The sequence below is a fragment of the Diorhabda carinulata genome, chromosome 9, assembly GCF_026250575.1.
Source record: "Diorhabda carinulata isolate Delta chromosome 9, icDioCari1.1, whole genome shotgun sequence".
In the NCBI taxonomy this organism is placed as follows: Eukaryota; Metazoa; Arthropoda; class Insecta; order Coleoptera; family Chrysomelidae; genus Diorhabda; species Diorhabda carinulata.
The window spans coordinates 4,887,995-6,041,427 of NC_079468.1; the positions used below are offsets into that span (position 1 = coordinate 4,887,995).

The 1,153,433-nt window shown below is 32.6% G+C and overlaps 9 protein-coding genes, 1 non-coding gene and 1 pseudogene across 17 annotated transcripts; 6 read left to right on the forward strand and 5 right to left on the reverse strand.

Annotated features, from left to right (window-relative positions):
- Positions 1–5,556: 5,556 nt before the first annotated feature.
- LOC130898304 (uncharacterized) lies at positions 5,557–15,572 on the reverse strand. Its single transcript, XM_057807500.1, has 3 exons — positions 15,343–15,572; positions 10,413–11,307; positions 5,557–7,200 (listed from the first exon to the last, which is right to left on the reverse strand). Exons 1-3 carry the CDS (start codon positions 15,502–15,504, stop codon positions 6,818–6,820), a joined length of 1,440 nt encoding a protein of 479 aa, XP_057663483.1. The 5' UTR covers positions 15,505–15,572; the 3' UTR covers positions 5,557–6,817.
- LOC130898303 (frizzled-2) lies at positions 6,019–412,285 on the forward strand. 5 transcript variants are annotated; one of them, XM_057807497.1, is made up of 4 exons: positions 6,019–6,182; positions 120,047–120,085; positions 244,250–244,287; positions 400,737–412,285. In XM_057807497.1, the coding sequence occupies exon 4, from the start codon at positions 400,889–400,891 to the stop codon at positions 402,704–402,706; it is 1,818 nt and encodes a 605-aa protein (XP_057663480.1). In that variant the 5' UTR covers positions 6,019–6,182; positions 120,047–120,085; positions 244,250–244,287; positions 400,737–400,888; the 3' UTR covers positions 402,707–412,285. The 5 variants fall into 5 exon arrangements, with proteins under 5 accessions (XP_057663480.1, XP_057663479.1, XP_057663476.1 ...); XM_057807496.1 differs by lacking the exon at positions 6,019–6,182 and adding an exon at positions 59,430–59,766; XM_057807498.1 differs by lacking the exons at positions 6,019–6,182; positions 120,047–120,085; positions 244,250–244,287 and adding exons at positions 293,655–293,916; positions 348,193–348,216.
- Positions 97,295–98,330, forward strand: LOC130898306 (uncharacterized). The gene has a single exon (XM_057807502.1). The coding sequence runs from the start codon at positions 97,338–97,340 to the stop codon at positions 98,190–98,192; it is 855 nt and encodes a 284-aa protein (XP_057663485.1). The 5' UTR covers positions 97,295–97,337; the 3' UTR covers positions 98,193–98,330.
- On the forward strand, positions 100,568–101,585 carry LOC130898305 (uncharacterized). The gene has a single exon (XM_057807501.1). The coding sequence runs from the start codon at positions 100,665–100,667 to the stop codon at positions 101,535–101,537; it is 873 nt and encodes a 290-aa protein (XP_057663484.1). The 5' UTR covers positions 100,568–100,664; the 3' UTR covers positions 101,538–101,585.
- Positions 252,960–281,654, forward strand: LOC130898074 (uncharacterized; annotated as a pseudogene).
- Positions 412,286–434,803: 22,518 nt separating the features above from the next.
- LOC130898075 (zinc finger BED domain-containing protein 5-like) lies at positions 434,804–464,623 on the reverse strand. The gene is made up of 3 exons (XM_057807119.1): positions 464,498–464,623; positions 439,089–439,583; positions 434,804–434,848 (listed from the first exon to the last, which is right to left on the reverse strand). Exons 1-3 carry the CDS (start codon positions 464,621–464,623, stop codon positions 434,804–434,806), a joined length of 666 nt encoding a protein of 221 aa, XP_057663102.1.
- A 5,332-nt stretch (positions 464,624–469,955) lies between these two features.
- LOC130897783 (oxysterol-binding protein-related protein 11) lies at positions 469,956–497,028 on the forward strand. 4 transcript variants are annotated; one of them, XM_057806685.1, is made up of 6 exons: positions 469,956–470,440; positions 476,761–477,096; positions 477,996–478,131; positions 478,312–478,438; positions 489,836–489,899; positions 496,784–497,028. In XM_057806685.1, exons 2-6 carry the CDS (start codon positions 476,767–476,769, stop codon positions 496,817–496,819), a joined length of 693 nt encoding a protein of 230 aa, XP_057662668.1. In that variant the 5' UTR covers positions 469,956–470,440; positions 476,761–476,766; the 3' UTR covers positions 496,820–497,028. The 4 variants fall into 4 exon arrangements, with proteins under 4 accessions (XP_057662668.1, XP_057662666.1, XP_057662667.1 ...); XM_057806683.1 differs by lacking the exon at positions 469,956–470,440 and adding an exon at positions 476,459–476,654; XM_057806684.1 differs by lacking the exons at positions 469,956–470,440; positions 489,836–489,899 and adding an exon at positions 476,459–476,654.
- Positions 497,029–498,646: 1,618 nt separating this feature from the next.
- Positions 498,647–501,254, reverse strand: LOC130897834 (U1 small nuclear ribonucleoprotein A). Its single transcript, XM_057806756.1, has 4 exons — positions 501,075–501,254; positions 500,782–501,018; positions 500,422–500,666; positions 498,647–498,853 (listed from the first exon to the last, which is right to left on the reverse strand). Exons 2-4 carry the CDS (start codon positions 501,016–501,018, stop codon positions 498,694–498,696), a joined length of 642 nt encoding a protein of 213 aa, XP_057662739.1. The 5' UTR covers positions 501,075–501,254; the 3' UTR covers positions 498,647–498,693.
- Positions 501,255–508,779: 7,525 nt separating this feature from the next.
- Positions 508,780–688,213, forward strand: LOC130897824 (protein embryonic gonad-like). Its single transcript, XM_057806743.1, has 3 exons — positions 508,780–508,909; positions 550,676–550,753; positions 686,090–688,213. Exons 1-3 carry the CDS (start codon positions 508,877–508,879, stop codon positions 686,948–686,950), a joined length of 972 nt encoding a protein of 323 aa, XP_057662726.1. The 5' UTR covers positions 508,780–508,876; the 3' UTR covers positions 686,951–688,213.
- Positions 688,214–751,610: 63,397 nt separating this feature from the next.
- Positions 751,611–757,934, reverse strand: LOC130898076 (cuticle protein 38-like). Its single transcript, XM_057807120.1, has 2 exons — positions 757,857–757,934; positions 751,611–752,015 (listed from the first exon to the last, which is right to left on the reverse strand). The coding sequence occupies exons 1-2, from the start codon at positions 757,872–757,874 to the stop codon at positions 751,611–751,613; spliced, it is 423 nt and encodes a 140-aa protein (XP_057663103.1). The 5' UTR covers positions 757,875–757,934.
- A 142,168-nt stretch (positions 757,935–900,102) lies between these two features.
- On the reverse strand, positions 900,103–900,174 carry Trnaw-cca (transfer RNA tryptophan (anticodon CCA)). Its single transcript has one exon. It is a non-coding gene; the product is annotated as a tRNA-Trp (tRNA).
- Between the last annotated feature and the right edge of the window lie 253,259 nt (positions 900,175–1,153,433).

The window sequence follows — 1,153,433 nt, forward strand, 5'->3', positions numbered from 1 at the left end:
TGATGACAAAGATTTTTCTTTTGCCTTTGCAAATGAAATGTCAATATACGAAAAATATGTAGTGAATAGTTTTCATCACGAACTCCAAAATAATGTGAACGAGAGCGTCAGCGTGAACGCGAACGTAAGAGTAATAAATCCTGCTTAAGTTTTCATATTATTGATAGTTTTTATATTGAGGAAGGTTTTATATATTGGACCATTCGTTAAGTTATACCATCATCAAATAACAGTTTATATGATTTTATAATTGGCAACACCAACCGACAATTAACTAACTTTAGCTATTAATCGTCCATTTTGGATTTATCACAAAACAGCGCGTTAGTTGCCATTAACGAAAAACCAATTTCATGGTTTTTAATGTAAATTTTGGTTAGGTTAGGTTAGGTTAGGTTAGGTTAGGTTAGGTTAGGTTAGGTTAGGTTCATTGTTTTCGATGTAAATTTAGGTGTTCTTTGCTAGTGATGTAATTAAGGCAAAGGTAAGCTGTCTTTATTTACATTTTCAATTGATATTCATTATTAATTAACAATTAACTGGTGATAAACAATAACCGGCTTTGATGGGTGATGTTCTTGTCAAATTCATTTTTTATGCGCGTAAACAGTTTGCTTAAGTGGACCATACATGGTGGGTTAAAATGGACTGGTTCAATTTATCTAACTGTTTTTTACAGATGACTGAACAAAAATATTTTAAATGGAAAGCAGAAGATTTACAAAACGCTATACATGATTAATAGAATTCATTAAAAAGACATTTAGATGAAAGTTATTCAGAAGAACGTGTTGAAATTAGGAATCTATCTTATCAAATTGTCGAGAAAAATGGACTGAAATTTCAATAGAACAAAGAATACGCCTTCATGAAACTGCAAAAGGACAAGATTAGCTTTCGACATCTGAGGCAATTTCTTTAAATCGAGTTAATGATTTAACAGGGAAAGCATTCAAAACTTTTTTGATATTTATGAGCAAATAGTTGATACCAACAAGCTAAATGCTAACAAAATATTTTGTTCATGAAAGCAGATTCCAACCAGTGCAAAAGAAGCCACAAAAAGTTATAGGTGGCAAGGGAAGAAAGCAAATTGGAGCATTAACCAGCGGCGAAAGAGGTGTTAATACAACAAAGGTGGTCTGTGTAAGTACAGCAGGTCAAAGTATTCCACCAATGATAATATGAGTAATCAATTGAAAGAGGGAGCTCCAGATGGAAGCTTGGTAACTGTTTTGGAATCCGGTTATATCAACTTACCAGCTGTTCTGTTCTGTTTTGATGTTCGCACTCGAGAAAGGCATCGTTTTGCTGCAATTACCAGAACACACATATTGCAACATCAGTAACATTGTCAATGGTTTTAAGGCAACTAGTACCTGGCCTGTAAACCAGAATATATTTCAAGATCACCATTTCGCAGCAGCTAAATCTTCAATCCCTAATGTTACCAGTGCTGGCTAAAATGATTCTCCAATATTTTTACTCCAACTTTCAATATGCAATACCCTCCACATCCCAGGTTGGTAAGCAGTCAAAGTTAAACGAATTCCAAAGTAGCCTAAATATTCTATCCCTATAACCCAGGATCGATTTACCGGGTAAAGGCAAAGGCGCTCAAAAAGTTGGTGAACAATTTAATTAGATCTATCTACTAGGTACTTTGGTGTAAATATTTTAAGACGACGTACTTCTACGTTTCCATCAGCTAGTTTCCTTGCAAGTATATTATGGTGGACACTTATTTTGGCACTGTATCTAGAACTTTTGTTCTTGGCTTCATTTCTAGCGGAAGGCACTTGAAAGTCTTCGATGATGAAATTGAGTACGTGCCATGGGGTTTTCACAATATTTCTAAGGGCTTTATTGTGAAACATTTGGAAGATTTTAATGTTAGAATAACTAGCAGTACCCCAGAGTTGAATTCCAAAGGTCCACAAGGGTTTTTAAATTATCTAGAGCAGTTTATTTTCTACGAGTAATTGTGAGCTTATACCAATTAGACAGTGCATTTATCTGAATTGAATACACAGTTATTTCCTCTTATTTACGTACATACATGTAACTGGTAGGCATGTGTCTTTGCGTAGCGTAAAGCCTAAGATGAATGATTCAGATTAAGTTTTCATTTGTGCATCCAGATTTAAATTTTATTTAAGTTCTTTTGTAAATTCTTGTAAATGCGGTTTGAGAATTTGAATGTCTTGCATTAATTGCTGTGTCATTATCTGTTTTCCTTGTGGTTGGTGGTAAGACTTGGAAATAATAACTCTTTTTGGTTTTTTTACATTTTTCTACGTCTTGTACCACTCACTAGTTTCACTCGCTATAAAATGTGCGATTTTAAGTTAAGTTAAATGCTACCAAGTTTTATCGATAGATATCAGCAAATATTACTGTAGATAATGTATTCTTGAAACGTCTAGAAATATTGGTATTTTGATTTCAACACGAAAATTTAGACTGACAACGCCCTGTATTCCTTTTTGTGTGCACTGACATATGAATCATGTGCATATTGTGTGCCCTAATACTATTACATGTGTCACTCACGTCGCCCTTTGACAAACCGTCGACAAATTATACTGTGGTTGCTCCCATATTTATCAAGCACAGATTCAAAATGGTTGCCATATTGCATGCACCTTCTCTTAATTACAAATCAATTATACGTACGAGTTGCGACATGGAAACTAAGATAAAACATTTATTCATTATACAACAAGTTGTTTTACTTTTCTTAAAATAGGATTGTTTCACTTTTGATAATAAGAGGTATTTTTACAAGTTTAAATCATAATAAAACTAAGGCATGTATTGTTAATAGCCATGTGGAAGTGGAAGCTTTTAAAAGTACATTCAACATGGTGACCAAAAGACACCAGAAGAAAAGTGTGAAGATCCTAGAAAATTTGACTTGATGATGATCGTATGCCGATACTGGATGCAAAAGACACAAGAATGTTCAAGAAATTAGAATTTATATCAGAGGTGTCAAACAAAATTTTGCAGAGGGCCATACATTAAATTTTGAATTCGTAGGCGGGCCAGATTGAAAATAAAAAAAGAATTAACTGAATTGCCATAACATTTTATTTATTAAATTATATAAGTATACAATATACGGTTGTTAAAAATCATATCAAAGTTATAAAAGATGGTAGGTAATTATGTTGACCTCGAGGATCCAGAAACATGACTTCTCTTGTTTTTGATAAGCCCGTTGATGTCAGGTATTATATTTCTTTGTAGTTATTTTAAGATTTTATTGGAGATGTTTATTCGTAAGTCTTGTGCGATGTTTGTTCTTATTTATTTTCATGACGGAAAACATCTGCTCACATAAATAGGTGCTACCAAACATGCAGAGAATGCGTGCTGCATGCATACTGTCCGATTGAAGATCTATCAATTCCATTTGCAAATGAACTGGTGCCTGTGAAGCCTCAAAATTGAATGGATTGCTGACAATTGGGAATTCCATTTCATTCATTTTGTGAAAGTCTTCAAAACGATTGTTGAGTTCCGTAATCAAATTTTGCAGAAGTTGAGAATATTCATCTAATTTTTTCTGGTTCACTGTGCCAAATGATTTTAAATAAGGAAAATGGTCTAAAGTTTGATTTTTTATCTGATTTTCCCACAGCCTTAACTTTGTTTGAAAGGCTTGAAAATATGTTGAATACATTTGAGTGACAATTAGATTTTTACCCTGTAACTTTATATTCAGATCAGTCAAGTGTTTATTTATATCTACCAAAAAGGCACAATCAATCCACCAGCCATTGTCATAATCAATTGGTTTGCCTTTTTCTAACATGAAAGCTTGAATAGGGTCACGTAATGCAAAAAATCTTTCTAAAACTACTCCTCGATCTGAGCCAACGAACATCAGAAAACTTTTCGTCCAAATTTTTTAAAAATTGCCTGAACTGTAGGTGATTTAGTACTCTGCTCCTTATAAAATTTACAATTTTAATTAAAGGTTACATGACATGGTCCGTTTTTAAATGTTTGGATGCCAATGATTTCTGATGAATTATACAATGAAATCCTACAAAATTCCCTGATGTTTTTTGTTTTAATTGAAGTAACAACGCCCGAATGTTTGCCAGTCATGGCAGGAGCGCCATCCGTAGCTGTGCTGCTAAGTATATTCCAGTCGAGTTCTTCTTGAAGCAACAGTATTTCTTGAGAGCGAAATATTTTGAATTATTGACTTTTGAGATGGAAATGAAGCATCAGCAACTTTCAATATACAGTTTTTAATAAAATCACCATCAGTGAAAGGTTTTGATCTTTTCGCGATTTCTAATGCAATAGTAAAACTTGATTTTAGGGCATCTTTGCTCTCTGTATTAGCTTTAGTAAACATCAATTGTTGACCTTGAGGGATTTTAAAGATGACAATGTGTCGATTCTTATTTTTTTTAAATTTTTTAATTAAACTCCTCACAAACAGCAACTGTTCGATGACAAATCAAACACCGTGGTTTACCTTTCAAATCTATGAAAAAATATGCAATTTCCCATTGAGACTGAAAAACTCTGCACTCACTATCAACTTTACGGTTTGGTGACGAAATCGTAACAATTATGGAACTCGATATAACAATTACGGATATCGCACACGCATGACACAAAAAATGCAATGCAATATCTTCACAATCACTACTTCAAAGTACAATTAAAATCTTTTTCCCACCGTATCGTTTCGATTACTCGACTCAACTGACTCACGTCGCGCTGACGCACTCGTTTTATATGGTTAAGGAAGGTTCTAGTCTAGACTCGAGGCGCGTGGAAGATTCTATCGTTCTCGATAAAAATAATAGAATATTTCCGCTTGCTGCTAAGAGATGATCACACTGTCTCTCTTTCTCGTTTGTCTAGACACGCACTGCCCTTGAAATAACTTATAAACATCCGTAGACTTGAGAGTACGAGCATTTAAAACATCCGTAGAGGAGTCGAATGAAGTCTAAAAGCTCTAAAAAACATGATTCTTCTTTCTGTGACACATTGCGATCGCGGGTCTTATTGATACAGTCCGCGGGACACTTCCGGCCCTTGTATCTTTGACATGACTGATTTATATGGTGTTATTTTATCGTAAATAGAGATTTCTTTTGTTTCATTCGACTATTTTTTGACAAATTCTGTATATTTTGTGGAATTTAATAAGTTTCTAATAATATCCAAAATTTTAATAATGAACTTTCCTGCTAAAGAATGATTTTTGAACAAGGACACATTATTACAAAAAAAACGATTCGGTTTTCTATTGCCATTCCTCGAAAAGTGAAAAATAACTTTTCAAATCAAAGCCGCTTATGTACCCTGTACGCATGTGTTCTTTGGGTAGACCGAATAAATGTGTTGGGATTTTCCAGTGAATTTCTCGGTCCCTTCACACCAAAGGTCCGCTGTAGATATGTCGTCCCTATCGATCGACAAGCGTCGCGGCGTTGAAAATAGAGATGGGATGGACTTTCAATTTTTACTTTTGATTCTTCATATCGAAACTATATTGGTATTTGAATACATACATCGCAATAAGGATAACATACATTTATTTTAGAAAAGAATAATATTTAATACAATCGAAACTAAAATAAAATATATCTTCCTTTGTTGATAGTTTTGCTAATACCCCTTTTTTATTACATACCAACTCCTTATAATTTGTATTTCATGAGTATAGAAGCAGCAAAACTTCAGAAATTGTTAGCCAATTCCGACAAAAACATAGCAGAAGTTATTTTATTGTAATTATTGTTCATAAAACTAAAATCAGTGGTTAATTACCTAACCTAACCTAACCTAACCTAACCTAACCTAACCTAACCTAACCTAACCTAACCGAACCTAACCTTAATTCTACATAAATTGCAACATTAAACAATAAATATCAGCATATTCAATAAAACACAACAAAACACAATCAAATTCACTTACACTTTCCACTGTTACTGTTACGTTGTTTACAGCTATTTAAGACTGTTCCATCTCTGAGTTAATTCCGCCATTTGCTTTGTTTACGCGGTGCTCGTGTGGTGAGGAAAGGTGAGATTTGTGAGGAAATGGACCTCTTTGAATTTTTTTTGTGTAAGAAAACTTGAAGGATTATGTGTCGAGTGTTCTTCAGTCAGTTAAATTTGGTTTTAAAAATTAACAAACGGGTAAGTGGAAATAACTAACTACATTTAGGTTAGGATGCACCGGCGTTTCGTGATTAAGAAAAGTATAAAAATTCTTTATTCTATTAACAAGAATATAACATATTTATTTGTAGTATAAATTATGCAAATAAAACGGACAGAAATTACAAAATTATTTTGCAGCATCGAGGGTTATGAACAGTACTTATGATATTTTTTTATATTACTTTTCTTGACGTATATTGCGTGGAATATTTGTTCTCTAGGTAAAGGACTTTCAGTTAAGCCGGCAAATATTATCAAGTAAAAGTCTTAGGAGATTCAGGCTCAATATTTTTGACACACATTGTATATTAACAACAGTAGTCTCTAAGTGTAGTTCCATCTAGGAACTTCGTCTTCCAACATTATTAATGGAATTATAGAATTATAGAAAGCTTGGGTAATAATTAACTGATACATTAAACATGTTATCAATTTATATTAATTTTTTTTTCCATATTAGAATACCATCAGAAATATAATAGTTAACATATTTTATTTTGTTCTATTGAACTAACAAATGCCAGATATTCTTTGGAGATACCTTGTAGTTAAGGTTAGTTGGGGGCACGTGAAAAATCTTGATAGAAAACAAGGTTTCAATGTTAAAGTATTTATATAGCACCTAAGAAAACTAATCCAATGGTTAGAATAATATTGATTGGTTTAAACATACGCGAAGAACTATGAATAGTTAATATATATCCACGAGGACGAGGAATGCTTCTTCTAGTGGAAATGGTGAGAGATGGATGGGGGGTACTCCAAAAACTTGCAATTGTAGTTGTTGGTTCAATTTTATTTTTATTGTCGCAAATCCAATCAGCTGTAACGTTGTCAAGACATTTACCATTTTGTAATTGTTGGATAGCTGAAGCTAGAGGTAGATCGCATGAAGATGAGCACAGATTGTTGCTTTTGTTATTTAGAAGATTCTCGTAAAACGGTACTAGATAGCGGGTATTGAAACCGTGGCCTACTCCGGGAAAAATCCAAGCTGTAAAAAACAACAAAAACTGAATTATATTCACTCCATTAATAATTAAACGTAGCTTTGAATTTTCACATTTCTATGTTTTGTTCTATATCTATTTATGACGGTTAGAAATATAATATTATTGGAAACCATAATATTGAAAAAAATATAAATAATCGCAGGATACCCAGAATATCTGCTTTTACAAAGACTCTTTTAAAAATTCCACGTCTGACAACAACTATAATATGACATACGAGGTTTGGCTATTAAATAACCAGACTGCGCGTCTAGATGGCGCCCTAGAGGGGTGGGGGCAAAACGAGTAGTGCATTGGATATTTAGATATCTTGTCTATGCACGTCCCAAAACACGTTTTCGTCACTATAATAGTATTTGTGCAGTAGCAGTTTGAAACGAACGTGTTTTTTCTCGTTAAATTGAAAAAAACTCAGACTGAGTGCTATAAACTGTTGCAAGAGGTCTAAGGGAACAATTCTCTATATCGTGCGCGTGTTTTTGAGTGGTGTAAGCGCTTTAGTGATGACCGAGAAAGCAAATCAGAATTCAATGCAATGTTGTTCGTTTTTTTGGGCATTAAAGGTATAGTCATGACTGAATGGGTTCCAGAGAGTCGGACTGTCAAACAAACTTACTATTTGTTAATTTTGGTAACACTGCGATAACGAGTTCGTAAAAAATGGCCCGATTTTGGACCAGGACAACGCACCCACCCATAACTCACTATCTGTGAAGAGTATTTGGCCAGTAAGCGCACTCCAGTGCTCGAACACCCGCCGTACTCACCAGATTTGGCACCGTGCGACTTTTTTTATTTCCTAAGATAAAATTTGCTTTGAAAGGGACCCGATTTGAGTCGATGGAAATGGCAAAGCAAAAATGGCAGAGCTACTAAAGGTACTAACCAAAGAAGACTTCCAGCACTGCTTCGATCAATGGAAAAAATGTATGGTGGCGAGGGAAGGGGAGTATATTGCAGGGGAGCATTCGAATGTAGAATATTTTTCATAATAAAACCCTTTTTCGTAACCAGTCTCGTTATTTAATAGCCAGACCTCGTATTCAATACAGTCTCCCCTTTTACAAAATTTATAATTGTAAACAATTTCAACACGGAAACAAACGAATGACAGACCCGTGTAAAATTTGAGAAATCTGATTAAGCGACGGCAGTATTTTTTTTTATTTTGCTCACGATGATTACCGATGTCTACATTTCCACACAATGACATAATTATTTTGTTCGCAGTTGAAGTGCTTTGCTGAATGACATTTTAATTCGTTGGCAAGTGACAGAGCGAATTTGAGAGAATTATAGAATTGTCTGTAAGTTAAAAAATGAATACCAATTGTCTTTTTCGGTGGTTGCTTAAGTTTGCTCAATTCTACAAACTTGTGTGTATTCTTCCATTTTTAACAATGTACAATTACGCTACAAGCGATTTAAGTAAGCATACTTACATCCCGAAATTGAAATTATTGATTTGTATAACAGCAAAATGGATGTAGAAGAATCAGCAAAAATTGTTGCTGCATTATTACCACTCAAGGATGGTAAGTAGGGTGGTAAGTTGACCAATCGATTTCTTTTTGATAATTTCTTACATCCTTCAAAACAGTCTTAAAATTCATTGTTTGAAACATAGGAGTCAGAGGATTTCTGCAATTTAGAATCTAGAATCTACAAAAGTTATTTGGGCCAATTTAGACATATCAATACGAACTCGCAAAAGCAAAGTCTATAATAGAAGAGATCTGAAGAAGAGGCAATGATCATCATGATATAAGAGGCAGAAAAAGGTATTCCTTCGAAGGAATAAGCTAAATCCGACGAAAAGATATATGGGCTCAGAAAAAAACGGTAGAATGAATTCAAAAACTATATGCAACTTAATTAGAAGTAGACATAGATAAATCAAACGATTGGTATCTACCAGATTTTCCATTTGAAATATAAAACATACCTGTGGAAATTCGTTGTGGAAATGATGCAAGTGTTAAGAAAAGTCTCGATGATTTTCTTCATTTTAATCCGTATTATGAAGATTGCGCCAATACAAAATGTTTCATCAAGTTGTTATTAGATACAGTTGGAGATTTCTTACAATTCTTATCAGTCAGTAACAACGACTTTGCAAAATGATCTACTTATTTGGGGGCTATGCAGCTTATTTCTTCTGGCTCCAAATAAGCTAGAATGTAATAAGTCTATGCACAGCTTCACACTCATAGAGGACAAGAGCTGTCGGGTGTTTTTTCGATGCTCTTCAGATGGTACTTCACAAATCAGTTTCCAGTAAGCATACCAGCAACATCTTTCAGCTCTTATATGTTGAATGGTTTGGTCTTTTGGGACGTATGGATAGAATAAAATGGTCGATGGTATCAAACTTGAAATTTTACTGCATGTTTCTTATTTCTTCCCATTTTTTCACTTTTTATGACCATCACCTGATGGATCTTTGGGAAATCTACGATTACTCGCCAGGTGATCAGCTTGTTCGTTGTCTTGCACTCTGGTTTCACCATGTATCCACTTTAGAGTAACTTCTCTTGTTTGATCCAAGTAGCTCAGAGATTTGGTGCAGTCCTGCTTTGTTTAGCTTTGTCTCAATGTAGGGCTGTTCTGCTATCTGATAAATATCTTTGTATGACGGTAGTTACGTTGCGTGCATATAAGAATAGCGTATGTTTCCACATGGATAATAGAGTTTAAGTCTATTAGGATAACAAGCTTGGTTTCTGAGCCATATATTTCTGCCCCTACTTATCCAGTTTCCACTTTGAGCTATCAGTGTAGAATACCATGAGTCTCGTGGAAACGCCAGCTCTGCCGCATTTGTCCATTACTATTTTATATCATTTTTTTGGTAAAGCATAGTTTTTGAAACAGAATTATATCTATGGACACTTTAATGCTTAAATGCCCAGTCAAGTTCCTAGGCTTCATGCTTAGTTCTTTGTGTGTCTTTATTGACCACTGTATATCTTCACTTACTATGAAGGTCTTCAAAGGAGACATGATGGTGACCTTGTGCTATTTGGTTTCTCAATTAAAGTTCATAATCTTCTCAAAAATGAATTGGCTAAATATTGAGCATTTTTTTATGACACAACAGCTGACATTTGATTTTACATTTAATAAAAATGTATTTGGCCCTATTACGACTTCAATTTTACAGATTATTTGTGATTGAAATTTATAAACTTACCGATATTTCCGCATTCACATAATATCCTGTTTCCGTGAACAATGATTTCCGTAGCGACGTTACCATAAGCTGCAATATCAGGATTGATGGAACCAGCGTCCATGAAACGAATGGTGTTATTTTTGAATTCATAGACGAATTTAAGTTTACCGAAATTCATTCCTGAATCTTCAAGTAATCCAGGACTTATTTTTTCTAAAGCGCCACTTTTCATATACTCAAATTTGTTTTGAAATATATGTACGTTGGTACAAAGTATCGATATGGAATACGGCTGTAAGGTATTGACTGCATTGATTGAAAATTCGAAATTCTCTATAGTGCCGTTTATTCCGCTAGATGCGATATCGATGAATTTATTTTGTTTGAAAGCAACAGTTTTAGCAGTAGTTTGAAACGCCAAATGTTCTACAACATCAATCTCGCTGTTAGCTATTGTGAATTTGGAAAGTTTATCAAGTTTGACTAGAATAGCCGATGCCTGCATTCTGTTTATTTTCACGTCAGTAAAACTAAAATCTCCGAATTTGTTCGGCATGTGAAAGGCGTTTGATTGAACGGTTCCTATTGTTACATTTTTGAAAGATAACGTTCGGAAATCGTTTTTTGGTGTTATACAGTTATAAGAATGGGTGATTTTGTCGTGTTGCGCAAACGCTAATTTCGGTATTTCTTCTAAGTATGCGATGTTTTCGAAAGAAACTGAAGCGGGCACGTGAGAAGTACGTTGTTGAAGTTGGATCTTCAGAAATCCTATGTTTTTGATAATTAGCGATTCTATATTTCTTACGTCTGAACCACATCCGAATGAAATTGTTAGATTCTTGCAATTTTGTATTTGTAACGATTCTATGTTACTTGGACTGTTGAATTGATTTATGAAAAGCGTAACATCCTAAAATTAAATGATTTGAATGAAATTTAAAAATTAAACCATTGAATTCTAAAGTTAATGAGCCTCGGGGATGAATCAGTGAAATGACGAAACGGTATTTATTCCAAAAGCATTTTTATTGCAAGCTGCATTTACGGTTGAGGTGTCTAGTGCCATCTCTTAATGAGATGTGAAAGTATTCTTTTTGAAGTTTTGAAATCTCCAAAGAATACGTCATCCTTCTAGCAGTGTCTATTTTAACAGTTAGGCCCTCCGCACACGAGTCGACTCATTTTCAATTTGAGTTTGCAGCTTGACTGCGCAACGCGCAATCGAAATCGTGCAATCGGAGTTATGCAACCTGTTTACCATTGGAGTTCGCACACATCTATGCAACTTCAGTCCGCAACTCTCGGCTGATAGTTATATTTCTATAATTTTACTTTATGTAGTGCTAGTTTTTGAAAATGGATTCTAGCAGTAGTGATTCTGAGAAAGAAATGATAGATTACTATCAGTAAAGACGGTATCGTAGAGCAGGAAGAAGGAAATATTGGTGTCATCCGTATATTCAACAAAACTTAAGCCGCAGAAGAACTGAAAGAGTTGCAAAGTGTGTAGCATTCTATAGGATGACAAAAGAAAGCTTTGAAGAATTGGTGAGATTGGTTGCTCCTACAATACAGAGGCAGAATACATCTTTTTTTGAATAACTAGGAAGGTGGCAGTTGTACAACACTTCATGCTTTTCCACCTCTTCAAAAAAAAAAAAAGAAATATTGATTGATTGAGATTGATCACTCATTTTAAATAATATAAGGCCCTTCGGTCTTCTATTGTAGTGCACGCAACTACGCGACTGAGATTGCAGACGACCGGGAGTTAGCGTTGAGTGCAACTCATGCGATTCACGTTGCCAATTAGATTTGAGTTGACGACTGACAGTTGACCCGTGTGAGGACTCCCACTGTGAAACACAAATGAGTCGACCCGTCTGCGGATGGCCTTACAGCCGAGAAAAATGATCAAGATTGTTCTAAAGACAATTCCAGATGAGACGATTAACTAATATATAAAGCTGTATGGTGACGACATGGAGTCAGTCAGTTATTCTTGATTTGACAGCAAAACAAGTGAAAGGTGATGAAGGAATTGAAGGATAATAAATAATAATTATTTATGTATTAACGCACTTTTTGACTGAATATTAGGGAGAATAGAGAGAGCAACTAACCAGACGAGTATAATTTAGTGCTATGGAAATAGTTTCATTAATATATAAGGATTTTTTTAACAGTTTTCTAGCGGCACTGCATTCCTTATAACATATAGTTGGTTATTTTATCATAAAGATGCAATTTCTGCGTTTATTTGGTCTGAAGCAGTGGGAAGCTACAAAGTATTACATCACTCAATAAGTCGTATGACTGACACACAGATGGCGCTGCCATTGTCAAATCAATATGAAGTTCATGGAATACCAACTTTTAAAAGAAAAAAAAAATCATGACATTTCGATTAGTCAAAGAAAAATGACAGCCATTTAAGTGAAGCTACTTATTCAAAACAATTTCGTGTGTTAATTTATCATTGTTTCTTGACGAAAAAAAAATAATTTCTAAACTCAGAAGTGTTATCCGGACTCTGCTCCATCCAAAAAAAACCATTTGTTATTGATTTACTGAATTTAAACATTGTCGTACAGACACCGATGATGATGAACGTTCTGGTCCTCCAATTGAAGTGGTTACTCCAGAAAAACATAAAAAAAGTCTACTAATTGATTATATCTCATCGTAAATTAAAATTGCGTGAGATAGCTGAGACCGTGAAGATATCAGAAGGCATCAGTTAGCACTACTAATTTTTAGTAGGAAATAATAATTTAATTATTTTAAATGTATTTTCTATCAATAAAATAACTCCGATCAAAACATTTGTTTTAAACGATGTTCAGTTTTTTTTCCTACGACCACTTATGAAAATGATAGATTGCACACTCATTTTTACCGAAGAAATTAGCTTATTTCACACATGTACTATAAAATAACAAAGCATATATATATCGAAATGCTTCTTTTACTTACGTTATATATGGTCTCGAACGATGGAGGGAATACGCGAATACAATATGAATCTGGCTGGGTGTCGAAAGGTAAAAGGCCAAATTTAAGAAGACTGAAGAAGTAGAAAGTATGATTTTTTGAGGTTAGTGTTTACAATAAAAATTGAAAGTTTGTTGTGATTTGTGTTCAAATACATACTAGTGTCTGCAACATAATTTAAACGTTAAAATTAAGTGTTATTACAATTACTGGGTGATGTATAAAGTAGTTGAAGGAAAATTTATTCTCCATAGTGAAGGCTGAGCAGTACATAGATGACTCTGCAACTAATAGGTTAATGACTCCCAATAAAATGATGAATGCCATTACCAATACAAGCACATTAAACAAATAATTTGCAAATAGAAACATTGGACATATGTAGGGATACCACCAATAATGCAACATTACAAAATCCACTGCAATTTAGCAATTGCGATAATAACAACTTTACATTTAACTTATATAACGTCTCAGAAAAAAAGTAAAACAAAATCATTAATAATTATTTAGTTCTTGTATCTAATATAGTTACGAAAAATTTATTGTTCTATAGGTTCTTTGTCTGTTCCTTAGTTATCATCCTTTTCGTTTTTGTCATCTCTACTATAACTATTATTACTATAAAAAATATTTTGTAGGATTTTTTAATTTTACAGCAACGTATTTAAAAAATACATTGTTTTGGAGAATTTTTTACGTGGTCGTAGGAAAAAGAGTGTATACAACCCGTTGGAAAGTATATTTCGCACTAGTTACGTTTCAGCACGCGCCGTTACGCGGCTTGTTTACTAACTAACTAGTGCGAAACGTATCACTTTCTAAACTCGTTAGGTAATATACTATTACATCCTCTTTGATGATACTCGTATTTGCAATACGCATTCTGTCAATTCTATGTCAAACGTCATAATGTTACATTGAAAAAGTTTATATTGTCCAAAGCGCTAAGGTTAGATAAGAAGTTAGTATTCTTAAAAAAGTATTCTTGAATTTTCTAATTTTTCGCACCATTTTTTCAATTTTTTCTTTAATAAGAACCTTCTCCTGACAATAACCAACACAACAACACAAAAATAGGGAAATCGGTCCAGCCGTTCACGCGTGATAGTGTGACCAAGGGAAATAGGAATTTATTTTCGTATTATCAAAACATTAGAGGTTTGTGATTGAATTTAAATTATGAATTTGATTATGATCAGGAGCAAAACGAAAAATAATAGTCCTGCCTGGTCTGGCCACTCTAGCGCTCCCAGAGTATACGCCCTGTGCCTGGGCATCGGTGGCACCGCTCTATTTACGGCGTTGAGAAATTCGTGCCTTAAAAATTTGAAGTAACACGTGTAGTGATACTATTACCATGTCTATTTTTCAAAAAAATGTATCAGAGAGAAAATATTTTCAATGGAAAAGGAAATTTGTAATATATAAATTAAAAAGAAGCAGTCAGAGACAGAATGAAAATTGAAATAGTATGCTGGAAGTCAAATTGCTAGATTTAGTTTGCCGATTTGAGGCTTTATCTACGGACTTAACAATGTAAAGTCAATCCTTAAAACGCTCATATGGAATTGAGATAAAACTGACGTTCTCAGAATCATACAAATTTTCAAAATGGTATTAGAATGGTGTTACTATGATATAATACGAAAGAAACAGAGGAAATGCATCAGTGTTTTTAAAAAAGAAAAGCTAATGTGGAATTTAACACTTAGACATTATCTTATATATAATAGAACAATTAGAATGTTCAAATTCTGGCAAAAGAATAAAATTTTCTAGCAAACTTCACCATATAAATATTTGAATGGAAGCTCAGTTAGTAGCAGTGAATATAAATAGCCAGTTATTCAAAAAATGACGAACTAATGAAATGTTTCGAAAGAGTCAGTATAATTAACATCAACAACACATAAATTTTTGGATATAGAATGTAAGAAAATTCACTTACCTCATTAGGACACTGGAAATATATCAATTGCGTGTTATGTTTGGAAGTACTGCACGTGAAACCATTGTAATTACATCTGACGTAATTTATTCTAACCGTTGAACTTTCAATTAAGAATAAATCGACAATTAGCAAAATTACAATCAAGCTTTTCGGTAACATATTGTCGACTGACAAAGTAAGAAGTTTTATCAATTTCAAAAGGAAGTTATTGTTTAATACTTTTTTTATAATATACTGATATAATTTTTTTACAAGATATGTCTGTACATATGTGATAAATGATAAGCAAAGTACGTGGAAGGACAGTGGCGATTCGGAATTTTCATTATTAATTGTTATTAACAATATTGTAATCAAAATCGTTTCATTGAAATTTATTTAATAAGGATATTGGGTGCCAAATTGAATTGGCTATCAGAAGAGGATATCTGCTACCAGAAAGACACCGAAATTTATCAATTAAACTTGGAAAATATGAATATTCTTGGGTAGAGTTTCAAAATTTTGATTTCATTTTGATCTGCAACATTCAAGTATAGAATTTTTCATGAACTAAGAAAGAGATACTCTTATAATATATATTTTAGATGCAAGAGAATAGATTCTACCTTTATATTTATACCTGTCCCTAATAGGATCTGATTATATATGTTCCCGACGCCTTTGTCCGTGTCAGTTCATTTCGAGTCATATAGTCGCTGAAAAAGGCACCTGATCGGTTAAAGGACATATATTACTGGAAAAGGTAGTTGTCAAATAGACGAAAACAATGTTATAGTAATTATAGTCAACAGTCAATCACTTGACTAGGCAACCATTTTTTGGTTTTTTGAATTTTGTTATAGTTGCTTAGCTTATTAGTTAATGCGTGATTTTGGTATGAAATGAAAGCTTGAACTTTCTATTTTTAGAAAAAAAATGGTTGCCTAGCCTTTGATTGTTAGAAATTTTGGCAGTCCGATTGTACGCTATAAGATACTCCATAAGAACGTTATACCTTAATCTATGTATTTCCCGTTAAATTTTATCAACTTATTTTTTATATTTAAGAAATTAAAAACAGTTCACATTAAATTAAGCAATTTATTTATTAAAAGTATGGTATTAACTGTTACATTTGTATGGTATATTTATAAATTATTTTATATTTGAAACTTCAATTTTATTATAATATTTATGAGTTACAATAAATTATTCTAATTACAAATTTTCTTCCTCTAAAGCATCAACATTATGCTGTTCATCAATTTCTTTATTATTGTCATCGTTCATAGAATATCTTCTATTGTGAAAGGTGTTGGATCACCTTCGAACCATACAGGATTAACTGTATGATCTGATTGGACCCAAAGGATTAATGTCAAGTACGATACACTCTCGTTCAGTACCATTTTGCCACATTGAATTAATATAAATCGTCCTTAATATCTTTTGTTTTAAGGATTTCCAACTGAGAAGTTTCGTACTCGAGTCAAAACTTTTGCAACTTTTACAAAAGAAATCTGCAGATAAAGTATTAGCAAATAATTTTCGAAAAATAAACAATCGTGTCAAATCCACACTTTTACAGTTCTTTTGATTACAGAGCATTGATGTAAATTCTTGGACGATTTCTGTCTCATCAAAATTTTCTACATCTTGAGGATCAAGTAATGATGCAAAAACTTTTTGCATTTTCTCATTTTTTATTAGTAACTCTAAGGGTTTTTTCTTGCATTTTCTAAACAAGGCAACAGTGTAATCTGATCCTGTAAAAGCGTGGAATGCTGGGAGTGCCTGACACAAACGCTCATCCGATGCTTTTGACAATTTCTACAAGAAATTTTGTTCGGCTTTGTTAAAAAGATTTCCAAGTGCTGTAATTTATTAATGCGGCCTAATAATATTATTGAAATATTATGTTAAACATATATTTTTCTCCAATTTATTTCCTCTGTTTTATATATATTTTCCATGTTTACAAAAATATTTTGGTTAAACATATATTTAAAATAAAAATATTAAAAAAATTAACAAATATTAAAATATGTCTCCGATTCATTTCCTATGTTTTAATTATATTTTCTGTTTTGTCTACGTTGTAGTTACGTACGTGCCAATTAAAAAAAATTATTGAGAAAACAATTAACTACATTATTTATTTCTTAAATATTCTAAATATGAAAAATAAGTTGATAAAATTTAATGGGAAATACATAGATTAAGGTATAACGTTCTTATGGAATATCTTATAGCGTAAACTCGGGGTTGCCCGTTTTCAAAGTGGGCTGCCAAAATTTCTAACAGTCAGGGGCTAGGCAACCATTTTTTTCTCAAAAACTAGAAAGTTCAAGCTTTCATTTGATACCAAAATCATGTTTTAACTAATAAACTAAGCAACTATACCAAAATTTAAAAAATTAAAAAATGGTTAACTAAGTTGGAATTTCTGGAACCGTTGACGATATTCATACTGAATACACTTTTTACACCACAACTATACCAACACTAACAATTATACTGTCTGACGCTCGTTTCGATAACCAAGTTATCGTCTTCAGAGACTGAAGTCTACCTTCAGTCTCTATGGTGGTGGTGGTGGTGTAAACAGTGTATTCAGTATCAAAACATGGTTACCTAGTCAAGTGACTGATTGGGGACTATAACTTTAATATTGTTTTCGTCTATTTGAATACTACCTTTTCCAATACTATATGTCCTTTAACCGATCAGGTGACTTTTTCAGCGGCCAGCTCTTCGCCTAATAAAACAGTGCGTATTACAAAGTTCTATAGTGTCTTTAAAAATCTCTACCAAACATCGCAAATGTTTGCCTGTAGGGGCAAAAACGATAATTAAATGAGTTTACTTGAAGTTAGTAGAGTGAGGCTACGAAAAATACTTTTCATTGAAAGACACTTCAGCCTTAAAGAGCATCCTTGAAAGTACAGTTTGGAAAATTGTATATATATCGATAACATCTAAAAAAAATACGAAAAGACAATGGTGTACCAAAGTTCATTGGTTTCTTTAAAGAAGACTTAATTCACCGCAATCTTTATGGAATGTTTACAGAAGAAAAAGTTTCAACGATATTGTCAGTTTCTTGGAGATTGTTTCAGAAAACTGATGGTGAGATTAATTGTTCCACCACAACTTTCTAGCGTACTCTTACATCGTTTGGGGTTGTTGTTCAAAAGAATAGACAAAAGGCAAGTCATAATGTAGTCACAGCGCTTGCAAAAAAAATATTGTCTCAAAAAACTAAATACAGCTAGATTGGAAAACTGAACGATAATCTATCTAGATGGGTTGGTACTTCACTCATGATTCACTGAAGAATGGGTTGATGGTTAAAAAAAATGTCCACTAAAGAAGTGTTAGGTATCCACTTCGAACTTTTACTATATATATTTTTTGTTTTTATTTGATGAGTAACACGATATTCGACATTATGCAGTTTAATAAGCAATGTTTGATTGTGTTTTGGTAGTATTTTCAATAAAAAATTACAATTTATGATGATTTTTGTCAGAATATCTCTTTATGGCGAACGGTTCATGTCATCTACTCATTTACATCAAATCCCGGAACACCCTGTATAGAAAAAGTGATTGGCATGATTCAACTTAAAATTTTGCCTCGAAATCAGATTTGTGTAAATAAAAAATATTTGATAATATAAAAATGAGATTCCTTTATTGGAACTACTTCAAATAAAGGAATAAATCTGTTCAGATTATACATTCGAATTGCAATTTTCTGTAACTACTAAATAAATAAAAGTAACTCTGCATTGACATTTTCTGTTACTCGTTTCTATTGATGTTTAATCTGAAAAAATCGTACTCTTCAAAATCTGTCAACATTATAAGAATTGCGTACTTGAGTTTTCCCTTTTTCGCAAAAAGTAAATAAACATTCCAATTTCCATTCGAATTGACATGTTTACTTTTTCAGGAGACATTTTAAAGAATATAAACAATTTTTTGGAGCCGAAACGTTCGTCGAAATGTTTCCGGTAAAAGATTTAAAATATCTAGAGTGTTTCAGGCGTTTTTATCTACATGGGAAATTCAAAAATTTCTTATAATAAATATCTTGTTGGATTCAGGTGATTTACGTTATTTTCCAAAAAAATTTGATGGATGATTTGAACAGGGTGTGTAGTTATATATATAACTTAAAATGTAGAGTAAAATTTACATAGTTACATTGATTCTCCAAAGAAAAATTCAGAAATATTCCTATAGCATCTCTTCTGGACATTCCTCGACTACAAAATCGATTAAAAACAGTTAAAATCACTTTTTAATCACTGTTTGCTCCTTCTCTGTGCTAGTAGGACGTTTACTGGATCTCCAAATCGACTTGGTGATGATTGATGTTGAAGCCACGGTAGCCAGATACTTTATTGTTAACAAAACTTTTATTGAAGAATAATTTGACCTTCAATGAACCGTATACTTGCACATCTCGCAACTAACTACTGATGATGAACCGGAAACCCTACTAAAAGTATTTACCTGATGATTCTAGAAAATATATTTCGAATTATGTATAATATCCTATTTACGTTCATTATTTTCTCGGTATTATCGATTTAGTAACAGATTTTATTTAAGAATTGTGTAATGTTGTTTATCTATACTTTCAAATGATTCACTGATTCTAAAATTATAATGCGAATCTGTACTGTTTACTATTTAGTCTTTTATTCCTCTGCACGATCCTGCATCTGTTTTCTTTTGATAGAACTAAGTTATTGAAAGTTTTTTTTGCAATCTTACCTGGAGTGAGAATCGTTTATTAAAATTCCAGCAACCATCTCTTTTAGCCATTTTTAATTAACAACCACAGTTTTTTGAGAACAGTGAATATTAATCTTCAGTTTTGAGTAAGAGCTAGATAGACAGAGAATTTGAAAGATTATATATAAGAAAAAAAACAAAATATAATTGAAATAGAAAAATTCATAGAACAAAATAAACTGATTTTAAAAACTAATGAAACTGACATTACAAAATTATGTTAAAGTTGTAAATGATGATACCATTGAACATGGTATTGTAGGGCTCGGAACAAAAAGAAATAATTTTTTTCGATCTTTAGAAGAGCAGTTTTTTATCTCTTACAAATTTATAATACTCCCTCTATACATAATTAAGAAGAATAAAAGAAATGTGAGGAGTCATCTTGGAAGTGACGCCAATTCAGATCATTTCCTAGTAATATTAATGGAACTTCAGATACATTTAAAAAAAAACTAGCTTTTACCCGCGGCTTTGTTCGCATCGAATCGATTAAATAAGTATCAGAAATCGTTATAATAGAAAAGAACGAACTCTGTAGCTATATTAAAACCTGAGATATGGATCTTTGAATGTAGAAAAATTGCCAAAAACCTACAAAAATCCATAACTCCACATTGAATGTCCACGCCTAGCTCCTCTCCAACTCAACCGATTTAAGTGTTCAAAAACTCAAAAGAAAGAGGGTGTTTCAGCGAGTGTTCTTAAGCCAAAACGAACTCTGTAGCTATATTGGAAACTGAGATATGGATCTTTGAATGTAGAAAAATTGCCAAAAACCTACAAAAATCCATAACTCCACATTGAATGTCCGCGCCTAGCTCCTCTCCAACTCAACCGATTTAAATGGTCAAAGAGGCAAAAGAAAGAAGGTGTTTCAGCGAGTGTTTTTAAATCAAAACGAAGTCTCTATCTTGAATAGAACCTGAGATATTGAGGATAGAACGTGTGTATGTGAAAAACTCCCAAGCTCTATGTTTTCTAACACTCTAGTTTTCTAACATTTTTAAATAGAGTTTTTTTTTTAAAACTAACTAAATATAGATAGGTCCTTGTAAAGCATATTTAAAATTTCTCGAGTGTTCGAAGTGCTTCAAGTTTTTTGGAGTGTGTACTGTTTGTTTGGTCCTTGTGAGGATTTGTCAAAAGCAGCGAGATTCTGAGAGTGTTTTTAGCATATTTTGACCCTCCATTATTATGCGGCGAATTTCAATTAAAAATTTCAAGTCGGAAATTGAAACCATTTATCTTTGAAAACAATAACGGAAATTGTTCAGGGTAGTTAGATGTAATTCTGGATTTGATTTTGATTAATGTGATTGTACAAAATATCAATTGATTGACTTAACCTCTTTTGTATGATTTTTTGACCTGTTTCCTATCGTTGCTTTTTCCACTAAGGTCTATGGAACTTTAACAGTTAACAGCGGCCATTTTTCGGATACTACATCTTTGAAAATACCCGCTTTTTATTTAGACTGTTTTGCCAAATAACTATGAATACCGTATTTAGACAAAATGCAGAATATAAACGCATAATTCATCGAATATATCGCCGTTGTTCATTTCGGGTTTCTTACAAGAGCTCTGATATTTGCAGAGTTGGCATCTTGACATGTTTTGCGTCTTTATTCAGACCTGCGTCCATACAAAGTACAACTGACCAAGGAGCTGAAGGTAAATAACCATATGCAACGAATATTTATCAAAAAATCATAGTTAAGTGGCTTATTTCTAGAGGAATAGGTAAATCAACAAATAAAATTTTCAATGTTGAGAAACTTATTTTTATGGGAGTCAACCTCGATGACGTTGAGTGCTTTTAATCGATGATTATCAGTTATTCAAATAGAAAATTTGCTGATTATATAAAAAATACAGAGAAAAAGAATTTTTTGAAAGGTGCAATTAACAAAAGAGCAATTAGGTAAGTTAAGTGAAGATCCAGACGAATTAGTTTATGATGCTCTGCGTCAATATGCTAGTAGGGTTTTATTGAGTTGGTATTGTTGTGAACCGAGTTAAATAACTTAATTCACAACTTCAAAAAACTATAACTATCGAGAAATAATACGTAAAATTGTAAATGGATGGTTGTAGTTCACAAGTATTCGTCAGTTTATAATATCGCGAGTGTGATTATGAACGATGTTCACAATCATACGGTGACATATATATGTTATCTTTAGAAGTACTTAAGTTGTCTAAATATAAAAAAAGTTTTTTTGTAGTTCGTATTTTTAGTTCGATTTATAGCGAAAACCCTGGAACGTAACTTTGTTATTTCGTTACGTATTAACTTATTTACAGGTATACATAAATTTCCCGACTACAATAACCGCGTTTATCACAAATCTTCGAAGGAATTTCACAAGAAAAATTGATCTAAATATTTGCAATAAGTATTCAATAACATCCTTTGAAGTTAGTTAATTCGCCAACGAGAATTTATGTTGTTTAATAGTCTCACTGATCACAACTATTTATTTTCATAAACACTTCAAAAATCGTTTGATTCTGTATTTTATATCGCGTTTATAAAAGTGATATATCTCATTTATCCGCCAAATTGTTTTGATCGTAACTCGAAAAAATCGTACTTAATTGGACTTGAAAATAAACGAAAACGAACCAATAATTTAATTTCAGTTCTGTATATATTTGACAAAAATCTTACACTGCAACAATTTATATATAATTATATAGAGTTTAGCTCCTAGAGGTCTTTTAGATCCTTGGATTCAATTTTCCTAACTTTTCTTCTCCAATTCCTTAGATGGGTGATTCCATTATAACTGTGATATTCAATGTCCTGTATTGTTTTTTTGTACTAGTCATTAATTAATAATCAATTAATAAAAATTTTGTGTTAATTGAATAATTCTTAAGATATTTAAACATTATTTTTATACAATATAACTTGCCACTTAAAGAAAACTTATACTACATCACTTGAATGTCAGTACCGTGTCATGTCCATTCCTAGAATTTACCGATAAATTATTAATTTTTTTTGTCGTAACAAATGATTTAAACTAATTACCTTATAAATTCTAATGTTTATGATCAAACTGAGGAAAATTGATGCACTTGTTGTTTAATATCTTAAGTTACCATGTCAGTACCGTGGATAAATGAGTCAGTACCGTGGAACTCAAAATCCGACATTTGTGTCTTGCTCGTGATACTTTGAAGTTGTAGTAAATTCCTCTTAGAGTTTTATTTTTACAGTAAAATAGATGAATAATATGCATAAAAAAGTTAGAAAAGTTAAATTTTAAAATCTTGAAATTTTGAATACAAAAAATCACAGTTAGAACGGAATCACCCAGATCTACATCCCGCTTGGCTTCTTTTAGTCATGTTTTATTTGGACACAATCTTCTTCTTTTCCTTTTCTTTCTTCACCACCATCTTCTCAATTATTTACCGTGGTAATCCGGTAATGTATCCTAGCCATCTTGGTTGTTGTACTCGTACTATTTGGGTTATTTTAGGCTTCTTGGTTATCTCTCTCATATTCCCAGTTTATTCCTATCTTTTTTGTTATCATTCATGGTTCTGATGCATTCATTGCTCTGTTATCTTTCAGAATTCTCTTATCCACCTCATTTTCTTCTATATTATTTTTTAGCTTTTCGTATCTTTGTTTTCATTTGTGAATCAGAGCGTATCTCCATGTATTTTGTTGTACCCTCATTTATTTACCTTTAAAAACTTTTGGTTCCGTCTACAAATTTATTAAAAAGCCCGTGATTTTCGTGTTAATACTTTTTCTATTATAATATTGAATATGTTTTTTCGGAATAACTGGACATGTCGCAGCCGTTCAATTAGAGCAATTCAATTCTGAATGCCAGAAGTGTCCGCAAAAATCAGGGATTCCAATCGTAGAAGACGAATGAATCTCCACCACGACAATGCGAGCTCTCACACATCAGTTTAAACTAAAACGTTTTTGAACGGTCAAAACGTCGAATTGATGGGTCATCCGTCGTACAATCCTTATTTGGCACCCAATGATTTCTTTTTAATCGCGCAGATCAAAAATAAACTTCGAGGTCAAACTAAAGAAGCAGTTGATGCGTTCAAATCGTATGTTTTGAAGGTATTTCAATCGGAATGGAAAAAATGCTTCCACAATTGGTTCAAACGCATCCAAAAGTGTATTAATGGAGAATATTTTAAAAAACAATAAAGTCATATCCATTTACAAATATACTTCAAGAATTTTGTACACCATCAAAACAAAAAACTTGGTTATTTGAATTTTCACACATATTTTGAGGCTATGTGGAAAAAATGTACGCGCAAAAGTTGTCGATTTTTTGATTACATAAAACTTTGCTATTTAACTTTTTTAGGACTTTTAATTTTACCGCAAATCAATTTCCCAATCAATTATTTTTATTTTCTCTTCCCGTTCTAATGGGTTTCATCCTACTACCAATATCTTTCGTTTTTTCCCTACACAGGGTATTTCGGAAAAAGGTGATCCCATCTCTAGGATAGATAGAAAACTGAGAAATATTTGGGGTTTGCTTTCTTTGAAGAATAAAAAAATTATACACATTTTTTACGATTTTGCCGCAACTACTGGCAACATTGTATTGAAATTTCATACGAATATGTTTTAGAAGCTGATAGGTACATCCAATGAATTTGTTTTTAGGTCTGACACCCATAGAGTGCGTTAGTTACACGGTTCGTACCAAGTAGTATTGAACATAACTTTTTCAATATAGCTACCATCAGACAGTCTGCACCGCAGCAACCGCGCCCGGTCGATATACTTAACAGTAAACAATTGTATGTTGGACTTCATGCTGTCATGATATCAACTGCACGCAGTCGGCTGCAGTCGTGTGAAGTCTATATTAACTGCATACAGTCGCGCCTTCAACTTCGCGCGGTCGGTTAGTCGTGTGGTGTCGCTGCATGCTGTCCACCGCTAACCTGTGCAGTTAGTCTAAATCGTTTAATTTATCAATTGCAGCAATTGACATTCTAAATTCTTTGTAAAATTTACGTTCATCTTGTCTTAATTTCGGATACAGTACGAAAAAATCACCTTCCGTATGGCAAAATAATAGCAAAGGATCAATCCACATTGGCGCTGCACTTTGCAGTTTTTTAATTCGATTATATCGCTGCCAGCGGCGACGCCGTGATAATATTAAGATAAGTGACAATATTAAGAGAAGTAACGTCTGTGCTTCCATTTCGACGTCAAACCTTACAGTAAGCTCTTGGCCTACATGTTTGGCTTCAAATGCGCGAAGTTAGACCCGACTGCATGCAGTTGAATATAGCAACTTCGTGCGGTTGTTGTGTTGCATTCTGTCTGATGGCAGCCTTAGATTTATTGAGTAAAATTTCAATTCAACTTCATTTGATTTTACACCAAAAAGGTACTCCTGATAAAATTCGATACCGTGTACTGTTTTCTGAAATTTAGATTCGTAAAAAGTAATAACAAATTTTGATATAAAGTATTGGTAAAGCTATTAATTATTATTAATTAGTTCACATTATGTGAATTGAAAATTTAATGTCGCGTAAATGAGTACCCTTTAAAAAAATTGGGACGTGAGGCTTCCGTTTCTTGTAACGTTTAAAAAAAATTTAGGATCTTGTTTTTCAAAGTGAAATAAGTATGGGCACTGAGCTATTGGAGGAATTAGTATAAAACAAACAACAGTTTGAGTCCCAGAACCGCAATACATGATCATCAAATTGCGTTACGTTTCGAAAAGCAAACCCCAAATATTTTTAAGTTTTCTATCGATCCTAGAGACGGAATAACCTTTTTCTGGAACATCCTGTATAGGCAAATTTCGTTGAAAAACTGTTCTAAAGCTTCGTTGTTGTCAAAATTGCATCCAAATCAAAGTTTAGTTCAAGAAATAGTGTCAGAGTTATTCTATTCATACCATGAAAAAAATTGTTATTAGTTTGAAACAATTTGGATTTTTTATTAGTAGAGAACGTTTTTCTCAGTATTTAACAAATAAAAAAGTATTTTATTCGGTAGGGAAGTCATGAGCTGAAACTAATATCCCGGAATCCAAGGAGAAATTAGTGTTGTTAACCAGAAGGCAGTTAGAGGACCGTAAATATTCCGTTTTGTTTAACTTAATGGGCTAATTCATCTTCACTAATTAATTAAAAGAAAAACACAATAAATCTAGCTTCGAATAAAGTTTAAGTAAGCATATAATTGCGGTTAGAAATGAACGTAAATAAATGTTGGTGAATAAACAGAGTGAGTCACCTATATTTTTAGTGGTTCTAGTTTAGTAACTAGATATTTTCCAAATTTTTTTTCTTGTATCCATATGAACATCAATTACGGCTTAAATTCAAAATTATTTACAACCATACAGAATGTCTCAAAACTAGTCAAACAATTCGAACATACGATTTGTTCAATAGAACATTTTGGAGTTTATATTAGATCAACTTCAAATGAGGTTTCATTTCCCTAGGTTCTGCCCTTTTTGATGTAATTAATCTCGATGAATCCCTTTAATTTAGACAAAGGATTACTTCATATCAATCGTAATATTTGTTGTTCCACTATTTCATATTAGGGGGTTGAAATATTGAAGGCTCCATTCTATAGATTTTCAATGCTTTGGAAAGCAATTAAAGTTGCTATCATAGTGCTTGAGTCTTAAGCTGGGTATAGGTAATTCTTAAGGTTTAAGAATTTCCTATCTCTAATAGAATATCCTAACAGGAAAAAACCGACGTAAACATCCTTCCCGCATCAAGTGTATATGCACACAAATATTATGAACGAGTATGTCCACAACAGATAAGTTTTGAAACCGTTCTGGTAAGTTGTTGTTAACACGAAGCCAAAGAAGATGATGATACTTAACACCGATGAAAATAATTAATTCTTAGTGTTCACTAATTGAGAATCCGAATACAATCACCAAAGAAATCACGCTGCGTCCAGTTTCCTAGATACACCAACTGCATAAATAACTGATTTTATCAGAATAGGACAAAAAGTTGACATGGAAAATACAAAAATAATTAAGAAAATATACATTACATTAAATAAAGAACATGTTTACGAGCTTGGTTGGGTCAACATGATTTGAAATTATTCGTACAGTTTGTGATTATCGAGAACAGTTTCCCATATGTATATGATATAACTAAACACAAAAGTTAGGGCCTATGTCTCAATAATACGCTGATGGATATCGGTTCTGCAGTATTCATGTCCGGTCAAGCTTACGAGAGTTGCAAGGGGTGGGTTGAATCTAATTAATCCTCGATTTGAGAATACAATAGACTAAGAAGCATCTAACGTCCAGTCTCAGAGAAAAACCCATAAATACAGGGAGTGGGTTTTGACAAAAACTGTAGCTGAAGCTCAAGAATCAGTACCGGAAAAGAAAAAGAGGAAAATTACTTACAAAAATAAGAAAAATTCAAAAAGTAGAAGGTGTCCGTACTTAGTAATTCTCCTTCGTAGTTTATTCAAATGGAGTCCACTTTTGGTTGCCTAAAGTAGGCGATCTATGATTTCAATGCTACTGAAGAATCTCTGAAGACACTTGCGATACCGCAGGAGAGAAGAATGCGTCGATAACGAACATGCACGTGCAAAGACATTGGTTTTCTTTGAGACATAATATGTCTGTAACAGAACATCTTATTACTAAGTTTTCGACAGAATTTAGTTGACAAATGTGAAAAACTATTTTCGTATCCACTTCTTTCTATTTTCTCATTATGTGTTTCATATTTATATGAAAGGTATGTTAGAGTCGTGAGGCTTTTACTGCTTGAAATTCCTTGATGCTACAATACATATTAATATAATTTGAAACCGTCACAAAATTAATAAATAAATTTATTAAAATAATTTGATTATTAAAGAAAAAAAAAATCATCGTCAGGTGATTGTTTATGGATGTAAAGATTGTCAGTTAATTTTCTAAAAAGTCTATGCAACGCTCGAATGCATTGAGCGCGCAAAATGTTTATCACGCTGATTGACGTTATTACCCCCATCAAAAATTACGGCTGACGATTTTCTTTATTATTTTAAAAGTATAAAAAATATGATTAAACAATTATATTATACATTTTTGTTCGGTATAAAAATCATCGAAGCAGATTTTTTTCCAATGACTTGTTATCGGACAGCTGACGTTCGGAGCTGTTATGTGTTAGGGGAAAACTATTATTATTATGATTTTCAGTCGGTATAAAATGACTTGCTCAGCTATAGCGCTACCTCCCGGACTATAACCGTATCACCACACCGTAATATACAGAGGGCACTGGAAAGAGAAAAAAGGAGGTCTATCTACAAAAAGAAATGAGAAACCATCGAAAACAAATCTTGTGAAAAAACCAAGTCTCGCAACTCAGTCAACCGACTCAATATTACATGGATCTCACCACATTTACGGTAGAAGAAATGAATTTTTGTTTTTGATGGCATTAATTTATCTATTCAATGCATTGCATATAATGACTATTCACCATATTACTGTGAAACTATAATCAAGTATTTTCCTCAACATGTGTTACTATTTCATTAATATTTTATGAAAATTCTCAATTTTTTTGAAATCTGAATGTACGAGGATGTATTGATATCTAGTTATCCTAGACCAGTTCCATGCATAAATAATATATTGCGTTACTATAGCAACGAACAATAACTTATTAGAAGTGTCAGTGTAAAGTATGGAGCCATCATCAAGTACCTGTATTTGAAAGGGTTAAGATGTAAGCAGATTTACGAAGATATGCTTAATACCCTTGGTGATCAATGTCCTTCATACACAACCGTGAAAAATTGGACTGCAAGCTTCAAAAGAGGTAAATTTTTCATTGAAGATGATGACCAATCGAGAAGGCCAGTTTCTGTGTCAGTCTCCGAAAATATCGATGCAGTTCATGATATGATTTTATCAAACCGCTACTCTACGGAAGAAAATTAAAGAGAAAAGACGCGGAAAGCTACCCAAAAGCATTTTGTTTTTGCAGAACAACGCCCCTGCACACAAATCTCATGTTGCCATTCAAAAAATTCGTGATTTAGGGTTTGAATTACTAGAATACCCCCCTTATTCATCAGATTTAGCTCCGTCCGATTATTATCTCTTTCTTCAACTGAAAAAGTTTAAAAGGTCGTAAATTTTCTTCCAACGAGAAGGTAATAAAAGCTGTGGAGGTTTGGTTTGCAGAGCAAGAAGAAACATTTTTTATGCAAGTTCTAGAAACATTTCAGGTTCGCTGTAATAAATTTATCTAATATGTTGAGTAATAAAATATTTTGACATTGAAATTTTGTTTGGTTCTATAGTAGGCTAAGAATGTTTCAATATATCCTTTGGATTCACGTATACTGATATAAAAATCGACATTTTAAAATCTTCAACTGAACGTTCCATTACCTGGATGCCTCGTCTATTGTACATACTTTTATACGTTTTCTTTGAATCCGAAAAATAATCTGAAACCGCCTTTAGTTAAACACATACGATTTTGACGCACCCACATTCAGTTTTTGGGGTCTATCAATTGTCATTCAAGTCCTGTGTAACCCTCACTGATGGATATTCCATTCGTAATACACTTACACGGGTCTATCGAAAATATCGAGGGTGATAAAAACTACAATCAGCTCACAAATTGAGGACTAGAGGGTGGAAAATGCTTTCCTACTACCGCGTCATTCTCTTAGTATCCCGTCATCGAGTGTTAATATGAAAGAGAAAATATTTGGAGAGATATTTCTGACTTTTTCTATTGTTATTTAATGAACAAAATGAGAGATTTGTTTCCATATGTATTGATCCATTGTAGTACGCAATGATTTGTTGAAAATTTTCAAGAATATTGATATATAATTTACGTGATGTAGTTACATGGATTATACCAAAAGTAAGGACATCACTGAAAAGCTTTCTCTGTTGTCTATTTGTCAAGAGTCTCCATTTTTTTGACATACTTTTAAAAAAGATGCTCCAGCTTTTGTATTCCTTATTCTAAAAAGTCTTCCGGCAATCTGTTGAGGAAGGATGTTAGATCTGCTCGGATTTGACTCGGCTCGCACTCGCCTCTGATCTTTCAGCAGCTCATTGTTGAAAGCTAACCATCAGCAAAAGCTCTGCCCTATTTGAGGACGTGTTTAACTGACACACACCATAGCGAATCGCGGACGGGCGGGCTCAAGAGTGAAGGAACCACTGCGTACGGCGGTTGTCTCATTTAGCCTAGTACCTTCCCTCGAGACTGCAGCTCATTGAGAACCTCAATTTTGGTATAAATCTCATATTTGAGAAGCAGGTATCTACACAACTACTTCTCTTCGTTTATATATTCCTTTTATTGTTTTCACCACTTAGTTAATTAGTTAATGTCGCTACTTCTTTTTTACTTTTGCTATTCAATACTTCCATGGGCTCTACTTTTCATGTATGCTTCTAGTTCAAATAACTTATTAAATTTTCCAATAGTTTCCTAATATTCTACAGAGTTCCCAGCGACCTGGAAAGTCAGGGAAAATCAGGGAAAGTCAGGGAATTGCAAAATGTTCAGGGAAAGTCAGGGAATTGCAAAATGGTCAGGGAAAGTCAGGGAAATTTGGAAATATTCTCAAAAAGTCAGGGAAATTTACAAAAAATTTCAAAAAGTCAGGGAAAATCCTAAAATAAAGTAAAATCTGGAGTAACTCCAGCTTTGTAATGATTTTGTTATTTGTTTTGATGAAGCATTCAATAAAGTTGCCCATAAAGGGCAAATGGATTTAGTAATAAGATTTTGGGATGAACATTCGCACCCGGTTTCAACCCGTTACTTAAATAGTGTATTTTTAGGTAAAGCTACTGCTGATGATTTGCTTGAAAAATTTATAGAAGGTTTATCTACATTGCCACTTCTTAATCTGCTTCAGGTTTCTATGGATGGCCCAAATGTGAACAATTGCTTTCTGCGGAAGTTAATAGTTAAATATGAAGATGATGTGTCAAATTTTAATGGGAAAAAGCTGCTTGATATGGGTACTTGTGGTCTGCATGTGGTCCATGGATCCTTAAAACATGGCTTGAAAGTGGTTAAATGGGATTTGAATAGTTTATTAACCCATATGTATTTTCTCTTTATGGATTCTCCTTCTCGCCGTGCAGAATTTACTGCTGTTACAGGCAGTAAATTATTTCCTTTGAAATTTTGCAGCACTAGATGGGTGGAAAATGTACAGTGTCTAGGAAGGGCACTTTACATTTTTGATCATGTTAAAAATTTTGTTGAAAACAACAAATCTCTTTCAAGTAATCCTGCCACTACGATAAAACAAGCTGCTAAAGATCCACTGATGAAATGTAAGCTGAGTTTTTTTAAATTAATTGCAGCTGAATTGGAACCCTTTTTGAAAAGATTTCAGAGTCCAAAGCCACTTGCTCCCTTTTTGTATGAAGCAGTGCATGATGTACTCAGAGCCCTCATGACAAGATTTGTCAGTGATGATAAATTAAAGGCTGCAATTACTGTGAAGCAACTGCTTGATATTGACCTATGTCAATCTGAAAACTTTCTTCATTACAAAAAAATTGATGTTGGTTTTGGTGCCAGAAAATTTCTTGGAGAAGTCAAAGTAGATGAGAGAGATGTTATGAACTTTCGATTGCAGTGCAGGGAACTTCTTGTTGCTATTGTTGAAAAACTGAAAGAAAGGAGTCCTGTGAAGTTCTTGATCGTTCGGGGTGTTTCTGCGTTAGATCCTTTTATTATTAAATATAAGCCCAAAATTGATATTCAGAGATTTCAAGTGGCCCTTCAGTGCTTGATTCACGCTAACAGAGTTAAGGATGATGTCGCCGAAAATGCAAAGCAGCAATACATTAATTTAACCAATGCAGCCAATCTGCGTCTTCAACATGAATTTGAAACTTTTTTAAAGTACCCACAGATGAAGTTGGCCTTGATAAGTTCTTTTTTGACATCTTGGACGATGATAAAAATTTCGCAGAGTTGTGGAAAGTTGTTAAAATGCTAAGTAATCCAAGCTGATTTTGCGCGTACCTTTTGGTCAGGGAATGTTTTGAGTTTTGGTCAGGGAAAGTCAGGGAATTTATCAGGCAAATTTTGCTGGGAACCCTGTTCTATTTCTATATCGTTTTCTTCTTGCATCTTTTCATCTTGTTCGCTGATTTAAATTTTTTAATCATGAATTCTGAATATTACTACTTATTTATGGTTTGTAGTTCTCTATTTGATCTGTCTCTTATTACTTGAGCATTTTCTTTATTCTAATTTACTACCAAACAAAACCGTTTTTTTTTTGCATTTTCTGGTCACAAGAGATACAAAATTGGTCTTGGAAAGATAATCCCAAGCCCAAAAGACAGTGAATTTCTTAAAATAAATCATCACAATGTAAATGCGAAGCCAGGTTTACATTTCAAAAAAGGCAACTTGACAAAGCAAGACCGCAGTGAACAACACGATCCTCGGCAATAATTGGGGTAAGTCTTCCTTACCTACCATACTCGCCAGATATCGCTCTCCCGGATTTCCATTTTCACTCAATAATTAATTTATTTTTATTTGTACGATATAGCAAATTTGAACACTAGATGACAAAGACTTTATGCAAAACCATTTATTTCTAAACTTTTGTTTCACTTGTTGGAATTGATTGCTTGATAGGGTTAATTATTTCAGAATAAAATCAACTGAACAAATTTTCAATTTTTATGCTGAAAAATATAATTTTAATGAGAGGGGTGTACTTGATTAATTGAGACCAAATTATCAATATTTGGCTTGAGTTTTATAGTTTTTAACGGCACTCAAACTTTTTTCGACAATATATGATGAGGGAATTGCGATCAGAAGCTTCTGCACAATTCCCGCCAATCCAGGATATTTTTTGGGTTTGTCTACCTGCAGCCAAAATTTTTGCTACACTCTTTTAAATATCACTTTTAGCACCTCGTTAGTGCTAAGCTCGATTAGCTCCTTTTGCAACATCACATTCTACACTTTCGTTTCATTAAATGGATTTATGATCCATGGTGGTATTTCCATTGACAGAATATCTTCAAATCTGATTTTAAAATCATCATGCAAAACTGTGAAAATTCGCGTCAACCAATATTTACCTTCATAAATTTCAATTTACCAAGAATCGCACAGTGAGACTGTCCCCTTGTAATTGTAAGTTGAGGTCATTACATTTTTTGAACATGTTTTCTTTTAAATTGGGATCTTTTCTTTCCAGAAACTTATAGATTTAATTAAAAAGTAAATAAAATCTTGATAAACATGCATGTTTCAACAAATAACGTACGGAATGTAACAGGAATCGTTGGAAGTCTTCATCATTTGTATCGTTATGCAATCAATGCATAACTTCTTATTTTGTTATCTGCTCTAATCACAAATTGAAGCGATTGGTGCAATGTATGAATCAAATTTTTTGCTAAAAGATCAGGTCGGTGGATAACACAATGGAATTGATTTTTCCTTAAAAAATCACTGCGGATATTGAATTTTGATTCACCTTTAGTGTTCGTTTCGTTGTACTGAATATTAGTTGGGGATCTGGCTACATAAAACTGCGTCGATAAGGTACACGACGTTTGAGCTTGGAAACGGGGAGCTCGTAATTAGAACATCACCAAACGAGATTTCTGGCACTCTGTACAGGTCCGAACCTCAAATAAAAACGGTGTAATAACGCCAGAAATTTTGGAGGTCGGAAAAGCCTCGCCAGAAGCGACCGAAAGTGCCGGAAAATTCATCCGAAAAATCTCACGTGGTACACGCGTCATACTTTTTTACTTGACTTTTGGGATCTTAACTAAGAGTTGTGTAATAACGCCAGAAGTTTGACAGGTCGGAAAACCTTTGAAAAAATTAGGAAAATCGACGTACATGTGAAAATTAAAACTTTTCGCTTTCGGCTCAAATGAAAATTATTTTTGTTGGCTTCATTGAAACTATCTGTTTGCACTACCCAATTTTTTTAAAAAATCATTAGGAAACGATGAAAAATCGCTGAAATACAATCTTTTTTTTTCTCACGCACGTGATTTCATGCCGCTTACTCATTTTCGGCCGAATCGCGCTACCACTGCCAATTTCGCCGCCGCGAAAATGGGCTTATTAACTTTTTTTTTGTAAATTCATTTACAATGCTAATTATTAACCGATTTTCATGAACTTTTTTAAAAATGTCTGAGAACAGTTGTATCTTGGCGAAAAGTCTTTCAGTAATGTTTATCGGCTCATGGTGCCCCAAGAAACTTTGAAGAATGTTGGGGTGAGGTGGTGCTCGCTTCTCAGAAATGCGTAGACGTGTTCGCTCATTTAACGCGCCCATTTTGTTTATTGCACGCAATATAATAATAAAATTTGAGCAGAAAGCGAAAAGTTTTCACAAGTACGTCTATTTTCTTTATTTTTTCAGAGGTTTTCCGACCTGTAAAACTTCTGGCGTTATTACACAGCTTTTAGTTAAGACCCCAAATGCCAAGTAAAAAAGTTTGACGCGTGTACCACGTGAGGATTTTCGGACGAATTTTTCGGCACTTTTGGTCACTTCTGGCGAGGCTTTTCCGACCTCCAAAATTTCTGGCGTTATTACAGCGTTTTTATTTGAGGTTTAGACCCCACGATTCAAGAGTTTTCACTCGTGTACCATATGAGGTTTTCCAGGCGAAACAACCGGCTGGCATTTTCATATCCGACCTGTACAGAGTACCAGAAATGCCGTTTGGGGATGTACTAATTATGGCCCCCCGTTTCCAAGCTCAAACGTCGTGTATCTTATCGATGCTGTTTTTACAAGTAATAGTCGCTGAGCTTCTTAAAATATTATCTGCTTACATTGATGGGAGAAGCCAATATGTATAATATTTTAGTTCTTCACTATCGAAACCAATTAAATTTTCGTGGATAACTGTGGACCCCCATTTTTTGTCACGCCCCACTTAAACCCCCGTCGAGTCTCCCCATGCTGGTCCACTTTGACTACTTTGAGAATCATGGTTGTAAACGAAAATGATTGTAATATTATTAAAAATAGAATCTTGATAAAAATTGATTTATTTCAAGGAATCGACGTTACTTTCTAGTCCTTTTTGTACTATTTTATACACTGGACATAAATATATACCTCAAAATACGAACTACTAGGTGAAATTCTTTCTTATTAATGTAAATCTTCTGATATAGTATATTTCAAAATCTCATAATGTTTCACTTATTTAAATTTAAAATATCATGGAAATGATCAAAACGAAATTACAATATGAGAAACAACCATTCACTCTATGAAGCTATGCTTCTTTAACGGTTGTTTAATTCTGTTATTGACACGATTCCAAGAAAAACCGAATTGTTAAGAAAACTCAGAATATGTAATGAACCAGAATCTTCGAGATTCTTTTTATTCAATTCCTCGTAATTCGAAAAAAGAAAAAAGCGTAGGTAAACAATTCGCCTCATCTGAAAGACTTTTGAAAGAAAATTAGAACGTGACAAATTTCATTTAAATTTTCTAAATCAAATAGTTCACGTGAAAAATTTTATGTAAAAATCATTTATTTAGGAAGCGTCTATACGTAAAGTTGAAATTGATTGATGATAGTTAAATAGAAAAAGGCACAGCAGAGGAAGAGGAAAGATTAATTTTGAATTATTTTAATTGCAGTGAAGTTCTATGAAATCCTTTGAAATATTAAAAGGACTTATAATATTTTAGTTGTGTGGTTTCTGCTTAGAAATAAATTCTGCATTTCTGAGAACGATAGGGTATATTAGAGAATACATTTTAAGGAAGATAGATGACATTGAAACGCTAATTTTTCCCTAAAACTGTTATGAGTTTATATTGTAATGTTTTTCTTATTTATTTATACTCTTTATATTCCTGGGGTGAATTTATGAACACCACCTCTTAATTTATTTAAACACTTTACACTTAACTAATTTATTCAATTTATTTTAATCTCCCGATTACTTTTTTATTTCGTTCTGTTCACTATTACTATTTATTATAAACTGGCTGCGCTCAAGATACTTGTTTATATATCCCAATTCTCAAAAGTTTTAGAAAAATAAAGAAACAAATCAAATAAATAAATAGACCTTCCTAGAAATTAATTCGAAAAACACAATGTAAACAAACATCGAAAGAATTCCGCGGTTTATAAAAAGTATATAAAACGTGTCGCGGGCCTTCTCCGAATTTTAGAATTCTACCACAACCGGACAGGCGGGTCTCCAGGACCCATATCGGGGACTTGTTCGTAACAATACATATTTCAACTAAATGCCATCTCTCAATGTATTCATTAAACAACTTAAGTTTCTTATATTTAATGTTAAATGTTCAAATTATGTATGTACATGTTTTTTTAAAAACCAAATATAGAATTACGCAGTTTATAATTTACTTCATAGCTATACTTAATGTTTTTCAAATGCCCCAGGAAATATTCTGGATGTGGAAGATCTGTTTGTTGAACTAACTGTGTCCCTTATTCCAATCCATCTGCATTGGAAGCTTCTATTTATGTAATTTCACACACCAGCAAAAAAAGACTATGATAGGATTAATCCGAACATCTGAATGTTTGAAAACTAACCCGGATCACGGTCATTGTTCTTCGGAAACTTATAGTTCATAGGGTCGTAGTCATATGATATGATCCTAGGTAGACCAGTGAGTAAATGCGATCAGCTGACGGGTTGTTTCATTTGTCTATGGTTTTTTGAACTTTACGATTTTTATACTTTCCTATACTTTCAGCATAAAATTAGCTTATTAGTATTAAACTTTAGTGCGATATCCATGTAAGGAGGTGAATATTTGATAACTGAAAAAAAAATTTTTCTATAAGAAGTATTTAAAATTATATAAAACGAATTTCGAACTAAATAACGTTTGGTTGTTACTACAAATATCGATATCTCGAAAACGAAACGAGATATCGAAAAATCTTATTTTAAAATATATTCAGTATCCGGGACTTCTCCAATAAATGGTTTTATTTCATTTGTAGAAAACGTTTCTGTTTCTGGCTTCTGGCTCATATCCTTCATCCTTAATAGAGGTACACATTTCCAGAGCATATTCTTTAATAAATCAAAAATCCTTCCGCCCCTGACTGACCGATACCTGATCCAGGGAATTCCAGGTTACCTTATTTTTGGAATTCAAAGTGTCCTTTCTTTTATAACCTTCTTAATGTCCTAATACCATGCGATTAACTTAATCCTTTCCGATATACCTGGTACACATTTTAGGAAAAACCAACACTCTCACACGAACCCAGACGAGACGTTTTGAATCGAAGAGAACGTTTAGACCTCTGGGGAGCTACGCCGCTCCTAAAGTTTCGGCACGCGCGACTTTGTGTAGTTTTTACGTTTTTTATATATTTTTTTGTACATTGTTTTGTTGATGTACATATAGTAAGTTAAAGTAGTTATCTTTGTTTATTGTGCTACATCTTAATCATCCTCGACACTGAGACTAGCGTCCTTATAAGGCATGTGATTTACGATATTTGGATATGTCCTCTCTATGTTTTGATAGATAAATTTGAATATAGAATAATGTGGTCATAGACTTGGGGTTTCCAATTTTTTTTACATAACTCTCATCAGAATAAATAATTAATACATTTTCTGTATAGTTGTTCGCACTATTCTTTTTCTTCCAGGCCATAAATTGAGAGTAAAATTATTTGAGGCTCTTGTGGCCTGGTCTATAATATTCGGTGCAAGTAAATTCTTGGTATCAATTTCACTAATGGACATTATCACAGATTTTTATTTTAAAAAGCCTAAATGAATTTAAATCGGTAAACTTTTGCTAAAATTTGTCAAGATTAGCTGCATTTCTATTGATTAAAAACTTGTTCCTCAATGTCAAATCTATATCTTGATAAATATAATTGAAATGTTTGTACTACATAATTAAATTAATTAAACTATGGAACTAGAAAAAATTAATTTTATTTTGAGTTACATTTTAATATTTATTTTAATATTTTTATGTACTATGTGAAAAAAACCTGAAATAGGTGGATTTTTGTTCGTAAATCAACAATATACAGCACCCCTCTGAATTATAAGCACCCCCTCGAATATTTTAAATAAGGGAGTCGTGTGGCATCTTATTGAAAAAAGATTTTAGTCCTCTGTTCAGCGATGTAGAGTTTTTTTAAATTTGGTACAATCATAACTGAGAAAATTAATTTATAAGATGTAAAATTTTGATAATGTCTCTATCACAAAATTTTACGTAGAATAAGGATATTAAGAATATATTTCTCAATATACTTTACAATAAAATTAAATGTTCAAAATGACCACCAATCACTTCTTGACAATAACCAAGGCGACTTTGGAATTCTCGTACCACATTTTCTACGACCTCAGGGGTTATTTTGTTAATTTCTTCCGTTATCCTAACTTAAATCAGCAATATTGTCTAGTCTATTAAAATATACTTTAGATTTCAAATAACCCCATGAGAATTAATCGAGAGGAGTCAAAACGGCGGATCTTAAGCCTCTTTTAAATAATTTCTAACTGTACGTGTGCAAAATGCCGTAGTATTCCGTCTTGTGGGTAGTAAATAGATCGATCTATGTCATTTGGATGATTAACACTAGGAAAAAGTCTTTGTAATGTAGGCACTAAGAGGTTAATAAAAAAATCTAGATAAAGCTCACTATGGGGCTAACTGTGCCCTTCAAAAATGAAGGCCAATAATTTTATTATTAATGATACCAGCCAAAACGTTCACTTCTTTAGGACATTGAGTGTGAGCTTCACACATCCAGTGAGGATTCTCTCTGCTCCAATATCTACAATTCTTTTTGTTAACCTTTCCGTGTAAATTGAAACGTAACTTCATCAGAAAAAACTGTTTTGTTTATGAACTGCAAATCTGTGTTTATTCTGTTCATCATCAATTCACAGAATTCTTATCTTCTATCTGGATTATCTTCATTTAACTACTGAACCAATTTAACTTTGTAAGGGAAGTACTTTTTCTTTATGCAAAACTCATAAAATAGATGATTTAGTTATATCATTATCGGCGGTAAGTACTCGAGTTGTCTTATGCGGATTTCCTTAATCTCCAGAATTAAACAATTAACCTTTGCTTGCTTTGCCATTAAGTCATTAAATCTGTGTCTGAACAGTTCGATTCTCGTACTGCTTTAACAATTTACTACTCGTTATTCGAGTATGGTATGGTTTGCCTTTCTGGGGGTTTGCACCTCTTCGATTCTATCTTCAAATTACAAAGAAAAGCTATTCGTTATATTCATGGTTTGAGTTGTAGAACAGATATTTTAAAAAGTACAAAATCTAAATCTAACCTTCCCCTCTGTCTTCATTTTAGAATTTGTTTGTTTGGTTCGCAAACTCAACTGAGACACCCATGCAAACCTACCCTACTAGAAGAAAGAAGTTGGACATTTACTTGACTATACCGACTATACCTACTTCTGATTTGGTGAAAAATTCCATTATCTTCAGTGCGAAAAAATTATTCAATCCGTTACCTTCTGAAATAAAAATGGCAAAAACTTTTGAAAAGTTTCTGCTTGAAAGATCTTAGTATTCTGTGGCTAAATTCTACAATTTACCATAGACTCTAGAGACTGATATAATTCAATTTCAATATTATATACATTATAATTACTACTATTGAATTCAATCATTATTTCGTACTTTTATATTGATACTAGCTGACCCGGAAAACGTTGTTCTGCCATATAAATTATATCTACGAAATATTTTTCTAGTTCAATAAAAATAACTAACTTACTATAAGTGTATAGGGATGTACTTATAATCGAAATCGTTATATATGCTTTATTTAGGTTAATAAAGTACGCTTTATTAAAGTAACAAATATATTTCAAATTGAAATTCTTGATAGCTGTCTAGACATCAAAAATAATTATTCATATTTTTAATTGGGCGAAAATATACCACACATAGTTATCCAATAACAACTTTAAAATGAGCCTAATATTCTACATCAGGCTCATACTGGAATGCTAGTCGAAGAAATAAATCTGATGTTATTGCTCGAGGAATTTGTTGGCGTTTTTGGTCAAATCCTCTACGTCTGTTGATCATGAAGATTTCGTTCATCTCGTGCCTCTTGTGACTATGATTGACATAACTATGCCGAGCTCACACGTATTGTTTTGTTCGCCTGATCTCATATCTTGCATGACTTCAGATTCGATTGTTCGACGACTCAAATTGGTCCCTTTGAGTATTGATGGCACTGCTGACTGTACATGTAACATATAAATAAATCAAGTTAAATAGTTTTTTGTGAAAAACAGTGACTCAATATTTTATTCGTTTCTGTTTTGATTTAAAACTATTTTAAAAAAATATTAAGTAAAATATGTACAGGTACGATAATAGCCGTTGTTAGCGGGGACTCACAACACGTGTTTATTTACATAAGAGTAAAAACTGAGTGTTCAGTTATTAATAAATAATTATTGCACTTGAACTTAATGATAAATTTACGATGAGAGTAAAATTAACTTGAGAGTTGCACAGAAAAATCAAAATGATACGTATAATGGTCACTGTTAGGATCGATACAAAACGAAATTGAAATTGTAAATAAGAATTTATCGTACTATAATTATTATATTCGATCGCCATCATTAATTAATTACGACAGTAACACTAACAAACAATATCAATCTCTTAATGCTATAGCGTGAACAATATTTTTTGTTAGCCCATCTTTAGCTAACACAAACAAACTGGATGGTTTACCCATTAGAGAGAATGCCACATATAATTGTCCGTGTGAAAAACATGGTGTGCTCAAATCTAACCTACAAACAGACATCCTTTGGCCTTGGGACTTATTGATAGTCATTGGAATTGCCAATCTAATCGGAAACTGAACACGTTTAAACTGAATTGGCACATCTGTAGGTATAATAGGGATTTGTGGTATTAATATATTTTCACCTCGGAAGTTGCCCTTTAAAATGCTGGCTTCGATAATTTTTGAATGACTAATCGTGTACCGTTGCACAGCCGTGACGGGCTCAAATTACGAAGCAAAATAATCGGAAATCCAACCTTCAACTGTAAATTATGCGGTGGCATGTCTGGCAAATCCAGTAAGTTCAAAAACTCTGTTGGAAAATTTACTGCTTCGCTGGCATCGCAAACTATATCAATAGATTTGTATGATACCAAGTTCCCTGGCAACAACTGTTGTATCTTCAGATTTAAATCGTCAACGTCCACATTTTTTGCTGCTAAAATTTCTCTTTCTGCAAGCCATTCATGATTTATGTACTGTGCGGGTACATCACGAAATATTTGTTTAATGAGGGCATCTTGCGTATCAATGATTTTGCAGAAATCGATCGGTAATTTTACGGATCCAGCTTAATCTATAGTAACTTTTCCATCACCGATATCTGGGTGATTCCGTTCTAACTGTGATTTTTTGTATTCAAAATTTCAAGATTTTAAAATTTAACTTTTCTAACTTTTTTATGCATATTATTCATCTATTTTACTGTAAAAATAAAACTCTAAGAGGAATTTACTACAACTTCAAAGTATCACGAGCAAGACACAAATGTCGGATTTTGAGTTCCACGGTACTGACTCATTTATCCACGGTACTGACATGGTAACTTAAGATATTAAACAACAAGTGCATCAATTTTCCTCAGTTTGATCATAAACATTAGAATTTATAAGGTAATTAGTTTAAATCATTTGTTACGACAAAAAAAATTAATAATTTATCGGTAAATTCTAGGAATGGACATGACACGGTACTGACATTCAAGTGATGTAGTATAAGTTTTCTTTAAGTGGCAAGTTATATTGTATAAAAATAATGTTTAAATATCTTAAGAATTATTCAATTAACACAAAATTTTTATTAATTGATTATTAATTAATGACTAGTACAAAAAAACAATACAGGACATTGAATATCACAGTTATAATGGAATCACCCATCTAAGAGTTGTTTTGAGAATGTTTCAGCGGAAATAACCTCAATAAACTAATACTGAGTACGTATATACGGAAAATTTATGTGAGAAACTTTCCATTTAAGAGGATTTATGCAATTTATTATGAAAATATTATGGTTATAACAGTAATTAAAATAGTGATTAATAGCAATTTTCGATAAGAAATTGAAAAAGCGCGGAAAATTTAAAAAATCTAGCATTGGTAACACTAATTATAGCAGGAATTATCTGTCTTGATACTAATTTTACCATGTAATAAGTTTCAATTAAATCAGCTATCGAGCGGGATGAAAAATGATTAAATTACTAAAATGACTTTTAAAAAATAGGAGTTGGTGATAGAAGGATGAAAATTCAGGTGCGTATGTATTTTTAAATGGCACATTATAAAAAAAAATAAAAAATCAAAATTTTGCCCAAAAAATAAAAATAAAATATTAGTGGTGGACAACCCTTATCACTTAGGGGTATGAAAAATAGATAGTAGTCGATTCTCAGACCTACTGAATATGCGTATAAAATTTGAAAAAAATCGGTCAAACCGTTTCGGAGGAGTATGGTAACTAAAGTTGACACAAAAATTTTATATGTAAGATTTTATTTTTTAATGCTGTATCATAAAAACATTTTATGTAAGAAATAAAAAAATGGGGTGGACTACTCTTAACATTCAGGAGAATGAAAAATAGACGTTCGATTCTTAGACCTACCCGATATGCACACAAAATTTAATGAGAATCGGTATAACCGTTTCGGAGCTTATCCCTCTTAATTTGTGTTACAAAAATCGTGTAGGCCAGTGTAATCATTCAAATGGTAGTAGAGGAAAAAAAATCATACTAATAAATTTTTTGTTTGCTAGTAAATAAATAGTTGAACTAATATTGTTTGTTCCTCTCATCTGCTCAGCTCGAAGTTAGGTTTTTCATATTAATTTATATTAATAAATAAGTTATATTCCCAGCGCTTCTAAATCCTTCCAAACAGAAGTAAATAGCACACAAAAAAAATTTAACGTTACTCTTTGTCGTCCTTAATTCCTCATATTTACCCAGCTTAGGGTTTTATTACAAGGCAAATAAGCGTCCGCAGTAAAAAAATAGTAACCCCACATTAAGTTAACAGGCTGTAAATCAATTTCGTTTAATTATATCAAGATAAGAAGGAACGGTAACCGAAAGAGCAGGTGTTTTAAATGAGAATCATAACCATTTGGTATGAGCAGAATTCGTGAAAAAACTCGTAAAAAAATCAACAAAGAGAACAGTAGAATGAATTATAGTTTTTTCTGTACGGTTTCTTTATATTGTTGGAAAATATACAACAGCATTGAGGTTTCACAAAATACTCTCTTATAAGATTTATATACTTCATTCACTTTCAATTCCCAGCGAGGTCCTTGGCGGAGACTTTTCCTCAAAAAGTGGTTTTCGGCTTTAGTTAGAGTATAATATACAGGATGTTCCGGAACTTGATTCAAAAAATTCGGGAGTGTGTAGATGACGATGATAAAACTGTGACATAAACAAAATTCTCATACGACCCTGGTTTTTGAGTTACAGGTCTTTGAAGCTGCGAAATTTGAATTTATATTTAAGTATATTTTCTAAATTATACATTCGAATCTTATGAATTTCTAATGGGTGATTATAGTTCTTCCAATATCAATTGTAAATTATAAAAACCGTTTCCGACTATTTTGTTTGATCTACCATAGGCATAAATACCTTATTTTATAAATTTCACTATTTAATTACTATTTCATGACTTTATAGGTATTTTTTAGAAATTTCACATAAAAGTGTAATCGATTGTAGTAGAAATCATTGAAATATTGGCATAACTCCGATTTTCCTGCATCAATATCTTCAAATGTTCAAGAAGTATTTTATAACAAAAAAGATCTTGATTAAATCACCTGCAACAAAAATAAAAATGTCAATTCACACTTTGAAACGCCATTCTAAACCATGTGGTTTGAAGAAACTAATATCAGGTATAGTTCTTCTAGTATCAATCGCAGATTATAAAAAGCCCTTGCCGACAATTTTGTTTAATCTACCATAGGCGCAGATACCTCATTTTATAAATATAAATAAATAAATAAATATCTTTATTTAGCACTTGGCTACTTATAACTAAATTAGAAACATAACAAAATCAACTTTGATAGCGCAAATACGTAAATAGCCGTTTACTAAATTTATATACATTTGGTACATTTTTAATATCATCACTCAATTCATTAAAAGACCGAAGCCCTTCATAAAACAGTGTTTTTTGCAATGCTGAGGTTCGTACAATGTCAAGATTATAGTTTTGTTTGGATCTAACATTATAATTATGAAACTGCAGTCGTTTCGTTAAGTATGCATTTAAATACTCTGGCATTAGGTTATGTTCAATTTTATACGCTGTTTTAATGTTCTGCTCAACAGTTACCCAATTTAGAGTTTCAAGCATGTAATCCATTGGTGTATATTTACTACAATTTAACAAAATACGCATGATTTTGTTCTGTTGTATTTGTAATTTACGCACCTCTCCCTTGTTGCAAGAAATTAATGCTGAGCTACAATATGTAAAGTGAGGCAAAATTATGGTTTTATATATCATCATTCTGGTCCATTCAGAAACACAATTCTACTGAAAAACCCTATTTTTTTACCTAATTTCTTACATAAATAATCAACATGTATTGAAAAATTTAATTGTGGATCTAAAATGACACCCAAATATTTAATTTCGTTTACAAATTTAGTTTATAAATTTTTTTACAATTTATAGCTGAGCCCACCCCCATACATTTTGTTTTTGAGGAGTTTGATTTTAATCTATTCTGACACAACCATTTATACAATACCTTAAGTTCATCATTTAAAATGTTTACAATTTCTAAGTAGTTTTGTCCAGACACTGATATAAGGGTATCATCAGCAAATAAATTAACGAAACAATTTTTTAAAGCATAAAGCATATGAAGATCATAAACAAAAGTGGTCCCAGGACACTTCCCTGGGGTACCCCCAGCACACTTTCCTTCTTTTGATATACCCTGCCTGATATTTTTGTTTTATGAAATCTGTTTTCTAAATAGTTATTAATCTAAATTAAAGCACATTTATTCACACCATAGTGTTCCAGTTTTCTTATAAGAATTTGACGGTCAATTGTCTCAAAAGCACGCTGAAGGTCAACAAAAATAGCAATCACTAAATCACCAATGTTTATTTTTTCTCGCCAATTTGCACACACGTACTGAATCGCTGACTCACAGGAATGCTGACTTCTAAAGCCCGACTGTCCCATAAACAACAAGTTACTTTTTTCGAAGTACTCCCTAAGTTGATTACAGATGATGGTTTCAATGATCTCATCTACAGCTGGTAAAAGATTAATAGGCCTAAACTCTGAATGTTTCTTTGGTTTATTTACTTTTGGGATAGGTGTTATCATACTAGTTTTTAGGTCACGTGGTATTTTTCCGGTGGTGATTGAGGCATTAATCAAATATAGAAGGGGATATCCAATTATACAGAATAATTGCTTTACTAGTTCAATATTCAAGCTGTCATCGCTCGCACCTTTATTTTTTAAGCCATATATAACTTTTCTTAACTGAGACAAATTTATGCTCTCAAAATGGGAAAAGTTTGTTTCGGTATTAAAATCTTGGCTTTCCCAATTTTTATACTCTATACTCTCTGAAACTTGATGCAACGTGTCTGAAAAGAATTCATTGAAGTTTTCCTCTACAGAGCTGTTGTACTGCTCAAAATCTATTTCCATGAAATCAACAGATTGTTTCTATGTTCCATTTTTAATTCCTTCAGCTTTCTTCACAACCTTTTGCTGTCCCCTTTACAGTTGTCAATATTTTGTTCGTAATGTCATGTTTTGTTTTTTCTAATCGCTAATACAACTTCATTTCTATATTTTTTTAGCATTCCCAGTCTGTGTTTAGTTTCGTAAAACAAAATTTTTGATAGGCTCTATCTCTTTTTTGTTGTATCTGTTTAATATCATGTGTCATCCAAGGGCACTTTCTAGGGCTAATTTTATTTACTGGTGTAAATTTATCGAAAGCCTCTTCAATATTTTTCATAAAGCCTGCATAGATGACATCTACATCTACAGCGGTGTAGTTTCACATTTTTCCTATTAGTTCATTGATAACATTGAATATATTATCGTCATTCAGATTTCTACTGACGCTACTCGATAAAAGGTAATCAAATAATTGTAAATTGGACAACATTATACGCCGTTATTTAGACAGATGCAAAGTTTTACTTGGAACTTGGAAAAAATCATTCTTCGTTAACTTGTTACAACTGAATATTAAATTATGAAACGTAAATAGACGAGTGAAATGTACCCTGTAAGGGCGTTTGATTTAAACAGGGTACCAGACATGAACTGAGCCCTTTTGGTAGCCCATTCATTTTTTTCTGGAACGAAATTTTATAGGTAAACAGTGGAAATAATGAGTCCACGTAAACTGACGGTTTGCTAGAATTTTATACGGGGAGTAAACATAATTTTTCATTTTTTAATTTGGTATGAGTACCGTGCTTATTTATGAAATATTGATTGTTCCTCCCATAAATGTCTTCTGCAATTGATATTGGAAGAACTATACATAATATGTCCACGTAGTGTGTTTGACTGAATAAATAATTTACACTACTGTCTGAAGGCCATGGGCGGCTCATGCCCAATCGTTGATAATCCGTAACTTTTACAGGGCCAAACGAATTTTTCAACCGATTTTTCAAAAAAAGGGAGTCTCTGCTCAACTCGATACAATTTATGGCTTAGGAGGTATGTAGATTTTTAGATCGTTGTACATGCCAATGAAACCGTTCGCCATAAAGAGACATTCTGAAGAAAATTATCATAAATTTTAATTATTTATTGAAAATACTTGAGAACACAATGGAACATTTCTAATTGAACTGCATACTATCGAACATCGTGCTACTTATATAAGGAAATGTAGAAAAATTTAGTTTGTTAGCTTACAACTTATCAAATCAAAAAAAAAAAAAATTTTAACAAAAGTTCGAAGTGGGCACGTTGCGCTTCTACACACTTCCGGAGTCTACGGAAGATATTTCTTTGGAAGAACATTCCAAGATTATGCCTGGAAGTTTATTCTATCGATCATTTCGTTTTTTGTGTTTACCGGTGTTGCATATACCAATCTTTTAAGATTTCCTTCAAAGAATGAATCCAGTGTATTTAATTCAGGGGAACGTGGTGGCCATGCAAATGGACCTCCCCGACCAATCCACCTATTAGGAAAAATGTTTTTTTTTGTTCCAATTATTATTCTCTTTCAAGTTTTTCCTTATGCCAGTAATATGATCTTCGATGGTATATTTTTATTCATTAGTTTTCAAAGAAATGTTTGATGGTATTTTAATATTCCCTGTGAGTATTTTTAATAAATAATTACAATTTATAGTAATTTTCTTCAGAATGTCTCTTTATGGCGAACTGTTTCCTTGGAATGTGCAACGTTCTAAGAATCTACATATCTCCTAAACCATAAATTTCATCGAGTGAAACAAAAAAAAAACCTTTTCGTTACAAATCGATTGAATAATACTTTTTTGCCATTTTTGAATTGTACAGGTTGTCCCTGTAAAATTTCTGGTTTGTTAACCATGGGGCATGAACCGCCACTGGCCTTCAGATAGTAGTGTAGAATTATTTATTCCGTCAACTCCACAATATGAACATACGTAATTATCCATAAAAAATTGGTAATGTTCGAATATATAATTTAGAAAATATACGTAAATATTAGTTCTGATTTCGCAATTGCAAACCAAATTTTTTTTCATCCCATAGCATTATTTTCACATCATCTACTCACTCCTGAATTTTTTTCCATCAAGTCTTTGTATAACTCTTCCTGAACAAGATTCTCCAAATTAAAAAGTAAAACAAAAAGTTTCAGTAAATTATAAATTTATTAAAAAAGTAATAAAATTTGCATTAACTGATGGTGTAGCTGTTGGTGATCTAGTATCGTTCTCTGGTACTCCAACCTAGCTACAGAACACTGAGTATAACAGATAATATCACCTACCGTGTAGGTGGTCAGGGTGAGTAATAAAATGTAAAAAAAGTGTTTAAACCCTTCTGTATTTTGCTTTTACTCGCGTATGAACAAAACCGTGGCAACTGAAAAGAGACCTGAATGGAGGAACTGAAACATTGTTGAGCGAATTCGAGACTTAACACCTTGAAGAATATAGAACTTTTATGAGAATGGAAGTACAAAAGTTTGATCGTTTCAACCAGCTTCATGTAATCAGCATCCTGCTGCTGTTTGTCTCCTTAAGCAGCCAAATTTTGTACTTTTGAATGAACTTAATTGTGGTTTCGCTTATTCATTTTAAGATTTTCAAAACGAAAAAAAGAAAACGAATAAGAAGAAGAAAATAATTGACTGGTTGACTGACAATTGACTGATAATGGTAAGAAAGTAGAAGACGGGTACTTGTCAGCCGCAAACGTGATTATGTGTTGGATAATCAAGTGAAAATGTGGGGGGATCTTACTCGCTAGAGAAAATACAACGCGATTCTATGCACGGACTCGTCTCATAATTACTCGCTCGAGCGAGTACTAACTTGGACGATTACATTATGACTATCACTGATCACTCGGTAGGTGTAATCAGGCCTTAAGAGTTGTTACTAAGAGGACGTTTTAAAATAGATGAAAGAGACAGACTTGTTAATTATACTTTGGATGGGATGTAGAAATTTTTTATGTCGAGGAAGGATTTGGCCCTGATACAGGAGCTGCAGGTTGGAGTTGTGGTTATTATTTGTGATTGCATTAGTTCAAGCTGAAAAAAGGAAAAATGAAATATCAAAATGGGTTTGACGAAGAAGAAAAAAGGGAAAGCTCCAGCCTGAAAAAACGATTCTCTCCAGTTTTGGGGATGCATTTTGTGGTTTCTTAAATATTTTTTTGTTTCTCTGCGTCGTGTTTTGTTTTTTTTTGTTTGTAAAAATACTTTTTGTTCTTTATTTACTTGTTAATACGTTTTGGAATCGAGAGTGAGAGTTTATTATATAAATTTCAGATGTGGAGTGGGAGGTCAACCACAGACATCATTATTTGTTTTAGAACTTGAGAATGGTTATTAAAAAGGAAGCGACCGGTGCGCCGAAATAATTAAATATCGGAAAAGGAAAAATATTTAACGAAAACGAAAAATTTGAAATGCTACGAGGGGTTTGTGAATCTGTGAAGCAAATGAATGGGAGAATATCGGGTGAATATTGACAAAGAGTCAGTTTCGATGTTTTTAGCTTAACTGGTTTTTCTATCCTTTCATGTATAAAGCTTGTTGAAATTGAGTTATTGCGTGGGCTCCTTTGTTCATAGCTGTTTCCATTCTATCCTGTTTTGTTTTTTCTGTTTTATGTCCATTTCATATTTATTGGTCTCTCTTGTTTTATAAGTTTGTGCTTTATATATCTTTCGTATTGAACGTTTCACTCTCATTTTCATGACATAGATAAATCATCATCATTTTTTGTGAGAATTTTCATGCTCTAAATACTTGTTTGTATACATTGTATCGAAATTTCCAATTCCTTTCACGTTATTGACGAAATAGCATCTTTTGGAGTTTTTCCGATGGTTTTTCCCCATTTTCCATGGCCGATCGCGCGTACAACATTTTTTTTCTTTAAGAACTCTTCCAAAACTACTTGTATGCCAAAAAATCATTACTGTTGATTATAATGTCAGGTTTTAGTGAAATTTTGGGTCTGTAACGCAAATAAATGGGAATTTTATCGGGTGAATATAGACAAACAGTCAATTTCGATGTTTTTAGCTTAGTTTGTCTTTCTACCTTTTCATGTATAGGTAAGGCTTGTTGGAATTGAGTCATTGCGTGGGCTCCTTTGTTCATAGCTGTTTCCATTCTATCCTGTTTTTTTTTGCCATTCAATTGTTTTGATATCTCTTGTTTTGTAAGTTCGTGCTTCATATATCTTTCGTATTTAACGTTCCATTCTCATTTTCATGGCGAAGATAAATCATCTTAGTTGTCCTGGCTCGTTTTGGTTTTGACTAAAGTTTTCTCCTTATGAATCACCCTGTAGATATATATTTGTCTTTTACAGTTAAAAATGAGTTGATTGTGATTGAAGGACAATAGTTTCCCATCTATATACTCATTTAACATCTAACAAAGGATTTAATGTACACCAATAAATCAGCAACAATTGTTTGTCGATCCATCATCACAACACTTAATGTTTTCAAAACATGTTTTATTTTCCTAGAGGTCCAATATGTGAGTACACTTCATCAGGATTCAAACAAAGAGGCTCTACAACTACTCATAGATAAGGCGAATGAAACTTATTTAAGCAAGTCATCCTCAAACATTTTAATTCTGTGAGAAATTTCATTTTATAATTTTAATGAATTGAGCTTCTTTATACTTTGTTTAAGGAGACATTTATAATAATGGAATTTCATCTGCCACCCAGTGTTTTAGTACTGTTAATTATTGAGTTTTCAACTTTCACTAAAGAAAACCGTAATCACTTTCCCATGAACCTCGTTGCTTTTGTCCAATTTTTTAATACAACTTAAAAAGAAAAACTTTTTTTATTAACTCTTCATTCAACATCACAACTACATTAAAAAAATTTATTAATTCCCCCAACTTTGGACAGGAACACCGAATAACTTTTTATGTTTATTCCGCTTCTTCATCCTAATCTACATTTTCACGTCTACGGAATTTTTCAAATAAAGAATGATTCCAGAAAAGAAAACCTCCTATTTCAAGGTCGCCGTAGAGAGAAGGGCAATCTCCCCTATTTGCCCAAGGCTATGAAATGACGTAATTGCAATACACAGAGATGGGGGTACCCTCTTGAGGAATAGAACGTTCGACTTGCCGAATAAATTATGAGGGGGGTCGAAAGTAGTTCTTAAATCTACTTTGAAGTGTATTATTGGGATGCGAATCACGTAAAACGTCAAGAATATTGAAGGATATTTCTTATTTGAATAGAAATTTCGAATTTAACAGCTCCTTATACATTCGTATTCGTTTGCGAATTAAGAATCGTATTAATGTTTTTGACGTGAAGTGAAGAGTCCCTTCGGAAAAAAAACAAGATGAGCAATAAGACCATGTCGAAAGGCTCTTTTATTATGTCAACATATCCATTGAAACGTGAAAAATATTGTGAACGAATTAGTTTTTGAAAGTATAAGGCCCATTTCGCACCAAGCCAGACTAGTCCATTCGCGTCCAGTAGAGTCGGACGCTTTTGAATTGGAAATATGTGTAGAATAGAATGTGTAAATCTGGTTTCATGACAGTTGCACGGAGAAAATGGATATAGAAGCACTAATTGCATTAGTGCAAGCGAAAGAAGCAATGTACGATCCTAAACACCCAAAGCACAGAGATCGGGATTTTATTGCTGCTGCATGGAGAAGCACAGCTATAGAATTTAACGCGACTCGTAAGTAACTAGGTTTTTCTTACAGTATATTTTCGTGGAAAAGAGGTACAGATATTATTTCCCAACATTTACTAAATTAACACATCTTCAGTCATTCTGGTTTGTATTAGTAATTTTTTTTCTTCTTTTCTACTTATTTCATCATTATGAGAATTTGATTTCAGTCTAGTCAAATTACTAATCCACATAGTTACAGGCCAATTGGCTTGAGCATGTGCGACACAACTCTCGCATCAGGTTACTGAAAAGCAATACTTCAGGGCCACGTATCTCCAACATAGACTATTTTTCGAAAAAACATGCTAATACCTTTTTTGTGAGAATTTTCATGCTCTAAATACTTGTTTGTATACATTGTAACGAAATTTTCAATCCCTTCCACGTTATTGACGAAATACCATTTTTTGGAGTTTTACCTATGGTGTTCCCCATTTTCTGTAGCGGCTCGCGCGTACAACATTTTTTTCTCTTTAAATACTATTCAAAAACTACTTGTGTGCCAACAAATCGTTACTATTAGTTTTAATGTCAGGTTTTAGTAAAATTATTGGCTGAAACGCCTTGACTACCTCTCCTTGGGACAGCTTCTGATAGTTGTCATCGTCCAACTACCGTTTTTTCATGCTCGGGTTGTTCAGTTATTAAAATGCGTCTAAAAAAGCGAACATTTTTCGGCAGGGCAAAGACTGTTTACACATATCTATTCGACGTTCTCTCGAATCTAGGTTAATTCGTATGGCATTTATTCTACAACTTAAAAAGGTCTTACCTAATTGTTTTAAATGGGGATGTTCTTTTGGTTCCCTTGTAACCTCAATATACCATACAGGTGGACGACCTGATCGCGAACGATCTTCAAGCGTCAAATTATGAAAATGTTGTATGTCGTCAAAGTGGAGCAATTGTCTTAGTACCTCTGAACAAGTTACGACATATTTAATTTGAGGTGTAGGAATTTTCACATGTGAAAACATTATTTAGAAGATATTAAATTTATATAAGTTTTTTCCATTCCGATCGGGGCACCACCAAAACATGTGATTTGAACGCATCAACCGCTTCTTCAGACGCAAAAAACGGTTGACCAAGCAATATATTTTTTTCCGCGCGAATACGAAGAAACCATTGGGTACCAAAGACTGTACGGCTGATGACCAATCAATTCGATGCTTTGGCGGTTTAAAAATGTTTTTGTTTGAACTGATGTGTGAGAATTGTTTCCTTGATTTTTTTTCAAACCGTTTTTGCAAACAGATGCTTGAGTACTATTCAGAATTGACCGTTCCACGTTGCTTTAATGGCACGAAGGCGACATATCTAGTTCTTCCAACTAAAAAGGCGACCATTTACTTCAAAGTGCAACTTTGTGAATGTAGCCATAAATTTATCAAATTATATAACTCTATGATCCACTTTCATATCGCCCTGATGCTAATTACACAGAGATTTTTCTTTATGTTCGTATTTTTAGCAGAGCTTTACAGGACAATGTTCTTCTGGAACTGATGGACTTACATTCAAAATGTTTTCGAGTTTGCCCGATTGCACAATCACCTTACCATTTTAATTAACGATTCATTTCAAATTGGTACTTCCCACATTATCTGAGATCATAGAAAGATTGGTCAGAAAGAGAATTTTATCATTTCTGACAAATGCACAAATGTTGCTATATTTTCCCCTTCTAAATAATGTCTACTCCTCCAGTCTAAACACTGCAACAACTTTTTGTGATTTTTCGATTACGTTTATCATGATATTTTAATTAACAAAGTGCAGTACTACGGTTTCAGTAGAACACCTCTCGCATGGTTCAAGTCATAACTTACCAACAGAAATCAGCTTGTAAGGGTTGATACTACGATGTCCTCTTGAAAGCCAATAGAATGTGGAGTACCCCAAGACTCAGTAGTAGGTCCTATTTTGTTTCTTCTGTTTATAAACGACAACGCCTATCTAGACATCAGTGGTGATATATGTCTATTTGCAGACAATACTAGTTTCTCTTGGAGCAACCCTGATCTCACGGAACTTGATAGGACCATATATAGTGACTTAATCATCCTTAAATCATGGTGCGATTCTAATCTTCTCTGTCTCAACGTTTCTAAAACTAAATTTTTGTCATATAAAAATACATTGCTGACTTTTTTATTAAATAACACCACCATTGCCGTCTTTGAATCTGTAAAATTCTTAGGGCTTGTTGTGGATAATTCCTTGAAATTGGAGTTACATATTTCCGCCTTATCTAACAAATTAAGTTCCTCCTGCTTTGCACTGAGATCAGTTTCCAAAGAACTGAACTTATCCACCTCCTTAACAGTTTATTATGCCCTTATTGGGTCGCATCTCCGATATGCCCTTCCCTTCTGGGGTACATGTGGTGCGACTCGATTTGAGCGAATCTTCAAACTACAAAAGAGAGATGCTAGATATTTACTCGGACTAAACAGCAGGGATTTCTTTAAAAGATTAAAAATTCTGACTCTTCCTTCCTTATTATCTTTGAATCCGTTTTGCTCAATTCTTAAGCACGCTTCTCCAATTTCAGAAATGTCGTTGCACGGCTATCCACTTAGGAATGCGGAGAACTACCTTTACCTACCTATTCCACGTTCAGAATTAGCTAAGAGCTCAATACTTTACAATGCAAAAAAATGCACAATTACTTGCCAATTCAAATCAAATCAAATCCTGGCATGGATATAATTTTGTTACTCATTGTGGTTTTCGAAATTTTGTTATATTTGTGTCTTTATTTAGATACTTATATGTTGGTTTTTCAGTTGTTACCAGCTTTTGCCTACAAATTGTAACAATTTTTTGACAATGAAGCATTTCTCTCTCTTTCAATTTTTGTTGGATTTGCCTCGTTTTGAACAAGCTTCATGAAGCTCATCCTGTAGCGAAGTGCGACCACGAATGAATTCAGAAAACCAGCGAAACACCGTGGCTGGGATGGTGCTCCGTCACCAATAGTCGAGTTGTTGGTTGTTGTTGGTTTTATCCACGTCGCAAGTCATCGCAAGAAAATTAGTGCGATTTAATTCCATTTTTTGACCAAGATGAATGTTTCAAATATCTCTAAACTATTCAAATAGCACTCGTATGACAACTTTATGATGGAAATATTCACATCAGTGTTGCCATATCTCAAAATTTAAGTAGATACTCTTACAGGATGGCAGACCTTATAAGACGATTTATTTTTATCGTTTTTATGTTGCTTCTCTAGAAGTTGCTATAATGTAATTTGTTGAATTTAGTTCGAAATATGTTTAAATGTAGCGCCACTATAGGGTGTTTTGCTAATCTATTTTGTGACATTGCTTGCCCTTCTTCTTGTTTGGGTTGTTTTGTGCCTTTATATATTTACAATGAAGATAATAAAAGTTAGCTTATGTTTAGAAACCGAAACGTGCGTTTTACAGTTACAATATGATTTTCTGTTTATTATGTGACGAGTTACTGCTTCCAACCATACTTTCTTTGGTTTTCTTCTGCTTTATTGAGCCTTCCACGTCTTTACTGGTCTAACTTCTCACTCGCTGTACTCTTATAAACCTTGTACTATTAGATATTTATAGAGGTTTTCTCTCCCAAAGTTACAGCTTTGTTAATACCCTTATTTCACATACATAGGCAGCTGTTGGTCATATTATTGGTTTGTAAATTTTTATTTAGGTCTCAACATACATAATTTCTACTCTAAATATAGTAATCAATGTTCAACTTTTAGCTCTATATTCTTTTTACCAGCACTCAGTTTATTCTGAATCCCAATTAAGGAACAGCTTCATAATATTTTTTTTAAGACAACTCTGTCGATAAAAAGTGTCATTATTGAAGCCCTTACAGTTTTTCACATAAAATACTTAAGATACGTCAATATTGAATAAGAGAAAATCCTTTCTCCTGAATGTTAATCACAAATTGACAATTTTTCTTTGTGCGAATTTATTAATTATTCCATTCAATATTTAGTTACTCACATGCCATTTTGAAGATATATTGTAGAAAAAAAGCCCTAAATTTTTCAGCACATAACACCACCGGACTACATTGTTGTTATGCCTCGACTAAAATTGATGAAATGTTGAAGTATTAACGAGAGCGAAAGATCAAATTTCACATATTGCTACCATGTTTTAGGATATAGTGAAAGTGGCATATAAAGTTAAGATAAATTATTATGTCGACAACTTAAGGATCGTATGTGTTGCTGGCGTTGCGATGCAACAAATAAGTTGGTGAATGTTGGTTTGGATGTACTACATCCTAAGTTTTAATTTGTTTGTCGGTTTATTTTTGACTGGAATATACTCAAAGTTATCACCGCTTTGCATATTTTTTAATCAATCTCTTTCAAGTAACTCCGTAAATTTTCCATTATAACAAATTATTAAACCTGAACTAGTTAAAATACAGAGTGAGTTTTATGTATGGAACGCCTCAATTATCTCCGAAACGGCTTGTACGATTTTTAGAAATTTTTGTGTACAAGGGTCTTGTCAGATCTTTCCTTTTTCGGGGAAAATAATGAACTTTGTTATTTCAAATGGAAGAAATACTGATTATTTTTCATCTAATGTTCCTTATACCTAAATGCCATTTCGGAGTTTTCTCCGCCGAAGTTGAAATAATACTTTTAGGTGGGCTATGACTACTACAATAAAAAAATTTAACGTTTCAATAAATTCTTATTGTTGTAGTTTATTGAAAGTCACAATGGATTTTTTATCTGTAAAAGAACGAATTGACATTTTAATGATATTAGGATATGGTGATAGAAGGCGTAGAAGTCAATACGAAACGTGTAATATCTTTAATAATTCATATCCTAACCGAAATCCTACAACAAGATCTACTGTCAGTAAATTAGTAAGAAAGTTCAACGACACTGATTCAGTAAAAGATTTAATTAAATCAGGGCATAGAAAAACTGCATCAACTGAAAACAAATCTTTAGATGTTTGTGTCATGTTTGAAGACGATCCACACTTGAGTATTAGACAAATATCCATGAAAATTGAAGTAAATGGCAAGGGCGGAACCAGGGTCTTGACAAAGTATTAGTATTAGGACGAGTCCTACTCCAAAGACATGGCATTTTAAGCCTTTTAACCACAAAATATAAGTTAATTACGTTGTTTTTGACAGTATAATGACGAATTTTACGCAATTTTTACTTTAAACCTCAATTCCTTTTTGAGGTTGATGTTTTTATTGAGTCTATTTTGACTTGTTTAATAATTATAATAACGTTTATCAATTCTAACTCAAAACTACATTTTATTAGGTATTTGAAGGTAGACGGACTAAGGGTCAAAGGACTACAGACAATGACAATTTCTACAAAATAATTCGTGCTTTTACATATTCCTACTTACGCCCTTTTATAAGAAACAAAAAATCAAGTTAATTAATCAGGGTTTAGGGGGTCATGACCCCCCATGACCCCCATGGATCTACAATTGGTAAATGGAAAGCATTTTGAGCATCTGCTGTAATCGCCAGTACTGTATTTTTTAGCTTCACAAATTTGGATGACACAAACATTTAAAGATTTGTCTTCAGTTGTTGTAGGTTTTTTGTACCATGACCAACAATATAAATACCACCATAATACCGGCCGTATTTGCGGACAAAAATTTATAAAAATCGTACAAGTCGTTTCCTAGATAATTGAGACGTTCCATACATAAAACTTACTCTGTATAATTATGTTTCTGTGGAACTATACTCTTATAATTATTATTAGACAGTTTTCCAGATCTTATTTATGAGAAAAGCAGATAACATTTGATAGCAACCCAGTTACAAAACTTTAAGAAATTTGCATAGTTCATTATTTCTTGTAATTGCAACGTTAACTAAAATTACTCAAGAAGAAATAATTTATTTTGTCTTGCCTTTGATTTTGAAGGAAAGTTATTGCTTCATGTCAAGAATGGAATGTCATTTTATCATCCTGTACTATGTATCTCAATTCACTCTTGTAGACATACAGACATCGACAAAAGTTGGTGGTTGATATCTACTTGTGGCACCTTGTGCCAAGCAAGCAAACTTCGTGGATAAACTTAGAGTTATGAAGGGTAGAAGTGAGAAGAATTATCTCATAAGAGAGAAAACTTGTAAAAGAGTCTAAAGGTATATGATAGATAACAGTTCAAAAACGAAAAAAAAGAGAATGGTGCTGGTGTAGACAAAAGATATGATATAAATGTAGAAATTGTAGATAAATTGAAGTATGCCGAGTTAAAAACTTGATTGATTCAAGCAGATCATTATGGAGAATTTCAACGTCTTGCGTTGTACAAAACGATGTAGTAAATATACTTCTTGTATAAACTGTTTTCAACTTAATCTTCTTTTAGATGTATACACTTTTCCTAGATATGTTAAACAAGTTCAATAACATTTTTATAATTAGAATCGTCTGCTGACATCATCTCTTCATTGTTGAAAAATTTTTGACCGCGGAGCCATTTTTTTAAGTCTGGAAACAGAAAATAACCCGAGGGAGCTGAATCCGGCGAATAGGGTGGACGAGGTAGAAATTCAAACTTTAATCAATTAATTTTGACCATTGCAATAACGGATGTGTGAGCTGGCGCATTGTCTCGATGAAACAACACTTTTTTCTTAATCAAATGCGGCCGTTTTAGCTTGATTTCTTTGCTCATTGTTGTAATAAGTTCGCATAATATTCGTCGTTGATAATTTTTCCTTTTTCAAGATAGTCAATGAAAATTAACCTACACGCATCCTAAAAAACCGACGCCTGCAGATGGAACGGTTTTTGCCTTCTTTGGAACCGGTTCTCCCTGTACGGTCCATTGTTTTAATTGTTCTTTTGCTTCGGGTATGAAGTGATGAACCCACGTTTTATGGTTATGAAACGGCGTAAAAATTCGGCTTTATTTCTGTGAAGCATTGCCAAATACTTGATGGAAACATCTTGATTTTCACGACGCTTTTGTTCCATTGTGAGCAAACACTGCATCCATCTTGCGGACAGCAATGTACCACTCTTTTTCAAATGCCTACTATGTCTGCTAGCTCCCGCACTTTCAGTCAACAATTATATAGTACCACTTTGTAGATTTTTTCAACATTTCTAGATTCGACACTTCATTTGTTGGACAACTGAGATGCTGGTTTTCGCAGATCATACGGCCTCGTTTAAACTCTGACACCCAATATTTTACTGTTGATAACGAAGGATCAGTCTCACCCAGAGTAGAATTTAGTTCAGCTTTTATATTGGTTGCTGTTGTTGATGGCTACCAAAAAAATACAAAACTAAAAACTTGAAACATGCTGTTGGAAGATATGGTGATTAAATTTTGTGCAGGTGGTACGGAACTGGGAATTTTTGCTAATTTTAGAGTTGATTTTCAGCTACAACTGTTTCGTTCACAAGAATTTGATATTTTGGTATGTGTGTTTCTCGTTTCATCAACAACAAGACATTCTTCAAATAAGTCGATCTAAGTTAAGAGTTTGTTTAGTTGCGGTTTTAATTTGTAGAAGTTTCTATACTCAACTAAGGAATCACCCTATAAGTTAAACAATTGCATCTCGAACGCGAAACGGAATTGGCGATGCGTCGCGACGCGCCTCTTAGAATGCGTCGCGCACAGCAGCGCTTGAGGGCTCTTATCGCATGATAAAATATATCGAGTCCTTCGGGGAATATTCAGTCTACTGTCTGACGATTCCGAGTCACTATCAGTCGCGTTTTATCAACGCTTTATCGAAACTTCTAAATCTACTGGAATCCATTTGAAATCCATTTAAAATATCATTCGAAGCGATTTTAGAAGTGTATCTGTAATAACGCTCGTTATGTGCTTCTGCGGTTAAGTGAACTGTGAGTTTTTAAAGTTTGACTGTTCGATGAAAACATTGCAATTTTATTCTATTTATACACATATATACGTACTGTATATAGTGTATACTGTGCGTTAGAGTTAATCTCTATTTGGTTATCTTATCAGAGCTTCCGAACGTTGTATTTGGTAGCATAAACAGGTATGAAATTGTACAGATCCACAGTTAGGCTATTGATGTGATTTTATTAAATAAATTCTGATATGAATGTATCGAAATTATTGTATGTTGCTAAAAGACTCGATACATCACAAAATGTATTATGTAATTTTCGTTTAAATACCACGGAATGATAACCAAAAATGTTTAGAAATATGTAAATAATTGTTGAAAGATATTATTCAAGATAATTTCGATCATATAATACATTTGAACTAAGATAAATTATGCTTTAAAACAATAATACATATTTTCTATCACAGTCACAGTTCAACAACAATAAAATAAATAATTTTTCTAATACCGTGCGTAAAGAAAGTACTTTAGACATACTTTAGAGTGCGAAACATTTACGCAATTGTGCGTAAAAAAATTACCATCAAACTTTGGCATTTTTATGTAATTTTCGTTAGTAGAAAAAATATTGTATGCAATTCGTGTGTGAAGTCCTTTTTTCGACCATATTCACATTCGTCGTAAAAATGCTACTTTACACACTTGTTCCATAACTAACTAGTTTAGACGCTATTAATACAATTTTATTGAAGTATATTCACTGGAAAAAGTGGATCTTTATTACACTTATCTGTCATTATAGTACAGAGGTTTGTGATCAAGACAAACATAAACATTAAATGAGCGAAATATTTAGTCCTTTTTATGTAAGATTGTAAAACGTTTCAAAGAATTGCGGATTTTATTTTATTATCAAATTTATTATGTACTACATTACTATAAATGCATTTTTTTCTAAAATCTCATATGATTCCAATTAATAAACACAAACGTAAATGCCTCAAACATACGCGATCACGACTACTATGATTTGGATAATGCAACTCTGCAGTTCTAGAAATGTCAATCGAAAATTCAACGTACGTAGGAAAAATATTGTATGTAACTCGTGCAAAAAGTGTTTATTGCACTCGAAGTGTTGTCAATTCACGTCGCGTGTAGAAACACTTACTCGTCGCACTTTTTGCATAAATAACTATATAATAAGTACGTACTTTACACACTTTTAAAATTACTATGAAATTTCCGTATTTTGATAAAATTTTCGGTAGCAAAAAAATATTGTAGGCAAAAGACTTTACATAAACAACTAATTTATTAATTATTAATAATTATTAGCCGCATAACTTTAGCAAGAATGTTTAATTGTCGAATAAATAATTACAGTTTCTTCACCCTAAATAGTTTGAATCCGAACTAACTAATAAGTATACGTCACTTTATTATGTACTTAACAAATAGTCTACTGATGGTAACACCATGAAAGATACCTATATAGCCATAGTATATGAATTGAATAAGGAAAATAAGGAACGAAATAAACAATCTTCTATTATATTGACGGTTTCCTAGAATCTGTGCTTGTGACAACGGTCCGTGCAATTCTATTTGCAAGTGTTTTGGTAATAGTGCAGTGGCAAACTGCAAAAAAGTGGAAATTAATGATAGAAGCATGAAAATTGGTATGTTGGGCAATGATGCCGAAAGAAAATTTTAGAAATCGGGAGCCCCGTCGAAATTCGCCATAGGAGGGGCTGGGGGTCGATTTTTGACCCTCCTGAACATGAATATGTCACTACTTTCAAGATTCGAGAAGTGCCCCAAATTTAAAATTTCCCCATTTTCCGATTTTTGTGAATAATATGTCAAAATTAGGGTTTTTCTTCAATAGATCGAATACATTTTTCAGGATCAAATTTTCAATACGATATTCGAGTAGTAAAGGTCAAATATGATATTATATATATGAGCTCGATATGTCGAGGTGGGGGGAAACATGAGGTACCGCAAGTTGCCTAGTTTCGAGGATTTTTCATGTTTTGGGAGGAATTTTGAAGCATTAAAAATAGTAGATATGGTGACTAGAGACTCAAACAATGAGCCTATTCGTTATTGAACTCTAGTTGAAGAAAGTTGTGTTGGTTTAAATATTATAGTTTATATTGAAAATGATGGACAATGGACACGAAAGGAAAAAGAAAACGGTCTAAAAATTTCTGAAATTAACATTCTCATGGAAATCGTGGTCGAGTTTATCTTTATAGTAGAAGATAAAACTAAAAATTCTCACCACTTGAGCGAAGAAGATGAATATCCAACTTACTACCAAATATTCAAAAGAGAAGCAAGCTTTAGAAAGGCAGAGGGTAGAAGAACATAAAATAAAGATACTTTAGTTGAAAAACAAATAAAATTTGTAAAGTTAGAATTAAAAATAAAAAAAAAAATCAATACGAACAATAAAAGGTTACGCAAATAATATTTTATGTGTTATAATATATTGTTGTTGTCAAACATTATAAATTTTATAATTCTCTTGGATTATTTCATGGTTTCATGACATATATTGTGAATTGTGACTTATTATATCAATTTTCCTACTCTCCACATGGATTGGGAAATGGAATTAAAAGATAAGGGCAAAGGGGATTTACATTAGTTCCAAGCAGTATACCTTCACCCTTTTCGCTAGCTTCAAACCTCATTTTTATTTGTGAGCTATCAGAAATGTGGCTATCGTGAGTGAATCCTGACCATCTTGCCATAATACTTGAAATTTTAAGCTTAGCATCACAGATAACTTGTGTGTTAATTTTCAATTCAAAATAACTATCAAATATAGGTATAATAGTGTGATACAATCATACAATATAGAGAAACAATGGCGTTGTTTGATAACTCAGCCGCTAGGTTGTGGTAAAAACAGTCATTCACATTGACATCTTTGATGAAAGAAGTCCCTAATTCCATGGTAGCACGGTTAACTTGAAGATAAAAGGCACTAAGTACAACTCTTTGTGGATTTAGGGTGTTTTTAGTATTTGTTTGTTACATAGGGCCTTCTTTCCTAGAAAAGAACCTCAAACTGGAGTTAGGGCCAATATAAATTTCAATATAACTCATCACTGTAATGGATTTAGAGCTTTTTAATGTCATAAAAAGGTGTATTTTTTATACAGATTCGAAAACGCTAAAAAAAGAATTTAGAAAAAAATTGGAGTTAGTGCCTTTTAACATATCAGGGCAGTATTAACAAATCACTTTTGTTTAATATTTTAGGTGAAGTTTCTACTAGACTCTTTAATTTATGTGACTGCCTAACAACTTATTTGGCAAATAACTCGATTTATTCGAAGGTTTCATTGATTAGAAGGTGAAGAAACGGAATTTTTGATTTTCGTGAAATAATAGTTAGTGGAAAGTGAAGAAACCGGGTCTTGTCTAATTACAAAATATTACAAAACGTTTCTGCGGATCTTTTAAATTTCGTTTATTTCTGTATAATTTTTAGAGTGAACACTATTTTTTTAGCTTTGTAAATCGAAATACAATTTTTTTACCAAAATTTGCCTTCCCCTGATATCTGCCGTCGTAGGATACAGCCTACACAAGCTGCTGGTGAATCCACCCCTGCATCGACCACTTAATAGGATATCAAAAATGTATAGAGTGACTAATATTTTCAACGTAGATCTTTGCGGGTCCAAGGAAAATATACGAAAAAACTGTTATCTTCCTATTGCACTAGTTTACATTTTATCTATTGCCGAAGAAATTTTAGCTGTTGCTGATCATATACAAGGGTATATTGAAAAATTCTTAGCCTGCTTTTTCAAAATTTCAATGTCAAAATATTTTATTACTCAACATATTCTATTAATTGAATAAATTTATTACAGCGAACCTGCAACGTCTCTACACCTTTAAAAAAATGTTTCTTCTTGCTCTGCAAACCAAACCTCCACAGCTTTTATTACTTCATCGTTGGAAGACAATTTACGACCTTTTAAACTGTTTTTCAGTTGAGGAAAGAGATGATAATTGGACGGAGCCAAATCTGGTGAATAAGAGGGGTATTCTAGTAATTCAAACCCTAAATCACGAATTTTTTGCATGGATGGCAACATGAGATTTGTGTGCAGGGGCAAAATCAAAACACCTTTGGATAGCTTTCCGCGTCTTTTCTCTTTAATTTTTTCCCGTAGAGTGGTCAGTAATGTCGAATAGTAATCTCCAGTTATTGTTGTACCCTTATCCAAAAAATAAATCATGATTACTACATGGCAATCCCAAAAAACTGAAGCAAGAACTTTTCCAGTAGATTTTTAGGCACGAAACTTTTTAGGTCTTGGAGAACCAGAGTGTCGCCATTCCATCGATTGTTGCTTTGTTTCTGTATCGTAGAAATGTACCCAAGTCTCATTCATAGTAACAATTCGGTTTAAGAAGATTACATCGTATTTAAATAGAGCACGGATCGAACGCGTTCGTATGGAATATTCAGTGCTTCAAATATCCGCTTTAGCCCAATTCGACGATCTGATAAAATCATGTTATGAACTGCATCGATATTTTCGGGGACTGACACAGAAACTGGCCTTCACGATCGGTTATCATCTTCAATGGAAAATTTACCTCTTTTGAAGCTTACAGTCCAATTTTTCACGGTCGCATACGAAGGACATTGATCACTAAGGGTATTAAGCATATTTTCTTAAATACAGGTACTTGATGATGGCTCGATACTTGAATTTTTCGATTTTAACAATTCCGGTGGACATCTTTTTTCTTTTAATTTATCTCTGGTTTACTTTTTTGACTTTACACTGACACTTCTAATAAGTTATTGTTCGTTGTTATGGTAACGCAATATTTTGTTTATGCGTGGAACTGGTCTAGGTTAATTAGATATTAATACATCCTCGTATGTTACTTTTTGACGTGTATTGGATGCAAAAAACTTCATTAAATATATTAATCATTGAGTTCTGAATTACTTCGATTTAATAATTTTCCTTAATGTGTAGACTTTGGAAAATGACGTAATCAGGCATCATATTCGCATGCCAAAACCTCTGGTAGCACTCTTTCATGACTTGTAAGTCATGATGCATACGCTCTCTTTCCAAGAAAATTCTGCTTCACAGTAACGAAAGCTGTCCAAGCCTTTAGTTCTAGCTCAGTCATATAATTTCTAATTCGAGTATGTTTCCTAAGTGGTCTTATGCCCAGTTTTATATGTAATGGTGGAAGGTTAATTTTGTAATGAACTTCCAATGAATTATGAACAATATTTTTCTCTTTTCGGGCTCCATATTTTACGTCAAGGACCAGTTTCTTCTTGTATGTATGTATGTATTAATTTGGGGTCTCGTATACACTGCGACCCAAAGGATCTATCTTGTCCTCCTTTCTTGCTGCGATATAGCAGATCCATCAACACCACTCCTTTCAAAAAGTCTAGAATGTGGAATGGCTTTAATTGCCAAAGATCTTCGTCTTCTATCTCAATCGCTTTCAGGTGTAGTGCTTTGGATTTTCTTAGTGTTTTACACTTCGGGAGAATGTGGATAGAGGTTTCGTCCTCTGTGCAATAAAATCTGCATAAGTATTTGTTGAGGCGTCAGTGCCCTGATAGAACTCCTGTTAGTATTCGTAGATTGTTCTCACTTAGGTTGATACATTCAGCAGATCTACTCTGATTATAGTTTCCCGGAAGAGTCTTTGCCTATCTCAGCCCTTGTAGATTGTCCCAATAATTGGTTTTGCTCCTATCTACCTTCTTTTCCAGTGTTCGATGTCTGTTTCATGATAAAAACGAAGCAAGTGAATTTTTTTCTGTAATTCTGGATGCTGAAAATTCTAAAGCTTGTTTAGCACGATTAAAATCTCGAACTCGATAAACTTATTTTGGAATAGCTCGTTTGACATATCTTCAAACTGAGCACAAATTTGTGATGAACTTCATTCATTTTTTTTGTTTTGTTCTAAGTATTGGATGAAAGTTCACTTTCTATACAACATCTAAGTTGCGACCCTTAACATCAGGAATAATAGTAAATACAGAAAATTGGATAATGTTTTGTCTGTTAATGTTTCGCATACAATTAGAATGGAAGACAAAGCTAGGAGGAGTGTATTTGAAACTACAATTTCCCACTGGTATGAAAGCTGTGGATTTCCGACGGTAAAAGAAGCTTCAGAAGAAGCTCCTACGCTGGGCATATATTGAGAAGCTAATTGTAAAATGTAGAAGTTCAATTTGACGATTATATAACATATGATGAAGAAGTAACTACCACTCAAACGTTAACTGACGCTCAAGTCCTTGACACAGTTAATCAAAACATGATGACGATAATTTTGATCAAAATGCTGTTGATCATTCCGATTCTGTAGATATTGAACAATTCAAATAAAGAAGCCAGAGTAGTAACTAACAAACTACAAACTTACGCTGAAAGATATCGAAGATCGTATTCCTTATTTGCTATTGAAAAGATAATAAAGCACCTGCAAATTCTTTACATCAACAGATTTTTTCAAATGTGTGAATTATTCTAATAAATATGTGCCTACCATCAATTTAGTAAAGTAAAACAAAACTTTATCCCACATAAAATTTCCCTTATGCACCCAAAATTAAATGTTAATGTTGCTTCAGTTCTTCCAATATCAATTGCAGATCATAAAAACTAGTTCGAAACCCTTGCCGACTATTTTGTTTGATTTACCATAGGCGTAAATACCTCATTTATTATTTTTATTATGTATATTATAAATTATGTATATTTTATGCGAGAAAGTATTCGTTAAAAGGCAATTAAATCATTTTAAATTGGACGCCTTTATACGCCGTTATTTAGACAGATGCACTTAATTGTGGTCCTACTTGTCCAATTTAGAGAAAAATTCAAATTATTATACCTTGTTAACTTGTTAAAACTGAATATCAAATTATAAAACGTGAATAGACGAGTAAATTGTACCTGCTTGTAAGGGAGTTTGGTTTAAACAGAGTACCAGATGTGAACTGAGCTCTTTTTTTGTACTCCATTCGTTTTTTTTCTGGTAAACGAAATTTCAAAGCAAAAACCATAAGGGAAAATAAATTCTTTGCAAATAAAACAAAAGAAAAGAACATTTCAATTCCAAAGTATGTTTATAAATAATAATGGTAGTCAGAATCGTCTGAACTGGAGTCATCATTTGATGGAATTATGATGGGTTGTAAAGAGAGTGATACCAAATACTCATCTTCTTCTTCTTGTACAACTACACGTTATTGGTTGTTACTAATATACAGATATATTCCTTGTAAAGTTGATTCTAAAATTTAATTGGATTTTACTGCAAATAAATATATAACCAAATTGCCAGTCGGATGGCTCTCATCTCTTATGACGCCATTCTTGAAAATTGCATTCAAATCAATAGGATTATAATGTTTACTGCAAGTACTGTGCTTCTTCATGAAAATACTCGTCTACATACGACCCGACGCACAGAAGCTTTTCGCATAGCTCAGATTTCTCTACCCTATAGCTTAGATCTTGATTCCAGCGATTTTTACGTCTTCCTGCATCTCAAGAAATTCCCGTCTAGCTTTTTGGCGATGACAACAAGCTGAAAATGTTTCCCACACGTTGGTTTTATTGATAGGTGGTAGGAATTCTACGACAGACGGATAAAAATGATGATGCTCCTCGTTTAAATAGGGAAACTTACTTTCTGGGCGCCCCTCGTGTACAGAATTGAATTTAATGGGATTTGTAATGTAAAAAACGCTTTTGCCTTTTACACCACTTACTTCAATAGTACCTTTACTGTTCAATCACTACTTGTTAGGCTCTTTCATGTTAATAATGCGATTGTAACTGATTTACCTTTTCTACGCTTCGTCGTCAGCATCACTAGGACAGACGTTTTAAGAGCATCGGAAATTATAAAAGACTGTAACGCAATTTCCTCTCAAGATGTCTTATAAAATTGAGTTTATTTCGCTGTATTCTAATTCGATTACGGCCGAGGCCCTTACAAATTGAACAGACGGAAATTCAAAAGGATTGAATGCCTTGTACATGAAGTGAATTCATTTTTTTTCTTCAAATTATTTCACTTTATGAAATTATTCGGGGTATGTTTTAAGTTTTTTTTTATGGTGACATGAACATATACCTATAATCAAATTCGCTCGAAAAATGATTCTTCATTCATTTATATGGACTTATGGATAGATATAATCGTTTTATAATTTGGGTGTGATTAGCTTTCTATTAAAATTAACTAGACCCATGTAAACTTTCACTTAAACTCTATTGATTTTTTAAATTATTGTTCAGACTAAAAAAAGAAATATGCTGTTTGAAGGACAATTTAATATGTTTTAATCTGAGTGTAAATTTAGTTATTGGTTTAATCTAAAATGAACTTGGTCTGCTAGCGGTTGCTGACAATTGGATATGAACCGCGCAGTGGTTCGAAGAGTATTCCAGAAGGCACTAAATCCGGAAAAGGCAGAAGGCGATCTACAATCGCTCGTGATGACCGTTTTATTGTGCCGACAATATCAAGAAATCGCAACGACGGCTCTGTGAGGTGCGAGGAGTGACTATTAGTCAGTGGACAGCAAAACGAAAACTGCAGGAAATCAACCTGACCCCTGTTTTTAAGGAATCATTTCTGTTTTTCCACTAAACCAAAATCCTGATCGCACGACATGTATAAATGTCCGCTCATAAAAAATTTGCGGTCAATTTTATAAATACCATATTCAGTAGAACTGGAAACAATAAACTGACAGAAAAGAGCCATCTTGATATCCCTATTTTGCACTCCACATTGATCAGAGTACATTATAAGATGTTTGCATTTTACAATATTTTTTAAGGAATACTATAGACAGAAAGCTATTTCTTGGGGACCTCTGGATGTTATAGTTTCATCCCACAAAAACATGTTCATTTTTCATATTATGAACACCTAAGCAATATGTCCAGAATTGAAGCTTGTAATAACATATTCCTGTGCTAATAACAGGGGCTGGAAGTGTTTTCATAAGATCGAAACAAATTACATATACATCTTCATTATTTTTATAGATTTCTATACGTTTTTCAAGCCTTCTCTTGCAGCATTTGCCTTGAGCCTTCTATAGAGCAGATACATGGACATTAAAAGTGGATACCATGAACAGACTCGAGGCTTTTGAAATGTGGATCTTCCTTGGACTCAGCATATACCTAACGATGAAGTGCTTAGACGTAAACAGAAAAAAGGCTGCTTATCTGGACCACATATACCGTAACACTGGAATTAATAATAGAAGGAAAAATTGAAGGAAAATGTGGACCTGGTTGCAGACAACATTCATGGTTAAAAAACCTATGCGATTGGACTGGTATGAACTGGTATCATATTTAATTCGCATCACTCAAAACAGAAATAAGTGTGCCGAAATTGTCGCCAAACTTCATAAAATGGAGATGGCACCTGAAGAAGAAGATAAGCGATTTATTTGATTTGATAGATTTTCTGATTTTTGATACTGAGTTCTTCTCGTTTTTTTTGGGATGTGAGCTTTCCTCCCTATCTAGTGCTAACTCAAGATATTTCGCTTTATTTGCATGTGGTACTCATTAGTCTTCTATTTTGATTGATACTTATTCCTTCTTTTATTTATGAAATTGATACTTCCCGATTTATTATTGTTTAAGGTTATGCTCTATCTTTTGACTCAATAAATAGCTAAGATGGCTGTGTCGTCAGTAAATGTGGCAATGGTGTCTTTTTCTGGGGATGTCACTAGTGTACAAGACGTTAAGTAACGGTCCAAGCTCAATACTTTGTGGTACACCCACATTGATTTGAGTTTTGTTTTGTTACTTCTGTTTGTATTCAAGACTGTCATATCAAAGTGCCAAATGTTTGAGCTACGTCTAAAAACCAGAGCAGCAGACTGACATCGATTATCCTGTGTACTTGGTCTAAGGCGGAGCAGACATTTTCATTTTCAAATATAGTACTTAATCCTTTGTTGATTTAAAATCCGGAGCTTCCTTTGGGATGATATTTTCTTTGATTATCGTGGATACGTCATTTGGAGTAGCATAGGTTATTTCCAAGCTGTCTTCATTTTGTATTATATTTTAAATTGTTGTTGCTGTAAAAGTGTTTACTAAATGTAAATCCATTTATTTTCGTTGATTGTTATTAGCTCAGATACCGTCATTTTTGATTGGTAGATTCTAAATTATAGGCCTTTTTAATCTTTCAGTCATCTTTTATAGTGAGTTATCTATAGACTTGTCGTTTGTCAATTCATTTAAGTATTACTCGTGATATTCTGGATTTTTGTTTTTAATTGGGAAGAATTATTCAGTCTCGTTTTGTCTTCTAGAACTCTAGTTTCATGATTGAAGCCCACTTTTCACGTATTTGTTGCCTGGTAATTTTATACTTTCACACTCCCCTCGTTTTTTGGCTCTAGAAAATCGAAAAATCATCCGATTTTGATGATTTTTTTAAATTTTCGTTTTTACGTCGGATTTACGAAAAACATTATGTGAATAAAAAAATGAAAATTTATATTGGTTTTAGGGGTTTAAATGTTCATGAAAATGCACTCATTCACGTATAATTGTTAATACCTTTTTTCCAAATAATTAAATTAAGTTGTTATATTTTTTCATAGTCTAAACAAAAAAAAACAAATTGAAAAAAAAATTATACAAAAATGTTTATTTATGATGTTGTTACAATTAAAAATAATAAAAACTTCTCTAAAATTGATCTTTTCTTACATATAATCGTTTGTACCTTTTTTTATTAAGTAATCATTAGAGTTGTATGTACGCAAACATTCTCAAAATCACTTATTGTAATGAAGTGTAGAATATTAAAAGTTAATTTTAAAAAATTGAAAATTTTCACCATTAAAAAAATGGTATCTTACTAAGGTTGACTGTTAAAGAGAATTAGGAGTCTCTTGAGAAAGGGGAATGGGGTTGTTTAAAAATCAGAACATTTATTCTGAATTTTTAGTTCACCCTCCCTAACATAACCTAACCAATATAAGGTTTAATTTTTTTTATTTCCATATTTTTCTCATAAATCCGCGGTTAAAACGAAGATTTTAAAAATTCATCGAAATCGGATGTTTTTTCGATTTTCTAGACCCAAAAAACGAGGGGACCACGAAAGTATAAAATTACCAGATGCCTTATTTTTCTTGGATAGTTATAACTCTATATTTTTGGTGATTTGGTAAGTCAAACTGTCCCATGATCGATGGGAATGGATAAAAAATTATATAGAGTCGTATTTGCAACGTTTTTCTTGGTATTTGAGTTTTTATTGTAAAATTTAGATATTCTTCTTAATTTACAAACCGTTCTTTAAGTCATTATCGGACTATATACTAATACCTACAGGTTGACGTTGTTCTAAATTTGATTATTCATTCAAATGAAATTTCAACAAAAATTATAATATTTCTTTATATATATTACATCATATTTTTAAAGTACATTACGACCTTTCTTTATTACCAAAACACAGTAATGAAACATGGAAATTAATGGATATATCAGTTGAATAAGTAAATATTATAATATTCAATTCTTTCTTGGAGATCTCATGATTATTTATATTGTAAGAAATGGAAAACTATTCTATTGAACATTAATTATTTTGAAAATTAGTGAGAAATGATTTTCTCTAGCCAATTTGATCATTTTTATTTGAATCATTCGAATATTCCTTTTTATATCTTGAATCCAAGATGTGTGCGTATGTGTACGAAGGCCAGACCTGATTATGAAAGTATATCTATTTATATAACTATCGATATTATTCGTAAATAACATATATATAACATATGATCCATTTCGACAGATAAAAAATGTTAACAAACCTTGTTATCTTATCTGTTGTTATTATTAATATATGCAGGGTGAATTCTTTACTTCAATACATATCAAAACATAATTTACAGCATTTTATTACAAAACTAATTCGCTACTGAGATTTGTTATGATATACGTATATTTGTTCAGAAAATCTACTTTCTTTTTAGTTTACTTTTTCCACTAATATTCAGTTGAATCACTGTGAAATTATAAGCACCTTGATGCTTAATCCCTTATTTATTGATACAAAAAATCATCAGAAAGAAATAACGATTTTGTTTACAAGTTTATCGATTAATAGAAAGCTTTCATATGTACTCTACACGTCTACAGTCGTAAGTTTTATATAGATATTCAATACATTAGATAGTTAAAACCCTGTTAGATGTGACAAATCCAAATACATATGGATATATATGTATAAATCACTGGTCGACAAAAAAAAATATTTTTTTGTAGTAACACAAAAATGAATAGCATATTGTGATAAAATGAACCTATACAAATACCACTTTAATTGGTAAAATATTTAATATTTATTAAAAAAATAATTTCACGCTTTTTAAATCGTATATATTGACAATATTTATAGTTTACATCTGATAAACATGCCTCACATCTATTAAAAACAAAACAAAACAAAAAAAAATCTACTTTAAATATCAATTAGCTCTATTTTTTCCTCTTATGAGGGATTGCACTTTCTCTTTTTAAAAACCAACAGTAATCACCCATCATCGCCGAATCCCATCGACCTTGATACCGAATTTCCATTGTTCTGATATCTTGGTGGAACCTTTCACCCTGCTCATCACCGACAGCTCTCAAATTTTCGGGAAAAAATGTCAGATGGGAAAGGAGGAAATGAATTTTCAATCACATTCGAGCACCAAGAGATTTGTAGGCGTCTAGAAGTTCATCAACTAACTCTTAGTAGTTTGAATCCATATTGTTGCCCAAAAATCCCCTCACTACACAAACAAATGCCTTCCATATTCTAAGTTTCTGTTTGGTGAGCTATATTGCAAAATTGTCAGCGTCCAGCAATTTTCTTATTTGTGGCCCAAAAAAATACCTTCCTTTAATTTGGTATCATTCAACTGGGGAAAGACTTCTCTAAGATATTTGAATCCATCCCCATCTTTATCGATAGCCTTTACAAAGTTTTTCCTCAATCCAAGTTTAATGTGTAGGGGGGCAGAAGGACATTCTTGGGATCTACAAGAGGTATAAACTTAACGTTTTGAGATCCAGGTTGAAACTCACTTCTTGCTTGCCAATTTTTTTTATATAGTGTTGATCTACTGCCCGACTGTCCCATAGACAAAGAAAACAGCAATGTTTCGTAAAACCTCCCTGAAGTCTCATTAAAATTCCAATCACCTTCAGGTCTCCACGTATCTGCCACTTATACTTGTAGTTAATTTTGTCTAAAAGCAGGCGAATATTTTCATAAGTTTCTTTCATCTTCACAGAATAAGCAACTTGTTTAGACGGTTTTAAATTTCCATTGTGTAATAACACTACTTTTAAACTGTATTTAGACGAGTCAATAGATAGACGCCACTCACTGGGATTATGCTCAATATCAAGTTCCTTCATTAGACCGTCAATATCCGTACACGCACACAACGAATTTTCCATACTGTAGAATGCAGAAAATGCAGCATTCCTTTTTCTAAAGGTCGTAATTTTTGTCTCTTTGGCTAACAAGTTCCATTCCTTAAGACGGGCAATAAGTAAGAAGTTCAGAATGTTGCTTTGATAACCCCAAATCATTCAACTCACTTTGAACAATCAAATGTGGCTCGCCGGACCTGATACTTGGGGTAAAAATAGGGTCGGTGCATTGTTCTGCGGAGTTTCCTGATTATACGTCGTCTTCAGTATCTTCTAAAACAATATTTTGCGGATCTAAAGGGGCAATCGGTACTGGTAAATCTTCGTTGTGGAGAACAGGTCGTATAGCAGACGGCAAATTTGGATACTCCATCTTGAGCATTCCTTTCTTAGAATAACCTTCAGTCTTTGTTGTTAGACAGAAATAGCAGTCGTCAAAATGGTTAGTAGATTCCCGCTATACTATTGGAATTACAAAATACATGTTTTTTTTCTTCCCATTCATCGACTGCACCAATGACACGATACAACTAACACAGCACGCATGGGGGGCCCACTGATTGTCTTGTTCTCCAATTAAAGTACCAAAATATTTGAAATGGACTTTTCTCACATTTTGGGAAAATGTCCTGGCTTGCGATTTCACCATAAATTCTCTCCAAATAGAGCAAAATTTGTTTTGCAACTGCAGCGCGTTTGACTCGACATTTTCGTCTTTATAATCACTTTTTTCACTATGAACAGATAACTACTTACTATGAAATTCAATAAAACACTAATTTTTAATGTTATTTTTATGTTTATTATTCTGATTAATAGAGTTCAGGTATTTTTTCGGCCATAAAATTTACCGATATTAACAGCCCCTTTATAAAATTACCTACCTAGTAATGTAAACAGGGATAATTAAGCTATTGAAAAGTGGTACGTGCTGGGGCTCAATAAATATTTTTTCTATTATTGGACGGATATTTCCATTTTAAAAATATCTCTCACCTGTTTGTCGGCCAGTGATATTATAAGAGAAAAATGAAAATTGTGTAAAAGTAAAGATTTATTCGCCTTTTTTTTTTCCTTTTAGTTTGATAAGATTGATCCAACGATGCTTCAACTTCTTTAACGTTTCTGCCTAGTGAATAAATTTTGTAAATTTTGAAATAGAGAACGGGGCTGAATCTAAAGATCTAAAGCAGTTAGTCGTAGCCATAGTCGACCAATTTGGCCCTGGTGAACACAAAGGTGTGAACCAATACGATATCATGTTGGAAAAACCTCTTTCTCCATCTGATTCGGTTATTTTTTCTTCTTCGAATCAGGTCCATAATACGACATAGCACAACTATTTTGCCCTTCTCCAGATAGTCGATGAAAATCACATCTTGTGATCTTCGCTTTCTTTGTAGCACGTTCATAGGTGTTTCGACTGTTTCTTGGTCTCCACAGGATCCACGTTTCGGTTACTCTCACAAAACTATACAAAAAATTCATTGGATTACGTTTAAAAAGCGTCTAAATTGGTCTCACGATTGTATTTGTGGTCCGCAATGACAATTTTCTCACAAAATTTAATGCAGGATATGATCCTTGCGATCTTTTCAAATGGTTCATCAACATCCATGGTGTGACCTTGTTAAAACTCGTCAAATTACTTTTTGTTGGTCACTATCGAACGAGAAGAGTCACCATACAGGGTATACAAACGCTCTTAGATTTCTCTGTGCGATATTTTTTTCAAACATAAGAATTGAATGACCAACAGATATTTTTCAATTTTGTTAATATACGTCGACATGCGCGGTCAAAAGAAAAATGTCGATAGTAGGTTCTACTTAGTATTACTGGCGAGTGAGTTACGTTAAATATTTTTCAGACTAGCTTCTAAGTGATTTTTTTTGTAGAAGGTTATTATGCGCTTAAATTAGATTTAATAATTTTTTCTGCAATTATGCTTTACGCTTATTATTGCGATTTATTCAGCTTTTTACTTTTGATATGGTTTTTAAAATCTATATCCGCTGTCGGTTCACTTTCCCTTACCTTCATCGGGTTTACAAACGCAAAACTGTCCTTAGAAACTGGGAGAAGTTTGAGGCGATGGCGTCTGCGAAGAAAATGGCAAAGTTTGTTTTTGTATTTCCATAAACGAAAAGTTTTGTGTGATTTCAATACATATGAAGTGTTTGCGCGTAGCCTGATTGTAAGTTGAAATGAATTGTATATCAAACAATTCAAGAGTTAATTATACTTAAGGAACAAATAGTGGTTATGTTGCAAGTTTGTCTAGATTTGATGAATCATTTGACATAGGGCAGTTTCTCTAAATACTATTCAGTATCTTCTCATTTGTACAAGTGACGGTTATAGATCCGAATGATTCCTTATCTTTGATCATACATCACTGAACTCCGCTGTTTTTTTATCGCCTCACATAAATTTTGAACTAAATTGGCATAATAAACATATGAAATAGTAGCTTCATTTTGTAGGTGATTTACTAAGATTACGACAACCCAAAATATGGACGTCATGACCTTTTCTCGTGCAGGCATCATCTTGAATTTTTTCGGCAGTAGAGAATTTCGATAGTTCTACTACTTTTCTGCATTTTGGTGTCTACAACATAGTGATGGATACACTGTTACTTACCATGCAAGAAAATTATATTTATTTTGTCTATACAATTTTTAACATTTTCACTATGGCACATGCATACTGAAAACACTGTTTAAACTAGCACTACACCAATATTCACGTTTTACGTATCTGTTCTGTTCCGTTGACTATGGAGTCATCACAACTAAGTTGGAGTTTTTTTAGTAGTGTAAACAGTGTGTTCAGTATTTTCAGTTTCAAAAATTCTGTAGAAGTGTACTCCTGAAAAGTTTTCTTACCCAGCCAATTCCCAATCTTATAGATGGGGAACCTTGGAATTATTTGAGTGAGAAAAACTCTTTTCTATCTATTTCTAGCTTTTGTCGTTCTCATCAGTACTGTTGTGGAGATTTGCGTATCGCTTTTTGGCTGTTTCATAAGTGGAGGTGGTATTGTCGCAAAATTTTTGACCCTTTTTGTACTCGTTATCATATTCTGATAGTTTCCTGCTGTATTGAAGAGTTTCCATAAATTTACTATGAATATTGATCACTGCACTCGTAAGTGGGTCATCCCATGTGACGGCATGTTTTTTAGGGATTTTTTAGGATTTTTTTTCTACGACCAGTAAATAGATAGAGCTTTAAGTTTATTATCATTTCTTAACATATATTTCGACAGTATAAATATAAATTTTAAGCTAAAAATATTGTGTAGAACTTGAGTTACAGAGTTCTGAACACCCCCACCTCGAAAAAATGAGCTCGTACTTCCTCCACGATTCCGGCTGATTGACTTATCTGAAACAAAAATAAAAAACGGCGTTCTAATCTGTAAGCCTAAATGCACGAAATAGACAATTATCAAATGAATATACAAAAAATTGGACTTTTGGTAGACATTTCAAATAAAAGTTACGAATTTTGCGTATTTTTTTTGTTTTTTGCTAAAAACAAATCGAAATTTAGGAAATTTACGGTTGGTAATAGATTATTCCATGCGTTTACGTGTGTTTAGTGTGCCCTATAAATTTCAATTCATTCGGTCAAGCCGTTTTTGAGATACATTGGAGGGAAGTTTGAAAAACACAGTTTTGAGAATAACGCGTTTAAAGTTTCAAATCCATTTAAAACTATGAAAATCTCAACTTACCCTCAATCGGCGATACATGGTCCATAGAGTATGCCTTCCTGTTCCTCTAGAAATTTATGTTTAAGCCTGTTAAAACTTGTCTAAATTTGTATAAAAGGTATAATAGGCCCGGACCCCAACTGCCAACTCAACGCTCCGAACAGCTCTTTCTTCTACCTGCTGTATCTTTAAAACGACTTTGAGTTTTCAAAAATCACTTTACTACCGTATTCTAGACATGTTAAGAAAGCAATTTATGAAAAAAATCGATTTTTTGAGCCCATTACATGGGATGACCCCCGTAAGGCAACTGAAGATTCTAATTAAGTTCACGTATCAAAGTGTGATATAACCCACTTGGATCTAGTGAGGATATATATGAGTAGATCAAATATATTTCACTGCACGTTATATTTTTATCAAATAAATTCTATAACATATGAAAATACCTTATCCCTGCATAGTGGAATTACCATAACAAGCTAAATAACTTCGCTGAAAAGGAAAAAATCACATAGAAATGTAATTAATCAATCAAGAAATTAATCATTTACGTCTATCTATTTAAAATACGGTGAGATTCGTTCTCTTATAGATTAATTGAACAAATATGTTAATTTGTCATCGCTCTACTGTCGTTCTTAGTTGATATATCCCGACAGTTGGATTCTATCAATCAACATACCGATACGAATCCACCACGAGTCATTGCATATTTGATTCCTTTACCCATCCGTAGTTTGTTATTTATTCATGAATAGCGAAGTAAAGAAAACTGCGAAAATACTCCGGAAAATACCTTCGTTGATGCATTTCATTCCTTTTCAAAACCAAACACATCACTGTTGATCAATTTGTTTTCCCTGTGATAAATTATTCTCCGGTAGGTTTCCGTTTTACTAAGAAAAACCATTTTTCTCGTTGATATTTTGCGTTTTTTTTATTGCACAGCACTCGAGAGAACGAGTTGAGTTTTAGGATGAATTGTGGGTTTCTATTTCATATAAAAAATCGATATGTAATTGGAAATAGATTCCTTACGTTGATTTAGTGTTAGCAAATTGAAAAACTTTGTAAACGAAGTGTTTGAATAATAGTGTAATAGACAATAAATTCAAACTCTCAAATAAAGTTTGCATAAATCTAGTACAGACACAATTATTACAAATTATTTTCAAGAATGTGTACCTCATAATAAACAGATGGAAATTGAGCAGAGCTGACAGTTTTCGATGTACTCTGTATATTTTAAGATGCTTCAAAACAAGAGGAACTTAGCTAGTAACATTGTATTTTTAAATAGCAACATCCTTGAGTAGTAAGCTCTATCTGCCATTACAGAATAACTAGTGCTAAGCAAGATTTGACATTGAATTATGAACTACTATGATTTCAAAGTCAGTTTATGAAGATGACGCATGTGTTGGTCAGTTATTGTAGGAAACATTGAAGGAAAGAGAGACGTATAGTTGAAGAAAATTCGAATTGCCCCTATCAATCGAATGAAACAACTTCTTAGATTTGAACTTTTATTTTCTTCAGATTCGGTTTCCAGTAACTTTTGTTGCAAATAATAATGTTGAATAATGTTGTTTCGATTTTGAGCAATGAAGTTTCAGCTCTATTTGAATAGATTAGTGAACAATTAACGCTTTTCAGCAACTATTTGATAAGAATTACATCATAAACTCACTATAGTGATTTAAAGTTACCGTGTGGTGTGAGGTCTTGGTAAGAATTGGTATTGTTGCGACTTTATTTTTATAAAGAGCTTGTTGCAACTGTCACAGATGATTTTCAACGTTGTATGGAAATACTACCGATACTTTTGTAGCCATAATTTAATGGTTTGTCTTTTGAAAACAATCGTAAAAATTTTACAACTTTATACCGGATTTAAATTTTTAATTTAACCTTCAAATCACTAAATATTCTATTCGGTTTATAATTATTGATTAATGCAGAATTTTAAAAGAAGAATAAAAATAATATAAAATCAATTAATTAAAAACTTGCAATATACCCCTTTGTTTGCTATTTGATTTAATTATATTATTTATTTTATCTAATTTCGTTATCAAATGTGACATTTTAAGTTCCTCCTTGACATTAGGAAACTTCATATTTTTCATAATCATCATATATCAGTTATGAAAAGTAATTATGTAAAAAAGAATAACATTGAAAACAATATTATTGAAGATACGGTTATTTAAAGTGAGTCCATTTTCTGGTTGAATATCTCTCGAACTTCTTGTTTTATGTTAATTTCATTTGAAGCTGTGATATTTACATGTATGCTAGGGGCTTGGCCCGGAATGTTTTCTGAAATTATTCTCTTATTTTCTAATCTAATGAACTCTGAACATAGCCTTCAGTTACACTGTTGGAAATTCCTTCCTCCGTGTTGCTTTATTTTCAGAATGTCCTCTCCTGGGTCTGCCAGGAGAGAAGCTGACGAACGTCTGAAACAATGTGAATCCTTAACATTAGGTAGACCCAGGTACTCATCAATATTTGCTGGTATTTTTCCAATAGTATTTATGTCCACAGGTTGGATGTTACATTTTCCATTATAATTTCGCTCAAGAAATAACGTATTTTTCAGCAAGAGGTATAATATTTCTATACATTTGAGGAAGTTAAGCGATATTTCCAGCAGTGACTACAAATTCGCTAATAACGTGTGTTTTGCTTTCTGGAATTATAATTTTAACAAACGCACCTTCATCAAATAAGTCTCTTTCTCGTAGAAACATCAGTTCAGCCTTCCTGCAGGCTCTCGCAATTCCTATTAAGATTGCGACCTAAGGAACAGATTTATTCAATGATAAATTATGATCATTAATTAAGTCGTACTTTTTAAAATAGAAATATTTCGTTTCCAGCTTCTTTTATATATCTTTCTACATCCTGATGACCGTCTCTTCAACCAAGCGAAAAGCATAGTGTACTAATACTTAGGTATTAAATTACCCACTGCAGTCTTACTTTAAATGGAATGTCTAATTCGTTATCTGAAGACATTTCAAGTAATTACTTATGACTTGTTTTGACTTATTTTGAAAAATCGTTCTTTGCCTCTATAGTAACAATAAAGCAAGACCAGCTTCCATAACGTTTGAATCCACATTAATATTTTCATTGTAATTAAAGATTTTATTAAATATTATAAAAGCCCGGAACTAGATAAAACGTTTTAGGTTAACACGTTATGAAATGAGCCATATTATTCAACTCACGTAATTTGCAAAACTCGCCGTTTGTTTTGGCAAACATTACACTTGTTGTACTATATCATAACTAGTTACGTAAATAACTATCATATAATTATCAAAATATTTCTAACCTGATCTGTATTATAGCTTCAGGTCCTTCCCTGGTAATTATTTTTCAAGATGGAACGTTTTCATTTAAATAATCTCACAAGAACAAGTCTGGAGTTAATGTTTGGAGGCAGAGGTGAACCTTGCATCTTCATATTACTTTATTGTTCGAACTAGTTCGAAAATCTTGAATATTATTATAATTATATAACAATTAATGCATCTAAATGTTTTGGATTTTAGGTCTCTTCTGTTTTAAAATTAGTTTTTTTATTAATTTTTGGAAGAAAGATAATAAAATTTGAAGTTTCGACTTTTCTTTAAGACTTTATTAAAATATGATATTGATACTGAAAATTTGTATATTTATATTAAATAATAGATCACCTACGTCATGAACATCTAAATAAGAATAAAATCAAAATAGAAAATGTTCTAATAAGAAAAATTAATTTTTCCTTAGTCCTTACATTTCAAATATGTAGCAGTAATGAATTAAATTATTTGTAGTTTTATTAGAATTTACACAATAGAGCTATAGATTTTACTCGAATTATTTAGGTCTTTTTTTATAATTTTATAGCTTTTTCGTTTTTTTTATGAATGTGAACTATTTCTAAAAATTCTCTTTTTCGTGAATTAGATTCCTTTCCAAGAATTTTTGAATCTTTATAATTGAATTTATGTTTTTTCGATATTTCATAGTTCGTTAACACAATTTTATTTTTTTTATCGTATTGATGACCTCTTAGTCTATTTTCTAAATACTGAGATGTCTGCCCTATATAGGCAGCATCACAATTAGTACAAGGCACTTGATATATAATATAACTTGTTTTCTTTTTAGTTGTTTTATATTTTAATTTAGTAAAATATTTGGATAGTGTATTATATCCTTTATGACTCAAACTAATATCATATTTATTGGAATAATTCGATAATTGTTGGGAAAGTCCTTGTACATATGGTAAGGAAAAATGTTTTGATGTTTCTTTTCTGTTCTGTTTTTTAATTGATTGTAGTATCTGTTTATTCTTTTCTTGAATATGTTGTTTATCATTTTTTCCAGATAATCATTTTCTTTCTAATAAAACTACAAATAATTTGATTGATTAAGTACTGCTAAATATTTGAGATGTAAGAACTAAGAAAAATTAATTTTCTATTTTGATTTTATTCTTATTTTGATGTTCATGATGTAGGTGATCTATTGATTAATATAAATATACAAATTGTCAGTGTCAATATCATATTTTAATAAAGACTTAAAGAAAAGTCGAAACCTCAAATTTTATTATCTTTCTTCCAAAAATTATTAAAAAAACTAATTTTCAAATATCTTTTTCCTCTTGTAAATTCTTGTGAATCCCATAGCATATAATAGTTTAATATGATTTCAGATCTCTATTTTTAATAACGAAATTTGGATTAAAATCTCTACACCATCGATAGTTGTGTGGGCATATGTTAACATGTGTAAGAAAAGTTTTCCGAACAAATTCGTTGCCTAGAATGCAATTCTTTATAAATTAGAATCTAGTAGAAAACATAGATTTTATAATTTTAAGTTGAACGGTTATCAAAAACTGACATAAATATATTTAGGGAGCTTAATATGGTACTTTCCACCATTAATAACACAATTAGTGAATGTGAACAAGGAAAACCGTGCTTAAACCTTCCAACAAGTGGACGGTGTAACATCAACTCAAAGATTGGTTCGCCCTATTTCAGGTTTCCCGAATATCAGTCGAGAACTGAAAAGAAAGGGAGTTAAATATCCGAAAAGTAAGAAAAGTCCAAAATATACTGAAGATCAGTAGCCGATATGCATTAAGAAGACGGCACTTTACATCACATTCAGAAATTGAAGGCAATGATGGATCCTACACGTATGACATAGGTAATTGCCCCAATGACGTGAAATATAAATTTAAAACGAATTTTAAGTTTAAGTAGGTTTTAATCTGGTATGATCCGAAGCAGACATTTCACGTCCTTATATTGGGCACATGAGGAGTGAGGCGTTAGATACACATATTAATAAAAAGAGATGTTCTCCGAAATTGGTTTATTTCATTAGTACACATCATCCCAATGACGAAATAATACTTTGGTCGAATTTAGTCTGGTCAGAAAAACCAGAGATTGTTTAGAGGCTCAAACATAGGTTCCGCAGGCTCGCTCTCTTGAAGAGTTTTTGGCGATATTGAGTAGAAAAGTGTATGATAAGGGTTGGGAAGCCGATAATTAGAATTAGAGAATTAGAATATTTAAAAAAACTCGCGAAATTGATAACACCGTCCAGAATTGAAAAAAATGGCCTTCCAAGTATAATTTAAATTGTGTTTATGTTAACTAAATGTTAAAACAAAAAAGTGATGAATAAATGAATGGGTAACATTATTCCGTTGTTTCAAAATTGTACCATAATTTTTTTCTGAAAACTTTTGCGACATACGAGGTTAGGTGTAAACTTCGTTTAGGTTAGGTTAAGTTAGGTGAGGGGAATGCATTTGCAATGTCTATTCTCCTTGAATAAAAGCCCAAAACTGGAACCTTCGTTCAACATCTATTTGTTATAGTAAATTGGAAAATTAAACAAAGTATCATCATTTGAATGTTACATTTTCAAGATTCATAAAAAAACATGTCGGTCAGTATGTATAAGGAGCTATGTTGACTATCTCCAGTTATTGCAATGAAAAAAATGTACGTTTTCATCAAACAAGTGCATAACAAAGCATTCGCATAAAAAAGGATTTCATACGGTGCCTCTCAGAAGAAACTCAACATAAAAACTAGGCTAATCCATCTCTAGAAAATTTTCAACAATAAATGAAAAAAAGCTTTCTTCGTGGTATTTTTGTTGTTGCTCATACCCCACATACAGAGAATACTGACAAACATTAAAAGTAGCTTTGAAAATCGCAAACATCTTTTTGTTATTGCCTCGCAAAAAATCCTTTGAACTGTGACAAGAGTAGAGGCACTTAGAAAGCCTATACTCTTTTCATTTCACTTACATTGGCACTTGTAAGACCCGGTGTTCCGCTACGCAATACAGCGGCGTTATTACATAAAACGACTCTAAAGAGACGCCGACGATGTCGACACTAACAGCGTCGGGCTCGCTCCGATAGATCGTAAAAAATCACAAAGAACTTTGATATATACTTTCTCAAAATTCGTTCTACATTCAAGTATAATTTTTTAATTAGGATAGAGTATATTCAAAAATCTATTTAGTATTTTAAATACTTTCCTTGGAAGGGAACAATCGTTTCAGTTTTCTTTATATTATCTGATTATTTTAATATTCAAGTCTTTTACAGTAAAAGCTCTAATTTGAATAGACCACTGTGAAACTATGAAAATAGGAATAGAGCCGAAGAAGTAGTAATATTAAGTAATAATAGAGCCCCTTTATATATTTTGACAAACAAAAAATTGAAAATCTTACAAGTAAAAAGATTTTATTTCGTTTTAGTTCGAAGTAATCAACATCAATGTCAAATGAAGCTTCCATCTCATCCATCGTTCTTTAGGCTAAAGAATAACCAGAAATAACCCATGGCCAATTCAGGTAATTTTTTTTCACATGAAAAATAGACAAAAAACCAGAAACCAAACAAACGTAAACCACTAGGCAGACCATCAAAGAATGGTAAGAAAGCTGGAGCTCAGCGTCTTAAGAAGATCTCAGGAGGAATATCTATGTTTCGTCACCTCTAAAGAATACCATGTGCACCACTATTAAACATTTCTAACGTTTTCTGCGCGATTCTTACTATTTTTTGAACGTTTGTAGCAGCCAAAAAGTAATAACTTTTTCTCATGATGATGATCATGTAAAATTGAATTTACTGCTGCTGATCTAACACCAAAAGTGGCCTCAATCGCTTGAGAAGTGTACCTAGAATATTTTTTTGCCAAAAGTTTCATTCTGTCAATGATTCCAAAAGTGTCTGAAGGAAAAGGGCTACCAGCATATGCTTCACCACCAAGCAATTTTTGTCCTTTTTTAAATTAGTTATACCAGTGAAACACAACACAGCTACTTATGAAGGACCCCCATCACCGCGTTCTAATGGGTTCAAAGTTAACTTAAGCCGACAATTAAATTATTATTTATAAATTATTAGAAGACGATATAGAATTATTCGAAGAGGAAAATGCATAAAACCGAACCGAAGTCTAATAATGATTAGAATTACTTCGGAAGACGATATAGAATTATTCGAAGAGGAAAATGGATAAAACTGAACCGAAGTCTAATAATGATTAGAAATACTTCGAAACGTTCGACATAAATTTCAACTTCAGATTAAGAATTTTCTTTGAAAAATAGTGATGATTATTTAATGTCAATACGTCATCTAAATACATTTTTGTTTATGGATACTGTGGGATATTATAACACAGCCAGTAGAACAGATTCTAATTGCTCTTCTGGACGGTAAACTGGGCAATCTCTGCTGAAGTTCCTTACGATGGTTTCCAGATATGGAGTCGTAGAAGAAAGTGGAACAATGGTTAAGCACAAAGCTCTATATTAAAACTAGGGTGCGGACTTCGGCTGTTGCTACAGACAACTATTGACCTACCATTCATAATTCAGTGGCTTGTATCGGTTTTATCTCTCTTCTACCAATCTGCTGCACCAGCACGGTTTCCAGTTGGGGCTTGGATGAGAACGGCGGTTCGACTTCCCTTCTAGACTCTCTTTTTTTGCTGTTGGTGTTTGTTGGTCGGGATGGACTTGGTTTTGGGGGAAAACTACATATTATGTACATAAACTGGGCTATTTTCTTACAACGTAACTAATATCATTATTGTGTTTATTTATATCAGTATTCTATATTTAAAACAAAATTTATGGAGGAAATTTTGACTAGCTTGCTTTCGTCTGAAAATTAATGTCTACGTGATACTGATGGAACGGTCTAATCTGTTCTTATTATCTCGGTAGTTCTATTTTTTCTAAAATGAAGAAATTCGAAAAGACCAAGTCGACTAACTTGCCTACCTATATAATGAGAATATGGCCAACTGTGTAAATATTGAGAGGAAAATAAGTAAACACCAATATAATATTCTAATCATTCTTACCAAAATTATTAGGGGAAATAATAAAGTTAGAATAAAAAACTTACGAAGATTGCATGATTTTTCGATTAAAAATTCATCAAGTACGGCCCTGAATTAATTCTATAGAGGCGTTAGGCAATTTTTAATATTTTTTCTAATAAAAAATACCTGAATACTTGTATCTGTGAATAATTTTTTCCAAAAAAAAATTAATTTATTTGTAAGGGCTTTCAAGTATCGGGAAACATAAAATTGAATGTATTTCGCGAAAATGGAATGTTGCTATTGAACATTTTGACGTTTGAAGTTTTTTGCGAAATAGCTTATTTTTATGTTCATATGTTTATGAATATTCATGATTCCCCTAGTGCTTTCAAGCCGTTTTGCTCTCGACAAAAATTGTTTGGCAAATTAGCATGGTATACCGCTTATGCCTTTAGAAAGAAATGGAAATTTAATGTTAATGCTGTACGCGTCTGAAGAGTTTTCTCGTTATGCTCTTCAAAAATAAAAAAAGAAAGATTATTTTATATCTCTTTATAAACCATTTGCTTCTACTAGTTTATTTCATTTCATTTATACATTTTACAATAAATTAATCTTTTTATGTTTCTAAATGGTCTTGATTTTAGGTCTCTACTGTTTTAAAATAAGTTTTTTAAAAGATAGATAAAAAAGGACGTTACGACTTTTCTTTAAGTCTTTATCAAAATATGATATTGACATCGACAATTTGCATATTTATATTGATCTATAGATCACCTTCATCATTAATATAAAAATAAGAATATAATCAAACTCTGTTCTAATAAGGGAAATTAATTTTTTCTTAGTCCTTATATCTCAAATATAAAGCAGTAATCAATTGAATTATTTGTAGTTTTATTAGAATTCGCTAACTTAAAAAGTAAAACAGAAACGAAACATCAAAACATAAAACATTTTTCGTTACTATATTACAAGGACTTTCCCAACAATTATCGAATTATTCCAATAAATATGATATTAGTTTGAGTCATAAAGGATATAATACACTATCCAAATATTTCATTAAATTAAAATATAAAACAACTAAAAAGAAAACAAGTTATATTATATATCAAGTGCCTTGTACTAATTGTGACGCTGTCTATATAGGGCAGACATCTCAGTATTTAAAAAATAGACTAAGAGGTCATCAATACGATAAAAAAAATAAAACTGCTTTAACTAACCATGAAATATCAAAAAAACATAAATTCAATATAAAGATTCAAAAATTCTTGGAAAGGAATCTAATACACGAAAAAGAGAGTTTTTAGAAATGGTCACATCCTTAAGAACGAAAAAGCTATAAATGATAAAAAAGACCTAAATAATTAAAGTGAAATTTATAACTCTATTTTTTAAATTCTAATAAAACTACAAATAATTTAATTGATTACTGTTACATATTTGAGATGTAAGGACTAAGGAAAAATTAATTTTTCTTATTAGAACATTTTCTATTTTGATTTTATTCTTATTTTGATGTTCATGATGTAGGTGATCTATTGATTAATATAAATATACAAATTGTCAGTAACAATATCATATTTTAATAAAGACTTAAAGAAAAGTCTAAACTTCAAATTTAATTATCTTTCTTCCAAAAATTAATAAAATAACTAATTTGAAAACAGAAGAGACCTAAAATCCAAAACATTTAGATGCATTAATTGTTATATAATTATAATAATATTCAAGATTTTCGAACTAGTTCGAACAATAAAGTGATATGAAGATGCAAGGTATTAGTACACTATGCTTTTCGCTTGGTTGAAGAGACGGTCATCAGGATGTAGAAAGATATATAAAAGAAGCTGGAAACGGAATATTTCTATTTGCAAAAGTACTTAATTTATGATCATAATTTATCATTGAAAAAATCTGTTCCTTAGGTCGCAATCTTAATAGGAATTGTGAGAGCCTGCAGGAAGGCTGAACTGATGTTTCTACGAGAAAGAGACTTATTTGATGAAGGAGCGTTTGTTAAAATTATAATTCCAGAAAGCAAAACACACGTTATTAGCGAATTTGTAGCCACTGCTGGAAATATTGCTTAACTTCCTCAAAATGTATAGAAATATTAGACCTCCTGCTGAAAAGCACGACAGATTTCTTGAGCGAAATTATAATGTAAAATGTAGCATCCAACCTGTGGACATAAATAATATTGGAAAATTATCAGCCAAAATTGATGAGTACCCGGGTCTACCTAATGTTAAAGGATTCACATTGTTTCGGACGTTCGTCAGCCTCTCTCCTGGCAGACCCAGGAGAGGACATTCTGAAAATAAAACAACAGGACTAAGTAAAAAATTAATTTTTTTTATTAGAACAAAGTTCAAGTTTGTTTTTTTTTATTTTGATATTCATGATGATCTATTGATTAATATAAATATTCAAATTGTTAGTGTCAATATCACATTTTGATAAATTTTTATTTATCTTTTAAAAATTATTAAAAAATCTAATTTTGAAAGAGAAGAGACCTAAAATCAAGAACATTTAGAAACAAACATATCAAGAGGTCTAAGAAATAAGAAATAATAAATTTAAATTAATATTTTTGTTATAATATTAAAATTGATATGAATAATTAATTAAAACAAAAATAATAATGAAATCTCAATATTGAATTGTATCCTCCAATCTTTCTAATCCTGTTTACGTGCCCCTTCTGTGGTTTTGATAAATCTCGTATTAAATTCTGTATAGAGTTTAATACTGATTCAAAACAAAACCGGTCAACCAATGATTTTTAGCCGGCAAGCTCCGGCATGATGTGATTTTCATGCTCTAATCTAAACAAACAGACCGACACGATTAATGGTTTTACACAGTTTTTAATTACTTGACAAAATGAAAATCGAATATAAGCGATACATGAAGTAAAATGAAAGCCAAGATGACAGAATTAAATGTCACAAGCAGGGCCACCAACTACTCAAAACGAAACACCGCAGATTCAGCAGACAGACAGACGCTACAAAAAAAACCTGTAGAGTCAGAATTCTTCAGCACGGCATATCTATTTGATTGTTGTGATAGGAAAAGAATTTCATCTTTAAGCGGTGCACAAAGCGAACGTGACGCGTTCTAGACGTTTATAAATGTTAGAAGTATATCCCAAATTTAAAGCTGCGCAGATTGAACGCGCACATGTCGCTGGTTCGCTCGTAAACATAACCTTGAAAATGGATGTATAAAAAAAATATGTGTAGTGATTTTGAATTATTTATAATGCATTATATACTTACTTTACTCTACGAAATGTGTAGAGATATATATACAAAGCGTAATTTGACACGGCTTTGGTGGGTGAGACCCTTCAATTTGAATATAGTTACTTTACTAGAATATATTTTAAAATGAACGAATTTTTTAAACACAGAAGATTGAATCGGGGTTTATATGATCAAATTTTGAACTTATTGAGCAGAGACTCAACAAAACATGCAATAAGAAAACCTGATTGTCAATTAGATCAGGAAGTTGATCACCAGTATTGTCAAATGGGAAAATAATTTCCTATATTCTGCAAAATTTTAATTTTCTTGAATCCAGATGACTGTTTGTTATATAAACACTCATAGGCACGTACAAATCAGTCTTTCACTCAGAGGAAATAATTTTTCAGGGTATCTACAACCACAAACTACACTAGAAAACTCAGGTTATGTTTATGACGTTCAGTGACGTTCTGGGCGAAAAAGTTGGTTAGCTTGACGTTAATAGCTTGTACAAGCGCGATCATTGTGTGCGTTATCATACTTTCTCAACAAATTGAACTATACTTGACATTTATGAACATCTAAAGCACATCATGCTTGCGTTCATTCTGTTTAGCGCTTTAATGTCATATTAAAAAATCGTACTGCCTAAAACCAAATTTTATTATATGGCTGAGAATACTATCATGAATTTCTTTCGGAATCATTCACTTCTTCGGCCTCAGTCAATTTAAATCATTTTTATCGACCACCCAGTCTAAATATACATGACATCTACCGAATTGACATTTTAATTTAACAGTCTCTTTAATCTGGTTTCCATGATAAACTGAAAATGAATTTTCAAATTGCCATGAAAAAGAAGCTCAAAATAATCCTTCAGAAATTCTTGGCCAACTTGGAGTATGTTCTCAAGTTTAACTTCAAACAAATCCAAGACTTTTAGCGCGATCTATGCAGCAACAGTATGATAGCGCTACATAATAGTTCTGTCTACTTCTGACTGACTAACACGGAAATTTCTTAAACATATAAAAACCCAAATTAATATCAAGATCAAACAAATGCAGTGGTTTATCGATAACATGTCAAATGTCAATTTAGAAAACAGTCCTTTTGAACAAAAGCATGATCAAGCCAATCTGGACCTATGGTTTCCAGCTCTGGGGTTATTCAAAGCCTTCAAACACAAAAATAATTCAACAAATTCAGTCAAAAAAACTCAGCAACATCCTTAATACCCCATAATGCGTGAGCAATAAAACACCCCACAATAACTTGGAAATACCCACAGTAGAAGAGGAAATACACTCTTTGAGTACAGTTCTTCCAATATCAATTGCAGAAGACAGTTATGCGAGGAACAATCAATATTTCATAAATTAGTAAGGCACTCATACCAAATTAAGAAATAAAAAAATAAAGTTTACTACAATTCGGTAAACATCTAACATACCGTCAGTCCACGTGGACTCATCATCCCCACCGTTCACCAATGAAAACATCGAATCGTAAACATAAATGCATTTCTATTGGCCGAAGGTGCCGGAAGACGTATGTAAACAGTTTCTTTGAAATATTCAGGCCAGACAGTCTGCGATGAGCAATGGGGTCGTCTAGTGATAATCATTTAATTCATAAATTCATTTGAATAAATAGAAATATGAGCGTTTTTTAGACCATGGATTAGATAATTGCAGATTGTAGTGAGAATAAAGAGAGTATGAATTTAATAATAAAGATTTAGATATACAAACACAGCAAGTTATTTTGAATATATTCGAATGTTTAAAAAAGGAAAATATTCAGCCATCTGATAATGCAATCATAATAAGATTTGCTGAATTAACTCGAGTAAATAAATTTTCCATTTATCGCGTAGTCACGAAAGGGGTTGCTGTGGATCATTCACAGAAGCTAAAAATATGCAAAGAAAAAATAAAATCAGTTGACAAAGCTACTCAAGATTTTATACGTAGAACAAATTATAGTTTATATATACATTGTTGCGACATTAGAAGTAGTGCAGCAAAAGGTAGCAGATTATCCAGAATACAATTATACCAGTTTAGAAACATTTCGTCAAGTTTTGTCGGCATGTGGTTTTAAAGACAAAAAACTGAATAAACTGATGGCAATAACCGAATCGTCAAGGATCGTTCGATAGTGACAAGATTATTTGCGTCAGATAAAAGACTTGAGGTTGTAGAACTCGTAACGAGAGTTCTAGCAGCAGACCGCCATGAGCTTTGGAAAAACTGTGTTGAACATGTTATCAAAGAACATGAGTAGTATTACCCTCTTTACAACCCTTCATTATTCAATCAAATGATGACTGCAGTTAAGACGATTCTGAATACCATTATTATTTACAAAGATACTTTGAAACTAAAAGTTTTTTTTTCTTTTGTTTTATTCGCAAAGAATTTATTTTTCTTTATCATTTTTGCTTTGAAATTTCGTTTACCAGAAAAAAAAACGAATTGGGTACAAAAAAGGCTCCGTTCACGTCTGGTACCCTGTTTAAACCAAACTACTTTATAGGCATGTACATTTTACTATTTGCGTTTTATAATTTAATATTCGGTTGTAGCATTTATAGTGTAGTATTTATAAAAATAATAAATTTATAAAATGAGGTATCTACTATACAAGGTATTATCGAGTACTATTCGGTAGTCAAAATGAAGAAGTCAACCAGTTAAGCGAACCATTACCAATACGCAGAAGACCATTTGATTTAATACACCCATAAACATTAAAACAACAAAAAATACGGTTGTCAGTGGACAAGTTATTTTTCAAATAATCTCCTATGATCATATTTACCTCTTGCTTGCTGAAAATGAGCAGATTGTAAATGGGCTTTAAAATAAAAAAAAAATAAAAAAAGTTTTTTATTTCCAAAAAAAGGTATACAAGAAATTGCAACAATAATTAGACGATAAAACTGAATTTTAACATCGAAATGGATTCCTCTTTTATCTACATACATTCCTATTTATACTAGAAGTAAACAAAGAATCCAAGATAAGAAATGGTGATTCTTCCTTTCTTGAAGGTCTTCCTGTTTCGTCGCAGACATAACTACAGTTGTTTCAAAAACTTTGAATGTTTTTTTTAATTTCATAATAATTAAACGTAGTAAATCTTGTTGAAATATTATAAATTGCAGAAGACAGATTGTTATTTACAACATTAAACTATTTACCCGAATAAATACAGTCTACATAGTCATCATATGCAAGACAGTCCACCATAAATTACTTTCACATTATAATTAACACATCTTCATTGTTTAATTAGAAGATAGTTAAATTTAAAGAGATAATTAACTGCAGACAAAGATACGAAAGCAACTGTTGACAATTATAGGGAAGATATATATTCATAAAGAAACCAAATGGTGTGGTATAAATTTAGAAAATTAATTAATGATTAATGTATCCACGATTTTTTATTTTTTTATGAAGGTTATTTATCTTGATATACTTTAATTTTTGCTAATTTACAACTACCGTTTGTTATTTTAACAATCTATATACTACCCCACTTAAAATAGGTAAACGGTTATATTTGCATAGTATTAAATACACAATAATAAAGAGGCAGTCTTAATAAAGTCCATTAGTTTTGCAAATGTTATCAATAATTTATTCGTTTTTCAAATCATAACTTTTTTGATTTCAAGCAACTTCTTTTTTATGTAAATATTTCTAGGAATATCTATATTTTCAATTTTCATGAACTTGATTTGGAAATTTTGTCCATTATTCGGGGATTATAACATGCGACTTGATTTGGACGGACGTTTGGTAGAAGAATCAAGTCCAATGTTAGCTCTGAATTGGTTTAACAAAAGTTATACACTATTCTTTGAATAACATCTGGTCACAGTTTTTACCGGTTTTTGGTTAACTTTTTTTCGTTTTAGTGTAAGATCTATAACATCCCTCGTTTGTTCCTCGTCTTTTTCATCCCAAGACTTTCTACCCTTGCTGGTGCAAGGACTGTGTGAGGTATCACTTCTCCAAAGTTCCTTCTATTCCTTTCTATCTATTATATTAAAGATTTCTTTTTCAGCCCCTTATTCACCAGATTTGGCTCCGTCCGACTATCATCTCTTTCGTCAACTGAAAAAAAGTTTAAAAGGTCGTAAATTTTCTTCTGACGATGAGGTAATAAAAGCTGTGGAGGTCTGGTTTGCAGAGCAAGAAGAAAAATTCTTTTTTGAAAGGTCTAGAGACGTTGCAGGTTCGCTGTAATAAATGTATCCAATTAAGAGGAGAATATGTTGAGTAATAAAGTATTTTGACATTGAAATTTTGTTTGGTTCTATAGTAGACTAAGAATTTTTCAATACATTCTCGTACTGTTGCAACCAATTCAGATTAACTGCCTTTTCACAGTTTTCAGGCTTCAAGTTATTTACAGCCTCCAAAAATAATTGTTTAACATCGTTCATTTTAACATATTTTTTTCTTAAAACTTCTCCCTTTATCTGTGCCCATACCAGTTCAATCGGGTTTAGTTCGCAAAGATATAGTAAAGAGCTAACCACCGCCATTCCACGATTTTCTGCAATTTCAAATTTTTTTAATTTCTCTTTATGAAGGGAACTTTTTGTAACCTGTCTCAGGCTTTAACAGTTTGATCTTGCCAAAATTTATTTGGAGTATGTCCTTCATTGATCCATGCTTCAACTAGATAAAATATATTTCTTCTTTGATTTCTCATTTCTTTTATAGCTTCATGTAAATTCTTCTCCATACTATAATATCGTTTGTTTATATAAAATAATAGTCTTTATGGAATTATTTTTTCCACGAAAACCTAGTTATCATAATGTGCGTTGATCCAGTCAGGATAATCCTTATCATCTCGAATTGTAGCAAGAATTGTCAAAGTATCAATTTTTTTGGCGTTTACGCGGCACTTCGAAATTTTCCACACTAGAATTCACTATAGAGTGCACATTGCACGTTGCAAGTTGGAAATAAACTAAAATGTTAACAATAAAGAATTTGGACCTCCTGAATCGTATTTTTGGTGAAACTTGTGGGGAAGAATTTTTTTATTTTGTCTTTGGAAATGAATTAGAACGCAACGTCGTTGTGATTCCAATGAATTGTGCCGCGACAATCGATAAACTGTAACAAATTTGGAATAGTTAAACACCGTGATTGCTTCATTATCACCTTTCTAGAGAATGAGTCCTAATCAATAACAACTGCTTCGTTTTTTTTTAAATATATTCATGGTATTTCTAGAAACATGAACATGAAATTTCAATGTGTTTATATAGATTTAATACCACTGTAAGAAAGCAAAAACGTCAAGCTTTCTAGTGCCATATCTTAAACAGAACGACAGAAGTTATTTAACATCCGTTTATGCTTATCTTTGATTTATTTAGAATGAGTAGAAGTTAGTACGTCGCTGTTCGAAATGTGTGTGTAAATGTGTATTTGAAAAACATTAAACGTTTCAGTATAACGTGAAGAATGGAAAAGTATTTGTTTATACAGGGCCCTCGACGTCTGTTTCCACAAATAACACATAAATCTGTCAGTGGGCCATACAAGTCTGTGCTGTGTCTCTCTACAGAAAACAAATGCCGAACATCTCGTCGAAAGCTAATGAGAACCTTGTACTTTCGATCAAGTGAATCATTTCGAACACTAAATAAATTCAGCGGTGTATATTTTTATTTTTAACATGTTCTCATAAATTTGATCATTTTCAAAGACGATTCGCCCGTTATGATTTATGGTACTGTTATATTTATCATTTTGTTGAAAAAAATTTCATTATTATATGCAATATTTCATTTTCTCGCAAAGTGTATGATAGAGGGTGACAAGCGAAATGATGTTCAAGTCGTTCAAGACCTAACGAGAGATGTCCGCAGAAAACTAATAGGCCAGTAAATAGAGTAATTTTCTCCCAAAAGATCAACTTAACCTGCTCCTACGATTTTTTTTGCTTTGTGGTCGTACCAACAGTCTTATCAACCTCTTAGGGGGGTGCTTTCCCCCTAAAATGGAAAAAACGTATATTTGGGGGGTATTCTCTAAACAACGTGCAATTTGTCAGTATTGGGCTATAAATATGAATGAAAATGAACGTGAAAAATAGAAAAAAAACCTTGCAATGATGTCAACCCCTTGGTGTGACACATCCTCCCTCCCTAAATTGGTAAAATGTCTTTTTTGGGAGTGTTGTCTAATCAAAATTGTTAAAAATAGTAAGTTAAACTTTTAGCACTGATTCTTCCCTCCCCGGGCCACGCGGAGGGGAGTGTTTGAGGGGAATATGTGAAAAAATATCTGGAATTACTACTTTTAGATATAAATACGAATGAAAACTCGAGAAATGTCGTTATTGAGTTCAGTTATGTGAATCGTTTCCATTAATAAATTCAGCTAAACTTGTATAAATCAAACGTAGAGACCGGACCTAACGGTTTTTTTCATGAATATTCAGAAAGGGTACAAAGAAATGAATTGTCGAGAAATCACCATCAAGAATAACATATTTATTTAATCATCGAACTTTTCATCCCTCTCATCGTCACTCTTTTCGTTTTCACAGTCTCGGACTATCACCGCTCGGACTAGGTCCCCGGCCAACAATGTACAGGTATAAGAATTTAAATGCGTTCCTCCCAGGTACATTATTGAATAGTTCTTTTGGGTGTATTGAATTCCCCGTTCTTGAATGCCGTTATTCCTCCAAGGACTGATTTCATTTTCCCCCGGATAAGATGCAATACAAGTAAACGTCGACAGAGTTATGTTTTCAGCTACTACAAGAGTTTTATTTAAAATCCCAGCAATTAAGCGCATTTTTATAAAACTTCTCTAAAAGAATAGATATTCCCCTCCAGATTCCACTTTGATTCATGTTGAGACGTGCGCTTATTCCTGAGATATCAACATTTAAAGTTATCAACTGTGTTTTATAACCTAAAAAAAGCGAGCTTCCAAAAGTAATCGTATTTGAAACCAGCATTACTGGTACCGATTAAATGCTATGAAATTTAACAATTAAGTACTACTCAAATCATAATTTAACTCACTACAAAGATAGAGACAAAATTTCATTGATTTCAAGCATTACTTCACGCAGTTAGAAATAGTAGTGTAATGAGAGCTTAAGCTGCAATTTTGCTGCTACGTATGAGAGATAATAATAAGTCAATAGACAGCTGAAATATTTATCTTTAAAATGACGTAAGATTCGTCAAAATAGGACATTTCTATCGGGAGTTATGGATTTTTATTCCCCGCGCTGGTTGAAAAAATGCAGCTTGCTGCACGCCATGCAGATCGCGAAACCTTCAACAATTTTGTTCAGGAATACGGTGCAATTTGACGAAATTGTTGTAAAATTGTCTGAATCTACAGTTTTTTTTGATAAGGCAATGATTTTCTGAGATATTCTGAAATTACCTCAAAAAACAAGTTGAACGCGTATTTTGGGAGGGTCGCACCCCCCTTAGGAGGTGATATGATCCTTCAGATGTGATGTGCACGTTACGACCTACAATTTAAAAAAATATATCGCAGAAGCAATTTAAATTGAGGTTCCTATCCCTTTTTACTGGCCTATAATAATAATACGTTAAATCATTGGCTCCAAAACTTTTTTGCAACATGAAGGAGGAGGAGAAGAAATCGCTGCTACAGTCAGATGGATAAAACACAATTTTTGTGGAAAATGCCCTGAAAACTATTTATCTAAAAGCAATACAATACAATTCCAACGCTTCTCTAACTTCTCGATGCTGTGCTTGTAGAAGGATTTGTTTTTTGCCTCAAAATAGGCTCCATTTTCAAGAATTGCTTCTTCATTTGAGCTAAATTTCTTACCGGCCAGCATTTTTTTAAGATTAGCGAATAGCCAGTAGTTACTGCGGGCCAGATCTGAGTGAATGAGGAAGAAATTCGAAGATTAATTCAATTTAACCATCGTTGTCATCTACTTGTGAATCGGTGCATTTTCTTGGTTAAACAGTGATTTTTTTCTTTTGTATATGAGGCCGTTTGTTTTTGATTTTTGTATTCAAACGATCCAATAACTCTATGTAGTATTCGCTATTGATTGTCTCCCCCTATTGGAGATCGTCGATGAAAAATATTCTATGCACATCCCAAAATATTGAAGCCTTAACCATCCCAGTTAACTGTTGTGCCTTTGGACGCTTCGGACGTGGTTAACCAGCTGCAGTCCACTCACAAGATTATAGTTTTGATACCGAAGTGAAGTGATGGATCCATCTTTACAAATCGAGGCAAAAAATCTGATTTTATTACGCCAAACACTGTTCTGAATCATTCATCAATACGTTGTTGTTTTTAACCGACTGTGCGCAAACGCGGCACCCACTGGGAAAAAGCTTTCTCACACTGCCTTATTATATCTGATGCTATTTCAATTTACAATTAGATATAACCAGTTCGTGGACTTTTTTTATGAATTCTGGAGTAATCACCTCAATTGGACGACCAGAAGAACAAGAAGAACACCAGCATCGGTGTTAATTTTGGACTAAGGTATCGAATTTCAGAAAGTACTAGAGGCGGCAAAAGATGAATAGTTTACAGGTAAATCTGCCTCTGGAAAGCGGTTATTAGCTTCTTTGTTGATGTCTGTTACTGTATTTACATTTCTTTAATTTAATAAACCTCAACTTTTAATGCTGACAACTAAAGAACACAAAACAAAACTAGAGTGACAATCAAAATAATTACGTAGATATTAATAGTAATTTTATGACAGATTTGTCAATAGTAATTTTATGTACACGCCGTTTTTTGTGTAAGAGTAACATGTGCTTCTTTTTTTTAACATTAATTTATGTAGAAATACCACGTCGGGTTACAGAAACAGATTGCGATGATTCTAGTTTTAATTACATTGTCGAGTTAAAGGGATTTAACAAGATATGCTTTGGAGCTGGTACCTTCAGAGATACTGGATGTATAGGTAAAGGATTGTCTCCGCAACAGAAAAAAATAACACCGGAATTAAATATGAAAACAGCACCCGGTTGCTACAATATAGAAAATATAACATCATCTATGTATAAAACATTGAACAAAGTAAGGAGTATATTAGGAGTACCGCCTTTGGCTAGTCGGGTAAAGAGATTTAAAACTGGCAAAGCCTCCAAATTTGCTCCGGACGCAGGTAAATATTCACCAAATATTTTATGGCCTGTTCCGGAAAAACATGCTAAGCCTTTCGGTGTTGGTTCGAAGGTACGGGTATTCAAGACGCCTAATACACCCAGTCCGGCTGATTACAATCTTCAAAATGTTCGGTTATGCAGGCAACAAAATTTCCAGTATAATTTCGGTCGACCGAAAAGAGTGCCTTGCGTCGAAACCGTTTGCATTGAAGATCCCTCAGATTATTGTCATTTATGCGGTAAGCAGTGTAAAGGGGAATATTGGCATAAGAACTACGATAAGTTCATGTGTCAAGTTTGCGCCGGCATAGAAAACGCGACCGGAGAATTCTATAATCGTAATCAATTGAAGCAATTTAAAAAAATTAGAAATTGTTCTTTTATGCACGAACATAATAAAACAACGGCGGCCGTAAGGATATTATCCCCGGAGAAGATTAAGAAGAAACTTGATATCGAGAATTATCTAAATTTGTATATTAGGTGCTTCTAATGGAATAGTCGTATATTACATTATATTTTACCATTTTTTCTAGCTTTATACGTGTATGAAATATATGAATTAAAATATTATAATCAATTTATAATGTAGTATCTTTGTATAAATAACTGATTACAAAAATTGTAAGAATTGCGCACAATTATTAAAAATAGCTTTAATGTAACTCAAAATAGTATATTACGTAACGAAAGTTGTGAGTAACCCTTTACGCACGAAGTGAAAAATTTCGTGTGCGTAATGGGCTTACCACTCGTGTAACGTACTATACTTTTTCTACGTCCATTCATGCATGCTACTTAACAAAACGTGTCCTATGTTTAAAGAAACTGCATAATGTGCTGCCTACATTTAGGGGCATCACTCTTTCAATCCTAAATATAACTAGCTAATGCTAAAAGTTTTTATGTTTTTCAATTGACTAAATTTGTGTAAATAGATCAAATAAAGTCTTACGTAAATAAAAATTTGATTGTAATTTAATTAAACCAAGAAGTTTAAGTTTTCTTCTCAAAACGCACGTGTACGTTAAGAGATCTCATTACGTGCATGTTATTGTTAAATGTCATTTACAAGGAATGTTGACAGTGCGATTTTTGACATTTACAAGACATGAGCGTAGAAAATGAATAATAAGGGATATGATAAAGGATGAATATATTAATTACGAAGAATAAGAATAACAGAGTTGGTTTAGAACTGAAAGATATTCTACAGAAAATTTGTTCTCTTTGAAGCATTTGATGGAGAAAAAAGCAGAAACAAAAAGACCACTACACTTCATGTTTATAGGTTTACGAAAGGCTTACGATAACATACCAATATCAATATTATGGGAAGCTCTTGATAATACCAACATCAATCATACGCTCAGAACTTATATAAAAATTTGCAGTAAAAATCAACAAAGGCTTGAGACATGAGTGCTGCATCTCCCCAATACATTTCAAAATATACGGTTCAAAAGTTCTAGCAAAATCAAGATGAAACTTGATACTCTTAGGACTTAGTTAATTCTGGAAATCTTAACAACTTGGTTGTGAGCAATTGTCCTCAAGTGATACCTTGTTTAAGATCTATAATTTATTCAAACTATTCTTTAAAACTAAAACGTGATTTTTTTGCTGTTTTTGGCAGATCATGCGTGAATCGTGTCTTGTTTCATTATCAAACTTGAGTGCATCGCGCACTTCTTCCAATTTATGGGCAGTTTGATCGGGCTACTGAGGGAACTATTCGGAAGCTTGTGACTAAATTTTGAACCCAGTTCACACTATTGGATATTAAACCACTAACACGCAAACGTACAGTGAGAACCGAACGAAATATTGCGGCTGCATCCGTCAGTGTAACTGATGATCGCCGTTCGCAGCAATTGGGCCTCTGTTACTGCACTACTTGGAAAATTTTGCGGAAGAAATTGGGTGTAAAACCTTATAAGATACGGCTGGAGCAAGAATTGTAGCCACACGATCTCCCACAACGTCCAATATTTGGTGAATGTGCACTGGCAAAGTTGGAAGAAGACCCACTTGTCACTGTTTGATGTAGATTATGGGCCGGTAGCATCATCGGGTTGTACTTCTTCAAAAGCGTCGATGGCCGAAACGTTACAGTGAATGGTGAGCGCTACCGTGTGATGAGTGACGATTTTTTTTGTCCAAAATGGAAGAATTGGACATAACTGGCATGTGGTTTCAACAAAACGGTCTCATATACCTCGCGGCACTCAAAACAATGGCCAAATTGCGAGCCGCCTTCGGTGAACAATTCATCTCACGTTTGGGGCCCGTCAATTGGCCTCCTAACTCGTGTGATTTAACGCCTTTGGACTATTTGTTGTGGGGCCATGTTAAGGCTAATGACTACATGGATCAACCAGCATCGATTGACGTACTGGAAGCCATTATTGACGCATTTATCCGTGAAATACCGGCCGATATGTTGGAGAGAATGTGTCAGAATTAGATCTTGCGCATGGACTATCTAAAGTGGAGCCGCGGCCAACATTTGCATGAAATCATCTTCAAATATTAAATTTTACTGATCGTTATATCGATTTCAATAAAATTATCAAATTTTTTGTCTTGTTTTTATTCAAAATCAAATCCTATACCTCTTAAAAATCACTGGTTACTAGTAAGATAATCGTTTGCACGGCCCCTGTGGAGAATTATCAGTATGCGCCCTTTTTCTGTTGGTGAATTCAACCTATGGATAAATTATTTGAAAAAGTCTGTCTTCGACTTGTTTCAGTTTCGTCAAAACGGCAAACGGAAAGTCAAGTTTATGAATCGGCCATAATAAATCATGATTTAATAATAAAAAAGAAGTCAAAATGACAAAATGATGACATGAATGAATGCATTTTGACAGTTTTAGTCTAAAATATTTTTTCCATTTGAAATTATCACAAATTTCCATAAATTCAGGATTTTGTTACTGCTCTTACCTAAATTTACTACAATGAATTTCATCTTTTTATATCTGATATATTACCAACCCCCAGAATTATGCTCGGAATTAGACTGCGACAATTCAAGATTTTCCTACGTAGTGGAGCTTAAAACATTTCAAAAAGTTTGTTTCAATAGTATTATGCCTAGGAGAACAGGATGTATCGGTAAAGGATTATCCCCACATCAGAAAAGGGTGACACCTGAAAATAATCCAAAAACGGGACCTGGTTCTTACAGTCCTGAACTTGTGACGTCGTCTATGTACAAAGTTTTAAATAAAGTTAGGAGCATTTACGGAGTCCCGCCGCTAGGAACCAAAACCCAAAGATTCAAATATCGTAAACGCGATTCTGTTAAAGTTCCAAGTCGATATCAGTGGACGATACCAGAAGAGAGGGTTTTTAGAAGCATGGCAAAACCTTTTGGTATTGGTTCAGCAATAAGACAGTTAATGTTACCAAATATTCCCGGACCAGCTGATTATAATTTACAACGTATTTACGTATGTAGAAGACCAAAGTATCAATACAATTTCGGTAAACCTTCAATGGTATCAGCAGTTGAAACGATTTGTGTGCCGGATCCTACACATCATTGCCATCTGTGCGGTAGGTTTTGCGAAGGCGAATATTGGCATAAAGATTACGGTTTATTTATATGTCAAATTTGTTTTGATATAGAAAAAGCAACGAAAGAATATTATGATCCGCATTTTTTGAAACAATTCAAAAAATTAAGAAATTGTTCTTTCATGCACCAGCATAATAAGACGAAAGCAAAACTAAGAATCTTACCACAAAACAAAATCATCAAGAAATTCGCCATCGAGAATTATCTAGATAATTATATCGATACCTGTCTTAATTTTAGTAAAATTTGACCTATTTTATCAAATATATTTTGTTTAATAAACACTTGGTATAAACTATTCCATCAGATTGATTCCAAATTGTTTCAAATTCTGCCAGTATCTTCAAAAGTACTTGAAAAACACCATTGCTGTATATATTTTTTTGTGTTTAATATGTATAACACAATTGCGTGACCGAGTGCACTCAACTGAATAGAGAATATGTAGTCACCCTCTTCTACCAAGTATAAGAGCACTCAATACTTGAAATACATTTACCAGAGGCGTACCACTCAAATTACATACAATTCAAAATCTTATCTTATTTTGGTGAATTAAACCTGAACAAAAACGTTTCATAAGCATCCCCATTTTTTAAATAAACGATCTATGTAACTCAACAATACGTTCTACTATAGGCTTCTATTCAATCACTTTCTAGTTTTACGAAGTTGTTAAAAAAAAGCGAATTATAATACACCTTTAGATCTAGCCTTCTTCTTCTTTGCGTTCTGTATCAAATCCCCTTGACGTTGGCGATCAGCATGGCAAAACTCTATCTTGAGCTAGTCTAAATAACTGTCCTGTTTCTATTATCTCAGTCCATTCTCTAATATTCTTCAACCAAGAGGCTTGTTTCCTCTACGACCTTCATCTTTACCCATCATAATCAACCGAAGGATATTAAACCGACTACCACGCATTATGTGTCCCAAATAAGCTATTAAGGTCTGTTAAGGACTGCTTCGTTTTTTTGTATAGTTGTCCACGGTATCTTGTGCAACCAAGATATTTGAAACTGGACACTCTTTGAATCGTTTACCTGTAGCTGTATGCCATGGTACGGCAAGCGGCTAAATACCATATATTTTGTTCCAAAACAGTTAATGTTTAGACCCATCTCTCTTCCCACTCTGTCAATGGTGTTTAAAAGGCATTGCAGTACATTCAAATCAGTACACACAGTACAACTGTATCGTATGCTAGGATTATCAAAGGTTTCTAATGCAAAATTGACTTTAATACTGTGATCTTATTCTATTCCACGTAAAAATAGATGAAGAATCAATAATAGAAAAGATAAATATGGATAAATGGGGCTTGGCAAGGCTTTACAATCTCGCCGAAATTATTCATCTTAGGTCTTGTTCATTTCAGCAATTTACTAGAATAGTACCAATAAACACAATCAATATTTTATGTAACTGGTCAGTGAAAAGGCGTAGAACTGCTAGAACTGCGAGTTAGCCCAGTTAGTAGCGATTCAATCTTAGTTTGAGGAACAACTTAAGCGGTAGGAAAAGAAAAAAGAAAAGAGGCCCCAGCCACATGGAGGTAGACAAGCCAAAACATTGGTAACCCAAATCCTCTAGAATGGGTGTCGGAAATATAGTTAAATAAAAAGAGGATTACAGGCGCGTAGAAATCACTTGGTACAAATACAAAACCAACAAAGTAGCTGAGCCGACTGCTGGTTCTGTGCAGTAGAGAAAGAAACACTACAATACAAATCCTCTGAAATCGTCAAGAAGGAAAATATTGGGATTTGATCTAGTTGAAGCCAGGGATGCGTAGATGATTTTCTAGACCTTTCAATGGCTAGGACAAAGAAGCTATCCATACTATCTCCATTCTTAGTACTAGTATTATCCTAGTGTAACACCATGCTTGAAATCGATAATGCTAGTATCCCTTCTAGTCAAGTGAGGGATTGAGAAAAATTAAGAGAAACCCTTTCAAACTGACTGTTCTAAATGTTAAATAACACTTTACATTAGGTGACTTTTGCTGGGGTTGTTACATGAGTTTTAAAGGTGGAAAGTCTGATACCTCTTCAAGATTTGTAAGATCATTCTCTCTGACGTTTCCTTTGATGTGAGAATTCTCGAAACTTAGTAAATTCGTTTGCTTTTTCGACTTATGCAACAGCTCTATTATTTTTCAGATGGATAGATTGGATGATGCAGAGGTTGTTTTGCATATTCATTCTATTCAATTTTTGAAGCCAGAAAATATGGCCTTCAGAATATTACAGTTTGAAATTGAGAGAATAAATCCCGAAAAAACTTTATTAGAAATGAGCTATTTTACTGACATTACATTATTGTGTATTACTACATTGGTGTCTCATAAATAATGTCAGTTTTCCTATGTGAAAATATCTACGACTCAATGCAAACATGTCGTAGTCTCTAATTCTATCAAGAACACAATTGATTAACATTCTATTAATCGTTCTATAGGCTAGTCTTCGTGTCGAGGATGGTAAAGAGGTAACACAATAAACAAAAATATATTCAAAATATTTAAAACTAAACTGCGCGTGCTGAATCTCTAGGAGCAGCGTAGCTCCGCAGAGATCTAGGCGTTCGAGATCTGGTCGCTTCGCTGTCCCAAGAGTGCCTGACCTCTTGGATTTAAAACGCCTCGCCTAGGTTCGTGTAAATGTGTTGGTTTTTCCTGAAACGTGTATATCGGAGAGGATTGGTTAATAGCATGCTAGGACATGATAATTTGGAATTCCCTGGGTCAGGTATCGGCCAGTCAGAGGTGAGAGGATTATTGTTTTACTGAGGAAGTTGTTAGGTACAGGGCGTGGTCACCTGAACATTAGAAACCGACATTTTCATGAGACACCCTCTATATATTATTTAACAAGCTGTAATGAATGTCATAACATAACGCAGATTGAATATTCAGCCACCTTCATTTTTGATTCGTAAATAATTCCAAGAATCCAAGACCCTTTTTAATATTTTGAGTACGAGGTCTGGCTATTAAATAGCGAGACAGCGCTTTTAAAGGGCGCCCTAGACGAGTAGTACGTTGGGTATCTAGATATCTTGTCTATGCACGTCCCAAAACACGTTTGACTATTATGGTAGTTGTGCAGTAGCGGTTTGAAACGAACGTGCTTTTTTCTCGTGCCGAAAATCATGTGTCACGAAAAACAGGAGCCAAATTGTTGCAAGAGGCCTATGGGGACAATTTACTATCTCTCGTAAGCGCTTTAGTGATGGCCGTGAGAGCACTGAAGATGACCAAACTAACCTAACCAAAACCAACCAAATTTGTGCCTGCAGATCGTCGATAGAGCATTCGGATCATTGCCGAGGCTGTAAACGCCGATAAAGAAACTACTAGAAAAATTTTACAAGAGGAATTACACATGTCAAAAGTCTGTGCGAAGTTGGTACCAAAAGATCTGACTCCTGACCAAAAGCTCTTGCGTCAACGGGTCTGCTCAGATTTCCTTGAAAGGTTAGAAAGGTTAGGGAAAGATCTGAGTCGATGGAAGTGGTAAAGCATAAAACGGCAGAGCTCCTAAAGGCACTGACCAAAGAAGACTTCCAGCACTGCTTCGATCAATGGTAAAAACGTATGGAAAGGTATGTGGCAGAGAGAGGGAAGTATATTGAAGGGAATTATTCGAATGTAGAATAATTTTTATAATAAAACCCTTGTTCGTAACCAGTCTCGTTATTTAATAGCCAGACATCGTGTAGTAGTTAGTTATTGCAGCTAATTTTTTGAAGAAGTAGATGAAACAAGTTATTGTAGATATGAAAACGTTTACAAAATTTACAAATAAAGAATATTCTCTTTAGTAAAAGAATATTTAATACCGCGTGTGAAAATGCAACATGATGTATTAACTGCGATACTCTCGTCTCGACGTCGTTTGACACTTCCATAGTCGGCCATAGAATCGAATATCGCCCATTTTGCGAAAAACGCGACAGCGTGAACGGGGCTTTGTTGAGCTGTCAGACCCCGTCACTTTACGAAAGGATCAAAGCGTGCTTTGCATCTCAATGTTGCGTTCAGGCAAACAATATGACTGTGAATTTATTCGTAGGGGAATTAGAATTATACGTAAACTTTGGGTGATTTTTTTCATCGCCACTCTCTTGATTGCGTTTCTACAAAAGACGTGCCGGGCGGACCCTAATTGGACTTTACTGGATTTCGTGAGAATAATGCAAAGTCTATTTAGTTCCAGAGTATGTTGACAATATTTTCTAAAGATTATATTCATGTTTACTTCTACGCTATCGTGATGGATATGTTTGTGCAACAAAAACATTTATAATTTTATTTACAGTTTGAATCACATCTAAATTCTTTGACTGTTAGACTTCGCTTAGTGTATAAGAATATGAATGCGTACATATGGAACTTGATTGAGCATTCTGTAGATAATGCCAAGTACTTCTTGTATCATTCTTTTTTAAATGCTTTATTACAGAATATATAAAATATTTCAATTTCAATATCAATCCGTTGAATGTATTCTTTCAATTCTATTTCATTCGTATCAGTATGAACAATTTTTCTATCTCAAAATGCAATCGACAAACCAGTCGTGTTGTCCAAACATGGTTTTTATACAAACCGAATAAGACCATATTTTAATGGTGGTATAGCGTGCCAAAGAAAACAGAATTCTCCATCAATCAATCATCTGACAATAAAGAAGCACTTTAAACGCATTTGTTTTTTGTTTGAATCGTTTAGCTGCAGTACGAAGACCTTTTCACGTTCGTTTGACATTAGAATAATGTTAGTGGGTGTGTTGGAAATTAACTTATCAATCGATATTAATCTAACAGCTTTAAAGTGAAATGTGTATTCATAAACAAAAAGTGAAATCATAGATTAGGTATTCAAGATAAGTATACAGTATACTGCATTTGTGAAGAATTATGAGAAAGTTTCTTAGTAGGAAAAGGTGATTCCATCACTAGTTTGTTTTCGAATATGGCAACACTGATGTGAGTATGACAAATCTGACATTACCATAATAAAGTTTGACAAATTTAATGACTTACTCAGGTCGTGTTGTGATACGAGTGGTGTTCACAGATACTTGAAACATTCACCTTGTTTAACAAATGAAATTATAGCGAACGTTTCGTTGTCATAATGTTTTACGAATATCGACGGGGAATAAACCAACATCAGTGGGCCGATCAACTCGGTTTTACTTTTGGTGATAAAGCACAAATTTCAGCCATCGTGTATCGGTGGTATTCCGAATTCAATCGCACTTAGCTACAGGATGAATTTTGTGAAGATCATTCAAATGCTTTATTATCAAAAAATTTTCACGTTTATACGTTTACAGAATAAAAGGCATTTTCCAGTAAATATGCCCCCTCAAATTATTGCGAATTGCGGGAAAAGATGATATCGATTTGATTTCAATTGGCAAGTGATTGTGCATTTTTTTGGCACTGTAAAATATTGAGCCTTAACTAATTTTGAAAGGTGAAGTAGGCACGTAAAGATCGTGCTCCGCGTTCTTAGGTGGATAGTCGTGAAACGACTTTTCTGAAATTGGAGAAGCGTGCTTACGAATTAGACAAATAGATTCAAAGATGAACAGAATCTTTAATCTTTTAAAGAAGTCCCTGTAGTGAGCCCTGCTGTTTAGTCCGAGTAAATATCTAACAGCTTTCTTTTGTAGTTTGAAAATTAGCTCAAATTGAGTCGCACCACACGTACACCAGAAGGGAAGGGCATATCGGAGATGCGACCCAATAAGGGCATAATAAACTGTTAAGAAGATAGATAAGTTCAGTTCTTTGGAAATTGATCTCAACGCAAAACAGGAGGAACTTAATTTTTTAGATAAGGCGGCAATATGTATCCACAACAAGGCTGCAATGTATTTTTATATGAAAAGAACTTAGTTTTACAAACGTTGAGACAGAGAAGGTTAGAATCGCACCATAACTTGAGGATGATTAGGTCACTAGATATAGTCCTATGAACCTTGAGATCAGGGCTGCTCCAAGAGAAACTAGTATTGTCTGCAAATAGACATATTTTACCACTGATATCTATATAGGCGATGTCGTTTATAAACAGAAGAAACAAAATAGGGCCTAATAATGAGCCTTGCGGCACTCCTCATTCTATTGGCTGGCAAGAAGACATTATTGTATCAACCCTTACAAGCTCACTTCTGTTGATAAGGTATGACTTAAACCATGCGAATGGTGTTCCCCTGAAACGGTAGTACTGCAATTTGTCAATTAAAATATCATGGTTAACACAATCGAAAGCCTTAGAAAAATCACAAAAAGTTGTTGCAGTTGAGTAATGGCTGTTTAGGGTAAAGTAGACATTATTTAAGAGGGAGAATATAGTACCATTTGTGCAAATGATCGCCTGTTTTCTTTTGGAATAACTGGACATGTCGTCACAAAGAATATTTCCAAAAAATTAGGGAAACCAATGGCAGAAGACGAATCATACACTACCAATACAATTCGAGGTCTCACACATTCTTATTCTTAAAGATCAAAATTAAATTGGGAAGTTAACTTTTCTCTACACCTGAAGAAGCGGTTAATGCGTTCAAGTAGCAGCCCTCGTACATTCTTGCTGAAAGTTCTGATTATTTAGGTGATAGCCAGAAAAAATAAATGAAATTTTGTGCCAGGTCTTGTTCTAGAAATACAAAATTGTGAGAATGACAAATTTTGGCTTCCTTTTTATAGTTTTTTTGGATCATTTATGAAACCGCTCGCCCAGTTGACCACTCATACTCCCCAAGGGTAAAATCAAATATGAGTGCAGGAACTGAATCTTCAATGACAGTCATTTTCATCCGCTTTTTTAATAAGTCAGCAACAACATCTTTATAATATTCAGTTTATTTCCCAAAGATTCTTTGGCAACCTGTTTGAAGCTTTTTCCGTTACAGATACGAAAGGATATTTGCAACTCTACGCATCTGCCGAGCAACAAATATTCTCTCTATTAATTTTACTTCGAAATATTGTTTGAAAATACTGGAATGCATAAATCATTTATTTGTGATATTTATTCTACCTGTAGTATAATTGTTTCCAATAGGCAATTCTTTTCTTATATAATGATACGCTCTGGCCCTGCTGTTCCACAGACACCTCCATAAAGAAATGAAACCGCTTCCACTTTTCATTTTCTATTCCAGAGTTTAATTGAATTTAAAACGATATATTGGTTGTTGAGTGAGAATTAATAATTATTATACTCAAGACACCATGTAAGGTAATTGACAAAAATGATATTGAAGAAAAAAGTGGTGTGGTAGAGTATTTTCGCCAACACTTTTTTAGGTCTAAGGAAGACAAGCTGACATATTATATTAATATTGTTTCGGGGTAAATAAAATGTGTAAAATAGCGTACTTCAGTATCTATTTTCAACTTGAAAGTGGAAAATTTTAACTATATTGCACTTAATTTTGTTTAGTTGAAAAAATATACAATTTAAAGAAGCAATGACTACGACCATGATATTTGATTTTGATTATTCTTGGACACTATCTCAAGCTCTACATTTAGTTTAGATTGTGTGTTTTTGGTATATTTTTATTTGTTTTGGGTAAGAACCACGTCCCACTTCTTCCTCGTCTTCAAATGGCAAATTTTTACATTCATATCGCTTATACAAAATGACCTTTGAAGTTATCAATTATCACAAAATATGAATTTCAACATTTCGTTATCTTTTTTGACTTTTTTTGACTGAAAACTAAACTTATTGTTGTTTCTTTGGTCAATATCTTTTATTCACGACATAAATTATTGTAAATACGATCTCACTGAAGCTACTAAACTTGTTGATAGTTACATCCCACCTAAGGATTGAACTTATTGGGTAGGCAATATCTTATACGTCTTACTTTCAACTGCATATATTCGACTTCCTGCTCAGAATCGTTCTTCTTTTTTATACTATATTGTAAAGTGGCCTTTACAGTACTAATTTGAGTCCGGAAAATGACTCGGTATTCTTGTATTTTATAGTACTCTTAAATTCTCCCACTCCCAATTCAATATGTCTGCCTTTTTTTACAATGTTACCTTAGTGACTGTTAATTTTTATTTTTTTGAATAATAAGAGAATAATTAAATGAGCTATTTTCCAGTAAAATTGTCAAATATGACATTTCATTTAACCCTCTGCCAGTCGCAATTTAATTCGTTACCTGAATGGACTCAATTCATCTGAGAGATCAAGTACCATTTCTTATTATGGTTCCCTTAACCAAAAAAGAGAGGATAAAAGTTTTATTGGTAGGTTACTCGAAGCATAAGTCCCATTTAACGAGACCAGTAGTAAGTAGGAATGCAACATCGTTCATAAAAAAACATCGATGTTAGAACATCGATATTTTGAAAAGTGAAACCTCGATGGTTCTAGCATCGATGTTTATGAACGATATATCGATGTTTTTTTGCAGAAATGAGACACAATTTTTAATATTTACTTTTTAAAAATGTTAATTATTTTATTTTAACAGAAAACAACTATGTATTTATTTTTCTAACAGAGAATATAAAAATAATAAATTTGAGAACCTGGTGCCCAGTAAGCGGTTTCTCTCCTGAGAAATTGTAGCTCCAGCTTCAGAGAATAACCGCTCGCCGGGTACCGAAGTGTATCATCGAGGTTTTGATATCGATGTTAAAACATCGATATTTATGAACGATATATCGATGTTTGAAAAACATTGCATTGCATCCTTAGTAGTAAGCGACGATGCAAATTTTTATATTTTACTGTCAATAAAAGACAAAGCAATATTAGTCAGTCGTTTGTAGTAAAGTTTTTGAAGAAATATAAACTGTACCCATACAAAGTTCCACTTGTTCACGAACTCTTGAGAAAGGAATTTTGTGAAATATTCATGAGGCATTGTGATGAAAATCCTAATTATCTAAATACCGCAGTATTTTAAAACGTTTTGTTCAAGTGGTACAGTAAATCTACACAATTCTCCCTACTGGTCTTGAAAAAAATCCCCCACTGGATTCAATTAAAACACTTCCAGCGCCCCGAAAAAATTATATTTGGGTAGAGAAATTCATTCGTCTCTCTTTCTTTCATGGGGATTTAACAGCTGAGCGATATTTGGAACAACTTTGTATGGCAGTTCTTCTAATTGCGACATTTCCATATCCAAATAATAGGAAAAATTTTATCTAATTATTTACAAATGATTGGACCATATGGTGTATTGCCAATTATTCTTGAGTTTTTCTAGTGTTAATATGATCAAATCGAGTGCACGTCGCAAGAAATTTTATTCTCTTATAAGTAATGAAACCGTAAAAATAGCAGCCTGAGTCTTTGCTGCATTAAACTTAATCTGATTGCTTCTACTCTATTTCAGAATGTTTTCAAGATCGATATTGATGGTGATCTGACGGATTTGGGTGTAAGCTGAGTCGGTTAATTCAAACGACGGCACTAGGTGCTGTTTTTTATGCAAAATTTTTTTCTCAAAAACCATATATGGAAATATATAAATCAAAATATTAAATAACTTGAACTTTATGATACTTGATGAAACTTAGATGTAACAATTTTTTGTTCATTTAGCAAATTTGACATTTTTCACTTTTCTGGCTAGTATTCAATATTGTCAGCACACATTCGAGCCAGGGGTAGGTTCTGATACTTTTCTGGATCTTTTCAGATGCTCTTTCACTTAGTTGGTATCCTAGGACTTAAATGAATTGATAAAATTTCTTGATTGTTTTCCTGTTTCTCAACACGTGTCTCTCTGTATCATTTGGTAATCTACCCCCAGGCATGCGGTTTATGACAATTATAGTTTATTGGGATTTATCTAAAAGTTTTTTTGTAGAATCAATTAATTGTAAACATATGAAATATTGCGTCGAGAAATTGATTTAACAAATCGAAAATTTGGATTAGGAAAAGCATTGAATATGAAATAAAAAAATCAAAACTACCCAAATTCTCTATTTTGCTGCACTTCATGTTTTCTTTATTGATCCAATAAGACATTGGTTCCAATTTTTCTCTTTTTGATTTTATTTACGTCTATAGTATCTTTTTTCCGTAAATAATTCATCTATCTGGTTGTTGGAACCATTTAAAATTCTGATTAACTTCCAGGACAGCTAGAGAAGATTGAATAAATGTTTGCTAAATTTTTCCGAAAGTGCTCTCCAGAAAATTGTGCTCTGACGTTTTTAACATAATTACGCTATATTTCAGTTCTGAGGAATACAGGGAATACAGATGAAATCTTCGTGGACATTATCGTTAAATTACAAAGTGTATTTTCACAAAATCTAATGGAAAATTTGGAAAAAATTACATGTTTTATATAGTTAAGTTTGAAATTCTAACTACAAGCTTTGGTTTTAATACAATTGATTCAAAAAGTAGTCATATATCTGGCCCCTTCTGGAGTCTCTCGATGGTTAAATTACGATTCTCATTATCCACATAGAAATTGAAAATATAGGTAAGGTGCATAAATGAGATAATAGGCACGTGTAAGTGAAGCTTGTAGTGCGGTAAGGGATGCTAGCGCCTCTCTACTGCAAAGACAGATTCTTACTCGTAATAATATAAAATATATATTCAGTAAATGTGTTTTATATTCAATATATTCATTGAATAAACTTGTCAAATTTCATTGCTCCTTAAAATAAGTCTTTTTTTATATAACTAGAACTGTATTATAATTATATGTCTTTTTTTAAAAAAAAATTACTTTGTTTTGCAATAAAATGTAATCTAATATCTATATATATTTTTCAGAAATTTTCAAACTAGATAACATAACAATATCTACGAAATTTCTAGTCATATATTCAAGTCATATTGTGATAACAATTTTATAGGGATGAATCAAATTATTCTTATCCTTAAACCATACAAAAAAGTAGGTTGAATAAGACTTCTAGAATGGCCATACAAATTTTATAGTATAATTACATGAAATAATTAAAAATTTCGTAACTTCGAACTATTTAGTAGCTTTGAGTTTAAACATACGAAGAAGCTGTGTAAAGCTGAACAGTCAACCATTTTTAAGTTAAAAATGTTAAATGTCTTTTTATAAGATATCATCTATATCTTACCATAAGTTTACCATACCTCAGGCTTCATGTGCTTTTCTCGTCTCCCATACTTCCATGGTTTATTCCACATTTTCCAGTACCTTAGGAAGAGAGAGCACGAGGTAGAGATTAGTTAGATGAGGTTGAGAAGGATTTGGAAAGAATAGGGATGAGAAACTGGAAACAAAGGGTTACGGATAGGCAGAAATGGAGAGGGCTAGTACACAAGCCCATGTGAGAGGGTTGAGACTGAGCTTTCCTAAGAAGTGAAGCTCGAAATAGCGGCCAAGTTTTACACAGCGGACATCGTGGCATGCTTCATAAACAACAACAACATATAATAGCTTTCTCCTAATTCTTCAAAGCCTACTTGACTATAAATCAAATCTTATATATAAATATTATTTATCATTAACTACGTTATTGGGGGAAATATAAACAACTACCATTATGATGTTTGTTCCAATGTCCAAAATACATTGAACGGCACCTATATCACCAAGTGATGATTAACTTATTTGTGCTAGTACCTTTCTCTCTTGTTACTAAAGTAATAATCTATTTTCACAACTAAAAATTTCCCTCTCAACTTCCATTCGTCTCTAGTCCCGCAATCACCAGCTAACGTCCGTGAAGAAGTTTTACTTCAATCACCCTCAGTTATTCATCCCATCCATTGAGGATGTTATAGTATAGACTATAGATTATACTCTAAAACGAGAGAAAGTCTACGAAAATTGATGAAAGTTAACATTACAACTGAACAATCCCATAAAACCAATTTAGTGTTAACATTGGACATGATTCAGAAGATTATGATTATGACTGTAAATGTTCAGAAACACTTACAATGTGTTTCAATAGAGCGTGATTTTAACATAAAAATATTGACCACAAAATGGTTTAATGGTCCTCGTCCATTTCAAATGAAAGGGTATTTCAAACTTAGATTAGAGATATAAGCTATTAGGTCCATAGCATGGAGGTGATTCCCTTCCACTCTTTCCTATTTTTTGATTTAGTTTTCCAGTCCTGAATTCCTCTCTCTCTCTCTCTTAGGTCTACCAACACCTCTGCGTATCATCTTTTCCTTGGTCTTCCTTTTTTCCTTGTCCCTCCTTGTTCTATATCCATAATTTTTTTGTTGCTCTAAAATCTGTATGTGACCCAGCTACTCTATTCTTTTGGATCTTATTATTTTCCTTACCTCTGCTTCTCCAAATAGATTCCTTATTTCATTATTTGTTCTCCTCAGCCATAAATCTCCTTCCTTTTACCCTCTTGTATTCTAAGTATTTTTCTTTATCATATATCTAGCGTCTCTTCCTCTGCTTTGTTAAAAATCCACGTTTCGCCTCCGTAGCTCACTGTTAGTTTGATTATTGTTTTGTATAGATGTAGCTTCGCCTTTCTGGAGATTTTTTGGGATCTTATTATCGCGTTCAGCGACTCTAATTGTTTACTTTCCTCGTCACCGTCGTCACCCCAAGATATACATATATATAACTTTGAACTTGTATTAAACTCATTGCCTTTTCTTCGTTCAGTTGTATTGACCAACTTCTTATTTCTCTTTTCCTTTGTGATGTTGTCATTATCATGAACTACGATTTATCTTTGTTGTCTCTGCAATTTATAAAAAGGCTTACGTACTATCCTTTCTAATACCATATTCAACAGCATAGTGGATAAAGATTCTCCCTGTTTTAGTCCTGTGTTGGTCTGGAAACATATTGATATTCTTTGATTTGCCTTTACCTTCGCTTTTTTATGTTGGAGTGTCATTTTCGTAAGACTTTATTGGAATACTAAGATCGTTCATAATGTTGTACAAATGGTTTCTGTTCACAGTATCGTAAGTTTTTTGGAAATCTATACGTTTGCCTCAGATTGAAAATGTGATCTATGACTGATCTGCCAGATCTAAACCCACATTGGTAGTCTCCGAACAAGCTTTCTCCGTATACTCTCAAACTTTTATCTATGTTCTTAGTCAAAATTTTTAAAGTTGTATCTAGTAGCGCTATACCTCTGTAGTTTCAGTATTCATTCCTTTTTCCTTTCTTGTGTATTGGTGCCATTATTGCCATTTTCCACGTTTCTGGTATTGCCTCTTTTTTCATATACTGCTTATTAAATGATATATTCTCGTTTTCAGTGCAGTTTCACCATATTTGATTAATTCTGGTTCTATTAATTCCTCTTCCAGGAACTTGCCGTTTGTTAGCACCTGAATTATTTCTAGTATTTCCTCATTTGTTGGTGGCAATATATTTTCGATATTATTCCAATTTAGAGTTGTAAGCTGCTCCCATTGTCCACCTTCGTTTTCTGCGTTTGAAATGCTCTTCCCATCTTTGGATCATTTCGGTCTCATCTATTATTATTTTCCCTTTCTTATTTTTTATATAAATAGTGTTTTGTTCAGCTTGTCCTCTATTTCATTTTATTCATTACTTTGTTTGGATAACTTTCTTCAATGCCTCTAATTTTGCTCTCCATTCCTTTGCGTTTCTTTGTTCTACACGTCATACAGGTTTTTATCTTTATCTGTTCCGGTCTGTAACATTTTCTGTTTGGCTCGTTTCCTCTTCTGGCTTGATAATAATAATTATAATACATATATCTTACTTCATACTAAATTAAATTTTGGTCTATGGTAGATTGTGGAATTCTGCCACAGAATGATAAGGTCTTTCAAGCAGAAATGGCTTTGACGCCTAGACCTCGCCGATAAAAATATGAAAGCTAAAATATTTTTATTATTCATCTCTGCGCTTTTCTTTGGAAAATGCGTTGCTGGAAATGATTTAACATTGGCTACTCCTTTTTAGTTCGGTTTTCTTGATTTCAAAATTCCCTATTCTCTGTTGCCTGCTACTTTTAAACAGGAAGAGACTCTTCAAGTAAATCACAATCGTTGTGACTTAATTCATGGTCGAAAAAACCTCGGAATTTATGTGCAGGAAGAGGAAAAATGAATTTTGAAAAGGGTATATCGACTGGCTAGAAAATAAAAAAATTTATAACTTATTTCCGGAAATGAGTTCAACTTTAGTAGCTAATTTTAGTACCTAATACACCGATTATCGATTTATTTATAGGAATACCAAATTTTATTATTCATTATATAATTGGCTATTCAATAATATTATCTAATAAATTATTAATCTACGTCGGTGATTAAAATTAGGTCACGTTTCATGTAATTTGACCTTCATATAATTCGTTTATTTAGTCAAAGAGATGTTAACAATTTCCCTTTGGAAATTATTCAGACACCTTCGCATTTCGCATTAGGACGCTAATTGGACACTTACTTGTAATTTTGCCAACAGTCTGTAGAAATTATTTGATTCTATCACATATATTTAATTAGATCTAATAATTTTCGTTCCGTTTGATGTTCGCCGGCAAAAATATGTTTTGTTTAAAAATTGAAAATATTTTCGTACGCTATTTATTTGGATAGTAGGCCAGATGTCAAATTATTTTGATTATATATTAGCGTTCAATTATTTGTTTAAAAATATAAACGATACACTGTTAATTTTATACAGGGTCTGTTACGTGATGTTTAAATAAGCTATACCTAGAACGTGGTCCAATATTATGTACAGAGGGTTTCTAATAGGTAATATCGCTTTTTGTATGTCTAAATTCCTTAGACAAACGATAGCTAACAGAATCAATCGCAAAGGAGGATTAATACGAGGGGGAAAAATTACACGGGATAAGATTGAAGAACTTGGTGGTATTGAACTCCTATCACATCCACAATTTAGTCCGGAACTTGTACCGTTAGATTACTATTTATTAACATCCATGACGAAATTGTTGCATAGAAAAATACAGTGAGTCTCCTAAATAATGAATGCATTATTTAGGAGACTCTTTCTATATATTAATTTTTAGAATTAAATTACGAAATCGTGGAAATTTATATTATGAATCTCAGTGATATACGTTCAATCTAGATCTAGGTTGCCTATAATAATCTAACTTAACCTAACCTAGTTGCCCTTTCGCTAAAGTTTGAACATCTTAATTTATAAAAATTCAGTGTCCGTGTGTATGTTCCGAATGAACTCAAAAACGAGTCAACGGATTATTCATGAAAGTTGGCATATATTTGTAATTTGGTCCAACTTAAATGATAGGATAGTTATTATTTGAATTAATGATCTTAATAATTAATAATAAACTGATCATCAACGTTGATTGTTGTTATTAATCGTAGTTCCCATAAGTCTGGAACAGATGGCACCTTAAACGAATTTCTTTACAGAGAACTGTAAAGTTTGCCACACTTTAATGTGATATATTTTCTTATACTACACACTATACATGTCTTACTTTGCCTATACCACTTAACGTCGCTTCTTTCAAATAGATTTTTTTACTTCTAACTTACAGTTATTCAGAGAACAGCGAAATTCAGTTCCAATTTTTAGTAAAATGCCACCCAAAAAATCCAACCTTAATGCCGTAGCAAGAAGACTCGATGCGCACGTGTTGAAAGAGCTAATGATTGAGTCGAACAGAGAGCAGAAAGAAATGCAGCTCAAAGAATACGCACAGTTGAAATTCGTGCACGAGAACGGGGTGATAATAGTCGGCAAGAAAATGCATTGAGGATAAGGGTGGCACGTCAACAACACATAGATTCATATAGAGAACAAAACCGAGAAAATCATCGAACCAACCGCGCAGTAACACGTGGATCATTTGTTCGTTTTGCATTTAATTATGAACCGGACATCAATTACTCGGCTGATTCCAAAGTTACTATTGGTGCGATGGACAAAATACGCAATTATTGTCAGGCGTTAAAATTTCGCAATGAAACACCCGGCATGTGTTGCGCATCAGGAAAAGTTATATTGTCACCACTCTATACTCCACCTGAACCTTTGAAATCCTTTCTTTCTCGCATTTCAAATCAAAATTATTTTTGCATGAGACACGAAAATTTAATTCTTGCTTCCAAATGACGTCGTTTGGGGCATCAAAGTTTGTGATTTGTCATCTGATGGTCGTAATTTTGAAACAATATTCAAAATTCAAAACCAGGTATATCATACAATTGGATCATTGATGCCAATGCCAAATGAAGATCCAAAATTTCTTCAGATCTATTTTATGGGCAATTGTGAAGAACGTGTAACAACTAGATGCCAGTATAATTTTATTAAAAAAACAAAAGAGAGAGAAATTGTATTGTCATTAGAATTATTTCAAATCAAATCACTCAGCCACAGCAGACCCGGCCACGTTGTGCTAGTTTTATAATAATTTATTAAACAGGGGCGGTCACGAGTAGCGTCGGATTAATATATAGTGGGACCTGGGGCTAAAATTGACTCGGACCCATTTAATTCTTTTAAATATAATATATTAGTTTCAAATTAAATATATTATAAGTATATAAATATATAAATTCGAATATTGTCATGAACTATCTAAAATATTTATTTAATAAGATTCTTTCTCGATTTAGTTGTGGCAATATTTTCAATTATCTCATCAACATTCATATATTGTAACAACTCATTTTCAATGTACAGCCTTGTTAATGACGACAATCGCACATCTAACATTGTAGAGCTATATACATTTTTTATTCTCTTTAAAACTGAGAACGACCTTTCTGCTTCACAATTAGGTATATAGGTATCGTCAAGAACAATCGGTAGCTGTATATGGGGCGTTCTACTTTTCTACCGACAATCTGAGTGATAAATTTTTTGATTTTTTAAAAAAATTAAAGTTTTATTTTATATCTTTTATTTATTTTAATTTTTATCGGAATAGTAAGAAAATATGAAAACCTCAGTCACAAAAAAATATATTCATTAGTTATTATGTAAAATCAAATTTTCAGTTTTTCTTTAACTTTGCTTAACTAGAATATAAGCATTTATTATTATGTAACTCGATTTATAAGAATTTTTATTACAAATATATAAAAAATAACATTTAATACCACTCTGTCACATTTTTGCTCGTTAAGATAATAAACTTTGAAATATTTTGCAACAAATTGAAATAAACATAGTCGAAATTCTGTTAATACCTTATATGGTCAATATTTAATATAATGTAATACGTTATATTAGTATATAGTTACAAGAGAGACAAATTTTTTTAACATTTTTAGTGTTTTTAAAACGACAACAAAACATAATGCTTCTCTTATAATGATACGTAATATATTATGTCTTGGTAGAACCATTCTTTGGATCACGTAAAATCAGACTAATTTTCTCTTTTCTCTTATACTACTTTTCAAATACTTCTATTGGTTTATCAAATTCGTAATAAACACGCTTTCCTCTTTTGACTTCTTTAGGACTTGGAATTATTTTTATCAAGTTTTCAAACATCACATCTGATAGATCTGATTTTAGATTGAGTTTCTTTGCTTCACATTCAGTGCATTTTCCTTTCATACAAGTTAATGAATTTACATCGCATACAATTTGTGAGATTATCAGATTCATGTCATTTGTTTTGATAACTTTGTTTTTATAAAGAGCAACTTTCATAAGCGTAATATTTGCGTGCAGCTTGCACATGCACTTTTCCGAATGTATATATATACATTCGGAAAAGCTTCCATCATATTTTCAATAGTATTGATAAATTATTTGTATTGAATGAATTGCTCTAATTCACAAAATAACTCAACTTGTAGATCATTCGAATATACGAATAAACGAATACAAAACATTATGAGTGATGGAATGGTAAGGAAATGGGTGAGTGCAGGGTATCGTTTTGATGCATGACAATGCCCGTCCACATGTGGCTAATCGGACCAAAGATCTCATCAAATCTTTTCAATGGGAAACTCTAGATCATCCTCCCTACAGCCCTGATCTGGCACCCGGCGACTACCATTTGTTCCTGCACTTGAAGAAACACCTGGGCGGTCAGCGTCTTCAAGACGATAACGAAGTTAAAACAGTTGTGATACAGTGGTTAACAAGTCAGGTGGCAGAATTTTATGAGGAGGGTATTCAAAAACTGGTGCCACGTTATGACAAGTGCCTCAATATTCACGGAAATTATGTAGAAAAGTAGATTAAGGTACAGGATGTAAAAGTAAAATGATTGCGATATCTTTGCACTTCTTTTTTTAATTCCAAAACGGTACTTACTTAAAAAATATTCATCATTTACATTTTTAATGCATGTAATATATAATTTATTATTATTTAGAGTATAAAATTATTATATAGAGTAAAAAATTAGTGTATGGATTGAATTACACAAATTCAATTATTTTATTTGCATTTCCAAACAATTTTTGGAAAAAGCAAATTTTGCTGTAGAAACAATATTGCTTCTAAAATAAATGATTCAATTAGTAATTTTGCGGAGCCCCTACGTGCTCGGGGCTTGGCGCTTCAGCTAGACCCTCCCCGAATTAGACGCTGGTTGCAAGGACATAATTGCATGGTTTTGTGACCATTCCTGTATAAAAATGTTCTTTCTACGTAATACGAACAAAAATTCACTTTCTCATCAAATTTTAATCGAATAAGAACGACTTCAATCAAGGTACCTACTAAAAAGTGTTAAAAATAAATTCATACTAGCAATTGTCAAGTGTAGCTATTTTTGAAAATTGAATATTCTTTTTCTTTACAGATCTTTTCATCCAAACAACTCCTGTTTTGGATTAATTAAGTGAGTACTCTCTCTCCACTTATTATATGGCTACTATTAGATCTATTTGTAATATAGTTTTCGATTTATGACCTTATATAGCTGTAAACTATCTTTGATTAAACTTATAACTATTTGAACCTGTTGGTAGATTATACTAAAAGCTAAAGTAAAAAGAGGTCTAAAAATTGATTGTTTCAACTATTAGATAAAATACAGAAACTAATAATAAAATGAAAAAGCTAAAAAAAGCTCAACAACTAAATATAGAAGTCACAACAAACAGTTCCCAATCAGCAAAAACTCCTAGCACCTTAAAGTTACGCGTTTATATTGAAACAGTATATGCGATTGTGTCGCATATTCAAATAGAAATATTTTAAAAGGTAGTAATCCCCAAGAGATCATTTTTTTTTTGGTTTTTCACGTAGAAATTCGAGATGAGAGTTGTCAACAATACGCTGCACAAAAGGAGGTCTTCCGGAACTGTTTTTCTTTGCAGTTTTCACCGAATGCACATTCGTTGTTTGGGTTTCTAGGCCAGTCATTTTGGGTATTCGAAATCACTACTCTTTTTTCCTGAACTGAAGAAAGAACATCTTATATAGGTCAATAATTTTCAGTAGTCTTTTTTTATGTTGAAGTATCTACTTTGTACTTTTTTCTAGGATGAATGTAGGACACTATTTGATATTTATTATTTATATCTACGAGCTTTTTTTAAACTATGGGTACATAGTAACACATTGTACATCGAGAATTCGTCCACGGTTTTTATAAATATATAAATAATACACATACCATAAAATTCTAAACCTTATGGGATAAAATATAATATATCCTTATAAACTGATACCAAATCAGCTCATGGCAGTAGATTTTTATAGAACTTATTTAATTTCTGCTACTGGTCAACGAAAGATCTTCACTGGACACTCAAAAAGTTGATGTTTGTAACGAAACTGTTGGAAACCATTTCATTGGTCCCTTTTCAATTGAGGGCAATTTGAATAGCGATTATTTGGAATTACTTTGAAATTATATCATTCCAACATTGACAAATTTATATCCTGATCCAGGAATGAGGTATGGTTACGTAATGTCCGACGGTTCTTCCATACAATATTCCCCAGTCGATTGATTGAGGGATGAGAATGTGTATAATGGTCAACGCAATCACCTGATCTTATATCACTAGATGTCTTTTTATGGGTTTATGTCAAGGGAATATTAAATAAGGTTTTATATAAGAGGTTTGTAGTGAACATCTACTTCATTGACATTCTTTGAAGTGTTTTACATTTTGTTACAATTTTTATTGTATTATAGCGATTTTCTATTATCACGGATTTTGATTTTATTCTACTTGAATCATTACAATAAACTAAAAACGATAAAATTTTTGGAGTTTACTCCGTAAGAATCGATTTGCATATATAAGGGGCACGGTATGAGAAAAATGTGAGGAGTAAAATCTATCGATGAATGACCTCGTTACGTTTTTGGTGCGCACCCTATGATGCGTAACTTTCTAATTTGTCATTGTCATTGCTGTTTTTATTATAAATGTCAATAATTAATATTGTTATTGTGACATTTTAATTTTTATCATTGTGTTCTGCTAAAGTGAACTAAAAGTATTTTCAAATAACTATGGCAGAAAGAGGTGTAGATGATAATGCCGGAACATCTAACAAACACGTGGTTGCAAGGTACGTTATAATTCATGTATTATATGTATGAGCATGTGCAATTTGTATTTATTAAATATTTTAATAATTATCGATGTAGTTCATATAAATATATATTTGAAAACAACACATAAAATTAGATAATCAACCCAATATGAATTATCGAGCGCATCCACATAAAATAGAAAATTTCTAACCTAACCAAAAATTAATTTTTTTGTCGATGTCTATAACTTCTTCCACGTTATTATGATTTATTTTATATATAATTTTTAAATATTAATAACTGCAGTCAATAATTCGATAATATTATCAGAAAAATCGACAATATTTTTTCATTATAATAATGTTTTTATATAATTTTCTTTCGAAAAGTTATTTTTTAGCTTATTTAAATAATTTTCATGTACTATTTATTATTGTATATGAAAGATTTAGTGACAGAATTATCTTTTTATAACCATTTTTGTTAATTATTAAGATAATATTATATTTTAAATAAAAAATTAATTATAATAATTCAAAAAAAAATGTTTATAAAAACCTTTTTTTATCAATTTTCTTAAAGTCGGTTAAAGTTTTTATAATTATGCATTTATAAATTTTCTAATTTTTTTTATATTTTTTGACTAGGAAAAAATCTAAACCTCCAAAAACTCCAGCCGAGAGACAGCGAGCTTACAGATTAAAAAAAAATTATGAGGGAAGCCCAAAATATTCTGGCAATCAACCAATCTTTTTTAAGTTAAATAAACTCTTTTTGCGTCTGGTTAGACTATCGAACTTAAGGAGTAAACTCCAGTCGTGCGTCGGAGCTGACACACACAATTTTTAATAAAGAAGCCTTCATTACTCATTTATAAGATTGAAGTAGTCCGAAGGGGATCGAGCATAGAATTAATATTAAAGATAGAGGGAGTGACATGTAAGTGAACTTGTACTATTGGAAGAGAAAGAAAGAACATAAGCTTACCACTTTCTGTCTCTATCTACTCGTTGGTAGGATCAATACATGTCATTCTCCATCTTTACATGTCGCTCCACTTGAAATACGACGTCATGGCGATCCAATTAAAATAGAGTAGAGAGATAGGAGTAGCATACCGATGTTATTTCTCTCTTTATTAGCAGTTTCGGCTTATTAAAGTTCCTATATTTAGCTCAGTCTCTATCTTTATTATTATCTGTATGAAATTGAACGGCTATTAATAATTTAAATCCGACGTGCTTCGAGTTTTCTCATGAATATCTACAACTGTCGTAGTAAGCAATTCATTCCACTAGGCTTTTACATACTTTATTATAATTATTGAATATACAGTGCTCATAAATTGTTGAAGTTCCTTAATTTAAAACTTCTCAAATTCCTTCATTCCAATTTTCTAAAGTAGCTTCATCTATTTTGTTGAATATGAACATTATGTTAAAAAAGTCGCTTAAACAACTAAAATAACATTGAATTCAATGCAACAAGAGTTTACTACAGAAAAAGTAATCGTTGATAAAATAATTACAATAACTGATTTTTCAAACAAATATGAGTATGAGGCTTCTAGGTCTATTATGTATACTCTGAATCGAGAAATTGGTAAAATTTTGACAGCCTCTACAAATTCATCGGTTGATAGAATACTCAAAGATATTCAATTGTTTGGATATTACGTTCCAGGCTTGTACCAAGTGTCTGGCTACTCCATTCTGCCAAGACCTTGAAGCTCTAATTTTTCAGTCGTGATGATTGCAGTTAAAACGAAATTGAATCAATAATCTGTCTCTATATATAATTGAGTGATCATTATGATAATAATTAATACCATAAATTTTAGTTTTTAAGTAGAACAAGACGAAAAGAAATGAACTTTTTGACCGTTATGAGACAAGTTGTTCGTGTTTTGTATTATTCCATAAAATTATCAACTCGTTCTTATTAGCACGTCGATTTTGCACTTATGTTAATTTTGGAATAATGCGGATGACTTCAGTTCTGAGCTACTGATCCTGTTTATATAATTTAATAACGGGAACGGTATTATAAACAAGAAACGGGGGTTCATTTCACAGGCGCTAAATTACCTCACTCTTTGGCCGCTAGATCAGCGTTGTAATCATGAGATGGTTTCAAATTGTGTTAACGTATAAATAATAGTTATCATTATTTCTACAAATAATGTATTTTTATAAATAAGTGTAGTTATTATGTAACGTAATTATATAAAAGTTGTTGCATAAGTACAAATAAAAAATTTGTGAAAATGCTGTCAAAATTTTTGTCTCTGCCCTACCCCACAGTCGTCTTAGATGTAACCGTGCCCTATCCACGTCCATCTCTAACATCTTTATACAGCAGCGCCGCGCCATGGCTATCGAAAACACTTAAATTTTAAATCCAGACCTGTATATCTTGACACTGACTGCGTTTTGGGAAGTATTTTGACTTTTTAAACGCAAACTACTTCCTTAGAAATAGAATAATAAGTACCAATACCTAGAAAACGAATTAAACTATCAAAATCGGCTACTTATAGATTAAAAATTTTCAATTTCTTTATTGTACATTGTTTTCGCGGTAAATCACGTGATAAGCATACAATTTATCGCTATTCCATATATTTTTTGTCGTTTGAATTAAATATCAATAAAAATGGAAATGTAATAAAATCCATAAAATGATTCACACATGAATAGACCCATAAAAAGGGCGCGCCCCACACAGATGATCAGGAAATTCAAAGCGCACTTTTACCAATAGGTTTTAAAGTGGGTTCCTATAAGCGTTATTTGACGAAGAAAAAAGAATTCGAAAAGAATGAAAAATTTCTCTCGCAAGCTTTTGCATTGAAATCAAAGTTGCGCTTCCAGATCCCTGGTTAAAGCAATAATTGGTATGCAGCTTGTACGAGAGCGATGTTTCGTGGGATGTGGTAGTTTCTGGAGTTCTATACAGGTCCGGCGTAGCCACTGAATATTATTTTAAATAATATTTTCATTCATTGATTTGTTAACAGGTTCCTACTAATATGCAATAACTTTTTTCTAAACTTATTGTAAGTTCTTCCCTATTAGTGTAAAATTTTGGTATTAAAATTTTTATCCGGAAAAGTTTTGACCTCTGAAGACTTGAGATTATACCTACCAAAAACATTTTTCATGGCTATATTTGTTCTTTAATTGTATGAATTCGAAACTGAAGTAACATGTACTTAATTAGACATTTTTTGATACGTGATTAAAATGAATTATTTTGACAAACAAAAACAAATATTTATAATTGGTTACGGCTTTATTGTTTATCAAAATATTTGATATTGAGGTACGTCCAAAACATGTGATTTGATCGCATCAACCGCTTTTTCAGATGTAAAAAAATTTATTTTTGATCTGAGGAAATAAAAAGAAACCATGGAGTGCCAAACAAGGACAATACCGCGAATGGCCCATCAATATGATGTTTAAACTGTTAGAATGACGAATTGTGCAGACGATGTAAAGTTAAATATATCATAGACCAAATACAGAGACAAAAATGACGGTGGGCAGGACATGTTGCAAGGATACAAGATAACCGATAGACAAAAAGAATTCTGGATTGGAGACCGAGAACAGACAGACGAAATCGAGGAAGACCCCCTACGAGATGGACCGCTCAGAGCAGAGAAACCTGGAAGCATTTGGAGGAGGCCTATGCTCAGCAGTGGACGAGATAATGCTGAATGATGATGATGACTGTTCACAAACGATTTTGTTCGAACAGATGTGGGAGAGTTCGAATTGTCGTGGTGGAGAATGATTCATCTTCTACGATTGGTTTTCCTGACTTACTCGAACACTTCTGGCAAACAAATACTGGTGTACTGGATTAGTGGCGATATGTTCAGTTATAAACAAACGACCATTTTGTAAAGTTTGGCTCATCTTGAAACACCCCTACAGTCGATTGTTGATAAATTTGGGGTTCATATGCATAGATCCATGATTCGTTGCCTATCACGATCTTATCGAGGTTTTTGATCGACCATCAATCGACACGAACTTTTTTTTTGAGCGATTGTCAAATTATGCGGTATCTTAAGTGGACAAATATTTTTGACAGCTAAATGTTCATGCAATATTGAATCTTTGCGAGCGGAATTAATGCTCAAGTATGTCTTAATTTCATTTCAATATCAATTAACGCACAGCATCGATGTTTTCTGGTACAATCGCTGATTTTGGAAGACATTCAGAAAATTCATCCTGTAGCGAAGTGCCTTTGTTTTCGAAAAATCAGCGAAACATGGTGATTCAAGACGGTGCTTTATCATCAAAAGTCGAAGCGGGTTTAACGGCTCACTGCTGTTGGTTTAATCCACATAGAAAGTCATAGAAAGTCATCCCACGAACCAAGATGAATGGTTCAAGTATCAGTAAAATTCTGAGTACTTTCACTTAAAAATGTTGATGGCAATGTCAGATTTGACATATTCACAAAAGTGTTGCCAGCCATATTTTAAAACTTAACTAGAAACCCTACTTATAAACGAAAACAATGACCATGATTGACTTTGATTGAAAGGCATTTGTAAGGATGAGGCGCTGGTTCTCTATTTAGTACTTTGATTTTTTGTTGCAAGCTCATAGACAATCTTTCATAGATTTTGACAATGAAATAATCTGCTTGAAAGCTAATTATCAATTATACAAATTGACGCACTAGTTTTTGTTGACCAGTCTCAGTACAAATTTGAATATCAGTCTTCTACATTATCACCTTAAACAGATTTAAGCATTTCTTTGTCCTTATTATCCAAATCCAAAGTGTTAATTTCTTGATAAAGAGCCATATTTTGTGTTACTCAATATTTTTTTGATCAAATTTAGTATATCAAAATATTTTATACAAGAACCTATTTATTCCGAAGAACGGTCCTGAAAAGGAACTGATATTTCTTACCAAGTTGAGTTGAGTATTTTCGTATGAGACGCGATGTAATCCATTACCACAAATAGGAATTTTCAGGAGGCGTTGTTGTTGTCTCTGTTTGAAAACATTTTGATGCGTAAGAAATATGTCATACATGCATCTACAAAATTGTGAGCCAATATTTTCTCATTTTTCGGTGCCGTCAATACAATCTCGAGATGAAATGTGCCACGTCGAAGACTACAGCTCGTTCTTTAAAGGATTTTAAAATGCATTGAATTCTCATGTTTTCTTTTAGAAACAAACAAAAATTTGTATACGACAGATTGGAGTAATTGGAAACTGTCAAAATTTTCATAGACAGTTTTTTAAAACGATATTCATATTCTTCACAATTGAAATTTAATGTTTACACACGAAATATTGTGAATATTATTTTTTGATGTTCAAAATCCACTTATGGTTATATAAAATGAAAATTATTATACTTCGACAATATTTGACATACATATAAGCTTAACATTTTTTGATACATTGGATTGAGCTCCATGATTTCTTATACATCTCCTAATACTCATAATCAGGTGACTAATATCCTAAAGTATCTCATTCCAAGCTACTTCTATTAGTCTAGTCAACAAGTGCAAAAACGAGAAAAATAGAGATAAAGATTCTGAAAAACGGCTCATTGGATTCGAAATCACCTCTAAAAAAACGTTTTCGAAGGATTTTGGTGCACGTAGAAAATTACAACTGTTATAATTATATATACCAACGGAGATTAGGGAAAAATGTTAGTTAACAATCGAATAATGTTTTGAAAAATGGTAATAAAACTTTCAATTTCCAACGGTGCTCAACATTTTTCAAGTGTTAAGAAGATACTAGAATTTTTTTCAAATTTTTAAAATGAAATTTTATGATTTAAAAAAAATATTTTATCTAAAGAAGTTTCTTAACGACTATTCTCAACGTCATATCAAAATCATAAATTACGGAGTTGATATTGATATTTTTCGAGTTATCAATTAAAAAGTAAATACCATATTTTTATCTAATTTTTAGCTGCACCAAAATCTTTCAAAAACATTATTCTAGAGGTGATTTCGAATCGAATGCCTTTATCTCTCTATTTCATGTTTTTGAACTTGTTGACTAGACTAAATGTCATGTCGAAAACTCATCACAGTTTGTGGAGGACGTTTTAAATTTTTTAACCTCTTACTGATTGTATCACACGCATGTTTATTGACAAGTTGAGGATTTTGACCAACGCTCTAGATGAATTTAAATTTGGTAGAAATAATCCTAGATTTATCGGGCTCTATTTGGCTAAATATTACACATTCTATGCAGCATATACTTCAATTTCGAAGATATTACGTTGACGAGTATTTGTTTGGTAGCCATCAATTGTGATCGTTTGCAGTGAATTTGTAAACATGGAAAAAATTGGTCATCATTATGTGATACTTTTATTTGAAAGGCATTAGCTCAACCAATATAAATTAGCTGCATTAGATTCTACTCTGATTGAGACTGCACTTATCAACAGTTAAATATTAGGTAGTTTAAACTATCTACGAAGACGTGACGAAGATGTGACGACTCCAGAAATGTTGAAGAAAATTCACCAAGCGATACTGGATGATCGTCGACTGGAATTGCGCAAGCTAGCAGACATAGTAGTCATTTCAAAAAATGTGCATATTGAACGCCAGATGGGTGCCGCGATGCTCACAATGGAACAAAAGCAGCGTCGTGAAGTTTTCTCCATCGAATCTTTGGCAAGGTATCACAGAAATAACCATGGGTGAAACGTGGGTCCGTCAATTCACGCCCGAAACAAGAGAACAATCAAAATACTGGACTTAAAGGAAAAACCGGCTCCAAAAAAGGCAAACACCGTTCAATCTGCAGGCAAGGTCATGGCGTCGGTTTTTGGGGATGCGCGAGGGATAATTTTCATTGACTTTCATCAAAAAGCAAAAACTATCAACAGCAAGTATTATGCGAACTTATTGCAACATTAGAGCGGAGAAATCAAGCAAAAACGGCCGCATTCGGATAAGAAGAAAGTGTTGAAAGTTTGAATTGCACCCTATTCGCCAGATGTAACGATTATTTTCTGTTCCCAGACTTGAAAAATGACTCGGTAGTCAAAGATTTTCCAAAAATGAAGAGGTGATATTGAGAGTTAATTGCTTAAGAAGCTTGACTTATAATGTTATAAAAAAGGTATCAAAGGATATTACGTTGAAAATATATATATCTGCTTCTAAAATTCTTCTGTTTTCTATGTTGGACCAGGTACTTCTGGGACTATACTCGTAGATGCATATCTATTCACTTCGTGTTTGGCGTTCTTGACATCACTGAAGTCCAAGCTAGAAATAACACCAACTGATATTGGTATGGAAAAACTACTAAGCTTCTTATTGGTCAATAAACTGCATTCCAAGAACCTTTCTATGTTCTGTAAATCACTAAGTCTTTCTCGATGAGAAACGGTCTAGTGAAGCTAACAAGCATTTCAGTTGGCGAACTGTTCCTTTTGGCACTACGAATTCGGCGTTCTTGGTGCCATTGTTATTTCAGCGAAAATAAAACTGAATAAACGAATCCTAATGTTGTATTAAAATTTTTCTATTGCTCCGTCAGTGATTATATAAAAAAATATGTGTTCATATTAATTCGGTTTTATATTCAAAACAAGTATAAATTAGCCATAGAAAACGATAAATTCAAATTGATTACTAGAAACTGCCCCAAATTTGTAAATAAAGTCCATAAAAAGCTAACAAACATGAATAATTACACATATTTCGCAGTTAAGCCTGGAATAACGACCTCGAGGCGACTAGACGTCGCCTGCGTCTCTTTTGATCATTCAATTTAACCACATTTCGATAATTTGAAATCTTGATTACAATACTTAACCATTAAACAAGGGGTGAATTCTCTCTAGCAAATACTTGTCTAATAAGGATTTTATTACTGAATTTTATTACCGAAAGGGAAGTGTTTATGGTATTTTCTTGCAATAAGTTACTGAGATTATTATCTTTACTAGAATTAAAGACATTATTATAACCAGTGATTTTATTATTTTTTTTGAGGGGACAACAACTTAATTCTGCTTTAACTTTAAGTTTAATAGTTATTTGTGCAACAAGTGAGTGAAGTAATACTTTTTTCAGAAGTAGGACGGATTGCGGCAATTCCTATGAATGAAAAAAAATTACTTTAATCACGAGTTCGATACAAAATTTTTTCTACGTCCATAGACCTAGAAAAATTCGACAAAACTTTCAACCATTTTTATTTTGTAATAGTAATTTTGAAAGTACAACTGTGACCATTATCAATTTGAGGTTAGGAAGTTATATTACTATTGGTACTTGTATAAATGACACGTCACGGCACTTTTTTTCACACTTTTTGACCGATTCAGAAATTACATTGTTTATAAATGCAAATGAATGACAAAAAAAAACGTTAATAACAGACGTAGAAAAATAAACTTTTATCACTTCTCCTAAGCTGGTAATATTTATGTCGGCTCGTGATACAAAATTTTAGGTCTTCTAGAAGGTTTGAAGTCTCAAATTGCAACATTACAAAGAGCTTGAAGTATTTATGTCTTCTTATTTTCAAATTTAGGTGTTCTAGATCGCTGACGCCCAATACCGTACAAGATTTATCCATACAACAAGTAAATAATGAATTTTTTTGTTACATCCTCAAATCCAATTATTATCACTACCCATTTCCAAATGGGTAGTGAAAAAAGTGAAGATTAGATCTATCTATGGAAACGTGGTGGCTGAGTTTCAACGACGAATTAACAGTTTTTGAAAAAACAAAATGTTACAACTAATTGCTTGGGTTGTTGGGGTTATTTATGTGATAATATTTATTCAAATATGAAAATTATTACACTATTGATTATTATTGTTATAATGGTAGTAATATAATCAAAATTAAATACTAATAACGTAATGTAATTACAAAAAAATATAATTTTAATAAGAAACATGTATTTGATGGATTGACAAAAAATTATGAATATTTTGGCTCGAGGTTTGTGAGGAATAACCGCAAATCTTCCTGTTCTGTGATAATCAATTTTCTCCTTTTTTCGTTGTAACGGCACTAGCTTTTTGTGTTGAGATATGTCGAGGGAAACGCTAGCAGAAGCTTCGGCACGTTTCCCCACAGTGCAGAATATTTTTCAAATATTTTTAACTGCAACTAAAAATTTTGTGTTATCCTCTTTTAAACGTCACTTTCAGCTCCTCATTATCCACTTCCATTTCATCAAATGGATTTACGATCCATATACTTTTTCGATACTGGCAATCTCTTATACATCGATTCACTTTTCATTTCGAGTCTGGAAAAATCCATCACTGCCCAACACTAATATCAATTCACTTTTCTTCATGATATTCCGAAAAAAAAATGAGTAACGTTTATCCTTGACATACGTATTTAAATTGGTCAGGATCAAACAAGTTCTTGCAAAAGTGCAAGAACATACACCACCGCGGCCGGCGCGGCAACGGCAAGTCTCGACGCGTTGTACTGAGTATGGAATATGCAAATTTTCACAATAGTCACTGAGCTTCGCAAAATATTATCTACCTATATTAATAGGAGAAGTCAAGCCAACATTTTAGTTATTCAATGTCGAAACCAAGTAAATTTTCATTGACCCTCGCTTACGATTGTAAACCCCTTTTTTGTCACATCCAGAGTAGACCGCCGCTGAGTCTCCCGTGGGCCCTAGGACCACTTTGGGAATCACGAGTTTAGATTATTATTATTTAAATCATGTATTTATCATTTTTTTGTTTAAAATTGTTTTGAGAGCACTTCCTTACGCTCCAGCCGCCCCTGTCCCAGGGGTCGTCAAAACATATCATCTAAACTATTTATTACAAGTGGAACCTGATCCACAAACTTTTTTTTACGACAAATTTAATATCACTTTATCGTTGGGTGTGTCACTTTATGATATTTTTAAACACTATCTTGAGGTGCTGTCAGATCAAAAGTTAGAGGGTTTTTGGTTACATTATCCAATGTGAATTTGGTGTAATAAGATACCTAAACGACGTGTAACTTCCGATCTCTTGTAGACGACTTTGAGTAAGTATAGCCGAATAAAAACCTTGACAATAGTATATGTAAGTCGAATTGAAAGTAAAGTTAATCCACCATAAATTGTATTTCTCATTTCAGTATGTTATCTACTGCTTTATTACTTCCTTCAATAAATTGATATTATATTAAATTCTAATAAACTACGAATGAAATTAGTCAGCTCTTTCTAGCGCCACAGATTTGACAATAAAAATTTTATGAGACAATCTTAGTACACAATAATAAATTTGTATTCTCCATCTGACCGAGAAAAAAAATGTATAGATTGTTGTAAATTGTTTTGGGGAGTCCTTTCAGCTTTATAGCATCTATGCACCTATACCTAGAAGATATTTTGTACAAGAATCTACATCTTATTCTGCTTCCCCAAGGTGTTAGTAATACTCCTTAAAGATACTTAAGCCTTTTAGCAAAATAGACAGGACTTTCGCAGAGTAGACGCTCTGCTATTTCTATGGCCTTCTTGCAGAATCTGTAGCTTTCGTCCTCTGCCATACTCATCGTCTTAAGGTGGTATTTCACAGTAGTAGTGACCTGTCAGAAGACCTACCATCAGCTTCACATCGTTTCTGGTCTTCATAAGAAGTTCCTCAGACTTCTTAGCTGATATGGTTTTAAATCTTCCGGATTATTAAGGCATGGAGTGCTTCTCCAATAAGACTCTATCTCATTATTTAGCCACTCGTTCAGTTCGTAATTGATGCGGATCTTGTGAGGCCACAGTAGGGCTCCACTCCAGAACATTGCTCCTTTTTTGAAAAGGCTGTTTGCTTCCTCATTTCCTGGCATACCCTGCTTTTGTTAGCTAGTGCTATACACTTCCACACTAGCTTATACATGCACCTAATATCTTTAAGGACCTTCAAGGTCGCTGGGCTATCTGACAGAATGTAGATGTGCTTTTTAGAGAGGTTTCTATCCAAATATCCTGAGTACATTTGTTTATTGCTAGCAAATCTACCTAAAAACTGGTGATTGATGGTCCAGGGAGTATGCAGAGCTTGCATTTTGGTCCAGAAATGCCCAGTCCAGCAACTTGCGCTAGATTCAAACCGTCTGTGTACCAGAAAGATAAATTTCGAGCTTACTTAAGATTGACTAATGATTGGCGGTCATTAATAACCACTTCGAATGGGGTATCTTTGTCATGGTATGCATGGTCCATTGGTTTGTCAAGGCTTAGAAAGCCTATAAGATCTGTCTGACTGCGGGAGTTAAATTCAGAAGAAACCATAGACTCTATAACTATACCTTTTTAAATATTTTTTTTTCCTGACACAAAGGTGGATGTATAGTTCACTATGACGTGAAATATTCTTTTGGTTTCAAAGCTCTTACCGCATCAACATGAGTAAATGTAAAAATTAAAATAACAGAACTGATTAGAGCAGATAACGAGATAATATAATGGAGAGGATTGAGATGATGAGAGATATATGTTAGGATGAAAAACAGTTTAAATTGGGGACGATAAAACGTGAAACAATCTGTTAACAAAGTGCTTTATAAACAATCAATTAGTTTATTCTATTTATTGTTTTAATAACTCAGTCATTGTGTGCGCTAATTATAAATCAATTAACTCTCGATCTGTCTGATGCTTCTTATATGGCACTCAAATAAAAAAAAACAAAAAACCGCAAAATTTTCGCATGCTCTGTCTTGGTCTTGCGCAAGTCTGGCAATGGTAAATTTTTGTTTTGCATAAAGGCCGCTTGACATGATGCAATACAACGTGCAATACAATGCAAGACGCAATATTTCTTGATCAAAAGCATGCGCAGATTAAGTTCATCTGCATCTGATTATTTAATGCAAGATCTTGACATTATCGGTTTTGTGCCGCTTTTATTGCATGCAAATTGCAATCTAATTACTTTTGGCATAACAGATCAGCCGACTTTCGTAAAAGTTAGCTTCGTTATTTTCATTGTTAAACTATGTACAAAATATTAGTAAAAATTTGAGGTAATGAATTTGTTTACAGAGACTTGCATGTAATTTCTTGCACGTTGTATTGCATTATGTCAAGCGGCCTTAAGGCTCTTCCTTAGTTTTATGGACTTAAAGCTGATCTTGGTCTTGAACAAAAACCAAAACCAAGACTCCAAGACCAGTCCCGTTCATGACAACTTATGAAATGCGTTTACTATGTACACAATTAATAAGAATTACAAAGAATAATGTTTTAACCAATCTCAAAAACAAAAAATTATAATTGCGACCTTGTTAATTTAATTAGGGTATAACTTATCATGTGTAAACTTCAATTCATACGTTTCAAACCAAACTGTTTGAGTACCAGCTTTTGGTTATAGTCTAATTGAAGCATTCGTTTGAGGAATACTATAATTACCTATAATACATTCATCGAAGAGACTTTAGCAAATAAATATAGTTTAGAAAAACTAAAAAACACGCTTTTAAAGCACATCAAACTAAAAAGTAGAAAATAATTTTAAAAATAAACTGAAAACAATTATAAATGAAAAATACTAGTATCATTGTAAAAAAAGCGTCGGGCGTTCGATACGCGAGAAATGTAAAACAAAGCGCTACACAATAATACTAGAATTTTTCGTTCACTCTTGTGCTAAAGCGTGTTTTTTAGTTTTCTAAACTATATCAATTTTACACTTTTTAGTCTTTTAATTGATACCTCCCTCGTTGCTTATATACGTACATTTCGTCGAAATTTGTATCAAGCCGTAACGTGGTAGATTGGTCGAAGTGCTTAATTTCCAACACAGAGATCGGAGGTTCGAATCCTCTGTCGAACGAAACTTTCATTAAATAAGCCACTTGTTCTTAGTCAAAAGTTCAAAGACTAACAAACACACCTACATGCAGGTGAGGCTAATATAAGTGTGTTAAAACTTAAGGTAGACAAAGGATATTAAAGTACATAGATATTATGAAATTTTCCTTTCTAGTCTGATTTTCATTTTTAAATTTATCGATAGCGATAGTACAGAACAAAGCTATTAACTATAATTATAAAAACCGTTGACATATACATCACCAATAAATCAGTTGTGTTAGGTCATTAAAATACGAGAATCTTCGAATAAACTTATATTAAAATTGATATCTAATTGAAAAAGCAGACACATATTGTCTGTTTTCGACATATGATGGTGTTGGATAAACAAAACGATAAATTATCGGCGACAATGAATACCAAGTAGTAAAAACTAATAAATTATGTGAAATGAACAGGATGATACTGACAGTTTTATTTTTAGAAAAACCAAGATGAAATATGCATTTATTTAGCTGGTTTGCTATCTACTTATTAGGAATTAAACGCAATTTTTCTTGAAAGACTGATTTAATTTATAGTTTCACAGATTTATTTCCGATATAATTGCTTCCCATATTAAAATCCAATTATATATGTTGAAAATATTAAGTTTGAACTGTAGAATAGTTGTTTATGCAACAAGTGAGTGAAGTTATATTTTTTTAGTAGTAGAACGGTTTGCGGCAATTCCTACGAGTGGAAAAAATGTTAATTTACTCACGAGTTTCATACAGAAAATTTTCTACGTTCGTAAACTTAGAAAAATTCCACAAAACCTATTTTGTAATAGTAATATTAAAAGTGCAACTGTGAGCATTATTAATTTGAAGTGAAGATTACTATTGGTACAATTTTCAAAAGCAGTTGATTTTATATTCCATTTGTTCACTAATTTAACATAGAACCTAACTTAACGCAATCTAACCCGTTTTTTTTTGTTTATTTACGAAATACACATTATTTTATTTATTTTGTTTTATTGATTAGAATAATTTCATTCCTTTGTGTCTCAGTTATCATTAAAGCATTTAATTTCATAACCTCGTATCTCCTTTTGTTTTTTTTTTTGGAAAATTTGTCTTGACAATGGTGTTTCTATTATTCATTTTTTGCCGAGAACATCAGTTAAGTACATAACTATTTTTTAGGTCAGATAAAGTTTCTATTATTGACAAGAGTGGTATCAGCAAAAAGAAAGAAGATCGAAAAAGTGATCTCCGTGGCAGTGAGATGGAAATAAAAACAAAGAATGTGTCACCAATTTGCTAAGTATAAAATACAGAAGCTCAGACAAATGTATATGATCTTTTTTTGCTAGCAATATAAACATTTTTCAAAATTCTTATTTTGCGAACTTATCGTACAATTTCTTCACCGGGTTGAAACTGATGTGTACTTATTGGATTGTTGGTAGGATCGTGAACATATTTTATAATGCTAATTTTTCAAATATGCCATGAGTTTTGAGTATTTACTGATGTCTACGTCGTTATCTACCATTAGGGTGCCTTTTAGTTTTGAATAAGTCGACCAAAATGTTGAAGACTTTCACATTTTGGATTTAGTTTCAAAGTAAGTTAGTGAAACTTGCTCTTTGAAGCTGTTTATACCTTTTTTGTACGCCACTCCATGAAAGAATTATATTCCTTTAAATTCTGTCTCCTGGATTCTTCAGGGAGAAGATTCATAGTCGCTGCAGTTGCCGATTCAACAACATCTTTTGGTGTGCAGTTTAAACTTTCTTCGCTATTACTCTCCATCATCCATCTTTAACATCGTGAAGAAACGAAAGATTGCATACCTTGGCCATATAATGCGAGGCCATAAATATCAATTCCTTCAGCTGATAGTCGAGGGCAAGATTGCAGGCAAGAGAGGATTGGGACGGAAGAGGATGTCATGGTTGCGGAATGTTCACAGTCCCCAAAAATTAACCGCTACGGTACTTTTTGACCGATTCAGAAATTACATTCTTTATGAATGCAAATGAATGAAAAAAAACGTGAATATTATAAAAAAATAATTATATGACTAACCTAAGAAATTCCAACTCACTCAATTTAAACAAGATCGAAAAACAATACTGAAATTTCACTTAAAAATGTTTGAGAAGCGGATACCTTTATTTAATCGAGGAAGGTATGAATGATATATGTCCAAACTTCAATTGATTAATTGTTAATGTATATTTTGGCTAGTAAAGTGAAGTTTGTAGGCCATTTACCAAAAAAAAACGAGAGTTTTACACTAAAGGAGCTTTTATAGTCAGTATACCTATTGCGACCATCTCATGACCCATCAAACTCTTTAGCTTTCAATTACAATGATGAATTCGCCATATAAAAGTTTACATAACTTATTGGTCTGTTACGTTGATATAAATATAAACAGGTATTTTGCTATAAAAAATATTATTATTAAGCTACAAACTTAAAATGGATAGTCTCGATCTCTACTAAATACTTTTGCCACCTTACCGGAAGCTTTCGGATGCCCTTTTCATAAAAAACTCTCGGCTTATCACATAACCATTCGCGCCGAAGGATTCCACCTCCGCATTCCAGGGATATTCCAGTATTTCCCAACCCAATTCGTTCAGCTTTTCCATCGTAAGCCAAACTGCATGTGGCTTGGCGTTGCCTTGCAGCAATATCTCACTACGCGTTTTTTAATCTGAAGACTGATTTCACTGTGTTTTTAGGAGGTTATTATAATACTGCGTGTTCACAGTTTGCTGTCCAGTGAAAAAATCAACGTGAATTACTCCCAAAACACAGTATGCAACACCTTCCCCGCTAATAGTGTAACTTTTTCTATAACTGGCGCGCCTTCGTCTTTAATAAATTTTCCTACCGCTACAGGTGACGCGTGCAAACATTGAAGGGTGAATTACTGCTCAAACCTCAGAAGTTTTGGCACCCATCTAGCTGAAATTGTGCGGTTCATGAATTGTTTGCTCAATACCACCTACGCTCCGGTTCATATATGAACCACCCAGCAAACCAAACTGAAAGATTCTGATTGTTATATAGGTAATTTAGCTTGTTGATTATAAGCAATAATTTGTGTGTGGGTGGTGATAATACAGCTCGGTAGGGGGACAAATCAACCACAGTTACCTAAGGTTACATGGACGAAAACGTGAATAACAAGTTAAAACGAAGAAAGTAATAAACATAATCTTATACTAGTATTATGCTAACTCACTGATAACATCAGAAAAACTTTTAAACATATAATGAAACAAAATAGGCGTGCTAGTTATGGACAATTGAGTTTACTACGAGTTTTCTCCGGTCCAAAGAAAAATCTTTATTCTCTTTAACATTAATAAACATATTGAAATGGGCTTGAAGCCATAGGAATTAAGTGGAATAAAATACATTGGAATAAGAGTCTCATTTGTAAATACCATAGATAGCAGTTGGAGTTGAATCTTGTGTGAAAGGATTACGAATCCAGAAAAATCCAGATTGTTTGGTTCCACAAGTTAAATTTCCATTATGCGTTATGGTATGGGGATGATCTGACGGTTTTATTTTATAGATGACATTATCAATACCGATAATATATAACAATTCTATGTAAAAACAGGTCGATTTTTATTCTTAAATTGATAATTTCGACATTTCATTTAAACGAAACGGTTAAAAAATAGAACTGTAGATATTGGAGCAGAGAAAATCTTCACTGGATGTATGAGGCTCACACTCAATATCCTAAAACGCTTGGGCTGGTATCTTAAGCAATAAAATTATTGGCTGTTATTACAGATAACGAAATAAAATGGACAAGTGTGTTGGATTGACGACTGATGGTATGAGTGCTATGTCTGGGGTCTACTTAGGTTTGATTGCCAGAGTGAGGGCAGTCGTTCCTTCTGTTAAGTGGACGCACTGCACCGAGAAGCTCTTTATATCAAAGGTTTGAATGGAAACCTGAAAGGAACGCTTGATAATGCAGAGAAGGTTGAACGGTCACGGTCACGGCCTAGCAATCCCGACTAGGTAAAATTCTGTCAAAATTGTCTAAGCTTCATGATGAATTATGATTGTTTTTGTTGCAAAATGACGATGGGGCAGAATTTTTTCTTTTCGATTTCTTGTTCCTTGTTGTCTTCAACATCATTTTACATTTCTGACTTTTTGTCTCTTGTTCTTTGTTTTCAGCATAATTTTCCTCATCATGGCTTTTCTTCACATTACTTTCATATTGTTTTTGACTCTGCTTTCTTCATAATCTTGATTTCCATCATCTTTCAAAATCAGAGCTATCATTTTATTTTTATATTGTTCATAAAATTTCACATATCCTATCATCCGAAGTTTTTTATTTCTCTTGTCTAATTTTGAGGTTTTTTGTAGATTTTGGCATAGACATCTGAACCAAATACATTTAGATTATTTATTTTCGGTGGATAACATTCTCATTTTTATAATAACTACAATATAATGATTGATCTGTTGTGTAGATATGCTGCTATTCGAAGAGCTTCATCCCGTGTTTCTTTATCTTGTTCTGACTCAATAATCAGGGATCTGGCTTTATCTAATAAAGTGCGGTTGAGTCTATCCGCTTTTCCATTAATTTGTGGAGAGTATGCTGGAGTGTAATCAAGAATAATAGCTCGTTTTTTCTGTATGTATTCTTTTAATCATTTACTAATATATTCTCCACCATTGTCTGATCTAAACTAATGAACTTTTGTTTCAAATTTAGCTTCAACCATTTTCATGTATTCTATTGTTAAGTTTGACACTTCGCTTTTGTGTTTCACTAAAAATGATAATAGAAAATGTTATAAAACACCTTTTATTGTCCTAGGTTTCTGTATTCAAGTGGTGTAGGTTGTTTTCTTACTTGTTTAAGATTCTGTACATGTTTGTATATTCCCTGTTGCTTTGTCAAATTTTCTATACTTAAGTGTGCAAATCTTTTATTCTTCTGGTTTTACTTTTATTGAGATAATGGCATTTTCTTCATTATTTTGTGTTTCTTTTTTTCTATACAGCCCATTATTTTCTGTGCCTTTCATGACTTCTTCTTCTCCTTTTATAAACTTAACATTATTTTTAGTGAATTTTATTTGATATCCTTTTTTAAGGGCATAGTTAGTGGGTGAGGTTTATCTAGATTTTTTGATCAACTTCTTAGTGCCTATATTACAAAGACTTTTTCTTGATGTTTATTATCCAAATGAGATAGATGGATCAATTTACTATCAACAAGAAAGAGCACCATCGCATTTCGCATGTACATTCAGAAATTATTCAAACGAGGTTTTACCCAATAGGTGGATTGGAAGAAGTGAAACGATAGAATGGCCGGCTAGATCCCCCGATTTGACTCCTCTGGATTAATTCTTATGAGGTTATTTAAAATATGAAGTTTATTTTAATAGACCCGTCAATATCGCTGATTTAAAAGTTAGGATAATGGAAGAAATTAACAAAATAACCCCTGAGGTCATACAAAAAGTACGAGAATTCCATAATCACGTCGGTTATTGTCAATAAATGAATGGTGGTCATTTTTGAACATTTAATTTAATTGTAGTTATGATTGCACCAGATTTAAAAAACTTTATGGGTGATTCCGTTCTAACTGTGATTTTTTGTATTCAAAATTTCAAGATTTTAAAATTTAACTTTTCTAACTTTTTTATGCATATTATTCATCTATTTTACTGTAAAAATAAAACTCTAAGAGGAATTTACTACAACTTCAAAGTATCACGAGCAAGACACAAATGTCGGATTTTGAGTTCCACGGTACTGACTCATTTATCCACGGTACTGACATGGTAACTTAAGATATTAAACAACAAGTGCATCAATTTTCCTCAGTTTGATCATAAACATTAGAATTTATAAGGTAATTAGTTTAAATCATTTGTTACGACAAAAAAAATTAATAATTTATCGGTAAATTCTAGGAATGGACATGACACGGTACTGACATGGTAACTTAAGATATTAAACAACAAGTGCATCAATTTTCCTCAGTTTGATCATAAACATTAGAATTTATAAGGTAATTAGATTAAATCATTTGTTACGACAAAAAAAATTAATAATTTATCGGTAAATTCTAGGAATGGACATGACACGGTACTGACATTCAAGTGATGTAGTATAAGTTTTCTTTAAGTGGCAAGTTATATTGTATAAAAATAATGTTTAAATATCTTAAGAATTATTCAATTAACACAAAATTTTTATTAATTGATTATTAATTAATGACTAGTACAAAAAAACAATACAGGACATTGAATATCACAGTTAGAACGGAATCACCCTTATATAGCTGAACAGAGGACTAAAATCCCTTTCCAACAAGGTGCCACAATACCGTCTTTCCATTTAAAATTTCCGAAGAAGTGCTTATAATTCAGAGGAGGTGCTGGAGAGGAAAAATATTTAGATACTGTAAATTGTCGATTTAAGAATAAAAATCGACCTGTTTCATATCGTACATAATAACGCTAGAATTGAATTTATTCCACACAAATGGTATTTTTGGCATAATACTTGGTAGATATATTTCTGAACATAAAATTTAAAACGCGACAGGGCTCCTATAATAGTTAAATTATTTGTAGCTGTCATTTTAACAAGCCGCTACAAATTCAACATATTAATTGATTTCCAAATAACTTGATATTTTTCAAAAACGAAAAATGATTTTGAATGGTTTTCATTTGAACAAGACACGCATAATTAATATAATAAATAGGTAAGTACTGTAAAGCTCATCATATCCTTTGAATTTCATTTTATTTGACAGTTCTCACATTTATTTTGTTAGTAACAGTGAAATATGCTGCATAATTTGAACACGTTTATACGAAAAAATAACATAAAAAATGAGTTCATCGCCGTCTATGCGCCCCAGAACCATTTTCAAAAAGTGTATCTAATTTATCTTAATTTCTGATGATATGCTCACTTAGTAACTGTCGTCTTGACGATGTTATCAAGCTGAAATAAGCCAAATGGCCGGAGAAAAATCTACCTACTTAACGGAAGCCAACACAAACTCATCATGGTTTCCTTCTTTGGGATTCTAGCTATTTCATTTTAGCCTATTTCTTCATAATATAATCACTTAAGTTGGTGACTAGACGATAGACAGTGTTTAAATTAGCTCTGCTTAGTTATACATCGATATAAAATGTTTATTATATAAGATGCTATTTTGAGTGGTTGTCTGTTTTATTACAAAATATCGATATAAATCGACATGAAATTTGTGAATCAAAAAATGAAATAAAACTTCACTTTCTCTAAAAACAAAATATATCCAACTACAGAGGGTGTCTCATAACTAATGTTGATTTTCATTTGGGAAACTTCCTACGCCTCCATTTAAACATGACCTAAGAGACTAATCTGTAATTATATGAAGAGTAGAATTGCTTTACTTTTTTCCAATTATTCTTTACTTATTGACGACGATGTAAGTTTTTATACGAGGATGTATTGATATCTAGTTAGCCTAGAACAGTTCCATACATAAACAAAATATTGCGTTACCATAGCAACGAACAATAATTTATTAAAAGTCTAAGTGTAAAGTTTGACGTCAAAGAAGTAAACCAGAGTTACGGAATGAATTAAATGAAAAAATATGTCGACCGAAACTGTGAAAATCGAGTATCGAGCCATCATCAAGTACCTTTATTTAAAAGGGTTAAGAGGTAAGCAGATTTACGAAGATATGCTTAATACCCTTGGTGATCAATGTCCTTCGTATGCGACCGTGAAAAATTGGACTTCAAGCTTCAAAAGAAGTAAATTTTCCATTGAAGATGATAACCGATCGGGAAGTGCAGTTTCTGTGTCAGTCCCCGAAAAAATCGATGCAGTTCATGACATGATTTTATCAGACCGTCGAATTGGGATAAAACGGATATCTGAATCACTGATTATTTCATACGAATGCGTTCATCATATAGTTCACGTCAATTTGGACATGAGAAAAATTGCTGCAAAATGGATCCCCAAATGTTGACCAAAAGCGTGCAAGGGTAGAAGCATTGCGTTCGATTTGTGCTCGATTTGAAAACGATGTAGACTTCTTAAAACGAATTGTTACTATGGATGAGAGATTACTTTCAACTCTCATCGTCTTTTTCATTGCTTCACACCATTTTTTTATTGCGGAATGCGGTAAAAGATGGCATTTTTTTGGCATTGTAAAATATTGAGCCCTTAACTAATTCTGAACGAGGTAGGTAAAGCTCGTGCTCCGCATTTCTAAGAGGATAGCCGTGCCGAATCGTCTGCAAATAGACATATTTTACCACTGATATCATAGGCGATGTCGTTTATAAACAGAAGAAATAAAATAGGGCCTAGTACTGAGCCTTGTGGCACTCCACATTCTATTGGCTTGCAAGAAGACATCGTTGTATCAACCCTTTCAAGCTGACTTAAACCATGCGACAGGTTTCCCCCTCAAACCGTAGTATTGCAAATTATTTATTGAAATATTATGATTAACACAATCGAAAGCATTAGAAAAATCCCAAAAATTTGTTGTAACGGAGTGATGGCTGCTGTTTAGGCTAGAGTAGACATTATTTAGGAGTGAGAGTATAGTATCATTTGTGCATTTGTTACTTAAAAACCCAAATTGATAGGTAGTAAGTATTTTATATAAACAAAAATGATAAAAGCCTCTTTTTAACCAATTTTTCTATGATCTTAGAACGTGGGAATGAATGCAATTGTGCGATAATTCGATGCTTTATTAATAATACAAACGACGCTATAGGATGATAAAATAATTTGGTGTGGATGCTGCTGTAGCTTGTCAGGCGAAACTCGATCGGCGCTGATGACGTAAGCAAGAGATTGGCGGTTTGCAAGAAGAGATTAGGGCGGAGTAAAAATATTACACTTTAAAAATTCAAATCAGCGCTATTATGAATATTAGAGTAAATTGTAAAATTCATCATTCAAAAATTCAAACCCAACATCGTTTTCAGACCACTATTAAGGTTTAATGTACTTCTAAATTATTCCAGATGGTCGAGTTATGAATGCTAAGGAATTTAGTGGACAGGTGATGCGAATGTATGAGGTTTTATGGAAGAAATATTTAGGTTTAGTTATCCGAAAACGGGTTATCTTACAACTAGACAATGCTAAACAACTTATTGCGAAAATTACGCAGCATAAGATCGAAGAACTTGGTAGAATTGAACTCCTACCACATCCAGTATTTAGCCCGGACTTTGTTACGTCAGGCGTAATTCTTACGCGGGGAAAAATTGGAATCCAAAGGAGATGTTGAAAACGCAGTAAAACAATCCGAAAGAAAGGTCAAACAGTTTGCTGAAGGTTAGGTTAAAATAATAGAATACAATGGACTGTACTCTCTAAATATGAAGACTTCTTCTCGTATAATTATTTAATAAAGAAAGTCATTATTTATAAATAAAGTAACTTATATATTTTGTAACAATATTTGGTAATAATAAAATCGGAGTAATTTCAATGGCACAAACAAGAGCAATTATCTTTTTTTTAATCGTTCAAAAAATAAAAAAACAAAGTACTTAAATTGCTTGTCACTCACATGTCCGTAAAATAAATTTTTGAAATGCCGTTGTCCTAATTTCAACAATGCCATTCCCTTCATTCACTTTCGTCGTTCATTAGCAATCAAGTGACACTTGATTGATACAAATAAAAATTCGCAATACAGGGGCATGTCGGGAATACAAAAATTTACATTATATTACATTTATCGATACCAATTTAATAGGAAATAGTGGATGAAATATATCGATACGTAAGTAATGTTTAATGATTTTCCCGAATTATTGAAAGCTATAGAAGAAGCTTTAACATAAAAAAATGATTACGATCTATAATGAGGCAAGAACATTATTTGAGTCTCAAAAAATTGAAGACAGAAAAACGAATTGTAGATTAGATTAATTACGACTAATTACCAGATTTATTAGCAGGCCAAAAGGATAATATAATTAGTTGTACTTTAGATATTATCTACGGTAATGATAGGAACATAGCTTGATGATGATAAACTGTAGATTAGCGTTTACTTATATTACAAAAAAAGTTAGGAATAGTTACACAAGACTGGAAGCCCTCCTGACGCGAAACATGCGTTGTTTTGTACTAAGGACAGACTACATATTGATACCAGCTCGAAGTATTTCTTTTTTCACGTTAAAAATTAGTGCGGTTTTAAAAATAAGTTTCTTTCCAATCATTTCAACAAAGATTGTAATCAATTAAACGTTTATTGTTATGTGTTTTAAATATGGTGTCAGTTTTTATTTAATTAAACATCAAGAATTCTATTTTATATGATTTTTTGTATATTATTAGTTTAAAAAGTTCAAAATGATTATTTTTAGGATCTATTAAGTGACATTCTTGACTATAACCAGTCTTGAAATAATTAATATTCACTTTTTGAATGTTCCACCTCTCAATTCAAAATAGAAAATAGAAAATAGAAAAACTTTTTAATATATATATGTCATGGTGACTTGGTACTAAAATCAAGCAATCTACGTCAAAATGACCGCCGTGGGGACTTTATTGTATGTAAACGTGCTTTTCTTCATTTCAGTTCAGTTGTTTTGTATTGTTTTTTTTGTTTTATGTTGTTACGAGGATTTCAAAAATACGTTTTAGATCTGCTTCAATGAAATTATTTCAACTTAAACTAAGTATTATTGCAATCTGCAAGTAAACTTTCAAGTAATTCAAAGTAATTTATCAAACATGAGTAAGTACTTTTCAAGGTTGCTGTAGTGATGAACCAGTAGCATTTGAAAGGTACAAGAATAAACTTATAGCCTTAGGTGGAGTTTACTCTTTCCCATGTTTCCAAAGTACTTGCTTTACATACTATATTTGCCTACACGCACAAGCACACGGTGCAAAACAACAACAAAGCCATGTTTCCGAGAGAAAATTTTGCACTTCTTTAAGCAACAACATTTTATTAAACCGTAAAGAAAGCTATAGCAATAGCATATGTTTACCCCACGACGGCCATTTTCAAGTGGTAGTCAGCTGATTTTGACAATTCGTTAGATTGCTTAATTTGAATAAGTGGCTTTTATTTCATGTCTGAAAGACATACTTTCCCGTAAATTAACAGGAAAATGAAATGAAAGAAAAAGAATTTTGTGTCCTCATTAAACATGATTTATCACGGGTGAAACATCAATTAAAACAAAATTACGTTAGATAAATAACAAATACTATGCTGAATCTGCAAATTCATTAGTAAAAGAGCGGTTTATCGACTTTCACTGTGCCGAACAAAGACACTCAGATGGGGTCGGATTTTGCGCTATAGCAATTCATGTGGTACTTTACGTCGACTATATTAGAGACGAATTTACTTTTATGCGTGGCAATGTAAAGCCGCCGGAATGGTGAATGAATGGTGAAGAAGTCCGTTTTCCGGTTACGCAGTGGCCAGCATACAGTCCTGACATAAATCCGATAGAACATTTATGATAAAAGAGTGGCTTAACATCCCACAAGAAACAATAGCTAACTTGATTAGATCTACATACCGATTATTTCGAAATTAAGTGTTAAGTTTTTAATCACCAACAACCCTATCTATGTTAATAATAAGAAAACGCATTAATTTCACTATGTTAATTTCAATAATTTATACTCACATCAAAGCATATTAAATTATCTTTCAAACAGCAACTTTTTTTTGTTCTGATGAGTAATTTAGAAAGTATATACAGCTAAAGTCAAAAGTTCATAGTTGGCAGATTTCTATGCACGCGTGTAGTACCAACTTATGGGATTGATTTAACCATATTATTAGAAAAACACGATGTTTGTCCAAGAGAAAAGTTCTTTGGCATCATGACTTTATACTGAAGATGTACACGTAACAAAAACCTATAAATAGTAACTAATTAACACACCCATGTATTCAATGATCATAAAAATTGATAGTATTCAGAAATTATTTCGTTTCGAATATAATTATTTCTGATAATCAATTTCATTTAATTGTTGTTCATTTTGAAAATATTATAATAAATGTTGAATAAACAACATTAGTGGAAATTATTCAATTTTAATTATTAAATAAAATCGTGTTTCTATTATTGAGATTAAATTATTGAACTGTCAGATTTAGAACTCATTAGTGTTTGTAATATCGAAGAAATCTACTCTGAACAGCTTTAAATCATGTCTTTTCGTTGGTATGGATTAAAATTACTGTTCACTCTAATTTAATCCTCATCTGTCTGTTACATTTAGTCGACGATTCTATAATCGGATAACATTGAAACACTTTATCGACAAGACGGAAATACGTGCAACGTTTGTTGCTGCAGGCATTAGAGATACTAAACTGGGAATCTTGCATGTGCAAACAACATACATGCATATATGTCTTTCTAGAAAGAAAAACGAGATTCCAAAAAGTAATTCAATTTCTACATTTTAAGTCTAAAAACAAAAGTGTTGTATCAAAATTCAGTTAAAAAAATTCGATAAATTAATATTAAAATAATTATCAGAGAATAGAGTGTGTCAATTTGAGATTGGAATGGGAACCTTTCTCTAAGGCGTTAACCCGACTTGAAACTCATTCGTTAGCCTTTGAGATTACTGCTAGGAAGAACCGTCTAGTAATACTTCGAGCAGGCTGATAATTCCTTCATACCTTGGTGCTTCAGTTATCTATGTCTCTTCGTTTGCAAGTTACCGTATTCCAGTTTTCTCGATTATCTAGCATCGTGTTTATTATTATTTTCAAAGCTAAAAAACCTTTTCCTCTGCTCTCATTTTCTCTGCTTATTTCAAGCATTCCAAAAATGTATTTTCCATTGTATATCGCCAACTGCATTATATGCATTCATCTGAGGCATTTATTGAAGCAATGTAGGTACACTTGGTCCAAGATGCAACTGTCGAAACAAAGGTTGCGAACCAGTTGATCATGCTATGGTTTGGCGACCTCGGCAACGTATAACAGCGGGGAGCCGCACACGAGGTGACTTAAATAAAACTAGTTTGCAATCGGTTGTACGTGACTATGAGGTACGAGGTCTCAGTTGAGTGGGAGATGTTGTTTTATTTAATTATCACATGTTTATTTTGTTTTTTTCAATTAGTGATCAAGAATTTTACCTCAAATTTGGGGAAGAAGTACAAAAACACCTTTTTAGCGACATTTGATAAAAAACTATGAACCTTCTATCTGATTGAGACGTCCTCATTGAAAAATTACCTTTCTCTGTTGCATTAAATTATTCAACACTGATTAGGAGTCGTATCAGTGATCAACTGGTCTGCAACTTTCGCAAAATAGTTGCATCGTGGGCCTTAGTAATTGTGTTGTTTACCTATTTATGCTTTAGGTTGTTGTCAAGTCTTATATTTTTTTGTCAATTTACCTTTTCCTTTCTCTAATTCCTTCCTTTTTTGCAATTCATCCAAGATTAATTTGTCTTGTTCTCTATTAGTTTCTGCATATTCTATAAATATCATTTCTTCTGCTAGTATGTCTATTGTTGGTAGTCTATGGCCAACAAGGTTTTCGTTGAGATTGTTCCATAGGCTCTTATGACTCTGATTGTATTTATTTTCTTGATTTTAATCAGTTCATGGTGTCATTTTCTCAGTAACCTTTCCTTCCTTCCTTAATATGAAATTTGCAATACCGAATAATATGTTGCTTATATCGATGTATAATAACATTTTCAACCGCGATGTTAATTAAGTTTCAACATTGCGATGTTCTTAAAAGACAAGAACTGCAATTATATGACTACCAATTTGATGAGATATTCTGGATAAGAAACATATTTATCGACTGCTAACAGTAGAAAACCCAATCGAAAAAATTACTAAACGCAATTATCAAGTTAGTTATAGTTTATAAGACATTTATTGAGCTCTAATCCCTACTCAAAAAATGTCTGTCCGACTTATTGGTGGATGGATGATTGTGATACTACTTGATTGATAAAAAACAATCCAAAAAGCACATAACTCCTGAAGAATTCGATTAAGGTATCCTAAGACAAACGAATGGCGTTCCGCGCGCTATTCCACGAGTCAAGCTATTTAAATTTGCGTTTTTCTTTATTTCCTTTCTCTGAAATAGATTCCTGATATATTTCAGGCGATTTAGAACTTTTATCAGACTAATGTTGGCATATGAAAAGCTAGTATTTCGTTAAGGAAAACGCGCATCGCAACAAAATAAAATTCTTTGAATTTAACTCGAAAAAGGAAAATGAACATTCTCGGAGATGATAATTGTAATTTAGGAGCTGTAAGCAAACTTACTTTCTCTCGCCTGGACTAATTTAAATTTGTGGCTTTTTATTTGGTCTTCGGAAAATAAATTCTTTGAATCAAATCCTTGCTGCCAGCAGTTTTCTAATCTTTAGGGATATTTTATTTTCCGGGTCAAAGGCAATGAATCGCTAGGGAGGGATTCTACGTCGATTTATAGGCTTTATCTGTAGATATCACGACGGAATTGACCATAATTTTATGGGTTTCTTAGTTACGTGTAGAACCGTGTGGTATAGGTTTATGGTGAAATAAATCAGTCGGTAGTTACAAAAAATGAAATATTGTATTCCAATTTCCATTTCATTTTGTATCATATGAAATAATAATAGAAAGTAATAAAATCATTTTGGGTGCTCTTCATTATCATCATCATCATCATCATCAACATCAACATCAACATCAAGACGTTCAGTTCATAGCGGTTGCTTTTGAACGTTTTTAACTCCACTTTTTCTAATCATCATCTTTCTCGTCCTATTCACATAAGTTTTCGTTGATACTAAAATATTTCTGTATGTTTGTACATTCTTTTCTATTCCGGTGTTTCTGTTTTTAATGTGCAGTTTCATTTCCCGCAAATGTTCCTAGTTTCCGCCACTTCGATATTTATCGGTTCATGTCTTCTTCTTATTCGTAGTAGCTTGTTCTTTTTACTATGAGATAAATTATGATTCTCCGCGCTTCTATATATCTCTATTTTCTGTTCTTGATATTGTTCTATATCATTAGTGTTTCTTTGGTCTCTTTATAGATCAACGTTCAAAATGGAAAACTTCATATCTGTTCTAAAAGAACAATGACACAACTGCACAACAAATAAAAAAAAATTATTTGAAATACTTACTGTGAAAATAAATCAAGTGACTGACAATATTGACAAATGTCAATGTATAGCACATATCCTTTACTTTCATATTGACAAACTTGGAAGTGAACAATATTAATATTTAACCCTAATTTTCAATTTTTTATCAATTATGCCGTTGTTCCTTCAAAATTTTTTCTTACTTTATGGTGTGTAACTGTTAACATTCCATTTATTGTTTGTTTAAATAACTTTAAAAAATGCATACATATTTATTGATCCATGTGATATAAAATGTGATATAAAATGATTAATAGGCAGGACCAGGGTATATAGAAAACAAAAAACATAAAAAACAAAACACTTTCTTTATTTCATTCTTCCAAGAAAAAGATACACTTCAAATTATCATTGCTTAACATTGAAAAATTAATATGAAATAGATAGAAATAACCTTATTAATAATTTATTAGTCCCCTCAAACAAAAAATAAAAAAACACATGTGAATTTACAGAGCTTGATAAAACGTTTTATAATAGTAGGGAATCATGACAGGCTGATTAAGTCTTTTTTTTCTGGCACAGTGATTTTACATGCTTATGCAGATTTCAAACTAATATTCTTGTTTGTCCTGCCTGAATGCCTGATTGCCTATCCCTAGCTGGTTTGAATATAGCTCCAAGCTATAGCTGTATTTAAACAAAAACTTGTCAACTCCTTTTTCAAATCGCAATACTTTCACTTCTAATAATTAAAAAGTTAGAATCCTTAGAAATGTTTAGTGTCATCCTTAACTTGAAGACTTTTTTCCCTTTTTTTCGCATTTCTGATCAACGAAAGATATTGATCAGGTACGTATACTAGTCAAGATTTCTTCGCCCTATTAACAGATCTCTCAATAATACTGTGGATTACATCTCCTTCATTTTGTGTGTATCCACGAATCAGATACTTGTGACTGATAGCTTTGATATCAAGATGTTGGACGGCATACAAATACATTGATATCATGTACCTAAAAAAAGACCATGTTTAAGTAAAATTATTTCTTTTTGAACGAGTTTATCAGGCAAAACTAAAGTAAGGACTTATTAGCTTATCAATACAAATCATAGATGCTATTTTGGAGATGTTCTTACCTATTTTTTTGCTGCGTGACAGTTCTCCTAGCAAGTATATCCTCTTAGGCACTCACTTCCTCAATTGATACTTGCGTCGATGTTCTTCTGACTGGAGGGGGCAAACAGCCGATGTTTCAAAAACGACACAACTACGCTCCAGCGGCCAAGAGTCGAAATACAATTACGTCGTTGTTCCACCATACACTTTATGGCTTCGTGATACCATTAAGCAATAGAAATCAATTACTCAAAATTTTACAGTTAAGTCATTGCTCCGCTAGAACAGCGATATATACTAGAAGGCCCGTGCTGCTCCGCAGCATTAGTCGATATTAGAATTAGTAGTAGGAAAAAACGCATCAGTAATTATAATTTATCTCGTCAAAGGATAAAAAATATAAGAGGATTTGTCTCATAAGAAATTACATACCATCATCGAGAAAATATTGTTATTAGTTGACATGTCGTTCCAATCTCGTCCACAAAAGTACACTACCTAATTTCATAAATCATAATACTTCCTTCCAAACTACATTGGATGTGCGTCGACCTTTAGGTTTAGTTTCTACCTTGACTTTTTTTAAAGATTTCTAGCGCGAAAGGGCTCATGACTGAAGACTGGTTCAGGAATGTATATTCCAACTCGGTCAATGGTTTGTCCTCGCGCCTTGTTAATTGTCATGCAAAAAGCCACTTTCACAGAAAATTGTCATCGCTTAAATGAAAATGGAACAGTAGTGTCATATGGTGATAAGTCAATGCGAGGTAATAATACCCGTTGTCCATCCTCTCTACCAGTAATAATCTCAAAATCTAAACATTTTTCTGTGCCTTTCAGTAATCCTTTCATTGCATTAAGATTCCTTAGCAACATTACAACCGCACATTCCTTTAAAGTCAACTCATGGGATGGTAAGCCAGTCATCTCAAGGCTGTTTAAGAAATCAGTCGGGAATTGTAGAAGTTCGCTCTTATCTTCGGTTATTAGGGTATTCACACTCATATAAGTTCTGGATGAGCTTGGAAGTAGATCTAAAACTCTTTTATTGACCTCATCGCGTTATTGGCTGAATCCAGCAGCCAATCAGAATTCAGTATTTTTTATATTATGAATTTTTAAGCTGAGAAGAATTTGAAAAAACTCAAGTTGAATGTTCCCTCACAGCTCTTTGCAGGCTCAACCAATCACGTCATATGATATCTCAAATGAAAGAGCTTGATTTACTGAGTGTTCTTAGACCAAAATATCTCGATTAGAACAGGAGATATAAAAGGCTGAACGTATGAAAACATGGAAAATTTATAGGGAAAAAGTCACAAACTTGTGGAGGGTGAAAGTTGAGTGATTTTCAATGCTTGATGACAAATCTATGCATAAATACCTTTCATTAAAAAAAAATTAAGAAAATCAGCCAGATAGAGCGGTCGGACGGACTTGTATTAAATTTTTATAAATTTTTTTTCAATATATAGATAATATCTTACTTCACAATAAATTGAATAAGGTCTTTCAAGCAGAAATATCTTAGCCAATCTTCGGAACTTATTAAATGTATCTGCCATTTATAATTCCGAAGGTAGCTGATATAATTTTTTGGCGCTAAAGATGATGGACTTGTTTACAACATCAGAAGTGGGTATAGTTAAATAAATGTTTAAATTCTTTCTTCTAATAGGGTAGGTATGAATGAGTCTCTCAGTTGAGTTGTGAAAGTTTTTGCGAACCAAACAAACAGATTCTAAAATGCAAAACCAAAAATATAATATATTTTGGTAATTTGAAGATAGATTCGAAGGAGTGTAAACCACAAGACACCCAGAAAAGGCAAACCATAACGAAGATGCAATTCGAACAACAAGTAGTAAGTTGTTAAAGCAGTTTAAATCGCAAGCAGAGGATAATTTTTGCCAAGTTTTCTACATTCACAGACTCTTGAAACCATCAATTTGTAGACCCAGAAACTTGATCCAATTTGAGGAACGTATTAAGTCACTGTTGATATTTAGAGCTTTTGAAGCTCCTTTTTAGGACAAAACTAAAGTTTTCACAGATCTTTGTGTATGGCCAAGCTTGTAAATCCGGACCACTCCAGGTGTCATCTGCGAATGAAGTGAATTTACCATTAATTCGTAAGTTTGTGACATCAATAATGAACAGCAAAAAAAAAATGAACCCAAAACTGAACCCTGAGTTACACGACTTCTTGCTGGCAATTTACTTGAAACTTTACCATTAGATCTTACCCATTGTTTGCGACATTCAAGATAAAATACAAACCATCTTAAGGAAACACCTCAGATGCCATAATATTCTAGTTTGTTAATCAGTATTTTAATATAAAAACACTCGAAGGCCTTAGAGAAACAAAAAACTAAAGCCGTATAAAATGTATTGTTACGTGAGATATATATTTCATTGAGAACAGAAAACATAGTGTCATTAGTGCATTTATTAGGTAGGAAACCAAATTGATTGGATTTTTTGTTTGAAAAGAAGGGGTAATAGACTGTTTTTCATTAGTCGTTCAATTACCTTAGATAGGATTGGTAATAATGCAATACTAGTGTTATTTTTCTCACCACCCTTGTGTAGGGTAACAATTATAGCTGTTTTTAGACAGCTAGGGAAAAGCCCATTTTCAAACGATTCGTTTTTCTTCGTTCTTCGGAAAAATTCAAAAATAACTTAGCTGATAACCCATCGTTGCCGCAGAAAGTTTTGTTTTGAATGCTGAGTATGGTTTGCTCTAGCTCAAATCTATCTACAGGTCTGAGGAAGAGACTGTCACTGATCCTTTTAGAATGAACGACGAAAAAAACAGCAACACGACTTGGAGTCCTTTTGTGGGAGGTTAGCTCATTTAATTCTAATTAACTACAACTTCTTAGATGTTTTTGAGGCGTCGACCATTGTATATATTGTTTGTACACCTAGGCTTTGTATATATTGTATATCTTCTGATCTATTTTTTGAACTTCCTGACAAACTTTTCTCATTCGGTTTCCATTTTTCCTTATTCTCTACCGTTTTCCATTCTTTTAATGTGTCCGTACTATCCTAAACTAGCATTCATTGTGTTTACTATATCCTAATTTTCTAATAAATTCTTAACTTCATTGTTCATAAGTCCTCTATGCTCATTATTTTTAACTTTCAGTTTTTCATGAATTTTCTTAATTATGCTCATCGTTAGTTGTTGTTCGTCCATATTTTTTAGTCTCATAGTTTCCGCGACGTCTGTCTGTAGCTACTGCTTTTATCGCAGTCTTGTAGACTCTCAATTTCGTTGCTGGGGTTATTCTCTTGCTCTGCATTATGCTTTTGTACATATTATATGCCCTAAATAAATATTTGTCCTCTCTCATTCCCAAATTCCACTCTCAAATTAACATAGATCCATACTCCTAAAGTGTATAAAATAGTTGAGTGGCTAGTTGTCTGACCATTTTTCTTAGTTGTTCATTATTCATTATATCCAATTTCATTCGCTGATATTCTTGTTGATATTTTTATCCACTCTCTATCCATATTTATTTTGTTTTTGTGCTTATTCTGTACTCCAATTTTCACTCATTATCTTTTATATTGTTAGCTTTCCTCTATCTTCTTGTTTAGCATGCATATTTTTTGATTCCTTATCTTTTCTCTCATTATCTATATTTTATTTTATATTCGTCCATTTCTTGTCATTATTGGATCGCCTAACCGCTCTGTTATCTAGAATGTTGTTTTTCTTTTGATATCTTAATGAATTTAGAACGATAAGAGCAGAGCGGAGAAAATAGTGGATAGTCTCCAAAGGATAAAAACATTGATGAACATTCTTGTCTCTAAATAGAGCACTAAATACAGAAATCTCCAATTAATTCAATGAAAAATAATATTTTGTTTGTTTATATCCGGAAAAGCTTAAGAGCGCTTGTAGACGTCCGTTTTTTTCACCGGATAACGGACCGTGTTTTTTGCCGGATTCGCGGTGGTGTATGATTTACAATGTGTATACATGCACAGGACATCGGTCCGGCGAACAATATACGCCGGATGCATCACCGCTTCGTGTTGACACTGCCGAACGTACAGCCTGTTTTCTGCAAAGGGAGTGCCGTCTACCTGCGTTCTTTTAAAAATGGCTGCTATTGACATGGAATATTAAGTTAAGTTAATAAGTTAGTTGAAAATAGGCCTGTACTGTAGGACAAAATTCAAGAGTGCTATGTAGGATGCACCCACAATGACCTTTTACATTTTTTTTATTTCTTTTTGTTTCTTCTTGAACAAATAAGACGTTAAGGATAGCCGTTTATTGACGGTCCGCTGTCCGGTGAAAAAAACGGATGTCTACAAGCGCTCGGGTAATTAGATTTGGTAAACGTACGGTATAGGTAATTTCGATTAGTTCCACTACGCCATTTTTATTACGTAATCCATTTATTATACACAATAGACAACCTTTTGACGTCTTCTTCCATTTTATTGACATTCTTAATGACATCAGATAATCAAAAAGTTGAAAATGGTATCTACCAGTCCTAATTTTTCAAATTATCGATTTAGTGACAACATTTTAACAAAATATTCATAATTCTCGTAGCTATTGAACTAAATAATACATTTTTCAAGATACGATCTCATTGTTGTGTCGGTAATTGATGGATTCGGAAACTGTCATTATCCATCATCAGTGAATTAATACGTGACGTTGACGATAGTGGGTCGAGTAACAAATTTTTAACGTACCCCAGGTGATACATCATTAGGACAATGAACATTTCATAAAATTCGCCATGCTTCCAATATAATTTAGAGATAAATTTTTAGCAATAGTTATAATGCCGGTGAAGTGAGAATTGGTTTAATCCTAAACCATTCAGTTCAGTATTTATAACCTTCTGTTCCTGTGCCGAAGGGTGCTTTTGCTCTGGGGGTGGAAGCCATATTGGAGATGAAAATTTGTTTCATCAAAATAATCTCGTAGGTCTATAGATAGACTAATTCTAAGCAACTTCTATTCTACAATTTTTTTGGTACTTTTAGAGTTATTAACGATTGAAACTTTTCATTTTTCATTGAAAAAACGCATATTTTCTTAATATTCTTCATGAATAACTTGAAAAGTTTTCATTTTATTAACAAAATCATCAAGAACATAAATATAGTTGAAAAAACAGAGATACGTTTTTCAAGAACCTTTGTAAATTCAATAATAGCTGAATTATTGCTCGTTGAAGTATGGCTATTTTTGGAGAATCCCGAAATTGAAACTCCAAATAACTATCATTGATGAAATATTTGGAAAAACCCCAAGAGATTTTTTCCAAAGCACATAGAAAAACCTTTAAAATGAGCATTGTCAAAAGTCTTTTGAATAAGAGTTAACTAATTTATAACAAAAATACGAAAATAAGGTTTTTTCTTTTAACTTTTTTGAAAAAATGTAGTAATTATACCCTTGCCATTACCACCCTAATTAAAATTAATCGTAATCCACTCGCAATTAACTTTATTTATGTATTATTGATATGATCCATGTGGTTTGACTGATTTTGAATGCTTATTTTAGAAAAAATAATCGGTAAAATTGAACACTGCATTTCCGTAATCTTGGAAACAAAATGAATTTTTCTTAATAAACCAAAAACTATTCATGTTATTTCAAATACTAATTGTAAGGGTTTACTTATCAAAAAATTTTAAGCTTGTTTTAATCTATGTATCATAAAAATTGAAGGAGATAGATTAGTTCAAAGTTTGCGATCGCGTACCACATGTGGCTTAAGCAATCCTTTTGAACTACACCCTTTTTGAAACTGGGGGTTGAAAAAAATTTTAATTGGTATGTAGTTGAAGTACTTGAAATCCCCCTTACAAAATGCTTTTTTAAAAAAGTTTTCAGCTTAAGAAGTGAGCGAGTTATTGTCGAAAAACTGTTTTTTTTCCGAAATTTCGCAACACGAATTTTGAAGTATTGGAAAAAGACAAACGTGAAACAAAAGCAATACTTCTTAAAAATACTGACGAAATATTCATTATAAAGTCACTTTTGAATAATTTTTTATTATAAAAGAATCGTTGAGATTGTTTTCAACTTTTCATATAATTAGGGGATGATTTGGAGGAGTTGCATGAATTTGATTGATCATAAACGTGTTTGAGAATGTCAATTGATTTACGAATAATAAGTTTAAACTTCATTATACCTGAAACATACATAAAATCTGAGATTACACCCCCCAAAATATAAAAAGCCCGGTACGGCACAGGGAAGATGTCGTAGAAAAGGGTAAGTAGAGCTTGAATTCAAATTTCATGAAAATCGAGATTATAATAAGTGTCTTTAAAAAACGCTTTCAATATCACTACCCTCAGAGAATGGTTTTTGGAGGGGTTGCTAGAGTCCGATTAATCATAAACTAGTTTGAGAATATCAACAGATCTTCGAATAATTCATTTAAACTGCATTTTAATTAAATACATGCTAAAATCGAAGATTTTTGAATTTTTTACGATAAGGGGTAGTGACCACACCTAAAAAATTAAAAGCACCCTTCCACACAGTGTAGATTTTGAATAAGGAGATAAGCTTAAATCTAAATTTTCATAAAAATCGACGTTGATTGACAAAATTCCACAGATTTATTGTTTTTTATCGCCGTTTCCTGGCCTAAATACAAAAATTCAAATATTAATATTGAATCCCTCATTCACATCCCTCTTCTCCGTGTTGGGAAGATTATCTATTTTTATTACGAATTCATGTGAGGTAAGTTACGGTGATTTTTGTAAGGAATATGACCAATCTTGGGTAGGATTCTGAACGTAGTAAAAGGAACACAAAATGACTTTTCTAATCCTTAAGAGGATTACCGAAGTACGGTTGGGTCTGAAAACTCTATCACAGTAAGCCGTGTACGGCATTTCATTTGTCATACTGTGGATGTCTTCGATGAGGAGATTAGACATAAAGAGAGTGGAAAACAATTAAATTTGTGACACTTTTCTCATGTTTGCTGACCGTTTAAGCTGTCGTTGGGTTTGGAAGGAATGTGGTGAGAGAAACATTTTCAATTTGTGAAGTTTTATCGGATTATAAACGCCGAGACACGTTTTATTGCTTTTCCTAAGAATTAAATCAGTTGTTATGTTTCTATGAAGTGATTCAATCTATATGAAGTGCTTGTAAATATAATTTGATGAATTTTACAATTCATCTTTACTGCTAATAGAAATAATAAATGTTTCAGTCATTTATTTAATAATTTTTGTTGTAATAAGATTGGATAGATTTTTAGTTGGCGTGAATAATCACCTACGGATGTCAACAAGTATCAACAGCAGCTCAAATTTCGGAACAGCAGCCCGTTGATAACCAAACACAGTCGATGGACTTATCTGCAGAGAATGCATCAGCACAACCACATCGATAATAACAGCAGCTAGAACTTTCTAGCTTTGCTGATCCAGCCATCCAGCGAGCTCGTAGTTTTAAATGCTATGGCACATGGCGCGGTCGCACATTTTTGTGCTTGTGTTCACAATATACTTTTCCACATATGGGTGATTCCGTTCTAACTGTGATATTCAATGTCCTGTATTGTTTTTTTGTACTAGTCATTAATTAATAATCAATTAATAAAAATTTTGTGTTAATTGAATAATTCTTAAGATATTTAAACATTATTTTTATACAATATAACTTGCCACTTAAAGAAAACTTATACTACATCACTTGAATGTCAGTACCGTGTCATGTCCATTCCTAGAATTTACCGATAAATTATTAATTTTTTTTGTCGTAACAAATGATTTAAACTAATTACCTTATAAATTCTAATGTTTATGATCAAACTGAGGAAAATTGATGCACTTGTTGTTTAATATCTTAAGTTACCATGTCAGTACCGTGGATAAATGAGTCAGTACCGTGGAACTCAAAATCCGACATTTGTGTCTTGCTCGTGATACTTTGAAGTTGTAGTAAATTCCTCTTAGAGTTTTATTTTTACAGTAAAATAGATGAATAATATGCATAAAAAAGTTAGAAAAGTTAAATTTTAAAATCTTGAAATTTTGAATACAAAAAATCACAGTTAGAACGGATTCACCCATATATTCTATTAAAATTATTAAGTTGTACCAAGATTTGTGCCAAGAATTTGATTTTTTAGCGAATTTCAAATTCACAGTCGACATTATCGCGAATATACTATAGTTTCATAAACTATATAATATATTTAAACGAATTTCATATGTTGTTTCACAATTTTTAAATCTTGAAAGCTTATTAAAATACTTGTATAAATTATTGTCACCTTCAATCACTCAGTCACTTCTGTTTCCACGTACTAATGACGGTATTCGAGTATTTTAATTTTATTTTGATGGCCATTTTAACTGCTTTATTTTTCGAATGGTTGTTTAGTGATGGTTTTTTTCTGATAACGAAACGACGTTGAACATCTTAGTAGATATGTATCTGTGTTTTATTTTAAAATATGTTCGAATACCTAAACAGCGATGTCATAGTTATTGATATCGGTATAATATGTAAAAACTACTTAATCCCACTGCTTAATGGAGCGGTAATCAAAGAGAAAAATACAAACACCAATAGAATATCGCATAATAAGAAGAGCAATGAACCATGAATGATAAAGGCGAAGCAAAGAAACATTTTGAATATTATTTTCTCCCAATTTCGTAAAGTTTTTTAAGTAAACAAAAAATAAGGTGAATTATTTTATTAGAAAGAAAATAAAGAACACTACTAAGAGACACATTTAAAAATATAAAATTAAGACGTCTATATAAAGAAGGAGATAAAAATAAGGCATCGATTTATCACCCAATGAGTGCATTCCCACGTTATCTAAGATCATAGAAAGACTGGTCAAAAAGAGGCTTTTATGATTTTTGTTTAAATAAAAAATACTTGCTATCATCAATTTGGGTTTTTATGTGACAATTGCACAAATGATGCTATATTCTCACTCCTAAATAATGTCTACTCTAAACAGCCATCACTCCACTTCAACAACTTTTTGTGATTTTTCTAAGGCTTGCGATTGTGTTAATCATAATATTTAAAACAACAAATTGCAGTACTACACATCTCGCATGGTTTAAGTCATACCTTACCACCAGATGTCAGCTTGTAATGGTTGATACAACGATGTCTTCTTGCAAACCAAGAAAATATGGAGTGCCACAAGGCTCAGTACTAGGCCCTATTATGTTTCTTCTGCTTATTAACGACATCGCATATCTAGACAAAATAGCAACCCTGATCTCACGGCACTTCATATCTAGTGATAGTCTATTGAATCTGTAAAATTCTTAGGACTTGTTTTGGACAATTTCTTGAAATTGAAGTTACATATTGCAGCCTTATCTAAAAGTTCCTTCTGCCTTCCGCTTAGATCAGTTTCGAAAGAACTGAACTTATCCACCTCCTTAACAGTCTATTATGCCCTCATTGAGTCGCATCTCCGATATGCATCTCTTCTGAGGTACGCGTGGTGCGACTCAATCTTCAAACTACAAAAGAGAGCTGTTAGATATTTACTCGGACTAAACAGCAGAACTCACTGCAGGGACTTCTTTGAAATATTAAAAATTCTGACTCCATTGAATCCATTTGTCTAATTCCTAAGCATGCTTCTCCAATTTCAGAAAAGTCGTTGCACGACTATCCACTTAGGACCGCAAAAAAGCAAACTTTTTTACAATTTACTCAATTAAGTGGCATTTTATATACGATAATCAAATTCTTCCACAAATTCTGCACATTCCACAAGATCTATATTTTCAAATAAGATGTAGGGGAGAGTGGAAACCGCGTCATGAAAAAATGCCCGTAATTACTCTTCTGATTACTCGATTTTTATTAACTTGATGTTGTTGGGAAGAACTTTTGTTCAAGAATACAAAATATGTAAATTCTAAGCAATCCAAGTAACAATGTTTTGTTTATTGTTTCATATATTGCAAACATTGTGATTTTTCTTGACAAAGTTAAATTAACATTAAAGTAACGAAAAGCGCATATTGATATCTTATTTAAGTTCCGAGATATCTTAAGAAATGTGTGAAAGGAGGAATTTTTATTCAAACGTGCTCAGAATTTATTGAGGAATTGCTTATCCAAACGTGGAATACATGATCGGAAGTTTCTTCCTGGTTGGCCGTTATCGTCATTTCCACAAGAAAACCATCGTTTCATTCCATGCGTAATAATCCAACTCTCACCTGAACACATCAAGTGTTTTCTTCCAATTATATAAATCATTTTTCAAATGCTTATAGATTTTCTGGAGGAACAATTTTGTATATTTTCCCGCGAAAATGTTTTTATTAGCGTTCATATCTTTTTAAAATTGATCTAGATATAGAAAGATTTTAATTCACAAGCCTAGCACTGCTCATCAATCTTCGTAGAACCCTAAAAAGATTGTTTCGAAATGGAATAATAAATCACGCCGTGTCACTATTAACCAACAAACGTACCCTAAGAAAAATATACAATGGTCATGTATTTAAATGCTGAAAATCGGTTAAAATGCAAAGATCAGCATAAATGGCTTATCATATTAATTCGTGTCAACGGTTACCCGTTGAAAACGAAATTTAATGATAAAATATTATATAACGTTGCTCATTGTATAAATATATATTTTTCTCTCAAATATATTTATATTCAAAGTTCTCATTATAATTATTTACCAATGTCAATCGGAAAAAGTTTTTATTTAGGGACGTATGCAAAATGATTGCAAAGTATGTTTTTTCAGATAACTTTGCTATTTGAAATTTGAGGAGAGCTCAGATACATGTGCCATAATTGAGATAATTCTAGTTACAAAATCCAAAAAAACACGTTTATTGTTTCTGTATCTAATGATATAATAAACCCTACTCATACTGGAAATATAGCATGTCCAGACAACCCAAAACGTTGCATTCCAGATTATTTTATATCTTATACTATAGAGTCAATCATTTGTTAATGTAATTTGAAAGAATACGATGACCAGAATTCCATTTACAATTATCACGTTTTTAAAACTAAAAAATCCGGTCATTGTTTCCGAAGGACTTCGGCTACGTTGCTTGCCAATGAGACCACCCCGCCACATGCACTGCAATCAACATACATCAAGCGACATGGCATCTGGCTACATCAAAACACGTTTATCTACACCACGAAGGGATAAAAAACGACCGGCTTAAGCGGCTTACGGTGATAAAGAGTGACATTTCCGAAAACAGCATGTACTAGCAGCAGCTCAAAATCCGGAACAGTATCCCATCGAAAACCAACCACAGCCGATGGACCTCCCTGTATGAGGACAACGCACCAGCACAACTACCTCAACAGCAGCAGCAACAACTCCACTGGTCAGAACGATGAGATCGATTCGAAAAACAAAATATATACACGCACGCATGCATACATACACGATACATGGAAACAGCAGAGATTGGTTTTCTTGCTAAAAGGTGACTTACTCATTGGACGAACCTTCATTATATCGTCCATTCTCTATAATAGACAAAGCAGGGAAGAGCGCATTATCTATGGAAGGAGGAAAACTGATGAGACACTTGTCTAATAGGCAATATGGCTTTCTCAAAGGGCGCTCAGTAGTTGACGGTATTTATATCTTGTCTATTAAGGTATCTGTGGTGAAAAGTGGAAAGGCGGGAAAATAAGTATTGTCTGTTGGTGGCAAAGGACATCAGCTCGGTGAAGTAAAATCGCATTATAGAGGCGTTCACAAGGATAAACGTCCCAGCATACCTGCGGAAAATGATATCGAGCTATCTCGACAACAGATTCATGGAATACGACACTGAAATTGGACCAAGAAAATATCAAGTGACCGGAGGGTGCACCAAGACTCGATGCTAGGGTCATTTCTCTGCAAAGTCTCTTCAATGTCTCTATCGAAAGATATCAGGAGTGTCTAAAGCATAACACAAAATGGAAAAGGTTGTTATAACTAACAGAAAGAAACTCGAGAAGATCACATTCTACGTGGGAAGACACATCTTAGCCATCAATCCAATACCTCAGGATGGAAAACGCGGCCACTAAAGCATCAGTGGTAAGAGCGACTGTCAAGACTGACGCCCTAGGAAGACCTAAGCAATACAGAAGATCGCTCCTAGCGAGTGTCGTTACCATATGGTATTGTCTTATGAGCAGATGCCCTAAAAACCAGGAAGTACGCAAGAAATTAGCATTTATCTACCGGTTAATGCAGTACAAGTGATAAGTGTCTTCTGTACGGTTTCGAAGATTAGGCCTAGGTAATTGCATTTCCGGACAAGAAACGATAATAGAGATGTAAGTACAGCAAGTATGAGGACTCCCTGGAATACCCAGCTTACAGTGGAGCAAACGACAAAGCAGAGCATTCTTTTTTGAATGCCCAAAATTTGAAATATACCGAAATGCGCTGGAAGACACGCCAAATCGAAGGAGACACCTGAGACTGGTCGAGACAGTTTAGACTGGTAGAGGTTTTCCTCCATTTAAAAAAAACACATAGATGAATATATTTTCGTGTGTGTGAATGGATACTCGAATGAATCTCGACTACGTGAGTTTATGTGATTTTTTTTCTCTGTATTATACGGTGGTCTTCGCTCATAGTAACTTAATCGTATTTCTTCAATACTTATATGAATTTTATGTATTTAATCGTCATCGTCATCGTCGATCCCAAGACACGCACTCATACACAAATGCTGGTAGTGATTTGGAAACGCTCAAGCAACATGAAGGTTAGGATACTACCGAGGGATATGTGGAAGAATCATTAACAAGAAAAAGGGCAAGATGAATCATTACTGGTCGGCTTCAAAAGGTTATATTGGATCAAAGAGCTTCCTTTATTGGGAAATAACTCGTAAGCAACAAAACCACGTCATTAATGAGTAATTTTCAAGATATAGTTTGTATTAGTATTTTAACAGAAATATTTACTTTGATGCTAATTTTTATTTGTGTTATTGAACTGTCATTACTTTATTATAAGTCATTTTTCATTTTGTCTTGCTCTGATTTTTTTGGATTCTGTAAAAATCGTTCTCAGATAGTGAATGTTTCCTTAAAGTATAAATAACTGTTTACACCTTGGTTTAAAGGCCAAAAATTACGTTTTCTTATAAGAAAGTAGAATGAAATATTTAAGTAAGTTATAAAAATCTTCTTGATTATTCTGTTGAATGCCCTAATCATGTTTCTGAGTGTGACATAAACAAGTGAGGTAGACATTTCGAAGACCATTAACCAGTTTATTTTATCATTTCAATCTTTTCTCACTGCGACATGTCAGATTATGAGACACTCTGGGTTATCATAAATTATTTTCGGGCGGGCGTCACTAGTTACGTTTCTTGTTTTGGATCATTTTTCATAGTTTACGTATTCAGATTAGTTGCATTAAAAAAACTAGAGACATGTTATAATGAGATAAAAAATAATAACATTTTTAAAGGTAATGTAGATCGTCGTAATTTGATAACGGAATATAAATTTAAGTCGATAGATTTGATCAAAATATGTAACCTAACATGTGTGGTCGAAATTCAAGAGATTCTAGGTTAAGTACTGTTAAGATATACAAAGAGTGCTACGTCATGATTACATTTTTGTGGGGCATGTGTTTCCGTATCCGGCGTAAAATTTTACTGTCAATTTACACAAGATATTCATTTTGTAATTATTGGTTATGACAATTATTAGAAAGTTCAATAGTATATTATTTAATAAACAGTGATATATGACATAATTCACCGCATGGGGTTTACTGTAATTCCTTTGGTTCAAAGAAGATTTAAAAAGTTAATAAATATGAAAACTAACTTGCGAGATCAACAATATGTCGATAAATCTATGTCGACAAATAACTCAGACAAAGAGTGCATCCCTTACCGCTACGTGCACGAGAACTTTCTTTATTTCGGTGATCCTTTGTGATAGTGACATTTCAAGTTATGTGCTCCTTTTTCTTGTTGATCATTTGTGATGGTGACACTTTACTGCCAACTGCAACAACATGAAACTGCAAATGTGTTTGTGAAGCATTTGTTATCCATTGGAAATAATAAACTCCTAGTGGACACCTCGACCGGATTCATCAAATTACCCATAGATTTCTGACACATCACAAACTCAAGAGGAGCTTCCTCAGCGTGTTTTTCCAAATATAGCGCAACAGTTCAATAACCATAATTGGCTTAGTTAACGAGCAATATTGGCGGAGAAAAATAAAGATCTCGAGGATCTCAATGCGTCCATTCAGAATTATCTTCCGGGACAGTTGGTTTCTTTCAAATCAGTGAGCACCGTTATGAACCAGGATGACGGAGTCCACTATCCCACTGGAATTGCCTGGATTACCACCTCACAATTTGCAGTTAAAAGTAGTGATCATGCGTAACAGTGCAATGGAACAAGACTGGCTGTGATAAAGGTGATGAATAACGTTATTGAGGCAACCATCATAAAAAGAAAATACAAAGGAAAGAATGTCTTGATCTCGCGTATACCGATGATTCCAACATATTTACCATTCGATTTTGAACGTTTACAGTTTCCGGTACGTATGGCCTTTGCGGTGACCATAAATAAATCGCAAGGCCAGTCGTTGGAAGTTTGCGGAATCAACTTGGAGTTTCCCTGTTTCGCCCATGGACAATTGTACGTCGCGTCAGTTTTGTTTACGCACCACAAAACAAAACAAAAAATGTAGTTTATCGGAAAGCTTTAAATTGATTAATATAACTAACATTCATACCGAGCATTTTTTTGATTTATTTAAGTTTTTTTTATACAAAAGTTTAGGTCTTTTATTGATCGATTGAGGCAGTACGAAGTCTGTCGGGTCAGCTAGTATGGAAATCATTTTCGGCACGTCTATGATTCATGTTTAATTTACCAACTAGTCCGTCTTTCAGAATATTTCATTGAAACCACCTATGCGTTTATATTTGTAACTATCACTTTTGAAATTGGAATCGTCTACCTGACGCTAGAGACACCTTTTATTGAAAGATCCTTACGCCTGCTGATGTTTTGAATAAAGCAGTTAGTATGTAGTGTGCGCTTCATACCCTAATCGGCTTACCTCTATTGGATGAGTCGCTACGCGACAATAGGATTCCTATTAAGCCGTTTACCCATATGAAGCCATCATGGTTGCGGTTGACAACCATTAAATGAAAATTAGAGTAAGGATTTGGTTTCGTTTATTTGCTACCGTTAAAAGATTATACAGGAAGACTCGGAGTAATGGTACGACAGTAGCTCATCAGGATTATAACATTTGCAGAAAATAACATAAAATATAAGTTTGATCCTTAATATTTTAATTTGTACGTTTATCGGAGTGAAAAAATAACTAAATAGTTACTTATTTCACACTTCGCAGAGATTACTTCAACTGTAGAAATTGGGAAATAAACTTTTTCTATTAGTGAGAAATACGAGGCGTGATCGGAAAAAACTGCCCAAGGAATTTATAAACCAACAATCACTTACGCTGCATCCATATAAATAGATTCTAAAACGAATAAATCTAGATAAATCGGATCTATATAAATTGAATCCATATGTATCAAATTTCTATGATTCATAAAGCGAATCCATTTTGACGAGACTCTAAGATTATCGAATTGATATAAATCGATTTTGAAACAATCAAATTTAGATAAATCTAATCTATATAAATCGAACTCGCATGGATAAAATTTCCATGAAAATTTGATCCTCAATGTTTTAATTTGTATGTTCATCGGAGTAAAAAAATAACTGAATGATTACTTATTTCACACTTCTCTTATTTTTGTTTTCTAAAAAGTATATTGTAAGCTTCCAGTGAAAATATTTCAAAAACAAACTTCAATTTCCAATCGTGATAGCTTCTCAATTTTCACTCATTTTGTTTTGTACTATGTTTCCATTTATCTTTTTCAGTCTTAAGAGTTGGCAAGTTCGATCAGGAGAAACGATCTTTTTGTTTCTCCAGGATTTCGCAGAAATGTCTGAAGAAAACAAGGTTTTACAGTTGCAACAAATTTTCTCTGACTAGAAAATGGAAATGTGACGTCGTTCTCCGAGTTACAGTTTCTTGTTTAACTTTTAGATAAATGTGCATGTATTTATACAACTTTAAGCAGTCTTGAAAGCAGGGATTACTTCAACTGTAGAAATTGGAAAATAAACTTTTTCTAATAGTGAGAAATACGCGGCGTGATCAGAAAAAAATCATCAAGGAATTTATAAACCAACAATTACTTACGCTGCATCCATATAAATCGATTCTAAAACGAACAAATCTAGATAAATCGATTCTACATAAATCGATTCTAAAACGAATAAATCTAGATAAATCTATATCGGATGCATATGGATGAAATTTCCATGAAACGGATCTACCTGAATTTATTGTATAAGACTCGAATTTAACGAATCCATTATACGCGAATCTATGTAAATCGAATCCATATAAATCGGATACATATGTAAAAAATTTCCATGGAAAGGACCTATTCGACTTTTGGTTCTTTCTGAAAAGAAAAAAAATATGATGGAGGGTAATTGGATACGTCTTAAATTCAACATCACAATTGAAAATTATTTACAAAAAGAAGTTGGCAGGCTCATATCGTATAATGTTTATAACAACAAAAGTAACGCAAGCTGTGAGCAGTGAAAACGTTACAATGGATAAATCAAGTGTTGAGGATCTAAATAAACAAATTTTATGATGTGAATAAGACCAAAAAATATCCTGGTGAGTCATGGTAATAAAAGAATTCGATGATCAGTTTTCGCCCTATTTGGAACGAGTATTTGTCAAACAAGCTGCTGAATGAACACTTAGGAAAACATTTAATATCTTTGAAGGGTTCTAGTGGATTGAATTCGTATTTTAATCCAAAAGTTGCAAATAACCCGAAGCATTAAGTGATATTTCATACAAAAAAAAACAATAGAATCCCGTTAGAAATTATGTTTGTTAAATCACGAATTTTATTTAATTTTTTGCTACAACTTAATGGAAAATGTAATGAGTTTTATGGATGTTTTTTATGTTCTTTGGCATTGACAGGTATTTAGTTTTATGTAATTAAAATGAGATTAATTACGACATTCAACTGTCTTTTACACGGATTCAGGATCGAAATTTTAATTAGTTAGAAATATGAAAAAATTTAATTAGTAGACTACAGAAGGTTGTGAACTGAATAAGATTCAGTTCTGTTTGATTACTGAAATTAAAAACCAACATTTTCGAATTTCAAACCATTTCGCATGAAAATAAAGTTAAAGTATGCAGAATCGGACTGAATATTTATTTTAAAAAATACAAATATCGGAAATAGTTTATAATCCTGTTCTTTTTAGCGCTACATTTGGCTATTTTTGGCTAATTTTATCAATAAAAATAACTTTTGAGGATGTTAAAAAATAAAATAATACTAAAGTCATTCTTTTATAGCCAAACTTACTTTCTTCCACTATCTTCCAAAGAAGAATAACCTAACCTAGCTAAAATTGTTACAAAATGTGAATAACAAATCGCTGGTTTAGTAAGAAATAACAAGTTTTTTAGCTAAATTCAGTTTTATTCATGAAATTATTTGTGTTTGAAAGCGATCAAATGAATTAAAAGATTATGCAATACTTTTCGTATCATTTTTATTTTGTCAAGCAAGAAAGACAAAAAAGATTTTCGTTCCTTTATCATTTCTTTCCTCAATTTGTTCCAAAATCTAAAGCAAACCGCTATCTTGGACTGGAAAGATTCTAACTGTCCAAAGTGCAAAGTGCAATCAGAACTTTGTCACCTAATGAATTATTTACTGTACTGACAAGGTTCCAAGAGCACTTAAGCCCATGTCATACTAACTAACATATTAATTTTCAAACAATCTATTGGTTGCGATAATACCTTCTTAGGTGACACATTTCAAAACATATTTTAAAAATTTTATTTTTGGATTCTAATATAATATAAAAAATTGTCATAAAAAGTCATAAAACTAACCACAAACTGGAGCTCTTGAAAATGGTTCACTTTTACATTATTTATTATTTTGAAAAACTAAGTTTTAGGTATAAAATTGTACATATACTCTATTATTTGTTTTTTAAATGATAATTGAAGAAATTACATTAGTTAAGGGATGAAAATTTGTATATATAAAAGTACAAAAAGGATTCCACTTAGTCTATAATAGCTTCACAGTCTTCACAGTTAAGATAACTTAACATGCTACAGCAGCTGTCTGCATTTCTGCTTGCAAGACCCATTATATCTTTAAAGTAGTCCCTATTTTGCAGTGGCATAAAAGGCAACATATGTATATTTGATGTTTTTTTTCTTCAAAAGGTTTATTTCTCCTTCGTTTTTTAGTCAACTTCAGGTTTTAATTCGAACAGTTATAGGCGTAGTTGATTATTTTCCTTTTTCACTACAGGTTCTTTTATGAGCTAATTCTTTGCTCTTGAGATTCTCAAAGTTTCATAGCTTCAAAAGCCATGTGGAAAGTCTTGAACTCAATCTTATGACAGGTATGTGTGAACTCCAAAGTAGCTACTTATGTGAACGGCAGACTTTTGTAGCTCATCAACTTTGAAGTTGCTGAAAATTCTTAAAAATCTGATTTTTTATCTAAATTATTCGGAACAGTTTTTGAGGTTGGCGTGCTTTAATGTTCTTATTAAACTGACTGGAGAGTAAAATAACTTTGCATTACCTTTTATATCAACCTCTGAGCATTGTCTGTCAGCTGATCGTATGTCCAGGCACAGAACACTTTATAGTAAGTGAATTTATTTCCTCATGTTCCTTAAAGAAGTTCATTGTGATGTAGGATGATAGTTTTTGTTCTGGGACATACTTGAATCCGTTCAAGTTTAAGAAGTTATTCTCTTCAGCTATCACATCTACAGTCTTCCAATCTGCACTTGCAGCATCGTTGTCTTCCCTTCCAGTTATGGTTTCTTTCCACAGAGCACAATAGACCTGGTTTTTAATACTGTACAACGCTGTCATATTTATAACATTTTTCAAATCGAAAAGCAGAATAGAAATTATAGAATACTTCTCCCTTTTGGTTCCCTACAGATTCTACAGATAATGTACCATTTTCTCGGCCATTTTGAAACTCTTGCATAGGTAACATCACTGCTAGACTGAGTGAAAGCTTAAACTATAGCCCGGAAAAAAATATTTAGTCGTTCATGGAGTGTTTAATAGGGTTGGATAAAATTCTTCCTCTTTAATATGTTTATATAGAACTTTGTCGCTGTTCTTAACCTGTTATTATTTGACCAGGAATACAAGCATTTTTGCAAAAATTGGAAACTTTTTAAACCAAGGTAACGAGTAGACTTCGGAGCGAGGAAACGCGGCACCTATTTGGAAAGAAGCTTTTACATGTTCAAATGTTCATCTAGAATAGTATAAACAACTCTATATTATATACTGGTGACGGTAGCTGTTTCTCCAAAATTGATTTCCTCAATGTCTATAAAACTGTTTCTGTTTTTTTTTTTGAATTCTGATATAACCACTTCATTTAGACTTCTTTATCGTGTAGCATCATTGGAGGTAGAGAGGACGCATTAAATTCTACATACCAATCAATGATGATCGGTTTATCATCAGACAAACCAACTTTGGAAGCTTCTTTGAAAGACGTTCCATCAAGGTCAAAAATATGATTAGTGGTGACCTCTATTCGAGAGACAGAGGAATTATGTATAGAAGATAAATGATCTCTAGCGATGTGAATAAAAAATTTAACATTCCAAAAGATTCTAAGCTGTTACTTTCCATGAACTTTTTCATTCTTTGACAAAACAATTCTCGATAGGGAAATATTAATATTTTCGAGATATATTATCAATTTCGAACGTCGGTTAAAGTCCCACACTGTGTCCTTCTAATCTACAATGTCAATACTTCTTGAAATATCAACAGCATAAGTCTAATTAAAGTTAAAAGGGGTTGGTATTGATTACTTTCTCGTTATCAGGAATTTAATTTTCTCACTTCGTAAAACGAGTGGCAGGGCGTTTTCTGAACATAATCGGCAAAATTAGAAATGTCGAATTCTTTACGCGCTTTATTATAACTCCGTGACATCTTCTAACAAGTATTAGATAGTTTTTTAATAATATAAGTTTTTTAATTATAAATGTAAAACTCAAGAATGGTTGTCAAAACTTTCAATGTTCAATAAAATATTCGGAAATCCCCCTCTTCCATCTATTTTATATTTTTATAAAAAATTATATACACTATTGCATATCACACATCAATAAATGGATATAGAATCTACTTATTAGTATTGGAAATAATTTTTTTAATCTAAAATTTGAGCAAATTTCTTTTCAAATATTGAATTGGGAACCAATAATAATAAATTTGATGTAAAAAAAACAAGAAATTCACGCAGAAACAGAATTGGCAATTTACCCTATAAGCTTGTCTAAATGCAGAATAATTTTCAAGGAGTAAATAAAAATAATCAAGTAGTGGCAGAAATCGCAGGAAATACCATATTATCCAATATACCAATAGACATCTAGACTTACGGGAATGGCAGAAAAGTTCTTCTACAGACCAGAAGACGAAAATGTGGAGCAAATTCTATGTAACCAAGATAGTTTAACAACCAGTTCTTGGTAGTAGACATAAAAACACCACCGGCAAAAAAGTCAGTGAAGAAACTTATAAGAAGACTTTATAAGATGATCAAGGATGGAAAATGTAATCTAAATTATCAAAATATCCTCAACATAATAAACGACAATTGGAAATTTGGAAATTTGGAGGAAAGACATAAAACATGTTGAATATCTGGGATGTGTGTTTAAGGAAGATAAATAGGAAGATATTCATAATAATATTAGAAAGACAGAAATGGGTATTAAAAAAGAACTAGAAAAGCAGGACCAAATTTTAATTTACTATTAAACAGAATAATCATTAGCTGAAAGTAGGATAGACGCAAGAATGAAATCAGAAATTGATAATAGAAAGTGATACGGGAATGCTTATGATACAGTAGATACAAATAAAAAAGTATATTCCTTTCAATATTAATTTCAATAAAGAATCGTGAAGCTAGATATTAGATAACTCATACAGTAGGGTAACGAGTGATGAAATTGCATGAGGAATTTAAGGTTGAAAAGGGATTGTAACAAGGAGATCTAATATCGAAAGTAGCTTCTAATCTAGTGTTGAAATACTTTAACGAGATAGCAAGATACAAACAACAACATAAATATTAAATAATTGCATATAGAGACGATTTAGTTTCAATAGAGACTACAACACTTATGGATTAAGAATGAACCAAGAAAAAACAAAGTAAATGGTGTTAATACAGATTGTGATAGATAGAAACGAATAGAGATTGAAGTAGAAAATAACCGAGAATACAGATAGAATTCGAATACCTTAAAGAAGCCGAATTTTAGTGCAAAAGTACAGAATTGAAACATGTGGAGAAGAATTGTGAAATCACTTTAAGACCGATGAAAAAAGAAAAATAAGTCATGTAGTACTGCAAATATATGAACCAAAAAGGCAATTATGATGAGAGATGGGAAAAATGGAAAGAATAGTCATTGAAAATTGAAGATATAGCTACAAGTTCCTTTCTTATGAAATTAAAACTGAAGTAGTCTATTTCTTTGGAGCAGTTAATAATTATATTCAGTGAATTATTGTTTCAAAATGGTTTCTACATGGTAAAGACTCAAAAACTGTTACAGTAATTGCTAATATGAAATGGAAACGTATCAAATTAGTGTCAAATCGAAAAATTAATCAAAATTTTAGAAGATTTTTTGAATTTTGGGGCAAGTATAGTGAAAATGAGGAAGTTATACTAATATTGTCTGGAAAATCAGAGGAAATGTTTCTAAAAAATTTCGGTTAAACGGTTAAACTAAGAAATGAGATCTTTTTTTTTGGCGTTTATTATTAAAAATTAATTTCAACTTTTTTACAAAAGCATTCCTTCTAAAATCACATAGTCTGAGAGAAAAAAAAACTATTATCATAAGCCGAGATAACGATAGCTACTGACAGAAAACAAAAAAAAATTCGTGAATAATTCGCTGGGTGTTTACTACAAATTCAAAACTGGGCGACCCACGGTCCTTAAACTGATCCGGAATCAGACCCGCGAACATATAAAATGATGCAATTAAGATAAAAGAATTAATTAATTCACAGATTGGATTCAATAACCTAATAAATCATTCACGAAATCAAAATTCATTTTAGTATTCTGTTAGAACCTAACCGTTATATCGCTTCTAATGATTGTATTAAAATATTTTTCTTCAAAATATCTGGTTTTAAAAGGGTTAATTCTTTTATAAACAAGTTAAAATGGATGTTTAAAGAAAATTATGAAAATTATTTAAATATTGTCTATCAAACTACAACTCGTCTTCTGCCGATTGAAGTAAACCACATCCCTAAATTGTTAATAATCATGAAAGAATAGCGTTTAAAGAAAAATATATATAAATTCATTTCACGCGGTCGCCATTTTGAATCTTGGAAATTTAAAAACATCAACTTTTTTCCTAGAAATATTTCCATATAAAGTCAATTTGATTCTTTTATTTTCACTATACTTTTCGCATGAATAAATAAATTTTTATGAGTTTTCACTAAAAAAATCAAGGGTTGAAACTTTTTTTTCAATTTAATTCCATCACGTTATAGGGCATAACATTTCCCATAATTTTCATGCCCATAGGTTTTTTGTAAGAGCAGAAATGAAAGAAATATCAAAGTAAAAAGACGGAATTTATTAGAAAAATCAGTGAAATGATGAGGCTTGGTGAATTTTTGATTGAGAACATCATATGCCTTCTGTATCGACCTTATTTCCCTTTACTATTAGTATTTTTTAAATTGATTGTGTATGGTTTATATCAAAAATTGCTAAGCTGATAAAAAATATAACTCCCATTATTACATCATAAGCATAATTTAAAGAAAATCCATTTCACCTTTTATAAAAATTCTTAAACTTTCTGTGTACCTAACATTTTATAAAAATGCCAGAAAGTTAATTTAGACCTGATTCAACATAGTCCTGCATACTTCTCGAATAAATATTATTTTTACTTACACCTTTTTTATGTTTTTCTTCTCTATCAAAATCAGTTTATAATAACTTGATGAAGACCGAAATAGGTCGAAACGTCAATTTTCACTCTTTATTTTAAACTGATTTTTATAGAAAAGAGATCTAAAATCAAATCAAATTATCAAGAAAAAACAAATAAATATTATCGTGATATTTGTTTTTCGTTTACTTAAACGTAAAATATATTTTATTGTTATTTTTCTCACAAACTCTTCTAAACACAACTAGTTTATAATTTCAATGCAGTATTCACTAACCACTAATTCATACTCGTTGCTAGGGACTCGAAATATCTTTCAGGAGTCGAAACGTCTTTTAAGACCGCTTGACATGGTGCAAGAAATTGCATGCAGGTCAAAATATTGCACGTCGTTTGATATTATGCAAGTCTCTCTCCATTGCATTATGGCTGCCACCCACTAACAAAAATTCCATTAGTAAAAATAAACAAATACCTAACCTAAATTTTTGTTTGTGGACGCTTTGAAAATTAGAATAACAAAACTAATTAAGTAACGAATTGAAAAAGTGGTCAGTGAATTGCTGTCAATAATTATATCTGCTGCTGTTTTACTGTTGGAGTCTGATAGAAAGGTTGGTTGTTAAGCCAAAAGTCACTAGAATTGCAGCTTGCACGCAATAAAAATGACACCAAACCGATAATGTTGCGAGACCTTGCATGAAAAAATCAGCTAAACTTCATCTGCCTATGCTTTTGATCAAGGAATATTACGTCTTGCATTACATTGCACGTTGTCTTGCATCATGTCAACCGGCCTTTACTGGACTAGTTAATATTACTATAGGCCGCAGGACAACTTGTTATGCAATGCAAGACGCAATATTTCTTGATCAAAAGTTTGCGCAGATGAAGTTCAGTTGATTGTTCAAGCAAAAACAGTATCCCGCTAATGATTCCTAAGTTATCTTATGTTTTATTTTAATTAGTAGTTTTCAGAATGTTTCTTCATCAGTTCTCGAATAATCTTTGTATATTTCTTCTCATCTAATGCCAAGGCTTGTCCCACCATCACTTAGGTGTTCTTCTATGTCCACGAGACTGAAAAAGCAAGGCAGCAGCACATGCAATTATTGCGAGTGATGCACTTTTTTACTTTATTCACTTAACCTAGCTTCATCATTTTAATTTTTCAACCGATCACAAAATATTGAATAAAATTTAAGGTTGGGGAATTGTTTACTTTCACTTATGGAATTTTCATTATTGGCAACCATGACGCGATGGCAAGAGACTTGCATAATATCAAGCGAAGTACAATATTGACCCATGTGCAAGAAATTGCTCATCGTTTTGTATCATGTCAAGCGTCCTTATTCAATTTCACTGATTCTCCAGTAGTCTCGTATATAAATGCTGCACAATCCACAGTCTTTTGTGATATTATAATTCAATTTTTTTTTGTATCGAGAAAGCTGTATTCAAGTAACGTATTCCCTTGCTTCCCAGATAAATTTCAAGTAGTCTCTATACAAATTTATTCATATAAATATATAAAAACTTGCGAAACATTTTTGAGATGTTAATGTCAGGATATATATATATATAAAATGAGACGTGTCAAAAATTTTCGCGGTTTCTTCAATGTCAGAATTGAATAAACAACATCTATTAATCGATATTAATTTTATTTCGACGTTAATGTAAGGATTCTAGTTTTGTCAGTGACATAAATTGTTGGCAATTAAAACCTTATGAGTCGAGTACCAGCATCGACATTGATGTTAGTGATTTTGTCCAAGCAAGTCATTCACCAAACAATATATCATAATAAAATAATTTACTACAACATAAATTAAATTGATGTTATGCCAGGCCCACTCAACACTCGGTAATTTGTATGCAAATAAAGTTTAACACTAAATGTATTTGTACAAGGTATTTAAATGAGTTAATTAAATGGATTTGGAAAATATTATTTATTATCGTGTTTGTAGATATATTTTTTATACCTTTTGGGTGAGTATTTTGGACAAATAGAATATTTCAATTGAATCAATATACAGGATGTAATAGTATAAAGGAAAAAGGTAAAATATTACTGCCCACTGGATAAAAATCCGTTAATTTAACAGTGTAATACGCAGTCTGGAGTTATGATAGTGTAAAAATTATTCTGTGACAAAATAAATCCCCTTCAAGGATCCAAATTCCCTTTCGCACTGATACATCGTCGCAGCGAGTCTGGAATTTTTTGGTTGCAACCCTCGATAGCATCCTCGTCATATAGACGGACAGTTGTGCACATCATCGAACAGTGGAGAAAATTTTATTCCATGTTCTTGTTTGGTTCTGTTAGGAATGGTTTGGAGAATTATTGACAGCCTTGAGCGTATAGGGAATGGGTGCAGGAACTGAAATCACGCAAGTGTCATGACAGCTGTCACCAACTCACTTGATAGTACAAGAAGACTTTGGATTAAGTTGTTGACAGTTTGGTCAATACAGATAACTTTGTTGCTAGGAATAATCCACAACAGCCTCTAATCTTCTACAAGGCACAGATTCGTCCAGGTTTGGATTATTGCTCGCACATTTGAAGCTAAGCTCCAAAGCATACCCTAAAGATGCTCGACTCAATACAGAAAAGAGCAGTGACGAAGAAAGCTTGCCGACCTGACCTGTTTAACCGCTACTACCACGGCAAATCCTCTTCCAAGATGTCCAGCATAATCTGACCTAGAGCAGTTTTTGCAAGACTTATTCGACAGGCAGACATGGCTTATGAACACTGAGTTTGCCTGCAGAACGTCTATTAATCGGGACTCCTTCAAGTTCAAGTTCAAAATCAATATCTACAGGAATCTCCACACAGCAGACACCACTACTCGAATGTACTAGGGTCTACCGTCTGAACTGCAAGTGTCTAACGCACACATTAGACACTTGCAATTCAAGAAGACTAAATCCAAAGTTGTTGAGAGTTTGATCAAAACAAAGAGCTCGTACGGCGAAGTCGAAATCGCTTACCTGGTGCATTCACAGGCTGCATGTAAAAATACGTATTTCTCGATGGTCCCTTGAGTACACCAAGTAAGCGATTTCGATTTCTGTACTGACCAAGCTGCCTGCAACTTTGGATTTAGTCTTCTTGCTGAGTTGAGTTCCAAATGTGCGAGCAATACTGTTGTTGGACGAATCTGTGTCTTGTAGAAGATTAAAGGCTGTTGTGGATTATACAGCTTTTTGCTCTTAAATCCCCTGTACGCTCCGTTTTGTCAGCAGCCCCCCAAATCACTCCTAGCAACACAGTTCTCTGTATTGACCAAGATGCCTGCAAGTTAGGATTTACTCTTCTTGATTTACAAGTGTCCAATGTGTGCGTTTTTTATGTAAAAAGTAAGAACAAGATGGTAGACTCTTGTACATTCGAGTAGTGGTGACTGCTGTGTGGAGATGCCTGTAAATATTGATCTTGAACTTCTATAGGTTGTAGTGCTCGAGAAAGACATGCCTTGGTAACTGATTCCATAGGCTTGCACTTCTACAAAGAAAGAAGTCTCGATAAATTGAAGTTCTGAGCATCTACAAGTGAACTCGGTGTTCATAAGCTAAGTTTGCCTGTCGACTAGATCTTGCAAATACTGCTCTAGGTGGGATTATGTTGGACAGCTCGATAGAGCATCTGTAAAACCGATTCAGTTCAGCAACTTTTCTTCTATGCTCTAAGCTGTCCAAATTTTTGGTCAACTCTGAGTCGCCTATAAGTCACACTTCTCTCTTCTGTATTGAGTCCAGCATCTTCAGTGTCTGTTTGGGCGCCAAGCTCCAATTGTGTGAGTAATACTATAAAAATGGACAAATCTGGGCCTTATAGAAGATTAACAGCTGTTGCGGAGAATGTAGCTTTTTGGTTTTGAATCCCCTATACGCTCTGGGGTGTCAGCAATTCTCCAAACCATTCCTAACAACACGTGCCTATATCTCTTTGACTAATAGTTGTTTGTATGTGTTGTAAAAAATTCAAAATATGTTGCTTTCACGCCTTTTTTTATTTTGGAAAAGAGAAAAAAGTGTCAGGGCGATGGTCAACACTCGTACTTACATTTTTCACACTACTGAATAAATATCATCAACAAAATCATAAATCATAGTAAAATAATAGAATAGCAGTTATAATTTCAATTCAGTTTTCAAAGTCTTAAAAACAACTAAAACTACATTATTTTTATCAAATGATGGCTGTAGTCCGAAGAATGTATGCATCTTTTATTTAGATTGAGATAGCTAGCAGACAATTTCGTTTATATCAGTTTCACTATTTGATTTCCTTTACTAGATTGATTGGACGGGGAAGTCCATTTATATAGGTCCAGCATTCAATAGCATGGCTTTATTTTTCTAGGAATATGTTGAAAGCTCGGTCTGTTCAACTCCGGTTCATACATTAAATGAAATGATGTATAGAATAACGTTATACGGCAGAATTCTGAAATCCTCTTTAGAGTACTGAAAAATTATTTACAAATAAACTACAGAAGCCCAAAATATATTGTATTCAAATTAAAAAGTATTAATCGGATGTGTTTACTATTAAATCAATGCGTTAGTATAGAAGATATCCCAGATGATTTTGTTTATTTCAGTGCTTATAAAACTCAGCAACACTAATTACATACTATTATTTTGTTATATTGTATGGTAGAGGTTGGTAGCTTTGTATGACAGTGGAAGAAGAAATAATGTTGGTAAATAGGAACTTGACGTTCATAGATAATCGTGTGAGAGTTTGAAATGAAAAATTCAAAGAATGATTATCACACCTTATCTTTTAGTGTGAAAGTTCAGGAAGAATTGGAAAAAATATAAAGTGGAATACAATAACCACCAGGATCATCAGATGTACCTTAAGATTAATTGCAAGATCAACTTTTTTGGAAAGCTTTTTTCGATATCTGCAGTTTCATTACTATTGATTTCAGTGATATATGCAAAATGCAAACCAGATGAGAAGTTCATCATATCACGAGCCAAAATTATTTAGTAGGGTGCTGTAGAAGTCACCATTATAAGAATTGCATGATGAAGGTAACCTAAAAATTCTGGATTTAAGATAACCGCGCACAACCGAATCAGGTTTGGAGACAACAGTATAACGATTCGAATGAAAAGATTTTTATGAAGAATTTCTAGAAATGCTATCGCATAAAGCACTAGGAGTTTTATGTTAATTACAAATAATTTGATCCAAGGTGGAGAGGAAGAGAAAGAGGAAAAGTCAAGTACTTTTCAGCATAAAGGCGGATTCACACCAACGGGCACAGTCAGATCAGGTCACGATCAGAGACAGTCAAGTCAAGATCGCTGCCGCATCGGGATCTCAATGAGAGTGCTCTCACTGGCGGGCACGGTACGGGCACAGTCAGATCAAGACCGGTGGGCTGCCCGCGGACTCACCTTCCCGACGATCAGGACTGTGCCCGCCCCTGCCCGTCCGTTACCAGTCTGTGAGTGTGAGCTACCGCAGCACCTGTCTTCAGCCTCTTTGTTACAATGGATGATGAGAGACTCACTGAATTTTTAATTTATTTATTTAAACTTACCTCTAACAAACAGCGAGTTTTTCAGCTGGAGTCACAGCTTTCCTGAAGTGAATATCTATCTTCATTATGTCTTCTTTAATAAGATTCAACAAATTTCTAAAATCACAGTGTGACATACGGAAATATTGGTAGAATTCTCATTTTTTCCGCCTTGATTTTGTCTTTGAGATCGCGATTTATTAATATTCTTTTCCTCCTCTAAAATTAAAGCAATTTTTAATAGAGTTAATTTTCTAAATGGCATTATTGTAGCAGACAATTGCTGATGATGGTGAAAGATGGAGATAGGCATATCTGTTCGCACTGATTCATAGGTACAGACTGCCTGCAATCTACCCGCGATGTGTGAATTGCTTGCCCGTGACTGGACGATGATCTAACCGTGACCTGATCTGACTGTGCCCGTTGGTGTGAATCCGCTTTGAGTGTGAACATTTGAGAAGTAGAATTCTTAGTTGCTTTGTAGTAGTGAAAATAGAGTGGGCAGCATTCGTAACATTAGAGGATACACGGTGACTCATTAGCTTAAACATAAAACGGACTAGAGTGAAAAACACCAAGTAGTGTCATTTTGGACAATTAACTTCTATCAAATTCTGGTGCAGATACGTAGATTAAAGCGAGTTTAGAATGTATGAGAGCTTCATTAACTTTTGATAAGATAACTTTATTGGAATCAAGATGAAGGTGATTAAGATTTCAATTGGGGTCAATATCTGGAAACATAGGTTCTGAAATCGAAGAGCTTATCCAGAATCATACTTTAATTAGTTTTTCCAGAACATTTGAGGTAAAAGAGTGAGTTCTTGATAAAAATTTTATCAGTTTGGATCTATTATTATGTATAATCCTGGTAAAAATCTATGTTATAGCAAGTTTATGGTAACCATTACAATTAGTGAAAACTCTGGAAGCCCTACCACATATTATTGATGAATTATATAATAATTGCAATTGGGGGTAAACTATGTATTACATTTGAAATGGGATTTTTGTATGAAAAATTTTTTTATTGCATGATGCTAAATAATCCTTTACTTATATTTTTATTAAACAAAAATTCTTACATTTTCCAAAGGAATGTTCTGAGCATCTCGTATTTTTTGCTCAACAAACTATCTAGTTTCCAAAGTGCCTTTTCTCGTAAATGTAACTCTCATTTTGTACATTATATATTTTCTTTCTGTTGCTATAATCCACAGAGAAATTGTAAAACTTGCTTAATCCCAGCAGACAATGAATTTTTATTTTAGTTTTATAATCCAGATGCAGCTGTAAGAAAATAGCGAAATGTCTTAGTGCGGTTATCAAAAGCGGCCTTTGTATTACTAAATTTAGCTTGAATACTTTCAACTTTCGAAGTTTTTATTTTCGCTTAGATTGAGTGTATGATTATGTTTAAAAGAACGTAAACTATAAATTTCAATAAAATAATATATCTGGCCTAACAGATATATTTATTCTTTAGCATGATCTCCTTTTAGCTCCATACACTTTTCTTAGCTTCGATACCCTTTTTATAATAAGCTCATCAAAATAGCCATTAACTGTTCACTGTTGGAGAGTCTTTGATCCTCGAGCCACGTTTTCAAGTCTGGGAACAGAAAATAATCCGAGGGGCTAATTCTGGCGAATAGGATGCCGTTGATAGTTATTCCTTTTTCAAGATAGTCAATGAAAATTATCCCACGAGTATCCTAAAAAATCGACGCCATGAGTTCTTTGGAACTTGTTCTCCCTTTCGAATCCATTGTTTTGATTGAAACGGCACAAAAATTCGGCTTCATTTCTGTGAAACATACCAAAAGCTTGCCTACTATGTCTGCTTGCTCGCGCATTTTCCTTTGATGAACATCCAGTACCGCTTTGTGGATTTTCTTCAACATTTCAGGAGTCGTCACCTGATTTGGTTGACTACTCGTTTAAACTCTGCTAACGAATATTTTAGTGTTGATAATGAAGAAGCAGTCTCACTCAGACTAGAATCTAGTTCAGCTTCTATATTGGTAAGGATAAGATTTCTCAATTAAAATTATAGTATCACATAACGATGACCAATAATTTTTTTCATGTTTACAAATTTTCTGAAAACGTTCACGATTGATGGTTGCCAAGAAATTATTAAACAAGTTGGTGTTTTCAAACTTCAAACATACGCTGTATAGATTGTGTACTTTCTAATATTTTTCAAGCGACTACCGCCATCTCTAGGTCTAGGTACTTCTGGAACCATTTTCGTATATTATTGAATCTTTCTAGGAATTCTTTGAAGCTTTGATGGCTACGAACATGCCATTTTGTTAAATTTAATCGCCTTTTTCTCTCCTATGTTTTTCGAAATTATTATGTGATTAACTTCAATTTGAGACACTTAACATTTTAAATTTCAATTACGAATTTATTAATAGTCGTTTCTACTACTTTGTAAACTCCGAGCCGGTTCTGGAATTGGCACTTGGTTGCAGTTCTCATTACTATTTTTTCTTAGACTTACTTGCATCCCACATAGAAACGTGCAAAATTGTAGAATAAAAATGGAAGAAATAAGTAAGCATCTTCCGTAACGTGTTCTTTTTTTTAAGATGCCGTCTTGAATTATACAATAACAATGTTGCAATTTGTACAAACCATAAAAGCGAGCGAAAATATTTACTTTCCTAACACGTATAACGCGAAAATATTGAATGAAATGTTATTTCTCCTATTACCATGTTTTTTACTGTTCAGAATATCGATATCACGTTTTTGAAAGATGTGTAAGTGAAGAAGTTGTTGGTGGTAAAAAAATAGTAATTTATTTTGTTACTTCGATAGGTTAGTTGACAAAACTTGGAAATTAGTTTAAAACTATAACTTAGCATCTATTCCACCGTAAAAATATATTATTTTAAGGAAAATAGGATTTTTATATTAGAATTTTCAGTTTTTAGAAATTGACCGCGAAAAAGGCCAAGACTGTCTTGGCGTCTTGAATGCCGTAACACCTCGCGAAACAACCGTGTTTGTTTATGACAGTCAATTGTGTTTTTTTAATAAATAATGAATTCCTCGTATCATAAATAGTGTATAGTGCCCCAATGTAAAAGTGCAACGATAAAAACGCCAAACAAATTATTCATATACGTTCCAAACAATAAACAAATAAGAAGAAAGTGGTTAAAAATGACAAGCAGGCAAGATGCTCTTAGTTTATCAACTTTCCACAATTTATTTCTGTAAAGATCATTTTGATGTAAGTATCAAACACAATGTATAGTAAAGTAAATTTATTTTGCATACCATAATATACCACACATAACACAAAACTCGAAATAACCTGTACACTTTATACGAAAATTTCAGCTACAACATGGTGTTTCGCGAGGTGTGACGTCACGCCTCCATGTGCTTCTCTGATTGGTGTTTAATGTCACGTGATTAAACGCCTCATTTTGTCGATTTTTAACTAGGCATCCCTAGCTGGTCTTCAGTTCAGAATACAGACTTTAAACAAGAAGTTATTGCTCCCGCTCTGATGAGTCGCAGGAATGTATCAACTAGTCAGCGTTACAACCCTCTTCTTGCAATTGCGAGCGGTTAGGGATGCTGATATCGGTAAAAGGTCGATGAACATCACGCTCTCCAGTCTTTATCAAAATATAATTTGATATTGACAATTTTCATAATGATATAAATCAAATAGATTATCCACAACACTCCTATTCTTCACGATTTCCTCCAGTTTCTCACTTCCACCGCTACAACATCCTGCAATAATTGTTGTAACCAGCGTGGTTTATATCGAACTCTTGACCTTCCTACTGGCTTCCACACTGTTACCTTCTTAATCAGGGTTTTTGGATATATTCTTCTTATATGTGCAAATAATTTAAGCTTTTAAATTTTCATCACTAATACTATATCATCCTCCTTCACCTCGTTCTTGATCCCGTGACTTAGATATCATCCATCGATCTTGAAAGGTTCCAGTATCTGAAATATTCGAAGATCAGCTTCGACCTTCCCCGACAAGTAAATGGCTGCTGCATATTTTGTGCTCATCTTTTTTTTTTTTCTCATCAGAAACTTTACATACCTCTAATACACTTCATTTGCCGCTCTGATTCTCTCTACAACTCCTATGCTTTTAATATTTTCCTCGCTTATTGTCACACACAAATACCTCGAATCTTTTCCTCTTTGGAATTAGTAACCTCCCAGAACGATCTCCTTCCAATTATTTGTCCTTCTCCTAGTTACTTTGTTTTTGAACATTGTACCGGGCCTGTTCGTCAACTGCATTTTAAGTTGCTCTAGGCTTTTCTTATCTCTTGCCAGAAGTACCAGAAGTACCAGTGCCTACTACTATCTGCGTGCTGTTTTGACATAACGTTTTTCTCACATCTATCTTAAGTTTTACTGCGTCTATTGCGATGTTGAATAGACAACCTGACTAACATCTCCTTCTGTTAAAATTACCTCTGTTAGCCCATCGTCCGTCAAAATTTTTGCTTTAGAATTGTTCATCGTCATTTTCATTTTAGTTTATGGAGGGGATTGCCATTTTTCTTATCACCTCTTATAAGAGTACTCAGAATTTGAAAAGTTGTGTTATTGGTCTCTAGCTGTCGTAGAGCTTGGAGTTCTCCTTTTCCAGGAATGGAATATTCACATTCTTTTCTTTTCTCATACCTTCTTGACAATATCGTATTTTTTGTTTCTCCATTCTTTATTAAATTAAATGTAATGTCATCTAGTACTATATCTTTAGTAATGACCTCTAGTATGCGTAAGGTGGAAGCTTTTGAAGTGTGGCTCTTTAGACGGATCTTTAAAATATCATGGACGGATTGGGTGACCAACGACGAGGGGCTAAGACGAATGAACAGAGAACGAGAACCATTAACCATTGTAAAGAGAAGGAAAGCTTCCTACTTTGACCATATTTTTAGAAATCAAAAATATGCCTTGTTACAGCTGATCATGGAAGGGAAGATAGAAGGCAGGCGCGGCCTGGGTAAAAAAAGATTTTCATGGTTGAAAAACCTTCGAGATTGGTTCCATGTACGTGATGTCGTAAATCTAATACGCATGACTGAAGATCGTGAGAAATTCCAAAGGATGATTGATAACCTTCATTAGAATGAAGCAGGAACTGGAGGAAGAGGAATGATTATTAAAGGAAACCATGCTTTAGAAAGTTTGGTACTTTGAAGTCTATAGAACATTCTGAAGTGTGCAGTAACGATTCTCATTCAAGTTCTACGAACCCTTACAAATAATTACCAACATAGTATGGACGCGAAGAAAGGTATTGATGATATTAAAAGTATATTATTTATCAGAAGGTTCTAGATTTTGGTCAAAATATTAATTCGAGTAACTTCAATCAATAACTGATGCGAATGAAGCAGGAAAATTGAAAAAGCATTCTTTTCCATTAGGACAACGGAAATATCTTTTTGACTAGTCAAAAATTGAATCAGTTTGGTTGGATAATTCTAATTCATCTACCGTGTAACATTTTCCCATCAGGTCTCTTAATGGTATACAGTTGGCTTCGAAGGAAGCTGGTTGATATGACTTGATACTTTTATTCTCCCAAAAATTATACAATGACAGAAGTATGGTCTGAACATTAAAAATAATAATGTCATCAGATAATACGAAATATCGAATCCAATATATTAAATATTTATGGAATAGAAATACAAATAAAATATCTTGTTGTGTAAAAAACCTCCTGATTATTCCTTATGGCAAAATACATCTTATCATTCTTCGCCCCAATCCAAATGTTTAATATATTTTTAGTTCCCGATAGTCTACCCTTATTTTAAGACCAATACATGGGTATTTGAGATAATTTATCATTCCAAATTCTTAGTAATCTTCTCTGTCACTAAATAACATCTGGTCTTTCCCTTGCCTAATGTCTGTATATGCGCCCCAGTTTCCAAAGCTTTTGTTTCAGCGAGAAAATGGCAAACTCCTAGCTTATGGGCTTTAACCGCGGACATTATTGGATGTTATGGAGGGTAAAAGGTTGCTAATTATGCATTTTGTTGCCTTTTAACGGGTCGGGGATTCCAAATTATATTTTTTAACGGTATGAAAGGCTTCAAAAATTACTATTTTTTATCAAGATGTATGGAATTCATTCTATATGTCATTAGTATTAAGTAAAACAACTGAAATTTTTATATTTATCTTTGTGTGGGTGAGTTTTATGTGTGGAACGCCTCAATTATCTCATATATATTCCGGAAAAATAATAAACTTTGTTATTTCAAATGGATCACACTATTTAAATGAAATATTGAAATACAATAAAAAAAATACCAATGATCACAAGGATCACACCGATGGAGAAATCCAGTTGACAGAAGATGACGAAAAACGGACTTGGAAAGATTACATCAAGCGCCTGTTTGCAGCAGAGCGAGATGACGCGGGATAAGAAAGCGGACAGACGGAAGAGCCATGTATTCTTAAGTCCGAAGTGGAGCATGTCATAAACATCTCGAAAACCAGAAAAGCAGCCGGACCTGACAACATTCAAATAGAATGCTTGAGGACTTTGGTCGACAGGAACTTGACCCATCTTACAAAATTGCTCAACAAAATCTATAAAACAGGAGAAATTCCAAAAGATTGGCTTAAATCAGAATTCATTCCATTACCTCAAGTCCTGTGACGAATATCGGATGATCAGTTTGATGAGCCACACACAAAAAGTACTCTTGAAAATAATCCAGCAGAGATTATATCGAAAATGTGAAGAGCAAATATGTGAAACGCAGTTCGGCTTTAGAGAAGGATTAGGAGCTAGAGAAGCATTATTCGCTGTCCGTTTCATTGATTTCCAGAAAGCCTTTGATAAAGTCCAACACGATAAACTTTTACAAAATTTAACAACTATTAACTTCCATCCATTCAAACGATATACGATTAATCAAAAATATCTATTACAATCAAACGGCAGTAGTACGTGTTGAGGACATGGAGACAGACGAAATCGAAATTCAAAAGGGAGCTCTCCAAGGCTGTGTTCTTTATCCACAACTATTTAATCTATATTCTCAGTTTGTATTTCAGAAAGGGCTGGAGGAGAGGGGGTTAATATCGGAGGAACATTAATCAACAACTTAAGATTCGCTGATGATACTGCTATAATGGCTGAGAGCGAAGAAGATTTCAAATCGTATTAGAGAGAATCAACCGAGAATGTGAAAATGTAGGACTCACTATAAATATTGATAAAACTAAATTCATGGTTATAAGTGAAAACCAAAATATTAATATTAACCCTATTCTCGCAAAGAATGGGAAACAAATAGAATGTAAAATATAAGTATGTTGGTTCAGTCAAAAACGCTCAAATGGATCCAGATGAAGAAATCAAGATCAGAATTGAAATGGCTCGAAAGGCATTTGTCAAGTACTCCTCAATGTTTGCAAACAGAAATCTAAACCTCCACGTCAGAATAAGATTCATGGAATGTTATGTGTGGTCAGTACTGCTGTATGTAGTGGAAGCTTGGACCTTGAAAACTTAAAGGCCAAAAAAATTGAAGCATTTGAGATGTGGCTCTATAGAGTAAACATACAGTAAAGGCGATTACAGCAGATGCTCAAAATATTGTTCATTTACTTTAATACAATAAGCCATGCGATTCTTAAAACTTTGCAATACATTTTGCAACATCCCTGACTGCTCAATTCTTATCTTTGTGGTAATACTATCGTTTAATTCTTGAATATTGGCAGGTTTTGTTTTATAAACGATGTTTTTAAGTGACCCCGCACAGTCGAACAGTCTAAAGGATTTATGTCGGGTGATCGCAGGGACTATTCGCCTTCTAATCCATCTTCTAGGAAACATATTTAGGTATTGCCTCACCACACAACCATAGTGAGGTGGAGCACCATCTTGTTGTAGCCTAATATTATTGTCCTTTAGGAAATTGTTATTGTCTGAAAATTTCTAATAATGAAGTTTTTTTTAAATGTAATTAAAAATACTTACTTGGATTTGGAAATATCCAAGCCAACGCAGGTATAATACTATTTTCTCATAAATCTAAATACGCCGGACTATTTAAGTTACTCTCAATGAAAAAGGGACCAATTATTTTGTCGCCTAGTATTCCAGTCCATACATTCAATTTTTCGGGATATTGGGTGTGGGATGCATCCAACGAGGATTGTTACGTGACCAGTATCTACCGATTTACGTTTACATTCATACAAAAAGTGGCCTCATCTCAAAACATAATACCTACTTCAAAAATTTCGATCGTTTTGATTGTAATATTGCCCATCATTAGGTCTGCAAACTCTTCACGTCTATCGTGATCGTCTTCTAACAGGATATAAACATCTAAAGATTTGTTTTCAGTTGATGAAGTTTTTCTGCGCCCTGATTTAGATAAATCTTTTACTGAACCAGTTAAAATTTCTTACTAATGTACTGAGAGTAGATCTTGTTATAGGATTTCGGTTAGGATATAAATTATTACACGTTATTACACGTTTCTTGTTGACGAATATCTATTCGTTCTTTTTCAGATAAACGATCCATTGTGACTTTCAATAAACTTCGACAATAATCATTTATTGAAACTTCAAATTTGTTATAGCTATAACTCCGAAATTATAGGAAACATTAGAAGAAAAATAATAAGTATTTCTTAGATCTTCGAAAAGCGAAAAATATACAGGGTGATCCATTTATTTAATTATTTTTTCGGAAGAAAGGAAAGATCTGACAGCAATGTAGATACCAACATAATACCGGCCGTATCACAAGAGCCTAGTACACGAAAATTTATAAAAATCGTACAAGCCGTTTCCGAGATAATTTACATAAAACTCACTCTGTATAGAAACGAACTATTAGCTAGCTTCGTTACTTTTTGAACACTCTATACATGTGATATTAGATTTATATCAAGTATTTATACTGTATGTATGGTACTAATAACCTTAATGATATCATTCTAACTGTTTGTTGTTACAGATGCATAAATTTAACAATAAACGATGCTATAAACCACAATCCATGTGAAATATATGATAAAATAAGACACTTAAAACATTTCATAGACTAGTTTGCGTCTCAATAAAGGCTCTCTATAGTAATAAATAATACTTATAAAACGCCTACGAAGCGTAATTGCATTTTGTTGCTTTAATCCAGTATACTCAATTTAGATGACAATCACAACGTTTCGTTGCATGTATTGTCCTATAAATTGTCAAGACAAATTCCGTATCTTCCATTTTGGTTTGCGTCAGGGGCTTTGTTTGCTAATTTTATCTAATACACGCAATTAATTTACAGCTTAAACACCAGCAACTTGATTTGGAAGCTTGTTTCGCTAGCTTAGCGCTGTGTTTACTTTCTATTTCTGATGAAAACATAACTATGGTCCAATACCTCCTCGTATCTTTAAAAATCTTATAAATAAGACTAGAACCATGAATTGGGCCTCAAATGATGATTGAGCCACTATTTACCTCATGAAACAAGTGTTGAGAACCATTTCCAAATAAATAATTAATAAGAAATAAAATCAAATGTTTTAGAGAAAAGTAATGAATAATATATAAACTATCCACAAAAATTATCGCATTATTTTTTAAATATTTTAAATGTGTTGCCTGTTTTTCGAATTTTATTATTATTGCGAATTAAAACACCAATAGATACGCCTTTTGCAACATTCATTTTATATCAGTTTAATCTACAGAGGACAAAAAGTTTGATTTACCAAAACATAGAAAATATTTAAAAAATTGTACAAAACATCTATACAAAAAAATAAACGGTGCTTAAACTAAAACCAGCCAATAAGTGTCTAATAGCATGTGTTGCCGTCCCTCGCTCTAATTACCCTTTTCCATTCGTCTTGGAAGGCTTCTAAACAGGTTCTGGACGTATCCTTGCGGCATGTTTTCCCAGAAGTTAAAAAGAATATCATCTAGTGTTCTTATTGGTGCCGGATTTTACTGAATTTGCTATCCTAGAAGGTCCCAGACATGCTCTATTGGGTTAAGGTCCGGGCTACGTGCAGGCCAATTCAGGGTGGATATCTCGACCTCTTCTAAGTACAGCCGAACCACTCTAGCAACGTATGAACGAGCATTATTGTGCATTAGCACAGAGTTGTCACCGATATGAGGCATATAGGGCACCATATGGGGCTCTAGGATATTGGTTATGTACCTGTCAGCATTTAGTCTTCCATCATTCACTGGTACTAACTCCGTGAGACCCTCGAAAGAAATTCCTCCCCAAACCATGATAGAGCCACCACCAAAGCTTTCAGTTTGACAAAAATTAACCTGATCGTGCCGTTCATCCATCCGTGAATAAAATATTGGACCAATCTTGAGTATTCCAATTTGCGTGTTCTCGAGCAAATTCCAATCTTGCTACTAGATGTTCTCTGGTAAGACGTGGACCTCTAGCTGGCACTCTGGCTCGATACCTGCTTCTCTCAGCCTATTTCGAAATGTTTGCTGGCCTATTCGGACATTACGAGTAGTCAACAGATCTGTTTGCTGCCTTCGAGCGGTGGTATGCCTAATTCTTAACGCCGTTAACTTCAAATAACGATCATCTACTACCGAAGTTACCCTTCCACAGCGTTGTCCAGGTCTTTTGGTTAGCTGCTCTGATTTTTGGTAGCGAATAACAACTCTGGATATGGTGCTTTGTTGAACTCCAATTACCCCGGTGACGTATCTTTAACCGTGGCTATCTTGTATGAGCGCGATGATTCTAGCGGCTTCTTCATCAACCTAACCTAACCTAACCTAACCTAACCACTAATTTTAACTAAGAATATTGATAGAATATCAATCAATAAACAGCAATACATAAAAATTCATAGAATTTACCTTTTTTCATGGTCAAACACGAATAAAAAAAAACAAATATTGACAGATTTTCTGATGATAGTCGTATGTAAACAAACTAGACTAAATTCTCTGCAAATTTTATGATCCATGATGTCATGTAATAATAAAGATATGCAAAGCTAAACTATGATGTATAAATTGTTTTTCTTTTTCTGGAACTTCAAAGTTGAATAATTTTCTCTATAACATACTAAAATTTTAACAAAATCGGAGGGTTGTAACCTAATCTAGATAATTCCCATTTATTGTAATAGATATAGTTTCAAAAACACACAGATATACCTTAGAACGTAATAATTGAAGCTGTAGAACTAACAATAACAAATTTATGGTTATGATTGGAGAGAGTCAAATCTCAGTGTCAAAACGGACTGTGTCTAGCAACACGAGGTGATTAAATACTTGCTTTTGACTATAATAGACTTAATCCAAATTCTGATTTAAATATAATACACGCGTTGGAAAAGCCAAAATGTTGACAGCAAAAATATGTTGACTTCGATGTAGGCTATATTGAGAAATAAGAATGTAATTTTTACCAATTCTTTATTACTGAATCTAAATTTAAAAAAACAGCAAAATGATTTTTCTTGATCAACAATATCATATACAACTTGGCCTTCAAGAGATTCTAACTTCAATTCATCTCACAAAAATGATCGGCTCTAAGATACTGAAAAAAATGAAAACTGCATTAAAACAATAATTATTTTCCTAACAAGTGCGGAAAGTGATACTTTCCCGCACGCGACTGCAGTTGTCCCGAACGACGCGGAGCGGAGTTCGAACAAGCGTCAAGTGCGGGAAAGACACTTTACGCATGAGCTAGGAACATTATTTTTTCCACGACCGTATATACAAAAAAGTATACCAACCCATTTTTCTAAAATTACTTTATTCCAACACACATTATAATATACAAAACTTTAACTAAAAACTACTAATTATTATAAATATTAATATTGAAAACACAATTTGTTGTATTCTGTAGACTAGTAATTGCCGGTCCAGTGGAGTTATTTGGTTTCAACTGGAAGGTAGATGATGTCGATGAGGATGGCATCGGTTGCAGGTCGCATAAAGATGACGATGACGGCAACGGTTTTAAGTCATTTGGTAGGTAACAGCTCGGAATTAGTTTCATTTGCAGCCTTCAAAATGGCTTCGGGAAGTTCTTCGTCGGATGAATCTATTAATATTATTGTATCGAATTCGGTTTAATGTGGTTTAATTTAGAAGAAGATTGCACTTATTCGGTCACTTCCAAGACGTTTTGAACAACTTCGACGTTTTAGTAACAATTACATGGTTAAATAAAAAATATCTGTATTATTTTATATTTTTAAAAAATTAAAAATGCTACAAAAAGCTAGAAAAGGTTTAAATTTTATTTGATGGACTATTGCGTAAATATTTATTTACCTGTAGTAACAATAGTTATAACCTCCGAAGTAAAAAACTATCTAATAAGGTCAAAATTAGCATAATTTTACTTTCCCGCACTAGTGCGGAAAAGTGACACTTTCAAAACTAAAATGCGTCCGGGAAAGTGGGTTAAAACGCACGGTCGTAGAAAAAATATGTATATACAAGAACAACCAATTTGAATATGCTCAACATGCTGGTGATTTTGGACCTACCTCAGCTAGCATTATTCACTAGTCTAATTCACGAATTTAAGTAGCTCTATAACACGAATTTCATAAAAACGAGATATTCCAAATCGTGCTAACTAAACTAATAACGAAAATGTTTTTTATCTAGTGTCTATGGTGTTTTACGTCGATGGTTAAAAAATCGACGATGGATGAGTCGGAGTAGTTATGAAGTACTTCGGTCCATCTACTCCTATCAATTTGTCTATCAGTATTTGGAGTAGGAAACTCCCGTAAGGGAGAACATGTCGATTATCGATAAGAAAATATATCTACTACTGAAGCAATCCTACAAGTTATTATGGAAATGCAAGATGTGAATCAAGCACTCGAACTAAATAATTAAGTCAAGCTTGTATGGATACCTAATCATTCTGGAGATCATCTATAAGAGAGACAAGGCCAATGATACTAAATGGTTCTCCAACTATCCACTTAGCAGTAATTGTTAAGGAATTGAATATAAGATAAGGATTATATCCTTAGTTGTATCAAAAAGCTCTATCACAGGTTAAATTAAACTGTAGAAAATAACGTGATAAGCGCTTTTGTGCTTTGCAGTTGTGAAGCAGAACTTTGGAAAAGGTTGTGACACCTCGAATCGAGCTTTTAAAAAGCAAAACCATTAATGGACGTATAGCACCCAGGAAGGTAGTATGGTTTATTGAGACCTAACTTTCAATGATAAAAAAGACCTGGTGGAAATTTATAATTCTGTTTTATAAATTTGAAGATCACTATAAATATTTTAAATTGATAATTATCATCTATTTTTCGAAGAATATATATCTAAAAAATTGAAAATTATTATATACTATACAAAACGCTCATGTCGCTTACTGCCTGCAACATACCAGAATACATAACAATTCATGCAGATATGTCTAGAATATAGAGAAGTTGAATACAATGAATGTTAAGTAATAAATAATATACGAAATATTCAGACACACATTTACCTTGAATTTGAATTAAATTTGTGGTATAATCATCGCCCAGTTCTCTGTTTATTTATTAGGCCAACACATGATTTCATATTAATTTCCCCACTAAATATCGGACTTAACAGTGAAAATATGTCTATGACTACTTTCCTTATATTTATTTATAATTAGAAAAAATGTAAGCAACATCCTGAAGTCTCTTAGTGATCGTGAGCTTACTACCAAAGCTGACTAAGACAGAAATGAAGATTTTTCACAAATTGGAATTAGCTATAAAATCAGACATTACTCCTTTACAAGTGCATTTTTCATTTATGTAGAAAATGAATATAACTTGGTCATTCTCTACAAAAAAACACACACTTGGTTGAAAAAATGCTAAACAATGTAAGCAAAGCTGAACTTAAATACTCTGACACATGAAATTAAAATTCTACTCCGACTCACCTTCGTAGTTGGATGGTTCTGGTGCCATAGGTTCCTTTGTTGTATCAGATGGGATTGTTTCATGACAGCCATAAAACTCTATAGAACTAGCATTAATTGAGTAAAATCTTATTTTTTTGTCTGGTATTGACAACAGACAATGATGGAGTAGTATTTTGTGGAATATCAACTAATCTACCTCTCCTATTACAACATTACACGCATCCAGATTAGGTTTTTTCATAATACTTGACTTTAATTTTCATCCACGACACTTTATTGCTATCACTGTTTAACCAAAAAACTAAAGCTAACGATTTGTAGTCTAATAAATTCGTAAATTTCAATTTTTCCTCATGCTAGGAATTATTCTTTTTTGTGCAGTCTGTTAGAACGTGCTAATTTTAAAATGATAAATCATCTATAGTGTAAATTTCCTTTGAAGTTTTGATGTAAAGCTTTATCCCTTTACTGTAAATGCTACTCGTAGACTTCCTCGGATGGTTTTATCTTTAAATTAATTGCCTCCGGTGTACTGATCTTTATTTTTGTGGAAAAATACCACTTTGTAATCTTTAAGGAACGTTCTACGATAGGTTTTTCTTATACTAGGTGCTTTTTATTGATTTATCTATTGGAATGCTAGGTAGAGTCCATGAGTGTTTAGTGTTTAGTGTATGAGTGTTTAGATCCAGTGACATTTATCAAACCTGAAGATTTGCATTTTCTGCATATCCACTACTCATTAACGAGGAATCTATTAACGCCATAAAGACAATGACAACTTAAATAACATCCAAAATAAGTACACTTACAGAATCTGCTCTATTTGTTTAGAAATTAGGCGATTACAAGGCAAATTTGGACGTTTAAAATATTTAGATATGGGAACCCCATTTTTTAGAACAAAAATTAATGTGTTCTTCACAATTTTTCATTTTTTAATGAAGCAGAAGTCACTGAAGAGGATCTACCAAACCTGGTAATGGATAATACAAAGAAAGCAAATGATAGCAAGAAAGATTACATAGCAAATATGTTGATATGATAAAATTCATTTGTATAATAATTAGTTTTTTTATATTTTAAATATTTCTATGACAATTATGTTTCTTTCTTTCTAAATCTTCTCTAAGAAGTCTAATTTCTTTCACCTCTTTTGCGAGCGACATGGACATGGGGTAAATACAAGACTTGATCAAGTTTTTTGGTAGTCCAGCTCACTTTAAATAATGACTTCATATTAACTCCAGTTTAAGTCCACAATATATTAGATTTACATCATTCTTCGGGAATACATCTCTCGAACAAGTGCATTTATCTTTCAAACCATATAATCGTATTTTTTCTATTGATCACAAAACTTATTTATCAACATACACGTTCTAACTTTTGTTGCTCACTGACCCGGCGCGCTTCAGTGATACCTCATATAGTAGAAGAATAAACAAGCCGCATTATCTTCCTCGAGAAAGTCTATAGCCATAATTCCTTGTTGGGGTAATAGCAAATATCAATCATATTATGTCAAGCGTGTTATACTTTCTACTCACTTAAATCGTGCCAATCTGGGAGCGTTTTAATTTATGTTAGTGCTTTGAAAAAGAAGTAGCTGCCGCCATTTGAATTTTTATTACATTTGTATTTTTTTATATTTACATTCGTAGAACCTACTAAATTATCGATATACTGAAAAACAACATTCGATTGATATTCCATTTGAGAAAAATACTACAATCAATATTTTGAAATGATGTCATTTTATTATTTTCTACGAGGATATATTGAAAAATTTTTAGCTTACTATAGAACCAAACAAAATTTCAATGTCAAAATATTTTATTACTCAACATATTCTCCTCTAAATTGGATATACAGCGAACCTGCAACGTCTCTAAACCATTTTAAAAAAATGTTTCTTCTTGCTCTGCAAATTACACCTCCACAGCTTTTATTACTTCCTCGTTGGAAGAAAATTTACGATCTTTTATACTTTTTTTTCAGTTGAGGAGAGAGATGATAGTCGGACGGAGCTAAATCTGGTGAATAAGGGGGGTGTTCTAGTAATTCAAGCCATAATAATCACGAATTGTATGCATGGCAACATGAGATTTGTGGGCAGGGGCGTTGTCCTGCAGCAGCAAAACACCTTTGGATATCTTTCCGCGTCTTTTCCCGAAATATCCATATAAATTTTTCAATGTAACAGTATTATTTCAATAATATTTCAAAATGTGTGGGGGATAAGCAATCTCTTGTTTGAACAGAAGCCGTTGGAGAGTAAATTTGCAATAAGAATATGTGCACACCTTCGAAACGACAGAAATTATTTTTGGGCAACTAGTCATATGCATATTAATATTAGAAAGGACGGTCATGTCCAACGAATGATTGCCAAAACACTTGTTTTGATTGGAATCCATCGGAAAGACGAAAACGGTGAAGTCCCAGAAAAATCTGGTGATATGACATGATCGAAATTGATAGAGAACAGTTGGGAGCTCAACAAAAGTATTTTTTTTTTTTCAATTTAACATTAACGTAAGAAATATATGCTATTTTCAAAACTGTCAACCAATATTCTTTGTTTTTAACAATATTTTAATTGAGTTATCTATTTTTTTATAACTGCGACTTCTGAATCTTTAATGGTGTTATTATTTTCATTCAATCTTGATGAAATCTTATTTACTAGAAAGTAAATTAATAATTATTACTACTAAAATAGAGACAGCAAATTTGAATAGCTGAATAGATTTACAATGACGTCTATTTTAAACATATTGTCATTTCGTTTGATTCAATTTCCGTTGATTTATGTTTCAATGACTATATTTATTATTATCAACCTCATAATTTATGATAACTAAGTTTTTTTATATATATATGTAAGTGTATAATTTAAAATAATGGGAATGCAATAGTAAATCATGATTCGAATTAAATTGTAATTTTTATAATTCGCCTACGTAACAGGCCAATACTTGTTTCATACAACGTTCCCGAGGAACTATTTCACATAGTGAACTATCAATATTATCATTTGTTATAATTATAATAAATGCCTAACAATTTTAATCTGCAACGATCATCACATAATGATGGATTACGAAGAGAATATTAAGTCATTTGGCATGTCAAAAGGCGCGTCATATAAATAATGAAAGTGAATTTCTATCTTGAGTTCTGTATATTTCACGAACAAGATGAATACGACTACTACGAGTGCTTTTGATGAAGTCGAAATGCGTATTGAAGTTACCCACAAGTACAAAGAAAATTTACTACCGAAATCATAACGCCCCGTAATTAGTATTTGGATTTCATTGTAGTCGATTTTGATTCTTACTATAAAGTCGATTATTAATTATGTTTTCCCAAATTTTCCCATTATCAACTGTTTCAAATGTGTTTTCAAGAGCTACAGATATGAATATAAAAACAATTAGGTCACTAAAAGAAATCTAAAAGAAATCTACAATTGACCTAATGTAATTTTGATTATTTTTCATTGGTTATTTGGGTTATTAATTGAATTTAAAAAAGCTTTATCTTATTTTATGCATTTATTTTAATAATCATAATTCATTCCACAATTATTAAATAATTAATATATACAATTACTCATTTAATTTTGAGGGTTTTTTAATTGAGTACCAATTCTATGTTATCGTTAGGTTATTGGAGATGTTTATGAGGTGAAAAAGTGAATAGTTGGAGAAGTTGCAAACACAATACAAAATCTGCTACCTTAGATTGGCATTCAACGAGAAAAAAACACTTCTGAAAATGTGTAACCATGTATTTTTCTGAATAAGTATAAGTCGTACTCATTTTGAGCTTCATATTCTATATTATGCTATGCTAAAGTACCAAGCGGGAATTAAACAGTTAAACCCAATAAACCCCCCCTAAATACTGTGAGTTAACTTGGATTAAATCTTGATCGATAACGGGCATCAACCTTAGCATCAACTATATGTCATACTTATTGATGACGCTTAAGAATTCAATAAAAAAATGTTGTGATTAAGTGACGTTTTAATTTAATTTTATTATCCATACCTATCTTGTTTAATTGGGCTCTAGCCGTGGGTTCAATAGCCACCACCCATAATACTACATTAACCATAACATTCAACTAAAAAATCGTATGCGAGACTTGCTGAAATATGGCAACACCGATTTGAATATGTCAAATCTGACTTTGCCATCATAAATTTTGGAAGAGCAGTACTTAGAACGTGTTTTCATACGACTGCTATTTGATACTTAAGACATTCATCTTGCTCAAAAAATGAAATTAAGTCGCAAACATTTTCGTGGGATGATTTTCTATGACTTTCGACGTGGATTAAACCAACAGCAGTCTGCCTATGAATTCTCTTCAACTTGATGATGATGAAGCATCATCTCTAGCCCCCGTCTTTCAATGGTTTTCCACATTCAATCGTCGCACTTCGCTACAGGATGAATTTTGTGAATGTAGTCCAAAATCGGCTTTTGTTTCAGAAAAAATCGGTGCTGTGATTGAACTGATATCGTCAGTGGCATACTTGGGCATTATTTTCACTGGAATTCGTTCAATGCATGAACATTGGCTGTCAAAAAAATTTTTTCGCGTTGGATATGGCATAATTTGACAAAAAAAAATCGTGTCGACTGATGCGGTACTCCAAAAGACGTCTAAAGATCGTGATGGGAGACGAATCATTGATCTATGCATATGAACCCGAAACTCCACTGTATGAGTCTTTCAAGATGAGCCAATTACAACAAAACTTGTGTGTGCACGAGGCACTTCGGAACAAATGGTCGTTTGTTTTTTTGGAAAAACTGGACATGTCACCACCGTTCCATTACAGCAACTTAGAACGGTCAATTCTGAATGGTACACCAACATTTGTTTGCCGGAAGTGTTCGAAACATTTAGGGAAACCAATCGCAGAAGACGAATTATTCTCTAGCTCGACAAAACGAGCTCCCACACATCAATTCGAACAAAAACGCTTTTCACAATCAAAACATCGAATTGATGGGTCATCCGCTGTACAATATCTAATTATTCCCGCAGATCAAGAATTAATTGACAGGTCAAAGTTTTTCTACACCTTAAGGATCTGTTGATGCTACATGTTTCATAGGTACCTCAATCGTAATGGTAAAAACGTTCCGACAATTGGTTCAAACGTATGTAAAAGTTCTTCTTCTTCAACGTATTGTAGGCTTTAGGCTTGTAGTTTCCAAATTGTCATCCTAGAGATGCTGATGTCCATGAATCCATCCATCTTTTTGGAGGTCTTCCTAAAGGTCGTCGTGTCCCTGGTTTACCGTCTCGTGCGATCTTTCTTTGGTCATCCTGTCCACGTGTTCTAACCAAGCTCTTCTACGTTTACGTCCCCATCTGACTATGTCTTCCACCTCACATTCGTGTCTTATGTCTTATGTAAAAGTCTATTAATCTTAATTGGTGTATATTATAAAAAACAATAAAACCATATCTAATCACAGAAATTTGTTTATATTTGTTCAACTATAAACTTGAATAGCAACCCTCGTAAAGCTGCTGAACACCATCCACCCAGAAAAGTCAAGACTTTTACACTGGAGAAGTTGAACAGATTTATTAACTTAACACAAAATCATCCATTTCTTCTCACCAATCAATTCATCAGACTATATTTAATGAGATAAGATGAGAAAATGGAAACGGGGTTCGTATAGTCAATATATGTCACCAAAACAAAAATATCTCATTTTGAATATCAGTCAAGCGAAGGGAATGGAGAGACCACTTGGATAAAATGTCAGATGACAGGTTGGCAAAGATTGCTAAGGAAGAAAAACCGAATGCCACCAGGACGACCACATATAAGATGGTATGAAAGCTGGTCTTCATCATCCCAGCTGCAGCTAGGCAATGAAGAAGAATTACTTTTAATTACCAATTAAAACATCGAACTTCATAAACGATGTCAGATATACACGCAAACATATATCTCCTTAGTCACAAGCGTAGATTTTTCTATATAAGTGTTGTATATGAGTCTTCTGACGAATCGTAAATAAGCGATAATAATGAAAGTGACATATGAAGCTACCATGAAATATTGAGATAAAACTAAAGCAGAAATAGAATTCCATATATTCCTGTCATATACTGTTACTCCTATAAAAAAATGCGTTTTAAGATGTGGAATGACAGGAAGGGTTTATTTTACAGGCTTCATAATTTAGCTACTACCTATTTGCCTATCGTGGCAACTTCGGTTTCCAGGAGCGAAACCACTTACTAGACACCAAGTTGTCTAAGTTATTATTTTTAAATTCTGTGCTAAAAAATTATTATTATTTTTTAAATCTAAAATCGATATATCTTTTATAAACTTCCAGGTTTCTAACATCGATGTTTCACTTTTCAAAATTTCGATGTTCTGACATCGATGTTTTTTATGACCGATGTTGCATCCGAACTTTTATGCCTCCGAGATAGTTTTTTAAGAAGCTGTTTATCGTTGTGACAAAAGTGAGATTTACAGTGACTATTTGGGTTTAATATCTAACTATCACAGAATGTTGAAAAAGTACAATAATTATGAGTTTCAAATGTGCTGTATGTCATATTAAATTAATTCTCGAATATATTTAAAATTATATTCTCAAATAAATTCGAGCAACATATGGATACGCGTACAAACGTGTCATGGATTATTGCCAAGAAAAAAAGACAAACTCCAGTTCTGTAAATGTCATGATGCATACTATCATGATTTATCCCACTTAGTACAAGAGAAAAAAATATTTTATGATCTTATAAAACTCAAAAGTGGCGTATCAAATAGGTTAAAAGTTTTCCTAATTCAGATAAATTTCCACTCGGATAATTTTTTGTTGATTTTGTAAAACAACGTATGGTCTGCCTTAGAAACATACTATTTACTAGTCAATTAATGTTTTTTATTGCAGTAAATACAAATGAAAAAAGTTGAGAAAGACCGGCATAATACAGAAAGTGGTTATTTCTATAACTAAACATATCCGTATCGTGGTATTTTTAGTAAATAATTCGACCAGAACCTGCAAGTTATAATATTCAAGGTGGAATTTGCCAAAACAGAACGATATATCAAGATAAACTCAAAAATAATTTGGAATTTACGCTAAATTCTACAGAAAAGATAGTACTCGCAAAAATAGATTATCTGTGGTATCAGCAAGAGAACAATAGAAAAAGCATTGGAAAAGAAGGTAAATAGGAGCAAAACTAATTATTTTGTTAACCTACAGGGTGTGTGACGGGCAAAGACTCTTCTGGGAAACTATCCAGGCACTGTCATCTCAGTGGACACCTGAAGACGCTAGACTTAGCAAATATCTCTATCTACATTCTCTCGAAGTGTAAGACACTAAAGAACTCCAGAGCACTACACCTGGGAGCGCTTGAAATAGAAGATGAAAATATCTGGCAGATAAAGTCATCTCACATTCCGGACTTTCTAAATTGGGATTAACATATTAGCTGTAAACATTGGAGGGGGCCCAATGGATCCTTCCTTTGCGTTGCAGTTTATATGACTCCCCGATTTCTATCTACATCCACATCTACAAAAGTAGATTCACAAAACAAAAAATTAAAAGACTAGACAATTACCCAAATGTTCCAGACGAACCAATAGGAGTCTTAGAGAGACCAGGGTCTGCACACTCACATTTTTTGACGAGTTTTAATACAATTTAAGCAAAAAGAATACAATGGTACGGACACTTTAAAAGAATGGGAAAACGGCAGGGTACAAGGAAAATCACATAATGGAGACCGAGCGAGAAAAGATTGCCTGGTAAACCAAAAAATAGATGGGAAGATAAGATTGTGCAAGATATGGAAAATCTGGGAGTACGTGAAGGGAAGAAACAGATGCAGGACAGAGAAAAATGGAGAGCAATAGTCGAAGCTACAAAAATATGTGTAATTAAATAGGGTAAAATGTGGGCTAACCGCTTACAAAAAAATACAAGATCCAAAGAGCTCAATTTGAGCAACTAAAATTTTCAATAGAATATATAGCCTTGTATATATATAGATAACCAGCTTTTGGTTAAAGTAAATTAGGCTACTTAATCCTATCTAGCCTGCCAGGTGTATAACTTGGAGTTGCCTTTTTTTTCATCAGGTCTTTTCTCTAAAATTCTTTACATTTCTTACGTTCCTTAGTTTGTGGTAGTACCTAATGTAGTTTCTTCCTTATATTTCCTTCTATGTCTATGTCTTCCTTGGTCTTCCTCCGTTTCTCACTCTCACTGCTCTGGCTTCTAATATTCTCACTAATGCTTTCGCATGTCCGAACCATCTTAGTTGATTTTAGATATGTAAACTCAAAAATACAATTCATAAATCAAGAAATATGTTACGAGTGAATTGTAATTTCCAAAGACTGGCCTATGAAATTGAAGTGTATACCGTGCGTTGGCACAAAACTCTAAGAATTGCACTTGGCAGTTCGTTGAAACTGAGAAATAATGTTGGGCGTATAATATTATTTCACATTATCGAGATATAACCATTGCCCACACGCCACGAAAACTCATTTATCATAAAGTGAGATAGGTAGTAGGAAAATGAATTATAATCAGCTTGATATATGGGATGAGGAGAGGAGTTGAACGTTGTAAAAATGTCTACGAATTTAATCTACCAAATAATTGCAAATTATTACTTTCACAATATAATTTAAAGCTTTTGAGGAAACTAAAATATTCCTCGAGATAGCATTATTAAACATAATCTTTGTGGTAAGAACAAGAGTAGTTTGCATTGGACTCGATCATAAGAAGATAACAAACTAAATGATTTTGATAATATGTTTTGTTATACCTTTGTTCAGATTACTCGAAAAAGTTCACTGAACGAAATTATTGCTTACAATTGAAAATGTTGAATTTGAAACAACGGAACGAAATCATATATAAAAATCTATATAAAAATCAATTTCATCTTTATCAGTATCAGCAAATGTTAAAAAATGAATAACGAAACAAACTACAAATAATGACAAGTATAATCTTCTTCACAAATGCTGTCTGAATAATTAAAGAAAAATAACACTTTTAAGGAAGAAGACTTTTAAGGAAGTTAAGATGACAAATATGTGAAATAAGCGTAAAGAAGAGTGAAGAAATTCCGTATAAGAACCGATACAGTGCATAGGCGTATAGGGGAGCCTAAAATATGTCTATTGGGGGCAATTTACCTCAAAATCAAGTTGCAACTCTGAGAAATGATGGAAATTTCGAAAAAAATCAATTTCTTTGCAACCATTTAACTTAAAAACACCAAATTTGGTAAACCATATGAGACATTAAGTAATGGTAAGTAGAAGGCGATTGAACCATTCCCTGAGGTTAATTAGGTTAATTATCTATCAATTGATTTATAGAATTTTATTTTCAAACCATGAATAACTGAGTAGAAAATTCACATTCAACAAACAAGTAGATATGTTAATGTTTCAATTCGTAGTCAACTTTTATGTAGTTTTTTAAAAACCTTAATTGAAAAGATGTCTTTGGTTTTTCGACTTTTCCTTAAAAATTACAGTTTTAGAATCCAATTATCCAAAGTATGAAAATACAATTGCTCAAAGCAGCTGACACATAAAAAACTAGTGTGAAATTATAATATTAGGTCACCCTAATTAACTCCCTCGCCTTCTACTTACAAATAATTTAATATGGTTAAAGAGTTGCAAAGAAATTTATTTATTTTTCCGAAATTTTGAATCCTATTTTGAGACCCTATAAATCTTCAAAAATTCAACTTGGTATAGAGGTAAATCACCCCCAATCAATATATTTTGGGCTCCACTATACGCTTCTGCTCTAAGTCTATTCTTAAGCGGGACCCCTGTGTATAATTTGTATCGAAACAGAAATGACTAGACTCTTATTTTATGAGACGATGTGGAAAGAAAGAGAGTTAAAAAATATATTTATTCTGCGTCAGTTACTTTTAAATGAGTTTGTGGCAGCTCAATATCCACCTTTCTCACGAAATTTAACACTATCTCTTCCCTAAAGTATAAAATGTGCTAAATGAAAATTATTTCGGTACTATTCCTGACTTTGAGACTGACTGACTTGTAATTAACAAATTAACTAACTCTAGTTTGTGTTCACACCTTGTATAATTCTTACATAGAAATACATGAAGCAACGTTTAACATGTTCTGTATACAAATATTGGTATTAATTAATATATTGATGCCTTATCAAAGTTACAATAGAAAGTTACGGTACTGTTCAAATTAAATTAGTACCTGCATGGAATTTAGAATCGATTTTATATAATTGTGTTGAGGCAGTTACATCTATTATTTCAAGTATTTCCTACTATAAATTGTCATATGAACAATAAACAAACTTTTCTCGTAGTTATTACTAAAATGTATGACCATTGTATCCACAATTGCTAATTTCTTTGAACAGTTTTATTACTTCATTATTATAATATAATTACTCTAATGAAAGCTACAACGTTCACTTAGTTCGGTAATTCTTCTTGCTCATATCATCGTTTCACAAAGGGGTCCACGGGATACTTGACAAGGGTCTATACAAATTTATATCGTTATATCTCACCTTAAAACTTTTGGGAATATGGTAGAAATATAGAAGCAGAGAGACCACCCAAATCAGCCATAATTTAAATGGTCTGTGAGAAAAAATCTTGTATGATTACGATATTCTCAGATTTGCTAGTTTTTTTGGGCTGAAAACAATCGGGAACATTCGAGAAAATATAAAAAAATAGTAAGTCAACGAAGGAATTTCTTTAAAATACAGTTATACTCACCTATTAGCTATATTGTTCTGATTTTCAAAACCTGGTGTATATCTATAGATACTGTGGAAATGGAAAATTTATTCGGCGACTCTAGCACTATCGGGGTGATATCAATATATGAACTGTGAATTGATTCACATGAAAATCTGATAAAAAAAGTAATTGTACTTCTACAGACTGATGACAATGTATAGGTATATAGCTTCCCTACAATGGATTCCGTGACAAACCGAAGCGAAGGGAAATGAAAGAGCTGATAGCGGTGGTAGACCATACCTTCATCGAACCTGAACCATTCTGAGGTATCTGCTACAGAGCATTGGAAAAAGCACTGGAAAATGGTTGAGACTGGCAAAGACTCTTCTGGGAAACTATAACCAAAGTAGATCTGCAGAATGTATTAACCTAAGTAAGAAAAATCTGCGAATACTAACAGGAATTTTATCGGGACATTGCCGCCTCAACAAACACCTGAAGACGCTAGGCCTAGGAGATAATACGGCATGCAGGTTTTGTTGTACAGTGGACAAAATCTCTATCCACATTATCTCTTAGTGTGAAACACTAAGGAACTCCAGAGTACTGCATCTAGGAGCACTTGTAATAGAAGACGAAGATATCGAGCAATTAAAGCCATCCCACATTCTAAAAATACAGAAAAATCTGTCTACAGGTCAAAACGACGCGATATTCCAATCCGTAGTGTGATACTGCTGCAAAACAACGCTAGAGCGCTTACAATGGAAACGTTGAACGAATTGGGTTAGTAAACACCCTCCTTGTAGCCCCGATTTGTCGCCAAGCGACAACTATTTATTTGAAGGAGGCACATGTTGGTATAAGATGACTTTCGGAGAGATGTTGAGCTCTGTAACTTAATAATAAAATTTTAATAGCAAAATTCAGGTTTATATTTAAGACACCTTCGTAATATTTATACAATCCTTGAATTGAGGGAGAAATAATTAGGGATCTAAAGCTAGATGACTTTAAATATTTCAAATATAGTTTATTAAGACTACTTTGCTCGTTTCTCATGCTGATTATATTATTTAACACTTTATATATAAGGATCTCCACATGAATATCATCATTAACGAAAAATAAACAAAATAAAAAAATAGTTAAAAAATACAGTAGACATGTTACTAAAATTCGCAAATTCTCTCGAACTATTTTTACCTTAAAAAAAGTGTCGGAATAGCTCGACGACATTCTAAATATAATTTTAGATTTCTGGTAGAACCCGTGATTTATTTTGAAAATTTATGGAGTCGCAAGTTCCAACGTAGCGAGAAGGACCTTCGCGCAGCCGGCAGTTAATTTTTTTTTTATCCTTTTTATTCGAATGTTATTCACACATACCGAGAGAACGTTTAAACGATTCAATTAAAATTAAGTCATGCGCGCTTTGTTATTTGACGAAAATTATTTGTCATAAATCTCATATGAAAGGAAACAGAGCTTGTTTAACGAGAATAACAAATAGGATAATAAACAGATATTTCTTTAAAATTAATTATTTTTAAACGTGTGAGTAAGATAAATGCCCCGGAAATATTTCTGTATAACCTCAAACTAATTTATAAAATTTTACGTGAATTAAAGTAACTGAAATAAATCAATTTTGTTTAGTGGAAAAAGCCGTTTGCCATACCCATGATGACTGATACATATAAGAGGTATTAATTTAAAAAAAACACACACACACAGTCAGTTATCCCAATTTACATTCAACTGAGAGTACTTAATAGTGACAATCTGTTACGATTAACTATTCACAGCGATGGAATCGCACCGCAGGCCATTGATGACAATGAATCTGAGATTTAAGAAATCTCTAGATAGCTCAAAAAGACCTAAGCGACTTGAATTCTTTTAAGATCTTGTTCAAAAGAATAGAATTTACTACATCATGAAACTAATAAAAACCAAATAGGATGATGCAGAATTTAAAAATCTCTCTTATTGGCATTTATTCATTGACGCTTCCAAAACTAGCTTGAAGACAGTTTTTTTGCATAATGGAAATGTTCCATTGTGCCTGTGGGCCACACTACTCATGTAAAGAGAATGATATGAAATATAATAAATATTCTTTTGAAATATTAGGAAATAAAAAAGTTTGGTCTACAAGCCCAGTAGAAAAATATTTGGAATATTTACGTCTTGTAAAGCTGTCTAAAGTTCTTTTCCACCTTAAATTAGGGATAATTAGAGAAATTGCTAATGCAAAGAATCGCAATGGGAATATATTCTTGTATAGAAAGAAAAAATTACCTGAAATAAATGACAGAACGATGAAAAAGTTTATTTTTCTACAACCGTGCGTTTTAACCCACGGTTGTAAAGTGTCACTTTCCCGCACTAGTGCAGGAAAGTAAAATTATGCAAATTTTGACCTTATTAGATAGTTTTTTACTTCTGAGATTATAACTATTGTTACTACAAGCAAATAAATATTCACGAAATAGTCCATCAAATAAAATTTGAACCTTTTCTAGCTTTTTGTAGCATTTTTAATTTTTTAAAAATATCAAATAATACAGATATTTTTTATTTAACCATGTAATTGTTACTAAAAGTGAAAGTTGTTCAAAACGTCTTGGAAGTGACCGAATAAGTGCAATCTTCTTCTAAATCAAACCACATTGAACCGAATCCGATACAATAATATTACTGGATTCATCCGAAGAAGAACTTCCCGAGGCCATTTTGAAAGCTGCAAATGAAACTAATTCCGAGCTGTTACCTGTCAAATGACTTAAAACTGTTGCCGTCACCGCCATCGTCATCTTTATGCGACCTGCCACCGATGCAATCCTCATCGACGTCATCTACCTTCCAGTTGAAACCAAATTATTCCACTGGACCGGCAATTCTTACTAGTCTACAGAATTCAATAAATTGTGCTTTCAATATTAATATTTATAATAATTAGTAGTTTTTAGTTACAGTTTTTTATATTGTTATGTTTGTTGGAATAAAATAATTTTTCAAAAATGGGTTGGTATACTTTTTTGTACATACGGTCGTAGAAAAAATAATGTTCCTAACACATGCGTAAAGTGTCCGCTCCGCGTCGTTCGGGACAACTGCAGTCGCGTGCGGGAAAGTATCACTTTCCGCACTTGTTGGGAAAATAACTTTCATGGAACCACAAAGATTTGTTGGATTCACAGGCCTACAATTATTTTGGTGCCGCTAAAAGTAAAACAGATTTCAAGTACGTTCGTCATCCTGAAAAAAATTTTTAATTTACTTTTTTTAATGCTACGTGTAGTTTTACAGATTTTGCAAGGGTAAATAAATCAAAAAACATTTAATAAATTTATTGAAAAAACAAAAGAACATTTAATTCAAAACATTTAAATAAATTAAATTACTCATTATTTTACAGGTTAGAAGCACCTCTTTTTAGATTTTCTCCGGTGGATGTCTTCAGGAGATTCCCGTGTAATACTCCAACAGTAATCTGCCATAAGTATAATAAAATACATTTTTTAGATTATGATCGATCGATACAAACCTGAACGTAGCTTCGCGATTTTGAAAGCTTACCACGACGTCTTGCGGACTAATTATTTAACCAAATTATAACATAGAATTAGCAGCACGAAACAAAAAATTTTTTTGTAGACCTGTATTATCGAACATTGCTCAAGATTCAGCTTGATTGCAAATTTGGCCAGATAGGTAAATGATATTTAGTCTGGTAAATTCAGCCAGCTAGAGAAATATGGCATACAGTATTTGTACGTATGTAAACACGGCCATAACAAATTATTTACATAATACGAAACTAAGCAGCCGATTTTACGAATTGAGATCAGTTATTTCAATATTTTTAATTGTGTTAATGTTGGCTAGGAAATTCTTCACTTTTTGTCACTTTTTATGAAGCAGTAGAGGTGTAAAAGCTCCGTTTCATTGGCCTTCTAGGTCATACGATTTTAATTCCTTCGATTACCCAGTTTGGTCGTTCTTAAAAACAAGTTTATGTTACAGGGGTAAATTCACCTCAAGAATTGAAAGACAGAAATCAACGCATCTTAAATGACCTCATAACTGACTCCCAACAATTTAGAAAACGAAGGACATTTTGAACACCTACTCCAATTGAATTATATTTTATGTTATTAGCCTTCTCTTAAATTTTCATCGTGTGATTTTTTATTTGATTAATACATTTATCATTACTTTATACCAGCATCAGTTATTACTTCATAATTTTCAAATTTCAATTATCAAGAGTACCTTTTTGGTGTAAAATTGAAGTTGACTTGAAATTTTCCTTAATAAATCTAATATTGATAAAGTTATGTTCAATACTACTTGGTACGAACCGTGTAACTAGCGCCCTCTATGAGACTCAGACATAAAAACAAATGCATTGGATGTATCAGCTTCCAAAACATATGTAAAATTTTATAATTATACATTTATATCCTAACCTAAATATTTTTTAGTTTTCTATCTATTCTAAAGACGGGATCACGTTTTTTGAAACATCCTGTATATCAACGAAACATTGAGGTTACTTACGATTATAGACAAGATTAAGACCAAATTAGAAGTGAGTGTTCACAGACATTGAAATTTGATCAAATTCCAAATTTTTTTTTTCGCCCTTTTAGAAATACTATCGATTTCAAATCGAATATTTTATTTCTAATTTACTGATGTTACCAAAATTGAGGAATCATTCGGTGCAATATACGAAAAACAGCTCAGAGCATTTTAATGGTCGTGATTATTAAAATATTGTTTACTTACAATTCAGGCGTGTTCTTTTATTGATCACAAATCATTTATTTCGATTATGAGAATGTGTATTGTCGAAAGTAAATGAACCTAAAAATATCCATACGTTTATTAACGCCTCTGGCTCACGTGTTTTCTCACGAAACTTTCACAATTTCACATTCACACATTGGACTATAGCATCGAGTTCCTTTCACAATTTTGCTGGTTCATTTTAAACTTTGAAATATTCTATTATATTTCTCCCTACATCGAATATCCCCAGTTTATGCTTTATATGGTAATTTATCTACGCCCAAGGTGGAAAATGAAAGAAGTTATTCAGTTTGCTTGTCAGGGGTTTTGAGAATTTTGATCAAAAATACGTTAAATTCAAATTAAAGAGAAATTTGTAGCATTCTACACAAACATTTTTTGATTTTCATTTTGGATAAAGTATCCAAACAGTATAATGCTTTTCATTGTTATTTCGTCTACACCGAAATATCGAACAAGTTGATAAACCAGAGTCAAGGCTTAATGGAAAAAGTAAAGACAACCGACTCGTTACCGTAGTACACATTCAAATTGTTTGATTTTATAGTAGTTAGATCACGATATGCCATAGAGCTTATGAATATAATAGGATTTAAAAAAAATGGATTAATATTTCTCAGGATCAGGATTTCTCAGAATTTGTGCCCATTCTTTTAAAAGTTTTACCAGAGCTTTCAGCGTTTCTGATCTTTATGAATAGCAACGTTTTGGGTCAGGGATTGTTGTAAACTAACTGTCCATCATATATTGTGAAATTGTATCAAGAAAACAATGGAAGGAAACCAAATTATCTTTAGTCATGTAACTTCTATAATCATATCAATTATAAGTTTATACAATAATATGATGACAAAACTTAAAGGGAAAAATTAAGAAATAAAGTGGACATAAAACACATTCAGGAAGAGCAAAAAAAATAGGAAACGAGTAGAAGAACTGGAAAAGAAAACCAAGAAACTGGAGAAAAAATTAAAAGAAACAACGATGCCAAGAGAACAGACACTTAAAGAAGAACTAGACAATTTATTTTAAAAAAGAGAACGTAAGATTAGATATAAAAAACTGTTTGAAATATGCAGCATAGATACAGAATCCGTGACAGACAAAATGACGATTCTAAACGAAAAGAACGAACTAAAATACAACAAAATACATTGATACGGGAATGATAAAAAAGAAAGAGAAATCTAGAAGATATTGAGAAACGAAGCAAAATAAGAAAAAAACAAAGGAATGCTAACAAAAGTAGGATTTATGAAGATGAATATCAGTGGAACGGACTGTAGATAGCACAAGAAGGAAAATAAGTTAGTATTGGACGGATAAAAGTATAAACCTAAAGCGGGGGGACTCCACATAGATAATGACAAAGGCTATAGAGAATTAAAGTGATTTCCAAAGTGATTCAGGTGCACCTCTAGGGTTCCACGGGAAGCTCTACAACAGGAGTGTACTTGAATTTCCATAGCTAGATCTGATTTTTGACTAGTAATAAGTATTTTGAAATTGCTTTACGAGGAAAAAAGTTTGAAAACTTCTGCATTAAAGACATGGAAGACACAGAGAGCAACAATAAGAAAGAAAAGGTAAGCAAACAAAAAATGGAAAGTACTGAAAGACCTAAGAACAAATGGAACAAGACACGCGGAGAGATCCGAGGGAAAAGAAATAAATATATACACGAGAGATAAACAGGTTACCAGCAAACACAAAAACCATAATACAGAAAGAATAAGAATTAAAAGAAAAATTTGTAAAAGAGAATCGGAGTAATGAAACTTATCAAGGGTTATTGGATAATATGATTAGAATTGAAATAAAGTTCATGCAAAAGTGGAAGTGTAGTTTTAGTAGTAACTATAAAGTAATAAAGAATAAAACAATAATAACTTATGAGCCTAATTACGATGCAAGAAAAGTAGAACAAGACCAAATTTTCGAAATAATAAAAAAGACGAATGTTGAGATAAAGTGATAATAATGGGAGACTAAATGGGAAAGTGGAAACAAAGGTACTAAATGGTGCTTGGAAAAACAAGAAAAGCTAACAATACAAATGAGTACAGAATAATAAACCTTCGAGTAGAAAATGAGTGAACAGTAACAAATACACATTCCATACACAAGGAAATACCTAAATACACACGAGCACTAGAGGGCCGTAACAGAAAAATTCGTAACCAAATAACTAAGATACAATTTTTAAAAAAATAAATGGGAATGCTTAGTAATGAAAATTCAGTATTTAGGTATAGGATTATAGGGTTTATTCGTTTACATTTTATGATATATTCTATTCGAGATTTTTCTGGCTGGTCTTACTAAAATATATCGGGTGTTTCAAAACGTTCGCATTCGAGTTATATCACTGCATTAAGCGAAAAAAATCGATCAAAAATCACCAAACAATCACTTGTCTATAACGCAAAGTTCAAAAATGCGGCAGCAGCTAAATACTTTTATGGCTCTCTCTATAGGGAGGCACTTAAACGTTCTACAAGCTTTGATTGGCTAAACCTTATTGTTAATTTGCGATTAATCTACGCGTTATAGACATGTGATTGTTTGGTGATTTTTAAACGATTTTCTTCGCTTAATGCAGTGATATAACTCGCATGAGAAAGTTTTGAATCACCCTGTAGTGGAAATTTAAACAATACTGTACCAATATTCAGTTTTTTATGCATATAAACATTTGCAATAGAACTGCTCATGTCATTATTTTCTTTTAATTTTTGTGTCTACCTTGATATTGTGTGAATTTTTTGGGTCTTTTAGTACAAATTCGCTACTCCAACAAATTTTGATGAATTATCCACGAAGAGTTGAAACTGTCTGTACATGGCAAAATACTTATAGTAAAATCATGAAAATTACTACGTTTGGGTTTTCGGATACGATCTTTTTAACTAAAATATTTTCAAAGATGGCTTTGTTATTTTAAATGGAACACCCTATATATTAATACATTTTTGAAATCTACGTGAAATTTCAGTATACTTTTGTCTAAGTACTTTCTTCGTAAAATGCATACTTTTTTAATTATTAATTATTATTTATTAATTTTTTTGTTAAAAATTTGACCCTTGCAGGTTTTTTTTACAAAGATACCTTTAAAGATATGAAAATGGCTTTTATTCTGTTGCTGTTAGCAAAGTCAGACATATTTGAATCTATGTTGAAAAATTTTTCATTTTATACAGTGTGTGTATAAAAAGTGTTCAAAGTTTAACTTCATAAATATCAAATTTTTTTAGAAATGCAGGTGTAGTCTAAATTTTATTTTGACCCGTTCATACAAGCACTAGGAAATAAAAAAGTATTTATCTTTATCTTGCCAAGGTCTGTGAAAAAAATCAAATCAAATTGTATTTACTAATCCTATTTCAACTTTTAGTCGTATCCGAGATATTTGCGGTTTTAAATTATTATTGTATTTTTTATTTTTTTCAGTTTTAATTTTTTAAGTATACTTCTAGTAGGCTTTGTAATAAATGACACTTGTTTAACTGTCATTAGTTAATTGTTGATACTTTCGAAAATCGTTAAAATGGGTCCTTCTCAATTTAATAACGAATAAATAAAATTTTGTGTATATTTAGAAATAGAAAAGTTATATGAATTTACCTCATTTTTTACCCCTGATTGCATTAAAATAAAAAAACCGAGTGGTTTTGTTTAAAAAAATAAGGAAAGCTGAACTTTGTACACTTTTTATACACACCCCAAAAGCAACCGAATAGAAACCATTTTCATATCTTTAAGGGTATCTTCGTAAAAAAATAATTTATAAATGTCTGGAACGATCAAATTTTTTATAAAAAAGTTAATAACTCAAAAATTATGAATTTTTGGAAAAAAGTATACTAAAATTTTGCGTAGATTTCAAAAATGTGTTAATATACAGGGTGTTCCATTTAAAATAACAAAGCCATCTTTGAAAATATTTTAGTTAAAAAGATCGTATCCGAAATTCCAATCGTAGAAATTTTCATGATTCTATCAAAAGTATTTTGCCATATAGAGATAGTTTTAACTCTGTATAGTATTCTAGAAATCTGACCAAAATTATTAACGAAAATGTACTTGTATGGCATATGAATGTACTCTATTATTAACCTGGTTTTATTTCTTATCAAGATGAAAGCGACAGAAATGTGACATTACCAAACAATGAATCGAGCAGTCAATTGCTATACACATAATGATGGTGCGTGTTTTAGAAGCATTTCATTCACTTAAGAAAATTAAACGCTCTAGCAAGCTCTGGCGTGTAAATATATTCTTAGGTGAAAAATTTTATCTCAAACTATTTTAACTTATATTGTAAATTCAGTCCTCGAATCAACTACCCTGTATATTTTTTGTTACTGTTATCCATTACATTTCAATTCGCGGTAGCCGCTATAAAACACGTGGGGAAAGGGAGAAAGAAAGCAAGTACAAATCTAATCTCTATCCGCCAGTGGGAATGAGCTCGTTTAAGGAAACCCTCCATTCTCCATTTTGTATTCGTGTCGGTATAGGAGTAGAAAATTGTCGTGTTGTGTATGTACATTAGTGAACAAGACTCGTCAGCCCTTCACCATTACGAAATAAGAAATAAGAGAGGATTTTTTATTTAATGCTCTGGAGACTGATATTTGGAGTGGTTTTTCCTTATAGTTTTTCATTATTGAGGGTCGTAAGCGCAACGAGGATTAACGACCACTACAAAACGCAGTACGGTAGAAAAATTTCATACCTATTCTATGCATATTGGATTTTCTTGATGAATTTTGGAATATTAAGGAGTGGGTACATTACTCTATAAATATTTTATGAGAAGCAGAACCATACAAGACTTTTAAACTCATCCTATTTATTATTTAATGAAATTCACGTTTTAATAGATATTTATTGAGTTTTCTAATTTGATTTGTTCACTCACATTCAGAATGGTATCAATGGTCAAAAATCATTACTTATTGATGTCGACCGAATGTTTCTATTGTGTCATTACTTTCTTCAAATTTTTCACGATTGCTTGTGTTTCAGGTTGATAAAATATGTGAATTGACAGGGAAAGTCGAGAATACTTATTTATATGCCAAGGACTGAAAGTAGTATTTCAGCCGCGGCGTACACAACATTTTTTAGACGACACATAAGATCCGAAACTTTTTCAATTACACCGAGGAAAGAAAATAAATAATAGAGAATTATAAACTTTTTTTTTATTGAATAATATAATGTACTTAATGATTTTTGCAATGTCAATATTAATTTATTAATTAATTGCAAAAAGTAATGTTGATTGTACCTCCAGGACAATTATTAATATTTATTGGATTGGATGCAGATGTGTTTGTGATTTCGATACAATTTGTAGATGTGTTTGTGTCTTCGATAGAATTTGTTGATTGATTCGTATTTTTGGTGGAAGAAAGTATTCTGTTAGCAATTTCAATCTTGTTTGTTATTGGGTCATCTATATAAGCTTTAAAGTTATGCAAAATCATCGAAGTGAAACTGTCAACTGTCAACATTGAAGTGGCTAGAGTCATATTTAAGGAAGTTAAAGTTGTCTACTCCAGAGCGTCCCGAAAGTGTTTTGCAGTTCGGAACTGTCACTTTCACTACATGGAACACTCAAAACGCAACTTTCGGTGTATAAATGAATACAGAACGAACAACTTTCAGATGGCGTCGTCTAAAAATGACTTTTGTATTGTTATTAAGCACTATGTACGGGTAGAAGAGTATTAATATATCTGTAAGAATGAATCTACGAGAATTTAGATAGAAGTTAAACGTTGCTTTGAGTGAGTTCCGTTTTCAATGTGAAAAACGTTCTTACGCAAGCACTGATTTTGTATAATATGAAATACGAATATTCTACGATAGGAATTAGGCAGCTTTTCCGACAAAAGTTTTGAGGCGATTTGAGTTTTTTCGAACAATTATCGTCATGACTATGGAAAACCTAAAAAACATTATATATTTAGAATTTTTTCAAGAATTACTATATCTACTGATGAAAACCGTATTAAAATATATTTTATAGTTTTTGAGCTTATCACAAACAGACAGGCACAAGGGGCATTGTTTTATAAAGCTTCATATACATCTGAATAACACATCACTCAATAAGTGTATGACTCATTAAATAATTTTCCAAAATCCGATTGTATACATCAATGTAATCTCCTTCGAGAACATTACAATCATTACAACGCTTCTCTAACTTCTCGATACAGTGCTTGACTTTTGCCTCCAAATAAGCCTCCGGTTTCAGCAATTGTTTCTTCATTTGAGCTGAAGTTCTTACCGACGAGCATTTTTTTGAGATCAGCCAATAGCCAGTAGTTTCTGCGGCCCAGATCTGGACTATTTGGTGGATGAAGTAGCAAGTCGAAGTTTAATTCGTTCAATTTCACCATAGTTGCCATCAACTTGTGAATCGATGCATTATCTTGGTGAAACAGTGGTTTTTTCTTCGACATATGAGGACGTTTTTTCTTGATTTTTGCATTCAAACAATCCAACAACTCTATGTAGTATTCACTAGTGATTGTCTGAAGCCATAACCTTCCCAGCTGACTGTTGTGCTATTGGATGCTTCGGACGTGGCTCACCGGCTGCAGTCCTCTCAGATGATGATCTTTTGATTCCGATTTTCACTTATCGACGCAAAAAATCTAATTTATTACGTGTAAACAAGGCCAAACACTGTTCGGAATCTCTTTACGACCACGTTTTCAACAAACAATAACAAATTGTTCTCTTTGATGGAGCAGAGTCCAGCTAACACTTTTGAAATAATTGCTGAGCTTGTACAGTATTTTTTTCATCAAGAATGATAAATAAACACACGAAATTGTTTTAAATCCATTGTTTTGAAAATAACAAAAGTGGCTTAACTTAAATGGCCGTCACTTTTTTCTGACTAATCGAAATGTCATGAAATTTTTCACATAGTCTTTTGAAAGTTGGTACTTCATAAACGTCATATGAATTTGACAATGGCAAAGCCATCTGTGTGTTAGTCACATGACTTATTGAGTGATGTGATATTATGGCGAACAAAAAACCAACCAAGGAATCGTAGGTCACATCATTTGGTTTAGAAACATGTATGTTGTTGCCATGTTTGTTTTGAGACTGTAGCTGCCAGTAAAGTTGAAAGATTTCATTTCTGTTAATAAAATGAAGTGCGGAACTGTACATCGATATAACAAAAACTTTTCAAGGATTAATCTATACTATTTTGAAATTAAAATAGATCCAAAATAAACCACCCCAGTTCCTAGGTTTTCTCAAATCTGCAAATACTCCCTTAAAATGATACTATTGAATATACTATTAATTGTTTCTACATGCTTAATAAGAACTGATTCTGTACAAAATACTGAACTCAGGCTCTCTACGAAAAATATTTGTTTTTAATCTGCAAACTCGTCCAAATCACTGTTTCGATTGCCTTTCTATTCGTTGTTTTGGGGCTGTTCAATATGTAGTTAGATTAGGTTAGGTTACAAAATACTCATGAGATCCTAAACTGAGATTCTGCAACAAAAATCTCACGAATTTTTTGATCCGGCTATATCTGTAAGTTCATCCAAATTAGTGTTTCGATTACCTTTCTGTTAATTTTTCGGCATAATGCTGAGGATTGTCATGAGTTCAACATGTAGTAAACATGTGTTCAAGCAATACTTTTCTACTGTTGTCCATTTTGCAAAAGGAATTAGTTACAAGATCCTAAACTGAGACTTTCCAGCAATAATCTGACCGCCGTTTCCTTTTGATTAGTCTAAATATGCAATCCTATCTGAATCATTGTTTTGATTGTTGTATATGCCTTTCAAAAGTTAAATATGTAGTATACATGCGATACAGCCATATTCTGCTGTTGACCATTTCGCAAAAACACTTATAAGATCTGTCCGTAATTTTTTTATCCGGTTGAATCTACAATATCGTCAAAATTAGTGTTTCGATTGTCTTTCTCTTCTTTTCTGCAGTTACGAATTTTAATCCACTAATCCCATTTATTCAGTATAAAAATATTATTTTACCTAAACAATTCGTTTTCCTTAGAACAACGAATTTCTGAGAAACAAACTTATTGTTCATCTCACAGCTTGCTTATATGAAATTTTTATGTTTCAATCAAACTTTTTACTAGTAAACCTCACCCGTTATACCTGTACGAAGGAAGGTATAAAATAAAAAGTGAACATCTCGCTTCGGTTAAGCCCTGCAGGTAATTTAGCGCGAAGCGTCGCGACGTCGACATTTAGAACTAAATGTCCCCTGCAGATGTCAATTTAGGGTTGAAGACGGCCAATAAAACTTTATTACCAATTGTGGTTTGATACATATAAACAAAATTAATCACACCATGAAATATAAATTGGAAGATCCTTATTCTTATCTCAGTTTTGTTGATGAAGAATAAAAAAAGTATTTCTAAAACTAGGCTTGATAAAATATTTTTATTATTATTTTTATTCTGGCCAACCTTTATCTAAATAAACAATCATTAATACCAGTGAAATTAATAAAAACCAATGACATTTGTTTGAAATGAAGCTTCCCAAATTGGGAATAGACTATCAGCTAGAGATTTATAATAAAAACTATTGTTAATTAAAGTAATAACAAGATACATAAACAGGTTTATACTAATTTAAGATTCATTAAACAATATAATGACAGATACATAATTAAAGTAAATAAAGTTAGTAGACTTGAAAAAAAAATATAACGGAACAGATTCCGAAAATATTTCAAACTTTCACCGTGGGAAGATGTTGTTGCTCAAAATTAAGTGTACAAGTTGTACCTAAACTTTCGTTGTACCAAAATACTTTGTAGTGTAGTTAAAATATTACTTAAGCTCATTACTACTGTCTGTGAAGAACTTTTTTAAACTTTATGATTAATTAGAAACTGATCCCTATACAAAACTTGAGTCACCATCTAGTGAGGCACTTATATCGCATGCAATATACCAATAAAGTTGCAGAGAATCGGATTTCGACGAAATATGTACGAACGCGTCGCTTACGAATTTAAAAATATCGTTACGACTGATTTACGAGGCGACAGACACATTCGAATGACATGCAAATGCACAACAAGACCTTCGACTAGATATGATCACTAAGCAATAACTCAAGACTGACTCTAATGGTTCTTTGCAACACTCGCTTTCAATCCCACACGGAATCTCGTCTTGTAGTATTGATCCCATTGGCAGGTTGGAGAGAGAGAAAATTGTTTTTGCAAATTAAGAGCTCGAGTAGTCGTTAAAGACGAGACGCCTTTGGATGATTGACATTTTATTTATTTTATTGCAATTTGAATTATTCAACGTTCAAAAGCTTTAGAATCAATATAAACACAAAAGTTTTTGTAAATTTGATGGATATTTTTTAGAATTGTATTATATTCCTTCCTCTTTCGCCCTCAACAAACTATAAGATGAATAGATAATTATTCTAAATTTATTAACTAAATTTCGGTTTTTTAGATAGTGAGATGGTGTACTTATATCCCATATTATTCACAAAATTATAAATAAAACTATATATACTATGTTTAAATTGCTCAAGAAGTTCGTAGGAATGTCAAAGCAATATTTAGAAAAGAGAATAAATGGTCATAAATATACTAAATATGCCTTACACTAACACGAACAAAATGAAAAACTACAATTTGATTTTAAAAATACAAACAAAAACTCAAGATTTAAATTACCAAAAGCCAACAATTAAGGAAATGAATCACATGGAAAAATTATCTGTTATTAATAAACAAAATATGAAAAGCTTAAAGGGAACAGAAGTATTTTGTTCCACAGTGTAACCCAAGAACAAACCAATGACTCTGAGGTCGCTGCACATTTATTTATTCATGTTCTTCATACTTTATTGATTAAATTAATTTACAATTTACCGAATGTCGTATTCAAAATTTTTTATTCCCGTTGTGCAATAAAACAGTTTTTAGACTGTATTTCGAAGAAACAACTTAAAAACGCCATTTTATCATGATGTATGACCCAATAGTTTTGACACAAAACATTTTTTATAAGCCATAATCAAAGGTTTAGTAACTAAAAAAGTTAACTTTAACTGAATGGAGAGGCCCGTGCTCCATCATACATGTTCCGAGATAAAAGTGGCTAAAACTCTTCAATTTGACGAGCCTGAGGTTAACGTTGTATCGTCTCCAAAGTAATGTCGACCTACAAAATAAACTAATTTAGCGAGGCAATTATTATTATTATATGGTGATCTATAACTTAATTCGTGCGGTTTTTGATTTATAATTTCAACGTTCATTTAAGAACATGTACAATAGTATCATTCAAAGTATTGCCCATCTGAAGCTATGACCTTTTCCCATCTTTCTGGCACTTTGTGGATCCCATCCCAAAAGAACTGCGCTGACTTGACAGCCAAGAATGAATCAATCTAGGCTATAAGCCGGGTGAGGTAAAACTTCCCATCCAATGTTTTCCAAATAGTTCTTAACCGGAATAGCAACGTGGGGCCGAGCGTTGTCATGATGGAAAATTATTGCCTCGTGTCTGGTCGCATATTCGGGGCGTTTTTCGGCTAATGTTCTCTTCAAATGAATTAATTGTGTTCGGTAGCGTTCTCCATTGATGGTTTTACCCGGATTTAGCAGCTCATAATACAGCACACCCTTCTGATCCCACCAAATAGGGAGCATTACTATCGCGCCATGGATATTTGGCTTTGCCGTTGAATTGGCTGGTTGGCCGGATTTCACATATGATTTTTTGCACTTAAGGTTGTTGCAATGGATCCATTTTTCATCACCAGCAACAATCCGATGCAAAAATGACTGCCTTCTGTAGCGTTCCAGCAGCATTCGGACGTCTCTCGGCTTGAGTTCATGTGGAACCCAATTTCCTTTCTTTTGAATGTATCCTGCTGCTTTTAAACATTTCGAAATTGCTGCTTGAGTGACACCCAAAGATTCTGCAATCTCTTCTTGTGTTTGGCAACAATTTTCATCGAGTAATGCTTCCAGCTCTTCATCTTCAAACTTTTTTGGCTGCCCAGGGCGTTCATCGTCTTCCAATCCAAAATCACCACTTTTTAATCGTGAAAACCACTTTTGGCACATTCGCTCAGCTAGAGCATGTTCACCATAAACTTCCACCAAAATACGATGACATTCGGCAGCAATTTTCTTCATATTAAAGTAATGAAGAAGAATTCACCGCAAAACACTTTTTCAGGAACAAAGTTCGACATATTTGAGTAAAAAAAATTATTGTTAGTAACACTTCAAATGAATGACATATACTGAAAAGACGTACAATAACAGTAGCTTTTCAACGCAGGTTCGGAATATTGGAACGATGTAATATTATAAAAGTTACGCCATCTCTTATCAAACCACACGAATTATAGAACCAACTACGCCCATATAAGAATATCCCTCTTGGAGAAATTACACACCAAACCACATTTTGGTCAGCGAATTTTGCTTTTTTTATATTTGACATTGTTACAGTACTCGTCTATATTGTCTGTAAGAAATCAAAACAATGACTCTCTCATTCGCAGAACAATATCTTGGTATCTGTATTAATTAGTTTGGGGTATATTTAGGACATTTTGACTCCTTGAAGTATGGTATTCACGCGCTAACTTTCTCACGTAAACTCCGACTCTTTTTTTTCTTGAAGAGGTAAATTTTACGTACTAGAAATATATTCAACTTTCATTGTGATCTAATCATCGGAGTAAATGTGATAAAGAAAATCTTTTTATCTTGGTTCGCAATAGTAAATTCGAAATAACGAATGAACCTTTTTTTTTGTATTAATAATATGTTTCGAAGCTTCAAACATTGTTGAACCCACCTAAAAACTTAAGTACCTTCTACTTATTAATTTGATTATGAAACTACTTTGGCGATAAGATCCAATAGCGTCGTTACCAATGCTCAATACTTATACTTAAACTATTCATACGTGATAATAAGGCTCGTCAAAGAATTTTGAAAAGTTTCCTTCTCATTTTGTAACCTTTGCGAATGATTTCTGGACGATCATTTCGCTACAATGTCATGAGATGAATTGAATGGACTGATTTGCGGAAGGGAAGAATCCCTTTGCTCCGTACCAGATTTATTCATAAATTAATCTGAGAGAATTACGTCTCGGTATCAAAATGGTTGGTCTTGAGCAACGAGTACTGATTAAATATTTGCGTTTAAAAGGCGCAACATTGATTTTAAGTAGCTTCAACTTAGAGAACAGCCAAATTAGAAGAATAGAAGGAAGTTTGTGTAAATTTGTGAGATTCATAAAATTAATTCGATTTGGCACCAAATGATTAATTTATTCTTTTTTAAAATTATTTATTATTTCTCTTCGCCTAAAAAATCAAGAGCTATTGCAAATAACTCTTTTTAATATGAAAAATATACAATTTGTGGGTATTCTATAATTTTTTATGATATGAGTCGCATCTTTAAATTTGTGGTAGGAGTAAATCCAGAATAACATTTTTCTAAATCATCAATAACCGAATCGTGAAGGATAGTTCGATGGCGACAAGATTATTTGCGACAGATAAAAGACTACCGAAGTTCTTATAGACGAATGGGGTACAAAAAGAGCTCAGTTCACGTCTGGTACCCTGTTTAAACCAAACTCCCTCGCAGGCAGGTACATTTTACTCGTTTATTCACGTTTTATACTTTAATATTCAGTTGTAGCGAGTTAACGAGGTGTAATAATGATTTTTCTCCAAGATCCAAGTAGGACTATTATTGAGTGCATTAGATTTCATTTTGCGAGGAAAATTCATCAATTTTAATAACTACCATTCATCAGTGGCATTCTACAAGGTCTATAAGACTGAAATATACCCCGAAAGCGCTATGGTGTAAGTCGCAATAAAAGTTGCGGTACAAAGTAGATAGTTGTGCTTTTACTGTTGTCTTGATCACCTGTATCCACGGTCCCTTTGTCTCCTTATACGCTGAAGAAAAATTTTTAATACAACGCAAAAAAAATCAACCGAACACCATAAGTTTGATAGATTTTTATTATTTACTTTTATTTTTACAAAAATTCAACTTCCAGACTTGCATAACTGCCGGAAAAGCTTATTAAAACTGAGAGAATCCAAATTTAAACTTCAAATTCAAAATGTAATTGAAAATATATTATTTTTTAGTACCGTTGGGGACAGAAATATTGACGGTGTCATTAAAATGAAAACAAGAATATTCATAAACAAGCGTCTTTGTACACGATAAAATATTCATATTACTACAGCTTTTTTTACGAACAACCGTTGGTTGAACCTTAAATTTTCTTTTTTGTTGTTGTATCTAAGCAATGGCAGTCACAACAAATAGTGCCCCGTGTATTTCTGAAGAATTATACGGCTCCCCGGAGAGCTACCAAAAGATGTCAGTGCAAGTTTTTTTTTTCAATATAAAATAAACTTACGAGCAAAACTTCCAAGCTATTTTTACAGTAAACACGTTTCAAAAATCATAAATTGTAAGTCATTATCCGTTTGGAATGCAAATAGTCGTACTTAGAGTACTTGATTTATGGTACTATGAGAGATGCCAAAATTTTTCAGGGTCGAACTTGAATTTAATCTTGCAATCGTTGTAACTTTCAGTTAGTAAACATGACAGGATAGGTATACAGAAATCAATTAGTGGCCAATATATATTGCTATAATTTCATAAGGGTCATTTTTATTAATGATAATGTAAAATCACAACGAGTTGTGATGGTTTTAGATGAAGAAAATCAAAGTTTTGGGCAGAGAATAAAAGATGTGCAGCTGTTATATTTGCAAATGGAGATCACTCATAATATTATAAACATTTTTTTGAAAATCATTGATAAATACTTTAATTTTATTATTCTGTTTTAATTTTTAGTATACTGAAATAGGGAAATAAGATTTTATCATTCATTTTTGGCATTTAACAGTGTTTATTTGCCTCTCTTCTTCCTTTAGCATCGCTCCATTTTTTGTACTGCTCTCCTTAAGATTTTTCTTAATATTATCTATTCAAAAAAGCCTCGAGTGTCTATCGACAATTTCTAGTTTTGAGCTTCTACGATTTCTTTGAAGCCCAGAGTCAAAACAGACATCGTGAATGATCATTTAAGATCCAAAATACCTTAATTGCAAATTAACACTGTTTGTTCCTTTGACTATTATTTTATTTATTCCTTCTGATATCATGAATTTCTGTTTATCATAACGTCTATTGCAGAATACATTCCGATCTTCGTTTCTGTCCTATTCGTAGTCTTTTTTATCACTCATTTCCAATTTATATAATATGTTAGTTTTGAATTCTTTATTTTCATCAACTTGTTTTCGTTTCATCTCCAAATTCGTATATCCATCATTCTTTGAATCTTTACGGGTTATTCAATATTTCTTCTATTTAAATTTCATATTTGGAACAAGATGGTAAGGATTTTTTATAGTAATGTTCATTTTAAACTTTCACTTTGTCTTCTGCGATCCTCCTAGTTCATTTTTATAATCTATCAGTATATACTTATAAAAATTTGCGAAGGATTTTGTAATATGGCCACAGAATTGAATATGCAGATGGTTAGCACCAAGTTTAAACACAAAACGGAGCATAGTGCAACATGGATGATCCCAGAAAAAACGAGTGGATATCAAATAGACCACGTTTTCGTCACAAAAAAGAGAGAAACTAATACATGATGTACGAGCATGAGGAGAAACAAATGTCGATTCAGATCATTTTTTGGTGATAACTAAAAAGAATTTTACCGTAGCAAAAAAAAATCGGAGTAAATAAAAAGAGATGGAATCTGGAAAAACTAAAAGATGCCCACAGGAATTCATTAATGAGGTGGATAAACTTCTAAAGATAAACTCCAAAGGAACTGACAAAATATAAAGAAAACTTAGTTTGGACACAGCAAATACCACACTATAAATTTAAAATAGCAAATGAAAGAAAAGTCCATGGTTTGTTGAAGACTGGGAAATAGCTATAAGTGAAAGGAAAATGGTAAGAGTAACATGGTTAGCGACAAAAAAATGGAATATTATGAAAAATATAGAATACCGAGGAAGAGAAATACAAAGTGAAACAAAAGCAAGACAGAAGTATGGATCAACAAAATAATGGAAGAATGAGAAGAGAACAACAGAAACAACTCAAAAATTTACCAATACACTAAACATCAAAACAGGTAAAAAGCTACAGTACAGACAGATAGCAGGGCTTGGGAACAACAAATATACTAGGAGAAGAACAACCATTAACGATTAAAGAGCTAGAAGATACCATTAAAAGATTGGAATTAAACAGAGCCGGAGGACCAGACGAGATCGTCAATGTGATTATAAAATTCGGTGGAAATTAACTACTGAATAGACTTCACCTATTAATAGAGCTGGTTTGGAAAAACAAACAAATGCTAATTGGATGGAATAGTGGAGCCATACGACCCATATTCTAAAAAGGAAACCCAAAAATGTGCGCTAATTATTGAATGGAGAATGTCAAATTATAGAAAAATGTTACGATCAAAATATTAATATCCACAATGATCGACTTCAAACAAGCTTTCTACAGCCTGAAAAGGGACATACTACTGAAAGACATGTCAAAATTGCACGTTCCAAAAACAAACAAATAGAGCTCACCAGAATGATGATAACTGAGTGTAAATCACATGTAATTACGAGAGATGGAAAACTCAAGAATTCAATATAAATCGAGGAGTCAGACAAGGTGAAGGAATATCAACAACTCTATTTAATATTTCACTAGACGAAGTAATAAAAGACTGCAAGCTATTAGGTACAATAATTATTACGAAAGTCATCCAAGTATTAGCTTAGGAGAAGTGTAAAGAGCCTGAAGGAAACATTCTTGGAGATGGAGCAGAGAGCTACTAAAAGGGGACTAGAACTAAATGAAGGGAAGACTAAGTGTATGGAGTTGAAAATAAAAAAACATAAGAATATAGAGATAAGGAAATATATATTCGAGGGGACTAGCAATTTTAAATACTTGGGAGTAACAGTTTATAACCATAATGAACGAGGAGAGGAAATTACTCAAAGGAGCCAAGCTGGCTACCGAGCATATCGTGAATTCCGGTTTCTAATGCTATGCAAAAAATTCAGTAGACGTACTAAAATGAAAATCTACAGAGCAGCAATAATGCCAACAGTAAGCTATGGAGGAGAAACGATGAATCTAACAAAAGCTGATAAAGAAAAACTTAACACTTTCGAAAGAAAAATGATAAAAAGAATATATGTGCCAAAAAAGTTAATTGACGGACAATATAGAATCCTCATGAAAGCTGAAATTGGAGAAATCTTAAATGAACAGACTATCACCAGATTTACAAAATCGCAGCGAATGCGATGGCTAGGACACATGAAACGGATGAAAAATGATTGTGAAGCTAGAAAAATAGCAGAATGGAAACCCTTAGGAAACCGCCCAAAGGAAGACCAAAAAGTCAATGGGAAAGTCAAGTAACAAGTGATGTGACCAAAATAGGAGTCCGTGGTTGGTGGAGTAATACCCAGAACAGGAAAAAATGGAAAAAAATTGCAGAAAATACCAATAGTTTAGTTTAAAAAAGAAAATGGTTATAACGTGTATTAACTCACAATAAATGAGTCATTGAGCTCTTGATTGAGCGGTTATTATTCCTATTGGAATGTACATTTTCAGCTTTTTCGGATAATATCATCTGTGATTGTTATGTAAGGTTAAAAAGTATGGGCATCATATTCTTTACAAAAATATTCAAATTTTGCTGTGGATATACTGGAAGCTGGTAATAGTATTATTTCTTTTTCATTGTTGCTATCAAAATGCTAATATTATACCTCCCCATCTCAATTCAAGATCTAATACTTCTATATCTTCTATTATATCATCTATATCAGATTATTTATGTCACATTTCTACTTATTTAAAACAATTTTATCTTCGTCGAGCAAACAAATTAGTCCAAATCTGTATTTTATATTCGGAGAGAAGTACTAACGAGATTATGCAAATTCAAAGGGACAGGTATGTAAATTTTATATCCGTAAATTAAAAATAATAAGACTTCTATTAGTATATTACCAATTTTTCGCGACGAAAATTGCATTCGAGAGCGGAATATTCCTATTTCGGTTTAATTATGATATTATGAATCAGCATTTTGCTAATCAAAAAGTTTGAAGAGATTGCTTTCATGCAATATTCAGATTATAGTCATTTAAATTGATTTTATTTTATTTAATGGTTTAATTCAAAATACATATTTGAGATTTTATTCAAACAGTATTTTAACTTAACAGTTGTGGAGTAAATTTTAATGAAACAATTTCCACAATCACTGCTCAGATTTAGAATACTAATTTTCACGTTCATATATAAAGAAATAATATTTATTAGACAAGTCTTATCTGATACAGGAAACTAGATTTCAGCAAAGTAGTGATTTTAATAACCTATTTAATATTCCCTTCAGGAAGAACTCCTACATTCGATGGAAGACGTATAACATTCAAGATATCCAGATTTATTTTTATGGCTACTTATAAAAAAGTTAATTAACACAATTCTTTTTGATAATACGAAATATCTGGAAAGAAGTAGACAATAATATCGTTGTTTGCCTTTTCAGAACTGTAATACACATTCAAGAAATGCTACAAAATATTATTTAGGGGTATAGGCCAGGGCACTTACGAAAAAAAGGCTTTTGGTGACAAAATTAATAGTAGAAAAACAGCAACGCCATCGTGTTCTAGGGGTTAAATAAAAGTTATGTGCATAAAATTCAACATTTTTGGTTAATGCATTATTTTTTTAAACAATAAAAACCTATACAAGACTCGTCTTTGTTACTTCGGGCAATATTGTTAAGGATTGAAAAATCTTCAAAATATGCTTTTATAAATTAAATTTCGATAATTTGTTGCTTAGATAATTCAATGAAAGAAGAATTGAACTAAAAATTTATGAATAATTCATTGTTTTTTAAACATTTTATAAAAATATTCGAAAAGCTGGCAGTTTAATTTGTGGCAAAGCTACACATTTTTTTTAAATTCACTGCGGCTTCGTTTTTCAATATTAATGAATGTTTTTTGCGTCATTTTGTAGGGGAAGCTTGAAATTTTTATAAATAAAAGTTTTAATAATCTATTATTAAAAATGTGCATTTGGTAGCAGTATAACACTGTGACAATAAATTGTTTATAAATTTTTTCCCCCTTTTTTAACACTTTTTTGAGGTCAATAAACTGAGATGAGGGATTTTTAGTTCAACTTTTCTTTCGGTTAAATTCTCTAAGCAACAAATTATCGAAATTTAATTTATAAAAGCTTATTTTGAAGATTTTTCAATCCTTAACAATATTGCCCTTAGTAACAAAAACGAGTCTTGCATAGGTTCAGCGCGAAACGCAAAAAACAAAATTTGTGCCGATTTTTTGGTGTTTTTATTTTTTTAAAAAATAACGCATAGACAAAAAATGTTTAATTTTATACATATAACTAATATGTAACCCCTAGAACACGATGGCGTTGTTTTTTTTCTACTATTAATTTTGTCACGTAATTTCGTAAATGCCCTGACCTAGTAGTACAAATATAATATGTCAAACACAAGTAAACAAAACAGTTATTTTCAAAATAATTTAACAAAATTAGATCCTACTTTTAATATATATTACATTGATTCGTATAAGTGATTATTATTTGAAATATGGTTTCAAAAAACATTTATGATCCAACCTACCGTCGTCTAACCTCGATCTTATTTTTGAGGTTATATGTTAAGCAGCCAAAAAGTCTCATTCTGACTCCACACTTGTTGATAGTATTCAAAAGCAAGCTTTAGATGCACCCCCCTATGTTCTTCAAACAATTATAATTCTTTTTTAAAATCATATTCCATTTCTAATCTCTTGTTTTGTTTCTTAGAGCTTGGAACATCCACTACCGCTTTATTAATCACATTCTCTAATTTGTTTTTTAATAAAACAGTTGCAGTATTAATAGCGGAGAGAGATCTACTAGTGTATCTTCATCTTCAATGTCATAATCTTTACTATCTGGTTCATCACTTTTAACTTCTAGGCGTTTTATATGAGGAATCAATATTTTTGTAATAGAACCTTTTTTAAGTCAGGACATAAGTCTGTATTCGTTTCGATTTCGTTTTGGGATAGCTTTCTAAATGTTGCATATCAGATCAATACTTATTTTTCTTTTTTGTGCAACAAGAATCTCTTCTACTGAGTACTTCGACTGCTAATTTAATTGGTGACAATGCATTAATTATTTCAGAAATTAATAGAAATTCCTTTTCGGAATAAACTCTGTTTGATTTTAAATCAATTAATGCTTTTTGAACACAATACCGTTAATGGTAAAACCTTTCCAACATAATAATTAAACTTTTCGCGTTATGACATTCAATTGCAAATTGTAGTTTTACATATTTTTGTAAATGTTGATCATTTTTTGTTGGAGATCTTTTGAAAATGTCAGAGACACTCTAATTAGCATAATTCAAGTTTATTTCAGTGTCAACAGAACTCTAGGACAACACCATTATCTGTAATCTTTTTATCTTCTTTTTTGTCAGTTTCTATGTCATCATCTACATCACTATCACAATCGCCAAATTGGGATTCAATTGGTTCAATTTCAGGATCAATAATCACTAAACTGGAGTTGTTTTTGTAAAGGGCATCTCTAATGGTGGATGCCCTGTGCAAACTGATGTTCGACTTTTACCATAACTGACGCACCATCTATCGATATACAAACAATGTCATGTGTTAAGTTGATATCAAATTCTTGTTATTTTATTTTCAAAATCTCCTTTTTTCCGTTGGTACTTTGCCATGTAAATGGGCTAATCCAATGATCCGTATATATCCTCCAGTAGAATTTAAGTTTATGTTTAAATACCTCTGATTGCGAATCGAAATGCATTCGTCGAATGTTACGCTAAATCGGATGCCTTTCGATTTTAAATCCTTTTGCCATTTTCTTATATCCTCCGAAGAGCACAAAATTCTGAATGGTAGTCCTACACGCGCAACCATACGAGCCAGGATTTAACATAACTGTTCCTCCTTTTGATTTTGATAATAATAATTTATTGTTTTTGATAGCTTTTGACTAGAACTAGACGCATCATTTTCATTATCTGCTGCAACGTCGCTTTTAGTTTTTGAATTTATGTTATATCGAGTTTTCAGGCCACTTGTGGATCTTCCCTGACATTTACCCTCGATTAGCTACTAAATAATAATGCCAAACCGAATTAACGTTGCTCCCTTTTTTGCACTCTTGAAATTCATACTTTTGATTCTAAAACAATTATTTGCATTAATTATTAATTTTGACAAAGTTATTAAGGAACTATAAAATAAGTTTTATTAATAGGAAATTTATTTATCTGCAGCATATTTAATAGTGTTTATGTACATAACTTTCATTGGATATTGTACAAAATTAACACTAATATCGTTCACCAGTGCATGTAGATATTTTTGAGTACAAAACGTAATTGCAAAATGTTGCAAATCCAGCAACATATTAGTTGCTCAATTTACAAGACAAATATTTATTTAATCTTATCTAGGATACACATATTTCGTGGTTTTTAAACTCCAGGACTACCAAATTTATTTACATATATTAATTATTGCATAAGCACAAAACTATAAACTTTAACTCTTTATTTGTGTCTACGTACTGAAAAAACACTCCGCCCTCAACCAGCAGCCTTTAGCTTCAGTGGACGGGATCTCATTTGATTAGAACTAAATGGGGGATTCCCCGAATCAAGCTTCCATTAAACGTGTATCAACTAGCACTAATGTCTCAATACCGAAAATAAATGTATTTTTAAGGTGAATACTGGTACTAAGACGGTATCCCGATATTTTATATACTGTTGTTGGATTCCCTGCTCCAAAGTACGAATATATCTAGAAACAGATTACGCTCACTTCGAAAACTTGATACAAATACAATATTCCACCAATTACATTAGTTTTATGTACATGTGAAACCACATTTTGGGTCCAACCAGGATGTGACAGCTCTAAAACGGGGTTGTCCATACGAATTATACACAATTCTTCAATAAAAGACAACTGAAATAACGCTGATAACGAAAAGAATGTAATTATACAAATTACTGGATTGAACTTACCCTTGAATATTCGAGATGCCATACGTTCGTTGAGTAAAATGGGACGGGAAGAGTTAGGAATTAATTGTTTAACGTTGGGTACATTACAATTGTAAAGCTTTTTTATAGTAAAACATGTTTTTGAATATAAGAAAAACAACTAGCCAATGTAGAGTTTATGATGATCATTCTTCAGAGCATTATTTTTGTCCAAATAGTATCCGTTCCAAGAAAATACATGAAGTATCACCAGTAAACAGAAATTTTGGTTTAATCTTAAAACAAATAAAAGTTTGTAAACGAAATTTTACCTAATAAGAAGTTGGAAAGCAAGTAAGCACTTGAATCGATAATTAACCCACTTTATTACATAAAAATGCACTACAAATTCTGGCTCGTTGAAATTTCCAGCACTCAGAAGTAGGCACTTAAATTCATTAAGTGATATTAACGTACCTCAACATTTTCTCGGTCAGGGTAGTGCTAAACGGGCGAAACTTTAATATAAGAATTACATATCTTCATCTCTCCTTGGAAGTTTCTTAATTTTGATATCAGTTTCATAGCAGTAACTGATTTGAACTGCAAATTAATCATTACTTGTGTTGTCGTTGGCAGCCACACAGGCAGTCGCACAGTTTTAGAAACAGAAACAAGAAAATCAAAAGTGGTAAGTGATTCGTTACACTGAAATAAGCCTCTACTAGATACTTGGACGTCGAAGAAGCAGTAACCGTGCTACTACCAATTGAATAGTTAACACAGGAATCAGAGTCAAACATTAAGATATATGGTCAAATAGAAGTGATTGTACGGTATCCAGAGCGATTTGGTCAAGAATTAATGAAAACAAAAGAGATTATGATAATATCTGCCTCCAAAACAAAGTGTATGACCACATCCAAAACCCCGATAAGATGTAAGCTATTCATAGACAACCAGATAATTAACCAAGATTTCAGGATTTGAAGACGTAGAGAACGTTATGGAGGATGGCAATCCAGTACCGTGGTAGAAGGATACGTCGAATATTCTATTAAAAATAAAATTAACGTTGCTAATAATTAAATATTATTTAACATCTAAGAAGATACTTAAGTACCATTTTGGTTTTACTAATCATACAAATAAACATTAAGTTCCATTACTTTTATTCTTTCAATTTGTGCAGTTGTAGAAAAAGTATAGTGTGCAGCATGTGGGAAAACTAAAAAGTTGAACTTTCTCCCACTTGTTGCACAATATACTATTTATTAATAAATCATGTGCGTCAAAAATTGCTTTTATAGGATCATTGGAGTTTTGTTTTCCCAATTTACGGTTAACTATCAAACATATAGAGAAATGACTGAAGAAATATTTATCAAAATATGAAAAATGATCAAAAGTCATGATTCTCACAATCAAATTATTAAAATTAAATGAGAAGTTGAACGAAGAACTGGAAACTCTTGAAACATTAATATTTGAGCTATATAACCGACGCCAATATGAAAATTCTATACAAAGAGAAATATATGTTTTAAGTAGTGACGGAGTCATCATGTTTCTCAAGCATCCTTTCAAAAATTATCTACGTCTGTTATTCTATATACTTTTGTCAACTTAATAATAAGCTAGATAAAAACTCTCCGCTCAATATGTAAGTTCAGACAATTCCTCTGTGAAAATATGGATAAGACGTCCCTGAAACTTGGTAATCGATAAATAAAACTCGGTATAACTCGGAAATTGCACTCTAGAAAAGCACTCCTTGGTCTAATTAAATCTTTTGATACAATGGTTTGTTGGAAAAGGTCAAAATACCGACTTGATTGGAATGATGTATTCCCTAATTGAATTTTTCATGAAATTTTCGTGAAACAGATTAATTCGAAATAAATTGTAAAGGTAACAAGATTTAAATAATTCACAAAATGTATAGAGTGAATTTGGTTTGGTGATCATATATTTCTAACAATAGGTTTTACATCTTTTTCGCGACCTTGTAGTTACGTTAACTAATAACCACAAACGTTTTTTGAAATTCCATCTGAATCCAAGTTACGAGATTATCACTGCAATTTTTCCAAAAACCTACTAGTAGGTAGCTAAAACAGAGTATCTGATTTTTCCATTATTTCCAATCCCTTTGAATACCCTACAAGGAATCGTCCATTGAATCCAATACAAAATCAAAAATCTACAATAAGTTAACAAAACATGTTATATCTCTGATTATGTGGTTTGAACCTATTAGAGTTAAGATTACACAAGTTTGAAACTTTAAAAAAATTGTGGAAAATTTTCACACACGCAAAATCAGTTAATTTTTGGAATTGTTTCAGATCTCCATACCTACTAATACGTGCATCTTTTTCCAAAGATGGTGTTTTAAGGTACTTTTAAAGTATGCTAGTTTTTCCAAAAATTGAAAATTCCAATTGAAGACCATCTTTGGATCGAAATCATTTGATCTTATCAGTGAAACTAGAAAAATATAATTTAATAGCTTAAAATTGAGTGCAAAATGGGTACTGTAAGCCTCATAGTTATCTCAATATCTTGAACAAACCTAGATGTTGTAAAAGCGAAAGTTTTTTTGGTTGTAATGTACCAAATCACTTCATTACATCCGTCTTTCAAAGCTCTTCACGTTTCTTTCTTTATTGAATAATTCATACTTTTTAAAATAAATAAATGAAAAACCTTAACTTTCTAATTAAGATGATATTTATTGTTTTAATTTTGACTTCAATTCTCAATAAGTGGAAAAATTCTACAGTCATTCCCTAAGAAATGGAAATAGAAGCGACAGAGTCAAGTTTATCGAATAATATTATACAAGTGAGACTGCGTATTCTTTGAGCAGTTGTTTTGGTTTTTTAGCTGCTCTACACCTATACTTTGAAAATATTTTGTCTGGGACTCTGCATCGCATTGTTCTACCTCCAAAATAAATGAACTTCTTCCAAAGAAGGTTTTCTTAGAGGTTTTTTGACCCAGTTCTCATAGGGATAGTACTACCCTCGGAGTAAATGCTCTGCTGTCCCTATGGCTTGCTCGCAGAATCTGCATATCTTTTTCCGACTTCTTAGTGTGGTTCTAACTTTTTGGATTTAAATTTTTGTTTGAAGTTTTTCTTGATTAAGAGTCCATCTGATCCTTTAGCTATTCGTTCAGTTCACAATATGGAGCCGTCGCCCATTCTTTTAGAAAGCTGTCTGCTTTCTAATTGCCTGGTATACCTTATTTTAATAACTAATACTTTTAGAATTTGCTTACAAATCCACGCAATAACCTTCAGGGCCTAAAGGCCGCTTGGTTATCAACGAGCATGTAATTGTGCAGTCCAGCAACATTTTCATTCAATCTATTGTGAGTACATATTTTTATTGTTACCAACTTTGCTTGACTAACTTCCAACTCTGTACAACTAACACTTTACTTGAATTGTCTTAAAACAATTGATAGTCCGGACAATAACAAAAATTCCCGGAAAGCCAAATATGTATTGGTGAAGAGCTGAGGTTTGTCATTACAAATAAAGTTCTAGAGATCCTCATCGATCCTACGTTTGCTTCAAAAGTTAATCAGGGTGAAAGGTCAAAATTTGAGATTTTTTGGATCTTTCTCGAAATCAGTAAGTTTTATCAAAAAGAGGACTGGGGTTGAAAATTGGTAGATAATACTCTGGAACCGATTAAAACTTTACTCTCACCTGCTCCAGAGAAACTCCTCAACCATATTGCAAAAAAGGTTGTAGTGCCAAATATTACTGTGAAAAATTCGGGCTGCTGTGTGCTCCAGCGTGTACCAATTGCCAAGGTCAGTCTTGCTCAAATGTCCAGTTGAGTAAAATAGAAGAAGATTCCTGTAATTTTAACGAAGAGACCAATGATTCAGCCACATTTAAACAATCTAGGAACTTCCAAAAAAAGAAAAAGGAAGAAGAAGAAATCGAAGAAGCCATGACTGTTGAAGTAGACTTTCAAGAGTATGAATCTGATTGAAATATATAAAGAAATCAAAACAATAATTAATCCAAGAACTTGACGGGTATTGTTCCCTTAAATGATCCTGAAATTGTCATGACAGTTAGTAGACTACTTACAGGGGAAACTACGATAAAAAACGCGCCGAGTAAACTACCTCATAGGTGATGTGAAAATTTGTGCGTATCATGTATAACGGGACTATTTTTGTAGAGAATTATAAGATCAAAAACTTTATTTGTAATGGTAAACCCCAGCTCTCCACCAATATTTGGCTTTCCTGGAATTTTTGTTATTTTAAATGTCCATATTGACCAGACTATGAGTCAGACCTATGGACAAAATTGCTTATCAAAGGCTAATGAAAATTTTCAAAAACCTAATAAATAATGAGAGAAAAGATAAATTTGCACGCTTGCAAATTTTGATAGACGATTTGGGCATACGAAAAACAAAAAAGCAATCGTGTCTTGTTGAAAGACTCTGACTTTATTTCGGTCATTTTGAAGGGAATTATTCATATTGTATGGCAAAATGAAAGCTTTGGTCTCTAAATTTCTCTCACATACCTCGTATTTAGAAACAATTATGTTGTAAAATGAATTATGTATGTATTTCTAACATAAAAACTAACCAACATGACTAGTGACTTGACATTATTTATTTAGTTGGTATTCTCAAAACTTGATTTACATGAAACTCTAGAAATCCTTTGTCATTAACAAAACTAGAAATAAAAATAATACGTTCATATAACGCCTTCGTCCCGCCTATATCTAAATATAAAGGAAGGATAGGTGGCTGTGGTAATTTTAACTAGTCATCCTCATGGAACGTTCACCAAGTTGAGTACATGACAAGTTAAAACCAACAGAAAATACATACAAGATCTTCGGCGCCATTATATTACTTTTTTTTTATCTGCATACAATCAAAACAAGAACTTTACCCTCCTACATTCGTACTAAATTGGAGCTAAGTCAATATTATCTCTAGAGTTTTGTGTTTTCTTTCGCTCGAATTGCGTTATTTTTTTGAAGGTTTGACGTATCTAAGTGCAATGTGAAAAAGGATCATTTTTGCTAGATTACGAAATTGCTTTTATGGTTTCGTAATGGCTGTCGAGGTGGTTCGTTCTAACCATCAATTTCTGTATACGAGAGAAAGTCATAATAATCATCATCTATGAAATCGTTCAGTCACTCAATTTCGAAATATTATCAAACTACTTACAATATGTAAGTTGTAGCTACTGAAGAGGCCCAGAGATGCCGAAAGCGCTTCACACAATTTGAAACATATACAAATATCATCATTATATACAACAAAATGAACTTCAGCGAATGAACTTCCTGTGAAAATTAAGTAATAAGATTGATTTTTTTGCCGCTGCTCAGCTGCGTGATTTATAAAATGAAAAATCAAAATCTGAAGCATCGCGCCGCGATCAAGTTTTGTCCGATATTGGGCGATTGAGCAGCTGGAATTTACGGTAAAGTATCAAAAGTGTTTGATGATGATTCTACAAGCCGTAGACAAATGTTTCGATTCCATTGAATTTTCAAGAAGGATCGCTAAAAAGTGGAAGAGGAAGCTCTACGAGATTTGAAGCTCTGTGTGAAAATTGTTCCGAAAAACCTTTCACTAGAATCAAAACACCATCGAATATTAATCGCTCTTTGAAACATGAAAAAATTGATTGAACGATGCTAGTTTTTACAAACGAAGCGACGGAGTTAATAGTAGCTATCTCCGAATGATCAAAGAACGATGAACATCTCACAAAAGAAAGTCGAAAATGAAAACGACTCACATTTGATTCATGACACCGGTGGTTGGGTCCTTCACATATGTTGGGAGTTCGTCACATATGAACAAACATTGAATTAAGAATTCTACCGCATAGTACTGATAGACTTCGAAAAAGGGTAAACAAAGGACGTCCAGACATCGCTAAAGATTGAATGTAATGTAGTGAAAAACGTCCAGAATTGCTTCATCCTCTGGAACAATCGCTGGAGTGCGGAAAGGAATGATTTTGAAGAGTATTCTGTTTGATTTCTATTTCACTTTATATGAAAAACCATTCTCACAGTGTCAATATCAGCATATCAAGGTTTACCTATTACAAATAGTGTTAACTGAGGATGGGCTATAGAACTACTTCCATGATTATAAGCTTTTGTATTTAAGTTAAAAGGAGGGTTGATAATCGTTACATTTGTGACAGAAATGTATATTCATCTCTCAAAAATATAAAATAGATAAAATATAAAGAAGATATTATGTATTTAGGTTGGGATGATCATGTTTTAGAAATTTTGGAATAGACTATGAGGAATGTATTTGACCACTCCATGACCAAATTTATGTTAAATACAAACAAATATTGTCGAGAAATTGTAAAAAACTAAAATTTTGAAACTGGTAGATTAAGATATACAAAATAGGTGGGAATAAAAATAATATCCAATAAGCAGGACAACACAGAGCCAGAATTCGCTTCGCAAATTATGATAGATTAAAATAAATATCAGAAATAAGGTACCAGATAAGTTGAAAAGTGAGTCGATTCACGAGATCTGTGGGACTGAAAAATTAAACATGTCTACATTGGGACTGCTCAATTGCTTGCTTTTTTTTCAAATATTCAAAATAATTTTTCACAGATAAATACTAAATACTCGTATCAATTAAAAGCGTGCTAAGACCTGATGATGTAGAACTTAATTATAATACTTTATAGTAAAATCATCTCTATATATAAAAATAAATTGCTAATTTGGCTAATTTTGGTTTTGAATTATTTGTCCAGAGAAGGTTTAAAAGGTGAATAAATATGAAAATGCTCGGAATTAAATAAAAACAACAATTTTGTTTTTCCTTAATGTTTTGTCACAAATTTCGGAACGCAACCATAATATTTGACTTTTAACAGCCAACTAACCTGTCGATTCATCCTCTATGTCGATCCTCGGAAAAAGAGTGCATCCTTCTATCTTTGTTGATATTTTGTGATAGTGAGACTTTGCTGCTAAGTTCGCGAGAACCCTTCTCACTTTGATTAATTACAATTTACGATGCCTAGGAGAAGACTACCTGACCTATCAAATGTGCGAAGAGCTACCTAACGTGCTAACCGCACTGATGACTAGAGAGAGACGGGTTAAGAAAATAGTCGTATTGCTATGTCAGAATACAAAGGAGAGGATGTCTTGCTTCCGCGTATACCTTTGACAATTGCCGGTTCGTCTGGCCTTTGCGATCACCATAAATAAATCGTAAGGCCAGTCGTTGGAAGTTGGCGTAATCAACTTGGAGTTTCCCTGTTTCGCGCATCGGAAAACCGTCATCTTTGTTTATTTACGCAACACAAAACAAAAAATATAATTTAGCAGAAAGCTTTGCTGCCAAGGATTTCTTTTCTTTGTTTTAAATTTAGTTTATTCAAAAGTTTAGGTCTTTTATTTATCGATTGAGGCAGTACGAAGTCTGTCGGATCAGCTAGTTTTTAAAAGTTTTCAGAGTAACCATTCTAAATAAATTGTTTTATCAATTTAACATATAATATTATTGTTAAACCAGAATTTGCTTAATAAATGCTTAATAAATATTAAAAGTCTTACTTTCCAGTTTCAAGGCAAACGAATCATTTTACCATAATTAAATCGGTTGACATATTACCAACTTCTACACATTAGACTGAAAAGTAAAGTAAAGCCTACTACAACAAAATCCAGTGAGTGAATAATTTTGCATATATTATCATGGTTAATACATATGCAATTGAAGGGTTGGGTACGTATGAGTAATACTGACGACAAAATAAACAATCTAGACGAAATAATGTAAATCATTTACATTTTTATGTTAATCATACTCCACAAGATTTGATAATTTTCTTCGCGCAAAATCAATGTGGAAAATATAGATCAAACTTAAACTTCCAGGTTATTGTTTATTCAAGACTTAATGAAATGACAACAGAAGCATAGTAGAAAAAACGTCTAATAGGTAATATTCATGAATAGATAGACTGCGAACATCGCACAACTGACTACTTCCTAAGTCAAATTATGTCAGAATGGGTGCTCCGCGAATATGCAAATGGAATTGGAAAGAACGACACAAAAAATTGCATATATTACAAAAATATATACACCGTGGAATACTCTATCTTCAATTGTAACAAGTGCTAAAAAAAATGTAACACCCGATAACTTTATAAAGGTAATGATTAAAAGCACAAGGAACTGGGAAGTAGTTCAAACGATGATAATGACGAATAACTAAAAAAATAAATTAGGACAAGTACAAAATCACTTACAGATCCAGAACTCCTGATCATCATTCATAGAGAAGGGTGAAATTAGGGAGCCACTAAATAAAATAGCCTGGTGCAAAAGATGATACGCCTAGACGACAGAACCAAAGCATATTGACGGTGTGTTTAAACAATGATCTAAAATGCGTTTTTTGATATGATCTCTGATTTTACCGTCGATATGATATTTATCTTCTTGTTCTTTCGGTGCCCTCCCTAACGAAGTTTGGTGAATAATTCCGGCAAAGTAATTTCTATCTCTGGCCCTTCTTATCAGCGTCTGACTGTCTAAACCGGCCCACTCGCGAATATTCTTCAGCCATGACCACGTTTTCCCTCGATTTACCCTTCGATCAGAAGTTGCAAAAGTGTGTATTTGTCATTTCTATATATGTGTCCCAGATACGAGGTTTTTCGAGTTTTTACTCATTCTATAAGTTCCCTGAGATATTTATTTTTTTATATTTTTATTTATTTAGAAAAACCCATGTAAATGCTGTATTTATTGACTCTCTAGATGAACCAAGCTTATATAATTGAAGAAAACATTTGATTTTTCCTTTTCTTAACGCTTCCATATGAATAATTCGGCTTTGATTTTGATCCATAACATAAACTTTGTCAGTAATTACGAATCTGATTAATAGATTATGAGGTGACCTCATGCGATTGTTCTTTAAAGAATAAATAAAAATATTTTTGATAACATTTTATTTCAATGTTTCAGCTTTCAGTAGAGTTAATAGAAGTAAAGGATGTAACCAAACAGTCTTCCAGATCCTTGTAACTCCATCGAATATCTATAAGATATTTTAATACATTTCACATAACTCGAAAAAATAAAGGCGTAATGAGTAGCAAAGTCGTGACCACATCAGCTATGACTTATTCAAAACATAACAATTTCACTCAATATTTTAACTGTCCTGTTACTAGCAACAAACAAGGTAACCAGACAGCCTAATGGATTCTTCTAATGCCAATAAATCTCTAAAAGATCTCTCAACCCAATATTTATTAAATACCATCATTGAATTCAAATAATTTGAGACATCATTTTGGAAGGCATCATTTGTAAAAGGCTGGAACAAAACAAATATGAAATGATTTTGTCTTCAACATCAATTCAACATCACAAATGTTACATATTTGCAGGTGGAAGAAATTCAACTTTCTTCTGCCTTACCACTTGCTATCGATGATTCATGCGACATAAAAGACACAAGTTGCTTTTTTGTCAGATATATGTCTTTTCAAAGTCCAAAAGAAGAACTAGGATTTCTACCGCTCTCGAAACAAACTAGGGGGTAAAATATAGCGAATATCGTGCAAAAATGCCTTGCAAACAATGGGATCAATTTAAATAGAATCGTTTCAATAGCAACCGATAAAGACAGAAGTATGACAGGAAAAAATAAAGGGACACCAATGATTCTTCAGAGCAAAGAAAACAAAAAATTCTGCAGAAAAGTTTCACTGCATAATACACCAAGAAGCGCTTTGTGTCCAAACATTTCGGGCCGAAATAGTTGAAGTTATGAATTTAGTAATTGTTAATAGTATCTTGTCAAAAGCACTCTATCCATCGTCAATTTAACGTTTTGCTTTATACTTGGATGAAATAAATACATCCCTAATTGAAAGAAGCATTAATCATCCTGAAGGGCAACGAATGGCTGCAAAAATTTTACTTTATGGTGGATATCACAGCAAAATTGAATGAACTAAATGTAAAACTCCAAAAAAAGGAACACCCGGCGTATATTTTGGTAGAATGATTGGTTCATTCTGAAGAAAAATAAAATCTTTGGCAGAAGATATTTAGAGCGGTAAATTTTCAATTTTCAAAGTAATATCAGAATAAAACCAGTAGAACTGTTGACACAAATTACTCACAAAGCTCACAAAAAAATTAAGATGAACCATCAAAACCATTCTTTTAACACAAACTAGCTTTTACCCGCGGCTTCGCTCGCATCGAATCCATTAAATAAGTATCAGAAATCATTATAATAGAAAAGAACGAACTCTGTGGCTATATTAAAACCTGAGATATAGATCTTTGAATGTAGAAAAATTGCCAAAAACCTACAAAAATCCATAACTCCACATTGAATGTCCGCGCCTAGCTCCTCTCCAACTCAAACGATTTAAGTGTTCAAAAACTTAAAAGAAAGAAGGTATTTCAGCGAGTGTTCTTAAACCAAAACGAACTCTGTACTCTGTAGCTATATTAGAACAGGAGATATAGATCTTGAATGTAGAAAAATTGGCAAAAACCTACAAAAATCCATAACTCCACATTGAATATCCGCGCCTAGCTCCTCTCCAACTCAAACGATTTAAGTGTTCAAAAACTTAAAAGAAAGAAGGTGTTTCAGCGAGTGTTCTTAAACCAAAACGAAGTCTCTATCTTGAATAGAACCTGAGATATTGAGGATAGAACGTGTGTATGTGAAAAGCTCCCATAAGTACTGTACAGGGGGAAATCGCATTTGAGTATAACTTGAGAATGGTGAAAATCAGATGAAATCCGATGGTTGATGGCTGATCTGTGCATCAATACCTTTCATTTTTTTAATATATAAGATAGTCACTAAATCTATATTGATCCAATTGGAATTGAAACTGGATGTCTAGAAATGCAATTGATCGATTTAAAAAGTAAAGCTTTGTGAAGTGGAAACTTCCCAGAGTTGAAAAGTAAGTGAGTAAGAGTTGGGGGTTTAGAAATGTATGTACGTAACACAACAAAACTGGACAGCTTTGAAAGAAAAGCCGCGAGTTGAAGCTGGCATTTGGCGTGCTGACTATCTTCGAATCGACATATTCGTGCGAGCAAGCGTTCTCTTGCATAATTATAATTAAAAGTAAAATAGAAAGCCAACTAGCAAATTAAAATCATATTTGAAACTTGAAACAACATAACAAATTATGAACCAAATTTATTCGAATTTTCTAAAACCAAGCAACGCAAACCAACGCTCTCATTGAATTTGCTTATCCAAATGTTTGTTACTGAAGTAAAAGTTAGATTAAATGGTAAATTGTTTTATTTTTTTCAACTTAAATGACATATCTTTACATATGAATAAATAGATATGAATCCTTTTGAATAAAATATTAGTTTTTTCTACCAAAGAAATCTATTTATGGTAGTACTATTTATTATTGGCAACAAACCATTTTGTGGCTCCTTAAAAAATTTTGTAAATTGTAATTTTTCGCTCTCCTGACTCGAAAGGTTGGCGTCTCCTCTAAGGAGTTGTGCAATTAACTTGTTAACTTGTAGGTATCTTGAGTACTTTCCAAAACTCTTGTTAACTTTAATATTTGAAGAATCTAGCCCTTTTCCTACTGACGAGTACCTACAACTGACAATCTAAAATACTTTGACGACTACTTTATTTGTTGAGAAATAGTAAAGTTAAGCGATTAGTGAAAACTGTGGCCTCTGATTTTTTTTTTTAGATACAATGACACAAAAAATTGAAATAAACAATCAACAATCTTAGCGCCTACTAAAAATCTACATACAATAACTAGGTGTATAACATAATTAAAATATAATGACTTGTCCCAAATATAATTTAATTACATATTATAATATTTAAATAAAAAAACTTATTAAAACTTTCCCAAGTTTTTACACATAAGAAAGAGGACACTACGTAGAAAGTACATCTCACCCACTAATTTTTTTTATATTATATCAATTATCCGACGTAATAAAAGTATTTCCTCCTTAAAAAATGTTATTTCCAGTGTTAGAGATGGAAACAAACGATTCATTTATAACGGCGAGATGTCCCACGAGTTTTTGACTGTGCAATTTCTCCCAAATGGCAAGTATCAAAATAATAGGTAAAAACAGTTTTAACGGATTTTTAATTTGTCCTTTTTCACTACCAATATGTTGTATTTGAAGTATACAGTATCGCAAAGCTACAAAGTTATTTCTATTTTTTTCTATACAACTAGAGTTCTACAATTTTCTAATAGTTTTGTTGGGCACTGATATTTCCAACAGAGATTCTCTTTAAACTAGTTTGTAATTAATTCCAGATTGTTGACAATAATTCTGCTTCCAATCGAAGCTGGCATGGAGGATAACCGATTACTACTGAAAGCATATGTATATATTTTGTACCCCTAAATCATGTACAATTAGATGTATTATAAGAGGATGGTCCCAGAAGTACCTGGCCTGACCTAGAGATGGCTGTAGCTGCTTGGAAAAATCCCACTGTATTAAAAAGTATGCAATCTATACAAGATATGTTTCAAGTTTGAAGACGCCACGTTGTTTAGTATTTGTTTGATAGTCATCAATATTGTACTTATTTAATGAATTTGTAAACATGGAAAAAATTGGTCATTTTTATGTGATACAATACCAGCCAATCTAAAAGCTGGACTAGATTCTATTATGGGTGAGACTACTCCATCGTTATCAACAGTAAAATATTGTGTAGAAGGGTTTGACCTGCGAAGACCAGCATCGCAGTGGTGCACCAAATGAGGTGACGACTCCAGAAATGTCGTACTAGATGATTGTCGACTGAAAGTGTGCGAGCTAGCAGACATAGTAGGCATTTCAAAAAGTGTGGTACATCGCATATTAACTGATAATTTGGACATGAGAAAGCTGTGCGCAAGATGGGTGCCGCGTTTGCTCACAATGGAACAAAAACAGCGTCGTGTTTCCATCGAGTGTTTGGCAATGTTTCACAGAAATAAAGACGAACTTTTGCAACGTTCACTTTACACTCGAAACAAAAGAATAATCAAAACAATAGACAGAAAAGGAAGAAATGGATCCAAAGAAGGCAAGGTCATAACGTCAGTTTTTTTGGATGCACTTGAGATAATTTTAATTTGCTATCTCGAAAAAGGAAAACTTATCTAGGACGAGTATTGCAACGTTTGAGAGAAGAAATCAAACAAAAAATGGCCGCATTTGGCTAATAAGTGTTGTTTCATCAAGACAATGCACCAGCTGACATATTCGTTATTGCAATGGCCAAAATTAATGAATTGTTACCCCATGCTCCCTGTTGGTAAGATTTAGCCCCCTTGGATCATTTTCTTTGCCCAGACTTGAAAAAATGGCTCGTTTGTTGAAGATTTTTTAACAATGAAGAGGGGATGTCGGCAGTTAATGGCTATTTTGAGGATCTGGACGATTCTTATTATAAAAAGGGTATCGAACTTATCGAACATTGCTGGGAAAAGTGTATGGTTATAAAAGGAGATTACATATATTTTTTTTCAAAAATTTTTGTATTTTCTAAATTGGGCCAGGTACTTCTGGAACCATTCTCGTAAAACTAGAGATTTAATATATAAGTACATCGTTAAGCTCTCAGCTTTGAGCAGATTCTTAAAACATAAATAACCAACTTTATCGAGTGAAATCTGCTAAAACATTTTACACTAAAATGGCGGCATATTTGATTTATTTACATTTTTTTTTCAGATTCCATCTTAGTAGAATTTCATCCGTTACTTTCGAAGGTAAGTTTAACTTTATATATGATTCGAATTAGAACAATTTGTTTAATTTGGAAATAAATAGAAAGAGAAGTAATGAAATATTTCGATAAATGTTGCTATCAGGATCGAATGAATAAACTGCGGTATTGCGAGAAAAGCTTAGTATTTACCCAATTTTGTCATGAAATTTCTTATCATAAAGTCATAAAGGATTCACCGCACTCAGAGGACCCAATGGAATCCGCATATTTTACAAAGCCGATCATCCGTGATGTTTTGTGTTCATGTTCAAGCTCAATTTTTTTTTCAAATCGTCAATTTTCGCTAATGAAATAACCAATTGCTACCGTAGTTATAAAATCATCGATTTTATGAAACAAAAATCAATCTAATATATAAGTTTTCAAGTAAATAGACATTTTGAGTAGAGGCACAGGAAACAGAAAAATTGAATTATAAGAAGTATTTCCAACAGAGTGTCAAAGAAATATCTGAATAAAAGACTTTGGAAGAAACCACTAAGACTTTGAAAATACAAGCAATGTCATTATTAAGTTGATTTTGAGAAAAGCAAATAATATTTTGGTTGTATATTTATATATACTCATAATAGAATGAGGCTTAATTTTTCAATAATAATATAAAGGGTAATCATTTGAAAATAAAAAGTAGTAGCTACCAAAGAGCTGTCACATCTACTTAATTTCTTTATGACGAAATAAAATTCATTGATTTTTATTTACGAATTGTCTTGTGGTACTAATGTGATATTTATTGTGAACGATCACTTGGGACATCTAGTATATTTATACCGTTCTTTTTCATTGTTTAGATTCTAGTGGAAAATAAACGTCGATATAACTGAATTTTGTATTTTGTATTCTATTTGAAAGTGCTCGCCTAAATGTACTACCATTACTTTATATGTCGATTATTTAACTGCTTTTGAGCAATTAATATCAGTTATAACTCACTACAATAAATCTTCTCCTTTTTTTTTTCTTTTTTTAAGAGTTAGTCTTGTTTCTTCTTATATTCAGCCTCTTGAGAAGTAGTTATCCAGCTTTCGCGCCATTTCTCGAGAGGTCGGCCGGAAGGTCTTCTTGAAGCTGGTGGTTTTTCATCCTTTGCCCATTTAGCCCATCGATCTTCCATCATTCTGTTATCGTGGTCTCTCCAATATCGTCGTCTCGATCTCGTGAATCGTACTATAACCTGAATTTTTAGATCTTCTCTTATATTTTTGCTTCTCATTGGATCTCTGAGGCTTTAATAGTTCTCAATGTTTTCACCTATGTTCTTATGTGTCCGCTGGAGTTTCCCCTGCATGTATAAGTATAGATCTATATTTGTTTTTCCACACAAAGTCTCACACATAGCCAGATATTCTTTGAACTTTATTTACTTAGGTTCGTACCTCTTGTTATAAGTTTTTGGCGCTTGTGATCTCGACTTTTATGTATGTACATTGCATACACTGGTGAATGGGGTTGTCGTTCACAGCTTCTTTTGATATTACCAATAATTTTGTTTTTTCTACAGGTTTTCGACTGTTGTTTATTGAAAAGATTTTTCGAATTACTTACGAAGGAATATCAAAATGTATAAATTCTTCTTTATAAATCCATTGTCCGAAAAGGAGCACTCCATTATTACTATTGGAGGAACTAGTCACTTGAATAACCATGACCTGTCCCCTCAACACGAACAATGGAATCAATATTAAGAGTTCTTTAGAATTACGTGTATTTCATGAATGTCACTCACTGTTATTAGTTCTCAGAATAATTCAATCTAATCAATTACAAAATTCATTTCAGTTTGCTTCAATCATGGGCAATATGATTTCTTGTCGTATTGTATTCTTTGCAAATTATGGATTTAAAACATCGTGGATCTAAATTCATGGTCGGCACACCAAAATATACCAAAAACAAATTATAAGTAACTGTAAGAGTTTGTGAATAAAGTTCTGTGTTTGCACTTGTCTCTTGGTATTTATTATTATAGTAATAGATAATATATAGGATTCAACTCATGTTGCGTATATTTTTAAAGTTTTTAAAATATAAAATATCACTTCAGTTCGTAACAATATATATAAAACAGGAAATATAAACTCTCATCACAGTTAACAAAAGATTTCTGTTGCCATCTTCACAAATACTTCATTGTTAGCTCGGTATCAAGCAAATCTGAAAATTTATGGCTATTCTCCAACATTGATTTATATTTTTACTTATTGTCCCTTGACGTCTCTATGAACACATCGCCAAATAAATGATTTTACGATGGTAAAGAAATTTTATTTTCTCTCACTGTGAAATAAGGTCATTGGGATTTGGAAATGGATCTTTTTTTGTTACATAAATAACTTGGGCGTTACAGCGTAACATCATAATAACAATATTTTGAAATGAATAATTGATGACGTTGATGATTAATGGTGGTGTTTAAAAAGTAATGGTGGTTTTTATTTATTAAATCAATTACCATGGATGGTTTGATTTTATCATGGAAGTATGAAAAGAGGAAAGAAGCCTGAGGTATGGTTAACTTATGGTAAGATATAACAAAGCGTATTAGTCTGTGTTCGCACGGATCGTATCATGTAGAAAGACGTTTAACGCTCAGTTTTCAACTGGCTCAATAATACATCGTGTAACTATTCTTGTTATCAAGAAATTGCTCAATTAATCGTATGTTTGAATTTAAAGCCCTATTTATTTGAAGTGCACTGTTCAGAGCCTCACTAATATATTATAATACCTGCCATTTTCCTCATAACTTAAAAGTAGATTTGAATTTTTTCGGTAAATATCCAACAAACCGTCAGTCCACGTGGACACATCATCTCCACTATTTACCAATGAAAACATCGAATCGTAAACATAAATGCATTTCTATTGGCCGAAGCTGTCGGAAGGCGTACGTACACAATTTCTTCGAAATATTCCTGCTATACAGTCTGCAATAAGCTGTGGCGTGGCGAGAGTAATTTAATTCATAAATTTTCATAAGTATAAATATTTATAAAATGACAAATTTATGAAATGAGGTATCTACGCCTATGGCAGATCAAACAAAACTGTCGGCAAGGGTTTTTATAATCCGCAAATGGTTTGGGAAGAACTATGTCATCTTTGGGTTTGAAATTTTAATCTCAAATCTACTGAATTATAAACAATATATTAATACATATATCGCATTTTCGACTATCATTTTTGCCTCAACGGACAAAGATTTGCGCCGTTTGGTAAACATTTTAAAAGACACTATCGAATACACAGTGTCTTGGCTCGAAATGAACTGACACAGACAAAGATGTTAAAGCCATACCTAATCCCACCCTGTTGAGGTTAGATATAAATTTAAGTCTATTCTTTCTTAGATTGTGAGTATATTTTAACATGTGTTAAAATGTAGAAAACGCGAGAGAATACCATAAAAATTATAATTATAAGAGACTGAATAAAAAAAGCGATTATAATATGAAATTTATGAATATTCATATCTTGCTTATAAATATTGTTTGTGCCTCAAATTTGAATATAACCAAATATTATTCTTTGATAATTGGGTCCTAATAGGCGGCGCCAAAGACAACATAATAATCCAAAAGACCTTATAACCTTATATAAAGATTTGTAACAAACTTCTAGTTTCTAATATTTGTTTTTAAGATTTCAAGTATATGTGGACTGACGCTATAAAAAGAGTTGATTGGAGTTCAACTTAAGTGGATGTTATCTATTTTGTTAATTTTGATTTCCATACTTCCAACCGCTTATCAGACACTGGAATTCAACCAATACTTGTCGTTTTCGGATAGTTAGAAATGTAATGATAGAACAAGTAATTTCAGACGAAATTGATGTACACCCGGAAACAAGCACTAAAAAAACTTCCAACACCCTAAATATCAGCCATCAAAGAGCAGCAGTAATTTCCTTGAAACATCTAACTGGTCCAAGCAACATTTTTCACAAGTATGTATCATAAATTTTCACAATAATCACGTTTGGACAGACGAGAATCCCCATGAGATTATAGAGTATCATTTTCAGAATGTTTTATCAGTGAACGTATAGATTTGTTTTGTATGGGACATAATTGGGCCACATTTTCTGCCTCAACCATTAAATGGGATTTCTTACACCAGTTTTCTCAAAAATTAGCTCCCTGAACTACTTGAAGACATTCAATATCAGACACGATGGTTCTCCAGTACACTTCATTCGGACTGCTAGGCAACATATCCGAAACATTGGATTGGTTGAGGAAAGCCCCAGCATTGGCCCTTTCGATCTCCAGATTCTTGTGATTGCTGCTTATGGGGTTATCTTAAATCATTAGTCTACACGACACCCATAGTTGATATCAACGATTTGAAAAATCGTATTCAAATAGCGTGTTACACAATAAGAAATTGAACTCAAGTCTTTGAACGTGTACGGCAATCCAAGGCTACGTTCATGTATTTTGACTAGAGGTGGTTATTTCCAGCATTTATTATTAATCGTATTACATTCCATATATTTATTGTTTTCCACTCAATTTATTAAAAAAAAATATAAATTATGGTGTTAATTTTTTTCTTTGCAGCTATTGCTTTTGGGAAAAAAATTAATAATAAAAAATATTTTTAAATACAACAAGAACTTTAAGTTATAATTTCATTTCATGAAATTTCATCTTGAAAAATCATCATCATCATCTTTTAAAGGTGATATGTCGGAGAGGGATGATCTGAGGAAATTTTGTATAAAAAAGACTCATCAAGAATTTTGTCGCATGATTTTTGAAACACCCTGTATATGCTATACCTCAAATTTATAAGCTTCACTTTTACAATATCAAAAAAGCGTTTTGAAATGAATGGTCACTAAGTGGTACTAACCTGAAAAAACACAATAAAAACTAATGAACTGCTCATGAACGTGAAAAACTTTTATATTTATTTTCGACGTTATAGCTTCTAGCTAAATAATAACCGGCAAGAATAGGCTTTGATCTCGGATATAATTAAGAAATTGGGATTCAAGAAAAAAAAACAGTTAATATTGTTTCTATTAAAGAGTATATTTCCAACAGAGAGAGTGTTGTTAACTACTTACGATTTTAACATACATTTCAAACAATAAGAGGATCGATTCATGTGAGAATGTGTTCATATTTTGGGCTAAGTTTTGCCAAAAGGGTTTTATTGTTAGGATTTGTTTAAAAGATTTTGAATTTCGATATAAATTTTGATTATTTTGATACTCTAATTTATAAGAAACTTCAACCTGTAGGCTATTAAATATAATTCCTTAATTATGTCATGGGTTAGTCTTTGCGTGGTTTTCGATAGTAAAGTGCCAAAATTGTCATTACAAAGTGTTATGCCTTATTGAAAGGATGGTAATCAACGTCGCTATTTTTATTCCAAGAGCTACTGCTTGAGAATGTGGTATTTTGGACCAATTTTTCAAGATTTATTGCTTAAAAAACAAGCAACCATTTTCAGTATGTCGAAAATGTACCATTTCTGTTTGTAAATGGTTGTTCGTAAATAATGACCAGCCCTAGGACATGCCTCAGGACGTTGCATCTAAAAAGTTTAACTTAACTTAAACTTAACCTCAATGATAAACTGTTAAAGCAAGTGGGATCATCCTGTCCGAGAGTCAAGCAGCCATTAGAGCTCTAAGCTCCATAAATTGCTTAGAAAAATTGAACGAGCTAGACAAGAAAAATAAAATTACGCTGCAATGGATTCCGGAACACACCGGAGCAAAGGGAAATGAAATAGCTGATAAGCTTGCTAAAGCAGGGGTAGACAAGCCCTTCATAGCACCCAAATACTTCCGTGGTATCAGCTAGAAAAGGGAAAAGCACTGGAAAAGAAGGTAAATAGAAACAAAAAACAAATTATTCTGGGAAACTTTCACCAGAGTAGGTCAGCTGAATGGAACTCCAGAGCACTACACCTGGAAGCGCTTGAAATAGAAGACGAAGATCTCTGGCAATTAAAGCCATCCCACATTCTAGACTTTTTAAAAGGATTGGGATTGATGGGAAGAATAAAAAAGATGAAACAGCTCTAGCTCAACATTCTACCAATGGTCACAACAAAATCATGGATAAGGAACATAAATATTCAAAAAGAACCATCAGTGAAATGATATATATATATAAAACTGTATGATGCAGTTAATAATGTACTAATGTGGCCGACCTTGCCGCACTAGTACTTGTTGCTATTAAGGATTAGCTTTTTTTTCATCAACTGTTAAAGGACCGATTTCATGGCGTTTACAGGGCCCCTCTAAATTTTCTATAATCAAACTATATTGCACACTGCAGATTGCAATTTGCAACTAAACTAATACACTAAGAATACACAACTTGGACCTACTTACTATATGGGTGATTCCGTTCTAACTGTGATATTCAATGTCCTGTATTGTTTTTTTGTACTAGTCATTAATTAATAATCAATTAATAAAAATTTTGTGTTAATTGAATAATTCTTAAGATATTTAAACATTATTTTTATACAATATAACTTGCCACTTAAAGAAAACTTATACTACATCACTTGAATGTCAGTACCGTGTCATGTCCATTCCTAGAATTTACCGATAAATTATTAATTTTTTTTGTCGTAACAAATGATTTAAACTAATTACCTTATAAATTCTAATGTTTATGATCAAACTGAGGAAAATTGATGCACTTGTTGTTTAATATCTTAAGTTACCATGTCAGTACCGTGTCATGTCCATTCCTAGAATTTACCGATAAATTATTAATTTTTTTTGTCGTAACAAATGATTTAAACTAATTACCTTATAAATTCTAATGTTTATGATCAAACTGAGGAAAATTGATGCACTTGTTGTTTAATATCTTAAGTTACCATGTCAGTACCGTGGATAAATGAGTCAGTACCGTGGAACTCAAAATCCGACATTTGTGTCTTGCTCGTGATACTTTGAAGTTGTAGTAAATTCCTCTTAGAGTTTTATTTTTACAGTAAAATAGATGAATAATATGCATAAAAAAGTTAGAAAAGTTAAATTTTAAAATATTGAAATTTTGAATACAAAAAATCACAGTTAGAACGGAATCACCCATATGGAAAAATCTATAGTCGTATTTTTGATACATACAGCTTTTGACCAATCCAATCATTTTTCTATTGTTCTGTACATTTTATGGTTATAAAAGATTAATGAAAGCTTGTATTAGCTCAGGTACATTTATAGAAATTTTGGGAAATTTTTAGATTATTATGTGATAATATTGATAATAATTAATATTTAAAATGACCGTACTAAGTTTTGGATTAGTACCTAATTAGATTTTATCACTCTCTCATCCATAAAAATAAACTACATTGTACAAAATATGTGCACTAACCAGCTTAGTGCTAATAATTAGATTTCATTGAAAAGCATAGAAAATTTCATACTAATATATTCTACTAATATATTCAACAATCAAAATTAGATACAGATATTTTTTCCTATAGACTAGTCATTTGTATTTATCTCCATAATCTACTCCGTGAAACAACCATTAGCATTTTGAAATGTAATATTTTGAGTAATTTAGTAGTTTTTAGAAACCAGTTTCGAGTTTCTTGTATTCTATATATAAATAAATAAAAGTGCTTGTCATTCTTATAGGAAAACAAACAGTGTTTTGCCATAAGCCAGATGTGTCGGAAGAGGGGATGTTGACTAATATTTAACTTCGTAACCCAGCCACACACGTCGCAAAGACCATGGAAACACCCAAATAATAATGTAATGGTCACGACCTTCAACTAGATGGCCATATGGATTGTGTTTGTTAATAAAGAACATTTTTCTTTTCACTTATAACAAATATTGAGTAATGTGAATTTATATAATGATTTCTCTAACAATAATAATAATCCTTACTATTATTATACGAGGTCTGGCTATTAAATAACGGGACTGGTTACGAGAAAAGGTTTTATTATAAAAATTATTCAACATTCTAATGCTCCCCTTCAATATACTTCCCTTCCCTCGCCACACACCTTTCCATACGTTTTTTCCATTGATCAAAGCAGTGCTGGAAGTCTTCTTCGGTGAGGGTCTTTAGGAGCTCTGCCGTTTTTTGCTTCAACGCTTCCATCGACTCAAATCGGGTCCCTTTCAAAGTATATGTTTTTCTAGCCTTTCAAGGAAATCTGAGCAGACCCATTGACGCAAGAGCTTTTGTCATGTGTAAAATGTTTTTAACCGTTTCTTTATCGGCGTTTACAGCCTCGGCAAACATCCGGATGCTCATTCGACAATCTGTACGCACAATTTGGTTGATTTTGGTCGCTGTTCCCGGAGTTGAAACAGTCACAGGTCGACCTGGGCACCCGTGTAGGGCGCCCTCTAAGCACACAGTCTCGTTATTTAATAGCCAGACCTCGTATTATAAATGCGAGAACTACTTAACCGGTCAACATGAAAGTTTGTACACATATTCATGGAGGTATTTCTAATATTTCTAACGAGATATAAAACAGTTTTTTGTCAAAAATCTCAAAATCTAGCTTCCTCAATGCCATCTAGCATTCCAGTAATGGAGTTCCAGCCCTGAGTACTGCAATACCGTTCCTCTGTATTACCAACGGTAACGTCAATATCCAATTCAATTGGAGAAGCCCCGTGCAGCAAAAGATGCACGAACTAAAGAATCTTCGGTTCACGCAACAGCAAGCAGAGCGACAAAGGGTTTTGAGAGCAGCTGAAACTCCTATTCAGGTACGAGTTTGTTCAGAAAAAGAAGATACGCTGCAGGCAGCTAGAAGAGCGATAGAAACGCCAGAACAATCGCAGGCGAGAAGAATTCATTATGCAGAAATGCAGACCACGCGCCGTCGAAATTTTTAATGGTACTAAGTTTAAAAATGATCCTTCAATTTAATATCATAATCATCCTTTGATTGTTAATGGCTCAATGAATAAAAAATGTCACTATTCCGATACTTTCAAATGGAAAGATGAAACTATTAGAATGTGCTGTTCCATTGGTAAAGTTTCCCTTCCTTTACTTGGTGAACCAGAAGAGCCTTTAAAAACTTTATTGTTAAGTTTTGCAAATGAGTCAAAGTAATTTCTAAGCAAAATAAGGAATTATAACTCTTGCTTTCAATTATATTGACTCATTTTCTATGTAATGATTTCTGATACTTATTTAATAGCTTTAATGCGAGCGAAGCCGCGGGTAAAAGCTAGTATTATATATTTAAATTAATTTTAATATTTTTCGAATGATCCATTGAGTGAAACATTGTCGATTTCACTGCAACTGGTGTGGGCTACTGTTGTCTTTAAATCGCCTCCAGTATATTTCGAACAATAGAAGGAGATGAATGGTTTAAGAGTCAAGATTTTGATTTAATTATGTTACGTACTTTTCAAAAAAAACCCACATATCTTTGAATTTTTAGAAAGACAGCTTTGTTATGTGTAAATTTCTTACAAAAATCAAAGGGCGCCAACGTGTCGGTTGCTTGCCTGTTTCCTAGTCGCTCGAAATATAATATTTGTTTATTTATTTCCTGACAAAGCAGACTTCATTTAAAAGATAATATGTTTTGGTATAATTAAATATTATAGAAGAAACAGAAGTAGTGACAGATTTATTTTCGGGGGAATATGACAGTTTAAATTGTCTGTTTAATTAACTCATTTATGTTAAATAAAACAAACAACTTGGTAAACGATCATCTAAATATGAGTGGCGCCAATATATGTCAACAAGTTCATAATGACATGTTTCTTATTTGTTTTCATATATTTAGTTTTTGTCAGAGTTTGTCATTTGTGATGAATCAATCAGGTCTCGAACTTAAAAAACCTGCTCGTGGCTTAGTCGCCCCCAATAATCTGGGGTGAATATAATTAAGGCTTTACCTTAAAGACATGCAGTATTTACCACAGTAAAAAGTGCAGCAGGTGAGGGGAGGCCAGTCACTGGTGGCGATTAGGAATGGTGAGGGGCTTAGTTGCCTCCAACTTTCTGGGGAAATAAAAATATAATAAAAAGTGCAGCATATGCATTCAAAAAGGTAAGAAATAAGGATCTGTCATCAAAGCATTAAGTGACCCAAGTATACCAGCAGATATGAAAGGTTGCGAGTAATTCAACAACACTTGATAGATATAGTGCACATTCTAGAAAATATTGAAGCAACTGACTCAAAAACTGGTTGAGATGTTCACGGATTGATCACATGTATTACCAAGTTCGAGTTTTTGTTGTATTTAATGTTATGAAGAATTTGAACTTTTTGAAAAAAATTAACATCCTTTCATAAATGATTTGAGAAATGAAGAAAAGTTCCAGAAATTTTTCACTGAAGCATTGATTTCAGTAAAACACACTGCTTTGAGTAGCCAACAGCTCAGAGATGTTCATCCTGAATATCATTCATCTGAAGCCTATTTCTTAAATACGTTCTACTATTCTCTGTTATATACTCTGAGTGAGAATATTAGGTCATAATTGGAAAAAAAAAACCAGCTGGTTCTACTCTGCAACATGGAATTACTGCTGACGGCTTCGATGAAGAGCAACTCAGTTTGTAATGACCATATCAAAGAAGCACATTTTGTTGTGAGTCCAGCGTTTTGAGATGGAAAATGACACTACAGCCTCAGAAATTGATATATTTTCAAAATGAAGCATAATCAGCCCAAATTGATTGACATATTGTATCACATTTGGTTTCTCGATTCAAGTGTGAAAGAGTTCAGGATCAATTTGTTCAAGCTTCTACAACTGCTTTTGAATATTTCTATGTCCACTGGAACGGCAGAACGACCTTTCAGTGTCTTAGAACGCATCAAAAACTATTTAAGAAATTCTATGTTCCAACAACTTATCACATTTACCTACAGGTACTAGCCATTTATAACAAGCGGAAATAAAGATATCTAGAGTTTTTTTGAAGCAATGACACATTGAGAAGACGTGTGTCATTTAAAATTAGATTCCTGTCTAATGTCTATTATTTTTATTTATACTTAATTCGTTTGTACTTTTCAGTATATTTAATTTATATCTGTTCGTTTTTTTTGTTTATACTTATTCCTTTGTATGTAATGGTTTTAATTTTCTTGTATAACCATTATACAATTACATTGTATTTAGTTCTCCTCGCATTTTCTAGTAAAAGCCTATAGGTGCAAAAATGAAACTATAACATGAAACCATCTCATGCAATGCCAGTTTTAGTTTTAGATTTTACCTTGTCCTCCACTACTAACGTTCAATCTACTGGCCTCAGTGGCAGCGCTAGACCACACGTGGAAGTTTCGTGATATCAGGTGTGCGAGATCTTTACTTCCCAGAAATAAAACACGTGAAATTTCATGGGCCGAATTATAAAGAGTTTGATTATTGCTAACCAAATAAAAATTATTCACAAAAATATGAATTAAAACCGTTGAACTTTTATAGCTACAATTGATAGAACAGATAATGCTTCTCAAGTAGATCTTAATCAATTTTAACTTTGAGTTAACAGAGTCAAGTGAATTTTTTTATATTGTTCGAAAGGATGTATTCGCTATTTTCGTCTTCCCTATTATACCTAAATTCCAACATTCCAAGTAATTTAAATCATAAATAGATCAGAAATGCTCAACATATTCATTGAGCGCTTTAAATCGACCAAATTCCCTGATTAAAACGATAATCCATCCACACCGGACTGACCGATGCCTGATTCAGAAAATTCCTTCGACAATGCTTCATGTTCGATGGCCAGACAAACCTTTGCAGTGGCTTTCATACCTGAGGCGAAAGACGAAAGCTGTATTTGTTTTCGAAGCTGCAAGCTCGGCGTAGTCCATCGGTTGTGGCTGGTTATCGTCAGGCTACTGCTACGGACTTTGGTCTACTACTGGTGCCTGTCGACTTCGTAGACAGATATCAACGCCATTGTCGTCTGGTTATGTCTCGTTCAGTCTGTACGCCGGTTTCAGATGGTCGATAGTCACAGCTTTGGTTTTTCCTAAAGTCACGTATATTGGTGAGGATTAGTTTAATTGCATGTTATTTGTACATTGAAAAGGTTACTTGGAATTTCTTGGGTCAAGTATCGGTTAGTCAGGTGTGGATGAATTACCGTTTTTTTAAATGCAAGATCACATGACATGGTCGTCACAAAGTTAACTTTGTACAGCATTTCAAAAGTTTGAATAGGTTCATCAATACGTTCCTAACCGAGTACTACTTTTTCCTGGCTGCTCAAATTAAGACTGAATTCCGTAAGTACTTTTCTTCACCAACAATCGAGAGTCAGTAACGCATTTCTCAAATTTTCATGCGAGTTTGCGAGTCAAATCTGGCCAAAAAACAAAATTTCCTTCGGGATGTTTTTCTTATGTATCCTCGAAATTGGTTTACGTTTATTGTAAGGCTTGTAGAACGCAAGATGCACCTTCGGTCGGTTGTTATTTGATGCATGTAAGTGGAAACATATACACGGGGTGATTCGATGAAGTTGTGTTATTATTTTAGAGATATGGGTGGTCGCCCGAAATAGCTAAGGAACACGTAGTAAATAAGAGGCCTCATATTTTGATGCTCATTAAACAATGAAAAGCTTTAAGGGTATTTTTTTGGTTTTTATGATGTTTTCATTAAAATATTGACAGAAAAATCCAAAGAGAGACGTTATTAAGCCTTTATATTTTCCTATATATATACTCTCCTCTTCCTTTTGATTCCGATTTTACTATCAGACTTGAAATAAGATGAAGAAGAAGTAAATTATGAGATTTATGTATGGTTGATAGTTTTGACATTTAAAATGGCGAATCGTCGTCACGTGATGGAAGCGATGTAACAACTTAATTCCCTTCTTCTCTTTTCTATTATTATGGACTTGAGATTATTTATCTACGGCTGACAGTTTTGGCAACTTTCTCTTCTCCTTTTTCTAACTAAATCAATCATATATAAGTCATATATGTAATACTCCTATATAGACAGTTCTTATGGGAAAAAAACGTCTCTACGTTACGGTGCCGACAGTTTTCATTTTCTCCCTCGTTCGAGACACTTTATCTATACTGCGCATGCTTGAAAATTCTCTAAATTATCAGTAGTGGGAAAATAATAACTAACTGTGAACGATACATTATTGGTTTCACTTAGAAACTGTCTATATGGGAGTATTACGTATATGATATAAGTGAATTCCTATTATTTATCTATTGTTGACATTGAATTCGTTTGATTGATCTATGGTTGACATTTTTGACATTTAAAATGGCGAATCGACGTCGCTTGATGGAAGCGATGAATTATCTGTTTAATTATAGCGGATTTGAGATTATCCATCTATGGCTGATGGCTATGGCAACTTTCTCTCCTTCTTTACTATATATATATATCTAACTATATCAAACAAGTTTTGACATAAAAATGGCAAATCGTCGTCGCGTAATGGAAATGGCATAGCAACTAAATTCTTTTCTTCTGTATTTAATTATACCGGCTTGAGATTATGTAGGTATCTATGCATCAATCTACATCTAACACTCTTCTTCATATATTTTGGTAGTTACAGAATTTCCAGAAGAACAAATGTATGCTGAAGAACGACCACAAGAAGATATCGAGTTGAACTTTTTTTGTGTTTTGAAATATACATCTGATTTTACAGATTTCTTATTCTATTTTAGCATTTTCTGCTTTCCTGCCAAATCCTGACTTCTTTCAATCTAAAAACCAGTCCAACACGCCGAAAGATATGAACGAACTTTAAGTTCCTAAGTTCCTAATGAAATATGTGTTTCGTTATTTTATGATCACACAGTATGATCATTACCTAACAAACTTTTATTGTCATTTTACACTAAGCAATATCCGTAGTATTAAAATGAGAGATTGGAAATTTTCAAATAAATAAATCGTAAAATTTATGACCGAATTCAGTTTATCATAGAAATTTTATCTGGCGTGTAAATAAATTCGGTTTGATTTAATGTAATTTACCGAATTAATCAAACAAACAGAGGTACATTGGTATTAACACATTAAATCATGGTTATTTACAAAACACATTATACTAGACAAAACATAAAAACACCGACGCGGTTAGATTAAAAGTTAAGAGGAACTTTAAGGGATTAAACTCGCAACTCTGTGTAGACTTCTGGATTTCTCAATTGTTGTATGAACAATTCAGTTTATATTTACAGAACAAACTATGTATAAGCAAAACAAAATATCGGGGCGGTAAAATGAAAGCACCTAAGTCTCTAATTAATCTTTGTTTTGTAGTGTTACTGATAATTAATTTTAAATACAAAAATAGATTTGTTTACGTAATCATCCGATAAACTAAAATTTTGTTCTATCTTAGTTTGGTTAATATTAACTGGATAATGAAGACTTACAGGATGTCAAACATAAAGTGACCTATATACATATATATTATTGACTTTTGGGTTATACAATGTGTCCCAATTCTTCAGTATTGACATCAAATTTTAAATGGAACATCTTATATTTTATTGTGTTTTTCGATTTAGTGATAAAAACTTTCATGAGATCGACCTATTTGATTTCCGCACGGAAATATTTGAATTTGTATTAAAAAATCAGTATATTTGGAAAATTCCGCAAAATAAAAATGAGGCTAACGGGCATCATTTCCAAAATGAATTTTCAAACACAAGGTTTATTGAGTTTTCTTTATTTACTGTATGTGTTTCAAATTTTGTAAATGACAAAATTTCATTTTTTTAGTGGTACACCACCCTGTATATTATACTTTTTAATAGAACGAGCATAAAAATAAGTCTCATTCCGTACATACATGTCCTATACCTATATATAAAGGTTGTGAAATTTGACTTTTCCTTATTTTTTCATGTATTCCATATTGAAAATAATGCAACACACTGATTATTGCATTTTTGAAAAAAATAAATAGAAAATGTTTATCAAAAACAAAAAGATATGGGAGTATCGTACCCTTAAGCAAATATTTTTATTAGAAATAATTCAAAGAAACATTTTCTATACATCTCGAAAGATCTAAAGTATGAATATGCAGAAAATTAATGAACTATACTCAATTTAAATACCCGAATCATATTTAAAAAGCGGATTTTTACAAGTCGTTCTCTATGTATCTATATAATTAATTTCCTTTGAATTTTTTTTGTCAGTTCTGCCTCTGTATAATTATTTCTATTTTTGTATACTCTATTTTTTAGAGTGTCCCCCCAAAAAAAAAGTCTATCGGCGTTAAATCAGGACTCCTATGAGGCCACACATATGTCTCATATTACAGGTTGACAATGATATGGAGCACTGTCTTGCTAGAAAACAATTTTTTCTCGATAATTTTACGGCAATATGTTTATTTCAGTTTCTTTTTGATTTTTGATCAAATATTAAAATACCTTTTGCCGTTCAGTGCCTAATCATAAAAAAATAGGACCTACTACTAGGTCCCTTATTATTGCACACCCAACCCTGACCCTACGATACCCTTTCCTCTTAATTTTTCTTATTATATAATTGTTTGTTCGGGACCAGCTGTGGCAATTTTTTCTGTTGTGCATTCCAGCAGTTGTGAAAATAGTTTCGTCCGTCCAAAATACATTTTCCAAAATTTTTCTCTCGAATTGATTATGAGTCCGTTATTGTAAAAACTGCAGTATGCGACTTAGGTCAAGTTTTGTTTTTGAAAATTCATTTTTCAAATGAATGAATCAACTTTAAGTTGATGTCGATACTTAAGTCTTGGGACACCCTGTATAATCCAAATGTCGATAATATAAGAATTCCTCTAAATAAAAAGAACTTTTGTAATTAAAGTTTTCTGATAACTCTTTCAGGTATGAAGAAATGTATATGGATCACCTTATGTTTGACACCCTGTACAATATTATTTTATTTAAAGAGCGATAGTTTAGGTTACAAATCACTCAAAGGAAATTTGCTTTATTTGTGACTATAATAATAAATACTTTTTTTACTAAATTGACTCGATTTTAGAACTATTCGGATCAAAAGTAGATTTCGAAACATAAAAAAATTGACGCTCCTACCAGTTTTGAAATTAGACAGAACTGCGACCAGTTAACACATGTAATCAGATGGGTATGGAGGAGAAGATGAGCGTGTAACCCATGTAGACAGAATGGGGGAGGGTCAGAAGAGATGGGCCGTTCATGAATATCGATATCCCAGGATAAAGACTGCAGAATTTATAGGGCAAGTCTTAAAATAAGTGACAGAAGAAAAAGGAGACAATAGTGATGAGGTTAAATCTACACCTAGTGATTCAGACAATTTATCTCTTCAAGAAAATGATCTAATTTTAATGAATCAAAGTTAATAAAATAGTCTCTGGAAATTTGCAATTATCAAGTCCTAAATTAAAGTTTTCTAGATTTCACTTATAATAATGGAAGTTTTTAACCCCAGATACAAAAATTACCTTGCTTAAAAGCAGAGGTTTGCTCGGCATTTTTTTTTAAAAAAGTAGGAATAATTTTATTATACTGATAAGCCAAAACTTATTGAAATATAAATAGAGATACTGTCTAAAATATCTATTCTTGTATAACAAGACTAAGAAATCGTCTATATTAATATACCATAATACTCTGGTTTCCTTTTGTCTTTGGGGGGTAGCAGGGCCAGAGATTATCATAATGTAAGCAACCCCGTTTATACTTTAAACTTATGAAAAACTTTGTAACCGTGCAAAACAAGAATGGTGGTCCATTCCGGTATTTGCAAACAATATTATAATAGTTAAATTAAAGAGAGAAGTTCAATTGAATACTCAAAACTCAAATTTTATAGAAATGTAACTGAGATACTATGGGCAAAGGCCAACATAAAACTTAAAGTGTAAAATTATGACGATGAACGTCTTTAGGAATTTCGGGAAGAAAATTTGTTAGGGGATTACTGTAGGTCTATAATATAAAAACTACCGTCCTTCCTACGCTAATAAGGAATTTTAAGATGATGTACTTTTCCTCTAAAACTGTTACATTAAATCAATTCTATATGACACGAAACACCTGCGAAAAATCAATACGTTTAATAATAAATCACTCTCAAGTTTAACTAAAATATGTCACAATGAAGTTTTCTAGGTATAAAATAAATACGAAACTATTATACGTCATTTTCAGGATCGTCCTATCTCTAAACTGTCACTCAAGTTTCACGGTGGCATTCTATTAAAAAGGACCAAGTCATAACATTTGTGGGAACTTAAACGTTTTAACAAAAGGTGTCTATCTTTTCAGTAAAGCTTTCACGTCTTCAACTCAGTACAGTTATTTCATTTAGAATTTGTAAAACGCTTTGCACATTTTTTTTTTTCATTCAAACTTGTTACCAGAGAAATTGAATGGGAGAATAAAGTTCGCTTGATCTACTCGTATCTGATTTGAACTGTAATTTTGTTATAATACCGATAAGTATCGGCGTCTATAATGTAATTTGAAATATAGGTGTGCAGGTATTAATAATGTAATTTATTGAATATGCAGGCTGTACTTTTTTACTAAATGTAAGTTATAATAGAAATATAGTATAAGTGATACTGAATCCTATTCAGATTATTTCTTTAGTTTTCAAATGTATATTTTCTCGACAAAAGATAAGAAAATATTGCAATGGGATATATGAGACACATCCATTGGAAAAATAATGTCGTAACATCAAATTAGTTTTACACAAAATATTGACTTGAACCAAAATCTGTTAAATCAAGACAATGTTATGGAACCGATTTCGAACTTAGTAACAAAAAGACTAGGTAATAGTCCAGTGAACAACGACCTCAGATTTCCATCAAGACGCATCGATTTGCTTGAAATTTTAACAGTATGTAATCTTCAATCCTCGCCAGGATACTCTTCCTCAGGAAGTGGTAATCGGCCTCAGTTAAAGTATATAAAAAATGGTACTTAGATGGGGTGAACAATTAATATTAAATTGGACGCCATGAGCTTTTAACGAACGACGTTAAAAATTAATAAAAAAGGTGGAAAAGTTGTAAACATGAATTAAATTAAAAATAAAAATGAAACAATCTAAAACTATTTCCAGACACGATTATCCAAATTAATATTTATTGCTAAGAACGATAAAAAAAGTTTCAGCAACAAATAAATTTATTGAAAAGATAATAAATTCGCATTAACTGCGTATCCAAAAGAGCACAACGAACAAAAACATTTATAAATTAAGATTTAGATATTAAAGATAAGGCTGGGACTTCTGTATCGAAATCCAGGATGGTTGCAGCTCTCAACTGGATTCCCAGATGTTAGAGTTGAGGTTGAGTTTGTAGTCTGGTGGTTGTTGTTGTGGAAACTTCCAACGTGACAGCTGTAGAACAGCTTGACTGAACAGTTTTTCGTTTGTATTTTTTAATTAAATTTATTTAGAAAGGATTAAATCCGATGTTATTCGTAAGTCATAATTAGAATTTATTCCGAATCAGTTGGTAACTAGTTTAGAATCGGTATAATGCATATGCTTGATTAAGAATCTATTCAGAATGTGGATCTACCGCAACTATGTGACTCCTGAACGGGACTGTCACTAGAAAGTCAAAACTAAGATAACCACGATTGTAAAATTCTGAAAGTAAACAGATCTATTGAAAGAATTATTGAAATGTTATCAATTTTCTATAATTAAACTCCTACAACAAATTCTTTTATCCAGCTGAAAAAATGTGATATTTAAATATAAATAACTGATAAACATGACGCTATATTCATACAGACAAAGATTGAAAAATAGTTTGTGTAAAATTGAATGATGTAAACAGCCGAAACCGGACTTTTCAACATGCTGGGCATACCCATTGCCACGTTCACTTAACTTTACATTTTAATTAATTTCGTCGCTTGTTTGTGTAGTTACATTGCAGTGTAAATCAGTGTCTCTACTGTATCAAGTTTCTTCACACGTTTCTAACCAACTTATAGTACGGTAAATGTTTGTTTTGATTGAAACGTGCTGTGAATTAAATATTTAACAATTCACTGGAATTTTGGTAACTTAGATTAACTAATTTATATAAATTATTCTAATTTTATAAGCTGGTATTACAAATTGGTAGAGTGTTCCTATGGATTCAATTCGTTGTTACGGATATAGTTTTTAAATTACATAAATATTATTAAACATTTTTTTCTCTGAATATGTTAAAGTTCAAGAAACTAATCTCCAATACAATCTAAAATATTAGTTCGACGCTTCTTTTGCTGGATGCCTACTAGCTGCCGCCGTGTACACCTTGACCCTTAGACTCCTCCGTAAGTTACTATAAGATTATACTCATGGAAAATTGCGGATTTGTAAACAAATTCTAGTAGAGATCATCTTGTGTCTTGTTGCATTTATGTTTATGCTACATAGTCATATGAGTCGACAAAATTGTTGATGATAATCCACTCTATATGAAGCAAGGTCGTATTCAACATCCATAAAATATTGGTATGAAAGCGAATACTAGGACCAATATGCTTGGACGACTATTTCAATGATCTACGTCCTGCGATATTTGGAATTCTTATATACAGAATTAGTACTGTTAGGGCTAATGTCTCGAATGTTCCAACAAAGAGTACGCATTACCATTTAACAAGACCCGTAATGATTATTTTATAATATATTTTGACACAGATACCTATGAATTGGCCACTAAAATGTCCAGATTTCAAATGCTTTTATTAGGATTCTCAAGAAGCAAACAGCCAATATTGATGAATTAAATCATGAATATGGTATATATTACCTAGGATAATTATATAACATTCATATATCTAGAAAAATCGTACAAAAAACTTATTTCCAACACTAAAAAGTACTTTTGCGCAAAATATATTCAATGTATACAGTTTATTATTATTAAACTCAAATTTAGTTGAGATTTAGGTATCTGAAAACTACTTCGATAGAAGGGAAAATATTGTACGTAACACATGCGGAAAGAATCTTTCTCGCTATTGAAAGATTGTCCTACGCTTCGCGTCAAGTACGTATCACTTTCCTCTGCACTTGTAAATAAATATTTTTAGAACTAAAATGATAAATATAATAAAAACGAAAATTTTTCAACATTGGTTGTTTCTTTCATAATATGTTTCATGCAAGATCTCGCTCTTGCAACATTATCGGTTTGGTGCCATTTTTATTACGCACAAGTTGCAATTCTAGAGAGAAATAACTTTCTAATCTGCTGATATTACGTGTCCCGCCAATGGTTTCTTATTTATCTTATGTTTCATGTTCATTAGGAGTTTTTCAAATGTTTCTTCATCCATTCTCGAATAATTTTTGTATTTTTTTTCTCATCTAATTCCAGTGCTTGTCTCACGATCGCCTAGCTGCTATTTCTGTCCATGAGACTGAAAAACCAAGGCAACAGCAGCTATAATTATTGTAAATAATGCACTTTTTCTTATTCACTAGCTTTCTTAATGTTTACTTTTATTTATGGAATTTTAATTAGTGGCAATCATGACGTGATGGCAAAGAACTTGTATAATGTCAAGTGTCGTGCAATATTCGTCCATTGAATTTATCTTGCAAGGAATTTCATGCAATTTCTTGCAAATTGTCTTGCATCATGTCGAACTGTCTTTATTGGGGCATCTTGACATGGTGCAAGACAACGTGAAATAAATTGCATGCAAGCCAAAATATTTCATAAATTAATATTGGACATCGTTTGACAAGTTTTTTACCACTGCCTCATAGCTGCCCCTAACCAAACTTAACCATAAATAAATTAAACAAATTCGTAATTTCAAATTTTTTTAATATTTGGCTACCGGTTTAAATCATAATGGCACCAAATAGATAATGTTGCAAGCGCGAGATTTTGCACGAACTGATCAGATGCGCATGCTTTTGATCAAGAAATATTGCATCTTGTATTGCATAGCATGATGTCTTGCATCATGTAAAGCAGCCTTTAGCTTTTCTATTTCCATGTTTAAACCGGTTAAAAAATATTAAATGAAATATAAGATTTATATAATTTCCTTATGGAATTTTTGCCACTATGATGCAATAGCAAGAAACTTGCATTATGTCAGGCAACTGTAATATTTTGGCTTTGGAAGAAATTGCGTGCAATTCTTTTCACATTGTCTCGCAACATGTCAAGCAGCGGCCTTAAGAAAGTATGAATTTATGAAACTTTATTATTCAAATAATTTATGAACTTTTCTACTTTATTCAACCATTCTGTCGAAATATTTATAATTTATGACTATGTTTACAAGTCTATAACCAAAAGTTTTGTTTTCACTTTTTTCGTCTACAGCTCATATGATTTGTCGAGGTTCTTAAATTTGTCTGATGTTTCCCATGCACATTTATATTCACGGCGTATCTGGAATCCAGTGGCTATTTTACTGAAGAGCAATATTTTAACTCGAGCTATATCGATTTTGAATACGGAGTGCCTATTTATGGTGTTTGCGAAGTCCGTCTCGCGGAATGAAGTTAGATTCGAGGATGTTAAAAAGTAAACTTAAAATTCAAAATCTTCGTATCAGGTGTTACCTCTCGCTATGACATTCTCGACGTGTTTCAAATAAAATTGCATGATAAAAAACATAAGAGAGTTCAGAAAGTGGATCTAAATTCAACTGTAGAGATATTTTTGTTGCCAAGATAAGACAAATATATTTTTTAGTCGTAACGTGAAAGATTTAATCAACATAGTTATAGTAGTAAAAGTTTTTGTAACAAATAACTCAAAACTCATCACACAGAAAACAACTATCGTTCCCTCTACCAAGGAAATTGAAACATTCTAAGCTTAATAAAGTATGAGTCTCTTTCTACAAAGAAAATAATATAAATCATATTCTACGGTAAGAACTGAGGACTCCAAAAATGAAACTATAACTCTACAAATCAATGGAATATAACACATTATTGAGGGTCGCCCAAATAAATCCAATCATGCAGCTTCAGAGTGCAAAAAGGCATCACGTAAGCAATGAGAGCAATCTGAACGCGAGCTCTAGACGTGCATAGTTCTTCGCTTCTCCACAATTACCTACAAGGGTAAATGACAATTGGTAGCTTAAGACACACCATAGTCCAATCATGAGGCAACAGTTTGTAAAAATAAGAAGTCCGCTATATAAATGAAATACAAAATATGTGTAAGTATATATGCATTAGGAAATTTTAGCCGAACAACATAATTATCATAGCTTGGGTACTAGGCTACGAAAGTCAATAGGGAATAGAGAAATCAGGATTTGTAGCATTGCAGAGTGAATTTTCTGCAAGTATCTATCGAGAAATGGATGGACACCTTTGAACAAAATAATTTATGAAATAAGACTCGTCCAAGTTTATACTAGAACGTAAGATTGTAAAGGTAATGAAAGGTCACATTAACTCAAATTATCAACTTTTGTAAACTTGTTAAGCCGAAGGAGCAGCTGTACACGACTCAAGTTTAGTAATCTACATTAGAAAAAACTTCAACCAGAACCTTACATCGAGAGAACAATGTCAAAAACGTTTATGCATCCTTCAATTTATTTGTTGGAATTTGTTCGGTTTGTGAAAGGTTTGTATCTTTTGAAATGCTAAAAATTACATGGACAGAAGCACCAGAAATATTAATAAAGGTTTCAACAGAAACACGTGGAGTATATTAATAACAGCTTCAAATGTATTAAAAGAAACTAGCTTTTACCCGCGGCTTCGTTCGCATCGAATCCATTAAATAAATATCAGAAATCATTATAATAGAAAAGAACGAACTCTGTAGCTATATTAGAACCTGAGATATAGATCTTTGAATGTAGAAAAATTGCCAAAAACCTACAAAAATCCATAACTCCACATTGAATGTCCGCGCCTAGCTCCTCTCCAACTCAACCGATTTAAGTGTTCAAAAACTCAAAAGAAAGAAGGTGTTTCAGCGAGTATTCTTAAACCAAAACGAAGTCTCTAACCAAGGAATATAAACGGAAAGATGAACTACCAAAAATAATTGAGAATATTCAAATATATACTTAAAGAAATGGCAGAAGAAGTTTGCTGATCAACAAGACAATAAACATGAAGCTTGTACTGAAATAAAGAAGTCTAGTAAAACATAAAATACAAAAAATTCATTAGATAAATAAATACAATACAGTGAGAAAAAGAAATATGTAATAAAATAAAGTTATAGAAATGAAGTAAGCAAACCGAAATATATAGTTACAGCATAACGATGCAAATGATAATAAAGGTAAATAACAAAGATATTTATAATTTTTTATCATGTTCGATTCTGTCTACGGAAGAAGATATTTTACAAAAAATGATTCATTTTAATATCTGGAAAGCAGGTTCATGTTACCTTTCCGTATAATTCTAAGTTACGTATCCATTAAAAATACACGCAAAAGCTTTCCTATAGGCAATGGAAGGTTGCCGAAATATTTCTATAAACCAACTAAAAGTAATATTCTACTTAATTTGAAAAAATATATCATTCATTACAATGAAAAACGAACGTAAGGTTCGACTTACTGCTCTTCAATAGATTGTTATCATCAACCATGAAAAATAGCATGCAAGTTGAAGTAACACCCCCACCGAAGTTAGCAACATTCTGATGTCAAATTAATAAAGTTGATTCATGCATTGTCACCATTTATTATGTGACACACGATCCTTTACAACTTAGATGCACTGAAAATATTAGGTAGGCGGGAACGGTCGTTTAAAATTTTAAATTCAACCACTACCAAGTAATTCCACCAAAAATATACTTTTTACAACCGAAATGTTGACTTTAATGGGAATACAGTTGAATTCTCTATATTATAAGCTTTGTTACAATACAATTACTTTTACAAAGTTTATTATATACTTATCTTCGCTTTGCTTCTTTGTTTATTTGTTTGTGAATGAATCCGCAATCTCGCGAGACAATTTCGAATGAAATTTAGAAGGACTTAAATACTTCAAATCCTTTTCAAACAGAATTCTTACTCAAAATGGATGTATTCGTTTTTCCTTACATTCTATTTCATATAAAAAAAACTCATTTTGGCCACAATAATTAATTTGAATAAGCACTATATCGTTTTTGGTACAACTATATATTTTTGAGACTTCATATCAAGTCTTCTTCATTTGACATTTAATAAATATCGAAGAAGATTGCTACTAAAAGAACGAGCCGTAAACCAAAGGACAATAGACATCATTCGGGACATGAACAACGGAAATAGCACATATGGGTGATTCCGTTCTAACTGTGATTTTTTGTATTCAAAATTTCAAGATTTTAAAATTTAACTTTTCTAACTTTTTTATGCATATTATTCATCTATTTTACTGTAAAAATAAAACTCTAAGAGGAATTTACTACAACTTCAAAGTATCACGAGCAAGACACAAATGTCGGATTTTGAGTTCCACGGTACTGACTCATTTATCCACGGTACTGACATGGTAACTTAAGATATTAAACAACAAGTGCATCAATTTTCCTCAGTTTGATCATAAACATTAGAATTTATAAGGTAATTAGTTTAAATCATTTATTACGACAAAAAAAATTAATAATTTATCGGTAAATTCTAGGAATGGACATGACACGGTACTGACATTCAAGTGATGTAGTATAAGTTTTCTTTAAGTGGCAAGTTATATTGTATAAAAATAATGTTTAAATATCTTAAGAATTATTCAATTAACACAAAATTTTTATTAATTGATTATTAATTAATGACTAGTACAAAAAAACAATACAGGACATTGAATATCACAGTTAGAACGGAATCACCCATATGTAAGAGTAAACAACGAACTCTCCAGTAAAATGCCAGTATCAACAGGGATCAGACAAGGAGATAGTCTCAGCCTAATACTCTTCAATATTATAATGGACGAAATCATAAAAGAAGTCAAAACGGCAGGCAGAGGATACAGAATGGGAAAACATGAGTTTAAGATAGTTTGCTACGCTGATGACGCGGTTGTGATATCCGAAGATGAGGATAACCTGCAAAAACTGCTACACAGATTTGAAACAGTTGCAGGAAAATTCAATATTATCATATCGACACAAAAGACACAATCCTTGACAATAGCGAGAGAACCGAGAAGATGCAAACTGGCAATTTATAATAAAAGTGTAGAGCAGGTTATGTCTTTTAAATATTTAGGGGTTAACATCACGAGCAATAGGAACTTGAAACAAAAAGTCAAAACGCAAACAACAGCTGCATCTAGGATATCAGGATTCCTTCGAACCCTGATATGGAGGAATAAATTTTTAAGTATCGAAAGCAAAACACGGATATATAAAACTTGTGTCAGACCAGTAATGACATACGCCATAGTAACGAGGGCGGAGACTGCAAATACTAAGCGGATTCTTAGAACGACCGAGATGAAGACATTACGCTCAATCACAGGGGAAACACTAAGAGACAGAATAAGGAGCAATGAAATTAGAAGAATGTGTGACGTTCCGGATATAGTGAGATGGGCCAGAACTAGAAGAAGAGCATGGAGAGATCATGTCAATAGAATGGACGACGATCGACTGGCGAAAATCGCAAAGGAAGAGAGACCCAATACAAGTAGACCGCCTGGAAGACCACCAAAGCGCTGGTATGAGAGCTGGTCCTCGGAGTCACAACTAAGGCTGCCTCTTTGAAAACACAAGACATAGTCTTAAAATAAGAAGAAGAAGAAGAAGATTGATAATTTTTAAATATAGAATATACCATTGATACTTACGAATATTACCTGATATTTTAGATGGAATTGGAGATTAAATACAGAAATTCTGTTTGTACTATTACCAAAATCGTTCTGTTTATCACTAAAGAACCATCAATAAATTTCGGTGGGTTGTGAGGAGCGCACGGGCATCGAGCGCACAGGCACATTTAGAAAACTGGCGCACACTACCTGTGTCGAAAACCAAAGATCGTTCGACGAGCGCACACGAAAATTTGATCTGCCGAACTAAGTCCTAGTGATGAGCAAACATATGAAGTTTTGAATAATTAGTATCATTAAGGCAAAACGAAAAACCATCAACAACCGCTAAGATTTTTCAAAATGAGCAAATGCTCAATATTTTGTAAAATATTGAACAAAAATTGATAGAAAAAATTTTTGGTATTAGGTTCAAGATAATTGAAAAATTACTTATTTTGAATTTTCCACAAAAGATTCTTTTAATTTATAATGGTTAGGTTAAGTTAAGTTAGGTTAGGATACTATGACCATAATGGTATTGATGAGAAAGTATTAGGTCTTTGTTTCTCTGTTGTTAACTCTTTCATAATTATCTTCTATTTACGTGATTAAACACTTTAAGCTAAATACAGGAATTGAACATACCGTCTTTACGCACCCTCTTATATAATCTGTGTGCTCGAATCATCGTGCGCTCGATGCGCGCATTTTAAATTTCATTTAACTGAAATATTCAAAGAAAAAAATATGAATTTTCATAAGATGTTTATTAATTTTATATATAGCAAACTAATTTTTACTAACTGTGGTTGTTATTTCGCCCTGTGTTAACCATAAATAGTGGATGCACATGAAGCTGAGAAACTACCCTTTCCTAGAAACATATTTTTTTTTATTATATAATCGGTATGTTTTTAATGTAGCTATTTATTCATAAGAAACTTATTTAAATACCTTTACATAATTCTACAACCCACATTTTCCTTTTCGCAATCAAAAAACTTTTATAAGGATATTTTCATTCCGAAATTATTCATATAACTTTTATTCATTATTTTACATAATCAACAGATTCAAAAAGTTTATTAAAATATTAAAATAAATTCAAAACTAAGAAAAAAACAACAGGACTGACAAGAGTTGAATCGTTGGGTTTTTGAGATATTTCACGTAAGTAAACAAAAAATTATTCACTTGAAATGTTACAAAACCATTTGAAAACCTCCGATTCAGCCTGACACAAGTTTAGAAAAGTGGTTTATTACATGCATATGTCAAGCAGTTATCACTGATACAGTCGGTAAAATGTTTAAATGATAAAGTGTAAACTTTTACATACGATAACAAAAAGTTTTGTATGTTCTGGTGGAATATTTTCTTCAATTTTATTCATTGTTGATGCAGAACGAAATAAAGAAAAATAACGAGGAAAAAAAGACACTCGAGACAAAGATCAGATAAAATGGTTATGAAATATGGTTTTTCTTCGGTTGGTACCCTACGTGGGTATGTTTTGACTGCCGTTTTATAAGATTGACGTTTCGAGCATTTTTATCAGTTTTTGACAATCTCGGAAAGATTCAGTTACCTGTGAATGTGTGTGTTTTAAAGGGTTGGTGAAGATTTCGGCGAAAAAAAAAATGATGAAGCGTGTAGTTTATTCTCTCCACGGGAGATTGGAATGAACGGAAAAGTATGACTATCAGAAATTTTAGTGACTACATCTTATTGTGAATGCTAATACCAATTATCGGAAATATATCGTTTGTTCAACAAATAAAAAGAATGCATTGAGTTTTATTTGTGTTTTTTCTATTTCCATGCACACATGCTAACACTAGTTAACAAAAATAAGTTTTATCGCAAATAATTTTAAGTCATTCGGTCTGTAAATGTTGAAAATAACAGTAAATTTAAAATAAAACATTTCTTGGTAATTATCCAGATTAGGTTACACCCCTCCGATTTCGTTAAAATTTTAGTATGTTGCAGAGAAAATTATGCTTAAAAATTTGATATAATTTGATATATGTAGGGCGCAGAAATCATCCCTTCACATAGTTTTTCAACTTCCAGTTCCAGGAAAAAAAATAATTTATACATCATAGTTTAACTTCGCATGTCTTCATTACCTAATGATGACATCATGTATCATAAAATTTGCAGAGAATTTAGTCTAGTTTGTTTATATACGACTATTGTTAGTAAATCTATCGATATTTGTTTTTTTATTCGTGTTTGACAATGAAAAAAGATAAAATTCTATGAATTTTTATGTATTGCTGTTTATTGATAGATATTCTATCAATATTCTTAGTTAAAATTAGTGGTTAGGTTAGGTTAGATTAGGTTAGGTTAGGTTAGGTTAGGTTAGGTTAGGTTAGGTTAGATTAGATTAGGTTAGGTTAGGTTAGGTTAGATTAGGTTAGGTTAGGTTAGGTTAGGTTAGGTTATACATGCGAAGCTAAACTATGATGTATAAATTATTTTTCTGGAACTTCAAAGTTGATAAACTATGTGAAGAGATGATTTCCGCGCCCTACATATATATATATATATATATATATATATATATATATATATCAAATTTTTCAGCATAATTTTCTCTATAATATACTGAAATTTCAACGAAATCGGAGGGGTGTAACCTAATCTAGATAATTACCAATTTCTGTTGTATTATATAAAGAAAATACTGAAATTAATTTATTTATGATTTAAAAAATCTTTATTTTCATTTTATTGGCTATCAACGGTATTTTTGTGTTGATTTGATCTATATTTTCATGGGATTTTTTACTTGATCATACTTGGAACCATATTGCTAATAATTTTCGTTTGTTTTTACTACCCATTGTAACGTTTTATCAGCATTGATTTGATTTCTCTTTTACATCCTTTCTCTTTCCAATCATCTTCAATTATCACTTCAATAAATAATTGTGTGTCTCAAATCTGTGCTTACATGTTTCAAGTCTATTTAGATAAAGATATATCTTATCTCTCAATTAATTAACAACAAATATAGCTGCTGTTGACTGGACTGACTAAGATATGCGGAGATGTAAAATTAATACGGACAGTAAGCAATGCCATGATTTCGATCATTAAGATTTTAATATTAATCACTAATCAATTGATTTACATCTAGAAAGTAAGAACGAGTCAGTTTCTATAACAATCATTAGAAGAAATCAAGCATGCCGGAAATAATAATGAATGAATTGGTTGATCCGGTAATTAGTATTTTTATATTTGCCCAAAAGGTATACGTTTTAAATCCAATAAAAATTTGACAAGCTATAAAAAACTCGTTTGTCTCGTTAAATAGATAATAATTCAGTTTCCTTTTTATAGTAGTAGCAATTTTTGTATGTATATACAGAGAAGCTATTAGAAATTTAAATCGCACCTCCGCTCAAATAGTGTCATAAGTCAAAAAAAAAAACAATCTACTAAGTAATAAACTGTTGAAATTAATTCTAATTTATTTTTCACTTTTCGGATAATAACTCAAAAACTGACCAAGTTACCGCAATATTGACTAAACTATTGACCTAAAAGAGATTTTCTAATTTTTTGAGTTATGACACTATTTAAGCAGAACTTAATAATAATGTAAATATGTCTATTGGAAACAAAAATCTCCTAAGGAGGTACTGAAACTGACATTGAAAGAAGGCGCTAAAAGATTTTAACATGGTATTCAACAAATATCTCAAGAATAGTGTAAAATATGGGCCCGAATCTTGAGAATATAATATAAAGATGCTCCAGAAAATTGAATCGTTCATTAACAAATGTTCACGAGTTGTATACAAAATTCTTTGAACACACAAGATAAGTAATGAACGCATTTGGAACAAAACTGAAGAAGAGAAAATAGACGTAACAATTACGAAGTGAAAATGGAAAGGGATTGGTGATACAGGAACCAGAAACAAACAATATCCGAATAGGCTTCAATTTATAATACAACAGGCCAAGAAAAGAGACAGACCTGTAAGATCTATCGGGATAGAACTGCAACAGATGAACTAAACATGGAAAAAGGCTACAAAAGATCCAGAAAAAGAAGGAAATGGACAGACCTCGTCCTGCCCACTGGGAGTTATATGACGATGATGAAGATGAAACAATATATTTTTACCTGTCATAGTTTGTTAAAGTTAAGTTTGCTCATTCACTCATAGACAAGTATCCAGTTTACCCAATTTACCCAAGGGATTTTAACCTTACACCCGGCGCTACACCGTCCGTTGGACGGCAGACAGGGATTTTCGTTATTATTAGGAAATTGAACTTTTTGTGTTCAAGTACCTGATATTCATCCCCTACAACAAAAGAGTGGAAATAAATCTCAGTCATTCAATAAACCATTAACATTGAAGTGAAAATTGTCAACTGCCATCCGACTTGGCTCAGATTCTTTTAGCAAAGAAAATTCCATTCCTAGGCACCCACGGCTATCCATCAAAAATTTTTGCCAGTTCCCAGTTCGGCTTCCAAAAAGAGTTGCCAATGGTTTCATACGCGATGAAGAAAAATAAATGTTTAGCTTTGATTTGAACTATGCATAATAATGATGAAATCGACAAGCACCAAGAAGCTAGAAATGATTATGGCTCAAAATACAACAAATAATTTGTTGACACTGTCAACAAATTATGCGCCGGTTACTCGGCGAAAAGAGTTACAAGAAGATGGCTGATGGTAATTTTTATCATATAATGATTGTAGCTGGGATCAAAAAACAGATATTGTTTATTGATTATTCAGGATTACCAGTAGAAGTTCTTGATCGAAGAAATATTTTTCTCAAAAATCTGGTTCTAGATTTAATGAAAGAGCAGTTGTATGCCAGATCAGACATAAAAAAACTTCCCATAGACTTGAAGCCTTCATTATCAGAAAAGAAAAGTTGAAGACTTTGAAGAAAGAAGAAAATCAAGTACTATAAAATTGTGTGAAGAGTGTTCAGAATTTGTATGTGGGAAACATTCCAAAATAATATGCGAATATGGTTTTCATGCCATTGAAGGTGGGAAGGAATGGGCATAGAGATTGAGGACGATACTTGCTTTTACACTTTGCAATTCGATCAGGTAATATTTGCAAACGAGAAACAGGAATACATGGTGGGAAAACTTGGAGAAGCGGCATGAGAAAAATGTTCTGGAAAATTATAACAATAAATATTTATAAATAATTATAACAATAAACAAAAAAGTTTTCGCATTCTTTTCGCGAGAGACTATAACTGTTTACTCTTGTTTTTGATTTTGTGTTTTCCACGTTAGTTTTTCATCTAAATGCAGCCCTAAGTACTTGAAAATTGGTTTTATTGGAATGGGGATATTATTCATGAACATTTGCGGACAAACAGATTTTCTTGTTGTAAATGTTATTTGCTCTGATAAGAACGAGGATAGAAGCTTCAGAAATGGACACAATAAGAAGGATATCTAAGACATCAATATTGGTAAGAGTGACCGATGACAAAATTAAGGAACAATTGGATGTAGAAGAGACAGTTATAACATGTATAGGAAGGAAACAACTGGTATGGTACGGGCATGTTCATAGAATGACAGAAGCAAGCCTATCAGAAAAAGTAATGAGATAGATACCACCAGAAACCCGAAGAAGAGACAGACCAAGGAAAACATGAATAGAAGGAATAAAAATATCAATAAGCGAGCGAGGATTTGGACAGGAAGACTGGTGTTCCAAAACTGTGCGACACTGTAACGTTTGAAATTTCATTATGATCTATAATGGCAAATGTGTGGAAATGAATCACATATTTTTGAACCTTTAACTCCAGTTTCACACAGCAAAAGGAAACCATATATCCCACAATATACAAAATGCATTTTCGTTTTAATAAGTATTTTTTCATAATTTTCCTTTAAACGTATTTCTTAATCTACAGAAATTTGATTAGACAAAAATTTATATGTTTAAGGAAGAACAAGTAAAAGTACTTTAAGTTATAAATCATGTTCAGAAATCTGAGAATGATTTACATTCAAACTTTGAATTGAGAAAAAAAATATAAGGGTTGTAAAAAGTAATAAAGGCAGTGTGAAATGAATTATAACTGACAGGTACTAGTGATTTTATTACTGAGTTTTCAACGTTTTAAAAATGTCTTTTCAATGAATTTCAAATGTTCGCACAAAAAAAAGTACAGGTAAATAATACCTACATGTGGTCGTTACGGTAATAAATCAATTTGTCTATTATTGTAGTTGTTTTTCCTCTAAAATAATAATTTAAACTTTTAAAAATGTTTTACAATATACTCATTTTTTTAATGATGGAAGAATATTTGATTCATCGGCATCAAACACTAAGATTATTTAACTTACCTGTCTAGATAGAATTAGACAGGTCTTGGTTAGTTATCTTGATGGAATTGAAATAATTATAAAAAATTCAGAAATTACTACCATATCAGTTGAATGGAGATTTGTCTACCATCGACTTGGCTCTTGATTTTTGTGAAATCGAGTGCGTCTATTTATTCGTAAGAACTCTCTCCTCTCTATACCAAATATTTATTTTACGACATGCATTCTTTACGTCATTGGAAATATATTCTTTCCATGATGTTTTGAGCTTCTGACAGATTGCCTACATTTAAAATGGTTCTAATCACAACATGTAATGATTTACTATGATTCAGACTTCAGTACCCCTAAAGGGTTTGATAAGAAACAATCTAAGGCACCGATATATAAACTTTCTACTTGTCTTAACAATCAACTGTTGAATTTAAACATTTATACATGCGAATTACGACTGGTGACTAGCCTTTCCACCAGATACCATCGTCTTAATCGACATTTCAATGTTATATTCATTATAGACAATCCGGAATGTCACTGGTTCATGGTAGAAGAACAAATTGCAGACCACGTGATTGGTCAGTGCCCCTTATATGAGAGAAGTTTAAACACGTGGATAAGCCTTACAATTTGACGTTACAAGGTTCGAACTATAGTTCAAAATACTTACTGCATGACCAGATTTGAAATTGTCAAGCGACCAGGGTGATAATCAACTGGAATGACATCTCAGTCATCCTTAAATGTGATGAATATTCGCTGCCATACCTCTGTTTTAAGAAATTATCCTTTACATTTATAAATTTCATCATAATTAGTTGCTGAGGAGTTTACCGACCTAACAAAAAATAAATCTGATGTTAATGAAAGATATACTGATTTGTTTACATTAATGAGAGCCTCTGAATGTGTGAAAGAAGGTTTCACGTTAACAGTTTCTTCTGGATTTACCAAATTTGCTTTGAGAATCATTGCTGAATATCATTGGAAAGGAAATGTGTTGGTATTTGAATGTCTAGTCTGGACGATGGCGTTGTCAAAGATATCGGCTTTTGGTAATTTTAAGTGAATAACTATGAACCTATCAAGAAGTCCACGTGTTCAAAAGTTCATAACCTGGCGCTGTCACATGAACTATGTACAGGGTCCTTCACGACGGGAAAGTACTGGGACTAGTGCTCTGAAAATTTGCTTCGTTATTTTAAACGGAATGCTATGGTTTTTATTAAATGTTTGGAATCTACGCAAAATTTCAATATAACTTTATATAATGCATACTATGCCTAAAGTCCACCATTTTTTAATTATATCACATTTTCGAAATTTTTGGACACATGCAGCCCTCCACTAAAAAAATTATATTTCTTAGTTTAAGTGAGTCAGGTCTAATATTTTTGGGATTTGCACAAATAACACTAACAGCTTTCAAAATCTGTGAAAATCTTGACAAAAATTTATATAGGGTGTTCAGAAAATGGTGCCGAATTTCGATATCTAAAAACTTAATTTTTTCAAATGGCAACCCCCATTTTTCTCTACAGATATGTAGTTTTTCTATCATTTTCCGAATGTAAAATATGTAAGTAGAATTTTCTAATACGCTTTTCTACGCTTTTCTACGATTCTATAATCTAGTTTATTGTCTTTAGTCATCTGGCATTTAAATCTGTCTACTCATCATACCTTTTTTCATATATATAGGGAGAGAAATAAATTCAAACGTTCAATAAGTATTTATTTTTGGAAAATTCTTGAATTGGTCTATCAGTATTTCTAGACGCGTCGTTGTTGATTTGGTTAAATATTTTTTTTTATCGGATTTATAAAGTTTTACAAAATTTGTGATATGTTTAGATCAATTATGAAAAAATATATATAAAAAAATTAATTTCATATAGGTAAAACATACCGGTCAAAATTTTCAGTTATAAATTCGTTGGAAATGGATTCAATATAGCTTTATTCATCTACTGGAATATGTTCACTTTTCTAACCGTCTTCTCAATCTATGCAACCCAAAAAAATTGCCATCATCTTAACAATAAAAGCGGTTAGTATTTTGTAGACATTCATATATCAACATATTTCCTTTCCAATGATATTCAGCATTGATTCCTAAAGCAAATTTGGTAAATCCAGAGGAAACTGTTAACGTAAAACCTTCTTTTACAAATGCAGTGGCTCTCACTAATCTAAACAAATTAGTCGGTAAACTCGTAAGCAATTAATTATGATGAAATTTTACTTGAAATATGGATAAACTGAAAATAAAAAGGCTAATTACTTAAAACAAGTGTATGACATTCATTACATCTGATTAGCACCCTGCCTTTTAATTTCAAATATGGTCATCTGGTGAGTATTTCGATTATGGAAACTCTAAGAATAAGATAAAAATATCACACTAAATGATGAGTTATCCATTGAGATAATACGCTAACTCAATCCTAAAAATCGGTTATTAGGTTTTTAATCCAGTTCTAGCACTGGGATTCCACTATCCACAATATTTGTCAGATCTTGCAACGTGTGATTTCTATTTGTTCCCCAAGGCAATGTTTTAGTCCCTAGAAGCTGTGAAAGAAAGAACAGCACGCTAACTAAAGGAGATGAAACACTATTAGCAATTTCGCAAACAATGAAAAGTACGCATGGAAAGTTATAGGCAAGAAAATTAATTTGTAAAAGTATCGACGTTTAATAAATTTACATTTCCAATGACTAGATTAATTCCATGAATAACAAGTTGTATTTTCAATTACATATGAATAAATTTTCTAAAGATTGTGATGAATAGGTGAAAAGATAACAATTTTTATCTACTTGAATGCCTATTGTATCCTCCAGAGTTCCTTAAGGCTAAATACTCTCACCCACGCCGGGCACATATGTTTAACCGCGTCCATTCATCATAATTTGTTCGCAACTTTCTCGATCGATGGTTCCGAAGTGAAATTAGTGCGACCTTTGAAACGTTGCATTTATTTCATAATAATCATTTTCTTGAAACACGGTAAATACAAGTGGGTGTTTCTTTCAACTGGGATTGATTTTGTTTATTGATATCGATACTTACCATATTCGGACGAACAATTACTTACATTTAACATAATGTCTATATGGAATCACCGGATAGTATAATTGGAAAGAGAAAGTTAGGATAATTATTAGAATAGAGATTTAGTGAGAAAAAATAATGGTTCAAATTACATGAAATGAACTTTCAAACTGAGTACTATTTTGTAACGGATATACCGAATTTGGAAAAACTTTTTAACCAAAGTGTAGACAAGTTAAAATAAATAGAAAACATGAAACAAGAAAGTTTAAATTAATATTTTGTGTTTACAAAGCTCATGTTAAATAAAAAATTTTGTGTCATGCCAGTACTACCACGATACACGTTCACCGATATTTGATACGCTGGAATCTTACTGGGTTTTTTGTGTGTTTCTGATATTTGTTTGTGTTTACCGCTATTATTGAGTTGAACTAACTGTTATTATTTTCTTTTAAAATATTGCACGTTCTATTATGATGTCGTCGGTACATGCAAAAACACTATTCGAAATACCAATGAAAAAGGTATTAAATACTTTGGTTTTTCCAAAAAAACAAGACTTGGTGAAGCAGTGGGTAGGACTCTGTAGTCGAGAGCATGATGTAAAGACTACAAGGTGTGCTATAGCGCACCAGCTGGAAAGCAGCCAATGGGAATTCTGATTGGCTCTTGAGAGATGCGCAGAACGAGTCGAAAATGAGTCCTCGGGAAGAACACACCTTGTAGTCTTTACATCATGGTCGAGAGGATATAATTAATTCAAAAAATAGAAAATGTATGTCGTAACTAACAAAATAACATACACAATAAAGCAAAGTCTCTAGGTTTAAAATATTGTTTATTTACCTACATATGATTAGCTCAAAAACTAAATAAAATATACCCATAATATATAAGAAACAATATCATTAAATTGAATAATTTCATAATTTTTGGTAATCACATTTTAAATAGTCACTTATTTCACGGAACAGATAGGAAATTATTTTCCTTGTAAACCTTTCACGGCCTTAAGAACGTGAAATTTAACTAGGAAATTCAATAACCGTATAAATAATACTTATATAGACATGTCTTTACATCAAATATCACTTTTGGAATCAAAATAAAACTTTATACTTCATATTTTGATTCCAACGTGACGTCACATTGTGCGAGAAAGATCGCGCGTGCCTGGGAACAGATATATCGGTGTATGTGTATCGAGACGAGTTTAAATTATTCTTTATTTACTGAATATTAATTTAAGTTTATTAATATTTGGTTGAATATATGTTATAGCCTAGCTTATGGCCTAGGTCGTCTACATACGGTCTAAATTGAGCAGACCCGTATGTAAAAAATATGGCATTTCATAGACCGTTTATATACGGACTATTGTGATTCAGGCCGTATGCTCGATGGCAGTGTTTCCAAGCACGTGGACAGTTTACCGCTTTTTTACTATTGTTTACATTGTATTTTAACTAAAAATAACCCGATTTGGACTTGGAAAATGTGATTAATTCCATTCATGCTGACATTGTTGGCATTCCAGAAATCGAGCAATCGCATCAATCGATAGAAATTGTTACAGAAACAGAAGAGGTCATAGAAGAACAGCTGGAATGAGTATTAGCGGAAAATCATGATAAAGATTAGGTACTTGTTTCAATCCCTTGAATTAAGGTTTCGATGTTGAAAACCCATGCTCGGAAAATATTTGCAGTTTTTGCACTAGAAACAGAAACATAGCAATGACAAGAAAAGCTGCTCATGATGGATTACAGCTACAGACAAAAATCAATGAAAGCAATATCAGATAGCACGTATCCAAAACCGAAAATTGGATCAATTGTGAGAATTCTCGTTCCAGGCGTCGATCGAGGCAGAGGAGATGGTAGGTCAGTTTTAGCTGTAGTACTGGAAGTCACAGAATATGGGTTTTACCTCTTGGGAATAAAACAAGGAGGGATTTCAAAATACTATATCCGTTCAGAATTTAGTACATGCCTTGCTAACATTTTAAAAATTGAAGAAGTTTCCAAAGAAATCCCTCTTAGATCGGTGGCAACTGCTCAATCCACAGGAAATGGACAAGGTTTTAAAAATGTAATTATAAGGGTAAATGTCAATCAAAGAAATGTGTTTGTCGAAAAGGTAATGTATTATGTTATTCTAAATGCCATAATAGCTTAAGTTGTACAAACAAATAAAAAAAAATGAAATGTTTTGATTTGTATTCTTTACGTACATTTTTTTATGTATAACTCATTTCTATAATAAATAAATAAAAAAACTATGTTTAAATATCTTAGAAATATACATATGGCGTAGGTGCAGCTGGGCCGTATATAAATAGACCTTTTACAAATGGACCAGACAGTTCATTATATTCATATATTCATATAGACTAATATGCTCAGTCCTTTTCTATAAGGACTAATCCTTTTAAATATGGTCTATTTTTCATAAATGGTCTGTAACATATATTTAGAATTGGCAATTCCTTAAACTCCTACTAATAGCTAAATTTCATGCAGCTTATACTAAAAGGGATGCAACAAATAATAATGCAACTTTATTTGGTGCTTCATGAATAAATTTTAGGACATTTTATCTAGATAACATGTTGGGTCCCTTCAGACCTTTGTTTTAAATTCTCGCATAATTTTTGGAATTCACATTAAATTAATATTCTACTATATCTAATTTAGCCCGCAGTTCTCGGAAACTTTTTTGAATAGATAATAAAAGCACCCTAACAACAGAGTTTCATTAATGTTTCCTACAGCATTTTCTGACATCCATTTTAAAAACGTCAAAAATTGGTCATAATAGTTGTCGTATGAGCCTCTAGATTTTCTCGTAACGTACTAGAATAACATAAAAGTTGTAATTCTATAAATATACGTATACCCACGAGCGATTTAAGAACCCTTAGAATATAGGGATCATAATTAAACAGAGGGCATAGTCATCTACTTAGTACACTTGATATAAGAATATCTATTAATACACCATACATAATACACAATTTCCTGATATTATAAAATGTAAGAAGGTTGACCATAATAGAGATCTTAATTGTGTTTTTCTTATATCGACTTAAGTAATTTTGGCATAATAAACGCCTGTAACTGCAGATCCTTTTCGCAGATACTCTACTGAAATTACGCCTTCGGTATCCCGAAAGAGTATTAGTAACTTTCCCTAGTGATTCCTAATCTTGACTATCTCTTTCTTCAACTTCAACTAGTCGGTCACTGCCTTTAGAATGTTCTTCAATGTTCAAAATGACTCTCTGCGATTATGCTCTTGATCAATTGAGAGGTTTCTCGCACCATTCCGGGACAATTCTACCTCAAGTTCAAATCATTTATATTCTTCGATCGTACTTTTATTCTAAAATGGAGTTTTGATGTACAATAGCCGTCACACATCATCTCAGCCTCTTTCTTCATAAACCAGATTGAACACAAAAATTGATTGTCGTTATAAATTCCAATTGGTCTCATGCCTCATAACTTTTCTCATACACTCTGGATACTTGGAAGTGAGTTTAGTATAAGAAATAGTTTTGCTTTAGTTTTTTTTTATAATATATTCTAAAAGTTTTTATCAAATTTGTATTAATTCATAGATTATCTTTTTCAATTGTGAAACTAGAAAGCTTCTCCTAGATCTATCAAAGCTGTCGGCTTCTTCATCGCGTTATACCAGATTGAACACAAAAATTGATTGTCGTTATAATTTCCAATGGTCAATTTTTGAAACCCACAAGAAAATCATAATTTCAATGGTGCTATTAACAAAAAACCGGTGTTGAAAGTCTGATACCATGTTTCAAGATCTTCCAATTTGTTCCAGTCTCAAAAATTTTCTCATACACTAAATATTTTGAAGGAAGTTCACTATAAGATATAGTTTTGCTATAATTATCTATTTCAAATGTGAAACAGGGACGCTTTTCCTAGATCTATCAAAACTATCTGCTTCTTCATCGCGTTATACCAGATTGAACACAAAAATTGATTGTCGTTATAAATTCCAATGTTAAATTTTTGTAACCCATAGCAGAATCACAAAATCATAACTTTCCTCATACACTCTGGATATTTGGAAGGAAGTTCAGTATCAGAAATAGTTTTGTTTATAATATATTGTAAGAAGTTCTTATCAGATTTGTATTAATTCTTAAATTATCTTTTCCAAATGATTCATGATTCATCGTGTTATACTTGATTTTTCTCACTACTGAAATATAACATACTGAGATTATAGAATGTTTTTCAACATGCTATTATATTTTTTATAATTTTTATGATCTTTACAATTAATTATACTTAATCGTTATAATAAATGAATGTATGTCAACTTGATGTTATCTTAATGTAGAATAGTATCCGTTTATATAAAAAATTCCAAAAACAGACATGCAAAATATATGAGTTTAATAACAAAAACATTTAAAACAGCCACACATTCCATAATCATAAATGTCAGTTTGAAGTATGCGTTATGGCTAAAGATTCATCTTGACAGATATATACGACTCAGAAGTAAATTGAAGAATGTTTTTGTTAGGTATTCAAACATTTTGTACTTACTATACATATATACATTACTTACGTTACGAGCTATTGAAATATTGAAGTGCTTTCCGTATGCTCCGTATACGAATGTACAAACCGTTGGCTGTTCAAATTTGAAAAATTATATATACATACATCTACAGAAGTTCTAATGTATCAAACAAATTTGAATGAATGCCAAGAAAAACATTTTAAACTATAGAGCTTACTCCATAATGTTTCCAAACCAATTTCAATTATTTTTTTTATAATGAAAATTGAAATTACATTGTCTGACGCGTTTTTCATAACCAAGTTTTCGTTTAAGTAAACCAGATTTTAGTATGCTGAACAATATATTTTTACTAATGAATTATTTTCACTCACTCTTTTACTTCGTTACGATTTTTGATTCATTCTATTTTCTTTTCTTCTAAGTCAGTATTCTTATTATTATTTTGTCTTATATTAGCTTCGTCTTCCCTTCGATATAGTCATAATTATTTTCGCTTTCACTATTTACGTCTAGCTGGCTTGGTTTGCGATTTCTGTTATTGTTAGTGATAAATATTTAAACAAAGCCTAATTACTCATGGATTCTTTCCACTTTTTCTTTCCTTCGTTTTTGTTTCACTTTCTTCCCTACTTCCCTACTTTCACCATGTTATCTCATGTCTTATATCTACTATCTATGATCTTAGTTGTTACTATTAATGATTATTAATCTTATATATTCTTATATATTCTTTCCGCCCTTTTTAGCTTGATTTTTCTTGCGCTCTTGTTCTACTTTCTTTCCTAGTTCCTACTTGGTATTTCTTCTATCATCTTGTCTCATATTTACTTTGTTTTATACTTAAGTTTAGTTCATAGTTAAATTGTGAACAGGCTAGGAACCGTTGAGTACATAGGCCTTCAGATAGGTCCGCTGTGCCCCACTTGACAGTACCAAAAGCCGATATCCCTTCGAGAAGCCAATCAGCCGCTTTGATTTGTACCCTTTGATGTCATTAGGCAAGTTGTGAGGCTTGTACAAGTGTTTAAACCGCGCTCTTGTTAGTGCTGAGTACTCACAGATAAATTGGTCTGAGGTTTCATCCTCCTCCATGTACCAGCGGCAATCCGGATCCTCCATGATACCCATTGTGTGGAGATGGAGTCTTAGATTGCAGTGTCCGGTTACTAGTTGGATTTCGCGCCTATTTAGTTGGAGCAATTGGCTGGTGTGAGACGCTTAAGGTTCATCTATTCTTAATTATTTGTATTCTTCTAGATGTCCTTACAATTCTTATAATACAAGCTGTATTTAAAGATCTTGAGACAAAAGATCTAAACAAACTGTGATAATTTAATAATTTACACTTCACTTTATGACCAATACCTACTACACTACAATAAAGTACATTTTATATGACTGATTCAGTACCCACTCGGCTTGCTTTCCTAATTATTGTTTTCAAATGTTACATTAAATCATGGAAAACTGAATCTGCTGGAGTTTGATCAAAATTATCTATTTAATTCTTCATAGTTGCTTCTCAACCCTCAGGATATACGTTTAGTTTGAACATTTCGCCAAAAGCGTTTAATTGGCTTCAGTCGAGTTACACTACGAACATTCCTATACTTCTCAATACATGGAATATTTGACCAAAACACAAAATTTCCTTCTTTATGAATTGCATTAATCTAGATTTTTTCCATTTATTAACAGAATTTCCAGACAACTTACACTTTTTCATCATAATGATTTCCAAACCTTTAGCGGACGAAAACTCGTTGTCGCTGAAGTTTTCTCAATTTTGAGCTACATTCTGTTCCTTTACATACTAGTTTTCCAAGGCTTCTTTCTTTTTTGCCATTTTTCTGCTTATTTGCCTGATCCTGACTTTCTTCTGTTCGAAATTCGTAGCTCAACACGCCGACAGTTATCGTAAACTGTTTGTCGATTTCTTCATATCTTGATTTTGTTCATAAAACTTATCCAACGCTCAAACTCAACTTCTGACATAGATTTAAACTTGGCACTTTGACAACTGCCAAATTACTAGAAACAGTAACATTCTCAATCAACTTTTACTTTACTTGCTAAGTTGTCTAAAAATGCACGGACTCTTTGTCCCCATACCCTTACAAAGTAAGATTTAAATAATTTGAAAGCCACAATAAACAAATTCTTGTGCGCTCAAATTATACACAAAAAAAACTTTGATGACCAAATTTCAATGAATGCTCGTAAATAACTACTTGCCCATATGTGGAGCATGGCTTTCATTTATGAAAGTGTCAAATATTTAAAATGGTAGTTTGGCTTCTATTATTTCTATACAACTAACAGTACAAATGACAGAGATACTGCACACAGAATTGGAACCGTATAGACGACTGGATGTAATGTTTTACTTCTCTCAATAAAACTTATTAGTTCAGTGCCCTTTTAGACTAATGACGAAGTTTGAAAGTATGTTAAAAGGTCAAATTTGACATGTAAAAACTGCGAATTTACAACAAACAATTAATAAAAATGTTAGTCTATGTCTACTATTTGCTAAGTTCGCTAAAATATATGGATTTTTGTCTCCACAACCTTACTTGCAATGTAATAAATACTTTAACTATTTATTATCGTACTTGTTACTAAATAATAATTAGAAGTGCCAATTCTTATTATCCTTCCTTTTCACTTTCTTCCCTTCTCACTATCTTATCCGATGTTTCCTTTAGTTTATTCTTTATTATTGATTATAACTGTTCTTGCTGTTAATTGTTATTTGAACATTTTCTTTTCCATGCTATAATTTTTGTTTCGTTGCCTTTTCTTCCCTACTCTCCTGTTCATTATTCCCGCTATAATGCTATGTTTACTTCGATGTATTCTTTATTATTTTTATTCGTACTCACTATCCCTATAATACCAAATGTATATGGTTGCAATTTCTTCTTGATGTCCATGCGTATTATATATTTTGTACTTTCTTCTACATTTTCTAATGCTGGTTGTATTTCTTATTTTTCATTATCTTTTAACGTCTTATTTCATGTATCTATCTATCCCCAAATGCTTTCCTTAGATTCTCCATTGCTCCCCTTGTCTTACTTCGTTGTATTTGGAATATCCGAGATTCACAGCCAAATTAAGAATTATTTATCTGTTCATTGTTTCGTAAACTTTATCTTGTAAGAAATGTCTTAATCTATTGATTTACGGATTATTCATTGATTTATATGATAAACAAGTTTTTGTAGATTATATTACTAAATGATATTTCCATTAATACGCAAAAAACACCAAAAAAGATTTTTATAAAGCAATTATTCATTAAAATGGACCAAATATTTCTGGATTTTTTTGGGATTATGTTCATGTTTCAGCCTCGTTTTTTTCATTTCATTTTCATAATGTTATTTAATTTTTTTTTAATATTCCGTATAGTCATAAAATTACAGAGATATTATATAGTCACAAACATTATAATTTTACTACATAATTTTCTTGTTTGATGTTTTTTTAACGAACAGGGAAGTATTAAGGAATGATTATTCATGACGTAAGGCAACAACGCACCACAATTCAAGTTAAGGACCATAACATAAGTATTACTAGAAGAAGAAACGCAACCTATTGAGCTTCTTTCATCTATAGGGCATTGCGTAACTATCAGAAAAAGATTTATACGAGGATGAATTGATATCTAGTTAGCCTAGACCAGTTCCATGCATAAACAAAATATTGCGTTACCATAGCAACGAACAATAACTTATTAAAAGTGTCAGTGTAAAGTTTGACGTCAAAAAAAATAAACCAGAGTTACGCAATAGATTAAAAGAAAAAAGATGTCCACCGGAATTGTGAAAATCGAAAAATTCAAGTATCGAACCATCATCAAGTACCTGTATTTAAGAAGATATGCTTAATACCCTTGGTGATAAATATCCTTCGTATGCGATCGTGAAAAGTTGGACTGCAAGCTTCAAAAGAGGTAAATTTTCTATTGAAGATGATGACCGATCGGGAAAGCCAGTATCTGAGTCAGTCCCCGAAAATATCGATGCAGTTCATGATATGATTTTATCAAACCGTCGAATTGGGCTAAAACGTCTGAAGCACTGAATATTTCATACGAACACTTTCATCATATAATTCACGTCAATTTGAACATGAGAAAATTTGCTGCAAAATGGATCCCCAAATGTTTGAATGTTGACCAAAAGCGTGCAAGGTAGAAGCATCGCGTTGGATCTGTGCTCGATTTGAAAACGATGTAGACTTCTTAAACCGAATTGTTACTATGGATGAGACTTGGGTACATTTCTACGATCCAGAAACAAAGCAACAATCGATGGAATGGCGACACTCTGGTTGTCCAAGACCTAAGAAGTTTCGTGTCCAAAAATCTGCTGGAAAAGTTCTTGCTTCAGTTTTTTGGGATTACCATGGAGTAATGAGGATTTATTTTTTGGATAAGGGTAGAACAATAACTGGAAAAAAAATTTAAGAGGTCGTAAATTTTCTTCCAACGAGGAGGTAATAAAAGCTGTGGAGTTCTGGTTTGCAGGGCAAGAAGAAACATATTTTTTGAAATGTCTAGAGTAGTTGCAGGTTCGCTGTAATAAATCCAATTAATCTACAGCTAACTAATGAGCATAGGTTATTGAGACAGCAATGGAACAAGGAATATCTCAACTGATCAATCAATGAATAGAGAAATTGTCTCTCAAGGATCCCAAGGATGGAGCTGTTATTAGATACAGAAACAATGGACGTCCTCGCCGTGCACACATTGTGACAGAAGGATTAAAGCTTCATGGTATTGACAGAAAGAAGACACCAGCTATGATGAAAATAAAACATGCTTGGGCCGTACTGTATGGACAATTGATTACTCTATCAAAATTCTTGATAAGTATACAAAATTTGTCAAACTGGACAAGTTCATCTTAAAATTCTTCTATCCAGAGGATGCCGCATAGAGTTAGATGTTTCATTCGCGCTAAGAGTAGGTCGAAGAAATATCAATTGTTCATTTGTGTAATCATTTATTTCTTCATTATTACCGATTATATTTTCTATAGCAATAACATTTTTTGTTTTCAATACGTCAATTTGATATTTATTGTGATCTTTTTCAAACAAAATAGAATGAATAGAATAGAATGAAAAATACATTCATTCTAGGTGTTCCAAGTTTGGAAAGGAAATTAGGTGTTTAGATATCTCAAAATAGGTCACAAAATTGCGAAATCACTCACAAACAAACAACATAGGAATGTGAAGGAAAGAATGTTAAGATAGGTAAGGTAATTCATTATAGTAAAAAAGCAGAATCAACCACGAAATTTGAGGAGTTTTAAAAGATACTTATGATTGAATGAATTGATATGAATTTTGAAAATCTAAACAGTAAACTGTATCAATACTAGATGAGAGTAAAACATCATACATTCCACCAAGAACAAATCATCGTTCAATATATACAAAGAGCTTATAAAATATGAATAAATAAAATAGGAACATCAAGCAATACAAGACAAATAAATTCAATTCCTGAACTTTTAATATAATATCATTGGGAATTAATATAATTTTTCAAAAAAAAAGATAAATAGAAAAGACATAAAAAACTGGCATAAGGTTTACGATAGATTACCATAAAGTAAGAGGACACGTGCATAAAATTCGATAATGATTCTTTCATATCAAATAAATCAAAAAATCTCACCATAGAAAGATTTTAATAGAAACGGATTATGCTAGAGGATGATTCCCATTATATACTAAGCATTATTTCTACTCAGTCAATATTTCTACTTACAGCCTAAATACAAGATATGCACATTCAATATAATATTGAAGAAAAAAGGTAAATCAAAATATTGATCAAAGATGGCATGAAAACTTGATTCCAAAAGTATGCAAGTAGGAACCGCGATCTTAGCGTTCAAAATATCGCTTAACAAATTATATCATCTGAGAGATCATCAATGGTAAGTTGGTCTCCATAATTGGTCAGCGTTAAAAAAATTTTTATCAAGGGTTTAATTTTTCAAGATCATTCCACCTATGCACGATCAAGAAGCATTCGCTGATAATTGGTCAGCGGATATAAATATTTGTTCAGTTCTTTTAGAATTAAAGAAAAATTAAACACTTCGTCATTATCTAACTGCGAATGCTCTGTACCGATTAATAGTGCCTGGGGCAGTTAGTATTTACGCAATTAACGAACTTTTCATCAATTCTTATTCTTCATTGTATAAATAATCTCGTTTCACTGCTTTCTTTAAATCCCTTTCCCTATATTTCCTCCTATTTCCTTTTCCACATATTCTTGGGGTTTCTCCAGTATTTTCATTTCTCGATTTTTGTACTTTCTTTATCTTTTAATTTAACTACCACAATTAAATAACGTTTTTGTTTCTTATAATTATATTATTAATTGCTGCCTAGTTTTTTCAAATAAATGGTTCGTATCTAACAAATATCTTATTGATATGTATAAATTGAAAGTTTTAGATATTATAGGTTGAATCCGCACCTGGTTCGAGGTAATTAGTGGGGTTAGTGAAAACAGTCATGCATTAAACTACCAGTTTCACCTGCTTACTAAACCCCTTTGATTTGTTTTCAGTTAAATTAAATCCAGAAGTCAGCCTCTTAAATTAAGTAATAAAAAGGTCTGATGTGTGTTTAAACGTTTAATTTCTTCGGAAACGCGGTAGGTAAAGTCGCGAATATATATAGTTTTGCAATTATTGTGTTTGCCATAGAATGATGCAATTTGCCCTGGCTACTACCAATTGCTTGTGAAACCCTTTCCTATATTTTTATCAAGGAAATGTATTTAAAGATGTTATGCACTAGTTAATGACTTTGGGTATTCAAAATTAACATAAACAAGCAATTTAGATATTGAAGTGTTATTTGGTTTACAAATGATTGCTTATTGACAAGCTTGACCAATGCTCATTCAAAGTTCAGAGATAAAATGAAATTGAATCAAATCAAACGATCTGCTAGAATTGAACGTTGCCAAATTGAACTATTTGATCGATTTTCTAATACAGTTGAGTGTCGGTGAGTCGAAATTATTATCTTTCTGATTGTTCAGTTTATTTTAATTTAAACTCAGAACCAATAGAAAGCGTAAAATTAACTGAATTGAAAAATGTAATAGACCACGATTTACGTAAAAGACAGTAGGCAAGACGGTGTAGGCAGTGAATATATAAAGAAAAATATCTTATTTTCACTGTCGCGAGTTTTGTTCATTGTCATTTACAGCTTTTAGTTAAGAGTTAATTCCTCAGCGGTAAAAATCGGAGGTATATATTAATAAAGAATTAAATACCCGTACCCTAATAATAAACTTGAAATTTGATTCAGACTGACAAGAAAAACACCATATTTTACAGCTACAAAACATCATTTTGGTTTTATCTCCTAAATGGAAATAAAAATAAGAAACTACTTCTAACAATTTCAATAACAATATACTGCAAAACCAATGTTTACATAAAACTACTCAGCAGTTATTCTGAGTTTCGAAATCTTGCCATTCGGAATAATAGAAAACTTCCCAAGTGCTGTCAATCAATTCATTATAATCTTTCAAAAATATATTCTGCTCACCTTACTGGGATTAAAACCCAAAGTCAAATATTTTGTCAAAATACGAAAGGGGTTATTTACTTTTACAGGAAAATTCTTTCCACACATCCGTTTAATATTTTTTAACATCAACCAAGATATATCAAAACAATAAACTTATTAATAAATACATTGATAATAGTAAATATTTTATTTAATTAATCTAGCGGAAGCGTAGGCTCCCAATATGTTGAAAATGGTTTCTGACGAGGCAAATGCTTGTCGCGTAGAATATGAAAAAAGTTAATGGCCCATCATTATCTCCTAACTTCAAATACCAATTGAAACATATATCGAAAATATACTTCCTTTTTAAATATATATCTCCACGCCTCTGCAAACAGCTTAATTAAGAAAGACCTGTATATATGACTTTTTTTGCAATTGTTCAAATACCAGAAACATAACAATGCATATCTGTATGCACGTCCATAAATAACCTTTTAGAGTAGAAAGTGACATAAAACTCAAAATAGATGAAGGTTGATTTTAGTTCTCCAAACTTTTCTCCTACTTCTACCTGCTTTTAACAGTTCGCGACGTTGCCGCTCACTCCACGATCGTTGGATGTAGTTTTCAATTTCATATTCAATAACCAATATCATAATAATTGAATGCAGGGAGGGATTAAGCTAGGGGATGGGGTGGTTATAGCCCCGGGCCACATCATTCTGTATTTTTTGATGTGTTGATACCCCAAATCTATCGTATTGATATTATTTTGTGATTTGGGGGGCCCCATAATTATTTTAGCCCTTATAAATCTTAATCCGGCCCTGATTGAACGAATACTTATAAATAACTTCAAATATTTCCGTTGATCGTTAACTTACTCAAATTGTAATCTCAAAAGTATTAGATTAGGCGAGGCAGGATCTCACAACTTTTTTATGGAATTTCCGTGAAAACACATGCAGAAGAAAAACATTCAGCATCTTAAATCGTAATTTATTAAAGTTTTATTCGTAATAATCGAATATATATTTCATATTTAAGACTCACTCTGTAAGTGTAGATTATATTATGTCCGCCCCAAATTTTTAGCTGCACTTCAGATCCTTTTAGAGGGTAAAATAAGTTATGTTAAGGTGGCGAAAACATTTTTTAAAGGATGTTCGGAAAAATATTATTTTCCATTTTCAACATAATTTTAGTTTACTGTTTTATGATTTTTTATACTTAATAAGAAATTATTATGCCATATTTTGACATATCATCACGTGCTTCACGCCACATTCGCTCTACGTTTTGGTTGTATGCACCGGAATCAAAATCCATGAAATTAAAAGTTTGATTAACTGTTATAGAGTTGTAATCTACAATGGGGGTTGTGCCCTCAGACCCCACCTGGGGTTAGGCTCTTTGGAATCCACTTCTCTCCCTTTTTCGATAGTTACAAATCGCCGAAAAAATCTCAGCAGACCTACCAGTTCAAAACTTGACACAATAGAAGAAGTGAAGTGGAAAGAAGGTTGTTTAAGTTTTAATTTTTGTATTTAAACCTCATGTGCTATTGCTAGATGATTAGATAATCGTTGACATTCAATATGCATAGGTAAAGAGTGTTATGTCAGTACATATGTGTCTCCCCCACCTTTAAAGTAATAAAAAACAATCCTATATACGCGATAAAATTTTTGGACAAAGTTTGGGGTGGAAATCCACTTCTAAGTATTCACCTTATATTTTATTGAGTTCTAAAAACATATGCATATGTAGGTGCTAATCTGTTTTCAATCTTTTTCAACAAATTCTCAGTTCTGTATAAATATTATACTATCTCTTTCCAAATAATAAAAGAATTTTTATAATATAATATTGCGTGTTTGGATCCCACAGATTTTTATTGCAGTCATAAACCGAAATCCCTTACAATTCCATTTAAGTCCAAATTTGTTTGACAAGGAAAAATATACGGCAACACCGCGTGCTTAAAGCTCCAGCGCTTTCGTGTTTCGCCGTCAGCTTTCGAGGTTCGTCGCCTTCGATTACAACCAGTGCACTATGAAAATACCTAACTCCGCATTTTCATCTCAGTACGTAAGTTTATCTAGAAGCGTGTTGGTTAGTGTACAGCGCGTATCTCCAATATCGTAACTCGTAAAAAATAAACTTGTTCTCTGTGTAAATATTTACGTTAAAAACCATTGAATTTATGTAGTGTTAAATGATATAACATATTACTACAGTGTTTTGTGCCAAAAATATCCTGGATTACATGAATACTTTCCTGTGTTATTTTTGTATCAGTTTGAGGTAAGATTGTTGCATTATTTGTTACATTTATTTACATGTGTCCAAACACTACTAGCAATTTATTACGTATATGTAATGGGAAGTTTAATTTAAGACATTCTATGGAGCTTTTATGGAATATAACAACAATTGATGTTAAATATTTACTTCTAACTTAATGAAGTTTGTCCCAAAAATTGTCATGTTTATTTTTTCTCCTTTTAGGCGAGATAAATGAATAAAAAAATGCTCAAATACAATTGAGGTTCGTCAATAACAAAAGTATTTTAAAATGTGTGATTTTAGTTCTCTTCTGTTTCAAAAAAAGTTTTTTAATGATTTTAAAAGGTGATCTATTGATCAATATAAATAAATTTTCCAAAATCATAGTATTAAGAAAAGTCGAAACATCAATTTTTATCTATCTTAAAATTATTAATGCTAATTTTGAAACAGAAGAGACCTAAAATCTAGAACATTTAGAAACATGAACATATCAAAAGGTCTAAGAAATTAAAGAAATTTATAAGTATTTCTACAACTCAAAAAACAATTGAATACGCTAGGCTTAGAAGATAATGCGGCGTGCAGATTTGGTTGCCCAGAGGACCAAATCTGTATCCACATTCTCTCGAAGTGTGAAACACTAAGGATCTCCATAGCACTACACCTGGGTGCGTGTGAAATAGAAGACGAAGATCTCTAGCAATCTAGTGTAAAAAATTTATCAAAATATAATAAGAACGTACACCATTATTTGTGAAAAAATCAGCAAATTTAAGCACAACACATTTCCAAAGACCTTCACTTTCTATAGTCTTTTGTTGATTGTTTTCGTCCTTGATAAATTCATTCATGCCATCATATTCAGGAGGATTATGTATATGTCTTCTGAAAGAATCTGAAAATCATCTATAATCAAATATTCGGCTGCCTCTAGTAGTTCAGAGGTAAAAAAATCAGACACAGTCCAAACACGTACATCCTACTTAAATATAATAACATGAAGACTTATATTCATAAGAACAGCTAATGAAGATATAAATAGTAATATATGAAAAACCAATGATACGGAAGATACTTAATAATAAAAGTTTGAAGACATTATTTCTTTTTATATTTACGTTGGTAATTCGCAGCGTCTAGAAACACCGATGCATCATGTACGTTCGTTTAGATCAGTGACTCCCAAAATGGTCCAAGTGCACACCCAGGGTTCCACGGGAAGCTCTACAACAGGAATGTACTTGAATTCCCATAGTTAGATCTGATTTTTTGACTAGCTTATGATATTGTGTAAATGTATTAACTAAAACTAGTCGTAAGAATTTGGCTGACGAGGAGAAAAAAATTTCTGTTTTAGATCGACGCACTTTCAATACGATTTGCAAATCACATTGTGTGGTGGAATCATTTCTACTCTGGGGGTCATTAACGAGGCATAAAAGACGCGTTTAGCTTTTCTTAATTTAATATCTATCATAAATAGTTCCTCAGTCTTTTAATGTACTGTATTTCAATTTTTATGAAATTACTTTTGTTTCTGTGAAAATTTCAAAACTCGTCTTGGTGTGAACAATAAAATAAAAAATTTGCCGCCTCTTGAAATACACCGCCCTAGGCTTCAGCCTACTTACATATTTCCAAAATTCCACATAATTTTTTCAATTGTTATGATAGATACTACAATGCAATAGAACCTGAATTCATAAAAACTAGTTTTCTCAGAATGTAAACGATTGAGTTTTTTTGTAAACCAGCGTCAACCTACTGATTTCCTCATATTTATTATGCAACCATTTGAAACTTGAGATTATATATGTACTAAGTGCTTGAAAAATGATAAGCTGCTACTAAATTCCCCTTTTTCAAGTAGCAAATTTGATATAAAAATTATAAATTTAGTATTAACTATATAAGTGTATGTCAGTAAATTCAAATATTAAAGATAAACTTCAGAAAACATCTGAAATGTGATAAAATTTGACCCGGACTTTAAAAAACATTTTTACATAATATTGATAAAGATTTTTATATTGCCTCCAAAATAGGCTTCTTTCTTCCCAATACCCTAATTTTCTACACACTTGTAATTATCGATTGGGATGGCCTACAGTACCTTGAGTGAATTGGCTTACTCCTCGAGCATAAACTCTACTCCACCTGATAACCTCAATAATTACTTTGTGGATGTAGCCAAAAATTTATCAAATTCTATAACTCCTTCTCATGATCCGCTAACATATCTCGGGGAACGCGGAGCACGACCTTTACCTACCTACTCCACGTTCAGAATTAATTAACTGCTCAATATTTTACAATGCAAAAAAGTGCAAAATCACTTGCCCATTGAAATCAAATCTATATCATCTTTTACCACACTCCGCAATAATTTGAGGGCATATTTACTGGAAAGTGCCTTCTTCTCTGTAAACGCTTCTATTCTAATAATAATATTCAATTTTGGACATGGTCTATACTGTTTTAATTTGTACTTATATACTAATTATTACCTATCACTATTACCTATAATTTTGTTACTCATTGCGGTTTTCTTTTGTATATTGAAATTTTATCTCATTTGTATCTTTATTTAGTTATTTCCATGCTTGTTTTTCAGTTTTCACAAGCTTTTGTCTATAAATGGTAGACAAAATGAATTTTTCAGTTTCGAAAAGAGGAAAAAATCACCGAGACCCATATCTGGCGAATACGGTGTCTCAGCGATGACTCTCGCGTCGTATTTGTCAAAATAATCAGTCGTAGTGATGCTAGAATGTGTTTGCGCATTATCGTGTTGAAAAATCCATGAATTGTCCGCCCACGATTTGCTTCACCTAGTTGCCACAAAACGTCCAAGTAGTACTCCTAATTGATCCAAAGTAATTGATTAAAACCATGTACATCACCTTGATTTCGGTTTATTTTTAGTACCATTCGCTATATTGTTAGGTCATTTCGAAGTTATAGTCATAAACCCACGTCTTGTTACCAGTAACGATGCGTTATATTGATGTAGGGTCCTCAGCTTGTTAAGTATCTTTCATGCAGCATTCATACGCAAAATTCCAACCAAAATATTTTCAGTCATTCATAAAAGAGCCTCTGCTACCTCTCGCATGACTTCACGACGATTATCGAGCACAATTTCCTCAACTTCTTTGATGTTATCGTTGTTAACAACTCGCATAAGGCAATTTTTCGACGATTTCTGAATGTGATTTTAACTCCTACATTATCCTGTACTTTTTTTTGGTAACTTGTGGTTCATTGGACATTCATCACTTGTTTTATGGTGATATGTAGTTTCTTTCTTTGTGCGTTACATCTGTGTTCTAATACCTTCTGATTAATCTGCTGGGTCTTGTTTCATTTTGTCTATAATGTGAGCTCTTGATCAGGTGAGGAACAAGCTTTCAATTTTTTCCTCGTTCAAAAATGAAATTTTTCCAATGATGTCTAAGAAACGAATGGGCTACATCCCTATCGAATCCCCATATTAAAGAAAATATTATAAATATGAGACCTTAGATCAATGAGAAATTGGATATCGAAATTCTGTCATTAAGCTTCTAAACACCCTGTATAGATATCGTGCTTCTACAACCTCCATCTTCTCTGTCTCAACTATCCATCAATAGTCGAGTTTTTCTATCGAGTTTCGCGTACGTACTTGCCGGCATCCTGTTAAATGTTTTATCGCACTCTTGAAAATTGTTCTTCCTTGCGAACCCGTTGTGGGTCATGGACGTTTATGTCGATTCACTTGATTTATCGATGCCAGTATATGGCGACGGTTTGTCTATTAGGGACATGTAGGAAATACCCGAGGAAATATCTGAGAGGAAGTCGTTCTGTTACATAAATTGGATTTTTTAAATTAATGCAAAAAGTTGATGGATTCCTTTTAAGAAGGATAAACGTGTTGTACAGAGGATTTGTATGGTGGGATTTACTATGAGGGACATGCGTAACATCTTCTAGTCGAGAGCGACTTCGATCTGGCAATAAATGTACTTACATCACGTGAAGTATCAAAAAATTTTTCTCCTTCGTTCGAATTTATTATCGAACTTTCATTTTTTTTCGAAAACGTTTCGTTTTCTGGCGGAAATCGATCTTCATCGCCTTACCTAAAAGCACAAAGGCTAATTGACACAATAACTTTTGATTAATTAGCTTAATGAGTCACTCTCAAAAAATACTCTTGAAGATACTGCTCAATTTATGCCTAATATAAACACAATATTGAAAAAAATGGTTATAGTAGCGGACTAAGCACACGCGAAGTCTTTTTCTGCAAGAAAACACTACTACAGAAGAGTAGAAATATCTATATATGTTTTATTGACTGCAAAAAAGCTTTTCCAATGTCTAAAATCATATAACGTAGACCATCATACTATGACTACATGAGTATTTTGTTATAACATAGTCTCACAGCAGTAGTCGTGGTAGTTGACAGCGTTATAAATGAAATATCAATAAAAAGCGCAGTAAGACAGGAATGTGTTAATTCGGCCTTGTTGCTCAAATACATAGTGTATGAGGCTGGTCTAAGATGATTAATATAAACATATCATGATTGAAATGGCACGTGGAGTACTCAGCAAATGGAAACCAACTGAATTTAGACATTCGAAGTTACATAAATCAAGCTGAAATTCAGATGAAAGTGAAATTTGAATGTTCTCCATCATTTCCGTGTATGGAAAAATTTTTATTCAAGATCAAAAGTAAAAAAATGAGTTTTTCGCAAAACACTGAGTTTCATTTTAAAAATACCTTAGACGAAAATTGTAGATCAAAAAATTGTCTACAAAAAACGTATCAATACTTTTTTCCTACAAGCCACTGTTTCTGAGATATAATGATTCAAAAAGTTGTAAAAGTTGTCGTATTTAATATATTTTTAGCAGTTAACTTTTCTTACAACATTAAAATGAACCGAAACTTGTGAGTATTTGTAAGAAATTTCTGTTGACTGGCTGGAACTGCCATAAGTTCATCAAATAAATTATCAATTGACAAAGATATTGCTAAAGTTCGACGATGTTGGTATGCAGCTTTGGTATTTCTCGTGCAATCATTATAGCCATTAAATACAGTACATCTGAAACAAAACTTTTTGAATCGATATATCTCAGAAACGGTGGCTCGTAGGAAAAAAAGTATTAATACGTTTCTTGTAAATAATTTTATGATCTACAATTTTCGTCTAAGGTATATTTATGATAAAACTTACCGTTTTGCAGATAATCGCGAAAAACTCACTTTTTCGACCTTGAATAAAATTTTTCCCATACACGGAAATGATGGGGAACGTTCAAATTTTATTCTCAATTGTATATTAAACAATTTTAATGATTTTCAGCTTGATTGAAACTATATAGTTTCACTCTTATTTTTTTTTGGTCCAATTTGACCGGACTATTTAGAGAAACCTCACAATTCAGACGCGTTAAGAATACTCCGCTTTTACGTATGGAGCACGGATGTGAGACATGGACGCTTAGACGCTTTTAGATGACATCATGAATAAAATAGAAGCGTTCGAATATGATGCTATCGTAGAATCCTCAAGATCCTGTGGACTCCATATATTAGTATAGAACAGATTTGACCGGATTCTATAGCACCATAAGCATTGTTGTTTTATCAACAACACTGACAGCTTGTTGTCCAAAATTGAGACAATTTAAAATTGTTAATATTAATTCTTATCCTGGCAAAAAAATTTGCAGAATAATTTTGATATTACACAAATTCTTTTGTACTGTTTTGGCAAAGGTCACGATTTATTACTCCGTGAATTTATGAATAAATTATAACATATTAATAAATGTGATTTATTACTATATTATTGTTTTTTAAATGAACCTTCTTGGTAAGAATGATTAATTTAACAGTATTTCGTCATTGTTACTAAAATTACATCTTGAACAAATAATTCGCACTAAAAAGACTTGTTTGAATTTCGTTGTAAAAACCGTAAAATGTGTTAAACGCAAACAAAAAATAATAGAATATTATTACAATTATTAGTTTACTGTTGAAATATATACATACACAGCTTACAAATTGGGCGCATTATACTGCCTGGTCTGTGGTAAACATCATTTTTTAAATTCGAAGAAATGTGTCCATATAAAGTTTTTGGGAATATATACTTTGGTAATCCAAACAGATCATTCTAACTTTTTGAACTCACATTATTCTCTTATTTAGTTTAAGACTTAGATGATTTGTAAATTAATTAAGGGATTTCCTAGACCTTTTATTACAAAGAGATTTTAGCTGCTTGTAAATACTCTTTTTTCTCTAAAAGCAAGAAGTTATGCGAAATTTCAAATCAATACGTTGACTGAAAGTTTTTGTATATTTGATTCTAAGATATAAAGGCGAGAATAAGTGTCAACGTATGGCGTAAGCCGTAAGCTGCCATTTTGATCTTAGCTTCGGCGACAAACTTGAAAATACGGTAATCCATACGCTTTAGACGTTAGTTGTGAACTTGCCTGATGTGATATTTAAAAATAGTGCAATACAATGAACTTGCATACATGTACAGGTCTTTGAGAACGTACATCTAAAAATTTATAATAACTCGGTATTAGGCTTCTCATAAAGTGTAGTCGGCATTTTAACTTTAATCATTGCAAATTTACTAGTACGTACAGAAATGATGCTTCGATGGCATCTAATCAGCTGTAACAACAAACAAAACAGCGTTGCCAGTTGAATAATAATCACCATTTCAACCTAAATTTATAAATTTTGGATATTGCTATTAATTATTTTAGCAATTTAATGACACAACTGTCTTTTGGGACGAAATACATAATTTTTTTTTTAAATTTGACATAATTTCATGTCAGATACTTGGAAACGCTGTAACTCATGCAAAGATCAAAATGGAGGCTCCACGACGTCCCTTGAAATTTGGTTGCGCTTTTTTAACAGTTTAGCCTGAAAAGTAGAGAGTAAGGTAAGCCATACACGCTACGATGTACCGGAGAGATTACCCGTACGGCGAGTCAACCGATCGTCGATAAAGCTACAAAAACCAGTACTGTCTATTACTGTGTTCCTATGCAGTAACACCTGCACATGCCGACCTCTCCGGTGAACCGTAACGTGTATGGCACCCATAGCTGGTAATAATGTCGAATAGTCGTACCAAGAAAGAGAAAGACTCTTGAAAATTTTTTTATTTGGCGTCTTGTCAATATGTGTTTGTTTTTTATTTTTTTTTTATTTATTTAAACATACATAACATAGTATAATTTGTAATAATGGGACATTAGATTTTAGATATCATAGCACTTCGTTTCCAGATGAAGAGAATTGATTTCAAATTTTTTCCTAGCTTGTAGCGTCTTCTGTGTTCTTCATTTTGACGACATTCGATTAGTAGATCCTTCACTGTGAGTCTGATTTGACACGTTTGACATACAAAGGCGCCGTTTCTTTTGTTAGAAGGTATTAATGTGTGTGTGTCCAATTCTTAGACGATTAAGGATTACTTTTCTACTTGATCTCTTCTTCTTTTGGGTAGTGGCAAATTGGTTTTAATTTCGGGTATTATTTGTTTCGGTTTCTTCCCAGATTGATTGCCGTTTTTGGTATATGTGCTTTTTTATTGATAATTTGTGATCGGTGTGTTTTGTAATGAGTGGTAGGTTATCAGTCGAGGTTGATTTTAGGGCTTCTTCGTCGCCTTTTATTCCCGTGTGTGATGGTACCCACAGAAACAAGATGTTTTTATGTTGTAAGGCATAAAGTTCCATTTTAATGAGTTGATGAATCGCGTGTGATGGGTATGAAGTATTAAGTGTGTTTTAGTGTACTTAATGAATCAGAGATGATAATGATTATTTTGTTTGTTTGTGGATGCGAACTAATTAATTTGCCATTGACTGAATATTTCAAATACAAATAATTATATCGAAATTTCCGGAATCGTTCCATTATCCATATCGGTTGTCGAGCAGTGTATATTTTCGTTATTCAGAAACGGCTAATAATAAAACAAATATAACATCTTTAAATATTTACTGTTGAAATAATGGTTTAACATCTAATGGAGGCAATAAAATTTAGAGTTGGTTAACGACGAACGGGAATAAAATACCGGCTGGTTTTTAGTTGAAATTTTTCATTCTTTTATCTTAAATTTACATTCAAACTCTCGGATTTTTATCTCTTCTTCTTATTTACAATAATAAACATTAACATTTATTTCTAGGCGTACGAGAGTTGTTTCAAATGTCCCATCTTACAAATATGTATTGTTTCGTGAGAATATAGTTTTCTATAAAGAAAAACCAGGGTTATCATATCACTTCCTCCTATACTTTTTCTAAATTTCTAAGTTATGAACAGGTAAAAGTCATTGGAAACCAGATCCGAAAACAACTATGCGTTTCATGACATCATTAAGTAAAGTGATGTAGATCTGAATGACAAAACTTGAATACTAGTGATTTTTACCAAATAATTGATAACAGTAAGTCCAGTAATATAATTTTGCTCAGTGATATGCATCTAAGTGATTCGCTCCTGATCAATTCATTAAACGTGTCTACAGTAGAAGCCCGAATAGGGTACTTGCATTGGTTGAGAAAAAAATAATTTTGGATAGTTTATATACAACTTTTATTATAATTCTTTGATCAAAAATTTTGTAGGTAGTTTAAACATTTCAGTAAGGCCGCCATTTGCTTGACGTCATAGTTATAAAATAAATACTGAACATATGATACAAAGTAAATACGACACTTATTCTCTCGGTTATAATGAAATATTTGATTAATCTAAAAAATTGTATATACGATCCAAGAAATTCGAATATACAACAAAAATTGTTTGAAAGTGTTGATCTTGTAGACAATCCTGCGAGATGTAATTATTTTTGTTGCCAGGATCATTTTGGTGTAAGTAAGATTCAAATTCAACTTTTTATAGTAATGAAGTTTATTATGCATTTAATTTTTAAAGTGATTATGTTATAATGTAAGAAATTTACATATAAAAGGTTTATTCATTGTATTATTATATATAAAGAATAATGTTTTATTTATAGATAACTAAATAAAAATAAAAACTGAATTATAACAGCACACCCTACATTGTCGGCAACGATAACCTCGTGATCATCAAGCAGACAACTGCTCAATGTTTTTATTAAACCTATGACGTCACAACTGAAAACCAATGAGAATCGTTTTTTTATGTAGTTTAAATTTTGCGATTTTCAAGTAAATATTTAGATATGATTTTTTCACTTTTAATTAAATATTTTAGTGTCTGACATTATTTCATATCAAGGACTTCTAAAATAACCAGAAAAATAAATACTCTTTCAAAAATGCAAGTACTGTATTCGAGAGATTCACATCTCAGCACCAATCTAGATCGAGTAGAGCAAGCGTGATGTGATTTAATATTCGATTTTAGAAGAGTTAACCACAAAGTAAGTTAACAAAGATTTAGTGGATAAATTAAGGAAATCTTAAAAGGTCCATGATTTCGTGTTCCAAAATCTACAAGCGACAATTAGACAAATATAACGAGCATGAGATTGAATTTAAACATCATTGTCATACTTTGAAAGAAATGGAGAATTGTGGAATGTAAAACAACGAGGTTTTAAAAATAAAGAGAAATTATTTCACTATTAATGGAGTTCACCTAATAAGTAAACAAGTAACCAAAAATTGTGATGTAAGTACTTTTAATATTTTAATTTTTTTTTTTTTATTTTTGGAATCTTCGGTTTAGAATCGTGAAATATGTACAAAAACGCGTGTTTAAAAATATTCTATCTACTTAATCTTCAATTTTTGATAGTAAAATTTTGTACAAATGCCACAGATTTTTCTTTTTTGTTTTTGTTTGCATTTTCTTCTAATAATAATCTTGAAATAAGTTTTTTAAGTACGAGGAGTTGACTTTTAAGCAGTTTTAACATATATAAATCTTTCGGGTAAAATGCTTAATATTTTTGAAATAAAAATTTCGTCTGTAACGTCTTCCTTTAATGTTTTAAGACTACATGATAAATTTTGAAGTTTACATGTATGGATATGTTGTTACCCCTTTCATAGATGAAGAAAAAATTCTTTTTTTTTTAATATTCACCGATCTAAATCAGAATGAACGGGTCATTCAATGTATTGCCAGTATCATTTTCCACAAGTAAGTGGATTGTATATATATATATTATCATTAAGTCTCTCTCTATTTATAATTTTCCATTTTAAAAATATTTTCTAATATTTCTGCCCCGTAATATTTTGGTAAAAGGGTGAACTTGATAATTCTCGCAAACCAGGCTGGAGAAGAACGTGTCACATATCCAGTGACGAACATGTGCAATTTGAATTATTTATGGGGTTGTTACTACCCTTGTGGACGAGATTTATGATAGCTCAAGTGGTTGATGCACTCGTCTATATTATGACAATGGCTTTATAAAATGTACCAAACGGAGAGGAAGTATAATATGACAAATATGAGGGCTATGGTATATATATTTTTATTTTGGATGACGAAGCATATGTGAAGTAATTCATTATTTTTGATATTATTTTTTACTTCGTTAATTGGAAGGGTGAGTTTACCGTAAGTAATCTGTTCATCCTAAATAGGATCTTCAATTTTCTTTTTCGAGAATTTGGACTGAAAAGGCAGATAGATAGAGAAGAATTTTACAGTTTGACTATCGTTTTATTGTACAAGTAAAGTCTATTGATCGGAAAATTGCGTAGTGATTATTTAAATAAAAAAAATTATGTTGATGCGATCAAAAATGAGTGAAATAAGATAAGTAAATATCAGGCTATGGGCGTTATACATATAAACATATAACAACAAAACGTAAAATTAGATTTATTGCGCGTGCCTAATCCCTAGGAGCAGCGTAGCTCCTCTAAAGGCGACTGGATTCTACGCTATCCCGAGGAAGTGTGTCCTTTAACACTTTGATCGAAAACGTCTAGCAGGGTTTGTGTAAAGAGGAACGTAGAGGAATAAGGTATATTGGTTTCTCCTGAAATGTGCTACCAGGTATATCGAAGAGTATTAAGTTGGTTGCATGCTGTTAGAACACTAATAAAGTTATTAAAGAAAGTTGACTTGGAATCCCCAATATAAAGCGACAGGGAATTCCGTGGATTAGGCATCGGTCAGTCAGGAATCTAAGGATTATTGTTTTATTGAGGATGTTTCACGCGGAATCCGGTCGAAGGGTCAAAAATGTTGTGAATGAAAGAGTGCCCTTATTATATATTTTTGAATGCGACGGGACATGGTGTGGTCGCCACAAGTCTTTGCTCCAAACTTCGACAACTTTTGCCAATTTTTGGAAGCCTAGGTTTTCCTTGATTTAATACTTTTTCAGATGGAAGGCAGTTCTCGTGTTCAATTGATGACTATTTCGAGGAAATAAAGAATCTCCTGCGTTAATAACGTTGCGTAGTTTTGTTTAGGATACTTGCTACTCGTTTTGTCTTAATATCTGCATGTCTTCTTCGTTTTTTTGACGATCAGTATGAGAAGGAAACTAAAGTATTTACACTATGTTACAACTGTAATTTTTCGAATTTAATTTGGAGTTTTATTGGATGTGTAAGATGAAGTTCGGTAGTTATGCAGAGAAATGGTTATTAACTTTTTTGTGCCGCGCATTGGATTAATATTTTCTTTGAATATTTGTAAAGTATATCTACCAGAAACATTTCAGTACTAAGAAATTAACATTCACGCTTGATTGCTGGAATATACTGGAGAGAATGTGAGGAAATTGGAAATCATATTAAAGTTTCAACGTTACTGAAATGAAAAATAAAAATTCTCTTTAACATTATTAATTTTTGCTGTTCGTTGGCGTTCTGTTTCCATGGCTTTATCGTTGTAGATTCATATTCTGAAAGGTGAAATACCAACGTGTGTATCAAATCTGCTTTAATTAATAAATGTAATACATCAAATCCCTTCTTTATTTTCTGACACAGATTATGAATTTAGTTCCCCGCGTAACAACATATTGTTTGCTGTAAATAGATCTATATTTGCAAACGAGATAAGCAAATTGAAAGATAAAAAAGATATATTTGATTATCCAGCACTCAAAGATTTAAGTGTATAATGTCGACCTTGGGAATGTCACAACGTTCAAAAATTTCACCAACGTCATAAATAATAATTATCTATCATTTTATTAAAATATTCCAGGGTTTCTTCCATACTTGAAAATATCGCGTTCTGTCCTGTTTTTTATCAAGGATCATCTCTACAGTTAATACAATTTTTTATGTGAAATGCACGCAAAAGGAGGTGAATCCTTTTACACTCGATTAGCTCGAATAGTGCCTCATTATATTCTTAAATTGTTCTGGACTGTTGGAGGGAAAAAAGACACCAAGTTTTGATTTGTCATGACGGATAAATTTGTCAGTTGGTTTAATCTACATAGCAACAGATACAGTTAGCAAGGATCTCAACAGGATTCTGACCAAGGATTGGTTAATCAGTTGATTTTTTTAGCATATATAGCATAAAAACTGAATGGTAGTTATAACAGAGTAGGGTGAAAAAAATCAATTCAGTGTATTCATATAAACTATAGAATAAATTGAAACGCAAACAGATAAAGGATGGGGTGTACATCGACAGACTTTACTAACACATTATCGAACTCTTATTCGATCAAAACTAGACTATGGATCAATTGTACTCGACAACTTTCACAATTCAGTCTTACGTTTGATAATTGGTGCATCCAATACAACACAAGTGGAAAGTTTGTACTGCGAATCAGGGAAACCATCCAGTGAACAGAAGAATATATTTGAGTCTTTCGTATGGAGCCAAACTTCCATCATACCTTCCAAAATTGCTTATCTAAGAAATTCCCAAATCATTTTTCACATAAACCCAAGCACGCCAAGAAATACTAGAATTTATTCCTATCTACGCGAATTCAAATACTTCGTTCTTGAATGCCTTCCTATAGAATATTCTCAGACTCTATCATGGAGGATTTGAAGATAACTCGCACAAAACTCTTAGGAGTAGAGTTTTCATTTTTATCCCCTGCATTATAAATCCTAGTAGATTTGTATTTATTTATTTCTATTATTGAAATTAATAATTATTATAGTGGTGATGACTAATATTTCCTCAACTTCCTGCTGTTAGTACTAATAAATCCCTCAAAGTTTGCCCTTATCATTAAAGTTAATAAAAACATTAATTTGACCTATAATTTCGGAGACCTTTGGGACATTTCCATTTTACTTCTACTTCAGTTTATTAGAGACCGAAAGCATATTATCATTGAGAAAACGTATAATTAGGTTGTGTCCACTGTTGTTGAAAACAAATAAGAACAATTTGGGATCAAAACAATGTAAAGGGTTCTTCAAGAGTAATACAAAGTGTCTGCTGAAAAATGTGAATCACGAATAATAATTATATACATCTGGCTGATTTTTAAAAAATATTTACACTCAAATAAGTTGATCATTTTTCTAAAAGAATCTCTCCAATGAATCTTCTATAAATTATTTTTCAATCATTTTGAACAAATAATTTTATAAAACTATTTGCAGTCTAAAGAAAATGACAATAATATCAAAAAAGCCTTCAGGAGGGATCATATATCAGTAAAAATACATTTTGAAAAAATTACATTCATGCAAAAGTTTTGCTAGAAGTTTTAACAGAGCCTAGTCGCTTGGGGGTAGAAATTTACATTGAATTTTATTCGAAAACAATTTCCTACAAATAGGTTCATAAATTCAAAAAACGGATTGAAGGAAGCATTACGTGGATTTATTGTTTCAAGGATTGAAAGAGAACCTTCATAGGTTATACAAGAACGTCTAATGGAATACCATAAGTTCAAACCCATAGAATTTTGTCAATATATGCTATAAAGATTGGACAAATATGTGCAAACAGCAGGATTATTCAACAAAATAATAGACATTCTCAAAAAAAAGTGGAAAGTCATTTTTATTTTTAAAAAATCCGGAAGAGCGGCTAGTAATATTTGGTGTGACTTCAAATTAACAGAAGAAGCTTATTTAGAAAAGGTACCTATTTAGAAGTACCTGTTACAACAAAGAAAATACAAAAATTTTGGAAGAAAATATATTTATCTTTCAACGTAATCTCCTTTTAGCTCCATACACTTTTCCAGCGATATTCAATAAGTTCGATATCCTTTTTATAATAAGAATCGTCAATATCCTCAAAATAGCCATTAACTGCTTCATTATTGGAAAATCTTTGACCACCGAGCCATCAAGTCTGGGAACAGGGCCAAATGGGGCCGTTTTTGCTTTATTCCTTCGTTCAAATAAGTTTGCACAATAACCTCCGTTGATAGTATCTCCCTTTGCAAAATAGTCGAAGCGCATCCCAAAAAACAAACGCCATGACCTTGCCTGCAGATAAAACGGTCTTTGCCTTCTCTGAAGCCGGTTCTTTATTCTTAGTCCATTGTTTTGATTGTTCTTTCGTTTCGGGTGTGAAATGATGGACCGACGTTCCATCCATGGTCATGGTCTGCTAGCTCTCGCGCTTCCAGTTGAAAATCAACCAGTACCGTTTTGTGGATTTTCTTCAACATTTCTGGAGTCAACACCTCATCACCTTCGCGGGTCGTACTACTAAAATTTTACTGTTTTTATATTCGTTGGGCTAATGAAAACGTTCACTTTTGATGGCTACCCAACAAATTCTAAACAACGTAGCGTCTCCAATCTTAAAGCATTTAATGTATCGTATATGTACTTTCTAATACATTGATATGTTTAAGCAACTAACGCCATCTCTAGATCAGACCAGGTACTTCTGTGACCATCTTCGTGTTAGTTTGAAGAGGGTCAATTTATAATTGAAACTTCAACACTCAGGTGCTTATTTTCAGTTTAAACTGCTTTAAATTGGTTTCTCGGTCTCCGCCACTGAAATCTATTGGTCACGATCTGAAAATTGTTATTGTCGGGTTTTGAATCGACTTTCGGAATATAAAGTAGATCATTGAAATGGTTGACGTTACATATTAAAGAAAGTAAAATATTTGTCTATGTTAATGGGCATTTTACTTGGTGACAGAATGAAAGTATGAAATGAACGTGCTATTTACATAATTATCTTTTTATTTATGGAGCGTTTTCAATGTCCAAGACCTTTAAAATATTCCATTATACTGATGTATCAACTGCTGGATTTTTTCATTGACCTCTTTATTGACGTAATAAAATCTATCGGTTTCGTTTGTGAAACGATTTTTCAAGTCAAGAATGTCATCATAAAATTACTGATTTATTTTTATTAATATATCTTTTAATTTATAATCATGATTCTAAACTAAAAATTCAAATATAAATATTGATTGCCTAATATCTATCATTTTGTGACCTATATTAAATTACTTCATTATAGAATATTTGAATAAAAATCATCAGACGAAATTAGTATAAACATTTTTCATATTATTTCAATTTTGGTAAATACTAGCAGCTTCAGTTCACACTAATGATTATGTTCCACTCTAATGATCGTATTTGTTGTGGGCTCTTCATAACAAATGTTTATATACCATTAGAACTAAGTAGAACCAGCATTTGAATAAATCTTAATTACTCTTTAGCTCGACAGTCCATGGTGGACAATGGCTTTCGTTATCATACAACTCTATTTTGTCCTGACTCTGGGCCTCATGTTGGGTAAAAGCACCAAATGCTGATGCCTTTTTAAAAACTATCAGGTACCTTGCCCTGAATCTTTTATCGTAACTATGCAAACTGCAAAGCTTGACCAACATTTCTGTTTCCGTCATGAATTGATTCTGGAAGGATTTGCTGATACTAATATGGCGAGCAAATCGACTCGTCGTTGCTCTTGTCACCTGGGTGACAAACGGGATTAACATTACTGCCATCACTCACCAGTTCCTGTAGGATTTTTTTGCACTCCATTACAAGCCTTCAGCATATCGTGTCAGCTGTTATGGCAGTTTTTCTGTCTGACTAGCTTAACATTGGCTTGGAAGATTGACTTTGGACTTGGTTTCCTAATTTTTGCCTTTAATTTGCTTTATATCTTCTTCTAACTACCTTTTTCTGGAGTAGTTCAAGACTTCTTGCTGCATTTTTATAATGTTTACAAGTTTAAATGAATCAATATGTGAAAAAGAAATACCTCTTGTATGCAGCATTTTCTACTTGTCTAAGTCACCACTAAGTTCCTGTACCGCTGTCCCTAATGTTTCTTTATTTCAAGTTTTGATACTAGAAAGGATCAGAATCATTTTCCAGACAACCACACGAAATTTGACAAGAAAATGGTTTCACTATATTTGAGCTAAATAATAAACCTGTTTATTTTGATACGGTTTGTATATTTTTTGGGAACTTTATGATTAATATCCCCAGGGGAAATCCGTTTTACGGTTGTTTTTTATTTACATAATAAACTGTCAATCAAAACAGTCAATTATATACATATATATCCCTGGCACGTATTATTTGGTGTCCCAAACAGACGCGTTAAAACAGACATGTGTAAATTTAGATAAATATTAAGTTTTATTTAGACGCTGCGAGTACACTAAACGTATAAACCTCAATATGTGACTGTAAGCAGTGGTACACCTTGTGGGCTTCTTCTAGTAAATGCACCCTGTAATAAATTCAGTTATAGTCCTGTGAATTTTAGCGAAAACTTTCCATCTTGTCAATGTTTAGAAAATTACAACCATCGACATAGATCCAATCTACAATAAACAGTTTTTAGGTCTTATTCAAGATGCATAACTTTATTTCTGTTTTTTCTATTGAAATTTTTTCACAGGTATTGGTTATGCTTCACCTGTTACCCTTTTGATTCTGCTACCTCTGCTCATATACAAAAAAATCGGAATATTTTGTTATTATTTCATCGCATCCGTTAAATGAAAGATGAGATACTTTTAGTATAATAGTTTCGATCTTAAGTAGCTGTGAAAAGCGAGGTTTGTATAATTTTCCATCTTGTTTAGGCACAAGTATATCTTCTTTTCTCTTTTGATATTTCACTTCAGAATAAGTTTGAAATATTGATGCTGGAATTCAAGAATATCCAGCTAACCTGCTCTACTGTGTTTCACTGAATGCAGCTGTTTTCTTTTCTCTTCTATTGCATTTTAATTGCTCTGATTCAGCAGTCTAACCTAGTAATTTTGAGAATTCCCTCTCTAAACATCCAAGTCATAAGGAACCTAGAAGATTCAGGATGCTGGTTTGTGTTGTCCAAGTTGTCCACTATTTAATTATTCCATCGATTCATCTCAATTCTTTATTTATATACCTCACTATATTTTCTTCTACTTTATTCCTTTGTTCTTTTCCCTCTTTCCGTCTGTGGTTAACTGCCAAACTGTTTTTTATCATTTGCATTAATACGATTATTCTAAGAGAAGCGCATTCACATCCAGCTCTGCTGCGCTTCAGCATTTGCAGCAATGCTTTTCTTTTCTTTTTCCATTTCTATTTTGCGGCTTATTGAAGGCATTTTAAGGAGTGTCATGTATGTATGTATTTGGAATTGGGCTCTCGTATACACTACGATCAATTTTGTCCCCTTTTCTTGCTGCGACACTGGAGAACCCAGAGTTTACAGCTGATCCATTAAACCCACTTCTTTTAAAAAGGCTAGAACGTAGGATGGCTTTAATTTCCAGAGATCTTCGTCTTCTATTTCAAGCGCTCCCAGGTGTAGTGCTCTGGAGTTCTTAGTATGTCACACGAGAGAATGTGGATAGATGTTTCATCCTCTGTGCACGCCGCATTATCTTCTAGGTCTAGCGTCTTCAGGTGTTTGTTGAGGGCCCCGATAGAACTCCTTTTAGTATAGATTGCTATTACTGAGGTTGATATATTCAGCAGATCTATTCTGGTTATTGTTTCCCAGAAGAGTATTTGACTGTCTCAGCTCTTGTAGGTTGTCCAAGGATTGTCATGAACATCCACATCGCAAAGAACCAAGACGATTCATGTCGTTGCTGAAGTTTTTTCACAAAGCACCACCGAGTAATCCATAAAACGAAACTGTATAAATTTAGTTTAGAAGCAGATCTCTTATATATTCATTCAAACCGCTTCGATTTGCCTTAATCAATTATTCTCGTTGTTCCTTTTCAATTCAGTTTTTATGTATATTACTGTTTTCTTCTACTCTATTTCTTTATTCTTTTCTCTTTCTATGTGTGATTAACCGTAAGAAGACGCACATTATCTTTCTTACATTTTTTAAAAGACATTAGAATCTGAAAAGGAAATACAGAATCATCAACGATGACGATGCATATAATCACACAAAAGCCTAAAAAGCTGACAACTTTATACAATTAGGTGATTTTATATCAAATAAGATCTTTCGACCTTCAAACGATACATTTTTTGGTCACGTTTGACCTTGAATGATATTTCAAGCAGTCTTGATATTGATTTCATATTTTAGATGATCAAGAAAACCTATAAATTAGATTTTTACATAAGAGTACTGGTCTATTTAGTTGAATTAACGGTAAACCATATAAGAAAAAACCGTTTTCTATAAATAAAACGTACCAACATCTTGAGTAGAATCAGTAAACACAATAAAAACCAATGTCTAAAATATTTTATAGCTAGTACGAGATTGTGGGCGTGATTATACACATGTTTCAAACTATTTAAATTTATAAATAAAGACAGTTCTTCCATTGTGACTTTATATTTGTTTACAACTAACTTTATTATACCAAATAAAATCTACTTTACTTACATTCAGTATTGGTTCAATTGCTAGTATTTAAAAAATTTGTGGTTTATTAGATGTGGCAAATCTACATTATCAATTAATTTTTTTGTATAAAAGCGACATATAAACAGAAACTAATAGATATATTTTATACCCGCAAAAATTCCTAAATAAGAGAATGGCCCTTGAAACAATTTATTTTATACAAATAGTATACTTTTTGTTTTCAAAATATTATTCCAATAAATAACAATCTACAGAGATAATACCAAAGATATTGGTAGAAAGAGGTTGAGAAAAGACTTCTTATTATCTTAACTTTATCCATTTTTAGTATTGAGACTCCGTAGCCTCTTCAACTAATTTTTTCCATGCTTCAATCCCCGGCAAGTAATTGAATTTTTTCCAAAATCTGTTTGAAACTACTTTCTCTACCTGTTATATCCATTATTTTCTTGATTCAAGTACCTTCATTATTTTCCTGGCCATTCCAAAGTATATAAAACGATCAAATCAAACTGCTCGAGTTTGAAAAGTTAAAAGGAGCATGAATCCCGATATTTTTTGTCATCGAGTATTCGCATATTATACCTTGACAGCTTTTTTTATAATAATTGTTATAGTGAAAGTTGTACTTAAATTTTACCATTTCTTTACCTCATGTCGTTGTGGAGTTAGCAGTCAATCATTATGTGCTTAACGGTGACAGAGCAGGTGGAGTTGCTATTTGTCAATCTTATGTAGTAAATCCGTAATAAGAGCATAAGTTTCTGGAAAATTCGGTGATTATAAAACGTAAGAACATTTCATTAAAAGACAATTATATTGTCTAATTTTTGTTTCATTACTTGGAGGGTTTATGGAAGTGGTCGATGTGAAGGCTTTTTGTTGTTGGTTTCAAGCATACTCGATGGAATTGAGGCTGGACTGTGTATTTCATGATGCAGCCGATCTTGTACTACAGCAGCATGAAATAAACGTATAACATCATTAATTACATCGTCAATTATCAGAAAACCATTCATAACTACAACTCATCCGTGACAATACAGATCTTCCTCCCTTTTTAGATCTTTATTCCTCATTTCTGATTGTCGCGAAATAAAACTTTCACTAATTCATGTTTCAAATTTCCTCCTGAAGACTACTCGTTCCGGTCAAAGATTTTGCATGAAAATTGAAGATTTTTAAACACAAAAACTAGTTACATAAATTTGTAACCATTCATATAAGATAATGGAAATAAGATAATAGAAAGTGATTTCTAAAATTCATGAACTGCTTAACTTTTGTGGAGATGTTAAATAATTTTTCTTTTGCTATAGCAAGAAAAATCATATGTTTCACCCCCTCCATAGAAGTTAACGGCTCTTCGACATAAGAAACGAGCTCCTCAAGAGGAAATCGTTCTTATTAGCAGTATGCGTATAAGGCATCGAATTTTTCTCAAATTTTAATCAATTACTCAACGAACTCTAAATCATTTTGTTATTCATTGTGGTATTCTTCTGTTCATTAACATTTTATTTTATTTGTATCTTTATTTAGTTATTTTTATGTTTGTTTTGTAATTTTTACAAGCTTTTGTCTACAAATTGTAACAATTTTTTGACAATAAAGCATCTCTCTCACATGTATACAAAAAATGATTGCGATAAATTCCTTAATACTGAGTATTCTCTTTTCTGCGTGACTTAAGTATATTCGATCACATTATTGTAGCACTGAAAGTGAAGACATTCTTTTCAGGCACACACCTAAAAAACGTGACATTAACCTGCTATTAATTATAATACATAATTTAAACACTGGTTAATTTATGTTGCCGCTAAGCCATAAAAACCCGCACGCAGTTAATTATGTCTGTTAAATGATACGTGAAATGTCTGTTAGTGTCACAGAAGCCGTAAAAAGAGATTTTGGGGAAACTTCCTTAAATCGAACCAATATATATATATCTATTAAAGTTCCAAGTTCCTTTCTCACGGTTCCACTTTCGACAAATCAAGTCCAATCTGCTATCAGTATTTAGAAAAAAATATTAGGAGCAATTATAAGTTGTTTAATAGTTAGTTTTGAAGCGAATCGTGTATTTATGTTAATATATGAGTGTCAATCATGTATATGGAGATCCAGGATTGTAGAAAATTATGTGAATGTAAAAGCATTTTGTTTATTTACTTATCCCTACGCTTTTACTAATTAATTTAATTTTTTGAAAGACTACTGTCTTGTAAACTTGCTTTTTCATCAGATTTTCAATTTCATTTCGACAAAGATGTATTTTCACTTCACATATACATATGGAGAAAAATCTAGCATTGGTTTCACATCAACCTTGTTATTTCTGAAATGATTGCATGATTGCAGTTTTTTATTGTAAATTACAGGCTATGCCTGCTAATTTTTCGGAAATAAACCAAAAACCAATTATTTCCTATGCATGGAAGTGATTCCCTTCCACTCTTTCCTATATTTTGCTTTCGTTTTCCAGTCCCAAGTTCCTCTCTCTCTTAGGTCTAACATCACCTCTGCTACCCATCTTCTCCTTGGTCTTCCTTTTTACGTTTTTGTTGCTCTAAAATCGGGCATGTATGACCCAGTCACTCTATTCTTTTGAATCTAATTATTTTACTTAGTTCTGCTTGTCTCAATAGATTCCTTATTTCATTATTTGTTCTCCTCAGCCATAAATCTTCCTCTTTTTTACCACCTAGTATCCTTCTAAGTATTTTTCTTTCCCATAAATCTAACTTCTCTTCTTCAGCTTGGTTCAGAATCCACGTTTCGCCTCCGTAGCTTACTGTTGGTCTTTTTATTGTTTTATATAGATGTAGCTTCGCCTTTCTGGAATTTTTTTGGGATCTTATTATCGCGCTCAGTGCACACAACTGTTAACTTCTCCTCGTAGTTTCTCATGAACAATAATCTTCACTCTGCGCTTGCAAAACAAACATTGGTTGGCGTCAATTACAAAGTAAACTGAAAATTTTTATATATAGAAAATGCGAAAAGTAATCAGTAAGCAAAAAGGAAATTTAATATATTTAAATGACCTATGGAAAGAGCTATTTTATAATAAATGATCTTTTTTTTGGATTGACTACAATAATTATTGTATTTTTTCATAAATAATCAATTCCTATCCATTTTTAAATATATTTATTCAATAAAACTTATCAAAGAAGTGGTATTAATATGTTTTTATCTTTTCCAGGTTAGTATACGAAACATACATAATCCAAAGTAAGTTTTTACAATGTAAGCAAGCCTTCAACTGATTCATCTAAACATGACACATATTTTACGACAATTTCGAATTATTTGATCTTCTAAATAAATTATTAACGCAGTTCCCATAATTTTTTAAATTATGGGAATAAGTTTTCCAAATATCTTCTCTGTTTGCGATGGAATATTTTAAGCGCTATATATATGTACTCCCTTTCAGTAGCTATTCGAATATTATGCTTATTTTCCTGTTGTCTGGGGTAGTTTGTGTCAACATAAATATATTTTCTCTTTCAGTTTAGCCGTATTTATAATACAAAACCCCATTTTTTTTTTAATACTTAGGGTGGAATTATTTTCCAGCATGTTAAATACAATATATTTATCTCGCCTTTCATGACCAGCGTAAATTATTAAATTATTCAATACCATAAAATACTTTTATAACGAAATGTTGTGAAAGATGTATTGTGTGAAATTATTATGTTAACAGTATTAAGAGGGTTTAAAGATAACACTCGTATTTCATTATCCCTACGTGATTCTTTTAATATGTTATAATAACATATTCGATTATAAGAGTAAAGATGTCAAACTGTTTTATTTTCAAATCACTGTTTAGACTCGTTATTGTATTTCGGAGACCAATGAATTTCAAGGGGAAACTTCAGTAGTTTACATCTGTCTCTAAAACGTGTAAGTAAATTTATTTGAATTGAAGTTGTTGCTAAGGATATAATTGACCACTTTCAATTTGTTTTGGCATCAACGTTAGAGTATCTAAAGCAATATCACGATTGTCTAAAGCAGAGATGGGAAAACTTTTTTCTTCGCGTGCCAATTTTTGCTAACGAAATATGTGGCGGGCCAAGTAGCACTACATTATTTAGTAAAATAGAAATATTGTTTTGATTTTTCCGAAACACTAAGTTATTGTGCAATATTAAAAAATAACATTTTCAATTGCAATTAATTGAACTCAAGTTAGCCGCGAAGTAAAAGGTTTGAAGAGCGCTGGTCATTGTGGGAACATGTGGAACTGTTTTTGTTTCTGACTTCATCATAAGCCGGCTGCATTTGTGATACTGAAATTTTTAACAATGAAAAAAAGAGGTAATCCGAAAGCCTATTACGAAGACAATTTTTTCATTATTGGGTCTTAGATAAGGGCTTATGAAATTCCAATTTGCTGGTGTTCAAAAATAGTTGCCTCAAATGGGTAGTGCATTCGACGACAGTCGAACTTACGGATTTTATGCCCGACGTGTACTGCCTTTACTGCCAATTCAGGAGAATGTAATTTATGATAAAAAGAAAATTGTACTTAATTTTTGTTTGCTGGTCCCGGGCCGGATTTCAACGCTTTGCGGGCCGGAGATGGCCCGCGGGCCGTAGTTTCCCCATCCCTGTTCTAAAGACACACACGGATGAGTGCTCGATGACGCAAGTTAAATATGTTATAATATAAAGTGAAAGATGTTAAATAATCAGTTGATCATTGCGTTGCTAAGTTTTATCTTGCAAAGATCAATATTCAAACCAAACAACTACATTTGGATCCGGATTTATCCAGTTTCGCAACTATCATGGCCGACGTGAGTGCCTACTTTGGTCGCGGCTCTGACTGATTCGACATAGTTGAATTAAGATGAGTAATTCTGTTGACGAGTTTTTGTTTTGGGGTTTGTTATAAAAAAAGTCTTCCTAAAAAGATATAAGAGACGCTTGGGTACATTATTTTAATTAGGATAAATCTGGTGCAGGCCAAGCCAACTCTTGTGTAATTACAAGAATATTACCGATTGAATAAAGAAATTCTTCATTATATTCTTGGAGGTATAAAGGAGGAACTGAGTTTCCGCAATATTTTGTTTTAGCGTGGGTGTCCGATGTCGGACTGGAAATAAACATGTCTGAACGACCTCAAATCGGGTCATCGGATCGGGCCGGGAGTAAAAACTGTGTTATAAGGTTTGTTCCAACCTGCTAATCTGTACCGTTCTTGGAACGGTTATTGGAAGCGTTTAAATGATATTTTCTGCGCAATTCTTGTAACAGAACTGGCTATCATTCAAATATCGAAAAAACCGTGCCAGAACGGTTCACAACTCATACCTAAGTCAGTTGGAACACAAAACAGAATCGTTTTTATAACAGTAACTATCCGGCTGGAACATAATAACATAATTTCTTTTGCGCAGAATCTTCACCGTACCAAGGACGGTTTTTTGATGGGTTGGAACGAAACCTATCGTCTGTGTTAAAATGTTGGTTTTCCTTCCACGGTCGACAGCATTCGGATCGGGAGAAACATCATTTGTATAACCAAAGTTTCGTCCATAGAAGACATTAATTACATTTTTGATGCAATTAGACACATTTTTCGCCTATTCTTGTGACAAATTTCGTTGAAGAAATTATAACAATTGAAGAAGATTTGTGTGATGATCAGTTTAGTATAATATATCTTAAAAAACGTCATTATTATCATTACATCAATAAGTTTGGGCACTTACGTTGGACAAATGAGGTGATGAAGCGATTGATGAAGAATGAGCACCAGTGATAGGTGCCGTATTTGTAATTTCTTCTAACATGAGGTCCAAAACTGATCTAGTTTTTGAATTTCTTATCGAATCAAATCTATAGTTGGCATGAGGAAATAGTTTTTCGATTGAGTGTCTTCTTTTATATCTTGGAAGCTCTAGTTTTCCAACTAGGAGGATACGGAGCGACATATCCTGTTGGTGATAATGTATTTGCAATAGTTTCCGTAAAGTCCAAGTCTTTCTGTGTATCTTGATTTTTTTTGATGTCCTGTTTTCAGTATCAGGTATTTTTTTTTAAATTATCAGATTCCACATCAAATCCATCACTTGGTGTGGATATGTGTGTGTGTACATCTGGAATAAACAATTCAACATTCATGCTTACAGTTTTAAATGCTCGTTTTCTCGCATCATTGTTGATTCTCGTATTTAATCGGATGTAATTGTAATACACGCTTACCCTGTAGAGGAAAAGTTCTTCTGTGTCAGGGTCAATATTGAAAGCTCCACATTCTGCATTGAAATGTCCCGATCCTTCTCAAAAATAAACCAATTAGTCTCTCTGTCATTATTTTTAAATGAACATTATTATTGTGGTTTGAAAATGTTGTTTCTTCTAATAAAAGCATAGTGACTATAAAATCAAGTTTTTCAAATTCAAATTTATCATTTGGTAATGTTTCAAATAAACACGTAACTTGAAAACCAGTTGAGAAATATTTGTACATTTATTTACAAACAAGACATCTAGAATACAGTGGTGAGAAAAGAATGTGCAAACAGTGTACATTTTACATGATTAACAAATATTTGCTTTAAAAAGCGAGGACGTGGTAACTGAAGTAGGTAGATACATAAATGCTGTAACGTTCTTTTTTATGTCCTAGTATAAACACAATATATAAACAATATATCTTTTGCTCGTTCATTCCATTTTATATTTGTTGTACACCAAATATCTGGATATTTTTTATCTATTTGCTTCTTTCGTTTCTTGTTTCTCTGCTCAACTGATTGAAATATACATTTTTCACTCAACACTAATCTTATTGCCTTCGTAGCTTCAACTAGATTGTCAAAAAAGTATTTTATTGAATAAAATACTTATTTTTCCACATTATTTTTCAATTGCAATTATTTATTAACAAAAATATAACATTTTCATTAAATTAAGCCTCATATTTATAACATAATAAGACTTTTTACTTGCTTTTCCTCTACTTAAACATAATTTTTTTAGATACTTATCTATTGTAAACTAGAATAAAGTCTTTAGAATTAAAATTGAAATCAAAATTGATCCATAGAATCGTGAAAAAGTTAACAATTTAATAAAAACTAGCTAAAACATTTGTGACATATACATATAAAGTTTTTGTTAGCCACATAATGATTTATTCTACTTTTAGTATCAATTTTTGAACATCCTTAGTTTTGCTAACGTGTCTCACATTTTTTTATGATTGGATAGCCTATTTCTTTAGAATTAAGGGTCAAATTGATTCTACTACCTCCTGGCTTAATCAAAATTTGTGTAATAGAATCATGCAAATCAATTTGGAGCAGTATCAAATACCTCCATTGCTGCAAGTAATATAAAAATCTTGATAAAAGCTGTAACCTTAATAGCAGCTGTTGATCTTTTGAGTGGCAAATACATTATTGTATTTTTCAGATTTTCAACTTATTTGTAATAATAATCTGATTCATTTTGAATATTCGAGTAGCTCTAGGTTCAATGTACATTATGCTTCTTGCGGTTCTTCGGCTTCGTGATCTCGGCTTTAGACCATTTGTGCGAAGTATGGTACTCGATGGTATGATAATCAATTCAATAGATTCCTGTGCCGTAATACCTGTTATCTGATTTTTCCTTCATGGAGATACATGGTTAATATTAGGAGGTGGATGTTGTGCCAAGGAAGAAACTTCATTCTCACTATGTAATGCAGACGCTAGATCAACTTATATGTGGTCTTCCTTTTCAATTTGATGAATTTTCTTCGATACTATCATCTGAAAAAAATAGACGAACAACCGGTTCAACATAATATAGAGAAGCTTCCATTTTGTGCCAAATTGAAGAAAAACACGGATGGCTGCTGTTACGTCCAAATACAGATTGTGATTGATATTTTCACGGCTTGTTCTCCATCCAATCTTATTTGAACATTTCCTTCTGTTCGATTCATGACGAGAAATTTGTTCTGTCGTTGCCTTACCTAATAAAATGCGAAGTAGAATGGTTAGGTAAAAAAAGTTTGTTGCGACTTGAATACATGTTCTGCTAATTGAGTTAACCATCTTATTTGCTGAGTATATTAGAAGAACAAACATTTGTTATTTATTAGTTTAAACAGAATGTGATAATGCGAGTTCGACAAACTTTCTCACTTGTAGATTTTTTTAAAAAAAAAGAAGGTATTTGTTTGTGGTGTCTTTATTGGAAATGGATTCTATTCCACTCCGTGTTCGTTTTCAATCGTATCTAAAAACAAGTAGTCATTTCAAAGTTAAAGTATATTCGTATATACGCGTTCGTATAGTTTCATTGTATTTTAATTTGAACTTCTTCTTTTGAAATCTGCGTTCAGGAGTAGATCTTCGTCTTCTTCACTAGTACTGAATACACTGTTTACACCACCAATAGACCAACATTCTTCAGAGACTGAAGGTAAACTAAAATCCATAATAACTTGTCTTACCTGTTTTATACCAAATTTTTCCACCAATAAACCTTCTTCCGCAGGCCAATTCCTTACAGCACACTCTTTTAGTTTAGTAGTCAATGAATGGATGTGAAGATTTTCGCCAAGAAGCTTTTTTCCGCTAGAATTAGTTTTCGCGGGAGGTTTATTGGTGGGAAAATTTGGTATAAAACAGGTAAGTCAAGTTATTATGGATTTTAGTTTACCTTCAGTCTCTGAAGACGATAACTTGGTTATCGAAACGCGTGTCAGACAGTGTAATTGAGAGTGTTGGTGTAAACAGTGTATTCAGTATAAATATCGCCAACGGTTCCAGAAAGTCATCACCATGAATGTTGTCTAATACTCTTTTATTTTACTGTTAATTCGTAGAGATAATAAGAAAATGGTACTTTCTATTCTTTAATCAACATTAAATCGTATTTTCAAATGCTATTATATATCGCTTAGCCTGTAATCCATTTCCAATACACATCTACATTCATTTTTTAGTGCTAATCTTTAGAAGATTCAAGCAAACCTCCATAAACACTACCCGTCACCAGATCTTGTCTACTCTATAGTTTGCATACACAACAAATAAAAACAATACGATCGATTTTGATATTTATATTTCAAAGAACAAATATATACATAAGAATTAGTAATAATAATACTACAGTCTGTAAGTTTTATATTTTCTATATTTGATTCATCGATGTAACTCCCTTTTGCTTTTATTACGACAAATAATCCTCGATAAATGGTTCCATTCGTTTTTCGGGATATTCCAAAGATGTGGAAGTAGGACACTATGAATTCCCTCTCCCCTGACATAATAGGGTTAAGGTTGGGCAACTGTGACTCTCAGTACATTCTTCCTTTCCAATTTTCTAATACTTTCTAATACATTAATAATTTTTGTCATAATGGAAGATACATTTTCTGCAACCAGTTAATTTTATTTTGACGTCTTCACTGCCACTCTCCAAAATGTCTAGCTTCCCTCAACCTCCTTTTCACTGTAGAAGTAGTCGAAGATAAATCCATAGAATCATTGATCTGAGCTGCTATCTCTAGTCCCATGAGTCGTCGATTACTTTTACTGATTAATGGAATACGTTTATCTTCGGCGGTTGTGGTTTTTCGAAGCCTCCTTGAACGTTTTCTATCGCCAAAGTTCCTGTTGAATGCTTATTTTTCACGTTGTAGTCTACGGTACGTCGAAATAATTGCCAAGACTATGAAGACTTGCGATTTATGCTTGAATTTCAAGTGATAGTTCCTTGGTTTAACCCATTTTAAAACACACAAGTCTGAATTTGCCAGAACGAAAATAATTCGTATACGAACTTCACAAAAAATGTCTTGGTCCAAAAAGTATAAATCACAACACGTTCTTCAGTTTCACAATGCTAACTGGGACATAACATCGAAGAAATAATTCAAGTTTTAACTTGTCGCACTTACCGACAAAATATAAACATGCGCACGTACAAAGTAAACGAACAACTGTACTAGATCTGGAAGGTAGGGGGTCAAAGACTTGATGAAGGTCACTCCGGATGAGAGCATACCTCTTGTTTCTTGTCGCTCTTCCTTTGTCATTATTGTTTTCTGTTACTAGTAATCTACTGATTTCTCATCCCAACACTAGATCTTATAGCTCAGGCTTATGAATTTTAGGAAGGCATAACATAATTTTGGTATAAGGTCCTGTTTTGATCAATTAAGCTTTCAACTCTTAAGAAATAGTCTTTTATTTTTATTCAAAAGCAAAGGCAACAAAATTGTTATAATAGACAACCCTTTATCTTCAGACCTATAATAATATTTAATGCCTTTTTTTCTGTACTGATAAATTTTTATTCTCGTTAGACATAATATTTGATTTCTTCTCCCTCTTTAACGAAAATCTTAACATCATGAGAGAGATATTGAATGGAACTTTTAATATATTGAAGCAATCCGCTAAGATCCGCACTGCAAAACCAAAAACCTTATTTAACAAGTCTATCTCTTTTTTTATCAAAAGTTTGGGATGAAACGTTTTCAACAATGTCAATAGAGATTGTTTTTGAATTTTCTTTGACTTCGGAATTATTGTAGTCATCCATAGATTGTTTCCTCTATTGTTACACAGTTTTGGAAAAGTTATAGCTCACGCTATTCGTTTCGTTTTTGACTTTTACACGTGTACACAATTTTTGTTATCCTGCATCCTTCAGCTTATAGAAAACGAATCACAGTTCATATCTTACAGATGTATCAACCTTAGCGGTTATTGTTGTTCTCGGTTGCTCAGCAACAAGGATTAGAGTCAACACTAGTGTCAGTTGTACCTATAGACCGGCTCAATCGTACAATGCGGAGATACGGATCCTGGCACTACTCACTTTTACAAAAAAAGGCACTCATGACATTGCCCATTCAAATAAATAAAAAAAAAAACATTTCCTACATAAAAATTGTTTCGTCCAAAATTTTGAGGATTTTATAAAACATGTATATGTACGAAACCAAGTATAATAATAATCGAAAAAAATAATGTTGGTATAAAATGTATTACAAAACGTGCTCCTTTTGATCTCATTACGTTCCAAGGTCGCTTTCATTTTCTATCAAAAAATTTATCACCCTCATAATATAGAACCTGAAGGGAAAAATAAATTAAAAGTTGCAAATATTGTAAACAAATTCCATGACTGTTTCACCATGATTGATATGCCTGTTAAGAACCAGTTTGATGGATTTATTTTATCCATGCAGTTGAATTATATCGAAAATTGCCAGTTGGTTGCGGCTTTAATAACTATAATCTTCCTATTAACATCCTATTCCCGAAACAATAATTAAATGCAAATGAAAATGGCGAAATTATTTCATGTGTTGCTTTTATTGCTTCTTTCGACTTGTGAGGCCCGTCAACGGGTGTCATCATCATGTTGGTTTTTTTAAACTACCAATTAGCGTTGATAAGATGCAGGTAAAAAGTGGGCGGGTGTAGTTTCAGTTTCTTTATTAAACCGGAGTGTAGTATGTAGTAGCTTTTCACAGATGATTTCCGATAATTTATTTACAAGATGAAAAGTTGGAAATATATCTGTTAAAATTTATGGAAGTAAATAATGTAAATTTAATTCAAGACAGCTAAAACAATTAATGTGAAATTTATGAAACCGTTGGTGGTATCTATACTGAACACTACCACTACACCAACACTCACAATTACACTCTCCGAAGGGCGTTTCGATAACGAAATTATCCTCTTCAGAGTCTGAAGGTGAACAGTGAATGAGAAACCAGTACTTGTTCTTAATGACCTAACAGAAGACTAGCATTGTTTCAAACAATTGAGGATTTGCTTAGAGGGTTGTAGAATTAGGAGGTGGCAAAAAATTGAAAATGACCTCGTATTTCGAAAGGCTGATGTGAGCTTCATCACTGAAGGATATTAGAACGTAAACAGTGTGTAAACAGTGTAAAATAGAATTTGGTGAATCTTCTCGAGCAAATAATCATGAATGAATCATTTTATTTTGTTGTTTTCTATTGTTTCAACTGTTGATTCAATACTCAATTTTTATTCTGTCTTCACTTGATATTCCCTTCAGTCTCCTTAAGTACTTCAACTCCATTGCTTGTATTTTCCTTTTTATTCTGTTTGTCTCAGTACCCAGCTTTCAATTCAATATGTTTTTTGCCTATGGATTTCTGCGTCGTCTGTTACTTTACTAATTTGATTATTTCGACCTGTTCATTTTTTCCCTTTTAGTTTTGTTCATCTGTTTTTTTTTATTCTCTTATATAAGGGAGCGGGGGGCTAGTTCCCATAGAGGAAAGTTCCAAGGGCCCAAGCTTGGCCCAGGCTTGGCCCAACCATGTAGAGCTTGTAAGTCAGGCTTGGCCCAGTCTTGGTAAAACTCTGAAGTGATAACGATGGGCCAAACTTGGTCACCAAGACTGGGCCAACATTAACTGCCAGGACTGGGTCAAGATTAAATACCAAGACTTATTCATTACATAACTTTTTCTTCTTTATCTTTATTTCATTTCTTTATTTATTTTTTATTCAATATGATTTTTTTGATTTTAAAAATAAGCAAACATAAATTTTTATATTTAATATCACTCTTACTGTAATTTACAATATGAAAATATGAGTTAATTAGTTGAATAAAAATATTAAACGCTTGTAGATTGCACAAGTCTGTACCACTATCGTTTACCTCACTCACAGAGCTGATGTTCACACTTAAATTATTCAAGCTTTGTCCGTCACAATTGAGTTAGTTTTTTTTCTCTATTCAATGCACGCCATCTTTGAACTCGAAGATACGCATCAGACATAGTTACTTTTAGTAGTAACAAATAATAAAAAACACACACACTGAATAAACTAGAGATCGGATTGATCAGACCCATAATAAAAAGAAGTATGGCTGCCGACGGTCGAAAAAACTCGAACCACGCCGTATGGGACCGAACAACCGAAGCTTGGGTCCCCAATGAATGGCCAAGGCTGGGTTAACCAAAATTGGCCCAACCGTGGTCCAAGCCTGGGTTGTCAACGAATGGCCAAGGCTGGAATATCCAGGCTTGTCCCAAGCTTGGGTAATCATTGGTATGGCCAAGAGTGGGTCAACCAACTTTGGCCCAAGCCTGGTTGGCCAATGAATTGCCAAGCCTGGGTATCACTAAATATCAATTTCTTAAATGATCAGTCTTTTGATTGACGTAGGTAAAATGTATGCAATCAGTCTTCATCAGAATCACAATTGAGACAAACAAATGAGATCTTATTTCATGTTGCACATTTCACATGTGCCCACATCTTACACATAATGCATTGTATCCACTCCTCATTTGAATTTTCATAAGTTTTCCCACTTCACTACTTTTGACTTTGACCCAACATTAATATTCAGATTTCTCTGCTTTCCTTCTCTTCCTCATATCTTGTTGTTATTAAGCCCCTTTCGGTAGATGTACATTCCCTTTTTGTGGCTTATTTTATATGATCAATAACTATTATGAACAAAAGAGGACTTAGTACCCCTCTGAGTCTTAGACCATCTTCTAGTAAGTAACTCTTGTTGGTAGGCTATCTCAATATTTGTTTATAGTACTCTGTCAAAAGCTTTGTTAGGTCTACGAAGGCAATGTATACATTTTTGTTCTATTTATTTGCGAACCCATGATCCTGTTTACTGTGTTCACTCCTAAACCTACTTTGGGCTTCGTCTGGATTATCCTTAACGATTGTCCGTATTACGTTTTTATATACTTTGCACACAGGTTGTAAATAAATGAGATTTAAAAAGAAATAATCGATAAAAGATACAATTTTGGAACTTGACATCACTTCTCTAATGCTACGTTACTGGGTCGAGTATCAGGATTATCAATCTACTTCCTTGATCGAATCTCAACTCACGTTTCGTAATCACTGGATAAATCAACACAATTAACATTCGTCAGTCGAAATACAAATATTTTTAACCGATGTCATGTCCTCATGTGATTTACGTGAAATCAACCGTTCGATTGGATTGCATGTCGTATGTATACATACACACAGTCACTACGTTGCTCCCGGTCGAGACAGAATAAACAAATCGCGTTGGGATTTTATTAAAGCCTGGGGAATTATCGAAATAAGTTCCTTATAAATATAGCTAAGGCAAAAGCTACGTAATTTCGAATTTTTTTACTACAAGATATTTTAATTTATTCTTTGCGATTAGTAAGAATTAGTCTCTTTATTAATTTCTTTTTCGATGATGTGTTACTTAAAGATCTTTTCCCAATCCCACTAAATATTCCCGTGATCAAAATGTCCAATGTAAGTAAACTTACCTAAGTAAGGGAAGGAAATCCGACTTTTCTCTTTGCAAAACTTCAACGTCACTTCTAAGGTCTTTATTGCATGTTAAGTGCATTAAAATAGTTACAGGTGTCATGCAAACCACGGACTTGTGTCTGGAAAAAATGGTGGCTAGTTGACGGAAGCGTCATCTTTATCTATCAGTTTGTATCACATATTTTTTCGAAGCTGTAGAGCTGAACCATTCAACAAATCTAGTAAGATACTTTGAAAAAATTGCGTTTTGATATGTTTATTCAATTTGTTTGGAAAAATAACATGACCAACAATAACATTATGTAATATTTCATTCGGCGTGCTACGTTTTTCTTCAAACATTTTGAATATTCCTTTGTTCACGTATTATGGCTCAGTAGTCACTTCGGATTTACTTATACACTCAAGTTTTTGTAACATATACATAATATAAAATTTATATAAAATTCAATAAAACCTCGAAATTGATTCGAATTCTTCTTCTACCTATCAACACTCCAAGTAAAAGTAACTTTTAGTAAATTTAAGGTGATTTTATTCATTATATTCTGTTCTACAGCTGCCAGGTTGGGAGTTTCAACCACCAAGGATCCAACCACCAGACTACAAACTCAACCTCAAGTAAAATGTGCCTGCCTGTAACGGAGTTTGGTTTAAACAGGGTACCAGACGTGAATTGATCCCTTTTTGTACCCCAATCGTTTTTTTTTCTGGAAAACTTTACGTTTGCCCATATTAACTCTATAAGGTTAAATATGGTATAGTAAGGAGGTAGTCTGTTAAGAATATCACCCTGTTCTTTGTACAGCTTGTCAATAAAATAAACTTTCTCTAACTTTAGACCTTCAATAACAGTAAGCAATTCTTTGTTTGTTGGACCTTGGAATAGGAATATTTTTTTCAGAAATCAATGCTAAAATTTAAGCTTTGTTAATACGCCACTGGTTATCGCAGATTGTCTGGCAGGAATATTACGAATAAATTGTGTACATACGCCTTCCGACAGCTTCGGTCAATAGAAATGCATTTACGATTCGATGTTTTCATTGGTAAACAGTTGAGTTCACGTGGATTCACGGTTTGTTAGATGTTTACCGAATTTTATACGGGAAGTAAACATTATTTTTCATTTTTTAATTTGGTATGAGTGCCGTGAGTGTTAATGAAATATTGATTGTTCGTCTTCTGTAATTGATAACGGAATATGTATACTTCTTACATTCGATTCTTCGACTAATAGCATATTGTGCATTTGGGTACTTTGCTGTGTAGTTTATTATTATTTGATCAATTGAACACTGATGACAATTCAGATATTTTAGATTTGACTGCTGGGTGTGCAGCGATATTGTTGATAAAGTCATAATTAAATGCCTTTGTAAAGGACATAATTTTTTGGATGCACTGTTTTATGGCCCATAATTGTATATTGCACATGTACCTGTTAAAATCGCGCCAACGTTCACATATATTTATAATAAATCGCTATAACACTTTTTAATGTCACAAGATAATAAAAAGTATATGAAAATAATATAAAACAACCCATTAAAGTTCGGCGGGTGTAATTTGGGCGCTAACCATCCTTCTTTACCTGTCTGACCAAGAAGGTAGATAATCCGATATGTATTTTCGGCGCTAAGAAGTGCAGGTAGGTCGAGTCATAAAATAACCCAATAGAGGGAAAGTTGATAGATTTTTAAGTAGGCTAGGTTAGGTTAGGTTATGTAAATCTCTTATTTTATATGTAATATGTACTTAAGTACTAAATAAAAATATGAAGAAATATAAAATTTACTTTATTCTGTAGAGTGTTACAAAAATGTTGTGAGGAAACTTTATTAAGGGCAGATTTTTCATTTAAAAAAAGTGCAAAGTAGCCCTCTCTAACGGTAAATTTTTTCAGACCTTAAGTGATAATAGGTCATTTCTCTTATAAGAAAATCTAAAAATACAAAAATATATCTTATTATAAATGTCGGTGATTTAATAAATAACTGTATTTCATAAATCATGTACTTCAGTCGATTAGCGCCCAAAATACACATAGGATTAAAATGACCCTTCGGTCTTGGCGTCTAGTTTACATGTTGTAAAAAGTACATTAATCCTTTAGCGCCCAAATTACATCCGCCCTTAAAGTTTAGGGTCTTTAACAATGAAAATCATCAATTCAAATTATATTTTTATTATTAAAGTTCGACGAAATGTCAATGAAAATTAGTAATGGCATTCAAAAGCGCGACTTGTTTCGGTAAATACAAATCCATCATCCGGACAAGATTATTTTTTTTAGATAAATAATAAACCTGAATCAATGGAGAACAAATTTTTTAATAATAATATCTTTAAAAAAATGTTATTAAATTGACATATTTTGAATGAAATCTACAACACCAGAGGATAACAAAAATAGGAATATATTGAGGTTTTAAGTGAGTTAGATAAATATTCATGTTTGGAGTTAATTATAAAATAGGTATTTATTTTATTTTCAAGATTCCTGTCAATATTTTGGATATTTTCCTTGATATTTACCTATAAACGCTATTGACCATTGCAAATATTCGGTGAAAGAGTTTACCTGTCTTATTTCAAAAATATATATTAATAACTAACAGGATATGGAACACTATCACCAATCCTCAAACTATCTTGATCAATGAACCAACATCAGTGCGCCCCGCTATTTTCATGAATGTCCAGAAGGCTTTCGATCAGGTCTGGCATGCCGGACTTGTTAGGAAACTTCTGACTATCCGATTGCCACCTCCTACAATAAGATTGATATATTCATGTCTTTCCAACCGCTTCATTAGTGTCAAAGTTGGTTATTGCCTATCCGAACCTTTTAACACTCTTGCCGGCGTATTATATATTGTATAGTAACAACATCCCATAACAGTCATTTGCAGATGACTGGTGATAAAACTGATGAAAAATCTAATTTGAAACTTCAAAACATTGCATCACTGATCAAAAACGAGAAACTATTAACATATTTTTCCAACACACTAAATATTTGGACAATAATTTTGTGGGAACCTTCTAAAGAAAGAGCACATTAAGAACAAAGATTATATTAGAAACAATTGGATGTTATAGTGATTTCGCTTCTTCAGGTGTAGAAAAACGTTGACCTCGCAATTTATGTTTTATCTGCGTGAATAAGAAGGAATCATTGAGTGCCAAACGAGGACTGTACGGCGGATGATCCATCAATTTGATGTTCTGACTCTTGAAAAACTTTTTTGTTTGAATTGATGTGTGAGAGCTCAAATTGTCGAGGTGGAGAATGATTCGTCTTCTGCGATGATTCACCTGATTTTTTCGAATACTTCTGGCAAACAAATGCTGGTGTACCATTCAGAATTGACCGTTCTACGTTGCTCTGATGGAACATTGCTCGAGATGGTGCTTCATCGTTATCAAGTCGAAGCGAGTTGATCGGCAGACTGCTGTTGATTTAATCACGTCGAAAGTCATAGAAAATCATCGGACGAAGAAGTTCACAACTTAATCCCATTTTATGACCAGGATGAATGTGTCGAGTATCTGTAAGCAACTCAAATAGCACCCGTATGAAAACACGTTCTGAATACGTTCACCATTAAAAATGTCAGATTTGACATATTCACATCAATGTTGCCATATCTTAAAACATTAGTAGCTTAGATTTATAGATGAAATAATCTCAAAAACGGCTCATATTTTTTATTAACCTGAATATATTGAAAACTTTAAAACTAATTATGTTTCATAACAATGAAGACAAAAGTCTCTGTATGTTTAAATCAGTGTCGTGCGAGAATTACTTGAAGATATGAATTGACGATGTGGAAATTGGTTAATATTGAATGATTCAATATTTCTACTTCATTATTTAGAAAAATATCTTTTCCTAACTCTTTGGCTTTACAATCTCGAGTGGATAATAGCTGACAAATTCGTCTATTTTGATGTCTCGCAACCCCTTATTCGATCCTGGATGAAAAGCTTTGAGATTTTTTGCTTTATGTTGTCAATAATTCGAGGTCGTTTCTATATGACTTCTGTTATTATATAGTCTATTATTTCTTTATAGGTTTTATTCTATAATATTCTGTCCATAAATGCCTCAAATATTTTATGATTTTCTTTCCACAACCGTACATAACGATTGGTTTTACAACTGTCTTGAGAGGGTGTCGAGGTTTTCAGCTCATACCCTTCTCTGTTTATTTATAGTGATCTATTACTATCTCGACTTTCCAAGATATTTAAATTCCCCGACTCGCTCAAAGTTATACTCGTCTTTTGTGATATTCCGTCTCTTTTTCGGTTTCATGAACATATATTTTATTTTGTTTTCGTTGATTTCGAGCTCTATATTCTCGTATTCCTCTCAAATTCGATTGATATACTGCAAATATAGTACACCTACTTTAAATAGAAGCTTTCGTGAACTTACAATGGAATATTAACTTTTTTGTTTCTTTCATTATTCACAATCAATTTTACCAATAAGCTTTGTAGTGCGTTAGACCATTGAAATAATTTGTTAAGCTAGTTATTGAGAGTTATATATTTCCTTTTATTTATGTAGTAATGTTATGTCAGCTCTATTTTATCATAAAAACAGAATTTTTGTTGTTACCATTTTATACTTGGATCGAGGACAAGGTAATAGTAACAATACTGATCGGTAAAAAATTTAAAAGAAAGACTTTGACAAATGATTATCTTTCCTAGAATCAAAAAAATATTGAGAAACTATTTTGTAAGCATCAGAACATATTAAATAGTAAATAAGAAGCCAAAAAATTTTGTATTTCAAACTTGAACGGAACTTTTAGTCTAAAAATTATCTAGATTTTTATTGAAACTAAAAATTTCGATACCCTTTTTGTAATAATAATCGTCAAGCTCCACAAAATAGTCATTAACTGCCGACATCACCTCTCATTTCTGGAGAATCTTTGATCACCGAGATATTTTTTGAAGTCTGTAAACAGACAATAATCCAAGGGAGCTAAATCTGACGAATAGGGTGCATGTGGTAGCAATTCAAACTTAAATTTATTATTTTTAGACATTATTATAACGGATGTGTGGGCTGGTGTATTGTCTTGATGAAACAACACTTTCTTTTTAGCCAGACGCGGCCTTTTCTGCTTGATTTCTTTGTACAAATGTTGCAGTAAGTTCGCGTAATAGTCGCCGTTGATAGTTTTCCGTATTTAGTTAAGTTAGTCAATGAAATTTATTCCAAAAAACATACGGCTTCACTGGTATTTGCCTTCTTTGGAGCCGGTTCTCCCTTTTCAGTCCATTGTTTTGATTCTTCTTTTGTTTTGAATGTGATTTGATGGTAATAAACAGCGCAAAAATTCGGCTTTATTTCTGTAAAATACTCGATTGAAACATCTTTGTTTTTGTTCCATTGGAAGCAAACACGGTCATGTCCACAGTTTCAGTTAATATGCGATGTACCGCATTGTTTGAAATGCCTGCTATGTCTGTTAGTTCGCGTACTATCAGTACTACCGCTTTGAAAATTTTCTTCAATATTTCTGGAGTAGTCACCTCTTTTAGTCGACCAATGCGATACTGGTCTTCACAGGTCGTACGGCCTCGTTTAAACTCTGCTACCCAATATTTTACTGTTGATAACGAAGAAGCAGTCACACCCTGAATAGAATCTGGTTCAGATTTTCTATTGGTTGTGCTAATGCCTTTTAACTAAAAGTATTGTATTACATAATGATGACCAGCTTTTTCCATGTTTACAAATTCACTAATTCAGTTTCAATCGTTGTTTCAATGAATGTTTACAGGAAAACATAAATTTAGACAATTATCCTCATTGTTAAATGCACTAAAATTTGACGAATTACTTTTATATACTTTTTATTAACTTGTGTTATCAAAACAATGTTAACATGTTCATAAATTATCGATATGTACATGTTTGCACGATTTTGACAGGTAAGTTTGTAATAAATAGAAAATAATGGATCATAAATCTTTATAAACCGCAGTCTCGAAAAAAATCGTTTCGTTTAAAAATAGTTTTTAAAACAGATGTTATCTAAAGAAAAATTTCATTTGTAGTGCGGTTGAAAAATTCATTGGAATGTACATTTTCTTAACGTTATAAGAAGCTATATTTTTCACAACCCTATATAAGATCTGAGAAATAACGAAAATTTATCGATTTCTCTATTTTGAAACGGATTTTCGATTTCACATGTCATTTGGTTTGTTTGCAGTGCATTATTTCCACATAGATCTTATAAATTTGTTTGAAATCTTGAATTCTACTTTGCATATTAAATTTTTTGTTACAAAAGAGTTAGGGTATACCGAGAAGTGGGGCGGTAGTAAATTCAGTCAGATAGCAGGTAATTGACCTTTTGATGTGGTAAATTCGGCCAAAGATATTAGGTATGCAATAAACACGGTCAGATGTCAGGATGCTAATTTAAAACTAAAAAAACCAATTAAATATTATAAAAATATTTCAATTGAGTAAGGAAAATTAAATTATACAACTGCCAGATAAGTTAACTTAACCCAACCTACACTTATCTACTCCCAGTCGTTCATCCAATATATAAAAATCTAGCCTAGGATGTTTTGAAGTATATATATATATATATATATATATATATATATATATATATATATATATATATATATATATATATCCCCTTTTATAGCGTTATACGCCTTTGGGTTCCTAATCTCCAGGCCTGTCTATCTTGCCAGTCGTCGACTGCTAGGTTCCTTTCGGACATTGCTCTAGTGATTCCTTGTAGCCATGTTCTAGGTGGTCTTCCCCTCTTTCTTTTTTCTGTGGGGGTCCATTCTAATATTATTCTTGGTAGTCGTTCTCTTCCCATTCTCTTAACGTGTCCGTACCAAATCAACTGTTTCTTTTCTATATCTTCTACTAAAGTTCTTTCTACTTTCAATTGTCTTCTTATTTCCTCGTTTCTTATATGTTCCGTTCTAGATATTCTTGCTGCTCTCCTCCAGAAATCCATTTCCACTGCATTTAAGTTATTTTTTTGCTTTTCTGTAAGTTTGCCAAACCTCGGAGCTATATGTAATTATTGGTTGTAAAATGGCGTTGTATATTCTCTTTTTTGTTTCTGGTCTAATATTCTTTTGCCACAGCACTGAGTTCAGGGCTCTTATTACTTTTCTTCCTTTGGTTATTCTGTCCCTAATTGTTTCCTCGTTTCGTCCTGTTGTTGTTAGTTTTACACCTAGGTATATGCATTCCTTACAGTTTTTAATTATTTTTCCCTCTAGATCTAAATCCCCAGGTGAATCTTCTGATCCTATACATATGTATTGTGTCTTCTCCGTGCTAACCTGTAGACCCCATTTTTGGTATTCTTCTATAAGTTTTCTAGACATGTACTCCAGATCTTCTTTTTCCTGTGCTACCACTACCTGGTCATCGGCATAGTGCAGTGTATACAAGGTGCTCTCCCCAATAGTTAGTCCCATTCCTTTACATTTTTTCTTCCAAATTCTTAGGGCTTCATCTATGTATATGTTGAACAGAGTTGGGGATAAACAACACCCTTGTCGCAAGCCTTTGGTTGTTTTGAAGCCGTCTGTCACCTTGTTACCTATTTTTATTTTTGCTGTTGTGTCTCTGTATAGTTCTTTTATAGCCTTTATTAGAGTGGTATTTATGCTCGTTCTTTCCAGAACCTCCCATAATTTTGAGACAGGTACTGTGTCATACGCTTTCTTCAAGTCTACCAATAGTAGGTGCACTTCTTGTGATCTTACGGTTCTCTTTTCGATTATTTGTGATAGACAGAAAATACTATCTATCGTCGATCGACCTGCTCTGAAGCCGTTTTGTTCCTCGGATTCGTATGGGTGATATTCTTCACAAATGATCTCCTTTATTATTTTTCCGTATAACCTACTGAGCGTACTAGTCACTGTAATGCCCCTATAATTATTGCAGTCTTCCTTATTTCCTTTCTTGTATATGGACGTGATCCATCCTTCTTTCAACGTTTGCGGTATTGGTTCTCCATTTAGATGTCTATTGATAATTTCTGTTAGGATATTAAACAGCCTATTTGTTCCTGCTTTTATTAATTCTGCAGGTATTCCCTCTGGACCAGGAGCGCGCCCATTTTTAAGTAGTGTTATAGCTTTCTTTGTTTTTTCTACGTTGATTTTTATTGGTTCACCTGTAATCCGTATGTCTTCAGCCGGCATGTTACTATATTCAGATCTCTGTTCTCTGAGTAATGAGCGGTAATAGTCTTGCCATTTGAAGTATATTATTGTATTAAAATGTATATTTGAGTCTTTTTTCCGGTTTCGGATACTTACCTACACCGGTACCTGTGACTCTAGTAATTTGTGAGCTGTGCAAGTGTACGGCAAACGTGGCTTCCAGATCAACCATCAAAAAATAGATTTGATGGACGTCCTACTAGAGCCTATCACATAGAGAGACCAAACAGTTGAAAAGACGCGGCAACGTCTATCAAAAGATGTTCAAAAGTAACTTTTTTCAAGCGAATTTGTAGTTGAGAAATTTTCAGAAAAGGTGCTTTCAAGGAAACATTTTTTTAACAAATACTTCTCAGATAACAATCTACAAAATTGCAAACTTGTGACAATGATACGATAAAGCAATATTTCAGGAAATTTGAAAAAATCATACTACAATAAGCGAAACAAACTACAGTATGTTCGCACCAAACAAAATGCCAAATCTTCCAGATATTCTTGCAGACATGGAAAGGAAGCATATCCTAGAGGTATGTTTGGTACGACCAGTGGGAAAATTTTTGAAAAAACATGGTTTCATTCATGAAATAGTAAATAAAAGGCAAACAGTAGTGGAAAGTAGTCGTTTGATAGTGGTGAATTGGAGAAATGCCATAAATCACGTAAAAAGAGTTGAAAACTAATATATGCAACATGAACCAGTTTTAACTCGATTTGCGATTGATTTAAACGACAGTGATTCTAAGGAAGATGATTGTGATGCTAGTTATTTAGAATAATTTTATTGTATGTATTATAAGTGAAGACCACTGGGGAAAAACCAGAATTTTCCAGGAAATTGTCATAGCTATAAAGTTAAGAAGTTATATTTCAGTATTTCACTTTTATGAAATATGCACTGTATTCTATCTATAATATGACAACAAAAATAAGAAAAAATGGTTTTAACAACTTTTACTGTCAAAGATTTTTTAGCTCTATGAGTAATTTCCATCAAAAAGTGCTTTGTAACTTTTACTCTAGTTTTTTAGTTAAAAATAAACCGGAAGCAACCAATTCATCTTTGTATTTAATTTTACTGAAATTTTCTTTGCTAGTTATATTAAGAACTATTCTTATCTGAGAGGAGTTACATATTGCCGTCTTATCGAAAAAATTAAGCTCCCCTTGTTTTGCGCTGAGATCAGTTTCCAAAGAACTGAACTTATCCACCTCCTTAATAGTTTATTATGTCCTTATTGAGTCGCATCTCCGATATGCCCTTCCCTTCTGGGGTACGTGTGGTGCGTCTCAATAAGAGCGAACCTTCAAATTACAAAAGCTTATCCAATTGATTCTCTAATTTCAGAAAGATTGTTGCATGGCTATCCACTTAGGAACGCGGAGCACTACCTTCACCTACCTACTCGACGTTCAGAATTAGTTAAGTGCTCAATATTGTAGAATAAAAAAAATGCACAATCACTTGCCAATTGAAATCAAATCGATATCATCTTTTCCCACATTACGCAATAATTTGAGGGTATATTCAATGGAAAGTGCCTTCTACTGTGTAAACGACTTCTATTCTAATAATATTTAATGGTGCGTACCAGTTACTTTTATGTTTTTACAAGGATTTGTCTAGAAGTTTTAACAATTTTTTGACAATAAAGCATTTCTCTCTCTCTCTAAGTTTGTAAGCCGATTATTGTTTTACAAAATGAGAACATCTGTAATTAAATTTTAGCTATTTGATGACTGCCATTATGCAAGTTTTTAGACTTTTCTTTCTTAACCATAAGCTGTACAGAACAAGGTTTTAACCTCTCAAAATTATGAATGTTTCATCATTTTACTACTCCCTCATTAATAAAAATTGACTATAAATCCCTACTTTGTATTTTGAAAATAATAATCAAAACAACCGTTATTAAATTTCTAATGGAATTTTAGTAACAAATTGAAACTAGGGCCTGTAGCTGCTAGTTTCAGCTCGCTTGTATAATTTCACATTTTTATATATCTACCGTTTGTTACAGTTCCAATATTTCGATTAACTAATTTCAATTACTTTATTCACTTTCATTTTTGTTCAGACACAATATCAGGGTTGACCAAATCTTGTAATTAATTCCTCAGAAACCGTCGATAAATAACGATCAGTTAACACTACAGCAGTCACAGGGTTTATCTCGGAAACAGATTTTAAAGCGTGATGAATTTAATTGGAGGACTGTACGTCGTTAAGAAAGAAAAAAGTTTCACACCACTGATTAAGATTAAGTTCTAAAGAATCATTTGATTCGAGAAATACCACAGAACTAATTAAGAATAACACAAAGTCGTGTTGTTGGTTTTATCAACGGAATTTGCATTTTTATTTTATTTTTATTATTTTGGAGGCATTGTATCATACAAAATGTTATATTTAGAAGTGTCATTGATCACTAAATAATTGCAGTTTATGAATCTTGTATAAGGTGACCAAATTTTTTTATTTCAAATCCGGGACAGGCGCTTGTAGAAAATTATTATTATATCCGGGACAAATATTGCTTCTAGAAAAATTCGGGACGCTAGGTGGAAAACCGGGACGTATGGTCACCTTAATCTTGTACCAACTATTAAATTATAAAATATAACAAAGTTAAGCTATTTGACCGACATTTTGTTCGATTCAACAATCATTAGTTGTAACTATTCATTGATTCGATTGCCATTTGATAATTTGCACTATTCATTTTACATATTTGCTTATATTAAATTATCCACATCCTCATCGAAGAGTTTCACCTGTCAACTTAAGTTAGGGTTGCCAACCGTCCTGTTTTCCCATGACATGTCCTAGTTTTTGTAGTGTCATGGGGCGTCCTGAATAGTTTTTAAGCAGCTCCTGGATTCTCAAATTTGAAAATTGGCGCGCCTCTTCTCAAATCTTGCATTAGACATACAGAGCTAGCTATCCAGTCAGATTACTGTTTATTTGTAACTTGTTTGTAAAATGTTGTAGTATCTAATAGTTATAAGTCTTTAACTTACCTAAGTTTCAAAAATTTGTTACAAACTAAAGTGTTTGATTTATATTTTAATAACTATTTTTCAACTCGTATAATTTTATTAAAATATTTTTATTAAAAAATATTATTATTTTAATTACTTGAATTTTATTTCACCTGTTTTCACTAGATATTTATTCAACTATTGCAACTCTAATAATGCGTTCTCTTTTTAAACTGAATTGTCCTGATTTTTCTAACCTCAAATCCTAGTTTTTTAAATTTGAGGTTGGCAACTCAAGCTTAGTATAATATATTTTTAAAACTGTAGAAGGTAATAAATTCACTTTAACATAATCAAATTTGTCTTAAAACTTAAAAATTAGCAATAAAATAAATATATTTTCAATGTTTAAAAACCAATTTTGAATATTTCCTGAAGAAGAAACAAGGAAAAAGCGGCGCGCGCGTCCTGAAGGAGGTAACAGTTAAATTGAAAGAAAATATTAATTAAAAAAGACCCAAAATCAAGACGATTTAGACATATGTACAAATCAAAAGGTCTAAGAATATATATTTATCTCGTTAGATATAGTGAATTTAGATGTAGAGCTGTTAAAAAAACTGCATTGGTTAACTTAAATAATTATCCTCAATATTATTCAATTCAATCAATTAATATTTTACGTGTAAAATTTTTCGCGAAGAATAATTTTTGTTCGAATAAGAAAATGCTGCGATTTCAAGTGTGTTACACCAAAATATACGTTAACATCACTGAGTAAAATCTGCATTGTTCGAAACGATATACTTGGATTATGACAAAGTAACATAATATGTCACTGCTTCGTAATGGAAACGGCGTTAGTCAACCCACGACACATGTATGAAAGGGGGAAGACCACATACGCGGTTCCAATTCAACTTGATAAATGTTTCTGGACGCGAACTTGTATTCCCCGGCTTCAGATCTTCTAGTTCGATAGGGTGACTACCTACAGCTTTCATTATTAAACGAAATCAATAAATTAAGACAGGTACAGGCGGTCGAATTGGCTGAAAGTTAACAAGTATCGCGAAGATAGGACCGTATTCTACTTAAAAAAATGTTATAGGTAAAAAACCGACTAACAAAGCAAATTAAAATAGATTGAAAATATGCTAAATTAATAAGGTGATGAAACAAAAAAGGTGAGAAGACATACTCAAAGAACTAAACGTAAAGAAGAAGTGACGTAACTACATTTAGAAAAAGAATTCAAAATTATGTATGAGGAAATATTTTAGGACTACTTTTATAAATACGCACAGTACTCATACCAAATTAAGAAATGAAAAATAATGTTCACTCCTCGTATAAACATTTAACAAACCGTAAGTCCACGTGGACTCATCTCCACTGTTTATTAATGAAAACATCGAATTGTAAACATAAATGCTTTTCTATTGGCCGAAGCAGTCGGAAGACGTATGTAAATAATGTCCTTGAAATACTTCTGCTAGACGGTCTGCAATAAGCTGTGGTTTGGCTAGGTGAGATTTATTTAATTCATAAATTTCTTTAATTAAATAGAAATATGGCGTCCTTCAGACCATGGGCGAATGAATACAATGAATGTTTAAAAAGGAAAATATTCAGCAATCTGATAATGCAGTCATAATAAGATTCGCTGAATTAACTAGAGTAAATAAATTTTCCATTTATCACATTTATCGAATAGTCACGAAAGGGGTTGCTGTGGATCATTCACAGAACCGAAAAACATGTAAAGAAAAACTGAAATCAGTTGACAAAATTTAGAAACATTGCATCAAGTTTTTTCAGCATTTGGTTTTTTAAGATGCATCTGTCTAAATAACGATTCTATTGACGTTTAACGAATACAAGCTCTTGAAAAGGGTCCTTAGGCCGGCCCTGTCCAGCTACAATGGAATTTTAAAATTCGGCGGATATAAAAAGAATAAATATATAAAATGAGGTATCTACACCTATGGTAGATGGAACAAAATTATTAACAAGGATTTTTATAATCTGCAATTGATATTGGAAGAACTATACAGTAAGGGTTAAATGTTTAATGTAATATTTTCTTATACTTAGATACACCCCTGGTATCGCCGAAGAAAACGCAAATAAAACTTCTCACCAGTTGGTTTTAGTAAAGTTAAATCGATACACGAAAACAGGTTTTGAGGAACGACAAATCCTAGTGCGCTTCGCCACTACAAACCAAACAAAACAGGACATTGTCGAAAAGATTGCATTGGCGATAAGTATAACGTTAATTAAAGTGGGAGCGCGTAAACATGGCGCATTACAGAAACTTTAATTAATGATTAACTCCTAAGATATTCGAGTATTCATGAGATTCGTTATAAAAAACTTTTTTTATTATGCTAAATGTTTCTTAAATCACATGTGAAAAGATCTAGTAGTTCGCTTTCAGACAGGTAACTTTGAAGTCCAAAAAACACAGACCTAGTTAAAACCTGTCTCTCCCAAAATGCTTTCAAGGAATATCTTCCATCCACTCCTCATCTCTCTCGAAGGGATCGTCAGTCTACATCACTGGGCTTAGTGGAAGTATTGGATATCTTCTTTTTTTCTTTGGCCTTTAAAAATGATAAGTCTCTGCCGAGTGAAGACACTTGTTAAAGCTAACCTTAGATTTCCGTATTTTCAGGATCTATAAGAAGTAGTCCCACCTCTTTCTTTTCTCTTTTTGGCGCACCTATTTTCTCAACCTTGGATACCTCTTCTCTGGTGTAGTCAGTTTCAGTTAGATGTTGAGACGGGTCCTCAACTCTTGAAATTCTCTTCTAAAAGTTTACTCCTTAATATCTTCTATCTTGTTTAGGTCCTAATATACCAGAAAGAGCATTTAGTCAACGCTTCAGGCTGATATTTTTTGAACTGGAAACTTCGTTAGATAATTGATAGCCTTGTATCTGCACGCTTTAGATGCATACAGTATGATGGAGATTACGATGGTCCTGACTAGGTTGAGTTTAGTCTTCAGATTCATCGGATCATCTTCCTATGAATCCTGCTAATCGTCTTATTACGACTATAAGCGACCTCAAAGAGTAAAGTCACTTGTTCAATTTCCGTACTGGCAGGATATATAAGAAGTGGTCCCTCCTCTGCATTTTTCCTTTTTGGCGCACCTGTTTTCTCAACCTTAGATACCTAGCTTAATCTTCTCTGGTGTAGACTGTCTCAGTTAGATATAGATCTTTAGCTCTTGAAATTTTGTTCTAGGAGTTTACGCCTTAATATCTCTTATCCTATTCAGGTCCAACTCTGGGTCCTTATATACCAAAGAGCATTCAGTCATCGCCACAGGCTGATATTTTCTGAACTGTAAACTTCGTCAGATAATGGATGGCCATGCATCTGCACTATTTAGATGCATACAGCATAATGGAGATTACGTTGGCCTTGATGAGGTGGAGGCTAGTCCTCAGTTCATATGAGTCCTGCTAATCGTCTTTTGGCCCCGTCTTTTCCACGAAGCAGTTGGCGTGATCACTGAATATCATTCCTTAGTCCAAGGTGGCTCCCAGGTGTTTGGTTTTGGTTGTCCAGGTGATTCCTTCTTTCATGACATTGACGTTGTCTTCTGGTATATTTCTCTTTATTTTGAATAATATAGCTTGGGTCTTCATTGCATTGATGATGATCTTCCATGTTGTACGTCAGTAAACGAGTCGTAAAAATTATGAAACTGTCATGAATAATAATAGGATGTACTTAACCGATGTTTTCATTATTTTCATTTTCGTTCTAGAACAAAAAGAAGTTTCTTCTGAGAAATCTATAATTTTTTTCGTCAATATGACTAGAAAAAGTTGCTATATAGAACGATCAATACTCAAACGCTCCACTTTTTCAAACTTCCATTCAATATATTGAGTTCAATTATTTTCAAATCCAATGAAAATCTTAAATAAACTCAAATAAATCGTTACGTTTTAAAAGCCCGTATCTAGTTGTTTGGTAAACATCATCTATTCCATTGTAACCGTCTTAACCACGTCAAACATCAAGAACTCAATCAACTATTATGATGATGGACGTCTAAATTTCTTGGAAATTATATGACCAAGTGTCTACATTAGTACATCCGTTACTAAGTAGAGTTTTATATAACGAGAAACTTGTTTTGAAAAGATAAATGTGCCGACGGTAAACGATAAAATGATTTTCAATTGATTTTCATACAATGACATTTTCAAGTAAATCATCAAACCGTGTAAAAAATTAGTAACTAGAATTTAAATAGTAACGGTTGGAATCACACAGAATTCTATCTTTGCCAGGGGTCTAGAAGAGATTCAGTTGGTGTAGCATGAAATTTGCATTTTCTATTGCATCATAAAAAGTCCATAAGAATTAGTTCGGGCGATCTAGTTGGCCATGCTATAAATAAGTATCTTAAAAGTTGGAATTCCGTACATCATTGTGTTAGGTGGTATTTATTTTATATAATCTGCTTTGTTGGGGTTATTGAAAGGTCTTCTGACGAGACCAAGTAGATTGTACCCGCCAAATTTCCATCAGTAAATGACCCTATAACCTTCTAAATATGTCTCATTATCCAGAATTATGCCTGTTGCTGACTGAAGTGAACTTACTGAATCATTAAATCGTTTAGTGAAATATTCGTCAATTTAGATATTCTTCATTCAATACCTAAAAATACCTGAGTAGTTTTTCTCAATGATTGCCTGGCTATTGATTAGAAGGTATCCAGAGACTGCTACTGCATAATTATTTTTGATAAGATGCTCACGATTATATTTTGTGAGGTTTTAGATACTTAAAGAACATGTTGTTTCATTCCATCACAATAAGAAAAAATTATTAACGAGAAACTTTATGTTTGACAATTTCAGAAATCCTAAAGATAGCACTTGTTCAAATGGGGCTATGTTTTCACGATTCCGTCCTATAACACTACATAATATTCGTAGTTTATGGTTTTTCCCTTTTCAAGATAGTCTATGGATAAAAAAATATTGATATCTTTAAGGTCAGCCTCATTTTATGGATAGCCGAAATTATTTTGTAGATTTTTTTAATGTTTTCCCCGATGACAGTTTGACTACGTGTATCGTATGCTTATTTAATCGTTTAAGCTTAGCAAAATATTTCTCAACGATTGATTTTCCTGGGGCAAAGTTCGAACAATGTTCATCAGGCCAAGCCATGGCTGCAATGGTATTTTTTTTTTAAAGGCAATGCTTTATTAACACACTACATTGCTTTTTGTCCATTTTTACAAACTACCGAAAGTTGCTTTACTCAAAATAAACTAATTGTACGAGAGCTGTCGAATGTACATACGTATTTTTGAGGGTTTTGACTAACTGAAAATCGTACGGGTTCGATACTACTAGCTTGTTTTGCGCGACAATTGACTTGTTATATTGAAAACTTTGAATATAATCGAAAACTTATTGGAAGGAAAAAAATACTGTTTCATTCTTGATGGTTATTATTCGCTTTTTTTACTAATTTTTCACTCAAGTTTGATGTCAATTTAGTATATGGTTGTTTCCATTGTTTCCTTTTCAAAACGAAACCGTATAAATGGTCGAATTCAAACGCATATTTAATATGTTTTACTTTCAACAAAAGCAGCTTTCAATTCCTTTGTAAAATTTCCACATTACGACATTACATTTATCGTAGATAATAGACAACATCCACCGTAAACGATTCTAAAAATGAAAAATTAATGATGTTTTCGACGCAAAATGCAGAAAGCTTTTCTCCATTCGAGGATTTTTTCTTCTTTGTATGTTGTCGAGTCATGCGGCAAAATAAACTGAATTACGTCGAACCAAAAAAAGGTCGAAGCCACGCTCATTAGTGTCTTTTTTTATTCTCTCGTGCGGGGCTTTAAAAAGGAACCTTTCAAATTTTTCCCTTTCTGTATTTTACACTTTTTCACGGTTGATCTGTTCAGTTTGTAACACAAATTTTGTAGCTGAATAATGTTTTAATTGATATGTTTACGTCTTCAAAAATTTGTATGCTTCAGCTTCAATTCAAATGAATAAAATATATAACAGACAAAAAGACTTTCCATAAGAAAATGTATTATATCTGTTTGTTTTTTTACTTTAATGAATGTATTTACATTCTTGTAACGGTCAATAAGAAATGCAGAATTGCATGTTAATTTGATCCACTAGAATCACCTTTATGTATCAGTATATCCGAATACGGATAATTAAAGTTAACGATTACTATGAAACTTTTTGTTATTTAATACTTTTCTGAAATATGAAAACCGACGGCCATCGTTTATAAAAATCAACATAAGCTTTGATTAAGAAAACAGAAATTTAGTTCATAATTCTTATTGAAACTGTAAATTCATATCTACCACAGTTGCCTCGTAAATGATTGTTGAAATCAGTTGTGAAATCAAACTGATCAAGTGTGAACAAACATGGTTTCGTCTAATTATACCCGACTGTCATTTGCGTAGGCGGTGCTGTCATGTTTGTCTTGGCCTTTATTTTGTTTATTCATCTACAACGACGTTATTATAGAAAAACTCATCGGCAACAAATTCTAAATAACCTTCTATAACAGCCAGGCTACCAAAGATCAATTTTCGTATTTTGTTCTCAAACATAGATGGCGCTAATAATATTAAATCGATATGACCTTCATTATACACGTGAATAAATTTGAAAGTTGTCTTACTATTAGTTTGTGAGTTATAGTATTGTTGAAGTTTGTTAATTAAGAAAAAATGAAGAAAAAACAGAAGTTCGTGTGTTAACAAAGCATTGATTATTAGCCAAAAAAATAATTGGATCAAAGGCTTGGTTTGATAAAGACTATTTTCGGATCTTGCCCCAGGAAAATCAACCGTTGAAAAGTGGGTTGCTAAGTTAATTAAAGGAAAATGTTGGACATAATAATAATAAAAAATTATTTTAAACCAGAATTTTTTTGTCGATTTGTGACATGGCTCCATAATTTCACACCAGAGTTCGACAGCCGTGTCGACTGCACGTGATGAACCGACTCCATAGGGTGGAAAGACGTAAAAATCGGTTGGCGAAGTTATGCTATTAGTATTTTGGGATGCGTTTGATAAGATATTCATCGACTATCTTGAAAAGGGAAGAACGTGGAACAGGGATTATTTTGGAGCATTTGAATCGTGGAAAACGGTACCATTTGTAGAAGAAGAAAGTGCTGTTTTATCATCGTATCACAGATTAATAACAACGATCGCGAAATTGCATACTTATATCTTTGAATTGCACCTTACACTCGAAATTTGGTTCTCATCGATTTTTTCCTGTTCTCAGACATTAAGAGTATGCTTTCTGGGCAGGACTTTTGCGCCATTCAAGAGGTTATCGCCGCAACCGAAACCTATTTTGAGGCTAAAGACGAAACGTACTATTAAATTCCCCGATGCAACCGTATTAAATAATAAAATCAAATCCTAACAAAAATAAGATTTTTTGTATGCTTTTTAGCCCACTGTAGACATTTTTCTATCGAAATCCATAATCAACGAATTTCAAATGCTCTTAAAAGTATTTAAAATGTTTTTTAAAAGGCAAAATTCAATTTCAAGATATTGTTTTTTATGTAGACCGGTATAAGTAACAAATTTCAACTGATCTACAAGAAAACTTTTATATCACGATTCTTCGAAATAATTTGAATCAACAATTTTAATTCTTTGGAATTTGATTACCAATAGCTCTGATTCGATATTGCCCATTTTATCCACCTAGCTTTTGAAACGTTGTATTCGTGCCCGTTTAATAAATCAGCCATACCGTATCCGACCACCACTAAATAAATATTTACCAAACAAAAAGAGAACCATGGCTGGTATTTTTCGGAGAACAGGTATGTTTGAATATAATTTCTAGACAGTTGAAAATATATGGTTGTTTAGATATACATTATATTAACAAATTTGTATATAGGTACGTAGTTTGAATTATCATTCAGCTAACTTTTCATATATACAAGGTGTTTCATTAATAATAATATTGATATGCCGCTCTGTATTGAGTATCAAAATTTCCTGTTTACATCCTGTACTTTTAAACTATTTAAAGTTACCTTGTTTTAATTAGGGAGTGAACTGATTGTAATTTACATTATATAAATACTATTTCTTGGTACAACTTTAGGTTTACAATAGGAGAAAGTGAAACATTCTACGCCACATTTTGAAAAATTTGTTAGGGATTGATATTGCTTTCTAAAATCAACCAAACAAGATTTGACGTATTTGTAGTATATATATCCTGTATCTGTAGAACCATATTTCTGTCTCGAGTATTCCTTTATCTCTTTTGGACTAGTTTGCAATCGACCAAAATAAGAGAAGTGCCACAATCGTTCTATCTGAGTTATTTCGACTGATATCGGTTTGTTTAATTATAAATAGTTGTAATTTTCCAGTCTTAATTAATTCTACTATAATAAAAACTAATCTAGACAGAGAAAACGCGTTGGGACTAAGAATGAGACGTGAATTCCGTTTATGCGCATGTCAAAGCAATATTTCGTTTAACAAATAGTCAAACATATGTGTACATTGCAAGTATAGACCTAAATGATCGTTAAAAATTTTATTACTTCCCTGGCAATTTCCTTTTGTAATAAAGAGAACACGATAACGAAGGTCCGTAACTCTATTCATTTCTGTATCGATTGGTTGTTAGCTGAATGTTTGTTGTATTCCACAATATAAATCAAAAATACGAACCATTTTTTATTTGTATTGGTTTGCGTGATCCATTCAGTAGATTTTTCAATTTTATTGGAATTTCTTACTTCGGAGGAACGTGAAACAAGACAAACTGTTCTATTATTCATATCCCAAATTGTACCAAGTAAAATTCATACATCACTTAAGTCGTGTGACTGACATACAGATGGCGCTGTCATTGTTAAATCCATATGATGTTTATGAAGTACCAACTTCCAAAAGTCTATATATAAAAGTTTGGATTCAAAACAATTTCGTGTGTTAATTTATAATTGCTTCTTGATGAAAAAAAAATACTGTACAAGCTCAGCATCGAAAAGCACCATTTGTTATTGGTTTGTTGAATTTAAACGAGGTCTTACAGACAACGATGATTGTTAACATTCTGGTCGTCCAATTGAAGTGGTTACTCCAGAAAACTACAAACAAGTCCACTAATTAGTTATATCTTATCGTAAATCGAAATTGCGTGATATAGCTGAGACCGTTAATATATCAGAAGAAGGCAGTGTGTTTACAATTATATATGAACATTTGACCATGGGAAAGCTTTTTCCCAGTGGGTGCCTCGTGTACTCGCAGTCGATCAAAAACAACAACGTATTGATGATTCAGAACAGAGTTTGGCCATGATTATAAGTGACAATGGGTGAAACATGAATCCATCACTTCAGTCCGGAATCAAAACGATTATCAGCTGAGTTGACTGCAGCCGGTGAACCACGTCCGAAGCATCCAATAGCAGTCAAAGCAGTCAGCTGGGAAGGTTAGGGCTTCATTATTTTGGATGCGCACGGGATATAGTTCATTTCCAAAAGGAAGAGACAATCAATAGCCTCATATGGGGAAGAAAAAACTACGATTCACAAGACAATGGAAATGATGGTTGAATTGAACGATTACATTTCGAATTGCTTCCTTATCCAACATATAGTCCATATCTAATCCGCAGTGACTACTAGCTATTCCCTGATCTCAAAAAAATTCTCGCCGGTAAAAAACTCAGCTCAAATAAAGAAGCAATTGCTGAAAGAGATTATATTAATGAATGAATGAATAAAAGCAATTTTTGACAACAAATGTGTTTTTAGTAGTCGTATTATTTATTTTAAAGCAAAAGAAACAAATTTCCAGGAAATAAATTATTATTTTTGTTTCAGGTAGGTGTTTGATTCGGGCATTATTCTAGTAAGTACCCATAATTATATCAACGCAAATTTGTTGATATAAAAATTCTATATATCGCACACAAGTGTACCCAAGAACTCATAGATAATCAACTTATGTTTGATAAAGTTGAATATGTACCAATGATTTCATGATCGTTTTCTTTTTAGGAAGAAATGAAAGAAATTCATAGTAATAAGAAACCTAGTTACTGGTACCACTTGTGCTATTTTTGTCACGTTCTTACCTTCGGTTCTTCAGCTGGAATTGATACAATGCGCTGTAGATTTTCAAAACGTCCAATTTTTGTGGAAAGCGATTACAAAAATTCATAGTTACATGACCTGCTCCCTCTTCGACTAACTTTCGTTACGTTTTTTTCTTCAATTCTTCAGTTGGGATTTTCACAAATGTGTGTGATCATATAACTCGTCCAATCTCTTCTGTGGCTGCTGGATATCAGCGGTTTTTTCAATTGGTATTGGTTGAAGGGCATATCTTCAAAGCGGGATGTTTAAATCCGTCGCCTTCAAACCGTCGTCCTGTCAAACTTCGGGAAATTATTTTCCTCTCCATCCGCTAGCGTTCTCGATTCTCTAGTTCACCTGATGTTTTATCTTTTTGGTCTTAATACCGTGCCCTAATTTTAGAGAAGATTTTTATTGATGAATTCCTGACAGAAATGCCACTTTTGGACTTTCTACTTTTTCATTATTATATTATACTTTCAAGACGTTTTCAACTCGTGATTTTTCAGGTTTGCTCTCAGTTGTATTACTTTTAGATTATTATTTATTTATATTTAAACTCGTAAGAAAAAAAATCAATGCTCATCGTGGTGAAAAGTTTCTAGCAAAAAATCTGTAGCTTCCATTCTTCTTCGGATTTTAGCAAATCAAAGCCATTAGTCTCAGCTCTATAATGAGTGGTCTATGTTGTTATTGAGTTATTTTCTTTGTAAAGAAAAAGTATAAAACGAAAAGAAATCTTTAACTATGAAAAAGGGTTATTTAAAATTAACTCTGTAAATACTGCTGTACAGAACCTGTAGTATATGAACGGGCATTATCCTGCATTAGGATTAAGTTTTCGCCGAAGTAACCCAACTCAATAGAAACCAACTCGATTTTGTTTCTTTTGAATTATGTGGCTAAATCATCCAGGAACCTTATCCAAAAGCCACGTTTTCTTTAAGCTACCTTTCTCCAGCTCTTCTGTAGACTCGTCCTTTTCTATCACTATCATCCAGGTACTGCTTACGTCTGGGAAGAGAACGGTGCCTCAGTATTTCTCAGTCCTAATAACGTGTTCTCTGGCAAATCGTTGGGTTGGTCTCAATTTGGAGCCAGAAGCTGAACTTTTTAGCTGCCTTGAGTCTTCTTATGACTGTCTAGCTATTTACAGCCACTCTTTGCGTTTTTCTGAGCTAGTGTTAGACTTGATGAACTGACAATGACATCTCTATCGTAAATGCACATTTTCCTTCCGGAACCGCCTCTTTGATTAAAGTTACCAGTGTCATTGGAACAACGGTGATTCGCTGATTCTGGCCTTATCGTAAAAGATGATTTTGAAGCTAATGACATTAGCTTTAATGTTTTACTAAGAAAAATACAATTTCGAGTTTAGTTTTTTTTTCTTGCCAGTGATTTGCGATTACAGGAGTCGATTTGTTCGCTCAGGAGTAGTTTCATTGATTTATATGTAGTAAAAATGTTAACGTTAACATTTCATTACGGTCGAATTTCGAAAGTCATTAGTTAGGATTTCAATAATATCCTATGCCAGCTGCTTATTGATTTCTGGTCATAAAAAATGAGGTCGCTTAATGTATCAAAATGATAAATTAAAGTTAGCTACATTCGACAGATAGAGTGGAAATTTGTAAAATATCTAATGTGATATAAATTAATGAATCTGTTAAAAAATGTTGTTTAATTTAAGTCGATCAATAAATAAATTTCAATTAATTATAATTTTGTAATTGGTCTTGGGATTAAAGTGAAAAATGAAGTAATTAAAAGTAACATGGAATTCGCTAAATTCCTTTTCCACAACTGTTTTTTTTTATAAATTAAAAAGAAGTCACTGAAAATTACTCATGTAAATTACTGAGCCAATAAAAAGAAGCAAGGCCAGTGAAAAGGAAGTGTTCACGGTTTTAACGCGTCAGAGATAGGGCTTAACCTGTTCTAATCACATTTGATTTATTATCAGTACACTCAGTAGAAGTAGAACGGTTGGTGAGATCCTTTTATTCTTTTTTTTTTGTTACCAATTCAATAAATATCATTATTTTTGTTAATTTTAAAACAAATTCAATCTACTATAATTCTTTATCGATAATTTTCCGCTATAACCTGTGTTGCCTGCATTATTACTCGTTTTTTTTTGATATAACAAATCATTATTCCTAGACCTGTATCAAGTTAAGCTGTGGCACTCAAATTGTTTTTTCAAAATTTCATCATCAAATAAACAAATTGTTTCGTATGCAAAAATTTTTTTCCATTATTAGTTATTATCAATTAAACAACTTCCTATTTATATGTTACATTAAAGCCAAAAATGCATCTTCTCTCTCTCGCTTAAAAAGCTCTGTATGCGGAAAATTGAATTGTACTTTGTTATGTAAACAAATTTCAAAAAGTTGTGTGAAAACACCGCTCCGCCACCCGGTTCTATACGTAGAAGCCGTCACCGAGAAGCGGTAGGAGAGTCTACGTACAACTAAGGTACCCCCGAGGTTCGCTTTAATTGTCGGTTTCTCACTAAGCGTAATTGAATAGTTTTCCATCTAAAATATTTAAATTTCATGCTTGTATATAAGTTTGTATCTTGTTTTCTGTTGGTAGCTTTCCGATTCTAGGTTTTTAAAAAATTAATATGAACCGTTTTATCGTCTTTCATGTGCTTTAAAACATGAAGATAATTTTTCAAGGAGTTTTCCAGAAAATTTAGTCACTTTATCCTGATGGCTTTTTATTTTATCAGCTGAGAGGATTGTGGGAGTTGAGTCATTGTGTGAGCTCATTTTCCTCAGCTATTTCTTTTCTTTCGTATCCCGTGTTTTTGTTTTATATTCTGCCGCTCATTCCTCTATGTTCCTTTTTATCCCATCTTAATTTTTCGGTCTTCCTTCCTCATTTTTGTAGCTTCGCGTTTCATGTGTCTTCCGTATTAATTTCCAATTTTGTATTGAATTTTCTCTTTTATGTCTTAATTTCTTGAATCTTGTTTTAACATCTAGTTTTTTAGAAATCTCATTTCTATACTCTTTTTTATTTTTTTGTAAGTGTCGATGCTTCTGATGCAAATGTCAGTATGGATAAGTCTTCTTTTTATATATTTCCGTTTTTGTTTTGTTTTGGAATATTCGCTTTGATTAGAAGCTGTGTCTTAAGTGTATTGTATAATCTTCGAAGTAGTCCAATATTTATATCTCATTTATATCTAGTTCCTCTTATCGACTTATTTTATTATTTCTCATTCATATTCTTATTCATTATTTGTAGATATTGTACTCAGGTTTTGAGTTCAAAGTTTTCTCATGTCATCTGCATACAGCACCTTCAAAATGTCTATCATTTCCCAATATACGTATTTATAATGTCTTATTCGTCTTTTTGCTTGATGTACATTCTCGATTCTCTCTTTTTGTTGTTTCGAACATATTTGATTCCTCTTGCATACCTCTGACATCATTTTTGTCAGTCCTAATGCGTTTAGTAGTTTTTTTTCTATTCTACTTTATTCTAGGGTTTTCCATCATCTGTTCTTGATTTTCCAGCTATTTGTTTAATCATAAAGTTTGCATCTATTGTTCCTCTGAACACTCTAAATTCTTTATCTTGAATCTTACAGTTTTTTCTAGTCCTTTAGTCTATTTTCTATCTTTCTCGTATATATCTTGCTGACAGTATTCGATAATGTGATTTCTCTATAATTGTTGCAGTTTCTTGTGACCCATTTCTTGTCTATTGATATGATTATTTACATCTTACAATATCTCATTTATACCGCTTTCATCGTGTCTCTCGTTATTTGGTCTATTCCTTGTGTCTTCCCTAGTTTTAGTTTCGATATTGTTTTGTACTTTATTTTTTTTGTTTGCGTTTTTCCTACTCCTACTTTCCGCCTCGTTTACATATTTTCTTTTTAAAATATTGTTTTCACCTTCCAATTATATTATCTTCGTATGTTGTTATTATATCATCTCTCGCGTCTCCTATATTTATGATTTAGTTCAAAATATTATCACTTGATGTTCTTACATTTGTAATTGCTTCAAGGAATAGATTTCAATTTACTTACCAGAAAATTGTAATGCACATATCTTTCTAATTATTTTTTTCATACCTTACGCTGTGGAAAATTTGCATTAAACCGATCAATATCGATCAATCAATTAATATTAGAATCAGTATTACAGAAGGAAGTAGATAATTGATTTTTACTAGTATACCTAGATTTATCACACCCAAAAACTGTGATTGCGATTTCAGTTCAATACAAATTATAATAAATATCATTATAAAAATTAAAAACACCCAGACGCATATATGAAATGTATAAGCAACCCCGTGTAAAATGTTTTTTTATTGAGTGTACATTCCATTTTTAGATCGCTAGTGTTATTGTAACCGTTAAGTTCTGATACTAAGAAGTAATATGAAATCCGGCATTTCGTTTACTCGAATTATTTCTAGAAACAGATTAGTGCAGTAGATCATTAGATTTCCAAAATAAACATTTTCCCCGACTCCACCGAAAATAAAATGAAATAAACAACAGCGTAAACAAGACTCGCTAACGAGTCAAGATTTTTTCCTTTTTTTTTTATTTTAAAGAAAGATAGACGTATCAGACAGACAGTGTGAAACGGATGCAACTTCACAAATCTGTCATTGTCACAACGATAAACAAATTTAAGATGTTCACATCGAATCCCGCGGAGAAAGAAAATTTTCTTACGCGGTAGGGTTTCGAAAGTCTACGAAATCGTTCACCTTGAAAGACCCTAAACATTGACTACGCTGCATCTGCTTCCACAATCGAAGAAAGAATACAGCCGTTCGGAGCTTGTAGTTATATTTATGGTAATAATGAATATGTGGGTGTGTCAAAAAGGTAATGTTGCCCATTTAATTTCGACATTGTGGCATTTACAACGGTTGTCGATGATAAAAGAAAGAACTCAGCTGTCTATATCACGAAAGTAATTTGATTTATTAATGGCGCGTTTGATGATTGTGATTTAAAAAAATATAGATTCACTGCTTGTCATAAACAAGTTGTCAAAACAGTACGAGGTAGTTTTAAAAAGCTGTTAGTGAGATTAGTAGTACAAAACAATAATTTTCTTTTTATAAAAATGACTTATATAAATTTAAAAATACGAGGTCGTGCCGAAAACCATTGTGACGAAAAACAGGAACAACGTATCAATCGCAAATTTCTCGTTAAATTAAAAAAAAAACTCCGACTGAGTGCTATAAATTGTTACAAGAGGCCTATGGGGACAATTCTCTATCTCGTGAGCGTGTTTTTGAGTAAGTGTGGGCCGAGAGAGCACTGAAGATGACTAGCGCCCAGGTCGCCCTGTGACTGTTTTAACTACGGAAACAGAGACCAAAATCAACCAAATTGTGCGTGCAGATCGTCCAATGAGCATCCGAATGATTGCGGAGGCTGTATACGCCGATAAAGAAACGGTTTAAAAAATTTTACTCGAGGAATTACACATGACAAAAGTCTGACCAAAGCTCTTGGTTCAACGAGTCTGTTCGGATATCCTTGAAAGGTTAGAAAATGATCTGCTTTGAAAGGCATCCGATTTGGGTCGATGGAAGCGGTAAAGCAAAAAACGGCAAAGCTCCTAAACGCCCTCCCCAAAGAAGACTTGCATCAGTGCTTCGATCAATGGAAAACACGTATGGAAAGGTGTGTGGCGAGTGGAGGGGAGTATTTGAAGGGGAGCATTCGAATTTAGAATAATAAGCTTCTCAAAATAGCCATTAACTGCCAACATCACCTGTTCATTGTTGTAAAATCTTTGACCACCGAGCAGTTTTTTTCAATTTTGAAACTTTACTTAGATAATTTTGGCCATTTTCTTCGCTCAAACGTAGCAGTAACTTCGCTTAGTACTCGACGTTGACAGTTTTTCCTTTTCAAAAATGGTCAATGAAAATTAACCGACGCGCATCCGAAAAAACCGACGCCATAACCTTGCCTGCAGACGGAACGGTCTTTGCCTTCTCTGGAGCCGGTTCTCCTTTTTCAGTCCCAAATTGAAAAATTATATTTGACTTCCCCAAATATTATTACCGTTTTTAAACTATTCAAATTCAAACGCATTTTAACTGTTGAAATTATATTTTTCCACAACTATTTTAACTGGACTTAGTCTAATATATTCTAGGTATAAAATATACTTTTACGAGTAACATTTCCATTTTTTAGGAGCGAATAAACACGTTTGGCTACTTGATTATATCAAGATTTTTGAAAAATGGATCCGTATTCGGTATAATGTCTGTAAATTAGCTTATAGTAACAAATGAAGGGCATTTGTAAACGCGGCATTATTGATTGCAGCCGTAAATCAAATTTAATAAAAATAAATTGTCGTGGCGCATATGCGGAATATCCGTATATCATTTAGCTGTTGGGGACTAAAATGTCATCAACCTTCTAAACTCCTCCTCTAAGGAATGAGGAGACTCGTGTAATGGACGACTTCCAATAACTAACAATTTTTTCATTTGGATTTATTTGAAGGTGCTTTTAAATTTTCGGTTCCTGCGTATTTTTTGGAAAATAATTACAAGTGATAGTGGGTAATGTTATAAAATGTTGAAAAGAAGAGAAATAATTTTCAAATTTCCTTCGTTTTCCGTTAAAACAAAATATTATTTTCCATCTCATTATATGCTTTAAAGTATTGGTGTATCCTGCTAATATTTCGTTTATAATCCTTTATATCCTTTATTTGATCTACCTACTTACTGCTCGGTCTTTATTTTCATCTGTTGATTCCTGCATCCATTACTTCAAAATCGTTACGTAAAATGGGACCAAAAAAGCAGAGAATTGAGTGATTTAAAAAAAAACATGGGAAGAGGATCAAATGATTACAAAGTTAATGCAAAGGAAAGACGAGTGGATGCATAAAGACAGAAGAAATGGCGGAAGTGAATCTGAATACAACTTTGCGTTGTCTCTGGTTGAATATTTAAAATCAATTCATCCAGGCTATAAAATGGGTGCCAAAATGGAGATCATGGGAGTTTTGAAAAAAAATACAAGCATGTGTCTAACAGCTATGCTCCAAACTCTCCAGGATATTTCACAAGCTCAGAGCCACTTCGGAATAATTCATTGCAGCCAATTAATTCTTCACCAAGTGTTTATGACGAGAACAGTAACGCTGAGAAACAATTTACAACGAATTTTTTTTTCCTTAGTTATTTCCTTATTCCTGGTACTTACCACTTTTTATCTATTTTGTTAATGAGTGTATTGTGCACTACAAATGCGACGAAACATTGCATTGCATAAGAGGTTGGTTCTATAAATTTTCTACTCCGTATAATTTACGGTGAGCGTTGAGTGTCATCAGTGAGTCTTCATTAATTCGATGGTGTGCTGAATTACTCACTGAAGATGTTAGCTAGTGAACGGGACGCTATTGTTTACAATATAATTTTTTTGTGTTCGTTGCATCAAACTAGACACTTTTCAGTTAAACCTGGTACATATAGCTATCCATAAACGTATCCATATACTCCACGAGCTATATCTCCGACCAAGTTATTGAATAAATTCGTTTTTTCGAATAACGTCTTATTGAGATTATAACGTAATGATTACGGCAAATTGTTTGTACGTACATTATTATATAATTTACAATAACCTCGCATTATGCACGAAATTGAAGATTAACTTGTTACGAAAAATGGAACGAGCTCGTTAGACCTGCCAATTAAACGGTAATCGTTGCTTTTTATACATAATTTTCAACGTATCAAGGATGAGTAATTGTTAAAGAAGATTATTTGTTAAATTTCTTATTAAAAGTCTAATTAAAATATAATTTTAGAGAGTCTATTTGGCGTCCTTACTGGCTTTTAGGTTTATCAAATATTTATCTTTAGTCGTTCTACAGTTTTATTAGAGTTATATCCTATTTGTAACACAAAAGCCTATGGCCCGGCACACACGTTCCGATATACCGCTAAACTTGGTTAGAGTTCATATATGTTAAGCTTAACCGGTTGATTTCAGTTCATTCGAGAAATGGCGAGCCGAATAGATGACGACCCGTTCGCCTTATTGAGTTTGTTACAGTACAAAAAAAACTGTCAAGGACCTTTTTTTTACTTATAACTACAGTTAAACATCGTAAATCCGCGCTTAAAAAACGCGGAATATCTAAAATATATTTAAAAATAAGACACTAAATGGCGAAACCAAACATAACAAATAGCATGAACAATATGTTTATAAATTATTTAATCTTTTTATTATTATTATTGATTATGATTTCTCGTTAGCGCGATAGATGGCGGCACTATAAATGCATTCAAATATTTGTATGATCTGAAATACGGAAAAATCTAAAATCCGGAACCGGATTTACGATGTTGCACTCTATTACGAGACTGGGTATAGTGAAGGAGCATCAGATGAAAAATAATTATATACATGCAAATAAAGAAAAAAATATGGACACGACTTGTATGAATAATCTTGCTAAGACATTATATGAACAGAGTTATGATATAATTAAAGACAAGAAATCCCTTATTAAGTCAAGTTTATGGATTCAATATCGAGTACACTCGTGTCGGAATACAGAAAGTATACTAAGGACAACGAACTGACCTCTCAAATTAGATGCTGCTGAAAGATACTGATGATAATACAGTCAAAATATTGAACATTCACATCCACATGTGGATGAGAAATATCGTGGACAAGGGCAAGGACAAGGACAACTTGGCTTGGTAACCGGACCTCACATTTTGAATTTTGGTCTTAGTATTATAGATTAACACCAAAGAACTTTACAATATTGTTATTACAGAACATTATTTGTTTTTGAAAGTATATTGAATGACACAGTATCCTAAATTTATATTTTTTCATATCCAAATATTTCCTTTCCTCGGGACTGCCAATTGATTTCAAATAATGATATAACACACATCGTTTTTCACTTTTCTTAATAATTTTCTGTTTTCTTTATTTCAGATGTTAGTTTATAATCTCAATGTAGAAATTAAGTAAAAATGTGTTGGAGTTCTAATAATTCGATAGGTAGTGTCAATACACTTTTTTAATTTCCATTTGTCTGAGGTATAATGTACTTACAATTCAATCTAGAATCTTTTTTTAGCCTCAGATAAAACTTTTATAATAGTAACAAATTAGTCAGCAAAAACTATGCATATACATTTCCTTTTTTTCCTGATTTTCGATTATTTCATCATTTTATAGTAATAAATCACATCCAATATAAAATGACTGTCAAAAGATAACAATCTAGTTGATATTCACGAAGTAGGAGGTCTAATCATGTCTGATACGCTCGTCCACAAAAGTCTGTAGTTAACAATTACATGTGAAAAATATTCTCGAGTCGTTTGAAACATTTAAATAAACAATTTCCATTATAAATTTAATTTCATTCAGATAGTGTACCACTGACAAGAACCAACAGAATAAATATTTATTCAAATTAACATCCGAAGATCGAGCTTGCCATAGAGCCTTGAGATTATTCAGAGTAGGCTACAAAAAAATGTATAAACACAAAGAGACGTGTAAAAAAGTATAAATAAGAGCCGGACTCAACTATTTTAATGTTGTTAATCTACTCGACAATATTTATAACCAAATTTCGTAACGTTAAAGTTCGTTTGACTTTGTTTATAAATTATTTAAGACGAGTTTTGGTAAAAAAGAGAAATCAACAGAACAAATAAAGAAATAACAAACTGTATCACTGCGTAAATATACGAGGTATGGTAAAGACAAGCAACCTAAATCAAAAATAGTTACTGGGACAAACTGTACTTAATGAATAAACATATACATAGAAAAAACTTGATGATTGAGCTCTTGGCATCATGGATTTCGCCATTTTCTTCAACGATTGCTGTTGAAAGTGCCGCTTACACATCTAGATGTCAGAATAAGCAATAAATGTTTAGACCCGATCTAGATTCTTAGTTTGCTACTATAGCCGCTTTAATGAGTATACGAGGTGTGAAAAAAATTCGGTAAATGAATTACGCTGCAAAGATTTCAACCAATATGTCTTGAAGCTGCGGTTTCACAAACCAGTGTACTACTATTAGTCTGGTAAAGAGAAACTATCTACATCGAAAATAATTATTAGAACAAACTGCACTCAATGAATAGGCATAGAAAAGAACTTGATAATTGAGCTCTTGGCATCAAGAATTTCGCTATTTTCTTCAACGACTGCTATTGAAACTTACGCTTACACACCTAGATGTCAAAATAAGCAATAACATGTTTAGACCCGTTCTGGCTTCTTAGTCTACTACTATAGCCGCTTTAGTGGGATCATATTCTGTAGTAAAATGGATCTTAAATAACCAAATTATTTTGAATTTTATTTCAAGTTCAAAAAAGAACAGAAATCTTACAAAATCTGTCTGTGTTGATAAGACAAGATTATCTACGAATGGTAGAGTTATGTACAAAAGAAATGCGTCAGTTAAGGACAAAGTAAAGACCAGGTTGAAAATGTGCCACAATTGGACAAACTTTTTCAATTATATAGTTTTATTATATAGTATATAGTTTTAGCACCACGATCTTCTGTTAAAAAGTACCTAACCTAACCACCCTTGTAATAAGGTCTTGATAAAGCGGTTGAAATCCAGTTTTCGAAATAAACTTTGTGGAAATGCTTCCAGTGATGAATTTACGTTGGAATAAGTGTATTGCTGATCAGGAGTTTAATTCAAGTTTAATGTCGCCGTATTTTTTATCACGAGTCGTGTATTTGTGTCAATAAAAATTATCGGCACGTGCCGTTTCTTTAGAGAAAAAAAATCTACCTACTACTGTTGCCCTTGTAGTTAAGTATTTATTGAATTCAAGGATCTACTATCTTATTTAAAGAATAGATGTAGCTTCTCATGCAATAATTCATTTTTATTTTAGGGTTGTTTCTAGAACCTCTGAGAAGGGGTAATCGATATTTCAATTATAAAATATTGTGTCAATCTTCTCTTAATCGTGAAGGTCTCTAATTTTAACGTAGAATGGTAGAATGGTCAATTAAGAATCCATCCATTATCCAGCGATAATGATGAAAAATAGTGAAGTATACTGGAGTTGATATTTACCCCAAAAACTTGCTCATTTTAAAAAGAGGAATGTTTAGAAAAAGAGCAGCAGAGGGAGAAATCTAATTTTTTTATTTTTATAAGTATCAAAATGAAAAAAATATTACTATCAAACATGAAGAGAAGAGGGAAAATTAGTGAAAGATGTCTAGCTAACCTGAATGAAGTTTTCTTCGGAATACAGAGATGAATTTAAACTAAATTTTCAGGAATATAATATTTATGTTCAAAGTAATCACCACCTATATTCCTACATCAATGCAACGAAGTTTCCACAAGTTTAGAGTCAGTTATCTTTTGGAATCCTCTAAAAAATTTGATAAATCACTTCATTTATCCCAACGTCAACCAAATGAATATTTCTTCGTGCTGAAGAATAACCAGAAATCACACATGGCCAAATGAGGCGAATAGAGTGGATTTTCAATAACTGTTACAATATTTTCACGTAAAAGCTCAACTGTCTGATGTTCAATGTATGACACAAAATTGTAGGTAAACATTTTGTAGTGTACCAGTTTGCTGCAAGTATAATTTGATCTTCAAGCTTAATAACATTCATTGTATTAAAAAATTTAAACAATGCGTGTATTACTTTTTTGAGAGACCTTTGTTCGCCATTGTTGATGTTTGTAAATCCACACGTGGCTTTCATAGCGGATAGGAATCAGAGCTGGGTAGACTAAAGTAATTAATAGTACTTCACAATGAATATCTTTAAAAAGTACTTAAAAGTATTCGAACACGAGTCTTTCTATGAAAAGTACTCGACCTAATGAGTACTTTACAAATTTTAGAGAGAACCCGTGAAAAAAATGATTAACCAGTACGAATACTTACTTTGAATAATTCTAATTAGAAACTAGAAGACTAATAAGCAAGAAACCAATAAATTAAAGTAAGAAACTGGACCTGGTAACAGTAATAGGCATTAGGTATCCTGTCTAATCTTACCACGTCCGTCCTCGTCTAAGTTTTCACATGTTGATGATGACATAGAGGCTCACCCGATTATTTGATAAATATTAGATACTAAAATCAAAGAAAAGATGAAAAAATTCGATTTATTATATTTCTTTCTAAAAATCATCATCAGACAACAAGTTTCAAAAAAATGACTTAAAAACTAAATCCAAAATTACAAAATGCTAAGAAATAAAATGTCTGTAGTTTAGTGAAAATATAAAAGTCACTTCAGTGTAAAAAATTAACACCACTGAAGAATGAAGTAACTTAGAGTAATACATGTCTTGTTGGATATTTAACGTTTTATATTTGAATTATAACTGCACTGTCCAAACAAAATTCTAAGACTTCTTGTCTTACGTGACTCGGCGTCGTTATCACGGTACTCGCACTCATCAATGGTAGAAATTACAAGTACTGGATGCTGTAAAATGAAAGAATCGATATTGAGTACTTTACTTAAGTAGTCGAGTACTATTTTGAGTACAATTTACTCGAGTACTGCCTAGCTCTGGTAGGAATATAATGAAATGATTAATTTGTTTCATAACCTGGCACCATTTTAGAAAGAAGACGATGTCCACTATTATTTTTAGTGCCTACCACCACGTGCCAAATCACCAGGCGATTATTGAGTTCGAGTTATTCATAATCTCAATTTTCATAATATCGGTTTTCTTTGTATATATTAACTGTAGCATCTTTGAAAATAAATTTAATTAAAATTGTTAGATAATGTCTAATTTCAGTTTAGTTTAACTTAGCAGCGTCAACAGAACATATTCAAGAAAGTAAACAGAGAAATAACGTTCAATTAAATTCTGCTTAGCTTAAATTAGATTCTGCCAACAAATACAGGGTGTTCCTTTATTCTAATAAATAATGGAAATTGAAATGAGAACTTGGTACCTCCAAATATCTAATCAATGTTCAATTTTTCCGTATCTGTCATATTGAAGATACAAAAGCTCAACATTTCAAACTTCGTCTTCTTCTCATGCCGTCTTCTCATTGAAGGTTGGTGACCACGTTTTCAAATGCGTCTCTATCCTTCACAACATGAAAGGATTCTCCAACTCTGAGATTTATCCATTCTCTGGAGCCAGGATTTCTTCTTCCTGCCGATGCTTTTCTTTCCCTCTACTCTGCCCTGCATAATGTTCTGTAACAGTAGGTAGTTGTTATTGCATAAGATGTGTACTTCATAATGGTGATTTTGTCAGTCCAGGATATCTTCAGATTACATCTATAGGGCCACATCTCAATTTTTTGATCGTTTGCGCTTTCAAGGTCTTAAGTTTCCACTCCGTACAGCAGATCTGACCACACTACTTACTGGTCCTCATTTCCTAAGTGACCCTTCTATGAATTAGCACCTTTGTTTTAGTTTAATTGGATCTACATTCAATTATCAATCATAGATTTACCGATCATATTTCGTTTAAACAGTAATTTTTTTTATTTTGTTGATCAAATTCTGCGATTTTACGGAGGCAAATTACGTCGCAACAAAGTTTTTCTTTCAATGTAGATTAGCAGTTAAGTTTAGCAAAAGTAAACCTAATTTTCAAGAAGAATTGTTATTGATTACACCCAAATATTGTTTACAGTTGGAGTTTCTTGATAAAATAAAAAATTGTGAATTTTTTCATCGTATTTCATTATTTTTTTCCTCGTAAATATATTTGTGATACTTGTATGTATTTATGGATTTGGTGTCTCATATACTCTGCGACCCAAAGGATCTATTATGTCCCCCTTTCTTGCTTCGATACTTGAGAACCCAGTGATCCCAGCTAATCCATCAATCCCCATCCTCTTAAGAAGGTATTTCACACGCACCCAGGTGTAGTGCTCTGGAGAGAATGTGGATAGAAGTTGCGTCCTTTGTACAACAAAATCTGCATGCCGCATTATCTGCTAGGTCTAGCGTCTTCAGGTGATTGTTGAACCGGCAGTACCCCGATAGAACTTCTGTTAGTATTCTTAGATTGTTCTTACTTATGTTGATACATTCTCTGGTTATAGTTCTCAGCCCCTGGGGGGTTGTCCCAATAATTGTTTTTGCTCCTATCTACATTCTTGTCCAGTGCTTTTTCTATTATTCTGTAGGTGATACCACAAAAGGGTTCGGGTCCCATAAAGTGCTTGTTGTACTTACTCGCCACATGTTTTGTCGTACATTTCTATAAATAGTGACTATGAAATTCCTGTTATATGTTCACAACCCCTTGCTTGCGCCTAGTGAAAAGTATTTATCAAATATTCATAACTACATACTATCTGTTTGAAGTCCCAATTGTTTGCGATCACAATTCGTTGTATTTCTATCATCACAATTTGTACTAGCAGACTAACTTGATTTTTTTTTGTCACGTTTTAGCACAAATGATTATATAAATTAATAACCCTGTGTATGAAATTGTCCTAAACATATAATTATTCTGTGACATATAGAATTTGATTCTTTTAGTATACCACCCGTAAAGCAAAACGGTCTTTCTTAATCCAGTTTCTTGAAAATTTACATGTTAGCCCAGCCTTCAGTAAATATTTTTTTAACTGACCATATTTACACAACTTCTTAGTTTAATTAAGATATTAAATTAGATAACATATAAGAAATTCGACTCTACCGTTTGGTTTATTTTTTGAAGGTTGAACAAAAACGAATACACTGAATGACAAAAAACACGTCACCCTATGAAACAAACATTTAGATATGAATTTAAATAGTAAACTATAATAACGTTTATAAAAACCAAATCATTTCGTCACATTTCTGGGCATGAGTTGATTAAGATTATCATTTGTATTCAGAGAGCATCAAATATTTGTTCCAAGTCTTTGGAAGAATTGATGACCTAGTTCTATAGGTATTGTTACAAACAAGTTTGCAAAAAAGTTCCCTAGGTCGGCCCTGTCCAGCTACTACGGAGTTTTAAAAATTCGGCGAATTCGCGCGGCGCTTTTCGGGCGACGTCTTCCACATTTTCTATAAATAGCGGAACTCGTTTGATGTTTATTTGTATATAATTTTTTAGTAGCAGACGGTTTATTCACAGAATTTCTCCAAATAATTTATTTGTTTTGTTTCTTTTTGTTCTAGAACTTTGTAGGATTTTATTCAGGTACATAAATGATTTGTACAAACGCAGTTATTTTAAATAAATAGTCGTAGTGAAAAGAACCAATTAGTGACAGTAATCGCAGAAATTATTTAAGTGATATTTAAAAGTAAATTATTATAAGTTAAGTGTTTCGCATAGTGTGTGAAAGGTCAAGAACGTGAAACAGTGGTCATTTATCTACTCCACCAATAAAAAGAGTGTAAATAAATACGAAAAACATTACAGTATCTCAAATATGCTCTATAGTCGCAGATCTGACAATGGATTTTCTTCTTAAATAATGTTTTGAAATTGCTTATTGTTGTATATATTTTTTCGTAATCCATCTACTCTTTAATTTCCCCTAATTCCCCGGTGTGGGATGGAACGAACTCACATGAAATTAACATTTATCTTGTTTCTGCAAGTGAGTAGCTTCTTCTTAATATGAATAGCAATAGGATGGTTGGGATATTGTTGGCAGATTGCCGTTAGTGAACTTTGGGAATCTATTGGCACATTTAAATTTCATTAATATCGCGTAATTTAAATTATTTGAAGGTAGTTCATACTGCTACTTCTTAGCTAATAAACTATAAAATCCATGTTGTTGTTAATAATATTTCTCAAAATAGCATATTTTGAAAATGCAATATCATCACTTAAGTTACGTGATTATTGAATAAAAAAATTAATTTGGAAATTTTGGTTGTAATCTTGTTAGGATTAAAATATTGTAGTTATTGTAAGAGCACTAATTTTCTAACTCAAGTGAACATAACACAATGATAGTGAATCATCAAAACAAAATGTACAATGTATACAATAAATTATCTAGTTTCGTATCAAATTCGCCAGGTAGATATCTACTTATGCTGGTAGATCCATCTAGGACCCTGAATTTTCATTGAAAAATTGCTTTAACCTTCAATCTTCTGTGTTAAACGTTTTTAAAGTAGGTGGTTTGAAGTTTGCACTATTAATCAATAGTACTACGTCCATGTTTTTGATGAATTTCCTGGAAGAATAAGGGAAAAACGCTAGAAGGTAAAGTCATGGGCTTTCCAGCAGTGCAATACGCTAACTCATTCATCATTATTTGATATAAAAAGCACAGCATCATTTGGTTCATTCCCAATTCAGTGTGTCATCTTAGTTAGCGAGTTCAGTGGTTATTTGGTGAGAGGATGAACATTGGACAATAATAAACATAATTCATTCTAATATTGTTTTGATATGACAATTTCTAAAGGCTATCATCCTTCATCTACCGTCCTCTATGGAATTTCTCTAACACAAACAACGGTAGCGATTTTTCTTTACACTTTCGAACGATTGCTCTCCATGCTGACCCTTTGAGAGGTCACTCAATCGACGATACTAATAATTGAGCTTTTGGCATGATATTATATAACTGATGACAAAAAAGTATGTACTTAGTAATCATCTCAAACGTCTGTTTGAGATGAGTTTTCCTCTGTGAAATTTCTATGCCAGAATAATCGTATACCCATTTTTCCTCAGAATTCCGAACGATTGCCCTCAATATTGACCAATAGTTAGACCTCTCGTGAAGTAACTCAACTGACGATACTGATATTTAAGCTTTTGGTATGATATTATACAGCTGATGACAAGATAGTATGTAGCTTCTCTGATTTTTAAGAGCTAGTAACCAACTCAAACATCGATGTTTCTTTATACACGATAATCGTATTATTCAAGGCAAAATAGTAGGTGGTTTAATTGATATTACTTTAAAAAGTAAATTTTTATTACTAGTCATTGTATTTTAATCCGAAGCTGATGGTTTATATATTTAGATAACTTAACCACAGTAGCAAACGAGTTTTTTTATTGTCCTGTTGATGAACCGAAAGTAGAAGAAGACAAGATTTATTTTTATTACTATTCATTTAACATAAACATATACGAGTTCACTAAGGTCGCAAAGTCATCAAATCTGGAACCTGAGAATCTTTCAGTGTTTGATTTCACTCCACGTTACTATTTTTAGTTAATATTAATGACTTTAACTGCGAAAATATTTGACAAAATATATTTTTATTCCATTAAGTCCATACTTTTATTAAAATTCTATATAATCTAACTAGTATCATCTCCTCCGTCTCAACCTAAGAAACCGAAACCTTTCCAATCTGTATCGTAGTCTACCATTCTTGTAAGTTAGTCACCCAGAACGAACCCTGGGTGTGAAATTTAGACTCTCAACCAATTCAATTTGATACTTACAACATGCATAGTGAGTTTGAGTTGGTTAGATAGGGTACATTTGCAAAATATTTAATATATTTAATACTAGGGATCATGGATAAATATGGACCATGTCTTCGGCCATAAAAAATGTCTGGGTATTGGAAGAATCCGAATTTCATCAATATTCATCAATTCATTCATCCCCTTCCTACTAGTATTGGTAACCTTATATTAGAACGTAAAAGTTTGTACTTCAAGCCTCCATGCCAAATTTTATATCAAATAGAGAAATAATAATGTAATTTGTGTCTTATTTATTTATACTATTATTATTGGTGGGGTGAATTTCTAGACACTGTCTCTTACTTATTTGATTCATTTAAACATTTATACTAGATTTAAATTCATTACTATTCTATTTATTATAATCTACCTAACTCCGCTAAACAAACTTGTTTGTATATCCGAAACGAATTTCTAAAAAATTCTAGAAAATAAATAAACAAAACCAATAAATAAAAAGACCTTCCTAGAAATTAGTTAAAAAAAAACAATGTAAGCAAATCGACACTATAATAAAAACATATATAAAAACAAACCTCAAACGAATTCCGATTTCGTCAAATTTTATACTACCATTATAACCGAACAGAGCCGGCTTTACGGCCCATGCCGGGGACGATTTCAAAACAATAATGTTGAGTTGCATCAGAATTTAAACCAGAAGATGAATTGTTGCAAACAATATTTATAATCGATGGCTAGCTCATTGTTGTCTTTGTCGATTGTAGTTTTACTGTCTTTTCCCAGTTGTCAGGCATCACAACCTCCGAAAATAACAGTTCAACATTACTTATTTTTAGAAAAACTATTTTTTCAAACGCCTCCCTTTATCTGTGTCCATACCAGGGTTTAATTCGCGATGATATGGTGGTTATCCAACCATAATCATTCCTCGATTTCCTGGAATTTCATAATTCTAGAATCACTCTTTATGAAAGAAAAAGTTCTTTTCTCACAGATCCGGGATGGAACTCATATACTTTGATTCTAGCCAAATTTGTAAATCTTTTTTTAACCACTTGGTCGTGGACAATTTTTCTCGATGGATTATTTATACTATTATACACTTCTGAGGAAGAAGATCTATCATTTGATTGAACTATTGCTTAAAAACACCACCATTCATGTCCTTATGGATGCACCTTTCGTGATGGTGAATTTAAACCAGTTAATTATTTAAAATAGCCTGTCCCCAACTTGTAAAAGTTTCATCTTGTCAAAATTTTCTCTATTGTTCTGTACAATGATAAACGCAGTACTCCAATCGGTGCTTCCCTGTAAAAATTTTAATGTATATTCTGAATGTATATTTTTCCCGAAGCTATTCAACATTACAAATAAAATTGAAAAACTTAGATACACGTGTAGGTTATCGCTTTAAAATTGAGTCTGCAACAGAGACTTTTTATAGAACAATGCAATTTTCTGAAGTAATACGAATTCGCTTCGATTTCCTAGCAATAAAAGCGTGTTTCATCGAATATTTGAAAACAAAGAAACTGACGGTACATTAAAATGTATTTGTTTAAGTGAATTGAATTTAATGAAAACCGAACGGGAGTTTTATTGAAAATTGATATTGAATTAGAGATTCTGCCTGTACCGAAAGAACAATTAGTATTGCAAGTCAAACATTATTTTATTAACGAATTAAGGAGATACGAAATGAATTCAAAATATAATTCAAATATGATTCATAAAATAATCTGATTTGATGAATTTTTTCCGCTTCTTTTATTCTCTACAGGAATTGTTGCATATTTTTATATAAGCATCATTAGAATAACACATCGATAAAGAAAACCCCAATTTAGTAAACAAGAAATAGATAAATTTCGATAAATTAATCATATATCTCCAAATATTCTACGATAATTTTATAGATTTTCTTTGGGAATCTGGGAATCAGATATAAAAAATATCGAGCGATACCAAATCCAATTCATTGAATTGAAACCATCACCTTGGTACATAAGGCATTTTCTTGTTGCATGTGAGGCTGTTTTTTTTTTCGATTCTTCCTCAAACGGTTCGATATTGTAATTTGAAACTCAAGGTTAATTCTTTCTGCATTTCTCAAATATTCCATCAACAATATGTTGAATGCTGTTTTTTTGCGTAATTCTTCAATTCCTAATACTATTTTCTAATAATATAATTTTAATATCTAACTATAGTAAATTGCAGACAGAAATAATCAATTTCAATTTCAATTCAGCATTCTTCATATATCAGTAGATAAAACCTGTTCTTAAAGGATTGGTAGGAAATATTTAAGAAAAAATTAAAGTCAAGATAAGGTCAATAACCACTATGCAGTAGTTGACTACAAGCATACCGGAGTACACGACAATGAACAAACCGATCATAAAAGGCCTCAATAGACGAGCTACTAGACACTGTCCGGTGAACTACCATCCAAAGAGCATCGAAAAAACATCCGACGGCTCTTGTCGTTTCTGCAAGGAACCAAAAAAACCGCCACCTCATCTATGAGTGCGAGACAATCCATAACCATAGTCTACGGTACTTACATTCAAGTTTATAAAAGTCAGAAGCGGTAAGCCTCATAGCCACTAGTCAGGTATCTTTTGCAAAGTAGTTGCTACCTGACTGATGAACAGTCTGGGGTACACAAAAGGTCAATAGGTCAAATTGTTAGTGAGGTAGATTCTCGACCTTACGCCGTAGATCATCTTCTAATCAAACAGTTGAAATTGTTTTATTCCAATATATAGCAGAGGCTGACATTGAAGAAATGCCTAGAAATGTGCTAAACTAGTGAGTACATTACATTACTACGCCTTTCACTCAAAAAATTCAGCAAGAAAAATGCTGAAGAAAACAAAAAGTTTCGTATGCGTTTAACATGTGCTTTTGAAATTCGTCACTAACATTATCAAGTAATGGAGCGTGGCACTGTCAGTATGTCAAAAAAAGGTCTCTTCGTTTCAGGAGTGTAGTGGTGGATCGTTCCATCTACAGTTATCAGCCGATGCAAAATCGGACCCATTTTGCTCCAAATTAAACAAAGAGGCCTCCGACTCGTTGATAGCTTACGTATGCATAATTCTTTAGTTAGTATAGGGTACTATAGCTCTTTCGATAGCGTCTTCTATCTCTCTAACTTTCAGAATTCAGCTGCCAAAAATTTCACGGTTGGAAACTCCGATTTTGTTGGCGTAGACGTATCGCCATTCAAAAACAAATTCAACTCAATATCATTTTTTTCTATTTTAAGGAAAACTTTCATAGCGATTCACTTATACTAACATCAAACAGAAATAAGCGTTCAAAAGACGTCAGAATCTCTCAACGCATGAGCAAATATTTTTCCAAACCTATATTGATAAGTGCTTGCAGGTTGAAGTCGAAATTTTTCCAGACAATCTCGTACAAAAAAGTAAAACACATTTATTTGAATCAACAACCAAAATCATTCATATACGGCTCAGAACCTACAATAAGATCATTTATTTCTGCCAACCCAATATATAGAGCTTCAAAATGAAAATGAAAGAGTAATTTGACTTTGCTTCATCTACGTAAACCGTCTATAAAATAACTGGTTTGTGATCCCCTATCAAAACATCATTTCCCGATACCATAACATGTATATTTGTTTAAAATTGATTAAAACCCTACTAATTCTTATAAATTTCACTATGTAATTAAATTTTCAAAATATAAGTATCTATATAACATTAAACCAACAATAACTCCTAAACTGAAACAGTAGCAATCTGTTTCGGGGCAAACTTTGCCGTAAAATACTATCTAATTATGGTTTTACGTTAATTTAGGTCCCATCAAGGCGTGTAAATATTAGGTTACCGAAAAATTAAAGTTCCTCAAGCGAAGGTATCGTCTCCCAACCACCTGCTCCACTTTAACTTTCATATTTATGAATACGAAATAGTGACTAGACAACCGTATATCCGTTAATTAAACGCCTGCTACATAAAATACTTACTGGAAAACGTTTTTTTCAATTTGAAAACACATCGCTTCATATAAATTATAAAAACAAAAGTTTCCTAATAGATTTGGGATTGTTGCTCTTAAGTCGACATTATAATTAGGCCCAAATTACTTTATAGTCCAAGAAAATGCGAATTCTGAGGTCAATACCCTAATTTCAAATATAAGCTACTTCGAATTGCCAGAAATATATTTACGGGTAACGGTAAAAAAAATAAAAATAAACTATAAAAGCGAAAAGGAAACTTCAAATCAAAGTTGTAGATAATTTGTTTATAAGAATCAAAAAAATTTAAAACTTGGTATAACGACTATTTAAGTATGAAATAAAATGTCACATAACATACCCAATAAGGTCGACTTGCATTTAAAATTTCAGCAACATAAATTTAGTTCTGCAATCTATCAATCGTGACGCTAGTGTAATAAAAATCTGTCATTACTGTCAAATTCAATAATCATGTTTAAATTTCCCAACCGCTTTTGTAAATAAACGTGTTTCAGTTCTAAGATGTTTTTTATTGTGAATTTAGAAAACTGCTGTTGTAATTTTAATGAACCGCGAAAATAGATTCATTCTGTAACCTACCATCGAGGGCACTAGCATCGATCATCCGCCATGTTGTTTCCACTGAATAACAACTAAGTTTGCATTTCTTTTTAGGGTATGTTCTGTTGAAATGTCAATCAGAATCTTTTTATTTTCTATGATCGTTGTCATAATCTCTATGGTTAGAATAAGGTTAACTTTCACTTTTTTCGTTTGTCTATGATTAATATAACATGTAATTATGTAAGTTGCTTTTTAAATTTTGTAAAATTAAGTAATAAAATATAATATAATAAAAACTTCCACTGCCTTGAAATAATTAAACACCTCAACATGCTCTGTGTAATATGCTTTAAAGTATTTGAATTTTGAAATTTTCTATTTTAAAAACTTTCTTATAAATAACTAGAAAAAATTGGAAGTAATTTTCGTGGATTATTAACACAAATATCTCATATGGTTGGGACAACAAATTTTGTGTTAAATTTAATACCCGCTCAATATTAGTATATGAAAGTTATAAAAATTTTCATTGGTTGTATAGTCACTTCCTAGTGTTCCCACCAACATCTGATACCATCCTAATCGATAATGTGGTAGTATCGTGTGGTCATTATTCATTTATGAAAGCGGCAATTTATTTCGGTTTCCTATTCAACACGCACAGGTTATCTTAGTTGGTCGTTACTTACAGGTCATGTACTTTTTTCAAACATCTTTTCCTTGTTTTACTGATAAAATGATTACTATTTTCTCGATATAATTAATAATAACAATAAGGGGAAAAATGATAATTGATAACGAAGATACGATTTTTAAAATCTATACAAAGTAAGATTCAAATAATTTATAGGCCATAGGCCACAATAAAAAAATCTGTGTGAGCTTCTGTTATAAAAAAATACCTTCCGTCCTTTTCCAGAAGAGATTTTGATGACCAAATTTCAATATATGCTTGTCATGAACTACTTACCAAATTCTGGAGCATGGATTTTATTTATCAAAGTTTTATTTATATATTTGGAATATTTTAAATGGTTGTTTGGCTTCTACTGGGCATATCAAGGTCTATTTCTATACAACTAAGAAAGTGACATAGCCGATCAAAGATACCTTCTCCCTCGAGGTGCCCTAGGGTGTTCATTATTTCCCAAATTGGGTTTTGGTCTACAAACTCCGCTCAAATTTTCAAGTAGTAATCTAAAAAAAATATCAAACCAGCCCTAAATATTCACATTAACCCGTGCCTAATCATAATACATTCAAATAAAATGGTATTTTTGCACTTTTGGAGTTTTTTTCCATTAAAACGAGTGCTGAAAATACTTAAATAGCCATTTCTGTTACGAAATTTAACGCACCACAAAAAAGATCTGAATGCTCTTTTCGAAAAAACAACTGTTTAAAACGCATTCAACTATAAAGTTGTATACATAATTCATTTTCGTATTTTTTATTTACTATCGCTTTTTGTTTTCTATAAAATTATGGAGTGTAACTTCAATACGTCGTACTTCTACATAAATTTGAGTGTTTAAATAAATTTATTTTTTTCAAATTCGAGAATTTATGGCAATTAAACGAAAAACTTGACCACGTTTTAGATTCATTCGTTTTGTAATCTATCGCCATCTGTGAGCAACTTGAGAAAATCTTCTGTCATTTCAGTTTATAACCCTCTCTGGGTGAAGCGTTTATTTAATAAACTTTATTATTGTTACATCATTCAGATGTGATACAATTTAATATTAATCGCAACATATAAAACATCATAATTATCTTTATTATAATATACACATTGAGTTTTATGTATGGAACGCCCCAATTATTTCGAAAACGGCTTGTACGATAGTTTTTGTGATACGGCCGGTATTATGGTGGTATCTACATTGTTGTCAGATCTTTCCTTTTTCCAGAAAAATAAAGAACTTTGTAATTTCAATTGAACCACCCTATATATTTTGTGTTTTTAGAAATTCTCAAGAAATACTGATTATATTCCATGACTTTTATATAATAGCTCAGTTGGTTCATATTTATCTTTTTGTCACAATGACTAGTTTAGCCTATAACTATTAGTAAAAAAAGGTTATTTCTAAAAAATACTTGTTACAATAATCAAAAGTCTCAAAATAAATCAATAAGCTTAAAAAATATTATGGTATCTATCGGAATAATCTGAGTTCGAATATTATATTTTATCAATTACAAAAAAAAATATTGGTGTTAATCACCATACATGGGTGATTCCGTTCTAACTGTGATTTTTTGTATTCAAAATTTCAAGATTTTAAAATTTAACTTTTCTAACTTTTTTATGCATATTATTCATCTATTTTACTGTAAAAATAAAACTCTAAGAGGAATTTACTACAACTTCAAAGTATCACGAGCAAGACACAAATGTCGGATTTTGAGTTCCACGGTACTGACTCATTTATCCACGGTACTGACATGGTAACTTAAGATATTAAACAACAAGTGCATCAATTTTCCTCAGTTTGATCATAAACATTAGAATTTATAAGGTAATTAGTTTAAATCATTTGTTACGACAAAAAAAATTAATAATTTATCGGAAAAATTCTAGGAATGGACATGACACGGTACTGACATGGTAACTTAAGATATTAAACAACAAGTGCATCAATTTTCCTCAGTTTGATCATAAACATTAGAATTTATAAGGTAATTAGTTTAAATCATTTGTTACGACAAAAAAAATTAATAATTTATCGGTAAATTCTAGGAATGGACATGACACGGTACTGACATTCAAGTGATGTAGTATAAGTTTTCTTTAAGTGGCAAGTTATATTGTATAAAAATAATGTTTAAATATCTTAAGAATTATTCAATTAACACAAAATTTTTATTAATTGATTATTAATTAATGACTAGTACAAAAAAACAATACAGGACATTGAATATCACAGTTATAATGGAATCACCCACATATATTATATATGTTAAGTACAAATTTCGATTTTTATATTAATTGTTTTGTTAAAATAGTTGTGACAAATAAGAATTTGATTTATTATCCTGGCGGTGTCTTTAAAGTCTGTACACTTGCTACTAACGCGCCACATTAATTCCCCCCTTTTCAATGGGCACTTTTTGATACACTGAGATGTTTTTCCTTACCTTTACATTCCTTAGATTAATATCATCTTCAATCTCTTCTAGGCATTAAGAGGATTCTCTGATTTCCACCAATATTACATCTCCTCGTATATATTTTCGTGGATGTACATGTTTTTTTTTCTAATAAACTTATTTATAACATGTGAATTATTTTTCTCTTGTACTAATAATTTTTTTTACACATTCTATTGCAGGATGTTGTTGGTAATAAAGCAGCTGTAAAATGTCAGTTATGCCAAGTTGGTTTTTGTTAGTCTTTTATTTGACGTTGTTTATTAGTTCAGTAAATTATTGTAGACCCATAAAGTGATTTCATAATTTGTGTATAAAGAGATTATGTAAAAGTAAGATAGAGATTTGATATTCATTAATAGTTCAACTCTGCTTTTTGCAAGTAATATTTATTTCGAGTCATAATTTTCAAGTTAATATTCTAATATTTCCTTTCGTCTTAACAGTTTCAAATTATATGTAGATAGTTAAAAAAAAGGTTTAAGGCGACGTAATAAAAATGTGAAACACGTATGTGATTCCCAATTAAAGCGCTTCCTTTTATCTAGCGGAAATCTCAAGAACATTTAGAAAACAGGTCTTTACCATGTCTTATACGACTTCTTTTGATTTTTAAGAGGGAAAGACTTGTCCTATCTTCATCTAGAATTTTTTTTTATACCCTAAACGTTGAGGATCCTTCAACTGACATTGAAGTTTATTCAAATTAACTATATTTCTGTTTTATATTTATATTATGTTAATAACGAGTTTAACGAAGTGACAGTTTTATCGAGATGAAGAGAGTGATTCTGCAGAATTGTTGAGACGTTAAGAGGTTCAATATTGACGGTTACTTCGGACATAACGAGGTGGTCGTGACCCTCGGTTTATTGATTGTTGAAAACACTGAGATTTTTTATAAAGCCTCGCTTTCGTGGCAAATAAAAAAATAAATATAAAAGAGATAACTAAATAGATTTCATTGGAACTCCACGAACCTCAAAATTTTATCTCAGTTAATATGACGAGAATATAAACACAAAACGTGTCATCAAGATACTGATTAAACATCTATTTAATTTTAGTTACTCACTTTTACATACAGAATAACGATACTTCGCAAAACAACATTTAACTATAAATTGCTTCTTGTTGTTCTTCATTAACGCCACAGCCACTTATGGGCTATGGACTGGTCAAATATACCATTCCAATGTTTCCTGTCTCGTGTTAGCGTTTGCCAATTGTGCGTATAACCACTGCTACAATATTGAGTTCGCCAAAATCTCTCATCAACTCAAAATTGTCGCTCTTTCACCCTCAAGTTTTGCTCCAAAGATAGTACGTTGCACTTTGCGTTCAAAGGAGAGCAGTAGGTCTCTCTTTTTGAGCGGTCAGGACACACTGATAATTTTTATGTATCAGTGGAAAATCGCCTCTTAGCATTTTAATTAACTGAAACAATATGTTCCAATAATTCCAATAAGAATGGGAACCATCCAGAACAATCCGTGCAACTGATGTCTGTAATATTCGACTACAAATAGATGCAACGCCACTACATTGGAAGAAGCAGATTCTTAGAAATATTCTGACGAATGTAGTGTAAACCTTGGCTGCTGATTTCACAGGCTTGCACTTTTCCAAAGAAAGAAGTCCCGATAAACTCACGTTCTGGGTGTTTGCAGACGAACCCTGTGCTCATGAGCCACGTCTGCCTGTCGGATAGGTCTTGTAGATACTGCTCTGGGTGGGATTATGCTGAACAGCTCAGAAAAGTATCTGCTGTGCTATCGGTAAAACAGAGTCAGATCATCGATCTTTGTTCTATGCTCTAAGTTATCCGAGTTTCTGGTCAACTCTGAGTCGCCTATAAGTTGAATGACTTTCTTCTGTATTATGTCGACCATCCTCATAGTATGCTTGGAAAGCCGAGCTGTGAATAGTAATATCTGGGCCTTATAGAGTATTAGTAGCTGTTGGGAAGTATATAGTTTTTTGGTCTTTAAAGAGGATTCCAAGTTTTTGTGATGCTGCCTTAGGTAATTTTTATATAGTTATTATCATAATTATTAATTCTATTCTTATTGCTTGTGTTTTAAGGAAGGCAAAAGTTTCTTTAACTGCTGCGTGCATGTGTTCGATTTGATCTACGACATCTGCCAAGCCCATTACAATAATCAAACTTTTCCCGAATACAAGTTTCAGTCCGTTAATAGGTTCGTTCCCACCCGCCAAAGAACCGTCCTTAGTACGATAACGATTCTGCGCGATAGAGATTACGAACGATTCTGTTTTATGTTCCAATCGCTTTAGACGTCGATCGTGAACCGTTTCCGGGACGGTATTTTCGATACTTGGTTGATAACAAGTTCTGTTACAGGAATAGTGTATAGCCGGAGATTGCGCAGAAATGTTATTTGAACGCATCCAAGAACGGTTCAGATTAGCAGGTTGGAATACAATACAACAAATGTATTAGAAAAGTAATATTAACACGACACCTAGTACCACCGCGTCTCGCTTTTACCAACGAAATAAGTTTTGTTTCAAAGCCCAGCGCTTTATAGTCAAAAGTAATTGCTTCTTCGCATTGGTCAATAACCGTGATGGCGTCAGCCACAGTCACTACCATCTCGCCTCTCGCTGTTGATACAAGATTCTTCCGATGGAAATGTCTGGCAAACAACTAATTTTTAGATTCACTTGTGCATTTCCAAACCTCATGCTTAATTACGCTTGTTCCGGATGCTTGCTTGAAATCGTTGAAAAGGTTATTTATCTGTACGTTAAATTAGCTACCTTGTAAATTCAAACAAAGACTGAATATTTGATCAGATGGAGAGCTCTCGCGTTTGATCATTCAATTAATTCATGATATTTATCGATTCATTACAAAATATCTTCACTAGTTTTCTTCTCAACTTTATCTTTACTACATTCACTGTTGCATCCATTGATTTTCTTATGGTATTTATATATTAGAAATGTTTAGTCAACATCATGAATCCTAATTGTTCAAAGTAATTATTTATATAATGAGATGAAATCAATTAATACTGACGATTCGAAAAATCTTATAATTGTTAATTTGTTCTCACAATTCAAGCCATAAGTTGCTAAGTCTAGTTTAAGATGATTAATTCAATGTGAAGTCGGGGTCCAACTGTCCAGTTGGGCTTTAAATTTTCACTTGTTCTGTTCATATTGTCTTGGCAAATCTACATACATCGTTGGGCAACGCACAGACCTGTTTATCAGTGCGTATGGTTCTTTGATTAAAATTCCTGTTTTCTTTGCGCTGGATCTATAATTCTTCGATATTCATGGTGAGATATGTTAAGTGTGCAGATAAAACATTATGAGCTACAGAATGATTCGAATATGACAATGAGGAATGCAGCGGTAGGACTTTCTGTCATTACTGAAGATTTGGTGAAAAAAGTTAAACAACTTAGATTTCTTCATTATGACGGAATTTGGACCGTGGACAGATAATGACGCTAAGAGTCGTAGATTTCTGAGTCAAAGCACCGTTTTACTTCATGTGGCTAATTAAACAGCATTTGATTTAGAGCAACTTAATTACTGTCATGTGAACAAACTGCACTGGACGCTGAGTGCCATGAGGACTACGTTAAACTGTTGAAGTTAGGTTAGGTCAAGTTAATTTTTCAAACACAAATTTCAAAAGTTATTTAGACAGTATGATAAGGGCTTTTTTATTGTTGAAAAATAAATGGCCGCATTAAATGAAAAAATAAAATGACTAAAATGTCTGCTCCTAATTTTTCTAAATCCCAAACAGTAGTTGTTCCAAATCGTGCTTCGCGTTTAATTGTTAATTGTTAGAAAATTTTGCAATAAAAACTTTGTTTCAACAAATAACATATTCTATGTAATCCTATATTCTAAATTAATTATAAATAATTATAGTTCTTATCATGTTTTGTATTGGCTTTCTTGGAATTATTTCAAATATAGTGATGATATTGATTTATTATTACTTATTTGTATTATTCTGCGCGTTGTTGCAAGACTAAATATCGTTAAATAAATTAATAAAACTATTCACTGAGTGACCTTAATTTGTTGACAAGTTACCCCGGTCTTTTTCAAAATGTATTAGAAACAGTACAGTATCAAGTGTTGAAATGACTTTTCGTGAAATAACAAATTTTTCAACTGACTCTAAAATAGTTATTTATGATACAAGTGCGTGAACTAATACTTTTTCGCACGAGTTACAAAAATGAAATCCACAAGCGTAGTGGCTTTTTTTCGAAACCAGTGCACAAAAGTACTTCATACAATATTTTGTCTACGACCACAATAACAAATTCTTTTCCTTAATTATATAGTACAAATTGTCGACTTAATTCTAGCTTCTCCCAATATAAAATTTTAGAACCAAAAAATGATTCTGAAAAGGGCTTTATGTGAATCCAATAGTTGAACGGAAAGAGTAGAAAATAATTTGTTAAAAACATAATTATAAACATAAATTTATACATACATATAAGTTACATTATCTGACAATATAACTAATATTAATTAATAATTATAATTAAAATGGTGATCGTAGATGAAATAATATTTCACATTGTATATACATACTGCTGCATTTGAGTTATATTTTTTTTTAGCGTAAATGTTCCTATACATAATTCGAACTATTTAGAATAGTGTAATGTTCTTTCTTATTCATCAAAACAATTTTTAATTACAAAATGGTGGGGTGAAGTTATTAACACGATGTATTTCACTTACGTAATATATTTTTACACTATTCACTAACACTTATCATCTAATTTATTTAAATATACCATTTGGTTTACTTTTCACAATTCCGATGTGTTCACTAACTACTAGAGCCTCTTTTCATATAATATCATATCACATTCTAGAATTTTCCTTCCCTGGAAACCTCTAATTTGCCCTAAACAAATAAAAAAGTCTTGTCACAAGTCACAAAATTAATGTAAATAGAGCAACATAAAGGAAAGAAACATATCTTACGAAACCAAAAAGTACCCAGATCTACCACCAAAATTCGATAAAATATTAGATCAGGACCGTCTTTACGGTCTATATCAGTGGACGAGTTTGTAAAGCCGGGTGCACACGTTATTTGCGTATACTTGCCATGTTGTGTAAGTGGGTTACTTTTACAATTATTTGTCATTCGTTGGTTTTCTATTTGTGGTCGGTAAAACTTGGCTCGAGTCATGATTATTCATACACTTATCTAGTAAATACTAAATATTGGCTTTTACTGCAGCTATTTATAGTTTGGAAGACCTAGTAGAAGCATACGGACCTTTTGTTTGTATGTTTTTCAAATCAAAGCAAAGCTTATCACAACAAAACCCGCGGAAGCAACAAAGAGCTTTTCCTGACGACCGTTCTCCATATTGATAACACCATTGATTCATTTGTCAAGATTTTAAGCGAAATGTTCGCGCTCGCGTAATTTTAAATGGTACACGACGTGTCAGCTCGCAAAGCTCGTATACTTTCCAAGTACGCAAATAATTGTTTATTTGCCAAGTACCCGACTCGTTTGTGTCCGTCTCAACAATTCTCTGGAATGGAAACTGATTAATCAAACAAATATATTATTATTATTATTTTTGATTGATTGTATAGTTGTTCAGAACATAAGTAACGTTTTACTGTGTTGATAATCAGCTCTTCTTTCCTAAGGTTGCGCGGATGTTACAGTACTGATCAGAATTTGTTCGAGAACCCAAAAATAAGCACATTTTTTTTGTATTTTCTTGGTTTTTGGATGAATTTTAGAATAATGACCTACAATTTTCTGGTCTCCATCCAAGTCTAGACACCACTAACGAATCACCATGTCTTTGGTACGCATCCAGGCACGAATTTTATTTATTTTTCATTATAATTTGTTTATAGAAACCTGTTTTTTCGCAAAAAGGCGAAATGAAATCAACTTAATATTTATTTATCAATCTAACAAAAGATATATAAAATATGTTATTTTCAATATTGAATTATTATCAATTTTCTTGAATCAACACTTGATAAATTAGTTTTAACGAACTTCGAATAATATCGCATTTCCTGATAACGAATTATCTTTCCTTATTTTTGTTGCGCTATCTTATTTTTCTATATTTCATTTATCTTGTTATTTAACCCGCTAACCTCTCTCTTATCTTATTCCAATTGATTTGTGTGCAATTTAAGAGTTATCTGTAAGCAACAGACATAAGTTTCGATTCTTGACAGCTAACATCTACCCCTTAAAGGCGCCACTGTAATACGAGGGTGTGCGACATCACGGATTGATCTATTAGGTTTCCCTTCAAGGGCGGACGTCAATTTCGAACAAATTTATTTGGGGGATATCCGCATTACTCATCCTTCTGTGCATACGAACTGCAATCAGGGTTGGCTCTTCAAACAAGAATCAAATATACTACAATTTCATTTTCTTCTTCTCATTTCGACCTAGTTTTCGTTTGTCTTTTGTAGTTGGTGTCATTTATTGTTGCTAAGTCCATCCTTTTGGCTCTACCCATCAAGTTTTATGTAGCACCATCTTTGGTATATATTTGTGATCTAAATATATTCAACTATATTCGATTCACTTATTTTGGATATTCATTGATTCTTCTCATCGTTTTTTTTTTTCAATAGATCCACGTTTCACAAGCGTTCGTAGATCAGTTGATTGTGGTTTATAATCTTCTACTTTTTTGATTCCATTAACTTCTTCAACATGCAATTTTTTCATATTGAATCTAAAAATTGTTTAACCACTTTGGACGTGTATTATTTTCATCAATTTCAAGGTATTTCCACGTTCTATCTCTGAAGAAGTTGACATTTTCAAATTTATTTTATTAGAATTTGTGAAACTTTGATAATATAAAAAATATTTGAACCTGTCCTGCCTCCTCTCGGCAAAGCTCAAAGTGCATGGAAATGCAGTTATGAGATGTCGATTCTTGTTTAACTTAAGGGGATTCACGTCTTTAATAGGAAGGGTCGAATTATCCCTTATACGTGCGTATACCGTGTGTATTCGTTCGTAATTTGACAGTTGCAAGGGGTGTATTTTTTCTCTACTGCACACACATTTCGCACCCGACCGTAAAAGGTTTTTAATGACTCATTAGGCAATTTACTTCGAGTTCGCACATAGATTTATTAAGTGTAGATGAAACAGTCGATGATATAAACATATTTGTTTTTTTTTCCTTATATTTTGGGGTGTGCGGATGTTTTCCCCCGACGAAAAGCGGTTTATGAATCGGTGCAATGGAGCGGATAATATTAAGTTCCCAAAAATGCGATAAAATATATATTGGAATCATTTCGACGATCACGCAATAATGGCTTTTGTCTGAAAATAAGTAGAAAACTTTTCCATTGTACTCTTCGGAATCGAAAAATAATTTCAAAGCTTTCAAACTCGAATGACTTCATTTTTAATAAGGTTAAAAGTTGTCGTGTCTACGATAAATTTTCAACTCCAATTATTCATACTTTGAATAAAATGGAAAATGCACTACTACTGCATTTTTTGTCCTGATGATATTTTTATCCATATCATTATGTTAGAAGTTCGTTCAATTTCCTTTTCATAGAATTATACAAACGCTCAAAATTCAAAAAGTTCTTGGGCTTTCTAAATGAAAATTATGTCTGTGAATGCAGTCTAAACGTAAATTTAAAATTACTTTATATTCTGAAACAGTTAACACGTGATGGAAGATTTGCCTCACTTTGGCCAACAGACGACTATCATACTTTATAACATCGTTATTTATAATTCGTCGATTGAATTCGTTAAAGAATAACTCAAGAAAACTTAGCAAACGGTATCTGATTATTTCTAGAAACACCCGTACTTATACGATAGAATATTTAAGATAATTCATAGCTCATGGAAATGTATTCCCGGTCAGTATTTTACTTTCTTTTATTCTTATATTTTCTTCTTTCTGCTTTGCTTCAGCTGCATAAGTTATTGTTGCAAAGTTTCTCTTATTTCCTAATTTATTTAAACTGTGGGGTAAATTTATACACACTGTCTTTGACTTACTTAATTTATGCAAACATTTACACTAGACTTAACTTACTTTTATAATAATTAACTAATCATGTAATTAACTATTCACTACTTCACTAATTTATTTAAATTCACTGGTTACTTTTCTATTTCGTTCCGTTCACTATGAATTTTTATTATAAACTAACTCCCGTTGCTGAACAAGCTCGAATATATATCAGAAAGAAATTTCTGGAATTCTAGAAAATAAACAAAGAAATTAACAAAAAAACTTTTTATAAATTAGTTCTGATAAAATAATATAAACAACTCTCTGCTCTTTATAAAAAAAAAACACATCGAAGACGCCGCTACGGTAGGAATATGTGTAGAAACAAACATAAAACGAACCGGCGTATTTGCTAAATTTTAGACTTCCTTTATAACAGAACAGGACCGGCTTTACGGTCCATGCCGTGGACGAGTTCGTAACATTGTGTATTCTGGTATTTTTACTGGGATTTTTCTTTCAATAATGGCTAATATTTCCAGTTTTGTTTGTTACTTCAATTCTCTCATTTATCTTTTTACTTTTTTCTTTTTTCCTATTCATCTTAACTCCAAGGTGTTTGAAAATATTTGTTATTTGAAAATTACATTGTCCCATTTTTATTTCTGTCACATTTTTTCAATATCTCGCCTTACACTTAACATATATTTTGTTTGGTTAATGCTTAGTCCTTCGATATCTGCTTTCTTTTTTATCGTCGTAAGGATTTCTACAAACGTTGTTTCTCCCTTGATAATGTAACGTTTTTCGTATTTATTTACACTCTTTCTATTTGTGAGATGAATTAATAAACATTGCCTCTTAGTTCTTAAATTATTTACACACTATACAATACACTTAACTTATAATAATTTACTTTTGAATATCACTTAAATAATTTCTGCGTTTACTTTTACTAATTCGTCCTTTTCACTACGACTATTTATTTAAAACTAACTTACTGTGCTTACACAACTCCTTAAATATCCTAAACAGAATTCTACAAACTTCCAGAACAAAAGAAACACAATAAATAAATAGACTATTAGAAATTATTTAAAAGAAATACTTTGAATAAACCGCCTGCTATAGTAAAAAATTCTAAAAGCAAATTTCAAAGGCGTGTCTGCCATTTCTAAAAAGTAGATGAAAGGTGTCGAATTTTAAAATTCCATTGTGACTGGACAGGGCCGGCATGAGAACCTGTTTCGCGAACTTGTCGTTCAAATATTCTGATATTTGTGTTTTTCTTTGTTTGTTGAGTTTGCCATAGTAATTTCTGTAGTACTAGTGCATTGGAATAAAATACTAAGAGACAGAAATGGATGGTAGATAACGGTTTTAATGGTTTTATGTATTTTTCTTTTAATTAATATGTTATTTGGCAACGAATTTCGTCTTCTACCTAACGAAATTTCATAGTTTAATCGTTAAATAAATTTTAAAAGATGCAAAAATAAAGTCCTCAAACACAGTCCCAGTTTATAATTACGCAATCAAGTGTATTATTACGCCACCTACAAATTATTATTCTCTGTAATCACTTCATCAACGGTGAAATCATCCTCTTGCCTTTGGCGGAATTTCAAATCACTTTGAAGTGGAAGATAAATTGGAATGGAAACCATTCTTTTGGGGGAAGCTGAGAATTATCATCATACATTCTGATGAATTTTAAACTTGTACGAAAGGCGAAAAAAAAGAAGTGTTCTAACTAGATAAAAGTGGTGATGAATCGTGATGTTTGTACTGATTTTTGATTCTTCGCGCTTAGTTTCAATCTCGTTTCGATTCCAGTGGTGTACAAGGATTGATCGATTTGGTTATCCTCCTCTGAGAAAAATTATTTGATATTGATGTTTTTAACAAAATAAAAGAGAAATTAACAAAAGAATAGTGTTTTCTACATCGAATAACAAACTAAATTTACCCTACGACTAGAATGAATCAAAATTCATGAAAAAGTCAATAAATTTATTTAAATATTTTTTTATTAGTATCGGCATTATCTTATCATTAAAATCTGATCTTAAAATCAATTACAAACTTACAGCTAACTTAAACTACTCCTCTGTAACTAACTTAGCTCTTTCTCAATATCATCTATAGATATATCTAATACATTTAATCTCTTTAACGTTTGGATAAGAAATAAATACAAAAAGTAGTAATCCAAGATATAACAGACAAATAAAATTGTAAAAAAATATTCTGATATTGCTTTTGCTCAAACTCCATATTTAGAATTCAACGGAAACACGTTCTCTAGTATTTCTTGGAAATTATGAACTTTTATAGCCACATAACTTCCTCTTGAGTGTTCTTATTATTTCTGCAATATCAAGAAGCTGAATTACCTCAACATTGACGTAATTCATGACTCGTGACTCATTATAGTTTGGTTAACAGTGTCCATATCCAGATCCTTATGGTTATTGTTTCGAATTTAGTCTAATGTTCTGAAAGCTTCAAATGATTTGTAGTTAATTCCAGGAATTAGGTTACAGTGTATTGATATACAGCATAAGTAAATTTGACGATTGGGATACATTAATTTCAATCCTCCACTTTTTTATCCATGTTTCTATTTTATTGATACCTGGAACTTTTTTCAGAGTTTCTTCATGGATATTTTTACTAATAGTACGATTGTATCGTCTTCAAATGTAATTGGGGTCTTCTAATTTAGGGATGTTATTCGTATACAATAGGTCCCAACACAATGCTATGTGGCACTTTTATGCCTCGTGGTAGGCTTTCTCTTGTATAAGTTTTTGTCTAAGATGTCTTGGTATTATGATTTAACTCTTTTTTGAATGTTTGTGCCACGTGCGACTTTTATATCATATTTTTAAATCGGTGGACCTGATCGATAATAGAATCAATGAAGTCAGATTCTCTTCTATAATAGATTTTAGCTGTTTAAGCAGCAAATAGAAGAGTTAGCTCAACTATTGCTTTTCTTGGGAGTTGACTTATGACTTTGTCAGTAATGAGATTAAATCCATAGTCTTTTCTAGGATTATATCTATTCTAGAGTTTACTATCCGCTTCTTTCGCTGTTCCTTGTTCAATATTATCATCTTCTTCATTTGGCTAAACGAGGATGGTTCCAGAAGTACTTGGCCCAACAAATAAAACACAAAAATTTTGGATAGAAATATTTATTTTTCAATGTAATCTCCTTTTAGCTCCATACACTTTTCCCAGCGATACCATGTCTTGATGAAACACTTTCTTCTTATCCAAATGCGGCCGTTTCTGCTTGATTTCTTCGCTCAAATGTTGCAATAAATTCGCATAATACTTGCCGTTGATAGTTTTTCCTTTTTCAAAATAGCCAATGAAAATTATTCCACATGTATCCCAAAAAGGTCTTAAAAGGATGGTGGTTTTCGTTCGCCATCGTTGAAACTCTGTTACCTAATATAAAACGTTCATTATTGATGGCTGCCAAACAAATACTAAACAACGTGGCGTCTTCAAACTTCAAACATATGCTGTATGGATTGTGTTTTTTCTAATACAGTTGTATTTTTCGAGCAACTACCGCCATCTCTAGGTGAGGCCAGGTACTTTTGGGACCATTCTCAAAAATATCATCCTTTTATTCCTCATTTGTTATCAATTTACCATCCTAATTAGTATTTTTTGCTTAATGGGTTTTCATTGTAAATAGTCTGGCATCTTTGTTTCGTTCACCTGGGTAAGTACTAACTTAATCGTTTTTATATGTGTCAGATTAGGATTATGGTCCTGTCAATTGAGAATCTAGATTGATACCAATTTTCGCCTTATTTTCGTCTTTCCATAAATTAAGTTTCCATTTCTTTTTTAGTATTTGGTGTCCTTGGTTAACCGTCTAATAATAGGAGTATTATTCCAAGCAAATTTGATTCACGAATAATTCGATCTCTGCATTTAGTTGATTGTTTTTTAAGGGTACTGATAATTTTTTTCGAATTCTAATTCGGAACTATGTTAGTTTATCAGTTTTTCTTCTTATTGTTCGATTGTTTTTTTATTCATATAATCAGTAACTGAGATAATTTTTTTGTAGAACCCATTTTCCTGTTTAAGTCTGACTTTGGCCATCAATAGCGTTCTAAAAATATCGTTTTACTATTTTTGATTATCTTCCAAGGATTTGAATATATATTTTTCTTTTATTCCTTGGTTTTTATCGTATTGATCAATCTATTTTCCTGATATTGAAGTGTATATCCTAAGTAAACAGCACCACCTTATATACTTCAATTATTTATTGGTATTTCTGATTTCACTAAATACAAACTACATATTGATTTGTTCTTTTGAATGTGTTACTTATCACTTTTTCTTCACTTGCAGTTTTATTTGAATATCGGGGCGTCTAACTTCAGAATCTCATAGGTCTTGGTAAAGCTCTATCTGCCAGTGGTGGATTTACCAGCAGGCTGAGTGGGCTGTAGCCTACGCCGGCAGATTTCAAGAGCGGCCAAAATTTTGGTTTATTTCAATTAGCAAAATTAAAAAACAATGTTGTTTATATGTACTTTTGGAATTTTCACAGCAATAGATGTAATTTGATAAAAATTGAAATATAGTATTATACTTAGAGAGAGAGAGAGAGAGAGAGAGAGAAATGCTTTATTGTAAAAAATTGTTACGATTCGTAGACAAAACCTTGTGAAAACTAAAAAGAAACATAAAAATAACTAAATAAAGATAAAACAAATAACATAAAATTTCATTCCACATTCTATAAGCTTGCAAAAAGACATCTTTGTATCAACCTTACAAGCTGACATCTGGTGGTAAGGTAAGACTTAAACCATGCGAGATGTGTTCCCCTGAAACCCTCGTACTGTAATTTGTAGATTAAAATATTGCAGATGTTGCAGTGGAGTGATGGTTGTTCAGGCTAGAGTACACATTATTCAGGAGGGAGAATATAGCATCATTTGTACATTTGTTACTTAAAAACCCAAATTGATGGGTAGTAAGTCTTTTATATTTAAACAGAAATAATAAAAGCCTCTTAAACGTCTCTACATGAACAATTGTGAAACAAATATGTCTAAAATAATATCTTTTAATAATTTTTTGCCGTGAAAATGATCAAAATCTTTAGATAGTCTGTTGGTGACATTCTTTTCATACGCAAATGAAAAATTATCTTAGAAATGAAAAAATGAAGAAGACTCCAAAACAATGTTTGCAACGTACTTATATTTGAAATTAAAATTAGTATTGCTTACTGGAAACATTTTGAGGTTACGTTCTTATCATACTGTATACTTTTCGAGGCCAAAAACAGTATTATTTCTAATAATACTGAATATACCTTCATTGTTTCCATCAATACAATAAAATAAAAATATGGGAACGTCAGCAAATGATCTCTTGACCTCCATTGTAGATTTTGCATTATTTTGATTGTAGATTGTAGATTGATTTTGATTAATTATGAACATATATTTCACTATCTCGCCGCCTCTGTTTCATACTAAATTAATTGTTAACGTCTAAATCAAACTTCTGCAATTCTATGCGATCGTGCAACAACTGTCTCATCTTTTCTTACACGCGGGACTTAAATGACTTACCAGCAGCAACGATAAGACCTCTGCAGACCTTTCGCGTTTAGAATAATAGGCCAGTATTAGATTTACCAGTCACATAAATAGATTGATTTCAGTTTATTAAGTAATTAACAAATTTTTTTATAATTTATTTTCGCATCCTCTACAAAAATTATTCACAATTTGTAATGCAATGAGTATTTTAGATATTTGAATAAATTTGCGGTATTACAATTATTGTTAAGAAAAGAAATTATATTGTTTGGGAAGTTGTTAATCTTTTATGTTTTGAGGTTTAGATTCTCGTCACATATTGGTGGGTTTTCTCGGTTAAATACTTTAGTGTGCACTAGCCCTAAACCATCGTTTTTATTTGGTCCGTACGGTTTTTAAAACTGTTTTTCCATAGTTGGACGGATGGTTTTATAGATTTTGATAACAGCTGCGATCTGTTCCACTCACTTCGTCACTTGCTCTGAACTTTTGTTCTTATTATCTCTTCATAGTTATTTGCTGTTACTTCGCGCACAATTGGTGCTTCGTTGTTATCTGCTGCTTCTTTGGCAAATAATTGATACGTTACGATCTGTAATTTGGGCTGCTCTATTATATTGATTTCTTCTAGTGATGAGTAGTGCCTGTAATATAGAATTCTCCAGTGTGGACGCTATTTTGTGGTTTAAACGTGTGAATTTCGTTTTCTAGTACTACTGCAGCTCTTAGGCAATTAGGTGTTTTGAATGCGTGGATGCACCAATAAATAAATAATTAACTAATCTTTAAACTAAATTTAACTATATTTCAAGTAAATTCTTATCATTGGTCTCATTTACTACTAAAGCACACTGTTATAAGAACCAAAGTGAAGGTTATTTCGACATACTGAGTTTGTTTGAGTTGGTGTTCAAGCGAAACATGTAATTAACTTTCACAGAAGTCTGTTAGAAATCTTTAGTTTTCTCCTTTTTTTAAGGTTAAAAACCTCAAATGAACGAAACCGCATCCTTACAGGATCATTTGTTCGTGCGTCTGTCTGTCATGACCCTTCAATTCGGGAACTTATGAGGGTATCAGATCTACAGTCCCTTGAAATTGTGACAAAATAAAATTTTTAAGTTAACGTTATAGAGAGAGAGAGAGAGAGAGAGAGAGAGAGAGAAATTTTTTATAGTGAATAGAGCATTTATTCTATTAGGAATTGCTCCTCTACAGGACAAAATGTTAATGCTGCAAAGAACGCAAATTTATAGGGTATGATCTATTGATCTAAAAATTTTTGCCTATATTAAGGAAAAATCTGCGAATTCAAAATCAATCATTCAAATCCAACAAAAATGTGCGTCATAATTGTATGGGTGCCATATCTTTTTGTAAAAAAATTTGATAAAAATTTGAAAGCGGAAAAATTCCGATAAATTCACGAAAACAGATTTCCTGTATAAGGAACAGCGATTCAAATTTTAGATTCAGTTTACAAAGTCGTGTTGGGTACCATACGAGGAGCTTAAAGATTTTATAGGAAATTTTAACGGAGTATAGTTTGGGATTTATGAGGAAGATTGAAAAAATAACTTTTTATAAATATAAGGTACCAAATAACAGTAACAGTTACTGCTTAGTCCTTTTTAGGTTACACAATTACACATCTATTTATTGACATGATGAATTAGCCTTACTATTCTTGGGAGTGACCTTGGTACATCAGCAGTAATGAAACAAAATGCGAGAGTTCACTTTCTGCTTCTTATTGTGCTGTTCTTTGGTCTATATTATCATCTTCTTCATTTGGCTTTAAAGTCTCCTGAATATATTTGGCGAATCTATAAGCTTTTTATTAACTACTTTTCACCAAATTAACATCTCAACAGCGGTCCAAATTTTGGATTGAGTTAACAAAGTCAGTTGGACAATCATACGAAGATATTATTGAGAATTTTTGTAGGGTTTAGATCTATGGTGAAGAATTGTAAAATTTTTTTTTTATAAATATCTAGGGGTACCGAATAAATTTGGTGTACCAAACAGTTGGTTCCTGCTAAGTCTTTTTTCGGTCACCAGATACAAACCTGGATTAAATTTAGATTTGAACTCTCAGTGTATCCAAAATTTCCTATAAGTGATAATTTTGAAAATGGAAAAACTACGAGAATTGATGTCTGAGTTTTCACAAGTTCTACGACCTGCACTTTTCCGGTTTTTTAATTGCTGTAGTTAAAATTATCAAATTTCTACTAATTTCTAATCATTTGACAATTTTTGGTTATATATACATATAATAAATCTGACCTATACCGGCCTAATCAACATTTGTGTGAGTCTCTTAAGCCAATAATATATTATCCTGTCACTGGAATGCATCGGGTATCGGTACTGTCTCCGATGTCGTGCTGGGAGTACCCACGAACTATCCACCAAACGCTGTTTTCTGCAGCCTGTATCTGTCTACCATCAGGGTCGTAAAATTGCATCTGACAAGGGTTCGAGTTCGAGATTTTTATTTTTATTGGAAGAAAAACAGTAAAATTTTGTAATGACGACTTAGGTCATTTTGTTGATAGTATCCGTAGCATGCAATCGGTATAGGAAATGAAATAATCTATTTGTATTCTAGAAATTATTCATAGACAAAGGGATATTAACCGACAATCGATATAACCTAGAATGGAAACTTGTAATAACTGGACTTACATCGATTTTCAATTTGGTTGTTTGTAAGTACACGGGGTATTTTTCATTCCACTTAGATTGCTTTAATAATTACTATGATCATTAGTACATAATCCTAATAACCCTACAGAGTGATTTTTAAGTGTGTATCGTTTCAATTATATACCAAAATATTCTCAAAATTCTTATAAAATTTTGTTTGTAGAGTTTTGGGCCGGTACGACATTTAGTCTCCATATTTTCAGATACCACGAGACTAGAGGTGTACATGTGGAACCACTTCATATTCAAATACCACCATCCATAAGTATACACATATGATTCGCTAATATCAGTGAATATCACATAGTGAATAGTGATGATTTGCCATTGAAATGTGAAATATGCGCGCTATGATCTACTATGCCTTCAAGGTGGATTTAAGTGCTTGCTTTAGTGATGAAATTTCTTCACGCAACTGTGTCGCTGGTATAGCAAATTTAAAAAAGAAAGGATATCGTTTAATCACGAAGCACATGCTGGCAGGTTATGCTCATCAGTTAGTGGTGTACCCACAACGGGAAATCGACTTTATATGATCATCTTTATGTGAAAAAATTGTTAGTTGTTGTGTGCTTAACGACTTGCAAAAAACAGAGCGAATAGTGGTTGATATCGCATTCTTTCTTAAATAGTAACAGGTCATGAAACATCCGTATTGTATGATACTATCAAAGGCGAAGGAAATCCGTGCGTAGATTCAACAACTCAATGGCGGAAAAGTGGTTGAGAAATGATAAAATTGATTATACAGATACAGACTTGATAGCGTTTCTTAATTTTGCCTCTCACCCCCAACTCTTATTTTTAAAGTCAAAAAAGATATAATCAAATTTTATTGATATAACTGAATAGAACCGGATCTTGAACGTGATTTTTCGTATCAAAGCCCCAACTCGTCCCCAACACTTATTTTGAAAACAAATAAAAGCGCTATAAAAATAAGCTGAATTTTCTTTAGAATAAGAAAATAATCATATTGTATGAAATTAATAACCAGAATCTAACTACAGATATTTTTTCATATCAAAACTCCCACTTCTTATTTTTTAACATGAACGTAAAGTTTTCACATCAAAATATGCGAAATTATCTGAAGAATACCAATATGATGATGTTTTTTTTTCAAATTTATTTAAAAAAGCCTGCATGAAAAGTATTTTTTCGTATTAAAATTCCCACTCACCACATAAGTTTTATTCACGTGAACTTGTGGCATCAAAAATATGCAAAATTTTCCTAAAAATACGAATGCCATAAAATTTTTCGAAAATGATTAGGCGGAATAGGTCTTATAGCCATTTTTTCAAATCAAAACTCCTACTCACCCCCATTTCTAATCATACGATAATACATTAATGATCAAATTTCTTGAAATTTATTAAAAAAAAAACCGCATCAAAGGTATTTTTCATGTCAAAATTCCCACTCACCCCTTAAGTTTTATTTTTAAACAAACACGTGAACATTTGGCACCAAAAATAGACAAAATTTTCTTTAGAATACGAATGTGATAGAATTTTTTTCAAATACTTTAACAGAACCGGTCTTATAGCCATTTTTTCATATCAAATCTCCCACTCACTCCCACTTCTTATTTTTAAACATTAACGTAAAATTGTAGCACCAAAAATAATCGAAATTATCCGAAGAATACAAATATGATCAAACTTTTTGAAATTTAAAGAAAAACATGTATGAAAGGTATTTTTTCGTATCAAATTTCCCACTAACCTCCAACTCTAACTAACGTAATTTCAATAAAATGATACAAAAATTGTTAATGAAATAATAATATTGAATCTCTTGTCAAATGATCAAAGTCATCAAAGCAGCCACCATCTCCATTTAGTATAAAAAAAACATACGTCATTTAGTTATTCTAGCACGGCGCAAGAATTTCAATTTTTGAACAAAATCAAAAGTTCCACGAAGAGTATTGGTCTATAACTTTATTTCGTAGAATGTTTCTCTATTAGAATGTTGTTTATGTGTAATTCGTTGGTACTTGTTTGGAGAACAGTTTATCAAGATCATATTTCAATAATGATGACGATAAAATTGGTCCGAGCAAGTTTCAAAATCAAATAATCAGCTATTGAATTGTCCTAAATTTCAGACTCGAATTGTGTATATCATATCTTCTATTACTCCTTTCTCTATTTTTAAATCGATAATTGATCCTAATTGGCGTACACCAAAGTAAACAACTTATCCCTGATACTCTCATTATCATTTTAATTATGTGCAAATACAAGCTCGTTATAAAATAAACGCTTAGCATTACACAATATATACATTATAAAAACATTCTTTCCAATCACTGTTTTCGAATCTTAGGTTGACTATTTTTTGTGGCGTTCACCTTGTTTATAAATACAATGAATAATTAATAACATTACTCAATCCTAATATGTAGCGATTGACATTAATCATTAAGTGTAGATGTCAACTTATTTACCGAATTAATTTTATGAAAAAAAAAAATATTTTAATAAATTTATTTTCCAAATATGTTCCTTTTTCAGGTTCTTCTCGTGTGGAATGAGGTTAAATTTCTCCTGCAGCGTTTAATATATACAGTGTGGTTCAAATTCGGTTTTTAGTATGTCACTGTTTGTCAGTGGAGTAGCATATACTAATATACACGTTGTCGCAGTTGCCAAACCTATTCTTGTCGTTATCAATATCAAGTTATAAGGCTTTCTGCTTTACCGAAGTCTTCTAGTAAGGAGAGGGACTTCCGTAGCCTACCCATTAAACCGTCATCTTCTGTCACCTCTCCTTATGAACTTTTTAATTCAACTGATTTAGAATAACATTTATTCATTCAAATTAACGAGAGGTAATGTTGGTCATAATTCACGCATGAAGTTTGCATCACCATCCGCAGGGGATTATATTGTAATTCATGTTCTAGAACTGTAAATTTTATTTGTAGTCTCTATATTATTCTTTTTGGGATTATCAACGTATCCCTTAGCCACAGTAATAAACCGGGGGGATTGGACCAATGATTCCTGCTTTCTGGAGTACTGCAAAGTATATAAAGTATTCACGTTTCCTGGATAAATCCTTTCGTTTCCAACGACATCCTGGAACAATGAGATTCTCTTTGCAAAAAAATAGAGCCTGTCTACCAATACACATATTGTAGAAAAAGGTCCTCTCCAGAAACTTTAAAAACTAGAAAACTTACACAATAATAAAATCGATTATAAAAATCGTACTTCCTTTTTTTGGAAAATCTCATTTTCCCGGAAAAATGTCAATGGGAACACCAGGAGTTTTCTAAGAATCCTAAGTACTTTCAATATTCCAAAAGGCAGGAATGAGAAACTCCCGAACGAACTTCGGTCCAATTCCTATCGGTCTAAAGTTGACTCCAACCGCCATGTTTCAGTTTCTGGGGTTTCGGTTATAAAATTATTAAGTTGTTTTGGAATGTTTCCTTGATTGACGTTCAAGGAACGCAAGTCATTTCACATAAGTCCGTAGAAACAATGCTTTATATTTAATACAAATGTTAGACCAATCTCTGGTGGTCCATACCTTCTATTATCAACTAAAGGCCGATTCATAAACTTGCCTTTCCGTTTGCCGTTGCCGTTGACGTTTGCTGTTACAAAATTTAAAACATTGAAATGAACAGTTGTCATTTGTCGCAGTTGTCATTTGACGTCGCCATCTGCCGTTCAACATAAATGAATTTTATTTTTTCCCGTCGACCGTTCGTAGCAACTTTCGTAGCGATATAAAAGAGCTAATCATATCCGTTTGCGTTTGTCACGTGACTTTACCTAATGCTTCCAATAAAAAAAACTTTGTTCTTTTCTATAATGTCCATTAATACCGAATTACAAATAAAAACACGAAAACAAAAAGCAATACACACGTCAAAAAGAATAACAAAATTTTTAGGTTATCGGCAGCAACGTCAAGTCTATGAATAGGGCGAATAGACGTCAAACGGCAAATGTCATCCGCGAACGCAACGGCAAATGGAACGTCAAGTTTATTAATCGGCCTTAATTCGTCACGATCATATTCTAGATAAGATGTTCCTTATTAACAAGTATGTAATAGTGACATCAATCAATCGATTGACGTGTACTTCTCATCGAAAGTAGGAAGATGTATTTAAAAATATAAACTCGGGGCCATGCATAATGCATCACCCTTTATTTCAATATCAAAAACTAAAATGTTAATCTTTTGGGTTTCTTTTCTATCACCAAAAGTTAAAGTATCTTTAATGTTAGCGATAAAATGTAGCAAAATGTCTTATCAGCAAATAACTGTTTTTGTGGTTTTTCGAAATTTCAATTCTATTCATATTTTAATGTTTCTTTTATTCTATTATTGTACCAACTTATGGACAGCGGTAATTAAAGTCAATCAAGGTGTGTTAAAGTCGAGACTAATTAAACAAAAAATGAATTTAAGTGGACGCGAAGCTGAAAGAATAGCCGAGGTAGTTGGACAGGGACAAAGTTATCGTGAAGTGGCAAATCTGTTTAGCGTACTCCACACAACCATTGGCAGATTGATGCATAGATTTCGAGAGACCGGTTCATATTCTAGGAGGCTTGGACAAGGACGTCCTTCAGTTTTAACTCCTCGAGATGACCGTTTTTCGCAAATAAATTCATTAAGAAATCGGGCAACGTCAAGTGTCGATATCAACAGCCTTTTACGAGAAGTGTAAATCTCTCTGATAGATCAATAAGACGACACCTTCAGAATACTGGTCTACACAACAGAAGAGCTCTCCAGGCACTTTTGCTGACCAGGCAGCATCGGGTTGCTAGACTAAGTTTTGCAAGGCAACATTTCGATTGGAATTTAGAAAATTGGTGCCAAGTTTTATTTACTGATGAGATAAGAATCAGTCTAAGTGGTCCAGATGGATGTAATCAAATTCGAAGACGGCGAGGAGAAAGATTAGCGCAGTCTTGTATCATTCCCAGGGAGCTGTTCCAAGGAGGGTCTATCATGTTTTGGGGAGGAGCTCATACCCTGGACTGGCCACCAAGAAGTCCAGATATGAATCTTATCGCGCATTTCTGGGAAATTTTAAAACGCCGCATTCGTCGTCGAAATCCATCCCCTCAAAATTTAAATGAGCTTGAGCGAGCGGCATTAGAGGAATACCTCAAGAAGTGATACAGCACCGAATTGAAAGCATCCCCAGGAGAATGTTGGCAACAATTACATCCCGAGGCGGAAATAAACGCTACTTAAATGAATGAACATTATTGTTTAGAATGCAAGATTCATTTTTAAGAAAATTTGGTTTTAATGAAATGTTTTTAATTTAATTTTTTTACCCATTAAAAATCACTCTAAATTACTATACATTTGTTATTATTGCGTCAAAATTGTTGAAAAGAAGTTAAACAAGAGGAATATTAATTTAAATTTATTAAACAAAAAAATATTCTCACAAATCGGGGTGGTGCGTTATTTTTGACCACGAGTGTATTTCTATATATATTTCCAGTCTTCAAAGTGTTACTGGTAAAACATTTGTTTGCTAATAATTTATTGCTTCCTAAATTGCATTGCAGCTTCATTAACTTTGAAAAATATCTTTTTTATTTGAAAAAATTAGCGTACAATTCGTACGACTATGAAATATACGGGTATACGGGTCTCAAAAATTTCAAGTTAATTCATTAATTTAACTACTGTTGAAATTAAAACTTGTCTTGAACTAAATTATACCATTAATGCGGATTCATTTACTTAAATGGATATAAACGATCAGATATTTATCTATTTCTCTTGTTCTACTTCCTTGAAAGTTAGAGGTGGGAACACCTCGACACCAAAAAGTAACGTTGTTAAAATTTATCATGATTCACTTTCTAAAATCATTTTTGTATAAAATCCTCTATAGAATTAAATCCTTGTAGGAGACTGCAATTGTAGCAGATTTGAAAGTACAAATTAGACATAATATAATCTTTTCACTTGAGTTTTTGTCTGATCTACTTTTAATCTCACATCTAAAAACTACCAAGCAACTCTGATCGAAATCTGTCAAATAGTAATCCTTCCAAAATTAAGGAACAGCAGATTTATCTGCTATTCTGCAATATTCATGTATAAATCACGATTCAATTCAATGCGGAGCATTAAAAATCTTATATCTGAAGCTCAAAGGAATTCTTTAAAACATTCAATTCTGTAAATCCAAAAATCTAATTATTCGCACCCAATGGTATAAACATCCTTTCGAATAACAACTTCCATATATTCCATGGACTTACTTCCTGCCGATTGACTGTTTACTCTTCTCATTTGACAAATTTTCTGTAATTCAATACGACTCCAATGATTTTGCTAAACTTCTTTTTGTATTTAGAGCCTTGAATTTATTCTTCTGTCGTCGTTATTTCAGATTCCCTTTATGCCTCACAATACATTAGACATGGCGATCTGTATCGATTCATCAAAGAATCGACACGTTGTACAGAATCGATTCAGAGAATCGATATTAGACCCTTGAAAATTGACATTCGATTTGTTCTGTTTTGGTGAAAACCATAAAATTATTCACAATTAGCTGAATGTACTCGTAATATTTATCGCAGCGCAGTTGTGCTACCAAAGTATAATCCTATACTGGTAAAAATAAAAAAACTCGTGGGATCATCTGTTCCTTGTGAGGCACCATGTTGGAAAGAGATGAGCGTAGCCGCTTGGCTCCTAGCGGACTTTACAAACTGTTGTTTTTTAAAAAGTTGGATATCAAGCAGAGGATACTATAAGCTATATTATCTTTTTTCTCAACTTTTTGATGTAACAAATACATTGAAAAAATAAATGTCTTCAATACTTGATATGGTAAAAAAATAATTCTTAATATCGAATTTCCTGAGTTACAAAATTCCTCATTGTACTTATAAGAGATCACAGAGATTGTTTATTATGCTATTTTTCTTGTTTTCCATAAAATGGATTTATATTTACATTGTAAGTATACTTTTGAAGAAAATCTATCTTTTAGAAATTGATCTTTTAGATTTTATGAATCGATTAATCAGGTTACGATTAGAATCGACTTAAAAATCGATCATACAAAGTTTCTGTTTAGTTTATTCCTATCCTAGTAAAATTGCGGAAACTTTTTAAGTCTGCATATTTAATTAAGTTGGGAAGAACCTTAGGACGTGCGATTTGGCGGACCGTGAGAATTTTACTGGCTTCCTATAAAATGATTGGTTTGTTTGTCTAACATGGAATATTGGAGCGATTCGAATCGACTTAAAAATCGATCCCTACAGTACAAAGTTTCTGTTTACTTTATTTTTACTAAACATAAGGTCTGTATAATAACATCGATATTAAGAAATTTATTATCCTAGGAAATTAGTAGAACAAACAACACCAATCGAAACATAATTCAAAATTATAATTCTATAACTTTTCTGAATCATAGGGTATAGAAAAAAGCATTTTATTGGTCACTCTAACCAAGTTCGCTCATTTCTTATCCTAAACTACCCTTTTCGTATTTCTCTTAAATACTTGATTCAGACTTCTTCAAAGTTATCATGTCTCCGAATTCAATTTCAGACAAAAAGTTTATCAATATATAAAGAAAGTCAACTGTACGATAAACTCTTGAATAAAATCCACCAAGATAGATACTAAATCACTTTATTGATGTGCCTTTTTCTCCCCAACATTTCCTTCTTTCTTTCCTATCTACCTTCCACTTTGACTTTACAATCTTTTCCTCATTTAACCTCTTTCATTTTTGTTATCATAATATTTGCAGTCAACTTTCAACCTAAATATTTCTAGATATCCAAAATAATTTCCCAAGTAACAAAATATCATTTTTCTACGTCCGTTATAATTTTTACGTTTTTTTCATGTAATGTAATTTCTGAATCGGTTCATTTTTTACGCCTGTTCCTTAAAAAAAGTGTCGTAACGAAATTATAAAATTGTTTTATCAAAATAGTGGGCAGTGAACGCTTTCTTTCTCATATCAATAGTACCAATAGTAATGTAACTTCTTCTTCACTTCAAATTAATGATGCTCACAATTGTACTCTCAATATTACTATTACAAAATAAAAATTGATAAAAGTTTTTCAAGTCTACGGACGTAGAAAAAAATTTGTATGAAAGAATAAATTTGTGCTTAATACTTTGTTATCAGAAATAATTTGAATGTTTTCAAAACAACTGCCCATCTCTAACGACTTGTAGCATTTAATATTTATCAAGAAAATGGTATTGCCGTTTCGTAATTATGGTGATTATGTTATCAATTCCCTCAGAGCTATTGGAAGAATTTAACACACGGAAAATTAGTTATTTTTTTATAAGTTTTTAATATTATTTTACTTTCTACTATTTGCAATACGTGATGTATTTATCACTTTCTAAACTCATTTATGTATATAAATATCATTAAAATTGTTTAAATTTCAAATAATTAATAAAAAAAAGATGAAACTTTTTCTAAGCTATCGAAAATATTTAACCTATTATATAATTAATGTTTACTTAATTTACAATTAAAATTTTCTTTTCCCTTATTAGTCGAAAAGATTGTAAATAAAAGATTCTGGATATTCAGTTTTTGCCAAGTACGACATCTCTTATTAGCTCTAACAGCTCGAAAAAACTTATTGTCATCAGCACATAGGTCATCAAAATGAGTGTAGTATAATCCTATCAATGTTCTTAAAGAAACAATTGAATGTATATGCATTGTCCTCTTTTTTTTCATGAGTAGAAACAGAAGAAGCAGATATTCATCTCTTATTTTTTTGTCTTTCAACGTTCACCAAAAGTTATCGTCTACACTGAACAGCGAACTCAGCTATGCAATGTCCTCCTTTTTCAACAACCAGTTGCCAGACTGGCGACTGGTTGCGCAACTTGCTGTCTCGTCTGATAAGTGCCTTAAACTTTAAGCCTTCTTATAGTGTTTGTCAGTAAATTGTGTCTTATTCATATTCTGGGGACTCACTTCCAAGTAACTTATCGTGGCCTTATTGTAACCTAATAATCTTAACATGTAGTGATCTGTCTCTGATTGATAACAAGCTTTACATCACCAAGTTTCGATTGGTAAACTCTTATTTGCCACAATTTTTGCTCTTTTGATTTAAGTAGTGGTTTTATATCGTCTGAACTTCACTCGCGGCTTCACTAATCACTTATTATGCGTTGTGGTCCTCCTTCGTTTTATGAGAAGGAAATTATTTCTGCATTGATATTCATATTTTGCTAATGCGATACTTTGGCTTTCATTAATTATATGGATTGAATTAAGAGATTTTGTTATTATGAAGGATCGTTGAATATTCTTTTCGAGAATAAGTGTTTTCAAAATGGCGTATAGTTGTCTAGTGCAAACGTTGTTGGTTTCCGGTTTATCTGTAGTTGTGAAGTAAAATTGTGGAAACTTCTTAAGTCTGCAGTTTTAATTAAGTTGGAAAGAATCTTGGGACGTTCGATTTGGAGGTGTGTGAAAATTTGACTAGCTTCGTATAAAATGATTGGTTTGTTTTTCTAACATAGAATATTGAAGCGATTGATTAGTATATTAACGTAGAATGGATTCTACTCATGGCTACTGTATATGAAGCGACAAGATATTTTCATAGATTTTCCAAAGTAGGCTTGGGAGTGATCGCGTTGATATTGTTTTCTAGTTGATTTAGAATAGATTTCTTGGAAGTCGCATATACTATAGAGCCGTAGTATATCTTTGAGTGAATGAGACTTTTCTTTGGCATAATTTTTTAACATGTAATATGTGCTGCTTCCAGTTAATTTTATTGACAAAAATATTTACAAGAAATACGATGTTATCATTGAGGGAATTTTATCAAGTTTGCATTCTATAGGTATAAAATTGTGTTTTCCAGAAAATTATATATTACATTTAGTCCTATCAGATGAAAACTGCAATCTCGTACCAGTTTTGATATCGATATTTCATGAATATGTGAACGAATATCCTGCAAAAATAAGATAAGAACTTCATCAACTTATCAGATAGATCCAGTTATATTTATAGATTATATATATTACCAAAACTATAGAGTCTACAAAAATTTTAGTAGCAGTCTCTTTAATTTTTTTATTTTTGTATTAATTCATACTTAAATACTACTGGTTTTTAATCGCATTAATGACATTTTATTCTATTTTCCCAGCATTATTATATTTGTCCTATGTACACATCTTATAATCACTGTTTTGTCTTGGTATTCATAACTATTTTAATTTTATCATTCGATAGCTGAATGGATAATCGTTGAATGTTGTTTTCGAATAGTTTATCGATCATTTCTTTGGTTTTCTTTTTTGTTTCTCTTGTTTCAATATTTGGGAAGATGAATTAGCATTTCGTTGTTAGCTCTAACAGAACCTCTACCTTGTTTTATAGATGCATATTTAATTTATGCTTGAAAATTAATTCTAATGTTTGGTTGACATAAATTTTATGTATGTGTAGTTTTAATCGAAAAAATTAATAATATTGTATGGCTCACTTCCACCTGTACTGGATATTTGCATAGTTTTTAACTTTTGGCTATCGCATCATCCACATAGGTAACGGGAAAGAATGGAATATTCATGTTAAGTTTACTTATGATACTTTTTTCGCGATTTTCCATTACTAAATGTGCTATAACATTCCACGATATCATTTTCCATAATTAGATGATTTTTATCTGTAAAATTGAATCACAATATTGAGCGATACATTTTTTAATTCCGATTTCTTTTTGTTGCAGATCATGGATTTCACACCAAAATTATAATCTCCGGAAACAATCATGAACCAGACAATATCTCTCAACTAGTTCGTAGAAAAGGAAATTCCAATAGCAAAAAATAAAGAAACATAGTCTGAAAATAGTCGTAAGTGAATGCAAGCACTGATACCATGAAAACCACGAGCGAGTTTCTCGTGGTGCTCACGAGTAGCATATTAGCAGGGTTTTTCGGTTCTTCGCACTCTTCAGTTATATCATCAGATCTAGAAGGACGATGCGAAGAAATTACCATACCCATGTGCATGGGAATAGGATACAATAATACACGAATGCCAAACGAACTGAATCACGAAACTCAAGAAGAAGCTGGTTTAGAGGTCCACCAGTTTTGGCCATTAGTAGAAATAGGTTGTGCACCAGATTTAAAATTCTTTTTATGTTCTATGTACGCGCCGATATGTTTAGAAGACTTTTTAAAACCACTTCCACCTTGCCGAGGTATCTGCAATAGAGCAAGAACCGGCTGTGAACCTATTATGACTCACTACGGTTTCAAATGGCCGGAAAGAATGGAATGTGATCAATTTCCTGTTCAAGGAGGAGATATACTATGTATGGATCAACCCGCTCAAAATAACGCTTCGTCTACTCCGAAACCAACAACAAATAGGAAAAACTTGAAACCATGTAGGAACGGTTCAAAAAACTGCACAGTTCCCCTCGGAGACCAAAAAAGAAAAGAGTGCAAATGCCAGTGTCAACAACCCCTCGTCTCCATGGGGAGAGAAATTCCACTCGCCATAAACAGAAGCGTCGCAGGCATCGCAAATTGTGCATACCCTTGCAAGGAAACGTACTTCAACCCCGACGAAAAAGAATTCGCAACCATATGGATAACGCTATGGTCGGGTCTGTGCGCCGCCTCCACACTAATGACACTTACCACGTTTTTCATCGAAACGGAACGGTTCAAGTACCCTGAGAGACCGATCGTCTTTCTTTCCGCCTGCTACTTTTTAGTATCCGTAGGATACTTGATAAGAGTGGGAGTCGGTCACGAGGAAGTTGCTTGCGATGCAAATATCATCAAGTATTCTTCCACTGGACCAAGTCTTTGTACAACAGTTTTCTTACTCGTCTATTTCTTCGGTATGGCGTCTTCTATTTGGTGGGTGATATTATCACTAACATGGTTTCTAGCCGCTGGGTTGAAATGGGGAAACGAAGCGATAGCCAGTTATGCTCAATATTTCCACATAGCAGCATGGCTTATTCCTACTTTCCAAACTCTAGGAGTTTTATTATCAGGTGCAGTTGATGGAGATCCCGTATCTGGAATTTGTTATGTCGGCAATATGAATATGGATAATTTAAGAACATTCGTTTTAGGTCCGCTAATAATTTATTTAATCTTGGGTACAAGCTTCCTTTTAGCAGGTTTCGTATCCCTCTTCAGAATAAGAAACGTTATTAAGAAACAGGGAGGTGCTGGCGCAGGATCTAAAGCGGATAAATTAGAAAAACTGATGATACGTATAGGAATATTCAGCGTGCTTTACACTGTACCTGCAACTATAGTGATTGGTTGTCATTTGTACGAAAATACGTTTCACGAGGAATGGATGAAATCTTTAGCTTGTACTTGTCCGACTAACGTGGTATCCGTTAAGGAACGACCACTTTACTCCGTCTTAATGCTCAAATACTTCATGGCTCTGGCAGTAGGTATAACGTCCGGAGTATGGATATGGTCGGGAAAGACCGTCGACTCTTGGAGAAGACTATCAAGAAGATTGTTTGGAAGATCAGATCTTTCTGGTGCGAACGCTGTATTAATCAAAAACAGAAATAAACCGCCTCCGGCAGGGTTTTTAATCGGAGGTCCAGGTAGCGCTTCACTACTCGGACCTACAAGTAGCGTAGCTTCGGCCAGTCAACACCATCTACACCACCATGTTTTAAAACAACCCCCTCTCAGTCACGTATGACAAGCGGGTGAAGGAACAGCGCCTGTAATAGTTAACCATCCACCTCAAGGTTCAGGACCTTCGTTAAGTAATTACGGGCCCATTTGAGTGACCGCCTGGGGGCCACGCGATATGGTCACAGCTCTCTAGTCTTCGCCGGTGCCAATTCGGACACTTCATTTTTGTACAGAAGAAATTTCTTAATTTTGTTAAATATTTATTTATTGAATTTAAGTCTATAAATGTGGAGAGTTTTGCATACTCATAATGGGTAATTCATATTTTCGAAATTATTATTTTGATGTCGTAATTGTAATAATTAATATTAGTTATTATTAATATTTCACATGTATTACTGTAAAATATATACAGTTCGTCCCAAAATACAAAATATATCCAACAAGTAAATTCGGTTGGTTAAATAAAAAAAAAACGTGTAAAGAAAACAGAAACAAAACTTATTTTATATACAAAAACTATTTTGGAAGTGTCAAAATTTGCTTAAGCTGAATTTCCGTTAGGGATGAAGTGTGCCTGCATTTCATTGATTGCCGTTTAGTTTCTGGGGTGTCGTCAGTTAGCCAAGTTTCATCCTTCGTGCTAAAAGTTGGAGTACATTGCCCATCCGTTGTTTTTCATATTGTTCAGTAGGAATTTAGGATACCCAACGTGAACTTCTCGAAATTTTAGTTTTTCATCAACCATGAAACCAAAGACCGGCATCCACACGTTCTCTACTGAACTGTCTGCTTCATTGTTTAATTAATCAATCACTCATAACATTTTGTCAATAAATTTCACTTTCCTTGGATTTATAAAACGAATCACTGCCGCGCATGCTCGAACTGCATAGTGGATATACTTTGTATTAGGATTTGATGTGAAGTATTACAGGTCTGTGTTATGAATTTTATTTAGATATTTCAAATATTTCTCAACAATCTAGCATTTACACATATCTCTTATTTATAGGACAATTTGTATAAATTATCTTTGATAAATAGATAGTTTAGATATTTTACTTTATAAATTATTAGACATTCATTTCTAAAACTCTTTCTTAAGAGATTCACGGATATTACTAATGATGAATTTCATAACCGTTAAATTACATAGATTTGACTCACAAATGTGTAATACGGTTCAATGCACTTTAATTTTCAAAGCAAAATATTTTTTAAAATGTGAATTACCTCCATTACTCATTTATATAAATAAAATTTACAATGTATGTACAGAAAGGGTATAGTACACTAATTTTTTCAAAAATCAAATTTACCAACTTTGTTTTTTCTATGAGAAACAATTTACATCAATAGAGGCTATAATGATAGTAGAATTTTTATGAACTACAATTACGCCGCAACTGTCATTGAAATATCTCAGCGAACAATGATTTTATTTGTAATTGAATCCACTCGCAAACCGACCGATTTCATTGTATCTATAACTCATCAGTACAAGATAAGTCGTATTAGAAACTATGTTTTTTATTTTTATAACTCGTCTTCTATTGAAAGGTTAAAGTTAACTGTGATTTGTTGGCAGTCCGGTCACTATCTCTTTTAGTTAAGAGATTATTCTCTTCCCATACACATTTTAAAATCATATTAGCTATATATAATAAATCAATGAGTATTTTCATATCAAAATTTGATTCAAACTTCTAAAGAGGGACATTTGGGAATCTAACACGCTATGTCCCCCCGAAAGCTGACCACCTTATACAGTATGGTACAAATGAAAGGAATAAATTTGTTACTTCGTAAGCCGGTGACTTTAAGGGAAAATTCTGGAACCCGATTTTTATTTTTGACGTCATCAATTTATAAATGGAAATGTGGAGTTTTAAATTATTATTTGAAAGATCTTTATCTTCAACTAAAATACACTTAGCATTAGATAATGACATGGATCATTCATCAGTCCTCAGAAAGCTAAAAAAGGACAAGTGGCAACCCTACAAAGTAAGTTTAGTACAATTATTTATGAAAGATGTGAACTTATAAAGGAAAAAAAATAAAAGAGATCCGTTGCTTATAAAAGAGGTTCTTTCCTCTGATGAAGCTACATATCCACTTAACGGTCATGTCAATCGGTACTGGGCTACGGAAAATCTACACTCAGTGCAAAAGTTTCTCAGAGAAAGTTAATGTTTGGGCGGGAATAATAGATAATAGGATTACTGGAACAAACTATTTCGAAACAACCTTTACATGTCTTCGATATTTAGAATTTCTTAAAAAAATTTAGCTCTCCGAATTGAACCTGTTGTTTCAAACCAAAAATGATTTATGGCTGCAGTATGGCCTCCATATATGGCCTGATGCGTAACTACTGAAACGTCATTCCAAATAGATGGATGGGTCGTATAGGGATAATAGAATAGCCATTTGGGTCACCTGATTTGATTTCTTTTCTTTTTATGGTGATATTCGAAAAGTAAAGTTGACCAAAATAGACCACGAAATATCATTGAACACAGAATTCGTATTGAGGGGCACATATAACATATAGGGAAGGTTCGAGAAGATCTTTCAAATAATGTATTACAACACCCACATTTATATTTAAAAATTTTAGTAATTACGTCATCAAGTTCACACAGATGACGTTAAAAATAAGAAGGTATCGATTAAGTCAACGGTTGAGGAAATAACGATTTTATTCTTTTTATTCGTACCATACTGTATGTAATTACTTGAAATAAGTCGGTTTATCTTACAGCGTGAAATTCACACTAATATATTTCCACAAAATGCAATTAAATATTATGAACAAAGGGATAACTTTAGAATAGCAAATATTGTATATAGTTTATTCTAATTTTTTCATAATATTATTAATTAAAAACTCACAAGTGAGTTAATTTTCTGGATTTTCTGAATTAATGGTACCATACCCAAAAGGATTTTTATAAAATTTTTTAATTAACACTTCTGTTGATAGCTCATTGTTGGTTTACAAGAATTAACCATGACTTAGTTTAATAAAGTGGAAAAACTTTGAAAATACATGTATTGTTAGCCAACACCTTCATATTTGATAATAATAAGTTAACTGTTGAATACGCATACGGTTAAAAGAATTTCCATATGAAATCTAACATTCTATTGTGAAACTTTTCACGCGTAACAAAAATATCTCTATCGTTTTTTGAAATGTGGATTTTTTATGATTCTTTCTTCATGATATCAAATATAAAGTTATAATTATGAACTTGATGGTTTAGGATAAAATTGAATATTAAATCATTCCAAAGTTCTGAAGTTCATTTACTAAACAAACAATTGTACATCTCAGATCTCAGATAGATTCTTAATTACCTCAGGAAGCATAATATTGTATAGATTTCTATTGTTCACCAAAAGAAACAAGGAATCTAGGCAGAGTAGAGAAGTTTTTACAATAGTGTGCTCCTTCAGTAGAAGAAATTTGCGTTATACATCAGGATCTAATAAGGCATGATCACATGCTCCCAGTAGATGCTGTCAGTATCACTTACCTTACCAATCGGCACAACGGTCCTTGCAGAACCTTGGCCTCCCGGAAAACTGTCCTCCATTCTTCTCGATGTTATATTTTTCTCCACCAGTTTCGGAAGCCAAGTTCTTTTAGGTCCTATTCTACGTAGTCCTGCCAACTTATATTTGTTCGTACTGATAATCTGCGACCTTCCTGCTTTTGTTGGACTGCAAGTTTGACTCGTCGACCATCCGGCTTCTGTTCGACGTGACCAAGCCATCTTAGTCTCGCACACACAATCTCAGCGATAGTACGAATGTGCCATTCTCCTTGGTCTTGGATTGGTCCATAAATGTGTCCGAAGTACTTTCCTATTTCACGAGTTGAGGCTCAGTTCGTTAACAGGCAGGTTTTAGAAACATACATGACAACTGCCCTTAGTACCGTACGGTAGATCATCTGTGTCTGCTGAGTAGGCGAGATTTTAGCATCTTCTGGGCACTGTTTCTAGCTTTCACACACTCCTATATCTCCAGTGCAGTCTCGTTGTTTTCAGTTATGAGAGAGCCAAGTTATTTGAAGTTGTCAATACGTTGTTATCTACAGTGAACGCTGCTGTTTTTGCGTGGGCTCGTCTGCGCGACATGAGGAAGTACTTCGTTTTAGCTTCGTTCACACTAAGGTTGGATTCTTCATTGAATGTCCGAAAGTCTTCTCCAAGCTCTATTTCCCTTCTGCTTAGCAGGCGGACATCGTCTGCGTAACCTACCTTCTATCTTAATCGGTTGAGTAGTGTTCCTCCCGGTTTGGTCTGCAGTCTCTTCATAAAAGAGCTTCCCCATGCTCTTCGCCTTACAGTGGGTGTTGCATTAGGACATGACCACTTGTCTTATCAGGCAGTATCACTAGCCTGATAATTTTTGGTTGGGAAACGATGTACACGAATTAATCGTGAATTTTCCATGCTATATCTCTAACTTTCGAATTTTAAAGAAGAAAATTTTGCTAAAAGAAGATGTGTGGTGAATACAATTAAAAATATAAGCTACTTTTGTTGGGGAAATATTAATAGGAAGTATTTTTAACACGGTTAATTACAGAATGCTTGGCTTCTTCTTTTAAATTGTTCAATAAAAATATTTTTTATCGTGTTTCTTAGTCTTACTACCATATTATTGATAAATAAATGAAGAGTATCAACGACGTAATTCAATTCTTGTCTTAGAACTGGCTACATTAGGATCCCTTCATGTAGAAAAATTAGAAGTGCGTTATCTATCAGCAGCGTTAAGTCGGGGCGGACGATCAAAAAAATAAACATTTCGGTATTCAATTTTTTATGAGATACATGGATTCTAATTATGAAAATAGCTTAAATTTATTATGAATAAACGCAAAAAATGATTGTCAGACAATCTTCTAATGGTTAAAGTGCTAATAGACAGCACAAAAATGAGATAAATTGCTAAAAGATTGAAATACATAAGTACGTGTTTCCATATTTTATATATTCTTCAACAATTTCTTTTTTCTGAATGTAACTGGTAATTGGTACCACGCTTTCCAAGAAACATTATAGAGGCAAACCTAAACCTAAAATTATACTCACAAGTAAAAGAAAGTGGTAAGTAGAAAATAAATTTTTTTTCCATTGTATTGATTCAAAGACGCCAAAAATCCACATTTTAGAGCTTTATCATTGTTGCATTCTACAAAATAAAAGTATTAAATTTAATATGGAACATTCATTATTATTATTAAATCTCATAACGAATATTTTTTAAATGTACTCGTTTTGTCTTATATCTTGATAAATATATTGGCTACAATAATAAGAAGGGTGCACAGGAATAAAATTAAGTATAATGTACAGGGTACTATTCGTATTTTATAAAAAAAAAACTATTAAAAGATTCCTTTGTACTCTTCGCAATCTATACTCTACTCATTATGAGGATATGATTACCAAAAGTGATGAAAAAAATACGTAATTAAATATATTTTAAATGTATAGTTGGATGGTGTGGATATGTGAATGTGTATTTGATAATTCAATGGAAAAAATTTGGATAAAAACAGAAAGCGATCGTTTCAAAAGCCATATTTGTGCCATAATAAGGTTATCAGGGGACCATCCGGGAATTTGGAAAGTTTCATTTCATTGAGATATCAATGTGAGTGATTGGAAATTAAAATTTCAGGAAAATCTTCATATATATATTCTTGTAGGTTTTTTCTTGTTAGGATATAAGTTTTTTTTTATAATAAATTATTGAAACGAACCCCATAACCTTTTGTACTTATAACCGTCTATTTAATCGTTTTGTAAATATCAAATCGGCAGCAACGTGTCACATAAGCTGCTAATTCGTACTAAATAGTTATCCTGTTGTATGTATGTAAAGATACACAAAAAAGTGATTAACTGTATCCAAGATTCAATATTTATAAAATGTTGTAGTTGTTAGAAGTGTTTGATTTTTTTAAATACTTAGAAGTGAGTTATACCTAAAATTATTAGAGTTAGAACCAAAAAATAGGCTCAACTGATGTCCCAAAAAGTCATATTCTAAATTATTTTTTCATATTGACTATGAATTATTTTCTTCAAATAACGTATTCGCATTTTCCGACATTAGAAATTAATAAACTACATCAATTAATGAAAAATTAAAATCTGTAACTGAATACAATTATCCAATCAGCTTTCTGACCATATATAATAAGCTTAAAACAAAATTTGAGAATGCCATAATGACTAAGTTCGTCGATTTTCACCCTACGTTTTACGTTTTATAAATGCTGGTTAGATGTAAATTTGCACTCTGCACCTATAGGAGTTATAGTTAACAAAATCAAATACATCTAACAAAATATTTTTGTTTTTCGCAAATGGGCAGATAAGGATCTTATCTTCCAATGGAAGACGGAAATATACAGGGTACATATACTGAAATCCAGAATAATGTTACAAAAATATCCATTTATAGAGGACTCAATGTACATATCACAATTTTTACTATTTAAATAAGTATTTCCTACATTTTTTCTTCTCAAAAAAGTTACGCGTCTCTAAAGTAACACTAAAATGACTAATTCAAGTATTTTATAGTGTTTTTTTAGCTAATTTTATGTGAACTAACTATCCTGGCGAACTTTTTTCCCCCAGGTATTTTGGTGCACAGATTGCACTCTTTATTGTGATGGACGACAACAAATAATGCAGATGGTCTTCCGACCCATTTTCTAGATTCAGACCCAACCTTTCAAAAATTGGCCTTGTGATATGTTAATGGACAAAGGACGAATGCAAGACGGATCGGGTATTGAAGACGTTTAAACTCAAACTGCAAATAAGAAATTCCCCATCTTTCTATCATCATTTTTGGTTGGTTTATGTTTCGAAGCATGATTACTACGAAGCCAATCTTTAGTCTTAAATTTTAGGTCGGCAAAATACCATAACCTTGCTAGCGTCTATCCACTTCTTTGGAATCGGTTTATCACGTACAGTCCATTCACCTGACTGTCGATTAGACTCCGGTGTGAAATGATAAAGTCATGTTTCATCCATTGTTACATTTGGATTTATTACATTTGACGGCTCCGGGCACTGTTCAGAATCATCGATCCGTTATAGGATTTGGTCGATTTTGATCCACTTTAAACGGAGCTTTCGCATACCCAAACATTTATTAACGATATGTTCAACACGTTCCTGTCAGCTATCTTAATAATCTTTTCTTTACGAAATTATTTTTTCGACTTTTTTGATGTTTTCGGGCTTCTATTGCGAGCATTGTCCTCGGTGCTCATTTCGTCTCGTTTAAACAGGGGGCAAAGTTAGAATAATGTTTATCAAGCCACGTCTCGGTTTCCCTAATAATTTTTGCCAAAAAGCAATGCTTTATCACATGACAAAATTCTTTTTCATCCATTTCTTCAAAATAACAGAAATTGCTTTACTCAAAAAGTTTTAACTCACAAACAAATAGTAGCTGTGAAATGTATTTACCTGTCTTTTAAAGGTTAGAGTTAACTGGAAATGTTGTGAATTTGATTTTTATAAAACTATCTATTTGTCAGCCTAAGAAGTTTTCAGCCCATTTAGGGTAGGGTAGGTAGGTAGGACATTTATGATAGTATTTCTGTTCTCTTGTATTTGAGCTTACTTCATCAAGACATCCTCAATATTTTTTTCAAATCACTACTCTCTTCTAATCGTCTAGTTTGATGAGCCTCGGTTAGCTCTTTATGTGATAATGCTGGTGGGAGGTAGGGCATATTCTTCCGAATTATTCCAACAATTGTTAAGTTAAAATGCCAGGGAATAAGATTGTCAGCTAAAGATATTAGTAAGCTAATTACCTATTGTTACCTTTTGGTTGGTACCATAAAGTGAAACAGTTGAAAGCTCAATAAAGTAATTCGCTCTGAAGGAAATCCGTTAGGATGAGTAGACTTTTCAACATATAAACTGGCATTAGGATATTTTATAATTCCGGAGTTTCCTAAAAGCTTTTTGTCAGTTTTGTGACATACGAACTTATACTTTGTTCAAAATACTTTACTAAATTCTTCCCAAACTTCAGATATGGGAGAACATTCTTTCTTTTTCTTGTTACCAAACCTTAGAAAAACAATTAAATAGTCTCGGCCTTACGTATACAATATATTTAATAAGAATGTTTCCTTCGACTTTGGTTTAGAATTCCTTTATACCCATTTTTTCCTTCCAAAGTTTCAAAATTAGTAAACTCCGTAAATTGTTTACATAACTTACTATTTCTTGAAATTGTACGGGTTCGCCAGAATCTAGAGATGTTTGTCTTTGCATCAGGTAGACTAGGAGTTTCATTGTGACCTGTCATAGAAGAAATATAAACTGCAACGGGTACATTTTCACCCATGGCTCTATTTAGAATTCCCAATTCCAAATCTGTTTCATAACTATAAGGAAGAAAATCTGCTTTTAATTTAACAACAATATCTGATCAAGATTTGAATTTACTACGATTATTGAGGTATCGTGTGAACGCACTACCTCGAAATAATTCACAAGGCTGTAAAACTAACTCATCATTAGAAATACCTCTAGAAACTCTAATTACCAAGAAGAAATTAAGTGATTCGTTCTTCCCAGATGAGGAAATATCCCATTTATGAACTGGATCATAACGAGATGTAGGAAAAAATGAAGAAGATAAAGATGAAGAAGCAAGAGGAACATGATTATTGTGTGTTTCAACACAATCAGAAATTAGTGAGGTTGTCTTAGTTTCCAAATCAGATTCAAGTAAAATCATTTTCCTATCCAGAGAAATCTTGAGCTGAACTTGTTGATCATCATCTGTGACAACAATTAATCCATTAACTCGATTAGTTAAATGAGTAAACCAACTCTCAACATTATCTTCACATCTAACAAGAGCTGCTGAAGTTGGGCATGTATTAGTTTTTATCTACTCATTTTTGTGATTGCATAATATTATCGGTACGAAAAACTTAAGTAGTAAACTTTTCCTCTTAAAACTATCGACACGTAACTTCGACGTACTAAGGTTTAAGTTATAGTAGGACCTGAACACTATCATTTGGAACATTGTACTAATCTATATGGAGAACATCTGTAAAAAACTGTGAGGAAAGTACAGCACAGCACAGCAACAATTAAGTAATTTTTACGTATGGTAGTAATCAAATTAATTGTTATAAAATTTTAACGCAAAATAGTGGACTCATTGAGTGAAATAACTATTAAGTTGCATTTTATAAATTTGTATTTAAATGAATATTACACATTTTATGAATATTGAATCAAAATAGCTTTAAAAATATTTAGTGTAGAACATATCAAATTTTATACCATAAAAAATAAAAGAAGAAATTGTCTTTTACACATTGGTATTTTTGTTAATCATTGACACATATATTCATTTGTACATTATTTTTATGATACATAAAATTGACTTTGACTGAGCACAAACATTGTTTTTGTATATTTTTTTAAATAAAAACTTGTACAGAATAAATATAATTTGTAATTGTGTGTATAGTAGTGTTAGTTGATGTAACTTGTCTGTATGCTTCAAAGTGTATACGATTAAATATATTTTATTGTTCCAATTTAATAAACTGCATTTTTATTTCTACTCCTAGACATTTACAGGTTATTACCATGGGACAATTGAACCCAAAGAATCGATAGTAATAAAAAAAATGGAAACGTTCAATGTCAATTTTAGAATTAACGTTTCCAACTACGAAATACATTTCTTTCCTACGTGGAAGGGGAAAACCTTATATTGGAATATATATACAAAAACATGCTCTAGCTGACTGATTCATCGTCGTACAGTCGAAACTAGTAAAGGTAAAATCATGAAATTTGGATAATTATTTCCTTTAGAACATAACCCCCCACCACGGCAGGCTTTGTGTATTTTCGACCACTATTATATGAATTTTCATCATATTTAAAGTCAGGATAGGGTAGGTGGGGTTAGGTTCCACAAGAAGCAAACGTTCAAAATCAATTTTTGTTGTTGTGTTGGCACCAATACTTTTTACTTTGAAGATTACAATTTTTGGTAATTATTTAGTTTAGGTTGCATACGCCGGATTTCCTTGAAATTTTAGTATGTTGTGGAGAAACTTATGCTGATTAATTCAATATATGTTTATATATAGGGCGCGAAAATTTAGATAGGTTAGGTTAGATGTTAAAAGATAGTCTTAATGTTAAACAGACCCCCCCCCTAATCCTCTCCAACATCAAGTATTTGCAAAATATCAATTCAAGGTAGTAGATAGATAGTGTACATTTTCCAATGTTTAAACCTTAAAAACTATATGAAGGAATGTTTTCCACGCCCATATAACTATATATATATATATATATATATATATATATATATATATATATATATATATATATATATATATATATATATATATATTCTTTTTCAGCATAAATAACTGTATAACATACTAAAATTTCAAGGAAATCGGGCGTATGCAACCTAAATTAAATAATTACCCGATTTTTATTAGTTGGATTTTTTTTGGTAAAAAGAGGTAAGTCTATTTTTCTTGATTTTTTAGATAATTATCAACAAATTTTGACTGATGATTTTTGTTAGTCTGAATTACCTTTTTCAAAATTTAAATATCTTAAATATTTAGTGTTTACAAAGCTACTGCCGAATGTTTACAATTTTGTGTGCTACCAACACGCTCATATGTTTTATATTTTCCAAATTGGGGTGGATAACATTGCCCTTTTCAATGAGGCAAATGAAAATTTGAGGAAAATTGAGTCCCAAATTTCTAACTCATATTCAGGGCCCTCAGGAGGTAGTAATAGTTGGCCCAAATTTATATTCTGGAAACTGATTCCATTTTCGTAATTCTGATTTTACGTTTGCCCATATCAACTCTATAGGGGTTAAATATGCAGTAGTAGGAGAGATGATCCTCTTCTTTGCACAGCTTGTCAATATAATAAACTTTCTCTAACTTTAGACCTTTAATAACAACCAGCAATTCTTTGTTTGTTTGGCTTGTTTACGATCGCTGACAAGAGCAGGAATCTTTTTTTCAGGCATAAATGCTAGAATTTGAGCTTTGTTGCTACTATTATTTGGTATTTTAAAAAATTGCCGCGAGTGGTAGGATGCGTTCTTCTCCATAACGATTACTGACTTTAGTGGAATGTTAGGTAAAAGCTGTTCAGTTAACCACTTTTCAAATAATTCTGTTTTCATATCTTCATGATAATCAGCTGCACAGTTTTTAATTTTTTTAGCACGAAACGTCTTTGTTTCCAGCGTGTACTATTATAACGCGTTTCCCTTTAGAACACGGCCCATTCAAAGAGCAATTTTTACTATTCCGTCAACCGAATTTCGTAACTGTTAAATCATATTTCATCTAGATAAATTATGTGTCTTTTAAAAATTCGATAGACTTTTATCTGATCCAAATAAACTTGATTCGGTTATTGCCATCCGTTTATTCAGTTTGTTGTGTTTAAAACCACATGCTGACAAAACTTGACGCAATGTTTCTAAACTGGTATAATTATGTTCTAGATAATTTGCTACCTTTTGCTGTATTTCTTCTAATATCGCAGCCCTGTTCTCCTTATATAAAGCAACCCCTTTCGTGACTACTCGATAAATGGAAAATTTATTTACTCTAGTTAATTCAGCAATTCTTATTATGATTGCATTTTCAGATGGCTGAATATTTTTCTTTTTTAAACATTCGAATATATTTAAGATAACTTGCTGTGTTTGTTGTTGAATATGTTGACTCAGAAATGTAGGGACACGAATGCTGATGTATTTTCATGCTTAATTGACTATAAAAAAGCTTTTGAAACACCAAAAAATGATCAATATCCTCATCTCCAACTGGGATCGACGCACAAGATCTAAACATCATAACCGGACTTTACTGGCACCAAACAGCAACAGGCAATAACGAAGGGTCCACACAAGATATAGCAATCAAAAGAGGCATGCGACAAGAATATGTATTGTCTTCCCTACTGTTCAACCTGTACTTTGAGGCAGTATTCAGCGAAGTCTTTGAGAATACAACTGCAGGCATAAAGATCAATGGAAACATTGTAAATAATCTTCGGCCAAGACCAAACTATTTGTAAGCTCAAAAATACAAAAAAAATCTACCCTAAGATGCCATGGAGAAATCATTGAACAAGTGTCATCTCTAAGATACCTGGGCGACAATGCGACCCAAAACTCGAAATCAGATCAAGAATTGAGCAAGCAAAACCCTGTTCTTCTGTACGGATGCGAAAGCTGGAGCATGGATGCGGCCACAGAGAATAAAATTGATGCGTTTGAAATGTACACCTACAGGCAAATGCTGCGGATATTTTGGACGGAACATAAGACAAACATAGACAATTAATCTAACTAAACGAAGCCACTGGTCGCAGACAGACAGAAATTGTGTACATAAGCTTTCCAACAGCTTCGGCAAATAGAAATGCATTTATGTTTACGATTCGATGTTTCCGTTGGTAAGCAGTGGAGATGATGAGTCCACGTGGACTGACGGTTTGTTTGTTAGCGAATTTCATACGGGGAGTAAACATTATTTTCATTTCTTGATTTGGTATGAGTGCCGTGCGTATTTATTGATTGTTCCTCGCATAACTGTCTTCTGCAATTGATATTGGAAGAACTATAACAGTAAGTATTTTATGAAATGAACGAATAATGATGATGGGTATTACTCATAAGGATGATTTTTGTACTACGCATGTGATGTAATTTATCGGAATTAGTAATAACTCGCGAATAGAATACTATACATTATCTACAACCGTCAAGAGATGCAAATAAATTTTTCAAAAACTACAGTTTGGAGGATTGCAAGACTTTAAAAGTCGCACTAAAGCAGGCCAAAGGAAGACCATGAAAAACCTTTGGACATTATGCAAAGTTTCATAAAGAATCCTTATTCATTTAGAAAACTATATTTCAATGTCATGTTAGTGCAACATTATTGAGAAAAAGTTTTATCCTTATGAAAAAACAGTACAAAAATACTGAATAATGAACGCAGAATGAACTTTACTGAAACTATATTATTATTATAACTACGATTATATTTGATCATACACTTGTAGATATTTGAGGGTTGTTACTTATAAATGTATGAAAATAGAGATCACCCTATATATTGCCTATATAATTTCTGTGGATATCAAAAGACATTGTCTATAAAACAAAACCTGATAATCGAAATGAATCGAGGAAAAAACGCTGATAATAACCTGAGAAATAACACATTGGCAATTTCTTAATTCATTCATGACATGGACCGTGAACCCGGTCCTGGTCGGTTATGATGGAAGTGTCCATAAGTGCCGGGTGCAAACCGTTTGATATTGATTTTTACATTTTTTATTTATTTACATTGTTTTTTAGAACCAATTTTTATGAAGGCTCTTGTATATATTTGTTTGTTTACTTTTTAGAATTATTTGAGAAATTCTTTACTGGTATAAATCCGCGCTTGCATAGCAGCGAGACTCAGTATATAATTGAATGTCATAGTAAACAGATCGAAATAGTAACAGTTGAATTAGAATAATATATATATAAATACCCGACAGTTAATTATTATAAATAGTGAGTAGTTATTCTAAATAGTGTCTGGTGTAAGTTTGTAAATAAATCAATTATATAAGAGGCAATGTGTACAAATTCACCCCACCTTTAGAAATGGTTTAAATAAATAAGAAAAGCATTTCAATTCCATTTCAGCTTTTCATAATAGACTTGGATATTGTTAAGGGCATTTTGATTATCTAATTAGATGAGGATTTACTTTCCTTTTTGTATTATTGCTCTTATTTTTTGTGCATTTACGTATGTACGTATATAAGGTAGTACAAGACACTGCAAGCCTTTTGTCACCAGTTATGACCTTATTTTACGTGTCGAGATAACCGATTTACGGTATATTTGTATCTATACGGAACGCCATCTTCAATATCTGAACAAAACTAATCACAAACAGATATAACATAAACAAAACAACATTATCGACGCTAGAATTCGAATGTTTTTATGTGATGATGATATAGCTGATTAATTTCTTATTTATTTTTTTAGAATTCAGGGTTTATCATATTGAAAGTTGAATCATTGAAACAAAATAGGTTTATGCATTGCTCGTATCTAAAATAATTTTAATTATTGAAGTTAATTTAAGTTATAAATATGTTGTTGGTATTCAACCAGACAATCAATTTGTTATCTTCATCCGTTTTTAATCTCTGATTTATTTACTCTTAGATCATCATTGTCCTAAATAAAATCTTCTTACAGATGTAATAGTTTTTATTTACATTTTTGATTAATACAAGGACAGTTATATCAGTTCATGGGATTTTAATCTCAACGTTTTATTTAGTTTCACCACAACGTTTGATATGTCTCATGAGTATGATTGATCGATTTGACATTATTTACCTTATGCCAGATTTGTATCGAAGAAAATAATGCATTACCTATGTTTTGGTATCGGGCCGTTTGAAAAAAAAAACACATTTTATTATGTAAAGAAACTGAAAAAAATTATACGTGGGTATACATATTAAAAATTATTTAAACAGTGACATTTCATATTATGTTTCATAAAAAATTAACCTAGTGATTAGCTTGATATAAAAGTTGTTTCAAAATTTTTATACGAAACAAGTACTAGAACAAAGTGAATCATTAGAATAAAAATGTTGTTGGGCGTGGGCAAACTCGTGATTTTAATATCCGCCAAAAAATTTGAATTTCTGTTACAATGTGCCAACTCGTGATCGTGGTTGTCATGAAGATTAGAGAATTATTTAATGAAATACAAAAATAAAATCCCGCTTTGGGATTATGTAAAATAATGGAGAATTACGATCAAGAAAATTCAAAATATAAACAAAGACGCTACTTTAGCATTATTTTGATTAGCAAAAGTAAATAGGAATAGGAATAATATCAAAAAACAACAAACTGCGTTCGCATTAGGCCAATGGACGTTACACATACGGGTATTTAAACAATCTGAGCGGCCATAAGTCCATTTTGCAAAATGCAATACTAAGTAGACCGCTGGTTGAAGTAGATGACTAGTCTATGAATTATACCTGACCCCTTTCATCACTCTACCATACAGGGAGCATCGCCAAGGCCATTCTGATTTCGACCGTCTTGGGGGATACATGTGATTGTTTTAAGCGTTATTGTGAATTTGTCAACTTTAGCTGTAAATATTTTTATTTGGACTTTTAATATTGAAAAAGTAGTGATGGATTTGGATATTGCAGGTAAATACTTACAAGTTTTGATAAAAATCAAATATTTTTATTTTAGTTTTATGGTAAGGGTTCGATTTTTAAGAAGTTATGCATATCACAACATTTTTTTTGTTTTTATTTTTGTTTAATATTATACATGTTATGGTATCAAGTTAGATCACGCTATATTTTTCCATTCAGTAAAAAGTTTAGAGCTTTAAGAATTGGCAAATCAAAAAATTTGCCGCGGAAAAGCGCGGATAAGTACTATTAATATTATTTTTTATAAGATCTTCATTACTTTCTTCCAATAATTTTGTGTTTATATGCTCGATGTGTTTAGGAAGAATTTACTTTTTTAAAAGCTTAAAACTAATATTTAGGATATTTATTATATAGACTAAGTGTTTCAAGACATTTTTGCGTGTTTTTAGTAAAAATTAAACAAATATAAAAACCTTAGGGATGTTTTCATACATTTGTTGTTAAAAAATTGGTTTTCTAAGCCGTGTGAAAATATCTGTAAAAAACACTATTAAGATGTTGGTGCAGTTTTAAATTATATGTTTTTGTTTAAGTTCTTCGGGGGTAAGAGTTGTCACCCGAAAATACTTATTTGAATGGATGCAGAGACTGAATTTACCTAATTTGGAAAAAAAACTTAATGGTTTGAAAGAGCAACTTTTGTTAGGTAAAGGTTATACTGAAGAGCAAATTAATAACTTCAAGCGCACTTTTACTTATTTTAAAACCCAAGTGAATCAAAGGTGGTTGAAATCCCACAAAAAGGAGGATGTTTTTATCAAGTACAACCGGACGTGGCTAGAAGGAACCATTCAAATTCCTGTAGCTGGGCAAAGCCGACCAGGCCGACCGCTCAAGTCATTTGAAGAATCTAGTGAGCGCACCAAAAGAAGAAAAACCGAGGAGATTCGGTCGACATTAGATAAGGAAGTTATTGTTCATGCTGCTCAGACTGAATTGAGAAAATCTGGACAGAGAGACGCTTCAGAAATATTAAAGCAAATTACCTGCACTACTCCAAAACGTGCAACTAAGTACAAAAAAGCATTTTGTGACTCTAAAAAAAGAGGTAGAGTCACTTACTGTAACAAAGGCTTTAGCTATGTTTGTTGATGCAGACTTAACTCGTCGACAATACGAAAGCATTAGAGTCACCAACAAAAAGTTTTTTCCATGTTATTCCCTTTTACAAAAGGCAAAACAGATGTGTTATCCACCTTCGGAAGAAATTAGAGTAACAGCTACATGTGTCGAGTGTAATTTACAGCCTTTAATTGATCTGACCATTAAGCGCTTATCTATGTACCTGGAAGAAATCCTAATTAGCATAAAAGAAGAAGAGAGGGACAAACTAAAAATTATTTGTAAATGGGGTTGTGACGGCTCCCAATAATCCCAATACAAACAAAAATTTGAAAATGATTCCGATTCGGATTCAAATGTGTTTCAAAGCTGTTTTGTACCTCTGAAATTGATTGGTGGAAAAAACGATGAAAACGTACTCTGGGAAAATCCAACACCTTCATCCCCAAGGTACTGCAGACCTATAAGATTCCGATTTCAGAAAGAAAGTGTCGATGTTACGTTAGAAGAAATTGAGTACGTAAAAAATTCTGCGCAGTCACTAAACCCAACAGAAGTTGACTTAAATGGACAAAAGTTTTTGGTTAAGCACGTCTTTATCATGACAATGGTAGACGGCAAAGTTTGCGACGCGGCCACTGGCACTAAATCTACAAGCAAATGCTATTTATGTGGAGCGACATCCAAGGAATTTAATAACTTGGATGTTCGAAAAGAAGTTAGTCCTCAGACTACAGAGTTTGGGTTGTCAGTTTTACATGCAAGGATTCGTTTTTTTGAAAGCATTCTTCACTTAGCATATAAATTACCAGTAAAAAAGTACCGCGAAAGAAAATCTAAAGCTGAAAAATGTCTGGAAAAGGAAAAGAAACTAGAAAACCAAGCTAGATTTCGCAGGGAAACAGGGTTACTGGTTGATATGCCAAAATCAAATTTTGGCAACACAAATGATGGCAACACGAGCAGAAAATTTTTTGATGACCCAAAGCTAGCCTCTGAAATAACTGGAATTAGTTATGATCTGATCTATAGGTTAAAAGTTATTTTAGAGACTATTTCAAGTGGGTATAAAATCGATACAGACAATTATGACCATTACGCAATGGATACTGCTCGATTGTATGTAAGTTTATACCCTTGGCACCCAATGACGCCAATCATGCACAAAATACTTATTCATGGTGCAAAAATAATAAAAGACGCATTGCTGCCCATTGGACAGCTTTCTGAAGAGGCTGCGGAAGCGCGAAACAAACATTTTAGAACATACCGTCAAGATTTTGCTGGAAAATTTTCCAGGGAAAACTGCAATAGGGATATTTATAATCGGTTGCTTCTAAGTTCAGATCCCCTTCTTACCAGCATGAGAAAAATTAAAAAAAGAAAATTGGGTTCCTTTTTACCCGAAACCGTTAGTTTAATTGTAGCCGAGAAGCCAAATGAAAATGAAGATTCTTCAAGCAGCGAAGAAGAAAATATTTTCGATGACTAAAAATGTTTTTGTTATTTGATTTTAATAAATATGCTCAAATAACACATTTAAGAGTTTTTTTATATACTAATATCATTTAGAATCAATAGAAGCAAAAATATATTTTTGACCGTGTAGATCGTTCAAATACCCGTATGTGCGTTGTTTGCGAATATTGTGACGCGTTGAAGTTTTCCGAAGAAAGGCCAAGATAGTGTCTTAGTGGAAGAATGAAACACAATAGTTGTTTCTAAATAGTTTAATTTGAGGCAGACATTATCGAATTCAATCCCACATTCAAGAAACTTACTTATTTGGATGTGCCTAGCACAATTTAAGACTTGAGGTTGGGTCGGTTGTAATCATATTTCTAAATATAAAGCAACCAGAACGCCCTTGGTGGTAAATAAATTGATAAACAATGTAATTTACGTCACAAAATTCAAAAGAGATTTCGAATGTAAGGAAGCTCTCACGCGAGGATCCTGATGATGCCAACTTTAATTTCCGATCCGTTTTATGCATTCGACATGACCATTAACAAATCACAAGATCAAATCTTTGAAAGTTTGTGATTTGAATCTAGAAAATTCACAGTTTTCCCATGGGCAATTATATGTGGCATGTTCACGGATCGGAAGACCATCTGCATTATTTGATCTTGCGCCTTTTGATAAAACAAAAATGTCAACTATCACAAGAGTGCAGCCTTTGTATCAAAATACCTGGCCAAAAAATAATCATTAAAGTAGTTGTTTTTATATTTATATTTATTATCCTAATCAATGATTGAACTCAATAAAATCCAAAATCTATATTTTACCTGAATAATTTATTGTAACCATTTTTTTGTAAATATAATTTTCAATAAATAAAATGTTATTTTAAAAATAGTTTTCGACGTTAAAAAATGTTTTATTGCGTTTTTAGCTTATAAATCTATATCTAATAGAAGAATTTTTTCCATAAAATTGTATTGTTTTCTGGAAAATTTAGACCTGCGTTATTATTTGAGCCGCGGCGACAAAATTTTCAGAAAAATAATATTCTATATATGTTCAATCAGTGAGTGCTATTGCTTTATTAATTCAATTAAAATTACGATTCAAACTTCATATTTATTTTCACTTATACGTTTTAAATTTTTTTCGAAATGTTGACTTTGTGTACAACAAAACATACATGACAATTTTTTTGATTAGATGTTTCCAACTATATGAAAAACCTGGCACGTTAGACAAACATCGGATAAACACATATAGAGTCGAATTATCGGGTATAAAGCAGCTGCGAAAAACCAGTCTATAACGTATAATAGACGTACATTCTAGCATCATTCCCTCTAACAATGAGGACTAAGCAGTTTTATAAAAAGAAGATAAAATAAATTATGATCGACACCGCCACAAATAGATTTCAAGAACTGAGGATCCATCCAATCATGTATATGAGGTTTTTGACGGATTAAACTAGGGAAGACTAGGCTAGATATCAAAAGCTAACGGAGTAACTGAATTACAACTAGCAGTGAAGATACCAAGAAGAATTTAGATTGGGAGAATCTCCAGTAGAGGCAGCTTTAGCAAGTGGATGCAATCTTCAAGCTAGTTTTTAATCATTACAATTTGCTTAAGCAATTTCCTCTTCTTAAAACAACGAATAGGAGAATAAAGTGCATTGCACTTCCGTGACAAAGAAAAGAGGATAAATACATGGAAACAGGAAGGATAGTTAACAGCAAAGGAACCATCGGATGATATGGGTGGATCGTAATAAGTTTTTTGAGGGGTGCATTCTAGAAACGTTTGATTTATATCTTAGTATCTATTACTAACAATTTAAAAAATTTCTTAATGTCTAACAAGACCAAAATAATCCGATTCTTAAGAAAATTTGTAGATTGCACCAAATACTCGACAATGCACTTTTAATTTATTATTGAAACTAATAACTTTCTACGGTTAGGAATTGGGGGATTATGTCTTAGAAAAAAAATTCGTTCTGGTTTGATCACCGATTACTTTTAAACGTTTTTTTTTTGTTCACTCCAACTGCTAGGATTAGTTATAAATATGAAAATATTATCCATCCTGCATCATATATTATTCTTGAGAAAATGGAATTACATTATTGTTTTTTAGTAATTTAATTATATTTGTTTACAACTTTATTAACGAAATTAGAATATTTTAGATAATCCCACAAGTATCCTTTTTCGCATAAATTTGGATACAAGTTTATTTTCATGAAATCGATTCCAACTTTCCATTTCTCATGGTAATTACTCGATCACGTCGTGCGGAAATGCAGTGTAAAAAATATCAATCCAGTATGGAAAATCAGGCGTTCATGCGAATACTTAATGAACTTTGTTTCCTAAAACAATAAAAGTTGTAGTATTCGTGAAAGGACGTGATAAATAATAATTGAAAATTGTGTTCGAACGAGACTCTTATTCAGTACACTCCCAAGCATATGTTATGTATTTACCTTTCATAGCAAGTAGTGTGCCATGAAGAACTATTATTAACATAATGTTGAAGGGAAATCGCATCATAAAAAGAGTGCTATTGAATATCGATTCGGGCCAACTAGCACAAGGGGTTTGTCGATTTTGTTGGTTGACAAGTAATAATGACGAAGAATTTAATTTCAGTGGTACCATGATGTAGTAGTATACGAGGATGGCCCAACAAAGAAAACACAAAAATTTTGAAGGAAAAATATTTATTTTTCAACGTTTCAGCTCCATACACTTTTGTGTACACGTTCGATACCCTTTTCATAATAAGAATCATCAAGCTTCACAAAATAACCATTAACTGCCGACATCAACTCTTCATTGTTGAAAAATCTTTGACCATCAAGTGATTTTTCAAGTCGGAGAATAGAAAATAATCCAAGGGGGCCAAATCTGGCGAATAGGGTGCATGAAGTAACAATTCAAACTTTAATTCATTCATTTTGGCCATTGAAATAACGGATATGTCAGCTGGTGTATTCTCTTAATTTCTTTTTATAAGAGAGTTAATGAAAATTATCCCACATGCATACCATAAAACCGACGTTATGACCTTGCGCACAAAAGGTCTTTGCCTTCTTTGGAACTGGTTCTCACTTTTCAATCTATTGGTTTGATTGTTATTTTGATTTGGGTGTGAAGTGATGAACCTACGTTTCATCCATAGTTATGAAGCGGAGCTAAAATTCATATCTGTGAAACATTGCCAATGGAAACATCTTCACGACGCTGTTTTTTTCCATTGTGATCAAAGACGGCATCCAGGTTTCTCATGTCCAAATTTTCAGTTAATATACGATGTACCGCACTTTTTGAAATACCTACTATGTCTGCTAGTTCGCGCAATTTCAGTCGACGACCATCCAGTACTACTTTTTGGAATTATTTAAACTTTTATGGTATCGTCACCTCATTTGTAACCTATGACCAATTTTTTACATGTTTACAAATTCACTGAAAACGTTAATTATTGATGGCTGTCAAAGAAACAACATTGCGTCTTCGAACTTGGGACATATGCTGTTTAGATCGTGTTCTTCCTAATGCAGTGGTATTTTTCAAGCAACTACCGCCATCTCTAGGTGAGGTCAGAAACATCTGGGGCCATTCTCGTAGATAGATTGTTAACTAAATTAGAGGGGACTCTACTCTTACAATAAGCATTTTCTACTTTATTTTTTATATGCATATATATAATTGAATTTATTTTGATTAATTCAACAATAGCTTCAATAATAAAGGTCTAATGTTGTCCCATAAAACTTTTCATGTTATGTCAAATTTCTATTGAATTAGTAAAAATATGTTTTGTATGCTTCATAGAAAACGTGGGATGACTTTACTTCATATTTTTTCTGGCATGAACTTTAATAAATTATCCACATATGTATATAGCAAAATGCATCATCATATTTATACTTTCACGATCATTAAATTTTTTAGACTTTACAACACATCCAATCTTTCGATTTAGTGACATCTATCGGCACTATATGATTGTGAAAATCCTACTGTTAATTAATATTTTTAAAAAAATCCAAAAATGATTATTATTATTGTAACTATCACAAAAGCAAATTTTTTACCAAAAAAGTTGTTTTCGTTAAGTTTTTGTGCATAATTAACCGCAAAATCATGAATTAAAGTTTAAGAAAAACAACGAATATTTTTTTTAGAGTCGTGATATTGTTTACATTAATTAATTTTAGATAATATCGTAGAAGATTCGTGAATGAAATACCGCAGTTATTGAGTTTTTATTACTTTTTGTTTACTATTTTAAGTCACGACAAAATTAATTATTCGCCATGCGGATGTTATGTAGCTAGAAGTTTTATGTAATTGTTCATTTGTCTCATAATATTGTACTTTATATGGCAAGACAGGTATATTGAATATTCATTTTCTTACCATTTTATTTTGTTTTAAATTAAATAAATGATTTTCATAAGGTACAGTTTAATCGAATATATTCAGTATTTAAGATTCCCATCATGTTTACTTTTGTAACCGATTTCATTAGATATTTTCAAAATTAAATCACAAGCTTGTTAGATAAAATTAAACCCAAACCACTTCAATAAACGGAACTGTTACATTAAATCATTTCCCCAAAGAAAAAAATACTCATTTACATAATTATAATAAGATTTCGACGAAGTTCGTTTCGGCAAAACTTAACTTGATCGGAAGTTTCTGAGAACTTCATTGTGTGATTTTGATTAAGAATAATTGATTCGAAAGAAAATCTCAAGTTGGGGTTTCCGTTCAATTTGCTTAAACAAATATTTGTTACTCTGTGGCCTAGTTTCAAGTTCCATCATTCTTACCGAAAATGACAAATGATCACTTTAGGGAAATGAGGCACCGGCACAGCGGAAAGCATTGACGTGCCGAAAAATGTTTAAACTCTGAACATGGGTACTGCTTATATTCAAAACAACATAACATTATGAAAATCATAAATAACACACTCGTGAAAAAAAATCGACTCAAGTTGCATGCAAAAGACTTTAGCAAAAATCAGTAGCTTCCATTTTTTTCTTATTCTAGCATTTCAAAACCATTAGTCGTAGCTTTATAAAGTGATCTATGCTTTTATTGAGCTATTTTTTTTAAAGAAAACATATCAAACTAAAAGGAATCTAGAATTTTAAATTAAACCATCAACGTTTAGCGTTTACTCTGACCCTAATAACAGCTTCCAATCACTTTTTCATGTCTTTATTCGATCTTGAAGTCCGATTACGTGGCTATCCCGAACCTTTCTCTTAATTCCTATAAATTCTAGCATTTAAGTAGAGCTGTTAGAAAGATTAGGTTGAAGGCTAACGTTTAAGTATGCTGAAGAGCTGAAGCATTGTCAAAGCGTTGTCAAGCGTCTTAAATATATCATCTTATAAGTCAAACCGTAGCATTAAATGTCAAAGCGATATTATAACGTCGCAAAATCGTCGTCAAATGTTTCAAACATTAGAACGTTAGCTTACACGACAAAACAGCATTTCGTTGTAGCCTCGTGAACATCTTAAATTATACGCCAAAGCTCCGTCTTATACATCAAAACGACATTATAACATTTTCGTCGATTTATACGTCAAAGCGTCCCCTTATGTGTTCAAGTTACATCATAATGTCATCGAAGCGTCGTTAATCGTCTTAAATACCTCCTTTTGTACGTCAAAGCGACATTGAAACGTTGCCAAAGCGAAGCCAAACATATAATCGCCTAACCTTAAAAATCAGATTGTCATTATAACATTGTCGAAGCGTCATTGAATGTCTCAAACGCCTGAATTTATGAATCAAAGCTCGCCTTATGTGTCTAAATTACATCGTGATACCGTCGAAGCGTCGTCAATCGTCATAAACGACTCCTTGTTACGTCAAAGCGTCGCATTATATGTCAAAGTGACATTGGAGCATCGTTGTAGCGTCGTCAAACGTATTAAACATCTCAAATTATAAGTTAAAGCGGTATCCTATACGTCAAAGCGACATTATAACATTGTCGAAGCGTCATTGAATGTCTCAAACGCCTCAATTTATGAGTCAAATCGTCGCCTTATGTGTCTAAATTACATCGTGATATCGTCGAAGCGTCGTCAATCGTCATAAACGACTCCTTGTTACGTCAAAGCGTCGCATAATATGTCAAAGTGACATTGAAACATCGTTGTAGCGTCGTCAAACGTATTAAACATCTCAAATTATAAGTTAAAGCGGTATCCTATACGTCAAAGCGACATTATAACATTGTCGAAGCGTCATTGAATGTCTCAAACGCCTCAATTTATGAGTCAAATCGTCGCCTTATGTGTCTAAATTACATCGTGATACCGTCGAAGCGTCGTCAATCGTCATAAACGACTCCTTGTTACGTCAAAGCGTCGCATTATATGTCAAAGTGACATTGGAGCATCGTTGTAGCGTCGTCAAACGTATTAAACATCTCAAAGTAAACGTTAAAGCGGTGTCTTATACATAACAGCGGCATTATAACATAGTCGAAGCGTCATTGAAAGTCTTAAATGCCTCAAAAGTCAAAGCGTCGTCCTTTGTGTCTAAATTAAATCTTAATGTCGTCGAAGCGTACTCATTCATCTTAAACGATTCCTTTTTTATATCAAAGCGTCGCATTATAAGTCAAAGGGACATTGTAACGTCGTCAAAGCGTTGTCAACCGCATAATTGCCTAACCTTGAACGTCAAAGCGTCGCCTTGTACTTCAAAGCGACATTATAACATCGTCAAAGCCTCGTAAAAGTCTTTATTGATTATTTTGTGTTCCTGTTTGCATTCTAATTTCAATCATGAAACTCTTTTTTCACATTAACATAGAATCAAAAACAGACCGTAACATAAGATAATGATCATAACTCAAATGATTAATTACCCAGTATCCACAATTTTACGCAGATTTCCAAGAGATTAATTGATCAGAACTAAGTGGATTGTTAAAAAATTATTGTATAAGACCTGGTGAATACTGTTAGATGTTTATTTACAAGAATATATCGTCTTCAAGATGATTGTTATCGAGGTATATTTTTTAAAACTCGTTAACGTCTAAAGTACGCCTATGTAATGACCAGTATCGATTTTCCTCCTCTAAAGAACATTCCACCTTACCCTGTCGTATGTTAATGTAGCCAGCAAGTGACGCAATGATAAGTTTGCAGATATGACACGTCATCAATCATCCTGACTGTAATTACAACCTGTCGCGGTGATCATCATCAGAGACACGCAATTAAGACCGATCCCCGGGTTGGTTTCCTACGAGCCCATCTGCTGAATGGTCGCTGGAAAATACCGATTTTCAAGCTAAATTGGATGGTGCTCAATTTCGAGCTCAATTTCCAATTAAAGTGCTTGATCAGGTTCTACGGAGAGGTCAATTAATCCTTGTTCTTAGTTAGCAAAGTATACGTATTCGCATCACATCTACGATGATGTAGAGGAACATTAATAATTTTATGAATACGAAACAAATAAAAAAATGTTCCGCAAGTCGGAAAGTTGCAAGAAACAATAAAAGCAAAAATATATGAATTGAACTATTTTTTAAAATCATTTGATTCCAAAACTACGAGGTAAGAATTATTTATTGTGAAATTTATGGTTGGATTTGGCGATTAAGGTGACAATGGTGGCACTGGACTCCTTCTAGAAGCTAAAAACTGCATAACACTATGAAGGACAGGGTGCATTGTTCTTATGCAGTATCCCTTTTTCCACGAAGCTTGGACGAACTCTGTTGTCCTTTTTTGAAATTTATCAATTACTTCGCATTATAATAATTGATCTACTTGTAGCTCTGCAAGCTCTTTTTGACTTGGTTATGATGATTTTTGACAAAGTTAGACAATGCATTTAACTTACTGCAAAGCATTAAAGCAGTGACAGCGGGTGGTATAATTTATTGCTTATAACATCCTCTATGTTTACTTTCCCTAATTTAATATTTTCTTCATTCTCTTTCACTCTCTTCTCAACAAATTTCTAAGTCGCTTACAAATTCCTAATTTTTTATTTTTGTTTTACCTCTCAGTGTTTCGTTGCATTTAGCAAGTCCTTTATTTATTTCTTCTGTGTTACAGTCATGACAAAGCACTTTTTTATTACTTTCCTTCAGTACTTTGATTTATTTTTTAGCAACAATAAAAATCAGTGAAAATTATTTATGCGTTCAGATTTTTTTCTAATACATGTAACTCCAACATTAAACAAGTTCATAATCACTGTATTCATTTTACCAGAATTTCTATTTATTTTTGTTGTCCTATATATGATCCAACGAGTACTTACTTAACAGCTTTTCATTGTATTAAAATAATCCGCTTAGCTTGCAATTAATGTAAAAACTATGTTAAAAAAAAGAAAATAAGTTAACTCGATACCTAAATTTTCGTATTTGAATCCTTCCATGAGTAACATATGAACCAAAAGTGTTTTGGGTGATTAAAGTTAAATTATTATTACAAAGTTTACATTGCAGTTTAGTGGATGAAATTGCCGTCCGGGACAACTACTGTTCGCTTTAAATTAATAAAATATCAATGTTCCATTCCAAATTTTGATACCAAAACAGTGTCGCTACAAATAAAATCAAAATTCCAATTTTTTGTATGAAGAACTAATTCAATATATATAAGAATAATTCTTTAAAAACTGTATAACTAATTCAACTCATGGAGGTACTATGATCATGCCCACAAAAAACGACTTTTCCCTATCTACTCCACGTTCAGATTTAGTTAAGGGCTCAATATTTTACAAAGCAAAAAATGCACAATCACTTGCCGATTGAAATCAAATCGTTATCATCTTTTCCCGCATTTCGCAATAATTTGAGGGCATATTAACCGGAAAGTGTTTTGTAACAATTTTTTGGCAATAAAGCATTTCTCTTTCTCTCGCAGAGAAATATTTTCGTTATTTAGATCAAAATGTGCTTCCTGATTCCTGTGGGTTATATTGATAATTCCTGACGTCTTTAGTTTGATGTCTGAGACTTTCAGTCAAACTTCGTATATATTTCAATGTCAATTGATACGTCGAGATACATTAATTTCAATAAAAAAAAAATATTTGAAATGAATTTTTGGTTTCTCGGTTTATCGGTTTTTCAAATTTTGACTATTCCTCATTAAACTTCTGTAGTTATAAATGGTAAGCAATACCTAGAAAGTATCTTCAAAATAATCACACGTAAATGTTTATTGAGTACTATTGACCAGTGAATGGTAACAATCTCAGTCTCACATACTTACATACAAATACAATCGATACGTACATTCCCGCTCGACATTAACCCTTAATGTTTTTATGGTCGTAAAGCGTGAACAGTTTGTGTTTTAATAATTGAAAATGTGTTGTCGCACGTTATTGCCATTTCAATATATTTCACGGTATACAAACGAGCTCTATCGATAAACGGAATTGCTTTCTAAGAAAATGAATATAAAAAACGCCGTTGATATATTGTCTGCACGTTTGAACTTTCATTTTTACGTATCGTCTTGTGCAACGATATTTTTGGAAATATCTCTGTACAGATTATTACAAAATACAGTCTCATAAATAATGTCTGTTTCCAATGTTTACTTTGCTTATTAAATAATTGCACAAAAAGAAAGTCTTAATATCCTAAATATAACTCTTAGTATTCTATGGTTTCAACTCAACGTTCAGCAAGTTCTTAGAGACCTTGGTAAAACTTTTATTTGGGTATTTTCAACGTCTCGTTTGGATTCAAATTTTTTTTCACGCAAAAATTTCGTCATGGATCTGAACAAATAGTAATCTAATAGTGGAAGGTGCGGACTAAATGCTGGCTGTCTAACCCGTTTTCGGTTAACTAAATTGGATATTTCTTCTACAAAATCTTATGCATTTGCATCAGCTGCCCACTATATACTTCGGCATACATAGCTCGACCATCTGAAATGATTTCGAAGTACACTAAACCTTCACAATTCCACTTGACACAAAACAAGACTTTCCGCTCGAAACGACCTATCTTTGCCAAGGGTTTTGGTGGTTATCTTTTGCTTAACCACTGATTTTCCATGTCCGGCATCGCAAGCAGTAATGCCTTTCGGCAAAACAAAGAGCTGGTTAGACACATCTACACGACGATTGGCTTGAATCTCGGCTAATTCTTGTGGCACTCTTCGATAACTGTTATAGATCTTACGTAATGATTAATTGGAAGATCTAAGAAAGTCCAGTAATCGATAAGTGCTGGTAGTAAGCTGGTTTTCTCATCCCTTGTAGTCTCAATATCCCTTGCATGTGGACAACCTCAGAGCAAACGATCTTCAGTATTTTTTCAGTTTCACGTATTTTCTTGCAGCGACGACTGCCCAATAATGTCTTAACAAAATATTAAATTCATATTGATTGTACTCACTATGTATTATAAAAATATACACCCTCTATAATTGGAAAAATATTTTGGTGGTGTTTTTTGGTTGTTTGTTGTTTGTTGTTGTTGGTGTTTTTTTTCTGAGACAATACTGAATATTTTGGATGCCCAATTGTACTCATTTTATGTTTTCCGAACGCAGCAAGGTAAAAAAAACGCTTATAGTACCTATTCGCTCGACAAAGTTCACTATTGTACATATTATTATTAACCTCGCTAACAGTGGCGATCTCAGAAGAACCTGGCCTGGCCTAGAGATGGCGGTAGTTGCTTGAAAAATACCACTGTATTAGAAATCACAAAATCTAGAAAGCATATGTTTCAAGTTTGAAGACGCCACGTACTTTAGTATTTGTTTGGTAGCCTTCAGTTTTCAGTGAATTTGTACACATGTAAGAATTGATAATCGTTATACAATACTTTCATTTGGAAGGCTTTAACCCAACCTGGGTGAGACTGCTTCTTCGTTATCAACAGTAAAATTTTGGTTAGCAGAGTTTGAACGAAGCCGCATGACCTGCGAAGACCAGCATCGTAGTGGTTGGCCAAAACAGGTGACGATTCCAGGAATGCTGAAGAACTTCCACAAACCGGTATTGAATGATCGTCGGATGAAATTGCGCGTGCTAGCAGACATAGTAAGCATTTCAAAAAGTGCGGTACATCGCATATCAACCGAAAATTTGGACATGAGAAACCTGGATGCCGCGTTTGCTCACAATGGAAAGAAAACAGCGTCGTGAAGATGTCTCCAACGAGTGCTCGGCAATGTTTTACAGAAATAAAGTCGAATTTTTGCTCCCGTTTCATAATAGGATGAAACATGAGTCCATCACTTCACCCCCGAATCAATAGAACAATCAAAACAATTGATTGAAATAGGAGAACCGGCTCCAAAGAGAGCAAAGACTGTTTTATCTGCAGGCAAGGTCATGGCGTCCTTTTTTTGAGATGCATGTGGAAAAATTTCTATAGACTATCTAGAAAAAGGAAGAACTACCAGAGGCAAGTATTATATGTGCTCATTACAAAGTTTGAGCAAAGAAATCAATCATAATTGGTCGCATTTGTCTAAGAAGAAAGTGTTGTTTCATCAAGATAGTGTACCAGCTCACACATTCATTATTGCAATGGTCAAAATTAATGAATGAAAGTTTGATTTACTACCACATGCACTGTATTCGCTACATTTAGCTCTCTTGGATTATTTTCTGTTCCCAAACCAAAAATGGCTAGGTGGTCAAAGATTTTCCAACAATGCAGAGGTGATGTCAGCAGTTAATGGCTATTTTGAGGTACTTGACGATTCTTATGATAAAAAGGGTATCGGATTTATTGAACGTCGCTGGAGAAACTGTATGGAGCTAAAAGGAAATTACGTTGAAAAATTAAATATATTTTTTTCCATAATTTTCATGTTTTCTTTATTGGGTCAGGTACTTCTGGGACCATCTTTGTAAATTCATTTCTAACTACCATTTGACATGAACGATACTATGTCAAATAATGGAAAAAGACTTTGGACATAAAGACTTACATATATAGAGTTGAAAAAAATTATGTCTTAAATTTCTTTTTTTTTAACCGGCTATAAATTAGTACTTTCCGGTTTATTTTTAGGTCAGAAAATCTCATTTACTTTCCTGCCTATCTTTAATGAAAAAAATAATAAAATAGTTAGTTTGAGATAGTGGTCAATTGGTTTCTACAGTAACCGAGTTTTGTATTATTCAAAACTATAAAATAACTTGACATATTTTGACCTTTAGTTGAAAACGTGACATTTATTATAAAATGGATGTTCAAAATGATGCATTTGATTGTGAATTAATGGAAGATGAAATTATACCAGATGAAACGTTTGATTTATTACCTTCGAAGTCCCGGACACGATATGAACAAACATACCAAATTTTTGAAAAGTGGTGCCTGGAAAAGAAGGTAATAAGCATTTGTGAGGATGTGTTATTAGCTTATTTGTCAGAAAAATCAGAAACGCTGAAATCTTCTTCGTCGTGGAGTTTATATTCGATGCTTAAGGTCATGCTACGTACCAGAAGAAATGTCGACAATATTTTAAATTAACGGCGTTTATTATGAAAAAATCCGTAGGGTATAAAGCAAAGAAGTCTAGAGTACTTAATAAAGAGGATATCGATAAGTTTTTAGTAGAAGCTTCAGACGAACAATATTTAATGACCAAAGTGTTGTTGATTATGGGTTATACTGGTGCATGTCTACGGGAAGAAAACGCTAATATATTAATTGACGACATAGAAGATAAACAAACTATGCTTTTGGTTAAAATTTCAAACACCAAAACCAACGAATCAATATCAGTTATTATTAATGGGGAAAAAGAGCTAAATTTGTATAGGAAGTATATAGCGCTACGCCTAACCAACGTCCTCATCGACGTCTCTTTATTAATTACAATAAAGAAAAATGTAATAAACAATCTGTAGGCATACATTCTGTAGGTAATGCTCTCTCCAAAATAGCTACATTTTTGAGATTGCCAAACCCATAGGAATACACGGGGCATTGCTTTAGGCGTAGTTCGGCGACTTTGCTAGCTAACGAAGGTGCTAACATCATAAACTTAAAACGACTTGGTGGTTGGAGTTCATCTCAAGTTGCCTAAGGCTACATTGAGCATTCAGTTCATAATAAGCTTGATATAGCTAACAAAATTCAAAAAGCAGATAACTCAAACACAGAAATTGTATATTATATAATGTAAGCAATTCAAAAAATCTTACGTCAACGAATAATTTTGAAATACCGTGCTTACAGATAAGTATGTAATGCTAATAATTGTACGTTTATAATAACTATTCAAAAAATATCGATTGTTGAAAAAATTGTTGAAATTAATTAATAATTTTTGTTATAAAAATGTAAACTGAATAATATGAAGTTTATGGTACCAACAACGTCCGTTTTAAAAAAATATTGTACGTAATACGTCCCGAAAGTGGTCTTTTACTGGACCCGCAGGCTTGCAGGACCACTTTCGGGACTTGTTACGTAAACTGCTATTGCTCAAAGGGTAAAATATTAATTACTCTAGACAAAGTTTTCAAGGTTGTAACCTTCAATTTTTTCATAACAGGCTTGTTTTACTCACATAAAAAGTATGTTAATTGTTTTGAGCAGAATTTAAAACCTAAACATGATTTCTGAAATACATTAACGCATTAGTAGATTATAAATACCTTCGACTGCGTTGCCGTATCAAGTATTTTGCACAACGGATAGGATGTCATGAAAAACGGAGAGTACAAGAGCGCCGAAGGGGTAATGACGTGCGTTGATTGAGAGAAGGCATTCGGTTGGAAACATTATCTACTAAGTCGCACCCTGCCATGCCTTCGGCTGATGACCCACGGTTTCGATATATCCGCTGTCAGTACAGTGGTGGACTAAAATCAACCTGTTTTTTGTAGAAAAACAACCCAGAAGAACGAATATAAAGAGTTAAAATTAGGTAAGTGGTTCGGTGGAAAGATGACGTTCTGGTTTCGGAGAAACAAAAATCAATCAACTAATCTGAATATCATACTTTGCTTAGAACTTTAACAAAAAGTTATACAAGAATTCACTTTGAGGAATGTCTTCTAACTTTGGAAATTTCTGCCGGGTATATTAAGACTGAATGATTATGAATGAGTAAATAAGAGTACGGGTCAACAATAGAATAAGTTATGTATGAAGAGCAATAGAAATGACTTTTAGAAATAACCACATTAACCACATTGATGCAAGAAATAAGAAAACGGTTAGAGTCATGTCTAGTAGATTATCCAGTCATTCATAACGCCTTCGGGTAATGTTATCTGTGAATGAATATATGAATTATTTCTGTATATAGATATGAACTTAATATAAATAATCTCTACTCTACTTCCTGGAACGTTATATATCCTAGTGAAAATCTCTAACATTAGTAAACAACTATACATGCCAACGGTTTTTTGAGTAGAAGATCTTGAGAAGAGTCAACAGGTAATAGAGCTACAGAATAGAGAAGTCTCCCGTTGAGTAATCATTTTGAATGGCGGATAAGCTTAGAATGTTCCAATGGCAGAAATATATTCATACTCTACATCGATATACACTGCTCCAAGTAAGCAATGAGTGCCTGAAATAAAATAACAAAACAATCAATAAAAGTCGAAAAAGATAAGTTTGGGATTCGTAACTTTCCACTTATATGTAAGATGGTCTATCAAATTTGTATGTCATGTTCAAAAGTTGAAGATACTGCTTCAATTTAAAAGCTGAAATAAAATAATTTTTTGGTATTTTTTAAAATGGTATATGTTATTTTATAAAGAAGAATGTTCAAACAACTGCAAATACTTGATATAACCTCACAACAGCACATTTTCTTAGAATACTTTCAACCAAGATTTCTAATGAATTTTCTCTTATTTATAACATCACTCAATAAGTCGTGTAACTGACAGGCAGATAGCGCTGCCATTGTCAAATCCATATGACGTTTAAGAACTACCAACTTTTAAAAGACATGTGTCAAATTTCGATTAGTCAGAAAAAAGTCACAGCCATTTAAGTGAAGTTACTTTTACTATTTTCAAAGCATTGGATTCGAATCAATTTCGTTTGTTAATCATTGCTTCTTGATGAAAAAAAAAATACTTTACAAGCTTAACAACGGCTTCAAAAGTGTTATTCGGTCTCTGCACCATCGAAAAGAACCATTTGTTATTGGTTTGTTGACTTTAAACAGACACCGATGCTGGTGAACGTTCTGGTCGTCCAATTGAGGTGGTTACTCCAGAAAACATAGAAAAATTCCACTAATTAGTTATATCTTATCGTAAATTAAAATTGCGTGAGATAGCTGAGACCGTTAATATATCAGAAGGCAGTGTGCATTTGACCACGAGAAAGCTTTTTTCCCAGTGGGTGCCTCGTTTACTCACAGTCGATCAAAAACAAACAACGTGCTAATGATTTAGAGCAATATTTGGCCAACACTTCACTCCGGAATCAAAATGATCATCAACGGAGTGGACTACAGCCGTTTAACTTTGGAAGTTATGGCTGTTAGATGGTTGTTGGATCGTTTGAATGCAAAAAAAAGGCTTTATATGTCTAAGAAAAAATCCATTGTTTCATCACGACAATGCACAGATTCACAAGTCGATAGCAACGATGGTTAAATTGAACGAATTACACTTCGAATTGCTTTCTCGTCCACCGTATAGTCCAGATCTGGACCCCAGTGACTATTGTATAATCTATATATCTCGAAAAATGCTCGCCGGTAAAAAACTCGGCTCAAATAAAGAAGCAATTGCTGAAAATGAAGCCTATTTTGAGGCAAAAGACAAATCCTTCTACAAGCACAGCATCGAGAAGCGTTGGAATGATTTTATTTCTCGTGAAGGAGATTACGTTGATGAATAAAAAAATGTGTTTTTTTTTAGTTAGTCACACGATCTATGACATTCAGATGATGATGATTTTCTGTACTTCCTAAAATTACCGTAGCTCGATGTGATCTCGCATTATCATCAATAAAAATGAACTGGGGGCCTACAGCTCTAAGTGATTGTGTATGTTGGGCAACAGCAGATGCCTCTATACCTTTCATGTCATGTTTCCATCCGATATAATCAACTCCCTACGGTCATTGAAACAAATTCCTGCCCAGACCAGAATTCTATCCCCTTAAAAGAGGTCAATTTTCGATAAACGTTTTCCTGTGCTGTCTGAAATAAAAACCCTAAAGAACTCATCTGTGAAGATCACTTTCTCCCATTCGCCAGTGTCAGTATTCCTATACCCAATTTACTGTTTCTTGTCTATGCATAGAGTTTTAAGAATGATCTGGATCTTAAGTTGGTGCTAGAAATTATTTTTCTCATTTTTGAGCATTAGAATATCTTCTCAGTAAATTGCAGGTGTTACGGAAGTTCCAGGTAACCGTTAATAATGGCGTCTTCTCGTTCTAGGTTCCATTTATAAGTTTCCTGGTACCCATTAAACAACCTTGAAATGACTCTTAACGAAACTCTTTGAGAGTGTTGTAGTTTAATATTTTTATTCAAATGAAAATAAGTCATTTTGAATCCAGACTGCTTATCAAAAATCCGTAAAAATCAGATAAAAAAACTTTCCAATTGGCAACATCTCCAATGATTGCAAATTTCAATAAATAGTTTCAAATTAATCGATTGAGGTCGATTTAGAAATATCTTTAATTTTGGAATAAGTGTAAATTGATCCTACCTATAATGATTGATTTTATTTTATTTTTTGCGCAATCAAGACATTATAAAGAGTATTTTTGATAGCATAGATTAAGATCCAATAAATGATTGTTAATTACCAACTGGGAAGCTTCAATGATAGTTAGAGATACAGCAGTTGACTTAACCTTGTTTATAAGATCTCAAAATTCTTTATTTTATAGTGAAATTATAATAAAAAACTATCTGTGATTCAACTAGAAATGACAAAACTTTTATTTTCAATCTAGAATAGCTTTCAGGAGAATTTTTTTATGCTGGAACCGTTGTTTCCTTTCAACTCGACGTCTTCTTTTCTTTTTGTTTTTCCGAGATTTTTTTTAATCTAAATTCGACCCTGTTCGTAACTGCGATTCCCGATAGACCGACGAGGAACAGACGATCTGTTTGGAATTGGATTCTGATTGTGATGCCCCGCCACCAACAATGATTGATATATTACCCAGATTCGATGCTTGGACACAATGAGCATTATACCTACCTATACACACAAACACAATGTTCTAAATTTGAAATTGTACCTATGACACTACGAGTTTCAGCTGCTAGATAATTCACTTGGGGTTGGGACTATATTTAACGTATTGTTTTCGCGCAATCGGGTTCTATTAAGGATATCTTTTATCGGTTATAATGAACAGAACCCTTTCTTCTCGTAATTAGCATTTTCTCAATAATAAATATACAAATTAATGACAGAAATTCGGCATTTAGCATCTGCTCGAAGTGTCTTAGCTCAGTGGTTCGTCAACATTTTTTCATTGCTCTATTTTAGATCGTATTTTTGAAAAAATTTCAATCCTACGATCATGATTTTTTTTAACTTACAAATTTTTTATTTATTTTTTTAATAATAAAGATAAACAAAACTACTTTTCGATCTAAGGAAAATTTAATTAATAATCAAGTGTTTTTAATAATTTTTATTGACCAAATTAAAATATATTTATAACTTTTTGAAAATAATTGACATTTTAACTTATTCATAAAAAAAGAAATATCAATACATATGAAAAGTCTTTAAAATTTTAAATGCAAGTCATACAGTTCAAACCTCGGTTGAATGCTTGTCAAGGAGCACCTTATATCTATTTCAGGATTTAACTTGTTCCGGTAATTGTTTTTGATTACACACATAGCCGAAAAATCAGCCTCACACATATATGTTGTTGAAAAGGGCAATAATACTTTTAGGGCTTCTTTAACAATTATTGGCTTTTCGGTTTTTAATTTTAACCAGAAAGCACATGAAGATTCAGTGTTTTTGTAGAAATTGTATCGAAGTGTTTGGTCACTTTGTATTTCTATTAATTGTTCTTGAAATTGATTAATATTAACAAATTCCTCATGCAAATCACTTACATCAAAATTAAATGGCATTCGAACCCAATTATATTTGAAAACACCGTCTGCAGGAAAATATCGATCAAAGTCTGCTATTAGTTTTTCTAAATGATTAATAATAATAATTTTCTGTATTTCATAATCTGTGATATCAATATTATTGTCTTCAACAAGTAAATTAAGAGTCGTGAATGAAGCAAGTTTCTTTACTCAACCTTATTTCTCCATAATTTGACTTTATTTTTAAAACATGTAATTTTTTCAGTTAATTCAATAATAGTATGATTACGTCCTTGCATAGACGTATTTAGATTATTTATTTCAAATAAAATATCTAACAAATAAGCAACTTGAGTAATCCACTTCAACTCGGAGAATTTAGATGCTAATGGGTGTTTCTTTTCTCTCAAAAAAAAATTCGATTTCTGTCCGCAACGATAATACATCTAACTTCAGAATAATATAATAAATGTTCGTATTCTGCACCAAATTCGAAACACAGTTTGCGGAAAATTCTACAGTTAAGAGCTCTTGATTTGACTACCGCAACAATTTCATCCAAAACGATACAAAATTCGGGTGATAATTTTTTTGAAGCAAGATGTGACAACCAATGAATCGATATAATTTGTGGATTCATTTGTTTTGCTCTTGTCGAAAATCCCTTTTGAGATGCTGCCATGGCAGCTGCACCGTCGGTGCAAATACTGAAGCACTGATTCCAATTTAATCCTTCTTCTTTAAAAAACGAATAGACCATACGAAAAATATCTTCACCTCTAGTTGTTGTTGACATTGGTTTGCAAAATAAAATGTCCTCCTGTATATCTGTTAAACCTGGATACCGCACGTAAACCATGAGTTGAGCATCTTTACTTACATCTGTCGTTTCATCCAGTTGAATACTAAATAAACCAGCAATTTTTATAGCAGAAATAAGTTGGTTCTTAATATCAAATGACATATCATTAATTCGTTAACGAATTGTATCATTTGATAATGGTATCTTTTGTAATTTCTTTGATCTCCGCACATGATACGTGCCATGTCAATGGCACCAAGTTTTTCAGCAATATTATGGGGTTTCTTTTGTCTTGTAATATGGCAAGCCACATAAAAAGAAGCAAATGTAGCTTGTTTGGCAGAATTTATAAAACCACTACTACTTCTTTTCTTTCACAAAAAGTGCGATCTTTTCCCTCAAAGGAAAAATTTTTATGTTTTGCAACAAAATGTCTTTTAAATTTGTTCGGTTTCATCGATTCATTACTTAATATTTCACTACACAACACGCATTGCGGCTTGTTCTCTCCTCGATCATAAATGCAAGTAAAACCTAATTCTAAAAATGCTTCCTTGTATTCATTTTACAATACGCACTGCAGCTTGATCACTCCACTATTAATAATAAGACAAAATTTGTTTCTAAAATGCTTGTATTCACGTTTCACTGTTATTACACGTTTCAGTGTTAGTCACAACACAATACGCAGAAACGAGTTTTTGACAGAGAGCTTACTGAGTCTGCGCGCACGCAAAGCAATGGCGTGCGTATTACCAACACCTCCTAGAAGAGAAAGCCTCAGGACAGGAATTGGACGTCACTTCCGGAAGGCCATTCGCGAAGAGCGGTAAAACCGAAACATTGTATTAAGGAATAACTTGTATTAGGGAATAACTCTTCTAGGAGTTGTTGGTATTACTTATTATTTGGTGTATTACTAACTTTTTTGGTTCGACTCAGCGCGACCCATAGGTTAAGAACCGCTGTCTTAGCTAATAACGACTATCTGCACCGGCATAATCCTGTGTACATCTTTTATCGCAAACTGGCCAACAGTTGATGAATAATAGATCGTGGTGGTTGATAAAATAGTCAATTCAGTACTTTTCATAGACGTATTCACAGAGAACTCCCACAACGTTATCAATAAACACCGGGAAAAACTTGCCAAGTACGTGGATTTCGTCATTGAGAGTAAACAGATATAGCATAGCGAAAATATGGATGAAATCTCAATTATTATCAACCCACCTTCATCGACATCCAAAAGGCTGTGATACTAAATATTTTGATGATAAGAACGAGATCAAGGTCACGAACCAATTCAGAACGAATAAACAATTTGTGTAACGACAATAAGATTATGAGAGAAGCGAGAAGAAGAAGCGAATGAAAATTCTTACTACGGTTGTCAAGAAGAATTGTTTCGAAGATCTGAAAGAGGCACACATTATGCGATATACTTGGAAAGCATATAATAAAGAAGGAAAGTGGAATCCAAAAAATGAGAGGAGTTGATTAATTATTTCTCAAGTGAGGGGTACGCACTAATTGTAAATCTTTCCAAGTGAAATATTCGGTGAAATATATCTTAAGAGAAAAGCAAAATAATGAACGTAAAACCACATTACTAGAGGATCAAAAAGACTACCACTGTAAAAGAAAAAAATAACTACATTAGAACCGTTTGGAAACTATAAACCGGGTTCAGGTAAATCATTTATCAGGATTGCGGATACTAATCCAGAATGAGATTTAGATTATTAAAGTTTCCGAACTTCAATTTTTGGTGGAAATTTCGAATTAAAAACATGATCTACAAAAACTTTTGTTTTTCATTATTATTTTGTTCGTTACTTCTTCCATGTTATTTATTCAGTTGTACAATTCTGGATGTTTGATAATTGTTATTGAGCAATTATGAACGATTCGCCCATTCACATGGATTTTAAACTAAAATTTAATACCACTAAGATATCTTATGAATCAGGACAAAGCATGGCAGCTGCGACACTTATACAGTTTATGTGCAGTTTAGGAATTTCGTAGTTTCATTTCATTATGCCTAAATATTTATGTTTAATAAATTATAAGTGAAAAAATAACAAAACTTAATTTACACATCTTTATACTATTGTTAACAGCACGTAACAATGCGTGCATCTTCTCTCTTGCGTTTCCTGGAGCGAAAGTCGTTTATAAAAATCACGGCAACCTCTGTTTGCGGTCATTGTGTAACTGGCAACCATGGATTTTCATGTTCAATGTATATAAAACTACAATTTTGCATAAAATTTGAAAAAAAAACGGTGAATGCTGTTAACTATTAATAATATATCCGTTTATACCTGGCAACCCTAATACTGCGGCCGACTGAGAGCTGGCAATCATTTTTATTTTGATTTGTGACATCATTTTCTTTCAAATGCTGTAAGATTAACTGAAAAAACATATAGCTGCAATTCATAGTAGTACATTAATGACATTAAAGTTGATTACAGGTAATTGCTGCTAATTTTTACATTACATTAATTTACATCATTAATCCATTACATACATCCTCAAGATTCCTTTAAAATTAATTTCTTAAAAAAAACAGATACCTGCAAGATCAATACCAATGACACTGCTCATGAGAATTAATAATAGACAACCATTTAGGGCGGATAAATAATTTTTTATTTATATTTTATTTTATTATTATTATTTTATATTTTATTTATTTTTTTTATCGTATTTATCCACTGGTCTACCATCAGTTTCCGAACAACAATGAACATGATCAGTGGTGCTATTTTTTTACTGGAACGCGTATATATAATTATATACACAGGGCCGATCTTGGGTAGATGGCCGCTCTGTGCGGTCTCATGTCCCAAATTTAACGACAGGGGGGGGGGGTGATTTTCCATGATAATCCTGGCGGCGACGTTTTTTTTAGGTCTCAGAGAGAGACTGCATATAGCATAAAAAGGAAAGGAAACGAAAATCATTACGAAACTCATTTTATGTATATGTGTTTATTACAATAATAGGAACGTTTAATAAAAATTAGTTAACAAATTATAAAATACGCATAGTAGATACTCAAATAATATTGCATAAGTATTTTTAACAATACATGAAATCACCAAATGGTTTTTATAAAATATTCCAAATAGGATTATGTTCAGGACCTTGTGGTTGAATTTTCCATGTTTTGTTATCATTCGCTGAACGATGAGACCTTAATCAAGGATTTCAATACGTCAGCCAATTCTCGTTATCAGAAATCATCTTTAGTTCCGGAACGCGTTCCTGTCCAAAAAGGAAGTACCGGAACGACGTTGCGGAGCGTTCCGGCTCGACAACCCCACTGAACGTGATCCGGGTTAGTTTTCGAACATTCAGATTATGATCCGGTCATCATCTAATACTGATAACATCGTTATGCTTCTTACAAGTAGTTCTGGAAATTACAAAGATGTGATACTTGTTGAAAATTGTACAATGAAATTAACAAAACAATTTAACGAAATAAAAATTTCCGGAAAACGGGTGGATAACATCAAAAATATTTATCAAATGAGACAATTAAAACTTGTAATTAATTTTGACCATTCCTAAATGAAAACAATGTTGTATCCAATGTTAATTTTCATTCGAGTTTTTCAAAAATATAAGATTATGAATATCTTAGAAGCCGTAAAACTTCCAGAGATTCAACACATGTACCTGTATTATTAGTTTTGGAGCGAGAGCTATGATAGGTTCTGAAACTAGATTAGCAAAGCTCTTGAACATCAACTGTTCTATGTTACACCAATAGGCTCATCATTGAACATTTTTACCACAAAGAATGTCACAAACACAAACTAGTATTATCAAAGAGCAATCGTATTTTGACCCACGTGATTCTTCAGCTGAATTAGATGTGATATTAGTTTCAGATCGTATTAAAACAATAATTCGTAAATTGAGCGTAAGTAGAACTGACCTTGTGGAGCTCGTAATCAAAACCTTCCTACCAGGAAAAACCTGTAAATAAATCGGACTGTTTCTTGTTGCTTTCAGATGAACTTTTCGAAAAAAGCTGCTATATTTATTCATAAGTAATTATTTCTTTTGACTTATTTGCTTCTTTTATTAACTATAAGAATTGATGCCTTCTTATAAAGAGTTACATCCTCAAAGCTCTCACTCAATTGTTTGTAATTTAATATTTCTTAAATCAATTAAAATAATACGTGCTTTATCCCTATATATATATCATACTGAACACACTGTTTTCACTATCACTACACCAACACACAAAGTTACACTGTCTGATCCGCGTTTCGAGAACCAAGTTATCGTCTTCAGAGACTGAAGGTAAACAGCTTACGCGTTTGGCAGTCTAGTTGTGATAGTTGGTGTAGTGTACAAAGTGTGTTCATTCCAAAAATTCCAACTTAGATACAATATACCAATTAAAACTCACTGATAAAGTTGTATACGAACATAAAAATAGAGAATAAAATGGTGTTTAAAAATTAAAGATTACGAGGTGTGGCTATTAAATAACGAGACTAGCGCTGCTACAAAAAATGCTACAGTCAAATGTTAGCGACTGACAGCTGTTCACCCCGAAGCTTACTCTTTCTATGTGTACCGTGTCTGCAGACAAAACAGTGTAGCCGTTACCGTCAGAATACCGGCCGTTTGATCGTGTAATTCCTGAATCCATAGGAATTGACAAATAATGTGTGCGAAAAATTTGGCATGAAAATTTTAAGCAGCGGAAAGTCTGTGCAAACTGGTGCCTCATTTCGAGCTGTCGGTCAAGATATTTCTATTCAAGTAAAACATCCCAGGGTTATACCACTCACCTTATTCGCCGGATCTTATACCATGTGACTTCTACCTCTTTCCTAAGGTCAAATTTGCATTAAAACTCACAAGATTTCTGTGAGTTTTCTGCCAGAAACAGACATAATATCAAAATAATTTTTTTTATATCATCAGTCTCGTACAATACTAAATTGATTTACATTGCAATAAGACTTTCGATATTTTATTCTAGACGTGCAAGAAATCAATTGAACGATATATATTGGAACTTATTTCAAATCTATTTTCAACTACATAAGTTTAATCGATGTTTATTCATGATTTGACAACAGACAAATAAAAAATAATAAGAAACATTTGGCAATATTGTAAATATTTGCATGAAGATGGAAATGATTTTATATCTGTCATTTTTATCTTGATTGATGAACTCCCAACGAAGCAATTACGCAGTATTATTAATTGTTTTTCTCTTCGGCGTGACGAAAACAAAAGTCATATATTTCTTCGTGAGAAAGTATATTCCACTTTTCGGGAAACGTTTCGATAGAAAAAGTGGAAAACTGAATAAAAGATAAACTACTATAAACTATAAGTTTTTTTAATATTATGTTGCATGATAATTTGATAAACATACTCACTAGAACGTAGGGGAGAGTGGGGCGGAATTTAATAGTTAAAGGTGAATAAAATAATAAAAAACTCATATTCATGAAACAATCACTGAAAGATGGGATTGTACATGAAAAGTGAACTAATTTTAGCATAAAGAAATACACTTACATGGAGATAAGTATTATTAACAATATTTTCTTGGTTTCCCACCTAGCTGGTATTTTTTTGATAAAACATTTTCGAGAATTTCGACCTGAAATGTTAACATTTGACCCCAGATAACTTTCTGAGCGCACGTGGGATTGTGGGGACTTTCGTAATAGAGTGCCATAATAAGGTTTCGAATTTCATCATTTATTCTTTGATTTTGGATAAATTTGGAGACCATTCCCCTAATTCCGAGCCTTCTCTCTTGGAATATGCTGTTGCTATAACGAATATATAAATGAATTTGAGTAAATAGTTGGACAAAAAAAGTTTTAATTAGATACTTGACCCTAGAGTGAACATTTGCTTTATTATAATAACAATTATTTGTAGAACAATGATCTCGTTTTTCCTCGAACACTAAACCGAATGCGAAGAGTCTGGATGTGGCATTCATAGTCCTTATTGTTCACGTCACCTTACTTCGACAAATGAGTAGAAGGTGATAAAAAATATGAAAACGTTTCTTATTACACCACATTTTCTCTGTGTGATGGAATGGTATGTTTATGCTTCTTTCTTTAATGAATATTTTATGGCTTTTACGGTTTCCCATAGGTGAGCAAAGAAAAGTTTTTGCTGGCAGTTTAATTTAAGATAAAGCGTGAAAATCTCGTTGTTTCTAAAAATAAACGAACCTTGAAGTCGTTTTATTAAGAACATTGTTTATGTTATATTGATGTATTAAATATACGAGGCATGTTTTTTTACGTAAGTACCGTTTTGAAATCACGCGTCTGCATCCTTTTTGGACAGTTGTCACTCAAGGAACCCCCCGACTTCGATGTGTATGGTCTATTATATACTTTCTTTGACGTGTAGGCCTAAAAGCGATTGTGAAATATGTGTAGTGTACGAAAACCACCAATGGAACGCTTTGATGAAAAAACATGACCCAAAATTCAAAGAGAACGGACACTATATGAATTTGTCAATATCTGAATAATTCTCTAGATACCAAAAAAGCTGTCATACATGCACAAAACCAACCGTTTTGGGAGTTTTTGAAGAAGGAGACGATAATTGTTTTAGTAGCGACGAAACATGGATGGCCTACGTAATAACAGAATCAAAACCAAAGTCTATTGTTACGAGCTCGTCCATGATATGGACCATGGAGCCGTTCCTGTTCGATAATATTACAAGAAGATAAATTTTTGCGGATATGACTATTTCATTTTCATGTTTTTATACACGGTGGCAATTTGCTTAATTTTTTTTATAGAATCAGTTTCTTGGAAGGCCTTTTTGTTTGTCTAGAATTCTAGAACTGAATTATCGAGAAATTCTTTTTGTACAAAAAAAATCGCTTGTTTATCAGCGAGGAGGTTACATGATCTACACTATAATACAGATTGTCTCATGTTCTAATGTAAAATGATAACTAATTTTATCTTCAAAAAGTCTTTAGAAAAATATTGATCTATTTATTATCATTACAAGCATCTTATAATAAATAAGAGGACATATGTTAATTTTGTGGTAAAAACTACAGTTTTTTACATACTACTTTTTGCATGAACGTCAACTATTTCTGTCCATCTATAATATTTCGAAGAATTCACTTTACTTAATCGATTTTACACTGTGAGGTGGATTTATACATAATGTTTCTTAATTACTTATTGTTTTCAATTATATGCTTATACTAAGTACACTAAACTATTTACTATTCACTGAACTATACGTAAACACTTATTTCTAATCACTAAATTATATAATTTATTTAAATTCAACGATTACGTTTTACTATTTCGCTTCGACTATGACATCCAATTATTTACTGACATTTTTGCTGATAAAAAAGCGACTACTTATTGAAAAAATTATCGATAATTGAGTTCTAGGATAGAAAAACAAAAAGAAATCGATTCTTTTAAAAATATATAAACAAATTGTCGCTGTATATACAAGCATGTAAAATAACTTTTCTGAGAATTCCCGCATCACAAACTATTTATTCTTTCAAAATAATCGAGTAGGACCGGCTTCACGGTCCATATCGTGAACGAATTCGTAACACTATGGAATGGCAACAATCGATATCACCCAGAAAGTCGATTTTGAACATAGGTATGTGAGATAGGAAGGGGTTGTTACTGACATATTGTCAGACTTTGAGAAAAATCCATCATGGTATTTTAAACAAAGGACGTGGCAAGCTAACTGAAGGCATCATTTTGCTTCACAAAAATTTCCGTTCATATTCAGCTAATTGAAAAAAAGATCTGATCGGAGCATTAAATTGGTAATAACTTGATCCCTGTGTAGTGCTCACTGATATTCAAACACCGGGCTTTGACTGGAAAGATAAAATCCAAAAGCTAATTTAACGATATGACAAGTATATAAAAATTGGTTGAAAAGTATATTAAAGTAAAGGCTTTCTTTACGACGTGTTTATGAATTCAATATTTAAAAGCAACGTAAAGTAAAATGAGGGGGATTTCGGTACATTACCTGGAACAACACAAAAGCGAATATAAGGTATAAGGTATAAGCTTTTTAGGTTGAATGAATAGATTCGTGGATATTTCCTCAATTGAGGTTTATTAGACAATACACGCCTAATGTAAAAATCAATCTTTAAGGAAGGCATGAAAATGAGATTCTAATGTAATATCTTCTTTTATAAACTATTCACCCCAAAAAAATTATCGCATCACTGGTATTTTAGGATATTTTTAATACGTAATTTTAGTTATTTGGGACAATCTGTGTATGTATCAACTTGATAGATATTTCTGGTTTCTTATCATGGGTAAAACAATATCACAATTTCTTACAAATTTTTTTTTGGAGCAAAAATGCTCGAGTAAATCATTTTTGTTTTGGAGAATGCATTGAGATCGAGAACTTTCTAAGCAAATTGTGTTATTGTATAGTGAAAATTTAAATTTATTTTGTTAATAATGGATGTGCCCTAACGTTTAGAAGACATGTGACGAATGAAGAAGCCGCTAGAATCATCGCGCTCATACAAGATGGCCGCAGTCAAAGATACGTCGCCGGGGTAATTGGAGTTCAACAAAGCACCATATCCAGAGTTGTTATTCGCTACAAAAAACAGAGCAGCTAACCAGAAGATCCGGAAAAGGCCGCGGAAGGGTAACTTCGGTAGTAGATGATCGTTATTTGAAGTTAACGGCGTTAATAATTAGGCATACCACCGCTCGAAGGCTGCAAACAGATCTGTTGGCTGTTCGTAATGACCGAATAAGACTACAAACAGTTCGAAATAAGCCGAGAGAAGCAGGTATAAGAGGAAGAGTGCCAGCTAGAGGTCCACGTCTTACCAGAGAATATCGAGTAATAAAATTGTAATTTACTCGAGAACACGCAAATTGAAATATTCAAGATTGGTCCAATATTTTATTTTGTATGTAATCGTCAGATAGGCGTGTACCAGTATATAGGCGACATGGTAAACGGCACGATCAGGTTAATTTTTGTCAAACTGAAAGCTTTTGTGGTGGCTCTATCATGGTTTGGGGAGGAATTTCTTTCGAGGGTCGCACGGAGTTAGTACCAGTGAATGATGGAAGACTAAATGCTGACAAGCACATAACCAATATTCTAGAACCCCATGTAGTGCCCTATATGCCTCATATCGGTGACAACTCTGTGCTAATACACGATAATGCTCGTTCACACGCTGCTAGAGTGGTTCGGCTGTACTTAGAAGAGGTCGAGATACCCACCTTGAATTGGCCTGCACGTAGCCCGGACCTTAACCCAATAGGACATGTCTGGGACCATCTAGGATGGTAAATTCAGCAACATCCGGCACCAATAAGAACACTAGATGATATTCAAAATGTTCTTTTTAACTTCTAGGAAAACATGCCGCAAGGATACGTCCAGAACCTGTTTAGAAGTCTTCCAAGACGAATGGAAGCTGTAATTAGAGCGAGGGGCGGCAACACACGCTATTAGAAATTCATTGGCTGGTTTTAGTTTAAGCACCGTTCATTTTTTTGTATAGATATTTTGTACAATTTTTTAAATATTTTCTATGTTTTGGTAAATCAAACTTTTTGTCCTCTTTAGATTAAACTGATATAAAATGAATGTTGCAAAAGGCGTATCTATTGGTGTTTTAATTCGCAATAATAATAAAATTCGAAAAACAGGCAACACATTTAAGTTTTCTGATTAATTTAAACCACATATTTGTGACTTCTAATTAGCTAGTATCCTTTTAAGAAACGCCCTCTTTGATCCCTTCTCTACATAGTGTACCGTTATCGTTTGTCATAGTTCCGCAAAGTAAGTGCCGCCCCACTCGTGTGTTAATTGTTTAGCTGTACTTGTCGACGGTCAGATACCGAACGGAATGAATGCATTCGCTGCGTCTGTTTCTTTCCACTTGAATCGGTGCCTTCAGGACAGGATCCGCTTAAAAATTATTTCCTATTTCCTATAATTTGTTGGATATTCTATTCCACCACGTATTATTGTATTAGGGGTGATTGGGATTACTTAAGCAAGAATTAGAATACAAAAGTTGAAAGAACAAAATCTTGATTGTAACCGCCTCATAACAATTAGCTATTACTTGAGATCATTAAACATCATGTTAATAAGCTTCTTTGGGAAATATAAAAGTACAAAAAATTTAGATCATTTTCTTGGGCAATGAGGATTATTCAAAAATCTAACAGAAACATAACCCTTAGCAGACTGCCATCCAGAACAATCTGCGTGAGGTACAGCTGTGGCAAATTATTTCTGCCCAATTGTTCAGATAATAAGCATATATTTATTGCATCGTCAGCATCATTTAATTCATCATCTTGATACAAATCATCAGTACCCACGTCTAACAAAGAGATATCGAGTGATTTCCGAAGAACCTTCATATTTACTCTTTCGGTCTCCTTCTTCAACTCTTTAGTCTTCTTTCCTTGGTCCTGCCCTTGGTTATATTTATCACTACCCTTTGTCTTTTTCTTTGGGTAGACAGATTGTTTTCTTCTTCTATTGTGAGTATTGGTTTTTTCTGGCAACTTAATTAGTTACGACACAATATGAAAACTAGAAACTGCTGCATTAACTTGAAAAGATGTACCAGGGACTGGTGAATATACTGAGCCAGTCGCTTGTAAAATATTTTCCACTGACTGGCCAGGGGTTGGAAAATAACTACCCCAGAAGGACTGGTTGGCTTCGTTGTTAATTATGGATTAATTAACACTCATAGTTATCATATTACAAAAGATATTTTGCTCGAAATTATGAAAAAAGTTACAGTTATTATCATAATTGCATAGGAATATTCTAAAGATGTGAAGTGGAAGTAGGACACTGCTTTTTGACTACCCGACTAACCAATCGGGTTAAAGCTGAGCGACTGTAAATCATTTCTTTTAGTAAATTCTTCCTTTCCAATTCTCCATAGCATCCTCAAACCAGCACCGGAAAAACATCCTCAAACCAGCACCGGACTTTTGCCCGGATGTTGTACCCGTTCTTCCTTTGCTTGCGCACAAACATTTTTCTCTTAGATCCAAAAACCTAAAATTTTGAATCATAAAACTCTCTCCTATACTTTATGCGTCCAACTTTTGTTCTTTATGTTGGTTTCAATCCGAAGTATTGTGTTTTGTTAATAGCCATCTGTTTTCCATCATTTCTTTTCCGTTCTTTTTGTTAGGGGCTGTTTTGTGCCTTTATGTATTTACATTGAAGATAATAAAAGTTAGTCTATGTCTAGAAACCGAAACGTGTGTTTTACTATCACAATACTTTAACCCAGTGCTTAATTTTATTTTGATGTTTAAGAAGAGATTTATTTATTAATACTTTTCTAAAAAGGTAGCTTCTCTCAATCTCTCAAAGGCAGAGTCAAATATTCATTGATCTGGGCTGCTATCTCTCGACCGTAAGTCGTTGATTACGTTTACTGATCAATACAATCAACGTTTTTGATTTTTCGAGGCTGCCCTGAACGTTTTCTATCGCTAAATCTCTCGTGGTGGATGCACATTTTTTCGTGTTGTAGACTACTGTACGTCAAAGAATTTTTTATTTAGCGGCAATGGACAATTATTTTTGCCTTGACTATGAAGATTAATTGCACGAGTTTCAACCGATAGCTTCTTTACCCATTTTAAAAGGTGCAAGTCTGCATTTGCGAGAACAAAAATAATTCGGATTTGTTCGCACTTGGTCTAAAAAGTATGGTTCACAGTAGATTTTTGCGTCCCACAGAGCTAACTGGGACTAAACTAGACATAGACATGCCCTTGTGAACAAAAAAGGACACTTTTATTTTTGGTTCGTAAGACACTGCTTCGACCTTCGCCTGACAATATCAAAGAGAAATTCGTCAAAATATATTGTTTTGAAATTTGATGAAAGGATTATGAGGTGGTCAAAACTTTTAAGCGGTAATGTATGTTTGCCTCTATGGAAATTGTTGACTTTGGCATGGAATATTAACACCATAAGCTTGCTGTTGACTTGAATATAGCAGACAATTTGCGGAAGTACGTCAAAATTACTGTTCCTGACAATTGCAGCTGAAGTTTGGTCAAAAGTATATTAATTTGGTATTTTTTAAACATTTCATTCGATATTTTTATAATTAACCGAAATTTTGTCATAGTTACTTAAATCGATTAAAACTGAATAAACTGTTTACACCAGGGATGGGGAAACTACGGCCCGCGGGTCGTTTCCGGCCCGCAAATCTTTGAAATCCGGCCCGCGACCATCAAACAAAAATCAAGTACAGCTTTCTTATTATCAGAAATTACATTATTATCAATTGGCAGTAATGGCAGTGCACGTCGCACATAAAACAACATGTGTGAGCGCGGATGGGGATATGAGCGAAAACCGAAAATGTAGTGGCGTGTAGGTGCGTCTGTCGTCGAACGCGCTACCCATTTGAAGCAACTATTTTTGAACACCAGCAAATTGGAATTTTATAAGTCCTTATCTAGGACCCAATACCCAAATTTAGTTGCCCATGCAAACGTTTTTAATAATGAAACTAAGAAAAAATTGTCTTCGATGACCACCTTTTTTCATTGTTAACAATTCAGCATCACAATGGAGCCGGCTTATGATGAAGTAATGCAGAAACTAAAACAGTTCCACATGTCACATGTTCCCACAAAGTCCAGTGCTCCTCAACCTTCTACTTCGCAACTAACTTGAGTTCAATTAATTGCAATTGAAAATGTTTTTTTTTAATATTGCACAATAAATTAGTATTTCAGAAAAATTAAAGTTATACTTTTATTTTAGTAAATAATGTAATGCTACAACTTGGCCCGCTATATATTTCGTTAAATAAAAATTGTCACGCTAAGAAAAAAATTGTCCGATGCGTGTAAACTGTTTACCTTCAGTCTCTGAAGATGATAACTTGGTTATAGAAACCCGCGTTAGACAGTGTAATTGTTAGTGTTGGTGTAAACAGTGTATTCAGTATGAATAACAGCAACGGTTCCAGAATTTCCAACTGAATTCGCTTAAAGTAACAAGCAATTTCATATTCCTCTTTAAAGTTAATTTCAACCACTTTGATTATAACTAATTTTCAAATTCCTTTGGGTAAAATACGAAAAATTACTTGCACGCTTTGAAAATAAACCCTCGGGAAACAATGTCCCTAGCAACCTAATCAATATTCCAAGCAATAGCCGTTGTCCAGCAGTAAATTAATGTAGTTTGATTAATTACGGCTCTGCACTTAACATACCCCAATTTCAGAGGGTAACACAGTGGTTCAATGGTAATCGTATTGTGTTCGGGAGTATAACGGTAGAGGGTCGGATGTATTATTTGCTGCACGCGACAGTAGTTGCGCGGTGCTTTTGATAAAGTAATAAATAATAATAATATGGTTCGTTACGTTCTCTATTGCTGTCGGGAATTCGTGTTATCGTTCAATAAGGTGAATACTTTATATTATAGATGTGTTGAAGTCAAGTTAAAGTAGTCTGGGGGCTACCAAGCATAATAATTAGAATACATACGTTCATTTTAAACTATACTAAATTGAAATGATGGAGATATTTTCTACTGAATCACGTATGAAACATCTGGTTGTTTCCCGTGTTAGATGTTAGCAGAAACTCATGAATCTGGACAGTCAACTAGCTCAGGTAAAATTTAAGAAATGACAGTCAAGAAGCCCCTGTGACATTGGGAAGATCTCGAACGATAGTGGTGTCAGTTATCTTTGTGTTGAAGGCTCCTGTCCGGACGATGATCTTTTCACAGTTTCACTATTGGGATAGACTGATAAAACCGATAAAAACATTTCTTCACAGAATTATTTGCGACATGTTTTCATCTTCAAACCTAATTTCAACCACAACAGTTGCAGCACTAGAGCAATTTCTCATTCAAAACATTTTGATTGCTACGGGGATATGAGTTAACTAATATGGAATGTTTAGGGGTGGGAAAATGATTTGATATCCAAAAACTTTAATGATGATACAGAATAATATATTCTTCTTATTTTAAAAAATGAATCGTGGTGGTTCCAGAAATCATAGCCTCTAAAAACTGCAACCGTTGAAGACTCACGGGCCCAGAGATTGCAGCTGAGACCAATGAATCCAAGGATCTACCGTTGAGTGCTTCTACAGTGAAAAAAGGATTGAGATATGCTGGCCTTTTTGGAAGGGTGGCTATGAAGTAACCTCTTTTGAGACTATAATAATGAAATTAAGAGGTTAGAGTGTGCTGAATAGAGAGTTGTATTGAGTGAACAGCTAAAGCCTGAGGTTTTTGGGTCTAAGAGAAGAATGTTATGTTAAAATAAGAACAAATTTTAGATCTATGTGTAATCTCGAATGTAAAACACGGCGGAGACTTGGTAATGGTTTGATAATGCTTTGAACGAAGGGCGACTGAGGACCTGATTGCAAATTTTGTAGAAATAAGGCTATAAAAAATATTTAAATAAAATGTAATGTGCTCTGGCCAACGGCTAATAGAGGGAAAATTTATCTTCCAGCATATCAACGATCCCAGTGATAAGAAAGCAGTGTCCTATTTCCACTTCACATCTTCGGAATATCAAAAAAGAATGGAATCAAATAAACGACGATTATTTGTCAAAATTGCTACGGAGAATGCCAAAATGGAGCATTGAAAATATATAAGCAAAGGGGAGTTATAACGAGGAATTAAAATCGTTTTATTAATAATATATTTTATCTATATGTGTTCTTTAAAATATGAATATCAAAATCGATGGTATTTTTTTTGTGTATCACGCAAACTATAGGGTGGGCAAAAACTTGTGTACATTTTCCATCATTTCGTAGCGGGTTGTAGTATCTTGAAAATATAGACGAAATTTCCGATTTCTGTAAAGTCTACCAGTTGAATAACCTTCCAATTCACTCTATTTAAATATTATTATTTATTTGAGATACACGAACGTGCTTTACGCGTTCTTTCCTTGATTCAAGTTGACCCACATTATAGATCCGTTGGTCTAAATCAGTGGCGTGTATAACTGGAAGAGTTCACTCAGTCTAGTGCAATGCGTAAAACTTTGGTTAGATACCGAGTAATCAACTTTTTATGCGACTTTCCGAATTTTCCAGCTCATTAGTATAATTTGAAGTTGCTTTTAAGTCAATGTCAAAAGAATTTGTAAATATTTATTGTAGATAACTAAGAAATGTTGTTTTCCCTGCTAACTTTTTGGTGATCATAAAGCTTGGACGTAAATAGGGGTCACAGAATTGAAGTATTAAAGTTTGAAGATAGAAAATATGAAAACTCTAGGAGCCATCTTAGCTATTGCATAGAATAAGCATTATTAGGATCAACCAATAGTCTATATTATATTGGTTAAACACATGAAATTTTATATTTGTAAAAGAAAAAAGAACGAATGGCTTAATAAGATGATAGAAGAAATAAACAATGATGGAAATACAAATAACTTAAGATAAACCAATAATAAAAACAAGAGGGATAAAAGCGAGAGACGGCAAACAGAACATCGCCCACAGAAAATGAGGTGCAAGACGAAAGAAGAAAATGACAAAGCCTTGGGAGATGATGGAATAGAACCGGAACTTCTTAAATATGGTAGAGAATAGGATACAAAAGGACTATCAAGCCTATGGAAGAAACAAAAACCTACTAAAAAAACAAAAACGTAACCAAACAAAACAAAATAAAAATGTACAAAACCCTAATAAGACCAGTAATCACATATGCAATGGAAACAACAGTAATAAACAAAAGAGAAGAAGAAGAACTTAAAAGAACCGGAAGAAAGATAATTAGAACTATAACAGGCCGAAACATAACACAGAAAGGAGAAAGAAGAGCAAAGAAAAAAAATGAAGAAATAGAGAGAGAACTGGGGAAGGAGAATATAGTGAGATACATAAAAACACAAAGTCTCAACTGGGTCGGGTACATAATGAGAAGAAAACCAATTGAACTGATTAAAAGAATAACGCAATGGATCCCATTGTGGCCAAGGAGAAAGAGCAGGCCGAGAAAAACTTGGAGAAACGAAATAGAGGAGGACATAAAAGCATTCAATATAGAAAACTGGAGAGCAAAATGCCGGAACCGAAAAGAATGGAAAATAATTACAAAAGCAGCCAAAACAAACGACAAACTATAAAGAAAATAAAAATTAGAAAACGAGGAGTAATTTACCTCAAAGAAAAAGTGATAGCCATAATCCACATAAGATTGAAAAGCTTGATGATGATGTGACATTAAAAATTAATGCATCTAAATGTTCTTGATTTTAGGTCTCTTGTGTTTTAAAATTAGTTTTTTGTAATAATTTTTTGAAGAAAGATAAAATTTGACGTTTCTTTAAGTAAAAAAGATTTGAAAAAAAGTCGTAACGTTAAATTTTATCTTTCTACAAAAAATTATTACAAAAAACTAATTTTAAAACTGAAGAGACCTAAAATCAAGTACATTAAGATGCATTAATATATCAAAATGTCTAATAAATAGGAAATTAAAGAAATTAATACATGAAAAATGGATAGTAATTGTTAGAATTTATTATTTATATCAAATTTTGATTTGAATTAGCTGACCTGATGATTTGACTGAATTAGTTACCTTAGTTTAGTGAACAATCCCTCAACATAATTTTCACGACAATTTTCAAAATTGAAACATTGCGAATTTTCTTTAAAGACTATAAAAGTTATAGTAGTGAAGTTTAGTGGAATTATCGGTAAAGATGTAAGCAGAATAACGATTTGATAAAACCAAATAGAAAATTCCAAAAAAGAAGTAACCTTACTGAAGAAAACAATTAAAACTAAAGTCAAACTGTATAAAAAATTTGTTTTTCATTATAATTTGACACTTAGTGTATTCTTCCTTGTGGTCCTAATATAAATCAATTTTACAATATGAGATTTTTTTTATATTCGTTCGTTCAATCCATCACATATTTCTCTCAATTTTGGACCCTTCGTATTTTCAAACAGGGGTTATAAAGGTATACCTCTCGCTCATACACGTAGCCACTTTCCGACAAAAGCAAAATATGGAAACCAAAATCAGGCTTTCCACATGAAAGTGAACATCCATTAGTTGATTTATATAGAACTTTAATGCGTTTATATCTATTAAAAGCTATTTGTTTGATTTCATTTCAAATTATCAAATTATTATTATCAACAATTACACATTGTGTGCTTCTACTTAACAATATTATTCGTTTTTTGAGTAAAATGGGAATTGAATATAAAATTAATATAAATAATTCTTCTTCGATTGTGTCTAATTCAACAATTCTGAACGATTTTTAATGAAGAAAAACATAGTTACAACTAAATTATAGCAGGTATGCTAAAAAAAAACACACAATAATGGAGCCAACAGTAACTTAGGCAGAAAAACGAATAAAAACTGGAGATAAGAAAACCAAAAAGTGAAAAAAAAATAATACCGAATACTATGAAATGAGGAATCAAATGGAAGAAGGCATAATAGAGAACGTAAAAATACAGAAACTAAGATTGTTCGAACATATATAAAGGAAGAATCATAAAATGAAGAAAAATAAATAATAGAATGATGAAAATACTGAAATCCAGACCTGGAAGTATTTAGGGCGAGAAGTTGAAGGAAATATAGCAGAAATAAGTGAAAAATAGGAATTTCCCATGGTGAGAAACGGATCAGCAAGGCTGTTGACAAATTCTCTTGATTTTAGGTCTCTTTTAATTGTAATTGTTTTTTTAAGGGACAAAAACCTTGATGTTTCGACATAATTCAATATATATCGACATATAATTTTACATTGACTAAATATTTAGCTAAAAACCGACATATTCATTCCTCTTATAGATCATTTGCTTGCTACAAGAATATGAGATCACTCTTCTATATTACCAAGTTCACAGACAATCCTCACATCCTCAATTATATCAATAACTATTGTTGTATCGGATAATTATCAAAAACTATCAAGCTGAGTTACTACAACAATTGCATCTCGAGAGATAAAAATTCCTCGAAAGAATCAGTGACAGTCTTTTTCTCAGACGTTTAGATAGATTTGAGCTAGAGCAAGAGCAAACTATACTAGCATTCAAAACAAGACTTCCTGCAGCAACGATGGGTTAACAACTAAGTTTGAATTTGAATGAAAGTGATGTGAAAAGTTTATGCTCTCTAATCAACGAATCCTTTGAAAAAGGGCTTTTCCCTAGCTATCTAACAAGTCTTAACACATGGATTGATCAAGATATAAAAGCTTTACATTCTACCATAGGCAAAGATCTCATTAGTATTAAGTCGTGGTCTGACGCGAACGGTCTCTGTTTAAACACTGAGAAAACTTTAGTTTTATTTTATAAAGGAGCTTTAACCAGCTCTAAAACTCAATAGTGATTTAATACGCTCCTCAAATTCTATCAATTTTCTTTGTCTACATATTGTTGGTACATTTAAATGGTCTGTATATGTAGAAAACTTGTTTTGCGATTGAGTCTGTGTCTCGATTCTCGTAATGCTTTAACAACTTACTACTCGTTGTTCAAATCGCATCTTCGGTATAGCTTGCCTTTCTGGGGGTCTTCGAATCTATCTTCAAATTACAAAAAATAGTTATTCGTGATATTTTTTGTTTGAGAAGTTGAATGCATCGCGAATTCTATTTTTATAAAGACAAAATTCTATCTCTCCCCGCTTTTTTCATTCTAGAATCTATTTGTTTGCTTCGAAACACCTTCACATTCATGCATACCCCACTAGAAGAAAAGAATTTGAACATTGACTCAACTATATCTATATAAGTTCCGAAAATTGACAAAGATATTTCTGTTTAAAAAACCTTATCATTTTGTGGCAGAATTCTACAATTTACCATAGACTTAATATTATATAGTCAAATTGTTATTTTATATTTTTATAATTTTATATTATCTAATATAAAATTATGTTGCTCTGTCGATAAAATTGTAAAATTTTCTAAGACAATAAAGCTTATATCTCTTTCTGTAAATTCAATCATCAAATCCTACTTTTTTCAACTCATTAAACTAAATTATGAACAATTCATATTCAGTATTCAGATATATGAATCGAATATTGTTACAAAATACAAAATAGTTTATTTCTTTCTACTGAGATTCTTTCTATACGTAAATATGTTAAACTTATCCTTACTCTTAAAATTTCACCCTTTTTAAAGGCGTAACAACATTTTATATTTGTGGACCTTATCCACCACACAAATGAAAGATATCTACTATATCTAGAAAACTGCAAAGAAAACAAGATAACGAAACGACTTGCACAAGAAGTAACTGAAATGGCCTACTTACCTTACTTCTGCACAAATCAAAATAATTTAATTACTCCGTTTTCCCATTAACCAATGGCAGAAACAAATTGTCGAGCTTAAAAATAACTTGTTTGATCCCTAAATTGTCACGAAAAGACAATTTTAAATTGAAAATAATTCTAACTTCACTCCTTTCTACTCAGAAACTATCTACCAAATTATCTTTTTTATAACTCCACATTAAATATATAAATAATAAAATTTCTGGAACCGTTGATAACAATCATATTGAACACACGTCTTCAGGGACTGAAAGTAAACTTGTAGAAGGAGTTTACCTTCAGTAACTGTTATCAATTTAAAGAAATTATTAAAAAAACACCATTCAACTTGTTTTTTTGAGTAACGAGTTCTGGAAAGAAAGTGCGTGAGTTTTTGGAGTTTACTGTGAAGTTGGTTATTTGTGATTTACGTTTCTCTAGCTTTCAACCTTTTTTTTTTTCTTCTAACACCACCACCATATTTTGAAACCCAGCTTCCACCATTTCCAATACAGATACTCCGCCATTTTTTACGAAATTTCTCAATACGGTTATAGTTAGTTGGTTTAGAGACATCTAATAGCTCAAAATGCCTGTGACTGTGATTATTACGTTGGTTTCGAAAATGTTTAATCGATTGCAGGAATTAATGAGAATTTTGAAATTTGATTATTACTGAAAGCGAAGAACGAGGAACTTTGAACATGCAATTTTATTGCTGAAATTTGATTAGTAGGGGGTTTGTATAAGTATAAAACATGAGTATGAATATATGAATTAATCAGTACATTTTATTTTTGGAAAAAATTGGAGATCATGCAAATATTTACAAATTTTCTACGCGTTATTCCAAAATTTGCGTAAATTGCGAAAAACCAACTCTTGAAAGAATAGTCCGATTTTGGCGAAATTTTTTTAAAAGCTACCATTTTTCATAAGCCATATTTTCTTTTTTCATTTTCGATTTAGTTTCGAGTTATTTACTTTGAAGCGAAAATTTTGGTTTTCTTAACGAAAAATTCGTTTTTAAAAAAATATATTTATTCAAGCAATTACAAGATTATTGTTAGAGATCTGAACAGAGAATGAATTATATTAAACGAAAGTTCAAGAAAGTAAGATTTATCTACATATGTTATTAAGTAACAATTTCTCAGAAAGTGTAATGTTTCTGCTGCGCTTTTAAGTTTCCTCGATAAGCGGCGTATGTAACTTCGTAAATTTGTCATTTCTTAAACATGATAAATACTTATTTATGCAACAAGTAATATTTTTTTTCTCGAGTAGGACGGTTTGACACAGATTTTGACGAGAAAAAATCCTAGAACTTACGCAACGAATGTCGAGTTTGGTTGATCTACTCAAGTTCCTTTAAGTGATAATGCTTTCGGTAAAATATCCAGCACATGTGGTATCATAAAACTAAGTGCTAGAAAGCTTTACCTCTTCCTTGACAAATAAATGTCAGAAATATCAGAATAATAATAGCTATTTATGCAACAAGTGAGTAAAGTAATACTTTTCTTCAGGAGTAGGGCGGTTTAACCAATTCCTTCTAGTGGAAAAAAGTTAGTTTACTCACGAGTTTCATACAAAAATTTTTTTACGTCCCTAGACTTAAAAAAATTCGATAAAACTTTTATCAATGTTTATTTTATAATAGTAATATTAAAAGTACAACTGTTGGCGTTATTAATTTGAAATGAAGAAGAAGTTACATTACTATTGGTACTTGAGCTGGCAACATTTAACAAGTTTAATGAAATAACATCGTCTTTAGTTGTATTAGTAGGTACTTATGGGATTGTTGGTAGTATCGTGAACATTTATAATGCTGCTTGAAATAGACCTAGTTGTTCCTGTTAAAATTTTCACTGCGGAATCCGTTTTTTGATTTTTATTGAGTCGTCTACGTAGCCCTCCGCAACTGTGTTGAATTTCCACCCACCGTGCTTCTTTAGTTGAATTATATCACCATTGGAATCCACTAATAGAAACGCCGAAGAGCGAATTTTTGAAAAGGTATTGATACCTACAACTTGGGTTTTACATTTTCCATTTCTATACTGCAAAAAGAAATTATCTGTTTTGACATTTGTGGGTCGTTGGTTTTTATATTTTTTATAAATGTTTACCAAGCTTAATCTATTGTCAGATATTCCACCTATAACAGTAAATCGAGTTTTTGTATTAGGTACTATGATAATTAAAATATTTCTGGTATTATTAATATCTTTACACTTCATTTTATATAATTGTTCCCTCCGCAGAGCTCCTGCGATTCCGAATATCAAAGCAGCCTGAAAGATGTTACAAATAATATCTAAGCTTACATTAAAATTGTTTGCTGTCATACCTTATGGATGAGATAATGATCATCTGGAGCTTGCAACAGAAATTTATTAATTTCTTCACATTTAGATTCTTTAGGTCTATAGCAAACTAATTTATTTTTCAAATATGCAATGAGTTTCGAGTATTTACTGATGTCTACGTCGTTATTCACCATCAAGGTGCCTTTCAGTTTTGAATAAGTCGACCAAAGTGCTGAAGACTTTCACATTTTGGATTTAGTTTCAAAGTAAGTTAGTAAGATTCTTCTGTGAAACTGTCTATGACTTTTTTAGTACGCCACTCCATAACAGAATTATATTCCTTTAAATACTGTTCCCTGGATTCCTCAGGAAGAAGATTTATAGTCGCTACAGTTGCCGATTCAACAACATCTTCTGGTGTGTTGTTTAAACTTTCTTTACTATTACTCTCCATCACCAATAATAATACTACACTCCTTTTAATTAAACACAAAACGGATTTTCTTGAACGAATATCAAGAAATAAAAGTATAACAGTTTATCGGAGAAACGAATTGACATGAGAAAGAAAGAATTCCGAAATTACATTCTTTATTAATGTAAATGAATGAAAAAAAAAACATGAATATTATAACGGACGTTCTAATGTAAAAATGAATAAACTCCATTAAAAATTGAGAAATCCACAACATATTTGTGAGAGAAAAATTTTGAAATATTGTTAAAAGTTTGTTAATGAAATTGAAATACGAAAAAATATTACAAACTTCAGATTGTTTCATATATTCCATTTAAAAAATTTTATATCACGATAATATATTGATAAACGACATATATCATTATTTTTTTAAATCTAAAGAATTTTAATATCAATAGATTATATTTATTTTATTTTAATCATTTTTTCCGATTCAAATTTTTCAAATAAAATGTTAACAAGTGGGTTTTTTAAACATTTGAGGTTACTTTTACATTCTAATTCATATTTTTTATTGAAAAAAGGCATATGAAAACAAAAAAATAATATTTTTCAAATAAAAAACGGCTTTTCGCTCCACAATTGTAGATTAAATATTTTGAAAAACCATTTCTCACCTATTTTCTACCCTAGTGAAAATGATACGCCGATTTACTTTTTTATTGGTTCAATTAGTTCACAATAAACCACTTTAAACCACTTTGTTCTAAAGATAAATTGATACCTACAGTAAACTTCTTCCAGATCTAATTACTGTAGAAGATACCCTACATCCAGTAAAGATAATGACATTTATAAACTTACTAATGCAGCAATATACGCTATAATTACTTCTAAATTGAAGTTGGAACTTACAGAAGTTTGTGGGTCTCTCACGATAGTGCTTTTATACGAATAGCAGGCTCTTCAATCAATTTTGGTTCGGCTCTTAACATAAATTTACCCAAGCAATCTACTCTATGTGTCAAACTTCGATGTAATCCACGAAGTTTCTCGAGTTTAGGTACACTTGAAGTAACATCGATATTTTCATGAACTGGTTAATATTCCATATTTGATCTGTTAGAATTGAAAGTTTTCAACTATAGAATTTACACTATAAAAATTTGTGTACATAATATAGCTAGAATTGAATTATTTTTTTTTTATCTTGGAGTTCACTACACGCGTGAGAAAAAATTCGATTCAGGCGATTGCAAATTACTTGCAAAAAACTGAATACGAAATTTTTTCTAGTAAAATCTTAAAACTAATCGTAGTAGCTTCCAAATGAAATAAAATATCTATCTAACCACTTGTTTACTTTGTTTACCAATAGTGGTAATTAGAGGTAACTATATATCTAACCTTATAAAACATTATCAAATTATCAAATACATCCCCGTTAACCATAAACAAGAACCTGAAAATTGACACTACAAGCGCCAAGGTCAGAGTCAGCGAGAAGTGGCTAGTGCGCTGAACATGAGTCAGTCTGCTGTTTCCAGAATTTACCGACGTTACTAAGAGCCTGGTAACTTTCATTGAAAATACTATTTCGAAAGGAAAATGTACAGATCGGAGAGATATCACCGATTCATTGTTAGCACATCGCTCAGAAATTGGGCCTTCACTGGTGTTCAACTCTAACAAGAGCTCAAAGAACGCGAGGAGTGTCTGTCAGTGACTGAACAGTCAGAAAAAGACTCAAGGCAGCTAGTCTTGAGCCGAAAATGTCAGCTACTGACCCCAAATTAACCCCAGCCCACCCAAGGACTTCACTGTTATAACCTTTGCTTCAGATTCCTATTCGTCTGATTTTTTTGCTTTTCCAAAAAAAAAAAAAATAAATCAATAACAAAATAGATCACTCATTACACTGGCCGACAAGATTTTCGTAACATAGGCGAGACCTTTATTTTTAAAATGGAAATACCCCTTCAGTAATAGAAAAAATATTAATTAAGCCCTAACACGTACCACTTTTCAATAGCTTAATTATCCCTGTTCACATTAGCAGGTAGGTAATTTTATAAAGGGGCGGTTAATATCGGTAAATTTTATGGCCGAAAAAATACCTGAACTGTATTAATCAGAATAAAAAACATAAAAGGTGCAAAAAGTGATTATAAAGACGAAAATGTCGAGTCAAACGCGCCGCAATTGCAAAACTTTTCCTCACAAATTTTGCTCTATTTGGAGAGAATTTATGGTGAAATCGCAAGCCAGGACATTTTCCGAAAATGTGAAAAAAGTCCATTTCAAATATTTTGGTACTTTAATTGAAGACCAAGACAAACAGTGAGCCCCTCACGCGTGCTGTGTTAGTTGTAGCGTTTCATTGGTGCAGTCGATGAATGGGAAGAGAAAAAACATGCTTTTTGCAATTCCAATGGTATGGCGGGAACCTACTAACCATTTTGACGACTGCTATTTTTGTCTAACAAAGACTGAAGGTTATTTTAAGAAAGGAAAGCATAAGATCGAGTATCTAAATTTGCCATTTGCTATACGACCTGTTCTCCTTAACGAAGATTTACCAGCCCTTAGATTTCCCATTTTAGATCCCAAAATCATAAAATGCGTTACAAATGAGACACATCAAATCAGGTGAGATACACAGTAGTTCATTTAAATCGCATGCCGATGTTTTCTATAATTATAGGAATACAGTGGAAACTCAATTAACCGGACTAATTGTTATCGTTAGGGATTCGGATAATCGAATATATGAAGAAAAGCGGGTTTTGTGAATCTTAATGATAGGAATATTTATTAATAAATAATTATATTATTAATCAAAAAGAATAATAAGTTTAATTTGGTTTAAAATATTTGGTAATTCGTTTCAATTGTAGTAAACTTACAGAATCACTCTCTGTTTGTTTTTCAAACCATTTGAGCGCTGTTTCTAGAACCTGAAGTGCTTCATCATGAGATGGTCCTACATCATTTTCCACGTCTAAATTTTCTTCTGTTTCGACATCCGACATAATCTGAAAGCCTTGATCACAAGTGATCCACTCTTTGATATCAAAATCATCACAATCCTTGCATATTTGTATCCTTTACTTTAGCTCATTCATATCCTCCAAAATAAAATCATCCGTATTGGTTATTGAATTTTCATTCTCCCGATTAAGTACTATGTTCCAAGCCTTGTTTAAAGTTTTCCCTTCAATCAAATCCCATATAACAACACTCCTTCAAATTCATTGCCTTAAAAACTGATAAAACGATTTTTACATCATCTTCATCAACAGATAACAACATAAGTAAAAGTTGTTTTCTATAAAGTCGTTTCAATGTTTTAATAATATTTTGATCCATTGATTGTAGCAAGGATGCAAAAATTTTACTCTAAACTTTCCATTTCCTCAACAATTCAATCGAAGGATGGGTTGGCGCATTATCCAGTAAAAGTAGTACATTACCTTGCTTGCCAATTTCGTTTTGGTTTTTTATTTTACTTCAGGATAAAAGTGTTTTCATACCAGTCAATGAATATTTCAGAGTTTGTAATTGGATTCAGTCTAACGATTAAAAAGTGAAATAATCGAACTGAAAAATGACTTGTACAAATATTGTATATCTCACAAACGTCCAATATGGATAACTAAACAAATAGCATACGTTGTAGAGTTGAATATCGTTTCTTGAAATTTATCAATCAATTCACTTTATTGACTCTTGAATATAACAGACTATGTATTAAAAGATAATGTTATGTGAAACTGAAAAAACATGTGTTAGTAAATATCCGTGATTGCAGAGTACGGTAAATAACATCGATTCCTGTTGTTTATTTATGGAAATAAAATAAACAATGTTGGGCTAATAACCTTAGTGAAGTTAGAAAAAAAAAAGTTTTTATTGATAAGATACATGTAGAATCGTATATCGCGACATACTCCTCTTAAATTCTAAAAATTCAAAACGTGATTATTTACGTTTTTTCAACAGACAATTTATTTCTAAACAAATAATTGAACAACCTTGAAAACAAAATTTAAATTTATTGCTGCAGATCATATTTTTAATTTCAATAGAAACTAATTTACAGCGATGCTAATATTTTTGTGAAGTATTAATGATTTTCCGTTCCAAACAAAGTAATTTTATTTTAATGTTCGCTCCAGTTAATATTGACGAATATAGTAATTAAAAACTTGATCGAATTTGTGTTATTTCCGAAACAATGGATTCACATTCGAACTTTTATCGGTTTACTAACCTTTGACTCCCTTCTATTGCAAATTGATAATTTTTTACGATGTTTATACTATATGTTCATAAAGTAACGTAACATGCTACAATTTGTTTAGGGGATTGTCCAATATATGTACAGTTTTTGATCTACTGTTGGTTGTGTCTCTTTGTTAACGTTTCGCAAGCAGGTGAGTGAAGCATTGAGCAAAAATGATATAAGGGATTGTCCAATATGTGTACAGTTTTTGGTCTGTTGTTGGTTATCTCTCACTGTTAACGTTTCGAAAGTAGGAGAGTGTAGTATTGAGCATAAATGATTTAAGGGATTGTCCAAAATATGTACAGTTTTTGGTCTGTTGTTGGTTATCTCTCACTGATAACGTTTCGCCAGTAGGAGAGTGTAGCATTGAGCAAAAATGATATAAGGGATTGTCCAATATGTGTACAGTTTTTGGTCTGTTGTTGGTTATCTCTCACTGTTAACGTTTCGAAAGTAGGAGAGTGTAGCATTGAGCATAAATGATTTAAGGGATTGTCCAAAATATGTACAGTTTTTGGTCTGTTGTTGGTTGTCTCTCACTGTTAACGTTTCGCCAGTAGGAGAGTGTAGCATTGAGAAAAAATGATTTAAGGGATTGTACAATATATGTACAGTTTTGGGTCTGTTGTTAGTTGTCTCTCTCTGTTAACGTTTCGCCAGTAGGAGAGTGTGGCATTGAGGAAAAATGATTTAAGGGATTTCCAATATATGTACAGTTTTTGGTCTGTTGATTTTTCTTTCTGTTCACGTTTCGCCAGCACGAGAGTGTGGCAATCAAGTCGCATTTCTAAATAAATAATACAAGTACACTTTCATTTCATCCCAGTAAAACAATAATCCTTCGACTCTTGACTGGTCACAGCCTACCTCGTGAAATTCCAAAATGCCTACTTTTAGTAATTCCAAATTTCTTTTCTTAATATCCTAACAACATCTAGTAAACTTAATTCTCTCCGACATACCTGATAGCACGATTCAGGAAAAACCAACATAACTACGTCCTCCTACCTTCCACACTATTTAATGACGCCCTCTCCTATTTCTCACTTGTACGAACTTAAGCGAGACGTTAGGGACTCACTCTTCCTCGGGACATCCAAACGAACAGATCTAAACGGCCAAAAGACCATATATGGGTGATTCCGTTCTAACTGTGATATTCAATGTCCTGTATTGTTTTTTTTGTACTAGTCATTAATTAATAATCAATTAATAAAAATTTTGTGTTAATTGAATAATTCTTAAGATATTTAAACATTATTTTTATACAATATAACTTGCCACTTAAAGAAAACTTATACTACATCACTTGAATGTCAGTACCGTGTCATGTCCATTCCTAGAATTTACCGATAAATTATTAATTTTTTTTGTCGTAACAAATGATTTAAACTAATTACCTTATAAATTCTAATGTTTATGATCAAACTGAGGAAAATTGATGCACTTGTTGTTTAATATCTTAAGTTACCATGTCAGTACCGTGGATAAATGAGTCAGTACCGTGGAACTCAAAATCCGACATTTGTGTCTTGCTCGTGATACTTTGAAGTTGTAGTAAATTCCTCTTAGAGTTTTATTTTTACAGTAAAATAGATGAATAATATGCATAAAAAAGTTAGAAAAGTTAAATTTTAAAATCTTGAAATTTTGAATACAAAAAATCACAGTTAGAACGGAATCACCCATATATGAAGCAGCAAGCAAGCAAGTTATTAATCGTATTTAATTAGATATGTTTCAATTGAGTTTTTTTACAATAATCAAATTTATTATCAAAAACTACTCCATACAGCGGATTTTTGTCTCCTATCTTGTGTCTGGTCTTTGATGACCTAATAGTTAAACTAAACAAGGCAGACTTGCATACGCAGGCCTATATTGACGATTTGATTATTATTTATCCGAGAAAGGACGGCGAAGTCATATGTCAAAGACCCAAAAAACCGAGCTCTTTCTTCTTACCAAGAGGCTTATCGCTTGCATACTTTAGAACGGTGAAATATTTAGAGGTCACTATGGATCCAAAACTGCTCTTGTACGAACATGTGTACATCAAAATATCGCTTATCGGTTTCCTAACCTTTCACTCCCCTTATTGTAAATTGATAACTTTTTAGTATATTAATAGAGTATGTTCATAAATTACCCTAACATGCTACTTCATGCGGTTTAAATCAATGTTTTGTAAATGGTTCATAATCGGTAGGGTTTTATCCTAGAATGTTTCGGACTTCCTCCATAACATGCTAGTATTGAGATTTTTCTTTTTCTACAGTCATACACGAGAGGTAGGCATCTTCAGGAGCAACGACCAGTTTAACTTTTCGTGTTGGCGATACGTCAAGAGCAATAATAACTTAATATTCTTTCATCTTCGAAATCTACCTTTTCATCTTCAGCTTCCACTGCATGAGCTATCCACAGCTGATGTTAAGTCCTCATTGAAAATCTTGAATACAGTCTGATCAATCATGGTTGAAATAGTCTTTGATGACATTGAAAACTGTCTTCTTCATTTCTTGCAATCTTGTCTTGAGCGTATGCTAGAGCTAATCTTTTGGGGTGTCAAATCCATAGAGACTTGCTTTGAACAATTTGAACGCTTTGAACAATCATTGTGCCAAGTTTCAGAACAATTGGCCAAAACCAATTTCCTTTCTCCCAGGGTACTTTCGGATATTTCAAAGGTAGTTTTGATGAGATTGGAGGGCTTTGAGGTTTCGTGCTCATTGAGACTTTTAATCAACCTACTCTAAACTATCATTGTGCCAAAGTTCAGAGAAATTGGCCAAAACCAAGTCTTTTCCTTCCAGGATGCTTTCGGAAACTTCAGGGATAGTTTTGACGGGGTTGGAGGACATTGAGGTTTCGTTCTCATTGAGACTTCTAATCAACCCCCTTCAAAGTATCATTGTGCCAAGCTTCAGACAAATTGGCCGAGACCCAATTCCAATACGGACTTAACCTTAAAACGAGCATAGCGAATTTTGAATTTACCATAATTTCAAACTAAAATTTTGGTGTTGGAGTAAGAAAATAAATGGACTACATCTCCTGGATTCAGAACAATATGTTCTATGAGCTGTCTCTAATACTAATTTTAAAATTCAATAAATTTGTTCCTTATTGGCTAGTGGTTAATAATGAACAAACTATTAACCACTACCAACGCAGAAAAGGTGTATCTAAACTTCACGGTTGGCTATGACTAGTAGTTCAAAAAACATCGATATTCAAATCGTAACTTGCTGTCAGTATTGTTACGAAAATGTTCGCAAAAAGGTTCAATAGGCCGATCCTGTCCAGATACAATGGAATTTTAAAAATTCGGCGAATTTGAGATTATGCCAACACGAGAGGTTAATATCTTCAGGAGCAGTGACCAGTTTAACTTTTCGTGTTAGCGACACGTCAAGAGCAATAATAACCTAATATTCTTTCATCTTCGATATCTACCTTTTCATCTTCAGCTTCCACTGCATAAGCTATCCACAGCTGATGTTAAGTCCTCATTGAAAATCTTGAATACAGTCTGATTAATCATGGTTGAAATAGTCTTTGATAACATTGAAAACTGTCTTTTTCATTTTTAGCAATCTTGTCTTGAACGTATGCTAGAACAAGTTAACAAAATGGTTCACTAGGCCGATCCTGTCCAGCTACAATGGAATTTTAAAAAATCGGCGAATCCGCTTTTGATGTTTATATTTATATAAAAATTTTTTAGTAGCAGGCGGTTTATTTACAGTATTTCTTCTAAATAATTTCTAGGAAAGTCTATTTAATTCTTTTTTTTGTTTCTTTTTGTTCTAGAATTTTATTTATAATTTATTTTATTTAAATTATTAAAGTGATATATGTAAATTATTATATATAGGTTAGTGTATTGTATATTGTGCAAATAAATTACAACGTAAAAGACAGTTTGCCACGACTAATATATTAACATTTATATAATAATATTCGTATTAAGCAATTTATAGATAGATAATTTCTAGAAGCGAATCTTTATATGATAGAATATATCGCGAGAGCTTCAATTCAAAACAAATAATTAATAATTAATGTAGAAGATGATTGACGGATTACATATCAACAATAACATCCCTCAATCGTGTTTACATTCTTCATATCCATTAAATTGGAAATTTATGAGGTTGATCTCAACAAAACACTGTTGGTTATAAATAAATCCATTATCATTCAATAAGTGCTGGTTTAATTAAAACTCTAGCAGTTATTGCCCATTAACATCGTTTGTGACTTTTATGTGGTTAAAGCTCAAAGGTTATCCATTGTGGCATTCGAATTTTAAAACTCTCACTATTATTAACTGATGATAAATTTATGAAAATGATGCATTTCATTCATGGAGGTATATAATGACTTAATAGCTTTTTAAACTTTTTATAGTCTTCTAAGAGCGTACATAAAATTAAAATTAGTTTTCTTAAAAACAAATTATGTGTGTTATTTCTTAAACATTTAATTCAATCATCATGGATACAAGTTCAGTGGCTTTCAAGAGTTAACGACGAACGGCTTGTCAAAACTATAAGTAAGTACATCTAATTAACTTTCATAATAAATTTTTCATATTAATACATTTTATCTATGACTGTTCTATAATTTACCCATTATACGTCTGTTGCTCGACATTAATCCCGGCAGCGATTAATAAATAATTGTATTATTTTGAAACAAAAAAAACTGGTTTTCAAAATTCGTGAATCACTTTTCAATTCAGTTCTGTAGGTACACATGAAAAAAATTGGATTTTCCTAGACTCGATTCGAACCTGGAACCCGCAGTAAAAGGCACGGAACTTAAAACGTGCATGTAGTATATCTGTTTCTTAACATAATATGTTTTTCGAAACAATTTATAAATCTAAGTAGCTTTTGAAACGAAATATTTCAAAATTATTGTTTCTATGAGTAGATTTCCCAGTTTCTGGATATTGTGTGTTAAATTGTCTTGAAAAACCAACTCAAAATGGATTAACAAAATAAAAATGACTTCTTAACAGGTTAAATTCCGACTTCTCCGATCGGAGTGCACTAGCATCAATCAACGACGCCCACAACTCCGATCGGAGTAGTGTGTATGTTTAATTTTTATGTACCAATATGCAGTAGTTTTATGCTAACCAAACAGCCGTGGTAAGAACTGAAACCGGAGCACATAGATCGTTATTCAGGATTTAGGCGGCCAAAATTATTTTATGTGATATTTATATTACAAAATAGTTACATAAAAATAATATCTTATTATAATAATATTATCAAAATAACTTATCGAAATTATTTGTTGGTGCACGGTGGTTAGGCGCACCTACTTGTGATTTTTTATCAAAAAATATTTTATTCTAAATCGTAGTTGATTTCAAAGTGTTTTTTAATATTATATTGAGAATACATATGACATACTCACGGCTTTCCCCAAGGAGGGACAGCAGCTGTCTACGTTTTAGTAATACTTTCAGGTATGTATTATTAAATAAAACAAAGTTTATTTTGTTCTAATAAGTAAGTAAATATATTATATTATTAAAAGGATCTTTACATTCGTTATACAATATTAAAGTTACATAAGCTAAATAGATAATCACTAAAAATAATAAATCATACATTGGAGACTTATTCATCTACATTTAAATTTTCGCCGCTTTCATCAATTTCCATTGGTCGGCTTGGCTCAGCAGGAATTAATAGCTGCATTGTCTCAGGCAAAAATAATTTTGAAGCGGTTTTTTTGGTCTTTCTCATGGAACTAATAAATAGGTGGGATGTTAATAGTAACCTATGATAAATATCTAAGTTGCATTCTTCGCTCGAAAACTTGCGAGCAAAGTTTAGGCGATAAGACCTAAAACGTTTATTGCGGGCCTCAGCAGCTTCTTCCGAAAGTTGCCCTATCGGCAACAACGAATTTTCTATTATTCAAGCTCCATCAATTAAGACCTTATACATCGTTGGAGTCATAGGATGCCAGCCATATAACTCAACATATAGTTTCGCAGTTTCCATGGCGTATTCATCATATTTTGCTACGTCAATCTTATGGCCACTGCTTGATATGGTTTCTAATATCACTTTTAATCTAATAATCAAGTCATAACTTATCCCAGTGATTTCTGCAGCCAATTCAGGGTTCTCGAAGAATCTTCTGCTGGTATTTCCATCGTTTGTGTTTCCGAAGTTACTTTTTGGCATATTGACTAAGAGACCTGTCTCCTCTCTAAATCTTTGCTGAATATCAAGTTTCTTCTGCTTTTCTAGATTTTTTTCTTCTTCGGTTCGTCTCTCGCGATATTTTTTCACGGGCAATTTATATGCTAAATGCAGCACACTTTCGAATATCCGGATTCTTGCATGTAATACGGAAAGGCCAAATTCAAGAGCTTCAGGGCATACCTACATCATTTTTTTTTTTGTTAAATCATTAAAATGTGAAGAATTACTTCTTCGTCGTAAGATGCGCGGACTCCTTCAGTTTTTCTTCTCTTTGTTCTTTCGCTAGATTCGGTAAAAGATTTGGTAGGTCGTCCTGGCCTTTGATGCGTGTCTACCAACCAAGAATTATTGGCCGCCAAAAATTTTTCAAGTATTCTATGCGCCCGAGACCACCTCTTTATCAAATCACATTTAAAATACGAAAACTTCTTTTTTATCACATTTTTATGTTCTTCTGTGTCCCCGTAACACACGAGTAAATAATTTTCTAAATATTTAATTTTTTCATTTATCGATAATGAATGTTGCTCGTTCATTTTATCGAAGAGGTATTTACGAGTCAACATTTGCACCCCCGAGCAACCAGGTGAACCTATAACAATAAAAAAATAATATTAACACAAAAACATAAAATCCGATTTTTTCCTATTTTTGTCAAAAAAATTTCAAACTCGTTTATTTTTAAAACTAACAGCTGATTTTAAGCAGTTTTCTTTATACGACTTTATACTATATAATAAAATCAAAAATGTAACTCGGAAAGGTGCGGAAGTAAAGTTTTTTTTCGATTGAAATTGAAAAATAAAGAAAAAACATTTCTAAAAAAGGGTATTATTGATGGCTCATTAAGTCATTTATTGACAATATATTTAATACAATTTCATATTAATTTAATAAAGGCTTACCTGTATTATTGGTATCCATCACATAAACAAGCAAATATGACACGACACATAAAATATTCACCGAAGAAAATGATATACGAAAAGGGCGTCAAGAACTTTCACGTGCAGTAAGTGTGACAATCAAGTTTCGACTAGTAATGCAGCGCGCTCGCGCAGTCTAGAGATGTGGGTGGGATTGGCTATTGTTCGTCAGGTAGTCTACTATTCCAGGAAAAAAAATGTTTGTCATTAGTCGATTATTGGAATTTCGACTTATGGCCGCCAATTCCTAGAAATCTACGTATGTGCGGCGTCACAGAACCACACAGCATCAAAAGAGGCGTGCGACAGGGATACTCTTCAATATATATTCAGAAAAAGTCTTTGCCAGAGCGTTAGATGAAGCAAGAGAAAGTGTTAAAATCAGTTGAAAAATTCTTATTAATTCTTATTAATATAAGACACGCATCTTAATTACAGACAGTGGACAGGATCTCCAAGCATTCTTAGATCACATAAAAATTATAGGAGAAGATTATGGCCTTAACATTAACATAAAAAAGACCAAAACCCCGATTGTTTCCAGAACATCCAACCATCCTCCCATGTCTATCAACGTAAAATGTTGGCATCATCGGACATGTTGAGAAATTTAAATATCTGGGGTGTTGAATAACAAAAGATATAGACCCAGATATAGAAATAAGATCACGCATCGAGCAAGCAAGTCAATTGTTTACATCCCGAGCACTCGACCTTAAAATCTGGTACCGGATGGTGAAAAGCTATGTATATAGCACCTTATACGGAACTGAGGTTTGAACCTTTAAGGTGAACACACTAAGGCGTTTGGAGAGTTTCGAAATGTGGATCTTTCGGAGGATCCTGAGAATTCCCTGGACCGCTCATATCAGTTACGAAGAAATAATGCAAAGAATAGGCACCGACAGGGAACTTATAGAATTAATAAAAACTCGAAAAACCTCGTATCTGGGACAAATATGTAGAAATAACAAATACAGACTTTTGCAACTTCTGATTGAAGGAAAAATTGAGGGAAAACATGGTCATGGCTGAAGAATATTCGCGAGTGGACCTCATTTTCTGAATCGATTTTATCAGTATATAAATATAAATCTTCAACGCTATGGATCTAGGCGCGGTTTCAGCTTTTCAGTGCGGAGGGGTTTGTCACAAATTAAAATAAAAGAAAGACAGAAAGAAAGTAAACAAAAAGTTAAACCGTGATCAGAGCTTTCTATACTTTTTTCGACATTACAGTACAAATTCCAATCTTCTCTTTGAATATTTTGGAAATCTGTCTATTAATGCTCCAACGGCAACATAAATGTCTCTAAGAGAATATTTGAAAAGGCTAATCCCATGGATGTTTGAAGCCAATTTTTAACCACCATAAAGCTTCGTTACTTGAAGCGACAATTACTGGTTATCGGAATATTGAATGCAAAAATTCTCTTTTTTCTAAGACGTTGTAATTTCATAATATTGATTTTAATATTATTTTTGAAGTAAAGTTTTCTAATTTAAAATATCTGTTAAACACATTTAAACCGTGTCAAAGAATATATTTTGATATTTCCTAAAATAGAGAAAAAAAAAGGTTTTCGAGCACACGACATAGATATTTATAAAGATCTTAACTTTAAATGAAATGGTTAAATTAATTTCGTTCCTCTGCACTAAATCTAAAACCATTAAAGAAGGAATCTATGGCATTTTCTTTTAACTATATCCACCCGCTACTTCAATTTGCATGAATTTCTGTTCCATAGTGAATGTTCATGAGAGCCAAACCATTAAGTCTGTTTTCACTTATAGGGTTTCGTAAATAGTTTTTCAGTCTCCTTAGGCTCGAAAAAGACCTTTCTGAGATACAGGAATGGTGGCCAAAATTTGTAGTAATGTGTAAATATTAAGATAAAGGTTTTTATCGCACTTATCTAGGCATTCCAAACTAGATTTTGAGATACCTGTCATCACTTTTCCATACTTCAAGTTGTTGTTGCTTTTGGGAAGTAGAGACGAGTACATGGAAATTGCTTCTTCAATTTCAGAACTGGCAGTAAAATTTGAAAGCAGTACACCAGATAATGCTGATACTACTTTACGATATTTGGTAGACCGAGAAGCGTGGCGAGTAATCAAGAAACAACGCGTTTCCATACAAAACAAAATAGTTCGGCTACTGGACTAGAGATGGCGTTACTATGCGCAACGTCAACTAGTTCGGCTGCAGCAGCGTCTGTCTCTCGTCAAAAGATGGCGCTAGGCGCTACTATATATCTTCAGATGTAATAATTTAACTCTCTTCACTCCTCGTATTTTTACAGTATAATATTAGGTAATATTTTGCTTATTTCAGGGGCGGGTTTGAACCCTCAAAAACTCTTCCTTTAGCTACGCTCGTGGTATATTCAAAATTATTCTGCATTTAGTTGCTTTCTACATATATTACACGAGATATTTTCACATCTGATGGTAATTTCTTCATTATCCTAATATTATTTATTTGTGCTGATAGCAATAAACTGTTATTTTCATTTTATTGCGAATCCATAGAAGTTCTGCATGAAAAAAAAATATTTTTTGCATAATTAGAATAGGCTCAATAATTAATTAATTTTCACCCAATAGGAACAAGTATTTTAACAATATCTCGGCAACAAAACGACGCGTTATTTTTTTGACGATGAATTCGTAACGAGGAGATCACGTGGAATTTTTTTATATATTACACTTAATGATTTTTAGCATAAGTGTGCTGGGGTCACGGAAGTATATCTTACAATTAGTCACATCCTTATATTATATTATGAAGACAATGAAAAATATCTGTTCCACGTGTTTCTCCAGCTTATCTTTGCCATTACGCAATGTATAATTGATAATCTGAAACGACTGATGGAACTGGAACATTATTATGAAGCCCTTGATAATTTTTTGCAACTTTATAACAATTTTGATGTCCTCATCTGTATAAGATTTTCAAAGCAAAACAAGTTTTAAATTCAAAAGACTTAATATATCTGACGAAAATCGGTCTTTCAGGTCAAAGATTATATTTTCTAGAAGTAAACCACCCATTCAAATATTTTTAAATTTTTTTTACTCCGTATATAATTTTTCAGCAAGTTTTCTATTCTCGGAATTTCCGGTTACAACCATACATTAAGAACTGAAGCTGCATCCAGCGTTCGTTACGGTGTTTTTTACCCCTATAATACGAGAAGCCTACTTTGATATTTCAGCACTGATAATTTAAAAAGGCTTTAAAGTTTCGTAATATATTAGTTAACCATTATTTTTCAATATTGTGAAATGTTTTTATACATTTTTTTATTAGAAAATTTCATAAAACAAAATTTGGAAATCAATTTCTGTACTGACATATATAGTAATAATACAAACATTGTATGTGTGTCAACATTGTCAACTGTCACTGTCATAGAAAATAAAATTATTTGTGTTGGTACCTGTATTCAAAACTTCATGATTGCAGCATAAAAAACTTATGTTTCACCTTAAAAATTATTTCGTGGGTTAACAACTTCTTTTTTAATTAGTGATGATTAACTTATCAGTTATAAATTGATTATAAATGGTTTAAATGACTCAAAATAAATTAGTTGAGGTTAAGTTGTTTATATCTTTCATATTTAATTAATGGTTTTGGAGTGAATAAATATTAGACAAAAACAATGTTATTTATAAGTAATTAGTTTTTTTTCTATTTGCAGTCAGTTATGGATCTGCATACTAAGCAGAGACAATTTTCTGGGCAATTGTACAAGTACACAAATGTAATGAAAGGCTGGCAATATAGATATTTTTTAGTAGACGCAAACGCAGGTCTTTTACATTATTATCTTTGTGAAGGAGAAAAACCAGATGGAACAATACCTAGAGGATCCGTTCATTTAGCTGGAGCAGTGATTTGTCCAAGTGATGAGGATTCTAAAACATTCACAGTTAACTGTGCTTCGGGTGATATGTTAAAATTAAGAGCAACAGATGCTAGGGCAAGACAGGAATGGGTTAATGGTTTGAGAGCTGTGGCTGAATCACATACAAAGGTTAGTAAATATTCAATGAATTTGAGAGAAAAATTTTAGGACAAAATAAATTTAGATACTAAAAGTAGACAATTATTTCTTAGACTTTTTGATATGTTAAAGTTCTTAAATCATCTTGATTTTAGGTCTCTTCTGATTAGAAATTAGTTTTTCTTTTTAAAGATGTTTTTGAAAAGTCTTCGAAAAAAAAAATTAATTTTCAATCAGGAGAGACCTAAAGTCAAGACAATTATTAATAAATATAACAAGACGTTATTCCTCAGAAATTTGATCATCTTCAAATAAAAACTATCTCTGTTCTTACGCTTCTAATTTAATTTGATGAGTAGACTTTGTGTTTTGTTGTTTTAATGTTGGAAATGGAAGAAATTATTTTGTTATATCGCACCTCTGCTCAAATAGTGTCGCAAGTCAAAAAATTTAAAAATCTCTTCCATTGAACCATTGGTGCTAGAAAATTCAAAAATTTCATCTTAAATAATGTCATATAAATTAGTTACTATTGTAGTAATATTGTCAGCTTTTGAGCTATCATCTAAAAAGTGAAAATCGAAGCTAGAATATATTTTAAATGCTTATTCGATAGATTGCTTTTTGACTTATGACACTATTTGAGCAGAGGTGTGATATGTAAATTTAGCAATATTATCAAAATATTGACTTAGCTAGAAAATAAAAAAGCAGGGTGAAAACAAATAAGCCAATCAGGGCATTTGAATGTGCTCTGAATGTTTTACCTTTGGTAGACTATTTTTATCCTCACCTATAAATAAGCTACCACCTTTTCACATTGTTCGTATCATTTGTATGATGAGCAATACCTATTAATATAATGTGTTCTTCAATTGATCTGTTAATGAAATGCATTGTTGTGAGATGTAAGATTTTTATACTTGTAGGCTATAAGTGCTAACAGTCCTCCGTTACCTCCTAGGGAACAATTGGCAGTATTAGATGCTCTTGGATGCGTAAGATCGCAATTACAGCAAACTGAACAAGCAGATTTAGCTCTTTGCAGATCTATCGAATCTGCTGGTGAGTACAACAAATCTAACAATATACAAATTTCATACAATTTTCAATTGCTAACAGATTTTTTGTTAACATTAGTCTCATTGGTTCTTGCTCATCATTATTGCTATTTCAAGTATTATAGAGTTTTACTGTATTTATTAAAATATTGAACAAGTCTTATGTTACAATTTTTTTTAACAGGAAGCAAATATTTCATCGATCCAAACTTGCTGCTACTAAAAGCTACATCGGCGGCGTCTTTGCATTGCCTTACGCAATGTATGAATATCCTACAGAGGAATCAACATGCTCAACAGTCAAGAACAGGGTTTGTTATAGATGATGATTAATATACTCTTCTTAGGCAATGTCTCGATGTATTCAGATGTGTACTTGGTATACCTAGATGTTGCTTAAAATAAGTAGAGAAACAATAGACTCGCTGTGGTAATGTTGTACCTGGGTAGCTAGATATCGAAAGAACAACACTGTTAGTTTACTTTTACCAATCAATTAGTATCTACCCTGTTTCTAATACTGTAAACCATATGAACTACACTCCATTAACTTCATTTCTATAATTGCAAAAGATTGTTAAAATCTAGCATTTCCCGTACTTCTTTTATACCTAAAAAATTTTTAGCACTTTTTCACTTGTGACTTGTTTAAAGTTTCTATGCCTGAAAAATGACTTGTAAGCAGTCCTTGTAAGGCTATATTCATCTTTAATGGGATAATTCCGATGAGGTTTTTCCATTGAAACTGTATAAATTTTTTTATGCTATAATTTAAACAAAGCATCATTATCACATGTTAAGTTTGTTGAAAATTATTCCTTCATTCATATAATTGAAAATTTTCTGTTAAAAGTAGAACATCTTTGAACTCATCAGCTTTTAACCTAAGGCAATCAATTGTAGCAAATTTTTTCTTCAATTTTTGCAAAGAAACTTTGAAAACTTAGAAAAAATTTTATACACCTGGATCTTGTGTTAAAAGTGTTGAAAATATTTGAAAACTTCTTGGAAAAAATTGAATCCCTTAAAAATAACTTTCAACATATCAAGTATTTCAACGATCTATGAAGTTGGTTCGCCAAAAGAATGAATATAAATCGGACATTTGCCTAAAAACCTTATTTTCTAATATTAATTACTAAAACCACCTATGAAATTGTAGATTGCTTTTCATTTTCATGAACTGAATATTATAAAATTATTTACAGTAATTAGGATGGAAAGTGTTACATTTGATAAAATAATTAGAGAGTTGGACACTGCAAAACTGTGAATTTTGATAATACTAAATACAGTGAACGATAATATCTCAATATCTTGTACATTTTGATAACATTTCATATTATAAAGCAAATCTCACTATCTGCTTACAATCTATCAATGTAAATTTAAAAAGAAAGTTACAATACTTTCCTTTCAACTGGATTTCCATTCTACTCCTGAACTACCCTAAATCACTGTAGTTTGATTAACATTGAAATTGATCAGTACCAAAAAAATTTCGGGAGGTGTTTGGTCAACAGTTTCATTAAAAAGCACTTTTATTTTTCTGGAAACTTGTATATGGGAATTTTGTAGGAAGCTTGTTTTAGTTTTAAATTGGACGGGTAATTATTAACCCAGGCTAGTGTACTCTACACCAGCGATACCAACGTTTGCTGATGATACAGCCATTCTGGTTATTGGAAAAGACCAAGAAGAAACTGATATGGAATTACAAACATCCATATACTTGATTAACATCTGGACTAATAGATAAAGTATCAATTTGAACAAAAACAAATCTGCTCATGTTAACTTTACGAACATACGAAAATAAAAAATCATTAAAAAAACTCCAAATAATTATAAGTGCTCACAAATTGTGTAATTCACTTTTTTTATTTTTCAAATTGTAATCTATTTTTTTCAAAAACTGATGGATTCTATGCTAAAATATAAGGGTTCATGCTTACAAATTTTCTTAAGAGTTAAGAATATTGTAACATACCGGGGTTTTAACTATCCATTCTAGAAATGAAGGTTGAAAACATTTTATTAATTTTTTATTAAAAAATCAATAATTTTCATTTTATAATAGAGACAATGTATGATCGAGAACACCAGAATAGATTCATAAATATTTAGTGAAATTTAAAATCAATATTTGGACTTCAAAACAAAAATGAACTTAGTCTGGAAAGGGGCTGAGCTATAAAAGCTATACTAATTGTAATTTTTTGCATTACTACAAAGTATTATAAAATGAAATTTATTGTTTTGTAAAAAGTAAACAAAGTCTTTATTGTTATACTAGATCACACAATATCTGTATCAATTTCCTCATCAACAATAATGTTTTCATCTTTATTATTGAGATCTTTGATTTCATTGTTGTGACCTTCGGCTTCTTGGTTTTCCAAATTTCTATAAAATTTTAGCGTCTAGTGGTTTTTCCACCCTTGTCCAAAGTACTTTATTAGCAGCTTGGCAACATCGTTTATTTTTGCAGCATTAAGGCTAACCCTCTGGTTGATGGCTTTTGGGTTTATGTGAGACATATTAAATTTTGGTTTTGTGACAGATTTTGCTTGACAAGTTTCAGTTCTATAAAAGACTTTACCCTGTACCAGAATGTTTTTTTCTTGTTCTTTTTTAGCATAATCCTTTTTGATGGATTGAACTTGAAGTGCCACAAGTTCGGTTTTTTTTGCACTATTTCGGATTCAGAATTCCTTTGTTTAACCGGAACAGTGATTCCAACATGATGAATGGTTTCATGTTTCACTAGAACTTCTTCATGCTCTTCCGACTTAAGAATAGTGTCCTTCTTTTTCAAATCTTTCTCAATCAATCCAAACAACCTGTGGAAAATGAGCATAAAGGGTAAACAATTCGCAGAGGATCATGGGTTGGCGGATTTGCCTTTGGACTTTGCGGATATTGCAACTAAATCTCAACTCTAACTTCAAAATACACTAGGATATGGCGGGATTTGATACAAAATAACAGTTGTAATGAATACAGTATGGAAAAATCTATAAGAAACAATATCAAACCCAACTTCGAAAAAATATGAACTTTGCGGTTTTTGATTCTAGGACCTCATATACTCACCTTACATCCTGTGAAACTGTTCATCACTAATGTCTTGTTCACATTTCTTGTAGATGTGGTGGTGAATGACTTTTAGAAACATCTTTAGCATGTGCGACATTAAAATAATAAGTCTCAAGCTATCACATTTCTTGGCTTTGTTTTTCTTGGGGGGGTGGATGGTAGGATGGGTGAAAAAACTGATGTCAGCCAATCTGGTCGAATGATTCCACTTTCATATATCTGGTTGAATAGTTTAATGATAAAGTTCAAATTCTTCTCTTAGTTTTATGACTTCTGTGTGTATGTTATCAGGTCCAGAAGCTTTTCCAGCTTTGTAAGGTATACTTATAATTGTGTGAGGAGCCTGTAGAAAGATGAAATTCGAAAATGGTAAAAATTGGAGATTGTGCCTTCTTGCTTAGGACGGCAGTTCACTATTTACAGTTTTGCAGAGTCGCTAATTTTTTGTTGTGTATAAGCAGATAGTGTAACATTCATCCTATTTTTTATGATGTAGTTTTAATTTTCCATTATTATGTAATTTGGTGATCAAATAACTATTTTTTATTACTATTAACAAAAATTTTAACAAATAATTATCAGACATGTGTGTCCATAATTACGATTTTTAGTTTGCATGATATAGAGTAACTACTTGAGGCTTTTCACAAAACTTAACTTCTTTTTTTTTTAACTAAAAAGTGTCGGTAGTGCAAAATTTAAATCATCATTTAGTAGTTAAAATTTATAGGGATTATTATTTAATTTGTTTCTACTTTGGGTAAATACGAACACCAAGTGAGGTAATACGAACTAACATTATTAACGACAGGGATCACATTTATAAAAAATGTTGACTGATCATCGATACAATCCATTTTTTGCACATGAAGAACATACGATGATACTTCCAGAAGTACCTGGCCCAACAAAGATAACATAAAACTTTTGGAGCCATTTTTTCAAGTCTGAGGGGTGTAAATCTGGCTAATAGGGTGCATTAGGTAGCAATTCGAATTTTAAGTCATTAGTTTTGGTCATTTCAATAAAGGATGTATTAGCTGGTGAAATAACACTTTCTTCAGATGGATGATCGCTAATGAAGGGATACCTATTTTATTACAAAATGCTGAACTTTTTCTTTAAGGATGGGACCTCTTATTGCTACCTTTTTGTCTCGGGACTGTTTTAATCACTTCAACACACATTCTTCTACGACTTTGAAATAGGATGATTTTAATTTTCTACTGTTTATTGTCGAACGACTTTCTTCAGAAAATTTATGTTTAAATATTAAAATTGTAGCCAATATATTTGCGGGAATTTCACACTTATTAGCGTCGTAGGAGTTTCGTCAATTTAATTGATAATTTTTCGCTTTTCTGCTATTTATAAGGAACACTTTTAACGTTTCTGAGCCATTACAACTTGAATTTTAAATAATAGTCATGAGCAGCAGGATTTACATTGTTCTACATCGAGTAAAAATCTTGTTGGGAAAGGGTGTCGATATACTGTAGAATTGAGGGTCGTAAATTGGTGGCAAGGTTATATTTTGGTTTGAAAAATTCGTTGATGATTCCTTAATAGTTGAAAATTCGTTATAAAAAGGTTGTTCGCATTCTTTTACCCTTAGGCCTTATCAATACCGCAGAAAATACTGGGTACAGAGGGAATGTCGGATCCATCCATACCTAAGTCAAATTGTGAACTCTAGACTGTTCGTAGCAGCACAAAAACTGTTGTGGACGGATAGAACGCTTATAGCTTTTTCTCGATAAAAAGCTGTTTTTCCACGTCCCCAAAAATTTGAGGTTTAGTTCATGGTGACGTATAACCGATTGCAAATTAGTTTCATTAGAGTCAACTCGTGTGCGGCTCTCAGCTGTTATGCATTGCGAAACCTTTGCAAGATCAACTGGTTTGCAACCTTCGTTTTAAAACGGTTGAAACTTGGGCGATCGGCCTTACAGACAATTCAAGGGAATTATGAAGAATTTGTTAAATCGAAAAAGTCTTTTATTCAGGTTGCACTTTATATATGAAAATATTTGGCATCTTATAGTTACGTTAAATAAAATAATAATGGAGAAGTTTTTATAAATCAATTTTTTTTCCATATCAATCAATAATAAACTTTTTGTATTGCAACCAAAAATCGTAGTTATGTTTCCGAATTGGGTATATTAAAAATCAATTGGAGAGTATTGAACGTTGCGCTTTTTCAAAATTCTTAACAAATTTTATTTTCGAAAATAAAACGATTCTAAAAGTTGTAAAGTTGTATGCAACTTTATATATACAAGATATGACCTGAGTAATTTTGACCAATGTATAGTCTAATTAAATTACTTATAGTACGACAGCTACGGGGGGTCCGGTAGCCGTTTCATACTCTTCTCAGTCTTAGAGCGTTCCTATGTTTTTTGAATTGATTTTTCGAAGGTGCCGAGTCCAAATTTGGTCGAGTAATATGTTATAAACAATTTAATTGTTTATAAAGCTATAACTCTTGAACAAAGAGAGTATGAAAAAAAGTTTCAAATAAAAAAGATTTGTTTTAAAAAGGTTTACAAAAAGATTTCTATGATATTTTGCAAAAAATCAATATTTAAAAAGTTATCGTCAATATAATGCAAAATTGATGTTATTTCTCACTTTATGGGTCATTACTTGGTTCCTACATGATCTATAAGGATTTTAAACGTTAAAGTTTAAGTTTCGATTCCCGGTTTTCATTCAGAAAGATCTTTTGCGTTTTATTTAGCTTGAAATATTGAAATTTCTGATCCTTTTAAGCTCGACCATCTGCTCTTTCATCCAGTTTGAGCTAATAACTCAACTAACTAAATTTCGAATGGAAGATTGAGCTCTAGTATCAACGAAATTTTGTTCCATTCAATTATATGAGATCAAAATCTAGACACTTATTCTGATTTAGGAATCTGTTGGGTACATCAGTTAGTCTTTTGACAAAAATTGACTTTTCCTTTGTTGAAAATCATCGATGTTGATCACTGACATGATATTTAGACCCTCCTAAGTACTTCCAAATAAAAACGAATTGACGCTTTGAAAAAGACAAATTGATTAATTTATGTATGTCCAGTTGGAAACGGAGTTGACGTTGTGGGGAAACGGCATAAAATCTGAGACAATCTATATAAATAGAAATATACAAAATTTGAAAAGAAAACGGCCAATAACATTGATAAAACACATGAATGTTACATAGAATTAAAATGATTTGAATTAATTCACTATTCCATTTGCTTCTAAAGAAAATAAATAAAAAAACAATAAGATAATGAAGATAATTATTCAAAACGTTGCAGTAATTTCCTAGCTGCTGCAAGGTAACGATACATATTCATCACGTCGATGAATAAATGTCATTTTGTTAAATAGCGAACGCCGTCTTTTAGAAAGTGTCGTAGTTAGGTGTATTACAAATACAGAATTTTCAAATATTATCTGTTAATAAGATAGAGAAATTTTAATCTACAAATTTTCATGAAAGAAAGCACCGTATTCGGGGTATATAAATTAAAAAAAAACGACGTGCTTGAAGTGCTAATCAATACGAACATTTGACCACTTCCAATAGGGTCCTTGCATACTTTATTTTTATAACTCAACCACGTTAAGTATATTGTTCTTAATCACACACTATTTTTTATTTTTTTTTAAACGGTATGATAGTTCATAAAAAAATAAATTTAAATACCTAAATAACGCGCTAAAACGCATTTGTTGTCACATAACTGAGTGTGACGTAGAAAGTAAGTAAACAGACTTAAGTGAGGTTAGAGGTGAATACAGTTTAAACAGAGTTGTTGAGATTCTTTAAAAAAACACTCGCATGGCTGTGAGTATTCAATTTTGTAGAATACAATATGACGTATCGTTGGTGCATTGTATCAGAATGTACAAACATTAGTATAAAAACAACAAATAAAGTTTTCATGCAAGTCCCTCGAGAGGAAAAGCGACGAAAACAATGGTTTCAAGTTATAAGAAGTAATTATGCGAACGTCCCAATAATTTTGGTTTAGTCCAATAACAGGCCACTTCAGTAGTTGCAGGTTCCTCACTACGTCTGGCACCTACATAATAAACGCACGACATGTTTGCAACCACCTAAAAAAATTGACATTAGTAAAATGAAAATTTATAGAAATTTTCTCTTGTATACCTAAAGATGCTGTACAATCTTCACATGCTGATTCAACAATGCTCTCATCTTTCTCTTTAATCTTGAGGGATACATTATAATACAGAAAGCACCTTCTCGTTTTAATTGGACGTATCCAATGGCAGCATCCCCATTGGTGCTTCGACCAGCACTGAAAGATAATACAAATGTTTTAACATCGAAAGCTTTAATCAAAACATAACCTTCAAAGCTATCATCTTTCTGAATACGTTTTAATAAAGTACAAGCGAAAAAATGTGATAACGACGTTACTATAAGAAAGTCTAATTAGTAGTACTTAATTACGTATCTGCTTTCACTCCACGTATTTCAGCCGAAGTAAATAATTGATTATTAGCAAAGGACATAGTAACCATGAATGCATCTACCTTAGGTAGATTGTCCGATCTTGCTTCGATAAATTCTATTTCGGCCAGTATTTCAATTAGAATAGTTTTTAAAACCCTTACAAAAACACAAATCGCACCAAATATCCAATTACCTCCACTAACAACAATAGAATGGTGTTTGAAAGGCGACACGCGGCGACCACGTTTCAATCTTTACTTACAAGGTGTCCAGAAAGGGTATCGGGTATTTGTAAGTTCAAGTAAACAAAAAATATTTATAAGCAATAAAAACTTTTATTGTTTTTTGATACCATATGAATTGGAAAATATGATGTTATCCAAATGATGACCGTTACGTTGCTGGCACTCTTCTAAACGGGAACGAAGACTTGCGATAACACGTCGACACAAAGCTCTTGATATTGCTGCCATTTCTGACCTGATGTTTTCCTTCATTTGGGTTAGGTTCATTGGATTATTTTGATAAACCTTACTTTTAAGCTATCCCCATACAAAATAGTCAAGCGGGCTAAGGTCGGGGCTTCTGGGAGGCCAGTTGATGTTACCCCTTCGCGAAATGACTTTATTAGGGAATAATTCATTCACAACTTCCATCGAGTCGTTCGGGGTATGGCAAGTGGCCCCATCTTGCTGGAACCACGTTCCTGAATTGAAACCTGCAAACTCCTGCAACTCTGGGACCAAAAAATTTCGCAAAATATCGCAGTAACTATTCACATTGATTGCTCGGCCTCGTTGATCTTCATGAAAATAAGGACCAATAATTCCTTTAGCAGACATAGCGGCCCAAACAACGACCTTTGGACTGTGCAGGGGTCGTTCATGCTTTCGTCTCGGATTCTCGACTGCTCAGTACCGACAATTCTGCTTATTAACATGACCATTCAGGTGAAAATTTGCTTCGTCGCCGAACAGTATGTTTTCAAAGTTGTTAAATCGCTGCATCATTTCGTTCGCAAAATTCAGTCGATTAGCATAGTCCGTATTCTTCAATTCTTGAACCAGTTGAATTTTATAGGGTTTTAAATGCAAATGTTCCTTTAAAATCAAATGTAAGGACGATTTTTTGATGTTTAACGCTTGGCTTAACTTTCGGATGGATAAAAATGAATTTCCACGAACCGACGCCTCAACTTCTTCAATTGTTTCTTCATCGCGAACTGAACGAGGGCGACCAGAGTTTTGAACTGAACTGTCGCACCTGTATTATCGAACATCCCGATCCATTTCCTAATGCTATCGTCACTTGGCGCGTGGCGTGTACGATATTCCGCACGATTCAGACGTTGAGCAGTTACTATTGAATCACCGTTACGATATACGCAAAATGCGCGATGCGTCCCTGAGTACTTTTCCATCGTAACTAAAACTCCACAAAATGGCGGACGCCACGAACCCCTCCCCGCTCCCTTTCGTCGCGCAAAACGTGGCGCGAAAACAAATACCCGACACTCTTTTTGGACACCTTGTACTTTCTACGTCACGTAAATAAGAAGTGATATATAAATTTTCAAATTTGTTAAATACCCAAATTATCGACCACTGCAAGGACCCTATTGTGTTAGTTTAAACTATTATAAGGTGCATCTAGTTTTTTTTTTTAATTTATATACCCTTAAAACGGTGCTTTCATTCAAAACATTTTAATTCTACGTAACATTCATGTGTTTTATCAATGTTTTTGGGGACTTCTTTTCAAGTTTTGTGTATGTGTATTTATATAGATTGTCTCAAATTTTATGCCCATGTCAACTCCATTTCCAACTGGACATACATAAATTGATCAATTTGTCTTTTTCAAAGCGTCAATTCGTTTTTATTTGGAAGTACTTAGGAGGGTCTAAATATCATGTCAGTGATCATCACCGATGATTTTCAACAAAGGAAAAGTCAATTTTTGTCAAAAGACTAACTGATGTACCAAACAGATTCCTAAATCAGAATAAGTGTCTAGATTTGGATCTCATATAAATGAATGGAACAAGATTTCATTGATACTAAAGCTCAATCTTCAATTCGAAATTTCTACGAACAGTTATTAGCTCAAATTGAATGAAAGAGCAGCTGGTCGAGCTTAATAGGATCAGAAATGAAATTAGGAATCTAAGGAAAAACAGGGAATTCGAATTTTAAACTTTAACCTTTAAAATAAGCTTCTTTGAATCTTTCTTCGTCATGTAGGAACCAAGTAATGGCCGATAAAGTGAGAAATAATATCAATTTTGCATTATATTGACGATATTTTTTTAAATATTAATTTTTTGCAAAAAACTGTGGAGACCTTTTTTGTACATCTGTTTAAAACAAATATTTTTTTATTGGAAATTTTTTTCATATCTCTCTTCGTTTAAGGGTTATAGGTTTATAAACAATTGAATTATTAATAACAAACTACTCGATTTGAGCTCGGCACTCTCGAAAAATCGATTCTAAATACATAGGAAGCGCTCTAAAACTAAAATAGAAGTATGAAACGGCTACGAGACTATTATATAGTTTCCTGTAGAACGCTAAGGTCCTAATAACTGAAGACTTATGGATTTTCACCTGTACTGGTAAATATACGGCGTATAGCACTGAATTGAATATCTTGGGAATCGTATTTTTTTGAAAAAAATGTAAAAATCGATCGATTTTCATTTGGAGTACAACTTTTGATCATATCCCCAACTCTTTAGTAACGAATATCATTAGAATGTAAATAAGGAAAATACTAATCGTGGCGTATTAGTGAGGTTATTCAATATGACATGTCATTTGATAAAAAAAAAATAATTCAATCCACGTTTAAGAGGTAGTATGTTTTTTTAAGTTTTACAAGAAGTGCTTAATTGGTTTACTGTTGTATAAGATAGTAATGGGTTTTCTGTCCAAAAGTATTTTTCTGCAAAATTTATAAAAGAAAATACGGAAAAAATTCACTAAACATATATACAATTGTCAGTTGAAACTTTGTTTGGAAACTTATCCTTGACCTGCCTTAACAGTTTCGTTGTTTGAAGTCAACACTCCTGCAGTCTGTTCTCTTTTAGGGTAGAACTCTCCTACGACTTTGACATACGTCATTTATGAGGTCATTATGAACTTCTTCCTCCTTTAATGTAAGCAAAATGCTTGTTTTTCCTCATATCAACAGCCGTTTAATTATTAGAGAGGTTGTCGCTCCATCTTTTGCGGGGTCTTCCAACGCTTCGGCGTCCTAAGGACGACTTGCCTCTAGCTATTTTTACCATTCTGTCGTCATTCATTCGATCTATGTGTTCGTTCCTCTCTCCCTTTCTTCCCAATATCCATTCGTTTACTTTGGCAATCTTACATTTTCTTTTAATGTCCTCGCTTCTCTCCCTATCAAAAAGTGTTTTTCCAGCGATCCTGCGCACTATTTTCATTTCGTTGGTTTCTAAAATTCTCTCTGTATTCGATGTGTCTGGTCTGGCTTCCGCTGTGTATGTTAATATAGGTTGGATGACAGTCTTGTAGATTCGGGATTTGTTCTCGATTCCGATATATATTTGTTTCAGAAGATTGTGTCGTTCAAGTAAGATGAGGTTCATGTTGCTTTTGTCGCTTGCTTTCTTACCTCCGATTCGATATCATTCGTTTTTTCTGTAGATATTTATTTATTCTTAATCTTTTTGCCGTTGAGTTGATTTGAATAGTAATCTCTGTAGAGCATCTTCGTTTTCTGCAATCAGAACAGCATCATCGGCATAGCATAGGATCTTGAAGTCTTTGTTCCCCATTTTATACCCTTTCAGTTTACGAATGCTTTCTATTACTTCGTCCCTAACTATGTTGAACAATACGGGGCTAAGAGAATCTCTTTGTCGAAAACCATTGTCTACAGGAATTTCTTCGGTAGTTATGCTATTGATATTGGCTTGTTTTTTGTTTCTCTGGTAAATGTTTTTTATGGTTTTTATGATGTTATATGGGATTTGCCTATTGTATAGAAGGTGCACCACGTCCTTTAGTTGTATTCGATCGAACGCCTTTTCCAGATCTATAAAACACGTGAACGCCGGTTTGATATACTCGATGGATTGTTCAGTTATTTGTTGCAGGACAAATATCGCATCTGTACAAGATCTTCCTCATCTGAATCCTTGCTGTTCATCGCTCAATGTGGTGAGTTAATTTATTTTGTTTGTCATAATCTTTGTTACTAGCTTCAAAGGTTGTATTTAGAAGGTTCGTGCCTCTGTAGTTTGCAGGTATTCTGAACATGTCCGTGTATATTTATATATGCCTTTCTCCTATTTTTTCCGTTCAATTTCTTATAGTGTACGATTCTATGCTTTTATATCTTAACTTCTCTGTTCCCATCAGTCTAGTTGATACAAAACTAACCTAGCCAAGGTCACAGGAAGTTGTACCCTAAAAGATAGAATTTCCAAATTTTAGGTTAGTTTTGTACCCACTAGACCGATGCGAATAGTTTGAACCAAAAAAATTAATAATGAATGAACGCCCCATATAAATATACACACACATGTTCAGAATAACCTCAGAACTGACATATGTCAAGGTCATAGGTGAGGTTGTACCCTAAATATAGAAAAGACTACAAGAGTGTTGACGTCAAACACCGCAATTGTTAGGGCAGGTAAAGGATCACTTTCCAAACAAAGTTTCATCTTGTAACTATTGTAGAGAAAATTCCGAGCAATTCTGTATATTTAATTGTGTTTTGGAGAATTTTCAGCATGTACATTATTCATCCAAAGTGATTTTGTGGCAGTTCAAATAGTAGCACTTCATTTGAAAGCCAAACAAATTTACGAGACGATCATAATGAAAAATTTTTATTGGAACAAAAGCATGAATAGATAGACATTTAATAGAAATTGTAACCTTTTAAGGTACAAATCTCCTATGACTTGACATATTCTGGGGTCGTTCTGAGCATGCCTTTATATAAGGCGTCCATGCCTCCTTATATATACACGGACATGCTCAGAACCCTAACAGGATAGAATTTCCATTGCGACTTGGATGAGTGGTACATGCTGAAAATTTTCAAAAACACAACTGAGTATACAGAATTGCTCGGAATTTTCTCTAGGATGGTTACAAAAGAAGATAGTTGCAGGGAATCATCTACGAAACTTCATTCAATACATTTATATCTACTGTGGAACTTTAAAAATGCTCTCCTGTATAATTTGTGAATACGAGGGGGTACCCAAAAATAACCGGAATTATTTTTGAAATGCTATATATTTACAAAACTACCTTATGCCCTTCAAAATACTCTCCGTTACAAGTAATACATTTGTTCCATCGGTGCTTCCACTGTTCGAAACATTGTTTGAACTCATCTTTAGAGATGGCTGCAAGCTCCTATCGCGTTCTTTTCTTGATGTCTTCAATGTTTTCAAATCGCCATTCTTTCTTGCTCCTTTTCATGCGTGGAAACAAGAAAAAGTCGCACGGAGCCAGGTCAGGCGAGTAAGATGCGTGGGGCAGCGGAACCATGTTATTTTTAACCAAAAACTGGTTAACAGTGATGGCTGAGTGTACAGGTGCGTTGTAATGGTGGAAGAACCAGTCACCTATTTGCTGCACCGAGCTCCAAGATATTCCACCGATTTCAGACAGTTGATCAATTCTATGTCGACGGTCTGTGCGCACAAGCTTTCGAATTCTTTCAACATTTTCATCGATTTGGGCAGTTGATGGTCGTTCAGAGCGAGAGGTTTTGTCATCAATCGACATGTCGCCATTTTTAAAACGAGAAAACCACTCATACACTTGAGTTTTCTCCATAGCATCATCTTTGTAAGCAGTTTTCAACATTAAAACAGTTTCAGCAGCGTTTTTACCGAGTAGAAAACAAAATTTCACAGCGGCAAGTTGTTCACTTAAATTTGCCATCATAAAAAAACGAAGCAGCAGTGAAACAGCACTAACAGAAACGGTCACTAGTGACGAAGAGAATGTGGCAGGTCAACGGCCCGCGCGGCACTGAACTGGCGACGAGTTGCGCTAGGCAGGCACTAGCGGCAGAAATCAGTACTACAAACGCTCCACCCATGGCAATGCTATTCCGGTTACTTTTGGGTACCGCCTCGTATTGAAATTATACAGTTTTTATTCGAAGATACGATTTGTCATAATTTATCTTTTCAATGGTGGCTTACACTTAATAATTTCCTTATTTGAATTTTATTATCAAAAGTAACAGATACGAGGAGAGGAATTATATATAGCGGTTGAGGATATGACCAAATAATGTCTCTTTTTGAATTAAAATTGATCAGTTATTACATTTCCAAAAGAATTGAAACTGTTCCGTTTTTGCTGCCATACCTTAGCATTTCAACTTACAGTAAATATCCTCTAGTTTTCAGATATTGGTGGAAGCATTGCCTCAATTTATATACATCGCCATATTTTTTATTTATAGTGTCAAGGTCACTCGTACTTTTCATATTTAATGAATGGCTTTTGTAGATTGTGAAAAACTGATTTTGTAATACTTACTGATGCATTACAAGCTAAGCTTGTAATCTTCGTGAAATATTTGACCTCATACAGATACCATCGGGTGTACTTTGAGGACACTGATTTTTTTTATTCAAATATTCAGTTACTAAGTTGGCGGTATTCATACTGAATACACTGTTTACACCAACACTCACAATTACACTGTCTGACGCGCTTTTCGATAACCAAGAAGTTTATCTTCAGTTTCTGAACACGATAACTTGGTTATCGAAACGCGCGTCAGACAGTGTAGTGGTGGTGTTAACAATGTATTCAGTCATAAAAAAAATTCAGAAAATTCACGTGTTATTAGTTATCGAGATAGTACAAGTGTCCGGCGCTAGATGCCGCCCGGTGTTGAGGGACCTTTTTGAAAAGCCCCGAACTATTTCTAGATAATTTTGAAAGTTTGATTTCATATTATAAAACTTGCTGGTCCCCAGACAATTTCAAAACATTATAACCGCATAGACAATATTTTTTTTGAGGATAACATTACAATAACCTCAGAATAGAGAAAATGTTGGATAAAACCTTTTTTAGTCCAGGAAATAAAGTTCAAAAAAGGTAAAACCTCGCAGTTTTTTCGTTCCGCATCGATTTGTATAAAAATTTGTACCGTTTGTGTTTTTTGAAGAAGAAAACTAACCCTAATTGTGAAAAATTGGTTACTGGTTACGCAAAAGGGTTTTAATATAAAAATTATTCTACATTCGAATGCTTCCCTTTAATATAATTTCCTCTCATCGCCACAAACCTTTCTATACGTTTTTTCTATTGATCGAAGCGGTGCTGGAAGTCTTCTTTGGAGAGTGTCTTTAGGATCTCTGCCGTTTTTTGCTTTACCACTTCCAACGACTTAAATCGAGTCCCTTTCAAATCAGATTTTATCTTCGGAAACAAAAAAATGTCGCACGGGGCCAAATATGGAGAGTACGGCGGGTGTTCGAGTACTGGAGTGCGCTTACTGGCCAAATACTGCTTCTCAGATAGCTCGTTATGGGCAGGTGCGTTGTCCACGAGTTGTTCGTCCACAACTCGGGCCGTTTTCCACGAACTCGTTCTCGCAGTGTTGCCAAAACTGACAAATAATAAGTCTGGTTGGCAGACTGATTCTCTGGAACCCATTCAGATATCAAGATACCGTTAATGTCGAAGAAAACGATCAACATTGCATTGACTTTTGATTTGCTCTCTAGGCCACATTAAACCGCTTACACTACTCAAAAACACGCGCACGAGATAGAGAATTGTCCCTTTAGACCTCTTGCAACAATTAAAACACATAAAACTTAACAAACACTATAGGTAACTATAGACTAAGTACCTTCTGAACAATAGCACTCTATATACGATAAACAAATAGGTTTCTTGAAGTTTTTACAACTATATTTAGTTAACTTTCGATTCTCTTGACACGTTTCAGATATTTTTCTCCTTCGTGCAATTTCGTTATTTTCATCCGTTCTTTCGCCTTCTTTATCTGCAGTTGCGTACTTTATCCGCAATGTCTATACCACTCTTGGTATGATTATAAAACGTGATAATCGAAATTTTCATCTTAAGACCCGTCTCAAGATCAAAAAAATTATCTTTTTCCATACTTGTTGCCAAAAGCACACATTTATCTAGCTTAGGTACATAGGAAACCATATGCGGATTTTCTCGTACTAACTCCTTCACCCTATCAATATTGTCTGTGGTCCTAGACGTTCTTGGACGATCTTTTGCTGGTGGTTTAAACCTGGAACCGGTCTCTTCAAAACGCAAACGATACAGTCGCTTTGTCAAGACGTATGAAATACCGTTCTCGTAAAACGTGCGAACACAAAAAGCGCGACGCTTTCCGTCGAAGTGACTCATGGCTATTAAAACTCAACGAGTGCAACTATCCAACCCTGCTAGGCTCTCCCCGCCCACGCACCGTTTACCTCGCGAAAAAGATGATGCAATATGCACGTTCTATTGCGTCACCCTGTATTATATATCCACTCTAGAAACGCCAATTCAACACATTAAACGTTATCGCGTAGATGGATAAAAAACAGGAAGCTATTGAGAAGGTGCAATCATAACAAATTGGTGATTCAGCGGTACTCAACAGGAATGTTCGCTGTGTATCAATCTGATTAGCCGCGCCGACGGAAGGTTAAATTCCTTAATTTTTAAATGGGGCGAGTTTAAAGGGTTCGGATAATGTAAATGGACGTTTTTAACAGCTATATCTCGTCAAATTGGTAGAACTTGTCGATTATATTAATAATACATATATAAAAAGAATCACAGAAAGACGAAGATCTATTTTTAATTAGGAGGGTAGCTAGGGGATTGTGTTTACTGATTTTTCGTAGAAAAAAGTTGGAACCGACCTTGTTTTGATGATAAAGCACTCAATTTTCATGCTAGACACTCTTAATTATATACTTTAGAGAAGATTATATGAAATTTCCTCGAAAATTGCAAAGTTTTCCCGTTATTCAGCTTTGAATTTGTCAAATTATGCATTTAAATAAATAAACTAATCGTTAACTTTCCTTACCTCGATTCCGAGTTGGTCGTAAAAAAATTATAAAAAAAGATTTTCATTGTTTTTTTAAAGCTACAATTTTGCTCTTTATAGTTTTTTTTTTGATAAAAAATATTACGAGTTAATCGTAAAAAACCTTTAAAAATGTCGATTTTTTCGTCGAACTAACTACTAAAACGGAAATATTTCTCTTAGAATTACTTTTTACACATCGATTCCCGTAGTTAGAATGTAAAATTTACACCCCCGGAAAGGGGTGGTAATCACCTCCCAGGCATAATATAGAAAATGATCCTTGGGATATTCCCTACATTCCGTGAAACTTTCAATTAAATCAAAGCAGGACGAAAAAATTGTGAGCCAAAATGCTTTATTTCCTTGACTATTTAAAAATACTAACATATTGATAGCGCGGGCTCCCGCACAGCTTGCAACTAATTAGTACAGGCAAAGTAGGCGATTTTGAGCTAAAACTTTAATTTAATTAAGAGGTTTTGAGATACTGAATAAGTCTAGCAAAATTACGGACACGGATTTTAGAAATTTTGGGAAACTCAAAAATTTTTGAAACGCGAATAATTCGAAAACTATGAGGAATTCGAAAAAAATTGCCGTAAGTACAAAATTCTATACAAAAAACTATTCCAGATATTTCTTCTTAACCTCAAAATGGATGGACCTTTAAATGGATTTATACACTCAAAAATATTTTGAATCCCGAATAATTTGAAAACTACGAGGAATTCGAAAAAATGTGCTTGTGCAAAAAATGTACAGCACCAAATTCTCTACATATTTGTCTTAAGCATTTTTTTCCTAACCTGAAAATTTTCACCGTGAAATGTACTCAAAAACATTTTGAATTGTGGATAACTCAAAAACTATAAGGATTTTGACACAAACTGCCGGGACAAAAAATGTGGACCACATTCTGTAAAAAAAAAGGTTTCAATTTTTTCCTAACCTCAAAAATTTTCATTTCAAAATGGGTTTGAACGCTCAAATATATTTTGAATCGCGAATAACTTGAAAACTACGTAGAAATAAAAAAATGCCAGAGCCAAACAGTTGAGCACAAAATGAGTACCCACAATTTTGTGAAAGAGAAACTATCAATAAGTCTGTGAATATTGAAATCAACCGAGAACGAAGAACACACTTATTCACTTTTTGCATAACCCTCGTAAACGCTACCGTCACAAAAACTTCTTCGCTTCTTCTAAGCACTCCTAGAGAGAGATACATGTGAAAACATACACAATTATTTATTTTTTGCATAATCCTTGTAGACGCTACCGTCACAAAAAATTTACTTTTATAATTCTTATAATTCCTCTGGAAAAACTTTTTCATATTGGTCACACCTCCATCGGCCATCCACCTATCCGTCCGATTCAGTGTCAGAGCATACACACACTTATTTACTTTTGCATAACCCCCGTAGACGCTACCGTCATTACTTGCAAACCATCTAGACACTTCTTGTACACCCTCTGGAAACTTCTTCATAGTGGTAACCCCCGTGACGACCATCCGACTGTTCAGCAGATGATACGATGATTAATTTATCCATAACATATTTATATTATCTACTAGAGTTGCTAGGCTTATTCAGTAACTGAAGACCTCTCAGAATCTAAAAAATCGGAAGGGCCCAATTTAATTTCGGGTTTAATCCTATTTTACCTGTACTAAATATTGTTCTATACTTTGATAAGGATGGACAATGGTTTGTCCCTTTTTTAAAAGTAATTTTATATTTTTTCTGTTTATTTAAATGGGTGGTTTCATTGGGATTTTCACTTCATATCGTTTTTCCACTTGTAATAAGATTGAATAAATATAGCTGGTAACTTTTACAGTAGTTTTTCAGTATTATCGTAACCCACTGTCGGGCAGTATTAGAAAATCAGTTTTTTTTTCGAATTAATTTTAAATGGGTAAAATTGTGAAATGATGTACAAATGTATTTTGCTAATTAGTTGTTATTTATTAGGAAAATGTATCAGTTATTCTTGAATTTCCCGGGTAAGAAAGTCCGGAAAATGAAATTAAAAAAATGGAATAGTTTATGATTAACAACAGCACAGATTGAAGCAGCTTCTAGAGTGAGATTTGAAGAAGATTAAGACAATTTTATACCCCCCATTTATTGTATATAGAATGTACATATATCCTATATAAATTATATTCTATATTGTAATCATTATATTACAAAATAAAAAAGACATGGTACAATTATTTAGTTGTTTAATTTCTATTCCCATCAGTGGCGTATCTAGAATTTTATTTTGGTTGGGGGCTGAATGAGGGAAAATTTGTGAAAGGCCTTTCATATAATGTAGCTTAATTGTTGAAGTTTTAAGGAATAAAAACGTGTATTTCACCTTAAAGGTTTTCAGGATGTTTTATTTACTAATTAAATAAAGTTAATAAAAGGCAAATGAAAAATGTGAAAAGGATTTATTTTGAAGTACATTTCCTTGGAAATTCGTTATGAAATGGGCCAAATTTGTACATCCTGGGTGGTTTTGATATTGAACCCGAATATCACGACAGAAACATTCTACTAGGTACCTGGTGCCCCGAGTGCTCGACATCTACGTCGTCTCCTAGAAACTCGTTTAGAAGTTGGCCGAATACATATACCTTTGAGGATTTTTAAGGTCGCTCAACACGAATATTATGACTGAAAAGGTCTTCAAGTACCTGGTGAACAAGGTGATATTTGACATATACATCGTCTCCTTGGTAATTGATCATGAAATGGACCAAATAAATACAACCTGGGGGTTTCTGACATGATTGAACCCAAATATTTTTATTATGATCTTTAAACAATTGAATGGCTTGTTTATACTTTATAAGAGGTTTCACTTCTAAATTCCTTAGAGGTGTTTTATTTTTAATGCAAGCCTCTCTGAGCACAAAAATTAGCCAGATGCTTACTATAGGACTTCCATGGATTGTTACTCAACTGTTTAAAATTAAATTTTATGATTTTAACCAGATTCTATATTAGTAGGAAGAATTTAGGACCTATTTGGAATCCAAGGTTTTGTTAAAACGTTATAAATTTTTTCATCAGTTATATTGGATTTTCCGGACTGATGATAAATAAGTCTGCTTTCCAGAGGCTGAAGTGACTGGCATGGGTCAGTATGTTCCATCTGAAGTGACGCTCGACTAGTCGATGGACCAGCTTTGGCGCCATCTTGCATGTGAACGTCTTCACTTTTACACTTCTATAGGTTCTTGAATAAACATGAAATATTTGTCTGTTTACGTTTAGACATTTCCACAACATAAATGATAACACGTTTTGTTCAACTTCGCTCCTAATAAATACGTTCAAAAAGTACTTTTCACAAAGAAAACAAAAATAATATTAGCAATCACGAAACAATCGACTAAGTGGGTGACAATGGTTTGCGAATAGAGGAAATTAGAGCCGCCGGCTCTGGGAAAACCACTGAGTCACTGTATGTGTGTCTTCAATAGCGTGTGTTTGTTTTAAAGAAACTAGATAAACGGAATAGGCAGAAAAATTAAAATACTTTATATTAATTGATTACAGGCAATGTAAAAATAACTAAGTAATTATACAAAGTATTGAATCATTAACGGATATCATAAAATTCAAGACGTAGTAGTGGAATTAGGCCATTCTTGCTATGAATGAATTATTTAACGAGCTTCAAACTAGTTATATTTGTATAAAATGTTACAAAATTCTTACAAGAAATTTTTAGAAGTTTTGCGGTTTGGCTTTAGTCCGAAAGCTTCCCTCCCCCATAGATTCGTCACTAATCCCCATTTAGAAGTTAATAGGAAGAGTACACACATGTAAATAAATCGGTAATGATTGAAAACTGTTTACTGAAGTAATACAAAATTTTCAACTTATTATTTCTTTGCAAATGATATTTTCATCGCATGTGTAGGTGTAATCTTGAATCCTTGAAGTGCATCTTTTGCTGCACCTGACTGTAACTCATTTTCAAATTCAACAAAAGCGATATCATGTCTATTAGGTACGAGTCGTACTTCTTTGAAACCAGGAAATCTAAAACAAATTGATTGATAAATTTTCCAACCATAAATGATCAGTAACATCACATATAATCATCTTAGATGAATATCCACAATAATATATTATTTTAAAACTATTTAAATTGGTGCAATTAATTCTGTTATCAAATAATAAGTAATACTTCTAAATGTTCTTGATCTCTTCTCTTCTTTTTTAAAATTAGTTTTTTTTAATAATTTGAAAGACAGATAAAAATTAACGTTTCGACTTATTTCGGTCTTTAAAATAAATAATTTTAAAACAGAAGAGACCTAAAATCAAGAACATTTAGAAGCATATATATCAAAAGGTCTAAGAAAAATGAAATTGATGATAAATAATTTATATATAGATTGTAGAGATGTAAAATTCTTGGTAATAATCTAGAAAAAATGAAATATATATGGGGAATAAAAGGAAGTTTTCTGAAAAACACAATAATGATATGAGGAATAATTATTTTTCGAAAAATTTCATCACATTGTTTGAAAATCAATATTTTCCTCAAATGAAGTAATAAATTACAAATCAATTATATAAGCATATTATATATAATTAATTAAAATTATTTTATTATATTAAACAACAGAAAAGCAAATAAGTAGATTAGAATTCATTCACAAATTAGCAGAAGTTGTTAAAAGTGCTTCAGGAGAGAAAATTTTATTAGAATCAGCCACCAAATGTTAACTGATACACATCTCCGTTAACCATAAACAAGAATTCTAACTGAAAATGGATACAACAATTGATAAAGCTGCTCAAATGGTCACCCTATTGCGATAAGGCCAGAGTCAGCGAGAAATGGCCAGCACACTGAAAATAAGTCAGTGTGCTGTTTCCATATTTTACTGTCGTTCCCAAAGACTGGTATCTTTCATTGAAAATGGAAGAAAAAGGTGCACATCTGAGATTCATTCTCAGCACATTACTGAGAAATCGGGCCTTCACTGGTATTCAAGTCTTACAAGAGCTTATTTAATATCTATTATATTATATGGTGAGTATAATTTTATTATCTTTTTTATTGGTATAAATGAACTACATGTCAAATACAAGTATGATTTATGTATTGTTTATGTATCCTTAAGGAAAAAGAATGTTCTAATTATTCTTGTTCTACCCTCAGGAAAATATTCTCGTTCTCCAAGAATATTCTAGCCTCATATCTCTAATAAACTGATAAAACGCGTAATAACAAACTAATGGACAATTTGCTAAAAATGTAATGCTTAATCAATTACATAAGTACAATATGAATACTGGTAACACATATTGTAGTATTGAGGCCATACTCACATTGAGCACCACATCACAATCAGTTTTATATTCCATTACATCTTAGCAAAACTTAGGTATTTATATGTTTTTAGCAAGATTATTGGAAAATTTGAAAAAAAGAAGATAATAATGAACTAGTATATTTATCACCTATATACAAAGGAATCAACAAAGCTTTGAGTGTCCTTCAGATAAAAACATACCAAAATAGTCATTATTTAAGTAAAAGTGCCTTATGTAAACAAATACTGACAATATAATGCAATTAAAACAGTACTTACTGGTTAAACAGCATCGACAACATCATCTCACTTGTTTCGTCAGGTAGATTTGTAAGGAAAAGAATTTGGTTGGGAGGTTGTTCAGAATTTGCTGCTCCTGGTGCTCTGTTGGGGTCCTTCTTCTTTTTCTTTCTGGGCGCTTCTTCGTCTCTAGATACTGGTGGTTTAACTTTTTTCGGCCTTTCTTGATATGTTCCTTTGAGTTTACAGATTATGTCAGAGTCTTGTTTGGCATACTGTATACGCTAAAAAGGGAAATTAGAGATTTGTGCCTAGTGCAATGCACAATAAAACAAATTCAATATTCAAAAAATGTGTTGATTCACAGCTTTATTATAATAAAAAATTCAATTTTCTTACCATTGGTTTATCGTAGAAAGGAAATCCTTGCATCGATCTTAAAGCGTTTGTAGAGCTTTGAATTTCTTTAAATATAACGAAAGCTTGACCTCTCATTTTTAAAGTTTTTAAAGCTACTATATCCAATATTTGACCGAATTGAGAAAAAATTGCATATAAAGATTTCTTCAATTCTTCCTTTTTAACTTTTTCGTTGAGATTATTTATATAAATTGTATTATTTGGTCGAATATCCATCTAAAATATTACGGTAGAAATGCTTCATTTTGCAGACAAAATCATAAAATACCAACCTTTTATATTTATACTAGAACAACACTAATATTAGAATAAATTTTATACTGGAGACTTATCAAAAAGCCTCGTAAAATTGGAAAAAAGTAATTAATATTTTAACAATTGTTCATTTGTAAAAACCAACGCTACTCAAACGAGTTTTTTTTGGTTAAAAATGACAAATGACATTATTGTGATGCCGATAAACTTCTCATATTAACATCCAATGCCTCGTTCAATACTGGTTAGCAACTCTCATTACAATTTCTATGCAATCTTGCACTTTTAAAAAGATTTTAATCATTGTAGAACTTTGAGCTTCGAAAAATATCTGATTAAAATCAAAAATAATTAATTAATCAAATTATTCAATGAATTAAATTAATAAAATATTTAATTAGTAGTGTCATCTAGTAGATTGCAGATAAAAGAATTGGTAATATTAGTAGCAATCTGTGTAAGAAAGAAGAATTGGTTATGTTTACACAGCATAGATGGCAGTAGCAGTATTGAAATTTTTTTAGACAAATCAAAATCGGTAATAATAATTAACATATTTATTATTATTAGTCTTTACTGAAACTAGTTTTATGAGTAGTTTCAAAAATACATATTTCTGGATCACCTTGATTTTTCAAATGATCTATTGCGTCGGTGTATCTACATACTTTATATTCTATTATAAATGATTACAAAAGTTCCTACATTATATTTTTAAATTAATATGTCACTTCAAGAAAGATATATTTGTGATATATCATTTGAAATCTACATATTTACGAACGATTATTTATTATTATTACCACATTAAATGTAATTTGTGAATGGTGATAAGCAATAAGTATATCCCGAAGTAATAAATGATAAGTAAAATAGATGTAAATTGTATATCTATATAATATTCTTTTCTGCGGTAATATTTATGGACACAAGAATATAATATAGCGTAATTCGATGAAACTCATCCTTGATGAATGAAAAAAGGCACACTTTACTTCTGTTGCCATGAACGGTTTCCATAAAAGTGGATTATGTCCATAGAACCACTTGGTGCGCTGTTAGAATTGATTTAAAAAAGTAATGCAGCTACAGACATAACCAAATCTGGAATGAAAAACCCAGCAGGAAATCAATAACAATCTTCTGTAACAGAGAGAAGAAAACAATGTTGTCCTATCCTAAAACTGGTAAAAAAAACAATCCAAAGAGAACCACTTTTAATGATGAATTAGAGGTTTTCTCAATAATCAAGAATAGTGAAATGAAATTATAAATTGCAATGAGAGAAATTGATAACAATAAGAGCTTGGTGAAAGGTTTTCAAGTCTAAATAACGAAGTATTCAAGAGACGAATTCGCGACAAATATGAGTAGACGTTGACCTAACCTAACCTAACCTAACCTAACCTAACCTAACCTAACCTAACCTAACTTAACCTAACCTAACCTAACCTAACCACCATGGAAAAGAATGGATTATGTTTTCTCAGGGGATCAAATTGACTCATGATGTAGGCAACGATAATGACGGTGAATTTATATGTGAAATATGCTTGTAAGATCACCTATCTCTTGTTACCTCTTACATTTTCTCAGTTTACCGATAATGTAAGAGCAAAATGAAAAATTTTTCTATTTTTAATTGTTGTTGTAGTTCGTGAATCGCCATATGTTGGTCCTTGGATTGTTGTAAACATGTTTGATTTTTCATTAAAATTTCGATGATATAATGTCAAAAATTGATTCATGCTACAATGTTTTGATAACGATCGAATCCGATCTACTAAAATTTGCGAAGCACAATTTTTTTTTTCGGTTAAATTGGGTGTCCTTATGAACAGTTCTTTTGGGGAGGTCTTATCAGAAAGAGACTAAAGAGCAATCTGTAATTGTCTCAATTGAACAACAACACTGTATTGTGGAATAGAATAAAAAAGAAAGCAAAGTGCTTTGGAAGATTTAAAGACTATAAATAATATTTCTTCTTGCTGCCAGTGCTTGTTAAATATATGATGTAAAAATTTAGATAGATCTGCAAATAATAAATGCAATGAAAAAGAAGATTGAATGGACAGTAGGGGCTATAAAAACCAACCCCACAGACAATCTAAAAAACTTGCAAATGGACGTTGGTTTAGGACCTTAAATTTCACCTAAACAAATATTAGGGAGCTATTTGAGAAGTATAGATGAACGCAAGTGAGCAAAAGTTTCACCCTTGAAAACATTTTCAACGTTGATGAGTTGGGTAACAATTTTTATTTTCCCTAGAGCAAAAATAGAGAGTCAATGTTTAAAAGATGACCATGTTGGAAGCTAGGCTTATCAAATTCTCCTCGTAGTAGGTAATTCACCAATTTGTGAAAGCTTTTCAATATATTATGAAATTTATTAGATGCACTAAAAACTCTATTTGAATCCTCATGTTTTCTAGAATCCTGGCTACAGGTTAATCATTTAAAGCTTACTGCTCTCACTAATGAATATTATTTGGCTTAATGTACTATAATATTACAGGAGATTTTGGAAAACCATGTATATGGCTTCTTGATGAGTTAGTTTTCACGAAAATATTTGCTGCTTTCACATTCAGAGCTTTCCGCATGTTTCATAAACTTTGGAAGGTCAGCAACGGGAATTATCTAAGGCTGCTACAAGTTCTTTCTTTTTTCAAAAGTTGTGTGCCAGAATGAAAATCTTATGGGCTGTCGTGGAGTTTAAGACTTTAAAATAAAAAATTTAGATATAGAAAATGATCTATGTCAGCATATTGTGAAATTACAGAAATATTTTATGAAATGCCCACACTTCGTACATTTGGGTAGTATTTTTCTAATTAGAGAGTTATGGTGGAAGAGAATTGGTTAGTATCGTTTAAGAAAAGGAAAATATGATTCTTAATACCTCTGGAGATAAACAGCATTGCTTGGGTAGCAATATTAACAATAAACAAAGTGGCTAGATTCATCACCCCTTTTTCAAAATACTTTAGAGAAATATTAATATTTCCTAAACTCATACAAGATTTAGATTTAGAAATATCACGAAGTTTAGATAACGGAGATAACTCAGCATGAAGCATCAGAGACATCGTACTAAGGATAAGTTACAATTCAACCCTATCTTGATAACTTAAATTTGATCCTTACTGATCATGTGTCATTACATTTAACTATTCCTGATTTCTTTTCAGAAAAATTTATATAAAAACCTACTCCTACGCCTCTGACAACTTATCTAAAGACGCAACATATTTTAGTTTTTCTTGTAGAACAAAATCCATAAAAATCCGTTTACAATTTCGAAATTTAAATTGATGTAGCTTGAAGAATTTGTTAAGATGACACTCCCTTTTGACCTTCTGGTCCGGAGAAATCACATATCAATTATTAATAAGGAAATGTATTCGAAAATAATGCCAAACGATAAATTATATATGGCCCTAAGCGAATTACATAAAATATATTATGTTGCGTGTACAGGGTAGCATCAATTAAACAACGGAATTGTCCAAAGGGGTGTTATTCGATCATAGTTATTAATAATTCTATTGCTTTAATTTTTAGTTGGATTTAATTAATGCGTTCGACATCAGAATTAGTCTATACATTTAAGAAGACGCTACATTAAAGTATAATGTAGATAACTATCCAAAGTTTTATTCGTAAAGACGAGACTACACCAAACTGGGTTAGTTTGCGGTATTTCCTCGGGAAGAGAATGCCGTGTCTTACTAAATTCGACGTCACCAAACTGGTCAGACGTGTCGACAACCAAGTAATCGTCTTCATGTAAACTAATAGTTGACCTTCAGTCTCTGAAGATATTGACTTGATTATCGAGATGAGTAATTGTGAGTGTCGGTGTTGTGGTAGTGTAAACAGTGTGTTCAGTATGAATATCACCAGCTTGTTAAATAAATTCCAGCTATTCGCTTATAAAATCTAGCCCAAGCTGTCAGTTGTCGAGAACGTACCTATGTAAAATTGACAACTTATAAATCTAGCTGTCAATTGGCAGCTGTCGATCATAAAAAATTTACGATATGACAACGTTTTAAAACTTATATATAATTGACAATTTACGAAGCTATTTGTCAACTGCCATCTGTCGATCATGGAAAATTTACGAATGAACTGGTCCGAACTGTTCGAGGTTATTTATACAATGACATTTGACAGATTACCTACATGACAAAAAATGACTCATCAATTTCTAGCACTTTTAACTATGCATCGAACTTGATCTGTATTCACACGCTATGAGAAATTGTAAATACATGGTAGATATTTTTTAGAATTGGACTACTGGAGTGGGCATTTATATACTTAGTTAGTATTTGTCATTCACCGGAACGATTACCGAACTGATTTGCTGATTTTGTTATTGCTAATCTATGGGTTGAATTGAATTTTTTCGATAATGTTATGTGAAAAATTTTCAACGTAAATACTGGCGGATTTATTCCTTCTCGATCTTCGTGACATCGTCACTTCTTTTACCAAACAAACTGTATAATAAAAACACCACAATCATTTCTCTATGGAACGATTTGATAAGAACCCGTGCCGGTAAAACTTTAGATTATGGACCGTCGATTTATTGTGATTTGCGGGCGGGGATGCGAGGGAGGTAGGGAGGGTGCGATGCCCATCCGTTTTTATTTTTAAATTAAAGGATAAATGTGAAGTTGTGTTGAGTGTAAATCAGTGATGACCAGTATGAATTCTAAACGTATTAAGGAGCTCTCCGCGCCCTTGGAAGAAGCGGCGAGGAGTATCCCCTCCCCCGAAAAGTACTGCGAGACTTTTCTCGTAAAGGGAGCCTTTCTTTAAATAATTTTTATCTCAGGTTATATTGAATGTATATTAGTACAAACTACATACATAGTACTTATGGATCGTTAACTTCATAGTTGGTCGAGGTTTTAAATGAAATACAAAATAATAATAATAACGTAACTTAACTTAACCTTTTTTTTTGCCCTGAGGTCGGGTGGAAGCTAATGCCGTCCTCATAGCGGGCAGGCGCAATGTTGTGAGTTTGTGTGGGACTCTCACCCACTAAACCACCCTCTTCCTTCCTAAATCCTTGGGAGTTGCGTACGCCAGGGGGACAACAAATTGACATTTCATCAGCGGACTTAACTTAACCTAACCTAACTTAACACAACCCAATCTAACCTAATCCAACCCAACCTAACCTAACACAATCTAACCTAACCCAACCTAACTTAACCTAATCGAATCGAAACGAGCCGAACCCAACTCAACATAACACAATCCAACCTAACCTAATCCAAACTAATTTAACTCAACCTAACCTAACTTTTTTAATTGTAAGAGGAACAAATTATTACTGAGAAAGCCACGCTATAGGGTTACCAACTGTGTGTCAAAATTTCAGGTTATAAACAGTGCGAAAAAGGCCAATTAGTCAAATTTGTAGAATAAAAATGAAAATATCAAACTGAGTGGAATTATGGTTTCGTAACCGTAGTAGTATTCTTGAGAAAATTTCATTAATTAAGACATAATCCGACCTTTAAATGATTATTACCAACATTGGATATGCCATGCATGATACAGTATAAAATGGCGTCTTAAACGAATTATATGCCGCTTCACATAAAGCTGAGAGACACACATTTTCAAAAATTAATTTCTCAAAAGCTATTTATCGCTGCAATTTAATGCTTCGTATATAAACTCCTTACCTCATGGACTATTTTCCATAAAATTATGAACATCGAATTCGACGGTTCATAATCCAAATAATTCCAGTTTACATGAAGAAATGATTTATTGGCAAAAAATTGTTACAATTTGTAGACAAAAGCTTGTAAAAATTACAAAACAAACATAAAAATAACTTTTTAAATATACAAATACAATAAAATTTCAATATACAGAAGGAAACCACAACGAGTAAAAAAATTATAAGTAATAATTAGAATATAAGTCCATAGCAAAATTAAACCAGTATGCAGCATGCCCGGAATCAAAAATTATTATTAGAATAGAAGTCGTTTCCAGTAAATACTTATGCTCACAAATTATTGCGGATTGCGGGAAAAGATGATATCGATTTGATTTCAATTGGCAAGTGATTGTGCATTTTTTACATTGTAAAATATTGAGCCCTTAACTAAATCTGAACGTGGAGTAGGTAGATAAAGGTCGTGCTCTACGTTCCTGGGTGGATAGCTGTGCAACGACTTTTCTGAAATTGAGAACCGTGCTTACGAATTAGGTCAATAGATTCAAAGATAAATAAGGAAGGAAGAGTTTAAATTTTTAATCTTTTGTAGTTTGAAGATTCGCTAAAATTGAGTGGCACCAGACGTACCCCAGAAGGGAAGGGCACATCGGAGATGCAACTCAATAAGGTTAAGTTAAGAAGATAAGTTTAGTTCTTTGGAAACTGATCTCTTTAGATAAGGCGACAATATGTAACTCCCATTTCAAGGAATTGTCCTCAACTAGTCCTAAGAATTTTACAGATTCAACGACCTCAGTGGTTAGGTTATCTAAAAAAAAAATGTATTTTCATATGATAAACCTTCAGATTTAGAAACGTTGAGACAGAGAAGATTGAAATCGCACCATAATTTAAGAGTGATTAGTTCACTAGACATGGTCCTAAGAAGTGCTGTGAGATCAGGGTTGCTCCAAGAGAAAACAGTATTGTCTGCAAATAGACACATTTTACCCCTGATGTCATTTATAAATAGAAGAAACAAAATAGGGCCTAGTGCTGAGCCTTGGTGCACTCCATATTCTATTGGCTTGCAAGAAGACATCGTTGTATCAACCCTTACAAGCTGACTTCTGTTGGTAAGATATGACTTGAGCTATGCGAGAGGTGTCCCCCTTAAACCGTAGTTAATTAAAATATTTGATTAACACAATCGAATGCCTTAGAAAAATTACGAAAAGATGTTGCAGTGGAGTGATCGGTGCTTAGGCTAGAGTTCACATTATTTAGGAGGAAGAATATAGCATCATTTGTGCATTTGTTACTTAATAACCCAAATTGATGGGTAGAAATAATAATAACTATTATTATTATGTTAACATAATTTGGCAACATCAAGCTGCATTAAGCATGCGCTTATTATTCGTATCTCGATCACAACGCCGATCTGGCGGCCACACAATGAGATAACTAAGCGCCCGTTAAATGAACCACCCTCGCTACCCTCGTTTCAAAACTTGTCTGTAAGACCGAGATCAAAAACAACATAACCTGGTGACGCCTCCTCTGTCAGTCTAGTTACACCACCAACTTTTAAATTAACAAATATTTCAAATGCATTTCAATATTTTCCGGTCATATATAATAATTAAAAAATACAGTTAAATAAACTTATAAGAACTTCTAAAAACTCGAAGTCGCATAGCACGACTAATGTTAAATATATATTCAAATTTGCTCCAAGCATTGTTACACAATTTTAATTGCTTCGCTTAGATTTTTCCAAACATTTCCTTGGTAAAATACCACCAGGGCGTCGATCTCCTCCCCATTCAAAATTCATTGGATAAAACACCGAACTTGAGACAAATGCTTGTATGACGAGGCGTGTCGACCCCACTTTTACATTCATCTTAGGCGGGAATAGGACTATCTCGCTGGTAGCTAGCGCTACTATCGACGATAAACGTAATTAACGATACTGGTATGGTACAGGTGATCGGATGCTGTTCAGTACCTGTGCGACAGCTTAGGACGGTACGCGCCGCGTGATGGAACGTAAATATAGTACGTCGCAGCAAGGTTAATTGTTTTTGTTTACAACTTGCGTCAAATAGTTTCTATGGATTATGATGCAGTTGCCAATAATGTAATTGTAGGTAAATTGTTTTTTATTTGGAGATGGTTGTTATGGTGATGGGATTTTTTCGACAATTTGATAATAAAAAGTTGAGAAGAAATCGTGTGTATTAATTCTCTGTATGTGGGATTTATTTCTCTAATTATCCAAATTAAACGTTTGTTGCAAGGCAAATCTTTTAGTTTCTATTGAAAAAAAATTAAAAAAAATGTTTACACGGAGCAGAAAGACCTTTGAAATAAAAGTAATTTGATAAAAATTGAAATATAGAAAACATATGCAGTATATTAAATACATAATTCAAGTTTAGTAATTTTTTCAACTTCTTTAGTTATAATTGTTTCATGTCTGCAATTATTATTAAAAATACTCGCACAATCCAATTAGCATTCTATATTAATAGTCTAATTAGCGAAACATCAAATTCAATTTCAGAATTTTTTCTATTTATGCCTAATCATTTCCCACGAGACAGGACGAGACGAGAATGAATAATCTCCTCTTGTCTCGCAAAAAGTGGAAAGTCTCGTCTCGTGTTTCGTCTCGCAATAGAAGTCTCATCGAAATTTTGTATAAGTTATATGCAAAATACAAAATTTATTTATTTGAAATTGCGACAATTCAAACCAGTGCCTTTTCTGCGCCCTGTGCGAGCTTCTATATCTGCGCCCTTGTTTTTCTAAATATTATAGGTCCCTAGCTAGAGCAATCTTATTTACAGGCCTATTCTATACCATTCAGGGTGATAAAATAAAGCAGAAGGACCTTAGTTCTGGTGGAATAACTATCTAATATTTTGGAAGAAAAATCTATTTTTTTAGGAGCTATCTTGGCTTCTTATACCACACACTATGTCTTACTCACTAAAACTCAAACCCACCCTGATGCTTAAAGTTTAATTTTTGGGCCACATGCTATAACTTCAACGAACGCAACCGTCAAATTGACAGTTCTTTTTACATTTAGAATTAATTTTCCGTTGACGTCTTTTTTGTGTAGAAGGCTGTTCTTGAGTAAAAATATTGTCTGAGCATAGAATGGTAATTGAGCCCTATAACTAACGCGCTTATCATCTTTAACTACATAAGGAAAGCCGTCACCTCAACATCAACTAATAATAAAAATTTGATTCTAATCTTATCTAGTGTATTATAATTGCGAAACTGTACGCTTCGACAGTCCGTTACACCACCACCATTGAGGATACACTACTTGTCTTATATCTGCTTCTGCCAATGACAGCGTTCCGACCAGCCACCAAGAGTGGCTCTTCCAGAATCCTCTGTTCTTCTCTAAGTCTGTTGCCACGAGTTCTTCCTATACCACGTTTGCTGTGTAAATTCCTTCCTTGTGCTCTAGTCTCCAAATGATAATCCTCTGATGTTCTTGGTCTTGTTAAAAGTCCTCAACTACGTTTCCACAAAGCTCCATCGTCACTTTCATCACCTTCAATGTTACGAAGTTGCAATAATTGAGCAATAAAATGAGCGCGATGTTTTGTCTAATTTAATAGACGTTTTTGATGAAGATAATGATACTAGCATGTAAGTACGTATGTGTTTGAATCGAGCACTATTGGCGAATCGGGAACTTATCAGGATCATACCGGAAAAATAATATTCCTGTCTGGTCTGGCCATTATTACGTCCTCCAGAGTCTACGCCCTGTGCCTGGGCACCGGTGGCACCGCCCTATTAACGGCACTGACTCAATTATTTCCATCAGTGACTTCGGTAAAAGTTACATTCGATGGTATTATTGTGATAATAATTGTTAGATGATAACCGAGGTATGGTAGTATTAGACATAACATTGTGGTACATTATCTTGGAATATTGTTGATTTCCAGTTAACATTCTTTTTGTAGGAATTTGGTTTATGGCGTTGATTCATTAACATTGAAATCATCAGCCAAAAATCAATGGTAGTTTATCTTTATCGGTTTTACAAATTATTGAACCTCTGCGACTATACGGAAATAATCTCTCACCTCTCACACACTACTATGTATAGTACATATATTTCATTATACAGGGTGTCCCACGACGAGTTAAAACTATCTGTATATGGCAAAATACTTATAGTAAAATCATGAAAATGTCTACATTTGTCGACAGTAACTTTGTTATTTTAAATGGAATACCCTGTATATTAATATATACATGAATTTGTCTTATTTTTTACCCCCAAATGCATTAAAATAGAGAAAAGCGGGTGGTTTTGTTTAAAAAAATAAGGAAATTTGAACTTTGAACATTTTTTATACACACCCTGTATAAAATGAAAAATTTTTCAACATAAATACAATACATCAATACGTCTGACTTTGCTAAAAGCAACCGAATAGGAACCATTTTCATATCTTTAAGGGTATTCTCGTAAAAAAATAATTAATTAATAAAGGTGTGCAACGATTAGTTTTTTTACAAAAAAATTAATAACTCAAAACGTATGCATCTTTCGAAAAAAGAGTATACTAAAATTTTACGTAGATTTTAAAAATGTATTAATATACAGGGTGTGTATACATTTGAAATAACAAAGTTACAGTAGAACCGGAAGTAGAAATTTTCATGCGTCGCCAAAAAAACAAACAAAATCTATTATGGCATAATATATTATATCTTTTTTATTTATTATTAATAATTACGATTCTTTTCTCAACCTTCAGTATTAAGGTACGTTTTGCTCGGTGCGACTGTAGGATGATCGTGCAACGAGCATTATTTTTTTCTATTTCTTATGGAGGTGTTTTCTTCCGAACAACTGTCGCTAGCATCGTTTACGGTCATCGGATGTTTTGAATAGTAATTTAAGAAAAGACTAAATATAATCGTTAGTCATCCTCTATATTTTATAGTGAGAAGATCACGCGCATCATGGCTTCTCATTTTCTGATGATGATGATGAAAATCCTCTCCATGAAGTGTCAAACCTTAATGTAATAACAAGATTTTCATCGGGTGTTACATATTACAGAAATTTTCGACAGAGCTCATATAGACGGTGTTTTTTGGATCTTATCATCCTACACCACAGACATTTCGTCGTCTTGCATTTTCTCAATCAAAAGATATTTGAGTAACGATCTTTTACGTCTACTTAACTTTAAAATAATTCTTCTTTTAATTTAAACACAATATTTCTCTAGAATGATATGTCTGTGTGGAAAATTTACGATCCAACAACGCTCCGAATAAAGTGGTCAACATCAATTATCATTCAAGGCTTAGGCCCCTTTTATGCACGCGTTTTTTGTCGCTGGTCGCCGGGCGACAAGAAACGTGGCGTTATTTTATAAAACAATATCTAAGCGTTTCTTGTCGCGTGCCGCTTTCAAATTTGATCAGTTTTAATTGTTGCAAGGGGACCTCTCAACAGCAGTGATTAAAAATGGATCCGTGTGTTTTTACGTATTTGATATATAAAAATTTCATTGAAAAACGACGCCAGAGACGTTGGGATGTGCATCCAGGGAGAAATTCTTCAATTATTACCGTATGTCGACAGGCTCATTTGATGAGATATGTGAAAAGCTAAAAACCACTTTTATTACAAACGTGGAGTTGGTACGGGGATTTGCGTTTATACCAGGGGAAATGTTATCAAGGACGTTGAGATAAGTGCAAACAAACATGTTTTTTCTTTTATTGCGTCAATAAAAAATTCAACGTCCAGATTTTACATGGTACTTCTTCACACATCAACACAACTCTACAAACTGACTGCTCAAAATGACAACGACAAACGATAATAAACGCGCTGCATAAAAGCACCAATTGAAATCAATGTACTTTTGAAACGCCTGTCGCGACGCATTTTGTAATTCCACGCGACAGAATTTCAGTATCAGCGGCTGATTGACGCCGATGCATAAAAGCGCACATTTAACAACGTGCTTTTAGAAAACGCCGCGTTTCTTGTCGCCCTGCGACCAGCGACAAAAGACGCGTGCATAAAAGAGGCCTTAGTCATAACACGATTACCGCTAAACGATCATTGTGACAGTCGCACCGAACAAAACGTAACTTTCTCATAATTATTGTATGAAGGAAATGGGAAAACGATTAAATTAGCATTATATACGAAATCATAGTAGTATACATACATAAACCAGGTGTTTGAGTGGATTCATGTAATGTGTATTCATCTAACTTATTCAAAAATAATTTTATTTTCAACCCAGTCTTTTGAACATAAAAGCTATCTAGCTGATATATTATTCAGGCGGTTCTGGTTAACAAGGCCCGGAAAAAACAGCCTTGAGAACATCACTCGCCATCGCACTCATTGTTCTTCCACTATTTTGCAGAAACTTCTCCATAATTCCTTAGCCAGGTAATGTTGATGACGCCGCCTGATATAGAACATCAAAATCAATATTCAAAATCTGAGTTTTGATTTTTCACCCCAGATTTTGGGAAATAAATTTTGTATATACGTAGCGCAGTTCATGAGCTCTTAGCCTAAAACAGAAATAACGGTCATATATGGAAAAACTGTGATTATTTTTCAATATATTGTCCCTTTATTTGCACACAGTTTTAAGAACGTATGACCGGACCAATAATAATGACGCGCAGTCTTTGGCCCGGGATGTTCACGTGTTGATAACGCCTTGATCATTGTTTTTACTTTGGTTCTAATAATGATAACGCGCCGCGTTTCGCCCGTGTTGTTCACATGCTGATCACGCACTGATCTTTGTTTCTGTTTAGTATGTTTCTTCGATAAATAGACTTTAGCCAGACTTAATGAACAAGATTTCATTCGACGATATAATTAATAATTTTGGGAATTCGAATGCATACAAATATTTGTAGTGTTTCTATAATCCAAGTTGAAATGTAGTACCAAGTGATAACTGAGAAAAAATGATTTTTTTATTGTTTTTAACTGTGAGTGTAATAAAATATGTCATGACTTGTTGTGTAAGCTCCATTCCAACAACTGTGTTAGATGTTGGATATGCTCAATAAATTATTTGGAGAATATAAGAAAGTCTTCTATGTAATCCACTGCAAAATCCCTTAGTTTATATTTTCTTAATATGGAAAATTGCTGGAGATGTCTTTAATCCAAAAGGTAGACAAGTTCTGTCTCCAATTCTTAAAATAATGGATCAAAAAGCTAAATTTATATCTAATGTTGTAAAAAATTTGCAAATTTTTGGCACCAAATCATCAATTAATGGAAATGGCTGAGCTCGTGGTACTACTATTTTATTTAAATTTCTAAAGACTTTCTCCTTCTTAAAAACTAAAGTGACTGGAGCAGCAAATGGGTTATACTAAATTGAAATTTCTGGAAACGTCTGTGATATTCATACTGAATACACTGTTTACACCACCACTACACCACCACTCACGATTACACTGTCTGATGCGCGTTCCGATAACCAAGTTATCGTCTTCAGAGACTGTTTACCTTCAGAACTCGTATCGAAGGTTCTCCACATCACAGTATAACTAATAATAATTGAATTGATTTATTCTTTAGTGATTTTTAAAATTTTACAATTTTTGTTCACAAATTATGTGCTTCAATAAAAGATGTACACGTTGTTTTAGTATTTATAATTTCTAAGAAATTCCTTGGTTCGGTTCTGTTTATTATTACGTCAGGTACCGAAGAATGAATTTCAGTTGGTTATTGCTTAAAATTAACGTAAAACCTGTCTCTAAATGATTGATAACAGACTTTGCCACTGCATTTTAACATGTAATTGAATAGGAACTGAATTTAAAAAAGAGGAATTATATAATTCTAATATTCGGTTCTTCGTATAAAATATTTGAAAATGATTATGAAAGGGGGGTTTTATGGAATTGGAAGGTTATTTCTTGCGCTTATGCATGGAAAAAAGTGAATTTGTCCTAATATTACTTACTTGAGGTCTTCATAACGCTGAAGGATTCTATATCATCGTTGGTTTGTTTTTGTCTTCTTGCGGGTTAGCGATTTTAAGCATACGCAAAGGGAGTATGTTAAGAAATTCAACCGATTAGTATTTCATTTTCATTATGAATTATTTTATTATTATTATTATACGACTATTCTCAATGGATTTGGTATTATAAACATGAATTATCCAGCATTATTTTCTTTCAATATGTCAGTTTAATTAATCAAATTCCACTTTTGCATAGATTATGATGAATCTTTATTATAAAAATTGCACATATTTCCATTATATTCCAACTTTCAATGATTGTATAAAACTATAAACTGAAATTTTATATACACGATAACTGATATTATTTTTGTGTAAATACGTGAACTTCTGGGAAAACAACTGAAATATTTCGATTGTTTTTATTAGAAACTAGTAAAATGAGAAAAAGAATGTCATAAATTTGAGAAAAATTGCTTCACGTAGTGATCTGAACGTTTTCGTTGAAAATAACATGACGATAATAGTTAGAATGACTTTTTTGAGCTTTGGCAACAATATAAACATGTAATTATCTCTGTAATTTTGCGAAAACTACGTGAAGATGGTCCCAGAAGTACCTGGTCTGACCTAGAGATGGCAGAAATTGTTTGGAAAATACCACTGTATTAGAAAGTACACAATCTATACAGTATATGTTTCAAGTTTGAAGACGCCACGTTGTTTAGTATTTGTTTGGCAGCCATCAATAGTGAACGTTTTTTATTTGAAAGACCTTAGTCCAAATAATATAAAAGCTGAGCTAGATTCTACCCTTGGTGAGACTACTGCCTTGTTATCAATAGTAAAAGATTGGTTAGCTCCATTTAAACGAGACCGTACGACCTGCGAAGACCGGCATCGCATTGGTTGACCAAATGAGGTGACAACTCCAGAAATGTTGAAGAAAATCCCCAAAGCGGTACTAGACGATCGTCCACTGAAAGTGCGCGAGTTAGCAGACATAGTAAGAATTTCAGGAAGTACGGTACATTGAAAATTTGGACATGAGAAAGCTGTGTGCAAGATGAGTGCCGCGTTTGCCCACAATGGATCCAAAACAGCGTCGTGGAGATGTTTCCATCGAGTGTTTGGCAATGTTTTACATAAATGAAGCCGAATTTTTGCACTGTTTCATAACCATGAATGAATGTGGGTCAGTTTTTTGAGATTTGCTTGGTATAATTTCTATTGACTATCTTGGTAAAGAAGAAATATCAACGGTGAGTATCATGCGAAATTATTACAACATTTGAGCGAAGAAATCAAGCAAAAACTTCCTCATTTGGATTTGGTTGTTTCATCAAGACAATGCACCACTTTATTTCACACCAGATTTAGCCCCTTTGGATAATTTTCTGTTCCCAAACATGAAAAAATGACGCGATGGTCAATAATTTCTCAACAATAAAGATTTGATGTCGGCGTTGGGAAACTATAACCAAAGAAGTTGTATATTGCAGCCTGCAGATTCTGTTGAGCAGAGTACGAAACTTTTAAGTGTGGAATACTACAAAACTTTAGAGCACTACATCTGAGAACGTATAAAATAGAAGACGAAGATCTCTAGCAGCTACAGTCATTCCACATTTTAGACTTTCTAAAAGAAGAGGGATTAATGGATCAGCTGCAAACAGTGAGTTCCCCAGTATCGTAGCAAGAAAGGGGGACATAATAGATCCCTTGGGTAGCAGTGTATATGATAACCCAATATCTACATACATATCTTTTGAGTTTTGGAGTATGTGGTTTATTCACATTCGCCATAAATCTTGATTTTGATTATAACTGTTAAGTAGATATCTGGTAGAATTTTTGTTGTATATCATCCGATGACATGTCATTATTATTTTTGACAATATTGCTGATCACTCCAAATTTTCAGATCTGCAGAGCTGTATTTTAGTTTTTTCTGAAATCGCTTGTAGTTCTTACGTAAATGCGTTTCTGGCATCCACAAAAACTGTTTTTAAATGGTTAATACTTGTGTAAAATCTACATGAGAACATTTCAAATTGTTTTCACATCGTTCTCATTATAATCAGCTTGATTCATTCAAAAAGCCAGCTGTTTGTTCAAAGTCTCCTCAAGAAATTGATATTTTAGTTCTTTACAGAATGGCTACTTCCAAACGAATTTCTACGTTTACAGAGTGTACTCAAAACCCTATTTTAACAAGTTTTCCGAATTTTTGATCAAATTTTAAAAGGTGGTTACTATCGCAACACATTGTAGAACCTACCGAAAAACCAAAGTGTTTAAACCAGTTCGTCAAGCGTATAATCACGCTTTAAATACCATCAATTCGTAATTTTTATTAGCCAATTCTATCATATAAATAAATTAAAGAAAAACATTAATTCTGAAATATCCAAAAACAAACAAGAAATTATAACAAAAATTAATTTATGTCGACTAGCATTACTCATAGTACTACTCGCTATCCAAAGGTTTATATGTGGGATGCCTGGACGTTTATGGAACTTCTAAAATGAAATATGACCAAAGACGACGTTTAACTTGCCGTACTCGGCCATTAAGTTTTTCGTATTAAAATCATTTTCATAATTCTAAAACGCTTCTTATCAACAAATAAGATTGAAATTATATGGACCATAACTTATCTTCTATTCCGTTTTAATGATCGTGAATGTAATAAATATAGATGCGCGAGCTTCAGCGTACGATTCTAGTCGAAAATATCTCGAAATGGCCTTCGAACTAGTAAATAACATAATGGCAGTCATAAAACCGACCGTCCAATGTATATAATGATTATATTACTTGTAAAGTTTTAAAAATGCTTCTGAGAGAGTTATGAAGAAAATTGTTTTCTAATGTCAAAGGGGGATTCAATGTTTTATATGTGTAATAAATTAGGTACAAAATAATTATATTTGTTCATATACTTGTTCAACAAGATGCCAGTCTTTCTATAACTCTACACTTGCGTGCATAGAAATCGGTCCACTGTAAACTTTCGATGTCATTTTTTGTAATTATTCATCAGATCAAAAAATAATATTCTGTTTTAAAGACAATTTAATGTGAGTATGAATTTATGAAAACTTATTTTGGCTTCCTATGTTTTACATAGTGAATTGAATCCAGTTTCATAATTTTCCTTATTACCATCGAGGTATTTCTAGGCCCGTGCTGGGTACGTCGAAAGGGCCAGAAACACGTCGTCGCTTCCCTCCCCTGCAGAGGAGCAGCTTCTATATCAGGGCCTGGGATTTGCTCGAATCCTTGCTTCCTCTTTTGCTAGTGTTGCCTCTACATTCACCTTGGCTGTCTGGTTATGATGAAATATTTCTCTGTAATCTATTTATTTTTCTCCCAGTATCTGTATTAATTCCTCACGTCGGACTCTATCAAAAGCCTTCTCGTAATCAATAAAACTCTCTGTTAACATCAAGGCAACTTTGGATTATTACATTAAAACTGAAAAGGGCATTCCGAGTAACTTTCAGGAATGAATTTAGCGTGTGACTCATTAGTGATTTGGTCCGATATTCTTCCCATTTTCGTGGGGATTGTTATGAAAACGGATGTTAGACAATCTAAAGTATTGAAACTATTTTCCAGTATTTGTAATTGGTCTTCCTCAAACAGCTTGAGTAGTTCTACCGGTAGTTCATCATTTTTTATAGAATTCAATATTTAAAACGGAAATGTACCTACTAGCACCCAGATAGATTTATATCGTCAAAAGGCGGATCGCTTGTCAGACGCTCCGAATTATAACGCGAATGATAGATAGGGAGAGAGACATGTCCGAATAAACTAACATTATCTCGAATGGTTAGACGCAAAAGATCGACATTAAAAGTGTTTATATCAATCCTTAGTGTATTGGATTGATATTAATTAGTATACTTTAGAATTAATTATTGGAGAACCGGCTTCATGTTCTATAATTATAGTTTCTAGTTTAGAAGTTGCCGTAAATCATTTAACCATCAAAACGAGATATTTTTTCGAACAAGATATAGAGTATTTTTTTTCATAGACAAATAGTTACATTGAAAATTTTCTTCATACTTTGATTTGATGTTTATAATTGGTTGAGGTATTATTGGATTGAAATATTTCAATAAACAAGAAACGTTAAGTGATTAAAAAATCTTCTGTCCGTCTCCATATTATTATAGTCCGGGAGGCAGGTGAAAATTTGGTTAATTATTTCTTTTTGACAGATAATTGGTGATATGCATCGGAGAGTTATGTAGTAAAGTCTAGTGAACATCAGCTGCGGCTCGGTGGGTGGGATAAAAGGCAGTAGCCTCCCACGCACATCAAAAAAAAGAAATCCAGTAATTTCCTCCCAGCTGAAAATTTGTAGTTGATCACTTATATACTGCTGTGATATATAAAAAATATAAGCTAGCAGTGAGTCAAGGAAAACCTGATGCAATAGATGCTTCCGCTTAACTCTTACGTAATCATTTCCAAAGTATCTGCTGACGGTTTTTCCACCGAGATATACCAAGCTGACTTATATATTTATTCACATCTACATATAAGCTATCATAAATAAAATTTTCATTTGAGAGGAAATCACTGAATATATAATTTTTTTTTTCATGTTTGAGGCGCCAACTGACTTATAATACACTATAGTATATTCAGCTCATTATTTTGTTGTATTTCTGTTGCTGGCTCCGGGACTATTAATTCGTTGAGGATTAATTTTTTTTCTAGTTCAAAAATCATAAATTAACAAAATGGTTAGATTCCATATAAGTGGATATAAAAAATTTCTCTATTTCCAAAAAGAAAATTAGCTAGAAATATTTTCACGTGCAGATTAAAAATATCCATGGAAAAATGTACAAACTAAAGCCATATAACCCATCAAAAATACTGTACTTTTTATTTTTATTGATATCTATTTATTAAAAATAGCAAAAACACTGTCAAATTTTAATTGTTGAAGCCCAATTACACCTACCGAGTAGCGAATACTCGGTCAAGTACTTCAATGCGGCGAGTTGTTGATTACTTTACAGCTGGTCAGGGTAAGGAGTAGGCAGATTGAGCCCTTAAAATCAACCAATAAAATGGGGTGATTCTTTGTGTGGCGTAGACATATTGAGAGCGCGGAATCGGATCACTTCTTACCAATGAACGAATAACCAACCCTGTCTTGATAATAGCTTCAAAGTGGGAGCCAAAACGTCGAACATTTTCGGTTTAACCAATCAACTTAGTTCTTTTTTTCATAATCCTGACCGCGGAAACGCGGAAACCTTTCCTTCATATATATTATGGAACGAAGTCTTCACCAGCTAGATTATGAGCGTTGTAGTAGTGGGATTGTGGCAAAACTAAACACCAAAATTATTATCTATTAGAGTTCCTACACATACTTACTTAATTTTTGATGTCTGTCTTTGAAAAACAGGTATGTTCCGCTATGTTCACATGGCCCAGCGAAATAATAAGAGAAAAATGAAAACGTTTTTAAACACTAGTGTAATTTGCTTATGCCTAGGTTATTGGAGAAAATTGAACATTATATGTATAAAAGGAAACGAATATGGACAAGACCGTGGCTGTTGAAGAGAGACAAGAAAGGAGGAGCTTCAACCGTGTTGAGCGAATTCGAAACTGAAACCTTAAGAATAAAGATATTTTATAATAGTAGAAGTACATCAAAGTTGAAAGTAAACATTGTTTTGTTACCTTCAGTCCCAGAAAAAGTGAAATTACAAGTTTTTTTCTGTCCCTCGGCAGTTGAATTCATTGCTTCAACCAACTTCATATAAGCAGCATACCGCCGGTGTTTGTCTCTATAAGAAGAATATTTGATCATGCAGGTGTAGAAAAACGTTGGCCTCACAATTGATTTTTATCTGCGCGAATAAGAAGAAATCATTAGGTGACAATCAAGAACTGTACGGCGGATGACCAATCAATTCGATGGTTTGATTGTCCAAAAACGTTTTTGTTTGAACTGATATTTGAGAGCTAGCATCGTCGTGGTGGAGAATGATTTGTCATCTGCGATTGGTTTCCCTGTTGTTTTCGAACACTTCTAGCAACAAATGCTGGTGTAGCTCGGCTTGAGATTTTTGTTTAGTTTTGGTTTCATATACATAGATCAATGAATCATAGATGTATTTGAAGTCCCGCGCTTGAATTTTTCAGTATTTCTTTGCACCAATCAACACCAGCTTTTTTCGAGCGACTGTCAAACTATGCGGTATCCAACGCGGACAAGTATATTTAACATCCAAATTTTCATGTTATATTGAATATATGCGAGTTGATCTACACAGTACTGTTGATTTAAACTACGTCTAAAATCATAGAACATCATCGCCTGAAAATTTATGCGATTTAAATCCATTTTTTGATCGAGATGAATGCTTCAAATATCTGTGAACAATTCAAACAGCACTTGTATGGCAACACGTTCTGAGTACGTTCGCCATCAAACTTTATGCTGATAATGTGAGATTTGACATATTTAAATCAGTGTTACCATATTTCAAAACTTAAATAGTAACCCTTCTATTATTATTTTGATTCTTAAATTCGTCAATTCCCAATATTCTTCAGTAAATTGTGAGGAATATACTTTTAAATATTCAGTCACAATTTTTGCCACAATTAGCTAAGCCTGTCATTTATAATTTTTATGGAAATAAAGGCAAAAATTTCAAAAACTTCAAAGTTTTTTCAACTTAACAATGTCTGTATGTCTACTTTCCACATAATAGAAGTGATCATTATGTTTCCCTTACCGAAAGGCAGCTTTATGAATATATAAGGTGTTATTTAAAATAAGGAATCTAAATCCAATTTACCGTAATCATAAGGAATATCAATTATTTGTAAATTATGAGATTATTCACTGAATTAGTTAGGTAATTGGCATAAATGTTGTAATAATATTGTGATGAAGTTCATTTGTCCGAAAGTTTTAGCAAATTCCCGTCGACACTTTTTATTCGGAAATAATGTTTAATATTGAAACATTTATACACCTTGTAAGAAATATAGGTATATAATATATGCACAATTAGTATAACCATGCAATGTTCTTCTATACATTCTTCCAAATAAAAACGCCATCAGACAGGTCAATGAATTCCCACGAGAGTTTAAAGTGAGGATACGAAGAAATGAAGAGAATATACCTAGGTTAATACATAAGCCATCATTTTGTTTATATCTTTATACGCATAACTGTATCCAATTATTCATTTGTGAGTCATGTGCCTTTCTGCAGAGGCGGCGGAGGTGCTTAGAATAAAACTAATTACATAGGGAAGAAAGGTGCTTTGCGTTCAGGTATCTAATCTTCAAGGGACGTCATGACGATGTACCTAATAAAAATGAGAAAAGTCAATAGGACTTTCTCATTAACATACGGATACATTGTATATTCTCTGTGTGTTTTTTTCTTAAATTTTCTTTCCTTATTTCCGAAGATAATACAATCAACGAGAAATCTATTAAACGGAAAGTTATATTAATATGCTCTACAGGCCGTGTAGGCCTAGGACAAAAATGCAATATTACATAGTTTTATATATTATATATCAAAATCCTCTATTTTGCATTTTCCACACAATATTTCTCCATTCATTCCTGTTCACAGCTCTTTTTCTCCAATTCTGAACATTATTATTTTTTAGGCCTTCCATTACACAGTTATACCATCTTTTCCTTGATCGCCCCTTTCTCTTTTTCTCTATCGGTTGTCTTTGGCTTCATCTGCCTTTTTTAATATCCATGTCTCACATACATATGTTGCGGTGGGTTTTGCTACAGTTTTATATATTCTTATTTTTGTTTTTCTTGACTGGTATTTTGACTTCATCAGTGATCTAATACTTCCGAATTTTTAAGTTTCTTCAGTTATTCAGGTTTTCAGTTCTAATTTTTCTACTCCCTTGTCTTCTATTACTACTCCTAGATACACAAAGTTGGAAACTCTTTCCAAATCATATATTTTGTCTTTTCTTGATTTATTTCTTATCCAAAATATTTGGCTTCCTCTTCCAATTTTATTACTGCTTTCTGTAAGTGCTTCTCCTATTTTGTTATCAACGCTACGTTATCTGCGAAAGCTAGACATTGGCATTCGTTATTGAAGATTGTCCCATCGCTTTTTGATTTATAATTTTGGATAATTACTTCTAAAACTATATTAAATATTACAGTGGAGAGCCTTGTCACCTTGTGGGAGTCCTCTATTGACATGAATTTCTTCTGACTTTTACCCTTTTCATATCACTTCATTTTTTGTTTTAGTCTACCTAATCTGAATATTTTTGCCGGTACGCATAATTTACTTAGTGCTGCGTACATGTTGTTCCTATTTATTTTGTCATATGCCTACTTAAAATCTGTAAACAAGGAATAAAGTGGTATCTTGTATTCATAGCAGGTGGTTTGTAATTCTTTTAGGGAGACTATTAGCTCTAAAGCCTGCTTGTTGTTTCCCTAGTATTTTCTCGGCATTTTCTTCTAGTCTGTTCTTTATTATTTTCGTTAGCACTTTATAAAAGGTATCTAACAATGCAATTTCCTATAGTTTTCGCAAAGCAGTTTATTACCATTCTTTTCATTTATTCATTCTTGGGCATGCTCTTTTCTTCCCATATTGTTTCGTATAACTTTCTTTGCAAATTTTCTCTTCCGTATTTTAACATTTCAGCTGTAATTTCACTTTCCCTTGGTTTCTTGTTGTTTTTTTGTTCTGCTATTATGGATTATACTTCTTTTTCACTTGGTACTTCTACTTTAAAGCCGTCTTCCTCTAGATCACTTTGTTCTATTTCTCTTGCTTGTTCTGCTTCATTTCCGTTTAGTAATTTCTGAAAGAGTTCTTTCCATTTCTGCATTACTTCTTGTGTTTCATGTACCATTGTCACTTCTGCTGTTTTAAGGTAGCTGGTTATTGTTTGGTATCCTCTTTGCATTTTTTTCGTTTCTTGATAAAAGGATCTTATCTCTTTCTTCTGAAATTTGTTTCAATTTTTCTTCGTTATATTGCCGTTTTTTTCACCTACATATTCTTTTCATTTCTCTTCTTGCTTGGTTATACTTTAAGTGGATATTTTCATCCCTATTTGTCAGCTTCAGGTTCCTTAGTTTTCGTTTACTATTCATTGCTTGTATACATTCTTCATCAAACCATTCCTTATTTTTCGTTTCCTTCGTTATTTTCTTAAATATGTTTTGTTTGTCTTTGTCTTTGTTCTTGTTGATCGAGTTCTTTGCTTAATTCTTTTTGCTATCTGTTTTGTATTTTTAAGCTCTTTAAGACTTTCTACTTTCCATTTGTGTACTTCTTACTACCATGTCCTTTTCACAAGCGAAGTTTATCAGTCTTTGTCCATTGTCATTTGTTCCTTGGTGCTTGCTGTGTTTACCTATTATTGGAAAATATATATATTTTTTTCGAAATTTGCATTTCCGTCTTCTATTACTATTTTGATATCACCTTTAGGTAAATTTTTATATTCGTAGCCCAGCTGTTCATAGAACTCATCCTTTACTTTTTCTTCTTTTTCTTCGGTAGGAGCATATATATATAGTAATAAACGGAAAGTTAACCATTATAAAAGATGGACACAACACCCCAGACAATTTTCTTACAACTAAATGACTTCTACATCTACTCATTCCAAAACTTCCGTGGAATACACCATAAAATGAAAGTAGTAAACGAACCAAAAGCCTCAAAAACAAAACATAAAGTTCGTTCCCCTTTTTTTTAGAAAAATCGTCAAGTTCCTCAAAATAGCTATTCACTTCCGACATCACTACTTTATTGTTACAAAATCTTTGACCACCGTTCCATTCTTTTTAGTCTAGGAACAGAAAATAATCCGACGTTGCCAAATTTGGAGATTAAGGTGCATAAGGAAGCAGTTAAAACATCAATTTATTAATTTAGGACATTGTAATAACAGATGTAAAAGATGGTGGTTTGTCTTAATGAAACAACACTTTTTTCTTAGCTAATTACCGCCGTTTTTGCTTAATTTCTTCGTTCAAACGTAGCAAAAAGTTCGTAATAATACTCGTCGTTGATAGTTCTTTTTTCAAAATAGTCAATCAAAATTATCCTATGCGCATTCTGAAAATGACCATGCCTGCAGATGAATTTGTGAAAATGAGAAAAATTGGTCATCGTTTTGTGAAACAATACTTTTATTTGAAAGGCATTAGCCCAACCAATATAAAAGGTGAACTAGTTTCTACTCTGGGTGAAAATGCTCCTTCGTTATTAACAGTAAAATATTGGGTAGCAGAGTTTAAACGAGGACGTACGACCTGCGAAGACCAGCATCGAAGTGGTCGACCAAATGAGGTGACGACTCCAGAAGTTTTGAAGAAAATCCACAAAGCTGTACTGGACGGTCGTCGGCTGAAAGTTCGTAAGCTAGCAGACATAGTGGGCATTTCAAAAAGTTATATACATCGCATATTAACTGAGAATTTGGACATGAGAAAGGTGTGCGCAAGATGGGTGCCGCGCTTTTGGAAAGGGAGAACCGGCTCTAAAAGAGACAAAGACCGTTCTATCTGCAATCAATGTCATGACGTCTGTTTTTTGGGATGCGCGTGTGATAATTTTCATTGACTATCTTGAAAAAGGAAAAACTATCAACGTCGAGTATCATGCGAACTTATTGCAACGTATTGAACGAAGACATCAAGCAAAACGACCACAATTGGCTAAGAAGAAAGCGTTGTTTCATCAAGACAATGCCCCAGCTCACACATCTGTTATCGCAATGGCCAAAAATAATGAATAGGGCCAGGTACTTCTGGGACCATCCTCGTATATTCGATCATCATTCTATCTCACCAAAAAGCTTTCCTTTCAAGAATGAATTTCTATATTTTTTATATACTTCAATCGTAAACAGTTCAAACGTCCAACTAAAAATAAATGTATCTCTTATTATTCAGTTGATGCGTGATTGTCGTTTCTTCGCTTTTACTATTTTAGTGAAATGGTGTTAAGAAAAGCCTATTGATTATGGTACTAATACGTTTAAGAAGTCGTCGTAAATGGCGAAAGGATTCATTATTATGCGATGTTTCACATTATTCAGTTACCAATCATAGATAAAAGTCAACTCTCAGTAACTTTCGAACGTGATCAAGGGCGGTTCCTTAAATAAACCTCGATTAATTTGTCACAATCTTACACTGAGATAACAAATATGTTATTTATCATTATATGGATAAATTACTCAACAAATGATGGAAATATCCGCTTTACTTGAGTAAAAAAATATCTTAAGCAACTAATTGAGGAATTAGAGGGAAAAAGATTATCAAGAATCCCATTTGGCGGAAAACTACTGGACATATGAAAAGAGCTTTTGTTGCTTTTAGTGCTAAGCATTGCCTATCTCTTGAAATTGTACTACTAGAAGAAGTTTTTTGTGGTTTTCCTGTAACTTGGATAGCCTCAACCGCATTTACAACAAGAAACAATCTATACCCATCTCAAAAAGCTGTCTTGTTCGTTGAGTTACTTTTTTGCCCCCCAGTTATTTATATCCCTTACGCAAAGGTAGGCGGTAACGCGCACCCACACCAAAAGGAACCCTTCATAAGAAACCACCGCAATCGCAGACCTGCATAAGAAAAGGAGCCGTTTACTTTACTGGTACGGATAAACTGTTTTGTCACACACACTTTTTGATGATTTTTATTTATTTTGGTGTACACTCATTAACAATATACGATAAATTGTTTGAATCACGTCCAGTTTTTTTGAGACAGTCACATATTCATTTTCAACCACATATACGTGTCGTTTTTCGAATAAATTCATTTAGACCAATGTATTACTGTTTACCTTCAGTCTCTGAAGACGATAACTTATTAAAACACGCGTCAGACAGTGTAATTGTGAGTATTGGTGTAGTGGTGGTGTTAACGGTGTATACAGAATATCACCAATAGTTCTAGAAATTCCAACTTAGAGCGCAGACATATGCCATTTGCTATACCAATGATTTGAATCAAACCAAAGGATCATGTAAATGATCTTTATGTTTGTTTGACTCGAACAAAAAAAATTATAACCAAATCTACACTATCCAGTATCTAAACTTGTCTTAGGCGAACAGATCCATACTACATAGTGCCGAATTGTCTGTGAGGAAGCCCCAAATCGATCACATAGTCAAGCTTGTACTCTGTATAAGATATTGACCCACAAGTTATGAATCAATAACCTCAAAAGAGACGCACTTATTCATACAAAGTGATCTAAACGATTTAGTACGAGAGTTCTATTTAGAAAGCAGGCTTGATTTTTTTGGGTATAAATCAGAAGACTGGAATTTACTTCGAGACAGATTTATGAGATTTCTTCTTGATAAGACTGAGTACAGTAAACACAAATGAAAAATTTGTGGCGATCTAGAAATGAGTCGCTTTTTACTTTTGCGTGGATTACAATTTGATTAGATAGAATTTTCCTTTTTTATTTGCAAATGGGACCGTAGGGTAGAAAAAAAACTGTACAAAAAAGTGTGGCCTAAACGAAAATTACAGGTCTTAAAAATTCTGAAAATGATTCTTTAGATAGCCCTGATAACATTTTTTACCACCGTTGCACATTAAGCTCAGCCCGATAAAAAATTTCGTGAATACTATGCCTGAAGATGAAAGTGGATTTTGCATATTTAAAAAAGAAATTTGAAAGGGAATATCCGTAAGCACACTTATACGGAAAAACTGAATAATCAGGTAAAACTATCAAGGGGAATGGTATTCAGGAATACTTGCAGATTGTTATTGAGACTAGAAAGACTTTTCAGAAATAAAATCTTCACGAAAATCTTAAGTATGAATGTAGTGTTTACGGAAATATATGTTTTGATATCACAAGGAAACCTGAAATGTCAGTTATTTTATAGACGACGCCATATAAAAGTTGTTCGTTCTGTATTCATTTACATACCGAAAGTTGCGTTTTGAGTGTTCTGTAGTGAAAGTGACAGTTCTGTACTGCAAAACACTTTCGGGACGCTCTCGAGTAGACAACTTTAACTTCTAGCCACTTTAATGTTGATAATTGACAGTTTCACTTCGGTGATTTTACATAACCTTAAATTTTTAATTTTCTGAAATTATTTGTTTTATCCGAAGTTTTGTCTAAATTAATGAATAACAATGAATGATGATGAAAAATAAAGGATCAGCGATGAAGAGTTACTCGAATCCACGCCACCTGATCTCACCGAAGAAAGCAACGCGGCCGTTCTTAATTCGTTGCCGGATAAATCTCGTGCTAGGTACGAAAAACAGTACGAGCTATTTATGAAGTGGTGTCACCAGAAAAAGACGAAAAACCCAACGGAAAACGTAGTGCTCGCTTATTAAAAGAAATCTCGTAATAAAACAAGATCAATAAATATCCAAAACTCATCAATTTCCTGCAGAAACAAAACAAAGGGTACACTGCAAAAAAATCAAATACTTTAACCAGAGAAAATATAATAGAATTCTTGTTACATTCACCCGATGAGACACATCTTAGTGTAATTGGAAAAGTTTTGGATCTTATGCGTCGTCTAAAAAATGTTGTGTATGCCGCGGCTAAAATACTACATTGTTGTAGCACTTTTAGTCCTTGGCATAACAATAACTATTTCATTCACATATTATTGCTGGATATATGTTTTCATGTTACAAAAAAAGTTTCAAAATTTTATGTCAGGCCTGTTGACTTTTCAAGTGCCAACCAGGAAAAACTTTTATCATACTGTTCGGTAAAGTCGACTTTACAGTACTAATTTGAGTCCGGGAAATGGTACGGTATCCTTGTACATGATAGTACCAGTCGCGTATTCTTTTTCGTACCTTTCGAAAACTTAATTGGAGTAATTTGCCCTACTGCTTCCGCACTTTTCTCAGCAATTTTATTTGAATTATCAGCCAATATTACAATGTTACCTTAGTTGTGTTAATTTTTATTTTTTTAAATAATAAGGGAATGATCAAAGGAGCTATTTTTCAGTAAAATTGTAAAAGCTCATATTTTAATATAATTTTGCTTTTTATTTAAAACAGAAAACAGTATGAAAAAAAAAACATATAACAATATACACTTTGCCAAATATAGGAATGAATGTGAACCACGCCGTCAATGCGAGTTAATAGATGATGGTAGTAGGGATTAGTACGGTTCCTCAAGCAGGTATACTTGAGTACTATTATCAGTTCTATTGTGTCTGAAGTGAAGAGCACTGCGTGGATACCTACTTAATTGTTTTTACTGGATACCGAGAAAAATATTTATTGGTGCAAAATAAAGATATTATTATTCTTACAGTGCAATAAAATGAAATTCAAAACAGAAGTGAAAAGTTTTGACTGGGCCGAGTCGAGAAATTTTGGCAAATATAATTTATTTTATGTACCGGAAAACATCAGAAAATAAGCCTATAAAGGACATTCAAAAAGTTCAAGAACGTGTTGCTATTGCCATAGGTGTCAGTGTGTATACGACTTCAGATATTGAAAAGGAGATGAGGCAAATAGAAAATGGGGAATCTCCATCATTTTCTACTACAAAACTCTAAACTGGCTGAATAATTAAAGAATGGTACTTAATATATATTTTATTATAGGGTACAGAATTTAGTACTTTGATTATTTACGTTACTAATTCACCAAGCGCATATTACCCTCTTTGTCATCCGAATACTTTCTTATTTTAACTTCGTGCTTCTCGTACGTTTCTCGACATTCACTCTTGTATTTGCCAAACTCTACGTCAGTGAAATTATTATTACGGGACTTGATTTGATATTCTTGACTCGGCTCCTTCGTCGCCTCGTCCATAAACATCTATCTCGTACTGTACTAAATCACTTCCTGGACTTACGACGTAAATAACTATAATGTACTGTTTTATATTAAAATAGTGACACCATTGTCACATAGCACCAGATTATAATAACAAAATTTCTACTTTGTCATTGTTACATGAAGTAGCAATGACAATTCATATTTTTCTGAATTTAAATCAGATTTAAAAGAATAGGTTTCAATTCAACTTATTTGTATAATCCCACCATCAGTGACTATACGATAGGCGAGGAGCCGTCAAATCTAGAAGAGCTCTGATGACGAATTTTAGAATTTCTGTCTCAAAATAAACAATTCACATCCAAATTTATGAGATGAGCTTCTCTTTGGTCAGTACTGAATTACAAATGATATTATTTTGAAAATTTAATGAATACGTTGATGAATTATGACACTTTCTACATAGCAAGTCAGGAAAACCTATGCGAGCTCTGACACACACATATATATGTGAATTGCTCACTAAATTACCATACCGTTCTTACTCAAGTACGAGTATAGTTCCAGGAGTTCCTGGTAAGACCTTAGTCCAACAAATATTAGAACTGAACTAGATTCTACTTTGGGTGAGACTGCTCCTTCATTATCAACAGTAAAATTTTGAGTAGCCGAGTTTGAACCAGACCGTACAAGCTGCGAAGACCAGCATCGCAGTGGTCGACAACTACAGAAATGTTGAAGAAAATCTACATGGCGGTACTGGATTATTCTCAATTGGAAGTGCGTGAGCTAGTAGACATAGCAGACAAGGTGGGTGCCGTGTTTGCTAACAAAAACAGCATCGTGAAGATGCTTCCATCGAGTGTTTGGCAATGTTTCACAGAAATTAATCAGAATCTTGGCGCTCTTTAATTACCCAATGAAACTTGGGCCCATCACTTCACACTCGGAAACAAAAGAAAAATCAACACAATGGAATGAGAAGGGAGAAACGCCTCCAAAGACCGTTTTATGTGCAGACAAGGTTATGGTGTCGGTTATTTGGAATGCGCGGGTGATAATATTCATTGACTATCTTGAAAAATAAAAAAACTATCCACGGTGAGTATTAAGCGAACTCACTGCAAAGTTTGAGCGAAGAAATCAAGCCAAAACGGCCGCCTTTGGCTAAGAAGAAAGAGTTGTTTCATAAAGACAATGCACAAATTCACACATCCGTTATTGCAATAGCCAAAATTAATAAATATATGTTTGAATTGCTACTCCAGCAACCTAGTCGCCAAATTTAACCCCTCGAATTATTTTCTGTTCCCAGACTTGAACAAATAGCTCGGTGGTCAAAGATTTCCCAACAATGCAGCAGTTAATGGCTATTTTGAGGAGTCTGACGAGTTACATTATAAAAAGGGTATAGAACTTATTGAATATCGTTAGGAAACGGAGATTACATTGAAAATATATCTTTTTCCAAAATTTTAGTGTTTTCTTTATTGAGCCAGGTACATCTACAACTTCTATTGACGTGGAAAGAAGTTGTGGAAAAGAGATTAAGCAATAGTACAGTCTCACTGTGTGGTATGGTATATCAATTCGTTGTGACTACTGAGGTTTATACTCATTAGAAATGGAAACAAGTAACATGTAAGATATCAATCTAAGTTAAAAATCTTTCACAATCAGTTTCTAAAGGAATATAAAAACCCTTGAAAATCCAAGAATTATCAATGAAACAAATAAGATTTATCAAAATCTGTAAAATTATTAATATTTAATAATACCAAACTTATTTAAATTTATTTGAAGATGAGAATAGTTGGTCGAGTATTGAATATATCAAAATCTTCAAGGAAACATATGGAAAAAGAAAATCCTGAATGTTGTTCACAAGTCGCAGAATTTTACCTCAATATTGATACACAATTCTGTTCTTACACTTGCAAAGTGGTTTCATCCTCCTAATTTGATCGGCTAACTTTTTTTTTAGTTTTCTAGTTTGGTAGCAACCAGAAGGTACAGGCATAAATAAAATTGTTTCTTCTAACTCTAGCATAACCAAAAAGTTCTTATATAATCTCAAACTTTTCAAAAAGAAACAGTATTATGATATAATATGAGACAAAAGTCATCGAAGTTCAAAAAATATGTCCAAAAGCTTACAGATGTCCCAGAGTTGAAGTTGTTAATCTGGCGAATCGATAACAGCAGTCCATTTATGCTAATACATCCAATGAAAACGTCACATGAACGTAAAATCATGTTATTTTTCGTGTGTAAGCAAATTGCCATCTCATATTGAACTTCTACTTTTTAGTCAATCGAAAAACCAACTTTATAGGGAGCTCAATAATAAGATCAATGTAAAAATTTTGGAATATAACACAGCCGAATGTTCTAATAAAGAGTTTTCAAAAATAATTACAGTGGAAAAAGCTTTATCTGGCCTTACAACTGCTGACATATATTTTTGTTCAGCCCGTATAAGCTTACTGAAGATAATTTAGCACCTGCAAAAATAATGAGACTATTGGCAGATAAAACTACTTCAGACGAAGTTGATGCTCAGGAGAAAGATCTTTCTTTTTGAGATATCAACAACCAATTGTTAATACTTTTTAGTAGTCTCATAATATTCTTCATAGGGCTCTACATATGGTGGAAGTATTCAAAGTTCCTCATAATTCACCATGTATAGGGAACACAACCATCTTTCTACTAATTCTATATTTAGCGCAAATTTCTATTAAATTAGTAAAAAAATTACCTACGAAAAAAGAAACTAAGAACGAAGATAATATGAAATAATAACAAATTGGCAAATTAAAAGAAAATATTTTCTGTAAGAAATAATGAATATGATGAAGTTGTGACGGACGTGAGAATTTAACGTAATTTTGACAAATATATACGTTGGGATAACCTGATTCATGTAGCATGTCATTATTACACTCATGTAATTTCCCACGTTTTTCCTGTTTAGTGAATTGTACCCACTTTTTTGCTTCTAAAAACTCTGTCCAATTTTTGATTCTTAAACTGAAATGACGTATCAATAATCTAGTCATCCGCAAAATTTCTCTACCCTCCTTTATTTATTTGCCTAAAAAGTTCTAATTCACTGTCACAGAGTTTTCAGGATTGATAGCTCCTGGACTATGATGTAAACGATTTGGTTTATTATAATATCTTGTCACCAACCAGCTAAGAAGAGATTTGATATCCTTGTAGTTTAAACAAATTTTAATATACGAATATGGTTCCAGAAGTTCTTGCCCAAGAAAAAAATATAAAAATTTTGGAAAAAAATATATTTTTTCAGCTCCATACACTACTGTTTTTCAAGGTTGGAAAATCTTTGACCACCGAGCTATTTTTTCAAGTCTGGGAACAGAAACTAATCCGAGGGGTCTAAATTTGGCGAATAGAGTGCTGAGTAGTAATTCAAACTTTAATTCAAATATGTTGGCCATTGAAATAACGGATGTGAGAGCTGGAGTATTGTCTTGACGAAGCAACACTTTCTTATCAGCCAAATAATTAGCCATTTTTAAATGATTTCTTCGCTCAAACGTTGCAATAAGTTCGCATAATACTCACCGTTGATAGTTTTTTAAGATAGTCAATGAAAATTATTTCACGCGCATCCCAAAAATCTGGTCTTTGCCTTCTTTGGAGCCGGTTCTCCCTTTTCATTCCATTGTTTTAATTGTTCCTTTGTTGCGGGTGTGAAGTCCACGTTTCAACCATGGTTATGGAACGGTGCAAAAATTCAGCTCTAGTTCTGTGAAACATTGCGAAGCAATCGATGGAAACATCTTCACCCTCAACGCTGCACCCATCTTGCGCACAGCTTCCTCATGTTCAAATTTTCAGTTCATATGCGATGTGCTGCACTCTTTCAAATGCCGAATATGTCTGCTAGCTCGCGTACTTTCAGTCGACGATCATCCAGTACCGCTTTCATCAAGATTTCTGGGGTCGTCACCTCATTTGGTCGACCAATGCTATGCTGGTCTTCGCAGGTCGTACGTCTTTGTAAAAACTCTGCTACCCAATATTTTACTGTTAATAACGAAGGAGCAATCCCACCCAAAGTAGAATCTCGTTCAGCCTTACAAATAAAAATATTATATCACATAACGATGACCAATTTCTACCATGTTATCAAATTCACTGAAAATATTGACTATTGATAGTTGCTAAACAAATATTGAACAACGTGGTGTTTTCAAACTTGAAACATATGCTGTATAGATCGTATTCTTTCTCATACAGTGGTAGTTTTCAAACAACTACCGCCATCTCTAGGTCAGGCAAGACCATCCTCGTAATTAATTCAGAATCAAGAGAAAATTTTGATCTCCAAACATAGAAAAGAATCTTTCAGGATTGATTTTTATTTAAATGTATACCAGACTTGATATTTTTGAACGAAAGGGAACAAAATAATTTCAAAGTTCAAAGATTGGACAACAGAAACAACAACCATTAACCAAATGTTAAATTACGTTGATTTTTGTTTTAAAGACACATTTCTTAGATACAGACATGTGTCATTTGTCTACTTCCCTTTCCTCAAGCCTTATTCATTATAAAGAATTTACCATGTGAGGAATGTCATTAGTAAGACATCTGAGTAGTTGGAGTATTCGGGCAGAGGATTTGTAGTTTCACCGCCATGAATTCAAATGAAACCGAATAACGGTCATGTTTTGATAAAGTATAAATATTTTATTTCAAATATGTGTTAAATAAAATAAATTTAGTAGAAAAGAAACTAACTTAACTAAAATATAAATTTTGAAACAAAAAATGGTTTACTTAAATTTTTTGGGGACAATCTTGGTACATATTTGTCCTGAAGAATGATTTGAATTTCATTGGCTTTTAAAAAGAATTATTTTATTGTATAATTAACAGTCTTGTTTTGTAAAAAAAAAACGGAATCTAATATCTATATCTTTTCCAAAACTAATCCTTATCCTTATCCTTAAACTATATTCAGTTGTATTCTTCAGAAAACAAGCTATCAGCTGATGCTTTACGTTATAAATCCGGAAAGTGTTTTAAATACGGTACGAGATAAATGTTTATGGACGAGGCGACGAAGGAGCCGAGTCAAGAATATCTAATCCAGTACCGTAATAATAACTTCACGGAATTATATGGTAATATGTTTTCGGTTTCAAAGGCACACATATTGAATTTTTGGAAATACAAAAAATATTTTCCGAAAGATTGGCTGATAATTCAAATAAAATTGCTGGGAAAAATACGAAAGTAAGTCTTCGAAAAGATACGAATCAGATAAAAAGATGTCCATTTAAAATAAATAAATCATCAAAAAAAATATGTCTATAAATATTTTTTTTTATTTTTTTCGAAATGAGGAATGATTTATAAGGGTTGAAGATTTGGGATGTAAAATATTTGAATTGAATACAAACAAAAAGATTCAATTTTATATAAGTAAGCTATCATAAAGTAATTAAATAATATTTATAACATTTAGCAGGATTGAAAAATTATAAATACCATATTAAAGTATTAAACAACTTTAATTCAAACTTTAAAAGTATTTTTCTACTCATTAAAAGCATTAAAAGCTTATAATTTTATTGATATTTTGCGATAAGGGGTAGTTTTTACTTCTAAGAGTAACATATCGGCAGATTTTGAAGATAAGGGTAAGTCAAGCTTAATTCCAAATATTCATGCAAAGCGATGCGGGTACATGGAAATCGGAGGTAAAACCTCATTTTTACCTTGGTAGCTTGGATTATAGGAAATATAGGAAATATATATACCTGCTTTAACTTTTAATAAAGTCGATTTATACTCAACTTATAGGAACTTTATCGCATTCGACACATGGCTGATCCGAAATTTTTTGGGTTTGAACAACGTATACCTAACCATACTTGAAGTACGTTTTGCTGAAGAAAACACGCCATCATTCGCATTATCTAAGTTACACCTGGCGCAGATGCTTAATCTAACAAATCTAACAGTTGTTGATGTCCCGAAACGGAAAAAGCATAAATAATTTTGATCGCTTTAGCATGCACGACCTGTACAGTAGAGCGATCCTTTAGCAGCCTCAGAAGACTAAAACCATGGCTAAGAAGCACCAAAGCAGAAGATCGCTTCAATGGTCTGGCCATGATGAGTGTTCACGGAGCTATAATAAATGAAAACATGAATAATTTTAATTATAAAGTGGTTGAAAGTTTTGCGAAAAAATTCCCGCAGGTTATGTTTTAATTAAATATTATTTTCGTTAAAATAAATAATTATTACTGTGTTTATGAGTTTGATTTAGTTATTGTGCTGCCGAGGGCTTGTGAAGTTTTATCCATTGATATTGATATTAGAACCGTTCTTATTACAATCGTCATAGAGGCAAAGTGCAACGCTTCATGCTCTCGACTGTACCAGGCGTTCATATTATACTCATAAGCTGGTGACGCTCTTGAACTAGCCATTGATTTAAAAAAAAAAAGAAGCCATTTTTAATAAAGGTAATTCCCATCAAAAGTATATTAACAATGACTTTAATAATACCCTAATGTCATGAATATGTTTATGTCTAAGTAACATACGATTTTTCTGTTTTAAAACATGATAAAAAAATCATTAGAACCTGGACGCCGGACTAAGACGGCTTTATTATAATAAAAGGCCTTACAAATAGACACATTTTGAAAAAAATCCTTCTCAATGTTAATCAAATAAAATTAAAACAGTCATAAATCTCGTTGTTATGACGTATTGTTGTGAGTAAAACGCGAGGGATTGCATGAAAAATTGATTAGTGAATCATAAGTGAATTAATTATTAGTGTGACATTCTACTACTACACAGTCAATTACGACGAATCATTTGCAATTACTATTATATTTATATCTTGACTTTCATTTGCGAATATTTCACTCAGTGTCGTACCATAAAATACTATAAAATTACGTAATCGTTTCATCAATATAAAATAACGGCATTTTTTTTATATATAATTATTACTATTTCTCCAGTTAAAATACGTAAATAGTCCAGATATTTTAGTAAGTTTAACTCGGAATTTGAATTAGCTAGCTAAATATTTGTTTAAACTGGTATATTGGCATTCTAAGGCAGCCGTATTACTTCCAGGAATCAAGCTACGGCTGCTGGTGATGGGTGTACGAGGATAGTCCCTGGTCTGATCTAGAGATGGCGGTAGTTGCTTGTAAAATACTACTGTATTAGAAAGTATAAAATTTATACATCATATGTTTCAAGTTTGATGAAATCGGTGTCGATCTTATTGATTATCGCTAGTAAAAGTTTATGAATTTTTTCCAAAATTATTGTGTTTTATTTGTTGGGTCAAGTACTTCTGGTACCCCTTTCGTACACAACTTTAAGGCGATAATTACTTAAGTGTCTTTAGAACATTATTAAATGGCGGAAGAGAAAAAAAGAGACGTAAAAGAAAGTATCTTGTCCACAGAATCAACGAAGTACGTTATGAATATTGTGAATATCCTTATTTCTATCGAGATTTATTAAAAGCGGCCCTAAAAGATCGATGAATTATTTCCTATTAGGAAAAATAAACATAAGCTTTGATTGCGTAACTAGAAAAAAACAAAAAATATTGAGTGAACCAGAAAAATTCTTTGAATGTTTGTGTTATAAAGCTCATGCTTCTTAAAGCCATCGTTGACTTCTATTTGCGACTTTTCCTTTGAAGTTCATGGTTTAATCAACGGTAAGAAACTCATTAAAAATTTGTAGTCAGCATTATTATCATTTTGCATAAATTGCTTAGCAGCTGGTGAAGGGTTTTGTTTTATAAAATCACGTGTTTGAACATTCTTGAAAAGCACACGCTCTTACACGGAGACAAGAAAGTTGCGGGTACCGCGGACGATGCCTCGTGAATCTGTTCAATTTCACAGACGCGAGTTTATATTCTAAAAAAAAAACTTTTACTTTATTACAAGACACATCAAGGAATATTGCACTCTTTGCAAAAAATTTTGTTCTTTTTTGATATTTTTCTATTGCCCAATCTCAATAGCGTCCGGTCAATCAATGACTTCTTGCTGTCCGATATGAAGTATTAATGGTTAAGGAAATATTTTGTCGGAAACTGCCATTGCACACTTGTATTATTATTATTATCTTTGCCAACTAAAGTAGATCTTTCAGCAGATATGCTTTTTGCGGGAGAGAATGAGAGACAGGCGGCAATACCCAGTCCAAAACCCAATTTGAATTTTTTCGAGTTTGTAATACCTGGTCTTCTGAAGACTATTGCAATCGTAGGGATGAGAAAATAAGAGAAGTTCCATGAATCACTTTCCTCAGCGTCACTAGGCCTACAGTTACTGATAGATTCGGCTCTGGAACCGATTTCTTCTGTAGTTTTTTATAATTCCTTTTCAAGAAAGGGGCGGCTTCCCATTTTGTTACAGAAATCCAAATATGTTATATTGAACAGAATACTTTTGGATGGATGTTGAAAATCAATACAGTGAAATCTGCTGGTACATAAACCGAGATCAAAGAAAGTAACCAAATAAAAAGGGGCAAAATGATTGCATACGTACCTAAATTCAGGAAGACTTTACGTGTAATTTGTGAATGAAAAAATATTCTAATTTCGCATCACATAATACAACAAACGTTTATACATACAGAAATCGTCGATACGTGTTTACTTGCTCGTAATTTGATGGGCACTGGCGCAGCAATGTTAGAATGTGAAAAAGAAGTTCCAGGTGTTTTAGAAACTTGTTGGTACATATATGTACCATTTAGGACGAAAGGGTTAAAGAGACAACGGCAGAACATAAAATGACAAATTTTTGGTATCATGTCAAAAGTAGCGAAATAAAATAAACTATAAACATACTCACAGATACTTGAAACATTATCTTTCCATGATTTTCGTTAAACAATCATTGTGATAGTCGTACCGAGCCAAACGTATCTTTAAACATATATTTTTTATCCATCACTCAAAAGTTATTAGTTATCTCCAACAATATAAAAAAGTTGGGGAAGTATACGGAGAAAGCTTACCTGTACAAAATTTCTAATGAAAATGATCAAAATTATGAATACATCTGACACTGGACACGGCTATGGCGCCTTCACGCATAAAATTAGAAAAACCCAGTAAATGATATATGCAGTAGACACGACACACAAAACAACTGAAATATGCATGTATCCAGCTAGAAGTAGAGAGGAATGAGATGAAGAAGAAAGAAAAAATGGACACATGAATGAAAATTGGGAAAACAAAAATTAAACTGTAATATACTTCATAATGCCAATTCCACAAAAATGTTCATATTAGCGGATTCAATCAATATTATTTGGAATATCCTTGTCACTATCTCATTTTGGAATTCATTAAACGTAGAACAATATGTTCCGTAGTTATTCCACCCTTCCCGTTTATTCAACAACCATGAAACATCTTTGTCAAAATTGAACTAAATCGTTAACATTTTCTCGCTGCGACTTGGTGGTGTTGAAGCACCATCTTGAGCCATTTGTTTCGCTGGTTTTCCAAATTTAATCATGATCGCTTTTCGTTACAGGATGAATTTCTTGTACGTTGTCCAAAATCGGTTTTTGCCTGAAAACGTCGATGCTGTGCGTAAACTGAAATAGCGTGAGATTGGGAATAATTAGGCATTGGTTCCATTCACATATATTCAATATTGGCTCAAAAAAAAGCTCGTGTCGATTGGTGCAAAGAGAAACTGAAAAAATCAACGGCGATACTTCAATAGACGTAACAGGCGTGGATGTATGCATATGAAGCCGCATCTAGCAAGCCGCAAACAAGAGTTGTTGGCACACGAAGTACTTCGAAGCAAATGATCGCTTGTTTCATCTAAAAAACTGCACATGTCGCCAACGGTCTATTAGAGCAACGTAGAAAGGTCAATTCTGAATGGTATATCAGAAATTGTTTGCCAGAAGTGTTCGAACAAATCAGGGACGAATCATTCTCCACCACGACAGTGGGAGCTTTTACCCACCAGTACAAACAGAAAAGTTTTTGAATAGATGAGTTATATGCCGTACAGTACTTGTTTGGCACTCAATGATTCCTTCTTATTCCAGAAGATCAAAAATAAATTACGAGATCAACGTTTTTCTACAACTGAAGAAACTGTTGATGCGTTCAAATCATATGTATTTAAGTATTAAGTATTTATAAAAATAATTAAGCAATGTCCAATTATGAATATTTGTTGTATGTTTTATGAATTTTGTGTTTTACTTTATCCCAAAAAAATTAAATCTAATTAATTAACATATTTCTTAATGTTCATAATTTACAATATCATAAATTACTGTTAATACGATTTATAAAATATTTTTTTTCTCAATAATAAGTTCTAAACTTGAAATTAATATTGCAAAACTATTTTTTGCTTATCATTTGCACAAATTAAAAAACGTAAACGTCATTTTTCTGTTTTCGAAGTTATTTATACTGATGTTAGCTGTCGCGTAAAAAAAGTAAATGTATGGTTTACTTTGTTAGGTCAATTTTATTCTAGATAGCCTCGGGAAATTTTTGATAAATTATAATCAAACAGGAACTGAGATAAAAATAAACGTACGTAAGATCATCGCATTAGAGAATAATATATTCAGAAAGTGATTCCTTCATAACACCGATTGGAGCGGGGGAGTTAACAACATTTACATTTTTACGCAGTGAGCATGAAAAGTGGAATGAAACTAAGAAAATTATTATCAACATTTTGCAACTATACTATAATATAATCTTGAATAGATCGGATCTTTTTGTTCGTGATTATTTGTTATTATTCACTTCCTAAAAACTTCAATTGCATCAAGAAGTATGTATTACAATTAGTTCTCTCAATATAAGAGATAGGATTAATCTTTCTCTCTTTCAAGATAATTTTGTGGGAACAAAAAAAATCGTATATTTTTAGACAGATAGGCACGTAAAGTAGGGTTGAATGAGAACGTTATTGGTTCTCATAATTTTGCAGTTATCAAATGTCAATAAATATAACGTCTATGTTAAAGTTTAGTTTCAAGTATGGAAAATCTGAAAGAAAACGAAAGTAAAATAATTGCCAAGTTTTATGAATAAAATCAAGATTTGAAGAAATCTTTAAACACTTTGTAAGAAAGACAAACAATTTACGATATCTGTCGGCGTGTTGAGATAGGTATTTCGATTGAAAGAAAGTCAGGATCGGACAGAGAAGCAAAAAAAAACTCGAAAAAAAGAAGAAGAAAGCTTTGGTCAAAGCGTCTCAGCGAAAACTGGGAATCATTTTGCGAAAATTTGGCAGAAAATTCAAAAGCTATAAGAAATTTTTGATGATTTCCAGGACAAATTTGTGGTGCAGAGCGATCACTAAAAGATATCGCCAGCCAGAACAATACTTTCGAGTTCAACTTTTTTGTCTTTTAGAATACACTTCTGTATTTACTTCTTCGTCTTTCTGACAATAATAAGTATCATTATTCGTCATTTCAATCCCGACTTGTAGTCGATCTAAACCTAGTTAACACTAAGACTTCCAAGTTTTGTTCCAATTGTTGCTTTTCAGAATAATTGGGAGCCAATTTTCCTCATTTTTGAGTTGTTTAGAATGTTGCTTACATATTTCTCATAATTTTTGAACTTTCTGCCAAATTTTCGCAAACTGACTCCCAGCTGTCGCTGAGTCGCTCTAACCAAAGCTTCCCTCTCCATTTTTGATATTTTTGTTGCTTTTCTGTCCGATGCTTACATTCTTTTAATCGAAATCCCTGTCTCAACACGCCGACAGATATCGTAAATTGTTTGTCTGGCTATTACCATTCCTACAAAATGATTAACATAAAGATATATTTAATGTCTAATATAACTCCATACGATGTTGCAGATCTTTCCAATAAAGCATATTTACAAGTTGTAAGTAAAGCAGAATCTGTATTTCGACCTTTTGGAATTTACCCATTGAGCCCGAATGTTTTTACTGATCAAGATAGTATCACTGATGGAATCGGAAGTAATAATAGAAAATCAAGACCGAAATGTCCAAAATTTTGAAGTTGCGCAGTCTGATGGTATGGACATAAATAAGGATTATCAAGAACTTGTTGATAAGTAAAAAAACTCCGGTATCCTTTGCTTCTACAACAACGAAACATACTTATAAGATAAAGAAAATAAGAAACTAGCGAAACTCAAGAAACTGGTAAAGATGATAAACCAAAACCAAAGAAAGTTGACAAAGGAAAGAAGAAACAAAAATCTTATAAGAGAAAAATTTGACGAGAAAGTTCTTCAGAGAGTGAAGATGAAGAGCACCTTTGTGATGATGATACTGATGATGAAATGCATGTAGACGATGAAAATTATAACAAATATTTCCGAGGAATTAGTAAAAAATAATAAGTTGTAGTACCGCTGCACCATCTGCGGACTGTAAGCTCAAGCTATATGTTCAGGGTCGAATTCGTCAAACGCATGTACATCTGTGATTTATGTGTTCAATAATAATAATATATTACTTCTAATTCGTCTGATTTCTGATTATAATAATTAATGTTGATTTGACATTTAAGAGTTCATTATAGGCATTATGTAAATTGTAAGGGGCTTATCTTACATATATATAATTGATGCTAATTTTTGGATTGTAGACATTACTTTTATTATATAAGATTGATCCCAATAATATTTTTTATTAAAATATATCTTACTCATTACATTCCGAATAAAAAAATGATAGAGCGTCATTACTAATGCCGCTCAAATCTGTTTTTTTAATCTTTCTCCACTACTAGTAGGTCAAAGATATTTGCTTCCGTTGTTAAATTGTTGATTACTCGATAGTTTAAGACTTTGTTACATTCCATAATTTTCATTTTTGATAAATATTTTAAAAAATACTCCATCTTTGACTGTGTAAGTGATCGCCATTCCCCCTCGTTACCCTAACCCTTTTGGCTATAGTTAAATCATGTTAAATTTTCTTGTTCAACTAGAACCACAAATACAAAAGTAATAACCTACACTACACACATAAAATAATAATTATATATTTACCTTCGTTGTGAAATCCATGGACTAAGATTGATGGTGACAGACCGTATGAAAAGCCAATGTTGCTTCAGCGGCTTTTATGGACTTGGTATCCTCAGAAGTTACCACAAAATTTGTTTAATCAGAACTCCCCGCTTGAGCTTTCAGCATTTGTTTGTATTTATCCTTTTTTATATGGGTCTCAATATCAAGCGTACCTTTATGGGTATTGAAGAATTGCAAAAAATGCAAATCACCTCGCTAGTTGTCTTTCTTTTCTCAAAGGAAGGATACAACCGAAACATTTCATCCGATTAAGTACATTTGCGTTTCGGCATTTTTATAGAACTACATTTTTCAAATTTATTATTTTTATGCACGACTTATGTAAATCCGGACGTTAAACAAAATCCCCCCGGAGTCACCCGGACGTAGTAAAAACCGAACATGTCCGGATCAATCCGGACGTAACCCTATTTTTAACATGGTTTTTGTGTTTGAGACAACTTTTCAACCACCCCGTGAGGTATGATATGTTACTTGAATTAGTGAAGCTACACTGATAAATCTGATAATTTTTTTTATTTTTCTATGTACTGGTATAAGAAAGTTTGAAACCTTTTCGATAGATGGCGTTCATATTAATGCTTGAGTCAATACCACTTTAACCTCATATTTTCAAACAAAAATCAATCAATCAAACACATATTTCTTAATATCCTCAAACTCAAAGCATGTTAGTTTGTTGGGGAAGGTTGGTTTGATTACAGCAAATAATAATCTTATTCTTGCTTAGAAAACGCAAAAAATTTTAATCTTGATATTTACCAGGACGAGATAGAGCCTTTATAATGACATATAAATTATGCTGATTGCGCCAGTATATTAAAGAGAACTGCGCTATTTGTCGTATCACGCGCTGTTGTGACATTTTGCTAAAAGATGGCAGTAAAATTATACTGAATGAAGTCGATTCTATGAATTTATATCCTATTCCTAAAGCCGTTAGTTGGAAATCGCGTTTAATATGATAATAACGTTGGCGCTATTCATAACACGAACTGGGAAATGTTATTAAGTGTAAAATATGAAAAATATTTCTCTATGATTATAGAAATAGTCGTTAACGTTAAACTCACTTATGTTTTTGTGAATTAAGAGCAAAAAGCAGCTGTTATTATTATTGTCGTTTTTTGTTTATGGGAAATAAACTTTATGATTTCAGTGTTTTTGTACAGAACTGATGAATAGTTTTTCATATCTTCAAACTAAACTTTTTGCTATCATAAATGCGTGGTATTTTGCGAAAATGTGGTAACTGTATGATAAGAGTTCAGAAGGTTAAAGTTGAGTTCGTATATACGTCCACAATTAAAAATTATGATTCAGAATCGTGGTTGATTGTTAAATTAAACATTTAAACATTCTTCAGTAACAAAATTTGATTTTTCATTAGGAATTTCTGACATTGTTTAACGTATTTATACTAAAAACATGGTAATATCCTCCTAAAACTACACTCACACTGTCGTGGTGTTTCGATAACCAAAGATATATTCTTTGGATAACTAAAGTCTATTATTATGTACGAATAAGTAATAAAACCTAATTTCTAATGCAAAACTTACTACGGTCATGTCTTATTATAGAATAATTTAATATTTCCTAAAATTTTAATGTACAGAACTGCTATGATCAAAAAAAAATGTTTGTCTATGCTTCATAGACTACGAAAAAGCTTTCGATAAAGTTCAACATTACAAACTTATGCAGTTCTTCAAAACATTGGATTTGGACGAAAAAGACATTCGTTGTATCGAAAATCTGTATTGGCACCAAAAAGCGCAAGTCAAAGTAAATCATGGTCTAACTGATCAAGTTCGGATTCGCAGAGGAGTACGTCAAGGTTGTATATTGTCGCCGCTCCTGTTTAATATATACTCTGAAGCCATCTTTCGAGAGTCACTTGAAGATAGAGACTTTGGGATCAAAGTCAATGGAGTCTGGGTCAACAACATAAGTTACGTCGATGACACAGTGCTGATTACAGATAATATCGATGACCCACAACAATTAATTAATATAGTAGCCAAAACATGGGATTAAACATCAACATCAAAAAAACTAAATTCATGATTATCACTAGGGAATCGAATACGTTTAGAAAATCTAGAGTAACATATAATGGAAAACCTATAGAACGGGTAGAGAAATTTAAATATCTAGGAACATGGCTCTATGAAGAATGGTCGTCGGACGGTGAAATAAAATGCTGAATTGAACAAGCTCGAAGTACATTCATAAAATTTAAAAATGTATTTACATGTACCGACTTTGATCTTGATCTTAGACTGAGACTTGTGCGGTGGTACGTTTGGTCAGTGATTCTTTACGGGATGGAGGGTTGGACCCTTAAGGTAAAAAACATCAACAAATTAGAGGCATTCGAAATGTGGGTATATCGTAGAATCCTGAAGATACCATGGACTGCCAAAGTGAGGAATGAGGATATTCTCAGGCGTATCAATAAAGACTGTGTACTCTTTAACATCGTGAAGAAACGAGAGATTGCATACCTTGGCCATATAATGCGAGGCCATAAATATCAATTCCTTCAGCTGATAGTCGAGGGCAAGATTGAACGTAAGAGAGGATTGGGACGGAAGAGGATGTCATGGCTGCGGAACGTGAGGCAGTGGACGGGTATACAAAATATTCAGACAATTCCAAGAATCTCTTCCCAACAAATTTCACTAAAAATACGATTGTAGATTATTCCATTTAGGAAAGAGGGCTAAGCTACGTCTTCATGAGGCCGCTTGACATGATGCTAAACAACGTGCAATGCAATGCAAGACGCAATATTTCTGGATCAAAAGCATAAGCAGATGAAGCTCAGCTGATTGTTCCATGCAAGATCTCGCACTTGCAACATTATCGGAGAAATTTAGTTACTTTTGGCTTAACAACCAACTTGTCCATCAGGCTCCAAAAGTAAGACAACAGCATATATAATTATTAACAGCGATCCAGTGACCACTTTTTCCTTTCGTTACTTACTTAGTTTTGTTATTCTCATTTTTAAACCGGTCACAAAATATTGAACAAAAATTGAGGTTGGGAATTTGTTCACTTTCACTAATGGAATTTTTGTTAGTGGCGATATAAATTATTATTTTTGAAGTCACAACGGATCGTTTATCTGAAAAATAACAAATTGATATTTGTGTAATATCTTTAATAATTTATATCCTAACCGAAATCCCATAACAAGATCTACTGTCAGTAAATTAGTAAAAAAATGTAACGAAACTGGTTCAGTAAAAGATTTATCAAAATCAGGGCGCAAAACTGCATCAACTGAAAACAAATATTTAGATGATTGTGTCCTGTTAGAAGACTTGATATTTCGCAAACATCTGTAGTGGAAATTTAACGAGATAATAAATTCCATCAATACCAAGTAACGATGGTTCAAGAGTTGTAAGATGACGATTTTGATAGACGTGAAGAGTTTGCAGCCCTAATAATGGAAAAATTTCACAATCAAAACGATCCAAATTTTTTATGTAATGTTATGTTTTGCGATCAGGCCACTTTTTGTATTAATGGAAACGTAAATCGGCATAACTGTAGATCACAGGTCACGTAACAATCCTTCTTGGATATGTGTGAATACCTAAATGTATGGGCTGGAATAATATACGACAAAGTAATTGGTTCGGCATATTTAGACTTTGTATTTTCAGGTACCCCACCTCACTATGCGTATATGATGAGGCAATACCTAAATAGTGTGTTTCCCAGAAGATGATCTACTACATAACACAAACATTTAAAGATTTGTCTCAGTCTCAGTCTCAGTTGTAGGTTTTCTGTGCCATGATTTGGATCAATATTTTACTGCACCATTTTCGTTTAATCAATCGTAGCCATCTAAATGTACAATATTTATTGTAACTTCGGTGAAGGTACTGTAAATGTATCTATAACTCCGAAATTATGACATTTAAGTATAAGGAATATTACATGGAAAATAGTCACCATTTCTTAGGGTTTTCTAAAAACACAAAATATAAGGTGATACATTTAACATAAAAAATTCATTATTATTCCGGAAAAGGAAAGATCTGACAACGATGTCAACAATATTATTGTAGTTGCACCAGTGTTAGCGGCCATAGGAGCCGAGCACGTTAAAAAAGAAATGTGAATAGTCTTATATCATGTTTGTTCAAATGTTTTGATAATTTTTCAAATTAGCTACCACTAGTTTCAGCCTTCATTTAGATAAAACTATCTCAACAATTTTCTCTAATATCGAAATTTTTTGTATGAAATAACAATGAAAGGTACGTAGGTGTATATGTGCGAGATCGTCATGGGTTAGGCCAAGGTACGAAACGCGGTGTGTAAGCGTTGGTGTGGGAACACGCGTTTTAAGACCTACCAAACTGGAATTAAGTGGATTTTAAAGACGAGAATATACGAACTCTACTTTGTTATAACTTATAGCAGAGTTTCTATAGATAGGTATGTTTAACAGTCACAGTGAATATGGAGAAGCGTTCAGGATTTTTATTAATATCAAAAGAGCTTCCAGAAAATCGATTATTTCACGAGTCGTAAATTGGGTTTTCAAATTTCAAATAATCGATTATTTCATTTCTATTGCTTAAGCGTTATTCGTTATTAAATTATTTAAAATATAATGCGGTTTAAACGTATGGAATATAATTAAATTGAAGAGGTCGATTTTTATTCTTGAATTGTCAATTTACAGTATTATTATCTCCTCCGGCACCCCTTCTGAATCATAAGCAAATCCTGGTTACAGATTTTGTTGATTTGTTTACAGCGCTGTAGCGAAGTTGAAGTAATTTTTACCTTTTTGACTGAATTTGTAAATACCTATTGGACAATGTCGTACCAAATTTATGTTTTCTAATATCGATTTGGAGTTTTTTGCTCAGTAAATCTGTTAGACCAAACTCTTAATATTCTTAACCAACCAGAGCTTTCTCCTCTTTGTGCAATTTTGGAGAATGTTGTATTGTTTTCAATATTCAATAAAAAAAAATAAATTTTCAATATTCTCTATAAATTCTATTACGTATAAGGTTGCTTCATTGCCACAACACACTACCTCGACGGCAGATATTTCTTTCTATAAGCCATCCATTGAATTTTCTTCGTAGTCTTCTGCAATATTTCCGATATTTTTGGTTGTCTTAGCTGCAGAACATGATTATCTTTTCTTTAGAAGTACGTGGGTTTCTAATATCGTCACGAATATCTTTAAATCGGTCTAGTTTTCGATGAAAATCTTGGAAATACTTTTTCTGTAAAGCTTTGCAGAAATATTCATTTCCACATCTCCCCCAATATAATCGATGCTATTAACTTGCTGCATAATGAAAGTCTTCAATAAAATCATATTTTCGCTCTTTAAAAAATGCTGAAAACTGCTTTCAAAATCATTCGTGGGCGTTGAAGATCCAATTGCTTCAGCTCTTCCTAAATTTGAAGCTATTCCGAAACGATTCATCGTTGGTTTAAGACATTGTCTAGCTTGAGTAACTACAAAATTCTAATTTGGTTAATTTAATCATTAATTATAAAATAAATGTAATATATGAATGTAATCTAGTATAATTCAGTTATTCATAAATAAATATATCTTGAGAAATTCCAGTTTTAAATCAAATATGCTAAATATTTATTAAAATATGTTCCACCAAATATTTCAGTAGATAAAAATTCTATATAAATGCCTATTGGTTTATTAAAATACCAATACGGAAATTTTATGTAGTAAATTAAATAAGTCACCGCTGGACTTCAATAAATGTCGGTAGATTGGAAAAAAATTCAGACTTGGGTCTGGTCCGATCTAACGTTCACGACAAATCAACATTTAGTTGACAACAAGCACGTGGCATAACTTGTTTGATGACCTCTTGTGTCAACTGTACTTAACAGTAATTTGAAATGTATTTGGAAAAAAGATACGTAAATGTTTATTACTCGTTGAGAGATTAAGTTTTAAGGCGACTGATATTGTCAATAATCAAACAGAAAATGAACATTTTTATCGCCTTCCTTCTTTTCAAATCTTACTTTTCAAGATGTTGACAACACTATTTCTAATTCATTTATTCAACGTAAAACGTAATCTCTAAATTAATCGAATTTCTAGATAGTTTGAGAGTTTTGAGGTTATCTAATAAACAGAGGAAACTTGATTTTTATTTTTTGTTCTTTGATCTGATCAGTTTCTTGAAAATATTGTTTAAATAATTCGTGACTTTTTATTGTTCAAGATACTTTTTTGTTTCCAGTTTCGCTGTCGTAACATACGAGGTCTGGCTATTAAATATCAAGACTGGTTACGAACAAGGGTTTTATTATAAAAATTATTCTACATTCGAATGCTCCCCTTCAATATACACCCCTTCCATCGCTACACACCTTTCCATAAGTTTTTTTCATTGATCGAAACAGTGCTGGAAGTCTTCTTTGCTTTTACTTTACCGCTTCCATGGATTCAAATCTTTTTCTTACCTTTCTTACCTTTCTAATCTTTCAAGAAAATATGCAGACCCGTTGACACAGAAGCTTTTGGTGAGGAGTCAGATTTTTTGGTATCAACTTCGCACAGACTTTTGTCATGTGTAAAATTTTTCTAACCCTTTCCTTATCGGCGTTTATACCTTCGGCAATCATCCGGATGCTCATTCGACGATCTGCACGCACAATTTCGTTGATTTTGGTCACTCTTTCCGGAGGTGAAACAGTCACAGGGCTGGTCATTTTCAGTGCTCTCTCGGCACTCACTAAAGCGCTTATACCACTTAAAAACACGCGCACGAGATAGACAATTGTCCCCATAGGCCTTTTGCAACAATTTACATTACTCAGACGGAGTTTTTTTTCAATTTAAAGAGAAATTTAATGATGAAACACTGCTCCTGTTTTTCGTCAAACATGGTTTTCGGCACGAGAAAAAAACACGTTCGTTTCAAACTATAATAGTGATGGAAAGTTGTTTTGGGATAACGCTCTACTCATTTTTCACATCATCAGTCTAGGGCGCCCTTTAGGCGCGCAGTCTCGTTATTTAATAGCCAGACCTCGTAGCTAAAGCCTAAAATTGCTTGAAATTATAGTGTCAGTGATTTCCCCCTTGTTCCTTCTCTTGCAATTTTCGTATTTCTATTCAATTTCCCGAATTTTGTCTTTTGTAATACAATAATTCAAAATCACCTTTCTAATTACCGATTACCAGAGTATTTTCCTAAATACCCCAACTCATACCTGTAATTCCTTTTGCTGTGAGATGTGAAGATGAGGTCCATCTTCCTCATCCATCCAAGTAGCTCATAACAAGCAACTTTTACGTAACTGAATTAATAAGCATATTAATCATTTCACCACCATTCTCTTCAGCTTAATTTAATTATTTTCAATGTTTGATAGGTATTGGTGGTAAAACCAGCACTGCTTGAATAGTCTATAGCCTCCTCCAGAAGATTTATTCTCTGTATTGAACTTCTTGGGAATGGAAAGGTTCTATGAAAGGTTTATTTAACAATGTTGTAATTGCTATGTATTTATTCGCTTTCATAAATATTTTTGTGAAAACTTTGGAAAAGAAGTCGAGGTACCATGATATTCAATCATCTTTGTTGTATGGTTACAAACTTCTTCTTTAAAGTTGCTGTTATTTTGGAGTCAGGATATTTATATATGATTGTCCCATACTTCAGCTATGTATTCAAATATTGGTTTTGTGGAGATAATCACGATGAGCTATTCAAACATTCTCTTGAAATATGTGGTGGTTATCGTTATTGGGTCGTCTACATAGAAGTAAACTCCAATTTCTTTGTCCATTAATACTTTTATCTAGGATTATGCTGGTCTTAGGTATACGATACTTGTTTTAAGAAATTAGGATCATTTCTATTTTCAGATGAACCAGTTGTGCAAGGTGTGCGGCGAGCCTGCGGCCGGCTTTCATTTTGGAGCATTCACTTGTGAAGGATGTAAGGTAAGAATATTTCTGAATTTGGTGATTTGGGATTTTGCTCATGTTATAATCTATAGGTTTCATAACTCTTAAATCAACTATAGAACATCCAGAAGTTGTCAATATTGAGTAGGATTTCTAGCAGATTTGACAAACCTTTACCGTCCAGTTTTTTCATGTCAGAATCAGCTATAGACATGTCAACATATCTATCGATGTGATAAATACTTATTATTGGTCGATTTTTGGATCTTTTCAAGCTTGTACTGGCTCAGATATTATGCTAGAAGAAATTTTTTTAGTTGCAGTGTGATCTAATGGCCCACTATATGAGAATACGGTTAAAAATCCATATTATTATTCTATATCTTAAATCAATGCATTCCAATATTTTATACGTGTGCTCTTTTATGAAGATGGTCCCAGAAGTACCTGGGCTGACCTAGATATGGCGGTAGTTGCTTCAAAAATATCACTGTATTAAAAAGTACAAAATCTATACTGAAAAATATTGGTCATGGTTATTTTAAAGGCGTTAGCCCAATCAATATAAAATCTGAAGTAGATTCTACTCTACTTCATTATCAATATTAAAATATTGAGTTTAAACAAGGCCGTACGACCTGTTAAGACCGGCATTGCAGTGGTCGACCAAATGAGGTGATGACTCGTCATGAATCTTGAAAATAAACAAATTGGTACTAGATGATAGTAGATTGAAAGACATACTAGGCATTTCAACTGAGAATTTGGGCATCAGAAAGCTGTGCGCAAGTTGGGTGCAGCGTTGTGAAGATATTACCATTGAGTGGATGAAACGAACAATCAAAAAAATGGACTGAAAAAGGAGAATCGGCAAAAATCGTTCCCTCTGTAGGCAAGGTCATTGCGTCGGTTTTTTGGGATTCGCATGGAATAATTTTCATTGACTATCTTGATAAAGAAAAAACTAGCAACGGCTAGTATTTTGAGTATTTATTGCAACGTTTGAGTGATGAAATCAAGCAAAAATGGCCGCATTTGGCTAAGAAGAAAGTGTTGCTTCATCAAGACAATGCACCAGTCCAGAATTCCGTTATTATAATGGCCGAAATTAATGAATTAAAGTTTGAATTGCTTTGAATTCTGAAATTTTTGTATTTTCTGTTGGACCAGGTACTTCTGGGAGCAACCTCGTATATACCTCGCATATGTGTATAATGAAAATTATGATGATATCTACTAAATGATTTTATTAAGACAAATGTCGTCATTAGAATGTTCTCCGCTCGACTTTGTCTAATATTATACGTTCAGCAAAGAATTTAAATTTGAATTCCTTTCCTTTATTACAGAAAATAAGAAAATACATTGTATGAGTATTTTATTATTCCGATATTCAAGATATTTTAGATCCGGACTGTTATTTGTAAGTTTCTTTATGTTCAAGAATATAATTATTTTGGTTACTTAACAATATTAATTATGGAGAATTGATTGATTTCTCATCATTATACTTATTAATTCTAATGATATTAATCATTCTATGATTTAGTTGAATAGTTTTAACAGCTTCTAATCCTCTACAAGGCCCAGATTCGTCCATATTTCGAATATCCCTCGGAAATTTTGAGCTCGGCTCCCAAGCATACCCTGAAGAGGCAATCCAGAGTTGGCCAGAAACTTGGACAGCTCAGAACTTCAATTTATCGTGACTCATTTTCTTGGAGAAGTATAGGTCTCTGGAATCAGCTACCAAGGTACGTGTCACCAAAGCACTACAACCTACAGAAGTTCAAGATCAATATCCACAGACAACTCCACATGGCAGGCACCACAGTTAGTGTCTACGGTGACATTTTACGTTTTTACTGCTTCTTAACAAATCTTAGTCTTCAAAGTTAAAGATGACACTTTTAGACGCTAATAATTGTGGAAAAAACGTTTACGATTATTATTTCCACTCGACCAAGAAATTGATCACCTACAAAGAAGCCAAACTAACAATTTTTTCTCAAGAAAAACTCGAAGGAGACTATTTTGACGAATCCGTATCGAGAAAATAATACATTGCACGTTATATTACTAATCTTCTTAACAAAATACTTAAAGAAAGTAATATTCGAATGGAAAGATCTTATTATCAATTGGAAAAAAACCATATACACGACTAGTATTTGATATAAATTGATGCTGAAAATTTACGAGTGATGTCAATCGGGATTTGTCAACAAAACTATGAATCCATGCATCCAAAAATCCAAAGGGTTCAAATAGAAAGCTGTCTATTCATCATCCCCAGGCATTCGATAAACTTCAATTAACTTATACTATAGCCCAACTTCATAAAAGATAATATGGGTGAAACAAGCTGAAGAAAGGAATCGGTTGGAAGATAAAGACATTAAAATATCCGTATGAAGTTATGTTGAGGATTTTATAATCATATCTGAAGACACACACAACTCACAAGCTTTTGTATAAGTTGGTTTTAAATGTAAAAATTCGTGAACAATATCCCTTATAGAAGAACAAGTGAATGTTTTCAAATATTTGGGGTGGATACAATAAGAACTAGGAATCTTGAGAGAGAAGGAAATAAAAACTCTTACAAAGAAAGCATCACTAAAATTACGATAGTTGCAGAAAATACGAGCATCAAAACCATGGTAAAAGTGATGAATGAAAAAAATGACACTATCACTTAAATTGAGTCGCATCTCCTATATGCCCTTCCCTTCTGGGGTACGTGTACTCAATTTGAGCGAATCTTCAAACTACAAAAGGAGCTGTTAGATATTTACTCGGACTAAACAGCAGGTTCACTGCAGAGACTTCTATAGAAGATTAAAACTTCTGAATCCTTCCTTATTCATATTTCATTCCTTTTGCCTATTTCGTAAGCACGCATCTCCAATTTCAGAAAGGTCGTTGCACAACTATCCACTTAGGAACGCGGAGCACGACCTTTACCTACTTACTCCACGTTCAGAATTAGTTAAGTGCTCAATATTTTACAATGAAAAAAAATGCACAATCACTTGCTAATTGAAATCAAATCGATATCATATTAATAATAATCAATTTTGGGCATGATGCATACTGGTTTAATTTTGCTATGGACTTATATACTAATTATTACCTATTACTATTATAAATTTGTTACTCATTGTTGTTTTCTTTTGTATATTGAAATTTTATTGTATTTGTATCTTTATTTAGTTATTTTTATGTTTGTTTTTTAGTTTTGGTCTACAAATTGTACCAATTTTTTGACAATAAAGCATTTATTTCTCTCTCTATTAATGAAATCCTTGGAAAAATAACATAGGACTCAAACCGAATGTACGAGACGATGATATATTTTTCACTTCTTCACACTCTTATTACTAAATACCCGAGTCCAACACTGTAGTTATTGGTAGAAGGCCATAGGCCAGCAAGTGTAGGTGTAGGAATTTGTGATATATGTTTCTGAAGGATGACAAGTGCGGCGCATAAATAGAAAATTAATTATAATGAATAATTTGTCTGCTGACCTCTTGTATCCAACAAATTAACTTAAATCGCTTACCAGCAAAAACATGGGGTGTTTAGATTTACTGCCCGCTGAGGCGCTAAGGGAGATTCACAATATAATATTATGCAAATTGAATGCTGTTAAATTTGAAGAAGTCGTCAAAGAAAAAGCGGGTATATACTTGAAATGCGATTATAATGTATGATGTTAGCAACTGTAAAAAAATTTAGAGCTAGCAAGACATATAGACGTCATAATGTTGATAGAATATATACAGGGTGTCCCACGACGAGTTAAAACTATCCCTATATGGCAAAATAATTATGGTAAAATCATGAAAATTTCTACGTTTGAGTTTTCGGATACTATCTTTTTAACTAAAAAATTATAAAACCGTAACTTTGTTATTTTGAATAGAACATCCTATATAATAATATATTTTTGAAATCTACATAAAATTTTAGTATACTTCTGCATACTTTATGAGTTATTAATTTTTTGCAGACGTTGCAGACCCTTATAAATTATTTTTTTACAAGGATACCCTTAAAGATATGAATATGGTTTCTGTTCGGTTTCCTTCGGCAAGGTCAGACGTATTTGAATCTATTTTGAAAAATTTTTCATCTTATACAGGGTGTGTATAAAACTTTTTCAGAGTTTAACTTCATAAATATGAAATTTATTTTTTTTTTAAAAGAACCACCCAGTTTTTCGATTTTAATGCATTCAGGAGTAAAAAATTAGGCAAATACATGTATACTTTCCTATACCTAAACCTTACCGTTATCCAGATATTAAATTGTCAAGGTCTATGAAAAGAATCAAATCAAATTGTATTTACTAATCCTTTTCCACCTTTGAACACTTTTTACATACACCCTGTGTAAAACAAAAAATATTTCAACATAGATTCAAATACGTCTGACCTTGCTAAAAGCAAAAGAACAGAAACCTTTTTCATATCTTTAAAGGTATCCTCGTAAAAAAATAATTTATAAGGGTCTGCAACGGTCAAATTTTTTACAAAAAAATTAATATTTCAAAAAGTATGCATTTTTTAGACATGCAAGTATTTAGACAAAAGTATACTAAAATTTTATGAAGATATCAAAAAAATGTATCAATATAATAAAAGTTACAGTCGATTTTCCTGTTCTATTTTAGTTAAAAAGATCGTATTCGAAAACCCAAACGTAGAAATTTTCATGATTTTACAATAAGTATTTTGCCATGTACAGATAGTTTTAAGTCGTCGTGGGACACCCTGTATAATAAAGGGATAATGTTTTTTATTTTGCAAGCAGGTCGTATATACCACTGGGGTGATTAGCGATAAGATTATAAGTTGGTTATGTTTTTTTTTTAATATGTTAACGTCGTTTAAATATTTAGAAAGATTATGTGTATTATAATTATGGCCATGTACTTGTTCCATATTGTTAAGAATCTTGGTGTTTATCTTGATGGTGGAAATTTTGGGCACTTGGTTAGTAGATGCTGTAGGTATCTTGCTTAGCTCAAATTTTGGGGGCTCACTTTTAGTAATTGAATAACTATGAGTAATCTTAGTGTGGTCTATTCATAACCTGGTTAACTTAAGTGACCTTTGCTGATTGAATACGACCAGGGTTTCACTTTTGGATGTTTACCAGTCGTTTTACCACAGATTTATTCGTTTTATATCTTTGTTCTTTACTGTTTGTACTTAAATCACGATTTCACTGATCACTGCTTGTCGAGCATTCGTTTCCACGGATACCAGTATGAGAAGGAGCTCAAAGTATTTCCACACAATTATTCATTTATCCTAACTGTGATAATCCGACTTTAATTGAGAATGCTATTGGGTGTTTTGAAAAAAAGTGATCCTGTCTTTAGGATCTATATAAAACTGAAAAATATTTGGGGTTTGCTCAGTAAAAGATTAAGTATTCAATATGAAGCGTGTACGATTTTGCCGCAACTACTGGCAATATTGCATTGAAATTGTATACGAAATGGCTTCTTGATGTCAATAAATAACCGACTACATTGCTAAATATGTGACAATGCTCTAACACTTAGAGATCTCAATAAATGATTCATTGTGATATAGGAATACGAATCCTTAAGGGGGCCTAGTTGCTGAGATATAGGGATTTGCCATAAATCAAGAACACCAAATTTTTTTTTAAATTTGTTGACCAAAATACTCTTTAATAAATTAATATTTTGACATAAACAAACTTTGGAAAAATTCAACCAGTGGCGGTGTCACTGGAGCAAATTATTTTTTTTATTTTGTTTCAAGTTGCCTGATTATTTTTAGTTAAAAAACTGATAACCTTTTATGGAGCTAAAATAAAAGGTATTGTAGAAATTTGCCTCTAAGCAAAAGTCTGCAAGTAATTTACTAATAAATTGATTATTCATTTAATTTCGAATAACGATTAAGCGTGAGTAGTTTAAAACAAATAAAAATTATTCATCATCTCAATTTTTCAAACTTCAATACATTCATTACACCGTTTTGTCATTGAAAAACGTGTCTTTGAGAATAAATCTGGATGAGGTTGAATGATTTCTGCCGCAGCTTGAATTCTAGCTATTAGATCTTGTTCAGATACGATGATTGTTTCGTACACTGAAGACTTCATATAGCACTATATAAAAAATCGATAGGAGTTAAGTCAGGTGATCTTGGAGGCCAACAATTGGGTCCGCCCCGACCAATCCATTTTTTCTCTAAAACGTAAGTAATTTCTTGCTGCAGCAAAATGAATGGATGCCCCATCGTGTTGAAGAGGAAATATTAAATAATATTTTTCAAAGGCCATCTTTAAGTACTCGAACTGTAGTTCACGCTTTAAGAGTGGACCTTTCTACTGTAAGGAAAGTTTTAAAAGAACAAGTGTTACATCCATACATATTGGCTAGTGTTCAAGCACTAGAACCTAGAGGTGCGTTTTGAATTTTCAAACTGGTATTTACAAAAATGTCGCGGAGAACGAAATTTCCAAAATATGTATTATATACCGACGAGGCTAGATTTACTAGAGAAGGAATTTTCATCTCTATAAATAGTCACGTTTGGGATGACGAAAATCCGCACTTTGTTCGTGAAAGGGGATTTCAGCATAAATATTCGGTTAATGTGTGGGTCGGTATGGTTAGAAATCGCTTAATCAGGTCTTACATTTTACCAAATAAATTAAATGGAGCAAATTTATACGCGCTTTCTGGAAGAAATGTAGACCTGTAGAATGCTAATATTACATATCCATAAGACAGCAGTTATATTTCATATTATATTTGGAGATACCCGGATAGACAGATAAGGTTCACCGTCCTTCAATTCAAACCAAATATTCAGCTATAATATAAAATCTAGACATAGCTTTATATATATTGTACTTTGGTAGATATTTGATACATACTATTATTAGATGAAGCTTCAGGTCTCATCTCCAATTTTTTTCTAAAATTTGGCACTAAGTAAGATTATGGGGCGACAATTTTTTAGAATAGACAATATATGTCCGCATTATACTACATTCAACTTCTACTAAAATACCATTACTTTTACTCCCAGAGCTGGCTACAAAAAACAGGGTCAATAAGGTGCGCGCCATTTCAGCTTGTAAACTGGCGGCCCCAACTTAGTACATCACCAAACGCCACTTCTTAAGGTCAGCACAGGTCGGATATGAAAATGCCAGCCGGTTTTCCCGAAAAATTGGCTGAAAATCCTCATAACGGGCTCGCGTGAAACCTTTCGTAATGTGCGGTTTAGGCATCAAATATGAGCGGTGTAATAGGGCGAGAAGTTTTGCAGGCCGGAAAACTCATCTGAAAAACCTCGCTCGAATATGTGGAAAATGAGTAAGCGCTATAAAATCACGCGCGCGATAAAAAATGATAAAATTTCAGCGAGTTTTCATCGTACCCTGAAGTTTTTTTTTAATTTCGGGTAGCTCAAACAGATATTTTGAGTGGAGACATCAAAAATAATTTTCCATTAAGCCGAAAATTTTCATTTCAAATATACGCCGATTTTTTTCGGAGGTTTTCCGACCTGCAAAACTTCTTGCGCTATCACACTGCTCTTAGTTGAGACCCCAAAAACCTAATAAAAAAGTTTCGCGCGATCACGTTATGAGGTTTTTCAGATGAGTTTTCCGGCACTTTCGATAACTCTTACGAGGGTTTTCTGGCCTCCAAACTTCTTGCGCTATTAGATAGCTCTTATTTGAGGTTACCAAAGTTTTCACGCGCGTCCGTTATGAGTTTTTTCAGCCCATTTTTTCGCTCGGGAAAACCGGATGGCATTTTTATATTCGACCTGTGCTGACCTTAAGAAGTGGCGTTTGGTGATGTACTAAGTTGGGGCCGCCAGTTTACAAGCTGAAATGGCGCGCACCTTATCGACCCTATTTTTTGTCTATTTTAAACGAAATCCTTTTCAAGCGCACCACTTTTTATAGGGGATAATAATATCCCTAGAGAGCAGATGAGTCCATTTATTAAAACCTTACCAATTGGCGCTACGGTCCTTAAAGAACCTCGGCCTCCCGGACAACTGTCCCTCGTTCTTCTCGATGTTGTACTTTCTCTGCAAGTTTCGGACGCCTAGTTATTTTAGGTCCTGTCGTCCTACCATCATGTGCGTGGTCGTCCTGGTAGTCTGCGGCCTTCCGGTTTTTACGGTTAATTTATAATATTTATAAATATTCAACCAAATAATTCATTTGATAGTTTAATACCTTACTGTATAATAAAATATAACCTAACCTATAACAGCTGTCATGATAAATATACGTTTGGTATACTATTAACAGACGTTCTTAGAAATATGACCCCATTCTTTGGTTCCATTACTTGTCGATAGTATAATTTGCTCGTCTTTTACATTTTACCAACAATTGAAATATAGATAAGGAATGATAATTATTGTTGCTTGATAAATATTATAATAAACATTTTATTCAGCGCATTTTTGATCATCTAACAATCGACAGAATTTATATCCGACATTTCCTTATTTAGCGCCTTCAGAGATTGTACCATCGCGATACAAATTACCATGGATATTCTTGCTTCCTAATCTTTAAATCTCAACGTTTCATTCAATCGCAAATGACACCATTTACTATGGACAACTATGAGAATATATTATGACATACATTCGTCATTTTTATAATTGATCGAAATAATAGATACAAATTATTCATTACGAGATATTTTGCTGTTTTATTATGAGGAAAAAATGAAAGTAGCAGTCATACAACAGGTGTTCTAATAGAAATTTTATACCTCCTCCTCCCCCAAAAAAAAAAAAGAATTTCTTCAAAATGTAGAAAATAGAATTCTGAAAAATAGTAGAGATGATGGAGGAGATTACATTTCTTTATTGAGCTACTCGGATCAATTCTCTATGGAATCATTTTCAAGACAAATCCATATAAATAGTTATCAAATTCTGTGAAGGTCGCCGAAACACATTTTCAAAGATAACTGAAATCTAAACTGTTATAAATGGTCAAGAATTCAAAACTACAATTAAAAGAACTAAGCACAAGTATACAGGTTGTTCCGGAACTTGATGCGAAAAATTCGGGAGTGAGTAGATGACGTGAAAATAATACTGTGACTTAAAACCTCGAGTTATAGGCCTTGACAATTGCGATATCAGAACTTTAATTTAAGTATATAATTATACATTCGAACATTATGATTTTTTAATGGATGATTACGTATGTCCGTGTAGTGTGTTTGACGTAATAAATAATTCTAAACTACATTCTGAAGGTCAGGGGCGGCTCATTCCCAATAGTTAACAATCCCTAACTTTTACAGGGACAACTTGTACAATCTAAAGATAACAAAAATGATTTTTTTCAATCGATTGGAAACCGTTCGCCACAAAGAGATATTCTGAAGGGAATTATCATAAATTGTAATTATTTATCGAAAATACTTAGAGGTGGGATTAAAACACAATCAAACATTTCTAATTGAACTGCACACTGTCAAACAACGTATTACTTACATGAGGAAAAAATTAAAATGTAGAAAAATTTAGTTACTTAGCCTATAACTCAGAAACGAGAGTTCGTATGAGACAATTTTCTCTACCTCTTTATTTTCATTTACTTACTTAAATTTTTTGCATCAAGTCCCGGAACACTCTGTACAGAAACTTGAGGTTAAATAAAAAAAATTGATCTTCTATTGTTGGTTATGATACAGTGTCTTCCTCGTAGAAGTATTCCATAGACAGTGTATATCGTTAGTTCAATAAAAAATTACTCTAAGGATTTAAGTATATTAATCTTCTGTAAGATATAGTTTTATTGGGGAGAGAAAATTACTTTCAGGAAGCAGTAATCACAATTCTATCACATTTTTCTGTCGCAATTCTGCAAGATTTGCAGATGAAGTTACGTATATTCTCGATTTTAGTTGTCACCACAAAAAATAGGACGATCAGGAGATCTAGTCGGAAAATCTATTGACTCTGATGTCTATTCAAAATCTTCTTCCACTTGCGCTTGCCCTGTATTCTCCAAATTCCTTAGTCTCGATTATGGGATATCAATGTACATGATTCGCCCCATCTCTTTGAGGTCTGCCTGCTGATCCTCCCCCATTCTTTCTCTCTGTCTCTCTCTGTTAGCTGGTCGCAGGCCCGTCTAATGTCGGAACTGCGTTTTCTGTCCCATGTAAATGATTCGACCAATCTCTTTGGGATCTGCCTGCTGATCTTTCTCCATTCTGTCGACGTGTGCCTTCCAATCTCGCCTTCTCTTGCGTACCCAGCTGACTATGTCCAATGTCGAAACTGCGTTTTCTGTCACAGCTTGTATCCGCTTGAATATACGCACCTTGCTTGAAGTGGACATGAATTTGTTGTGCCCTATAACGTCGCGCAAACTTCCGGAGAGCCTATCGTCAATTTGCAGCCTACTGGGTCTTCACATATTGTCATAGACTTTGTCTGGGGATAGATATCTTCATATTGAACTGTTCTACCAACAGAAAGAACTGGAAAATGAGTCAACAGCTACTCTTAAAGCTTGCGGTATTATTGCAAACAGGAGATTATTATCTTGTTCAATTGCCGAGCAACTAAAACTATGGAACCTCTATCCATATCCTTTCGTGAAAGACTACGGAACATTCCGTATCCTAAAGGAGTAGGATTAATAAGTAAGATGGAAAAACTGAGAATCCTCTGTACCAAAACAAGAAAGGGAGACATAAAGCAAGACGAAAAAATTTGAAAACGAAACAAGAACTAATAGAAATAATGAACTGTTCAGTTTCTGTGAATATATATGAAATATGAAGATATATATTTTAACAAATAAAATAATAGAGACATTGTTGAGCTACTTGCTATAGTCCAGACCACTACTCATGGGAGCGTTTGTGATATAAGAGGAAGATATACTTACGAAGATGGACTGTTTAAAAGGAAAGAGATTAACAGATCAGCTGTAAATAGTAGGTTCACCAGTATCGCTGCAAGAAAACGGGATACCATAAATCCTCTGGTTGCTATAGAGCATAGTTTAGCATCATGATGTCGCAGCTATTTTAGCTAAAAACGAGTCTACTTTTGCGAAACATTGATGACATGAGAAGCGTCAACTATTTAATAGATTGGATTTTATTTTGAATGGATTGGAAATAAAAAATTGATTTATCTTCTATTCAGGTTATTGTCATATATAAGAAATGATCGTTTGAGATAATTGACAAATCCCGTTGTCAACAGTGCTTCGTTCGATTGGAAGGTATTTCTGTATAACTGATGTGAACATAAATAAGCTAGCGTTGTACTACATGAAATCGAAATTATCAACAAGAAAAAATAACAATGAAATCGTTAGATTTATGCAGCAATTTAACAATTTTCTTCGACATTCCCGCGAACAACATCGTACTTCTAGATGAGTGTAGTTGATTGAATAAAATTGTTTTCCAAATTAATTGTTGTTAGCAGATTGTATACGAGGAAACTAAATAGTATGTATCACTCGAGGAAACTTTAATAGCCTTATTTCTCAATCCAAATAATTGTTCCTTCTCATTATTCTGTCAGGCGGTGATAGATGACAAATTGTCCTAACAGTCGAAGATTACATTAACAGTAGGAATTTACTTGAAGAATGATAGGAACATACTGCAAATAAAAGAAAAATTTGAAGAATTTATCATTGATCGAAGTTCAAACTGAAAAAAAAACTCCCTCAACATATTTAACGAAAGTTTTAAGAGCAGCAGCATCATGAATGACATCATCAGGAAATACTAATCAGATAGAGATGATCTATTAAATGGACTGCTGATCAGAATTTACGCAGAATTTCTCAAAAGTATATTCAATTTTTGATTGTTATACGTCGTTTAAACATTTTCTATCAAAAAGCTGCTAGTCTATAAGGGGAAAATGTTTTATTAGCAAAAAAATACGAGAATTCAGTTTTTTACCCTGGAGAAATAAAAAATTATGAAGCTAGTGAAATTTTATATTTTTTGGATATTTCTCCGAGAAGCAAGTCAGTTTTAACATAGTTAAATTAATTATGTATATACTCGCTTTTTATTAAACTAGGGGTATATTTATTTATCGTAGATCTATCGATTTCATGATAGAAAAATGGTTCAAATATGGGACAGAGTTAGTCCCGCCGGGACATTTTGAACTAAACTTAAAGTACTGGACGTCCCGGAAAATGCGGGACATCTGGCAACCCTATACGTAATACACAAAGCAGGAAGAACGCATGGCATTACCCTGCAGAAAGAAAAAGATAACCACACACTACTTTCAACACAAGGTAAAATTAAAGAAAAGCGGAAAAAAACCCTATTCGATATGATAGGGCGGTTTTTAATGCCGCGTTTTTTTGGCGTATGTAACTATAAGTCAGCTTGAGTGTCACCTTGTGATACATTCACGAAACAGTTCCAATCTACTATAACATTTACATGATTCAGGGAGAGGTAATTAAACACGTCTTACTGAGTTTAAGTCTATTGGAAATCTCTTTTCTTTCGTGTCAAACCGTGCATATATTGTTACTTCGCCGTGTTGTCCTCCCACCTATTAATTGGCAACGATAACAATTTTATTATATGAATAAAATGAATCTGAGACAATATTATTGTATAAAATAAATAATTATGCAATACTCAATAATTTGGTTAGTGAATTATTGTACAGAAATAAAAATAATCTTCTCTTCATGCTTCTAATCATTTTCTCTGTGGACACCCTATTTGCCTTTTCGTTTCGTCCCCGTTAATAAAGATCGTTTCTCCCATAAGTTTATTTGTTTTTTTTCTTTTTTGTTCATCATCCACCTCTCGCTGCCATACAGCTTCGTTGGTTTTCCCTCTCAACAGTCTATTGTCGATTTCCCTGGTTTCACCTCCTTTTTGTTACTGCTACTCCCAGGTATTCGAACCCCTGTAAGTTATCAAATCTATATTCCCTTTTCTGCTTTGTCTTCACTTTTAATTGGTTGAAGTTTTTCAAATCCCTTCTCATCTTCATATTTTTTCTATATCCTTTTTCGTTCTATTTCTATTTCTAATTCATCCTCTGCGTCCAGATGATACTAATTCTCAGGATGATTTCTAGTAAGAGGTAATACAGCACTGTTGATAGTGGGTCTTTGAACTTTCTGTTACAAAAAAGTTTATTTGGCTTTCTCTTTTTTGTTCATCATCTAATACCCATAATTTTCGATATGATTCCTTCGACAACTACTTCATTCTTGGTCTTATTTAGTGTTATTTTAACCAAATTTAGTATTTTCTTACGTATTCCGAATGCTGCTGGCGCCTGGAACAAATGTTTTCCTAATTGAATTATCTGATTGCTTGATATCCACAAAGAGGAGCTTCAAGTTTAATTCTTGGTTATAGCAATTTTCTGGATTGCCTTCAGAATGAAAGTTAATAACTAATTGACTTCTCCTTTTTTAATCCCCTCTGGTACTGGTCCAATTGATTGCCTAATGATTCTAGCTAGTGATATTCCTTTAATCCACTTATTTATTGGGTATATAATTGCATTATCCCATTCGTTTGGCACTTGGTTCCATATGTTTTTAATTGAATTATATATTTCCTTCTTCATGGGTCCACCATCATACTTCATTGGAATCCCATTCCTACCGACACTTTTGCTGGTGTTTGCTCTACTCAGACTGTCACCCCTTCTTCAAACTCATCTTCCTCGTTTTCTCATATTTCATCATTTAGCAGTTCATTGAAATATTCCGTCCACATATCCAGTTTACCCCCCTTTTTTACCCCCTACGAGTGAGCCGTTTTTGTCTCTTCAATATTTTTATCTGGTCGTATTTTGGTATCTTACTTCTTTTTGCCTCTTGATAAAAATTTTTTCTTTGTACATACAATGCCTTTCAATTACTTCCAGCATGAAAAATATACAGTGTAATTCACAAGATTCACCAATAAGAAATATTAACAGTAACATCAATTTATATTTAGAATATAACAGGGAGGTTCTACAAGACGTTTAGAAAATGATAAAAATGATCAATATTGAATATCGATTCGGGCATTTTAACTGTCATCATTGTTAATAGATGATTATTTCATTTATTTTATTGCTGTATTTGGATTTAAACAAAGGATATACAAAATGGTCGTGCGCCAATGTGTTAATTGAATACGCTTGGACTATCAAATGTATGATCAAGATGGGATACGTGTGATTTATGGTTACAAGGAGGCACTACATATTTAGACCATCAATAATTTAATTAGTAGTAGAGCATATTATTGCCGTTGGTGAAAGTCACGAAATAGATGATGTACAAGGTGAACTCAGTACAGTTCTTTTTGAATAAATCACTTTAAGAGTAGATTAGCATCTATCATTTTGAAAAGTGACCGTTATTTACGTTCAGTTGAATTTTTTTCTTAAGACGCGCTGTCAGGTTAATTAATAAAAACAGTATCGGCGAGAGTAGTATTTAATTCTGAACCAGATTGATCTCGAAAATAATTGATCGATATTATAAGGTATAAATTATAGCAGTTAATGACTGTAATGATTGTTTTACAGCAATTCCTTCTCTAGTTAATTGAAAGAAATTGAAAAAGGCTCGCCTACTATCGACATATTCGATTATAGTAATCGCTGAATGCTCTACTGTTCGTATTTTCTGGGGATTTACAATATTTCAGGTGCGACCCCTTCGAATGATAGGTACAAGCCCCAATTAATTAAAGCCTCGACATTTCCTAAGAAACATTAATGGGAAGTTGCATTCGAGTTACTTATTGAATTTACTTATTTGCAATTTTGTACAATTGAGAGTGCATTAAGCCTTTTTCTTTCACGTACTTCAGGACGTGGGTTGCTTTTTCTTTCTCAGCTTAAACACATACAAATCTTGTTACTTTTAATGCAGATTTGGCCTTAGCACAGAGGTGGAAGTTTCACGGTGCAAGATCCTGCGAATAAGATGGATGGTTTAGCACTGGGATATTGTTTTTGTCAGCTTCTTGTTGTTCAAATGTGTGATGCTAGATTTTGTTTTGCACACTTTATTCGCATGTTAAAATTTTCACAAAGACATTGTTTATCAATTCCTATGAATTCAGGACGAATATTTAACTCACAGTCAGATCGAACGATGTGAAAGGGCGACCCGAACGTGAATCATCTTCATTTTCTTCTCGGCTATCTTGCAAACGCCTAAATCACTTAAAAGCAATGATTGCAACAAATATTCATAGCCATACACTTGTTTTAATAAATTATAAGTTTCAGTTGCAGTTTTTCCAAGTTTCATGTGAAATTTTACAACAATCGGTCGCTTTATTTTGACGGCAAAACAAAAAAACTATACAAACGAAGGCCACGGCTACACTGGTTTGTCTACAGATAAGGTAGACATCCATAATTTCGCTAGTTAATAGCGACACCTCGTATAAATAGTGTATAAACGTGATATAAAACAACAAAAATCAGTTGAGTGAGTTTTACTTGTTATATAATAGGTACAAAAAATATTTTTTCACACATCTTCAAAACCTTTACTATCCAAATTACACAATTATTATTATGTTTCGATTCAGAAGCATTTCAAAGTATATTATTTCAATAAGTTCTAATACACTCAACAGCAAAAAAACGGATACTTCTAGTTATTACAGAGAAAGTAGGGTCTAACTCCATTGAACTTATCCCTCCAGGATTAGTAGGTAATTACATAGATTTTCTTTAATTTATTAACCAAGCCTTCTCTGTGATTAATAGACATGTTTTTTCTATTTTGGTCCAGAATAATAATTCTTTCAAATGTTGGCATAGCCCGAGCTGATACCTTGCCAGAGAAGGCCGGAGCCTACCATAAATTGCCGAAATGCTTGGGGTAGCAAAGTCTACCATTCACGATGCACTCTGGCGTCTCCGGAAGACTACTAGGTACGATAGGAGGGCCGGCAAAGAGCAACCAAGGGCAACAACGGTTGTAGACGATCGATTTATTACGTTGTCGTTATTGAGAGACCGACATTTAACGGCTCCTGAGGTTTGGGAAAGACTCGAAGTGGCTCGAAATATACGTTTAAGTCCACAATGCGGCGGAGACTGAGGGAGCATGATATCGATCAGTATTCTCATTGGAGTCTGGAGCAGTAGGGAATTGTTTTATTCATGGATAAGTCTTGATTTGGTCTGGACACAGACGATCGAGACAGAGTGTACTATTCGTTAATCACGCCCTTTTGAAAAGAGATCACTTATGGTTTGAGGTGGAATTAATTTCCACGTTCGGACTGAACTGATTTTCATAAATTATGGGGCTGTAGCTGCTCCGAGGTACTTCAAGGAAGTCCTCCTAAAGGCTGTGATCCTATTTGCTCCATTTATTGGTGAGCAATTCATTTTAATAGAGGATCATGCTCGTCCACAAACCTCCAGAATTGTTACCGAATACTTGGAGCAAGTGGAAATCACAGTTCTGGACTAGCCTGCAGGATCTCCCGGTATGAATTTCATAGAGGATTTGAGGCATATTTTAGGGAGGCGTGTTAGACGTCGTGATCCCCCTCCTAATGACTTAAATCAGCAGTTATGCCGGTGGAGTACGCCCAGAATTTAATGTTTACGATGCCTGACAGGGCTGGAGCCCTTCGCCGTAGCAGAGGGAGTAATACCCACTAATACAATTACATAGATTGTTAAAAAAAACGTTTTTTAAAAATGAGTTAATTCATCATTTTTTCTTCATTTTGAATTTGTTTGTAAATAATCAATAAAGATTATTCACTTTTGTCAAATTTTGTATAAATAACCTATAAATTAACCAACTCTCACCATAAATTAATATATTTAACAAAATTATAAGACCAGATCTATTTGTCCTTTTTTTTGTTATTGAGTTTTAACAACAATTTAACAAAGTCTTCCTACATTTCAATAAATAATTTCATATTGATTGAATATGCTGTTAGTTGCGTCTATTCGTAAATAAGAACACGACTCTACATTTTTTTTGGAGTGAGAACGACTGAATCTAAAGAATTACTGGAAATTATGAAATTTAGTTCACACAGAATTTCTTGCTAGTGTTTATAATTTATAATTATCCTTTACCGTTAGTAATACTTGTATATGTTTTCTCTCTAACTGGTGCATCAATAAGTTGAACAATTTCAAAAGTAAATTATAATCACGATACCGAACAATTTACGTGAGCCAAAACCCTACAAAAACTCCCACAATATAGCAGAGACGATCGTTCTTTTCGCTCACGAGATTTAAAAATATTAACAGTATAACCAGTTATTAGAGATATGTATTCAATTAACAGCTACAGTATTCAAATTAATTTTTGTACGTAGTAACGCCCCTTCGAAATTTTGTGGCCTCTCCTCGTAAACGAACATGGGTATAATCGTAACTGAAAGATTTATTTGTATTTCAAAACAATTGTGATAGTATAGCGTAAAATGTTTATCGGAAATTGATTTAGAGAATGCTAGAAAGATATCGCTCGGATTCAAAAAAGTTTTGGAAAACTCACAAAATATCTTGCAAACTATAGAGATACATTCTTTGAGATTGTATTCTATTTTTTGTTTCGTACGTAAGGCGAGCTTTGCAGCTAATAATTCACGTATTAGTAGTTAAATATGCAGGGCACACTAGCTCAAAACCAGAGTATTATTGACTATGGACAATGATACGAGGGTGGTTCAAATTTCTCGGCTAGTCACGTAACCATCCATTCCCGAAGGATTCTACCTCCGTATTGTTTTTGAATCGCAGTCCTCCAAGTGCCTCTTTCAAAGGACAATATAAGGAATAGTCGCATGGTGATAAATCGGGACGATAAGGAGAGTGTTCCAGTTTTTCCTGACCTAATGCACTACAGATTGAAATATCGCGTCGTGTTGATCTGTAGACAGGTTTCACTGTTTTTTTTTTAGGTGATTACTATAATACTGAGCACTCACAATTCGTTGTTCAGTGAGAAAATCATTTACATTTACTCCTCTCAGCTCCCAAAACACGATACAAAACACCTTTCCCGCTGACAGTGTAGCTTTCGCTTTAACTGACTCGCCTTCTTCTTCCTTCTCCCATTCCATAGACATGCGTTTACTCTTCAGAATATAGTGGTGGACCCAAGTATCATCTACGGTGATTATTCGGTGCAATGCATTTTCTCATTTTTCTTCATACCGCTACAGGAGACGTATGCAAACTTTCCAGCGTGTGAATTTCTGCTCAAAATTAAGAAGTCTTGGCGCCCATGTGGCTGAAATTATTCATCCTTATCACGTGTAGTACTGCGTCGGTAAACAGTCGTATACAGCGCTGACACTTGTTCTGGGGCACCGCGCATGCGGCAAGCTTGCCACCACTTCACAGCCGTTTTTTTTTTGAGTCTTGGAGAGACACGCATCCCCGAATGGCTCGAGTAATTTTTGATTAGATTATTTTCGAGCAAAAAACGAATATTAGTGCGTTACGTAATAGACACTGATGGTGGATCCTTCTTGTTGATAAGTAGGTACACTAAAAAGCCACTTTCAGTGATCCCGACTGCTCTCTACGCTTCGTAACAGATCTGTCTAACATCCAGTGCAGCCACTTTCACGACACTAAATTTTTCACGCTCTTATTAAGAAACTCATATTTGAATCACCCTTGTAGTTGAAATTTATTTTATTAATCTGATATTTCCAGTAAAAGACATTTAATTATTGAGAAGAGATAAAGCTTTCTAGTACTTGGTTGTATGATACCATGTTTGGTGGATTTTTTACCGAAATTATTATCAGTTAATGGAACTTGTGGGCCAATCAAACTTGAAATTCGTTGCATAAATTCTAGGATTTTTTCTCGTCAAAACCTGTGTCACAGTTCAATCTAACAATTGAAATAGCAGCGTCCATTTGCATTCATTATCTTCTGAATAAACCTTGTATAATATTTGTATATATCAATTATTATAAAATATTGCAGTGTTAGTGGTTTGTTCTTCAACATTAATTATTCATTAATTTTTGCGAGCGCTCCGTATTGTGCTTGCTTGTTCCAATTTTATCGTGGTAGCTTATTTTGAAATACAAATATAATATTCGTATCCAGTAACACAAAATTCATTAAAACAAAGTTAACTAAAGTCAATTGAAGTTAAAACTTGTAAACTTCGATCAATTAACTGAATAGATATGACATAGAATTAAATAGACTTCTTTGAGATTTAAACATTTTTTAACTGTAGTATATTTTCGATTCATATAAACGCACATTGAGTCTTATTACAAAGTATATTGTTGGATAATAAAATTTTCCAGGTAATAGACTACTACTACTATAGAAAAAGTCAGAAGGTGACGAAGTCGCAGTATTGGAGTGTCAGGTGTCGTCTTGCGAGCATTGGTATATCCTTCGAGTGCCGCCTCGTGAGTATTGGAGTATCCCTTTGGTGTCACTTCGCTGACTTTGAGCAGAGGCTCTTCCACAACATCAAATCATGAGATTTCTCCCCGTGTGCTGATAATAGTTTATCAAACTGCAGGCGACATGTACTGTGGCTTCTTTTCGACAGAATCGGCTGTTCAGATCGGCTGTCTTACCTATGATAATTGGTTTCCGTATATCCTATGATTAAGACTACTAGTCTTCACTTCCTCTTTACTTTGCTGCAATATTTCTGCCCCCAACCTAAGGGGTTTTAATCACATATTGGATTTGTTTGTCTGCAACCATATGATTAAAGAAATACATTTTGTTTTTCTCCATTTCCCACAACTTGTGTTAGGGTTTTGTCAGCAGCAGACTGAATTCAAGCTTGACAATTTCCTTGCCTCCGAGTTTCCTATTTCGGTAGAGATGTTCTAGGCAGTGAGGATTGAATATACTTCTTTCAATGATTAGATGAAGCAAAATAGAAAGTCACTGGGGCATTAATAATCATTACATTACATTACATTACATTACATTACATTACATTACATTACATTACATTGCACTACATTACATTACATTACACTACATTACATTACATTGCACTACATTACTTTACGTCACATTACGTTACGTTACACTACATTACATTGCAATTCATTAATATCGGATGGATCAAAGATAAAAGCAATAGGATAACGCTTATAATTTGGTAGAACAGAAAACATAAAAACAAAAAGTGAAAAGCAGTTCCATCATTGAGTGTTTTGTAGGATTCCAGCGTCAGGTCGACAGCCTAATTTGGAAAATATTCCATACAGATACTGTCGCTATTACTGCGATTGGTTCGAATCGTTTCTTTTTGTTCAACATCTATTTTTAACCGTCACTCTGGATTTTTATGAATTTTTATAAGAATAGAATATTGCAGAGAACCGTACAATGTTAGTACATTTTCTACAAATAAAACTGATAGTTATTTTTAGTCTTATGATTTTAATATGAAAAAAGTACGAATACAAAAAGCTTATTGTCCATATACCTTATATACTTATTACCATTTGAAAGTCGAACACTCATACCGCAAAAGACGAAGCTGTTTCTATTCTTGTACAGCAACCAACTCTGATTGCTGGTCAGTTTGTTGGCGCAGATCCATTTTTGTAACCTATCGGAACTAAATAATTGATTTTGATGATAGCATATTGATATGTATTATCTAAAAGACAATATGATTCATTTATTTAATTGCAGTTGAATACATTTGTACATTTGATCTTGAAAACGTTTTTTGTCACAACATATTTTATAAAAACTTTAATATTTTCTCTTCTTAATAGATACAAGAGCTATCAGCTTAATCACTTCCCTCAGAAGATCAAATTGTTAATAAGAAACCTTCAATTATGCTTCACTATAACTAATTTTTTGCTGAAAACATTAGTAGGGTTGCAAGCTTCAAGTGATCAATCAAAGTAAATTAAATATTCACAACATACTTTATTGAAAACATTAATATAGTGCCAGGACGAAAGATTACTCGTCGTTCAAGATGAATGATAGCAGAAACAATTAAAGATCAACAAGTTTTAATTAGATTTGTTGTAATGTATGAGCTTAAGCTATGTAAAAAGATGAAATAAATATGAAGAAGATATTGTTGTATATTAAACATTTATTTATAAATGACATTAGCAACCTTATTTTTAGATATGATTGATGTTTATGGACTATCATTTGTTACGTCTTCTCAAACTCATATATACAGGTCGTTTCTAAATTCATATGACAAAATTCCTAAGGTGATTACTCGTATTTTCCTCAACGAGCTCGATTTTGAATCATAATTTTTTTACAGTGAACGTATGGACTGCTATTGTAGGAGATAACTTAATTGGACACATTTTTTGTCTCAGTCGTTAAATGGAAATTTTCACACCAATTTTTTTTGGAAAATAACCTTCCTGCACTACTTGAAGACATCGCACTCAATATCAGACAAATCATGTAGTTCATGCACGATGATACTCGTGTACACTTCAGTTGTACTGCTAGACAACATTTGGTGGCAACATTGGCCTCCTCGATCTCCAGAGTAACATCTTTGTGATTTCTGTTTATAAGGTTATCTTAAATCATTAGTCTTCACATAAACGTATTCAAATAGCGTGTGACACCATAAGAAGTAGGTCAATCCATGACACGTAGGCTAAATTTATTTACATATTTAATAATGAAAAATATGTTAAATAGAACAAAGATTTTAAGTTATGATTACATTTCATAAAATTCCATCGTGAAAACAAGTTTTGATATGAAATAAAGTAAGGGATGCTAATTCCACCCCCGGATAAGTTTCTAAATTTACTGAAATTTAAAAAAAAAAAAATAAATGGGATGAAGACATTTTGTTATGTGGAAGACCCATCTTGATTTTATACGAGCAATCACATCCTGAATTTTATCGCATGATTTGAGAAACACTCTGTTTATATACGAGGCGGTACACAAAAGTAACCGGAATAACTTCGTTTTTTTATGATGGCAAATTTAAGTGAACAACGTGCCGCTGTGAAATTTTGTTTTCTACTCAGTAAAAACGCTGCTGAAACTATTTTAATGTTGAAAACTGCTTACAAAGATGATGCTATGGGGAAAACTCAAGGGTATGGAGTGGTTTTCTCGATTTAAAAATGGCGACATGTCGATTGATGACAAAACCTCGCTCTGGACGTCCATCAACTGCCCGAATCGATGAAAATGTAGAAAGAGAGCTTGTCCGCACAGACTGTCGACAGACAATTGATCGACCAACTGTCTGAAATCAGTGGAATATCTTGGAGCTCGGTGCAGCAAATAAGTGACTGGTTCTTCCACCATGACAACGCACCTGCACACTCAGCCATCACTGTTAGCCAGTTTTAGGTTAAAAATAACATGGTTCCGCCGCCTCACGCACCTTACTCGCCTGACCTGGCTCCACGCGACTTTTTCTTGTTTCCACGCATGAAAAGGGGCATGAAAGGACGGAGATTTGAAAACATTGAAGACATCAAGAAAAGAACGGGATAGGAGCTTGCAGCCATCTCTAAAGATGAATTCAAACCATGTTTCGAACAGTGAAAGCACTAGTGGGACAAATGTATTTTATTTGTAATGGATAGTATTTTGAAAGGGATAAGGTTGTTTTGTAAATATATAGCATTTGAAAAATAATTCCGGTTATTTTTGGGTAGCCCCTTGTATATGTGCTGATAATACTCTAAAAAGTTGAAAGTTGTGAAAAATCATATACTTATTTTAACTTGTATCCTTTTCTTTCCTTCGAGATTGTTTTAAAGTCTAGTTATCGCATGAGGGACCTAACATAAAAATCCAATGGCTGAAAACTTGGAGATCTAATCGTTTCTTAGTCCAAAACATTCATTTAAGAAGATTCTTTTTGGTTTTCAGTTTAATACAGTAATTGATACTAATGTAATGTAATATTTGGATTATATAACAAGTATCGAAAATGGAAGATTTCTCACGAGTTTGCAGAATTGAGCCACGAGTTTTAGTTTCTACTTAACTCTGGCTTCTAATGTAGATAAAAGTTCATAAATATAGATAGATTTGAAAGTACTGGATCGAAATCGAAATAATGAGAGACAGAAATGAGGGAGGGAAAAAATCCTATTCCTTGGTCTCAACTTACCTACTCCACGTAACGCATCAATACTTTTAGTTACTTCCAAGGCCTCATTCCGCCTACTTCTGGGATTCCACCGACAAAATGAGAGAGGTAAAATTAAGTGAGAATAAAGAAACGGTTACCATCGAGAACACTGTGGAAACTAACACTAGTACTGCTAGTTTTGAGCCAACAATTTATAGACAACAGACAAATAGCGGAAGTGAGTTAAGACAAGAAAAAAGATTAGATCAAATAAAAATGGAGTTGGGGATATAAATTAACTAACTATTCTAGTAATGAAAATAATAGAGAAGTTACAAAAATCAATGAAGTAAAACTGCGAATAAGAAGAATGATATGAAAGTACAAGATAATCATGGAATACAGCATTGAATGGAATTCTATAAGAAAATATGATCACATATATTTTTCCTTGCTTTAAAAACTTGTTATAATTAATGTTGATCTCTCAATTTATTGCTACATTATGATTCCGCTTGATCACTCACAAAAACTGAGTTAGAATTGTATTATTACTGTGGTATTTTGATTCAACTCGAACAACAAATTCATTTGTGGAACGATTTTATTCAATCAACGAGACGATTCTGAAAATCAGAAGCTATTTGCGGCAATCTCGGAGAAAATTGTTAAATTGCTCTGTCTCATTGCGTCTACCTTAGATTGATTGGATTGTTTTTCTAAGCTCTAATTAACATTTTTTCAATCTGAATTTATGTATACAACTGGATGGAATAATTTAACATTATGAGAGACAAGCTGCTTCCGATTACAATACTTTTTCTAACATTTAATTATAGTCGTTACTTTGAATTTTTTGCTTCGCATATTAAATATCTGCGGGTATTTGTGAGAATATTACGAATACAAATTATGGAAAAGGTAATTTCTTGTGGATAAAATTTCACTTTAAAACTTGTCACTATAACCTTTTAGGGCTATGATTACACAGTAGATTACATTGTATCTTGATAAATCGTCCTAATTTTCGATAATTAATTAATTTAAAATGCAAAAGAAACCTAAAATCAAACAGATTTACCAAAAAAATCATAACAAAAGGTATGGAAAGTGAAAATTTTAAGTTGCCTAAATTAGCTTGAATATATGAATATATCTGCTTGTTTCTTAGTTTATTTGTTATGGATAAATTCAAAGACTAATGAACGGAATTTAAAAAACTATTTCACCGTAGGGAAGCTACATCGATGAGTAATTTGAGCTATGTTTCATAACCGAAGAAAAATTCTTAAATATAACTTGACGTATTTAAAATTTGTTTATTCAGTTAGGATTCGCTGTTAGAAGTATAACAACAAAGGGACTCTCGCCATTTTCTCGACCTTTGCAGTATTGTGGAATTGGTATCGTGAAAGAATAGAAAAGGTCACAGGAGGGTAGGTCAGGTGAGTAATGTGCGTGGCGTAGTGTGACCACGCCATTTTTAGCCAAAAATTGTTTGACGTAGATAGTTGTGTATCTGTGTATTGTAATGTTTTAACCTAGAGGCGTAAACTCAACATTATTTGCATTAATAAAAGCATTGTTTTGATGTCTTATTGAGTTGTCCTTTTTTGGACATGGCACCTTCTATTGACTTGACTATTGTTTTGATTTCAGGTCATTAACATAAAATAACTCATTACCAGTCATAATAACAATCGGGACTAGCTTGGAAGTGTTCTTTTAAAGCACAAGTTTGACACTCTATTCTCTTTCTGCTTATAACTTAGAGCTCGGGAATAACTGATCTCATTCTCAAATCTTTTGTTACCAAACTATTAATATAGCATCAAAATAATCAATTGTCACTCGACGGTTTGCGATCACCAAGTCTCGAACATTTGCTACGTTTTCGTCGATTTAGAAAGTTGCTGGGAGTCCACAACGAGGTTTGTCATCAATCGACATGTCGTCAATTTTAAGTCCTGCAAACCATTCGTACTCTTGAATTTGTCTCATAGCGACTTTGCAAACTGTTGTCAACATTTAAATCGTTTCAACAGCATTTTTACCTAGTAGAAAACAAAACAAAACAAAAAACAAATTTAATTATTATTGTTGTCACGATATCCACTTTATTGTTTAAGGGAAAGAGTGACATAGTGATTTATTTTCAAAAAATGGAAGAAAACAATAAAATAATTAGAGAAAAGCTTATGAAAACTGATAAACAAACATGAAAATATCTAAATAAAGAGAAACAAATAGAATAAAATTCCATTATACAGAAGAATACCGCAATAAGTAACAAAATTATAGGGAAAAGGTAATAATTAGTATATAAGTCCATAGCAAAATTAAACCAGTATTCAGCATGTCCGGAATTAAATATTATTAGAATAGAAGTGGAGTAAACGGCACTTTCCAGTAAATATATCTTCAAATTATTGCGGAATACGGAAAAAGATAATATCTATTTGATTCCAATTGGCAAGTGATTATGCATTTTTGTTTCATTGTAAAATATAGAGCCCTTAACTAATCCTGAACGAAGAGTAGGTAGGTAACGATCTCTCTGAAATTGGAGAAGCGTGCTTATAAAGTTAGGTCAATGGATTCAAAAATAAATAAGGAATAAGAAAACACTTTGAATTTTTAATCTTTTGTAGTTTGAAGATTCGCTCAAATTGAGTGGCACCACACGTACTTCAGAAGGAAAGGGCATATCGGATATGCCACTCTATAAGAGCATAATAAACTGTTATAGAGATGGATAAGTTTAGTTCTTTGGAAACTGATCTCAGCGCAAAACAGAAAGAACTTAACTTTTTAATAAAGCGGCAATATGTAACTCCCATTTCAAGGAATTGTCCTCAACAAGTCCTAAGAATTTTACAGTACGACGTAAATGGTGGTGTTATTTAATAAAAAAGGCTGCAATGTATTTCTATGTAATAAAACTTTGGTTTGGTAACGTTGAGACAGAGAAGATTAGAATCGCACCATGATTTAAGGGTGCGATACTTTTAAGTCATACCTTACCTGTTGGTAAGGTATGACTTAAACTATGCGAGAGGTGTTCTCCAGAAGCCATAGTTAATTAAAATATTATGATTATGAACACAAGAAAGCCTTAGAAAATAATAAAAAGTTATTGCAGTGGAGTGAGGGCTGTTTAGACTCAAATCAAAATACATGTACAGCTTTTTATTTTAATGAATTTAAAATATTCGGTAAGAAAATACCGTGCTGGTGCCTAGTCACCTGGCTCTTTGAAAAGTGGCTGTCAATGATGACACTGGACCTATGCTCCGGTGCATATAACATTTTTGAAGAATGATCATTGAAGAAATGGATTAAGCATATCAAAAAAATTGTTGATGATGCAATACAAATAAATAAACGTTCAGCAATAATCAGAATTAACGAAAGCCCAAAGAAAAATGAGACAGTAGAAACATCTCAGAAAAAAACGAACAGGGAAATCATTTCACTTCATCTAGATCCGTTCAATCTAGATCATCAATCCGATCAAGAGCAACGTTTCATGAAAAATACTCCCACAAACATTGAAAGCAATAATTAAGTTATCCGTGTTCATATAGAATGATCATAAAGCTGTTCAATTTTTATAGATATTTATTGATGAGGATCATTTCTCGTTTCTATTGTTCACATTTCAGTATTTGTTAATAAAATGATAAAATGGACAAAAAAGTTTGAAAATAAACTAAGTCAGAAAAGAAATATAACACTATATAAGTTCATTGCAACCTTTAAATAATTCCATATTGTACAAAACTTTATATTTTTAACACTAAAACATTACACTTTTACACACTTACAATTTTATAAATGAAATCGTGTTACATTGTGATAGCAAGAGGAAAAAGAAGGAAGGTGTTAAAGAAGAATTTTCAAGATGTAAAATTTTGATAATCTCTATTACAAAACTTTCCGTAGAATGGAGGTAATAATGTCACATAATATTTAGAATGTATTTAACAATTGAACTAAATATTCAAAATTACCACCATTCACTTCTTGTCAATAACCGACGCGATTTTGGGGTTATTTTGTTAATTTCTTCCATTATACTAACTTCTTAATGAGCAATATTATCTAATATATTTTAGATTTTGTATAACCTCATATGAAGTGATCAAGAGGAATCAAATAGGGTGATCTAGCCGGCCATTCGATCGTTTTACATCTTCCAATCTACCTATTGAGAAAAGCCTCGTTTGAAAAATTTTTAACTTTATGTGCAAAATGCGGTGGAGCTCCGTCTTGTTGGTAGTAAATAAATCGATCTTCTCATTTGGATGATTAACATCAGGAAAAAGTCTTTGTAATGTGGGCACCATTAACAGTGCCCTCAAAAAAATAAGGGCCAATAATTTTATTGTTAATGATACCAGCCGTTCACTTTTTTAGAATATTGAGTGTGAGCCTCACACATTCAGTGAGGATTTTGTCTGCTCCAATATCTACAGTTCTATTTTTTAACCGTTCCGTTTAAATGAAACGTCGCTTCATCATAATAAACTATTTTGTCCATTCTGTCCATTATCAATTCACAGAATTCTTGTTCTATCAGGATCATCTTCATTTAACTCCTGAATCAATTGAACTTTGTAAAGATGGTATTTTTCTCGTTTTCTGTATGCAAAACTTTCGAAATAGATGATTTCCTTACATCATTGTCGGTGGCAAGCTATCGAGTTGTCTCATGCGTATTTTGTTCAATCTCTAGAAGTACATCTAACTTTTTTTCATCAGTAAATAGAACATTTTTACCTGGTTTTTCAATATTTTTTACATGTCCAGATTCACGAACTTTTTTTCAGTTTTGCCAACTGTAGACTTCGAAACGTGTTGACCAGGGTATTTATTATTAAAAATTTCTCAAACCTCCTTTTGAGTTCTTTTTTTTAACCACAATGAATCATAATTAAAATGACTTTTCTTTGAGTCTTGGACAAATGAGCCATAATTAAATTTAATACGTTTCATATACTAGATTCATATCAATTTGACTTTTTGACTGATATTTTAGTATCTTTTTTTCCAAATGTTTAAAAGAACAGATAACCTGATTTAAAAGTTTTTCTAATCGTTGCCGCTTGTGGACATCGCTTTTATTAGCAATCATCTCCTGTCGCCTCAATCTCGGTTTCTCTAAACGTCGTTTTTTTGAGTTTTAGTTCCTTTTTTGTTCATGTTGTTCTCCGGATTATAGGACAAAAACGTTCCAGCCCCCAGAGGTTCATTTTAGAGAGATAAGGGCTTCAGTACAACAGGGTTTGCCCTGGTACACTTGGACGCAATGTTTATACACCCTCATACTATTCAGCTTTGGCTTTTGTTCATCCATATTAGCAATCAAACATAACACATAACAAACGGAACAAACGTCAATACGAATTAAACGAGACCAACCTCCATGGAGTTCCTATGGCCACCTTCCAGCTCGATATCATAATGTTATTGCATTCCCATTCGATTTATAAATACATGCAAAATTGCAGCTCAATTAGAAACTGAGAAGTGAATTCAATATAATCATCATCAAGTTGTTAAACCTTATGTTAATGCAGTTTCCATTTATTTCTATTCGTCTCTGTAGTCGTTCATTGTATTTTTTTTGGTTATCTTTTCTATATTATTTATATATTTTTCTACTACATCTTTTTATGAGTATTTATTTTTTCTAGGCCGGATCTGGATCATTTTCGATGGTTTTATTCCTATTATATGTCCTGTTCATTGGAATATTTGTGTTTCTACCATTAAAATGTTTCCACCTCCTAGTTCTTTTGCAACTTCTTATCACGTACGCGTCTTATAATTCCATTTCTTGTAGTATCATAATTATGTCATTATTATTATTTTTCGTTGTGTTATTTTCAGATCATTTGCCTAATATCTTGTTATCGTTCTTCCTTCTTGATCTCATTGGCACTTACACATCATTTCGAATCGTCACTTGTTGGTAACAGCACCAATTGTGTGCCTCTATGTTTCAAATACGTTTGAATGTTATTATCTCCTCTCTAGATATTATAAACATATTCTGTTTTAATCTTTCTTTGTTTATCCTTGGACTAACTACCAATTGTAGATAAAATATTCTTTATCGCACTTTTCCTGCTAATCTAGTCATATCGTTCTTAGAATGACGCGTTTATGAGTGTCCATTGAAAGATATTCATTATGAAGAAGTATAGTTTTAATTATTATAGTTTGCCGCACCTTATGTACTATAATTTGATTTTAAAACAAACACACCTTATTGTTACCGAGCAATTTACCGAAATTATAGGTTTTTCATTAAATGATCTTCCATTGTTCATAAACAAATAGATAATTCATAAATCACAGTTAAAATGTAGATGTAGATCAAAGCATCTACGCCCATGTGTGCCTACGTCCTTGTATTATACAAGCGACATATCATACATTTTAGTATGAAGCCAATAAACGACTATCTACACCCACCCAATGAAAAGAAAGCCTGAGAAATAGGTTAGCGGACCATCTCAAGCATGTTAGATAGATACAAGTCGCAAGCTTGAAGCATACAATACAATAAAGGTCCAGAGAGCTTTTTACCACGACACTTTATTGCAATCGATTTATTTTACACCGTCAACCGGCGATTGATTCGAGTATAAATGAAAGTGAATTGTGGCTACCTTGTTTACTATATGTACAGGGTGACCAGATAAATATGCAAAGTACTATATCTTGGAAACTGTTGGTAGTAGACATAATATTGTACTAGACGATAGAAGACTGAAGAAAATATTTTCAAATATCCAAAATAATCTCCAAAAAACTATGCTTTTCAAAGTTTTTTAATATCTAGAAATTAACCAACAGATATCGAACCATGGATAACTTTGTTCGATAGATCTCATCAAGATCTATCTGTGTGTGAAAAGTAATGCATTATGTTCACGAAAAGTCAAAAGATAAAATGAAAATTTAGTAATTTTTCTAAGGTGAGATTAGGTTAGGTTAAGTTTTTTGATAAAAATGATCCACTTGAACACTTTTTTCACATAAACTCTTCTGCGCATGTGTCAATCATCATGACTTTCCACACACATATAGATCTTGATGAGATTTATCGAACAAAGTTATCAATGGTTCGATATCTGTTGGCCACTTCCGGTATTTCCGGAAGTAAATGTTTCCGCATAAAATAAATATGATTAATCTATTTTTAGTAATATTAATAGTCTATGTATAGAGTTTCCTTCGTGGGATGGCTTATCATACTCTCATCTTCCTTTTTCTTTTTTATATTCATAAAAGTCAGATGGAAAATTTTAATCAGTCGTTTTCTACTATTTATCATATTTTCAAAATTCTTCTGACATTAATTTTAAAATATTGGTAAAGTTGATGATGCTGATTCTCATTCTTCTGGCAATTTCTCATTATTTGAGCTGCGATTTTGTCATTTTTTAGTGCCTTTTTATTGTTTAGTAATTATATGTATTTATGTTCCAGTTTTATAGATTTTAAAATTTATAATTCAATTTTTTTTAATTATGTTTTCAGGTTATGTTGAATTTTCTTCGATGTTCTGTGTTTGTTTCCTCAGTAATTCATGAAAATATTCTATTTATCTCTTTATATCATAGTTTTCATACTACTTGATTTTGGTATTGAATTTATAAACAGATTTTAATTTTCCAAATAGAACGCAATACTTTATGGAATAATTTTCAATCACTTGACCTAACCATTTCCACTTTGTTTCCAAAAGCACTCTACATATTTTATTTTGCCTATGATACTAAATTTCTTAATATTTTTTTCAAGATTCTGTATGTTGAAATAATTATTATCATAATTCTGTGCTTCGATATTGAAAAATATTTCATCCTTATTATATATTATGATTTTGTGGTTTTGTTTGTAGAATTGTTGTTTTTCCTCGTTTTTTTGCATTCAAACGATTTCAAAAGATGCCACTACTCTGTTGTAGTATTCGCTATTGATTATCTCTCCCTTTTGGAAATAGTCGACGAAGAATATTCCATGCACATCCCAAAATACTCAAGCCATAACTTTCGCAGTTGACTGTTGTGCCTTTGGGAAATTAGAACGTGGTTCACCGGTGAAATCCACTCAGATGATGATCGGTTTGATTCCGGAGTGAAGTAATGGATCCATGTTTTATCCATTGTGACATATCGACGATTTATTGCGTGTAAACATGGCCAAACACTGTTCCGAATCATCAACACGTTGTTGCTTTTGATCGACTATGAGTAAAGGCGGCACCCAGTTTGAAAAAAGCTTTCTCATGGTCAAATTCTAATGCATAATTGTAAGCACGCCACCTTCTGGTATCTTTCCGTCCGCATCTACTCACGCAATTTCGATTTACGATAAGATATAACCAATTTGTGGACTTTTTTGATGTTTTCTGGAGTAACCACCTCAATTGGACGACCAGAACGTTCATTATCATCGGTGTCTCTACGACCACATTTAAATTCAGCAAACTAATAATATATGGTTCTTTTCCTTGAGCAGAGTCCGGATACTACTTTTTGAACCATTTTTAAACTTGTACAGTAATTTATTTTCATCAAGAAGCAATGATAAATTAATATACGAAATTGTTTTGAAAATAACGAAAGTAGCTTCATTTAAATCGTTGTAAGTTTTTCCTTCCTATTCAAAATGTCATAAAATTTTACACATAGTCTTTTGAAAGTTGGTACTTCATAAACGTCATACGGATTTGACAATTGCAGCGCCATCTGTTTGTCAGTCATACGACTTATTGAGTGATGTATTATTTTATAATTGCTAAAAAGGGTGTGGAACTGTTTGTGGATGTCGGAAGAGTGGTTTATATTGTAGTGTTACATGCTTACAGTTCAACGGAAATAGTTGCCTCAATACTTTACCCACCTGTAAAATAACTAAAGTGGAAAAGAATATTTGATGCAAATCAATAATGTAAAACTTTTAAATAAACGACAATTTTATTTTAAATTATGCATTTTTTCTATTTTTCTTGAATTAATCCGATTCTCCACTAATTATGCTTATAGAAAATAGACATTAACTTAATTTTGATATAAAAAACCATTTCACAACTTAATATGCCTCATACTATTTGAATTATTATCCGTTTTTATAATCAAAAGGACTAATTTTTAATAGGTGAACTTTTTATTTATGTTGTTAACTGAACATTCCGTTTTTGTTTTCATCCAATGTAACGGAAGTCAGAGGTTTTGTATGATTTTGACGCTCCAGGCGCTCCACTAAACCAAATAATATGTGAATTTACTTTTTAATAAAGAATTACTTAATGCATATATATGAGGATTTAGATATAAAAACACAATAATGTTATGAAAGCCATGAAACTTAATAAAACTTCCAATAATAAGAGTAGAAATATATACTATTTACTATAAATAACAAATGACTATCATGAAATAAACATTTCTTCTATGGGTTTTGAATATTTACATAGTTTCCTCTGTGGTAAGTTCCGACGAAAAGAGACCTCGATGAAATTAGAAATAATAACAATATACAAGTCAATTTGAATGCCACATTTGATACGGATATTAATTAAAAAACAAACTTGTGACCACTCAATCGACGATTGAGGTGAAAATCTATCAATTTAATCTACATGGACCACCAACATTTTGAATAGTAGAACGAAAGCTATTTTGATAAGTATAATAGAAATACCGTTGTCGACCAACTAAATGAAAAAAACGCCTCTCAATAAATTGACTAGAATTACATTGATTTATTAATTAGGACCAATTTGTAATCTTGTACCACCCAAGTAGAATGTCATAAAAAATGTCTGTTACTGTCAGCCGTTTACAACATTTTTGGAATCGTTCGGGGAGTAACAATTTGTCCTACTGATTATAAAGTTGGGAATCCGGGGTATGTGGTTTTTCTACTTGTCAGTATTCGGAAACTTTTAAGGGAACTGTTTAATACGTTCCATAAAATTTTTAACATCGAATTAGAGTCTTTAAAGAATTTATAGACCAATGAAAAATTACATAAAGCTCGTGGTATAACTGGATTCATAATTAGATTGTCTACCAAAAATATCATTAAATATGAAATACTTTGTTTAAAAACAGAATAAAAAAGTTTTGAGACATTGGATAACATCTAATCGCAATTTTAAGACTATGAAATAGCTTGTAGCACCCTAAACGAAGCAAAAACAATAGGGTGTTTTATCAAGAATTGTTTAAATAATAACTTAAGAATAATTTATCTGGATTCAATGCTAGCTTCTATTTCATTGGAGTTATGATTATATCACGTTTCCGTGCTTCTAAATATCGAATATCCTGCCTTTATCTTTCACTGAATCTTTTCTAGTTTCAACAAGTTGGAAGCAAATTATTTTCTTGTCCTTATGGTTAACTAGCATTTGTACCAAGAGACTCAGCGTTAGTTCTTCCAAAATAATTGTGTTATTTAATCAATTTCTCGTTAAAATCTACTAAATTTTCGGTGATATGTAAAACTAGACGAATTTGTTCCATTTTTATTAAGGGCAATAAAGTAAAATTATCGCTCCATCACAATTGTATGCAACAATATATTTGAAACTTTACTCAACAATGTTGTTTTCATCACTTGAAACTATCTATATGTAATTAATGGCGTGGTTTTTAACCTGCTAACGTAACAAACGGCATCACTTCAAGAAAATGGTCCTCAGGTTGCGATATATACAGATTTTTGCAATGCCTTTGATCGCTTGGATCATGGCATTCTTCTTACGAAGCTATACAACATTGACTTAACTGATTTTATTATCTATTTTTTCATTTGATATCTCACGGAAAGGAAACTCACAGTAACTTAAATCTCTCCATCACAATATTTTTGACAAAAATCTATTTATTTTTTAACGTAATCTCCTTTTAGCTCCATAAACTTTTTTCAGCAAGGTTCAATAAGTCAATACCTTTTTTATAACAAGAATCGCCAAGCTCCTCAAAATTGCCATCTATCTATCTATCTACCTATCGACATCACCTCTACATTGTTGACAAAGTCTGGGAACAGAAAATAATCTGAGGAGACTGAATCTGGCGAATAGGATGCATGAGGTACCAATTCAAACTTTAATCCATTAATGTGTTTACTGAGTTCTAGTCCAATTGTTTCTCTTGGTTAATGTGTATGTGCTCCGGGTTAGTTGTCAGTCCAGATTAATTCCAAGGTATGTTGCTGCAGAAGATGCCCGATTGACATTACAGTTGAAAATACCCCTCCGTTGGTTGTAGGTGACATGAACAGCTTCAGTTTCATTAATTTTGTTCTTCAAGTTTTCAGTCACATGTAAATAGCGTCCAAGTTTGTCTGCAATATGTGAGAAGCCATAACTGGGTCCTGGTGGGATGCAAAAGCGGCAGTGTCATCTGCATATGTGGCGGGAGTGACGTAGTTGTGTGTGTGAATATTTGATATGTACATAAGATAGAGTATCGGGATAAATGCACTTCCCTGTGAAACGCCTGACAATGTGGATTTTTTTGGCTCTACAGTCACTCTTCACCTATACCTATCAGAAATTTTGTACAAGACTTTTTGTGTTGGATCTAACCTAACCTAACCAATTTTTACTTGAAAGTGTCTGTCCTACAGATAGGATTTTAGGATTGAGGAAAGGTTGTGCGGGAGAAATGCCTGGACGATATCTGAAAAGGCATCCGAACAGTATTTTTTATCTTCAAAAGATTGGGACTTGATGAACTTGTTCTCTAAATCCAAATCGGTGGTTAGATATTGTTCTGCTGACTTTTAGAATCGGCTTTAGTTTCTCTGAGAGTAATTTTTCTGGAAGGTAATTGGTCTGTAAGATGTAGTCTCATCAATTAGAGTTCCCTGGCTTAGGAATTGGTACAATTTGGGCTACCTTCCATAAAAGTAGGTAATAACCCGTTGTCAATACTGTATTGTGTTAGATACTTCAACCCCTAATTTCTTCAGGATTCTGACACTAATTAGGTCACACCTGGGAGACTGTTTGCGGTTCATTGATTTTTGACCTGATTTAAGGTTAATTTTCCTTAGGGAAGCTTTAGTTGATATGGAGATTTTATAAAATTTTTGTCTTTGGCCTCAACGTTGAGGCTGTTCTCTAAGGGGTTGGACTAATGGTTAGCAGTTAACATAGTTGCCTAGTTTTTTAATAGTTTTCTCAACATTAGGGATTAGTTCAGAAATCTTTATTAAGCCGCTTTCTATTAGAAGTTATTGTTACAATAAATAACCTTCATAATTCCTTTCAATTTATGTTTATATTGTATATTATTAAGAAATCTAACGATCACGATATTCAGCAGTTAAATATAGAAATCTATTAGTTTAATAATAACTTATTAGGACCACCAACATTTTAAGATCGCGTTAGAGCTAATTTGGATGCGGCCTAATTATAAAAATAATAAAATACATTTGTTTTTATTAGAACAATAAATTATAATCAGCTTAGGTCGATTATTTGAATGAGATCTAGTTCTAGTACTGATATAGAATATAGAAACATTTGCGTGTCTTGGAATAGATTAGAATTAGAATTAGAATAGAAAAAATTGTAATTTTCTATTCTATATGGGTGAGATAAAATTTGCCGTTGAAACTCAGCCACAACGCAAGTTTTCATAGATAGATCTGATCTTCACTTTTTTCGTTATTTGAAAATTGGTAGTAATGTAGCTGCCGCTCGACCGGATTCAGCAAAATTTCGAAAGTGGTCTATGAAACAAAAAAGTTAAGTAGCCAACGCTCTAAGGATCGGAAACACTTATTTTGGAATATTTTTTTACAAAACTTTAGAAATAGAATTTAATACTTTTCTCAGAGGAATAGTATGAATCGTGATTAAATTATTTTCGAATCATTCACCTTCTTCTCATCTTCTTGCGATATTCGAGAACCAATAAAATATCTACCAAAGCGGAAGGTAGAAAACAATCTTTACAGAAGATTTCTCTCGCTTCTGATCCAGGAATTAACCCGGCTCGTCCTTCGATATTTTGCACTCCAAAAAAAATGCTTTTAACTAAAAACTAAACGATAACGTTTATCGACTAAGTATCACTGATGAAGTGGTGGAATAATGAATTAATGATGAAACAAAATAGCAGCATTGGAAATCCCTAATTGACTACCTGGAATATTTTACACGGTTAATCTGGTAAGGGATGCAAACGAGACCGTAATTATTATTTTGAACTATCCATTTTTGTGTTAGTTTGTAACTTTTGTGACTGCGTGAATATAACAGTGGCGCAATCAGTAGGATTCCTAATCACATTTAGAACAAGGATTGCCTAACTAAGTGTGGTGGTTCCTGAACCATTAAGGAATAATCAAGTTCCAGCTCCAGTTCCATTCGAAGCAGACCGTCTCTCCAGGAACTCGCAAATTGATAACCAGGTGTAGCAAAAGTCACAGACAAAGATTTCAGCTGCCAAGGAAGGAATGAAAATATTAGCGTGATAGTCTCCTTTCATTTTATTTAACATTTTTGGGAATTATTCTCATTTATTTTTCCAAGTTCTATTATCATTATTGAATTCATTTTGAATCCATTCATTTGAATTATAAATACAATGTCTGAAACATGAAGCGGAGCAATTACTAATGCCAATGATCCTGCAACCACAGAAAGAGCTCCAGTTACTCAAGCCAGTAAGGCGACAAATTTTGAACCTTACAGATCTGAGATATTTTCTATTATTCCGGATAACGACGGTAATCAAATTTTCTTAAATACTTTTATGAATGTTTGTAAAACAGTTTATAGAATGACTGACCACGACCAAAAGGTATTTTTAACTCTTCACATAAAAAATAAACTGAAAGGACGAGCCACTGAACTCGTTAATTCACACGACCCTTCAAATTGGGAAGATATTAAAACATTATTAACTACAAACTTTGGAGATTCCCGCAATTTAAATTCCTTAATCCTACACCTTCAAAGAATGAGACAATTAGCAAACGAATCGCTTTTAATTTTTATTTCGAGATTACAAACTCAAGACGCAAAAATGTATTCAGCTGTTAGTAAACAACAACAGATCAAAAAGTTGCTCAAACACGTCTTGTAGAATCATTAGTCCTAAATACCTTATTAACTGATCTAGATCCAAAAATTGTCCAAATTGTTAGGGATTGTAACTTAATAATTGTCCTTTCAGCTATTTCTCGAATAAAAAAAACTTCAATTAAGTTACTATGAAAGCCACAAAGCTGAAGGTAATCGTAGTTAGAATAATCTACTTATTCGTAGACCTAGTCAAACTTCGCCGAAACAATATAATGTTTGTAAAAGAATAGGATATACTATAAATGAATGTCTAACAAGTCAAAGACAATCTGAAAACTTAGCTTCAGGTATCTCCAGACCGAACCAAACCCCGAATTCACAAAATTAAATAGGTCAAAATTCTCAACAAATGCTGAACTTATAATTTCAAAATAACCAGTAATTAGACCAAATCTAAATTATGGACCTCAGCGACAGCCGGGAAATTGACCCAACACGAATTTCAATCAACTAAGAACTTCATTACACTCATTACTATTTGATTATTATATTGACAATAGCCTGCCTAAATTATTATGATAATTTAAATCAATTCTTTGAAAATGAACTTGACTATCAAGAATATTACTAGAAAATTGATTCCAATGCTCCTGACTATTATACATGTAACAATAAAATTGAAGAAAACTATTATACTGCTGATAATGATCCAAATTTTGATAACGATGTATCAATTTGTAATACAAACGATTACGAAAATTTTAACTCTACCGAACAAGACAATTTCAGTCACAATAATATATATATTTGAGTCAGATAATCTCCTGAATCCAAATCATGATTATTCCGACAAATTCATTTGGATACGAAATCTCCAGATTCGCCGAACAACTAAAATTCAAATTTGTTGATCCCAGTTCTCACTACACTGATTCAAATTTATTTATTAATTCCAACCATCTAGAATCGGATTGTCTCGAACAAATGTTACTATAAAAAATACCTTACCAGTTAATTTAAAATACTTATATTAAAGATGCAACAAACACCTTTAAAATTCTAATCGATACAGGTGCTGGATTGTCAATTTTCAAACCTAAAACGTGCGAATATCTTGGTCCGATATGTAGATGATTGAAGTACTGCCGATGCCGTACCAAAGAATCAAATTGAAAACATAAATCAGAAATTCAATTCTTATCATAAAAAACTGCAATTCACAATCGAGGTCGTGCAAAATAATAGAATCAATTTTCTTGATGTCACATTAAATAAAATTAACAATAACATAAGAAAGTATGGTATATAAAATCCCCTTGGTCTATCCAACTATCAGATACTTAATTTAGATGTTTAGAAATTAAAAAACTGCATTGAAAGAAAATAATAATTATCCAGAAAAAATGATAGATAATATATTCAAGAAAAGAATAAACAGATACTACAATCAATTAGAAACCAAAACAGAAACCAAATGTACCATACGTACAAGGAGTTTCCCAACAATTATCAAATTATTTCAGTAAATATAATATTAGTATAAGTCATAAAGGACATAATACATTATCCAAATATTTCACTAAATTAAAATCTAAAGCACCAAAAAACAAAAGAAGTAATATTATATATAAAGTGCCTTGTACTAATTGTTACGCTGTCAACATAGGGCAGACATCTCAGTATTTAGAAAATAGACTAAGAGGTCATCAATACAATAAAAAAAATAGAACTGCATTAACCAACAATGAAATATCAAACAACTCAAATTTAATTATAAAGATTCAAAAATTCTTGAAAAGGAATATAATACACGAAAAAGAGAATTTTTCGAAATGGTTCACATTCATAATAACGAAAATGCTGTAAATGATAAAAAGACCTAAATAATTTGAATAAAATTTATAGCTTCATTTTGTAAATTCTACTAAAACTACAAATAATTTAATTAATTACTGCCATATATTTGAGTTGTGAAGACTGGAAAAATTAGAACAAAGTTCTATTTTGATTTTATTCTTATTTTTATATTCATGATGAAGGTGATCTTTTGATTATAATATAAATACGCAAATCTTTTAAAATTTATGAAAAAACAATTTTGAATTTTGAAACAAAGGAGACCTAAAATCAAGAACATTTAGGAACATAAATATGATAAATTGAATGTGTAATTACGGTTTTAAAAACTTGAAGCAATAATGCTGAGTTGTCACATCTACTACTCAGGGTCAACTATCAAACACATGTTCAAATGCATACATGGGAATAGTGTTCAAAATATATCGACATTGATATAAAATCCTGTCAAGAAATGATAATCAAAAAATTAAAGTGTTGCAATTGGTACTTTCATTCAATTTTAACTTATGGATTAGCTACAAATTAGGAAAATTTTTAATTCTAAACTATCTTTTATTGTTCATCTCTACTGGATAGATAACAGTGAATATAATGAAAATAATTTTAATAATAAAGGAAATGTTATGTCTAATGATTAACTAAAATGATAATTTCGTATTAGGAACTGTGTATATATGAAAATTCACTTTTTATTACAATTTAATTATCTTACAAAGAAGCCGGTTTAACATAGTCGAAGGTCATAATACTAGAAATGCAATGATGAAACAAAGTAAGAGAAATAATATTTAAAAAGGAGGATTCAATATTACAGAGGGTGTCTCATAAGTAATGTCGGTGTAAATTCCTACGCCTCAATATAAAACATGTCGTAATTTTTCAAAGATTGGTCTCTAATTTTAAGAAGACTACAATTGCTTTATTTTTTCTGACCATTCTCTATTTGTTTATTTATTATAAGACATTATCGGAAACAAAAGTATAAAGCAGCCATGTCAGCAAGCAAAATACACAGTTAATGAGCGAAAGACACTTTATTAGTGGATGTTTTAAGAAAAACGTCCAATAAAGATGAGTCAACAGCACCTTCAGGTTTCATTAGACACTAATCAGAATAATAATAGACCAGGACCATTCTAAGGACAGTCAGTGCGAGCTTCCCAGCTTTTTGTCGTGTAAAAATCAATAAATTAAGTTGTGTATTACTCAAACTTAACGAAACTTGAAATAAACTCTTACACTGAATTTCCACTCAAGTATCCTACTAATTAGAATCGACGTCGATCAGTATTTGAACAAAAGCGGAAGGTTCTACACCGAATATGCACTGCTGTACAGCCTGGAAAATTTTCACATGTCATCCTTCACAGTGGGACTGGCATTTTGTGAAACATTGATGGAAAATAAAAACAAAAGTGCGAGCTTCAGTTTTATCCCTTTTGTATTGAATTTGAGGAGAGAAGCAAGATGGTCATCCATTTTACTGACAAGAAGTCTGAGGTTTCCTAATCTCTATAAAAGGATTCACGTAGCGCGATCAATTCTTCACCTTCTTCTTCTTCTTCAACGTATTGTAGGCATTAGGCATCCTTGAGATGTTAATGTCCATGATTCTATCCATCTTTTTGGAGGTCTTTCTAAAGGTCGTCGTGTCCCTGGTTTACCGTCTCGTGCGATCTTTCTCTGGTCATCGTGTCCACGTGTTCGTTCCAAGCTCTTCTACGTTTACGTCCCCATCTGACTATGTCTTCCACCTCACATTCGTGTCTTATGTCTGTGTTTCTCTGCCTGTGATTGGTTGCTGGGTGGATAGAGTAGCCTGGTGACTGCCACTGCCGATTCCAAGCCCTGGTAAAGGAGGAGGGTTTTCGGGTGAGGCCAGCAACCTGCCGGACTGCTCACAGATCCGACGATCAATTCTTCACTAATTTCTTGTGGTGCGATATAGTGACCTTCTAAATCCCCAGATTTATATTCAACTGAGATTTTTTTCGTCGGGACTATTAAAAATAAGATATACTTCAAGAGATTGGTAAATTAATTGAAAATATGAAGTAATGAGACAATTGGGAAGGCAATCTTGTTTCCTGGTACGGAAATATACGTAATTCGTACTCATTGTGCATAACGATACTACTGAAATTTAAATATATACCAGAGAAGCCCTCTAATCCCTTGAATTCTATCTAATGGTGTCAAATAACAATCAAGTTATGGTCGTAAGAAATTGAGAAAGAAGAAACATAGAGTAACCCTCCAGGTCTGAAACAAGCGGAGATATTTTTTTCTTATTCTACCAAATGGTCTCAAGAGATTTTTCGATATGCGAAGATAAGCTACGATGAATTACTGGTATGCTAACAGTGGTCTATTAATTTTTTCTAGGAACCAAGGAATACCTTAAGCCGTTTACAGCTGTAAGAGACTTGAGTGTCTATGTATATTTATTTTATTGACAAAAATTTATGGTTGATTGTGAAGCGTTAAAAATGAAGGATTGTTTCATAAAATAGGCATTTTTTAATTTCAGTTATCCTAGGTATCTCACCTTGGATTTAAGTGAAGAATTACATTCTAAAAATATGTGACTAGATGTCTCATCCTCAGTTAGAATAAGGGGATGTTCTCAGAAATACCTAACCTGACCTAGAGATGGCGTTAGTTGCTTGAAAAATACCACTGTATTAGAAGGTATGCAAACTATACAGTATATGTTTCATGTTTGAAGACGCCACGTTGTTTGGTATTTATTTGGCAGTAGTGAATGTTTTCAGTGAATTTGTAAAAATGGAAAAAATTGGCCTAAGCACCACCAATATAAAAGATGAAATGAACTCTACTCTGGCTGAGACTGCTTCTTCGTTATAAACAGTAAAATATTGGATAGCACAGTTTAAACAAGGCCTAAAAGCAGCATCTTAGTGGTCGACCAAATGAGGTTAAGACTCCAGAAATGTTGGGGAAAATCCTCAAAGCATTACTGAATGATCGTCAGCTGAAATTACGCAAGCTAGCAGACATAGTGTGGACATGAGAAAGTTGTGCGCAAGATGGGTGCCGCGTTTATTCACAGTGGAACAAAAACAGCTTAGTGCAAATATTTCCATCGAGTGTTTTGCACTGTTTCACAGAAATAAAGCCCTATTTTCGATAAAACGGGCTCCAAAGAATATAAAGACCGTTTTCTCTGCATGCAAGTTCATGGCGTCTGTTTTGTGAACTATTTTGTGAAAAACTATCAACGGCGAATATTATGCGAACTTATTGCAGCGTTTAAACGACGATATCAAGCAAAACGGCAGCATTTGGCTAAGAAGAAAGTGTTGTTTCATCAACACAATTGCACCAATTCAAACACCCGTTATTGCAATGGCCAAAATTAATGATTAAAGTTTGAATTTCTACTTCTTACACTCTATTCGCCAGATTTAGCCCCCTCGTATCATTTTATGTTCATAGACTTTTTTTTAATGTGTTTTTTGTTGGACTAGGTACTTCTGGGACAATCCCAGTTTATTTCTACAGATCGCTTGCAGTTATAATTTCTCGAAAGTATCTTCGCATGCTTTAAGCCTCTTAGATCTACATGGATCTTTATAATTTAACATTCTCTTACTACTAACCTTACAGTTTAGATTAATAAATGAATCAAAAGTTTTGTAAAGTCATGAAAACAACAGCTGTCATGCACAAAGCTTTTTACATTTGAGTGAATTAAAAAAATACAACATAATAACGTTACTATTTTTTATCTTTTGACGTTATCGTCTTTTTTATGTGCAAAAGGTACTTTTAGACCCCTACAATATTGTCAAATCAACAGTTTCCATCCGGATTTTTATACTAATATTGTATTTTACTATAAAAACTGCGATTGAAAGTTTCTTGTAATCTAAAAATAATGTTCACAAAAAATTTCTATAATCAAAGAGAGTGACTTGACATTTTCGTATTATTTTTTATAAATTACACTTGTGCGCCGGTTGGAAAAATACATAACAAACTCTTAAACTGTCATTCACGTTAATAATGTCTAGTTTTAAATTTCTTTTCTTTATTTATAGTGTAAGGAACTGTTTAATATTTCTAGGCATGCATCCGCCGCTGATTTGATCCATGTCGATTGTAAATGTGCAGCAGCACGTTCGGTCGGCAATAATCTTTTCTTAATACCTGCCGCTTTTGGAGCAAATCAATTCTAGGATCAGTTCTAATGCGGCTCAACATACCGATGTTTACAGATATAGGTATCGACCGGTAGTAGTCGGTCGATAGCTCGAACTAACATTATTCGTAGGTGTAATCTGGCTCGTATTTCATTCATTTCAAACATGATCACAATACCGATCAACGATCACGGACTAGTGATTGGACATGTTTGGAATTGAGAGGATAATGGACAATACATTTTCATCGGGATTAATAAGAGCTGGTTTATCTGAAACTAGATTGAATATTGAATAAGTTTTACAATAATGGTCAACATAATTAGTGTATGTACAGGGAGATACGAATAAATCGCTGACAATAACTATAACGATTTGGCCGTATATCTCTTAATATTATTGTATATCCATTGACTATTTGTAATAGGCTCACACAGCAACTTGCCTATGAGGATGATGTTGACATTATGGCCCAAACCACTACGGTTTTTTCAGGTTGAAGAGTTCGAGCGAGCAGCTGAAGTAAGATAACTCAAAATCAATTAACATAAAACCATGTACATGAATGGGAACCTCAAGAAGAACCCCGACCTCCCAGACCACGTTCCAAGTCAGAGAACATGGCTGATGGTGATAACCTAGATCAAAGCAAGAGTTGCTGCGGGGAACAAGTGATTCTGGGCGTTTCAGACAGACAAGACAATAATCCGTCACGTAGTTACATACGGATGGCGAGAGGACTATAACGACGACAAGTGAACTGCTGAAACATAAGATCCCACGAAAGATTTTTGCCCCTGTTTGCGATAACGGTGCGTGGAGGATCCGCAGGAATGTTGAGCTGGGAGAGATGTATGGCGACTTAGATTTAGTGGTGTTTGAGATGGATGGGACACGTGGGATCGAAACCCATGCATAGTCATGTATAGAGTTCCCGGGCAGCCACTGAGAGGAAGACGACACTTTCGTTGGTTGGAGGGCGTTGAGGGGGACCTGATCCAGCTAGGGGTGCGACGTTGCAGACACCATACTCAGGATAGAATAGATTGGTAGTCGATTGTTGAGGAGGCCTTAATTTTCAAAGCGCTGATTGAAGAGAAGAAGAAGATATATGAAACTATATTGAACATTGAAAAAAGTTATACTGTAATGATCATCATAATTAGTGTCTGTTCAGGAGGATCCTAATATTTCGGTGACGATAACTATTACTAGATTTGGCCAAATAATTGTATATCTATTGACCGTTTTCGTAATTAACGTATAGAGTCATTGAAAATATTGTGAACAGTCACCTGCATAAATAGCGTTACCCTTGATCCCACACAGGGATCAAGGGTAACGCAATTTAGAAGCTATTGCTGCTTCTACGTATTCACAAGAAAACATTGAAATCTATAAAGATCAGATGAAAAAGTTTTCAAAAACTTCTAGGAAGAAAATTTGGAGAGAGATAATTGTTGTACAGTGTCATGATAATAATAAGATAATTGAGTATTGACTACCCTCACGGTCCTCCCATGTCCCCATCCCCTCAACCAACAGTACGATACCCACCTCAAACACATTTTTACTAATCTAAAAACCAAATTTTGGTCAAAATTCAATGTATTTTTCATTATTTTCACTATTATCATTTGCTCTAACGACTCTTGTCATTTCTTCCTACATCATCTCCTGGTATTTTGCAGACCACTCTATTAATTTTATGATATATCTAAATCTGTATATCCATTTTAAGTTTTACCAAGTTTATCTAAGCATACTGTTGGTATCATAAATCTTCTTTATCACAAAACAGGTCGGTTTGACCTTTTGATCACATTTAATATGGCAGGACCTAAAGGATCATTCTTTAGCCGATTTAGACATATACCAACTAGCTGCTGACACTTCATTCATTTGAAGTAACTGCTGCTATTTACACAGCTGAACTTTGTGTGCCTATGGTTCGCAATTGGAAGTGAGATTGGAACCAGAGAGCGAATTACTAGACACTGGAGAGTATCTAGTTATTCGAACCAATTAGTAGCACTGGCTGATGTAGTCTTTAGCTCGGAATAGATACTTCGAACGGTAGGATGTTACCGAGCTCTAATAAGGAATCCGTAATTGGATTATTCAACTTTTGATACTATATAAAAATTGTTTTTTATCTTGTTTTAATTTATTAATTTATTTCGATGACGACTATGGAAATGCATATTTTTTTTTCACAATCATGTGAAAGAATAATTCGGTTCCGTAAAACCAGATTTATATAAAAACCAGGCTCATAAAACTAATGTAGTCCAGCTATTTATTATTCTGCTAAACATTTTACTAATAATCTTCTATCATTATTATAATCTAAACTGTGAAAGTTGAGTAATACTTTTTCACAACGACTGCGCAAAAGTACTTAACGCACGAGTATCGTACAATATTTTATCTACGATCATATTAAAAACAATTTTACAACGTACGTGACATAATCTAACAATCTAAGATATAAACTGATTTTATTCACTTAAATTAATATTTACAATTAAATTTGGACAATTGTTTATAGTATTAATTATTATATTTGGTATTTTTTTTCATTGTGACTTCACTACTCAAAAATTGTTTTGTTTGGTTTTATTCTATTTATTTTTGGGATTGATTTTGATTAATAAATTTATTCGGGGAGCTATTTGAAGTGGTAATTATGAGAATTTCAAAGAGATATTTTTTATTTTCAATACTAGCACATTAAAGGATGATTATAAACTCAAATTTTTAATACTCTTCACTTTATTATCTCTATTAAGGATTCCGAAATTGGTCCAGGTGAACCTTCAGAGAACATGCGTGACTCTAAATTAAAATGTTATCTCTTCCGTTTCCTGAGACACTCTACTAGTGAAAGGAAGTTTATTTTTCTTCTGCTATCTATTAATGGATGTTTGCGATCACCATTTTATTTTATTTCTGGTGGTATGTCTAAGGTAAGGTTTTTCTACGTTTTATCGTGCCTAGCAATTCACGTTCTCTTCGTATTCTCCTGAGAATTTTTGCGTTGGCTTTTCTCACCTTTCGTGGATCCACATCTCAAATGCCTCTAATCTGTTTATGGTGTGTTATATATCGTTCAATAGCACGTAGCATTTTGTAAATCTTGAGAAGGGGGGTTGCTTTTACTATCCTCCACTTAATCTCTACGTCTGATGACCAGTCCTGCGGGTAATTACTAGGAATTTTGTCTTTTTTATGTTGGTATTGATTTCCAAAAGTCGACTGTGTATTATAATTATGTAGAGGAGCCTTCGAGATACATTCAGTTTTCTTACATTTACTTTCAGACCCCTACTATTTCTATTAATTTTCGAGTCATGTACCTTAAATCATAATGATCCTGTGCTATTATTATTCGATTTTCGCGATACGTGTAGAGTGTAGTGTTGTCACTGAGAGAGATTCCCATTCACCTGTATTTCCGCTTCCACATCTTGAGTGCCTATTTCAAGTAGATCTTGAATAGCGTTGGCGACAGTCAACAACCCTTATTTTCAACTTTTCGTGACAGTAAACCCATATAGTTAACCCAGAAGACAGATATACAAACAACAAATAGACAACAGAAAGTCAAAATCAAATATACAATAGGAAAACAGATTGAGAGAGTTCTTTTTATCATATTTCAATATAGAAACTAATCGGAGGAGCCAAAGTGAATAATCAATAAAAATTTCATTTTTGGAATCCGAAAATATCATGGCTTTGACCTCATTGGCTGAAAAAAACTATTTTTACTTTCTTGTGATCACGTTCATATGATAAAATATTTTGTTTCGGCTTTAATTTCGATTTTGGGATAAAATTGCGTACCCGAGTTTCATCTACTCTGGAGTACCGACAGAACTTGGATTAAGTTTCGTTTAAGTTGAGTTGTATATCTGTCTTAGATAAGACAGGCATCAGAAATACCAATAGATAACAGGCAGACATATAACAGATAGTCGGACCTAAAACAGACAACAATTGTTAATCATATAGTCAAAAACAGCTAAAGAGAAAGAACATATAGATAAATGGATAATAATCAGACAGAGATTAAAGCGATAATTTGACAACGGACTAATATACAAGAGGTAGAATTGGCCGCCTGAGGTACTTTCCTTTTTAGAGCCGTACCTAACTTTGGATATAAAACTTTTTACATTAAAATATTTTTTTCTTTGATGTTGATTGCTATTACAACTTTCCGTATTTATTGATGTTCAATTAAATAGGAAGTAAATGTGTATTGCCAACAATTTATCAACACAAACGAAATGAACTGCATTCTTTTATAATCTTGTTTGTAATATTTGACCTACTGATATTTCCGATTCGATCTTGATCTGTCGTGTTTATTCCTTACTGTAGGCTAAATATTACATCAATATTTACATCTAATGCTTACAAATAACGTTAACGATAGAAGTACGTTGATCAGTTCAAAATGTATCAAATACTAAATACACATTTTCGCTCTAGTTAATCATCTGTTATGTAAAGCTGTTAACTTTCAAAACAACTATTTCAAAATGCCCATCACCATCGGCACGAGATAGAGAAAAAATGTTTTTGCAAAAATAAAATCTTCTGTTAATAGGTAGTAAGTGTCGCATCAAAATTAATTGCTGACAGAACAACTATTTCACATTGAAGCGTTCACATTACTTTCTATTCACACGGTGTGGACTATCCACTGAGAAAATTAGTACGTTTAGAAAAACAGAGGCGGGAATTTGGGCAGGTTCAGAGGATTTTAAACTCGGAAACTTACTCTAGCAAAATATGTGGATGAAATAGAAAATATTTGGCTTTTCTTTGAAGCATACTCCAGCCATTATTTTGTGTATAGGCAAGTGAATAACGTCCAACTGTTTCTTTACCAAAACCAAAACAAAATTTGCAAACTAGGATTTTTTCGTGATGGCTTAGAGACTTGAATATCAATACTATACAGGCAGATCAACATAAATCTTCTGATTGGGCTCAGTTCATTTAGTAAATGTTGCTAGCAGCACGGGACGGTATTGGATATTGTTTTAGGTATTGTATCAAATAATATAGACAAAGTTACCATCAAGATCATTGCTTCTAAGCTAGAATTTGTGGAACCGTTGGCAATTTTCATACTGTCTTCAGTGTTATCATCTTCAGAGAATGAGAGTAAAAAGTTTACCTTCAGTCTTTGAAGTCGATAACTTGGTTATCGAAACGCGCGTAGGACATTGTAAATTGTGAGTGTTGGTGTAGTATATTCAAGATCATTGTTTGATCTATGAACGAGAATTAGTGATAGAATTCGAGTTGCTTTTCACTCGAGTGACTCGAGTAGTTTTTATATTACTCGCACTCGAGTTAAATTTTTGACCACTCGAGTTTCGAGTGACTCGAGTTGACACGTACCATTCGAGTGGTTTATACCGAGTGAGAGACTCAAGTTGTGACAAGTAGGTTCTTTGAAATTACGTAGAAATCTGTTTGTGTGAGTTGTTACCATAACCCATAACCATCCAGTTCAGTACAAGGGTAGCAGTGGTGAATGTAGTTCGTCACGGGCATGTTCTTTCAGTGAAGGTGAGAGTTCTGCTTCCACGTCTGCCACTAATAATTCTATTTCAAAGAAATGGTGTTATCAGCAATTACAGCTTGCAAAACCGAATGCTTTACTTACTAAGCAATAAAAAAAAGAATAATTTCTTTAACTCTTACTAAAATTATTTGTCAACCTCTACAAATAGCGGAAAATAAAGGCTTTATTAATTTTTACCATGAAATGAATCCTGACTATGTTTTACTCAGCAGGAAATCTTCAAGAGAGAAAATTCTTCCTGATGCTTATCATGCCGCATGAACTGTAATTGTAGATATTCTACATTTAGTTGAATATATGGTTGCTACAACAGATTTATTGACTTTTGACAGTAACCAAGCATACCTAACTGTTACAATACATTTTATTTATAAATCAAACCTTTTTTCGCAAACTATTAATACTCGAGAGGTTACGGAGGAACATTTTTCTATTACTTTTGCAATTGTGTTAAAGTCGATATTTGATGAGTGACAAATTAAAGAAAAGAGTTGTGACAATAGTATCCGATAATGCTCCAAGTATAAAGAAAGCTATTTCTGAATATTTAAGTAGGAGGAACCACTACTGCGTAGCTCACACTTTGAACTTGGTGATCATTGACTGTAAGAAAGAAAGAAAGAAAGAATTTATGGAAATTATAAATACATGCCAATCCATAGTCACATATTTCAAAAAGCGTCTTACAAACTTATGGAAATGTAACGTGCAATGTATATGGAATGTATCGATTTAAAGCAAGATGTCCCAACGCGCTGGAATTCTACATATTTAATGCTAGATAGAATGCTCAAAATTAAACTACTTTATCAACAACTATGTCCGATATACCTGGTTCAAATAATTTACAAAACTTTGAATGGGAAGTGGTTCAAGAATGCGTAGATCTTTCAAGTCCTCTTGAAAAATTTACAGCAGCCTTATCCGGAGAGAAATATCCAGCATTGTCTTCAGTGATTCCTTTGATTAGAAATGTTCAAGCAGCACTGGTAAAAGAGATAGTAAATACAGGCATTGGTCAAGAACTGAAAAAATCTTTATTAGGTGCTGTTAATAAACGGTTTGGTATTTTAGAAGCAAATAAAACTGCAGCTAAATCTCCCTACTTGGATCCGAGATCTAAGAAAATTGGTTTTGGCGTAGAATCTAAGCTGATAGAGTTATGCAATCCATTATTGATGAAATTGAATCTACCTCTATATCCACAGATTCAGATAATATCAGAACAGAATCAGAGTTTTCATCGTCAAGCCAACCGCAACCTGAAAATAAGGACGTGAATGCTTTATGGGAAAATTTTGATGCAAAACTTTCAGAACGTACTACAAATCAAACATCATTAGCCTCGGCTATTATCATGGTGAAACAATATAATGACGAAGAATACTTAGATAGAAGAGTTCATCCTATTGCTTACTGGGAGAAGAGGAAACTGATTATGCCAATGCTGTATGAATTAGCTATGAAATATTTATGCATACCAGCGACTTCTGTTCCTGCGCTGATATGTAATCAAAGAAGAAACCGTTTGGAAGGGAAAAAAATTATTTTTTTTGTAGTTATTACAGCAATTTCAGTTAAATTCATTAAAAATGCATTGTTCCTGTTGTTTTGTTGAGTTGATTTGAGTTTCATTTATGTTAATTTTAAAGCATGTTCTTTGTTAGAATAAATTAAATTGGATTAGAACTTATTATTAGTAGATTATAATATTTCAATTTGACTGATAGTTGATATAAGAGGTTTCTTGATTATGTATGAAAGGTTCAGTTTGAACATAAATTCTATTTTTTCACATTTTGTTTAAATTTTTTGAGTATCTTTTATAATAATGCGAAAATGAATACACATTTTATATGTGAAATTAATATTGTTTTATTCGTTTTAAAATTTTGGTCACTCGAGTTTTATATTCCGAGTGACTCGAGTGAAAAAAAATCACTCGAGTTCCATCATTAACGAGAATCTTTTAATATTTTATATATCATTCGTTTATGTGAGTTATTAAGAGTGTCATATTCACCTCGATACAATCTATCGTGCCCCCTTTTCTTATTGGGATGCTCAGAATTCACAATTGATCTATTAATAGTCAGATCAGATTATTTCCGTGGGTGATTTTTTTTCTTATCTACATTTTTTTCTAATATCTTCCATTTTGTCCTGTAGCCAATTCCACAAAAAGAGTTAGATCTTACCAAGGAATTATCCACTACTAAGTCTGTCTACTATTTAATTTCCCCCCCATTATAATAAGTCCTTGAACCCTATGACAAGGTGATAATCTTCTACTTGCGAAAGGAGGAATTATTCTTTCTCTCTTTATTTCTACCTGAAAAATTCTTGACAGAATGTTTGGTTCTCGGCAGGTATACTCCTTTCCCAGTTCAGTCAGCTGTTTTGAAGCATTTCCGTTCATTTATAATATCGTGTTGTGATCCTATTTACTTTTGAAGCTTAGTTTTGAGATTAATTTTTCTCATACCCAATATTTTCTCAGATTTGATAACATTCTGAGGGAGGTTTCGGTTTGTCCATGACGACTCCTTCTCTAATTACTGTGAGTGAATTCTTTGTGCCATATTTTCCAACAATTTACGGTGGAATATTCAGAATCACTTTTGCTTTCATTTGGCATGGCCCTGATTGTATATCTTCCAGGGAGATTTATTTTCGTGCTATCCAGTCCAATCCTATTGAAAATTGGTCTTGCTATCGCTGTTCCTTGTATTCGAAAGACCAATTTGCTAGAAATGATAAGGAATATATCTAGTTTATATTTTGTTTATTGATGTATATTTCTAACAATCTAATCAAGATATATTCTCGTCTTTACGACTACCCCGACTTAAAAAGATACCCTCCTATATCTAAGTGTGGGGGGTGCAACTTCCTCAGCAGCGTCTTTATGTAAGAAGCCCAATTCTTTCCTGTACACCAACACAGTTACTGTGGTTTTGCTGGTTACCTACTTTTCATATTTTTTTTCTAGTGTCCACTCAATGATTTAGCTTCATAGGCTTAAGATTAAGTTTCTGCTTCCTAGCGAAGGTGATTAGATAGATCTTGCTCAGGTTGACGTTCAGTTCCAACGATCGACACCACGTTCTTGGATGATCGGGTCCTCTTTGAACTATACATAGTGTATTATAGAAGAATCAATTCAGTTCTTTTCAAACATACACAACATTCTCAATAAACACTTGGAGAAACTGGCCAAATACGAAGATCTCGCAATAGTCCATGTTATTATGTCAGTAATCAGAGTCGTACCTAAGATCCTGCATGAAAGCATCGCCAAATTAGGATTACCTTATGTGAACTGAGTCTAATCCTTTCGATATTTTGTATCCAGGATATGTAGTTGACACCAGCTCTAAACTGAGTAGTGCATAAGTCTTTCGCAAAATAGTAACTTCAAAATAGTTGATAATAAACAGAATGATTGCAGAATCGAAGATTTTGATATACCACAGGAAGTTTTTGGTATCAAATAGGAACAAGAATGATAGATGTCAAAAATTAATTTACAAGAAATTTAGTTGCTGGAGCTCTACCTAATGAAAAAAATATTGAACTCAGCCTTGCAAATGAGAGCATATAAAATACAATAAGGAACTAAGACTCCCAGAGTCTTAAGTAAGTTACTCAAAGATATCATTCAGTTTGTAATATGCAGAATATCATCAAATTTAATTTTGCATCCAATTATACGGTAGCGTGAGCAATATTAACAAAATAGATTTGATTAATGCCAATTATCTTTCGTATACATAATTTTTTGTGCCTCATATCAATAACATAAATTATTTTTCCAAATTCAATAATAATTATCTGATTATTGGTAGAAAAAAAAACACTAAATCAAGTTCTTGAGTTGGAAATGAAAGTCCGCTAGCAATTATTCGTTAATAATTTAACTGATTATAAATAATTGTGCCAAATGGTGTAATCGCATTGTAAACAGTTTCTGTATACCATAACGTCTTGTATTAACGCAACGAGAGAAGTTCACCATTTATAGAGGTAAGTTTTCTTGACTGTTCATTGTGATTAGATTATGTAATTTGTACGTCGCTACTTCATCAAAGTAAAAAAAAAAACCATTTTTCAAATATTAAATGTAAGAAGGAACATTTTTTCATGTAGGTAAATTGTTTATGGAAGATGCGTAATAATCGGTATTCCTTCTCGTACAAATTTTTGTTTAAATAGCTCTTACCACTTCTCAACACAGTTCGTTGACTCTGTTTCCGATTATGACCACACTGTATACTTAATATTTTTACAAAATTAATTCATATAGTAAAAACTTAATCGAACTTTGCCAGATAGTATTCGGTAATCTTATATGTTAATATCGAATCTACTCTTAAAGATACTATAAATCTCTGTCCAATATATCCAATCAAAATATTTTAAAAATTCTAGGCAACAAACTGCGTGTATATATGCCACATGTTGCTCTTTCGGCTTTTAACATGCCACAACAATTTGTCACATTTAAGTGCCTGCCTGTTGTGGCAAGTAATATAGTCGTTGGTACGATATCAAATGATACACGTTGTATAAAATCTATGTGTGATAATTCATATTACCAGTAGTATTCATCATTCCTGAATAGATTTAATACTTCTTGTACATAACTTATGGAAATAAAGTTAATAATTTTCATTCCAGTACACCATTTTGTTAGCAAATACTAAGGTAGCTTCAAAGGTAAGCGACTTTTTAATACAATTTTTAAATTCTACACCATTAGTCAATCAAGTTTTGAGTATTTTCGAACCATTTAATAAATAATGGTTGTGATTATAATCTGTTATTCAATTGTCTAAGACCAGTATTTAAATTTGGTAACAGAAATTAATCGGAGTACCTAACTCAGGTTAGGTGCATATGGTGGATGACTAAGTTGGAATTTCTGGAATCGTTGCCAATATTCATACTGAATACACTTGGTGTTTTTCCCATGTTCGGCAATGCCAAAATACTGCAGACATGAATTTATTGACCGAAAAAATGCTTTAAAGCACTTTTCTTAAATGATGTCTATTGTTTGGAATATATCTTTGTTTTTGATACTCGTATTAATGTACCCATATTCCATCTAATATGAAATTTACTATTTAAAATTGATTAAATATTTATTTAAATTTTTAATGCCAACGAGCTTTTAATCATCATCAAACAGTCGCGGCCTTTTCTTGGCTTCTTGTTTAACTACGTGAAAAATGTATAATTATGATACGAAATTCTTTTTTGTACATATTTAGCTAACACAGAAAGCAGTTTTCTTATATAAGTATTATTATTTTAAATATCTATCCGTCAAATCTATATAAAATATTGATGTATGACATTAGAACCATGACCGTAACGAATATTTTGTAAGCTTTTGAACAATCGAACCGCCTTCGAAGATATTCTCTGATAATATGAAAAATAAGTTCAGATTTTGAAAGATTGCTGAAGGAACAGTGGCATTTAATTTACAATAAGTCTTAAAAAAACATGAAAATAGTATTTCGAAATTTTAATTATGAAGAATATGCCTGTTCAATAGTTTTCTATTATGAATGCAAGGTACATACCCTTTCTGGCTTAGAACCAAAAGGTCATGGTCGAATTGACCAAGTTTAAGATAGTAAAACCCAAACATTCGACGCATATAATTCATGTCTCAATAAAATATTTGTCTTTGATGAAAAGTTTGTATTTAATTGACAATAACTTAAATTGGAAGTGACATTTTCTTCTGTTAAATCTATAATAGTCAATACATACTTCTCAGCTTTAGATCTATAATGAGTTGGTAAATTCGCCCCATCAGTTATAGAAAGGTTTACAACGTCAGAGTTTATAGATATAAATTACACTTTGCCCGTACCTAAATTTTTACAATTGAAAATGTACATTTTAAACTTAGCTATAAATCAAACTCTTAAATCTCTCTTTTGTTCTTCTTCCTCTACTTCTACTACATCTCTTCACTCTTTCACATCCTCTGTTTTTTCTTTGATTTCTTCTTCCTCCATTTGTTCTATATTGGTATTTCTGTTTGTATTTATTCTGTACACATGCCTCAACCATCTGAATCTTTGGGATGTGACTACTTGTGAATAATTATTATCAAATATATTCTCTATATTCCTTTTATCTCACCATTCATTCTTCTTCTACATGAATTGTTGCTCATTTCCATTCTCCAGCATTTTCGGAGCACTTCTAATTTGTCAACACTCTTCTGAGTTAGTACTCAATACTCATACCTAAACTAAATCGTTATGCCCAATCGTATCTTTGCTGATTTGGATATTTCTTTGGTTTACAACCCTTTGATATCCTCCTAGATAGCTAAAGGATGAATGGATATTCCTCGTTTTCCGTCCTTAGAAGTTTGTTTTTCACATAGTTATTTCTTTGCCGTTGAATTTTCATATATTTAGTCTGTTCGCCCTTCACCATAAGCCCGAATCTTTTTGGTTCCTCCACTAGTTTATTTCATACTTTTTCTACTTTATCTGGTTAGAAATACAATCGTCTGCATATCCTAATATCTGATGCTTGGTAGATTGATCCTTAAGTCTGTTTTTGCGCTTTTAACATTGTAACGTTTTTCGTAGTTAATTACACTATGGGCGCGAATTTTCTTCATCATCCTCAAATCATCACGAAGATTAAAGTCGAGATTTTGTTTTCGACGTCAGCGGAAATGTCAGTTTTCAATGATAAAATTTCGGTAGAAACGTCGTTCCTTATGGTCGAAACCTTCTCGTCGATATTAGCTATAGCATCGTTCTTCATAGTAGAAATATCCTCATTCGGAGTGGAAATCTTGCCTTCAATATTGCCCGAAATTGTCGAGATGAAGTTAGTAGACTCGTCTTTGAATAGATGAGTTTCTGGATCTAAGCTGTTACTTACCATGGTCATTTGGAGTCTTTCTACTAGTTCACTCTTCTTACCAGACGTTTCAAACTCGCTATTCTCCAGTTCGGCTTTCAGTTCCGTTACTTTCAGGTCACTTTTTGGCCATGTTTATATTACTATTTATCTACAAAATTCCATTTCTAACACAAATGTAACGTTTTGCTTACTTATTTATACTCTTTCTATTCGTGGGGTGAATTAATGAACACTGTCTCTTACGTTCTTAATTTATTTACACACTATACAATACACTAACTTATAATAATTTACTTATAAATATTCCTCAAATAATTTCTGCGATTACTTTTACTAATTCGTTCTAATATACCTCAATAAAATTCTACAAAGTTCTAGAACAAAAAGAAACACAACAAATAAATAAATAGACTTTAGAAATTATTTAAAAGAAATACTGTAATTAAACCGCCTGCTACAATAAAAAGTTCTGTGTCATTTATAAAAAACAGATAAAAGGCGCCGTCGTAGCTGGACAGGGCCGGCCTAAGGACCCATTTCGTGATCTTGTTGGTAACAATGTGATTACTTTGTTTAATGGCTTTGACTTTTTGAATAATCTAGAAAGAACCGAATGTCATTTGAATTCGATTGATTTTGTGAATATATGTAGATAGAGAGGAGGAAATATGATAGTCGTATTATGGAATATGATAGTTGGTACTAGCGATGTAACTATTGCAATAAGGAATACAGTGAAATTCCAAAAACAGAATATGCGAAGTTGAAAAAAGAAGAAATATTTTATTGGAATGTGTTTTAGAACGAAAATTATGTGCTCTGTAATTAAAACGAGCTGGACGTTACGATCTTCACAAGTATTTATTCTTCTACTACAAATTAAACTAACAGAAAGTTATCTTGAAAGCTATTTGAACTTGATTTATTGAAAGATGACGTTAAGTTGAAGACATAATGCGTTAGTTATTTATACTAAATATTTGATTGCATTTCTATATGATTAGTAAGAGAAAGTTACAAAACTAAAATGAGGAAGAAACTGAAAGTATTTGTGATACAGGTAGGATTACCCTTTACACTAGACAACAAAAAAATTATCAAAACTTTTTTCACTTGGATAAGATTGTGTGATTCGTAATTATTATTGGAAAAATAAATAAGAAAGGTGGAAAAAATTTGAGTCACTTCATATTTTGTTAAATATAAATCTATTGTTAAAAGTATTTATGAAACTATAGTTTTATTATCAGCACCAAGACAACATGTTTTCTTAAACGGTTTCACAAGTCCGGAGTGTCTTTAATCGAAGACCTACAGTAGTCTGTAAGCATTGCTGCTTCCCATTTTCCTTGATAGCGCTTTTCAATTGTGCGATGTCTTGATGAAAGTGGCCGGATCTTTAATTAATTTTTTGACATCGAGTCCAACAAATCAACAATCCTTCACTCAAAGAAGGAATTTTTTTTTAAAAATCTGAAACCAGCTCCATTTTTGTCTATGGCTTTCACAAAATTTTTGATCAGTCATAATTTGATGTGCAAAGGGGCAATATTAGGTTTTTGGGTTTAATTGAAGGTACGGCCATATTGCTCTAACATAATGTTCATTTCTCTCTCGGCTGCTCAACTCGCAACCGATTTCGGGTAGCTAGTTTGTAGTCCTAAGACCAAAGCAACTACTTTCACATCTACACAGTTAACAGTTGGTGTTTGCTGAATTTTTTTTCTAACATTCGTTTTATAATGTCGTATGTTCCTTGTGAATGAGCTCCGTAAGCTAGAGGTAGTGATGGAAATTTACGTTGTAAAGACATTCTCATACACAGATTAAGGCTGAGATAATATGCAAAGGATCCCATTTATTGTTTCGTACGGTTCCCAGGTACTTTAATTTTGGTATTTGATCTATTTGTACGTTATTAACCATAATGTTTTTTAGTTAAGTCTTCTTCAAATATCCAGTCTTCTTTGTATTAAGCGAAATACTTATTATTCAATACTATTTATTTGATTCTATTACCTTTTTACCTAGAAATGATGATTGGAATAAAAAATACTTCCAAATTTGTATTTATGAGTATAAAATTCATGGAAGTACATAGAAACTCCAAAAAGATGATTTATTAAAACATCAAAAATCAACAGTTTTAAAATGGAGAATAAGTTCCCATATCATCTTCAAATTTATCAATATGAAAATATAACAGACGCATTTTTAGAGACATTCTACATCCCATGATAGAAAAATTCGTGATCATGTCAGTGATCATCTCTTCGTACTTTTCAGCTGTATGATTTCCAAGAAAACCATGAACTGCTGCCTGAAAACTGATCCAGGCTTTTCTCTCTTTATTCCTGAGTAACTCTACAAAAATGTCAAAGGTCATAATTGTTTATATTTGAGGGCCAACAAAGATTCCAGCTTCAATTTTCTCCTCTGAGAGCTTTGAAAAAAAACTTGAAAGCTTTAGACTCAGGATTAAGAGTCTACAAATTGTTTAATAAGACCCAATTTAATATGCAATGAGGACATCATATAGTTTTGAGATCGACAAATACTTCCCGTTAAACATTGTATATTCCTACTTTTCAGTACGTGCAGGCCAATGTTTTTTTCGGTAGGCATAGATAACAGGAGTGTTTAGTATAACCACCTTGCATTCTTGTTAAAAAACATACCATCTTGAAATCATCAATAACTTCCCACTTGTATTCCATATATTTAATTGCAGTTAATAGCATTTTAATACTGTCTTAATTTTTTTTGAGATCTACGGAATAAGCTAATGAGATCGATGGAAATTTTTGAAGTACAACAGCTTTCAGACTTTTAGTTCAACTGTCAATAAAAAGACGCCACTCAGATGTATTACATGGAATACAGATTTCTTCAAATATACCTTTCAAGTTATGGCAAAAACAGAGGCCTTACTGAAGAATCAAGAAAATTCTTCATGACGTTTTCTTTGACGGAATTTTCGAACATCAGATTTAATTACATTCCATTGTTTTAACTAAGATGCTAGTAACTCGGCTCTACTTTTTGGAAGATTTAAGTCTCTTATTAAGTCATTGAAATCTTGAGAGTTTATGAGGTGTGGTATTTTTGATTCAGACTCAAAAACGAATCCAGAATGTACGGATACAGATGAACTTCAAGATTGCTTGTTGCTTTCAACAATGGCGGAGCAGGTACAGGATTTTCTTCTGTATGTAGTATTGGAGCAGATGTGGATGGTAGGTCAGGATAACTTGTATTCTACGAATTTTCACCTCTCTGTGGATTCACAATACAAAAATAACAATCAGTGTGATGATCACTCTCTAAATTCTGAGCACTGCAAACTTCATTGCTCTTTTCTCACCTCGGTACCAACCTACAATAAAACGTAACGTAACGTAAACCTAGTTCATGTAATTATAAGATAGTTAATAGAATAAAACAGAGAAAATGAACTTACCGTCAAGATTGTATCTGCAAGAGCTATAGGATACATGTGGAGTCAATTTTTTGTCTTGATTTTTGACTTGTAGATTAAAGAAAGCTTAATATGCCTCGCAAATCTTTGAATTTGTACTTAAATAATAGATTTTCTCTCTCACTTCAATAAATTGGCCGCAAATAAAGAAGTTTCCAATAGGGACTTGAAAATTTTTAATTTAGTTTGTGAACGCACCATTTCACTTAACATCGAAGAGTCAATGTCAGTTTATTCAGTAAACATAACATAGATTTTATCATGGTGAAATACATGAACGAACAACGTCTGCAAATCTTGAAAATTTACTACAGAAATTCGGAGTGGGTGGCCACTACTTTAAGAGCGTTATCTCCGATTTTCGGTGGTTATTCTAGACCTAGAAGACAAGCAGTAACAAGGTTAGTGAAACAGTTTGAGTCTACATATTCGTTGTGTGATGTTGCCATGCCAGTAAGACTACGGGTTGGTCGAAGTGTCGAAAATATTGCTGCCGTTAAAACGTCCGTAACAAATGATCAGTCAATTCCACGGCGTTCTCAAGAGTTGGGCATCTCCAAGATCACTTTATGGGGAATTTTGCATACGGATCTTACTAGCCGATGGACCATTCGAACGACGTACCTTCTCCGATTGGGCTTTGGAAAAGATGCGCCAAAATCATCTTCATGACGAAGCTCATTTCTGGCTCAATAAACAAAATATGCGGTATTGGGCGGGTGAAAATCCACATGTGCTTAATGAAAAACCACTTCATCCACAAAAGTTGTTGCTGCCATAGGGCCATATTTTTTCGTCGACGATAGTGGTGGCTACGTTACTGTGAATGGTGATCGTTATCGCGCCATGATTATCGATTATTTTTGGCCCTAATGGGAATATATGGACTTGGACTGCATGTGGTTTCAACAGGACGGCACCACAAGCCACACAGCACACGTTACAATTGATTTATTCAAGAACAAGTTTGATGACCGTGTTATCTCAAGAAATGGACCAGTTGATTGGCCGCCTCGTTCGTTCGATTTAATGCCTCTCAATTTTTTTGTTTGGGGCTACGTCAAGTCATTGGTCTATGCTCATAAGTCGACGAAGTTGGAAGAGCTCAAAGTCAACATTGAACGGGGAATAGCAGGTTTCGGCTGAAATATGTGGCCGAGTCATGGAAAATTTGGTCCAACGAATCGACCGCTGCAAACGTGCCCGCGGTGGCCATATAAGCAAAGTCGAGTTCCATTCGTAAATATTTTGTATGTACTTCAACCCGATAATAAAGTTTTTGAAATATCTCATATAGTTTTCGTTTTATTTTGAAAAAAATTTGTCAAGTCCTTATTGGATAACCCCTTATAAGAAAACGAGTCAGCACCTCGTTTACAACTTCTTGTAGCCATTTTGCACATCTTGATACAGTTAAAAATGATATGAAAGACGTTATTTCTCAGTCGTACACAACGAGCGATAAACGATACCTATATAATCAGAATATATTAAGCCCCTGCACAAAATTTTTTTCCTGCGGATCCATATTAATATTTAAAAGTTATCGGTTGAGTAAATAAACTATCACGAACATATTAGTATTATTGGACGAAAGCCATAAATGGAATAAATCGCAAACAATACTTCACCATTTATTTGCATATGTACTGTCAATTAAACGAAAAATGAATAAGCGCGATTTCTTTGATTAACTGTCCCGCGGCGTCTTCATAACTACATGTTCTATGTCATTACAATTTGTAAAGTAAGGAAATTAGATTGTATGCGTTTATGAAATATTGCATTACTAACGACAATCATCTTTAAAAATGACCGTGAGAATCGAATACTGACATGCGACGTGATTTATATTTGATTAGCCATACTCAGCTCGCTATTGTTATGGTAACCTATTTTATAAATCAACCAGCAAAATACGGACGCTTTCAATTCAACAAGAAAGTATCATTTTTATCATTCAACTGTCAATCTCGAACGCCTTTTTCTTGTTCCATGAAATAATGCGACCCGACTTTTTATGGAAGCTGTTAGACGTTGATAATAATTTGGTCTGGTAATAATTTAATGGAAGGTTGGAGATACAGGCTCTTATTATTATCTTATTATCAACAGATATTAACGGAGTCAAGTGTATGCTTAGACTGATTCGATCCATGAATATAACAAAAAATGAAAGAGTGTTTAATAGCAACGGTACTGTCATGTAGAATGGGTATATAATTCATGCATCATATGGTCGGTTGGCAAATAAATGTCAAAAATTTAAATATCAGAATGTACGTATAATATTAATTTGAAAGTAGTCTAAAAAGTTTAAGCTTCGAATAGAAAAAATAATATAATTTAATTTATCATTAAAAATAGATGCCTTCAAGGATAATACAAAGATTACAGTGGTCATAACATTTTGGAGCGAAGTCTACGAACTGAAATAAGTCACTGGGGGTTAAGCTTGGAGGTTTTGGTAGATACTGAAGCAATTTCAAGAAAGTTTTCATTAATTTTTGACACGTTACAATTGTCCACATAAAACAACGCTTTCATAACTATACGTGATATTCATGTCATACGTCAATATTCATGGATTTCTTTTTTTTAGATAGTCGATGCGAAAATTCGGGTTTATTGCTATTGAACAGCTCTAAACACTGCTCAAAATCATGAATTCGTTGTTATTTTGATCGATTGTGAGCTCGCTTTGGATCCACTTTGAACAGAGCTTTCGTATACCCAAATATTCATTAAGGATATATTTGACACGTTCCTTTGGTATCTTTAAGGTGTCTCCTATCTCAATCAGCTTCACTTTATAGCTATTAGAAATTATTTTGTGTAAGTCAAGTTCGCATGAATAGTATCTTTTTGTCAAAAAGCAATTCCTTTTTAAACTTTTTTTTAAGCGAACGAAAGTCGCTTTTCTAAAAGGTTTTAATGCACAAAATAATAGTTAGACAGCTGCACAATTTCTATAGGTGTCTTTTGAAGGTCTAAGTGAATATCATATGTATTTAACACTAGCGGCGGTATCTATGTGTCAACTCATAAACTTTTCAGCCTACCAACCAGAAAGTTTTAAGAGCAATTCTGGCTATTAAATAACAAGACAAGTTACGAAAAAGGGTTTTATTTAAAAAATATTCTACATTCGAATGCTTCCCTTTAAATACTCCCCTCCTCTTGCCACACACCTTTCCATAAGTTTTTCCATTGATCGAAGCAGTGCTGGAAGTTGTTAGATGTTGATAATAATTGATATATAACAAAAAATGAGCAACGGTACTTGGTATAATGGGTATATAATTCATGCATCATTTGGTCGGTTGGCAAATAATTGTCAAAAAGTTAAATATCAGAATGTACGTATAAAATTGATTTAAAAGTAGTCTAAAAAATTGTAGCCTCGCATAGAAAAAATAATATAATTTAATTTATGATTAAAAATAGATGTCTTCAAGGATAATACAACGATTACAGTGGTCATAACATTTTGGAGCGAAGTCTACGAACTGAAAGCTAAGCCTGGAGGTTATGGTAGATACTGAAGCAATTTCAGGAAAGTTTTCATTAATTTGTGACACGTTACAATTGTCTACATAAAACAACGCTTTCATAACTATACGTGATAGTCAATAATCATGGTTTTATTTTTTTAAGATAGTCTATGAATGTTGAATCATGTGCATCCCAAAATACTGATAACATTACCTTGCCAACCGTGTTTCATACATTTTTACATATCAACGAAGCGGAAATTTAGTTTTATTGCTGTTGAACAGCTCTAAACACAGGGCGTTTTACCTCTGCAAACTTATTCTCTAGAAATGTTTAATATTAGTTGAATTATACTTTTTGTCTATTCTACCGGTGCTATATAGACATGAACTTTTGTCAGAAATATAACAAATGTTCAAATCAGATCAGATGTTTCTATTTTCAAGTGTGTTTTCAGTTTTATACTTATTTACTTAATCCTGAAGCCTTTCTAACTTTCCTACCATTGGAGTTGAGTCATTGCGTGGGCTCCTTTCTCCACAACAGTTTCCATTCTCCTATCTTGTGGCTTATGTTTAATTTCCTGCCATCTTATTCCTCGATTTTCCTCTTCTATCTCTATTTCCTCTGTCCAGCTCTTCATCTGCTTTCCTCACTTTTATTGTAAGCTCCCGCTTCATATATCCTTCTTATTAATCGTTCTTCTTCTATTTTTGTAACATGGCCAAGCATCTCAATTATCCTTCTCCTATTGGTATTAAATTGGAATTTTTTTTTAAAGTGCTATTCTTCATTTTGTTGTATTTTGTTTTATTATCTACTTTTCTTAGAAATCTCATTTCTGTACTTTGTATTTTAATTTTTTGTGTGAGTGTCCATGTCTCAGATCCAAATGTTAATATGGGTGTGACTACTTTTTTACATATTTCTGTTTTCATTTGTTTCACTATTTCTTCTTTGGCTAGTATCTCAATTTTCCATCTGCTTCAATTCTCTCATTTATCTATTTCTCCACTCTTCCATATTGCGTCGTGTCGTGGCAAGGTATTTATATTTGATTCTTCCAATTTCATCTTATGTGTCTTCTTCTTTCGGGTTATTATCATCGACTTTGTTTTGTGTACGTTTATTTTCATATTCGTTATCTGCAGACTGTCATTGTAAATTTTTTAGTTTGAGTTCAAGGTTTCTCATTTACTGCCATTATTACCATGTTATCTGCGTATAGTACAAAATGTTCGAGTAGGGAATAAATATTTATAAAACTAAAAATCATGATACGGTTAAGTAATCTTCAATACACAGGGCGTTTGAACTCTCCAAACGTATTCTCTAGATATGTTGTTTAATATTAGTTGAGTTATATTTTTGTCTTTTCAATCGTTCCTATATTGACATGAACTTTGGTCGGAGATATCTTAAAAAATATTCAAATCAGATCAGTTTTTAGTTTCAAGTTTGTTTTTAAATTTATATAATTAATTGAATTAGAATTTTAATAATTCTCATTCCCTACATAGTGAGATTGATAATAATGTTTTCTTCATAACTTATTTGAGGAATTATTAATGTAGGTTTGATTGGTCACAGAGATTTTGTAATCTAAATATGATTTTCAATAATCATAATTCAAAATTACCTGTCATCGCGGAATACCTTGAATTTTTCGATTATACATATATCTAATAGGTGTGGAGATTCAAGAATTAGAATATCGGATTACCAAGTTTTATTTGATTTATCCAATAAAGCAAAAAATTTAACATAATTAAGAGATTATCATATATAACTGATGCATTTTTATAGCAGATAAGATTATGATTTAAATCCTACTAAATATATTTTGAAATAAAATTATATTAAAATATAGATTTATAATAACTAATAGGATGAGTTAGTGAATTTATTTCCTAGAAATGGATCGGTATAATTGATACACTGATTTAATAATCAAATACGAATATGGAAATAATGTGTTAATTCCAAATCGACCCTTAAAAAGCGGAAGGAAACGAAAAGAAAGAAGAATGGAATGAGATTGTGTTTTTCGTACATTCATCATCTTTTACAATAGTATTTATATTTTTCTAAAAATTTTTTTCTGCATTCCTTGAAGTCAAGGTAAAAACTTCACTTCAGAGTAAAAAATCTTACTTACTCTTTTTCTATATAAAAAAGAGTGTTTGCTCAAAATAACAAGGACTTTTTTCTATCAATTCCTCTCTAGAAGACATTTTGAAGTTTGATATGGCTAATATGATACATTTACCTACACAAAATTACCTACAAACCAAGAACTATACCATAAAGATATTAATATGTTACTTAGATTCCACAATAAAGACAATAAAAAAGGAGAAATATAAAATTGAGATGATAATTGGCTGCAGAAATCTAGAAACGGTGGAAATAGACGCAGACAATAGTAGCAGATACACTCAAGAAAATGGAAGGAAAAGTACAGATGTGGATAATAGAAGACTATAAGAATAAAAACAAATATAATGGAAGTTTATTCTATCGATCATTTCTTTCCTTGTGTTTACCCGTGTTGCATAAACCAAGTTCTTGAGATATCCCCAAAATCCATTGTATTTAATTCAGGGAAATGTGGTGCCCATGCAAATAGACATTCCCGTCCAATTTACCTATTAGGGAAAATGTTGAAAAGATGATTTTTCACATCATTAAGGAAGTTGTGAGGGGTTTCATTGTGAGGCTATAAGGCAGAATCCTTTTCCTCTTCCAAGTTCCGTAGACTCCGGAAATGTGTAGAAGTCCAAGGTGTCCAACATTTATTATATTTTTTTTTTAATTAGTATGCAGTTCAGTTAGAAATGTTGGATTGTGTTTCAATATCTCCTGAGAGTATTTTCAATGAATAATTACAATTTATGATAATTTTCGTCAGAATGTCTCTTTATGGAGAACGGTTTCCTTAGCATGTGCAAAAATCTAAAAATCTATATACCTTTAAGCCGTAAATTTGATTTTGTTCAACACACAGTACCTTTTTGTTAAAAAATCTATTGAAAAATTGGTTGTCACTGTAATAGTAACGGATTGTTAACCATTGGGAATGAGCCGCCACTGGCCTTTAGATAGTGATGTAGAATTATCTATACCGTCAAACATACTACATGGATACCAAATTGTACTGACATTTTGCATACGCAAGTTGTGGGATCAGCATCAAGTTTTCTTGGCATTAAGCCCCAGAACACTCGCAAATTGATTTGGACTATGAGACTATTTCAATTTGTGAGAGCTGAAAAAGACTACGAGGACGAAAAAGAAACAGGAGAAGAGACTATTATCGAAAAAGACGTGACGATAGCAATACAGAACAAGAGTTTAATGATGATAAAGCCGAGGAAATGGATGAAAAACAACCATATTTTGTATATACAAAATAAGAGAACAAAATGTAGTAAATATTATCCATTCAAAAAATGTAGGGACAAAATAAGAAAATTCAACTATTCATTTGCATTAATAGAAATTTGGGAATAGTTTTTTCAGATACAGAACGATGATAATAATTACAGTTGAATCAGAAACTTGCGTTCAACCAATATTGATGAAATAAATGCATTGATAGGCCTCTTATAACTGGCGGGAGTGTTGAAAACTAACCTTTCAAATACTGAAGATCTGTGGAAGACGTCTGAGAAGGTTTCAATGAAAACTCAAAAAAGGAAATACATATAATAAGCAAGCCGAATAAATACGGATTAGAAATATTTGCAATATCAAATGCGATAATATTCAATACAAGTCATATGGAGGTTTATGTGGGACAGTCACCAGATGATTTATGTAAAATGTATAAAGCTGCAAAGTTGAATAGCTTTGTCAAACATTTTTAGAACAAATAGGAATGTAACCACTGATAGTTTTCTACCAACCCCTCTCGCACTTAGTATTGAAGATAATGGACTCACTTATATAGGAACCTTAAGAAGTATTAGATGAGAGATTCCATATTTGCTTACACAACTGAATGGGTTTCCAATAGTATCAAGCATGTTTGGATTTGGTTATGCTTGTACATAGGTATCGTACATTCCAAAGAATAACAAAAATTTCTAGTACAAACAGTTCGAACGAACATGTACAAGAAGAGAATTTCTAAACGCACCATTCCCACTCTTATTTTACCAAAAAAATCTGCCTATACGCACTAGTCTGCCTAAAACAATAAAAATAAGACTTCGAGAAATATTCCATATAGACGTCGAAAACAAACAAAATTTGCCACTTCCAGGGAAAAATAGAAAAACCTTGCAGTCCGTGCGAAAAAATTTTATGTCTTGAGTATATTCTGGTGTGAATTTGGATGACCTATTTCTAAAGAAATACATTGTGTCATGTCTTTAGAAAGGTTATCTGCAATCAGTTGAGATTTCACTACAGTTTTTGAAGTAAAAACTTCTTTAGCAGCGTTATACCCTTTTTTTGTAATGGTCTCTTTCTACGGCGCGGCGAAAATGTATGCCTGCAGAAAATTGGAAAAAATCAACTGTTAATTGAATTTTTAAATAATGAATTTGGTTTATTATTTATTATATTCAAGTTTTCACGTCTGCCGGCACACCCGGAGTGCAACGCGTCGTTTTTTTATTTATACATACTATGAGATGCAGCAAGTCAAAATTTTGTTATTTTGTTTATTTACATTAAAAACTGAATGTTAAAATTGAAATATACTAATATTAGTTGGAATCTGTTATTTATGTATCTAAATTTTAATTCCTAGAATAATTATTTGTTAATTTTGGTCAGTTTTTGTAATTTGTAAACTGGTCTCTGAGACCGTGTGCGACCAATGACGTACAAATATTTCAGTGACCTCTGAGAGGTTATAAACCTACTGTTTCAATCCATATTTTTGAAATTTTCGAACCAATAACAATAAATACTGAATCACGACAATCAAGTCCTCAGTAAAAAGTGAAGCATTCGGCATATCAATCAGGAAAGCTCGTACTTTTATTTAATTACCTAATCAATTATAAATATATATACAGAGTTTAATTTGCTAATAATTATTATTTATGACAAATTATATAATTTAATTGTTGATGTCTATCCTGGAAAGACTTCTAGTTTAGTTTATACATAAAACAGTTTGTAGTCTGATCAAAACTGTTGATATGAAAGGAACCCCTGGTAAGAACGTTGGCGCACATTAAATATTATCAATGCAAATAAATCGGTGGAAAAATGGATAGAATGCTAATTTCACTCTTTTTCTTGTTAATTACCTATCCAAGAATTATTTAGATAGAAAACAGAAGTGCTATAAGATTCTTCTGTAAATAAAAGTTCTTTGAAATATTTTGTATCTTACTTTCAATGTAGAAAACAACTGGTGAAGTTTCGAATAATTTGCCAGTTGGTAGTGGTGTACCTCATGGTTCAGTTTTAAGTCCAATTCTTTTTTTTTTGGAATTCCTTAATGATGTCACAGACTTACGAACTAATGGCAAATTCACTTTATTTGTGTATGATACCAGTGTAACCTGGAATGTTCCAGATATACAATCTTCACATTTTACCATTAGCAAAGATCGAATTACTATTAAGTAATTCTCACTGTTTAAAAACTGGCAAAAGTTTAGTTTTATTCTTTAAAGAGTCTTACAACATCTAAAACATATTTTCGGTGCCCTACAATGGTCTGTACATGTAGAGACTTTGGCGAAAAGATTATCCTCTGCTTGTTGTGTCATTAAATCTGTGTCCAAGCAGCTCGATTCTGGTACTGCTTTAACAACTCACTACTTATTTGAAGCGGATTTTCGCTATGGTTTGCCTTTCTGGAGGTCTTGTAGTTTGCACCTCTTCGAATATTTCAAATTACAAATCAGAGCTATTCGTTACATTCATGCAGTAAATAGTGGAATACATTGCGAATTCTATTTCAAAAAATATCAAATTTTAAAGCTACCCTATTAGAAAAAAAATGGACATTTACTTAACAATACCCACTTCTGATCGGATGAAAAAATCCATCATCTTCAGCGTTAAGTTCCGAAGATTAACGAAGTCATTTTTGCTTGAATGACCTCATTATTCTGTGGCATATTTCTAAAATAAATAAATTGGTTTAATTCAATTTAGAATGAAGTAATATATATGTATTATGATTATTATTATTAAGCTAAATTGTTATTTCATATTATATAAAATTGCTCTGTCCATAAAATTGTAAAATTTTCCTATGACAATAAAGTTTCTCTCTCTTTTTTTCATTTATTTTGAATTTAGATTTGGTTACATGCAAGAATAATTTTGGGGTATTTAAATGAAACAGTATTATGTTAAAAAATAGGATGCTTGTAGATACAAGCCTTTTTCTTGTATGCGTGAAAAGTGGTTTAATTTTTCAATATATCCATTTGTTTCCGATATCCTTGTATACTTTCACACATTTTTTTTATAGTGCAAATATCACCACTACAGATGATTTGGACAAATATACAAATCAACTCTCCAAATGAAACTTGGTACAAATCAAGTCTCATTATTCCAAAGATTACTTCATTAAGAATTTGTTTCTACTATCCGTCCTCAATCTATCCATTAACTTTTATGTTTCTTGTTGATTTACAGTACCTCTAAGGTTCTTATTTCAATTTGAACGATTTAATCAAATCAACTCTCCAAAGGAAACCTGGTACAATTCAAGTCTCATTATTCCAAAGATTACTTCATTAAGAATTTGTTTCTACTATCCGTCCTCAATCTATCCATTAACTTTTATGTTTCTTGTTGATTTACAGTACCTCTAAGGTTCTTATTTCAATTTGAACGATTTAATCAAATCAACTCTCCAAAGGAAACCTGGTACAATTCAAGTCTCATTATTCCAAAGATTACTTCATTAAGAATTTGTTTCTACTATCCGTCCTCAATCTATCCATTAACTTTTATGTTTCTTGTTGATTTACAGTACCTCTAAGGTTCTTATTTCAATTTGAACGATTTAATCAAATCAACTCTCCAAAGGAAACCTGGTACAATTCAAGTCTCATTATTCCAAAGATTACTTCATTAAGAATTTGTTTCTACTATCCGTCCTCAATCTATCCATTAACTTTTATGTTTCTTGTTGATTTACAGTACCTCTAAGGTTCTTATTTCAATTTGAACGATTTAATCAAATCAACTCTCCAAAGGAAACCTGGTACAATTCAAGTCTCATTATTCCAAAGATTACTTCATTAAGAATTTGTTTCTACTATCCGTCCTCAATCTATCCATTAACTTTTATGTTTCTTGTTGATTTACAGTACCTCTAAGGTTCTTATTTCAATTTGAACGATTTAATCAAATCAACTCTCCAAAGGAAACCTGGTACAATTCAAGTCTCATTATTCCAAAGATTACTTCATTAAGAATTTGTTTCTACTATCCGTCCTCAATCTATCCATTAACTTTTATGTTTCTTGTTGATTTACAGTACCTCTAAGGTTCTTATTTCAATTTGAACGATTTAATCAAATCAACTCTCCAAAGGAAACCTGGTACAATTCAAGTCTCATTATTCCAAAGATTACTTCATTAAGAATTTGTTTCTACTATCCGTTCTCAATCTATCTATTAACTTTTGTGTTTCTTGTTGATTTACAGCAGTCATGTCAATGATACGGGCGCTTCTGGTCCCTGGGCCGTGTCAATAACACTCGCGATCGCAGTGTATTACAGAAAGAATAATCATGTTTTTGAACTTTTAGATTTCCTTAACCATATAAAAAGAGTGCTTTGAGCGCGACGTGAGTCAGTTGAGTCGATTAATCGAAGTGATACGGTTGGAGAAGGATTTTAATATTACTGTGAAGTAGAGATTGTGAAGGTATGAAAATAAGAATCAACACATTGTCATTTTGAAATCTAAACTTCGAGGTCAACAATGGATGTTTACTAAAGCTAATACAGAGAGCGAAGATTAAGTTTTATTATGCTAGAAAAGACAAACCAATTGATTATGATAATTACAAAACTAAAGTTACAGGGTAAAAATCTGAATGTCACTCAAATGTAATCATATATTCAATCATTTGGAACAGAGTTGAGGCTGTGGGAAAATTTAAAATCATTTAGCACAGTGAACCAAAAAAATTGTATGAATATTCTCAACTTCTGCAAAATTTGATTACGGAATTCAACAATCTTTTGAAAACTTTCACAAAATGAATGAAATGGAATTCCGAATTTTCAATGACTCATTCAATTTTGGAGCTTCACAGGCACGATTTCATTTGCAGATATAATTGATAGATCTCCAATCGGACAGTATTTTGAGCAGATGTTTTCTGTCATAAAAATAAATTAGAACGATCATCGCACAAGATTTACGAATGAACATCTCCAATCAATTCTTAAAATAACTACAACCAATATGATACCTGACATTAATGAGCTTCTCAAAAATAAGAGAAGTCAGATATCTGGATGCTCCTACTTATATAATTTACTAAATAAAATGCTATAATAATTCAGTTCATTTTTTTTTCAATTTTCAATCTCTCCCACCTACGAATTCAAAATTTGATATATGATATATGATAAATTGAGTTTCACACATCAGATTTACAGTACCTCTAAATATCTTATTTCAATTTGAACGATTTTATAAAATCAACTCTCCGTAGAAAACCTGGTACAAATCAAGTCTCATTATTCCAAAGATTACTTCATTAAGAATTTGTTTCTACTATCCGTCCTCAATCTATCCATTAACTTTTGTGTTTCTTGTTGATTTACAGTACCTCTAAAGTTCTTATTTCAATTTCAACGATTTAATCAAATTTATCTTCTTCTTTTTACCTATACATAAATTTTTCTAGTGACAACAACAACGAAATTAAGATGTGAGATATCAATAAGGTGAATGTACCAAAGTATCTATTTAAAATTTTAAATATTTCACTATGTTTTTTATACCACCTACTCACGCAATTCAAAACAATTTTATCTCATTTTCAAATGTTTTATCTGATTTTTTTGACTGATTTATGGTCACAATATTTTGAGAAAATAAAAAAAATACCAATCAGTTATCCCAATAATTTTAATTTTATTTCAAAATGAGGTTTTCATAATAATCTTAAATAGTCGACGTTAAAGTTGCTTATAAATCGCTATGTGTTGTTTGAAAAATTTTTAATTTGTCTGAAAAGTTGAGGTTGAATGACTCCTAATTTTAGTGGTACACTCATACTTTTGACTTGGTTCCACTCCAATAGCGGCAATTTCGCTTGACGTATCCATTAAGATGAAAATAAGCCAAATTCTAAAACAGGATATTGAAAAGCGCTCAATCATCTGGTTTATGAATTCAAGCCTCTGATCAGCATCCTAAGGCTTCTATTCTTGTACCAGCTGAATTTTGTAAATGTACATGTAAATCTCTGTAGAAAATGCGAAATAATAATTGTCTACGCATAATTTAAGCAACAGCACGCTTCCAAATAGATAAATCAGGCTCGTCGCGAAAAGAACAAGTAGAGAATTTGGACGCCCGTATTTTGTTTTATCTAGTGTTGCTCCAAATTTCTTCAATCTTCTCGGTCCAATTCCCAATCAGTCAAGAGCCTGGCGAGTCATTTAAGTCACGCACCATAGCGATTAAGAGTGTTAGGATTGACATACATCCAGCACTCCTTCGAATAGCTGCGTTCAAACAACAAGCAATACAAAGGTAAACTTTTTGTAAGACACCTTGAAATTTGACTATTTAAATGGACATTGCTTACAATTCCCTAGATTCCGGAGAGAACTAAACAGTCGATCATCATTATGTATGAAGAAAGTGTTGAAAGGTTTTGGACACGTGTCAAGAAGATGAGATGATTCTATAGACAGGCATATAGATGATGGACAAGTAGTGGTCGATCGCCTCTAAGATTCTCTGATTAAATAAAACAACTCACACAACAATCCTCTTGCGTACTTCACACCAAGCTGAAGTTGGAGAGATACGGAAGAAGTCCCAAAAAAGAGGATAGTGACATTCCAAAGTGGTCATTACCCTTATGTAATTTCTCAAAATTTCAGAAGTAGGAATTCCAGAATTGATGCTTGTCTCGCAATTTAAATCTTTTTACACGATTAAACACAATAATTAATATATCGACTACTTCGTTGAAGGATAATCTACTTCTACGCGACTTTTTACTTAAGATTGTTTTTGTGTAAATCTAACATCTCATTAGTATGTTTTAACGAGGTAACAAAAATGCGGCTTATTAATTTAAATGTAAATTAAACACGGACAAAGCTTTTAATCACGGCACTTTTGTCCGTAACGATTTAAACGAGGATTATAGAAAATAATTAAAAAAAAACTTAAGCTGTTATATCCATTTTTGGTAGCGACTTATTATGATGTATCTAATAGAAAAGCGTCGACAGGAACATTATGGGATGAAAAATTCATTATATTTTCATTCAATATTAACTACCTCCAAGTTATTTCATAATAATTGGCAGGTATTAAGTCTTTTAGTAATTTTCCGTGTACCAGGTAGTGATTAGTTTTATCCAGTTACATCAATTAAAATATAAATCATAGAAAAACGAAATGTTAAGGTGACAAAAATTTTGTTAATGATGCATTTTTGAATAAATTAGCGATTATTGGAATACATAAAAAGCGGTCAAAATAATCATAATGAGATCATTATTTTGAACTATGACGTGCAACTAAATTCTGAAAATATGAATTTCTAGTTATCAAAATATAGAAATAATTTCAACTGTATATTTCGGTGCTTAATAGTAGAAGTGTAGCAGACAATTTTCTCAATTAATATTCAAAAGTTTATACAGAACATAATTGAAAACAATCCTTCATGAAAATAATTCAGTAATTCATTGGCAGAAAGCGAAATGCTTTATTGTCAAAAAATTGTTACAATTTGTGTACAAAAGCTTCTAAAAACTGAAAAGCAGACATAAAAATAAATAAATAAAATTTCAATTTACAATATAAAACCACAATGAGTAATAATATTATAGGTAATAGTAATAAGTAATAATTAGTATATAAATCCATAATAAAATCAAAGCAGTTTGCATGCCCGGAATTAAATATTATTAGAATAGAAGTCGTTTACAGAGAAGAAGGCACTTTCCAGTAAATATGCCCTCAAATCATTGTGGAATGCGGTAGAAGATGATATGGATTTGATTCCATTTGGCAAGTGATTGTGCATTTTTTGCATTTAAACTATTGAGCCCTTAACTAATTCTAAACGTGGAGTGGGTAAATAAAGGTCGTGCTTCGCGTGCCTAAATTGATAGCCGTGCAACAACCTTTTTGAAATTGTAAAAGCGTGCTTACGAATTAAGCAAACGGATTCACAGATGAATAAGGAAGGACGAGTTACAATTTTTGATCTTTTAAAGAAGTCCCTGCAGTTAGACCTGCTGTTTAGTCCGTGTAAATATCTAACAGCTCTCTGTTTGTGCAGTTTGAAAATTCTCTCAAATTGAGTACGTTGCATGTACATTCAGTAATTCACTGGATTGTTAAAGTACAAAAGTAATTGTCAAATACATCATAATTTTTCATTGCAGTTTCACCTACAGAAGTCCATTTGACTGAAATGACTGTTTATATGTCATTCTCGCTCGCCCATTCTGTCACTGGAGAATGGTGTGAATGGCCAATCCTATGTTTGATTATACGTTGAACAATGAACATGCTTTTTGTTTTTTGGTGGAATTGTACAGATAATTCCTAAAGAAGAAATTGATTGACTACCAAACTCTTCAGTTTGTTTCTTTGTACAAAGAACATGTGTGGTTGTGGAATATCACTAGCAACTTTTTATACAAAAAGACATGCGCAAATGCATTTTAGTGAGCTTACATCATTTAAACGACTGGAATAATGTAGAAGATATGATAACAATCCAGCACTCGACAGGATTACTGTACTGGAATGATATGAAATAATAAGTAAGGTGTGATATCCGCAAGAAATTTCTTTGGAATCCATATTAGCTTAACATTTAGATAACACCATCTAGCGGCAATAAAATGGTTTAAATTACTGCTGCTGGGCTTATCCAAAAGGAATACTTAATTTCTTTTTGTGAGAAGTACCATAATAGAAATTTGACTGAAAAATTCTCGCCGTTTACACATTTGTTAAGATATCTCGAAACAGAAAAAAGATATCGCGGCTTCCGCTGTATTGATAACAATTTAGTTCACTTTCAAAAGATCTACTTGAGCTTTTATGCTTATATTTGCTTTGTCAAGTCAAAATATCTAAATTATATGCAACAATGCATTCAAAAAAGTCGACACGTTACTTTGTTTTCTACGAAATAGTTCACATAAAAAAATGTCTAAAGAATTATTGATAACTGTGATAGAGTATCTGATGCCTTATCCTATGTGTGAGAATAAAAGTCTTCAATACTTTCGTTTCATTACTTTCAATTGAATTATTCATTTTAATTATGAATAAAGGCGAATAAAAGGTGAAATAAATGTAATACCTATAAGATATAAATATAAACTGCCCCCAAAAGAACTTCCTAGCTCATTAACTGTTTCAAGGATATACTTTTTATATCTTAAATTAGTTTAGTTTGAATAATTACGTACACTCCGAATTTTTATGAATATTCATAATTTTTTTAAAAATTTTTAAATAATTTAACCCACTGATTGATCTGACCTTTCCTCAAACTTTGATCATATATATAATTAATTTGTATTGAATATTTGGTTGAGGGATATTAGAAAATCTTCAGATCCAGAAAGTATTCTAAAATAGTAAAAGAGTTCTCTGAAAAATTTCCGACGTCAATCTGAAGAGGTCAGTCATTTAAGCCATTTTGGACGCTTCTATTCAACAATCGTATAAATGAGTCGTCAAGAATAAACTGGAAAAACTTGTCCTTGAATATTTGTTTCTAAAAGGCAATACTCATTAGCAAATAAATGGAAAATTATACACTGGAGAGATGAGAGATTCTAATCAGGCTAAGACTGACTGACTGACTATATTGAATTTCAGTTGGATAAAATTCATGTTTGAAGGACAACGGAGCTACAGGGTACAAAAAAAACCAGTCTTAAAAATCAGATCCATTTGCATCAAACGTTTAACCACAGTTCTACATAAAATACAAGCGTGATTCATACATTTTTCACAGTATAGCTTAGTTGTTGTTATTTGAACTATTACATTCTTGACATCGCTTCCGTTTTTTAGGTACAAGGGGTCCATGTTCTTCACGAATAATGAGAGCATGTTGTCGATGCGATCTCCCCTGTCTTATGAGTAAAATTAACGTTGCTTTGTGATTAAAATAATCACTAATGAGTTCACGTGCTAACTGCTGTAGAAATTTTCGTATTATCAAATCTATGTTTCCATTATTTGCACAAAAAATAATGTGCGCATTAATTACTGCAATATTAAGCAAAGAATATAATAGTACCATGGACCAGCGGCTGTTAGTTTTCACACAATGTGAGATTCTGCTTTCCTATCTACCTCATTAACTCCAGATTTTTGCATTGTGAAAAGTTACGATAGAAGGTTTGATTTTCTCTTTTTCGTCATTATGGTACATACTAGGAACAAGTGTCACATTTCCCTTTCTTGGTACACAAGGCACCAGAGTCTTTTGTTTTTAAAGCCAACAAGCGTCAGCTTATGATCTAGAAACAAAACAACCACGAGTTTCATCTACCGTAGCATATTCAGAGATGGTATATTGTTGGCAATTTGAAGAAGTAAATATCTCTCGAATCGGTGCAACGTTTGTCAATTTGTTTGAGTTGTCAGCTGGTTCAAAGTTTTCCCAAAGACGCAGAAGACGTGCTTGCTTTATTTCGTAGGAATTAGCGATTTCTAAACTACAAGAAGATTTTGGTTATAAAAAAAACGGGAAGTGATAAAAAGGAAAATGCCGAGTGCAAAATGTCTTCGACACTATTTGTCAAATACGAAATTGGTTGTTGGGTCAGACGTCAAATATTCCCATGTCACTTTGTCACATTAGCGATTAATTGCAGACTGGCTACACACATAGGATGTACGCTTCAAGCTAGGAAGGTAGTGGGAAACGTACGCTCCACGGCGTTGCGATGTCTAAACTACCGTACAAACTAAACGGTCTGGGTCAAATAGACCTGGCGCGACTATTATAGGGTTAATTAAAAAATGTACAGTAAAAAAATAGAAATGTATTGTAATTTGATTGGGAATATTTTCAATTCCTTTTTGAAACTCTAAAAAGTGTAAATAATTCACATTATTATGAAGAACTAAACTCAAGCTGTTTGTAAATATGTGTAAGATTTGATTTTGTCGAGTAAGAATTCTTTACTCCAGCTGACAACCCCCATTTCTTAAGGTACTAGGCGACTTAACCAATTTCTTTACTCAAAACATAACTCGGAGCCCTCGCTGGATCGCCAAACAAAATGAGAACATACCACTCCTAGATCTTTCACTGTTGGTGTCGTTAGATCGATTTGCAGAGCTAAGAAGAGCTCCTCTCCCTTTCGGGACGGAATCGCAAGGCAGGCAATGAAAAACCTACATGAGGCAGCTTTCTCCAAGATCTGCGACCTATTTAACGCATTTTATCACTTTCCTCAATGCTGGAAATTCGCCAACAAAGTTCTCATTTCCAAACTCGGCAAAGACCCTACGAAACCTGAATCTTACCGCCCTATTTCGCTCATCAGCGACTTGGGTAAAGTCTTTGAACGTTTGATCAAGGACAAAATCTGTACCGAGCATAATATTATTCCAAAAAGTCCAATTCGGATTTAGGTTAAACTATCTTAACCAAAGCAATTAACCAATACCAATGCACCTTCACCATTTTTATGGATGTTCAGAAGGCTTTTGATTAGGTCTGGCATGCCAGACTTGTTAAGAAGCTTCTTACTACCCGACTGTCACCTCCTACAATCAAATTGATATATTTTTATCTCACCAACCGCTCCATAAGAGTCAAAGTTGGTTATTGCCTATCCGAACCTTTAACCCCCCTTACCACCGTTCCACAAGGCTCCATTTTAGCCCCACTTCTATATATTATCTATACGTATGACACTCCAATCACTCTTGAACCCACAGTAAAGGTCCAATTGTATGCGAACGACACCGCACTCATCGCTTCCTTCCAAAACATGCTCTCCCTCAAACTAAATCCCAAAATCTACTGAACCAATTGTCGAATTGGTGCAGGAAATGAAACGTAACTCCCAATTCCCAAAAAACTCAAGCCATCGTCTTTATACGTGCGCAAACATTAACCCCAAAACTATTGGGACGTTGGGAAGAGAGCCTCGAAATCCGCAGAGAAGCCGTTTATCTGGGAGTGAAATTCACTCAAACTCTCAGTTGGGCGGCTGCTCTAAACACTGACACTCTAAACAGTGTACGGAAACGAGTCTGTCTCATCAAGGCGCTCCACCGCATACGTATAAATCATACATCCGCCGCATTATCGAATTTAGAATAAATATCTCCAGCCTGGATATCTCCTCAAAAAACTCCTGACCTGCGAGTAGTCCATTCTCAGGTACTGCCGATACAAGTGTAGATTTAGCCCTAGCAACACTGCTTATATCAATACCGACATAGCCCCCATTCCAAAATGCCTAAATGATCTCCAAGTTCACTATGTGATTCTTACTATTGAATCAAATATTTCCTCTGCAAAAGAAGCCCTTCTCATCCCATGGGTCAACAATATGCGGCCCCTCGGTTCAAAACCCAAGAGAAAATTTCCTTCAGCTGCTAACAACAGCTGAAATCTGCCTAAACTTTCTTGATAATTCCCCCATATCAATCAGATAAACTCTGCAGCCTGGTGATTCGGTTCTCTAGACACTTTTCCCCCTCCAGAAAAGTTAGACACACACGCAATCACCACAACCCCAGCTCTGCAGAGAAGCAATTCCTATATCAGGGCCCACTCCAACAAACACTTCTTCTTATAAAAAATCCTCCTTATCCTACCAAATTTCATCCAAAGAATCTCTCTCTCTCTCTTGAGTCATGACGAAGGATGAGATAGATGAAGCAATTCATCAATATTTTTAAAGAACTTCAAAATTGTCTAGAAGCTTTCAAGTTCTGGAATCTTTAAACATAAATAAATTCATGTTCTTATGAAGATTCGTAGCTTTCTTTCACCTTAAAATATATGTCACTATCACTATTTTTGTTATAATTTATATTCCCGTGTGACATCTCAAAATTGTTTGGCATTTTAAGGTCAGTTGAGCAAATTATAATAATCATTGTGGTTATTCCATCAAAAATTGGTATATGAATATTGGTTCTCCTCATAATAAATTTTGTTAGTGTTTACTAAGGTATAATTTTTGCAATTTTGACGACGACATAATAGCTATCTTTGTTCTCGTATATTAATTTAACGTTCTTCACAGTAATTGTAATGCTACGGGTCAAGTAGTTTTTAAAATGTGCAATTTGACTATCGTTTTCATGAGAAGTAGTACCGTACGTAGCTAGTCATATGATAGTTTCTGTTTATGTCTTCTAATTTTCTTCGATATCTACCAAATTTAAGATAAAAAGCATATTTTCTTTCCATACCTATATAGAATTAAAATGATTAAGATAATTAATAAAAGAAAATTGGATGATAATAATTAATTATTTTATTATTTGAGAACGTCATCACAACTAATTGTATATCTTTCGTTCTGAGTATAATGACCACACGTCAATGATAACCTATGTCAATGGACTAGTGAACAAAGACGCAGTAAATATTCAAACATGCAGGTGTTTGTCACGTGGACAATTAGAAGTACTCTCAAAGTTTAAATGAAAGTATTGCAAAATCTACCGCATCTACAGATATTTGTACAAAACAAGGCAATAATATGATCAACAGAACTTAAGCCAGATCTAGTAGGTACATACTATCGGAAGTCCCAGTCAATCTAAGGTCGCAATTTTCTAGGTAGAATTGAAGAGTGATCCACTGCTCTTTGGAAACATTAAAAGAATGGAGAAAAGATTTCGTTACAGATAGAGGTAGAGAGAAATGCTCTATTGTCAAAAAATTGTTAAAATTTGTGGACAAATCTTGTAAAAACTAAAAAACGAACATAATAACTAAATAAAGATACAAATACAAAAAACTTTCAATATACAAAAGGAAACCACAATGAATAATAAAATTATAGGTAATAATTAGTATACAAGTCCATAGCAAAATTAAACCAGTATGCAGCATGTCAGAAAATAATTATTATTAGAATAGAAGTCGTTTACAGAGTAGAAGGCACTTTCTAGTAAATATACCCTCAAATTATTGCGGAATGCGGGAAAAGATGATATCGATTTGATTTCAAATGGCAAGTGATGGTGCATTTTTTTGCATTGTAAAATTTTGAGCCCTTAACTAATTCTGAACGTGGAGTAGGTACGTAAAGGTCATTCTCCGGGTTCCTAAGTGGATAGCTGTGCAACGACCTTTTTGAAATTGGAGAAGCGTGTTTACGAAATAGGCAAATGGATTCAAAGATGTATGAGGAAGGAAGTATCAGAATTTTTAATCCTTTAAAGAAGTCTCTGTAGTGAGCATTGCTGTTTGGTCTGAGTAAATATCTAACAGCTCTCGTTTGTAGTTTGAGGATTCACTCAAATTGAGTTGTATCACACGTACCCCAGAAGGAAAGGGCATATCGGAAATGCGATTCAATAAGGGTATAATAAACTGTTAAGGAGGTGGATAAGTTCAGTTCTTTGAAAACTGAAACAGGAGGAACTTAATTTTGTAGATAAGACAACTCCCATTTCAAGAAATTGTCCACAACAAGCCCTAAGAGTTTCGCAGACGTCAATGGTGGTGGTATTTAATAAAAAAGGAAGCAATGTATATTTATATGATAAAATTTTAGTTTTAGAAACATTGAGACAGAGAAGATTTGAATTGGACCATCATTTAAGGGTGATTAGGTCAATAGATATGGTCGGTCCTATGAAGTGCCGTGAGATCAAGTTTGCTCCAAGACAAGCTAGTATCTTCTTCAAATAGACATATTTTACCATTGATGTCTAAATACAAAATAGAGCCTAGTACTGAGTACTCCACATTCTATTAGTTTGCAAAAAGATATCGTTGTTTCAACCCTTACAAGCTGACTTCTGTTGGTAAGGTCTCACTTAAACCATGCGAGAGGTGTTTCCCTGAAACCGTAGAACTGCAATTTTTAATTAAAATATTATGATTAACATAATCGAAAGCCAAATTGACGGGTATTAAGTATTTTATATTTAAACAAAAATGATAAAAGCCTCTTTTCGACCAATCTTTCTATGATCTTAAATAACGTGGAAAGGAGTGCAATTGGGCGATAATTCTATGCAGTTCTGAAGATATTCTATTCTAAACTAGAATGGGATTGCGTGTGTCTTCTAAATACGTAACGACACCCTAGTAAAGTCACGGTATCGAGGAACGAGGCTGTACGTTGGCGCAGTTGTTTCCTGTGGAGTTACAAAACGAATAATTCAAGCAGATGTATTACAACTCGAGAATATAGTTGTGGAGTTCACCAGGTCAAAATCAGAGACGGGAAAACGGTGTTTGTAAGCTTAATAGAAAAACTTAAATCGAAGAAGTTGAAAGAGTAGAATATCCCATTTCCATCATAATTTAGAGAGCGTTCTTGGTATCAGGAAGCATCAGCAAAAAAATTAATAGAAAATCCTGTTTATATGTATATTGATATACTTTCTAAGAATAATGATGATTTGATTTAGATTTAAACTGAAATCTATCGTCTTTTTTTGTATCTATATTACCGATTTCTGAACTTGGAGAAATCAATTAACTGAGATTCCAGTCTTTTTTCTTTTTTTTTTGGCATATAAATAGAAATTTTAAAATATTTAAATATCTGTCTGGTTTTTGAAATCTACTTTTAATTGGAAGGCAATACCATGGAACATCAAATAAGAAAAAAATAACATTTCTTCAATTTCTCATTTTAGACCTTTTGATATGTTTATATTTCTAAATCGTCTTCATTTCAGGTCTCTTCTGACTCAAAATTTGACGTTTCGACCTGTTGCGGTCTTCATCACATTATTTTAATGACGTCAAATCCGTCTTTAAAAAATTAAAAACAAACTAATTATAAATCAGAGACTTGACTTGAAATCAAAACGATTAAGAAACAAATAAAAAAATATGCATTCAATTTGACAGATTTTTGTCCAAATAATTTTGTGGGATAAATAGGATGAGCTCTGTATGAAATTCTTCTACCGACGATCAGTTACTTTTTCCGTGTTTCACAGTAACACCATACTAATTCAAAGGAATGAACATAAAAATACGGTATTTTTTGCACTCGTTTCAGTATTACGTTTAAGGTAGGATATTTAAAGAACCGGTTTTAAGGTTCCTTACTAATATTCCTTAAGATACATCCTCGAGCGAGATTCTCGACGTTAACATGCCAGTAATTTGTTGAATTTGATGTTACATTTAACTTGTTGCTAATAACGAGTTATTTTATTGAAATTGTTTCGCAACAAGGTTTTATGGCAGTAAAAAACTATCAAGGTGTTTATTTCGCAAATATGTAACATTTATTTCAATTTTATAACATTAATGATTATGATAAGTAACAGTTTAGAGAGAACGAGATCGATGACGGTGAAAAATAACAGTTAAGCATAAAAAAATTATTACAATATCGATAAAATTAATTCATACTTATACAACCTCAATAAAGTAAGTAAATGTTGAACTTTTATTGACATTGAAATAATTGCATTCAAACAAATGTTCATTTAGAATAAAAAATATAAAATGATAAATTTTTCAGACATATCTCGTACATAGCCATCTTGCAGTTGGGACTCTTGGAACCCAGCTTCTACATTTTCGAAGTATAGTGGATGATATTTCTTTAGGCAGACCTTCAATGAACCTTTAATCAAAGAAATCAGCTAGAGATATGTTTGGGCCTCGGAGAGGCATTGGAATGAACAAGACTAATTTGATTGTGACATTTTGGTAACAATGGGCTGGATGTATGATAGATTGCCTTATTTTGCTGCATCCCAATTCTATTGTTGTAACTCCTCAAAATGATGTAACTGTAGTACGAAGAAATCTCCAAGAATTTTCACATATTCTGCAGTTTACATCCACTGAATCGCCGCGTGCGGTCCAATTATGTCTATTGAAGATATTGTAGCCCAATATGTCACTGTTAAGGACTATAGAGACTATAGAGCTTTCTCCGTTATGGAGTATTACTGAGAAGAAAATCTAATTTAAGTTGCCAAAACGCTTGAATGATGTTTTTCTCAAAAATTCTTGTACTAATTCTTCTTAAGAGGATGTAATTTCGAGTCCAACTTTAATATCTTCTTCGAAGTATTGCCAAGCACTTGCTTGTAGTGAACCTTAGATCGTCTTGCACAAACTGGTTTATATACGCCACTGTTTCTTCGCGGCTCCCGATCCTTGGCAGCCCTGTTGTTTCCTATAAATAGTCTTGTCCGTTGAAAGGTTTTAATTCATGAATCAATCAAATTCACATATAGAGACTAATTTATATTGTGTAATAGGTAATACAATAGAAATAGACACCTCAAGCAGTCCATTGTAACTAAATTTCCATGAAAAGAGGAGCCAAGCAAGAACAGCATCGATTCCTCGTCGCGATTCCTATGCTAGATTGGTTACAAAAGTGCTAAGACTTATATCCTATATATTCCATATATGAAATAAAATTTGGATAATTCTTGGTCTCGGTCGAAAATTCACATCTGTTTTGTCGTAGCCTCGTGAATGTCAGTATTAGTATTAATACGTTTCCCATTTAGAGAAGTTTCTAAATTCGGAATGAACCAGATGTTGTATGTTTCTAAAATATGGTAAAAAGGCATATAAGACTTCTATTTTCAAATCAAACTCGAGTTTTGACACGGCTCGTTACCATGATGTTGCGATAGACGAAGATGATTCCAGAAGTATCTGGCCTAATAAAGAAAATACAAAAATTTTGAAAAAAATATATATTTATTTCTCAACGTAATATCCGCACATACAGCTCTATACACTTTTCTCAGCGATGTTCAATAAGTTCGATACTGTTTTTATAATATCGTCGGGCTCAGCAAAATAGCCATTAACTGCCAACATTCCCTCTTCATTATTGAAAAAACTTTGACCACCGAGCCATTTTTTTAGGTCTGGAAAAAGAACATTATTCAAGGGGGCTAAATCTGGCGAAAAGGAAGCATAATATAGCAATTCGTACTCTGATTCATTAATTTTGGCCATCACAATCACTGATGTGTGAGCTGGTGCATTGTCTTGATGTAACAAAACTTTCTTCTTAGTCAAATGCTGCCGTTTTAGGTTGATTTCTTCGCTGAAACGTTGTAAAAAGTTCGCATAATATCGCTGTTAATACTTTTTGCTTTTTCAAGGTAGGAAATGAAAATTATCCCACACGTATTCCAAAAAACCAACGACATGACCTTGCCTGTAGATGGAACAGTCTTTGCCTTCTTTGGAACCTGTTCCCTCTTTTCAAATAATTGCTTTGGTTGCTCTTTTGGTTATGGAACGGTGCAAGAATTCGGCTTTATTTCTATGAAACACTCGAATAAACATCTTAACGACGCTGTTTTTATTCCATTTTGAGCAAACCCGGTACCCATCTTGCGCACAGCTTTCTCATGTCCAAATTTCAGTTAATATGCGATGTGAAGCAATTTTTGAAATGCATACTATGTCTGCTAGCTCGCTCACTTCCTCACATCCAGTACCGCTTTGTGGATTTTCTTCAACATTTTTGGAGTCCTCACCTCATTTGGTCTGTTACCCAATACTTAACTGTTGATAATAAAGTAGCAGTCGCACAAATAGTGGAATCTAGTTCAGTTTTTATATTGGTCGGGCAAATGCCTTTCAAATAAAAGTATTGTATCACTTAATGATGACCAATTTTTTCTATGTTGACAAATTCACTGAAAACATCATTATTGACGGCTCCCAAACAAATAATCATCAACGTGGTGTCTTCAAACTAGAAATAGTATGCTGTATAGATTGTGTACTTTCTAATAATAATATTTTTGATGCAACTACCACCATATCTAGGTCACTCCAGATACTTCTAGGACCATCTTTGTATTTCAGATTTGTATTCAGAAATGTTTTGGAATAGAGAATCGCTTGTATGCATCAAGAAGTTTGTTAACTTTTTCTACATATATATTTGTTTTTGAGGTAGAATAACATCTCAATCCATCCTCGTTTTCAGCTGATTACGTTCTACATTGATATCACTCAAACCACTTGTAAATACTTATTTCATCATAACCATAAATAAAATTTGATATCTTTTTCTGTAGTTATCACCAATTTCAAACAAAAATTAGTGTTCATATATGTTCTGAATTTTTTAAGAGTGGCTCTGCAAACCAAATATGAACTGGCTATTTTAGTAGAAACGAATTCAAGCTTGAGTATTAATACATCACATTCTGCTTAAAAAGTTTGTAATCGTTTTATTTCTGTATCATACCTCGAATCGATAATAGTTCTTTATGCAACAAGTGAGTGAAGTAATATTTTTTTCACGAGGACGGTTTGGTAATTCCTACGAGTCAAAAAAAATTTTTTTTCTACGTTCGTAGGCTTAAAAAAAATTGACAAAACTTTTATTAATTTTTATTTTGTAATAGTAATTCAGAAGTACAACTATTAGCATTATTAATTTGAAGTGAAGAAGAATTTACATTACTATTAGTACTTGAGTTGACAACATTTAACGAGTTCAATGAAATAACATCGTCCATAGTTGTATTAGCACTTATTGGATTGCTGGTAGGATCGTGAACATTTACAATGTTGCTTGAAATTAGTTGTCAACATTTTCACTGCGGAATACATTTTGGTTTTTATTGACTCGTCAACGTAACCCTCCGCAACTGTGTTGGATTTCCACCCACCCTGCTTCTTCAGTTGAATCATATCACCATCGGAATCCACTAATAGAGACGTCGAAGAGCGTCAAAATGTATGCCCATTGTAGTTTTTTGGATTAGGTAAATTCAAATATGTTGCGATAAGCGAGAGAATTTTTGAAAAGGTGTTGATACCTACAACTTGGTTTTGGCATTTTCCATTTTTATACTGCAAAAAGAAATGACATATTTTGACATTTTTGGGTCGTTGATTTTTATATTTTTGATAAATGTTTACTAAGTTTAATCTGTTGTCAAATATTTAACTAATAACAGTAAATCGACGTTGAACATTAGTTGTTGTATCAGGTACTGTGATAATTGAAACATTTAAAACATTTCCGGTATTATTATTATCGTTACATTTCATTTTATATAATTTCCTCCTCCGCAGAGCTCCTGCGATTCCGAATATTAAAACAACCTGAAAGATGTTACAAATAATATCTAAGCTTACATTAAAATTTTTTGTTGTCATATCTTATGCATGAGATAACGATCGTCTGGAACTTGCAACAGAAACTTATTAATTTCTTCAGGTGCAAATGTTTTAGGCCTTTGGGTCTATAGTCAACTGAATTATTTTTCAAATATGCAATGAAATTCGAATATTTACGGATGTTTACGTCGTTATTTACCATTAGGGTGCCTTTCATTTTTGAATAAGTCGACCAAAGTGTTGAGGACTTATAGAATTATATTCCTTTAAATACTGTTCCCTGGATTTCTCAAGGAGAATATTCATAGTCGCTGCAGTTGCCGATTCAACAACATCTTCTGGTGTGCAGTTTAAACTTGCTTTACTATTACTGTTCATCACTTATAATAATACTATAATCCTTTCAATTTACATAAAACGGATTTTATCAAGAAATAAAAGTGCAACAGTTTATCGGAGAAACGAATTGATATGAGAAGGAAAGCGATTACAGCCCACTATTTTGATAAAGCAATTTTATATTTGCGTTAAAAAATGACATTCTTTATGAATTCAAATGAATGGAAAAAAATACGTGAAAACTAAAATATTATAACGGACATAGAAAAAAAAGTATTGCGAGGAGACAAATCTAATTTACTTAAGCATCGCGTTTGAATTATTAATATAAATTGAGATGTATGACGGCACATAAACAAAAGCCTAATATATCACTAGAAATATGAAGACTATTACAATTTGAGTCCGCCTTAACGTCAAGAAATTGTAACATACGGTGTTGTGCCGCAAATATAAATTGTTATTGCCATCACTTTCCCAACGAATAAGTGTAAAATACATTGACGGATTGCGCTTATTTACATGCTAGCGGCCGTTGTTTCAATTCAATGAAGGTATCAACACCTCTGTGTTTATGTTTCTATTAACATTCATACATACTTTATGAGAGTATACATAAAATATGCATCTATTGTGGCAATATTATGAATATTTACATACTGGGTGACTCACTATTCCTCAAATTTGTTTAAAACATTCTAAGTTAGGGAGAGAGGGATGAGAAAATGTTTCTCATTGCAATTTTAATTATTAAAACCTTGATTACACCAATTGATGATAAAAAGCAACGTGTGTAAATACAGTAGGTTTTTTTCATAGAAGAAAGGAGATATTCAGGATGAGAAACAAGCTTTAAATAAATGAAAACTCGATACAAAATATTGATGAGGAAACTTACCGAAACTGGCAAACTAAATTAGAATTCTCTACTAGTTTTAATACCAATAGTCTATCATATTTTTACTGCAAAATACAAAAAATGTGTGCGAGATGGTTGCTGAAAATATTCTTTCTACGTAAGACTTTGAATTTCTACGCAATATAATATTCGTTCGTCTTAGCAAAGTAGTACTTTTGGTCAAAAAGTTCTTTTACCGGAACCTCGCTTGTTTTGATCTATCTTCATCGTTAATTTCAATTTGTCTGTAAAAGTTGTCAATATAATTGGTAGTTTAGCTGTTTAACTATATTAGTTAACAGCGTTGGTTGTTTCGGAACATCAGGACAAATCCAAAAATTATAATAATCTATTCTCATCAGATTTTGAACTGGATCCAAATTATTTTTTCATCCACCTATTGCTGCAAAAGGACAAAACAGTTACAGGTACTAATGTTCAGTCATTCAGTAGTACTTTTTCGAAATAAGCAGTTTTCACAATATGTTGTATCTATTCTCTATAAATTTGAAATATCTATTCACATCAAATGTGACAAAAACCCTTCGGACTATCCTATCATTTACGTAAATTTTACGTTAACAATTACAATGCTCTGCTAACCGTTAGATCAGCACTTCTTAACCCTTTTGGTTGATGACCCAAAATATGAATTTGTTAAAATCCACGACAATGACATTATAGTCCAAAAAAACATTATTCATGTACAAAATGTTAATTGAATTAAACTTTTGTGTTGTCTACAGTTTAAGCAGGAATTAAGCATTTAGAAAGACATTGAGTAATTTCAAATTGAATATTGATTTTGAAGCAGATTGGCACATAAATAGGTAATGAAAAATGGTAGCAGAACCTTATGAGCTCCATTGCTTTCCAGATAATTTTGAAATATAATTTTATAGATTCATTCTGGCGAATATTTCTTCTAATACTTCTCCACCCGGTAACTTATAGCTTCTGAAAACAAGTGTATTGTAGGAAATGTTTCTAATTGACAATTCGTCATTTATTTCATTTTCAGAACCAGTAGTTTTTCATCTGTATCCATTGCGTCGTGGTTTTGATCTTCCATTTCTGCTTTCAACTAATTCAAGAGGTGCAAAATCAGTCAAAAATATGTCTATTTCTGTTTTTAAAGAATAACCTATTGATGTATTTGATTTTGAACTCTTTGCAGGCAAGGACAATTTCTTTTACTAGTACAGTCCCATAGTTTTAAACCATCAGGCGATACCAGTTTGAGTATTTGTTTGTATAGTAGTGCCTTATCTAATAGTAAGATTTGAACTTCTTCCCAGTAACCAATATAGTTTTTTACGAGGGTTGCTACTTAAATTCGATATAGACAAATAAAAACAAATATTTATAATAGGATATTTATAATAGGATATGGCTTTATTATTTTTCAATATTCTCTATAAAGATCAATACACTTTGGCATGTGTTTGAACTAATTGTCGAAGCATTTTTTCCATTCCGATTGATGTACCTTCAAAATTTGTTATTTGAAAGCATCACCCGCTTCTTCAGGGGCAGAAGAACGTTGACCTGTACTTCGGGATAAAAAGAAAATCATCGGGTGCCAAACAAAGACTTTACGGCGGATGACCCATTAATTCGATGTTTTGACTGTTCGAAAACGTTTTTGTTTGAACTGAAATGTTAGAGCTCACATTGTCGATTATTTCTAAAGTTTTTCGAGCACTACTGGTGTAAAAATACTGATGTACCATTCAGAATTAACCATTCTACGTTGCTCTTATGGAACGGTGGCGATATGTCCGGTTATTATGAAAAAAACAGTCGACCATTTGGTTCTATGAGTGTGCTTCGTGCGCCAACAACTTTTATTGGAATTACACGTCTTGAGAGACTCATTCAGCCGATTGTTGTTGCATAGATCCATGATTCGTCTCCTATCACGATCCTAACTTGTGAAGCACCGCAATTGAATTTTTTGCAGCATTTATTGGCACCACCAATCGACCCGAGCTTTTCTTTAGATATTTTCGGGGAGAATACGATTTCCGTGGCGCCGATTAAACAGCGGATTTGACTTAATTAGGCTAAAATAAATCGAAAATAAAGAATGATTTTTTTAATATCTCACTTCGTTTTCAAGATATCGATAATTGAAGTTATAATCAATCAATCAATATAAACAAAAAATTTTTCATTTAATTGTTATATTATTTACCGTGAGACTCCAAAATTATATTGAAAAAAAAGTATTTTTATAGCAAAATGAGCCATCTTTGATAACTTTATTCACTCTGTGATGAATATAACTCAACATACGATAAATACATGAATAATTTGATGCTTTTCATGAAGAATTGTCGGTCGTTTTTCATTATTTCTAAAATAAAAAAAAATATTTAATGATAGTTCAAAGATTTAATTGGTAACTTAATGTGAAAATTACATCTTTCGAGCAAAAATTACGTCCTGGATGCTTTCAAAAGTTATTTATTTAGGTTAGGTTAGATTATGTTGGGTAGTATCTTTATGTATAAGTTATTTCTATAATAAATGAATCGAAAAATGTGTTAAATATACATATGGCGTAGGTGCAGCTGGGCCGTATATAAATAGACCTTTTATAAACGGACCATACAGTTCATTAAAAGACAAGCTTTTTACACATTTAGACTAATATCCTCAGTCCTTTTCTATATGGACTAGCCCTTTTATATATGATCTATTTCTCAGAAACGGTCTGTAACATATACAAATATTAAATAAAAATAAGTTTTTTAAACTTCAAGTATCGATATCTCGAAAACGAAGTGAGATATCGAACAATATTATTTTTCATTTTCGATTTATTTTGGATCGTTTTACAAAATGGTATTAAATCCAGGCGCCACGGAAATCGTACTCGTGCCATGTTTTCAAATTATGTGGTATCTAACGCGAACAAATCTCTTCGGCAGCCAAATTTTCATCCAATATTGGATGTAGGCGTGTGGGATTAGTGCCCAAATATACCTCAATATGTCATGACGATCTTGTAATATCAGTTTACGCACAGCATCGATGTTTTCTGACACAACAGCCGATTTTGGACCACCTTAACGAAATTCATCCTGTAGCGAAGTACAACCACGAATGAATTCGGAAAATCAGCAAAACACTGTGGCTCCAGATGGTGCTTCATCACCGAGTTGATCGGCACATTGCTATTGGTCTAATCCAAGTCCAAGTCAGAGAAAATCATCGCAAGAAGATGTTCGTGGTTTAATTTCAGTTTTTGACCATTAAAATATCAAACTCTACGATGAAAATGTCAGATTTGACATATTCACATCAGTGTTGCCATGTCTCAAAACTTGAGTTGCAATCTCGTATATATCTGAGTTTCATTTCCTCTTATTATTTGATGTATCTGCAAATCGTCTGCAAGTGTAGCCAGCCCATCATTTTTTGTATAATGGATGTTTTTTTTTAATCTTTCCGCTTTATTTGCAATCTATAACAATTATTTCGAGCAAATTATGTGACATGCTCGAAAGAAATCCAGTGATTACTTTCTCTTACATCTATAATTAACAACTATGTCAATTAGGTTTGGCTATTGGAAACACACTAACACTCGTTAAAACCTACTAATTATGTCGTAAGGAATATGCTTTTTCAGTCTACACTGAACTGTTGATTGCACCATTAGGTAAGATACAAGTCTGTTTGGGTGGAGGCTTAACCTGTTCTTACAACTTTTGGATAAGTTTTTTCCGCTTTATCCGTTGGCACTTGGAGGTCACGAGCTATACCCAAGTTTGTTACAAACCATGGAGCATCTAGGATAATCTAGATTATCAATATTGGATTTGGCCGCTGATCTTCACAATGGGGCTTCGTAGGTCCATACGGGCTTGATGATTTGTTTTAATATAATTGAGATTTTCTACCTTTAAGCCAGTATAAAACCCTTTGTTTTAAACTCAATTGTTCGCGTTTGGTGAGTATTTGTTTCCTCTAGATTTATCGCTTGTTCAGGTGCATCCCAAGATATTTGACATCATCATGTTATGTTATGGCTTGATTGTTTAGAGTTACTTCTGGGCATTTCCCTTTGCAGTTCGTGAAGGTTACCTGAACTGATTCCGATTCGTTTGCTTCAATGCACCATTTCTTCAGCCATTTTTCTGTTTTGTTGAAATGGTGCTATAATGTATTTGATACAATCATAGGATCTCTGTGTGATGCTAGTATGGCGGTGTCATCTGCAAATGTAGCTGCTAATACATCGTTATTAGTTGGTAAATTTGCCGTGAAGATGAGGTAAAGCAGCGGTCCCAGTACACTGTCTTGAGGAACTCCGGTGTTTATTTTGTAAAATGGTGTTTGTTCATCATGGTAGTTAACAAAGAAACACCGATCATAGGGGTAGGAATGAATAATTTTGTAATAATCAATAGACAAGGACTTTCTGTTCTTAAATAGAAGTCAATCATGCCAATCCTTGTGAAATACCTGAGTTATGTTTGAAAACGCCACAGTTTAGTTACACGTTGTACTTGTTCAATTGTTGCGTGCTTGAATCCAAATTGATGATTTGATATTATATTTCTTTGGTCAATTATTGGTTGTATTTTTCGAAGAGTAGTTAAGTATTTTATGGCTTTGGGACTCAATTCTCGCAGTATTCTAGCTGTTATTAGATTGTTTGCAGAGGCTTCAGCTTTCTCCTAAAAGCGTTTGTTACTTGTCCTATGGTAAATGTTTCAATCGGAAGTTCTAGCTGTAAAAATTCAATAATTTCCACATCATTGTTTTCTTTGGGATCCATTAGAAACGGCTGAAAGTGTGTCTCCCAATGCTTACCAAACAGTGTATCCCAATTACCTTCTTCTGTCCTAAGTGGGGTGTGATGTAGCTGTGGTTGCTCTATTTTTTTTGTTGCCTTCTAGACTGAGTGGTCTGTAGCTTGCGTTGCCGTTAAATTGCAGATATTTTTATATCCCGTGTTTTTGTGGTCACTGAGCATTCTTTCCATTCTTTGACCATTCTTTGCTGTGATCTGTTAAGTTTCGTTTCATCTTGACGGGCACGTGTGTTATGACAGATTTTCCTATATCTTCGTTTTGTGGCTATTTCTTCCTTTACTTTGATAGGTAATGGGTAATTTCTCATTATTGATTTTTCTTGTTTGTTGGGGGTAGCTATCCAAATAATACCTTAGATATCTTTGGTAAATTGCTCAACTGCTTCATCGTATAAGGGATGTGACAAGTATTTAATAGGTACAGTATTGGTTTCAAAACACTGCCTTGAGAGAGTCATGCTTCAATCAGTGTAAGCTCTAAATATTCGCTTTTTTATTTAACTCTGAATATACGGTCTTTTGGGTAAGAGTTTACTAGCTGAATATAACGAGCTGATAGATCTTTTCTGATTCAAAGCAACAAATTCTAATGCCTAATGTAATATAATAAAAATGTATTTTTATTAGTAAACTAATAGTTAGACTTCCATTATTCAACATTGAGCTTAACTTAATCGCGAATATGAGTGACCCTGTACGTTATTTGTCAGTTTTATATTGAGTGCAATGACTTACCATAAAACATATTTATTTATTGCTACAATCTCTTACGTGGGATTTATGATGAATATGCTTTTATAAGCACACTTTGAGTATGCTACAAAATTATTTTTTGTTTTATTTCCCATCTGTAAATTGCTCTGCGCATAACATGTGAGATCTATAGAATATAACAAATTGTTCTTGTTAACTAACTGCCCAGTATGCGATGACTCAGTACTTTATTTGAAGCACATCAACTTTGAATGACATCTAGAATACTTACCAAATTGTTATCTATTATTAATTTAATATCAAGCTGCTACATTAATTTCATATACTTGAATTATTCATGTGGGCAGCGTGTTTATAATTGTTAATTAAAAAGGTGAAACATATGTTCTACCTTGAAGATTTCAATAGGAGGTAATGATGGAAACGTGGGTATAATTGTATAAAATGGCGAACGCGCCGCTACATTTGTACGATCCTATGTACAAATGTACTGTACAATTTACCCCAAAATACGAGGGTTGTTACTTGAGTTTTGAGATATGGCAACAATGACTTGACAAATCTGACAGTACAATCAGAAAGTTTGAGATTTTCAATGATGAACGTACTGTCATACTTGATACTTGAGACTTTAATCTTGGGCAAAAAATGGAATTCAATCGTTAATATTTTTGTGCGTTGTTTTTCTATGACTTTTGACGTAAAATAACTCAATAGCAGTTGCTGATAAGCTCGCTATGACTTTCTTGCCATGGAGTAATCATGATTAATTTTTTGGATAAGGGGAGAACAATAACTGGAGATTACTATTCGACATTACTGACCACCCTACGGGAAAAAAATTGAAGAGAATAAACGCTGGACAATGCCCCTGCTCACAAATCCCATGTTGCCACGCAAAAAATTCGTGATTTAGTGTTTGAATTACTAGAACACCCCCCTTATCCACCAGATTTGGCTCCGTCCGACTATCATCTCTTTCCTCAACTGAAAAAAAGTTTAAAAGGTCTCTTCCAACGAGGATGTAGTAAAAGCTATGGAGGTCTGGTTTGCAGAGCAAGAAAAAACATTATTTTTGAAAAGTCTAGAGACGTTGCAGGTTCGCTCTTATAAGTGTATCCAATTAAGAGGAGAATATGTTGAGTAATAAAATATTTTGATATTGAAATCTTGTTTGGTTCTAGAATAAGCTATAATAAGAAGAATATATCCTCGTATATGTAAGCAGACATATATTTTTTAAGTCACCTAAGAAATTCAATCATTTTAGTCTAGTGATTGGATCCTTAGTGGTTAAAACTACAAACCCGGCAGCTGTAGAACAGCGAATATAATGAATAAAATCATCACAAATTCACTGAAATTCATTTTATTATGAGTGTAGATAGGTAGATGAATAATTCGAATCAATTTCGAAGTTTTATTGAATTTCTCGAATGGAGTGGGATAACAAATCAATTTCCTCATAAATTTGAATGTTACAATAAATAAATCAGTGACTACTGTGCCGCAGTACGTGACGACGGAATTTTCAAAATGAAACGAAAAACGTAACGTATGTTTTTGAAATAACTGGACATGTCACCACCGTTCCATTAGAGCAACGTAGAACGGTCATTTCTGAATTGTATACCAGCATTAGTTTGCCAAAAATTAGGGAAACCAATCGCAGAAGACGAATCATTCGCTACCGTGACAATACGAACTCGCACACATCAGTTCAAACAAATATTTGTTACCCAATTATTTCTCGCAACCCTCGTAATACTTAAATCGAGTTCTATTTAATAACATGCTAAATTAGCACATTGAGACTCTTAGTGAATAGAGATTTACTAACTTTAAAATTCATCAAGTTCTCCAAAAACGCTTTCTAACACAGCTTCGTTTACCAATTAACAGTCTTTTAACATAACTCGTGAAATGCAAAAATTGATACCCACACGTGTAAATATGTCTAAGAATTCTACTAGCTTGTTTCCAATTTCTAAATTGTCTCTACTTGTCCAGAGTTTCAATTTGAAATAAAATCTTTAATAAATGCAAGTATAAAGGCAACCACGACTTCTGAATCTTACTGTTTGAGTTGGCTACTTTGTACAATAATTATTTAAATAGTAATAATATATATGTTTAAAAAAAGTCAAAGAAGTAGCTGGCCTATACAACGAGAAGACTCCTCATATAACTGTATAATGACTCTAGATCAGAAGAACAAATGGCATTTGATGAAGAAGAAGGACCAGAAATACTAAAATCAGAAGTGATACATGCTACAAAGTTGGCAAACAAGAAGAAAGTTGTTGGACCTGACCACAACCCAATAGAGATGCTAAAGCTTATAAATAAAGAAAACATAGTCAAACTCTTCAATCATGTTTATTTGCCAAAAAACAACGTCTAAAGCACTGTAGCGACTATGGACTGATAAGTCTTATAAGTCACACTATAAAAATATTTTTAAGAATCATCAAAGGTAGAATCAGAAATAAGTGCGAAGATGATCAAGACGAAACTCAATTCGGCTTCACAAATGGGTTGGGGACACGAGAAGCACTTTTTGCACTGAATATATTACTACAAAAATGCCGAGACCAACGGAAAGATGTATTTGCAGTCTTTATCGATTACGAAAAGGCATTCGATCGAGTACAACACGACAAGTTAAAAAATATATTGAGGGAAAAAGGAGTTGATAGCTCCGACGTAACAATCTTCGAAAAATTATATTGGCGCCAAAGAGCGGCGGTTTGAATCTTGAATCTTGAATCTTAAGAGGAATCAGACAAGGTTGCATACTCTCACCATTTCTGTTTAATTTTTATTCAGATAAGATCTTTAAGCAAGTTAGACACAACTTATCATATGGACTAGAAATTAACGGTAAACTTATAAATACAATTAGATATGCAGACGATACAGTTGTACTGTGTGACGACTTGAATGGATTGCAATGACTTTTCAGCGCCATTGACAGAATGGAAAGAGAGATGGGTCTAAGCATTAACTGTTCTAAAACAAAATATATGATATTTAGTAGCTTGCTCTATCAACAGCTCCAGGTAAAGGGACAAACAATTCAAAGAGTGTCCAGTTTCAAATATATTGGTTGCTACATTACTGAACAACTGGATCCCAATAAGGAAATAAAATGTAGAATCCTTATATGGTGTCGAAGCATGACCATTAATCGCTTAGAGGCTTTTGAAATGAATGTGGTTATACAGACGCGTGCTCAAGATACAACTATTCAAACAAACGATGCAGTCCTAAAAACAGCAAATGCGGCTCGTGAGTTGGTGGATAAAATTAAATGCAGGAAAATGGCTTATTTGGAACATATGATGCGTGGTAGTCGGTTTAGTATCCTCCAGTTGATTACGATGGGTAAAGTTGAAGGTCGTAAAGGACAGTTATTTAGACTAGCTCATGATAGAGAGAGAGTTTTGCCATGTTGATCGCCAACGTCAAGGGGACTTGATACGGCACGCTAAGAAGAAGTAATAATTCCAAAAAAATCAATCGTCAGTATCAATTGATTAGAAAAATAAGAAGATTGAGATGATAATAACTTCCAATAACTTGTTTTATGTACCTACCTGAAATGTTCAATCATCCTTTATTCAGGAAACTATTATATTTATAGAAATTTCTTTAATTTCCTAATTCTAAGATCTTTAGATATATTAATGCTTCTAAATGTTCATGATTTTAGGTCTCTACTGTTTTAAAATTAGTTTTTTTAATAATTTTTGACAAATTTCCCCCCACTTCAGTGTTTTCTTAAACCCATTTCAAAACAACATTATTCTTTTCTTTAGATAATTTAACTTGTACAGGCATTCCCAAACAAGCTTGGCTTTTATGATGTTGGGGTACTTCGATATAGGACAGGATAATAATCTCCTATTTGCGATAAGTTCAACTGGACACACATTTCATTTGCATATATTTCTGTTCAAAAATTACTTGGTGTACTATCCAAGATTTAGTTTTTTTGTGGTCCTAAACTCCTGTTTATTTTCTAGAGTTTAGTTTAGAGGTGAATTTTTTCTTAAAGCTGAACTTTTTCGGTATTTCCTTTCGAAGCATGTTCCGGATTTTATCATTTATTTAAGGAGGTTGCTAAATGAGCTGTTACAACGTCGACTATAATCCAACTAAAGAGCGCAAATTCTGTCGAATGCATTGAAATAACAGAAATATGTATATGCAGTTCATCCCATCCTTAGCCCTTCATTATTCATTGGGCATACATGACCATCTTACTAGTCCAACTTGACACGCCTGCAGTTTTTTCTATCTACTAAACGTTATCCCAATGAATTAACAAAAGGGAGATAATTTTTGAAAAGCATTGTTTAAACTAAAATTTGTGATATATCATATCAATGGAGATAGTTGTCGATGCAGTTAAATAAAAGGAAAAAACACGATGTAAAATTCTGTTAATCAACCTAATTTCGAAACATCTAAAGCCTGTTAATACAATGAGTGTAGATATAATTAATTGTCCAGACTATAAACTGAAGCCCGTGGTAAAACAATACATCCAGCGTGATAATTGCGAGGGACTCACGGAAGCCAAAGAAGAAGGCCAGTAATATGGAGGTGGGATAAAGGGGATGGCTGTATGGTATATACCCCCTGAAACCCCGAGGCAACCATCCTCAGTCATTAGGGTGCAACGCATTATCTCAAGGATCTAGTCGGCCACTAGGGCTAATCCTTCTAAGGTATACAATATTACACACTAATGTTATTAAAAAGAATATTATTCCTAAGCACTACATCAAGTAAAAATTTAGCTAAGGTGATAATGATTCAAATATTCTTTGAGAAATACATGACGAAATTATTGTTTAAAAAATCTAACATAAATAAAATATTATATGAAATAGGAAGAATATTATCAACAATTTTTTTGCTTTTGATACATTTTCTATCCTTAATATCAAAGTACACGTGATGAAATCAAACCAGGTAATTTCATTTCAACCCCATTTTCCACCAATCAATCACTTCGACAGATCCATTAGTCCTTAACCGCTAAGGTTGGACGACCGGGTCAGCAAAGTCTTTGATGGTGATTAGAAGCCAAAGTTTACTAAATACACAACAAACTAACAAAAACTCGTAAAGAACGTTTACTAATAACTAAATGACATGTTATGGAAGTGTACCGCTGGCCAATGATGGCACGATGAAGGTTTTAGATTTCCAACGTCGCATGAAAATAGAGAATTAAGTGAAACTCAATTTATGCATGGTCTTTACTTTGATTCAACGTGAATTATACGAAATTATAAAAAAAACTAATTTTAAAACAGAAGAGACCTTAAATCAAGAACATTAAGAAGCATTAATTTATAGAAATTTATAGCCTGTTTTGCTATAAAAGAAAAGAGAGTGAAGAATGTGAATGGAAATGGATTTAGCAGATTTCTTTTGTAATTCACATGATATGTAAGAATTGAAAGCTCATAATATGTTTTTAATTCAAAATCTTGTACGAATAACCATGTATCTAACATAAATTTCACTTCTCAGGTAATTTAATGTCTATACAAAAAAATATACGACAAAATTGAATATGCAGCCATTTTTTGTCAAAACTGCTTTGATAGCTTATGGAACATTGAAATTATTTATACATATAAGCTAAATCTAAATTGTTCATCTAAGTGAATAGTTATTTATAAAACAAGTACAAATTTGTTTAACGAGGCCGTTAGCTAAAGGAAGCAGAGCTCTAGAAAAGAACCAGTATAGGCTATGGCACATGTTCCAATAGAAGACTTTTTCTACAGCAGAAATATTGAGCAGAACTTTCTCTTATCTTTGGGAAAGGAAACATTTGAGTCAAAAATTTGTACCTTCGATTAGTTATGATGAACCCATTCCATAGCCATCGAATAATCCACTTTAAACTTGTTTTTTGGTAGTTTCGGAATGAAAATGTTTATTACTACAAGAACTATGATATAGTTGGAAACATTAGGCATCATTTTATGCACCAATTAATTAATCTATTCGAGGAAATGAGAATTACTCGGTCAATCACGACCACTTGAACTATTTGTCATATTAAACTTGTTTTAAGGACAGTTCTAATGCATGGTCGATTTGTTTTACTATAAAGCCGGAGTGGTTGGAGAGTCTCATCCTAAGAAGCCGATGCCAATGTATACGTTCATGTAGCCAGGCTGTCAGAACAGCGAGCAACTTGTACAACCGTAACGTTTTCGTGTTTTATAATACAAGAGGTATCGGAAGAAGATACGGAAGATGTTTGTACACTAAAAAAACACTATCGATTGAATGTGCTTCTAGATCTTTATGTTTATAATCAATGGAAGTTATTGTAAAAGAAGATCATAATATCTGAATTGTTAATTAAACTTTTAGAACAATCGATTATTTATTGAGTGAATTAATTTTCTTGCACTGTACTGGAATAAATATCAGTACAATTCTTATTGCAAAGTAAATCGTGGAAAACTTGAGAAATTTGAGATTTTTAGAATGAAAAAAAAAGATGCGCAGTTGATTAGTATTCGAATTATTTTTTGGTAATAGGACAACAAAGAAAAATCATCAAAAGTTTGGTCGAATTATTCAATGAATAAAAGTAAGTTAATTTCAAATAATGATGTATATGTGAAATAAATAATATTTTTACAGAGAGAATTTGAATGAAATGAAGCCTGTGTGTGAGTACAGATTTTGTATTTCTGATTGTAGGAGTTTGTCGAATTTTTGAAATAAAGTAGATAACATTGACTTATATCTTCTTTTCATGTTCCATCTTCATTTTGGAGGTCGACTATGATCATAGCTATTTTGACTTTGGAAGCTGCGGCCCTCAATAGGTCGTTAAACTATTTTCGCACGTTCCTAATCTAATTTATTCTTCTTCTTTCAATAGGTCTTTTCCCCACAATTTTTCCCTGAATTATGAGCTGATCTCATATTGACAATCTCTTATGATATGGCCAGGATACTGAGAAATTTCCCTTACACTTCATGGAGGATATTTACGCCCTTCTTCTCAGAACATCTACATTGGGGACACTGTCCATAATCTCGGCATCCTACGGTAAGCCCATGACTTCTAGTTTCACGCAATATGCATTGAGAGTCCAAAAGTCTAAGAGGCTCTTTGATCTTCATAAAGAGCAGATTGTTCAGTGGAATGCCGTAAACTCTTATCATAACTTTAGAGGGCTTTGATGAAGATTTCTGTTGACTGGATTTTGAAAAGAAGTGGAGAGAGAGCACACCTCTGTCTGACTCCTCACTTGATCCCCACTGCATTGTTCTGCTTAAACTAAATGCAAACATTGATGTTGAAGATTCAAGAACGTTATTACTTATGAAACAAAGAATTATATAAATAAGAGATTTGTAATTGTAATAAATAGTTAATATACTAAAAAAACTAATAGTTCGACCAGCAAGTTATAAATTTGTTAATTAATGTATTGAAATATGAAAAATTTTTGTGAATCCATGAAAAGTTTCAGTTTTCGTGTTACAGTTTTCAGTGTATAACTACAATCGGATTTGAAAAATCACAAGACAAATGTATGATCTATCCGTGCTCGATTAAACGTCACGAATCGAAGAAACTCAAGTCTTTGCACTTGTTATTCGATCTCTAGTGAAATATTTCACATGCATTCCCCACACATTAATCATCCGCTAACGGAATTTTTGATATTTGTACTTCCTTTCTGATTTTCATCGGGAAAATACAAGCAAGTTACTTCAAACACCCAAAAACCATGATATTCGAGATTATTATTTTCAAAGGAACTTGAAATTTTATTTGTAATAACATATTCTTAGTTTCTTCAAGATGTTTATGAACAAAAACAAATATGACGAGGCTATTTTTGAATTTAATGTTCACATAGTTTTATTAAAAACTAGCTAAAAAGTCATATCGCATTCTTCGTGTGTATACTCCATATTTATATTTTTGTCAAAAATCAAAAAATTTTGAACAAGATAAAGCATTCTTCTTCTATACATAGAAGATTTTGATTTAAATTATCTATTTATCGGCTAAGTTAAAATGAAATAAATAAATAAAAAGCAAAGGTTGTTTCAAAAAAAAAAATTGACACGCTGTCCTTTTGAATCATTTTAAAGAATAAATTCTAGAAAACTTATTTTGAGAATGATACAAATATAACTAAAAAAATAAAAAAAATCTGTAGATCTCTTCCATAGATCATTTGTTTATTGATTAGAAAGTACTTTTTTATGTTGTCGGTGAAGTGCTATCCAAAAAAATGTTAGCATATTTTATATATACCATTGGATTTATTCTCAACCTATTCTTCCCCACTTCCTTTTGTTACTTCTCTTCATTCAATCCTTCCTACTCCAATCACGCCTAACTTCTAGTATTCATTTTCTTTGGGGCCTTTCTCTTCTTCTTCCCACTTCCTCTTCTTCCATTCTCACAATATTCTCCTGTGAGAATCTGGTAATATGTCCTAACCATCTGCCTCTTTGTGCTCGAACTATTTGTATTATTTTAGGTTTCTTGGGTATCATCATTAATTTTCTGTTTTTGCTTTCTCTAGGTTCATTTTTCCATCTTTTTAAGCATATAGAACTGCTGCTTCCATAATTGTTTCATCCGCTCTGCTCTGATTTTAACTGCTATTATCTATATAATTTTCTTCTAGCTTTGTAGATGTTATAGTTGTTCTCTGATAATAAAATTGATTAGTTTTCTCAAAGTTATATTCTTTTTCAATTGTTGTCCATTTCGTATTTTTGCTTTCAAGTGACTTAAAAGCGCATCTCCATGTATTTCGTTTTAACGTTTTAACCAAACTTCATAACTTCATCCACATTCAGTACTTTCATGGATATATTCGTAATACGAACACTGGAAAATATAATTATCTAGAGCGAAGAATTTTTTTTGTGGAAATCTTTGATTCGTAGCATACTCTATTGCTCCAACAATGTAATAAATAGGATGAATCTGATAAATTTACATCGAAAAAATTAATTAATAGACTACGGTCAATAATTATTGAATCCAAAAAAAATAATAGTAGGATGAAACCCATTGGAAAATGATGAGAATATGATAAGAATGAAAGGAAAAATCATTTACGGCGATCTAACGTCGTGAAGGAAGTAGGGGTGAGTTTTCGAGGGTAATAAAGAGTTTATCTCAATTTCCGGCAAAACTCTTATGGAGAAAAGTCAAATAGCATAGTTGTAGATAATAAGACGATCTACAACTTTTTATTAACACTATTTCCACATAACCTCAAAATTCATGTGAAAAATTCCAAAGACCAAATTTTTTCATTTGTAATTTTTATCTTTTACACAACGAAATTTTGTGAAAAGTTATCTTTTTATGTCCCATATACACTGTAATCTAGCGTAAAAAGCACCTTATATTTCGAAAAACAATTTTCCCGTCAAAAATCGGCTTTTTAAAAAAAATCGGTAGGATTTTTGTTCCTTAAAATCTCTACTTCTTGTTAGGAGAAAAAGAGCCGAAATTTCTATTAATCACTATGTAGGTACAATTTTTAGTTATTCGTTAAAATTTTCCACTCTCATTACACGAAAACCGTGGGATTCCATGTTACATTTATAAAAATAGATAATTTTAGCGTAAAAATTAAATAAATATCTAAAAATTTTACACAATGAAATTTTCGGATCCGAATTTTTTTCTTTTTTTTTGTCTTTTTTGAGAAAGTTTACCATGGTAATATTTTTTCAGACCATCAAAAAGAAGAGACTTCAACGAATAAAAATCTCACGGACTTTCTGGAAAAACTGACGGGAGAATTTTCGTTCGAAAATTAGGGTGCTTTTTCGATATAATGTCAAAATAAGAAGAAAAAATAAATATTCCAATACAAATGAATTACATTATATTTAGGATATGAGAAGATAAGTTTTCATCAAACTTCGAAAAAAAAAATTTTGTTCGTAAAAGATAAAAATGAAAAACTAAACCTACAATTATTTTTTTTTACTCTTTATTATTTTTAAAGGCTTTTAACCTAGTCTATGAAACAATGTTTGGAGCTTAAAAAACGAATATCATTGTTTGAAGGCAAATATTTCAAGCCATCGATTAGATTTAGAAAAATGGAAGTTCGTTAATACAGAAAACTGCATCAATCTTAATTAGTATCGGCTGTCACCTTTGCAATGCACTTGACCACTAGAATGTGAATAATTTCTTTGCGGCTTGATGTGAATTCATTGTGCAATTGCTCCGTACTTGTTTCATGTAGGAATTTTATTTTTTCGTTAGACTAACTCAGGTATTTTGTTTTTCTCCATTGTTTTTGCATTTATACGAATTTTGCGTACACGCAAAAAAATATATAATTGATATTTATTATACTCCAAAATGCAGAAACCTAATACCAATCATTCAATTAGTGCCCTTTTCCTCATCATACTATCAGAAAAGTTAGTTTTGAGTTACATTTTGGGGGTGCAATGACAACTACTGCTCCACCACATGCACATTACGAATGTACTTAATTATTTAAACGGTTTTTGAACGAAGGGGTGGATTTATAATCGAGGGCTATGATCTTTACGAAATTTATTCATACTCTAAGTACAGTAAATCATTTTCTATCGACTAAATTATGCACTAACATTTGAATATTCACTAAACGATGCACTTATCTCTAAAAACTCATATAGTTCGTTTAAATTCGCTCCTTTGACAATTTTCACTATAACGATGTGTCATTAGAACATTAGATTATTTACTGACTTTTTTTGCTAAAATATCCCAACAGTTTTCTGGATAATTTGGATTATAGAATGTAAACAAGTTAAAACGCCTACGTAGAAATTTATTTATAAAATTAGTCACAACATAACGTAAATAGCCTATAAAAACAATACAAAGAAATGCCGCGTCATAAAAACCTTCTATAAATCATTGAATTGAATACAATCTAAGTGCTAAATTATTCACTAATTACTAACGAATAGATTTAGCAAATTTTTCCAATTTTGATTTAATCAAGGACGGCTAATATGAATTTTGAATGATGATGGGTGTCAAAGCTGGTTTTTCAGAATTATCCCTCGTATCCGAATAAGTGATCGTTTCAAATTAACAAGAAAATCATTTATACGTTGTTGTAATTATAATACTGATTTAGATTGAGAAGAAATTTATAATTATATGAGTAAATAAACTTTTTACCGCCTCCTTTAAGCGGTTTAGTTACGGATAATGATGGTTTTCAAATTACTATTACTAGTTTTTAGTTTTCTTCAACTTTGATGAGATTATTAGGTACGTACTCAACGGTAAACACATAAAACTGATTACTACTTCAGTCTAAGTAACATGACAATCACCATAATTACTTGTGTAAAATGAGAAGTCGTTTGCAGCAAAGGAACAAATGAATCGATAAATTGCACAAGGCGTTTGGATTTGATTTCACTCAATTAGACTCTTATTTCTTATAATAAGAATGGAGATAATTTTTTTTTAGAGCGACATCTTTCAATATTCGCAGGTCTCTAGAATTCCCAGTCCTTGCTTACTATTATAATTGTTGCGATGAAATTTTTAAATATCACGTGTTTTTGTATTTTTTGTTATAATATTAAATTTAGAAAAGAAGACGAATCGAGCTTACAAATTGATATTTTCGATAAAATTATACTTAGAAGAAGAAATTTTGATCAAACAGTCAGGAAAGTATTTTTGATGGAATTAACATCAGAAGAGACAATTTTTTATCCAATTACACTTGGTAAAGTGACGGTTTGAATGTAAATATAAACTTTGTGATGAAAGAAATCATAAAAATAACTTTTCAACGATTGAAAATTTTGGCAAAAATGCTTAGAGAATTCAATTCAAATTACATTGAGAGAGAAAAATGTTTCACCACATTAAGCATGGAAAGGCGAAGTTTCTCCGATTTCATCGTGAAAATGCCAGCATGTCCCCAAATTTGATTAAAGTGAGCCAAAAAAGGGAAGGAAAAGGAAAGAAGAGGAGCGAAACTAGAATTTTGTCAACATAATTTCGGAATTTCGAATTTATGTCGAAATTAAAATTGGAAAAGCCAATTTTTCTCAAAATTTAACGCACAAAAGCAATTTTTCACTGAATCACACCGAGAGAAAACAATTTTTCACTAAATTAAATGTGGAGATGCAACATTTACCTATTCACCTATGAAGTCGTGAAAATTCCCAGTTTCTCATCAATTTAAATTTAGGTAATCGTTCAAATCCAACAAAAAATAAACACAAAAAGCATAAACATTATTAGTTTGGGAATTCGAATTTTTGATAAACTTTAACTTGAAAAAATCAATTTTTGCCAAAAGTCTTCACGAAATTACACCGAGAGAGAATAATTTTTCACTAAATTAAATGTGGAAAGGCGAAATTTACCAGTTCAATCGTGAAAATTCTAGTGTTCAATCAAATTGAATTTAGGTAATTGAATAAATCCAATTTTTCAACAAAATGAATAAAAAAGCTAAAAATTTTTCGATTTCAGCTCAAAAATCCAAATTTTTTGTGAAATTTAAATTGGGAAAAATCAATTTTCTCCAATATTGAACTTAGGAAAGCAAATTGTTCACGGAATAACACCAAGAGAAAACAATTTTTCACTAAATTAAGTGTGAAAAGGCTTTATTAACCTAAAAAGTCGTGAAAATTCCAGTTTCTCATAAAATTTAATTAAGGTTATCGAATAAATCCAACACAAAATAAACACAAAAAGCAAACTCACTATTGGGTTAAGCTCGGTAATTCAAATTTTTGATAAAATTTAAATTGAAAATATCAATTTTTGCCAAAATAGAGCTCAGAAAATCAAATTTTTCACGGAATAATACCGAGAGAAAACAGTTTTTCACTAAATTAAGTGTGGAAAGGCACAATACATCAAATTCATCGTGAAAATTCCAGTTTTACATTAAATTTCATATAGTTTATCCAAAAAATCCACTATAGGAATACAAAAAGCTCACAATTTATCGAGTTCAGCTTAAAAATCCGAATTGGGAAAATCAATTTTTGTCAGAAAAGCAAATTTTTCACGGAACTACATCGAGAAAAAACAATTTTTCACTGAGTTAAGTGAAGATTTAATCTTAAAAATGGCAGTTTTCCATCAAAGTTCATTTAGGTAACCCAATAGATCAAATTTCTCCACAAAATGAACAGAAAAATCAATTAATTGGGTTATGCTGGAAAATTCGAATTTTTGATGAGATTAAAATTGGAAGAGCCAATAATTTTTCATATTTTCATAAAAAATGAGCGTAGAAAAACAAATTTCAAACGAATTACATATGTAAGAACAACCTTACTTCGACTGAAGTGTATAAATACCAGTTTATGTTCAAATTATACTTCAAAAATAGAGTAAACTCAAAAAGCACAAAGCATTAAGCTCATAAATTCATATTTTCATTTAAATTTAATTGAATAGGACAATTTTCGTCAGAATAAAACTTAGGAAAACAAATTTTTGACCAAATTAAACCAAGAAAAATTCATTCTATTTTAATTTTTCATCGAGTTGAGCTGAAACATTTAAATTTTTGGTTAAATTTAGATTCAAAAAGCTTATTCTAATGACTTTTCTATTAAAATAGACGTATCTAGTTCATCAAATTTCAAAAATTCTAATTATACATCAATTTTTCGCGAAATTGAACGTGAAATAGCAACTTTTAATCGAACTAACCATATAATTGAACAAATCAAATTTGGAATTTTTTCTTTAAAAATTAACTCCTTGAGTTGAGCTTAAATTTTAATAAACTAAAGAAATGTTCGACTCAAAAACAGATTCTCAACATAATCAAAATAGAAAATTCCAACATTTGATCCATCTACACATGAAAACGCCAAATTAAACTTCAAGAAACAAAATATTGGCAAAATTGAGATTATAAAAAATATTGTTGATAAATTGAACTTAGAAAAGCCAACAATTGACCCAATCAAGCTCAGAAAGTACATAAATACTAGATTAAGTAGTTAATGCTCTGGATATATGAATTATGAATGCATATGCCGTTTTTTATCCTAAAAACCTTATAAAAGCAAACCTATGCCAGAATCAAGCTAATAAAAAATTGAAGTGTTTAATGAAATTACACCAAAAAAGTTAATTTTCGAAAAATTAAATTAGAAAGAGCAAGGAATTGATGGAATTGATTTCAGAAAAACCAATTTTCTACTATTTCAAACATAGAAAAATTATTTTTGCAGCGATTCCAGCTCGGAAAGTCGGATTTTCGACTATATTTAGGTTAAAATCTCCATTATTCCCAATTTCATATCAAAGTAACATAACAACTGTCAATTCAATTGAGCTCAAAAATTTCAATTTGATTAAATTTAAATTAAAAAAGCCAATTTTCGTCCAAGTTTAGCTCAGAGAAACTAGTTTTTGACAAAATCACAATCAGGTAAATTTCACTCAGAAACTCAGAAAACAAAATTCATTAATTCAGACTTTTAGCTCATTAAATTATGAAATAAATCAATTCAATCTCAGATTATTCAAGATTGACCAAATTCGATGAAGATGCTTGCTAAAACTAGTTCATTGGAGTATTATAGAAAAGCTCCAAACAGTAACTTTATTCATATTCTCAATTTTGTAACAATTTACATTGAAAAGAAATATGTAGACTGATACATGTCTTTATCATTTACTGATTGGACCTCCCAAAATTGAACAATATTCTTTTAAATATTGATTTTACGCCATATAATGTCGAGTGTTGCAAATGGATTGAAAATATAACATTCATTTGCTATAGGTTACAAGAAAACTCTTGATAAACTACGCACTGGCAGCTGAAGAATTGTCTTGGTGGAATGTCATTTCCTTGTGTTTCCAGAATTCCGATTATTCTTTTCAGTAGAAGAGGAATAGTACCACTGGAATCCAGCCCACAACAGTATGGATATTGAAAATCAAATAGTAGTTAGTTCAAATCAATATTCTATTTTTGGTTCTATAATAAATTTCATTTGGTTTTATGGTTGTATATTTTGATACTCTTTCATATTTGATATGAACTAGCTGACCCGACTAACTTTCTTATCGCCTAACAACTTTTTTAATACTTATTTTGCTATTCGAGTCTTTCGGTCCACTAATAAGATGAAAAAAATGAAAATTATAAAACACCTCAAATTTTTCTTATAGTCAGTAAAAAATTACAATGAAAAATACATTTTCAATTATGATATCTAGGTACTTATCATATTTCATTTTATTCTTACATATTCTAAATTAAGTTTTATTTTTATTGTAGTACTTTATGATATGGGAACAGCCGACATTCAATTGACCATGCGATAAACATGGGTTTTCTATTTTTTTTATAGTACTGGAAACTGCAGTCATTTGAACTCAAATGATACAACAGTCGGATACGATTTACCAAAACATCTTCTTTTTTATACTTTCCTTTCAATATAATTGCTTCTATCACGTTATTCAGTAAAAAAACCTTCAATTGAACACTGTGGCGGCAATCCTGACAAATCTAGTGAGTTTAAAAATTCAGGTGGAAAACTCACAACATCATCTTTATTAGTTATGGTATCAACTTATTTATATTTCCCCAATTCGCCAGGAAGGAATGTCATCTTGAATTTTGAAATTTAATTCAGTTACAACAGAGTTTTTGGCAGCCAGTATACATCGCTTAACCAGTTATGAGATAAGTAATTTCGGACAACATTTGAAAACACTTTTTGAATTTGAGTGAACTGTAGTGTCATGCAGCCTCTGTCTATAGAAAATATGCCATTATCGAAATCAATGAGTTGTTAAGAGAATTTGTTTCCAGATTGATCATTTTGTAATATGATACGCATATCCTTGCTTAAATATAATACCTTGACATGTTTCGACAAATTGGAGGACTTCAAACATGCATTCAGCTTGCATTGAACGTGGAACCACGGGCAATGTTTGCCGAAAGTCTGCTAATAAAATCATTGCGCCACTCACCAAATTGGTTTTGGTTGTTATGTAGATCTTTAAAGGTTCTATCTAAAGCCTCTCATGATTTTTTTGGCGCCATAGGGCTTTTATTTTAAGTAATATTATAGATGCACATCAAAGAGACGTTCAAATTTCAAGTGACATTTTACCACGGACAATTCGTGTTTGTCTAATATCTTCTTCTTAAAGTGCCATCTTCGGACGGTTGGCGACAATTATGACTATTTGTTTTTTATTCATAGCTGCTCTAAACAATTGGTTTGATGTGCAGTTAAATCACTTCCTTAAGTTTCGCAGCCCTGATATTCTTCGTCTTCCTATACCTCTCTTTCCCTCTATCTTTTTTTCCATAATCAATCTCTGGAATTCGTATCTCTTTCCTCTCATCATGACCGAAATAATCTAATTTGCGAGCTTTTATTGTATTCAATAATTCTCTTTGTGTTGGCACTTTGTGTAAGACTTCTTCATTTTCGATTCTATCTGTCCATGATATTCGTAGTATTCATCTCAATATTCACATTTCAGAGACTTCCAGTTTTTTGAATTTAGGCTTTGTTTAAATTAGCTGCCTCCATTCCGTACAGAAGTATCGTGTATGTACTGTATGTACTGCGAGTAATTTCATTGCTTACTTTTGTCCCTTCAATGCTGTCATTTCTCGAATTAATGCAAGTCCCTAGATATTTGTATTTCTGTACTTTTTCAATGTGGTTATTTCAAATTTGTAACTTTGCATACTGATCTCGCATTTTCGAGAGGTGCAAGAATTCATTTTTAATTCATGTGTAGCAGCTCATACTGCTCGCTGACTCTTCTTACCTTTTCTGCAATTCCTTGAAGGTCTCCTATACTCTCTACTATTAAGACAGTGTCGTCAGCAAATCTTATTGTATTAACTGGGACCTGGGACTCCATTTACTAGAATCCCCGTTTCCTCTTCTGCTAGTGCTTCCTGGATAATTATTTTCGAATATATATTAAAAAATATTGGTGATAATATGCAACCCTGTCTGACTCCACGTTTTATATGTGTTTTTTCTGTTAGTTCTTCCTCTATATTCATCTTGGCTGTCTGGTTATGAAAAAGTGTTTGAGGTCTCTGTAATCTATTTGTTTTTCTTTCAGTGTCTGTATCAATTCTTCACGTCGTCAAAAGCCTTCTCGTAATGAATAAAGCTCGTATGAACTCGATAAAAAGGGCATCCCGAGTACCAAGTCCACTTCTAAAACCAAATTGAGTGTCAGTCATACCCTCCTCCAGTTTTTAAACAATTCTATTGTGTATTACTTTCAAGAATGTCTGATATTCTTCCCATTTTCGGGCCTAATGGGGGTGACTAATGTAACCATCGTATAAATATTGACATTGATATTGATTGATACTAACTGCACTCAATTATTTTGCCTCTCCTGATCCTCTCGACTAACACTTGATTATATTATAGAAGATGGAAAAGGATTGCTTTTAGACTTTCCAGGCAATTTTTCGAATTTTTTCTCCGTGACAACCATCGTACTTCAAGGAATATTATAACATAAGAATTAGTGAAAGCGGTTCAGCTGTTTTTGAGATTTGCGCTTCATCAGAGATTCATTTTTATATTATAGAAGATGAACGAGTCTACGGAATCGAGGAATCGAGTGAATTATTGTAATCAAAGAAGTTTTCTGACTAAACATTCTAGGTAACTGACATTTGCTGACTGCGTATTTCTTTCATTTACAATACTATTGATATTAGAAATGATATTTACAGCAAACAAAGTTCAACTGATCAAACTCTAATATACAAGAAATGTATACATACCACATATAAATATGAATTTTTCTGTTTCTGTATAAGCTCTTCCTATGCTTTATCTTTATATGAAATAAATAAATGAGAATTGTGTTCTGTATTGACCACATGATGTTGCATAGTTTACGTCTTAACATTTATAATTTTAAACATAACATTCTCGTGATTATGTCGAATATTTTACACGCAACTCTGAAACCTTAAAGCAGGTGAAATGATAGGATAAATTATTCTACTTGAAGCGTTTCCACAGAAATTACGTTATAAAATCAAATTTTATCTCACACGACAGGTGAATTTGATGAACAAGAAGATCACAAATCATTTACAAATAAAGAGCATCATATACAACATCATCATGGACCCAAATATCCGTATTAGTTTTTTCACCCAATTCGTTTACACAGAATGAGGACGTACTCCTTATAACACAATTAGTTCAGCAAATTTCTAATTTTCTCAAACTAACTGAAAAGTAATATTCCAGAAATTGTAGTTACCTATAACATCACCTACAACCTCACCTGTTGATTTGGATGAAATCTTTATTCTTTCCAGCAAGCCAGTTTTTTAAGTTAATAAATCGTAACGCATTAAGGCCAACTTTTCTGCAATAGGAATATTGTCATGAAACAAGAAGCAAAAAATTCGGTGTAAACTTTTGAACTGGAGCATCATCGTTCGAAAACCATTCTCATTTTCGAATGCTTATTGTAGCATTCTCGTGTGGTACTAGCATATTAATCTCAAGAAAATCAAGATATACATTGATCATTAAAGAAATGTAACCCAGTGATGTGTGTCAATCACGGTAACTGACAATTATGACCAACCAGGTGAGGTTGGTAAAGTTGATACTTCAATTTTCTAATGTGATGAGACACTTATCGTATTTTTTCTTCATTAGAATCTTCTCGAAGACAAAAAATAATTGTCCAGTTGTATCTATTTATACATAATGTGTGGCGATTGAAAAAGAGAATTGGTTTTAAACATTATATTTACAGAAAATACAAGGAAATTATACAACTCCACCACTTCTTCCACTTGTGAAAGCAGATCTGGAAGTCTGCCAATGTGATCATAAAACAACTATCATCTGCTCGTTAATGGATTCAATCGATTAACGTAGATACCGTTTGATAAACCCTTTTATTTCAAGGTATAGGTAGATGTTCGAAGAAAGATTTGTACTGTACTGAGACTGTGGAGACTTTACAATGTGTTTTCTAGCTAAAAACTTCTAAACTCTTGACGATGAAAGAGCTGGTACATTGTCGTGACGAAGAATCCACCAGAGTTGTATTTATGTCTGTACATGTGCAATATTTGCACACGGCATACCGGACAACACTCGTAAATGTTGAACATTTTATGCTATGTGCACTGAACACAGTGCACAAGGTTTGCCATAGTGTTTCACCAGCTTTCACCGCTTTTCCTATTCATACACACGAAATGTTGATAAATGTTCTAAATATTACGCCTCTCAAAATATTCATTAGTAGCATCTTATATGATAATAAGCTGTCTAAAGTATTTGAGTTGAATTTTCGTCATTAACTTTACATTTATATCGTAGAAGTACTTCACAAATATTGATTCTTCTTCATATAACATTCTTTTGAGTTTCTCGTATTATTTTAATTCATAACTGAATGTTATTCCTAAACAAAATTCAGTTTATCAGCTTCAATTTATTGAAATATGCAACCATGGAAGCAGCAATAACCAAATTATATTAGCAGTGTTTTTAGTGGTACAAATAATTTGTTGAATGATATATATATATATATATATTCAAATAACTATTCTGTTCGATTCTTTTCAAGCAATGATACGTAATACTCTCCTTTACTATTTTGAAGATATTCGATGAAAACATAACTACCCCAAAAAACGGTCACCACTACTTTTCTGGACGATGAAACTATTTGTTCACAACAGGTTAGTCCTTTACAATCCATTGAAGAAGCTAATTTTCCGTAACAATAAGGCTTGAGAAACATTAATTCGAATGCGGATAGCTGTTTTTATCTCTACAGCCTCAATCCGTGAGTCGTCAAGCACAATTTGGTGAATTTTCAACGTGTTACAGTCGGTAGTGAATGATAATGCAGAGATTTCGTACAGAATGTCTGTTCTGAATAGAACTTTTTTCTTTAAAAAATAAATGACAGTTCAAAACTCAACTTATTTCATTCTTAGGGAAATCTTCACAACGACTCACTTATACGTTTGTCAAACAGAAACTAATCATCCAAAATGACTGAAATTTTAGTGAGAACTTCTCAATGCGATGCGATAGTATATTACAGACCGAGGTGGAAATAATTCCATTACTGTCGAGATATTAGATATAATTAACCAAAACGCGAAACGTCGAGATTAGCTACGATCTCGAGACAGGAATGAAATTTCTTACCGAAATGAATGAATATTTGTTTCGTTCTGAACATACCTAAAATATTACATTTTTGGATGACGCCATCTGAAAGTTGTTTGTTCTTTATTCATTTACATACCGAAAGTTGCGTTTTGAGTGTTCCATGTAGTGAAAGTGACAGTTCCGTACTTCAAAACACTTTCGGGACGCTCTGGAGTAGACAACTTCAACTTCCTTAAATGTGACTCTAGCCACTACAATGTTGACAGTTGACAGTTTCACTTAGACGATTTTGCATAACCTGAAATTTTTTATTTTCTGAAATTATTTGTTTTATCCAAAGTTTTGTCTAAATTAATGAATTACAATGAATGATGATGAAAAAGAAGACATCAGCGGTGAAGAGTTACTCGAATCTACGCCACCTGATCTCACCGAAGAAAGCAACGCGGCCGTTCTTAAATCGTTGCCGGATAAATCTCGTGCAAGGTACGAAAAACAGTACGAGCTATTTATGAAGTGGTGTCACCAGAAAAAGTCGAAAAACCCAACGGAAAACGTAGTGCTCGCTTATTAAAAGAACTCTCGTATTTTTCAAAAAATCTAAGATCTGGAAAAGTTCTACTTTATGGTCTACATTTTCGATGATTAAAAGTACTCTCGCAATAAAACAAGATGTTCACATCAACAAATATCCGAAACTCATCAATTTACTAAAGAAACAAAAAAAAGGGTACACTGCAAAAACTTTAACCAGAGAAAATATGATAGAATTCTTGTTACATTCTTATGCGTTACCTAAAAAATGTTGTGTACGCCGCGGCTGAAATACTACTTTGTTGGACTCGTCTGTTGCTCGTCTAGCAATTTTCAGATTCGTCCAACAAAGTAGCACTTTCAGTCCTTGGCATGCAAATAACTATTAACAAAAAATTATCAGGCATTTTTCTCAGAATAATCAAGCAGATACCTATGTTGTTACTGTCGCTGTGTGGTAAACAACTGTCACCAATATAAATAAATGTTAGATAAAGTCGGATGGATATTAAGTTCACGAATAATAAATTGAGGAAAATGTTCTCCGATGAAGAATTGTGTTTGCCAGAAAAAAGTAAGGATCGCTACCTAAAAGCTATTGAATTATATAGGATGTGGTGCAAAGAGAAAAAGGTAAAGAATACCAATTCCGAAAATGTAGTCTTAGCATATTTTGGAAAACAAACCTGACAAACGATGCTACAAATTTATGAAACTTGGAAAACTGTTGGCCTTCCTAAAACGACAAAATGTGTGCTTCTGGCACAAGAAATCGAACGTATTTTCCAGAAAAATATAAAGGATTTCTTAAACAAAGCTCCGAATGAATTACTACCGAAAAAAAAAACGTGTTGGAGCTTATACAAGTGCACAGTTATTATGGTGTTATATTTTTCTCATTGTTTTAGTTCGTACTAATAATTGCGTATCTGAAGCATGTCGGGCGAACGAAATAGTGAAAATGGAAATTTTCGATGTTGCTTTTTTTGAAGAAAAAATTTCGGTTGAAATTCCAGATTCCAAAACACATAACAGTAAATCATTTTTCATTACTGATCCAGTATGGGTGAAGATCGATAGATTTGTTCAGCTTAGAGGAGGAATAGTAAGAAATCAACTTTCTTCAATTTAGAGAACTCGAAAGGCTTTACAGGCCGCGCTCTTAGAAGAACCACCGCTACGTTACGTGCCAACAGCGGTCCAAATGTACGAGTACTCCAATTAAAAAGGCTGGAGGGATGGAAATCTAGTACTGTGACAGAAGGTGTTGTGGATAGCTCAATGGGGGATAAATCCAAAACTGCAAATATGCTGTCACAATGTCTCATGTCTTGTGAAGCTGTTGCAAGTAGTTCACAAACCTTAGTCCTTTAACAGCAAAGAGATAAATGTTGGAGACGCCAGCGCTGGTACTGGCCCAAATATTTCTATAAACGCTTATAACAATTCAAATTAAACTATTAATTTCAATAAGTAGTTTGTTGTATTTTAGTTCATTGTTGGTTTTTATTGTTTGCCATTAAATAGGTATCATAATATTTGTCAATGTGTTATATTTTTAAGTATAAAAAATATTTTTCTAGAATAGATGAGAAAAGTTTTAACGATCACAATATTTTAGAGGGCGGGAAATGAGGGCGGTAAGTAGAGGTTCAATGACGTTAGTAATGACAGTATTGCAAATTTGGTTGTAAATAAATATATTTTTCTACTACCACTTATGAAAATGATAGATTGCCGATTCATTTTTACCTAAGAAAGTAGCTTATTTCACATATGTACTACAAAATAAGAAAACGTACATGTATTGAAATGCTTTTTTTTCTTATGTTATATATGGTCTCGAACGATAGAGGGAATACGCGAATACAATATGAATCTGGCTGGGTGCCGAAAGGCAAAAGGCCAATTTTAAGACAACTGAAGAAGTAGACAATATGATTTTTTGAGGTTATATTAGTGTTCGAAATAAAAAAAAAGAAATAATAAATTCCAATTCATTACTTCATTATTACTGCTGAGCAACATGCACACTGCACAACCCAAAAACAATGCAAATTTGTTTACTTCATCTATACAGCAACAAGAGGCAATAAACACATATGTTAGAGATACCACCAATAATGCAACATTACAAAATCCACTGCAAATTAGTAACAGATATAATAACAACTTTATATTTAACTTTTAGAAAGTCTCAGAAAAAAGAATAAAACAAAATCTTGTTAGATTTCTGATTTTGTTACTAAAATTGTTTTATTGGTTTTTTTTCAGTTATCAAATATTCCATAATAATTCTTTTCGTTTTTGTCATCTCTACTATTACAAAATAAAAAATATTTCGTAGAGTATTTTAACTTTTTAACACATGTGTGATATGTTTAATTGACTTTCTTATTTAAAAAAATACGTTTGTAATTCGAAGAATTTATGTGGTCGTAGGAAAAAAATGTACACAACTCGTTGGAAAGTGTATTTCGCACTCGTTGCATTCAGCATTCGCCGCTACGCGGCTCATGCAAAACAGTAACTGGTGCGAAATGTATCACTTTCCAAAATCGTTATGTAATATAGTATTTTTTTCATACTGTACTGTAAAGTCGACTTTACAGTACCAATTTGAATCCGGAAAATGACGCTTAAGGTATCCTCCTTTATTTACTTTAGCGACTTCTGTTAATTTTTATTTTTTTTAAATAATAATAGAATAACAAAGGGAGCTATTTTCAGTAAAATTGTCAGATAAGATATTTTATATTTTATTATAATTTTGCTTTTTATCTAAAGCCGAAAACATATTACGATATACATCCAAGATAGATATTCTTGACTCGGCTCCTTCGTCGCCTCGTCCATAAACATCTATCTCGTACCGTATTTGAATCACTTCCCGAACTTATAACGTAAATAACTATTCCAACTTATAATGATTTAAATTAAGGTAGGAAACTTGTCAAACAGTATTCGTAAAAGCAGTAGTATATTTCGTGTGATTGAAATAGATTCAGTGTAAGTAATTGTGCTTCTAAAAACCCGTTCTTCATATTCTCTAATCATACTTTGTATTTGACTATTGGGCTGGTGTTATTTTATGTTATTTTAATTAATTTTAACGGTTTCATTTATCCCACAAAAGATATTCGTGTTCAACTTGTACGGTTATTAGAATAATAGATTTTTTCTTAAAAGTCACAGCAATCGATTCGAATAATAAAATGTCTTATTAGATGTCATTATATATAAATATAAAGTCGGTATTTGGCAATGTGTCTAGGAACTTCACCTTGCATTCAGTACGGTTATTTTACCGTAGTTCCCACGACCCGATAGGTATAAATGCAGGACAGGTCTCGCGGCGAAATACACCAACATTTGAACTTCTGTCACGAATACATGTTATCTTGCTAAATATATATTATTTGATTTGTTCAATTTTTCAGGGGAATTACTTGTAGTTTTGCGAAACGGCGCAATAGCTCGTGGTGCATTCTTCTTCGGATATTTTTTTTTATCAAAACGAATCACGACCGTGTTCATGACTTAATAAAGTTGAAAATATCAAATTAATGTAATCTTTGAACGAAAAATTACTACAAATGCAGCGATAAAGTTTGTTTCATTTAAACACTGGAGAGGTATTGAATATACGAGGGGTCATTACAAATATTGTGAATTATTCCATTAATGAAGCATTTCAATCAGATATTAATGCACTTACCTCGACATCAAATCGCAAATTTTGTATTGACGCAAATTTTTCTTTCGCAAGGAAATATAGACATTATTTAACACTTTATGAGTTACTTTGGTCTTATTTCATCAACTTTTGAAGTTTCAAGATGAACATTACAAATACGACATCAATGGAGCCTCTGTATTACGAGGGGCGTCTGAAAAGTTTCCGACCTCAGCTTGAAATAGGAGATCTATTTTCGCAAGCGTTGAGAGTTTCAAACTAAAATTTAAGTCATTTTGCACGTATTTTTTTAATTTGACCAATATGTAAGTAGATAGATGTGATTTTTTTATGAAAACGGAGAGAAATTAGTAGCGTTCAGTCATAAAATATTTGTTTCTGAAGGTTAATACGCCTACGCAAATGAAAGAGGAGCTGAACTCTGTGTAAGGAGACTGTGTCGCATCATTTATGACTAACGACGAGCGTTCCAGACGATAAAAAAACTGTGGCAACAAGTGTATTATTGAAAAAATTCACCAAATGTTACTGGACGACGTATTAAATGGAAGCATTTGCTTTATAATGACTGAAGAATTCTGCATGCCCAAGTTATCTGTACGTTGGGTTCCACGTTTGCTAAATTTGGACCAAAAGATCATTAGAAGGAACATATTGCAACGCTAATAGCTACAGGGATAAAATTGCACACAAATATTGACCATCAATTTATCCACAACTAAAATGTGTTTACGCCGCTTTGAGCTCATACAGTATCCTATTTATTTTGACAGTAACATTATTGAAAATTGACTTCAACTGGTTGAGCATTACATCTTATCTTTTGTTTTGTTCTATCACGTTTCTTATTGCATCATACCGTATTTTTAATACTAGAGCATTTTGTGAAAATCCACCATAATTTGATTTTCCCATGTTTTTTTCCTCAGAGATACCTGTATCGTCTGCACTCAATTTTATTGTTTCTTCATATATATTTAGGTACAAGGCTACATAGAATTTGTATCTTCTTTATCATGTCATCATTCGCTATTATTTGTTTTTTCAGTTTACCGTAATAATATCTATCTAAATTGCGACTACCACAACTTTTTTCCCGTTTCTCATCAAATAATTTGCTATTCCGTTGTCATAAAAATCCATCATCGCCACTTGTTTAGAATAATACAGAGGTTGGCATGAGTCAGGCAATAAAGTTCCATTGCGAAAAAACAATGCAGCGTCAAAATGACATTATTGGAAGAAATTGTTCATTGCAACGTTTCTCAACGTAGAGAAAGGTTTGGTGGAGCATGTCAAGCTGCAAAGAAGTTTATAAATTCTTATTCAATTGCATTTCGGAGGACAGGAACGGTGCGTGGTCCTTGAGAAGACGCCACAAGGTGTTAGATCACATGCTCGTGGGGGCCACTCAACAAATCCTCGTCTGTCTATCCAAATGTCGATTGTTCAAGGGTGTTGGATTGTTGTCCATTCGCCCACGTAAATCTTCGAGCATTTCCAGATAATTTTGGCCCGTTACGTGACCTTCAAAAAAGTACGGACCATCAAGGCACCTCGCAAGGATACCTGCCCACACATCCACCCTAAGCACGTTTAATTCGTGATCGTTGCCAGACTTATGCCTACCTCTGAATATTATATTATTTAGGGTTACGACACAGAAATTATTTTTTGTAACTATCTGTTAATTAGCATAAACTATTGCTAGCTATTTATATTATTGTAACATTAGAAATGTTATTACAATTCACTAATAGTACTTCCAATTATGCTCAAATAATCATTTTAATTTTTTTCAACCATTATCACTTCACAAATAACTAAAAGGGATCAAGAAGAAAATTTAAAGATCCCAGAAGATCTCCAACAATTCATTCTATTGGTGGTGATAAGGATATAACAGTATAATTTCTTGATTTTTGATTTGAGAAGATCTAAGTTTAGATAAAACAAAAACATATCAGTGAAAAGCTGCTCAGTCACAAATTTCGGTCATCGTGGGTTGATGAGTTTTTCCGAAAACTGAATTGGCTTGAAGAAATCATATTGTCATAAATCCAACTATTGCAATATTCAATACTTTGATGTAGGTGCTAGCAGCCGCATCATATGAATTAGTCGTTTATATTTTCCTTCAGAACAGCTTAGGAATAAATATAAAATAACTTGAGCTTCAATATCTTGTTTTGCTTCAATAAAACCAGCGTGATACCAATTACGTAATCAGATTATTAATCAACATGTAATTAGCAGCGGGTGTCCTGAAAGTATTACTAAAAATTGTATTTCGATATCATTTTCGACATAATATTAATGAGACGAAAGATGAACCAAAAATTAGTGAGAGGAATTTTTATTATAAAAATAATGTTGCCTCCTATTGGTATTTTTAAAATTTTGTTCACGCTCTTATTATAATCATTCCAATTGGACAATTATCTCACTGGGTTTATTTACACTGTACATTATTTACTTTTATTACCTTGTTATGTGTTGTGCACCCAACTGTGTAGGTTGTGATGGCTTTAGAATTGTGATTGCATTAATTCCATCGAACTATTTATATGAAAATAACAGTTTTTTATCACTTGTAATCGTTCTGTTTACAGATAATCGTAGTAGTTCAGAAAAATTTACATATTCTTCGAAGACTGCTAACATAGCAATATGATCTCCAAGAAATTGCAGATATCCCCGTTTTCAAGGAAAATAGATCACCCATCCAATCTTAATCTCATCCCATTAGACCAGTCATGTCAAAGATATGGCTTCCGCCCGTGGGCATTATCAATAAGGCCCGCGACCGCAATGTGTCACAGAAAGAAGAATCATGTTTTTTAGAGCTATTAGACTTCATTAGATTCCTTTACGGATGTTTTAAATACTCATACTCTCAAGTCTACGGATGTTTATGAGTATTTTCAAAGGCATCGCGTGCCTAGACAAGCGAGGGAGAAAGACAGTTTCGCCATCCCTTAGCATCAAGCGAAATTATTCTATTATTTTTGTCGAGAACGATAGAATCTTCCACGTGAACCAAAAAAAACTGGATGAATATTCTCAACTTCAGCAAAATTTGATTACGGAATTAAACAATTCTTTTGAAGACTTTCACAAAATGGATGAAATGGAATTCCCAATTTTCAACAATCCATTCAATTTTGAAGCTTCACAGGCACCAGTTCATTTGCAAATGGAGTTGATAGATCCTCAACCGGACAGTATTTTAAAAGAAAAATTTTATGAAATTAACGCGCTTACATTTTATACACACTATTTCAAGAGTTTGGATAAAAAGCTTGCAGCACGCATTCTCTGCATGTTTGGTAGCACCTATTTATGTGAGTAGATGTTTACCGTCATGAAAATAAATAAGAACAAACATCGTACAAGACTTACGAATGAACATCTCCAATCAATTCTTAAAATAACTACAACGAATATGATACCTGACATTAATGAGCTTGTCAAAAACAAGAGAAGTCAAGTATCCGGATCCTCGAGCTCAACATAATTACCTACCAACTTTTATAAATTTGATGGGATTTTTAACAACAGTATATCATATACTTAATTATATAATTCAATATATAAAATGTTATAATAAATCAGTTCATTTTATTATTCATTATACAAAATTAACGATAACATAAGAACAGAATGGTATATAAAACCAACTTGATCCTCAAGATATTTGAATTTCAATGTCATCCTTTATCACAAAAAAGATCAGTGATAATAAGATTCGCTTAAAGAGCTATTCAACTATCAGATTTAGATACTTAGTTAAGATGCAAAATATAACTAGAGCCTTCCTATACATGTTAATACTGCTAGCCGAGATCTCACAGAGAGTCATCAAATCTAGACATACCTCAGGACAAAAATACTAAGAGAATTTAGCTTTGAGAAAAAGTTCATTCCAGAACTAAGCGGTAGAAGTAGATGGGATCTAAACACCTTATTCAAATCAAATCAATCAAATAGTACATTGATGGTTGAAAAACAGCAGGCAAAACTGGAATAGGAGTTTGCATGCCTGAGACAAAACACTTTGAAAGTTTAAGCAACACAACAAGTATTTTCAAGCCGAAATATACACAATCGAAAAATGTGTCAATATAATAGATAAAACACTGGGAAAGGAGATAGATGAGAGACAAATCAGATGCTGAAATGATCTACAAGGGTTGAGACAGGCAAAGATTATTAAAAAAAATCTTATCTATGCACTGCCGCCTCAATGGACACCTGAAGACGGTAGATTTAGCAGAGGATGCAAGGTGTAGAGTCTCCTACGAAGATGATTAAACTTTTATCCATATTCGAAGTGTGGGAAAGTACGGAACTCCAGTATAAGTATATTGATACATCAGGTGTAAATACTGAATATCCATTGAGTTGCAGTGAGTTGAGTTTGACTGAACTATTTTATCTATTTATCAATAAAGAAGAAGACAAAATGGAAAAATACACTCAATATTCTTTATTTTGAATAAACGTTTTCCTGTATATACCAATATTGTGAGAATTATCTTGTTTGTAACAAATTTTATTGGTTCTATAATCGTGCAGCAGTGATCTAAATAAGGAATGACTGATACAATATTGTCTCTTTACCGTAATCTTCCAACATATTTAAGACAAATAAAACTGTAACAGCCATGCTTTTACTTGCGTAGGAAGTCACGATTGCCTTTTTGACTTTTTAACGGCCGCTAAGGCTGAAAACACGTTTACGTTTCGGATAAAAACAATAACTAATTTTTTTTAAGATGATAGCGAATCAGGTTAAAAGAATCACCCACATCACTAAATGATTTTGTAGTATTATTCGTGATAGCGATTTCATTGAAATCGATTATGAAAACGCTGAGATTTAAATAATAATCGAATATCTTCTGAATGTACTGTATTCAAAATTATTGGAATACTTTGTTCAAAAAATGGGAATAGAGGCCGGTTCAGAAAGATGTCGAGAGATGATATTTAGGTTAAATTCACGAGATTATTGAAGCTACTATTGCAAAGAGCAATGATATTACCAATGTTTTGACATTTTTTTAATTAGAGTTAACCTATCAAATATCTAATCTTACTATTTTGCATATACAATAATTATGTTCTAGCCAACAACACATTTTAGTTCTGTATTTTCCAATAATCATTTCGATTTCTCCGTTTGATTTGATGTTAACAATATTTATCTGTTTCCAAGTTGTTTCCCAATCGCTTTCTACCAGTTTTATGCTGGGCAAGAAATTCTGAGCCATAGTGAGTTTAAACCAGAACCTCCCAAACTTTTTTCCTCTTAAACCACTTTCATAATACTTATTACTAAATTTAGTTGATACATTGACACCATATTACCAATTTGTAAAAAATAAAAAAATCAGATCTAACTATGGAAATTCAAGTAAACTCAGGCTGTAGAGCTTTCCGTGGCCCCCTAGGGAATCACTTGTTTAGACAGTTTTTAATGAATGCAGATCTCATCAAATCTTTTCAATTGGAAACTCTAGATCATCCTCCCTACAGCCCTGATCTGGCGCCCAGCGACTACCATTTGTTCCTGCACTTGAAGAAACACCTGGGCGGTCAGCGTCTTCAAGATGATAACGAAGTCAAAACAGTTGTGATACAGTGGTTAACAAGTCAGGCGGCAGAATTTTATGAGGATATTCAAAAACTGGTGCCACGTTATGACATTTGCCTAAATATTCACGGAAATTATGTAGAAAAGTAGATTAAGGTACAGGCTTTCATGTAAAAATAAAATTATTGCGATATCTTTGCACTTCTTTTTTTAATTCCAAAACAGTACTTACACGTATTTATAATTTGTTGGTCAATAGTGGAATAATCTTTAGGATATTGCTTTCTGACTTCCCTGACCAATTTGTCGCACAACAACTCAATTGGGTTAAGGTAGGGAGACAGTGACGACAAAATCATCACTATTAATACATTATTCATTTCAATTGCTTCCAAATACTTTACGCACTGCTTTAAAAATGCTTATAATTGTTGTCATTCTGGAATAAAAATTTTCTGCCGATAAGGCGTTGGCAGACATTTTACATTAATATTTTTTTTCTTAAAAACCTCTTCAATTGTTACCAGATCATCCTTTCTCCAAAATATTCTCAAACAGTTTTACAGTCGGGATTATATATTACATCCATTTTGCCTTTGACCTGCGTCCAAACACATGTTCTGCAACCTTTCAATTTTTTGTTGACGCCTTTATTACCACTTTTCCCAAAGCCCAGATTCTCTCATTCTCTTTTACACTGTAGAAATACTCAAAGGTAGATCCCTAGATTCGTTAATCTAAACTGTTATTCATGGTTTCTTGAGTAGTCTGTTACGTTTACTAATCAATAGAATACTTTCTCCAGCTTTTGTGTTTTTTGAGGCCGCCCTCAACGTTTTCTATCGCCAAAGCTTCTGGTGGATGCATATTTTTTCACGTCGTAGTCCACGGTATGTCGAGATATTTTTAATTCTGCGACAATGGTAAGTTACTATTAATGCAGGAGTTTCAACTGACAGTTCCTTGTTTTACAAGTCTCAATTTGCAGGAACGAAAACAATTCGTATAAGTTTGCTCTTGGACGTTTTCGGGTCTCATAGGGCTTACTGGGACTAAACTACAATCATGAACACCGAATAGATAGAATAATTAACAAGTTAGCCGGTAATTGGGTTCGTATAAAGTAAATAAATAACGGACATTTCTTATTTTATATTATTTTGAAATTCAATGAATGTATTATAGGGTGGGCAGAAGCTTTGTTTATAGTATATGCCCATATAAATATTATTTCACAATTATTTACTTCAATTAAATGGAACATAAATTGTATTTATTTTGAAAAAATATAGCCGAGGTCGAGGTTTAAGATCCCCCGATTTGACTCCTCTGGATTACTTCTCATGAGGTTATTAAAAATTTGAGGCACATTTGAATAGACCAGACAAAATTGAGATTTAAAAGTTACGACAATGGAAGAAATTAACAAATCAACCCCTACGGTCAAAGAAAATGTACGAGAATTCCAAAAACTCTTCGGTTATTGTCAAGAAGTAAATGGTGGTCATTTTGAACGTTAAATTTAATTGTAAAGTACGTTGAAAAACGCATTCTAAATATTATGTAACATTATTATCTCCATTCCACGTAAAGTTTTGTTATAGAAACGTCATTAAAATTTTACATCTTAATAAAAATGATTTTGCTCAGTTATGATTGCACCAAATTTGAAAACACTTTATAGCTGAACAGAGAACTGGAATCCCTTTACAACTAGGTACCACACGACCCCTTTCTTATTTGAAATTTACGAGGGGGTGCTTATAATTCAGAGGGTGCGCTGAGGGGATAATATTTTCATACTATAAATTGTCAATTGAAGAAAAAAAATCGACCAGCTTCAAGTGTTTTTCATGTAGTACATAATAACGCTGAAATTGAATTTATTCCATAGAAATGGACCGCATTGTATAAATAAAGTATTAGTCATTCAGAGAGCGTTTATCGAATACCTTTGTAACAACCTGGAAATATATTAACTAAAGTGTTTAATAACCAATTAAGGACTCCTTGCGTGATCGGTGAAATGAACTAGCCTTCTATTAGTTATGATAAGAATGTAAATAATGCTTATTTACAGATAAATTATTTCGGAAGCTAGGACGGTGAACATTGATCCACCTTATTTATCTGATCCATTAAAAATAGAATATTAGAAAGAACAGTTCTCAATCTCGTGTTAATTAAACAGAATTATAAAGAAAATCGAGTAACAATATATTGAAAAATTCGTTTGAGTTCTACCGGTTATTAGAATAGTCACATAATGTCATTTAGGTTACCAAAAAATTTTCCCTATTATAACATATTTTAATAATTAATTTCGTTGTCTGTATTATGGAATGAAAAATTTAATAAGAAAGATGTAAAATCTGACGTCATTATCCGATTTTGTTTGCCAAATACTACAATATTTATTTAGAAACAAATTTTACTGTTTATCTCAAGTTTCAGAGAAAACTTTGATACTTTTTCCTAAAAGAACGGTTATTAGCGATATATCTTAGACACTAAGTCAGAATACTTTCAAGTAACTACTAGATTAATTTCATAATGTGGAAAACACATTTTTTTTCAAATTGCTTGTTTCAGACTATTTCGTTTTTCACCTGAACTATCGTTTTTTGTTCTATCTCTTCCAACTATGTACCTAGAACAGCAGGCAACATCACGACGAATCCATTCTAATAGGACTCATAAAATAGACAAAAATCGTTTGATATTCAGTTGTTTCGAAGACGTAAGTACCGATATTCTGGAAGTCTGAAAAGCGATTTCCAGAAAAGACGACATAATTTGTTGAGAAAAAGTAAAGCCGGCGGATAACTTGACTCTAAAAGTTAGATATGAAGATAAACCATTATTTCCAAGCGTTGTTATTTCCACAGTTCTTTTTCTTCAATATCGTTAACGTTTTTATTGATATAACTTACCAAAGTATTTTATTGTAAATAAAACCCTAAACTTCACGAATTGAATTGAAACGTACTATTACTTATTACATAGATAGTTCTATCTTTCTAATTTTCAAGTATGGAGCAGGTGCACTTGCGCAATAAAATCAGTCTAAGCTCCACGAGAATCAATATTTCCCAGTTGACTGACTTATATATGTATAAACAGGACTACGAGAATATGACCAACGGATGGAATATAAGAAGAATATAATATTGGAAATCGTGGCGAAAAAAATTTTACTCAAAATTTCTAATAGAATCTTTGAGAGATAAGCTGAGATTTCTCAGAAACTATGTCCACATCTTGGACGATATACCGAAACAATTAAGCTTTGAGAAAAAAATTGCCTTGAAACTAAACTGCAGAAATGAATCATGGTATTTGAAATGAACAGAAAAGCCATAAAATGGTGTATGGATGATTCCAAAACAATAAACAGATCTGGAGCGGACCCAGAACTAAATACTCTGAAAGCTTAGGTAATGGAACAAGTATTTTCTAGGTAGAAAATTTGCAATATAAAAAAATATTTTTTTCAGTATAGGAATGAATTATAGCTAGCAACAGATGATCGTATTATCTGATAGCAAAGATGCCATTAGAGCCCTGATCTTCAATGTCATAAGATCCAAGCAAGCTGAATGAGCGAACAAATAGGACTAAATTAAACCTTCAATACGTTCCAAGGTGAACTGGAGTGAGGAAAAATGAAATATCAAACAGACTTGCTAAAGTAGAGGCTCTGTAGGACCTGTAACCTTTTGCTGCATTGGCTTCAGAATAATAGGAAAATATTAGAAAAGTTGGAAGATGGGTGTTATTTATAGGTGTTGCAATACGGAAAGATACTTTTGGAAACCTAAAACCATAAAAAACCTACCGACTGTATGAATCCTTGTAAAAGAATATTATCATGAGTCTTGACGTCGTGTCTTCCATAGACATAGGCATAATTGTGGATGCAACGTGCAGATTCTGCTTTACAGACTACGAAACTCCAGAGGACACCTTCTTCAGTATTCTCAACTCTTAAAAATTTATCTAAGAAACTTTAATATTTATTAAATTAATAATTAAATATTTTTGAGTAAATAACATTAAAAAAAATAAAATGTCATCAATGAAATAATGAATTTCGAACAATTAATAAATGATTTCATTCAGCAACATGATTTTTTTTAAATAATTCATTCAGAAGTTATCGAAAGCAAATCTTTTTCTTCAGATTCTGATTTTTTAAAATCATACATATTGAAATTGAATAACTTCAACATTTTGGGGATAGTTGAAATGTTGTGTATGATCCACCATAATCCTATTTTGTAATATTTCAATCGATATTCTGTTACGGAACTTATCTTTACATACACGAAATTTAAGGTTGTGCCCTACAAGTACAGACCAGTGCAAAGTCCATTTTATGGATCGACGAAGCAAATTTTTCAAGTAGGGGTATGTTTAATCGTAAGAACATGCACTATTGGTGTCGAGAAAACTTATTTATTGCTCATCCAAGAAATCCGCAAAGACAATTCAGTATTAATGTATGGTTTAGTTAAATTGGCAGCAAAATAGTGGAGTCAGCTTTCTATGAAGGTACTTTAACAGGCAGGAGATACGTTGATATACTATCAGAGGTACTGGAAGAATATTTGGATGATCTCAATTTGGAATCAAGTAACCAAATTTATTTTCAACAAGATGGAGCTCCTCCCCATCAGGTACGCAAAGTCAGAATATTGTTGGAAAGTCTTTTCCAAGATGGGTGGATTGCTACAAATGGTCCTACATTAAACCTCCCAGATCTCCTGACATATCATTCCTAGACTTTTACTTTTGGAGATTGGTCAAGAACGAGGTCTATAAAAGAAGATATACGAGTCTGGCCGAACTTCCAGATAGTATCGACACATTATAGCAACTATCGACGGCAAAACCGTTTTAAAACCTACGCAACGTGTTCTAAAGAATACTCGAAAATGTATTGAACCAACCGGCGATATTTTTGCACATTTAATCTAGTTTGTATTTGTTTTTTTTTATACTGTAAAGAAATATTTATATTATACCTGTGTTTTATCTCAACCAACTTGTTAAAAAAATAAGTGCCCACAGCCAAATTGTTAGAGAGATGAATGAAGTTAATAAGTTGGTTATTTTTAGATTTAGACTAATGTGTATAAGAGCTTTTATATTCTGTGAATAATTTGGAAAAGTTTGAGCCAAAAATATACAGGGTGTTCTATCGAAAAATATTCTATTTCTCCGATTTACTCGAAAACGGTATAAGCAATTGTTTTTCTGTTTTCACCATCTCAATCAGCGTGAAAAATACCACTACTTTGTTAATTTAATCGACTTTGTATTTAGAATATTGAAAAATTTAGCAATAGTGCGCACATAATTTGAAACACCCTGTATAATTGGAACTATTTCATATAGTCAGTTCAAAAGTTTGTAATTATTCTTTTAGAATTATTGTTTTCAACCTTTAAAAAAGTTTTGTAACGTCGCTGCTATCTTAATAGACCTGTGTCTAATTCAAACTTAACACGAAAGGTAAAGAAAAAGAACTTTAACGTCTCTACAAAGAAATAAATAAATCTATCTTAATCACCTAAATACTTATTGTGCCATTTAAATTTCCGATGAATTTTTGAATAATTAACCTTTTGATCCCATAGCGTGACCAAATTAGATTAGTTTTTTCATATAATTACAAAAAAACGCATACATAAGCGTGTGAAAATAGATTTTATATTTTTGTTTAAACTTATTATTGCCCATTCACCACGTCAAGTAATTTGTTCTATAAAATTGAAAGGAACAATTTCATTTAATTCTGTATTTGTATCACTCTGGTTGACATTCCATCTCATTTAATAATGAGATTGACAGAATTCTATGCAGAATGGTTTATACATAATAATCAGCAAAATTACAGCAACTAAAAGTATATAAAGGATCAGAAACTGTTTAAATAAAAAAAGGGTAAGTAGGTCAATACCTGAACAACTTAAGATATGCTAATGACGCCGTTTTCATTTCACATAATAAAATAGAACTAACTAGTTTGCTAAGCGAACTAAATTCATGAGAAAAGAAAGTAGACCTCAATATGAATTATTCAAAAACGAAAAATTATGACAGATACTGATGAAGACGCAATAAATTTAGAGGCGCTCGAATCAGCAATAGAGAAAATCAAACTGCAGAGATAAAACGACATATTAGACTGGAGACAGAATACTAGAAAACATAGAAGTTCGTGAAATTTTTGAAACTGGGAATAATGATCAGTATTTCTGTAGAATACATTTGTTGGAGTGAAGAAGTCAACAAGGTTCATTGTCATGGTACTAACAGACGAGCAATATATTGTGAAAAGCTATCTTCCTTTTTCTATCCACAGTTTTTAACCATTTGGATTGAAGTAAATCAGAAAGTATGTACTAAAAAAATTGATGATATAGACGAATTTTTGAAATGAAGCATTGATTTCTGGAAACTAGGCAATAATTGATAGGATATATAAGAAGTACTCTTCGATTTTCACAGTAAAATCTCAAGATATTAACGGATGTTGAAAAGATCATGGTCGAAGCGTGGAGAGGTGGGTGGATTTGATATAATACTCTCAATAAATGAGCAGATCAGAGGAGAAAGTTCAAAAGGAACGCTCGAAATTGATTGATAGCAGTGTGTTCAATTACAAATATTTCTGATGACTTGCCGTTAATTGATTGATCTAATTCACTCATATTAGATATCATTTGTGTTAGACTTTGGAAAATTTTCTTTATAAACACAAATAAAAACAAACGAAACGTCAAGCTTGGAAGAAGGAACTCAAAGGAAAGAGGACCCTTCGGCTTGCAGATGATGAGGAAATATGTGCTAACGATAGAAATTGCCTAGAATAAATAGCACGCAAACTAAAAGAAGAATGCAGAAATTGGGACTGCAGATAAACGGAGAAAATATAATGCAGTCGTTTATAGGACAGAATAAAACCAACGTATAACTAATTAACTATGAAATTATAGGGAGATGAGAATATCAAGGAGTTATTTTTGACGCAGAAAGAAAAGATGAAACAGAAATGAAATGTAGAATGAACAGAGCAACAACAATAAATAAATCACCGAATGGAATACTGAAATAGGAAAGCAACGAAAACATAGAATCTACAATGCAATAATTAGGAGTAGATTGGTATATGAATTGGACACGTGGAAAATAGAAAAATAGCTGAAGAAATAGATAAGGGAATGGACGACTTGAGCGAAACAAATAAAACGTCAAGGTTAGATCGGGTTAGAAACTCAACAATAAAGAGCAAATGAGCCCGAGAGAAAAAGTTATAGAACAAACTGAGGAGAAGAAGTTGATTTTGTTTGGGCACGTGCAGAGTATGAGGGAGAAAAACTGCTAATATGCTAAATAATGCAGTGGATCTCACAGGAGGATAGAAAGAGAAGAAGACCAAGATTATCATGGCTGCATGGATCAGTATAAGAGATTTAAAAGATGCAGCGACAGAAAATAGTGGCAAAAATATATTACAAATTCTTCATTCTGTAGGTTGATTTTTTATTTGGCTTTTATCTTACTCTTAGTCCTCAGTAGGAGCCTTATCGAACAAATTGTAATTAACATTATTTGAAAATGTAGTTTAAACTAGACAAAACATGAACTCAAAGTTCGTTATGAAATCAAATGTCAAAAAGTAATGTGACGGAAAAGGTATAAGTCTACGTAATTCAGATATTTATGAATATCCGGGACTTGATGCGAAAAATTCTGAAGTAAAATGATGATGTGAAAAAATAATTTTTTTAGATAACAAAGATTTCTAATACGACCCCTCGTTTCTGAGTTATAGGCATTTAAAGTTGTGAAATCATTATTAATTAATTATTAAATTATTAAATTATACATTCAAACATTATGAATTTTTAATGGATGATTATGTACGTCCATGTAGTATATTTGACGCAATAAATTCTACAATACTATCTGAAGGCCAGGGGCGGCTCATGTCCAATGTTTAATAATCTGTAATTTTTCAGGAACAACCTGTATAATCTAAAGATACCAAAAATGAATTTTTCAATTGATTTTTCAAACACTAAAAGGTACTCTTTGTTTAAATCGATAAAATTTATGGTTTAGGAGATATGTAGATTTTTAGATCGTTTACTTGCCAGGGAAACCGTTCCACATAGAGACATTATAAAGATTTTTTGTATCAAGTCCCGGATGAATCAATTCAATGATAATAAATTCTGTTTATCATTAACTGAATAATATTTATATAGTCAATATTTTGTTGTTTGAAATTAAATTCGTGTTTTTCATTTTGTTTATATTTGTTTAAAGTAGTTGAAGCATCAATAGAGAAAAAATTATCCAGAAATCAAGGAATCATATGGAAATAAATACCTTCAATATAACCCTATATCCAATCCGTTATTGATTAGAATAGTAAACCAAACAAGCCTAGAAAGAAAAGTTGATGAAAAGACAATTGAAGAATATTATACAAAATTTGATTTAGTTCGGCAATAAAATCTGGCAATCGAGTTAATAACTCTGATCATCGTCTAAAATTTTTATTAACGGTAAGTCAAGTACCGCCACAAAAGAGCTCTAATTGCCGCATCGAAAGCCTTTAGATTGTGCTAGTTAATAAGAACAACTGGCAGTATAAAACTCGAACAATTTGTCACGTAAGATAAATCTAAAAGATGACAATAGTAATAATGATAATAATAACACGAGGTGATATTACAAGTCACTTAATTATGTATTGCTTGTCTAAGTCTGTTTTAATACAATGGAGAATTGATGATTACTGTCATTGTGTGACACCGCAAAATACAGAGAAAGTAGATCTTCTTTTGTTATCATAGAAACAGGTGTGGAATCAGAAGTTTTATTATCGGAAAAAATAATGTTGGATTCATTTTGGTTCTGAGATTTGAATTCATATTAATTACACTAGATAAATAGAGCTATAAAAAACGACAAATGCGAAATATAACCCCTAATATTACGATCCCAATTTTGGGAACAACTTTTATCAGGGAAAAAGTTAATTTGGTCATATATGGATAGTTTCTATAAGTGGAAGTTGTTCCGACTACGTGAATCAAATAGTGTATCGTTCTCTCTCTTCTCCGGTCGCTTCAGTTAGTTCTGCGCATCTTTTGCGCGCATAAGTATGCGCAGTATAGATAAAGTGTGTCGAAAGAGAGAGAAAATGAATATTGTCGGCACCGTAACGAAGAGGCGTTTTTTCCCATAAGAACTATCCATGTAGGAGTATTACATATATGTATTTGGTTAGTAGAATGGAACTTATTGCAAATGGAGGACTATAAAATGAAAATAACAGAAAAAATAATTCAAAAGCGATCTGAAAACGGAAAAGGAAAGGGGGTGAGTTTTTAAGGATACACACGGTTTATCTCAATATTCGGTAAAACTAGAAATTCTATGAAAAAAGTCAAATAGCAAAGTTGTGGGCAATAAAAAGATCTACAGCTTTTGTATCGGCACTTTTTACATATAACCTCGAAATTTATGTGAAAAATTGAAATAACCAATTTGTTTCAATCGTTATGTATAATTTTTAGATATTTATGAAAATTTTATGCTACAATTACTCATGTACACCCCCAGACAGTAGAGATATACTGATATTTTGACGTTTTATTTTTTTTTTTCATTTTACCGTGGGTGAGGATGCCCTATTTTCCCGCGATAATAAATACTAAATGTCGTTTGAAAAAAACTGTCATAGAGAGTAAACGTTTCGATAAACAAGTCGTTACTACTACGGGAGCAAAAGAAAGTTCTTTCCGGGAGAGAATAGGCCACTTTTGTCCTGCAAATCAGGGACGATTTTCATTCCGACAAGAGAAAAAATATAAACCAAAAACTTAGTTATTTCAATTTTTCAGTTATGTGTTATCAATAGCACTTGTAGTTTTATCAGGATAAAGCGTTTTTTATCCTCAAAAACTCATCCCATTTCCTTTCCCGACCTAAGATCGCTCGTAAATTATTGTTTTTTTCATTTTTATTATATTTTTCTCGCTTTCCTAGGGGTTTCATTCTACTATTTTTTTTTTGTTCAAAATATTATCGACTCTGGTCTAATATTGAAGAACATAATTGTCGATAATAAAAATTTGATGAATAAGAATTTTATTCTAAACTTCTAATTTAAAATCATCGAAAAGTGCAGTCCAAATTTTGAACAGAGTTAAAAATTCGTTCAAATATACAATAATAGCCATTTCTTTCCTTGTGTGAGCAGTGAATGTACTAATCAATTGAATCAATTAAATTTTGTGTGGTACGGGGCTTAAAATATACAAAAATTAGTGATGTTTTTATGTATGCACATACATACATTTATACAAATATTCAACGGTAAATATTTTATCCAGTCAGGCCCTGGAATCAGTTCAGAATATATTATTAATAAGCATTATTGGTTCAGAATTGCACGACAAATTCTAATCCTTATTTAGTAACAATGATATCGTTTTTCATTGTATTGGTGTGCGCCTCGTAATTTGAGATCATGGCTTCGCTACAATAACTTGCAATCTGAATAGATATTGGTTTTTCCGCATGTTTAGAAACTGATCCAATATGACAAGACAAATTTCTCACTTTTTTATTGCGTGTCGGTGTAAGTAATTTTAATATACAATCACGGTAAAGATTTGTGATGAAATTATTCAAATCAAACTATATTTATCGACTAAATCAGTGGATACAAAATCGTTCTATTGATATTTTGTCCATGGCTATTATTCAAATCTCGCGTTGCGTTCAATATTTCATCTATAGAATTATTTATGTGATATTTAACAGTTCGTTTATATAATTGGAACTCAAATTTAGAGTAACTGTTTTTTAATGTTTGATCTTTTATCACGTGAAAGTTGCTAGTTTTCTTTTGTATAAAAGTAGATCATATTTTTTTATCACTAATAACTTTATAATGATATAATTACTGTACAAACATTTCAATAGCACGGAGTTACGTTAAACATGAAATAAGTGACATGAAAGATTTGTATGGTGATAAACTAGATTTGATTCTGTAAAGAGGGCATCCCTAAATATATGACAGATTTATTGTTGTATTTTATATCTGACGTTATATTAGTTTGCATTGCCTTTTAAACGGATCCTTGAATCTCCCTGTTTATTCAGTCTTGCTCAATGTTTGCTGCAATTCCGATCCATCTGCTCTGAGATCTCTTCCTTCAAATGATTTCGATACATAGCATTATGCTTATCACTTCTAGAACGTGCATTCAGTCTCTAAGGAAACTAGTCATAAGTTTTTGGTAATTGATTATGGTTTATGCCGGTCTATCTTCTCTTGAGATGCCGCTGCGATGTCGATTAGATATAATCTTCTAGTAACTGATCACGGTTTTTGCCGATCCATCTTCTGCTGAGATGTCGATATCTTCATTTCTTGAAAGAATTTCGATGCGTAGCATTGTGATTATCACTTTTAGAACGTGCATTCATTCTCTAACGAAATTAGACATAATTTTCTGATAATTGGTTATGGTCTTTGCCGATCTATCTTCTCTTGAGTTGCTGCTGCGATGTCGATCGCTTCATTTCTTGAAAGGACTTCGTGATGTAGTATTGTGTTTATTAGCTCTAGGACGAGTATTTTATCCCTTATATGATTAGACATAATCTTCTGGTAACTGATCGTCCTTACAGCTACTTAACTGTCTGAGTAAATAAGGTAGTGGGTGCATATCTTATTTTTCTTATCAGTTTCAGATATATGAATAAATAGTTGTACTATAAAAGCATTTTTATCTAGTGTTGTATCAAAATAACTGATACAATAATGTGGGAAATTTATCATCAATGATTTCCTTCTGTTATGTAGATAATTGTGAAATCAATTATTTGAATCATTGATGTCACTTCAAAATTAAATGATACATAATGCCAAATAATTTCTCAATATTTGTGAATACTTAGTCCATGAACTCAAGTTGTCGGGATTTCGGTGCATGACTGAAGAAGATTATAGTAAACAGTAGTTATCTCAAAATAAATACGTACACATAAATCATTCAAATATTTAAATTTACATTTTAAATAATTTAAACAACTTGGTGAAACATAATCTGGATGTTCTATAAATATACAACTATTTAATGTACACAAACGACCAAAAAGGCAACAATAGTAGTTGTGTAGACAGTATGTATAATTAGTATTAAAAGCTGTCATTTCGTGAATTAGAATTTCATATTTAAACAAAAGAAACTTTTTTTGTCTCCTGATATATTAGCTTCTCTGATAATTTTTTTTGTTCCAGTCATTTTTCGGCAGAACATATAATAACATCAGCTCCATATCAGAATGCAAAAACAACGGTCAGTGTGTCATCAACAAGAAAAACCGCACAGCTTGCAAAGCCTGCCGACTTAGAAAATGCTTGCTAGTAGGTATGTCAAAAAGTGGATCTCGATATGGCAGGCGTTCAAACTGGTTCAAAATTCATTGTTTACTACAAGAGCAACAGCAACAGCAACAACAAGCCGTTCCAAATATGGCGGCAGCAACGAATATGCTGCGACCTCATCCGTATCTGTCTCCACTTTTTCGAAATCACGCCTTAACAACTCAACATACGACGAGAGATACTGGAAAGTCTTCGGAATCCGATAGTGGCGCTTCATCAGCAGATCCAGAAGATGATCTCCGATCCAACAGCGCGCTAAGTTTTCTTAAATCATCTGCATCACCTACTAGTGACCGTGATTTTTATGCTTCTAAAAAACTTCCGTCCCCTTCAAGTGACTCTGAATTTTTCGCACGGAAAAAAATCGTTACTAGTGCCTTAAATAATGTGCCTTCTGTTTCACCTGCGTCTTTGCCTTCGGTATCACCAAGCGGTGTTGTTCCTAAGTGGTTGCCTCCCTTACAAGGACTCGGAGATCCTACAGCTTGGAAAGATGTATGGAGAGCTCCTCCTCCAATCGCAGCACCAGCGCCCGATCAAGATCAACCCATTGATCTTTCTGTCAAGTCTCAAAGTACCGCTTCGTTATTGAATCATTCTGATGAATCTGATGACGATCAGGAACTCAATATAGATGTAGGAATTGATGAGCCTTCGAAGTCTATGCCATTAGACTTGACTTTAGATAGGCCAGTGACAGATGTTACTAATTGAGCATTTGTGATTGTACAATTATTTAATTGGGACTTTGTATTATGTGTGCCAGTAAATAGAGCAACAGTTTTTTCAAATATATTCAATGAGATAGGGTTAATGAAATTATTATTGAATCTGATTCCATGAAATTCCAGATATTAAATCGAATTTTCAGAGGAAAAACAATTTATTTCAAAAGCAAACGTGGTCTAGTAAAATATCATCTAGAAAACGACTAACTAGTTTCCCCTATACGGAATAATATTGCGAACAAAAAAGAAGATGTTTCTGTTCTCAACCGTCAGAATCTGCAGTCGTTTCTTTCCATCAGTTCGAGGTGCATACTTAAAACCTCTTATAACTCTCAAGATAGATTTGCTCTGCCTAATGTATTTCTTCTAACTCTTCTGGTCGTTGTCTTATACTTTTTTGTTTTAGCCATATTGTGCTTTCCAGTAGATTAACCCTCTCTTTGTTTCCCCTTTTTATTATACCAATGCAGATTCCACTAAAGTTATCTGAGCCCCTTCTCTCCTGGTTTATCAGCTACCTCCCAATTCTCTCTATTCCAATGTGTCCTGGTATTCGGAATAGGTAAGTTCGTTATATATGTATGATTAGTTATAGTTAACGATTTCGAAACCATTCATATTAAATAAGGCTCATCTCCCAATACCATAAATTTGCACTTGGACTTAGAATATTTGTTACTAAAGGTGGTCCAACCAAAACGCACGATGTTAATTGTAAATGAAACAAAAAGGTGTGCGGAGAATTATCTTAATATTTTTTATAATGATAGAAGGATCTATGACAATTATGTGTGAAACAAAATATCGGCCAAATGCTCGCCACGGCTTCGGTGGCATACCTCTATCCGATGGTTCATATTTTCAATGACTGTGAGATATAATTGAGGTTCAATTGAGGTTAATGCGCCGAATTATCTCATCCTTTAGCTCTTGAATTGTTCTTGGCTTATTGACGTACACTTTTTCTTTCAAATATCCCCAAAGAAAGAAGTCCAACGGTGTCGAATCACATGATCGTGGCAGCCAATTAACACGCCAGGACGTGAGATAACACGACCATTGAATTTCTCGCACAAAAGAGCCATTGTTTCGTTGGCTGTGTGGCAAGTGACACCATCCTGTTGGAACCACATATCTTCCAGGTCCATATCGTTAGTTTCTGGCCACAAGAAGTCGGTTATCATCTCGCGATGGCGAATACCATTCACGGTGGATTCTCATTTGCCCAAATGCGGTAATTCTGCTTGTTAACGAATCCTTTGAGGCGATTTGAGTGTGCCCCGTCGCTGAAGATGATTTTCTTTGTGAAGTCACCATTCACTTATGTTTGTTCAACCAACCATTCGGCGTAGTGAAGACGCTTGAAATGGTCAGCAGGCTTCAGCTCTTGAGTTCGTGAGATGTTTAATTGTTGGGCACGACGACGAGACGAGGTTGACGGCTCTTCTGCCACACAATCGCGAACAACAGCAATGGTTTTCGCAGAACGAACGGGGCGCCCATGCACAGATGTTTTCACATTTCCATTTGAACGCCCATTTTCGTAAAAGGCTTCAATAATCTTAACGCGCTGCTTAATTGTGTACCTCTCCATGGTTGAATTTGTCAAACACTGAAACAAAGAACAAAGAAATGTCAAATTAAGTTATGCAAAAATTTGAAGTTAAGGTGCGACTCATAATTAACATCGTGCATTATAGTTGGACCGCCTATTATCTACAATCGTTTGTAATGTACCATGTGTATACCATTTAATGCAATTCCTTACTCAATATATATCTCAAACTTTCTGATATGCTGTCTACTACTGAATGCACTCCTGTTAATTACTTTTAAAGCTACCTTAGGGCATTTCTTACCGCTTCTGCTTCTGTAATACATATGCAGATTAGCTATTGGATTATAGAGATATTGTATCTTGTTGTCCGTAAGCTGTTTCTACTGCTCCAATCTATATACAGTTCTCTACAATGGCGCCTCAAGATATTTTTTCTGCAAGGTATCTGCACATCATTAGAACCATTTATGCTTTATTTGTAATCTTCTTTGTGCAAGGGGCGCAGAAAACGATTCCAAAATAAATTGATGGAGCTTCAAGATGGCAATCTTCTTTGAATTTTTTTTATTTCATAGTTACAGTTACACAGTAAGAAACTTAATTATCAGATATAATATCAGTTAAAATCCGTAGCAAATAATGTAAATGTGTTCTTTTTTTCGGCAGAAGAAACGCATTCAAGCACAGGGTGTTAGGCTAGAAACCGTAGTTTATCATTTTTCCTACCAACTCAAAGATTCTTTCTCCTTCAAAATACTAACTTGGAACTGATGGGTTGGCTTGTTTCGCCCTTAGGCCTCGTTACTTCCTTCCACTTACTTGAGTCGCTGTTCGCTCTAGGTCAGCCTTTTTGGTGTGTGGAACTCCTTGAATTAATTGAGAAACCAGATTCCATTTTTACCACAATAGTGTCTGCTGACAGTTTGCCGATGTACGCCTCAAATTCTATAGTTCGTAGTACATGTGCAGAGTATCACCTTGCTCTATTGCACTCCATGATACATAGGGTGTAATTAGTGTGCAAAATACTTGTCCAGAAAAGAATTGTGTGACGTAAAGCTCAACTTCGTCATGGTGTTCTTCTATCCAAGGCTGTCCGCTTGGGATCAATCGCTTCGTCCACTTTTCTCTTTGATCTTGCTCCCAAGCAATTTGTCATTTTTCTATTGTGGGAATTCTTCAAATTCCTTTGCTTTTCTAGAGTATATCGACATTTTTTCCGAAGAAACAAGCTTCACTGGAATAGTTTCTGCAATCATTATTAGGACTGGCTCTTTTACCGCACAATCAACTGAATTGACTCTCAATGTCGCTCTTCTCTGCTTCTGTGATAGCCTTGTTTGATACTTCTGTACTGTCAGAGCTTCGATCAACATCTCAAGCCGTACAAAAGTATCGACTCTCATTCGCCACCGCTCCACTGACGTCGGTCATCAACTTGATTAATATTGCAACACTCGTTGCGGCTCTGTCAGCTACAAGGCGAATCTGCTCTCAGAAGTTCCCTACAAATTTAGTAGAATTAGTAAGGAAGACGAAGATTGTCGAAATATCCTCGGGCGGACTCTATCGCGTTAAGATGTTAAATAAAAAAGCCCGCGACATTTTTTGACTAATTTTTCCTTACGTCGTTCTATTAGTTATTCTAAATGAAGAGTCAGTCAACAATTTATTTAAATTTGATTCAATATTATTCCAAAAATGGATAGCTTAGCGAAATTTATAGACAAATGATGTTACTTGACCACAATTCTATCAAAAATTGGTGTCTACAATTCTATTGTAAATTTTTAGAAATACCTACGAATTGTTTTTATTATCATAACTATCGTTAAATATTATATTAAAATGTACAGTTGGAATTGTCACTAGGCCAGTGTATATATTAAATATTATGTAAAAAAGATTTATATATATTATTTATATTTTTATACTTATTGCTTTGTTAAGTTTGATATTTGAATCAACGTATAGGTTAATGAATGTAAGAGGTATATTCAAATTTTTTTAATGGAAATAGTGTATTTCTATAACGATTAACTCATTTTTATGGAAATGATTTCACTAGAAATTACCAAACAAGGTAAATACGAAGAAATTTTCATGTAACAATTTATATTTTATGATAAATATTAGAATAACAATAATTATGGTACTATTCATGCATGTTATCAGATGATATACAAAATATAAACGAAACTTCATATTTCGATAGGTTATTGTTGAATTTTAATGAGTTATGTAAACTTTGTATGAGGTTCATTTACATTAATCACTTTGGATGTTCATCCAGAGAAATTATCTTAAGTGTAAACTGTATATTTCCTTTTATTTTTGTTTCATCGATAGTGTATACTGGAATTGCACTATTGATAAAATAACACTACTAACTTTCGAAAAAAGAATTGGTTTAGAAACCACCATACATCCAGAGATAAGGCTTAAGTAAAAAGATGATAGTACACACTCCCACCAGTAAATTCTCCACCCCAGTCCGCGTTTTTTTGAACCCAAATGTTTCCATTTATTTCTAAAATTTCCGAAATTTCTCTAGCATGGGAAGACAAGGACATGTTATTGTTAGATATCAACATAAGTGTTCCAATGTATGCGAATTTGATTTGCTAAGGGTAACGATCGTAGATATCGTGCTACTACATTTGTACTACAACTACTGACATAAAATGAGAAACAGTGACGATGAAAGCACTAAGATGTTCAGAGGAGCGGTGCAGATCTCACTACAGATTCAGTGATATGCGTAGCGAATTTTCTGAACAGTCCCAGAACTCTTGATCACTATTAGTGAATGAATGCCTGAAAAATCTAGGGGATTATACGCAGCATTCTGAAACAATTTGGTATCATATAAAATTTCAAGAATCCAGATCACATTAATCGGTTTTAAGAATAATGAATGAAGAAAGTATTGTGGTTCAAAGTAGGTTGTATTTTAATAAAATGTGTTTGTTCCCATAATTTTTATACGAGAGAAGAAGGGAATAGATATTTCTTCTGGATCTTAAACAGATTTCGATATTGCGATTCGTTCCATAACTTTATTTTAAAGTTATTTAGATATCAACTTTCCGACTTTTTGAACAACCCAATATTCACCAAAAGTGGAGTAGTGCAGATCTCACTTCAGATTCAGTGATATGCGTAGTTAAATTTTCTGAACAGTTCCAGAATTTGATCACTGTTAGTGGATGAATGCCTGAAAAATCTAAAAGCTTATATGCAATATTTTTAGACAATTTGGTGTCATAAAAATTTCAAAAATCCAGATCACAAACATCTGTTTGAAGAATAATGAAATGAAGAAAGTATCTCAGGATTATGGTCAAAGTACGTTGTATTTTAATAGAATTTTGATTTATTTACATAACGAAACTCTACTTCTGAAAATTATGGAAAAGCTAGAATTCTGCTGAAAAAAAAATTTTTTATATTTTTTATGGATTGTAAACATATTTCAACTAACTTTGTGATTTATTCCATAACTTTATTTTGAAGTTATTGAGAAACCGCCTTATTCAACAACTATATTTGTAATCTTTGTATATTTTGTACTTTGTATATTTGTATCTCTGAATTAGAAGCAGATTTTTCTAAAAAACTCGTTTTTTTGGTCTAAATCGTTCTTCAAATTCACAAGTGAGTCAGAAAACTATGAAATTTCCAATTTGTCGGATGAATTAAAATCACTCATCAATTAAAACACAGTTTATTTGGTAACCCAAAGCTTTCCTTAGTATTTTTAATTAAATTAACATGTCCGAAAACAAAGAGAGCAAAAATTACAACTGGTTGTATAATCACAAGATAATTGCTAGTTTTTTTTCACCCCAAGGCGCCAAACTACTGCGGCTTGTTATTATAAACATTGCTGCTCCCCCAGGATATTTATAAAGGGGTTCCTGTTGCTACCACAAAAGAAAAGTTTTTTTTTTGTAATTACGTATTATTCCTCAAACTCACTGACTCAAATTGATCAACATAAGGAAAACATTCATATAATTTTCGTTTTTTTTTTAATCAATATTTTGTCTAATACACTAATAATATGTTTTCATGATAGTACCTAGCTCTCTAATGAAATCATTATAGTATCTACAAGTATGTGATTTTGACATCACCTTGATAATAATTTGGATGTACCTCCTATTTGACTTCTATACCTGTCCAAGTAGTAGTTGAACTATTTAAATTTCATTAAGAATGTGATCTGCGCAAGTTATTTAATTTTGGATTATATGGAAAAAGTATTTCCTATTCTAAATTTGTAATTTCATTTCAATAATATCCTAGTGTTAACAGGTTGAAAGTATGTGAGCGAGGAATATCCTTTACTGGCGAGTAGTATACTATACTTCATCTACAACTATCAAGAAAAATGCAATATATTATTTATTGGGATCAAGATGATTTTTATATTAGTACTATTACTACAGTTCAATTACAATCCATACTCGTGGAAGTTGTACGTGTGCTAGTTCTAATATTGTTAGAACTTTATATGGTTTTTGTTAATTCCTTCAAAAATTCTTCTTTTTGGCTCTTATTTTGTATTTATGTTGTCGTATATGTGAACTTGGACAACAGACGTTGATGTAAGGTGCATTTACCATCAAGGTAATTTGAAAATAAAGATTTTGATGTAGTTCCAATGGAAGATAATTTATATGAACGCAAAATTCACCAGACACTGTTAACGATCTAGATGTCTTCGTTTCGCTGACAGGTATGTTGATTATAAAAGCTCCATTAGGATCTCTATTTGAAATAAATGGATATTCTGGTTCTTATTCAGTTCTTCTGATATAAAAGTCTTATTTTGGTGGACTACCTTCGGATTGGCATTTTAGAACGGTTGGAGGTTCATATAATTATCCATATGGAAATTATGGTGAATATTATCGGTACCTTTTAGCATCGAATAAAAAAACTATAGTAAGAACGACTTCTTATCTAATTCAAATAGATACACGTATAACACATGTTTAGTAAAAGAAATGTTTTCTGCACTGACTGCCAATCCTTTAAGTTCTTTTTTGCCCTTCGAATTCGAAAGTAGCAGATGTTCCGTGGTACTGGCGGGTATCTCTAATACATTGTCAATATTATTCAAGTGACAAAACTAAGAATTATGATACTTATAGTATTCTCTTGATAATCCATGAATTGATAGTTATAGATATCTTTCGATTGGCAACTATTATAGAGATTCGTTAGATTTTTATGTTTATATGAATAAAAACCCGTTACATACTATCAACGTTACATCTTATTTGAAACAATAGCTTTGTATGATTCCGAATCAGTTTGAAACCGATCGCATGCGCACTTTCAAAATTATCGTTCACGGGGAGATAAGTCAGAAAGTCCGCATTGGATCGGTTCCAAACTGATTCGGAGTCAGACTGCCGAACTAAGCTAATATATGAATAATAACTTGCGAGAGATAAAATAATGTGATACAAACAACCGTCCTTATCCTTTAAGAATGAAACGTATTTCTTAAATGTCAAATTCTACTGGGTAAATTATTGGCTTTGGCAAAAATCAACACTTGATGTCACGTACAATCAGTAATTAATCTTTATAAACACTATATATGTAATTTATCCCTTATATAATAATACAAATGATCAATTTTGATTGCTTCTGTTTTGTGGTTAATGTAAAACCATGAAGGTAGTCTTATATCTATTTATGTAATAGTAATGACACTGATTGTGGTATTAATAAATTATGGTCTTACTCTATTGATGGTTTTTGGAACGTGTTGAAAACATGTTCTGTTCGAAATGAAATAACCTGAGAAGTAAATCATAATTTGAATGTTCCAGAAATTCTTGGTGAACAAGGTCATATTTTATGATTCCACTCATTCAAAATTTGATCATCTGACATCAATATACGACAATTAGCTCTAGTGAACAATTTCTGTTGTATTTCGTGTCGCTGAAAATATGTTGAGAATTTTGGGAATTACTTTCAAGAAATACGAGTGATACAACTTTTAGAAAGGTAACATATTTTTCGAAACGCTACTAATACAGTGAAAAAATGCGGGTTTCTCCTAGAATGCCTTCAGTTGTGACAGTAATCAAATCAAATTTGTTAAATTTAAATGACAAGAAAAGTTGATCGTTGTAGGTTTCATATTTTCAAAAAAAAATTTTTTTTCATGTTCAATGTTTGTGATAATTTGCAGCCAAGCACGTCAAGGCAGAAATGTGCATTAACTCACAGTAATTAAATGTACTGAAGAAAGTGAATTATTTTTCCGAAAACACTTTTTTTAGTTTATTTCAAGATTATTGAGAAAATTTAAACCATTAACTTTGTGGTCATAATACTCAATGCTAGGGAAAATATCTTCCACACACAAAAGCCTCAATTCCGCAATTTGATCTTATGGAAAATTTTCGGTTATAATTTTAGGCTACTTAAGGGATTGCCATTGTAATTAACTTAGAAAATCAAGAATTGATGACATGGGAGATATCAATTTGGCCATTTTAATGAAATTACCTGATACTAGTTTCTAGAAATTCCGCAGTTAACGTCTAGTGTTTTACCAAATTTGGCACCTTGGTAAAAGTTATGGTGAAATTTTTGTCGAAATCGGATTAATAAAGAAGCCACAATTACTAAAGATCTACTTCGAATATTTTAATTAATTCGGGGCAGATGTTTTCACTCTAAAACTTCATATAGGTTAGAAAACATACATTGCTCTTAAATCCCAAGTAGATAACTCGATAGCTAACAAAATAAAAATATCTAAAAGTGTAATAGAATTGATTTAGCATCCAGCGAGACTAGAATCTGGATAAAACAAAGCTGTGAGATCTCAATACGTTTCATCATCAACTTCATCTTCAATTTCGGTTATTATTCTGATCTATTGAACCGAAATGACCTGGAAAATTATTCAAATATAGCTCTAATTACAATTTCAAGTAAAATATAAAATTGAGTTGATATAATTTGCATTCTTTCAAAAAATTCACGTGCTAAATGACATTTTTCTCCCTCATTTGATTTGCAACCACCTCCTATGCTTCCACAAAATATATAATTTTTCTCACTTGTTGTGTAATGTACTGTATGGTTGTGGGATGTTCAGTAATTATGATTTGTAAGTATTATAGCATCAAAGAGGACAAAATTCGATTAGAAACTGAAAATTGTAGCAATACCTTTGTCAATTCACCTGTAACCTGTTATTCTCATGGCGTCATTTTTGTTTTCTTAAAGTAGTACAACTTAATCAACATATAGATCGTTCAACTTACTCATACATCATACATCACCGGATTTTGTGCTTGAATATAGGGAGTACTAGCTCCAAAATAAATCCACAAACGATAATTGAAAATATATAAAAACTACTACCCTACACAACATAATAAAAATACAGAATGTGATTATGCAAGATCGACGATCAACCAAAAGAGATTCATTAGAATCCTTAGGCGTTTCATAAGTCGATATTTTTAATTAAAATCTTCTGTTACAGAAAGTTATGTGACACATTTACAAACAAAAACGCATTCGTACTCCACTCTCTCAATAAGGGTTATAGCTATAGGGTTATAGCAAAGATAACAATGATTTTGTGTGTAGTTTTTACCAGTAGATGAGATTGAGGCTACCACTAAACGAGACTTAGGAGTGCTGCCTCGATGATTGAGCACAAAATGAATAGAGTTCCAGAAATTGCGCAAGAAGGTTCTTACAATATCAATCATTATTATACCTCGTTAACTTGGTACAGTCGAATATTAAATTATAAAACTTGAATAGACGAGTAAAATGTACCTGCCTGTAAGGGCGTTTGGTTTAAACAGGGTTCCAGACGTGAACTGAGCCCTTTTTGTACCTCATTCGTCTATTAGAGCTTTGGTTGTCTTTTACGTAAATATTCTTGTCGCCATCGAACTATCCTTGACGATTCGGTTATTACCGTCTGTTTATAAAGTTTTTTGAGTTTAAAACCACATGCTGACAAAACTGTTCTCCTTATATAAACTATAAATTGTCCTACGTATAAAATCTTGAGTAGCTTTGTCAACTGATTTCAGTTTTGCTTTACATGTTTTTCGGTTCTGTAAATGATCCACAGCAACCCTTTTCGTGACAATTCGATAAATTTATTTACTCTAGTTAATTCAGCAATTCTTATCTTTCACACACCCAAATATATTTAAAATAATTTGCTGTGTTTGTATATCTAAATCTTCATTATTAAATTCATACCTGTCTTCTCACGTGGTCTAAAGAACGCCATATTTCTATTTATTTAGAGAAATTTCAAAGAAATTATTTATATTTACACACGCCTTACAACAGCTTCGGCCGATAGAAATGCATTTATGTTTACGATTCCATGTTTTCATTGATAACAATGAGATGATGAGTCCACGTGGACCAACGGTTTGTTAGGTGTTGATACAGGAAGTAAACATTATATTTCTTAATTTAGTATAAGTGCCGTGCCTATTTATGCTCGGTTGGAATGTTCGCAATGAAATTCATATACTTTAGATCATTATTAAAAAATAGGAAATATATTCAGTCAGTGCATTCTATTTATTTGATATTCATATATTTGTTTTTAAGCGCCTCCCACAATTCTATTCAATTTCGTATCGTTATTTTTAACCAGCTTTCTATTTTACGACATTTGACCATTTACGTTAAGTCGTACAATATTTTTTTTTCTTCTTTGGGTGCAAATAACTTGTATAAATCCTCTTACATGAATATAAATGCGACATATTAGACGATCCAACTGTACTTTGAGTTTCTGAGTAAGGACATTACTTATTTTCTATTTTCAGCGAAATTTATATTTACAACTTTTCTCATATAAATATTTCATAAGGAAACAGAGTAAACATAGTTTCTAATTTGATATTTGTCTATGGAAAATATCTTCTATGTTATATATTGATGTCAGATAATATATTTATCTTTGGTAAAGTGTGCAGTTAGGTATGGAAAAAGTGCAACAAATCATTTATTTTCTCTAATTCGCGTTGAATTGACGTGAAAACTCAGTCTTGCAAACATAACATCGTTATAAAGTTCAATATAAGACAATTAAAATGTTGACGTTATTAAAAATTACTTTAAATCAAAATTAATTTGTGTGACGTTAATTATATCTATAATTATTGCACAAATGGGAAACTAGCATTCTTTTGTGGCAATATTTCATCCTAACCTCTCTTTCAACTCAATAAAAGGCAGTTATCAATGATCTATTATTTGTGATTAAGACAAAATATACGAAAGTGCCACTGTAGCTGAACTGCAGTCAGAGGTGAAGATCGTTGTATTTGAATAATCAGTCAGCTCAAAATATACTGAGTGGCTCTCGTAGGATATTTTGCTTTGAATACTTAATTAATGATTTAGCCTATCTGCAATTTAGGTCACATTCACCTATAAAACGAAAACGACAAATTTCACGGTGACGATAATTCTCAAAAAAGGAGCCAATACCGAATGCTCCGCCTTTAGCACCGGTTACCGGATGTGGCAATAGTTGTCCTGTTGTTACCAATGGTGTAGAGGAAACTAAGCCACTCAGAAATTTTAGTTATAGCATAACGTCACTGTTAGCAGAAGATCGAAACATTAAGACATCGCCACCGTCATCTCCTAGTCACTATCCCCTAGTACATCCCCAATATCGTCCGTCGCCATTCTCTGCAGATGATCGATTATATTCAGAGAGTGTAGACAGGCTGCGTTCAATACAACTTTCGGTTAGTATTTTTTTTAGTAACAGTGTATTATATAGGTCATCAATTATATATTTATTTCATAGCTGTGTCGCCACCTATGTACGAGTCAATTGAAAGTTACCATTAATTGGCTCAACAGACATGGGGGGTTGAGTCCAGTGTTTTGTAACTCAAGAAAAGAAGATTCTAATACAGCAGCTTTTATTAACATGTTTAATAAATACACTTGATGTGACATTCACAAATCAGTTTTATTGTAACAAAACAGCTTGGATCCTGGTATCCTACAAACCGTATCTACCCATTTAATTATTTTTTTATTTCAATATCCATCAGAGAAAAGAAGAGAGGAGAGAAGAAGCAAAATCTAGCTTGTAACAAGCTACCTCCTTACAAAAACTAGGAGTCGGTAAATGAGCTAACGCAACTGCTCGTGATGGGTTTTCAAGAATTTTGTCTAATAATCAATAGATAGAAAGAAACAAGAAAGCTTCTCAATCTTTAACTCAAAAAAAGCTGGGTAGATCATAAGATTAGCTTTAACGAATTCCAAAAAAGAATACACAAGGAAAAATAGAAATCTCTAAATGAAATCCTGGAGTTAGTAATTGACGTAATTGAAGCGGTCAGGAGCAGGAACCTGCTTTAGAAAAAAACAATGGTCCTAAGAAGCATAATATGAACTTGCAGCTCATAGAATGATATGAGTGAAGAAAGACAAGAATTACTATTCGTATTTTCCTGGTTGCCTAGATATAATCGCTGGCCAATAAGAAGATAAACCAATGAAAACTCAGATGGTTGAACCATCATCAGCAGGAACAGATGGAGTGATGTCCTTATGCTTCAAAAATCCCCAGAGTATGAAATAAATGATAATTTGCCAACATAGCCTAAAATTGTGCTAGGTTCCAAGAAAATTGAGAGAAGTGAGAATTGCTTTTATACCTAAGACAGGTAAACCAAGATAACATAACACCAAAAGACTTTAGACCCATCAGATTTTTTTCATTTTGAAAGCAATGGCAAGGCTATTGGACGTATACATAAAATCAGTTTTTAATTGCAAAAAAATTCACATTACCCTTCAAATGTTAATTATTATAAAATGCCGAGTTCTCTGCCTGACTTAAATAAGAAACAAAAAAAGTGTCAGGCAAAATTTGAGGAAATGGAGGAAAGGAAACCGAATTAACAACCAATAATTTGATTGAATAAAATTTAACTGACTCAAATAATATTAATTAAAATTGAGAAATGCTAGGATTCATTTAATTATAATTAGACCCACTTATCTATTCGGTATTCACTGTAAACAATAATGCAATTTGTCACAAGTACGAAAATAAATGATTTCAAAGAAACATTTCCATACATATGTTAGATATACAAGATATTGTTTTGTTTTCATTTGATAAATAATTATCAAACGTGTATTATTCCATACAGAACGGTTTTGTTGAAAAACTAATTATATACTACTACAGGGTATTGCGGTTATTTATATAAACATTTTTAATGATACCTGATGCAAACAAAAAAATTATGATCGGAAGGAAAGGAATATGGGACGAGGATTGGAAGGAATGAAACAATAATTTTACTGTGAGAAAAATATTTTAGATTTCAGCATAATCTCTGAAAATTTTGAATAGCGAGCTTCAATTTGTTTCAAACCATACAAAAAATGAGCCAAGAGCATATGAAATGATAAGAATTTGAGAAAAATCCAAATTGGTGTATAATTTTATCGTGAAATTAAGTACCAAGTCCAGAAATAACCAAATATTCATTGGTTTGAATTACATTTATCTAGCTAATCTTGGGAATTTATGTAGTAAGCGGGCTATTGATCAGCATTAAGCATTTGTAGCAATCAACTTGCAGATATTTTTTTCATGCGTAGATTTTCATATACGCGTTCAGTTGAGTTCAGTCAGAACGCCCTGGTTAATTTCAGATACATTTCACAGTTGTACCAACGATTTATTATTATTCTGAAGTACAATTCTTCAGTAGAAAAGATGCAAATATATTATTTATTAGAATCTCATGACTTAAAAGTTAAAAAGAATATAGGAGTGCAACCGCAACGTTTTTATTTTACGGAATGTGTTTCAAAACACCAATCAGTGTTTAGTGACATAATTCCTGTTATGAAAACTTACTTGATATTGTGGCTGTAAAAGTGAGAATTATTTTAGGGAATATTAATTTTAATGAGAATGGAAGTTAAGGTTATCAAAGCAGACTCCAGAATTTTACCTTTAAGTGTTGACTCGGTTGTAGCCTTTTTTAGCGAAAGTGCAGAGTGTAGAAATGAAGTGAAAGGGACTAAACTACTACTATAAATCATAGTTATTTTCTTTGGAAAATTCAATATTTTGAGAACCATGTATTCCTATGATTAATTAACACTCCGAAGATGGATCTAAAACTTGACATAATAAATGTACTTATTCATTAGAAAGAATTATACTTTGGAAGTCTGAATGTTAGCTTCTTTTCATTATTATTGATCTAAGTTTCAAGGACTTCATTATATTTAGGCATCTTCATCAATATTCAACAATATTTTTTTAGAAAACTTTTTACTGTACACATCTATCTATCAAAATTTCGACATTGTTCTCAAACTGAAAGTAAAAGTTACAGTAAAGTACAAGTTATGTAAGTATTGTGTAGGTATATTCGCCAACTTATGTCAAAGTGATCTCCAAAGCATTGAATAATGGTCTTTGGAGAATAATTGTTATTTGTTTTCGCGGCTTGAAACCTTTTTTTCTCCCGTTTGAGTCAGAAGGTTGAATCAAAATCAATTTATTTGGAAATTTGCATATTCTCTACTATTTGATTTGTTGTATCAATATCTCCTTCATCGTCATCTTTGGAGCGCTTGGAAATTTCTGTGTAGCTATCTTGAATTATTGTTTCCAGATCTTCATGGATTTCAGAATAAATTGTACTTTGCAAAACGTCGTTGAACTAAGTTTTCTCTTTCTACCTATTATAAGCTAAGGTGCATTGTTACCTTGCTTTTGTACACCTGCTCCGTGGAGCACATTTTTAGTATGACCCTATCCCTTTAATTACACTTAATATTTGGATTGGACAATTGGGCAGAGTTATGATGTTTTATTGATTGGAGTTGATGAGTTTTTGGAGCATTGTAAAGCGCCAATAGGATGCCAATATATATAACTAGTTCGTCTAAATTGGCAGGTTCTCCTGATTGAATGAGAATTACTTTTTTTTAATAATGCTGTTAGAAAATGCGCTTAATGTATGTAGGAATATGTGTTATCAAAAGAAGATACTTGTCAAAACGTTTTTGTCTCACTTTGCTCTGGTGTAATTATGTGCGTTCAATTAAAATAACTATTGAGTCTATTTCTTCAACTATAACGCTGTTAGTACTTCTTTTTTTAAACACTTCTATAGCTCTTACGATCGGAATTAGCATTGGGTGTTTTGTTGTGACATTAACAATCCCAAACTCTTCAATGAGTCTCAGTCTCTTCTTGATATAATAATTTGAAAACTTGACCAACTGGGTCTTGATTCTCATCGAAAGGTTGTACTATGGGGGTCTGTCTTCTTAATTATCAAATTTGGAAAAGAATTGACAGTTCCAATGTTTTGAATAGATCACTTTATGTAGATTGTTCATCATTTCAAGTTTTTAGAAAAAATATCATAAAAGGAAATGAGAATCTTCTTGAATGGGGGAAAGCTGAAAAAGTGTAAATAAGTAAGCAGAAAATTATTGTTCGAAGACTCAACAAAACAGCGCTAGTCTAGTACGTGGAAATGATATGATTTTAGCAGTTATAAAAAACAAAATCGTGCTGATTTGAAAAATTCAACCTTTTATTTTGACTAGTGTAGTTGAGAAATTAACATTATTAAGAATCTTAACTACTTACATAGTCAAAAATAGTTTGGTAATTATTACCTTAAAAATCATTCAAAGACGTGAATAATGAAGATCGGTTATTTCAATATGAAGTTTCTTTACAGTACATTCAATTATACAGAGTGTTTTTAAATTCATGCGATAAAATTTGTAAGATGATTGCTTGTAATATATTGTGTTTTTTCTATTACAAAACTTCCTTATCTCACCCCTTTCCGAGATATCACTTTTTATAGGTCGTAACTAAAATTGAGTTTTTTTTTTTCTAAAATTTCAGTAAAGCTTCAAATTCTATAATTTACATTGTTGCATTTATTTTCTAACAAAGTTTTCGATATGAAGATTCATTAAATAACTCAGAATCGTTGTTTTATTTGAATATATTTTTCATTGATATTTTTTTCCCAAAACCAATAGATTCGTAGAAAAAACACCATAATTTATAATTTTTTCATATTATATATAATAAATTGAGTGGAAAGCAGTGAAGATGTGAATTAAGAGCTGCTAATTACATTCCCGTACAATGGTAACAGGATTATTAAAAAAATACCCATATTTAGACTTATGAGAGTGCACGAAAATTGCAGTTTCAAGCATTACTGAAATTTTAGAAAAAGAAATAAAAACCCAATTTCAGTCTTCAATTTTTAAAGGAGATATTTGAAAAAGAGGTGGGCTGAGGAAATTTTGTTATTGGGAAGATTCCCTCAATTTGGTACGAGCAATCACCTCTTGTATTGTGTCGCATGAATTTAGAAGCAGAAGCACCTTGTATAATGCGGTCTATGTGTATGGAATAAATTCAATTTTAGCTTTATTATGTACTATGTCAAAAAAACCTGAAACAGGTCGATTTTTATTCTTAAATTGATAATTTATCCTATGAAAATATTATCGTCCTCTAGAACCCTCTCGAAAATTTTAAATAAGAAAGGGATTTCAGTCCTCTGTTCAGCAATATGAAGTTTTTTAAATTTGGTACAATCTTATCTGAGAAAAATAGTTTTTAAGATGTGAAATTTCAATGACGTCTTTCACAATGAAATGAAATGAAGTTAATAATGTCGCATAATATTTAGAATGCGTTTTTCAATTTACTTAACAATTAAATTAAATGTTCAAAATTATCACCAATCACTTCTTGACAATAACCGTGTCGATTTTCGAATTCTCGTACAACAAATTAACAAAATAACCTCTGAGGTTATACAAAATTTACGAGAATCCCAAAATCGCATCGGTTTTTGTCAAGAAGTGAATGGTGGCCATTTTGAACACTTTATTCAATTGTAAAGTACATTGAAAAATATATTGTATAAATTATGTGACATTATTAACTTCATCATTCTACGTAAAGTTTTGTGATATTAGAGACATTATCAAAACTCGAAAATTGATTTTCTCAGTTATGATTGCATCAAATAAAAAAAAACTGCTGAACAGAGGACTGAAATCCCTTGTCAACAAGGTGCCACACGACTCCCTTTCTTATTTGAAATATTCGGGGAGTGCTTCATACTCTTAACTGTCAATTTATAAATAAAAATCGACCTGTTTCAGATTTTTTTCACATAGTACTAGCTTTTACCCGCGGCTTCGCTCGCATCGAATCCATTAAATAAGTATCAGAAATCATTATAATAGAAAAGAACGAACTCTGTATATATTAGAACCTGAGACATAGATCTTTGAATGTAGAAAAATTGCCAAAAACCTACAAAAATCCATAACTCCACATTGAATGTCCGCGCCTAGCTCCTCACCAACTCAACCGATTCAATTGTTCAAAAACTCAAAAGAAAGAAGGTGTTTCAGCGAGTGTTCTTAAACCAAAACGATGTCTCTTTCTTGAATAGAACCTGAAATATTGAGGATAGAACGTGTGTATGTGGAAAACTCCCATAAGTAATGTACAGGGGAAATCGCATTTGAGTATAACTTGAGAATGGTGAAAATTAGATGGAATCCGATGGTTGATGGCTGATCTGTGCATCAATACCTCTAATTAAAAAAAAAAAATTAAGCAAATTGGTTGGGTAGAACGCTTGAATGGACTCGGAATGGAAATCATCAATTTTTTTAATTAATAAGATATAAAAGATATAATTGGATATAATATGGAATACTTTTTTAAAAAATTCCTTAACTTCTAGCTTCTACTCTACTCCACACTCAATATATGAAACCCAGCGACTAACAAGTACTCTCAGTGACAAACAGGAATAACATCATCGGAATCATTCACGTGAAAATTTGAGCTGTCAATTTAAAACCACAGTTTTCCCGATAAATTAAATTACAATGTTTCAATTACTTAATATATTCGTGGTCTCTTCTAGATATAATAACTTAAAATGAACAATAAAATTTTTTACGTTGCCTACTATTGAGAATATAGAATCAAATAAATAAAAAAAGTTCCTGTAAATCTTTAAAAGAAGATGAAATCCAAGTTAATTAATTATGTTTAATAATAAATATGATTGAATAAAATGAAGTAAAACGTTTGGTTATGCGAGTTTCTAGTTTTTCCTCAATAATTTATTATTGAGTATAAATAAAATGTCAGAACAAGTTTTTTATATTTTTTTACATCATAATGTTAACAGCATCAAATGCATATATAAAGATTCTTGGAAGCTTTTAGATCATAATTAAATGACAGTATACAATCTCTTTTGACTTTATATACAGTGTTCTTCTAGAATTTAGATACTACATCGTTAGCAAACATCAGCAAAATATATGAGGTGAGATTGATTTTTAAACGAATGAATTGTATATTTTTGTTGTGGAAAGACCAGTTTATTAAGATAAATAATGTCTGTGTGTCACTAATTTAATGAAATACTGATTAATCAATTGCTCAATTTTTGCATTGCATCAGATATAATTAAATTAACTGTTTTAAATAATTTGTTTCGAATGCGAATGAATGAGAATATGTTAGAATTTGTTATGAACAAATATGAATTGTGGAATGGTTAATTTTGTATATGGCCAGTGAAAAATGTGCCTTAATGTTATATATTTTTATATTTTGCTTTCAATAAACATGTTTTGTTTTAAAAAATAGTTTTTTTCCAGTCCTTCGTTATTAAAGACCTATTTAGTTTTAAGTTGGTGTTCTGGAAAAATATATTTCCTTTTATTAAAGCTCTATTTTCTCGAAACACCGGCGCTGACACAAAAATTGTTGTATCAAGCAAAATATCCGCAGATTTAGGTAAATCGCAATATTTTTTCAAATTTAAAATATATTTCTTTACAATTTTCTCAATTTGCATACAAATTGGAGTGTTTTGTCTTGGCTTCAGATTATAACATCCTCCAGTTCTTTCTTCAAATTTCTATACTTTATAACTTTTATTGACAAAAATCATGTCTACAATTTTTGTTAATAATTTCTTCATAGGTTCAATTGCATTTTACACCTTGGCTACTACTTATGATAGAGATAGACAATACAAGATTAAAATTTGAAAAAATACCAAACCTAATTTCCTGTTTTAGAGCATTGCTACATTTAGATTTCCAGCTTCACACATATCAAAAGTAAACCGAACTAATGAAAAAACATGTTAGCTTTGCAGCAAATAACTCCCATATATAATTAAACTCTCGATTAGCTTCAGCTTCCATATACATTTTCGTATTTCATCAGATTCTTAGCCATGTTATGGGTAATTGTCGGTATTACCAATTTTGAAATGTTTCGCTTACTGTATCCGATCGAATCTTAAAGTACTGTTGTCCTGTCAGTCAGGGTGAGGGACATAAAAAATCAGTTTATACTCAGCAGCTCAGCAAACTGCATTAAGTCATCCAATTGATTCTCATAAGCACTAACTGAAATCCAAATTTTTTTCCAATCTACTCTGCTGTTTTAGATTTTATAAGTCGAAAGCATTGATTACTTTTGGATATGCTTCTATGAGATTATCTAAATCAGATAATGTATCAATAATGATAATATACACCTCAATGCTGGATTATTCTTTAGGTGTTTCTATATCAACAACTTTAAGTGTCGGGTGAGGGTGCTTACATAGGTATGACATTTATCGAGTGTCCCACTTGGATGATTTTAATAAGAAAACGTGTGGCGTTATTTTCACTCAAAAATTACTCAGTATTCAGTACACATTATAAGTACTCCAATATGTCTAACATAAGAAGTTTTTATTATTTCATTCCTTTACTTGTTTTTTGGCTTATATAGACTTCTTTGAATAGCAATTCTAACCTCTCAATATCTTTTGTCTTCGTTTTTATTTTCTCAGCAACAGATGTTTTCTAGAATTCGCGTATTCTGAGCTACTGTCAAATAATCATTACCTTTCTTTAGCTCAGTGTCACTTAGATTATTCACAAAACATAAAGTCCACACTCTTCATTATTTACCCACCTTGTATTCTTAAAACAGAATAACTAGACGAAAATATTAATCAACTGAATGTATGGAAACTACATGGTACTAATAACTCCATCTCTACATATCTAAACTATTTTGTCAAAAGCGTGTTAAATAAATGGAAATTGATGGAAACCGATTTATAACCATACATGGTATTCTCTTGGTAAAGTTACAATCTGTACAATTCTTGGGGAATCGAATGAGATAACTTCTTGAAATGGTATTAAGGAGGATGGTGAGAAATATCTCCTAGTATTTTGAATTTGAGAGTAGTTTTCTGTTATTATTCGAATTAGATCTACTCAACTTTTAAATTAATACTCGATGATTCAAGTCACATTTGTCAACATTTTCTTCAAGATACATATTTTGATTACTACCTCATGACTAAGTCCTGTAAACATATTAGCTTCCATTAAATTTACAAATACGGTATTTATACGTTATAATCACGCAATATCTATTCAAAGATTGTGAATGAAGAACCATCCACCCGGCACACTTATTTCTTTCACATATCTAGTAAGAAGTCCTAACATGAACTTAAACACGTGCAGGGAATCGCTTAGCCGGTCTGATTGCAACAGAAAAAACGCTTAATCGAAAAAAAAAGTACACAACATTATTATTCATGGTCGCTTTTTATTGGAAATGCATACGAGTAAAGCTGTTAGAAGCTATGTCTATCCTAGGCCAGTTAATAAAGTCAACGTATTTTTTTCTCTATATATTCTAATATGGAACTGCTTTGGATGTAAAAATGACTTGAAAATATGTGTATCTAAATTTTGGACTGAATCGCATTATCCGAAATATTCTCACTTCTTCACAGCCCAAAAAGACCATACCCCATACCATATATTTTGCAGTTGAGTTGCCTCACTTTGTATTTTTATTATAAATCCATTTTCGTCAATATATTCCTCTAATTTCATTTAATTTCCAAATTATCTTGTGAAATTATCCTCTGGGGCCCCTCGGTCACAGTGCCAATAAAAAAATATGAGTTTTTAATTCAATTGATTCTTTTCATTATTATATCTCGAATTTACTAATTTGGAGTATCAAAATGGAAAAATTTTTGACATAGAGGTAATTTTGAATAAGGCTTAGAGAATTGAACTTCAACCAACCTCTAAGTATGCAGATTATTTGAATAATGATGGGATACATAAAAGCACTGTGTATCTAATAAAAAGATGAAAAAATACAATAAATTTCATTCTAATCGAAAAGAAGTGGCTGAAGGAACCAGATAAAAACGATGTTGGGAATTGAAGACTGAAAATAAATAGGAAAACAAAACTGAAGCATCTGGGGCTGACGAGAAACTGTAAGTAAAAATAATGAAATGACACAGTTTGAAATCAATGATTTTATATTTGATAATGAGAATTTTTCTTTTAGTTCAACTAATAAATATACGAGTGTTCTATAAAAATGTTAGATAAAAACAAGACGTTTTTTTTTCGATAACATGGTCTATACACTAACCACGTTTAATTTGATGGTAATAAATTAATTCGAAGTGCAATTGGGGAATTTTAGCTATGGTGACCAGTGAAGTGAGAAAAGATGCGTTGTCCCGATCGGAAATCAATTTCATCTTCATACGTAGTCGTTTTCATGTGATTTCTCCATTCATCTCATTAATGCAATAATGCGTAATGCTCTCTAGTCATCGTTTCACCTTTTTGAAGAAGCTTGATGAACACAATCCCATGACTGTCCCAAACACCGTAGGCCATCACTTTTATAGCCGACTTTATTTCAAATCCAGTGTCTAGACAGTTTTATCGATTCACTAGTGTAGTGGTAAATCAAGTTTTATCTACAATTTTGAGTTAATATGGACAATCAGACTCATTTTGGTTAAGCAGCGTCTATAAAGTCTAGGAAATACTCATTCGAATTCGCTTTTAGTCCAAAGGGTGCATCCAACGCGGTGATAACTTACGAATACGTAATTCTTAAGTGGATATATAGCAAATACGTTCTTTTGTTATACTGTTAGCCTCTTTCATATCTCTAATCTTAATTCGACGTTTCTCCAGTACCATTTTGAGCACTTTTTGACAATATCGTAGTTTTTAGCCATCTAGTCACACTAATGTGGCCACTTTTGGCCACTTCAGATATGCAAAATTTTATGGTTATGAATGATGTGAGTGTCTAACTCACACCATTCATTCACGTGAGCATGTTTAATAACAGCAAGATACTCAATTTTTTCCAATTTAAAAAAAATCTTCACAGCAACTTACTCATACGAATGATATACAGAAATTAAACGTCCAGAATTGTTGAGCTTTAAGTGAGAAACTTACATTGATAATAGTTGTGTGTTTGTAGACTGAAACTTTTTTGATAATCGTACTTTTTTCAGTTTCATGAAAATGCTGCAAAGTACTCATGATACTTTGAAAATTTTTATAAGTATGATTATTTTGATTGCTACAGAAACGGTGCAAAGATCAAACTAAAGCCTTCTATGCTAATAACAATTTATAGGTATAAAACCAACATCAAACAAGCCCTAGCAACTACTTGATTATAAATTTAACTAGAATTTTAAGTTATTTCAATTATCAACAATTTATTTGTCGCATTTTTTTAATAATTCAACGACTGGTCTAAGCAATAGTTGGCAATAGTCTAGATACCAAGCGGTACTCGCAGTACAGCATGGCACTTTAAAGAATTGTTCAGTACGCACTGTCAATGACGCACATAAAATACAGTTAAAGGGAAACTAAACACAAATAAAAAATCTCATCTTTAGTTCTCGGAAAGAATGCGACGTATATATTCGATGTAAATAAAAAAAATAGGTATATTGAAAGAATTGTGTGATAGTTCCTCCAATATCAATTGCAGAAGTCAGTTATGCGAAGTATAATCAATCTTTATCATAAATTCGCACGGCACTCTTACCAAATTATAAAATGAAAAATAATGTTTACTACCCGTATAAAACTCGGTAAACATCTAACAAACCGTCAGTCCATGTGGACTCATCATCTTCACTGTTTACCAATGAAAACATCGAATCGTTTGCATTTCTATTGGCCGAAGGTGTATGTACACAATTTCTTGGGAATATTCCTGCTAGAGACAGTCTGCGATACGCAGTGGCTTCGTTTGGTGATATTTATTTAATTCATAAATTTCTTTAAGTGAATAGAGATATGGCGTTCTTCATACCAGGTATGAATTTAATAATAAGATTTAGGCTCACAAACACAGCAAGTTATTTTGAATATATTCGAATGTTTAAAAAAGGAAAATATTCAGCAATATGATAATGTAATCATAATAAGAATTGGTGAATTAATGAGAGTAAATAATTTTTCTATTTCGCGAGTATTCACCAAAGGGGTTGCTGTGGATCATTCACAGAACCGAAAAACGTGTGATGAAAAATTTAAATCAGTTAACAAAGCTACTCAAGATTTCATACGTAGGACAATCTATAGTTTATAATAGAAAAACAATACAGCAGATTATCCAGAATACAATTATACCAGTTTAGAAACATTACGTCAAGTTTTGTCAGCATGTGGTTTTAAACATAAAAAAATGAATAAACGGATGGCAATAACCGAATCGTAAAGGATAGTTCGATGGCAAACATTATTTACGTCAGTTAAAAGACTACAGAAGTTCTAATAGACACATAATCTATCTAGATGAAACATGGTTTGACAGTCACAGTAAATTTCGGTTGGGTTGACAATAGTAAAAATTGCTGTTTGAATGGGCCACGTTACACCTCTTTCTACACATTTTACAGATACCTGCCATCGAGCAAATCATTTGGCAATTTTTTTATACTCAAAATTGTCTAATTAAAAATATACGCCAGATTAGTGAAGATGCAGAAAACAGGGAATATTGTTGCAACCGCGCTAACCCTGCCAGAAGTTGATTTTTCTACTTTAAATATAATCAATAACATATAGAAAAAGTTTCGGTTTCATCTTAGTCGAAGTTGTGAGAATCTTAGTCGAAGTAGTGACCAGCTCTTAGAACTAATACTCTTCTCAGACTACCTTCTTACTTGCATATATAACCCTATAGAGTTATTATAAGCAAACGTGAAATCAGAATTATGAAAATGTGATCAGTCTCCAGAACTGAGTAAAGAGGTTGTAGAACTCGCAAGGAAAGTTCTAGCAGCAAACCGCCAAGAGCTTTAGAAAGACTGTGTTGAATATGTTATCAAAGAAGAAATCGAATCGAATCGAAATCGAATGTGTGGTACCACTTTCTTTACAACCCATCATATTTCAATCAAATGATGACTCTAGTTGAGACGATTCTGACCATTACGATTATTTATAAAGATACTTTGGAATTGAAATGTTTTTGTTCTTTTGATATATTTGCAAGGAATTTATTTTCCTTCATGGTTTTTGCTTTGAAATTTCGTTTTCCAGAGAAAAAACGAATGGGGTACAAAAAGAGGTCAGTTCACGTCTGGTACCCTGTTTAAACCAAACTCCCTCACAGGCAGGTACAATTTACTTGTTTTATAATTCAATATTCATTAGTAGAAAGTTAACGGCGTATAATGCCATCCAATTTATAATGATTAATGAATATTTTTTCGCATAACATATACATTTTTTTAAAGTATTTATAAAAATAATAAGTGTATAAAATGAGGTATCTACGCCTATGTTAGATCAAACAAAATTGTCGTAAGGTTTTTTATAATCTGCAATTGATATTGGAAGAACTATAACAATAATACACATATTTTGAAGGTACTGCGGTGATATCTTAGAATGATAGTTACATAGACTGTTACTTGGCCGAGAAAAAGGCAAAACATCTAAAACGACTAACGCCGAAACGACCTTGAATGATTATGTATGATTTTATATTCCCTGTTTTTAGAGAATACAAAAGAAGCTAACACCGTTTCCAATGTTTTCGTTATTCCAAAATAGCTCTCGATTTTTTTTTACAAAAAAAAACAATTTCAATTATTAATACTATATTAGAAACTAATATTTATATTTTCTTTTAAAAATGAGATATAAAAAGAATAGGAATTTTTCAAAAATTCAATTAGAATTTTTAAAGAAATGATTGAAAAATATCCATTGATTGACATTAGCCCTGATGTTGAGGCACTTCCCATTTGAAGAGAATAAAAGGAATGTCAGGGGTTGTATGGTTTAAGGCTAATCATTTGATTGACTAGTAAATATCATTGGAACTCCTTTATAATAATGGTCTTTTTCACGTGACATGCTCGATAAAAAATGTGAAAAGGTGACCAAAAAGAAATGCTTTCAGTAAAAAGTGGGAAAATAACATAAACATAACCACGTAGAAGAGTAATGGATCGCATTATCCGAAAATCAAAAAGGAAGAAAGGTCTAAATCTTATATTTTTGGTATGTGATAGCACATCGATGTATACAGTTTAGAAAAAGAATCCAAGGATTTTGAGAAAGGAATACCAGAGAAGCACTGACTTTCTTCTGTATTTACGCATAGCATAAGGAAAGTTGTACTTTGATTATATGATATGTGGAAGAATTTGAGGACAACGAAAAATATATATATAATTAAAAAGATCTTGCAGTTGTTATCAACCGCATTGTATCATGTGGTATAAGTTTTCCATCGATCAATGATTTGTGGAACACTTTAAAGAAGACATTCATAAATGTAATGAAAAAAAATATTGTCATCGATATTAAAAACGATGCAGCATGCGTTGTAAGTTTGCTATTAGTATATATTGAAACAACTCGCTATTAACAAAGATTTGTAAAAGGTTCTTGGCTATTGATGTCTCTAACATATTGAAAGCTTTGATAAAATCTTTTGATGGTGTATGGCGTTGGAATTAACGATACACAAACATAAGAAAAAAATAATCCAAGTTTTTGTTGTGTATCCAAGTATTGTCTATGTAATAATGTACATTAGACTCCACTTTTGTCATTTTCATCGCATGTATTGATACATTACTAATCTTTAAAAAAATATGATACGAAAAATATTCAAAAAATCTGACGAAATTTTTACAACCTTAAGAGTTTGATACTAGACTAAGTTTAATAATCATGGACTTCCGGAAGGTTATTTTGCACGATTTGTATGCTTAAAAATGAGTGACATAATAGGTATTTATGCAACAAGTTTAAAAAGTGTTTATTGCACGCCACGTGAATTTGTCTGAAGAGGCGTTAGGCCGAGTTTGAGAACACGTCGAGTGCCATAAACACTGTTTGACGAGTTCCATACAATATTTTTCTACGTTCATAAAAAAACATGTTTTATTAGTTTCTCTCGCCGGGATGAGAAGTTCGTTTTTCGTCCCTAGTATGCGGGACAAAAGTGGCCTATTCTCTCCCGAGAAGAACTTTATTTTGCTCCCAGTATCATAGCAACGACTCGTTCATCGAAATGTTCTCTATCGATGACAGTTTGGTTCACACGACATTCACACAGGGAGAAAAATGGGTAGTTTTTTGTCGAACATTGTGGGCGAGGATGCTCTACTTTTCTCCAAAGATGCGTAATGTACTAATTTAGGTGCAGAAAAATAAAAAATGTAATTTAAGAGCAGAATATTTAATATTTAATTAACATTAGTTTCTAAAAAAACCGTTAATTTGAGATACATGAATCGTCTGCCAAACCAGGCTTCTGAGCTTTCCGTGCCATTTGCTCTATTGAAACTTCTATTGGATCTACCGCCGTCAAGTCAGTTATCGTTGGTGCAGTAACTTAACATTCTAAAATTTAAAAAATTGTTTATCTCTAAGCCACCAAGCAAGACGACAAGTATGGATTTATATAAAACAAAAGTTACCAGTCGAAGGGGAAATGTGGTTTTCAGTCTTTTCTTGTATAGGTTCACATTCCACCCATTCATAATTAGAGAGTGCTAGTAGTTCAGTCAAATCAGTCTTGCCAGTTTTAGGAACAATTTAAGTGCTTTCTGTATCCATTTGGAAGTAACGGATCAGGCAGCTTATTAACCCAAGCTTTTACATTCATTAGCACTATTGGAACTTCTACTGGATCTATAGGAGTTTGAAAATGATGAGCAATAAGTGAGTGAATTCTTTCTATATTGGTATTGACTATACCAATTCTGTACAATATTCATTTTTTATTTAAATCAACAGAACCTAAACTTCACTACTGCGTGTTGGAGGCAAAGCAGCTGATGCAATCACTTGCCTCACCCTTTGTCGATTTGACGCAAGTTTTAAGAACAAACCTGTACGCTTTTTCCTTCAACAAACAACAATATTATAAGTAATAATCTGACGAAAATATTAAAGTTATGTCATAGTAAGTTTAGATTACAAGGGTGGATTTTGAGCCTAGGAAGCAGTAAAAAAAATCTTACATAACGATATGTAAAAATAAAATAAACTGGCATATCTTCAAAGAAACCAAATAAAAATTTGTTTCGATACAATAGAAACTAAATTATTGACACATATTTCGGTATCATTTAACATTTTGCTTTATTCGCCGGGAGAAAATTTAAACGGAAACCGAAATTTTGGCATAAATGCCGGTTTGTTTTAATTGAACTGCTATAAACGTATTAATATTGAAAGCAAACCGAATTATCTACCAATAAGTCGTATCTGGGTAATAATAAAAATGTACTTCTGTGAAATAATTCAGTTTTACTAACATGATGAACGTATTTCCTCCTTGAACGTCTTGGAACTACTGGCGTATTGCACAATGGATCTGTCTTCGTTTAAACTCAATGGCTATTCCCGCTTAAATACATACCGACCCAACGCCATCATACGTTATGCCAGTTCGACATAAAGATAAACGGGAAAAAAATTGTGTCAAAAATTTTTTGACACAAACTGCCCAAAACTCAATTTTTTCACCTATGCCGGTTTGATTTAACAGCGAAGATATGTGAAATAAGCTTCTTCCTTAGGTAAAAATGAGTGTGCAATCTATTATTTTCATAATTGCACTTTCTAGTAAATTCGTAATCCAGTACATAAATCTGATTGATAATAGAAAAAGGACTAAATATTTCACTCATTTGAATGTTTATGTGTGTCTTGATCCCAAACTTCTGTACTATTATGACAGATGAGAAGAATAAATATTTATTGCACTAATGCAATAGTGTTTATTGCATTAACGTAGAACATATTATTTTCATTCATTATTTTCCTATGGAAACTCGTTAAAATTATATTTAGCCCTTTAATAACGATATTACGAAACGGTCATGCATTCAAGAGTTTGCTTCTACGCGTGACGTAGTGTCAGAGAAAGAAATGGCTGAATGGAGACTTTTAGCAAATGTATGGGATAGATAAAATTATATTACATCTATTAATAAGTATTTAGAATGGGACGTTGTAAGGAATATAGTAGAACCAGTTGAAAAAGCTGCCGATAAGAAATAAGGTAATGAACTCTTCTAGAACATACTTCTAGTTTTTATTACGTTTGTCACACCTTCAAAGCATTTTCAATGAGAGTATTCTATAAAAGATGTTAATGTTCGCAAGTAAATTGGCAAAGAACCAGTTAACATATTTACTTAAATTAGCTTCCTCTTTGTAAAGAAAACTAACATTACATTAATTACATTCACATGTCTCTTTTTGCAGTACTTTTTGACATATATTCGATTCGTAGCCAGAAAAAGTTTATACTATAAGGGATGTAAGTTATATGTACATAATATTTTTGTCTTCTTACAAAATTCATTAGTGGATTTTTATTAATAAGATTCCATACGTTTCGCATGAATTTATGGATTGCTTTGACCGGTTTCTATAATATCATAAGAATTGTAATTGGTTGATTTCGTACATCTTTCGTAAGAAACGATTTTTTTTTGGTATCTCTATTAGTTATAAAATTAACGGGGGGTCAAATTATAGTAAGGAATCTAATAGATATGAACAAAATAATAATCAATTATATTTGAAATGTTATTGAAAATTAGAAATTGAAATTCCATAATAGATTTCTTGAACTTAAGAAATACCTAATTTATAATTAATGTATATATCTTTTATTTGCTAATCTCAATAAACCACCTGTTGCATATTCGCAAAAATGTATTTTTCATTGAATAACGATATAAAGGGTTTCAAGTAAACGGAATAAATTCTAAACCAATATACATCTGTCTCTAATTTCAATATTCATATTTGACTTGTCTTTGAATTTCACCTCTTAATATACTTTATAATGTTCTGAAGTGTGACATCGTAAGTTCGTTAAAAAAATTTATTGATGTAGAGTTTGCAAGCTATATTTATTAAGTTGAGTAGATTTCTCACTTTACGAGGTTTACTTATAAATATTGAGTATTTGAGTGTAAGCCTTTCCTCAATTGAGCAATTTTTACCACTTCATGCAGTCAAAAACTAATTTTATAGATAATATTCTCTAGACTGTACAAAAAAAGTGTATTCAACGATACAATTCAATACAGAAGATTTTTCTTCTTACAGCGCCGCCTGCCTACTTTGGTTGGCGATCCAAATGGCTATTGTGGAGAAGCCACAGCTGTGAAAATTTCTGTAGGTGTCTGTCCGAGCCATCGGCGCAAGTCTTTCAGCCATGAATTTTGTCTATGCCTGACCGACCGTTTTCCTTCGATCTTCCCTTCTTTTATCAGGCGGAGTATCTCATATGACTCGCCTCTCACTATATGTCCTAGGTACTGCAACTTCTCTCCTTGATTATCTTGAGAAGTTCTTTATGTTTACCCATTTGCGGTAGTACCTCTATGTTTGTCTTATGTTCCGTCCAAGATATCCGCAGCATTCGCCTTTAGGCACACATTTCGAACGCAACAATTTTGTTCTCCGTGACCGTATCCATGGTCCAACTTTCGCATCCGTACAGAAGAGCAAGAAAGATGTAACAACGAAGCACTTTGGTCCGGAGTTCTAGGCTGAGGTTGTGGTTTGCCAAAATTGTCCTCATGTTGTTCAGAGTTTTCCGCGCTTGCTAAATTCTTGATCTGATTTCGAGTTTTGGGTCTCATTGCTGGTTGAAGAGCGTGCCCAGGTATCTTAGAGATGACACTTGTTCAATGATCTCTCCATGGAGTTTAAGGGTTGCTTTTCTTTGTATTTTTGAGAATACCAATAGTTTGGTCATGGACGTTTTCTACAGACAGAAAATAAAAATTTTCTACATTCCATAAAACTTTCGAAAAACTTTTTGACATATACAATCAGTACACTTTAGTGAATTAGTAAATGGATTTATTAAGGCTTTAACAATGCCATTCAATTATCCAATGTTATTTTGAAAATTTTTGCAGCTTTTAGACAACTTTTATGACGAATACATGAGCATTTCGGCAAACTGTGAACAAAATCATACTTAATACTCTTTGAGTAGATGTAATGATGGTGTAATAGATTCTCGAAAGTTTCTCAATATTTTGTGATTTTGGGAGAGGTCATTTGTTCAATTCACCTAAATTAATTCTGCGTATGTGTCAAACTGAATAAAAATTTTTATCGTCTCTTTGTCCAGGCTTCAGTTAATAATTGGTAATAACAACAATTTTGTTATTACGATAATTGACAAAACATTATAGCACAAATCAAAAGAATTACGTAGCTTATAATAAGAGTATTAATAAATTGTAACACTAAATAACATGGATAATCAATTATTTCAATGAAATTGAGTGTAAAAAGTACATTGCGCCGCAATAGAAATGTTTGCGCATCGATCTCGATCTGCACCCTATAAGATCGCCATCATACTCATTGATTTTTCGTCGATTGGGCTCTAGAGCAATTGGAAACTGATTGCAGATAAGGCTCTAATTGTGGTTTAATAGGTTTGTTAATGTCGAAAAATGTCACTTATGAAATCTAAACCATACACAACAAACTCCATTATATCCAGAAAAAGGTACGTTAGATGCGGCTCCCAACCTGAACTCTGGAAATGTAGTCAAAGTTTGTGTTACGGTCAATGAAGACTGCTACCAATCCACAATAGTAAATTTTTGATTCGTGAAATGATGATATTGATCCGGATGTGTCATACAGCGTCCCTAATTTCGATTGAAATCCAAATCTGATCATATCCAAAGCCGTGCAATTTGAGACCTCTATATTGATGTAATGAATAAAAAACATATTGGCAGCATACAAAGAATATATATACAATGAGTTTCGAAAATACTAAAGAAGGGAAAATAAATAAATTGATCAAATTGAAGAAAGAGAAATTTTGGCAGATCATTAACTTTTGCATGAAAATACATTCTTCACAGATGCATGAAGAGTATATGAGCACAATTCAATGGCTACACAAAACATAAATTTAACATTAACTGTTGTAATAAATTAAAGTTAAGTGAACGTGTGTTTTATATTAAGGTCAAGAAATGAAAGAGGAAAAACAAGGAGTTTCAAGAGAGGTGTTATGAAAGTAACATGGATGGTTACGAGAAAATTGAGATCTGATTGATTAGTAAAAAAATAAGAAGAAGAGATTTAATTGTGCTCATGAACTTTCTTATGATAACCTCTCTAGAAAGCTCTATAATTATTCTCTCAGATAGTCAACCAGCCTTGAGTGCACGTCTACACTAGCATGAGGTTATACCAGGCAATGAAGGAGCAGAGAGCTTTGTCAAGAAAGGGTCAACGACTTATACGTAGAGCTAGAGCTCTACTGCGGCCTCATGATATGCCACATCCATGAAGAACTGAACGGATGGCGTACTAGATTTAACACAATCTTGAAGATCTATAATCATATCAGCTGAGAAGTCTGAGGAACTCTTCGTCATGACCAAGAACGACATCAATCTGGAGGTCGGTAATAGGAATATCGGGGGAAGACAATTGCAGATTTTGCGAGGAAGCTATTGAAACAGCAAAGCATCTTTAGAAGGTGAGACACAGAGACCTCCAATATTAGAATTTTTTTGAGGTCGTATTTTGAAAGAAGAACAATGAGATTTATAGTCTTGTGCAATACATCTTCTAGGTATAGGTTTAGAGCGGCTAGGAAGCCAAAACGACTCCCAGGTTGGTCTGTAATTGGAATAACTTGAGTGAATGAATATTTTTATGTGTATATCATCAAACTTTGTTGTTGATTTAAAAAGGATTAAAAAATATAGGTGCAACATTTTTGAATGATGATGAGGGATTAATTTTAATGAATAACCTCAATCAGAAAAAGTACTCATGGATCACCACTTTATTATAAACAAAAATCAGAAATAACATTTATTATACGAAAACGTTAAAAATGATATACAGCATAGTCCATACTTAATTAAATATACATGTACATATTTCAGATCCATTCGAACAAGAATATGGCATCGTGTTAATTTTCACTGACTACATATCATTAGGAGTTGATTTAGATGGCAGTAAAGTTCAGTTTTCGGTAGGGGGTCTAATATACTAACCCGGAACAGGTTATTCGTGAATAACATGAATTTTTTTTTATGCGTAGGTTGATATAATTTAGAACAGATTAATTTTTGACCGTAGCTTACCGATTTTTATTGGAAAATTATACACGGATAGATTTGGTAAGTATACGATGATATTTTGTTGAAGAAATAAACTAAAGAACGTGACAATAGATAATAAATAGCATAAGTTACTTATACTTATGAATAATAAGCCAAAGAAAACCGCTATAATGAGTATTATCATGGAAGAACAAAAATTCAATATTGTGTTCCAAAATATCTGTCTTCTAGAGTTATTCGATTGTTTTCGGAATTTTTTCTTCCAATTGAAATTTTATCAATGTAAAAGAAGAGTTTGAGGTTTCTACTAGGGTCCTTGGCACCATAATCCTTGATTTCTGAGAGGAATTTCTTACAGATTTTAACACAATTAAATTTGTAATGATTTCGTGACATAATTAGAAGTCAAACTTGCTGAAAGTAACTGGTCTTAGCTTATCGGAACCCGTTAACTATTGATTATCAGTGCAAGTTGTTGAGGCCTATTATTAACTGCTTCTCACCCATTCCAGTTCTGTTCCCTGTAATCTTGTTGCTGAAAAAAAATACAACATAGGAAGAGTATATAACCAGCAGTGGTTGTTTGATGGAATATATCACGAAGATAAGCAGTGTATGAGAAATGGTCGACGTCATTCCTTGATTTGATATAATATTTGTTGATAAATAATCGTATTGGTAGTAGTAGCATAGCTCATAATGTGCAAAAGTATCTTCTATCCAAATGGAAAATTTGGTTAAGTCAATTTACATCAAACACTTCACACCATTAACAAAACTATTTTTCTCCATAGGCCCCTCTCCATCAAATCCAAAGTAACCTCGATGGTAAAAACTCAATAAAATAGTATTTTATCACGTAAATTGTATATGTAAGCACCCTCTCTACCCTATGTAGTTTCCAATTAAAAAAAATTGATTTGCAATGGAAGTCGAAGTTTTCTTACATAATATTACGAGTGTAATCCGAAAAAATTCTGATTCGACGAAACAAGAAACACTTTCCTATACCAAAGGTACGAGGATTTACCCAACTATGAAATTATTCTAATGAATTTGATATTAGTATGAGTCATCAAGGACATGATACATTATACTAATATTGAACTAAACTATAGTATAACACATCCAAAAGCAAAAGGACTATTTTTTTATATAATTATCTGGTAAGGATTGTGTTTACATAGGACAAATATCATAGTATTAAGAAATAGATTAATTGGCATCAATACGATAAAGAAAATACAACTGTATTAACTATGGATTATTAGAAAAACATACTAACAATCATAAAAATTGACACTTCTTTTATCGGAATGAAATATATGAAAAAATTTTAAGAAATGGTTCACAAACATAGGAAAGAGAAAAATTATAAAAAAAGCAATGAAATTTCACATGAAATACATGAAATTTCACATAAAATTTATTATAAATGTTGAGACTTGGAGCTATCTAACAGAACTTCTCCATTGGTGATCCCGTTTTAGTAGGCATCGAAGCAGTCCGAAGTTTCCTTCCATAATATTAGGAGGATTATCCAAAAAGATTCTGACTCAACAAAACACTTTTCCTTATCAAAGGTATAAGGATTTACTCAACTACGGAATTATTTCAATTAATGTGATATTCAAATAAATTCATAATAAGTCATCAAGGACATGATATATTATCCTAATATTACACTAAATGAAAATCTAACACATCCAAAAGCAAAAGAACCAATGTTTTATATGAATATCTTGTAAGGATTGTGATACTTACATAGGGCAAATATCACAGTATTAAAAAAATAGATTAAATGCTATTGATTCGGTTAAGAAAATAGGACTGTAACAACTATGGAATATCGAAAAAAATATACATTCAATTATAAAAATTCTTCTATCGGATTCGAATACATGAAAAAAAATTTTAGAAATGATTCACAAACATAGGAATGAAAAAGCTGATAAAAAAGAGCAATTTGAGTAAAATTCATAGTTCGATTTTATAAATTAATCTATTTGTCTCCATTTTTTTTTCAAGCCTTATTTTCAAATCTTCTTCTCAATGTTAAATACATTTTTACATAAAATTTATTGTAATTGTAAGAGACTTAGACCCATCTAAAAGTACTTCTCCATTGGTGGTCCCGTTTTAGAAATCATATTCCTCTCCATTTGAAGACTTTGAAATGCTGTTATTTTCAAAGCTTAACTTGAAAGGCTTTTGTACATCCTGAATGTATAGTTTACATAGTTGCCATCATAAAAAATTAAATTGAAATAGGGGCCGAAGTTTCTTTACATATTATCAGGAAGGTTGTCCGAGAAATATCTGACCAAACACAACACGAAACACTTTTACTTAAAAAAGTATGAGGATTTACCCCACTATAGAATTATTTCGAAGAATTTTATATTAGTTTAAGTCATTAAGGACATGATACATTATCCTAAAATATCCTAATAAATCCAAAAGCAAAAGAGATAATGGTTTATAAAAGTATCTTGTGAGGAATGTGATCCTTACATAGGACAAATATCACAGTATTAAGAAAATAGATTGAATGCCATCAATACGAGAAAGAAAATACAACTGTATTAACTATGGAATATTAAAAAAAGCATATAATCAATTAAAAAATCTAAAACTTCTTTTATAGGAATCAAATACATGAAAAAAAATGGTATACAAACATAGCGAAAGTTATCAATGATAAGAAAGAGCAATTTGAGTAAAATTCATAGTTCGATTTTATAAATTAATCTATTTGTCTCCATTTTTTTTTTCAAGCCTTATTTTCAAATCTTCTTCTCAATGTTAAATACATTTTTACATAAAATTTATTCTAACAGTACTTCTCCATTGGTGGTCCCGTTTTAGTATGCATATTCCTATTCATTCCGATTGAAAACTTTGAAATGCTGTTATTTTCTAAGCTTTACATGAAAGGCTTTTGTTCATCTTGAATGTATACCATGGCAGGGTACATCTTCAACCATCATTTCATACGCTAAATGAAAAGTAATATGTCTTACACAATGACGCAAAGCCGAGCACTGATTAAAACGCGTGAATCGCAAGTTACTATATCAAATTCTCATTTTCCGCTAAATTTACGCTCATTGTCGGTGATAAAAAATGTTTTAATTGAAAATTAATATTGATAACAGCATGTGAAATAAGCAATCAACGCAACAAACATTCCTAAATGAAATCAGTACTTAATTCATAATATATTACATAAATTAGATGTAAAAAAAACTTAATTTATCGTTAAAAATATTCTTACAATAGTGTAGTTCCAAATGGTGATTATTTCAACCATTTAGCATTAAATATTCGTTTGTATATATGAACGTTCCAGGACTTAGTTTTCTAAAGCCAATATGTATATGAAGATTTGGGTTTCGTTTACACTGCGAACCAAAGGATCTAATGTGCCCCCTTTTCTCGCTGTGATACTGGAAAATTCTGACATTCCTAACACCGACCACCAGATTGATGTCGTTCATGGTCATGAAGAAAAGTTCCTTAGACTTCTCAGCCGATAACGTTATAATTTTTTTTGATTTAAGGTGTTAAGCCTGGTGTGTTTCTCCAGTGCGTGATTTTTCAGCCATGCGTTCAGTTCTTCATGGATATGGCATCTAATGAAGTAGCAGTAGAGCTCTGGTTTTGAGTATAAGTCCTTGACCTTTTTTAGCAAGGCTCTCTGCTCCTTCATTGCCTGGTATTCCCTGATGCTAGGGCGGACGTGTACTCAATAATTATTAGGACCTTCAAGGTTGACTATCTAGAAGAATATAATAGTGCTTTTCCGCTTCTCATTTCCTTTCGCTCCGGTGTGTCCCGGAATGCATTGTAGGCAAATTCGAGTTTAGATTTTATGAAACTTAAGCTTACAGCTCTAATCGCTACTTGACTCTCGTACAAGATGATGATCTCCGATAGTTCCTCTCTAGATTGAACTGAACACATTTCTCAATTGCATAAATTTCTGCTTGAAAAATGCTTGGTGCGCTGCCCAGTGTTTGGTTCTGAACCCATACGCTACTATTCCAGTTACATTTGCTGTTTGTTATCCGTCCGTATACTATTTAATGGCAATACTGTTCATTTCTAAAGCCAGTTGAGGTATATTTCCAATCTATTGGATTCAAAATCTGATATAATATCCTAATTCAATTCTATCGATGGATACTTTCCATTTCAAAATTACAGAAAATGACTCCTAATGTTACATCGAAGCGATTATTCTAATCTGACGATAATATGGTTGTTCCTACAACCTCCCTGCACATTTTTTGACAATTGTTTACTAAAAACTCTTCCTCGATAAAGAACTAGAAAGCTTTGCCTAGAGCATATGACTAATGAGGGAATAACGCAGTTCAGTTAACTACTTTACAATAATAGTGGACGAATGAGTTGGCGTAAAACATGATGGAACAAAATGTTTTCTACCACAAATGTTGTAGTTGTAAAGGTGAAGCCAAGTTTCATCTTCTGACAGATAGTCATAAGAATTCACTTGGATTACTTAAGGAAATACAAATATCCGTTTTTGATATGAATGAGGTTTTAATAAGAATTCATCAATCGCGGTATCTACCTCGCAGATAACTTTTAACCTTTTATGTAAAATATTGCATTGCTGTCAGATATTTACACTACCGGTCAAGAGTACCATTAATTAAATTTCAAAATAATAATAAGAAATTTCTCTCCCATATTGTTAGCCGAAGGTTAAAACTGTGTCTTATAAACCAAACATAATAATGTTATTTGCTTACTTTATACGAGCGCATGTTTATATTTCGCCTGTAAGTGCGACATAAAACTTATAAGTGCTGATTTCTTTATTATTCTTCAACTGTGAATTGTTTCTTCGATGTTCATAATTGTAGTTGAGTCCCAGTTTGTCCTGTGAGACGCAAGAACCTTCTATTATTGAAACTTTGTAGATCAATATATCTTTCTGTGAAATTCGTATACAAATTGTTTTGCTCTCGCAAATTCAAATTTGTAAGTTTTAAAATGAGTTGAACTGAGGAATTATCGGTTGAAATTCCTAAATCAACCGCAAAAAAAGTCTGAGCAAAAGTAACCGTACCATTGCCGCTGAATTAAAAATACCTCGACGTACCGTGGACTACAACGTGAAAAAATATGCATCCACCAGGAACTTTGGCGATAGAAAACGTTCAGTGCCTTGAAGAACCACCACCGCTGAAGATAAACGTATTGTATTGATCAGTAAACGTGATCGACGACTCATGGGCCCTGAGATAGCAGCTTAGATCAATTAATCTAGGGATCTACATTTGAGTACTTCTATAATGAAAAGGAGATTAAGAGAAGCTGTCCTTTTTGTAAGGATGGCAGTAAAGCAACCTAAGAGTTTGCGGTAGGTTAAAGAACATGTGAAAAACTATGATCTAGTTGATATCTTTGATATAAAATTTTTTGAGCATTACAGGTATTTGTACAATACATTATCAATTTCATAGTAAATAAATTCCTACAGTTGTAAAAACTCTTAAGAATCTAAAACAGCAGATATAAGTTTACTAGCACAATTCAATTTTATAGTATGTAATCATTTTTTATTTCTCATTGTAAAAAACTCAATTAAAAACTAATTTTGATATGGCAACTAAAATAAATAATAACCATTTATCTTCGAGAAAGTCTCATATTTTAATCATTTATATGATATAAATGATTAAAATCAAATAATATCTACAATATAACTATGAAAGGCCACTTTTATCTATTGTTTTCGAAAATGATATTTTCACCTTCTTTACCAAAGTATGATATTTTTAAATAAAAGTTTTTAATAACTTCATATGTTTGCATGTATGCGGGTGATTCCATTAGAAAAAAACAATGGCCTGTAGACAATGTAAAGGTTTTATAACGTATTTTACTTAAAATCTTGCTATATAAATAACAATATTCAACAGCAATAACTCAACATTATTTTATTTTTATTTATTCCTTGGATTGCGGATGAACGAATGAACCTTAAGAAGTATTGAAGAAAATTCTTCAAATTGAACAATGCAAATAGCAGCTCGTTCAGGTGGAACCCAAAAACTCTTCTTGTATCCCCAATCCTCTTATTCTAGAAATCGACCTTTCTTGGAAACCTCACAGACAAATATCAGAAACTACAACTAACAAATGTTCATACATATATTTTTAGGTATTTTGGATGATTAGGGTTTGTTTGATGTCAACTTCTTAGGACACAAAAATCGGAGAGTTGCACTTGCTCTTACCCAAACAATACATAGGAATGGGATATAGATAATTATGATTTTAATGATATATTTGCAAGCTATTAAACTAAAATTTCTATATTGGGAACATATGTCAAATGTACTTACCTTGAGAAAATTGAAGTCTATCAGGTGAAACTTTTTTGAAATAAAATACTAATATTACTATACCAATTCTTTAAGCATAACACCAGTCAGTCAGGCATAAAGGAGCACTGTTAGTGAAATATCTGAGCAAGGTTTACTTGACCAAAAATTCTCAAGAACTTTGTTATGTTGGCAACACTAGAATAGAACGCAGTGTCCAATCCCCGCACTGCATGCAGTTCATTTTAACTGGCACATCCTAGTGGAGAGGAACACATTTTGAAAAGAGAGCTGGGCAGAGAGGAATGGAATTTGAGACCTCAGATAAGACTATTACAAAGAAAATCTTTGCCTGAAAAGAATGTGGTTCTTTTTTTCTGTTTTCAATTTTATCACAGATCGTAACTTGTTACGGTTGCCAGTGGTTACGTATCTAAACAGCAAACTCTGTCAATAGAAAATGATATTACTGAGAACATCGGCTTAATAAAAGGCTAGAAACGTCAATTTATTTTTTATTTTTTTTACTGATGGTTATTGATAAAATTTGTTATTTCTTTCTATCCTTTTCTTCTTTTCGTAGATATGAATAAAATTTAAGAGGCGTCATAGAAATTTCTCCAATGGCGCTGGTTATGCTAAACCCGGCACTGACACAAGTTATTAAGCATAATATCTTATCAAAAGTAAACCATACTTCAGGCTTCTCTCTACGGTTCAAGTGCTTGTTCTCTCTCTGAATACTTTCATGCTTTATGGGCATATAATGATATGGTTATAGATTTTAACAAGTAGATACGTTTGAGACGTATTATTTTCATGGTATACAATATTTGAGGGAGTTTGTCCCGAAAGCCTTATCTGGTGCAAATCATTTTTGATTCGCTTCCATGACATGATCAACATAAAATTTGATAATTTGGTCTGGTATCGCATTCCAACATAGTGAGCAAAAAAATCGGCTCAAGTCTTCTTCTTACTGTGCAGCCACTCACAGCTCTTGTTATACTTAAATACCAGTGAGGGTCCGATTTCTCAGCGATGTTCTGACAATGAATCGGTCATCTCTCTCGGGTATGCACTTTCTTCTTCCGGAACCGCGTTTTCGATGAAAGTTACCCGTCTCTTGGTAACGACGCTGAAATCTGGAAACAGCAGACATGTGTATCGGTTGACGTTTGATGGCTAACTGATAGCCGTGCACACACATACACACACACGTGACAAAGCTCGTCCCTCTTAGCACCATCCCTAGTTATATCCACTGATGAATACGGAGGAGGACATACCAGCACCCCTGTCATTATAACAGGTCCTCATCCTTGTGTGTATTTTCGCTGCTCTGGGTTATCCTTTTCCAACCTTCCTCGCCGAGAAAAGATCTAATCAGAGTGGTCCTTCGCCTTCTTTACAGCTATCTTTGTGTGGCCTAGGTATGTAGGAGTGCTCTTCTACAGGCTCTGTTACTACCTTGAATATTGGTACTAATTTTTCCGATCCGGAAGTGTTTACGGCTAGTCCTCTTTCGACTTGCTTCGTTTCTTTCTCTTCCTGAGTAGGTATATCCGGATATATATCAGAATTTGTTGAAATCCTTTTTGTTGGTGTGGTTATTTTCCCATGTTGCACTGGGCATCTGTTTTCCTCTACACTAGCTGCTTCCTCATCACTGTGAATGAATGGTGACTCTAATATTGTTGGATGTGGTCTTGTCTCCGGTTATGGTTGTGTCTTCTCTTTCTCTCACCTTATTTTTTCGAGTTCTTCTTGTATTGATACTCGTGGGCTCAGTATTTTTGCCGGTGACTAGCGATTGCAGGGTTGTCATCAACGACGAACAAGTTAAAGATTTTCCTGATAGATTTCTTTTTATTGTATGAATGATTTGGGGGTAGACCACGATTTAGAATATGATCGTGATATTTTTTTCTATTTCACTTAAATATACTTAGTTGGCTACCAGATTACGAACCTTTTTTTTTCGAGTGGAATTTAGAGGCCTAAATACCTCATGGCTTATATCAGTCGTAACTGGTAGCTTGAATTGTGAGTTAATTTGCATAGTTATAATAGAAGGGCGGTAACATGACTGCGTCTCATGAATTTTTGTAAAATAAAATCAAGAAAACAATTTAAGATCTGAAAATTATAAATGTTTTCTAAATTCTGAATTGACTGTGATAAATTCAGTGAAGAGACGTAAGGCGAGTGTAATAAAATTTCCAGTTTCCAAATAGTATTTCAAGCCTCAATAGGTACGAGCATGAAATATTGTCGACCGATTATCTTTTATTGGCCTATGAATGTGGTAATATATTACCAGCAATGGTGGCATCGATAGGCATACGTGGTGGATGTATAGTAGTATACCCGTGTTAATCTTTCAATACTTTGGATGGATTGCACAACTTCAAAGACATCTAGGAAATAAAGTGTTGTATTCTATCTATATTCTCTATACAGGGTGATTATTTCAGTATTTACGATGAGTAATAAACACATTCGAAAAATATTTACACGGTTTTCTGATGTATGCTGGATTGTAGAATTAGATAAACACGATACATGGACAAATGATTTCAGTAAGTTATGATATCTCACAGTTTCCCATATAATTTCATGAATAAGAGGGAATTAGATGAATTGTTAATAATATACACTCGTGGACAAAAATGTACGTGAAAAAATAAATTTCAAAAAACGTAGTTAGAGAAACGCTATACATTAGTTAAATCCCAGTTTTTTTCACTTTTTTTAAATGAAACATTTATGAAAGGAGCATTGTAAGAATAAGTCGTTTGAGTACCTGAAAAAGACACATTTTTTTTTCCAAAAATCGATTTTACTTATCAATGTAATCTCCTTCAAGAGCTAAATTTCTTACCAGCGAGCATTTTTTTTGGGATCACCGAATAGCCAGTAGTCACAGGGAGCCAGATCTGGACTTTGCGGTAGATGAAAAATCAATTCGAAGTGAAAATCGTTCAAATGAACCATCGTTGCCATCGACTTGTGAAGTGGTGTATTGTTGTTATTGGTGTAAAACAGTTGTTTTTTCTTCGACATATGAGAGTCTTTCCTTGATTTTTGTTTTCATACGATACAACAACTCTATGTAGTATTTGCTATTGATTATCTCTGCCTTTTGGAGAACAATATTCCATGCGCATCCAAAAATACTGAAGCTATAACCTTCCCAGCTGACTGTTGTGCCTTTGGCCGCTTCTGGCGTGGTTCATCGGCTGCAGTCCACTCAGATGATAATCGTTTTGATTCCGGAGGGAAGTGATTGTATGCATGTTACATTGATTGTTACATATCGACGTCAAAAATTAAATTTATCACATGTAAACATAGCCAAGCTCTGCTTTGAATAATCAACACGTTGTTGTTTCTTATCGACTGTCAGTAAACTCATATGTTCATGCATAGTTGTAAACACGCTGCCTTTTTATATCTTTACTGTCTCTGCTATCTTAGGCAATTTCAATTTACTATTAGTTATAACCAATTTGTGGACTTTTTTGTGTTTTCTGTAGTTATCTTCTCAATTGGACGACCAGAACGTTCATCATTATCGGTATCTGTATGACGACGTTCAAATTCAGCAAACCAATAACAAATTGTTCTTTTTCATAGAATAGAATCCGGCTAACACTTCTAAAGCAATTTCTGAGCTTGTACATTATTTTCCTATATCAAGAAGCAATGATAAATTAACACACAAAATTGTTTTGAAATCATTGTTTCGATAATAACAAAGGTAGCTTCACTTAAATGGCTGTCACTTTTTTCTGACTAATCGAAATGTCATGAAATTTTATTCATAGTTTTTTTAAAGTTGTTACTACATAAACGTCATATGTATTTGACAGTGGCAGCACCATCTGTTTGTCAGTCACACGACTTATTTAGTGATGTAATACAAATTTCGAGGTAAAAAAGTAAATATACTATTATATTAAAATTGATACTATAGTAATAGCAAAAAAATGTTCTGGATAACATTAGGTATTTAATAGTAAAAATCCCTCTTCCAGCTTAAGGTGCATTGATTCTTCCTGGCATAGGCTATAGAGTTAAATTTCTACTTAAGGAAATTGCATTCAATTCACGTTGATACAAGCCTAAGTAATTTGAATCAAAATTTCTAGTTTTTATTTAGCGTTTTAGTCAATCTCACATGTGTTATACAAGGTTCATGTCAGTTCTATAGAGTGGCCAAATTAATATTCGATACTTGCTTCAGATATTTCACCAGCGAAATGTCATCATTATACCGTCAATAGCACCTGTCGGTATTTCGGTGGTGAATCGATGAGGTCGCTTTGCTCACGTGGGATTCGTCTAATTTTGTTAACAAGGGCCTTTCATTCTCTCCTATGTTTGTCTATTTCTTCCATGTTTCATTATTCATATCATGTTAGTAAGGGACTGCCTTTTCATTTATTTCCTTTTTTTATTATAATATCTTGTCTGGTTATGTTTATTGCTGGTTTCCTCAGAGTATGTCCTATCCATCTTCAATTTCGCTTTATAATCATTATGTCTATTTTTCCTCCTTCAGTTATGTTCCAAAAAGTATTTGGTCTCATACAATAGAACTAAACAGACTTTTGCACCACGCACATTCTTCTTTCCATTCTACTTTCCGTATCTCCTTCCGTACATACTAAGCTTCCTTAATAGTAAAAATACTCAACAATTCTCATTTTCCCCTCCTTGTAAATAAATGGCTGCTTCTCCTTCAGTTTTTCTTTTTCGTAATATCTTTGTATCTTCACTATTTATGTTTAGTCCTATTGGTGTTGAAGTATCATGTAGTTGTTATTAGTGTTTTCTCAATAGACATATATCATCCACTAATTCAAAGTATTCGTTTTTCGAATAGGTTTTTTCATACTCTCTTTTAAACATTAACCAATCTATTAGAGTATTAAATAGAATTGGCAATAGTACACATTCCAATCTCTCTAACCCTTTTCGATTTTAATTTACTTGGATAAATTTCCTTCGTAGCAGCGACCTGTAGTTACTTATTAATATGAATCAGTCATATCCAATATGGTGAATATATAGCAAAACATGACCCTCTTTTCTACATATGAATCTGTCGTTATTCGTCCAACAGCTTCTACGAGTTTTATACGTAGGAATACCGCCTCGTAGCATCATTATACCCATTATACCGTCGAATCCAAAGTTCACATTAAGTATATTATTACAATCCATTTTGTAGTCCTGGCTTTGTTAGTTCTAACGATAAACAGAAGATTTTTTCAGTTTACGTTACTTCCGTTAACATGTATTTTGGCACACTCTAGTCAAAAAATTTCATGATTTCCAAACAGATCAAAAATTTTAGCAGTATCGACACATACGATGGAGTGGATGCTTCTAAAAATTGTGACCTTATTACTTTCTGTTCAAAGAGGAATCGTGTGATTTTTTTATGCTGAACGAAAAGCAGGTTTTGGTACCAAATGCATTGCTTTGAACCGCTAAAAATATTTCCTAATCTTGCTTTGTTTACCACGAAGACATGACCTCAGCATTATTTAGAAAAAAAGGTTCACGTATCAGCTTCTACTGAAGATTTTGGCAAATTCACTCATTTTCATGGGTATTAGTCAATGGAATAAACTATATTCAATTGAATTCTACATATTATAGCAATTAAACTGTATTAGATGTCAACTTTATACATACATAGACGCTCCAAAACATTATTTTGGGCAAGTAAATGTAAAATTTCGACCTGATGATTATATTGTTCAATTAAATACATGGTTACAGTATATCAATTGATTTTATTCCACTATACTCAACAATAAATATTTATATGTATTAAATAATGTAGTTTTTACCTACCGCAGTTTTTTTATATACCAAACACCCTGTAAACTGAGTTCTCTTGATTCACTCTACTAACCACATTCTTTTACCACTCTCTAGATAATTTCTCAAAAAGGAGTTGTATTTGACAGAACAACATTATAAATGTGAATGATTTGCAAACATTCTTCTTGCCAAGTGTTTTTTCGAGCTCGTCCTTTTTATATCTATCGATTTGCATCTCGAAAAATGATTCGCGCATACCGATTAGTAGTCCGTTTGTCCAGCTACCGAACAACTGATTAAATTATGATAATTAATGGGCATTAAATCAATGGTACATTTCCGCCAGGGGAGTTTTAACACCATATCCATGGAGCAGAGTTGTTTTTTTTTTAGTGAATTGATAATCTTGACGCGTTGATTATATACGACGAAACATGGATGGATGTTAATAGGAATGTATTGTTTATATTTCTATTATAAGAAAATCTCTTAAGTACTGGATGTGGGAAAATTACTGTTCACATTACTTAATATTCCTGTTTATTCTAGTGCCATTTTTATTTTTCATTAACCAGTCAGTAGAACGTAGAAGTATTGAATGATATTTTCTTTTCATATGCAAATAGAAATTGAAACAGAGGATTTAAGCAATCAGAAAAGAAGAATCTACTCAAATAAATTGTTCCATCAAGTACAAAGTAATTGTGGAACATGGAAAAAGCTGCGATGTAATGCTAAATTTAATATTACTGTTCAAGCTATTTAATTGAATGACTGAATAATAAATGAACTTCTTTACTATTATAGGTACCTTATAGGTACTAGGCTTGGAGCTGCTCCACTACTTTCCTCTATCTATTTTTTTCAAGGCAGCTTCACGTCAGTTTTCTATTCTCATTCTTTTTAAATCTTTTCCTTTTCGCTTCTTCTCCCCTTAACAAGGATCTTTTTATTTAATTGTCTTAGTCCATTCTGGCTATATGCCCCATTTAACGCAGTCTTTTTGATCTGACCACATATCCCATCTCAGCTTGACCATAAAATACTTTGATCTGTGCATTCGTTCTTCTTTTCCACTCGTTCTTCTCTCGCACTCCTTCTAAAATCTTCTTTAGTACCGTCTCTCCCATATGTTTATTTTGTTTTCTTCTTTTTGGTTCATGATCCAACACTCACTGCCATACAGCTCTGTTGGTTGTATATCTGTCTTATAACTGCAGCTCTTGAAATATCTTTTGATCTTAATAGTCCTCCTAGGGCTCCAAACGTTCTGTTCCCTCCGGCCTGTCTTTTGTGGACTTCCATGGGTCCACCTCCTTCGTTTGTCATTGTCACTTCCAGGTATTCGAACTCCTGGACTGTATCAAATCTATACCCCTTGTTTTACTCTGTCTTCACTTTCAATTGGTTACAGCTATTCAGATCCCTTCTCATCTCCATATATTTCTCTTCATATTTTCTAGATCCTTTTTGTTCTACTTGTAAGTACCACATCTCAGAATCATTTCTAATACAAAGCTAAACAGCATTGTTGATAGAGGGTTTCCTTGCTTTAAACCTCTTTTTATTTCAAACTTTTCCGACACGCTTCCTTCGACACATACTTCATTTTCAGTGTTATTCAGTGTCAGTTTTACCAAATGTAATATTTTTTTAGGTATTCCAAGTACTCCTAGCGACTCGCACAAATATTTTCTACTTATTGAATCATACTACTTGAATTCCACAAAGAGGAACTTCAGGTTTAGTCCTTGGTCGTAGATATTGTCTTGGTTTGCTATCACTTGTTCGGCCAAGTATTTGCCTGATCTATCTCCTATGATTCTGGCTAAAACTTTGTATACGACATCCAACAGGGTGATACCCCTATAATTCTCGTAGTCTGTCACATCCATCTTCTTATATACTGAGTGAATAATTGCTTTGTCGCACAGTCGACTTTCAAAACATTGTGAAATACTAATCTAACCTCATCAACAACTTCAACATGCAAACTTATTGCTAAAAAATAGTGTCGAAGAGGAATTTACTCATGTTAAGAAATCATGGAAACCTCATTATTGAATACTGAATCAAATATATCTGTTCCAAATGATAATGGCATTATTGTAGTCTTAAAAAAGAAAATCTTGACTAAATTTTGAAATTTATGAATAATAAATTGACAGAACAGTTCAGATTTGCAAAAATAATATAATAATATTAGAATATATCATTGACTTAGGTAAATAAGATGAATAAATGAAATATGAAAGTGAATGGATGATTGGAATGAAGGAAATTAGATGAAGAAGGTTGTAGGATAATATATTAGGTATTTTCTATTTAGAAATAGAAAAAGCAAATCACCTACCGATTACAGATGCTGCAGAAAGTCTTTCTGATGATTATAATCTCATCACCTCAATCAGAAAATGTAGGATGATCATTTCTTGATAGATAGATGATAATACTATGACCGCCAATCGCCTTTTAGATATTGATTTATTCTTTGTATATTTTCAAGAGTTATTAGATTTTTCTTCATATTCCTTTATTTTCTTTTGAAATTCTGTTGAGAATATGTTTAAAAGTCAGTATCATAACAGCTACATTTAGGAGGGATTTTCTATAATCATAATTTGACCAAATCTATTTCAATTTGTTCTAAACGGCTGGATGTTAATTGCGGCTTAAGGTTTTTGAATGTTTTTCATTACCTATTTTATTTTATTTGGAAAGTCTTCAGGAATAATATTTAAGGTCTTTCGATATTTTACCCTCTGTAGGTCGCAACCTTATTGTATAGAAAAGCTGTCGCAATGTATCAAATTCATACATCTAACTTTAGCTTAGAATTACCCTTAGAGCATCAGTTCTTATATCAAGCTTAGTTGTAGATTGAATCCAATATTGATTTTGCTCATCCTTTCATTTGTTTATTTCAGTATGTTGTGATTTACGGGTAAAAAATTATTGACAGCTATGTTGCTAACGAGAAGTTAAATGTGTCTTGTTTTAGTTGTTATGTTTTTTATATTTAGTTTTTTAGTATGATTTGAAATATTAATGGCAAAATGGTTACTTACACAAAAATATAACCTCAGTAGATACGTACTCATAAGAAATAATATTATCTCTCACATTGTAGATTGGTAACACAAATAAAATCTGGCATTCCTATATGACCCAAACAAAAGATATACATTCTTAGAAACATTTCAAATGAATATATTCAGATAGGCGATCTTTTATTTAATCTTCTTTTTCTTGCAACCTTGAGTGACATGATGTGCACACTGGAGCTGTAAACTCTCCACAAATATTTCGCTTACAATTCTATCAAATGGTTTTGGTCAATCTGGTTGTTCGTGATGTGTAACATAAACTACAGCGACGACGCTTTGTTTGCAGCCACTGGTCCAGCTTCTTTATCGGGTTCTTCCGCTGGTCTAAATCTTCTGAGACCTCCAGAAAGAGAACATGGCATGCCTTGTGTTATAAGACTTCTTTTTTGAAGTTGTGGTGAAGTTTCCGAAGAAAAAGGTGACGTTGCATATTTTGTTCATTTCCGATTGAAATCACTTGTGTATTGATACCTGCAACGTTCAACATAGGAAAGTAGAACCATAGGCCAACGACAGACTTGGTTTTATTATAATATGTGACTATTTCTGGTTCCGCAGTGCGTCGCTTCTTTGCGCGTGGTAGTTTCATCCATCTTGTAGTTTTGTCTTTGCGAATACGACTGAGCGATAGACTAATGCGGCATAGGAAGGTACTATGAATGAGGAATCTCCCCAGTATGGGGTTCTCTAATAAAATTGAAAATTGGTGATCTTGTATATTTTGATACGCATGCTACTGACCGAGGTTTAATAATATTGCTACAACGTCAGCTATATCAGCTAATTCGTTGCCGTCGATTTCTACGTGAGTGGATTTAGTTCATTCCTAGTATAGCACTTGATGGAGTAGTTGTTGGTTTTGTTGCTGCTTACACATATCTGTCAATTTTTTTAAACTGTAGAAATCAAAACAGATATCGAACTTTGCTCCTCGAGGCAGAATAGTTATCGTATAATACTACAGGCATACTGGTTCGAAAGGTACGATGTGGCGCCTATATAAACGTACAGATCTTGTGGACAAAGATCAAATGAAGCAAATCGTTCAATGTAGCTACAGTTGATTTTTAGGCTCAGGTTTGTCAGGTGAACATCATGTTCATCATCATTGTTTTGCAACGTGCTGTTTTAGTGTTATTTTGCATAGAAGCAGTTAACACCTTGTCCGCACTTCTGTGTTTGTTGCATTTTCCAAACGTACTGGTATCTTTAAGAAAAATGAATAGTTACTACGACCCAACTGTTGATTCAATTTCCAAGAAATAAGATGTCAAGGAAATGTTGCAAGTATTGAATTCATCAAAGTGCAATTATCGGACAGAATTACATAAAAGAAGTCAGAAAAAAAGTTTTTTGGAATAAATTCAAGTATAAATGCTAGATAAAAGTATCCAAAAACAATTAATAAAAAAGAGAAAATATATTAATATTATGTAAAATGAAATTTAAGTTTGTGAGATTATTATTTATAAGTCATGGTCAAATTAAAAGAAATTGTGAGAAAGAAATAGTTTCATTTCGATAACTACGAAGTAATTTATATACTTGAACACTCTTAAAAACACGACCAACAAGTGGAATGAAACACAAACGGTCTTTCATCACGCAGTTGCTACTACGTTTTGAAACAACTTGACAGATTCATAAACCCTATTATAAAATCTACAGATAATAAGCGTAAATTAGACAATTTCGAAATATTTAGACAGCAAACAAACACACCTCATGGTCTTCTGGTACATCTTCGGTAAAGAAACAGTGGCGCACTCTATTGACATAATTAATGGTGATAATTTTATATAATTTACTATAAAATAAATAAAATTCTAAGCAATTCTTTGTAGTTATTTGATCAGTTATATGAAAAATACCATAAAATCTTTAAGCACTCTTTTGAATTTGTGTTAAGAGTTTCACAATTGAATTATCTGTTCACTTTGGCTAAATTGAGAACTACTATATCAGAAAAACCGAGTCATACGCAGTCCAAATGTAAAATTATCTCTAAAACGATCTTCAATAGCCACCATCTATATTGAAAACCCATACTTTGAATCTAGCTCTGGATAACTGAAAACAACTTGTGTTCTTTGTTCTTTGAGAATTCAAATTGGGGTTTTATTATTGGCGCTAATCCACTATAAACAAGATTTGTGTGGACAAAAAATGATTCTTTACTATGGAACTAATTAAATCAGACCCACCCAAACGTATCATGTGAAAGAAATAATAAATCGGTAATTTATTATTATCGACTGCAATGTAGGAAAGAGCAATATTTAGTACTTACTTACTATCAAGCTATAGCACGACATATCATTACATTTTGAAGGGGATATCGCTATAACGTTATTGAATTCATTATGGACAAGGCAATAATAAATGCGAATGTGATATACAGTAGAAAATGATATACCGAAAAACTATGAACACATAACATCTGGGAAATTGTAAGGAAGCCCTCAGGATAATGACAAAAAATTCTCCTTGAACAATTTTTAATAATAATTAAAAACTAATGGCGACTCTAGTCTGAAATACTAGTTGAGTGGGACTAGTGCAATGACCTAATATGCATTAAGTACATACAAATAAAACCTACTTACTAATCCAAAATTTAGTACGTTAATCTAAATATTACCTACAGAATAATCTGAATATTTCCTAAAATGTTCATAAACGTACTAACTAATGCAAGTTTTTGGGCTCTTATTGGTCTTCTATAACCATTGGATGTACAGAACTACAGAAAAAAGGTTAGGACTGGTCAAAAGCTCTGTGTATTAAAGATTACGCAGACGTATCATAAGATCTAGTTATTAAAGAAGATAGTTGTGGCAAGTTTCAAGCAGCACGTAATTGTCCAGGAAAACTGAAATCTCAAATAGAAAAATATTTGAAAGAAAGAGTTCGAATGAAAGTTCATGAGTTCCAATAAACAAGCATCTATGAGGGACATACACCAAATAAATTTTAGAAAGATGAAACTGTTTCCAAATAATTTATCTACTGGCTTAAATCCACCAACAGGTAAGGGACGCAGACTGAAAAAGTACACATCGGCAAATTAAACCGTTTTTTAAAGGTGGTTTATTGACTTTTGAAACTACTTTTTCCACTGACGACCATAAGGACATGAATTCTGATGGTTCTAAAGAATGGTTCGAGCAAATAATAGCTCCTCCTCAGAACTGTATTATAGGAATGGATACTTCGAAAATTGCCCACAAGCAGAAGGTTAAAAAATTGGCTAAATTCAAAGAATGTTAAGTACCATTCCAGGTTCATGAGAAATCTAGAACTAGAGTCTTTATTTTCACTTCATTGAGAGAAATTCGAAAATATGAAATTGATGAAACTGCAAAAAATTGTGGAATAACGGTGGCTAAATCTTCACCATATCATTGCGAACTGAACCTGATTGAACTGGTACAGATGAGAGGAAAAGTTTCGTAAATGATTGAGGCTTTTGAAATAAGTGATTTTAACCATTCATTTTTGAAGGCGGCAAATTATGTGAAACCTAAAATTTAGGAAAAGGCAGTTAATATACGATTGAAGATGTAGATAAAATATGGAGTTTGAACTATATCACTGATGAAATAATTGAGCCACTCATTGTGAATATTAGTTGCAACAGTTCGTCTTCTGATTACGAATCTGTTGGATTTGAAACAAGTAGCTCTACTTATAAAGGGTGTTCCAAAAAAACGTAATCCCGTCTCTAGAATAAATAAAAAACTAAAAAATATTTGAGGTTTGCTCAATAAAAAAAATTACGGACGAGGCCACTTCTACGCCACAAGGTATATTTAACTCTCATAATGAACACTACTTGTGTGATGAGAATCCACATGTATTACCAACACTCATTCAAAGTTAATGTTGATAATTTAAATGATGATATGTACCTGGATTATTTAATCAATCACTTATTTGATATATTAGAAGATTTAACGCTAGACGAGCAGGAATCTCTATTTTTTATGCACTATGGAGCTTCACCGCACTATGATAGAAGGTGTCGTGATTGGTTGAATAACCATTTTCCGAATCGATGGATTGGTAGAGGTACAGAAGCTCCGATTCATTGGCCTCCTCAGTCATGCGATTTTAATCTCTTCGAGTACACAGTTAGATCGTATATTAACGAAAAAGTTTATGCTAAGGGGCAAATTCACCTCAAGAATTGAAAGAAAGAATTCAACGTCACTATAATGACCTCAAAGTTGACTCTCAACCGTTTAGAAGCTCAATGGATTCTTTGGGATAAAGGTAGTTATAAGTAGATAGAAAAAAATATATTGACTACATCTAAACAAATGTTATTGTATGAGAAAAACTCGAGGTATAACTTGAAAAAATATTTTACTTAAAAGAAGTGATACGCCTATGTAATACGATGCTAATTTTATTATTCTCTCATTCTTAACAATAGACTATATTAGTATCAATTGAATTAGATAAGGAAATTTGTGCTATTGTTAATACTTCTCATTATTTTTGTTTTCCGATACAGCAACGTTATATTGTTCTATTTTAGTCTCATGTCAACTATTATACCTTTTATTTACTCAAATACACTATTATTAAGAACAGTTCCCTTTATTCTTTGTTTCTAAGGATGATGATTCTTTACAGAAACCTACTTCAGGTAGAGTAATTGCAGTAATATAAAGTGCAGACGACAGTTATGCTAGGAACAATCAATATTTCATAAATACGCACAGCACACATACCAAATTAAAGAATGAAAAATAATGTTTACTCTCCGTATAAAATTCGGTAAATATCTAGCAAACCGTAAGTCCACGTGGACTCATCATCTCTACTGTTTACCAATGAAAACATCGAATCGTGGGCATAAATGCATTTCTATTGGTCGAAGCTGTCGGAAGGCATATGTACACAATTTTTTCGAAATATTGCTGTCAGAGACAGTCTGCGATAATTAGTGGCTTCGTTTGGTGAGATTTATTTAATTTATCAAGATAAAAGACTACCGAAGTTTTATTAGACACATAATTCATCCAGATGAAAAATGGTTTGACAGTCACGATGTAGTAAATTTCGGTTGGGCTGACAATAGTAAAAATTACTGTCTGAATGGGTCATGTTCTAAAAGAAAACGCGTTATAATAGTACACGCTGGAAGCAAAGATGGTGCTTCAATATTCAAAAAAATTAAAAATTGTGCATCTGATTCACATGAAGATATGACACCAAAATTTTTTAACAAGTTTAATGAACAGCTTTTACCTAACATCCCACCACAGTCAGAAATCGTTATGGACAACGCATCCTACAACGCAAGGTAACTCCTTAAGATATTAAATGGTAGTAGTAACAAAGCTCAAATTTCATGTCTGAAAAAAATATTTCTATTCTTGTCTGTCTACCTCCTTACTATACCATATTTAACTTTATAGAGTTAGTATGGGCAAACGTAAAATTAGACAAACGAAAATGTAATCAGTCTCCAGAACTAAGAAAAAATGTTGTAGAACTCATAAAGAAAGCTCTAGCAGCCGACCGCCAAGAGTTTTGGAAAAACTGTGTCGAATATGTTATTAAAAAAGATGATGGGTATGTGGTATCACCCTTATTTACAACCCATCATAATTCAATCAAATGATAGTTCAGATGATTCTGACTATCATGATTATTTATAAAGATATTTTGGAATTGAAATGTTTTTTTTTCTTTTGATCTATTTGCAAAGAATTTATTTTCCTTCATGGTTTTTGCTTTGAAATTTTGCTTTCCAGAGAAAAAACGTATGGGGTACAAAAAGAGGTCAGTTCACGTCTGGTGCCCTGTTTAAACCAAACTCCCTCACAGGCAGGTACGTTTTACTCGTCTATTTACATTTTATAATTTAATATTCAGTTGTAGCAAGTTAACGAGACGAGGTAAAATAATAATTTTTTCTAAGTTCCAAGTAGGACTACATTAAGTGTATCTGTCTAAATAACGGCGTATAAAGCCGTCCAATTTAAAATGATTTAATTGCCTTTTAACGAATACTTTCTCGCATAAGATATACATACTTTTAAAAGTATTCATAAAAGTAATAAATTTCTAAAATGAGGTATCTACATCTATGTTAGATTAAACAAAATTGTCGGCGAGAGTTTTTATAATCTGCAATTGATTTGGAAGAACTATACAATTGTGATGTTATCTCTTTAATAAATTTAGAAGAGAATGTTGGGTGTAATATTTGTTGAAAACGCTACCCTTCTTGCACTTTTCAAAATGCCACTGCACATTCATCTCGTGGCGCATAAGAGCGGCCGGTTGTGTCCTGTGTCGGACGTTGCGTGACCAAGTCGCCCTGGGTGGCGTACCGGCTGAGCGGTACAGTTGTCGCGCGCCCACACTAGCCGATGCTCGCATGTCCTTTATATCAACTACATATCTTAGCTCACGCGATCTCTACACTCGTGTCGAGACACCACACCCGAGAGGAAAAAATTCTAGGATGAACATGCAGATACACATACATAAAGGGCGAATATTTGTAAAAATAGATGAGAATAATGATAAAGAGAAGATAAAAATATTACTTAAACTTCATTATGTTGAAATGTATTTTGCCGTAATGTACTTTTTTTGTTTAGCATATTATTATTACAAAGATAATAAAATTTGATGATTTCGCAGTTGGTTTGAAGGAAAAAAATGTACTTTCGCACATTAATCACACCTGTTTGTTTAACCCCATAAAAGAAAATATTTATTATCTAATAAATCCGTGTATGTGTGTGGTTTCCTTATATGGTTATTAATAATAAAGATTTTTACTAATTATCTGTGAATATATTATATTTGTTAATTAACCTTTTACACTATAAGTTTATACACTTTTCCTGTTACGTAGATGAAAAACGATTGTTAAACACAAGGAAAGGACTTAGAAAAAGGCATTGTTTTAGTTTGTTTTGCTTAAACAATTCACAAAATCTTTTGTGGGAAAGAATGGAGATTTTTCCTCATCTAGTTCTTCGAATACCAATTTCAAATTATAAAAACTTATATAAAAACCCTTGCCGACAATTTTGTTTGATCTAACATAGGCGTAGATACCTCATTTTATGAATTTATTATTTTTATGGATACTTTTAAAAATATGTATATCTTATGCGAGAAAGTTTTCGTTAAAAGGTAATCGAATCGTCAAAAATTATTTATTAATATAAATATTAATTATTTAGACAAATACACTTAATGTAGTCCTACTTGGAACTTAGAAAAAATGATTATTTTACCTCGTCTCGTTAACTTGCTACAACTGATTATTAAATTATAAAACGTAAATAGACGAGAAAAATGTTCCTGCCGGTGGGGGCATTTAGCTTAAACAGGGTACCAGACGCGAACTACGCCCTTTTGGTACCCCATTCGTTTTTTTTTCTGGAAAACGAAATTTCAAAACAAAAACCATAAAGGAAAATAAATTCTTTACAAATAAGAGAAAAGAAAAAAAATATTTCAATTCCAAAGTAGTCAGAATCGTCTGAACTAGGGTCACCATCCGATTGAATTATAATGGGTTGTAAAGAGGGTGATACCACATACTCAACTTCTTCTTTGATAACATATTCAGCAAAATTTTTCCAAATCTCTTGGCGGTCTGCTGCTAGAACTTACTTTACGAGTGCTGCAACCTCTTTACTCAGTTCTGGAGACTGATTTCATTTTCGTAATTCTGATTTTACGTTTGCCCATATTAACTCTATAGGGGTAAATATAGTATAGTAAATATATAGTTAATATACATTATAGAAAATAGTAAATAGTAAGGAGGTAGTCTGTAAAGAGTACGACCCTGTACTTTGAACAGCTTGTCTATATATTAAATTTTCTCTAACTTCATACCTTTAGTAAAATTAAGCAATTCTATGTTTGTTGGGCCTTTTTTCAGATGTAAATGATAAAATTTGAGCTTGGTTACTACTATTCTTTGATATTTGAAGGAGTTGCATTCTGGATAATCTGCTACCTTTTGCTGTACTGGATAAACAAAAAATTATTTACTCTAGTTAATTCAGTCATTATTATTATTTTCCTTTTTCAAACATTCGAATATATTTAAAATAACATGCTGTGTTTATACCTGTCTTTATTCTCACTACACTATGCAATTTCATTGTCTTCATGGTCTAAAAAACGCCATATTTCTATTTATTTAAAGAAATTATGAATCAAATAAATCTCACCAAACGAAGCTACTGCTTATCGCAGACTGTCTCTGGCAGGAATATTTCGAAGCAATTGTGTACATATGCCTTCCGACAGCTCGGCTAATAGAAATGCATTTATGTTTACGATTCAATGTTTTCATTGGTAAACAGAGAAGATGATTAGTCCTCATGGACTGACGGATTGTTTGTTTGTTTGTTTCATTTCTAAATTTAGTATGAGTGTCATGGGTATTTACGAAAAATTGATTGTTCCTGGCATGACTGTCTTCTGCAATTGATATTGGAAAAACTATATCTTCTGGATGGTCAGTGATGGATTCAGCCTTGTTGCCGCTCTGTTTATCACGCCGCCCTTAATGTTGGAATAAATTTTATTGTTTTCGATACCTTATTCCCATTATAAATTTGAAATAAATGTATATCTATTAATATAATTCTCAATAACTGATACATGTTAGATATATTCGTTTATAATTAATCAACGTTTTTAAAATAAATAAAAATCAATCCATTTCCAAATTCTATTGTTTTTGCCGAAGAATCTTTGAGTGAACGTAAATTAATACATTCATTTCCTAATGTCTCTTCTAAATCACGAGGACTTTTGTTGACTAGTTTATTGGTAATATCTTTCAATTCGATTGTATCTATTTGTTACGGGTTTAATTTGTTCTTTTTTTCAACAAAGTAAACGTTTTCTGTAAAATGTACTATTAACCTTAGAGCTTACCTTTAAACAGACTTATAAATGCTGATTAAAATAATTTTATTCACAACCATATAATATATGCAATGCTGTCAGTACTAACGTTATCGAAGGTTACTAAGTGTCATATTACACATCTCTTCTCACCACCCTCATTTACCGCCCTCTAAAATATTTTTTATGGCAAATGGCAAAATACAACAAACTACTTATTCGAATGAATGGTTGAATTTGAATTATTATAAGCGTTTATAGAAATATTTAGGCCAGTACCAGCGCTGGCGACTCTAACAGTTATCTCTTTGGTCAAAAAACTACTTTGCTGTTGAATGACTAAGGTTTGTGAGCTACTAGTAACAGCTTCAGAAGACACGGCACATTGGGAAAGCATATTAACAGTTTTGGTTTTATTCCCCATTGAGCTATCCACAACAACTTCTGTCACAGTACTAGATTTCCAACCCTACAGCCTTTTTAATTGGAGTACTCGTACATTTGGACCACTGTTGGCACGTAACGTAACGGCGGTTCTTCTTAGAGCGTGACGCGTAAAGCCTTGCAAATCCTCTAAATTGAAAAAAGTAGCAATTTTTTGGGAGAAATTAGCTATTGTATTGTGCCCAATTGGTTGATTTCTTACTCTTCCTCCTCTAAGCTGAACAAAAAATCTATTGAGTTCTATGTTTTTTTCTCACATCCATGTAGTCTCGAATGATCTTCACCCATACTGGATCAGTAATGAAAAATGATCTACTGGTATGTGTTTTGGAATCTAGAATTTCAATCGAAATTTGTTCTTCAAAAAAAGCAGCATCGAAAATTTTCATTTTCACTAATAAGCTCCAGATACGCCTATTATTAGTGCAATCTAAAACAGATCATAAATATGTTACCATTATCGGTAGGAATTCATTTGTAGCTTTGTTTAAGAAATCCTCTAAGAAAATACATTCGATTTATTGAGCCCGAAGCCTAAATTTTGTCGTTTTAGGGAAGCTCACAGCTTGCAATGTTTTGAAATATCAGTTTTTTCTTCAATTTGTAGCATCGTTCGAATCATACATTGAACACAAAGTAGGCGGCTTCTTTTGTCTGGCTGGCTTTCCAAAATATGCTAAGACTACACTTTCGGAACTGGTGTTCATTTTTTTTTCTTTTAGGTAGCGATGCTTACTTTTTTCTGGCACCAACCCGTGTGCTACTGCGTCAACAGCCTGTCGTATTTTTGAAGGGGTACAATCCATCAATTCTTCATCATTCTCAATTTATTATTCGCGAACTTATTATCCATCTTATATTTGTGACAGTTGTGTACCACATAGCAACAGTGATAATATGGGTACCTGCTTGATTATTCTGAGAAAAATGCCTGGTAGTTTTCTGTTGAATGTAATATTTTAGGTATGTTCAGAACGAAGAACGAAGATATATTAATTTTGATATGATGCTTGTAAATAATATAGTATACAAACCTCGGTATGAAGCATCATTCCAGTCTCGAGATCATAGCTAACCTTCGCGTCTTAGTTAACTATATTTAATCTCTCGACAGTAATGAAATTCTTCCATTTCGGCGTGTAATATACTATCATCAACTACTCATCTCCTCTTAACCATTATAGGTTTTCTGTTTTGACACTAATAACAATCAAATTAATTAATATTTGAGATTTCCATGGAACTAATAACTGTGTGTCTAATCATTCTATCAACTTAATATCGTTCTGTGCCATAAAAATCTTCTTTTGGTTATCTGCAGGCAAGGCATTAAATATTTTCAAAATCCCTAAGTGTAGAACTTTACCTTCTACCGTTCAAAACTTTTTCATGTTCTTCTCACGCTTTTTTTCCTCGGGTAATTTGAAACCAATTTTATCTTATGCTTATCATTTTAGAATATCTAGGACTTTCACCGTGGAAAAAAAATATAACAATTAGTTATTTTCAAACTATATTCGGAATCTTTGGAAATAAACTCTAATAAGAGGATTTAGAAATTTAAGTAACTAATTTACCAATAAGGCCACATAAAATCATCGTTAAGTTCTTATCACCAATAAATAAATTATTAATAAAGTATTCGTATAAAATATTATCTTTGTTTTAAACCTTAATTTAACTGTTACGTTCTTTAGCTTCATTTTATGGTTCTACTTAAATAACAACTCTCCAAGTATCACGAACAACTCCATGTAGACTGTAAGCCGGGTAGTAATAAATTGAGGTGAATACTTTATAAGATCTGATCCACCTAGAGTAGAAGTACTGGTTTGGAGTGCAGCTGCATGTATACCAGCTACGGCCTAATGAATGCATGTAAGCTTGTTTCATTCATTCGCTGCCTAAACTCAAGTAAGCTAATTCCATTTAATGACAATAAGGAACCGAAATAGACATCTTATCCTAAAAGTGATATAATAAATATATAATAAGATAATAATTGAATTAAATAAATAAATTAATTAATTAAAATAATAATAAAGTTTTTATACTTACATTGACAACTGGAAGCCAACTGGTACCACTTGGGCTATATTAATTCGCAAAACAATGCATAGCTTCCTGATATTTTTACTATTTAGATGTACTATATAAACGTAGTTCATAAAGTACATACCACTCTATATTTAGCCATCTCTACTCTACCGAATTTGATAATTTCTCTAGCTAGCTGCAGTACTTAAAAAAAGGGCGGGGACAAGAAATTAAAAGCTTCTCATATGACCGGCCCATTGCACACTAAGACTATCTTAAATAGGGTACTAAACATTAATGCGGACAATCTTGTCCAAAAAAAGGTATTTATCCATTTACTTGTGACCCTGAATTTTTCTAGTTGTTTTGCGACGAGTACCATAACGATAATAATCTTGGACTACAGTTAGTGTTTTAGCTTCAGAAAATTGTCTATCTTTTATGTCCTGAAGAAATAGAGCCAGAGAACTATAGCTCAATGGATGATAAATCAGCTTGAGATTCTTGACGCTTCTTACTCACACCATTAAATCAATCTAAAATTACATTCCAAAAAAAAAGACTAAATTTGCTGTTACTAAATGGTGCAACTTTCACCGCAGTCCCGTAGTCGATTTGTTATATCTGCTTTCAGCAATGAGTCCCAGTGAATCAATTATTGCAGACCATTCTTTTTCTAACGCGTAAAAGGCGTCATGTCGAACAGACCAACGAGTTTGAGAAGGACTCTTAACTTTTAAATTTGTACGCCGCATCAAGATTTTCCAACGATAGATGAATATAGTAGATATAATAATAGAAAATTAATAACAGAAATTGATCTGAATTTCCCTTTTCCGTCTCTGAAATTTTGGTGTTTCAAAAATTTTTCTGCCCTTCAAATCATGCCGCCCACTGCCTAGCGGGGCTAGGCGTGAATCCATCTCTCTAGAGTCTAGATAGTAATTTCGTAATCGTTTTTGATTCTTGTCCTAGGTTAGGTTTTGTTAGTACGGTCAACGTCGACCTACACTAGTTTTTGCCTACCCTATAGTTTACCTGATACACAACAAATAGAAACTATACTATCAATTTTAATATTTATATATTTAAAAACATAAGCATAAGTAATAATAATACAGTCTGTAATTGTTATATATTCAATTTTTTTTTAATTATTTCGGTGCACAGTGGCATTCGCATTCTCTGTAAATTCTGCCAAATAGTCGTTGTCAAATTGATTGCATTCATTTTTCATTTCATTTCGTTTTAAGTGGTAGTAGAAACTGCTTTCTGACTTACCTGGGTTTATGGTTGGCAGCTGTGATAATTAATCCCAGTAAAGTGGACAAAAAGTTTTTGAGAGTGTACGAGGTACGAGGATGTCCAATGTCCTTCGTACGGGACCGTGAAAAATTGGACTGCGAGCTTTAAAAGAGGTAAATTTTCCATAGAAGATGATGACCGATCGAGAAGGCCAGTTTCTGTGTCAGTCCCCGAAAATATCGATGCAGTTCATTACATGATTTTATCATACCGTCAAATTGGGCTAAAACGGATATCTGAAGTACTGAATATTTCATACGAACGCGTTCATCATATAGTTCACGTCAATTTGAACCTGAAAAAAATTGCTGCAAAATGGATCCCCAAATGTTTGAAAATTGATCAAAAGCGTACAAGGATAGAATCATCGCGTTCGATCTGTGCTCGATTTGAAAACGATGTAGACTTCTTAAATCGAATTGTTACTATGGATAAGACTTGGGTACATTTCTACGATCCAGAAACAAAGCAGCAATCGATGGAATGGCGACACTCTGGTTTTCCAAGACCTAAGAAGTTTCGTGTCCAAAAATCTGCTGGAAAAGTTCTTGCTTCAGTTTTTTGGGATTGGCATGGAGTAATCATGTTTGATTTTTTGGATAAGGGTAGAACAATAACTGGAGATTACTATTCGACATTACTGACAAATCTACGGGAAAAAATTAAAGAGAAAAGACGCGGAAAGCTATCCAAAGGTGTTTTGTTTTTGCAGGATAACGCCCCTGCACATAAATCTCATGTTGCCATGCAAAAAATTCATGATTTAGGGTTTGAATTACTAGAACACCCCCCTTATTCACCAGATTTGGCTCCTTCCGACTATCATGTCTTTCCTTAACTGAAAAAAAGTTTAAAAAGTCGGAAATTCTCTTCCAACGAGGGGTAATAGAAACTGTGGAGGTCTGGTTTGCAAAGAAAGAAGAAACATTTTTTTTGAAAGGTCTAGAAAGTATTTTTCGATATATTCCCGTATATGATAATTTATACTGGAAAACCAGAGTCAATAGAATATATTCCGAAACATTTAATTCCATAAAATTCTTATTGCACTGTGAGAACATCATTTTCTTTTTGTTAAATTCCCTCAATTACCAGTTAACTTATAAATGCCGTATTATGTCGAAATATATGAAATGAGTATAATTTTATCGCAATGAAGCGTATGTAGTAAACAATCACTTGACTGATAGGCTCATAATTAATCAGAATAGAAGACAAGGTTGTATTTACAATTATTTTATAATGTACGAAACAAATTGATACGAGGGCTCGGGATGAAGTCATGGCAATTATTTCTTTTTCTAGATACATCTACGCAGCGAATACTGTGGTTATTGACTATCGTGTAAAATAGGAGTAAGCCGAGAAATACATTGTTATAGCGAGGCTACGAAGCTATTTGAAGGCGATAACATTGACATGTTGGTAAACTTTTTCAACGACATCACAGGTCACATTCCAAACGATTGGCTCTACTCAACTTTTATAATGATTCCTAAGACATCAAATATTTTGTTCAGATCATAAGGATTATGTAAATAGGTTTGTAAATATTAGTTTTGACATATGCACCTTTCATTACATAGGTATTATTAATAAAATTTTGAAGGGCAAAGATCATCAATATAAAGACTATGATGTTGTGATGAATATGGCATATGTTAAATATAGGGAAAGCTGCAAGAGAGACAACGGTAATCATTAATTAACCATGGTTATAAAATCAATTTTTTATATACCATTGTATGTACCATGTACAAACAGAAACATTTTTTAAACACGCCAACATCTCACTGTTGACAGTCCTAAGCCTGCTAAAGTGTGGAGGAACATTTTTTGTTTGTGGATATAGTTATAAAATGTCAAAAACAAAATAAAAACTATAATAATCATCCTGTGTTTTAATATTCCATCTACTTATATAATTATACAAACCATTTAATTGTGAAATTTAGATGGTCGCACCTGGTTGTCACATAAATTGTAAATGAAACAAAAATATTTTACAAAATACTTTATTTTAATTTCAGGTGTTTATATTTTCTTGTAAACAACAATATTTGAATTTGAAATGTTAACAAAATGAAAGTATTTTGCATAATACTTTTGTTTCATTCACAATTTGATGCTTCGAGCATTTAAAATTACTCGAGTTATTTTCAAGTTTCCCGCGAAATTAGCAACCTTAGATCAAATCTTTGATTATAGAAATCTTTTTTCTTGGTACTGAGCCAGTCGGAGAGATGTCGCTAGGATCGAACTTTGTCGTCAAATTTTTATACAAAGTGACAGATCTATCGAGTATATAATCTTTGGGTTAGACTAAATCAGACAATCAACACAAAAGACTTCAAAGTTTTAAGAGTGGTACGCCAGGGGTGTATTATGTCTGCTATGCTGTTCTACCTCTATGTAGAAAATGTCTTTGCTGAGGCTCTTGAAGGCTTTGATTATGGCGTTAAAATTAATGGATAACCGCTGAATAATATTCGCTATGCGGGTGATAGGGCAATACTCACAGACAACGTACTCGAGATGCAATTATTACCACATAAAATGAATAATATTGGTAAATCATATGGCTTGAAAATAAAACCAAGTGCATTGAAATAAGTAGAAATGCAATTTTAAGTGCCCAACTGCATATAGATAACAGGCCTATCGAGCAAGTGAAGACGTTTAAATATCTAGGGATAACTATAAATGAGAAATAGGACCCTCAGCAGGAAATTAAATGCCGCATTGAACACGCATGATAGGCATTCATTAAATTTAAACCGATGTTGTGCAACCATAATGTCTGCTTTGACCTTTAGTATAGAATGGTCAAATGTTATGTGTGGTCACTTTTACTGTACGGCATGGAAACATGGACATTAAAGATGTCGTCCATTAATAAACTAGAATCCTTCGAAATGTGGACCCTTCGAAGAATGTTGCGTATACCATGGACAGACAGAGTGAGGAACGAGGATGTACTAAGAAGAGAGGGGACTGAGAGAGAATTGTTAAACTTGATCGAGGTACGAAAGGTTGGATACTTGGGTCACGTTCTTAGAGGAGATATACAATACCCCAATTGATCATACAAGGAAAGATCAAAGGAAAGAGAGTCGTAGGCCGAAAACAAATGTAATGGCTACACAATATAAAACACTGGACTGATATAAATGACACCGGTGAGCTGTGTCATGCTGCTATACATAGATGTTTGACCAAATATTATCGCCAACGCACTGTAGATGCAAGGCAGTAGAAGAAGAAGCGATATAGTGGAATCCTTTGGGGAAAATGTCCTACATATAGCACCACAATAGTGAAGTTTCAGCAAGGACGTGTATGAAACGTTTGGCGTGATACGTGTCGCTATTGAGCAACTCTTTAACGTACACAAAAGATGAACGCTACTGTTTGGAGGACAAGGACATTGAAAAACAGGGTTTCTGTGGTAAATGCGCTAGCAACCACTTTGTATGCTGCCAGAAATAAACTCTATCCATGAATTTTCGGAGCAGTCAAACCAGAAATGAAGCACTAATCCATGGCAACATGTTAGATCACCAATGGGATAGAAGTTGCGTTGGAATCTCTACCGACTAAAAGGTTTAATTGTTTGCTAATTTGTTCTTCGTAGCATAACAGTGATCGCACAGACTACAGGGACTTCTTATGCGATAGGTATGGCGTTCAGAATCTTCTGAATAGTGCAAAAAGCCTGCGTGACAATGTAAGACCACATGAAATAGACTGTGTAGGGCAGCTACTGCGACGCTGGGAAAAGAAATAATTCGATCATTCATCGTATTCTCTCGACATTTCACCTTATGACTTGAATTTGCTTGGTAAGATTACGGAGCTACTAAGTGGTAGGTATCTACAGCACGAGTCTATATTCCTAATGCTGTGCGTCGATCCACATATGATGCGTCAAATGCTGATATTGACGATGTTCATCTTATCGCAATAATTCATTATGTACCTATGAAAATGTAAATGAAAAAATCGAGTTTATCTGATGAAGAATCTATAACCAGACATGAAATATTCTTGACCTCATGCTGGTTCAGATAGGAAGGATTACGCCAAAACGTTTTTCTTTCTATTACATTTTTCTCAATTTAAGTCTCTGGTACCATTTTAACTGTTTGATTTTCATATGCTATCAATTCATTAGCTTCTTTCAATCCGTACTTGTCCATAATTTCTAGAAGTTCATTGATATATATTCATGTTTTAATCCGTCAATATCTTAACAATTGTTTCCACTTAATTTTTCATATAAGTCAAGAGTATTGCATTGAAAATAATAAAACTCCATTTACATGAGTACAAAAATTGAATTTATTACAAAAAATTACCTATAGCTTCACATATATACATACTATATACACGACAGGTTATCTTTCCACGATACAAATGCAAGTAATTAATTTTTAGTTTGTTGTATTTGGTCCATAATCTTGATTCATCTCATTTACTTCCTAACGACGACGGGAGATGCGGGTAAAGGTGCAGGAAAAGCACTATAAGCTGCAGGTAAAGCACTGTAAGCTGCTGGTAATGCACTGTAAGCTGCTGGTAATGCACTGTACGCCGCAGGGAAAGCACTGTAAGCTGCTGGTAGAGCTGCACCATAAGCACTGTAGGCAATAGGTGCGGGAGCTACTGCTGGAGCAGCAACCAAAGGAGCGGCAGCAACTCTAGCTGGTGCAGCTACAACTGGAGCAGCAATACCATGATTGACAACACTGGCAGTGTATGATGAAGCGTATGGTACAGAATATGCTGCTGGTACTGCAGCAACTGCTGCTGGGACTGCTGCTAATGAAGGGCCTCCCAAGCAACCAGAAATGCAGATTACTACGAAGGTAGCAATGAACTAAAATAATGAATATCTTATAAGACCTATATTTAAAATCCACACCACACAAAGTTCGGTTATGTATTAACATTACAATTATTAATTTCGCACCAATTACGAATTTTTTATTGTGTAATGACAACTTGAAATTTACTTTGAGTTCAAAAGAACTAATTTTCCAATAAATTAGTTTTCCTCAATCTTCGTGTTTTTTTGTGTTCAGTTTTGCAGAAGTGTAATTTAATGACAAATAATGTTTGGATAATATGTTTCTTTTATATATTTGCGATGATACGTTTTGATGTTTGAGCGAAACAACCTAACTTCGCGAAAATATTAATTAAAACGAAGACCAAAAACGTCTAATGAAAAGATTATCTGATTTTTATGGTGTATAACTGTAATTAATTTCTGAATTAATTGAAGACTTGGGGCAAGAAAATTTAGATATTTCTTCAAACAGAATAAAATCAAAATGGCCAAAGAGGAATGATTAAAGAAGAATGGTTAACCAAGAAATACAATGAAAAGTGAGGTTACAGTAATCAAAAATATTTTGTTCGTCGTACTTCATGCACTCAACGATCGAGGGATCATTTAGCCTGGGGTTTCTCTTGAGCTTGATAGTAGGTCATAGTCCGATATTTTTTTTATATAGCATATCATATCTCACATCCATCTAAAAATGACGAGTTAGTGACTTGATATTTGAGTAACCACCACAGTAAACTATTCCTGAGGTTATACGTAAGCTACGATTCGTCAATTTGATTCCTCCGTTGGTATGTCCTGAATTTTCTGCTTATATAGTAGCCCATTTATCTAATAAACCAGTATACTTTTTAAACCATTTTCCTGATTGGAAGGATGAATTTGTGCTAAGAAAAAGTTGTTCATATTTTATGTCTCCTATTTTCTATATGAATTTTTTGAATAATGAGATCGGGCAAATGTCTGATTTATCCCTGATCAAGCAGCGCGCGCACGGCTTATTTTCTCCTTGACTAATCTTGGTGAAATGTGAAAAAAACATCTGACTTGCGAAATCCAATTTTTCTTTAGGTAGTTTTACGAACATCTTGAGCTTTCGCCTTCACGTCAAACCAGCTCATATTACTGAACCAGAAAAATATTTTGTTTTCACAAATAGTTAGGTATTCTCTTGGAGCAAACCGATATTATTTAAAAGAATTCATCATGCTTTAGAAAAACGTTTCAAGCACGCTTTTATCAGCTTCCTCTGTATATTTGTTTTTAACTATCCTTTGTGACTTAGGCTACCATTATACTGGGATGCTGGCATCTGGGAGGCTAGCGAGCATTAAATCAAATGGGAGCGATTAGACTAAGGATGCCAGCATCGGATGCTAAAACAGCCACCCGGAGGTTCGATTTTGTGCATCCGGACTGGGATGCTGAAATACGAGCATCCCGGGATGCACAAAATCGGTCGTGTGGTATTGGTTTAAATGCGGTGCTTGTATCTTGTTTAGAGATGTCGCTTTGGATGTAGCCTAAAAGCTCTTTGAAAGAAGGGAGTCTAAAGTAATTAAAAAATCATTTTTCACTATTGCGCAGTTCATCAAACAGTGTAAAATACAAGCTTTTAACACGACGGTTAGCTAAAAAAGGGTCCACACTAAAATTCCTTTTTGCACGACGTCTTCTTTTCTCAATTAGTAACTGGTAAACTGGTAAAAAATTAGAATAAAATAGCAGTCCGGGCTAGCATCCCAACACAAATTCGACTAAAAGTGGGATGCTAGTATCCCGGATGCCAGAATCCCGGATACCAGCATCCCGGATGCTAGCATCCTAGTATAATAGTAGCTAGTACAGGCCACCACTTTAATTGCTTTACCCGAGCGAGCTAATGTGTACCTCCAGATTCGCCGGTCATAGGTTCGAATCCCGTTCACGTGCCACAAGAGTTTCTTTTTTTATCTGTAATTTTTTTTAGAAAATATCACTGCTAATTTTTTCTTTACATCGGAACAAATCTTACAACTGTCTGCCCTCAGTTGGAAATAAATATAATTGAAAAGAAAAATAAAAAGTACACTTTTGAAGCACATCAAACTTAGAAGTTGAGGTAATTTTTAAAATAAGCTTGAAACAACAATGAATTAGTATTAATGTGAAAAAAACGTGGGGTACTTTGTTCCATATTTCTGGTACATCGAGCGCGCGACCCTCTTTTCCTAATAATACCAGTATTTTTTATTCACTATTGTTTAAGGCTTAATTTAAAAATTATTTTCAAGTTCTTAATTTGAAGTGCTTTGAAAGCAAATTTTCTTTTTTTAAAATGTATTTATCTCATCCTTTGCTGATCTGATTTTGAACAGTACTTTTGGTATTGACTGGGTTTGATATTTTTTAACATAAACTGGCAATGTAATTTTTTATTTTCGCAGAGTATTACAGCTACGCTTTACCAAAATCCTATGAGAAACACTCATTTAAATAAATCATTCTTTGTACACATTTTCTATTCGATCGATTTCAAACATTTTTACTGTGAATCTATGTCAATAAATTATGCTACAGTCACTTTTTTTATTCAATTATCGTCATCAATAGATCTAACAGGGACTTATCGAGTTGATAGACAATCGTATTTACATTGTATCAACACAACGCTATAGTAATTATTTTCGAAAAATTCCAACTTCACCAGATGGTACATATAATTTGATTTGTAAGTCCACTGTAATCGTTATGCCTTTTATGTTGTTGAGAAAACGACCACAATACAAATCACAATAATATTTTAAAAATAATTTCATACTTCATAGTGGGTTTCACAATTAATTATAATTAGTGACACCGTGGGTGTCCAATTAGATGATAAATAAATAGAAAATCGAATTAAGTTTAGTGGTCAATAATATACCAAGCATATGGTTCTCTTCATAGAAACCGAAAGGAAACATTTACTTGAAAAATGCATGATATTTTCTAATGAAATTATTCATTCCGAACCGTTGACTTTATTTCTAAATAGAAAATTTCTAAAAATATCTAATTTTTTTACAGGATGTTAATTTCGACAATATGAAATATGGAATTATTACCTAAAAGGATAGCTTGTAGGATGGTTCAAATGTAATCTCTAGCGAAAGTGGGCATAATCACTATCTTAAATAAGGCTCACTGATATTTTAAATCCAAGTTTAATCAACAATTTTTCCAGAAATAAAGAATAATTGATTCTTTATACAAGGAAAAATCAAATATACATGGTCTGATTCGAAAATCGAATCGTTAACATTGTTTTCCTAATGTGGTGCAATCTATTTTGATATTTGCTTGAAGTTTTAGCGCTATTTTTCAATTAGCATGTATTTATTATCATTTTTACGATACGAAGAGTTGGTCTGGCAATATCAACGAATGAAAAGAAGTTGAGTATGAAGTGTGATTGGAATTTTGTGTTTTCAATAGAATTATGACTATTGGAATTGTTAAAAATGTTTTACGAAGTCTGCAAATACAAGTATTTAAGTATCAGAAAAGTTGAGAAAATGGTGCTGTTGTCATCTAAGAGATAGCAGAGGCTCTCAATATCTCTAATCGATCGAATCAAAATATATCAAATCTCACAAACAATCTGAATATTTTGCGAAAGCAACGTTGAGTAGAGCTCGCAGATGAGATATAAAAATGAACACATACACCTCGATAACATTACCTACCTCAATATTTAGGAGTGAACCCTGTGTAATGAACAAAAAAAGAGAAAGTAAAATAGCAGCATTTAAAGTATACTAGAAGGTAACAATGAAAGTGATGCTAAAGATAAATCTATTTCTAGGGATTCGAACGATCTCTTCTAAAAAACACTCCATATTTTATTGATCAAGCATAATGGAATGATTTCGTCAAATATTTCCAATTATCAAGATGTAAACACAATTTCTTGGATACCACTTACAACAGTGGAATTTTTCAAAACAGAAGAGAAATACTATATCCCGGGACTGCTGAAGCAATGAATCAAAACTATAATAAAACAGAATTAGTTATTGATGTTCAAAAACGCAGACTTAGGACGCAATACATTGTGAAGAGAGATAATTATCAATATACGCGTTAATGAAATTGTTTGAGTAGGAAAAACATCAAATTGAAGTGTTCAGTGACTTCAAATACATCGATTTGTTCTGGGGTTGACAATATCTAAAAGAAACCTAATTTGAAGGCGGTAATAAAGTTATTAGTGGGACAGGGAACGGAACTAAATATAAATGAATATATGGTGTATGGTCTCTTGCCACTAGCCATACCTTAACGATTTATCACAGATAAATATACAGAGCGTTGAAAGGGTCTCCAATTTCAAATATATAGGATGCTACATCACCGAGCAACTGAACTCGGATAAGAAAATTAGATGTAGAATTAAATTGACCCGTGCAACTTTTCCTAATATGATTTTACTGCTTTGTAACTTAAAACTGAGACAAATAATGAATGAATGTTATATTTGGTGTGTGCTGTTGTACGAAGCTGAAGTCTGGACACTGAATGCAGCCACAATCAACCTTATAGAAGCATTTAAAATGTAATTACATCGACGAATACTGAAAATATCATAAGTGTTTATACAAGGTAATGAAACAGTCCTAAGCCAAGCAAATGCAGTTCGTAAACTTTCAGCAATAGTTAAATGTCGAAAAGTGTCATACCTTGATCATGTCCTCAGAGAACTATGAGGTCATTACTCATAACTTTCAATTGAGATCAAAATAGGTGTACGCAGGAACATAGGAAGTGAACAAATCTTCAGGTTTAGGAGAATGTGTGATTAGGCAGGCATATATAGCAACTAACAATTGTTTAGAGTGGCTAAAAACAGGGATAAGCACGTCGTTTTGTTTGGCAACGTCAGTGGGATCTGAGAGGGCACAAGAAAAAGAAAAATGGAGCTTTGCGTCAAAATATATGGAAGTTTTGATTCTCTTGGTACGTTTGGTTCAAGTTAGATAACATGTTATTTGAAAAATGCTGTCAAACAGTGCTAAAAATGCTGTTAAACTTCTATCTGAAGCTATTTATATGCAGCTAACAAATCTTCTGAATCTGTGTTTCACAAACAATCTATTTTTCTTGTCTTCATAGGAAAAAATCTAGAGGAGCTAAGAAAGGCGATCGTGGTGGCCCTATTACTCCTTTTAAATTAATCTCTATGATAAGGAATCTATCATCATCATGTTGAAAGTATACGATATCTCGTATCAAATTTTATTCTACTATCTACAAATATAACTTAGACTTCTTCATTAAATAAATGTTACCTATTATTTTTCACCAGCCCAAATTTTCATTTGCATACGGTGTGTGACCTTCCCTAAAAGGTCGTATATTTTGCGCTCCGGTAACATTTTTTGATGTTATCATAGAGATGAGAAAAATATAATCCTACCTGATCCACACTATAGAAAAAAATAATTAAGACTCGAAACTTAAACTCACCAAACTACATAAAGTCTTTGGTACATCCAATTTTTGAAAAAAGCAAACCAATGAGCAGAAATTATGATGAAAATTAATAAGTTAGACAATGAGGAGCTGAGAAAATTATAGAGTTATGAAATTGTTAGTATGCTTATTTCGTAAATTCGTATACAGAGTGCAGTGAATGCACTAAGAAAATTTAACATAAAAATATGAGAAAGCTAAGTAAACGTTGATCTGAAGATCATGGATATACAGGAAAAAATTGAGACAGATAATTGTGTATAAAAATTGTGACATTTTGAAAACTTAATATCTATGGTTATAGAAACAGTTAAATTTCAAAATCAATACAAAAATTTCCAAAAAAAACAACAAATATATGAAATAATTACTTACCAATTTTTGTGAAGCCATTTTACAAAATGTTTTAGGTAATTGCTAGTCAAATCGACTGTGCTTCCAAATAAAAAACGGAGCGTATTTATACCAAAAAGATGTACACACACCTTACGTATTTAAATGTAATGCATACTACTATGACAATATGTAGATCATTGTTGAAATCGATTCTAATTAATTTGTAGTATGTAACATCACACGAAATTTCATAGTTCGAACGTGTTGAATTTATATTATATCATTTAAATGCGTAACAGCTAATACAGCCAAGACCTGCAATATAAGTAATGGCCAATAAATTGGTTTGAAATACATTGCATTGGGCTAGAAGATTGATTAGAGTAGTGGTCGGCAAACTTTTGAGTTAGTGAGCCTTTCTTACATTTATAAACCTTTTAGTGAGCTACCTAGGAATATTGGGTCAAAGAAAGTATACAAAATGGAATTTGAACCAGTTTATCATAAACGAACATTTATTTCTAGTATTAATCAAAATATATACGAAGTGTAACGAAAAAAGTTTAAATGTTCATTTCAATGAGAGGAGAAGAATACTTTTTGGTTTGGAGAGTATGTTGTAGCCGCCATTCTGATGCAGTTGTCCAAATGTTCATCAGTCAGTATGTTTCCATATTTGTGTTTTATGAATTTCATACTTGAAAAAATGCTTCACACAAAAATGAAGAACAGAACATAGCTTTCAATCTCAATGCAACAAGAACCACAATTAGATACTTTTCTTCAAGGACTAGACCTTAAAGCTAGATATTTTCACTGGTAGAGAGGGATTTTAGATACAGGTCATTCTGAAAATCAACAACTTCTATTACAACGGCAGCCTGATCTCCTATAAAATGTTTTACAACACCAGCTGAAAAATCTTCTCCATCGATCTCAACCAAGGAAGAATTGACGAACTGGGCCACAATCAACATGCTTTTAAAATCTTGGAACCGTTGATCAAATTGCTGTCTGCACGTATTCTTGGTTATTGCTGGGATGTTCTGAAGGATTTTGTTTGTCAAAGATCTGCTTCAGACTAGGAAAGTGCTTGCATTGAAACTGGGTTATATTCTTTTCTCGCAGCTCGAGCTTTTTTTAAAATGATGTTACATCTGAAATCATTCCACCAAAGTTCTTATCTTTGCTTTGCAAGCTTAAGCCATTCAACTTTTCAATTATATCAGTAAGAAAGGAAAAATCTTGCAGCCATGTGGGATTTTCCAGTTCAGTGTGATGCTTACCCCGATCTTCCAAAAATTTCACCAGTGCAGGTAGCAACTCTTTGAAACGTTGCATAACTCTGCCTCAACTAAGCCAAAGAACTTCTGTATGAAGCAACAGATCACCATACTGGCATTATAACTCTTCAATTAGTTCTCTGAACAGTCTTCCTTGAAGTGCAAGGGCTCTTATTTTATTTCCTATTTTTACAACTGTTTTCATGACATTGTTCATACTTAAGAACTTTCCACACAGTGACTGCTGGTGTTTCATGCAATGGTAAGACAAAAATTTTGGTACTGTCTTCACGACACAAGGCAATAAATACTTTCTCCACGCCTACCATTGCAGGAGCTCAATCCGTAGCTAGGGCCACCAACTTCTCCACAGAAATGTTTTCAGATTCAATGAGCTTTTCAAATGCTAAAAATATATCATTCCCAGTTGTATGCCCAGTAAGCGGCACAGCCTTTACCAGCTCTACTTTTGTTTCAAAATCTTCAAATACCATTCTTACAAAAATAGCCAACTGAGCTGTATCAACTATATCAGTTGATTCGTCAAGTTGTAAGGAAAAATAACTACAACGTTCAAAATCAGTTTTAAGCTGAGAAACTAAATCAGAACTCATAGATTTAACTGTTCGTATCACTGTCTTAGCAGAAAGCTATCAGATTTAATAGCAGCTTTGTTTTTGAAGTTATCAAATAATGTATCTGCAGCTTCTAAAAATACACTTTTAATCAACTCATCATCTTAGTACGGTTTCCTATGTTGAGCGATGACTTTGGAAACCCGGAATGACTTTTGTGCATTTAGCTGAGATTTTAATTGCATCACCTTCTTTCTTCTCAGAGCTCAATTCACGGGATAATCTTCTTCAATGCCACTGTGGACTGTCTTGAAATGACGTTCAACATTTCCTTTCTTTAGAGGCACTCACATTACAAAGTTAACACACACATTTATCTTTAACTTGTGTAAAAAAGTAATCACTTTCCCACTCTGCATGATAGTGATAGGTTTTCGGCTTTTTGCTTGAACTACCCATAGTAGAAACAAACAAGGAAAGAGCTTAAACGTGTACACGTGAATTAAACACATACGACACAGACATAACCTCATTCTGGTTACACGCGTGACAATAACAGTCTGCGAAACAAAAGTGTGTAAATCCGTCAATGATTAATGGGCTGCAGCGCTCCCAGATATTCAGTGTTGCTAACCCGCTAAGTGTCACCACGAACTACCCAAAATTATCCCGCGAGATACCGGATTAACTGTTTGGCGACCACTGAAATAGAGTATCTCCAAGAAACTTCAAAATAATAATTTTTAGTTGAAGAGGTCTTGTTAAAAGGTTGCTTAAGATTGGACCATTGTTTCGGGGAGGGAATAAATAACTTGTATTTTTATAAACAGTAATGAAGTGCTTTTTTAATCTTTACATTGACATTGTTCAAATTCAATGCAATTTTTAATGAAAATTTCACGTTAAAAATGATTTTAAGTATTTATTCCTATATATTGTGTGATAATAAAAATTTAAAATTCAATTTGATGTCTGGTTTTAATCATTTCCAGAGATAGATTTTTGATTTTATATAACAACTAACTTATTACCATCGAATTGAATGTTATAATTACCTTAGTTGAATGAATTCCAAAGCCTTTTATCAAGTTTATAATATTTTAATACTTTTAAAAATGAGATATGATTTTTTCAACATGAATGGGCAATCGAAAATTCCGTTTATATATTGGAAACAGCTATACAACATTTTCGACTACTGTGCTACTATAAGTAACAGAATAATTGTTGAAGATGGAAAGAAAATCATACAGATATTTTACTTTGTATGAGAGACAAGAATTGTATAATGATTTTAGTTTACATACACACTAAGAATAAAAAGAATATCTTCGCATATCTCATCGTAACTGACTAGAATTGAAGGTGAATCGCTAACATCTGTGAACATCTTCTTCACGAAAAAAAAAATAAGTGCTGATTTAATTAATGGCCTCGGTATCTGCAATACATCAAGAAAAATCTCTAGCGCGTCGTACCGAGAAGAAACATGTATTCAGTTTTGTGTTTAGTTCAACATAAAAAAACATTTGTTGTGAGCGCTCTTTGGAATAAAACATCGGTTTTCAAAGTATTATTCACGCTAGGTAACATAGAAAGAAATTATCGGAGAATCCTTCTTTATGTTACGATTGCAAAGAAAAGTTTCTTCAGATTATATACGATAATATAGTTTCAAAAAAACGAGTTATTCAATGGATACTATACAACAATTTTTCAGAGAGCAGATCCATGGGAAAGCTCTTGTGCAGTAATGAAAATTTTATGAAAAATAACTTTCATAATCCAATATTTGTCCAAAGAAAATTAAACGAGATGTAAAGATAAGTGAAACAGGCAAAAAATAAACAGAAGATACAGAGGAAGATCAAGAACTACGAGACAGATTAAACTGAAGGATAACTGTGAAGAAATATTTCATTTTCAACATAACATTAGTGCAACTAGTTTCCATTTTTTTCAAGCCATCGACAAAAATAATTTTTCTTGTTACTCTCTGCTACCATCTCTTCTTCATTTTTTTAGTTCTGGAAACAGAAAATAATCAGATCAGGAGAATATCACGGATTAGGCAACACATTTTTTGCAAATATAACAGAAGAATAAGTATTGTTGCGATAAATTGTTTTCTCTAGCAAATGCTGTCTTTTGACTAAAACGTTTTATCAAACCAGCATGATATTAGCTTTTTCAATTTTTCCAAATGATGATGGAATATTGACTCAAAACATTGATTTTTTTTCTTTGGAGCAGACATTGATTTTATTTTTATTTTTTGTGTTTAATGGTGTATCCTAGTTTCATTTACTATAATATATCAGAAAAAAATTCACCTGAATCACTTTTGAACATTAGTTTGAAGTTCCTTGAATATTTTTTATTGCTTGGTTATGGTTAGATAAAAATACAGAAATGCAGAGAGACCAATAATATTTGGAACAGTTGCGAATATTTGCGAAAGAATTTGATGCGGACATTCAGAAAACCAAAGTAAAAAATTAATATCCTTTTAAAAAAATAGTTTGGCGTAAAGAAGAGAAAAATTTAGAATAGAATAACATTAGATGATAATGAAAAATACGTTTCAGGTCAGACATGGATTTATAAAATTACGAAACCCAATTTACATATATTTCTCTTACATTTTGATTCTAATTTTAGTCAGAACAGAAAGATTACCTTGTAATTTGGTAAGGAATTTTGTTCTATGGCATATTAAAGAATTTCGGTTGATATATCACTTTGTCTGATGGTAATACTAAAATATTCTTTCTATACAACACCAAATAAACATGTAAATGCAACAACTTTGAAAAATAATACTTGACTCTTTAATTGATACATCCACAATGTAACATTCTTTTCTTTGTTTTAGACATGTACAAAACATCGAAATTCAAATGTTAGCAGTTAGTCCAGTCCATTGACAGAAACGGAATTTACGAAAATAGTTTTCGGACTTAGATTCCAATATACCGATTCACCTGAAAAATTAAACAAAATTATACAAGGAAAGTTTTTATCAACGAATCAGATATAACAGAAATAGTTGAACTGACAAAAGGAAGAATATCAAAAAAAGGAAATTAATAAATTTTACAAAGATGTTAAACACTTGAGAAAACAAAACGAGAGTACTACCACATATAAAAGATAAAGAAGAAAACATTCTATGACACGAAGAACAAAAAAATTAGAAGATGGAAAGATAATTTCAAAAAAATACTTAGGATCGAAAATGACAGAAATGAAAATGTACTCGAAGAATATAGCAAAAGAACAAATTTACAATTTACTTTATCAAATTTGGAAAACAGAGCATGGAGAAAAACCATTATATTGTCCATCAACAAGAACGGAGACGAAACATTGTGTGATAATTATATTGGAATAGCCTCAAGAGACGTCACATACAAAATATTCGCTTCAATTTTGAAAAGAAGATTGGAAATATACCCAGAAAAATTGTTAGGAGAGTACCAAGAAGGATTTAGAAAAGGTAGAGGAACATCCGATCAAATTTTTATGATAAAACAGGTGGTTACTGGTTGTTATGAATATGAAGTATCAACACGGTTCGTTTTTGTTGATTTCAAAAGAACTTATGATAGTGTGAACAGAAAAAAGTTTATCCAAATATTACGAGAATTAGAAATTCCAAAAAAACTAATTTGACTAGTTCAAAGGACATTAGAGGACACAACCAATATAATAAAAATGAATTACAAGAAAAGTGAACCATTCAAAACCCAACAAGGATTAAAACAAGAGGGCCCTCTATCAACGGTACTATTTAATCTAGCTTTGGAAGGTATAATAAGAAGAACCAATGTCAACATAGAGGACATGATATTTAACAGAAGTCACCAATGCTTATCTTATGCCGATGATGTAACGTTGATAACAAGAAACAGAAGAAAGCTTAAAGAAACCAAAATAACAGCAGTAGAAGTGATACAGCATGGAGATAGTTTTTCTTATTTATTTGAATTAGTTTTTAACGGTGGGTGAATTTGTACACACTGTGTTCCTTACTTAATTACCTAATTTATTTATACACTACACTAAGTACACTAAACTATTTACTATTCGGGATGAGATCAGATTATTTATTGACTTCCTCGCTCATAAACAAGAGCTTATTTATACAAAAAGATGATTTCTCGATAATCCGCTTCTAGAAAGTGAACAAACAAATGAATAAGCCTTCCTAGAAATAAGTTTTATAGAAACAATGGAACAGGCAAAAATGAACCGAAATCTTAGAAGAGGGAAATCATGACCTACAAGACAGATTTTGCTAAAGGGTAACTGTGAAGAAATGTTTAATTCAGTTGATAACATAATTTTTAATTCCTTATTTCTTACACCTTTTGATATATTAATGCTTCTAAATGATGTTTAGGTCTCTTCTGTTCAAAAATTAGTTTTTTTTAATAATTTTTTAAAGACTTAACTTCAATTTTTATCAAAATATTTTAAGGTTTAAAACGTCAATTTTTCATCAATCTTCCAAAAATTATTGAAAGAAAAACTACTTTTCACACAGAAGAGACCTAAAATCAAGAAAACATTTAGAACCATTAACATAATATCTTTACAACCCTTGGGCAGCTAATTTTCATTTTTTTAAATCATCAAAAAAATATATATTTCTCGTTTATCCCAGAATTTTCTTTCAGTTTTGGAAACAAAAGTAATCAGAGGGAGCTAGATCAGGTGAATATCACGGATTAGGCACCAAATTTTTTGTAACTATAGTAGAATAATGAGCAGACGTATCGTTGTAATAAACTAGATTCTAGAAAGTGAACAAAAAAATGAAAATGCCTTCCTAGAAATAAGTGCTATAACAACAATATAAAGAAATCGCGCTGTAAATAAATCATAAAAAAAACAATATCAAAGTTTTCCGCTTTATTTCTACGAAGTTTATATACCCAGGGCGTCCACCAAATTTTCGATTCTATTGAAATAATCAAATAGGACCGGCCTCACGATCAATGCCGTGGACGAGTTCGTAGCTGAAACGACCAAGCATGGAGAAATGACGAGCCAGTTGTTTGTGATGCTGTTAAGCAGATACTTCCGAAAACTATCGCTGTATTAGAAATGATTTATATATCTTGCACCGTAATTGGTAAAATGTTAACACAAAGGAGAAGGAAATCAAAATTAAAAAACAGATATAATTCACTCCAAATACTCTAAATGAAGATTAACAATGAATTTATAAGATTCATAGAAAATTTTTCTTTTTATTTGTGGACTTGCTGTCTTAATATGTTCTGTCTTTCTTCTTACATATTATTCATAGGTTGAAGTTTCATTATTAATTTATGAATTATTGCTGGATCCAGAAAATTATCTAAAATTATATTTCCACTGAACACTCTATTCACCTCGTTTGCTTGTACATTAACTTTTTTGGGCTGTTTATTATGACCTACTTTCTAGTGTCTATTCCCATTTAGACAATAACGACAAATTCGCCAAGGTTCCTCACAATTTAACCGATTTAAGGAAACATAATGTTTTATACCGGAATTCTACTCGTGTCAGGCTGATCTACAATTGGTTCATAACCGTCTAAGTTGAAAGATACATCAATTTTGATACCTTCACGAACGACAGCTTGTCGCTGAATACTTGTTTTGCTCGCTTCTATTAGATTTATTCAATATTATAGACTTATATATAGAAACAACTCATTGTCCAAATACAACTAAAACTAATTTTAAATAAGGTTATCAATATCTTCATTTGTCTACGCTCAGAATATTATTTAAAAAATGTAAATCGACTAGTAAATTCATACAAAAACTTCATTCCATACTGGCCTAATCCACATAAAAGCTAAAATAATCCTAATTTTGTTAGAGCTTACACTAAGTCTATCTATCTCTGCCATCAGGTGTTGGCGGTCTCGAGCCCCCATGGTCTTAGTCCCGCCTCTGTTCACGAATGTGCATCGTCATTCATTAAGAAATTGGAAAATGACGTTATTTACCTTCCACGGCACCGAAGTGAATACCACGTTTATGTACAAAATTATTTAAATTTATATTCATTTATCATGATTACAAGTAACATCCATAGGCTATCTCAGTGCAGGATAAAATTTATTTGTATTTTTTCAGCAGTGTTTTTATATTTATTTTATTACTTCACTTCGAAATCCAATCTGCGTTCTTTGACGAATGTGTTCATTTGAAAAGATTCATGAATATTTTTAGTTAACTTGATTTAATTTTCTTCAATACTATAAATCTGATTTGTCGCATTCGATCGGGTATTCACTAATCAATTATAAATAAAATTAATAATAGATTTGTTCACGTGTTAAAATATTATATTTAGCTGATTTCGGAACGAAAAAGGTACGAATAAATCAACATTTCATTATTATACCCTGGTGGCAATTGATAAATAGATTTCACATAGGTAATTTCTCACTAACTCCACCAGGACCTTTTCAAACAGAATCCTTCTAGTAGTTACTTGCCAGTGTACTGTCACGAGTATGTTAACACTCTCGTACCCAATGGTTTTATCACAAGTCTAATGAACAGAAGATGTGAAGACTGCTTTCAGAACAGTGGACAGGAAACATGTGACAAACCAAAACCATCTAAGGTACTGGGAGACAGTCTCATCCGACTCAAAAGAAATGGGCTAAGGCTAAATACCAGCCATTGATTCATCACGCAATATCAATACCTAAAATGCAATTATACATATTGTTGAGCTGCGCTACTGTCTGGGGGGTTCGAAAGAAGATTCTGGGAAGGAGCAGCAAGATGATATAAATACGTAGGCTTGGTCAGTCAGTACACGAATAAGGTCTTTATAATCTGTAACCCATTTCATAAACTATTTTTGATGGGATCAGGATACAATTACTGAGCGCCAATCAAATATGATTCTAATTTCTTGTTATTATAATGTTGTTGTTTCCATCATATCCATGACTTTTTATTCTATCATCCAAATATTAAGATGTTTGTCTTATCGCAATTATAGCAAGGTTTTTCTATTCTAAGATTTTTTACTATATCATACTTCCTTATAAGAATTAATTGATAATATATTAAGACTCACTTACGAAATAACACAGATCGCTTTAAACACTTATTCGAAAACAAACCAATAATTATTCCATTCTATGTAAGAATTCGCCAATATACAAACAACCTAGCACTTGAATTACCAGATTTCTTTCCAATCAACATAAATATCTTCCCTCCTTGTATAATCCCTATTCCCACCATCAACGTCAATATGAACCCTTTTTTTTTAAAAAAAAGAAACAAACACAATCGTTCGTTACTCTTACGGAAGTAAGCTTCAAAGAATACCATTTTCTGTACACCGACTTATCCAAAACACCTAGTCGCCAAGCTGCAGTAGTAGTAGAGATCGAAATACACAAATTTAAACAATCTCCACATAATAGCGTCCATATTGGAGAACTCTATGCCATATTACAACCATTAGAATCGCATCGCTAGAAGATATCAATGCAATAGAGCAGCCATAATCACAGACTCCATTAGCTCAATACAAACTATTCAACAACTTTTTCTCAAACAGCCAATCGGTATCCTTATTAAAACCCAGTTACACCTTATCCACCAATCTAAGGCAAACTTATCAATTATTTGGGTCCCATCACACACAGGCATCCCAAAAAACGAAAAAGCAGACAAATGCGCCAAAGAAGCAGCAGATAATAACGAAGCAACAATTATACGCGAAGTGATAGCAAACAGCTTTGGAAACAGCGGTTCCAAAAACAGTTTTACTTCTATTTAACACGTTGACTTGGCAATGTTCAGAATTCCGTTTAAAATGACAATTTGATTTAATTACATTATATTATTAAAAACTCAAATTCTAATGCATAGTTATCATAAAAAGCATAAAAAATGTGTTTTTTAAAAAAAGTTATTACGAATTATCTCGTAGTTGGCTTGTGTAACATAAATCTCTTCGCGGAAGCCAACCACGAGTTAATTCGTACGCAAACACGCACAGACACGATTCGACCTGTCTCTTCTCTAAAGCTAAATCATACGCGTCCATATTCGTCAGTAGTATCTCAGAAATTGTCCGGTGCATTACATTTATGTCTTTCTTGAGTGTTTTGTTATATAATTATTGTTAAAATTAAATGATCAAGAATCCAATATGAATAAGAAAAGACCACTGATTCAAAATGAAATTGAATACTAAGAAAATCTGAGTGATTCCGAATTAGACGGGATTTTTAGCGAGGATGGTGACGACAGTAGCGATGAACCTTCTGAGAATTCAGGTGATAGTGAAGATGTTGTCGACTCCGAACCTGAAGTTGATCTCGATTCTGAAGATAATGTCGATGATTCCCAAGCAACAACATCAAATGCGAATGATAATTTATGGACAGAAATTCAAAGGAATCCTGAATTATTTATTATCCGAGAAATTGTTGGTATGAAAAAGAATTTCTTGCATTACTTCTGGAACAAACTAATTTATATGCTGCGCAACAGATTGGAATAAAAAAATCTAATAGGTTAGGTCAAAGTGACAAGACGCCAAAATTTTTCAAAAAGTAACTTCTTCTTAAATAAAACTGATCAAATTCAGAGAAGAATTCGTCGTCGTGTTGATTGGAGAAGAGATTCAACCAATTGAATTGTGAGAGCTTCATTATTTAGAGAGTCTAACACCTACCGAAAAAAAGCAGCGTCAGACAAAGCCATGTCGTATATGTACTCAAGCAAAAAAACGCAAATAAATGTGTTATTTCTGTCCAGCATGTAAAGAAAAGCCACCCCTTTGTGTGGAAGATTGCTTTAAGAAATTCCACAAACAATAAAATATTATTTTATTTCTTGAATTTGAACTAATTTTCATAATTATATTTTTTGTTCGTTTTTCAATAAATTTTCTGTTCATGCAAGCCAACATTGATTTTTTGTTTTTTTCCCAGAAGCCATCTATCGATATTAGCACTTATATATTCCGAGTTTAATCGTAGCTGCACAAAATGGCAAGTAAACACCGGACGAGATAACTTGTAGTTGGTGTCCTAGAAAAGAAAGCAATCTTGGCAGTCAACGTGTTAAATTCTTTCTCTATCAAATTAAAATCAAATCAAACAATTATAAAAACAAAAAATGTTTAAGTATATTTTAATAGAATTATTTAATTAATTGAATTGTTAATGTCAGGAACATTAGTTGTATCAACACCTTTTTCATCCAATCGTCATCATCCACACAAAGAACACTCCATTAACAGTGCATCTAAATTCAGGATATTTGAATCGGCCAATCCAATAATTACTAACCTTTGTTGAGAAACAAGATGATATTGTAGTTTGAATAACTTGAATAAGACAAAGTTTGTTTTGTATACCAAGAAAGCTTTGTTTTCATAACTTTGAATTTAAGTTAATTGAAAAAAGAGACTCAGGACTCAAATAATAATCGCCTAATAATGGAATCCTTATAAACTTTTTAAAAATATGTTATTTCTGTAATTTGCTCCGCCTCTGTTCAATAAGTGGTAACGTATCCCAACATCTCATTTACAACATTCCTCGAATATTTGCTTTGAATATCCATTGAAACGACAGAAGTTTCTCCTACGTATCAAATGTCACTTGTCGTGCCACAGTCATATTAATTTTGAGGTGGTAAGAAAACAAATATCATCAAGATGAAAATGAAGAAGTTGGCATTACTCCTAACAAGGAAGTAATTGATCTCGAGTAGGTAGACTGATGAGCAACTGTTCAATAAATGCAAATGTTATGTTTTCCCAAAGGAATACTGAAACAGTTTGATTATAAGTTTCAATTTTCTGTTTTACTATAGAGAAAATAGTAAGTTGATCGATCAATTATGGAATAAATATACTTTGACTATAGAAAACTATGGTACAGGAGAAAATAGGAAAAATTTAGAATTTAGGACACACACTCGAACGAATTACAAATTTGATTAGAGCAGAAATAATAGTAACAACAAAAATTTTTGACGGTCTATAACACAGGTCAACAAAAAAATATTTTTGGCATGAGTTTTATTCCATATATTCTGATTATACATAAAAAGAAATGTCATTAGAATTTGAAAATATTTGATTTTTAAGGACTTACAGTGATTTGACAACGTTGATTTTTGCGCCCAATCAATGTCGGTTTTCGCGCACTATTGGTGTAGAAAGGGAAGTAAGAGGACGTGCGAACAGTGTTTCTTGCATCGCTCGTTATGTACGACAGTTGTTGTTTGAATATTACAAAGAAATAACATCTTCCATATAATTTTTCACTGTATCAATCTGTGCAGCATGGCTACAAGAACTTGTAAACGAGATGCTGAATCATTTTGTTATATTTGCGGCCAATTTATTGAAATGAGAGAGAAAAAGTATGCTTTAAGTACAAATTCAAAGATAAGTGAGGCATATCAAGCTCACTGTAATCTACCAGTCAAAAACCAAAACAAAAATTGGGCTCCACATGTATCATGTAGATCAAGCCGATACAATCTTGACGGTAAGCTCATTTCCCTTTTTTTCATTATATAAAATATCTTATAATATCATGAACTATGTTTACTTTACGTTAAGTTTCATTATAGGTTGGTACCGAGGTTAGAAAAGAGTAATTTAGTTTGCAGTGCCGAGAATTTGGGGGCAACCCAGTAATAATTGAATTTCACTGATTATTATTACTGTATTGTCAATACAGTTAGTGGTAAAAATTCAAAGATTATAACTTATCCTGACCTACTCTCTCAAGACAGTCCGCAATCACGAAGTTCATCTGTATCCGTACATTCATAAACTCTCCAGCAGTTATGGCAGAGAAAAAAACATTTCGTTCTGGTAATTTTACCCATCAAATTAGATTTAAGCAACGTCCATGTTCAAAACCATTAGTTGATTTACCTATGAAAATAACAGAAACTTTTTACTTAATAATTTGCCCTACAACCTACCTTACGTATAATTTATTGTTAATAGAGTCCTATGGAGGGAAAACAAATTTGTGTGATATTAAAATGAGAAATTGGGGTTATCCAGCACCAGGTATGTATTGAGAGCCAACATTTTCTGTTTCTCTAAACATAAAAAATACCTTGTATTTTGATACAGAAGAGGACAAATGATTTCATCCAAGTCACCCCTGAATATGTTGCGGTACATCAAGAACATACCAATAAAGTGGAACTTAAAATTTGCTTTCATTTTGTGGGATGTCAAAACCAATAATGACTTTATAATTTAGCTCCAGCTGAATTGAAAAGCGAATACATGTTATTTAGTCAAGTATCTGATTTTCGTATGAGGTTGAATAATTGTCATTATCAATTGACATTTATTTCAGATCATACAGATTATTTTAGTGCTTATTCAAAGTAAAAAATATATGAAGCTGCGACAGTTTGAAAAAATTCCTTATGAAAACTACAATTTTAGAGCGCCAACATAATATTGGAAAGTTGGAGAGAGGCTTGAAAATGTCACTTATAAAAATTCTGCCGATTTGATCAAACTTTCCGATTTTGGTGGAGAGATTTTCGATAAATTGTCTGAAGCCATAAAATGTGATGAATTACCAGCGAACAAAAGAAAAAGTCTGTCATTATAGCTACTTTCAATGGATCAATCTCTGAATGGCCCTTTCATTTTTTCCTGATGAATTTTATACTCATAAAAACAAATTAAAGTATTTCAATACTTATGTAGAAATAAAATTCCATGTGCAGAATTGTGCTGAACGGAAACTCTATAGACATGATTCGCAGGTGTAGATGTTCCTGTTTTTAAATTTTTAGTTAACCTTACAAAACTTGAGAATGAAAAACTTAAAAGAGGAACAATACAAAAAGTTGCTACCAAATACATACAAGAACGGATTGTACCCGTTAATTAATTGGAAGCTATTTGGAGTGAATGCAAAACCACTTTTGAAAATGTGCTGGAAATAAAACTTAAAGACACATACGAAATACTTTCACTAATGGACGATAGAAAATAAGTAAAAGGTAATAAGACAGAAGACCAAATAATATAGAGTATATTAAAAAAAATATTAGTTATACGGAGCAGCGTGACTCTTTAAACTTTCATAAGAAGCTCAGATGTTCTGTTGGTCTGAAATAACCACGAACATCCAATATAGTAAATAGTAAAAGCAAATGTATACAGAAACTATTTGATGATAATAGATTAGGAAAATATAAAGCTAACAACTGGTTTTAGTATTACCGATTATTAAGTGGGCAAAACAATAATCTGCGCGAAACACCTAAAAGCACTAGAAGTTGATGCAGTACAATAAAGCTTCTCGCTGGATATGTTATAATAGTACTAACAGACTGAATAATATTCATTAAGCTTAGATTGGATGAAGTTCACTTTTGTGTATATAAAAAACAACAATTTGAAACATTCAATTGGGTTTCCGAAATGGTTTGATTACTTGTGAAGCACTGTTTACATCTCAAGTGTTAGCTTAAAGATGATAAACGCATTATTGCTAATCTCTACTGGCATCAAAAGTGTCCGCCTGGACCAACAAAGCTTCCCTGTGGTTGAAATAATAAGGGGAATAAGACGAGGGTGCATTCTATATCTTTTAATTTGTACTCTGAATGAGTATTCGATGAAGTTTGGAAACGCTGATAAAGGTGGCTGGCATAATAGAAAACTTGCCAAAAATATACACTACGCGGATGATATATTTTTAATAGGCTCCTCGCTACAGAGGCTCACAGACTTACGGTCTAAAGCAGAGATTCCCAACGTCGTCGATATTCACCCATTAGGGTCGATATCGGTTTCCAAGGGGTCGACATAAACGAAAACTGTTTTTGGGGGTCGACGACGTCTAAAAATCGGCCCATATCAACTAACCCGAGTTCTTATTTGAAATTTTTTAGATAATTTAGAACTTGTTCTAGGGTACCGACTTGTTATGAGAATGACTAATATTTTAGTAGGCGGTATCATTCTTGTACTTTTAAAAAAACTTAATAATCGATAAGCGTGCACACGTTCGTAGAAGATGAATAACTTGACTAGTTAAAAAGGTAAAAAGTCACCAGATTCTTCCATCGCACTGAATTTTTAATTTTTTTATCTTCAGTTTGTGACTTTGTTGTTTTTTCAAAAAATAATTCATACTCAAGTATTCTTACGTAACTTGTATTAATAATTATTAATCACACTTGATATTTACTGAGTTTTCTTGTATTTATTTTGAGAAATTTTGATGACCAAAGAATTTTAAGTTCACTCACTTAATCAACCGCAAAGTTTCTAAATTGGTAAGTATTTTGTATCAATAGAAAAAAATAGAGATAGGGGTGTCTCTTGCCTAAAAAGATTTGGGAATCCCTGGTCTAAAGCTAAATACAAAGAAGACTGGATATATGACCTTAACTAAAAAAAAATCATGGTTAATAACATACAAATAGATCAAGTAATCGATAATATTCGTCTACAATATAATAAATAGCCGAAATTATCTGCATAATATTTCTATTTATTTAAAGTTAAAAAATGACCGAAAGCCTCACAATGGCTGTGAATTGTGTTCTATATTATTCAATATATATAACAGCTATATTGTGAGACAGTAGCATATCTATCATCTGTTTAAATAAATGTGAACTATTATGTAGTAATGAACCATTCGAGAAGGTGGTCGGTAACACAGTTATTCTGTTGTATTGACCGTAATGTTCTCTACGTGATGCCAGTATTTTCGGTAGCTACGATTTATTGTTGTAGGCCATAATGATTTAAATGAAAAGAAAAAAAATGTTTATAGATGACTATAAATTAATAGCTTCGAACCAGCTTTAATAAGTAGTTTATTCGAACACCGTGTGAAACTTCGTTACTGATTTACAGGTACATTTATGGATAGAATTCTTTTCTTCTTAATCAATATCGAAATTATTCTGAACAAGAAGTAACCGAAGTCATTTATTATGAAAATTGTTATATTTGAATGAATTTGTCTGTATTTTATTTAATATGGGACACATTCAAAAAAATGTTACGTTTGTGGTATGTTCAGGAAACAATTGTAATAAAGAAATAACAATTATACTGTGATAACATTAGTAATGAAATTTTTAGATATAAGCTGAACAAGTAGAATGATTGAACCCAGCATAAGAAATAAGAAAATGCTGACGGCACACATCCCACAATCCCACAGACGATTTCCCTGAAGCATCCTTTTAAGAAACTCCAGCAAAATCACCGGTGTTCTCAAGAGCAATAATATAAAAGGCAGTCTTAAATTCGGTTTCAGTCAATAACATATATTTTTATTCTAATTGTCCTTATATTTTCTATTAATTGTAATAATAAATATTTTTATCTACTTCGAGCTATCAAATTTATTATTTATGGAAGCTAAATATCTGCTGATACACGTGTTTTGTGAGAAAAGAGAAAGTTATATATCAATCTATATTAGAAAGCAGAAACTTTCTTCTTCGGGTCCTCTCACAACAACATTTTCATGCTTATCTGTCTGCCTGACTTGTTCTCCTCCAGATTTTCCCTTTAATTTTGTACGATCTGGTTCTCTTTTTACTTTTTCATCGCTTCACTACCTCCAATACTTTCCCGGGCATTTTTTGTTAGATCATTTTTATTATATGTTCATAACAACGGTTCCATTTCCAATTTTTGAATGCTTGCTTCGTCGTTTCCCCTATTTGATTTTTTCTGAATCTGTTACAATTAGTTTTCCATACTTCTTCACTGGAGTGTTTAATTTCCATTGCCTCAGTTTTCGTGTTACATTTTCTTTAAATTTTCCATTCATTATGGAGATCGGTATTATACATATTATACAATGCGGTCCATATGTATGGAATTTATTCAATTTTAGCATTATTATGTACCATGTTAAAAAAAACCCCTCACAGTATGAAAATATTATCCTCCTCCAGTACCCTCTCTAAATTATAAGTAGCCCATCGGAAATTTCAAATAAGAAAGGGGATCGTGAGGAAACTTGTTGGAAGGGAATTTTTTGTCCTTTGTTCAGCAATATGAAGTTTTTCAAATTTGGTGCAATCATAACTGAGAAAATTGATTTCTAAGATGTAAAATTCTGATGATGTTTCTATCACAAAACTTTACTTAGAATGAAGATAATAATTTCGCAAAATATTTAGAATGTATTTCTCAATTCACTTTACAATTAAATTATATGTTCAAAATGACCACCATTCACTTCTTGACAATAACCGTGGCGATTTTGGAATTCTCGTACAACATTTTGTATGACCTCAGAGGTTATTTTGTTTATTTTTCCCTTTATCATAACTTTGAAATCGGCAATATTTTCTATCATGATATATTTTAAAATTGATCAGGTATTTTCGTACCTGTTCTGCTGAACATTAGAAAAGGTTAACAAACGGAATTTTAGATATTGAAGCAGAGAAAATCCTCACTGAATGTGATGCTCACACTCAATAAAAAGTGAAAGTTTGGCCTGGTAACATAATAAAAGTGCCAATAAAATTATTGGCACTTATTTTTTTTTGAGAACAGTTAATGGTGAGGTTTGTGTAGATTTTTTGAATAACTTGTCAGTGCCTACATCACAAAGACTTTTTCCTGATGTTAATCATCCAAATGAGATAGATCCATCTATTTACTACCAAGAATACGAAGTTCCACGGCATTTTGCACGTATGGCTGGAAATTATTTAAACGAGGATTAAAATCACCCGATTTGACTCCTCTCGATCAATTCTTATGGGGTTATTTGAAATCTAAAGTATATTTTAATAGACCAGACAATATTGCTGATTTAAAAGCAACATAGCCCGTTTTTTAAAAACTTCTTGTATGTTTCCACACTGTTGAACGGTTTGGTAGCGGCGAGTTCGGAAATTGTTGTTGAAAATCGATAAACTTAGTATCGTATTCCGTATTCGTACGCAAATACGACGTAACAAAAAAAACTCTTTCTTAAAGCATGAACTTGTATTGTTTATTCATTCTTAAAACGCGTCTACTCAACGAGCACGTATTATCATGACACATATATCTGAAATACGAACATGCTTCGTTTTAATCTTCTTCGATAGCGTTGCCAGACTTAAGAGAGTTTCCGGACTTATGTCGAGTTTTCAAGAACGTAATTGGAAGAGATAAAACAGTTTTATGAGATGGTAAAATGATATATTGGATGTTCCATGCTCCATTTAAAAAAATGAAGTTTTTGCTAATTTAAATCTCCCCAAACAAAACATCTACTCTGTTTAGACATTTCAGCCATCCTTTACCTTCGTACTTACCAATCAAGTTTAGTTACTTCTCACTAATAACGTTACTAGGCAGCATTTATAGTGCACCATATCTTCATATTTTTCGCTCCAACTTGGCAACGTCACAATTTATGGGAAAAAAAGAGAGGGCTAGATGCAGAATTTTACGCTAAATTTAATAGTAAACAAATATACTATTTAAAAAAACTTTACATCATGTTGTCACGCTTAGGATGAACAATCTGTATACCTAAAAATATCTTAGAAATGTGTGTCTGTGCAAATATAACAACTTTTATTTAAAACAATTTTTCAATTTTCCATCTTAAGTAAGTTATTACACTTCCACACACTAATGGGCCACCCCGTATACTGTTATTACCTACAATAATAGACATTGAGTTAGAAATTCTCCTAAAACAACTTGATTTTGACATAATTAGAATAATTCACCTTTAAATCCTGAAATCGTAGTGAAATCTTAATTTCGGTCTTGAGATGTATCTGGATTGAATGTGTTTTATGACATTTTCTCTAAATATATCAATTATTTTTATTTCATGGAATAAGATGGTATCTAGACTTGATTTATAATGGATAAAAACTAGATTGGAACAAGTCTGAATATATACAGAGGTCGGCGTTAGTTAGGCAACGCTCTTGAAAACTCGACGTAAGTCTCTTAAGTCTGGCAACGCTGTCGAAAAAGATTAAAACGAAGCATGTTTCCCTAATTTGATTTTAAGCAAATACACAGAGTGTCCTAATTAAAAAACTGTACTTCATGTTGTGTATATCTCAAAATATTTTAGAAATGTGTATCTTTACAAATATAACAAATTTTATTCAAAAATTTATCTTATCTTAAGTAAGTTATTGCACTTCCACACACTAATGGGCCACCCTGTATGTAATTAACATATCATTATCTAGAATTATTACACGAATAAGAGAAAAACTAATAGAATGTACAGACAATAAAATCAACAATGATGGATATTCTTGTCTTTTTGTTTGAATCTAATTAATCTTGTAGTACCAGTTCTGTACGACAGAAAGCTTGAATTACTGTATTTTTGGATTACAAATATTCATTTAAAGTATCGTTTCATTATGCATGCAAATCAGTAGGTTAAATAAGTAAATTTAATTCAAATGAAATTCAAGATACTTCATTCTTTTTATATGACACTATAACGTTTGAAGAACTAAGCGACAAACCTTTAATGCTAGGATTTTACGGTCAGCTACAACTAAAATTTCCGAATTATTATAATATTAATTACCATTGCGTTAGATGCAACGATAAATTGAACGAGTAATTTATGCTAAAAACTTGAATGTATGTATATAATACTTGCCATCGTGTTATCTCTGATAATATCCCATACACACCTTTAAATGTTCTTACATAATGTGATTATGGCTTGAGTCAACAGTGAATGTCGACACTTGAGGGGACAGACTTTTTTCTGTTATACGTTGATGAAGTTATATATCATATGAAAAATAGCTTTTGAAGAAGAAATATAAAGAAACGATAAAGAATTCGGAGAAACTCAAACCTCTGGGCGGCAGCTTCAGGCACTATATGGATCAACCGACCCGCGCAACCATTACACCACCAACACTTTACAAAGCGGTAGAATCTGCAGATTAGATCGCCTTTTTAATAACGAGAAAAGAGCCTCAAACCTCCGATGGTGAGCTAGCTGAAAAAATACTATCGAATAAAATTTGTTTGTCGATTGTATCGAATGCTGCTCTCAAATCGATAGATATATTATTCAATTCTTCACCCTGTTACATTCTCCTATCCATTTACTTTCTTAATATGTATGTAGTATTATTCATTTCTTTTGTCGACATGCACTTTTTTTCTCTTCAATTTTCTCATTCTTTCTTTATCTTTGTCGCTTAGATTTTATGATAGTTTTTGTATCAACTGAATATAATCATAATGATCTATACTTTTCAAACAATCAATACAAAAAGTATGAGCTAGCCATTTTATAATTAGTAAACGCATATATAGTTATGAACAATACATTATAAAAAGGGACCTAAGGATACTTTGAAATTAATATGATGAAAATGTTTTTGCGTCAGTTTTTGGTTTCGACAAGCTGATTATCAATATTTTATTTAAAACTTGTTTTAAATAACGAATGACTTATTTTGAAAACACCCTATATACGTTTAATTCAAAACTCTTAAGTGTTATTTAGATATCTTTGATCTTGAATTTTACTTCGATCTCATAACTCTCTATAAACTATGTAATAAAAAATTCCAACAATACGTACCTATAACCATTTTGAATTTACTTATTTGTCTACGATACATCACTTATCTATTCGATCGGTTTCTGCAGGGGCATTATTTTTATTTCCATCGTTCCTTTACTAGAATCGATTGGAAATTCAAGGCACAATGGAATCGAATGTAAACCAATCGTCTTATCAAGTACTCCTTTTCTTTAAATTGATGTTAAACGATAAATTCTCTTGTTACGATCAATAAAATAACGATAAGCAAATTCCTCGGTCCATTTAAGAATTATTTAAAATTAACCATTGCTCGGTAAATCTGATCCCAATATAGAAAGTTTGCAGTGTGTGAGAACCTGGTTAAAGGAAGATAGGGCGATAAAACTAGAGTTTCTGGTATTGGTCGTCAAAGACGCTATTTTTTCGATTTTTTTAATCTAGTTAAAAAAATTCACGTGCATAAAATCTCAATTTACGTAATTAGTAATATATTTATATATATTTCTTCAATTTCTTATTTCGTAGACCTTTTGAAATGCTTTAGTATCTAAATCGTCTTGATTTTAATGCTCTTCTGATTGAGAATTAGTTTTTGTTAGATTTTTGCAGACTGGTGAAAATTTTTGACGTTTCGTCTACTTTCGATTTTTATCAAAATATTTTGATAAATGAGAATCGTCCCAGAAGAACCTGGTCTGAACTAGAGATTGTGGTAGCTACTTGGAAAATACCTCTGTATTAACAAGCACAGAAACTAATCAGCATTTGTTTTAAGATTGAAGACGGCATGCTGTTTAGTATTTGTTTGACATGCATTTGAATGTGTGGATATGGAAAAAATTGATCATCGTGTGATATAATACTTTTATTTGAAAGGCATTAGCCCAACCCAGATAAAAGCTAAACTAGATTCTACTCTGGGTGAGACTGCTCATTCGTTATCAATATTTAAATATTGGATAGCAGAGTTTAAACTAGGCCGAACGACATGCGAAGATAAGCATCATAGATGACGACTCCAGAAATGTTGAAGAAAATCCACGAAGCAATATTGGATGATCGTCGACTTTAAGTGCCCGAGCTAGGGGACATAGTATATTGAAAAAAGAAGAACTATCAACCGCGAGTATTATGCGAACTTATTGCAACGTTTTAGCAAGGAAATCAAGCAAAAACGGCTGCGTTTGGCTATTATTGAATTGCTACTTCTTGCAACCTATTTGCCAGATTTAGCCACCTTGGCTTGTTTTCTGTTCGCAGACTTGAAAAAATGGCTCGGTGGCCAAAGATTTTAGAGGTTATGTCAGCAGTTAATGGCTATTTTGAGAAGCTTGGCGATTTTTATTATAAAAAGGGTATCGGATTTATTGAACGTGGCTGGGAAAAGTGTATGGAACTAAAAGAAGATTACGCTGCAAAATAAATATATTTTTTTGAAAAGTTTTTGTATTTTCCTTGTTGAGCCAAGTACTTTTGAGACCATCCTCGTGAAAGCTATAGCTTGGGCCTTTATTTGGGTAAGAGGAGTCACCAATTAAAAAGTTTTGTAGGATTTTCAGATCAGATGTACATTAACCAAATGTGGCAAATGTCTCGAACAGAGACGTGGAACAGGACGTCTTTTACATTGTAGATAGAGCCTCTGTTTATTTTTCATACAATGAATATTCATTTACATCCCCTTGGAAGAACGTGACTTCAATAGACTTTTTATTGATATCAATACAAAAAGAAAATGATAATCAGAACAGTGAGGATCTACTTTGGCCTTTTCACGCTAGTAATGTTTCTTCTCCATAGGATTTAATTTGTTGTTTTTTGTCCAGTATACACTATAACCTACTATTGAAATTCTTTCCAAAAAATAATATTCAAGACAAATGAAATTTTTTGCTATCTTCCCATAGGTAACATTTTAAATAAAGACTTTCAGTGACTCTATCTGATCACATTTTCTAATAGATAATAGAATTATATTTGAAATAGAAACTACTTATTCAGTGGAGGAGATCAAACATTTATCAGTGCTAGCATAATCCTTACGAAATGTGGAAGTGTCAAAGATGAACACTTAAGTTAAGAAGAGATGCAAATCTTAATGAACTTTCATGCAACTTAATCTCAAGTTTCATCTGTGTGATAGCAGAATTAATGCCAATCGATTTATATTCTTGGCAGATATCTTTATTGCTTTACTGATATTGAAATTTTTCAAAACACACAGTTTTTTACTACTGAATGATTCGTCTTTACAGTGGCGTTGCCTTATTCTTAATCTCAGTATTTTAATTCAATTTTGTAACTCATTTGCAATCTTCACAAATTTTTGTTTTTTGTTTTATACGTTCAGTATATAAAAAATATTTGAAATAGAATCAATTTCAGGAAGCTCTTTCCATAACAAATTAGTATCTTTATAAATAAATGGTACATAGAACTTCATTTTCGAATAATCATGTTTAGTGGGTCAATTTGGTATATTATTTATTGTTGGATTCCATCATTTTCACACGACGCTGTATAAGAATACCTATTCTTAAGCTCGAAGTTGAGAATTAATGTATATTATGAGTAATGTTGGCACTATTGCCCATAGCACAAAGCATGGTTGGCTGTTGTCCTGAGTTGGCAAGACCACCGGCATAGACCGGACAGCTCGGATGTCCTTTGACCCCGAATCACTTACACACACACACACACATACACACACTAGATCTATGAAATATTTGGAATTATATATTAAGCATTAACATATTGAATATTATTTTACGAATCCCTAGTATGATATAAATAGATTTTAATTTAAGCATACAATGCGAAACCTTTCTACAAAATCATTTTATTGAAAAAATTTCACTTTTATCGTATTGTTGTGCAATAGACCATTATATTCGAACCCTTAGGGTGTAGTTACTGAGATATAGGGTGTACAAAATTTTAAATTAAAATTGAAAATTTGCCATAAATCAAGAACTCCTTTGAATTTTTTTTTTTCAAATTTGTAATTTGAATAATTAATAAAGTAATATTTTGACGTATACAAACTTTAGAACCAGTGGCGCTCTGTCAGGGTTAGTTGTCACTTTTATCCTCATATTTTTTACGCCACTGCAGCGAATTCTTTCTTTAACTTCGTTTCAAATTGCTTGATTATTTTTAGTTTAAAAACTAATAACCTTTTATGGAGCTAAAATGAACGGTAATGTAGAAATTTGCCTCTAAACAAAAGTCTGCAAGCACATAAGTAATTTACAAATTGATTGATTATTCATTTAATTTCGAATAATGATTAAACGTAAGTAGTTAAAAATAAATAAAAATTATCCATAATCTCAATTTCCAACAAAAATGTATTACAATAATAACAAAATTGACAAAGCTACAGTAGTTGCTCAAACTTTGGCCGCTTATTTCAAAACACCTATTACATAGTTTTGTCATTGAAAAACGTGTGTTTGAGAGCAAATCTAGATGGGATTGAATGGTTTCTTCCGCAGCTTGAATTATAGCTATTAGAATTCGTTCAGATTTCGTAATTGTTTCGTATACTAGGAACTTCATATAGCCCCATATACAAAATCGATAGGGTTTAAGTAAGGTGATTTAGGAGACCAACAATTGTGTCCACCCCGACCAATTCATTTTTCTCTAAAGCGTCTGTTTAATTAATTTATTGCCCCCGCAGCAAAATGAATAGATGTCACATCGTGTTGAAACCACATGTGTCGTTTAATATTTAACGGTACATTTTCCAACAATTCATCCAACATTTTTTCCACAAAGTGTGTATAAATTGTTCTATTTAATTTATGTGGTGAAAAGTGAAGCCCGTATAAGCAATCTCCAACCAAACTCACCCACACATTAACCGAATTTTTATGCTGAAATGACCTTCCACGAACAAAGTGGGGATTTTCTTCATGACAATGAATGACAATTTCTGGAGTTGAAAATTCCTTCCCTAGTTAATCTAGCCTCGTCGGTAAATAACACATATTTTGGAAAATTTCGATCTTCACGACACTCTTGTAAATACCATGAAAATTCCATACGTACTGGAAAATCTCTAGGTTCTAGTGCTTGAACATTAGCCAATTTGTCGTTTCTTTTCATACAGTAGAATATTCCACTCTTAAAGCGCGACCTACACTTCGAGTACTTAAAGATAGCCTTTAAAAAATATTATTCCATATTTGCAGCAGCAAGAAACAGACGTTTTAGAGAAAAATGGATTTGTCGGAGCGGACCCAATTGTTGGCCTCCAAGATCACCTGACTTAAATCCTATCAATTTTTTTGTATGGGGCTGTATGAAGTCTTTAGTGTACGGAACAATCATCTAATCTAATCTAATCTAAACAAGATCTAATAGCCAGATTCAAGTTGCGGCAGAAATCATTCAATCCCTTCCAGATTTATTCTCAAAGACACGTTTTTCAATGACAAAACGGTGTAATAAGTGTATTGAATTAAGCGGCTAACTGTTTGACCAATTAAGATTATGAATTATTTTTATTTCTTTTGAACTACTTACGCTTAATCACTATTCGAAATTAGATGAATAATTAATTAATTGGTAAATTAAGTGCTTGTAGACTTGAACTTGCTCCAGTCGCATAAAAAATAGGGGGATAAAAGTGACAATTAAACGTTACAGCGCACCTCTGGTTAAATTTTTCCAAAATTTGTCAGAATATTATTTTATTAAGAAGCATATTGGTCACGAAATTTGAAAACAAATTAAAGGCGTTCTTGATTTATGGCAAATGTTTTATTTTGATTTAAAATTTTGTACACCCTATATCTCAGTAACTATGCCCTGTAAGGGTTCGAATTCCTATATTAAAATGAATCATTTATTGATATCTCTCTATGGTAGAGCGTTGTCGGTCGAATGTAGAAACACCCTGTATCACAAGAAAGGAAATTGCTACTTTTAAGTTTACTGTAATCATTCAAGGGAGGAAAAAGCACTTTACTCCCTCGTTATACATATGATTTTCCCGCCTCCCTCAATTAAAAATTCACTTTTACATAATTTATCCATGAAACTAAGATACGAAATTTATTAAAGAACTAAAAATAAGAAGTAGGTACAGTATAACTTACAGCCCGTTATTTTGATTCTTGCATCCCACATATTTCTAATTTGTGGTAGAGCAATTATTTCATAATGTAAAAACATGCAATTCTGAGCAGTGGTTACTAGAATACCACTAGAAGTGAAAGCTGGTGCCATTTTTCGTACTTGGTAAGTACGTAATCGTACTTGGCTGATTACAAAATCCATTTCATTTACTTATAACATAATATAATATTATAGCATGCTATGTTCAATTGACAGATTAATAGTTTCAAATATCAAAATTGAGGAATTCAAGCGAATTTGGAGATATAACTGAATATTTTGGAACAAGTTAATTTAAAGAAAATGTAAAGGAAAATACCTTATTCCATTGATAACGTACCATGACAATTTTACTTTTTCTTCGGAGGAATGTATTTAATGACAATTTGGGTAATTTCAAATCACTACACTCAACCTTTCAGACTTAACTATCAACATTTATGTAGGATGTAGAAATTTATCGATAACATGCATCTACTATTTAAATTCTACGTAATTTAATATAACTGAAACAAATTATAAGTAACTGTATATTGAATGGAGTATAATTTTCAAGAGTAAAGGCAAATATGTTAAAAGAATAGCAAACGTAACCGCAGAAGTACTTATCAGCGATGATCGTCATAGAGGTTCAGTCACCCAGCATTGTTTTCTGTGTATTTACTGATGCCGTTCACCGATTTACGACTAGATCTTTGTCTGACGGGCGCATCTCTTCGCATAACAGTTGTAACGATAATCAACCCTGCCTTATTAATGGTCCATCACCGGCTCTTTATAGGCAAAAAATAGTTAGGCCAGTTACAACAATCACGGTTGGGCATAACAGAAAAAAGCACACGTAACACTGATAGATGGATCTATAATTAAATTCACTGAATGTTTAAACCAATAACTTTATATAATATCGTGAAAACTCATACAAACTAGAAGCCTTCGAAATGTGGACCCTTCGAAGAATGTTGTGTATACCATGGACAGACAGAGTGAGGAACGAGGATGTACTAAGAGGGGCGAGGACTGAGAGAGAATTGTTAAACTTGATCAAGGTGCGAAAGGTTGGATACTTGGGTCACGTTCTTAGAGGAGATATACAATACCCCAATTGATCATACAAGGAAAGATCAAAGGAAAGAGAGGCGTAAGCCGAAAACAAATGTCATGGCTCCGCAATATAAAACACTGGACTGGCAAAAATGACACCGGTGAGCTGTGTCATTCCGCTATAAATAGATGTCTGACCATAAGATAATCGCCAACGCACTGACGGACCGGAAAATCAGGTATTGCTGGTCGCTATCATGACATAAATAGTAATAATGAAAAATTGTTGAAAAATGTATCCAATAATAAATTGTTGGATGCATATTGAGCCTTAGGTGTGAGAGTAGCTTAAATAGAGACAAAAGGCCCTTTCCTTACAGCCCACTTTATAGTTAACAAATGAAAATAAATATTCCCGAAAAGGAGTTTTTTCCCGCTAGAATTAATTTTCGCGGAAAAGATTCATTGGTGGGAAAATTTAGTATAAAACAGGTAAGTCAAGTTATTAGATTTTAGTTTACCTTCACTCTCTGAAGACGATAACTTGGTTATCGATACGCGCGTCAGACAGTGTAATTGTGAGTGTTGGCGTAAACAGTGTATTCATTAATCATAACGTTGATGCTGACTTAAAACTTTATGGTTGAAAAAACATATTGCAATTTTTATGCATTAAATATCTACCATAAATTTAACTCCTGAACAGCTATAGCTGCAGAATCCAGCAGTGCAATACTGTACTATAGAATTAGTATCTTGGAAGGTCCTTGTTCTTTATTATTTAACTCCTCGTCACCTTAGACGTGAAGCAAACCATTTTAGAAGTGAGAATAAATTAGAAACAATCACCAACAAATCAGAGAGCTAGGAAAAAGATGGCAAATTCAAAAACAGTAGTATGAAGTAACTGCTAGAGTGAATAATGGTAAAAGCAGTGAACTTAAGATTCGCACTACGAAGATATGTTTTAAATGTATTCAAAACAATACCTCTTGAAGGAATTAATGATTTGGAAAAGCTGAAGAAGAGGTTGAACATTTCGAATACTTGTACCAATCTCAGCTGAACAAGTAGATTTGTTCGATTCTTATCTTTCGAATCTAGCTGAGAAAAGGAGAATAAGAGAATTTATTTTGCACCTTCAGAAATTTTCGTGCCAAAAGGTGGGAAGACTGGTAGAACATGAGCAATAGAACATTAAATCAATACTAGTGATGCCAAGCCAATTATATAATCAGCTCTCATACTACTAAGTGCGAAGGGAGAGAAGCTGAGAGAATAATTCGAGAGATGGATGAAGAGAAAGTAACGATCTACTAATTTATGGGGGTCTCCAGTAGTGAAAGGATAGCTATCCTTAACGATACACTGAACACTTCAGCTAGCTGAAAGCTGTTGTCTTGAAACTCCTTACCACGATATCTAGACCATAGCAATTCAACGCCTTTCGAGCTTGGTTATGTGCTTGAAAGACTTATGAGAAACGTCTAGACAGGTTTTTATTGGTCTTCGTAGTATTTGGAAGGACATTTGATGAACTCTAAAGAATCTAGAAGACGTATTCAAACGATTTCAAGCTGCTCAGACAACTCATTCAAAATGATTGGAAATACAAGTTACGCTAGATCAAATTGTGAAGGGTGCTACTGTAGAGCATTAGTTGAAATATCATTAATTTCAGAAATTGAAACATTTGCCTAGAATCTTCTATCAAGAACCCAGTCAAATTTTCCGAATAATATATTAGTTCTTTCAAGTTCAAATGCCTATTTGCTATTCGTCTTTTTTGCTAAAAAGTTATCGCCGACTGGCCTAAGTATAAAGACACCAACAACCACAACAAGTAGCAAAAGAGTGCAGGAAGCCAACAATTACACGACCATTCGACAAATTAATTGTTGACTGGTTCGTCACAATTCGGTCGTAAATCTTTTGGTTCGGTTTCAACTTCTGCGTTCATTCAATGCAGATTTGTCTACCTCGGGCTAATGCCATAACTGATAACTGATATACTTCTTTACCTTACTGGGGTTATTGTATTGTAATATGTACAAACCAGGAATGCAGTTGAATGTGACTGGTAAAAATTATTGTTGAAAATTTCACGGTAGAAATTTCAACTTCTGATTTCAGGTCAAATGTGAAATAGTGTTCTATTGAAGTCGATATTTCTTAACAATAAATCTTCTCGAATGACAATAAATGTCGAATAGGAAATTGATAGTAGTATTCATAATTTAATAATGGAAGGGTTCAAATTATATTTCGTTACTGAAAGCAGTACTAGAACTATATATGTATACTTAGAATGAATGACAAAGTACAGAGGTAGAACCCATAGACTTTACAAACAATTTATTCTCAAAGTAAATTAGGTTCAAATGATGATGGATACAAGAACTATTTATGCAGAATAATTCGCGTCGCTAGCTGACATGCTATGTAAAAAGTAACCACAAGAGGGTAAACCCTTTTTCACTCAAGTTAATCGAGTGGTGGTTGCTATGTGAAGATGCTTGTGAATATTTATCTTGAACTTCTGTATATTGTAGTGCTCAGGTCAACTCTAGGGTTGCCTATAAGTCAAACTGCTCTCTTCTCTATTTAGCAAGCATATTGGTGATATTTTATGTCCAGACAGGACCAAATTCTGAGCTGCAGTGCCAGCCTTCTTCGTAAATACAGAAGACTGGGTGTTTGCTGCATTGAACTCAATCAGATTGCTTCCACTCCATTCCAAAATGTTTTTAAGCTGGGTGATCCGTTGCTGCCTATGGTTTTGGGTAGTAGCCGAGTTTATTGGGGCGGTTGATATGAACGACGATACCAGTGTGCTACCATCGGCAAAACTATAGATCGGGCTTGAAGTTTTGTCGAGTACATGGTTGATATACAGGAGAAAGAGAGTAGGTGACAAGGTGCATCCATGAGGAACACCAGCGTCGACCTCAAACTTTTCTGAGGTTTGTTCATCCATAGCGACCTGGATGAATCGGTCTTTGTGAAAGCTACTAAGCCAGCGGATAAGTGAGGACGACAAACTGTACTATCCCAAATGTCAAATTTTACTGTATTTTTTAATAATCGGTAACATTTTTTTAATTGGTAGTTAATGTTATAGATTTGTTATATAATAATTGACACTAGTGATGGTATCTTCTGTTGATAAATTCAATAGTTTCTACAGAAATACACAAAGTATTATCACAGATTCAAAATAAGAAATTTTCTTGTTTAGCAACACCAGCAGTTTTATTAGTAAATCTTTCCCAAACAAAGCTTGGCATTTCATCTGAAAAGATCAATTTCCAATGATGGATGACTTGTATATTTCATAGCGTAGATAACTCATTTTATAAATTTATTATTTTTATAAATACTTTTAAAGATATGTATATCTTATGCGATAAAATATTCGTTAACAAGCGATTGAATCATTGTCATTATAATAAATTTTTATACCTTCAATAACATTAAGCAATTCTTAGTTTTTTGGGCCTTTTTTACGATCGCAGACATATTTTTCGCTTCTGTGATAGACACAGCAATCTCTTTCGTGACTACTCGATAAATGGAAAATTTATTTACTCCAGTTAATACAGCAATTTTTATTATTACTGCATTATCAGATTGCTCAATATTTTCGTTTTTTAAACATTCGAATATATTTAAAATAAATTATCGTGTTTGTATATCTGAAACTTTATTATTAAATTTATACCTTTATTTTCACCACACTGTGCAATTCATTGTCTTCATTAGCCCATGATCTAAAGAACGCCATATTTCTATTTATTTGAAGAAATTTATGAATTAAATGAATCTCACCAAGCGATGCCACTGCTTAACGCAGACTGACAGGCTGACTGAAGAAATTGTGCTCATTGGCCTTCCGATAGCTTCGGCCAATAGAAAAGCATTTATGTGTACGATTTGATGTTTTCTTTGGTAAACAGTGGAGATTATGAATTTTGGATCACATTCATCAAGTCCACGCGGACCGACGGTTTGTTAGATGTTTAACGAATTTTATACGGGGTGTAAAAATTATTTTTCATTTTTTAATTTGTATGAGTGCTTATTCATGAAATATTGATTGTTCCACGTATAGCTGTTTTCCGCAATTGATATTGGAAGAACTATAACAACTAACTTTTTATTTCTTTATAGTAATATTTAGCCATTTTGTTTTTAGTTTTTGTACGTACGCTTCACTACCTCTTCCACTTTCCCTGGACCAAGCCAAAACTTCCTCTTATAACATCGATTACCAGTATTTCTATAGATGAATCTATGTGCATATCTACGGTACTCATAAGCTAATTCAACAAATTGTGTATTTGTATAAATTCCAGTATAGGTATCCACAAAGAAAAACCTTTTGCGTTGCTGTAAACTAATAATTACTAATCAATTGTTATATCATAAGTATATTTAGTGCTTGAATGTTAATGAGTAATATAAATCAACTATGAAAAAACGTTTCATTTAAATTGCCCATGAGATCTAGAAATCATCTTCCCTAAATACACACTAATAATATTTATATGAAATTAACTTTGCTCCGGCTTCCTTCCTCCAGGATTTTGATCCTTTGGTCTTGTTGATTTTACAACTAATTTTTATTAGCTTTGATTGTGAAATTCTTCGATTTTTCTGTTTTGATCTGTTTCCAGCTCAAGTGGGAACCATCATTTAGAAATTTCTGCTTTCCGTATTAAATTTTGTAAACTTTGGTGCCTCACCAGACATATATTAATCTGAGAATTTCTCAATAAATAGAGTACCGAGAAGTTTTCAGAAGGATTTACTTTCCTTGAAAATGTTTCTGATGTTTTAAACTAAAGACTATAACCTCAGTTTACTTAATCAGAAATATATTTTTTAAAAATGATGTTCAATTGTATTGTTCAATTATTTGGGTAATTAATGTTTAAACTAACATAGAGAAATTTACAGATTGTAGAAACAATTTATATAATTTATTATAGAAAAATATTGAAATTTTACCTCAGAAATATAACTTCTATAAGGAATTTCTCATCTGATTGACATCATTAATTGCTACTTATTTTTGGAATACATTATGTAAACCTTTTCTGAATATCTAACAATCGGTGTTTTGCTCTTTTCAGGTTTCAGTTACCACCAAATAAATATTTTTCTCAATCTTCAGTGTTTATGTTCATTTTCATAGATAACTTACTTGTTTGGTTTTTATGAACTTTTTCATTCATCACATTTTACAAAGTATAAGCTATAAATTCAATAGTTGTGAAATATTGGTATACTGTAATACCAATTTCTATAATTCATAATTAAAATGTTCAAGTGTTTTTCCATATTTTTTTGTATTATCAATTTCTAAGGGATATTATATATATAAAAATGACTTGACAATATTACTTAAATTTTTCACTCTTATGTGATTGAAATTTCTAACATGCAACTTAACAAAATGGATTTTTCACTTTTAATTTCGTTGCAGCTTCAATGATTTATAGTATTGAAAAACGGCAAAGGAACTATAAATGTCAGTTATTATGAAATATGCTTCTATAATACCAGAATATAAAAGAGAGCTATTAGCCCAGTTGCTGGAGGCCACAAATACAAGCTATAAACAAAAAGGCTGAAATTTTATTACAATTACTTTAAAGAAAGAGTTCCTCAATCTGCCTATTCCTTGGAATTTCAACGAGGAAATGAAAAGCTGATAAAATGCTTACCATCAAGAACACTGTTGACCCTAACACACTCACTGCTGGTCTTGACGATCTAATTAGGGTGCTAGTCACCTGGACCTTGTAATTATAGGGAACGGGGGAAGTATATTGTTGGGGAGAAAGGTAATAAATGTTTGGAGATTGGCTTCACGAGAGGGTTTAAAGGAAATATTAATGTTGGCCGGAGTGGTAGTGGAGAAAAGTGGATGAAGGTGTTTCCAAGTTGCCGGCAATCTCTGGCTGTCGTCCCTTGTGTTAAAACAGTTTGGACGTTTGTTTATTTCGATAGCTTTTTGAATAATCCTGAATTTAAAGGAGCGGAGTGGGGCGAAATATCGGAATTAGTGACAAAAAACAAGTGGCTCTGACGGAAATACGTCGATTAGTCTGGCCAATATAAGATCATTCTCTACGAGAAATTCAGTATGTATAATTTTTTTAATACGACAAGGAAATAGCTGTTTTTGTCGTTGTAAGGCTCTATCTCTATCATCACTCTATTGTAAAATTTTGGTCTGCTATAACATATACAAGGGGGTTCAGAGAATATAATGTAAGTATCGTACAGATGTAGATTGTAGAGAATTTTTCTATATTTTTAATAATATATTAGATAATAATAAGAAATTTTAATATGTTTTGATTTTTCCATATTGCCTATAATTAATAAAAAAAATTTAATTGAAAATTTTTCGGTAAATTCGAAATTTCTCCAAAATTTCCAATCGTTTGATTGAAGGAACAGAAATTTTCATTTCTATGAAAGTAATTTCATGCTTGAATCAATAAAAATTTTGCGTCATAGGAGGTATTGATTGCCATAGAAAAACGACTTGATAGATTTACGAATTTTTTCCGAGAAAACTATAGCTTTCACAAAAAAAATGTAAGGAACCTTTTTTATCGAAGAAACATTAATCTTCGACGTTTTATTTTTTTTTCTATCCTCATCACAGACTGAAATAATGGGAAATTTTGATTTGATTTTTACACTTTACTCATTCTTTTAGTGAAAGATTGTCTCCACCAACGGGGCTATACAGGGTGTCCCACGACGAGTTAAAACTATCTCTATATGGCAAAATACTTATAGTGAAATGATGAAAATTTCTACGTTTGGGTTTTCCGATACGATCTTTTTAACTAAAATATTTATTTAGAACCGGAAGTCGACTGTAATTTTGTTATTTTCAATAGAATTTCAATATATTAATACATTTTAAAAATCAACGTAAAATTTTAGTATAATTTTGTCCGAAAACTTTTTCCGAAAAATGCATACTTTTTGAGTTATTAACTTTTTTGTATAAAATTTGACCCTTGAAAAAGGTTTCTCTTCGTTTGCTTTTAGCAAGGTCAGACGTATTGACGTATTTTAATCTATGCTGAATGATTTTTCATTCCATACAGGATTTGTATAAAAAGTGTTCAAAATTTAACTTCACCCATTTTTTTTCTATTTTAATGCATTCGAAAAATAAGGCAAATTCATGTGTACTTTCCTATAGCTAAACCTTTTCGTTATCCAGATATTAAATGTTTTCTCTAAACTTTTAGAGATACAGATGCAGGTCAATAACTGGTTTAATTCGATTTACTTTTGCTTTGTTTAGCTTCAAATTGTTGAGGATTCTTTTAACAGTCTGTGAGTTTGGTGGTGGTCTTTCTGGATATCTGCACACCTGCATCTTTAAAAATTTACAGAAAATATTTAATATCTGGATAACGATAACGTTTTTGTATAGGTATAAATGAATTTGCTTTCAACCCCTGAACGCATTAAAATAGAAAAAACCTATTTAAAAAAAAATTAAGAAATTTGATATTTATGAAGTTAAACTTTGAACATTTGAACTTTGAACACTCTGTATAAAATGAAACATTTTTCCACATAGATTCAAATACGTCTAACATTGTTAACAGCAACCGAATAGAAGCCATTTACATATTTTTAAGAGTATCCTCGTAAAAAAATAATTTATAAGGGACTGCAACGGTCAAATTTTTTACAAAAAATCAATAATTCAAAAAGTATGCATTTTTCGAAAAAAGTTTTTAGACAAAAGTATATTAAAATTTTTCGTAGATTTCAAAAATTTATTAATATATAGGATATTCTATTTGAAATAACAAAGTTTCAGTCGACTTCTGGTAGAACCGGAAGTTGGCCATCTCTGAAAATATATTAGCTAAAAAGATCATATCCGAAAACCCAATCGTAGAAATTTTCATGATTTTACTATAAATATTATGCCATACATAGATAGTTTTAACACATCTTGGGACATCCTGTATAGTATGTAGATAATACGGGTGAAACATAAGGTGAAAAATAATGAGATCCTAAAATAGAACACGGGGAATGACGTAGCACTGAAATTGCTTGTTAATATGAAGTCGGATGTTCGGTTTTGTGTTGCGCTCCATATTTTAGTCAATTATTTGATAATTATGAACAGGTATGGACTGAAAACTGGCAGCAGCTTTTCAAAAAAACTGCAAATTCATTAAAATATCCATCTAGTCGTCCTCCTGTCACTAATGCCGATTGTGACGAACAAATATTGAAGAAAAAAGTCATTTTTTATATAAACTTTTGTTGGCGACTTTTGAATATAACACAATGGTCGAAAAAGTAACTTGTATGAACAGCATGCAGTTTTGGGTTAGGTTTGGTAAATTGGGTCAATAAAATCGAATATATCTAGAATAAAGTGTACAATACCACACCAACATTGTGAGAAGACGCAAGAGTACGGTCAATCAAACGGTCGATTTGGAACTTATTGGGACTTCCTGTCTTGCTGGTATCTACAGGGAAAATTGAGTATATTCATAGTACATAGCTAGCTTATTGGGCGGTTAGGAATCTTCTGTTAGGCCCGTCGCGTCCCACTTAAAACTACCAAGCGTTCATGTCCTTTCGGCACCTTGACTAAGAAATTTTAACCTCATTGTAAGACTTACTCGATTGTTTGAACCTTGCACCATTGAGTGTTCTGAATCCTTTGGCATGGAGATGGCGTCTTGAATGACCGTGTTCGGTTAAGAGACCTTTTATATTCTTAGATTGTTTTTGATGGATGAAATATATTTGGGCATCTCCTTCCCTCTTGCAGGGTGTTTCTCCTCAGAGTTTGTCTTAGAGCAGCATAAGAGATATAATAACTACTTGATAATTTCATTCAATAATTTTGTTTCTGTCGTCATCTAAGTTTTATTACAAATATATACTTTAAAGTTATTTAATTTCTTATTTCTTAGACCTATTGATATATTAATGCTTCTAAACGTTCTTGATTTTAGATCACTTTTTTAGTCTTCATCAAAATGAATGAAGATTGAAGCAGAGACCAAAAATCAAGTATATTTAGAAGCATTACTTATATTTATATATAGAGTAAACCTGTTGGATGAACATTTAAAGATTTATAATAATCGAGATTTTGGGAATGGCTAAAAGTTGTATCGAAATTTGATACAGAGTTTGCAGACATTGATAAAATGAATCGATATACAAGAGCAATTACAGAAATATTATAACAAATTGCGTTGCGAATTTTTTTATTCTTTTCATTCGTATTTATTTTGTTTATAGTGCAGTCAACGACAACAGACCGTGAGCTTTTGAAAGTCTGAATAGTTTTGTATGCCTCTGGTCGGTAAAATAGATTTTGCTGCATACCTGCGGAAATGCAATCGCATAACTAATTGTACTTCTTGTCTACGGGGCAATAGCGTTTGGTTGTGATGACACAAGATCGTCTTCTCACCAAGTTCACAAATATGTCATCAGGTAGAATGAGTTAGGGGTCCACTACATCTATATTCGTGAGATTATTCATGGTTTCTCGTTTAATTAATTTTCTGTTGATGCATACGTATTGATTTGAAAGGTTTGGAATACAATGGAAAGAGTACAATTTGGTGTTTAATTGCCACAGTCCCACAATAATACGTTCATAAACTCACGGTCATTGCAATTTACACTTAATTTGTCTTGAGTTATTTTTTTTTATCGAAATCAATTTAATATAATATATAAAATTGATGTTACGACCTCCTTCGGTCTTTATCAAAATATTTTGATAAAGACTGAAGTTCGTATCTGTAACAATATTGCAATATTTTGTTAATTGATACAATTCATTGTAAGTACATCAGTACAAAGGTTTTTCAGACAAATGAATCAAAATGAGCGTAATATGGAATTGGAGCATGAAGACGTCGCTTATGTTCTACTGTTTGGCGTTGTTGGAAAATGAATCAGTTTATTCATGTAAATAGGAAGCGGATATTTCATAATTCTTGTATTTGTAAAAATAGAACTAAAATAATGAAACCAATAATTGGTATACAATCTATACTAATAATAAAACTAAATCGGCGTGTCTGTCCATTGGTTTTTTTTTCAAAAAAATGATTGTAGGTGATAAAGGAAGTGAAGCTGAACACAAAAATACAAGTTTTGAAAGAAATGTCCGTCTGTCTGTCTATTTGTACACGCTAATCTCTGGAACTACTGGACGGATTTTCATAAAATCTTCACTAATTTCTTCAACTTAGCCTATTGAACCTATTGAAAATTGAAGAAATAATTAGTTGGTGGCCGAATATAATGAATTGAAAGCATTCAATATAATAAATATAAATTATAAAATTTTACATTGTTATGGTAATAGTTAAATACCAATGAATCGAACTAGGGCGAGAATATCTATAATTGTAGGGAATAACGAGACATATTATACTTGTGTAGGTAAACTTATTGTTTTATTGCACTTTGGTAGAATTGTAATAATAAGATATGAGTAGATAAATATTTTAATTTTTCTAACTTCATATAATATTTTCAAATATAAACTCAAAATTGGTAGGTATCAGTACAGGCTTCCTTTTAAAGCATATGAATATCAAATTTTTTTAACTGTAACTAATATATTTATTCACACATACTACTAAATTTATAAAATTTAGGGTGCTGTAACATTAGTTGACGTTCAAAATGCTTCAAAATGTGAAAAGCAATCACCACGTAAAGTTATAGCAACCGTCATCCTAGAAGCTTAGATATCCATTTTAAAACTGTTTGATAAAAATAACGATCATTTAATTTGTGGTTTTTCCACCATACAATGAACCAGGTGCGGACCCTTATTTGATCCAAAAGCTTGCCTGACATTTTAAAGAATCCAGAACAAGCTGAAGACTATTTGAAGTAAAAGAAGCAAACACAAGGTTTACATACCTAGTTTGACAAAATTATTCATTAACCTCGTAGTCTTACGACGATATATTGATATCTGGTTAGCCAAGAGCAGTTCCATGCATAAACAAAATATTGCGTTACCATAGCAACGAACAATAACTTATTAGAAGTGTCAGTGTAAAGTTTGGCGTGAAAAAAGTAAACCAGAGTTACGCAATAAATTAAAAGAAAAAAGATGTCCACCGAAATTGTGAAAATCGAAAAATTGGAGTATTGAGCCATCATCAAGTACCTGTATTTGAAAGGGTTAAGAGGTTAGAAGTTTTACGAAGATATGCTTAATACCTTTGGTGATCAATGTCCTTCGTATGCGACCGTGAAAAATTAGACTGCAAAATTCAAAAGAGGTAAATTTTCCATTGAATATGACCGATCGGGAAGGCCAGTTTCTGTGCCAGTCCCCGAAAATATCGATGCAGTTCGTAACATGATTTCATCACACCGTTGAATCCAGAAACAAAGCAACAATCTATGTAATGACGACACTCTGGTTCTCCAAGACCTAAGAAGTTTCGTGTCCAAAAATCTGATGGAAAATTTCTTGCTTAAGTATTTTGGGATTGCCATGGAGTAATCATGAGTGATTTTTTGAATAAGGGTTGAACAACCTAACTTATTCACCCTACTTATTCACCAGATTTGGCTCCGTCTGACTGTCATCTCTTTCCTCAACTGAAAAAAGTTTAAAAGGTCGTAAATTTTCTTCCAACGAGGAGGTAATAAAAGTTGTGGAGGTCTGGTTTGAAAGAAGAAACATTTTTTTAAAGGTCTAGAGACGTTGCAGGTTTGCTGTAATAAATATATCCAATTAAGAGGAAAATATGTTGATTAAAAAGATATTTCGATGTTGAAATTTTGTTTGGTTCTATAGTAGGCTAAGAATTTTTCATTACATTTTCGTATATTCTGATGATTCCTATACCATTAAGAAGGTAAAAAGACACTACTACAATGTTCCTAATGAAAATAATACTATCCTAGAAGTTACCAAAAATATTGTCTTTCCCTTTTCTCTAAACTATTTAATATGACTTATAGTGGGGATAAATCCTAAAATAGCTTTTCGATTGTAATGAATTGCAACTTGTTGCATATCCGTTATCTATAAATCACAAAATCAGTTTTTCCCGATCTCGCTGTGAGTAATCTTGGAATGGATATACATCGAAGCCTGCCTCAGTCCAGTATGGATTGTATAATTGTATAAAATGACTTTTATATTGGGATCGATTTGTTTCAAATCATTCACCGTTTCCATTCTCAGATTTCACTCACTATCATTATAAAGATCGAAAATAACATCTTTGTGTTTGGTATGAATGGCAAGTTTTCAATATTTTTGCCTTGGTTGATAGTATTTTCTACTGGGCTCTCGATAATACAAACTGCTACTGTAATCTTTTCCATAGAAATGACTTACCACGTTGAGCTTCCAGCTTCATAAATTTAAAGACTATAAATACACTATTCCGCGATTTTCTGCATTCAAAATGCTGATTAAGAGATTCATATTAAAGATTCTTTCACATTATGCACTGTTTAAATAGACCATTGATACTCAAACTTCTTTGTCCGGGGACCCACCTTCATTGTGGAATTTTTACCGCGACCCACATATTAAATAAAAATTACTCACATATCATTACAATAATTATAATTACTATCCATATTTTTAATTATTATCGTGAAATTTCTCTTTTGAGGAATAGGTACAAATATGAAAAGAAATGATGAAGACAAAATAGAGTTCAAAAAAACACTTTTAATTGTAAATCTTAAAAATATGCGAATAAATAATGAGAAAATGAAAAAGGACTTAATGTGACTTGTGGAGCTAGTATTTATGAGTTACAAGAGACTCTATATCTGGGTTGAAACCCTTAAACCCTGATCACTTTCCACACAAAGCCTATTTTTATATTTATTTTCCAAATATACCAAAGTAGAGAATGCCCTCTCACACAAATATGTGGTTCAAAACCCCATCAGCTCTTTTAAGGCTATGTTCGAAGAAACTGGATAATCCCACCTGGCCTTTATCCAAAATAGTATTAAGTTCAAGTCCTTAAATTTTGATTTCGGAGCAAAATCACAAGATAGTTCTGTAAGGTAGTCCTCTTCAGATGATGAGAGTTGTACTTTGCTCAGGAAATCATTATCAAACGGATTTCTAATCCAGATAAGCTCATCTTGTATTTTTGGAAAATACCTCCTAAAACAAAAACCATTGTTAAGTATATATAACAATTTTTAGAATATTCAGGGTATGTAAATATTAGTTGGTAAAAATGGTATTATTCATAAAAAATCTGTAGTAATTATCTGAGAAAAACATCAAAAGAACTCTTTTCACTTTGTTGGCTCATATTTCAAGCTTTTTAATGTTTGCTTCGATCTTATCTTGCACATAGAACTTGTGGACGTTCTTTCCTTGAAGTAGCAAATTAAGAATGTTGGGGCATTGAAAACTTCACTTTAATATGCAAGCTGTATTAGCCAGTTTTCATCATGTGATATTTCCAAAAAATTTGGCTTCTCATTTTGCCCCATCGTCATTTTCCAACATAAACAATCTTAATTCATCACGAAGCTCAAATAATCTTGACGACACTTTTGTGTCGTCTTGAGAGCAACACTGGGAAAAAGTCAGGATTACTTAGGTCGTGGCTTAATGAACTCACTGCATTATCAAGCGTTCCCTTCAGGCTTCCATTCAAACCTTTGAGAGCAAGATCTTCTCGGTGCAGGCTACAGTGCGTCCATTTAACAGAAGGAGCGACTGTCCTCACTCTGTCAATCAAAACTAAGTAGACACCAGGCTTAGCACGCGGACCATTAGTCGTCATTCAACAGATTTTATCTCATTATCTGTAATAAACTCATCGTTATAATTAAAAAACTTTTCACCTGTTGTTTTTGACGACAAATACTTGCAAAAGAGCAGTTCTGCTTCTATGCTTTGAAGTTGAAGTGAAAAGTACTCACTTTGTTTCAAAAGCTTAACCACTGACTGGTTTACTTCATCTGATATTTCATCTATTTTTCTTTTTGCAGTTGTATTAAAAAGAGGAATTTTTTGTTTCCTTTTAAGTAAATGAAGCTTGAGATATTATTTGGGCTGATGGTGAAATAATATTCTCCTATTCTCCCCTATAGAGTAAGCAGCACTATTTTTAGCTATCGATGAGGATAGTTGATATGATGGCTAAAAGATTGGCCTGGTCAGCAATATCAGTACTTTCATCAAGTCGAAGTGAAAAGAATAGTTGATATGATGCTGTAGGTTGTCTATTTTGCTCACCAGAAATTGATGTTTTCATTACTGATTTAGACTTTAAGAATTCTTTTTCTGTGTATTGGAAAAAGTACATAGGTTTTTTTGCATCTTCCTTATGTTTTTTTGTCAAATACCTATCCAGTTTTGAATGTTTTATACTCCCATTAACAAGTACTTCAAAACACTAAGGCAGTGATCGTCATCTTTGCAACTACACACAAACCCATATTTCAAATAATCAGCGGCTCTGTTTTACCGTTTTACTCTTCCGCTACATTTGGCCCACTAGAAGTAGTTAATTTAAATTTAGTAACTTTACTATCACTGTCATTTTTAGATTCAGTATACAGAATGTTAGTACTGGACGTGGTAGGAACGTCAACACTTGTAGTCGATGTTTGCCGTTTACGGCATGATCCAGTTTTGATCCACGTATCCATAGTAAGTGAAACGGAAAACAAACACGATCCAGTCACCACGTCTGCCTGAGAATATGCAACTTCCAATTATTATTTTGACAATAACGTGGAGAGCTCAAGCGCAACAGACCGAGCCCCTTTTGGAAAACATTGTTTGTCTGGTCTGGTGAGAGAAGGAGGCGATGGAATCGCTACGAGAATCCATTATCTGTTATATTATTAACAACAGTTTTATTTTTTTAAACTTTCATTTTATTAGTGCACCGCTTTTCACTTTGTATTTTAAAGCACGCACGCGTAGCCTATGCGAATTCAAAGCTTAAAAACAAAATCAAATTAGACGAAGTGGAAACAAATATTTATTATTTTCTTTTGAAATTACCTTGCATTCTTCGCTAATTCTTCTATGGATCGCCGGTATTCACGATGACAAATTTATCATATAGATATTCTCATCACACAGGAAGTTGACAAAGCGAATACTTCTAAGGTATTTCCAGTAATTATGAATACCTAAGTGTATAAGCATCCGCACTTAATCCTTGATTGGTATTTTGAACTAGATTCCCATGTCTAATTTGTAATGAAGAAAAACAATTTCCATTAATACGGTTTGTTCGGGTGACAAGAGTAGTTTAATCATCGTTTTCAGGAAGAGAGGAAACACTGACTCGTCGGGTTTGTAAACGAGAACCGATTTAAAAAGAAATATGCATTGTAGTTATGTGCACCTTATTGATACGGCTTTATCATGATTCAAATAAGGATTGAGAGCACGTAAATTGAACCTTTTTATACCAAGGTATCTATGTTGAGTGATAAATTTACTAATATTTCAACAAATTTACGTATATTTTCGGAAATTAGATATCATGATTTTCTCTATATATGCATAAAAGTTAAATGGAAACTTGTTAAGTACTTCTTGGGTTTATCACGATTATACAGACAGACGCAGCGGAGGATTCTATAATATGTATAAATTCACAAAGGAGTTATATATTCAACTTCCGAAAATTTATTTTTAAAAATTTTATCAACACAAAAACACAAATTACAATATAACAATTATACAAATGAATGAACTCTATTAATTTCAAGCAAACATGATTCAATGAATGAACTAGATTCATTAAACGAACTAAATTCATTAGTGAAGGAAATACGTTGAAAGTGTTTACAAAAAATCTATTTTTTATATTTAAAATAAATGCTGACACATGTTTACAAAATATGATCTTTTTGTGTATTAGTTTTTTGAATAATCTAGATATTTCTTCATATAACTCATCCATCCGTAAGAATGAAAAATAAAGGAGGTATTTTTCAGATCCTGTTTTATGGTTAGGTAGATATTCGAGCTTCTGTATTGAAATACTTTCACCGTACTATGCGTAAAATTCAAAACCATACAAATCCTACTCCGACTGCGCCAATTATATATTTAACTTTCGAAAATTTATTTTAAAAAATTTTAATTTCACAAAAACACAAATTACAATATAGAAATGAATGAACTCTATTAATTTCAAGCGATTGAATTAACAAGATTCATTGAATGAGCTAAATTCATTATTGAATGAACAAAATTCATTGAGAGTGCTTACAACAATCCTACTTTTATATTAAAATGCTGACACAAGTTTATAGAATATGATCTTTTTTCGTATTAGTTTTTTGAATATTCTAGATTTTTATTCATGTAACTTAAGTGATTATATCAATTGATGAGTGTGACGCATTGTTCCAATAATTCAACCAACATATCAAATGAATGTTGGAGAAGTCAACAGTATATGTTTATAATTATAAAATCAACAATTGAAAATAATACAATAAACATAACAATGGGAACTTGAAGTAATGATTTTAGAGAACTACATTGGAACCATAGTTACTGACAGAATCCGAAAGAAGTTTAGAAAAAATTCGATCGATTCATCGATAAACAGAAGTGTCAAACAACTGAACAATGATTTTCTAAAATGCAATTTACGATACTCCCTAGTGAGCTGAATAGTAAAACATTAATTTTCTATAAAACTGAAGAATGTAAAATTTTATATATAATTCAGAAGTAATAATGAAGCTTCAATTCAAGTAAAGTGAATGTTCTACAATAAAGTGTTTCTACTGACCATAAAATAAGAAAATTTTGAAAATCCCTATAACTATAGAAGCATTAACTTATTGAATAAAAGCAGTAACTAGCTCTTACACAAACGAAGGCTGCGGATGGCGACGTTCCACTCAATTCTTCTGTATGGGCGGAGGTCTGGTTACACCCGCTAAGAATAAATTCTACAAAGCGATGACGATGGTACAGAGAAAAAGTGCACGGAGAATCGCCAGTTCCTACCAGACTGTCTCTGCACAGGCCGTCCTAGTAGTGGAGGGTATTGTCTCCGTGGACCTCCTGGCTTTAGAGCATAAGAGGTTATACAGAAACAGCTCAAACATAACACGAGATATTGTGACAACCACCGAACGCACTAGAACAATACAAACGTGGCAACAATGGTCGACAGAAGAAAAATCAGATAAATGAATTCGACGACTAATAAAAGACCTTAGACTGTGGCCGAAAGAAAGTTTGGGGATGTGAACTTCTATATAACCCAGCTACTGACAGGACACGGCTACTTCCGACGGTCTCCCCACGATCTTAGTATGTAACCTTTGGTGGGGTTTGAGAGAGGACTGTCGGCAGCATAAATCCTGATAATATCGTCCAGATGATGCTGCACAAGGTAGAATGGTGGCAACTGTTTGCTATCTAGATAGGAAGAATTTTTAGGCAATAGAATGTAGACAGCTGCCTGGTATGACGATATCATAGGAAAGTAATAAACAGAACAACATACATGGACAGTCTCAACAAACAGAAGTAATATCACAATACTTCCTGGTAGGATGGAGATGACAGAAGATGGCAGTTTAGTGGGTAGACTACGGGAGTCGCATATACCCAGCAGCTCTCCTGCGGAATCCGTTTCTTTGATTTCGCATCTTTAAAAAAACACAACAAAATACATGATGGTGTTTTCTCGGAAGGGTAACTCGTGGGCTTACAACAGAAACTGACCAAGCCAAACATTAGTTATTTGGAGTTAATATGACCAAGTCACATAAGAGTGAACTGAACTACCAAAAAAATTAAGAACTTTTTTTCAATGTTACCACAGAAACTTGGTCATAATTACCATGTTAATGAAAACGACGTTCGTTGCTCGCAAAACATGACCAAATCGATTTTGCTTAGAAAAAGGTATAATTTATATATCAGAAATATCACTCTTCCAGAGCGACGCGTGAGGTTAGTTTAAAGATAAAACAATTTCTGAGTCTATGAGCAGCATTTACATACAAAAAACTGCAATGAAAAATGTTATGCTATTGATTTATCAAAAATTATCAAATTGGTACGCACTGAAAGAGTGCGCTATGGAAAATCAGTTCTAATCGTGTAGAAAAATTGGAATTACAGATTTTTTGGTAATAAAATCCAGTTCTTCTGAGAAACAGGAATAACAACGGAAATGACAATGAAGTGTCGTGGCTAAAATCCGTTATAAAAAAAACCAAATCTGGCTGAATCCTCTCCAAATGTAAGTATAGGTATATTGATAATCTACGGGTTTATGGTAGAGAATGACCAACAGAAATTTCACAAGATACTCCACAATTTTAAACTAGTCAGTTGTCAATACCGGAGAAAAAGAAGAAATATCCAACTGGGAGTGATTCCGATTAGAAATTTAATTGGTTTAATTTTGCGACAAAGTAATTTGATAAAGTTCAGTTTTGGCTACATTTTACTACATTTCATTTTTACCAAGTCAAGAAAGTTTTTTTTGTATACAGGAGAAGCTGACCAATTCATATTTTTTTGGAAAATGAAATAATCACGCTTTCCCATTGTATTCCCATATTAATTACAACCTATTATGTTTTCTATATTTATAAATGTACGTGCGAAGGAAATGCGTCTTATTCTATGGCTTATTGGTGAAAAATTGAAAAAAGTTACGTAAATATTATCGTTAAAGTGCTGTGTCTATTAAAATGGTATTCTTCTCTTAAAAGACCATATAACTATTTCATAGTAGTTAAGAGATGATGAAATAACCAACCAGGCGGTTATTGGATGAAGACGAAGGCATGCCAGTTAAAGCGAAAGTTACACTTTCAGTGGGGAAGGTCACTGGACAACAAACTATAAACCCGCAGTATTATATTAACCTCCTAAGATCACGGATGAAACCTGTCTATAGATCAAGATGACGCGATATTCCAATCTGTAGTGCGATACTGCTGCAAGACAACGCCAGATTGCATTCAGCTCGTCTTTGCGATTCGAAAGCAATGCGAAGGTAGAATTCCGTCATGCGTAAAAAGCCGAGAGATTTACGGAAAACTTTCCGAATAATTTTATACTAATATTTCCGTATCAATATTATCACAAACTGTCACACCAGTTAAAAAAAAACAAAATTAGAAGCTAAGATTGATTCTTCCGAGCTGATTTAATTGGCTATATATTTAATTATTTTTCACATCGATTTTCGACAAATTGCTTTGTTAAAAATACCCGATGGTATGGTATATGATGTGAATAACTAATAATTTAGTTGGTAAATTGATATAAATAGCCCTGTACATTACAGAAATAAAATAAGCCCCTTCGTTCTTAGATAACGCATCTTGCGATTTGACGCTATCTCAATTATTCCAACAATTTTCCACGGAATTGTGTGTGAAAATAAGTACAGTATCTGCGGTATATAAATTCAAGTCTACGACATACACTTAATAATACATCTAATTGGAAATCGCTACCGCAATGTGTAAAGTTGCTTTTTGCCTGCGGTATTTCAGTAATAGATGAGACCTTAACACGAAACATAATATATAGATGATTTGGCTTGGAAAGAGACATCAGTATCAGTTTGCAGTTTGTCGTGAGACTATTCATTTTGAATATCAAATTGAATATAATCGCACATGGAAATACTTCGCTTATAGCTAAATTGTATTTATTTGAAACTCAGAATAAGACAGCTTAATCTACTTTATTAGTTCTCATTATGTTTTTGAACAAGTAAATGCTTTATGGCCTCCAAGATAGAGAGAACCAAAGAAGTGTCAGGTAAATCTGAAGAAACATGAAAATTGGTTTTGATTTAGAAATTGCGAGAATGAATATTAGGAAATTTTTATGTTAATTTCAATATCGACTACAAATTTAACTTTATCTCTCAGTGATATTTCCAACCATCTAATACCCATTTGGAAGTCGGGAACAATGTATAACTGAAGTATCACTTCGGTCTGCTGAAATCAAATCAAAACTGAAGTTGACAAAAGACGTAAGAGAAGTTTTTATAAGCCTTCTACTATATAATTCCACAGCACCTCATCAATTCATTATTAACAATACTATCTTCAAACCTTAAAGGTTAGTTTTTTGATTATTTAAATGAAACAAGTTGAGTTTGTCATAATAATGTGTCTACTCTATAACTCCACACTAAATAGAAAACATCAGTATCTCAAGAATGTTTTCAAATATTCAACCCTGTTCTATTCTAGATTATCATCCACAAGCTTGATAGCTGATTGTTTCCATCAAGACTGATAAACTAATCTTGTTTTGGAAAAGAATCCATATTCAACTGGATAGGATCCAGCATCATGGCTTCAAAACAGACCTATAGCCATATCCTGATTTTGATGACGGCTGGAAAATCAAAAATCATGTGTTATTCCTTATAGTACGTTATCCTGGAAAGATAAAGCAACAATAAAATTGGTTTTTCTGGTACATTCGTATATCTGGATGTTGAATCATCATATAGATCACATGTAATCAAAATTTATTTCTATTGAGGTGTTCATCTAAAGAGAGAAACGTAAACTTTATATTTAATATTACTTTTTTTGTATCTATACATGTATGGCCTATACCTACTATCTATACTTCGATTATTCCTATTATAGGTCCTTTTCTACTTCTTTGACCTACTTTGATCTGAGCCTTCCACTTCTTCTTCGACCTTTTGTAACATTTATAAGGCTGCTCTTCACAAATGCCATTGTCATTTCATTCTTCGTCTTTTTATTCTACATCTACATCTATAATTGATACGCTGTAATTAATTTTCAATGGACGTATGTTCTATTATATATTTTAATCGTGTTAACGTTATACTGAATTATTTTCATTTAATGTCCAAATATGCATAGTACGCAATGTGATTAAGCGCTCACTTAACATGACACAAGCCATGAAAGTTAATAAGTACATGTCGTTCCAATGAATCATATAAGAAACCGCACAAAGTGCATATACACATCCGCATATCTGTTATTGTTTATTATTATTATTATTATGATGACGAGCACAAGCTCATATGCAGAATATAAAGTGTACCTTTGAACTATATAAATGTATCATCTCAATTTGAACATTGTCGTTATACACGCGATTATCTTGATGGTGCATTTTGTAGTCTACCGATAAAAAGTCCAACCTAGATTGTATTCGGATAATTTATTTAAAAAATTGTGCGGTTCCCACGCATGCAAATCTGAACGGCTTCAATCTAAAAGTAACAGTTACGTGAATAAGGTTAAAGTTTGATGGATACACCAGGGTCGGGTTGAATTAAATTGCTTATTACCGTGATAAGTAAATGTGCTTAGTCAGGTGTATAGTGTATAAATTTCATTATCGTCAAGAAATGTTTTTCCGCGGAATTAAATATGATATTTGGATGGGCTCGAATCCTGAGAGCTCCTTTTAACGAATTATAACTACTTAAAGTAACGTTAAACATTAGACAAATTATTTGTATTATTTTCCTAATTTAAGGAAATTGAAAATTGTTCACACCAACCTCTTTAAAATACTCAAAACACGATTTGTATCATACATTTGAATGAATATTACCACTGCGATTCAAAAATGCAATGAAAGGTCTGTTAATACAATTGTGTAAAGCTTGCGGACACTCTGGTGTCCGCGGAAATGGAACAGTACATGAGTTAGTGAGAAGGGCTTGTCACAAATACGCTACTGGTCTCCCGAATTCCCATATTCCTATCGCAAGACTAATGTATAGAAGAGTTCAACTCAGCTTTATCAACAGGTGGCTGGAAACCACCGGCATGTGACTTATCAAAACCACTCTAGGTACTAGGGGAGAGTGAAACTCAAAAGAAGCTATTCATGTGGCTAATATTCAGTTGAAAATCTGCTTATCCTATTGGATACTATCAGTTTTTATTTTATCAATAACGAGTAAAATTTAATAATCAAACAATACTTGGTTTTCCACTATTTTTTCATTTTTCGCTATGATCTTTGCTTTGTTCCATATTTTTTCTTTTTCTTATTTAGTTATGAATGAATGAAATTCCTGCTGTCTTTGTTCCACTCTGCAGCTAATTGTATTCTACTTTCTTCTTCTTAATATTCCTGCTATCACCTTGTTCCATATTTACTTTGGTTTACCCTTTGCTCTTTTTGCTATCTACATTTTTATCGTTTGTATGTTTGTGTGTTTTCCAAAGGGTAATAGACCGTTCAATCAATCAAATTGTGGTTGTTCTATTCTAATACTACTTGTAATTCTACTTATTATGTTATCATTAAGTATATCTGCCACAACCGTGCCACATATATGCTTGGTCCACCCCTACTCAAACTGGAATCATATCGAATTATTTATTAACTACTATCACTCAAACAACACAAATGTAGTGGTCTCTTGGTTATATTAAAAAAATAAACGACCGAATAAACAATTTAATGACAAAAAAAAATGATTGAGAAAAACATAACCAACAAATCATATTTTTAAGAATTTTTCAACAGCTTTATAGTTTAATACATATATGTGTGCAACCTTTGGCCTTCCAAGCGCTCCACCTGTCAATTAACACGTAAGCTGCCATGGGGGATCAACCTCATCCCCCATTTTGCTAACAAAATTAAATTCAATATGGCCATGGGGAATCGATGTTATCCGACATATCAAAAAATATTTCTTGCCGCGCCGGATAACATTGATGCGACATTCCAGTAGAAATGATATGGGATGTTATTGAGTATGTTTTAGGCAATACGGGAGTATACTTGGTTCTGGAATTAGATGTCTCATACTTTTAAATGTAAAAATAATAGATCCATAATTAATTTTTGAAAGTACATTTATTTAGAATGAATGCAGCATCTAAATCAAAGAAACATTTCAAATATAAGCTTTGTTGATATCCAAATGAACATTTATTTAGAATATGCAACGTGAAAATCGAAGAAACATCTGAAATTCAAGTTTTTTTTGGCATATACGAGGATATATTGAAAAATGTTCAGTCTACTATAGAACCAATGAAAATTTCAATGTCAAAATATTTTATTACGCAACATATTCTCCTCTTAATTGGATATATTAATGACAGGGAACCTGCAACGTCTCTAGACCTTTAAAAAAATCTTTTTTCTTGCTGTGCAAACCAAACCTCCACAGCTTTTATAACCTCCTCGTTAGAAGAAAATGTACAACCTTTCAAACTTTTTTTTCAGTTGAGATGATAGTCGGACGGAGCCAAATCTGGTGAATAAAGGGGGTGTTCTAGTAATTCAAACCCTAAATCACGAATTTTTAGCATGGTAACATGAGATTTATGTGCAGGGGCGTTGTCCTGCAAAAACAAAACCTTTGGATAGCTTTCCGTGTCTTTTCCCGGAGAGTGGTCAGTAATGTCGAATAGTAATCTCCAGTTATTGTTCTACCCTTATCCAAAAGATCAATCATGATTACTCCATGGCAATCCCCAAAAACTGAAGCAAGAACTTTTCCATCAGATTTTTGGACACGAAGAAGAACCAGAGTGTCGTCATTTCATCGATTGTTGCTTTGTTTCTGGATTCGACGGTGTGATAATATCAATGTAACGAACTGCATCGATATTTTTGGGGACTGGCACAGAAACTGGCCTTCCCGATCGGACATCATCTTCTATGGAAAATTTGTGGGATATTTTGTTTTGAGTAACTTGCTGAGGTAAGACGTAGGCATCAACTAAAGCCGATCCAACAACCAACTCTATAACTGATTTTCGGTACCGCGGCGCAATGATGAATTGTAGGAATTCATTGGTCGGACAAATCAATATAAACCTTATTTTAACTGTACTCAATAACACCTTTTGGTTTTGTTATTTCTCCTGATCTTTTCTGTGGGGTAACCATTTCGGGAATAAATTTTGTATTTAGCATAAGAACGTCTCTTTTGTCTTTCGATTTTTCTAAAAAAATCCGTTATTACTCTCTTCAGCAATGCCTTATAGTACCCAGTAAGTAGGTTTTACTTGGAGTAATGTCTTGGTCTACTGATGTAGAGTAGTAATCAACAACAATTGTTCTTTCTTGGCATAAATCAGTCGCTTGAGGCCGTGAGAGATCAATGTAATCCGATGACGAAAAAGGCCGTTATTTTGGAAAATAACTTGAATTTTTTTCTGTAATCAATATTTTTATTATTATTTGACTATAAATAAAGTAGTGCATTAAAAAAATCTTTTGCCAAAAGACATCAATATTTGTGTTTTCATTATGGGACGTGTTAAGATGCAAGAATTATAAGCTAGAGCACAGTTTATTTTTAATAACTGTCAATCAAATTGAAACTATACTCGTCAGAAAAACATCGACTCAACTCGCACACTTTCTTGAAAGTAAGTATAATTAACAGTAAAGAAAATACCAGTTCAAATTCGTCTAAATAATAATTTATTTGAAATAAAAATATCAATATTTAATGTTCCCTCCCCTGGTCCTAATAACAACTCTCAATGCTTGAAATTTTTACCAAAATTATACAAAATCAAATGTATACAAAATCTGAAACAAACATCCCTTAAAGGCATTTTGCTTTTCGTACAAGAGAAGCCACCTTTTGCCTACAGTTTCTCATTCGAAGGTGTAGAGGTATGCTTTATCGATTTCGATGACGTCAAACACGAAAAACTTATCGAGTTGTTTGGAGTGTCATCTGATGATTTGTTTGGAAACGCAGTAAATAAGAATAGCTATGTTAATAGCCAACGTTCGCAACGGATACGGTAATAAAAGATGGAGAAGAATTGCTTTTGCATAGATCGTTATTCGAAGTTATCGAAGTTTATGCACTAGATTGTTCTATACTATTCACCTCTGTAGTAAGCGCCGTTTTATGGTCCGATTTCATGGCTGCTGCAGGATTTCTAGCCCGAACTGCTCGATAGGATTTGAGTCATCCATTTAGGCCAATCCATCAAAAACATTTTTTCATAAGGATTGAAACGAATCATTAAGTACACGAGTTAACAGTCATAATGACATTTACCGTCACTATTAAAAGGTCACTTACAGTACGCTAGAAGCTTCCAATTTTCAACCTCACAACGAAACTCATTACAATGGTCAAAGTTTATTGGAATGGAATGGAGACAAATTGAAATCACATCACATGAGATCTCTATTCTGTAGTGTGTGGTGTTGAAGGATAACGCGCTGTACGTTTAGGCCGACTCCGGTGATGAATGGAAATAAAGATTTATCCCAATCGGGAATACAAGGTGGAAAATGAAGTATATCTTTAAGATCGCTGGTTATGTAATTACAAACTAGATAACAATTTACGGTCAAGTTCAATACGTATAAACATATCAGATACAACTATCAACTATATAAATTATTTATTTATGACTAATAATATGTATATTTTCATTCATGGTCTCTGGTAGTAAACAAATTACGCTTTGTTCAAACACCTTGATGGTTTCCGTAAATTCCGAAACATACAATAGCTAACTTTTAAATGTTTAACAATATTACTAACATAATTTTCGGTTTCTATCAACCTTGTCCTTACGTCAGTTCAAATCAGTTCATATTGATATTTTTGACTTTCGGGGTTAACCACATGTGGATTACAGAACACATTGTAGACATACTTCTGTAAATATTTAATCATGCTAGCCTATAAAAAATAGAATAAAATCCTTTCTCTAATAATAACGTATTTTATAAAGGAATTTTTATAAGTGATTATGGCTGTTTTCATTACAAGAGACTTGAGAATACTCGCCTACTGGGCACATTATAGATACTATTTGTCAATGTTGGGACAGTGTTTATTTGTTTGCTTAGTACTTCAGATGGGTTCCATTTAGATTTAAATGAACCAATTTCTCTACACAGCTGTGTTTATCTAGAGGACGCTGTTAATTTAATAATAGTAAATAACTACAAAAGAAATATACTCGTTTATGATAATGAGTTGATTCTATTGGTAAACGTTTGAATATTTATATTTAAATCAAGAAGTGTCATTCATACGTGGTTCCAAGAATCACAGAAAACATTCATTAAATAAATATAAAATACCCAGAATATACTCAAATAGACAAAAATAAAAAGCTAAAATATTTATCAGATGTCGGGAACTCCAGGGTCAATAACACTAACAAGGATTGGAACAGTAATCATATTAGCTTCTCTGCAAAAAAGGTTTTAAAGAGAGGAGCAAGTATCCTGTATTTGAAAGACACAATGAGACGTTATCGGTGTTCAACTAATTCATATTTATCGTAACATTTACTTAGATAATAGTATCCACCGGAACATGAAAGAAGAACTACCCAAACTAATTTTTGTTAAACCTGAAATTCTTGTTAAATAACAGCTAAATGATCGAAATTACCATTTTTCATGAATTTTTTACTATAACAATATCAATTGACAACAAGCGTTATTGAAGAAAGCGCCCCCAAATTTTAGGAATGTTGCTACTTACTCGTATAGTATACCCTTATTTTTATATCAGGTCGGATTATGTCAGTTCATTTCGAATCATAAAACTATGTATTATAAAGTGTCTTTTAGAGTGTCTATCAAACAGCGAAAATGTTTGCCCATTATAGCAAAAATAGTGCTTAAATAAATAAGACCACAAAAAATACTTTTCATTGCATGAAACTTCAGCTTGAACGAGCATCCCTGTTTGGACAGAAAAAATACGAAAAGGCAATGTTGTACCAAAGTGCATTGATTTCTTTCAAGAAAACTTAATTCGCCACAATTTTTATGGAATCTATGCAGAACCAAAAGTGCCAAAGTTATTGTCACTTCCAATTTAATAGATCAAAAGCAAGCTAGAAAGCTAGAATGGAGTCTTAGCGCTCGCTAAAACTCAGAATAGAGAATCTCGATGATATAAAAACTGCTTGATCGGAAAACCGAACGATAACCCACGTAGACGAGACATGGTACGACAACCATACTAAACCCAGTAAAGAATGGGCTGATGGTTAAAAAAAACACTTTTGGGTCTTTTCGAATTTTATGTAGGTTTCGGTGGTGAAGACGCTTTCTTATATTGTGAAAAATACAATACATCAATTCAGATAAGAGAATCTTTTCTTGCCCCGTGGTAGGGTGGAAGCTTATGCCTTCCTATCAGCGATCTATGCAAAGCTGAAAGTTCGTGTAGGACTTTCACCTCACTAAAACTCTTTTAAGCAACCTCGGGAGTATTTGTTTGCTGGCAGAACATGAGCTGTAATTTCTTCAGCATAACTTCCATGCTCTTATACTACTTACCCATTTGCTTCTCTGTCTCTTTCTCTTTCTTTCTTATCACCCCTGTCATGTATTCTGAGATGTTTTGCCAGTTTTCTTTGGAGCTCACCAGGTATTCTACGATTTCTTTTTCTCTTAATCTTATTTTCTATGGCATTTCTTTCCTGATCCCATCTCGCACATTCATATAGGAGATGGACCGGTTCGTCCCTTTGATCACACGTGCCGCATATATTATTATTCGTCTTTTGATTTCTTTGAACCATGTCCTGTAAGAATCTGAAGAAATAGGAAGTTGCCCTATGTTTACAGTTTACCCACTTGCATATGTCTCCAATGAGACGTTTCGTCCATTACGCTTTATTAGTTTGTTTATTCCATCTTTCCCCCATTTTCTAATGATCATTTCCCTTGCCATTCTTCTGTTTCTCGTCAATCTTCCTTTCTATTTTAAACAAGTAACATTTCTCTTCGATCATGAGGTCTATTGGCGGCGAACCTTTCTTAAAACGGTTCGACAAATGCTGTCCTTTAGGCAGCTGTCACCCTTAGTAGTGCTCTTCTTTGAGCTTTGATTGTCATTTCTCTATATCTGTTTATTTTAGTGTGAATTGGAAGAGGACTCTGCGCTTGCAGTATCCCGGGCCTTCCACTTTCGGCATTATTCTCTGCAGCTGCGCCGTCTTGTTATTAGCTTTCTCTACTATGTGTTTAATGTGTTCTGAGAAAAGTAGTTCCACCCCTAGGTATTTTATCTTGTGCTTCGCCTCAATTCTTGTGCCAGCTATGACTAATTTGAAAAGGCCAGCTCTTTTTTTGAGTCCATTTACTATAAGAATTTCGGTAGAACGCGTTCATTCAACTGCGAGCGCAGCCGCTTTCTCTGCCCTGTTCTTAACTTCGTTTGTCTGGTTTCCTTCCGCCCAGTGCAAAAGGTCATTGACGTATGCAATGGCAGTTACTTTGGGTCCATATTTTAGTTCCAGTATCCCGTTGTACATGACGTTCCACAGAACTGGCTCAAGTACCGAGCCCTGTTGAAATACATCCAGATACTACCTTCCTATCTTGACGAGATACTGCCTTCTTTTACCCTCCTTAAGTGCTTTGTCGATGTTCTTCCATATTGCTGTGTTGAATGCATTTTTTATGTCTAGTGCGACTATTATCCCCCATTTATCCTTATTGCTGTATATCCTATCTTGTAGCTTCTTAATTGCAGATGTTGTCGAGTGTCCGGTTCTGAAGCCGTGTTGATCTGGGGATAGGAACGATTTTTCCTCAAATTCTGGAGTTAGTCTATTTGCTATCACACTTTCCATCATCTTTCAAAGGATTTTATGAGATTTATTGGCCTATAATTGGCGGTATTATTTGGGTCTTCTCCCTCCTTTGGAATTAGTACGACTTTCGCTTTTTTCCATTCAACTAGGAATGTTTGTTCATCTGAAAGGTTATCAAGATATTTCAGGACCTGTTCTAGTTTTGTTTTTATTGCTTGATTTGTCATTCCATCAGGTCCTGGTGCTCTGCCGTTTTTTAATTTGCTGTTAGCTGCATCTAGTTTTTTAAGTGTAAAAGCCTCTGGTTTTTCCGTAGTTTCGAAATATTGCGGGTATGCATGATGTCTTATTGTGTGGAATAGCGAGCGAAATATATTTTCTCTTGTTTTCATTGGTAATTGGCATTGCGTTTCATTTCACATTTTTACTGTTGTTATTTTGTATCCTTCTCCCCAGATATCGTTATCTTGGTCTTGTATGAAATATTCCCAGTGGGTCTTTTTTGCCTCCAGTATTTAGTTTCTAAGCCTTTTGGCTACTTCTTTCATGTTTTCTCTGATATTTTTAGAGAATAGAATCTGGGCTCTAATGGATATTGTTGAATACAAGAAATTATCTAGCTGCAGAATTTAGTAGCGGCGAAAAATTTTTAGCATGTAAAAAATTGAGCTGCTTTGTTTGGAACACACTGTAATGATCTATATTTCTATTTTTTAGTGTGTTATTGAGAAAAATGGACAATGCGTTCTCACTAACAATTTTGCTAGTACAAATGGAGGATAGATACTAACTCAAAAGGAATAGAAAGCTCAGTACTGGGTGCATGTTTTGTACCTCCACTAGAAAAAGTCGCTTCATATGCTACTGATCGTTTGCGATGACAGTTCTTTATCTTTATAGCGAGAAAACAAATTAGCTATAATGTAATTATATATATTGTTGATAAAATTGATAGACTTATCTTCACTTTTTACATTTCTATCATATCAGAATGGGTAGGATCAAGTTGTAAAAGAATGGGATTTGCCGCAACCTATAGCTATTGGTGCGAAACAAAGAAATGCCATTAGGAAATCTCTAAATGAAGATGCAGATAAATTGATCGCTGAAGGCGACACAGCAGATCATCATTTGAAGAGAGAAATGGATGAACTTAATTGACTGTTGGATGAATCTGAAAAACTAAACTGGGACGAAAGGTATATATTTCATTCAATGAATTCCAAATTCCCAACTAGAACATTTTTATGTTCTTTATTTTTCGTTAACTCATTTTCTTTGTAAAATTGTATCTTATTTGTTTTTTTTTATATTCGTATTCCATCAAAATAACATAACAAGCGACAATAATTGCTTAACTAACACATATACCCCAATGCTGTCTGTAAAACTAATTACGAACAAGACATTATCAGTCAGTTCTAACTTCTTTAACTGTAACGTAGAAAAATTCATATACGATTGACTATATGTCGTTGATAATACTAATCAACAATTTTATTCAATTAACCAATCACATAAAAAAATAATCTTTCGTTTATGTCGGACTTCTTCGTTGAAACCAATAAAAGATCAATAATTCTAATTAGTTTGGATATTGTAGGGAACACTCCTACTAATTAATGTTTAATATCAACAATCACTGTTTTAAATGTTTGTACTGATGTTTTGTGTCACATAAATAGAAACTTATTTGAATATAACAAACAAAAATATCCATTAGAAAGTTAATTGAACGTTTTCACATTTTTCTCGTCTTCATTGGATGTCTTCAAATGCGTATCGAGGTTTAAACGCGATATAATATTTAATACATTAAACTTAATAAATTATATATCATATAAAACTAATCTAAAACAGTTTTATCTAGTAGCTGATTGATTACCATTATTTGTTAGAGGGCTTACATCAAACATATAGCAGAGCTCCTTAATCCAAATTCGTTTGGAATTGCCTAGAAAAATTAAACGATTTAGGCAAGAAAAATAAAATTACCGTACAATGGAGCGAAGGGAAATGATATAGCCGATGAACTCGCTAAAGCGGGAGCAGACAAACTCTTTATGGAACCTGAGCCCTTCTATTATATTAGGTACAGAACAATGGAAAAAGGACTGGAACAGAAGGTGGATAAGAGCAAAACCAATTATTGGAATAACCTACAGGGACTGACACAGGTAAAGACTTTTCTGTCAAACTATAACTAACTATAATACTAACAGGAGTTCTATCGGGGCACTGTCGCCTCAACAAACACCTCGAGACGTTATACGTTGCAGATAAAGCGGCGTGCAGATTTTGTTGCACAAAGGACGCAACTTCTATCCACATTCTCTCGAAGTGTGAAACACTAAGGATCTCCAGAGCACTACACCTGGGTGCGTGTGAAATAAAAGACAAAGATCTGTGGCAATTAAAGGCATCCCACATTCTAGACTTCTTAAGAGGATGGGGATTGATGGATCAGTTGTGAACACTGGGTTCTCCAGTATCGCAGTTAAAAAGGACATAATAGATTTATATGTACACACATAGCCGAAATCTTCCTGAATGTTAAACTTAATCAATACGGAATTTTAGATAGTATATACTAACAATTGTAGAAATCACATGGTGTCAGATCTAGTAAAATAGGAGTCCATGAAAAACAAGTTGCGTCATTTTTTGTTTTCTGGAGTATTTGTCCGTAGCGGTAAAAATCACCCTTAAATACGAATAATGAACAAATATTAGTTCCACTATGAAAATTGGAATGCTAGACACAGTTATATTTATTATTAAGTTATTATTGCATTAAGTGGGACTGGCAAAGTATACCACACGCCAATTGAACCACATTTATAAGGAAAATATGTCTTAACCCATTAATGCCCAACTTTTTTTGAAAATGTTGTTTCAATATGGTCTAGAATTATTACATAATAAATGTAGTTACACCTTAGCAACTAAAGTTGCTTCTGATCACTTAAGGACTAATTTCTACCAAGCAAATCAGGACTTTAATGGGAATAATAACATCAAATAGTTTTGAAATTACTTTTATTTTTATTACACAATCGAAAAAAGTTTGATAACATATTCCATTAATTTTTTCTCCCAAGAAACATTCTGAATGGAGTTGAAGTTTGCATTTTTTATTTAAGTTTGGATTCCCTTCTCATAAGTAAATGATCTAACCGCAGAAAACTAATCTCATGTCCTCCTGTATAAGCAAGGTGTGGTTCATGACCATAATTCTGAAGAATATACAGAACACATTCCCTCTGGAATTGCAAAAGGTCTATATTAGATCCTTACCGACTATGCAATACCTATCCTTAGACCATAGAAACGTTTATGACTCAGAAAAAATTAGGCCACCCCTTCTTCTGGACTTTACTCCAATCCTATATGTAGGTATGAATTGGTCGATCGAATCGATTAATTCCATATGAACCAGTCATTTGAATCAAGATTCTGTTTAGAATACATTCACCCTATAATACTTTTCAAGAAAATGAAATTTTAACCTGTAGAGGTAGTTTTCTATAATTTAATTCATTTACTCGTATTGTCTCTATTTGCGCAGGACTTTTTTGCTAAATTTATTCATCTTATATTATCAATTATCATTTTTTTTCGCATATTTTCGCAAAATACGAAAAAGTTTTTCAGTTAGTTGTGAAACTTTAGCTACATAATTTGAAAATACTTTTTTGATCTGGGTAAAAAGCAGGTAACTGGCAAAAAAAGAGAGTTACCCAAAACAACTCCCTTTCACTATGAGTAACATGGTATTGTCAACGAAACCACCTCTTCATTTTGCACCTTCACCCACAAAAGTTTGTCTAAAAACTGAAAAATTTATTCACAGTTTGACTTTTGGGGCATTTGAAGACGCATATATTACTGACCATAACAATATGTTATCAGTGAGTAGATTACGATAAAAAAGTGATGAAAATAATTATGGAAAATCAGTTCTGTTCATCTCAAAAAGTGTTTTGATGATTAAACTCATACTGGAAAATTAATTCTAGCTTGCTTGTATCTAAACTGTATGAGACTATTAACTAAAAATTGTTCGGTGTTTGGAGACGATAATTTAATTATCGAAACACGCAAACAAACAGTGTAATTTTGTTAGTAGTAGTAGTAGTAAATAGTCTGATCGGTAGTAACCTTATATTTCTCCTTAAATTTTTATATAGTCACTCCAGTGCTCCTTATAATCATCATTAGCAATTATTTTAATTCTGTTACACATATCACGCTAAAAGCCTGATATGGAGACAGTAACGTGCGCACGAGAATCAATTTTTGCGTAAGGAAAATATCAGATCAAAGGCGATATTTGGAAGAAACTCAGATAACGATCTTATACACTTGTTTAGTATGTAAAACGAGTTGTCACGACGGTGTAATTGACATTTTAGAGCTGATACTCTTGCAGTTTAATGAGAGAATCGCTTGGTAGATTTTAGAAGAGAAATTGCGAGTATAATTATTTTGTATTCAAAATTTGTATTCATATAAAAAACATCGTTTCTGATGGCAAAATTATTTCAATTTTTTATTTGATATATCTCCATCACTGGCACGAAATTATCATATTAATTCTACAGAGGGTACAGAATACATTGTTTACACTACCACTTCACCAATACTAACAATTACACTGTCTGACGCACGTTTCGATAACCAAGTTATCGTCTTCAGAGACTGAAGGTAAACTATATATGGTTTTCATATATAAAAATTCAAATATGTCGTAAGTTATTGATAAATCATCAATCTTATCATCCAATTTTATATAAAGAGTGAAATTGCTCAATTGCTTTACTTTAATTAGTCTCTCTACCTATATTTACGTCGTACATCCATTTGTGAATTTTGACCGGCGGTGGATGCCGAAAGGAACAGATGTTTTCACCCGCGGAGTATATTAAATAGAAATGTTCACATCAGTTTATAGGGTGTCATACATAAGGTGACCCATGTAATTTTCTCAAAAGTTCTTTGTATTTAAAGGAATCTTTATATTATTCAGTTTTATATTATACACGGTATGCCAATTCTTCAGTATCGACATCAACTTCAGAATTTTGAATGGAACATCCTACATTTTATTGCGATTTTTGATTTAGTGATAAAAACAAACTTTCATGTTGATATATGATGTTAACTCTTCTGATTTTTTCCACTTTTTGGTATCATGATGAACTGCGAGACTTTCTATTGAGCGGGATAGTGACCTGTGTTGAAATCTGCATTAAAGATCTATTGGAGGATATTGAGACTTTTACTGGAAAGTTCTTTTATATTTTACTAGTCACAAGATCATACCCCCGTGCCTTCTTTGGATTTAAGTTGTTCTTAATTGTATCTTTAGTTCCGGGAGACTAATTTTTTTATCGGTAAGTCCATTTGCAGAGGAGTGTCCAAGAAGTCATTGATCTCTTTATAAAGGTAATTAGCAAAAGCTGTTGCCTTTTCTACGCCATTCCTTGCCCATTTTATGTTGCTATATGATACTAGAAGATAAAATTGTTACAGCCTTTTAAATTTCTTTGTCGCTTTCCAGAGGGAATAATATGTGGCTTCAGTTGCAGTTAAAAAGCTAAAGTAATTTTGGACTGATTTATTTTTGTTGTATAAAAGCAGATTCTCCACATTATTCGTGGCTTTGTTTAATTTGTATTTGTCGGTTTCACTTCTCGAAAACTGCCATTTTCTCTCGGCTATTTTTGGGTCTAATTACAATAGGAATATTACTTGTGCTTTCTGAGCGACTATTTTCTTTAGTTGCTGCCCCCAAATCATAACACGAAGTAACAAAATATTTTCCAGAACTCGACTGCAGCACCATCTGTCGGGACAAACTGGAATGGAAGATACTTTTACTCGGTGATGCGAACGTGGCGCAGTCTACGAGATCCAATATGAGACATTCTAAGATAATCAACAATTTATTATTAATTAAATGAATAAACATTATCGATTGGATCGAAGATTCAAAGTTTGACATTAATTCTAATGTTTCAACAATACCTTATAATATACCAGCATTTTTCTATGTTAATTCATATTATTCGAAGAGTAAAAACAGTATTTTTACATAATTATACGCAAATACACACTATAAATGTACATAACTTCGAATGGTTTGAAGAGTTTCACTTTAATTTTATTCAATGATCAACTTTTTCAACGTATATTTTCTTCATAATTAATTACTGCTTCACAAATGTCAAGGTACAACATACAAACGATATATAAATTACGCTAGAAGTTTCTAAATAATAAATTAAAAAGTACTCATCCTTGATTATGTAATTACAATACATCACTGGTTAATTTAAAATAGTTTAATGATAAATTAGACTGGCAAGGGTTAATTTTTACGCCGAAGTGATCAGGTCAAGTCCACTCATAAACCAACCTTATTACGTTAATGTGAGTGCTAAGATATAATAGTCCAAGAGCTGTCTACAAAAAAGCTGATCTATTGAGCTACTGGATGAAGTATTTAGTAAACGAAACTGTTGAAAAAGTCATTCAATGAGCGCGTGAGAATTAAGCATCAAATTGCTATATCCAGTCAAATATCCGCTAGAAATTGATTTCCTGTATTGGCCCAAAATATACTTTGAGCTTTTGGAATATGATACAATAGGTTTCATTCCGAAAAAAGAATTATAGATCTCAATTCCAAAATAAAGTACGTTAGCGTCTGTATATCATAACGGTCTATCAAACTGATTTTTGGCAGTGTGCAATTTTAATGACGGATTGAAGTGCGTCTTAAATATTATGAAGTGTCAAAAAATGGATACCAACTTTTGCTGTGTAGCAGTGCAGCCGACGAAAAGGAATAAAAAGAAAAAAAGAATAAAAGCTGCAAGAAAATTAAGAGACAAATGGTCCTGTCACTGCAGACTAAAAAATTTTATTTTATTTATTAATTTTTTCATATCAAAAACTGATTTTGAAAATTGATTTTACTCGAAACGACTTTTTCTTAACGGGCACGCTGCAAAACTAAAACAGTTGTTTTTGGAAAATTTGAAATTTTTATAATTTAATATTATGATTAGCAGTAACTCACGTAGGGAACTTTTAATAAATTTTTTTTTCAATAGATGCCTTTTTTATGAAAATTGAAATTTTTCGCTGCCAAATTGGCAAATATCAATATTTTCAAAGTCCTCTACGTGATTCACTAGCTATTAATATAAAACATAAGTGGAATTCTTTTTTGTTCCCGATGCGACAGTTAAGCTTCGTGCCACGGAGCGCTTCTGATGAAAGGAGCCTCAAATAATCATTAACTGTTCATAAGTAAATTACGGAGATTTTAGAGCTATATATTGTTCTTTATAACACTAGAATAGTACACCAGTACTTTCAAGAGGTGAATATTATTGTTTCACATTTTGTCTGCACGCAGCCCAGATTTAAACCATATTAACAGAATGATGGAATCCACAGATTCAATACTTGGGGAAAATTCGGACCAAAATTACTTGGAGAAATTGTTAAGAAATATGCTAGATGTTGTCGTGGTTTCACTTGCTCAGTTTGGGGGGAGCACGAATTAAAATAAAAAGAAGAAAGAAAACTAGAGAAGAAGTGAAACTGTGTTAAGAACCTTCTATAGACAAATTTTCCTGACAGACAGCAGCAAATTCATATAATATTTCGTCTTTCCATTTGGAAAAACAATTAGAATATTTAGAACTTTCTCTTATATAGTTTACCACATTATCATGAGGATAAATTTTACTTTTAACACTGATACTTATGAAAACATTAACAAACAGATGTAAATAACTCGACATGTTTTTAAGCGTGTTTTATTTTCTTCTTGGTATGTTATCCATAAATAGGTAAAATTAGAACAAAAAAAGCCCCATTTTTTCGAATGGTATCGTCTTTGCAAGCCTTATGCGGCTTAACTATCACGTCCTGGGCGCGATTACTTAGTTGTCTTCGGTACTTCACTCAAACTGTACCGAAGCTTTGATGCCTCTCTAGGAATAGTAAGACAGTTTGGGGGGCGGTCATGACCTCCATAATTCTCTTCTTGAAACCTTGCTTGACTAGAGCTCGAGAATACACACATATTAATAAGTTCAATTTTCTGAGATACTTTAACTAACTTGTAACTATTACATTACATTACTCTTATACCACATTCTTCATTAATTTCGAATGACAAAAAAGCCAATACCAAGGACAAGGTTGATAGAAATCAATATTATGTTCTTTATATTGTTAAACATTTAAAAGTTAGTTTAGGAATTTAAGCAAACAAATAATCTGAATTGTTTTCTACTCTTAGGTAATCGAAAAAAGAGGCCACGAAAGAAAATACATATAGATAGTTATTAATTATATGAAAGAGTAATATATAGAATTATTCATGAGTGTGTATATAAATATATATAGAAGTAATGTATATAGTTCATAGTTGCATTCAATATGTTTATACGAATTGAACTTATATACCCAGTGATCTAAAAGTCGGCATAAGATGTAAACGTTATCCTTCAGCAGTAATTATAGTACTTATTCCATTTTTTTATGAACAAAAATTGTATCTATTATTAATGATCAAGTTTGGAAGGATTTGTTCTATTTATTCAAATCAAAATTGTGTCACGTGATTAAGGATTCTCACACAAATAAAAATCAAAGTAGTAAAGTGAAGAATAGAATGTGAAAAGGTATAAATTCGGACATTGAAGAATCATTACCAATTTGATCTCCATTCTACATTAATAATTTCCAAATAATTAGCAAATTACTTTCAATACTAGAAAATAGTATTTTTACTTTTTTCGTGTCTTTATATTTACATTAATATTGTAAAAATTCTGTTCAAGATAATTCTGTTCTATATTAGTCGATATTCGCACTGCCGCAAACAAGGTCTTCAGCTGTTGAAGCTTACGTTCCTAAAATTCCTTTCCCACATTGTAAACACCGCAAGAATATGGAGATAAATGTAAAAATTTTTATGACGTACCCAAATGGTATCGAATTTCTAAAAGAATCGATTAAATTGCGAACACGTCGATGATATTCTTCGATATTCTTAGAAAGCTTTGTTTTTGCCTTAAATCTACAACTGTCTCAATCCTCTAGGCGAGTGTGAAATACTTTTCTTTTTATTCGTTTTAGTAATAAATAGAACTGCAGCAGCAGCTACACATACAAATTGCATTATTGGCTATCTACGGGACGTTCAAAGACATAGGATTCACCTTACACACGGAGAAATGACTGCGAGTATTGACAGAATTACGATTATCTAATACCAACTCTATCGGTATATTATAAGGCGAACTATGCGATTTTGAACGTCCGCCTCTTATATATTGACTCTGTTAGGACGTTTATAATCTTTAGCGAAAAAACTATACCAGATTCCGAAGATGTATAAAGCGCGCTTGTTTATTTGCGAGCTATAAAATAGATCTAGTATTATCTGAATGCTTTACAAATTAGAAGATTAGTTTTTTGATCGGAAACCAGTATCGCAATACTAACAGACGTTTATTTCATTATTCGTAATAGAATATAAAAAAATATTGGTACACAAATTATCTGTTACAGAACATCAGAAGTCTTAGTTTTGTTGAAGAAATAGTTCATTAAAACACAAAAAATATGAATTATTTTTTTTACTAAATATATTATTTGGAGAAAATTAGCCCGAAAGCTAAGATTTACCCAATAAGTATTTGAAAAAATAAACTTGCATGCATAGGAATCGGCCCACTGGAATGTTTTGACTTTAAACTATTTTTCTACAAATTATACATAAAATAAAAAAAATATGCTGTTTCCAATACAATTTAGTATGCTTTGATGTGAGTAAATTTATCAGCTAGGCTTATCGTTTATATGCGTAGCAACTGGTAAAGAAATGAAACTTGTGATTAAAACAGAAATTTGTCAAATATTGAAATTATTGCGTTTGCAACAGAAATTTGCGTATTATTTGCATACTACACCACAAAAAGCCACCCAAGTTATTGCTTTAATCGAAAATGAACTTGGTCAGCGAGCTGTTGCTAGATAATGGGATATGATTCGTCTAGCGTTATGGATCCCCTCATAAGCGACCTGGAACTGGCACAGGCGATTTACAACCGCTTACAACAGCTTTATTGTGTCAACAACATTGAAAAATCGTCACCTTGATGCCGTTCAAGTGTAACGACAGATCCCTGAGATGCGAGAAATGACTATTAGTCACTGGTTTGTAAGACGAAGACTGCAGGAAAATAAACTGACCCCTAAAACTCCTGTGATTGGTCCAAAACTTACTCAGGGTCATCTGAATTGAAAGTTGGAAGAATGGGAACAGTTTTATTCCCATAGGAGACAAGAATATGCCTACTTAATAGCGACCGAGCAAGGAAAGTGTAAGAAGGTCAAGAGATCAATTTGCAGAATACTGCTTGGAAGAGCGGAATGCTTATGGAGGTGGTTCCCGCATGGTTCTATAGGAGCACGAACCGTCCCTGTGATCACTCGTAGGGGCGATCGTGTTCATGGAAGAAGAGGTTTAACGGCTGATATATCAAAGATATTTTAGCAAGACATACGTTAACTATATTGGAGACGAATTTACTTTTATGCATGACAATGCAAAGCCACACACCGCCAGAATCGTTCAAGATTCCATTGAAGAAGTCGGTTTTCGGGTTTTGGCTTGGCCAGCATACAGTCATGACCTAAATCCGATGAAACAATTATGGGATAAGCTAAAAAGAAGAATTCGAGCTAGACTTCTTAACACAAACTCGATCTAAGAGCTTATTGTTGCAGTAGAAAAAGAATGATATTAGGCTAAGAGGATGTTATAACTATTATTAAGAAATTAAGTCTTAAATTTCTAAAAAAACCTTATTTGCTTAATGCATTAATTTAACTATGTTAAACATATGAAATCAAAATAAGTTTTCATAAATTAATACTCACATTAAAGCTTATTAAATTGTCTTTCAAACAGATGTTCCTTTTTTTGATCTGATCAATAATTTGTAAAAAAAATACAGAAAAGGTCAAAAGTTTTATATAAAATAAAATATTAATAGTTGGTATGACCTCCACCATGTTCCAATAACAGGTGTAAAATAGTCAAACTTTTTATACTTCCATTCCGAATAACTCAATTGAGGTGTGAGGTGAGTTGATTGTGAACAGATTCATATCAAGAGAATTGGCTGTAAATTCAATATAATTAGTATAGGATAGATAATAGATGTTACGGAGGTTTTCTGCAAAGTTTTTACAAAAGTGAATGAGAAACGAACAAGTGTTTTATTACTTTTCGAAATTGTCGCCCTTAATGTCTATACATTCTTTTATACGTTTGGAAACATTATTTCCACGTTGAAGCTGATATCGTAGAAACATTACTTTGGAAGTCTTAAGCAGATTTTTGAGGATATAAAAATTGCCCTCCGCGCATCTTTCGTTTGACAGTGGTTATTACGATGTGAATCAGGTGAATACGGGCAATGAGACATTATTTCAATACTTTCTATCTCATATATTCAGTTGTTTGTCGTCCTTCATAGAAATTGGGATGCAAAATCGATTGTATTACAGTCTGCAAGATCCTACGAGATGCATCTATGTGCTTGTATATGCACAACATTGATGTTTCTCGTAATGACAATCGACATTCAACACTGACGGAACCATGACCATGACGAAATTCTGCCAACTACGGAGCGATTCTACCTGTTGAGTAAGGCCTTGTATAAAATCATAAAAAATCATTCAACGTACGATTTCATGAGTGATTTCCATGTTTGTACAAACTTGCAAATTTTAAACGTTGAATTCAATTAAAAATTAGCACTGGCTTCGCAATAACAACCGTCAATGTTCACTAATACAGTGGTGCCTCAATACATTACCGCCAGTTATTGTTCAAAAATCTTAAAAGGCAACCATCGTATAACTCATACATGTGAAGTTAATTTGAGAATTTCTTTGTTATTTGATTAAATTTCATAAGAAGATGCTTCGGGTACATTGACGACCAGGCTCTTCACCAACATTTTTTCGGGTTTCGTTATTGATCTATGTTCTCGCTTCCATTGGAAACAGACCGCACGATGTCCAGAGCTTGAATCGCTTTCTAGCAAATAAATTTCTATCATGAAGTCGATTTCTTTCCAACTGTGAATATTGACATAACACAGTTAAACGTACCCCGAAAGTAAGTTTTCAATAATGTTGTTCAGTGTCTTGAAAACGTCCACTAGGTGTTCTGTTTTTCATTTTATCACGTTCTTGATGTTTGTGAATAATTCGCATCACAGATGATCTAGGAAAACTAATAATTTCAAATATCTGATGGCTGGAATGCAATAGAAGGGAAATAAAATAGAAATTAATTTTTCTTAGTTTATACTTTTTATTCTTTCCTTTTCCCTAATGTTCTTATTATTCAGTGGTTTTTCTTTCTAACCTTTTATATCTTTTATTTTCACTTTGTTTTTACCGCTTCTTTTGTTCGGTTTCATATCAATTGAGTTTATTACATATAAATACTCCATATCCAATTTTTGCCTGCATATATTGTTACGAACTCGACCACGACATAGGCCGTGAAGCCGTTCCCGTTCGATTATAATGGAAGTCTATTTTTGGCGAATACGCTGTTTCGTTTGATGTTTGCTTTTTATCATAACGGCTTATTTGATATGTTCTTAAACAGCGGAGAGTTGTTTACATTATTGTTTTTTAGAAATAATTTCTAGGATGTAAATAACTAGAAGACAATGTGTATAAAGTTACCCCATTGTTGAAAAACAGTTTAAATAAATTAGGAAATCAAAATTATTATTGTTAGTAGCATAATTGAATTGAAAATTTTCATATCCATACCTTTGTGGCACATTATTCGTTATTTTTTTTTCTATCTTTTCTTCCTCTGTGATAATGGATATAAAGAAATCGATATTCTTTCGAATATTTGGTCTTTGATTATAATGTTTGCTATTTTAGAAAATCACTTTAGATCTATTGGTATCAATTCCCATTCTTAAGATCAAAACAGATAACTAGCTTCCGTATCTTACTTGTGGGGTTTGCACTAAATTATCTGCACATAGTTGTTAACTCAATTTTCAGTTATTTCAAATTTTTTTATCGATTTTATTGATTGATATCATTTGAATTTTCACTCAAAATATATTGCATTCATTAATCCACTTTTCATATTGTTGCATAAAGTTTTTGTGTGCATTATTTTTTACGTCACTATTTTTGTTTTGGTTCCTTTTTTTAATGTGACATCCTGTAAATCATCAGCTTAGAACATGTTTTATAGTTAAACAAATACCAAGAAACTATTCATTATTATCTAGACGGTTCCTCGCGACGATTTCGAACAAAAAAAAATCATACCTGCGCTAAATAAGTTTTTTGATAGTCTGTCCGGATCTAGACCGTTCTCTTTATGGCTCTCAGATTTTATTCTCGGTGAATGTTTGGACATGACTGCTTTACATCCATTTTTATCTATCAGTGCTTAGAACTCTTGTGTGGTCCTTTCAGTAACGACATTAAAAAACAACTTTGGTTCTTTAAACGTCCAAAAAACATTTTGGTTAAGCTGAAATCAGTCGATTTCTTCGTCGTTTTTTAGATTAAAAAGCGGCAGGACTGTATTGTAAAGTCGATCGTGCAGTGCGGACAAGATAGGAATGAGAATTTTATGGAAGCTAGTGCGACACGTAGTTGCCAATGAACTAAATTAATTTATTTTTTGCCTTCGAGGGCATTGAAATTCAGACATGAAAAGTCCCAGAGAAACTGTTGTAGAATATTAGGTGTGGCGACACAAAATATTTATAGATATATTGAAATAATCCCATAAATGAGAAATCTCATCAAAACTGTCAATAAAAAAGTGAAAAAATTCTGCTAAAAAAACGAACAAATTAACAAATCAAACAGCATTTAAAAATATTTTTTAAAGTGAATGTACCACTACCTTCATTTTAATAATCAAAAGTAGGTAAATACGTAGTGTTTCATGAATTCTTAACCTCATATTTTCATATATCTCCTCATCCGCCGAGCTTTAGGTTTCGTGGGTTAAGGAAACTGCCACTGGAGGCACTGACTATTCACACTCTAGTAGGACTCGAAAAACTGCCAATGAGGGCGCTGAACATTTTAATCTTAGGGGTGGTCGTGTTAGTGTCTTCGGCCAAAACAGGAAAACACTTTGGAAATTGAAAATTGAGCTTCTACCGACCGACAGCTTAGCTTTGTACGCCGCTAACCCCGCTTGTTGCCGTAGAGTTTACGCTTTCATTATCATTGCTTTTTTCAGCTTTATTTACTTTGATGTAAACGCATAGTTTTATTTTTATTATAGTTTTTAATAGAAGAAATCGTGTTTAACCGTTGTTTCACTTTCTTAATCGACTCAGAAGCTCAGAAGCTTCGTTAGTAACACCAGCAGCAAATACTAGGTAAACATTCCAGAAGGGCAAGTAAAATGTGTTCAACTGGATTCACCGTACTCCTTACCACCATACTGATAATGATAAATTGTCGTCCGACGCGTAGAGGCGAAAGAGCGTTACAGTAGATAGAGTACCTTCTCAAAAATCTTCATGCATTTGTCAGTTTCAACAAGCATCACACAAAGTTTCAACTCACTGCTTCTATTCATTTTATTATAGTAGAGCTCTAACCACCACTTAGTCAAGTTGTTTTGAAAAATATATCAAATTGTGTTTTAAAATTTTTGACTAAAGAAAGATTAAAACCAACCCAAATCAAAAACAGAATGGCCATAATTTACAACAATTAAAAATGGGTTTCGGTTGATCCATGTGTGAAAGTCCTAAGACTCCTACATGAGCGTTTAAATATGATAAAAATTAGTTCAAGGGGAGTGCCTTGAATTCCTAGTGCAGTGCAAAGGCAGCTTCGAATAGAATATTCACAGATTCCATGGAGAAGAGAGACTCTGTCAAAAAAAGCAAATATATTGAAAAGAAAAAAAAGTGATATCGACATTATTTTTGTATCCCTTTAATTGACAACCGTGAATGCAGACTTACCAAGGCCGAGTTAAGAGATCATTTATATAGTAGCATAGGCTTTAGTTGAAGCAAGAACTTTTCCAGAGTGTCTCCATTGCATTAATTGCTGCTTTGTTTCTGGATCGTAGAAATGTACCCAAGTCTCATCCATAGTAACAATTCGGTTTAAGTTGTCTACATCGTTTCCAAATCGAGCACAAATCGAACGCGATGCTTCTACCGTTGCACGCTTTTGGTCAACATTCAAACATTTGAGGACCCATTTTGCAGCAATTTTTCTCATGTCCAAATTAACGTGAACCATATGATGAACGCGTTCGTATGAAATATTCAGTGCTTCAGATATCCGTTTTAGCCCAATTCGACGGTCTGCTAAAATGTCATGAACTGCATCGATATTTTCGGGGACTAACACAGAAACTGGCCTTCTTGATTGGTCATCATCTTCAATGGAAAATTTACCTCTTTTGAAGCTTGCAGTCCAATTTTTCACGGTCGCATACGAAGGACATTAATCACCAAGGGTATTTAGCATATCTTCGTAAATCTGCTTACCTCTTAACCCATTTAAATACAGGTAATTCATGATGGCTCGATATTCCAATTTTTGATTTTCACAATTTCGGGGTACATATTTTTTCTTTTAATTTATTACGTAATTCTGGTTTATTTTTTTGACGTCAAATTTTACACTGACACTTCTTATAAGTTATTGTTCGTTGCTATGGTAATGCAATATTTTGTTTATGCATGGAACTGGTCTAGGCTAACTAGATATCGATACATACTCGTAAAGCTCTAGTGATGAAATGCCGTTGATCGTCAATGGTATTCAAAATAAGTTCTTCATCTCGCACCCTATGTAAGTCAAAGAGTTTTGTACAATATGTACTATGACTGACATATTCGTATCGTATTAGAAAATAGAAAGAGAAGAACAAGGAGTAACAACATTAATTAATCGACAAATATTTCAGTAACTAAAAATGAAGTAAATATACTTCTGATAAGATCTAGTATTTTTTAATTAACACAAAAAAGTGTACTTTCCTTCATGAATATATTAAACGTGCGACAGATTGCAATGAAAAAAATGTCTCTATAATATTGTAGTTCCTACTTACTAGCTAATAAACAATCATAAAATTTTACATCTGAACCTGGAGCGACAATCTCTATTCAAGTAATCGACTCATTACTACCCCATAAACTGTATAGAGATCTAGACTAGCTTAATAGTTACTTCAGAACGACTCAATAAGTATCAACAGTTCCACGTTTATAGCCAATATTGTGAAAATATTGAGAAAAACTTGTCAGGTTGGTACAATTTTAGTACCTAATTGGTCGTTATAATATATTTACACATCAACTTAAGCCACTAATTTTTGAATGTTTCATATTATAGCCGTAGTTATCATAAGAAATGGTACATTACATTACCATATCGTGAAAGAAAAACTTATTAGTACATAAGGACGGCTTAGAGAAATAATTTTCGATTATTATTACCACTAAAGCTAGAAATAACTATTTAGAAGTTGAATTACTTAAAGAATAGAAACGTACAATTAATGAAGATGTTATGAGAATTGAAAAATATGGATGAAATGAATATAAAGGAAATAAAGCATCAGGAATGACTTGTATTGAACTAAAACCCTTTTATTTAACAAGGACGATTTGAATAGACGTGGTAAGCAAAATTCTCATTATAATGTAATGTCTATCTGATTTATTTATACTATTTCCATCACTTAATATATTTAAATATTAACAATAGACTTAACTAACCTATATATAATCTATTTAAATTCTTCGTTTGGTTTTCTCTATTTCGTTTTAATATAAACAAATTCTCACTATTAAACATCACGCTGCTGTTTATAAAAAGCCTACATCAAAGGCAATATCAAAAGCGCCGCCGTATTCACTAAATTTTAGAGTTAGATTATAATCGGACAGGACTGACTTTTCGGTCAATGTCGTGGACGAGTTCGTAACATTACCCCCTCCTCCTCGAATTTATGGATAGCTGGAACTGCATATTTAAATCGGCAACTGGACCCATCACTGCTTTTTCGGTCATATGAAAATAATAGGGCACATCCATCACCAGTTACTGATGACGTGGGTGGATAGCTACAAATTGATATGTAAGGCCTGATATACTGAAATATCACATCTAGTATGTTTCTGACGACTTGCTAATCCAACTGGTTACTAGATATCTTCGTTATAGTCAGTTTTTTCAAATTTGCTTCCAACACATGGTCACGGAGGCTTTGAGGCATTTCCCACACATAGCGGTCTTGAAATTTATTTTTGCTTACCAGGTAGAAAATGTACCGCTAATTGTGTTTGCTTCTCAGTGTCTTACCGGTGGTTGGGAACTGCTTCTCCAGTTTATCTAATTGAGCAAATTTCTTTCGGGAAACGGTTGCCAGCCTTTGTGCGTTATAATTTCCTGATGGATCTAGTTGTTGTTGTGTAGTGACTCCATATCTAGCTTAGACGGTACCTCCGTCCGTATTTTTTTATCAAATTTCCTGGCTTTCTTCAAAAAATCATATAAAATCACATTAATTGTAGTTTTTATCGCATGTTTTTCAAAGCTACAGCCTGTAAAAAACTAAAGGAGATAGTAGAAGTTGGCCAGAAAGATAATTCGGTCTGGAAGAACCTAGATAAATAATTTAGAGATTCTACCTCATTCCTCCAGGTCTAGATTTGTCACTCAGGAAAAATGTTACAGTTGATGTTAGTTTCAAACTAATAAAATAACTCATCTCCTGTAATTATCAGGAAACGATTTCGATTGTACATTAGAATTTTCAGAAAAAATGTTTCGAAAATGAATAGAAAATATTGATGTCTTAGATCAAATACAAGAAATCTAATAATAGTTAATTGGTTGATCAAAATAATTGGATGTTATTTATATCTAAAGGTTTTTGTCTGGAGACTGAAGCCTCGCCATGTGTTTTAGAAGGGCGAGGACCTCCAATCAGTGGAAACTTAATAAAACCACATCTGCAAACCACTGGTATATTTTTAACTTATACATTTGCACGTTAGCTTATTTATTGTGTTCTATAGTTAACATTACTGATTTTAACGACCTTCTCGTCTATCAATTATCACATAAAACCCTCTTGGAGGAGAAAAGTCATCCCTGATAATTTTTTTAAAACTAACAAATGGTAAATAGACACACATGCTTAGACGTATCTTTTTTCTCCATGACAGACTATTGATGATGATCTCCAAATGTGATCTACTTTAATAAGGATGCTGGCAGCAGTGGACAAGTTTAAATTTAGAATGCTATAAATAGAAAAAATATATATATAGTAGTTAGTACATAATTTTGTTACTAGGCTGATCAGGATCCATATTGGATGATGAACACTTCCAGTATGGACTGAAATTACTAGCAACAGAGAAACTTTTTTTCTAAAACAGCAATTTGACTATCAAAACGTACTTTCAAATATTGAAGTTGTGCCAGCAATAACCAACGAAGAATGATAACTATTAAAGTGTATGTGATTTTTCTTTCTGATTTTGAGCAAGCTAGTAGAGTTTATTTGAAAAAAAAATCCCTCAAATATTCAAAATAACGCGCTATGTCGCTAGACTTAACATCATTTGATTATTTTATACTTGAAAATTGGAATTGAAATTTCTTAAATTTTTCTTAAAAGAAAAAGGATTATTTTTGTTAAGAAAGTTTCACAAATAATGCCGTACTTGGACTATATTTTATATTCATGAGGGTTTAAGTTTGTTAGAATTGATTAAAACTTTTTTATCATATTATACAATATTTTTCAAATATTCGTAATCAACTATTCTCTGACTTTTTAATAACATGGTCTTGAATTCTACTTTGTAAATAATTGTTTTTATTACATTTACATTTATGAATTTTTCAAAATTGTGGAAAGTGGAAATGATTTTCATTTGCTGGAATTGGAGAAAAAGTTTCCAAATTTCAATCTGGTAATCAATTTAGAACGAACATTCATGAAATAGGTGAAAATTGACAAATCGAATATATCAAAACAATTAATTACATGCGAGTTGTGACTATTAAATAACCAATTATAGTAGAAGCTTCATTGCTTTTAATGTACACCGCTCTATACGTCGTTTCCAATTTTAGCAATCTCTAAAGTCTTCTTCTTTCAGCTGGTTGAGAACCTTCACTGCATTTATTTCATTCACTGAAAATAGAAGAAAAATCACAAGAACCATAAGTATATCATGGTTGATCTAGACATGCCTTCAAAGTGACATATTTCAAAACTATTTTCATCATCCATTAATTTACCAATTTTGTTTTTGTTAGGTTTTTATTTTGAGACCGTTCCATTTCTCACTGTAAATCACTTATGAACTGAATCAATATCTCTTTCCGTAGGTTTTTTTCGAAATTGCATGATATTATGTGAAAAATTCTTCTAGTACTTAAAAAAACTTCAGCTAATCAAGGTTTGCTATTATAGTTTTTTATCTAATCCTCCAAAATACTGACTAATATGGGAGGATGAAAGTATCAGGCTTATATACTTTATTCTATGAAAGTTTTATCGTAATTTCAAAACGTGGAAATGTCTGGAAATTGTTGTGATATTTTATCTACTTGAAAAATAAATTATTGATTCAATAGATATATTCTCGGATGGCATTTTAAACATAACTTATTAATACTTGCATCATGTGAATCGTTCATTAAATCTATAAACATAATTTCTATAATTGAGATATTATAACAACATTTTTTACCAATTACTCCACATAAATGTCGTGTTAAAATGTTAACTCAACATTTTTACACTGTCAATGACCAGTACCGGACTCTATTCAATGATATAATAATTACACTGGCCCGCAAGATTTTCGTAACACAGGCGAGACCTTTATTTTTAAAATGGATACACCTGAACTGTATTTCAAATATTTTGGTATAATAATTGGAGACAAAGACAATCAGTGGGCCCCCACGCGTGCTGTGTTAGTTGTAGCGTGTCATTTGGTGCAGTGGATTGTGCCTTTAGATTCGTAAAATTATTATAGCAGTTAGCCAGAATTATTCTTATTGTCAGATTGCGAACAGAGTAACATTTTATTTGGGGGTATTACTTCACCTCAAATTCATTATACTAATTGATATGATGATTAAGTTATCAGAACCTGATTGATTCCAAACGAGATTATTCTTTCAATGTTAATACCAAATACTAATAGACTTTAAAGATTATATTCTAAAAAGATTCAGATGTAAGGTGTAAAGTTTTTAGTGGTCTTTTCTTTTTCCATTTCATCTATGTTCCATCCAACATTTTAAATGTATTGATTACACAGGACTACAAAAAAAGATTTTTTGCTGATTTATATGGTTAAAGGTACTTTGGCTTCAGAAATAACTTCCATTACCCTCCATCACATTTTTTTGTAAAATTAAAACACAATAATGAGGAAAATCAACTATATATTACAACAAACATACAGCATATTATTTATTAAAACCCATTAACCATTATTTTTGCTATTAAAATTTATATACAACTTTATGTTCACTCTTTTTCCTTGTGAAACATTTTCTTCTGTTCTTTGATGCTTCTCTGAACTCGTTTTTGGTTTTTCGCTTAAGCATTCAACGGTAGTACGCTAACATACTGGCATCCCATCTTCCTTGGTAACGTCTCTCGATATCACGTACACCCTGTTGAAATCATTAACCCCGTTTTTCAATGTAGGCACCCAAGTTTGAGGAAAATATTCAATATGGGATTGTAAGAAGTTTATTTTTTAGGCTTATCTTGAATCGTCGAGTTTAATACGCTGCCAGCATTCGCGGTAGAATAATTTTATATTTGGGATCCTTAGTATTGCCTCTTTTTTAAAAATTTTATGCTTATTTTCTGATTTATCCTATTGCTTCTGGAAAGAGGGGATTAGACAGATTTTTTTATGTCAGAGCCATTGGAAACTCTTTCTTTTAACTTTGTCCCAGACAATTTCGAGAATTTGGAACATATATATCTAGAACAATCCATATATTTTTGCAATTAGCACTTATTTAATATAAATAGGTGCTAATAAAACAATTTCTGGCGGAACTAAAGTGGTATTGATAACGTTGCTTTCGCTACCAATTGAACCAGTCTCGTGATGGCGAGTCAGTTGTTGTCCAATGTAGCTCCCTGGCTCAACTATCCCACAAACATAGACAATAAACGAATTTTGTGTGACCTCACTGATGGCCCAACAACATTCTTACTTAATTAGCCCCAATTTAAAATGGAGAGATGACAATAAAGCATTTTCTGGCGGAACTAAAGTGGTATTGATAACGTTTCTCTCGCTACCACTGTTGAGCTGACTGTTGACCCAACAACATTGTTAGTATTTTAAAATCTTCACAAACCATCCATTATAGTTTTCTTTCATATAAACTGAGTGTCCCATTGGATGTAAGAGATGCAAATACATTTCCATTATGCAGCCAGACTGCTTTGGAGCTAATTTTGGATGAATCAATGAATAAACGCAATTCGGATCATTCAAATTCTAATTCGAAGCATTTTGTGAGCTCACAAACCTCATTTCAAGAAAACAGATTGCCCTCTTTAGTGAAATATTTAGTAAATTCTCTTTCTCTCGACGACTGTACCAAGAAAATTAGGTACCAGATGAAAAAAGGTATTAAAATAAATATGATGTCTAAGTATCACATTTCTACAATTCGTTCTAATTTTTGTTCCATAATGATCATACTATTGATCTGTAGATTCATAAAGATGGAGTAACAAGCAGCTGTTTGTCATTAAGTGCTAATGTGCATATATACCTCCAAATTTACTGCCTCATCTTGAAACAATTAATTAAATTCATCGTGTCGTTATTTTAATAATTATCTTCATTCACAAAACAATTGTCTCGTGAAAAAACCTCATATCACTGATTACGCTTAACAAAGAAAAATCCAGCATTTGGGTTTGTTCGCGATATCTATGTTTACTGCACATCGAAATATTAGATTTTATTGGTCAATTCCGTGCCCTTCTCACTGCTCTAGCCTTGAGGGATGTTTAGCGTTTAAACTGGTCCATCTGCATGTAAAATATGCGCAGTTGCAGCTCGTGGATATAAGAATTGATGTCGAAATGAGAAATTTGATAAAATAACGGACATTTAAGACACAATTGATTTTTATTTCCTTACTTTAAAAAAAAATTAGAATTGAACCTGCTGGATATCTGAAAAAAAGTGTATGCTACTATTTACTGAAGTTAAATAGTTTACTTTCATTCTATGAAGACGATTACTTGGTTGTCAAAACTTGCGTCAGACATTGTAATTGTGAGTGTTGTTTTAATGGTAGTGTAAACAGAGTTTTTAGTACAAGAAATCAGAAAAAACGAACTGTTTTTCGTGTTTATTATTAAGAATCCACGAGGCATCAGAGTGGAAAAAAATCTGACGTTAGACATTTAAAACGAATGAAATCTTTTTCAGAAGTACAATACCTGAAAATCTCTCCACAATTTTATTTATAAAGAAGCAAATGATTCATGAAGAATTCATCTTAAAAATTAAAGACTGTCAATTCAAATGTTTGTGCATTATGGAAACTGTTATTAAGACAATTTTTTGACGATGCCAAGTGCTTATTAGCAAGTTGATGGATAGTGTGATAGCGCAAAAATAGGCGAAACGCCGTTGATAATGATTAGGTTTTTCCGCTTTGTTATCTACCATTTCCGGAAAAAGTAATGAGTAACATATCATTTAATACTGACCTTACTTCGAAAAATAGTTTACACTGATCAGCTGATTGTTTTAAATTTCAAATTATGAAAAATCTGCTTTCTGCTAAACCATAAAATATTCAACTCTCGTAAATTTTTTGGATCCTATACTGTAGATTAATAGTGAATATTATATCGTCCAGTTCGAATGAAGATATTCCAATAAACAAGCCTGTTAATACTAATTATTGGCAATCAAAGCATACTCTGATGGCTTGTAATTGTAGCAATTATGATTATAAACAATAAGCGATATAAATAAATATTTTTTTCCTCTTTGCGTGTGTTTCGCCATTAACGACAATATTGGCTATTAGTTTGATCCACAAGGAACTAAATGCACTTCTATGGATTCATTGCTCCCACTTCCTTCATATTGATCTTATTTATTGAAAAAATCATTTGTAGTAATACTATTAACTAATATAGATGCGAAAAAGTATAGGAATGAAAATTTGTGACAGTGAGAGTAAATAAAAATTTCGAAGAGTTGAAATTGATGGTGTAGTGGAAATAACAGGAAGCAAAAATTAGATAGAAGAGGAAATAAACATATAAAACAATACAATGGAAAAGGTTATTCATATTCACACAAATATTGATAATAAGTACTTCAAATATGAACAGGGATATTGAGCATATGAAACAAGAAGAAGAATACGATATTTGAGAGTAATGTTTGAAGAAATAGCGAAACAACTTGAAGATATCAATAAAGAGATCGAAAAAATAATTGAGCTGTATTATTTGATGACATAGAGAGAAAAGACAACTAGAAGTAAAAGTTTTACTTGGGAATTAGTAACAGAATTAGTAACAGAAAATATTAGAAGTCAATAGGGACAGGGAAATTACTAAATACTGGAAAAACCTAAACAAATTTTGAGTATAAGGGTATATGTATGAACTAGTAGTTACAGAGATCTCTTATTTCTCTTTTCTATTTTTATTTTCGTTGGTCTCCTGTCATAATGAAGTAAATTGCATTGGAGTTCTAGCTTACGGAGATATGTAAATAGCAATATTTATCGTTAAAGAAACTACAACAATGTTAGAGTGGACAAGCAAAGAATGAGAGTGATAGACAAATAGATAATAAAAAGAAGGGACATGAAAAACATGTTGCTAAGTAATATGCTAAATTTTATAAAACAGAGAGAGATCCTGGAAAAGTGCAAGAGAAATGAAAAGAAAATGATGGAAACCATCCTTGGGTATAGAGGTATATTATTATGTATGAATTGAGATTACAGAAACTTCTTATTTTTTGTATTGACGAGTTATTTTCGTTCTACTCCTAAATTTTCCAGTGAGCAGTTCTAGGGTGGCTACCTTCAACTTTGGTTTAGATTGAAAGAGATATTGCCGTTGATAAGGTTGCAGCACTTGGTTCTAATTTAGCTGTTGTTAGGTTGTTTGTTATGCCAATCTAGCAACTGCATGACAGCATTTAAGTGAAAGTGAAACCAAAATCAAGTTGTCTCTAATTGCAAGCTAAAATCTTTTGCATGTGTTCGAGCTAATTGTTGAAACATTCCTTCCATTTCGATTGAGATACCAAAAGATGTGATTAGGATGCATCAACCGCTTCTTCAGGTATAAAGAACGTTGTCCTCGCAATTTACTTTTGGTATTCGGGAATTTGATGATTCGACTGTTTCGACTTCTGCGATTGGTTTCTCTGATTTTTCCGAATACTTCCGTCAAACAAATGCTAGTGTACCATTCAGAATTGATCGTTCTATGCTGCTCTGATCGAACGGTGGAATCATGTCTAGTTATCTTAGACGTCTATTGAAGCACCACGATTGAATTTTCTCAGCAATTTGTTTGCACCTATCGACACGAGCTTTTTTCGACCAATTGTCAAATTATACTGTATCCAACGCGAACAAATCTTTCCTTTAGCCAAATGGTCATGCAATATTGAACGTATGTGAGTGGAACTAATGTCCAAGTATGCCTAAATCTCACAGTATGTCACATGACGATATTGCAATATTAGTTTACCTACTTCTTCGTTATTTTCTGGCACGACGAAATTAATCCTGTAGCGATGTGCGACCAAGATTAAATTTGAAAAAGCGTGGCTCGAGATGGCGCTTCATCACCAATAGTCGGAGCGAGTTGATCGGCACATTGTTGTTGGCCAAGTCATAATGAATCATCACCCGAAAATGTTTATTGTATTATCCCATTTTTTGAACAAAATTGATATCTCAAGTATCTGTAAACAACTCAAATAGCACTCGTATGACAACATGTTTTCAGTAGATTCACCATTAAAAATGTCAAACTTTATGATGGCAATGTCAAATTTGACGTAATCACATCAGTGTTGCCATATTCCAAAGTTAAGTAACTATCCTCGTAGTATTTAACTTGTAGTTTATTATTTTACACCTACATTCAATCAAAACTGATACATGTAAAACTAAATCAAAGTTGATAATACGAACTTCAAACAAAACTAATTCCGTATCTTAACAAATCCCATTATTTCCTGTTAGTTTATTCCTTTTCAGTCAATCAAGTTACCATTTCTATGCCCGTTTTCTAAATTACTATTTATAATTACTAATACGTAGGTGTACTTCAGATGAAATAAAAATGCTGAGGCAATACAAAGCGGCGAATCGCTAATACATTTTCAAGCAGTGATGGATTATTATAACTGTTGATAAAAGTCTTTTCTATAGCGAACTGTCGCTAATTTGTCCTCTAACATCCATAATTCAAGTGTAACAGTACAAATAAAATATAAATTTCCAGTAGTACTTCGATCGGGTGCAATTTGTAGTTGATATTTGTCAATGTCTTATAGAAATCGTAAAGAAATCTGCTCAAGATAGGATGAGGAAAAAGAAATAAGAGCATCGATTCCACAGAAATCAATCTAGTTCCAAGTTTGTGGAAAGAAACTCCTATTATCTGTAATTGTCGTGAACGAACATATATAAAGATAAGAAAAAAATAAATTTATTGTTGTTGCCTATAATAATTTGTTTTGAAGCATCTATGTTATAGAAGCAACGGAGGTATAAACGTTCCGATCGATAAACAAAATTATAGTCATGATATACAGAGTGTGTTTTATGTATGAAACGCCTTAATTATCTCCGGAACTTCTTTTCCGATTTTTATAAATTTTTGTGATACGGCTGGTATTATGGTGGTATCTAAATTATTGTCAGATCTTTTTCCGGTAAAATAATGAACTTTGTTATTTCAAATGGATCACCCTATATATTTTATATTTCTAAAAATTCTTGAGAAATACTGATTATTTTCCATTATCGTTATCTCCACCAAAGTTACAATGAATATCGTATATTTAGATGGCTACGATTGTATAAACTCGTTTAAATTGAATTTTCTTAAATAATTTATGTGCTAATACAAATTAATAACATGGTCTAGTGTCATATTAGAAGTAGATCAACATTTGTGAAGTATAAAAATTACGAGTTTTAGAAAACATACAGTGAAGGCTATTACAGCAGATACTCAAAATGTTGTCCATGTACTTGAATACAACAAGCCATGCGATTTTTAAACTATCTTCTGGGAAACACATTATTTATGTACTGCCTCACCACACACTCATAGTAAGGTGGGGCACCATCTTGTCAAATGCCAAATATTGTCGTTTGGGTAATTGTTTTTGTCTGAAAATTTCTAATAATGAAGTTTTTTCAAAAGTAATTGAAAATATTTACTTGGATTTGGAAATATCCCAGCAAACTCAGGTATAATAATAATTTCCCTTAAATCTTAATACGCCGGACAATTTCGACAATTTAAGTTACCCTCAATTGAAAAAGGACCAATTATTTTGTCGTCTATTATTTCGGCCCATACATTCAGTTTTTCGGGATATCGGGTGTGGGATTCACTCATCAAACGAGGATTGTTACGTGACCAGTATCTACAATTATGCCGATTTACGTTTACACTGATACAAAAAGTGGCCTCATCACAAAACAACATGACTTAAAACATTTGGATCGTTGTGATAATAACATTTTCCCATCTTTAGATCTGCAAACTCTTCACGTCTATCAAAATCGTCATCTGTAAACTCTTGAACCAACGTTACTTTGTTTGGCTGGAATTTATTATCTTGTAATATTATCTTGTCATGACGGATGTTGGTGAAATATTGAGTCTCCTGGATATTTGTCTAGTACTCAAGTGTGTATCGTCTTCTAACAGGACACAAACATCTGAAGATTTGTTCTCAGTTGGTGCAGATTTTCTGAATCAGTTTCGTGAAACTTCTTTACTATTACACGTTTCTCCTGAAACTTCAACGCAAATGATCTATTGAAACGTCAAATTTGTTATTGCTGCAGTCGTAGCCACCTAAATGTATTATTTTAATTTCGGCGGAATAGCGCAAATGTAGCTATTGTAACCTAAAAGGTCACATTTTGGGCTCCGACTAAGCTCATCATGTTAATGTGTGTGGTCAGGGTTCGTTGCAGGATTTTGTTTTGTTTAATATGTACAAAAATTTTGTATGCTTTCAATTTCCAAATGGGGCGCCACTCAATTTTTTAACATAAACTGAGAAAGTTATAGAAATAGGTTGAGGTATCTTTAGGAATAAAGCTGCTTGTTGAAAATAAAATACAATGATTTATATTTGAAATTCGAAATTATCAAAAAAAACAGGTTAAAAAGAATTACCCACAAAACTCTTGAGTTTTTGGTTTACAGAACATGATAAAGTAAATTTTACAACAAAAAACTAATGTGAGTGGATTTGACCTACTTGTCAGGAGAATACAAACAGGACCACATCCGTGGAATGCGGTCAGGAACCAAAGAAGTTCATTCAGTCAATCGTCCCGGACTAGGTAGTTTCACGAGTCGAAGTTTGACGTTAAATCCAAATTAAGGTCCTTTATCCAAAACTAGGTCCCTAATTAAATTAACAAGAAAAATGTACAAAATGCAATCTGTGAAAAATTTCGCCAATTTATAGACTACTAAAAAAAATAATTTATAACGTTTCCTGAATGCAATAAAAAAAGGTAGTCTATAATTTGGAGCCTAGTAATTAGAACTATTTCTGCTTTTACAAAAAAAGATCTTCCTTTTTAACGAAGGGACTTATATCTACTTTTTATTAGAAGGCATTTAACAATTTAGTATTCCAGAATTTTTGAAATCGTAGGAAGGCTCCTTTAGGTCGGCAAAATCCTGCTTTTCAAAAATCTCTGCAGAAATTAATCTTCACGCTAGCACGGTCGCTGACCAAAAGAACAAGGTAACTACCTCTCTAATTGTCAAATTCTCAGTCGGAAATATCACGACCGCAAATATAAAATTGGAACCAAATTTGAAAATTTATAATCAAATCCATAATGAAAAATTCCACATCGGTTGACAGTCAAAAAGAAAATATGAATGAAGTTGAGCAAAATCGGGTCAGACGTCATGACGACAAACCAGCCAGGTGTAACAATAGCTCAATCTCAAAAACACCAACTAACAAATCACTCATCAAAACCACCTTTCAACGGAATGAACAACCAAAAATCAATATCCGCATAATGTACAAAATACTGCACGAATAACTTAATTCGTGAACAGTTAACTAGATGTGGCTCTAACCTTCTAAGGGGAAGCAACTTTGCTCTTAAAAGCAACAAAATTCTACAACCAGTTATACCACGTCTGGCAAATTTCGAATAATGCTTGCGTCCTGTAGGCCAAGACTTAACCTCAAAAGGAAATAAACCAAACATTCAATTTGTTTATATAAAAATAGTTCAACAAAAGGACAAATTAAACTGTGCTATATAAATTAAATTCCAGTAACCCAGTATGTCACCAATAAGTACATACAAAACTACAAAAGAAGTATGAAATATAATATGTAAATAACTCTACTCAAAGATATGACAAAATATCTTAAAAAGAAAATTATTTACAAAAAGAAGTTGGTAGGCTCATATCGTATAATGTTTATAACAACAAAAGTAACGCAAGCTGTGAGCAGTGAAAACATTACACTATAACAAAGTTTAAAATTTTTCCGGTAAAAGGAAAGATCTGACAACAAGACCTCTGTACAGAAAAATTTATAAAAATCGTACAGGCCGTTTGAATACAAATTTATAGCCATTATTTTTTGCATGTTCATCAACGTTTCTGTCTGTAGCAGCGATACCTTTTCACAGAAAACATTTAGAGGGCTCAGATTTTTTGCATTTAATTCCTGTATGTGCCAAAACGAAAGAAATTTTGGGTATTATTAGCATCAAATTTATCATATTAACCAAAATGTGATTTTACAGACAGGTATAAATTTGACGTTTCGACCTGTTGCGATCTTTATGAAAATATTACTTGCAAAATTATATTCATTAATAGATCACTTACGACGTGAATATAAAAAAAGAAATCTATACTAACCACAATATTTTTTTTCTCTTTTCCTAGTTGTTATATCTCAATTTTGATAAAGACCGCACCAGGTCGGAATGTCAAATTTTTAATAAAAACTTCCTCTTCTAAATTGAGATTTTTGTTAATATTTTATTTAATATTTCCTGATTGCCAACGGTAAAAAATGCTCTATAATCTGACCAGCCATCAGTACGATGACTTTTTTACTTTTCCTTTCTTTTTATGTACAATTTTTCATGAATAAATATACGTGGCTCAATTATTATAGAATTTTACTCCCATACCTATGCTTTTACTGCGGTTACTATTGTTGTTATTAGTAAAAACGTAATTTATTTGTATACTTATGATTTTACGACGATTAGAAATATTGACGCTGGATAAATTGATAGATACATGAAGGATTGTTCTATGCAATCGGTATATAGATCCGGGATCAGCAGCATATACTCACGGAGGAAGACTAGGTTGCGAAACATAAGTACACAGCGTCAAGGATCAATCGCTTCTTCAGAAAAGCTGATGAAAGGGTGATTTGTAGTAACACTTTTAAAAGACGGTTGGTTGCATGCACGTAATTTGAAAGCGAGACGACGATCTACATACTCACGGCTTACTGCGGAGCAGCGTGCATGCAGATATCGTTGGCGAATTGATAGTCAATGGAACTTATAAAACTAGATGCATTGCTATTGCCTCTCTCCCGACGAATCATGATCTCGTTTATATACGTATGATAAGCGAAAATATATTTTTGGTTGTATGTATTACAAATAGTAAGTATCAGCAAATAAAAAATGCTCTCGGCAAATTATTAGCTCCAAGAATTCCGCAGAAAACTTGCTCCAAAAGCAGAATCATTTTGGTCGTGTTGTCATAGGGGCCAATATTTTATCACAAGAAATGACTTTTCAGGGTCTTCTATTTTTGGTTTCCCAAGAGTATCTATTGTTTTGTTGAGACTCCCGCTGTCATATTATGAAATTGTAGAAATTAAGCTCCTATTTCAGTATTTTATGCTCTGTGAGGATATAGGTGCTTAATAATTTGTATATTTGCTCTTTATTAATATCATGTTTCAAACAGATTTTGTCAGATTTTACTTTTTTGATAGAGTTATAAATCACATTTAAATAACAAAACGTTTATTTTGTCAACATTTTTAACACTACCGTCAAAATATGTCAATTTCTTGATTCCCGCTTCTTAAGACACCACGCTCGTCTCTCTGAAAACTCGGAGAGACTCTTACTCACTCATGAATATTTGAAAATGTATTTTTACTTGAAGGGGAACGGTACGAATATAGCACTATACGTATATTCTTCTTTCCCAAGCTCTCTAGTTTTTATTGTTTATCACATAAAGTGGAAATATTCAAAATTTTCACATGTAAAGCATCGTTTAATGAATAATTCCATTGAATGTCAAACGGTTTTAATATATGAGGATATTAGTAGAAGACCCAATAAAGATAACAAAAAAATTGTGGACACAATATATTCATTCAAACTTTAATTTATCAATTTTGGCTTTTGCAATAACGGATATAATATAATATTGTAAACTGATGTATTGTTTTGATAAAATAACATTTTCTTCTTAGCCAAATGCAACTATTATTGCTTGATTCTTCGCGCAAACGTTGCAATGAGTTTGCATAATACTCGTAAATTTTTTTTAAAGATTGTCAATGAAAATTATCCCAGGCGCTTATCAAAGAACTGACGCTATAACCTTACCTTCAGATGGAACGGTCTTTGCCTTCTTTGGAGCTAGTTCTCCCTTTTTAGTCCGTACTTTTGTTTCGGTTTTGAAGTAACGGACCCACATTTCATCCATCCAGAAATTCACTTGTTTTTGTGGAACATTGCCAAAAATTCGAAGGAAACATCTTCACGACGCTGTTTTTGTTCTATTGTGATTTCTCATATCCAAATTTTCGATGTACCGCCCTTTTTGGAATGCCTACTTTATCTGCTAGCCTATCACTTCGCAACTAAACTTGCTATGTGTTTTGATGCTTGAAACTGTTTACTCCTAAGAACTAGAGCGACATACTGGCATCTCTTTGTATGTTGGAAATGAGGAGAAAAAAATTGCGAGTTCCATTTAATATGATGTCATCTATGATACTTTTTGTTAATATTCCAAAAATCCTTTCCAAAACATTAAATTGGACCTCAGATTCGACAGACTTCCTATAATCATTATTGAATAAAAATATGAGAAAGATAAATCTACTGATAAGCTCTCGGACGAACTGCTACAGACTTTCAGGATATCATTTTATTTTAATTTCATATCGTATCACTTAATGAGAGCGAATTAGTTAATTGCCGATAACAAGTACATTTTAACAAGATATTTTTACCGACTTCCTGAGTTTCAGCGACTAAATAAGATAACAATTTAGGCAATAATTCATTATTTTTTGTTGTTACTTTTTGATGTAGTCGTCAGTGTTGTAGCTATAATGAATATATACGTCATTCCTTGTTCACTTCTTTTAGTTGCAGTAATAACTCATCAATCATTGGCAAGACCTCTCTCAATTGATTCTGCAAGAAGATTTAGCGATGGAAATACATCTCAAGAATATAGAATTATACCGGGGCTCAAACATGTGAGAAATATTCTATATATTTTCAAAAATTGTTAATTTTTTTGTTAAAATTCTATATTTTCGATGTAATAATTGATTAGTAATATAAATTGGTTTATGGGGTATTATAGCTATCGATCTTCACAGTTCCTCTGGATGTAAATACTAATGAGTAATTTTTTTGTCGGTATCTTTTTGGCAATACAGATCACACGTGAATCGTAAAGGAAATATTCGGAAGCTTGTGACTAAATTTAGAACCCAATTTACACTATTGGACATTAAACCACTAACAGGCAAACACTGTTTGGTGTAGATTATGGGCCGGTGGCATCATCGTACTTCTTCAAAAGCGACGGTGGCCAGAACGTTACTGCGAATGGCGAACGCTACCGTGTGATAATTGACGACTTTTTTTGCCTAAAGTGGAAGTATTGGACATGCCTGGCATGTGGTTTCAACAAGACGTTGCCACATGCCACACGGCACGCGAAATAATGACCAAATTGAGAGCCGCCTTCGATGAATAGTTCATCTCAATTTTGGGGCCCGTCAATTGGTCGCCTAGATCGTGCGATTTAACGCCTTTAGACTATATCTTGTGGGGCTATGTTAAGGCTAATGCCTACAGGGATAAACTAGCATCTATTGACGCAATGGAAGCCAGTATTGAAGCATTTATTCGTGAAATACCTGCCGATATGTTGGAGAGAGTATGCCAAAATTGGACTTGCCCATGGGCTATCTAAAGTGGATCCGCGGTCAGCATTTGCTTGAAATCATCTTCGAACATTAAATTATACTGATCGTTCTACCGATTCAAATAAAGATTTAATCCGTTTTTTCAATTTTTTTGTGGTTTTTATAAAAACTAATCCTATACTTCTCAAAAAATCATTGATTATTATATTTGAAATGAGTAAATGTGTTGAATAAAAAATATTTTGGATAGTATCAGGATCATAATGATACTGAAAAATGTTTGGAATAAACAAATTAATATTTAAGAACAAATCGAAAGAGCTTACACCACTTCTCCAAAAATTTTATTCACCCTGGTTAGTTAGGAGAGGTATAGAAAAATATTGATTATCTAGGAGGAAGAAGAATTTATGTAACAATAAATTACAAACTTTGTAAGAAATATAAAGGAATCACAATAAAAAAATATAACAGAAATAAAGGAAATAATATGAGACCAGTTAGAAGATAACTATTTAGTTCTCTGTAAAACCCAATGAGATGAAGGTATCTAAATATTTTTGTAGAAAAGAAAAAACGATATAAACCCAACTTTTTACAAAAGGATGGAAGAAAGGAACGAAGAAACGGAGAACATGAGAAAGCGAAAATATTTATTACATCACAATTCTAGAAGGAAATTATACCAATAGAGATACGCAATGAAGCAAGGAAACTTGAAGTATGAAGAATTGAAAGATGAGATAAATTCAGAGTTATAGAGAAATGTACAGAAAACCGAGATGAAAATGAAAATTATAAATGGGTGAGCTTCTAGTTCGCATCATAATACAAACGAAATGAGTAGCTACGTTTTAAAAAATAATACCAATAATAATAAGATAAATATTATAAATCATGCAAATATAGATAATTGTTTGAAGTCTATGAATGAAAATAATTGAAGTGTTAGAATATAAGATTTTAATTCGCAAAAACAGATAAGAACAACTCAAAATCAAGTCTCAAAATTAACCGATATATTGATAATATAGTAACGTTGGAAATATTTCTTTTTAAAATTGGAATAATGATAATTTATTAGAAAAACAATGTCTCAGAATAATAACTCCATTTTTTTAAGAGGGTTCAACGGCTTAAAGTTATTTGTATATTATATATTTGTATATTTATATTTGCCCTATAAATAAATAATTTGACATATGTTGGCACAATATCTTTTTGTATTTCAGATCGAGAACGTAGAACAGAATGGTTTTGGTGCAGAAAGTGAGTTGATTTTTTCATTAACTATAAAAAGGGCTACTTTTGATGGATAACACATTTTTTTTATTTAGTACAAATTTTTATCTCCAATCCGAAAATCATAGCTTTTTGTCACAAAGTACGGGGAAGAAAGTTGATCCATATCTGACGTTTTTCATTATATATTAAAAACATGCTGGAACAAATCCCTAGAAAGGGCACATTTCCATTATATACATATTTGTCCTTTGTCAAATCTCCTCCTTCAATTTCCCTAACCCTTTAGTTTTAACCCGGGAGAACTCGCTATTGAGAACTTCTCTCACAGTGCCTTATTTAAATAATTTCAACGTAAATTACGACGATATATTGATATCTAGCCAAGAGCAGTTCCATGCATAAAAAAATATTGCGTTACCATAGCAACGAACAATAACTTATTAGAAGTACCTGTATTTAATTGGGTTAAGAGGTAAGCAGATTTACTAAGATATGATTAATACCCTTGGTGATCAATGTCCTGTACGTATGCGACCGTGAAAAATTGGACTGCAACCTTCAAAAGAGGTAAATTTTCCATTGAAAATGATGACCGATCGGGAAGGCCAGTTTCTGTGTCAGTCCCCGAAAATATCGATGCAATTCATGACATGATTTTATCAGACTATCGAATTGGGCTAAAACGGATATCTGAAGCACTAAATATTTCATACGAACGCGTTTATCATATAGCTCACGTCAATTTGGACATGACAAAAATAGCTGCAAAATGGATCTCCAAATGTTTGAATGTTGACCAAAAGCGTGCAAGGGTAGAAGCGTAGAAGCATGAAAACGATGAAGACTTCTTAAACCGAATTGTTAGTATGGATGAGACTTGAGTACTACGATTCAGAAAAAAAGCAACAATCGGTGGAATGGCGACAATCTGGTTCTCCAATACCTAAGAAATTTCGTGTCCAAAAATCTGCTGGAAAAGTTCTTGCTTAAGTATTTTGGGATTGCCATGGAGTAATCATGATTGATTTTTTGAATAAGGGTTGAACAATAACTGGAGATCACTATTCAACTTTACTGACCATTCTATGGGAAAAACTTAAAGAGAAAAGACGCGGAAAGGGTGAATCCAAAGGTGTTTTGCTGCTGCAGGACAACGCCCCTGCACACAAATCTCATGTTGCCATGCAAAAAATTCGTGATTTAGGGTTTGAATTACTAGAATACCCCCTTTATTCACCAGATTTGGCTCCGTTCGAGGAGATGATAAAAGCTCTGGAGGTCTGGTTTGCAGAGCAAGAAGAAACATTTTTCTTTAAAGGTCTAGAGACGTTGCAGGTTCGCTGTAATAAATGAATCCAATTGAGAGGAGAATATTTTGAGTAATAAATATTATGACATTGAAATTATGTTTGTTTCTATAGCAGGCTAAGAATTTTTCAATATATCCTCGTAATGTATTTGAACATTTTATTCCATTTTGTGATGTTTATCAATGAAAATAATGTGATTAAGTTTATATACTAACTAAATTTTTCAGTTTATAAATATATAGTATAAATTGTTAGAATACAGTTGGAAAATCATAAAAAACACTTAACGCAACTGTAAAAAATGTGGGATGGACCTTTGGATGTGTTGTAATTACCACACACTTTTTTGGTTTTTTGTTCTCCTTTCTTGAACAAAAAGCACAGAATTTGTCTTCCACCTGACTGCTTATTGTTTCTTCAGTATTCAAGTCAACAACCGCAACTCTTTTCATACCAGTACGATCTTGAGGTGTTATATTTGGATAGCCGATCTGGTAATAAGGTGAGATTTCATCAAACTCAGTGCCAGTTGTTTCCAAAAAAACCCTCCTTCCAATCAAATTGTCAGTATTTGTTTTATAAATGATCTCGATATTGATGCCACCTGTATTAATCATTCTGAAAAATAAGGTCGGTGGCCATCTGTAAGACATTCTAGCCATTGAGAAGGGAGCTTTCATTTCATCCACAACATTGACACCGTCTTTTAAAAAGTTGTAAAATGTTATTTATTATATGGGGCTTGGTTAAAGCTCCGGTACTCTTATCTATATTGTCATTGTTATGGGAAGTAGAAAGAGTCAAAACATTACCGGAATGTTTCGTTTTGTAGGAAACTAGAGCACATTCTTAGTAGATCTAGAAATACTGGCATACAAAGCCTTTTGTTTCGTTTCAATTTCAGCTCGAATATATGTTTCATTTTTTCCGACTGTACCAACCACAGCTGTTAGTTTTTCCAGCAATGATTTGGTTGATGATATCGATGTGAAATCCATTGTAATATAACGTCCATTATACAAAATATGATCAGCTAATCTCTTGACCACCTCACTTGCACCATTATCTATTTTGAAAGATCGATACGGCTGTCTGCCAGCATAAATTTCCAAGTTCCTAGTGTAAAAAGTACGTTAATCAACAAGCGCATAAATTTTCAAACCGTACTTTGCCGGCTTACTTGAAATATATTGCCTAAATTTAGAGCGACCATGGACAGGTTCAAGCATCTCGTCGATAGTAGTGTTTTCCCATACTTGATAGTTTTGCATCTCTCGTTGAATACTTCGAATATCTCTCTGATTGGGGCTAGATTATCATGTCCCTTGCGAGTTTTTCTGCCATAGAAATTGTCAAATCGAAGAGTCCTCAGTACTAAAAGGAATCATTCACGTGACATTCTAAAGCATTCTGGAGCAGTGCCATAATTCCTTCAGATTCAGATGTTAAGCTTTTTTTAGTCCAGCCATGTAAAGTAATCCTAATAAGGCATAAATATCTGTCAAATTAGTCTGTCGACAATCTCGAGTTCGTTCCCCACAAATAAAGATTTGTGTATCTTACTATAGTCCCAATAATAGAATCAGGAAAAAAATCTTCTGGCAATCAAATGGTGACATCGCACTACGAGCGGAAACTCTCACGCTAGGTGGACGAATTACAAAGTTTTTCTTGGCAGTACGGAGATTTTTTCAGCATCAGTTTCTGGATCATTTAATTTGTTTGCCTGGTCATTCAGATCTTGTCTGTCGGTGTGCTGGATGGTCTGCTATGATAGTTGGACTAGGAAAATGAAAAATAATAATTAAATAGAAAAAATCACCAAAAAAATCGGAAAAAAACATAATGGTTTAATTGAACAAGTCTTACTTACCAGACAGTTCATATTTAGCTTTCCCCAATGCTACAAGAATTCTTCCTCTACTAGTCATAATTATACAGAAAAGCTGAAACAAAAAGTTGTAGCATCGGAACTCGCTTTGAGAGAAACGTTCATGTTCGGAGATACCTCAGAAATCAGGATCCTTCCACAAGCAGCTAGACGGACGCCCGCTTGCTAAGCAGCTATTTGGCGCCAAAAAAATTCTGCAGGTGAGAGAAAATCTCACTTAGCGAGTTCTCCCGGGTTAATTAGGAAATAAACTATATTTACAAGAGCAAATATTTGGATGAAGTATTTAGATATTAATTTGATTTTAAATTTCAATTATTGAATATCTTAGACCTTTTGATATATTAATGCATCTCAATGTTCTTGATTTCAGGTCTCTTCTGGTTTAAAATTAGTTTTTTCTAATAATTTGTTGAAGTTAAAATTTGACGTTTCGACTTTTCTTCAAGTCTTTATCAAAATATGATATTGACAATTTGCGTATTTATATTAATCAATAGATCACCTACATCATGAACATCAAAATAAGAATAAAATGAAAACAGAAATTTGTTCTAATAAGAGAAATTAATATTTCCTCGGTCCTTACATCTCAAATATGTGGCAGTACTTGATCAATCAAGTTATTTGTAGTTTTATCAGAATTTACAAAATAGAGCTATTTTAAGTAAAATTTAAAGCCTTATTTTAATCGAAGTCAAGATTGTCAACAGACAGATTTGGCAAAAATATATGCTTTATTACGATTAATTTCCATGGCTGGCCTAAAAAAAGTTCAATACCTGAATCTAAAGGAATTATGGCACTGCTCCAGAATGCTTTAGGGTAACTATGATCACGTTTACACTTCCTTTTAGTACAGAGGGCTCTTCGATTTGACAATTTCTATGACAGAAAGACCCGCAAGGGACAGGATAATCTGGTCCCAAGCAGAGATATCTTCAAAGTATTCAACGAGAGATGCAAAGAAAGCTATCAAGTATGAGAAAACACTACCATCGACGAGATGCTTGAACCTGTCCATGGTCGCTCTAAATTTAGGCAATATATTTCAAGTAAGCCGGCAAAGTACGGTTTGAAAATTTATGCGCTTGTTGATTAACGTACTTTTTACACTAGGAACCTGGAAATTTATGCTGGCAGACAGCCGTATGAATCTTTCAAAAAAGATAATGGTGCAAGTGAGGTGGTCAAGAAATTAGCTGATCACATTTTGTATACTGAACATTTAGATGCATTCATAACTTCTATTTAGTTGATTTTTGTTACACTACAAGAGAAGCACTCCCTTCAATCACTCCAGTTTATTTCTAATGATGTCTCATACATGGTGTATTCCCTGTTCGAAAATAAGATATCGAGGAAGTGGATGGAAGGGGTTGACAAATAACAGATGTCTATATCTAAAAAAAATTGAAAATCCTCGTGATTTCCTTAAAATATAATGAATAATGCCCATTCTCTTATGTCTTTGCTATCTGAATTTACCATTCGGATTCGAAATAAGAAATAACATTAAGAAAAATGAAATGTTGGTTAAAAACGTCTGACAAATAATAAAATTCTTCGAGGTTAAGTATTTAATTTACTAAATATTTTGTTTTGCATATAGCTGGTGTAGATGAAGAAGCACTAAGACAGCTTCTATTAGACTTTGGTATGGATTATGATGTTGATGAAGACAGAAAGAAAAAAGCAGAACAAAAAGTGATTGATCAATATGAAGTTAACCTTGCACACGAGGACCATGTGAAGAAAAGCTATGCTTTCCAAACTTATGATTATGGCCGTGGCTTCTTGGTTGATAATAATGCTAAAAAATACGAATGGCGATAAATTATGAACAAAATTATCTCTAAGAATAATACAAGTAAGTATTTTTATCCAAGAAGCCAATTATATTCAATAGAATCAGTTCAATAAAGATAAAATTGAAATTCATATTTAAAGCTTCTTCTCAATAAATAAATGCAACTGATAAAAACAATATTTGAAATTATTTGGGAGAAAATTTAGCTTACATAAGATTGGGGGTATTTTTTTATTCAATCTGTTAACAACAATAAATTTCATTATTCAAGCTCTAAGGCAGTGTTTCTCACCTTTTTTGTACTATGCCCCACCCAAACACATCCAAAATTGAATTATTCAATTAAGAAACTTAAATTATGAGTTTTAGGAAGAAATCAATAGGAAATTGTTAACAAAATATGGTCAGTAAATCTTCAAAAGATAAAATAGAAAACTATAAATCAATTTAATGAATTGGAGTTAGTGAGATGCTTGCTGCAAAGCGATTTTATGTTAGTTTACAATTTGGTTAGCTTCAATATCAATTCTCCCCGTTCAAATTCAGCTAAATATGGAGAACTATAGTTTTGCACATTTGGATAAATTTGACTGTTTTCACACAAATCCATGCTATCGCTCCTTTAGTATTAAATGAAATTTTAACTGACTAAACATTTAGCATTCCTACGAGTTCCTCTTAATACTACATATTTGATATATCAGACATGTTATGGATATAATTAACCTTAAAGACTTTATAGCAGAGCCAATAGCAAAACTATTTAAAATGACATTAACTACGGGTGTTTTACCAGCAGAACTTAAAGTGAGTAAAGTCTGTCCTATTTATAAAACTGGTGATAAAGAATTAATAAGTAACTATGGGTCAATCTATGTTATAAATGTTGTATCGAGAATTCTTGAGAAAGTAATTGAAAAAAGGATGACTCAATTTATGACTGTTAATTAACTATATGATGAATTACAGTATGGTTTCATTCATTGTACATTGTCTGCAACTTTTGACTTTGTAAATTTTGGATCAAAAAAAGATTGTAGCTGATGTCACAGTCGATTTAAGCACAGCGATATCAGAAAAAGTTATGATGAACAATAATAGAATATAGCTTATTCAAATTAGAAGCAGACTATTCGCGTATCCCTTTAATCTACGCTTATATACACACGTTGCTGTGAAAAAAATGAACCCGTGACATTTGAGTCGGGTAGTGATCCTGTGAGAGGTTTTACTAGAAATCAGCAGACTACAGACAGTTTACGAATCGCTTCTGATTACTTTCTCCATAAATTGAAGTTCTTTGGAGCCTGCTGTCTACTGCAGAGGTGAACGACGCCAAAGACCCAATTAATTTTTTGGTCTTCGCAAATAAAATATTTATTGACGACAATTATTTAAGAATTTGCTTTTTTCTTCCAATTATAGAACATATTCAATTCTCAGTTTTCAATTTTTTAGTGGTTCGAGACAATAAACTTTAATCATATCTAGAAAAGGAAATCTTCATTACTTTGTAAATACATTGTAAATAATAATTAAATAAAGTTTGTGTTTCGTTTAGATTTAAACTGTCTCACTTCCTATGTGTGTTTCATATTATTATTCAATATCTAACATATTAGTATATTATTCACAAGTGTATAATGAACGTTATTATTTATGAGGTGAAGTTTGTTTCTTGTAAATAGATTATTTTCATTTCATACATTTTAATATCTCACCTTTGCTAGGTATTCCTCATCAGATAATTTAGTTAAAAAGTTATTAATATAAAAAAGTTTTGATAAGCTGTCACCTTCTAATTTGTATTTTAATAATGTTCGTGGTTTTTTATAATTTTATAAATTTATACCTTGGTCTTAAATAATCGTACTTCTAAGCATTGAATAATTCTAATAAAGTCGATTCATGAAATAAAGTGGTTTTCTTTTCCTTTTACAAGTTCAAATAAAATTCATAGACCATATTATAAACTGTGTTTTACTTTTACGGCAATAAATTTAATGAAGCAACCTCAGCAGCTGAGGTCTCCTTTTCCAAATTCATTTTTAGTTGGTTTTTGAACGCAATTCAAAACAAAATATCAAAACAATTAGAAATCTCTATAGATAAACAATAATTTTGACTTAGATTTTAAAAGTTACTCCGATTTCTAAATTGTGAGAAAAACAAGGTATATTGAGAAAAAAATATACGACATCTATATTCGAAGTCTCTGGTGGCTCAGCCTTCCAACTCCAACGTCCCGGGATCGAATCTGATCTAGGAAAATTTTACTTTTTAAATTATATTTCACATATATAAATTTCAAAATCCGATTTTTGTACCAAAACAATGTGAAACATCTAAATCAAGAACTCATCTGACAGCAATGATTATTGATTAATTGATTATTACTGCCATGATTAATAGGTATTATTGAGGTCACTCAAGCAGACTTATAATGGGTGCATTATACGTCTGCCAAATTAATAATGCCCTGAAATTAGTATCCTTAATCAATTTTTAGTCGATTTATTTCTATTATAACGTAGTTGATTAACTGACATGGGCTAATACATAACTGATATTTTGGTATATTTATCGACTACATAATTCAGGATTAGGGCGTCAGCAAAACTACCGGTTGTCACAAATCCTTTAAGACAATCTTCTGCCTGTCTTACCAAATGCGACTAATGACTAGTATTTCAACCAAACCCGCCATCTCCATGGTTCAGACATCACGTATTTGAAGGACAATGACATCATCAGACAGTCCCTCATTATTACAAGGTTCAAAAACATAGAAAAACCTTGCAATTTATGCAGTTATGATAGAAAGCTCAAGTCGAGATGTCTAATTTTTTAGAAACATCGACCTTTGTTAGTTTTGACTTAGGCACGACGGGTCTACAAAGAGGCGTATGAACTATGAATATTGAATTTCTACAGATGAATAGCCATTAACTTTTCCAATTGATTAATTGATAATATCGCAATATGAATTAATATAAATTATGGCATCCAATATTTAGAAAGATCTTCCTTCGAAATTTTTGCGAAGCTCTACCCATGGCTGAGAGCCATTAAGCTAAAGTCATAAAGTCATTCGATCCACAAGACACCATTTGCTTCGAATGTTTTAGATGTTTACTAAACCAAGATAATTTATATTTGTTGATCAAGCAGTATTTCAAAATTAGTATAAAAGTGAAGGTTTTATTACATTAATCTACGTATGAATAAGTAATTCCTGGTAATTATTTTCCCTAGAAGCATTTAGCTCTGGTGTACCTTGGAATATGTTAGATTTATCACCGTATTGGAGAAAATAAAAATATTATGGCGTAATCCTTGCCATAATTTACAGACGACATGTAACTTTGCACCGGCTTATCAGAACATTGAATCTATACCTGAGTGAAATTAAGGTATTAATAATTTCAATTAATCCACTTCTCACATTAAACTGAACGAAACTGAATGAAAAAAAGAAAAAAAAAACATTCGTGATTGTAGTTTGAATAACAGATGTGTTTAAATAGTTATTTTTATAATTGTCTCATGAATCCAATCAAAGTTAGTTAGGATTTTTTGTCCTCTATTCATTTATTTAAAAATTAACTTTCGTTTGAGTTGAATAATATTATAGTGAAAGTCAGTGGAGTAAAATCTAATCCCATAAGTCTAGAAAAACCTGGTACAGGGAAATAGCTAATGAACACACGATGGAGTACTTCTAGCTACCCTTATACACTACATCATTCGGTACTACAATGCCATCTACAATTAAATCATTAATCAGAGAACGTTTTTCTTTACATTTAAATTAATCACAAGCCAATTCATTAGAGTACCGATAAGAAATTTTTTCATGATTTTGTTTTTAAATTTATCAAATGATTTTTTGACCCCTACAAAATATTTTTATCTCGAGATTTAAAGAATCTCTTTTAGACCTATGTATATAATATAATACATTTTACGTATTTCTGAAGTACACTTTCAGATCTTACTGATTTTTGCATTGATATGTTTCACAAACGTTTGATATGAGTGATTTTTCACCACCCAGAAAGATTATATTTTGATTTTTTACATTGAATGATCTGTTTAACAAGTTTCAGAAGCCTAATGAGGAGACAACACTCCGTAGTGCTTACGAATAAACGTTAGGATGAATTTTACGAAGAAGTATTGATGATTAGACTACCTCAAAATAAAGGAAATCTCAAAATTAGTCAAAGTAAACTTTATGCGACTTCCGAGATTCATATGACAAAGTTTTAGGAGAAAATCTCAACAAAATAATGAAAGACTTGAAAGAAACAATAATGTGATAAAGGTCATGAAAATAACATTCGAAAACGCTGATAAAAAATTTAACAGAAATCCTCTATTTACTATGTTTTTCGACATAACAATAGATAGTGAAAGAATTGGACTAAAAAACAAGGAAACGTTAGAAACGAAAACACCACAGCTGCTAGTCTTTGCAGATAATGTGGAAATCTTATCAAGTGACAACGAATCATAAGACGTGTAGGGCTTCCACAGAAATGCAGAGGTAACGATCCCAAGAGTAAGCGAGAGGACAAGGTTAGCTCGAGGAAGCAAATGGGCAAGAAAAATAAACAAGATACTGTTTCCCAAGAACATATCCAAAAAAAAACGGCCGATCTATATCAGTACGAATAAATAAAATTTATGTGGACCGTGAATACTAAAAACCAGAGGTAAACAAATTATGGAGAGGAAATTACTTATCAGGATGTTAGGAGGGAAAATATATGAAAAAAAGGATAAACCACGAAATCAAAAACCTGTATTATGAACAAGAAGCAAAATTATAATATCCAGAAGACTAGGAAAGAAAGATCCAATGACTGTTGGTATGTGGCAGCACAAGGAGATCTAATGGAGAGGAGGAAATTATAACCACGCTATGGGCCCAGATGGCACGTGTGAAGCACGAATATATAAACCATATATAACGAAACTTTTTTACTTCTTCAGTGAAAAAATTTAAATAACTGACAACAAATTCATCTTTAAAATAATAATTTAACAAAACGTATTTGAGTAATTCTTTATTTTAATTTAAAGAAATATTTTTTACAGCGTAGAATTCTACCTATAAATTCGTTTTTGTCGTTTGTTTTGCAGGCACTAGTTGACTGCTTTATAAACAATGAGGCACTTGGGTGATACTGAATACTAATAAATTGCTTGTCAGAGATCGCTTAGATTTTTTGCAACAAATCACTTTTCTAGGTTTATGGGACGGTCTTTCTGAGACGACCGAATAAATTCATCAAATAATTGAATTTTTCAATGAAATATACACGTGAATCACACCTCATTTACTTCGGTAATTAACAATTTTTTAGAAACCGTATTATTTTATGAATCTATAGATATGAGGGCCAATTTTTTTTTCAACCTCTTATAGGCTATAAATAAAAGACAATTTCATATAAAACAATAATTCTATTGGTACACTACGGTTACTTTTCGACATAATAACCGAAGAGATTAAGATATTTGTCATATCTGTGGACAACAGAACAGAACCCTTCTCAAAGAAAGAAAAATACTTTATATTTAGCCCTCAGTAGTCTATACTATGCCAAAAAATAGTGGCATATAGCAATAATGAAGTGTTCCTTTAGGCCAATCGGCCGCCTCGAAATTCGGTACGTAAATATTTCCAAGAATTTTTTCTGAATCAAAATCAAATATAAATTAATAGTATATAAAGTATTTTAATGTTGATTTTAAATCTTTTTTTTTTTTTCTCAGAAAACCAGTTCAAAATTACAGGTCAAAAATGGACGTTTCGACCTATTTGCATAATTATATTAATTAATAGATCTGCTACAACATGAATATCAGAGCAAAAATATGCTTTAACCATAAAAAATATTTTCCTTAATTGTTATTTATATTCCAAAAATATTTAACAGCCATCAATTATTCACGTGTATTTGTTTCCCTTCCAAAAATTTTTTAATCTTTGTAATTGAATGTGTTTCTTTTGACATTTCAAGATTGGGTAATGCATTTTTATTTTTTATCCTAATGATGATCCTTTAATCTGTTTCCTAGCTAATGAAATATCTGCCTTATGTAACCAGCATGATAAGCATAACAAGGAACTCCATATATAGTATAACTTCTTTTGCTGTAGGAAGCTTTAGATTTTTGTTTAGTGAAGTATTGTGTGCTTTATGATTAAAACATATTTTATATTTAGTGAAATAATTTCATAGTTTTTTGGGGAAATTCTTGTAGATATTTAATTGATGGTTGCTACACGTTTTTGAAATCTAACAACAGAGGAAAAATGAATTTTCATTGCTCAAACATATGTCTGTTATGAAAAGAGGTCTACGAAGTGAAAAGTTAAAGTAAAATGTAATAATATAATTCAAATAATATTAAAAGATTCACGATTTATTCTAATATCCATCATTTTGCATACTATATACGAATTATTTCCCTATATCATACGCATTCCAAACCAGATTGTTGGAATATTCCTAGGCCCAATACCAATTATTGAGGAGAATGTGAATGTTGGGTCAAAAAAGATATGGCATCGCTTTCTTGTTTTCATGCATGAATTCATCATATTTTGTTCTCTACACAGAATCTGACATACAATTAAGCACCACACGAAGATTTCCAATATAATATTGATTTAATTAACAAACAATATTATCAAAATATCAATTATCATAACGAAATGAACAAATATTATGGTCTACTTCTTACAGTGGAAAATCCTAAATTATAGTCACAGAATGAATAAAATTAGGTCAGTAATCTCATCATATGGTGAGGAAATTCAAGTTATTTTGTGGATTTTTCCTTTTTATCGTTTTTATTGAAGTTTCTCGACGAATTGACCTACAAACATCAGCAATCATTGCTGTTGACCATTTCCTGATTATTTCCCAATGCAGCGTTTTTCATTCTGCATTATATCCTGATGAAATCTAAATGCGAGTTCAAAAAATGAATCTTGCGTGACATATGGCATCTTGAAGCAGAAAGAAGCTCCTGAATGATTTGTCGATAGTTCTCAGCTTTTGTATTACCAAGATAATTATGACAAACGTCCACAGAAGCCACCCAAGGTCTTTTTTCTCCTTTGGTCAGCTTCTAATCAAAAGATTCCTCTTTCATTAGCTCGCGTATAACGATCTACAAAAATTCCTTCCTTCAATTTTGCGTTAATTATTCGAGGAAATTTTATTTTTAGATATCAAAAATCTGCACCATCTTTACAGCTTTCACAAAGTTTTTCATGAGTGACTTGCCTCTAAAGATTCCTGAAATACATTTTCATGCCCAGGAGTTAAACTTAGTAACTCAGTTTTTATTGTGTAATGTTTTTCTCTTGCGCGACTGTCCTGCTCACAAAGAAAAGAGATGGGTATTTATCACCATTATAGAGTAGAACGGCTTTGAAGCTTATTTTTGAAGCATCAATAAAAAGTCTCTATTCACTAGAATCTTCTGGAAAATTCAGTTTTCGAAGAAGCCCTGTAGCATCATTACAATGTACCAAATCATCTTCTTTAGAACAGTAACTCGTAAAATCTTCTTGCCTCGTACAAAAATATGAAACTCTATTACTTTTATCTACTATTTTAATCTTTATCCAAGTAATTGCGCCTCATATTTTGAAAGTCCCAAGTGTCTAAAAAGATCATTTAAGTCACTTTGTTTAAGTAAATGAGGTTCTTTAGATGGACTGGAAGATTCAGACAAAGTGTATGAAGATGAAGATGTACTGGGAGAAAGAAAGCTCGATTGAGGTTGTAGACCAGAAATATTTTTATCTTCCACCTTTCCATTAATTGATGGAACTGGAACTGAAGTGCCTCCACCACGAGGAATTGGTCTCTTTACAGATGGATCGTTCGGGTATACAATCTTATTTTCATTTTTATTATTCTGAGACTTACTCCAAATCATTGGCATTGTAAACGACTTGGATTTGTAGCCCTCTTCAAGCCAATCTCTCAAAGATCTCGAGCAGGTGTTGCAACATACTTTCGGCAACCAGCTCTTATTTCGCTCATCGATAGAGATTTGAAAATATAAATTATAAGTTGTTTTAACAAGATTTGTCATGAAAATACGCTGTGTTTTTAGTACGAATTCCCTACAAATGTAGCAAAAAAAGCCTGTAGAATTTTTACAAGTTCGTGGCATTTTATAAGCGAAAATTATATAAAGTTTATTTTAAAATAATTTTCAAACATCTATTTCACATTTATTGTCTCAGCTAATAACAAAATACTTAAACTACATATAAAAAACTCAAAACCAATATACAGAACATGAACTTTATGCAAAACTAATACTGCGAATGCGTGTATTTACCATAAAAGTCATCTTCGGCACTTCCCTTCATTCTCTTACAACTCACTAAAACTTATTTAGTACTGTTTCTAACATAACCGCGCTAAAAAAAATTTAAAAAAACTTAAATGTTTGAGATTTGAAACAAATCATATCGAAAAATCTGGGCGTGATGGAAAAAATCGGCCAACGGAAATAGATTCTTCATAACATTTGAATCGTATTTATGACAAAATTTTTTAAAGGAGGATTTTATTGCAGACCAGTGTTTCTTTAAATTTGAAAACTTATCAAGTGAAATCCATACATGGTTAACAAAAAGATTAATAATTTTAGCATAAATTCAATATTAATTCCTACATTTTGTGGAGTAGTTTATATCGGATTATATTTGGTAGTTCATACAAAGCTGATTATTATTTACCTATTTGTTGGAAGTTTTGATAGATAATTAAGCTTAATTGATAATACGAGAGCCAACAGAAGAAGCGTGCCACGCACAACGATTGCTCCATAAAACTCTACGATTAACCTTACCAGCAAATAAAAAAAGGAATCGCGCCATGTATGTCAAGCATGTAAATAAGAAAAACTAATAGAAATTCTTGAAGTCGTCTCCAACGCGTATTCAGAGTTCCGTCGCAGTTTCCTAAGAATGCACCCATTTAAATATCAGTGAATATACGTGATGTCGGCAAAATAGAAGCCGATACCTCATTAATTAAATAAAACATGTCTAAGGTAAATCCAATAGGGATTTAAGTATTTGTCAACAACTGAGATTATGTGACAAAAACAACGATCTCCAATGAAAACGAGTCTCGATCCAAATACGGCAGAACACTGAACACCGACACAAAGCGATCTTGGAAACGTCGCTAGATTCGGTCTCCATCGATTAGGCGATTAACTAACTTAACCAAATAAATGAAGCCACATTATTTATTCTATTTATTTCATTATTTTTATCAAAAATACTCGAGCATGGAATGCTTTTTATTTGAATTCTGATGCGAAAAGCGGAATTATTGAAAAATAACTGGAAAATTTCGATATCAAACTAGATGAAAATTCTGAAATGGGAAACTGAATGAAACTAAGTGAATATGTCCATTAGAATGATAAAAATGATAAAATGGATGATAAAAAAAGTGGACGTAATGAAAGGAAAAAATTATTTTGAGATTGAAAATATTATTTTGGAAACTACTTTGAAAATCCAAATAATATAGAAAACAGAAAAATTAAGTATAATATAATACAGTAAAAACATTTCACAATATCGTTGGGAGCTTTCATGGGTGGAAATGGGAATTTTTTTGAGGATGGCACTGATACCAGAAATTTTTACCTCTGCAGAGCTGAGGCTGGGATAATTCTTATGATGGATTTTTTCTTGGCGCAGAATTCGCTTACATTACAAATATCCATCGTGTGTAGAATGAAATTTGGAAATTTAGAAAAAAAGAGAAAATACAAAAAAATATGGCTCGAAGAATCAAAGCGCTGGTGACTAGGCAGGTACCTACCGGAAAGACAGGTATAGCCAGTATTATCTCGTCGCCTACGGGATAAATTAGTTGATTCATATAATAATGAAGTTGCTCAACAACTGAACAATCTGAGAAACTTAGTGGAGATATGGAAAATAAGATAAAATTAATTATATACATTCAAGCTGGTGAGGTATTTTATTAGACCATTCAACCAACAAAGAATTGAGCCAACAACTTTATATTCGATAAGTGATATCATTATTATTTAGTTTATCTGAGTCCACTGCTTCATGGAAGTGCATTTAATGATTTAAATTTGATCCAGTTTTATCTAAAATAATATACGATGATATATTGAAAAACTATTAGCCTACCATAGAACCAAACAAAATTTCGATGTCAAAATATTTTATTACTCAACATATTCTCCTCTTGATTGGATACATTTATGACAGGGAATTTTTCTTCTTGCTCTGCAAACCAGAACTCCACAGCTTTTATTACCTCCTCGTTGGAAGAAAATTTACGACCTTTTAAACTTTTTTTCAGTAGAGGAAAGAGAGGATAGTCGGACGGAGCCAAATCTGGTGAATAAGGGGGGTGTTCTAGTAATTAAAACCCCAAATCACGAATTTTTCGCATGGCAACTTGAGATTTGTGTGCAGAGGCGTTGTCCAGCAAAAACAAAACACCTTTGGATAACTTTCCGCGTCTTTTCTCTTCAATTTTTTTCCGTAGTGTAGTCAGTAATGTCGAATAGTCATCTCCAGTTATTGTTCTACCCTCATCCAAAAAATCAATCATGATTACTACATGGTAATCCCAAAAAACTGAAGCAAGAACTTTTCCAGCAGACTTTTGGACACGAAACTTCTTCTTGGAGAACCAGAGTGTCGCCATTCCACCAATTGTTGCTTTGTTTCTGGATCGTAAAAATGTACCCAAGTCTCATCCATAGTAACAATTCTGTTTAAGAAGTCTACATCGTTTTCAAATCGAGCACAGATCGAACGCGATGCTTCTACCCTCGCACGCTTTTGGTCAACATTCAAACATTTGGGGATCCATATTGCAGCAATTTTTCTCATGTCCAAATTGACGGGCTCATATAAAGGACATTGATCACCAAGGGTATTAAGCATATATTCGTTAATCTGCTTACCTCTTAACCCTTTTAAATACAGATACTTGATGATGGCTCGATACTCGAATTTTTCGATTTTCACAATTTCGGTGGACATCCTTTTTGTTTTAATTTATTGCGTAACTCTGGTTCACTTTGTTGACGTCAAACTTTACACTGACACTTCTAATCAGTTATTGTTCGTTGCTATGGTAACGCGATATTTTTATCGTTTATGCATGGAACTAGTCTCGGCTACATCCTCGTATGTAAGTGGACACTACTCAAAGTTTTGTCTTATTTGATTCGAATTATTTTTCTGAAAAAAAAAACGTTTTTCATGGAGTTATTCCCTTCAGTATATATGTTGGTAAACTTCTTATTATTTTTGATTAACAACATTACTGAATTTGCGTGAATGGTCAAATAAGTCAGTTAAAGTTTGTGAAGAACGAAAATAAAGTTATTTTAAATATTTGTGAATTGGTTTTCGCAAATTTTTCCCATCACAAATACTCAAAATGTGAGTAATGTTCGTTATAAATAACTCTTTTTTTATGTCCCCAAAAGAACAGTCTTGAAATAGTTGTCCGAAAACTATGAAGAAACAACGACTGCAATCAGCGAAACAGTACGTATATCATCATTACTATTGTGATGTTTTTCTTATTTATTTACACGATTTCTGTTCGTGGGGTGAATTAATAGACACTGTCTCTTGTTCTTGATTTATTTAAATACTATACACATGATTAACTAAGATAATAATTCACTTATCTCAATCACTTTACTAACTTAAATAATTTATTTAAATTCTTTGATTACTTTTTATTTCTGTCTGTTCACTAAGACTATTTATTATAAACTAACTGCTAAGTGAAGCCGCTTATATATCCAGAGGATATTCTAAAAAATTCAGGAAAAACGAAGAAACAAAACAAACAAATAAATAAATAGACCTTCCTACATATTATTTGAAAGAGAAAATGTACAAAAACCACTTGCTATAAAAACCTATATAACAACAAACAAATTCCGGGTATTTCATCAGAGACGGGCCTTCGTCGAATTTCAGAATTTTACTGTATCCAAGCAGAATCGGCTCCAGGGCGAAGATGAGTTTGTAACACTATCATCGTTTACAGGTATCTTTAAGGATTCAACGTTCCAAATTCTGATCAACGAAACACACAATATCTAGTTTTATTAACAGTACCTTTTTGGTGTAAAATTCAATGCTGTTCAAATTCGCTTAAAATTTTGCATAATATATCTAATTTTGAAAAAGTAATGTTCAATTCTCCTTGGTACGAGCCGTGTAACTAGCACCCTCTATGAGGCACAAAAACACATTCATTGGATGTATCAGTTTCCTAAGCATATTTGTATAAAATTTCAATACAATGTTGTGATCACCTTTTTTGAAACACCCTGTAGATTACTCATCTGTTTGTTTCCAAAACAACAGTCTTGGAATAGTTGCCATCATTTTAATAATTTACAGGTATCTTTAAACATTCGACTTCTCAAATTCAGATTGACGATTCGTCCGGAAACAGTTTTGCTTATATGGATAATAAAACTGATTCGATGTGTCAGATTTATGAAAAATTTTTAGGGATGTCATCAGAAATATAGCAGAAGCTGACAACATTTTGTCGAGAATTGTATGATTGTCGATTGTACGATTCTCGATGGAACGATCTTTGTCTTCTTTGGAGCCGGTTCTCCGTTTTCAGTCCATTGTTTCGATTGTTCTTTTAATTCGGTGGTGATGTGATGAACCCACGTTCCATTGTGAGCAAATGCGGCCCCCATATTGCGCATAACTTCCTCATGTTTAATTTTTCATATGCGCACTTTTTGAAATACCTATTATGTCTGCTAGCTCGCGCACTTTCAGTTAACGATCATCCAGTACCGCTTTGTGGATTTCCTGTATCATTTTTGCAGTTATCACCTCTTTTAGTCGACCACTGAGATGCTGGTCTCTGCAGGTCGTACGGCCTCGTTTAAACTCTGCTACCCAATATTGCTAACGAAGGAGCAGTCTCATCCACAGTAGAATCTGGTTTGGCTTTTATATTGGTTGGGCTAATGCCTTTCAAATGAAAGTATTGTATAACATAAAGATCCGTGTTTACAAATTCAGTGAAAACGTTGATGGCTGCCAAACAAATTCTACTACGTGGCCTCTTGGAACTTTAGTGCTGTATAGATTGAGTACATTCTAATACAGTGTTATTATTTCAAGCAATTACCGCCATCTCTAGGTACTTCTGGGACCATCCTCGTAGTGTTAAGGTTTTTTAGCAATGGCTTATCATTTCTATTCAATGTGTTGATTAAAGAAAAAAATAGACACGACTCCTTAAATGTAATTGTTATTCTAATTTCTTTCAAATCAAAGAAATCTATTATACAAATAACATTAACATTGATGTTGTTTTTGATCTTTTATTTCAGGTAATCACTGTATAAAAAAATTCGTTCTCGAATAACCAGAACTACTTGAAACGAAGTAACTACTCGACCTTTTCTGAAAAATGAATATTGGGGAATAAAAGTGAATGTGCTAGATAATTCTACAAAAATCTTAATTGATCTTATTTGGTAGATTATGCAACGCTATAAATTATTAACTTAGAATTATTTCCAATTTTGACATATAGTGACGATACACGCTATAAAATTATAAAACGACATAAATTGGTACTGTTATACAATACAATCTATCCCAATTTAAGTTAATTTCACATCGTTAAGTCGTAGAATTTGGTGTGTACATTTTTATTGCTGTTGGTTATAAATTAATAATGAAATCGTGGGAAATTTTGTCACTCTTTCAAATCCGCCTCTATCAACTTAAATTTATTTCACAATTATGGGCCGTTACAAATCTCCGTAAAACGAAATCTACTCAAGTGATTTCTTTTGTTCTTTCTAAGAGAATTTATCATCATATCTACAATTATTAGGTGCTGCTCCAAGTATTGAAACGTATCTATTTAGTCGTATGATTCTTTTAATAAATTTACTAACTATCACATATTGAAATATTTTCCAATATTCATTGTTAGTTGGAAATCTCAAGGAGAATAATTATTCTTCCCATCATCGACGAACCCAGTGAATATTTTCATAAACCAATAGAAAATAGAAGAAACAGATTTATGATATAAAATTGGCCCAAACTTTTACAGTTATAACTTCTAAAAACAATCTGTTGTCGGTGAAGTCAGTTCACAGTTTTTAATATAAATTTGAGAAGCTAAGCATCTTTAAGTCCTGAATTTTATATGACCTAAACTTCTATTCCTACCTCTGATTCAAACTCACACGAGATTTAGATTTTATCTTTAGGATTACCCAACAATCGTTTTACTGTATTGTTGCATTTATAAACCAATTTAAATCCTAATCTGTTAAATATTCCTTCCAATCCTTCAATCCTTTTGTATAAAGAGGATTGAAAGGTATCAGAGCAAATTTTTCTTGTTTCTTAATTTAGGTTTGGAAAAGAGATTTTTTAAACCTATGACGACTAATTAACCTATTGACATTTTTTTTATCATAACCGTTGAGTACAGCTACATCGTCAGTAGAGGTCTTTTTCTTATTGTATCTTTCTAAGTGGAAAGTAAATTAACGGCTGTACCAGGAAATGGAAACTGGCCATCTTATATAGTATACAATGAAAAGAATCAACCTGGATGTAACTGCACGTAGCGCTGTTTCTCCTAAATACATCAAATTCTATAAAATTTAGTATAAAAGGCGTAAGTCAAGTCATTAAGTTCTAATTTACCTTCGGACTCTGAAGACGATAACTTGGTTATCGAAACGCTCGTTAGACAGTCTAATTGTTAGTGTTGGAGTAGTCGTGGTGTAAACAGTGTATTCAGCATGAATATCACCAACGGTTCCAGAAATTCCAACTTAATTTCAAGTACCAACTAATGAGCCAAAAATTCATATCTAGGACTAAATAGGATTGGCTACCATGTTAAATAGAAATATACTTTTTTCTAGTTTGGGGGAGATATTACTAAGGATATATGCTCAATAGTTAGGGGAAGCGATGTTAATAAACCAAACTATTTCTTCGATGAAAATTCAGCATAGAAACGATTAATTCCACATCAGATAGTACGTACACTGGTCTTAATCTTTTAATTTATTTTCACGATTCGTTGATTATACAGGACTTGATTCTAGTGTATGAAGAAAAAGAGAGTTATCAATATAAGACGAAAAAAAGTGTCCAATCGTTGAAAATTAATGGATTGGAATTATAGCAATTGATTATAATAATTAAAGTGACAATGTAGTTGAATTATACTCCTGTACTGTCCTCGGCAGAAGGATATGTTTAATTTTTGCTTATATCACCTCATCCAACCAACTCTCACTAACTTTTTGGTGTTTTGGTTAAACTACGCTTGAGTCTATAGACTGGTAGAGATGAACAGCTTATTCGAAATAGTCTATAATTCGATTTGCAACATGAGGATATGCAAAAGTACTTGTTTAGAGCCATTCAGATAATTTATAATGTATATAATACAGGAAAGAGGATTGATAGGACGGCCTCAATATAACGCACAGATGTAGTACTGTATAAAATAAACATTGTGATCTACTACCATGAGTAGTATCTCTATAACTTCAAACGTCGCACATGCTCATAACTGCTCTTCGCAGTGGCATCTTACCTTTTGACCAGCGTCATCTAAATCTAAACAAAATCTTGATTTTTGACATTCCGCCTCTCAGAGCTACACTAGCTCAAATACTGATGACAAATGTTTGCAATTGAAAGAGATAATAATTATGGACAGTAGTGAGAGACTAAATGTGATGATATAGAATAATCATAGTAATAGATCTACGTTTCTTACCAAACTTTTCATCAGCAATTTGATACGTAGTAATAAAACAGTAAGGGCCATATATCTAAAGCGTTAGTTGACGAGTTCATGTGTCTTTACCTTTATCTGCCTATATCTAAAAATCATCATCATCTTTTAACAGCCTGTATCTTCCATTGTTGGGCTTTTAATGTAGACAATTTTGCAAGGTTTTGGGTATCTTGGATCTAGTTGGAAGATATCCTTCTCCGTACATCGTCTCAGCGGTGGTCCCCTGATTGTACTCTTTATTCCTGGAAAATCATTTTAGTATTCCCTCCGTCCATTTATTATCTGATAATCTTGCGACATGCCAGCCCATTTTAAGTGCGTGACTGTTTCAAATGTATCAGTAACCTGTGTTCTCCTACACAGTTCTTCATTTCGGTTTCCAGATATCCAGAGTTCTATGCGAAACTAGAGATGAACCATATCTACCAGCGAAAGTGATTTTAGCCTTCGGGATCTTTGGCGCATGTCGTAGAGATGATTTGATACGTTTGAATTCAAACAATGTGGAGAATAATGGGCACTTTATTGTTGTGTTTTTGCAAGATAGAAAAATTCATATGTCAAGATTATTGGTTGCATACCGAAATCGTAGGATGCTATACCATTAGCGCTGTCGTGACACTTGTTGCAAAATACCTGAAACTCAAAAATGCCGAAGAATATAGCGGACTTGGGCTAAGGCTTCCTTTAGCAACCAAGTTTGTGGTAAGTGGCGCTGATTTGTTCACTTTGAAAAGACACTGAAGATGGCGATCGTTCAACGTAGCAGAAGGATACATAGAAGAATTATTACAAAGGTAAATAGAAGTAACACGGAATGGTTCAACCCTTCTCACTTGCAAACTTAGCTCTGTGACATAAAACTTCTGAAAACCGTTTCTGTTCCAGCATCTTTAGTTATAGAGATTGAAATACCGAAGATAATAATATAATTTGATTGTACAGTGTATTTCAAAGGTGATCCCATCTCTAGAATAGAAAGGAAACTGAAAACTATTTGGGGTTTGCTCCGTAAAAAATTTTCATAACGCCATCTGTATTCAAGATAGAAGGCGTTGAAAAAAAAAATTCAGTTCACTTGAAATTTCGTCCGTTATGTTCAATAATACTTGGTACGAACCGTGTATCTAGTGCCCTCTATGAGAGTCATACATAAGAACCAATTCATTGGATGTATCAGCTCCCAAACCATATTCGTATAAAATTATTTACCATGTTGTCAGTAGTTCTTTATCTTGAATACGGATTGCGTTACGAAAATTTTCTACTAAGCCTACGCCAAATATTTTTCTGGTTTCTATCTATCCTACAGACGAGATCACCTTTTTTGAAACATCCTGTATATTTTCACATCACAGACGATAAAAATGATAACTGGTGAAAATTATTAAGAGAATATTTTGGTGATTTATGAGAAGAGAAAAATATGGAAAAAGATATTAAATTCTGCCCCCGCTTATGATATATCCAGTTTTCATTAAATTTTCTGTCATTCATTATAATACAAGAATTATAAATATTAGTTAATTGTAAAAGCAATCAAAGATTCACTTAAAAATTCAACGTTTTTAAAACTAATATCGGTGTGAAGAAATGTTCTCATAGATTAAGGAATCCCAAATTGACTGATAGTTGAATTCCCTAGTCGGAACAAGGTGCAACAACTTGAAGCGATCTGATGTCGGCGCTAGAGGTCGAACGGGTACTCACCGAGATACTCACCCGATGACAGTGGCATGGCACTCTCTCTGCACATGGGAGGCATACTTGTCAAACGTTACAGTTTAGTGCCTGCTCAAAGCACCTTTGCAAATGCCGACCATTGCAAACGACTGCCGTTTTCTACTTTTTACGGCTTGTAATTTTCCTTTGACTGCCAACGTGCATGTGCTTTATTTTATTGGGATTATCTACTTTTAATGAATGTCCGTTTCGGGTACTAGATAAGTTGCGAACGGAAACTGACAGTACGGGAAAGTTCCCATATGTATCTGCGACGAGTCGTGATAGATATATATGAAGAAAAAAGTTTAAACGGTGTCACTTTAATAGAAGTTTCAATTTTCTCACTACTGCTTTCTTGATATTATCGAAAACAGTCACACTGTACAGTATGTGTTAAAATAAATGGTTGTGATGATTAAATTAAATTCACATCAATCTTTCGTTTGAGTTTTTATACAATAGGATATTTTTACTTTCTTTTGTTATTAATGCATCAAAACTTTGTAACCAAGAATATTAGTGATCAGCAATCTTGTTACTGAATTGGTATATCTGGTTAATCTGGGTAATATTCATACTGAACATATTGTTACATCTTCTGATGTACATTTCTATGTTTACACCACCACTAAACCAAAACTCAAAATCACACTTTCTAAAGCGCGTTTTGATAACCAAGTTATCGTCTTCAGAGACAGAAGGTAAACTGTTGTACCATTTCAAAACTCAATTAAAAATAGTTATCCATGAAATTGAAAATAATAGATAGTTACCATTTTTAGATACTTCAGTAATTAAGAATAGTGATAGGCTGGAATCTGATTTATTTAGCAAAAACAGTGAAAATATATCCCAGCTGAATCTTTCCATTGAATCCAACACAATATTCCGTGGTTCATAGTTTAATTCTTTTTTTTTAACTTCTACAGATACATTAAGGAAAGGACTACGTTAAAATATTATCAATCATTCCGAACTTCCTACATTTTCCGATTCGTTTTCTGCGTCTCCGCTAACACCATAAAAGGCTTTATTATTTCCAAGTAATTCAGAAATAACTTTAATTTATGTGCCACTAGTGGTCGCTCGATAAAGTAGAAAGGAGCAACCGAGGCACGCATTTGTTTTTACAATGAAGCGTACACGTGGACATCAACTTGGATATATGACAAGCTCTTTTTATGGACAATCCTCCGGTTATGACGAATTCGTTATAAAATTGACTTGTCGCAATACAAGAGCAGTGACGTGATGGGATGTTGATGTCGCAAACCTGTTTTTTACCAACAAATCTGTTAGGAAAAGTTAACATTAGATTAACATTTTGTTAATGTATCGGTAAGTACGAGGGATGATCAGAAAAACAGGCTTAAGACACAATATTTGAAAATTACATATTGTGAAAGAGTTGGTGCTACTTATCAAACAAGGCGTATGTAGTGAAAATTTGCTGATAGTTCTAGATGAATGAAAAGGCAAAACGCTCATATACTGCATCTGAAATTATCTGTCAAATCGTACATAATTATGGTAAAGAAGTAATGAGCAGATAAACTGTAGTCAAATGGTAGAACTTTTCTAAACACTCACAGATATCAACACTACAAGAAATGAAAAAATGATTTAAATCAATAAATCTTGTCGAAACGAGATGAAACCATACCAATAATGCGCAATCACACATTCTAGCGACCAGCATGACATTAAATACTTGCAGCAGAAAAACTGACGTGTATACTCTCTATCACAAACCACTGACCTTATTGGAGTTCTTACCTCTAAAAAGCAAACTAATTTTATGTGCCCCTCAATATTGATTATTCCAGTGTGTGTGCTCGTCAATAATGTCTTCAGTCAGTTTTTGATTCTTTTGGTATGGTCATGCATATAACGGCACCAACCAGAATAACTAAGACTAGATCTAGTACTATAAACTATGTCGTGTCATCGTATGATTCAGAATCCACCGACTGTACTGTCTTTAATTTACGTCTCTGCAATCATAAAGCAGTGATAACAAAGTTTTTCGGTAAAATCCAATACTAAAAATGCTTCTCGCAAATTATGCCATATCTTTTCAGAAAAAAGTTTTCAAAGCCCCAAGCACAGTTGTCAAATAACTGATTGGAACATCTTTGGTGATGTTGATTTCGAACTTCCTAGATTAATAAAAACACTAACTAGTCTGGCATCTACTTCTGTTCCCTTCAGGCGTATTAAAAATGAGAAAAATTAACCCTGGTCCACGAAAGGTTAACGCGTATTTGCAAAGAACATGCGATCTTTATTTCACCTAAGGAAATTTTCAGATAGAGTCTTCTCTCACCTTACCATGATGCTATATTCCCTCTCCTTAATAACGTGTACTTTAGCCTAAGCAGCCATCACTCCACTGCAACCAATTTTTGTGATTTTTCTAAAGCAATTCCTTCTCTCTCTCCGAAATTATGTAATTGAAGAATTTCTAGCATTACTGAAATTTTAGAGAAAAGAAACTGTATGGATTATAATAAGCTTCTGGCAGTATATAAATAAGACATTTCTCAAAACTATTATCATTAAATCCCATATCCCAAAACGTGAAAGTTACAATTTTTCCAAAAGCATCAAATCAACGTTAAACTGATATATTAACGATTCAATATGTTCAATTCCCCCGTCTCATAGCAAAGAAATTTTTCCTGAGGTCATAATCAATCTAGTATTTACTCACCAACAATTTGACAGTTGACAGGCTTCGAGTAGAACATATCTTGTCAGAGCCATCTCTGTATATGGAACCCCAACGGCGAGACGAAGGTGGCGCTTCACAAAACTAAATAAAATACGAGCAAACGAGTGCAGGCAAAGCTAATCTGATTTACACATATCACAACAAGGAATTTTACGTCAGTGGTTTGGCCGTTGCTTTTATTAAAGTTATATTCACCTGTCACAACAAAGTTCATCGCTGGTACTTATCTGTTTATATTCAATTTTAGAATAAATATTTCATCACTATTTTATTGTCGGTTCTGTGATGGGGATAACGATGGAATTTGTGGAATCTGAATAAACTCTTTGAAACACGAATTTATGGCTACAAATATAATTTTGAAATTGTGAAAAATTAGGTAAAAGGAATGACGGTAGGAAAGAAAATAAGCATATTATCGAATGGTAAAATATTCAGGGAAAAAAATTTTGTTAAATTGGATAAGTAACAATAAAAACTGTTTGAAATGAAATTAGTTACCCAATACTTTTATAGTAGATTCCATTAATAAAATTATTAAGTTGATAAAAAACGGAAAGGACAAACTTAGGAGTTATTATTGTACGAATATTTTAGTTCGAAATATCATAATCGTTGTACTTTGTAACAAGTTAATAAGCGTGCGTACAAGATGATAAACTGGAAAAATCAATTATTATGGTACAGATGATGTGTATAAGTAATTCAGGCACGTTTTGACTCGCTCAGTATTAGGCGTATATATGCGATTTGAAATGAAGGAAATTAGGAGTCGAAACATGCTTATTTTACTATACTAAAGTTTCTGATTTAGTTGAAACTCAAAAATTCTAAAATTATAATTGATAATAATATCAAAAATATAAATAAATTAATGTGATTATGGAAAAAGAAGACCAAATTAGCATAGAGATGTAGCTCAAGTGAATTTTAACCAAGGTTATCAACCTCATCTAGGTTACAAAAATTTTGATAAGGGAAAAAACAAAAAACCATTTTGGAATAAAAAAATTCAGGGTAATTATTATGTAATTTTAGTATGTTGTTGGGATCGGAAAACATTCCTTTTTTAAGGTTTGAATATCGGAAAATTTACAATATCTTGATTAGTTATATTTTGCAAATACTTTATGTTGGAGAGGATTAGTGAAGGGGGGCGGGTGTTGTTAAAAATTTAGACTATCTTTTAATACACAATGACACAAATTAATTTGTAACAATAATCATTTATTTACACGTATGAATAATCACCAATTTTTCTTGGATACATTCGTGACATTTCTTCAATTAATGCATGAATTCTATTTGAATATGAATAATGTCTTTTAAATGAAAATTCCCCAAAATACTGACGATAATGAGATCTAGTTCTTCCATAACGAATATCTCGCCAAGGTCTCTCAATATTTTGAGTATGGGCGTTGGTTACAGGATCTACAAAATTATACCGGTGGTTTACTGTTAGGTGCATCCACCTTTCTCTTGAAAGATCTCTATACCCTCGCCAACAATCGGAAATAATCGTGGTGCCAAGATAAATGCGTCGGGTAATATATTGTTGCAAAACCTTAGCGGATCTATTCGTAACATATTGAATAAAGCACTCGTTAGTCACCGAATCTATTACTTCAAACACCAACGTTCCTCGAATGATACGGTCCTTGTGGTATTTTCTTTTAACAAAATGAGCTTCATCTACCTGCACAATGTGCCCTTCACCAGCATTTCTTCTTGACGTTTGGTTTACCCAAAACTCACAAACCTTAAAAAACGAACACAAATCTTAGGTAACATAATCGTCCTTTCAACTCGATATAAATAATCCTCTCGACAATACGCACTCCAATCAACTGCGGTAGCCGATGAAACATTGAAATCTTCCATCAATTCGGCCGGATGTGGTGGTCGGTGATACAAAAAATACGCGATTATTCTGCACGTGTGTTGAATGTCAATATGCAGTCTATGAAACCATATTCCTGTTAGTGCACTTAAGGAAAATGGACAGCGATGTACCTGATAATAACCATAGGTACAACAGAAATATAAAGATTCGCGATTTATAGAAAGCAATGAATCACATTCTGTACATATTATTTCACCTCTTGGCACTTTTTCATCAATTAAAAAATCGATTGATTTTTTACGATTACCAGCGAGCTTCAAAAATTGATAATGTGTGATCATATGTGCTCCAATATTTCAACTAATGAAATATTTATCATATTTCTAAATTTTTGACTAAGCAAATCATAGAAGCACACCAAAACAAACAGATGTAAACAAAGAAATCGATGTGTCGTGCAAATTATTGCGCGATGATTTCATTATTGCTGGAAAAAGTGCTACTGATATGATGCGTCATCATCTCCATGCTGTCTTAACATTAGAGTAACCAAACTTTGAGCTTAATTAAAAATCTGTACAATTCAGATTAATTGTATCCCTCAGTTGTCAGTATAACAACAGTTCGTGTCCAACAGTGGTTAAATTTCTAGTGAGACGTCTGATGGTATTGTGCATGACACAAATTAAAGCAAAGTATTGATTTAGTGGACAATCGACAATTTGTATAAGAAAATGTGAGAAATTCATTGTTAAAAATATTAGTTTACTAAAAACATTGGATACAAACCCACGCTATTCAAGGACTAACATGCCTAATCGATAATTGGATAAAGGAGTTTGATAATAATTATTTTTGTCGCCCGTGGACCACAGAGATCGCTTGGATTTTTTGAAGTGGAGAGAAAACAGTATCGATCTTTCAAGAAAAACTTCGAATACTACGTGATGAAATTTGACCCGGACTCACCAAAACAAAACAACATTTTTACGTTTTTAATTAAAAAAAATTATTATCGCCTTCAAAACAAACTCCTTTCGAGCGAATACAAGCAAATTACTAACTTCAATGGACTTATAACGAGTTCTACAAAGCAGATTTTTGAATTTTGATGACAGGAGAAAGTGATACGGATCAAAACCTGACGAATGACCCTCGATTTGTGTTTGGCCAAAACATCAATCACAATCATGCTAGAATGTGACGGCGTATTATCGTGGTTGAATTTTCATGAATTATCTGTCCACATATCCGGTCTTTACGACCTATGTAAACCGCATAAAGTTAATCGGATAATTACATTAATTTTTGACAGATGTTGACGTGGCTTTTTCGGTTTCTAATTCTATAGCACCATTCTCTAGAAGTAGTAGAATCGGTCACAGCTTCTGAAGATGCTAACGTCTCATTTTTGCGAAATGTCAAGAGCAAAACACCGTATATTTATGAATGGCCGTGAAAGCATTACACAATTCACCAACCATAATAGTTTATGAAATATCAACAATAATTGTGATGAAAAAGTTCATTATATTTCATTAAAACCGAAAGATTCAACAAACAGGTAAATACTATAATAATAACTATATAACTATTATAAATTCAAAATTTATAAAAAATCTTTCTAGCTATTTTCGAGATAATTTGAGCCTTCCATATTATTTAAAACTAATTCTAAATTATATACTAAGCCCGTAGCTTGAGAGAAAGGAATTTAAGATAGCAGTTTTCTTCAATCGATAACAAAGTACTGAATTATTTCGCATCTCCTTGGTACAAAGGCAAGCTTATACGGATTCAACTGAAAAATTCCAAAATAATGAAGAATATCAAGTACGTAGAGTAACACAGCAATGTCATTTTTGATAAAATAGTACAGTGGGCATAAATAATATCGATTTCCAATATTCACTTTCTATATTATTATTGTATTCTATGGTTTCATCCCAAAGTTCTTCAAAAAGTTGTCGCTATGAATTTTCAATACCTACTCTTTCCACACAAGAATTTCTCTATGGATCTGAAAATGAAAATGTGGTAGGAAATCAAAACCACCAAGTTCTTCGATCTCATTCCAGTATGTGGTTAAAAACTATTTTGTTGTCAGAGAACCCGCTTTCGGTTAACAAAAGCTGGATATTTCTCTGATAAAACCTCATACTCTCGCATCACCTGTTCACTGTATACCTTGGCATTCATAGCTCTATCATCTGGAATAATTTCAAAATATATTGACTTTCATAATTCCCCTAGATACACAAGACAGAACCTCTCTTTGCGATGGGTTCTTGTAATTTTCCTTTGTATAGCCATCGATTTCCCCTACTTGGGTCATTTGGATTAATCAATTTTTCCTTGAAAGTAACAATGTGTTAAATAAAACAATCATCTTTTGGCAAGACAAGATGTTCAGATACCTATACTCGACATTTCGCTTGAATCTCTTTCAATTTATGTGGCACTATTCGATGAGTAAGTAATCTTCAGAAGGTCCCAGTGAGTCCGGTACTCAGCTAGTGTAGGAACTAAGTTGGTTTTCTGTTGTAACATCAATATCTCATGCAGGTGGATGACCTGACCGAGAACCATCTTCAAGCGTCAAATTTCCACCATTGAAACTATTAAACCATCGCTATTCCTGTCACTCATAACTGTATCTTCCCTTTCAATGCCACATATTTTTTTTGATGCAACGGCTGTTTACTTTTGTTTCCAATGATGTTTTAATTATATACTAATACTCAAAGTATTTATAGAAGACTTATTTCGAGATGGCTTTCTCACTATCAGAAATATTGTTAAATTTTGTGAGATATAGACGAAAACCCAGAGTTTCAGACGAAAACTTTTGGTACGTCGCATTGTATGATGAATTTCGTATTTATCGTTATACTATTTATTATGAAAATTAACTACGTCGTCAATAAAGTAAGAGAGAATATTTGAAGAAAGTAAAGCAAATGTATTCTTCACAGAATTGGAGACTAATCCCGATAAGTAACGACATGTAAATTGAGGCGTAGGAATTTACAATTATGAAATTCGACATTACTTATGAGACACTCTGTATATTCTATCTATGAATATCATTATCGAGAAACACTGATCCGTTATATTTATCTTACCAATCCAGTTTCTTGTATACCTACTCGTGATTCATTGACAGTCAATCAATCTCAACCGAACAATATACTTTCTCATTTACCCGTTTGATATTGCACCGTCTCCCACTAAAAACATCCATAATTTAATTTCGCTTCGCAGTAACTTCGCATTTCAATCAGCGATATCTATTGTGAAAAAAATTGAACGGCTAATAGCGTACTTAAGATAACGAAGAGAACGTCTGTATCAAGAATATATTAATACAACTCGGAGTATAACACTATGTAAGTACGACTGTGGATCTGTTTTGATAAACTTAACTTCTAATGAGTATTTCGCTTCTTATAAAAACGTGTTAGTCTAGAAAGAGGGAAATTGGTTTTATTTACAATTAGCTTTGTGTTAAGTAGAATATGCTAATAGTCCCACTACACTGAAAAATAAATGCTAGATCTGCATACATGGAATTTCGAATTTAGATGATAACAAGGAAGATCGAGATAGTGACCAGAAATATCAACTGGAGCAACTATGATTCAACATCTGTTGGTAGGAAATGAACAGACGGACTAAGTTGTTGAGTTGTTGAGATGGGCGTGCGCCAGCTCGTGATTTTAATACCCGCCATATAATTTATTATTCTATACAATGTGCCAACTCGTGATCGTGGTTGTCATGAAGATTAGACAACTCGCGATGGAAGATAATGCAGTTGTATTTTAACTGGAATGAAAAACAAAAATTGTAATATATATTGTAATTCAGTAAAGAATATTTTGCATTCTAAACACAGAAAAATAAATAAAAATATAACATGTATCTATAAGATATTTGTTCCACAAACTCATATTCTGTTATTTTATTTTCATTTAACATATTAATTTGTTTTTCTAAAATTGATTTTACCTGTCTATCTTTTCCATTCTTACTGAATAATCAATGCTTTTTATTTTCATATATATATGCAGTTTGATACTCTAATAAGAAATTTTTAAAAGTGACAATATTTGGAGGGTTTAGAAAAGTGAGAATGAAATGATTCACAAGGATTGCTCGTAGGAATACCCATAAGTGTGGAGGAAACACTGCATCCTCGGCCATGTAATTTTCTACCAAATGAGCGCTAATTGTTGAATAGATGAAAGTATTAGCCATATCTACTATGAAATTATCCACAAAGCATTGAATTACTTTTTCAGCCATTTGCCAGAAGCATCAGACTTTTTACAATCAGAAATTAATCCCAATGCTTGCATATTCTCGAGCCAACTTTGTGGTAGGTTAAATCTGTATCCAAATACTATTATAGCCAAACAGATTTTGCAGCTTCACACAGTAAATTAGGTAGTAAATTCCATGCAATACTCCTAATGAATCTGTCACCAGTTGTGCTATATATTTGGACTACCTTTTTCGTTTACCTCAAATATCCCTTCGATGTTTTGACTGTACAAAACATTTTTGTTTGAATTTATGTGTGGGAGCTCGCATTGAAGAATGATTCGTCTTCTACAATTCGTTTCCCCGATTTTTCGAACAATCAAATGCTGGTTTACCATTGAGAATTGACCGTTCTGCGTTGCTTTAGTGAAGCAGTTAGTTTTGGGTTCATATACGTAGATCTATACTTCGTTGTCTGTCAGGAGCCTATAGACGTCTTATGAAGTACCGCGATTGAATTTTCACAGTATTTCTTTTCACCAATCGAAACGAGGTTTTTTTATGCGACTGTCAATTTCGTGGTACGTGAAATATCAGTTTACGAACAGCATTTATGTTTTCTGGTACAATAGCTGATTTTGAACAACCTTTATGAAATTCATATTGTAGCGACCACCACTGAATTTGGAAAACCAGCTCAAGATGGTACTTCATCATCAAAAATTGAAGCGATTTGATCGGCACACTGCTGTTGGTTTGATCCACGTCTAGAATCGTAGAAAATTACGCCATTTTATTCCATTTTTCAACCAAGATGAATGTTTTAAGTATCTATATACAACTCACATAACACTCGTACACTCTTAAGACACCACGTTTTGAGTACGTTCAACATTAAAAGTTGTTGTTGAACTTTATTATGGAGATGTTAAATTTGACATATTCACATCAGCGTTGCCATATCTCGAAACTTAAGTAGCAGTCGAGTAAATATAAACATAAAGGAACATTATTATTTATTAAGAAATACATAAATAAGATAAAAATAGTTTGTATCGTGAATTTCTTTTCAAAAATATTTTGCAGTGTACTAGATCGAGAACACTTCATTTCAGATTAGAATTCATTAATAGCATAGATTCCAAGTAGTACCAGTACGTATAAAATTAAGGTATAGTTCCATAACTCTTATCGGATGTCAAGATAATCGTGTAGTAGCAGACTACGGTAACGAGCGGAAAAAATGAGAAAAGATAGAAGTCTTATCTCAACGGCGAGAAATTTTTTACTAGTGCACACCTAGTCGCTCAATAATGTAATGAGTCAATTAAGGGGAGCCCATCAGATAACACAATGCGCCTGTTCGTAACACTAATAATTACGAGGCGTTCGTTGCTCTGATACTCTCGCACTATTTACATATACACGATTCCGGAGATTTTATATCGAAGAACATGCCCGAGCATGTCTTAATTTTCGCTGATCTAGATCGAGAGTAATCTATTCAGAATGTCTTAAATATTCCTTTTATGCGAAAGTCTCGTTCGGTTACTATGTAAATTATTATATAATCTTTCTTCGATCTTGCAGATTGTTAAATAGCCATCAGAAGGAGGAGCAAGCCTTTTTCCAATTATCTCTCAGTAACTTTATTAGTTAACCGTTGAAATACGCCAGAGATGTAACGGAAGGGGTTATAACGAAACTGGAGTCGGATCGGAGTTTTGAAATTTGAGTTGTCGGAGTCAGAGCCAGAGCCAGAGTCCGATGCAAATGAGAAATCTGCTGTACTTTGTCCACTTGTTCATTATTTTTTTGACAGCTATCTTTCTTATTACAAGTTTTTATTAACAATCAGAATATTTTTCACATTCTATTGGTTAATTTGCTCGCGAGTATTAGATAATCCAACATCTATAATGTCTTGGTGAGGCAACCTCTTATACCTCATATTAGGTCTATTGGCCAACATTTTTTCAGTCTTTTCGTCTTTTATGGCGTTAACATCTCCTCTAGTAGTGGATTCGGGTGGGTTTCTATAGTTTTGTGGTATTTGGTAATCCTCTCTTGGAAAACTTCTTGTACAGTGGGCACTCCCATGTCCACGTGAATGGTGTGATGTGCTACATACCATGGAGCATCTACTAGTTGACGGAGTATTTTAGATTGGTATCTCAGAATAATATTTGTATAAGATTTGGTGACGCAAGCCCACAGCTCTATTCCATATGTCCATATAGGTTTGATGACAGATTTGTAGATAAGGACTTTGTTTTCAAGCGAGACTTTGGATTTTCTCCCTATCAACCAATGTTGATCAGATTAACTTTTGTCTGGAAGGTTCTGTTGGTTAAGTAAGATTTCAGAAGTGGGTAGTAGTTTGGAGAAGAGTTCTTTTAATTTTGTATAGCAGCCCTTGATGCCACACTTTGTCAAAAACCTGTCCGATAACGAGGAGGTGTTTTTGTTGATAGTTTGGAAGTTCTTAATTTTTGATTGTATGTTTTATCAATATGGCTGTTCCTTAAGGTGCTGTGTTGTCGGGATGGTGTGTGTGATATATGTACAAGATCATTTGGTATTTTAAAATATGTTTTTTGTGAAATGTGTCTCGCTTACAAGTAGTATATCTATTTGAATTTATGTTAAAAACAGTTTGACTTCTTTTTATACTATTCTAACCCACAGGCGTTCCATTGTGCTATTCTAAGGAACATTACGAAATAAATGTATTGGGTATTGTTGTTAGCATGTTTAAAATCATGCTATATTGTTGGATTAATTGGTTTAACATGGTTTTGAATTCGTTGAGAAACTGTGTCAATGTATTAATCTCCTCTGTTGATCCAGTAGTATTTTGTTATTGGGTTATTGTTAGCTGCTTCTGCACATGATTTGTTTAGAATTCCTTGGTTGTTTGTTTTCTGTGGTGGTATATATATTTGAGTAGCATTTGGAGGTATGTTTTTTTGTTTGATGGGTTGCTTGTATGGCTTCTGTGGATTAGTTTGTGGTAGTGCTCACAACCTTTATAATTGGCAGGGTGTTCTCCACCTCACAGAGCACATTTAGCTGATGTGTCCCTTGTTCTCTTACAGCTTGGTAGTGCTGTGGCTTTGTCCACATTTTACGCATACAAATGGTTTATTGCAGTACGTTTTTGAGTGGCCGTATTGCTGGCATTTCGTACATTGTACTATGTTTTCATTTTTGTGTGGTGGTTCAATTTTAATGTTTGTATTTTGAAGTTTTACGTCTTATTGTTTTTTGCTGGTTCCAATTATACGAAAAACATATTATATATCTGTGTCTGGCGTTTATTATATTTCCGACTTTGTGTCCTGATTTGTTTAGCTCTTCTTCGATTTTTTTCGTGTTAAAGGAGTGTTGCAAATATTTGATTACAACTCTGTAGGCTCGTTCTTCTTTTAGAGTTGGTAGGTGTGATGTATTATGTTTACATTCTTCAAGTAATTGGATAGTTTTCTATAATTGTCTGTAGTATTACAACTTATTCTGACAAAATTGTAAACCAGGCATTTTGTGATGTACTCTTCTTGTTCTAAACAGTCGCATATCTGTTCTACCATTTGGCTGTAGTTGATTACTCCATATACGTAGATAGAAGAGGGTTCAGTTATCTGTACTTCGGACTTCTTCTATTGTTAGAGAACTGAACCTGTTCTTTATTGTAGTGGTATTGCTTTCCATTCTGTCACTAGTTCCTGCTGTCTTCTTACTTTTAGTGCTAATAACTTGCTGTCATGGTATTTTACTTCATACGTTCATCTTCTCTAGTTGAGTACATTCGTACTAATTGCTGACTGTTGCATTCGTATTGCACATTATTATTGGTTGCAGATAGTTGTGGGTTGAAGGATGCTTGGTGTTGGAATAAAATTGTTTTAATACGTCACTGGAATAGTAGTAGGATAAAAAGTTTGTACATACGTGTTTGGCTGGTAGTCCATATTTACATTTATTACCAAAAGACTTGTTTACATTTACATTTACATTTTATAATATATTTGATACTTTTAATGGTTTGCTTGATAAAAACTCAATTATTATAACCGGGGTTCCGTAGCGCTTTGAATAATTCAATTGTTTACGCTACGAAAGTCAGTTGAATACTTATCAAAAAGTGAATGAACAAATGCAGGTTCAATAAAATAGAATATACAAATATATTTTAGCCTCTTCAATTTGAGTACTAAGGGGGAAATTGAGTAATTTCATATGGTTCGTGAATTTTTTCACTCACAACAGTTTTAACAATCACATCAAGCACTATCTCAAACACTGAACGATATTATCCACTTCACTGCAATAACTTGTGATTTTCCTAAGGCTTTCGATTCTGTTAATCATAATATTTCAATTAACAAATTGTAGTAATACGGTTTCAGGGAAAATCTCTCGCAAGGTTCAAGTCATAACTTACCAACAGAAGACGGCTTGTAAGGGTTGATACAAAGATGCCTTCTTGCAAGCCAATAGAATGTGAAGTGCCGCAAGGTTCAGTACTAGGTCCTAATTTTTTTCTCCTATTTATAAACGACATCGTCTATTTAGACATCAGTGGTAAAATATGTCTGTTTGCAGACGACATTAGTTTCTCTTGGAGGAGCCCTGATCCAACCGCACTTCGTATGACCATATCTAATCACCTAATCATCCTTAAATCATGGTGCGATTCTAATTTTCTCTCTCAATGTTTCTAAAACCAAAGTTTCATCATATAAAAATACAATACTGCCTTTTTTATTAAATAAACCCATCATTGACGTCGTTGAATCTGTAAATTTCTAGTGTGGACAATTCCTTGAAATAGAAGTTACATATTGCCGCCTTATCTAAAAAATTAAGTTCCTCCTGCTTTGCGCTGAGATCAGTTTCAAAAGTACTGAACTTATCCACCACTTATCCATAATTTATTGAGACGCATATCCGATATGTCCTTTTCTTCTGGGGTACGTGCGGTGCGACTCAATTTGAGCAAACGAGAGCTGTTAGATATTCACTCGGGCTGAATAGCAGCGCTCACTGCTCACTGCTCACTTTAAAAGATTAAAAATTATGACTCTTCCTTTCTTATTCATCTTTGATTCCGTTTTTCTAATTCGTAAGCACGCTTCTCCAATTTCAGAAAGGTCGTTGCACGGCTATCCACGGAGCACGACCTTTACCTGCCTACTCCACGTTCACAGTTAATTAAGGGCTCAATATTTTACAATGCAAAAAAATGCACAATCAGTTGCCAATTGAAATCAAATCGATATCATATTTTCCCGCATTCCGCAATAATTTGAGGGCATATTTACAGGAAAGTGTCTACTACTCTATAAACGATTTCTATTTTAATAATAATATTTAATTCCGGATATGCTAAATATTGGTTTAGTTTTGCTATGGACTTATAATATACTAATTATTGCCTATTACAATTACCTATAATTTTGTTATTCATTGTGGTTTTCTTCTGTACTCGTACATAATGTACTATTTATTTGTATCTTCATTCAGTTATGTTTGGTTTTTAGTTTTTAATAGCTTTCGTCTTCAAATTTTAACAATTTTTCGTCAATAAATCATTTCTCTCTCTCATCATAAATAACTTTTTATTCTTACAGATCTTTTACTTAAATCGTTATCCATATTTATATAGTGTGATTTGAGTAATAAAAAAGATTAAGTTCTATACAATTTTTCATAATAAGACGAAAAAAAAAACTTATTTTCATTAAATTATTCCTACAATCCGAAATATTATATAAGATGGAAATATAGCACTCAGAAGTCGTTTTAATATCGGTGGTAATTAATTAACTTAAGTAACTATCAATATCACAATATCAATAATTTCAGATTAACCTAATAATTTGTTCCAATACAAGCGTTCGATTTGAAATAAAACTCAAATAAAATGGAGCGAAAACACCGATACCCTTTTAAAATTCATGAGAAATTGATACTAAATTATCATTAACTTAAATACTTTTTAAAAGTGCAATATTAAGAGAATCAAATTATTTTTTTATGTAAATAATTTGATTCAAACAGTGGCGGAACAAATTAGCTCGATAAATATCGTTTGATGTTTCATTATAATTGGGTTTTTAGCATCCTAGAAACACCATTAATCTGCATAGAACCTTCTAGAATGGTTTTTCAATTTTTGCACAACAACATATCTGTAGATGCTTATCAAAACTATTATTCACAGGTTTTTTATATTCTTTCTACAACTTTATATTGAGTTACTGAAATTATAGATGTCTTTAACTTTCAAGTATGAACCAATTATTCGTTGAAAAAACAAGCTCAATTTTTTTGGCTGCTGAACCATATTAGAAACAATCTATAAATTACACACTCTTTTACATAGTCTAATATCCCACCCCTTCTCTAGCTACAACCCATAATAATCCGAGCTTTCGAACACTTATCTATTAATCGTGTTGCACTGAAATTATTATATAACCGTTCATATTAAATTCAATAAAATCTGCTTTATGATACATTTTTTTTTAAATCAATGGCAATATTCTGATTTGTATATGATGTCCAAATCCTAAAGACTTTTACGTTAGACATGCCTTTTAAGCATTGCTCCATTTTTCAATTCATTTTGGATAATTACGGAATAGATAATCACTTACTTACAGAACTTATAAAGTGAACTGATGCGATGGCGGTTTTTTTTTCAACCTCCGATAGGCAGAAGACGGCTACTTTTCATTTGTCATACTTGTGGACAAGCTCTTTAATAGCCGCCGATGTAGCCTAAGCGTTCAGTAACAATAAAGTACAAAACAGACCTTGAAACTTCTGAAAATTTTTCTTTAACCATTCTGTCAACTCATTGAACCAGGTCATCTGAAACAACAGATTTGTGTCCTTGGCCCCCTTCATAATGCACATCATTATAGCCATCTTTTCATCAAATTTTAGATTTTAATTTGATCACTGTGGTGGGAAATCGAAAGGAGCTGGAAGTACATAGATTCGTACTTCACAGCTGGATGTGTGAAATAGAAGAGGAAACAACGATACAAATCCTCCACAACTTATCAACACACGGATGAATATACTGGAACAGTGTAAAGCCTTATTAGGCAGATATATTTTTACACCTTTCGAATTTCTGAAAAATTTTCAACTGCTTTTATTATGATGACAATGTACTGAATCATTTTTTAAATCTGACCAACTGACAAATACAACGAATGACCAAGATGTCGAAATTGATTTTCTTGTTTCGGTTATACAATGTCAGATGGTTTCGTCTTCGCCTGCGTTGATTTGCTGCATACACCAAGACTTAAAGCACGGTATGTTCCTCTCTTGATATCTTCTGCCATTGTAGACACTTGAGGATCTCTTTGAATGTCACTGCTAAGAATAAAGCATAGTGCATATATTTCGGAAGAATCGTATAGAAATTTTTGAAATTATTGTTACTTGGGTTTTTCGAGCTTCTTCGCCACTGTACGTCATAGATTCATATAGCCATTAATATTAGTAATTATTCTTTCTCCCGTATCATATGGAATAGTCTATCAGATGAGAGAAATTCTGTTAGATCGACACTCGCATTGAAAATATCATTTGCATTTTATAGATTAGTCCAGCATAACAAGCTTCCTCAAATGTCTGGACTATATTTGAAAATACTGTTAAACATATCGTTAAGTCTTTCAATTATATAGGATATTCTTTGTACAAGTTTAAGTGCAAATTGTTACTATCTAAGGCTGAATTGATTATCTAGGATTATACGTTTCCTTTCAAAATTGGCATGGAAAAGTTTCCAAATAATTTGGAAATATTAGGAAATACTAAGAATGATTTTCCTGACTTACAATAGTAACTATGATGTTAGGAACAAGCTCGCGAAATGGGTCTTGAGGCCGGCCCTGTCCAGCTACAATGGGATTTTAATTCGCGCGGCGCCTTCAATCTGTTTTTTTCTAAACAACGCATTTGATGAGGTTTTTATTATAGAAGGTGGTTTATTACAGTACTCCCCTAAATTAATTTCTAGGAAAGTCTATTTATTTATTTATTGTGTGTCTTTTTGATCCATATTTTTGTGAGATTCTATTTGAACTATATAAATAAGTTTATGTAGAGCTGTAAGTTATTTTTAGATGAATACTCGTAGCAAATAGAACGAATTAGTAAAAGTAATCGCAGAAACTATCTAAGTGCTATTTATAAATAAATTATTATAAGTAAGTGTAGTGTATAGTGTTTAAATAAATTAGGAATGTAAGAGGCAATTTATTTATATCCGTTAAATTATTGTTGTTTCAATAACTATACTCTAATTAAGTTTCACCACAAACTTAAACGAAACTGATGGTGCCTTTCCTTTCCATCTAAAGCTGTCAATGAAAAATAGACATATCTCTAAGCTTTAGATCTCATTAACAAAATCTATCACCCATTAACTCCATCACTCTATTTGGAAACATATTCAGTACAAACGAATCGATCTACGAGAAGATCAAGTCTGTAAGTAAAAGATTACAACTATTTCAATGTTAACACATCTTAGATCGTGTAAGAGATATAACGATCTGGTTTCTTCTGACACATATAAATTGAGCCTCTAAATACTACACTGATTAATTTTTTCAAGTATTATCTGATTTGTAGTTGTTATTAATCATTTGTGAATTTAGTTAAGCGATTTATCACGGGAACATTAGGAAAGATATCTTTCACTTTTTGTATCAACATCGCACTATATTCTTGTGATTATATATCAAATATTTTGACTATTGAAACGTGTTTTTAGAAACGAAATAAAATGTGATTGTATAATTTTTTCAATATACAAACATACAAATAACTAAATATGAATTATACATAAGAAAACTGAAATGGATGACAAAATTACCTTCAAAAATGTACATGTGAAAATTAACCATACGGCAATCCTAAAATAGTCAATAATTTGTATTAAAAATCAATAACAACGCACAAATCAATACACAGTGTGCTCCGAACTAAATATTTCAATTGGCAAATGATTCTGCATTTTTTGCATTGTGAAGTATTGAGCCCTTAACTACTGAACTTAACTGAACATGGAGTAGTAGTAGTATGGGTCATGCCCGCCATTCCTTAGTGCAACGATATCTTTCTAAAATTGGAGAAGCGTCTAATTGGGCAAACGGATTCAAAGATAAATAAGGGTGTATGAGTCAGTATTTTAAGAAAGTCCCGGCAGTGGGCCCTGCTGTTTAGTTCGAGTGAATATCTCTTTTTTGTAGTTTGAAGATTTGATCAAATTGAATCGCACTACGTAGCCCTCAAGGGCTTATCGGAGATGCGACTCAATAAGGGCATAATAAACTTTTATATAGGTGGATAAGTTCAATTCTTTGTAATCTGAGCTTAGCTCAAAGCAAGAATTCAATTTTTTAGATAAAGCTGATATAATGCATTCATTTATTGTGGTAAACAATGAGGTTGGAAACGACATTTCTATTACTATGTTATAGAAAGGGGCATTTTATAACTTAACTTTTAACGGCATTTCAATTTTCACATTTTAGATTAAAACAAATTTACTTTTTTATATGCTTTTGAAAATTACATTCTATTTTCACTCATTTATCGTTCGTTAAAAAAAAAACTAAAGAAGCAATCATGATAATTCCAATTCAATCGCTGGCTTATAATATATTATAGATGCTGTATGAATTTAAACAAGAACGATTCAGAAGTTTCTGAAATATCGTTTCGTAAAAGGGTGTTTCGAGAAAAACGCGTGACATGTGATTTATAATAAAATGTTCATCATATAGTACGCTTCGCAACAGCCACAGCAAAACTGATCTAACCGACGCTTCACGATGCCTTGGTCAATATTTTATAGCGTCTGTCAACGGCCTTGGCTCCCCTTTACTTTGACCAAATTCTGAAAAGGTTTAGGTAGCAGTTAGATTTAGGGAAATCAATACAATGGGCAGCGGCACTCGGCTTTCCGAGCTGCCTGGCGCGCTCTGCGTATACCTGCTCCACTCCAGATCCATAGCTTGTGGAATATGATGTAGATGTGATTTTTTTGACCCGAGAAACTAGAGGATCCTCTTAACGTCTTACCAAGTCGATTCCGTCAAAATTAAACACGCACTGTCAAATAAATCAAATTCACCGACTAAAACGTCGAGATAAAAACGTTTATCACCGTATAGTTTTGCTAGTACTGGAACTAAGATTTTTGACAATCACAAAGATGTTATCTGTAAATGATAACCTTCTATAATTATACTCGTATCATGATAAAGTCATAGATGGTCGTGTGCATGGTAGCTGCACGTCGTCACGGTTAAGATTGATCTAAATAGGGTAAAGTCGTGATTAGAACTCTTCTGACCATTACCGACCTTGACAATTGAATGTAAGAATACTAAATGCGGTTCCCATGAGTACGGTTTGCATGTTGACACTCTTGCGCTTTTTTCTCTCCTTGTAGACGTTAAGGTTCAATAGCGAGCTATTAAGTTTTTTATCCTTGGAGAATCACTGTTTATGTTTTTTCTTTTTTATTGACTGCATTGAGAGAAAAAGGTTTTTCTTTTTCATTCATTATATCCAGAAAAAAATTTCAATATATTTAAATGGGAAACCAAAGCATTATTGAAATTAATGTCAAGTCATATTTGCAATAGATTTAAACTCAAAAAGCTTTGTAAGGTACGAGATTGAATAAATTAGAAAGAACAATTTGAACATCGTAGTTCTTTTTTTATACACATTATTAGTAATTGTATCAGCAGGAACAGTTGAAAGTTCTATTTTTGATTAAGTGATTTCTACAGATTTCTAAATGATATAAATGAATTTTAAGCTATAATGAAATGAGTGATTATTCTCTAATTTCATTCATCAGTTGTGAAGTTTCAATATTCTTCTTTTTCTTCATAATTATCTAGACCATCGAGAATAACTGTTTAATTGCTATCATCTTCGTTGTTCTGAATCATTGTTTCCAAAACTACCAGGCTTGAATGCAATGTTCCTCACACATACACTTTTTATATTCATTTTGCATAAATACAGTTACAATTTTTAAAATCATAAGATAGTGAAAAAGTGATTCATTCGGTACGGAATTTAAGATTGTTTTTGAGTTCTGTAACCAATTCTGAATGTAATAATACACACAGTTTGTATGCTTATCGGCTGTTCTACTTGTCCTTGGACAACTGGAAAGTTCTATTGATTTAGAAAATGTGTGTAATTCCAGATTTTGGAACATTGTATCAATCGAAACCATGTGAGGAAAGAAACGACAGAGATAGGCAAACAGCTTTAATGTTCATAACTACGGTATGTCACGATTGACAAATTTTAGGCAGCTAGAAATCTTCCTGTATACACATTTGCACGACGTATCACACTATACTATTCTGTTTTTTGCGGTAATAGAAAATTGGTAACCTTTGTTATATTCAGAAGATAGATTGAAGCAGTTTCGAGATATTGTTCCAATAATTAATTCAAAATAAAGATAAGAGCAGACGAAGAAAAAATATTCTTCGTTTTCTTATTTCTTAGACCCTTTGATACGTTTATTGTTTATGCTTCTAATTGTTCTCAATTTTAGATCTCTAAATATCCAAATATTATACTGATAATGACAATTTGATTATTTATATCAATCAATAGACACACCGACATCATGAATATGAAAATAAAAATAAAATCAAAATAGAAATTTATTTTTTCCTTAGTTTTACATCTCTAAAATATGTAGCAATCATCAATTAAATTATTTGTGATATTGGATAAAGATTGGAAGTAATCAAAATTTCAAAATTTTTATCATCTCTATCATCTTTTACAATTTTTATACAACTCAAAGAAACAAATCTTAACTAATTAGTTCCCTGATTATGAATATATAAGTAATCGAAATTTGGGAACGTGGCAATGAAACACCAAAGTGGACTAACATTAATATATTTTCTGAGCTTTCGAATACTTATGTATTCATCGTCTGGAAAATAATTAATCAAGATTTTTAGTGGTAGTAATTGTAAAAAATTTTAAATTCATAGGATTCAAAATTCAATATTCAAACCGACGTTGATAGAAATATTGATTAATTGAAATATTGATTGTGGTTATTCAGAATCTGATCAACTGATCAATTAATATCTAACCAGGTAAATCTACTTCTCCAATCATCTAGGGCTTCTACAATAGTCAAATTTGATTATGTGAACTGAGTTTATTACAAAGCTTCAGGTTTTTTCTTCGATTTTTCTACGTGGGTTCTGTTATGGATATAGGATACGTTTACGTCATTGCGTAATTAAAAATTATTTGCTTCTATTGTATTTTTTCTATTTTTTATCAAGAAATATCCAGAGATCCATAGAAAATAGTATATAGTATATATATATCTGTAGAACAGGAAAATCTTCACAACCTCACCGCTACAAACATGATTTTTTCTTGATCTAACCTAACCTAATCAAATCTAGGCAACCATACTTTATAAAGGAGTTGGATGTACTCAAACTCTTTCTAAAGAATATTCAGTGTATTTTTGATTTGTATTAAATATAACATCATTTATTTCCATTTTATTTCAATATTTTCAACGCATGATAAAACATAAACTTCAGTAAAGTTGCTGTAGATGAGCCAAATGTTTTTGCATTAGGTTCTACTAAGTGAGGTGAGATTTTTGCAATGAATACTTTAGATGATTATGAAAATGTTATTTTTTATAGTTAAAACGTAAAGTGTTCGTTTTTTATAATAACCTTCACTGCACTTCACTGCTTAAAATTCAATTCCATTGTAGAATAACAAAAGTACAAAGTTTCTCTAATGCCAACTCATTTCTAAAGCCTACTCATCGACAGGTCTCGACTAATTATCAAAAATAAATTGCTCATATACAATTCTATACACATACCTATTTGGTATTGAACCATAGAGTTGCAGAGAACCTTCAAATATGAAGATTTCAATTCAAAACTTTCCGTCCTGCGTTTTTAACCAAAAATTCATAACGATTTAAATATTTCACTAAATAATCATCCAATCTATAAAAGAAGTACGATCCAGTTACAACAACAATGAATTTATCTATTTAACTACTCACTAACAAAGAAAAAATTGAAGATACTATAGCCAGAGAATCTTCCATAATAAATATTTTCAGAGTACTATCAATGAATGGTTTCTGACTCCATTTGGAGCCTAGAATATTCCTTATTTAAGGCCGCGTCACATACACCACTCTGATCCGACTCCGGTGTTCTTTTGCTCCAAATAACGAATCGGAACGGGCGAACACACATGTCGTATTCCATTCCGAGTACTTTCCGATTTCCAGCTCCAGCTCGAAATCTACACTGTTCAAATTCCAGTCTCACTTCCCTCTCAGACACTCGTACTTCTGCATGATAGTAGTCGGATCGAAAGGATGCATGCTAAGTGTGTCCCAGCCTTTACTCTGCTTAAGGAGCAGATTGTAAAATGGTGGTGTCTCAGTAAAAAAATTTATAGGTAAATGGTACTTTTCAACAGCGCAATTGCAGACTTATGAATTATGTATGATAAATATTACAAAATAATGCCGGCAGCTCGTTATTCCTATAACGGAATTAACAAAAATAAGGATAGAATAAGTGACAACATTAACAGATTGTTAGTCTCCCCTGTATTTAACGTTATGGTAGCTTGGATTCTGAAATATTTGAAAATCCGTCATTCCATCACCTTCTATCAGAATGTTATTCCAATGATCGTGTTATACCAACAAAAGAAATAAAAAATAACTGACTTAACTATGTGATGCTTGATTAGTTAGTATTCCGACTAATATTTCCATAATAGGAATAGAAAGATGTTACATAAGAACCTGTCAACGTGTTGTCGGCTTGAATATGTGACCGACTTTTTTTCTTTTTTTTTTTCTTTTCTTACCATGTATTTATTCTCAGTGTAAGTATAAATGATTTGTTTTAGTCTAGTTAGAATCGATAAAAAGCAGTAGTTGTAAGAAAAGATGTTGCGCGGGAGCCTTTTCAATACCCATATAGGCTTTCTAATACGGAAATATTTCTTTTGCTGTATTAAAGTCAAATGGTCGTTGGTCGAAGCATCTCCTGAATTCTTACTTTGATCTGAAAGCGCATTAATAAGCTTTCTATAGAACCGGTGCAGATTCTTATTGTACATTAAATTTTATTGTGCCAACGGACACAGTACAGCACGTACTGTGGTGATGTCCGCACTAGCGTGAATTATATTAACCTACCGGGAGGCTATCGAAGGTTCCTTGTTATTAGTCAGATTTATTCACACAACTACCTATCATTGAAATTAAGAGAGAACTTATCAATAAGCTGGTTCCAACTAATATTTTTATCTTATATTTATAAAAAATTGATAATTCAATATAGTAACAAACATTTATTGAAAAATATCAAATGAAATAATGAAGTACACATAGTAGTATACTATTATTCTTTATTGTAAAGTATGTAGGAAATCATAGGAGTGTTTTTGAAGGATAGATGTGTGTAGGAAAAAATCAAGATGTTGATAGGTCTCACAGAATAGAAAATATAAGGCTTCATACTTGTTCAATTAATACGAGAATCATATGCATATTTAAAAATCTACTTACGCCAAAAAGATAAGATAATTGAGCTGAAATCGAAAAGACATATTTTCGAAAGTTTGTTGTATGTAGAGAAAAATCAGGATGTTCATAGGTTTCACATAATTGGAAATACGAGGGCTCAAACTTGTTCTATTATTAATGAAAAAGATATGCTTATTCAAAAATTCACTCAGGCCATATTAATTAGAGAATTGAGCTGACATTATTTCAAGGAGTTTATTAACGTTAGATATATGTGGATGACAATTGGGACGTTGATAGGTCTCTCAAAATAGAAAACATGAGGCTTCAAACTATTCCAATTAATAACGAGAAACATATGCATATTTGAAAATTCACACACGTCTCAATAATTAGAGCATTGAGCTAAAATCGAAAAGACATTTTTGAAAGTTTAATGTACGTACAAAAAAATCCATAGATATCACATAATTGGAAATACGAGGCTTCAAACTTGTTCTCTTATTAATGAAAAAGATATGCTTATTCAAAAATTCACTCAGGCCATATTAATTAGAGAATTGAGCTGACATTATTCAAAGATATTTATTAATGTTAGATGTATGTGGATGAGAATTTAGACGTTGATAGGTGTCTCAGAATAGGAAATACGACACTTCAAACTATTTCAACTAATAACAGGAAACATGTTTATAAATTCACTTACACCAAAATAATTAGAGCATTGAGCTGTAATCGAATAGACATATATTTGAAGATTGTATGTAAGTATAAAAATATCAGGATGTTGATAGATCTCACATAATTGGAAATACGAGGCTTCAAACTTGTTCTATCATTATTGAGAAACATATGCTTATTCAAAAATTCACTTATTCCAAAATAATTGGAGAATTGAACTTGGAGAATTTATACAAAGATGTTTTCAAACGTTAGATGTATGTAGATAAGAATCACAAAGAATAGAAAATACTAGAATTCAAACTTATTGAATTAATAATAAGAAACATATGCATATTTAAAAATCCATTCACGCCAAAATAATTGAAGAATTGGGCTGAAATTACAAAAAGATGTTATTAAAAGTTAGATGTGTATATAAGAAAATCAAGATGTTGATAGGATTTCAAACTTGTTCAAATGATAACAAGAAACATATGCATATTTAAAAATTCACTCACGCCAAAAAGATTAGAACATTTAACTGAAATCAAATAGACATAACATATTCTTTAAGGTTGAATGTACGTGAAAAAAATCAAGATGTTGATAGATTTCACATAGTTATCACATCATATTTAAAGTTTCAATATGATAGAATTTACCTTTAGCGAATATGACAACATGCATTTGATGTATGGTTTGGCTTCTGGTAACTGGTCAGGAGCCAGAAGGCTAGGTTTTGTTAGGTTTGTCTATTATAAATAAAGATATAATATATATAAATATATATAAATTACAATTTATGATAATTTTCTTTAGCATGTACAACGATCTAAAATCTACATAGCTCCTAAACCATAAATTTTATCGAATTAAGCGAAAAATACCTTTTTTGTTGAAAAATCGACTGAAGAATTCCTTTTTGCTCTCTTTATATTGTACAGGTTGTCCCTGTAGAAGTTGCGGATTTTTAACCATTGGAAATGAGCCACCCCTGTGTACTTCTACACACTACATTGACATACGTAATCATCCATTGCAAATTCATAATGTTCCAATGTATAATTTCGAGAAGATATACTTAAATAGAAGTTTCGCAACTTTTCCATGTCATAGAATTATTCTCACGGCATCTACTCACTTCTGAATTTTTTGTTATCAATTCCCCGAACACTCTGTACGTTGATTCCGTTGTACGCTGTAACACCCATTCGTTAATAATTATTTGCGTCATATGATCGTCCGATTCTTTCGCTTCTTTCTCGGTCTTTTAGTGTTTTTGTAGATCTGATTTTTGCTTTGTAAATTAGCGCCTTTGTTTATTGTCTTGAGTGTTTGTTCTGAAGACGTCCCTTGGCCTTAGTTGCTACAGCTACTTGTCCTCTTACCTAGTCTTTTACGTCTCTATAACTAGTTATATCCATTTTCCATTACCTTGCCTATTTCCATTATGGTAATAGAATTTCAGGAATAAAAAATAAATCCATTTCAGTTAAGTTTGAAGAGTATTATGCGTTTAAGTTCTCCAAAATTGAAATCAAATATGCGTCAAGACATTGCGGATACACTCTTTCAAAAACAACGTTGTGAAAGTGAAAAAAAAAAAGATTTCAATTACTAGTAATAAATATGTATTTCGCACAATTTGTATTCCAAACAATTAACGATGTATTTAGCTTGAAATATCCTTTGTGTAACTATGAAGATAAAAAAACTGTGAGATATTGAAAAATAATCCGTGGGTAGTAATTTTTATTTGAACTTATTGAATCTTCAAGGTGATTCATCATTGTACTGTTGAAAACCGGAACATCGCAAGAACATCGTTAATTTCAATAATTGTATCACGATGCACCGGCATACAATTACACCGAAGGTCAAGCTTTTAACAATTTTTTTCACAATCACCTTTAGACCGGGTACTGGACACAAACCAATGTAAATATTTAAATAAGAAACAGGATCTTGAAGTTTCTACTTCAAATGACATTGATTAAGTTTTTTGGAATATTCAACAAAAAACTATCAATTAATTTTTTATTGGTTTCATTAGCGAGATATACATTTATAATTTGAAATATTTCAACTATTCAATCTTAAAATAACTATATTTCCATTACTTGTATAAGATGTGGCTTTTTACAGAGTTATAGGGTGTACCATTTAATAATAAATTAGGGGAAAAAGTTTAAATTCATAATGTTTTGTATACATTTTTATTTGTAGGTACCGCTAAGAAAATAATATTTTGTTGCAATATAAATGACATTACGTTTATTTGTATAACAAGGTAAATCCGTATCCAGATTTTCCACGAGGCTACAGGAGGAAACGCGAGTACAAGAGTGTGAACGGTGCGCTCGCGTCCTTTCTCTTCGCTTCTCTGTCATATCGCTTCGTGTCTCTTTTTCGGACGCGAGGCAACATGAGGATGAAAATAAAGTTAATGAGGCGAGGGATACCATAAGCAAGTGATATAAGTAGATACAATTACAAATATAGGTACTACATTTAGTTTACGTCATGTGGAGTGCAATAATTAATTTTTTAGTTGCATAATACGGTTGGCAATTAAATACTTTCGCTTTTTCCTGATAGAGAGCGTTGCTTTAAATTTGGAATAACTTATATTAGACCAGTACTTTGACGTTTGTCACGTGATACTGGTCACAACAAAATATGTGAAGTTTATGGTGATGATTGCTCATGTCAGAATTGCGTTCTAGTCGGCCTACTGAAGTTGATAATGACCATATTAAAGTGATCATTGAAGAGGATCGTCAAATAACTCTTCGAGAGTTTGCGTATAAGACAATGGAAAAAAATGTCTTTGGTTAGTTAAGAAGCTTGATATTTGGTTATCTCACGAATTGAAAGAAATTCATTTAACACAAAGAATCAATATTTTCGATATACATCTTAACCCAAATGAAACCAATCTTCTTTTGAGAAGAATCATCACTGGTCAGGAAAAATGGATCCTGTACAGAAACATAGTTTTAAAACAATCTTGGAGCAACCACGACGAACCTGTACAAATTACGTCGAAAGGTAAAAAACAACAAAAACGTTCACGCTATCAGTTTTGTGGGATTACAAAGGTTTTTTGAGCTGCTTTCAAGGAACCAAACTATCAATTCTGATGTTTACTGTAAACAATTGATGAAACTTCTCCAATCAAAGAGCTGTCAGATAAGAAAGGTTGAGTGTTTCACCATGATAATGCAAGGCCTCACACATATTTGTCAACTCATGGGAAACTATTGGAGGTTGGCTGAGAAGGGATGCCATACAGTTTTGTATTTATAAGGACCAGAACTTTTATGAGCGCGAAATAATGACGCTGAAAGAAAGATGACAAAAGGTCAGTAAGCAAAATTGGAAATATAATTTTGATTAAAAACTAATATTTTATACCACAAAATCGAAATTATTTTATCACCAACCAATAACAATATATATACAGATAAACAGAAGTTAAATTCATCAAAGGCCACTATATGATGGCTCGCGAAAAAAAAAAGGTTCAATTGAATCCGTTTTGGTTATAAACGTCACTTGAATCACGTCAATTTTGTAGTAGATTAGCACTCTAGTCGTCTATACACGTCAATACTCATTTCGAGAATCTTTAGGAATCGCTTGGGGAGTGTGTAGAGCGAGTATAAGAAAATGCAACTTATTTTACGAGAAAAAGTAAAACGTGTTGCCGATATTTAGGGGCATCTTTTATTCTAAAATGTATCTCGTTAATCCTAGAATGTTTTTTTCAATTGACCAAATTTATGTAAATTAACCATCTATGTAGTTAAAATTTTTATTGTCATTTGATTAAACCAAAAAATTTATTTACAAAAAAGTAAATGTATGTTATGAGATATAAGTGAATTATTTCACGTAATATTGTCAAACTTGGCCAGGTACTTACGTAATCCTCATGCCTTTCTACATTTTCAGGTGTAAGACTTCTTGGTCAAGTGAAAATCCGAATTTAACCGAAAAATTAAGTTCAAAAGAAACATGACACTACTCCAATTTGTAATGTATAAAACTATCTGTTGATTCAAATTATTGTGCTACATAGTGCTTCTATAGTGAAATTTAAAGTAAATAATGGAACTGCGCCTAATTTTCTGTGAACATTTCTCAATAGATCTTGGACGATTTGAAGATATATTTCGCGTATTTTACTAAAAATTTTACGCCTCAAATATCATACACTTTGCGATATGAATGTGTTCAAAAATCTCCAGTTGGACAGACCTGAGGGGAATTAGAGGGAGTATCTTGTTACCAAAGATATGTTGTTAATATACTTTTCTTCCTTAGGTCGGTCGTCCTTTAGATGCGTTTTCGAATTCTTCATAGTTTTCGAGTTTTTTGCGATTCAAAATGTTTTTGATGTTATGAACAAATAACCTGATATTTTTTTGTAGAAAATTTTGTACTTTACATTTTTTATTATGGCATTTTTTTTCAAATTCCTCATATTCCCCAGTTATTTGTGTTTCAAGATTTTTTTTAGTTTCAAGTCCCAAAATTTTGAAAATCCTTGTCCGTAATCTTGTTAAATGCTGCTAGACTTATTCAGTATCTTAAAATCTCTCAGAATCTGGAAAATCAAAATAACTGTAATATTAGGGAAATATTTAGAACATTTCCCTCTTTTTCGGTAATTTTGACCATACCTTGCTAATTCCTGCGATACGATACTCTGTCTTTTGCTCTTCTTACCTGCCTATCTGATCTTTTTTAGGTGAAAATTCTTGGTTTTCCACTTTTTAGGAAGTTCGAACATGGTATTCCTTCTTCACATTCGGCAATAACACGGTAAATGCTTCTGCGCTCCTTAAATTTATACCACAACTATTTCAACATAGTTTATATAGGTTACAGGGAAAAACTGAAAAACTAGCTCTGATATCTGTAAAGTGAATGCTAGTAGGTACATTATCAAAAATCGAAGATATTGCAAAAATATCGACATCTAGTTCAGATTTCGACCGAGGCTTCTCAGAGACAACGAAAATCTATGGAAATTTGGTAATGTACCTAAATATTTATTATAACAACTGATAGAAAATATGAAAATAATTACAATACAAATATATGTTACTAAGCTGGAAGCGAGTTTAAGACTGAATTTTATATTAATTCTTGAGAACACCGGCGATTATGCTGGAGTTTCCCAAAAGGCTGCTTCAGGAAAATCGACTGTGGGATGCGTGCCGTCAGCATTTTCTTATGAGAAATTATGTTGGGTGATGACATAATTCATGTCTTGGAAAGTACTAAAATATATATAATTAAGTAAGTGACGCATATACTGAAGTATTCAAATTTACACAGGACAAACTGCTTGTTTATTGTAGCATAAAATGCACTAGGGTCCTATCACTGGGTCTAAAGCATTCTAAGCGAGCTATTGTGAAACTAGTCTAAGAAGTTAGAAATTATATTTAATTCAAATTATATATAATAATTGGTTCTTTTCTATAACAAAAATGGCGTTTCCGAGCCCTGTCCATATTGATAAACTTTTTCCTGGGTCCAAAATATTTTTGCTTTGGGTTTTTTGGGTTTTTCTATGCATCATAGGCCTGCGGTGGGCCCGAGAGAAAGTTTACTATTAAAACTTTCCCAGAGGCCCAAAGCGCGAGATGTTGGTACTTTCGACATAACATGCTGATGAGACAGTAAGCATTGACAGACGATAATCAGTGGTTGTAAAGCCTTAAGCTTAATTGACTATAACAAAGACAAATCTTCTATACATCTATCTGATTTAATGGCAAGTTTCCAAATCAGTGTAAGAAAGGAGTTACTGAAAGAAGAAACTACGGATGTTGCTCATCAAGAGACGGTAAAACCAAAAAAACCCATTGCCTATTGAACGAAGAAGGTCTAAATTACAAAGTGAGAAGAGATTTTGTATGATTTTCTGTTTTTGAATTTTTCACGTTCTTTATACCCTTAAAAAGTTAACAAAAATAAAAAAAAATAGAAAGAAAAATAGAAGAAAACAAAAAAAATACAAAAACTAAGGTTTTTTGTTTTACAATGAAATTGAAGATCACAAAAAAATCAAGTGGACCAAGTGTAGGGTAATGTCCCTATGATCCAAGACGATCCAACCAAACTGTAAAACACATTTAAATACGGCCCTTAGGCTGTGAAGAAGGTTTGGAATAAAATTCGTCGTGCGGTCCGTAGGACCGTTCTGGGCTGTGGGGAAAGTCCAGTTGCGGGCCTATGGACCGCACTGGTGCTCAACTGATTAAGCTAATTTACGTATAAGTACATATTTCATATAATAAGAAGGAATCCACGAACTTTTCAATTAACAAGTTATTTAACAATTTTTATTGTGGAAATACAGGTTTATGGAAGTACTACATATATTGTTATAAAATAAAAAGTAGGAAAAATCAGTTTTGACCCCGACGTGATTTGAACACGCAACCTTCTGATCTGGAGTCAGACGCGCTACCGTTGCGCCACGGAGTCATGTGTTTACGTTACACAAATTATAATAGAATATTATATCAAATTAAGTAAATTATTTTATTTGCAAAACGTAATGTCGTGGTCTAAAGAATTTCCCCTAATGGCAATAATATGGAATCTGTAGGTCACGCATGACGCATATAAATAAATATGGATAGTATCTAAAGATATTTCTCACTAAGATTCAACTCTCCAATATCATTAATGGTCAGTAATATTTTTTTAATTGATCGTTCAGTTAAATTTACAACATTTCCATCCAGTTCTGATTTCGCAGTTTCCTGAATTCATAAAAAAACGTCTTAGAACTAGGATACGTTTATTTACAAAATAATATTTACATACATTTTCAACTAAACTAAGGAAAATTAGTAAACGTAATTACAATATAAGCTAATAAAATACAGATTGCACATACAGATACAGATGCACATCATTACAATGATATAAAACTATCATTTTGGGATTTAACAAAAAAAATATTGCTATGATAACAATTGAGCCAAAAAACACAAAATTTATATATATTAAGGTACGTAAAAAGGTGTGAGTCGATTTGTCAACCAATATAAATAAAAAATTAGTAATATTGATACCAGAGATACATAAAATATCACAGTACTTTAGTAGTATAATGAATAAACTATACTATTACAGTTGAAATAAAAGGTTGTAGATACTTATTTGGCATATAAAAAGAGCAAAAGTTTTATCCTATGTAGTCCATCGTTTTGTTGTACCTTGTCTATGGATATTTCTTAATTCTAATTAATGAATTCTTTCATTAAATTATTTAAACTTTCTTCTATATACTCAAATGTTCCAATTTCACAAATCTTCTTCCATGTATTTAACTGCTCTTCGATATTCTTCAAACTTTCACTGATATTTTGATTGTTGTTTTCTGATGAACTTGATACATTACCATTTCCCTGTGTTGTTTCTACTAGTTCCAGCTACAGTCAAGAACCTGATTTTTCTTTGTGTGATAATTCACATTTATTTCCACTTTTAGCTTTCCTCTTGTCTTTATTTATATGTTTACTTTGGTTTTTAGTTTTTAAATGTATCTGGTACTACTTCTATACCGTCTGCATATGGGTGATTCCGTTCTAACTGTGATTTTTTGTATTCAAAATTTCAAGATTTTAAAATTTAACTTTTCTAACTTTTTTATGCATATTATTCATCTATTTTACTGTAAAAATAAAACTCTAAGAGGAATTTACTACAACTTCAAAGTATCACGAGCAAGACACAAATGTCGGATTTTGAGTTCCACGGTACTGACTCATTTATCCACGGTACTGACATGGTAACTTAAGATATTAAACAACAAGTGCATCAATTTTCCTCAGTTTGATCATAAACATTAGAATTTATAAGGTAATTAGTTTAAATCATTTGTTACGACAAAAAAAATTAATAATTTATCGGTAAATTCTAGGAATGGACATGACACGGTACTGACATGGTAACTTAAGATATTAAACAACAAGTGCATCAATTTTCCTCAGTTTGATCATAAACATTAGAATTTATAAGGTAATTAGTTTAAATCATTTGTTACGACAAAAAAAATTAATAATTTATCGGTAAATTCTAGGAATGGACATGACACGGTACTGACATTCAAGTGATGTAGTATAAGTTTTCTTTAAGTGGCAAGTTATATTGTATAAAAATAATGTTTAAATATCTTAAGAATTATTCAATTAACACAAAATTTTTATTAATTGATTATTAATTAATGACTAGTACAAAAAAACATTACAGGACATTGAATATCACAGTTATAATGGAATCACCCATATACTAATCCGTTTATTTCTCCAGTTCTAGGTTTCTGTAGCTAATGATTGTCTCCCTCTTCGTAGTTTTTTTCTATTATTCTTATCCATAACAAGTATAAATAGAAGAAGACTAATACTACCTCCTTGTTTTACCCCTATTTGCTTTTTAAATTTCGTGCATCTCATTCCGTCTATTTGAACTTTTAGATATATCAAATGTATTTTTCTGTGTCAATTCATCATCGTCGGTTCTTGCATAATCATCACACAGATACTTCATTGTTGATACCAATAACAAGAAAAGTTAAAACTTCATCAATTTCTGGTTTCTTCAACACGAAACTGTAGCTCTTTAAATCATTTCTTGAAATATCTGATACACTATAACGGCAGTTCTCACAATATTTTTCTAATGACTTCTTAGTCATTGGTTCCTTCAGATTATTGTATTTTTCTCCTTTCCTCACTAATAAACTAAAAATAAATATTTCAAATAAATCATAAATGAGCGTAGGAAATTCCGAAGAGTTGGTTTTGCGAGTAGACTACTGAGAGTTGTAATAGCTACATCAAAATGAATTCTGGTCCAATTGGTGGTTTTAATAATCCAAGAGTGGCGACCGAATTAGCCTTTGAGTGATTAGGTACCCAAATTAACTGGACTTTGCAGCCATTTGCAGACTTTTTTGCCTTCCAGTACATGCCTAGAGCACAACATTACGGCTTTAATGGAAGCACTGCTATATGAGCAGAGTGAGTGTTTCTATGGCGCCTATTCAGTCTCATATGTTCACATATAATCCCAATGAAAATTTGGCTTACGCAGCCGGCCACATTTTTTATAAGCGAGAAATATTTACTTATTTTGAGGAAACCTCCACAGAACACTGTTCTAGAGAAGCTCTAGAACCATCCGTGTATCTGTTTTCTGTATTGTTAACCGTGGCCGTCACCAGGAAATATATTTTATGAATCTCAATGAAAAAATATTCTGGTTTATACATTCATACAAATATAATAATAATAATTGAGACAAGACCATCATTCTGCGCAAAATATTTATTTTGAAAAGCTCAGAGTTTTATTCTTAATCAAAGCTAGGAACAACAAAGCACTTCGACTTGGACGTAACCACAACTAATCTGCTGGTGATCAAATCAACCAAATCAGTGCAAATCTTCGCCCAAGGATCAATTCAGAACTCATAATGTATTGACATAGACCACTGTTTATAAGTGAATAGATATTTAATTCGAAATGAGCGTACAATTAACTGACCACTGGTAACATTGGAAACTTTCACGTCCAACTATACGGATGTGGACAATTAACCTGGTAACCTATCTTTTATTTAGTCCTCCGAGCATCACATGTTGTTTTATGCAGAAATTTTGGTTTTCTCTTCATATTCATCAAGAGAACGTTTATTTTTTATTTATATAAACAATTGTAAGAGATTTATCTGGTAATATTTTTGTAAACTTGATAAATATTTTTCGTTTTCTGAGAAACTCACGCTGCACTTACGAGAATTAGAAGAATGTATTACAATTTAACATTTAATCCAAATGTTGATCAAGACAGCGGCTCCTCTGAAAATGTACCGCTCGTTTTATTTATTGCGATACGCAGATGTACACTATTGAACGCAGTATGTCGTCGAGAATTCCGATAAATTATACAGAACGTTACAAATAATTTATGGAAGATTGTTGGACTTCCTAAAATTTCAGAAGACGTTCCTATGGAGCTGGTCACTGAAATATTCCTTCGGTTACATTTTTTTTATTTATATATAACTATTGGAAATAAAAATAACTAAAGTTATTTCCGAAATTCTAGCGATGTTTTAATAACTGAATTTTAATTTTGAATTTATTAGAACGATTTTTCATGTTGTGATAGGGATATTTATTACAAGATTCAATATAAACGAATCTAGTGGTAAAAGATGAAAATTGATCACATGATGAAGTATTAATAACAAGAAGCAGCCAATGAGGTGGAAAGTATAATAGCACTGTAACCATTACATGAAGTTTCAACTGCTACAAGAAACTTCATTTAGTAGATTCAATATTAAAATAAAGCAGTCCCATCATATTATAATTCCAACCCAAACAATAAAAACCAAATATACACTCTATTAAATTTTAATATTACGGATTACGTATGTCCATGTCCATGTCCATGTAGTGTTTCTGACGGGATAAATAACTCTAAGCTACTATCTGAAGGCCAGGGGCGGCTTATGCCCAACGGTTAACAACCCACAAGTTTCACATGGACAATGTGTACAATCAAAAGATTGCAGAAACGAATTTTTCAATCGATTTTTTAACAAAAGGTACTTTTTGTTTGACTCAATGAAATTTATGGTTTAGGAGAATTGTAGATTTTTATATCGTTGTACATACCAAAGAAACCGTTGGTTATAAAGAGACACTCTGAAAGAAAATTGCCATTAATTGTGAATATTCTTTGGGTTAATCGAAGCTTACGGAAAAGAGGTTTGTCTTCATGAATTAAGTAAATTAGTTTCCATTATGTCTTATGAAATGATATTTTAGGAAGTGTCGTACCAAAAAAGTTAGGAAAGGTCAGCAACGAACTATGGAACACTAGCTTTAGAGCAAAATGCATTAAATGCAGTTAATGCTTGTCCTACAACTAGCGTACGCAAGATGTCCCAATAATTCAACGCATCAACGACAACTATTCAAAGGATTCTCCAGGAGCAACTTCTCTATCCCTTTCGTATCCCTTTTTATTCGATAGTTTTTTCCTTATGCAAGCAATACGATTTGCAATTAGAAATATCTGATTGTATTTTAATACTTACAATTTATGATAAGTTTCTTTCAAATGTCTCTTTATAGCGAACGGTTTCCTGGGCATGTACAACGATTTAAAAATCTACATATCTTCTAGACCATAGTTTTAAGGGGTTAAGCAAAGAGTACATTTTTGTTAAAAAATCTACTAGAAAATTTATTTCTACCATATTTACACGGTAGAATGAGATGTGACCGATTTTTATGGTATGCTTAGAAATCTTTTATTACCCATTAGTCAATTTTTTATAGTTTTCAAGTGGTTTTTAAGAAGAAACTGTATATAATTCATACTTTTTGCTGTATACTTTGAGTTATCGCAATATTTATTGTATGATTTTTGAACTTTTAGATCAAGATACCTTAGTGCTAGTGTCTTAAATTTGCAACATCTTCACTTACAGCGACCGCACACAACATAACACATAGAAAGAAAAATTATTAAACACTGGAACGGGATAATGTAAACTAATGAAGTTCTAATTGCATTGTCAAAATGTAATCTTCTTTCTTTTACTCAAACTTTTCACTTTTTTTGCTGGCTAAATTCAATGTATTAATTTGCCATTTATCAAAGCTACCACATTCTACAAAGAAAAATTGAAATATAGGATGTATAATATGAGACGATGTATTCTATAGGACAATTCCTGTAGTTTCCAAACAAAATTATTGATGATTAACTAGACTTCGTAGTATATGTTAGTTCCAACGATATTCGAACCAACTAATCAATTTTTTTCTAAAATCTCGATATATTATGATCTTATAGAATTAAAATTCAATGAAGGTTTCGATTCAAATTGTTGATACTGCAATATTTTCACTTGTTATAGCTTTTGATTCTATGATACATTCATCACATACATCTACTACTTCAATATCATTATCTAGAATAGAAATTTGTTGGGAATATTTCGATGTCTAATTGTTATTCACACTCTTTTTCTCAGTGTAATTAGATATTAAATTTCATCTCTAGAAACATTCTACGTTCGCAATTCTATTAAGTCACCAAATTATATTAAGCTACCGAGTTTGCTCTGAATCCTGGGCGGCAAGAAAATAATAACAGAGCAGAATGAATTTTTGATTGAACATCTTCTTCATTTGCTACCGATGATTGAATGCCGTCAAGATAAGAAGAATGAATGCATTATTCAACGTTATTTTGCTACCTCTTGCACGATTAACTAAATTGACTACTCTCTTCTTTATATACGTATATTCTTATTGTGATCACACCAATAAGTACATTTTTCTAACAAAATAAGGTTTAGTTTACATCATTAGAAAAATATTGATAAATTATTGGTGTGGTAACCAAGTAATTTCAGTTTTGTAGTATAAAATAAAACACTTTTTTATCAAAAAATAGTTTTCACTCAATTATATATTTTCCATTTTGCTCAATGACCTTTTGCCATCTTTCTTTAAGCTTCATGATTCCGTGCTTATAACATTTCTGTTCCTTATAAACAAAAAACTGAGCCAGATACGATTGAAGGTCATCGTCAGTTTCACCATTCAAAGAATTCTGCAAACTTCGAAATAAATGGTTATCAGATGGTGCCAAATCAGGGCTGAATGGTGGATGTAGGATCACTTCCCAGCCAAGCTCCAACCTTTTCGATTTGACAATTCTGGTCGCTTTTCTTTGATTGCTTCATTCAGTGTGATCGTTTGGTTTCTTGAAAGCAATTCAAAAAACGCAACACTTTCCATGTGGTTTATGTTGGTTCATCGTGTTTGCTCCCATTTTTCCTCACCAGTGATGATTATAAAAAAAAAAAAAGTTGGTTTCATTTGGGTTAAGATCTATATCGAAAATGTTGATTCTTTGTGTTAAATCAATTTCTTTAAATTCGTGAGGTACCCAAATATCAAGCTTTTTAACTAGCCCAAGGCATTTTAGATGTTTTTTTATTATACTATACGCAACCTCTCGAAGAGTTATTTGACGATCCTCTTCAATGATCACTTTAATTTGGTCATTATCAACTTCAGTAGGCCGACCAGAACGTTAGACATCTTTGAGGGAAGAATCTCTAGAAGGGAATTTTTCATAACAATTTTGACACATGCGATCTGTTAAGTAATCAGCACCATAAACTTCACATATTTCTTTCGTTCGTTTCTGCCCTCCATTTGAAGTTAACTCACAGCTAATAGCACGCACTACTTGCTTCTAAAATAACCTCAATGTGACTAGTATCACGTGACAAAGGACGACAGGTCCGTCCTTCTCCTTCAACTCTTACTTAGATTTAAATTTAAAACATAATCAACAATAAATTTCTTAATGAGGTATTCATCCAAAAGTAAAGGGCAAAAGTTTATGAAGAAGATGACTCCTTTTATAATATGCGGTGTATACAATCTTTTTAATTTTCTCATATCTCACATCTTTCGATAATGTATCATCCTTCATGTCAGTGTTAGCTGTTGGGAAAGTCCTCGTAAATATGCAGGGTTTGATGCTTTTTGTCTTTCTAGTTTCCTCAATTACTTATAATTTTTGTGTATCCTGTGCCTGAATATGCATCCAAATTAATCTTGTTTATGACATAGTTTGACATGGTTTGAAATTTAAATATCTTAAGTACAAAGTTGGATTTGTATAACATTCTGTTTTTATATTATTTTCAATTTCATATAATGTGATATCAAAAACATATAACCATCTCATTCAATTTCAATTGTGAATTGTGAAGTTTTCTATGATTTTACTTCACAATTTCGGTCTTCTTACCTGGATTTCGATCTTCTTCTCGGTCTCTTTCCCTCTGGTCTTCACATTCTTTTTAACAGGTATAAGTCTTCTTTTCTAAGTAAATGTCCAATACATCTTAGTATTTATGCTTTTACGAACTTTACTATTTTTACTTTTCGCATTTGCATCCTAGTTAATAAATGTTAGATATCTATTTTCATATTGTTCTGCTCTCTATGTTAGTCCAACTATTGTTCTGTAGATATTCATAACAATATTTTTCCTACGATTTCTATCTTTCAACAATTAGCTGGTATTTCCATTTCACTAAATAAGTCATATTACTGACACAAAAAGAGCGCTGTCATTCTGTCATTAACATTTATGAGTACCAAAAGACTATTTGTAAAATTCCATGAAATTTCGATTAATTAGATAAAACTGACAGCCATTTAAATGAGGCTACTTTCCAAAACCATGGATTGAGAACAATTTCCTGTTAATTTAACACTGTTTCTTGATGAAAAAAAAATACTGTACAAGCTCAGAAATGGCTTCAAAAGTGTTATGCGGACTCTGCTCCATCGAAGCTAACTAACTAATTTGTTATTGGTTTGCTGAATTTAAATGTGGTCGTAGACACACGGATAATGGTGAACGTTCTGGTCGTCCAATTGGTTACTCCAGACAACATCAAGTCCACAAATTGGTTACATCTGATCGTAAATTTAAATTGCGTGAGAAAGTAAAGATATCAAGAAGCAGTGTATTTATAATTATGCCTGAACATTGGACCATGAGAAAGCTTATTTCAAAAGGAGTGCCGCGTTTACTTACAGTAGATCAAAAACAACAACGTGTTGATTAATCAGAGCAGTGTTTGGCCATATTTACACGCAATGAATCAGATTTTTTCCGTCGATATGTGACAATAGATAAAACATGGATCCATCACTTCACTCCGGAATCAAAACGATCATCATCTGAGTGGACTGCAGTCGGTGAACCACGTCCGAAGCGTCCAAAGGCATAACAGTCAGCTGAGAAGTTTATGGCTTCAGTATTTTGATATGCATATGGAATATTTTTCATCGACTATTTCCAAAAGGAAGAAACAATCAAGGCGAATACTACATAGAGTTGTTGGATCGTTTGAATGAAAAAAAATTATCCACCGTTTAGTTCAGATCTGCTACTGGCTATTCGCTGATCTCAACAAAATGCTCGCCGGTGAAAATTCAGCTCAAATAAAGAAGTAATTGCCGAACCTGAAGCATATTTTGAAGCAAAAGACAAATCCTTCTACTAACACAGCATCGAAAAGTTAGAGAAGCGTTGGAATTATTCTATTGCTCTTGAAAGAGATCACATTGTTAGATAAAATCGATTTTTTTGGTACATCAAGAGTAATTCATTTTAGATCTACTGACTGTCAGGTTACGAAAATAAAATGTAGGCTGAGAGGTACTAGAATTACTTGTAGGAAAAGATAGATATGAAATCGCATTTGTGGAAATTATAACGAAACAATATTTGAAATATAAGATATTCAAAAAGTGTGACAAAAAGAGATGAAATTATTCTGTGTTCTCATATAACATCAAGCAAAATAGTTATGAAACAATACTAAGTATAATTGACTTAAGTACCTTCCTCACTGACTCACAAATTAGAATGTTCCTAGACTACGATGATGTTGCTGAATAAAATCGATTATAGTTTTTCAAATTATAGACAATCAGTTAACAGGTGTCCGCCAGTTACAGTGTCTTCCTTCAGTATAATGTGTAACGAACTCTTTGTTAGATCTGAATTGTTTTCTTGATATATGGCTCCAGTTTCGTGAATTGGTCCATGACCCGGCCACATTACAGGACATTCTTTATTGTGTGTGATGCCATAAATTTGAAGCATTAAATTTTACAACCTGTAGCTTACATGTTTTTTTTTATTATTGTAAGAGCCCATCAGGTAATAGTGTGGCATAAATAATTTCGAAAGTGCTCATCGAGAATATACCGACTATAAATTTAATTGTGAGTTGTTCCCCATGCATACCATTATGGACTGTAAAAATCCTCTTTAATTGGAAATTTACAATTCTTGTCTTGTCTACTTTAGGCTGTACCGCCTGGTTTAATAGATATATGGCTGTTGGATATCTAGGGTATACGATAATTAGAAATGTCTACTAGGAAATAACAATTAAAAATTGTTTATGTTATTTAAAAACTTTCTCGATTTTTACGTTTGCTTGGTGTATGTTTGACCGAAATGAAGAAGTTTTACCATGACAATAAAATTGCTACACATTGCTTTTGTCTCATTCATTTTTTCGATACACCATTTCATTCACTTTATATAGAATTCTTATTGAATTATATTTTTTATTAACGGTGAAATATTCACAACTATTTTCCTCATCTGTTTATAATAAGTGTATAGTATTTTTCACAAAAGTTGTAAATTTACGACTATTTATTAGGAGGTCATTGTGCAGGACCTCACGATTATAATACGTACGTAGCATTTCCTTCATAACTTGAAGAGATTTTTGATTTTTTTTAAAATTCATTCGATTATAATACAGGGTCTATTTGATTTGAATTGTTGTATCATTATTGGGTTCGAAATTTCAATATGATTGGGACTGTTGAATTTTAATCTAAAATCTACTAAATGATATACACCAAATATCAATAAATTAACCTTTTAGTGCGCATTGCACCAAATCTGACACACCATTTTTTATATAACCTAATTTGAGTCTGACCCATATAAACTCTATGATATAGATGATATGATACAACCTTATGTACGACACCATAAGAATATTTTGTTGGCGCGTAAAATTCAATTCTTTGTTGCTGCCCGCACATGCATGTGGACAAGTGAATGTAACCTCCTTTGATTTTTCTTGTTTTTTGTTAGTTATTCTTTCATTTTTATGTTACTGCTGGCTAAACTATAACTGGATGATGAGTAGAATAAACGTGTTATATTAGATTTGTTCCTGAATTCTTAATTTTCTATAAATTGTGTAATTTTTTGTTTGTATCAGATCTGCAGCATAGCGTTTGTTGCAGGGCTAAGATGGACAATGAGAAGCCTTTATCTCAACGTGAACTACAGGAAATAGCAGCGAATTTTTGGAACAGTGTCGACGAACTGGATGTCAGCGAGTCTGAAGCTTGTCTGGAAAGTGAAATTCGAGAGCAAAATGTCAATGACTTGAACATTGATGATATTGGTATAGAAAACCTAACTATGGATGAATATATATATATATATATATATATATATATATATATGAAATATATATATATATATATATATATATATATATATATTTTTTGTCAACATTGCTCAACAACTGAACACGGACAAAATAGCCTGAACATATAGGGACACTATCTAGTGCATACTAATATCTATATTTAATACATCCCCTCAATTTAAATGTATTAACAATCTAAACATTCGTGTTGCCAAAAAAGTTCCAAAATAACAACTTATAACATTTGTTCATTTGCCAAAATTAATTTATGAAAACCAACAAATCTTTCTTTTGACAAAGATTTTGTGAGCACAATTTTCAGAAGAACAAATATACTCAATTTTAAAAGCATTTTTCAAACATAAGTCTTTTACAAAATGATATTTTATGTCAATGTGTTTTCCTATTTTTGAATTTTGAAAATTTTAACTGTAGCTATAGCACTGAGATTATCACACTTCAAAATAACTTCTTTGGAAATATCGAAATCACTTAAAAGACCTTTTAAATTCACTATCTTCTGAGCTGCCAATGCTGCGGCAATATATTCTGCTTCCATTGAACTAATGACCACACAATTTTGCTTCCTTGAGAACCAATTTATGGAAATCTTGTTATAAAAAGCTATAATCCACTCACACTTTTTCATGATTATCTTTATTCTGATTAATAGTTTCAAATTCCATTATAGATTCATCAAATTTCACATCTCTGGACCGTATAATTTTTCTTTCATCCGGTAACCACAATCTCCATTCACCACCGCAATAACCAACCATAATTCCCTTCTTTGCTCGAGCGTCTAGTAGATTTCCTTTTGATGATAGTATGTACCGTGAACGACATCCAAAAACTCAGAGTTTTGTCAAATCATTTCTTTTATTCCATATTTTCGATGATGTCACTCCTCTCGATGGCAGGCGATTTAATTCATAACTTGAAGACTTAAGAGTCTCGCACCACAATTCTTATAGGCATACCGGAATCTATTATTTCTGTTCTAATTTTGTCTAATAGAGTTCTATTCATTCTTTCGGCGGTTCCGATTTGCTGCGATGTATGTGGCATTGTATACTCCAAAATAATCCCTTTCTTTTTGCAGGATTCTTTATATCTATTTGTTATAAATTCACCTCAGTTACCTAATGTAATCGCTTCAACATTTACTTCTTTTTTCCTTTCTAATTCTACTATGTAATCTTCACAATTTTTTCTTTTTTTGTTTTGAGAGTTTTAACTACAACAAAATGCGAATACTCATCGATAATGGAATGAAAATATCGCGATCCATCAAAAGCGGTAGGGTTCATTGGACCACAAACCTACAATACATGTAGAGCAAATTTTATTTTCTGCTGGTAATCCTAACTGAATTAAAACATCTTGTCCAGCATGACCCAATCTTCTGTGCCATATATCTTAATCTAATATAACATTACATTTCTCATCTTCATGTCTTATTTTGTCAAGATCAACACATACAGACAATTCTTGTTTTTACATTCTAAATGCAAATTTTTACCTTGTATAGGTAATCATCTTTTCTCTTTCTACTATAATTGTATGACTGACCCATTGAGGTAATTTTCGAAACAAATTTTGTTTTATATTTGGACCAATTTCTAGTTCCTCTTTCAAGAAGTGATTACTTGCTCCAGTATCCAAAATAATTGTCATTTTTCCATTTGTTCCAGAACATAAATTTGCTGTATACAGCTGCACTTCTTTCTCTTCTTCTTTTATAATGTTAGCTTGCCCCGAATTTTGAGTATATGATCTTTCTCTCCCTCTATTCCTTATTCTTCCTCTTCCACGTCTTCCACATTACTGTATTTTGGCGGTAAAGCAAACAATAAAAGACATACTTTATCTCCTCCATCTAATATAGATCCCATATGATTAAGATCTCTTATAGTTGTATCAAATTTTAAAAACATGTCTTCCATTTTTTAAAAATTCCTCATTTTTCATAGTTAATAATATTCTCCATAATGCCATCTTAGTCAAAGACCTTGTCCTTACAACACATTTTAAGTGCCTCAATTTGTTCCTTGGCCGTTATGCATTCTTTAATAATATCTAAATGCTTATATGATATACCCGGAATAATAATAGACTGAGCTTTAGCATCTTTACACTCACATTCATCCTTCTCTTTTCTACTTGCTGTTGATTCTGGTGGATTACCATCTATTGCCTCTAAACACTTATCTTTTCGGCATAATATTTTGATCCTAAACAGCCAGTTGCTAAAATTATTAGCTTCTAGTATCGGTATCGCCGTATTTGTAGTCATTTTTCTAAATTCTTTCGAGACTTTTCTCTTTTGACCTTGTCATTAAAACGCTAAATTTTTTCTTGACTGATTTCAGTCACGAAATATTACTAATTCTTCTTAACAACGTTCTGGGCCCATAACTTATTGGTTATGTTAGTCCTTGCAGTGGAAAAACTACAATAGACCTAAATAAAAAAATTAAAAGACGTCAACTCCATATATTTTTTTTTGTCAAAATTGCACAACTGAACATAGACAAAATAGCCTGAACATATAGGGGCACTATCTAATATATACTAATATCTATATTTGATACTCAATTGGTGAAAAAACATAAAATCTTGATAGCTCAACAATTTGGTTCCCTACTTGATAAATGCACCAATGACGCTAGGTTTTCTGTTCTTAATGAAATATATACCTCACTTAACAATACATTTTATACGAAATCAGTTCATTGTGATTTCGCTAACGCCTTCGATTTTGGTGATCATGAACTTCTGATTAACAAACTAAAATATATGGCATCCAAGGTTTTCACTTGAAATGGTTTTTATCTTACCTTGAATGTCGAAAACAATTGGTAACAGCTAATGGTAAAGTTTCAAGTAAATTGCTAGCTAGCAGTAGTGTACCTCAAGGTTCAGTTTTGGTTCCAGTTTTTTTTGCTATTGAATGATGATGTCACAGACTTACGAATTAATGGTGAATTCACATGAGTGGTCCAGATATACAAGCTTTACATTCTACGTTCAAGGGTCTGTCCATGTAGAAAACTTTGCAAAAAAATTATCCTCTGCTTGTTTTGCGATTAAATCTGTGTCTGAACATCTCGATTCTCGCACTGCTTTAACAACTTCCTATTCGTTCGAATCGTATCTTCGGTATGGTTTGCCTTTCTGGGGCTCTTGTAGTTTCCACCTCTTCGAATCTATCGTCAAATTACAAAAAAAGAGCTATTCGTTATGTTTTTTGTTTGATTAGTATAGCGCATTTTAATAAAAAAAAACAACTCTCCCTACTCTTACCATTTTAGAATCTGTTTGTTTGGTTTGTAAACATTTCCACAACTCAGACCCATTCATGCCTACATTATTAGAAGAATTTCAACATTTACTCAACTATACTCACTTCTAATCTGGTAAAAGAATCCAACAACAGCCAAAGAATTATTCAATTAGCTAACTAGCTACCTTATTATTTTGTCTACAATTTACTATAGACTCCATCTATATGGCTATCGCCTCAAAGTATAAGCCCATCGTCTGTAGCCTCAATTCCGTACTTCTTTTGAGCTACTTATATCTCTGATAATAAGAAGACAAACTCACAGTTTTCCGAAAAAATATTTTCAACTTAATTTGGCATACACTACACATATAGTTACCAGCTTCGTTCTTTATTTGATAATAAATTGAAGTACTGAATAATTTAGTAGTATATCTTGTAAAAGTAGAGATTAAAATCTTCATCCAGTTAATGATCCCAAAGTAAATATATAAATACTCGTACTTCCAACCATTATATCATAATTAAAAACCTTTTTCATTTCGGGAATAAAATGGATGATGATTTGAAATTATTTCTACAGTTGTTCAATATAGTTAAATGGTTTGGTATTTTACCTCTATTATGGCCACAAAAGAGAAACATGTCTAACTTCTGGTCTGTAATATATAGTGTGTTACTTATAAGTTTTGCCTCTGTGCTAATTTTGAAACATATAGAAAATAGAATCATGCGTTTCGTATTCCAGATCAACTCCATTACTAATAATTTGATGTTTTTGACAAGCACATTGATAGTTGAAGTTTGCTTAATTTATCCATTGATTTATATGAAAGAGTGGAAGAAGTTCATTGTAATAATCCAAAATATATGCAAAAACTCACGTTATAATAGAAAACGAAGTAATTCATTGCTTTTTTTTAAATTATACATAGTTTTTATTTCTGTTGGATGTATGGTAGAAACCGTTCATTGGGTTAATTTTTTTATCGAAAGAAACGATTTATATTATTATTACCCAATTCCTGTTATTGGAAGATTTTACTCTTTGTATGGATCAATCATCATTTGCGTTACTTTATTTTTATTCAGCAAATGCTATAATGAACTTGAGACTATTTTATTGAAGAATTGTTCAAAAAATAATACCATATATAAAAAGGATTTGAAAAAAATTCGACTCGCATTACCAAAATTATACTTTGCTTTAAAATCTTTCAATCATCTTGTTGGTACTCCTATAATTTTATATTTCATAGCTGATGTTTTAGAAATATTAAAATTTGTCAGTTATTCTGATTATAGTTTCATGACGACAAATAAGATGGTAGGAGTTGTTATGACCTTTAAATATTCTTCTATAACTGTGAGTATATATTATTTAGTTCTCGTACTTCTCCTTAATTTTTTTTCATTATTCTTCCATGTTTCAGCTCAATGTTATAACTTTGATAATGATGTGCGAGAAATTGGAAAAATGCGGAGAAAACTTGATTAAAACATGTCACATACTTCAAATGGAAATGAGACCGTCACATCGTAGAGATGAGTTGATTTATTTATCCGAAATGGCTTCATATATGACACCAAAATTCAGTGCAGCTGGATTTTTCACAATGAATCAACGTACTTTGGGTTCCATGATATCAGCCCTAATAACATATATAGTATTATGGATTAGTTTCTTATGAAATTTGTATTTCTTTTCTCCATTTGTCCATCTTTTCTCATGATCAACTTAATGATAAAAACTATTTTATGTATATTTCTTTATTCATTACTTCGGTATAGTTCCCAGAAGTATACTTCGTTTGGGTTTCAAATATTTTCACTGAGAACAAACGAAAATTGTCTGAGAAGATTCATGCCTCAGTATTAATTAATATTAGATGATCATCCCCAGGCGTTATTTTGCATCTATTCATGACTCTAATGAAGCTTGGATCCACCACTAGAGTAGATCGAGGCGAATGGGATCACTTTCTATTTGAAGTTGACCAAATCATAATAAAATGTCATGTAAAGATATTTTTATTGAAAAAAACGTAAGAAGTAACAGCTATGAAATAAACATTTGAAACCTTAAATCATACATATATTCTCTTAATTAGCGATTGAAAAGTAAAAAAAGGAAAATTTTCGAATCATTTCAATTTTCACGGCGAATCGGATCGTACACAACAAGTAACAAAATTTTTGATACTATAGTTATGTAAAGATTCAATAATGATATCATTTTTAATTATCGGCGAAAAATTCACATATATATGGTCCTTTTTTTCTCCCCATATCAGCACATTTTTCGTAGCACCGTTTTTCGCAAACATTGCAATGAATCCAATCCTTTGATAAAGGATAATTTTTATCCCAGGATTTGTTTTATTATTCATCTTCTTCATAGTATTTTTCTACCCACACCCTTTCCATTATTTTTTATTTTCTACCTCAGTTCTACCTCAGTGTCTTATTCTAGTTTTTAAACTTAACAAATTCTTCAAGAAGCAATTGGTGACTTTAAAAATGATGGAAGAATTCCTTTAATTACTTGTGTACATGTGGGAAGCTGGTCTTCGTCAGATTATTGCGAATTTGCGGATTGTACCATATTATCAAGTCTTTTTGTATTTGTGGCTTGAAATTGTACCTATATTTTGGACTACACTTTTTCTGGACTTGAGGATTGATATTGTGGCTGAACCTGTTGGAATGGTTTGAACTTGTGGCACGTGATACTCTCTCTGTTTTGTGGATGAACTCTTGATTTTTATTCCAGGCTTTGCTTCATTCTTCATGTCGTGAGCTTGCAGATAACATTCTATCAACTACTGGTTGCGTATTTGTGGCTTTCACTTGTAGCTACATTTGTTGGGAGATTTGGGACTGAACTTGGGCAATATCTGACTCTGGATCACCGATGAATTTGGTATTGCATTGGCGTTTAGAAGAAATATTCCAGTCTTTTCAAACCTTTTTTTAAGCATTCTGTGGCAGCCCGCTGGAAAAGTACTCCGAAAGAGACTTTTGTGATTCCTTCGTTCGGATGTGAATGCTGCCATACTGTAGCTTTTTAGTGATAATAGGCTCTGCAGGTTTGAAAATCGATACATGGAGTAGTTGCAGGTCATGTGATATGTGCGGAGGAACTAACATACCTATTTTGACGAAAAAGACGGCAACTATTATTTGGAAGAATTAAAGCTTCGCTGAACTAAGGGTATCATAGACTTATAAAAAATTAAAAAACTAGAGATTCATTCGAAATATTTTTGTCTCGTGAGGGATCTGTAACCTGAAAATAATAATTTTTCAAAAGCCTAGTATTATTAGCTGAAAAACCACTAAAAGTTGGAAAAAATCGTGTAGTTACAAAAATAAGGGTTTGTTTAGAATTTCAACCTTAGAAAATCACATGTTTGAAAGGTTATCTGTGTCAAAAGTTGTCAAAATTGTGCTCTTCTGGGTTTGCTGGTCAAACGGGCACATTTTTCCTCTGGTCTTTTTAAGTTGGAGTCGTATACAGCATCTAACATCATAAGAGTACGTCGCATGGGTATTTATGGCTAGTGCAGTCAACATTTCTTTATCAAAAAAATCAGCCAAGCGGCTGAAAAGACACTGCGAAGATAGCCAATGGAAGCCTCCTGAGCAATGGACACAGCAATAACAAAACAGGCCTGATAAAGCTTCTCCAGTCATCGCTCCAGGAGGCTTTTATACACCGTGCTACAGGCAGACACACTGATAGTGCGTACTGAATTTTAGTTGGCAAAGAAAGTTAAGTCTCGTTGCTCTTTGTCAGTATGATTATTCTCACCTTAGCCAGCAGCCCCGAATCTTCAGACCGAGTGCACTTAATATCGCAACTGCAAAAAGAATTTAAGCATACAAAATATATCATTCTCCTCATCTACGCTGTGATACTACGTCTTATTTGACAAAAGGAAGTGCACTGCCCCAAATGCAGCACCCAATAATCCTCAATTAGCAGAAAAAACGAAACTTTTCTACGACGGGAATGCATCCAAAACAAGCATAGCGTAAGCAGTGAAGCAATTTATTATTGCTCTGTACAATGGCTTTAAGTTCAGCTCTCTAAGCAACTTTCGCGTACAGCACTACAAGAAGACTGTTGGCAGACATTCCTTGGCTGACAAGTTTGATATCCAAGTACCGTCATCTATGTCTATAGCAGGAAAGCAATACTCCCTAACAGTTTACTTGCAAGTCTATTCAAACGTTTCATAATGAGCATGTGGTGACAATTATTATTCAATTATAAGTTTTTTGATCTCTTTCCAGGTTTATGATTGGCTTGAAAATACATTTCCAGCTATCGAATTCGGCTGGAAGGGAAAAAGCGATTGCCTCATCCCTGTACTATTGGCGGACTCACTTGCGCCTTACTGCCTCCTTAATATGGTTCATTGTGGATGCACAAAGAGCTGATAAACTGGCTGTGGTTGTCGCCCGGCGAGTTTCACCTGAGGTGATATGTGCATCTGGTACGCACCGCGGAAATGGACTGCTCAATCCCGAAGAAAGTAACACTAGCGCAGGACGATGACGAAAATCCATTGTCTCTAATTAATTTATGCATAAAGGATTGTCGTGTAGAAAAATAACTATCGGAAAGGACTAATTTTTCCACTTTCAGAACGATTAAATTACTTAGAACATATTCTTTTCAAATTTTTGCAGTTCTATCCTATGGAGCATTGATATTTTGTAATATATCTTCATATTTGAATGAGAGTGATACCAAGAATAGCTTAAACTCTATTTGTAGCAATTATAAGTAATTTGTACGTTGCCTCGTGTACATATTCTGTGCTTTTCATGGAAAATGTTGCCTTTAAGAATCATAAATATCCTTGCGTCGTACTCTCATGACGTTAGAGGTTGTATATTATGTGTATATTACAGAAGACCAGAGACGAAAAATGCCCGTTTGGCCAACAAACTTGAAAGAGCACAATTTTTGAAATTTTTGACAGCCCTTTCACTCCCGGAGAGCCACAGGTGTTCTCCACGTCGAGAACGCCTCGGCAGTCGTCCTTCTTGGTTCTATAATACCAACTACTTGATCTAAAGACATCTACTGACAAATACCCGGTCAGGAGTGATTCAAAGGAATGATAATGAGATTTTCTGAAAGAACTTGAAATTCTTAACAAATCTATATAAATGTTATGATCTATAATTCCTGTAATATAAATGAAAATTGAAAGTTGTTGGAAGTGTTTGCTGCATCAATTAACAAAATAGTAAAACCTAACAAACCGTTTGAAACATAAAAGTTTATTAACAAACTTAAAAGCTTATTTGTATACTGACTAGTTTCGATATTCAACTTTATAGGGTATTACTAAAGATATGTGCATGGAAAAATCTGGAGGAGCCGTGAATTGTATGATATATCGAGCCCTGATTTGATCTTGGTGTGGGTAGAGTTGGCTACTATCACGATATTTCCGCGAGGAGCACGATTCCGTTTTTAACGTTTAAACATATGTCATGATCCATTTTTATTAACGTTACGAAACCTTGTACTCGCTTTATAAAACTTATTGAATAAAACATATTTCGTAATTGTAGATAAGACATATACAATAGAAATAAAAGGTTATATACAAAGTGGTCGGTTTTAATGCAACACGAGTTTGCTTGTGAATGAGCTCTTATCGTGTAGTGACAACTATATTCGAATTTCAAAATGGAAGAGACTCTCACAGCCTATAGTTTGATAAAATGCAGAAAGGGATTCATTATTGTAATAACTTCATCATGAATATCTATAGGAATAATTGTATTTTTTGTACCAAAAATGATTAGGACCAATGCTACGATAACTTAAGTTGGCGAGGACAAATATTTTTTTTACTTTTTCTTGCTAAATAATTTGTTCGTCGTTTGTTCTTGATTGTTAGATCAAATTTGGTGTGTATTCGAAATTCATTTTTTTATAATTTATTATCAATATTTTGGCCTTAACTCAGCTCTTAAGGTAATCAATTATGAGTTTTGTATTTTTATTCTACTCAATCTCAGTCAGTTTCCGTTTGTTTGGTCGAAACATATGTTTGTTCGATCGTTTTAATCTTAATAAGTAATTTTTCAATTCCCTAGCATCACCATGTTTCAATTATCATTTCTGTGCATACACGCTTATACAGGATTACGCAGTTCATTTGAATCTTGTTCATAACAATCGACATGAACAATGATAATTTATTAAACATAATCATAATCATTCAACAAAAGACTAGGATTCTGTATGTAAGCTGTTCTAAAGATTGAAGATGTGTGAAAAATAAATCATTCCATCTTAACTACAACAATAGAATATCTCAGCTATTTCGAAGAGAGTTGACTTACAAAGAAAAAATTGTTCATTCAGGAAAATTTGATTGTTTTGAAGTATTGTTTTGAGAAAAGAACATCAACATCAACATAACTGCCGAATTCCTTTATTTTTCGGTTTTTTGAGTTTTTTTGAAATTTTAGGAGTATACAGGTCAAAGTGACCTCGGATTCGGATTCATCGGACTTCGAAAGGTGCGGGCAAATGTACGGAGCACTTTTATTTTTGTTGTGTGCCGGTGTAATTATTATTTGTGTTTGATTGATATAAACAAGATTCAAATTGGAACATTATAATGCTAGGCAAATGAAACATTAATTATTAAGAAAACGATTATTAAGAAAACGATCGAACAAACATATTTTTTCACCGAACAAACGATAACTGACTGAGATTGAGTAGAATAATAAAAAAAACTCTTAATTGATTACCTTAAGAGCTGGATTAAGGCGAAAATTTTGATAATAATTTATAAAAAAATTATTGCAAACAAACATCAAATCAAGAACAAACGACGTACCCACGATTTAGCAAAAAATAAAAAAATATTTATTTGTCCCCGCCAACTTACGAGAGCTCTGCTACTCAAGCTCTGAGATATCACAAACCTGACATTGCCATTACAAAGTTTGACATTTTTACGTTGTATGTACTCAGAACGTGTTGACATACAAGTGATATTTAAGTTGTTCACCGATTCTTGAAACATACATCTTGTTCACAAAATGGAATTAAATCGCAAAAATTTTTGTGCGATGATTTTCTATGACTTTCGACGTGGATTGAACAAACAGCAGTATGCCAATCAAGTGGCTTCGACTTTTAGTGATGAAGCACCACCTCGAGCCACCGTGTTTTGCTGATTTTCCACTTCGCTACAATCCGGATATTAGAGGATATTAGAGGAGAGATTTCAGGATGAAGTGAGAGAACGTGAACGAAATTGTATAGATCGTGTCAAATTCCTGAAAACATAGGAAAAATTGGCAAAAAACCGGAAACCAAACACCAATATGTAGATCACCAAAAAGATGCCGTGACAGCTGGAGCTCAATGTCTAAAGAAGAGTTTAAAAAAAAAGAAGGATAAATATAAATAAACATAATAGGGTTCTAATAAAATAAAAAAAAAACTATGTAGTCAGTAAGCTCTTAACCTCACGTTAATCGAGCTTACGATCGAGTTCAAATGAATAGATGAATATTTGAAAATGATACATATCATATAATTGATTGCAAACATAGATAAATAAATAATTCTATTCGAAACGTATTGATTTTCGATTTATATGTATGTAAATTTTAATTATGTCAGCAGTTATTCAAAAAATTAGGCAAAAATGAATAATTTCAGAAGTAATGACTTTTTTTGAATTTTTTTTTCCAGTTTTAATATCTTATAAACTCACATTCTTCTTATACATTAGTTGTTCGGGATGACATGTTGTAATAAGGAACTAAATAAATTTCCATATATAAATGATGCTTATCAACATTCCACAAAATACTATAACTAAGGTTGATTAGGAATCTAATGTTTATGTTGATGAATCCCTCTAAAGTGCATGACTTCTTATTCCATATTTGTCCTACTAAATCTTCTTTCTCCTCGTTTCTCCTTAGATACAATTTGAGATTTATAACATCAACTTTAACTTTGTATCAAACATTCTCAAAATTGAGCAAAGTTTATAGTTCCAGAGCTTCTTTTTGACCAGGGTTGACCAACACCTTATGTTGATCACGATTGTTACGTTTTGAGGCCACCATATCTTCAGATTTAATGAAAGATTCATTATGGCTTCTATAGTTTTATCTCAAATTGTTTATATCATGTCACTGAAATTTTAGATTAATTTACGGACTACCTTATTTTAATGTGCTACTAGAAACGCTGATAGAGAGTGAGTTCTTTGTCACTGGTCACACACAAAATCATCGAGAAAATACAGAATTCTATCGAGTATAAATTTGTATCAATACCATGAAGTATTTAAGGCACTATTTTATCAACATCTGCAGGTTAGAAATAAATTATTAAAAACTTGTTCGACCATTTTTTATCCGAACATAAAATGTCGCATTTCGTTTTTTCCTTACTATGCATCCAATTTTATCTTCATGTACACTTACACTTCGATGTCATCCTTATCAAATTATCAACACTAAATTTATACTGTTTTTGCAAGTCAGCAGTATGTCGTTCTGACTATCCTTTTATGTAGACTTCGATATTTCCATGTCCGATTAGAAGACCACGAACTTCTACAGTAAAGTGATTCAATCGATAAAACAAGTCGTTCCCTTCATGTTTTCTGTTTTTCATACATTCCAGTGTCGTGGTCTTTAATTTTATAGTTTCTGGTCATACAAGAATTTAAATTGTGGGAAACCAAATGTTCGATAAAGGCGGTTAACGCGAATTAAAGTTGGTGACACTCAAATAACAATCTGTTGCAGATTATAACGTTCTCATAAAAATCAATTCCCTCATATATTATCTAAAAGCTGCGAATAGAATTGTTAGTTTATAATCTATATATAAACCAAGAAGTGAAGAGGCTCATTTTCAACAATAGCAACAATAATTAGTGTCTCTGTAATTTTAGGTTTTCAGGTCCAGGTACACTTATATTCATTGAAATAGCATACAAGTCTTGGTACAAATTTTTGCAGTTCTAATGTTTCACTTACTGTTTTTGTTTTGTGTCCTTTTATCCGTTTTCATCACAACTTCTGAAAATATTATGACATTCTCAACTTTTTCCAAATACTTTTATTAGGAAGTAATCTATCATTCGTTCCTCTTTTCAACGTTTAACTCTTGTTATTTTATGTATACCTTTATGCTAAAAGTGTTTATTTGTATTTATCAGTTCATTATCAATGTATAAGTTTGTTCTTACTTTTGTCTTTTCTTCTTGTTTGCTCATACAAAATTCGATACCTCTCTTCTCTCTATCCACTTTACTATTCAGACTGCCTATTATTATTATATCATGGATAATTTTTCCATTTTTCGTCATGTTTTTGTCTATTTTTCAATTAGCAACACTTCTTTTCTCATATGTTCTTCTTTTGCAATTCCTGACCCTATCGTCCAATATGCTTTACTTCTTTCTGTCACTTTTTTGCCTTTTACTTCTTTTATGAGTATTCGAAGAGATGGCATTTTCTTAAACACAATCCCAACTTCAAACTTACACACAATACTACATATTGGTAAATCCGACCCTGACAAACACAAATTATCATCTTTCGACAGTCAACAATCACTAATTTAGTCATTGTAGACCTTTTTTTTGTACAACTCACGACATTAATAAATACATTCACGAAAACAGGTGACACCAAAGTAGTGTTAAAATAATACTACAATATTTCCTATATCAAGGCGTTACTTTGTTATTTTACCATATTTCTATTCAATGATAACAAATTGCGTGTCTAGCTTTGACACGGAAAACACTTTTAATAGCTTATCAGATTAATTCTGTGTATCAATCACCACGTCCCAACGATAAGGTACAGTCCGAATTCGTAATTTGATATCATACGTATTAAAAGCTCTCTGATGTTATAATTAATTCTTTGTGCTTAGATGAGCAATTTGAGTGTCTCCTAGATTTCAACCTACAGAATAGTATGAATAATACTTACAATATGGTGTGATGACGAATAATATAATATTTGTTATGTGATATAGCCAAAACTAGCATATGAAGGTGGACTGATGCTTGATCGTAATAGAAAAAAAAAGTTTCATCGCCTCCTCCTGTACTATAACTATATATTTTTTCTTTTTAAAAGATATCTACTCATTCCTATTTAACTTCAAATTCTCTTTCCACTGCTTTCCACTTCTCCAAGTTGATATATTTTATTACGTAAACAGATCAGCTAATAAGATAATAACGTTAATTGCACATCCATGAAGTATCTCTCCAGTAATTTCAGTTTTTAGTGACAGGAACTTTATTCGTGAACTGAAATATAAGCATGACACTTTTTCAAATAGTTACTATTAACAATTATGTTTTCTAGCGGTATTTAAATCTCATATTCAAAGAAGTCTGCCGCTTAACCTTTGAACCAGTTTCTTTCCACTTGTATTGTTTTTGTAGTGCTTTCCACCAATAAACTCCTTGAGACTAAATATCACATTAAATTTGAGACAGACTTTTTTCATCAAAAAGCCTGCACCATTTACTTAAATTATTAACATACCACCAAGTTGAATTTCAAATCATTTCAAAACAAATCATTCTTGATCTATGTAACAACGACCAGAACCAGACAGCCAAGATGAATATGGAGGGAGAACTAACAGAAGAAATACATAAGGGAGGAAGTCAGGGATGCATATTATCACGAATACTTTTTAATATATATTCGGAAATAATTATCCAGGAAGCACTAGCAGAAGAGTTCAAGTTAATAACATAAGATTTGCTGACGACACTGTCTTAATACCGGTGAATATAAAAGACCTTCAAAGAATGTCAGAAAATGTAAGACTCTTCTTACCATTTGAGCAGTGAGCAGTTACAAATTTGAAATAACTACATTGAAAAAGTATAGAAATACGAATATCTGGGGACTTGGATTAATTCGAGAAATGACAGCACTCAAGAGACAAAAGTAAGAATTGAAATTGCTCGCAGTACATTTTATAAAATGAAGAAATTTTTTTCGATGTAAAAACTTGAATAAAGAATTGAAAGAGAGATAAAATACCTCTGTAATGTGGATATTGAGAACAATACTACCAATATTATGGACAAATAGAATCGTAAATGAAGAAGCTTTACACAAAATGGCAACACAAAGAGAATTGTTGACTACCATAAAAGCTCGCAAATTAGAGTACTTCGGTCATGTAATGTAGGGACAACGATATGAATTCCAGAGATTGATTATACAGTGAAATATAGAGAGAAAGAGAGGTGCAGGACGACGAAGAATAGTATCGCTGCGAAACTTAAGGGAGTGGTGGTTTAACTACACATCAAACCAATTGTTTAGAGCAGCTGTGAGTAAAATACAAATAGTCCGAAGATGGCACCTTAAGAAGAAGAAACAACTACTAGCATTTCTTCAGCCTGTAACCTATTTTTTCGAATGCGATGTCTATCATGTCTGTAGACAAACCAGTGTAGCCGAGTGTTATGAAATTTCACATGAAACTTGCAAAAACTGCAACTGAAAATCATAATTTATTGAAATCAGTGTATGGCAATGTATGTTTAACGCCTCCATATGTTTTGAGTGTTTTAAAGGTTTGTAAAATGTTCGAGGATGTTAAACATGATTCAGGTTCGGGTTGCCATTCAACGTCAAAAGCAAATGAAAATAACGTCAAGTCGGTATTCTTGTTGGATCTAACCGATGGTTAAGTATTTGTGCAGTTGCTTAATCTATAATAATTGATAAAGAAAGCATGAGGCGAATTTTACGTGAAAATTTTAACATGCTCAAAACTGGTGCCTAAAATCGTCATATTGAACAACAAGAAGCTCGCAAATATATTTCTGTGACACTCACGATTGAATATAACTCAGTCTTGATAAAAAATAACATTTGACAATTAAATCTGCATAAAAAGTAACGATATTTAAATCTGAGTAACTGTGGAGGAGAAACCGGAAATCAGGAAGAAAATGACAAAAAAGACTTTCTGCACTGCTTAGAACATTTGGCGATGTAGGGGTAGGTATTGAAAGTGATAATAAATAACTTTACATAATATCAAAATAAAATGTTTTGTATCACCAGTCTCGTTATTTAATAGGCACACCTCATATAATGTAACCATTTTAAAGTTGAAGACTTAGCGTTAAAGATATTTCACAAGGTGAGATCTGTACGAATACTTTATCAAAACTAATACGCTTTATATCGTTTCTACCATAGATCAACCAAATCTTTTAGATAGGAAACTTGAGTTCTAGTTTCAGCGCCATCTCTTGATTCATTAGCAGTTGTGAACATACATGCAAACAACAGTTTCTTCTCTGCTTTCGGCGGCTTATTTTCAATTTAAATCTTCCGTCCAGTTCTTTTTCCAAACAATTCAATGTATTTGTATGACATCGCACGTTCTACTAACCTCAAACCTTTGCTATATTGCTTCGAACACAAAGGGCTTACATTTTATGGACATCTTTTCAAATTTCCTGTTATTATACCCATAAAACCGACCTGGGTTAGCCAGACAAATCATAACTGGGCGTCAACTTCAATATAATTAACAAAAACTTTCCTTTTATCTATACAATAAAGAAATATAGATAATAAAGATTAGGAAATATTTTAATCGTTGAGATTTAGTTGTCTGATCACAAATTAACATTAAAGACATCAATCTCAGGTAGAAAAATAATTCTGTACGTGAATACAACGAAAACGCTTCTTTCCGACTGAACATGTGCTACAATGAGATTAACAAGTTGTTGTTGATAAGAATCTGCCAATGATCAACTACGCATCCACAATATTATATCATGTCAATGATGTTCTTTGATAGGTTCAACATCATAGCCCCTAGTGTTACCGTCGTAAACGTATTAGTTGAGTTTAATGAATAAAAAGAGTATACTATGGTTCATCCCCCCCACAACCAGCGATTTTACTTACCGTAGTTTCTATCGTAATTGTTATGCCTTTATTGAGTCGCATCTCCCAGAATTAGTTAAGGGCTCAATATTTTACAATGCTAAAAAATGCACAATCACTTGCCGATTGAAATCAAATCGATATCAACTTTTCCCACATTCAGCAATAATTTGAGGGCATATTCACTGGAAAGTGCCTTCTACTCTGTGAACGACTTTTATTCTAATAATATAATGGTTTTTTTCTGTATATTGAAAATTGTATTTTATTTGTATCTTCCTTTAGTTATTTTTATTCTTAGGTTTTTAAAGTAGTGTAAAAATATATGTGTAATATTTATTACTTATTATTAGAATATTGCGTAATAATTTTCTCAGAAGCCGTGTAAAACATTCTCGAAATCCTCAGTAAAATCCAGTAGAAATGAAATAAAAATTTCCCAACAATATATCTTGTGCAGAAAGTGATAAAATTTGACATAATCTTCCGTACCGCCCAAAATGCACAGACTCTCGCGGAAACTATTTCTCCGTTGCACTAATACTGATGTAGGAACAATGAAATCAATTAGAAGTAACGGGTACGAACGTGTTTCTTCAGTCGTTAACTAAACAATGATATTTTCTAAGTTTTTCCTTCAATCAGTAAATGATATTTTAGGTTAATGACTGCACTACCGTAACAAAATAATACATTGTAACAGCAGAATTTGCCGTGTTTTATGTCTTATTATTTATTATCCATAAATAAATGCTCACGTTCTACTGATTAGGTATAATTCATAGATAATAAATCGTTAAACAGCCCAACTTTATGGACATGCATTTAGTTGACGTTTAACAGTACGCCTTCCGCTAGTCGTTTGTGTATGTACGGACTATTATAAAATTAATCCGTTTATCGCTTATTGCAGTGATAAAAAATTCACATGATACCAGTTGCTGCTAGATGATAACTTCTCAATCACTCAACTCGCTCAAGTTATTTTAAGAACAGTATTCATCAAACTTTGACCAATACGTTTAAAAAGGTAGTTCGATATCTCAAATGATGTATCTTCATTTTAATATTCGTTTCTAAACAAATTTTACGTTTAGATAGGTCGAAATTGTGAAGTGAATAATCACGTGATTTTACAATCGATATATATATTCCCATTGCATTATTAAAACATAAAACTGTTGGTGTTTACGGTCATTTATCTTGTCACAATCAGTATCTCACACTATACCTGTCCGATATCTCATTTATCATTTGAATCCAATCAGTCAACCATCACAATCCATCAATTTTACCATTTCTAGCATCAATCATAGACGGCGGGATATCTTGTTTTAAAACTCACAATACCCTATCGCTTTTCCAAATAATTGTAGTAGCAGGAGACAACTTTGTTTTATATTCAACACTATCTTCAGCAGCAGTAGATTTTTAAATTATCAGGATAATTTTTCAATATAGATTGAAGTCTAGATAAAACAGGTTCAGACAAATATTCCTTTCTTGATCAATTAGTCAGTCAGATATAAACAATGGATTTTTTATTAGAATAAATAATAATTGTTTGTGATTCCAAAAATTATAAAATTATTACGACTCGTCGCGAAGTTCAACTTCTTCTCATCCACATTTCACCATCATATATGACTAGGCATAAACAGGACTTCTAATTAGATTTTAGTCGTTCTTAGCACCAATGACTTCGATTTCTTATTGTTCCAACTGAAGTCGCTTTACAAAAAACACACACTTTATATTTCCCAGCAATTTTCCATGTTCTACACGTTTTTGACACATATTAAGTCAATTTTTTCTGTATTTCAGACTCATAAATGTGACAAATGTATTCATTTCAAGACCTTTTCAATGTTCTCAGACTCATTCCATTCATTATTTCTCGTTAGTCGTTCTTAGCACCACTGAACACAATTTCTTCATAGATTAAGACTCAAAAGATACACTATTTATATGTAATTCTCATAACATTGACCCATAATCAATAGTTCGAGTTAATATTTCCCTTGTCGACGATAAATAAACAGTCTCTGTTTACATTCCAACGACCCAACGTTCTGAATAATTAATCCTCTTGCCGATGTGAGTCTCTTAGGGTTGATAAACTTAAGCGACGTTTTTATGATCTGCTTATTCGTCCTGGTTTCTCTAGTTTCCTCTTCTTAGTGCTAAACGTGATATTATCTGATAACAGCATGCAGAATCCTGTTTATTTGCTGATTGCACTCAATTTCTCATCTAGAGTAAATTCAATTTATTCGGAGAAACAAAATAAACTCCAAAAATAAACTTAGAAATAATTTGAAATATTGAAGATGGCAATAGATATTGGAAACATCTTTTAGTAATGAAGACTCATGCAATCCACTCAATTCACTATTGAACAGAGAAGTATCAGGTGCTCAGATAATTATACCACAAAGTTATTTTTCTTAACATTTGTAGCTTTTCCACTATGTAGACAATTAGTTTCAAATAACTCCAAAGAAAAAATTATTTATTTTACCACGTTTAGAAATAATTGTAGTTTCACAAAAACTTGTAGCCCTGTTTAAGATCAAAAAGCTATATGGAATAACTTCTAATCCTCTACAAGGCCCAGATTCGTCCTACTTTGAAGTAATGCTAGTACATTTGGAGTTCATCTCGCAAGCATACTCAGAAGATGTTGAACACAATCCAGTAGAGAGCAGTTCGACTTATAGACGATCCAGAGTTGACCAGAAACTAGGACAGCTGATACCATAGAAGAAAGGTCGCTGACCTGACTTTGTTCCATTGGCAAATCCTCTTCTGAGCTGTCCAACATAGTCCCACCTAGAGCAGTTTTGTAAGACTTACTCGACAAGCTGAGGTGGCTACCGATTTCACCAGTAGACCCTCAGAACTTCCACCACAACCTACAGAAGTTTCAGATCTGATCTCCATACGGCAGGCACCACTCGAATAACTTGAGTGTACGAGGGTTTACTCTCTTGTACTCTTTTTACATAAAAAAACTTTCATTGTTAGCAGAATAATTGTCTTGCTGCAACCAATTTTCCTCAGAGTTAACATGAAACGATAAAGTTCCAAGTTGTGATTTTTTGTTAAATTCTTATGAATCGAAAAGAGGTTTAGAGCGTTCTCTAGAAAGCTTTAGAATATAATCGACAGGCGTTCATTTTCTTAATTGACTTGACAAAATCTTTTTACGGAGCTAGATTAAAAGACGTGGTTCACCTTTTATACAATAGACAAATACCGTTAGCCATCATCAAAACAATCGGTATACCTTAAGCCCCCTACTTTTCAATCTCATAATGGATGGAATAATAAAGGCAGTGAAAAGGAGGAAAGGTTATAAGATGGGAAATAGAGAAATAAAAATTCTCTGCTATGCACTTGATGCTCTCCTTATAGCAGAAGGTGAAGACGACCTATAAAGATTGGTCCACAAGTTTAACATAGTAGCAAAGAAGCTTAACATGTTAATTTTATCCCAAACAACAAAAACACTGGTCATTAGCAAAGAGCCGATTAGATGTAAGGTAGAAATTGACGGTACCTGTATTGAAAATATTATGGAAACTAACTATTTAGGCATCACACTATCAAGCTACGGAGATGCATAATCAGAAGTAAAATAACAAATATAGAAAGTCAATAGAGCAGCAGGATTCCTCAATAATACAATATGGGGAAACGTACATGTTAGAACGGAAACTAAGACTAGAATTTACAAAGTTGTTATAAGACCAATAATGACATACACATCAGAAACGCGACCGGACACGTCCAAAACACAAAGAATGCTGGAAACAGCTGAGATGAGAATACTGAGGAGAATCACGGGGAACACACTGAGAGATCGAGTAAGGAGCGACTACATTAGAACTATATGTAATGTGGAGAAGATCCACGAGTGGTTATTGAATAGAAAAAAAAATGGAACAACCATATAAGTAGAATGACAGGTGATAGGGTAATAAAGATCGCAAGAGACAAATCGCCGACTGGGAGAAGTGTCGGTCGACTCCGGAGAAGATGGAGCGATAATATAACTTAAAAGCACAACAAAAGAAAGAAATAGGCAGTATTGCCTGTAGAAAAGATAAAAGAAGGAGAAGAAGTGTAGTCCCCTGAAATTACTATTAAAAGGTTAATTTTTTGGTTATTGAGTATGTATAAGAATTCTCACTGCTCAGGTGTTCATATACCCTATGCCAATATTTAGCGGCAATGTACTGAAATCGTAGATTTATTTGTAAAAATGTTTTTCTAAAAATTATGGCATACAACCCATTACAAAACTTTTGAATCTGATTAATCCTGTGATGTCTAACAACTGGCCTATTAATCTTAGTATAAATAATATTGAATTATTAAAAAAGGAATGTCACGTAATATTAAAATAATGGATTTTCTGGTTTCACTGCGTATATGAATGATGAACTAAAAATTTACTCTTAATAACATAGGAGTGAGTGATTTGATATTGATATACAATATTGATTTTGAGGTACTGAAGATATCACAGAAAATATCGAATGAAATCAGCACAAATACTTATTTATATCACATACTATTTCTTCAGACTCCCTGTATATACTATAGGTACGGTCAATATCTAAATGGATTCACCGGTGTGAAATTTATTTTAAATTGATTTTGAACATTTACTGTGAAATATCCTCCGTCAGACTCTGTATGTTTTAAGTGCCAAATACTCGTGCTTTAAGAAGAACAAAAGAGAAGGAACAGATAAAAGACTAATAGAGGTAAGATGAAAGGTGCCGCTAGATCTTCAAAAGTCCATTTTCCGACCTCTGACTTGTACGGGTCAACATGGTACTATATGCACCTAGGAACACAAATATATGTTGATGACCATTGGCGTACATATCGAAATATTTTAAGAAATTAAAAATATTGTTATAAATCTGAAGAAGAAAGATTGGGTTGGTTAGGGTAAATTACTTGATTGCCACAGCAGAGAATTGTGAGGAAGCTGCTGAAGAAGTTGGGTAGGTAGGAATTATCGAGTGGAAAGAAGTTGCAAAGAACCGAATGAAATGGAGAACGATAGTAATGAAAATGTTTCTGGAAACCTGTACAGCTAAGGTATATGTAATATAAATGTAATAATATACAAAAATAACTTTCCATTCAGAAAGATCTGCTTGGAATTGTCATTATAAAAGCGCTCAGTCTCAGTAAATTCTACTTATAATGAATGAAAATAATTTTTGTCATCTAATGACACATTTTCACACATTTTTAGAACATTAGTTTTGCTCTCAACATAAATTAGATCAAATTTTGAGATGATTTCATCCAAATTCATGTATTTTCATTAAAACAGATCACTGTATTTCTTTATAACATCTTGTAAAATTAATTCCTTGAAACGACATGAATAAACTGATAAGAAGTACTTATAGCTATTTCAAGTAGTTCATCTCCTCCAAAATACTGCATTGCAATGTTAAAACCATGATATTGAAGCATCTTTATAAGAAATCCCTTTCATTTCCTCTGTCAGGTACATAAGCAAAATATTAGTGGACATTGACTCGCGAACCAAAGCTATCTCGCGACACGATGTGTTATCTTTATTCCCCCAATTTTTCCAAACATTTCAGTAGATTTTGATAAATTTTGTAGTCCACTTTCTGCACATTCTCATATGCTTCAGACGTATAGAATTCCCTACAAATTTAACATTTTCATATCGTTCGTATCACTTGTGGAGAGAGAGAAATGCTTCATTGTCAAAAAATTGTAATAATTTGTAGAGAAAAGCTTGTAAAAATTAAAGAACAAACATAAAAATAACTAAATAACGATACCAATTACATAAAATTTTAATATATAGAAGAGAACCACAATAAGGGATAAAATTATTTGTAATAATTAGTATATAAGTCAGCGTGAAAAGATGATGTCGATTTGATTTCAATTTGCAAGTGATTGTGCATTTTTTAGCATTGTAAAATATTGACCTAGCCTAACACAATCGAAAGCCTTAGAAAAATCACAAAGAGTTGTTGCAGTAGAGTTATGGCTGTTTAGGCTAGATCATACATTATTAAGGATGGAGAATATAGCATCATTTGTACATTTGTTACTTAAAAACCCAAATTGATGGGTAGTAAGTATTTTAAATTTGAACAATTATAAATACCCGATTTTGACAAATCTTTCTATGATCTCAGTTAACGTTAAAAGAAGTACTATTTGGCGATAATTCGATGCTTGATCTTTCTCTCCTCATGTATGCAAAGGTATAATTTTAGCCTTGATAAGGCAATTGTAAACTCTTCATAATGCTATAGACAGATTTAAATATTTCGTGAGCTTTGAGTGAGTTCATTTTTATACTACAAAATACAGTTTTCTCCGGTACTTAAAACATATATACGATAGACAACATTAGCACCCTACCGGAATACGCAGACTTCAGGAAGCTATGTATCGAATCAGCGACTGACGTACAACTTGGAAGATCAGCTTCAACGCGAAGATAACCCAGCAGTGTCCTTTGAACAGAACGACAAAACAGAATAAAGCACCTAAATCGCCAAGGGCAAATACGTCTAGGAAAAGCGTTTAAAGACTACTTCGATTACCTAGTAGAAATAAGTTCCAAGACAAGGAGGTGTGCAGTGATCTCCTTTTGATACATTAGGATCCAGCAGATCTACCAAAAGTTGGGTATAAAGGAGACAACTGGAAGTGGAGGAAACCGCATTAAGAAGATTCTACTTATCTTTACATTATACCATGCATCCAAAGGCAAGGAAACAAGTACCACAACAAGAAGTGATGAAAAAATACTAGAGGCTATGCTAATCATCACGAATTAGCAGGAAGTCTAGTAGTGGCAGTTTTAACAAGTAAACAAGTAAGTTTATTTTTTGCTGAGAGAAGTCTGCAGGATTTTGTTTTTCTATAGGCTGCTACAAATGCACCCAATGAGATGTTTAAAGTGAACTATTCTCACATTTCTAATATGCGTATCCTTACAATTTAAACAATTTATTATGACAACTAAAATGTATATCTTTTATTGCATAATAATCACTTTTTTATACTTCATTTGAATTAATGATGATTTATGTCAACACATTGGCCTGTTTAATCGCAATTTTAAGTAAGCTAATAGTCGGTCAGTACCTACCTTTTAGACATTTGTGGTATAATATAACACTTACTTTTTCTTAAAATTTCAGCGCTCCAGTTGAGAAAATAAGGGATCTATTATCCCTTTTCCTAATTCTCTTATGTCATAATTATTAACCTTCTTTCTGTATATTTTTTTCATTTTCAAAGAATTATCTATTCTGTGCTCATCTTCATTACAAGCTCAACAATAAGAGAACTCTACTGCTTTAATTTCATTGAGAACTCTATTTTGTTTTTATGTGAAATAATTTTTGAACAAAATACTACAATTTTTTTATTATTTCCCTACATTTTAACCATCTGTGATGAGCAATGTGAAAGTAAAAAATTATAACTGAACGCCTATGGTAATTTTTTTACCATGCAGAATGTTTGACGTGTAAATTTTACACTTTCCAGATCGGCCTGATGAGAGGACAAAAAGCCGGCGTTTTTCATAAGAGATTAGATGACGATGCATTATAGTAATGAGAATAAACATTGTTTGATTTTTGTACTGGCTACGGTTCCGCATGCCGAGATTCTCATTTGCTTTTAGTGCCAACAAAATGTCATTTTAATTAAGAAAACTGCAAAGCTCGCTTCATAACAAAATAAAACCAAGCAATTTTCTTCGTGTACAAAAACCTTTATTTTTATCTAATAGTTTGAAACAAACTAATTTAATTAACAAATTTATTCAAATTATGTATCCTTCAAAAGTTTTTGCCCTATCCTATAGGTTGCGTGATACACAACAAAAAAAACAATACGATCGATTTTCGATGTTATATTTTGAAGAACATATAGAGATAAGAATATAATAATAATGGGACTATAGTTTGCATTTGTCACATACATACTTTAACCCATTGCAACCTCTTAATTTCATTTTGACGTCATTAAAAAGGTTTTTTCACTGTCACTATTCCAAAAAGGCCAGATTCTTTCAATCTCCTTTTCACTGTAGTTATACTCAAAGTCAGAACCCCAGATACATTCTCTGGGCAATAAAATATGTTTATCTTCAGCGGATGGTTTTACGAGCCACCCTGAACGTTTTTTATCGCCGAAGCTCCTGGTAGATACAGATTTTTTCACGTTGTTGTCCACGATGTCTCGAGGTATTTAATAGTCTGCGATTACTTCTGTTTAGTGTATGAAGACTTGCGATTAATTTTACAAAAAGACGTCTTGGTTCAAAAAGTATGAATCCCTACACGTTCTTGTGTCTCACAGGGCGAGTTTGGACTAAACTAGAATCATGAACATTAAAAAAAGATAAAAGATTAAAGATAAAAAAGAGTTGTGGGACAAGTAATTGTAAAATCTACTACGGTGTAACACTAACAAGCATACCAGCAAAAAGATTAGAATACCAAAAAGATCTTTCGGATCAAAAATGGCAGGTAAAAAGCTTAGAAACGATCAAGGAAAACTGAGTGAGATGGGAGAGAATGAGAGGGAATAAAAGATCAAACGAAAGATAGAAAGACATAGAGAAAAAAGTATATTTCATAACTCCCAAATAAACATACAACTTACGGTAATCTGGCTTAGGAGTGATAAATAAAAAAATGTATATACAGTGACATTATGGGGAATATTTTGGTTTGTAAGACGCTGTTTACCTTCGCTTGACGATATGTGAGAGAAATTTGTTTTCTTTTGATATTCAATGAATGGATTTTGGGGTGGGCAAAAACTTTTGACCGGTAGTGTACATTAATACATAACCAAAGATAGTGGAAGTGATTCACCCCACAACAATTTATTATTCTTGCATGTACTGTAATGATCTAATTTCCTGTAATTACGTAAACAATAACTTCAATCCGATTCCAGTTGATTCTGCCTATATAGTAATCAATTTACCTTTTAAAGCATATACGATGTAGGCGGCTTTAATATAGTATGTCATCTTTATAGCAAATAATATAATAACAGTTACAAAAAATATTTTAATTGCCTTTTGATAATTATATTTACTTGATACACTATTAATAACAATGTCCTCACACAATGGCGGTCCCACGCATTAGTTTCTTTGTCGAATATATATATCATATCCTTTTCAATTTGAATGCTATAATGGAAAGTATAATGAACAGCGCCCTTTGGGCAATCCCATTGTGAGTCACACTTGTAGGTGATACAGTTGTTAAGAGGTGTGAGAATTTATTCGTTAAGAATACTGAAAATACATTAATATGCATTTGCCGAGAGTAAGGTAATTCACATAAATGTTTATATTTATATAATTACTACCAGTCATAATTTATTCTAGACCGTCTTATAACATTTTAGATCGTTGTGAAAAACTTCACATCATTTTAAATTTTTGTATGTACTACATTTTAGATTATTCTAGATATTTCTGGAATATATGAGAATATTATAGATCATTTGGTCCAATTCAGATCGTCTTCCAACATTCTAGATCTTCAGATCATTGTAGATCCTCTTATACTATTTTTTATCATTCTCCATCTTCTTAAATAGTTTACTACTGTTTTGAAGCATTTTAGACGACGTAATATTATTCTAAATTTTTCCAAAATATTTTAAATTATTCTAGACCTTTCTGGAATATCTGAGAACATTATTGATCGTTTTAAAAACATTTGTTCCCATCCAGATCGTCTTAAAGCATTCTTAATTACTGCAAATATATTTTACTGAGATTCTAAGTCATTTTAGAGAACTTTATATCATTGTAGATCGTCTTTTAATATTTCACATCATTCTAGATCTTCGTAAAAATACTTTACTAATATTTCAGATCGTTTTGGATGACTTTACACCATTCTAGATTTTTCTAGAACATTTCAGATTATTCTACACCTTCCTGAAATACTTGAGAACATTATAGACCTTTTTAAAACCATTTATTCCAATCCAAATCGTCTTAAAACATTCTATATCTTTGCAAATCTATTTTACTAAGATTCTATATCATTTCAGGGAACTTTAGATCATTGTAGATCGTCTTATAATATTTAAGATCAATTTAGATCCTCATGAAAATACTTAAATAATATTTTAAATAATGTTGGGAGACTTTACATCATTCTATATGTTTCTAAAACATTTTAGATGATTCTAGATCTTTCTGGAATATCTGAGAACATTATCATTTTAAAATCATTTGTTCCCATCCAGATCGTCTTCCAACATTCTAGATCCTTACAAATCCCTATGTTTCTTTTTTATTAATTTTTGTTAATATTCAGGATTGTTTTAGATGATTTTATGTCTTTTTGAAACACTTTTTTTAGAATCGTTTGTTTTATTCTAGATCGTCTTAAAACATTTCGTATCATTTTCGATATTTTTAAAAATATTTCAATAATATTACTTAAATTCTGAATCGTTTTAGAGAACCCTAGATCTTTTTGGACCAGTTTAGATCATTCGAAATCTTTTTAGAATCATTCATATTATTCTGAACCTTCGTAAAACATTTAATGTCATCTTAGATTTCTGCAAAATTGTTTATTGATATTCTGGAACGTTTCACGTAACTTTGAATTATTCTAGATTTTTTTTGGTATACATTAGACCATTGTGAATCTTATTGAAATCATTTACTCTATTCTAGTTCATCTTATGATATTTAAGATCATCCTAAACTATTGCAGAAATTTTTTTACAATACTCTAAAACGTTTTGGAAAATTGTAGATCGTTATATATATTTTTGGAACACTTCATATCTCTTTGAAACACTTTGGTTAGTTGAAGATTGATTTATATTCAATAATTTCAATCTAGATTGTCACGTTTCTACAATCTAGGTCTTTGTATACATTTTAGAAAACTTTATTTCATTCTATATCATCTCATGATATTCAAGATCATTCTAGATCTTCGTAAAAATATTTCAAAAATATTATAGATCGTTTTGGAAACTTTAGATCAATATAGACCTTCTTGGAACACTTTTTGAAACACTTTAGATAACTCAAGATCGTTTTGGAATCAGTAGTGTCATTCGAGATCGTTTTAAGACGTTTTATAAAATCTGGATGTTTGCATATTTTGCAAATTTTTTGAAAGTTTTATATATTCTTGAGAAACTTTCCTAGATCATTTAAGTATGATTTATTTTCTTTTAAAACATTTCAGATAGTTCCAAAATATTTTACTAATATCAGTTGTATTCTAAATAGTTTCGGAAACGATTGAATCATTTAAGATCTTTTCGGTCCACTTTGAGTTAATTTAGATCTTTTTGAAACAATTTATATTATTTTAGATAACCTTAAATTTTTTAATATCAATCTGGATCTTCACAAAAACATTTTAAAAGTATTATAGATTGTTTGGAGAAACATTGTGGATCTTTTTCAACCACTTTAGAACATTTTTGACATTTTTGGATACATTTATCTAATCCTAGATCGTCTTGAAACATTTCATACCATTCTCAATCTTTACAGAAATGCTTTACTGATATTTCAGATTGTTTAAGAAAACTTTGGGTATTTCTAGATCAATTCCGCTCACTTTAGATGGTTATAGATTTAATTCAAACTATTCAGATCACTCTAAATCATTTCAAAATCATTCATTCTATTTCAGAACATTTTAGGTTTTAGATCGGTGCTTACGTTGTTAAAAATCAGTCGAGAAACACTTTATTTCTTGTATATCGGTTTTGAAGCACTCTGGATCAATTTGCATCGTTATAAAACATCTCAAATTATTTTCTATCCTATTACTGTTTTAGATAAATATGAACGGTTGACGGGAAAATAAATAAGTTTTGATACAGAATGGATTAGGAAAAAAACGAGATTATTGAAATTTCATAAATGGAATAAATATTCAAGAATATTCTAATAGTATATTGAAACTGAATACAAAGCGATTAGTTGAATTTAGTCGTCTGTGTATCGACAGGAACTGATTGAAAAGTGATGATTTGTTGCAGAACTTGCAAAACATAACACTACTTATCTGTCTACTAAAACAGCTCACAAACAAAAAAGTCAAAAATGAACAAACTCACAACCAGTAATAGGCGCTACTTCAATATCAATAGGCGTTGAAATAAAAATTACTGCTTGATCCAATAATATATTCTTCAAATTTAACCACCATCCGCGTTTATATTCAAATTATGATGATGGCTCGCTTTTAACTGTAAACAGATATGTCTTGTATTAAATACTATGATAATAGATTGATGATTTAGATACTAAGGTTTCAATTTAATAAGTGTGTACCTCCATGATGCTCTACAGATTATCTTTATAATCAATATCTGATGGTGTCAGTGAAATAAAAGAGATGTTATTCTTGTAATTTATATGTAAATGTAGTAAAATTGTACCTTGGCGAATAAACGTGATGATTCATAGATTCACATAATCATAACGCTCCACAATGTAATACCTTGTTATTACCTAAGTAGAATATTGAGCAATTTTCAGTGGGAGAATAATGATAAATGGTTAAAAAGTCATTTGCAAACCTCCAATTCAAATCAACAAGGTCACCCATAACTTCAGGAAATGTATCAAGAATAAGATGAACATGAAAATTATTGGTTTAACTTGAATATGCGTTATTTGTAAGTAACTAGAGTTATTTAAATGACTTAGTGATTTGAAACTAGTATTCAATGATAATGATCAAATATTTTTCTGTTTCTTCTTCTAATGTAATCTAATGATGCATGTTTTAGAAAATATCTATTATTAATTACTCGCGACGTGTACCAACGGCTGTATTTCCTATATTTCGCAGCCAGCAGCCATTTTATTTTTTCTCTTTCGTCTCCGGCGTTCGATCTTGCCCTCAGTTAACAGTCGTTTGTGAAAAATTACTACGATTTCCAGAAAGATTCAGGTGGATGATGTTAAATCAGCAAGAGATTTCGCAGAAAGATCATACCAAACTTCCAAAAATTTCTTCTAGTAGTATAAAAAGAGAAATTACTAAAATTTTCGAAATAATAAGCAGGATTTTACGAGATATTTTAAACGATTCTGAGAAATCCTGAAATATTAGCAGATTTTCGAATAATTCATTCAATTTTCCAGAAGTATTCGAAAATTGAACAGGAAATATTTTGTATTTCATAAACAGCGTTATTAACAACTTTCATATTTTCCATATCCTCTCTTTCCAACTTCACGGCTTGTAAAACATAAAAATATCGCAGATTTTACAGCAGATTGAAATATAGAGATCAATAGTGTCATAATTACTTTCTCTAAAGATTAGAGAAGGAAAACATTTTCACATACACACGAATAACTACATAAATTTTATTATTTTCCAAATGAATTCATAATCTTTTTCTTAGTGGATGAATAAGTTAATAGTAAGAGAATGTAAAAAATGACTTCTGAGGTATAAATCGTTGGATCTCCTCTTTAATTATCTAGTTAGTGTAACAACTTGAGAACCAGTATCACAAAACGTGAAGGGTACCTGATTGACACTTCTAGTCAATTTAGAATCAAATATGCAAACATATAATATTTATTCTTTATAATTTTAAGTATGCACTTTAATTTTTTTTCTAGTCAAATGAACTTGTACTCTTGCAATAAGGTCATCAGATACACAGGAGCACTTTTTATCATCTTCAGAACATTTGATTGAATTCTCTCGATAATATGCATTTGATGAAGTCTCACGACCCCATATTATTCTTATATTTTCGAGATATAGTCCAATTATCCCATATAGTTGTCTAAGTCTAAGGCTGTTATCTTTTCGGGAAGAGCTGTTACTCCCAAGAAAGTCTCCTGTACAGATGGATTCCTCTGTGAAATCTCATGCCAGTTTATTGTGACGGAGAGACACTTTCCTTGTATGTTTATGAAGGTTCCGTGGATGGATTAAGACTTGTTAACTTGATTTCACCATATTTTCAACCATTACTGTAGTAGAAGTGCATCCAGAACGCTACCTTGGAGAACAGCTCCGTTAATGTGATGTATTGTTTAGTATTCAACTAGTTACTCACTTATCTTCAGGTAATGTTCTATAAATTAGGAAATCATTTAAGGGAAGGAATTTTCTGATTTTCTGAAGTAGACCCGAGTGGCAAACTTTATGAAAGGCCTGATTTAGATCGAGAAATATCCCGGAGTAGTACTTTTTATTTTAGAAATATTGGATTTTATCTGTTATCCTTGGTATTACTCTGATTTATAAAAGGTTTTCCAACAGTTTACCCAGTATTAGAGATAAACTGTCTAGAGACAGTGACTTCTCCAGCTGGTCTCCCATGTATAAGTTTAAGGATTATTTCAACTTATTTCCAGTGAATTGGATATTAACCAGTCTTAACCCAGAGACTCTGTTTTTTAGAAGTTTAATGGCTTTGGGGATTTGTTATTCTGAAAAAATAAGATTCCAGTTGGCAATGAGACCAGGTTCATTTATCTCCGTTAATTAGGCTGGAAAGCATTTTTTGTGCTTAACAAATTTTACTGGTTTTGTTTTTTATCCAGCATAGCGGGTAGTGGAATTCGCATTAAGGGACGGCTTAACTTTTTTTAGCCTTCCATCATGTATATTCAGTTGTTGATTATAATAATAATTTCATTATTTTTTCGGAAAAAACCACTATAAGACCGGCCAATACACAAAACCCTTGCAGACAAAAATTCATAAAAATCGTACAAGGAGTGTCCAAAATAATTGAGGCGTTCCTATATCAAGTCTCAAAAGTATCTATGTGCCTATTTTTTTGAATTATTGTTGCTAAAGTTGTTTTTTAATCGAAATAGAGTATTAAGAACCAAAAATCCACCTAAAAAACTGTTCTGAGTTCTAGCAGGATTTGATTTGCTCAATTCAAGTCAAAATTGAGTGAGGAGATTGCAGATTCACTCACAATTAAACAGATAACGAAGAAAGAATGTGATAATTCAAAATGCAGTTGTCGCACTTTACACTTGATCAATATGGAATCTTGTTATACCTATGTTGACTTATATTTAACACAATACTTGAGATTCGTTCCATTTTCTGTACAATTAAAACTCACGGTGGTACGTGAATATACAAATGCGGTTAAAAAACGCATTGACTAAAATAAACACGACTGTCATAACAAAGTTGTACCAGTAGCGAAGATAAATATGATTGTACAGCCACTCCTTTATCAGCATGGAACAAGTTACTTAAATTCGAGTGGTTAACAATTGGCTAGCTCATAAATATTTAATTCATTCATTTGTCTAATTTTGTACACGTCATGGTATTAAAGACATTATGTGCAATAAACGATTGAATTGCGTCTATTAATACACGGAAAATATATTATTATTAACTAAAGGTGAATTTCATTAGTTGTGCAATTACAATATTGAGATACAAATATTCATTGCTTTGAATTTATGAGTTTATTCTCATAATTTCAGGTTTGTTCAACATAAAAGCAAATTATTATTGAAGTTGCTTCCTTTTATTAAAATTGATCTTTCTTCTCTCATTCCGAACTAACACATCGAAAAATTACAGGAAACTAGGAGTACTAGAAAAAGCAAAACCAATATTCATTATGAACATAGTAAATATTTTTATGAGCAAAGCAAAGTCGTGAATTGACGAGAAATGTTTTATCCGTCATTGTTTCTATTTATATTTTTGAACATTTACAAGATAATATCATAACATGAATGATAAACGAAAATTATGAATTAAAAAAATAACAAACATACTCCCAGAAAAGCAGTAAACGTTTGTTACAAATGAAGTTTACCAGCAAATAATGGATTCGCTAGATCAGTGGTAATCAATGCGGTTTCTGTCACCATTGAATGGACTTAAGCTATAGAGAAATATGAGGAATCCTAGGCAATCGTTCAGAACATATCGAAGGCTTTTGACATGCTACTAATTACATGGTTTTTCTAAAAAATGTTCCATCCACATTGCCATCGAGTGACACCTTCAGAAGGATTTGAGAGTGCAACTCGTCACCATTTTTTGTCTACATCAATGATCCACTCAAGAAAACTGCCAACCCAATCCATAGTTTCTATCTATCTATCTTCAGATGAATTTTCAGTTAACTCGGTATTATATCGGTGGAAAATTTTTATACTGTCACATGGGGTCTGTGAAACCCCATATTTCAATTTTTAAAATTTCCCTTAACTGCAAATTTCCCAATATTTTATATTATTATATTCGTAAGCAATCATCTGGAAATTTATTTAAAAAAAACTAAATAGAAGAACCATGTGTATTTTGTCTTGCTGAAAAACATATTTTTGTTTCTAAGAATCAGTTAAAAAAAAATTCTAGTCCTAAAAAATGTTTAAAAAATAAAATCTAACAACAAGGAAGCAAAAAAAAGTTCATGAATATTTTTGAGACTTTTTTCTAAGTCATTACTCTTTGTCTGAATTAAAACAATTTTCACACCTCAGCACTACATGCTCCAAGCATAATAATGAGTGGCAGCTTCCACAGGAGTTTTTGATTTTGCGATCTTGACTTCTTGGAACTCCTTCCTATAACCTTTGAAACCTTGGCCGGTGGAACTTCATCGTTATTTCTGTCGAAATTTTCAATTTTATGACGAATATTTCGGGGTATCCTCTTCATAACATTAATCTGTCCTTGGATCAGTTGTAGGCCAAACATTTTGATAAAAATCCTTCTCAAAAGTTTATAACCCTGATTGTTCACAAGAGCATTAATAGCAGCTAGATTCATAAAGAGAAAACAATTGTAAGTGGCCATCTACGTGAATTTCTTCATCATCTCATTATCGAAAAACAAGTTCCAACATTCTCAAGCAGTTTTAGCATTTTTTGCAATTTGTTTAACACCAGGCAAATGTTTTCTGCTCTTGTTCGAACACGTCAACTTTCAGGTTGTTTGTTCCACTTGGTTCCATCTTTTCCAACATACATATTTTCATTTTTCTGAAGGAGGCTCACATTTATATTTTCCAAATCACTTCGAGTTTCTTTATCCGGGTCATTGTAAGGCGTTTGATCTTCCACTGTTCTATCCTGCTCAGAATCGGTGCCGAAGTTGGGTTCACTTTCAGAAACCAAATCAATGTCATTTTCGCTTCCTGGATCCACTATATCATTATCAGTTTTTGTCTCAGCCCATAGCGCCAGGTGCCTATTCTGTTCCTCCTCGTAAAACGGTATTTCTGAAGAAAAAATGAAATTAACTTTTTAGTATCATTTAACATAACCTAAATAAAAAAAAACCGTGACTAAAGTAACTTCTTTAAACTTATTTTATGATAAATACTTCACTTTGCTTCGTAGAACTCAAAATAAATAAAAAAATAATACTTCACAATATCAGTTACAGGAACACATAGGTGAGGTTTAAAACACCCCAGAGCTTTTCAACAGCGAATGTGTCAACGGATGTGTCAACCGAGTACTGAGTTGAGAGCCGGAAGAGAGGGCGGATACATATTTGGGAAGCTACAAAGACGGACAAGCGCGTAATTTTACATTTGGTTTCCTTTTCAAAGAGTTTTCTGCTAGTAAAGTTTATTAAACCCCATGTATGTAACGCCGGGTTAAGAGGCAACCAATGGAAACATTTTCTTCACGTTAAAGAGTTATCATACACCATATCACACATCTTCATTCTTTTTATAAATTCTATTAACGTAGAGACCCAGACACTATCTTTTATATAGTTCTTTGTCTGTTACTTTCATGGACCTAGTTCCACATTATTAGGCAATCGCTGTATGTTTGTTTCTCTGATTAATATAATCTATACAACAACGTCTCTGATCATGCTATCAATTTTAGATTCAGCTTAGAATTTCTCTATTCTATGCAGCGTATATAAACGGCTGTATATTGTGTGGACCTGTCCATTTTCTAATATTTCGCAGCAAAACCATTTTTTTTCTTTTGATACCTTTTTAACCTTCGATCATGCCCTCAATTAACAATCGCTGGAATTGGTATTTCGAATTATAAGCCTTTTTAATAATTTGAAAGAGTTCCCTTCGTTTGTTAACACGTTTCTGTTTCTTGTATGTTGAAAATTTATACTTCTTACATATAACGTGCATCCTTTGGTACTTCTTGTTGATTCTTATTATGAAATCTACCATAATGAAGACTGGATTCTTCATATAGATCTTGGTCAGTGACTTTCCTTGGCCTGGTTTCACATTGTTAAGCTATCTCTGTATGTTTTTTTCCTTTGATTGATATAATCTACACAATAGCGCCTATGTTCACCTTACTAATTTTAGAATGTGCTTAGAACTTCCTAGTTAAAAGACTCACATTAGCTTAGCTTTTCTTCCTTTTACTCATCAGTCCTGCCGTTCTTTAACTTCATGATTTCTTCCATCATAGCTTAGAGTTGTGCTCCACCTACTTTGATTGTTGTTTTTCCAATACCGTGGAAAGTTTCTAGTCCAACAATTACCATTAACGCAGCTTGTTTGTAGATTGACTCTGCGTTCTGTGTATCATTATAAAAGTGGTATTTGCCCTACCAAGAGTCTACTACTGTCACAGAACGTACTCATAACACACGCATAATCTTATATTTGCTTTGCTTGAAGCTAACCTTAATAGAACTGAAGGTTTTCAACGCTTATTGGGTATTTGGGAGGATAATAATTGATTCGTTCTTTTCAGTAAATCTCTGTTATTACTAGTTAGAAAAAGTAGTTAGTTGGCAAAGCTATTTCTTAATCCAATGCGTTCTCACGACTTAGATTATTGGAAGTGAGATTTTCTATTTCTTATTTTATATATTCTGCTACACCATATTATAGTCAGCTGATTTATTATCTTCGAGATATTAAGTTAGTTGTAATTTAAAACAAAATATTTGTAAGCAAATAAATGAACAATTTTTCACTTACTTTAATTATATTATATAGTTTCCTATATTCTCATCTTTTGGTAGGAGCTTGGTACTCTAAATAAATAACTGGTTCATGTACTATTTCAATGTAGCTAAACTCGTGGCCAAAACTAACGAACCATCCTTTATTTCAATGCCAAACCCTAGAATTTAAATTTTTTGGGTTTCTTTATTTTCTATCACAAAAAGTTAAAGTATCTTAAATGTTAGCGATAAAATGTAGCAAAATTTCTTATCAGCAAATAACTATTTTGATGGTTTTTTGAAATTTTAATTTCATGCAAAATTTAATGTTTCTTTCATTCTTTTGTTGTACCAACTTGTGGAGAGCAGTAATTTAAGTCAATCAAGTGTGTTAAAGTCGAGACTAGTTACAAAAAAATGAATAGTTAGGTAGTTAAGTGAACGTGAAGCTGAAAGAATAGTTAGTTGGATAGGGACAAAGTTATTGTGAAGTGGCAAATCTGTTTGAGGCACACCACACAAGAATTGGCAAATTGATGCAAATATTTTGAGAGACCCGTTTAGATTCTGGGTGGCCTGGACAAGGACGTCCTTCAGTTGTAACTCCTCGAGATGATCGTTTTTTGCAATCAAATTCATTAAGAAATCGGTCAATGACTAGTGTCGAGCTCAACAGCCTTTTACGAGAAGTCCGAAATGTGAATTTCTCCGATAGATCAATAAGACGACACCTTCAGAATGCTAGTCTACACAGCAGAAGATTCTCTCACGGTACCTTTGCTAACCAGGCAGCTTCGTGTTGCTAGACTAAGATTTGCAAGGCAAGATTTAGATTGGAATTTAGAAAATTGGTGCAAAGTTTTATTTACTGATGAGACAAGAATCAGTCTAAGCGGTCCAGATGGACGTAATAAAATTCAAAGAAGACGAGGAGAAAGATTTGCGCAGTCTTGTATCATTCCCAGGGAGCCGTTTCAAGGAGGATCTATCATGTCTCTTCCTAGACCCGCCCTTAACGCAGCAAGATAGATAACTAACATTCTTGAAAATCACGTCGTTCCGTTTGGGTCATTTATTGGTGATGATTTTCATTTGTTGCATGATAATGGATTAAACACACACACACACACACACGTTGCGGCGGATATTCTGAATTACCTAAACGAAGTAGGTAATATACACTAGTGTATTTGAATTGGATCAAATATAGTCGCTTTTTTGTAATCAGTATTAATGAATCTATGTTTGAACGGTGAAACAATGAATTCTTACAGAAGTCTCTCCAAACATTCGTACACAGCCTTAGACGACGCCGACGTTTGCATCTCGACGTGAAGATGTTGAATTAACACTACTAATTTTTTCCTCATTTTCATCGCATTTTCAAATGGTAAATTCAGAATTACTTCACAATATATGTCAGATAATTTTGATTTATTCATTAAACGAATGTCACCCTTTATTACTTCCGATTACTTCCTATTCACCTCAACTTAATTGTTTTATCGAAATTTTTAGCATAATTTTGATGCCCTATATCTCACAGGAATGCAACTTGGTTTGGAGGTGAATTGCCCACAATGATCTCCCCTATACGCCTCTGTTCTGTGTGGGCTCTTGTGCGAAACACCCTTTATTTAGTTATAGACATTATTCATATGCGATATTCTTGAAAATAAATTGATTCTCTTTTTACCACAAGTTTATCTAAAACTAATGTATCTGATAATTACAACTGAAACTTCCAACCAGCAACACTGCGGAAAATAAACGATAACTTTTGACGGCAAGGTATCATAAAAGCAAACAGTATAACTCACAGTCGTTAAATCGCGCTAATCTACTAATATTAAATTTAATAAGGTCTAATATTTATTTGCTTGTTAGTCACTATAACCGCCTCCAATGCGGTTGCACTTAATTATTGGTTAAATGATGATCTTGATAAGACTAGACGAAGACTTGTAAGGTAAATGTTATGCGTAGAAAGAGTATTTATACTCCATACTGTCATCGGGGAATAATCGTAAAATAACTTCTCACGCCGCATTCTTAATAGAATAGAAAGTATGTCTTTGTACTAGGGATGGTCTTCCAATTAATTCATTTGTTAGCGGACAACTGAGATAGATATGGATTACACCGCAATATTTTCTAGGTATGATATAAGTGAACAAATATTTTGACACTGACAATCATTATTCAAAGAAACCAGCATCGTATTCAATGGAACATCAGCAATAATACTCCCATAGAATTTCGTCATGTATATATATATATATATATATATATATATATATATATATATATATATATATATATACAGATTTCTTCAGAGTCCTCTAGAAAGTTATAGTTTTTATTAAATTTTTGAAATCTACCCAACATTTCAATATAACTTTATATAAGGTATCGTATGCCTAAAGTCCACCATTTTTTAATTATTTCTCATTTTCGAAATTTTTGGAAACACGTTCAGCCCTCCTCTAAAAAAATTATATTTCTAAGTTTAAGTGAGTCAGGTCTAATATTTTTGGGATTTGGACAAATAACACTTACAACTTTCAAAATCTGTGAAAACCTCGACAAAAATTTATATAGGGTGTTCAGAATATGGTGCCGAATTTCGCTATCTAAAAACTTTTTTCTTTTTCAAAAAGCAATCCCCATTTTTCTCTTTACCATTGGATTCTACGCTCTAAATTAAGAGGACTTCGTTAGTAAATTCATATATTTTAAATTAACGTTTTTTAATTGTCACCTGCCGATGGCGAATAACGAATAACAAAAGTTGAGGTATCAAAAATTAAAATTGAAAAATAATTAAAAATACTACACTAACAGGAGAAGAACAAAACAAAAAATTAAATTAAAGTACGAGTAAATGTTCGAAATGGTTGCCCCCAGATTCCAAGCATTTATGAATTCTTCTTAAAAACCCGTGCTGAGTGGTGTTTCGAATTTCTTGCGGTGAAAGTGGTGAAAGATATCTTTTATCCGACCCCAAAGAAAAAAAATCTAATGGGGTGATATCCGATGAACGTGGAGGCCATTAATGCGGAATCAACTTGGAGTTTCCCTGTTACCTTGAGATATTAAGTCTGCCGGGTCAACTATTAAACAATATGTGTATTAGTCAAAAATAATGTAACTTTTATTATATGGTGCAATTAATATAGAAACTGACTTCGAAAATTACACAAATATGATACGTACTTGTTTTATTCTGTTAAATGCATGTGATGAAAACAGATTATTCTCTTTCTTACGGCGCGGCGGAGGACCATAGAGGCAACGCTATTAAAAGAAGAGATACGGCTACGGCAGTGGCATACTATGGAGTTTTATATTTAGTATTCGGGAATAAAAATATCTGAAAATGAAGATGAATATAGATGATATGATGATATGATGAATGATACAGAATATATTATGCATTACTTAATTGAATATTAGATAATCCAATACCAATATTGTTTTGGTGAGTCTTACATCCGGTAATGTAACCTCTTGTACCCCTTATTGAGTCTATTGGCCAACTTTTTTTCAGTCTTTTCACGTTTCGTGGCGCTAACAACTCCTCTAGTAGTGGGGATAACTTCTTGTACAGTGGGCACTCCCAGGGCTACTTAAATGCTGTGATTTGTTACATACCATGGAGCATCTACTAGTTAACGGAGTGTTTTAGATTGAGAACTCTGAATTATATTTGGACGCGCGCCCCCGACCCCTAATATTATATGTCCATATATGCTTGATGACAGATTTGTAGATGAGGACTTTGTTTTCAAGTCAGACTTGTAGTTCTCTTGCATTTATATCAAGTCGTTTCCTTTTTTTTTGTGATGTGAATATTCCAGTCAAGTTTTGTGTCTAATTGGATTCCTTAGTATTTAGCACTATCTGCTTGTGGTATTTCCGTATTGTTTAACTTAACTGCCGGACATGTACTCTTACGTAGCGTAAATGCTACATTTATTGATTTGGTCTCATTAACTTCAATCCTCCATTTTGTAGCCACTCTCTTGTAATTGGTTAAAATGAGCCTGGACATTTCTTGATGCAGTTTTTGGTTCTTGATCAGTAAAGAGGATGAGTTTATCATCAGCCAAAGTTTCTCTTGTTGTATACTGTGTCTCTAGTATATCTGATGTATACAGTATGTAAAATAGCGGGCCTAGTACGCTACCCTGTGGCACACTTCTACTATAGTAAAATGTTGAGACTTTTCCTAATTAGCTTTTGTTTGGAAGGTTCTGTTGGTTAGGTAAGATTTCGTAAGTAGGTAGTAGTTTGGGGAAAGATTTCTTCTAATTTTGTATAACAGTCCTCAATGCCATGCCACATTCTTTCAAAAGCCTGTCCGATAACGTCAAAAACAGCTCACTTTTTGTGAACTGAGAGAAATCTGGAAGAGGCTCAAATTCAAAGTGTATCAAGATAGCTTCTTTTGAATAATTGCTAGAAAGGTCTATTAATTTCTTTGTATTATTTCTTTAATTTCTAGAAGTTTTGAGAATTCTTGTAGGATATATAAGGAGAACAAAACGGAAGGAAGTAATCGGAGAATTCAATAAATTATTCAAGTTAGTTTAGTGATAATGATAAGTGAGTTATTATAAGTAAGTGTAGTGTAAATTATTTGAACGATTTAAGAACGTAAGACACAGTGTTTACTAATTCACCCCAAAAATAGAAATCGTTTAAAGAAATAAGAAAAACATCACAATATCACCTCATGGGATTTTAATTTCTTCTTTTCGACATTTATTCACATTTCAAGAAAAAACCTTAGAGATTTTCATCCTTATAAATATCTTCCAAGTAATTAGATATATTTCTAAGAGTTTACATTTTTCTTCCAGTACGCTATTAATGGAACCAAACCATTCCATCAAGATCTATAAAATTTTTATGACTCTTCCTTGTAACAAAATTTCTAGGCCTCACCTCTTCGGAGATATCAATCTCAGAAGAAAATTTGACGAATCCCTTACAATCGCAAGCCTAGGTGTTAAATCAGCTTCGATTATACATATTACATGATCTTGGAAGTATATTTCTAGAACTGGTCGATTTGAAGAAAATAATGATATAATTCTTTATTAGATGAGGAACTTCGTAATAAGAGTGAAGAAAATGTAAATTTTATATGGTTTCTTCCGAATCTAAATAGTGCACTGGCATTATAAGTGGCATTTCCATTTTTTAAACTAAATAGCTAGAAAACTATGTAAGGGTAGCTCGCCGCTAATAAAATAATGTGAAAAACTCACCAACTGCACTAACAAAGTTTCCATCTTCAATTAAATAGAGGGTGAAGGTAGAAACTTCTTTGAAGAGGTGATAATCCCGAAAAGATGAAGATTTAATAATAGGAAAGATCCGATATATATTTTGAGAACTCTCCACCTAGAAAAAATGAGAGTCAACTTTTTCTTTGGTTATCGTTGAAATATTTCCAATTTTCTTGTCTCTCTCATAACAATCCTCAAATGCCAAAAAGTTGCTCTACGATCTGTTGGTTTATAGGCTTTAGAAATTTCTCTTTTGTGTGTGAGAAAAATCTTGTAGTTAAGTCAACCTCATATTTTTATGTCCTAGTGACTAAACTATGCCAAAATTGTGGAAAATATATTATTCGTTACTCTAAGATTATAACGATTTTTATTTATATAAACCTACAATAATATGAAATTATTTGTATTATTTTTTCGTAAATCTTGATTTCGTAGAGCAACATGATCAAAATATTATATTTTGTTGATAAGGATTGATTGAATGATATTCCATACTTAAGCATTCCAGTGTATTTTTTTAAATGCATCTAATATCTAAAATTGATAACAATGTACGTTTTCCCTTCTATCTATAGAAAATCTCAATTATTATTCGAATTGCTAGGATCTTTGATTCTCACAATGAGCTATGTGTCTATTAATACTTCGAATGGTTATTATAATTTTTAAAGTTAATCTCCTCATAAAAATTGGCGTTCAGAATTATTTGGTTCCTTCGCCATATTTTCAATTTTTTTTTAGTTTATTATTATATTTCTAATTATATGTTTTCATATCAATTTTGTTTGTAATGATATAGACATAAAATAATTTGTTTCCACAGTAGAAGCTCTCAATCCATATAATGTGAAGAATAAGAAATCAAATTCTTCTTATTGTTTTGTTGTCTGCATAGTTTGAAAAAAGAAATTTTCAAATTACGAGTTTACAATACTTATCAAGTTTGAAAGATATCTCAGTCATCACAAATATACCAAATGCTCGTTAATACATAATATTGATCTATTTAATTATGTTTAAATTGTTCTCCCATCAGAAAAACATCAATTTTTACTTTAATCACTTAATAATAATTTAAATTTTATTATTATAAATGATTATATGAAAATGTTATAGATTTTGAGCCTCTAAGAACTGAAATCCTTATAACAAAATATGTAATAATGACAACACTTCATCTGACAAGGTCGAGTTATTGAGAAAATATGTACTTCGAACGTACTCAATACAACTATTGAGCTGTCTGATACAGACCCACCTATATTTGAACACTCTAATGATGGAGCGTGTGAAAAGATTCGAACGATGGTGTGCGAATACCACCTATTTCTTGATATGACAGTGCACTTTTGTAGTCTGCTTCTTCTCGTTCTTCACGACAAGGGAGTTTATGTATGTTATTATCAGAGGGCGGACATTTCATAAATATATCAGGTTAGGACTAGGAGCAAAAATAATGAAGCAAAATCATTAAGTAGTTATATACAACACGGGAGTGTGATACTTTTTTCACGGAAGGTTTGGTAATTCCTACGAGCCAAAAAAAGTTACCTTACTCACGAGTTCCATACAAAAATTTTTCTACGTCCGTACACTTAGAAAAATTCGATTAAACTCTTATCAATTTTGATTTTGTAATAGTAATATTAAAAGTACAACTCTGAGCATTATTAATTTGTATTGATGGAGAAGTTACATTACTATACTATTGGTATTTGAATTGGCAACATTTAACGAGTTGAAAGAAATAACATCGTATATAGTTGTATTAATACTTATTGGATTTTTGGTAGAATTTACAATATTGCTTGAAGTCGAACAAGTTATTCCCGTTAAAATGATCACTGTGGGATCTATTTTGTTTTTAATTGAGTTGTCTACGTAACCCTCCGTAACTGTGTTGGATTTTCACCCACCGTGCTTTTTAGATGAATTATATCACCACCAGAATCCACTAATAAAGACGACGAAGAGCGTCGAAATGTATGCCCAATGTAGTTTTTTAGATAATGTCAATTCAATCCGACAAGCGAGGGAATTTTTGAAAAGGTATCGATATATACAACTTGGATTTTGCATTTTTACAATAAATTATATGTTTTAACATTTGTGGGTCGTTGGTTTTTATATTTTCATGAATGTTTACCAATTTTAATCTTTTATCAGATATTTCCCCAATAACAATGAATCGACGTTGTTGTATAGGGTACTGTGATAATTGAAACATTTAAAACATTTCCGGTATTATTAATATCGTTACACTTCATTTTATATAATTCCTTCCTCCGCAGAGCTCCTGCGATTCCGAATATTAAAGCAACCTGAAAGATGATACAAATAATATTTAAACCTAGATTAAAATTTTTGCTGTTATACCTTATAAAGATCGTCTGGATCTTTCAACAGAAATTTAATCAATTTCTTCACGGGCAATTGTTTTATATTTTTTGGGTCTATAGCCAACTGATTTATTTTCCAAATATGCAATGAGTTTCGAGTATTTACTGATGTCTATCTCGTTATTTACCATTAGGTTGCCTGTCAGTTTTGAATAAGTCGACCAAAGTGCTGAAGACTTCCACATTTTGGATTTAGTTTCAAAGTAAGCTAGTGAAACTCGCTCTTTGAAGCTGTTTATGCCTTTTTCGTACGCCACTCCATAAAATAATTATATTCCTTTAAATACTGTTCCCTGGATTTATCAGGGAGAAGATTCATAGTCGCTGCAGTTGTCGATTCAACAACATCTTCCGGTGTGCAATTTGAACTTTCTTCACCATTACTCTCCATCACCAATAATAATACTACACTGCTTTTGATTAGACATCAAACGAATTTTCAAAAACGAATATCAAGAAATAAAAGTGTGACAGTTTATCAGAGAAACGAATTGACATAAGAAAAAAAGCGTTCTTAGCCGACTATTTTGATAAAACAATTTCATAATTGCTTTTTGACCGATTCAAAAATTACATTCTTTATAAATGCTAATGAATACAAAAAAAAACGTGAATATTATAACGGACGTAGAAAAATCTATAATCGCATTGGAATAACATGCAATTTATTGCAAGGACCATAATATTTGATTCAATCGTATTTATTGTTTCCAATATGAGATTTCTCAATCTCTACTTGCGATAATCTGGGTATATATAGACAAAAAATCTTTGAAAATATGTAATTTTCTCGACACATACAGAGAAACTGCATTATTTTCAACTGGAAGCAATTTTATCGTTTACCACATAATAGGATTGCTACAATTTGGTTTAGAAACAAACCTATGAGTGATGCAAAGTTTTATTTATAACAATATGCATATAGAGAGCATTGTATTTATATGAAGGGATCGAAAAGATTCAAGAGAATAGATTAATGCCTTATTTATAGACACATTTGACAGCATTTCAATTTGTTGTATTCTAAAAAGTATGAGATAATAGTAAATCCGATACAAATATTTGTATATTATGAGTTGATGCCATACAACCCCAACAGTGATAACAGAATAGAATAAAATATACTCACTATATCATTAAAACAAGGAACTTTTTGAAGTTACTTAATACCAAAAATTTTGGGAACATAATAAACACAAGATATGTCAAATATACTTAATAAAGCACAGGAAAAGAAGATTATAGTTCGATTTGAAAAATATATGGATCAATTTAATAGACTTGAACCTGAACGCTGGAATGGAATTTTAAGAGAAGCAAATAATTTCACCAGAGTTTTTCTTTTGCTCCATTCACATTAGTATATACAGTGAAACTCGATTAACCGGACTAATTGTTGTTGTTAGGGATTCGGATAATCGAAAATCCGGATAATAGAATATATAAAGAAAAGTGGATTTGAGAATGTTAATATCCATTTTATGTATATATAAATTCTGTTATATCGTATCGTTTCTAAACGTTGAACTTTCAAACTGTTTAGTGTGTGATGAAATTCGTTTATTTTCTCGTAAAAACTATAAAAAATCCAAACTTTGCACTGTTTTCGATCAAAAAAAGGGGTCATAACATTTGGATTATCCTTTGGAGGCAGACAAATAGAGTAAAGATGTCGGATCGGGCAATACATTCTAACGTAGCTCAGCTAATTGTTCGCTAAAATAAATGACTAACAAAACTTTTTCTTCAACAGATGGGTACTGTATTTTGGTGTAAAAATTTTACAGGGAAAATTACCGTCATAATCAGACCAGATTGATACAGCTTCTAATCTTATTCTCCACAAAAATATATCTATCAGGACGCCTTAAACCATTAGTATTTTTGAATCGCGTTCTTATTGACGGAAATTATAACCCCATTTCTGTTCAATCTCTCAATGGACAGAATTATAGAGGTAGAAGGTAGAAGTATCATCACTGAAAATGCAGGACGATCTACAGAGACAACTATACAAATTCTGCCAGGTCAGCCAAGCGATGAGCATGACTATGTCCACAGTAAAACGGAAAGAATAACCTTTGCTAAAGAGCCTGTACGATGTAAGCTGGTAGTTCAGGACAAAATCAACGAACAAGTCTCACAATCTAAATACCTGGGTATGGACCTGTTAAATTATCACGACCTAAGAAGCCAGATCACCAAAGTGACTGCCATATCGGGCTGCTTAAGGCAGACAATGGGTGAACGAATACATGCGAAAGGATAGCAAGGTTAGAATCTATAAGACTTGTATCAGGACAATCATGACATACGGAATAGAAACCAAAAAGGAAACCAACAAAACGAAAAGCATGCTTCGGATAGCCGAGATGAAAACGCTCAGAACTATAGTGAGAAAAACAAGAGTAGATTGAATCAGGAACACTAACACCAGGGAACAATGTGGTGTGCAAGACATCGTAAAATGGGGGAGACAAATGAGAAGATACTGGTACGTCCACGTGAGAAGAATGGAAGAGAGTAGACTGCCACGCATCGTACTTGAAGGAAAACCAATAGGAAAAAGAGAACCAGGACGACCACCTAAGAGATGGATGGACAGTTGCCAGTCCACCTCCCAGGAACTGATACAGAGGAACCTGCAAAACTAACAGATCAGGAGATCTTAAAAATGAATAAGAATAAAAAGTACCCTTATTATCTTTGCATTTCAATAAAAAAATGGGAATAGTATCATTTCTCAGTATTATTTCTCTTAATTCCTCAAAAATAATTTAAATCATTTCTTATTCTCTCTGATACTGATACTTCCTATTCCTCAGATGCTGCTATAACTTTCTCATTCTAATAACTTCCATTTGATTAAATAGAATGATATGAAAATGAGTATTTTTCTTTTATTGAAGTTTTGAAAATATCGCTCAGTTGAAAATCATATCCCCAAACAATGAAGAAAGAACTGTTCTAATTGAAATACTGATTTTCTCACTGAACTACGCTCCACTTTCACAAAATACTGATACATATTACAAATTCTTCGACATCTAACTATTATACTTTCAAGAAAGTCAAAAGTAATTCTATTTATTTCCGAATCAATTATTAATTTAAGCTACGGATACTCTAGTAGCAGTGTCTATGCATACTACATTCTAATAGCATGAAAAATATATGTAGTACAAAGTTCATTGCCTGTATTACATTGATTTAATTTATCTTTGTACGTCTATGTGTCCGTTAGTCTTTCTTGGACATTGTATACTAGCATACTAGCATGTTCGTCACAATTTAACAACAAAAACGTATTGTATCATCAATCACTGAATTATTCCGTGTCATTTTAGAGGATACGCTTGCCAATTTCTCTATGACAGATCAAATAAATTACCTTTCGTATCATGTGAATTAGATCACGACAATATCTGATGTGAAATACGAGTTGTTCCATGTGAATCGAAACAGTTACAAATGCATCAAAATTTTCTTTCTGTATTAATTGAAATAATTATTTAGTTAAATATTAAATTGCTAAGAAGTTGTCTAATTGTTTCCCACACATTAGTATACACCTCAAATTAATCTTCACAATTTATCTTGATGACAGATAAATTGAAAAAATGAACTTATTTTCTTCATTTACAAACTTTTTCACTTACAAATAGTTCATATGAACAATTTAGAAAATTGCAGTGATGATTGAAACAATCATGTTCCAAATTTTGAATATTCAAGATCAGAAGCTTATTATATAAAAACAAAATTGTAGAGAGACACTTCAGCTCGTAGTATAAGAGAAAAGACTACAATATATAACTTACACGATATCCTCACATTCGCGACTCGCTGCGCAACAACGTAACTACCATAATATAAAGATGTTCATCCTATTAAATAGCAGAACAGCCCTGCAAGCACTTGACTCTTATAAAATTGAGTCAAAGCTAATATGGTATCTTCTCCCCGGTCACATCGTAGTACAAGGCAATGAACAAGCCGGTCATCTGATGGAAAAGGCGGCATAATTCCTTTCCTTGAACAAGAACCTTTAATAGGTTTCTCTAAAAGTCATCAAATTATGATCATGAAAAATTGGGAAACCAAGGAGAGATCAGAAACATTGAATAACAACCCAAGTCTGGAACAATCGAAAAGTTCTCTTTCCATTCCTCTAACTTTGATTAAACAAAGACTAACTAAGGAGGGTTACTTGTATGGATACCGGACACTATGCGGTGAACTACCACCTGAAGAACATGGTCTCGACAGCTTTTGTCGCTTCTGTGAAGAATCAAAGGAAACCATCAAATATCTCCTTTGTGAGTGAGATGCAATCCATAAACAAAGACTACGGCACTTACATTCAATACATGAAAGCCAGAAGAGGTAAGCCGCGTAGCCTCTAGACAGGTATGTCACTTTACAAAGTCGTTGCTGCCTGACTGGTAAACAGTTGATGTACTCATACATTTTTACAGAAGAATTAGTTAAGATCCCCGCAAAAAAACGCGTGAGACGATACAAAGTAGATTCTAGAATCAAAATCTTTCCTTTGATTAAGTTTCGAACTTATAATTGACATCATTAAAAAAAATCGAATATTCCAATATGTTAATGAGAAAAAAATTCAAAATAAAACTTTGAGAATGGAGTGACTTTGACAAAATATACACGGAGTTCTTGAAAACTGCCAATCGACTTTGGAATTACGGCTATTATAATAAATTAGAATCTAGTTTTCCAAGAGCCAATCTTTCAACTATAGGAATTTGAAATAAATGTTTGCTAAGAAGAGATCAATGGAAAGAATTTTCGACTGGTATGGAGAATAATCTCTACAAGGGACAAAAGAAAATATGGGACCTACTCAGTGATATAGAAAAGCCAAGAAATGAGTACATACCTAACAGAAAAATCACTATGGAAAAATGGGAGACTAGACAACTATACGACTCAACAGTAACAAGTACATCAAACACAGAACTTACATCAAGATGATGAAAAAATTGAGAGATGTACCATATCTCTGGAGAACATACAACAAATGGTGACTAAACTGAGAAATTATCGAGGTATTAGCTTGATGAGTGCAGTATAAAACTTTCCACTAAATTTTCAGCGAAAGAAGTGATTTGTCATTTGGTATCTCTGAGGAACAGCAGGGATTCAGAAAGAACAGGTCTGCTATAGATGCTACGAGTATTTTTGTGATTTGCCATGTTACGGAAAAGGAGATAAAGTTCAATAAGATAACCTATATGTGCTTCATACACCAAAGCATTTGATAAAGCAAGGTGGAAGAGTAAACCGTATGGAAAATAAAGAAATAAAACGGGTATGTTATATTAATGATTCAATGATCATCGCAGAAAACGAACTTACAAAGGCTACTGTATAGGTTTGAACAAAAAGCGAAAGCTTTTAACATGAAAATATCCCTGAAGAAATCCAAATCTTTCACAATAGCCTGAGAACCGAAAAGATGTAAACTGTCAATAGGATCTTAGTGTAGAACAAGTGATGTCATCCAAATATCTAGGAGCGAACATAATAAATATTAGAAATCTGAAGAATCAAAGGAAAAGCTCAAACAACATAGGTGTGATTAATATCTAGGTATCTAAGAAATGTGATTTGGCGAAATAAATATATGACTACCAAGATCAAAGTAAGGGAGATATGTGACATCCAGGATGTAGAGAGATGAGCGAGAAATCGGCGAAGGAAATGGAGAGACCACGTAGACAGAATGTCAGATGACATGTTGGTAAAGATTGCAAAGGATGAAAAACAGAATACATCTCGACCATCAGGACGACCGCCTACAAGATGGTATGAAAGCTGGTCTTCATATCCCAGCTGCAGCTAGAACCATTGATGCGAACACAGAACTAAGTCCTTCTTAACAAACGATGAAGAAGAAGAAGAAGAAGAAGAAGAAGAAAACGCTAACCAAATGAAAAAATAAGAAGCAGAAAGTGTGGTTATAGCAAGCGCAATTGAATTCAGTGATCTGGAACATTCCGCGAAAGAGAAAGTGATAGGTGAGTGACAAAATCAGTGGTTCATTTCGAAATCGGTAAGGAAACTCTGTGAAACTGTCGATTATAATACAAAACAGACGGTCCAACCAAGTATTGTTGACAAAGCTAAGGATGTGTCACTTTAAATTGACTCATTAACATTTTCTTGCCAAAACTGGTGTATACTACTCGTGCCAAGTCAGTACCAGTGAAGCAGATATGAAGGTTCACAATTAAAATATAATTTATCAAGCACTTCTAAATCCAAATTGTATTTTAGTTAGATAGCCTGCGGAAACTAAATTTTTGTCGCCGGATAACAATATGGTTGATGTGATAGTAAAAAATCACATCAATTGTAAAAATGTATAGTTTATGATAAATGTGATAAAGTCTCTTACACAAGTTGAACGAATATTAACTTGAGATGACTTTGTTTATTATAATAATTTTGTCATATATATTTACTATTGCTTCACTTCATTTGGGTTCATATCAAGTTTAATTGAGGGGATTAGAATATTTGCGACAGCCTCATAATAATACCTTCAATATATTATCAAATTTTACTTATTTTTACAAAGGAAGAAATAGTAAAGAATGAATATTGAAAATGTTATTGTGAGTTTTGGTGAGTTTTACAACTGTTTCACAACGATGTCACTAGCATTAACCAGTTCATGAGAGAAACAGGAGGAAATTAGTCTATAAAAAAATGAACTTTTGATAAGCAGAGAAACAGAAACAATAACAATGGATTGTTGATTGAAGGTGAGGGGCCTCCAATCATTTGGAACTTAATAAAACCATATCTTCAAAATCACTGATATATCTCCAACTTACACATTTAATAAATACTAATAGTATCTAATATGTCGGTATGGACCTACAATAACCAATTGGTGACCGTAGTACGTATTCTTGACCACGAAACAACTATCTCTAAACTTTATTATGCTAAATGAGATGTTTATACACAATAGATACAGAGTTTGTTATATTTTATCGTCTCATTTCTAACAGTACGTGTTTCTTAATCGACTCGAATTACACGTTTGTGATTTATCGTGGCGTACAATTAACCTCCCTATTCTTTAACGACCTTCTGATTCAACAACCGTCACAAGTACGGATTAAAATTCACCGCAGTTTAAGGTATTAAGATAAAATAATTTGCTTTTGTTCTCATGACGTGGGGAAAGTAGAATTTCTCAACACATTGAGCCCTAACCAAAATTGATAAACTTTTTCCTGGGCCCAAAAATTTTTTTTGTGTTCTCACACTACATATGCAGTAAAGATGCAAGGAAAATAGAAAAAAAATGTATTCGAAATAAAAAGTGTGGAAAATAATGTTTTTTGTGTGCAGTTCATAGGCCTGCCCAAAGAGCAGGCCAATGGGGCCCAAAGGGCCCAAAGCGCGAGATGTTGATGCTTTTTACAAAACTGCTGATGATGATGAGACAGTAATCATTGATAGACGAGATGTTGTAAAGCTTCAAACCGTGATGGCAAGCTAAAACACTTTTTTGAGAAGGACGTTGATGTGGTGATGGAAAATTGCTATTGAGCTGTCATTTGGTACAGTAATGGTAAATACCCATAGTCTTCATAAAAGAATAACAAAAAAGAAAATATAGCAATTACCGATTTTTAAATCAGTGTAGCAAAGAAGTTACTGAAGAAAGAAACTAGGGATGTTGCTGATCAAGAAACGCCATAATTAAAAAAACCCATTTCCTAGTGAAGGAAGAAGGTCTAAGTTAAAAGGTAAGAAGAGATGGTGTAGGGTACAGTGAAAAAAAAGGATTGTGAAATTCAATAGAAAAAATTGATTATTTATTGCATTGTTTGTTTTTGAAAACCACATTATTGTAATCAGTGTTTTGCGAAAAACATAAATAATTCCTAATGCAACAACAATTGTTCAATGTTATATTTATATTATAATATGTTTTTCGTCATGTTTTTTATACTCTTAAAAACAAAAGTCGAAAATAAAATGTAATCACAACAACAAGAAATAAGTATAATCTTATTGGAACTATTTCATATGTAAATAAGTAAAGGCTCTATAATTACGAATAAACAATCATCAAATCAAGATTTTCCTTCTTTACTAACTAATTTATGATTAGACATGCTTGAATAATGTTAATTTCCGAAATTGATTTGTTAATACTGATTTTCTGCGCTTCAGAATTCAATTGAAAGTCTAATTACTCTCAGTCAGGACCGTTCTTTTTCAAGTTGTATCATATATTCATTTTACTGACATATTTAACTGGTCGATTCGTAAACATAATCATTCTAGATAAGCATTCACAGCAGATTGCTATCGTGGTAACATCAATCACAAGATATCTAATGAGAAAATTGTGATAAATTGATTGACAAACGGATATATGGATATGAAAGGTCATTGTTTTTGGTTTCGATCATTTTCATATCGCTAGAGACTAATTATTGTTATGTTTAAAAATCTTATCACACTTGACACTGTATTTTGATCTGACAAGATATTTTGGCAAAAAATTATAGAAATCAATGTACAAGTGCGATTTGTCGGAAGAAAGACTTTTTGTAAATAGTCATTAATTTACTATGGTTATTAAATGTTTTCGATTTTTGATGTCGAAATTTGTATAAATATTACCGATGATTAGTTCAAACACACACATGAAAAGAGATATTTTTTTTGTTAGTTGAATAGGTAGAAAAAACATAATTTTTTATCTGAAAATACTCATTTGAACACTTTGGTGTCGTCTGCAACTACTCAAAAATTGTTGATAAAATCCGTACCTGAATGAATTTCGTTGGAGAAAAGTGCTTCCAAGAAAGCAAGGAACGTTTTTCTGTTTGTTATATAGTTGGAATTTTTATTGATTATGAAGAAAAATGGGGAAGGATAATTGGCTAATTTGCTGATTTCCTGATAGCATTAGATATCAAAAACTAGAAAAAATGACCAAATTTGTTGGTTAAACCACAGTAAAAATAAAAAAATGGTATCTCTCAAGAAGATCCATATGAAAATTTTACTGATTACAATAGTTTCTTTCTAAACATACCTGAAAATTATGAATAATATGGTGTGTTTTTAGAAAGGTGATCCTGTCTCTAGGATACATAGGAAACTGAAAAATATTTGAGCTTTAGTAAGTGAAAAATAGTTCGTTTTAAAGATAAAAGGCATTGATAAATGTACGAATATGTTTTGAAAGTTGGTACATTAGTTGAATAGTTAGCATAAGGAATGTGGAAAGACAAACAAATACGTCTTCTAAGTATTTGGGGGATACTTAAAGAGCAACAGCTACATCCTTATCATTACAGATAAGTCCAAGAGCTCTTGCCAGACGATCTACCGGTTAGAGTGGAATTTTGTCAAACATTATCAGAAAGGACAGTCCCCAATCCAAATTTTTTATACCTACAGAGGTAAATTTATCTCAAGAATTAAAAGTCAGAATTCAACGTCACTTTAATGACCTCATAGCTATTACTTCATATTTTTCAAATCAAAATATTCCGAAAACGGTACACAGTATCGAGTTTTATCAAGAGTACCTTTTTGGTATAAAATTAAATGATGTTTGAGCTCACAGGAAATTTTGCTTGTAATTGTTCCTTGTTCCTTATATGGGTACGCTATTCTAGAAAGTGTAACAATTTTGGTACTAAACTAATGACACAAGGGTACGGAGAGATTATCTGTTACTCGTTTTGTAACAGTGGGCCTTTGGCCTGAGCAGAAGGGAAATCAATACAATATGCAACAGCATAGAAACGTCTAGACGAGGTGCCTTCGGATTCATTGATACGGTTTCATGTTTTGCCCCAATTTCCGTACCCTTAGTAGCTATGCGGTTTTGCCACAAAATAAAAGTTGGTGAATTTCAAAACTATAGATCTAAGATCTAACGATAATAATTATATTGTAGCATTAAAAGAATTAATGAAAAACAAATGAGCCTAACTAATCAAAAAATAGAAACAGGAACAGACAAAAAAAATAAGCTAATTACTCCGGGTCAAGTTGAGATTTTGAAATCTTTCTTCTGTACAAAAATGTAACCTCCCTGTATAATGTATAAAAATACGAATCAAATTCCTAGCTCAGCAGCCTTGACCAAGTCAATTTTTATCTTGGAACTACAAAATCGTATCAGCACAGATATATATTATCAATTTAATGATCAAAAAATTCTTCTGTATTACAAAACTTATTTGATTAATACACTCATAATTTGAAAAACAAGAAAGCTCTAGAGGAACACTGACTAAAACTTCTACAAATAAACAGAGGATACCTCAACATGATCCCAATAAACTTGAAAGGATTACTATATGCAGACGACATCGTAATTATGGCAGAAAATCACAGAAAGATGGAAGCATTAATTAAAATTTGGCAAATAGAAATTAATATAGAAAATCATAGAATAACATGATAATAAACGAGAAAATGGAAACAAAAGCAGAGTAATGGCAGAAGAAGAACAAATAGAACAAGTCACAACTTTTGAATATTTTATTTTATTTATAATAACAGATAACAGCAGAATAGGAGCAGAACAAATCAAGCAACAAAGAAAGTATACTATAAAATAACAGGTCCAGCACTGATATATGAAAATGGCACGTGGATACTAATAATAAAATAGATAGTGGAGTAAACGCAATTGATATAAAGTATCTAGGAAAAACAGAAGGAAAAACTAGGATGGATAGAGTCATCAATGAAATTATAAGAAACAACTAACAACAAGAAACAATCAAAGATTAAATAGAGAAGGAAGAAGAAGATGAGGCAGACCAAGAAAAATATGAACGAACAAATAGCAGATATATAAGAAAATGAAGGCAACAGACAATAAATCAAATGATGATACCAGCACACGAAATTATCAATGAAATGGATAAATTGATAATAAATACATTTCCAACGCCCTATAGAGGACAAAAGAAGTAATGAGAAGAAGAAAAATGTCAGAATCATGTTACCTAATACAAACTGATTATGAATAAACAGCTAACGAAATAAACAATAAAATGTGTCACTAAGTTGCTTACAAAACTAGATAGATGTGAAAAAACATTTGGTCCCATTAAATTTAGCACCGTTGCAATTTTGGAAACCTTAAGCGCGCGAATAAAAAACCTCCATCTTCACTTTTCACTTGAAACCACTGAAAATCGATGTCCTTTGAAAAGCTAATCAACTAGTGTCCAGCCTGGTAACAGAGATCAAGAGTGCCAGACTAAAATGGCTTGGTAACGTCGTACGGATACCGGAGGGTAAACTTGCATACCGGCAAAAGCCGGAAGTCCGCAAACGACTAAGTATAATATCGCAGAACAACATAGAACAGGACCTAAAAGAACTAGGCGCCCGAAAATGGCGGAGAAAAGTTCAACAACCAGAAGAATGAAGGACAGTTGTCCGGGAGGTCAAGGTTCTTTAAGGAGCGTAGCGCCAATTGGTAATATAAGTTATATAATACCAAGGCGTAGAAGGCTTCTATATATTCAATTAAATAGATTACAAAGTAATATATACGATTAACCCACTCAAAAACAATCAATTCTGAATTCTTTCTTCAAAATATTAACTTAATAGTTTTAACAAATCTTTTTCGCCTGCAGGAATGCCACAACTTATATTAAATGTTAAAACGGGTATATGACGAGAACCGTTTAAAAAAAACCAAATGAGCCCAACTAAAAAAAAAACTTCTTCTGTATGCTATGCACTACGTTCACAATTGTCCGAAAAAGACACTATACTCAGGGTCTTCGCTTACCTCGCCACACAACTGACCCCTTTTGGGATCGCGGACCGCCTCCACTGGATATCACTGAACGAACTGACTCTAGCCGTTAGAGATCTCTCTTTATATTGAAGATATTTTTGGTGTTTCACCTAATTATAGTGATGTGAAAATAGGTCGCCTCAGCAATAACCAAAACATTGCTTGTTTTGTTTATTTTGAATGATTTTGGTTTTGATTTTACCCAAGATAAAATGTCCTCAGCATACTAAATTCACTCGCAATCTATATTTTATTACCAATTTCAACAAAATAAGATTGAGATTGAAATTGTGAACGCATTACTTACTAATTTATATTTACTCTTCATTATTTGTATTGGTTTCAGCGCGAGAATACATACTCTATACTGATCTGCACCCTCCAGTACTCTGTATTCATAACCTAAGTTGTTCTAGAAGACTCTAATTCTGAGAAAAAATGACAGATTTATCTAAATTTTGATATACTACACAGGTGTGGCTACATAAGTATGTGATTTTATGAGAGCTTCCAAATACTTATAAAAACCAAAACATTTGTAAAATTATTTAAGAATAATCTCACATAGAACAACTTAACATTCGTTTACTATTTTCTTTGTATTTGTGACAATGATTTTTCTGTTGTTCAAATTCTATTGGTGAATAAAATTCTGTTATACATCTTTTCAAAATATGAAGTAACAACTACTTAGTGAAAATTGCAAGTTCACTTGATACTTGACTGGGTTAACAGTTTCCCATGTTGAATATAAACGAAGTTGTGAAATAAATTAACACTTGGATTTTTCGATAAATAATTGACGTAGACGTGAAATTTGTGCAGAATATAACCTCATGAGTGGCAGTGCACTGTACCGAGCCAGTTATCCTCATTTCAAGAGGTCGAGAGGTCGAAACTCTAAACGTTTCAATTTTATGTATCAGATTATATATCTAATAATATTATGCATCTTATTTCATACAGCAACACGATGTGTTTAATCTGAAACAGTTATTGTTGTTTTCTTCTGAATCCATGCTGTTTATATATACATACATTCTATGGACTTGTTAGTACGTGTTCAATAGAAATTGATTTATTAATATGTACTCAGAATAATGATAGGATCAAAGACATAGAAAAATATGATTTGATTCCAAAACACAACACATAATTAAGAACAGTTTTTAACACAAAAGATCAAAATTAAATGTGAAAATATTACGAAAACTAGTGATAATACGAATAAAAAGAGGAAAACGACAAGGAAATAATATAAGTTTGCTGCTATTTATTTTGGTCGTGAAGAAGATAAGAGTTCAAAAAGAAATGAATATTATACTAGGATACCAAAAATTAACACCAGCTATGTTCAGTAATTTATCAAATGCAGATATAAGTAGTATGAAAAAGAAAAAAATACCTTAACAAACTGGAAGTTAAGTTAATGACGAAACAAAGTAACCAAAAAGTTAAGGAAGAGTATTTGCATATGAATGTCTAGATACAAACAATTAAGTAAATAGGAAAATGGATGCAAAATGGATAAATATGGCCATTATTATAATATACAGTGAATAAAATGATTCTGGATAACAAGCAAATAACATTTAAAAGGAAAAAATACATAAAATGCAACAACTATTCTTATAAAAATATACACAACGTTGGATTGACTAATTCAACTAAAGCAAGAAACTCAAATTGGATCAAACTAAAATATTTAAAAGAAAATTCAAATTGGATATATAGTGAGAATCAACCAATGAGGAATGGCAAGGGAAATAGTAGAAAAAGCAGAGAAAAAGACCAATAACGGAAAATCGTGAAAAATGAATGGAAGAGATGCAGTACCAATCTGGTTCCTACATCGGGATTAAACAAGATGAAGAATTCAGAAACTTTTTATACAACAACACTATATATCTATAGAAAATAATCACTAATATCTTTCCTTCGATTTGAGTCCACAAAAAATATATTTCATACAACATTTGTTCTTCAATAGGATCAATTATCAGAGTTGCCGTTAATTAAATATATGTATACAATAATCAGTTATATCATTATGATTTATATTGATTTCTCCTGAATAGAATGTGGACTAAAAAATTATAGTGTCACACTAATGCGGCTTGCGGTTAAAGTACAACGATCAGAAAAAATAATATCTAATTTTTCAAAGTCCTCTTTGAATGCTTTAAAGATTGAAGAGACTTTATGTTGCCCGTAAAACTTTAATCTCGCTATAAATCAAACAAAACGAGCTATAACTTATGAAATTCTTTTTATAAGCAACATAAATGAAAACGACCAATAAAAAGACATGAAAATAACAGAAAACAATTTTATGGTCGCGACTTACGGAGCATTGTGTCTTTTGGCGAAGGTGATCGCACGCTGAGAACTAAAACACCAGGAGTTTTCTAGTGGCAGTACAATTATTATCTGTAACAATAACTAAAAGAACACTGACTACTGATTGGTTCAATAAAAAGACGCTGAAGCCCGTTTTATAGCTCAGTACGATATGATTTATTGTTAGGTGGTTTCATATTTATATTTGCATGCAAAAAAAATTCAATATCGTGTTATCCTGCGCAAGTTTCTCAAATATTTGATGAAAGATTTTGAATTGAAAAAAAGTTGTTCATAATTGATAATACAATAATTTACGCTGGTTGTTAGAAAAGTTTCCGACCTAGAAACACCAAGAAACATGTCTATACACAACCGTTTTAATGCTTTCAAATAATAGCTGCCATATTCCTTTTCGAAATAGGAGTTTACGTATACGAAAGTTGAACTTCAAGGCTAGGAAAGAGGAATAAAAGAGTGATCAGATCTGGAGAATAGGGTGAGTGATCAAACAATTTGAATTACAATTCATGAATTCTAACCATGGCGATTAAAATTGTTAGATTATGCGTTGTCCTGATGAAAAAGCATTTTACTTTTTTTTTTCTTAAAACGCGGTTTTCATTTTCTCAATTAACTTTATTAAACAATGTTGCATATCACTTTATGATGAAGCCACGTTTGCCTTTTTCCGAGCATGTTCGTCTCTTGCATTCCATCCGACTTAGCTGCTTTTTCGTACCAGGAGTATGGTGGTGTATGATGTTTGAATCTTCTTCTTCTTCTTCCTGCTGTGTATAGGCATCATTGCCTGTTTTTCTTCACGTCATTGCCTCTGCTCAGTCACCTGGGAGGTTGTCACTCCATCTTTTCCTAGGTCTTCCAATGCTTCTTTGTCCTGCTGGTGATTTGTCCCTTGATATTTTCACAATTCGTTCTTCCGTCATGCGGTCAATGTGCCCATTCCATTTTATCCTTCTATCCAGTACCCAGTCATTGATATTATCTATCCCGCATGTTCGTCTTATGTTTTCACTCCTTTCTCTATCCAGTAGTGTTCTTCCCGCTATTCTTCGAACTATTTTCATTTCTGTAGTCTCCAATATCCGTTTCGTTTTAGAGGTCTCAGGTCGGGTCTCTGCTGCATAGGATAATATAGGTCTGATTGCGGTCTTGTATATGCGGGCTTTTGCTTCAGTTCGAATGTATTTATTTCGCCAGATTGTGTCATTTAGGTATGCTGCTGCTCTTGTAGCTTGGTTTCTTACTTCCGTCTCCACGTCCCCGTGTCCAGATATTTCGATTCCCAGATATTTAAATTTCATTTCCTGGTGTATTATTTTGTTATATGTTTGAATCGACACAAATAATTCGACTCATTTTGCTTGAGCCGCATCCATAAGCTCTTGGAAATCTTCATTAGAATGCGCTTTAGGTCCAAAGTGAGCAAATGCAGCACCCAACGCCAATGCTCTCGACATTTAAATATTGCTGCCCAGAGTTACACGGTCCTAAATGATTATGTTGAGTCTTAATACTCTCCTATCAATTGCGTAGGGCTTTGCTTTTCGAAAACAAAAATATTCAATGACTTTTTCAGAAAAATCCTCACAATGACTCACTTCTAAGATTGTCAAACAGAAGCTTCATGTGCAAATGGGCTGAAATTTTAATTAAAAGACCCCAACGTACGCGTCAATATATTAATGAGTGTCGAGATCTTTTGAGTGAAATTATAAACTTTTCTCATAACCCTCATATGTGGTAGTTACTGATAGAAGTTTTTTTAAGGTATATTATAACGAACTAATTTAGTTGCTTAATCAAAAAAATATGATATGACTAGACTATTGACATAAACTGAGGATCAGAAATTTATGATCTTCGAGGTTATATGGAGATGGTTAGTTACATGCAAAAAATAGAAAAATGCAGAATTCCGAATAAAATCCTGAAGTTAACAAGTAATATTGGGGGGAGATAGTGTCAAAAATAGAACTCAATGTACGCTTGATACTATAATAATCTGATTTTTCAAACTTGAGCAATATGATCTAAAGTTAAGTTGGAACCTACCTCGTTCAAAAAGAAGATTTTAGACTTTGTTAAATGGATTATTCAACGATATTTGAGAATATTGCTACCGATCTCATATCCAAATATGGCTTCTACAGAGGTGAATATATTAACAGCAAAGTAACAAAAATAATATTTGAAAGAACCAAAGAAGAGGGTATGTCAAATTCTGTTTATTCTAATTTCTGGAAACTAGAACACCTAGTGGCGGATTTAACAGTTTGCCACCTATATTCTATTCAATTTTGGCTGCCTATACTAACCTCTGAAATCCGATACCTTATTTCACAATTATTTAAATTATATTTTTTATCAATGTATTTTAAACTTTATAATTATAGAACTGAAATTTTAGGTAAAGTTTTTCATCATTTTCACGGCAAAGTATTTTTAAAACGTTCAGTAAATAACTATTTTTGTTAAAATTTCGAAACTCTTCTACTCTTTATGATCAAAATGTTTTTTTTATGTATTTTGTTGAACAAAATTTACCGCCCCATGAAATCTGCAGTCCTAGGCTACAGCCTACTTATATTTGACAAAATAATTATTGTTTGTTAATACAATAAATGATAAATTTAGTTGGTGACATTTGTGGTTCTAATAAATCACACACCTTATGTTTATTCTCGGCAATTGGTCTGTTCAAATATCATAAAATCCTATTTCCTGGTTAAACTTTTTGTAATAATAATAAAAAGTAACTGAACAACGACTACCTATAATTTTATCTTCATTAACTTTACGTCGTTCACTTATTTTTCCATATTCAACAATTCTCAGCTCCGTTAGGAATTTCGCATGCATTTCCGGACGACTAGAAAAATTAAAAACTTCGCCCACGTACGTTGGTTTCAGTCTACGTGATCGTTCATTAGATTAAGGTGATTTATTTGATAATATTTTCACATTACCACTCTGTGAATATCTTTATGTTGTAGAATTATAAGAATTTATGTAGGAAATTTGTCAGAATTGTCATAACATTTGTATAAGGTATTTTTGTAGTGTTTCAAATCTTGTTCTGAGAATAAAACAAATGAAATGCAAGGAAAGCTATAATGCAACAAAAAGATAAAAAAATATTCGATTCTAAACAATAATAGATAGTCAAGTATTTGAACTATAGAAGGTTTCTTGTAAATAATTTTTTTTTAATAACTATTTAAAAAGAAAGCCTCAATAATCGAACCAACGCTCAGCTCTTTGAGACTTTGATCAAACCATTATTTGGCTTAAATGTGAAATATTATCGCTCTGTGTATTTAACAATCAAATTTTCTACCGAGACTTTTGCCACGAAACTGAATAAATGGTGATCTGACGATGCAAGGTCTGGACTAAATGCTGGATGTGATAAGAACTTAATACCACCAAGTTCTTCGTATTCATTTGACTTAACGTTCATAGTATATGGTTGAGCATTGTCAGAAAACCTGCTTTCGGTTAACCAAACTTAGATATTTCTAAGTTTCTAATCAACCTTTTTTTGCAACGGGCTCTCGTAATCGTTCTGTGTCTATCCACTGATTCTCCATGTTGGAGTTGTTTAAGATCATCTTTCGGTAAAACAGGGAACTGTTCATACAGCTTTACTTAACATTTTCCTCGAATCTTGCTCAATTTGTCAGGCAATACTAAACAAATTCCAGAGATCTTACCTTATGATTTTAATAATTTAAGAGCTAGCAATGTTTCTTAGAGAAAAATTTAGGTAGACCGGTTTTATGATATGCTATCTCTTTCATTCTCCTAGATGTCGTACAAGCTACCTGGCTGATGGAAGTGGTTGCGTTTATCAGTGCGCATCCTACCTGTACAAGTAATTTTTCAAATCATTTTGAGGAGTTTTTTTTTCTTATTATTTTCATTGAAATTTTTGCAACATAAATCTATTATTCCCAGATATTTTGTTTGTTGTTTAAACTGTGCCAGATGCTAATTTTGAATTGGAGGAAATTGAAAAATTTTTCTATGTTGTTATTAAGTATCTAAAAGCGTATAATTAATTTGCCAAACAATAATTCGTTTATTAAACCTTCAGCCAGAACAATAGAAAAGTGGAAAGTGATTGGGCATGTTGAGAGACAATCACAAGACAAGACAATGCTCTAATGATAGAATATCGTAATTTATCTGAAATTAATTTGTCGTCCCAGCACATCTAGTTCAACCTCGATATCAAATATTGCAGCAGATGTTAGCAAAATCCTACCAGATAATACATCTCAAAATTCACATACAAAAGTTAATATTCAAAAAATTGACACCACTAATGCAATTATTCGGTCTGGTAGAAGGTTTAACACTCTATTTATTGTTTGGCTAATGAATTCTAGGTTTTTGGATACTTGAATGACATCATATAAAAATTTAAACCATACTAAACTATTTCGGATAAAAAATAAAAAAGCATTTGGCACAGTTTAAACAACAATAAAAATATCTGGAAATAATATATTGGAGTTGCAAAATATTCGATAAAAACGATAATAAAGAAAGGAACTTGGTGTTTTACCTGTACAGGCAGAAAACGCACTAATACACGCAACCACTACCGCCAGCTAAATTCTTATTTTCTCGACATTGCTAGCTCTCGTACCATAAATGGCGATGTATTTGATATTCAGAATGTGCAAAGGAATCATCGAGTGCTGGTAATAAGTTGGTTGTCACTGTGAATAATATTGTTTGTGGGTAACAAAGATGATTTAGCGTTATCTAACATGATCAGTAGAAGATAATTCAACTGTAACTTTTAATAAAATGTGAAAAGTGATCAACTGATAATAGGGAATGATTTGGAATTTTTCGAATGCTTACCTCCAGTCCCTGAAGACGATAACTTGGTTATCTAAACGCGCGTCTATAGTGTAATTGTGAGTGTTGGTGTAGTGCTAGTGTAAACAGTGTGTCAATGTGGATATATAATGTCGAAATAAGATTATATTGTAACAGTTTGATTCATTTGATTATCAAAATATTGAGTTAGTTGCACAAAGTAATTTGTATGATTTTATTGTTACGAACTTATCCACGACATGTGCCGTGATGTCGGTTCTGTACGGTTATAATAGAATCCTTTGATGCGGCGGTGCTTTTGATATTGCCTTTGATATATGTTATTTATAAACAGTGGCGTCTTGTTTATATTATTTTCTTAGAACTAATTTCTAGGAAGATTTTTTATATATTCATTTCTTTTGTTTACTAGAATTCTAGAAATGTCGTTTTTGATTATATTCTAGCTTGTTTAACAGCTAAAGTTAGTTTATATTGAAAAGTTATAATGAACGGAACGAAATAGAAAAATAACCAGTGAATATAAATAAAATATAAAAGTTAGTTAAGTGTAGTGAATAAGTTAGTTAAGTATAGTGTAAGTGTTTGAATAAATTAAGACAGTATTTATAAATTTAGCTTACCGATAAAAATGATACGAATAAATAAGAATATCATTAAATTATTTTGTTCATGAAACTACTTACTTTTCGCTTCTCCGTTAATAAAATGAAACATTACTTTTAATACAAAATAATATAACAAATAGATATTTTGTAAATCTTTGATATTAGTGTTTTGTTCTGAATAAGATAGATAAGAAGAATGAGGTCAGTAATGATAAATAGAGAAAACCCGGTATACCATATTCATAGTGCGAATCAAATAAAAAAGATAAAGAAGATTCTAAGACAACGATACGATTAATATAAAAATGACACACTCTGAGTGAACCTGTTCCTTTTTAATCGAAAACATTTTTTTAGAATTAAGGCTTGGCCATTTTCATTTATGTCTCCTTGAAGAAGATATGCGTTACAGCGATGCCTACATTAAACCAAGCTTATCTTTTATTCCGGAATTAATCATAGTTTCTCAAAGAGCATAAATATCACACCTCTCACGCTTGTTGGACATTTTTCAATCGGTCGAAACACGTTAAAGTACTTCTAGTCTTACAAAAAATATCGTCTTCAAGCGATAACTAACACCGTTGCTGTTCATAAGATGCAATTTATAAAATTTTTCAAAGTTTGTGTCAGTACCTTCGAGTGTCAAAGTTCATAGTGTCACGTTTAATAACTACAACGTTAAAATTCACACATACAAACACACACACAGATACACACACATACACACACATCTTAATTACCAACGGATCGTGTTGATTTCAACTAAGATTACGTTTCCAAAATAAGCACCTGGTGGTTGATATAGTTCAACAAATATACTCGTACTTCCTAACGTGAACATCGTCTGTGGAATAGACTGTATGAATTAATATCTTACCATTTATGGGTCGAATTTTTTATAACTGATGGATAAGATATCATAAAATGTTTCCGCACGTCTGCGAATGGTAATTTATTTATTGAGCAGTAAAAAAAATTTAAATCATATTTCATAAGCACAGGAGTTCTAAAAAATTTTTTTAAACAGATTAGGAAAATATTCTTATTTCTGTTAAGAAGATTATACGAGTACTATCATTTACGCACGATCAAAACGTAGCATATTATTATATATGTTAGCAAAAATAAGTAGAAACTACTATGATAAGCGTGATCTTGGAAGAATCATTTACTACATTTACAAAAAGATGTTTGGGAGATTATACATTGAAGACTTTTCCAATAAAATTCAAAACAATGAATCATTTTCGATAGCGAACAATGTTTTAGACTCAGACTAACATATTAACGAAATATATACGAGGGTAGATTCGATGGTTGATGGGTTCCTTCTTTGAATGCTGAAAGTTTTCACTTCAAACTAGACCAAAGAAGAGAAACATAATATGAATATGAATTATATTACATTATATACCACAAATGTATCCTAGTTTTATAGTTCTATAGTACTTCTACTTCGTTTAAGTAATTCAGAACATCTGCCGCAACATGTGGTCTAGCATTATCATGCATTAAACGAAAATCATCACCATTAAATGACCCAAACGGAACGATGTGATTTTCAAGAATGTCAGTTATGTATCTTGCTGTGTTAAAGGCAGGTCTAGGAAGCGACACTAATTCTGTGCGGACGTCAAAACAAATTCCTTCCCAAAACATGATAGACCCTCCTTGGAACGGTTCCCTGGGAATGATACAAGACTGCGCAAATCTTTCTCCTCGCCGTCTTCGAATTTGATTACGTCTACCTGGACTTCTATAAACTGATTCTTGTCTCTTCAGTAAATAAAACTTTGCACCAATCTTCTAAATTCCAATTTAAATGTTGCCTTGCAAATCTTAGTCTATCAACACGATGCTGCCTGGTTAGCAAAGGTACAGGGAGAGATCTTCTGCTGTGTAGACCAGCATTCTGAAGGTGTCGTCTCATGGATCTATCAGACATATATACACTTCCCTGTCCAACTAACTCGGCTATTCTTTCAGCTTCCCGTTCACTTAATTGCTTAACTCTATTCATTTTTTGTTTAACTAGTCTTGACTTTAACACACCTTGATTGACTCAAATTACTGCTCTCCACAAATTGGTACAACAATAGAATGAAGGAAACATTAAATTATGCATGAAATTAAAATTTTGAAAAACCACAAAAACAGTTATTTGCTTATAAGAAATTTTGCTACATTTTATCGCTAACATTTAAGATACTTTAACTTTTTGTGAAAGAAAAAAAACCCAAAAGATTAACATTTAGGTTTGGATATTGAAATAAAGGGTGGTGCGTTATTTATGGCCCAAAGGATCTACTAAGTTCCCCTTTCTTGCTGCGATACTGGAGAACCCAGTGTTTACAGCTGATCCGTCAATCCCAATACTTTTAAAAAGTCTAGAATGTGGAATGGCTCTAATTGCCAGAGATCTTCGTCTTCTATTCCAAAGCGCTCCCAGATGAAGTGCTATGGACTTCCTAAGTGTTCCACGCTTCTTGAGAATGCGGATAGAGGTTTCGTCCTCTTTGCAACAAAATCTGCACGCCGCATTTTCTGCTAGGTCTAGCGTCTATAGTTCCCAAAAGAGTCTTTGCCCCTCTCAGCCCCTGTAGGATGTCCCAATAATTGGATTTCCTCCTTACTACGTTCTTTTCCAATACATTTTCTATTGTCCTGTGGCTGATACCACAGCAGGATTGACGCCTCTTGGAGGTTTTGTCTACCCCCGCTTTAGCGAGCTTGTCAGCTATTTGCCTAGCTCATTCAAATTTTCTAAGCAATCCCAAACAAATCTCGATTTTATGATATTGGAACTCAGAGCTCCAATGGTTGCTTGACTATCAGACAGGACCTCCTGTTTGCGATAGTTCCTGTCTAGATTGAACTGAACATATTTTTGAATAGCATAGATTTCTGTTGGAAAAAAGCTTGGTGCGCTGCCCAGGCTTTCAGAGTGTTTGGTTCTGGGCCCGTACACTCTTATTCTAATTCCGTCTGCTGTTTTTCATCCACCGTATACCAGTTAATGGCATTTCTGTTCTTTTCTTGTATGGTGTTCTGATCCCGCTTGCTTTTACAGTTTATCACATAATATTATTGAGTTTTTCCCGAAGCTAAATTTTTCGATGCAACGTCCTGAAGCATGTCCCAGGGCGTTTTGTCTGTCGTGTTTTCCAGCACTTTGTGTATAAGTCGGATATTTAGAATCAATACTAGTGCAGCTGTTGGACAAGATTTCTTGGCCCCAGTTGCACATAAGCAAGCCACGTATTTGTTTGCATATATCACTCATTATGAAAACTGTTTGAGAGTAGAAAAAAAACTGAAATAACGTGTTTAACACTCTAGTTCAATTGAAAATTATTTCTTGAGTCTCGCAAATCTACCACCAATAGTTGGTATGAAGGATCGGGTATCGCAATAATGAAATACAGAACATTTTCTAATCCTCTATAAGGTCCAAATTCGTCCATATTTGGAATATTTCTCGCACATTTGGAGCTCAACTCCAAAGCATACCCTGAAAACTCGACCAAAACTTGGAGAGCTTAGAGCATAGAAGAAAGGTCGCCAACCGGACTCGGTTTTTCCGATACTACTACGGCAAATTCTCTTCTGAGCTGTCTGACATAATTCTGCCAAGATAGTTTTTGCAAGACCTACTTGATTGACAGACGTGTATTATGAACACCGACTCCGTCTTCAGATACCAAGAACTTCAGCTACGAAGTAAGTTTTCCCAAAACAATACAATCTGGCATCTCCACACGGCAGGCACTTCCGATTTACTTGAGTGTTAACTTGTTCTTGCCTTTAAGATGAAAAAAATCTGCCAGTGAGGATTATTTGCATAACTAATACTAGATCTTACGAAGTTCCAAAGCCTCTATAAGATAAGCTCTATAAAAAACAATACAGGTTACGCCTTAGTGTGTGGTATACAATACCGTAGCCAAGCCTGGCTGAACTCTTTGAACTTTGAATAACTCTATAACGGCTTCCAAGCGAGTGCCAGAATTATACATACTTGGCCCAAGTCCTGACCTATACTGAGTCCATCGTAAAATGGACAGTTGGAGTTTTGTGTTTGTCCTGTCGATTTTGTTGGAACCCGCCATAATGATGATATATGTTGTTTTAATTCAATATTTCGTTTCAATCTCCTTCATTTTCAGTTTTAATAATTGAAAATGTGTAATTTCCCTAAATAAAAATTGTTAATCATCATGTTGATTGAAATCCTCGTTTTTGTTTGTATCCTATTTTAACTCCGATATTCTCGCACACTTCTATGAATTATATTCAATATCAATAACAATTACTCTTGTATTGTAAAACATATTTTTCAAGTTGCCATATTGGTACATACACAAAGCTGTAGCAATGATTTATCGGTATAGACAAGGCTTGAAACTAAATAGTAGACCATAACATTGAATTCAATTGTCCTGCTACCATACAATCTGCGGTACGGAAATATAGTACTAAGCAAACCAGTGCCTATCTATGATTTTTATGCAACTTACTAGGAACATTATTTTCTACACAAAGGCGTAACAAATTGCTAAATATATTTATCGCTGATTCTACTGCAGTTAAGAATTTTCGATGATTAGTAACGGAAAATAAGAAATTTATATAATTCATTTATTTCAAACGTTTTATTCATAAACAACAATAAATAGGGTAACAATTGAGAGGTCATATGGTGATATCACAATTATAATAGTTACTGCACCTTCAAAGATCTTGTTTTAATCGTTTAATTTGACCACGAAATTCTTAAAATTGATCCAAAAAAGATTTTTGTATTTAATTTTTATGATTACGATTAAAAGAATATTATCGATCCTCATAAAAAATTACCTCATTACCATATAGTGTACGTCATTTTTTTATTGAATTATCATCGAATTTACAAGGAAACTACAAAAATCTTGCCATACCAAAGAGAGAAACACAAGATTATTGGGCGTTATCAATTTCATTTTTAGCAATCTGGAGTTCCTGTCCCTAGATGAAACGTAGATATTAAAATACTAAGTTTTTTTTATCGCAATTTGCGTAAAATTTACGACCGCACGAATCCGATTATGACTGCGCCAGTTAAATGTTTTTCTAACGAAAAACTATTTTTAAAAGACTTCATTCATTGACAACAACAATACAATTTTAAATTTCCCAAATACTAAAGAATCTAATTAATCTCAACGATTGATTCAATTGAAATTCATTACAGGAATGAATCAACAAAATTCATTAAAAGATGTTTATAACAATTCTCATTCTATATTAAAATAAATGCAGACGAATGTATACGGAATATGGCCTTTCGCATTTTAATTTTTCAAGTCATCTAGATTTTTCTATATGTAACTAAAATGAAAAATATTGGAGTTATTTTTCAGAACCTGTTCTTTGGCTCCTCTTTCTTCAAATTCAAACTCTTCTTTTCTTCACTTCTCTGTTTTCTTAAAAGTCTTATTTTAAATTTGCGAATTATTCAAAATATTAAAATAATTATACAGATTATTATAATTACTGAAAATAGTCCAATGGTTATATGGCTTTCTTGAATTGGTTTAATGCTTTTTGGTATTTTGTCTATTTCATAAAAATTTTCAAAATCTATCTATTTTATTTAAATTTACTTTCTAAATTTGGTATCACTAAAATTTTATTATTACTCACTTTTTCTATTATAGTTTCTTGAAGATTCACATCACAACAGTTTGTTTTTCCAAAATATGATATTCTTCTTAAATTAAAATAAATTCTTCTGGATTAGGGTTAAGAAGGAATAAATATTCTTTGATTTTGGATAACAGGGTATAAATGAAAAAATTCAGAGGTTTGAGATTTTAATATAGGTATATGGGTAGAAATTACTGAACTATGAATTGTACGTAATTTAGAAAATGTAATTGCATTTTCAATATTATAAATTAGTGTAATTGGGTTTTAACAATCCAGATTCATTTGTGAAATTGTACTATAAAGTTGTTATTGATTTATTATTATGATAACTTGATTTTTTGATGTAATGATATCAGCAGATTTACTTGATGAATTTAATAGTTTTTGATTTTGTTGTAAAATATTAATTGCGTTATCATATCTTTCTTCGTCATCTGAATCAAGAGTTCCAAGAAGCCAATTATGTATTTTTCCTACAGCATTTATCAATCCTCTTTTTGATCTAATATGTGGATAATTTTTTTTATTTAAACATACATAACCCCGCATCAACCACCAAGAGATATTAGCAGGGGAGACATTTACAACATAGTAGTATAATTTGTACTAATGAGACATTAGATTCTAAATATAAAATTTGTGTCTTAACACAGCCCTTCTTTTCCGGATGAAGAGAGAATTGATTTCAAAATTTTTCCTAGCTCGTAGCGTCTTCTGTGTTCTTCATTTAGAAGACATCCGATTAGTAGATGCTTCACTGTGAGTCTGGTTTGGCATGTTTGATATAAAGGCGCGCGTGTATCCAATTTTTAAACGATCGGGTATTATTTGTTTCAAATTTGATTTGGTTTTTTCCCAGATTGACTGCCTGTTTTGGTATATGTGCTTTTTTATTAATAATTTCTGATCGGTGTTCGGAAATTTTGTGATGAGTGGTAGGTTATCAGTGGAGGTTGATTTTAGTGCTAAACAGTCTACTTCTTCGTTGCCTTCTTCTGCCACACAAACATAATGTTTTTATATTGAAGAACTAAAGGATCCATCACAGTTCTGTAGTTGAGATGTTGCTAGTAAATAATTTTTTCTTAAGTCTTGTGACATTATTTTTTCAAGGTTTTATTTTGTATGTTTTTATAGATAAGAAAGAGAATTTAGAGTAATTCTGATGGTTGCAGATCTCATTGAAATTTGAAACGAAAGATGGGCTTCGGCTTTCAATCTGATCTTTGATTGTCTTTAGTGAGGTGGGCAGATCCTCACTAGTTGGCTTATAGTTTTCTTTGTTTCTTTTTAATTTCAGTGTCTCAGTATGTTGAGCGAAACTAATGGGAGGGCTATCTAAACATTCCAGTCATCCTGAAATTTGTCTTTTTGTATTGTATTTGACGAGGTCGTTGTTGTGGGTGATTGATGTGTGGTAGGAACTCTTGAGATATTTTTGATAATCGAGGCTGATTATTCTCTGTTGTTGTCTCTGGTGTAGCTTCTGTTATGTTTTCTGGTGTTCTCAGTTTCTTGTGTAGCACCTTCGTTCGATATTTTCATTTGGTCAGAGTCATTTCCAATAATAATTTTTTCTATGGTGGTATGTGTGTCTCTTTGTTTTAAACAGGCGGATTCTTCGTGACCTATGGATTTGCATGTGGAGCAATTTAATCCATGGATTGAAAGAAATGATCGGTAGGTGGTGTTATCGTTTGTTATTAAAAAAGATTCTGGAATAGATTTGTTTTCAATGTGAGAGATGAAAATTTGTCTCCGAAAGCTTAATACGCGGCTTTAATTTGCTTCGGGCATTCCTACTATAAGGAATGTCATTTTTGATACTGTTTTCATTCCCATCTTTTGGATTTCTTTCTCGATTTGTGAATTGGGTATTGCTTGTGAATTGGTCAGACGTTTGATATAACTAGGCACTTTGATGGAGTTATCAAACGCCTACACTCGGTATCGATTCCAATTATTTATTGATTTACGAGTATGTTGTGCGATCTGGTTATCCTAAACTGTTGTTTAGGAGGATAGGAAGTTACAAATTCTGTTGTTTGTTATCCGGGGTGCATATCATACGTTTTTGATTGAACTATGGATCCAACAACTACAATGTAGTATTCGTGAATTTTGACTCCATCTATTGATATAAAGATGATAGCTTGTTCCTAAGGAGGGTATTTATGGGTGGCTAGAATGTTGGAATAGGTTTATTGTAATGGATTTATCATTCCATCGTCGTCGACACTAGATGATTTGTTTTAAATTTCAATAAAAGCTGTTTATTTTAATAAATTCAGGACCAGTCTATGTGGATAAATGTTCTCTGATTTTTTATCTGAAGTATTAATTAAAATGTTTAGTAAATATAATCTCTTGTGTTTCAATTTTTAAAGTGATCTGGATTTTTCTATATGTAACTGAGGTGAAGTTTTTATATTACGTTAGGTATTTCTTAATGGTGTGTATGATGAGAAAGCTGAAAAATGAATAAGAATAACGGAAATTTTTTATAGCTGCCTAACTTTTGATTAATAAGCATCGACAATAAATTGAGATGGTAACTCTGTGGAAGCTTTTCATTGACTATTATATACAATACGCTGACTAGAGAAGACCAAAAAAGGGGTGGGGTACGTTTAGTATAGTTTTTTTTTGAGGTGAGACTTTGAAGCTGCATCATTTCCTATTGGTTATTTAGGTGAAGAAAGAGTTCAATGAGTTACAGAAGAACTGCAGAAAATCTACAATACCAAGTGAAAAGAAGAGGTTCGGGGACATGTAGTTAGAAATAGAGAAATCGTCAAGGTGAGTAGAGGAGGAACTCCTATTACTGCTGGAGCACAAGTGGGAATTGTATTGGAAGATTATTGAGTAGTAAGCAGTAGGTGTTTGCTTCATATTCAATTATGAGTGGGACGAATATTGTATAGAATTGTTGAGATTGACTTATTTTGTCAAGACTGGTGACTATATAGGCAGTCCAATTCAGTGTGCGCCTGTGTAACCTAACCAAAATGATTTTCCTGTGGATCTCCAGGTGTTCCTCTGAAATAACACAACTAACTGACAAGTGAAGCTTCCATAAAGCTTTCTGGACATCATGGAACTGATCAAGAAGTATCTTGGGTTTTTTGATAAAGTGATGGTAGTAAGAAAAATGGCCTGAACTGTCATAATTCTTTGATTGAACGTTCAAGTACATGACAACGATGCTAACAAGTGATATAGGAGAATGATATTCTGACTTTGTACAAACTTTGTCGGATTAAGGACGAGAATGAATATTGGCAGATTTTTAACATCAAGGAAAATGAGAAAATACTAATTATGCGTTGATTACCTAATGAGAAGAATAAAAACTTTATTATTCTGTTTCTCTTTTATATGTATAACATATTTTCATCACCCTACTCTCATGTAACGGCAACTATTGTCCCATAATAATGAAAACCTACATGCTGAACTGAACATGCTTTTCATCTTCTAATGTTCAAATATATCTTAATAGCGAAACTGGGAATTTCCATGGAATATTCTATTAAATGATATATTATTTTGTGATATATAACGCCTGCTCTGCTGTAAACGACAAAAACTCGAAATTGAAGCTAGTTCCTCAGTTTATCTAAACGAAATATAGTTAATTATTCCTGAATGTATGTCTGTGTTAGAGGACCTTTCTCAAATTGTCATTTTTACTCGTTCAGCAGACATGTTGCTCATAATATACGATTGGACTTTCGGATTTGAAGGAATAAAAACTGGTGGTACACACAGTAGGTCACAGCGGGTATTTTATAAGAACGATTGTGTCATATTAAATAATCTTTCACAGTCAGAAAGAAACGACTGAAACAGTATGTAGGAGATGTATATTTGACTTTAATCACGGAGAAATTTTATGTTTTGTCCAGTGAAGAATCGAATTTGGTTTTCAACGATCAATGATTAGAAAAATAATAGTTGAAAAAAATAGAACACAAGGTTTTATAAATGAATTCGAAAGATGGGATTGAAACTCGCAATGCTCAATATAATAATTTATGATTAATTTTATTCCGAACGCTTTATGAATCATTTGATCTTATACAAGCTACTACATAAGCTTGTTCAACAAGAAGCATTCGCAAACTAGATAAACTACAACATGATCAACCGTATAGCATTGCACCTTGCAGTTGATTTCCATCTTAAATTGACAATTTTGTTTCTATATAAAGCCGGCATTGATTATTTATTAACTAAGCGTCGTCATCGTAGTAGACTCCGTGTTTTAAGCCTCGGCAAGGAAACAGTTTAATCTGTTGAACCCTACTAGGAATAATGCGACAGACTGTTCAAATTATTTTATGGTGATTAAAATTTTGAGTTCATGGAATCCGTACGAGATAATGACGATTTATGAAATTAGTGTATTATCGTCGGTCTCTAACAAGTGTGCAAAATTTCAAACTAATCCGATGACATGAAGTACTCAAATTTGAAGATTCCGTTACGTTAATACAAACAAGTGAAGGTTATAAAAGCAGGTTAAAATTATTAGAAAAGTTTTAGATGAAACGTAATTAGAAAACAACAAAGTCATAATTTCAATTAATAAATTAACTAATCTTCAAAGAGACCCAATAAAATTTGAAATGCTTCTTCTATTCATGCGATTGTACAAATTGTATTCTAAAATCAAAGTTATACAGGTACCTGGAACCAGAGCCCTACGGTGGTCTCATGAGATGCTCATGAATAACTAACACAACGAATGGGTAAAAAATCCGATGGAATGTTATTGTAGAAACACTCCTGGCCTGAGATAATCCAAAAGATTCATAACCATATCAGCTAAGAAGTCTGAAGAACTTCTCGTTATGTCCAGAAACGACATGAAACTGATGGTAACGTCTTCTGACCAGTCACATCATGAGCATGTGAGAGGACGACAACTGAAGATTCTTCGAGCAAGCCATGGAAACAGCAAAGCATCTACTTTGCGAATTTCTTGCCCATGTCGCTAAAAGGCTTAAGTACCTTAAAAGACTACCACTAATACAAGTCGGACACAAAAACACAAAAAATAACGCCTCCCTTGGATGGATTGTATGTATTTTGAGAGCAAAATAATAAGATGTAGAATCTCTTGCAAAATATCTTATAGATATAGATGCAGAGTAGCTGTAAAACTAAAACGTCTCCTCGAAACAATTTACAATCTATACAGTCACCTATAATGTATACCGGAGTTGTTGGTGTCAAATAGTATTCCAAGTAAAGATTGGAAATGCATAAAAATGCTGAACATTATTAAAATATGCTAAAAATTAAGAAAATTCTTGTATGATGGATGAATATTTTTGGTATCTTTTGTTTTTCTGCGCTTAAGTATGAAATTTAAAGATGCGGTTTATGGGGAACGGAATCCGTAAGAATGATTTTTTTGGCTCCTCGTTGATGATCGGTATGTAATATTGGGATATATATTCTATAGAGATAAGTTTTTCCAGGTCTAATGTCCATATGAGACTTTTTTGATACATTCAATATATGAGAATATTATTTATTATCATTTTATACATTTTCGCAAGCATTATCATGTAACATGCCATTCGGCTTGTTACGTTTTTCTTCAAACATTTTGAATATTCCTTTTTTCACGTATTGTGGCACGGTAGTCACTTCAGATTTATTTATTCTAACTTTCGAGTTTTTGAAGAAATTAATTTATTATCGACCTACCACTCTATTCGAGAAATTCAATAAAACCTCGAAATTGATTCGAATTTTTACTCTACCTAACTACACTTCAAATCAAAGTAAATTTGTGAAGATCTTATTCTTTATATGGTAGCGGGTAGTTATTATTTGCATTTCATCCCCAGCAAAAATTATTACTTCATGTGATGCGATCCTGCCAACGCAAGCCCTGAATCTTTCTCCATACCTGTACCAAAGATTCATGTACCATCCTTCTTTATCCGAACTTTCTGTTATTGACGTGAGTACTTTTAAACCAGATACTTGGTTTATTTCTATGATAGAAAAGGTCTCACATAATCATGATTCGAATCCCACATTTAAGATTCACAACAATATTTTGTACAAACATATTTTCTCGTATAATACAATTTCTAGAAATTTATCTAAGTTTAAACTTTTTAATGTTTCTCTTTTTGGGTGAAGTGCTCATAGTTTGAAGTAGTGGTGATGGAAATTAGACCGTTTATATCTTGATTAACTATGGTAAACTTTAAACTTTTGCAAATTCTCATGTCCTACCGACCAAAAGTTCCGTTCATATCTTCGCCACATAATTATTAGTTGCCAAAACTGACTCCAAACTAATCTTGCCGTAGTTTAATGACAGATATACAAAATAATAGTAGAGCCTGAAAGTTCGATTAAATTTATACAAGAAACTTGAAAAAATTTCTTAATTTCTAATCATTAGAATTTAATATCGATTTTCTCTTATGATCGAGCACTTATTTGATTCAATTTTTTATGTAAATATATCCATATTAACAAACACTGAAGAAAACTCATTTTTAGACTCATTTATTTCGTTAATAGATACTTCACGTCGACCTACTCAAAATTTATTGAGAAATTATACATGAATAGAATCCCGGCTAACTAACAAAAATAGACCAGAAAACAATAAATAACCACTATAAAACCTGAACTAATCTTGAAGTGTCAGGAGGTGTTTTGTAAAATTTGATTTTATGACCCGCCTATGGCCAATTACATTTAGATGACTGGACAGAGATGGACCGAACCTGACAAAACTACATATTTTTTCTCTTTAGTTTGACCAGGTATTCTTCATTCTATTTAAAACAAGATGACGTCTATATCTCTAGAAAATTGACTATTGAAAAAAAAAATATGGAACAGGAAGTTCAAGAATTCGAAATATCAATTCACTTAGCTAATAGATCTTCACACTACTATTATAATGGGAAAGAAAAATAACACACAGATTTAGAATTTGTCCACATAATGGAAACAGAATACAAAAATTGATAAAATGCAATATCAAATACTTCACGTTACTACTATTGTGGCAAGAAAAAATAACAAATATAACATAAACGTATGACATAAAGAATATTGTGTTCAATACTTAACATATTTCTTTTAAAAAAAAATCAGTGTTGTAGATTTGGAGGTGGAAAATCGTCAGTTGTATGATTTAAGCAATACAAAAGTCAGTATGGTCTAGAAATACGTAAAATAAAATTTTAGGACAAATTTTTTTTATAGTTTTTCTTTAAATATTTGTTAGATGTTCAATTCAATATAAAAGTAGCCAAGTAATATCACTAACGACATCTTCTCATACTAAAGTTAAGGTTAACAATTTCAATTTATTGCAGAGCTTCTCATTTCCTCTCGAAGGATGTTAATAAGCTTCTGGTAAATATAAAAAAGTACTTTCCTTTCATTTGTAGCATATACCAGATAAGTTCAATTGGATTGAGGTCTGGAAATTACACTGGCAACATGAGGGAAGGAGCAATGGGAATTGAATATATACTTGCGAAGAAACGGAATCAGTTCTTTCTTTTGCGCTGAACCCTACATTGTATTATATCGATAACTGAATACCTCCATAGCTGTTGGCAGACATGATACTCATCGCGGCTGATTAAATTATAATCGTCAAACTAGAATCCGTTCGTCACTATCATAGTCCAGTTTTTATGTTCGCAAGCCTAATATATTTGCAGCGTGGTTACTACGTGAGATCTTCTATCATATAAATTGAATATGACGAAACGTCTTTATACATTTTGGTCACACATTAAAATGATATATACTAGACTAGACTACATGTATCACTAATGACACTTCACGTCGTAATTATAGGGTTTCACATATTCACACTTCCTTCAAATGTCTACGTAAATGTTATAAAGTAATGAATCTCTTGAAAGTAATATTTAAAAAAATCGTTGAGAAGAGCTTATTCCTAATATTATTTAGTTATATTATAATCCCATTTTTGTTTAAACTTTGAACTAAAGCTATAAACGGTGAAGGAACAGGGGAGTTTGAGGAACAAATAATTTGTATGAAATTTATTGGAATATCTGTAGATTATATTGTGTTTATCACTATTTTTTTATTCGATGGTATTTTTTTAGAAAGATAGCTTGGAAATTGCATGAATATAAGACGTCGAAGATGTCATATATTGACAATAAAATTTTTCAGTTTATTACGATTGGGCAGTTCCATTACTGTATTCGATGATGAAATTTGTACGTGGTGAACTAAGGCGGACGACCTTTCACCTAAACACACCTGCTTTAATTGATAAAATATCGACCACGTGCTTTATATTCACATTATTTTATCATAAATCTCATCTTTGAATAAAATTGTTGGATTTAATTGCGATTTTATTAGGATTTTTTAGATGAACCATCCTGTTAAACTCTTCGTTCGAATTTGAATATATATGTCACAGTTCATTAAAAAACGACTGGTAAATTTACATCTAAGATTGTACGTTTTAGATTGACCGAGGAAATAAATTTACTCAACGGTTTATAGTCCATTGAAATGTTACATGGGCTGAACATTTTTTAGAGGATGCAATTTCATCTATGGAACATGTAGGGGCGGTAGATACAAGCATAACCCCAGGTTTTTGGGGTTACCTCCCTTGTCCCACAGCCACCATCTTGGAAAATAGAGTGAAAACACGTTTTTTGCGATATCTCAGAAACTATCACTCCTGAAAAAATTGTATACACATATTTTGTATCAAATCACTTTGCCTACAATTATATCTATATAATTTTTTGTCGCAAATCCAAAATTTAAAAAACTATAAGCAAAAAAGTGGAAAAATTTCCTTTTTTGCGTGATTACTTTTTTCTATTGATATTCCAAAAAAAATATGTCAGAACAATTTCGTAGAGGATTTTTTCACAAAGATTTTCTTCTATATTTTTTCAAATTTGATTCATTTAAATCGCTGTTACAGCGCTCCAAAGTTGACCGGGTTCGTCAATGCTGATGACAACCCGGTCAAAACAACACGTTTACCTACTATATCTTTTTTTATTGTGAACCTATTTTCGTAAATTTTTTCTCAATCCCTACAATTTCACTTATTTATGACTGACTCTTTTCTCCGCGTTTTTTACGAGGTATTTTACAGACAAATTGCTGATCTTCGACATAATTATATTATCAATCCGTTATTGGCCAACTATTCTATTCTACTCCTCTGCGATTGTCCAGGCTGTGGCTCAGAATCTAATTCAACCTCGAATGTGAAGGTTTGGGAAATACCAGGATTTACAGTTGGAGTCATCGTTGACAATTCTTCTTCAAATTCATTTTTTTATTTCCATAATGTTGGTAGAGATTTCTCCAGAACAATGGAGGCACACTGTGGAACATTTGAAGCGTTTTTTCCTGCAACCGCACATGCTTCTACAATTTCCTTTACATCTGCAGAAAATCAATTTCGTAAGATCGGGAGGCTTCGAATTTTGGATTGGTATCCAAATATTTACATGCCTTTTACAGCCCCCAGGATCATAGTATTTTCCAAGCCATGATTGGACCTGGTGATACACTCGGAGACTATGAAAATAGACTGTATCCTGTGTTGGAGTTAACGATGATAAAATGAATGAGTTTTTTGATAATGCCTTGGAGAATCGTTTATATTTCATAGTATCTAGAGACTAGAGAGAATCGTCCTTGCTGCCACCGTATAAAGCAACGAAAAAATGTTCGCCAACGAGACTGAACAGAAGGTGCATCTAGTTTCCTCTTCAGGAATAGCGCTCTACCACCAGCTAACTTAGAATATTTTTCCAGAATTTTTATGAATTTTAGTTTGCTCATATTATATACTATCTGCTTAACATTCTTGAAAATGTACATTCTAAGATACAATAATTTTTTAAGTTTTGAGGTGAAGAAAAGAGTGAGTAATAAATAAGTGAAATTGTTGGGATCGAAAGAAAAATTTCGAATATAGGTTTATGATAAAAAAATTCAATAAAAAGGTGAAAATGTTGTTATGACCGGGCTGTCATGAGTATTGACGAATCCGATCAATTTTGGAGCGCTGTAACAGCGATTTGAATGTATGAAATTTGAAAAAATTATATAGGAATATCTTTGTGAAGAGATCCTCTACAAAATTGTTATGATAAAATCAATAAAAAAAGTTGTTACGTCAAAAAGTAATTTTTTTCACTTTTTTGCTCATAACTTTTTGAATTTTGGATTTATGACAAAAAGTAATATAAACTTAATTATAGGCAAAGCGATTTGCTACAAAATATAATAGGACGAATGTTTTGTAAGATTGATAGTTTCAGAGGTATCGCGAAAAACTTGTTTTCACACTTTTTCAAAGATTGCGGCCGGGGGACAAGGGAGGCAACCGTACAAACTTGGGGTTAAGATTGTATTGACTCCCCTACTTGTTCCACAAATAAAATTGCGGCCTCCGAGAAGTGTTGTCTGGGCCTCAAATCGTAACATTTCAGTGGACTCTTATTTGAATATCTAAATAAATAAAATTTTCATTTGTGAGATTTTTGTTAGGCTACGATAAAATTTCTCTTCTCGATATCATTGGTCCAAAAAATCCAACTTTGGTGAACATAGAAGAATTGATTCCATCTCGTATGTAACATTTCAATTTATTGTTCCGCTGTTTAATTAAAACATGGTATTCGGTTCAATCGTGTAACAAATTTTTAAGTTTATTTTTAAAAATAGGTACCAATCACTGAAGTTGATTGAATGATATCTTATATTAAAAGTCGTTTAACACGTTAACAGCCACATTGATCCCTAGGGGTTGCTGGTTGATTCTGCTGTAAGGCGACGGCGGTCCATAATGGAAATTTCCTTCCTTATGGATTGTGGCCATTCTTCGGGTAATTCTACTTCCATATAATGGTCTGAATTATGGTCTCAATGCTAGATTTCATCGTGAGTGAATACCTTGCACCCAGAAAAAATTGAAAAATATAATTCGACATGATTTTTATTCAGAAAATAATCCAAAATAAACTATTTTCCTCACAAAATAGCATTTTAGAAGCGAAGTAAACTTTATTTAGTTCTTCTATATGAATTAAATGGAGACAAGGCAAACAATAATGATGATGATTTTCACAATCTCCACATAAAGTATTTCACTTTTTCTTTTGATCAATTACCTACTATTCATCTTGTTTCTATAGCAGTCTTCGCAATTTTCCTGGTTTTATTTCCTTTTTTTCAAAATATGTTCAGACATCCTCTTCAGAGCTTTTGAGGTACTGACTTTATTTTCCGCTACTACACTGAACTATATATCTTTCTAAAATTTCTCACAAACATGTTCGAATTCTGGATTTTTTATACACATTATAAGCAATTACATGTTCCAAATATCACTTCAACAGCCACTTTGCGGTACCACCTTACCAAATTTTTTTCTCCGCGAGTATTTATGACGTCCATCTCGTCATTCAATGACACATATTCTGCCAGCACTTTTTTTTCAAATATTTATATGCGTTTTAATTTACTCTGGCTTTTAGGATTTCTCTTCTATTCAATCTCATTCCTAATAGAATTATTTTATTTCTTAATAATTTATTGGCTAGATCGAAGCTCGTATAATGATTATCAGTTTCGCTTTTGTCTTCTTTCTCAATATCGGAGCTAAGAATCAACAAATCTTCATCAGAATTTGTTAAAACAAATTTATTTTGTTCATCTGTAAAATCTGTAACCGAAAAGTTCTCAAAAACGAAATTTAAAGGCAAATTGGTAACGGAAGTTTTACTCGTTCTGACAGTTGCATAATCTGTTTCACCAGATCTGATGAAATTTTAAACGGTTGTTGTTCTAACCATTTTATGACAACAATTAAATAACTCAATTCACCAACTTGCTTTTGAAAAACAATTTATTTAGCAAACTGAGGATTTAATAATTTGAAGTTACAAGTGGTTACACTGATCTGATTGATACAGACGAATATCAAATTGAATGAACCTAGTATTAGTTTTACAGGCTTCTTTATATATTAGTTCTTGTCTTAAACAATAATAATTATAGAATTAGATATATTTATGGTTCATTATAGTCACATTAATAATGAATGATTGAGAACGATACCAGAATCTATGAAACTGACAGAAAAACTAAACACAGACAATTTATGCTAACGATAACTTAATGAAGCTAGAGTTCATAATGATTAATAAGTAATTGATGATGATGCGCCGCTCTGAGAAGGGCTCTTTTGGATTACTTAACTTTACTGATAATTTGAATAGAAACTAGACAGCGGTATAAAAAGACAAAATTCGACAAGCACCGCGCATACTGCTCAGGCGGAATGATTAAGCTGTTCCATTTTGTCTAGTGGCTAGAGCGGTTCCTTGAGATCGCTTATCAATATTTTTTTAAATCGCCTGATATTGAATTTTAAGGTAAAATCCGACCAGAGGGATAACTTCTGTAATACAAAATAAACTCAAAATTGCTAAAAAACCCAATTTGGCCTCACAAGAAAATATATAGAAATTACAAATACATATTTATTTCTAGTAGGTTCTTCCGGGGAAACCAAATAAATATTTCTATATGAATTGTTTCCTGCTGAAGAATGAAAAATTAAAAAAAATTACAATGGTAATAAATGATAATAAATTGAGTGGTCGTCTGCCTCACTTTAACTAACCTCCATGCAACTGTCTAATTGAGGATTGGAACACCTTCTCTTACTTCCAGGGGATTTCAGTTGATTCTCTGGACATGGCATTATAGTGCAGTTATCTTACTGAAAAATTGGACTTTTCATAATAATAATTGTATTTTCACGTTTTAAATCAAATGTTTACACAGGGTAAAACAGAGTTTACAGCATTTACGCTAGTTTGGGTGCGTCAAAGTCCATAGTTATTATTTTCGGGTAATTTATCTTCATAAATTGTGTTTGAGGGAATAGTGTTCTAGACATAGATTTATCAAAAGAAGCGTTCAGTCTAAGTATCGAAATCCTTGGATCATAAATAACCAGAAGGTTAACACTTTACTTTATTATGAGCTTCTTGAGCCTCTATGACTGAAATATATTATACCACTCAATAAATACCATGAACGACACTGCAATCATGATACACTGATAGATGATCTATCTGACTTCTGAACATAGTTTCCGAGAAGCCCTTTTGGGATCTTCAAGGTTAACTTTATTAATTTTTTCATAAAAATAGCACTTTCGCTATGTCTTTGTGAAATTCTTCATATAAATTTTTTTTCACAGGTTGGGGATTTTGGGCCATTCCTACTAAAGTGCGACGACTGAGAAACGGATAAGGTGTATGGAAAATGGGGACCTGAAGAAGATTTATAGAGGAATAATGATAAGAAAAAGAGGCAGGACGCCTGAGAGAAAGGAAGTTAGATTAGGTAGAACAAATTGTAAGGAGAATTGAAGTCAAAAAAAAGCAAAAACAAGGACGAAATCCAAATTGGAGTTTTGTAATAAAAGAGACCAGGATCCTCTATTTATTGTAGAGCCGAGAAGTAAGGGAGTAATGAGAATTTTGTTATAATGAATTATTGAATCCATATTATCTATTAGAAATGATTATACATATGAAATATATAGAAATATGAAAAATAAAATATTAAATTCAACGTTTTATCAAAAATGGATTAAGTTACAGATTCTCCACCCAAAAATTAACCAAAAACCGTTAAAAGTACGCAGGTGTATGAATAATTTTGTCGTTGAAAAAATTATTATCCCCATGTACCACCAAAACTTTCATTCTTTCTAACTAATAATCAAAACAATATGTCTAAATAGGACAAACTGTTTTTTGCAAAATAATAAGTATCTGAATTATTTCAAATTTTTTAAACAGAAACCTAATTCTTTGTATGTTACTGTGACACTAGATTCCATTAACTTCACCTGCCGGATTAAATAACAAGTTAAGATAGTACCTAATATTTATTTGTACATGTTCGAAGTAGTAGCGATCCTACCATCAAGTACTTAAATGAATGACAACAAGCCGTTCAAAGGCTGGCGATCGACCGACATCCACGTTGGTGATAACAGAAATGAGATATTTCCCTCGCATTTCCGCAATCTTGATATTTATCGAGAAAACAAACTGCGTACGTCCATGTAGATTGCGGTTATCCGTGTACTTCTTTAAATTGTCAATAAAGAAAATCTTTTCTAAGTCCATTTAGCAGTTAGCAGTCGCTCTGAGCTAGAGATGGGTAACTATATCTTTATTTATAAGTCACGACGTATGCATTTAACAAACTGATTGCGTAATCTCATGTTTATATACTACACAAAACATTTTCAAGATTTCGTTTCACTTCATCCATTTTTATATAATCAATTATATAGTGAGAAACTTTCAGCACAATAAGCAATAGATTGTAATTGTCTAGCAAAATAAGGAAGTGATTAGACTTGGTATTTCAGGTTAAGATCATCACTTTTTCTAAAGTCTATTTATCAAAGAAAGATAGTATACCAAAACAATGATCAGTTCGCGATCAGCACGTGAACATCGGTTCAAACTGGTGGCATCATAATATACCACAAATTATAAACCGCGAGGTAGAGGCGAGCGCCGCATCGCTGAAGAAGCCGTTAGATCAGCTGTAGTACAGGGACGGCATCGTATTATCGTACTGCAGAGAGGTTATTTATATTTGTCTGTTGCGTATTTTTCTCAAATATATCTTACACGAAGACAGATGATAAAGTTGTTACACTACATATACTAATGATTGTGAATATTTATAAAAATGTCCCTGATCAGGTGCACTATGCGTGAATATGTTTTGGTTTACGATTTTCCTTCGATGAATAGATTTTAAGTAACGTACAGCCCAAGGCTCAATTAATTGACGGTGAAAACATAAATAAAAGTTATCAATAAACTGAGTTGAATAGTACAAATAAACAGAGGATTGATATCCTAGAGCACAAATGCGCTTTGTCAATTTATGATGCTTTTGTAATAATGGTAATATTTGTTTTGTGATAGGAAATAGTTTCAGATGTATACCTGTTCTATGTCAAACAAAAGTCTAAATGTACATGTCCGTTAGTGAATGATCGAAAAATGTACCAATGTACTATGTTCCACACTACATTACTCAAAGACGAATTTTGTGCGGACAACATGGATACCAAATTGTCCTCGCGAGCATGTTTTATGAATAGAGGTAACCTACAAATATTCGACATCAAAACCGTTTTCCTACATGGTACATCACATAAAGAATAAAGTGAGAACAAAGACCACATTTAAATGGTTAAGATTCCAACAAAATTTTGTGATGTTCTGGAAAAAGTGAAATTTTTAACAATCAACCACACCGGCAAGAGTAAAAATAGAAAGTGAATGGAAATATCTATTGCCGAAAACAGATCTTTGATACGCTTACTCAAGCAAGGTGTTATACCTGAAAAATACCTTTATGACAACCATCCGGATTTATCATTTAAATGAATTTTTATATTATAGCTATTTTTCCATTAATCCTTTTTTCTCTCTCTTTTCCTTGGAATTTGGAGCTACAGAATATGAAGAAGATTTTTTTAACAGTCAAGTAAGTCTAGTGATAAATTGGGAATTAGGTTTTAAAGTGTGTTCTATACATGCTTAACACCAAAAATCCAGCGGATACTTATTCTATATATATTTTATTACAACAGAAATAAATCGAAAACTCAATCCAGAACAAGTTTTTTTCTAATATTAAAATATCAAAATCTATTGAGTTTCATTAAAAGACTTTTGCATGTATTAAAACTTTCCAAAAATACTCAGAAACCGACATAGTTCATTTGTGTTCTAAGGTATCGCAATAATATATTCGGATAAAATATTAATATTGATAATATTGTGTATATGAGGAAACGAAAATCTAGGCAGAACAGTTGTAGATGATTCCATGAGAACTCTGCCAAATACAAATAACAAGACCAGTTACAAAATGAGACAAGTTCATGTTAAAGATTGTGCTGCAAAAGTAACCAATGAGTTCTGCTTTTGGTAGTGATATTGGTTCATTCTATATAAAGGTGAAAACTGAGTTTACTAGTTCTGCCAATTATAATATAGAATAAACAGTGAGACATTGTGGCAACCCAAGGAGTATCTATTCTTAAAGGACCTGGTAAATCTGAACAGTCAACTTTATTCGTCATAATTTTATGTAGGAATATCAAGGTAGATGAATATTGTCAGAAATGCAACACATATATTCAACACACTTCCGTTGGATATTACTTATAGACAAACTCTATAACTCCTTTTCATGATCCGCTTTCATATCTCCCTGATGCTAATGCTAACTAACAGCTAACAGCTAACAGTTTCTTCTTTATGCCTGTAGTTTTAGCAGAGCTTCGCAGAACAATTAATAACATCAAAAATACATACATATCTGGAACTGATGGACTTACATTGAAAATATTTCCGAGTCTGCCCGATTGCACATTAAATTAACTTTAATTAACGTTTCATTTGGAAATGGCACTTTTCCCAATTGCCTTGAAATGACTATAATTATACCTCTGCATAAAGGAGGAGAGAAGAGTCAAGCATCAAATTAACGCCCAATTGCACTCCTTCCCACGTTATCTAATATCATTGAAAGATTGGTCGAAAAGAGGCCTTTATCATTTCTGTTTAAATAAAAAAAAAATACTACCCATCAATTTGGGTTTTTAAGTATTTTGTTTTCTCCCTCCTAAAATATTGTCTACTCTATCTTAAACAGCCATCACTCCACTGCAACAACTTTATGTGATTTTGCTTTCCGATTTCCGATTTTGTTCCGATTGTGTTAATCATAATATTTTAGTTGCAGTAGTACGGCTTCAAGGGAGCATCTCTCGCATGGTTTAATACATATCTTATCAACAGAAGTCAGCTTGTAAGGGTTGATACAAGGATGTCTTCTTGCAAGCCAATAGAATGTGAAGTGTCCCAAGGCTCAGTATTAGGCTCTATTTTGTTTCTTCTGTGTATAAACGGCATCGCCTATATAGACATACGTTACATACTGCCGCTTTATCTAAAAAATTAATTTCCTTCTACTTTGCGCTGAGATCAGTTTCTAAAGAACTGAACGTATACACCACCAATATGCCCTTATTGAGTTGCAACTCTGATATGCCCTTCCCTTTTAGGGTACGTGTGGTGCGACTCAATTTGAGTGAATCTTCAAGCTACAAAATAGAGCCGTTAGATAGTTACTCGGAATTAAACAGCAGTGCTCACTGCTGGGACTTCTTTAAAAGATTAAAAATTCTTCCTTTCCCTACTTTATTCATCTTTGAATCCATTTGTCTAATTTCTCCAATTTCATAAAGATCGTTGCACAGCTTTCCATTTAGGAACGCGGAGCAGGACCTTTACCTACCTACTCCAGAATTAGTTAAGGGTTCAATATTTTACAATGCAAAAAAAATGCAAAATCATTTTCCAAATCGATATCATATTTACCCGCATTCCACAATAATTTGAGGGGCATATTTGGTGGAAAGTGCCTACTGCTCTGTAAACGACTCTTCTCTTATTTTTAAGTTTCTCTTTTAGTAATTACAAGCTTTTCTCCACAATTTTTTGACATTAAAGCATATCTCTCTCTTTCTAAATTTAGGAGAAACCCAAGCATTAAAAAGTCAAAGCACGTTATTATAAATGTGATGATTAAAATGAATGAGTCTGCATTCTCTAGTGGAAGATAAAGTATAACTTGATATTATTGTCCTTACTAGTATGAAATTTTGAATGGTGATGTAAGTTGAGGACCCAAAATAAAACTGTCTAGATTTTTTTCAAAGTGTCAACGTTTCGATTCTATATTTGATATTTGTCAAAGCTAAAAATATATAGTTCAGTATAAATCAAACTTTAAAGAAGATAAACAAGTAATAAAAATTGTAAAATTTGAAAATGTAGAATAGCTGTTGGGTATAACAAAGAAATTTGTAAATTATATAGTGTATACAATGCTGGATAGTTTAGGGAGAGGAATGCCTCGATCCAGCAAATGAAGGCTTTATGTTATCATTTTTTCTCAACTAGGATTTTTCCTAAGACTGTTATCTTTCAGTAACCGTTTATCACTACACTATGTTACACCCATATATTTGAACAAATATGCTATTCAAAAAATGTATCAACATATTTTTCTTCATATCTTTACATTATTTTTGATCAGATATTAAGTTTTACATTAGTTGATACAGTATTTATTTTCAATCTAAGTCTACATATATTTCCATAACATTTCCATTTGATTGTTGCGATTAAGCAGCGTGTGGTTCATTCTTTCACATCAGTAGCAAAAACTTGAGCACCTAATGCAATTTCGCAAATTATCTTCGAGAGATTCTTAGAACCATCCGAGAATGCAAGAACTTTAATTGTAACAATCAAACAATAAATACGGTTAGCAATAAAAAAGTGTCGCGAGGATAATGGGCATTTCGATAAGTTCCCAGAGTAATGCCCTAAAATTTCAAATATTTTAAGTAGAAGTGTAAATGTAGAATGAAATACTCACGTGCTGCTCATTGCGATCTTTACGTTAAGAGTTTGTATAATGATACAGATATGTATAGTAATTTGTTAGAGGTTGGTTCTAAATATTCAAAGCATTTCGACTTTGATTGGAATTATAACAGAAGTTATTGTGACCAAAGTTATCTATTTACGGGACTCCGCTAAGAAAAAGTAGAGGACCATATACGCGGTCTAATTTGTTTGTCAAACGCCATATTTCCATCAAACAAAAGTGAATATGATCAGACGCATAGATCAAATGAATTGGATGAAGGTGGAGGTTGAACTAGTCGATCTCTTCGCAAACCTTCAACTTAAAAATATTAAATATAGTATACTGTATGAGGCAGTAAGTGATAGTGGAAGGCTATTCAATCTATGAATTGGAAAATTTTATTTTCTCCCTATGGATAACTTGATTCTAGAACGTTTTATAGTCGTGAAATTATTCATAAAACTTTCATAAGTTTAAAAAGTTTCGAAAAAATCAAAAGTTGAGTATGAATTTTTACATCAGCTTTGACAATTATTTGCAATTCAGTGCTGCTGGTAATTGAATTGTTATAATTTATTTAAATGAGTGGAAAATTGTCATTTGGCGAACATTAGATGAAGCGAAAAATATGGGAGAACTTTATTTAAACAGGGTGGCATATCAGGATCATCTTTAGACCGAACTATTAGACGTACTTCACTACATATCATGCCAAAAAAGGTACTTAAGACTTAAGAAAGTCAAGTTAGAAATGAGAACAAAATGGGAGTCTCTAGATGGTGGAGTAATACCCAGGACAGGAAAAAAAAAAAGAAAGAAAAATACACGTAAAAATCAAAACATGCAAGAAACTAGTTGATTGAAGGGTTACTAACCGGCCCAATGGCGAGCTTCAAAAAAATTATTTACCGAACATTGGTTCGATCATAATGGATCACTACCTCACTTTGGTGCCAATGCATTAAATTGCCAATATCCAGATAAGTCATTTGAATGAGGAAATAATTGGCTTCCACGATCATCGGATCTCAATAAATGTATTTTCTTTGTGAGGCGTTAAAGGAGTTTGTATTTTTCTCCATTTGATTCCTGAGAAAAATTGTGAAATAGCGTTACGGATAACTTCTGTGAAATTTAAGGTGAAGTCATCATCGATGGCCTTTTACCACCATACCTGCCCTTAATAGCTTCATAGAATGTCCCAAATATTGTATTTTTAAGTTGAACAGCTGCAAAGAAATTGATTTTTCTTATAAATTTTTAACACTACTTCACGGCTCTTTAACTCCTCAGGGACTTGAGGGTTCCCTTACATGACTGTGTTTTTAAGCATAACAATCTGTAAAAATGTAGAAAACTTTCTTACGTGTGCAGATCCAAATGATTAGGCAGATTTCTTCCGCGTGTAGAGCATTTGAAGATTTTTACTAGTTTTTCTCAACTTAATTTTTCAGTAATTCATGCTATTTGTAGTATCATAATTGAGGTACTTACCGTTCATCAATAGCAGATTAAAAAACTATCGATTTTCTCACATTATTATTCTCAAGCATTAAAGTTGTTCAAAGAATGTTAATTGTTTCAATATCTTCTTCATATATATACCACCGATATACACTTTCAATGAGTCTGTCATTTCTGTCATAGTTGCAAAGAATTTTTTTTTAATTGTTAAAACTTTGCCATTCTCCGCAGTTTTATTCTCTTCAAGGTTTCAAGACAATAACTAAGGTTTGTTGAATACACCATTTATCAAAATTTCTATGAAACACGTCAAAGAATCACAAAAATGTCAAATACTTTTAAAAAAATTTGACAAACACGTTTGTGAAACAACACAACCACTCTAACAAAAAGTGATGATCAATACTTATCTCAAAATTTGATTCAAAATTCACTTTGGTCAGATTTTTCCAATTTGTTAGCTGTGTAAATTTACTTGACATTTGTCTAACAATATTAAGTTATCAGGTGAGTATTCACAAAAAATTTTCATTATACCATATACTAACCTTTCCAGTCCAGCTGACTCGGGTAAATACAGACCAATCAAACCAATTTGTTCGTTACAAGATATGCTTTCTGAAATTCTGAAAACGACTAAATCGTAATAAGTCCAAATTTACTGAAAATTTGCCGGACTTATTACTTCAGTCTAAATATTGCTCTTCAAATCTTGAATTTGTGGTTTGTACACGCGAGCACATCCGTTATTGCACGGCTGGTATGTTTTGTTTTCTATGAAGCCAATTCGTTCCCAAAAGTCAAGATCACAATACACATTTAATATGTATATAATACATAATAAATACACTCTATATTGTTTGTACTTATTTGACAGAAGCAATTCGTCGAAATGCTTTAGGATGGGACCCTGGAAAGTTTGTTGGATGATATGTTCTCTTAAAAATTAATCAATGCTATGTTATTTGAAATTTTCCTTTCTCCAGACCTAATCTTGAGGTGCAAGATCCCGTCATGTTTCCACCAATGACCTTTCTGGAATTAGAGAAGCGTTCTTACGGATAAGGCAAACTGATTCAAAGATGAATAAGGAAGAAAGATTCAGAAATTTTAATTTTTTAAAGAAGTCCTTGCAGTGATCCCTGCTGTTTAGTCCGAGTAAATATCTAACATCTATTTGTTGTTTGAAAATTCGCTCAAAATAAGTCGCACCACACGTATCATACCATAAGGGTATAATAAATTGTTAAGGAGGTGGATAAGTTCAGTTCTTTGGAAACTGATCTGAGAGCAAAACAGGAGGAACTTGATTTTTTAGATGAGGCGGCAATATGTAACTCTCATTCCAAGGAATTGTTCACAACAACCTCTAAGAAATTTAATGGATTCAACGAGGTCAATGACGGTTTTGTTTAATAAAAAAGGCTGCAATTTATTTTTTTATGAAAAACTTTAGTCTTAGAAACATTGAGGGAGAAAAGATTAGAATGGCACCATGATTTGAGGGTGATTAGGCCACTAGATATAAATAGGAGATCAGGATTTTTCCAAAAGAAACCAGTGTCGTCTGTAAATAGACTTATTTCACCACTGATGTCTAGATAGGCGATGTCGTTTAGAAGAAACAAAATAGGGCCTAGCACTGAGCCTTGGAGCACTCCACATTCTATTGTCTTGCAAGAAGACATCTTTGTATCAACCCTTACAAGCTGACTTCTATTGGTAAGGGTTGAGTTGCCAGACTTCTGATAGACCAGTCAATTCGATAATAGAGACACCTTTCTAAATTTCAGTTAACTTTGAAAGCATTAAGTACACTTTTACGTCAACTGAACTCAAATTTATTATTGAATTATCTGTCTTTGACAATGACAGTAATAGTATGCTTTTCAAGTGAACAGAAGTGTCCAACAGTTATGTAGAGATAAAAGTATTCATTAATTAGATGCAAGTTCCTGATTCATATAAATCATGTAATTCGATGTGGCATAATGTCCAACGAAATTTATAATTAAATGCGATAAAATAGATCGAACACTCAATACATTTTATCACTGTGAAGATAAATCATTGGAAGCTCATTAAACAACAACCGTATTTTCTTCATCTGAGACTATTAACAATAAAAAATGGGACAAAGTTTGCGGCTAATAATAAAGTAAAGTGGGACGATCCTTATTACGTATGTAGCTGCATCAATACCGTCTTCTCTCCCTATATAATGAGGAAGATACGAATGCAATGAATTCCCCGAGGAGAAAGATACCATTTCAATTATTTTAATTAACGTGTTTTTGTATTATATTCACGCAGATAAGGAATAGTAGATGGACTTTGGAAATGTGTTTATTTAGATATTTATGTGCCAATTAGGCATCGGTGACTGGTGTTTAATTATTTGCGTCATTTAAACTATAAAACAATAGAGACAATAAATCCACCCGAGGAAATATACAACTTCCTCTTCAGTATTTTTATAAATAGCCATAACGACGTTATCAATAACGGTATGGTCATGGCGATAGATACGTGATTGTTGTTAAAGATGTAAATCAATGCAGTAGTTTTCTCATACAAAAATAACAGTGATCTCATTTTACATTTAAGAATAAATGAATTATGCAACTAAAGTTTCTTATTCTATTATTTTACCTCACTTACATTTTGAAATAAGCGAAATAATGGTATTATTATTTTGATTTAGTGATGAACGAGACTGTTCTTACAACTTCTTCCTATTGCATTTTTTGCAATACCAAGACCAGTAAAAGGCTTGCAAGACCGACTGGGCAAGACCAAAACCAAGACTGCGTTGTGAAAGACTAGGACCGGCCTGCAAGACTCTTGCAGTCCTGCTTTTTTTCCATTAATGCAATTAATGCTTACAAAATATAGCTAATTTAAATGAAAATCTTGCTGTAAACCCATTTAAAATGAAGGGTTGTCGGTTGATTTAAGGGGGGTAGTGAAGAGATAATTTTATCATTGGATCATCATATATCTGGGCATCAGAAATTGAATATTCTCTTTACGTCTTCTGTTTCAATATATCTTTTTCTTCATATTTCTATTCTTATGTGTTATATTACGACATGGTTTTTTATTACAAGCTTTTCAATACCATCTTCAAAGAAAGTTACTGTCAATGTAGCCTAACCATTCAGTAACAATAGAGTGCAAAACAGATCTTGAAACTTCTGGAAATTCCGTAGACAAAGCAGTAATGCTGAATCTGCGGTTTTCATCAACCATTCGTCAACTCGTTGAAACGAGTCATCTGAAACGACAGATTTGCGTCCTTGACCCCCTTAATCATGGACATCATCACGGCCATCTTTAAACTTTCGACACCATTCACGTACAAACCATCACTCCCAGCATACACACGAATCAATCTCCGATGGATTTCTGCAGAACTATTGCCTTTAGCCTGCAGAAAACGAATTACACTTCGCAATTAACTCTTGGCGGGAGCATCAATAATGGCGGACATGTTTAGTAGTACAACGCCGACTGACGCCTTAATGTCAACAATGGCAGAGTGTGTAGTGTGAGAGCTTCCCAGTCGTCATGCCCACTTTCTTCTGCCTGCCTAGAGTCTGCACGGAGCGATCGGTGGTTGAAAAAAAAACGGCCTTCGTAATAAAAAATTCATAATTGTTGCGCTGTGCTCTTTTTTAAATATTTACTTAGTTATGTCGACGATAGGGTTATCTGATATGCAATAAAAATTATTTGAATAAGTATCAAAATGTGGTGATTACAAGATATATCTTGTATCTTAGTATTTGTATAAAAAAACAAACATGATTTTTTCACAAATGGATAAACATTTCAACGGAACTTTTTGCATATTTGATTTCATTATGTTAGAGATACCCAAATTATAGATTCACAGCAAAATAGCTAACTGGTAGAGTTTTCCTATAATGGATTTCGAGACACACTGGATCGAAGTGAAATAAAATACAAAGTCCAAGATAGGCAAAGACTCTTCTGGGAAACTATAACCAGAGTAGATCTGCTAAATGTATCAACCTACGTAACAACAATCCACGAATACTAACAGGAGTTGTATCGGAGCACTGTCGCTTCAACAAACACCTGAAGGTGCTAGACCAAGCAGATAATGCGGCATGCATATTTTGTAGCACAGAGGACGAAACCTCTATCCACATTCTCTTGAAGTGTGAAACTCTAAGGCACTACAACTGGAAGCGCTTGAAATAGAAGACGAAGATTTCTGGTAATCGACGCCATCCCATATTCTAGACTTTTTAAAAGGAGTGGTATTAATGGATCAGCTGTAAACATTGGGTTCTCCAGTATCGCAACACTTAGATTTTGAAACATTTAAAATTGCTTCTATAAGATGGTTTTGTATACTGATACTCTCTAGGATCAATTATATAATGTAATACCTACAAGGCTCTTGCAGCAAGACCAAGACCCAGATCAAGACCAAGACCACATATGAGGCTGCAAGACCAAGTCTGAGACCACGCATGCAAGACCGAAACCAAGACTAAACCGGTCTTGCATATACTCATCAGTATTTTGATTGTACTATTTCAATATAAAAATTATTCTAATGACATAATTATTAATGTTTCTACATAGTTTTTAAGTACTTAGATGTTATTCGAGATTAGCAATTACCCACTTAGATAAGTAATTAGTCGATGTTCATTGGAGTCAAAACGAAATATCTTGTAGATAACTAGACGGTCGTTGTTTTTGAATACTCATGAATATATTATAATGAATTGAAAATATTGAGAACTATTCCAACATTAAAAACTTAAATGTCTAATATTGTTCGTTGTAAAATTGTAGAGAATAATTTATTTCCCATATCAACTGTGATTAAGAAAACACACGTTCAGATGGAATGCGGGAATTATTGACAAACATTATTGTCAAATTAGTTGACATCGAGAGTTTGATGGTCAGTAAATTGAACAGTCAATGAGTCCAAAGTAACTGTAATTATTGTAGACCAGGAAATAACGGAATATTTCTTGAGATTTATTGAAACATCGTAGTTGTATTCAGTTAATCTCACAACTGAGTTCTTACTTCTTTACATTCGTATTTTCATAGTAGGATGATCATCAAATATTGTATCAGGTAGTGAATATATCATTATAACTATAAGCTATGATCAAGTTTTTGAGCGAGGAGTTAATGTTCCATTTGAATCAATGAACTGGTTTCAATTCATGAATCTTATATTAGTTTCATACGATACGATATAATAACTATTGAAATTTACTTGTTGGTTTTGGAGAAAATGAAAAGTTACGAGGGTAAATACAAAAGAAAAAAAGTTTTTTAACGATAAATATGACCTGAAGAATAGGATGAGTAGTGAATCTAATGGAAATATAACAATCTATACAAATAGTAATCCTCTGCTGGACACTATGCAGTGGAAGGGAACTCTAAAGCAAATAGGCATGCAAAAATTAGGATGAAAGAACACGATATCACAGTACAACCATTAATTGACTTGTTAAAATAAGCTATTGATACAGAAATCGAATCCTAACATCAGCATATCAAAATCTAGAGCGATTTAGCTAAGTTACCATGAGAACCATTGAAGTGATCTATGGGAGATATATTATACAAGAAATAGAGAGTGATAACGAATAACTATTCGAAGCAGTGTAAAAAAGAAGGAGAGAAGATCATACATCTTCTTGTCTTAAAGAAATAACAGAATTCGACATGGAACAATAAATAACTTCATTTTCAGATGGAATTTCTTGAAAACGAGCTATGCACGAAAAAACGATAGAAAGGTTGAAGGTAATTAACGAATAAGTGAATAAAAGATAACAAAATAAATCGATATTTTGGTCTAGATTTCTTAAAAATAAGATTCAAATACGATTTGACATGTCTTTATCTAAGTTGGAATTTCTGAAACCGATATTCGTACTTAATATACTGTTTACACCACCACAACACCGACACTTACAATTACAATGCCTGACGCGCGTTTCGATAACCAAGTAAACTTAGTTTACCTTCAGACTCTGAAGACGATAACTTGGTTATCGAAACGCCTATCAGACAGTGTTCTTTTGAGTGTTGATGTAGTGGTAGTGTAAACAGTGTATTCAGTATATCTTATCTAATAATAAAAATCATCATCATGATAAGATAAAAATTTAGAATTAACATTCCAGTGGAATAAAACACAATAGAATAGTAGGAACAAAGCTGAAACCACTAAGGAAAACAGCAGGTAATTATAGAAAAGCTTAAACATAAACCGATAAGGAACAAAATAGTTGTATAAACTGGTACGGACACGTAAAGAAAAGAATACCACAAAATCTAATAAAAAAGTGATAGGAGCAAGAAGCAATAAGAAAAGAAGGAAAATAATAGACCTAGGAAACGTTTGTTACAACAAATAGCACAGGAAGAAAGAAAACAATACAATAGGTAAATAATTGGACAGAGTGGAAAAATGGATGAATGGTGAATGAAAAAGAAAACCCAGTACTCTGACTCTACGAAAGGGTATGAAGAGTTCTAGAGAAGGAGAAGAAGAACAAGAAGAAAGTGAAATATTCAGATATATACATATAACTTACTAAGAAAGATTGTCGTCAATTTGGATTAGTCCTAGAACAGTAGTATTGACATCATTTTTGCTGCATACATCATAATGTAATTTATCATTGTCTAATAGATAAAGAATTCAGTTACCCTTGTCAATAAGTGACTTGTTAGTCTTTCTTATCTTATCATCTTATCTCTTATCATTTGATTTCAATACCATTTTTCCATATTCTTTTATTGACTTCTCAAGTATTTGTTTTATAATCTTCATTTTATCTTTCACAATGACCAAATCATCATTATAAACGAATTTTAAGCCCACATTCACTCTTAAATTCCACAGTTCTCATAAAATCTTGTGGTGGTCATTTAAACAGTGTTGTTGAGAAATCACCACCCTGTCTTACACTTACGAAGACTTTCATTTCCCATTTATTTGTGAATATATTCACCTCTGATTTATGCATATTTATTACAATCAATCTTCTCAACTCAGTTTCCATCTCCTGTGTCAAGAGTTCCATCATGGGGTTACCTGATTGAACTAAATTTTTGTTAGAAATCTTCCATTTTTCATTCATAGCTCTTTCTATTATATTCTCAATAATATTGATTGCATCAATTGTCGACTGTACTTGTGTGAATCCACATTGATATCATTATGTTTTTGCCTCTTCTGCTAAAGACTTTGAATAATTGATGATATTCCATAGTTTCTGCTGATTCCCTCTATTGTATATTCTTCCCAAACATTTTCTTCTCTCACCATATTTTGATTATAAATTGATATTTGCATAGTGGATTTAATAAAAAAATATTTAACCTCAAAAACAGATATTTAACTATATCGCTCGGTCTATTTTTATTATATGCAACTATCTTTCACTTATGGAAACTCCAATAAAGTACAATGATCTCGATTTGGTGTTTTTAGTAACATCGGTATTGCTTCAACATAACACAGGTGTTCAATCGAGTCTTCGGTTTATTTGCCTCCACTTACGTGGGAAATTCGAATTAGCATTACAAATTTGTTGTTGTCAATACGCACCATTTCTTCGTGTTAACTTTCAATGTAAATAATACGTTGATACAAACTAGTTCGTATGGGGCGTCGACACAAAGTTTCTTCATAGAAATATTCAAGTAACTATAGGTTTCGTGAGAATTCCATAACTGTTTGAGAGATTGTTTTCTTAATTCGATACAAGCAGTCCCAGATACTTGAATAACAATAAAACCCTCAAGTTTATGGCTAATTACAATTCCTCCAAAATAAATGTTTCAAACGAGAAGTATTTAACAGAGATTGAAGTTAGTCATAGTGAATTGACGATGATGGAAAAAAGTTTGGTCATGAAACTCGAATGAGCCTAAAATAGTCGTGGTTAAGTATGACGTAGATGTGGAGATAGATTTTCTGATCGTATTATCTCCCCAATAAAGGTATTGAGTGAAGATTCAAACATTTTCTCGAGAACGATATTTTGGTTTGAGGATCACAAAGAATTGGTTTCTATTCCTCCTCGATCTACGAAATCTATTATATTATTCGTCACATAGCGCCATTGATAGATAAAGTATTGAATGAAATCAACATGTAGATTTCCGAGTAGCAGTCTGTACTCTCAAAACCAGTAGATCATCTGGTACCTATCTCTATAAGCCTCTTAGAGTTAGAGCGTATTGTTGTCTTTGAATAGGTGAACATTCAGAATTTAATAAGTTATTGAAATCAATAGGGCTTTTCGGAAACTATAACCTGGGTTTAGGTAGATCGCGAATCGATTGATTCGATCATTTTCCGAACAATAAAGAACGTGATCCAGGTTAGTTTCCAAAGATTTAGATCATGGTTAGGGTAACCCGGTTTCTTCTATTTGTTTGTTAGGCTAACTAGAGGGTTATAATTCTAAAATTATGTGCAGAACTCAATAGAATTCCTGAAATATCGATTAAAGATGAGTGTTTTGTGGTGCAAGATTGTCTAATAACCTTCATTCTCATGTTATAATGAATCAAACTGAATGAAAGAAGGTGAACATAAAGACAATGTTACAATACTGAAAACAATAATTGGAGACTTGTACGAATAAATCCTACAGAATATTCAGGGCGTTTCAAAAAAAGGTGATCCCGTGTCTAGGATAGAGAGAAAACTGAAAAATATAAATCATATTTTCTTTATAAACGGTTGTTGTTATTCTTGGCTTACCAGAATTTATTTTTTCGGTCTCACAATCCCAGTTTTTCGACAACGTCGTTCAGTAGCTCTAAATGTATTTTTACTTGATAAGTTTTTTCACGGAAACTTTTCTGCATAACAGCTGTCCTAAACACTCGCCTCGTTTAATAACATATCAGCGTATTCAAGAGTACATTTTGATTAACAATATCTTATTTAACCTATAACGAGGTTACAGAAATGTAATTATTATTGATTCAAAGTCATAACTATCAATAAATGAAAGTTTTCCATGGCAAAAATGCTATTCCTGTGTAAAATTCAGAGTTAAATAATTACTTAGCTATTGGATGTATTAGTGAGAAACAAACAACAGTTTGAGTCGCAGAACAGCAATACATGATTTTCAAATTACTGTTTTTTTCATACTAAGACCATCAATAGCTCGGTGCTCATACTTATTCAACTCCAAAAAACAATATCTTATACTGATCACACTAGATTTTTGTGAAACGTCACAAGAAAAGCAAGCCCTCAGTCCCATTTTTTTTTTTTAAATCGATGAGGTCTCATTTACGCGACAAAAACTTTTCAATTCACATGATGCTAATTAATCAATAATCACTTCATAATTTTCAAATCAAAATATTCTGAAACCGATACACAGTTTTCTCAAGAGTACCTTTTTGGTGTAAAATTGAATGGTGCTTAAGATCACTTGAAGTTTTGTTTGATAAATCTAATATAATACTACTTGATACGAACCGTCTAACTAACGCCCTCTATGAGAGCCAAACATAAAAACAAATTCATTGTATGTATCAGCTGCAAGAACATATTCGTATAAAACTTCAATATAATGTTTTCAATAGTTTCGGCAAAATCGTACAAATGGCATTCACCTTTTTTTAAACAACCTGTTTAAGGGAGCTTATCGGAAGAAAACTAGATTTGGAAAATAAAAGTAATAATGCAGAAGGTAAGAAGTGAGGTAGTAACGTGAAGGTAGAAAAGATCTGGACTCATACTCCACTGAATTTATATTATTAGTGTAAACCAAAATTTGTTGTATTTCATACATTTGTTTACCAAGAATACAACTATATTAGGAAAGAGGATTTACTCAAAGTTTTTTTTTTACAGAAAGAAGAAAGTACACAAAACTTATTGAAGCCAATCTATATCAACTTTGTGAGTACTATAAGTGGAAAGTAAAGAAAAAAGATTTATTGGGATCATCATTGCCATTACAGAAATTAATATAACATATATAATGAGAAATTGCTTTCAAATGATATCTGTTATCAAAATAAGAAAGTTTTTATTTGAATAAAAACAATAAAAAATTAAAAATAAGCCATATGAACTTTGAAAAGATTAATAACAAAAAACGGGATTTGTTCTTATGTTGCAACGCCCAAAAATGACATTGGTTTTAGCTATACAATAAATATACCAGACCACCGAGAGAGAAATTGAGCATAGGGGGAGGGTAATGCAAATGAAACTACAATAGAACTGTAATGCAGGCAAAAGTAGCCGATTGAAATTTCCTGTAAGGTAAACTTAGTGCTATTGCCTCATTTGCCTGATGAGAAGATACTTTTCTATCTCAGTACAGAAAGATTTAAGTCATACCTTACCAGCAGAAGTCTTCCTGCAAACCAATAGAATGTGGAGTACCCCAAGGCTCAGTACTAGGCTCTATTTTGTTTCTTCTGTTTATAAACGACATCTATTAGACATCAGTGGTGAAATATGTCTATTTACAGACGACACTGGTTTCTGTTGGAACAATCCTAATCTCACGGTATTTATATCTAGTGACCTAATCACCCTTAAATCATGGTGCGATTCTAATCTTCTCTGCCCCAATGTTTCTAAGACTAAAGCTTTTCCATATAAAAATACATTGCTTCATTTTCTATTGAATAACACCACCATTGACGTCGTTGAATCTGTAAAATTCTTAGGGCTTGATGTGGACAATTCATTGAAATGGTCGCCTAATCTAAAAAATTTCTCCTGTTTTCCAAAGAACTGAACTTATCCACTTCCTTAACAGTCTATTATGATGCCCTTATTGAGTCACATCTACGATAATCCCTTCCATTCTTCTACCTGTGGTGCGACTCAATTTGAGCGAATTTTCAAACTACAAAAGAGAGCTGTTAGATATTTACTCAGACTAAACAGCAGGGCACACTGATGGATTTCTTTAAAATATTAAAAATTCTGACTCTTCCTTATTCATCTTTGAATCCGTTTGCCTCATTCGTAAGCACGATTCTCCAATTTCAGAGAGGTCGCATCACGGCTATCCACTTAGGAACGCAGAGCACGACGTCTACCTACCTACCTACCACGCGTTCAGATTTAATTAAGGGCTCAATATTTCATAATGAAAAAAATGCACAATCACTTGCCAATTGAAATCAAATCCATAGCATCTTTTTGGAAGCTAGCTTTGCGATGCTGAAATACTCTATGAAGGTTATTATTTCTATTATTGTGAGGATGGTTGAGAGTATATAATTAATCCATTAAATAAGTAGGTTAACAGCTTTCCATCATTTTATGAATAAAACTAAGCATGTGTCGCTCTCTGCGATTCTTCATGTTTAGAATGGAATTTCTATTTAAGTGGAAAGTTAAGTGATCTCGATAAGGTAATTTAAACGAAAAACGCATGCAGCTGTTTTGCAATTTTTGAATAGAGCTGGAAACTGCAGCAATTATCGAGTTAGAATAAACTATATCTTCGTTATCTAGTAGTGGAAGAACGAGGGTTCCAAAGAAAATACTTTTGGAAGGTAAGATATTTATAAGATGATGTAAGTTTTTTAATTTTAAGCCATTTCCAGTTTATGTTTTATGTGACTAAAAAAAGTAATAAGTCTAAGATAACAATTAATTTTTGGCTTCGTCTACTATTGGTATGTTTTCGTTATCATATTTATACAAAATTAGTAGTTACGTAAGGTAATTGTTGTCTGCTGTATCCAGTGCTCAAGACTATGTGGCATTCAGTTTTGAATTGAGATTTTTTGAAAATAATCTTATGTTACTAGATCCATCCTGAATAACTGGAATATCGGATTTTGAAAAGGAAACGTATAATTGTGAATCATCTGCATACTGTAGTATATTGGTATAGTTTTTAATATCTGCTACACGTAAAGAAGATAATAGAAGGGCTAAAATGAAACCTTTGGACACTCCCGTTTTCAGTGTCAAATATATGGATTTGTCTACCACCTCACTATTTTTAAATTTAATCTGTTCTTCAAACATGATCTGACAAAATCGGTAGCTGGTTTAGAAAAGCCAAAATAATTTAATTTGGCTAAAGGCATAATAGTATGATCAATGATATCGAATGCTTTGCTAAAGTCAAGAAGCGACAAGCAAGTAGCCTCTTCTTGATTTTCTCTAGATCTTATGTCATTTACCAATTCAACCAGACTTGTTGACATAATGAAAAATTTCTTGTAGTTTGATTGATTGTCAGGTATAATGCTAGAAGAGTAGACGAACTCGCTTGTTTGATTGTATATGTGTCTTTCTAGAATTTTTGATACCACTGGTAATATACTTATCGGTCTTGAGTCATTTGCTTCTTTCGAATGCGTATTTTTGTAGAAAGTAATAATAATGGCTTTTCTTCCAAAAATACTTTCCAAAATACAACTGTGAATAATATTTATTAAAGGCTTTGAGCAATAGGATAAGTTTAAGATCCTTAATTGAATAAGCGCCTTCCTACTGCATTAGAATTAGTTTTCTTTTCTATATCGAGGCAACTTTTTTGTTGGTAGAATCATACTTCGCTATTCGAATAAACTCGAATTGAAGTGAAGAACTCCCAAATTTATTGTTTTAGTTTTGAAAGTGACCAAAACACAGAATTGAGTCTCAGTATGAAACCAGTATACTTGGCATGTTTCAACATTATGTATTCAATTTTAGAAGAGGATGAATCAATATCCAAAGATATAAAATAGATACAAATTCTATTTTTTTAGAATATTAATAGGACAGGTACCAACCGATTTCCCATAGAATTTTGATAATCACGGTGGATTTTCTTGAAAATTGGTAGTATTTATAACCTTCTTCAGAATCTACCCTGTGCCGAAGGGTGCTTTGCCCTAGAGGTGAACGCCACCCCTTCTTGGAGATGAAAATTTATTTCTCGTCTAGAGATAGATTTATTAATTCTAAGCAACTTTCATGCTACAAAGTTGTTTTTTAAAGTGCTCATTTTTTGTTGAAAAAACGTATATTTTTTTACAGATTCTCATGAATAACTTAAAGAGTTTTCATTTTATTAGGAAAATAATTACGAACGGAAATGTAGCTAATAAAAAACAGAGAGATTCGTTTTTTAAGAACCTCTGTAAATCCAATAATAACTAGGTTATTGCTCGTTGAATGATGGCCGAAATTGGAAACCTTTAACCTCAAATAACTCGGAATTGATGAAATTCTTAGAAAAAAACTCAATAAATCTTTTTTAAAGCTCACAAAATCCTTTAAAATGAGCACTATTAAAAGTCTTTTGAATATGTGTTGACTGATTTATAACAAAAATAAGGATTTTGTCTGTTTCCTTTTTTAAAAAAAATGTAATAATTATACCCTCACTACTACCACTCTAATAGAAATTAAACGTACTGCACCCAGCAATTAACTTTATTTATGTATTAAAGATATGATCCACTTTATTTGAACGGTTTTTAATGCTTATTCTAGAAAAAATAATTGATTAAATTGCACTGCATTTCCGAAATCTTGAAAAAAGAATGAATTTTTCCTCATTAAATCAAAAACTATTCAGGAGAAAGTGATTGAAATATTAATTGTAGAGTTTTTTACAAAAAATTTTGAGTTTCTTTCAATCAGTGTATCATAAAAATTGGATGAGATACCTTAGTTCAAAGTTTGCATTCGCAAACCAAATGTGACTCATGCAACCCTTTTGACTTGCTCTCTTTTCGTTGAAAAACGTTTGAATTCATATGACGTTGAAGTACCTGAAATCCCCTAAAATGCTTTTTTGAAAAAGTTTACACATCGAAAATTGAGCGAGTAATTGTCGAACAAGTGCTTTTTTTTCAAACTTTCGGAGCACGAATTTTGGAATATTGGGAAAAGAGAAACGTGAAGTGTACAATCGAGCAACAGTTGGCACGAACGAGAAGAGGAAGAAGATATTATTGATGATGAAATATCATTATTTAGAATTGTTTGTTATATTATTTTCTAAATAAAAAATTTTATTGATTTTAAAAATACATCCATTTTTATTTTTTTATTATTTCTGTAAAAAAATTTTTACTGCAATTTAAAAAATTTTTTGTCATTGAAGGAGGGTTTCATGAGGGTTGAAATATTTAAAAAGCAACACTTCTTAAAAGTACTGACGAAATATTCTCGATTCAATATAAATACACTTTTGAATAATTTTTAATTAAAAAAGAATCTTTTAGATGATTTGTAAACTTTTCATATGTTTAGGGGTTCATCTGAAGTGGTTGCATGAATCCGATTAATCATAAACTTGTTTGAGAATATCAACAAATCTACGAATAATTCATTTAAACTGTTTTTTACTCAAATACATATTAAAATCATGTTTAAATCCAAATTTTCCTAAAAATCGACATTGATTAACAAAATTCCACGGTATACCTCTGGTTTCTGGCCTATAAATAACTCCCCGTTTAACTATTGTGGGTAATCGATTCATATAGTATCGAGAAACATTTGTTCAAATTCGTTCAAATACTACCAATACCTATCAGTAACTAACAAAAAAGTCTATCATTTAGTTGTTGAATATCTTCTATTTACAGTTATATTTTTGGTTCCAAACAACGCTTTAATATTAATATAGATTAGGAATAAAATTATACTAAATATGCAAATGTATGGTGAAAAAAAAATTAATGATTCAACATGTTTTTAATTACTTCGCCCACAACTTTCGTTATGAATATATTAAACTTGTGATATATGTATTTAGTTACAAAATTTGGACAAACGTTTAAAATTTTTGTTATACCAGGACAGATTCGAAAGTAGTGTGAGTGTACGTGGTTTTCGAATTACATGAGTTGACTTACTTATAAATATTTTATGAAAATAATTAAATAAAAGGTATAGTCAAACAGTCTCCCTCTGTTTTTTGGTGATCAAGATCAGACTGAGTCTTCAGAAGATTAATGAACTTACAGGATTCTGTGACTATTTAATTTTCAAAATTATCACTATCCTGTATAAAAAAATCCGTTAGTTATTCATAAATTCATAAAAGACCTGCTGATATATGAATATTTGGAGTAGGGAAGCACTGAATTCAAATCATCCAGTTTGTAGGGCAATTATTTGTCCGTGTTCAGTATCCAAATGTCTTCACATTTCAATGAAATATTCACAGTTAACAAACTATTAAATCAACATGTATTTTAGAGAGATAAAACTGGAGCACCGCACTTCGAACTTAAGAAATAATTTGCGGTTTCTTACAGCAAATTAATAATATGAATTATAAATAATTATGCATAATTATTATTACAAAAATACATAATGTAAACGTGAAGTTTGGAATAGATACGATGTGAACGGCCAAAATATGGAACAAATTCATTTAAAAAGTTATTAATAATATTCGAATTTTCACTTATAAATAATTATATATAGCATCTTATTGCTAACATCAAATACATATTCATTTTATACCTTAATAAACACATTTTCTTATTCCCCATCACATGACATTGAGATTCCATTGTCGAAAACATTTATAACAAATGCACATCAACGCATAATGTATATATTCCATATTTGGTTTCAACCATTTCCTAGACTTGCTAAATACACTTTTTCTACTTATCAAGTGTAATTCTTCAATAGTTTCGTGGAAAATATTTAACTTCAAAAAATTTTAATGTTCTATTTCGCTAGATATTTCCCATAAATTTGACGTTTTAGGAATAATGTCATCAACAGTCTTGTCATCATTATCTTACATTTCATTTTTGTAGATATTTACAATCATTTGTTTTTCGCTACTGTTGGAGGTTTCGAGTTCTCTTCTTGGGCGGAGTATAGCTAATGTCAACAACTTCATCATCTGTCTCCGTGTCAGACATGTTTAAAAAATTATGCAGCAGACAAATATAAACAATCTCACTGCAGTACAATAATACAATGCCGCCCCTGTATTTTATCTTCTTCAGCGATGCGGCGCCCCTCTCACGCTGCTCTTTATTTGTGGTATATTATGGTGTCACTGATTGGGGCCACGTTTTGCACGGGGTGCTCACATGCTGATCACGCAATTATCATTGTTTTGGTTTACTATTTTTCTTCGATAAATAGACTATTATTATTCTACTAATGTTACAGTCTGAATACTGCTATCAATATTTGAAAGATCAGTTTTCGTTCTGAAAGCATTCCCAGTAAAGCAGTAATTACTTGTGTTTATGATAAAGGATATAAAATTGGTATAGTACGCATACAAATGAGAACTGTTGCATGTGAATCCTTTCCATTCTTCTCTGTTTCTTGCTAATTGTTTCTTGTCTATCGCTTGAATTTGTGGTTGCAGATTATTGTCCAATGGTTCAATCTAAAGTTGTCCTGTAATTTCTCTATTTCTGCATCATACAGTCTTCAAATATATGAAATTCGCATCTGATTCCATCCCCATTTGTCAATTGCTGTGTCCTTTCCTCTCGTTATGTTTTTTTCTGAACTATTTCATTTTTGTTTCTTATATTTCGTTCTCACCAATATGAGAAGGATACGTCCTACATACGTTCACCTTAATTTCATTCATTGTCATTTTTTAACTCTATTTATTCCTGCATTTGATGTTTTTTTCCTTCAAACATCCTTCAAAGTATTTGTATACTTTCATTTATCTAGTAGTATTTATCTATTCCAATTTTTTTGGCTACTGACCTGAATAATCGTGTTGTAATTGCGACAAAGTATCATATGTGACAATGAAACTCGAAGCTAATAGTTTCTTCTCTGCAGCAAGCCATTTCATTCCTTCTTATGTGATCCAAATCTTCCAATTGTCGGGTCTTTGTGGACATTGACAACCTTTTACATGCATGTTATTCTTAATATCCCTCCATAACATAACATCCCACTAGTTTTCATTTTTCTAATAGACGCTACCACCACATCACTAACAACTACACTGACGCAAGTTTCGACAACCATGTTGTCGACTGAGACTGAAGGTAAACTGAAGACGATAACTCGGTTATCGAAACGTGCGCCAGACAGTTCATTGTGAGTGTTGGTGTAGTAGTAGGGTGAACAATGTGCTAAGTGTTACCATCAGTAGATCACGTCTTTTAAAAACTTTATTCATTTTGATGAAAAATATTTTTGATTTGATTGTATCTAGATATTCATAGCAGTTCACTCTTTCTATTTATTGTTAATCTACTGTGAGCTGGTTATAGGGGAAATAAGTTTTGGTGAGGGGCATAATAAGAGCTTGTAGATCAGACTACAAGTATAATTATGTCAATCGTATTTTTTCATGTGCCCTATTATGCCCTATTAAGTGGCGGGTCTATAACATTATTTTGGGAAAGAGGATGTTGTGAAAGTACCGCCTAGATAGTGCGCGTTTATATCAATGGAACTAGAATAACGTAGCGGGCACAGAAAACAAAATACTTTATGTTTATTTATTATAGGCATAGACATTATACAAAGTAATTAAACGGCCTCTCTTGCTAATGAATGAAATTTACGATCTTCAAAATAATTATACTTGTATTTGTTTAAAATTTACATTCACACAAAAATTTTTTTAGACGTTTAAGGTTGGGTTATGCCACCTACTCGTAGATCCGCTACTAGCTCTTTTTACAGTATTTTGGTTTTATTTGTGTTAATTTTTATTATGATAATCATTTAAAATCGATATTATTCTATTATTTACCATTAGTTTCAAGTATTTTTTTATTAAGCCTGGTATAATGTTGAACTGTCCAAATTCGGGTAATAAACACAAATTATTGTCGACGATTCTCTCTAGTTTATATTTTTTTCATGGAAATTGTCCGACCGTTAAAATACGAAATGAATATTTCGATTCAAGTGACCAGGATCTAATCCAAATTTATTAGATTAGAATGAAATTCCAAAGTGTATCTGTTCACGTAAAATTCCCATTAATTATAATGAATTACTATCGACACGCCACATACAATTATTTGTTAACGGACGGTTTAAAATTGTTTAGATAGTTCGCGTAATTTGATGATAAATTAAGTAGCATACGTGAGTACCTAAAGAAACCGATTAGATAATTTGTCAATAAAATTTTTTTTACGAAATGCATAATTTGTTCTAGAATAGACAACTTTGATTAAAGAAAATATTTTTTCTACTAAAGGCGCAAATTAAAAAAATATCTGCCCATGATAGTAAACATAAAATGAAAAAAAAAAAACATAAATATAGAAATAAAAAACTCAGTTCATCTATCTAGTTATGATTCTTAACACGTTGAGTCCCATAGGCAGGCAACTGAACATTCCCCACAGCCTAGAGTGGTCCTATTGACCGCACGACGTACGAGGATAGTTCCAGAAGTACCTGGCCGAACAAAAATTTTGGAAAAAAAAATTATTAGCTCCATACACTTTTCCCAGCGATGTTCAATAAGTTCAATACCATTTTTATAATAAGAATCGTCAAGCTTCTAAAATAGCTATCAACTGCCGCCGACATCACCTTTTCATTGTTGTAAAATCATTGTCCACCGTGCTATTTTTTAAGTCTCGAAACAGAAAATAATCCGAGGGGACTAATTCTGGCGAATAGGGTACATAAAATAACAATTCAAACTTTAATTAATTGATTTTGGCAATTGCAATAAAGATTGTGTGAACTAGTTTTTCTTTTTTCAATGATAATTATCCCACACGAATACCAAAAAACCGACGTTATGATCTTGCCTGTAGATGGAACGGTGTCTGTCTTCTTTGGAGCCTTTTTTCCTTTTTCAGTTCATTGCTTTGTTGTTCTTTTGTACCGGGTACGATGTTATATCCATGGTTATGAAAAGGCACAAAAATTCTGTTTTGTTTGGTTGAAACATTGCCAAACGATCGAAAAAAATATCTTCACGACGCTGTTTTTGCGTACAATATTTTATGTCCAAAATTTTTAGTAAAAATGCGATGTACCGCATTTTTGAAATGCTTAAAAGATCTACTAGCTCGCGCACTTCCTATCGACGATCATTCAGTACCGCTTTGTGGATTTACTTCAACATTTCTGTAGTTGTCACCTCATTTGGTCAACCACTGCAATTCTGGTCTTCGCAGGTCGTACGGCCTCGTTTAAACTCTACTACCCAATATTTCACTGTTGATAACGATGGAGTAGTCTCGCCCAGACTAGAAGAAGAACTGAAAACGTTCACTATTGATGCTGCCAAACAAATACTAAACAACTTGGCGTCTTCAAACATATGCTATATAGATTCTGAACTTTCTAATACAGCGATATTTTTCAAGTTACTACCACCATCTCTAGGTCAGGCCAGGTACTTTTAGGACCATCCTCGTACTTTATTTTAAACGTTCTCCATGTCTCAAGGGATCGCATTTAAATGTGTTTCACAATTTGGTTGGACCATCCTGGGTTGTTGAAACATTTCCTTACACATGATCCATTTCATTTTTACTCATGATTTATAACTCCATTCTGAAACAAACAACACTTTTCATATTGTTTTTGATATATTCAACATATTTCAAATAATATTTCACTCAAATTTTAATATGTGGTCCTTTTATATTTCCTGTACCTATTTTTGGCAAATTTTGTTTTCAGGGGTATAATAAAGATATGAGAAATTCAAAAAAACTTATTTACAATACAATTATTGTTTTTATTTCTTCGGATTTAGCCCCTTTCACTTCAGAATTTTCTCCAAGACAAAAGGCAAAACTCACACACACCAAACCAAAAAATTTTAACCAGTTAAAACTTGTATTTTGAGTTGAAACACTGTGACTTTGACAGATCATACGTAGTGTGGTTCAAGTAGTTATTAGCTTAACATAGAAAGAAGGGATAAAAATAGAGAAAATTTTGATTATTTTTCTATATATTTTCTTTTTATTTCCACATCCTCTTCAGAACTTCTGATCAAATCTTCTGTGCCACTATAAAATTATTATGCACCGTTAGAGAGAAAAAAAAGAGAAGCAGTGAAGAATAGAGCATTTTCCCTTTTTTTATAATTTATTGACGCCACTGCCTTGGTTACTCAGACGAATATACTGCGTTCATGGTTGTATTTGATTCCTTGGTGTCAATAACATGGATACCTTCGCAGACCCAGCATAGACCCCGAACTTTTTTGGTACTTTTCGTAATGTTTCCTTCTCCTTGGAATCTCTTTTGGATGTCGGATCATAGTAAAAGATAATAGTTTCATATCCCATCACAATTGATCAGATTACACTTTCTTGGTCGTAGCGGCAAAACTGTAAAAATCGCTCACAATTTCCTACTCGACGTTGCTTATGCACTGCGCTGAGAATTGAAGATACCCAATAATTTTTAGTCATATTTTGGAGAAGCAGCTCTGTGGTTCATATTTTTTTATTTTAGACGTCACTTCGAACAATTTCATCTAATAATTTAATGTTTTCTGAAATAGTCACCACTACAGAACCTCGCGCATGTGGGTAATCTTCTAATGATTCTCTTCCTCAGCGAAACAACTTCAATATTCAATCGTTGCATATGATTAATATAAGTCAAGTTAATATAACGTAAACAGCCACAATATTTTTTCTGATTTGTGTTGGCATCAATCTTTCTCCAATCAAAAATATTATAACAGCACGAAACTCAATTTGAGACAAGAAAATGTTTGAATCCATAAATTTTTAGTTGAAACCCTCAGAAGTAGAGACTTGTTCAGCTTGTGACATGCTTCAAGTTCGAATAACTTACACTAAGCAATATTCTGAAGAAAAAGAAGAACAAGAAAAATTCTAAAGGAGCATTAGAATGTAGATGAACTATTCGCCGAAGTATACGATTATTTGAATGGTAACGTTGGACCTTGAAGATTATTGCCTACACCTCGCCTATTTTACAGTCAGGTTTTTCATAAAAGAAACCTTTGAACATCTAGCTTGACTATACATTACTAGAAGAAAAAAAGGTACTGTTACATGTGGTACGAGTAAGAGTGTCCACACATTCAACAACTACTGTGCCACACACCACCATTCAGAGGGCTAAGAGCTATACAACATCATCCAAGAGATTATTAACTTTTGATCCGATTTGCTTGACGAGAAAACTAGAAATGGAAAAGTTTTACAACTTTTAAAAGGGCTACTAGTTTTGCGCAAGAAGAGAACATAGAAAGAAAAAGTCCTCTGGCATGAACTAGTATGTTTTAGGTATACTTGAAATAGAAATGTATTGATGAATATAAGACAACAGTGAAGAATGAGAGACTAATTCAAAACGCTGTTACTCAAACGATTGAGAAGAAATAAGACATTTTGACTCTTTTTTCTTACATTGATAAAGACTGCCACGATTTTTATTAGAACCTGCCAGCTTCTGAAGGTAAAGTCGACCCTGATTTGATAAAATTTGACTATGAAGATAATGAAAAAATAAGTGAAAGTTCAATTTCGTAAAACAGGTACCTTTGGGAGCGTTGAATCCGCTGTAAAGTGCTGTTCCTTCCTCCGATATCTTCTACTCCATTTTACACTCTTCCAAATGCGAAATAAAAACGATATGTACTAAAGGAATCTCAATTTTACGTTAGATAAATTTATTGCGTCAAGAATTCTCAATTCTATGTCTTTTCTAGCCTACCAAATAGATGGATTAATATCATCAACTAATATTAGGTATTGGAAATTCGATAAACTAAATTGTCTGTGACATTGAGCACTTAAACTATAAAAACACTACGTCGTGCCTTTTTAACAGCTACTTGTTTTTATTTTCCTAAATTATTCTAAGTCGGTAGATACGATCTCTTTTGAAAATAGTATTACTTGGCTCGTCGTGGCCACTTTGAAGATAAAACAGTAACAATAATGTTTTTTGAATATAAAGAAAATGAGTTGAGTAGAAAACATTTTAGATTATTTCAATATTATCGCAATAAATGGATTTTTTATGTTGATTTGAATGTAGGTGTTAATTTATTATTTGTAAAATTTAGAAAATATAAAAATCTAATAATAAAAAGTTCACTAAATTCTAATACTACTCGTATAAATGGTATTACACTGTTTCCAATAGAATAACGGCTAGGATATCGTCGAAAATATTACTGGAATGTATTGAGGAATCTACTTCATCATAAAAGTAAGTATTTGAGTAGCACAATGTATTCAGTGAAGGTCATGAAGTTGTTGGAAACTTTCATAAAATGTAAGTCACTCGTCCACCACTGTTAACGACCATAACATCAAAAATGTTGAGTAAACGTTGCTCGAAACTTGTCGTGTCAATATTCAAGAGATATTAGAGAGTCTTATCATCTTTTATGGATCCATTGAAAACATTTTGGTTAATGTTTTGGGTATGAAGCTTGTCAATGCTATGCTAATACCAAAAGGCCTGAATCTTTTGCAAAAAGAACTTCGGTTGCAGCACCAGCTGAGGACGTAGCTAAGGCCCTACTTGGGATGAGATGTGTGATTACGTATATGAAATCGAAACTGCCCAACATTCTAGCGAATGTGCTCCAAAAGAGACGTAACTGAAACAAAATACGTCAATATCGTTCATATTCATCGTTTTCCTCAAGTACCGTGGCGTATTCTACTATAAATTGAATCTATAAGGCCAAAAGGTCAATAAGGTGTACTACTCGACCATTTTCAGAGGTCTAGGCAAACAATTCATGGATTTTTCACCATGATATTGTGCTATCACATTCGAGCATAATTGTGACTGATTTTGTGGGCAAACACGAAACGATTCATCACTCACTCATCATATGAACTGTATTTGTCTCCCTGTAACTTTTCCTTCTCTGGAAATTCAAATACCCACCATGCACTATGACTCCATTGAAGCATTAAAATTATTTCGCTTAGAGTACTGAAGCGAAGACTTAGAAAAGTGTATTAAAATTTATTAGAAAAAATCAAATTAGATCCCAAGTTGTGGTCCCTCATGTCCACCAGTGATTTCTGACATTTGATGATGAAAAACTAAAATAATGATATGAAGAAAATGAGAGGTAGGCTAAAATGGAAAAAACAAATCAAAAAATTTTCGACGCTATTGAAATACTTTTGTAAGAGCAAGGTAGTATAATAAAGTGATTTATAAATAAATTTTATAGTTATATCGTTCACTGCACATCAATTTCTTAATGATTGTGCCTCGTAAGTTTTTCTACAACGTTACACTGTTCGGGAACGGGTCAATGGGTGAAAGTATGAAGATGGTCTTTATAACTATAAGTAACTATATGAATCGAGAGAAAATACAATTTTGACTCTTGACCCCGTCAAGTGTACTGCAAAATCTTTATTTATTTTCTTGTATAAATATTTGACGTCTTAGATTGTATAAAAATAACCCAACCCAAAGTATTTAGATGAAAATATGGTAATCTTCTCATTATTAATATAATAAAAGTAACGGTTAATCGATTGGGATAGTATAAATTACAATAGTATGAAAATGTTTATATAATTTTTTTTCTATTATTGACAATAATTAACTATAATACTTGAAAAACCAGTACTATTATGTTGAGGATGAGTGGAATATTTGCATTGTGTCATCAATGAGAAATATTAAAAATTTTCAATCTCTCAAAAATAATACCTGTGTATAAAAATAACAATTGGTTATACCAAATATTATTTTAAATTGAATAAAAAAGAAATAAATACTTTCGAAAAAAAGCTTATCACCTTTTCTACATACTTGTAAAATTATTCAATTAAAGATTTTTTTTTATTATTTAACAGATGATAGGTTTTTGAAAAAGTAGATGTATCATTATAAAGTATTTTCATTATGTTATAAAACCATGTACTTTGAATTTGATAGAACCATCTATGGACAGGACAAGTAGCCAGAGCAAATAATGTCGCGGAAGGTCTTCAGAACGCAATATGGTGAAACAAACATCTAAAATAAAGAACAAGGCCAAAAACATCAAAAACGAAACAATTCTTGGAGACCAAAGAAAAGAAAATTCTCAGGCAGATGTTAGAACACTACTAGACCCAAAAATAAACGGAAACATCAGGCGATCATGTGACATGAATAAGATTAACGAATGGATATCACAGCGTAAAGAAACGATAGAACCAGCATATAAGTCGAATGATAGACGATATACTGGTGAAGAAACAAGAGCAAGCATGAAATTGGGACACGAAGGACACGTGTCATAGTGATAAGACTTTACACATGGAGCAGGAAGACCATATAAACTTATTATGGAAGGGAAAAAATGAAAACTATGTAACTAAACAATATGCAACTACATATATTTTTCAATTCCTACTCTCAGTTCCATCTCTTGCTATAAATGCTCTATTGGATTTAGATCTGCAAATTTGACTGGGTTATTCCAGAGCTCCAATTATTTTTGGTTAAAAGCCCTGCAAACGAATCTCTAGATTATTATCCTTTTAAAAACTTCATGTTCATTAAACATTCCAATATAATACCTCTATACTGAACACACTGTTCACACTATCACTACACCAACACTCACAATTAACGCTGTCTAACGCGCGTTTCGATAACCAAGTTATCGTCTTCAGAGACCGAAGGTGACGAGTTTACCTTTCTCTGTTTTTTATGCAGTATCGTCGGAGGTGATGAGGATTATCATATTTGAATTAGGTGGAAAAATATTTTTAGCGAAAGATTTTCTAATATCTTCTATTAAAACATTGAGAATATATGTACGTATGTATGTAGATATTGGAGTATCATATACATTGTCTCCCCCTTTGTTACTGCGGTACTGGGGAGTCCAGTGACGTGGGATAGTTGTAGATCTCCTTCTTCTATTTCATATGCTTCCAGGTAGAGTGCTCTGGAGTTCCGTAGTGTTTCATACTTCGAGACCATGTGAATAGAGGTTACGTCCTCTGTTAAGCATAGCGTCTTCAGATGTCTATTGTGGCAGTGCCCCGATTGGACTCCTGTTATTATTGGTATTGGTTTTTACGTAGTTTGATACAGTTAGCAGTTTTAGTTTCTCAGGAGATTCTTTGTTCTTCACAGCCTCTGTAGATTGTCCCATTAATTGGTGTTGCTCCTACTTATCTCTTTTTTCAATGCTTTCTCTATCGTTCTGTAGCTGATACTACAGATTGGTTCATGTACAATGAAGGGCTTGTTTGCCCCTGCTTTAGCGAACTTATCATCTATGTCATTACCCTTGACTCGGGTGCGTCCCGAAATCCAGGGTAACTTCATTTTTCTTGCCTAGTTCGTTCCATTTTTCTAGGCAATCTGAAACGAGTATGATTTTATGATATTAGATTTTAGATTTCTAATTGCTGCTTGGATATCGGACAGAATGTTGATCTCCTGTTTGTAATAATTCCGCTCAAGATTTAACTAGACACATTATTCAATTGTATGAATTTCTGCTTGAAGAATGGTTGATGGGTTGCCCATGCTTTCAAAGTATTTAGTTTTTGACCCGTACACTCATATTCCAGTGCTGTATCCTGAGGCATGTCCTGAGGTTTGGTCGTTATTTAGAGACATTTTTTCTTTGGTGATTCCATCTTTTAACATTCCAATTATTGTTTTTTTACCACGCTTTCCAGGTCTATATGGAGAAGTGTGAGATTTAGAATTTCTTCAAGTGTAACATTGAAAAGCAATGAGTAATCTCTCACACAACAATTGAGAAGTATCTTAGAAAAGAAGGATAGAGCATATTATCATTCTAATCATATAAAAGTTCAGAACGGATGGGCATGAACGAGACGAGAAGGGGTCTTTATGAACAGGTCTGGTACACAAATAATCTTCCAGCAACTACCATATTTCGGATTTTGTTGGGGAATTGGAGCGCTTCGAAAAGCTTATATTCATGTCTGTGATAAAGGACTCAATCGATTGAAATTTAGATATGTACAGTCTTAGTGAAACGACGACTTCAATGTAACCTGGTGCGGATATTTTCGATAGATTGAGAGAACCTCTTGAAAATTCTGTTTTCATGGTTCTTCGTTTTAATCATTCGAATATTCCAACAACGTTTTCTAGAAAGAAAGTACACAATCATTAAAAATAATTTCCGTGCACGACATATCCTATTATTATTTGGAATTTCCATCTTTTTGATTCAGTTCATTTGTTAAATTCCAATTTACTGTCAACGACGAAATCGTTTCATTATAGGACTCACCGTATAATACCTACACCACTGACAATTGTTTTAGATGCAGGAATTATTAAGAAACACCAATGGGAAATAAAAACGAACATGACTATACTCGTTGCCTACAAACATAAAGTATTCAACGACAGATTTAAAATTTTCCTAAGCAATAAAATGCAATTTTACGCAGTTCCGATGATATACGATACACGAGAAACCAACTGCCTCGGTAAGAAAAATCCTCGTTTGCCTGTATACGCAAGTAGAGTTTAGAAATTGTGTGTCCGATTACTTTGACGCAATCGTCCGGTCCAGGAACTAACTAAGAACACTGCGCTGCAGGTCAGTGAGTTCTCGCGACCCTTGACACCACACCACACCGGCTTAAAACAATGCACACGTACCGTGTAGATAACATTGTTACTTGTTGCAGCTTACGATCTAAGGGGATATGGAAAAGGAGAGATGACAACTATAGTAGTTTCTGAACATCTTGACGTTGCGGTTATTATAGAAATAAAAGCGTGGAATCTATACTTTAAATTGGTAATTGTTTTATATCTTCGATTTAGAATTAATGAGACAATTTTTTAATAGAATAAGCACTTACATAAAAAACAAGAATAAAAATTTTATTATTATTCAGTATTATATTATACACTCGTGTCCAAAAATAACACACCAACCCGATTTCTGAGAATATTTTTTTGTTTAATAAACTTAAATTAATATTACTATTGTTTAACTTCTTGTCAATCATTTTGATGCAATAATAAGAAATGTGTAGTAATTTTGAGTGTTTTTTAATGAGTGAAAAAATAAAAATAAAAAAATTGCAATAGAACCAAATTTTCTTAAGAATAAAACTTGCATTCTCAACAATAATGTTCCTTTTTTTAAAACGCTAGTAGCGTGTATTTCCGCCTCTAGAGGTAATTGTTTCTAACATTCTCCTGGGCATGCTTTCAATTTGGTGCTGTATCACTTCTTGAGGTATGTTCTCCCATTACTCTAATGCCTCATGCACAAGCTCATTTAAATTTTCAGAAGATGGATTTCGACGTAGAATGCGGCGTTTTAAAATGTCGCGGACATGCTCGATAAGATTCATATCTGGACTTCTTGGTGGCCAGTCCAGTGTATGAATTTCTACTTGGTTTAGGTAATTCAGAACATCATTCAGAACACATTAAACGAAAATATTCACCAATAAATGACCTAAACAGAACGACGTCTTTTTTGAAATCTCAGTTATGTATCTTGCTGCGTTAGGGGCGGGTCTAGGAAGAGATATTTATTCTGTGCGGGAATTAAAACAAATTCCCAAAACATGATAGACTGATTCTTGTTTCATCAGTAAATAGAACTTGGCACCAATTTTCCTGATTCCAATCTAAATTTTGCATTGAAATTCTTTGTGTAGCATCACGAAACTGCCTAGTAAGCAAAGGTGCCTGGAGAGCTCTTCTGTTGTGTAGACCAGTATTCTGAAGGTGTCGTCTTATTGATCTATCAGCCAATGGTTGTGTGGAGTACGCCAAACAGATTTGCCACTTCACGATAACTTTGACCCTGTCCGACTAACTCAGCTATTCTTTCAGCTTCGCGTTCACTTAACTTAAATTCATTTTTTGTTTAACTAGTCTCGACTTTAACACACATTGATTGACTCAAATTACTGCTCTCCACAACAATTGAATGTAAGAAACATTAAAATATGCATAAAATTAAAATTTTAAAAAACCACAAAACCAGTTATTTGCCGAAAAGAAATTTTGCTACAATTTTTCACTAACATTTAAGATACTCTAACTTCTTGTGAAAGAAAGAAAAAGAAACCCAAAAGATGAACATTTTAGGTTTTGATATTGGAATAAAGTGTGGTGCGTTATTTATGGCCACTAGTTTATAAAGAGTGATTTATACCTTCACAAATTTAGGGTTGAAAATAATGGTTGTCTGAATCAGATTCCCTGAAAGTTATAATAATGTTAAGTCCTCGATCGAGGGGTGTGTAGATTTTCCCTTCAAAAACACTTCAAAAACACAGAAACTCTGATTTTTTATTTTCACATTTCAATAGCTAAGCGGCATTTCATAGAATTGCTTTGACCAAGGACAGTTTTTTTTCTGAATTGAATGCTCTACTTTGCGGTTAAGCCGTAACTCGAATCAGCCAGTTATTACGGACCTCTAGACTTGATTTTTTCCATGAAAATCGCGTTTTCTCACTCCATGTCGTGAATAACGAGAGCTACAAAAATGTGAGTAACAGTATTGTAGAAAGTTCAATTTTCTAGAAAAAGGGTGTCGGCACCAAGTAGCTAAAATAAATATTTTCGGAGATATTTCTTAGGTCTTAGAGAACCAGAGTGTCGCCATTCCATCGATTGTTGCATTGCTTCTGGATCGTAGAAATGTACCCAAGTCATATCGATAGTAACAAATCGGTTTAAGAAGTCTACATCGTTTTCAAATCGAGCATAGATCGAACGCGATGCTTTTACCCTTTCACGGTCAACATTCTAACATTTGGGGATCCATTTTGCAGCAATTTTTCTCATGTCCAAATTGACGTGAACTATATGATGAACGTGTTCGTATGAAATATTCAGTGCTTCAGATATCCGTTTTAGCCCAATTCGATGGTATGATAAAATCATGCCATGAACTGCATCGATATTTTCGGGGACTGACACAGAAACTGGCCTTCTCGATCGGTCATCATCTGCAACATTGGTAACGCAATATTTTGTTTATGCACAAGATATCAATACATCAACGTAAACAGCTGTGCATATTGAGTGTAAACTGCATGAAAAGACCAGGTCTAGCGCAGCAGAAATGGTTGTGACGGTTCTAATAACATATCTGTCTTCCCATACAGCCCTGATCTGCCTTCCACTGATTATTTGCTGTAACCGAAGTTAGAGGATCGCACGATGATGTAAAATTCTAAAAAATCATCCATAACTGACTAATAAATAGTATCTTAATTTCTACCAATATGAGTTGGATATACTTTAATTTACAATCTATCTATATTAAATAGTCTTTTAGTTGACTTGTAGTTTTTTTATTACCTCTGGTATAGTTAAAAAATGTTAAACTTCTTTTTAAATATTATGGAAAAGTTTTATTTGGAAATATAATAAACAATTAGGGGTAGATAATTGAGAATATATAAGATGGAGTACGATGATTATCTATTTTTAATTCAGCAAACTACACATACTACAAATTTCTGTAATTTAATATACTAGTGTGGTATCTCATTAATTTCATATAATTGTTTTCTATTTTTCTTCTAAACAATACAATTAGAAAACTTTTGAAACTTAACCTTCTGATAGGCGCAATGAGAATTCTAACGCCGGTAGTCTGAAGTATATACTTCATTTCACGAAACGAAACACTAGACCGTTCAGTAAGCAGAATTATTGTAGGTGAAGGATGTTCAAAAATCTGGAAGACCAGGTCTGAGCGATAATGCAAAGATATTTCGCAGAAGTACTTGGCTTGACCTAGAGAAGGCGGTAGTTTCTTGGGAAATACTACTGTATTAGAAAGTACTCAATCTATACTATACAGCATATGTTTTGAGTTTGAAGATGCTACGGTGTTTAGTATTTTAGTATTTGTTTGGCAGCAATCAATAGTGAACATTCTCAATGGATTCATGAACATGGAAAAAATTGATCATCGTTATGTGATACAATACCAGCCAATATAAAAGCTGAACTTGATTTTACTCTGGGTGAGGCTACTCCTTCGTTAACAACAGTAGAGTATTGGGTAGCGGGGTTTAAACAAGACTAATGAATTAAAATTTGAATTGCTACCTCATGCATCCTTTAGAACAACTGCACCCACACATAGCTTAACTTTTAGGAATGAAATAACATCTTTAGACAAGTCAACTTTTTGTTCAAGTAGTACAGTAAATAGACACAATTCTCGCTACTGGGCTTGGGAAAACCCCCACTAGATTCAAACAAAACATACCCAGAGCCCCAAAAAATTATGTTTTGGTAGGAGTCGTCAGCAGAAAATTTATTGGTCCTTATTTCTTTCGCGAGAATTTAACAGCTTTGTGATATCTGGAGCATTTTCGTGAAGCAATGCTCTAATTGTCGGATTTACATAATAAGGAAAACCTTATCTAGTTATTTACAAATCATTGGACCATATCGTGGACAGCTACCAATTTTTCTTGAGCTTGTTTGTTATTAATATTATCGAGTGCAGTTTGATTATCTAGTAATTGATAACGAGATGAAACCGTCTCTAACTCTAAGAAATCAGTTGAGAAGATAGCTGGAAGCTCTGCTCTCTGTTGTGAAACACGGAAACTAGGTAGTCCAAAACATAAATGCGCCTGACGGAAGGTTAATTATTTTTTTATAAATCCCTGAACCTAACATATTTGCAACAAGCAATGAACCTTCGTATTAAGAACTGCCTACATCCGATTAATCTAACAATTCAATGATTAACAAACTGAACTTTTATTGAGTTAAAATTTTCCTAGATATTTTCCCATTGGAAAATAAAAAAATTACGTATTGATCAGTTGTTTTGCTGTATGTTTAGAATGAAATAAACTGAACATAAATAATTCAATTATGTTATAATTGTTTTAATATGAATTTATTCTTAGAAGTAATTTAGAACTAGGGTTTATGAACAAATTTCAAATTCTTATTTTTAACAAACCTCGTAAAGCTCTGGCGAAATTTTCGGTCGAGTAATTTTATCATTTGAAAGAAAAAAAAACAATGTCTAGGTCGGTGCATGCCTACCAATCAAAAGTAATAATCTGTAGGTATTACGTTCATATAAAACCAACGAAATTACTTGGTTAGTTGGTTTGTTTGATCTAAAAGCCCAACCGCAACCGTTGGAGGTCCATTACACTAATAACCGCTTCCAGGATTACACAGTTGCTCCCTAAAAAGAAAAATGCTACCGATTGGATTATTCTATCTTTTTTTAATTTCGTTTATTGTTGTAATATGATTTTAATTTGAGAAATTTTTTATTAATATACTCGTACATTATCTATAATTGATTATATTGCTTAACATATGAATTGGAGACTCAATAAAAACGTTAATCTGGAATAATTTCAGATTCTATATGGTTTTTTCGAGAAAAATTATTGTATTTTGATTTTTTAAACAAACAAATAAATTTATTTCCCGTATGGTCTTCTTCTAGGGTCAACTTTACAAACTGGAGATCAAACTAACGTTTAAACTATGGTTGAAACTCTTAAAGTGACATTTGACTTTTAAAATTCACTTGTAAAATGGGGTCTTAGCTCCATTGTTTTAATGAGTAAGATTGTCTACTTTTTAGATATTTTCATCTGATTTTGAAGTCGAAATACTTTTCAATTATTCGTAGTCCTTAAGTGACTGATTTCAATTTTAAAATTACTCATACCACTAGCGAAAATTATTGAATTTCATTATTGTATCACCATAGGTACATTTTAACATTTTTGTGTAGTATAAGCTGTGGGAGAAACAAAAAAAAAAAAAAGGTAATAGATTTTATGTTAGTGGTGAAACAATGAATATAATAGATCGTATAAATTAAGAACAAAATGTCCTACGTCGTTGTTGGTAAAATATATCAACTTCCAGTACTTGAAAGTTTTTCGAAGTACTATACACGGAGTGTAACTAAATCCGTATTTTCTTACAAGGCATTGGCAACGCGACACATACGCCTCGTACCTAGTAAGAAAGACACTACAACGAGATGTCCAGATAATAAAATTCTTTTATTGCGGTTATTGCACAAGTAGAATAACAATGGCATATTTCACTTGTACCTAACTATCCTCTATATTTGTATACGGGCATGAATAAATAAAGCAAAAACCGCTTTATGTGTGGTCTTTAGACAAACAAATGGTATTCGATTTAAACAGTAGTAATCTCGTGGAATTATGTGGTTTTCTCTTGAGTACGCCAAGCCGACTTCCTATTGACGTCTCTATCAGGTCCGTCTCCCCTTGAAAACATAATATTTTTCATACCTCACTATAATAGCAACACTGGATACTTTTTTTGTTATAGATATCGGGTGTATAGAAATAAATAAAAGGTAGTTAGTAGAATTACTTCTAATTTCTCAAATCCAATTAACAATGGATTCAAAACTTACGTATTTACAAAGGCTATTTCTATTTTTTTAACATTTTTGCTACATTCATTCGGTTTTATAGAATAAAAATGTTCTTTGCTTCCTTTAAGACACTAAATTTTCGAATTTTTCATATAACCCACAGATTCGAAGAAAGAATCATGATATTGAAGACAACAAAAAGTAGTGTCGTTTCTGTGCATTCAATATTTGCCATTTATGAGTGATTTGTTCCTCTAAATGAATCAATTACAGACTTTTTCTACAATTTAGGGTGAAATAGATAGCTGAATACCCATATAACATATCCGACATTGTTTATTTCTCGATCAACAAATTTGTATTGATTATCCAAGTGATAGAAGTTACAGAATAAAACGCGAGTCCATGTCAAACTATCGCGGAAGTGTCAAGTACCCTAAGGCGACTTAAGTCGATCATCCAAGAGCATTTATGGTAGATTGGAAAACTAAGCGTCTTTTGAAGAGAACTAGCTAACCGATCCATAACATTCAACGTATTGCTTTGACGACATCATATATAAAGCCGTCTTTTTGATAGCTTGATCACTGATACCAAAACTGGATCCTTTATGATAACCTAAAATGCTGATGGCAGAAGTTATATCGAAATTAATCATTACGAGGTACTGTGAAGCAAGTGACAATCCAAGGCACGTCTGTGTATCTGGTGGAGTACAGGAGAAACTATTGATTTTAAGTACAAGAAGGACCTTTATTGTGAATAATACGATCGGCGATTTTCAACAGAAAGTTAATTATTTTACAGCACATACAAGACCGCACAGAGCAAGACGAGAACTGGAAAAAATCAATGAATTGGGGTGATATATGCACTGAGTGATGCCACAGACTTACGAATTGATGGTAAATTCACTTCATTTGCGAATGAATCCAGTGGAACCTGGAGTGGTACAGATATACAAGCTTTACATTGTACCATAGGCAATGATTTAATTACTATTAAGTCCTGGTATGACGCGTACTGTCTCTATTTGAACACTGAGAAAACTTTAGTTTCATCCTATAAAGAAGGTTTAAAAGCTCTAAAACTCAACAGTGACTTAATACGATCCTAAAATTCGATCAAGTTTCTTGGTCTACATATTGACGGTGCCCTTCAATGGTCTGTACATGTATAAATCTTGCCAAAAAATTATTTTCTGCTTGTTTCACGATCTGTCTAAGTAGCTCGATTCTTGTACTGCTTCAAGAACTTACTACTTGTTGTTCGAATCGCATATTCGGTATAGTTTACCTTTCTGGAGGCCTTTACCTCTTCGATTCTATCTTCAAATTACAAAAAAGACGTTATATTTTTGGTTTAAGTAGTAGAATTTTATTTTAAACAATAAAAAATTCTAGCTCTTCGCACTCTTTTCATTTTAGAATGTGCTTGTCTGGTTCGCAAACACTTTCACAACTCAACCGAGAGACCCATTCGTATTTACCCTACTAGAAGAAAGAATTTGAACATTTCCTTAACTATACCCACTTCTGGATGTTATTCGATCAGCTACCTTTGGAATTAAAATATTTAATAAGTTCCGAAGATTAGCAAAGATATTTCTACTTGAAAAGCCTTACTTTTCTGTGGCAGAACTCTACAATTTATTCAATTTAGCGTGATGTAAGATATTATATATATATATATATCATAATTACTATATAGAGTCAAATTGTTATTTTCAAATTATAACCAATTATAACCCGATAGCATAACCGAGGAGTTCTACTTTTCTATTTTGATCCGTGAAACATTTTCTCAAAACTCAACTGAACTGTGATTAAAAATTTGGGGTTTGCACAAAATTACCTTCAAGTTGATGCTATTTTTATCATTGGTGTGAATGATATCGTTGAAAGGAATTCTCTTCACATTGATTCATACGTTCTTAGAGGTGGTTCCACTTTTGTGAAAACATAATTTGAAACTACCTCTAGGATATTGTGTCCAATTGTCTTTTGTCATCGTTTGCTTTGTGCTCCAATGATCTCGGAAAGAGCCAAAAGGGACAGGACGCTACGTCGGGACTGTACGAAGGATTGCGAAGGCATGTGAGTTGAAATTCAAACGATCAAAAAAAAAATGGAGCATAGATATGGTTAGTAACTGCGCATCTCTCGATTTTCCACGCACATGCCACGCATATGTCGATTAGAAGCTTTAATGCGGTGAATTGAAATTAATTTCGATACTTTTGGAATGAACTTCGTGATAGTTAGGTGAGGTATACTTATTTTCATCATTATTGATTTTTTTTAAAGCACCGCTGGTTATAATTATAGAATTTTGAGTTCAATTAAAAAAAATATACCTCAATTTCAATCACAACTTCTAAGATATCTCTGAATAAACTTTGTTGTAAACTAGAGACATTTTGATGCAGGCAATCGTATCCTTTATTGATACCTAATGTCATTGACGCTTTAATTTCCACTTTTTCCGAAGTTTCCAATGAAGTCTTACCTCTAACTACGTTTAAATAATTTTTCTTCAGTATATAACCTTTTGAAAAACTGCCAACAAACTGAATGAATTTTTCTTAAAATTGTTATTTTGTGAATTTTGTTTTTTTATCTAATAAGAAACTGTAGTTATAGAAATTACAAAATTCAAATATTTTCACAAGCAACAACGGCAAATTTACAATAATCCGAATTAAGCAAGAATTTTTGTTCAGAATGAATAAAGAAATACTCTTTTAGTTGGGATATTTATATGATATTTAAGAAATTAAAAAGCCGGTCCTGATTTCCCACATTGTACAATTGGATGAACGGATATAGTGAATTGCTCTGGTTGATTACTTCACTCAATGGTCACTAGCCAGAATCCGGCAATCATGCGACAGATGACAAGTGTGAGACAATTTAGTAGATACTTATTCTTAATCACCTACACCGACCATTATTCGTGGGAGACTATTTTATATAATAATAAGGAAAAAAAACGTAATGGGTACACATCATGCAAGTGAAAATATAGGATGATTTGAAAGTTTCTGTTATAACAACTTGATTAACTTGGATTAACTATTCACGTACTTCATGGTAATATATATATATATATATATATATATATATATATATATATATATATATATATATATATATATATATATATATATATATATATATATATATATATATATATATATATATATAAAATCATTCCTGCGATATGCAGACGATATAGTGTTAATAACAAATAAAAAAAGGGAACTGCAAGTGATTGTTGATAAATTAAATTGGAAAGCAATGAAAATAACATTCCACATAAACTATAATCAAACATAAAACATTACCGATCAATAAGTTGAAATTATAGTCGAAAGGTCAGTTCTAGAAAAAGTGGAAGAATATACTTCAGTTTATATTAGAAAGTCGGATAAATAAAATTGAACCAAACGAATGAAAAGAAGAATAAAATTGACGCTAATAAAAAATACCCTCAATATCTGAACACAAAAGTCTTAAGCTAATGTATGATCAAAATAACAAAAAGGTGGCGTTTGGGTACTCCTAATGTTGACACATAAACGTAAACTGAAAAATATCTGTTTTAACAACGATACCAAGTGAAATGTATGGTTTTTACCGGTATCGCTTCCTTATTATTACCTAGTGGACGTTCTTATCATAGAACTTTTAGATTAAAAGTACCACTAACGTCAGTAAGTATTAACCTAAGTCTTCTAAAGCGAAACGATAAGCAGAAATAATATTTTTCTTATGAACGGAGCTCCAATGCTTCCAAAATAGGAACAGAACATATATCAACATTAACGATGCATTTGAAATCGGATCTGCCTTTTGGTGAAGAACTAATAGTGCTAGAAGGAGATTTTCCCTAAAGTCTGCCTGTACAGTCACGTGCGAATAAAACTGAGTTATTAGATTCTTCTCTGATGCGATGCTCTGCATGGTCCGTTTTTACGACTTTTAAACTAGAAGAAAGTATAACGATTTTCTGATTATTTATTAAAACTAGATAACGGCGAACTCACCCTAAATCCTATGGAAGATATTGAATAGTCACAGAATATCATTTCAAGCAAGAATCTTATTGATGGAATATGTGGTAACTGCTTAGCCAATTAAATTTATGAAGGATTGAAAGACAAAGCAATACTCGCACTTCTTGAAAAAGATGTTTTAAAAATGAGTGATGATATAGTTGTCAAACTTCCCGGAGAATAAAAAATCTGCTATAGGCATGAATCAATGAAAGATCAACCTGAAGCAGCAGTTGCATTTAGAACAGAATTTTTCAATAGTATCAAAATTTCAGACTTGCCACCACACGAACTAAAATTGAGCAAAAATACATTAATATGTTGTTGCGTATCATAAGGACTATGCAATGGTGTAAGACTCATGGAAACAAGTCTGTGCAATCAATAATGAAAACAAAAATTCCTACTGATGAACAATCGGCACCATGCAGTGTCAACAATTTTCCGTTAAATCTGCAATTGCCATGACTGTCTGCAAATCCCAAGAGCAAACTTTCAACTTTCGAATTTATTGAGGTTGACTTAGAGTCAAGAACGGTCTTTACAGCATGTTACATCTGACATATTTTAGAGTTGAACAATCAAGTCCATCTTCCAAGTGAAAAGTATTAGATTTAAAAATCAAAATTGTGATCACAAATATATATTTGTATATTGTTCACCTGATTGGTTGATAAACTGAAAGAAATTCAATATTGGTTTCTACTATAATATGAAACTAATTGCACTCGTCATTTTTTATTTTAATAACCAGTTATTTATTTTTATTATTATGTAGGTAAGTAGGAGAATGTTATTCATATTTCATCATTTTATTTCATATATACATATATATATATATATATATATATATATATATATATATATATATATAGCAAAGCTTGGTCATCCAGATACTATAGAAGAGGAGCAAGCTTAAATAAAATGTTCTCAATCAAAATGCTTCATTAATCAATGAAAAGATATAAAAATAATGAGGGGAATTATTTACTTATAATACTCTTCCAAAGAAAGAAACAATTTCTGAAGTCATGGACAATACAATCTACTCATTCTCATACTCCACCAGACTCAAAAATAAAGACAGAAACATGAGGGCATTCGAAAGTTGGTTATACAATTTAAACGAATGATATCAAATTAAGGTCTTCATTCATTTAATACAGAGATGTTCATTGACAAAATGAAATTAGTCATTTAGTAAGAAAAAATTTCTGAAGGCATTTTTCAAAACAAACTAGATTTTGAAGAAGTGGCTTTGTTTTTTTTTGGAAAAAAACTGGGATACTTCCTTATCAGTGTGAACTTATCATTCTCACGATCAATGAACAATTTCCCCCTATCCTAAATTACTATAAGTGTCTGTAAACTAAGGGTCTTACTTATTAGAAGTTCCTTCAATTATTATTGTCTACACTGACACTAATATTTAAAATTCGACACTTTACTCTGTTTTTACACTAAGCACTTAGATAACTAACTCAAAAGTCCTCTTCAGTCTTCTGTCTGGGTTCGTGTCTTCGAGGAGCTGGATTGCTTTTATTTTCACATGTGTCAAGAGCTGCTGTGACTCTTTGCGAATTTAGTGGATACCTGCCTTACTGTGTCTATTTCCAGGTTCCGATTAAGATCGTTATTTCGAAAGTACCAAGTTGCATGATTATTTGGGTTTTATTTTCACATCCCCATAGTTAAATCCCGTAGGGCCACACCTGTTTCAGAATTTGTTCATATCGAAGTAGTTTATTATAACATGACAGAGTATATTGTCTTTCCAGGAACCAATACATTTTCTTGTATCTTATACGTACCTAGTTGTCTTGTTTCTTTTTTATGTGAGGTTTCTAGCGTAACTTTGCATCTAGTATTTGCCCCAGATATTTTCCTGTGTTAGCATATGGTACCTGTTCATCGTTTATTCGTACTGGTACATATTTGTGAAATTTACTAGTACCGATTTTTTCTTATTTAAACTTATCCCCTTTGATTAATTTTATTAATTGGTTCTTCGTGGGAATCGCCTACGGTCAAAAAGCTGTGTCGTACGCAAACGTGACGATAGTGTGGTTTTCTAATTGAAATAGATAAAGGAGTGGCCCAAGAACACTACCTTGTGGTACACCCCCGTTGATTTCCTTGATGTCTGAAGAAGCATCTTCTTGCTTTATTCTGAAGGCTTGTTTCCTAATATAGAACTCTAACAGTTTTGCATATTGGTTAGGCAAGAGTTTATTCAGTTTGTATTTGAGCCCTTCAGGTCAAGTTTTAACTTAGTTGAAACAAAAATTCACTACTTTTTGATATATGAATCTCCAGTTTCATTGGAATCAAAGATATGGAAAGATGACGATCCAACGAATTTTTTTACTCTCAGACAGTATCACAATATAGGAAGCGGGATATCTCACATGAAGTTTAAGTATTTGTTCCTGTTTCCCTATCTCAATTATAAATACCATTACGTTATGTATAGTTATACTACCACTAATGTAGTAGTTGTATTTACAACGACAATCAACACACCGTTATTTTTTCCATTACCCATCCCAACCTTAGTTTTGAAATATATCCAATATTTTAGTTGAAAAAACTGCATGCGTAATATCATCAACTTTACTATTTAGATTACTTCAAAGACTTTTCCGCTTCTTTTGTTTGCCTAATTTCATATGGTAGCGCGGCTACAATCTTAAATTAATCCTGTATTATTAGCGAATGTGAGATTTATATAAAAAATGTGGCCCAAAGTAATTTAGAATTTCTTTTCTCTACCTTATACAGGAGAATAATTATTGGTAGAGATACATCCTTTTCATTTCGAATGATTTAATTCAATTAGTTCCATTGCAGCTAATAAAAACTTTCATAGAAATATGAGTTTTCGACTTAACTAGCAAGAGAAAAAGAAATATATATTGCGACACTTTCAGATGTTGTATTATACTCCTACTTCTAATCATCACAGTAGAAATTTTCCTAAAATGAATTCGAATGTAACTTTTAATAAAAACATTATAGATGTTAGTGGGTATGCCAGTGGCGTGTTAAAGATGTTATCTGTGAAATCCAGCTCTAAACTAAGTTTTTAATTTGTTGAGTTGTTTGTCACTCAACGGTGACAGGCCGACATTGCCAGCATTAAAACTTAAAATTTTACGTATCGTACTGTAACTCAGTACGACACCCGTTTGCTAATCGTACTAATTATGATATATGCAAAAGAGAAAGAGAGATAGAAGGATTCGTTGGAAAATTTTGAGGTAAGATAAGGGAAATTTGTTATGGGAGAGAGGTTTATTAGAGTTGGCCCTGATATAGGAGTTGTTTCTCTGCAAGGCCGGGGTTGTGAAGGTTGCGTAGGCTAGTGTTTGCTGTCCTGGCTGAAAAGAGGAGAAGCGAACGAACATTGGCCAGAAAAGAAAGAAAAACGAGCTCTAGTGAGTAAAAACGTGAGTTTTTTGTTTGTTTTTTGAACATTTTATGCTTTTTTTATTAAAAACGGGAGCAAGCGGGTACAGCTGCTATCATCGACCATTTGGCTCATGAACCGATTCACTAGGTTACAGGAAAACCGTAGAAAACCTGCGACACCGTCGATCGATTAAGTGATGAGAAAGGATTTTATCTTATGGATATGGGAAAGTTGTTGACGAAGTTGTGATAGATTTCATCAGAAATCACGCACAAAAAAGGAATAAAAATCAAAGGTTCTTGTGAGTCATGTTTTTAGTTTGAAGCTTCCACCGGAAATTGAACTCGACGTTCGGAAACAGTGATCTGAATCTTCAATCAACTGATAGGTTATCTATATGAACCCGAATTGTAGTTTTCGAAACGTTCTAATATAAGCAAAAGCCATTTTAAACTTATAACATTCTTCAAAGGTTCGAATCGCCTGTGCAAACATCTTCAACCACAAAACTTTTGGGACTTTGGGGAGAGAGGCTCAACATCCGCAGAGAAACCGTATATCTGGGAGTGAAATTCACTCAAACTCTCTATTGGGTAGCCGATCTGAATGATACTCTGAACAGAGTACTGAGGCAAATCTATCTCATCAAGGCACTCGGAGGAAAAAGTGCTGCTAGCAGCCGGAGGAGCAGATAGGGAAGTTTTGTCTTGTGCCTTCAGCCGAGTAGTCGCATATTAGGGATACAGGGAATTAGAAGAGTTTCTTTGGCAGCGGAGGTGTTTGATACGATGGTACAAATCACATAGCGGGCTTGGAGGTTGCTTAGACTGCTTCGGATGGAGATTTATGTCTGTATTGATATATACAATGTTACTGGGGCTGAATATACTCTTGTATTGGCAGTACCTGAGAATGGACTATTCGCATGTCAGGAGATAATTTGATGAAGTGTTTTAGACGTTTGCTCTATATTCTTTTATGGGGCGGATGTATGTTTTGTAAGTATGAATTTACTTGAGGGAGTAGTTCTCCCAAATTTTCTCCAAACGCCTCGATGAGCCAGATTCACCTCCGTACTCTGTTTGAGGATCGTTCAGATAAGCCGCCCAATTGAGAGTGTGAGTCTCTCTCCCCAAAGTCTCAAAAGGAAGTTTTGTGGTTGAAGATGATTGCGCAGGCAATTCGGATGTTTGAAGAACGTTATAAATTTAGAATGGTAAAATATCTATTATGGCTTTTGTTAATGTTAGAACGTTCTGAAAACTACAACTCGGGTTCAAGTACCTGGATAACATATCAGTTGATTGAAGATCTCCACTTTGAACGAGATTCAGAGATCACTGTTTCCGAACGTCGCGTTCAATTTTCGGTGGAAGCTTTGATACAAAAACATGATTCACAAGAACGTTTGATTTTTATTACTTTTTTGTACGTGATTTGTCTCCTGATATTTATTATATTATATCATAGTAGATTCTAGATATTGAATAATTGTTTTTCAGCAGTTATCAACGATTTATCTCCTCACACGGGTTTTACAATGAAGTTTAATACTCATATACGAGGTTTGGCTATTGAATAACGAGACTGGTTACGAAAAAGGGTTTTATTATAAAAATTAATCTACAATCGAGTACTCCCCATTATTATAATCCCTCCCATCGATCGACAAACACCTTTCCATACGTTTTTTTTTGATTATTCGAATCTGTGCTGGAAGTCTTCTTTGGTGAGTGCCTCTAGGAGCTCAGCCGTTCTTTGCTTTACCGCTTTCATAGGATCAAATCGCGTCCCTTTCAAAAAAAAAGTCGCACGGTGCAAATCTGACGAGTACGGCGAGTACTGGCCAAATACTATTTCACAGATAGCGTGTTATGGTCAGGTGCGTTGTCCTGGTGCAAAATCCACGAGTGGCTTTCCACAACTCGGCTCGTTTTTTACGAACTCTTTCTCGCAGTGTTGCCAAAACTGACAAATAGTAAGTCTGGTGGACAGTCTAACACTCTGGAACCCATTCAGTCATCACGATATGATTAATAACAAAAAAAAACTATCATCATTGCCTCGAATTACACCTTACACTACTTAAAAACAAGCGCACGAGATAGAGAATTGTCCCCATAGGCCTCTGCAACAATTTATAGCACTCAGTCAGTTTGATACGTTGCTCCTGTTTTTCGGCACACATTGTGTTCGGCACGAATAAAACAGGTTCGTTTCAAACCGCTACTGCACAAATATGGAAACGTGTTTTGGGCCGTGCATAGACAAGATATCTAGATACCCAACGCACTTCTTATTTTTTACCCGACTAGTGCGCCCTCTAGGCATACAGTCTTTTTCTTCAATATCCAGACCTCGTACTATTTTTATGCTGAAATGCCAAAAAGTATGAACTTATCAATGATTTAAGTTCATAAAACCATAGACAAATAAAACAACGTGTCAGCTGATAGTATTTACCGACCGATCTACTTGGGTAGAAAAGATTATATTACGTGACTACGATCCGATTAACTCGATCAGTCTCGGAATAACATTGAACGTAGTACGGGTTAATTTCCAAACATTAAGATCATAATTGGGTTTAGCCGATCATAGTTCCAATAGATCCAATTAGGCTTGTTGCGCCAGATTCAATTATCTACTATATACTGTCATTGATTCATTGGTCTCTTTTTGAACCTGGACTTCCCACTCTTTCCCGATGTTTCGATCGATTGTTCGATGATTTTGTCGTAAACATTCAGCTTGCAAAGTTTAATAGGTTTTCACTATCATGCCTTCATTTTTAAATATTGATATCACCATATCAACTCTTTTCTGCCGCATTAAACGCTTTTGAGAGCCTGCGTAGGTCGTTCGTTTTCTGCGATTAAAGTCGACATAATGCAGGTTCAATATATCTATTTCTTTATCATCTCATTTCACGTCCACGTTCACAAACCAAAAAAATTTCTTCAGCTGGAATTTTATCTACGTCACTGCAGTTGAATGTACATAATAGTTAATTGAAAATACATGGATTATTATTACAAATTGTCGTAAATATTAAGTAACCACAGTTTCTTAACGGATATCATTCTAGTGTACACTACACCGTATTATAATTATTATTATGATGTAAAATAGATGTTGGGTGTAAGGTGAGGGAATCTTGTGAGATGCAGGGACATTTACGGATAACAGAAAAAACCGTTACACATATTGTCAATTATAATTTAATAACATGATATATTATAAATGGAGAATGTGAGAATTGAGTCGTCTATAACCCAAATTTCCTGATAATGATTAGTTTTTAAGAAAACATCACATTGTTTACTTAGGTGGTAGAATAAGTTTAAATATTTGTTTTACCGATTAAAGATAAAGATGAACGAAACATCGATATTGTAGATAGTAAATGAGAGTAATGAATAGAAATTGTAGAAATAAATGACATTAATTTGAAAAATCACAATAGGTAAACGCGACGGGGATGTAGGAAACAGCGAATAGAGGTGTGGAGACAATGAAACAAAGTATGGTAGAAGATTTAGAGAAGAAATGTAGAACAAGAAAATACTGAATTGGAGAGAGTTTTTATCTATTCTACAAATATTTTAATCATATATTAATTATTCTTTTGAAAATGCTCCCAAGGAAGGAGCGAAACGTTAAGTTATACATATATAAATGTGATATTTTATCGAAATTTTATCATTTTACCCAAACACTACGAACCCAAGAAATTAGAGAGAGGAAAAACAATATATATATGATGATGATTCTGCTCAACATGCCTTATGTAAATATTGCTAGTTTCCAAGATAAGGGGTGTTCAAAGTTTAAATTTAAATTTTTATTTTCGCAATAATTTTTTATGTTTTCGCAATTTCTCTTTGAAAATTGGCAATTTTACGTTTTTTGGCATGAGGAATCATAATTTGCACTCTTACTCAATATTGCTAATAGAGGGCGCTAGTTACACTTGTTTGTGTTAATTAAATCAAAGTAAACTTTTTTTGGGCTAAACTTACAACTAAAATAATAAAAATAAAAAAGGATTTAACGCTTTTTAATTCTACAAAAAAAAGTTATTGTCTTTGATTCGTGTAACTCAATCGGTTATCGAGTTATTTGCTTCTAAAAAGTTCAATACACTTTATGATCCGCTTTCGTAAAGATCTCTCAATACCAAATAATCCTTGTCTATTATTTTTAATTACATCCGCGGCTTCTTCTATTTTCCGTCGCAGTTGTGAAAGAGAAGTAATTTTTTCTTTGTAAACTAACTTCCACGACCAATCCATCGATGCGTTATGCCTAGGCATTATTTGATAAATAACTATTACACTTCTTAATTACTAAATTGTTAATAAATGGTATACTAATGTATCACTTATTCTTATTATTATCCAATTTTTGCTTCTACACAAAGTATCTAAAAGTGACACAAGCCTACTTGAAAAGAAAACAAAAAATTATACCACGGCTTAATTCACGAATGTGATTTATGTCTTTATGTGTTTATCAAAGTATAATATTCACACTGACAATTTGCTTATTTATATTGGTCAATAAATAAACTAATAAAACTAAATTATTTTTAGTTTTATTCGAATTTACAAAATAGAGCTATAAATTTTACTCGAATTATTTAGGTATTTCTTATTATTTATAGCATTTTCGTTCTTATGAATGTGAACCATTTCTATAAATTCTCTTTTTCGTGTATTAGATTTCGTTTCGAGAATTTTTTAATCTATATAATTGTATTTATATTTTTTTGATATTTCATGGTTATTTAATGCAATTCTATTTTTTTCATCGTATTGATGTCCTCATAGTATATTTTCTAAATAGTGGGATGTCTGCCCTATATGTTACTTCTTTTGGAGTTCTAGATTTTAATTTAGTGAAATATTTGGATAATGTACGAGGATATATTGGAAAATTCTTAAACTACTATAGAACCAAACAAAATTTCGATGTCAAAATATTTTATTACTCAACATATTCTCCTCTTAATTGGATATATTTATCACAGCAAACCTGCAACGTCTCTAGATCTTTAAAAAAAAATGTTTCTTCCTGCTCTGCAAACCAGACCTCCACAGCTTTTTTTACCTCCTCGTTGGAAGAAAATTTACGACCTTTTAAACTTTTTTTTCAGTTGAGGACAGAGATGATAGTTGGACGGAGCCAAATCTGGTGAATAAGGGGGGTGTTCTAGTAATTCAAACCCTAAATCACGAATTTTTTGCATGGCAACATGAGATTTGTGTGCAGAGGCGTTGTCCTACAAAAACAAAATACCTTTGGATAGCTTTCCGCGTCTTTTCTCTCTAATTTTTTTCCCATAGAGAGGTCAGTAATATCGAATAGTAATCTCCAGTTATTGTTCTCCCCATATCCAAAAAATCAATCATGATTACTCCATGGCAATCCCAAAAAACAGAATGCTGTCATAGTTTCTTCAATATTATTTTCAAAACATGCATTCCAGGAAAAGCAGAAGTTAATGCTTCTACTTTTTTTCGCAAGATATATTAAGATGGGTCATAAGATTCTTGCCGTAATAGCACATAGTAATTTAATATGGTCTTTGCATTTGTATACAGCGTTTGTCAGTATAACAAATTGGAAATTTTCTTTGAATTTTCGCTTATTTTCTCACAAGTTATAGTTATAGTCCGGGCGTTTCCGAAATTATTAAATCATGTCAAAATGATGAATATCATCGCTAATTATGAAGCTGTAGAAAAATTTCTATTATGGGAAACGCCAACTATAAAGTTGACTGCAGTTAATACGGCATTTTTGTGCTACTACACTATCTATTAAATTCTTTTGATCTGCATAATCTTCAAAGAACACATTCAATTCTGATGAAATTTGGTAGGCTACTTAATGTTTTAATCTCAACATGGCGGATCAAGATGACGGCCTGATAGATTAACTTATAATCTTAGTTCTATCGACTGCCAAAATGAAACAACCAGTCTCTAGAGATTTTGCTTTTCTTATTTCCATACCCCTCATAACAGTTAGGAATAATGAATTTAAAAGCAAACTCACTAAAAAAATTACAGGTTGTCATCAGAATGAAACAATACCTAAGCCTCATGTACTATAGAAAAGTCTTAAAGATATCAGGTAGGATTATAAACCGAAATAAAATGAGAATTTCCCTTCCTTTGATGGGGTATTAACATTGTACTGACTACAATTAGTGATACATACAATTTTATCAAAAATTAAGGTTGGTTAAAATTGACTTCGTACTTTTCATGTAAAGAAGAGACGCTCAGCCTTTTATCGACGTAAAATCACAAGATGAAAAATCGCTTAACGAGTATTGAAATGAGTTCCAGATAAAATTGATCATATTTTTATAGAATTTTCACACTGTAGCGGACTGCGAGGTTGGGATCAAGTATCACCTTCTTTCATTGTATACCCACCCATCATAAATCAGGTGATTACTGATGATATTTAATGTTATAAATTGAATGTAGGGATATAATTCTCTGATAGTAACAAATAAATTAGTATTTCTGTGAAACTGGAATCACTTGACGTTCACACTTGCAGAAAGTTAATCCGATCGTAGAATATCCTCGACAAATTGCCGCCATGAATCTCTCTACTAGAATAATCGAGCGAGCTTCCAAAGTACTTCTTTGCCATATGCTGCAGAAGATTTGTAGAGGTGAGCGCTGCGTTAAGGAAAAAATATAGTATGACACCATTGAATCATATATTTTCTCGGCGGAATAATTTCAATCCGCTGGAAATATACTAATTTTGATTTTTGTCAGCTCATTTTTCAGAAAATTCCAATTTTGTTGTCCCACCTTAATTCATCTTGACGGAGGAATGAATATTAGTATCGAAAGGAATATGTAAACAAACTTTATATGCAAATGTACATTGTGAGATGTTGTCAGATAGTATAAGAACTTTTTATAAAAAATCAGAATGAGTTTTGCACGGTCAAGGAAGTTGGTAGCCCTCTTTCATCCTCTAGAAATTTCCAGAACGGTACAGAAAATATTAACAAGATTCTAGAATAATCTAGAAAATAAGTTTATCTCCCTGCCACAAAAACTGGCATACTTTTACGTATATAAGAGTTTTCTCAACATTTGCGAGTATTATATAATGTTAGTTAACTACATCTTCCCACAACCTTTAAGGAAAATATTCTGGATCATTATATTTCATTTGAAGCGTTTTTATAAGGGTGGAACGATATATTAGTTGACACATATAAAGCAACATCCGTCGAATATTTGAGGCTCAGTTTCTTACTATTAAAGTGCAGCGAATCAATTAAATGAATAATGAAGTGTGGGTAATAGTGTATGGAATTAATTATAAAGTGTGAATAGTGTTTAAGTATCTTGATTTATATATTTGATACAATGCATAAGCTTGAAAAAGGAGGAGCTCTAGAAATTTGTGAAACAAACAGACAAAAACAAAAAGAAGAACGTTTACGTTGCAAATAGACGATGACAGGCACCTGGAGAAACACAGAAACTCAAGAACGAAACGAAAGGAATGAATTAAAATATCAAAAATTCTGATATAATCTCATCATGCATCAACAGTTTCAAAGTTTTCTAATTTTAATCTTAACAGATTGAAGAAATATAATTGAGAGTGAGATAGAACGTATATTTGAAAAACCTCTACCTACAATGATCTCTTTAATTTTTCTTTATAATATTGTGATGTTAAATACTTATCAAGGAAATAATTTTGAGAGCTTCGTAAGTAGATTTGAATATGAATGAAAATATCGTTTACTAATCAATGTCATATTTGCAATTTCTTCGTAGGACTTCAAATGAGTTGTTTTACACGAGACACTTTCAACTTTTAAATGGACATGGGACATTTACAGAAGCACATACTGCACAGTATTTTAACAACTTTATAATACTACATAATCCTAATGAATTAATTAATAAATATTTCCGATTATAAGGATTCTGCAGCCATTGGCTACATAATTTTATGAAAAAAGTATTCTTTGTTGATGGGATTAAGACATGTGTTCCCAATCGATGTCGGTCATTTCAATTCATATATAAAATATTTAGCAATTTTGAAAATTGCTAACAAGTGGTATAGGCGATTTTGATAGCTTTAGATCTCTAAAATAGACGAGAATATGAGAAAAGGACAAAGTCACACAGATAATTGACTATTCTAGAGTTTATGTGAAGGATCTACAAGGGAAAAACGGATCAATGGGTCTATAGCTTTCTGCTGACCTCTAGTTGATTTTGTTTCGCTAGTTTTAGGGCACCATAAGTCTTTCTGATTATTTCTAATATCACTAATTATCAGATTTACCATGATGTGACTTCTGTCACTTCCGAAATTAGAAAGTATGCTAAAAGGGAAATGTCATTTATTAATAAACGCCTACTGTTGGCCATTCAAATAAGAATCCTTCAGAAATATTTTTACTCAGAGATTTAACGTTATGTCTAGTGTAGACAAAGACAGTAATTTGAAGGGAAGAGATTCTAATTCCATGTTAACGTCCCCCTTTGTTCTCATTATATCTCTTACTCTTCGAAAAAACATAAAATGCATCTTATTAATAACTAATAATTAATGATTCCATTACTATGATCCCATTTTAGAAGCAATATTTTTTTTTCTAGTAACTCTTAAAAGAAGCAATTCTAATATTCCTAAAAATGAATAATCTTATCCTTTAACACGTGTATACATTACGGAAACTATAAAAATAACATCCGGTTGTTATAGTTATTTCCTTGACGAGACTCCAAACTTCTGAATATATTCTTTACAAATTTCCTTTAACAATTTTACTAAAATGTCATTACATTTGAAATGTATTTTATTACATATCGCCGTTTTATCTAAAACGTTTCTGAGGAAGTAATCCTATTAACCTCCATAACAGTTTATTATGCCTTTTTGGAGTCTCAGGTACGATATGCCCTTCTCTTCTGAGGTTCGTATTGTGCGCTTCAATTTGAACGAATCTTCAAACTACAAAAGAAAACTGTTAGATACTTACATCAATTACTCTTCCTTTTTCATTCTTAATAGAATTTGTTTGTCTTATCACTTAGGAACTCGGAGCACGATCTTGATCCATCTACCGCACGTTTTGAGTCAGTTAAAGGCTCAATACTTTAGAAGACAAAAAAATGCACAATCATTTTCATCATTTACGGAAAACAACTTGTATTCTTATACTAATATTCAATTCTGCATCGGTTTAATATTAATATTGATGTTTTATAGAAATTTTCACATATTTAGGGATTGCGTGTTTTCAATTTCATTACCTGGTTTATTGACATCATTGAATTTGTTTTGACAATGTATACAATGTAATGTATATTAGGGGAGGCTGTTGTACCTTGGACATAGTGTCCATGAATGATCTTAATTACACCTACACCTCCTGTACATTTCACGCGTTTCATGGTACAGAAGGTTACGTTTTTCGTTTGTTTTTTGCGGAGATCGTCATGTCACGAAGCAAGACTGGTAAGAAAAGAGATCCAAAAGAGATCCTCAAAAGAGACCCCATAGGCTGTATATAATGAAGATCCAGCAAAAAATTAGCTTTAGGGAGGCTTCTAAAGTGTTTAAAGCTAGCCTCATCACACTCCTTAGAGAGTCAAAAAAAATAAGGATTAAAGAGAAAATTATGGTTACGAGGTAAAGTCTGAGCAGATCGACAACTTTTGATAGAGTTAATGCACAAAAATTTTTTGAGGTTCTAAGAATTGCTTTTCCTCGAGCTTTCACGCTCAGCAATATTTCAGATGGTTTTTGAGCTTTCGGAATATATCCAGCGAAAAATTTTTTTTGGTTTCTTACGTATCGGATCGCGATTTGGAAAATAACGTACCTCAGTTCAACCTTCCTACTACAGTTAAACAGACTCAGTCTCGATAAAGGATTTATTTCACCAGAAGAAGTACAGACGTTTCCAAAAGCACTAGCCAGAAAAACATAAAGAAAGGGAGAAACACTGGAAAAACAAGGATAGCAGCCGACAGCATAGAGAAGCATGAAATCAGAAGAAACAAGAGCAAAAAAATAAAATCGGCAACAAAAGACCTAAATTTGGTAAAGGTGTTGAAGTGGTGGTGTTGTTCCAAAAGTGAAAATAGCTTTCCCTAAATGCCAACAGATTAAGATAATGAAGATGAAGGGTGGTACTTTTGCGGAAATTCAATGAATGCTTATAAAGGTGGTGAAAAATGGAGCCGGTGCATATAGTATGGTCGTTGGGCTTATAATTCATGCGCTTTTATTGATAAAAAAAATGGAACAGCTATGAGTGTGATTATGCAGAATTTTTATAAAAAAAAAGTTTTACAATTTGCTCTTAAGTTTTTAATAAACTCAAATATGTTATTTTGATGTTTTTTTCTACTGTCCGTTTCAAGGTAAAAGAGGGTTGCTTCAAGGTACATAACCACATGTACATTGGAACGCAATGTAAGCAATACAAGTGTTACCCACTCTTAATGCATAACTTCTTTTAAAATTCAATTTGCTTCTTTGATACATGTGTGGATACAAATTAAAATGTCCCATTCAAATTATTGCCATAGTTATTTAAATTTTTTCTGTATGAACATTCTAAGAAAATTTTTCAAGGTACAACAGTTTCCCCTACATATAAAATTTTGACGATCTACATTTTAGAAAAATAATATCGTTATTTATTTTATTTTTCGTGTCTCTATTCTACATTTTATTTTATTCATTTGTTTGTTTTGTAGTTATTTACAAACTCTATTACAAAAATTGGACAATTTTTTGACAATAAAGTATTTTTTTCTATATTTAAAAGTACTCATATTAATTCAATCTAGTAAGACTCTTTGGTAAAATTATACCTAGGTAACTGATATATATTAAAACACATCCCACCTCTATTGAAAAAATAATAAATAAATATACCTACATCAGGTGCGATCTTGACCGAAACCGGACTATATTTTACACCCACATCTTCTGCAAACTCGGACGTATAACATGATAACATACGCACGATACATTAAAGCTCAGGTCTGCAATTACTATTTCCATTTTTTAATTTTTCTAAAGGCCGCTTGACATAAAGCAATACAACGTGAAAGAAATTGCATGTAAGTTCTTTATAAACAGTAAAAGTAAACAAATTCCTAACCTCAAATTTTATCTAATATTTTGTATCTAGTTCAACAATGAAAAGAACAAAGCTAAGTTTTACGGAAGTCAGCTGATGTGTTGAGCCAAAAATAACTAGATTGCAACTCAATAAAAATGGCACAAAAAAGATAATTTCAAGATCTTGCATGAAGCAATCAGATGAGTTTTATCTGCGCATGCTTTAAATCAAGAAATATTGCGTCTTGCATTGCATATTGCACGTTGTATTGTCATGTCAAGCGACCTTAAGAGGTACAATATTGAGTTGCAATAGAATTATTGTGTGATTAATCAATCAATAACCAAATGTTCATATATTAATCATATTTTTTTAAGGCCGCTTGACATGGTGCACATTACATCTAATTTCTGGCAAGATCGAAATATTCCATTGACGAATATTGTACGTCATTTGACATCATGCCATTGAATCATGATTTCCACTAATAAAAATTTCATAACTTAAAATTTTATTTAATATTTTGTGGGCGATTTGGAAATAAAAAAAAGCAAAGGTAAAGTAAACAAGAAAAAAGGAGTACAGTACAGCACTGGAAATAATATCTTCGGCTACCTTGCTTTTGGAAAATGATGGACAGAAATCAGCGAAGCCCTGGCTAGAGGGAACATAGGGAAACTGAGCTATAGAATTAGATGGAAATACCTATGAATTTAGATGAGAACAGATGTTAAAACATTTGAAAAACTCCTAAAGGCCGCTTGACATACAAAAGCTGTAATTCTAGGGAGAAATCTAGTTACTTTTGGCTGAACAACCTACCTATCCATCAGGTTCCAAAAACCAAGGCAGTAGTAGATATAATTATTGACAGGGATGCACTGACCACTTTTTCACTTCGTTAGTTAGTTACTTAATTTTATTATCATCATTGTTAATCTGGTCACAAAATAATGAATAATATTTTAGGTGAAGTATTTGTTCAACCCACTTATCAAATTTTCATTGGTGGCAGCTATGGTGCAATGACAAGAGACGTGCAATATTCATGTATGAAATATTTTGACCTTACAAGAAATTACATGCCTGCAATTGCACCACGACAAGCGGCCTAAGGAAAAAATAAAACGTGAGATATCCTTGAGCGACAGACGTAGTATCAGCAGATCAGAAACTTATTTTTCCTTGGAATATGATACTTAATTTATCATATTTTACAGTATTCTGACACACGTGTCAAATTTTATAGTTTTGTTCAGAGATTGCCTTGCAAGATTGTTACATTTATATAAATTGATTGCAGCGTTTTCGTGGTTTTCCAAAATTAGAGAAAATACCAAAAACAACAACAACGTAATAATGGACGATTTCAATGCGAATGTTAGCAACATTGAAGTAGATAAAATCGTCGGTAAATACGGCTTAGGTTAACGCAATAATATGGGGTACAAGCTAGTACAATTTTGTCAAGATGAGGAATTTGTGAATGATAATACATTGTACAAACTACCAGAAAGACGTTTGTATACCCGCAGCACCGTCAAGACAACATCGTTCGCAACCAAAACTACTCAGACCATAATCCTGTGGTAGGTAACCTCGATGTGAAATTATAAAGTAACAAAAAAAAGTATTGACATGAAAAAAAGACAAATATACACAAACAAAAGCCAAAGTCAACTACAACATCAGATACGAATGTAGAATATGTCTGGGAACAAATTAAACATACAATAATAGAAGTAGAACAAGAAGAAATAGGATATGCCAGTCCAAAGACCAAGAAGGAATGGATGACAGAAGAAATTGTACTGGTGATGGACAATCGGAGAGTACACAAGCATAAAAATATCAAAAAATACAAACAAATAAAGAGAAATAAGAAAGAAAATCCAAATAGCAAAAGAAGAGTGGATGATACAAAGGTGCGAGGAGATTGTATTACTTTAGAATAAACAGGACAGCCACGGAGCTCATACGAAAATAGAAGTAACGCATTCCAACAAAAATCAACCCGTATCAGGTATACTAAATGAAAACAATGAAAGAGCAGAAGAGCAAGAATTATTTATTGGAAGTATGGCAAACATATATACGGAAAATGCCAAAATCAGAGATAATCAAAGCACTTAAACTAAGTAAATAAGGAAAGCCAACGGGTCCGGACGAAATCCACATAGAAATTCACCCCCGAACTATATTTTCAAATACACGAAATTTTACTCAGCAAGTATTGTTAGAATGAAGATTGGTCATGGGAGATATCCCGCCCATCTTGCCAGGCTGGATATTATACAGGCATCTACCAGTACCTGCGATGATAATAATTTGGTTTATCTAGGCATTTTTGAATCAAAATCTGTATCGCAAAGAGGGGCTCCCGTGTTCTATAGCCGCATCTAAATCCAAACTGAGTATGATCTATACGCTCTTCTAATTTTGTACTTGTTCTGGAATGAATAATTGTTGAGAATACCTTCAGGATGTGGCTCTTTAAGCTTATCAGGTGATATTCCTTGCACTTTTTTGGAGTTTGCTTTTTTGGGGAGTGTTAAAAACGTAGATTTCAACCAGTCGGATGGAATTTGAGCGATATCGTAGATCTCATTAAACAGCAGTAACGAATGCATATGCGAAAGTCAATGAAGGAATATTTTTGCGACCTGGTATTCCACAATCAACGACTGATGTAATGTCTACAAAATATTTGTAAACTTGATAATGCAGCTTTAAAATGTGTGGTTCACAACTTCTTCGGCAAATATTCTTCAGTTTTCAATTATATTAACACTGGATTCAATCTAGAACTTTATTTAAAATATATAATCTGAATTCGCATCAGGTTTCCTTAAACTTTGTACGATACGAGGGAAAACAGTTTACCAAGATATACCAAAAATTTTGAGCATTTTGAGAACATTACCAACGATTTTATAACAAAACCATGATTAGCAACTAATTGCTAATCATTGACCCTAATGTGTCCTACAATATTAACAGTTTAACCTCGTATTCATCTTCATGAATCAGATTAATTAATCTCAAGGAGACAATTACAAGAAATTGGCTGCAATTCTGAATTCAACCTCACACTTAATACTTAAACATCTTGTGGTAGCTTAGGTATAAAGCTAATTATAAACATTTTGTAATTCACCCATCTCTCCTCCTCCACCATCAACAATCACATTGTAACTAACTAATCGCGGTAATAATTCAATAAACAAATGCTTTAAATCTTTTTGACAATGCACCCTTTCACTTCTTCGCTCATCTGGTCGACAAAGGTGAATGGCGGATAAGCAAGAGGATCTTTAGATTTCGCTTTCATTTATTTAAACTAATAAGACGACGTAGTTTGTGCAACCATAATCTTAATCATAACAAATAACAAGGATAATTACAGTTGACATTATGTATTGTTGTCGTGAATATACTGAAAGGTACCCACCTCGCGAAAGAGACAGCAGGAATCGTACAATCGAGATACATAATTGAGATTTATAGTAAGAATAGAACTTAGAATAATTTCCTCAAGTTGAGTATTTTCTGTAGTTTGTAAACTGAATTAGATCATCAGTAGATTAATCAGAATAAATTAAAACCGCTGTGAATTTAACAAGAATTCTAAAATAGTCAAATAAACAAACAGCATAATTAAGAGATGAAGACGCTGTAGATTTTATCGGATTGAAACGGTTAATTACAAAATTCTACTGTTTTTATTAGTTAGTATGAATTCGTATTCATCAAAGTCATTAGACGATTCATATTTTTTTGAATGAAAGAAATATATCTTACATCTTGTTCCTGTAGCATTATCTGGGAACTGAACTTATTGGATAGGTAATGAATCATAACTTCTAAAAATGTCATCCGGGAATGCCCTTCTCCTGTCTTTCCTCCTATAAACAGAAATGCTTCCTGTGTTTTAACTTAGCTCAAAAATCAACCTGATATGTCGTACTCGGAAGCCTGTCTGATAATGACCAAAAACCTCATCTGTCTCTGGCCCCCATTTCTTCTGCGGAATCGTCTTAAGGCAGTACCTCACAGGAAGGGGTTTAGCTATCAAGCTCTTTCTTCCACTATCGCTTCACTACTTTTTTTTTCTCTTCAGCGTGGTGTTCTTTCAGCACTTCAGCTGCGAACGTGCTCGTTGCAACGTTTATGCAATTTATGATAACAGCATAGGTTCCAACATACTTTTAGTCGTGACCCTTCTTGAAATTGCTGTTTCCCAAATACGACGAAGAATGTCGAAGCGTATGCATGTGAAGAATACGTGTTCCGAACTTTCGTTAATTCCTGCACAGGCTGGGCAATCCGGGGAATATTCATGTTTTCACCTGTAAACGTATTCTCTAAAACATCCATGTCCGGATATCATTTAGATCAGATAACATTTAATCCCTCCATGGGTCCGGTTAAGCCAGATATCTAGCCATGGGATAAGTTGGAGAGTCCATCTTTCCTTGGTCAAGGTGTCCCACAAGATTTGCCGACGATTTACGCTATTTTACCTCTAGGTTCACCTGAGCTCTGTCAGGCTCAGTGTGGTCGATCTGACGATAGAGGGATCTTCTTTCTTCCGCTAAAACTCAAATGGGCACCATTCCTGGAATAATACATACTGCGACACTGTGCGGAATGCACTGGAAACTCTTAAGACAGTTAGCCGATAAACCTATACTACATTCCATCATGATTCCTGCTTCTGCAATACGTCGGACCAGATGCCAATGCCATATGTGATCACCGATGTGACCACCTACGACAACAGAGCTCTCTTTCTTTGTTTTGGACCTCCTACGTTCGACATAAGTCGAGATAAGATGTTCCTTACTCCTGAAGCATCTACACCTATGGGCTCTGCTTGCTGCTTGAAGTTCAATCTGGCATCGATCATTACTACCAAGTAACGTATGAAAGGTTGGGATGTAATCCCTGCTAGTATCAGGCCAACTGAATTCATCCACTTCGCGAATGCTACAAGGCGCGCCTACCTCGGCAAAATCAGTTTCAGTAGCCCATAGCACGTGATATTCCATAAGGAAGGCACTAGCACTGAACCTTGAGGTACTCCTCCGGTGATTTTGTACTTCTTGGGGCTGGTTATTGTGTCGTACATGAGGATTCTGTCGGTGAAGTAGGGAGGTATTATCCTTTGCAGGTATCCTGGCATGCCCAATGTTCGAAGAGAGTCCATAATGCGGTCCTATCTAGCTATATTGAAGGCGTTCTTTTTGTCTTGCGTCACCACTAGACAGTACATTTTAGTTTCTGCTTTCCATCTGGCACCTTATGACGACGTCAAACCGTATTGGTTTTCTCCTAGCTGCTCTCAAGGCCTCTTTCCTTTTGGTAAGAGCACTAGTATCTGCTGCTGCTTCCACATGGTAGGAAATGTTTCCACATTAAGACCCGTGCTATATACATCTAGGAACTGACGTAGTTCTGCATTGATGGCTGCTTTGAGAGCGACGTTTGGAATTCCCTCTGGATTAAGCGCTTTTGTATTTTCCACTCTGTTACGAACTTCTATCAGTTGTTCTTCTGTAATTGGCGGAATCGTCTCCACTTTTACGATATATGTGGAAAGAAAACTTGAACAATCTTCTTAATGAGCTAAGGGCAAGTTGGCAAATGCATAGGTAGGTTTTTCAACCGCGTCATGACACCTTTATACGGCTTGTCCCAAGGTTCATTCCTAGGCCCTATTTCGTTTCTTCTGTTTATAAACGACATCGCGTATCTAGATATCAGTGGTAAAATATGTCTATTTGCAGACGACACTAGCTTCTCTTGGAGAAACCCTGATCTCACTTCATAGGACCATAACTAACTAGACCTAAACACCCTTAAATCATCGTGCGATTCTAATCTTCACTATCTCAACGTTTCCAAAACCATAATTTTATAAATACACCACCATTGACGTCGTCGAATCTGTAATATTCTTAGGGCTTGTGGACAATTCCATTCCAAAAAATTTCCTCCTGTTTTGCACTGAGATCAGTTTCCAAAGAACTAAACTTATCCACCTCCTTAATAATTTATTATGTCCTTCTTTAGTCGCACCTCAGATATGCCCTTCCCTTATGGGGTACGTGTGGTGCGACTCAATTTGAGCGACTTTTCAAACTACAAAAGAGAGCCGTTAGATATTTACTCGGATTAAACAGCAGGGCTCACTACAGAGACATCTTTAATTTAATCTTAGTTAAGGGCTCATATTTTACAATACAAAAAAATGCACAATCTCTTGCCAATTGAAACCAAATGAGAGCATTATTACTGGAAAATGCCTTCTACTCTGTAAACGACGTCTTTTCTAATAATAATATTCAATTCCGGACATGCTGCATACTTTCATGTTTGTTTTATAGTTTTTACTTTTACTTTTTTGTCTACAAATTTTAACAATTTTTTGACAACAAAGCATTTCTCTTTTCCCCTCAATTTTACCTTTCCGAACATGATTAAAATGTATGGGAGAAAGTTATACGAATTTTTCTAAATGAAACAGAACTCTTTTTTGTGTCAATCTATTGGTTCTTTGCGATTTTTTGTCAGTGCTTCTGATTCTTCAATTCCAACAATAGGCTCAAATCAGCAATTATATTTTCAATGAAATTCTTAAACGACTCCCATATTTTTATGTTTTATTCAAAGATTCAGAAAAAATGTTTATGTTTGTCTCGTATTATCAATTACGTTTATGTTAATGCGAAACAATTACTTCTCAAAAGTATTTTTCATTGATTTATTCAAAACAATGAACCACGTTGAAAACCTCTCAGTCGTAAAACTTTCAACTACGTTTTCTTCGTTTGGCGCACCATAAAAAGCCATCATCAGTCACTCTAGTTATCGGAAATGTCGTGCGCTACTGGGTGGCATCGATAATAACACCAAATTATCTTCCACAATATCGATCGTTTGAACTAATAATGCGGACTAAATGAAACAAATTATCGAGCAACTTTACCAATTTGGCTTCTCTGTTATTTCAACTAGTTTGCGAACTGAAGCAATTGTTGATCGGATATACGGAATGGGAATTAATGAGGGAGATAATGCCATACCATCTGACAAATAAGGATGATTTGTTTGTTTCCAAGCACAATCTTAAAATTAAATTGGAGAGGTCTCTCTGCTTTTATGTCTTAATTCGCGTTTATGCAACTCATTTTGTTACACATATGGAACTGAGAATGAAGCAGTAAATACTATAAAGTGTTTTCGTTAGCAACAGCTCGGGTTTTAGGAAATTGAGACATTTGAAAATATCCAATCTTTATTTGTATCCAACAATCAAAACTCGTTAATTTTATTGTTTATCGTATTGTCGAATCATTTAATTCAAACGTTAATAGGTTTGTTTATATACTAGAGCTGTTCCGGTGAAATTGACGATTAACAAAATCCGAAAGATTTCTTGTATTGGAATAGTCTTCACTAAAAGATTGATAGTGCTCGGAAAAATAGAAGTAAGAGACTATTTAAGTAGAAATGTATGTTTATCGGATCTACGAGAATTGCTTTTCACAATCGAACAATAGGTGGCGTAAATTACTTGTGAGACCACTGTATGTCAATTTGTTATTGCGAAGCCAATGGAATTAAATTGACTTGTAAGTTGCTCAAATTGAACGTTTGAAAGAAGCAAGTTTGTTTAAAAATGGAAGTCATCCGAGAAAGCTTACGGTGGATAATTTCTTAACCTTCCGCCGGGCGCGGCCGAAAAATCTCACAGTCGGGCGCGGTGTATCAAATTGTTCAAAATATTTGTTAATTCAAATTTTTGGGTAGATAATTATTCAAATTTTGCTTCATTACACACAATTACATACAGACTTACTTGTAGTAAATACAGCATATAAATAAATTAAAAAGTAATAAGCAAAGATCAAAAAGATTCAATAACAAAAAACTTAACAAACATCCTAGGTAACATCAAAAAATATCATTCGAGTTCTTCCTCTGTTAGTGGTAGTTGCAGTAAACGAGTTTTTACTACATTCTGAACAATGGCACTCGATATGCGATAAACAAATAGGTTTCTTGCAGATTGTGCAATATATTTAGTTAACTTTCGATTCACTTGACACGTTTATTTTTCTTTTTCGTGCAATTTCGTTATTTTCATCCGATCTTTCACCTTCTTTATCTGTAGTTGCGTACTTTTTCAGGCGTAACTTGAGATCTGTATGCATCCGTGAGTGTTAGAACTCCTTCGAGCTAAATAAGGTGCAGATAGTTCATCGGATAAAAGTTTCAGGAATGATTTTCTTCGAACAACACTTTCATTATTTCCAAAATAAATAATTTGGGCATCAATACCACTCTTATTGATCATGGAAAAGAATATGACCATAGGCCAACGTTTAACATTTCTTGCCACATTATACGATGCAAACATTTTATCCGAAACGTCTATACCGCTCTTGGTTTGATTATAAAATGTGATGATCGAAGTTTTCATCTTAAGACCCGTTTCAAGATCGAAAGAATTATCTTCCTCCATACTTATTGCCAAAAGCACACATTTACCTGGCTTAAGTACATAGGAAACCAAGGTACAAGGTTCTTATCAGAAAATAGTATTTCACTTTTAATGAATTTGGAACAGTTCTACATCACATGATCACCAATTGTTAGTTGAAACGAATGGAAGCAGTAATAAGACGATTTGATCTGGGATGATTTATTTAAAAAAAATCAGCATTTATATTAATATTTTTACAAAAATTTAGTGTTCATCATTGAATTTGTATAAAAATATCATGTTTTAGATATACATGATGTTTTTAGTTAAAAAAATAGCAAGATAGCAAATTGGATATTTTCGCTAACCTTTATATCGTTTTTAAAGAATCTGAAAAAGGTATAGGTTATCCAAAATGATGACAAAAATCCGATATTTCGTATAGAAGACACGAAACTCGTTTATAGTTGGTCTGATAAATCAATTGTGTTAGTATAATTACAATAAATAAAATGTATCAAGATGAAACGTCTAAATAAATTAGTAGGTAAACGCCCCTCTTTCATTCAGTCCGCCTCAATATGATATGTGCAATTTGTTTTCGATTAGTAAATACCCATAATGGGGGAGAGTTGAGTAAGACACATCTTCAATACATTTAAATCCAAATAGTAATACAATCGAAATAACTAAAACCATATTTCATTATATTTATGCCATATTACATTAACATTCAAGTATTTTTGTATGTATGTATGTAGTTATTGGTATATCATATATACTGCGACCCAAAGGATCTATTATGTCCCCCTTTGTTACTGCAGTACTAGGGAACCCAATGTTTACATCTGATCTGTTAATATGACTCCTTTTAGAAGTTTCAGATTGCATTATGGCTGCCAAAGATCTTCGTCTTCTGTTTCATACGCTTCCAGGTGTCGTGCTTTGGAGCTCTGTAGTGTCACACTTCGAGAGAATGTGGATAGAGGTTTCGTCCTCTGCGCAACAAAATCTGCAGCATTATCTGCTATGTCAAGCGTCTATTGAGGCGACATTGCCCCGATACGACTCCTGTTAGTATTCGTAGATTATTCTCACTTAGGTTGATACAATAAGCAGATCGTCTCTGGTTTTAGTTTTCTATGAAAATATTTGCCTGTCTTAGTCCCTGTGAGATTTCCCAATTATTTGTTTTTCTCCTATTTACCTTCTTTCCAATACTTTTTCTGTTCTGTCCTACCACAGCAGGACTCAGGTCTCATGAGGGTCTTGTCTACCTCCGCGTTAGCAAACTTGTTAGTTATTTCATTGCTTTTCACTCCTGTGTCTCCAGGAATCCATTGGAGGGTAACTTTATTTTTCTCGTCCAGCTTCTTTAGTTTTTCTGGGCATTCCCAAACGAGTTCTGATTTTATGATATTGAAGCTTACAGTTCCAAAGGCTGCTTGGATATCGATCGGGATGATGATATCCTGTTTGCGATAGCTTCTCTCTAGATTGAACTGGAAACATTTTTTTATTGCATAAATTTCTGCTTTAAATGAACGTGGTGCATTGCCCAGCATCAGAGTGTTTGGTTCTGAACCTATACACTCCTATTTCAGTTCTGTACAGTTTAGATCCGTCCTTATACCATTTAAAGACATTTGAATTGAGGTGAATTCGATATAACTTATTTAACCTGTTCAACTATTTATCAATATCAAAAAACTATTCATAGTATTCTATAAAGATGTAGAAACTTTATTCTCGGTCTGATAATATACTGGTAAATTTATTATATGTGTGTGTAAGTGCATTCAGGATATGATTGCGATTTCGATCAAAACTGACACGCATAGTGTGAATGCACACATTTCTCACTATATAAAACGGTACGGCCTTAAGGGCAATTATTTTTGAAAATATTTATTTTTATCTGAAATATAGGTTCATACATAGTATTTAATGGTAACATCAATTAAAAGTTCAACCTGTTTTCTTTCTTTATTTCTAATCCTTTTTTGTGCTTCAAAATTCTTTCAAATCGGTGTTCGTTTCCAAATTTTCCCTATAACTCAACAATCAATTGAAAGATGCTTTTTAACTCATTGGATCAATGTTTATTGTGGTTCGAATCAAGACGTTCTGGCACAACGCATACCTACTTCTAGAGTAGAAATAGTGTATTGTACAAAACCAGCTTCTCTCCATCCTACATTTATTGGGTTTATGGTCGAATACAAATAGATCACGTAGCAATAAATATCAAATTCCTTGATTATATCGTTTGTAATTAATACCTATTCTTAACTAAATCGTGCTATTACTGCTAAGAAACATTAACCTAAACGAATAACTAGGTCTGATTGAAGTCGATTGCTCGACTAACAAATTGTAATTTAGAAATTATAGTTTCAGTGGATTCCAACAAACTACCATTTATATTAAGTCATGAAAGGCGGGATGTTTCAAAAAATGAGATACTGAAAAAGCACATAGTTATAAAAAGTATATGTGTTATAATGAAAACAAAAAAATATCTTCCAATAATATTTCAGTTCCTCTGAATGATACTAAGTAATAATAAGATATATCAATATATCAGAATGTGAATATCTGTTGAGCCGGTACTACACGAAGCGTCCAACGTTCGCGCTAACATTCACGTTCGAACGAACGGCTGAATATGGGAAGGTAGGCTGAATGCAGTGCTGCAACTACACGATGCATCCAACGTTGGCCTAACAATAGCAGCTAACAGATATAGTTTCCTTGAAAAAAAGACAAGAGGACAAGAAGTGTGTAGTTGTACAAGTATTGGTTCCAACTCCGTTCCAATATTGGGTACTACTTTGACGCTTGTCATAAAACCGATTTTCCATGGCCAACGTTCCAATTCCAACATTGGAAGCAAAACATTCGTCGAATAACATGCGTACTACGACCACGAGATGCGTCTAATCATATCAGTATCCAACGCTGGAAGCATTGAATGTATCGGGTAGCTTCAATGTCAGAGCATTTCTGTTGAATTAACTATGGGCAATAAAGTGAGTTTTCATATGTGAGAATTCCTAAGTCTTAATTTAAATTTGCCGACACTACTCTCTTGTCCTATGAAGAGAACAATTGAGGCTTCTCTTACAAAAACCACCATAGTCCAGCTTTGACTTTTTTGGGAAATTTTGTTTTGCGTCCATCACTAAACAACACTAAGTCTTTGTTGCTTATTTCTGCCCTGTTGGAATAATGCAACAACAAAGAAGTAACATCATTCTGGCCTTTCTTGCCAACAGTTTCATCGTATACGAACATAGTTGCATCATTGGTTGCCAAATAATGCATTCCAAAAATATGCCAGAGCTGGCTTGCAAATTAAACATCACCAGTTTTAATGTGTGACAATGGCAAATTTTGCATGTAATTAAGCGATAAGCACATAATAAGACCTCGCCTTTTTATCTCATAGAATTTGTTAGCCTTACATAGATGTAGACTTTTCTCTGTTTCGATACTAACAAGTTCTTTTAAGTCGGTGCATCATCATTTTTGAACAAATCAAGTTGTATGAACAATTTATCTTTTATCCTTCTCCTCAGCTTGCTTCGCACACTAATTACCTATAATCATAGTGCGATTCTAATTTTCTGTGTCTCTAAAACTAAAATTGTCCTCGTTGAATATGTGAAATTCTTAGGGCTTGTTGTGGACAATTCTTTGGAATGAGAGTTACATATTTCCGCTTTATCTATAAAACTAAGCTTTTCCTGTTTTGCGCTCAGATCAGTTACCAAAGAACTGAAGTTATCCACCTCTTTAACAGTTTATTATGGCCTTCTTGTAATTGGTGTAAAAACTTAATATTAAATGATGACCAATATGCTTTGTAGGATACATTAATATGTAATTTCTCTAAAAACATTAATGTTTCTGGAAGGTATAATATGTAATATATTCAGTTTTCGACATACCTACAATCAGCGCCAATAACTCTAGCCGGAACTTGTTTCCCCACATGATTTCTATGTACCACACCAAGTACTTTATTTTCCTTTATAACTGTTTCATTCTTTATAGACTTTTTCTGCAAATTTATAACATTATTTACATAACAAATATTGTTAACACTCGCCATGCTTACTAATCAAACAGACCGGGACAACGGTGCTTTTTGCAGGAATTCGGAAGGACTATGGCTGTTTTTGTAGAACTACTTGATCTTTTGGCGGCTGTAAATTCGTACTATACTTCTTTTTGTTGTATTTGACTTTCCTCAATTGCTTTACTCTTAATAATGAAGCAACACTTACGTTTTTCTAATAAATAGTATAAAGTGCGATCAATATGAAATTTGAAAAACATAAATAGTATCCCAAAACATCATGCGATCTTTATTGTAATCCTACAAATGTTTTTTATTTAATTTTGTTAACGAGGGGTAGTTTTTATCCCTTACAATTATTTGCACATATTGGCATAAGGCGGAATTTGATGTGAAGGTTAAATAGAAATTAATTACATAATTACCATATTTTCAATTGTTCACTGGACTGAAATATAGATATTATTAATTTATACAGGGCTAGGAAAAATTGGCGGAGCATCAAATTTATCCATTTATATAACCTTTTTAAAAAAATGTCTTAATCTCAACCATTATTATCGTTTGGTTGGAAAGAAGGTAAATTTGATTTGTATTCGAAAAATTGGAAAAATTTTCTGCCTTTTGAACTACATCCGAGACTGACATTGTATAGGTGATAGCTTAAAATTCTTCAAATTAACTTGTGACCTTAATGTTTGATGTGGAAATAAAAATAAAAAAGTTGATATTTACAAATTTTGAAGCTAAGCGCATTTGAAAATAAGAGCTATCGATTTCTCAAAACCTTTGAGTTACTTGAGACGATTTTCTTCAACCACGCATGTTTATATTGATATAATTTTTTTTGTTCATATTCTATATACATATTCAACTAACAAACTAATCTAGTTTATTGGATGAATTGAAGGTTAGATGATATATGGTTAGTTTTATATATATCCCCATATTGCTTACAGGATCCCATACGGCATCTGTGGATGATTTGTGGAAATGGCGTTATAAAATTGAATTATGGTTGAATAAAACCGTGACAGCACTGTTAGTATTTCGTGACTCATACAAAAGTTAATTAACGCATATGAAATTTTATATTGAAACAATACCTATCACTATGTCCTCATCAACTTTTAACTTGTTATTGTAATTAGTGGAGACATTACTATTAGATAAGTAGATATAATGAAGCACGTTTGAAAAGCGCGATAAAAGAGACAGAGTTATTCTATTATTATCATTTCCTGGGTATCTAGGCAATATTTAAAGGTGTGCTTCAAAGACGCATTCATTCTTTTATTGTGAATTTTCTCTTACGTAATTTTTTCAAAGTGCAAAACTTGATTGACTTCGCAACCCAAATTTGAAAAATTTATAATGAGAATTGTGTTTTCTATTGTAGTTTATTTGAAATTTAAGCATGTAAAATGTTAGCGACCCTATCGAATACTGTTAAAATTTATGGAGGCTTGATTGCAACAGTTTCTAGTATTTGATATGGATCCACCTTCTAAATCGTACAACTCAACACAATTATTTCTATATTGAGGAATATAAAATACTTACTACTCATCAATTTGGTTTTTTAAGTAACAAATGCACAAATGATGCTATATTTTCCCTCCTTAATAATGTCTATTCCAGCCTAAACAACAACAAATTTTTGTGATTTTTCTAAGGCTTTGGATTACGTTAATCAGAATTGTAGTACTACGGTTTCAGGGGAACAGTTTTCGCATGGTTTGAGTCATAACTTACCAACAGAAGTCAACTTGTTGATACAACGATGTCTTCTTGCTAGCCAATAGAATGTGGAATGCTCCAAGGCTCAGTGCTAGGCCCTATTTTGTTTATTCTAAACGACATCGCGTATCTAGACATCAGTGGTTAATATGTCTATTTCCAGACGACACTAGTTTCTCTTGGAGCAACCCTGATCTCACGAAACTTGATAGGACCTTATCTAGTGATTTAATCACCCTTAAATCATGGTTTCTGTCTCAACGTTTCTAAAACTAAATTTTTCTCGTATAAAAGTACATTGCTGCCTTTTTTATTAAACTTCTTATGGTTTGTTGTGGACAATTCCTTGAAATAGGAGTTACAGGTTGCCGCCTTTGCGCTGGGATCAGTTTCCAAAGAACTGAGCTTATCTACCTCCTTAACAGTATATTATGCCCTTATTGAGTCCCTTCTGAGGTACGTGTGGTGCAATTCACTTTGAGCGAATATTCAAACTACAAAAGAGAGCTGTTACTGGGACTTAACAGCAAGGCTAACTGCCGGGACTAATTTAAAAGATCAAAAATTCTGACTCCTCCTTTCTTATTTATGTTTGGATGCGTTCGCCTAATTCGTAAGCACGTTACTCCAATTTCAGAAAGATAGTTGCACGGCTATCTACTTAGGAACGCGGTGCCCGACCTTTATCTACCTACTCCACGTTGAAAATTTGTTAAGGGCTCAATATGCAAAAAATGCTCAATCACTTGTCAATTGAAAACAAATCGATATCATCTTGTCATGCATCTCGCAATTATTTGAGGTCATATTTACTTGGAAATGCCTTCTACTCTATAAACAACTTCTATCTATTCTAATAATAATATTTAATTCCGGGCATATTGAATACTAGTTTAATTTGACTATGAAATCATATATTAATCATCACCTATTACTATCACCTAAAATTTCATCATCATTCAGTTATTTATATGTTTATTTTTCAGTTTTTACAAGCTTACAATTTTTGACAATAAAGCATTGGTCTTATTTACTTCTAGTGTTGATTTTGAGACATTCGAGATATATGACTATGGACAATCTGAAAAAGTTATGTCTATATTTGGTGATCCCTTTCACTTCTTTAGTCCGAGTTACAGCTCCTTGTCGCTTTCACATTATTTTTGACAATCCCATTAGTTGAATTCTAGAGCATTGGAATTCGAAGCACGTTGCAAGTTTAGTATTGAATTTGGTGCGATTACAAGGTGAGAATGTTACCTTTGAAAACTTTGCTTATCAAGAGTACAAGTTCATCTTTGTTCTGTTTCTACTTCAGAAAAGGAATCGTTGCATATTTGAAAATCGTTGCGAAAGTTTTGTGTCGGCGGCGGTGAAAAATCACACAACTGAATAGGCCATCGAAAAAACGTAACGTGTCCGTAGGTCTTGTTAAAAGGATTGCGAATGATTACAAATTCTATATTTAGTCCTTATGACTTTTTTCGCCAAAATTAAAACATATATTGATATAGAACTCTGTGAAACATCGAGAGTGTGGTCGACGCGTTAGAAGTTATAATTTACTAGAAAGACTTCCGATACAGCTAAGAAGACAGCTGAAATGAGATGATTGTTTAAAAAATGAAATGAAATCTTTGGTTAACGAGAAATCAGTCCAATTTTCTGGGTAGGGACTTTGGAAAAAACTTTTTTTCAATAGAAATATTATATGGGGTAGATATGGAAATAAATTCATGAAAATAAACATTTCCGATCATACGAAAAATTGTGATAAGTTGTACTGATGGTATTTAGTAATAATAAGTAATATATAATTTTTAATTCAACAGCAATAATCAAAATAGTATTTTATCTACTAATTATCAATTCTTTGAATGTGGGTTAGAGAGCCATCGAGTAGTATAGTGCATTCAAAAAAAGGTCGAGATTTGGAGGGAACTTCATATCTAAGTGGAGATGGAACGTTTAATTCTGGAAGGCATATTTTATATGAAATAAAATACACAAAATTACAGTTAAATTTATTTATTAGTTTATTTTTTTAAACTTTTATAGTAAAATCAAAACGCACTGTTCTATTTTTTTGTATTGACTAATCATTTCATAAAATAATTATTTTTACATGGCTATAATAATGAATCTAATGTAATTTTTTATTGATTAAGCGCAATTTGACGAGCAAAGCCATAACGTAATTCATAAGTATTGTGAAATTCATTTCAATAAAATCCTTGATAATCTGAAAAAAGTGAAATTTCATATAGAATTGTATAATCACTGTCTTATTGCAACGTTTAAAAGGTGAATCTTCTGGACTATTATAAACCAATTCAGGGCATATTCTTCAACATGCATATTTCACATCCTTCTTGTCGGTAACAAACATGAAGAAAAAAATAAGCTGCAAACATTTACATCGATGTAAGCTACTATTTATATATACAGGATTGCTCAATTTAAATATACAATCTCCTTCAATATACAACGAGATCTGTACTATCGATTTTATTTTTGTAAATAAATTATATATCTCATTGGGTCTTTATATCGAATTGAACTTGTTTTTAATCCAAATTTCCTTCAAATAACATTCTGGATTGTTTGGGTGGTCTTTTGGCTTTCTAGCCGCTCTGTACCGATACTTGAAAACATATTTTTGCGCATGACTCTTTTTCTACAAAATACGTAGACTCTTAACAATTGAGGTCATTTCTCTGTTACTATATCAAAATAACTAAACCTTATGCTGAAATGAGCAGCTCATTCACAAAGTAGATGCTCTGTTTTCTCTATGGTATGCTCACAGAATCTGCAGTCGTCGTTCTCTACAATGCGTATCGTCTTAAGGTCAGTAACTGGTTAGAAGACCGATCACCAATTAGATATCCTTTCTTGACATCTAGAGAAGTTCCCCAGATTTCTTATTCGATATGGGTATGAATATTTTGGATGGTCTTAGTCTTGGAGTTTTCTTCCAATAAAACTCCATATGGGCCAAAATATGAAGTGGTAGTCGTTTTTTGGCAAGACTGCTTGCTTCCTCATTACCTGGTTTAACCTGGTAGCCCAGTGGTCTCTTTTTTTTAGCTCGTATTTCTATAGTTTTTCTTACTGTATTAGTAAGATATGTACACAAAAGCTTTTAGGACCTTAAGGACCTCAAGGTCGCTTAACTACAACTCTATGATATAAGTTTATCATAGAAATAATAAAATTACTTGCATTATGAAGTAACAATAAATAACAAATTGATTCACTATGTTCTTGAAGTTAATATAATATGTCATTATATAGGCAAACTGTGTGGCGTATTAGATAACCGTATCTTGTTAAAATATCAGTCATCAGTATAATTTGGGCCTGTTTAAGAGGATCAATTGATCGGGAGAAGGTGAAAAGTCCATCTAAGTATGCCTTAGCTTATCTTATGCACCTAGCATTCATATTTATCTTAATACACTTTTAGCTGTTCAAATAATGGATTAGGGACCCAGTAATGATATGCAACTCTCTTGAACCTGAATTTTTCTTTTTATATAATCTTCCCATTACACCAGATTTTCGTTGGTCTGCTTCTTCCTGCGATTTAAGTGGAAGCTATTATATTACTTTCAAATTGAATTTTGTGGATTTTTTTATCGAGTACCTCTATTTATATTGTTGTGTTTTTTTTTGTCCTGATTCCAAACAAATCAAAAACATATGAATACATCATTTGCTTTTAGTTCGTTTGATTAAAAAATATCCTTAATGTGTACTCATCAATTATATCAAACTCTTTTTCATCCATCACTGTAGTTTTGAGTTTAATCCATTTTATCTTGATCCTTTATATTCTTTATAATCGTTGTCTCCTTCTCAATTCTGACTACACTAAATAAATGATTAATGATATATTTCCAATGTAACATTTTTATGTTTTGAAGTAATTCGGTTTGTCATCTGAGTTTCACTATCAATTACTATCAATATTTCTGGAATATTTTCTCGTTCCGCACTACACCTTCCAGTACAACAAAGAATATCATTTCTAGGGGATTTTTTAAAAGTTAATCACTGTTATTTACTGTTTCTTAAGTACTACGAATATTTTTAGTTCATCTACTATCTCTTCCTGAGATGATGAGTTGGAATTCCTTTCAAAATTTAAAAAACATATTCAAATCTCTACTGCGTCTACTTCATTGCAGTTCTTGTACATCTAGTAAGAGTGGATAGCTCACTAAAATGAAATGAATTATTGATTTTTAACAAAATGATAATGATCCATCCTGTATTTATTACGATAACTATGTAGACATAGATGTACGCATTAAGAGCAGATACGGCTTTTGCGTGTCTGCAACTAGAACGTGAGAGAATTGAATCAAATGCCAACACTTACATTGAAACAGCGCTGAATATTTTCGATCTAATTCTGGTACCTACATCACTGACGGTGTAAATTTCGTAACACGGACTTAAAACGAGCATAATTGTAAGTATGATTATTTTGTGAATGAACCTCACCACGAACAACATATAGCATTAAATTCCTCACAGTCGACAGACATTGCAGTAATCATTCATCAACTGAACAGCTTTCTTTGCTGAATAATACACAATATATCGATAAGCCGAATCGCTGTTTTTTTTAGAAGAACCAATCACTCGAGGTTCTTAATATAAATTATTCAGAAAGTCTCGCAATTCAGCTCTTCAGTAGTGAGTAGTGATATCTGGTCTATTTATTAATACATATATTCATCGAGGGTCCTACAGCTTCCGTTGCTATATCCCGTAGGCCACACTTTTCTATCTATCCAATTGTTTTCCTTGATAATTTGGTCTCTCATAGTCTGTTCAATTCCTTCCTTCCGGGTCTTTGAGGATCTTTCTCGTCTTATTCTTATTCTATTCTGATACATCAAAGCTTTCTTCGGCCACCTGTTCTGCTCCATATTTATCAAATGTCCGTACCAGAGTACATATTAAATTAAAATATTTGGTGCGATTGCCAAGTAAATATTTTTATTTAAAACTTGGAACAACAAAGCAAAGAACCGAGTGGAACTGACAGAATTAGATGTCGACATTTTCTTCTTCTTTACTATATACTCAGTCCAGCGATGTTCTAATCTTTTAATCCCTTTCTGTAAGTGGAACAGTAGGGTTGGGGAAGAGGAAAAGTTGCTTGCGGCCAGTTCTAATGAATAAGTTAAGGGTTTCATCAAATCGGAGTGCAATTTGTGTGTATCGATTGTGTCCCTCTTTGCTGCTCCGATACTGGAGAACCCTGTGTTTACATCTGATTAATCAATCCCACTCCTTTTAAAAAGTCTAGAATGTTGGATGGCTTTAATTGCCCGAGATTGCCATGATTAGTCTCACAATTGCTGTGTAAATCCACCGTAGGATGATTGGGTTACAGCCCGGATTCCTCCCTGGAAAGTTTCTGCACACCATCATGGCTTTTGTGGCTTTGGTGATTATCTCTTTTGCATGTTTTTTCCAGAGAAGTTTATAGTCTAGGGTGAGTCCCAAATATATCCGCTCTATTTTCCAGTCGGTTACTTGCCCGTCTATCTTGACGGGCTTGAGGTTGAGTTTTTTCTTCCTAGTAAAGAAAATTAGGTGAGTATTGTTCGGATTGACGTTTAGCCCTACCGCTCGATACTACCTTTTTGTATATTTGAGTCCACTTTGAACTATGTCAGAGAGTGTATTCTCAAAGCATTCTTTTGCGTAGATGACTATGTCGTCTGCATATCCTTGACAGGGTATGCCGAGCTTCGTTAACCCGCATAAGAGTTCGTCTACTACTAAGCATCACGTGGGGATGTGACTCCCCCTTGTGGGCATCCGCTATATGCAATGATTGGAATGGTGTCTTGTCCTACTTTCTAAGAAGGCACATACTACGTTTTCTTTGTTCATCAGAGCGTTATGTCTCCAGTAAATTGTCTCCGTAAATTTGCCTGTTTTGTATACAAATTGACATGGTTAGAGAGGTTTTCACTTCAGATTCTGTATTCTAATATAATTCTCAGCTTTTTCCATTCCTTTGAGTACAAACGAGGTGAGGCTGATTGCTCTGAGGATTTGGGATGTGTGGTTTTCTTCCCTTCCCTTCTTTTGGTATGAAGGTTATTTAGGCTCTACTCTATGGCTCTGGTATGTAACCCAGCTCTAAGATGCTTCTAATCAGGTTGTCCTCATAGAAAGCACTTTCTTTTTCTTTAAATGGGGTCGCTCATTTATAATTTCTCCCTGCACACCATTCTACCATGTTGACCTTTCGCAATCAACTGTCCTGACAGTTTTTTTATTTGAGAAATAAAGTGGTGGATCTAAGTTTTTTCTAGAGCTATGAATCGACGCAAAAAATCCGAGTTATTTCGCTAAAATCGCATCAATAAGGCCTGGAAACTGTATGCATAATTTTTCAGTTATTATGTGGCAAATATGTTTTTTTCAAATGCTTATTGCATTTAGTCTCAATCCTACAGTCGTCCAGTATCCTTTGGTAAACTGTTCGGATAACGCTGATAAATAATTGATAATCCCAATTTTTGGCTGTCCTGAACGATAGTCACAGGTCAAACCGATGCGGACAACTTTGAATTCAACTTCTTCAAATTTCGAGGTCATGAATGATGATGCAGAGTCTTCGTATACAGTTTCTAGCTCCTCTGTCTTTGCATAAGCGTACTGCTGTTCTAAAATAAATTATAAACGACATATCGATACTCTATTTTCGCATTTTCTGAGAAATCTTTACAATGAGTCATTCATATGATTGATAAACAGGAACTGAGCGTCCAACTTACTTATATCGATGAGTGGTGACATCTTTAAGCTGAGATCGAAACTATTCAGACAACCTTCGTATAAACAACTAACTAATTTTGCAATTTATCAGAAATTCGTTTGTTTGCACATCGAAACCAGAATTGAGGAGCTTAGTAAATAATTGAAGCTTAGCTTAAAGGATATAAGACTTATACTTTTGTGTTAATATTTATACTGAGAAGTATATCAAATTATACTCAACATTTGAATAGTTTTATATTGTAATATTAATTGAATGTTTGATCAAATTTATCCGTCATCTGAAAACATAATTTATATATATATATATATATATATATATATATATATATATATATATATATATATATATATATATATACAAACACAGCAAGTTATTTTAGATATATTGGAATGTTTAAAAAAGAAAAATATTCAGCCATCTGATAATGCTAATGAATTGCTGAATTAACTCAAGTAAATAAATTTTCCATTTATCGAGTAGTCATGAAAGGATTTGCTCTGGGTCATTCACAGAACCGAAAAACATGTAAAGAAAAACTGAAATCAGTTGACGAAGCTACTCAAGATTTTATACGTAACACAATTCATAATATATATGAGGAAAATTATAACCTTTTCTCAATATCTTGCTTGACAGTACTATCTAGAAAAAATAAGTCTACTAATAGCAACCAGATTGAATATATTGGACATTGTGTTAGTGATACTCATTGTTCCTGAAAAATATTCCTGATCGGAATAAATAAAAAGAAACCTGTTATTCGAATACGATAAACCATATTCCTCATATCACACGTGACACGTTGTAGTTGTTCTGATATCATAATTTGATTAACAGTGTGATATACCGCAGTGCTATAATTGCATTGCTAATTGAACGTTTTATTTATGTATCAGGCTTTTATAAATGATAGCAATAATTCACATCCATTAGTTACAGTGACCATAGTAATATGAATGTTCTAGATGTTGAATAGCATCGAAGAACGGCACTCTTGAGGCACGAATCAAAAATGAATCATATATAAAGGTGTTTTTAGATATTTTATCGGTACTTGTAAGGAAATTCGTTGTATCAAGAATATACGGTAGATTAAAATAGGTGGAAGGATGTACATTATTCCATTCCAATTTAATATTTACAAAGTTCTCAAAAGTAACTGGATATTATGACAATATTACAATTCTCAGTTCATTATACTGTTTATTAGATTATCGTTGTTAAACTTTCTGTATATCGTAAATTCCTCATCCTTATTTTAATTTTTTTTCTGTGGTTCTTCTAATGATATAGACAAGTAGATTTTCTTCATATCTTTTGCAATCTTCTGACTAGTTCACATTACCTAACAAATTAGGCTTGAACTTACTTGATTTCATTCCCTAGTATAGTTATATATAATCAAAATATAAAATTTTTAACTACTGATCTTACCACACCAAACCTATTTGAAATCTGTCTAAAAACAAGACAGTCAGCAGCTTACTATTTCTTCGTGTGAAGATGTCTTCATCTCAAGTGACGCTGATGTTTAGCTCTTTTTGAAGACCTAGTTGCGACCTTGAGTTGCGAAATTTGTCGACAATTTTTTTTGTATTTCCTGGACAATTTTAACTTGAAAATAATTTTGACTTAATAATACTTGTGGTTTCCGAAACAACGACCTTTCTCTCTCTCAAGATATCCCCTCCACATTTAATAGTTTGGTTTATATTTTGTAAATGATGTAACATTTCGTATCTGTGTCTATGTTTTGACGGTCTATGATATCCTTTTCTATCATGACTGCACCATTTTTTAATAGAAACGAGGTTTCCATTTTTTCCTTAATTTACATAAAACTTATGATTCAATAAGTGTCATTTTTATTCCGATTACTGCTAGTAAAATTGAGTTGAGACTTTATTCCAATTTTTGTTCTCTGTTCCTACTCTATAAAATACCCTTTCTACAATTCGGAAAGTATTATTTTGATATGAAAAATCTTAACATTAACATAATGTACGATAATAATTAAAAATATACAAAAAAATCACATTGCTAAAGTTATAGACAATTTCCTTAGACGGATTATTGGAATTGTTAATCCCTCAATTTTCTGGACGACTTTAGCTTGAAAAGGATTTTGACTTAATAATATTTACTTTGGTTCTCGCAACAATGACTCAGGGCACTTCTTTCATGATTTCCTCTACAATTCTCACACTTTTTATGTAAAATTTGGTATTATTATCAATACTTTTCATTAGCACTTTTTTCCCTGTCCGACAAAAAAAAATAGTACATCACGCAACTATTTTTCAATGGTTGCCAAATCTGGATAATATGGGGGATACAGAAAACATTGGGTTAAGTACCTCTGACGTTCCATTCATTTTCTCATGTAATTTACTTATTTAATTCACAAGATAAGCAGCTGTAATTGAAATTTTATTATAGTGATGGAGTCATTTCATTAACGCTGCTAATTTTTTGTTTTCTAATCATTCTTCGTTGAAAGACGCCTTTGTGCTGATATCAATATTGGTACTCATTTCTCTAATAGCTACACGTTGACCTTGCAATACAAGCTCATGAACTTTTTCATGTGTAATATCGGTTGTAAGGGTCTTACATGCTTCTATAGATTCAGACTTGTGAGTTTGGCGATGATAAATAATAGTTTATAAATAGGTGAGGGTCAGAACGAAGGAATCATCTTCATCTCAGATCAGATTAGATGAACTAAGACGTAGACGCTAACGCTTTGACATGTTGATTTATTACGTACTTTGGACTATTCATCAATCCAGCTAAGAAGCTATGCGGCTTACCTCTTTTGGCTTTAAGAAGCCTAAATATAGATACCGTAGCCTTTGTCTATGGCCAGCTTGGCGCTCACAAGAGTGCATTCCAGTAACTTTTCTTAGCTTATATTTGCGCATAAGGGAGCTGTTATTTGATCTGGGGTCTTACTCTCCGTTTTTTATTTCTTCAGAAGCCCCTTCTTAATCCTAAATTGTTTAATAGTGTGTGTTGTACTTTTATATTGTGGAGACACCATTTGATCATAGATATGATGATTTCTTAGTTTAATTATAATTATAATTCATGATTCAATATCAAGTTGAAAAGTGTAAATTGTTTTTTTTATTCCGTATACCGCTATAGTAATTGAGTCTGCACTCTGTTTTATTTTTGTTTTTAGTTCCTGCTATATAAAATACCCTTTTTACCATTGAGAAAATGTTATATCGATTTCAACAATTTTGAAGACAGGTTCGTGTAGGAAGGCGTCTTTGATACATATATTATGTTATTATGTTTGCCACGTATATCGTGACATGTCAAAAATCACGAAAAGTTCCTCGGTGGCATTTTCAGGAAAACTATATATCCAACTTCTTGCCGATTGTCACGAACAAATTTTTACTTTGCTCTTATATGTATCCCTGTATGCCGTCCAGTTTATCTATAAGAAAATCATATGCATTTAACACGTAAAAATGTCTAGAATGTGAATAAAATACTCAAAACTTTGTAAATATTCATGTAAATATTCAATGTCATATCAATCAACATGTCGTTCAATCTTACAAGGAAAATTATATAATTAAAATCATTTTACTATTCAGTCAAACAAGTTTCAGCTCAATTCACATCTATAGTATTTGTCTAAACCTCTGAACAATCGCGTCTTATAGAGGAAGTTGCACTCATTTTACTATAATTTTCGCACACAATTTGTTGCCTCTCTTATTTACTTATATTATATTATATAATCAAAAAACCGTTATGATTTCATCAAGAGATGCAGTCCAACTGTTATTTCAATAATATTGAAACGAAAGAATATCATTTGAAGTGGATAATAATAGCTACATAGTTCGATTAAAGAAACTTTAATTACCAACATGGAATTGTACTGATCTTAGTTAATACTAATCACTCAAGTACAGAATAAACGTCATTTTCAGTCATCAATTTTGATGAATTCTTTGTTATTACTCACACAATAATTATGTACATTATGAATACAAAATTTCAAACGTATGGTTTGTAAGATTTGCAAAATTATATTCCATTTCAATTCCAAATAAAAGGATTCGAATTTCTTTTCTAGATATATGTATATCACTCAATTGAGTATTTAATTTCTAGAAAAGCAGAGATTTTTTGAGTGCAGGTGACAAAATTTGCAAATGACAATTTTTAGCTACTATTCTAGGGGGCACTTAATCTATTGCCAAATTAGAAATTTTCGAAGGAATAAAGAAAGCATTACAATACTGGGGTTGCTACTTGAGTTCTGAGGTATGCCAATAAAACCAATATTTATAATTGGATATAGCTTTATTTGTTTTTCAAACTAAGCTCTATTAGGATCAATACACTTTTGGATGCCATTAAACCTATTTTCGAGATATCTTTTTCATTCCAGCGAATCAACTACTTCCTCAGGTGTAGAAAAGCATTAACCTATTTTTTTATTTATGAAAATAAAAAGAAATCATTGGGTGTCAAACAAGAATTGTACGGCGAATGATCAATGTTTCAACTGCTGAAAAAAGTTTTGGTTTGAACTGATTTGTGTTAGCTTGCAATTTCATGATGGAGAATAATTAATTTCTTGATCTAATGGAAAGGTAGGGACATTTCCAGTTAGCAAAAACAGGCGACCATTATCTTCGAAGTGTTTGTTGCGCGAACAAAGTTTGTTGGATTTCGCTCGTCGTATTGCCATATCTCAAAACTCAAGTAGCAGCCTTCTTATATTGAAGTACCTTTCTTATACGAAGTTAATAATAATTCCCTTGATGTACAGATTGCAGAACGTATAATATTTTCTATTTGTTCTCCGATCTAGCATAAATTTCATTCTCGGTTACACGAATTTCCCAACAATAATAGAAATTAGATACTCCTCATTAGATATGGATCTCCTTACAAAAATAATATAACTAATAAATCCCTATTTCTTTTGTATTAACTACGTTTCCTTTTCCTCATATCTTGAGGTAGTAGGACTCTGGACATCTTCTCATTAACATTTTTCTCGTGGTGACACTTCAAAATTGAAACTAGCTAATCTAGACCAAGAAGTCGATAAACATCCCAAGAAGCCAAAATTGAAGACATAATAGCGACAGCAGAATAGCAGCGGGGTAATTGCTGTCTCAATACCTTTGAGATATTACATGCTGTGTTCTTCGAGACCATCTCTTCCTTAATTACTAATGGGAACAACCATGATAAAAAGAAGTAACAATACCTTAAGTCCAGTTCAAAAGGAATAGGCACCAAATGAATCTGATGCAAAATCTCAAAGAAGATATACGGTAAATAAGGATATACATGATGCATACATATCAAGTTGTCCATTACTTGTTGGAATCACCATCTCCCAATCCGAGACAGGACACCTCTTTCAGAGAGCGAAGTTTACCTACCACAAATAAATTAGAAAAACTGGGTGAGAAAAAGAATTCTACGGAGCAATTGACACTTTCAGCTGTAACGGTCAACGGTAAAATCATTACAATTACATTGAGAAAGACAGAACCAAACACTATGAAATCTTGAGCGATACACCAAGTATTTTTCTAGCAGAAATTCGTACAATTAAAAATTGTGTCCATTATAACTTATGAAGAGATGATTGTTGTTATCTTTTCCGATAACCAAGCAGACAATAGAGTTAGAGCTATAAGTTGAAATGTCTTAAAATCAAATTGTTGTGATAATTTTTGGAAAAGTTGAGTGAGATAATTAATAAAGAAAATAAATTTACACACTATTAGGGTCCGGTACAAAAAAAATCAATCACTGGAATAATCGGGACTTTGACGCCTCAATGGACACTTAAAGAATCTAGGTTTGGCAAAGGATGCAGCATTTAGATTCTGCAACGTCATAATTACTCCGATTATATATTTGTTACTGGTAGATTTATCTTGAGCTAAGTTAACAACACCTCTATTTTAAACAAAAATATGACACAAGCTTGGGATTTCCAAATATAGTGAAAAAGGATTTTTGGGGTCAAGTGCTAAATTTTAATGAAACTGATTCAGCATTTAGAACCAAACATATTGATTTGTATTCCAGCTTCTTCACACCATCTTCACATTTTTGTATACTTTATGAAGTTAATATATATTTTATAATCGTAATATTCAATTCCTTATCACTTTAAATTGGTTACAACGAGAATACCTTCCTATTCTTTTCATGAAATAGGTGAAAAGGCTTCGAAAATATTTTTAACAGAGTTAGTTTGAAGTTCGTTTAAATGTTAAAGAATATTTTTGAAAAATAGTAAGATGAGACTATTGGATTTGGAGAAGAGTGACGGGATGTATATTGGACAAACTAATAGATCTGTAATTGTTTGCGTCTCTAATTTCTGATGGTGGGGACACACTTTCATTTCCTATATCCTTTTAAGTTGGTTTTTCAGCATGATTTGACATAAAAAATTGAAACACTGAGAAATCTACACAAGCAAACAATAATGTTGACAGATTTCAGTCAGATTTATATCGTTTCAGTACTTCAGTTTATGAATTCTTTCAAAAATCATAGTACCTTAAGAAAAACATATACGACAAATACATTCAAAGTCTCTGACAGCTCGCGGTCCCGATAGGTCCCGGGTTCGAATCTGATCTAGGAAAATCTATTTTTTCATATTTTTTCATGTGTATATAACAAAGTCGAAAATATTTAATGCTTTTTCACATGATACATTCATAAAAACCGATTTTTTTTTAGCAAAACATGATAATACAGCTAAATCAAAAAGCGTGTGAGATCACTTTCGTGATTAATGGGTACTATTGAGGTGGACCAAGCAGTCGTATAATAGGTACATTATACAACAGTCGTGGATAAACATATCCAATCAAATTTGATTTGGAAATGAGTAGTAATTGTGAATTAGCTGAAACAATGGCGACGAGGATATGTTGGACAAGTTACTAAATCTGATTATGTCCAATTCAAAAAGCATTGAATATACGAGCGTATAGAAATGTGTGAAACTGTGTGTATGAAATTTTTAAAAAATGCATGATAATAGATTGTTAGAAATTCAGATATGACTAGCTTTCACAGATTCCTGGTCCATTGTTAGCTCAATTTTCTGAATTACTACATTATTTCTTGAATATCCTGAATATAAAACAGCCCCTAATCTTCCATCATCTGATCCAAATAATCTAGAAAACACACTCAACACTTTATACTATACTTTCCCCCATTGGAACTAACTTTGTTTCATTATATTACAATAACTGCCAATATAAACAAAATTAACTTGATACTCCAAATATTGTTCAGGAATTTTTTTGAATATATGGAATCTATGATGAAAAACCATAATCTCATTCAAATCTCCCAGATTCCACTCTCAAAATTTCGTAAAATGATATAATATTGTGATTCTGATTCGATTAAATAATACTAGAAGGATTTCTTACGAATATTTTAGAATCAATACCGCATATCGAAAGAACCTATGATAACGAACATTAGTCTCAATTTATTTCCAATTTCACCATATAGTCCCGTTTTATGTCTTTACACTTAATCGAACGACCGTTTGAACCCTTCAAAATAATGTTTGTAGTTCTTCTCCTGAAAATAAACATTTATGTATACTATATAGTCCTTTTTACATGAAAATATGTTTGTTGCAATCGAAACTTTAGGATTAGGAAACAGGAAAAAGTAACTGATGGCCAGATGTGGTGAATACGGTGTGTGGCTACCAATTTGAAGTTATCCTTACGAAAAAGCTTTTGCTTTACCTCGAAATGCGATCGTTTTTTTTTTGCAATTTTCACCTTTACCGTATCAAGTAATAATTTTTTGAATATATTCCATGATCACAATCCCATGGCTATCGAAAAAAAAATGGGAACCATCACTTTTCAGTCCTCTATGACTTTGTTTTTGATAAAGTCCTCTGTGAGTTTGGTTTTCTCTTGCAATCCTCTGTCTTGGCCGCTTTTTCATGTCAAGAATGTTTCTCTGGATCCGGCTGTCATTTACAGTTTAGAATCTCTGTCTTAATGCTCTGTGCGTTAAAACTGGTGGCCCAGAGTTCGAATATGAACTGGAAAAATTTACTTTTTTAAATTTTTTTATGTGTATGCAACTAAATTGAAAATATTAGTAATGTTTTACATGAAAAAATTGAAAAATCCATTCTTCCTGGTTCATATTTTTATGTGTTTCTGTGCTATTAGATCCTTATAATCATTTTTCAATAAATAATTACCGAGGTAAAATCTGCAAAATGTATAAAATGACCTGATTAAAATAAAAGCAAATCCAATAGAAAACTGGTCGTATCGAACAATATATAATTGTTCCTTATGGATGATTAATTTTCTTTGAGACACAATTCTTACTCTAGATTTATAGCTCATACAATCCCAGGCTATCATATACTATTTGTTATATTACGGGCGAGTTCAGATATGCCGATAACCCTTTGCTTCCTCTATAATTACAGATTATCTAATGTTTATTTTTCGATCCTAATACTCCGTCGTGGTCGATATTAATTATTATATTGTTAGTGGCGCGAACTCACGTTGGTCTGATTTATGACCCGATCTTCGTGGACTCTGCGAGACCTTTCATTTAAATCACTAACGAGGAAATTCAATTTTAGCATTCCCACACCGCCGCAGAGTAGGCCTGAAGACTTCCACATTCGAAGACTTGATTTGTACCTGTCACTTCTCGCTGATTTTTCAAGAACATGACGAGCGAGGTAATGTTCGCTGTTTGAAGTGGTACCATTTTTTATTCCTGTGAGAACTAGTTCAAGTACTTCATTGAAATATGTGGTATTCATTACCATTATCGATAAATAATGCTAGGTGATGGAGAACGAGGATGATTGATTTGGGTTAATAGAAAAAATTGAAATTCGCATTGAAATCAACATCAAATATAAATAAATAAATGCATCAAATTTTGTAAAATAAGATTATAATATGTTATTGGAAATGTGTAAAATAAATTATATTAAACACATTTCCTAGGAAATCTATACATTGTCTAAATAGCAAACGGAAATGAAAATATTTGAGATCTCAATGAGTATGCGGGGCTAGCGGGGCGAGGGGAGGGTATTGTTATTAACAAACTGATTACTCATCAAACTAAAGTCTAACTTTATAAGAATCATATTCGTCTACTTTGTGATGAATACATTTTAAAATTCCTAGATACTTGATTTTGAAGCTATAATTAGTAAGATAATATTATGAAGATTATTATATTTTACGATTTGACTGTTACCTGAACGTTGTTGCCTCAACGAGTGCTTTAATAAAAATTATTATTCTCATTTTAACAACGTGTTTTATTACAGAAAGCATTATTTTTATACATTCCTAGGAGTTGTGCACATTTCCTGGGACATTTATGTATTAAATAAATGGTAGTTATCTAGATTACGTTACACCCCTCCGATTTAGTTAAAATTTTAGTATGTTAAAAGGAAAATTACGCTATATATATATATATATATATATATATATATATATATATATAAATGGCACGAAAATCATCCCTTCAGGTAATTTTTTTGCGTTTAAAGAATCAAATAATTGTAATAATTTTTCAGTGATTGTAATATTTAAATTAATCGTTAAAACCTAACCTAACCTAACCTGGCCTAGCCTAACCTAACCTAATCTAACCCAACCTACAAACTGTATGTAGAATCATCGCTTATTTTATTTATTGTCGACCACCTCATCAAGAAAAAATCATGGAAGAGTTTTCGATAACAGCAACCCCTGCTTGTGATTGGATTTCATTTTATAGAGAAGTATGTAGGTTAGGTTAGGTTAGGTTAGGTTTCAACGATTAATTTAAATATTACAATCACTGAAGAATCATTAAAATTATTTTATTCTTTAAATGCAAAATATACCTAAAGGGATGATTTCCGCACCCTATATATACTATTGTTCAGCGTAATTTTCTTCATAACATACTAAAATTTTAATGAAATCGGAGGGGTGTAACCTAATCTAGATAATTACCAAATAGTTTTTGAAAAAATATTTTATAAATCTCCTAAATAGCTTCGGAATTGTATAAATTTCCTAAAATTTGTATACAATTCTTAGATTTTATACATTTCCGGTAACATATGATATAATTGTCTTATAATGCATAAAAGAACGTCAATTTTAGTACCCCAGTCATGCTATGTTAAATATCCACTACTTCAACTGATTTTGCATGGGGGTTCAAGGACATGGGACATTCTGGCTGGTTAATTTGCTCAAATTATTCCGTTTAACATTCATTGATTTATTCAAAGCAACCGTTAATACCTAAATATGATAAAAACAATTCGTAATGGATAATTTAGACGAAGAAGGCAAAAGAAAGTACAAATAATCAGTAAGTTGTCTATATTCCATTGATAATTGATTAATAGTTTACTCTATTTTTTCTTAAATTTCCATTCTTTTTTCACTTATTGTTCAAACGAATTGTTTTCAATTGAACTATGCTAAATTTCTGGATAATTCTGCTAGTACACAATGCTCATGGATCATGCTTACGTTAAACAGAAATGTGTCATACAGATTTTTTATAAACTAGATTCCGAGTCCAAATTAATTATAAGCTTAATTTTACAAACTACGGTGGAATATCCTGGTAGCAGGGGTGATCTAAAGATCTGTGTCGAGGGGGCGATGGCCAATTATATAAAAAAAGGTTATCGAAAGGGTAATCATATATTATTTATATTATCAGCATTATTTATACTTATCTTATTGTTTTATCATAATTATTATTATTAAATTAATATTAGTTGCGGTCACTTTTTTGCTATTTCTACATTTATCTTATTAAGTTGTGGTTCCATGATTATCCCAAAAAAGAGTAGCTATCGCTTATCAGGCGATAAAGCCGTCTTTGAGTTTGTTTTTTCTTCGTCAATTCACTATCTTGGTTGTTTGTTCATTGCTGTATATTTCTGAATCTAGTTTTCATCTATAATTTAGCATCGACGCAAAAACTACAACTCATTTTGCTCAAACCGAGTCAATAAGCCTAAGAAATGTTTTTTCAAAACTACTTTTTAGTTAGTTTGTGTATGGAAATGCTTTCAGTACGCCGATAGCATCTTATATATCATTCTCACCTCAATCAGACGGTCGTTCAGTATCCTTTGGTGAACTATTACGATAATATCCCTGGTTGTCGCAGTTGAAATCAGTTGCCACAACATTTACAGTCATAATGCTGAAAATGAAAAGCCACACAAAAATTTTTTTGTTGAAAATTGATAATATATTCGTTTAAGGACAATTTTAAAGTATCGTGAGGTGTAATTCTACGTTTGTGGATTTGCCTACTTCAATATATATAATACTTCATACTCGTATACTACAGACTTTTTTTATACTCATGTAGAACAGACGATTTACTGTAGAAAATTTCGTGACTTTTGAAGTAACCACCTGAATTTGGTGACTGACTTTTTGGAATTTACTCCTTAAGAATCGATTTGCATATATAAGGGGCCCGGTATGAGAAAAATGTGAGGAGTAAAATCTATCGATGAATGACCTCGTTAAGTTTTTGGTGCGCACCCTATGATGCGCAACTTTCTAATTTGTCAGTGTCAACATATTTATATTGCTGTTATTGTGAAGTTTCATTATCATTGTGTTCCGCTAAAGTGAACTGAAAGTATTTACAAATAACTATGGCAGAAAGAGGTGTAGATGATAATGCCGGAACATCTAACAAACACGTGGTTGCAAGGTACGTTATAATTCATTTATTATACGTAGAGCATGTGCAATTTGTATTTATTAAATATTTTAATAATTATCGATGTAGTTCATATAAATATATATTTGAAAACAATACATAAAATTAGATAATCAACCCAATATGAATTATCGAGGGCATCCACATAAAATAGAAAATTTCTCACCTAACCAAAAATTAATTTTTTTGTTGATGTCTATATATTCTTTCACGTTATTATGATTTATTTTATAAATAATTTTTAAATATTAACAACTGTAGTCAATTATTCGATAATATTATCAGAAAAATCGACAATATTTTTTCATTATTATAATGTTTTTATAGAATTTTCTTTCGAAAAGTTATTTAAATAATTTTCATGTACTATTTATTATTGTATGTAAAAGATTTAGTGACAAAATTATCTTTTTATAACCATTTTTGTTAATTATTAAAATAATATTATATTTTAAATAAAAAATTAATTATAATAATTTAAAAAAAATGTTTATAAAAACCTTTTTTTATCAATTTTCTTAAAGTCGGTTAAAATTTTTATAATTATGCATTTATAAATTTTCTAATTTTTTTTTTATATTTTTTGACTAGGAAAAAATCTTAACCTCCAAAAACTCCAGCCGAGAGACAGCGAGCTTACAGATTAAAAAAAAATTAATGAAGGAAGCCCAAAATTTTCTGGCAATCAACCAATCTTTTTTAAGTTAAATTAACTCTTTTTGCGTCTCGAACTTAAGGAGTAAACTCCAGTCGTGCGTCGGAGCTGACACACACAATTTTTTTCTCTATAAATGATGGAGTAGAGTTTCAGCAAATAGTGCATGCTATTTTTTATCCAAGTAGGCGTATTGCCTCTCAGATACAAATATTTTATATAATGAGAGCTCAATTCTCGAGTTTTTCTATTGTCACATTTTTAGAAATATGTTAACAACGACTCACACGATTATCAAACAGAAACCAAGCTTCCAATCCCTGAAATTTTGGTGAGATTATCTCAACGCATGCACAATTATATTATTATACTTATCTGAAAACATTTTGTTTTCATCTGTTTAAACATAGAAGTGAAGGTGGCCTTTTCCGATTTTCCAATTAAAAAAAATGAATTCTTAACACTTTTCTGTAAACTACAACATAATTGGTATATTAAGGAATCGTTGGTAATATAGTAACAATTATGGTACAATTTGTATTATTGCAGAAATTTAGTCCCTTCCATGTTTCTCTGTTTATAACTAAAGATGTTGAAGCAGATGGTTCGCAAATGTTTTGATTTTCCTATTGAAATGGAAGGGCTTAACAATTTTTGTAATACTTCCATTCTTCTTTGTATGGATTCTTCTATGTATCCTCCTACTACTTTGAAAGAACGTCATCCTTCAGTGTAGGCAAATCAGCGCTGCTTTCCACCAACATGCTTGCCGAAGAACGCCTTAGCTCATGTCCGGTATATTCTGGAATTTCTCAGTTTCAGGTATTTTACTACAAGTTTCAGGACAGCGCTGATAGTATGGCATTCAAAATGTTGGAAGTAACATCTACGGTTTCGGTATGCAACAAATAATCTTCTGCTGTTCATGTATTTATAACGTAGACCTGCGTGCACAAGGTTCAAATGTAGATCCCTCATCAAAAATAGTACAACTTATTAACATATGAATTGTATCATCTCGCAAAAATAAAACAATAAAGCGCCCATTATATCTCATATCGTCTGAACTCAAACGTATTAAATCATCCCAAATCATCCCAAAAACTAAAATCACTTTAGCCAGTAGATATTGTTCATCTGAAGCTTTACAAAAAATTTGATTTCTCTTTCTGTCGTCAGTACCGTGAACTTTTTTGGTAAATGTATAGCCCACAACCTAGTGCTTCAAAAAATAGTTTTTGTATGTATTCTGTTGCTAGCAATTTTTTCTATAGCATTGAGAACCGACTCCATAAAGTGTGAAATTTCATATTCTAGGCTTTTTCAGCAGAATTAACTAGAAGAATATCTTCACTAATAGGTTAAACTTTTTATAGGTCTGGCTGTTTCATAAAAAGTTGATACTCTTGTTCATATCTCGACCTAGATTTTGCTGGTAGCGAATCAAAACTTGTGCTGTTATATCTAAAATATTTTTAGCAGTATCTGGATTTTTTCCGAATATATTTTTTAAATCTAACATGAATTAACTGACAGAAAATAAGACAATTACAATAATATATCGTTACTATGAATCACAATTGGTACTAATTCGATATATCTTTTTTTGCTTTGATTTCAGATAAGTATAATAAAAAGTATCATTCAGAACACGTTCAGACTTCTAATGAAATATATTATTCTCAAGTCAACTATATTGATAAGTGTTGATATCTTCAGGTTAGGAAACTTTTCAGACAACCCTTGTACGGTAGTTTTTGTGGACAGAATCGATTATCGCTTTAAAATGAAAATTGTTCCAACAACCCAGTTGAAATAACTTCATTTAAATCAATCGGCATTGCTGGAAGATTTATTTGTTACACTTTAAATGTGACTTTCTCATTAATAGATTATACGTGTGAGAAAGAATCAACTATACTGTTAGTGTAATGTCCTTAACGCAAAAAAAAAACATGCATTTCAATCATATCTCGCTAGCAAATACAATTTAACGATACCCTGTATGCTGTTAGATTCTCTTTGAGCTGCCATATACACCGATAGATAAAAGAGCACTTACAATGATAAAGCTAAGTGAGAGTCCAATAAAGATTAAAACACTATAAAACGTACACAAAAGAGTCAATAGAAGTTTGTAAAAAGTAAGATATAGACTCATTAAGTTGGTGAATGTAGATCTGTTACATGTCGGTGGTTGTAAAGAGGATGTAAACGTTCCCTCGTCGACAATTTATCGTGTGGGGCATACTCGAGCACTCCCATAGGTAAGACTACTTTACGCCAGTACTCACACGCATACGTGTTTACATGATCTCTTTAAATGTTAATAGTATCAGAATCACTACTGACGGAACCGTATGGTACCCTAGAGTTACAATTCGAGTAGAAGTGATTGAACTGAATTCTAGCGGGATTACTTTTTACTGCGTACACTGACTTCTTTCTGGAATGTTTGACACGTTATTCTAACGGGCGGGCTTTCTTAAATATACTCTTCTATGTGTGAAGCAATCGCTATTTTCGATTATTTCCAAGACAAATTTATAAGAAACTGGTGAATAGGATTGAATTTATTATTTTCCAACAATTTTTTTGTTAGTTGTACCAAAATACTGAGAAACCGCCCTATATGTCAGCTGTGTATACATTCTGGAAACTCAAATTTGAATTCGTATAAAAACGGACGCATAGTCAAAATTACATTAAAAATATTCTATTTTGAATTTCCCGACATACTCAGTTTCCATAATTATCTTTATAATAATGCATGACAATGTTTTGTTTTAAAAACTTCTTTATTTAAAAATCATTTTTTGCAACATAATAATTTAATTATCACATAGTTATGCTTTAACGTAGTATGTGTGAAATGGCACGAAAAACCTCCCTTTCCAACTAACTTAACAGTTTATAATTAACTGGTTGACCACATGCATTAAGAGCTTCGGCCAACATGTTTTCCTATTTATTACGTTTAAGATCGTGACGACCTGCTATTTTATTGAACATCTCTATATTGAGTTGGTTATTGCTTATCGTATGAACAGGTTTATTGTTTCAATTTCTTATATTTAGTTTTATAACAATCACTAAAAATTCCTTCGAGGTGTTCATATAGATTATCTTATTCATATTCAGATTCAGAAACAAAAATACAGTGACATGGAAACCTACAGAAACAGTGAAAATCATTTTATTCCCATAATTTTTTACATGCACGTCAGGAAGTTGGTGATATGTGAGTTATTGAAATGTTCCCGAATATTCCCGACTGATAAAGTATGGAGTTGATGATATACTTGATAGAGAAATAGCATTCTTTTTTAAGAAAATGATTCAGTGTCTAAGATCCCGCTGCTTGATCCTGCAGGTATCTGTTTTTTGATGATATTAATTTTAAAGGAATCTTGAGAATGTATGGAATGGATTAAGGATAGGTTGCCTTGTAAAAATTAGCCGTAATTACCTGTAATTAATTTTAACGTAATTAATTTACTACTTGCAACTCTATGTTTTTTCTGTCAATTTTACATCATTTGAAACAAATTGCCAAGTGTAAACAGGTATATTTCTGTTAATTAACTGCACTCACTTTTTTTTTAATTTTAATATAGAATTTAAATTTTATATATATTGATAAGGAAAATCCATGGTTGCCAGTTGGACAATGGCCGCTAACAAAGTCTGCCATGATTTTTGTGAACGTCTCTCGCCATTTTTTATTTAAAAAGTTGACTACAGAGAAAATTGGATTCTTCACATTTGTTTTATCCGTGTAAATGGATACTTATATTTTTGCTTTCATTTTATTAAGAGCTGCATTAGCTTTTATTATTAATTTTAACAATATTATTTATATTCAGATATTTACTAGGACTAAACAGCAGGGCTCACTGCAACCACTTCTTTAAAAGATTCAAAATTCTGACTCTACCTTTCTTATTCATATTTAAATTCGTTTGACTAATTCGTAGGCAAGCTTCTCCAATTTTGGAAAGGTCGGTTATCCACTTAGGAAAGCGGAGCACGACATTTAACTACCAATTCCACGTTTAGAATTAGTTAAAGGCTCAATATGTTACAATGCAAAAAAATGCACAATCACTTGCCAATTGAAATCAAATCGATACATCTTTTCCCGCATTCTGCAATAATTTGAGGGTATATTCAATAATAAGTGTCTTCTACTCTGTAAACGATTTCTAATCTAATAATATTATTTAATTCCGGGAATGCTGCATACTAGTTTAATATTTATCATAGACTTTGTTAACGAATCATATTCTAATTATTACTTATTACAAATACCTATAATTTTGTTACTCATTGTGGTTGTCTTCCGTATATTGAAATTTTAGTTTATTTTATCTTTATTTAGTTATTTTTATGTTTGTTTTTTAGTTTTTACAAGCTTTTGTCTACAAACTGTAACAAGCAAAAAAATTATAAGCATTTCTCTCTCTATTGATTTGCACTTACCTGAAGCGACAAAAATCATGTCAACCTCTGTTTGCGACAATTGTCCAACTGGCAACCATGGATTTCCGAGTTCAATATATATAAAACTTTTATTTTGTATCAAAATTAAAAAAAAAACAGGTGAGTGCAGTTACTGAACAGAAATATAGTGAAATATAGATGTGAAGTTGACTGAAAAAACATAGAGTTGCAAGTTATATTAGTATATTAATTACGTTAAAAGTAATTACAAGTAATTGCGGCTAATTTTTGCAAGCATCCTGAATCCATTTCATACTTTCTCATCCTCTAAAATTAATTTCATCGAAAAAACAGATACCTGCAGGATCGAGCTGTGGAATCCTGTACTATGACACTAAACTTGTTCGAACATTGATAAAAAACATGTGCATGCTTCAAAAATCATCTAAAAATAGTAAGAGCATTGAGCTGAAATTCTAGAGAGGTTGTATTATTCTCTTATGTACTGTTATGCATCTGATAACAAAAATGGAGGCCCCAGAAATTCTAAAGACTGGTGTAAGTAAACAACAACAAATCAAATTTCCAGTCAAAATAAATTATAATCAGTTTTCATGTATTTTTTGGACTTCAACAGAATTCAACACAAACTTAAAATAAAAATGAAGGATTCCAGCTCCAAGTGACAATAATAAACACAAGTAATGAAATTTCGAACGCAATACAAGAAGTAAATGAGATATTGTGAGGAGCTTTTAACAAATCCAAATCCATAAAAGGTATAACTAATAGAAGTATGAGTATTCCATGGGTTGAAATAAGTCATACTATACAGGATCATTGGAGAAAGGTTCAAGACAATTTTATGAAATCGAAGATGTTGTTAGATGGGCTAGTGGTAGAAAAAAGAACTGAAGAGGTGATGTGGTAAGGAAAGCGATAATCTTATAAGCAAAATTCTAGAAGTAAACCTCCAGGCAAATTCTTGTACAAGTGGTATGGAAGCTAGACCTTAGCAATGAGACCGATTAGCAGAGAGAAGATATTATCGTAATAAAATAGAAGGAAGATGATGGTCTCCTTCTCACCTCAATGGACATTACACTCACCTTTTAAGTTAGTCTTTCTTTGTACTAAGATCATCAATTTCTTCTGTATTGTATATCTAGGTCATAAATGTAACCTTGCCAGAATTTAGGTGCTTAACTAAAGTAGATTAAATTAATTATCGATTACAGCGAAATACACTTTCGAAAGAATCTATGCATTTAGTTATAGTATTTCTGTAAACAAACATTGGTTTACAATCATTTAATATACATAGAGATGATCGTGAAGGCAATTTTACTTTGGTGCCCTTGTACGAAATAAAGTATTTTATACAGTATGTAACATCAATTATTAAAATATTTTGGTAAAGACTTAAAGAAAAGTCGAAACGTCAAATTTTAACTTTTTTTCAAAAATTATTAGAAAAACTAATTGCAAAACAGACCTAAAATCAAGTCGATTTAGATGCATATATATAAGTGGTTTCTTATTGGAAAAGTGGCTAGGAAACACCAAAGTGGACTAACTTCAATATATTTTCTGAGCTTTCGAATAATTATGTATTCATCGTCTGGGACTGAAATTATGATCAAGTTAATATATAAGCTTTTAAATAACGAAATTGTTTGTAATCAAAAAACAATATTCAAACTTGAAAATGATCTATCACAATTTAAAAACCAAATAATTGATACAACATATGAAATCACTTTCGAAAATTCTTCAAGCAGACAACAAGTTATTTATAATAAATTATTTCATAAAATTAAAAACAAACAAAAAAATAAACTCAATAATAGTTCATAAAACCCAAGATAATCGGATTAAAAATATTTCAAATACAGAGATGCCTCAGGATATTTCACAGTTTCTATCGTTAGGGCCTAAATCCAGTATTGAACCTATAATTACTACAGATATTTCAATTCAAACCATATTAGCTATTATTGATTACATATCCTCTTCCATACAAAATGAACAAGAAAGAAATGTCGTTGTAGCCAAAGCAACTAATATTTTAACTAACCACATTTATGAATCGAAACAATCTTCTGTTTTTAGAGATCTATTACATAAAACCAATATTTGTTTAAGAGAAAATCCAAATTCAATAGTCTGACATATGACATCAAAGGTAATGTCATAGTCATTATGGATAAACAACAGTATTTAGATTTATCCAAAGAACTTATCTACAATAATACATCATACAAAGAACTTTAATGATCCAACTCTAAAAACAACTAATAATTGCAACAAATTAATAAAAAAAGTTTTCAACAAAAATCAAATTGACAAAGGAACCCAGAAGAAATTAACAAACTATAACGTATTTCTGCTAAATACTACAGTTTACCAAAAATAAAATAAATAAATATAAAACCTACTCTTTCAGCTAGACCAATTGTAGCATCAATTAACACTGCCACCGAACCCCTCACAAATTGGTTAACTGGAATTTTTACTAAATCTTATGATTATCATAATGAATCTATAATATAAAAATGAATCGCAAAATGTGTTGGTAAACGCATAACTCAACAACGCCTGGACCAATTTGGCCAAATCTTTTTTTAAAATGTTCGTTGAAGTTCAAGGATGGTTTTTACGGCGAGAAAAATTAGAATTATTGCTGGAAAAACCCTAAAAATAGCTCTTTTCTTTTTCCCATACAAATGATTTGTAACTAAAACGTAGTCAATTTGAGCACTCACTGTTGTCTAAGCAATGTAGGTGTGTTCCTAACGTCAAAGATGATATCTATCAAAACAATGTGTGTGTGTGCGTTGGAGCACAGAATACATAGTTGGAGGAGTTTAATGTCGCGTTCCGAAACTCGCGTTTCTTTTGTAAGGTGTGTTCCTAACGTCAAAGATGATATCTATCAAAACAATGTGTGTGTGTGCGTTGGAGCACAGAATACATAGTTGGAGGAGTTTAATGTCGCGTTCCGAAACTCGCGTTTCTTTTGTAAGGTGTGTTCCTAACGTCAAAGATCATATCTATCAAAACAATGTGTGTGTGTGCGTTGGAGCACAGAATACATAGTTGGAGGAGTTTAATGTCGCGTTCCGAAACTCGCGTTTCTTTTGTATTAGTTTCGGCACGCGAGATAAAATGCAGCAGTTTCCACGTCATTACATCAGTCAAACAAAAATCGCGTTAGCAACAGTGTTTTATTATTTTTTTGACTTCAAGTCATATCAAATTAAAAAAAAAAAAGTTGTCTGTTACCTAATCTACTGAGTTTGCTTTTGTCAACTGATACACGAAACAAATTCGTATATCGTGTTTTTTGCAGAGTGTTTAGTTAGTTAGTGTTTGATTAGTTCGTGATTAGTGAAAAAATAATGTATATTTGATATGCCTCCTATAAGACGAAGCAATTTAGGTAGAAGAACCAGAAATGCTACAAACCAAGCTAATTACCGATCTAATCGTACTGCACAAGAACGTGACGACGGAAATGAACGTGAAAGAATTCGGATATCACAAACGCGTGAAGCGCGAGCGCGACATTCAACTAATAATCGCGCAAGTTTGAATCGAGCTGCTTTCAGTTACGATGTGTCAATTGACTACAGTAACTACCAATGTGTTGTTATTGGTTCTATGAACTCGGTTTGCTCACACTGTAAGGCATTAAAATACAAAAACGAAGCCAATGGATTGTGTTGCGCAAATGGTAAAGTGAAATTGATACCATTGGATCCACCACCAGAACCATTGTACTCATTGGTTTCAGGAATAGGAACAGATTCTATACACTTTTTGACACATATCCAACAATATAACAATTGCTTTCAAATGACTTCATTTGTCGCTAATGATAGCAGATTATTTCCTGATAGATGTTCATTAGCGGTTTCTTATTGGGAATGTGGCAAGGAAACACCAAAGTGGACTAACTTTAATATATTTTCCGAGCTCTCGAATACTTATGTATTCATCGTCTGGGACTGAAATTATGGCCAAATACAATATAAGAAATATGTATAAATGTGTAACAATTATAAAATTTCACTTAACAATGATTAATTAAGATTTCCGCTGATTTTTGATAGTATTAATGCTTATATTAATTTTCAAACTCATAGAAATCAAAATTCAATATTCAAATTGACGTTGATAGATATATTGATTTTGGTTACTATAGGAGTTTTCATTAATTTTTATTTGGTTAGATTATGAAAGACGTTGAAGTTTTATAGGTTAGATAAGGAAGTTGAAAATTATAGGTTAGGTGAGGCTAGTATTATATAAATGACTCTTTTAAAATCAAAGGAACTTTTAATAATATGATATTACAACCGAATTTTGTATTGTTAGGATTGGATGTAATATTTAATTTAATATAAAATATAAATAATACACTTAAATATATGCCTTACAGTTCTACAATATAAATGGAGAGATATAAGTAAAAATTGCAAACTTAATAAAGAGACTCTATTAGAATTAATAACATTATTTTTAACAATACATATTTTTCTTATAATAATAAAAATTACCAACAAATTTCTGGAACACAAATGGGGTCTTCAATATCCCCTATATTAGCAGATTATGTAATAGAATATATCTTGGACTTTGTAATATCTGTTTCACCCTTCAAATTATTCTTCATTCATTCATTCAAGTATGTAGATGATATAATTTTATACCTTCCATATAATGAAGTTGAAAATTTATTATTTTACTTTCTAATAGTTTCAATCCCTATATACAATTTACTATAGAGAAGGAGAATACGGAAAAATCGTTACATTTTCTTGATAATAAATTTATAAGAAATGAATATGATAAAATTTCAATTGACATATCACCCACATAAGACTAAAATTAATTTAATTAAACACATGAAAAATAGAGTCGTTAAAATCTCGGATCCAGTTTTCTTTTGAAACGAATTTTGTATGATTCATCATTGACATAAACATTGAATCATCATTTTCGAACGTCATTTCTAACTTTTCTATTCCATATATTTAGACATCTTCACCATATATAAAATCAGTTACTCCTAAACTTTCTGGAATGTTTAAACAACACAATATTAAAATAGCATACAGTCAGACACTTAATATTCAATCTATTTTCACTAAAGTAAAACATAAAACACCAATCAATAAATAACCTAACATAGTATATGAAATATCTTGTTTAAATTGTGACAAAAAGTACATTAATTAGTCGAATAACGTCCCACAAGAGTGATAGCAGATTATATCCTTATAGATATTCATTAGCGACTCATGTCTGTTATGAAGGACACAATATGAATTATGAATCTGCCAAAGTTTTGACAACTGGAAAAAACTACAAAAAATGTTTATTTTCATTAACAACATATATTGACCAAAATGATCAATGCATTAATAAGAAAACTGATTTAAATAATCTTAATTTGTGCATATCTTTTAGATTTTGATAAAACAAATTCTATGAAAATTCAACGCCATTAACAACCAACTAACCTCACCTAACCTATAATTTTCAACTTCACTTGTAACGACCTAACCTATAAAGTTTATTGTCGTTTAAATTCTAGCCTATGATTATTCAACTATATTCATAACGACCTAACCTACTGAAATTTAATATTATCCATAAATTTACTAGTCAATATTGAACATCATCCACTACAACTTATCCTTATCTAACCTATAAAAATTCAACGTCATTCATAATCTAACCAAATAAAATTTAATGAAAACTCCTATACTAGTAACCAAAATCAACGTCAATTTGAATATTGAATTTTGATTTCTATAAGTTTGAAAATGTATACAACCATTAATACTATCAAAAATCAGCGGAAATCTTAATTAGTTATTTTTAAGTGAGATTTTATAATTTTTACACATTTATACATATTTCTTATATTGTATTTGACCATAATTTCAGTCCCAGACGATGAATACATAAGTATTCGAGAGCTCGGAAAATATATTAAAGTTAGTCCACTTTGGTGTTTCCTTGCCACATTCCCAATAAGAAACCGCTAATGAACATCTATCATGAAATAATCTGCTATCATTAGCGACTCATGTCTATCACGAAGGACACAAAATACAAAAAACGTTTATTTATTCGATATAATGGAAAAAATTTGAGGGCATTAGCTCCAGCAACTGGAAAGTAAAATAAAGAGTAGAATCGGGTGGTAACTTGACGAACATGTATTCTTAAAAATCCTAGCTATCTGGACAGTCAATTCCATTCGTTATAATGTTGTGACGGAATATCAAGGAAGAATACATACGTCTAGTCGCTAGATCGTTCAAGTTGAAGCGTTCTAACAGTGTGTTTTGAGGTATTCCTTGTATTTGAAAATATTGTCATACCTGAATCATATATATATCTAACATACTTTCTGTGAATATTATTTATTTTTCTGATATGAGTTTGGTAGTTTAGGCCCCATATAAGAGAAGTATATTCTAGTTTTGGAAGAACAAACGCAATAAAAAGTAAATTTAATTTTACCTCTGCCTAAAGTATTTGAGTACAAAACCAGGTTCCTAAAGGCTCCACCAAGGATGATATTAATGTGGTCAACAAAGTTTAAATTGAATTTAACACCAAGAACTTGAATGTTGCAGACGTTTTAAGCATATTATTAGAAATGCGACAATTGAAATGAAAGGGGTTACGTTGTTTAGTGACAGATAAAGTATCACACTTTGAAATATTCTTATCGCACAAATAACAAATTTTATCTATATCAGATTGAGGTAAGTGGTGGTGATCGATGACAGATATATATGTAATGATACTTCTTTAGATCATCAAATTAGGGAGAACATTTTTAGAGAACTAAGGAGAATTAAGGAGAACAGAATTTAATCCTGAGACAATGTCATTTATTAATATTAAAAATAACAGTGGCACAAGTACTGAGCCCTAGGGCACTACAGAAGATACGTTAATTTCTATGATTCTTTCAAATACCCTATCATCAAGCATCAAGTTATATTTTTATTGGAAAGGGAAAATTCGTTCAGCACTTGCCACAAAGTTGAGTGATTGAGTTCAATTAATAAAATTCCAACCTTGTATCAACAGTCTCAATAATAAATGTTTACTAGATGTTCAGGTTTTTTTATCACAAAGTAATAAAATCAAATATAATATCCATATAAACATAAAAGTGAATTATAACTGTTTCTGAAAGATAATGATAAATATAAAAGATGTAATACCTCAATATGTAATTAAAAATGTATTGAACAAATAAGTTCGATTCCATATATCATATCGAGTATATTCTGTTACTGTCGAATGAGACGTAATAATTACTATTTCTCGATAACAATAAATTAAAAGTTACAAATATTAAACGTCTCGGGTGGGCAAAGTCGTTCTCCAATTCTCGATCACCTTATCTCGATATCTCGGCCTGCCCCCCTGTTTGTTTAATTTCTCTTAGGATTATCTATTACATGCTACATCGTTCACTCTAGTATTCGGATTATTTATGTTTTATAATTAGTGCAAATCATATGGTTATCCCCGATTTAACGAGCCAATTTTTTAATAATTTATGGTGACGTTTTTTATACTATACCGTTATTTGGTATTGCGTCGGTGCTATTAAAATTCAATACGAAATGACAAATTTCTAGGATTATCATACTAAAGATACAGAATTCGAATGCAGAGAAGAAACTTTTTAAGACTCAGTTTTATACTCGACACAACGGTACTGCAAAATAAACCATGCGTCTGGATATGGGAGTGGTAAAGAGGGTACTCGATTTATTTCTACTAGTGCTGAAATTTCGAAAACGACACTTTAAAATGTATTTTAGTGTCGTATAATTTGCATCATTCCGATCACTAGTCCCTATATCATCTACAACATTGTCAAAACCTCAGATAAGTAAGATTTTTGGGCTATTTTATATTATCAGAACTACACAGTTAGTATGTGTTTTTCTTCTTAAGCTTTCAAAATGTTTTAAATTTAATGGCCGAATATTCATTGGAGTTGATTTAAAAGGTTTACCTGCTTATCCTTTACCGAAACAATCACCAAGTTCATTTGGGATTTCATCAGAATGTACAAATCAGTCCTTTTTTCAACAAGTTTCGTCACTTGTATCGATGTGAAAGATGAGTTGCTTGTGGTCAGAATGTAAGGCTGTAATATTTCAATCTTTTCGATTTGTGCTTATCGGTTACGGTTAGTGAAACCTTCTTCACTATCTACTCCTACAATATATAACAAGTAGTTCCATCTGTTTTCACTTTAGAAAACAAAATTTCTTCACAATATAATGTTTTCAAATGCTTCTGCTGTATTTGTTCGTGATCTACCTTATGTTTTTACGTTTGTACATGCATTTCTCAAGAAGTACGGGTCAATTGGGAGGCAAAATTTATTATAATTAGTAAGGTAGATTTTGAGATGCTGAGTTAAGTAAGTATCATCAGGAAAACGTGTAGTTAGGTTGGTAACTTTTTGGTCGGTGGGTGTTTGGTTTTTTAATTGCCACAAGATATTGAAAATAATAAGAAGAAATTATTAAAAATAATGTATTCACCAAATTTCAATTATAAGCTTGGGATGAGAACGAAGAGAAAAAAATTGCCGTCTGATAATTAAGCTGAACGTACACATTTGCGATAACGCTTACACTTACCAATGTGTCCCTTGGGGTACGCTTCTCGCTAACAAGTCACTGTTCGACGTAGTTAGGATGGTAGAAGTGGCATGTGTTTAGCAGTACTCATACTGCATAATCATGCTACTACTACAAAATTTATCTCGTATCTGATGATTTGGTTGTAGATTGTACGCCTCAAAAGTTATGCCAATATAGGATAATCAATATTCATGGAGGACGCCTGGAAGGTGGATATAATAACCGCACTATAGTCAGTAATTCAGTTCATATCATTTCAGTACCAACTTATTCATAGATGAAGAAGGGAAGAAAGGGCAAATAATCATCAAATTACATGGATATTGTAAAGCTTATCGTCTAATTTATTTAAACTTTTTTCTGCGGTGGGATGGATTTATACACACGGTGTTTTACTAACTAATTTATTTGACTAGGAAGAATTTACTGTGCACTAAATACTTAACTAGTCAGTATTTATAATAAATACTTGATTATTGCATTATTATCGAAAGTAATCGAAAGACCGTCTATTGCCGTTTTTCTTCAGCATAAATTTTTGAAAGCTCAGGAATTTGGTTTCCGACTTGATAAACGCCGTGTATTGTGATCGTTTGAAATTCTGATTGACAAACCAGAGCATCATAGCATCCGAGGCGCTCCTTTGAAATAGTTTGTATCTTACCTTAAGTGAAGTAACTGGTACAAGCTAATGGTCCAGACATAAAAGCTTTATGGGCAAAGATCTCATTACTAGAAGTTCTATAAGTTCGCGGTCTCTGTTTAAACACTGAGAAAACTTTAGTTTTATCCTACAAAGTATTGAAATTTTTAAAACTCAACAATGACTTGATACAATCCTCAACTTAGATTCTTGGTCTACATATTGACGGTGCCCTTCAGTCTGTACATGTAGAGACCAAAAAATTGTCCTCTGCTCGCTTCGCGATCAAATCTGTGTCTGAACAGCTCGATACTTGTACTGCTTTAACAACTTACTACTTGTTGTTCGAATCGCATCTTCGCTATGGTTTGACTTTCTGGGGGGTTTTTGTAGTTTGCATCTCTTCGAATCTATCTTCAAATTACAAAAAAGGCTATTAATTACATTTATGGTTTAAGTAGTAGAACTCAATACGAATTCTATTTTAAAAAATACAAAATTCCAGCTCCCACTGCTCTTTTTGCTCTTTTAATTCTAGAATCCGTTTGTGTAGTTCACAAATAATGTCTCAACTCAATTCTGAGACCCATTCATAGCCACTACCCTACTGGACGGAAAAATTTGTACAATTACTTAACAGTACCCACTTCTGATCTAATGAAAAAATCCATCATTCTCAGTGTCTAAAAATGATACAAACAGCTAATTATTGTGATTGTTATTTTATATTATCTAATGTAAAATTGTACCGCTTTGCCCATAAAATAGTAAAATGTTCTTATGACAATAAAGCTTCTATCCCTTTCTCATATGCACTAAATTATATAATTTATATAAATTCATCGGTTTTATTTCGATTTCGATACGATACTATGACATTCAATTAAGCACAGACTTCCTCGCTGATAAACAAGCGAGTATTTATACAAAAAGAATTTCTTTATAATCCTATTCTAGAAAGTGAACAAACAAATAGAAAGTCTTTCCTAGAAATTGAATCTGTGAATCAATTTGATATAAACAATATGAATATAAACAAATCGCCGTTTTTTATGAATTATTAAACCAAGATCTAAGGTTTCCGCTCGGTTTCCATGAAATTTGTACCCTGCGCGCCCACCAATGTTTGCATTCAATTGAAAAAATCGAACAGGACCGACTTCAAGGTCCATAAGTTCGTAACAACACGTATTTCAGGACAAAATTTATGGAGTATAAAAAGGCTCCTGTTGTCAATTTTCTAAAAGAAATATATTCTTGTGAAAAATCTGTATGGTTTGATATCCCAAAATACAATAAACAAATTATTTACTTCATGATATGCTTGTTTAAAAATGTGTATGATTTTTAATAATATCTCAGATCCGATAGATTATTATTTCATCATCCAAAAATTATATGAATTGTACAGACTAAATCATCTATCCATTGGTACCGTATTGAAAAATATGGAATATCATCTATAGTTAAAAAAATATGTTCAAAATAATTTATACAGTTATATAGTATTTATTAATAGTAATCTTAATCTTAATATGGTGAGGCGCTTGGTGGATTTTCCGTTCCAAATGGAATGTTCATTGTGTTGTCATATACGATACAATAGGTTAAACTGATTTAAGTAAGATACTTATTTGTTTACTTAGTAGTTTAATACATACACTTAGTACAAGGTTATTAATGCAGACCGTCACTTGTCTGCATTTTAATTTGACTACCATGACTAGAAACAAAAGTATTCATATAAATACTCGCATTTAATTTTAGTTAAAGATTTTAGAATCATTTCATATCTAAAAAACTTTTTCATACTAACATGAGGGTTGAATATGTGTAAATATCTAGGAATTGTCCACAACAAGCCAGCCCTGAGAATTTTACAGATTCAATGACCTCAGTGATAGTGTTATTTAATAAAAAAGGCAGCAGTGTATTTTTATATAATAAAACTTTGGTTTTAGAAACGTTGAGACTGAAAAGATCAGAATCGCACCATGGTTTAAGGCTGATTAGGTCACTAGATATCAAGTGCCGTGAGCTCAGGGTTGCTCCAAGAGAAACTAGTATCGTCTACAAATAGACATATTTCACCTCTGATGTCTAGATAGGCGATGTTGTTAATAAACAGAAGAAATAAAATGAGGTCTAGTACAGAGACTTGGGGCAACCATATTCTATTAGCTAGCAAGAAGACATCGTTGTATCAACCCAAACAACCCTTACTTACAGGGCTGTATTTTATAATGAGTATTCTACTCTGTGAGGTCTACTGAAAGGATGTGTCATCCATGATCTACCACCTCTAGCAACTCTCTCTTGGTAGCCCCTCTCTCTTTCTCTCTCTCTCTCTCTATTTAGTCCACATACTCACTCCAAACTTCTTGTCGCCTTGATGATCTCACATTTGTGCTTCATATCTGCGTTTCTTTTCTTGTTCCTTAAACTAAATCAGTACCTCAATCTTGATCACAGTGTGTTATCACCGATCCAATATACAGTACAAATTTTGAATTTTTAAAACTGATTACTCTATGAAGTAAGAGCAATATGATAATAACTAACAAATAGTTTAAATGAAGTAGAGCTGTTACGCTCAAAGAAAGAAAACAACGCGTTCTGTGCGCCTTGCGTTTGCCAAAACGCGTTGTGTTTGTTTTGATATAGCCAGAACCCCGATGACATTATTTTAGATTTAGAAGACGTCAGTTCACGTGACATAACTCTGCTTATTACCAATCATTTGCTAATAAAGTAGTACATAGTTTGAATAAATGTTTAATTACAACGCTTTTCGGTCTTTGAGCGTAGCAGAGTTACTTCTCAGATTCACATCAACTTCACAACCGACGTCTGAAAGCGTTACATTACTATAAAATCATCGATCGTTCAATTCCTTCAAATGATTTTTGAACATCTAGTTTGAACTAAACAACCCCTAATAGATTGGAATTGACAATAAACTTCCATGAAATCTGGTCCATTCCTACAAATTAGCAATAATTGGAGATAATACTTATTTTCTATACGACGACAGTGTACAGATAATGGATATAAAAAAAAACGAACACATATATGAGATAGAATTAGGAGAATCAAATATAGAGAATGTCTAAATCTTTAAATACCTTGGGATAACACTATCACAAAATGGAAGATTCGAACAAGAGATAAACGGGAAAACTGGAGCAACTGGAAGATTTTTCAACGCAATTAATACATAGTTTTTAGCCAACAAAGGAATACCAAAACAAATAAAAACAGAAATATATAAAAAAAATATCGAGACCCATTTTGAGAAATGAGATTCTTGAGAAAAGTAAACAATACATTTAGATATAAAAACATAAGGAATAACATTATAAAAGAAAATTTGAAAATAAAATCAATTCAAAACAAAAACGAAAAAGGATAATTAAGATGGTTTGGACATGTGGAAAAATAGGAGAAGAACGATTAATAGAAATATAGATCAATGAGAAGGTGGACAGAAGAAATTAAGAGGGGACGAGAATAAAATGGCAGGAAATTAAACAAAAAACACATGATAGGAAAGAATGGAAACTGCTGTGTAAAAAGAAGCCTAAATAATGATTCAACTCCAGTATGCCTTATACCTGAAAAGGTAGGAAGAAAGATGTTTCCTATCTATAACTGAAAAATGTTTCACATTCACTTAAAACATCTCGCCGAGTTTATTCTTCATTTTGTATATAGAACAATAACTTAATGTTCATGTGATTTAGCTGTATTTTTAACTTTGTTTTTGTATCAAATAGAAAAGATTCTCAATTAGTTTCTCTATCTTTCCACACTTTAAAGAAATACAACAATTCAGTCAAAAACTGTAATATCTATATCTATATATATATAATAAAACTAAGTCGATAAAATGTGCGTGCCGATAAAACTTAAAAAGGAGTCCCGACACGATAAAGGGACTTATGTGGTGTGATAGCCCTTTATCCCTCCTCGAACAAGAAAGTTCCCGTTTTAATCTAAAGGGCATGTTTTTAAAGATATAAGGGACTTTCCGACCCTTCAACTTGGAAATTAAGTATAGTGGCGCCATCTGTTATCGAATATTTGAACTTCATTCAGGACAACGATTGTTTGGGTTGCATTTCCAAAAGCGTTGCGAGCAATTGTAGCATGTGTAGTAGTGGCGCGAAATTTAAAATTCCAATTTCAATAAATTCTTAAATTTAATTTGTTGCTATAATAAAGTTATTAAATTTTGTGTATTTATACGTCATTAGCTAACTTATATTTTGGAGTTAAAGCGACATAATTTTAGTTATCCAAATTAGTTCTCAAAACATTAAAAAATTTAGGTTTTTAAATTTCGCGCTTTTACTACAATTGCCACCGCTATAGAACCTTTTATTATGGCGGACGATAATGACCAGAATACTCTAGAAGGTGTGAGAGAGAAAATATTTTCAAATTTTCTCGAATATTCTAGAGCCTAGCTCTCTGAATATATAAGAGCCCGGTGTCGCTCACCAGAATTAGTTTAATTTGAACAGAGAGCGATTTCAAAACGAAAAGAAGAGAAGTTATCTGTGAGCCTCTATTTAGAAGTGAGTATTATAAGTAAGTATCCTGCTTCTCTCACGGTCAGCTATATGTAGCTTGCTCAAGAGTAGGAAATCCAAAAAATTTATGTATATATACTCCGGACAATAAAATAAAAAATGTTGTTCATAAACAAGTATTGTAAATAATGAGAAAACGTTTTCAATAAACTTTTTTTTTACTTTTTACGTCATAGTTTATTTTTTTATTTCGACTCTACCACGTCATCTCATATCAACTCCCGGGCGAAGCCGGGTTTTTTAGCTAGTCTAATTATAAAGATCCAAGAAGGTCAGATTGTTCTTATATGCTGAGTTTGATTGAAGTTCAGAGATACAATGGAATACAGATCAAAATTTCTCCTATTTGTTATCAATTTTCCATATTGTGCGACATCCGTATATTAATTCTTACTCTGTATTATCAAGTGTAAACTGATTATATCACGTAATAAATGGTTTGTATATTACTAAATTGAATATATTTACGCCCATAAACTATTTTTTCTAGATTGAACTTTGATATCAATTATAACAACAGAAGTTGAAGAACTAAGAAACTAATTTCGTTGTTGTTTGATCCAATATATTGAATTAAATTCAGTCACCTACAAATATAAATTCAATGAATTGCATCGAAACAGCGTGAGTTTCCTTTTAAAACAAACTGGTGACTCAATATTCTATATTGAAAGGCGGTTGACATAATTTTGAATAATAGATACGCCACATAGCATTCGTGTCCGACCAGTCACTTCCTTCCTCCCGACACGATGCATCTCAAAGTGTATGATATATTTATATGATGGTTTTCTAGAACGGGCCTGGGTCGTTGCACATGAACCTAACAATACAATTACAACCACCCATAAACTACCCACATGATCTTGATGTGCAACTTTTCGTTCGACATTGAAGATTATCGTTGCCACCGACGCTAGTGAATCATTTTGTTCATTAATTTATTTAATGCAAAATGGATTGATGTAAATACTAGAATGACGGAGGTTAGGTTTTGAAATATAGCATCTTTCGACGTGGATAAAACCAACAGCAGTGTGTCGATAAACTCGCGATCTTTATCACATCTAAGGATAGTGACTTCTTCAAAAAGTACGTGAAACTATACATAAAAATTTATCATAAGACAATAAAAGCTGCGAAACATAATTATTATAATAAGAGACTCGCCAATTCTTGAAATGTTTCTGAAGAAACATGGTTCAATGTAAATAATCTAAGAAAAAAGGCTTCTTAATCAAGCATACTCTCTACTTCACCCGATAACCTAAATAATTACTTTGTGAATGTGGCCAAAAATTCATCAAATTCTATAACTCCTTCTCATGATTCCCTTTCATATCTCCCTAATGCTAACTTAAACAGTTTCTTCTTTATGCTCGTAGTTTCTTCACACTTTGAATAACGTTCCATTTGAAAATGGCACTTTCCCCAATTACCTTAAGATTACTATGATTATACTTCTGCAAAAAGGAGGAGATGAAAATCAAGTATCGAATTATCGCCCAATTGCACTCCTTCCCACGTTATCTAAGATCATAGAAAGATTGGTCAAAAAGAGACTCTTATAATTTCTGATTGAATGAAAAATACTTAATAACCATCAATTTGTGTTTTTAAGTAACACTCCTCAATAATGTGTACTCTAGCCTGAATTTTTACAAGCTTTTGTCTACAAATTGTTACAATTTCTTGACAATAAAACATTTCTCTCTTCTCTCTCTCTCTCTCTCTCCACTTTTGGTGATTAAGCACCATCTTGAGTTATCGTGCTTCACTGATCTAAATTTAAAGCATATGTTCCAGAATTGTTCCCAAAAATTCGGAGAAACCAATCGCAAAAGTCGAATCATTCTCCATTAAAGTCAAAACATCGAGAAAAAATAAAATGCGAGGTCAGCGATTTTCTTCAGCTAAAAAAATGCTTCGATAATTAGTTCAAACGCATACGAAAGAGTATTGATCTGTTAAAAAACAATAAAAGGCATATCCAGTTATGAATATTTGCTTTTATTTTTCTCAAAACGTAATTAACCACTCCTTATAAATATGGAAGAAGTTATTTAAACAGAAAAATTTTATTTAACATAAATATACACTTTCCATATTTTAGTAAACTAACAGTTCATCTGAATTATTCTTATACCAAATGAAAAATAATTTGTACATTACATTAATTACAATCAAAATCCATAGTATCAAATACATAAAAAACGGAAAAAAAATTTTTATTACTAATTTAAAACCAAAAAGAAGCAACGCCAACTAGCTTCAATCACTGGTTACTTGTAACAAGCTAATAGTCACAATTAGAATGTCGTCGAGCAAAATATAAAAATTAAATTTAAGCTTATGTATTTCTTATAAGCCTACTCATTTCATCCATTCTCCGCTATCCTGAATTCTGTGATATTTTCCTTGCAAACCAGACATAATGCCTCCATATCATCAAAGTTCAGGATTAGAATTGTTTCGTTTCGTTCGACTTTAATTTTTTCATTTGATAAGATGTTTCTCCTAGATACCTATTACTTACATTGCCTCATATTTTCGGACTCTCTTCATCTGTTTCAATTTTAATTCATTTTTTCTCGGTATATCCGTAACTACCTTTATGGTAAATTTTACTCTCTCAAGATTTTGAAAGAGAGCATATCGTTCACTCCTTTCAACAATGTCATATCTCACAGGAGAGTGAATTTAAAGTTTAAAAGTAGAATAAAATGAATTCAAAATAATTTTTCAGACTTCAATTGATTTTTTTACTACGCATCACCTCTTTTCAGATAATAGCCGATAACTTTTCTGTGTTTGTACAAAATTGCGTTTTCCAAAATGTTTTATGGCAGTACGGAAGGTATGTCTTTTATTTGTCTTTTTCTTGTAGATCCTTATAGTAATCGCCGAAAAAATTCCATAACATTGAAATAGTAACCAACTAAAAATAATTTCTAATGAGCCAAAAAGCATATAGTACACAATCTGTGTACGATATAGTAACATCTTTATTGTAACCTTTGTTGTAGTAAAATCTATTTGAGTACTATTCAAAAGCCTACCATTAAACCATTCAACCATTAAAATCTTTTTCTACCCAGGTCACGCCTGCCTTTTATATTCCCTTCCATTATCAGCTGTAACAAGACATATTTTTTATTTCTAAAAATGTGGCTGGAGACCTTCAAAGTCCAGCTCTCAACACCATAAAGTAGAATAGTCAAAACATAGCATTTCGTTATTCTCCAGCGTATTCTCAGGTTAAGGTCATTACTTGTGAGAATCGACTTTAATTCAAAAAACGTGCTCCTGGATCTCTATTCTTGTGCTAATTTCTTCATCTGGATCCCACTCGTCATTCAGCCACCTTCCCAAAGACTTAAAACGATGTACTCTCTCTATGAGTTGGTTATTAATTGACAGCGACACATTATTAATACTAGTTTTCGATATTACCATGAATTTCGTTTTACTGTAGTTCATTTTAAGTCCGTGATTTTCACTGATAGTATTTACTCTGTTTAATAGCTGTTGAATACCTCGAATGGTGTGGGCTAGTATTACAGTGTCATCTGCATACCTAATATTGTTTCAGATTTAAGATTTCAGATTATTTTTAATTCCAATTTCAATGTCTTCCAGAGCCTCTTGGAAAATTGCCTCTGAATATATATTAAAAAGGAGCGGGGAAAGAACGCAACCCTGTCTTATACCTTACATAATTTTGATTTTATCCGAGAGACGTTTATCGCACTTTATCTGGGCTACTTGATTCCAATACAGTTGTTTACAGTGATATCTCTACTATCGAGTCCCAGTTTATTTTATAAGTTAATCAGGATATCATGATCTATGAAGCAAGCTATTACGGTTGTCTGTTGATCTAGACATTTCTGTATTAAAACTTGTACTGCAAAAAGGGCCCCACGTGTCCCGAAGCCGTTCCTTAATCCAAACCTAGTTTCGCCAATGTTAGCATTCAATCTTCTCCGTATAAGGGTGTGTATGATCCTCAAAAATGCCTTTAAGACGTGACACATAAGACGTATAAGGCGGTATTCATTACAACGTTTTGCATTTGACTTCTTGGGTAGGATGATAAAAATCGAAACAAGCCATTCTTCGGGAATATTACCTGTCTTCCATATTTTAAGATTCTGAACAGTAATATAAGATGTTCAGCATCAGGAAGTTTTATCAATTCTATGTGGAGATCATCTGAACCCCATTTTTGGTCAGACGTAGTGCATTTTTAAGTTCTGGCACGATAATTTCTGGGCCCTCCAGCTCATCCGCATCTTGTTTGTCTGTGCGGTAGTCATCAAATATTTTTTTAATGTATTTGCACCAAGTTGTCCTTGCTGATCTACTATAATTTTGTTTGACGTATTTACTAGTATTGTTGATTACGTTTAGGTTCAGTTTTGGTAAACTCTTTAATTTTGCAGATTTAGTTCATCAATCAAATCTTTTCTGTTAAGTTCTGGTTAAACGGATATTATTGACAATTATTGGAATTGAAGTAACCATCATCCTTCACCCATATAATTATCATATTCACAAAGGCAACTACCATATTTCAAGTCACGGGAAAATAGCTGAAATAAAATATATTCTCGTCACATTAAAAACACCTGGTAATCACTACAATGCGACATTTCGAATAAAAGTCTCGCAGCCCTGACTTTTGCTAATTTATATGTTGTTAACGGAACGATTTGAGAACACCCCGAGGAAGAAATTACAAATAAAAGAACAAAATTATGTACATATTCAAAGTGCAACCCATGTGTCAACGCTATCTTGATCTGTGAGCAGCGCCAGCAAAGGACGCAATCTGTTCAACATCTCGTTCGAGTTGAGCAGGGCATGGGCGCCTCCCTTAGGTAACTTTTATCTGATTAAAACAGTGGCTTAGATAGTGAAAAAAATTCAATCAACTGGTATAATATTACAATAATCATATGTCATTTGCAATAACTTGTACTGTTATTTTAATACAAAACTACCACCACAACAATCACAATCACACTGTCAAATACTTCATAATATATGCATTATTAGATATTTATTCACAAACGATGAGAAATTGTCTATTTTAGTCGAGCGTGCGATATATCACTGTTGTAAAACATTCATAATTTTAGTAAATGTAACAAAATTTGAAGTATAAAACCTTTTTTTTTTTAATAATACCGTGATAACTGAACCTCGATAACGTAATAACCTCTTAAAATTCATAAAATGCCAAGTTCTTGGAGTCCAAAACCTCTTATACTTAAAATACGAACCCTCAACTCAAACGAATAAAATGAGCTTCACATTTCAGTAACTCAAAGTTGTAAAAACGACGATCTTTGTAACTTCAATCAACTGTCAATTAGTGATTAGAATTAATCCAGTGCTTACACGTCTTTACCAAATGGTTTCAAATGTAGTCAAAATAAATCAGTAGCTTCTAGCCTTTGTTCTGGAAGCAGCTCTTTGCACACTGCGAGTGAAAATGAATTCAAAACGGAAACTGAAAGCATCAACTTAAGCCGAACCCGAAAAGTTATAAGCGATCGAAGCTGTGAAAAGTGGTTTGAACAGAAAGGACGTTGCAGTCCAGTTTGAAATACATGTGAGTACATTCTGTAAAAGAGAAGGGCTGAATTATATGTTATATGTTTACACGGTTTAAGCAATGTAGAAGTGGGAACATAAGTGCTAGCGAACCCATACTATAAAAAAAAGAGTTTGCTAAGTCACTGCAAATCCATAATTTCAAAGGTGGCAATAAATGATTGGAAAATTCCAAGAAACGATATGATCTGAACTTCAAAAAATTCTGCGGCGAAAGTGTAGGTGTGAGCAAACAAGTTTGCACAGAATGGAAAAGTCAATTGTTGGAGTTTATTCAATGGATGTGACCTAAATGATGTTTTCACCGCAGACAAAATGGGACTATTTTTCAAATGTATTTCAAAACTTTAGTAAATTTTAAACAAAGTATGTATGTTATCGTGCATTTCAAGATGTCAAAGTTTCATTTGCAGTTAATGTAATCTTAATAAATCATAAACAAAGTTCATGATCGAATCTCTGTATGTAAAAACATAAATCAATTAAAACTGTTCAACTCAAATCTTCAGTAAGGAAAACCTCTATAACTTAAATTATTCAACCTTTTCCTTGGTCTTTATCTTGTCGAGGTTCTACTGAACCTACTCACTTTATCAGGGTATTCTAGTTCGTTTGAAAATTCTATGTATTTTGATATGACGCTATGAATCTAACTGTGAGTACAGAAAATATATTATGCTTACAATACTTCTGCGCTTACAATGCTTCTGCATATATCTTCAGAAACATATTTTATATATGGAATGGATTTTACAAGTGTGTCGCCTTGGTCAACAGAAATTTAGGTGGTAACTTGTAACCAGAACTTATTGATTTTTCAGGATTCTATCAATTAATGAATTTACAGCTTTAGGAATAAGAGTAAAGTCAGATTAATTACATCAATTGTTATTATAATGTGTTATATGATTCATTAATTGACGTTTCTTTCATTATTTTCGTCTTAATAATAGGTAGGAAAAAGTTGGTAGATCGGAATTAAATCGAAAAACATATTACTGTATAAAAAATATATGTACCATACAGAAATTCGATTCCTTGAGTAACGAAAATATAACTTCATCCAAGCTCTTACTTGTATCATATGTTTTTGTTGATAAACGTCGAAACGAATACCACACACCTTTCCATACGTTTTTTCCATTGATCGAAGCAGTGCTGGAAGTCTTCTTTGGTGAGTGCCTTAAGGAGCTCTGCCGTTTTTTGATTTACCATCAACTCAAATCGGGTTCCTTCCAAAGCAGATTCTATCTTCGGATGCTCGTGCACCAGAGTGCGCTTGCTGGTCAAATACTACTTCACAGATAGCGCGTCATGGGCAGATACGTTGTCATGGTGCAATATCCACAAGTTGTTCTTCCACAACTCAAGCCGTTTTTAGGAACTCGTTCTCGCAGTGTTGCCAAAACTGACAAATAGTAAGTCTGGTGGACAGTCTGATACTCTGGAACCCATTCAGTCATCACGATATCGTTAATAGCGAAAAAAAACTATCAACATTGCCTCAACATATTGACTTGCTTTCTCGACACTCACTAAAGCGCTTACACCACTCAAAAACACGAGAACAAGATAGATAATTGTCCCCGTAGGCCTCTTGCAACAATTAATAGCACTTAGTCGGAGTTAGAGATACTAAACGCACTACTCGTTGTTCACCCCACCCGTCTTGGGCGCCCTCTAGGCACGTAGTCTCGTTATTTGATAGCCAGACCTCGTATTTTTATTTGTTTTGGAAATTAGTGATCAATGAGAGTAGACAGTTTTTCAGCAATAAGAAAAATATAACTGTATTACTTCAAGTATAAAAATTTATTGTCCCGCCACTGCCTGTTTTATCAACAGAAGCAACACCACAAAATAATTCATAAGCGCTTATCAGATTATTTCCACTATAATATATGAATGGTTACATAATTTGTACCAACGCCAATTTTAAAAGGGCTGACTGACTCTACAATGCTGATTCTTTGATAAAGTATTTTCAGATCCGTTATTTTGGCAGTTTTGCAGCTGGATTTTCGTGTCATGATATATTTTCGAAAGTATACGTTATATAAATAATTTTCTTCATATAACTGTCACCTACAATAAAAATGATAATTATTTGAAGTGGAAATCTTAGTATTCTATATCTCGAACCTGTAATGTACTGAATTTACCCCATAACCAGTTGCTGTTGAGGTTTTTGGACTATCCTTGGAAGGTATATCACAACTATCTAAACCAGCAACCTTATTAGTTATCACAGTAATTTCGAGATATGTGAACTGTATGAATACCAGGGGTTATTTTGAACGTGCTCATTACGAACTCATATCAATTATTTGAATGGGTTTTCTCCCAATTCATATTTTAGGTGCTAGACTTCAAACTACATCATTTCGTTGCTTCAAAAAGTGTATAGAAGGCTCACACTGTAGCTCTGAACACTATATTTCGAACCGTACTATTGAAATGTTTATGTATGAGACCGACTTGTATATTTGAATTTTTTATATGCACTATTAACTTAGGGTCAGTTTCTTCACGATCTAATATAATGAACTATTTAAGTGTCCAATAAATGTCAGGGGGTTCCAGGACTTGATACAAAAAATTTGGGACTGAGAAGATGGCGTGAAAATTGCTGTGACATAAGGAAAATTTTCTATCGATTTGTTAACAAAAAGATATCCATCGCTTAACTAATGAAATTCATGGATCAGGAGATATGTAGAATTTTAGATCGTTGTACGTACATGCCAAGGAAACCGTTCGCTATAAAGAAACATTCTAAAAAAATATCATAAACTGTGATTATTTATTGAAAATGCTTACAGGGGATATTAGAATACAATCAAATATTTCTAATTGAACAGCATTCCGTCGAATATCGTGTTTCTTATATTAAGGAAAAAATTTAGTTGGTAGCCTACAATTTATCACATAAAAACAAAAAAGTATAATAAATGTTCTAAGTGGGCTACTAACATTTCTACGGAGGATATTTCTTTGAACTTGGCCATTCTGCTTCAGTTTATTCTATCGATCACTTGTTCAGCTTTTAAGATATCCCAAAAAAATGAATCCATTGTGTTTAATTCAGGTTGAGACCACAAAAATGGACCTTCCTCCGACCAATCCACCTATTAGGAGAAATGTTATTTCTAATATTTATATATATATTAGTAATAGTAATATGATCTTCGATAGTATGTAGCACAAATGTTTATTTGTTTATTTATTAGTCACTCAAGAAATGTTTGATTGTGTTTCAATACCTCTTGTAGGTATTTTCAATGAATGTAATGAACTGAAAAATATATTTTCTTGTGGTTTGGTGGGCGATTTAACGACCAAAAATAGTGAAAAACTTCTAGATTTATTAAAAAAATGTATTAAAAAAAATAAGATGTACCAGATATGATACATAGCGAATAAAAACAAAAAAGTAATAGCATGCATATAAAACTAAGTATTGTGGAACTTCTGGAAGCACTTATTATTTTCATTGAGACGTCTTTTGAAGGAACGTGGGATGTTGTTTCTGACCTTTTCTTTTTTCCAGTATTTCTTTTTCAAGATCTGATGGCCCACCCCTTTTCACTATACGGTTAGAATTGACATTACAAAAACAATATGCAATCTCAGCTCTAAAATCTGCAAGTTTCATATAATTTTGAACTCCTTTCTGTTCACGGCATCTTCGGTAAAACAACCAGGAATTTACAACTGTCATGTCAAGAAAATGGAAGTTTAATCTCATATAACACTTTTCGGATTTTCTTTCGATTTATTAATCACCAATGAGCGTATCCTTAAGATCAACACTCCCCATATGGAGGTTATAGTCTTGCCTACACTGGGACAATCAATGTTGCTTTGATTTTCCGTCATATCGATCAATTTTTCCTTTCGGTAACTCTCCAGAATAATTTGATAGCAAACGAACACTTTTATTATCTTTCCAGGAAACGGATGATATTTCCACACCTTCAAGATCACAAATGTATTCAACAGATGTGTCACGGTCCATTTTTTGGCTTCCTCATCCGAGGGTAATTTGCAGTTTGGAATACGATTATATTTAACAGTACCTAGCGAGAATATTCTTGCCTAGGGAGATAGTGTAATGAAGATAGAGACGTGTAGTAGTTGTCAGAGTAGGTGACAAAGTTTTGAGCTTATGGGACAATTCTTGTCAACCTAACAACCAAGTTGGCACTTGCCAGATTCTTCTAAAGGGCGCGGCGATGTTTTTTGTCATTTTCTGTACTAGCTCCACATAAAACAGAAAGTTTGTAGCCCCATTTGTGGGGATTAGGTATATAATGTCTGGCTTTAGAAGCGCACATGTGTTCATCCAATGAAAGTTTTTCTTCTAATAAAATGCTTTAAAATTTTTTACTCGGGTGGTCAATGACATTTTCTTATAAGCTCGAATTAGCTCGAAGGAATTAAACCAATAACTTCGACAATCAGGCATTTGAATCAAAGACATGTATATGCAAATGTATTGATTTATATCGATTTCAGTCAGGCCAGAAGATTTGCTGAATTTGTTTCAATAGCATAATTATTGGATTCATACACAATTTTTTAAATTGATTCAACATCAAAAAAATGTTTGAAAAAAGCATGTATGTACTTGATAGTACTTGATTTTGTGGTGTCTCTTTTGAAGGCATTTGCAGTTTCATCAATACCTAGATTTTTCTTCTTCCAAACCACATTCTTGCACTATGCAGTAACTGTCACTATACTAGCAATATCATTTTCTGGAACAGGATCCCTTTGTTGGTCAGTAGGCTTGTTATTAATAATCCTATCCTCAAATACTAAAGGTGAGTTTTTTATATCTATATCATCAAAGTCATTGACATTTTGCTCTCGAATTTCACTTTCCAGACATGATATCCAAGTCGTCGTCACTTCAATTTCCTGTAGTTCACGTTCAGATAATGCTTTTTATTGTCCATCTTAATCCTGCAACAAACGCTATGCTGAAGATCTGATACAATCAAAAAAATTACGCAATTTATAGAAAACTATCTATCCAGGAATAAATCTAATATAACACGTTTATTCAACTAACCACCTAGTTATCGTTATGGTGTCGTACATAAGGTTGTATCAAACCTGCTACAGAGCGCATCAACGAGTTTATATGAGTCAGACTCAAAATAGGTTGTATGGAAGATTTGCTACAATGCACGCTGTAGGGCTATGATGATGTCGTTCAGAATGTCTCTTTATGGCAAACGGTTTTCTTGGCATCTATAACGATCTAGAAATATACATATCTCCTAATCATAAAATTTATCGAGATAAGCAAAGTGGGCCTGGTTAAGAAATCTATTAAAAAATTCGTTAATGTTGAAGAAGCCGCTTGAGCTTGAATCCTCAATATTGCAGTCAAAATACAGCGATTTTTAAGCTTTCATATCAGAGCCATATTTTGTGTTATTGAAATTTGGAATCGAATAGATATTTGATTATTTGCTTCTCTGTCTAATAAATTGAATTATTTTTGGGTCGATTTAAGGAGGAAGAGATTAATAATACAAACAAAAATGTACTTCCTGGAAATCATAAAACCACCTGGCTGACCTGCAAGTAAATATTCAAAAAATGACAAAAAATAACTGTCTGTATTAGCTTGAAAGTAATAGCAAAATGGTCATAAATTTAAATTTCATTTAAGATTCATTGCAAATAGAGGCATTGACATGATGGAATGCTCATAAAACATATACATAAGATGAACTTGAACAAACTGGTTAGAGGGCACGGAATTCCATACAGGCACTTCATATTGATTTGAATAAGAAAATTAAACATTGTGGAATAATTACGTTTAATCACAATATAAAACAATTTTTTTCAGTGGTCTCGCAATAAATATACAATGTATGCAAAGTTAGTATTGGAGGTAACAGACGTTATCAAGCTAGAGGCACCGCTTCTCTTTTCGCTAAATATAAACTATTAGATTTTATCATGAAGCGGTTTATGTCCATCCAATTAATACTATTATTATTGTGAGCTGAAATATATTTGATTCAGTGCCAAAAAGACTAGGTTAAAGTTGATCTTATAACGAACAACTACTACGAGTGAAACTGCAAATTACAATTCTTAAAAATTTATACATTGAAGAGATGAAGGATTCATTTTAGTAGAATATGGAAAGCTGAAGCACATTAGAACAAAAAAAATTTGAATGAAATTACTGATATGACTCAAAGTGAAATCTCTAAGAATATACTTTCTTTTCCAGTTAATTCACATTACAAATTTAATGTTTTTGCCCACCACATCGTTTGTGTGATACACAACAAATTAAAACAATACGATCGATTTTGATATTAATATTTTAAATAAAATATATACATAGATAAGAATATAGTAAAAATTACAGTCTGTTTATATATTCAATTTTTTATTCATCGATGTAACTCCCTTTTGCTTTTATTTTTTCATTGCAGAATTTCGTCATTCTCTATAAACATTTCTACAAATAATCGTCGTCTATTCGATTTCACTTGTTTTTCAGGATATTCCAAAGATGTATAGTGAAAGTAGGACACTGCCTTCTGACTTTCCTGTCCTGTGAGGTCGGGCGACCGTGATGGCCAAATCATTACTTTCAGTACATTCTTCCTTCCAAATACTTTTTGCACAGCGTCGATGAATGCTTAGGGTGGTTGTAACAGTAGACAGTAAAATTTCTGCCGATCAGGCGCTGGCCGTGGCCAGAATGTACCACATGTTACTTTAGTATATTTTTAAAGCCGTATTTCTTCAAAAATTTCACTAGGTTTCCAGTCGCCCTCTAAAACATTCCCGAACCATAAGTGAGCCTCCGCGTGTTTTACAGTCAGAATTACACATGTATCTAACATCCTTTCTTCCTTTGACCTGCGCACACTCTTAAGACCCAAAATACTCAAACTTTGACTCATTACTTCATAAAACTCTCTCCCATTATTCATGCGTCTAATTTTTATGTTCTTTAGCCCACTGCAACCTCTCTATTTTATTTGTCGTCGTACAAGAGTTATAAAGCGTCAACTTCAAAAGAACTGCACTATTTAACACAAAAGAATTTGAAGGAATTGGTAGATCTGTCTGAGCTTTTGGGGTGTAGAATAAACGAAAAGTATTTACTTTCTCTATTGTATTGTCTATAGTAATAAGATTCTATTTTTGATGAACTTGTTTAGAGAAATATGATTGGCGATTATTCATTGACTCCTCAAAAACCAGTTTGAGAGTAGACCAAGGTACACCTAGGGAAAGGTCAGTTTTTAAAGGTACGCCACAAACAAAAAAAAACATTGTTAAGCAATAAAAATCAACATTTATTTATTAATCATCGAAACAATATTTATTGTTTACCAACGTGAAGTTTAAATTGTAAAAAAGGTATTTAATGCGAATTTAATTGAGCATAGACGGTCTAAATTTGTAGTAATAGCTGGCAAAGCTGCTCTAATCTCTTCGTCGATCGTTCTGAGGCGTTCTCTTTTTTTACTTTTTATTGTGGTAAGAGTCGAAAATTCACATAAATAGGTCGTTGCAAATTGCAAAAATATTGCAATAGCAAGCTTAAAAAGCAGAGGATATTCATTTTTCACACATAGCCAAAATTGTTTTAGATCTGTTTATGAAAACTGTAATTTTAATGACCGATCCGTTTTTCCTGCTCATTTATTGGGGAGTTTCCAAAAAAAATGCCCTTTGAGAATGGATTTCGAACCCAGTCCATAAGTTGCAAATCAATCAATAGGGAAATAGAAATTCAATAGACAACCAAAGCCTGAATTTTTTTTTCTGGATCAGCTGCCGTGACATTCGGAAAAATTTCATTATTATCATTGGTAGCGAGACTGATCCTTAGTTTCAATTTACCACAAAAGTTTTCAGCAACCTTAGTTATAAAGCCTCTAACCTTTCCTGTCATAGCTGCTGCCCCGTCCGAGCAAACACTTATACAGTTACCCCATTCCAAATTATATTCATTAAAATATTCGTCCATTACTTTAAATAATTCTTCTCCAGTTATATGATTAGGCGGTGGCGAACAAAATAAAAAGTCCTCTTTTAATTCACATCCATCAATGGACATTTGAGATGAGATGCGCGTTTTTTTGTGTTTTGTCTAAGGTTTTGAAAGATAAACTCATGAGATTTACCTTCTTCTTCGATTGGTTCTTCAAACGGTGATGGGTGTTTAGTGTGTTTAGTGGTGAAATGTCGTATTAGTTTACTGGGCACCATCGAATTATTACTTAAAGTTTCTCCGCACATAAGACATTTTGGGGTAGGACAAGATTTGTCTCCGTAATATGTGAAACCGTAACTTGTGTAGATTCCATCATATTTCCGATAAACAAATTTGGGCTTCTTCAAGTAACGAAACAAAAGCATGCGGTGACTTTAAAAGGCACACACGTACTGATTCAACGGGAGAATGGATAGCGGGGGTGGGAGACCTCTACCGTCCGCGCCAAAGGAAACCACGCATAAAGATAAATAAAACCAACTTAGGTACCTACCTTTAGTGAATCCTAATGGCATTCTTATATCACAGTTTCTCATAGGACTTGTCCTGATAAGAATTTTGGAAATCCTATCTTTAAGGGTACCATTCTCTCATGACCTTGACATTGAAATATGTGATTTATGGTGTCATTGATCTAGTAGGTACTAAACTAACCTAACCTAAAATAGAATTTTATCTATCAGGGTACAACTCTCCCATGACCTTGAGCTTGAAATGAACGTATTCCGACCGAGGGACGAAGTTATTTACTGAGGTTGCTGGTCAGTTTACATAAGCCATTGACGACATGCTTCGACTCAACTAGTTCTATTTTATACATGTAATTGAACACATGAATAAATACATAATATATACATTTTTTTCGTACCTTAACGCGAGCGCGCTTGCATTTTCCTAAATTTGTTATCAACATTTTACCCCCTATCACATATCCCAAAGCTTATGTCATTGAAGAGTTGTACCCTAAAAGATAGAGTTTTCTAAAAACTCTGCTTAAAGATGGAAATGGATATGTATATCTGAAGGTGAAATTTTTAGGTCCACAAATACGATACTGATGAAGTGATGAAGAGTTTTGAGGAACTTATAATGTCGTATGAAGCTTTATGGTGGAATATATCATTAAAAATACATATGTTGGACTCTCATCTGAATTTCTTCTCGGCAAATGCTATGAGTTTCGAACGAAGTGAGAGGTTCCTCTAGGACATTTCCTAAATTCAAAGACACTACCGAGATAAATGGAATCCAGATGTCACAAGGAAACCTAACGTGTTATTTTTCACTATTCACATATTATTGTTTGGTGACCACAGTGCACTTAAAAATTGATAGTTTTCATGTAACAAAAAAAGTTCATCTTTTGTTGACCATCGTATTCAATTGTCATCCTAAAAAACTTATAATAGGAATTGAGCAGAATAATGGAATTTATTCTTAGCTTGGTCCTGAGGATATGTAAACTTAAATTAATGTTATCCTAGAATATAACAAGACAACATAATTGTGAAAAATAAGTTACAAAAAACTGCATATTCTAACCACACGAACAAATGTTAGTAATTTTATTTAAGAGCTTCAATTGAATATGAATAGTTACTTATAAATTGAAAGTACAGAGTGGCTGATGGTCAAGAATTTATTATCTTTCAAAATATCTAGTATACCTTTCAAGAACTTGTTAGTCAATGTAATTAAAATGAAGTCTACCACGAGTCCTAGTCATTTGAAGCGACTCGACTGTCATATTTTCATAAAAAAACACTTGACGACTGTAATTTAAAATTTTTGAGTGTTCGAGATTTTTAAACATCATTATTACAAGAGCTACTGTTGATGATTTCAAGATAGTAAGGTTGTCAACAGAGTTGCCAGTTTTCATAAGATTATATACGGTGTCTAATTAATACTAGATTCATTATTTATTATGATTCGTATAGAGAATATTAAAAATATAATGTTTATGATATAAAATCTAACAATTCTAACGTTGAGGATGGAAGATGTAATAATTGGCAACCAAATATGCAAAAGGGCAGTCGAATTAACCAGAGAGTAAGAATTCCATACGGATTACACCAAAAAACGAGTCAAAGAAGAAGTATGAAGGAACTCTAAATGCAACCAAATATATACAACGTATATCATGTTTCTGATTAAATTATACCACTTTTATTAGGTCTTGAAGTGTCTTACATCCAATTAATATCACGTTTCTTTGATTCCAAAGCAGATTTATCGTTTGTTTTCTTATATTGCTTATATAGATCGAACTTTATTGAAAGAACATATTATCCTATTATCCTTAAGCTTTGATGTACCTTATTACAGGTGCTCCTCTCCATGTGATTGTTTTTTTTCCTCATAGCTTCGTGTAGACCTTCTTGACTGAACCTATCCAAAAGCAATGAATTTTTATCTTAGAATTCATTTGATGTCATAGTTGTTCTAGGTTATGAATCATATCTCGTTTCTCATTTATGATTCCTCAGTTAAAAACTTTAGCTTTACCTTGATCATTACACAGTTTTTTCTGTACTTCCCATCACTACACACTACACATTCATGGGAATCGGATGTTTCATAAATAATCATGTAAAAATGAAAATTTACTTTAAAAAAGTTTTATTGGTATAGAAACACTTGTTAAATCATAGCATTTGTTACTTACTCACTTACGAAAAATTATGTCCGGCAAGTGATGTCCATTTTAGGCAATACATTGCGATCTTTAGGTCCTCCAAAACACATTCAGATAAAAATGGGCTTCGTCATTCATTAACAATATTACATTTCCATTTTCTTCAAAAATGGTAAGCATTTGTAGACAAAATTGTAAGTAATCGCTGCTGGGAATCTTGCTCTTTTAACTGCTGCACGACGGCTATCCTGTAAGGATGGAAATTTAGATCTGTATGCATAATTCGTCTTACCGCACTTGTGCTCATTTGAAGTGCTACTAAATGCCTCTGAATAGAGCGGCGTGGGCTTCTGACAAAGGCTTCCCTTACTCGTTCAATGTTCTCCGGAGTGCTAAAAGTTCGTTGGAGACCCGGTGGTTTTTTCTTCAATATTGATCCACTTGTTCGAAGGTTGTTCACCCATCGCAATATTGTGTTACGAGAAGGGACACTTGTATTACGATGGATATTAAACTGACGGCGGAAATCTCGCTGAACAGCAGTTACGGATTCGTCATTTTGCACAAAACTGTCAAATACATTCGGTTTCCGTGAATGGCCCTGTATTTGCTAATTTTATGTCAGAACCCATGGTTTATTTTACTGTGTAAAGTATGCATTAATCATTGTCTCTTATTGAGTGATGAAAAAAATGGTTTTCTGTAAGTCTGATGTGCCAACATGAACATTTTAAGTATTTTTATATCCAATACTTTTACGTGAAACTCAGAAAGAGAGAGAAACCAAGTATATTACTCTTGATATCTAGACTGCTAATTTAATAATATATATAGAAGAAAATACGATCTACAAATAAGTCACTTCTGCCTTAGGATACCTTAGAAAGATTTTTTTAAGTAAAATTATGCAGAATTCTTTTTTATAGATGATATAACGTAATTCCTTCCTTTCTAATATCTTTAAAAATTAACCTTTGAAGAAAAAAATATATTTTGCGCTATCAGATATATAAAACATTCAAACTGACTGTTTTGCAACCATCTCTAAAATATCACGATAAATTCAGGCGAATATATACCGAATGAGTATCAAAAGTGAGAAATAATTGTTGAAATAAGCTCAAAACAATAATGAGTGTATATTATTGATATTATGTGAAAAGTGTAGGGTGTATTGTACCATATTTCTCGTACATCGAGCTTTTCCGTTTGAAGTGCTTTAAAAGCGGGTTTTTTGGTTTATGTTCCACTTTTTAGTTCGATTTATTATCAAAAATTAAATTGCTTTTCAAGTTCAAGTCATTTATATTGTAAATCTTCAAGAGAGGTTGCATGGATGGGAAATTCGTCCCGAACAACGTAATAAAATTTAATGAGTTAAATTCTTAAGTAATATTGAGGCACGTAGTAGAGTAGATCTCCAACAGAGGGTAGACAATTGTGAAATTTGTTTCTATATAAAGAGAAAATTTGTAGTGATAATTTCTAAAACAAATTTGCCGAAAACGAGATTCGAGCGAATCTAAAGGTTGACGCCCTATCCCGCTCGGTTAACGCAATTAAAGTATTGTGATATACTAACAGTAATAAGTTCTAGTTTTTCAGACTTAAAAAGCTTTGATGGCAAGTAGCTTAAATTGTGAATATACCATATTTAAATCGTATGATTCAGCTCAATAAATAGTCCATTGTCTAATTTCTCCCTATGATCACGATACATTTAAAGCCTTATTGGCATTACACCTTTCATTGAATTCATAAGTTTCACCAATTGTGGCGTCATAGCTCATTATTTATATTACAGGCAATATATAAGATTTGTAACAGTATGGAATCGGCAACGCTGTAGAATACATTGTAAATTTCACGCTGGAGATTCTATCTACTTGTTTGAGTTATATCAACAGCTGAGCTTAATTCTCAAATAACATAATTCAAGAATGTTTTAAATAAACAAACAGTAGATGCGTTTTCCAAGCTTGTCCCAATATAGCTGTATTTTAGAACAGAGGCGGAGAGGTGTATCATAATCAATCTTCACCATAAAATTTTTCTTATTATGGTAGCTAGAATGAAACTCGACTACAAAGAAGATATCCTCAACAAATTGTGACGATTGTTGAATCAGAAGGTTATTGGAACTTGTAAGTCACAATCCTTACTTCATTTCGTCTTGGATTTGGCAGAATTGCTATGTAATTATTGAAGGTGTATAGTTCTACTTTATAAATTTAATAGCAACTAAAAGTACTGACCAGTGCACGTATACTTATCCGTAAAATACTCTCAGTTGATTCAATTAAATATATACAAAGTATTAAGGACCTTGATATCACTGTAGTTTAATTGACTAGAATTACACGTTTTTGATCAATTTTAGCTTAAAAATGACCTTATTAATTTCCTAAAGACCAAAATTCAAAAACTCAATTCTATTCTGAACAATTGTATTGATAATTGATCAAGAACTTGCTATTGATTCATTTGTTATTTGAAGATTGATTGGGAAACACATGTGAAATAGAGGCTCATTTTACTCCTACCACGGAACATTTAACTCTAACAGAAACACCTATATCTTCATTTGAACTTGATGATGACAGAGAAACAACAACATATATTTTGTTAAAAATAAAAATTGCCAAATTTTAAAAAAGGAAGAAACAATCATAAAAAGGTATAAAGACTATTACTAACAACTACTCAACAATGGTACAAATTGACATAAGGAGTAAATCAGGGGTAAAAATTTGTGAAAAAGAGATTGAACAGGTAATCACAAAACTGAAGAATGGAAAAGCACCGGGATACGAAAAAGTAACTTCAGGAATGATCAAAAATATGGGTCACAAAGGGAAAAGATATGCTGTTCCATATTTTCAATGAAGCTACAGAAGATGAGACACTCCCAACAGACTGGCAGACGGGATTCATATTACCAATATTCTTCATAAAATGTGATAAAAAGACTGCAACAACTTAATAACTGATAACATTAATTAGTAATGCGATGAAAATAATGGAAAAAATATTTGAAAAAAGAATTAGATTAGATCCATGATAATGTACTTACTGTGTCTGTCACAGATGAAAGAAAAAGCAATACAAGAAAAGAAGAGATTGTACGGGGTCTTGTCAGATTTCGAAAAAGCCTTTGATAGAGTTAATAGAGTACCTAAAGGGAAAATATGGAAGATACTGGTTGAAAAAGGAGTTAATATTAAAATTATGAAGATAATACAAAATATATATGAAAACAATGAGGATGCAGTCATAAGAAATGAGGGAGTATCAAAAGCCTCACTACTAATATGAGATGAAGACAAAAAGGAAGCTTAAGTCCATTATTATTCATGGACGAGATCACAAATGTGGGATGTGTTGGACATTCGTAGAAGACACCAATATAAATATAAGAATCGATACATAAAGACTGGAAACAGTTAAACACAATCAATGCCTAGAAACAATAATTGAAGAAAACGAGACAGAAGATGCGGATATATATATTGCAAAAACCAATAAACTATATTACGCCATGAGCACTAAATTAATAAATAAAAAAGAAATATCCAGAGACGTCAAACTAGAAATATTTAAAAAAATATACAGACCAATTCTAACATTTGTATGTGAATTTTGAGTACTGACAGGACGTCAAAAAAGTAAAATACCTTAGAAAAGTAAAAGAAGTGACAAAAAAGATAAACTAACAAACAAAGTACTACTAGAGAAATGCAGTGAATACAACAAAAATTTATATGTCTGTATCATTGATTTCCAGAAGGCCTTTGATAGAGTTCAACACGATAAACTTTTAGAGAATTTGACAACTATTAGACAACTTAGATCCAAGCGATATACGATTAATAAAAAATATCTATTACAATCAGACGAAATCGAAATTCAAAAGGGAGTTCGCCAAGGCTGCGTTCTTTCTCCACAACTATTTAATCTATATTATCAGTTTGTATTTCAGAAAGGGCTGGAGGAGAGACATGAGGAACATTAATTAACAACTCGCAGATTCGCAGATGATATTGCTTTAATGGCAGAGAGCGAAGAAGATCTTTAAATCCTATTGAAGAGAATTAACCCAAAATGTGAAAATGTGGGACTCACTATAAATATTGAAAATACTAAATTCATAGTTATAGGTAAAAACCAATATATTAATATTAACTTTAATCTCACATTGATTGGTGAACAAATAGAATGAGTGGAAAAATATACACCCCACAAAAATTATCGCATCACTAGTATTTTAAGTTATTTTTAATACTTAATTTTAGTTTTTTGGGATAATCTGTATATTTATCAACTTAATATATATTTCGGTTTTCTTATCATTCTTATCACAATTTCTAGAACTTTCTAAGCAAATTGTGTTATTGTATAGTAAAAATTTAAATTTATTTTGTTAATAATGGATGTGCCTCAACGTTTAACAAGACATGTGACGAATGAAGAAGCCGCTAGAATCATTGCGCTCATACAAGATGGCCTAAGTCAAAGATACTTCGCCGGAGTAATTGGAGTTTAACGAAGCACCATATCCAGAGTTGTTATTCGCTACCAAGAAACAGAGCAGCTAACTAGAAGATCCGGACAAGGTCGCAGAAGGGTAACTTCGGTAGTAGATGATCGTTATTTGAAGTTAACGGCGTTAAGAATTAGGCATAACTCCGCTCGAAGGCTGCGAACATATCTGTTGGCTGCACGTAATGACCGAATAAGCCTACAAACAGTTTGAAATAGGCTGAGAGAAGCAGGTATACGAGCCAGAGTGCCAACTAGAGGTCCACGTTTTACCAGAGAACATCGAGTAGCAAGATGAATTGCTCGAGAGCACGCAAATTGGAATATTAAAGATTGGTCCAATATTTTATACACGGATGAATCAAGATTTTGTCTGTATTCATCAGTTAGGCGTGTACCAGCATATAGGCGACGTGGTGAACGGCACGATCAGGTTAATTTTTGTCAAACTGAAAGCTTTGGTCGTGGCTCTATCATGGTTTGGGGAGGAATTTATTTCGAGGATCGCAAGGATTTAGTACCAGTAAATGATGAAAGAATAAATTCTGACAGGTACATAACCAATATTCTAGAACGCCATGTAGTGTTCTATATGCCTTATATCGGTGACAACTCTGTGCTAATGCACGATAATGTTCGTCCACACTCTGCTAGAGTGGTTCAGCAGTACTTAGAATAGATAGAGATACTAACCCTGAATTGGCCTGCACGTAGCCCGGATCTTAACCTAATAGAGCATGTCTGGGATCATCTAGGATGGCAAATTCAGCAACATCCGGCACCAATAAAAACACTAGATGATCTTCAAAATGTTCTTTTCAACTTCTGGGAAAACATGCCGCAAGGATACGTCCAGAACCTGTTTAGAAGCCTCCCAAGACAAATGGAAGCTGTAATTGGAGCGAGGGGCGGCAACACACGCTATAAGAAATTCATTGGTTGGTTTTAGTTTAAGCACCGTTCATTTTTTTGTATAGATGTTTTGTACAATTTTTTTGATATTTTCTATGTTTTGGTAAATCAAACTTTTTGTCCTCTGTACATTAAACTGATATAAAATAAATATTACAAAAGGCGTATCTATTGTTGTTTTAATTCGTAATAATAATAAAATTCGAAAAACAGGCAACACATTTAAAATATTTGAGAAATAATGAGTGATATGCTAATTTTTGTGGGGTGTATATTAAGTATCTTAGTTCAGTCATAAACGTCCAAATGGATCCAGGCGGAGAAATAAAGATCAGAATTGCAATGGCTTGAAAGGCATTTGTCAAGTACTCTTCAATGTTTACCATCTAAACCTCCACGTCAGAATGGTTTTCATAGAATGTTTTGTGTGGTCAGTACTGCTGTACAGAGTGGAAACTTGGACCTTGAAAGCTCGAATGATCAAAAAACTTGAGGCGTTTGAGATGTAGCTCTATAGACGCATCCTGAAGATACCCCGGACTAAGAGAATCACCAACGATGAAGTACTAAAATGTATTGGTCGCAAAAGAAAGCTGTTGATAATTATTAAGATAAGAAAAACATCTTACATAGGACACATCTGACGCAACGACAAATACCTACTGCTTCAGAGCATAATGCAGGACAGAGTAGAGGGAAAGCAAGGCATCGGCAGGAAGAAGAAATCCTGGCTCCGTAACATGAGAGAATGGACAAATCTCAGCCTCGGAGGAAAACGTCGTAACCAACCTTCAATGCAAAGAGAGTATGAGAAGAAGAACCAATCATAGGTTTAAGGAGAGACCTAAGTATACAACCTACATTAGATCATATAGAGGAAAAACAACTTCAATGGTGGGGTTAAAAGAAAATTGGAAAAAAGAAAGAGAAAGATAGACTCAGAAAATAGTGGGATGATGTTATAACAGAAAAATTGAATGAACGAGAAGTAAACTATAAAGAAGCAAAGAAGCGAAGGAGCTAGCTCATAATAGGAATAAATATTAATATATTACTATATTAAAAAAGCTGTATCTATAAAAATTGTATGAATTAATTCCCTCAAGAACAAAATTATGCACGTCGCTGTTTAACAAGGATATCTGGCTTGATTGATGTGAATATTTTTAATTTCAGTACTAATATAAAAACATAAATAAACATAATTGATATTTTTGGTGTTATCTTAAGCCATCAGATTGTAGCTGCTGTCATCTGTTATTATTATTCAGAACAACTAACGATTGTTAGTATTTCAGACAAGCGAGTACCTATTAGAAAAGGAGTTTATGCTCAATTAACTTTTTATCGCTTCAAACAATCTCAGGAATTTTTAACGAATCAATTAACATTTTTATGCTGATATACATAAACAACGCATTTCAACCAATCTTGTTGGTACTTGGACAAACAGAAAAATAGATTGTAACTAGATGACGATTATAGCAAATAATTACAAGCAATAATTGTTACGTGGGTGATTTTATGTATTTCGAGAAAGAGGAAATTTCTACTACGTAAATATTCCTCTAAATTAAAGAATACCAGGATATACGTGAAAATTTATTTGTTAGCTGTGGAGTGCGTGACGATGCATTATTGGAATAAAATATTAGATCGTTAATATTGACTAGCTGAGGATTTGCAGGTGAACATTTTGTAATGGATCAGTTTGCTGTATTTGTACGTTGATCTTCAATCTTGATTACTTTCACTAATGCTGAATAAAACTGCATACATAACTTTTTTGACAAACCTTTGTTTTTCACCATTGTTAGTGTTGGTGAATTCTCATTTCTCTGTCTTTTGAAAATCCTTATAGGTATTTAGCACTCAAAATGTAATAATTAATTCTGTTCAAATGAAGATTATGAGAAATTTAATTTACTGTTGCAGATCCAGCACCAAGAGTTACCTCAATCATTTGATAGGAGCATCTTCGATCTCCTTTGATTAGTGTCACTGTTGTAACAGTTACTCAAGAGGACCTTTCAGCATGTGCCTTTTTACCAAACTCTATCCTTCCTAGTTATTTCAGTGACAGCCAGTTGCATATGGAAGGTTTCTATCACCAAATGCATATTTTTCCTGATCGTATTTTTCATAAAAAATTCGAAATAACAAGTATCAGAATAATATTGAGAAAGCTTCGTTTGTGAATTCAGAAGTTGATAATAATTATAAAAAATGGGATTTGCCTCAGTTTCTTTCCAATTTCATTTGAGGATGCTAAAATGTGCAGTTTTTTTACTATAAATTTTTTTCCTGATTTTGAATAAGGATAATTAGAAATCTAAATTATGAAGTAATGCTATACCGAAGTAGAAAATAAAAAAAAAACTAAGTAAAGTCGGTAACTCATTTAATGCAATGAGAGATGTACTATAAAACAAATTAGAAATTTTTGGAAACTTAGTGAGGTCTTCTATGCTGTATATCTTTGGTCATGCAGGTTCCTCAGAAAATTAAGAAATGAAACAAAAAGAGAGAATCGGTGATTGAACATTCAGAGAAAAAAATAACGATTAAACCAGTTAGAGATAAAATATATGAGATGTTTTGGACACATGTCCGATGACCGGCAGATGTGTTTGGTAATCAAAATAGCTTGATAAAAATATAAAAGAAGTAAAAAGAAACATGGATTCAAAATGTGAAAGAAGCAGCTGTGCTAATAAAATAGGAAGAAATAAAAGGTTCTAGAAAAAAGACACTGAGGAAATATTATATGTTATAACCTCTATCAAACAGTCATAGACTGTCATATATGTATGTATATAGGATTCATTGAAAATAAAATTAAATAAAAATGTTCCGAAAAAGTTGGACAGAATCGATAAAAATTTTTTGAAACGATTTCACAAAATCTCCATATTGGAAAAATGTATTTTATTTCTCCTAAGACATCACAATAAATAACAAAACTAAAAACAGCAAAGAATTGGTAAGTATGTTGGTGCGAAATGTACTCTGAACCAGTCTTTTTTAACCAGTGTTCTGACTGGTGGTTTCCGTGTGTGATTTCTGGTTTTTGACCAATTGTACCGTACATGTTTTCTGGCATTTTTATTTTTGTGCTTCAATTCAATTATGACTGTTCCAATTTTGTTTTGAATAATTTCATAACATTCATCTCTACAAAAGTGATTTTATTCCCTTAGGAACGTCACTGAAAAGGCGTTGAATCTGGGCTTACACTATGATTTATCTTTAAGTAATATATAATTTTTGATAGTACTTCTTTGTAAGCAAGAAAATTTGATAAAATGCTCTTTCAGTTATTAAAAATGAGTAGTTTCTATTCCATATACAATTTTCGTGAAGTGAAAAACTTTTTGAAACTATGGTCAGGGCTAAACTCAAATTTGACAACTGCAATCGCAAATTGACTATAAAACACATAATTGCAGAGTGTCAATTGCTTAACGCAGAGAGATAATCATCTAATATCTGAAATTTTCGTTTTTGAATATGATACAATTAACTTTAAAAAATACTTCCGTCATAGCATTATCATAAACTCAACCTAGAAAATACCTGTAAATGATATAGTAAAATTTCAGCTTATACCGTCTAATTTTGTAATAGAAAAAATAGGTTTCTATAATAGTCGTAATAATAAGTAAAGTTGCTGGATTTACAAAGTTGATTTTAGAATTATTATATACAGGGTTGTTGAAGAGTTGATATATCATCATGGATTTTTTTAATCACAAAAACACAAAGAAATTCATATTTTGCAAATTATTCTATATTATTTGTATTTCCTATAATTATAAATCAACATTTGTGACTTGGATATAGTTTGATTATTTTCACAAAAGTGGTTTATTGAAATCAGTTAACGTTGTTTTAGAAAAAAAGATGAATTCGATAAGCCCTGTAAAGAGCTGCATCGCATGATTCTTCAATTACCAAAAGCCAACTTCAAGTATGACGCCTGATCAATGTTGAGCTATTATGAAATATTGAAAAAAAAAACTGAATAACACGAGTTATTTCAAAACAATATTCAGTATATACGAAAATATAACCTAGATCTTAAGCTCTCTTCACACAGCTCTAATTTCGTACGTGGTTCTGATCATTTTGATGATTATGATTTTGTTCATTAGTTTTTTCTATACATAAATAACAATTCCACATTCTGTCAGAGATATGAACTCGTTAGGATCATAATGCAGCAATACACTTGTCGGCCACAAGACCGGACAAACGAAGAGGGTTATATAAAGTGGATTATTCCAGAACTAACATCATAGATTTCTACACAGCGGCAAATTTACCAATTTACTTATATGAATAAGAATAAGATGAAGTTTGCAATAATAAAATTCACATATTATGTAAATAAAGTTCATACAAAGAGTCTCTCCCATGCATATCGTGAAACTCGCAGCATAATAACAACAAAATAAATATTATTTCTTAATTATCTCTATATTGTCATTATAACTGTTGAAATTGAATTACACATTACATTTTTTGGCCTTTGAATGAGCAAAATATTTCATATTAGTGTATTAAATCTTATACATTAGGTCTGACTCATTCCTTAGAATCTGCTTACTCAGCCTGCTGGTAAAATCTTCTACTGTTCATACAAAAAATTAACTTTTAATAGGTTGGTCTTGGAAGTACTTGGCCTGACCTAGAGATAGCGGTAGTTGCTTGAAAAATACCACTGTATTAGAAAGTAGACAATGTCTACAGCATATCAAGTTTAGTATTTGTTTGGTAGCCATCAATAGTAAAAGTTTTAGATGAAACCAACCAACCAACCAACCTGCGGAGACGAGCATCGCAGTGGTCGACTAAATGAGGTGACGACTCCAGAAATGTTAACAGAAAATCCACATAGCGGTACTGAATGATTGTCCACTGAAAGTTCGCGAGCTAGAAGACATAGTAGGTCAAAAAGTGCGGTACATCGAATAATATGATAGGAGCCGCGTTTGCTCACAATGGAACAAAACAATCAAAAATACGGATTGAAAAGAGAGAACCGTCACCAAGAAAGGCAAAGACCGTTACATTTGCAGGCAAGGTCATGGCGTCGGTTTTTTCAGTTGCGCGTGCAATAAATTTCCATTTCAGATCTTGACAGAGGAAAAACTATCAACGATGAGTATTATACGAACTTATTGCAACAACTGAGCGAAGAAATCAAGCAAAAACGGCCGCATTTGGCTAAGAAAAAAGTGTTGTTTCATCAAGACAATGCACCAAATCACACATCCGTTATTACAATTGCAAAATTAACGAGTCAAAGTTTGAATTGCTACTTCATGCACCCTATTCACCAGAATTGGCCCCCTTTTCTCTCCCTAGACTTGAAAAAGTTACTCGGTTTTCAACGATTTTCCAACAATAAAGAGCTGATGTCGGCAGTTAATAACTATTTTGAGGAGCTGGACGATTCTTATGTAAAAAGGGTATCGATTTTATTGAACATCGCTGAGAAAAGTATATGGAGCTAAAAAGAATATCATATTGAAAAAAAAATATTTTTTTTCTTGGGCCTGGTACTTTTGAGAACATCCTCGTATATAACCTTTCGGTTTCTTAGCAGATCTCTAATAGTCTCTTATTAGTTTCGCAGCTGATTGCCTAATTATGAAGTTCCCATTTGCTGTTCATCTGTTTGCACTGAATTCTTGTTGTAAATCTTACTCGTCTTTTGTTTTTTATCATTTTTATTATTCTCGTATGAATCTACGAAAAGAAAGTTAACCATATTATAGAGAAAACCTATCAAGCACTTGAACAATGTTTTATTTGAATGATGAAGGTGTCTTGTACGGCATATTTTCAAACATAATCACGCGATGCCGATAATTACTTGTAGCCTAATAAATTTATTTCACACGACCCACAGGCACATAGGCCCCACGGGTATAAGGGTCCTGCTTGCGAACTCAATGATAAATCGTTTAGTGTTACTCATATCTATCAGTCTGACAACTCAATCTTTTCGCGTGCCTACAAGTCATAAAAAGTAAGACAACGATATTCTTTGTTAAATAAATGATAGTTTCTAAATGAAGTAACACGTTAAATCGATTAGATGATGATAAAAGAGGCATATCGCATCTCAAAAAATCTTTTTTCAAGCTAATACATCAACGAATTAGTGTTTTTATCCTCCAGCAAATAGAAAATAAAATATTATCAGTTTTAATAGTTTATTGGTGTCAATAAAGAATCTTTCCAGAACCTTATTGGAAATAGATACTGTTCAAATCAGTTCCTCGTCTCATATTATTACGTTTATAACTAAACTTAATGCAGTATAATGGATAAAAAATCATTTTTTTAACCACATTTTATTCGGAATGCACGTTATTATTGATATCATTGTTTTCAAGAATAATTTAAATAATAGTTAAAAGTTAGTGATGATAAGATTTGGTAGGTATATGTGAATATATAGGTGCAGAAAAGTAAAGAAAATTTGATCTTATAGGAGCTATCACTTTCTACTGTTGAAGGAATGAAAATCCGATTGCAATGTGTTGAAAAATAGTAAGTGAAATAGTGATACCATAAGGTATATGCATTCATCGCAGTGTCCCAGTGAGGCCCGCACTTTATCTTATTACTATGTTCATTTACTTATGTTTACAATGTAATATTTCATCATTAGCATCCATTATTTTGATCATTTCCAAATGACAATTAGATCAAAATTGATGTTTAAAATTTTCGATTAACCGACTAGAATGGTAAGCTTTTTTAACGAACCATTGATATATCGAGGCTATTTTATTTTTGAAACCTCTTTTAAATGAAGCTTCATATAAATGATTTATTTTAAAAATAATCTTTGAGAACTTTTGTTGAATCAAGTTAATCTAGTTGAAAATAATATTAGACAATGACAAAAATGCAGAATATAACTATCTAAATTATATAAACATTAATTTAAACGACATTATTGGTTATTTCAGCAATTTTTCATTGAATTATGTGCTAACTTCATAAGTGAGATACTAGGCAAAATTGCACTTAATTCATCTTCCAGAGCTGACTAGCGACCACGCCATGGGTCCTCGCATTTGAACATAGATAATACAGGTACACATTTCTGAGAACAACTTCCTCAATAAAACAATAATCCTTGGACCCCGGTAATTCCAAGCTAGATTCTTTTAGGAATTGAAAGTCAAATTTCATTTATAATCTTCTTATTGTACTAATAGCATTCAATTAACTTTATCCTCTCCATCTTAGAAAAAACCAGCACACTTACACGAACCCAGGTTCTTGAGAGAGCGAAGCGAACAGGTCTCGAACGCCTAGAACTCTGCGAAGATACGCTGCTCCTAGAGCTTCGGCACGCGCGATTAAGCTTAGCCGTATTACTTCTATGAAAAAAAGTTTTGCAGAGATGGCTGAGAAGATTAACCTTCATGTGTTCACTAACAATTTTATAAGCTTGTGTCCACCGAGAATAAATTTTTGATCAAATAAAATTTTCCAAGAATTATATGCTGAAAAAAAGATTCAAGATTGCACCAGTTGCTAGACACACATAGATACCACGAGGGAGCTCAGATATGTCAGATCACTTTATATTGCAATTAAAAAAAGGTGTTTGGAGCTTACTTTGAAAACATACAGTTGGTATATTATAAACGACAAAGAAACATAGAACAGTCCGTGAAGACTAAACCAAAAAAAAAATCGGAGACAAAAATGGTTTAGTTTACGATTTTATAATATGTCAAGGTTTCAATATGAAAAAACAATGAGATCTGATGACGATAGGCCAAGCTCTAAAGTTCTTATGTATTTTACTGAGATAATACATTCAAAAAATCATCATCATTCTTCTTCTTCTCATGCCGTCTTCTTATTGAAGATTGGCGACCACGTTTTTAAATGCGTCTCTGTCCCTCGCTGCATAAAACAATTTTCCGACGCTGAGATTGCTTCATTCTCTTCCGGAGCCAGGATTTCTTCTTCCTGTCGATGCCTTTCTTTCCCTCTACTCTGCCCTACATTATGTTCTGTATCAGTAGGTATTTGTCGTTGCGTAAGATGTGTCCTATGCATTTCTTATCTTGATAATTATCAACAGCTTTCTTTTGCGTCTTAGTACTTCGTCTTCATCATCATTACTTTCGTAATCATCAGTTATTCCAGTATCTAAATGAAAAATCAATTTATGCCATATACTTTGAAAATAAACAAATTTTGTAATCCACTAGTAACATCTGGAACATCTGCAATGAAAAATGAATAGAAAGCTTATTATAATCCAGTCGACTGCTCGGATGGAGATATGATAACAAAGCAGTGATTGCTTTATCGAATGTTATTGCAAAAGAAATATTAGACGTTTGTCTGGGACAAACCAGAGAAACACTAGTTTCTAGTGTGTTCTGGATGAATGAGAATGAAAATAACATAAACTTTTTACTACGCTTGTGTCGATCCCAAGTAGGATACAGAAAATGGACCTTACGAAAAATAATGCTCTTGATCTAGTTAATTTTTAGATTGAGTACGGAAAAAAATGTGCTGACTCTTTCACCATTTGGTTAGAAAGTGGTTTATTATCGCTATTTGTTTCATTGTTACATTATAGTAATTTTCCCGTTGACGTTTCGTCTTTAAATACTCTAATTTAAATAAAGATTTCTTCCATCATCAATTTTTTTACCGAATGATAAACCCTCCACTTCAAAATACAAAGTAAACGGTAGAAAGACTAGAAAATTTATTTTTAATCGATGAAATTTTTAACTGATGTGTGTACAGTGGTCCAAATAAAGTGAAGACAATGAACAATTTATGAAAAAAATGTCAAATTGAGCAGTTGTGTCAAATGTATAGTTTGAAAAGTTGAGTACACAGTATATTGATATAGATATATATCTCATTATCATTTGGCAGAAAAAGAAACTGGGCATTATGAATTACTAGCAACAGAAAAAACCATAATCATTGCATCAAGTATAAAGTACTTTTATGTTCAGTCTAAAATAGTTTTTTTAACTTTCATACTACATAACGTTTTTACCTTTTTTTGAACGTCAATTCAGTATTGATGTGCAGCTTCATAAATTTAGAGAAAATTGACATCATTACTTTGTAAGAACTGTGTACATAATAATGTTTATTTTGTACCAAAAATTTCTAAAAATCGTAAAACTCCGATTATACTAGACGATAAAATATGTTTTCCATGGATTTGAAAGATTTATCTCCAAATGGGTCGATAATGTCAACTAGAAACAATAATAACAACTGACAAGAAAATTGAAATGTGTTTGATACAAACAGAATAAGTTCCATTTTCTTATTTTTCCGTAAAAATATTCTAAGTAGCTACACTTTCTGAAAATCACAAGTAAAATAATTGCTAATAATATGATTATCATTATTTGATCAATAATCCAATCTTTCACCATTAGACAATAATTTGATGGTTTTGTTTATGAAAATTTGTGAATCGTTCAATTATAAACTTTTATACCAATTTCTAAATCCAAAAAAATCATTATAACAAGAAAGATATCTGATTTAACAATCATCATAATTATTCATTTTACCATGTTTTGATTGATTATCACATATATAATGGAATTGTAATGTTTGGAAGTAGAAATATAGAAGGTACTCAGACGACTGATTTAATTTTCTCGTTAACATGCTCGACTCAAGTTATCTTATACGTTGAAATATGGAAACACTCATGAAACTATTCATAATAACCACGCCGTTATAAAAAAACTCATACAAGCACAAGTTTCGTTACAACTCAAATAAACCGATACTTCTATTTATTAAATAATGGCGTATCGAAGCGATTCTGAGTTATCCTCTTCTAACGATCATTCCATTGTTGTTATTTAGCGATATTGTTTACAATAAATTACATAGTACATTGTATATCGGTGCACGTATTCTCCATCATGACCAATTAAAAGTTTGTACAACGTTATAATATAATTAATTGTGCCTTTCACTGAGAATTTCCGATAAAAACTGTTTCATGTAATTGATAAAAATTGACTTTAACGACCACCCTTCATATATATATCACGTTTTCTTCCAGAAAAATATTATATACAACTCATACCTCAAGTTTGTAATTCTTTAATCACTTCTCTATAGTATGGTTGTTTTCATATTCGTGTTAAATGAGCTTTTGAATACAATTTAACATTCTTAAGAGAGTATACAATACTTTCATTAGTGAATAATTGGTCCACTTACAGATATTTAGAAAATCCGAAGTTAAGAATTGAATTTGTACATCCATCTTTCAAATGCTTTTGTAAATACCGTATATATTAAATTGATAATTAAAGAAGTCGGTTTAAAATGGTTGTCGGAATACTTTTTGTGATTTGGTTCTAGTGCTTTTCCATTTTACTCACAAAGAGTTTCTACATCATCTGTGCATCAGTTATTTCAAGTATATTGATGCGAGAATCAATACAAACAAACCTCTATCGATTTTTTTTCTAGAACTCACTAAAACTACAAATGAATTTTCAGTTGAAAGATGACATAGAAATGTATTCACAATCAATCAATAAATGTTTGTGTCCTGTTAGAAGGATATCCACGTTGGTGAAGTACAAAAATTACTTATTTTAGAACTTACTCACTATAAGTAAGCAGATACTCAAAATGTTGTCCATTTACTTCAATACAACAAGCCATGAGATTTTTAAAACTTTGCAATACATTTTGTACCATCGATGACTGTTTTTCGGTATATTGGATTTATGCATCCCACGAGGTTACGTGACCAGTATCTACATTTATGCCGATTTATGTTCCCATTAATACAATCGCAAAACAAAACATTACTTATAAAATTTCCATCATTAGGTCTGCAAACTATTCACGTTTATCAAAATTGTCATCTAGCAATTATTGAACCAACGTTACTTTGTATAAATGAAATTTATTATCGAGTAAAATTTGCATTACGGATGTTTGCGAAATATCAAATATTTGTCTAGTACTCAAATGTGGATCGTCTTCTAATAGGACACTAATATCTAAAGATTTGTTTTCAGTTGATGCTGTTTTTCTGCGCCCTGATTTGGATAAATCTTTTACTGAACCAATTTCGTGAAAATTTTTTACTTATTTACTGACAGTAGATCTTGTTATGGGATTTCGGTTAGGATATACATTATTAATGATATTACACGTTTCTTGTTGACTTCTACGACTATCACCATATCTCTATATGAATAAAATATCAATTTGTTCTTTTTCAAATAAACGATACATTGTGACTTTCAATAAACTTCAACTATAATAATTTATTAAAACTTCAAATTTGTTATTGTAGCAGTCATACCAATCTGAATGTATTATTTTAACTTCGGCGGAAATAACGTAAATGTAGGCGTAGGTATAGAGAATGTTATAAGTAAAATAATCAGTATTTTTCAAGGATTTCGAACAACAAAAAATATACAGGGTGATCTATTTGAACAACAAAAGAAAGATCTGACAACAATGTAAATTCCACCATCATGGTATCACAAGGTATTGGCCGTATCACAAGACCATTGCGCACAAAAATTTATAAAAATCGTACAAGCCGTTTCCGACATAATTGAGACGTTCCATACATAAAACTCACTCTATATAATGGTTGCTAAATATGGTGTATCATAAATATTCGGATAAATTTTAAGGATAGGTTGCGAGATGAAATAGTATGAAAGGTACAAGAAATGGAGAAATTCAAGGCTAAGATCTTCTAAAATATTCATTGTTTAGAGATGATAACACATATTTAGTGATAAATGGTTCATAAAAATAATGAAAAAAGGTGTTGGATCAAAAATTCGTATAAACTGTTTGTTTTAATTCAATAATTCAATTTAATTCAATTTCATATAAATGAATCAGCATCTAGTCGGCTAGCTTTTCTAATTTCTGTTTCTAAATGTTGCATTAAATTATGAAATGCTGAATCTGGCGTTCGCTCAAAATCCTTTTTTATTTTAACTCTTCAGATGTAGCTGCTTCACAAGTTTCAGAATGAACTATTCGTTTCAAATTTCACCAAAAACGCTCAAGTGGTCTCAGTTAAAATACTTTAGAAACATTTCTAGACTTCTGACTAAACGGAATATTCGACTATGAATAATATTCCACACGACCTTTGAATAATGAGCAGTTGTCATATCTGGCCAAAAGACAAAATTTCCTTCAAGAGGTATTTTTGATACACTGTATTAATCTAGATATAACACACATTTTTCCATATAATTTGGTGGTGACAGAAGTTCCAGAAGGACAAATATATAATGACTATGAATATTATCGCCAAACATATAAACATTTTTCAGTGTCTTTTGAAATAAACTTCTGAAATCACTTCCTTCCCTTTCTGACAATAACAAGTCTGTTTGACTTCCATCAAAAGTGAAATACGACTCGTCACGATAACGATTTCCAAACCTTAGCGGGCGAAAACTCGTTGTCACATTTTTGTTCCATTCGTTGCTTCTGATAATATTGGGGTGCCGATTTTCCTCATTTGTGAACCATATCCTGTTCGTTTAGAAGTTTACTCACATATTTTGTGTCGATTTTGAATTTTCTGCCTAATTTTCGCCAGTTTCTGTGAGTTGCTTTAACCAAACCTTCTATCTCCTTTTCTTGACTTTTTTTGTATTTCTGCATGATTCTTACTTTCTATCAATTGAAATACCTGTCTCAACATGCCAACAGATATCGTAAATTATTTTTCTGGCTCCTCCCATTCTAGCAAAGTGGTTAACCATAAAAGATTTCTTCCGATCTTGATTTTGTTCATAAAACTTGGCAAAATGTTTGATGTCATTCGTTTTCTTTTCTTTTAGATTTTCGATACTTAGCACCAAACTTTTAAGAGAAACTTAATGTTTATACTGGGGACACTTGACAACTACCAAATTAAGAGAAACAATTCAAAAAATTCTCAGATAACGCCCACTTCACGTTCAAAGCTGTCTAAAAATGTTATTATATATAACATATATATAACCTAACCTAACCTAACATATTATATATATGTTGTGTCCTCACACTCACATTATCAAAGTTTTCACCATTGTTAGTGATACATGCATTGAATTACTCATAACTTATGTGATCATAATTCTACGACAGTCTTGACAGAGATCTACAAACATTTCTGTCGTTAGGTAAATGATCTTCACAATGCTCCAGGTGGACCTTGAAATGACCAAGGAAGGTTTGATAAGAGTCTACACAAATTTCCATAGCTAGATAAGTGATGTGGTCCTATAGAGAGACTTTGCAGAAGTTGGAAATTTCCACTGTGAGATCTCCTCATTTGTTGACGAGTTATGAGAATTATCGTTGAAATGTAGTAGCAAAAACAACCTCCACGTTTCAAAATCTCACCGTAAATTAGCGACCTGAATCAATAGCTTTGATGTGCACAGTACAGGGGTGGTCAGGAAACCGGTTTATTACGACTAACTCGTCGGTAACCTGATCTAAGTGATCACAAACACATTTGCTCTTATGAGGAGAAACTTCATCAAGCTGAAACCACATACCAAGTCTGATATGTTGTATCCCAAGGTCAAGGAAATTTCTTCTAATTTACGTCTTATCATAGAGTTGACGAAGCTTGGTCATACGTTCAAGAACCTCAGTGTTAGTAATTCTATAGACTCAACTTCTAGCATATCAAAATACGGCGATAAACCCACATCTCAAACGCTTTCTAGCGATTGAGCAGATTTTCTGTGAGTATCAATAATTCTGCACAATATAAGAATACAGTAAAAACATAACATCGTGCCATCCTGATACGCAGATCAAGGTTAAGATAATAGCTGGCTGGATAAAGCTACTACAACCTCTTGGAAACGAGCTCTAATCCATAAATCAGGTGTATGCCTGACAGGTCTGCCTTCGTATAAAGTTCTATGATCCTGTGCCAGCGCAACTTAAATAACTGGGGTATTGAAGGTCTGCTACTTCCTATGCTACTTTCAATAACTTCACCAAATGCAGAAGCTTTGTAATGCAAATGTAAATCCTTGTGCACCCCTCTTGAAGGTTATTCTAATGGGACAACATCGAAAATTTCATTAACTGTCCATATATGTGGATATAAAAGCAAATCATGAGATATTTATAAACTAAAACACACTCATTCTAAAAGGTGAAATTGAAGTATTCACAAGACTTAATGTAGACAAACATTAAGTCTACGTGTGAGTGCTTCTTTACTCCATAACAGTTTAGTCGTACCGAATGAAACCATTTATTAAAATTTATACAGATCCTTATAATTATAAAGTAATTTATTAAATAGGTGCAATTTAGTAAAATGTAATAAATCATTTCTGAGAAAAAGTGTCTGTATACATTATCTCTTATTTTCTCTTATGAAATTTTGGTAATTTAATTATAACGTATCTAGAATGAGGCTGAGCCTTCAGGAATACCGTATTATTTAAATGAATGGTTTGTTGGTATCGTACCTCCCACTCTGATCTAATTAACGATAATAGAATATTCGCTTGATGGTACCAGATTTCCAAAAATTCTTCGTGTATTATTTATGTAAAACAACAGATTGCAGACCCCACGCAGATTAATACACATGTGCTAAAGATCAATTTTATAATATATAACATTTTCGAATCAATTTCTGATTAGCATACTATTTACGATTAAATTCACACAATTAACATTATTCAATTCTAAGAGAAGGGACAGCATCGAGAAAAAAGTAATAAATATGTTATACATAGAGGAAAAAAGATAAATATCACTTTAATATTGCAACAATTATTAAAAAAGGAAATAAAACATAATACGATTTTTTTTAGGGATTTTTATAATTGATTTGACATGATTTCTGTTGATCCCAATATATGATTTGTTTCTTCTACAGTAGATTTAGCAGTAGGATGAGCAGACTATAGCCTAGGGTGGCAGATTTCAAGGAGCGGCAAATTTTGTATAACTCTTTTCTTTAAATTCACAAAATTTAAAAAAGAATTGTTTACATGGAGAAGACGAGCTTTGAAATGCTTACAGAAATAAAAGTAATTCGATAATAATGGAAATGTAGAACCATACTAAAAAGTTAAAGGTCTCTAGATTGTCTATAATTTTGAATTAACATATCAAATTCCGGGGGTCAGACAGCAAATCTGTAAATCCGCCAATGTATGAGTTGGTTATAATTATCACAGTGTTTTACTATTACAACATGTCTGGTTTAGTTATTGAGGTGGGACAAAATTGCCTAGCTGAATTATAAGATGAAAGAGGTTGGGAATACAGCAGCGGTTACTTCATCACCTGTTGGTATCTTATTGGTTTCAAGAACATCACAGAATACCCATACCATCGACTAGCATTGAATTGAATATGGGATTGTGATGATCAACTTTTTGACGAAAATGATGTTATTTTTCGGTAAGTTCTTCAGTATTGTTTGCTGATCGGGCTTGTACCCTTTCTGATATGTATATTTTATACGATAAAGTAATATAGGACTGGGCTCATCAGAATTTACCGTAATGCAGCCGATTTGCCTCTTTACTCTATGCAGACTAGAATCCTGGTCTAAAATGTTAGAAAATCGTATATCGGAATATAGGACTTCCACGGCTGCTTCAAATTTTTGCAATAATACACGAATTTCATATTTTTCGCACTCCATACTATTCATTGAAAAAACATGATGCGTCGGCTTTTAAAAAAAAACAGAATGAATAATAAGAAGTGAGGAAATTGTACTTTTCCACACGAAATATCGTTTAGAATAAGTTGTCTTGCTTTTGCGAACGATACTTGCACATAATCCTGTGTAATGATGTCAATTTGACACAATTAACATAACTCGAAGTATTTGAAAGAGAATTGGTACAGAAAGTAATAGATTTGATAACCATTTGAAGGTTTATTAGCTGCAGCAGTTTTTGGTTTGTTTGAGAAAGTCGACAACAAGTTGCGAGTTAAAATGCCTCTGAAATTAGCTCAGCGATTTAGTGCGAACAATCTTTTCCTAAATGTTTTTTCAAAATTATTTTTATCCCCACACTTCCCGAAATGGGACAATTATTTTGAGATTCAATTGAAATCTTAATAGGTCTTAAAAATGATAAAAACCCAGCTGATTGATATAATCACGTCAGAATTGACTGAGAAATTCTAGGGAAAATAACAGTTAATCCCACAACTAATTTAGATTGGTTTAAGCCTACTCATATTTATTAATAACCAAGTAGTTAGCTTATATTTGACTATTACTTTAGAGTCTCTGGACCCCAAGACAAACCTTTAAACTGACAAGAATTGATTTATTTAATGCTCGATTTTCATTTATATCTGTAATTATTTTAATCCTTGGATATCGAAAATGGTTTTTCTAGTTGTTAAACGTTCATGGAATTTATATTGCTCTGTATGAATTCTACTAATCCATCTTTTCGTTTTATATTTCTCAAAATACTAAGAAGCTGTCAAATTGAATCAGTAATTACTAGTATATGGTATGGATAAAACAGGATATAAGAGTTCGAATACCTGGGAGTGACAGTGACAAACGGAGGAGATGAAACCAGAGAAATCGACAAGAGACTGGCGAGACGGTAAAAAAAGTTTGTGATAGCCCTATGGAGGACTATTACGATCAAAATGCCAAGTTACAAGACATTATATAAATAGTACTTTATGGCAGCGAGTGTTGGACCATGAACAAAAAAGAAGAAAACAAAATAAAAATATGGAAAAGTACTAACAAGGACGAGAAGAACTAATGCACAGATCGAGACACTGTGTGGTCAAACTGGAATAGGATATATGGTCAGAGCAAAAAAAGCGTTTTTTTTATCGGGAACGTGGCTATGAAGCACCAAAGTAGACTAACTTCAATACATTTTCCGAGCATTCGATACTTTCGAAAACTCCTCTGAAGTGTGTGATGTCAATCGACCTTTTCGTCGATATTAACATCTACAATGGCTCGCAATTGTAAGGAGATATTGTAACTACTGACTAGTTTCGACGTTATAGCGTCTCATCAGAGCAGTTTAACAAAAGACAACGTCAAAGATCATCGCTATTTGGTTCATGGAGTTGAACATTCCCCAGCGAACACTAACTGACGCTATATCACAATAAAGAATTTCTACTATTCACCTCTGAAATAATTTCGAAACTCAATATTTCGGCGCCAATTAGCGTTCGCTGGGGAATGTATAACTACATGAACCAAATAGCGATGCTCTTTGACGTTGTCTTCAGTTCGGGTCTCAAGCTCGAATGAAGGTTGTTAAACTACTGTGATGAGATGGGGATATTAATATCGACAAAAAGTTCGATTGGCATCACGCCCCTCCGAGTAGTTGTAATTTATTACTTATCGAAGTATTGGCCTGGAAATTAGTGGTTGTTACCTTTGAAGAACGCCATTTTCGAAATATTGAATTTCACAAACATTAAGGCTTCCAGTCAAGTCGCTCTACTGCCTTTCTTCATTTATTTTTGTTCGAGGCTGCTGTCAGTATCTGAATTTTTTCAACTGAGATTATCAGAAGACGAGACTTCAATTTGAGAGATGATAAAAATATTTAGAGCCCTCAAAAATTTCTAGCCATTATTGAAATAATACGAAAAGCTTGAGATGTAAAAACAACCTCAAGCTATTTAGTGATGAACTTTACGATCATCTATATAAAAAGAGTCTACAGATTGAACTTCTATTATACAATTATAAGTAAAGTTTTATCTTCAAATAATTCAGACACCTGTAGATGAAAAACGACTTCATACAAAGTAACAACTCAATTATTAAAAATCCAACCGCACCTTTTAAAAACCCATTCTCACTTTTTAAATGTTGTTTTTACTCATTAACATTAATATTTTGATTAATTGCTTGAATCTTTAGAAAAAATGCGTTACTTGCTCCCTGTTGCGACTTCTATTATCATTTATCATGTTTCGACATCGTTACTAGCAATTTGATGATCCGACAATGGTTCCAATTTGATATATCTAGAAATACCCGCAGCATTGAATGTTCAATAATTTACTTTCGTTAGTTAATACAAGCAAATTATAACTTTCCAACCAATATTAAGTATCAAATGGATGGAAATTGTTGAGAAAATTAGTGAATATAACGTCAAATCAACGAATATGTTTGAAATAAAAGCTGTAGTTTCATAAACAATTTGTTTAAAGGTGGAACAAATTGCCCAAAAAGTAGTCTGGTAGAAAATTCGTAATATATCTTGAGATATATTATGTGGGAGTCAATGTCAATGTCAACGTTCTACTCATTAACTTGGCCGAATACATTCTTTTGGGCATATATCTGACTGAATAATTGTGGTGAAAAAGTTGTAACAAAATAAAAAGTTAATGATTGAATTTGTTATGGAACAATATATACAGCATCAATTTGTACCTACCAAAAATATCGAAAATGACCAATACAAATTTGAGAATTATGAAGAAGAAAATATGAGCTAGTAGGAAAATTATTGGAAAACGAATTAGAGAAAGCGCTAGGCTTGGAAAAGAAAGCAAACAACAAATTATGGTTTGACGAGGGGTGTAAAAAGAAATTAGAAGAAAAGAATATAGTACAACTAAGTATACTGTACACGTCGGACTTGCTCACTTCTAACAACGCTTTAACGGCCACATTTGCCGACAATACTGCCGTTTTATCTTCGCACGAAGACCTTCAAACAGCATCCTAGCTTTTACAATCAAACCTGGATAGTCTACATGTATGTATAACATCCACAAAGAGAAGTGGGTCTAAGCGGCAAGGAAATAATACAACGGGAAGACGTAAAATACGTCGGAATTTACTTGGACCAAAGACTAACACGGAAAAAACACATCTTCACTAAAAGGAAATAACTTGGCCTCAATCTGCATAAACTCTACTTAATTATCGGACGACAATCCATACTATCTAATCTAGTCATAGGGAGTGCAGATCTGAGACACGGCATCAAACTCGAATATAGAAATTATCGAAGGTTTCAAACAAAAACTCTTAGAGTAATCACAAATGCTCCTTGGTTTGTGACCAATAGTGCTTTTGCTCGTTATCTGAATGTTAACTCGGTTAGAAAAGAAATAAAAAAATTAAGTGCCAACTATGGTAATAGGCTTGAAAGGAATCCGCATGGACCCGCTAAAAACCCAGTGTCGCAACATATTATAAGACATTGACTCAAACGATTCACTACGACTTAGTTAATAGATTTTAAAATAGTGATTTTAATCTTTAAATTCTAAAATTTTTAACCTCACGCCTTTCTCTTATAAAGATTCTATCAATATTTTTATTCTTTTAGCCTGTCAAAACTTGTCTTGTCCCTTTCTCTTGAGTAGTTGCGTTGTAAGTATAGCTCAGTGAAAAACAACCACCAGGTTATTATTCCTACGTGTCTATTTAACAAGTATTCGACATATTCACTTATTGTTTTATTGTGAACAGATTGTCAACTAAACGGAAAAAAAGTATACTATAATCTGACTCAACAGGAACCAGAATTCCTTAGTGTTTCAAACTTCTAGCGTTGTTGAGGTGACAGTGCCCAGATAGAACTCCTTTTAGTATTCGTAAATTGTTCTTATTTAGATATATTCGGCTGATGTACTTTGGTTATAGTTTCCCAGAAATATCTTTACTTATCTCAGTCCCTGAAGGTTGTCCCAATATTTGATTTTACTCCTATCTACCTTCTTTTCCAGTGCTTTTTCAATTGTTCTGTAGCTGATACCACAGAAGGGTTCGGGTCCCGTGAGGGCTATCCTGATAATGGATTTAAGCGACATCGTCGAAATGGTCGAAATCTGACCCTATAAATTGAGTCTATAAATTTGAAGAAGGCTGAAATGTTTACTGTTTGGTTTATTGCCTGAAATCTCGAATAAAATTTTTCAGCTAGTCAAGATGACATAATGCAGAAATGTATGATTCAAAAGGGATTAAAACAAGAAAATCCAATATTAACTGTGATTTTTTATCACTATAAGCAGAAAATAATTGCATATACAGAAAATTTAGCTCCGAAAATTAGGGGAGAAGGAAATACAAACTAGAAGTGGCTGCAAAAGAAAGTAGACTATGCGTACACTACATCACCGCATTTATCTCTTTTTACTCCGTCCATGTTTATTGTTTTGTTCAACTGCGCACCCCTGTTATGAGCGCTTAAGCTGGTAAATTATTGGAACGCGGAATAGAATGATTCATCACCGAAGAGTGAGACATTGGAGCAAGGAGACTCTTCATCCAACAAATTGAAGGTGCCTGGAAAGAGCTGCTACCACTTCCTTTTCTTAATAACTATGTCGCACCTACGCCCAAATAGTGACTTAAGTCAAAAAAACAAACTATGGAATTATAAGAGTTTGAAATCAATTCTAACTTAATATTCCACTTTTCGGATGATAACTTAAAAACTGACAGAGTAAGCGCAATAGTAAATATTTGTATGACATTATTTGAGATAATTGTTTCAAGTTTTATAGCACCAGTAGTATAATAAAAGAAATTTTCTCATTTTTTGAGTTATGACACTATATGAGAGGAGGTGGAATATGTACAGGTGTGTATTCAACATATAGTAAATATGCCCTCAAATTATTGCAGAATGCGGGAAAAAATTATATCGATTTGATTTCAATTGGCAAGTGATTGTGCATTTTTTTGCATTGTAAAATATTGAGCCCTTAACTAATTCTGAACGTGGAGTAGGTACGTAAAGGTCGTTCTCTGGGTTCCTAAGTGGATAGCCGTGCAACGACCTTTTTGAAATTGGAGAAGCGTGCTTACGAATTAGAAAAACGGACTCAAATATGAATAAGGAGAGTCAGAACTTTTAATCTTTTATAATCTTTTAAAGTAAGCAATGAGCCCTTCTATTTAGTCCGAGTAAATATCTAACAGCTCTCTTTTGTAGTTTGAATAGTCGCTCAAATTGAGTCGCACCACATGTACCCCAGAAGGAAAGGGCATATCAGAGATGCGACTCAATAAGGGCATAATAAACTGTTAAGAAGGTGGATAAGTTCAGTTCTTTGGAAACTGAACTCAGTGCAAAACAGGAGGAAATTAATTTTTTAGATAAGGCGGCAATATATAACCCCTATTTCAACTGTCCCCAACAAGCCCTAAGAATTTTAAAGATTCAACGACGTCAATGGTGGTGATATTTAATAGAAAATGAGGTAATATATTCTCATATCATAAAACTTTAGTTGTAGAAACATTGGGGCAGAGAAGATTAGAATCGCACCATTATTTAAGGGTGATTAGGTCACTAGATATAGTCCTATCCAGTGCCGTGAGATCAGGGTTGCTCCAAAAGAAACTAGTGTCGTCTGCAAATAGACATATTTTACCACTGATGTCTAGATAGGCGATGACGTTCATAAATAGGAAAAACAAAGTAGGGCCTAGCCTTGGGGCATTCCACATTCTTTTGGTTTGCAAGAAGACATCGTTGTATCAACTCTTGAAAGCTTACTTCTTTAGGTAAGTTATGACTTAAGCCATGCGAGAACTGCTCTCCTGAAACCGTAGTACTACAATTCTGATTATCACAATCCAAAGTCTTAGAAAAATCACGAAAAGATGTTGCAGTGGAGTGATGGATGCTTATGCTAGAGTTCACATTATTTAGGAGGGAGAATATAGCATAATTTGTACATTTGTTACTTAAAAATCCAAATTGATGTGTAGTTAGTATTTTATATTTGAAGAGAAATGATAATAATATTCGTTTTCTATCAATTTAAACCAAGACATCCAAATATCGGTTTTTATACATTATCCACGGTAGCTCTGAGAAGAAGATATATTGTTTTTATGAAATATGGAGAAGGAAAAGATTACATTTCTAGTTTAATTATCTATAATTAATGTTAATGTTAAAACCACACCTAACGTTTTTAACATTCAAATGAACAATTTTCATCAATATTTACCTTAAATCTGAATCTAATGAGCTGTAAATTTCATATTACAAAGGCGCACTTGACGTTAGATACTTATCAGTATTCCTATTGTTTCATTATGGCTGCGGGCAGTCAGAATACTTCACAATTTACTCATTTCATGCTTAATTAAAAGCATTCCATATCGAATGGTGTTGGTCACAACCTATTATTTATGGAAATAATATGGAAAATAAAGTCCAATTTGAACATGATGTTAGAAAGCAAATTAATCATTGGGTAAAAGTAGGCGGACTTTTTTATCGCGCATAATCAGATTAATATTTAACAGTTAAGTGATTTATCTCGATATTAATGACAAAAAAATTAAGTGATTGTGTCTCTCAATTTAAATTGTATACTATAATTAACTGACATGGTGGATTTAGAGATGGAATAAATGAATACATATAAATATTTCTGAATAATTCCCAAATACATAATTAATATCATTATCATTTTATTAAAACCTATCTATCATTGAAAATGATGCTTATCTATATACTCGAATATGTTAAATTGATTGTGTATTAGTTGAAATTACTTGTGATGTGCAATTCTATCATATATGAATGTGTTTGTTCTCTAATGAGAATTTAACATCACCATCTCCAACCACCGTATTTCGCTGGTTTTCCTAATTTATTCGTAGTCAGACCTCACTACAGAATGAATTTCGAAAATATCGATGTTGTGCGTAAACTGATATTGCAAAATCGTCATGTGACATACCGTGAGATTGAGCCATACTTGGGCATTAGATCCACTCGCATATATTCAATATTTCATGAACATTTGGTCGTCAAAAGATTTGTTCGCGTTGGATCCCGCATAATTTGAAAATCGCCCAAAAAAAAGCTCGCTGTTCGTCCCTGGAATGCCGGACAAAACTGGCCTATTTTCTCCTTGGAAGAACTTTATTTTGCTCCCGGTATCGCAGCAATGACTTGTTAATCGAAATATTTGCTCTCGATGACATTTTGCTTCAAACGACATTCAGTATTTATTATTGCGTGAAAATACAGAATTGAAATTAAAAAAGGAAGGAAATTTTTTTTCCGGCGAGAGAAAAAATAGTATACGCACCACGGGAGAAAAGTAGGGCATCCTCGCTCACGGCTCGGGTGCTTCAAAAGATTAAGACAGGCGAAGAATCATGGATCTATGCATATGGCCCCGAATCACAGACGACGAATCATTCTCCACCTCGACAATGTAAGCTATCACACAATATTCAAAACAAAAACGTTATTGAACAGTCGAAACATGGTTAATCCGCCACACAGTTCTTGTTGGGCATACAATGATTTCTTCTTATTTCCTCAGATCGATAATGAATTGTAAGGTCAATGTTTTTCTAGATCAGAAGAAGCGGTTGATGCTTTCAAATCATATATTTTTGAGGTACCGCAATCGGAATAATTTATTCAAATATCAGGAAACGTAAGAATTCAAATAGATTGAAATTAGAATGAAAGAAGTTTTTTTTATTCTACCCCAGCGCGATATTATCATTACTTACTACATTCCGAATGTTTACTGGAGGACGATAAAACTAATTCGCTGTTTAAGGGTAACTACGAGGTGAGAGCGAAAAATGTGGCCAATCATTTTATTGAAAACTGAACAGAAAAGATAACATGAAATTTGTATCAATTTCCTTTGAAGTACTGGTTTCTGGCTAGCAATGTACTGATTTCAGTTCTAATCTAATCTTCTAAAACTAGATGCAAGTATTGAAAGCTTCTTTTGTAATGGTTTTCATCGTCTATAGCACGATCTTCTCAACGTCAGGAATCATGTCACATCTTTTCCCTTATAGTACATTTATATTTTCTGGAAGAACGACAAGTCACCTGCTAACAAATCAGGCGAGTAAAGCGAATATGGCCAAACAAGAAAGTTTTAGAGACCGAAAAAACGACTTATGAAGGAAGTTGTTGGTTAATTTTTCAAGCCCATCATTTTCAAAAAAATTTACAAATGTTTTAACACCTTCAAGTGATATTCCAAGTAATTATTTCTCAAACCTACTATATTTGCATTTTAAACGATGTTGATTTTCACAGATTTTGAAAATGAGAAATAATTTTTTTTCACGTTGTAGTGACCTTATTCATTCACGACTATTAAAAAATCTTTTTATGCGTATATTACAGTACTATATTACAATATATTCCATCTATACGTTTCACTAATAGACATCCACTCCATTCTTGAATCACTTTTTTTAGACTATTACTAGAAGAAAAATGGGGGGCACATCATTTTTGCCATGTTTTGAGACCTCCTGAACACGATTATGATGGTTTTTCGAATGTCTGTAGTTTATATATATATATATATATATATATATATATATATATATATATATATATATATATATATATATATATATATATATATCTGTTTAAGCTACAATTCTTATTTTCGTCTCTCGAGCAATTGATATGGGTCCGATTTGGTTGAAAATTAGCATACATGGCTTTTTTGGCGGCGGATTGATGTTATCAGAGTTTGGTTAAAAACAAATGAATATTTCGAGGGGTCGCAGCGCAAAAAAAGTGGTTTTTGACCTTTGCTCACCTCTGCAGGTCAAACGAAAAGCTACTGAAAAATGAAATTTCACATGTAGGTTCAATTAGTTGCGAGATGATTTCCTGTCTAAGGTCGAAACTTTCCATTTCCACCCCTCTCCATTTTATGGTCATTTTTGTTATATTTTCTTATTATTTGGCCAGAAAAAGTTTAATTAGAGGGTTCGAACTTCGCATGCAAGTAGGGGTGATTTTGAAGAATTGTCTTTCTCAAGTTCAAAGTTTTCTTCTTCAGTTCTTCTAGCATAAAACGCCCGAAATAATTTTGATCTTTGTAATTGTTGAACTGGACCGCCTCCTATTTAATGAATAAATAATACGAGTATAATCGTTGCAAGGGTGATTTTTTTTACTTCTCATTTTCGAAATTTCTTGTCATTGTGACAATTGTTTCTTTGTTGTCAATTGGAATTGAACAAGAGGGTTCGAGACCACCGGGTCTATTGAAATTATGAATTTTTATTCGAGATAGAGAGAGTTAACTGGTGAAATGAAAAGTTATTGAGGAATAGCAAATTTTCCATATAATGAAATAAGATTGAGAATTGATATCATTTCCAAGAAATTCATTTTACGGAAAGATTTGTTTGTGTATTAGTTAAATTCTTCATTTGACGAAAAATTCAACTTTCGTGATGGAGCTCTGCTGCTCACGGCTTTTTCTTAAAATTCGTTGTAATTGTCTTCAATCGCATCATATGGTTTTCCATTTGATTTACCTTTGAAGAGATTTCTTCTGGTATATCGTCCTAACCATTCTTCTTATATGCGCCACCTATTTTATTGTTTATGTAGTTATAAGTATTTTTTATTCTAATTTCAACTTAACTCTCAATATTTTCGGTAAGTATTCAAAATTCACAACCACTTCGTAAGTTTACTTATCGTTCTACATATTCGTATCTTTGCTTATTTGGTCAATACTTTCTATTTCAATAAATTACCTACTGCGAACAACTGTCTTCTTCATTTGGCAAAAATTCTGAATAGATATAATTCGACATCGAAATTTGGATTTGGTCAGAGGACACATACGACCAATGACTCACTATGGTCAGTTCAATTGAATGATTGCAAAGTACCGTGTTTCGTTAGGATGGATATCAGTTGCGGAGGGGCTAGTAGACCTTGTCCTTCAGATACTGTTGGAAATATTGTGAGATTGAGACCTATGAATATACAAAATGCACTTATCAAGGGATTGAAGTAACTTTGTGTTAGATCCCAAACAATGAATGCAATTTTATATCATCATTTCCACGTAAAAAAACTATTTGAAAAAGGTAGAGATAGTTAAAATCACCTGTGAGATGCCAAATTTGTGAAATATTGGTGAGCAACGTAGGCTTCTTATACGTCTATTCATCTGTCTGTAGCAGGAAGTCACTATAGCGAGCTCGAGTTTTTTGCAATTAATTCCTGTATAGTAGTAGATATGCCAAAACGAAATAAATTTGGGACATTTTTAGGAGAAAATTGATCCAATTAAGCAAAATGTGATTTTTCCATAAAAATTGCTATAGATCAACACAAAAATAAACATAAATTGAGATTTTTCATAATATTTGCTGATTGCTAACGGTAAAAATAGTCTCTCGCGCCGACTTTTTCACTTGTTTTTATTAATTCACTGATTTAGTCCGGAAGCGGTCAATGCTGTGTGCAATCATAGGGCCAAAGGCCAAGATTTTGAACCGCTGAATCCAAATACGTGCGAAGTTTTTGCGAAAAACTGGTACGTTTTGTTTAAATCGTAATTGCTTAAACAGTTTAAGAACAAATGGTTTTTTCGATTCGGACATCGTTTTTTTATGAAAATATGGCCCATTTTAAGAAGATAAGGTCTCTTGTCTTTTTCCGTATTGGGTCCATATTGAGTTCATCACGACAAAAAATGTGATGTCACTGAATTACCTCCTACTTCAGCATCTATGAAGTTACATTTACTTAGATTTCCACGTAACATATCAACACGTTAATTCTTTAAATACCAAAGCTGGATCCACTTTTGTATGGATATAAAGTTCAACATGATTTATTAATTCTAAAGAGAATGCACATATTCTGAAGACAGTTATGCGGGGAGCAATCAATATTTCATTAATACGCAGGGCACTCATATAAAATTAAGAAATGGAAAATAATGTTCACTCCCCGTATAAAATACGGTAAAAATTTAACAAACCGCTAGTCAACAATTTCTTTGAAATAGTCCTGCTAAACAGGAATATCTCAAAATTTAGTTAATTCACAAACCTCTTCAAATAAATAGAAATGTGGCGCTCTTTAGCTCTATACCAAGTTGTCGATGTAAAGCTTGCATTTCCGAAAAATCTTGCTGTTGCGTTGAAGGTGGCATTAAATAAATTCAACAATAAATCACAGGACAACAGCATGTGGTAGACATGTAACAATGACTGTGATATAAAATTATAATGTACATGAAATATTTATTCAATAAAATTCGAAAAATATTTTGTTTTCCGTGATTTGAGAATATTTCAACGGATCTGTTTTTGAGACAGATAGTAAATAAACGACATTAAATGCGTGCCAGAATAGAGCCGCCTGCGTTCGGCGCGCGGTGATCGAGGCTTGTCGCTGCGCTGCAACGTTGAGAAAGCGCTTAATCGAGATAAATGCACTTATATTGAAGTATACCAATTTGTAGAGTAAGGTTCAAAGAACAATTGCTTCGAGTTTTAAAAAATATTCAGTTGGTCAAAAGTTATTAACATCGAAATCTAATGAAAATCAACAATTTTTCAACTAATTTATAAATTTTTAAATAAGCATTTTACGGAAAAATGACAAGGAACCTTATCTTCTTAAAATAGGCCTTATATGCGTGAAAACATTGTCTGAATTGAAAAAATCATTTATTCATAATTTGTTTAAGCAATTGCAATTTAAACAAAACGTACCAGTTTTTCGCAAAAACGCCGGGCAAAAACGGCAGCATTGACCACTCCCGGACAAATTCTATATTGTGGTACTGATCCACCTGTTTTTAGTACCGTCTGTATGTATAAAGATAAAATATAATCTGAATCGTTTTTAAGAGAGCAGATTCTCAAGTTATATTGACCTATTTCTAGAATCAGTTACACCTGAAAAAAGAAAAATATACTTTTATATGGGGGCGAAGTAAATAAAATTTTTTTCACGAAATTATGAATAGCCCCTTATATAATATGAAATATGGCAATACTTTCAAATATATCGAAATATTACATCATATATATATTGAATTTAGTGAAAAGTTGTCCATAAAAAGCAGATCTTTTATTATATTATTATAATAAAAAATAATGAAAATAATTATTCTTCCTATACAGTGATAGTACCGAATTTATATTATCCAACAAATAATAGACTATTTCACACTCTTGTCGATATTAAGACATTAGAGAAACTATTCTAATTTTCTCTAATCTTCAGTGATCTTTGACCTGAAAGAGTGAAAGACAGGGAGGGACTCACGACGTATTCGACAAGCTAATGATTAATTACTCTTTTATTGTCTATGTTACGAGAGAAAGAACTTTGTTCATTAACATGAACAATAAATTGGTAATTAGTTGTCATTACGCAAAAATTTCTCCGTTATATAGCCGTAGCAAACATGCATGTCAGCTATAACAAATATGTAGAAACGCGACACAATTTTTGAATATGTTTATTATGAGTATCTGTCAGATTTCATATGACCATGTAAGTAATTTTGCCGTAATTCATTTTCTTTTCTCATATCATTTCACAAGCTTACTTCTGGTTATCATTCATTATTTTATTGATATTAAATTGTCAGTTGTTAATCAAATGATTATTTTCTAGAAGATGAAAGATTTCCATATTTGGAATATTTAATCAAGATAAATAAATTAAGGGGTGTATTGAATAGTTTGTTCAACCAAAAAATAAGAAATTCTTTTTTCATCCCTTGAAATATATAAAATATTTTGTGTGGAAGAATGAAGTTTTAAAGGATTTATGAGATATACTCATCCATCGGTTTATTCTAATATATGGAATAGGGTTGAGATATGAAAATATAAACCAGTAATAATCGCAGGAAAAGCTGGATCAACAATAGTAAGTGATGATACAGGAAAATAAAAAATATCCATTAGCTGGAGATAATTTTTTAATTGATTATCCAATATACAAGAAACAAGTTTATAATCTGCAGTTACCATAAATCCATTAAAAAGATGTCAACAAAGCTTGTAATCTGGACATTTTTTTAAATTGTAGCTTGAATCCTCAGGCACATAAATTGTCAAATGCAGTTCTAAACTATTTAGATTTTCGTTATAGTAGTGTTACAGTTCTACTTCGAGGAATTGAAATATTATTTTCTCCTTATAGTCGTTCTGAACACCATTATACGAAGGATGTCTAAAAAGTTTGTGAGCTGATGAAAAAAGAGGACTTATTCTACTTAATTATGCTTCAGCTTTTTTACCCCTTTGAAATGATAGGTGACATCTTTCTCCTCAAATTAGGCAGGTACGTATGCGATAATCTCTTCTCGTCCGATGAAATAATAAAAGGGTGTTAGAGGATCAAATCTTGTGAGTACAATGTATACTTAACCAATTCGAAGTGCAATACGTGTATTTTAGCCTTCGTAACCACCTAAATATAAGAGGGTGCTGCATTGTAGTAACAGAAAATCATTATTTTTTTTTCTTCAAATGTGGCAGCTATTTTGCAATTTCTCCTATAATGTTATCAAGCAATGATGTACCTCTCATGTTATTTTTCTAATTTTTCTGTACCATTTTCGGAGTAATCTATTGTCTTGATAGTTTTTTTTATAAGGAGTGTAGTGGTGGATTCAGGTTTCATCCACAGTTATGAATTGACTCAAATTGTATCTGTAAGACCTGGAAAATGCTGATTCCAATGAGGAGAGCCTACGCATGCATCATTATTCAGACAGTATGTGACACATCGTCTTTTTGATATTCCAGTAGCC

Coding starts and splice junctions, on each gene's coding strand:
- LOC130898306 (XM_057807502.1), top strand. CDS start 97,338: ATGTGCTTCTTTTTTTTAACATTAATTTATGTAGAAATACCACGTCGG.
- LOC130898075 (XM_057807119.1), bottom strand. CDS start 464,623: ATGTCGGATGTCGAAACAGAAGAAAATTTAGACGTGGAAAATGATGTA. Junction 439,584..464,497: donor AACAAACAGAGAGTGATTCT/GTAAGTTTACTA, acceptor TTTGATATTAAG/AACCAACTTATTTCTGCTAT. Junction 434,849..439,088: donor ATTTATTATATTATTCTGAA/GTTAGATGTATT, acceptor ATTCATTCACAG/ATAACATTACCCGAAGGCGT.
- LOC130897783 (XM_057806683.1), top strand. CDS start 476,631: ATGACTCAAAATAAATTAGTTGAG. Junction 478,439..489,835: donor GCTCAACAGTCAAGAACAGG/GTTTGTTATAGA, acceptor TATTTGTTGCAG/GACAAATATCGCATCTGTAC. Junction 489,900..496,783: donor GCTGTTCATCGCTCAATGTG/GTGAGTTAATTT, acceptor GTTATTTATTAG/GAAAATGTATCAGTTATTCT.
- LOC130897824 (XM_057806743.1), top strand. CDS start 508,877: ATGGATTATGATGCAGTTGCCAATAATGTAATT. Junction 508,910..550,675: donor CAGTTGCCAATAATGTAATT/GTAGGTAAATTG, acceptor TTCTATTTTCAG/ATGAACCAGTTGTGCAAGGT. Junction 550,754..686,089: donor TCACTTGTGAAGGATGTAAG/GTAAGAATATTT, acceptor TTTTTGTTCCAG/TCATTTTTCGGCAGAACATA.
- LOC130898303 (XM_057807497.1), top strand. CDS start 400,889: ATGAAAACCACGAGCGAGTTTCTCGTGGTGCTCACGAGTAGCATATTA.
- LOC130898304 (XM_057807500.1), bottom strand. CDS start 15,504: ATGTTACCGAAAAGCTTGATTGTAATTTTGCTAATTGTCGATTTATTC. Junction 11,308..15,342: donor ATTTCCAGTGTCCTAATGAG/GTAAGTGAATTT, acceptor ATTTAATTTTAG/GATGTTACGCTTTTCATAAA. Junction 7,201..10,412: donor ATGTGAATGCGGAAATATCG/GTAAGTTTATAA, acceptor TGTTTTTTACAG/CTTGGATTTTTCCCGGAGTA.
- LOC130898305 (XM_057807501.1), top strand. CDS start 100,665: ATGAATTTCATCTTTTTATATCTGATATATTACCAACCCCCAGAATTA.
- LOC130897834 (XM_057806756.1), bottom strand. CDS start 501,018: ATGGATATTCGACCAAATAATACAATTTATATAAATAATCTCAACGAA. Junction 500,667..500,781: donor CTTTCTACGATAAACCAATG/GTAAGAAAATTG, acceptor TTCCCTTTTTAG/CGTATACAGTATGCCAAACA. Junction 498,854..500,421: donor TTGTCGATGCTGTTTAACCA/GTAAGTACTGTT, acceptor AATTTGTTTTAG/ATTTCCTGGTTTCAAAGAAG.